Source organism: Gorilla gorilla, chromosome 9 (assembly GCF_029281585.2).
Source record: "Gorilla gorilla gorilla isolate KB3781 chromosome 9, NHGRI_mGorGor1-v2.1_pri, whole genome shotgun sequence".
NCBI classification, from domain to species: Eukaryota; Metazoa; Chordata; class Mammalia; order Primates; family Hominidae; genus Gorilla; species Gorilla gorilla.
This window is the reverse complement of record NC_073233.2, coordinates 97,979,212-99,069,102: the sequence shown is the minus strand read 5'-3', so window position 1 is coordinate 99,069,102 and position 1,089,891 is coordinate 97,979,212. Positions and strand designations below refer to the sequence as shown.

Sequence of the window (1,089,891 nt, the reverse complement as noted above, 5' to 3'; positions counted from 1 at the left end):
TGATAACTTCCATTATATGAAAATGTTTTCAGTTAGTTGTATTGGTGGTATTATAAGTGAATATATGGTTATAATACCATGAGCTACAGTCAGGACAGCTACCTAATGGATATGTGTGTTAATAAACAGACCTTGCTTTAGTAATATGTTTATGTATGTAGTGTGTTTGCGTATGTTTGTGTGTGTGTGTGTGTGTGTACATTAAAATGTTCTGGTTAATTAGATTTTATAAAATAAATGATAACCTGTAAGGCAGCCAGATACAGAATGACAAATAGTTTGCTTAGGAAACTGAGAACCTATAATTTACACATGATTTTTTTTTTTGACATTGGCCTTATATGCAGTTTTAGGCAAGACACCTACTTTCAAGAACTTGATTTCTTAATTTCCTAATATTTAAAATGTAAGTAATAATACAACCTTCCAGAACTCCTTAAGCCCTTTTCCAGTGTTCATTTGTCACAATTATCATTGCTCAATATGTTTTCACTTGAGTCTGTTTTTGTCCTCTACCTAAAAATATCTAAGTTCCATGAGAGCAGAGATAAGTGCTCTGTTCACTGCAGTTTTGCCAGCACCTAAAGAATGCCAGTCACAGAGTAGGCATTTAATAAATACATATTAAATTAGTTTCTTACTAGACATTTTATGAAGCAACTTTGCACATCCAAAATTATGTAGCACAGGTTAACATTGAGTCAGATTTCAGCCCATCTACCAAGGAATAAACAACTGAAAACTGCTCACCTTTTCAAGCTCTGCCATCAACATCTGAATTGTTTAATATGCCTGCATATCAAAAGTTTTGGCAAATCTGAATTGATGTACTTTATTGGTATAAAATAATGGAAGTCATTTCTTATATATAATCTCCAGATTTTACCACCTACAAATAAAAAATTCTTTATTTTGTTGAGTAAATCATTATCATCAGGTTTTACTGTATAATCAGACTCTAAGACTTACTGGAATTCTACTGTAGGTATATGTCTGTGTCCAATGAAGAGAAGTATGAATGGCCTTTAAAAAAATGGTCTTCTTTTACATAGTAAATATCTTGGAAAACGATTACAATTTTAAGTTGTTCATGTGCAGGGTTAAACTTTGCATTCAGTTTTCAGTTTTCTTAACTATGTCACTATAGGCTATAACAATGTGTTAGTACAATCATTGAAACTCCCTACACTTTAATTTTAATGTACTGTGCATTTAAGAATATGTGTATTATTCCTTCTAAGCTGTCTAGATACCACTAAAAATAGATACCACTCACCTCTCACCGACTACCACCACAGCGCTTATTTTTCTCATGCCCTTTAAGAATTATTTTCTTCTGAAGTTTTCACTTCACCGAGCACTGATTCCTGGTGTCCACGATTGATCATTTTACTCTTCTCCCGTTGCACACACAGGGATGACTTACTTAGAGCTAGCTCAACTTCCACAGCTTTCTTCCTAAGTAGACCAAATAACCAATCTCAGACTTGATCATTTTCCTGAAATTTGGTTCTTCTGGTACTGACACTGATGTCTTTTAGTCATTATTTCTGGTCTACTGAGTGAATTCTTGGCAGCTTAAAGAGTTTCTTTTTATAACTTAAACAGAAAGTAGTTGTATGAAATATTATCAGGTACCTCGTGGAATGAATTAGACGGTTGATGAATTGGTTTAGGCAGAGACTAAGGGGAGCCCAGTATTGTCATATGAATATTCACCTTAGAATACTAACATAGCACTATCTACAGCTTTCAACATAGCATTTGGTGCAATGGTGCTGAACCTGGGGTCAGATCACCATGTCACTAGATTTTCAATGTGCCCTAGATGTCATTAGAAATAATCCTCTGTAGAACCCTATGTCTTTGTGTCAAATTCTCAAATTTAAAATTTTAGAGGGAATACCTAATTGACCATATACTTTAACTGCCAGGGGTTTGGGAGAGGTGTTACTCTCCTTAGTAGCCTTTTGTAAACAGAGAGATAAAGCTTTGGTTTCCCCCTGTCTTTGGGAAGATTACTTTGCAAATAATGAGAAACCCTTGTGATAAAATCTAATACAATTGTTCTGGTAAATGCCAAAGCTGAGTTTCAAAGTGGTCAAAATATTTAATCACAGTAAACAGATAAGGTGTAACAGGAAAATACTAGCATCAAGATTTTCTGATTCTTAGAGCAATGGTAATTTTACAAAATTAAGCTATTTTTGAAGTTTGGCTGAATTAACCAAACTTTAGGAATGGCTAATAGACTTTCCCACAAAGCATGTACAAAAGGCTACTTCCTACAACTGTGATCATGCTTTAAAATGCAAATAGTCTTAACTCTCTGAGACTTAGTTTCTCTATCTCTAACATACAAATCGGAAGGCCTAGTTGCCAACTTAGCAAGTTGTTTAAAACATATGGCATATTACTCTGTATCAATACATACAATATTTTTAGCATTTGTGCAATAATGTTAATGGAAATGATTATGTGGAGACATTTAGTCAATATTCAGTTTGGCTGTGTTTATTTTTTTTAATATTGAAATGTCTTGATATTTAAACTGCCTTCAAGCTCCTTATGTGCTTCCCTGCTTCCTCCTCAACATTGCCCAGAATAATTCATCATTGTAAGGAGAAAGAGTTAGTGAGCAGGGGTCCTGTATAATCCTTCTTCTGTGCTATTATCAGTGTTTAATTGGTATATATCCAGTGAACTTGTGAAATATTTTAAATATTACCCCTATTTATTCTGCCATACACACACACACACACACACGTATGCACACACATACACCTATGTATGACCATATATCATATTACATTTATACTATATAATATACATATACATATAACATATAGTACTTTTAATGGCAAAAATCACAATTACTTTTGCACCAACTATATATATATATACATAATTCTATATTATTTATCATTGTAAACTCATAGATAATGGTACATGAAAATCTCATTGTATTTGAGGAGCAATTGGCTTAAAAATTCTGTTTATTTTTGGATGAATTATATGGTGTTGACTATTTGTATTGATCCAGACAGTTATATAATTGCTCCTGTTGTTTCCATTCTCCCAGGATAAAAACTAGCATTGAACTACAAGCTTTGAGGAGAAATATGAAGATTTTTAGCTTGCAAGAAGTAATCATCCATAAACAACATTATTTTAATTCACAGTTATATCTTCCTATTTTAAGATTAATTTTCTAAAGTTAATCATGGCAAATTAAAGAACACTTTCCATTAGTGGCCACAGATTTTTTTGTTATAAGTAGTAAACGGCATCACTGATTACACTCGTGACAACATACTAGCTTAATCTGAGAGGGCAGAAGCAGAAGGAGAACCCCTTGCTTATCCTGAGACTTTTGTTTGTATTTATGATGCAGACGAATCTCTACAGCTGGTTGTCTCCAGTTTCCTTGAACAAATTTACCAATAAGAGAAATAGGCAGCTACCCTTATTGCTTTGTTTTATGGAAAGGGGTAACACATACACCTTTCCATTTGGTAATAAAATCTAGATTTCCAGCTAGATTACCAAAACATTTGCTGTTAAAATATAGTTAGTTATCTTTCAAAAGAAAACAAGTATCTTTTCTGAACACTCCAGTCCTTGGAAATTTAAAGGAAGATGTCAGTAGCAATCATTTATCACCACTTGAGTTGTATTCTTAATAAAATCAAAACTCATGTTAGGTAAGTTTTCATTATGGACCTAGGCCGATATGACAATCTAATGGGAAGCAAATACTCAATAGATCAGTTACTCTAGTCCTGATACTAAATGTTTGTAACTTCCTTACATTTCATGTAACAATTACTTGGTATATGTTTCTTATGGTGCTAGACGTTGTGGATACAGGTATTAAAAAGATGGCCAACTAGAAACCTCTAAGCTCTTCTTTTCTTCAAAGAAACAAGAAACAATTACAGACTGGCTGATATAACTTTTTAGAAGTTCTGGAAATCAATCGGTGATTTCAGTGGCCAAGTGAAAATTCAATCAAGAAAGGGTCACACTCTGAATGGTGGGAAATCACGTGGCATTTTGCTCATTCATACCTCCCTCCCTCCTTATGTGTCATGGAGTGGATTAAAAGCATTGGGCTGGTCCTTAAATTCCTTTCATAAGCCTTACAGAGCAAAGTGAACCTAATTTACAGTGTTCTAACTTGTTTGTGTGCTTTTTGATTAGTTCTCTGTGTCTTAAAATTCTTAATTTACAAGGGATTTTTGTTGTTTGTTTTGTTTTATTTTGCTTAAGAACTTTAAATATATAATTCTACTCCCTTTTGACTTGCAGGTTTTCAGCTAGAAGTTACTGATAATCTTTTTGTGGGCTTTTCTATGTAATGAGTCATTTTTCTCTTGCTGCTTTTAACAGTTTTTCATTCAGACTGATGAGGTTTCAGATGGATATGAGGAATTTATTGGGAACACTGAATTTCACAGTGATGGTTGAGGGTATCTGGTGGAAGAAATTTCCATGCAGCAAATTGTTCAATTGTTGACCTGGCTGCTTCTAACAACATATGCTCATATGCATGAGCAAAGAAATGATCTGAAAATGGAACTTGTATTTAAAAGGGAAGCAGAACATAAAGTTTGGAAAATCTGCACCCTGACCATATGGTAGAGAAGAAAAACCCATTTTTTTGGGGAGAATTCAAGCCTGCTGCAGAAATTTGCATAAGTAAAGAGGAGCTGAAAGTTAATAGCTAATACAATGGGGGAAATTTCTCAAAGACATTTTAGAGAGCTTTGTGGCAGCCCATCCCATGACAGACCCAGAGGCCTATGGAGGGAAGAATGGTTTCATGGGCAGGGCCCAGGTCTCTGCTGCTGCCCTGTGAAACCCAGGGACACTGCTCCTTGCATCCTAGTGGCTCCAGCTCTTGCTGTGGCTAAAAGAGTTCCAGATATGTCTCAGGTCATTGCTCCAGAGGGTTCAGGCTGTAAGCCTTGGCATCCTCCCTGTGGTGTTAAGTCCGCAGGTGTGCAGAGGGCGAGAGTTGAGGCTTTGGATCCTCCACCTAGATTCAGAGCATGTATAGAAAAGCCTGAATGTCCAGGTCGAAGTCTGCTGCAGGAGTGGAGCCCTCATGGAAAACCTGTACTAGGGCAGAATAGAGGGGAAATATGGGGTTGGAGTCCCCACACACAGTCCCCTCTGGGGCACTGCCTACTGGAGGTATGAGAAGAAAGCCACTATCCTCCAGACCCCAGAATGGTATATCCACTGACAACTTGCACTGTGTGCCTGGAAAAGCCACAGGCACTCAACACTAGCCTGTGAAAGCAGCTACAAGGGCTGTACTCTGCAGAGCCACAGGAGTGAATCTGCCAAAGGCCTTGGGAGCCCACTCCTTGCATCAGTGTTGCCTGGATGTGTGCCACAGAGTCAAAGGAGTTACTTTTGGAAGTTTAATATTTATGACTACCCTGCTGTGTTTCAAAATTGCATAGGGACTACATCCCCTCTCTTTTGGGTGATTTCTTCTCTTTGGAACAGGCCTATTTACCTAACGCCTGTGATCCCATTGTATATTGGAAGTAAACTAATTTGTTTTTGATTTTACAGGCTCATAGGCAGAAACGAATTGCTTGTCTCAGATGAGACTTTAGACTGTGGGATTTTAAGTGAATGCTGAAATGATTTAAGACTTGGGGGACTGTTGAGAAGGGGTGAATGTATTTTGCAAAATGAGAAGGATGTGATATTAGGTAGGGGCTGGGGAGGGAGGAATGATATGGTTTGGATTTTTGTCCTTGCCCAAATCTCATACAGAATTATAATCCCCAATGTTGGATGAGGGGCCGGGTGGGAGGTAATTAGATCTTGGGTGCAGTTTTTCTCCTAGCTATTCTCATGATAGTGAGTGAGTTCTCACAAGATCTCATTGTTTAAAAGTGTATATCACCTCCCCCTTTACTCTATTCCTTCTGCTCTAGACATCTAAGATCTGCCTGCTTATTTTTCCATTATGACTGAAAGTTTCCTGTATAGTCATGCTTCCTGTACAGCCTGAAGAACTGTGAACTAATTAAACCTCTTTATAAATTACCCACTCTCAGGTATTTCTTCATAACAGTAAGAGAATGAACTAATACAATCCTCATGGCAAAGGCAAAGGAATATTTGTAGAATACATACAAGAAGAAAAGAGAAATGAATCCAAATATGTCCATACAATAAATCAACTAAATACAAAGAAAGTCAATAAAAGCAAAAATGAAAGACAAAAATGCTATAAGACAAACAAAACCCAATTAAAAATAGCAAAGTGAAATATTTCCCTGTCCGTAACTATTTAAATATAAATAGATTAAATTCCACATTTAAAAAAATATATAGGCAGAATACATTTTTGAAAAACAAGATCCAACTATTTCTGTAGAAACTCATTTTGTATCTAAAAACACACAGTGGAAAATGAAAATCTGGAAACTGACATCTCATACTAATTAATAATTAAAAGAAGACAAGGTTTGTGGACTGACGTTATCTGACTTCAAGAATTATTGTAAATATATGTGATCAAATTAGGGTAAAACTGGTGAAAGAATAGACAAACAGATAAATGAAACAGTGGAGAAAGTAGAAATGAGACACCTAACTATAGTCAACTATTTGACAAAGAAGCAAAGGAAATTCAACTAAGACATAGTCATTGCAATATGTGGTGCTGGACCAACTGGACAGTACATGCAAAGAAAAAAATAATCTAGACACAGACCTTATATACCTGATCAAAATTAATATAAAAGGAATCATAGACATCAATGTAAAACACACAAATATGAAATTACTAGAAAGTGATATAGAAGAAAATTTAGATGACCTTGAGTTTGGTGATGACTTTTTAAACATAACACTAAAGGCACAATGAATTAAAAAAGTTTGATAAACTGGACTTTATTAAACTTACATTTTTTGCAGAAGACATTATCAAGAGAATGAAATGACAAGCCACAGTCATATCTGATAATGACTGATATCCAGACTATACGTAGAGCACTTAAAACTTAATAAGAGAACAAATGACACAATTTAAACATGAGATATGGCCGGATGCCGTGGCTCACGCCTGTAGTCCCAGCACTTTGGGAGGCCGAGATGGGCAGATCATGACATCAGGAGTTCGAGACCAGCCTGACCAACATGATGAAACCCCATCTCTACTAAAAATACAAGAAAAAATTAGCCGGGTGTGGTGGTGGACACCTGTAATCCCAGCTATCCAGGAGGCTAAGGCAGGAGAATCACTAGAACCCAGGAGGTGGAGGTTGCAGTGAGCTGAGATTGAGCCACTGCACTCCAGCCCGGGCAACAGAGTGAGACTCCGTCTCAAAAAAATTAAAAAAATAAAAAAATAAATAAATACTTTAACAGACACCTCATCAAAGAAGATACAGAATAGCAAATGAAAAAAAGGCCCATATCCTATATCATTAGAGAAATGCAAATTAAGATAGCAATGACATACCACTGTACTCCTATTAGAATGACAGAAATCCAAAACACTGACAATATAAAATGCTGGCAAGAATGTGGAGCAACTCAAGCTCAGAATGCTACAGACACTTTGGAAAACAATTTTGCAGTTTCTTGTAAAACTAAACATGCTCTTACCATATGACCCAGCAATTGTACCTTTTAATATCAACCCAAAGTATTTAAAAACTAATGTGCACACATGCAAAAAACAAACAAAAAACTGCATATGGATGTTAATAGTAGCTTTATTCATAATTTCCAAAACTTAGAAGTAATCTAGATGTCTACCTATAGATGAATGGATAAATAAATGGTGATGCATCTAGACAATGAAATATTTTTCAGTGCTAAATAAATGAGCGATCAAGCCATGAAATGTCATGGAAGAAACTTAAGTGCATATTACTGAGTGAAAGAAGCCCATCTTAAGGGTTGCAAACTATATGTTTCCAGCTACATAACCACTGTAAAACCAACAGTGGTTGCCAGAAGCTAGGAAGGAAAGAGGAATTAACAGGCAGAGTGCAGAGTGTTTGTAGGGTGGAGAAATTATTCTATATGATGCTACAATAATGGATATACCATTAGGCACTCAAATATAGAATGCTTTTTGTAGAATCCTTTTTAAAATATAATTTGATATGAAGAAACTTCAGAGCAATAGGGTTAGCACATCATCTATCTAGATGTGGAATAGAAAATATTCAAAGTCCTTTAAAAAAGTCATAATCTTCTAGAAAGATTAGAAATATTTGAGCAAGAGTCAAAGCAGAGAGAAAGAATGAGAAATAAAACCCCCTACATTTGGTCAACTCATTTGCTTCTTTATGTTCTAATCGTGGAAGACATTCTGAGTGTCGAGTATCATAACTGCTGTAGGGCTGCTATATAAATGAATATTGTGCCATTATTGCAGATGCTGGAAGGTGAGCAACTTAGCCAAATGCTGAGTAAAGATGCATGGCTTAGGCCAGTGCTTGTTAAAATAAAGTCACATAATCAGTACTGAAACACAAGCAGTGAATGACAGAAATTGAAAATAAATGTTTAGAAACTAGTATTTTAAAATTGATGTGACATTTGAGTATTCTGTCATTTTTCTGTTCATTCATTTCCATTGCATTTCACAAAATTAATCAGGTACAAAATAGAATTTTAAAAAACCCACATGCTTCATCACAGATTGTTTGAAACCTTCTGGATTAGACTACAATCTGCACCCCTGGAGATATCCAGGTGACTTGTGATAGGTGGGGGAAAGAGGGAGACTCAGATGTGAATGGCAGATGCTAGCATAGGGTACATGGCCAAGTGTAGCAAAAAGTGGATCTGCAGAACCTGGGAAGGTCTTAGAAGGCAACTCAGGAACCAGATGCTAGGACTCCTCCTCCAATAATCATGAAGTGATATGAATAGTAGATTGTTGTGGTCTTCTCAGTATGTTTAGAAACACAAAAAAATAAAGGTTAGTGTGACCTTTAGTTATCTGGCTTCTGTGTGGATAGAACTTCCCTAGAGCAACATCTCTGCGATCTCTCAACCTCTTCACTTTCTCTACTCCAGTTAGGAAGGAGAGACATCTTTTTAGGTTTGAAAGAAGGAACTGGGCATGCCACTTCATTTCTGTTTGGAATTGCATACAGTTTCCTTTTGCTGTGACTTCAAAGGTACCATTTCTTAAAGGGGAAACTTGTGATTTATACTCCATCTAGTTGAATGAGTAAGTCTATCTTATGGATAAAGTGTTGTCAAGTCAACTTAGGCAAAACATCAAAGTCACATTTTCCAGTACTATCAGTGTTATCAATAATAAAGGTGATTATTTGTATCTCAATTTGTAAGACTCTTAAATTTATCTTTCAACTGATCCTAAAGAAAAGTCTATAAGTAGTTCATGGAACACAAAAGTTTGGAAACCACTACCTTAAAATGAATCATAAATGTCTATGGCTCCTTTCAATTCACTTAGGTTTCTACTGTTGAGAAAGATGTATCTAATTTTCATAACTTTGTTCTTTTGCAAATGGTTAATCTTATATACTGTATTTGCCCACCTAATTAACTGTCAAACAGAACTAATCAAATTCCAGTTTTACAAAATTTCAATTTTGTGGCTAAAAATAGGACTGTGTCAGCAAAAAGAAAAAAGTACTCTGAAGCAAGAAAGTTAGTCACACGTAATAAATTCCTGAATTTATATGTTCATTTTTTAGCAGGATGAGGATTGAAACCATGCATTCATAGCATAACTAAACGATTTGCTCAATTGCCAATGATAAATCGACATTTTTGTTGTTTGTAAACTCAGTGAGATGTTATATCTTTATGTGTTGTACACTTTCACAAATTTATTTTGTAAAATTTTATATTTTTTCCAATATTTCACAAAAATTGCAAATGTATTTTTCCCAAGATATATGTAGGTTTTAAAAACAAATTTTAATTTTTTATGCTCTGCCATTGACTTAGATGTTTTTAAAATCTTATATGTAATGTGTTTCTCTTAAATACCACGATGTAGCTATCTATAGAAATAGTTGCATTATTAGGAAAAACATCGAGTTGAACTCAAGAAGTTATTTCCTAAAAATCTTTTATAATTTTTTTCCACTACATTACAAATTGAGGAATGGTAAGTGTTGTTCTAGGAGGATAGAGGGGTTTTATGCTTTTATTTAATTACTGGTAAAGAGAATACGCTCACAAAGACCTACAGAAAATCAGGAGACAGCCTTATTACATCAGAATAGTAGGAAACCTATAATATAAGTTAAAAGGCAAGTACTATCTAAGGCTTCATTACATATTTGAGAGAAGTTTGGTATATTTAGTATTAGTTGGGCCATATTATTCATCCATTCAGCACTCACTGAGTACTTACTCTGTGACCAGCACTGGGAATACATCATGGTCTTTGACTTGGAAAAATATATGATAAATTAAAAAAAAGGTATATGTGGGTATATATACATATATACATGTATATATAAATATATGTTACATGTATATATAAATATATGTATGTATATACACGTATATATAAATATATGTATGTATATACGTGTGTATATACATATATGTATGTATATACGTGTGTATACACATATATGTATGTATATACGTGTGTATACACATATATGTATGTATATATGTGTATACACATATGTGTATGTATATATGTGTATACACATATGTGTATGTATATATGTGTATACACATATGTGTATGTATATATGTGTATACACATATGTGTATGTATATATGTGTATACACATATGTGTATGTATATATGTGTATACACATATGTGTATGTATATATGTGTGTATATACATATGTGTATGTATATATGTGTGTATATACATATGTGTATGTATATATGTGTGTATATACATATGTGTATGTATATGTGTGTATATACATATGTGTATGTATATGTGTGTGTATATACATATGTGTATGTATATATGTGTGTATATATGTATATAGATGTATACGTGTGTATATGTGTATATATGTGTGTATACATATATGTATATAGATGTATATATGCGTATATACACCTATATGTATATATAGGTGTATATATAGATGCGTATATACGCATATATACATCTATATACATCTATGTATATACGTATAGGTGTATATATACACACATACAACTGAGATATGCAAAAAATATTATAAATAGAGAAAGAGGACACTGTGGAAACACAGAGGAGGCAGGACTTAAGTTTCCTTGAGTTTATGAAGTAAGGTAATATTTGATTAGGGTCTGGAAGGATGAATATAAATTTCTTAGAAAATTACTTTCTGTAAGTGGTGTTTTTTAAATAAATAAATGTATGATTTCAAAAGTCATATTGTATTATGGAAGCCATAAACTCATCTTATGGTACTAGAGATAAGGGAAGGAATGATATTTCAAGGTGAACTTGGAGAAAATATTTGGTACCAGTTGGGATGACCTTATATTCCATCAGGACTTAGGGTCTGGGTGGAGCTTAATAATTTTAAATGCAGGCACATAAAATGGTCACACTTCTTTTAAAGACAAATTTGGCAAAATATCAAATAGAGGAAAATGAGTATGGGTATACTATTGGAAATTCTGAAATAAAGTCGTTATAAAAATCTAATTGAGAAATGAAGAAATTAAGAAATAAACCAGGTCAGTGACCATGACAGCAAGAAACTGGTCTTCAAAAATTCATTGAGGATTGTATAAATATGATGTATCCCAAAGTAAAATAAATTATTGAAAGGTCTGAAAATAATGTCATACAGAGTCTGTGAAGGTGTTTTTCTTTGAGAAGACCAAAGATTTATTTTTTAGATCACATGAAGGTATGTACATTTTGTGGTCCTCATAATATAAAAAAATAAAGTTACAAAGTTGCAACCAGGAAAGATTTGTAATAGTCTTATACAAGAAATCTGAATGTATATATGTCTTCACAATGCAGTACTTATTTAGCTTGAATCAATACGTGGCTCACAAAAAAGAAAGAATGTAAAACCTGAATCACAGGCAGAACACACAGGAGGCTGCTTAAGCACAACTGTGAAGAGCAGAGCTGGGATGTATTATAACTGATATGAGAAACTCTTTCTTAGAAGTAAATGAATAGAAGGAAATATCTTTCAGTGTATTTTAAAGGGAAGTAAACATTGCTCAGTAATATAGATGATATATATTGAACCTAAAATGAATTTTGAACAATTGCTAATAGATACACTTTTCAAGAAAGTCATAAAGCCCTGAAATAAAGACATAATATCTTACCCTAGATTACAGTTGGACTCAGGAAAGATAATAGTAAAAATGTGGGGAAAAAAATGAATGAGACATATTGAATTCTCTTAGCTGTTCCTGGCTGAGAATTACAACAATCCACATGAAAAAAGAGTCAGAAAATTGAAGGGCTGGAAATATGCAGTATTGGTCAAAATGTGAGAAAATTACCAACTGGACTCTTTTAATAAGTACATAAATTGGCTCTTGTTGACCATGCAGTTTGGAATTATATCACAATATTTTTTTTAAAAAAAGCACGTTATCAACTGAATTGCATTGGTCAAATTTCACACGTTAAAGCCCTAACCCCTGGTTCCTCAAAATGTGACTATATTTGGAGACAAGATCTTTAAAGAAGTAATTATACTGGAATGAGGCACTTAGGGTGGGCCCTATTGCAATATGATTGGTGTTGTTAAAAGAAAGGAGATTAGAATATACAGAGAGAAAGAGAGACCATACAGACAGAGACTATGTGAGGACTTTGTATGATGGTAGCTGTCTACGAACCAAGGAGAGCTCAGATGACACTAGACCTGCCAATACTTTGATTGCAGGCTTCTAATATCCAGAATTGTGAGACCATATGTTTTTGTTGTTCAGGCCACCCAGTTTGTGGTATGTTGTTATGGCAGTGATTATAGAAAAAACAAGTTCTGCCAAAATATATTTAAAGAGGTTTATTCTGAGCCAATATGAGTGACTGGCCCAGGGTGACAATCTCAAAAGGTCCTGAGAAAGTGTGACTGATGTGGTTGTGTTACAGTTTGGTATTATACATTTCAGGGATATAGGAATTTCAAGTAAAATCATATATCAATGATATAGTTTGGTTGTGTCCCCACCTAAATCTCTCTTTGAATTGCTTTAATCCCCATGTGTCCAGGGTGAGGCCAGGTGGAGATAATTGAATAATGGGGGCTGTTTCCCCATACTGTCCTCCTGGTAGTGAATAAGTCCCATGAGATCTGATGGTTTTATAAATGGGAGTTCCCCTTCACAAACTCTCTTTCCTGCCACCATGTAAGATGTGACTCTGTTCCTCCTTTCCTTCTGCCACAATTATGAGGCTTCCCCAGCCATGTGAAGTCAATTGAACATCTTCCTTTTATAAATTACTCAATTTTGCGTACATCTGTATTAGCAGCGTGAGAACAGACTAATGCAATCAATAAATCAATATGTGGAAGATATACATTGGTTATGGTGGAAAAGGCAGGATTTCTCCAAATGTGGGGGAACTGGTAGGGGTTCTTACAAATCATAGGTAGGTTTTAGGGATTCTTTAGTTGACAGTTGATTGAGAGAGTAAAGCTATTGTTTAGAGACTTAATGTAAGTAGAAAGGAATGCCTGAGTTAAGATAAAGGGGTCGTGAAGGCCAAGGTTCTTGTTATGTCTATGAAGTCTCATAAATAGCAGCCCTCAGAGAGTATAGATGGTAAATGTGTCTTTTCAGACTTTAAGGTGTCTGTTAATCTCTCCTTTATCAGGTGTCTTAGTTAATCTCTCCTATATCCAGGAAAGGCATAGAAAGAGAAGGCTTGGCTGCATTAATGGTGATTCTCTGCAGATGCAAATATCCCCTACAAAACAGGGCTTTGCCATGACATTTCAATCTGTTGGCCCTGTGGCAACAATTTCAAAATATGTAAAAGGTATATATTTTGGGTTAAAATATTTTCATTTCCTTCAGGACCTGTTCTCTGTCATGTGATGCTATACCAGAGTCAATTTAGAAAATAAACCACATTATACAAGGTTAATAAAAATCCATCTAATGAGATGTTATAGTTTGCAGGGTGTGACTCCACAGGCCCTTTAGTTAGGAATTTGGGCAAGAGAAAAATAAAGGTCAGACTTTAGTCTCCAGCCGCCATAGCTGATTTATATCGCACATGATTTACTATGGTGTGTCTACTTTTAGATATCTATCCTCTAGAAATAATTGCACATGGTCCCCGAAATCATAAATAGACATTGTTTATTATTAAAAATTGGAGACAACCTGAATGTCCTTTAATGAAGGAATAATTAAGCTATGTTACATTCATACTATGATACTCTGTAATAGTTTATAGGAGAATACCAGTCAGGGTCCAACCCAAAGACAAGACAAAAACTGCATAGTAACTTGAACAGGGAATATTTAATATAAAGATTGTGAAGTATAAAAGACATTGGAGTAATGAGGATTAACTAGTAAGAAGTAAAGTGAATGTTAAAGAATACAGAGATAGTCAAACATAGCAAGCAACCTCTAGTGCTATGGTAAAACCTGCAAGGAAAAGGTCATCCTCCCATTTGCAATGAGATCCATTCCTTGCAGAAAACAGCAGTGCTTTGGCTTCCTGGATGACAATAAAGCCCCTGACATGTTGTGCTGTTGGAATTTTCTGGAAATATGCCCTATAGAATGATGGGGAAGCTGTCTAAAAGCAATATCATTCAGAAAAAGGCCCTAATTCTCTTCAATTCTATGAAGACTGAGAAAGGTGAGGAAGCCCAGAAGGAAAGTTTGAAGCTAGCAGAGATTGATTCATGAAGTTTAAGGAAAGAAGCCATCTTCATAATATAAAAATGTAAGGTGAAGCAGCAAGTGCTAATCTAGAAGATGTAGCAAGTTATCCAGAAGATTTAGCTAAGATAATTGACAAAGATGGCTACACTAAACAAAAGATTTTAAATGTAGGTGAAACAGCATTATATTAGGAAAAGATACCATCTAGGACTTTCATAAATTCTATGCCTAGCTTCAGAGCTTGAAAGGACAGGCTGACTCTCTTGTAGGGGTAATGAAGCTGGTGGTGTTAATTTAAAACCAATGCTCATTTATTATCCCAACAGTCTTAAGGCCCTGAAGAGTTATTCAAAATTTACTCTGTTGGTGCTCTACAAATAGAACAACGAAGACTGGAAACAGCAAATCTGTTGATGGAAACATCAAATCTGTTTATAGCATGGTTTACTGAATATTTTAAATCCACTGTTGAGATCTATTCTACAAAAAGTTTTCTTTCAAAATATTATTGCTTATTGACAATGTGCCTGGTTACTCAAGAGCTCTGATGGAGATATATAAGAAAATTAATGTTGTTTTCATGCCTTTTAACACAATATCCATTCTGTAATCCATGGATCAAGCAGTAATTATGGTTTTCAAATCTTATTTCAGAAATACATCTCATAAGGCTATAGCTGCCACGGACAGTGATTCCCCTAATGGATCTAATCAAAGTAAACTGAAAACCATTTTGAAAGGATGTACTCTTTTAGATGCCATTAAGAATATTCATGATTCATGTGAGAATGTTAAAATATTGAACTAGCAGTAGTTTGGAAGAAACTGATCCAACCTTCCTGGGTGACTTTGAACAGTTCAAGATTTCAGTGGTGGAAGTAACTGAAGATATGGTAGAAATAGCAAGAGAACTACAAATGGAGTCTGAAAATGTTATGGAATTGCTTTAATCTCATACTAATGCAAATGAGGAGTTGATTCTTATAAATAGGCAAAGGCAGTGGTTTTATGAGATGAAACCTACTTCTGTGTAAGGTGCTATAAATATTGTTGGAATGAAATCTAAAAATTTAGAATATTAGATAAACTTAGTGATAAAGCAGCAGCATGATTTAAGAGAACTAACTCCAATTTTGAAAGAAGTTACATTGTGGGTAAAATGGCACCAATCAGCATTGCATGCTACAGATAAATCTTTCACGAAAGAAAAAGTCAACCAATGCAATAAACTTCATTGTCTTTAGAAATTGCAACAGCCACCCCAATCTTTAACAACCGCTACTCTGATCAGTCAGCAGCCATCAACATCAAGGCAAGATCTTCCACCAGTGAAAAGACTACATCTAGCTGAAGGCTCAGATGATAGTTAGCATTTTTTAATAATAAAGTAGTTTTAAATTAAGGTACATGCATTTTTAGACACAATGGTATTGCACAATAAATACACTGCAGTAAGATATAAACATAATTTTATAGGCACTGATAAATCAAAAAAATCGTGTGACCCACTATTGTGATATGTGTTTTGTTGCAGTGGTCTGAAACTGAGCTCGCAATATCTCTGAGGTATGCCTGTACATTAGTAATTTACAGAAAGATTAAAAAAATCTAATCATATGAACATAAGAGATTTTAATATATTCAATAGAGAGCCATCTATGTTAAATATTATGTATGTGAATACATAGAGAACAAGATATGAGAACAAATAGATGGTCTGATAACACTGGTAATAACTGCTGAAAGAAAATGACTAGAATAATAATACATTTATTACTCAATGTAAAATAAATTTTTAAAAAATTTAATTTATATTATCTATAATTATCTTAGAATAGATAACTATTTTAAATGCATATATTTTTCATTGTATGATGCAGATGTTAATTTTCATCTAAAATACAAAATTATTTCAATTACATAATGCATTATACACATATTAGAACTGAATGATATATTGCTTAACTTTAGTAGTCAAGATTCAAATATATTTAAGAGATAACAGTAACCTGACGTTGGGATCTGGTGGTGCTAGGCATAAATATATGCTTTCTTTCCTCTCTCATCTTATGCTTTGTTAGATTTCTTTCTTTCTTTCTTTCTTTCTTTTCCGTCCTTCCATCCTTCTGTCCGTCTTTCCTTCTTTCCTTCCTTCCTTCCTTCCTTCATTCCTTCCTTCTCTCTTTCCTTCTTTGTTTCTTTCCTTTTTTTCTTTGTTTGACACTTCCATTGTTTCTACCTTCTCTTCTATCGTAGCATCTTTCTGTTGAAATATCCTGGCTGCTTCTTCCACTTTTAAGGGTTCATGTGATTACATTGTTCCCATCTGGATAATCTACAGTAATTTTCATATTTTAAGGTCAATTGAAAAACGAACTTAATTCCATTTGCAAAATTAATTTCCTTTTGCCATGTAATGGAAAATATTTATAGGCATAACACCAGGGGGTAAAGAGAAAGGGTCAAAATTCTGCCTACCACAAGAACCAAGTTCATTTTTTAGCATATATGAGTCCCATTGTCTAGCACAATTTTTCAAAAAGACTATCTGTTTATCATTAAATTGCCTTTGAATCTTGTTGAAAATTAATGGACCATGTATGTCTGGGTCTACGTCTGGACTCTTCTCTTCTGTTGGTTTATATGTATGCATTCACCCATAACATAATGTACTGAATATTGTAGCTTTATAAAAAGTCTTGAAATTAAGTAGTGTGATTCTTCCGATTTTGTTCTTCTGCTTTCTGTTACTTTTCCTAAATTTAGAACCAGCTTGTCAATTTCTTAAAAAAAAAAAAAAGAATCCTGGTATGATATTGATTGGGATCACATTGTGTCTATAAATCAGTTCAGGAAGTTAGAGGTAGTCGCATCTTAACAAGTATGAATTTTCAAATGTATGAACATGGTGTATATCTTTATTTAAAAAAAATTATTTGTCAATGTTTTGTTGCTTTCTCGATACAGATTTTTGTAATAGTTCTATACGTATTGCATTTTTGCAATATGTTTTTATTTTTATTTTAAATTATTTTTTAATTTTAATTTTAAACTGTCTATTAATAATATATTGAGATATTATTGAATATTTATATAGATCTTTTATTGCCTTGCTTAATTCACTTATTGATTTCAACAGTGTTTTTTTTTAATATTCCCTGGCTTTATTTCTCCCTTTTCAATCTTGATATTTTTTCTTGCTTTATTATATTGGCTACAATACTTATTATGATGTTGAATATGAATAATAAGGCTAGATATATTTTCCTTGTCTTTAGTCGTTGGGGAAAAACATTTAACCTTTCACCACTAAGTACAATACTATCTCTAGGTCTTTTTTGTACACCTTTTATTAGGTTGAAGAAGTTCCTTTCTTTCCTAATCTATTTAGAGATTTATTTATCTGTAATCTATTTTTTATTATTTATTTATCTATAATCTAATTAGAGATTTATTAAGAATGGATGTTGAATTTAGCCAAATCATTTTACTGTATTTAGTTGATTATATTGTTTTTATTCTTCAGTCTCTCTATGAGTAACATTTCTTCAAGTGTAATTTATTTTAAATGCTGAACCAGTGTTGTATTGCCAGAATAAAATTTATTTGATCATGTTATTTTAAATATTTTATATATTGCTAAATTAGATTGTCTAGTAATAGTTGAAAACTCTAACAGGTATATTAGAGTATATTAGGTATACTGGCTTTTAGCTTTTTTTTTTTTTTACTTCTTGTATGTTAGCCTATTATTGGTAAAAGGGTAATGATGACTTCAATAAATTAGGTAGGACATTGTCTTCTTTTGAATTTTAGAAGATTTTGGATAGCATTGCTATTTTTTCTTTCTTATGTGTTTGGAAAAACAGTGAAGATATATGAACCTGTAGATTACTTTGATAAAAGGTTTGCATGAATGTATTTATATCACTTGATGTAAGATCCTTCTGGTTATCTATTTCTATTGCAGTGACTTTTGGTAGTTGTTCCGCTCAAGAACTGTCTTTATTTCATCAAAGTTGTCAAATATATGTATACATAATTGACATAATTCCTGTTCTTTTCTTTTCTTTTTTCTTTTTTTTCCTGAGACAGAGTCTCGCTCTGTAGCCCAGGCTTGAATGCAGTGGCACGATCTTGGCTCACTGCAACCTCTGCCTCCTGGGTTCAAGCGATTCTCCTGCCTTAGCCTCCCGAGTAGCTGGGACTACAGGTGCCTGCCACCACGCCCAGCTAATTTTTTGTATTTTTAATAGAGACAGGGTTTCACTGTGTTGGCCAGGATGGTCTTGATCTCCTGACCTCATGATCCGCCCACCTCGGCCTCCCAAAGTGCTGGGATTACAGGTGTGAGCCATGGCGCCTGGCCTAACATAATTTTTTAATATCTTTCTGTTGCCTTAGTAACTTTATGATTACCCCAAACCTTATTACCAGTATTGGAAAATATTTATTTTTACCTGCATGGCAAGAAATATATCAGTGTTTCAAAGAAAAACTTTTTTTGTTGTATTGATGTTTTCTATTGTGTTTTCTAAATTCTGTTTCATTGATTTCTACTACTTAATATTTTTAACTCTTGTATCCTTTTCATTTAATTTGCTATTATCTTTACTGTCTTGTAAAGTAGAAGTTTAGGTAATTGTTTCAATACTTTTCTTCAAATACAAGTACTGCTGTAAATTTCCTCCTAAGCAGTATTTCATCAGCAAGCAGTAAATATTGATATGTCTTAATTTTATTCCCATACAATACAAAATAGGTTCAATTTTCCCTCATGAGTTCCTCTTTGAATCACAGGCCATTTTAGGCATATTGTTTAATTTCCAGTATGTGGGGGATTTTAAAGATGTATGTTTTGTTAACTTCTGGTCTAATTCCATTATAGTTATACACTGTGTAATTTTAAATCTGTTTTACTTAAGGATTGTTTTATGGGCCAGAGTGTGGTCTCTTTTGGTGAATATTCCTGAAAATAATGTGTATTCTATCATCGTTGGTAGGTTTTTCTACAAATATTAATTAAATCAAGATGTTTATCAGTGTTGTCCAGGACTTATATATTCTTACTGATTTTATTTCCACAAATAAATTTTTAAAATAGGCAAAACTTCCTTTATGGTGATAACATTCAAAACATTAGATGACTAGCAAAGGGCCTAAGAAAGTTTCTTAGGTGACTTTTCTGTCTTTATCTGAGTCATTTGAGTGAATATATACGTAAAAATGTATCAAACTGTAAACAAGTTTTGTACACTATAATGTATATATGTTTTAACTCATAGAGTATGATAAATAACAAAACAACAAAATAACCAAATTTACCTATTCTCTGAAGAACTGCAATGCATCTAAGCCCCATATATATAAATTAAGATTAAAGTATATTATATGTTTTCTTCCTTGATATAATTCCAGAATATCCATTTACATAATTAAAATATATATGTTATATCTTCTGAATCTTTCCAAATATGAAAATTTCAATGCATGTTCTCCCACTTTTTTCGGACACATATCTTAATTTTCATATTCAACTGTCATTGTGATTTGGCAGTCTACAAGTTTCAATCATTATTCTTGCTCCCATAGTCTTGTGGCTACAAAGTATAAAAGTTCCTTCAGTCACAATTTTAAATGTTTGTTATTCTCTAGTTGTTACATAAGCCAAAAAATTACTTAGTATTTTCCTAAATTTCTTGTCTCCCTAAGCTTTTCAAAGTAATTAGAGCCATACAGCTTATTACATAATGCTAGAATTCCCCATTTCATTTACACTGTTCTATGGAAATTTATTGCCCTCACAGCCAATATTCAACTCCAATATTCATTCTGAATGACAACAGGTAATATATTTTTTTCTTAATCACTAACAATTTTTATTTCATACTTATTTAAAGAGCCCTTTTATGCTTATTTAGGTATAGTTTGTTTTAGAATGAACTATTTCTTTTAAATGGCTTCCTTTTTTCAAAAACATTGTGAAAATAATACAGAAAGTACCTATATAACCCACACTACATTTCCACTATTACTGATATTTTAGCTCCAACTTTGCCAGTCTCCATCTAAGATTTCCATTACCTTGGCAGCCTATTGTTTTTGATAATTTGCAGTTAACATTATATCAGCCAAGGACGTGCCTTGTGGCAAAATCAATCTAGCTAGTTTAAACAAATAAGTTCAGATTTGCTCAGGATATTATTAAAGTCATATAATTATTGATATTATGAAAGGATCATTCCCGAAGTCTTTGTGTCTAGTAATACTGGCCAAATCACCTTACAGGGCTTCCCAAAAGAAGACCCAGTACCATATGTGCCTGCAGAGATATGGCATTTCTCTCTTCCGAGTGCACACTGCTTTCCTGAATCTCCACCAGTGATCCTCCAAATATTCAGATATGTACACTCTCATCTCACAGTAAATATGGTCCTCACAGCACTTGAGTGTTTGCATGAATCATTTCCTGTTTTGGGGATGTGTATGATTGGCCAGCCTTTATCACATGCCTACTTGTAGTATGAAGGAAGTCCAGTAAGTTGTGACATTTGCTGTAAGGAGACACCAATAAAAAAAACAGGACATTCCCCAAACATATGAATAGTGCCTCAAAGATACCAGGCTGTCAGAAAATATGGCAAATATTTTAAGTGTGATGCCACTGGTTTAAGAAATAAATGGTTTAAGAAATAAATGGTAAAGACCTAACCTATGCAATCACCAGGTGATGGGAGAATAGATTACATAATCGAAGGATCGCGTTTCACGGTAAGAGTTGGCAGGAAATGTGATGAATTTTGTTATGTTTTGAGGGTTTGTGAAAAACAATTAGGGAAATGCTATCCCAAGCTATTTTTTGGGGGGACGGGGCTATGTGCAGGGATTGGGTCTTGCTCTGTCACCCAGGATAGAGTGCAGTTACACAGTCTCAGCTCACTCCAACCTCCTGGGCTCTAGTGATCCTCCCACCACGGCCTCCAGAGTAGTGGGGATTACAGGCATGCGCCACCACACCTGGCTAATTTTTGTATTTTAGTAGAGATGGGGTTTTACCATGTTGGCCAGACTGGTCTTGAACTCCTGAGCTCAAACGATCCACCCAGTTCAGCTTCCCAAAGTGCTGAGATTACAGGCATGAGCCGCTGTGCCTGAGGCCTATACCCAGCTTTAAACTGATTTTAGCACCATGAGCATGATGAGCATTGCATCTTTATATCCACAGTTTGCCTAATTTCAACTGTTACTCATCTCTTGTGCCCAAATAAATCTTAGGTGCTTCTTCCATTATGCTTCCACTACAATTTGTTCAAACTCCTATGTAGGTAGACATGTCTTTTATGTATTTTTCTTGCCTAAGCGTCATTTTCTCTCCTTCTCTAGAAACAGCACCACAATTTTTCATGAGTTACTACCCTTCTCCACTTTCAATAACAGAAAGGAAAACAAGACTGGCAAATCAGAACATTATCTCTCTCTTACATCAGTGATTGGTTTTTGCTGTGATGCACTAACCAAACAAATCAAATTAAACTTAATTATGGAGATTATTTTTTAAGCTATAGAGAAGAGAAAATTTATCTATGTGTTTTTCTGAGATAGTTTACAGACTTGAAACTGAGGGCAGCAGTCTTACCTAAGCGTGTATCTATCACAGAGGAAGAGAAAACTGAGAAGTGATGAGAGTTAAACTGCCTTTATGACATATATTTATCTAAATCCAGCCATTGATATGTCATTAGACTTATAAGTTTTTAGGAACAAGTAATTATCTCCATTGTTTAAGCTACTTTGTGTTGGACTTCTGTCTCTCCCTACTGAAGAAATCCTTAAAAAATACATTTTTTTTTTGCGATCACATAATTATGTTATTATAATTTTGTATTTGGGTAATTTTCTGATTAAAAACTTCCCAAATCTAGAGACCATGTCTTTTCCCATTTTTTTATATTCTCTAACACAGTCCCTAGCAAATATCTGTCCCTTATTTCAAGAATGAATGAATGACATATAAGATAGATAAGCAACTAAAGTCATGTAATTCATACCAAAAGTAGGGAGCCTAACCCAAGACACCTGCTTCTCCTACTTATATTCTTTCTATTATGTCTAATCATAGAGGTAAGAAATGAAGTTACATTTCCAGAAGCATTTTTTTTTACCATAGAACCATGAGGTAGACCATTTTCATCACATGTTCTTATCTGCCCTCCTAGCAAAGTTTCACTACATGAAAAAACAAAGTGAATTAAGATACCTTAAGCCTTTTCTGAAGGGGTGTGTGTGAATGTGTGTGTGTGTGTGTGTGTGTGTGTGTGTGTGTGTATCAGAAGTATCTTTTATCTTTTATATATATATACAGATTCACACTCTATTGACAAAGAAATATACTCTTAGGAAAACCTCAACATTTCTTCTCCTGGGAAACAACTGCCCTGTGATACAAGAGAACGACCTAAATGTCTCATTACAGAAAATCCCTAGATCAGTGTATTGATGATATTTTTTATCATTAGGATTCAAAACATAGCTTTCCTCAAGGGTCACTACTGGGCAGCTTAGTCTGTACTTTTACATAGATTTTTTTAAAAATTTGTCAAAGAGGTGACCCAAAAGGAGTAAAGTCTTTGTTGCTTCTATATGAGCATTAATTTGCTACCAATGACAGATGGTTCTCTAATCCACTTTCCTTTGTTTGGGAGTTGGGATAATTACACTGAAGAATTTGAGAGAAGACAAAGTTTTCTTGCTTACCTTTCTTCTCTTGTTGCAGTCCAGTAAGAGGCAAGTAAATTGACCCTTAATATGACAATTACACTAGTGCTTAAAAGTGGTTGATATATAATGTGTAAAATATATACTTGATTGTTATTTCATTTATGCTTGGCAGGTACATATTAGAATCTGTAGTTTTTGAAATCTATAATTAAAAAATGTAACATGTAGACTACTCAAAAAAATTTTGAATAGTGTTCCCTTTTCTGTGTTTGTATGGATGACTGATATCATAAATCACATATGCACATGAACAGTGTTTCTTTTTTGCGTATATTTAGTAGTTTCTCTTTCTCCTTCTTAAGCTAAAGAAAGTAAAAGTGACTGCAACTTGATAGGAAGATAATACATATTTCATATAATGAAAAATTACTTTCACAGACATTTTAAATGTTAGCATTTTTTAAATGGAGGTTTCTGATTCTTATTTAAACACAACTGGGGATATTTGAGGAGTACATATTTCTCCTCTGAAGTATCATATTGTACAAATACTTGATAACTTAAAGTGGCATTCTCTAGCTAAGCAAGTGGTTCCAAAACTGGGCCATATCATCAATAGAACATTAAAAATATATTTATGGGCTCTACTCCAAGTCAGTTGAGTCTAGATTCAGGAAAACTAGGATCCACAAATCAGAAACATAAACTACAGCCACAGGATTCAGGGTATCCAAATTTAGAAATCACTGTGGCAAGTAATTCATGTTTTAAAAATAAATTTCTCTTTTTGTCCTAAACTTAACTTACTGATTTCACAAAATCTTCACTTCTTTTTCAGAAGCAGCAGCACTGGCAGTTGAAACAAGAAGGAAATATATTTTAGTATGAGGATGTTAGTTGTAAATTAGGTGATTGCCCTCCCTTTGCTCAGATTAGGGTTAAGAAATGTTTAATAATAGAGGTTTGCTGATCCAACAAATATGTATGAAGTCTCTACTACATGCCAGGTTCTGTCCTAGTTATTGGAGATAGACCAGTAAAAATAAAACAGAAAAAAACTTTTTCCTTTAAAGGACCAGGAATTCTTGGAATCTGTCCTGGATAAGGTTTTCCCAGAAGCTTACCCTGAGACAAGGATTTGAGTAAAGTAGTTTATTTGGGAAATGATCTCAGAAAGCAACTGAAGGAGATTGAGGAATGAGGCAGAGAAAGTAAGTTAGTCATGGGTGCAGGTTATCATGTAGGAAGCTGAAACCTGATTCCATTGGGGAAATTTGGGAGATAGTATAGAATACAATTAAGTGTTATCCCACTCAAAAGTGCCAGGGTATTCACTCTCCAGCTCTACCAACTCCCAGTAGTGCTGGTCACGTGAGGTTGAAAATAAACCTTCAGACAAGGAACTGCGGGTGTTTTAATAGGATGGCGTAGGCATGGGCAAGAACAAGGAGTGCTGAGGAAGTATGGGCAATGTTCTAACGCCATCTACTACTGTATGATATAGGCAGAAATAAAAGTAGAATACTTGGAAGGTTGTGTTGTGATCAGTAGTATGGGCAATATAAAGCATGCAATAGCAATATGGAATGTATTCATATGTAGAATGGCCAATGTGGAAAACAAAAAGATGGTTAAAATGGCCTCATGGAGAAGGTGATTCTAGAGAAAGCCTGAAGCAGATAAGGGAGCAAGGTATGTGACTATCTGGGATAGAGAGAACCATAAGTTCAAAGGCTCTGAAGTTAGGTTGGACACTGCATGTTGGATTAACAACAACATATTTTAAATGCTCTGTAGATGATTCTGATATATAATCAAGTTTGAGAAGCAGTTGCTTAGTTAGAAGGTGTGACTGTTGATAATTATACATTTATGATGTGTGGCTGGAGCTGAGTGGATTAGGAGCTGAGAGCTGAAAGTGTAAAGGGGCTTTATCAGGCAGGTCTTTGGCAATTCAGGGCTTTTAAAGAAGTGAGGAGGGGAAACCCTCAAAGGACTCTGAACAGATGTGTTCTGATTTATGCTGAAACAGGATCATTCTGGCGGCTGTGCAGAGAAAAAGTAAAAGGAGAAATTGTGAGAAAAGAGAGATCAGTTTAGAGGGTTGTTATAATTCAGTACAGTGATAGTAACTAGGAACAAGGTAGAAGCAGGAAAGGTGATAAAACATAATCACATTGGATATATTTGGAAGGCAAAATTAATGGTATTTGTTGATTAACTGAATATAAAGTTAAGTGAAAAAGTTTAATGAGGGGGATGGAGGATAACTAAGAATTTTGACTTAAAAATTAGACAAATTGAATTGTTATTACCTAACGTAGGAAGCTTTGGTGGAAGGAAGGGCAGATTTAGCAGCTTGTGTTGGGGCATAAGGTCAGAAGTATAGTTTTGAACATGTTAATTCTCTCTATATATTACAATACAAATAGATTCCTCAATTGTCTTTACAAATCTCAACTTCGAGGCAAGAGCTGAGCTAGGAATTATCAGCATAGAGGTGATATTTAAAGGTAGAAGACCAGATAAGAACACCAAATCAGAATGTGCAAATAAAGATGCGAATACATTCATGGTTTGAGTCTTGACATGTAATGATTAGAGGTTGGAGAGATTAAAGTACGCTGGAAAAAAAGACTAAGAAGGAATGCAATGAGGTAGGAGAAAAACCAGGAGAATGTGGTGCTTTGGAAGCCAAGTAAAGAAAATATCTCGAGAAAGTGGCAGATGCCATTAAATCAAATGCGTTTTTTAGGTTAAATAAGATTGGACCACGTGGAATTTCTGTTATTGTAGGTCTAACATGGTCAAAATCAGCAGTTTCTCATGGTTCAATCTAAGTAAGATGAGGACAGAGAACTAGTCATTAGTTTTAAAAATAGGAAGCTTGAAAAGAGCAGTTTGGAGTGGATATTTGGAACTAAAGCTTTATTTGAATGGATTTAAGAAAGAATATGAGAAGGGGATTGGAAAGTGTGAACAACACCATTATTATTATTATTATACTTTAAGTTTTAGGGTACATGTACACAACATGCAGGTTTGTTACATATGTATACATGTGCCATGTTGGTGTGCTGCACCCTTGAGCTCTGTTCTAAGGAAATATGGTAAAATAGGTTGGGTCCTACTGGTACCAGTCCAGGACTGGGATGTGCCAGTCTCAGACTGTTATGCCTAGACCATTAGTTCCTCAAAGAAGACCACCAGAGTCCAGAGTCAAAGCCAAGCGGCAAGGATCTTTACTACAAGTTCAAACCTGGTCCTTCTATTCTACAGCATACAAGAGGGCCTTGAACAATGCGAGTGTTTGCTTTTTATAGCCTGAGAGTTACAGGGGAACAAAGGAATTCTTTTGGTTCCGGCTTTTTCAGTAAAACTTTGAACGGCTGTCCTTTTATCGGAGACTTTCTTGGTGGTGTTTGTACTGGGCTCAGGAAGTTTGAGAGATATATGGCAATATGTGGTGAGATGGGAAGATGGGATGTGTTTGTACTGGGCTCAGGAAGTTTGAGAGATATATGGCAATATGTGGTGAGATGGGAAGATGGGATGTGTTTGTACTGGGCTTGTTTGTTTTGAGCCCGGGGCTGAGGAATGTGCCTGGCTCCTTTCATTCCTCTTTTTTTCTTTTCAGGTATTTTTAGAGCCAATCTTGGGTCTTATAAGTCTGATTCTGCTTCAGCATTTACAGGTTGGTATTGGGCTCTGAGGACTATGAGTTGTACAGTGTCAAACCTTTCTTTAACGAACTGCAAAATTCTGTTAACAACACAAGGTCTTACGGTAAGCAGAAATAGTAGACTCAGTAGGGGTCCAAGGAAGGGGGCTAACAGAGAAAACATAGATGAGTTCTACCATTGGTCTGCAGCTGAAGCAAACTGCCGTGTTCTTACTTCTGTGCTTAACTTGCGTAACTGTTGGACCTGGTCTTCCACAAGCCTTGATTCATTTATGTAGAAACAACAGTCTTCTTTTAGAAACATACACGTTCCTTCTTTTTCAGCAGTGAGTAGGTCTAAGGCCTTCCAGTTCTGCAAGGTTACCTGTGCTAGGGACGAGAGCTGCCACTGGAGGGAGGCAAGGGACTCAGCTGACTCCTCCATAGCAACGGCAAATTGTTGGTACAGCTTGTTACTTTCTATAAGGGTGTGACCTAGGGCTCCTCCAGCCAGTCCGGCTGCCATGAAGGATGTGGTGAGGGAGATTCCTGCAATGAGGGGGAGAAATATGGCTTGTGCAGGTCTCGGTCTAGGGTCTGGGTGAATAACAGCACTAGTCCAGTTACCGGTATACCTTAGGAACTCGCCGGCAGTAAGCAGAGTTAACCGGGGAACTAATGTGACAGGAAGACACAGTAGGTTGGTAACAGAGGGCCTTGATAGGTTTTTAGATAATGTTCCATTACACCAGAAGAATATGCCTGACGGAGCCTTTAAGGTGATGTTAGGGGGCATTGCAGTGATGTTGCAGAGGCTGGAATTAGTTCCTGAGAAACAGTAGGGAAACTTTTCTTGACTGGGGTTTAGGTATAGTGGCACGTTAGGGATAGGGGCATATGAGAGGTTTCGGTGGTTGTTAGCTTGGGCTGAGGTGGAGGATCTCTATGGCAGGGGGACAGCGGTTAGCAGTGGATGCCTTAGAGTGGCACACAGAAAGCAGCCAGACAGGCTGTGAAGTCCTGTAAAGTTGGCAAGTTCTAATCCTTCTTGCAATAATTTTAACCAGGAAAAAGGACGTAAGTCTTGTGTCAGGCGGTTTTCTTGTCGCTGGATATTTCCATGGACCAGGGGCCGTACTTGCACTAGACCTTGCCACAGAGGTGACTGCTAGGCCATGTGGAGGCGGAGGAGTAGTATACAGCCCTGTGTTGAGGCGTGGTCCAGCGGGAGTTCTAGGGGTCTCTAACTATCTATGTATATGAAAGGTCTTTATCTTGTCTGCGATGGAAGGGCCATCTGGGATCTATCTGTCCTTTTCTACCTCACCATTGGTATTTATGGATGTTACAATAGTTATAAGGGCAGCCGGCACTTTGGTGCCACTAATAGTGTTTACAATTGTATTCAGTCTGATCATACTCGAAGCATATTATTGGTGCCACTGGCTTGGCTACTGGGAAATCGGTAAAATTTAGTAAAATTGGGCTATTGCACCCTGAGGAGGGGCAATCTGCACTGGCCATTAATTTCCTGGGCTTATGAGGTTGCCTAGGGTGGGTTTGGTTTTCATAAAGCCAGAATCTCCAGAAAAACGGATTAGGAGCTGGCTTTATGTTTTCTTCAGTGGCCACTAGGGCGACTAATGTTAGAGTTAGACTACCTAACTGCATGTTTGCAGTGAGCTATGCTGCCGGCGCAGGGTGAGTTTTAAGGGGTTGTTCTTAGCTCTGTCTACAGTCCACGTGTCCGGTGCTTCAGCCGCCGCCGTGATTGGCCTTAGAAGGTCGGAGGTTGGGTCCACTGGCTTGACGTGGGTGTAGTGGATCTACGACGCAATGCCTTCTACCTTCAGGGCGGTGGGTGTGGTCAGGAGTACTTGGAGTGGTCCTTTCTACCTGGGCTCTAGGGTCTTTTGTCGGTGTCGCTTAACTAGGACCTAGTCTCCTGGCTGGTACGGATGGGGTGTCGGTGGGGGACTGGTCTCATATAGCTTTTTCAGCTTGGGCCAGATTTCTTGGTGAATTTTCTGTAAGGCTTGTAAGGAAAATAAGAATTCAGAGACATTTTCTGTTTCAGACTTAAGCAGGTCATCTTTTAAGCTAGGAACCAGGGGTGGAGGTCTGCCATACATGATTTCGTAAGGGGTAAGGCCTAGTTTGTAAGGGGTATTACGGGCCTGGAACAGAGCATAGGGGAGAAGGACTACTTAATTAGCGCCAGTCTTTATAGTCAATTTAGTTAAGGTCTTTTTTAAGGTCCGATTCATCTTTTCTACCTGTCCTGAACTCTGGGGCCTGTAAGCGCAATGTAGTTTCTAATTTGCCTTAAGGATGGAAGCCAAGTCCTGACTTACTTTAGTGACGAAAGCGGGCCTATTATCTGACTTTATCTGGATGGAGAAGCCATACCTGGGAAGGATATCTTCCAGAATTTTCTTTGCTATGACTTGAGCAGTTTCTTTTTTGGTTGGGAATGCTTCAGTCCACCTTGAAAAAGTATCTACAAAGACAAGTAAGTACTGGTACCTGTACTTTCCTGGCTTTATTCGGTAAAATCTACTTCCTAGTAGATACTGGGCCTGGTTCCCCTGAGCCTTGTTCCTGCTGCAGCTTGAGATTGGGGGTATGCCTTGTTAAGCTGGCAGACTTTGCAACTTGTCACGATACTGCTGGCCGTCTCAGCTATATGTCTGATTTTGAGCTTGGAGCGTCTGATCAGGTCTATCATCCGCCGGGCCCCCAGGTGGGTGGTTCGGTGGATGTGTTCTAACACCTGTTGTCTTAGTTTTTCTGGTAGGATGGTTTGGTCATTAGTATCAGTCCACCACCTATTCTGGAGTTGTTTCAGGGGAAGTTTGTCAATCCACTGGAGATCTTGTTCTGAATATTCAGGGAAATATGGCAAGTCCCGGGGGCCCGGGTCAGGGAGCTGGAGTGCAAGGAGTTGGCTGGGAGCCTTCGCCACATTCCTTGCAGTTTGGTCTGCCAGAAAGTTGCCTTGAGCAGTTGGAGTAGTTAGTTTCTGATGCCTTGGGCAATGTACAATGGCTAACTTTTCTGGCCTCCATAGGGCTGTTAGCAGGGCTAGGATCTCTTGCTTGTTTTTTATCTCTTTTCCTTCAGCCATCAGTAACCTTCGCTCCTTGTAAATGGCCTTATGTATATGCACCGTTGCAAAAGCATATCGGCTGTCTGTATATACTGTCAGCTTTTTCCTCGCCTTTAAGGTAAGAGCTTGGGTGAGCGCTATCAGTTCGGCCTTCTGGGCCAATGTCCTCGGGGGCAGGGGTTCCGCCTAGATTACTTCAGTCTCTGAAGTTACTGCCGCTCCAGCGTACCTCTGGCCTTGATGCATGAAGCTGCTCCTATCAGTGAACCAGACGAGGTCGGCATCAGGAAGTGGGCGGTCCTGCAGGTCTTCTTGAACTCCGTGCACCTGAGCTAGTATCTTGGTGCAGTCATGGAGTGGGGCATCTAGGTCCGGGTTGGGCAGCAGCGAGGCAGGGTTTAAGGTCGTTGGGGGCAGGAAAATTATCTTGAGAGGATTTAGTAGTAGTCCTTGGTAATGGGTGAGCCGAGCGTTACTCATCCATCGATTAGGTGGCTGTTTGAGTACACCTTCGATGGCATGTGGAGTAATGACCCGCAATTCTTGCCTCATGACAAGTTTATCAGCATCTTGCACCATCAGAGCCGTGGCCGCAATCATTCAGAGACAAGGGGGCCACCTGGCAGCTACTGGGTCTAACTTCTTTGACAGGTAGGCAACTGACCTCCACCAGGGGCCTAAGTTCTGAGTTATTACCGCCTTGGTGACACCTTTATTCTTATCCACGTATAAGTGGAAGGGCTTGGTAACATCAGGTAGTCCTAGTGCAGGCGTGGAGAGTAGGGCGGTTTTAATCTGTTGGAAGGCCAACTCGGCTTCGTCTGTTTAATTAAATGGCTGTTGCCTCTGTGTTGCCTGATACAAGGGTTTAGCCAGTTCTGCGAACCTAGGTATCTATAGTCTGCAAAATCCTGCCGACCTCAGGAATTCTCTCACTTGTCGGGTGGATTGTGGCCTGGGGATCTGCAGAACAGTTTGTTTCTGGGCGTCTGTTAGCCAGCGCTGCCTTCTCTTAAGCAGGTACCTTAGATATGTTATCTCTGGCTTACAGATTTGAGCTTTCTTTGCTGAGGCTCGGTAGCCTAGATTCCCCAGAGCTTGTAAGAGACCCTTGGTCCTTTGGATGCAAGCTTCTTGGGTCTCAGCAGCAATTAGGAGGTCATCAACATACTGTAGTAAAATTATTTCAGGGTGTTTACGTCGGTACTCACCTAGGTCTTCATGGAGGGCCTCATCGAACAGGGTAGGAGAGTTTTTGAATCTCTGCGGCAGCCTGGTCTATGTCAGTTGGCCACTTATGCCTCTATCAGGGTCATTCCACTTGAAGGCGAAGAGCTTTTGGCTCTGAGGGGCTAAAGGCAAACTGAAGAAAGCATCTTTTAAGTCTAAAACAGTGTACTATTGATGTTTAGGGTTTAAGGTACTTAGGAGGGTATACTGGTTAGGTACAGTTGGATGTATGTCCACAACCTTCTTGTTGATTTAAGTCTTGTACAGGTCTGTATTCTTCACTATTAGGTTTTCGTACCGGCAACAATGGAGTATTCCAGGGTGAGTGACATGGGCGAAGGACCTCTTGGTCAAGGAGCCGGCGGATATGCGGGGCAATCCTTTTCTTGGCCTCTAGGGGCATTGGGTATTGGCGTACCTGCACGGGGTCTGTCCTAGGCTTTAGTTCAATAAATAAGGCAGGACGGTGTTTTGCTAGACATAAGCCCTCCATCTCTGCCCATGCTTCTGGATATTGCTGGAGCCAGGTTGCTATGTCCTGGTCAGGGGCTGCTTTCTCCTGGTGGAGCCAGTACTCATCTTCTAGGTTTATAGTCAGGACGGACACGGGTCAATTGTGGGAGTTGGTCACGACGGGCCCCTCAGGGAGGAAATGGATCTGTGCTCCTATTTTAGTTAGCAGGTCTCTCCTCAGTAGGGGACAGGGGCTCTCAGGGATGACCAGGAAAGAATGGGTTACATTCTTGGCTCCGAGGTTTACTGTTCTTTGTGTTATCTATGGGTATTTCTTAACTCCTGTGGCCTTTTGTACCTACGAGGATTTGGAGGATAATTTCCTATTAGTTTTAACTAAGACCGAGTGCTGTGCTCCTGTATCGACTAAGAACTGGACTGGGAACCCCTCCACTTGCAAAGTTACCTTAGGTTCGGGGAGGGGGTCCGAACCCCGTCTTCCTTAGTCTTCGTCTTGAGTGACTAGTACGGGTGTAGACCTAGGGGGTCCGGGTCTTTGTCCTCGTGGTTTCTTTTTGGGGCAGTTTCTTACCTAGTGGCCAGCCTCCTTACAATAGGCACATTGGTCTTTGCTCAGATTATCATGCCGGGGGGGCCGCCTAGGTTGGGTGTACTCTGGCTGTAGATGCTCTTTCTGTACCACTGCTGCCAGGACCTTGGTCATTTTTTCAGTGGCCTTAAATTGCTTTTCCTCTGGAGTATCTCTGTTATTGTAAACCTGCTGGGCTATCTGAAGGAGGTCCTGAATCCACTTCCTTTCCAAGTCTTCTAATTTCTGGAGTTTTCTCTTAATATCTGGGGCTGCCTGATTTACGAAAGACATTACAACAGCTGCCTGACTTCCTGGAGCCTCTGGATCTATGGGGGTGTACTGTCTAAAAGCTTCCATTAATCTTTCTAAGTAGGTAGCTGGGCTCTCTGTCTTCCTCTGCAGAATAGAATATACTTTAGCCAAATTAGTGGGCTTGCGAGCAGCTGCCTGGAGACCTGCCATTAGAGTCTGGCGATAAAGGCATAGCCGTCCTCTACCTTCTGCCGTATTGTAGTCCTACGCCGGCCTGGTCAGAGGAAAGGTTGCGTTTATGAGGTCGGGGTTGGCAGTCGGTTGACCGTCATCCTCCGGGACCAGCTTTCTAGCTTCTATCTGTATTCTTTCTCGCTCCTCCGTGGTGAACAAGATTCGGAGGAGCTGCTGACAATCATCCTAAGTGGGCTGGTGGGTGAACATGACACTATCCAGTAAAGCCAGTAAATCTTTGGGGTTGTCTGAAAACCGAGCACTCTGAGTCTTCCAGTTATACAGATCACTGGTGGAGAATGGCCAGTACTGGAGCCTGGGGATTCCTGTGTCATCTGGGGGTCCTATTTCCCGAAGGGATAAAGCCACCGTGGAGTCAGGCGGCTGAGGGGGGCTAGTCCGCGAAGTGCGCCTTCGTGTCCGCCCCGCCAGCCTTTCAAAGTTACTTTCCTTTTCAGTGGGCCCGTGTGTGCCAGCCGCCTCCTGTCCGCCTGCTCCTTCCCGCAGCTCTGCCAGGGGGGCTGGGGCCTGGGGCCCGGAGGGGTACGGAGGGGGTTCTGTGAACAGTGGGTCCCCGCTGTCAGGTAGAACAGGATGGGGGGGGGCAGTTGGCTGCTTGGATTTTAGTGGTCGAGCAACCAGTGCCTTACAGGGTTCAGAGGCTAATTGGAAAGGGGACAGCCAAGGAGGCGGGTTCTCAACAAGGTCCTGCCATATGAGGTTATATGGGATTTGATCTAAGTGGCCCGCATGCCTAGGTAGGAAAATCTTGGACTTTACTCTAGTGATGACAGCAAGTCGGAAGGTCCTTTCGGGTGGCCACCTCACATCAAAGGCAGGCCATTTGGAGCGACACAGAGTAATTAGCTTTCCTTTCCTGGTTTCTATACTAAGATCACGGCCTCTTGCTCTAACTTCTTTGAAATTACTCGTAAGGAGAGATATGAGAGTGCTCTGGGTATTACCTATCCTGTAATAATTTGTAGTCTCTTCCTATAAAGGAATGTGGGTTTGAATCCTTGTAAAGGAAATCTGATTTGACTTCCTAATGATATCTAATCGCAGGAGCACTTTGGCAGCCCGGGTCAGAGTTAGCTGCCTGGGTCGTAGTCGCGCCGAGGCAGCCCAGATCAGAGGCAGCTGCTGCCCGCCAAACCGGGGCAGTTCAGATCGCAAGCGCGCACCGGAAGCCCGGGTCAGAGTTAGCTGCCTGGGTCACGGTCGCGCTGAGGCAGCCTAGATCAGAGGCAGCTGCTGCCCACCAAACCGGGGCAGTTCAGATCGCAAGCGCGCACCGGAAGCCCGGGTCAGAGTTAGCTGCCTGGGTCGCGGTCGCGCTGAGGCAGCCTGGATCAGAGGCAGCTGCTGCCTGCCAAACCGGGACAGTTCAGATCGCAAGTGCGCACCAGAAGCCCGGGTCAGAGTTAGCTGCCTGGGTCGCGGTCACGCTGAGGCAGCCTAGATCAGAGGCAGCTGCTGCCCGCCAAACCGGGGCAGCTCAGATCAGAGACAGCTGCTGCCCACCAAACCGGGGCAGCTCAGATCAGAGACAGCTGCTGCCCACCAAACCGGGGCAGCTCAGATCAGAGACAGCTGCTGCCCGCCAAGCCGGGGCATCTCAGACCGCAATATAGATCAGATGAGAGCCAGGGGACGTCTCCCACCGGTCTCCGCTGGCCATCCTGTAGCACGTCCGCCAGGACTGTGCCAGCTCCAGTTTCAGACTTCGCGAGTCACAGATTCGGATTCAGAACAGACACAGACAGACAAACGGAGACGAGCCAGCTCACCTATCAGTAGATCGATCCTAGCAGATCCATTGACTAGGGGTCTGGTGGGCTTGGGGAATCCCGGACGAGCCCCCAGATGTTACGCCCAGACCATTAGTTCCTCAAAGAAGACCACCAGAGTCCAGAGTCAAAGCCAAGCGGCAAGGATCTTTACTACAAGTTCGAACCTGGTCCTTCTATTCCACAGCATACAAGAGGGCCTTGAACAATGTGAGTGTTTGCTTTTTATAGCCTGAGAGTTACAGGGGAACAAAGGAATTCTTTTGGTTCCTGCTTTTTCAGTAAAACTTTGAACGGCTGTCCTTTTATCGGAGACTTTCTTGGTGGTGTTTGTACTGGGCTCAGGAAGTTTGAGAGATATATGGCGATATGTGGTGAGATGAGAAGATAGGATGTGTTTGTACTGGGCTTGTTTGTTTTGAGCCCGGAGCTGAGGAATGTGCCCGGCTCCTTTCAAGACATCTGAAAACTCAGAGTTTGCTTGGATTTCTATTTGTTTTCTCCCCTGACACAAGTGGATTTATTGATGAGTGGATTTATTTATTTATTTTTCCAAACATGAGACCAATGTCTTTTATAGGCTACAAAGAGCAACATCAATCAGGTGAGTGGCACAAAGAATTAGAATCTTAGTCATACAAAGAGAGTCCCATTTCCCTGCAAAGATTCCTGTCAGCTGCAACATTTTGAAGCATATTAATATCAAGCCCTGAATATGTGTCTTGTTTTAAATACTGTAGTATAGGGCAATTCATCAGCCCTTTTGGAAATAATGATGCAGATTTGAAGTCAGGCATATTTTAAAGAAAAGGTGCTCTTCAGTTTTTTGTTTTTTGTTTTTTTTTTAGAATTTTTGCTTCCTAAGAACAAGGGAGTGATAGTCAATACAAATCACCCAGATTCAGAAGTGGGGCAATAAGCATAGTCTACAGGATGGTGTGTATTAGGTCTGATTATGCCTCTTAACTGTATTCTGATATTCTCATAACTTCTCTGCAACTGAGCAGTAGCATTCATGCTGCTGTTTTATTTCTCATAGTGTCCAAAAAAAAAAAAAAAAAGAAATCCACCAAAAAGAAAAGACCAAACAGATCTTTAAATAAAGAGAATAACGAGGAGAGTTTTATCCAGTCTTTGATTTTTTAAATTTCAAATAGCAAAAGATCTGTTACATTATAATATCATATCCCAAATAAAAATTTAGATAATTTTAGCCAGGTGAAAGAGATTTTGAATTTTTTATATTCCTTCTTATTTGTAGTATCAGCAGGTCAAAAGGTAAGTGTACTCTAAAGCCAAATTTAAAGATCTAAAATTATTTATTGTTTCTTTTTGCTGCTTATTATTCCTAATAAATAATAACTAACAAGGATATGGTAATTTTGATTTTGCTCAGAAAGACAAGCTGTCTTATGACAATGAAAATATGCTTGTAATAGTAACTAAAATAAAAATCCTAATATTCCTTAATCTACACTATTGAAAAATAAAATAATAAAATTAAAATAAAAGATCCTAAAACTATCAGGGACCTTAGAAATAGTTTTACTAAACCATCTCTCTTCAAAAATTAGAAAAATGAAATTTGAGAATAGTAACAAACATATCAAGGTAACACTGGGTATGACTTGCAAAAAGTGGCTAGAGAACTCTGCTTTCCTATTCAGTAGCCCTGTGTCTCTTTGCTTATGAAATGCAGGCTTTCCTCAGTATTATGAAGGTAACAGGCTAGTACACTGGCTTCTCTGGCTTCTTAAATAGTGCAATATATGAGGGATATAAAGAAATCTAACACATTCTTTACTGGAACTAGATAGAAACCTCTTGTGAACCCTTAAGTGGAATGAGTGAAATAAGCAATTATCCTAGCTGTTGCAGCAGAAGGAAGAAAGAATGAAATTGACCTTAGTTATCTATTTAAAAAGAGAAGAAAAACTGGAATGAGAAGAAACCTAGCATCATGGTTCAACCAAGAGTTAATATTTGTATCATTTCAGAAAAATGTAATCATTATTTGTTGTGGATGACTTTTTGCCTCATGTGATGGTTCTTACATTGCGGTCAATAAATAAAAGTTGTGCTGACAGAAAGCTCGTGTGGTAGATCATGTAATTTACAAGAGACTGAAATATATCATAATACTGCATCTAGTACTTAACCAAGAGCTTCAACAACACATAAATCTTACCTTACTTTGACACAATCATAGAGTCTTGTTTCATACTAGGCTTTTCAATTGTAGCTGAGCATTCAAGATTGCTCTTGTAATAAGTACCATTTTTCTCCCCCATTTCTCCCTTTGCCCGAAGAAATGGAATCTGGAAAGTGCTAAAACAATTGAAGCCTCCAGGAAATTGTCCTGAAACCAGAAACCAGCAGGAAATTGTTCTGAATACCCTATAGGCAACATCCAAAGTATTGTTTAAAACATATTCCTTTGTAATAACTGTCACTATTTTTTTAATAAGTGCAATAGTATTCATATTCGAGCTACTGAACTCTGTGCATAGATGTTGGACTGTAGCGTAATATCATCATAAAAGCTCCAGCACAGGGAAAATTGAACTTTTTATGGGATAAGGAATTTATCTTCACAGCATGTTTAGGATCATCGTTGAATATTGCAACTGTCATTAAAAGCCTGCTTAGTGTCTGTACCAGAAAAAAATTCTACTGAAATCCTGATTCCTTTAAAAATTATCTAAAGATATTTTTGAGGAAATGCTTTTTGCTCTATTTATTTCCCACTCCATTAAGTTTTTGCACTGATTATAATTTGCTTTTCTAACAAGCATCTTTAGCACTGCTCCTTACTACAATAGCCTCTTGTAGAGTTGCTGAAACTGCTCTTTAGGGTTTGAAATTTTTTTCTCACAGAAATAAAGAGATAAGCAGTATTCATCAAGCCCTTTTGAAAATATAACATGCTACCCTCATTTTATTTGATTCTGTAGTTAAATTGGTTAAGCTCATATGTAGCCTTCTCTTTTCAAGTCTTACATTTTACAGTAGGCTGAGCTCATGGGATTGCCCTTTCTATAGCATCTTCAGGTTGCCATTCTCCAGATGGAATTTTCTCTCCAGTCTTTTAAACAGCACACCATAATCACACGTTTTGCTCTTTTATGTAGCTTTGCTCTGCATCTGCAATCTGGTGCCTACTTTGCCTCTCTTTACAACACCTAAGGGTGAATGTGCCTTTGAGCAATAACTCCCAATGTACTTTATGCCAGGATACTACATAAATGAAAGGAAGTATAAATGCATGAAGAACAGGAAAGAAAATAATATATCTACCTCAAATATAAAAGACAGGCATGTTTTATATAACCATTTCCATATTGCTATTACCATTTCTACATTATGGAAATGTATATTTACATTATCCATGGGGCAAACTGAGAACATGAAAATCAGTGTTTTTCCCCGGTGCCTCCTGTTTTTAAATGAAATAATAAATGAAAACGTGTTTTCAGAGCCTGTTTTCTCGTTCTATTCAAAATATCACTCTTTTTCATAGGGCATATAATGTCAGTATTTTAAAAATTGTTCTTTATGTAATTGTAGTTTTTATATTTAATATTATTTTTCAGGTTTTTAAGAGAGATACATATGTACTATAAAACTTAGAAAATATAGGGAAGACAATAAAACTCATATGTAATCTTGGACCATTTTTACTTTTATATAATACTCAAGATGAATACATTTAATAAAATTCTGAGGCTATTAGGTACATTGTTTTGTAATCTATTATTTTCCCATAACATATCATAAGTTCTTTCCTACATTATTATTTTTTCTTTTTTTTAATATCTATCCATGGATCCATGGAGCTTTAGACAACTAACAGTAAATCTTGGTATCCATTAAGACAAGCATCCTCGCTTTTTTCTTTTTATTATTATTATTATTATTATACTTTAAGTTCTAGGGTACATGTGCACATGCAGGTTTGTTACATATGTGTGCATGTGCCATGTTGGTGTGCTGCACCCATTAACTCGTCATTTACATTAGGTATATCTCCTAATGCTGTTCCTCCCTCCTCCCCCCACCCCACGTCAGGCCCTGGTGTGTGACGTTCCCCACCCTCTGTCCAAATGTTCTCATTGTTCAATTCCCACCTACGAGTGAGAACATGTGGTGTTTGTTTTTCTGTAGTCTTCCATCATGTTCGGGTTTGTTTTCAATTTGTTACTAATACAAATAATTTTGTGTTAAAAGTCACGTGCTTAAAAAAATGCCAGTGCTCAAATTTTTGTGTAAATCTGTTTCTTTAAGTTTGTTGATAAATTGTAAACTTAAAAAACTTTATTATCAAGTCTATTTTTTTATTCTAATTTTGTCTTTGTTTTACTACATTGTGTCAAAATATAAAAATGTAGGAAAACAGGAAATGCTTGATATCTATAAAAAACTTTCCTCTTATGGAGAGTAATGTCTATCTAGTTCAACTCCTCATTGATTGCTTAGAACTAGGGGTATTGGGAATTCAACAGACTATGCCGAAGTAACATTAGATGGTCACCAATCACCTTGTAAGAGGGTTCGGTTACTGACAGAAATTTGAGGTTTCTTGAATGCCTAGAAAAGTAGGGAAGCTAATTTGGATTACAGAGTAATTGCTCTGGAGAATAGAGGAGTCAGTGAATCTTGTGGCCAAATAAGAAAGGGAAAAAAAAGAGAGAGAGAGACCTAGGGTGCTAGAAGGATGAATTGCTATAAATAAGATTACTGACACTGAGTGCAGGTATAGAGGCAGAGAGGAAACAGCAAAGAAAAGAATGTGGAAAGTTAAAATGTGCCTAAAACAGTAAAAGAAATACTCCTTAAAGTAAGGTATCTTGAACCTTAAGGTAAAGGCATCTTGAAAAACAGACATATATTTTGATGATGATGATCAGAAGAACTCTGGACTAGAGGCTGAAGTCCTCCTATGCTTGGCAAGTTTCTGAGAGGCAGACGAGCCCTGTCTACACAGAAGAAACATACGTTAAGTAATTATAATATCAAAGGATGAAATCCAGAGAAGATAAAATATGTGATAAAACACCAAAATCTTCCTCATACTTACAGATCTACATATCTATTTTCCCTTTGCTTTATAGTTATGTAAAATGTTGCTACATAGCAGAGGAAAATTTAAATAAATGTTAATAAGTGTAAGTCATCAATTGCAGCTCTGAATGGAGAACACAAAAGCAAACATAACAACTTGAGTGAAGAGACCATCCGACATTCTAATGTGAGAACCTGACAGGAAATGAAGGTGAATCAGAAACTGAGAAAACTTAAATAAGAAATAAAAGGGAAAAAAGCCCTCTTAGAAACAAAGATGAAATATAAGAATTTCAATGGAAAATAAGCACAACAGAAAACATGGTAGGGAGATAGAGACTGCATACGAAATGAACAAATGAAGGGAAATAGAATTACAAAAAAGCAAAATAAAAAAATGAGAAAACAGTAGCCATTGGAGATATGATATCTGTAATATTGGAGTAGTCCAGAAGAAAAAACTAGAAAAATAAATTATAGTCATTTTTAAAATTATAAAACTGAACTTAAATAACTGAAAGGAAATGGTATTTTCCAGGGAGAGTTGTTGTACACACAACCCACATAATTAATACAAGAATACAAAGTAGGCTGGTCTCAGATATATCCACAGAAATATTCAATTAAAATAAATCCAGAATATTTAGTAAAAACACGTTACAAATACATACATGGTAAGTCAGTGAAGACGGTATAGTAGGAAGTATCAGGAATCTGTATTTCCACCTGGCCAATAATTATATTGGCAGAACTTTTCTGAAGTGACTATTTTGGAACTCTGGAACTTATTTGAACACTTGCAGCTTCCAGGGGAAAGCATTGCTTATATGTTGCTGTTAATTTCAGTCCATTTCTACCATTAGCATGATTGCTGTCCATCCTTCATCCTTTATCCCCTTGGAAGGCAGCTGTGGGGATGGCAATCACATATTTGCCATGGATTGATGGAGCCAGGGTGAGAAATACAGATGTCTTCCAGATCTCAGGGTCCCAAGTTCTGCTTGTGAATTGATGCTTCTAATTGCTGATGTCAAGCAGATTGACTGCCATGTGACTCAAAATGGATCCAAGACCTAAACTTTAGAGCTGAAACTATATTTATGAATATGACACCAAAAAGCACAGGCAAAGCAACAAATTCAAAAATAGACAAATTAGACTTTATCAAAAATAAAAACTTTTGTGCATCAAAATACACTATCATAAAAATGAAGACTACCTACCTACAGACTAAATGTGAGAAAATATTTGCAATTATTTATTTGATAAGCGTTTAACACCCAGAATATATAACCATCTCCTACAACTCAACAACAAAAACAGAACAAATGACCCAGTCAAAATGGACAAAGATTGCTACCACAAACATACAAAATATCATAAGAGGCTAAAATGAACGATTATAGCAACAAACTGGATAACCTAGAGGAAAATGATATATTCCTAGAAACGTATAACGTACCAAGACTGAATCATGAGACTGGGCTGCGGTGGCTCACGCCTGTGATCCCAGCATTTTGGGAGGCCAAGGTGGGCAGATCATTTGAGGTCAGGAGTTTGAGACCAGCCTGGCCAACGTGGTGAAATCCAACTCTACCAAAGATACGAAAAATTAGCTAGGTGTGGCAGCACACGCCTGTAATCCCAGCTACTCGGGAGGCTGAGGTGAGAGAATCATTTGAACCTGGGAGGCAGAGATTGCAGTGAGCCGAGATTGGGCCACTGCAATCCAGCCTGGGCAACAGAGTGAGACCCTGTCTCAAAAAAAAAAAAAAAAAAAAAAAGACTGAATCATGAAGACGTATAAACAGTAATTAAAAAGTCTGTTATCAAAGCAAAGTTCAGGACCAGATGATAGCATGACTAAATTCTACCAAATATTTAAAATTCTACCAAATTCTAAATGCTACGAAATATTTAAAAAATACAAGTACCTATCAAACTCTTCTAATGATTCAAGAAAATAGAATACTTCCAAATTCATTTTACAAGGCCAGCATTACCCTGACATCAAAATGAGGCAAAGACACTGCAAGAAAAGAAAATTACAGGCCAATGTCCCTAATAAACATACATGCAAAAATCCTCAACAAAGTACTAGAAAAATTAATTCAATAGCACATAAAAAATTCACAATGATATAATAGGATTTATCCCTGGAATGCAAAGATGACTGAACAACTGTTAAATTAAGTTCAGCCTAAAGCTGCCTCCTTACATATACATTTGGCCAAAGGGCTTCTTCCTACATATTTAACTATAACCTAACTGGGTGTGTAAACAGACTGCAAACTATTCTTGTAACAAGGAGCAGAATCTCAGCTAATCACAGCAGCTGAGTTTCAGACAGTCACAGGTGGCCACTGTGCCTCATTTCCATTTTTGGTACATCACTTTCCCTTTGTGTTCATAAATGGTATTAAACCATGTGGCAGCCCCAGAATTGCTCTGGAACTATTCTAGTTCTGGTGGCTCCCTGATTTGCAAATCTCTCTTTGCTCAATTACTCTTAATTTAATTTGTCTATTTTTTTAAGTAATACATAAGTCTATAAATGTTATACAACACATTAATAGAACTAAAGACTAAAACTATGTGTTTGTTCTAATAGATGCAAATAAAACATTTGACAAAATTCAACACCCTTTCGTGGTATAACTCAAAACAAGTATATCAACACCATAAAGCCTACATATGACAGATCCACAGCTAACATTATATTCTACGGTGAAAATCTGAAAGCTTTTCATCCAAAGTCTGAGACAAGACAAGGATGCCCACATGTTCCACCCTAATTCAACATTGTCGTGGAAGTTATAGTCAGAGTGATTAGGCAAACAAAGAAAGAAAATCATCAAGAATAAAAAAGGAAGTTGTCTTCCTTTAGCTGATAGCATGATCTAATATATAGAAAACACCAATGACGCCACCAAAAAACTATTTAGAATTGATTAATTCAGTAAAGTTGCAGGATACAAAATCATACAAAATTCAGTAGCACTTCTATATACTAACAATAAACTATCTGAAAAAAATTAGGAAAGTGATTCCATTTATAATAGCATCAAAAATAATAAAGTGCTTAGAAAGAAATATAACCAATGAAGTGAAAGACCTATATATTTGAAAACTATACAATATTGATAAAAGAAATTAAAGAGAACACAAATAAGTGGAAAAATATACTGTGTTCATGGATTCAAAGTATTAATATCATCAAAATATTCATACTACCCAAAGTGATATACAGATTTAATGGAATATCTATCAAGTTTCTATGACACTTTTCACAGAAATGGAAAAACAATCTTAAAATTTACAACTACAAAAGACCCTATACACAATCTAGAGCAAAAAGAAGAAAGTTGGAGGCATCACAGTACCTGAGGTCAAAATATAAGACAAAGGTATAATAATCAAAACAGCATGATATCGATATAAAAACAAATAGACTGATGTAACAGATTCTAGAAATAAACCTATGCATTTGTAGATAATACATTTTTTGACATAACTATAAATAACACAAAGAAGAGATAGACGGTCTTTTCAATAATGTTAGAGAAATTGGATATCCACATGCAAAAAATGAAATTGGATCCTTATGTGACACCATATACTAAAATAAACTGAAAATTAATTAAATACTTAGTAAGACCTGACAACATACAACTAGTGGAAGAAAACATAGGGAAAATTCTCTATGATATTAATCTAGGCAATTTTTTTTATGTTACATTAAAATCATGGAAACAGAAGCAAACTCAACAAATGGGATTACATCAAACTAAAAATGCTTTAGCACAGCAATGGAAGCAATTAAGAGTGAAGAAAAAGACCTCTAAATTGGAAGAATATATTTGACAACCACATATCTGATGAGGGCCTAATATCCAAAAAAATAAACAATAAACTAGATTAAGAAACTCAATAGCAAGAAAAGAAATAAACTGATTAAAAAGTGAGAAAAGAACTTGAATAGACATATTTCAAAGGGAGACATACAAATGATTGACAGAAACATAAAAAATTCTTTACATCACAAAGTATCAGGAAATTACAAATTAAAAGAATAACGTAGTATCATCTCACATCTGTTAGAATGGCTATTACCAAAAAGACAACAGATAAGTGTTGAAGATGTGGAAAAAAGGAAACCTTGTACATTGTTGATGGCAATGTAAATTAGTACAGCCATTATGAAAAACAGTACAGAGATTTTTTCAAAAAACAGAAAATAATATTAACATTTGATCGAGCAATTCAAAAAAATTGAAATCTGCATGTTGAAGAGATATCTGCACTGCTATGTGTATTACAATGTAATTCATAAGGGCTGGGCGTGGTGGCTCACACCTGTAATCCCAGCACTTTGGGAGGCCGAGGCAGGTGGATTACGTGAAGTCAGGAGTTTGAGACTAGCCTGGCCAACATGGTGAAACCCTGTCTCTACTAAAAATACAAAATTAGCCAGGCGTGGTGGCACATGCCTCTAATCCCAGCTACTTGGGAGGCTGAGGCAGGAGAATCGCTTGAACCCAGGAGGCGAAGGTTGTGGTGAGCTGAGATCACGCCATTGCACTCCAGCCTGGGCAACAAGAGCAAAATTCCATCTCAAAAAAAAGTATAATTCATAATAGTCAAGATATAGAATCAATCTACATGTTCATCAACAAACGAGTGAATAAAATGTTGTATCTATACACAATGGAATAGTATTCACCTTAAAAAAGAAGGAAATTTTGTTATTTGGAACAATATGAATGAACCTGGAGGACATTATGCTAATTGAAATAAACTGAGCATGGAATGACAAATACTGCATGATCCCACTTACATGTGTAATCTAAAAAATTTTGAACTCATAGAGGTAAAGACCAGAATGATCATTACCAGAGGATGGAGGTGAAGAGTGGGGAATGGAGAGATATGGATGAAAGGATGAAAGGATGAAAGTATATTTTCAGTGATATAGAAGGAGTAGGTGTTTGAGATCTATTGAACAGCATGGTGGCTTTAGTTCATAATAATGTCATGTGTGTTTCAAAATTGATAAGAGAGTAGTCGATTTTAAATTGTCGCTCCACGCCATTAAAAAACAGTATGTGACTTGCTGGCTATGTTTGTAGCTTGACTTAATCATTCCATAATGTATGCATGTTCTAAAACATTACATTGCACTCCATAAATACATAGTTATTATTTATCAATTAAAGTAAAATTAAATAAGCAAAGGACTTTAACATTTCCCCAAAGATATACAAATGGCCAATAAATGAAAAAGAAATTAGCTCAGCACCATTAGTCATTAGGGAAATCCAAATTAAAGTCATAATGAGATAACACTTCACACCTATTATGAAGATTATAATTTTGAAAAATGAAAAATAGCAAGTGTTGGCAATGATGTGAAGAAATTAGAACACTCATGTTTTCCTGAGGAGAACTTGAAATGGTACCACCACAATAGAAAGCAGTTTGGTGGTTTCTCTGAAACCACTGTATTTAATCACTGAAAGATTAAATACAGAATTACACATATTCCTGCAATTCCAGTTCAACATATCTATCCAAAAGTATTGAAAGAAGGGGCTCAAACATATTTGTATTCCCAAGTTCATACTAGCATTCTTAACAATAGTCAAAAAATGGAAATCACTCAAGAGTCCAGCAATATATTAATGGATAAACAAAATGTATTTATATACATACAATGGAATATTTTTGAGCCACAAAAATGAATAAAATTTTGATATATGCAACAACATGGATATACATTGAAAACATTATGCTTAGTGGAATAATCCAGACAAAAATAACAAATATTGTATGAATCTTCTTGTATGACTTACCTAGAGTAGTCAAAATCATAGTGACAGAAAGTAGAATAGTCATTATGAAAGCAGAGAGAAAGTGATTGTTTAATGGTTACAAAGATTTTGTGGGGAATGATGAAAACCTTTTGGGTATAAATAGTGGAGATTACACAGCATTGTGAAGATATTTAATGAACAGAATTTTATACTTACAAATGGTTAAAGTGATGAATATTTTGGCACATATATTTTATCATATTAAAATATGCAAAAAATTATTAGGCCAGATATAAAAACAATATAATAGAATTTAAATCAAGCATATCTGTCATACAAAACATGTCAATAGAATTAATTTACTTTATATGAAATAATTTGCAAATTTTCTCCCAAAGTAAACTCAAGAAACATGACTAAAATTTCTTATTTGTCAAACATTACCTGCACATGTGCACACATACATACAGAGCAAAAGGAATCCAAGCAAATGAACATATTAAAAAAATCAGGGAGATAATATTAATATCATAAAAAGAGTTTTTTCAAAATTGTTAGGATAAACATTTTAAGAACTCTGGGAGTTAACCAAAGGCTTCCAGCAATTAAGGAAGTATTTAATTAAGAAAAATGCTGCAACTTGGTAAGAAAAGTGAGTTTTACGGCATTTAACTTGAAATACTCTCATTCTCCTATCTCCAGCTCCACTGTAGCCTTGAAAATCAACAGCCCACCATCATAGTGAAAATTGCAAACCAGTAGAATGGCAGCCTCCAGAGACTGTAAAAGGGGGCTGGAAATCTTTTAATGTCTCATTCTTAGATAATTGTCGTTCTCTGACATTTTTTATAGTTCTCCACAAAATTCCACTTAAAAGGCTGTCTTTATTTGATCTATGATCTCACATACCACAAAAATCCTTTTTACTCAGGAATATATTTCAAAAATAATGAGAATAAATTGTTTACATTTCTGGTTTCCTGGGACAATAGATAACAGTTGGGGACAACAACAGGCTATTCAAAACACTTGCTGGTGAAAGTTGGGAAATGACATGTTCATATTGTCTTTGAGCAAGCTCTGAGATATTCCTGGAAACAAGGCCATATGTATTTGTATGACTGCGTGCATGCCCAGGACTTTCTGCATATGAAGAAGTAACAGAGAAGGCACTAAGTTCTCACTTCTGGCTTACTTTGAGACTTGGTGCAAGCAGAAGGTGAAGAATAAAGGACACTTCTCAATTGCCTGGTTGGGTCTTGAAGTCATGCCCAACACAGAGTCCCTTAGCAAAAGATTGGGAAACTTATTGGTTCTAGGCATTCAAGAAAATGTCGTTTCAATCATTAGCTGACCACTAAGCTAACCCAGCAGAGACTTTCATGGCTACACCATCCAAAGAAACCCTCCTCTAACCCCAAACAAATGACTGTTAAGTATACTAAATAATTTGAAATGGTTGCTAATTATAAGCTCAGTATATAAAAAATTAATTGTGCATAGTGTATTTCTTTGCACTAGCAATGACTGATTTAAAAATAAAAACTATAAAACAATGTTACAGTAGAATCAAAGTAAATAAAATACTTAGAAATAAATTTAACGAAAGTGCAAGATATGTACAATGTAAACTACAAAACATATTGAAAGAAATTAAAGATGGCAATTATCCCCAAATTAATTATCTAATTAATCACAGTCCTGACCAAAAATTCACCTTATTTTTAAAATTAATGTGATTCCTTTATAATTGACAGATAATTGCACGTATTAGGGAAGGAGAGTGTGATGTTTCCATTCAGTTATACATTTTATAATGATTAAGTCAGCATAATTTTACTCATTACTTTGTAAATGTATCATTTCTCTGTGATGGTAACATTCAAAATCTTCTTTTCTAGCTATCTTGATACATATACAACACTGTTATTAGCTGTAGTTACCTTACTGTGCAATATAGAACACCAAAACGTATTCTTCCTATTCAACTGTAACTGTGCCTGTTGACCCCACTCTCCTGGTTCCCTCACCCTTCCACAGACTCTGATAACTACTATTCTACTCTCTACTTCTATGACACTAACTTTTTTAGTCTCCACGTATGAGTGAGATTGTTTGTCTTTCTGTGCCTGACTTTGACTTTTTTCACTTAACATAATGTCCTCTAGCTTTATCTACATTTTTGCAAATGACCTGGTTTTCTTCCCTTTTATGAATGAACAGTATTAAATTCAGTATTCACATTGTGTGTGTGTGTGTATGTATGTATGTATACATGTATTACATTTTCTTTATTCGTCTATAGATGGGCATTTAGATTGATTCCATATCTTGGCTATTGTGAATTGCATTGTAGTAAACTTGGGAGTTCAGATACATCTTCCACATACTGATTTCATTTCCTTTGGATATATATTGAGTAATGGATTGCTAGATCATATGGTAGTTCCATTTTCAATTTTTGGGGGGAAGCTCCATACTGTTTTTCTTAATGGCTGTATTTATTTACATTCCCATCAACTGTGCATAAGAAATCCTCTTAACCTTTTTAAAAAAGATTGACAAGCTTATTCCCAAATTCATATGAAAATACAAAGAAACCAAAGTGACTATAATAATCTTGAAAAATAACAAATTTGGAAGACTTCTTTCCAATTTCAAAACTTACTACAAAACTAGAGTAACCCAAATGCGGTATTGAAATTAGAATATACATGGATAGCAATGTTTCCATTTTTGAAACATTTTATAGAAATAAACCAATAGATTTATAGTCAGTTGATTTTTTATGTGTGCCAAGAAATTCAGTGAGCAACCAATATTACAACAAATCTACATTCATAGGAGACAGCTATTTTACCTAGTAGTAGGAATAAGTAGACTTCAAGAGATGTGTTGTTGGAGTAGCAAGAGGTTATAAATTGATGCAAAGAGGGAAAGCCAGATCAATAATAGAGCAATGGCAATAGGGTATAAAAGAGTCTCTCTCCTTATCATCATGAGCTCAGAAAAGGAGAGGTACAGAGTCATTTATGCTTAAGAAATACAACTAGAGCTTGTGTCTCTGTATTTTCAGAACAGATAAGGAGAGACATAGGTTTGCATAAGTAGATTAGAGCCTGATTTGGAAGGCTATTCATACTGTGTAGGTATTTCATGTCAATATTTAAAAAGAGAGGGGAAAAGAAAAAGAAAGACAAAACAAGTCACCTGTAATTCCAATTTCAACTGAAAGGCAAGTTATATTTGTATCTGAAAACTATTTATCACTAAATAACCTATAATTTTCTCACCCTACGCTTTTGTACCTGCTATTCTCTAAGACTAGAACATATATTATTTCCTGCTTTGCCATTCTCTTCAACTCTACCTCCCATTATCTTTCACTACGCCAGTTTATATAGGTCTGGGTTAAAATGCTTCCTTCTCTCTGAACCCTTTTCTGACTTCATGCAGTTAATTTCCCCTTTGCTGTGTGCCCACACAGAATTTATACAGTTTTTCATTTTCACACATATCACCTTGAATTGTAATCTATCTGATTTTTCCTCTAGAAATTCATCTTCTTGAAACAGAGATGACTAGGTCTTAATTACCTCTGTATCTTACTGCCTACACTGCCTCTGGCATATGAGAGATATTCAACAAGTTTTAGTTGAAAATGTACGAATAAGTATCCCCAGTTAATTGATTCATTGGTTAAGACTATCAGCTACTGCTCAATCTGTGCATAATATGAAGAGAAAAACTTTAATACTGTTACTTCCATGCAACACTAACATAAACAATTGATTATTTTACTTTCATTTAACTTCCTCTGCAACTGTTCCAGCCTTCTGTGATCCAGTCATGCCAGCTCTGCATATCATCTGTTTACATGTATCTGATCAAAATATTATTTTTCAGAAATCATTTCCTGGGCATGATTTCTAATATAAGCACTGTGTGGTCTGTGTCTTCTGAAATAAATGGTGGAGGACATTGGCAAGCTTTTGCTGTCAATCTCACAGCTGAAAAAAGATTGGTAAGCTCACCAAAATTTGCACTATAGCTGAGGTAGACTGATTCCATACAATAGGTGGAAGAAAAGTAGCATCAGGTCCAATTGGTTGAGTGTCAAATTTAAGTCCAGGACTTACTTGTTAGGTTTCTGCCTTGATGCTGTCTAACACTGTCAGTGGAGTCTTGAAGCCTGTTACTATTATTTTGTGTCTGTCTAGTTCTCCAGAACAATCAGGCAAGATAAATAAATAAAAGATATCCAAATATGAAAAGTCAAACTATCTCTTTTCACCAGTGATATGATTCTATACTATATCTAGAAAACCCTAAAAACTCTGCAGAAACGCTTCTAGAACTAAAAAACACATTCAGCAAAGTTTCAGGATACAAAACCAATGTACAAAATGAGTTGAATTGCTATATACCAATAATATTCTAGCTAAGAGCCAAATGAAGAACACAGCCCTATTTACAATAGAGAGAAAAAAAAATGAAGTACTTAGAAATACAGCTAACCAAGGAGGTTAAAGATCGCTACAAGGAGATCTACAAAATTCCACTGAAAGAAATAAAAAAAAGATACAAATGTAAGAAGAAACACCCAAGCTCCTGTGTATCAGGACTGAGGCAGATCCAGAAGAATCTATCCAGTGCTTTGGGGATAAGCCAGTTTGATGGAATTCATCGGCATCATAAAATTCATCTTCACTAGCAGAGTAAGAGAACTCTGGGACTGTATTTGGAGACACGTTCACATGGCTTGGAGAAGTTAGACTGCTATTTGGTGGTGAATGGCCACTGCCTGTACTATTTGGTGTAGGAGTCTTATGCTGTCCCAAGGTAGCCAACACAGGTCCAACTGGTAGGGAAGATGGATGCTGCTGTTTTGACTTACACATCTGAACAGGTTCTGGAAGTAACAATCTGGGAAGGCGTTGTGCTGATCACATGTTCCAAAGGACTAGGTTGATAGATTGCATCTACAGGATTAATAGTACTTATTCCATCTGCGTGCTTTTCTGCATTACCCTTTAGCAATCTGCAGCAACACAATGCAGTGTTTAGTTGATTCTACCATGCTATTTGTTGTTTCTTTGAGAGTTTCCATTTTCTTTCTCTGTTCATCTTTTTTGTAGTTTTGAAGGTTGTCATCAAAAAACTTTAACTGTTCAATCAAGATTTGTAGGTAATTACATCAGCAGCAGCTCAGGAAATAGTCTAAAACATCCAGATACCAGAGAATCACTTAATTCTTCCATGTCCAATGGAACAAGTGATGCTGACCTTTTTGATTCACATGACAGTAGAGATGATGATGAGTAGGCAGGGTCCGCAGGGAGCACAAGAGCATTATCATGCATCTCTTGTCACAGGTTAGGCTTGGGATGGATCTTACTAAGGTAGTTCTTCCAAGGTTTATTCTTGAAAGAAGATCTCTTTTAGAAATGTATGCAGACTTTTTGCACACTGGGACCTGTTTGTGTCCATTAGTGACTAGATGGATCACAAGGATAGAATGGTTCTGGTTGTGAAATGGTACCTCTCAGCCTTTCATGCAAGAAGAAAAGGGTCAGTTGCCAAAAAGCCATACAATCCCATTTTGGGCAAGATTTTTCAGTGTCACTGGACACTACCAAATGATACTGAAGAGAACACAAAACTAGTTTCAGAAAGACCAGTTCCCTGGGTTTCCAAAAATACTGTAACATTCATGGCTGAGCAGGTTTCCCATCATCCACCCATTTCAGCCTTTTATGTTGAGTATTTTAACAAGAAGATACAATTCACTGCTCATGTCTGGACCAAGTCAAAATTCCTTGGGATGTCAATTGGTGTTCACAACATAGGGCAGGGCTGTGTCTCATGTCTAGACTATGATGAACATTACATTCTCACATTCCCCAATGGCTATGGAAGGTCTATCCTCACATGGTCCTGGGTGAAATTAGGTGGAGAATGTTGTATTAATTGTTCCAAACAGGCTAGAGTGCAAATATCATCTTCCATACTAAACCCTTCTATGTGGGCAAGAAGCACAAAATTACTGCTGAGATTTTTTTCTCCAAATGACAAGAAGTCTTTTTGCTCAACTGAAGGGGAATGGAATGGTGTGTTGTATGCAAAATATGCAACATGGGAAAATACATCCTTTGCAGATACCAAGAAGTTGCCTGTAATCAAGAAGAAAGTGATGAAGCTAGAAGATCAGAACAAGTAAGAATCCCGCAGCCTTTGGAAGGATGTCACTTTCAACTTAAAAATCAGCAACTGAAGCAAAGCACAGGCTTGAATAAAAGAGCAGAACCCCAAGAAAGGAAAGAGAAGGAAATTCAGTGGGAGACAAGGTTATTTCATAAAGATGGAGAATATTGGGTTTATGATGAACCATTACTGAAATATCTTGGTGCTGCCAAGCATTAAGTTTGAAGATGCAAAGTATATACATGATGATCAGGGCAGTAGGCATAATTCAGCAACAAACAATCTTCCTTTGGGAGAAACCTGTTCACTACCTTCTTATTAGAGTGGTTCCTATCTCAGGGATACTGGACTTTTGGACTCAGATGAACAATTAAAGTGCAAAAAACTTCCCTTTTCCCTCTGTGGCAGTTACGATTTTGACTTCAGTCCTGAGAAAAACTTCAGGTTTTGAAAACGAGATAATGTCTGCTCCTTTTCCAAACCCCACACGTTGAAAATCATTTATAAATCCAAACCTGAAACTCTGTACTCTAGTACTGCTATTAAGATATACAACCTGTTTCTTAGTACATATAATCTTGAGATACGTACATGCACACACACACACACACACATATATATATACACACCACATACACACACATATGTGTATATATGTATATATATGTGCATATATATGTGCGTGTATATATATGTGTGTGTGTATGTGTATATATATGTGTATACATATATATGTGTATATATATTATATATATGTGTATATATACATATTATATATATACACACACACACACAAACCTGGTGCCAGATTTTTTCATAAATACTCTGCCTAATGTAAATATGGGTTCCTCTGAGTTGTTTTAGAAAATTACCATAATGTATTAAAATCAAGTGTTAGGAAATGTCATGGTCTTACCTATAATAACTTTTATTTTAGAATTGGACTATTATTAAACTGTATCTAATCCTGGAAAAAAAGGAACAGCCCATACTCATAGATCAGAAGAATAAAAGTTGTTAAAATGGCCATACAGTCCAAAAGCAATTTATAGATTCAATGCTATTTCTATCAAACTGCCAACATCATTCTTCATTGAATTAGAAAAAAAAATTCTAAAATTCCTGTGGAACAAAAAATAGCCCAAATAGCCAAAGCAATCCTAAACAAAAAGAACAAAGCCAGGGGTAGGCATCACATTACCTGACTTCAAATTATACTAGAAGTCTACAGTAACCAAAACAGCTTGGTACTGGTATAAAAACATTTGCATAGACCAATGGAACAAAATAGAGAACCTAGACATAAAGCCACATACCTTCAACCATCTTATCTTTGACAAAGTTGACAAAATTAACCAATGGGTAAGAATTCCATATTCAATCAATTGTGCTGGGATAACTGGCTAATGCAGAAGGATAAAACTAGACCCTTACCTTTCATGGTTTACAGAAATTAACTTGAGATGAATTAAAGATTTAAGTGTAAGATTTCAAACTATAAAATTCTGGAAGAAAACCAAGAAAATACCCTTCTTGACATCAGCCTTGGCTAATATCAAGAATTCCTAAGAAGTTATGGCTAAGTCCCCAAAAACAATTGCCACAAAAACAAAATTGACAAGTGGGACCTAAGTAAACTAAAGAGCTTCTGCAAAACAAAACAAAACAAAAATCAATAGAGTAAACAGACAACCTACAGGGTGGGAGATAATATTTGCAAACAATACATCTGACAAAGGTCTAATATTCAGAATCTATAAGGAACTTAAACAATTCTGCAAGTATAAAACAAATTACCTCTTTAAAAAATGGGCAAAGGTCATAAATAGATACTTCTCAAAAGAAGACATACAAGCATCCAACAAATATATGAAAAAATGCTCATAATCACTAATCATCAGAGAAATGCAAATAAAAACCACAATGGGATGTCATCTCACACCAGTCAGAATGGCTATTATTAAAAAGTCAAAAAACAACAGATGCTGGTGAGGCTGCAGAGAAAAGGAAATGCTTATTTACTGCTGATGGGAATGCAAATTAGTTCAGCCACTTTACAAAGCAACTTGAAGATTTCTCAAAATACTTAAAACGGAACCACCATTCAACCCAGCAATCCCATTAATAGGTATATATGCAAAGGAAAATAAGTTAGTCTACCAAAAAGACAACATGTACTCAGATGCACTATTCAGGATGGCAAAGACATAGAATCAATCTAGGTGTGTGTCAATGGTAGATTGAATTTAAAATGGTGTATATACACCATGGAATACCATGCAGCCATAAAAAAAGTGGAATCATGTCCTTTGCAGCAACGTGGATGCAGCTGGAGGCCATTATCTCAAGTGAAATAACGCAGTAACAGAAAACCAAATACTGCATGTTCTCACTTATAAGTGGGAGCTAAACACTGAGTACATTTGGATATTCAGATAAGAAAAATAGACACTGGGGGACTACCGGATGTGGGAAGAAAGAAAAGGTGTGTGGGCTGAAAAACTACCTGTTATGTATTATGGTCACTACTTGGGCTATGGGATCATCTGAATCCCAAACCTCAGCATCACACAATATATCCATGCAACAAACCTGCATATGTACCCTCTGAATCTAAAATAAAAGTTGAAATGTTTTTAACAATTAATTTTTTAAAACATGAAATAAGGAGTAGAATCAGCCAGTAGGGTTTATGCAGCACCACCCAGCATCAGCCAACATACTGACACCTGAAAAATGATGACCCTTGATGTGAATATCTATCCCAGGACCTAAGATTCTCTTTCTCTCCTGTTCATTATCACCTGTTGAGCTTTTGCTTTTCAACAGCTATTACTGATCCCAATCACTGTCTTCCTCTATAGGCTTTATTTAAGGGAAAAATATATTTGAGTTACAATAATTTTCATAGAATAGACAACTCACATTATATTGTTGCAACAGATATGGCAAGGAGATGAAAAATGTCCAAACAGTAGAGGGTTTCAAATGCAGTTTGAACAGTTTGCCTGCTAGGGGAGGGAAAGTGTTGGGATGTGATGGAAGAATTTTCAGCAGGGGATGGTGATGTGATTAGGTTTATGCATCAGAAAAGCTAATCTGAAATTATATGCAGGCCATATCACACATGATAAAAACTGGAGGCAGGAACACTAGCGAGGAAGCTAGTCCAGACAAATGAGTGCAGAAATTAGGAAAATGGAAGGGAGACTGACATTTCTGAGGGCTGACTGGAACATATGCTCTGTATATCTGTCAAGAATATAAATTTGGGATACTCTCCATCCCCAAACAACAAAGTTCAAAAAATTAAAAACTCCTTCATCTCCATCCCCAAGCTACTCATTATTCCCATCGCTGGCATCATCTCCTTCACTTTTCTCAACTCATCAGTCACTCACTCCTGTTGATTTTATTTCCCAAACACTTCTTAAATCCTTTAACCATTCTGTTTATATTGTCTATGGAGAAGAAGAAGGAAACATTATTTATTGAGCATAGTTAACCAGATAACATGATCCAGTCCTACCCACAGTGATTAAATTAATTTTAAATGATCTTTGGTGAGCCACTTAATCTTGCTGCATTTTCCCCCTTATCTGTCAAGAATATAATAATCATATAAACCCAATATAAACTATGAAAATCAATATTTTACATTTGGCAACTTTATATTTTTATACTTTCACAGAATCTGGAGACTATTTCAGTAGTTTCCAACTTTAGCTTATGTTGGAATCATTTGAAGGGCTTAAAATACATTTTCAGGTACCATCACCCCAAGAGTTTCTGGAGTGGGCTTTAGAATTTGCATTTCCAACATGTTTTCAGGTGACAGTCATGCTGCTCTTCTAGAGACCACACTTTAAGAGCATTGACTTATTTGAGTTCCCCTTGAAAACTAAAATGGACTTAAAGTGAGTTTGATTTTATTCTAGTTCCAACATTAACTAGGCAATAGTATCACCATAGGTATATTATTTGACTTTATAAGCTATAGTTTTCTCACCTGTAATGAAGTAATTGAGTCTCCAAAGCCTATATTTGTTGCTATGTCCCTATTATGCTTCTGAAGTATGCACATATCTTGCATCTTTATGAAGTATGCAAGTAAAATAAAAAGATCATTGTTTCTGAAGGAAAATGTAAGAATCTTTAGTTTGCGTATAAAGATCATTGTAACATTGGTGAAGAAATTATTGTATTTAAGTCTACCTCTCTTAAATTCTCTATTCAGGTGATTCCTGTACCCAGAAATTCTTTCACTTTATCCTGCTTAAGCAACGTTTTAGAGTTTTGGAATATTAATAAATGTTCATAACAAGAAATAATGGAGTGGAGCTGAAATTTAGAAAAATAGTGAAGTGGAGCTGAAATTTAAAATTTTGGTACAAAATTTTAAAAATTTTAAAAATTTTGTGCCAAAATCACAGTAATTCCTTGTGACTTGAGGTGTGTAAGGCTGGCTAATAGTAGTGTAGTAGCAGAGTAAGATGGATCAACAGATGCATTTCCTATCTTATTTCAGTGACTCTTGGCTTGAAAACTTCAAGTTTTCCTTTGACTCTGCTCGATTGCATCTCAAATGGGCTAAGGCATTATGCAATATAAAGGGAAATACCCAACATAGATCGGTGCATTTGAGAATCACTTAGCCTAAGCTATTTTTGACTGAGTGCAGTAGCTCTAGAATGAAATTTCATAGGTCAGTTTCTCTGCCACTATCCAGTGAAGTGTTATCTGCTTCTATTTTCTCAACTAACTAATGTAATAACACATGAATGATCTTTAGGAAATGGCTGTTGATGTCAGAAACTTGGAAATTGAAAGGATTAACTTATGATTTATAATATAATTGAAAAGTTAATTCTAGATGGCACATTTTCCCTTTCACTTACGTTTAATGTACACATGGGATGTAGTACAAAAAAGTATCTCATGATATGTTCTGAAGGATGCAAGTGACACTAAGCTTCTCCTGTCACTCCAATCGAAGAATGGTCATGTTCCAAATTTAACAAATGATAAATTTGAAATGTTTTAATTGATATGTTCCCAATAATACATTTTTGTTAAATATTTGGAACATGCTCCTGCCTACCTACATTAGAATCTGTCATACAAAGATATTCATTTAAACTCAAATATATTCTATCTCTTATTTTAGAGTCAAATAGGGTTAGGTCTAATATGTCTCATAATATTCCACTCACGGTACATTATTTCTCTAAGTGCTCTGTTGCTTGAACATGTCTGAAACCACTATATTTTAAAGATAAAGAAGGGTAAAAATTGACTGTTAAAATTTCACGAACAATTGAATTAATGAGCTTAGTTCAGAAAGTATGAAAATCATTATTTCCTTCTGTGTCTGGTATAGTTGTCTCTTGAGTTTTGTATCAGGGAAAAAAATCAAGCTGTTAATGAAATTGGAACTTCAAGAGCATTGTTTCTAACATACAGTAGGGTGAAAATAAAGGTTGATTTCCTTTCCAATGGCAATGGTGGTGACTGCGTATACTGGATTCAAGAGATATTTGAAAATAATAGATACAAATGAAGTAAGCAACAGATTTAACTTCAGAGTAAGGGAGAGGAATCAGTCTATAAGGACTCCCAGATGTCTAGCTTAAGCCAACAACCACAACAACAACAAAAAAGAAGTTTGGATGGTTAATTTTTTTGTGTCAACTTGATTGGGCCATGGAATGCCGAGATACTTAGTCGAACTTTATTCTAAGTGTTTCTGTGAGGGTGTTTTTGATGAGCTTGATATTTGAATGGATTAAGTAAAGTAGGTTGCCCTCCCTAATGAGTGTGGACCTCATCCAGTCTGTTGAACATCTGAATAAAACAAATGGGCTCAATAAGAAGGAATTACTTCTGCTTGACTACTTTGAACTAGGACAGTGGTCTTTCCTTGCCTTCTGATTCAAACTGAAAAAAATGGCTTATCTTGGGTCTCAAGCTTGCAGACATTCATACGGGAACTACCTTCTCTTGGATCTCCAGCTTATGGATCTTGGAAATTCTCAGCCTTCACAGCTGCATTAGCCAATGTCTTATAACAAATCTATTTCTCATTCTCTCTCTCTCTATATATATATATGTATATATATATATATATATATATATATACACACACACACACATACTTGTCTATATAATGAAAGTTTTATATATATATATACACACACACACATATAATGAAAGTTGTTTATGTACACACATATAGTGATGTGCTTCATAACAACTTTCAGTCAGTGATGAGCTGCATATATGATGGTGGTCCCACAAGATTATAGTACCATATTTTTACTTTACCTTTTCTATGTTTAGATATGTTCAAACGCACAAATACTTACCATTGTGTGACAGTGGACTACAGTATTCAGTACAGTGATATACTGTATGTGTTTGTAGCTTAGGAGTAATAGGCTATCCCACATAGTCTGGATGTATTGTAGGCTATACCATCTAGGTTTGTGTAAGTGCACTCTATGATGTCTATATAATAAAATTACTTAATTATGCATTTTAAGAATATATCCTCATTGTTAAACAATATATATATACACACACATCTGTACACACACATATGTATATATATACAGATATACACACATATACATGTATACAGAGTATATATATATGTGTGTGTGTGTGTGTGTATATATATGTGTGTGTGTATATATACACACACACACACACACATACACTTATTGGCTCTCTTGAGAACATACACTTATTGGCTCTCTTGAGAACCCTGACTAATACAGTTAGTTTCAGTATATTCCTATGGCAAAAGTAGAAGAAAGTGGCAATCATTCCCTCTCCCATAAATTCTGCCCTTTCCCTACTCTCTATATTTTTATTTTCAAAGAAAGAGATATTGTCAATGTGATTGCTTGAAGCTCAAGACATTAACTGGGTCAAACAGGTAATGGATGATGTTATTGTGACTTAAATGTTGACCAAGTGCAGGGCTCTAACATTTTCCAAGAGGTAAGCAGTTCAAGACAAGAGCTTTTCTTTTACTTATACCATCTTCTTTGTTGCAATTGGTTGGATGGACTTAAGACTTGATCTGCAATTTGTGAGGAGAGTGTGAGATGGTGAGCTGGAGGAACAGGAAGCCCTGCTGAGCTCCAAGTTACATTTTTAATTCCTCAATTATAAATCTCTACATAGGGGGTTATTGACTGCCAGTTTAACTATTAATAATGCAGTCACTTTTTTCTTACTTGGCCACACTTACTTGCCTTAGGGAGAAAGTTATATTAACTCCCTACTTGAGGAAACTCACACGGAGAAAATGTGAGTTTTAAGTCTGAATCTGTATATTTCTGAACCTTTAGGGCAATACCATAACAACCTCATGTCTACATTTAAACACAGCTGTTAAGTTACTCAGACACCTTTGAAATTGCTCAAAATAAAGATTTGAAGAGAAAGAAATATCAATATAATAATCAAACAGAACTAGAAGGTTAGAACTGGTTTGACTCTCACCCAATACTAGATATGCATCTTAAGATTCTCTGGGACTCTACCTCCTCATTTGTAAATTTAAAAAAATAGATAATATGCATCATATAAATAACTACAATGAGTCTTTTCAGTAGCCTCCTGCCTATTCAATTCCATTTCTATATTCAATTTAACTTAAGTTTGTTTTTTACTTCATATCTGGATTTAAGTTTGTAAAACATAAGTCTGATTACCTTACTTTCCCACTGAAAAAAAGGTTTACTGTATTCCCCTTACCCTTAGGAACATATAAACATGCCAAACTGATATTTTTGAGGCTCTCCCCAACTTTGATTCATCTGATTCATTTAGTTTTATCATCTCTCTCAGACTTTCATATCTACATAAAAACCAAATTATTTATTATTCTATGAATGCCCTACACTTAATTCTGCGTTTTTGAAAAAAAATCTACTGGGAATTTGAAAAAAAAATCATTCTACTATGAATGTTCTTCATCACTGCTGAAATCCTCTGAGACCCAGCTGATAGATCATCATCTTTGTCATGCCTTCCCCAGTAAACTCAGCTGGAGTTCACTGCTCTTTCCTGCAGAACTATTTTACTTTTTCCAAGTACATAAAATAATTTATAAGTGTTTTTGACTTCCCATTAGATTTTTAGCTTCAATGAAGGCAGCAGACCTCCACAGGGACAAATACATTGTCTTGTATGTAGGAAGTGCTCAATGAATGCTGAGGTGAGGTAAACAGTGAACCCATATATACATTATTTTAAATAAAGATCATTTAATTATTAATATTACTTATAACATTTATGTAGAAAATTATATACCGCTCACATATATCTGTTTTCTTTTTATCAATCCTCTGAACGGCATTGCTAATTTATGCTCCTAGTAGACTAATTAGTGTAGAGCAGACCTACTTTGAGTACCCTGAAATAAGTACAGAATGTTTTATATGAGAAGTATGCAAAATATAGAAATGCAAAAATATACACATCTATGAATAATGTGAGTATATATACATATACATATATATTACATTTTTGACTCTCTTTTCTGAGCTATGAATTGCTAAAAACAATAATCATGAAAGGGCACCATCTGCTATACAAAGGATGGAATGCTACAAAATTTGGAACAGAAATCATATGTAGACTTTAAATTAATTCCACTATTTACTAGCTATGTACATTCATGGAATAGGAAACATAGTTTACTAGCTCTGTACAGGTCACATAACAATATTTGGCCAACAATGGACCACATATATAACAGTGGTATTATGAAATTGTAATTTTTTTTTACTATACCTTTTCTATGTTTAGATATGCTTAGATACACAGATACTACTATGTTACAGTTACCTCCAGTATTCAGTACAGTAACATGCTGCACAGGTCTATAGCCTAGGAGCCATAGGCTATACCATATAGCCTAGGTGTGTAGTAGGCTATACTATCTAGGTTTGTGTAAGTGCATTCTGTGATGTTTGCACAATGACAAAATCACCTAATGGTACATTTCTCAGAACATTTCCCTGTCATTAAGTGGCACATGACACTACTTAAGAAAGTTACTTAAATTATTCTTAGCTCTAGTTCCATCAACTGTAAAATGAGAATGTTAACATTGATCTCATGAGATAGATACGACAGCTATCTCTCTCTCTCTCTCTCTTTCTCTCTCTCTCTCTCTCTCTCTCTCTCACACACACACACATACACACCACACCACACATATTTTCAGCCCTGTATCTGGTAAATCATATATGATAAATAATGATTACTTATTATATTAATAAGAACAATGATTAGTATTTTACACTTAGCATAGAATGAGGATTGGAATTTTTAATGATTTTTTGGAACTCATTCTTTAAACAAATAATTTTGCAGTACTTTAATTACTAATTTATCTATCTTATAAATTCTAGTTATGTATGGATTTTTTTAAACTTTTAAAACCATCTCCTGTAAATAACAGCAAACATATTTACAAAGATCTGAACTTATATCAAAACCAGTCCTGTAAAGTTCTAAGACTGTGTTATTTTTCCTGTAACACAAAATAGCAACAATTACTTTTCTTAAACTATTTCCTGCCTTCTCTAATTTAAATTGGAGGCCACAAATAAGTGGACACTTCATATCATCTTATTTCATTCTTTGTGGCCGGGAAACATCTCAGGTATTTACCTGGTGAGCCATAGCAGCTGTTATTGTACTTCAGATAAAATTCTTATAACACAATAATATTGAAATTAACTTAACATACATGGTATGCTGACGTAGTTTAAAAATATCTCTGATGATAGCATCATGATTTTTCTAAAGAAAGGGTAAATCCCCTTCCCTTTCCCAATAAATATTACCAATACGCACATGAGGATTCCAGATGAGTCTCACCAGAGTGTTTTATTAGACAAAGCCCCTGCATTCAAGGATTTAAAGTTAGAGAAGTTAAAGTTAAAATTGCTATAAATTGAAATTGCTTTAAGCCTCTTATTTGTTATTTTGTTATATGTATTATATATATGTTAAATATATATTTGTTATGCAGTAATAGAAAACTAATATAGATAAGTTTTAGGTTTCTTTACTCTGCAGTCACTATGCCTTCCTCAACTTTGATTAGTTTTTCTGTCTGTCCATCTGCATTAAAACAAACAGAAACACACTAATTTAAATATTTTCTCCTAGTGCAATTATTTTTAAATCACTGATCTTTGTCCTTGACTTTCTACAGATCTGTTCCTTCATAGTCATATAATCAGATCCAGTATCTCATAATTGTTTTATTTATGGAGAGAAAAAATGTGCTTACAGTTGTAAATGTATTTAATGTTGCAAGATTTTGTTCATAGCAGCACAATGAGTCACTATCTTCAGGCAACCGTCTGCCTTAGTAGATAAATTCCAAATGTAATGACCTTCTCTTGGGTCTCATCCTCATCAATATTATGAGGCATTTGGCTCTGCCAACATGCTCACTAGATTTTATGGAATATCAACTCTGCCTGTGCTTCAAGCCTTATATCTTTTCTTCCTCTGATTTTGTGGCTATTTCTTACCCATTAAAAATGTTTTTGAAAATCAGTGTTTCTCTATTTGCTTTCTTGCTTTGCTTTTGCTATATGTTTTGATTCACGGGTTTTATCTATTTATTTCAATTATCACCTCTTTGCAGCACCTAACACAGGGCCTGGCAGGCAGCAAGACCTTTATACACATGTGCGATTTAGTAACTAACAACACCTAACTTTATAGTTCTAATCCTTGTTCTTCTTAAAACCATTGGAGCTAATTTCCCAACTACCAATCAGACATATTCACTTTGAAATAGGGTTGCCAGAAAAAATACAGGACTTGTTAAATATAAACATTTGATAAATATCGCACAGGACGTACTTATACTAAAAAATACTCATTGTTTATCTGAAATTCAAATTAAATTGGATATCATGTATTTTTATTTGCAAAATTGGAAATTCTGGTTTGATGCACACTGAAATCTTAAAGTCAAGATGTGCAAAACAAATTTATAATATCCTACTCAAAGCAGCACCTGTGATGCCCTTCTTTGTTGGATTCATTTAGCCACTAGGCCTGGTTCCTTAGGGTCAAGAAGTAGTATATGCTGAATAATTTATTAAGCACAGTTTCTAGACCCCTAATTCATATTGTCCAGGGCTACCTCTGAGTTCTATCACTTATTAACTGCATAGTCTACAGCAAAATACTACATTTGTCAAGGGGTCTGTTTCTTGGTCCATTTTGTGTTGCTATAACAGAATACACAAGACTGGGTGACTTATAAAGAAAAGAAGCTTACTTGACTTATGATTCTGGGGACTGGAAAGTCCAAGAGCATGGTATTGGCAACTGCTCAACTTCTGATGAAGGCCCATACTGTGTCACAACATGACAGAGAAGCAGAAAGGTGAGCAAATGTATGCAAAGAAACACACACTATAAACTGGGTACACTTTATAGCAATCAACTCTCATGACAACTAATTCATTCTCATGAGAACAAGAACTCAAGAGACATGGCATAGATCTATTCTTGAGGGATCCAACCCCATAACTAGACACTTCCCACTAGGCCCCAGCTTCCAACATTTGTGCACTGTAAACCAAGCCTCAACTTGAGTCTTGGAGGTGATAAACCACATCCAAAACACAGGACTCTGTTTCCTTTTAAGTAACACGAAGAAGATAGCAGTAACCCCTATCAAAGGGGTTTCATAAAGATTAAAGTATCAAACAACGTAAAGCACTTAGCAAGGCACTTAGAAAACTCCTTAATAAATGTTTAAAAAGTATTATACGTTTTGACTCGTTTACTCTGCTATCCTTATGTGACAAGATACAGAGTCTGAGTTGAAATATCTCTGAAAGTTGATCTCTAATTTTCATTACTGACACTTCCAGTATAGATGCGAATTACTCTCTTGTGGGCTGCTGCAACATGTGATGTGGCATCCCTGCTCCTGTGTCCTGACATGAATATTTGTCTCGCAAATGTATTATTGGGTTCAAAACATATGCTCCTTCCCTAACTCCATCAAATTAAGTACAACGTACAACTCCTCACATTCAAAAGCCTCCACAAATTATGCTCTAAATTTACTTTCCAATTTATAGTTTTGTGCAAGTTCTTCTTTTCAGCAAGAATTGATCAGTGAAGTGTCTATTGATCTTTTAATTGGATGCAATTTCAATCTATCCTGTCTTTTATGATGTGAAGCTTTTAGATATATTTTAATTTATTTAATATACTATGTTTTGTGACTGTGTTCTTGTGTTTGCTACATCTTAATTTCTAAAAATTGTCTTTGCTCTATAAAAATGGTTTATAATTATTAATAAATTATAATAGAGTATAAAGAAAAAATAAATTCTATTTATAGCTCCATTTCTCAAACATAGTATTAGCTAACATATATTAGATCTTTATTGTATACATGCCTCTATGTCATTTACATAATGAACAATTTTGGTTCCCTCAAAACATATAAGGCTATTTATTCTCATTTGAAAAAGATCTATGGAGAGGTAAAGTAACAAATCCATGGTTTGACCACTAGTAAATAGACAACCTAGACACCAAGCTTTAAACCTAATATTGATCCCTGGCAAACATTCTACAGTGCATCTTTAAAAAGGTAATTAATTGATAAACATTGGCCAGGAACAGTGGCTCCTGCCCGTTTCACAGCACTTGAGGAGGCCAAAGTGGGAGAATTGCTTAAGTAAATGAGTTTGAAACCAGCCTGGACAAAACAGACCCCCATCTCTACAAAAATTAAAAAATTAGCTGGACATGGATATGCACACCTGTGCCCCAGCTACTTGGGAGGCTGAGGCAAGAGGATTGCCTTAGCCCAGGAGGTCAAGGCTGCAGTGAGCCATGATTGCACCACTGCACTGCAGTCTGGGTGATAGAGATCCTGTCTCAAAAAAAAAAAAAAAAAAAAGCAACAAACAACAAATTGTTAAACATTTGTGAGCTCCAGGTGACAGTGTAGGTTGATTAATAAGAAAGTGTTTCATACAAATCTCATGTGCTTTATTGTTTATATCTAATAATATAATGATTTACTCAATGGGTGACATGCACCTTGATTTCAGTGAGACATTTGCTAATAACCTTAGAATATATTTTGAGCAAATGTGGGAACATGTGGAATAATGAAGATGCTAAATGTAGAGGTACTTGTAACAGTTTAGAGCAGTGGTCCCCAACCATTTTGGCACCAGGGGCCAGTTTTGTGGAAGACGATTTTTCCATAGACGGAGCAAGGGGATGATTTCAGGATGACTCAAGCATATTACATTATTGTGCACTATATTTCTATTACATGGTAAAATATAATGAAAATATCATACAACTCACCATGATGTAGAATCAGTGGAAGCCCTGAGCTTGTTTTCCTGCAACTAGATGTAGATGGTCCCATCTGGGGCTGAAGGGAGAGAGTGACAGATTGTTAGGCATTAGATTCATATGGAGTGTGCAACCTAGATCCCTTGCATACACAGTTCACAATAGGGTTTGCACTCCTATGAGAATCTAATGCCACTGCTGATCTGACAGGAGGCAGAGCTCACATAATAACACAAGTGAAGGGGAATGGCTGTAAAAATAAATGAAGCTTTGCTCCTTTGCCCGCTGCTCACCTCCTGCTGTGTGGCCTGGTTCCTCATATTGGTCCATGGCCTGTGGGTTGGGGACCACTCGTTTAGAGAGTACACAAAAGGAGAAGTTCTAGGGGAAATGCTGGGAGTGGCACATTTGAGATGTCTATAACAGAAAATTGAATGTCCAACATTAGTGTCAATATATTTTATAAACATAAAGCAAGACAAAAAGATGAAACTCACTTTTTTATGTTGAAATAAAAAAATCAAAAATAACTTTAAGGGGCTGAGATGATGGTTTAAATGAAGTAAATACGTTAAATAAGTAGTAATACTGCATTTAAGTTAAAAAATCAGTTATATACGTTGAACAAGTAAGGCTTAAAATTTATAGAAATCTTGGGATTTCAATGTGATACTAGTGTTAAAATGTTAATGCAAATTAAGTATGAATTTATAGCATTTTGCAGTTCAGCAAAGGAACAAAGAGTCCCACTGTGATATGCTTTAGTCATACCATGTTTGGAGTACTATGTTCTGCTCTGGGCTTCACATTTTTACAATTTCATCATCACTCTGGAATGCATAGAGACTAATGTGGAATCTAGGAACCATGTTATATTGGTGATCATTGAAGAACCTGAGAAATTTAAAGATTAGAAGAAATATGGTAACATTGCATCCTTCTTCAAGTATTCAAAGAGCTTTTATATAGGATAGAATGAGAGTTAGTCAGAAATACTATTTCTGTGCCAGGCATTACACACATTTATATGCACAACTTCCTTTTTTTTTTTAAAAAAAAATTATTAACCAAACTATGAGGTGGGCTTTGTTTTGCCATCTTTTTTTTTTTTTTTTTTTTTTGAGATGGAGTCTTGCTCTGTCACCCAGACTGGAGTGCAGTGGTGCCATCTTGGCTCACTGCAACCTCCGCTTCCCAGGTTCAAACGATTCTCCTGCCTCAGCCTCCTGAGTAGCTGGGACTACAGGCACATGCCACTATGCCCAGCAAACTTTTGTATTTTTAGTAGATACGGGGTTTCATCATGTTGGCCAGGATGGTCTCGATCTCTTGACCTCATGATCTGCCTGCCTCAGCCTCCCAAAGTGCTGGGATTACAGGCGTGAGCCACCATACCCGGCCCTGTTTTGCCACTTTTATACATAAGAAAAAATTTTACTTAGATAAAGTAAAATTTATCTAAGTAACTACTTTTTCTAAGGTTATCCACTTACTTACTTTATCTTGTTACTTAGCTAAGAAGAGAAAAGCTTGAAATAAATATCAGGTGTTTCTATTTCCAGAGTTTATGCTCTTTTTTTATTATGATTTGTTAAAGATTGCAGACCTATGGCTAATGATGGTTGAAAGAATTATGGAGCCAGATCCCGTATCAAAAGAGAGAATGATTATAAAATTGTACTTCACTTTTAATTTTTTTCTCACTAAAAGAGTTCTGGAAAAGCATTAGTGATACTAATTAGTAATGCATCTGAATTAGATGAAAACTGAAGGACTCCTAAAATAATAAATTTAGTATTAAATTAATACTTATTGATAATCAGCAAAACTCTCATAGTTCCTAACTTTGAAACAACATTATTTCAGACAATCCATGCTTTTAAGAACACAAAATACAGAAAATGGGCTCCTATGAGCTTTGAAGCAATGTTAAGGTTCCTGTGTCATTAAGATGTAGGAAGAGAGTGGGCCCCACGAAAGTAGGTTCTGGCCCTATTGATAAAGACCTTTTTAATCATTTGATAACTGTGCTTCTAAGGCTTTTGATAGAATTTTGCCGTAGATCAGAAAACATATGATTTATATTCTTAAGAACAGATCCCTGTGCCTGATTTTATCCTCAACCCTTCAGTATAAAAGAAGTGTGCATAGCACCTCCATTGCAGTCATCATATTTTATTGGGCAGCTAATTTTTAGCAAGAATAACATAAGGGAATTTAAGTTCTAAATGCTTAGCAAAACATATTTTATAAGCTTCTCTTGGTAGAGAATCTTGCTAAAGACAACTGACATTAAGTTTTCAAACTGAATTAAAGCAGAAAAGGTTCAGTTAACAAGTTTCACACTTCTTAGTGTTACATTGTGCATGTATTAATTTCAGATATTACAGAGGTATTTAAAGTTGTGGAAAGGCAGATATGTAATCATGCAGCAATGTATAAAATTGCACTTACTTTTAGGTGGCTTAGAGGCATTAGAAGATTTTATACAATAACCATGTATGTTAGCAGACTATGTCATGAAAGGAAAATCAATATTTATTGAGCACCTATACCTCACGGACTGTCCTGAAATGGACAAGGGAGTATATTAGTGAATTGTAAGAGTATAAGCCAACCTTTCACTTCCTAATTTTAGGTTGAAAAAGTAGTTCAACATCTTGAAACCTCAGTTTCCTCTTTTATACATTGTACATAATAATAAATATCTTATTACTCATGGAAATTAAATTTGATAATGTGTGAAATGTTTAACGCAGTGCTCAGCACAATATCAGCATTCTATAAATTTCTCTTTGAACGTTTCAGCTGGTTTTCTACTTTGTTCACTTTTCTTGTATGCCTTCTTGCTTTCTTCGTCAAGTGGCTTGCTGTCAGTTCTATCCCTTCCCCACTTATTACTTATGGAAAATAGAGTAGGTGTAGTGTAGGGTGATACTAGATAGTGGTACTAACTCAGGGATGTTTGTGAAGTGTGAGGAGGTAGTGAATATCTTTATTTCATGACTTTAAAATATTAATATAAAATATATTTATTTGGTAGCATTCTAAATCACAACACTGTTTATAAAAATCACATATTTTTTCATACGTATGTGTCTGTAAATACTATCCTATGCTGTAATTCTCTCACAACATTTATTTTTCCAGTATAAGAGGGGCTTCCATGTTGGGAAGAGGAGCATGGGTGAAAATTTGGGCTGACTGCGGTTGTGTATTTCCTGACACTGGTCAAATATTTGACAGTGAGGGGATGAAAAAAATTACACTTTGGGAAGAAGTTCGGTAATACCCAATATTTCTTCTTAAAGAGAGAGTTTGACTAGAAATGGTTAAAATGGATCTGCAGTATCCCAAATTGCACTATTGGAATAATTCAATGTTGAAATATATCAGGTATTTGCCTACTTTTAAATACTTAATTTGTCATTAGTAATTGAACCTTAAGTCATTTGATTGTTTACTGTGTATGAATGTAAATGTTAGATAATGTGTGACACTCAGAATTGCTCATTAAGGGAGAACTACCATGGAATCTATACCTTAAAGTGAATAGACAGAAATAACAGCTAGGATAAACTGGAGATGAGATGTGAAATGCTAAAAGCTAGTGATAATTCAATGGTAATAAATCTAAGTCTGTTTATAATAGTGTCAATAAAGAGGAGAGTAATACAGGTTATAATCCAGATCATAATCTGAGATACAGCAGTGATGGCAGTTTAGTGAAGAGTCCTCCAGGCAGTAGTCCAGGATGTGCTAGAGTGGAACAGAAGTAGAAAATAAGGAATTCTTTCAAAAACCTTTTTATAAACACATTAGATACCTTTGTTATTTGAAGCATCTATGAAGTTAAATGTAATGATACACATCAGCCAGAGAAAAGAAGCTGAAATATTTGACATAATGCTAAATGAACTGCTTATATAAGGATTGGAAATATTAGCACTCCTAAGTAATTTCCAAGAGAGTTATTTGATAAAAACCTCTTGACCTGGAGTGTGATATGTCACTCAAATGATTCTAGCAATATGAATCTGCAAAGAATGAATCAGACCATGGGATATCATCAAGTCATAGGTCAATCTGTTCTTTGAAAGGGCCTATCAGTGATTAAAAAAAAATTAACAGATTGGACTCTGCAGTCAGTCAAAGCTTGAATCTGGCTGATACCACTCACCACTGCCTGGTGCTCTAATAACTAATGTCAGTCAGTGCATTCCTAGGGTTATCTTCAAATCTGAAATTGGGGCCTGGCATTTGAACACTAAAGAAAGTGTTCCTTTTTTCCCTCTTAGCGCACATGTCTATTTTTTGCATTTACAATGAAAATGTATTAAGTATTTCAAAAGCTATATAATAGGGTTGAGCTATTAAGAGGAATGAATGGAAAAATGCTTTTCGTCTATTTTTAGTTATATTGGCAAAGTTTGTTTTGTTTAGTTTTAAAATGTTTTCCTTGATTTAGAAGTCTTTAGAGAGAGATGTCAATTACATTTGTGGATCTAAAAGACTTACCCCAGTAAAAACAAAGCCCTGTGATACAGAAAAGCTGGTTGACCTCAAGGCACCCAAATGATCAGGGTACCAAACAGAATGCCAGAGGTCAAAGAGTTGAGTTCAGAGGTGACAAGGAAGCAAAGCATATGACAAAAGCAACTCTTTAATGATCAGCACAGTTGCAGAAATTCAGAAGATTGAAAATGTGCAGAAATCTCATCTCTATGTATAATTACCAGAATTACTCACTCTGATATTATTTTATATAAAAATATTCCTACACTACCATGATTACATTATTACTTGAAATTTCTGGCTTTGTAAGGGTCATGAGATACTCTAATGCCCTTTACCTTTGACCATGCTTGTGTTTCTGTACCCTAGTCTGTACCCCACACTCAAAAAGCAAGAAAGCAAGAAAAGCAAGAAAGCAAGAAAACAAGAAGGGGAGAGAGAGGGAGAGGGAGAGGAAGGGAGGGGAGGGGAGGAGAGAGGAGGAAAGAAAGAAGAAATAAAGAAGGGAAAGAAAGAGAGAACATAGGCATCGAATATCAGGATTGTTCTAAATCAATGACAGGTTGACAAAAAAATATGTGATTGCTTTGTTTTTATATTTCATTCTATCAGGAAAAGAGGTATTCTATACAACGTTTTAATTATCTGGCTTTTTTTTTATTTTACTTTAAGTTCTAGGGTACATGTGTACAACGTGCTGGTTTGTTACATATGTATACGTGTGCCATGTTGGTGTGCTGCACCCATTAACTCGTCATTTACATTAGGTATATCTCCTAATGCTATCCCTACCCTCTCCCCTCACCCCACGACAGGCCCCAGTGTGTGATGTTCCCCTTCCTGTGTCCAAGTGTTCTCATTGTTCAATTCCCACCTATGACTGAGAACATGCAGTGTTTGGTTTTCTGTCCTTGTGATAGTTTGCTGAGAATGATGGTTTCCAGTTTCATCCATGTCCCTACAAAGGGCATGAACTCATCATTTTTTATGGCTGCATAGTATTCCATGGTGTATATGTGCCACATTTTCTTAATCCAGTCTATCATTGATTGACATTTGGGTTGGTTCCAAGTCTTTGCTATTGTGAATAGTGCTGCAAGAAACATACATGTGCATGTGTCTTTATAGCAGCATGATTTATAAACCTTTGGGTATATACCTAGTAACGGGATGGCTGGGTCTAATGGTATTTCTAGTTCTAGATCCTTGAGGAATCACCACACTGCCTTCCACATTGGTTGAACTAGTTTACAGTCCCACCAACAGTGTAAAAGTGTTCCTATTTCTCCACATCCTATCCAGCACCTGTTGTTTCCTGACTTTTTAATGAATGCCATTCTAACTGGGGTGAGATGGTATCTCATTGTTGTTTTCATTTGCATTTCTCTGATGGCCAGTGATGGTGAGCATTTTTTCATGTGTCTGTTGGCTGCATAAATGTCTTCTTTTGAGAAGTGTCTGTTCATATACTTTGCCCACTTTTTGATGGGGTTGTTTGGTTTTTTCTTGTAAATTTGTTGGAGTTCATTGTAGATTCTGGATATTAGCCCTTTGTCAGATGAGTAGATTGCAAGAATTTTCTCTCATTCTGTAGGTTTCCTGTTCACTCTGATGGTGGTTTCTTTTCCTGTGCAGAAGCTCTTTCATTTAATTAGATCCCATTTGTCAATTTTGGTTTTTGTTGCCATTGCTTTTGGTGTTTTAGACATGAAGTCCTTGCCCATGCCTATGTCCTGAATGGTAATGCCTAGGTTTTCTTCTAGGGTTTTTATGGTTTTAGGTCTAACATTTAAGTCTTTAATCCATCTTGAATTAATTTTTGTATAAGGTGTAAAGAAGGGATCCAGTTTCAGCTTTCTCCATATGGCTAGCCAGTTTTCCCAGCACCATTTATTAAATAGGGAATCCTTTCCCCATTTCTTGTTTTTTGTCAGGTTTGTCAAAAATCAGATGGTTGTAGATTTATTTTGAAAAATTGAGATTGTCAAATTGCTTTCTCTTTAATTCTAGGTTGTGTTTGCAATTTATAAATATATAAATATAAAAAGGATTCATATATAAAGAACTTGAGAGAATTGACTTATTAAGCAGTTTTTTAGCACAATACATTTTAACTGTAGCGCAAGTTAACATTTATGCATTAAATTGACCTTGATGATTCTCAGCCTCCTTTGGAAAATATAAACTTTACTTCAACAGAAATTTAGTAAATTTTGTTAGAATAAGGCAAATAAATAACTTTATTAAAGTCATGGACAGAATTATTATACTTCAGTAATCTTCTAAATTTGAATTCCTTGAGTCTGAATGGAGCAAGGGCTTCTAGGTTCAAAATAAATAGTTTTTGATCCTAAGGTTAATATATATGTATACAGTATTTTGCCAACTACACTGCTGAAGTGCAAACCTACTATAGAGTTAATCATTATGAATGGGAAATCAGTCTTAAATAGACAAAGTAATAGTCAGTGATTCATATATATATATATATATATATATGTAATTTGTGTAGCACTTTGCACATTTAAGGAATATAAGTTCAAATATTAATTAAATCCTATAGATAAGCATTGAACAGGTTAAGGAGGCAGATCCAACTTGCTTTGGTAAGTTACTGGTATCTGAGGGAGAAGAGGGTAACTCAGTGATGATTCTGAAGTTTCAAGTAGAAGGCAATAGGAAGGCCATACCATGGAATCTGACAACATAGAAGGGTGTGTGTGTGTGTGTGTGTGTGTGTGTGTGTGTGTGTGTGTGTTTGGGTATACTTAGTAGTGGGATTGTTGCAATTTATGGTAATTGTGTGATCCTTGGTATCAAGCTCTTAGAAGTATTCAAGATCAACTGGAAAATATTTACAGCTTCTACATACAGTGCAGGAATATAAAAATATGCTGATTACCACAAAGTTTGACCTAGTATGACTATGAGAGCAAAAACTTTTTAATTAAAAATAAAAATTACATTTGAAGTCTCACTTTTTTCACCTGTCTTGGCATTTCTTCCATACTTGAAACTGATTTGAGGTCATAACATAGATGAAATGACTCTGAGCTGGGAATGAATGATGCAACAGGTAAGAAAGTATAGTTGAAAAAATGTAAATTGGGCTCGAGATACTCACTTGCTATAGTCAAGATGCCAGTGGGAATCTTGCTGCCAACAGTTACAATTTTCTATAGTCTGTACCAGTTTCTTGCTTGTAGACACTGGTCTGGCATTCAAGGAAGGGCATGGATTCTAAGTAAGGCTTTCCTAGTAGCAATGATAGCAAGCACTAATAACTTTGGTTGAGTAGAAAGCAAGAACTGATTGAGACCATAAAGCACTAAACTGAGGTATTTCAGATGTAACTCACCAATAAATGGTGAACGATTGGCCATTATGTGCTTTTAGAAAAGAAATGAAGTGGGTAAGGTAGTATTTAAGGAAGTGTTGTCTGGCATCATGGTTAAAGGCTAAATGAAATAAGAAAGACTACCAATAAAACTACCCTTCTTTTACAAGAAATGTGAATTGGAAACTTCTTACATTCATAGGTTGTATCTCCAAATGTCATAAGTGTACACTTCCCACCTTGATGATGACAAAATGCTGTGATTTAATAAATGAATCAATTGGTAAAATTCTGCTGACTTGGTTGAATCATCTGTCTTCTTCGATAAAGCAACACTTTCTTATGAGGTAAATGGTTCTCTATTTATTTATGCATGTTCTAAATATTTTACTTCCTATTTCTATAACCTTTTCATAGCCACCCATTTGGGTATAAGGGACCATATTAATTAAAAATGAAGGCAATCCTGACCATTTACTCAGGATTATTACAGACAGATCTCCACTGGATACAATTTAGTTTGAATTGACAAATTCTGACTTTAAAACAACCTTCTGGCCGGGCGTGGGTGGCTCACACCTGGGAGGCCGAGACGGGCGGATCACGAGGTCAGGAGATCAAGACCATTTTGGCTAACAGGGTGAAACCCCGTCTCTACTAAAAATACAAAAAATTAGCCGGGCGTGGTGGCGGGCGCCTGTAGTCCCAGCTACTCGGGAGGGTGAGGCAGGAGAATGGTGTGAACCCAGGAGGCGGAGCTTGCAGAGAGCCAGGATCGCGCCACTGCACTCCAGCCTGGGCGACAGAGCGAGACTCCATCTCAAAAAAAAAAAAAAATTCCTAATGATATGCAATCGGCAGAAACTTAGTTGCATCTTAATCTCCTGTTATTTCATTCTTATGTATCTATGAATGAGGCCTCAATGAGCTAATACAATATTTGCAAAAGAGGGTAATACGATAAAATAACTGAGGAGGTACACCTTGCAGCAAAAAAGACTTGAAGATATTATGCCTGAAAAGAAAGGCTGAAGGGGGATACAAAATAGTTTCATTTATCTGACATCCTCTTATGTGGAAGCAAAAATAGCATGATCTGATGAGTATATGTTAAAAGGAAATTTAGATACAAAGGGAAAAAGACATTTCTAACTGTTCTGCCTAAGGGTAAAGTGGGCTATTTCAGTTTAAAGACAAAACAAAACAAAACACAATAAAATGAATGACTACCTGTTAGAATGATGTGTTTATTGGTCCAGAGACTGGGGAAGATAATGCATAGAATTATTTTCAAATGCAGCCTTTTCTTAGCTGTACATTATTTTAGCCACCAAATCTACAAAGAAAGAAACTTTGTTTCTGTAATTGCTGAAGTTTAAGCTTTCTCAACAAATGAATAGGAAAACTGAAATTATCTTGAAATTGCTAAATCAGAGGTAGCTAATTTTATATTGATGTTACATTATACTCTAGGTTGAAATCTTGTATATTACCAAACTCTGTAAGCTTTCCTACTGTGAATATTTAAGAAACAGAATCAGAGTATCTAACAAAAGCAAGAATAACCAAACATGTACAAGATGATAAAGTATTAGTCATAGAGAATAGAAATTGATTTCTTCAAGCTAAGCATAATATCTAGTATCTCCTGCTGTATTACAAAATTGAGAACACAGTATCCACCACAAAACTGTACCCAATAGGACACTAAAGTTGAAGAAATAAGTTAAAAATATTATTTATATATGTACTCATTATTCAAATGCCATAGTTTAATTATGTAAACACAAGAGAAAATGATGAGCTGCATTTGTATGAAACTACAAAAATATGCTGATTTGACAGAAAAGAACATGATGCATTATGGATGAATTTTAGTCTATATTATAGTTTTCCTGAGTGTGTAATTTATTAAATGCAGCACATTAAAAATAGACATTACTATATATTACTGAATAGACTGTAAATTGATAGACTACTTAAAGGGATTTTGACAATATTTCAGAAATTTTAATTATTTGACAATTCATGGCTGGCCACTTTTTAAGATAAATCATGAGACAAAAAATCTGAATATGGGCTGAGCGCAGTGGCTCACACCTGTAATCCCAGCACTTTGGGAGGCCGAGGCTGGTGGATCACAGGGTCAGGAGATCAAGACCATCCTGGCTAACATGGTGAAACCCTGTCTCTACCAAAAAAAATACAAAAAATTAGCCAGGCTTGGTGGCGGGTGCCTGTAGTCCCAGCTACTCGGAAGGCTGAGGCAGCAGAATGGTGTGAACCTGGGAGGCAGAGCTTGCAGTGAGCCGAGATCCCACTGCTGTACTCCAGCCTGGGTGACAGAGCAAGATACCATCTCAAAAAAAAGTAAAAAAAAAAATTTGAATATGGTCCAGGATGTTGATACAAGGCTACTCATTGCAGCAAAATTTAAAGATTGAAAAATAAAATCTACATTATCTAACATTAGGGTATCATTTAAAAATTTACCCTTTCATATAATGCAGTAGACTATAATCAACATATTTATTACAGAGCAACATTTAATGACATGAAAAACTATTTACAATGATTATTACAAGTATAAGTATATTACAATTGTTACAAAACAGACTTTAAAGGTTGATCTAATTTTGACTAAAGAGTAATACAACATAATGTTTTCACTGGTATAGCTATATGCCAATGTTACCTAAATTTTCTATATTGTCTCCAATTGCTTATCTTTTTGTAAATTTCCAGTATTTAGGAGATCTAACTTAATTATGAAAACATATTTCTAAACTAATTTTTACCTGTTTGCTAACAATCGTTTGCTGTTAAACTTCTAATTTTATGATCACATAAATAAATAAATTTATGTAAATCTGATCACATAATAAATTCTGATGACTTATTATCTGGTAGTTGTAGTGTGTAGAAATGTGAATTTGGTAACAGATGGATTAAAAAAAAAAAAACAGATTAGACTTCTTGCCTCGAGGAAACTGCCCAAAAGGTTCTAAGTTAAAATGATAACTGATCGCTTCTTGAATTTGTTCTTACTTTCTAAATTGCAGTATGCATGTTATGTTTACTTATTCTTAAATACAATCAACATCCATATAGTAAAATATACACACAAACACACATATATACAATATGTTGATTGTCTCTGAGTCAGAAAACACATAAATGTTGTGGGCTAAATTTAAAACCTCAATGAGATTAAAAAATTAGCCAAATGTGTAGATTATAATAAAATATATTATCTTCCAAATCTTGAAAAAAAGATTTACTACTCATGAAGTAAAACAAATATTATTTCAACTTTTGATACTCCTGGCTCATTCCTATCATTATTCACATTTGTAAAACAGACTTAAGGTAAAACAGCAATAAAAATAATCCTAATGTTTAAATTCAATAAAAACTTTATATGTAACTTTCCAATACACTGGCTTACTCAAGAGGTCCATAATTTGCTTCCTGAACATATGGGTTGGAAAATTAAAATATTCACTGTGTATCATATGTGTTCACATATGACACAGTTTTTTTAAAGATCATTCATCCAGGTGAATTCTCTTCTTCTACATGGCTAGCTATTTATATTTTCTTTGTAAGGGTGTAATTGTACCATCATTGGGACATGGGATTTCTATTACAATTAATAAAATGCATCAAGATCAGAAGAATCAAACTCCATCTTCTGCATTCCCTAGTTTATAACTTTATGAGGCCTGTGTCTTGCAAATGAAATTATACATCGTTGTGGGCTTAGTGAGATTTAGCAAAATGTATTTCCAGAATGAAAGAAGTAGTGAAAACAACCCTGCAATTTGAGATTAGAAAATACAAAATTGTTCACTTGACAGAAAGGCATTTCCTTAGTATTTTCCCATGAGTATATAATCAGAAAGAAAAATACTTTAATAAGGGGAAAATAAACTTGACAAAATAAAGCACTTAGAATAATAAGTTATGTTAAAATGCATCAGTTCCATGAAACCATTTAACGTCAAGTGTGTTATTGAAGTGGAATCACTGAATGTGAAAATATTATGAAAAGCACTCAGCGAAAATAGGCAGAGTCATTTTAAAATATTTATAAACTGCTCTTCATAAAACTTTGCTCAACATATCAAATAAGAAAACTTTATGCCAAGAAGTGTTTATATTTTAGGAAACCTTCCTAGTCTAAAATCTAAAAGATCTACTTAGACTGTCATCAACAAGAAATTATTTGCATACCTAATATATGGGTAGGACCTAAAAATACGAATATTGCCATCCTAAAAGAAGTAAAGTATTCCACTTGGTACTTCTAATATACTATATTTATGTCAAATTTCCTGGTTGTTCTGTAGTAGAAGTGGCTTAGAAATAGGTTATTTTGTTTTCATAAGAGCTAAGCTTTGGGGTAAATAGTTTCCCCAATTCTTGTAGATTCTAGACAAACATCAGCACTAAACAGAAATCTCCTTAAAATTAATGTTATATGGAAAAAAGTACCACAATTTTACAAAGATACAATGAGTGATTCCCTTGGTTTTTTGTTCTTACCTTATAAGTATCTCCTTTCAGGTTTATTTTTATCATCTCTTTTCTTACAATCTATTTTGAATCGGTCTTTTAGTTAACATATCCCAAACAGAGCTCTTACACCCCTCATTCTCTTCACTTACTCCTCATTTCAGCAAGTCCCACAATCATTCACCCAGGTGCCCAACCCAAACTAGAATATGATCCTTGATTTATCTTCTCTCTCATCCCTTCCCTCCCTTAAGCAGCAGGCCTATCAATTCCACCTCCAAAATATGGTTTTCATATATCCACTTCTCTCTATCTGCACCACACTATTCTTGTTCATATCATTAATAATGTCAACCCCCTAACAGGTCTCCCTCTTCCCTGCACTCCATTCTGTACTTGAGTAGCTTAAGTGATCTTACTTAAAGTATCTGTTAACTCATTCCATAGGCCTGCCTAAAACACTTGAACGTTTTTGTCATGTATTAGAATCAAAACCTAAACATCTATATTAGTTTGCTAGGCCTACCATAACAAAATGCCACAAATAGGGGGCTTAAGCAATGGAATTTTAATTTCTAACTGTTCTGGATCCTGGATTTTCAAAATCAAGGAACCAGCAGGGTGTGTTTCTTCTAAGTCGTTTCCCTCTGGCTTGCAGATGACAGCTTTCCCACTGTGTCCTTGCAGGAACCTTCTGTGCTCATGTGCCCTGATGTCTCTTCCTCTTCTTGTGACACCAGTCATGTTGTATTATAAGGCCCCTCGCTTCTGACTTCATTTAACTTTTCATCTTTAAAGTCCCTATCTCCCAGTACAGTTAATTGGGGTAAGGCTTTCACTTATGAATTAGAGTGGGCATAGTTCAATCCATAACAACCCCTTACCAGAATTTCACTGGGCCTGGGAGATCTAGTCTCTCCTTACTTCTTTAATGTCACCTTAGACCACTTACTTACTCTCTGTACCTCATCAACATTGGTCCTTTGATCTTCCTCAAATATCACCTCCTCAGGGACCTCCTCTATTTCCCGAATAATACGTTTCAAATTCGCAGCCCCATTATTCTATTATAGCATTCCATTTTATTTTCTTTCAAATATTTTCCTTTATCAGATTAAAAAAATATTTAATTGCTCACTTGTTTCAGGCTCTGTTTCCCAGTCTAGAATTTTAGCTTTATTTTATTTACTGCTTTATCCTCTAGAATCATATGCAGACAAAATAAGTGCTATCTATCTATCATCTGTATAATGCTTTCTGTATATATGAAAATAAGTGCTCACTTTCTCTCTATATATATATGTATAAAAGTTATACATATAACTGTGTCTGACCCCATAGAGGCAAATATTTTAAGAAGAAATGTTTGATTTCTTTCTTTATAAAGCTTAACCCTTAATTTCTGAATTAACTTTAGACAGTAAAATTTTCAATATCACTTATATAGCCAACAGTGAACAAACTAAAAACAAAATCAGGAAGCAATTCCACTTACAGTAGCTACAAAAAATATCTAGGAATAGAATCACCAAATAATTGACATATCTGTAAAATGAAAACCATAAAACACTGATGAAAGAAATTGAAGAGGACACACATCAAAAATGGAAAGATATCCCATGCCCACAGATTGGAAAATTAGTATTGTTAAAATGTTCATATTACCCAAAGTGATCTACAGACTCAGTGGAATCCCTATCAAAATACCAATGACATTCTTCACAGAAATAGAAAAAAAATCCTAAAATTTGTATGGAACCATAAAATAGTGCTGAGAAAACTGAATATCCATATGCAGAAAAATTAAACAAGATTTCTATCTTTTGCTGTATCTTATAACATTTATTTTTTACAAATTTTGAAATTCATATCCATTCAAAATTTTGCTGTTTCTCTGTGACTTGAAATTCTCTGTAGATACAGCAACATATTTTCCTTTCCATTTGTCTTTCACATACTTTCAGTTTTTAAATTAGCCTTCTTATTGGCCTCTCTTTAATGCTGCATAATTTAAACTATTCTTGCCACCTATCCACACGTGTATCTATGCATATGCTTTGCAGTTATGAGCACTTGGTTTATGCAGTTACAAGCATTTGCTGGCATTAAGAGCATTTCTCTCTTAACCCCAGCATCAAAAGTCACAGACCTAACTTCTATCATGTAGGAGATGTTTTAAGTAAACACATATTTTACACTGCTTTCCTATTGCTAGTATGAAGTTAACTGGAGAATTGTGATAAGAGTAAAAACTATTATAAAACATCCATCAACAAATCTCAATTTGTGTCACTTGATTGTGTCGTGCATATGAGGCTGCATTGCCTTCCTAGAATATATTTTGATGCCAAGCCTAAGCACACTCTCTGATAGCACAGTGTCTGACCTATTGGATATTTCATGTTCAAAGTCTGAAAATCTCATGTTCCTAGCAGTATTCCACGTATCTACAATGTTAGCTATTATCATATGGCACATGTTAAATAAACTTCAAAGATTATGTAATGGTAACAGATTGATATGCACTCAATGCTTATCATAACTCTGAAAATCCCAGAAAAGTAAAGTATTGGGTTAGACATACAGTGAAACTCAGTTTACTCAGATTTGATGTTGTAAAAAGTATATAGATCCTCTTCCTATAAATCTCTCCTGTTTTTAGACTCATGAAACCAGATGCTGTCTTTATTTTTTCTTTTATTGCTGAGATCTCACAACCAGGTGTGATCTCAGCAGTGTCCTGGACAAGCTTACATACAGTGGGTTAAAATGACAGTGTTTCAGCCTTTCTTTCAACTTTCTAACCACTCTGCTTTTTATTTGGAACATTTTGGACAGTTTAATAATGAAACTCCTTCCTCTGTATTTCTAAACAAGTCTATAAGAGCCAAAAGGCTGACTAATCGAAGTTCCTTTCTCAAAGTGGGTGTGGACATAAAGATGCATCATTTATTCACCTCAACATAGGTTTGTTAAGTGCACACATTTTCTTTAAGCACGAGTTTAATTATGAGATTCTTACAGAGTGCTAGAAAGGTATGACATCTGATTTTTCAAAGCAGTGGTTGCTGGAGATGATAATCAGTTAATCTGATGAGTGTTATAAGAAATGAAGATAGTAATAAAAAGGGTCCTTGTGGTGGCTTTGTAATACACCACAAGGTGAATAATTTTCAGATCATGAAATTCTGGTGGCAATAAAATATAATGAGTTTTAAAATATTAGAATAATTTTATTGTAGTTTATATTTCTAAAATTATATATTCATATGTAATCTTTATAATAATATTGGAGTAGATATCATTATCTCCATTTTGATGATGAGAAAGTACACTGCTATAAAGAAATACCTAAGACTGAGTAATTTATAAAGAAAAGAGGTTTAATTGATTCACAGTTCCACAGGCTGTACAGGAAGCATAGCTGGGGAGGCCTTAGGAAACTTACAGCAGGCAAAGGGGATGCAGGCAAGTCTTACATGGCCAGAGAAGGAGGAAGAGAGAGAAGGGGGAGGTGCTACACACTTTTAAACAAGCATATCTCATGAGAATTCACTCACTATTATGAGAACAGCAAGGGGGAAATCTGCCCCCATGATCCAATCACCTTCCACCTGGCCCCTCTTCCAGAATTGGGAATTACAACTGGACATGAGATTTGGATAGGGATGCAAATCCAAACCATACCAGAAAGATTAAGCCAACAGTTGTTAAATGATTTACCATCACTCAGCTTATAAAACAGAACCAAGGAATCAAACCCTAGGCTTAGAGTCTTAGTCCCATGGTTCCACAGTTACTGAGTATATTTTTAGTACATGAAGCAAATTGATTGCATTTTCTTTTGTGCATTAGAATTCTATCCTATCTATCTATCTATCTATCTATCTATCTATCTATCTATCTATCTATCTATCTATCTATCAATCATCTATCTATCTGTTTTAGTCTGTTTTCACACTGCTGGTAAGACAAACCCAAGACTGGGAAGAAAAAGAGGTTTAATTGGACTTACAGTTCCACATGGCTGGGGAGGCCTCAGAATCATGGCGAGAAGTAAAAACACTTCTTACATGGTGGTGGCAAGAGAAAAATGAGGGCGATGCAAAGGCAGAACCCCTGATAAAACCACCAGATCTCGTGAGACTTACTACCATGAGAACAGTACCGGGGAAACCACCCCTATGATTCAAATTATCTCCCATAGGGTCCCTCCCACAACATGTGGGAATTATGTGAGTACAATTCAAGATGAGATTTGGGTGGTGACACAGAGCCAAACCATATCATTCTGCCCTTCGCCCCTCCAAATCTCATGTCCACATATTTCAAAACCAATCATGCCTTCCCAGCAATCCCCCAAAGTCTTAACTCATTTCAGCTTTAACCCAAAAGTTCACTGTTTAAAATCTGAGACAAGTCAAATCCCTTCTGCCTATGAGGCTGTAAAATCAAAAAAACAGAAAATTGCTTCTGAGATACAATGGGGGTGCAGGTTTTAAGTAAATACAGCTCTTCCAAATGGGAGAAATTGGCCAAAACGAATTACAGGACCCATGCAAGTCTGAAATCCAGTGGGGCAGTCAAATTTTAAAGCTCCAAAATGATGTCCTTTGACTCCAGGTCTCACATACAGGCTATGCTGATGCAAGAGATGGGTTCCCATGGTCTTGGGTCACTCCACCCCTATGGCTATACAGGATACTGCCTCACTCCCAGCTGCTTTCATGGGCTGGCATTGAGTGTCTGTGGCTTTTCCATGCACATGGTGCAAGCTGTAGGTGGCTCTACCATTCTGGGGTCTGGAGGACGGTAGCCCTCTTCTCATAGCTCCACTAGGTGGTGCCCCAGTAGGGACTCTGTGTTGGCGCTCCAGCCCCACATTTCCTTTCTGCACTGCCCTAGCAGAAGTTCTCCATGAGAGCCCCACCCCTGCAGCTAACTTCTGCCTGGGCATCCAGGCATTTTCATACATCTTCTGAAACCTTGGCAGACGTTCCCAAACCCCAATTCTTGACTTCTGTGTACCCGCACGGTCAACACCACAGGGAAGCTGAAGCTGCCAAGACTTGGGGCTTGCACCCTCTGAAGCCACAGCATAACGTCTACTTTGGCCCCTTTCAGCCATGGCTGGAGCTGGTAGGATGAAAAGACCAAGTCCCTAGACCGCACGCGGCATGGGGACCCTGGGCTAGGAAGGAAACCCTATTTTCCTTGTAGACCTCCAGATCTGTGCGCTGCAAAGTTCTCTGACATGTCCTGGAGACATTTTTTTCCATTGTCTTGAGGATTAAGATTCAGCTCCTCATTACTTATGCAAATATCTGCAGCCGGCTTGAATTTCTTCTCAGGAAATGGGATTTTCTTTTCTACTGCATTGTCAGGCTGCAAATTTTCCAATTTTATGTTCTGTTTCCCTTTTAAAACTGAATGCCTTTAATCGCACCAAGTCACCTCTTGAATGCTTTGCTGCTTATAAATTTCTTCTGCCAGATACCCTAAATTATCTCCCTCAAGTTCAAAGTTCCACAAATCTGTAGGGCAGGGGGGAAGTGCCGCCAGTCTCTTTGCCAAAACATAACCAGAGTCACCTTTGCTGCAGTTCCCAACAAGTTCCTCATTTCTGTCTGAGACAACCTCAGCCTGGACTTTATTGTCCATATTGCTATCAGAATTTTGGACAAAGCCATTCAACAAGTCTCTAGGAAGTTCCATACTTTCCCACATTTTACTGTCTTCTTCTGAGCCCTGCAAACTGTTCCAGCCTCTACCTGTTACCCAGTTCCAAAGTCATTTCCACATTTTCAGGGTTATTTTCAGCAGCATCGTGCTCTACTGGTACAAATTTACTGTATTAGTCTGTTTTCATGCTGCTGATAATTACATACCCAACGCTAGGAAGAAAAAGAGGTTTAATTGGACTTGCAGTCCCACATGGATGGGAGGCCTCAGAATCATGGCGGGAAGCAGAAGGCATTTCTTACATGGTGCTGGCAAGAGAAAAATGAGGAAGAAGGAAAAGCAGAAATCCCCAATAAAACCAGCAGATCTCTTGAGACTTATTTAGTAACACAAGAACAATATGGGGACAACTGCCCTCATGATTCTAATTATCTCCCACTGGGTCCCTCCCACAACACGTGGGGACTATGTGAGTACAGTTCAAGATGGGATTTGGGTGGGGACACGGAGCCAAACTATATTACTATCTATGCTTATCTCACTATAGTTTATAATCTATCATCTATGTATTTATGTACAGCCAATTTTCATGTACATTTTCTTTGACCATAGGACTACACACATTTTTCTCTCATGCATTGGTTGAAATGGTGAGCAGTATACAATTTTTGACTGAATTTTATTTTATAGGAGATATTTATTGTCTCATCCTAAATGATAGCCAGATAAAAGCTGAAAGTATATAAGAAAATGCTAGCTTTTTATGTTTAGATATGACTTATGGGACTAAACTTTATATATAGCATTTATGATGGGAAGACCCAGATGTTTATTCACTTTAGACATGGTCTAGATCATCATTAAAAGTAAAAAACATTTCTGTTTTCAGGAACACCAATTATGTTCTTGTTCCAGCAATGTCTAAAGTTTATTCCAATAAGTTTTTAAAACAAAGTTTTAAACACAAAGGGCAATCCCTATATCAATGACCTCATCCTTAATTTCAAATATGATGTTATTAGGACATTGTATCTAGAATATAGAAAAACCATGGTTTGAATTTAATTTTTTTTTAAACTGAAAGAAGCCTGGAAAAATTTAGCTTGCTTTTCCTCTAAATTAAGAGTCTTCACTCTTTTCTGCCCTAGAACTACCACGGTTATCACAATCATCCAAAGAAAAAAATTAAACAATATTGGTGCAACGCATCTTTTTTCCCTTAAAGGATAATAAATAATTCTTATGGCCAAAGTGTTATTTGTGAATCTTTTTTTTTCCAGGAAAGGGAGTTTTCAGCTCCTCTATTATGATTTCTGATTGTATGAATCAGAGTACCCTCAAAAGAAACCAGCAAATACCGATTTATGTGTTAATTATTATTTTTTAAGATATGGAAACAAGAAAACACAGCAAAACCTATAAGCTTCTTTTTCTCAGTCTAATGAATAGGAATTGCAACATACCATGATCCCATGCTGACTCACTAATTTGCAGTCTGGGGACTTGAGAGAAGATGACAGCTGCAGACAGTGTGGAGGGAAAGCCACCTTGCAACACATCTTGTCAAGTTGCAGCCTCTGGCTTTGACCTAGGGCCAGTATTCCTGGACACATGATGAAGTGTGAAAAGTACTGGCAGGCATTTCAGACCAAAAAAGAAAAAAAAGTTAGGCAGTAAGGGAAAATGAGGACCAGAAAAGATTAATATTTGTGAGGTTTACAGCAGAAAAGGCAAAGCAATAGGAAGTAAAGAAATCCCTAAAGAGAATTTCTTACAACAGCAGCAGATTAGAAACAGGATGGGCCTGAATGGGAAGCTTATTTTTCCAGCTGGAGCCTTCTCTACAAATCTGAGGTTGTTTTGGGAATGATAGACAAATGCCAAACAAATGTATAATCAAGAAATAATGATAGAATTTACAGTCAGTAGGAAAGGCCGAGAATGGAGGCGCAGAGAGAGAGAGGAATAAACTGTTATACAATTGAATGCACTGGTACACTTAACTTTAAACATTTTGCACAAAGATAAAAACATTCTTGCTAATAAGTGAAGATTTTAAAGTTATAAGGAAAGTTTGAAATGAACTAGTCTAGATATTTTCAAATTTTGTAGCCACAGGAAATGTATTTCAAACAAATTCGTATGCAGAATCCCCACATGAATATAGAAGAGCTGATCTGATTTAAGAAGTTGCAAAGGGTAGGGTGGGGGGCAGTGGGTCTCTTATGCCCTCCTGTCAACTCATGCCTGGAAATTGACTCCTGGGGCACTTAAGAAATCTTTAAAGCTTTTCAAAACGATTTGAAAGCAACCTAGCCTAATTTAACCCTTTATTTATTGCCTAAGGAAACAGAGTCCAGTGACTCAGGGCCTGCAGAGTTACATTTTGAAGGCTTACCAGCAATGAGGCTCTGTGTCTGTTCCCTGAGACACTGGGTTCTGGACACTGGTAGACTTTCAGGACCCCTGTGATGGAAATCTACTGCCTCCAACCTGTTTTATCACGTTGTGGGTAATTGTTATTCTTCCTTCTTAATGATGGATATAAGAATATATTTATAAACTCCAATTTCACTCCGATAAACAGAAAATAATCTTTTTCTCCTTCAGAAATGACGGGATGAAGGATAGTGCTGGGATGGTGAATGGGGCAGAGTTGGCAGTTTAAGAGTAATCTTCCTTTACATGAAACTCCATCTGCTTTCTGTGGTGTGTTCTGCCATAGGTAGCTTTTCCCAACAGTTTTCGTCAGTTTCTCCTGTTTGTGATTACTCCTTTTAAGATCATTTCCATCAATTATCCAATCAACGTCAGCTTTCAGCAATGGCGGCTTATGTTGACTTTAACTGCTGCAGATGTTCACTGAGTCTGCAGTTACTACTGGTTGCTATGATAGGTTAATGGTGTCCCAGCATCACTCTGCAGCTGCACAAGAATTCTTCCACCCTGATTAGCACCTCTACAGTGTCTTTCTTAGAAGCAATTCCGGGAAAGTTTTTAACCACAGCTACCTTGCAATACACCCTTTCAAGGTGTATATTCAAATAACCAACTACTTTCATTGGGAAAGCACATCTTTGTATGTACGTATTTTGATACATTTATGTTGTTTTTTTCCCATTAACCACTGCTTAAAACTGAATTCTGAACTGTGGACAGAAGCATGAGGTATGAATGTTGTCTCCTCTACTTTCTAAAAGTGTGATCTCAAGAAAACTATGAAATCTCAAAGAATTTAATGTCCTTTATCTGTTCAAATGGAGACACATCCTAATGACATTCACAGTAACCGGAAGACTTAAATAAAATCAAATGGATGTGAAAATATTTTCAAAACTACAAACTATTACGTGAATATAAGGATTTGTGTGACCATAATCACGACAGCATCAATCTGTTTCCTCTCCCTTGCCTGCCTTTCTCTCAAGGATCTCACTGTAACAAAAAAGTCACTGAGGAAGGAAATTCAAGCTGAGATATACAGTTTCCCAATATCTAAAATTTGACAATAGGGTAATTGGCAAAAATCTCTCAATTCCTCTTCAACTAACATGCAGAGAGGCAATTATGTTTTAATAATGAGTAACAAGAATAGTCCCCTAGGTATTTCATAGTTTCCTGTGCAAAATATAAACAAGCTCACACTTCTTAGAAACTACAGTCAGCCCAATGCTTTTTATTTGCCAATGAAATAATTCAGTGATCTGAATTTAATGCTTTCAGTGTTCAGTTTGTCATTTATTCTCTGTAAAGGAATCTGTTGATTATTACATGCAGTTTCACAAATAAGCTCTTCATTCATTTTCTGCTGTATTTTATTAGCAAATAAAAATACAAGCCACCCAGTTAAATTTGAATTTCAGATAAACAACAAATAATATTTTAGCATTAGTATGTTTTATATGATATTTGCAGCCCTACTTACCTGTCTCCTGTGCTCTGCCTCTCTGCAAGCGGTGTTCCTGTTCCTGTCTTTCATAGTTTAAGTCAGAATCCAACCGCTTATACCTGGACTCATGCCACTTACATTTTATGAATCACAGAAGGCTCCTGATTGTATCCTTTTTATGTGTCTCAGATTTATCTATTTCTTTTGACTCCCATTGGCATTTCTCTACTAGAGGTCACCATTAGCTCTGACTTTGATGACAACAACAGCATCCAAATTGGTATTCCTCTCTTAGTCTTGCCTCCAGTCACCCTCTAGTAATCTAAATGTTATTTAAAATGCAGTCATGTAAACCAGAAATGTCATCCAGCTAGTAAGCTTCATGAGGTCAGGATTGGGTCTTTCTTTCTCACTCTAGCATCTCTAGTGATTTACACATTAATTAATTCATTCAAAAAAACATGTATTAAGTGTCTACTGTATAACAAGTAATGTTCCAAGCAGTGGAAATTCAACATAGAACAAGACAGACAAGATCTCTGCCCTCAAGAAGCTATTATTATAGTGAAAGAAGACAAAGCACAACAAAAAAGTAAGAAAGTATAAGATAATGATAAGTGCTACAACACAAATGAAACATGTGGTATAACAAAGAGTGTCAGTGGATGGCTACAGGGAAGGGTGTCAAGGAAAACTTCTGCAATGAAGTGATGTAAATGAATGATTGTCACTTTCCTCATAATTTTTCTGAGGGTCATTTGTGGGCATTCATGTAATCGACAACGACATGATTTTTTTTTCTGGTCCTATCATTTTGCAAGGCTAATCTTTAGCTACTTTTGAGAATTCTATATATTCTTGCCAATTTGAATTCTAGTTCCTCTACACACACTTCTCATACTTCAGCTGGCATCAAAATCACCTGGAGGGCTTGTCAAAATACAGGTTTCTGGGCCCCTCCCCCAGGATTTCTACTTTGTTAGACCAGGAATGGGGCTAGAGGATTTGCAAATCTAGCATGTTTCCAGGTGCAGTAAAGTTTAGAGAGGAAATCTTTCTGACCATCTAATTACTCATCTTCTCAATTTCCTTTTCCACAAATGACAACGAATTTATTGTCATCGTCTAAGTTCATAAGAAACCACAGACTAAAATTCATCTTTGGCTAAAACTGAACTTGTCAGTAGGGAAGCGAAAGAGGAAGAAAGAAAGAGGAAGGGTTAGATTTTTAAAGAGGAAAATTGCTTCTCAGAGATACGCATTTAGTGGAGCATAAAATGAATTTGATCTGAGTTGGGAATTCAGAATGCAGAAGCTTTATGGGATTGCCAAAATCCCAGTCCCTACATTTAACAAATCTATTTTCCACCTTGGAGAGTTAGAAAATAAAAACTACACGTCAGTAGAGGACTGGGGATAGGGCCTTTTGGCTTCTGGAAAGTTTTAAATAAGTCACTTAGTGTCATATGAGAAATAGGTGTTATTCCTACAAAATTCATCATACTATAAAAGCAAAGCACTGTAAAAGACCTTTAACAGACAAACTATCCCACTGCCTGCACATATGCCAATTTAAAAATTATTCCCGACCAATTTTATAAGCTTTCAAAAACTATTTCCTTATTCTGTTTGTAATCTGGTATAGTACTTAACCATTTTAATACTTAAAATTCTTCCTTATATATTTATTAAATCTATTCTTTTTGAGTTTCAAGTCACTTTTTACTTCTCCTGTCTTTCTTCCTTTTTTAAAAAAATTCAAACCTAAGTGCTGATGAATAATAGCTGGTACTTGTAATTTTCATATGTCTTCACCTTTTATATCATTGGTAAATAATAATTTCTCTATAGTTAAATAATCTCAGTTGCTTTGACCTTTTTGCCAAGCCTAATTTTTTTTCTTATTCTGATCTTAGTTTCTACTCTCCCCTCCATTTATATTGTATCAAAGTTTCTGTTTATTTATGTGTTCAGTGAACGAGGTAAAGCAGAACACCATTTCATACAGGGTTGACTGAAATAATGTAGGCATCTTAACTATCTCTTACTTTCAGTGTGTAAGATAATCAGTGTTGAAAAATTAGAAAATCCAGAAAAGTAAAAGTGGGGCAATTTACTAACCCAAATAACCCTGCTCAGTGGCTGCAATTGTCAATATTTTGTCTTATTTTTTCTAGACTGTTTACTTGTAAATAATTTATGCTTTATATAATATATCATGATTATTTTATATCGATGAAATTATATCTTAGGAGTAGCTACTATGCGTTGCAGAGTAATTTCTCAAGTCAGTCGGAATGGAGTAAAATTGTAGACATATAAACACACAAACAAATATAGTACAGGGTATCAAGTATCATAATAAAGATATGGTAAAATTCAAGAGGAACAAAACTAGACCTCTTTCTTAAAAGTTTTCTGAGAGAAACAGTGAGGTCTGTATAGAAGATGACATTTTAGTGACTATTGGAGGATGAACAGCTGTTTCTCTAACAAATGGGAGAGAATACATACAGACAAAATGAATCATATAGCTACTAAAGTATAATAGAATTATAGTCTGAGTCTATACAGCTGTTATAGGAATACAGAAGCCTATTATTTAAGCTGTTTCCATAGGATGAATTATTCTTCCTCACCTATTCTTCTACTGGATCTGTAATGCAGTTCACATCTTCCGCAGTCAAGCTAGGCTAGGCTTAGACCTCAGAGGACAGCTTTAGTCTCTTCATTTGCTATGTGAAGTACTGTAGGATTCCTTGTGGACATGAAGAAGATAATGGGACTACCAGGGAGAATGCTGAGTGGTAAAATTAATATTACTTTTCTTTTTATAGTTAACCTTTTGTTATGGACTAAGTTCAAAGCAAAGTAAACCAAAAGGCATTACTTGAATTCCAGGCTTCTCTAATCATTATAGCTATGTTGCTTGATATAAAATTACTAAAATTCTTTGAGCCTCAAGCATCTCATTTATTAAATAGGGGTAATAATAACACCTACTTATATAGTGGCTATGAAAATTAAGATGTTCATAGTGATTATATGAGGAAGTAGTCAAACTCATTCCTTTCAATTCCATATTAGTTAAGGATCAAGATTGTCTTTTCTTTCTCCCACCCTCACACGTTGTGTCTAGGACTTTACTCCCTCATCCAAGAATTTACAAGCATCCATGGTTTTTAGTAAGGCAACATTGTACTCAGGTGTGTTATAAAGAGTTTTAGCAAGTTTTGCTTTTAACAAAATGTTTGGAAATCTCATTGATAACGTATTTTTAATTTGGATAATTTCATGAGGACTAATCCAACTGTAAATTCTTAATGCATGGGGAATAGATGTACAGCATCTTTAAGCAGGACAGTTTTATTTTCCCCAATTGTTTTGCTACTTGGGTCTTCAGATGCTGTAACCTAAGTTTTCTCCTCAAATGTTCTTACAGATTGTGCTCTTCTCAGAGCCTCCATCTGACTCGAGAGAATATGCTTGTCAGTTACCTGCTAAAACCCTACTGAAACAAAACTTCAGAACTGGAGACAAAGTGTTGTTTATATGTCTCCCAAATGCCTTCTCAAAGGATGTCTTATTGCCACCTACTTTCACATTGTCATATGTATCTAACAGAAAAGAATCGGCCCATTCATGGTACTGGATATATAACGGAATGAAATATATGCTTCTCTCTAGGAAAGCCACAATAGAAAGATTGCCCTATCTTCTGCAAATTTCAAAGCAAAAGGTGCAAATGGTTGGCATAGGCCAACATTCAATGAGTACCTATTCTGAACCTGCATTGTACCAGCTTTTAAATATAAAAATTCAGAGATGTGGAACATATTGTATCCCAAAAGTTGAGAAATGACCTAACATTAAACAAGATAAATCAGAACTGATATGGCAAAATTAATATTTCTGGTTTCTTTCCATAAGGTGACTCCTTAAGAAAAGGAAACATACATTACCACATGAAGTGTCACTGAGAGTTAAAGGGGAAGGGCATGATGCTTCTCCAAATAACTCTCTGCAACATTATAAAGCTCTCTACCAATCTCATTAAGTAAGACCTGCTTGCCCAGGCTAGAAGCTTCCATATACCTGACCTGCATCTTTGGAGCATTAACTCTCTTAGAAAACATAATAATCATTTTAAGGTCAATTTTCCATGTGTGTTTTCAGATATGTGAAGTTACTGGCAATTAGGCTCAGAGTCAAGCAGAAAGTGAATACCAGGATAAATGTGAAGTGTGTCTAAAGATAAACTACTATTTGGGTTACAGGGCTCTCTGGTGTCTGGTTCACTGCTATATTTGAAAAGTCACTTTGCTGGTCTCTCATCTAAGTTGCTACTTGCCACTTTAAGCTGGAAAATTGGCATGAACTTTCTATTCTCATGTTCGGAACAAAGAATTGTGGGCTTTTTAATATCATAATGTCTGGTAACTATCAATCTCACTGATACTGTAGCAGAGGAGGCCCATATCTCCCTGTGATTCAGACGTGTTTGCTTTAGTAAGTGAAAAAATTACTCTTCCAACACAGAATTGCCTGAGACTTGAACTCATGATGTGTAAACGTTCTTCATCATGTTTAAAGATGTCTAGTGGAACCTAATAAAATAGTGCACCCTATTCATCTTTTTTTTTAACAAGTGTGAACTACACCATAATATGACAAGGTTATTCATGCTTTAGTTACTTTTCAGAGGAATTTATTTTCAAATGAAAACTACATCACAGTGTCTATTAAGTTTTGAAATTTTATAATGTATGCCTTGCAGTTTGCTATTGGACTTATAACAGGCCCTAACCTAGCCATGTGGAAAAGACAATTATGAACACAACATTAAAAATGAGGTTTCAGGATATCTGATCTCTGGAAAAACTTAAAGTGCCCTACATGATGAAAACTAATACAGCTGCATTCTAACTTACCTTCTCACTCAGTGTCCTTGAAAATATTAATGCTACTATAATAATACAATAACAGTAGAAATAAATTTTTTTTAAAAATGCAACCTTTGTTCAATTCAAAAGGTATTTTGAATTGAATTATAAAACGGGTTCAAATTGAAAAAAAATTGAATTACGAAATGAGTAAAATCACAGAGGGAAGGTGATTGTCGAACAATCTTTCCTGCATTTCTCATATTATCCATCTAAATTCCTTTACCTTAGAGGGGTGCCTATATGTATACTATATCCATATGCATGTATGTACTCATATCCGTATGCATCTCTATAGTCATACCTATATAAATATTTCCTCCTAAACACTTTTGACTAGTTGAATTTCCATGAGTGTAAAATTCTAGATGTAAGAAAATTTTTGTTTGCTTGTTTGTTGGTGTTTCTTTTGGGGATTTCCCTAAAGCACCTACTCTAATAACTGGGCTTCTGTACTTACAAATTGTTATGATGTGAAATGTGTGTCTTTTATTTCTATATAGAAAAACTGTATGGAATTACTTATTCCATAATGTATGGAAGCCATATATCATGTTAATAGCAAAATTGGAACTCAATATATCTTCTGACCGCATGGTCTGAAATTTTATTTTGTTTCATTTTGTGGTGCTGAATGAACTGTGTGATACTGGTGTCATTGATATGGTATCTGAAGCAATTAATGAAAATAAACTTTTGCATGATATTTAAATAACCACCTGCCCAAAACAAACTCACCTCATGCACACTTCACAATAGCATGAAGAAGTTTCCCCAGCTAGCCCATTATCCCTGTCATAATAACTTGATCCCCATAATAATCAGTGGGTTCTATCACCATAAAAGGTAAAAATAATTCATTTTTATATTTATTCTAAAGGCATTATCCAGTGATCTTATTTTTATACAGTGGAGAATGAATGTTCTGTTTCCATTTTCTTTCCTGACAAAAAACCAAACCCAGTCATCTCTGGAAACATGTCTCCCTGTAACCGTCCAATGTCCAGTTCTTGAAGTTGTAAGAAACTTTTCTTCAAGTGTGTGGTTCTTATGGAGTTTATTTTTATTGTTCTTGATGTTACAGGGAAGGATAACTATTTAATAAATGGTGCTGGGAAAACTGGCTAGCCATATGTAGGAAGCTGAAACTGGATCCCTTCCTTACACTTTATACAAAAATTAATTCAAGATGGATTTTTATTTTTATTTTTTATTTTATTATTATTATACTTTAAGTTTTAGGGCACATGTGCACAATGTGCTGGTTTGTTACATATGTATACATGTGCCATGTTGGTGTGCTGCACCCATTAACTCGTCATTTAGCATTAGGTATATTTCCTAATGCTATCCCTCCCCCCCTCCCCCCACCCCACAACAGTCCCCGGAGTGTGATGTTCCCCTTCCTGTGTCCATGTGTTCTCGTTGTTCAATTCCCACCTATGAGTGAGAACATGCGGTGTTTGGTTTTTTCTCCTTGCGATAGTTTGCTGAGAATGATGGTTTCCAGTTTCATCCATGTCCCTGCAAAGGACATGAACTGTTCATTTTTTATGGCTGCATAGTATTCCATGGTGTATATGTGCCACATTTTCTTAATCCAGTCTATCATTGTTGGACATTTGGGTTGGTTCCAAGTCTTTGCTATTGTGAATAGTGCCGCAGTAAACATACGTGTGCATGTGTCTTTATAGCAGCATGATTTATAGTCCTTTGGGTATATACCCAGTAACGGGATGGCTGGGTCAAATGGTATTTCTAGTCCTAGATCCCTGAGGAATCGCCACACTGACTTCCACAAAGGTTGAACTACTTTACAGTCCCACCAACAGTGTAAAAGTGTTCCTATTTCTCCATATCCTCTCCAGCACCTGTTGTTTCCTGACTTTTTAATGATCGCCATTCTAACTGGTAGGATTAAATAGGGAATCCTTTCCCCATTGCTTGTTTTTGTCAGGTTTGTCAAAGATCAGATGGTTGTAGATATGCGGCATTGTTTCTGAGAGCTCTGTTCTGTTCCATTGATCTATATCTCTGTTTCGGTACCAGTACCATGCTGTTTTGGTTACTGTAGCCTTGTAGTATAGTTGGAAGTCAGGTAGCGTGATGCCTCCGGCTTTGTTCTTTTGGCTTAGGATTGACTTGGTGATGCGGGCTCTTTTTTGGTTCCATATGAACTTTAAAGTAGTTTTTTCCAATTCTGTGAAGAAAGTCATTGGTAGCTTGCTGGGGATGGCATTGAATCTGTAAATTACCTTGGGCAGTATGGCCATTTTCACGATATTGATTCTTGCTACCCATGAGCATGGAAAGTTCTTCCATTTGTAAAACATGGCAATTTCTAAAACACCCATTTTAGTGACTGTTTTGGCTTCCTTGATAGCCAGTCTTGATTAATCAGTCTTGAAATCTTGGGAATAAGGCCTTAGTAAATGCAGATAATTGATCAATCGTGCTCTCTGGGAAAATACTTGATAATTATTCTCTCTTCAGAAATATAGAAGATAGATAGATAGCTAGATAGATAGATAGTGTGTATCTCTGTGTGTGTGTATCTCATCCACTCTGCTCCTCCACATCCCCTACCGCTATCTCATACTTCTCATTTGATACTGGTTGAATTCTTACCATATGAGTAGGGCAGTTATTGTCCTTCACAGGTCTCAAATGAGTAGCCTAAAATTCAGAGAGTTTAGGTACTTAGGCAAAAATCCCTCAGTGAATGACAAATCCAGGCTTTAAAACCAAGTTTACCAGCTTTGTGTCCACTGTTCTTTTGGTTTATCAAACTTTGAAATGAATATACTTGCATAAAACAAGTATATTCATTTTAGACCATTTGTATAAATAGCTGTGAAAGAAGGGCATAGGAATACAATGTCATAGGGAGGAAATTAGTCAACGAAAGTATTTAATAATTCTGACAATTATAATTCAAATGAGAAAACAAAGCTTTTCCAAATAAAGTGCTCATGGGCTTTTGGGGAGGGAGTGCTGAAAAAGAAAATTAGGGAATAGAGTTTTACCACAGTTTCTGAGAAATTAAAGCTATGAGTGTGATGCTTTAAGAAATAAGAATGTAAACAAAGCAGAAGACAAAGCTAAATGAGACAAGCCAGGGCTGTGGATAGTTACAGTGATAGATAACACAGTGTTCCATGCATGAGTGGGCTCCTTAATTTACCAGAAAATTAAAATCAAGATATGACTATACATGCATATTTAAATTGCTTCTTTAGGTTTCATATACCCTTCCTCTGAATATATACATTTTTATTTAATTTTACATATGTACAGTTTTTTTGAAAACATTGTTATTTTTGAATACATATAGTGAGGAATCCAGTTGTCCTATCTGCCATTTTCGGGTATAGAATGAGCTTGTACAGAAATTAGTCTGAACTTATTTTAGAAAAGATTAGAAAATAGATTTTGTCTTTTCATTTCTTTGAAGCAGCATTTAATTTTAAAAAATAGTTTAAATCCACTGCTTAGAGGAAAATCAAATCATTTTGAATCACAGAGACTAAGATGGGATAGAAATTACTGGGTATCTCTTAGTTGTATCATTTATATCAAAGCAGTGCTGTGACAGAAATTTCGAAGAACTTTAGATTGAAAATTACAGTTGTGGAAAAATAGCTTAGACAAAAACGAAGGGTAAAAAAGGGGAAAAATAATGTGATATTTACATTTACAATATAATCCTGTTGGGTCACTTAAGTGTTTAGAAATCTGATTCCCAGTTTTCTCTTGTGGTTTTAAAATGAAGCCATTGAAAGCTGTGCTCAGCAAGCACTCCCTTGGTCTCACTACTCTTTTTGTTTCCTTTTTCTCTCGACAGACACATTCTGTTGCATTTTTCCAGTCACTTCCCTCCAATGCCAGGCCTTCCCCAAAGAATATTTTTTTATGATACTGAAAGTGAATTTTTCTTTTTTTTTACAAAGGACATGGGGATAATTTGACCTATCCAGGGACTATTTAAACAATTTTTGGGATTGAAAAGAAAACATTTGGGGATTTGTGGGTTCATCTGTAAGAATCTGAGAAAGAATGATCAGCAGGAGTCCATTAATATGTTTTCAAATAATAATCTCAAGTGTTTTATGACAAATGTCCAAGTTGATAGTACAAAATGGCAGCATTTTGGAAGGAACTTAATTGTACCTAGGTGCAAAGATTCTTATGCTAAGGAGGCCATCTATCTTGCTTACTCCAACTTATTAATTTAACTGGACTTGAAAATAAGGTGAAAGAGGTAGCAATATAATGATTTTGTTCTATTTTAACTGCAAAACAAATTGCCTGTATATTTTAACTTTGTGGCCTGAGTATATGGTGAATATTAATGATATTTTGATTTAAGCGAATTTCTGTTATAAGAAAGGTAGTGAGTGTGGTAGGGTGGGAAGTGTATGGATTATCTCTGTCTCTTGTGTTGAATTTAGCAAGTTGTTTAATTACCTCATAAAATGACACTTTAATATTGCTGTTTCAGTTACATGAACTTGAATCCAAATATTCCTCTTATTTCATCTTCTCACATCTAGAATATTCTGAATAACAGAGAAAGGTCTACGATTATGTGCAAAACGGTTGGTGATGATGAGATGGAAACACACTTTTCTGTGCATTCGGCGATCTTCAAATTGAATGCACTATTTTTTTTAATCCTGAGTAGATAATACATTACCAGAGGTCCAACAGTCTAGCAAAAGCAAGGAAAAGCAGGAAATTAATAATAAAAGTGATAGGTGAGGGGCCATTAAGGAAAGCAAAATAAAATAGAGAGGACTCAGGCTGAAGGGAGAGCAAAACATCAGTCATTGAAATAATGAGTAAATGAGTTCAGCAGTCAAAATACACTTATTCATGTGTTCAGGAATGTATTCAACATGTATTTTTGATAATTTCCTCTGTGACAGGCTCATTTCTAGGGGACACAAGAGGAAACAAAAAAGGCAAAAATTCCTACCTTTGTAGAGCATTCATTCTAGTTAGGGAGAGAGTAAAGAAGTGATAAAGGGTTAAAAATAAAGAAAAAAGGGACAGAGAGGAGAAGCATAAGAAAGCGACATTTAAATAAATTACTGAAAGAAAGGAGGGAGCCTTATGAGAAGAGCATGTCAGGAAAAGAAACAGAGGATGCAAAGAACCTGAAGCAAAGGTGCCTTGGTGAGAAAAGTTGCTTCCATGAGGAGGCTGATGTGGCTGCAGTGGACTGATGCAGTGAGAGGAGCAGGAAAGGAGATTTAAGAAGTCAGCAGGCCCGTGATTTTGAGGGCATTGTTTTACTTTGAAGTGAAAAGTCATTGAAGGATTTTGAGAAGTGAAATACATAAGATAAAGTTAGGGAAGTAAGACCAGTGAAAGTCCTTGACATGGGCAAAGTCAAGAAAAGGGGTAGAACATAAGGCAGGGGATAAAAAGAAATGTGGGAAACACATCTCTTAATGGCAGAACATGGGTTGTAATACCCAGGACATCAGCTCTTCCAACAGCACCTCCATTTTCGGTTTGTTGATTTCTTTTAATGCTGTGAAAGACAGTTCTGACTGTGCTTGGTGAGCAGCTGAGTTATGGAGTCAGGGAAAGAAGTAAAGCAGATTATTTACCAATGAACAAAATGAACGAATAAGAACTTTCCCATGGCTTTCCACTGTCTTCAAATCTTTAAAAGACAATAGGTACCATTTTTATCTTGTCATCCATCTTTACTTATTAATCGTCTTGTCATATGTCATCTTGTAATTCATTTCTACTGCTGATACATGGACTAGAGAATGCTGCAGGTAAGTTGGGGCTGGTGGTGGTGTGAAAAGCAGTACTTTTTCTCAGAGGGCATTAGGCTTATTCCAGGCTGAAGACCTAATTTATTTTACCTCAATTTATAAAATATAATGCTATAAGGTGTTGTTTGCTTATTTTTATGAAAAAATATAAATATTTTTGAAATTCATATAATACTATTTATGAGCACCAAGTGGAGGTATTGTTTTAAATAATAAATATGCATTATCCTGCTTCATTATAACATTATTAGATATATTTTATATGTATCTGTTTGGTAAAACATTGCCATTTTGTGGTCACAGTATATTTTAAATATCTTTCAATATTTTGTTAATTTTTCCCAACATGAATCATAATTTCCCAGCATAAAATCCAAAAGTTTCCTTTCCCAGCCTTTTTTAGAGTATATTACCTGCATTTCTGCAGTTAGATGCACTCTCAGAGCAATAGAAAGCAGAAGGAAGGGGTTGTATTGAACACATTTTTGTGGGAAAAGATGTACAGCAGCAGTCCCTAAATTTTTGGCATCAGGGACCAGTTTCATGGAAGATGACTCTTTAATTTTTCCTCTAATGTGGTGGGGTAGTGGTTTTGGGTTGAAACTGTTCCACTTTAGATCATCAGGCATTAGATCCTCATAAGGAGCATGCACCCTAGATCCCTAGCATGCTCAGTTCACAGTAGGATTTGCAATCCTATGAGAATCTGATGCCGCTGCTGATCTGATAAGAGACAGAGGTCAGTCAATAATGCTAACACTAATGCTAGTTCACCAGCAGCTCACCCACTCCTTGTGGCCCAGTTCCTAACAGGTTGGAGAATGACACCCGTCTATGGCCCAGGGGCTGGGGACCCCTGATGTAGAGTACAATAAAGAGATCACATGTTAGTGGATGGGGTTCTAATAGTAGTACTCAGTGTCCAAGATGCAAGCTGTGGTTTCTGTGGGTAGGGGTGGTGTGATCTTGCTAGTAAACCTGTGAGTGAGTGGTGATTGCTATTAAAACTGGCTTCATAGCTATGATCCTGCAACAGTAGCTCAGAAATCTTCAAGACTCTTTGAGGTACATAATATCATTTAATATGGAGGTTGATAATGCCTGATTTTGAAAATAAAGTTTTATTGAATGTCCATGCTAAGTATTTGCAACAGAGACCATCTGTCCCATAAAGTCTAAAATTTTAAGTCTCTGACCCAAATAAAAAAAGTTTTCTAGTTTCTACCTTAATAAATACTTTTCTGCTTTAGCTAGATGGGTTATAAATTGCAACTAAGATTTTAATTGATGAAAACTATTTTCAAGGTAAGGATAGGGCACAAAAAGGGTTTAAATAATGTTCTCATGTTCATATATATTTAATAAATATAGAAAACATAAAACTAGGATATAAACTCGAAGGACTCAGCTCTAGAGTTCAAATTTTTAAATACATGTTACATTTCTTCTGTTAAATTTTATGCTGGCTTTAGAGTTAATAAAGATTTGGACTCTTGACTAAGTATTTCAGCTTTCATTTAGATGTATGCATTAGTAGAATCTTGACAAATTTAGTAACTATGTAAGTTTAGCTTCATCGATTTAGGGGCCAGGCTCAGATAGAGGTTTTTTTGTCAATGTAGTTTTTACCAGTTTTAGGTTAGAACTTGATCTGCTAATCTTCTTGTAGAAATATTATGCTACTTATATTTAAGTATTTTTATAATCCTGCACATTTACATAGGCTATTTTCTTTCTGGTTACCCTTAGTGATGCTAGTATTCTTCCAAAAGCCTGTTCAATGTCAAATCTTAATGGATTAGTTCACCGCCAGGTTGAAGTAGGATCCTCTGCCTCCAGGAGCAAATTATGGCTGTAACAAAAGTAATTGGTTTAAGAAGCATAAACAAAATCAAATCACCAGGTGATAATGATGTCACATGTGGTCTTTCCGTGGATACAAAATGACTTTTATGAGATCGTAAAACACAAAAGTCCTGAGATCTGGTTCGTATGAGAGGACTTTGCCTTGCAAAGTAAGAATTTGAGAAATGGAATTTTAAAAGTAAAAACAAAAATGGCATGGACTCTAAGTTTTGGACCAGATTCCTCACCATCTGTAGCCAATCTGCATTGCCTGTAAATTTAATCAGACATCTTGCCCATCTGTAAATTTCAGTCTTTTCACACTGATTTTGCCCTAATGAATGGAATTTTCTGTCATAATTTTCTTTGTTCATTTGTTAGACTTGGTCTCACAAACCCAGTAGGGCAATTGGGGAAAGATATGGATTCTTTATAAATGAAATGTGTGTCTTTAACACTATGACTCTTGAGTAAATAAAAATAAAGAATGAAAATTGTTGTCCCTACCAAGTAGTAAAAGTAATAGAATATTTCATTTCTGTTTACTCCATTGTAACACTGTTTACACAGGAACAATGAAAGTTTTCATTATAAAATTTAGCAGACTGACAAAAACAGTATATCATGGACACATTCTCAGACTCTGAGGAAGGAAGAAAATAAAAGGATTTTGGCTATTGATGAGTACCAGCTCTGATTTAAAAAAAAAACAATAAAATTAAAGCAATGTTTAGTAGTTGAATTTTTATTTAATTACCTAAATTCTGATGATGGGCTTAAAGTCATTTATGGGCTAAAAGAAAATAACACTCTATATAGATACGTAACTATAAGTGGGACATTGTACCACAGATTTTGGAACACATAAACATTCAATAATCATGTATATATATATATATAATCTATCTATATAAATATATATATTTATATAAAGTTAAATAACATACTTACTTTGGCTCAGGTGTTTGAAATGTTCGTCTGACAAGGTGTTTCTTCACTATTTGATAGTCGGCTTTCCCCTGCCAATGGGACTTAATGTGCGCAAGATTAAACGCATCACTTGGTACCACAGAGTAGGTAAAATGGCTCTTTTACATAAGCAAAGCAGAGCAAAGAGTTCATACTTCAGTCACTTAGCATGATCGCTTTTTAAAAAAATTGATAATTTAAAAAAAAAAGGATTTTTTTTGTGTCTTGCCGGTACTGTGAGGCCATCGTTCATGTTATTAAAATGTGCATATAATGATGTAGGATGTGACTGAATGTCACTCATTTCGATCCCATTGATCACATACTGTCTGTTGGTCCCAACTTAATTTGTCATGGCAAGGCACTCTAGTTTAGAGGTGGAAGCAAATGAGTTCAGTCATCTCACAATTCCCAAGGACGGAATCTGCTTTTTAATTTTCTATACATGTTACTGCTTTTTGTAATTATTGAACTGAGACCTCAATTAGCAACCTGCTGGGCTTTTTGTGATATTTGAAGTGTCCGTGTGACATAGCCATGAAAGAACCCCAATTTGTACTACCATATAATAAAAATAAACTATTAGCTAGATTTAGTTGTTTTAATACATGTTTTGTTAGGCATTTTAAAAATATATAGATCTGTCTTCATTGCTAGTTACCGATATGACACAATATATGCACTTTTTCTTGGTAAAGTTTTATTTAGGAACAAATGGTTGGTTGAGGTGGGAAATAAGAGATACAGAGCATGATGACCAAGATCTTAAGAGGATAACAGCTTGAATCACAATTACAGGGCATTCTATCCAGCACAAACGTGTTGGTTTTCTTTTTAAGGTTTCTGCTAACTCTGAGTGTAAGGAGGATTTCTTTCCAATTTACTGTCAAAGCCAGAGAGGAAAGGATTCTGCTGGGAAGTGGCTATTTTAGAACAGTAAATTGGGATGTCTTAGGAATCTTCTTAGATGCATGCTTCAGGAACATGATGCAGGATTCTAGTGGGTTTGGAGTGAGAATCCTTTAATTGATAGTAAGCTCTTTAGGTGCTGACACTGAAAGTAGGGCCAATGACACTTTGCTCTTAAAAAAGCTCAAAGTGGAGTTATGATGTTTTCAAATACAGTAACTGATCCCAGTGAAATCTTTGGGCTACCAAGTGAGCTTCACACTCAACACTTAATAAACACTGGTGATCAAATGCATTAAAATTTAAGGAATTGGAAGTCTAAGTTACTGATGTTGAGCTCTCATCCATTTTGAAGGAGGCTAAGCAAAGGTGTACTTGATGAATATCTCAATGAGTATTTTAGCAAGTGTAAAAGGAAACAGGTTAGAAAAAAATTTTAAAAAAAAGTAAAACTCCAGAATTTTCTTTACATATTTTATTTTGGTATGGAATCTACTTTAATCATACTATTAAAGATAAACTTCTAGTTTATTTTTCAAGTAATATAGGCATATTAAATATAACTGCCTATATAAAAAAAATACTTTTTTTTTTGGCTCATTTCCCTTTTTTTAGGAGAAAACTCCACAGTAAAATTGTTGGATGAAACCAGCATTAACTTGAAAACTTTTGAAATGGCTTAATTGACCTTTGGAAAGATTGTAACACTCCCAGCAGACTTACTTTTAAGTTTTGAATTGTTCCTAAATTTTGACATATTTCAATTTTTAATTTCTCTTTAAGCTTCTTAAATGAACATTCATTTATTCATTAATTCATTAATTCTCCTAATCACTTTTTTATTCACTGATAGCTCCTAATGTTTGCCCCAAATCATTATAAGCATGGGAGGGAGATGATGATAAAGAAGAAAAGGTTATGCATATTTATAAAAATGAGATAGTTTGTAAGCAGCATGGCATGTAAACTCACAAGATCTTCATTTCAAAACTAACTTCTGTGTATTATTGTATGTCACTTGACATTTTTTAGGGTGTAGTTGATCATCTGAAAAAATCAAAAAGACAATAACACTGTCAAATAAGCATATATGTAAGTGTTTTCAAAACCAAAAGTCTACTAACAAATTGTGGTTGTGAGTTGCTTGACAAATGCAAGATGCAAATCTTTATACCCTCTATCATTTATTTTCTAATTTCTCCTTCCTTTTCTTATACTGCTTTCATCTTTTAGATTTTATATATGAGTTTAATAGACAAAATATTACTTAAAAGGTATATTATTCTGGTGTTTAAAAATTTGGAAAACATGAGGCAAAAAAAAAAAGAAAATATGAGACAATATACTGTGAAAATTCTCCTCCTTACTGTAGGGCCCAGCCATTCTGTGTTACTTTTTGAAGGCTCGGATTTTCTAGTTTCTTATGTATTCTTGCATAGTCTCTCATGTAGTCTCTCTTTCTCTCTCCATATATATATACATATGTATCCCACTTTACTCAAAAGGATTGAGTATTACATTCACCATTTCACACTTTTGTTTATTCACTTAAAGTCATTTAAAATACATGTTAAAGATTGTCCCATGTGGGCTTATAACTTTGTTTTTACAGCTGTACATTAGTCCATTGTGTATATACCATAAATTATTTAAGCAGCTTGCTATTGATGGATTACTGTTGCTTTTGAAATTTGTTTTTAAAATTTTAGAGCAATGCTCCATGTCATTTCACACATGTGATTAGAAGTATAGTACACATTTCTATAATTGGAATTGGCTGTTCAAAGAGTGGATGTATCTATAACTTATAAATCCTCTTGAATTTCACTTTATAGATGTTATACTAGTTTATATACTATGAGAAAACATGAGAGTACATGAATTTTCTCATAATCACTCTCATGATATTTTAACAGATCATTCCAAATTAGGTAAATAAAAATAAATGAATAAAAGGTATCTCACAGTGTTTTAAATTTGACTTTATTCTACTGTGAGAATCGTTGAACCACTTTCCAACTGGTTAAGGAAATAGTCTTTTTCTGTTTATCATCGTCTTCCTATATTATTACCTGTTTTTGCTGATTTCATTTTTACGTGGATAGTTTAATGGATATTTCCTCATACGTGAATTTACATGTATTCTTTTTCATGTAATAAATTGCAAATATTCCTCAACTTTGTGATTCAATGTTTCAACTTGTTTTTTCTCATACTTTTATCAGTATGAACACTGTACATTTTCTTACTTTTTAAAATTTTACTTTAAGTTCTGGCATACCTGTGCAGAACCTGCAGGTTTGTTACATTGACATACATGTGCCATGGTGGTTTGCTGTACCCATCAACCCATCCTCTAAATTCCCTCCCCTAGTTCCTCACCTCCCAGTCCCTGGTCTGTGTTGTTCTCCTCTCTGTGTCCATGTGTGTTCTCATTATTCAACTCCCACTTATGAGTGAGAACATGAGGTGTTTGGTTTTCTGCTCCTGCGTTAGTTTGCTGAGGATGATAGCTTCCAGCTTCATCCATGTCCCTGAAAAGGACATGATCTCATTCCTTTTTATGACTGCATAGTATTACATGGTATATGTGTACCACATTTTCTTTATCCAGTCTATCATTGATGCACATTTGGGTTGGTTCCATGTCTTTGCTAAATAGTGCTGCAATAAACATACGTGTACATGTGTCTTTATAGTAGAATCATTTATATTCCTTTGGGTGTATACCCAGTAATGGGATTACTGAGTCAAATGGTATTTCTGGTTCTAGATCCTCGAGGAATCGCCATACTGTCTTCCACAGTGGTTGAACTAATTGACATTCCCACCAACAGTGTAACAGCATTTCTATTTCTCCGGAGCCTCACCAGCATCTATTGTCTCCTGACTTTTTAATAGTCACCATTCTGACTGGAGTGAGATGGTATCTCATTGTGGTTTTGATTTGCCTTTCTCCAATGATCAGTGATGTTGAACTTTTTTGCATATGTTTGTTGGCCGCATAAATGTCTTCTTTTGAGAAATGTCTGTTCATATCCTTTGCCCACTTTGTGATGGGGTTGTTTTTTTCTTGTAAATTTGTTTAAGTTCCTTGTAACTTCTGGATATTAGACTTTTGTAGATGGGTAGAGTGCAAGAATTGTCTCCTATTTTGTAGGTTGCCTATTCACTCTGATGATAGTTTCTCTTGCTGTACAGAAGCTCTTTGGTTTAATTAGATTATACTTGTCAATATTGGCTTTTGTTGCAATTGCTTTTTGCGTTTTCATCATGATGTCTTTGCCAATGCCTATGTCCTAAACAGTATCGCCTAGGTTTTCTTCTAGGATTTCTATGGTTTGGGGTTTTATATTTAAGTCTTTAGTCCTTCTTGAGTTAATTTTAGTATAGGGAGTATGGAAAGGGTCGAGTTTCTGTTTTCTGCATATGGCTGGCCAGTTTCTCCAGCACGATTTATTGAATAGGAGATTTTTTCCTCATTGCTTGCTTGTTTTTGTCAGGTTTGTTGAAGATCAGATGTTTGTAGATGTATGGTGTTATTTCTGAGGTCTCTGTTCTGTTCCATTGATCTCTATGTCTGTTTTGGTACCAGTACTCTGCTGTTTTGGTTACTGCAACCTTGTAGTATAGTTTGAAGTCATGTAGCGTGATTCCTGTAGCTTTGTTCTTTTTGCTTAGGATTGTCTTGGCTATGCAGGGTATTCTTTGATTCCATATGAAATTTAAAGTAGTTTTTTTTCTAATTATGTGAAGAAAGTCAATGGTAGCTTGATGGGGGTATCATTGACTCTATAATTTACTTTGGGCAGTATGGCCATTTTCAAGATATTGATTCTTCCTATCCATGAGGATGAAATGCTTTTCCATTTGTTTGTGTCCTCTCTTATTTCCTTGAGAGGTGGTTTGTAGTTCTCCTTGAAGAGGTCCTTCACATCCCTTGTTAGCTGTATTCCTCGATATTTTATTCTCTTTGAAGCAATTGTGAATGGAAGTTCACTCATGATTTGGCTTTTTGTTTGTCTCTTATTTGTGTATAGGAATGCTTGTGATTCTTGCACATTAATTTTGTATACTGAGACTTTGCTGAAGTTGCTTATCAGCTTAAGATTTTGGGCTGAGACAATGGGATTTTCTAAATATGCAATCATGTCATCTGCAAACAAAGACAATTTGACTTCCTGTCTTCTTATGTGAATACCCTTTATTTCCTTCTCTTGCCTGATTGTCCTGGCCAGAACTTCCAGTACTATGTTGAATAGGAGTGGTGAGAGAGGGTGTCCTTGTCTTGCACCGGTTTTCAGAAGGAATATTTTCAGCTTTTTTCCATTCAATGTGATATTGGTTGTGGGTTTGTCATAAGTAGCTCTTATTATTTTGAGATATGGTTCATCAATACCTAGTTTATTGAGAGTTTTTAACATGAAGGGATGTTGAATTTTTTCCAAGGCGTTTTCTGCATTTTTTTGAGATAATCATGAGGTTTTTGTCTTTGGTTATTTTTATGTGATGGATTACGTTTATTGATTTGCATATGTTGACCCAGCCTCACATCCCAGAGAGGAAGCTGACTTGATCACAGTGATAAGTTTTTTGTTGTGCTGCTGGATTTGGTTTGCCAATATTTTATTGTGGATATTCACATCAATGTTCATTAGGGATATTGACCTGAAGCTTTTTGTTGTTGTTGTGTCTCTGCCAGGTTTTGGCATCCGGATGCTACTGGCTTCATAAAATTAGTTAGGGAGGAGTCCTTCCTGTTCACTTGTTTGGAATAATTTCAATAGGAATGGTACCAGCTCCTTTTTCTACCTCTGATAGAATTTAGCGGTGAATCCATCTGGTCCTGGACTTTTTTTGGTCGGTAGGCTGTTACTGCCTCAATTTCAGAACTTGTTATTAGTCTATTCAGGATTCAACTTCTTCCAGGTTTAGTCTTGGGAGGGTATATGTGTCCATTTCTTCTAGATTTTCTAGTTTATTTGCATATAGGTGTTTATAGTATTCTCTGATGGTAGTTTGTATTTCTGTTGTGTCAGTGGAGGATTCCCCCTTATCATTTCCAATTGTGCTTATTTGAATCTTCTCTCTTTTCTTCTTTATTCATCTAGATAGCAGTCTATCTATTTTGTTAACTTAAAAAAAACAGCTCCTGGATTCATTGATTTTTTGGAGGGTTTTTCATATTTCTATGTCCTTCAGTTCTGCTCTGCTCTTAGTTATTTTTTGTCTTCTGCTTGCTTTAGTATAGTTTGCTCTTGTTTCTCTATCTCTTTTAATTATGATGTTATGGTGTCACCTCCATACAAAGGGTGTGACCATTGCCAGGTCATCTACAATGGAAGCCCATCAGACTAACAGCAGACCTGTCAGCAGAAACCCTACAAGAAGAAGAGACTGGGGGCCAATATTCAACATGCTTAAAGAAAAGAATTTTCAACTCAGAATTTCACATCCAGCCAAACTAAGCTTCATAAGCGAAGGAGAAATAAAATCCTTTCCAGACAAGCAAATGCTGAGGGATTTCATCATCACCAGGCCTGCCTTGCAAGAGCTTGTGAAGAAAGAGCTAAACATGGAAAGGAAAAACTGGTATCAGCCACTGAAAAACACACCAAAATATAAAGACCATAACACTCTGAAGAAACTGCATCAACTAGTGTGCAAAATAACCAGATAGAATCATGAAGACTGGATCAAATTTGCACATAAAAATACTAATCTTAAATGTAAATGGGTTAAATGCCCCATTTAAAAGACACAGACTGGCAAATTGGAGAAAAATCAAGACCCATCAGTGTGCTGTATTCAGGAGACCCATCTCACTTCAAAGACACACGTAGGCTCAAAATAAAGGAATGGAGGAAAAGTTACCAAGCAAATGGAAAGCAAAAAAAGCAGGGATTGTAATCCTACTGTCCAAAAAAACAGACTTTATACCAACAAAGATCAAAAGAGACAAAGAAGGGTAAAGAAATCAATTCAACAAGAAAAGGTAACTATCCTAAATATGTATGCACCCAATACAGGGGCACCCAGATTCATAAAGCAAGTTCATAGAGACCTACAAAGAGACTTAGACTCCTATATAATAGTCGTGGGAGACTTTAACACCCCATTGTCAATATTAGACAGATGAATGAGACAGGAAATTAACAAGGATATTCAGGACTTGAACTCAGCTCTGGGCCAAGTGGACCTAATAAACATCTACAGAACTCTCCACCCCAAATCAACAGAATATACATTTTTCTCAGTGCCTCATGGCACTAATTCTGAAATAGACCACATAATTGGAAGTAAAACCCTCCTTAGCAAATGCAGAAAAACAAACAAACAAACAAACAAAACCTGAAATCATAACAATAGTCTCTCAGACCACAGTGCAATCAAATTAGAAATCAGGATCAAGAAATTCAATCAAAACCACACAGTTACATGGAAATTGAACAACTTGCTCTTGAATGACCCTGGGTAAATAATGAATTTAAGGCAGAAATCAAGAATTTATTTGAAACCAATGAAAATAAAAAGACCAAATACCAGAATTTCTGGGACACAGCTAAAGCAGTGTTAAGAGGGATATTTTAGCACTAAATGCCCACTCAGACAGCTAGAAAGATCTCAAATGGACACTTGAACTCTATACATTTTCTAACTATTTCTGGGTTTCATATCACATTAAATAGAACATCTTCAGCTGGAGATCTTTAAAGTATATTATTATTTTACTAGTACTATTAAGTTTAAGTATATATTCCATCATAAACTTATTTTTATGTATTTTTGATCTATTACTCTGTTTACTTATTTTTGACAGCTTTCTAATTATGCAAATATTCTATTAGTAATATGCATTTTACCAAATTACCTACTATATAATCTTTTTCATACAATAATTCTGTACTACATTTTAGCCTGTCTCTGGACTTTCCATTCTGTTGTATTGATTTGTCTATCCAACCTCATCCTTTTAACTAACTATTTTAACTTTAAAATAGTTAAAATAGTTTAAAATAGTTAAAATAGTGTAGCTATTTTAAAATACTCAAACTATTTTAAAATAGTTTTTAAATATTTAAATTTAAATATTTTAAAATAGCTAAATAATAGTTTTAAAATAGTTATAATAGTTTGACTATTTTAACTTTAAAATTATATTTATATAATTTATATAATTATATTTAAGTATATATTATACATAGTTCCCCCTTATTATTGTTCCTTTTCATAATTATTCTGACTTCTATTATATATTAATGATGCCATATGCCTGTAGAAGCAGCTAATACCATTCTCCCACAAAAGTCCCTATTGATATTTTTACTGGGCCATAGAGTGTTATAAGTTAATTCAGGTAGATTTTGAGTACTTATAAAATTGTGTCTTCCTTTACAAGAGTATGGTAACATTTTCCCTCTTTTAATGGTCCTATTGTGACTCTCATTAGCATTAAAGACATTTATTTTTATGGATATCTGGAACATTTTTATTCATAGGCATTATGGGATATTACATATTACATTTTTTGTTAGTTTATAAACTATAACTTGTTATGGTTTGTATTATAAAATCTATTAATTTCTGTGCCTTACTGAGTTGTCATTACTAACAGTTTTTCAGAGAATCCTCTTAATTTATGTGAAGCATATAATTACATACAGCACTTTTATGTGTATAATCATATACTTTGCCAATACACAAATAATTATATTTCTTTCTTTCTTGTTTACATTTTCTTTATTTTCTCTTGTCCAGTTGTATGTCAGTAATTTCATACATTGATAAAATAATTCTGTTAATGTCTGGTCTTTTTTTAACAATAACATAAATATTGCTGGTGAAGCTTACTTAAGCATATAGTTAACTTTGTTTTCCTAATTTTAATTTTTAGTTTTTATGAGTACATAATAGGTATATATATTTATGCGGTACATGAGATATTTTGATATGGGCATCCTGTGTGTAATAATCACATCAGAGTAAATGAGGTATCCATTACTGCAAGCATTAGTCATTTATTTGTGTTACAAACATTCCAATTATAGTCTCTTAGTTATTTAAAAATGTACATAAATTGTTGTTCACTGTAGTCACCCTCTTGTGCTATCAAATACTAGATTCCTTTCTGTTAACTATATTTTTGTCCCCATTCCTTAAGCATCTAGTCAACTTTGGATTAATGTCAATATAATTTTAATCAAAGGAAATATCCATTTACTTCTTGGTTCCCCCCAATAATTACTATTTCATTTTATAAATACCTTTGGAAAAGTTATTTATGAAGCTGATCATCTTGATTTCTTCTCTGATTTACTGAAGTGGAGAATAACATGAATAGACATGCTAAGATGTAATAATTGCACCATTCCTAATGTAAACATCATGTCATGTTTTTGTATTGTTAAAATTTGCTCTTGATTGTTTGCTAATATTCCTAGATAAAATCTGACTCCAGTTTTATTTTTGACATTCTTGATTGTATTTTGAATTTAATATTAGGTAGATGATACAAATAATTGAGAATGTTTATTTTGTATGATTTAGAATACTTTAAAATGCATTAAGATCTTTCTGTCCTTTAAATGGTCGGTAAAATTCTTATGTGAACTTACCTGGGCCTGGCATTTTCTTAGGAAAAAGTTAATTTATTTGATTATTTTGAGCAATTTGTACAGGTTTTCAGCTTTTCTGGAGGCAGTTTTGGTCTTTTGTGTTTTTCAACTTTTACTTGAAAATTTTACTTTTCTGTGTAAATTATTTTTTTAAATCTAGGTTTTAAATTTTATTTGTGTAACACTTAACAATAAGGCCTATAGTATTATCATTGACATCAGAATCTATTATTTTCCCTAGAAATTTGCAATGATAAAATGTATCATACATACGATACTATGTAAAATAATTTTAAGTAATATATCTGATATATAATATATAAGATATTTTAAATATTTTAAAAATGTCAAACAAAACCCATGTTAACCCGACTAAGACTGAAAACATTGGTATCATTTGTGCATCTCCTAGTAGACATGTGCAAGTGTGTGTACTATTGAGAATTAAAATGCTGATCATAGTGTATGAATATTCTCAAATGTACTAGGTATTTACAGACAAAGTATACATAGAAGTATATAATAACTAAATTTCTGACTTGTCATCTCTGATAGCTCTCATGACTTTTAATCCATACCAATAATTCAAATGTACCTAATTGTTAATTTTTGCCAATATTTGAGTTATTAAATGATATTTCAAGGTGGTTTCAAATGGTTTTTTCCTGATTAGTAGAAAAAGTTGAGTTCCTATTAATATTTTTTGCATATGGATTTATCATTCGATGAAGTATCTGATTAGAGGTTTTCTGCATTTTTCTTAAAAGTTTGAGGAAGTTCTTCATTTATGCTAGAGACTAGTTGTTTGTCAATATGTATTCCAAATCATACCTCTTACTATATGACGTTTTCACTGTGTTTATAGTGGTTTTTGATGAGTGGAAATTCTTAATCTAAGTGAAGTAGAATGTACTATTAAGAATGTGGTTAGTATTTTATGCATTTTATTTAGGAATATATTCCCTAACTGAGAATTCAAAGATATTTTACTAATATCCTTAAAGTCTTCATAAATTTGCCCTCAAAATTTCAGGCCAGAATCTCTCAGGAACTGATTTTGTATAAAATATGAGGTTAAACTTCATTTTTATCTCAAATGAATACCTAATTTATCAGCAGCGCTGATAATAATAATAAATCTTGTCCTTTTCTCATTGATTTAAAGAGGCATGTCATATGTCAAGCATCCATATATGTGTGCCTTAAGTTTTTGGTTCTGTATTCTGATATACTGGCATTTTTGTCCGCATTTGGAAAATCAATTATTTCTTTTAATCACTCTAGTAATAACTCTTGATATCAGGTACAGGGGCTTCCTACTTGTTCTTTTTCAACAGGTTCCTGACCCTTACACACACACACACACACACACACACACGCACACACACACATGAAAACCCTGCTGAGATTTTAATTAGAATTGCATTGAATGTACATAAAATATAGTGTGATTTACAATCTTTCCAATGTATCAGTTCATCTATAACACAGGATATTTGTTTCTAAAAATCTCTGTTTTGTGCAAAATCACTTAACCAAAGGACTGGGGGAATATGGTGTTTTAGGGAAAAGAAACACTTAAAAATTATTCATACATAAAGATATAGATATCTAATAAAATAGTGGCAAATTTTTACATGTTGTGTGTTTAAAATACATATAGACTACAATAAATATGGCACTTTATCTTGAAAGACACCTGATGTTTACTTGTGAAAGTAGACATTGGAATGGTTGCAACTTGTGAGGTATTATGAAGTGATGAGAGGAGGATTATTTGAAATCAGATAGTTGTAACACCAGGTGTAGATAAGTGTGTCTTATAACAAGCATGGTAAACTGAGATAGCCAGTACAGGTTTGAGATGTGTGTATGAGTTTTCTGTATTCCTATGTGGTTCTGTTCATCTGGGTGCAGTTTCGCAGTCACCTATTGTTTTTAACTTTTGAAATTGAACAAAAGCAAACAGAAAATATTCCTTAGTCTCTAATATATCAATTGCATTGAAGAATAAAATTTTAGCACAAATTTTGTAACATAATTGTATTAGTCCATTTTCACACTGCTGATAAAGACATCCAAGACAGGGCAATTTACAAAAGAAAGAAGTTTATTGGACTTACACATGGCTAGGGAGGCCCCACAATCATGGCAGAATGTTAAAGGTAAACTCACATGGTGGCAGACAAGAGAGAAGAGAGTTTGTAGAGGGAAACTCTCCTTTTTAAAACCATTAGATCTTGTGAGACTCAATCACTATCACAAGAACAGCACAGGAAAGACCCATCGCCATAATTCAATCACCTCCCACCGGGTTCCTCCCATGACATGTGGGAATCGTGGTAGTTAGAATTCAAGATGAGATTTGAGTGGGGACACAGCCAAACCATATCAATAACTGATTGTATTGAGTTTTAGAATCTATGACTATAGTATAATTGTCCATTAATTTAGGAATTGTTTATTGTCTTTGAATGAAGCTTATTTATTCTTTCTTTTCATTTGCTCCCTAAGAGATTATGCATATCAATTGTTAAACTTACATTTGTCTATTTGATTTTTATTCTTTGTAAAATATATAAATCTTATTAATATTTTTTAAATTTTTGACAAATTTTTATTGCCAGTCTATAGAGATACAATTAATTTATTGATATTGGCTTTTAAAATCTGCCAGTCTGCTAAACTCTCCTAATAATTCTAATAACTTAGAACTGATTATTTCTTATATGAAATATATACAATTACATTACTTGCAAATAATAACAGCACTCCATTTATGGTCCTTATAGTTTTTCTAATTGCTTTATTGCACAAATAAGGAATTCCAGAACAATATTTTAGAATATTGACTGTTGTAATTCTAAACAATTCAGTGTATTGTAAATTCAATCTATTGATTGTTGTATTCTAAAATATTGTAAAGCAATATTTTAGAATATTGTCATGTTGCTGGTCATACATGGAGAGCTTTTACTATATGTTTAATTAATGTTATATTTAGAGGGTGTTTGCAGTAGATACCCTTAATCAGATTAAATATATTATTTTAAGAGCTTGATAAGAACTTTTATAAAATATTTTTATAGTTTTTGCTCGCCTATTTAAATGTACAAATTATCTGTCCCTAATAAGTTGTAATTACAAGCCATCCCTTGTAATATTTAAAGGGATCATGACTGAGGATTTTCAAGTGATGAAAGATATCAATGTACAGATTTAAGAATACAAGCATGTTAAATAAAAATAACAAACAAAACAAATCCATGCCTAGAATGAGATTTCATATGAACAAGAGCAAACAAAAAGCAAAGAAAGATTTTAATATGAGACCCTTTTAGCATTTGATGTAAGGGAAAATGTCTTAGCTGTCTCAGTTTTAGCTTTAAGTGAGGGTGTGTAATGTTTTGGTGCTCCAGTTTATAAGGAAAGCTTTTCTTATTAGATTCCTCATTTTGAACAGGCCCACAAATTTTTTATCTGTATCTTTCAAGGCTATTAAGTCTAAAGCTCAGCTTTTCCAAGTTTGAGAACTGCCCTGAGACAAAGTAGCTCTGGTGCTTTGCTTTCCTCTATGAATTGCCGTTTTTAATTATAATTAGCCTGATGATGTAATCGCTTATTCTATAATAATTTTAAGAAGATTTTAAAAAATATTGTAAATAGAATGTCACTTAATGATGGATGGGGTCTTTATACTTATACCCAATCAGTTATTTCATCTCCTCTTTTCTTATTTTAGGTATTTGTTCCTTCCTCTTTTTTTAATGGACAGGAAAGAAAGCCTAATGGTTATTGATCATTTTATTTCATTTTATTTTTATTATTTTAATTGATAGATGATATTGTATATATTCTTGGTATATAACAGGATATTTTGATACATGTATACATTGCGAAATGACTATATCAATTTCATTAACATTTCCATCATATTACATACTTATTTTTTTGTGGTGTGAACATTTATAATCTATTCTCTTAGCAATTTGCAAGTACATAATATAGTATTACTAACTGTAGCCACCAAGCCGTACAATAGATGCCCAGAACTTATTCCTCGAGTTTAACTGAAACTCTGTACCCTTTAAATAACATGCCCCCCATTTCCTGACATCCTTGCCCCTGGCCCCAGCCTCTGGTAACCATCACTGTATTTTCTGTTTTCATAAGTTGGCTTTGTAAAATCCCAACTATAAGTGACATCATACAGTATTTATCTTTCTGTGCCTGTCTTATTTCACTTAATATAATGTCTTCCAGGTTCATTCAGGTTGTTGCAAATAACGGGATTTCATTATTTTATAAGACTGAATGGCATTCCATTTTGTATATATACTACATTTTGTTTATCCATTTTTCTATCCATGGACACTTAGGTTGATGCCATATCTTAGCTACTGTAAATAATGCTATAGCGAACATAGGAGTGCACATATCTCTTTGACATAATGTTTTTATTGCCTGTGCATATACACTGAAAAACAGAATTACTGGATTATATGGTAATTATATTTTTAATTTTTTGAGGAATCGCTACACTGTTTTTCATAATAGCTATACTAACTTACATTCCCACCAACAATAGTCAAGGGTTTTCTTTTCTACACATCCTCACCATAATCTGTATTTCTTCTTTTTAATAATTGCCTTCTAACAGGTATGAAGTGACATCTCATTGTGATTTTAATTTGCATTTCTCCAATGAGTAATGATGTTTAATACCTTTTCATATACCTGTTGACCATTTGCAAATCTTGTTTTGAAAAATGTCTCTTCAGATCTTTTGCCCATTGTTTAATTAGGTTATTTGTTTTCTTCCTATTTCTTCTTTATATATTTTGAGTATTAGCCATTTATCAAAAATATGGTATGCAAATATTTTCTCCTTTTTCTTACATTTTTTTTCACCATGTTTATTGTTTTCTTTGCTGTGCAGAAGCATTTTAGTTTGATACAATCCCATTTGTCTATTTTGTTGTTGTTGTCTGTTCTTTGAGGGTCATATCCAAAAAATCCTTTCCAAAACCAACATCATGAATTTTTTCCCTATGCATTCTTCCGGTAGCTTTTCAGTTTCAAGTAATACATTTAATTGTTTAATAAATTTTGATGTGACAAATTTTAGGATTGTTTTTTCTCTTTCTGTGAAAAATATAATTGTAATTATGATTGAGATTGCATTGAATTTATAGATTGTTTTGGGTAGTAGTGACATTTAACAATATTAATTCTTCCAATCCATGAACATGGGTATCTTTCCATTTATTTGTGTCTTCTTTGATTTCTTTAATCAATGTGTTACAATTTTCAGTGTAGAGATCTTTAATCTCCTTGATTAAATTTACTCCTCAGTATTATTTCTTTGTAATTACTGATAATGGGAGTCATTTCTTAATTTCTTTTTCAAATGGTTTATTGTTAGTATATACAAACACTACTATTTTCGATGTTGAAAATTCTTTAATATTGGATAACTCATCATGTTATCGGTGGAAGGTATCCAACTTACCAGCAGCAAATCTAGGGTCTGCAGCAACCTCAATTATTGCCTCCTCAGAAGAAAAAATTCGATTAAGGGGCATACGGCAAAAAAAAAGAAGCCCAGGCAAGTTTCAGAGTAGGAGTGGAAATTTATTTAAAAAGGCTTTAGAACAGGAGAGAAAGTACAGTACAGTTGAAAGAGACCCTAGCACATGACTTGAAGGACAATTGCAATTTTTAACCATGATCCTGGGACTTTATAGGCTGGCCTCTTTCCCATGATTTTTCCTTAGGGTGGGCCGCCCACATGTGCAGTGCCCTCCTTACTCTTGGGAGGTGAGCACGCGCACTGTGTTTAGGAAGATGTAGGCATGCCCATCTGAGGCTTTCTTCCTTTGCTGTGGCGTGCCTCCAGAAGGTCATATTCTGCCATTTTGTCTCTTAATGTGTAGGCCCAGGAATTTGCTTTTCCTTGGTGTCTGCATGCAATTAACACTTTAGTACCACAGGTGTGCACCATCAGGAATTGGCCCCTCCCTGGCTCAGGCTGCCAATCTATCACTTTTATAGATAATACGATAATTGCCAAACAGTCACCTGACATTCCCAGTGGGTCAAGGGAGAGCCCTCCCCTGTCCTGCTCATGCCTGTCTAAATACCTGTGACAATCATATGTCATTTCCATCCATATCATCATTCAGCTTAATTGACTTTGTCTTTGGGATATTCAAAATCATGTCATAACACCACTTAAAAGCAGCCAAGTTATGTTTGGGGGTGATATGGTTTGGATATTTGTTCCCTCCAAATCTCATGTTGAAATGTGACCACCAATGTTGGAAGCGGAACCTAGAAGGAGGTTTTGGATCATGGGGGTGGATCCATCATCACTGGCTTGGTGCTGTCTTCATGGTAACATGTGAGTTCTCACTCTATAAGTAATTTTGAGGACTGTTATTTAAAAGAGTCTGGCATCTCTCTGCACCATCTCTTGCCATGTGACATGATGGCTCCCCCTTGCTTTCAATCATGATTTTAAGCTACCTAAGGCCCTCACCAGAAGCAGCTGCCAAGATCACACTTCTTGTATAGCCTACAAATCTGTGAGCCAAAATAAGTTACCCATGCTCTGGTATTCCTTTATTACAATGAAAAATGCCTGACACTGGGAGTAAGATATTCTTTTGCTGAAAATCTAAATTTCATAACATATAGAAAACAATTATCTTTAAATTGATATTTTAAACTTGAAGGATTTCTTTTGTAAAAGAGAGCTAATCCCTATATTTGAGATTTTATTTCTTAATATAAGAAACATAAGGTCTTTGTACCTTTTAAAAAATACAGTTAGATGACAGAAGAAGAAAACAAAACAAAACAATGAGCTATACCTGAGGCTCTGACTCTAGCACTTGGAGTTTAAATCGAAGAGGCAGCCTGAAATGAGAAGCCCGGACAGCTCTGTACCTTGTCTTACAGCATCAGCCTGACCTCAATGTAAATTGTCTTTAGATAGTGGGGTCAAATGAGAAAATTTTTAGAGAAGTAAAGAAAACACAACTTTAACTAGAAGACGGCTGCCCCTGGGGATTCATTTGAATCTTTTGAAAGCTTTACTTGTCTACTGTTGAGAAAGCATGAAAAGAGATATGCCTCAACAATTCATGTCTCTGTTCTCAACAGATACTACTCTGCGAAAGAAAGAAAACATATTTTTGTATTCTGGCTTTAAGAAGGTCAAATTTGAGTTCATTGTAATGTCACTATTACATGCATTGCCCGGCAGAGGAGAAAGGAAAATGTTTAAATGAGGACAAAGTCCTAGGGTACTCCCCTTCTTATTGAATAACTCTGTTGCTCACAGGATTGAAAAATGTATTGGGACTCACTTACAAATAGAGTATAGTACAGGTTATATTTTAGTTGAATAATCACATGATATTGATCACATCACAATTAAAATAAATATCCAGATAGGGACAGGACAATAAAAAAAATAGTTGGCAAATATTGTTAAGGAATTACAAAAATATCCAAGACTGTCAACATTATGCACCAACAATATTTAGAGAATTTATATGTATTTTCATTACTGATTTGTCAACACTGATACAGGATTTGACCTGACATTACTAATGTCATCATTAAGATTCATAATCTTTCAACTTGCAAATAACAGCAATATGAAAAGGACTGCTAAAAAAAAGTGCTGGCACTTTCTAGAGGTAAAAAAAAAAAGTATAAAAATCTAAGAAAAGCATGAGATCCTGAAAAGGACCAAATAAGAAATTGGATTAATTAGGCTCCTAACCCTGATTTTGGTCTAACAAGTGGCCTTGGGCCATTAACCTCACCTCATGGAACTTCAATTTTATATAAAATTGAGGAGAGAAAAGTTTATATGTTCAATACTGTTTTACATGCATTACCTTCTTTCTAAGGAAAGTATGATTTTTTCTATTTTATAATTATTAGGAATAAGGTTCAGAAAGTTCACATGCCTAGGAAAGTATACCCAGTGAGTCACAGAGTTAGGTTTCTAACCCAGTTACATTAGACAACAGAGGACACATTACTTACATTATATTAAAGATACTTACCAAGGAAGTGAGTTTTTTCCTGATTATTTATGCAACATAGATAATACGTAACATATGCATGATTCTGGTAGCCAAGTAGTAAACATAACAGACGTATTTGACTGCAATTTCATATTATTGATGGGAAAACAAGCATCCATTAGAGGACTTCCGAGAGCCCGAGTAATTGCCCACATCCTAACATCTCCATAAAATCACTATAAATCAACGTGAAGAACAAATAAAATAATGAAAATCCACACTTTCAAGGAAATAATGCAAAATGAATTATCTGAGAACATAAAGAGTGAGAACAATCAGGCATATTCAAAAAAGAATTAACTTAGAAGAGGAACGAAGCAAAGGTTGTTCCCTCACTTTTTCTGGCTTTTATTCTAAGGGCAAACCATAGACACAACTTTTTGGACTTCTGAATTCCCAATGGAAAAACCATGGTATTTAAGCCTTAAGACTTCAAAATCAAAACGCGGAGTATCCACAATGGCTTGAAAGTGAAAGGAAAGTTCCAAAAGGGAACTTTTCATTCTCACTGTTATTCTGAGGTTTCAACAGATTTTACACATTTTATAATTTTTGCAAAGTATGCATGCCTGAGACAGACCAAAAACAGCCCAGCTAAGAATGAAAGAGATGAACTGAAGTCTGAACAGACATCCAAATGAGAGGTTAGATTTGAGTTTATGCAACTTAATTGCCTACTAAAACAAATTAGAGAAAAATAAAACTTTGGTAGATTTATAATAGAATCCACAGTGTACAGGATACAATCAAAATTATTCAACATATTAATATACTTAACTAAGGTGAACCAGATATTGAAGTTAGCAGCAAGTATTTTAAAGCAGCCACAATAATCATGCAGTACTATAAAAGAAAATGTGTTCTCCGTGTATTAAAAAATAGGAAACTGCAAATAGATAAATAAAAATTATTTAAAAAGAATAAAAAGATTCTACAAGTAAAAATATCTATAATGAAATTTAAATATCTGAAAAGAGTTACAACATAGAAAATATGGGAGAGGAAAAAACCAATGATCTTGAAGGCAGAGCAATAGAAGTTACTCAATTTGAGCCAGAAAGAGAAGAAAGAAAATGAAATGCAGAATCTGTGGAAAAATTTCAAGAGTTTAATATGTATGCAACTGACAATCCAGAAGAGAAGAGACACAATAGGATTAAAATTAATAAAAATAATTAAAGAAACATCATAGAACATTAGCCAAATTTTAGTGAAATACATAAATTTATTCATGAAGCTCATCATACACCAACAGTATATATAAAGAAAGGACAGCATACACTGAGAAACAAAGATAAAACAAATTGTTCAACAACAAGAGAATAATAACACCTTACAACAAATTGGCAAAAATTAAAAATCTTGATTTTGTTAGTAATGCTTTGGGGAATCAGGTACTCTAATACTGTCTTTGTGAGGCTGCCAAGTAGCTGAATTTTTATAGAGGCAAATTTGCCAATATTTGCAATGTACACGTGTATTTACCTTTGGTCTACTAGCAATTCTACTTCAAAGACTTTATCCTGAATACACACCTCCAGAAAATATACAAAGTTATTATCTGCAGAATTATTTGTGATAGTAAATTATTGAAACAAAAATTCATTTGCCCATCTAAAAAATAGTTGAATATGTTAGAGAAATGTACACCTGTAAAAAATAAGAATGATCCTTGTGAATTACTGTGAAGCTTTCAAAATGCAATTTTTAGTGAAAAGTTAAATTATGAAAAATAGAGACATGATAGATGAAGATACATATCTATACATCTATATGCATAGTATATCCATAAGATAGTAGCTACTAAGGGAAAAATGATAACTATACACTAAAGTAACCTATCAGAAAAGACATGAACCAAAGGATCCAATACACAACATCACCATTAATTGATCAATCAGCAAAAGTGTTATTATGCACCAACGACACATCACTAATGTGGTCTCTCTGCAAAAAGTGCATATCATGGATCTTATTATGAGGGAACATCAATCAAAGACTATCTGTGTTCAATTTTACAAAATTAGTAACTTACATTCATTATAAATACCAGAAAAAGGAAAGACTGAAGGTTGCTAGATTAAAATGCACTGAAGAAACAAGCAATGCATGATCTTGCCTTGTATTGACAACCAGAATAAAAGCATATATAAAAGTATAAATAACAATATTAGAAATGTGATGATAATTAAATATGGACTATAAATTAAATAATAATACTGTATTCATTTTAATTTATATGATTTTAACAATTTTACTATTATGTAAAAGAAAGCTCTTAAGATATATATAATATATTATATATAACATATATCTTAAGAGTTCTCTCTCTATATAACTATTATATGTTATAAATATATTATATATAATAATTAATATATAATTAATATAATATATAAATGCATATAATATATTATATTATAATATATATTATATATAATATAATATAATATATAATTATATATTATAATTAAATATATATAATTAAATATATAATTATATTTATATATATAATTATATATATAATTAAATATATAATTAAATATATAATTATATTTATATATATAATTATATATATAATTAAATATATAATTAAATATATAATTATATTTATATATATAATTATATATATAATTAAATATATAATTAAATATATATATTATATATAGAGAACTCTTAAGATATATATAATATATTATATAAAGATTTTTCTCATACATATAATTACCTTTTCTGATGTGTTGTATCCTTATTGGTGAAATTGTATGATAGTTCCTTATCATCTTGCAGATGTAATATCTGAATAACAAGATATATATATTATATACATATATTATATATATGTGGGAAAACTCTAAATTCCGCAGGAATGTGAATGTGGGTCATTTGAGAGTACAGAGAATATGCTTGTGCTTTCCAAGATAAAAAGTCACTGCAGAAAAAATCAAATGACAGAATATGAAAAAAGGACACCTGGAGCCAAAATCATTTGGGAATTACCAGGTCTTGATTACAAGAGGACATGCTTGGCCCAGTAATGTCATGAAGGGAATGGAAGTGTAAGCTCCTTGCTGACTAAAAGTGTAGGCTGTAAGTCCTAAAGAATATTTGAGATTTGGAAATTGAGTGTTTCATTCCATTTTCTTCCATGTAGAATATGCCTCCCTTTCATTTTAGTAACTCGTGTCAAGATGTAACAGTAGAGTGCAGGAGCAAGAGATTTGTAGTCAGGCAGTGCGGACTTGAACCCACCTCATAGTAATTTTGTGAATTTTCTCAAATTCCCTGACTTTTCTGAGCTCCTGATCTGTAAAATGGAGAAAATAGCAATTTCTTCCTGCTTGTGAGGCTAAGTTGTAATAATGTATATAAATTACGTGTATATAAATATTAATAATTTAAACTGTGTACCATGTCCACTCATGTGGACAGCCCCAGGATGCCTACCTGATATGGTTTGGCTGTGTCCCCACCCAAAACCTCATCTTGAATTGTAATCCCCGTAATCTTCATAATCCCCACGTGTCAAGGACAGGACCAGGTGAAGGTATTAATAATTGGATCATGGGAGCAATTTTCCCCATGCTGTTCTCATGATAGTGAATCTTACTAGATCTGACGGATTTATAAACTCCTGGCATTTCCCATGATGGCACTCCCTCCATCCTGTTGCCCTGTGAGAAAGGTGCCTGCTTCTCCTTTGCCTTCCGCCAATGATTTTAAGTTTCCTGAAGCCACCCCAGCAATGCAGAACTGTGAGTCCATTGAATGTCTTTCCTTTATAAATTACCCAGTGTTGAGTATTTCTTTATAGCAGAGTGAGAATGCACTAATACACTACCTCTTACCAAATGTTTGAGATGTTAAAGAGGCAAAGTTTTTCTCCTGTCTTTGAATATAAACTTCTAAATATCAATAAAGAAGGTAGGTCAAAAAAATGAAACAAAATCTTGATACTATACTTGTAATTTGTATTATTTTTCCTATACAGGGCTTTTCCACACACATATCCCAAATTGTATAAGATTCAGGCTATACAAACCCTGCATCAGCCTTCTTATGGGATCATAATTTCTATCCTGGGGAGCTGAAACGCCTCTTCGGTGTATGCAAAGTTAACTACTTTTCTGATCTGTTGTATCTTCATTGGTGAAATTGTATGATAGTTCCTTATCATCTTGCAGATGTAATATCTGAATATTTAAAAAACTGAATTAAAACTGTATATAATTGTGTACATGTTAACTGTAATTTTTGATGAGGCTTACCTCCAAATCTCTGGTTCAATTACTTCGGGACATTGGTAGAATGGCATGGAAGTGAAGAAAATGCTTTTTTGCTAGTTAATACAAGTAAGTGTTATTTTAAGATGTTATTAATAGCTCACTTGTTTTGAAACAAGCCATGATTTGGTTTTGTTGTACTGGATTTCTTTTAATTGTTCTACACTGTCTTGTAATCACTGACATGAACTTGAGAGACAGAGAAAGGAAATATACAGTTCAAGGTCTTCAAGTAGAGCAGAGAATAAGAAAGGGTATGGATTCAGTGTCCTATAACCTAGATCATCCACCTTGACTAATTGACAAAAAGATTTTATATATTCAGATAAGACACATTAACAAAAGGAAGCTTAGAAATGTACTTCCCATGCAGAATACGTGGCAATAAAATAACTCCTTAAGATGCAAGAGCAGAAATTTTACCAATACCAGATGTATGGCAGATTTAAGAGAGAAAACCAAGTGACAAATATACCCCATATTTGATACATTATTGACAAATACTATAACACCTGCTATGTCACAAAATGTTTAGATAACTGTTCATTAAATGTTTAAAAATCTCTTATCTGCTTGACCTCTCAGACATCCAATGTGACTATGTTAAGTGATAGAAAAATCATGCCACGTTGTTTTTACAGAATCCTAGATTTGGAAAGGAAATTTAAACCATTTGTTTACTGCACCTCAGAAATATAATCTATTCTCTATAACCATGCTCCATTGAACACCAGTATTTGGTAAAATACTGACAGGTGTTTCTACATTATAAAGCAGGCCATCTTGTGGTTGAATGATCAAATTCAGCTATAAAGTACAGTTTACTAATATTAATGCAAAATCCCTCTACCATCCAACTAATCATACTTTTTTGTAGTAACTTAAACACTTCTCCTTTATCTAATTTTTTTAAATGTATGCTGTAGTGGACATTGTGGTTATTCCCTCAATATCCATTCTGCTCCATCCCATTGTATAGCAACTATACTTACTGAATGAGGTTGACTTCAGCAGGACCCTGAGAGTTCTAAGCCATCACTACTGTCTCCAGTGCCTCATCTTAGTTCTTCTCACTCTCATCTCACTTCAAGTCTCCTAGAATCACTTGTCTCTTCCCTGATTCCAATCCATCCTTCATGGAACCCATTCTTCAGCAGCCCAGATGATCTTCAGTAGCACAAATCATACTGTTACTTCTCTGTTTTATTTGTGCACAAAATTCTACAACTGTTTTGCATTGCTCTTTGAATAAAATCTATTATGTTTTTCATGGCTTGCATACCCACAATGTGACCCACTTTCTTTCTACATTCCTAGACTCATCTCATAACATTCCACAACTAAACCAGTATTCCCTGGCCACATCAGCTTCCTTTTCCTTTCAGTGAAGAACTCAGCTTTTTCTCTACAGATAGAATGTGCAGCTGTCATTCTTTTACCTGGATTTATTTTCCCACAGCAGTTCATGAGTCTCATTCATTCTCATTTTTCAGATGTGAACCAAATGTAGTTCCTTAGAAGAGTTCCATGACACACTAGTATTACTAAAGTACTCCCTCCGGGGTACTGTATTTCTTGTTCACCAGTTTATTTTTTTTAATGGAACACTGCATAAGAAATAATAATATTGTATGATTCTTAACTTTTAAATTAAATATCTCACCCACTGGAATGTGAGCTGCATGAAAATAGGGGATATTTTTGTTCTCTTCACTGCTTTGAAATGAGCACTTGAACGATGACTTTTATATTGTGTTTTGTTACACACCAACACATAATTGTTAAATGCTGAATAAATGAATGGAACTAGCATATAATATTTTATTATACCTATCAGTCATATTACTAAATAACAAGTATAAATTTGTATAGTAGATAGAGGGCAGTAGTAATAGGAGACAGTGCTTCTAATAGCACATCACAAAATATTAAATTATTTTCACTAACACCATCAGGGTACAGTTTAGCATGAAACAGTAAATTAATCACCTGTCCCATTTAGTATTCCTGACTACACTAGCCTATAATAATTTCTACCTATGAGCATCCTTAGCCTTTGCTAAATATACAACTCATTTGATATTGGCACACACTGTCCTTTGATATCAAGTATATTAATGCAAATTGCTCTCACATTTATAATTGCTTCATGTTTATAAGAAAGTGCCACATATAAATTCTAGCCTATTATGATCTGTTATAACCTTCCAAAGCATTCTGAAATATAGGCAATGCTAATCACTAGTAAATACTAGTTTAAGTCATAGTAGAAGCCAGAGGAATGAAACAAGGGAATAAGGAGAAATGTATTAAACATTTCCTATTAGCCACCATGCTAAGCATGAATGAGTGGAGTAAACACTAGTTTACTAAATAGTAAATAAATATTTTACTTGGCCAGGTGCGGTGGCTCACGCCTATAATCCCAGCACTTTGTGAGGCCAAGGTGGGCGGATCACAAGGCCAGGAGGTCAAGACCATCCTGGCCAATATGGTGAAACCTTGTCTCTACTAAAAATACAAAAATTAGATGAGCGTGGTGGCGCATGCCTGTAATCCCAGCTACTTGGGAGGCTGAGGCAGGAGAATCGCTTGAACCAGGGAGTTGGAGGTTGCAGTGAGCTGAGATCACGCCATTGCATTACAGCCTGGTGACAGAGTGACTCTGTTTCAAAAAAAAAAAAGTATTTGATTTAATGAATATTTTAGTATTGCTTTGATAAATTAGATGTTTGTACTTTTCTTGGGGACCTTCCCTTACCTTTTTCAATCATAAAGCCTATCAAAAACAAAATTTTTATTTTTACATGTGTCCTTCTATCCTCATTTTCTCCTAAGTGTAGAAACCAAAATTAAACAAAGGAAGATAACTTAGAGGTTTTGATTTCACAAATCTCTTTTCACTCACACTAGGTATTGTGCTAAATTTGGAGATATAGCTGGGAACAAAACAAATGATTTTTTTAATTGAGATATACACTTTACTTAAGAAAGTAATAAAAAAATACATACATTAGACAGAGTTTTTATGTTTTACTTTTTATGAGATGGAGTCTCGCTCTGTTGCCCAGGCTGGAATGTGGTAGTTTGATCTCATCTCACTGCAACATCTGCCTCCTAGGTTCAAGCCATTCTCCTATCTCAGCCTCCCAAGTAGCTGGGATGACAGGCACACACTGGCATCCCTGGCTAATTTTAGTAGAGACAGGGTTTCACCGTGTTGCCCAGGATGGTCTCGAACTCCTGAGCTCAGAAAATCCACCCACCTCGGCCTCCCAAAGTGCTAGGATTACAGACACGAGCCACCACGCCTGGCCAGAGTTTTTATTTTTTTGCTTTTGAAGGCAAGTGTGAAATGATCCCTTTTGTTGAACTGATGGAGGAGTCTAGGCTTTAGTCGAATAATCCCACAGGGAAACCAAGTTGGCCTGTATAATAAGATTGCGCTAGAAGGAGGAGAAACAAAAGAAGCAGCCTATGAGGACTGTTTGTGAGCAAGCTTAAGAGATCTTGGATTTAGGGTGAATGTTTTGATTAGCAGCTGTGTTTGAAATCTACATTGAGAATAAAAGTTGAAGAATATATATTTCTGAAAAGTTTTGCAATGTAACTAATTTATCATTAAAATATTTATTTGACTTTTTTTCATAAGTGTCCTTGGTTGCAGCAGTGATGTTCTATTGAGCCTAGTAGCACAAAGCCTAAATGGGTTACATTGAGTTAGTTCATACTTAGCATAGTAGCTGATAGGTAATATTTAATAAATTGGTCTTCTACCCTTGTTTCATTCCTCTGGCTTCTCTGATGATTTAAACAATCATGATTCTTTATGGTTAAAAAGCTTACTAAGCATGTCATACAGACCTACCTCCATTTCTCCCTCCTGCCTCCTGGTCTCTCTTTACTGACATCCTCCCTGATATGGTTTGGTTCTGTGTCCCCACCCAAATCTCATCTGGTAGCTCCCATAGTTCCTACATGTTGTGGGAGGGGCCTGGTGTGAGATAACTGAATCATGGGGGCAGGTCTTTCCTGTGCTCTTCTTGTGATAGTGAATAAGTCTCATGAGATCTGACAGTTTTAAAAACACTGGTTTCCCTGTACGAGCCCTCTCTTTGCCTGCGGCCATCCACGTAAAACATGACTTGATCCTCCTTGCCTTCTGCCATGATTCTGAGGCCTCCCCAGCCGCTTGGAGCTGTAAATCCATTAAACAGCTTTTCCTGTATAAATTACCCAGTCTTGGGTATGTCTCTATCCGCAGCATGAAGATGGACTAATACACTGCCTCTTTGCTTCCTAATATTTGTTAAACTCTTATAGTGGATCAAGCAACACAAATTTCCCAAAACATCAAAATAATAATTGGAATTCCTTCATAGATATTTTGAATCTCCCAAGGTCTTCAGTGTTTCATTTAACCTGACAGTCCCCTAGTATTTTCTCAGAGTCCTTTTTATACTCATCATAAATTATGAAGTTTACGTTTGTTTCTCAAAGCTAAGTTGATAACACTTTAATTTCCAAAATTATAATTTTTTTCTTCTTTTAGAAAGATGAATATACTATTAACCTCATCTGTTTCTTGGTTTGACATTTTATGAAAGTGTCAATTTACCTTCTTTAGAAGATCTCAGGGGGCCTTGCCCTACTCACAACTGAATATTTAGAACTAAATATTAAGATACTGTACTCTCTATATAAATATCTGTACATGGGTGATGTGAGTATATAGGAGAAAGACACAATTTAATAAACTCTGAGAATATCATAGGCACGAGGCTGAAAACTAACTATAGTTTTTTGGGTTTAAATACATTATCTTTTTTTTATTTTTTGTTATTATAATTTAAGTTCTAGGGTACATGTGCACAACGTGCAGGCTTGTTACACATGTATACCTGTGCCATGTTGGTGTGCTGCACCCATTAACATGTCACTTACATTAGGTATATCTCCTAATGTTATCCCTCCCCCTTCCCTCAACCCCACAACAGGCCCCGGTGTGTGATGTTCCCTTCCTCTGTCCAACTGTTCTCATTGTTCAATTCCCACCTATGAGTGAGAACATGTGGTGTTTGGTTTTCCATCCTTGCGATAGTTTGCTGAGAATGATGGTTTCCAGCTTCATTCATGTCCCTACAAATGACGTAAACTCATCCTTTTTTATGGCTGCATAGTATTCCATGGTGTACATGTGCCACATTTTTTTAATCCAGTCTATCACTGATGGACATGTGGGTTGGTTCCAAGTCTTTGCTATTGTGAATAGTGCCGCAATAAACATACATGTGCATGTGTCTTTATAGCAGCATGGTTTATAATACTTTGGGTATACACCCAGTAATGGGATGGGTGGGTCAAATGGTATTTCTAGTTCTAGATCCTTGAGGAATTGCCACACTGTCTTCCACAATGGTTGAACTAGTTTACAGTCCCACCAACAATGTAAAAGTGTTCCCAATTGTCCACATCCTCTCCAGCACCTGTTGTTTCCTGACTTGTTAATGAATGCCATTCTTACTGGTGTGAGACGGTATCTCATTGAGGTTTTGATTTTCATTTCTCTGATGGCCAGTCATGATGAGCATTTTTTCATGTGTCTGTTGGCTGCATAAATGTCTTCTTTTGAGAAGTGTCTCTTCATATCCTTTGCCCACTTGTTGATGAGGTTGTTTGATTTTTTCTTGTAAATTTGTTCGAGTTCATTGTAGATTCTGGATATTAGCCCTTTGTCAGATAGGTAGATTGTAAAAATGTTCTCCCATTCTGTAGGTTGCCTGATTACTCTGATGGTAGTTTCTTTTGCTGTGCAGAAGCTGTTTAGTTTAATTAGATCCCATTTGTCAATTTTGGCTTTTGTTGCCATTGCTTTTGGTGTTTTAGTCATGAAGTCTTTGAACATACCTATGTCCTGAATGGTATAGCCTAGGTTTTTTCCTAGGGTTTTTAAGGTTTTAGGTATAACATTTAAGTCTTTAATCCGTCTTGAATTAATTTTATATAAGGTGTAAGGAAGGGATCCAGTTTCAGCTTTCTACATATGGCTAGCCAGTTTTCCCAGCACCATTTATTAAATAGGGAATCCTTTCCCCATTTCTTGTTTTTGTCAGGTTTGTCAAAAATTATATGGTGGTAGATGTATGGTGTTACTTCTGAGGGCTCTGTTCTGTTTCATTGGTCTATATCTCTGTTTTGGTACCAGTACCATGCTGTTTTAGTTACTGCAGCCTTGTAGAATAGTTTGAAGTCAGGTAGCATGATGCCTCCAGGTTTGTTCTTTTGGCTTATGATTGTCTTGGCAATGCAGGCTCTTTTTTTGGTGCCATATGAACTTTAAAGTAGTTTTTTCCAATTCTGTGAAGAAAGTCATTGGTAGCTTGATGGGGATGGCATTGAATCTATAAATTGCCTTGGGCATTATGACCATTTTCACGATATTGATTCTTCCTATCCAAGAGCATGGAATGTTCTTCCATTTGTTTGTGTCCTCTTTTATTTCATTGAGCAGTGTAGTTTCGTTGAGTTGTAGTTCTCCTTGAAGAGGTCCTTCACATTACTTGTAAGTTGTATTCTTAGGTATTTTATTCTCTTTGAAGCAATTGTATATGGGAGTTCACTAATGATTTGGCTCTCAATTTGTCCATTATTGGTGTGTAGGAATGCTTGTGATTTTTGCACACTGATTTTGTATCCTGAGACTTTGCTGAAGTTGCTTATCAGCTTAAGGAGACTTGGGGCTTAGATGTTGCAGTTTTCTAAATACACAATCATGTCATCTGCAAACAGGGACAATTTGACTTCCTCTTTTCTTAATTGAATTCCCTTTATTTCTTTCTCCTGCCTGATAGCCCTGGCCAGAACTTCCAACACTATGTTGAATTTGAGTGGTGAGAGAGAGCATACCTGTCTTGTGCCAGTTTTCAAAGGGAATGCTTCCAGTTTTTGCCCATTCAGTATGATATTGGCTGTGGGTTTGTCATAAATAGCTTTTATTATTTTGAGATATGTCCCATCAATACCTAGTTCATTGAGAGTTTTTAGCATGAAGGGCTGTTGAATTTTGTCGAAGGCCTTTTCTGCATCTATTGAGATAATCACGCTCCTGAAGGAAGCACTAAACATGGGAAGGAACAACCGGTACCAGCCACTGCAAAAACATGCCAAATTGTAAAGACCGTTGATGCTAGGAAGAAACTGCATCAACGAATGAGCAAAATAACCAGCTAACATCATAATGACAGGATCAAATTCACACATAACATTACTAACCTTAAATGTAAATGGGCTAAATGCTCCAATTAAAAGACAAGACTTGCAAATTGGATAAAGAGTCAAGACACATCAGTGTGCTGTATTCAGGAGACCCATCTCACGTGCAGAGACACACAAGGTCTCAAAATAAAGGGATGGAGGAAGATATACCAAGCAAATGGAAAACAAAAAAAAAGCAGGGGTTGCAATCCTGGTCTCTGATAAAAGAGACTTTAAACCAACGAAGATCAAAAGAGACAAGGCCATTACGTAATGGTAAAGGCATCAATTCAACAAGAAGAGCTAACTATCCTAAATGTATATGTACCCAATACGGAAGCACCCAGATTCATAAAGCAAGTCCTTAGAGACCTACAAAGAGACTTAGACTCCCACACAATAATAATGGGAGACTTTAACACCCCACTGTCAATATTAGACAGATCAACGAGACAGAAAGTTAACAAGGATATCTAGGAATTGAACTCAGCTCTGCACCAAGCAGAACTAATAGACATCTACAGAACTCTCCACCCCAAATTAACAGAATATACACTCTTCTCAGCACTACATTGCACTTATTCCAAAATTGACCACATAGTTGGAAGTAAAGCACTCCTCAGCAAATGTAAAAGAACAGAAATTATAACAAGCTGTCTCTCAGACCACAGTGCAATCAAACTGGAACTCAGGATTGGAAACTCACTCAAAACTGCTCACCTACATGGAAACTGAACAACCTGCTCCTGAATGACTACTGGGTATGTAATGAAATGAAGGCAGAAATAAAGATGTTCTTCGAAACCAATGAGAACAAAGACACAACACAGCAGAATCTCTGGGACACATTTAAAGCAGTGTGTAGAAGGAAATTTATAGCGCTAAATGCCCACAAGGGAAAGCAGGAAAGATCTAAAATTGACACCCTAACATCACAATTAAAAGAACTAGAGAAGCAAGAGCAAACACATTCAAAAGCTAGCAGAATGCAAGAAATAACTAAGATCAGAGCAGAACTGAAGGAGATAGAGACACAAAAAACCCTTCAAAAAATCAATGAATCCAGGAGCTGGTTTTTTGAAAGATCAACAAAATTGATAGACTGCTAGCAAGACTAATAAAGAAGAAAAGAGAGAAGAATCAAATAGATGCAATAAAAAAGATCCCACAGAAATATAAACTACCATCAGAGAATACTATAAACACCTCTATGCAAATAACCTGGAAAATCTAGAAGAAGTGGATAAACTCCTAGCCACATACACCCTCCCAAGACAACCAGGAAGAAGTTGAATCCCTGAATCCCTGAATAGACCGATAACAGGCTCTGAAGTTGAGGCAATAATTAACAGCCTACCAACCAAAAAGAGTCCAGGACCAGACGGATTCACAGCTGAATTCTACCAGAGGTACAAAGAGGAGCTGGTACCATTCCTTCTGAAACTATTCCAATCAATAGAAAAAGAGAGTATCCTCCCTAACTTATTTTATGAGACCAGCATCATCCTGATACCAAAGCCTGGCAGTGACACACACAAAAAAGAGAATTTTAGACCAATATTCCTGATGAACATCGATGCAAAAATCCTCAATAAAATACTGGCAAACCGAATCCAACAGCACATCAAAAAGCTTATCCACCACAATCAAGTTGGCTTCATCCATGGGATGCAAGGCTGGTTCAACATACACAAATCAATAAATGTAATCCATCATATAAACAGAGCCAAAGATAAATACATTATCTTTAAAGCAACCCTGTGGAATAGGATCCATTATACTGTTTCAAAGATGGGGAATAAGCCCAGAGAGGTAAAATACTATCCTTAAGTTGGCATAGTTTGCACTAATTGAGTAGCGGCTTGAATGCAGGTCTATAGCCTGGACCAATACACTGTGCATAGTAATGAAAGCAATTAGATATTACTAGTGCAAGCAAATGTCAAGCCCAGTAGGCCAGGGAGAATACTAAGTGCTTTGTGTATATTAAATATTTTAATTTAATTCTCAGAATTCTTTTATCAGATGGACAAAATTATTAATTCATTTTACAGTTGGTGAAGTTGAGGCATGGGAAGATTGGGCAATTTTCAATCATCAGTTAAGGATCTAGTAAATCATTCCCCAATCTCTATTGCAATTTTGTAGAAATAGGTGTTTTTCCATTAATTATGTTTAAATAAATATAACTCAACTTAGTAGTCTATGACTGTCATTTTTCCCAAAATCAGATATTTGGAGCTTAGTTTGTACTGTATATTTTGCTCTATCCCAAGGAAAATTGAAAAGGGAATAAAATATATATTCGGCTTCTGGAAGTGTTCTAATTCTTCTGTCTTTAAAGTGAATTGAGATAAAAAATGTTTCAGTGAGTGTCTGTTTCACTGTGGTGACTTTGAGAAATGTGGACTCTGTAAACTATTCCAGTGCTTCTTTTAAATGTTTAAAATTGTCTCAATTAATGCATAGACCAATGGCCAGAGTGCTAGATAGGGAGTTGATATAATAGTACTTAAACAATAGATTTATCCTTATGTATGTAGTATTGAGTAAGCCATTTAAATTCCTCAAGCCTTGTTTTCCTTATGTCTAAAATGAAAACATTTTGACTGGAAGATACTGAAGGTTTCTCTAAGATTCTATTAAATGTTCTCCTATGTCTAATTTCAATTCTAGGAGCTTCAATTTAAGTCAAGGCTTATTAGTTTCTCAGTGGAAAGATGGGACAGATATTTTTCTTTCAAAATGATAGCATTGAAGGGAAAGAAATCACATATAATTCTGAGGCCAGGATTCTGGATCTTAAGAGAAAATCTATTAGTGAACATAAGCTTTAATCAGTTTGGTCAAGACAATATTCCTATGCTTAGTGGAACACAGTTGTGTTAGTGAAAGCAGTGATTGAGAGTGTTTAAGAAGGCAGGGGTATGTTTTTCAACTGAATATCTAAAAAATCTTTCTCCTAAAACCTGAAATTATAGTAAAAGCAAGACATTCCTCTGAATTTTCTAGATATAAAAATAGCCTTGTTACACTTCTAATTCTTAAAAGTATGGAACTTAGAGCAAATACAAATTAAGAGCTGAAATTCCTTATACATACAATTCTCCTCAAAATGAGAAAAAGCTTAATCATTGTAACAAGTAAATAGGTAGGACACACCTCAATATAAATTGATCTTGAACTTGCTCTCAAGGTGTTTGCCGTTTTTTGAAACTTGGCACCTTTAGCTCACTATAGGAAACTTAACATTTGCTGTAAAAGTCTTAGGCTAGGCAGGGTATGATGGTTCATGCCTGTAATCCTAGAACTTTGGGAGGCAGAGCCGGGCAGATAGTTTGAGACCAGCCTCGGCAATATGGCAATACTCCATTTCTTAAAAAAAAAAAAAAAAAAAAAAAATAGCTGAGTGTGGTGGTGTGGGTCTGTAGTCCTAGCTACTCAAGAGGCTAAGGTGAGAGGATCACTTGAGCCTGGGAGATAGAGGTTGCTCTGAACCAAGATTGTGCCACTGCACTCCAGCCTGGGCAACAGAGAAAGACCCTGTCTCACAACAACCACCACGATAACAACAACACAAACACACATACACACTCATTAAAAAAATTAAGTCTTTGACTCTATAGGATAGCAACTTAATAAAAATTGCATTTGAAATTAAAATTGCTTGACGAGTATAAGGATCATTAAAAAGAAATCTGGGCACAAAACAAATATTAAAATCAACAAGGATAAAAAAAGGAAAACAGAATAAAAAAATAAAGAAATGAATCTAACTGTATTTAACATGAATAATGCAACTACACTGAAGGAAATTTAAAAAAAGGATTCTAGCATTTGAACACAGTATTTTTGTTACAAAACTTTCTGCTATATGCAAAGGAATTGTGAAGAAATGTAAGACTGTTTAGTAAGTTTATTTTTCTCAATGTTTTGAATTAGAATTTATGAAACACTATATATTTCAGGGCTGAGTAGATAAGCACATATAATGTAAATAAAGAAGTCAAGATTCTCACTGTTGGAGAAGAGAGTGCATGATATATATATAGGAAAACTAGAATAAACCCTGTGATACTGAAATGGAATTGGAGGAATCAATATAAATTTATGGTTTTCAGTATATATAGGCAGATGTTTAAAATATAAATATAGTAAATAATGTTCATCTATATCAATTGTATATTATACATATGTGTGTGTGTGTATGCTATACATATTTTGTCATCAAAATTTGCCCCCTAAGTTTAACTTCCACTGATGTTTCTTGCCTTAATCAAATAATTACTATAATTACTATGAAGGTTGACAAATGGCGATTTTCTAATTCTATAATTCCTTCCACAGGTATTGGTTGGCTAGTGACATTTGACTATAAAAAGAAAAGAGATGCTGTGTTAGTTATTTCAGGCTGATATAATAAAATATCATAAACTTGGTGTTTTTTAAATAACAGATATTGATTTATCAAAGTCCTGGAGCTTGTGATATCTAAGATTAAGGTGCCAACAAATTGGATGTCTTGTGAGGGTGTATTTCCCGTTTCATAGATGGGTCCTGCTTTCTGTGTCCTCACATGGTGGAAGGTGGAAGGCAGCTCTCTGGGGCCTCTTTCATAAGGGCACTAATGCCATTTACAAGGGCTCTGCCTTCATGACTTAATCAGATTCAAATGATCCCCATTTTCTAACACCATAACATGTGTTAGATTAGGTTTCAACAAATGAATTTGGGTACTGGGGAGGCAGACACAAACATAACAGATTTTATGTAGGTAGATCTTATGTCTACTTAAAGGGCTTAGAATTAATGACAGCCTAGTAGCAATGAGTATGCCTGGTCCCCAGATCTTGTTTTCTGTATATCATATTCCACTAAATAGAACCAGGTCTCATTGAAGAAATGGATGATTCCAGGGATGAGGCAAAGTAATACAAGATGAAGCTGGAACATCTTGCTGAACAACAAAGAAACAAAGGTGCTAAAAATTGTGCAGGGAATGTCAGACACATAAGCAGGGCTTTCATTAGCTAGGATAATTTTCACATGTATATGAATAATGATGCCAATGATTCTAACCCATGGAATAGAACAGAAAGCCATGAGTCTGTACTGACATATGTAAATATATTAATTAATAAATAACTTGTGAAAACATATGTCAAGTCATCAACAAATGTCGAAGGGATGATGGAATTACAAAATCAAAACTTGTCAACCTACATGGTAATAACAAATTGAGGCAAGGCTCAATACATATTTGAATTGAGAGTAAAAGTTTAATGAGAAATACGGTATATACATAACCACAGATTTCTTCCCCAGTAATGACTCTTATTGGAGAAATCTAGCACAAACTAACTAAATGAAATGATCACAGTTAACATGACCAGTGATGAACACAGTTCACTTTTTTGTGCCAAAAAAGCCCCAGGTTTATTTTGAGTATTCCCCCTCTCAGTACTTGAATCGGCCATTTCTTCAATGAGCTGGGTTTTTTACATTAGATAATAACAGACATTGACATTTTTGAAGAGTCCAGTAAACCTATTGTGTAGTGTCTCTTAATTTGAACTTGTGTGGTGCTTTCTTATAATTATGCTCAGATCATGCATTTTTGGCAAGAACACCAACCTTAGAGATGATGTTTTGTTCTCACTTCATTCTCTCGGAAAGCATATAATGTTGGCTGTTCTGGGATTTCTTTTGGTGCAAAAAAAGGTGAAATGTACTGAAAAAAAAACCACACACACACACACTCACACACACACACACACGATAATGAAGGTATATCAAAGGGACATAGAATTCAACCAAAAGGGCACATCAAACTTCAGTAAAGCCACAGAAAAGCATCAGAGAAAAATCAATTGAAGAATTTTACAAAAATACTTGGCCAATATTCTTCCAAACTATCAAGACCATAAAAAACATGGGAAAGGTGAGAAACTGTCATAGTTCAGAAGACTCTTAGCAAACATGATGATGAAGTATAATGTGGTATACTGGAAGATATCCTGGGATGGAAAAACGAACATTAATTACAAATTTAGAAACTCTATGGACTTTTAGATAAAAATAATATATCAATACTTGTTCACTAGGTGTGACAAATGTATCATCCTAATGTAAAATCTTAAGGAAAACTGGGTACAGGGTACCCAGAAATCTCTGTCCTATCTTTGCAACTTCTAGAAATCTAAAACTATATGAAAACGAAAAGTTCCTAAAGAAATACATATCAAGGTCATGAAAGGGAAGGAAAAGCTGAACAACATTTTAGATTGAGGGAGAGTTAAAGAGACATGCAAAGCATGATTCTTATTTCGATTCTGTACTTTTTTTTCTTTTGCAATGAAAGTCATTGGGACAAATGGAAATATAAACAATTTCCACAAAGTAGTTGATTCCCCTAAGACTATTTTAATATTTGAGGCTTTAAACATAGGAGGTAAATCCAGGAGCAGGTTCCACGTGGCAATCCCTCACCTCCACTGCAATCATTGTGAACAAAATAAAAGTAGGCTTAATTTGCTTTGTAAATGATTATTTCTAAGTCAGTAATTGAACATCTCGCTTACTAAATCCTTGCCAGTTCACTTATGTAGATCAGATTCCAGAGAACAAAAGTTTTTTAACTTCATTGAATTGCTGGAGACCTTCCCAAACTGAGAATAGTCTTCTCCCTATGAAATTATTTAGCATCCACAGGACTTTTGCTGAGAGGCAGTGGAGGAGTGAGAGGACCCTCTTCACAATGCGGAAGTCTCCCTAACTGATGATCCAGCCTTAAATCTGTGAAACTAGATGAGAAATAGAACTAGCATGGGTAATTTAATAATTTTTTTCATTTTTTCTGACGCCTATTCCCACAGATCATGATGTGCAGACATTAAAAAACAACTTTGATGAGGCAGTGGCAGGAAAAAAGTGGAGAAAAATTAAAAGATTACATGTTCCATACCCCATGCACATTGGCTAACTCAAAAATAGGCCCACTTTAAGAATATGCAATAGAAAATTAGGCTTCATTTGTATGTGATCAGTTTAATTCCTGCCTTTATTGTTCCCCATTGGTATAATTCTATGAACCTAATATGAAAAGGAAATTGTCTTAGAGGAAACTAAATTGAAAAGAATAGGTTTTGTAAGAGAAAGTAGATTAGACATATTAGTTTTTTGCATCTTGGGTATTCAGAAATGTTTGAAATGTTAGGCAGTATTATCCACTAAATATATTTCTCAAAATCGAAAAGTTCTTTAATTCCATTTCTAATCTTTGTAATTGCTGCTTACAGGGTTGCCTTCAGCAATACAGAAGTATTGCTCTGATGGAATGAATGCACATAATTATTCCAGAACCTCACTCAGAGAGAGGTATCATTATTTGCCCGAACAGAGAGTACTTAAAATTTTTGACCTTTAATGGAAACAAAAGGAAAGCCATCCTCCAGGCAAGCCCTAGAGTGGACTCACCTCTGAATCCAGCGCTTCTCTAGCTTGCATTGAGGAATGTACCTCTCAGCAGATTCTCTCAGAATTTCATAATTATAGATATTTTGATGTTTTTAGCTAGTAATACCCCATTTCATCAGAACTCCCTTGTCAACTCAGTGATGAAATTAGGAGTCATGCTTTAAAAGAAAAAATGAAATTTAAATTTATGCATTTTATATGTATAGGAGATTAAAACTGCATAGCAAGAATGTTGTGCTAAATTGGATCACAATTAAATAGGGAAATCTCTCCTTTGAGTGATTTTGGGGAGTTTTCAGGAGATTTCAAGACCAACCCTTTTTAGAAGGCCCATTCTTTGTTACCTCCATCCCCAGCCAACAAAACCAGAACATTTAACATTAGTATAGCAGTTAAAAGCATGAATGTTCAGAATAAAAATGTTACTTCTGCACCTAAGTACAAAAATAAACAGTAACATATATAATAGAGTGAAAGTAAATAAAGCCTACAACAATAAGCTATTAATAAATTTCAGAGTAAACTTTGTGCAAGGGTCTAAAGGCAATGAAGACTATAGATTGGCCAGTAACAATAGTCCTGAGCAAGCAGTCGGCAGATTATACTTAAATTGTGGTTGATAAAAAATGAACATGAGGATATAGAAGTACAACTTTTCATTTAGCAACACTTACAGGACATATATCAGAAGCCCTTTTGTAGCCTTGTTTCTTTCATGCACTGCTCCTCAACTTACCGGATCCAGGATACTAAATGGGGTAGACACCTTAGATTGGCTCTCACTGCTTGCATTCCTCTTCCTTTCTAATTGGACAGGTAAAACAAACACACAACATTGTTTCCAAGACTGTTGTGAGACAAAGTGGAAGCTGGTTTTCAATTCCTGTTGCTGTGATAGATACAGATTTCTAGAGACAATTAAAGCATCAAGACTCAGTGTTCCATGTTTTCATCCCTAGCTTCATGGGTATAAAACATAGCTGTAGAGGACACAGCAGAAGCAGCTGCAGCCTCCTAGTCTCTGAATGTAACTGTGGTAGTTATAGTTGAGTTCTCTTAACCATAATAGGGTAGGCATGGTCTCTTAACTTCTGCCCCACCAGGTAATTCAGTGATTTGGCAGGACCCTAATTCCTTATGTTATTTCCCTTCCCTCTAGCAATACTTTAATTATTCTTTCTAGAATGGGCATTACGTTCTGACTGATTACCAAATTGCAATATATATATATTTTTTTCCACGTAGATTTCTATGTAACATTCTCTTTGCATAATGAGGTTCATTAATTCTTACAAAAGTCCATCTATTATTTTCACAAAGCCCTAAGTTAAAGGAATTCTTCTAATTATTGAACTTTGTAAATTCCCTTTTTGGAGATTTTTAACTGATTATTACAGTGGTACGGAAAGTAGTAAAAAATAAATAAACTTCTCTTGGACAATCCTGTGTTAATTATACTTAATGTTATACGGATAAACTCTCTATTACAAAAACTCTCTTGGAAGATACACAGTGCTAAGTTCCCAGGCTTTGTAAACAGATTCAGAAAAGAGAATCATCTATTGAATGTCACAACAATATTTATATTGGAATCAATCATTAATTGGCTCATATCATATAGTGTCATTACTAGCACATTGGATGTATTTGTGTGAATAAGAAAAGGAGACACTTTCAGGAACCCCCCCCCCCAAAAAAAACCCAACTTTAAAATAGATCCACTCAGGGTATAGAAATAATAAAAGACAATGACTCTTCCTCCTAGTGCACAAAAGTTATGCCGAGGATTTCAGCTACAATTCACCATTGCGTTGGCTGACCTTGTACATGGCATGGAATGCACACTGTTTATGATGGCCCTTTCCAAATGCTTGTCACACTGCTTGGAATATGGTAGATGGCTAAAATAAGTATTGGATTAATTAAATTTGTCTTTTAGGAGTCCAGCCAGTGAAGTATGGCAAAAAGACGATAGTATTAATATGTGCCTTCACGTCTTTATCTTCTGCACATAATCTGAGGACTGATGCATATATGTGGATACCTTACCAAGTCTCTCTCATGATCATGGTAACTACAATTCAGATGAGATTTGGGTGGGGATACAGCCAAACAATTTCAGGCTTATTTGCTGTTCTTTGTTTATATTTGTTTTGTTGTTGCTGTATCTTCAAAGTCATTGCTATTCCCTTCTGTAGTACCTACTCTTCTCTCAAGCCCTTCCAGTAATTTTTTTAACTTGGGATATTTATTTTTCATCTCTTGAATCTTCTATTTACCTATATTTATAGCTGCAATTTACACATTAAGTTTTTGTTTTCGTTTAAATCTACTATCACATTTATAAAAGGTTTTAAGGATTCATTCTGTAATACCAATAGCTCTGATATATCTTTATGTTTTTCTTCATATTTACTTTTTCCTTTAGAGACAAGGTCTCTGTCACCCAGGTGGGAGTGCAGTGGCATGATCATAGTTCACTGCTGCATTGCACTCTTGGGATCGAGCAATCTTTCCACTTCAGCCTCCCAGATAGCTGGTACTACAGGTGCATACAACCATGCCTGGCTAGTTTTTTTTTTTTTCTGTAGATACAGGGTCTTGCTGTGTTGTCCAGGCTAGTCTCGAACTCCTGGGTTCAAGTGATTCTCTTGCTTCAGCTTCCCAAATAGCTGGGACTACAGGCACATACCACCATGCTGAGATACTTCTTTCAAAAAAATTTTTGTAGATACAGAGTCTCTCTATATTGCCCAGGCTGGTCTTCAATTCCTGGGCTCAAGTGACCCTTCCTCTTCAGACATCCAAAGTGCTGGGATTTCAAGCATGAGCCACTGTGGCCAGCTTGGATGTCCTACTTTTGATTTGAATTTCTTCCATTTATAATTCTCATATTTGTTTTGTTTTGTTTTGTTTTTTGTTTTTTGTTTGCTTTTTTCTCTGTCTAGTAAAATTTGTATTGAATACCAGACACTGTTAATGTCATATATTTAGACTTTGAACGTTGCTATCTTCATTTAAATTGAATATTGTTTGGGAAGTTTGTTACCTGCAGATCATCTTTAGATGCTTTTGCAGCTTGTTTTGTTTGTTTGTTTGTTTTTGTTTTTAATGGGAGGTTTAGAAAACCTTTGTTGTAGGTTAAATTTAGCCTTACTATTAAGATCTTAACACTATAGGATTTCTCCTGGACTTCTCAAATGTGTAACAAGAACAAGGTCTCTCCATTTTTATGGATTATAACTTGAACAATTCCCAACCCTTTGTGAGCTCTTTGAATTGTTCAGCTACATCTCTCTGGTATTTTTTTTTCCAGTATGTTGATGTTTTACCCTACACAGGTACAATTTAGTATTCAACAGACTCATGTTATTTCTTAAGCAGATTGCTCAAGTTCCTCCCTTTCAGTAATTTGCCCTCTACATTGCAGCAGTGACAACTTCCCTAGACTGTAGTCTTTGCCTTGCCAACTCAGCCAGATCACCGTGTCCTTCTTGTATTTCTTCTCTCTGTACTACTCAGGAAAGTGAATCATGGCATAAAACCGAAGAATTTTAGCTCTTTTTAGAGCTGTTTTAAAACTCACAGTTATCTCTGGGCATTATGTGCTTGTATCCTTCAATAGGAAAAAATAAATGGGTAAATGTAGCCTTAATTTATTGCTACTGGGTTTTTTGAATACTAATGGAAATCAAGAGTGGTTATAGAAGACCATATCCTACTTTGTATACAATTATAAAAAGACTGTTGGAATTTTGATTCATGCATTCATAACAATGGACACCAATGATTATACCTGGCCTTCTGTCACTAATAATCAACAACAGATTGCCCAAGATGTGCAGCTGCTAGGCTGCTGAGCTGGAATCTACCCAAGCACCACAGCTCTTTTAATCAGGCTCTCCAACTCAGTGGCCCATTTCCCAAGCAATTACTTCAATACTCTTCAGTTTTTCTTGGCAAATCTTATATTTTCCTTTTATTGCAGGCATGATTTTTCCCTTGAGATTGATGGAAATATATTAACCATTTATATTTAAGATACGAAACTTTTTTCAAAACCAATTCATTGTCTTGATCCACTTCCTTTACTGTCCTATTTTGAAATATGACAAGTAAAACATTTTAGGCACAGATGGAGGTGACCACCCGCCAACATATGTGGCAAAAAAGTTAAAATACATTTATAACACAATTTCAAATCTTAGATTGCAAGAGTTTATAAAAGTAATAATTGTTTTTTTCTGAGTAAAATAAATGTTTTCCAATTTGAAATGTTTTAAAAATTGATTTCACACTGCCAATAATTCTATCTCTAACATTATCACAACAAATATGAAATAGTCCAATTGTTTTATACAGTTATGGCATAAAATTTGGAACTCTTCCAAGTAGTTCTCAAAATTTTATTTTATTTGTAATATTCTGAAATCTGTTGAGTGTCTCTGAAATTCATGCGAGTGTACATGTAGCCATGTAATGACATGACCTTTCAGGAATATACATATATGATGTAACCATAAAATTATGTAATAACAAATGCAGTGTTATTCTAAATGGTATTATAGAAATATTTATCAAGAAAATATGTGAATGACATTACAGTGGCAAAAAAGACTACTGGGCGTCCTGTCTAGCATGTTCTTCCAGGTTATTACTACCTTTTATTATCTTTATACTACAACTCTGTAAATTATAGAAAACATAACACTGCAAGTGATTTTTGTTCCTAGCAATGCAAACTGCTTCCCATAAAATACTGTTGATTATTCTTCTGTGGTTGCATCTATTTTGCATCTATTATGTAAATTTTTCTCAGTATTCCTGATTGCCTAAGTATGTATCCATCGTTTGTATTTGCCTTTGATCCAGTTGTAGCAGTTTACTGGTTTTCTCATTCATTAATAAATCAAATTCTTGACATGTGTACATTTACATTTGTATGAGAATAGAGATTTTGCTTTTAATAATTATTCCTTAACAAAATTTATTATAATTTAAAAGTTTATTTTATTAAATATAGTTTATTAAACATTTAGCAAAATGTTTATTTTATTAAAGTTTGGTTATAGTGTTTTGTTTGAATAATTTCAGAATTTTTATATTAATTTTTCTATTGCTTTTGCCATTTTTCTTTTATCTGCAGATATGCTCTGTCATAATTATTTAATAAGGTTGAAAACTAGAACTACCAGAAGAATATTTTTCTTAGCATTTTAGTCAATTAATAAATAATAAATTGAATCAACCATAAATGTGAGAGCACACTTATATGAATACTTGTAGAACTGCAAAAGTTGGCATAACCAACCATGTAGGAAGAGGCGCTTGGGATTCATTCACTTCTTTTCTGACTCGGTTTTAGAAACCACTATTTAGAAATGCTATAATATCATAGAAAATCATATTTGAATTTAGTTTAAGATATAAAAATATTTAACTGAGTGTCTACTATCAGTAATAACCGTGCTAAATGCTGAAGATGCAAAATAAGATATGTTGCCTTCTTTCAGGAAAAAATGAAATTTAAATCTGAAAATGGATGAACAAAGATACTTTCCTTGGGTTTAGTACTGTATACAAACTAGCTTATCTAATGTTAATAGTTATCTACTAAACAGTTTACATTAAATAAGTGATAAGCATCACCTCTATTATGTAGAAGGCTACCCCGTTAATTGTGTATACTGGCAACTAATGACTCCAAATATCAAAACATTTTCCATAAATTTGACAATAGATTTAGTCTAAGTGCTCACAGCACATTTGTTCAGTTTAATTAGTGTAATATCTTATTCAGTGCCTCCATATGTTTCACTGTGCTATATCGTAGGATTAAATGATTAATATATGGCATATTATTTTTCCCCTTAGTTGAGCAAATATAAGTGTTATTGAAGGGGCAAAAGGAAGAAACATACATAATTAAATATATAAAAATGCTGCAGGAGTTACAACAGAATTATGAACAAAGAGTTAATGCAACAAAGATAGAGCAAATTAAGCCACAAAGGTGTATAAAGGTTCCACTCAGCAGGCAACTTTTGAACTATTGTTTAAGGAGGGGTCAGTTGTACTTAGAAAAGAAAAAAAGAGAGAGAGAGCATTTTGGAGGGAAGACTCAGTGTGTGCTGTCTCAAGGATCACAAAAAGTAAGTAGTATTCAGACATGCAGAGAAACATGGCAAGGGAGACAGTGATGAGTCTAGGTTGTAGAGAGATAGAAAACAAAGTGGAAGGGGCTGAAAGCAAGAAACACACCTAAGAAATTAAGTTAAGATCCATTTATAAAAAATCATGTATTGTGTTTTAAACAGTTTTCCTATAGATCTTCTATACAGAATTATGTATGAAGCAACAGTTTAATCAGGAATTTATAAAATTAAATATAGCGGAAATAAATAGAATCTAATGGAAGGGGAGATTAAAAGCAGGGAGTCCAACTAAGATGTCTGATGATTTTTAATATGTACATTTGTCTTGTCATTTGTTGAGATATCAATGTACAATTGTTATTTTATAAAAGGACCTCCTATGTACAATATTAAAATAGGTAGTGTGTCTTTAGAAACCTTTGAGACCCCAGTAGCTGAGACTTGCATACTTCATCATGACCAGCTTCCCTAGCAGCTCCCTCTAGACTTCTACTTTGTAGTCATTCTGTCTTAAAGCCTGTTCTCAGGGGTTAAAAAAAAGAAATCTATAGTAATTTACATCTATGTGTGAGTTCAAAAAAACATTATTTCTCCCATGGCATTTTGCATTTGAAATTTAATCTCCAAGTCTAGAGCTAATATTTCATTTATGTGACATCCAGGATATTCATAAATGAGTTGTTTTTTATTCTGTGATATTTGCTGTTGTATAACTATTGTTAATTAATTATGCTACTATTGCAATGAGCAGTGTCTCTATCAGAAGATAAGGTTGAGATGGGAAGCAGTTGTAGAGCTGTTGGTCAAAGAATACAAATTTCAGTTAGATAAGAGAAATAGTTTCAAGAGGTATACTTTACAACATGACTATATTTAATAACAATGTATTGTACTCTTGAAAATTGCTAAGGGAGTGGATATTAAGCCTTCTCACCACAAAGAATAAGTATGTGAGGTAACGTGTGTTAATTAACTCAATTTAGCCATTTTACAGTCTATACACATTTAAAATATGTACACAATAAATATATACAATTTTTATTTGTTAACAAATAAATGCAATTTGTAAAAAGGACTTCTTTCATATTTTGCTATATTAACAACTATGATGACTAAAATCTACAATATCAACTTTGAAGTTTTTTATTCTCATCACTCTCTATGTTTTTATGTAATTACATTTATCTCCTTAATAGTGAATCTACAGATTGCATTTTCATGACAGTAAAAGGCTCTCTCAAAATCCTTGAATTAAAAAAGCTAGCTCTTGCTTAACAGAAGCATGTATATTTTTCTTATTTAAGAAAATTTGTAGATCAGATATGGGCTCATGTGTTCAGTTTCCATGCAGTTGGGTGGTTTTGAGTGAGTTTCTTTTCTTTTCTTTTTTTATTTATTATAATTATACTTTGATAAGTCATAGGGTACATGTGCACAATGTGCAGGTTTGTTACATATGTATACATGTGACATGTTGGTGTGCTGCACCCATTAACTCATCATTTAGCATTAGGTATATCTCCTAATGCTATCCCTCCCCCCGCCACCACCCCACAACAGTCCCCGGAGTGTGATGTTCCCCTTCCTGTGTCCATGTGTTCTCATTGTTCAATTCCCACCTATGAGTGAGAACATGCAGTGTTTGGTTTTTTGTCCTTGTGAGAGTTTGCTGAGAATGATGGTTTCCAGTTTCATCCATGTCCCTACAAAGGACATGAACTCTTCATTTTTTATGGCTGCATAGTATTCCATGGTGTATATGTGCCACATTTTCTTAATCCAGTCGATCATTGTTGGACATTTGGGTTGGTTCCAAGTCTTTGCTGTTGTGAATAGTGCTGCAATAAACATACATGTGCATGTGTCTTTATAGCAGCATGATTTACAATCCTTTGGGTATATACCCAGTAATGGGATGGCTGGGTCAAATGGTATTTCTAGTTCTAGATCCCTGAGGAATCGCCACACTGACTTCCACAATGGTTGAACTAGTTTACAGTCCCACCAACAGTGTAAAAGTGTTCCTACTTCTCCACATCCTGTCCAGCACCTGTTGTTTCCTGACTTTTTAATGATTGCCATTCTAACTGGTGTGAGATGGTATCTCATTGTGGTTTTGATTTGCATTTCTCTGATGGCCAGTGATTGTGAGGATTTTTTCATGTGTTTTTTGGCTGCATAAATGTCTTCTTTTGAGAAGTGTCTGTTCATATCCTTTGCCCACTTTTTGATGGGGTTGTTTGTTTTTTTCTTGTAAATTTGTTTGAGTTCATTGTAGATTCTAGATATTAGCCCTTTGTCAGATGAGTAGGTTGCAAAAATTTTCTCCCATTTTGTAGGTTGCCTGTTCACTCTGATGAGTGAGTTTCTTAACCCATAGTTCTAATTTGATTGCACTGTCATCTGAGAGACTGTTTGCTATGATTTCTGTTCTTTTGCATTTGCTGAGAATGTTTTACTTCCAATTATGTGGAAAATCCAGGGCAAAAAGGCTGAGAATTCCAAAAACCAGAACACTTCTTCTCCTCCAAAGAATCACAACTCCTCGCCAGCAAGGGAACAAAACTGGCCAGAGAATGATTTTGTTGAACTGACAGAAGTAGGCTTCAGAAGGTGGGTAATAACAAACTCTTCCAAGCTAAAGGAGCATGTTCTAACCCAATGCAATGAAGCTAAGAACCTTGAAAAACAGTTAAAGGAATTGATAACTACAATAACCAGTTCAGAGAAGGACATAAATGACCAGTGGAACTGAAAAACACAGCACGAGAACTTTTTGAAGCATACACAAATATGAAAACCTGAATCGATCAAGCAAAAGAAAGGATATCAGAGATTCAGGCGAGTGGATCACCTGAGGTCAGGAGTTTGAGACCAGCTTGATCAATATGATGGACCCCACCTCTACTAAAAATACAAAAATTAGCTGGGTGTGGTGGCATGTGCCTGTAATCCCAGCTACTCAGGAGGCTGAGACAGGACAATCGCTTGAACCCGGGAGGTAGAGGTTGCAGTGAGCCGAGATCATGCCATTGCACTCCAGCCTGGGAAACAACAGTGAAACTCGATCTCAAAAAGAAAAAAAAATGATAAAGGGAATATCACCACTGATCTCACAGAAATATAAACTACCATCAGAGAATACTATAAACACCTCTATGCAAATAAACTAGAAAATATAGAAGAAATGGATAAATTCCTGGACACATACACCCTCCCAAGACTAAACCAGGAAGAAGTTGAATCCCTGAATAGACCAAGACTAAACCAGGAAGAAGTCAAAGCCGTGAATAGACCAATACCAAGTTCTGAAATTGAGGCAGTAATTAATAGCCTACCAACCAAAAAAACTCCAGGACCAGACAGATTCACAGCCAAATTCTACCAGAGGTACAAAGAGGAGATGGTAACATTCCTTCTGATAGCATTCCAAACAGTTGAAAAAAAGGGACTCCTCCCTAACTCATTTTATGAGGCCAGCATCATCCTGATACAGAAACCTGGCAGAGAAACAACAAAAAAAGAAAATTTCAGGCCAATATCCCTGATGAACATCGATGCAAAAGTCCTCAACAAAATAATGGCAAACCTAATCCAGCGCACATCAAAAAGCTTATACACCATGATCAAGTGGGCTTCATCCCTGGGATGCCAGGCTGGTTCAACATATGCAAATCAATAAACGTAATCCATCACATAAACAGGACCAATGACAAAAACCAGATGATTATTTCAATAGATGCAGAGGAGTATTTCGATAAATTCAACACCCCTTCATGCTAAAAACTTTCAATAAACTAGGTATTGATGGATCGTATCTCACAATAATAAGAGCTATTTATGACAAACCCACAACCAATATGATATGGAATAGGCAAAAACTGGAAGCATTCCCTTTGAAAACCAACACAAGACAAGGATGCCCTCTCTCACCACTCCTATTCAACATAATACTGGATGTTCTGGCCTGGGCAATCAGGCAAGAAAAGGATATAAAGTTTATTCAAATTGGAAGAGAGGAAGTTAAATTTTCTCTGTTTGCAGATGATATGATTGTATATGTAGAAAACCGCATCATCTCAGCCCCGAATCTCCTTAAGCTGATAAGCAACTTCACCAAAGTCTCAGGATACAAAATCAATGTGCAAAAATCACAGGCATTCCTATACACCAATAAGAGACAAATAAAGAGCCAAATCATGGGTTAAATCCCATTCACAATTGCTACAAAGAGAATAAAATAACTAGGAATACAACCTACAAGAGATGTGAAGGAACTCTTCAAGAAGAACTACAAACCACTGCTCAAGGAAATAAGAGAGGACAGAAACACATGGAAAAACATTCCATGCTCATGGGTAGTGAGAATCAATATCATGAAAATTGACATATTGCCCAAAGTAATTTATAGATTCCATGCTATCTCCATCAAGCTACCATTGACTTTCTTCACAGAATTAGAAAAAACTACTTTAAATTTCATATGAAATCAAAAAATACCCTGTGTTGCCAAGACAATTCTAAGCAAAAAGAACAAAGCTAGAGGCATCACACTACCTGACTTCAAACTATTCTACAGGCTACAGTAACCAAAACAGCATGGTACTGGTACGAAAACAGACATACAGACCAGTGGAACAGAACAGAGGCCTGAGAAATAACACCACACATTGACAACCATCTAATCTTTGGCAAATCTGACAAAAACAAGCAATGGGAAAATGATCCCCTATTTAATACATGGTGTTGGGAAAACTGGCTAGCCATATGCAGAAAACTGAAACTGGACTCCTTCCTTATACCTTATACAAAAATTAAACTCAAGATAGATTAAAGACTTAAACCTAAAACCTAAAACCATAAAAATCCTAGAAGAAAACCTAGGCAATACTATTCAAGACATAGGCATGAGCAAAGACTTCATGACTAAAACACCAAAATCAATGGCAACAAAAGCCAAAATTGACAAATGGGATCTAATTAAACTAAAGAGCTTCTGCACAGCAAAAGAAACTGTCATCACAGTGAACAGGCAACCTACAGAATGGTAGAAAATTTTTTGCAACCTATCCACCTGACAAAGGGCTAATATCCAGAATCTACAAGGAACTTAAACCAATTTACAAGAAAAAAACAAATTCATCAAAATTGAGCGAAGGATATGAACAGATACTTCTCAAAAGAAGACATTTATGCGGCCAACAAACATATGAAAAAATGCTCATTATCACTGGTCATTAAAGAAATGCAAATCAAAACTGCAATGATATACCATCTCATGCCAGTTGGAATGGTGATCATTAAAAAGAGAAAACAACAGATGCTGGAGAGTATGTGGAGAAATAGGAATGCTTTTAGACTGTTGGTGGGAGTGTAAATTAGTTCAATCATTGTGCAAGACAGTGTGGTGATTCCTCAGGGATCTAGAAACAGAAATACCATTTGACCCAGCAATCCCATTACTGGGTATGTATCTAAAGGATTATAAATCATTCTACTATAAAGACACATGCACACGTATGTCTATTGCACTGCAGCACTATTCACAATAGCAAAGACTTGGAACTAACCCAAATGCCCATCAATGATACACTGGATAAAGAAAATGTGGCACATATACACCATGGAATACTACTCAGCCATAAAAAAGGATGAGTTCATGTTCTTTGCAAAGACATGAATGAAGTTGGAAACCATCATTCTCAGCAAACTAACACAGGAACAGAAAACCAAACACCGCATCTTCTCACTCGTAAGTGGGAGTTGAACAATGAGAACACATGAACGCAGGGAGGGGAACATCACACATTGGGGCCTGTCGGGGTGGGGGGCTAGGGGAAGGATAGCATTAGGAGAAATACCTAATGTAGATGATGGGTTGATGGGTGCAGCAAACCCCCATAGCATGTGTATACCTATGTAACAAACCTGCACATTCTGCACATGTATTCCAGAACTTAAAGAAGAAAAAATAATTGTGAAAAGTAATTAATTTTATTTTGTAAATTGTCATTTCAATTCTTATTAAAATATCCAAATTACAAGCCTAATAATGATAACAAAAAGTAGACAATGCTGAGATCAACAGATGATTGTTTAATTTCTTTTAATACTTTGAGAATATGGAGTTCCTAAATTCAAAATTCTATACTAATATTTAACTTTTCACCATTCTTTTTCTTTTTTCTTTTCTTTCTTTTTTTTATGATAGGGAATCTCTCTCTGTCACCTAGGCTGGAGTGCAGTGGCGCGACCTCAGATCACCGCAAGCTCTGCCTCCTGGGTTCACGCCATTCTCCTGCCTCAGCCTCCCGAGTAGCTGGGACTAAAGGCACCCACCACCACACCCAGCTATTTTTTTTTTTTTTTTTTTTTTTTTTTAGTAGAGATGGGGTTTCACCGTGTTAGCCAGGATGGTCTCGATCTCCTGACCTGGTTATCCACCCGCCTCGGCCTCCCAAAGTGCTGGTATTACAGGCGTGAGCCACCATGCCTGGCCTCATCATTCTTTTTACAGTGTACTGGTGAAAAACTGCTAAAGACCTGCAGTGTTCTTCTCTACTAGAGGTAAATGACCCTGTGAATATAAGTATGCTAGTAAAAGTGAAAAGATTGGATATGACCATCATTCTCCTGTAATTAGGAATTGAGATAAATTCCATCAGATTTTGATCTTGTGATTTTTAACTTGATTTACAGTTGTATAGAATAAAAGGGTTCATTTAGAAAGTGCTAGTTTCAAAAATATAATTTTAGCTTCCTGTCACCAGAGTTATCTACTGTACCACAAATCATTTAGCCTGTATTTAAAAGTATACTGCTTTCCTGGCCTCAGTATAGCCAAAAATTTCCATTCTATACTATTTACTCAATATTTATTTTTTAAATATTGGTTACTTGAGCTATAATTTTCAGGCTACAAGTTTCATCTCTTTTTAGATGTTCACTTCTACATGCTCTAACAAACATACACAGTCATGTGAACACTACCAAAGTTAAGAGAAAGGACTTTCCATTGCCACCCCACTAACACACAAAATTCCCTCATGCCTCTTTACATTCAATCCTTTCTCTCCACCTACAGCCCCTGGCAACCGCTGATCTGTTCTTTGTAGCTACAGTTTTACCTTTTCCAGAATAGCCGATACATGGAATATTCAAACATGCATTCATTATAATATGGTTTCTTTCCTTTAACATATTGGCCATTCGTTCATTGTATTATTGTGCTTAGGAAAATTCTGCTATGTATCTGCACCACATTCTGTCCATTCACCTGGTGTGGACATTTTGGTTGCCTTGAGTTTTTGGAGATTATAAATAAAACCATTATAAACATTTGTGAACCTGGCTTTGTCTGGACATGTTTTCATTTATATTGAATAAATATATCTAGGAGTTATATTTCTGCGTCATATGGTAACTTTATAGGAGACTGACAACATATTATCCAAAGTAGCTGTACCATTCTGCATACTAGCAATTTATGAGACTTGCAACTGCCTTACACCCTCACCACCTCTTGATATTGCCAGGTGTCAATATAACCTGGCAATATCATTGCTTTGGAAAACGCCTCTTCAAATCTTTTGCTGTTTTCTTAATAGTTTGTTTTCTTGTTATTGAGTTTGAGAGGCCTTTACATTTTATGGATGAGTCTTTTTTAGATATATGTTTTGCAAATATCTTATCCCAGTAATATACTTGTTTTTCACTTTTTTTGAAAAGTATCTTTGCATGAGGAGACATTTTAATGTTGATGAAGTCTAATTTTTTTGTGATTTGTGCCTTTTTCCTGTCCTTTGACAAAATATTTGCATAAGTAAAGTACATTATCTCCTATGTTATCTTCTAGATGTTTATACTCATATTTTTGTTCATTTTGATTTTTTTGTATGTAGCACATAGTATAGGTTTGTTTGTTATTTTTTTGCATATAGATGCTGAATGTTACCAGTATCATTTGGTGAAAAGACTTTAATTTTTCAATAATTACCTTGGCAATTTTGCTGAAAATCATTTCACCATATTTGGGTCTTTCTCTTAGCTTTCTCCTTTGTTCTATTGATCTATGGGCCTATTTTTTCACCAATACCACAGTTTCTTGATTGTTATATCTTTGTAGTATGTCTTGAAATCTTGTAATATGAATCTCACAACTTTTGTCTTACTTGAAAATATTATGGCTATTCTTATTCCTTTGCATTTTCATCTAAATTTTAAAATTAGCTTTTCCATTTTCATAGAAAAAACATGCAATAATTTGGGCTGGAGTTGTGCTGAATATGTAGATCTGAGTCTACATTTATGTAGCTCTTTTTATCTCTCAACATGTGTTATATTTTGCAGTATACAAATGTGCATATATTTTTGAGAATGCATGTTAATTATTTCATGGTTTTGGTTTGGTTTTAAATGCTAATTTAAATATTTCTAGTTGTTCACTGACTGCATATAAAGCTATTATTGATTGTTACATATTGATCTTGTATCCTGCATTCTTGCAAAAATTGCTTTTAGGTCTATTACATTTTTTATAGACTGGGAAATTCTATGTAAAGAAGTCATCTTATGTATTCCTTTCTAATCTATATAAGTTTATTTTTTGTCATTTTCATTGGCTAAGACATCATGATTTTTAAAAAATGTTTATTTTATTTAATTAATTAAATAATTTATTTATTTATGAGACAGGATATCACTCTATTACCCAGGCTGGAGTGCAGTGGTGCCATCTCTGCTCACTGCAACCCCCGCCTTCTGGGTTCAAGCAATGCTCTGGCCGTAGCCTCCCAAGTAGCTGGGACTATAGTCACCCGCCACAATGCCCAGCTAATTTTTTGCATTTTTTATTAGAGGCAGGATTTCACCGTGTTACCCAGGGTGGTCTCGATCTCCTCACCTCGTGATCCGCAAATGTCCTCTCTAATGAGCTTCAGAATTTTGTGTTTTTTAAGGAATTTATCCATTTAATCCTAGGTGTTGAATTTGTGGACATGAAGTTGTTCATAATATTTCTGTATTATACTTTAATGCCAGGAGAATCTTTAGTAACATCTACTCTCTCTTTTCTCATATTGGTTATTTGTATATATTATCTCTTTCTTTCATTTTTCTTCTTCAGTGTGGCTAGAATTATCAATTTATTGATCTTAGAAAAACATGTTTCCTCGTCATTTTCTTTATTGTTTTTTGTTTCTAATTTTAATTCTATTGATTTCTGCTATCTTCTTTTTTTGTTTGATTTGCGTTTAAGTTTGTTTTCTTTTGTATTTTCTTAAATTGAAATCTTAGGTAATTTAATTGAGACTTTTGGTCTTTTCTAACATAAGTATTTAGTGTTATAGGTTTCACCATAAGCAATGCTTTTGTTGAATCCCACAAAAGTTGATATGCTGTCATTTCATTTTTATTTAATTCAAAATATTTTTGAATTTATGTTTCTCTTTGGGCGTGGGTTATTTACAGTGTGTTTATATGAAATTTTCAAATATTTGGAGATTTTCTTAATATCTCTTTGTTATTAATTTCTAGTTAATTTTATTACGGTCAGAAACATAGATTTTGTATAAATTTAGGGGGTACAAGTGATATTTTGTTACATGAATATATTGTGTAGTGGTAAAGTCTGGGATTTTAATGTAACCCTGTCCCCAATAACATACAATGTACCCATTAAGTAATTTCTCATCTTCATTCCCCTCCCAATACATTTCCAATATCTATTATCCCACACTCTGTGTCCACATGTATACATTATTTAGCTCCTACTTATAAGTGAGAACATGCAATATTTGACTTTCTTGTACTGAGTTATTTTTCTTAAAATATTGGCCTCTAGTTACATCCACGTTGTTGCATGATACATGATACATCATGCAAGATACATGATTTCATTCCTTTGTATGGCTGAGTAGTATTTCATTGTGTGTGTGTGTATATATACATATATAATATTACATATTTATTATATGATATATATTTATTCATTTATATTTATTATTTTATTTTTTCTTATATATACTATTATATTTATTAATTTATTATAAATATAATATATACAAATATATACATGCATTATACATACATGCATATAAATACATATACATACATCATATGTATATGTATGTATATAGACACACATATACATTCATTATATGTATATGTATGTATATATACACATATACTCATATATATGTATGCATGTACATACATTCTTTGTATGGCTGAGTAGTATTTCGTTGTTTGTGTGTGTATATATCCATATATACATTTACATATAATGAATGTATATGTATTTATATATGTGTATATATAATGTATGTATATGTGTGTGTATATATACACTCACACACATAGAATCACATATATAATTTTATATACCACACCCCACATTTTTAATTTAATCACCCATTGATGGACACTCAGGTTGATTCCACATCTTTGCTATTGTGAATAGTGCTTTGATAAACATATGACTGCAGGTATCTTTTTGATAAAATAATTTATTTTCTTTTGGGTAGATATCCAGTAGTTGGATTACTGAATCATATAGCAGTTCTATGTTTAGTTCTTTGAGACATCTCCAAAGAATATCTCCATATGTTTTCTACAAAGGTTGTACAAATTTACATCCCCACCAACAGTGTAAAAGTGTTCCCTTTTCTTTGCATCCTTGTTAACATTTGTGATTTTTTGTCTTTTTAGAAATAGCCACTCCAATTGATATAAAATAATATCTCGTTGTGGTTTTAATTTGCATCTCTCTGGGGATTATTCATGTTTAGCATTTTTAGTATGATTTTTGGCCACTGATATATTTTCCTTTGAAAATTATCTGTTCATGTCCTTTTCCCACTTTTTAATGGGGTTATTTGTTTTGTTGTTGTTGTTTGGTTGTTTGAGATCCATTAGATTCTGGATATTAGTCCCTTGTTGGATGCACAGTATACAAATATTTTCTCCCATTCTGCAGGTTGTCTGTTCACACTGATGACTATTTATTTTGCTGTGCAGAAGCTTTTTGTAGTCTTATTAAGTTCCATTTGCTAATTGCTGTTTTTGTTGCATTTGCTTTTGAGGTCTTAGTCATGAATTCTTTGCCTAGGTCAATGTCTAGAAGAGTTTTCCCTAGTTTTTCTTCAAGTATTTTTACAGTTTCAGTTCTTACATATAAGTTTTTAATCCATCTTGAGTTTATTTTCACATATAGTGAGAGATAAGGATCAATTTCCATTATTCTGTATATGGCAATTCATTTTTTCCAGCACCATATATTGAAAAGTATACGTTTTTGTTAACTTTCTCAAAGGTCAGTTGGCTGTAGGTATGTGGTTTTATTTCTGGCTTTATAAGTGTGTTCCATTGATCTATGTATCTATTTTTATACCAGTGTCATGCTGTTTTGTTTACTATAGCCTTGTAATATAATTTGAAGTCAGGTAATGTGATGCCTCCAGCTTTGTTCTTTTTGTTCAGGGTTGTTTGATCTGTTTGGGCTGTTTTTGGTTCTACGTGAATTTTAGGATGACTTTTTCTAATTCTCTGAAATCATAACATTGGCATTTTGAGAGGAAGTGCATTGAATGTGTAGATTGCTTTCAGAAGTATAGTCATTTAAATGCTATTGATTATTCCAATCCATGACATGAGATGTTTTCCCATTTGTCTGTCTGTCGTATTAGTCTGTTCTCATGCTGCTAATAGAGACGTACCTGAGACTGCATAATTTATAAAGGAAAGAGGTTTAATTGACTCACAGTTCAGCATGGCTGGGCAGTCCTCACAATCATAGTGGAAGGCAAAGGAGAAGCAAAGGCATGTCTTACATGGCAGTAGACAATAGAGGTTGTGCAGGGAAATTCCTATTTATAAAACCATCAGGCCAGGCATGGTGGCTCATGCCTGTAATCCCAGCACTTTGAGAGTCCACAGCAGGCAGATCACTTGAGGTTAGGAGTTCGAGACTAGCCTAGGCAACATGGTGAAACCCTGTCTCTACTAAAAATACAAAAAAATTAGCTGAGCATGGTGGTGTGCATTTGTAATCCCAGCTATTCAGGAGGCTGAGGCAGGAGAATCACTTGAAACCAGGAGGTGGAGGTTGCAGTGAACTGAGATCGTGCCACTGCACTCCATCTCACAAAAACAAAACAAAACAAAACAAAACAAAAAACCCTTCAGATCTTATGAGACTTATTCACTACCACAAGAACAGTATGAGGGAAAGTGCCCCCCATGATTCAGACATCTCTACCTTGCCCTGCCCTTGACACATGGAGATTATTACAATTCAAGGTGAGATTTGGGTGGGTACACAGCCAATCCATATTATCTGTGTTATCTACAATTTCTTTCATCACTGTTTCGTAGTTTTCCTTATAGAGATCTTTCACCTTCTTCATTAAATGTGTTCTTAGGTTTTTTATTTTATTTTATTTTATTTTTTGTAGTTGTTGTAAATGAGATTGCCTTCTCAATTTGGTTGTCAGCATGATTGTTATGGGTGTATATAAATGTTACTGATGTTTCAGTTATTCATTTCATATCCTGAAACTTTATTGAATTCATTTATCAATTCTAGGAATCTTTTGAAGAGTCTTTAGTTTTTTCTAGGTGTAATATTATATCATAAGCACACAGAGATAATTTGACTTTTCCTTTTTCAATTTGAATGCCTTTTACTTTTTTCTTCTGCCTGATTACTCTGGCAAGGACTTCTAGTACCATGTTGAATAGGAGTGGTGAAAGTGAGTATTCTTGTCTTGTTCTAGTTCTCAGGGAAAATGCTTTCAACATTTTCCTTGTTAGTATGATGTTCATGGTAGGTTTGTCATATATAGATCTCGTAAGGTATGTTCCTTTGATGCCTAGTCTGTTGAGGATTTTTATTATGAAAGGATGCTGACTTATATTGAATGATTTTTCTCCATCTACGATTTTATGATTTTAATTATATTCAATGTTTGAAGCTTTGTTTATATCCCATAAAATGGTCTACCTTAGTGAGTTTTCCATGTACCCTTGAAAAGAATGTATATTTTTCTTTTCTTGGCATCTATAAATGTCTGTTTGGTCAAGTTATTTCATAAGGATTTTCAGGTCTTTAATATACTTATTGACTTTCTATTTATTTGATAAATTACTAAGAAAGAAGGATAAAATGCCCAACTATTGTAAATTTGTCTATTTCTTCTTTGATTTATACGTTTTTGTTTTATATATTGTTAAGTAGATATTGTTAGTTGCATACACATTATATTCCTTTTTATTCTTTAACATGTTATAATAAGACTTCATTGTTTCAAATCATTTGTGTTGATATTTTATAAATTTTACATGGGGTTAGTTATGAATCACACTGAAAATCAATTTTCTTCTGATTAATCATATCTATTTATGTGTGTTTAATATATGTTTATGTATATATTTCATTATATGTATACCACACCATCCAATTTATTTGGTTTCTAAATGTCTACAGTGAGCATTCAATAGCAATGGATACAAAATTATTTTTAAATATTTTATTTCTGGCTTTTGAAAAATGAGATCTGGGATATAAGAAATTTGAATAACAGGAGATATCCATATATAATAAAGGAAGTATGATGTATAGATGAAGGGATGGAAGATTTTTGAATAGAACTTCAGGGTAAAGTAATAGGTAATAGGCAAATTTAAATACACTTTAAATATGTAGTATACCACACACCAAATGAATTATAGACAAATCATAATGGTCATAGATTACAGTCCCATCAGTTGAGTGGACCATGTGAAGCCTCCCAATACTTTGAGCCTTTAGATGATTACAGACCTAGCCACCACATAACCACAATCACATTTGAAACTTCAAGCTATAACCCTATGCGGACTCCAATCTTATTTTATCACACAAGCCAAATCTACTTATAGAACGTTGAGATTCTGGTATTTTGAATGGCTCAAGGTTGGAGCATTTTCTAATCAGCATTAGATAACCAGAATAGGCTGAAGAGAGCTACTCAGTTGGAATTATAGGATATAAACCTGAGATAACAACATAGGGCAAACCAAAAGCCCAGAAGAGCCAACAGGTGTGTGGAAAATTTTCCAGGATATAGAAATGGATGACAAATGCCCAGCTGAACTTGAGAATTGCTTTTACTTCATATCCTCTTCCTTTTGGAATAAGAGTATTTATTGAGGTTATCCTATCTACATCTGTAGTGGGATGGGTCTCCCACAAGGTGACTAAAGGGTGTACGCCTGCTGCCTGAACCCTGAAGGCCAGGCTGAGAGCCAGGCCATGGTGCCCAGCTGAGGAGCAGGTGTCTCTGAGAGCCTAAACATATCAGAGAGCATCAGATAATGTACCAAGGAAAACAGTCCCATCACACAAACACACACACACACACGCGCGCGCGCACACACACACACACATACAGTGGGCAAAGAGCCAGAAAGTTACTTTAAAAGCAGCTTATAAATGGGAGGCAGGGCAGATCTCTAAAGCTATCCTGCTGCCAACCTGGAGTGCCTCCTATGTAAGTTCTATAGACACATCTACTCACCAAGCTGGACTGGTTTGAGTCATTCTTTGTTCCCTTGGCTCCCTTCCAGTTTGGGGGAAGGGCTTTTAGAAATACGATTCTTGGTTTTCCTCTTTACAATATCTCTCCACTGTATGTTGTATGTATTAATATAAGCGTCAGGTAACTAGTCTGTATAGTTCAAAGAACTTGGGGTTGAGAGGTGCCAAACTCAAGAACCGCACCTAGGGGCCTCATTCAGACCAAGATATGATTTAGATAACAAGACCCTGAACTTTGGGTCTGAGCCTGATGCTATAATAAGATGAGACTTTGGGGAGTGTTTTAGAAGGGGGTGAGTGCATTTTGCATGTAAGAATATAAAAAATAACCTTTTGACCATAGGGCTAGATTAAATAAATTACAATTATTTGAAACTTCTCCCTTTGAGACTTTTAATTGCTCCCCTTTGAAACTACACTGCCCTTAGTGACTAGTTTGACCAATAAAATGCAGTAGATGGGATGTTTAAAGGCCTCAGAAGCTGAGTCATATGAAGCCTTAAAACTTCTGCCAGGGTCTCTAAGAATGTTAACTCTCGAAATATTACTCTTCAAATTTAGCTGCCTTACTGTGAAAACCCCAAGGCACTTGGAGAGGTCACATAAAGATGCTCTAGTTGACAGCCTCACCTAAGCATCGAGCCAGCAATCATCATTTAATGCCAACCATGTGAGTAAGCCGATTTGGTTTTAAAATATAGCCAAGGTTCAAATGGCTGCAGCCTCAATGAACATTTAACTGCAATCACACGAGAGACCTTCAGTGTGCACCGCCCATCTGAGGCCACGTAACCCACAGAATCAAGAAAGATAATAATAAATTGTTGTGTTAAGCCACTAAGTATTAGAGTTACTTGTTACACAGAAATAGATAACCCAGATAACTACTGATATAACATTTAAAAATAATATTAGTTGTAGTCTATACTTCATAGTCTATTCTCTATTTTGCTATCTGAAGCCTACAATGCTGCTTTCCCAATTTTCTCATTTTGAATATTATTTTATTATAGCATATTTTCTTTCCAAGTGAACATGAGATTTTTAATAATGTTCCCTGATAATTGATTATGATTTTAGTTTTTATTGAGCCTTTCAAAAATTTAGCTGCGATTACATTTTTTCAAATTCTAGCTCCAAACTCTTAGAACTGCTAAGTGATAAAAAATGGATTCATTTGAGAATGAAAATCTAGAGTAGAAATCATGTTTTTACATGTGCCTACCATTTTTATCAACTTTAGATAAACATTTTATTCACTTTTGGAATATTTAGAACATTTAATGGTGTAAACATGAGCATTGGCAACTAAATACCGTTTGATCTTTCTTGCATTTGTAAGTATTTTAGTTTCATTCAAATTATGTTAATTTTCAGGTGTGCTGAATCTCCTTTACAGATGGTCTATTTTTGCATAGTCTTCAATATTTAAATGGCAAAGATAACCTTGGAAAAAATGATGAACTTTGCTAAACAATTCCTCTGTCATGTATGTTCTAAGAGCCAGATCATTATTTCTAAAATTCTTTATTTACATTGACCTTGAATACATTACTTAGTGTTTTCTCCGAAAGTGATGTTTAAGAAAGAAAATAATACTTAACTCTCTATTCATCTCCAAAACAATTAATTAACATGGCCACTCATTTAAAAAAAAAGTAACAACCTTATAGTAGATCATTGCTATAACAATAATCACATTTACTAGAGTAGAAATCAGTATCAGAAATCCTTATTATACCACACAGAGCTTCCCAGTGGGGAATAGTTTTAACAAAGGACAAATGATCATAAAATCTTCAATAGTTTTAACACCAAATTACTAAAGCATGGAATCTTATAAGTCAGAAATCAAAAACATCTTTTCAGTATTATCTCTGTCATTCAGTTTTCAGTCTCCCATTACCTCTTACTTGGTTCTTCTGGTTAATTTGCCCTACTGTCAGTTCTTAGAAGGCACTCTGCTGAGTCTTACATTCATGTATATTATCGACAATTCTTCCACTGCCTAGAATATTCTTCACAAGCTACCACCAGGTCTATCCCCACCTACTCAGCTCTTCCTCTTCTTACAAATTATTTTGACGTTATCACACTTTTCCTGATGCTCTTCTTGCTATAAACAAAATTGGAACTGCCCTCATTTGTGTCTCCATACATCCGTATCTAATTGCCTATAACAGATTGTTTCATGTGACTTTATAAGTATGAATCACTCCAACATCATGTGATTCTTAAATATAAAGACTGTAACTTATTTGTCCTTGTGTTCACTTGACTGGCAAAAGTGATTATACACAGCAGGCCATATATTTATTTATTGAGTCAGTGAATGAATAAATGAATGAATGAATATATAAAATGATCTTAAACTCATGTCATCTTGAACCCAGGTACTGTAGTGGTATCTATTACATAAATTTGTATAGAATTGAAGACAAATAGTAATTTCAATGTTGTTACAGGAAGATAATTTTTCATCTTCCTTTACAAATCCAGCATGAAGTTTACATTCCATTCTCATACTCCATCATCACATCTATAATCTATTTTCTCTTGGCTTCAAAATTACTTCTGGGTATTAAGGCTTTGCCTTAAATGAAAAAAAAAAGTATATGTGTGTTTTCTCATTTTATAAAATGGTATTTAAAAACAGTAAATAAAACATTTTGACCTTTTTTCATATTGCTGTTTTACACTTTTGAAATAGAAGTCCTACTTATTCCAGTCATTTTTTATAACATAAACTTATATTTCTAGGAATACAATTACATGAATATATAGTCCTGTCTATCCCCCTAACATTCTCCTACTAAATAATGCCAAAATCAGGAGTATATATTTGTCAGAAGTATAACAAATAATTATACAAATGATTGTTACTGAATACATTATGTAGGAATAGAATTGAGAGTTGCAGAAGAGAAAGTGGCTCTTTATACTGATCTCCTATCTTTTCAATTAAAAAAAAAAGTAGTCTGTATTTTTAAATATTAGATTTTAGGAAAAGTCTGACAGCGGAGGAAGTTTATTCTTCATTGCTCCTTTTGCTTTTTTGGGTATTTATTTTTTCAGTATATTTCAAATAAAACTAGTGAGACCTACCTGGCCAATGGCTATTGAATATTTTTGTATTGTTTGTGTGCACAGCTTCAACCACTATTTTTGATTACCTGTTCTGGCATGATCACAATTTCCTGTAATAGTTCTTTTCTCTCCCAGGGGAAATTAATGTCTGTTTCTAGCATTTGTCCCTTATTTTCTTTGTGAAAACTGAGACAAGAAAGCAAGGGATTAATTTAATATTTTAGCAATATCTATTTCATTTGTCGATAATTTATTCTTATAATTTTTACTCTGCAAGCTTCTTAAGGGTGACCTCTTGTCCTTTATATGCCCAAAACACATTTTGTATAGTGTTTTGACCTCCTGTGATATTTTTCATTCATTCTTCACTTAGGCGTTCCCTTTCATTTTGCTCTCATGACTGTGCCCTTTGTCTCTTTCCTGCAATTCCAGATAACCAATATTTTATACCTCATATCTGAGCTGCTCACATACTTGATTACTTTTTACAAATCATTTTTCATTCATATTGGATTTTTTAAAAAATTCTGTGATATTTTCTTTTAGGTTACACATAAACACACTCCTTTGGGAACACTGAGTGTTAATTTACTGTGGAACATGCTCCATTTTCTCTTCTCTTTTTTATTTGAGTCCACAGGAAAAAAAAAAGGCTTTTTTTTTTTTTTTTTGGAGAAGGAGTCTTGCTCTATTGCCAGGCTAGAGTGCAGTGGCATGATCTCGGCTCACTGCAATCTCCGTCTCCCGGGTTCAAGCAATTCTCCTGCCTCAGCCTACCTAGTAGCTAGGACTACAGGCACGCACCAGCACGCCAAGCTAATTTTTGTATTTTTAGTAGAGACAGGGTTTCATCATGTTGGCCAGGATGGTCTCGATCTGTTGACCTTGTGATCCGCCTGCCTTGGCCTCCCAGAGTGCTGGGATTACAGGTGTGAGCCACTATGCCCAGACAAAAAAAGAACATTTTTTTTTCCACAAATAACAGTACTGCAGGTTACCAATTCCTTATTTTTCCTGTATTGAATCTTTTACTCCCTTATTAATCTCAGATGTTTCCTAACATTTCTTTATTTCCTGTTATTTTATACTTGTATGGAGGCATCTTAAAACATGGCTGTATTGTATGTGTTAATAAAAGTTAACACAGTAAATGTGTTCCTACATTTGAACTTCCCCTTTAACTATAACCATTCCTGGTCAAACATGCAAAGAACATGTCAGAATAGCAATAATCTGTTCCCAATTTAGTTTTCTTGTTTTAGATATTTTATAGTTCCTTTCTGTCTTCAGTGTTCCTGAAATAAATTCCTTAGACATAGTTATTTTTGATCTCTTTAAAAAATATGCTCTGTACTCTTTAACCTTTGTATCTGATGCTGTGTCTTTTTTCCCATCCAGTTGATTTATTTACTTATGCATTTATTTAATAGAGATGGTGGCTGGTCGTGCTGCCCAGAGTGATCTCAAACTTCTGGGTTTAAGCCATTCTACAGCCTCGGCCTCCCAGAGTGCAGGGATTACAGGTGTGAGCCACTGGTTCCCAGCCCATTCAATTTTGGATTCACATGCAGTTTTAAGAAATAATACAGAGAAAACCTGTGTACCCTTTACCCAGTTTCCTTTCGATGGTAACACCCTGAAAGACTACAATACAATATCGGAATAAGGATATCATAGTAAAGATACAGAACATTGGCATCATCACAAAGATCCCTCATGTTCCCATGTTTTGGCCATACCCAATTCTCATTTCTAGAATTTTGCATATATTGCATCATATATTTGTGACCTTTTCGGATTGGCTTTCTTTTCACTCAGCATCAATCTTTGGAGCCTCATCCAAGTTATTACAGGCTTCCATAGCTTACTGCTTTTCCTTTTATTACTGAGTAGCATTTCATGGTATGGATGTACTACAACATGTTTAACCATCCACCTGTTGCAGGAAATCTAGGTTGCTTCCAGTTTGGGGCCCCTATGAAGAAAGATGCTATAAATATCCATGTGCAGTGTTCTGTATGAACCGAACTTTTCATTTCTGTGGAATAGATATCAAGGAATCAAATCGCTGGGTTGCCGGGTAGTTGAATATTGAGTTTTTTAAATAAACTGCAAAAATATTTTCTAGAGAGGCTGTACAATTTTATATTTCCACCAGCAACAATTTGTGAGTCAGTCAGTTTCTCTTCATCCTTCCCAGCATGTGATACCCAAATTTTTACATTTAGCCATTCTAACAGGTGTTGTAGTGATACGTCATGCGGTTTTAATTTGCATTTTCTTAATGCCTAATAATGTTGAACATATTTTATATGTGTATTTTCCATCTGCATGGCTTCTTTGATTTACGTCTTTTCATTGTTTACTCATTGAATTGTTTTTTACTATTGTCTGTGAGAGTTTTTTATGTATCCTAGATACTGTTCTGTTGTCAGTTATGTAGTTTGCAAATAATTTCCTATAGTGTGTAGCTTGTGATTTCAATTTCTTAAAAGGATCTCTCACAGAGCAGAAGTTTTTAATTGCTGTCTTTTTGAATCTTGGCCAACCTTGATGACTGGCTTAACCAAAAAACTAGAGTGAAAGTGAAATTGCAGGACTTAACAGGTTAGATCATAAGAAGCCATAAAACTTCACGTTTCTCTTACACATGACAGTGATATTTGCCTTGGTTTCGGTAACTTTGATGATTTTGAGGAATATTGACCAGATGTTTGGTAGACCGTCACTCAGTTGGGATTTATCTGATGATTGTCATTTAATAATCACTTGATGATGATTGTGTGGCATGTAAAATAACTGGAATACTGATAATTAATGTCAAGTTGTGGAAAAATTGATGCAATAAGGAAATGGTACTTCCTGAACCTATGCAGTGCAACTTGTACAAATGTGGTGTTTCCTTAATTGCAAGATCAGGGACACAGGATTTTTGTGAAAAAAGGGAAATGAATTAGTGAATTAAAAAATTATGAGTGCAAAACAGTATACCCTTAAGTATACTTAGGATTGTGCTTCTTGCTGTCATTTCTTCCCATTTCTAGAAGAGAGATGAGCTAATGCACAGGTATATGTACATTACCAAATATATCAACAGGTAATAATATACCAAGCAGCTGCATCCCTATTAAACCTAGGGTTTGCTTTTCTGTGTAAGCACTGTAAGCAGGAACATACATGCCATCCATTTACCAGCCTGTTATAGACTCCTTTTTGTGTCTTCCTAACCACATAAAGTAAAATTGATGATGACAAGCGTCACTTCTTTTAAAAAATGGAAAAAAAGAACTTCATATTTAAAGGAAGTTGTGTAGAAAATATATAGTTGTAATTTTTGTCTATTCCAGCAATCTCTGCATTTTATTTGGTGTATTTAGACCTTTCACATTTATAGTGATTATTCATATACTGGAATTAATATTGATCATGCTTGCAAATGTTTTCTGTTTGTTAAATGTTTCTTCATTTTTGTTCCTACTCTACTACCTTCTCTAGTTTTCACTGAGCATTTAGATGATTCTGTTATATGTCCTCTCTAAGAATATCAATTATATTTATTTTTAATAGTTTTTGAAGGTTGTCAAAGAGTTTGCAATATATTGTTTTAACTAATCTAAAATCTAAGTCTACTTTTAAATAACACTATATTCCTTCAGTTATATTGCAGGAATCTGATAACAAGAGTATTCCAAATTCTGCTTCTCCAGTTCTTATGACACTGCTGCAATTCATTTCACTGATAAATATGCTACAGTCACTCAACATAGTGTTATTACTATTACTTTTTAAAATAGTTATCTTTTAGATCGATTAAAAAAATAGGCTGGACGTGGTATCTCATGCCTGTAGTCGCTGCACTTTGGGAGGCTGAGGAGGGAATATCACATAAGCCCAAGAGTTTGAGACCAGCCTGGGCAACATAGTAAGCCCTCATCTCTACTACAAATTTAAAAAAACATCAGGTGTTGTGGCACATACCTGTGATCTTAGCTACTTAGGAGGCTGAGCCAGGACCATCACTTCAGCTCAAGAGGTCGAAGCTGTAGTGAGCTGTTGATTGTTCTACTGCATCTCAGTCTGGGCAACAGAGCGAGACCCTGTCTCAAAAAATAGTAATAATGAATAAAAATTTAAAAATAAAATATTATGTTTTACCTACATACATTCCTTCTCTAATGATTTTTCTTTCTTTGTAGATCCACATTTTGGCTTATGTAATTTTCCTTCTGCCTGGATAAAATCTTTTAAGATTTATCATAGAGGCAATCTGCCAGTGATGAATTTCCTGTTTTTGTTTGTCTGAAAAAGTCTTTATTTCTTCATCACTCTTAAATATAGTTTCACTTCACAGAGATTTCTAGATTTTTTTCTTTCAAATTCTTAACTATTTATGTGACTGTTTCTTGCTTTCACAGTTTCTAATAAGACTTTTATAATTCTTATCCTTGTTTGTCTATGGATAAGGCTACCACATACTCTTGGTTTCTTTAAGATTTTTCTCTTTGTTTTTATCCATTTGTATAGGGCATGATTTTATATAGTTCTTATTTTATTTCATTAGTGTGTACTCTAGTTGATATTCCTGAGTTTTTGGATTCCGTGGCTTAGTGTCTGTCATTAATTTTGAAAATGTCTTGGCCATTATGACTTCAAGTACTTACCCTTTCCCCTTCTCTCTGTATTTTCATTTTGGTATTTCAATTATGTCTATATTCTACTGTTTCAAATTATCCCACAGTTTTTCAGCATTGTGTAATTTTTAAATATTTTTCTGTATGCATTTGAATTTGTAACGTTTCTATTGACCCATCTTTAAACTTACTGATCTTGCCTCAACCATGCCTAGATTACTGATGAATTCATTAATGGCTTCTTCACTTTTGTAACAGTGTTTTTGTTTTTTAACATTTTTCCCTTGGAATTGTCTTTTCTCATTGCCCATCTTTTGTCAAAATCTAATTTTTGTCATTAGAGTTTCTAATAGAGTGATAGATATTTTAACTTCCCTATCTGATAATTCTAAAAATCTGTGTGCCATCTCTGTCCTTCTGAGTCTTGTTTTGAAGCCTGCATTTTTCTCTTCCTTCTGTTTTCCCTTCTCATTTAGAATGCTTATAGATTTTTGTTTAAAACTGAATAAAAATGAATTCTTACATAGCCAGAGAAAGGTGAGGAGCATAGACACCTAACTTTCTTTAGAATTACTGTTTTTCTTCTGGTGCTCTTGCAGCAACTAAGAAATAATTATTAGTTTTAATTTAACTTCTAAACATATAAATACAAAATTTACATAATATCGAGTGTGTATTTAAAACGACTATTAACCAATACCTCTTTCCCTTAAATCCCAACAGATCTATATTCACAGGGAAAATCACCACATATACATTTGTGTTCACAGACAACATCCAGAAAATGGTGGAAAAAAAGGAAACTACAATTTATTGAAAACCTGTAGCCTGGCCTAGGCTAACTTGTATTTATAGTTATTTGTTTACTTAACTGTCAAGTAGCTCTATTAGGAGGTCATTATTACTATTTTACACATGAGAAATCAAAGGTTTATAACAAAAAACACTGCCAAATTCATGAACTAAACTTTGTTACAGTAAATATTTATAACTAGACAGCTTATTTAACCCAAACCTAGTGACAATATGAAACAGATGAGATTGCTTCTTTGCTTTAAAATGACAGCAAGCACTTAGCATATACCTGATCATTATTATAGTCAGTAGGGAGAAATACTTGTTCTGCCAATTTTTTTCCTATTCTGCACTCTGTAAGTTCTTTACCATATTGTAAAACCTATACATGCTATATTCTAATTACCCCTTAAAATATGTCCTACTTCAACATTAATTTATTTTCTTGTTTGAAATGCATTAAGACATCATATAGACACTCTTTTGCTAAAACTATAAATTCAGCTTCCTAGGAGCTCAACAAGTCAGCATCAAATATTCATGTAATTCTCCAAAGTTATATAGATCCACAAAAATACTGCATTTTGCACTTTGTGGAAACAGATGCATTTTGTATGAAGTGTTTCTTCTTGTGTTAGCTGCTAATCTCTTCGCCTAGCAAACCATAATCCTACCTTCTCTTAAATCCTATCCTGGAAAAGAAACCTTGTCAAGAAAAAAAAAAAAAAAAGAGGAAACTTAATACAACTTAAGGTGAATCAGTAAGCCTTAACTATGTCTACACAAAATCAGCTCCAGCTGTAACAGTTATGGTCAGAGCTTTAATTCAAAACACTTACATGTTTTGTCATGACAAATCCAACATCCTGAGAAAATTGTATTTTGAAAACTCTTTTCCTTAGATGGTAATTTAACAAAAATTCTTAAACAAAAATAAATATATACAGTTGAATTGTAATTAAGTAGGAATTAATAGAACAGTTTCTACGAAAATATCATGTTACTAAAGTTCTTTAGAAATAGTCACATTAAAATGTTCATTCTATAGGAGTTTTCACTCAGTAGGAAATGACCTCACCATCACAGTAGAAAGTAAACTACTCTTATCTCAGACAGACAACTTAATTAGTAATCTTACCTTTAGAACTGTGAGGCCTTTATGTTCATTCTTTTCTGGTGCATTGTAGAGAGTCAAGGATTTCTGAGTTGTGTGATTTACATGAAAGATCAGTGGCTTTTTCAAGATTTTCCTCCTGGGAGCATCGGACTTAATCTGCATAGTCAGTAAACTTAAGATTTCACAGCTTTAATATTAAGCGTCTGATTACAAGAATGGTTATCTTGTACTTCACCAAACGTTAAACAAAAATACAACAAACAAAATAACAAGATCAAACTAAATTTCGTTTCCCAGAAAAACTCACTTTTTTTCTGGGAAGCTAATTTTCTGAGATGCTATGCAATAGCACGGTGGAAACAAAATCAGATAAAAGATCCATTTTCAATATTTGAGATAGGGAGCAAAAGTCTGGAGTGCAGTTAATATTTCCATAAACATATTTTCTTTTTTGACTAAATATCAAAGTGTTTCAGATATTTATGAAGGAATTTGGCCAAGATAAAGGAAATTAAAGTGTGAGGAATAATACCAGGCCATTTTTTTTTTTTAGTATCTCAGTGTTTCAGTAATATGAAACACTATTGCTTAATAGGAAGTAACAAAATGCTATTGCTTAATAGGAAGATTGTTCTTGAGAGTGTTTGATAATACAACAGAAATAGAAAACACTATTTCCATTGTCTGTACTTTAGAGATATCCATATAAATACATATTAAAAATAAAAATATATGACGTTAAAAGAATACCTGACTTCAAATTATGCTACAAGGCTACAGTAACCAAAACAGCAGATACTGGTACCAAAACAGAGATATAGACCAATGGAACAGAACAGAGCCCTCAGAAATAGTGCTGCATATCTACAACTATCTGATCTTTGACAAACCTGATGGAAACAAGAAATGGGAAAGGATTCCCTATTTAATAAATGGTGCTGGGAAAACTGGCTAGCCATATCTAGAAAGCTGAAACTGGATCCCTTCCTTACACCTGATACAAAAATTAATTCAAGATGGATTAAAGACTTAAATGTTAGACCTAAAACCATAAAAACCCTAGAAGAAAACCTAGGCAATACCATTCAGGACATAGGCATGGACAAGGACTTCATGTCTAAAACACCAAAAGCATTGGCAACAAAAGCCAAAATTGACAAATGGGATCTAATTAAACTAAAGAGCTTCTGCACAGCAAAAGAAACTACCATCAGAGTGAACAGAAAACCTACAGAATGGGAGAAAATTTTTGCAATCTACTCATCTGACAAAGGGTTAATATCTAGAATCTACAATGAACTCAAACAAATTTACAAGAAAAAAACGACCCCATCAACAAGTGGGCGAAGGATATGAAGAGACACTTCTCAAAAGAAGACATTTATGCAGCCAACAGACACATGAAAAAATCCTCACAATCACTGGCCATCAGAGAAATGCAAATCAAAACCACAATGAGATACCATCTCACACCAGTTAGAATGGCGATCATTAGAAAGTCAGGAAACAACAGGTGCTGGAGACGATGTGGAGAAATAGGAACACTTTTACAGTGTTGGTGGGACTGTAAACTAGTTCAACCATTGTGGAAGTCAGCTTGGTGATTCCTCAAGGATCTAGAACTAGAAATACCATTTGACCCAGCCATCCCATCACTGGGTATATACCCAAAGGATTGTAAATCATGCTGCTATAAAGACACATGCACATGTATGTTTATTGCGGCACTATTCACAATAGCAAAGACTTGGAACCAACCATATGTCCAACAATGATAGACTGGATTAAGAAAATGTGGCACATATACACCATGGAATATTATGCAGCCACGAAAAAGGATGAGTTCGTGTCCTGTGTAGGGACATGGACGAAGCTGGAAACCATCATTCTCAGCAAACTATCACAAGGACAAAAAACCAAACACCACATGTTCTCACTCATAGGTGGGAATTGAACAAGGAGAACACATGGACACAGGAAGGGGAATATCACACACCAGGGCCTGTTGTGGGGTGGGGGGAGTGGCGAGGGATAGCATTAGGAGATATACCTAATGTAAATGACGAGTTAATGGGTGCAGCACGCCAACATGGCACATGTATACATATGTAACAAACCTGCACGTTGTGCACATGTACCCTAAAACTTAAAGCATAATAAAAAAAGAATATAATTCATAATACAATCAATATTTTAGAGTAAATTGAGGCTGAGTATGGTGGCTCATGCCTGTCATCCCAGCACTTTGGGAGGCCAAGGTGGGTGGATCATTTGAGGCCAAGAGACCAGCCTGGTCAACATGCTGAAACCATGCCTCTACTAAAAATAGAAAAATTACCCGGTGTGGTAGTGCATGCCAGTAATCCCAGCTACTCAGGAAGCTGAGGCAGGAGAATCGCTTGAACCCAGGAGGCAGAGTTGGCCGTGAGCCGAGATGGCACCACTGCACTTCAGTCTGGGTGACACAGCAAAACTCTGTTTCACAAAAACAAATAAACAAAAAATTTTAGAGTCAATTGGACAATTAAAGTTATTCATACATGGAGAGTACAAAATAAATAAAACTTTCTAATGCAGCTTTTGGTAGCACTAATATTATAGAGTGGTAACAAACACAGAAAAAGAATGCATATAAAGTATTTTATTTCTTGAGAGACAATAATTCATCTGGGATTTTGGCAAAAGCTAGTGTAGTATTTCATGTTGTTAATTTAATATTTACAAATATGTACATTTGACATATTGATATACATATATATTTAAATAGGTAAGTAGAGTATGCATTTAAATTTTAGATGGCAAATCACTAAAATGCAACACTATACTCATTATATAGATCATAACAAGATACATAAAGCAGTCATTATTCTACTTTGTGTCCATTATTCACTAGCGTATTTTATTATTCCTCAACTCCCAGATTCTCAATATAAGTGATATCATAACTTAATTAATATGAATTTAAATTAAAACATAGTAGAGATTTGGGTTGTAACTTTATGCTTGGGCATAATTTTTGTCACATTTATGTGACAAAATGCTCGGACATATTGTTATTCATTGCTATAATTATTAAACACACATGGCACATTATATGCATATATTTAATTCTGTAATAAAAGGATTCACAGATGTGGAAATGGAGATGAAAAGAAACTAAGAAGTGACAGAGGTTTATTTTGAACCAGGTCTGTGTGCTACCAAGATCGGCAGCAACCTCCATATCCTGCTCTATCTTATAAGACCCACATAGGTCGTTAAACTGATAATAATAAATCTTCAAGCAAATATCTGATTTCTGTAATGTAAGATGAGAAAAGTTGGCCTTCCGATTTTATAAGTTTGATTCGACTGCTTTGCAAAAAATAGTACTCATAAAAATGTGAACCCTTCCATTTTATAATTACAGAAAATAAAAAATTGGTTTTGAAGCTATTTTTCCCATGAAGAAGGAGTGTGTCTAGTAGTATTATAAGCACTCATGAGAAAGGGCACCATAATCCCAAAGGCTCCTGTCTTTCCGATTTATAAATATTAAAATAATAATGCAAATTTCCCTACAGAAATACATAACAAAGTGTCCACCTACATTTCTAGGATCCAATAGAGGATGTGTTTTATTTTACTTTCAGAAGAAGACATTTTTGATGGTGGTTTTAAAATTGATACTGTATTCCCAAGTAGTGGATGACTATTTAATCATAGAATTTAATTATGTCAAGCTTTTAAAGAATGTTAGACATCATGTTGATATACAGCTTTTCTGGTCCTTAAACTTTTTTCTTTATTATTTTCTTTCTTGTCTTGTTTTCCTTCTTTGTCTCTCTGTACTTCCTCCTATTTCCCCATAAACTGTTTATTATTGTGAAAAATGGTGACAAAAAAAATCTTACAACCATTACTTTAATGTGGCTTTCTCTTTGAGTGCAGGGCATCGTTACCATGTGGCTTAACTATAGATAGACAGCTGTTCTGAATTAGGTAGAATGTTACTTTTTTCAGTTCAGTTCAGTTAAGTCAAAGTTGTAGAAATCAATTACAGATGTTTGAGATCCTGGACATCATAACTCTTTAACACTTTTTGTTTATACCACTCATTTGGAATAAAGCATATGCTACTTTATATTTTAAATAATTTTATAAGTCTTTTTGTCTGCATTTTATTATAAACTTCAATGTGAACATAATTAAAATTTCCAAACAGAATGTTATATTTAGCCCCATACACAATATATTTTCTATACATATTTGTTGTTTCAACACAATTTAAAACAACCCAGATGTATTGAATGGCCTACTGCAGGTGACTCAAGTAAGAGAAAATAGTTGTTTTTACGTAAAATAAACGTAGAACCAATGTTCAGTGGGGTTTTAGATGTATTGGGAGGAAAAACTTGTACTATAAATGTGATGCAACATTGCCTAGAGAGAGTGTTTACTTTACCAAGATAGATAAATCATTAATAAAGTATTACCACTTTTGACTTTTCTCAGAAGAATGACATTTCATTGATAGTCATTGAAGTTAATACTTAGTAGATGATCAATAAATTTTGACTAGCAGTAATGTTTTTAAACAGGTGAACAAAATAAAAGGGCCATAATAAGACTCGAGGTTAAAGGTAAACTGGGCAAATTATCTGATTCAATTAGAACACAAATAGCATGATGTTGAAGGAAGAGAAATTTGCCTATAGTTTTAATTATTAATATTACATAATCACAGACTGTGTAGAAAGCAGTAAAATTGTCCCCAGAGATGTCCACACCTTAATTTCTTAGAGACTGTGAGTAGGGAAGAAAGGACTTTGCAGGTATGATTAAAAGTATAAACCTTGAGATAGGGAGATTAACTTGAATTATCTGGATGAGTACAATTAAATCACATGAGTTCTTAATAACAGAGAACCCTTCCTATCTATGGTTGATGAGTGATGTGATTATGGAAGAAGAGTCAGAGGGATGTGCTGTTCTTGACTTCGAAAATGAAGAAAGTAAGTCATGAGCCAAGTAACACAGGCAGCCTCTGGAAATAGAAAAGGCAAGGAAACAGATCCTCCTTTAGAGCTCCTAGGAAGGACACAGTCCTGTCCAACTCCTGTTGGACTTCTAATCCAAAAAATATATATAATAAATTTATGGTATTTTAAGCATGCTAACTTCATAGTAATTTGTTACAGCAGCAATGGGAAACTGTACAGTATTATGTGCCATTCTATGTGGTTAAAATTAATTTATCAGACTGTAGAGAGCTAATAAAACTTTTCAATCACGGCAGTGATTTTACTTAATTTCATATGTATTAGGAAAATGACATTACTTTGTCTTTAAAACGTAATACAAATAAAACTAGAGTTAGAAAAATCAGATTTCCAGAAGAAATAGGAAATAATTATATAAATAAAATATATTTCGCCTTTAAATATAAATTAGAAAATCCAGTATAACATTTGTAAGGCAAGAAAATATATTTGATATAAATTATAACTGCTTAAAATAAATTATTAGAGAAGGAAGCTATTTTTTCATCTGATATTTTGTTATATTTCTAAACAGGTTGCAGAGTTGAAAGAAGTATAGAGTGAAAACTTACATCATCACAATCTAGATTCTATTACTGATGTTATTATACATGCTTTATCACAATCTATTCATCCACCTTTTTATCAACTCTTTTTTATTTAATACATTTCAAAGAAAATGTCAGACATCAGTAGTACCCCCCTTAAATATTTTAGATTTTTGTATCATTAGCTACAGTTCTATATTTGTTTAAAGTTATTTTGTGGAAAATTTACAAAAAGTGAAATGCACAATTGTAACTGCATATTTGCTGAGATTTTTCAAATGCTAACTATTGTTAAATTTCTATCATGATACAGAATATTACCGTCTTCTAAAAAGCTCCCTCACACTCTACTGTGTGAGGAATCAGCTTAAATCAGCTCATAAGAGCTAATTATGCATACACTTTCCAAAATTCTGTTTGCTGACATCAAGTCGGTAGCTTGTAATTTATCATGGTGATGGTAGTATTATTCACACCAGGGAAATAGGGAAATACTTCAAATGTAAGTTTCCTCCTCATCCCCCACTTAATCCTCCTGAAAGCTGAAGACAATAACTCTTGCAATTTTTCCCCAACCCAAATTAACTTTGCCTGGGCCATTTTATTTTATTTGCCATTTTATTTCATTAAAATGGCATCATATAGTATGACTACTTTGAATAAATTAACGTTAACTCATCTCAATAATTTTTAGATCTGTGTTATTGAATGTATCAGTAGTTTGTTCCCTTTTATTGATGATTAGATCTCTAGTATACGAATAAACCAGTTTGTTAAGTCATTCTCCTGTTGATGCACACTTGGACTACTTCTAGTTATTGGTTATTATGAATAAAGCTTCCATGAATATTCTTGTACAAATGTTTGTAAATGTATTTTAATACTCAGATAAATATTTAGGATTGCTGGGTCATGTGGTAGGTGTATGTTTAATTCTATAGGAAAATGCCAGACCTTTGCCAAAGTGGTTGCACCATGTTACAATCTCATTGACCATGCATGGTAGTTACAGTTGCTCCATGTCGTCTCTAATATTTGATGCTATCAGTCTTTTAATTTTAGACATTTTAATTGGGTGTGTATTGTTGCCATTTTTTAGTGAAAAATTTGATTTTGTTCCTGACTAATGCTGTGAAACAGCATTTTATTTGTTCACTATTTGTATATCATCTTTTGTGAGGTTTCTGCTCAAAATATTTGTATATTTTTATTGGATTAGGTATCCTAATTATTATTGCTGAGTTGTAGGAGTTCATTTTACATGCCTGATAACAATCCTTTATATGCCTTTTGTTTTCTTCTATTGCCTTCTTCATTGTTAAAAAGCTCTAGTATAATATTGATCAGAGTGGACATCCTTACCTTGTTCTCAATCTTAGAAAAATATAATTACTATTTCCACATTAATTATGAGGTTAGCCAGAGGTTTTCCATACTAGCAATTTAACAGATTGAGAAAATGTCTGTTTCCAGTTTGATAAGAAGTTTAATCATTAGTTTTTTATTAAAAAATTTTTTTTGCAAATATTGATAAGATCTCATGATTTTTCTTCTTTTTTATGGTAAACTGAAAAATTATACTTCTCCATGTTTATGGGGTATAAACTGATACTATGTTTTAAGAATACAATGTAGATTACTTAAATAAAAATAATGAACGTAGGCATTAGCTCAAATATTTATATTTTTGTGGTGGGAACTTTTGAAATTTACTACCAGCAATTTTGAAATGTGCAGTACACTATTATTGACTGTATTCACTATGCTGTGTAATACATCTTAAAAAAAACCCCTACTAATTTAGTATTCTTGTATAAGACTTTGTATTCTTTGGCCATCATCTTCCAACTCTCTCCACCCGCAAGCCTCTGGTAACCACCATTGTATTCTCTGCTGCTATGATTTCAATTGTTTTAGAGTCCACATACAAATGATAACATTCAATATTTATCTTTCTGTGACTAGGTTATTTCACTTAGCATAATGTTCTAGAATGTTGTTGCAAACGACAAATTGCTTTCTTTTGTAAGACTGAATAGTTTTCCATTGTATATATACACCACATTTCTTTATGCATATGTCGATGAACTCTTAGTTTTACTCCTTAACTTGGCTACTGTGAATAGTGCTGCAATGAACATGGAAGTACAGGTATCTCTTTGACATACTGATTACAAAAAATTTTAGATAAACACCCGTAAGTGGAATTGCTGGATCATATGGTAATTCATTTTTAGTTTTTTGAGGAACCTCCATACAGTTTTCTGTGATAGCTGTAGTAATTTACATTCCCACCAACCATAAACAAAGCTTCTATTTTCTCCACCACCTTAAAAACTCTGGTTATCATTAGTCTTTTTGGTACTAGCCATTCTGACAAGTATAAGGTGGTATCTCACATTGGTTTTTATCTGAATTTCCCTAATGACTAGTGACATTCAACATTTTTTTGTTTAACTGTTCTCTGTTCACTGTCTACAATAGACATTGGGAAATGTCTATTCAGGTCCCTTGCCAATTTTTTATAGGATTATTTGTTTTCTTTCTATATTGTTGTTTGAGTTCCTTATATATTGTGGACATTAACCCCTTATCAGATTATGCCTTGCAAATATTTTCTCCCAACCCACAGATTGTCTCTTCACTCTGTTAATTGTTTTCTTTGTTGTGCAGAACCATTTTATTTTGATGTAATCTCATTTGTTTATTTTTGCTTTTGTTGCCTGCGCTTTTGGGGTAAAATCTAGAAAATCATTGTCCAAATCCAGCAAATCCAGGTCATATAGTTTTTTCCTTGTACTGTCTTCTAACAGTTTTGAAGTTTCAAGTCTTTTATTTAAGTCTTTAGTCCATTTTAAGATGATTAAGGTAAGGGTCCAATTTTGTTCTTTCATATATGAATATCCAGTTTTCCAAAGAAATATTTATTGAAGAGACCATCTTTTTTTCTATTTTGTATTCTTTCTCTTAGAAATATAGTAAGTTATACTGTTTAATTTTTTAAAATGTTAAGCCAACCTTACTTTTATGAAATTAACCCTATTGATCTCAATATATTATTCCTTTTACATATTCCTAGATTGCATTTGCTAACATGTTTTGAACTATTTTTACATATATATGTATGTATATATAATATATACATAAAGAATATTTTATTTCTGGTTATTTTGGACTTACGATTCAGCAGTATCCTTTCCCTGTATATTTTCTGAAATGATTTGAATAGGATTGGTATTATTTCTTTTTTAAGTGTTTGATGAAATTTACCAATAAAACTATCTATTCCTGGGCAATTTCTTTCTGGCAGTTTATTTTTTATATGTAACTAATAGATATAAGGCTATGCATACTTTCTATTTCTTCAGTCATTTTCAGTCATTTTACTAGGTTGTATCTTTATAGTTACTTATGCATTTCATCTTTATTGTCAAATTTTTGGCATAAAATTTTCCACAGTATTATTGTATTATACTTGTAAACATCTCCCAGATCTGAACTCATAACTTTCCTTTATCCCTAACTTTTTAGTCTTCTTGGAGTTAGTATTAACCTTGCAACCATAAATTCCCATATCTAATTTTTACTCGAGTTCTAGTATATCTACATATACTATAAATAATAAGACATGATATTTTACTTTTTGCCTTAAATGATCTATGATTTTTAAATAAATAGAAAAGATAAAAATGTTTACCCAAATATTTACCATTTTTTTATGTTCCTTATTTCTGGCTTGAATAATTTCTTTCAAAATCTCCAGTTCAGGTCCAATAGAAAGAACTCTCTCAGGTAGCTTTTATATGAAGATTAGTCTGTTACAATGTCAGTCTCAGTGGATATATTTGCTTGGTATGTAATTCCTGTTTGAAAGTTCATCCTTGCCATTATGTTACCGATGTTTTACCAATGTCTTTTGGACTTGATACTTTCTGTTGAAGCTGGCTTTCATTCAGAGGTTGTTTCCCTATGTGAAATGTCAGACTTCTATGGCCTTTTTCAAAATTTTCTGTTGCTGTTTGTTTTGCAGCAGCTTGATTATGATGTTTGCAGGCATTACATTATTTGGATTAACCTGCTTGTTCGATTTTATTTTATCTGAAAGTTGTTCACACATGACTGATTTAGGGGTCAGAGATTCAGAGAAAGTTACACCAATAATTTGGTGATATCTCCTTGAACATTTCCTTTCTGGGATTCTCCCCTCTTTTTTAGCCACATGATTTGCTCTGAACTTTTGCCACTGGAGTTTCATCTCCCCAGAGTAGCATCTATTACAGGCTGACCTCAGACTCAGAGATATAGGAATTGATAACTTACCCTTCCTATTCCCTTTATCTAAGTGTCATCTCATGGATGTATTTGCTCACATTTCTGAGTGTTTAGGTAACGTCCCTTCATCTGCTCCTAGATATTATAGTTGTCTGGTAGAGGAATGGGTATAATAGCAACCACTCAATCATACTGCAGCAGAAATTCAGTGCTAGGAATTTTTAATAAAGAAAAAAACCATCAAAATCTGTAACTTTGGTTGTGAATAAAATTCAAACTAACTAAATTTATTTTGTACTTGTGCTGGGCTCACTGATCTGGAAATACAACCAATTTCATACTCAGTATAAAAGGAATGATAATATAAAGAAACTAGTGATTTCCTTTGAGAGGTTTTACTTTCTATAAAGGCAGTTTGAAGACCATCCTAGATAATGATAATAGTTCCATCTCATTGTAATGAAGAAATTTGACCACTCTTTTTCTTCTAAACTTCCCCACAACTTACCACTTCTCTCATTTTACAAAGAGGAAAGTATAAAATGTAAAAATGATTGGATTATCATAATATGGTGATTATGGAATAGGCTGCAAACCATCCCAGTACAACTAGGTCAAATAGATTCAAGAAACATTTACTATGCATGTTTGCTAAGATCACTATCAAAAAAAGTATTTTTTTAAGAGAATTGCATTTTAGTAGATAAAGGATGAGAGACATATACAGGGATATTTTTAATTTATCAAGAAAGTGCTATGAGAATGATAAACACATAATTCTATAAAAACACATATATAGGGCATCAAACTCAACGTTGTCAGGAGGGAAACAGGTATCTCCTTTATGTCTTACATTGGCATGTGATAAAATAACTGAGTCCTAACAGATTTTTAAAGTTAGTCACATTTAGAATTGGGGCTTTCTGACTTCTACTATGTCATTGCTCCAATGTCGCAGACAATGTTTTCCCTGACCACATTAAAATTGCATTTCCCTTCCTGATACTCACTGTCTCTCCTCAGTTTTATTTCTTTCCCCTGAAATGCTTACTGTTCTCTAATATACTATATATTTCCTTCGTTTTCTCCTCACCCTGCCATCCAGAATACATGTTGCATCACCATAGGACATTTTTGCCTGTTTTATTCTCTGCTCTGTCTACAATCTTAAAAACAGTGTCTGAAACATAGCAGATTCTCAATAGATACTTGCTGTATGAATCAATTTGATAAATGCTGTGAGTAATAAATAATGGGCAATAACACTTGAAAAATTTTCAAGTGCTACTTAATATAGCACCAGAATGCTGTACTAAGATATTTGGAACTTGTGTTATATGTGATGGGAAATCATCAGAAAGAGGAAAACCACCTGTTTACATGAATTACTGTCATAAATGTAGAAATAATAGATCTAAAGGGGCAAAAATGAAGTTATTTCTATTGATTGAGAAAAACTTCAAATTCACAGCATAATTATAAAATTTATTTTCAATAGAGAATGTAGAGTTTTGCAAAAGAGTAGTACAAACTTAAAAATCTAATCCCGGAAGATTCACCTTTTGTGAGTAATGAAAATTCTGCCTTATGTAAATTCTGCCATAATAGTTAAGAAATTAGGAGTGTCCTGAATCTTTAAATTATATGAGAATCTTCTGGAATCTGAGGGAGCAAAAATAAAGAGAAAATGAGAGGAATGTGCAGTTGACAGGGCAGAGGACAATGTGTTTAGAAGGGTTAATATCTGCAGAAGCACAGAGGTACAGAAGTGCATGCACGCTTGGTGAACCAAACTTGTTTTTATTTATAAATAATAGATCCATATGGAAAAAAATGCAGATGTATTAGATTATTAAGCACATATCCACTTATGTACCTCTTTATTTGTATCCAGCAAATGTTTATTAAGCACAAATTTGTCACTATGCTTCATTTCAAGGATACAATAATGAGTAAATAGTTTGACACAGACTCTGACTTTAGGAGATTTACATTTTAGACATTTCCACAATTATCAATGCTAACATACATTTCCAAGCTATAATAAGTGTACTATAATCTATTATAAAATAAAATGGATACAAAACCTAACATTGATGGTTAGAAAATAAGTGCCTGAGGAAGTAAAATATCCACTAACCTAGAAAATATTAAGAGAAATTAAGAGGGTAAAGGAAATACAGGTAGGGTACTTGAATGCAGAAGAAAAACTATTTGTAGTTTCTATGTTTGGAATATTTAAATAACTTGAGAGTGGTAGGTGATTAATGCCTAGAGAGTGGCAGAAAAACAGACATATGAAATGAAGCAGTTTGAAAGGCCTGGACTATATAAATCCTTAGAGTCCATACAATGATATGAGCTATAGCCTAAACAGAATGAGAAATGTTAATACTTTAGATGCCAAGCTAAGGAGCTGAACGCCATCCTTATCATAATGATGACTACCGAAGTATTAAAAGCTGAGAGTCAGACAGTTCTCAAGCATAATCCTGGCCTTACCTCACTAATTTAGCTTATATTTATTAAGCATCTATGATATAAGACACTAAGCTTAGAGTAATGGACAAAGCAGATGAGGATCTTGCCCTCTTGAAACCCATATTCTCTTTGGAGAGATGCATTTGATGGGAAAAATTTGAACACTGCGTTTTAATCTTAAAACCTATATTATCATTGTTTCATGTTCCAAAGAAACATAACACACTCAGAAAAACTAATACAACAGAAATATAGTACTCAAAAAAGCAAAAAACAGTATGGCTCTTAACTAAGTATTGCTTCAGAAGTTAAAATTTAAGGGAAAGCGCGTAGGCAGTGGAAAATGTCACACAACACAAAAATTGCTTAAAATTCATCTTTAGAAATCTCCATGTATAATATACATTCAAACCTTACAAGTTGGAATTTAAGGGAAAAAATACATAGACATAAAATGAACATTTAACAATGTAAAATAAAAAAAGGAGTTATTTATCTCATGTAGCCAAAAGCAGATATGGTTAAAGATCAGACCAAAGACCAATAGAATGAGTGATTGTAAAGTTCCAGAGAAACAAAGACTCTTTTTTTTGAGAGGGAGACTTTCCTCTTCTGTCACCCAGACTGGAGTGCGGTGGTGTGATCTTGGCTCACTGCAACCATTGCCTTCCGGGCTCAGGCAATTCTTATGGTTCAGCCTCCTAAGGAGCTGCAGTTACAGGTGTGTGCCACCATGCCTGGCTAATTTTTTGGTAGAAACAGAGTTTCACCATGTTTTTCAGGCTGGTCTCAAACTCCTGAGCTCAAGTGATCTGCCGACCTCAGCCTCCCAAAGTGCTGGGATTACAGGTGTGAGCCACCGTGCCTAGTTAAGAAAGACATTTTAAATAAACATGTAAATGTGTGCTGCTTTATCCATTTGTCAGCTTACCTATAAGGCTGCCTGCTTTGTTGGAGCAAAAGACAATTCTGTATCACATTCAAGTTCTAATAAAATGCCACGTGTCATTTGGATCTTATAGCCCATCAGATACAATTGTGCTTTAAGTGCCTGTGGCAAATGTGAATTTTTCTTCTAATAAGGCTTGATAGAAGAATTGCAATGTTTGAAACAAGGCCATGCAATATTTTGCTAACAATATTCTTCATTTAAAAAGAAGCTCCTGGCTTGCTACTGCTAGTGGGTTGCTACTTCTAGTGCATAGAGACTGAATGCTCAAGAAAAAGGAACCAAGTATATATGCAACTTGAGCTATTCATCACAAATTAAGTGTTGTCTGATATACTGAATCATAAAGTTGGACATGAAAGAAAACTTTTGAATGTGAATAAGCATTTTATTTTTACACAGAAATGGTATAATAGACCTTGATATGGTATGACGAATCCTAGGAAGTTCAGGAAGACACAGTTGAATTAATAGGTATCTCATGTCTATGTATATCTATAGTTTCAAGGAGAATTTTCTATAATGAGTTGATGGGGAAAGAAGAATGCATGAGCCTGGTTTATGAAAGAAAATTAAAGGTAGAATTACTCGAACTGACAATGAACTCCTACAATAGAGTTCTACTCATTTATCTGCAATAATCAACAGCATAGAATTTTCCTCACCGAAGATTATTCAAGTCATGGAGTCTTACATAAAGTTTTACCTGGTCACTAAGCCCAGCCCATGACCCTGACCAATTGCTGAACATAGCATGTGCCCACACCTAAGCAAGAAGCCCAGCCAGTGGCCCTGACCAGTCATGGAGCATAGTCTGTGGTCCTACTAAACTAGGGAGCCAAGCTGGTGACCCTAACTCACAGCAGAAAATAGCGTGAAGCCACACCCAACTGTGGAGCACAAGCAACCTGAGACCTCATTTGATAGCAGAACCCAGCCTACAGTCCTACCTGAAAGTGGAGTCCAGCCAGACACACCAACCAGCTAAAAATGGCATCCCGCTTGACCAGGAGCGATTGCAGAACTTACCTGTGTCTCGACCCAATCATGGAGGTAAACCAATGACACTTCTAGAAAAGGGAATAGCCTGTAAACTTGCATGACCAGAGGTGATTGAAAAGCTCAGCTACTTGCCCCACTGAACCAGAAAGCTCAGGAAGTGGTCCTACCACAATACAGAGCTCAGTCAGAAGACACCTAACTACAAATCCCAGACAGCAACCCTACTAAACCGTAAAGCATGTGCAGCAGACCTGAACAACTACAAGCTCTGAGATCAGGCCCCTTCTCCTCACAGAATTTACCAGCTGGCCTATCTAGAACTCCAGGCTGGACAGAATGGTGCAGGTCTTTCCCCACTAAGCAAACCAGCCAAGGCTGAAAGAAGTGAGCACTTTCTCAAATACACAGTCATCACAACAAATATATAACTTTCATAAATAACCAAGGAAGCAAAAAACCTCCAGAGAAAACTAATAGATTTCCAGTAAGTGACACTAAAGAAATGAAGATCTGGGCCAAGTGCGATGGCTTACACCTATAATCCTAGCATTTTGGGAGGCTGAGGCAGGTGGATCACTTGAGGTTAGGCATTTGAGACCAGACTGGCCAACATGGTGAAACCCCATCTCTACTAAAAATACAAAAATTAGCCAGGTGTGATGGTGTGCACCTGTAATCCCAGCTACTCAGGAGGCTGAGGCACGAGAATTGCTTGAGCCCAGGAGGCAGAGGTTGCAGTGAGCTGAGACCATGCTATTGCACTCCAGCCCAGGTGACAAGAGTGAGACCCTGTCTCAAAAATAAATAAATAAAATGAAATAAAATAAATGAAGATCTGTGAACTGACTGACAGACAATTTAGAATAATCCTCTTAAGTTTAGTGTGCTACAAGAAAACAGAGATAGACAATTTAATAAAATTAAGGAAACAATTTGTGAACAAAATGAGAAATTCAGCAAAAATAGAAAACATTGAATTTTTTAAAAATCACACAAAAATACTGAAGTTGAAGTATACAATGCCTGAATTAAAAAAATTAATAGACAGATTTAGAAGAAGACTCAAGCAGAAGAAATAACTGTTAAAGTTGAAGAGAGGCTATTTAAAATTATCCTGTCAGAGGAGCTAAAAGAAGAAAAGAATGAAAAAGAGTGAATAAGGCATATGTATGGGACATTATTAAGCAAAATAATTTGTGCATTATGAAAATCTCAAATGAATAACAGAAAGGGACCAACAATCTATATAAATAGTAGCCAAAAACTTCTTAAATTTGGGGAGAGAAATGTACATCTAAATTTATGAGGTTTAAAGATTCTCAAATAACTGTTCCTGTTCACTGATGATATGATCCAATATCTAGAAAACCCTATCTCAACCCAAAAGCTTCTTAAGCTGATAAGCAACTTCAGCAAAGACTCAGGATACAATATCAATGTGCAACAATCACAAGCATTCCTATACATCAGTAACAAACAAGCAATGAGCAAAATCATGAATAAAGTCCAATTCACAGTGGCTACAAGGAGAAAAAAATACCTAGGAATAAAGCTAACAAGAAATGAAGGACCTCTTCAAGGAGAACTACAAACCACTGCTCAAGGAAATATGAGAGGACACAAACTAATGGAAAAACATTTCATGCTTATGGATATGAAGAATCAATATTGTGAAAATGGCCATACTGCCAAAAGTAATTTATAGATTCAGTGCAATTTCCATTAAACTCCCATTGATGTTCTTCACAGAATTAGAAAAACTACTTTAAAATTCATATGGAATCAAAGATGAACCCATATAGCCAAGACAATCCTAAGCAAAAATAACAAACCTGAAGGCATTACACTACCCGACTTCAAACTATATTACAAGGCCATGGTAACCCAAACAGCATGGTACTGGCATAAAAACAGAGGCATAGACAAATTGAACATAATAGAAATCTCAGAAATAAGACTGTATATCTACAACTCTCTGATCTTCGACAAACCTGACAAAAGCAAGCAAGGAGGAAAGGATTCTCTAATAAGTAGTGCTAGGAAAGCTGGCTAGCCATATGCAGAAAATTGAAACTGGACTGCTTCCTTATACCTCATATGAAAATTAACTCAAGATAGATTAAAGACTTAAATGTAAAACCCAAGACTATAAAAACCCTGGAAGAAAATCTAGGCAATACCATTCAGGACATAGGCGCAGGCAAAGATTTCATGATGAAAAGTGTTAAAAGCAATTGCAACAAAAGCCAAAATTAACAAATGGAATCTAATTAAACTAAAGAGCTTCTGCACAACGAAAGAAACTATCATCCGCTGGGCATGGTGGCTCACACCTGTAATCCCAGCACTTTGGAAGGCCAAGGTGGGTGGATCAGTTGAGTTCAGGAGTTTGACTCCAGTCTGGCCAAAATGGTGAAATACTGTCTCTACTAAAAATACAAAAATTAGCTTGGAGTTGATGACATGCACCTGTAATCCCAGCTACTCAGGAGTCTGAGGCAGGAGAATTGCTTGAACCTGGGAGGCAGAGGTTGCAGTGATCCAAGATCACACAACTCTGCACTCCAGTCTGGAAAACAGGGTGAGACTCCATCTCAAAATAAATAAACAACAACAACAACAACAACAAAACAAAAAAGAAAAAAAAAGAAAGAAAAATGAACTGTCATCAGAGTGAACAGGCAACCTACAGAATGGGAGAAAATTTTTGCAATCTATCCATCTGACAAAGGTCTAATATCTAGAATCTACAAGGAACTTAAATAAATCTACAAGAGAAAATCAAACATCCCCATTAAAAAGTGGGTAAAGGGGCCAGACACGGTGGCTCACACCTCTAATCCCAGCACTTTGGGAGGCCAAGGCAGGTGGATCACGAGGTCAGGAGATCAAGACCATCCTGGTTAATATGATGAAACCCCGTCTCTACTAAGAATAGAAAAAATTAGCCAGACACGGTGGCTGGTGCCTGTAGTACCAGCTACTCGAGAGGCTGAGGCAGGAGAATGGTGTGAACCCAGGAGGTGAAGCTTGCAGTGAGCCGAGATCGCACCACTGCACTCCAGCCTGAGCGACAGAGCAAGACTCCATCTCAAAAAAAAAAACAAAAAAAAAGTGGGCTAAGGAAATGAACAGACACTTCTCAAAAGAAGACATTTATGTGGCCAACAAACACGTTGAAATAAAGCTCATCATCACTGATTATTAAAGAAATGCAAATCAAAACCACAGTGGGATACCATCGCATGCCAGTCAGAGTAGTGATTATTCAAAAGTCAAGAAACAACAGATGCTGGTGAGGCTGTGGAGAAATAGAAACACTTTTAGACTGTTGGTAGAAATGTAAATTAGATCAACCATTGTGAAAGACATTGTGGCAATTACTCAAAGACCTAGAACCAGAAATACCATTTGACCCAGCAATCCCATTACTGGGCATATACCCAAAGGAATATAAATCATTCTGTTACAAAGATATATGACCACATATGTTCATTGCAGCATTATTCACAATAGCAAAGACATGAAATTAACCCTAATGTCTATCAATAATAGACTGGATAAAGAAAATGTGGTACATATACACCATGGAATGCTATACAGCCATTGAAAGGTACAAGATCATGTCTTTTGCAGGGACATGAATGGAGCTGGGAGCCATTATCCTCAGCAAACTAACATAGGAACAGAAAACCAAATACCACATGTTCTCATTTATAAGTGAGAGCTGAACAATGAGAACACGTGGACACAGAGAGGGGAATAACACACACTGGGGCCTGCTGGAGAAGCAGAGGGAGGGAGAACATCAGGCTAAATAGCTAATGCATGCAGGGCTTAATAACTAGGTGATGGGTTGATAGGTGCAGCAAACCACTGTGGCATATGTTTACCTATGTAAGAAACCTGCACATCCTGCACATGTATCTCGAGACTTAAAATAAGCAAATAAATAAAATAAAATAGAAGATTTCCAAGTAATTTGAACCTGAATATGTCTCAACCAGAACAATGTCAAAAGGCTTATTGTCGATATTTATTCTACAAATTTCATGGATCAGAACCTACATTAATTCTTTACTCCACTTGGAGTTAATTTTTGTGAATGGTTTAAGATAGGTTACAATTTCAGTTCTTTGGTTTGTTTGTTTGTTTGTTTCTGGATATCCAGTTTTCCCAACACCACTTATTGAAGAGACTCTATTTTTCTCATTGTGTATTCTTGGCACCTTCTTCAAATATTAGTTGAGTGTATATGCAAAGATTTTCATACCAGTACCATAGAGTTTGATTTTGATAGCTTTGTATGTATTTTGAAATCAGATAATGTGATGCTCCCACCTTTGTTCTTTCTCAAGATTGCTTTGACTATTTGAAGTCTTTTGTGTTTTCATACAAATGTTTAGGATTCTTTTTCTATTTCTGTAAAAAATGCCACTGTAACGTTTATAAGAATTGTGTTGCATCTGTTGAAGACTTTGGGTGATTCAGGCATTTTAGCAATATTAATTCTTCTAGTCTATAAAGAGATATCTTTCAATTTATTTGTTTCTTCTTCCATTTATTTTATTAATATTGTTTAGATTTCACTTACAACTCTTTTATCTTTCATTAAATTTATTCCTAAGTATTTTATTATTTTGATGCTATTATAAGTAGTAATATTTTCTTAATTGCTTTTTCAAATAGTTGTTATTGTATAAAAATGTAACATTTTATATCTTGCAACTTTACTAAATTTGTGAGTTTTAACAGATTATTTTATTTTATTTTATTTTATTTTATTATTATTATACTTTAAGTTTTAGGGTACATGTGCACAATGTGCAGGTTAGTTACATATGTATACATGTGCCATGCTGGTGTGCTGCACCCATTAACTCCTCATTTAGCATTAGGTATATCTCCTAATGCTATCCCTCCCCCCTCCCCCCACCCCACAACAGTCCCCGGAGTGTGATGTTCCCCTCCCTTCCTGTGTCCATGTGTTCTCATTGTTCAACTCCCCGCTATCAGTGAGAATATGCGGTGCTTGGTTTTTCGTTCTTGCGATAGTTTACCGAGAATGATGATTTGCAATTTCATCCATGTCCCTACAAAGGACATGAACTCATCATTTTTTATGGCTGCATAGTATTCCATGGTGTATATGTGCCACATTTTCTTAATCCAGTCGATCATTGTTGGACATTTGGGTTGGTTCCAAGTCTTTGCTATTGTGAATAGTGCCACAATAAACATACGTGTGCATGTGTCTTTATAGCAGCATGATTTATAGTCCTTTGGGTATATACCCAGTAATGGGATGGCTGGGTCAAATGGTATTTCTAGTTCTAGATCCCTGAGGAACTGCCACACTGACTTCCACAATGGTTGAACTAGTTTACAGTCCCACCAACAGTGTAAAAATGTTCCTATTTCTCCACTTCCTCTCCAGCACCTGTTGTTTCCTGACTTTTTAATGATTGCCATTCTAACTGGTGTGAGATGGTATCTCATTGTGGTTTTGATTTGCATTTCTCTGATGGCCAGTGATGATGAGCATTTTTTCATGTGTTTTTTGGCTGCATAAATGTCTTCTTTTGAGAAGTGTCTGTTCATATCCTTCACCCACTTTTTGATGGGGTTGTTTGTTTTTTTCTTGTAAATTTGTTTGAGTTCATTGTAGATTCTGGATATTAGCCCTTTGTCAGATGAGTAGGTTGCGAAAATTTTCTCCCATTTTATAGGTTGCCTGTTCACTCTGATGGTAGTTTCTTTTGCTGTGCAGAAGCTCTTCAGTTTAATTAGATCCCATTTGTCAATTTTGGCTTTTGTTGTCATTGCTTTTGGTGCTTTAGACATAAAGTCCTTGCCCATGCCTATGTCCTGAATGATAATGCCTAGGTTTTCTTCTAGGGTTTTTATGGTTTTAGGTCTAACGTTTAAGTCTTTAATCCATCTTGAATTAATTTTTGTATCAGGTGTAAGGAAGGGATCCAGTTTCAGCTTTCTACATATGGCTAGCCAGTTTTCCCAGCACCATTTATTAAATAGGGAATCCTTTCCCCATTGCGTATTTTTCTCAGGTTTGTCAAATATCAGATAGTTGTAGATATGTGGCATTATTTCTGAGGGCTCTGTTCTATTCCATTGATCTATATCTCTGTTTTGGTACCAGTACCATGCTGTTTTGGTTACTGTAGCCATGTAGTATAGTTTGAAGTCAGGTAGCGTGATGCCTCCAGCTTTGTTCTTTTGGCTTAGGATTGACTTGGCAATGCGGGCTCTTTTTTGGTTCCATATGAACTTTAAAGTAGTTTTTTCCAATTCTGTGAAGAAAGTCATTGGTAGCTTGATGGGGATGGCATTGAATCTATAAATTACCTTAGGCAGTATGGCCATTTTCATGATATTGATTCTTCCTACCCATGAGCATGGAATGTTCTTCCATTTGTTTGTATCCTCTTTTATTTCCTTGAGCAGTGGTTTGTAGTTCTCCTTGAAGAGGTCCTTCACATCCCTTGTAAGTTGGATTCCTAGGTATTTTATTTTCTTTGAAGCAATTGTGAATGGGAGTTCACTCATTATTTGGCTCTCTGTTTGTCTGTTATTGGTGTATAAGAATGCTTGTGATTTTTGTACATTGATTTTGTATCCTGAGACTTTGCTGAAGTTGCTTATCAGCTTAAGGAGATTTTGGGCTGAGACGATGGGGTTTTCTAGATATACAATCATGTCGTCTGCAAACAGGAACAATTTGACTTCCTCTTTTCCTAATTGAATACCCTTTATTTCCTTCTCCTGCCTAATTGCCCTGGCCAGAACTTCCAACACTATGTTGAATAGGAGTGGTGAGAGAGGGCATTCCTGTCTTGTGCCAGTTTTCAAAGGGCATGCTTCCAGTTTTTGCCCATTCAGTATGATATTGGCTGTGAGTTTGTCATGGATAGCTCTTATTATTTTGAGAGATGTCCCATCAATACCTAATTTATTGAGAGTTTTTAGCATGAAGTGTTGTTGAATTTTGTCAAAGGCCTTTTCTGCATCTATTGGGATAATCATGTGGTTTTTGTCTTTGGTTCTGTTTATATGCTTGATTACATTTATTGATTTGCGTATATTGAACCAGCCTTGCATCCCAGGGAGGAAGCCCACTTGATCATGGTGGATAAGCTTTTTGATGTGCTGCTGGATTCGGTTTGCCAGTATTTTATTGAGGATTTTTGCATCAATGTTTATCAATGATATTGGTCTAAAATTCTCTTTTTTTGTTGTGTCTCTGCCCGGCTTTGGTATCAGGATGATGCTGGCCTCATAAAATGAGTTAGGGAGGATTCCCTCTTTTTCTATTGATTGGAATAGTTTCAGAAGGAATGGTACCAACTCCTCCTTGTACCTCTGGTAGAATTCAGCTGTGAATCCATCTGGTCCTGGACTTTTTTTGGTTGGTAGGCTATTAATTATTGCCTCAATTTCAGCTCCTGTTATTGGTCTATTCAGGGATTCAACTTCTTCCTGGTTTAGTCTTGGGAGGGTGTATGTGTCAAGGAATTTATCCATTTCTTCTAGATTTTCTAGTTTATTTGCATAGAGGTGTTTAGAGTATTCTCTGCTGTTAGTTTGTATTTCTGTGGGATCAGTGGTGATAACCCCTTAATAATTTTTTATTGCATCTATTTGATTCTTCTCTCTTTTCTTCATTAGTCTTGCTAGCAGTCTATCAATTTTGTTGATCTTTTCAAAAAACCAGTTCCTGGATTCATTCATTTTTTGAAGGGTTTTTTGTGTCTCTATCTCTTTCAGTTCTGCTCTGATCTTAGTTATTTCTTGGCTTCTGCTAGCCTTTGAATGTGTTTGCTCTTGCTTCTCTAGTTCTTTTAATTGTGATGTTAGGGTGTCAATTTTAGATCTTTCCTGCTTTCTGTTGTGGGCATTTAGTGCTATAAATTTCCCTCTATACACTGCTTTGAATGTGTCCCGGAGATTCTGGTATGTTGTGTCTTTGTTCTCATTGGTTTGAAAGAACATCTTTATTTCTGCCTTCATTTTGTTATGTACCCAGTAGTCATTCAGGAGCAGGTTGTTCAGTTTCATTGTAGTTGAGTGGTTTTGAGTGAGTTTCTTAATCCTGAGTTCCAGTTTGATTGCACTGTGGTCTGAAAGACAGTTTGTTATAATTTCTGTTCTTTTACATTTGCTGAGGAGTGCTTTACTTCCGACTATGTGGTCAGTTTTGGAATAAGTGCAATGTGGTGCTGAGAAGAATATATATTCTGTTGATTTGGGGTGGAGACTTCTGTAGATGTCTATTAGGTCCACTTGGTGTAGAGCTGAGTTCGATTCGTGGATATCCTTGTTAACTTTCTGTCTCGTTGATCTGTCTAATGTTGACAGTGGGGTGTTAAAGTCTCCTATTATTATTGTGTGGGAGTCTAAGTCTCTTTGTAGGTCTCTAAGGACTTGCTTTATGAATCTGGGTGCTCCTGTACTGGGTGCATATATATTTAGGACAGTTAGCTCTTCTTGTTGAATTGATCATTTTACCATTATGTAATGGCCTTCTTTGTCTTTTTTGATCTTTGTTGGTTTAAAGTCTGTTTTGTCAGAGACTAGGATTGCAACCCCTGCCTTTTTTGTTTTCCATTTGCTTGGTAGATCTTCCTCCATCCATTTATTTTGAGCCCATTTGTGTCACTGCATGGGAGATGGGTCACCTGAATACAGCACACTGATGGGTATTGACTCTATCCAATTTGCCAGTCTGTGTCTTTTAATTGGAGCATTTAGTCCATTTACATTTAAGGTTAATATTGTTATGTGTGTATTTGATCCTGTCATTATGATGTTACCTGGTTATTTTGCTCATTAGTTGTTGCAGTTTCTTGCTAGCATTGATGGTCTTTACAATTTGGCATGATTTTGCAGCGGCTGGTACCGGTTGTTCCTTTCCATGTTTAGTGCTTCCTTCAGGAGCTCTTTTAGGGCAGGCCCGGTGGTGACAAAATCTCTCAGCATTTGCTTGTCTCTAAAGGATTTTATTTCTCCTTCACTTATGAAGCTTAGTTTGGCTGGACATGAAATTCTGGGTTGAAAATTCTTTTCTTTAAGAATGTTGAATATTGGCCCCCACTCTCTTTTGGCGTGTAGAGTTTCTGCTGAGAGATCCACTGTTAGTCTGATGGGCTTCCCTTTGTGGGTAACCTCACCTTTCTCTCTGGCTGCCCTTAACATTTTTTCCTTCATTTTAACTTTGGTGAATCTGACAGTTATGTGTCTTGGAGTTGTTCTTCTCGAGGACTATCTTTGTGGCATTCTCTGTATTTCCTGAATTTGAATGTTGGCCTGCCTTGCTAGATTGAGGAAGTTCTCCTGGATAATATCCTGCAGAGTGTTTTCCAACTTGGTTCCATTCTCCCCGTCACTTTCAGGTACACCAATAAGATGTAGATTTTGTCTTTTCACATAGTCCCATATTTCTTGGAGGCTTTGTTCATTTCTTTTTACTCTAGATTTCTCTAAACTTCTCTTCTCGCTTCATTTCATTCATTTGATCTTCCATCACTGATACCCTTTCTTCCAGTTGATCGAATCGGCTACTGAGGCTTGTGCATCCGTCACGTAGTTCTTGTGCCATGGTTTTCAGCTCCATCACATCATTTAAGGACTTTTCTATACTGGTTTTTCTAGTTAGCCATTCGTCTAATCTTTTTTCAAGATTTTTAGCTTCTTTGCTATGGGTTCGAAATTTGTCCTTTATCTCAGAGAAGTTTGATCATCTGAAGCCTTCTTCTCTTAACTCATCAGTCATTTGCCATCCTACTTTGTTGCGTTTCAGGTGAGGAGCTGCGTTCCTTTGGAGGTGGAGAAGTGCTTTGATTTTTAGAGTTTTCAGCTTTTCTGCTCTGTTTTTTCCTCATCTGTGTGGTTTTATCTACCTTTGGTCTTTGATGATGGTGATGTACCGATATTGCTTCCAAGAGAATAAAATACCTAAAAATCCACCTTACAAGGGATGTGAAGGACCTCTTCAAAGAGAACTACAAACCACTGCTCAACAAAATAAAAGAGGACACAAAGAAATGGAAGAACATTCCCTGCTCATGGATAGGAAGAATCAATATCGTGAAAATGGCCATACTGCCCAAGGTAATTTACAGATTCAATGCCATCCTCATCAAGCTACCACTGACTTTCTTCACAGAATTTGACAAAACTACTTTAAAGTTCACATGGAACCAAAAAATAGCCCACATTGCCAAGACAATCCTATAACTTTCACTTTTGGCTCCATTAGCAGCTCCAGAAGAGAGGACGGCAGTTGCTATGCTTTAGATGATGTAATTATTTCCTCTTTTTCCTTTGATAACTTCTCTGCTTTTTCTGATCTGTGTTGTTAAAGGTTCAACTGTATGTGCTATATGTATATACAGTATAAAGTATATGCATGCACATTTGTTTTGGAAATTCAGCTAGCAAACCTTTAAAAGGAAATGATTCTGCTTACCTCCAGAGCATGCACATTATATAGGTAACTAATCTTGGCTTTATTTTATTTCATTTAAAAAAAATTCCAAATGATATGCTCTCTATAGCATCTTGTTTTAAATTTCATCTTTTATATATTTTGTAAGTAACCTTAAATTGAGAAGGAGGGGGCAAAGATTTCAATATAACTTTAATACAATGGTCTATGGATATGACTTACTCTTAGTTTCATTCCTTTAAGGAAAGAAACTGTTGTTTCTTTTATAGCTACAGTTTGTTCTGTCCTTTCTGATATATTATCAGATGGCCCCTTTTAAGTCACAGATTTTAAATACTATAGTACTGTCAAAATTGGGCCTCAGACATAAAAATAAAAACATCATTTATGAAATTTTTCTAGCCAATCTAGAAATGTCATTCACATTTACACGTGTAGTAATTTCAGGTTTGGGAAATACCTCTGAGTATGGCTCATACCTTTATCTTTAATTGAATTTGAAAAATTGTTAAAAGAAACAATTCCTGATTTCAACTTTTTCTTAGTTTAATTGTCCCATTTTTGCCATGGCTTTGATGGATAATTTCTTCACCACCGCATTAACTTGGTTTGTGCTTATTGTTCTGACAATCCTGAACAACTACTTACATGAAAAAGAATTGTGAGAACAAAGAAGTCTTTTGATGCATTCATAGACATTACCACATTTTGTTAGCTTTGTATCTCTTCTTCAGAAGACATTTTAATCACCTTATACTAATAATTTTCTGAGTAAATGAATTCGTAACATATATAAGCCTTTCCCTAATCTGTTATTTTCTGCATCAGTATTTAAGTAGTATATTATTGATCAATTTGTAAATAGAGCCCTCATTTGATATCATATTACAGGGAAGCTACTAACATTTGAGATCCTTTATTTCTATACTGAATTATACTACTTAATGTCTCATTACGTTTATATTTTTAAAATTATTTTGTATTTTATTTGACTATTTTGATCCTGCCATTTTAAGGAATATTATTATTTAAATCATCAACTAAAGTCCATGCTTTCTTTAGATTTCTCTGATTTTAACCTACTATACTCATTCTGTTCCAAGATCCCATTTAAGTATACTGAATTATATTTAGTGCTCATGTCTTTTTAAGCTTCTCTTGGCTATGAGACTTTCTTATATGGGCCTTATTTTTGATACTTTGTAAGTTTAGTGGAGTACTAATCAGGTATTGTATCAAATGCCCATCAATTAAATTTTTTCTTAATTTTTTTTTATTTTTACAATGGGGTAGTGTATGTGGGGAAGGAAATACATGTAAGTTATGAAAATTGTGGGCCTAGACTCTTTATATTATTATCACCTTATGTCTGCAGGATCAGAAGTGATGACCACTCTCTTATTTTGGTTATTGGTAATTTGTTTCTTCTCTTTTTCTTGTATTGCCTAGCTATAGATTTAGTACCTTCACTGATATATTCAAAGAACCATTTTTGTTTCATTTATCTATTAATTTCTTGTTTTCGATTCCATTGATTTCTGATCATTTTTTATTGTAAATTGAAAATATATAGTTGAATATACTAATGGGTTAAAAAGCGATGTCATTATTAATGAATACAATGTAGAATTCTTAAGTCAAGCTAATTAACAAATCCATCACTTCAAATATTTATTATTTTTTGTGGTAAGTACATTTGAAATTAACTCAGTCATTTAGAAATATGCAAAACACTTGTTCCTTGGTATCTGAAGGGGATTGGCTCCAGGATCCCTGGCAGATACCAAAATCTATGGATGTCCAAATTCCTTGTATAAAAAGGTATAGTATTTGCATATAAGTTATGCATATCCTTCCATCTGCTTTAGATCATTTTAAGATTATTTACAATATCTAATACAATGTAAATGTTATGCAAATAGTTGTTACACTATATTTTAACGTTTGTATTATTCGTTATTATTGTACTCTTATTTTTTATTGCTTTTTTCACCAAAATACGTTTGATCCATGATTGGCTGATTCCATGGGTGGAGCTCACAGATACAGAGGATCAACAATATTCATCACCCTGTGCAATAGATCTCAAAAAAAAAAAAATCACCCTATTCTTCTGGTCTGAGGCTTTATCTCCTTTAACCATCATCTTCCCATTTCCCCCACCCGTCAGCCTCTTGTAAGCACTATTCTACTCTCTGCTGTTATGAATTAAATTATTGTAGATTTCATTAAGTGAGAACATGTAGGATTAGTCTTTCTGTGCCTGGATTACTCCACTTAGAATAACGGTTACCAATCCCATCCATGTTATCACAAGTGACAGAAATATATTCTTTTTTAAGGCCAAATAAAATTTCATCATTGTACATATACCACATTTTCTGTATTCATTCTTCTGTTGATGGACACTTAGGTTGACTCCATAACGTGTCTATTGCGAATAGTGCTGCAATGAACATGGGAGTGCAGACATATCTTTGACACAGTGATTTCAAATCTTTTGAGTAATTGCCCAGAAGTAGGAGTGCTGGATCATATGATAATTCATTTTCAGTTTTTTGACGAACTTCCATACAGCTTTTTATAATAGCTGCACTAATTTACATTTCCACCAATAATGTACAACAGTTTCCTTCTCATCACACCTTACCAACACTTGGTATTGTTCATCCTTTTCATAATAGCCATTCTGAAAGTTGTGAGATGGTATCTCATTGGGAATAGCATAATTAATTTGCATCTCTTTAATGATAATATTGAGCATTCTTGATATATCTGTTGACATTTGAATGTCTTCTTTTTAGAAATATCTATTCTGTCCCCTTTCCTTGACAATTTTTCATATGATTATTTGTTTCTTTTTATTGAGTAGTTTGATAATCTTATATGTTTTGGATATTGACCTCTTATCAGATCTATAGCTTAAAAATATTTTCTCCCAATCCATAGGTTGTTTCTTGAATTAGTTGTTTTATTTGTTGTGCAAAAGCTTTTCATTTTGTTTTAATCCCATTTGTCTATTTTTGCTTTTTTTTGCCTGTGCTTTTGGAGTCTAATCCAGAAAACCATTGCCTAGACCAATGTTGTGTAGTTTCCCCCTAAGTTTTTCTCTAGTAGTTTTGCCATTTCACATCTTTTTTAAAGTCTTTATAATCCACTTTGAATTGATTTTTGTGTATGGTTTGAGATAAGGGTTCAATTGTATTCTTCTGTGCATGGATATCCAGTTTTCTCGAAATCATTTATTGAAGATATTGCCCTTTTTATTGTGTATTCTTGGCACCTTTGTTTAAAATCAATTGACTCTTTATGTTCAGTTTATTTTAGGCTTTCTATTTTGTTCCATTAGTTAATATGTCTACTTTATGCCAGTGTATTGCTGTTTTAATTAATATTACTTTGTATTATAGTTTGAAATCAAATAGTATGATATTTCCAGCTTTATTCTTTTTACTTATGGTTGCCTTGACTATTTGAGTGTATTTTGCCATTCCACATGAATTGTAGGATTTTTTTTCTATTTTTATGAAAAATGACATTGGAATGTTGATAGTGACTGCACTGAATATGTAGATCACTTTAGGTAATATGGACATTTTAACATTAATTCTTCCAGTATATAGACACAAGATATCTTTTAATTTACTTGTGTTTTCTTCAATTTATTTCACTAACTTTCTATAGTTTTCAGCGTGCATGTTTTTCATTTACTTAGTTAAATTTATTTCTAAGTATTTTAGTTTTTGTAGCTATTATAAATGGGATTGCTCCTTTGATATCTTTTTCAGAAAGCCTGTTATCATATAGAAATTCTACTGATTTTTGCATGTTAATTTTATATCCTGTAACTTTAATGTATTTACTTCTAACAATCTTTTTGTATGCATGGAATCTTTTGGGGTTTTCTATATATAAGATCTCATCATTGGCAAACAGTAAGAATTTCACTTCTTTCTTCCATATTTACATGCCTTTATTTCTTTCTGTTGCCTAATTGCTGTAGTAAGGATTTCCAATACCATGTTGAATGGAAGTGATAAGAGTGGGCACACTTGCCTTTTTCTGGATGTTAGTGGAAAGGATTTCAACTTTTTACTGTTGAGTATAATGGTAGCTGTGAGTTTCTCAAATATGACCTTTATTGTGTTGCGGTACATTTTGTCTATATCTAATTTGGTGGGTTTTTATTATAAAATGATGTTGAATTTTGTCAAAATCATTTTTCTGCATCAAATTACATGATCATGTGGTTTTTGTCCTTCACTATGTTAATATATGTGTCACATCTATTAATTTGCCTATGTTGAACCATTCGTGCAGGAATGAATCACACTAGATCATGATGAATAACCCTTTTAATGTGTTGTTGAATTCAGTCTACTAGTATATTGTTGACAAGTTTTGCATCTATGTTCATCAAGGATATTGTTCTGCATTTTTTCTTTATTGTATTGTCCTTGTCTGGCTTTGGTATCAGGATAATGCTGACCTCATCAAAAGAGTTTGGAAGTATTTCCTCCTCTAGCCTGGCTAACATGGTGAAACCTTCTCTCTGCTAAAAATACAAAAATTAGTCGAGCATGGTGGTGGGCACCTGTAATCCCAGCTACTTGGGAGGCTGAGGCAGGAGAATCACTTGAACCCAGGAGGCAGAGGTTGCAGTGAGCAGATATCGCGCCGTTGCACTCCAGCCTGGGTGACAAGGCTCCATCTCAAAAAAAAAAAAAAAAAAAAAAAAAAAGAAAAGAAAGAAAGAAAGAAAAAGAACGTATTCCCTCCTTTATAATCTCTTGGCAGCATTTGCGAAGGACTGTTATTCTTTAAATGTTTGGCAGAATTCAACTGTGAGGCCATTAGATCTTAGGTTTGTTTGTTTTTTTTTTTTTCTTTTGAGGCAGTGTCTTGCTCTGTCTCCCAGGCTGGAATGCAGTGGTGTGATCTCGGCTCACTGCAAGCTCTGCCTCCCGGATTCACGCCATTCTCCTGCCTCAGCCTCCGGAGTAGCTGGGATCACAGGCGCCCACCACCATGCCTGGCTAATTTTCTTTTTTTGTATTTTTAGTAGAGACGGGGTTTCACCATGTTAGCCAGGATGGTCTCCATCTCCTCACCTCGTGATCTGTCTCTATTTCATTTCATTTCATTTCATTTCATTTCATTTCATTTCATTTCATTTAGTTATGCTCTGAACTCCATTATTTATTTCCTTCTCCTAATGCTGCGATTCGTTTGTTCTTTAAAAAAAAAATCTTAAAACATAGCTTTGTTAATTTAAGAGCTTCTTGTTTGATTTAGGCATTTATTGCTATAAACTTTACCCCTTAGAGCTGCTTTAGTGGCATGCAATAAGTTGGCATAATAAGTTTGGTATGTTATGTATCTATTTTTGTTTCTTTCAAGATATTATAAAACTTAATTTTTCAGTGAATCATTGGTTATTTGCAAATGTATTTAATGTACATGTATTTGTGAATTTTCTAAAGTTTCTCTTGTTATTGATTTTTAATGTTCTAATTTTTTCATTTTTTTCTTTTACTTTGGATTATTTTTCAATTTTATTTTAAGTTCAGGGGTACATTTGCAGGTTCATTATGTAAGTAAACTTGTATTGTGGGGGTTTGCTTTACATATCATTTTGTTATCCAGGTATTAAGCCTAGTACCTATTAGTTATTTTTCCTGACCTTCTCGCTCCTTCCACACTTCACTTAACTGATAAGTTTCAGTGTCTGTTGTTCCACTCTATGTGTCCATGTATTCTCATTATTTAGCTCACATCTATAAGTGAGAATATTTGGTATGTGGTTTTCTCGTCCTGCCTTAATTTGCTAAGGAAAATGGTCTCCAGCTCCATGCATGTTCTTGCAAAGAACATAATCTCATTCTTTTTTTTGGCTGCATAGAATTCCATGGTGTATATGTGCCATATATTCTTTATCCAGTCTTCCATTGATAGGCATTTAGTGTGATTTCATGTCTTCACTATTGTGAATAGTGCTGCAATGAACATATGTGTGCAGGTGTTTTTATGACTGAATGATTTATATTATTTTGGGTATATACCCAGTAATTGGATTGCTATGTCAAATATAATAGTTCTATTTTTAAGTCTTTCAGGAATTGCCACTCTATCTTTCACAATGGTTCAACTAATTTACTCTCCCACCCACAGTCTATAAACATTCCTTTCTCTCCGCAACCTTGCCAGCATCTGTTATTTTTTTACTTTTTAATAATAGCCATTCTGATGGGTGTGAGATAGTATTTCATTGTGGTTATGATTTACATTTCTGTAATTATCAGTGATCTTGAGATTTTTTTTTCATATGCATGTTGGCCACATGTGTGTTCTCTTTTGAAAAGTGTCTTCATGTCTTTTGCCCAATTTTTAATAGGGCTGCTTGTTTTTTCCTTGTAAATGTGTTCCTTTTAGTTTGCTTACAGTTCCTTATACATGCTGGATGTTAGACCTTTTTCAGATGCATCGTTTGCAAAAATTTTCCCCATTCTGTATTCTGTCTGTTTACTCTGTTGATAGTTTCTTTTGCTGTGCAGAAGCTTTTTTAGTTTAATTAGATCCCATTTGTCAATTTTTGCTATTGTTCCAATTGTTTCTGTTGTCTTCGTCATGAAATCTTTGTCCATTTCTGTGTCCAGAATGGTATTACCTAGGTTGTCTTGTAGGATTTTTATAGTTTTGGTTTAATTCATATTGAGTTGGTTTTTGGATATGGTGTAAGGAAGGAGTCCAGTTTCAATCTTCTGCATATGGCTAGCTAGTTATCCCAGCACCATTTATTAAACAGGAAGTCCTTTCTCCATTCCTTGTTTTCATCAGCTTTGTTGAAGATCAGATAGTTGTAGGTGTGCGGCCTTTGCTGGGCTCTCTATTCTGTTCCATTGGTCTGTGTGCCTGTTTTTGTACCAGTACCGTGCTGTTTTGTTTACTGTAGCCCTGTGGTAATGTTGGAAGTTGCATAATGTGATGTCTCCAGTTTTGTTCTTTTTGCTTAGGATTGCCTTGGCTTTGGCTCTTTTTTGGTTCCATATGAATTTTTAAAATAGTTTTTTTAATTTCTGTGAAGAATGTCATTTGTAGTTTGATACGAATAGCATTAAATCCATAAATTGCTTAGAAAAGTATGGCCATTTTAGCGCTATTAATTCTTCATATCTCTGAGCATCAGATATTTTTCATTTGTTTGTGTTATCTCTGATTTCTTTGAGCAGTGTTTTGTAATTTTCATAGTAGAGATCTTTCACCTCCCTGATTAGCTGTATTCCTAGGTATTTTATTGTTTTTATGGTAATTGTGAATGGGATTGTGTTCCTGATTTAGATATCGGTTTGACTGTTTTGGGGGTATAGAAATGGTAGTAATTTTTGCATGCTGATTCTGTATTCTGAGACTGCTGATGTTATTTATCAGTTAAAGAAACTTTTGGGCTGAGACTGTGGGGTTTCCCATCTATAGGATCATGTTGTCTGCAAACAAGGATAGTTTGACTCCCTCTCTTCCTATCTGGATGCTTTTATTTCTTTCTTTTGCTGATTGCTCTTGCCAGGACTTCCAATGCTATGTTGAATAAAAGTGGTGAGTGTGGGCATCCTTATCTTGCGTCAGTTTTCAAGAGGAGTGCTTCCAGTTTTTGCCCATTCAGTATGATGTTGGCTGTGGGTTTTTCATAGATGATCCTTATCATTTTGAGATATGCCGCTTCCATACTTAGTTTATAGAAAGTGTTCAACATGAAGTAGTGTTGAATTTTATTGAAAGCCTTTTCTGAATCTATTGAGATCGTCTTGTGGTTTTTGTCTTTAGTTCTGTTTATAGGATGAATCACATTTATTGATTTGCATATATTGAACCAGCCTTGCATCCCAGGGATGAAGCCTATTTGATCATCGTGGATCTTATTTCTCCTTTGCTTATGCACCTTAGTTTGACTAGAAAAAATTCTTGGATGGAATTTATTTTCTTTAAGAATGTTGAATATTGGCCCCCAATCTCTTCTGCCTTATAGCGTTTCTGCTGAGAGTTCTGCTGTTTGATGGGGTTCCCTTTTTAATTGACCTGACCTTTCTTTCTAGCTGCCTTTAACAATTTTTCTGTAATTTTCCCCTTGGAGAATCTGGTGATTATGTGTGTTGGGGCTGATCTTCTTATGGTGTACCTTATAGGGGTTCTCTGCAGTTCCAGAATTTGAACGTTGGCCTGTCTAGCTAGGTTGGAGAAGTTCTCATGGATGATATACTGAAATATGGTTTCCAAGTTGCTTATGCTCTCCCCATCTTCAGGGACACCCATGAGTCATAGATTTATTCTCTTTACATAATCCCATATATCTTGGAGGTTTTATTCTTTCCTTTTGTCTCTATTCTTGTCTGGCTGTCTTATTTCAGAAAGCCAGACTTCAGGCTCTGAGATTAATTGCTCTGCTTGGTCTACTCTGCTGTTAATACCTGTGTCTGAATTACAAAATTCTTGTAGTATGTTTTTCAGCTCTGCCAGGTCAGTTATGTTCTTTTCTATACTGGCTATTTTGTCTGTCAGCTACTGTATTGTTTGATAGTGTTTCTTGGCTTACTTGGATTGGGTTTCCACTACTCTTGCCTCTCAATGGTCTTTGTTTCTATCTAGCTTTTGAATTATATTTCTGTCATTTTAGACATCTCAGCCCAGTTTAGAACCCTGGTTTGAGAGGTAGCACACTCATTTGGAGGCAAGAAGGTGCCTTGGCTTTTTGACTTGTCAGAGTTTTTGCACTTGTTCTTTTATATCTTTGTAGGCTTTTGTCAGTTTCTTCAGACTTTGAAGTTGCTGACATTTGGATGGTTTTTTTTCTTCTTTTATCCTATTTGATGACCTTTAGGGTTTGATTGTGATATAATGTGGGCTCATTTGACTGGCTTTGTTTCTGGAAAGTTTTAGGGGGTTAGTGCTCGACTCTCAACTCCTGAACTGCATTAGCATTTCCTAATATAGAAGATTATTAATTCTGCATTTTTTTCTTTTCTAATATGTGCATTCAATACTATTAATTTTCCTCTAAGCACTAATTTTGCTGCATCCCACATATTTTGATAAGTTATATTTATTATAGTCATTTTCATTTAGTTTGAAATATTTTTAAATTTCTCTGAGATGTGTTTGACCAATATGTTATTTAGTAGAAGTGTGTTATTATCCAAATATTTGGGGATTGAAGCTATCTTTCTGTTACTGATTTTTAGTTTAATTACATCATGGCCTGAGAAAAGACATTGTATCATTTCTATTCCCTAAAATTTGGCAAGGTATGATTATGGCCTAGAATTTGGTCTATTGCGGCAAATTTTCCCTATGTCCCTGAAAAGAAAGTATACTCTACTGTTGTAGACTGAAGTGTTCTATAGAGCCAATTAGATCCAGGTGATTGACAGTGCTGTTCAGTTCATAGTATATCCTTACCGATTTTCTCCATTCCAGTATAAGAACCTATTTTGTCTGATTTCTATTAATGTAGACTAATTACAGTGGATTTATGGTCCATAATGCAGCCTGTCTTGGTTAGTAGTCTATGTGAGCTTAAGAATAGTGGATGTTCTGCTCTTTTTCAGTGAAATAGTCAATAAATGTTAATTATACCAAGTTAAATAATAGTGCTGTTCAGGTCAACTATAGTCTTACTGATTTTCTGCCTGATCGATTCATCGATTATCTACTAAACAGGGGTGTTGAAATCTCCAAATATTAGTAAACTGTCTATGTCTCCTTTGAGTTATATCAGTTTTTGTCTCATGCATTTTGATGTTCTATTTTTTGGTGCATGACCATTTAGGATAGTATATCTTCTTAGAGAATTGGCCACTTATCATTATATAATGGCACCCATTATCTTCAATTTATTGTTTTGTTCTGAAGTCCATTTACCCCTGAAATTAATATAGCTACTCCAGCATTCTTTTGATTAGCATTAGCATGAGATATCATTCTCCATCCTTTCACTTTTGACCTAATTCTTTATAGTTAATGTTGGCTTCTCATAGACAACATATAGGTGTGTCTTATTTTTTATCTACTTTGGCAATATTTGCATTTCAATTGTGATATTTAGACTATTTCCCTTCAAAATAATCATTAATCAGATTAGTATCAACCACATTTCTAACTCTTTTCCTTTCATTGCATTTGTTTTTGCCTGTCTCCACAACTTTTTGGTTTTATCTGAACATTTTGTATAATTTCATTTTGTTTCTTCTCTTAGTGTATTAGTTATCTTCTTTATAATTTGTTTTACTTTTTTCTCTAGATTTTATAATATATATTTGAACTAATATAAGACCACCTTCACCTAGCACTATTTTGCATTTAATATTCCTTCTTAGACAATGTGCTAGTCATAAAGTCTTTGAGTCAAAGGAGTGAGAGGAAAGTTAATCTATAATGAAGATTAACAATAAGAGGGAAGATGTCTTCCCTGGCATTCTTGAGTCTTTAACAACATTTTACAAAACAATGTATGCAAACAAGGCTAATCTATAATAAGATAAACAATGATTATAGCTACCTGTTTAGTTGACTCAGGTCCCATAATCTTATTAAGGCTCAAAATATTTTAAAGTTGTGACAATTTAGGTTTTAAATTATTTATTTTCATGTTATATAGTAAATTGTTTTTCCTGTCAATTTTCCCATTGTCTTTGATTTTCTACAGCCTGAGTATGTTTTCCTGTGTGTCCTTTTGTTTTTATTTTTAGGGGAGTGGTTTTTAATCTGTTTGTTGTTTTCTGGCCTTCCTGAATTTGTGGTTTGGTGATTGTCATTAATATTGAAAAATCTCCTGCCATTATCCATTATTACTTTTTTTTTTTTTTTGACTGAGCTGTTGCCCAGGCTGGAGTGCAGTGGCGTTTTCTCAGCTCACTGCAACATCCACCTCCTGGGTTCAAGTGATTCTCCTGCCTCAGCCTCCCTAGTAGCTGAGATTACAGGCACATACCACAAAGCCTGGTTATTTTTGTATTTTTAGTAGAGACGGGCTTTTGCCATGTTGGCCATGCTGGTCTTGAACTCTTAGCCTCAAGTAATCCACCCGCCTTGGCCTCCCAAAGTGCTGGGATTACAAGTGTGAGCCATCACACCTGGCCAACCATTATTACTTCTAATTATTCTTCTGCCTTGTTCTCTCTTTGCTTTTTGTAATATTAATTATGTATATATTATGACCCATTGAAATTGTCCCACTGTTCTTAAATCTACTTTGTTCTTTCTTTTTGCATTTCAGTTTGAGAAATTTCTATTGACCTAACTCTATACTCACTGATTCTTTTTTTTTGCTCCTGTTGTGTCTACTGAGGTGCTCATCAAAGGAACTCTTCACTTGTTGTACAGTGGTTTTATTTTCTGGCATTTCTTTTTGAATTTTTCTTAAAGTCTTCATCTCTTTGCTTATGTTATTAAAAAGAGGTCCCTATCCAGACCCCAAGAGAGAGTTCTTGGGTCTCATGCAAGAAATACTTCAGGGCGGATCCACAGAGTAAACTGAAATCAAATGTATTCAAGAAGTAAAGAGACAAAATAATGGGTACTACATGGACAGAGCAGGGCATTCCCAAAAGCAAGAAGAGGAATGCTCCCATTTTATTAGGTTTAGTGCTTGTTTATATATAAGATAATAAAGCGAAAAAAAAAAAAACATAGGGGAGGTGTGTTCTATTACAACGACTCCTGACAAAGTATTGTTCATCTTTGTGTAACTACTGACTTTGACAAGACTCTATATGGTTTTATTTAAAGTGAAACTTATTCTTAAACGAAGAATGCTTTTGCCCTTAAGATAACAGGACATCAGGACATTCCCTGAGTCTTTTAGGTGTGGGTCTGTTTAATAAACATATTAATCTGTTCCCTTATTCATAAACATCTTGTGACTAAGAATGCCGAACTCCTGGCAATGCACCAAAGCAGGTCTCAGCCTCATTTGACCCAGTACCTGTTCAAGATGGAGGCATTCTGGTTCAAATGCCCGTGATACTTACATGACTCCTCTTTTCTTGCATGTTGTCTATTATTTTCATGAGAGTTCTTAACATATGATTAATAGTTATTTAAAATTATTTCTCTGTTAATTCCAAAGTCAGTGTGATATCTGAGTTTGGCTCTACAAATTTTTTTTTTCCACACTAATTTTCTTGGCTTTTGGAATGTCTTGTAACTTTTTGTTGAAAACAGGTGGTATTTTATAGAAAAAGAAGAACTGAGGAAAGTTGGCTTTTATTTTGCAAATTTATGTTAATAGGGCTAGAAGTAGTGCTGTAAAATATTTGCAATATCCATAGGTACCTTAAAACATCAAAATTCTCTTTTGCCCCTGTTTTTGTCTCTCATCTTCAGTTTGGACTTTTCTAAGTACACTCATCACAGAGAATCTGTATCTTGCAACTCTTTAAGCTGTTATTCATAGTTATTTTAATGGAAGCCTCTTGGTGTGCAGGTGACATGACAAGGGAGGGCTTTCTACAATCTTATAATTAAATCTCAGTCTTTTAATGGGCCTATTTCTAAGGGCTGTGATCTTCATATGTGTTACTCCAGAGGTGTAACATTCTCCCTTCTGCCCCCAAATATTCTCATTACTTCCTCCCCAGCTACAGAACTCCAGTCTATCTATCTGATGGCCTAAACCTCAGTAACTATGTATTTTATTCCCTGCTGGTGAGATAAAAGACTAGAAGAGACTGGAGTGACAAAAATGCATTTCTCCCAATGGTATACGACAATGTCAGAATCTTTCCAAAAGGCAAAGCTCTGAGCGTATTTCACAATGATTACTTTTTACCTCCACTTCCTGAATCATGAGGGAACCTTTTCCAGAGTTTCAACATTTGAACAGGTTAGGAATCCTGGTCAGAAATGTGTGGGAGTTCTCTTAAGACTTCAGTCAATAGGAATTTCTCATTCTAATGCTAGTCCACACTTAGCCTCAGAAATTTGTCAGTTACCATTCAAGTGTCTGTACCAGCTTAGGGTGGCAGAGTTTTCTGCTCCAGGTAAAAGATATCTTAGTTGTGACTATCTGAATATGCTTATCTTCCCTCATTTCCAAGTAGGAGTATGTCCTGCAACATCAATTATTTGTTGGGTCCATGAAAAGTTATTAGTTTTTGGTTTTCCTAGATTTATCTTGAAGTAAGAATGGGAGTAAGACTTTAAGCACTTTACATAGTGAAGCTGAAACCAGAGTTTGTTATCATTACTTTTTATTTAAAAAATATTTTTCCTTTAAATTGTGCTTAAAATAGTCCCACTTTGAAATCCAAGTTCATTTATAAATTATTGCCTTTTTCTGTTTTTAAAATATTATATTTATATTTGAATGAATATGGATGTGTATACATGCTTTATTTATTGTTATATACCTGTTGTGTTATGTGGATATTAAGACTTATTACATGTTCATGAATTAAAAGAGTCTTTCATCTAGAGGAAAATGACACCAGACAAGTACTTTAAACATCATAGGAAAAACACTGAGCTTTTTTCTTGGGCTTTTACTTCCAGTTTACCACTCGCTCATTGAGTCATCTTGTAAACTGAAGCTTTCCATGTAGGATTGTAATGAAGGCTTACTGATAACAATGCAGTTAAAGAGCTTGTGAGAACTCAACTAAACTTACCTATTTCTATTAATATGAATTAAGATCATTGTAAATCAGGAGTACAATTGCTTTAATTGGGATATTGACAGAATAGCATGGGAACAGAAGAAATCATGCCTTGTCCTGGCTCATAAGGTCAAGAAAGGTACAATGCAGAATGTAGGATATTTCTTCTCATGCTGTATCTGAAAGATGAGGATGAGTTTTCTTAGTAGACATGTTTGGAAAAGGCTTCCCATGCAGAGACAACCTTGTGTACAAGGTATGGCTTACAATTTCAATAACACTGCAGCATTTCTCAAACATAAAATAAAAACTATAAAGTCAACAAAGATAAAGCTAAACAGGAAGCAGGAGCTAATAATGGTAAGCATCTTAAATCCAAATAAGTTTAGATTTTTGTCTTAATGTATGGAATATTTTTATAGTAGAAAAGTGACATAGTCTGATTTCAATATCAATGTTTATTATAGATCAGATTTAGATTTTTTCATTAATCAGGAACTTCAGAAGACATTCAAAAGACAACAGAAGACTCATATATAATGAGAATTAAGATGTATGTAGATGAATTCTACGTTAATAATCCCTTGAATTTTGAGCACTAGTTTCATGATTTCTCCAAAGTTTAGTTTCATTCTTATAAAAATGGGGAATGTAAAGTATATCTTAAAAAATTAAAATAGAATTATTAAAATGAGAACTCTAAATCTTACATTAAAGAAGTAAATGATTAATGTACATACAAATATCCTAAGCCAGTGCCTACCTAGCATAGTTAGATTTTTCCCTGTTGGTGTTACTCATCAAAGCTTAAACTTTATCGAAAGGAAAACGAAGTTACTTGATCTTTCTTGCTATATTTTCCAAAGATAATGGGCAACTTTCCCATATGGCTAGCTCTTTATAACATCCTTTATTTTAATTCTGAACTCATTTTTTTATATTTTTTGTTCCAAAGCCTGTTACAAAAATTTTCAGTGACTTGTTTTCCAGGTTATACTTAGAACAACTGGTCTCTAAAGTCACCAGAGCAAAGAAGATTTTGGAGCCAGTTGGCAAACATAAATGTAAGAAAACAGGTAAAATCTAAGAGTAAAAGCATTTATATGGCCTTTTAAATTAAAAAAGGAGAGAGCAAGAAGAGAAATCATTATGTTGGCAGCAAACTGAGAAGAGAAATACAATGAAGAAATTGTAATGTTTTCTACTACCTCCTGCTTCAATCAATGACTTTACATTTTGGTTTATTGATGACCATTTCAGCAGACTTTTTCAGCTTTTCCAAGAAACCGTTTACTTAACTGAAATACTTTGATCTTTCTCTCTCTCTCTTTTTCAATTTTTTTTTAAGACAGGCTCTCACTCTGTTGCCCAGACTGGAGTGCAGTGGTAGGACCATAGCTCACTCTAAGCTCCTGGGCTCAAGCAATCCTCCAGCCTCAGCCTCCGAAGTAGTTGGGACTACAAGTACACCCCACTACATCTGAGTAATTTTATTTTATTTTTTTAGAAGAGACTTGCTATGTTGCCAGGACTGTTCTTATACTCTCAGCCTCAAGTAACCCTGCCTTAGTCTCCTGAGTAGCTAGGACTAAGGCATGAGCCACCGTGCCCCGACTAGTCTCTTCTATAATGGCCATATTTTATAACTCTTCTCCTACCTTCCTTATATCAACTTTTTCTTCCTTACTCTTTCTATATAATTTATTGACTTTCAGCTCTGGTCTAACAGTTGAGCTAGGTCATAGGAAAATCATGTGAGGAAATTGCAGTTTCTACCTATATAAAGATCATAATCTAGTGGAGGAGAAAATCCATCCAAACAAAATAAAAATGAATAAATACCTTTGGCAGTAGATCTACTGTCTACCAATATAGCAAAGTTTATAGTAGATGGAATATAATGTGTCTAATATGGAATCCAAGCAGCATTTCTTGACTCCTCTGTGGGATAGGCTAAGTGCTATTTATATTACTTTATTTAATCTTTATAATAATTCTATGAGATTGTATTATTTTGCCTATTTACAATTGAGGAAAATAATGTCCCAGAGCAAGAAAGTTGTTGAGCTAATAGAATGAACTCCTTTAGAATAGATGTCCTTGACTTTCTTAACTTTGAATTTCCTCTGTATAACAATATGCGTAGGACATGCTGGCCCCTACATAAAATGCATATTTTCTGAATGAATGAATTGAAATAATATGTGTTCAAGGCCAAAAGCCTAGAAATCCTAGAGGTAAGGTGTTCGCTCTGATTTAGGGCGAGAAGGAATGTGGGCAAAAGAGAATTGAGGAAAGAGTTTTATTGTAATAGTTGATCTTTGGTCCTGGTATTCAGTAAACATATGCTTGCATATAAATAGGGTCTTATTGCACACATATAAAAAAGGATATTTATTTATTTATTTATACCATTCATTACACAAAAGTGCATAGTTATATAATGTCCTCAGGTATCTCAACAGCATTTTTGGCCCTCTACATTTAGGTAATCTTGAAAAAATGATTTTGTTTTGATTTTTTTCCTGGTGAAAAAATATAATTCTTACAGTTTTTTCTTTTGGGGAAAATCATTATTTAAGATTTTGTCATGTGACTATTTTCATATTCTGTGCTTCTTTTCCTTTTTTTCTTATACCTTGTAACACATGTCTTATAAATTTCTTCTAATGCATGTTTATGAACACAGGTAGACTCAAGTTTAACAGTTTAACTTTCTTTTAGAAATACAATTAACTCACCCTTATTTTATTGTGTATTTATTTAAACATTCTTTTAAATGCCAAAATATGCCTAAAATCTAAAACTCAAGTATGAGGTTTTCATAAATAGCTGAACTCTTGAGCTCTGATGTCTGTCCAAAAAATCCATTTACTTATCTTTAGGTTGGAACACTATATTCACTTGCTCCTAAAATAATCGGTAAAATATAAGCCTCTATCATTCTTATTTTCTCAATGAAGCACATCATAATTTGCCCACTTCGGTCTCTTTAAACTTACCCAAAGAAAGAAATCTGCTGAAAAATGCCTTTAGTCAAACTGAACCATGTCTTACTTTTCTCATCATTTTGATCCTACCAATTTTGGTACCTCATATTTGCATTTGCTCCTTGATTTTCACTATTTCTGCTCAAATTTCATCACCACCACCACAAAACAAATTATATCATTTAATCACTTTTAGGGAAACTATTGGCTTTTTAATTTTAATTTTTAAAATATATTATTATTATTATCCTTACCTGCAGGGCTCTTAAAAGCAGACAGAGTATTCTTATCTTTAGTAATTCATTTTATATTGTGAATGTATTACCATTATAATTGAAATTTATTATTTTCATAATCTATCAGCTTTTGCAGCTCTGCAAATGTTGATAGTGGCTATTATCAATGCATCCACAAAATAAGAGATAATTTGCACATCATATTCTATTCTTTCTTGCACTTAATGCAGTAAATTCTACCTACCTCCAAACGTTCATTTTGTTCAAACTAGCTCCCCTATGAGAACTTGTCCTTTTGTCTAACTTAAATGTCTCTTACTTAATTGACTCTCACTTACTGTTTTTTGAATTCCTGGAGTTATAAGCAGAGACCACTGATAATTGACGTCATTATTCTTTACATGTACTTTTGAAATGTTGCGTGCTCTTCTCTAAACAAGCACTTTTCAATGCATATTCCATGCGACAATAGTATCTTAAATACTGGGTTGGGATAAAAACCAAAATATTTTGTGGTCAAAGGAAGTCAGTAACTGCCAGAAAACGTATCCTTTTTTTGGATGCACATTAATCTATTAGTGATTCTGGGTCCATTTAACACAAAGAAGTATGTTTAACTTAAATTTCCTCAGCACTTCTTAATAGTTTTTCATTATGAGCTTCATTTTTCATGTAATATCTCTGAACACCCTGTGAAAAAGTGCTTTGGGAATTACTAAATTTGCTCCTTTTTAGATATTTTAACCATTTTGCCTATTTTCCATGGTTTGTCCATTTTATTACTTGCTTTAATTTTTAATAATATTCTTATATGTTTGAATAATTATGTTATAGACTATACACTACATTCTAGTAGGGGTCAGATGCATGTGAAATAGAATAGAAAAATGCTTTCAGACTCTTACAGAACTTCATAATTTTAAGACATTCTGATATCATGTTCACTTCTCTTTTTGTACTGAGGAAGAGTACCACCACAAGGATACCAAAATAAAATGGTAATCTGTGTTTCCCACAAAGTTCTTCTTCTCGTTCTTTAGCCATCCAGATAAGAATACTTTCTTTTCTTCTTTAAAAAAATCTCATGGTTACATAACAGAAAAACAGTATTAAGTCTAATTATGTTGGAATTTTCCTTTCTCTATCACTACCTTTTTTTTTCAAAGGATTGAATATTCCTGTAAGGTTATAAAGGTTAGTACTTCAGTTCTTATTTTTAACAACAGGAGAACAAGATAAAGTGTTAAGTAAGTTGAGCCAAAACAAATCTTTGGTACCCCTGGGTATCAGCTGGTGCTTTATCCGGTGAATTGTGCCACCTCTAGGCAAGGAACTAGCAGTTATTCCAGTGGAGATCAAGAAGGAGAAATGTAAACCAAAGGAAAGAATAAAAAATCAGTGAAGCATTTGACAGTTTGATATGACCTATACTCTAATGAGTATAAAATGTCAATAAAAATCACAGCAAAACAGTTGTCGGTTTCATTCTGATAATTTTATATTCCCTTATAAAGCAAAACAGATATATAAAGCAAAGTAATTCATATATGAAGAAGTATTTTAAGGGGTGAAAACCATTCCATTTACTGCCTTAATACTCTACTTAACTAGAAATGGAAAAAGAGGTTTATGCCACCAAGTATGTAAGTTCAAAAAGTATTGCTTGGGAGATTGAAAAATCTTGATGGCATATCTTTATGTTCTCCCATATAATTACTTATTTATATTGCATTTAATGTGTATATCAGAGGTAATTATTGCATGGACCTTTATTCGCAGGACCTTACAGTACATCCGTCATTCTGTACTGAATCACTCCTTTCATCTGTGATATCTTTCTGAACGTAGATTGGTTAATGACACTTACTTCTTTAAAAAATCATTTGTAAGATTCTAATGATTATGAAATAGATCCACATTATATGGAGTGGCATTCAATACTCTTCTCAGCCTGGGGCCAATTTGCCTGTTCACCAGCATCCTCAGTTCCCAACTAGAGGCTGCTTGTGCACTGTGGTCTTTGTAAGGTGTGCCATGTACAGACGTTCGCATAGGTTGCAAGGTGAATAAGCCCTGGAGTTGAGGAGTGATACTTTTTTTTTTCTCACCACTTCTTGCCTTATATTGCATTGAATTTTTGTCATTTTATGAAGCTGTTGTATTCCCTTACTCTACTGTCAGTTTCTCAATCCATTTAATTGTTTTTTGCCTGAAATATATTTTCTGTTGTTTGTAATCTGACAAACTCAGTATTCTTTAAGACCCAGTTCAAACATTTATTTTCTGAGGACTAATGTAACTCAGAATTTGTAACTGGCTGCTACATTTTCAGTTACTTGCCTGTAACCCCTATTATCATGTTTACTCCATGAAGGCAGAAATAGGTCTCTAACTCTATTGTTTTCCTATTATTGTTACAACAAATTACCACAAATATAGAGGCTTAAGAACAACATGAATTTATTATATTGCAGTTCCAGAGGTCAGATATCTAAAATTGGTGTTACTAGGCTAAAACAAAGTTGTCGTCAGGGAGGTATTCCTTCTGGAGTCTCTGCAAAAGAATCCATTTCTTTGTATTTTCCAACTTTGAGAGGTAGCTCACATTCCTTGACTCATGACCTGTTCTTCTGTATTCAAAGTCAGCAGCGTGGCATCTTTAAGTCTCTCTGTCTGATTCTGATATTCTCTTACTTTTAGGACCCTTATGTGATTATATTCAGCCCACCTGGAGAATGCAGTATAATTTGCCTAACTCCATATCTTTAATTTAAGCATCTGCAAAGTATTTTGCCATGCAATGTAACATATTCACAGGTTTTGAGGATTACAACACACAAATCATTGAAGGGACATTATTCTGCCTAACAAACATACTAATCACGTGTTTAATATTCAGTATTTATTAACCGAAGGAATTTGTGAGATTTTTAGTTATTAGCATTTATAGTAGACTTTTACTAGATTATGAAATTCTTGAGGCGAGGGAGCATGTTTTCTTTATCCCTCTATTCTCATGTCTTAAGTAAAAAATTATTAATAGATTCCTTAAGAGACACACAACTAAATTCTACCTTTAATAAATATAGCTAATGAAATATCTTTTTATATATATAAAATAACACTTTCCAGAAGTTATGCATTTTGGGTCTATTAAATCTCACTCCAGATATAGTATCAGATCAGAAGGGAAAGTAAAAATTACTACACAGAGCTGGCAGCTTTTCATTTGGAATTGCTGAGTTCTCTTTGATTCCCTTTTTGGGTCATTTCTAAGCTATATCCTTACTTCTATTATCAATATTGGTGATGCTGATTCCAGTTCATAACTATATGTAACTCAGTTCAGCGTAGATTTGATAAAGCAGTTCATATAAAAATAATCACATGAAAGTGATCAATAAAAATTAAAAGATCATAATAATATAGGGAAGAAACATATTCTATGACAATAATATCAATGATCTGAGTTTTCTAAGTGGTTGCTGTATTTTACACTTCAGTTTTCCTGTGCTGGTGCAACCCATGTGTCAGAAGCAATGAATTATTTGTTCAAGAGATGCATCTACAAGGTGTGCCAGAACAATATGATTAAATTACAGGGACTCTTTCCCACCTTGCAGCCCACAATCATGGTCATTATCACCTAAAAACAGTATTCATTTTTCCGATACTTTCAAGTTGAGGAGTACATAAATGTTACAATATAACAAAATCTCCTTCCTCTGCTGACATGTTATGCAGTGCCAGGATGAGAGTAGTTGCTTACTATATAAATAACTGTTGAATTAAATTGAATTTTTAAATAATAGACACTTATCCCTTCCTGTTTTCAACCTCTTTGCTTATTTGTCTCATCTTGTATAAGCACCAAGGTAAATTTCTTTATTCTAGCTAAGCAAACACTATTCATGATTTCCTTAATACATACCAAGTGCTACAGTCATCTAAAGTGATATTTTATTTACTCCTATAAACACATATGTTTCACACTATGTTACTTATTCTTCTACATTATCAAGCTTGTGTCAGTCAGTAACTCCAGTTTTTCTTCAGAAGTTCTGAACGTTTTCTATAAAGGCAGCATTTTATTTGCTTATTTCATTTGGTGTACTTAACTTTTATATTTAAATTTCTAGATAGGAGAGGTCATGTCTGTTTCTTATCATCACTCTTTAAATGTTTTTAAGACAAGAAACTGTAAAAAATAAAATACCGATCTTTGAACATACCATAATCATTCCTCAGTTCAAGACTCCTGAAATGCTTTTCCTCTTTTCTCTCCCTTTTTAGGTTTATTTTTCTTTTCTTTTTTTTTTTTTTTTTTGAGACGGAGTCTGGCTCTATCGCCCAGGCTGGAGTGCAGTGGCGCAATCTCAGCTCACTGCAAGCTCAGCCTCCCAGGTTCACGCCATTCTCCTGCCTCAGCCTCCCGAGTAGCTGGGACTACAGGCGCCCGCCACCACGCCCGGCTAATTTTTTGTATTTTTAGTAGAGACGGGGTTTCACCATGTTAGCCAGGATGGTCTCGATCTCCTGACCTCGTGATCCGCCCGCCTCGGCCTCCCAAAGTGCTGGGATTACAGTCGTGAGCCACCGCGCCCGGCCTAGGTTTATTTTTCTAAATACAGCTCTACGTCTCTCTATTAAAGCCTTTGCCAAATTGTGCTGTCCCCTTTGATCTGCTTCATTAATAAAATTGAGTATCAACCATTTTTGTGTCATTTGCTTCAGAGTCTCCCAATCTCCCCTTGAAGATTAGAATAACCTGGACATGTATTAAATATGTAGATTATCAGATATTTCTCTTATAAATTCTGATTAAGTAATACTCGGTAGGGCTTAGGAGTGTAAGACCCAGATAATTTCTTTCTTCAGAGAAGTTACGCAAATGCTACTGCCATTCACTGACAATTCATGGCATTAACAGCATTAATGGCAGGCTGGGTCCTTACTGTCTATGGTTCAAATGTCCTAAACACATTTCTACTGACTACTGGCCATTTTATGCTCCTGAAGAAATGTCCTCTACTTTTTATGGTCTGAACACAAATCCTATCTAATATGGAACTGAAATTCATTTCTTTATGGTTTCCACTTACTTCCTCACTTTGACTTTTGGGGACACAGTGACCAAGTTAGAGGTTTTTGATACAGGACAGTCCATCAATTATGAGAAACTGGCTGCCATACCCACCCAACTCCTTTATTTAAAAAAAATCAAAACGTCAGTTCTGTTGACATTCTCCAAAGTCAAGATTTTACCATCCTGATTAACAACCTACCTTTGACCTATACTGTCCAATATGGTAGCAACCACCCACATGTGACCATTGAGGAAATGAAATGTGACCAATGTGTCTAAGAAACTAATTTTATTTAATTTTAACATTTAAAATTTACATTTATAGTCCGGGGGCGGTGGCTCATGCCTGTAATCCCAGCACTTTGGGAGGCCAAGGCAGGCAGATCACAAGGTCAAGAGATTGAGACCATCTTGGCTAACTTGGTGAAACCCTGTCTCTACTAAAAGTATAAAAAATTAGCTGGGCATGGTGGCGGGCACCTGTAGTCCCAGCTACTCCAGAGGCTGAGGCAGGAGAACCAATTGAACCTAGGAGACCGAGGTTGTAATGAGCGGAGATCCTGCCATTGCACTCCAGCCTGGGCGACAGAGCAAGACTCCGCCTCAAAAAAAAAGATACATTTATATAGCCAGATATAGTTAGGTATAAATTTAGAGTACACAGAGACCACTTTAGGATATGGTTGCCTAGTTTCATAAAGGAATGAGTTAAGCTGAAGCTTTAAAGTAGTTACATGTGAAGAATAACAATTATAGTTGTAATAGGGAGAAAGGTTATTACATTTACAAAAGACTAAAGGTGTAAGTTTAGTAAACATATCAATTAGATAATCTGAACTTGATTCACTAGAAAGTAGTTTTAGGAAAGCTACAGAGTTGTTGATAATGTTTGGATAGTTTTGGTTGGATATTTATGCCATTGTGAGGAAATTCAACTTTATTGTAGAAGCAATAGAGAATTATTGAGAATTTTTAAACAAGAAAGATCAATGTCCAGAGGGATTTATCTAAATAACTTCTGTTTATAATAATTATTAATAAATTTGTTTCTGAAAATAATACTACTAAGGCATTAGACTTTTTATGAAAGATTGAGTGAATATTTTTGCCACAGAAAGACAAGTAGAAAAGGCATAATTTCTAAAATATGGAAACTGTTTTGAGGCTAAATGAAATGCCTTTAAGCAGTTCAATAAGATTAAAGACATGACACAATATGTTACACTACAAGTGACACCTTTAGGAGAATCTCAGTTGGAAATTGAAAATGAATTGCATTCTATGAAATACAACAACTAAATTTCTATATTGGCATTTTATATATGAACTTACATTTTATTCATTCCTAGGCTGTCTCTTTAACTCCTGCCTTTGTCTTTATGCCTCCATGGCTAAATGATTTGGAAGGTAAAGATAACATTATTTGGACATTACTTGGGGTTCTAATGCAGAACAAATAGATACTGAATGACTAAATAAATGCACAAGGTGGAAAAATGACTGTCACAGAAAATAATATAATTGAATATTTAAATTTTTCAATTAAATTTGAATATTGAAACAATTGCATATGCTTATGATTTTTATATACAATATTACTATCACTATTTTCTTTATTTTTAAAATTTGAATGATACAGCTGAATTGTCTACACACCTTGACTTTTTATTTTCTTCTTAACATGAAAGTAGAATGTTCTGGTCAATTTAAGAGCTTAACTATTTTTCTATCTCTATAATTTAAATGTTACAAATCTAAATTTCAGTTTAAATCTTTAAAATAAGATTTAGAACATTTTTCTGTTCCTAGTCTAAGGTGTGTTACTTTGAAGCCTGCGTGTGTAGAGTGTTTCACCAGTGGGCATTTTGAAGGCAATTACCATGACCATTTATGATAATTGTTAAATAAATGTATTTATTTATTCTCTTAACACACAGTTACTGAGCTAGCTACATGTTCCAAGCATGATTTAGATAGAGGGATACGTGGCTAAAAAAGAAAACCAGATAAATTTTCTCATCTTTCATGGAACTTACTTCTAGTGGAAAAAACAAAGAAACAGCACAGAAATAAACCATTAATATAATGTCATACAACATAAAGGAATATAATATAATGTAATATTAGTTAACAAATAGTAGAGTGAGTTTTCTTCAGGTCTGTACTCAAAAGTCGCCTACTTAGTGTTCCATGGTACTTTATATAAAATGGTATCCACTTTCTAATATTTTATATTATATATGCTTGATATGTATATATCAAGAAGACTATTGATACATATTTGTATTTACATATATTTTAACTTAGCCATCTCTAATATATTTAACATATTTCATTTTTTACTCATTTAAATTTAAATCTACTCCATTAGAATGTAGCCTCCATGAGGGGAAGGACTTTTGTTTATGTTTTTTACAACTATATACCTAACACTACAATTAGTGTTACCTATTAACAAAAGGCCAATAAATATTTTTGAATAAATAAATGTTGAATTTATGCATTAGTATATCAATACTTTAGGGAGTAATTCTATTATACATATTTATTCTGAAGTTTCTAAAGTTTCAGGGTTACAGTGAAGCAAAACTCTCCCTGTCTGGAAAATGGCACTAATAAATGCATCACTTAAATTAGCCTTTTCTACTTAATCCTAAAACATATTCTTCCACGTCAAATCACTGTTTTTACCACCTTATATCTTTCTGATTTTCTGTTTTGGCAAATTTCTGACAGAATGAGCCAAATACAAAGTAAATAGAGTATTACATGTAATAGCAAAGTTTATAAAGAATCAGAATTTTATGAAGCCAAAGCTGAGTATTACAATGTGGATAAACACCTTTAATTTGTAGATCAGCAACTTTACAATTGATAAAGAGATTTGAAAAAGAAAATAGTGATAGGCCCTTTAAGTAAAAAGTACCTGGAATGATCAAAATTAGTGACTCCTAAATTTATAAGCCCAGTCCCAAATCCTCCCCACATTTCTGTCTAATCAAGTGATTTTTTCTTCAGAAATTTTAGGTGAAGCCATTACCTCCAACACCTTGATTTCCTCCCAGTGAACCTGATTTTGGACTTCCAAGCTCCAGAATTATAAAATAATAAGATCAGTTGTTTTCTGTTACAGCAGCAATAGGAAACTAATACATCACCCTCTAATAGAATACAAACTAGAAGATGCAAATGAGAAGAAATCCAACAATTCTGTTTTCTGTACAACCACATGATCATCCTCCACACATCGTCTTTGTCCCTCCAGATGTAAGGCATTATGTTTAGCTCGCATGCCATGATTATGTGGTGATATAATGAGAAGATTTTTTAGTTTCCTTCAGTTGCTTTTTTACTGACTACTTGGTTTGTTGAGACACAGACAAATTGTCATCTTTATTATTTTTTTCCAATTGCTGCCAGAGGTTTTACTACAGCTGTAAGGCAGGAACATGAACTTTTTAAAGTGATCAAAACTAACAGTTTTTGCAATGGGAAAAAATAATCCAAGATAATATTATTGTAATTATTTATTCTATTCACAATGAGATAATTAGTGCAATGAAGACCCACTAGGGACCTATCAACATGTGAGAGAAAAGATCTCAAAAAAAAAATCAAGATATCTGAATAATTTCAGAGAAGTCAGATAATGGCTGGTCAAATGATCAGCCATGTACAAAACAAAGGGACAGCCATTCTTGAGAAAGTTGTGAAGCTGGTTAAGCTTCCTTTAGGAATCCTCCTTGAAACCTTTTTATGACCTTCCTTCCTTTCCTTCCTTTTTCCTTCCTTTCTTCCTTCCTTTCTTCCTTCCTTTCCTCCTTCCTTCCTTCCCTCCTTCCCTCCCTCCCTTCCTTCTTTTTCTTTCTTTCTTTCTTTCTTTCTTTCTTTCTTTCTTTCTTTCTTTCTTTCTTTCTTTCTTTCTTTTTTGCTTTCTTTCTTTCTTTCTTTCCTTCTTTCTTTCTCTTTCTTTCTTTGTTTTTCTCTTTCTTTCTTTCCTTCCTTGCTTCCTTCCTTCCTTCCCTCTGTTTCTTTCTTTCTCTTTCTCTCTTTCTTTCTTTCTCTCCTTCTTTCTTTCATTTTCTTCAGAGTCACACTGTTGTCACAACAGGCCAGAGTAAATGGCATGATCTTAGCTCACTGTAACCTCCACCTCCAGGGTTCCAGCAATTCCCCTGCCTCAGCTTCCTGAGTAGCTGAGATTACAGGCACCCACCACCACACCCAGCTAATTTTTGTATTTTTAGTAGAGAGGAGGTTTCACCATGTTGGCCAGGCTTGTCTCGAACTCCTGAGTGCAGGTGATCCACCCCCATCGGCCTCCCAAAATGCTGGGATTACAGGCATGAGGCACCGCACCTGGCTTTTACAGCTTTTCTTACCACTGTATAGCCATTCCATTTATTACATCTCTGGCTAACTAGGCTTTCAGTTAAAGAAGTAATAAAACCAGGCCTATATTTGTATCATCGGTTTCCTATTATTAGCTATATCTCCTATGAACTAAATAACTATTTTGTATAGTTATTTATTTTTCAAAATAAATACAGTGTTTACTCATTTCATAAAATTAATATATAACCACATGGAAATAATAATGACTATTCTTATTCAAGATAGATTATGCACTGGCAACAAATAGTGCTTGGTACCACCTCAACATACCTCATTTGATGTGTACCATCTTCTTATTAGATAGGAATTATTACTAATTCATTTTGAACATGAGAAAACAGCATCAGACAGGTTAACAATGAGCTTAGATCTTGGAACTCTAAGGAGTAACAAAAACTAATTTAAATCCAGATTTTTGAACTCTGCAATTTTTACCCTAATTATCATGCTTTACAGTAAATGTAGACAAGTAAAAGCTATATATAGACATTCATAATTCTACCGACCCAGAAATTACCACTGCTAACCTTTGTTTCATATACTCATTCAGGCTGAACTACAGTGGTGCAACCATGGCTCACTGAAGCCTTGACCTCCCAGGATTAAGTGGTCCTCCCTCCTCAGTCACCCGAGTAGCTGTAATACAGGCATGCTCCAACATGCCCACTTATAAAATTATTATTTGTAGAGAGAGAGTTATTACTGTGTTTCCAGGGGTGGTCTCAAACTCCTGCGCTCAAGTGATTCTCCAACCTCAGCCTCTCAGAGTGCTGGGATTACAGGTGTGAGACACTATGCCCAGGCATTGCTAACATTTGTGAGATTTCAGACACCACACACACATACACGTGCAGTGCTCAAGGTGAAAATTTTAAATAATGTTAAAGTATAGATGAAAAGTTAAAGTTCCTAGCTTGATTCCTTTTAGTTTTTCCTCATATAGTAACAAATATGATCAGATTCTATGTAGACCTCCATAAATTTGAAGAGATATATATTTGAAACTCATATTTTAAATTGACTACCTATAGTTGACTTAACAATTACTATACATTTAGCTTCACTACATAAAAATACAAAGATTCTATATGACATTAAACATAACATATTCACATCATATTTGTCAATTTAGCTTTTGAAGGGTATAATTAGTTGACAAAAATCTACATATGAATGTTCAAAATGATGATAATGACATTACAATAATCTATAGCAATATTAAAAGAAGCCACTATTCATTGGATACCAGCTATTTTAGATGTGTACATGTAATTTTTAATATTCATGATATCTACATTTTAATTAGTTTTATTTCTATTGTACATGTGAGAAGGCATAAACTTAGCCAAGATGAATAATTCAATCTATGCTACATAATCAGCAGTAAAAAGGGATTTAGTCTAGAATTTGTGGGACTATAAAGTCAGTTTTCTATTCACTGTAATATCTTCACTCTCCTGCTTTTTGAGGCTTGAGACTTTCCCTTCACAGCACAGAGTTTAACTTTGTATAGACATACCCACATTTGTCAAATCTGCTAAGTACTTACCAAATTCTACTTTTGTTTGTGCTATGTGAGAGTAAAAATCAGGTTTTGTAAGTGGTTGCAAAATTCAGTCAATGGAAGAGTCTGAAGAACCATATAGATTTTTTATTTCAGATAAACTTAGTGAGACAAAATTATCCAAAGGCCATTTGAAAGTTTTGCTTTTATTCTATGTATCTCCAATCAATTGATTAAGCCTTAGTCTCAAGTCAGTATATCTTTGCAGCTTCCTGTTATTTTGGTCATATCCATAAAGTATAACATTTGTTTAAAAGCTTTCAGTAAAAGCTTAGGCAAGTGAGGCAAAGGAAAGAAATAAAATACTTGTATTTGTTTTAAGCTTCTTTTTCTTACTGGACTACAGGGAGAGTTAATTGGAATAATATGCATTACAATTTGCTGCTTCTTTGGTTTAAAATGAACAAAGAATGAATTATAAATGTATAAGAAATTATATGATATTCCTAGCAATTGTGTCAAAATCATTAACCAGGATACATGTTATGATATTCATTGATTTAGAATATTTCTTATCCCTATCTTTTTCCTTCCTTCCTTCCTTCTATTCTTTCTTCTTTCCTTTCTTTCTTTCTTTCTTTTGTATCATGGCAAAATGTCTAGGGACTCAGGGTATAATTCAGGGAAGACTCTGAAGAAAAGAAGAAAATATCTGAAATAATGGTGGGAAAAGTCCTAATCTTTGTTTGAGTGTTCCAGTTCAGACTGTTAACATCACACATAGCATCCAACTGAATCAAATGAGGCACAAACTACCACACATATGAACATTACATGGTTCCAAAGGCGAATGCAAAGGAGAGTGTTACTAAATGACAGCTGAAGAGGGGAGCTGAAGGCCAGAGTTAATGAATTTATGTTAAGGAAAAACATATGACTAAAAATCAAATGCACAACCAGAAAAAGTTCAGGAACTAAAGAAATTCAGTAATAGCCTAGAAAATCAGATGTAAGAACCCAGAAAAAGATTCAGGAATTGGCAGTGAGTAGGGTGGGACCTGGGGATATTCTTCCTGAATGTGTTGGATTCAATATACTTTGGTAGGGGAACTCAATTTGTAGGGTCAAAGTTGAGGAACAAAGAAAGCATTGCTTGCAAGTTTTGCCCAGGTCTCTAGAAATCTGATCATCCTTTAGGTTCTGTTCTGATGTTCTTGAGCTTATATAACAAATATATCATAAAGTAGGTGGCTTATAAAACACAGAAATTTATTTCTCTAAGTCTAGGATCCTTAGAAGAACAAGATTAAGGTACAGTACCTTTGATGCCCCGTAAGTGCCCCGTCCTCACAGATGGTGCCTCCTCCCTGTGTCTTCACATGGTGGAAGTGGCAAAAAAGCTCCCTTGGGCCTCTTTTATAAAGACTCTAACTCCACTCATGAAGTTTCAACTCCTATGATCTAATCACTTCCCAAAAGCCTCGACTTCTCAGTATCAGCACCTTGGGATTATAACAGGGATTTTTAGGGGACAAACATTCAGACAATAGACATTTAAATATTCATTCTTAAGGAGCTTGCGTTTCTTATGGTACAGGCTTTAACTGACCAAATCTTTATTAGCTGTTTCCAAGGACACCATTTGTTGTAAAAAGTACCAACTGCCCAGTTTATTTGTCAGGGAACTACAGCTCCGTCTTTCTCATCTCCCTGACCTCTATACTCTCTTAAGTGCAAGGGTAGTTTAAGTGGAAAAAGCTGTCTCTAGCATGTGGTACAGGTATTAATCTTCCATTAATCAGAAGTACAGAAACTATAATTTCTTCTTGCAATTCCAGTAACCAGTGAGCCTATCTTGTGTATCCTATTACATACACTGACCAATGACTAATATTATAGCACTCGCATAATAACATTTTATATGTGAATCCCTCCCCTTTCCTTTTCATGCTTTCTTTGGAGCTCTGATCCCTCCTTAATTACCTTCCTTTCTTTCACTTTCTGAGATTCAGGTTACTGATTACTGTAAGAGTAAGGGACCTGTACAACAAACAGAAATATAAAATGATTCACCTGTTATATAGCACAAAGAAAACATACATTATAGCTATGTGGACTTCCTAAAGGCAGCCTAGAGTGGTGGTTGAGCATTCTGTCTGAGAACAGAATTAACAGACTTTGAATCTTATTGTGGCTGCTAATTGGCTATATTACCTTGTTCTTTAAACTCGTGGGCCTCAAAATGGGGAACCTACAGCATCTCACAGAGTAGGCATTATAACTCGAGTTTAATGAGAAAATATACATAGAGGTTTTTTTTTTAATGACTGATCCACAGTAAGTGATTCATAAAAGACAGCTACGTGAGGAAAAATGTTGCTTTCCCAGGGGAGATTCATCTGCTAATAAACAGGGCAAACTTTGATGGTCAATGAAAGCCTGGGCATATTATTTTAAGCACTCCATGGGAAAGCAGAGCTTTGGAAGACCTGCAGCCTCTAGCCATATCCATGCCTATTCTTTTACTGAGTAGAAAACCTAAATTTCACTGAATATCACTGATCACAAGACTCTATGGTTCAGAGACACTTGAGGATCTTCAGGGGCCAGCAGAAAATTGTGCTTTCTTCTCCCAGTTCTATATCCGCAACACCCTCACAAGTTAAAGTGCAAAGGGAATTGTCACTTACTTTACTCACATGTTCAGTAGATGAAAGGGGGAACACAGTTTTGCATGGATAACGTAATTGTTTTTAGCTTCTGTTAACTCTTGTATGGTCCTTCACAAGGATTAGCACAATAAAAACTACTTTCCTGGCCGGGCACAGTGGCTCATGCCTGTAAATCCCAGCACTTCGGGAGGCCCAGGCAGGCAGATCATGAGGTCAGGAGTTCGAGACCAGCCTGGCCAACATGGTGAAACCCTGTCTCTACTAAAAATACAAAAATTAGCTGGGTGTGGTGGCAGGTGCCTGTAATCCAAGCTACTGAGGAGGCTGAGGCAGGAGAATCATTTGAACCTGGGGGGTGGAGGTTGCAGTGAGTCTAGATAGTGCCATTGCACTCCAGCCTAGGTGACAGGGTGAGACTCTGCCTAAAAAAAAAAAAAAAACAACAAAAAAAACACTTTCCTTTGGCTTTTAATTTTCTGTGATTTATACTCTTATTAACTTTTTCTCCAAAAGTATTCACCAATGTTGGCACCTACAACACTCCCTGCCTTCACATCCTGTAATATCAATGAAGTGTATAGTCTTTTTCATGCATAACAGCCAAAAACTTTGAACACTTTCATGAATTCTTTTTACCACCATTTTCTGCCTTAGTTACTGGCTTTGAGTGCGCAGTGCATTATATGGTGTTTTTATTTCTGTGACTGGGATTTCTCAGATTCTGTAGATGTTCATTACGTTTTTTTCTCGCAACCTACTCCTTAAGCCTCCCCTCCACTCATTTGGCAGAAGTAGGCTGTATTTTTGAAATTTTTGTCTTTCTTCTTTTCTGGTCAGCTTCACAGCATCATTCTACTGAGGATGTGAGCTCATGTGTAAGAGTCTCATCTCTTCTTCTTGTGGGTAAACTGCCTTGAGGTGTACAGTGATATGTCTGCTTTTCCAAGGGTTTCAGAGTTCCACTTTATCTGTATATGACTTCATTTCAGTAGAAACATAAATTCAATATAAGTGTTGTTTTTTTCTAGGTAACTTCCCACTTGTATGGAGGGTATTGCATCATTTGTGTATGCATTGGTCCCCTCTGATAATTTTCAAACCCCTATAGGGAGTGGGATAGTATGTAATTCATATTTTTATACCCTATAATATCAAACACATTTCTTGCACAGAAGAATAAATAAATATTTTCTTTTGTTTTGTTTGAAGGAAATGCCTGTAGTCTATAAGACACCAAGTCTATTAAGTGGAGGCAATTCCTTGACCATAGGTTTACAGCAAAAATTAAATGAGTGATCTTGATTTAGATCTTTAAATTTTTATGCTTTTTTTTTTATTAGTGGAATAGCTTATATTTGCTTACTTACATTTTGTTATTGTTTTTGTTTTTTGTTTGTTTGTTTTAAGACAGAGTCTCAGTGTGTCACCCAGGCTGGGGTGAGGTGACGCGATCTTGGCTTACTGCAATCTCTGCCTCCTGGGTTTAAGCAATTCTCATGCCTCAGCTTCCTGAGTAGCTGGGATTACAGGCAAGCACCAGGCATGCCCAGTAATTTTTATTATTTTTAGTAGAGACGGGGTTTTGCCATTTTGGCTAGGTTGGTCTCGAACTCCTGGCCCCAAGTGGTCTCCTTGGCCTCCCAAATTGCTGGGATTACAGGCATTAGCCACTGTGGCTAGCCTTGTTGCAATGTTTTCAGAAGAGATATATTTAATTTCTCTGAAGTTTAGAGGGGACTGTGTTATTTTGTTTTATTATAATCCCATGTTTATTTGAAGATCGAAAGAAATGTGGACACTGGAGTTGAAGAAAAATAAATAGCCATCTTTCCTCTCTTAGTTATGCAACTCTCAAATTCTATTATATCAGAGTATTGGTAATTAACAATACTTTTCCTTATATAATAGGGTGTAAATTTGGATGAATTTTAAGTCCCCAAATGGGCCCCAGTGTGGCCATGTGCTGAGTGGCATTGAGCAATTTGCAATGCCTGAGTTTGTTTCAGCACATGTAAAGTGGTGGGTGATAATAATATCTCTCCATAGGATTGTCATGAGGATAGAATAAGATAATGCATATGAAAGTACCTTCTAAACATAAAACCTCTTTCAAGTGTAAGATATTATTATAATTTTTGGCTTACAAAATAATACAACACCCAAACTTTTCAAATTCAATTTAAATGCAATGGATAAGCTGTAATTATCTGCATAGTTGTTATTTAGTCTGTTGAAAGGGTTATAAAATCAGAAGTTTTACATCCTTTGAGGAAAAATTGCTAAATACAATTTCTATGTTCTAACAGGACCTTTGTGCTTGGGTTATTAGCTTAGAGGATGAATTTCTGGTAACTTTTGACCTATTTAAAAATCTGTAACTACTGGATTTTGAGAGTTAAATTAGCATTGCTAATTAAGTATTGACATTCAGTAGGATCTTAAAATTATGGTCATCTGAAAAAAAAATTAATGCTTTTGAAAAGGCAGAAAATTGAAGCTGTAAGTTTGAAGTCTTCCAGAATTTGTAATTCCTGGTTCTTAAATTAGCCAATCAGATAAATTTATAGAACAGAATCATATTCCTAGCAAAGAGTTTCTTCACTTATCCTAAGGAATAGGAGGAAAAAAAATTGATATCATGAAAAGAGGAATGCATTTTCTCCAGAGAACTCGAATTTGAGTTTTAGCTCAACCACACTTGAGTTATGGGATTCACATCTAGACAAATACTTTAGCCCTGTGAGCTTCAATTTACTATTGGATTGTTTACAGGAATCAGATGAAACAATATGTATTGACTGATTGACTGAGTCCACATTTGTATGTATGTGTATGCATAATTTAACATCGAAAGATAGAGGCAGAGTAATGTTTTCCATTGAGGAAAAGGACAAAGAGAAGCTACAGAATATAGGTGTATATATTTTAAAAAATTGTGTACACAAAAAAATCCCAAGCATATCCATGTTTGAAGAATGTTATAGGAGGGGCAGCGAATGGTTGAAGAGAAAAGAGAATAGGAAGACATAAGCCTGATAATGGAGGGTTTTGCAAACAATGCTAAGAGAACTGGACTCCATTCATTATGTGATCATGAGGATTTGAAAGGTTTTACACAGAAAATCAGAATGGTGTTATTTTCATTTTAGCTAGATCTGATATAAGCCACAAAGTTTTTTGTTGTTGCTGTTGTTGTTTTAGTAAAACACACTTATATTACTTCTCTGTTTTAAATCATACATTGTTGTCCACCTGAATAACAGCAACAAAATAGAAGACTTGAAAGAACAAAATGATCTATAAGTAAATTGACTGCTTGGCCAAAAAAAAAAAAATCACTATTTAAAGAAAGACAACAAAATCCAACATCCTACAATGTAAATTAATAATGTCTAATATCCACTGAAAAAAAAATCACTAACATGAGAAAGAAAGAGAAAAATGTGACTCATAACCAGTGGATAAATTAATAGAAACAGACTCAGAAAGTCTGAGATGATAAAAGTGTAAATTAAAGATTGAAACTGCTATGTCAAGGATTTAAAGAACATGGAAAAAGTATATGTTTAAACAAATTGTGGTTTATGAATACTGGAATCTTTATTTATTAAAAATAAATAAGAAAATGGTGCACATAACCTGGATATGCCTCAAAACCATTATGCCAAGAGAGAGAAACCAGGCCAAATATTGTATTCTATATGATTGTATTTTATTAAATAATAGAAGAGGAAAAACTAACTCGTAGCAGGGGTTCTCAAGTAGATGCAGTTTTGCTCCCCAGGGTATGTCTGGCAAAGTCTATAGTAATTTCTGGTTGTCACAACTGGAATTGTGGGATAAGAGTTCTGCCATCTCATAGGTACAGACCAGGGATGATGCTTAAAAATCCTACAATGCACAGGGCAGCATCCCTCTCCCCCAACAAGAAATTACCCAGCCCAAAGTATTAATATTGCTGAATATGAGAAACCCTAATATACAGTTATAAAAAAACCAGTGATTTTCTACAGGTAGTGGTGGAGAGAAGATGGCTGCAAAGGACAAAAGGGAACTGTTCTGGAGCCATGAAAATGTTTTAATTACAGTGGTGATTACAGGGGCATAGCTGGTTGTCAAAATTCAAAGTTTATTCTTAAAATGGATGCAATGTATTGTATATAAAAATTTATTATATATATATATACACACAGTATAGGTATATACCATATATATGTATATACTGTATATATTAATATATTGTGTGTATAGTATGTACATTATATATGTGTTTGTATAGAATACAAACACATGCAATATCTCTATAACTTAGAATAAAACTGAATCATGTAATATGAGGTATAAGGAGATATTACTAATCTGGCCTTTACCTAGCATTCCCATCTAAGCTATCTCACTCTGTGCCTTGCTCAGTATGGTCACTTTCATGGTCCATGAGCATGCCAAACCCTTTTAACTGCTAGCACATGCCACTGCTGTGCCCTGTGCCAGGAATCCTCTTTCCCATCTCATCATTCCAAGCTCAGGAAAATAAAATCAGATCCTCAAATAAATCTTCCCTGACACCTCTCTCATGTGTTTTTCTGACTTTTCTTTATGTTAGTACACTATTAATGCAGGATATTTCCATGACCCCTTCACAGGACTTGTGACAGGGGTGCCTCATTTACTTAGCTTGCCCCTCTCAACTCCTCATGGGAAGGAGTGCATGAGTAAACAAGGTGGGAAATGGAGTGCACAGGTGCTGGAACCAGCTGGCCATTTTGACACAAGCAGGAGCAAACTCCACTAATTCAGACCTGCTGTGTTCCACCCTTCATGGGAGGGAATTCACAGATGAGAGGGTGCAGGAGCTGGAGCAAGTGCTTTTGGGCACCAGCGGGGGCAAACTCCCTGCAGATTCCATGGCAGTGTGCAGGCAGGGTGCCTGGAACTCACAGAGCCTCAGAGAGTGTGTTACAGTGCTCTTTATCTCTGCCATCGATGGATGCCTTAAGTGTTAACAACTCAGTAGGCCTACAGCTGCCCTCCACCAGTGAGGGCAAAGGGCCACGTTGACAACCTTTTGTATCCAGACTCATGGCTTCTGAGCTCTGGTATGGCATCCAGGAGAAATGAGATCACATGAACAAATGAAAGGATAGTAAATGCAGGAGATTTTATTGCCAATGAAAGTGGCACTCAGTGGGAAGGGGAGCTGAAAAGGGGATGGGTTGTGTAGCTAATCTTTTTTGAAGTCTGGCCATGTCTGTCTGGATTATTCTCCTAACTTATGCCATCAAGCTGTCCCTCTGAAGTCATGCTGCTTCTCTCTGATGTCCAGCTACTTCTCCTTTCTGTCTGCTGAGTCTGGGGTCTTTATAGGCACAGGATGGGAAGGGCCATGGCCATGGGTGGTTTAGGAAAAGGCAACATTCAAGTGGGAAAACAGGGATATAAGTTGTCACGTTGGGCCGCAGTTTCAGGCTTTTCGGCTTGAGGGTCGGTTTTTCGCCAAGGACCTCCCTTTTTCTGTCTAGAATTTGTCTGTCTCCTGTCCCTATTATTTCCCCACTCTGAAGAGGCACATCTAACTGCTGTTAGAACATGGACAATGACTGATCTTAGCTAATTCCTGCAGAGAGTGGGTGTAGTTTTGAGGTGAACAAGTCAGATTCTTCCCAGAGATCTATTTTAGGGTTCCCAGGAAGATGGAGCCATTGTCCAAGGATCAGATTGCCTTCCCATTTGGGGTTTGATGACCTCTAGGTGAGAAGAAACAAGTTTCATAAAGTTAAGTATGCGTTGATCAAATATGTGTATTGTATGAAAAGGGGTTAAAATAAAAGAATCTAATGCCAAAGATTACAGAAATAAGAAGTGAAATACACTAATCATCCCTAAAACATTGTACCCTGTGGCACAGAACAGAAAAAAGGTAAGATCAGCAAGCATAGGCAAGACTATAAAGAGGATATCCATGGAAGGTGTATCATTAACACTTACCTTTTGTGATTTTTAGCTTGAGCCTGGTTTCTTCACGTTGGTACTTTGGGTGCTCTTCTGGGTTGAGGGAGGTAATTCCATCAGCTTCCCAGGCCTTTACTCAGGTATAATAAATCCAAGAATCTATTCCAGTGAGGTATTGTAAAAGACTGAGGTGGCCACTTTCAGGAGGTTCTCAAAGTACTGTCTGGTCCCAGGGTCTGTTTCTGCACCTTCCTGCTGAGTAATAAATTTATCCTTTAGGGTTAGTTGTCTATCAGCTGAAACAGGAGATCTAGAGGTGTGCTTTACCAAGGTCCCTCTTAGCCTCTCTGGGAAGGCAATGGGATTCTCATCAAATCCTTGGCCTATCATGGATAGCTTGCTGTAATTGAACTTGGTGTAATTGGTATAATAGTCCCTCCATTATGCACACCTGAAAGTGTCTCCTTTTCCATTCTCCCAAATCATTATTGGGATCCCATCTAAAGTCATCCAATTGGTACTGCTTCTCTTCCAGTTGGATAAAGTTTGACCCCATCCCTGACACTATATGTGATACAAAGCTCATCCCCAAATCTCTCTGCTGCTTGCAGAGTAGCCTGCTTCTCAGTGCTAGTCAGGGTTTGATTCAAAAGTAACTAATCATCTTTCCAGGAAAGTTCAAATACTTGTGTTAAATACTCGAAAGCCTATATATATCTTTCAGGGTCATCTGAAAAGTTGTCAAGATCCCCCTTAATTTGCCTTAAGTCCTGTAGAGGGAAGGAGAACTGGACCTGGGTGCAGAAGTGCCCCAGGTAGGAGGGGAGTGAGTGAGGAGGGGAGCTGTCCTGTGCTAAACACACCCGTGGCTGTTGAGGTGGGGGTTCGGGGTGGTCACCCCTCTAAGCACAAATGAAAATCACATTGTTCTGAATCGCGTATCTGGTGACTGGGTCAAATGCTCATTCTACCTAGTAGCATTTCTGCAGTTTGCAGTAACACCCGTTACATTATAAAAGAAGAGATAGCAGCCATTTCAAAACATAAAAGAAAGAAGGAAAGATACCATAGAAAAGTCTGTAGGTCTTGGTTGATGCCCTACCAGGTGGTTGGCGATGGGGTCCAGTCTAGGGGCCTTCTGGCAACACCAAGGAGTGCCCTCAGCCAGATGGTGTCAGTTGCCCCAGGACTTTATTCAAGCCCCATGCGACAGCTAGACTTCCATGAAGGGAAACAGAGCCAACATTCCTTTTGCCCAAAAGAACGAAACAGGTGGCAGGGTTGCATCCTGTCTTCTGCAAATGGCATAACTCAGAGGAAAGTCTGAGGACAAGAAGAGAGAGATCCAACAGATCTACATTTACTCATATTTCTGACATATGCCAGAGGAGACTCCATATGAAGTAGAATAGTTCCCTGACCCCTTCACAGGACTTGTGACAGTGTGTCTCATTTACTCAGCCCACCGCTGTCAACACGCATGGGAGGGAGCACATGAGTGAATAAGGTGGGAACTGGAGTACATAAGCACTGGAACCAGCGGGTCGTTTTGGTGCTGGTGGGATCAAACTTCACTCACTTGGACCCGCTATGTGCCATCCATTATGGGAGGCAGCGCACAGGTGAGTGTCTCACCTAATAGGAAAATGAGTCCAGTTCAACTCAATGAGCATTCATTGAGTGCATACTAACAACATATTTTTGGCATGATGATAAATGCTGCTTTAAACATTTGATATGGTTTGGCTCTATGTCCCAACCCAAATCTCATCTCAAATTGTAATCCTCACGTGTTGAGGAAGGGACCTGGTGGGAGCTTATTGGATCATGAGGGCACTTTCCCCCAGATTGTTCTTGTGATAGTGAGGGAGTTCTCACAAATCCGATAGTTTAAAAGTGGCAGTATCCTCTGCACTCCCTCTCTCTCCTGCCACCATTTAAGATGTACCTTGCTTCCCCTCCCACTTCCACCATGATTGTAGGTGTACCCAGGCCTCCCCAGCCATGCAGAACTGTGAGTCAGTTAAACCTTTTTTGTTTATAAATTACCTAGTCTCAGGTAGTATCTTTATAGCAGTGTGAAAACAGACTAATACAATATTGTTCTCTATCTATAACACAGTGTTAGCTAGCAGCTTTTCTATTTGGTCAGCTATTGGTACCTGGTGGCTTCCAAACTTTCAGAATAACTGTTGGCCTTAGTTAAAATTCGTGCATCTGTAGACAATGGAAAATGCATAGCTGTGTATCGTAAATAATATTGGTTAAACATAAAATGAATTAATATTAACTTATGGCCTTTTAAATCTGTTTGTAGGGATAGGCTGATGCTTAATATTTGTAGGACCTAGAATAATTATGTAAATAGAAGCAACATAATTGTTGTCTAAGTATATAAAAGTTATAAATCAAATTAATGACATTAAATAAAACATGTTGCATGCTGTACCTTGGAACACGTCTTGATAATTACTTTAAAATATGCAATGCTGTAATGTTTATATTATACACAGACAATGGGCAAACATGATTGAATTTGATGTTTTTAACATATGTCTCCTTCTGTTAGTGGACAGTGTCATTTAGATATGCAATAAAATAAATACATTATTTACAAAATATTATAGTCCCATGCCAAATGTCATTTTGGTCAGCAACAAACTGCATATATGAAGGTGGTCCTATAAGATTATATGATACCTTATTTTTACTGTACCTTATGTTCAGGAACGTTTAGCAAAACAAACATATACCATTGTGTTACATGTGTCTACAGTTTTCAGTAAAATAACATGCTATACAAATTTGTAGCCTAGGAGCAATAGGCTATATCTTATTGCTTGTGTGTGTGGTAGGTTTTACCATTTACGTTTGTGTAAGTATACTCTGTGATGTTCACACACTGATGAAATAACTCTGCTTTCTCAGAAAAAAATCTCTGTCATTAAGAGATGCATGATTGTATATATTTAGTTCAAACATTGTTTTCTGGCCCTTAATATCATTCCACGTAAATATCATACAACTATCATATAAATGTGTAAGAATATATTGTACTATTACTCTCTGAAAAATGTCAAATTAATTTTCTTCCTTTGTTCAAAAGCAGACTTCCATCTCATCAATGGTAGCATTATCTGCAAACCTTCAAACAATTTAGATATAGCTGCCTTTCCTTTCAGGAACATAGGACAAGAGTTGGGAATAATTGTTTCCCTAAGGTCTATATGGTGTTAAATATGAGAGTAGATAGTTTGGCTTATGTGGTGTATTGTGCCACAATTGACCACCATATGCTGAGTTCCTGAGACACCCGTTTCTAAATAACATTACTCTTTGGTGAGTATTTGTGACTTTTAGGGCTATCTAAATGTGTGCTCCAAAACCAAGAATGCTCTTACCTGAGTCTAACATACTACTGAGTAAAATACATATTTTATATATATATATATATATATGTATGTATATTTTACGCCACTTCACAAAGAATGTGACACAGAAAATATAGACCTGTATAATTAGAAACTGGTACTCAATGAGAAAGTGATTCTTTCAACGGAAAGAAAATAAGCAAATCACAATAGTATAGACAAAAGGGAATTGATCCTGGGTAAAAATAGAGCTAGAGGTGAGATTTCCACCTCACTGTATGTCAAAGTTACATGTGGATTTCTTTTTTTTTTTTTTTTTTTTTTTTTTTTGAGATGGAGTCTTGCTCTGTCGCCCAGACTGGAGTATGGTGGCACGATCTCCGCTCACTGCAAGCTCTGCCTCCCGGGTTCACACCATTCTCCTGCCTCAGCCTCCCAAGTAGCTGGGACTACAGGTGCCCACCACCATACCTGGCTAATTTTTTGTATTTTTTAGTAGAAACGGGGTTTCACCATGTTTGCCAGGATGGTCTCGATCTCCTGACCTCGTGATCCACCCGCCTCGGCCTCCTAAACGTGGATTTGTAAGAAATACAGACCTTAGTGGTCTGTTTCTGAAAATTCTATTTTGGTGCACATAGGTTGAGAATGATGAACTTACATGCTTAAGAAGTTCTGCATATAATGCTGAAAGAGCTTATTTGGAAACCACATTATGGACTATCATTAAAAAGGAAACTGAAGAGCTAAGCAAACAGATCAAATACATTCCAAGGCATTAAATTATAAAGAACTAGCATTTTACCAAATAAAAGTAAAATAATATTTGCAAAATAAAACTAGTCACTTGTTATTCAAATCAAAAAATAATTACAAATAAAGAAGAGTGGCAAAACTAAAAAAGCTGCTGAAATTAAAAAAGAAAATAAAGAGAAAGTGACTAGATCTAACAAAGAAAGCATAGACTTAAAACAAAATGAACAAACAATGCAGAGAAGAGTCTTATTCAAATATCTTAGACATAGGAAGCAGATTCCAGGCCAAAGCAAAGCAGTGACTGAAGATCAGAGAAGAAGGCAAAATTAATTCTGTTTAGAATTCATTTTATTTAAAATGAGGCAAGGAAATCTTTACAGAGAAGGTAATGTTTGTGCTGGACTTTGAAGAAAATACTCTGTTAATTGACAAGGAAAGAGGTTCTTTTTTTTAAAAAAAAAAAAAAAAGTACATATTCTAATTAAATGTGCATAGCACTTAAAAAGTCCATGCAATTTTGTCTTTCCTTAATAATTTAAAAGATAATTCCATATCTTAGCGTTGCCAAGTCATTACTTTCGACATATATTTTTATGGAATGCACTGAATTATTGACTTTTTTTAACTTAAAGGAAAATCTACAGGGTATGAAATGCTGCAAGAAGAAAATGAGATATGAAACAACAGTAGATTTTAAAAGATGATTTAAAAAATAATGATAGAGTTGTGCTCCTGAGAAATCAAGATGGAAAATTAAAATAGCAGCATTAAGAAGAAAGTGCATGAAGACATTACAGCACCCACAGAAGAATGTGTGATAGGTAGAGGGAGTGAAGTCAATCACAATATAAGACGTCTGTGATAATTTTTATATCCATCATACTACTATTATGACTTTTGATTATCTCCAGTAAAAATGATCAGAATAAAAATTGCCAAATAAATAAACAGCAAAGTTGTATATGCCTCTGGGACTACACTAAGAAATAAAGGAATAAAGACAATACAAATGGATAATATTTTTCCATCAGAAGTCTTACAGAAACTTTAGGAATGGGATTTTCAATAATTGTCCATGTATAGAATGCTTCAATCAATACAGCCTGATGAAGAATAAAGTTTGACTTTTTTTTCTTATATTTCATACAGGTATTCGATGTGATCCTAAGTGCAGGAAGTTGAGTCAGTCACTCTTCTCCTCCTTATAAGAACGCGAACCTGTCTCACGTTATTTTCTTGCCCCTTCATAGCTGATCTGCACTTCTATTCAACTCCCAATCATGGCCAGTGTATTCAATTGATATGTTATTACTTTGGTTACTATTATTTGGTCATTACTATTTTTTTCCCACTCAACATTAAGATCTACAGTGTTGCTGCCATTTATTGTTCCAATGGGTTGCATAGCATTTGCCGCCATGTATATGTCACATTTCATTTCTCCATTGCTTCCTGTTCCATCTCACCACAAACACCATTCTTGAATATCATCTCTTCTATAATCTATATAGTAAACACTCTTATGTGTACCTCTCTTGCAGATACACACACACACACATAAACACATACACTTATATATGCATATATAAATATCACACATATACACAAATAGTATTGCTATCATGAAATCATTATATATTTAATTATAAAAATATTGTCAGAATGCAAAAATTAACCAGGTGTGGTGGCATGTGCCTGTGGTCCAGGGTACTCAGGAGACTGAGGCAGGAGGATTACTTAAGTCCAGGAGGTGGAGATTGCAGTGAGCCAAGATTGTGCCACTACACTCCAGCCTGGGGACAGAGCCAAACTCTGCTTCAAAAATATATAAAAAAAAAAATACTGCCAAATGATTTTCATAACTACTACATCAGTTTAAATGGCCATTAATAGTGCTTGAGATTTATATTTTCCTGCATGCCTGTCAATATATGGTGCTCTCCTACTTTCTATTTTCTGCCTTTCTGTGGGTGTAATTTCAGCGTGATTATAATATTAGTTTATTTCAGCATAAATGAAGTTGAGACGCTCCCTTTATAGTTGTTTACGATTTAGATTTTGCCTTCGCTGAATAGCCTATTGAAATACATCATTCTGTTTTTATCGTAAATACATTTTCTTATTTATTTTGCATAATCCAGATACCAAAGTGTTTATTTTTAGGCTTTGCATTTATTTATTATAGGTATATATTTGATATCTATCTTTTCATTGTTGCAGGAAAGCAGTGCTGATTCAGACCCCAACTGAGCATTCTTGGATTTCATGCAAGAAATAATTCAGGGTGAGTCCATACAGTAAAATGAAAACAAGTTTATTAAGAAAGTAAAGAAACAAAAGAATGACTACTCCATAGACACAGCAGCCCTGAGGGCTGCTGGTTGCCCATTTTTATGGTTATTTCTTGATGATATGCTAAACAAGAAGTGGATTATTCATGCCTCCCCTTTTTAAATCATATAGGGTAATGTGCTGACGTTGCCATGACATCTGCAAACTATCATGGCACTGGTGGGGGTATAGCTGTGAGGTCTACCAGAGGTCACTCTCTTGACCATCTTGGTCTTGGTGAGTAATGGCCGGCTTCTTTACTGCATCCTGTTTTATTAGCAAGGTCTATATGACCTGTATCTTATACTGACCTCCTACCTCATCCTGTGACTTAGAATGCCTTAACCTCCTGGGAATGCAGCCCACTGGTTTTAGCCTCATTTTACCCAGCTCCTATTCAAGATGAAGTTGCTCTGGTTTACACACCTCTGACATTATAATTCTATAAATTTTGGTCTTCTTTGCCACTATATCACCAATACTAAGTATAGCATTTGGCACAAAAAAAGATTCAGTGTATTTGTGTATTTGTTGAATGGAAGATTATGTCTTCATTATAATGCTTCTGCATACAAAACCCCAAGTTTGTGATGTCTACTTCCTACTTTTGTGGCTACATGCATCATTTAACGCACTAGTAGAATTTTTGAAAGTTTGAAAAAATTGGTAAAAATTTGGTTCTAGGTTTCTATAGAATAAAAAAGCTTCTTTAGATTGGGTGTCTCCATATGTTTCCCACACCACATTCACACACACACACTCAAAACCCATATTGATAAGAAGGCAAATTATACCAACATTAGCCCATGCCTGCAATATACCTGGGAGACACGGAATGCTAAAACTCATGAAGTACATGTAAGTAGGGAAATAAATATACAAAATAACTAAGCCAAGTTTAGTACTTACAACTGAGTTAAGAGTTATACATATTCAATAAAGAAAGGAGCCAATGGGGAGCCTGTGGGTAATGAAACACAGGTAAATTTACTCTAAAACAGATGCAGATAATGCAGAGAACATATTTGAGTACTGGGATCTATAAGCATTGGCTACTCAGAAGTGAGAATGAAGATTTGAAAATATACAATACATGAAGTGGCTTTTTTTAGAAAGAAGAGGAAATTTGGAAAGGCAAGGAGTCCCTTGATGGCATAGTGGGAAGGGGAAAGAAGGAGTTGAGATACATGTTAAAAGATCCTTTCCAATCATCAGATCAGAAGGAATAACTGCAACACCCACTGTCTTCTTACCCCCCCACCCCAAAAATATTGTGCCATTGATTTAAATAAACTTATTTAATATATTAATATTATATATTAATGTTAATATATCATCAGAAAAGAACAATATTGAACTAGGAACCTAGTAAGTCACCCAAAACACTTAAACCACTGTACATAAAAATATATCTCATGAGCCAAAAATAAAATTCTGAGCCCCCCAAATGACTGAATGGACCATTCCTCTTGGCCCATGGGATTCCAAAGAAAACTGAAAACTAGTTCAGTCCTTGATGGGAAATGGGGGTCATACATGACTCATTATATCTTCCTCCCTTTGGAATTCAGGTACAACTGACCAGCATGAACATTAAAACAAGATCTTAAGACAGACAAACAGATTCTTTACAGCAGTAAGGTACCAAATACCAACCTGCTTCCAGTATGGCATCACATAACAGGTAGCATGCCCTGAATGAAATCAAAGTATTTTACCCCAAAATGTATTTATTTGACATATTTTGAAATGGCCCTGAAAAGCTGTCTCTTGTGAAGGAGATTTATATTCTGTAGAGAATCTCCTTCCCTTTCTAGTCCTGAAGAAATTAGCTGAGAGCCTAAAATCTTTTAGAGGTTGGAATAGGAAACATTTGCCATCTATTTAGTCTAAGGCTGGATACCTAAGAGACTTCATCTACATAATAAGAATCTTGGTCTTCATAACCCCTTGTCTCAACCCGACACTCTTCTCTATTGATTTCAGGTGTTTACATAGGCACTTAACTCCTTCAACCAGTTGCCAATCAGAAAATGAATCCACCTATGACCTGTATGTAAATATTTGTACACACTACACATATGCAATCATCCAGACACAAGGGGTAGATATCTTCACCTCTTGTTACTGATGTGCGTAAGATAATAGATCAATACAGTAGTTCAGAATAAAAGACCAGGAACAGAGTAAATATACCTTGTTTACAGAGAAGTGGTTAATTGTAGTAAAAGTTTGATATTCAGAAGCCAGATGTCATAGATAGATTAGCTCAGCAATATTCAGATAAGATTTTCAATGACTTATTCAGTCTATGTCAGTATGTATTTATTGCCTGTCTGTGTTTTATGCATTGAAGTAGAATCCATTGTCACATTTATGATTAAATACAAATGTTCCTCGATTTATGATGGGGTTAAGTCCCAATAAACCTATTGTAAATTGAAAATATTATAAGAGAAATGCATTTAATACTCCTAAGCTACAGAATATTGTAGCTTGGCCTAAACTTTTTTTTTTTTTTTTTTTTTTTTTTTTTTTTTTTGAGACGGAGTCTTGCTGTCTCCCAGGCTGGAGTGCAGTGGCGCGATCTCGGCTCAGGGCAAACTCCGCCTCCCGGGTTCATGCCATTCTCCTGCCTCAGCCTCCCAAGTAGTAGCTGGGACTACAGGCGCCTGCCACCACGCCCAGCTAATTTTTTGTATTTTTTAGTGGAGACGGGGTTTCACCATGTTAGCGAGGATGGTCTAGATCTCCTGACCTCGTGATCCGCCCGCCTCGGCCTCCCAAAGTGCTGGGATTACAGGCGCCAGCCACCACACCTTGCCGGCCTAACCTATTTTAAATGTGCTAATGTGCTCAGTATACTTGTATTAGCCTACAGTTGGGCAAAATCATCACAAAGTCTATTTTATAACACAATGTTGAATAACTCATGGCTGTTTGCCCTCCTGATTGCATGGCTGACTGGGAGCTGCCACATGCTGTCAGTACTCAGCATTGAGAGAGAATGTCTTGATGTATATTGCTAGCCTGGGAAAAGAAAAAAAAATCAAAATTCGAAGTAGTTTCTACTGACTGTGTACCCCTTTCTTACTATTGTAAAGTTAAAAAAAAAGGTTGAATCATTGTAAGTCAGGGACATCTGTAATTCTATCTGTGCCCTCAAACATTTCATGGATTACACAATCCATGAAATAATGATGATGCTGTGTGACCACTTTTATGGATAAGAAAAATTATTAAATTTTCATAAGAGTATGGAGGACTCTGCCTGGAATCATTAGCTGTAAGGGAAAGTTTTATTTTAAATATAGCATTTAATTTGGCCTTAAGAATAAATTGAAATATGAAAAAAATGGGAGTGAAAATGTCAGTCAAAACAAGGGCACTCTTTTATCCTATATTTATCTGTGAATTTCATGAAAATATGTGCTTTTTATGTAAATGTCTTGAGCAATCCAAATTCATGAAAGTGTTGAAAACATGAAGAATTGTTGCTGCTTCTGCAAAGGAAGCAAAGCAGGATTCACTCAAAAAAGAGAAAAAACAAGGCAAGAATAGTGTAGCTTCCCTACCTGCTCCTGTCCATCCAGTTGTCATCTGGGCCCATGAGTCACCTGAAAAGAACAACACTTACTGGACCCAATTTTATATTAGTTAGTATTTTTCTCCTTTGACAGATGAGCCAACTTTATTAAATATCACTACAAAACATTTAAAGGAATTATTGATGCCAATAATGGGAATAGTCTTACAGTGTCTGATCTTTAAAACATTTGCAAATCTATCACCAAAAACTCTCAAAAAATGTAATAAAAACAATGGCCCTGGCAGAATATCCATCAATATACAAACTGAGGATTAGAGGACAACCTGGTAACAAGGGTACATGCTGCACTAGCTGGCTGAAAACATTTACATGCATTTAAATTATGTCTACATTATCTTTGAGGGAAGGTACGTAGTAAGATCTATTTTTGCCTGTGAACCAAAGCAAATCTAGCAAAACCAACTTTCAAAGTAGCCACATGAGAATCTATATACAGGCTATAACAACTTTGAAATATATGCCCTGTAACTTTGGAAGTTAGATAAAGATTCAGTATTGGGGCTATTGTCTTGTGTGACTGACATTTATTTCATTGTCTTTAATCCTTTTGCTGTCTTCCTGTGGAAAGTGTATTTCCTGATGGTGTTGGCCAATTCGCTCCTTTCACTTTAAAACAATCATCACTTCCTGCTTTTAAGTAAGATTTGCTTTTGGTTTTCTGCACTCAGATGAACTATGATTTATTTTTGTTATGTCATCACATTTAAAATATTTCCTTTTGATGTTTTATTTTCAAGCTGTCCAAATTTTCTTTCAGTGTTGTTCTAATCTTCAAGATTGCCAGTTTTGCCATCAGATTAGGTTTTTTTTTTTCTGTTTGTGTTGATTATTCTCTAAATGATGCTCACCTAAATCTCAATTAATAAAATTCAGAGGCAAACCGTTTTTAGTCACAGGGGCTTTTAAATAGAATACAGCTGTGCCATGTGCTGCTTTCATTGTCAATGGCATATGATGTGCCACTACCCTTTACTGTTTCCAATTTGGCGAATCAGTCCCATTATATCGGGGTGATGATGATTCCTGCTGGAAATGTCTCTGAGGCAGATAAATGATAACTGTAATACAAAATGATTCTAGTTCCATTAAGAAATGTTAAGATTATTAAGGACATTATTCTTAATCCTCAAGGAAACATACGATGGGACATAAATGAATGCATGCTCCAGAGTACATTTATTTATAAGACAATGACTTCCATCAAATAATCAGTACATTTAAAAAAGAGTCACTTTCACTAGAGTTGGCTTCATGCTCCTGCATGGGTGTCTTTGTAGTCCAAGACAAGAGAGAAAAACTGTAGTGTCTATATTAATGACTTTCTAGAAAATTGAGGCAAAAAAATAAGCATACTAAAAAAGGCACATTAAACAATATGTATTTGAAATCCTAAAAATTATGTGTTAGAATTGTTCAATGAGATGAAAAGACTGATGAATTACTTTATTGTCTTTAAGGATATTAAGAAGCATTACTAAGAAAATGCCTACCAGCTGTTCTACATTTCCAAAATGAGTATGAGCTAAGCAGTAAATGGAATTCAAATTCACCTGTTGGAAGGCAGGGAACCAGATCAAAAGACCTTTTGAGATGACCTCCAGCTCTAAGATTATACAGAAAACAAAATGTCTTACTTTAAGATCATTGAACTATACGTGCTGTCAGATGAGTTGAGAGTCTATGTATGGAATAATGTTAACATATTTCCAATGATTTCCTTCATATAAATGAAGTTATTAACCTTCCATCACAAAAGCATATACTTTTGGTTGGTTGTCCACTAGTGGTGCTTTATTTATATTCTATTCAATGCAGGTTGTTTCCAACTTTAAGGGCAAGTAAACTTAACTGACTTACGTGGGGTTTGAACTCATAACCCTTGACTCATTAGCACTAAGCAAAATGAGCTAGCCACCAGAACCAAGCCACACCAGAATATTTTAGACCAAAAAAAGTTAATCTGTACATATTTTGTCAGAGGCAAAATAAATGAATTAGGCATTATAAATAAAGTAGGCATAATAAATTATTGAGCCCTTTGTATTTCTTGGGATTCTGAGCCTATATAGGGGTTTTATAGGAGAGAGATATGGATAGAGTCTTTCATGCCTGACAATTGATGAAACTTTTAGAATGAGGCAAAGGTTTTAGTCAGGACTCAAGATAAAATGACTGAAGCTTGCAGAAAGAAAAGGTGATTTTCTTTCTGACCCGATTTGCTGATTCCAAATGCAACCCACTGATTCTTTTTCATTAAACCACTAGCCACCATGGTAACCATTTTATATTATTATTCAACGTGGTCAGCAGTTGAACCAGTTTTCAAGGGGTGATAGTTTTAGAATAGCATTAACAAAAAGAATTTCTCCAGTCAAGATAAGCATTTTCTAGAATAAAAGACTTGGCTTGAAGCCTTTCTGTTTAGTGCAAAAAGCAAAAGATAAATCAGATATATTCCCACTGTGGAGTAAGCAGAAGATGGCAGTGTATTTTTGTAGGCATAGAAATGGGAATTAAATAACCCATATATCTTCTTCCTACAAAGCGAGGAAACCTTGGAGAGCAGACACATTTACCTTCTGCAGGGCTTCAAGTACCAAATTCAATTCAAAGAAGAAAGGCACAGAGCAAAAGTAATACTTTGGATTACAACAATAAAGAGTGATGGCAGATTCCCATTCCCATCCCAATGAAGTAAATGCTATCCTAGAGGGAGTTAAAATAGAAAATGGAGGCTGACAATTTTATTCACCAAGGGAATAAATAGATAATACAATAATTTATTTTCATGTGTTATTTCTAGCATTCCCTTAGATACAATAGTGGGCATTATTGCAATTTCATAAATGCTTCCCAGAGGAAAGAACATGATACAGTATAGATGTTTTTTACAAATGTCAAGTAGATATATTACTGGATTATAGAATTTATAGAAGTTAGGCAAGATTGCTAATAGAGTGTGAATACTGAATGTCCTTTAGAGAATAGCTATTTTCCCTTTAAATGGAGGATTTTTCATCCTCTTCAGAGCTCTAGAAAAGTTCACTGAGTCCCCAAGAATCCTGATTTTGGGCTCATATGATTCATCTGAAGGGCAGGAGGACTAGGAAAAGACAGAGAAGAAAGGCTGGCCAAGTTACCTACTGCCTTTCATCTCAATAGGAGCCAGTAAACCTGTTAAGGTATCTCTCATTTTTCTCTGAGCCCTGGTGAGTAGAGCCTGAATGGCAGACTGTGAAATTCCAGTCTATCACAGCCTCCTAATTCATACTTGACTGACCAGCTCTAGATTTCTGCTGAGTCCTGTCAATTAGCTTCCTTAACCTGGAATGGATTCAGAATTCCTAGAGTTTAATCATTTTCATACAAAAGAGACAGTAAAATGCTTTTCTTTTCTCCAACATCTCTAAAATGTGCAAAGACAATTCTGATAATTTAATTCAGTCTGCCTAGTTCTCAATTATTTTTTTTATTATTTTTTGAGACAGGTTATTACTCTGTAACCCAGTCTAGTGTGTGGTGGTGCAACCATGGATCACTAAAGCCTCAACTTCCTGGTCTCAGGGCTCCAGCAATTATGATCATCTCACCTCAACCTCCTGAGTAACTGGGACTATAGGCACGTGACACCACACCTGGCTAATTATTTAGTTTTTTGTGGAAATGAAATATCGTTATGTTGCCCAGGCTAATCATGAACTCCCAGGCTCAAGTGATCCTCCTACCTGAGCCTACAAATTGCTGGGATTACAGGTATGAGCCACCACACCAGGCCTCAACTTTGATATTATAGGACAATAAATACCCTTTCCTGTTGAATAGGTGCCAAAGGAAGAAAAAAATGCCTTCTAAACAACGACTGTTTTTTTGTTTTGTTTTGTTTTGTTTTTTTGAGACGGAGTCTCGCTTTGTCACCCAGGCTGGAGTGCAGTGGCGCAATCTCGGCTCACTGCAAGCTCCGCCTCCCAGGTTCACGCCATTCTCCTGCCTCAGCCTCCCGAGTAGCTGAGACTATAGGCGCCCGCCACCACGCCCGGCTAATTTTTTGTATTTTTAGTAGAGACGGGGTTTCACCGTGTTAGCCAGGATGGTCTCGATCTCTTGACCTCGTGATCCGCCCGCCTCGGCCTCCCAAAGTGCTGGGATTACAGGCGTGAGCCACCGCGCCCGGCCACAACAACTGTTTTTAAGGCCCATTTCTAATTGTGACTTCCTCAGATTTGATCATATGCATATTTATCAGTAAGGATTCTTACATAGAGAAGTTACAGTGGAAGATAATTCACATTGATTCATTGTCTGCTTTGGTTCACTATGATAGGGACCTTATATATTTGTTTATCCACATTTTATAGATATGTGGCTTCTATCCCTATGATTTCTAAGAGGTAGAGCTGAAGTTGGAATTCAGCTATGCTTGTTCTGATTCACTGCATAAACAGAAGGTGGAAGGAATAAAGGAGTGGTAAGTATGTAATGTGGATGGCTTATCACCACCTGTATTACACCACTTCTCTAAAATATAAATTTTAAGTGTTCTCCTCGACAGTGAGGATAATTTTAGTAGTGGAAATAATACTAGGGATGAAGCCAATTGAGCTCCTTCTTAGTAACTAATTATCTTCCACAAACTCAGCTTTCCTTTCTGTGAAACAGGAATAAAAAGTGCGTGGCATAGAGGAGAGTGGAAAGAGCATGAAGTGATTTTGAAGTCACTTTGTGAAACTGGTCAAGTTACTCAATTTAGCTTCAGGTTTTACATGCAGAAACTAAGTTTGGGTTTGAGAAATTACCTATATGCACAAAGCCACAGGCTTTAATTTATGAATTTTGTTTCAACTATTGTGTTTCTTAGTAGCATTTTATTGTTCTTTGAAGTCCTATGCTTTGTTCCAAATATTCCATAATATATCAGTGAAAATACGCTAGGTTACACTGAGGCAACCAACAATCCTAATATCTCAGCTGCTTGGAGCAGCAAAGAATGCTTCTCACCCATGCCCATTGTGAGTCAGCCAAGGCCCTGCTCCATACTGTCTTCACTCAGGATCCCAGGTTGGTAGAGTTTCTATCTTGAATATTGCCATTTATTATTGCAGCCATAAAAGAGATATGATGAACTCCATACTGGCTTTTCAAACTTCTGCCCCAAAGTGACACAATGTCACATACATGCAAGTGAAGCAAGTGAAGAAATCAATAGAAAGACATTGCTAACAAGTCACAGAAGTCTTAGAAAAACTATCCTTTCCACAAAGGCCAAATTATTAGTATTTTATTTTTTAAAAAAATGGATGTATATAGTGTACGCTAGGTATGGAGAACATAGAAAAAAGCCATGAGCCCTACCTTAAGACGCCCTTAGTCTAGTGAAGGAGACAGATATATTGTCTTTTTTATGTGAAATTTCAGGATTTGAAGTAGAAGTGAAAATGGAGAGGCTTTTTTTTTTTTTTTTTTTTTTTTTTACTTTCTCTTTGAAGACTTTGGTGATGCTTTGGATCATGCTGTAGTATTAAGGGCAGTGTCAGTCATATCCATCTGCTCCATGAGCATTGAAACACGGAGGCTATCAATCTTAGAAAGTCGTTACAAACACAGTTTGCAGGTCTTCAATCATGCATTTACTTTGTCCTAAGTGGGAAAACCACAGAAGGAAATTTAATATTCATCTGAATATTACTGGCAATAATCAAGCAGCATCACTTTGACTGTTAAATAATAAGTTTGGAAATAGCCAACCCTAATTTTGAAGTACCTGCTATGCTACTTTAAATTAAATTATTGTTTTAAATGCAAACGTTAATATATCATGCATTTAATAATAATTAACAGCCCCTTATACAGTGTTGACTTAGATAGCATCTTAGTATATGATATCTTATCTAAGAAAAATGTGTTAAGTATAACCTACTCAGTGTCTAATCTCTCTGACTATGCATACTTATTCTTGAAACCCAGGATGCACTAAAATTTCTCTACATTTAACCATGAATTAACAGAGAAAATGCCTCAAGTGCTGTATTCCATTCTCTGTTTTGAAGCTTTCTTCATTTGGCCTCCTATACTTTATTGAATTTTCACATAGCTTCGACCCTCTGACTACCTTCTCTTTCACAAATGTCTTGGAGTATGTGCTTCTCTGTTGGTGATTTAGCACTTCCCTAGGTGGTTGTCTCACTCACCAGGTCTCTGTACCATGATTAGAGCCAGTAAATGTGCGGTGTCATCCTTCCAATTCTGGAGAGGTATAGGCTTGTGATGGTTGCTTATGATGTTTGTCACATATTTCCTGCTAACTTTTTTAAAGCACGTGCAGGATTGCCCACCACTGTTTCCTTTAATGTTAGGTATGACCATATGATGTGTTTTGACCAATGAAATATGAGCTGAATAGATGTGTGTAATAAGCTGCTAGAAGTTTTAAGAGCCAGTGCAAACTTTGCAACGTTCCCAAGTTTGTGCTACCCATCAAGTTATGGCCCCAATCACTCTAGGTCTGTGGATGACTATGAAAGCAGAGCCTGCTTGCAAACCTCAGTTGAATGTTTACTGTGTATGAAAAATAAATGTCTGCTATTTTGAAACCACTGAAATATTATGTTGTTAGATTTTCTATAATCTCAGAATCATACAGCCTATTTCGACTGATACAATGCTGAAATGAGATAAATGGTTTAGTTGTTTTTGTTTGTTATAAAAAACACATAATATAATTATTTTAGTAATTGGTTATATATGTGTTAAAATGAGAGTTTAGAGCCCATTTGATTTTTTTTTTGCCTTTTAAAAAAATCTTTCTTACATCATTAAAAAAGAAAAATAAGCCTTCTGATGAAATTCTGTTCATGAGTAAAACAAAATCCCGAAAAAGGTAATTTTAAATACGTTCAGATAAATATCTTAAGTTTCTTCCAAGGAATTATATGTGGAACTTCTCTGCCAGAATGATTGTATCTCTAAGAAATACTTTGACATTTACAAGGCCAACATAAACTTAGTATTGGAATTTGCAGATCATTCTCAGAGCGTAAGATTAAAGGAAAGAGCTTTAAAAGTTTTCAGCTGGTATATGTCAGCATGTCCACCTAAATAAAGAGAAAAAGGCTGAAGGCTCACAACTTTGGTATTTTGCATAAAGGAATAACCTTATTTATCTCCAGATCACTGATTTTTATCTACCTTGTCAATTTACTAAGGTTTTTTATGGCTTTTATGAAAAAGTTGGTGGTCTGGACTAGACATAATATCAAATAGGCAGATGTATAAGTCATAAAAGCAAAGGCTTGAAAGACTGAATATGTTGTGGCTACATAAAAGGAACTAACAGGGAAGGGAAAGTGACCAGGTAAATCATGTCACTGGGCAGTTAATGAACACTAGGAAGAAAATGGCCTGAAGCACTTGCTTAGAGCACTCTTCTTTATCAGTTTCACTATATATATGTAAAAAATTTCAAAACTAGAATTTCCTTTGAAAACTAAGTTCTTTACTGACCATCAGCTCATTAACTGCTATTGTCTGTGTCCGTATGTTTGTTTTTATAAATTGGTGAAAGACTAGTGAGATTGAGTAAATGTTCAAATTTCCTGGCTCCATCTTTGGGACCTTATTCAAGGGATCTCTGTGGGCACCAGGAATCCTATTTTAAAGCTATTATGCTATGAAAGACTTTTACCTTGTTTGATTAGGAACAAGATCCAGGCTAATGGAACATCGTGCTTGTAGCAGGTACTCTGTTCATATTTGCGAAAAGTGCGCAGGTATGTGCTTGTGCATTTAGATGTATATCTATCTTCTGGGTGTACTCAAGACTTTTTCTATTAAGTTAATTAACTGAAAACACCTGAAAGCTGTGCATGACATGATGTAGAAGGCACTTTTCTTAAATGAAAAACCTGCACATTTTGACATTTTTGACATTTCTAGACTCCTTTTGATCTTGTGTTTTGCATATTAAAATATGGTTTAATAATACCTACATTAGACAATTTTGGTTCTTAGGGTAGAAAAGGACTGTTTTTCTTAGCCTATGGAGTTAACTGCCCTACCTCCTTCTTAAAATAGAAGTGCTTTCTACTGATGACATAACTTTCTTCAGAAACCATCTACTCCCTTGTTCTATTTTATAAGACTTTATTCCCTTTCTCTTAACTTTAAATTTATGTTATTTCAGTTTGATAAACAATAGCATCAAGTTTATAGTCAGGGCAACATGGATAAAAATATTTAAATGTAATCACTTCACCTCGTCATAAACAGTAGTAGTATTACAGGATTTAACTGGTAGAAGTACAAAATGCATATAAATATTATCTAGTGGAATGTTATAAATAAAACAGTAAGGCTTCTAAATGAAAAAAAAAAGTACTATAAATAAAATGATACCTACAGACACTTAGCTATGAAACTAAGTTTAAGCCAGGCTTAGATGTTTATAAATAATATTTATGTTGTAAACATAACTACTAATTTTTAAAATATGCCAGCTCCTCATAATTTGAGTCATCAGGATGGCAAACTATTTGAAGAAAGAATACTCCCATATGGCCGTGCACGGTGGCTCACGCCTGTAATCCCAGCACTTTGGGAGGCTGAGGCAGGTGGATCACGAGGTGAGGAGATGGAGACCATCCTGGCTAACATGGGGAAACTCCGTCTCTACTAAAAATACAAAAAATTAGCCGGGCGTGGTGGCGGATGCTTGTAGTCCCAGCTACTTGGGAGGCTGAGGCAGGAGAATGGTGTGAACCCCAGTGGCGGAGCTTGCAGGGAGCGGAGATGGCATCACTGCACTCCAGCCTGGGCGACAGAGCGAGACTCCACCTCAAAAAAAAAAAAAACTCCATCTCCTGACCTCGTGATCCGCCGGCCTCAGCCTCCCAAAGTGCTGGGATTACAGGTATGAGCCACCGCACGGGCCTAGTTACTCATTTTTTATTACTAAATAGCTTGTCATTGGATCGTTATACTACAGCACTGTTTCTGTGTAGCGCTTGATTGACACTTGGTTTATTTCCACGTGTGGACAATTATGAGTAAAGCTGATTTAAACTTTTGCATACAGGTCTTGCTAATTTCAAGCTTTTAAATTATTACCTTAACTCAATGCCAGATGAACATGTGATATAGTTTGTATGTTTGTCCCCTTCAAATCTCACATTGAAATGTGATCTGCAATGTTAGAAGTAGGGTCTAGTGGGAAGTGTTTGGAACATTGGGGAAGATTTCTTATGAATAAGTTAGTATCCCCTCCCCGCCCCATAGTAATCAGCAAGTTCTGGTGGTATTAGTTCACATGAGAGCTGTTTGTTTAATGGAGCCTGGCACCTCCTCCCCTCTCTTACTTTCTCTCTTGCCACTTGACACGCCTGCCTCCCCGTTCACATTCTGCCATGAGTAAAAGCTTTCTGAGGCCTCATGAGAAGCTGAGCAGATGCTAGTGCCATGCTTGCACAAGCTGCAAAACTATGAGCCAAATAAACCTATTTTCTTTGTAAATTATCCAGCCTCAGGTATTCCTTTATAGCAATGCAAAATGGACTAATATACCATGAAATGTATATAGTAGCTGCTTAATTTTTTATATGGAATGAATGATAATTACATCAATAATAATGTTTTACTTATTTTTTATTTTATGTATTTTATTGTATTCATTTATCAGTTTCTTTAAAACACATTGTCTCGCTATATTTTCTAGGATGGAGAGCAGTGGCTATTTACAGGCATCATCCTAGTGCACTATAGCCTTGAACTCCTCGGCTTAACTCGTCCTCCCGCTTCAGCCTATTGAGTGGCTGGGACTATAGGCATGCACTCTTGTGCCTTACTTAATGTTTTATTTCACATATACAGAATAGCATGTGTAATACATAGGCTGAACTCTATAATGTTATCACATATATATAAAGCATAATATAGTAGCATTTATTGTTAATAACACAACAGCTATCAAAAGTAGAGGCATGGAGAAATGCCACAAAATGACCATCATTGTTATTATTAACATTATTAGCATTATTTATATTTCAATGACAATGTGAAGACTCTCACCTAATTTATACTCTCTACTATTCTTGACTTGGGTGGTTTAGACCATAGAAGACTGTTTTGAGTAAGAAAAACATGTTTCCATAGCTCCAAGAAAATTAAAAAGCTTTACTGATATCATCAGCTCTGTAGTCATGTTCCAAAAATAAGAAGGCTTAAATTTTCCATTCCCCTGCAAAAGGTGATGGGATCCACATTTCTCCAGTTGACCACTTCCCCTTCTACTGTTTCTTGCCAGGGAAAGAAAAGGACTTTGATACCCAGGACAATTATTCTATCATTAAGTAAGTTTCTTTAAAAAAACACAGTTATGCAATTAAAAAAAAAAAGTATGTTCTGCTTCTCCAGGTCTCACTACCTAAAATTTTGGGAGCTAAACTGGTCTGAGCTGACTACATAGGTAGTTTTTTGTTTGTTTTGTTTTGTTTTGTTTTGTTTGAGATGGAGCTCGCTCTGTTGCCCAGGCTGGAGTGCAGTGGCGCAATTTTGGCTTGCTGCAGCCTCCACTTCCCCAGCTCCAGTGATTCCCCTGCCTCAGCCTCCCAGGTAGCTGGGATTACAGGCACATGCCACCACGCCCGGCTAATTTTTGTATTTTTAGTAGAGACAGGGTTTCACCATGTTGGCCAGGCTGGTCTCAAACTCCTGACCTCAGGTGATCCGCCTGCCTCAGCCTTCCATAGTGCTGGGATTACAGGGGTAAGCCACAGCACCCAGCCTCATAGGTAGTTATAAATTGGCCTATCATCACATGATATGAAGTTAGTGTTATGGAAAAACATTTTCTCATTTTACCAACTCACCCCATAATTCTTAGGAATATTCCCTTCAAGTCCACAGGAACTTCAGTGCTCATGATTATATCCAATGATTTGATTAAGAATAGGGTCCCTCTAAAGTGCAAATAGCCATTTCCAAGTCTGCTCTGTGTTTAATATTTCTTTAGCAGATTTTTCATTTAATATTAAGATTTATGACACTACCGTAAATTCTACTTAGCCATGGAAAAATGGCACCCTCTAGAGGGTACCTAAGTCTTTGATACAGTTTTTAAGGGTAGTCCCTGCAGCAAATTGTGGTTTGATCATTTATTAGTCTTTAACAAGTTGGAAAGAACATAAATGGCCTCTATGGAGCCAATGACAGTTCTCTTTAACTCTGACTCAAGGTTACTAACTGGATATCCAGTGCCTCTGAGGATGTCCACATTAGCTGGGATAGACTATTTCACATTGTCTTGGGCTAACCTTAGGTCTACTAATTTCTTTGCATCCCAAGATGAAGCTTTGATATGCATTCTATAAATAGCTTCCAGAGTAGGCATTGATCCACAATTTTCATGTTCAGCCAGCTACTGCAGCCACTTTCCTATTTTACAATAGTATTAACATAAAAATATTTTAGAAACCATTCTGTCTAGCAAACAAATTCATGATAAGGGTATTGTATTGTTTTCATGAAAAGCAAGTGTTAAACCTTGGTATTCTTTGAAAGTATTCTAGGTATCTCTAAGATCCACTAGTGTCAGAGATCATACCAATTTTGATTCACAGAGGACTTTTAAATACTCCATAAGTAAAATATAGGAAATAAAAGTTTTATAACATCTGTTTCCTTCTAACAGTCCTCTATCCCCTGTATATAAACTGTTCGTTGTATTGCTGTTACCAATATTTCATGTTTTATCTTCTTTAAACTTCAGACCCCATTGCCCATTTGAAGTTGTTATTTAAAGCTTTCTATAGATGTAAAATAATTATAATAGCAAGAGATTATTTATAAGTACAACATCTTCAACACCTTCAACAATAACAGTTTCAACAATAACAGTTATTACAAGCAAGAAAACAATCTATTTTATATTCATAAACTGTTTCCTAAATTTTGAAAACAAAGCATTCGGCAGTCTTTCCTGAGTCTGGCAGTTTAAAAATGAGCATACTTGACTCTTGCCTGCAAGCATCGTAGATTTAACTTTTTTTTTTTTTTTCTGATGAGCTCTTGGTTTTCAGGCATAGTTTGGCATGACCTTGGCATCTGTGAGAAATTCTATGTTAAAAGAGTAACTATTGTTCTTCTTACCAGTAGAGGCTTTCAATTCTCCACTTTTCAAGGGAAGAGAAACTGTTTTTATTTTTTTGTTGTTGTTCTGGCTAGAAATCAAAGATTTTGCAAAGACTTAGCAAAAAATAATTCTGTGTAGGAGGAAGAAGATCTGAACTCTAGATGTTTACCAATAAGAACAGCAATTTTTTTACATAACAATGAAAGATTTATCACAATCTGTTATAATTACTTGCTTGGTTTCTTTTTGCCAGAATAGTGTTCTTGCTTCCATTCTATATATGTGGTCCAAAACCTAGTAGTGTTTAGCATATTGTTTGTCTTAAACAAATGAATAAATCAAAGTATAAATGTTCATTTTCACTTATCAGCATAGTTTTTTGGTTTTTTATTTTTTATTTTTTGCTTCCTGGAATGAGGGTGAGAAAATGAGCTCTTTTCTGCAAGCCTGTTTTTATCCCTACATTTCCAGTCTATGTGAATAAAGTCACCATTTACTTAGTAGATTGTCAGAACCAGAACTTGAGTTACCATAAATATCTCTTTTTTTCCCCCATCTCTAACTAGCAATCATCACCAGGTCTTATCCACTTTCTCCCTTTATAGTACACTTTACGCAGCACTCCCATTCCCATTACCTCAGTTAATCTCTTATAACTTGAATTTTGGTTGTAGTCTCCAAATTTTTGTTCCCATCACAATTATTCTCCCTTCAATTCAGTCTCATTTGCAATCTGACAGAAAAGTTTTAGGGTTCTTTTTCTTATTTTAAAGTTTCAGTTCATTCATTAATATTTCCAGGAAATTTCTTTTACTCCTTGCCCTTGTTCAGCAGCTGATCTATATGTTATTCCCCTGCTGTTCCATGCCCTCCTTATGTGTATATCTACCATGACACATACCACACCCTTTTCCTCCACTATTTCTTCCATTAGAATGCAAACTCCTTATCATATAAATAACACCAGATTTGATTGTATAAAATCTCATATAGAAGTCACAGACAAATACTCGCCATTCAATATATATTTAATGAGTAAATAAGATAATTAAAAATGGAATTAATAAGTGCAGTAGGAGAACTGTTTTGGTAATAATTTAGGACAGCTTTAGAAAATAATCATGAAGTCCCAGGTTAGGATGAGTCCTTAACACGTTTTATCATAACATTTTATCAAATAATAAATAATAGAGCTGATCATTTCAAATCAGTCATCTGTGTAAGGAAGAAATACCCCGGACTCTAGGCTAGGGGTCAGCAATAATTTACTATAAAAGGTCATTTAGTAAATTTGTAGGCTTTGATGACAATCTAGTCTTTCTCACAATTGCTCAACACTGTCACTGTAGAAGAAAAAGAATAAGAAAAAAGCTAGAGACAACATGTATATTAACAGGCATGGCTATGTTCCAATAAATTTTGTTCACAAATATAGGAAGCTTGTTGAATTGAGACCAAAGGGGCAGTAGTTTGCAGACCACTGTTTCATACCTCAGAAAAAAATATGCATCAATAACAAGGTCATACAAGCGATTGTGTGAAAGTATGTTTTCATTTCTCTTGATTCCTAGCAGTGGAATTATTGGGTACAATTGTAAATCTATGCTTAAAACTTAGAGGAATTGCCAAACTGTTTTCCAAAGTGGGATTTTACACCCCTATCAGTAAGGTCTAAGGGATTCAATTTCTCCACATCTTTGCCGCAAATGCTATTGTCTTTCCTTCCGATTTTAGGCATTGTAGTAGACAGGATGTGGGATCTTGTGCTTTTCATTTGCATTTCCTCTTCCATTTCCCTAACGATTAATATTGTTGACCCTTTTTTTGTGCATACTGATCTTTGCACCTATTCTTTTAAGAAATGACTGTTCAAACGTTGTATCCATTTAAAACTTGGGTTATACTTTTTATTATTGAGCTGTAATAATTTATTTAATTCTGAATCCTAGGGAGGCCCTTATCAGATACATGATTCACAAGTATTTTCTCTTTTTCTATGGGTTGCTTTTTGCTTTCTTGATGGTACCCTTTGAAGCACAATTTTTTTTAATTTTAATGAAGTCTGGGGTTTTTCTGTGTGTGTGTGTGTGTGTGTGTTTTTTTTTTTTTTTGGTGTTGTTTTTTGTTTTTGAGATGGAGTCTTGCTCTGTCACCCAGGCTAGAGTGCAGTGGCGAGATCTCAGCTCACTGCAAACTTCACCTCCTGGGTTCAAGCAATTCTCCTGCCTCAGCCTTCTGAGTAGCTGGGATTACAGGCACCCACCATCACACCTTGCTAATTTTTGTATTTTTAGTAGAGACAGGGTTTCACCATCTTGGCCAGGTTGGCATCGAACTCCTGACTTCATGATCCACCAGACTCCACCTCCCAAAGTACTGAATGAAGTCTGTTTTTTTTTTTTTTTTTTATTACTTTGTTCTGTGTGTTTCAGTGTCATATCTAGGAACCCATTGCCCATAATTTCTTGTAACGGTTTTATAGTTTTAGCTCTGATATTTTGGTCTTTGACCTATTTTGAGTCAATTTTTGTGTATGGTAACTTAGTGGGTCCAAATTCATTGTTTTGCACAGGGATACACACTTCTCCCTATATCATTTATTGAAAAGACTATTCTTTACCCCATTGACTTTTCTAGGCACCATTGAAAAAAATGAATTAACTATAAATGTAATGGTTTATTTCTAAACCTTCTATTGTATTCCATTGACCTATCAGTCTATCCTTGTGCTGTGTTGATTACTGTAGTTTTGTGTTAAGTTTTAAAAATCAGAAAGTTTGAGTACTTCTCCTATTTTGTCTTCTTCAAGATTGGTTTACATATTTTGGATACCTTTTATTTCTATGTGAATTTTAGAATCAGCTTTTAAGTTTCTGTGGAAAAGTCCTAGTGAGATTTTGATTTATATTATGTTGAATCTGTAGATCAATTTGGGGAATATTGTCCACTTAATGATATTTAATATTCTGATCAATAAACATAAATATCTATCCACTACTTAGGTTTTTTTCATTTATTTCAACATTTTGTAGTTTTCAGTGTATATGACTTGTGCTTCTTTTTTAAAATTTTTCAAAAGTATTTCTTTTGTTTTCAATGCTATTATAGATAGGACTGTTTTTTAAATTTTATTTTTCGATTCTTCATAGAAATAAAATTAAATGTGTATTAATGTTGTATCATGCAACCTTGCTGCTATCTTTGTTAGTGTAATAGGGGTGTGTGTGTGTGTGCATGTGTGTGCACACACACATTATAATTTTCTATATAAAAGATCAACGTCTTGTGAGTATAGGTATAATTTTATTTCCTCTTTCCAAACTACATAACTTCTATTTCTCTTTTATTCCCATTTACCCTGGATAGAACTTTCAGTTTAAGTATATTCTTAAGAGGGAAAGCATTCAATCTTTTACTTAATTGAAGGCAACTGTCTGTCTTTTTGTAGAAGCCTCTTATTAGCTTAAGGAAGCCTGCAGATACTTCCAATTTGGTGAGAGTTTTTACAATAAAAGGATGTTGGATTTTGTCAAATGCTTTTTCTGTTAATTTAGAAGAACACAGGCTTCCTGTCTTTCATTCTATTAATATGATGCATTGAAATGATTACTTTTTGTTGTTATGAAATCAACCTTCTCTTCCAGGTATAATTCCTTCTTGGTCAAGGGATACAATCCCTTTTATATGTTACTGTATTTGGTTTGCTAGTATTTTGTTGGGGATTTCTGCTTATGAGAGATATTGATCTGTGGTTTTCTTTTCTTATAATATATTTGCATTTCATATCAAGATAATATTTGCCACCTGGAATTTTCTGGAAGCGGTTGTGAAGGATCAGTGTTAACTTTATTTCTGTAAAATCAGTAGTGATATCAGTCAGGACTTTAGTGATTTGAATCGTCTCTCTCTTGTATTTAGTCAGTAGAGCTAAAGTGTTATCAATTGTATTTATTTTTCCAGTGAACCAAGTTTTGGTTTTGTTGAATTTCTTTATTGTCTTCCATTCAGTATTGTAAACATTTCCACTCTAGTGTTTATTTTTCTGTTTCTTCCACTTGCTTTGGTTTAATTCACTCTTTTCTTTCCAGTTCTTCAAGTGGAGGTTGAAGATATTGATTCAAAATATTTTTAACATAGCCATCTATAGGTATTAATTTTACCCTAAAAATAGAATTTGTCTACTTTTAATTCATGAGTTTTTGTATATTGTGTTTTTGTTTTTATTCATCTCAAAGAGTTTTCGAATTCCCTTTTGATTTCTCCTTTCAGCCATTGTTTATTTACAAGTGTTTTTGTTGAATTTCTATATATCTGTTCATTTCAAACAAAATTACCTTTTTTTGATATCTAAATAATTTTATTGGGTTTAGGGAACATACTAAGTATAATTTTAAACATTTTAAATTTATTGAGTTTTTTTTTGGCTTAACATGGTCTATGTGGTTTATAACATTGTTCATGTCTTTTATTTCCTTGTTGATCTGCTGCTGTGCTCTTTCCATATTGAAAATGTGATATCCAAATTATCAGTGTTTAATTACCTATTTCTGACTTTAATTCTGCCAAGTTTTCTTATATTTTGGGGCTCAGTTGTTAGGTGCATGTATGTTTTTAATTGTTATATCTTTATGGGAGATTTACTCATTCATTTCTATTAAATGCCATTACTTGTCATTAGTTACTTATTTGTCTTAAAGTCTACTGTCTGGTATTTGTGGAGCAATTCCAGTTTTGTTTTGTTTTGGTAACTTTGGGTATAATACAGTTTCTACTTTTAATCTACTCATGTCTTTGAAATTAAAACCTCTTTTAGCATTATATAGTGACATCACATTTTTCATGTGTTTGTTATATTTTCTGGCAATCTCTTATTTTGGATTGAAGTGTGATATATAATTTGATACCGAGAGTCATTCTAGAGAAAAATAGTTAAAAAGATGAAGTTTCTACCGGGTGCAGTGGCTCATGCCTGTAATTCCAGCACTTTGGGAGACCAAGGCCAGCAGATCACCTGTGGTCAGGAGTTCGAGACTAGCCTGGCCAACATGGTGAAATCCAATCTCTACTAAAAATACAAAAATTAGTTGGTTGTGGTGGTGTATGCCTGTAATCCTAGGTACATGGGAGGCTGAGGCACAAGAATCGCTTGAAACTAGGAGGCCTTAGGTTGCAGTGAGCCAAGATTGCACCACTGCACTCCAGCCTGGGCAAGACTCCACCTCAAGAAAGAAGAAAAAAAACGATGAATTTTCTGAGTTGGTTCTGAGGTTCCTGAAATCAGTTCTCTAATCTGATTAGATTTAAAACACAAATAACTCTTTCCAATTATAAAGGAAACACTGATATGTCATGACAAGATATGGCAATAGAGATATAAAAATATCACTGTTGGATATATCTAATCAAATACTGATAAATGGCAATTTCCTTGTGAACTTGTATTTGATACATTAGAACACTTTTATCAAATTAATGTGTATAATGAGATTAGTTATTTTCTCCTAATGGCTTCCAAGAAAGTAAGGGTGGGGGAAAGGATGAACTCAGGTATTCAAATGGTCAGCTCAAGCTCCACATACACAACTTGAAAATTTCTCTGTCTTCCGTGAAAGAAACTCTAATTTCACTTAGACGTAGAGCTGAGACTTTTGAAAAACAAGCTCAGAATCTCATGCTATGAATGGTTGAATTACAAGGCAAATTGAATTCCCAACCTCACAGCATGTATACTCTAAACTGAGGACATTGTTTGGGAAGAAATTGGATATCAAATATTGCAATGGGAACATATGGGAAGATTCTGATGAAGCAGAAGACACTGAACCCTTAAACTCTGCTGAGTCTTTTTGCCAATAGTGACAGCGATCTACCCCATCTAAATTGACTCAAAATGTCACTGTGATCTACCAATCAGAATTGGGGCTTCTGAAGTTCACATGATTTATAGAATTGTAGCTCAGGCTCATTTTACAGTGGGTCCAGTGACTACTCAAACCTATTCCGTGGTTATTCCCCCAGATTCAGAGTGCATAATTGGAAAAGACATACTCAGCACTTGCAGAATTTTCACATTAACTTTGTAACCTATGGAGTGAGTACTATTATGGTAGGAAAGAAAAAGTGGAAGCCACTAGAATTGTCTCTATGTAGGAAATACTAAATCAAAATAGTGTCACATTTCTGGTGGGATTGCAGAGATTAGTGCTATCATCAAGGACCTAAAAGATCCAGGCCTGGTGAGTTTCACCACATCCTTATTCAACTCACCTATTTTGCCCATGTTGAAGTTAAATGGATATTGAAGAATGACAGTGAGTTACCATAAATTTAACCCAGTGGTGACTTCAATTTTACTTCCTGTTCCAGATGTAATTTTATTACTTGAGCAAGTTAATACATGCCCTGCTATTTTGTGTGCAGTAATTGATCTGGTAAATGCTCTCTCCTTGGAAACTTAATAAAGATCACCAGACAAAGTTTGCTTTCAGCTGGCAATGACATCAGTACTGTCCTAAATCTCAGGAGTATATCAACTCTCCAGCCCTATGTCATCATTTCGTTCACAGAGATCTTGACTGGTTTTCTTCCACATGCTATCACACCAGTCCATAATATTGATCACATTATGCTGATTAAAACTAGTTGGCAAGAAGCAGCACTTTTCAAAACTCTTTGGTAAGACATTTGCATGTCAAAGGAAGGAAATAAATCTCACAAAATTTCAAGGGTTTTCTATCTCAGTGAAGTTTCTGGGGGCCCAGGGATGTAAGGAATTTTGAGATATCCCTCAAGATGAATAATAAGTTATCGAATCTGCCCTTTTTATAATCTAAACAGAGGTTCAATGCTTAGCGGGCCAATTTGAATTTTAGAGGCAACATATTCCCCATTTGAGAGTATTAGTGAGGCCCATTCATTGAGTGGTCTGAAAGCTGCTAGTTTTGATTGAGGCCCAGAACTAAAGAAGGCTCTGAAAGAGATCTAGATTACCATTCAAGCTGCTCTGTCAGTTGGGCCATATAATCCAGTACAGTAAACAATGCTTAAATTTTGGGGGACATTATTTCTTCAAATATTTTTTCTGTCCTTTTTTTTGGAAACCCAATATTCATGAATTATTTGACTATGTTTCACGGATCTCTGAGACTCTGTTTATTTATCTTTTTTATTTTCCCTTTCTGTTCTCTGACTGGAGAATACTCGAATTCTCTAATTCTGTCTTATGCTAATTCAAATCTACTCTTTAGTCAGTCTAATAAACTTTTCATCATAGTTATTATACTTTTAAACTCCCAAATTTCAATTTGACTTTTTGTTTTTAGTTTAATAATTTTTTCATTAATATTCTCTATTCAGTAGGGCATAGCTCTGATACTTTCTTATAATTCTTTAGACATGGTTACTTTCAGTTCTCTGAACATATTTATAATATCTGATTTAATGCCTTTGTGTATTAAGTGCAACATCTAGGCTCCCTCAAGGACTGTTTCTTTTGTTTTGTTTTGCATATGAGTTATACTACTTTGTTTCTTTTTTAATAAGCATTTAAATAATACAGCATTTTATATGTCTTTTTAATGGACATTTAAAATGATATAATGTTATTATTCTGGAAATGAGATCCTCTCCCCACATTTAATGTTTTTACTGTGTGTCATTTTTTGTTGTTGTTGCTAGCATTTAATTGTTTACTTGCATTCTTAGATATTCTATACAATTTGTATTTGCTGTTGTGTACAGTCACTGAGGTCCCATCTCAGTTAGTTTAATGTTAAGGTAATAATTGGAAAGAAATGTGTTTAAATTCCTTGAACCAATACATCTTGTATCCTTGCTGAGTTGCTCAGTGGATGTATTGGGGCAGCTCTTCCATGTTCCAGCCATTTATAACTGTTCTTTAGCCTTTACTTTCTATTTGTGCAGGCAACAACGTCAGCCAAGATGAGAGGTTGGGACTTCTCAGGTCATTCTTGGGCATGAATATAGTCCTGTAGTTGTTTTTAGCCTTCTACATCCTAAAGAACATGCTGTTATTTTTCAGAGCCCCTGTGCATATCTTATTTTTCAGATATTAATTTTTAAGTTTTAAGGATCTTCTTTGCCTTAATTGGTATCTCTTTCTCATATAGCCACAATATTAACAAAATGACACTAATATTGTTTGAAAAATGCTCTATAGAATAGAGCTTTTCCCACCAAGTGAGCCCCAAATCAGTGTAAATAGGGTATTGTCCTGTGATTAAAACTTTTCCCAGGGGACTGCCAGACAGGTAAAATAATAACAATACTCTGAGGATGGAATTCTTTGAGGAGTTCTCACCCTGTTATTTCCTCTTTGATGGCTGCTGTTTTTGGTGGTTTTCATATTTACTGTGTGGCTATGCATTTTCAAAGTTACCAAGAAGCTGAGAATAGGGATAGTTAAAAACACTGTAAAGCTTGTTATTAACATTGAGTTTCAGCAGCTTTCCTTGAATACATAATAGGCAGATTATTGGAAGTCTTTGGTTGATTTCCAGAGTTCTGTAAAAGTTAACTTTGACAATTTTTGTCAGTGGTCTCATTGCTTTTATGGATGAATGGATTTTTTGAGATTCTTACTCTGCTGTTCCAAAGTCCTGCTGCCCCTTAATTTATCTGATTATTTTCCTTGAATAGCAGTTTAAATGATAAACACATGTTTTTTAAATGCCAAGTATTTCTTACTATGAATTATGTGTTATGTTTCTCTTCATAGAATTTCATAGAGATATATTCACAAATCAGTTTTCTGTTAGGGTTTGTCATTTTTGTTTCTAAACTACTCATGCTTCAAATTGGGAATAAACATATATTAATGATGAATTAAGTAATACCAACATTGTTGAAACTAAATGTGTTTTGGCTCAACAAATGTATTTTAGTTCACATACATACACATAAATAGCTGTATGAGGTTCTTTATCTTTGTCCATCGATGGTATATCCTTTATAGAATTCAGAAACTGTTAACTAAAAGATGTCTGTGAAGTAATTTCTCAAATCCACATTATTTTAAAAGGATAATTATGAAGCCTAGAGGAAATTAAATTGGGAAGAGGTAAAATCAAAATTTCATAATTCAGTATCTCCATTTCTACAGTAGGACTGGGGCATAAAACAAATTGGTAGAACTTTGGAAGAAACAGTAAACAAAAAATTAATTTATAAAGTGATATAATTGGATCAAGTGAATTCTCAGTTTTTCCTCTCTTTCTGGTTATTCCTCTTTTTGTATAAATATACTATTATATATCTCAACTTATTTTTTTTCTTCTCATTGTACTTCCATCTTCGTCTGCTATGCTGTTTCTCTACAACCCTTTATAGGGAAATTTGCAAAAGTGTTGTATGTATTCAATGCCTCTAATCATGTCCTGTCATTCTTTATTAAAGTACTACAGTCAGATTTTACCTTTATCATTCTCTGACTCTCTTGGGAACATCAACTGAAATCTTCATACTAAGAAACTCAATAGTAGATTTTCAACCTTTATTTTATTTGACCTACTAGTCACATTTAATATTGTTAATCTTTTATTTTTTTCTGTTTTCTCACAGGCCATCAGCATATCACAGCCTCCCAGTTCCCCTCCTACTACTTTGACTTTTCTTTTTCAGTCTACTTTTCTATTTCATCCTTATCTCCCAGACCTCCTTATAATGAACAGCCCTGATAGTCAGTTCTTAGACCACTTATCTCCTCTATCTAAACTCCTTCCTAGGTGATCTCATCCAGATTCATTACTTTATCACCATAAAACATACTATATTTCTTAATGACTCCAAAATTTTTATCTCCAACACCTCATCTACAATCTCCTTGCTCTAATATATTAAACTCTTGTCTTGGAAACTCCACTTGGATAGAAAGCATTTCAACCGAAACATGTCTATAACTGAATTTTTCAGCATCTCCCTGAGTCTGTTTCTCCTGCCATAATTTCATATCTGCAGTTACATCAGCCAAGACTGTTAAAATCATCATGGACTCACTCTCTTTGCCTCACATCTTATTTAATCTGTCAGCGAGACCTACTGAGTGTACTTCTAAATACAATTGGAATTTGACCAATTCATACCATGCCCACTGCTACCACTGTGGGCCAAAATGCCACCCTCTGTCACTGAAATCATTGCAATAGCTTCCCAACTGTTCTCCTTACTTTCTGTCCTTGTTTGCCTGTACAGACTATCTGAACCAAACTGTCACACTAGTTATTTTAAATCATAATTGAGAGATGACATTACTCTTTCATTCAAATCCTCCAAATAGTTCCCTATTTCTTGTAAAATCAAAGATAAAGTCTTTATCAAAGCCCAAAAAGTCATAGACAATTTGATCACTCTGTCATCTCTCTGACCTCATCTTATTTTACTTAACTGTGTCTGCATTTTGCTGTATCTTCTAGAAGCTGGGCCTGTGCCTGATTCAAGGCATTTTTATTATCTATTCCCTGTGCCAGGTATAGGCTTCCCTAGGACACCCTTGCTTCTTTCAAATCTTTATTTAGATACCTCTTTCCCAGTAATGCCTTCCATATCTACTATTTTTAAAATTGTTAATACATTCCATTCCAGCAACTCTTTATCCTACTTCCTCACTCTATTTTCTCAATAGTATTTATTACAGTACTTAATATATTGTAAATGTTATGAATTTATTGTTTGTCATCTGTGTCCTCCCACTGAAAATCCTAGTGTGTAAACTTCATGATGAAATGAAGTTGTGTATGTTCTTTCACTCCCTAATTCCTCAACTTATCAACACATAGTAAGCACTCAATACATATTTATTGAATAAGTGAATGTTTATTTACAACTGACTTTCTCCTTTTATTATATTTTTTCAAAAAGAAGATGGAGGTACCCTTATAGTTGCAAACTACAACAACCAGCCTAACTGTGGAACTCCAAAAATAAAAATGCTTAAAAGCTTTATCAAATTATAAGGCTATTTTAATTACAGAATGATCATCTGTCTTCCTTTTGTCCAAGGCCTTTTTTTTTCAGTTATACTATGTTTACTAAGTGGCAGAAAATCAGAATTATAGAAGCTTTAATAATAAGCAAAAGTGTTTATATCAATAAAACCTTGAGAGGTTATCAGTTCTTTGTTTGAGACAGAATATCATAGGCTCTCTTGCTTATCTTCTGTTTTCCAGAAGTGTCCAGCAGACTTCCCCTTCCAATTCCTTAGTCAGAACTACATCACATGCTGACTCTTGGTTAATTGATGGCATGAAGAAATAAAAATGCCATCATGGAGACAAATCATTATTTACCCCTTGGGTAGGAACAGGAGAATTCCTTTCCTGAGCAAAATGCTCCTTACCAATATCTGGAGAAATAGAGATTTGATAGCAAGCATGAAGGGTGAATTGGCACTTTGATTGGCAATTACCAGGGTATGCCATAGCTCTTTCTTTCCTCCAAGTATAGAGTAAGTTCTCCTTTCATTAAAAATGGTAAACAAACAACAGTAGTACAAAATCATGAGATTTATAAGACAAACCTGAATTAAAACCATGGCTCCTACACTAGACTGATGACCTTAAGCAATTGTCTAATTGTTAACTGCTTCCTCTCTAAACTGATTAGAATACATCCTGTATCATAGGGCTCTTATGAGTATTCCATGAAATAACACGTGCATGTGTTTATCAGAATACAACTTATAGGAAAAGCTTAGTAAATATTTTTAATGTTATTGTTAATATACATTCAAAAGAGCAAATGCAGTTACAATATAACAACATTCTTATATGTTTCACCTGTTTGAAAATCTCTGTAACAGGTAGGCAGAGCTGTTATTTGTGTCTTATACTGTTGAGGAAAGTAAGTCATAAATATTTGAACACTTGCTCAAAGTCAAACAGGTAACAACAACTGTTGACCTCTAACAAAGGTAGACACAAACCTCATGCTTGTGCGTTTCCTGTTCAAAATCATGATTATTATGACTTTGAAGATATAGATGAAACTAGCAATCTAAAACAATGAGATTATCCAAATAACTACAATGAAGAAAATAGTTTTTTGAAGAACTAGATTTTGTTCAGTTGAGAATGTATTTATTTTGCATCTACTATGTTCTTGTTGCACTAGAGGTAGTTACAATATTATTAATCCTTTTATAATTTTATCAAATCAAACATGGTTTTACTCTTTCATATAAAATGACTTGGTCCAATCAATATTTCAATTAGAAACAATTATATGGGGGCCTAAAATCATGAAAAAATATAGTTGTCCCAATAAAAAACTACTTTTGGGATTAAAACAAAATTCTGAGACTATGAAGGTGAAAGTAGGGCAAGCATAATCATACATAGAAACAAAAACACACTTAGCCCCATAAGTGGTTAATCTGTTCCTAACTATGACAAAAGTCTTACCCAATGCAGTTTCCTGTGACCTCATAATGTCCTCAGTATTCTTTCTCTCTTCCTTGATTTTTAAGGTATATTTCATACCATATAAAAATGTCCCAATAGATGAGTAAAGTAAGTAGCCTCTATGATAGTCTCCATTGATCCGCACCTACTGGTGTGCTTGTGTAATCTCCTCCCTCTAAGTGTGAGTTGGACTTGTTTTACTTGTTTCTAGTGAATGGGATATGTCAGAAGTAATGAGATGTCACTTGTAGAATTGGGTTATCTAAGAACTGTGACTTACGAACCAGGGGCTCTCTCTAACTCTGTCATTGATGACTTGCTCTGCCATCTTGGAAGCCAGGCCCTCTATTATAATGTAGCCATGTGGGAAGGCCTACATAAGTCAACTTGGAAGCCAATTTTCTCAGACCTTCCAACAGACACAAGAATGTACTCAGCAAACTAACACAGGAACAGAAAGCCAAACACTGCATGTTCTCACTCACAAGTGGGAGTTGAACAATGAGAACACATGGATACAGGGAGGGGAACAACACGCACCCGGGCCTGTCGGGGGGTGGGGGGCAAGGTGAGGGAGAGCATTAGGACAAACACCTAACTCATGTGAGGCTTAAAACCTAGGTGATGTGTTGATAGGTGCAGCAAACCACCATGGCATATGTATGTCTATGTAACAAACCTGCACATTCTGCACATGTATCTCGGAACTTAAGGTAAAATAAAATAAAATAAAATAAAATAAAATAAAAAAGAATGTACTCAGAAGCAGATCCTTCCTCAACCAGTTTGAGATATAGGAATCCCTAGTCAACACTTTAGAAAGATGCTGATTCAGCAAAACTGCCCCCAGATTTCTGCCACACAGAAACTGAAATAGGCCGGACGCGGTGGCTCATGCCTGTAATCCCAACACTTTGGGAGGCTGAGGCGGGCGAATCACAAGGTCAGGAGTTCGAGACCAACCTGGCCAACATGGTGAAACCCCGTCTCTACTAAAAATACAAAAAATTAGCTGGGCCTGGTGGCGGATGCCTGTAATCCCAGCTACTAGGGAGGCTGAGGCAAGAGAATCGCTTGAAACTGGGAGGCAGAGGTTGCAGTGAGCTGAGATTGTGCCACTGCACTCTCGCCCAGGCAACAGTACAAGACTCTGTCTCAAAAAAAAAAAAAAAAAAACTGAAATAATAACTGTTTTCAGCCAGTAAATTATGGCGTATTTGTTACACAGCAACAGAAAACTAACACAATGACAGAAAATAGTACTTTTTACATTCTGAATCTGTTTGAAACTATAGCATGAGTATATTAAACCAAATACCCTGGTGGTTTTGTAAATGTTTTAGCCATTCCAGGTGGATGACACACTCTCAAGAGTGGTGACCAGAGCAGTGATTCTCAAAGGATACAGAGGGATGCCTATTAGGGTGCAAGAATTTGAATATCCAAGGTTAATATTCCACATTCTCAGGTGGTTCAGAGATATTTCCTTCCCTACCCATCAGGAATCACCATGTAACATAAATTGGGAATTAAAATGTTGGCACAAATTAAAACAGTATTAACCAACCATAAATAACCTATGAATGGTTTAGTATCCCTGGAAGATTTTATCTTTACCTTTTGTTGTTAAGTCCTTCCAATGATGACTCTGTGTAGAGTGTGTGTGTGTGTCTGTGTATGTAGCATTTCTGTGGGAACACTATAATATCTGAACAGGATATTACCATTTTATTTCTTTTCATTTTCTCACTCTTGTTCACCCTTATTCCACGTGCTCCTGACTTGTATACTAAATACCATTAGGCAAGTGTTGCCCAGGCATAGAATATTCAATAAATGTAATCTCCAGTAGTTCAAGCAAATATATTTTAAGATTCTATAGGATTTAAAATGAGAAATTAAGTATGCCTGTCCTGAGAAATATCTTCCAGAAAATATGAGCATAGATCTCAGGGGCCTTAAATGGTCCAGGAATCCAAACAGGGCTGATTAAGAAAATCTTTGTAGAAAAATTTGTAAATATATTAATTTGACAGTTTGAGAAAATGATGGAAGAAGTGGAGTCTTTCTATCAAAGGAATGCTTTTAAAACAAAATAACATGATCCTCAGCTGGTTATTTGCTCCACCTTACCAGATCATAGACAAAAAAATATACACAGCCCTTTCACCTATTTAATTAAAACATTCACAGCTTGATGAAAAACACAGAGTAGATGTAACTATTCCAAGTTTGTAGCTGACAAAGCTGAGATTATAATAAAAAAAGTGAACAGTACTTTCAAATCAGTATGCTAGCACTGACTTGTGCATTACTGCAAAACCCTATGAAAGCCATATGATCTGCATAATTCTAGTGAGAAGTGACAGAGGAGAGATTAGGGTTCCACTGCTAAGAGGCTGAGGAAAAGAGATTGCCAGTGGTTTCAACAACTACATAAAACCCAAGAGAAATACACATGTAGACATAGAGACTGGGCAATAGGGCAGCTTCCCTTCATACTTCTCCACATCCCTACGATATCTTTGGCATACTGATACGGCATGTAAAGACAGCAGTTACCCAGGGTAAAACTTAAAACAAACAAGCAAACAAAACATGAGAAACAATTTTGTAAACTCTCTATTATAAGACAGACCAATCCCATTTGGACATTCCTGGCACAGGTGTACACAGTCCCTTTAAGCATGTAATACTACTTAGTGCAATTATGTGATTTATTCTATTATGTATACTTTAAATGCTTAATATGTTTCCAAGGAATTCACTATTTGAGAAATCACAATTAAAAGCTGAAATGAGAAGTTATAAGAGTATTTCAGAATTAAAATGAGAAATAATAGAAAAGGGAAAATGCTGGGCTTTTATTTTAAAAATCAGTAATACTTAAAGTGAATAGTGCAAAGCCATCTTATATATTAGTTGCAAATAATATAATCATATAGTTTATTAATTAAATATGTTAATTAGCTATACCATAGTTAATTATTATAATATGGAAGAGCTATAATTAATATAAACGAGTAAAAACACATTTGCACTCATGTTTTAAGAAGGCTAATGTAAATTATCACTAAAATACTTGCTCACTCAAGGTGCATAAATTATTTAGGTTTTCTGGGCATAACTGTTAATATGAAAAATCTCAAATAGAAAACTGTCTTCCTCGAAATCTTGTCATCTGACAACCTTCTTAAGCAAACACTTGACTGATGTTTGCTTTTTCCCATAGGGCCAGTACTCAAACCTGGAGGGACAGTTGACCTTTTTTTTTTTTTTCCAATAATACAGAGTTAGGACTGAATTTTAAGGGATAATAATTGACTTCCTTGGAGGAAGGAAGGTAGGTGCAAATTCTCAGGATCAGCATGGAAATTCGATTTGGTGTGAATTTTAGTATCTGCAGGTATGAGAAGCCAACAGAGAAAAAAGACATCACAGCAGGTAGCAACTGGCTTAATGTGAAAACTACTCAGGATACTAGTTGAAAAAGAAGGTAAATCCAATTGAGGTCTGTTTCTGGTGAGAATGCTATAGCCCAGTTGTTGCCTATATTCGATATGCCCTAAAATTGGTAAGTGTTCACTTTTCTTTTCTCCAGGAGCATGTGTTGGTGGGGTGAAGGTTATTCGGAAAAGCATAGCTTTAGTGACAAGAGACTTAGGCTTTGACTCAATGTGATAAATCACTTAATTAGCTACCATTTAACTCTGAAGTTGAATGCTCATTGAACAAAAACAACAACACCATTCAGAGAGGTTGGTATGGGAAATAAAGTTACCAACCACCATCTCTAAGTGATTTGTAGGAATTGGTAAACTTTTAGTACAGACTGAATGTACTACGTATGTTGATATATGTGGAGGAGAGCTCTGTTTAAAATCTTTGTTCAGAAGCTATCCTTTTTAATCTCAAATAGCATATATTTTTAAGCAAGAAGTTTTTAGTATTCCTCACTCTACTTTTCCTCTTCTAGATAATTCATTTAAAAAAAATTAAACACAGTGGAATAGACAAAAGTTGCTTTTAAAACTTTACCAAAATGAATAGTCTAATACATTGGAGAAGAAAGTGAATAGTTAAATCTATAGTATACTCTTTTAAAAACTAAAAGATGACACATAATGCATTTGATGAACCTATGATTACATTATTAATATAATCATTTAGAGCCAAATCTGAGCTTGCACTGAATGTTGAGACTCATAGCGAAAATCACTCTGCAATATTGGCACAGTATATCTATTTATGTTAGATTGGATAAATATAAAGATTTTTCCTAATGTGGATTTTATAGCCAAAGATAAAACCAAATGAATAAACAATATTGAAATCATCATTCTATGTTTAACTTCTCCAGAACAAAATTCACATTTTGGCTCTGTCCACATAATACTAATTGTGAGGAGAGGGAGTGAGAAATAGAGTATTTTTTTGGTAGTGTGCCAAATTATCCAGATGAACAATGATAAATAGTACTGAAACTTTATGCTTAAGAAGTTTATTATTACATTAAAGTATCTTTTTTACCTTGTTTTTTTAAATAGAGGTGCAAGAGTGGGCATTAGTGCATATATTTAATATGAAAGGCTAGCTTTTATCAAATCTCAGCAGATGAGGTTTATTCATTTTAATTCTAGAATTTGGGGGAAAAGTTGATACATTTATATATGTCATGTTTTAAATAACATGTTTTTATGTTTAATTTGACCAATATAAAAGTAAAAATAATTCATTGCCCTAAAAAAAAGAATATCAAAGTATTAGCTACAGGATAAAATATTCAAAAATTGATTTAAAAAGCAAACTTCTTAAGAACAATGAAAATTCAAATTTGCTGTGCACAGAAATATTTTTATTAATTTCCAAAACCTACACAGCATTAATTCTTTGGGTTCCTCTGAATATACACACACACGTACGCATTATGCCAGCCTAAAGTAATTAAATATATCTCTATTTAGTGGAATGCCATAGCAAACAAATTCAGATAAAACTTAAACTTCATGTTTCAAACTATTAAAGCACATTAAGAAATGTAGTGACTACACATGAAAGCTTCGTGTGCATTCAAAACTTATTTCCACTCTGGCTCTGTCACTATCTAACCCCAATGACACTAAACAAATTACTTAAAGTTTCAGAACGCCTATTCCCTTATCTGTAAAGGGGAGAAATATTATTTACTTCAGAGGTTGTTAAAAAGAGAAAAAGTTGTTTGCCTGTGTAATAAAGTGCTTGTCCTAATGACTAGAAATGCCTCTCTATACATTCGATTATAATTAATAAATATGACTAAGCAACTTATGTTATTGCTTTACTGGGAAAAACCTAGAAGACTCCTATATCTTTATTCAAATACCCCCCCTTCAAGCCATTCTTTTCCTGAAAAATTATCTTACTACAACTCTTTTTAGTAGGCATTGTCTAGTGACAATAATAATAATCATAATATGAAAAGTACTCAATAGTGATAGCCATACTTTAAGGTTATCCTTACTAAGCACTTTCCACAAGCTGGGCATAGTGTTAAACGCTTCAATGTGTCCCTCTTTGTGTAACCTCACAGAGTCACTCTAATTCCAGTACCTAATTTAGTTGGACAAATAGATATCCCATCTGGCATGATGGCAGCGAGTGAAGGGGAATGCACTGAGAATGCATGCATATATCATTTTTAAAGAAACAGTAGACATGGACAAATATAACCACTTACATTGTGAATCCTCCATCCAACATAATTGGTAGATTGACAACCAGTAATACATCAGTAGAACATATTCTAAAGATACAACTATAGCAATGGACTTGGAATAAGAAGACCTGAAGTTTTTTTGTTTTGTTTTGTTTTGTTTTTTTCCTGGCTTTGACATTTAGAAGACATGGAATTCTTAGAAAATTAATTATACTATTAATTCTTCAAGTTCTTCATCTGTGAAATTAAAATAATCCATTATTCTTTTTCCATTTTGGCTATTAAAGGACAGACTGATTAAAGGATTAAATGTTAGATAGATGATGCTATTATGCATCTGCATCATCACGTTGATTTTATTTGCATTTTTATAAACGATGATATTTAGTCATAGTTTCAATGACTATTGCTGTTAAACCACTCCAAAATGTAGTCACATAAAACAGATTAGATTTTGAGACTCAGGAATTCAGGAAGATCACAGAAGACATGGTATATGTCTACTCCATGACATCTGCACCCTCAGCTGGAATGACTCCATGACTGAGGGTAACTTTGTTACTGGGGGCATGGAATTATCTGGAAGCATCTTTTTTAACATGTCTGGTGACTGATGTTGACTGTCAGCTGGGATCTCCGATGAGACTTTCAACTGCAGTACTTGCATATGATTTCCACATGTGGCTTGAATTCTTGTAGTATGACAATTAAGTTCGTAGAGAACTCCCTAAAAGAACTTCCTAAAAGAGAGCCTCAATAACAAGCATTTTAAGATGACCAAGTTGATACTATATGGCCTTTTCTGACCTTAGAAGCCATATGGCATCACTATTCCATGGGTTAAAGCAGCCACAAATCACCTGAAATCCAAGTAAAAAGGCCATAGACCCCAACGTTTAATAAGATAACTGTCTTAAATTTGGGGACCCAGGTATAGAACCATCAAAATCACATATTAGTATTTATAGATTTATTTTACTTTTTCTAATTTCCTCCTCACTCTAAAATACAATATTTAAATGTTTCTAAATAGGAAATTTTTGCCTCAATATTTTAACTCCCTCTGATCCAAGTTTATGGAAAATACTCCATCAAACTAGATAAGCCCCATTTGTTTCAATAGCATGAAAATATTTTGAAATCCAACTTCTTTCAAAATATGAAATTATTGGCAAGTTTCCTATCCTTTATGTTTATGTTTATGTTATGTTCCTATATTTTATTCTTAAAGCTACATAGTAAACAAGTTCAGAACAATTATTGACATAATTCAAGTACATAAAATCCCTTTAAAATATCCATGTAATTAGGAATTTGTTAATCAATATACCCTTGAATTATTGAGATATTGGTTTCTGTTGACTTTTTTTATTTGGTTTATTCAGATAATACACAGGTGGGATTATTTTTACAAATGCTTGTAGATAATTTCTTTGAGTTTTATCCTATTGCTAAAGAGATAATAAGTGAGTATGGCTCTAAAAATATGTGTAAAGTTAAATGTTTAATAAGAAAAAATATTATTTTCTATTAAGAAGTTGATTATTTGAGGAAATTCTAAGTACAATTTCAAATTGGTAGAGTGAATTATTAAAACACGGGTTTTCAAAATTTAAGTGTTGGTATTTTTATTTTGCTTACTGAAAGGTAAATCAGTAGTTTTTAATATTAATGCCATAAATATATACTATTCATACTTTTAGATGTTTGTGTGCATTAGCATCTTATGTTTTAGGTATTAAGTGCCACAGGATAGGTGATTTTCTTTGTATAATATTGTGTGTAGGAGGATAATTATTGCTTTTTGATCATGATGGATAATTATTATAATTAGTGTAATGGGAATCATAATTTAATATTTTATGTAGCACTATAAAATTCACACTGAGTTGCACCAATTAAAGTTGTGACTCAACAAATAAAAATTAAAAATTTATAATCCATGACCGTGTATTAAATACATAAGCCTAAAATGAATATATTTTTAAAATTGTGTAGGAGTGTTAACTATTAAATGAGCATATTCAATAATAGGCAAAGGTTCAGAAGTTCTTTGAAAAGGTTTTTGCAGTTTGTAGATCAGTCTGGTATCTGAGACTGAATATAACAGGCTATGGGTTTTTTCTCCCTGAGGTGAAACAAAGGAGGCCTTTAGAATGGATGTTGAAGGTGAATAAGGTAAAATATAATTCATGGAGAAGGAAATGAGGACCAAGATTCCATTTGGAAAATATTTCAATATATTTAAAAGAGAGAGATTATATGTGAAAGAGGAAAGCTGGGAAATCAACTGAGGGCCTCTTCAAGACTCAGCTCAGTTGTCACTTGACAGTTTAGGGTCTTTCAAAGCCTTCTTCTAGGTGCTAATTTATCCCCCAGTACATATGTAGAGCTGACTCAATATATGTGGAAATTGGGTATTGTAGTTTGGATACTCCAGGAACAGATCCTCACAATAGGTGCAGGAGACATTGATATGAGAGTAATGAAGTAAGGTAAGCAAGAGAAAAAGCAAATATATAGTACATTTAAAAGGCAACTAGTGCTGTATGGCTGGAGATAAGCCTATGGGGTAAGTTATTAGAGAACCAACATAAAACTCACCCTTCAGAGTTGTGGCACAAGAAGGGCCATTGACCTGGGTACTTAGACCCTAACTCCTCTCAGTTACTGATTATGGGTTATTTGTGGGTGTAAGCATTTCTAACTTCTGGCCTGTTTTGGAGAAGACCCTCAGGCACAGAGATGCATATTCCAGCAGAAGGCAATAGGCTGGAACACACTGAAGTAAGAAGGTCTACGGAGTATAGTCTGGCACAGAAAACACCTGACTACCTGTGCAGGCTAAAGTTTTGCATTCATTTGAGTGGGTATTCATGTACGTATCTATTCTCTTTACTCATTAAATTCAAAACAACTTGTTGACAAAAGACTAATACATGCCATTACAGCTCTTTCTTCTGTCAACCAAGGTGTCAACAAAAGAAGAAGATAATTAAAACATTGGCCATTCTTAACTGGATGTAAACATGCTTAGTAAGTAACATATTTATGAAATGAATAAATGAATGAGTAAGCAAATAATAAACCCACATGCAAAAAATCCAACCCATTAACACAAAATTAGTAAGTTAAATTATTGTAATAAAAGCTGTGAAGGAGAACAGAAAAAAAAGTGACAAAATGGTGACTAAATGAGTAAGGCAACTTTCAATTCAGCAGTCAGAGAAGACCATGTTGATGTACGACATTTGAATTCAGACCTTGATAAAATCTGGCCCAAATTAACTTGGTTATAAACAATGATTTAGCTATTTCTGGCCACTACTGGTACTGCCAAAATACAGATATAGACTAGCTATTCACTCTCAAATTCCATACTCAGTTAAAAATAAAAGCAATATTGGGCCATATTCCATTACATATAGTTGACTATGTCCAACACAATGTTGATAGGAGAGAGCTTAATTTACTTATCACCTCAGTAAGCAAGAACACTAGTTCAACAGGGCTTTGGTAGTATCTCAGAGGGAGAAGGACAAGATTGGATTTCATTGAGAATTTGAAGTTGGGTTTAAGGTGAGTTTTTCAATGTGAGGACTGAATTAGAATTGTGTGTCCATCATGGTATATTTAGGATCAATGGAAACAGCAAGACAAAGATTTTAAGTTGAGATAGTCAGAGTGTCTTATGTATAAACTCTATTGATGCTTCCTACTGAAGTCAGTGGGTTGAGAAGTTCCTATAATGAACAATAAAGTTACTTGCCTGGAGAAGGGCTTCTAGAAGTAGTTAAATTTTGCCACTGAAGGCAATGGAATAGTAGATTTGCTTAATGTAGACACTAAGATGGGTGGAGGTCCTCATATAGTCATTTGTCACACCAAATATACTAACAAATTAGGAATAACAAATTCCTAGAGTAGTTCTATTTCATCTATGTTACCTCAATTATTGGTGCTCTGGTAAAATCTTGAATGAAATAATTTAAGGCTGACACACTATTCAATGTACAATGAGGGTTTATAAATTTATAGTTATCATCAAATACAAAATCTTTTGAAATTGTAGTCAAGCATGGACATTTCATAATCAAGTGTTGACTGTCTCTCCAAAAAGTGAAGGGTTAAGGCTTTTTTCGATTCACATGTTTATTTATTTAAAGGGGAGAGGGATCTCTAAAATAACTAACCCACGTATCTTGAACACCGTTAGGTTTACCAATTAAACTCATTTCTAGTTTCTATTATATTGTAAGCACAATAAACATTCGGTGATAAGAAGATAAAAAGATGGCTCAAGTGCTGTAGCAGTAGATTTAAGAGATTGTGAATACATAAATGGGGTAACCAACCAACCACCACTAGAGTGGTGAACAAAGCTATTTCTGCCAAAAGGTGTCAAAAATTCAGACTGAAGAATAGATGTGAAGGATGATTCCTCTAGGAAGAGGGTGCAACAAGTATAAAAATCCAGAGAGGAGATAGAGCATAGTGTATGAGAGAACAAGAAAATGCCTGTAGCTCAATGAGGGAAGATGATAAGATTTTGGAGGGAGGTCAACAACAAGGTTACATAGTGCTTTATGTCCGTGATAGGGATATATATATATATTATTATATATTAATATATTATTGTATCATTAATATATATTAATATATTATTGTATAAATTAATATATTATATATTAATATATTATTGTATAAATTAATTTATTGTAATTTACATTAATATTTTAATATAATCAATATAATTATAAAATATGATTGAGATATAAAATATTATAATTAATATATTATTATACATAACATTATGTATTATATCATATATATTATTCTAAGGGAATAATCCAGAATAGTAAGGCAGAGGGAGATTGGAGAGAAAAGAGAGAGAAAGGAATTAGAAAGAAAATGCAGATAAATGAAGGATACAGTTCTAAAGAAGGAAAGAGTAAGAAGATCCTGAGTACAAGGAGATACACATACTTTTGAGAGGAGCAGATACACTTCCCTATTGGACTGGGAGGAAAGCCTTAAAAAAATGAGATTCTGATCTAGGTAGGTTTGTGATATAGCAATAAAAATATAATAGAATCTCGCTCCATTTGCATCTATATTAATGAATTATGATGCAATTGTATTCGTTGATAACATACATAAATGGGGCTATGGTCATTTTGAAGAGACAGTATGACATGAAGTTAAGTCTTACATTAATATTTGTTTAATTTTATTTAGAGAAGAGGATCTTCACAGTATAGTAAAAAGACATAGTGGAACAATACTTGTACGGGCATTCCAACTCTACTCTATCATAGTGGAACAATACTTGTAAGGGCATTCCAACTCTACTGTATCATTCATAATTCAGCTTTGGACCCAAATATGTGTGCTCCACCAAGTAAAACAAAAATTCCACAATGAACCCAATTTAGAAGACATTCAGTCAAAATAATATTCCCTTTAGAAACGTTATATTTCCATTCTCAGTGACTTATCAAAGCGTTCCTTCCAATTATCTATAATAGTAATTCTGGCAGGCTATGCTGGTAAATGCAACGTTTCTGTTCTTCTTGGGGACATTTTTTTTTAAATTATACTTTAAGTTCTATGGTACAGGTGCACAACGTGCAGGTTTGTTACATATGTATACATGTGCCAAGTTGGTTTGCTGCACCCATTAACTCGTCATTTCACATTAGGTATATCTCCTAATGCTATCCCTCCCCCCTCCCCCCACCCCACAACAGGCCCCGGAGTGTGATGTTCCTCTTCCTGTGTCTGTGTTCTCATTATTCAATTCCCACCTATGAGTGAGAACATGTGGTGTTTGGTTTTTTGTCCTTGCAATTGTTTGCTGAGAATGATGGTTTCCAGCTTCATCCATGTCCCTACAAAGGACATGAACTCATCACTTTTTATGGCTGCGTAATAGTCCATGGTGTATATGTGCCACATTTTCTTAATCCAGTCTATCATTGTTGGACATTTGGGTTGGTTCCAATTCTTTGTTATTGTGAATAGTGCCACAATAAATATATGTGTGCATGTGTCTTTATAGCAGCATGTTTTATAATGCTTTGGGTATATACCTAGTAACGGGATGGCTGGGTCAAATGGTATTTCTAGTTCTAGATCCCTGAGGAATCGCCACACTGACTTCCACAATGGTTGAACTAGTTTACAGTCCCACCAACAGTGTAAAAGTGTTCCTATTTCTCCACATCCTCTCCAGCACCTGTTGTTTCCTGACTCTTTAATGGCCGCCATTCTAACTGGTGTGAGATGTATCTCATTGTGGTTTTGATTTGCATTTCTCTGATGGCCAGTGATGGTGAGCATTTTTTCATGTGTCTGTTGGCTGCATAAATGTCTTCTTTTGAGAAGTGTCTGTTCATATCCTTCACCCACTTGTTGATGGGGTTGTTTGTTTTTTTCTTGTAAATTTGTTTGAGTTCATTGTAGATTCTGGATATTAGCCCTTTGTCAGATGAGTAGATTGCAAAAAGTTTCTACCATTTTGTAGGTTGCCTGTTCACTCTGATGGTAGTTACTTTTGTTGTGCAGAAGCTCTTTAGTTTAATTAGATCCCATTTGTCAATTTTGGCTTTTGTTGCCATTGCTTATGGTGTTTTAGACATGAAGTCCTTGCCCATGCCTATGTCCTGAATGGTATTGCCTAGGTTTTCTTCTAGGTTTTTTATGGTTTGAGGTCTAACATTTAAGTCTTTAATCCATCTTGAATTAATTTTGTATAAGGTGTATGGAAGGGATCCAGTTTCAGCTTTCTACATATGGCTAGCCGGTTTTCCCAGCACCATTTATTAAATAGGGAATCCTTTCCCCATTGCTTGTTTTTGTCAGGTTTGTCAAAGATCAGATTGTTGTAGATGTGCTGCATTATTTCTGAGGGCTCTGTTCTGTTCCATTGGTCTATATCTCTGTTTTGGTACCAGTACCATGCTGTCTTGGTTACTGTAGCCTTGTAGTGTAGTTTGAAGTCAGCTAGCATGATGCCTCCAGCTTTGTTCTTTTGGCGTAGGATTGACTTGGCAATGCGGGCTCTTTTTTGGTTCCATATGAACTTTAAAGTAGTTTTTTCCAATTCTGTGAAGAAAGTCATTGGTAGCTTGCTGGGGATGGCATTGAATCTATAAATTACCTTGGGCAGTATGGCCATTTTCATAATACTGATTCTTCCTACCCATGAGCATGGAATGTTCTTCAGTTTGTCTGTATCCTCTTTTATTCCATTGAGCAGTGGTTTGTAGTTCTCCTTGAAGAGGTCCTTCACATCCCTTGTAAGTTGGATTCCTACATATGTTATTCTCTTTGAAGCAATTGTGAATGGGAGTTCACTTATGATTTGGCTCTCTGTCTGTTATTGGTGTAAAAGAATGCTTGTGATTTTTGTACACTGATTTTGTACCCTGAGACTTTGCTGAAGTTGCCTATCAGCTTAAGGAGCTTTGGGGCTGAGACGATGGGGTTTTCTATATATATAATCATGTCATCTCCAATCAGGGACAATTTGACTTCCTCTTTTCGTAACTGAATGCCCTTTATTTCCTTCTCCTGCCTGATTGCCCTGGCCAGAACTCCCAACACTATATTCAATAGGAGTGGTGAGAGAGGGCATCCCTGTGTTGTGCCAGTTTTCAAAGGGAATGCTTCCAGTTTTTGCTCATTCAGTATGATATTGGCTGTGGGTTTGTCATAGATAGCTCTTATTATTTTGAGATACGTCCCATCAGTACCTAATTTATTGAGTTTTTAGCATGAAGGGCTGTTGAATTTTGTCAAAGGCCTTTTCTGCATCTATTGAGATAATCATATGGTTTTTGTCCTTGGTTCTGTTTATATGCTGGATTACGTTTACTGGTTTTCGTATGCTGAACTAGCCTTGCATCCCAGGGATGAAGCCCACTTGATCATGGTGGATAAGCTTCTTGATGTGCTGCTGGATTCAGTTTGCATAGATGTTCATCACAGATATTGGTCTAAAATTCTCTTTTTTTGTGTGTTTCTCTGCCAGGCTTTGGTATCAGGATGATGCTGGCCTCATAAAATGAGTTAGGGAGGATTTCCTCTTTTTCTGTTGATTGGAATAGTTTCAGAAGGAATGGTACCAGCTCCTCCTTGTACCTCTGGTAGAATTCGGCTGTGAATCCATCTGGTCCTGGACTTTTTTTGGTTGGTAAGCCATTAATTATTGCCTCAATTTCAGAGCCTGTTATTGGTCTATTCAGAGATTCAACTTCTTCCTGGTTCAGTCTTGGGAGGGTGTGTGTGTCGAGGAATTTATCCATTTCTTCTAGATTTTCTAGTTTATTTGCATAGAGGTTTTTATAGTATTCTCTGATGGTAGTTTGTATTTCTGTGGGATCAGTGGTGATATCCCCTTTATCATTTTTATTGCATCTATTTGATTCTTCTCTCTTTCCTTCTTTATTAGTCTTGCTAGCAGTCTATCAATTTTGTTGATCTTTTAAAAAAAAAGCTCCTGGATTCATTGATTTTTTGAAGGGTTTTTTGTGTCTCTATCTCCTTCAGTTCTGCTCTGATCTTAGTTATTTCTTGCCTTCTGCTAGCTGTTGAATGTGTTTGCTCTCGCTTCTCTAGTTCTTTTAATTGTGATAGGGTGTCAATTTTAGATCTTTCCTGCTTTCTGTTGTGGGCATTGGGCATTTAGTGCTATAAATTTCTCTCTACACACTGCTTTAAATGTGTTCCAGAGATTCTGGTATCTTGTGTCTTTGTTCTCATTGGTTTCAAAGAACATCTTTATTTCTGCCTTCATTTCGTTATGTGCCCAGTAGTCATTCAGGAGCAGTTTGTTCAGTTTCCATGTAGTTGAGCGGTTTTGAGTGAGTTTCTTAATCCTGAGTTCTAGTTTGATTGCACTGTGGTCTGAGAGACAGTTTGTTATAATTTCTGTTCTTTTACATTTGCTGAGGAGTGCTTTACTTCCAACTACGTGGTCAGTTTTGGAATAAGTGCAATGTGGTACTGAGAAGAATGTGTATTCTGCTGATTTGGGGTGGAGAGTTCTGAAGATGTCTATTAGGTCCACTTGGTGCAGAGCTGAGTTCGATTCCTGGATATCCTTGTTAACTTTCTGTCTCGTTGATCTGTCTAATGTTGACAGTGGGGTGTTAAAGTCTCCCATTATTATTGTGTGGGAGTCTAAGTCTCTTTGTAGGTCTCTAAGGACTTGCTTTATGAACCTGGGTGCACCTGTATTGGGTGCATATATATTTAGGATAGTTAGCTCTTCTTGTTGAATTGATCCCTTTACCATTATGTAGTGGCCTTCTTTGTCTCTTTTGATCTTTGTTGGTTTCAAGTCTGTTTTATCAGAGACTAGGATTGGAACCCCTGCCTTTTTTTGTTTTCCATTTGCTTGGTAGATCTTCCTCCATAGCTTTATTTTGAGACTTTGTATATCTCTGCATGTGAGATGGGTCTCCTGAATATAGCCCACTGATGTGTCTTGACTTTTTATCCAATTTGCCAGTCTTGTCTTTTAATTGGAGCACTTAGCCCATTTACATTTAAGATTAGTATTGTTATGTGTGAATTTTATCCTGTCTTTATGATGTTAGCTGGGTGTTTTGCTCATTAGTTGATGCAGTTTCTTCCTAGCCTTGATGGTCTTTACAATTTGGCATGTTTTTGCAGTGACTGGTTCTGGTTGTTGCTTTCCATGTTTAGCGCTTCCTTCAGGAGCTCTTTTAGGGCAGGCCTGGTGGTGACAAAATCTCTCAGCATTTGCTTGTCTGTAAAGGATTTTATTTCTCCTTCCCTTATGAAGCTTAGTTTGGCTGGATATGAAATTCTGGGTTGAAAATTCTCTTCTTTAAGAATGTTGAATATTGGCCCCCACTCTCTTCTGGCTTGTAGAGTTTCTGCCCGAGAGATCAGCTATTAGTCTGATGGGCTTCCCTTTGTGGGTAACCCGACCTTTCTCTTTGGCTGCCCTTAACATTTTTTCCTTCATTTCAACTTTGGTGAATCTGAAAATTATGTGTCTTGGAGTTGCTCTTCTTGAGGAGTATCTTTGTGGCATTCTCTGTATTTCCTGAATTTGAATGTTGACCTGCCTTGCTAGATTGGGGAAATTCTCCTGGATAATATCCTGCAGTCTTTTCCAACTTGGTTCCATTCTCCCTGTCACTTTCAGGTACACCAATGAGACATAGATTTGGTCTTTTCACATAGTCCCATATTTCTTGGAGGCTTTGTTCGTTTCTTTTTATTTTTTTTTCACTCAACTTCTCTTCTCACTTCATTTCATTCATTTGATCTTCCATCACTGATACCCTTTCTTCCAGTTGATCGAATCGGCTACTGAGGCTTGTGCATTCGTCACGTAATTCTTGTGCCTTGGTTTTCAGCTCCATCAGGTCCTTTAAGGACTTCTCTGCATTGGTTATTCTAGTTAGCCATTCGTCTAATTTTTTTTCTTAGGGACGTTTTAACACTCCAGATACTTTATTGGCTAGTAGAGATTGACATCCTAGGCAATTCCTTCAGTCCTTTCATTCAGATTTGTCTCTTTTTCTGCAGTTATATTTTTGCTTGACCTATAGCCTTTAAACTAAGTGTTCTTCCGGAGTAGGGATTATTTCTTATTCATATTTGTCATTGTTACTAGAATCCAATAGGTGCTCAACAAAGGCTTCTTGAATGGAAACGCTAATTCAGGGCTAAACTACTAGAGAGAATAAATAGGCCAAAGTAATCATTTACATCAATTTAAGTTGGCCGATTCAACAACATTTTAAAAACCACATATTATAGTAACTTATTCGTGGTTTGAATTTTTGTATCAGAATTTCTGTTTATCTATGTTATTTCTCCCAGGCCTGATTCAGAAGAGTAGCCTGTATGAGCTGTAACCATAGTAGAAGTAGAGTCTGGTTTCAGCAGAGTGTTTGCACCCCTCTGACTTGACTTCGCTTCTCCGTGAGAGGCAGACTAAGATTAAGTGCTGACAACCAAGGCATTAGTCTAGGCAGTGGTAGGGATATTACTAAGAAAGAGAGCAGGCCGATGGGGGAAGTAGCACAACTGATTGTTGACTGATGTACTGAGATGAGAGCTATGGGCAGCATAATCCAAGGAAATGTGGGTGATTCAACACTTCTTTTAGGCCGGGGAAATCAAGTTAGCACCAGTTGGTATCTTGCCAGACTGCTCAGTAGGGCCTTTAGAGCTTTGGGTACTTTATTTTGGCAAACAGGAAAGCTATACATTTTCACTGAAACGACAAATGAAGCTGGCACAGAATTGGTGACTTTGTCACTTCTCTATGGACACAGCAACCACCAAAAGACTCCTGCATAGCATGCACAAGGCTTCATCTCTTGGCCACTTCCAAACCTAAATATCATTTATTCCAAAGGGTCTTAATAACTTTATTGGTTCTGTAACTCTCTCTTGTGCTATGTGAGACTTTACCAACTGAGATTATAGTGATTTATTAACTGGTTATGAATTTGTTATTGAGAAATACCCTTACCCAACCTGTATATAATTAATAATTGCTTTAAAATTGTATTTTCCAGCCAGCAAGATGCTTTTATATACAGTATTTAATTCTCACTGGTATAAGAATATTTTTAATTAATTTTTGTAAAAATATAAAATTTAAAGCTCTGATATGTTAAGCAGTGTACTTAATGCATAATCTACATAATACTTGGAGATAGTTTCCATGTTTATGATCTACAGAAGGACTTCTTTATCTTGTATATTTTAAAGTGACCTCCTACTTGCTCTATAATTATATATTTTATTTATTGAGTTCCAGTAATGCAATTGGTTCTTTACTTGTCATTCCTCAAAATATTTATAACAAATCAATGAGGTAGGTGACAGGAAGTGGAAATCAGTTCCTAGGCTAGCTTGTTGCTGGTAAATTATATCCACACAATACTATTTTGAAAAATAAGAAACACGATCTAAGCTCTCTGATTCCAGTGGGCTTGTTTACATACAATTTTAGGTATTTCATAATCTGGCTCCAAGTTATCTTTGTAAATTCATCTTTAATTGTATCATTCTGTATAACACAGTCTGCTATCTCACTAATCTATTACCTCTCTCGGACACAGCCAATGACTTTCCAACCTCCTACCTTTGTCTTACTCCTCTTTCAATGTGGAATACTATGCTCCGTTTTCTATTATTTGAAGTCATACTTGAATATTGAGATCTTGCCTGAATGGCCTAAAAACCTGAGGAGAATATTGATGTATTCTTACTGTAGGATAACAACATGTGTTACTTATTCCTATATTTTATTACTGTAAGTTTCTACTACTGATATTGTCACCCATTCTGCTTCTATACTAGTAATTTCATGTTTTGTCCTTTAGAGCTTAACAATTTAACAGTGTTTAATTTAGAGTTTTGTTTTTGTTGTTTTTTTTTTTTTTTTTTTGAGATGGAGACTTGGTTTGTCACCCAGCCTGGAGTACAGTGGCGCGATCTTGGCTCACTGCAGTCTCAGCCTCCCAGGTTCCATCGATTATCCTGCCTCAGCCTCCTGGGTAGCTGGGATTACAGGTACACACCACCATGCCTGGCAAATTTTTGTATTTTTGGCAAAGATGGGGGTTTCACCACGTTGCCCGGGCTGGTCTCGAACTCCTGACCTCAGGTGATCTGCCCGTCTCGGCTTCCCAAAACGCTGGGATTACAGGCATGAGCTACCACGCCAGGCCTCATTTTGATTTTTATAATACCCTTTGGAGAGAGAAAATATATTATTGTCCTAATTTTAGAAATATTAAAAACAAAGATTACAGAAGTTAAGTGGCTGGCTCAAATTCATTACTTATGTGTATGTACCCGGCCTTCTGTATCTGCAGGTTCTGCATCCAGAGAGTCAACCAAGCACAGATTAAAAACATTTTATAAAAACATACAACAAATAATGGTACAAAAATAGAAATTATACAAATAAAATGTTAGAACAACTGTTTGCATTTTATTTACATTGCATTAGGTATTATAAGTAATCTAGAGACAATTTAAACTATACAGGAGGATGTGTGCGAATTATATGTCGATGCTATATTATTTCATCATTTTATTTCAGGGACTTGAGCATACACAAAATTTGGTAACCATGGATTCTGGTGTCTGTGGAAATCCTGGAACTAAGCCCGTACAAATTCTGGGGGATGACTTTATATATGTATGCCCACACAGACAAACACACAAAAGAGATAGCCAAAAACAGAAGGGTCCTTTCTCTGTGCCACATATTTTGCTCAGCACTTTATCATGTATTGTCATGTTTGTACCATAACAGCATTTTGAATGATAGGCCACTAATATATCCACATATAGATGAGAAAAGTTAGGAACAGAGATGTTATCACACCAGAGTTTATTACAGTATAAGATAATAGAATCTGGATTTGAACCAAAGCAATCTGGCTCTGGATCTCTTATTCTTTTTCTTATATGATGATCATATTTTTACATCTCTCACTGTTTCTATGTTCTTAAATTCTGATAACGGAGCCTTCTTGTCACTTCCTCTTTGCCAATTATATACCATGAAAACTAGCCCAGAAATCTTGTTTCAAGTCTCTGGGTTTTTGTCTAGAAGTGTTATCCAAATCATCCTCCACTCTAGGACTGGAGCTTTTCCACTGAACTGTAAGCTCATATTGAGGTCATTATAGTTTGCTAAACTGCAGAGAGCTTTGGTTCAAATTAGAAAAAGAGAAAAAAAAAGTTTTCTTATATAGGTGAATGTAGTAAAAGCACTCACTTGGTGTAATCCTAAAAATATTTTCCACCTAATGTGTCTGCCTACTTTCAGATCACAAACACTCCTTAAAGCATCCTGCAGTGTATTAGAGTGTTCTCCAGATGCAGAGAGACATAGTGGGCAGATCCTAGATTTCAGTTGTCTAAGGCTTGAATCTTGTCATTATTATCTCTAGGATCTTGGGAGAAGTACTTCTGTTGGTCTGAACATATTTCATCACCTGATGTAGAGTCACTGGGGAGATTAGCAGTAATCCATTTAGAGTGACTAACATAGTGCCTGGTTTATAGTGGGTTCCAATAAAAGGGTTTTTATTATTTCACTTGTTTTACTGATAATCTGATAAGTTAGGTAGAACTTTAAAACTACTTTAAAATTCAAATCCAATCATACCAGTACTTAATTTAAAACATCTTAATAATTTTTAATCACTGAAATAGAATAAGGTTCATACTTTCTATTCTAGAATGTTTTAGAGTTCTTTAAAACTTGGTTCATAACTACTTATTCACCTTATTTCTTTTGATGCTCACTTAAACTTATTTTTTGCATTTTTTTCTCATTAACAATTTAAAGTTACCTTGTCATTATTTTCTTAAAGCACATATTAATATGTGAATTTGGTTTACTCGACCTAGAATTTTGTTTTGAAACCTTGTCTATCTAGTGAACTCCTACATATCTTTAAAAATCTGTCTTAAATGATATCCCTTAGATGACCTTTGTATTAGCCACTCCACTCTACCCCATGCCCACTAGATGAAGTGAATCATACTAGAGGTAATGGATCTGCTCCCACATGGAACATACTGTTAAAATTAATGTGTATGTGTATTGTGTGTGTGTATTACACACACGCACTCCCAGAGCTCTACTCTGAGCTTCTTTAGGGCATGAATAATGTATCACTCATTTTACCCTCAGGCCTGGCATATAGTATGAACTGAACTTAAAAGTCTTGAATTACCCAAGGTCTAATAGGCAAAAAGTATTGCATCATGTTCTTCATCCTTAATTATCTTAAGCTAGTTTCCTGAGATGCTCTGTTTGAAAGAGTCTAAGACTAGATCCAGATTCATAGGAAAGGGCATTATTTTTATTTTTGTTTGTTTAATGCTAGGGGTTTAAATTTTAACATGACTTTAGGAATTTTTTTCCCCGCTTTTTTATTTATTTTGATACTGTCTATACACGAGTTTACTTTTTCTACATCTTCTGAGGTCACTTCTAATAGATTTGACTTTTGACTTTAAATCCATTCTCTTTATGCTAGAAGGTGTTATTTACAGACTGCAAATATAGGCTGGCATGATTTCAAAGCCTGCATTTTATTTCAATAATTCAAATGGCTTATTACAACAAAATGCACTTCAAAGGGCAAGAACAGTGAAATCATTACCATAATCAATTTTACAACATTTTTATCATCCCCAAATGGAAACCCTGTACTCTTTATCTATCACTCCCCAACGTCCCCCTTTCCCCTAGCCCTAGGCAACCACTCATATACTTTCTGTCCCTATAGATTTTCCTGTCCTGGACATTTCATATCAATAGAATAATATAATATGCAATATTTTGTGACTGGCTTCTTTCATTTAGCATGATGTTTTGAAGGTTCATCTGCATTGCAGCATGTATCAGTACTTCATTCTTATTTATGTCTGAATAATAGGTCATTGTAGAGATGTGTTCATTTTTTAATTTTTGTAGGTACATAGTAGGTGTATATATTTATGAGGTACATAAGATATTTTGTCACAGGCATACAATCTATAATAATCACATCACTGTAAATGGGATATCCATCAACTCAAGTATTTATACATATTCTTTGTGTAAGAAACAATCCAGTTATAATTATTTAGTTATTTATTTTTAAATGTACAATTATTGTTGACTATAGTCACCCTGTTGTGCTACCAAATACTAGGTTTTATTCATTCTATTTATTTTTGTACCCATTAACCACATTACACCATTACACTTCCCATCCTCTTACAACCATCCCTCTAATCTCTATCTCCATGAGCTCAACTGTTTTAACTTTTAGCTCTCACAAATAAGTGAGAACATGTGATAGTTGTCTTTCTGTGCCTGGCTTATTTCACTTAACATAATGACTTCCAGTTCTATCCATGTCGTTGCAGATGAAAGGATCTCATTCTTTTATGGCTGAATAGCCATATTTCTCTATGCATTTATATGTTGATTGATACTTAGGTTACTGCTCAATCTTTGCTATTGTGAATAGTGTTTCAATAAACATGAGAGTGCAGATATATTTTTGATATACTGAATTTCTTTCCTTTCGGTATGTACATAGCAGTGGGACTGCTAAATCAGATGGTGATTCTACTTTTAGTTTTTGAAGAACATTCAAACTGTTCTATACAGTGGTTGTACTAATTTACATTCCCACCAATAGTGTATGAGGATTCCTTTTTCTCAACATCGTTGCCAGAATTTCTTATTGCCTTTTAGACAAGAGGCTTTTCCAAATATAACATCATACCATCTGCAAACAAAGATAATTTGACTTCTTCTCTTCCAAGTTGGATGCCCTTTATTTCTTTCGTCTGATTGCTCTAGCAAGGACTTCCAGTACTATGTTGAATAACAGTGTTGGAAGTGGACATCCTTGTCATGTTCCAGATTTCAGAAGAAAGGCTTTTGGGTTTTCCTCATTCCGTATGATACTAGCTGTGGCTCTGTCACACATGGCTTTTATTGCGTTATGTTCTTCCTATACCCAGTGTTTTGAGGGCTTTTATCATGCAAGGATGTTGAAATGTTTTCAAATGCTTTTTCAGCATCAAATGAAATGATATGATTTTTGTCCTTCATTCTGTTCATATGATGTGTCACATTGTTTGATTTGCATATATTGAACCATTCATGGATACCAGGAATAAATCCCACTTGGTCATACAAATGATCTTTGTAATGTGTTGCTTAATTTGGCTTGCTAGTATTTTGTTGAGGATTTTTGTGTCCATGTTAATCAGGGATATTAATCTGTAGTTTTCTTTGTCTGATGTGTCTTTGTCACATTTTAAAAATTCATTCATCAGCTGATGGAAAGTTGAGTTGTTTTTGCCTTTTGTCTTTTATGAATAAAAGTGCTATGAATATTTGTGTACATGTTTTTACATAAACAATTACATTCATTTTTTCTTCAGAATCTACTTAGGAGTAGAGTTGCTGGGTCAAATAATAACTTGATGTTTAACTTTTTGAGCAACTTTCAGGCTGTTTTCCAAGGTGGCTGCACCATTTTACATTCTCTCTAGCGATGAAAGAAGATTCTTATTTTACCACATCTTCATTAACACTTGTTATTATCTGATATTTTATTACAGTTATCCTAGTGGGTATGAGGTGGTATCTCGTTGAACTTTTGATTTGCATTTCTCTGATAATGATTTTGAGCATCTTTCTATGTGCTTATTGTCCATTTATATATTCTTTTTGAGGAAATGTCTAGCCAGGTCAATTTTTACTTAGGTTGTCTTTGTATTATTGAGTTGTAATCATTGTTTTTGTATTCTACACAGAAGTCATATAATAGATATATGATTTGTAAATATTTTCTCTTTATTTTTCACTTTCTTAATGGTATCATTTGAAGCACAAAAACTGTTAATTTTATTGTAGTTCATTTTAGCTATTCTTTCTTTGTTGCTTGTACCTTTGGTATCTCATCTAAGAAACCACCATCAAATGTGATTGTGAAAATTTTTCTCCATGAGAAATCTTCTGAGATTATTTTTTATTTTTTAGTTTTAACTCTTGCATTTAAGTCTTTGATTCATTCTGAGTCAATTATCATATATGGTGTGAGAAAGGACTTCAAGTATTAATATTTAATTTATATTAAAAAAGTAAGTTCTGGTATATCCTTTTCCAGAGTCACAGGATGCATTCCAGCTATTAGACAGGGATAAATATTGAAGAAGAAGTTTTAAAACATCAAAACTTTATTTATTCTTTTTACTTAGAAGTCAGTGTATTATGGAAAGGGACACATGTATTTGAAATCTATATAATCTGAATTAAAACTGTAATTTCTATATAGGCTTTGTGATTGTAAAAAATAGAATACTTCTCTGAGCTAAAAATTTTATCTTTACAACGGAAATTATAATGAATATATTATACTGTTTTATTGAGGATTTAATGAGATACTTTCTGTCAAACGGCTAGTACAGTTCCTGGAAGTAAATGGAAACATCTTAAATATTAGTTTTTATATTCTACCTTCTTGTCTGCTGGCAGTATTTCCTATGCCACTTGCCTTAGATCTCTATTGGATTTGTTCTTCCAACATCTGTCCTGCATGCATTAATTTCACTGACTCCCTCCTCATACCCCTAACACACATAATGTGCTCAGTCTTGACAGTGTGGTTAAAATATGTGTAGAAATAACAGCAAAGACAACAAAAATGAAGAAGCAACAAACTTCTTAGAAAGGGAAGATCAAAATAAACTGCTTTGAGAATAGAAGTAGAGGCCCAAAGATATGGCTTGGAAAAAGAACATAAGACAAAATAAAATACCAAGCTAAACTGTTCTGTTTTCATTTAATACACATGCAGGCATGCTTTGCAGATAGTGCAAGTTTATTCTAGATCACTGCGATAAAGCAAATGTCACAATAAAGTGAGTCACATTTTTTTTTATTTCTGGTTTTCTAGTGCATATAAAATAATTCCAATTGCAATACATCTAAAAAACAACGTACATACCTTTATTTTATTGCTAAAAATGCTAAAAACCAGCTAAGCCTTCAGAGAGTCATAGACTTTTTGCTGTAAGAGTCTTGCCTCGATATTGATGGCTGCTGACTGATCAGGGTGGTGGTTGCTGAAGGTTAGAATGGTTGTGGCAATTTCTGAAAATAGGAAAACAATTAAGTTTGTTGCATTGATTGACTCTTTCCTTCATGCAGATTTCTCCAAAGCATACAATGCTATCTGGTAGAATTTCACAGTAAAACTTCTTTTGAAATTGGAGTCAATCCCTTCAAACCCTGCTGCTGCTTTTTCAACCAAGTGTATGTGATATTCTAAATATGTTGTCATTTCAACAGTGTTCATAGCATCTTTACCAGAAGTAGTTTCCATTTCAAGCAACTATGTTCTGTGTTCACTCCTAAAAACAAACTCCACATCTGTTGAAGTTTTATCATGAAATTATAGATGTTCAGTTCCATCCTCAAGTTCCACATCTAATTGTGCTCTTGCAATTTCTATTACATCTGCAATTACTTTCCCCACTGAAGTCTTCAATCCCTCAAAGGCATCCCTGAGAGTTGGAATTCACTTCACTTGTACTTCCATTAATGTTGATATTTTGACCTTCTCCTTTGAATCATAAACATTCTTAATGCCATCTAGAATAATGAAGTATTTCCAGAGGGTGTTCAATTTACTCTGCCCAGGTCCATTGGAGGAATTATATCAAAAATTATTTCTTGGATAATGGATTTGAAAGCTTAAATTACTCCTTGATCCTTGTGTTGCAGATTTAATGTTTCATTAGCAGGGATGAAAACGTACCTTGTGTATATCCCTATCAGAGCTTTTGGATGAGCACATGATTATCAATAAGCAGTAATCTTTTGAAAGGAATTTTTTCTAGTTTCTGAGGAACAGGCCTCAGCAGTGGGTTTAAAATGTTCAGTAAATCATTTTGTAAGCATACGAGTTACCATCTAGGTTTTGCTGTTCCATTAAGAACAGGCAGAGATAGTTTATTATGACTCTTAACGGCCCTAGGATTTTCAGAATAGTAAGGATTGGGTTCAACTTAAAGTCACCAATTGCATTGTCCCCTAAAAATAGTCAACTTGTCCTTTGGAGCTTTGAAGCCAAGCACTGACTTGTCCTCTTTAGCTACAATCTTAGATGGTATCTTATTCAAATATAAGTCTGTTTTGTCTGCATTGAAAATCAGCTGGAAAGTGTAGCCACCTTCATCATTTATCTTAGCTCTAGATACCTTACTACAGCTTTTCTATCAGCACTTGCTACTTCACCTTACACTTTTGTATTACAGAAAAAGCTTCTTTCCTTCAACCAAATGAACCAATCTCTGTTAGCTTCAAACTTTTCTGCTGCAGCTTCCTCACTTATCTCAGCCTTCATAGAACTGGAGAACTAGAGACTTGCTATGGATAAGGCTTTGGCTTATGGGGATATTGTGGTTGATCTGTTCTAGCCAGATGACTGAAACTTTCTCCATAGCAGCAGTGAGGCCATTTTGCTTTCTTCTCATTTGCATGTTCACTGAAGTAACATTTTTAATTTTCTTCAAGAACTTTTTTTTTTTAACTTTCACAACTTGTCTATTAGGCCTCTCTTTCAGCTTACCTCAGCTTTCCACATGCCCTCTTCAGTAAGCTTTATCATTTCCAGCTTTTGATTTAAAGTGAGAGATGTGTGACTCTTCATTTCACTTGAACACTTAAAGGCCATTGAAGGGTTATTATTGGACTAATTTCAATATTGTTTTGTCTCAGGGAATAGAAAGACATGAGGAGAGGGAGAGAAATGCAGTAACAGCTGGTCTGTGGAGCAGTCAGAATACACACATTTGCCAATTAAGTTTCCCATCTCATATGGGCTAAGTTTGTAACCCTTCCAATAGTGACATTGATGATCATTGATTACAGATCACTGTAACAGACATAATAGTAATGAAAATGTTAGAAATAATCACCAAAATGTGGCACAGAGAAATGAAGTGAGCACATGCTGTTGGAAAAATGGTGTCAATATACTTACTTGATGCAGAATTGCCATGAACCTTCAATTTGTTAAACACACATACACACATTCACACACAACATCTGCAGAGGGCCAAAAAGTGAAGTGCAATAAAATAAGTTATTCCTTTATTTTTTATATTAACATCTGCTTATTTAGTATTATTGTTTATCTGATTGAGGCATTTTCTTGTCCATTTATGGCATGCTTTAACTTATCCAGACAAATTCTGAAAATCATAAACAACTGTTTGGTATCAGAGAGATACATATTTTACTTGGAATAATAAAATTACTTGCCGCATGTGTATAATTTGAAAATTATTCTCTTAACTGTGAAAGATATGTATAAAGAAGAGCAAATCCAAGGCTATCATTTTTTTAAGCTCTCAAAAAGTTAAAAAAAAAGCACCAGGCAGTAAGTGTTTTGAGAACAGTAACATACATTTGTCCTGCAAAAGAACAATTCATATGCTTTAATAGAAATCCATTAAAAAAAAAGAGATCATTAAGTTGGAAAGTTAATATCCAATATATTTTATGGCAATATACAAACTTATAATCATGATTTAGGTATCTAATTTTGACACTTGGACTTAAAAATTATAAATCGTATAAACTTCTAGTTGTTGTAGAAAACTTGCTTTGTTCTTATTTATAGAAATATAAAAATTGGCACACAGCAAAAATATAATATGAACATTTCAGTCAGAAAATAAAAAAGGTTTTAATTATCACGTCTTCTGTCAAAAACACCACAGATGTTCATCTAAAAATGCATATTTTTAAATTAGAATTTTCTACAAATAAAAGTGATTCATCTTTTACTCCAGGTCTTAGACAAATTGTGTCACTTCTTACATGATAATAAGCCACCATTTTAATTAGTAGTTGTCATTCACTCCAGCACACCAATCTCTGGAAGAGAGCAAGTAACATTTTGTACAGCTGCTCTCATGCTTTGCCTGTCATCTTTGTCCTGACTTTGAATTCCTCTCCCCAACCTTTTCCTCTCCTTTACATAATCCCCCTCCTCATTTCCCTTACTCCCACTGAGCTGTCAAGAGTCAAAATACTGTGATATGAAATCATTGCCTCTATGACTCTAAAAAAGGCGAGCTTGCACTAGATTTTGATCAAAGGGAATCATTTATAAGATAGATGCAGCAAAAAACCTTAGGGAGTGTTTCCCTCCCACCCAAAGCATCAGTATTACGTGAAATAGAAAAGACAAAGGAACATATTTCTAAACACTTTTTTGCTCTTAATGACATGATTGATGTTCACGCTATATAATGTTTATTATTTTCACCTTGTTATTCAGTACCACCTCAGAAAGATGTCTCCTATGAACATATAACTCCAGTAAAAATGGGGAGAATGAAGGCTGTAAGAATTACAGCTCTCAGTTTTGTAAGCAAGAATGAATGGAGAATGAAAAAAAATCTATAACTATTTTGCAGAGGGAAGAAGAGCTTTGGAGGAGACTCTTAAGGTGCCATCATCAGGTGATAACAAAAATTGGGAAGATTTCTTGACTGTTTGCAATTCTCCTTGCCATCATTCTTACAAGGATGTATTTATGTTGTGCCACATCACATTGCAATCTTTGTCTCTACAGTAAAACCGAATTTTGCTAGTGTTTCAGTGAGAGAAGCAGGCCACAGTGCTTTAAGGGAGGCTGTTTGGTTACTGAATCCCACATAATAGTCTTTGCTGGGATCTCTCAAGTGAGAACTTCCACAGTATGGTCATAGCCCAATCAAGAGGTGATCCTACCTGTCTTCATGTTGGGTATCAAACATTAGAATTCTTACATCTCCTTTTCTTGGCAAAGGTGTAACAACCAGAGAAAGTGACACCACAAATCCATTTCTGAGAAAGTATGATAATAAGAGTGAGTAATGGAAACAAGGGCCATTTTTACCTGTGGTTTTGGGGTAACAGTCCTGATGCCTTCTTTAGATACAGAAGGTGACATTTTAAAATTGTAAAGTGAAATAAAGAATGTAATTTACATAAATGTACTCTGCACCCAGATTTAAAAATGATTATTTATATTCTGGTTTTGAAAATGTAGCCATTTCCTCAGTCTCTGGGCTCGTGTACAGGAAATGATACATTCATTTATAATTTATTCATTTAATTTTTAGTTTTATAAAAGTGCGCCCATTGCCATGGTCTCTGAGTGAATATAAAATACTAAACATATAACAACAAAGACAAAGTTAAGCAATAAAAGTAAATTGCAGAAATGTTATGGCTTTCAGATTGTGAAGTCAAGGAGCCAAGATATTTTCAGATTAATAATATAAAGGCAATAAAATAAATTCCTACTTAGATGTTCACATACTCATATATATATATATATATATATATATATAGAGAGAGAGAGAGAGAGAGAGAGAATCTATGATGAAAGCAAAGAAAGGAGGTGGTGGAGGTAAGTGAAAGAAGACAAGATGATTAGTAGAATGAGGAGAAGAAAGTTAGAAGTTACGACATGTAGAATTGTCAGTTATCTAGGCTCTCTAGATAGGCCCTGTGGCTTTGTTAGTGTCAGTTTGTATGTGTTTATGCATAAGGAGGACCATTTTAAGAGGACTATTGGATATGTGCTGGGAAAAATAAAATCTGATTAAGGTGGGATGTTGACCATGGGGACAGAATTGGAGTGTAGGCTTTTTTCCAGAGACAACACAATACCAAAAGTCAGGGGTTGGGTGGGGGTTGGTGGGGACATCCGGGGTCAATTTGTAGGAAAATTCAAGTATTGGAGCATAGGACAAGGCAAGTAAATTGCAAAAAGTCCAATGACTCCAAATGAGAACAAAACAGAGTGGGGTACTATATTTTCTCACCAGTGTTTTCCCAAAAGCTAGCATATTCTCAATAATTATTTGTTAAATGAAAATGGAGGAACTGTGTAGGTTTGTAGCTTTTCATTATATACTGGAAAGTTCCTGATTTATAAAATATTCAAATAGTGTTAAAGTGCTAGGGGCAAAGTATGCAAAGGCAAAGGTTTGAAAAAGTCATAGTTGAAAAAGTTAATTGGATTTTTAAAAACTTATTTTTTATATTCTAAGTATGAGAGTGAAAGATGTATATGCATAAAGAAATGTCCCAAAAAATACAAAGTAGTAAATAGGATATATAGAGAGAATGTCCTCATAAGGAATATGGTGTGTGTGTGCACGCACGCATGTATGTGTGTTCACGCGTGTGTGTGTGTGTGTGTGTGTTTCTGTTTCCTTAAAGGAATGTGTTTCCTCAAAGTTTTACCCTTGACTAGTGTTGGTTCTGATGATATGTGTTATTTCCTTTCACATATTGCATTGTCTGCAAAGCCTTACATTTTGGTGATGAAAGTAGAGGGAGTTGGCAGTAGCACAGACACTGCAAAAAATGCCCTCAAAGCTCAGTAATTATTCTGAGGCAGATACAAGTGCCTGGCCTGAGAATAAGATCCAACTATAATAATGAGAATTAAGGCAAAGATGCCACAGGACAAAGACCAAATATGTTGCTGAGCTCACCCACTCTCTTCCCATGTACTGCCTTCCAGTAAGCCTTGGACCCTTTCCTCTTCCGAGGTCAAAAAAAAAAAAAATGAATATATGTATTGAAAGAAAGATATAAATTTTTTTTTTCAGAATATCAAGGGTCCCCATATACAAATAAATTAATTAAAAATATGTGTTCTATTGTCTGAAAGGACAGAAGAGAAAAATTCAGGCTAAAACTGTGGAATATGAATTTTATGTAAAATAGAAATGTAAATTTTCCAGTCATGAGGATTATTACATACTATGATGGTTTATCAAAGGAAGTTACAGAATAGCTTCCCTTGGAGGCCTTTAAAATGATTTTTTTTTCATTGAGCATTGACTCCACTCTTCAAAGACATTTTTGTGCATAAGGAGCTGGATTTAATGAAATAAACCAGCTTTGAAATAAACTGAAAAAAGTAAAATAAAAACTTACTTGTTCTACATTAAAAAAAAGGCCTGACATTGTTTTAATGATATATTCTGCAAGTAATTTTAGAACATGTTATGTTACCCAGGGATCTAAGTAGAACTCTGTTCCAAAAACTAATAATGATGTTCACCATTTGTTGTCTACTTTACTTAGGTTTGTGGATCTTATGACTCTTGACTTTGGATTAATATACTGAATAAGTAATTAGAGACATGTATTTCTTTAGTGTTATATTTCTATTAATGCTTACAAAATGGGATTTATTCATATTACTGACACATTGGTGATGTAAATTTTTCTAGGATTATGCTCTTTCATTTAAATGCATACATTTGAAATTTGAAATGGATATCTAAATTATTTTTATTTCCCCTTTAATATTAGAGCATTGCCTTTGTGCAGTTATGAGTATGGGTTAGAGAGGAGACTTTGTGACCAGAAAACTATGTTGACTTTCCGTTTTCAGTCCCTTCTTGGAGACTACAATACTTTTTTCCAAAACTTGTTCTGGCTGACTTATTGATGAATTCCCATAATGATGCAGTTATTTAAATATGTATGGATACTACACATATAGGCATAAAGATACTTGATTACCTGTGTACATATATAAACACATTTTATTTTATTTTAGGCGGAGTCTGGCACTGTTGCCCAGGCCGGAGTGCAGTGATGCAATCTAGGCTTACTGCAACTCTGCCTCGTGGGTTCACGCCATTCTCCTGCCTCATCCTCCCGACTCATCCTCCCGAGTAGCTGGGACTACAGGTGCCCGCCACCCCGCCCGGCTAATTTTTGTATTTTTAGTAGAGACAGGGTTTCACCATGTTAGCCAGGATGGTCTCGATCTCCTGACCTCGTGATCCACCCACCTCGGCCTCCCAAAGTGCTGGGATTACAGGTGTGAGCCACTGTGCCTGGCCACACATTTTTGAAATTATTTTTTCAATAAGTTAGATAAAACATATCTATGATTAAAAAATCAGAATATTAGGAAGAAAATGAAGCTTCTTCACTTTAATGCAAGGCATCTATAAAAAATCTATAGCTAATATCATATAAAAAATCTATAGCTAATGTCATATTAAATGGAGAAATACTGAATTTTTTCCCACGCAGATCAGAAACAAGTCTCATGATTCTGGAGACAAGAAAGTCCACAATCAAGGTGCTGGCAGATCTGGTGACAGGTGGGTATCCTCTGTGTACTTTGTAGATGGCCATCTTCTGTTTGTATTCGCACATGGTGGGGGGGTGGAGCAGAGAGAGAGAGAATGCAAACTCTATCCATCTTTTGTAATAAGGGCTTAGTCCCATTCATAAAGTCGCTACCATCATATCTTAATAACTTCCCAAAGGCCCCACCTGAAAATATCATCACATTGTAGATTAGGCATCAACATAGGAATTTGGGAAAACACAAATATTCTGTCCATGGCTCCCTCTCTTACCACTATTATACAGTATTGTATCAGGATCTGAGTAAGCACAATGTCCAGAAAGGAAATTTTAAAGGGCAAAGGAAAGATAAATTTCTTTTTATAACTTTTATTTTAAGTTCAGGCTTCATTGGAAGGTTTGTTACGTAGGTAAACTTGTGTCATGGGAGTTTGTTATGCAGATTATTTCATCACCCAGGTATTAAGCCTAGCACCCACTAGTTAATTTTGCTGATCCTCTCCCTCCCCCCAACTCTCCACCCTTCCATAGACCCCAGTGTGTGTTGTTCCTCTCTTTGTGTCCATGTGTTCTCATCATTTAGCTCCCACTTATAAGTGAGAACATGCAGTATTTGGTTTTCTGTTCCTTTGTTACTTTGATAAGGATAATGGCCTCCAGCTCCATCCAATTAGTACAACCATTGTTGAGGACAGTATGACAATTCCTCAGATCTAAACACAGAAATACTCTTTGACCCAGCAATCTCATTACTGAGTATACACCTAAAGAAATATAAATCATCTGTCATAAAGACACATGCACATGTATGTTCATAGCAACACTATTCACAATAGTAAAGACATGGAATCAACCTAAAAAATCTATTTTGATTTACCTGTAGTAATTTCTAATTATTACATGATTGCTTAAATATAACCCCAAATAACTTAACACATGAATTACTATAATTAATTATAACATTTACTAAGGTTACAAGATTCAGGGTGAATATATTGAATATATATAACTTAACTGTATTTCCATAATATGCTTGCAGGGAACAACAGAAAATTGAATTGATGAAATATTTGATAAATCTAACAAAATTGATAAGCATGCTGAAAATAACAGAACATTGCTAAGATAAATTAAAGAGCTAAGTAAATGGGGAGATATATTTTGTTTATGAAGCATATCTAATAAGATTTTTAAGATGGCAATTATTCTAAATTAATCTGTAGATTAAATTGCATTTTCATGCAGACCTTAGCTGGCTCTTTTATAAAAATTGACAAAAACTAATACTAAAATTTACCATAAAAAAATGTAGAAGACCTAGAAGAGGCAAAAATAAGTGCGACAATAAAGGAAAAATGAAATAGACACTATCTATCTTAGGTCTTACTGTAAGCAAATAATAGTTAAGACAATTTGGCTTTATTGTAAAGATTGACAGAAAGATCAATGAAACAGATTAGAACATGCTAAAATCGACACACACACACTAATTTTTTTTTGAAAAAAAAGGTATTTCAATGGAAAATAATATTATTTTTAACAAATAGTACCTGAACTTTTGGACATACATATTCAACAATGAACCTTGATAACTTTTACCCTATACCATACACAAATATTAACTAAAAATGGATCATAGACCGAAATGTTAAAAGCTAATACTGTATAACATCTAGAGGAATATATATGAAGATATCTGTAAGACTGGGTAGAATAATAATGAAAGCTATATAAGAAAATAAGTATATATACACATATGTATATATAATACATAGTTTTAGAAACTGATTTTACTCATGAAACTATGACCACAATAAAGATAATGAATATGTCAGTCACTCCTTAATGTTGCCTGATTCCCATTTATAATCTCTTTGGACATCTTCCCCTTATCCCCAAACAGTGATTTGCTTTCTGTCGTTGTAGATAAGTTTGCGTTTTCCATAATTTTATGTAAATGAAATAAGAAAATAGGTACCATTTTCTCGTCTGACTCCTTTCACTCATTAACATAGGTTAGAGACTCAGCAATGTTATTTTCACTATTTTAACAAAGTTTTTTAAAGATCATGTATTAATACTTCATAAAGATCATGTATTAATACTTCATTGTCTTTTATTGTTAAGTATTATTTCATATGAATATACCACAGTTAGTTTGTTTATTCCTTCACCAGTTGATGGACAGTTGGTTTGTTTCCATCTTTTAGGTATTTGTGCATAAAGTTGCTATGAACGTTTATGTATATGTTTTTGTGAGAATAAATATGCTTTTATTTATTTTTCTAGTTGAAATGCCTTGGAGCAGAATGACTACTCTATGCTATTTAAATTTTTTTTAAATGCCAAACTGTTTTTCAAAGTAGTGCCATTTTACTTTTTAACCAGAAGTATATGAGAGCTCTGATTACTTCACATCATTGCCAACACTTGGTATGGTTAATCCTTTTTCATTTTAGTTGTTCTATTGGTTCATAGTGATGGCACTTCATTGTGGTTTTAAATTGAATTTTCCTTTTTGTAAACTCATATTTTAGGTGCAGAGATACATGTGCAGTTTGGTTATATAGAGAGACTCGTGTCCCTGGGGTTCATTATACAGATAATTTTGGCACCAAGGTACTAGGCCTAGTACCCAATAGTTATTTTTTTTTCTGATTTTCTCCCTCCTCTTCACTCTCCAAGCTCAAGTGGACCTCAGTGTCTGTTGTTCCCCTCTTTGTGTCCATGTGTTCCCATCATTTAGCCATTTGGCTCATACTTATTAATGAGAACATGCAGTATTTGGTTTGGTGTTCCTGCATTCGTTTGCTAAAAATAATGGCCTCCAGTTTCATTCATGTTCCTGCAAAGGACATAATCTGGATTTTTTATGGCCGCATAGTATTCCTTCATGTATGTGTACCACCTTTTCTTTTTTTAAAATTATACTTTAAGTTCTAGGGTACATGTGCACAATGTGCATGTTTGTTACATATGTATACATGTGCCATGTTGGTGTGCTGCACCCATTAACTCGACATTTACATTAGGTGTATCTCCTAATGCTATCCCTCCCCCTACCCCACGACAGGCCCTGGTGTGTGATGTTCCCCTTCCTGTGTCCAAGTGTTCTCATTGTTCAATTCCCACCTATGAGTGAGAACATGCAGTGTTTGGTTTTTTGTCCTTGCAATAGTTTGCTGAGAATGATGGTTTCCAGCTTCATCCATGTTCCTACAAAGGACGTGAACACATCCTTTTTTATGGCTGCATAGTATTCCATGGTGTATATGTGCCACATTTTCTTAATCCAGTCTATCATTGTTGGACACTTGGGTTGGTTCCAAGTCTTTGCTATTGCGAATAGTGCCGCAATAAATTTATGTGTGCATGTGTCTTCATAGCAGCATGATTTATAATCCTCTGGGTATATACCCAGTAATGGGATGGCTGGATCAAATGGTATTTCAAGTTCTAGATCCTCCAGGAATTGCCACAGTGTCTTCCACAATGGTTGGACTAGTTTACAGTCCCACCAACAGTGTAAAAGTGTTCCTATTTCTCCACATCCTCTCCAGCACCTGTTGTTTCCTGACTTTTTAATGATTGCCATTCTAACTGGTGTGAGATAGTATCTCATTGTGGTTTTGATTTGCATTTCTCTGATGGCCAGTGATGATGAGCATTTTTTCATGTGTCTGTTGGCTGCATAAATGTCTTCTTTTGAGAAGTGTCCATATCCTTTGTCCGCTTTTTTATGGGGTTGTTTTTTTCTTGTAAATTTGTTTGTGTTCTTTGTAGATTCTGGATATTAGCCCTTTTTCAGATGAGTAGATTGCAAAAATTTTCTCCCATTCTGTAGGCTGCCTGTTCACTCTGATGGTAGTTTCTTTTGCTGTGCAGAAGCTGTTTAGTTTAATTAGTCAGTTTTGGCTTTTGTTGCCATTGCTTTTGGTGTTTTAGACATGAAGTCCTTGCCCATGCCTATGTCCTGAATGGTATTTTCTAGGTTTTCTTCTAGGATTTTTATGGTTTTAGTTATAACATTTAAGTCTTTAATCCATCTTGAATTGATTTTTGTATAAGGTGTAAGGAAGGGATCCAGTTTCAGCTTTCTACATATGGCTAGCCAGTTTTCCCAGCACCATTTGTTAAACAGGGAATCCTTTCCCCATTTCTTGTTTTTGTCAGGTTTGTCGAAGATCAGATGGTTGTAGATGTGTGGTATTATATCTGAGGGCTTTGTTCTGTTCCATTCGTCTATATCTCTGTTTTGGTACGAGTACCACGCTGTTTTGGTTACTATAGCCTGGTATTATAGTTTGAAGTCAGGTAGCGTGATGCCTCCAGCCTTGTTCTTTCGGCTTAGGATTGTCTTGGCAATGTGGGCCCTTTTTTGGTTCCATATGAACTTTAAAGTAGTTTTTTCCAATTCTGTTGAAGAAAGTCATTGTTAGCTTGATGGGGATGGCATTGAATCTACAAATTACCTTGGGCAGTATGGCCATTTTCATGATATTGATTCTTCCTATCCATGAGCATGGAATATTCTTCCATTTGTTTGTGTCCTCTTTTATTTCGTTGAGCAGTGGTTCGTAGTTCTACTTGAAGATCGTTCTCCTTGAAGAGGTCCTTTACATGCCTTGTAAGTTGGATTCCTAGGTATTTTATTCTCTTTGAAGCAATTGTGAATGGGAATTGACTCATGATTTGGCTCTCTGTCTGTTATTGGTGTATAAGAATGCTTTCGATTTTTGCACAATGGTTTTGTATCCTGAGACTTTGCTGAAGTTGCTTACCAGTTTAAGGAGATTTTGGGCTGAGACGATGGGGTTTTCTAGATATACAATCATGTCATCTGCAAACAGGGACAATTTGACTCCCTCTTTTCCTAATTGAATGCCCTTTATTTCTTTCTGCTGCCTGATTGCCCTGGCCAGAACTTCCAACACTATGTTGAATAGGAGTGGTGAGAGAGGGCATCCCTGTCTTGTGCCAGTTTTCAAAGGGAATGCTTCCAGTTTTCGCCCATTCAGTATGATATTGACTGTGGGTTTGTCATAGATAGCTCTTATTATTTTGAGATACGTCCCATCAATACCTAATTTATTGAGAGTTTTTAGCACGAAGGGCTGATGAATTTTGTCAAAGGCCTTTTCTGCATCTATTGAGATAATCATGTGGTTTTTGTCTTTGGTTCTGTTTATATGCTGGATTACGTTTATTGATTTTCATATGTTGAACCAGCCTTGCATCCCAGGGATGAAGCCCACTTGATCATGGTGGATAAGCTTTTTGATGTGCTGCTGGATTCGGTTTGCCAGTATTTTATTGAGGATCTTTGCATCGATGTTCATCAGGGATATTGGTCTAAAATTCTCTTTTTTGGTTGTGTCTCTGCCAGGCTTTGGTATCAGGATGATGCTGGCCTCATAAAATGAGTTAGTTAGGGAGGATTCCCTCTTTTTCTATTGATTGGAATAGTTTCAGAAGGAATGGTACCAGCTCCTCCTTGGTGTACCACATTTTCTTTATCCATTCTGCCATTTACGAGCTTTTAGGTTGATTCCATGTCTTTACTATTGTAAATAGTGCAGCAATGAACATATGCATACATGTGTCTTTATAGTGGAATAATTTATATTCCTTTGGGTGTATACCAAGTAATGAGATTGCTGGGTCAAATGGTAGTTCTGTTTTTAGCTCTTTGAGGAATCACCACACTGCTCTCCAAAATGACTGAACTAGTTTGCATTCCCACCAACAGTGTATACACATTTCCTTTTCTCAGACTCTATGCCAGCATGTTATTTTTTGACTTTGTACTAATAGCCATTTGGACTGGTATGAGATGTTTTCTCATTGTGGTTTTGACTTGCATTTCTCTAAGGATCAGTGTTATTGAACTATTTTTCATATGCTTGTACACTGCAAGTATATCTTCTTTTGAAAAGTTTCTATGTCCTTTGCAGTAACCCAAACAGCATGATACTGGTGCAAAAACAGACACATAGACCCATGGAAAAAAAGAGAGATCTCAGAAATAAGGCTGCACACCTATAACCATCTGACCTCAGACAAAGCTGATAAAAACAAGTAATGGGGAAAGGACTCCCTATTAAATAAATGATGCTGGGATAACTGGCTAGCATATGCAGAAGATTGAAACTGGACCCCTTCCTTACAGTATATACAAAAAAATCTATTCAAGATGAATTAAAGACTTAGATGTAAAACCAAAAACTATAAAAACTCTGAAAGACAATCTAGATAATACCATTGTTGACATAGAAACTGGCAAAGATTTCATGATAAAGATGCCAAAAGCAATACAACAAAAGCAAAAATTGACAAATGGAACACAATTTAACTTAGTTTCTTTTGCTGTGCGGAAACTCTTATCAACAGAGCAAACAGACAACCTATAGAATGGGAGAAAATATTTGCAAGATATGCATCTGACAAAGTTCTAACATCCAACATCTATAACGAACTTGAACAAATTCATAAGGAAAAAACAAACAACCCCATTGAATTTTCTGATGACTAATAATGCTGAACACCTTTTCATTCTTCATGTGCGTATTTTCCATCGATATATCTTCTTTAGTGAGGTGTTTGTTTATTTTTCCAATCATTTGCCATTTTAAAAATTAGATAGTTTGTTGTCTTGAGTTGTGAAAGTTTTTTATGTATTCTGGTATGTCTTTTTCAGGTACAAGGTTTGCAAATTTGAGATTCCTTTTAGTCTCTCCATATTGCATGTTTCCTACTAAAATAAAGTTGCAACTAAAGAGATTGAACTACTGAATACAAACTAATAAATGCATGATTTTAAGATTTTTAAAAGACAATTATATGAAAAGACAATTATATAATAAGTTAGAATAAATGGCTATTACTGAACTAGTTGCTTAAAGAAAATGAGTAAAAAAACTCTCAACATACAAAAAAAAAGGTAATATTGCAAAAAACTATAGAAAGAGATTTCTCTAACCTTAAGCAAGACATTATACTGTCAAATTGAAGCTTTAATTGGGGTCTAGACAACACTTATTTTAAAAGACTTTAGCATACCCTGTACAATTGTTGGAATCTCAAGACAAGGAAACAAAAAAATCTCTCTGACAGAAAGATAAAGTGTATGGCTTTTCTGCACTTCAGCTTAATGATGTAATCTATTACGGCAATACGTTTTCTGATATGGAAAAATTAACACATTCCTAGAATAATTCCTGTCCTTTTTATACTTTGCTAGGTACTATTTTCTAATGTTTTATTTAAAAATTACACATCTATTTCTTCAATGGGTTTTCTTTCTCTGTTTTCTTTCTCCATCTTATTCATGTTTTAGTATTTAGAATTAGGTAACTGCCTAAAACAAACAAACAAAAAAAAACTTCTTTTACCTTTTCTTTTTTTTAATCATTTTTCTTTTCTTTTTCTTTTTATTTATTTATTTATTTAGTTAGTTAGTTATTTTTGAGACAGACTGTCACTCTGTCACCCTGGCTGGAGTGAGTGCTGTGGTGTGATTTCAGCTCACTGCAACCTCCACCTCCTGGGTTCAAGTGATTCTTTCTCATGGCTCAGCCTCCTGAGTAGCTGGAGTTACAGATGTGCACCACCGCACCCAGCTAATTTTTGTATTTTTAGTAGACACGGGGAATCACCATGTTGGCAAGGCTGGTCTTGAACTCCTGACCTCATCTTGAACTCCTGACCTCAAGTCATCCACCCACCTTGGCCTCTTAAAGTGCTGGGATAATAGGCATGAGTCACTGCGCCTGGCTGTCAACTTTTACCTTTTTTGATTAGTTGGAATACTTAAGTTTCAGGATAATTTTTTTTTTTTTTTTTTTTTAGAGATTAGATAAACCTCTTTTGTGAAATTATGTTGTCCTGGAGCCTTTATACAAAACACACACACATGCACTCTTTAATCATCACCTTTCCAATCTCTTCTAAAATCATTTGTATATTTTAGTGTGCTTTTCTCTTTTCTTGGATCAATTTTGGGTATGTATACTTTACTAGGATATAATCTATTGTATTACAGCTTTTGCTAGAATGACCAAGCATGTTGAATCACAGTAAGTATTTTAAATTTGTAAACAGTCAGTTGTGACTCCAGAATATTTACCATTTGGAAACAGAAGCAGAGAAGATCACAGACAGTTTACATTCAATATGATGAAAAATAAAGAGCCACCATGCTTTGTTCCTTCTCCTAAGGTTTTCAATCCAGTTCAGTCATAACACCAGTGATGACTGTTTTTATTCCTAACAGATGCTTGTTGTATTCTCAGTTTGATTACAAATTCAGAGGAGGAAAAAACGTGACTTGTCAGCCCTCTTAAACCAAAAGAAAACATTAAAAAGTAATAATAAGGACTATGAAAGAGCAAGAGTACATACAACCTACCTAATATGTGTGTCTCTTCAGCACTGTACTGTGTTCAAGATCGATGATAAATAAAATTTTTATTTTTCAATTTAAAACTAAATTTAAAATTAATACAATTATCAATTCATCAGTTTATCAATTAAGGTATTTATTAATCAGGCATCTTCATTATTAAATAGTTTATTAGATAACTATGATTAATAGTTCATTAAGAGGGTTAAGTTATTTAATGATAATGAATATCTGGTGAGCAATTTCTATTAAGCATCTACCATATGCAGATTTTATGCTTGACTTTAGGGATTCAATATTGTGTTATTTCACATTACAGTCCTTGAACATCTTATGTTCTAGTGCTTGTTACTGTACTATAGGCTATATCAAAGATAAGCCATCAGAGATGATTTAATTTGAATTTCTTTTAAACAAATTAAAAATTAAATTATCTGTACTGTTGCAATACCCGTTTTCCTCAACTTTCTCTTTTCCTTTGCATTCTACATTTATGGGTAGAAATTTGAAAAGAAAAGAAAAATGCTGAGCTCTCATGTTTGAAAAAAAAAAGAGGAATGTTGATTCCTCAAAAACACTATTCGTCCGCATAGTCTGTTTGATACACCCAAGAATACTACCAAGAGGCCTCTAGGGGTTAAACTCACTTTTTTGATTAATGTATTAAGATTCAGATCTGGTCCCTTGTTTTCCTGGTGCAGCACACTGATTCATCAGCACATCAAGGGGCATTAATAAATATCTCAGAGGTATCTACACATGAAGCAAGCGCTGAAGACACTTATAAATTCAGAATGGCAAGTGATTAACTGACTATGAGAACTTAAATTGTCACAGGGACAACATTTGCACCCCTCATAATCAGTCTATTTTCTCTCTCTAGGTAGACATACATGAGCTGTCCAGTCATATTCTGAATGTCAACCTATCTTTCCATAAAACATAACTATCATAGGTATCATACAAACTTCAGGTTTATATGACGAGGAATTGTATTTGAGCCGAAATGCCTAAGTGGACACAGTTCTGCCAATAATGAGCCACATCCACCTTTGAGCAAACAGAAGGGCTGGATGGATCCCCATAATGTATAAAAGAAAAATAACTTTTTAATAAAAATAAAAAATAGCACCTGTATTAATCAAGATTCTTCAGTGAAATAGAGCAAATAAAAATTTGTGTTTTCTTCCCCACTGGAAAATACCTTTTGTTTTTCCTTTTCTGAACGTCTCCCTTCCCTTCCTTTCCTTTCACCTTACCTTTCTCCCTTCTTTTCTCCCTCCTTCCTTTCCTTCTTTCTTTTTTTAACTGTTGACTATAGAGATGCTTATTATTTCAATACAGAGCACTCCATCATTTTTCTCCCTAAATGATTCACAGATTCTCTCCTAATGAGATTTCTGTCATGATAGTTGTATTCTCATTGTTGTTTTGTTTTATTTATTTTGATTCATTTGGTTTACTTGAATTGCAGCACATTTGTTAGCTTGGATTTATAAACTATTATACGTTGTAAGGACCTGGAGAAAAGCATGGTTCACACAGTGAAATGTTAGAATTTTACATTAATTCCACTCTAGCCCTCTGATGATGAAGCTGCCCGGGGATTCAGAGAACCTTTCTTCTCATAGTATTTATATAATAAACAAACTGCACACATCCCCAAGAATTCATTTCTCACCCAATAAATGAGGGTAATGTTTTCCCAAGTTACCTCAGAGAGTTGATGTGAGCATCTAATATGGAAATAAAAAGAAAACTCTTCGAAAAGAATAAAGCACTTTTGCTATGAGTTTGGGGAATTATTAATTATTGATGTTTATAAGCCTAATAATTAGGAACTACCCTTTAATAATTTATCTAATTCTATCAACAGCTAATATCATTTGTTTTATGACTGAAACAAGAGTGTTTTCCAAAGTGTAATTAAAAATTCTTTCTATGAAGAACATTTTCTTTGAATATAAATCAACCTTTGAAATCAAGACCCAACATGAGTCATCTCTGTAACAGAACAGGTATTGTTATAAATATGCAGTTGAAAATCATATGTAACATTAAAAAACTAAAAATATTCAAAATTTCTCACATTTATACACTAACAATTTATAAATGAAAATTTATCCTATGTATTAATGCATGAAAATTAGATAGTGTACTTTCTTTTTATATTTTTATAAACATTTTTCTTTGGATGAAATTAATGTCTCAAAGTACCCAACATATCAAAAATGATGCAAAAATAATTAGAAAATCTACATATCTATTATAGCAATTGAATTTGTAATTTGAAACTTACCAGAAAAGATATCTTCAGGCCCAGGTAGCTTCTTCATCACAAAATTTTTCCAAATTTTTTAGGAGAAATGTATCAGTCTACCAGAAAATATTCTAGAGAATACAGAAAGAGAAAATACTTCAAACTTATTTTGTGAGGTTATCATTAATACAAAAACATAAAAGAAATTATAAGAAAGAAAAATTGTGTCATTCATAAAATAGATGTAAATTCTAACCATCTTAGCAAATCAAATTTAAGAACTATATTAAAAAGGATAATGTATCATATTCATGTTAGATTTATATTCCAAAACAGTGTTTAACTTCCAAAAATCAATCAATGCAATTCAACATAATAATGTTAAAAAATTGTATGATCATTTTGCTACATTCAGCAGGTGCAGTGCACAGAAATCAGTCCCATTCATTTTACTTTAGCCTGTTGCAGCCATTGGAGAATCTTCTACAGAAAGCCAGGATGATTTTGCAGCTTACCTCATGAGTTCTCCTTCTTTCAGTTGTCATATTCTTCTATTGGATATTGTACAATGCCTGGATGTATTTTTTTTTATATTTTACTCAGGTTATTAGACCAGAAAAAGATCAGTGCCCCACTTTGGTAGTTGGGCTGTTTTTAAAAATTATTATAATTATTAAAATAATAGAATTTTTTTAACATCTTAAATTTGTGATAGCTTCACTAACAATGTATCCTCCTCCAATTTCTCATATATATGAATGCCAACTAACTACATTCCAGTGCATTATAGAGCTTTCTAAAATATGATATATTGCAAAAATATATCATTCGAACATAAGAAAACTATGTTCTTTAAATAGTAGGTGAATATGACTTTCTAAAACGTGTTCATTAATGCCCACAATCTAGTGTGGCAGAATACTATATAATTAATTAATGAGAACCAACTTCAGAAAAAGTAAAATAGTTAAATAAGCTGTAATGCAAATTTTTACATACCTTTATTCAAGTAAGCACATTGACAATTACGTGCTTCTGTTCATGATTTGAAGACAGAACTATGTTTTCATGTTTCTAGGTGATAAGTGGCGAATGATTTGCATTCTGTTTTTATGAATGCAAATCAAATTGTCTATATATGTAAGAAAGTATTACTGCAACTTTTGACAGCATTGAATCCTAATTTACACTTCAGAAATACTGTAATGTTAGGCAATCATTTCAAGAGTTAGCAGCTGCAAAATCTATAGTTTGTAAAACTTCCAGCCATAAATATAACTGTATTTTGTAGAATAAGTGATAAAAAGAGAGCATTTCTATCCAGAACTATATTTCTTACACTCTCTTTCAAACAAGTAATCTTCCAAGTGCTAAGTCAGCAGAAAAATTATTTTAGTAAACTATATATAGTGCATTAAATTTCACTGCCTTTAAATCTAATTCAAATATTTATATATATTCTCTCTACAATATCCAGTTACATGGCAGTATAAATTTTCCATAATAATATTATGTCTCTGAGCTTGCTTTGGTGGATCTGTGTAAAAAAATCTTTGTTGTATTTTTTATCATCATACCTTATGTGAAGTATACTGTTCTCAAGAGACTGTAGGATTTTATAATGTCTAAACCATCAGGTTTTCTATTATCTCAAAATACACAAAATGGCATTTCCTGCAGTCATAAGTAGGCCCAAACTTCCTACTTTAGCCCCAGATGATGCAAGCCAGTTTGGATGAATTAACTGTGAGTTGGGAGAGCACCATGGTTAATGACCAGAAAATATATCACAAGCGAGGAAAATATACATTACCCAGATTGCAAACACCTTCATCTCATGGGCATTGACTTGCAAAGTCAACTTAAACCTCTGGGAATTTGAGATGAGGTCTCGTTTGTTTGCTTCTCTTGAGAAAAAATTTACAATAAAATGGGTACCAAAGGGATTACATAGAATAAGCCAAAGCACTTCAGGGATTCAAAATTGCTTTTCCACAGCAACATTTTGGAGAATTGAATGTAACTGCTAATCAAACTCCAGATACATACATATATATGTGTATACACACACACACACGTGCACATATACATATGGCAGGACCACTCGAGAGAGAGATATATATATGTGTGTGTGTGTGTATATATATATATTCTATATGGCAGGACCACTCATTAACTTAATAGTAGGGAAAAATCTCAGACTCTTCCCAGTTGTTGACACTGATGTAATTCTAATGCTTATGAGAGTGTATGTATGACCCATGGGGGTACTAAATAAATATTTGCTGTTAGTAATTAGAGAATGAATAAGAAATGAACTACAGCATATATATATATATATATATATATATACACACATATATATATACACATATATATATACACACATATATATATACACATATATATACACACATATATATATTGTTTTTCTATCATCTCTAATGATCACTAAATATCAGAAATGATGGTTCACAGAGGCTTTCTCTTCCACACTATTCTTACCATTCTCATGTGAAGACTTAAACCACAATAAACAAAATTAGAAATATGTTTCATTTTAAGTGAAACATATTTCTTTCTCCCAACGAAATTAATTAGGATAAAAGTGAGTGAAAAATGTAATATTCAGGGAAATTATTTTTAATTATTTGCATATATTACTTCTTTTCTTGGCCTACCGTAACCAACCCAAATTTAAACTACACTCTCAAATACTCCCAATCTCCTTTATCCACTGTTTTTTTTTTTTCCCTTAGCATTGATTACCTGTAATCTAATAAAAACCTTTTTAAAAAATGTGTTATATTTACTGGGTGTTTTTCCTTAAAATGTAAGCTTCACAAGAAATGTTTGTCCATCTGTCTATTGGGAAACAGTTCTCCATGGTCATTTTGATTTCTGTACATCTTATAAGTAGAGGCACTACAGCCTTTTCTTCTCTACTCCCTTTTCAAGGATATGTGCATAGCAAACATTCTTGGAAGAAATCATAGATTGTCCCTTCCTTCAAAACAGAGGACAAGTTTCTTTCCTTCCCAGTATAATAAATAAATATAATATATCCCTTCATGGCCAAAGTTGGGTGTATTTACTTGCATACCATTATGAAAGATTAGGGTTAATCTTTCATAATGGTATGCAGTCTTCTTAAAATTGCATAATGGTGTGCAATCTTCTTAAACTTGGGGTTCCTCAGCAGTGATGCAAACTTACTGTGTGCACGGCATCCTCCAAAGTCATTCTGTGTCACTCTGTATGACTTAAAAGGCAATTGAAACTGGAACCAACATGAAGGTCATATTGTCCGTTGTGCCATGAGTAATAACTTCCTTTGCCTCTGCCCCAGAAGTCTTGCTTTCTCTGTCAGCGCCTATGAAACCGCGGCAGGAAAACTTGCTAACTTAATAGTAGGGAAAAATCTCAGACTCTTCTCAGTTGTTGACACTGATGTAACTCTAATGCTTATGGAAGTGTATGTATGGCCCATTGAGGGTACTGAATAAATACTTGATGTTAGTAAATATGTGAATGAATATGAAATGGACTACAGCATTTATGAGAATAAGTGATAATATTTGTGAAATGATAGACCTTGACAACTGTAATTTTTTGAACTAAAATGAAATATAGATGTCAACATGACTGTGATATTATAATGGTTAAGAGTTTGGCTCTTACATCAAGTAAACGTAGCTCAGTCGCACCTATTACTCACTGTGTAACCTAGAACAAGACGTTTCAATCTTAATTTCTCATTTGTAAATTAGAAGAAATAATTGTATAATACATGTACTGTTGTTGAGTTAGATGGGATAATAAACTGAGTTTATTACTGAAGTTTTATTATTATTTTGTTCAGATTCCTTTCTGAATTATCCTTATTCAAACACAATAGTATGACTTGTAGAGCCCATAAATAACTCACACAATATGTAATCTGCCCCCCTTTTTTTGTCTCCCAGGTGCCAAAACACTCTATTACATGCTCCAGGTTTGTAAAACTTTGAATCTATAGCTTGATATCTTTCATCCTTCTAAAAACATTCTCACCCATTATCTCTTCAAATACTGATTCTGCTTTGTTCCCTTCTATTCTCTTTCTCTCTTCTCTTTTCCTCTCCCCTCTTCTTCCCTCCTTTCTTTTCCTTTCTCTTCCTCTCCTCCTCCTTGCCCTTTTTCTTCTTGTCTTTCACATTTGAGGTCATACTCTAGAACTCCAATCACATGTATGGTAGAATTCTAAAATATTATATACCCTAGGCATCTTATAATCTTTACTGTGTTTTGTTTTACCATTTTATCTCTTAATGCTTCATTCCTCATATTTTCTAATAACCTATCTTCCAATTCCTTCTTCACGTGCATCTAACAACTGTTAAACCTCTTGAGATCTTAAATTTTATTATTATTACATTTTTCAGTTCAGTAATCTTTATAGTTTCCCATTCTCTGGCAAGGCTATTAACATTTTCTTTTATTTCTATCAGCATATTAATCACATTAATTTTAAAGTATCTGTCTGATAATCCTTTAAGGATCCTGATGATTTGTGATTTGTGTGTTTTCTTGGATTTTGGTCACATACCTTATCCTCATATGCCTGATAATTTTTGTTTCAGTGATAGGCATTGCATATTTTAAATTTAGGGAAAAAATAACTAGAGACTAAGTATACTCTTATCTTCAGAAAAAAATTTATATTTACTTCTAGCAGATGGCTAGAGACACTAGCCACTTGGATCACATGAATCTAAATTTAGGAAATAAAATAATGCAAAGTTATGCTTCAGTCCTTGAGGGTAGTTCTACTTGTGTCTCTTTTTTAATTCTATAATGTATTTCTATGGGGACCCTGCCCAAAGTACTAGGGATTTTTTTGGTCACCTTCTCCCTAAATGGCCTTCAACTCTAATTTTTGTTCTGTTAGGCCTAAAAGAGTCAACATTCCTTTCCTTCTTGTTGACCTCACAGATATTCTTCTGCAATGCCTTAGGGGCAATGTGGTCCCAAATACTAAAAATGATAGGTATCTTTCTCTTACATCACAGTCCTTTAATTTTCCACTACTGTTAGCTTTCCAGGGCCTTCACTGGATATATAAAATCTCCTAGCTGTCAGAGCTATTTTCAGTAGATGAATTGCCACTACTGGAAGCCCAATGCACTCTACATTTTTTTAATTACATCTCACTCACTTCACTTACTCTTTTATATAAAACTACACAGGCCAGAAACACTTTAAAAGCCATTTATGCCTGAGGTTGCAATTTTTTGATTTTTTGCATGAGTGAAAAAATCAGATTTTGGCGATGACCTTGAGCAGTAGGCTATAAATAACTTCCACATGCTTAGTATTTCAATAATGGAACATTAGGCATAAGTGGGGTAAATTAGATGACATTACTTAAAGTACAAATTACTTACATGAGATTATACATTTCTTAGTTGCCTACTATACCATCTAGAACTGTATTTGTTAGGTATCTCATTATATGCAAAGGATAAAAGTATAAAAATAAAAACTTTGAAAAATATATGTTACAATTGTAAATTTTTTAGATTCAAACCTATAATCTTGAGAGAACAGAAACCCTTGGGAATAGAATAAATAGTGACCAAGTTAAAGAAGAGGGAAAGAAAGATCAATTTCTAGGTCTCCAATAGATGAATGAAATGTTCCACTGAAGTCAGCCTTAAAACTTTAGGTAACCCTGAGTAATTCAGATGAGATAAATATGTGATAGTCTTAAAACAATTTTTTTTTTTTTTGCAAATCATGGAGAGAGGCTAAAAAAAGAGAGAGAAAGAAGTAAGAGAGAGAGAGAGAGAATAAGAGTGCTATGAGTTGTACAAACAGAGATGATTATCAGTCCTGGGGAACAACACAGAAAGAAATATGGCAGGCAAAGTTGGACAACTTGTCTGTTCTGCCTAGAGCCAGCAGCTTTGCTCATACCTGAACTATTATGCTCAGAGGAGATAACGAACACCGTTTCCAGTAAATTTGCCTGTGGATACAAACTGACGGAGAAGTGTAATAGATAAACCTCCATCTCATATAAAGTCAGTGTCTCTCCAGAGGATTTTCTTATGGTTTCAGGAATATTATTTCATTTTCTTAGAGTTAAAAGTTAACTTAACAGCCTTTAAATCATAGTTTGCTTTTCAGGCCACTGACCAGGACTCTTTGCCCTAATTACAAGCAAAAATAAGCAATTCTATTCAGCTCACTGACTAAATTATTTAACAACCAAAGGAGAGAATTTCTCTTATTAGAAATGATATCCAAGTTGCTGTCCCAATTCTAGACTCATTTTTTTAATATTGGTGAAGAATAGTTTCTTTTTCAGTAAACTCTAGGAGAAATTATATTTTAATTTTCAATTATGTTTTAAAATGTATTCCTTAACTAAATTTTTTTTAATGAACTTGGCTAAATTTAGATAAACGATGTCTTTTAAATTGCAACACCTCATACTTGTGATAGGTTATTCTCTTTAGATGTTTGATATCTTTAGATATATTGATTTTTATTCTATCAATTTCTTTTCATGAGTTATTACATTAAACAAATTTTCCTAAGGAAACTTTCAAAAAATTGGAGAACTTTTTTTAATTAAGAAAAATATCTTGTATGCATATTGTACATACATACTGTTGAATTTTATCTCAAGTTCTGCATCTAGAGTATTCGATGATAATATCACCTTCTGTTTAATTCGTACAACATGACTGCACATTTGTTGATCTGCTTAAGACAAGCAGCTAATTACACCCAAGGCATAGATTTGATTTCCTTACAGGCTAATTCTCAAAAGGAGTGCCTTCTTTAAATGCTCCATGTGTCTGCCTCTTTTATTTTTCTCTCTTTGTATTTTCTTCTTTTTAATCTTATAGTAGTTTATTTGTTCTTTTCCGCCCTCCCTTACTTTCCTTCTTTCCTCTGCATAGATTTCATAAGATTCCTGTAATGTGTGAAACATATTAATGAATTTTAAAATATTGAGATACATGAGGCAATAATAATACAAGTTGAGGTACAATGATCTTTTCTTCCATTCTAACTACTTTTGTTTTATTACATTTCATCTTTCTAATTGCAGAATATATATATAATATATATATGTAAGTGATAGCCCTTCCTTACCCACAACGGATATGTTACAAGACCCCTAGCAAATGCTATGCTGTTTCCTATACATATATGCCTCTGATAAAGTTTATTAGTCACAATAAGACATTAATAGCAATAACTACAAATAGATAATATTTAGTTACATAAAAGACTACAAAAACAATTGTTATAAAAAATTATAACTATGCAGTGATAAATGTTATGTAAATGTCATCTCTCTCATCTACTAACAGGTGGATAGCATGTAGAGTATGAATATGCTGAAGAAAGGGATGATTCATATTCTAGACAGGACAAAGCTGAATAACGTGAGATTTCATCATACTACTCAGAACAACATGCAATTTAAAACTTATGAATTGCTTGTTTCTGGAATTTTCCACTTAATCTTTTAGGACTACATTTGCTTTTTAAACATACTTATTTTTCAACATTTGTTTTGGACTTAGGGTTACAAAATTTTATGGACTAAGGGGTACAAGCGTTGTTGTGTTACATGAGTCATTGTGTAGTGGTGAGTCTGGACTTTGTTTTTGTGTGTGCATTGTTATTTTTTTGAGACAAGGTCATTCTGTTACCCAGGCTGGAGTATAGCGGCGTGATTGTACCAAATTAATAATACTTCATCCGTCACCCCCCTCTCACCTGCCCACCTTTTGGAGTCTCCAATGTCTCTTATTCCAGTCTGTATATTGGACCACATTTGACTGCAGATAACTGAAACTGTGGGTAAGAAGAAAGTACTGTATTATGATAAATATAATATATATACATCTATGTTTTATAACATACTGAATATAGTATATAGAATCATGCTTTTTGCACATCCACTTTTACAGTTAAATAGTTACACATTTGCCTGACATTAGAGTGACTTATTTGACATATACAAATACAGTCCAATGTGTCTCAAATCATTTAGAATAGATTGATTCCTAGGAACAAGTATGAATATGCTTCCACATCTGTGTTACTGAGTCCTAAATCGGGAAACAATAAACTTTTTCCTAATATCTGACTCTATAAAGAAAAGTCTTGTTAAGTTATATATATTATTATGTCACCTTACATATCTACTAGTAAATGACCTTTGCAGACAAAAATACAAGGCAAATGAGGAAAACCTTGGAAATTTGAATTGATGACACTGTCAAGTCAGGTAAATATTTGAGATGTTTATTCAACCATAAACTCATGGGCTACATAAGTACATGCTGAGTATGACTGCTCAGTAAAATACAGCTTCTTACTGAACACATTTTTAACTTTCCTATCCATGAATATGCAGTAAAAAAAATTGACTCTCAAGATACTCCCCTTATGCTATATTTTCCATTGGCCAAATTCAGTGTGTTTCAAAAATAGGCATGTTTGGCATGCACTCTACTGTGAGCAGACTGGTGGACTGTAAAATAGAGCAAGTTTCATGGACTGCTGTATTTTCAGTCTTGGTAAAATAGAGACAGTTTTTCAAATATATGAATAATATACATAACTATCGTTTTTGTCCTTCTTGAGTATATGACCTAAATGTCATGTAGTTACTTGATTAAAATATCCCTGTCTGGACTATGCATCAAAATTTGTTAAAGAAGTAATGAAAAGAGAGAAAAATAGTAATCAGTTTTTGACATTCAAAATCAAATTTGCAATAACATTATAGTCAAGCTGTTGATTTGAGAAAGTGCATATCAGTAATCTATCCTAGTCTTCAAATTATAGCTTTTTTTAATGCTTATTTAAAGGTATCTATTTTTCTATTAAAGCTTAGCCAGAAAGTTAGCCAGAGCCAAGGAAAAGAAAATTTGAGTCAGGGGGAAAGAGAATTTGAAGCACAAGAAACTCTCCCTTTCTGACTCTGGAGAATTGTGAGAATGAAGAGAGAGGTATTGGCAGTGCTTCTTATTCCATTGAGCACAGAACTACCTTGTCCCAATCCAGGAAATATCCACATAAAAATGTAAGTTTCTTCCTTTTTCTCCCAGAAAAGTTGGTGTGGGGAGTGGGGCAGGGAGAAGAAAAATAGGTAATTATGGGAAAAACATGATTATTATTTTCTCAATTAACCATACCCGGCCGGGCGCGGTGGCTCACGCCTGTAATCCCAGCACTTTGGGAGGCCGAGGCGGGCGGATCACGAGGTCAGGAGATCGAGACCATCCTGGCTAACATGGTGAAACCCCGTCTCTACTAAAAATACAAAAAATTAACCGGGCGTAGTGGCGGGCGCCTGTAGTCCCAGCTACTCGGGAGGCTGAGGCAGGAGAATGGCGTGAACCCGGGAGGCGGAGCTTGCAGTGAGCTGAGATTGCGCCACTGCACTCCAGCCTGGGCGACAGAGCCAGACTCCGTCTCAAAAAAAAAAAAAAAAAAAAAAAAAAAAAAAACCATACCCAGAGGAATCACGGTATATTAGATTGGGAAGTTGCTACTTTATGGTAACATGTATCTACTCCTCTCACAGCCTTAAAAAAAAAAAGAAAAAAAGGTTTTTTTGTTAGTTTTTTTTTGTGTGTGTGGTTTTTTTTTTTAATTTTTTTGTTTATTTGTTTTCCAGATTGTGATAAGCTGACTGAGTGGGTCTCTGGATGATGTTTGAGGACTTCTGTGATGGAATGAGGAAAAGGGGAGGCTGACATCAACTCAAATATTTCAGAGAAATCACATCTGAGGTGGAACCCACAGCCAATGCAAAATAAAATAGGAAATTACAATTGGAATGGAAAAAAATTAAAATGTGAAGGCAAGTATCTAGATGGTAAGACTACAAGCTCACATATGTAGTCCAGCATTACTGGTTAGCATCAAGTTTATGATAGCAGAACTTATAAACAATCAATATCCCAAAGCCAACAGACCTGAATTAAGCCTTCATCAGCAACTCTCCCTTCTGTCTTCCAGTTTGATTAAAGCTCTAAGACTGTGTCTGAGCTTTAAAGTTAGAGATCATGTGACTTACATTTAAAATGCACTGCTTTAAATATAGTCCATGTCTTACTCCATTTGGGCTGCTAAACAAAATACCATAAACTGGGTGGCTTATAATAACAGAAATTTATGTATCACAGTTCTGGAGGCTGACAAGTCCAAGACTTAGGAATTGGCAGATTTTGTGTCCCATGAGGGTCTGTTTCCATAGTGGAAGCCTTCTCACTGTGTCCTCACATGGAGGAAAGGATAAGGTAACTCCCTAGGGCCTCTTACATGAGGGCACTGATTCCATCCATGAGGGCTTCACCCTTATGACTGAATCACCTCCCAAAAGGCCCAACTTCCTAATACTTTCACCTTTGTAATAAGGTTTCAACATATAAATGTGTGCATGTTGGGGGCAAGACAGGGGGAATAAATCTTCAAACCATAGCAGCAATGTGGCTTAACTTCCTAAACCAACAATAATTTTCAGAACTCAATTGCACTGAGTAATTATAGAATTATTACAACACCTTCCCTTCAAAAGAATCATTCAAAGACTATATAGCCCCACAAAATTAATACTGCAGTATTTTAAAAACATACCTTTAGGACATTCTAAGTCAGAACTTTGACAGGATTCTCAGGATCCTGAGGATTGTAACAAGGCTGCAGTGGTTGAAAACTATCCAACAAAAATTCTAAAAGTATGGTATCAGAACTAAGCATTAGCTATTCTGAATTCAAAATATATAAAAATAGATGTAACACAACCATATCATGTCTAGTTTCATGCATATGTTTCAGTGATGAAAACAACATAAATATGTTTCAGTCGGCCTATTGTAACTTCTACGGATTCAACCAAATGCAATGCAAATACCATGTTTGTATTATAATAACATATCCCTAATAATGGAAGTATGCAAAAGTGGCCAACATACTCCTTGTCCCTGTGGTCTCACAGCCTAGTGAGACATAATATAAAATTCATAAATGAGAGATAATGAAAAAATTTAACCTTTTACTCTATTTTCTTATCTATGATGGACCCTTACCTCCTCTTCAAACATGCTACCTATGTAAGACCAGCATTTACATTAGAAAGCTGAAAAACAGAATGTCTATCAATATGGAGTCACAGAGCTATCACCTAGTTGTTCCTAGCTCCTGTAGATCTTCAGTAAATGAAGCCCTGTTTTACACACATATTTCTTTAGCTCACAGAAAACCAGGGCCCTCACCAAGCCCTCTTATGAAGTCTTTGACTTCCTGTGCCATGTGTCAGCAATTGTGGGTGTTAACACCAAATGTAATATATATCTCCTTGTTTGAATTTCACACACACAAACTTATAGCATAATTTACAAAATCTACTAATAAACTATGAATTATTGAAAATTTTAGAGAAATATATATATAACAACAAAGTTTTATTATGCCACTTGGCTAATTCAACAACAGTCATTTTCAATGTCCTTCAGTTTATTTATTATCACCCTGTCTCAATTTTGATAGCTCCTCTATTTCTCTCTTCCCTTCTTTTAGTTCCTTATCAATTATTTTACTGAAGATACTAAGTATTTCCCAATACCATTTCAGTCTGTCTGTTTTGGGTGTGTGTGATTCTGTGTGTGCATATGTATGTTGTAGTGGTGATATTTGTTTGCGGGGTGTAGTAAACATTTATTTTTAGAATTATTTTGCAGTCACAAGACAACTCAGGTTAAAGTCAGTTTGGGAATTTGGGTAAGTTATATTTTTCTGAAAATTTATACATTTAGTCTTGTATTGTTAAAATTTATTGTCATAGATCTGTCCATGTTTTCTTATTGAAATACTTTGAGTTATATATTTATAATGTACATAAATCTTAAATATACAACATAATGAATTTTTGCTTATGCACATATTCACGTAATTACCACCCAGAACAAGACAAAAAACAAACCCAGTGCCCCACTGGTTTTCAGTATGCCACTTTTGGGCTGATACCCCTAATAGTAACCACAATTCAGCTTTCCATCTTCATCATCAACTTCGACTAATTTTGAGCTTGATATAAATGAAATCACATGATGTGTATTTTTTGTGCCTAGTTTAATTTGTTCAATATTAAGTCTGGGAGAAGTACCCATGATGTGTATAGCCATAATTTTAACTTGTAGATAATTTATTATAGAAATACCATAATTTATCTATCCATTTTACCCTTGATAGGCATTTGAGTTGTTTTCAGTTTTTGTATTTTAAGAATAAAACTTCTTTGAATATTCTTCTACACATATTTTACTGAAATATGAATTTATATTGTGAGTTTTATTATTGTTTTAATGTCCATGTCATCAAAGAATATCCCTCAATTCTGTTGTTGGTACATAATAGAATCATTTAATTCTATTATTGGTTATAATTAAATTTTTTTGATGGATTTCATCTAAAAGTTGCCAAATTTATTATTTCTTACAGAGAATTAACTTTTTGATATGTTGAGCTACTGTATGTTTGGGTGCATGTGTGTGTGATTCTGTGTGTATGTGTGTGTTTCTTCTCATTAATTTCTGCTCTTTACTATTTACTTCATAACAACATTGGGACAGTGTATTCATTTTACTGTTCATTATGTAAATTCATCATAGTTAAAATGTTAGTGATTAGCCCTTCTTATCTAATTTGGGCATTTCAAGCTAATGTATTACTACATTTTAACGCTTATGGAATGCAGCTAAACCTCAAAATACTGGTTTAGCTGCATTCCAGAAGCGTTAAAATGTAGTATAGTATTCCAATTGTTGCATTCAAATTATTTTATAATTTCCATTTGTATTGCATAGTTGAGCCTTGAATTATTTAGAAATATGTTTTGTAAATTCTAGGAGTATCAGACATTTCTAGTTATGCTTTTATTATGGATTTCTAGCTTAACAGCAGTGTTGTCAGAGAATACACTCTGATCATTCCAGTCATTTCAAATTTGTTGAAACTTGCTTTGTAACCCAGAATAGAGCCCATTTTAAACACTTACTGTCCATGCATTAAAAGAATGCATAATTTAAACTTTTATGGCTTGATATGCTATAAAACACTGTTCACTGAAGAGTGCTAAATGTACTGTTTCCTTATAGATTTCTGCCAGCTTTTTCTGTATTTCCTAAGTGTTTTAAAATATCCAAATATGTTAAGAATTTGTCTATATTTCCTTATGTTTTCTTAGTTGTGGCTTTATATATTTTTATACTAGTATATCAATCATTTTAATTATTATACCACATTTTAATGTTTCTTAAATTATGAAATAAACTTTCTATCTCTAATAATGCAATTTGCCTTAAAATTAATTTTGTATCTCCTAATTCTATAAATTTTCTCTTAACTATTCTTCACATTTTTTATCTTTTAACTGTTACTCTTTCTATATTCATTCTTTATGTTCTAAATTATCAAATAAAATAGGTTTACTTTTAAAAACTCCAGACTAAATCCCTTGTATTTTGTCTGAGCATTTATTCCATTTCCATTTAATATAATCAGTAATATAACTGAATTTGTATCTACCATTGTCCTTTGCATTTTAAAAGTGTCCAGTTCAATCTGTTTTCTTTATTTTCTATTTTCTTAACATTTTTCACTGATGATTTTTTCCTCATCTTTAATTTTTTCTCTCAGGTAGTCATGGAAGTACAATATTGTTTGTTTGGTTATTTATTTATGTATTGGTTTCCTTAGGAATAGTGACATACATAGTTAACATGAATGCCTAAAACTGACAAACATCTTTACTTTTCTCCTGAGAGCTAAGATAATCTTAAGTATGTTAATGCTCATGTTTCCCTGCTAACTAACTTACATGCATTCTCTTCTCATGTATTTTAATTCTGTCTCTGGAACCCCTTCTCAAATCATTCAGATTATTTTACGTAGTAGCTAATCATCTTTTATTTACCTACTAATTTTACAACTTACTTTGCTCCTCCTTTCTTCTTTCATGTAAAACTTCTTTTGTGTTAACTACAAAACAATCTTTTAAAATTTAATTCAGTGTGTACTCTTATGAACATTTCTGGTTTTGCTTTTCTGAAATGTCTTAATTTTTCTTCATTTTTGAAAGTATGTTTTGGTGAAAGTAAAATTCTAGATTGGGAACTTTAAACACTTTGGTGTTATCAAAGCTCTGTATTTGAATTTCATTTTTGCTGTTGAGAAATTAGCTGATGATCTAATATTCCAACCTCTGGAGATAATCTCCCTTTCACTTCTCTCCCTTCTCGTTGACTTTTTTTGTTTGATTTTGCTATTATTTTTAGTAGTTTAAAGTTCATAACGATGTTTCTAGATGCGCATAGCTTTTTATTTATGTTGCTTGATATTCTTACAGTTATTTGAATCAACAGAAGGTATTTGGAAAGATTCATCTCTCTTTTCTAGTTTGTATCTGTCATATTCTTTCTTTCCCATCCTCTTGGAACTACAATTAAATGTATCTTTAGAAAACTTACGATATTTATTTTAACCTCTTAACTTTTTTTATTCTTCGTTCTCTCTTTATTCTCTCTATGCTATATTAAGAATAATTAATTCTAATATATTTTCCAGTTTATTGATTTTTAGTTTGCACACATCTGTTGTTATATTATTTATATTTTCACAAGAATCTCATAAGGAAATGTTATTACTGTTTTTATTTTACATATTAAATAATCAAGCAAGTTGTAAGTTACAGAGTTGGTCTAGGAATCTATAACTATCTTTAAACCATGTTTTTAAACATCATAGTATATTTCTCTGGTTCTTTGAAGAGTTCAAAGAGTCTGAAAAATCACTTTTTTAAATGAAATATTATTTTGGGTAGTTTTATTATCTAAAAAGTTGTGACTATCATGTCAGGAAACTTGGGTTCCAATACTATTCCTATTTTAGGTTTTAAACCTTTGGCAGGCAAAACCTTCAAAAGACCTCATTTATATAAAATTAGATGATCATACAGATCATCCAGCCTAGATCTACAAAACTGTATTTAAATATTAGATTTCTTAATACAAATACATCTTAATGGTAATCTCATAAATAAAACAAAAAATTCTGACTAAAGTGATGTCAAGAGATAGAATTGTGTCTCTACCACCAAGCCAGTCACTATTGAACAAGTTTCTAAACAAATTTAGTGTCTATTACATGCCAAGAAACTGAAAAAAAGAGTGGTAAGTAAGAGTATGTGTAAAAGCTTTCTCTCATGAAGTTTAGCTGGTGGCTCAGATACGTTGTTGGAAACCCCTGATCTGACAGGAGGTGAAGCTCAGGCAGTGATGCTCCCTAGCCCCTGCTTACCCCCTGCTGCATGGACTGGTACCAGTCCGTGGGCCGGGAGTATGGGGACCCCTGCTATAGATGAAAGGAGTAAAGCAAGGTTTCAAAGAAGGGGAAATTGTTTACGTGTGTCAAACATCTAATTTGTGGCACAGTCGGTAGAAGAATCTGCATCTTCTAAGTGTTAAGTTACTGTGTTAATCTTCTACAGCATATGTGAATTGTTATGAAAATATTATAAATACTTGCCTTGTTTATCTTGGACTGTTATGAGAATTTAAAAAAAAGGTGAAAGGACTTTGGACATCCCTTTAAAATACAATCACTTCTACTCTTTTTATAATAAATCTCACCCCCATATTCATATTCATTGCTTTATTATTTTCTGAAATATGACTTTACCACTCTAGGAACCGGATGTATGGCTCTATCAAGCATGCATGTACAAGGCAATGTGTTTAAACAATTCAGTTAATCCAATAAAGTCAGTTAGTTTGCTAAGTATTGATTTATAAAATTATTAGTATGTTAATTGGAGTTTTTAACCATCAATTTTTTTGTTTTCTTATAGACATTATTCCTCCCACCCTCGAATATAACAAAGATTTTTACAAAATTCATTGTCTTCACTTTCATAATTATTTTTGATGTTATGTTTTCAGAACCTAAGAAACAAGTTTCCCATGAAATTATAAAGTGTAAACATAGAAGATATTATATGAAGTTAAGCAAAGTCCATTTAACGTTTACATATAGGCAGGAATTAATGTAAAACTATATAATCCACTGAGACTTCTATTTAAAAAAAATCATGACATTAGTTTTACACTTATAGTGTCAAGAAACAGAGTTAAGGGCCAATGATCAATTGCACCTACACTTCTGAAAAAGAATCTGCATCTTTTTATAGTTAACTAAAACTCTACACATAAATATAAATTGTTGGTATTTTTAGGACTCACATTTTCACATTCCATAATTTAAATGAGTTTTTAGCTTTTGAAATGGTAGCTATTTCTGAGCACACTGTAATTCCCAATTCTATGTTTTCTTAAAATGAAAGGTTACCCAGGGAACCCCAGGAAACTATAAATTCTTAATGACTAAAAAGGCAGTCCAAATGGTCTGATACATTAGGTAACTGAGAAATAGAGTGTGGCAAGATTTTTAAGAGGCATTGACTTCATTTATGATCATCGACAACATCTGTGGCCATGAGTGTTAGCAGAGAGTGACCAACTTTGAATGTGAATTGATTATCCACATGACAATAGAAGACTACATTGCCAATGAAAAACACAGTGTCATTTTGATACTGCAACGTATTTTTCTCCCAGTCATTTCAGTTTTCTTCAATTGTTGACAGAAACATGAGGCCAGGCTGGGTACTAATAACATAATCCAGGATGGCAACAACTTGTTGTAGTATTGAACTAGTAAGTGCACCTAACTCATCCAATGAATGTGCACCAGAAAAATTCTACTCATTCTGGTGTCCAAGACACAAAAGCTCTGGAGGTCTTCTGCTAATTAGCCTCTGTAAGGGCAGACTGCATTCTCAGAATAAGCCTTTTTATGTTCCCTTTGGCTCTTTTGCTAAGTCATAATCTTTATTTGCATAAGCATTTTGTTAATGCAGAGCTGTGAAATGTCTCCTTTCAGCATTGTCTACATAAACCCAACAATATAGCAAGTAAAACTATTTAGTGTCAGGACTAGAAGAAATAGGCTTTTAAATCTGAGGTAGTTCATAATGGCTTATAGAAGTTGTTAAAAAAGTCCACAATTGAAAGCCAGCTTTATATCCTCAGATATTTACTTTTATTAGCAAACACAGAATTCAAAGCTTGAGGAATGAGAGGTATGGAATTTGTAAAACTCAGAACATGCTTTTGTCTTCATGTGTTTTCCATCCATGTGGCACACATTGTCCTGCTCTCTGTGCTTCTAAATTATATTAATTCATTAAGTCACATTAGTGATATTGTGTAAGAAGCCTAACAGTCCAGTGATTTAACCCAGACATAAGGACTTAGCCAAGTCAATCTCCTATTCATGTACACCTTTGAAAACTAAATAAATTTAAATTTGATTTATAAATGCTTTGTGGTTTTTGAATTTTTATCTGGTTATTAATTCAATTACATAAAATTAGTATATATTATTCACCTATTTCTATCATTATTTTCCTTTCTCTCTATATACATAACATTATCTGACCTCTTAAAAACTTGGTTTTAAAACTGATCTTAATTTTATAAAAGTTTCCATAATGATTTTTACCAGAATTCAATGGGAATTTATATTCATTACTATATATATTTTATTCTCTCATTCATAATTTTTATGTAAGGGAATGGGAGTGCAAATAGATGCAGTCCTGAAAATGATCAAAAGGAAGAAAGGACACATATTTAATTAAAGGCAATGCTTTAGAAATGCTGATTTATGAAAACTATTAAACTGCACTATGTTATCAATAGTTTGAGTTTACAACGACATTAGCATGTATATCATGCATGTAAAATCAGCAACTGCAGCATTGAATCAGATAGTTGCTCAACTAGGATGTCTAAGCTGTCCGTTAACAGAACTTAGTTGTATGCACTGGTCCTTCTTGGGCTCTTTCACAGTTGTACCAAGCCCATTTTCCTACGGACTACTGCTTAGACGACCTGACTTTATGACTTGGAAATTACAACAAAGCAAAGCTAGTAATAGATAGTTCTGAATGCTTGGTCACTTTGTGCACCTTCGTCAAGTGATCTAACTCTACTGTGCCCTGAGAGCACAGACCTGTTTCTGGGAGCACCTTGCTGCAGAAGGCATGGCCTTACTTTAAACTTCCAAGATGTGTATTGTGACTCCCCTTCAGAAATTTTTTACAAACTCCATACTGCATCTCTATCTTTGGCCCCTCTAACAAACATTTTAGTTTCACAGATCACATGTCCCAAGAAGGAAGACTGACTGTACTGTCGTTCTGCCTATGACAGTGCCCTTTCACTCTCCAGGTCCCACTCAAAGCTGAAAACATTCTGTGTCAATAATATTTCTAGGAATATATTGCCTCCATGATTCAAAGAGACCTGCCAGGCACTATGCTTCTTCCTTTTTGTGGGGCATGCAAGATACAGCAATTTGTTTTTTTTACTTTGGAGAGGGTACCTTGACTTCTAGACCCTCTGTAATTTGAAGCAGCCAGTTCATGAATCTTCGAAGGGTTTTTCTTCTACCATCTCATCGATCTATCTAGCTTCTACAAGAGCCAGCCTGGAAAGTTAAATAGATATAGTATAGCCCCCACCATCCCTGCTCAGTTTAGGTCTTTGTTGATAGGACTACTATTCCTTCAAAAATAAAATATTTTTTGTTTGATTTATTTATTTATTTTGTTGACTTATGTGTATGTATGTGTGTGAGGTTAAGGCAATTAGAGGTTTTCATTTGGCTTTCCTCGCAGTGATAGTTCTTATTCCACAGAGCAGGTCCCTAAAGTAAGGGTTACTCTGGTAAGTCAGTGAATGTCAATGATGCACTCAGGGACTGAGGATATAACCACTGGATGGGCTCATGAACACTTACTGTGAACTGGACTGTATACAAGGGCCCATTTTAAAATTTATCCTCAGGCCACCATAGACCCTAATAGTAACATGAGGACATCATGGCCCTTTGGGTCTCCACATTAGGTGTCAATTTGGCTCCATCTTTGTCTGTTTTTTATGGCTGTAACTGAATATCTGAGACCGGGTGATTGATAAATTAAAAAAAAAAATACAGTTCTGGAGCCTGGGAAGTCCAAGGTCAAAGGGCTACACCTGATATGGGCCTTCTTCTGGTGAAGATGTTCTACACAGTCCTGAGGCTACACAGAACAAGACATGGTGAGGGAGCTCATGAGAGAGCCAACTAGGCTTTTTTTAACAAGACACACTCTCATGACTAATTTACTCCCATGATAATCCATTAGTCCATTAGCCTATTAATCCATTAATTCATTAATCTATGAACTCATTAATTCATTAATCTGTTAATCTACGAATGGTTCACATTTATGAAGGAAAGCCCTCATGACCCAATCACTCTTAAAACCTCTGCCTCCTAATACTGTTACATAGGAGATTAAGTTTCAACATGAGTTTAGGAGGGGCCAAACATTCAAACCATAGCTGGCTCCTGTGTTCTGCAGTCCTCCGAATGTCTTATTATTCCCCTTTTACCAGTATATGTAACTTAAGTAATTGGCTGTAGGTGCTCTTGGGTAAAACCTGGGGAACCACATACTATGTATTTGCCATGACAACACGGGATCCTTCCCTCTAGGGACCTGCTTCTACGATTCCACTATAGGTGATGAGAGACTCTATAAGCCACCACAGAAGCTCTCTGGCTCTTATTTAGCCATTATTAGCCTTTGCTTTCCCATTTTGCTTCTGCAGGAAGCAGGGCATCAATACAATTTAGCAAAAGCCAGGCAATTCCCTCCTTCTCCCTCTTTATAGACATTATTTTCTCTATATTATTCAAAATACCTGTACCTGTTACAGCGTTAGCCACCTCTGAGCAGAAGTCAGGCATTTCCTATCTACCCAACTGTCATCTGTTGAAGATATTTTACCCTAGTTCAGACACCCAGATAACATCCAACGTCAAGAGTAAATCGAAGTTGAGGGTGTTAGTCCAAGATGGTTTACAACAAATAAGTGCTTCTAATTTATTTGAAGGTTGTATATCAATTCATCAGCAGATATTTTTGTCCAACAAAAATATGGTAACTGAGGTGAAATAGACTGTATTGCAGGTATCTCAGACTCAACTGACTGTATTGTTGAAGATTATTACAAGTTGTATCTGAATGTCTCAAGTAAATCAGAATTCAGAGTGTTAATACAGGATAGTTTTCTGTAGTGATTGATAGGTAGATTTCAGTCTTCATAGAATTCCCTAGTCTGTCACATTGCTTCAACCCACATTTAGAAGACAGTGAGAAGTACCTGAGTGCAAGTTGAGGGTTCTGAAGCTTTTCCTAGGCAGAATTGTTAACATTCTTTGTGTATCTCAGAAACCTGGGGAGCTTTCTCAGGTACATAGAGTGGCAAAGAAAGAATTGGAATCCAGATGTGTGTGGCACCAACCTGGATATCGTTAATCAGTGCTATGCTACATTGATTTTCACTGTAAAAGAGTGATGAAGTTTTCTGTTTTGAAATTGCCTACAAATGGGTTTTGGGTAAGAATCCCAAAAGATACAATCCCGAATGCCATAATTCTGAATGTTGAAATCCCAAAATATCAAAATCTCTAAAATTTTAAATTCTCAAAATCATAATTCTGAAAGATCAAAATTTCAAAAATTGTGAACAGTATGGCAATAAACATACATGTGCATGTGTCTTTATAGTAGAATTATTTATAATCCTTTGGGTATATACCCAGTAATGGGATTGCTGGGTTAAATGGTATTTCTGGTTCTAGATCCTTGAGGAATCACCACACTCTCCTCCACAATGGGAAACCATCATTCTCAGCAAACTAACACAAGAACAGAAAACCAAACACCTAATATGGAGACCCAAAGGGCCATGATGTCCTCATGTTACTATTAGGGTCTATGGTGGCCTGAGGATAAATTTTAAAATGGACCCTTGTATACAGTCCAGTTCACAGTGAGTGTTCATGTGGGCTGAATATATGGTGTTGTGTCAGTATTATTAGATTCCTATAATTGCTTATAATCACTGGCTTCTAAACAATCTAAAACTGAGATGAAGTCAGGCGCAGTCACTCATGCCTCTTGGCATTTTGGGAGGCCAAGGCCTGTGATTTGCTTGAGCTCAGGAGTTTGAGACCAGCCTGAGCAAAATGGCAAAAACCTCATCTCTACCAAAAATTAGCCAGGTGTGGTCGCATGTGCCTATAGTTTTCGCTACTCGGGAGGCTAAGGAGAGAGGATTGCTTGAGCTCAGAAAGTTGCACTCAATCAAACTCAAAAAATAATTTAGGTTATAAGGTTATATTGATTAAAATTGTGTGATAACTAAGCTCATGCTAGATTTAAAAAGTAAATTCGGCTGGGCACAGTTGCTCATGCCTGTAATCCTAGCACTTTGGGAGGCCAAAGCAGGTGGATCACCTGAGGTCGGGAATTCAAGACCAGCATGGTCAACATGGAGAAACCCCATCTCTACTAAAAATAAAAAAATTAGCTGGGTGTGGTGGCGCATGCATATAATCCCAGCTACACGGGAGGCTAAGGCAGGAGAATCGCTTGAACCTGGGAGGTGGAGGTTGATATGAGGCGAGATCGTGCCACTGCACTCCAGCCTGGGCAACAACAGAGTGAGACTCTGCCTCAATAATAATAATAATAATAATAATAAAAGCAAATAATAAAAGCTCTTCAGTAGTGACTTCCCTAAAAGAAAAAGGGAGGTCACAGCTGGGGAGTTTTCTCAGCTGCATAGAGTGGCAAAGATTTGAGTGAAAGATCAAAATTTCAAAAATTCATTATTTTCTTTATATTATTCAAAATACCTGAACCTGTTACAGCATTAGCCACCTCTGAGCAGAAGTCAGGCATTTCCTATCTACCCAACTGTCATCTGTTGAAGATTTTTTTACCCTAGTTCAGACACCCAGATGACATCCAACGTCTAGAGTAAATCTAAGTTGAGGGTGTTAGTCCAGGATGGTTTACAATAAATAAGTGCTTCTAATTTATTTGAAGGTTATATATCAATCCATCAGCAGATATTTTTATCCAACAAAAATATGGTCACTAAGGTGAAAGGATAGAGTGTATTGCAGGTATCTCAGACTCAACTGACTGTATTGATAAAGATTATTACAAGTTTTATCTGAATGTCTCAAGTAGTATCTCTTTTATTTATATATATAAGAAGAAGATACAATTGCACGTGAATTAGGAACAACGTAGGAATAAGTGATTAATCCTTATGTCCTGGGGCTAAAGTGTACCTGGTCCATTTGCATCCTCAAAGAGCACTCTCACTCTACAGCAGGTGGAGTGATACCAGCTAACACAGAATTTTTTAGTTCCCTATATTCAAAGAACTCATTGCCAAGAGAAATGCTTCCTAGGATTGTTGGGAAATGATATGATGTATCAAAAGCTGACTGGCCTATCCTACATGTTAAAAAAAAATGGTAAGCTACTCTTCTAATATTAGTTATCAATATACTACATAAGAATAAATATAGTAAGTTATTAAGCTAATGAATATGTATAGTTATGTTAGTTTTCTACTGCCACTGTAACAAGCTACTACAAACTTGGTGGCTTAAAACAACAGATATTTATTTTGTCACAATTCTGGAGGTCAGAAGTCTGAAATCAAATGTGTCAGCAGGGCCACACTCCATCCAAATGCTCCATGGGAGCATCCATTCCTTGCCTCTTCCACCTTCTAGTGACTGCTAGCATTCCTTGGTACGTGCCTCTGTCACTCCAATTCTTGCCTCTTCTACCTTCTAGTGACTGCTAGCATTCCTTGGTACGTGCCTCTGTCACTCCAATTCTTGCCTTCATCTTCATATCACCTTGTCCTCTGTTTGTACATCAAATATCCCTCTGCCTTTTTCTTAAAAAAGGACTTGTAATGACATTAAAGGCCTACTAAAGTAACCCAGAATAATCTTCCTATCACAAAATCCCTAACTTAAACACATCTGCAAAGGTTATTTTTCCAAATAAGGTAATATTTATAGGTTCCATGGGTTAGGACCAGGTATCTTTGTTGATCAATTTGTAGTCTACCTACCACAATACTAAAATGTAAAATAAAAACAATGAAGTAGGTATCAGAGACTAGAATCTTCACACATGTACACATGTAATAAAACTGGTTGACATTCGATGAATGTTTACTCTCTTTCAGGCACTAAACAGTGATATATGTATATATATATATGTATATATATGTGTATATATATGTATATATATGTGTATATATGTATATATGTGTATATATATGTGTATATATGTGTATATATGTATATATGTGTATATATATGTATATATATGTGTATATATATGTATATATATGTGTATATATATGTATATATATGTGTATATATATGTGTATATATATGTGTATATATATGTGTGTGTATATATATGTGTATATATATGTGTGTGTATATATATGTGTATATATATGTGTGTATATATATATATATATGGCCTAATTTGTATTCAAAACAACCATGTAAAATAGATATGGTTATTGTCATTGTACTAATAAAGACAGTGAATTGTAATCAACTTACAATTAATCAGTAGTTATACAATAGTAACATTGTCAAAATTTAACCCCTGGTGTGCTTCACTCCAGAGTCCATGCTTGTAACCCCTACACTATAGTTACATTGCCTCTCCAGCATCTACTTGCTCTAATTAATGGTTTTGGTCCTTTCACTTACAAAACTTGTCATTTATTAATACTTGTCTAACACACTCCACAGGAAATTGTAAGATTAAAATTTAAAAAGCATACGTAAACTTTGTAAATTGTTGCATTCTTTAACAAATGTCAAGTATTAATTAGGATTTTTAAATACCAGTTTCCAGCCTTTTGTCAACCCAATTAACACAACGTAGCATTTGAAATGGACTGTCTCTTTGTTCTCTAAATAAAATGCTGTCTCTGTTATTGATTCATACAGGGGAATTTTGGTTTTAGGTCCTGAGTCTTCCAATTAAGCCTGGCCATGGTCACAAAATCTTAACCATTTTAGACTGGAGTGAGATTTTAAACAATGACAATAGCAACAACAACAAAAGTACCAAATATGTTCAAAAAGAACCTTTTCTTTCTTAATGTCCATGCTGCCTTTTGAAGACAAAATCAATAAAACACCACGTATGCCTCATTCCTACAAAAGACCGAATCAATGAATGATAATTCACTCAGTTTTGATTAGGGATGCGGTTTCTGCTGGGTGCTTTTGGTACTGGATTTTGGCAGCACTAAGTGATAGAAAGATCGTTCGTTAATATGAGAGGCATATTCAAGCAATGGGACTTGGAGAAAGAAATAAAGGAGGCCATTGTAGCTCTAGTGTCCATTAATTGAGGAAAGGGTTTCTCCTGTTAACTTTTCAGATTATCAGGCTTGACTTCCAATCAAGACTTGCTAATAGTTAATTAATAACAACCCAAGAAATGACATTTGGGTTTAACACTCATAAGTTGTACAAAGATTTTAATAAATTTTTATTAGAGATCAAACCATGAGTCAGCCATTGTTCTGAGTTACTTACATATTATCATATTTAAGAAACTAATCTTTAAGAACAATATTTTGGACTCAAATATATATTTGTACCCAATGTGAGAAAGATGTATCTTTATTAGAGGGTTTTAAAAAAGGTTTTCAATAATTAATCACCTATCATATACACATATCACTGCCTAACCCAGTGATACCCATTTCCTTTCTCAAGCTAGTTGCAGTGCATGTGGTCCAAATCCTCTGCATTTTTTTCTATCGTTGCATTTTTTAAACTAGATTATCATTGTTTCTTATAAGCTAGGGCAGGTAAAACTTCTTCAATCTGTACATTTTCAGTGGTCATTGCTGGGCCTAGCACATAGAACATTCTCAGTAAGAGAGCTTATTTTGTAAAATCCTTTTCTAAAATCACTTGATAACACACATTACTTCTAGGATATAGCTGTGGCTCCTTTAAATTTTTATAGAAGGATCCTCATTGTCCCTCCCACTTTCACCGCTCAACCTCACCTCCTGCCACTCCTTGTTTCATTCACACTAGCAACAAAAACCTTCTTCTTTTTCCCTTTTACAAATTGTGATGCATAGATTTTTGTTGGTATAGAACACAACTCTATTCTTTTTGAGGACCTATGGTCAAATAATTGTCCAACATAATGAAAAGAAACAAACTGAACATAGTATTTGGCATTTGTATAATGCAATTACTTGGGTCACTTTTTAATTTTTCGATATACTGTGATATGATACAAATGCAGTTTTAAAACTTGTAGTCTAGAAATTATTTGAGACTTTGGAATTTTTTTTAAAAAAAAGATAGAGTGTCATCTGCTCAGTGCAAGAACAGCAAATATGCTACATAGCTCACAGTACTGTCTACCTTATGCCAAAGGCTACATTACAGTGGGATTCTAGCTCTCTTTTTGCTTTGTTGCTGATTCTTTACAATTTGATAGGTTGCTGAATAAAATCACAGCTAAATTATTAAAGATGACTACATTATGAAACCTATATGCTTTATTATCAAGTAAGACTTAAATAATTAAAGTATAGAGCTGAAGAATTCCAGATTTGACCATATTACAACTAAGTAAATATATACCTAAAAAATAAATATATTCTAAAGTTTACAACATTCCAACAATCAACTAGGAAAATGCTAAAATAACAAAACTATTTGGATCACATCAATTAGTAATAATAGGAACAGTTAATTAACAGATTTTATATGTTATGTGTATTTTGTATGTTTACTGTATTCTTACAATAAAGCAAGCTAAATAAATGAAAATGTTATTAAGGAAACTATAAGGAATAGAAAATATATCTGTGATTCACGAAGTGGAAGTGAATAATCTTAAGGGCTTTCATCCTCATTGTCTTCACCTTGAGTAGGCTGAGGAGGAATACAAAGAGGATGGGTTGTCTTTGCTGTCTCACGAGTGCCAGAGGCAGAAGAAAAACTGTGTATAAGTCGGTTTTCTTGTATTTAAAAATATCATAATAAATATTGCCTTTATCATTAGCTATTATTCTACCACCACAGCTTAATGACTTTATACTATTTTCTAGTAAGAATATAATTCATGCTATTGTTATTTGACACTTTTTGACATTTTTGTCTCCACACTAGTAAAAACATAAACATTAGGATCCACTGTTTAATGCAAATATAAGTTGATATCCTTAAGATATATTCTTAAAATAAAAATAACTCTGGAGGTAAGCAAAATTCTAAAGCATTGCCAATTTACTCTCTATATTTTTTTTACTAATACAGATTTCCAATAGTAGAATAGAGCTTTCCCTATAGTCTGCAACAACATAAACATCATTCTTTTCATTTAATTCCAGTTAACTTGCTAACTGTAGAAGGATATTGTATTAAATTGCCATCATTTTATAGCCAATAAGATTAAACATATATTAATATAATTATTAGCAATTGGGACTATTTTTTGAATATCTTCCCTATGCTTCCTTTACATATTTTTTCATATTTTAGTTGTTGATTCATAAGAACACTCTCCATTTTAAGAAAAAGAATATTTTTTCAGGAAAATTATTTAAAACATTGTTCCAAGTTTGTTATTTGCCTTTTTGTTTTTATAATTTCTTTTTTGATGTTTGTAATTGTTGCTGTTGTTTTAGTTGTAGTAAAATCCATGAAATGATCACCTTTATACTTTCTATTCTTGTTTTCTGGTATAGAAAATTTTTTATACAAAAGACTGTGTAAATAAATATTTTCTTCTTGACATTTTATTTATTCTTTTTATATATGTAATCCACTTAAAATTTGGTGTAAGAATGAAACGGAATCTATATTTTTCTATATTTATCACAAGGTTATTTCAAATTTCCACACAAATTTTATAATGCAATTTGGTAATATTTAAAAATACGTAACTGTTAAACATTTATGGTAGTAATTTGTCTCAATGAAAAATACTCAAAGCAAGGAAAAGCTATAGAGCTATACCATGACAACCGCATAAACTACTAAAGAGTCCATTAAATGCCAACAACTGTGTTAAGGATATGATCTTACATAATTAGCATAAAGCTAATTAAGGCAGCAAATTACATTGCACACAATTTACAGATGTGAAAATTGAGGTTCCAGTAGTTAAGCAGCTTTTATGATAGCAGTCTATACTGTTTATACTATGATTGCAACTGTTAATCCCTGATATATCAGATTTTGCAAGAAAAAGAAAACAAGCCAGAAATTAAGAAAGAGAAACAGAAGAACAAAAGGAAGAAAGGCAGAAAAAAGGAACACAGGAAGGAAAGAAAGAAGGAAGAAAAATAGAATGAAGGAGAGAGGGATGAAAGGGAAGTAAGGAAATACCAATTCCATAAATCATGCAATCTGTATAATGCATAGGGACAGTAGATGGAAAAAATGATAGTAATCATTTTTAGAGTTGTTCTATACAGGGGCATTATCCCCTTTTCAATTTTCTGAAAAGTTTGTTGTCTTTCTATAATAACAATTAAATACCCTCCATATCTTCTTTATTCCAAATTAGCTATTATAACAGAGATAGCTATTCTTCTTACAGTTTTAATTCTTTCTTTTTAAAAAGTATCCCTTTAAGCTTTCTTTGTACTGTAGCCCAGCTCTTCTGTGATTCTCCCAGATAGTCTCAAGGGCAGCTGGAGCAAGAGTGGTTTCTAGACAGTACAATGAGCTCAATTGAGCCTTGCACATTCACTGTATTTTTTTCTTTTTCCTTAACACCTGGATGCCAATTTTGTACACACTTCCCTGATGTGCCTTACATAATAGCTAAGCTAAGGAAAAGAAAAACCACTGCTGCCACCCGTCTGTGTGTTCTAGCAATGTGCAGTGAGTGGCTCATGGTCCTCATAATCAGAAGGCATGCTGGGCTGCCACACAAGTGGGAGGCCAAAGAGGTTGGGAGGTCCAAGGCTTACAGTGGCGATTCATAGTTTAGCTTCTAAAAGAAGGATAATGATGCTTTACAATTTGGGCTATGTGTGCAATACACAATGGAGAATGAACCAATTATGGGGTTCTTCACTTCATTATAATTGACATAAGTATGGTTTAGAGCTTAAATTACTTGATAATTATACCTCCATTCTTTATCCCACTAGCTCCTCCATCTTTACTCCAATAAAATTCCATGCTAGTTGCACAATGACATAAATCTCAGTATATTCTAGTTATTGGTTCTTTACCAACCACCCCTTCCCTAAGACTTGCCTCTGGGAGTACCTTAAGGACACTTTTTTTTTTTTAATTTCATTTATTTAGTTCTCAGAATCTAATACAGTCTTGCGTGTAAGACATTCTCAACAAACATACATTAGCTAAAATTATTTAAATGTAAATTTTTAGCATGTTTTTTATTTTATTGAGATTGGTAGACTAAATAAAGTTTATAAACAGAGGAATCTGAATGCAAATAATCGCTGTATCTTACAGCTATCTTCCCCATAGACACAAGACAGAACAAAGTGGAAAATATTAGATCTAATACAGAAATCTTCAATTTCCTCAGGTTGTGAAGGCCCCTTTGAAATTACTTATTTTCCATTTTTTTAGTTTGTTAAAATAATTTTAAAATTTTAATCTTTATTCCCCATTGAACAATGGCCAGTCCAAGAAAATAGAAACTACTACTCAGAGGGGGAAAAAACCAATTTCTGCTGGTTCTCACAATTGCATTCTTTCTTCTTGCCAGAGACATTTACATATTGTAATGATAAACTCATGTTTTTTTTTTTTAGTTTTCAAATTTTCATATACCTTTCTCCTTTTTTCACACTGCTTCTTAACATATAGACCTTAGTGGTATTAATTTTAAGAATATGCCATATCATATAATATTGGGGCCAAACTACAAAAGGCATGTTTATTTTTTATTACTTATATATTTTATTATTATTATTTAGTGATTGCTGATGCTGTACTCAGGTATATTTTCCTCACTAGGTATGTTTGTCAAGTTAGGTAGTAGACAATGTTCTGCCAAAAAATCTTTTTTCATTACAGTGTTTTCCCTAAAGGCTATAGTAGTCATGGAAAGATTAATTCAACAAAGACTCCTCCCAAGTTATTAACCTGTAAACATCAATTCCAAGTAAGGAAATTAAGTAAAGATACTGAGTACCTTCACACTACATACACCTCCACCTTATAAGATATTTTCAATCATATTTTACTCAGTTCTGTATTAAAGAATATATTTGAGCACTATGTATTGAAAAATTGAAGATAAAAATAGATTAAAGACACATTTTCTTCTCTCAAGGAGTTCACAGTCTACTAAATGCCAGAACTCAAAATATCATATCCCACAGTATGGTGCCTTGACATGCTGAGTATTTTTTAGCTGAAATGGACAGGAGGGCCTCAGAAGCAAGATTTCTGTTACATTCTTCAGCCCTCCTGTCTCCTTCACCTTTTACTGCTCTGAACCATGTCATAAAACCTAGGAAGTTCAATCTCTGACCTACCTTCCCTTAACGTAGGTTATAAGACCCTCTTGTGACAGATGTACTACGCTATACCTGGAGGAAAGAATTGCTACATAGAGAGACCAAGAAGAATCTGGACAAACAGGCTTTGCTGGATTCCTCCATTAAATCATACTCTACTTTCCAATTATGCTTCTTTCTCCACTGTTATCCACTTATTTCATCAAACTTAGCATAAAATATACAGTTTTCCTTAGGTCTTTGGATCTTCATTTCTAAAGTCTTCCATGTCACATAAAACTTTGATTAATAAATTTGTTATACTTTTTTCTTGCTAATCTGTCTTTTGTGATTGGGATGTCAGCTGTAAACCTTGCAATGGGTAAAGAAGAGACATTACTTTGTCATACATAAGAAAGATAGACCAAGTAATAAAATATTATATGCTGTGCTGTAACGCAAGTCAAGTATTTAACACGTTGTTGGAAAACACATCTGGAAAGTCTTCCAAGATTAATGGACAAGCGAATTAAATCTTAAAGGCTTTATGGGATTTGACTAGCTATAAAAAATGAGGAAATAAATATTCGAAAGAAAGGAAGCCAAAATGGGTTGCTAGGAAGGCCTGAGAGAACAGAACAAATTTGAGGAACAGCTGGATTCTGCAAAGATGGGTTGTAGCTGGATCAAGAAGGATGTTGCATGAAAGCTTGGACTTTAACCTGTACTTAAAGAAGATTTACCAAAGGATTAAGTAGGAAAATGGCATGGTGGAATTTATTTTATAATGATTGCAACAGATAAAGCAAGAAATAATGAGATATAAGGACATTCTAGTTTCAGGCAGTAAAAAGCCTAATATTGTGCCAAGTCCACAGTTGTTCAGTATATAACTGCTATGTAAATGAATGGCTGAAAGGTTGGGATAGGGAAGGGACATGTGAAAAATATACACAGATTAGAAATATGGAATTGACAAAACTTTAGGAGTCTTTGGATATGGAGGCTGATCTCTAAGTTTCTTACTTGTATGACTATGTTAATTGAGGTGCACATCATTGAATAAAGCAAACTAGTAGAAGTAACAGACACACAGAGATAATTTTAGCATATTGCTTGTTGAATTTGAGGTATCTGCATGCAGGAAGTTGATTATATAGATCTCAAAAAGTAAGGACTGGATTCAAATTGCAGGTTTGGTAGACATATGCATTTAGGAGGCAAATGTTTGAAATTCTGGGTATCGATAACATTGCCCGGGGTGAGAGGCCAAAGAAAAGTGCTAAGTATAGAACTTTTAAATATAACTATAGTTAAATGGATGGAGAATGGTATAACTGTAAAGAGTCCCCGATTTTCCCTAGGAAAAGCAAGCAGATAACTTTGAGAAAAACAAACAAACAAACAAAACAAAACAAAAAAAACAAGAGAAAATAGTGTTGACATATAAGAAAAGAAGAGAATCTCAGGGATAGGAATTATTCAAAAATGCCACGTGCCTAAAAATACTCAACTGAGACTAATTCAACTAATCCCTACCATAGGATCTTGAAAAAGAGTAGAAATTACTTGTTCATGAGACTAGATGGAAGAAAGAAAGTTTGTTCATAAAGAAGCTCAGATGTGAGAGGGTTAGTAAAGGGCAGACAATTTAGTTATTCCACTTCTATTTAGGGTAAGAGATAAAATAATGTGTTGAGATGAAGATTTTCCCAAGGAAGAGCAAGCAGATAACTTTGAGGGGGAAAAAAAAAGGAAATAGTGTTGAGAAAATAAGAAAAGAAGAGAATCTGAGAAGGATGTCTTAGACAACTGGGAAATGTAAAGGAAGCTCTGTTTAGTTCTAAAGGACTAGATTCTTTTTTTTTTTTTTTTTTTTATTATACTTTAAGTTTTAGGGTACATGTGCACATTGTGCAGGTTAGTTACATATGTATACATGTGCCATTCTGGTGTGCTGCACCCATTAACTCGTCATCTAGCATTAGGTATATCTCCCAATGCTATCCCTCCCCCCTCCCCCCACCCCACAACAGTCCCCAGAGTGTGATATTCCCCTTCCTGTGTCCATGTGATCTCATTGTTCAATTCCCACCTATGAGTGAGAATATGCGGTGTTTGGTTTTTTGTTCTTGCGATAGTTTACTGAGAATGATGGTTTCCAGTTTCATCCATGTCCCTACAAAGGACATGAACTCATCATTTTTTATGGCTGCATAGTATTCCATGGTGTATATGTGCCACATTTTCTTAATCCAGTCTATCATTGTTGGACATTTGGGTTGGTTCCAAGTCTTTGCTATTGTGAATAATGCCTATTGGAGACCAAGTAGAATGATATACAGATGACTCAAAAGTTATAAAAATGATTATGCTACTTGAATGAGAAATGACTCTTTTCTATAGGTACTGAATTTTTAAAAAGGCATATGAATATTCAGGTCTACCCAGAATTATGGTACAAAATTGACTTCTGGGATAAAATCTACTGATTCAAAAGAGACAAAGACCTTTTCCATATACAGACATACATCTTTTTATTAGACTTTGCTTTATAGAGCTTCACAGATATTGCAACATTTACAAATTAAAGGTTTGTGGCAACCCTGTGTCAAAGAATTCTATCAGCACCATTTCCCAACACTGTGTGCTCACTTCTTGCCTATGTGTCACATTTTGCTAATTCTTGAAATATTTCAGAATTTTCCATTATCTTTATATGTGTTATGGTGATCTGTAATCCGTGATCTTTGAGTTACTAATGTAATTGTTTTGGGGGTGTCCATATAAGATAATGAACTTAATTGATACATGTTGCATATTTGTTGACTACTCCATCAAGTGGCCATTACCCATCTCTTTCTCCTTTTTCAGACCTCCTTGTTTCCTGAGGAGCAATATGAAATTAAGCCAGTTAATAATCCTACAACGGCCTCTACGTGTTCAAGTGAAAAGAAGAGTTCCAAATCTTTCACTTCAAATTAAAAGCTAGAAGTAATTAAGCTTAGTGAGAAGGGCGTGTCAAAAGCTGAGATAGATCTAAATATAGGCCCTTTGCACCAAACAGTTGGCATGACTGTGAATGCAAAGGAAAAATTCTGGAAGAAAATTAAAAGTATTAATCCAATAAACATACAAATGTTAAAAAAGCAAAACAGTATTTTTGCTGATATGAAGAAAGTTTTGGGGTCTGGATAGAAGATTAAACTAACCATAACATTTCCTTAAGCAAACTTCTCATCCAGACCATGGTCCTAAATCTCTTTAATACTATGAAGGCTGAAAGAGGTGGCAAAGCTGCAGTAGAAAAGTTTGAAGCTAGCAGAGATTGGTTCATGAGGTTTAAAGAAACATGTTTTCTCTCTAACAAAAAAATACAAAATGAAGCAGCAAGTGATGATGTAGAAGTACCTGTTATCCAGAAGATCTAGGTAAGATAATTGATGAAAATGACTACACTAATAACTCATTCATTTTCTACGTAAAATAGACGGGCTTGTATCGGAAGAAGTTGCCATCAAGAAATTACATAAAGGGGAGAAGTCAATGTTTGAATTTAAAGCTTTGAAGGACAGGCTGCCTCTCTCGTTAGGGGCTAATGAAGTTGGTGGCTTTAATTTAAAAGTAATTATCATTTATTACTTCAAAGATACTATGGTCCTTAAGAATTATGCTGGCCAGGCACGGTGGCTCATGACTGTAATCCCAGCACTGTGGGAGGCTGAGGCTGGTGGGTCATCTGAGGTCAGGAGTTCGAGACCCGACTGGCCAACATGGCGAAAACCCATCTCTACTAAAAATACAAAAATTAGCCGGCTGTGGTGGTGTGCGTCTGTACTCCCAGCTACTTGGAAGGCTGAGGCAAGAGAATCACTTGAACCCGGGTGGCGGAGGTTGCAGTGAGCTGAGATCGTGCCACTGCACTCCAGTCTGAGTGACAAAGCGAGACTCCGTTTAAAAAATATATATATGCTAAATTGACTCTGCCAGTGCTGTCTCAATGGAAAAATAAAACCCAATGACAGCACCTGTGTTCACAGTGTGGTTTGCTGAATATTTTAAACTCACTGTTGAGATCTGCTGCTCACAAGAAAAGAATTTTTTCAAAATATTACTGCTCATTGACAATGCACCTGGCCATAAAATAACTCTGATGGAGATATACAAAAAGACTAATATTTTTATGCCTGCTAACATACATCTATTCTACAGCTCATGAATCAAGGAATAATTTTGACTTTTATGCTTTATAGTTTAAGAAATAGATTTTGTACGGCTATAGCTGCCATACATAGTGATTCCTCTGATTGATCTGGGCAAAGTAAATTGGAAATATTTTGAAATGATTTAATCTTCTACATGCCACTAAGAACATTCATGATTCATTAGAAAAGGTAAAAATGTCAACATTAGGCTGTGCGTGGTGGCTCATGCCTGTAATCCCAGCACTTTGGGAGGCCGAGGTGGGTGGATCACGAGGTCAGGAGATCGAGACCATCCTGGCTAACATGGTGAAACCTCGTCTCTAATAAAAATACAAAGAACAATTAGCCAGGTGTGGTGGCAGTCACCTGAAGTCCCAGCTATTTGGGAGGCTGAGACAGGAGAATGGTGTGAACCCGGGAGGCGGGGCTTGCAGTGCAGATCACGCCACTGCACTCCAGCCTGGGGGACACGGCAAGACTCCTTCTCAAAAAAAAAAAAAAAAAAAAAATCAACATTAGTAAGAATTGGGAAGAACTTGATTTCAACCCTCCTGCATAACTTTGAGTAGTTTAAGACTTCAGTGGAGGAAGCGACTGCAGTTGTGGTGAAAATAGCAAGAAGAGTCAGGAGTTCAAGACCAGCCTGGCCAACATGGCTAAACCCGTGTCTACTAAAAATACACAAATTAGCTGGGTGTGGTGGTGGGCGCCTGTAATCCCAGCTACTCGGGAGGCTGAGGCAGGAGAATCGCTTCGACCTGGGAGGCAGAGTGAGCCGAGATCAAGCCATTGCTCTCCAGCCTGGGCAACGGAGCAAGACTCCATCTCAAAAACAAACAAACAAACAAAAACAAACAAAACCAAGAAAATAGCAAAAAAAAACTAGAATTAGAAATGGAACCTGAAGATCTGACAGAATTGCTCTGATTTCATAAATAAAACTTGAATGGATCAGGAGTTGCTTCTTATGAAAAACAGAGAAAGTGGTCTCTTAAGGTGTAATCTACACCTGGTGAAAATGCTATGAACATTGTAGAAACTACAACAAAGGATTTAGAATATTACACAAACTTGGTTGATAAAGCAGCAACAGAGTTTGAGAGGATTACCTTTAATTTTAAAGGAAAGTATACTGTAAGTAGAACAGTATCAAAGAGCATTGCATGCTACAGAGAAATCTTTCTTGAAAGAAAGGGTCAATCAGTGCAATAAATATTTCCTTTTTCATTTTAAGAAATTTCCACAGCCACTCTAACCTTCAGCAACCACCACCCTAATTAGTCAGTAGTCATCAACATTGGGGAAATACTCTCCACACCAAAAAGTTTATGACTCACTGAAGGCACAGATGATTGATAGCATTTTTTAGCAATAATATATTTTCAATTAAAGTATGATGCTATTACACACTTAATAGAATATGCTATAGTATAAACATAACTTTTATATCCACTGGGAAACAAAACAATTATGTGACTTGCTATATTGCGTTACTCACTTCATTCCGATGGTTTGGAATCAGACCTAAAATACCTCCAAGGTATGCCTATATAATGATATAAAGTATCACATGCATTTACTTAGAAAACAACAGGCCCTGAGATTATTAACATAATACAATGCAGTTCTTTCTCCATTATCCATGAGATCATGGTGCAATTCTTCTCATAGATGCCCCCTGGATTACCTACCACTTTGACAGCAATTTAATATATTCTAAATGGTTGACTGGATAGTCGCAACTAACATCTTGCTGTAAAATAAAATAATCAATATTGTGTAGGATCCAATAAAATAAAAACTTGGTTGACTAAAAATTCATATTGCCTTAGCTGCTTCCATCAGTTCACACTGCCTACCAAGGCCTGAGTGTAAATGAAAATTTAGAGACTGAAGACTGTAAACATGTGTGAAAACCGTTAATAAATATGCACATAAGTATCTATAATTTGGCAAAACCCTAGGAAAACTAAGTCTGATATTTATTCACAACTCTCTCCCAAATCCAGAAACTGAAAGGATCAATATTTGAGCTATCCAAGTTCAAAAAGTTTTATGGAACATTCTACTAGTACGTTATGTGCTCTGATGACTTGAATATGAGTGGTATTGAGTAAAAATAGAAAGATTTTAGAACCTCTCCTGTAAGTGGGTCAGGATAAATATGTCTTTTCATTTACATTGTAAAATGGGGTGGAAAAATCCAAATCATGAATAAATAAAATATCTGGCTCCAAGTAGTGGAATGAAGCTTGTAGACTTTAATATCTCCACTGGTTGTGAATTTTTCATACCTGTCTCTCTTGTCTAATCAACTGGAGCCTCCATAAACATAAAAAGGATTGAGATTTGTGATACCCAATTGTTAGAAGAGAATCAGGAAATGGCCTTAGGGCAAGTTATAAATTCAGTATTATTCAAAAATTGAAAATAGCACATGCAATTAAAAGAAGTTTAAAACCTATAGCTGAAATTGAAACTGTTTGATAGTTTATGAACTTTGCTTATAGAAGTATTTTCATGTAATCTCCTTTAACTATATATTGGAAATAAAAATGTTTAAAGAAAACAATGAAGAATTGAGAACTTATCTTTGTTTTTTCTTCTACTTTTGTATTTTCCCATGTATACCATAGAACTATATGGGAAATCAAATTGCAAAAGAAATTCAAGACTCCATGAAAACTTTTAAAAAGTGATTTCTATTATATAAAATGAAATCTAGACATGCCTTTTTGCATATATCTCTTATCTCTTTCTCTCTACACATGCACGGCAAACACATATATGTCTCAGTTTATAATATTTCATTCCACAAAATCTATAGTGTATCTTGCATAGAAATGAAACTAAACCCCTGCATCTTTCCTTTATAAAATATAAGTCATAAGCAGAAATAAGCACATTTAATTTAGTGTGGTAAGATTAACCCTGTCTTTGGTAAAATTTAAAAAGACCACTTGTTATTGGCTCTGATTCTAAGCACAGAATTTAGGTCATGTGAGAGGTAATAAACACTAGACAAGTCGTTGAAAAATTTACTTATTTATTCATAAATATACACATGATCATATTTCATCCTATAAAAGGGAAAGTCTGTGTCATGTAATGGGACCATAGTCTGACACAAGGCAAATTCATAGAATGGGTTTATAAGGTCTGAGTAGTGCTATGGGTTTGAGTGTTATCTCCAAAGCTCATTTTGAAATTTATTTGCTATTGTGACAGTATTAAGAGGTGGTGAAATCACAAGGGCTGATAAGGTTTGGATGTGTGTCCCCTCCAAATCTCATGTTGATAGGTGATTCCGTGGTGGAAGGTATTTGGGTCATGGGGGCAGATTTCTTTCTTTTTTTTTTTTTATTATACTTTAACCATTGTGGAAGTCAGTGTGGCAATTCCTCAGGGATCTAGAACTAGAAATACCATTTGACCCAGCAATCCCATTACTGGGTATATACCCAAAGGATTATAAATCATGCTGCTATAAAGATACATGCACATGTATGTTTATTGGGGCAGATTTCTTATGAATGGCTTGGTGTCTTCCATATAGTGATGATTTTTATGACGTCTGGTTGTTTAAAAGAGCCTGGCAACTCTGCCTTTCTCTCTCCCTTGCTCCCTCTCTTGCCATATGATATCCTGACTACCCCTTCACCTTCCACCATGATTGGAAACTTCCTGAGGCTGTGCTAGAAGCAGATGCTGCTGCCATTTTTTGAACAGTCTGCAGAATGGTGAGCCAAATAAACCTCTTTTCTTCATAAAGTGCCCGGCCTTAGGTATTGCTTAATAGCAATGCAAACAAACTAACACAAAAGGTCTGCCTTCATGAATGAATTAAAGCAGCTATCACAAAACTGGGTTACTTTTTGTATAGGAGTGGGTTTCTGATAAAAGGATACAATTTGGCCTCCATCCTCTGTCTCTGTTTTATATGCTGTTTTGCCCATTCACTTTCTGCCACAGAATTACACAGCACAAAGGTTCTCATGAGGTACCAATGTCATTCTTTTGGATTTCCCAGCCTCTAGAATTGTGAAATAAAAAACTTCTATTGCTTATAAATTTCCACCTGTGATAGTTTGTTATAGCAACATAAAAAAGACTAAGAAAATGTGGTGTCAGAAGTGAAGATTCTGCTGTACCTGCAATATCTGAAAAAATCTGAAAATGTGGAAGTAGCTTTGGAACAGGGTAATGGGTAAAGACTGGAATAATTTGGAGGAGCATACTAGAAAAAGTTCAGGTTTCTGTGAATGGGACAAGAACTGCAGTAAAAGTCTGGAACATTTTAGACATTACTTAAATGCTCATGATCAGAATGCTGATATAAATTAGATGATAAAGGCCATTCTTATGAGATCTCAGATAGAAAGGAGGAACAAGTTATTGGAAACTGAAGTAAAGGGCATTTTTATTACATACTTCCAAAAACTAGGTGAAATTTTGTCTTTGTGTTGGGTGTTTATGGAATACAGAACTTGAGATAAATGAACTAAGAGCACTGAGAGCAAGACTACCATCAAGCCTCCAGAACTATAGAGCTACTAGCATTCAATGCCAGCCTGGGATTATTGCTGGCACAATACTCCAACACACGGGAGCTGCTGAGTAGACTGAGCCAAACAGAGCTCTAGAGGTGGGATTGCCTGAAGCCTTGGGGATCCAGCCCTTGCCCCAGTGTGTCCAGGATGTGAGACATTGTGTCATAGAAGATTAGTCTCCAGCTTTCACATTTCATGTTGTTTGCCTTGTTGAGTTTGGACTTACTTGGACTTGAGACCACTGATCGCCTTTTTCTTGACTATTTCTCTCTTCTGAAATTACAATATCTATTCTACGCCTGTACCATCATCGTATTTTGGAAGCAAATAACTTGTTTTGATTTCATAGCATCACAGGAGGAAATTTTCTTCAAGATTAATTGTGCCTTGATTCTCATTTATATGTAATTTAGATGAGTCCATTAGGCCGTTCTTGCATTGCTATAAAGAAATACCTGATGTTAGGTAATTTAGAAAGAAAAGAGGTGTATTTGACTGATGGTTCTGTAGGCTGTACAAGAAGCATCTGCTCAGCTTTTTAGGAGGGCTTGGGGAGCTTTTACTTGTGAAAGGTGAGGTGGGAGTTTGCATGTCACATTGTGAAAGCAAGAGTAAGAGAATGTTGGGGGAGGTGCCACACACTTTTAGACAATCAGATCTCATGAGAACCCACTTACACATCACCAATGGGGTGGTGCTAAGTCATTCATGAGGGATCTGCCTCCATGATCCAAACACCTCCCACCAGGACCCACTTCCAACATTGGGGATTACAGTTTGACTTGAGATTTGATGTGGACATAGATACAAACCCCATCAATGAGACACTAGTCTTTGGACTTTGGAGTTGGTACTGAAATGAGTTGAGACTTTGGGATTGTTGGAATGGAATTAACATATTTTGTATGTGACATATACACGAGTTTGGAGGGCCAGGGGAAGATTACTATGGTTTGAATTTCCCCTCCAAAACTTATATTGAAATGCAATTACTTCATTCCTTCCCAGCCTGTAAAACCATGAGACAAATAAACTTCCACTGTTTATAAATTACCCAGTCTGTGATATTCTATCATAGCAACCTAAGATGAACTAAGAAAGGTAGGGTTAAGGGAAACCAAAAAGAAATGAGAAAATCTGCTTGGCCTAGTTAAAATGAGAGCTTTTTTCTTCTCCTATACTTTTAGTGGAAAGGGAGGATATAATTGCAGGATTTGTGGTTTTAACCATAAGTAAGCATCATGGACTTCAACAGAGGGATGTAGCCACTGTTAACTTGAAGCCCAACAGAGATGGAGCTGAAGAAAATATATTTCATGTTTACTCTCCTTCTACCCTCCAATCTTCTGCCTATACCTTCTGTAGGTTTAACCCAACTTGGGGTTAGATAGCAAACTGGCTGGTTGATACAATTCATTAGGATGAGTTTCTGGGCAATAGAGCATGATTAAATATGATAAGTAGATCTCAAGATGCAAGTGAGAATATCCAGCCCTGGAATGGACTGAGATTATGTTGGTCCCTTTATCTTTTCCCTGAGTATGGAAATGCACCGGCCTTTTGAAAACTCACAGATAAATTCCTCTTGAGTGAAACTTGCCATAATCCAGTGACCTAAAAAAGTTCAATTTGTCCCAATAGAATATGAATTTTAATCAGTAATTTCCTGAAAAAATTAGCAAAATATGTATTAAAATACTACAAAGTCGATAAGAAGATGAATTCATATTGACAGTGTACTTTAAAGACAGCACATTCCTTGTTAAATTTATTTTTGTCCTCATTGGTTAAACCAGGTAGAAATAAAATAGAAGACTTAGAAAGTATTAGAATGTTTTAGCATCAGATTCACAGCGAACCAAGGACCACACCTTATAGTTAAGAGTTTCCTATGTAATTTAATGTCTAATGAACTTTTAATTTGGTAGAAAGGGTAAATGGCAAAAATGAAAATATTTCCATCAACTATTTGACTATTTTTTTCTATATAAGAAGAAGCAATTATTTGAAAGACAAGTGTGTCATTTTTCCATATGTCATGAGATTTTCTCTGTAAATGGTCCATGAAACATGAAATTAACATGAAGAACATGGTATCTCCTGACAAAAATGCCTAAATTAAAAAGTATGATAGAGAAATGAACACAGGATTTAGAGGGAAAAGACTTCAATTCAGGTCCAGTCCCTGTTTATAAATTTGCAGGTGATCTTGGGCAAATCTTACTGTTTACAGGCTATAATCACTTCATTTGTAAAATAAGTATATTGGTCTAGGTTGAAGATGTTATCAATCATGGTTCCACCAGAGAAGTAGACTATATAAATTCAAGTAGTATATATACTTGAATATATACGTAACATTATAACAATATATACACAATGTTATATACAATATATGTATACAATATATACATAACATTATAATATAACAATGTTATATATATACATATATATATATATGGATTTATTGCAAGGAATTTACATGATTCTGGAGGCTGACTAGGCAGGTCTGAAATATGTAGGGCAGGCCATGAAGAAGGGCAAGATGGAATTCTCAAGCATAAGTCGAAGCTTCAATCCACAGGCAGAATTTCTTCTTCAGGGTGACCTCAGCTCTTAAAACCTTTCTCTTAAGCCTTTCTCTTAAAATCTTTCAACTGATAAAATCAGATCTACCAAGATTACTAGGAATATCTCCTTTATTTAAATTCAACTGATTACAGATGTTAATTATCTGTAATATCTTCAAAGCAACACCTAGACTAGTGTGTGCTTAAATAACTAGAAATTATAACCTAGCTATATTAGCATATAAAATTTACTATCAGAATCAAAATTTTTTGATTTTGCAGTTTAGTAAACCCTTTTTAAAAACAAAGGGTAATATAATTTGGGTGTTTGTCCCTGCCCAAATCTCCTATTGAAATATAATCCCCAATGCTGGAGGTGGGGCCTGGTAGGAGGTGTTTGGATCATGGGGGCAAATCCCTCATGGCTTGGTGCTGTCTTTGCAATAGTGAGTGAGTTCTCACGAGACTGGGTTATTTGAAAATGTGTGTCACCTCCATCCTCACAGTCTTTCTCTGTTGCCCCTGCTTTCGCCGTGTGACATGCCTGCTTCCCCTTCCCCTTCTGCCATGACTGTAAGCTTCCTGAAGCCTCCCTAGAAGCCAAGCAGATGCCAGCACCATGCTTCCTATAAAGCCTGTGGAACTATGAGCCAATTAAAACTCTTTTCTGCATAAATAACCCAGTCTTGGGTATTTCTTTATAGCAATGCAAGAATGGCCTAATAGAGAGGGAGACTGACTTTGGTAGATTGGTCTCCTTTTACTTTTGCAATATGAATCTATCTTATTTGGTAAAAGATTATTTATGCATTAATTTAATAGCTATGTGTTAACCAATTATTAATAGCAAATAATTGTTTAAATAGAAAATAATTAGTCTTGACAAAAAGAGAACTGTTCTTATTTGTCTCATTTTACTAAAATTGTCATGGAACAACTCTAGTTGTGGATTTTGGAAACCACTGAAGAATATCATTCCTACTGTCCCTTTCAACTCGAGATTTCTCTGAATCTATGAAATCAATCAAATGACAAATGCTTGCTATATATATGGAATTCTGAATGTTAACACAGACCAGTTTAAAAAAGGTGGTGTCTTGGTAACATTTCACCATGTGCTTATTAGCAGGCATTTTAGAGTCAATCACTAGAGTAATCTTGGGCAAATGAACTCATCTCTCTGGGTGCCTAAGATATTTATTACAAAATGAAAGCAATGGTGCTTACTTCTTTGGATTGTTCAGAGGTTAAAAATCTAAAGTATTTAGCACATGTAGTTCATTGGAGGTGTTTTATAAATATCGGTTATTTTTGTTACTACTATTGTTTCTTTTTGTTATACCTTTCAATTAATTTTAGATGATCATCTTCTGGCCTTTTAGGTAGCAAGTACAACTCCTCATACCCAAGGAAAACATAACATAAGTTCTGCCTAAGCAGACTGAGTTTCTACTATATTGTTTAAATTGTAGATATCATGCTAATATTTTTTAAACAGTTAATCCCGTCCACAACCCTTTCAGAAAGCATTGTTATCTATATTTTATAGATCAGAACAGTGAGGGGCAAGAATTCTAAATAATTTGTTCAATATTGTGAGCTCGATATGTAAAAAAAATCATTATTTCAACTCAGGTATTCTAATTCAAAATGCTTTGTTATTTCTCTACATATTTCTCATTCTTAACGGATTTGTCTACTTTAGCTATAATAACTAATTACTTGACAAAGCATCCTAGTTCTTTCTCCCCTCTTCTCCTCATAACTTTTAATGTGGTAATGAATGTCAGTGAGATTGCAGCACTTGTTGGGTACATTCAGCTGAAGAGGAGCACTGATACAAGAGGAAAGCTTTCCCAATGTCCAATAAAAACCAAAGTTGGCCGGGCGCGGGGGCTCAAGCCTGTAAACCCAGCACTTTGGGAGGCCGAGGAGGGTGGATCATGAGGTCAGGAGAGCGATACCATCCTGGCTAACACGGTGAAACAACTTCTCTACTAAAAAAAATACAAAAAATTAGCACGGCGTGGTGGCGGGGGCCTGTATTCCCAGCTACTCCAGAGGCTGAGACAGTAGAATGGCGTGAACCCGAGAGGCGGAGCTTGCAGTGAGCTGAGATGGCGCCACTGCACTCCAGCCTGGGCGACAGAGAAAGACTCCGTCTCAAAAAAAAAAGTTTAACTGCCGTTCAGTATTTCCTCCGAACATCTGTGTTTTTTGTTGTTGTTGTTGTTGTTGTTGTTGTTTTGTTTTGTTTTTTAACTTGCTTAATTTTTTCTTCTTTCATGTACTTCTTTGCACTGGGTTATCATACCTTCAGTGGTACATAGAGGTGTGCCAGATACGAAAGATGTTACATATCCTGACACTGAAAATTCAGAGAAATGGAAAACAAATGGCCTTTGATTTACTAGACATTCCCGTTAAAACAAACAAACAAACAAACAAAAACTAGAATATAATACAGCAACTATTCACTTGGGAAGGCTATTACTTCAAATACCATAACAATACGCATTACTATTAATACAATAAACTCAATTCCTTTGCAGTTTGAAAGTATATTTAAAAAAAAAAAAACTCTGTGGTCTTTTGCATTGTATTACATTATAAGAGGGCATTTTGATCTCTGTGAAATATTCACCTGATGCCTGTGACATATTCATGCAATACAATCTTTTGCTCAGCAACACAAATGAGTTTATTTTCAAAAGTTAACTGAGTACATTGAAGTTGGAAGGCAAGTTTGAGTCATGTTTTCCACTTTTGGGTTGATAAGTCAACTTAAGGCATTGATCTTGACAGACAATAGTAAAAACTTTTCAAAAAACATTATTCAAATGATAAAATATTTGTTTTAATTTGAAATTGTTCCTTCAAAATACAAAAGAATATAAAATCACTTTACTTGCAGAGATAATCTTATTCTGCTTCCTTAAGTTGCAAATCATGCACTGTTTCATCCAATAGTTTTCTATTTTACTAAATTTCAAAAGTGGGTCAAAAATTTTAAATGTTGCCTTCTTGATTTTGCACTGTGTTAAGCATGTTAGGACAGAAGAATGAGTGTACTTTGAGTGTTCATCCGGCCAAAGTGTTCCAAACAGCACTCTGAAGAATGGTAATATGAGGCTGCCTACATCAGAATTACCTAACTGAGCTTGTTAAAAATAGATTCCAGGGGCCGGGAGCGGTGGCTCACGCCTGTAATCCCAGAAGTTTGGGAGGCTGAGGCGGGCAGATCACCTGAGGTCAGGAGTTCAAGACCAGCCAGACCAACATGCAGAAAACCCGTCTCTACTAAAAATACAAAAAAAATTAGTCAGGCGTGGTGGCGCATGCCTATAGTCCCCTCTACTCAGGAGGCTGAGGCAGGAGAATCACTTGAACCAGGGAGGCAGAGGCTGCGGTGAGCCGAGGTTGTGCCATTGCTCTCCAGCCTGGGCAACAAGAGTGAAACTCTGTCTCAAAAAAAAAAAAAAAAAAAAAAAAAAGTTTCTAGGGACAAATTCCATTACAAATTCCTGTTCTACTAAGACAGAATCTCCCAGAGTAGTACCTGAGGATCCCTGTTTTAAATAAATCCTGAGGACAATTCTCATGCCCAGCCATGGTCAGTAATACATCAAGTCCATTTCTTTCCTAAATATAGGGTATAGAAATTATTCCACAAAGAGGAGACATAATTCTTGTTTTAGAAATAATATATTTCTCCCATTTTTCAATAGCCCTTCTAATATTTCACAACTTTTGGCTTTTACTTATGTTTTTTTTTTTAAACAGAATAATTTTTTATAGTTCTCTTCTGGTATACACATTATGTACAGGGAAAGAGAGGAGCTTATATGAATACAAATACAGTTATCTCATAATACTTTATAGTGCTGATAGAGAAAACAGTGATTACCTACACACGTCTTAATTATTTCTTCTTTTCCTAAAATCTCCTCTTACCTGGAATACTTTCTCTTCTTTCCACTCCCCTTTTCCTTCTGTCCCAATCCTCTTAGCCATAGCTCTTCACGTTGCAACATATACAATTTTAGAATAGTTTTATCACTTTCTCATGCTTGAGGGTTTTATTTGCTTATATATTATATGCAATTGCTACAGTCAACTTTATAATTTTCTCTACCTTGGAATGCATTTCTAGCTTATTGAGCTAAAATGTATAAACAATAAAATGCACTTATTTATATGTACAGTTAGATGAATTGTAATGACTACATATACCCAAGTAACAACTATCCAAAAACAACAAAAAAAGAAAATAGAAAATTTCTATCAATGCAGAAAATATACTTGTGCCCTTTTGTTGGCAATGCCTCCACCCAGAGGTAATGACTGTTTTTATTTATGTCAAAATAGTTTAGATTTACCAATTTTTTTATTTCATATTGAAGAAATATAAAAAGATTTTTATAACTCTAGATTTTTTCATTTAATATATTTAATATTTTATATTCCTTTATATTGCTTGTCATTTGAATACAAGTGTTTTGGTAGATGTATGTTTTCATTTATCTAAGGTAAATTTCTGGTTCAAAGGGTAAGTGCACATTTAATTTGATCGAAAAACTACCTATTGGGTACTATACTTATTACTTGGGTGATGAAATAATCTGTCTACCAAATGCCTATGACACGCAACTTACCTACATAACAAACCTGTATGTGTATAACTGAACCTAATTTTAAAAAACCTGCAGAAGAATTTTTCAAAGTGGTTGTAGTATTTTATACACCAAAAAATATGATAATCTGAATTACTCCATATTCTTGATAATATTTGCTATTGTCAGATTTTTGTCTGTTTGGCTTTCTTGTCTTTCTACTGGTAGTGTAGTCATACCTGAAAGTTAGTTAGCATGTATTTCATTGATGACTATTGACAAGGAACATTTTTTCCTGTGTTTATTAGCCATATATGTTAAAATATATATTATATATAATATGTAGTCTATATATTCTTTAATGTGCTTTTCAAATATTTTAATTATTAATTTGTACTTCTGTATAAATTCTGGGTAAGTCCTTTGTTAGAAAGTATTGTGAATATTATCTTCCAATATATGGCTTGTCTTTTCACCTTCTTACACTGACTTTTGAAAAACAGAAGATTTTGACCTTAATAAATTCCAATTACTTCCTTTTTTTAACTGATAGTTTTTATGACCTACATGAAAATTTTTTATCTTCCCCATGAAATGTCTATTACAAATTTAGTATCTTTAGTAAATACATAGCTATTTAGATTTTTTATTTCTTCTTGTGTTATATTTGCAGTTATGTTTTTAAAAATATTGTGCTATTTAATTACAAAGTTGATGGCATAAAGCCATTTATAATATTTCCTCATTATATTTTTGATGTCTTTAGGATCCATAGTGTTATCTTTGCAAATATTATTGATATCAGTAATGTGTTTCCTTTCTCTCATTCATTCTCTTTTCAGTTTTTCACGATTAGATTTTCTAGTCAATAAAATCAATTGTATTACCCTTCAAAGAGCAACCGTCTTTAAGAGTTGCGGTCTCCCCTCTATCACACAGGCTGGAATGTGGTGGTATGATCATAGCTCACTACTGCCTCCAACTTCTGGGCTCAAGCTATCCTCCTCTCTTAGCTTCCTGAGTAACTGGGTGATATGATTTAGATCTGAGTCCCTGCTCAAATCTCACGTTGAACTGTAATACGTAGTGTTGGTGGTAGAGGCTGGTAGGAGGTGATCAGCTCATGGGGACAGGTTTCTCACAAATGGTTTAGACCAACCCCTTGATGCTGTTGTCGTGATAGTGGGTTCTTGTGAGATCTGGTTGTTTAAAAGTGTGTAGCACCCCCCCACCCATCTCTGTTTCTTGCTCCTACTCTGGCCATGTGAAGTGCCTACTTCCCCTTAACCTACCTCCATTATTGTAAGTTTCCTGAGGCCTCCCCAGAAGCCTAGCAGATGCCAGCATCATGTATCCTGTACAACCTGTGGAACCATAAGCCAATTAAATGTCTTTTATTAATTATCCTGTCTTGGGTATTTCTTCATAGCAATGCAAGAACAGGGTAATACACTGGGGCTACAGGCATGTGCCACTATACTTGACTACTTTGTTACTTTTTTTGTGGAGATGGCATCTCGCTATGTTACCCAGGCTGTTCTTGAACTCCTGGGATCAAAAGAATCCTGCCTCAGCCTCCCAAAGTGCTGGGATTATAGGAGTAAGCCACTGCAACCAGCCAGCAAACTTTTGGCCTTATGATTTCTTCTATTATTTGTAATATATAGCCCATTGATTTCTCATTGTTCTATTTATTATTCTTTTTCTTCTACTTTCTCTCTGTTTTGCTAGTTTTTTTAGCTTGATATGAAAGTGTAGATAATTGATGTTGAATCTCTATTTTATTATAAGCATATAATCTTGTACATATCTACTCTAAACAAAGCTTTATCTGCACCCCACAAATGTGTTGTAATTTCATTAACGTTCAGGCCAAATTAGGTTTCAATTTCTCTTGTGTTTTGTTTTTTCTCCCATAGATGATTTGTAATTGCATGTTTTCCAAATGTTTTGACATTTTCTAGATTTATTTTGGTTATTTAGTTCTAATTTACAACTAAGATGCTCATAAAAGACACTTTGAGTGACTTCAAGACTTAACAATTAATTGTGTCCTATTCTATGAGAAGATACATTATCTATCTTGGTAAATACATCATGGTTACTGGAAAAAATGTATATTCTGGAATTTTTTTATATGTGTCAGTCTTTAAATGTAAATTAATTCAAATTGCTTAAAGGTTGTTCAAATTTTCTATACAATTACTGATTTTTTCTGTCAATGAGAGAGAATTAACAAAATCTACAATTTGTGGATCTCTTTATTTCTCTACGTAAACCTGACAATCTTTATTTCATGCACTTTGAAGCACCAATAAAGCACATATTCATTTAGAATTTTTATACTTGAATGAATTAACCCTTGTATTCATATACAACCAACTTCGTTATCTCTGGATAAAGAATCTACTTTCCAGTCTGTTTTTTCTGATATTAGTATAGTCATTTCAGCTATCCAATGATGACTTTTGCATATTTCTGTTTTCATCCTGTTATTAATAAAACAATTGTTTTTAGATGTTACTTGCCTTCCTTATATTTAGTCAGATATTTCTATTTCATCTAGTCAATCTCTGACTTTTAAATAGTCAATATAGTTGAATTTATGTCCATTATTTTGCTATTTTCTATTTGTCTCTACTGTCTTTATTTATCTTTTCTTCCTTTTCTTTTTTATCTTGGTAAAGCCAATAACTTTTACTATTTTAATCTAACTCACATTTTGACTTTAAATTTACATCTCTATATTTTTAAGTAGTTTCTCTAGAGATTTTCTATGGTATAGCTTACCGCATACTGTCTTATTTCATATTGTCATTTTACATAATATGTAACAAACTGGTTACTCTATAATTACATATCTAGCTCTACCCACACTTTGTACTACTGTTACGTACTTTATACCTACATACCTTACATACTTCACATTTATTTGTTATGACTCTTGCTTTAAGTAATTTAAAGTTTTTAAAGATAGAAAACTTATCTAATATATTTATCCATATATTTAACATTTCAAGTACTATTCCTTTTTTTCTGTGGAATTTACTTTCCATATGGTGTCATTTTCCTTCAGCCAAAAGAGTATTCTTCTGTTTTTGTTCTGGGGTGTGTGTGTGTGTGTGTGCATGTGTGTGTGTGTGTGTGTGTGTGTGCATGTGTGCATGTGTGTGTGTTTGATAGTACAGGTCTACTTGTGACAAATTCTTTCAGCTCTCAGTTTTCCCAAAAATGTCCTTATTTTGTATGTATTTTGGAGAAAAATTTTACAGGATATAGAATTCTACATGGAAATAATTCTTTCAACACTTTAAAGTTGTTATGCCATTTTCTTCTGGCTTTCATTACTGATGGAAATTCAGCTTTCAACAATATTAATGTTTTATTGTACATAATTTTTTTTTCTTCTCTTGCTTTTAATGGTTTTCTCTTCTGAAATTTGATTATGATATTCGTAGGTAAAATTTGCTTTGTAATTTCATGGTATTTGCTGAGCTTCTTGGATATGTAGTCTCCCCTTTTTGATCATACCTGGGAATTTTTTAGCCCATATTTCTTCAAAAATTTATTACCCTAATCTTATCTTCTCTTTTGATATTTCAAATATGTATTTATTAACTCATTTGATAGTGTCTCACCAACCAACAAGCTTTCTTGATTTTCCCCCTCTAGATTTATTTTTACCTGTTTTCTGGTTCACTGATACTCTCATCTACTGTTTCTAATCTGCTATTCTTTTTTAGATTTTGCATTTTCTTCATTTCTAATATTTCCTAAGTAATGTTTATAATTTTTAGTTTTGTAAATTTATACTTTTATAGTTTTTATAATTTCCAAATACTTTCTGAAAATCTTTACCTTCATTTATCTTTTTCTACAGTTTCTTTCATGTATTTATTACAGTTATTTTAAAGTACATGTCTGCTCCTTACAACATCTGGGTTGTTAGTACATCTACTTCTCTTTCATAAATTTTCTCTTGACAATGAATCAAACTTTTTCTGTTTTCTTTTATCCTAGTATTTTTATTGTATTCCAGAAATATGGATGACACATTGTATAGACCTCCCCTATTTTCTTATCTTCCCCTAAACAATGTTAAGTATTGTTGTATTAAGCAGTTTAATTACTGATAAGTCACTTTCAACCATTCATAATTTAGTTCTATGTTTTGTTAGGGTAAGTCTACTTTGCTTTTGCTGTTAATTTTAGGATGAATATATTAGTTTTGGCTTTATGCCTAACGCCTTCCTAGAATTTACTCAAAAGGTTGGCTTGTTTTTTTTTGCGGTGGGGGGAGGGCGCGGCGGGGCGCATTTTAGTGAGAAGTCTAATACACTTTGAAGTCTCGCTAATTTTACGGGACTTGAACTCCAAACTCTTTTATCCCTGTAGTGGACAGCAGCCGTAATCTATGCTAACTTATTTCAGCCTTTTAGTTATTGTCTCTTTCTAATATGCTTATAATCTCACCTGCACATGCGTAAGTGTCAGCCAATGATTTAAAGAGAATTTATTTTCATTTTGAGGTCTTTCCTTCTTGAAGATTCTTCCTACTTATATTCCCTGAAATTGCCAGCTTTTCTGGTTTTTGTATTTCTTTCCTTTGACTTTTAAGTCCACAAACACTGCAACCCTCTGCTTGAGTTCTAGCGGCCTCATTATATTTTCAGGTGCTGCCCTTGAGGGGAAGCTATATACAGATTGATTTCATCAATGTGGTTTTCTTTCAAAAGACACATTCCTTCTAGATTCTTTCTGCATTAGTCACTTACCTGTGCCTTCATACAGTTTGTTTTTAATACTTTTCCCAGGATTTATGTATTATCACGGGGCGGGGGGGGTGGGTGGTTAATTCAATTAAAACTATTCTGTCATCACCAAAACCGAATCAGAATCACCTTCTTCATGTTGTCTAGTTATGTCTTCATTTGTGTGTGCATATACCTGTGTGTATTAACTTCTGTTTCTTTCCTCTCCCTGACTCTCTTTCTCTCTCTCAATAATAGTTGCTAAATTTATGTATACAGAAGGACTTCTGTTGTTATTTTCAAAAAACTCTCTTAGAAACCAAAAGATATGGAGTGGCATAAGATCTATTTCCTGTTATTAGCTTTTTTAATTTATATAATCATACCACAAAAATATCTTGAGTGACTACTATATAGAATTATGCTAAGTAATAGAAATATTGAAGAGATACAGATATAAATGAATAAATCACAATTTCACACAGTAATATATTAAATATCTGAATTAATCTATATATGATTTCAAACATAATTTTAATGTATAATATGTTATTTAATGTACAATGACTTTTTGTATAACCAAGATGTCTCTATTTTTTAACTATGCCTTATACTTGTTACTCCTTTTACTCTCTGAGAAATATTTACAAAATCAGTTTCCAGGGCCCTACCCTGCAAGATTTTAGACTATGATACTGTTTATTAAGTTCTCTGAGAGATTCTGATATATAATTAAATTTGTGAATCACTTTTTCTTATTATATATACATATCGAGATACTTTTGCCCCAAAGCCTAAGAAAATTTTATTACCCAAGTATTGTAAGCAAAGAAATATATTCTATTTTCATTTTTCATGTGTGTGTTGAAAAATATCTCCACCTTTGAGCTAAGAGTCTGATATCCCTAGCTCTAATATTTTGCAAAGTTATGTACCACAGTAATGGCTTAAAATTGTTCTAAAAGACTCAATAGAGGAAAACCGGATTAAAAAATAATGTTCATAAATTAAAAGTGGTTTTTTTTTTGTTTCTTTGTTTGTTTGTTTTTTACTATTTTGGTCTATACCATGGTGGAAAAAAATCTCTTTCCTACCTATCTGTACATTTCATTGCTAGAATCAAAATGATGTTAAAATAACTATTATCAAAGGAAACCAAAATATTACTCTCTAAAATACTGGAGATTGTTTAGCTAAAAAGAAAGGCTAAAATGCAGGGACACACTCTGCCACTCTTCTTTGCCTTTCCCACCTAAATGTAATTCCATTTACAACACTTGCTGATGAGCTCAGAAACAGAGCTCAGAGACAATGGCACCAGAGGATCTAAGAACAGACTTTAGTCTTCCCCTAAATTTACCTTCACACATTTTCTTGCCATTGAAAAGCCTCAAGATGCTCTCTTCTTTGTCATTATATATGAGTTATGACTCTTTACTAAACTACTACTTAAACAAGGCCCCTAACTATCACCTTAAGAGAAAAATACTTTGAAGCTGAGGCTTCTCCCACATGATAGGTACAGCACACATTAATAAACTTCTGGGGTGTTGTTGCTATTGTTGTTGTTGTTAATCTGACTTTTGTTTTCAGGAAAGTGTTTCAATTAAAATCCTAAAAACAAAGAAAAAGTATTTTTTCTTCTCTACAATTTGGCGACCCATATGAGACTAGCAGATGCACTTTACTCACCCTAAGACCCACAGATGGAATTGAACTGGTAGAAGCCTGCAGAGAAAGGCAAAATTTCTCACCAAAGTAAGCTTCTCAAGACTTCTATCTGTGGTACCTGGTCAAGAAAGGAAGGTAAAAATTGTTTCTTGTCTCTTCCTTTCTGGTTTCTGATTGGCAAAAAAACATTTATAATAATTATCTGTTGGGGGTACCTACTTGGTTATTGATTTTTAGTTTTCCAAGGATCTTTGTTTTCCTTGTCTCTCTCTCTTTTTGTGGTTTGTCATGAGGAATAAAATCATAATAAGGTTCTATTTTCATTTTGTTTTGTTTCTTGAGAAACTTGGCTTTGTAACCAGTGAATTAATTCTTTGATATCTACCACCCTGGAGGACAAAAATTGTTGGGTTCATGTCAGTTAGCCAGCTGAGAGGCCAGCTGCGAGTCTGAAATGTCTGTTTGTCCAAATGCACCAAGCTCTCAGAAATATGCCTTAATTATCTCAACCTTCATTGCCTTGTTAATAATGAGGGTCTTTACTTAGGGCCCCTAAGCTACTGCTTTAAAAGGAAAATACTTTCAAACTGAGTCCTGTCCTGTATAATGGGTATAGCACACAATTATATCTTTTTTTTTCTTTTTAATAAACCTGACTTTTGTTTTCAGGAGGATGTCTTAAGTATAAACCAAAAAGGGAAAAAATATGTTTCCTTTCCTACAATATTTGAGGTGAATGTCTTATCTAGATTTTCAGCATTTTATAAATAAACTAGACTATGATCGTGGCAGGTATTGCTTTTCCTGAACTCATTCTGCCAAAATTGACATCTTCTCCTGGGACTTAGAGAAAGAGGTGTTATTTGATTGATTGCTGGCTAAAGAACTTTGAAGTGAGAGCCTGGTAGTGGGTAAAGAAATTATATTAGACAAACTGTGATAGGAGTCTCAAAAAGAGAATGCAGAAATGCATGCCTGAATGTAATAGGTACTCTACAAAAATAATTAAATAAGACCCTTTTCTTAACAGAAGTTAATCAAGAATTTAGCCATATTCTGGAATTTCATTTATTTCCTGCAAAAGTGTCACAGTCATATTGATGCCCCCTCTGTGGGATTCAATTATAAAGATGTACACATATAGGATTTCAAACGATGAATATAGGATGAAACTGTCAAATATTACTGTTTTTCAAATTATGTTGATTTGGTGTATCTTAAGAAATAGCATTATAGGTAATAATCAAGTTTTCTCTATCCATCTTTTTTTTTTCAGGGAAATTTCAAGAATGTTAGAATTCTAAAGATAGACTCAATGAAAAAATAGGCTAGTAGATCTCATTTATGGCCTTGATCATGAAGTTTCTAGTATTAAATTGGAAGTCTCAAGTTTCTCTCTGTAAAGAAATTAAACACTTTGAGATAGCTGGTACTTTATAGTGTTTCAGTGATGATGTGTGACCTTCTATACAACATTACATTTTAAAATATTAATGCCAATATTATTTAATGAAGGTGTGATATTTACATTTCCATCATAAACTAAAACAAAGATCTCAACAGTAATTTATATTATTTTTCATGAAAAAAACAATCAATTGCCATTAACAAGTTTTATTCTCTAAATGGAACTCAAAAGTATGGGCTGTTTATATCCTCTGGAAAAAAATTCATTATAAAAATAAAAAATATATAAATAAATGAAAAGATTCAAAGTATAAAATTAAGCAATAAACAAATATAAAATCTGTGACATTTGACTATAATGGGCCATGATATTGAACAAAACACAAAATTATTGCCACATAAGATAATATGGTGTCAAGAGAAAAATGACCACTTTGACTTTTATTACTATTATTGATCACTAATGTCAGGCACAAAGCAGTGATTTGGCATGTGTTGATTATTTTAAATATTGCCTAACGAATGAATATTTAATGGAAGTGAATTGGCAAAGAATACTAGGAAATGTCTCATTTAACCACTAAGGTTATTTTAATGAAGTGTTTTCTGCCCTAGAAAATCTGTGAAACAAAAAGTAAGCAAGGGATTATTAAAACCAATAGTTTAGATTCATTCAGGCAGTTCATCATTCTGATTAAAGGGATTTCTTACGTAAGAGAGGAATTTATTTGTGCTTTGAGTTTTTTTCCTTTATTTCTTTTCTTTTCTTTTGAGACAGGGTCTCACTCTGTCACCCAGGCTGAAGTGCAGTGGTGTGATCTCGGCTCACTGCAGCCTCTCCTGGACTCAAGAGATCCCCAAACTGAGTCTCCGAAGTAGCTGAGACCACAGGTGTGCTCCACCATGCCTGGCTATTTTTTTTATTTTTTATTTTTGTAGAGATGAGGTTTTGCTATGTTGCCCAGGTTGGTCTTGAACTCCTGGGGTCAAGAGATCCACCAACTGCCTTGGCCTCCCAAAGTAATGGGATTACAAGCGTCCAGCCAAATTTTCTATCACCTTTTAAATACTTTTTTAAATAAAAAGCTTAGTCTGTTTGAATGACAATGAAAATTCCAGTCCAGGTCAAATTATCTAGCGTTATTATAGAAGTCTGATTAGATATTTTAGAAGTTTATAGTTCTATCCATTCTAGCTGCCCGCACAGGATATCATTATGCTTCATGTAATCACCAAGTGTGTTTTGAATAAATAAATGCAAATTCCTGTGAATTCCTTCCCTACAATATATCTTAGATTAGTCTATTTCTCTTGATATCTACTACACTATCATGATCCAATGAAATAGCTTCCCAAATGGTCTCTTTACAAGCACCTTTAACCTATAAAGCAGTCAAGCTTCCTCTGAAAACACATCAGATCACATTACCCTTTCTTCAATTGTTTCCCTTTGCACTGATGAAATTGAAAATCTTTGCTGTTACTCAAAAAGTCACTTAGAATTCTTACTCTGTCACCACATGCCACATGGGTTAGCTTCAATCACATTGATCTTTTTATTTTTTAAATTTCCTCAAAGAAACAACTGTCTTTCCAAAGTTATGGTTTTGGTTTTTGTTGTATTCTCTTCCTAGAAAACACTTTCCCTGTGATAACATGACTGAACTTGCTTTCTGCTCTGTTTCTAAACTCCCCCAAAGGATCTTTCCTGATTAGCATATGCAAAAGGCATCTCTCTCTTCTCACGTTTTCCCTTTCTCCCTATCCCCCATCACACTATTATTTTCTGTCACTGTATGAGGAACATCTTGTTACCAACACAAGACATACTGATCCCCTTGAATTCTCTGTGAATGACCCCTTTGGATCAGAGTATGTATGTACAACAAAAAGGACATGTATCTTCCTTTCATATGCACAGCTCATGCTATACTGCTGAAAGAGTAAACGATGTGCCATCCCGAAATGCACCAAATTAGTATATTGATTATTTTGAGTTAAAAAAATGGAAAAAATGTAGTTTCAAAATGGATTAGCTGACCGTTTCATCCTGCATGCAGCAAGCTATAAAGATTCCTTTGGGAGGGATATCCTCTTCATACAAGGGTGAGAAAATAGCCCTTATCACCAGAGACTGGGAGTTAGTGGCTGCAATGAAGCTGAATAAATATACATAATGAAGGAACCTTTATCTTCCACTGGATCTGCACCCCCAACTCCCACCAATATATTTCCTAGTGACTCTTCTAGAAACTTACTGTCCCAGTCAGCTTTTCTTTGTCCCATCATTTCCTCTCAAATGTATCATTCTTTGTCTAAAATGTATAAACACATCTTGCCTTGGCCACTTCTTTGGGGAGTTCATTCTTTTGTGAAGATTCCTATGTACATGTGAAACTAATAAAATTTGTATGCCTTTCTCTCATTAATCTGCCTGGAGTCAATTTGGTTTCTAGATACAGCCAAAGAGCCCACATAAGAGCTACAGGGAGGTTGGAGATGATCTCTGTCTCCCCTACACCATGCCTATCCTGTTATCTCTGCCTATATAAAAATTGGTTACATTTTAAATCCATGTTATTTCTTCATTTATGAATTTATTCTGGTCCCTCTTTTTGCCTGGAAACTCCATAAGAACAAGAATCATGTCTGTTTACCTTTGCAAAAATAGGCCTTGGATGTAGAAATCCCTCAATAAGTATTTGTTAAATAGATAAATGAAAAAAATATAATTTGATTAAGATACAGAAAAGAGTAAAATGCAAAATTTCTTAATTATTTGTGAGAAATGACAGGTTTTTCTTTCTTTTTGCAAAAATAAATGTAAAGTTTCTTCAGAGCATATCAGAGACTTCACTAAACCACTGTTTAAGAACTTGGACTTTGGTCTTACCTCTTCAACACTATATTAAAAATCCTAAATGTTTTAAATTATGTAGATTAACATTCATTTGAGATACTTTAGGTAAAACTTTTAATGGGAAAGTCATCCAAAAAAGAAATGTTAAATTAAAATTAAATTCAGTGTAAGTATAGTTTTCAAGCTCTGATTTTAATTCTGGAAATGCTGCCTTCATCCTACCATGTGAAAAATTTTGATTAATGGTAAAATAATTAGATTTGGAGAACTATTTTTATTGAGAAACAATCTCTCTCTGCATATACTCGCAACTATTACCTGACTAAGCCAAAAGAATAATGGTATTGCTAATGGCTAGGTAAATATCTTTCCATTAATGTGTTTTCATTAGCACCATATTTTTGATGTTTTCATTCTTTTAATTGTGTGGAGCACTGATGCTTTTTGAATTAGCTCTCATTGTCTGAAAAAGGTTACTTTGGTCACACGATTTAACTACTGCAAAGCAGTTCAAGCAGTTAACAGTGGGGTAGGGGAGCAAGAAAAATAATAGGATATCTCCTTACAATAACAAATTTGGACTTTATTTCAGTTTTTAGTTTGATCATTTATATTCCTGTCTGCAGAATTTTGACAAGGCTTAACAAATTGTAAATGGATACTTTATAGAGTAAACATAATACTATATATCGCAGACTATCTTAAGTGAGTTTGACTGATTCATCTGGGTGGGCAAAGTAGAAGTTTTACAGTGGAAACATCTTAGGCATAGACTACGCAACAGGAAAAAAAATGATAAAACAAATTTAATTTCAAATTAATTTACTAAGCAATTAAGAACTGCCAATTTAATAGTCCAAAGTTACTAAACTATAGCCTATGGATCAAATCCAGCTCACCTACCATTTTTGTAAACAAATTTTTATAGGAAAAAGCCATATTCATGTGTTTATGCCTTGCGTAGGGCTGCTTTTGACTACAATGGCAATATTGGATAGTTGTAAGGAAGACTATCTGGACTACAAAGCCAAAAATGCTTACTATGGAGTCCTTTAGTGAAAAGTCTGCCAACCTGTAACAGTTAAATGATCTCACTTTATGGCAAATGGCTTAGATAACATCTTCTGCTAAGATATTTTTCTGGGATCCACATAATGATTACAGGGCTCAAAAGAGAAATGAATTTTTCCATTTGTTGTGCTAAGAAAGCCATCAGCTAAATGGTACCTAAACAAACTGAAAGAGTAAATCATCTTTCAAAAGTCCTACTGTAACCTCCCTGTATATGTGACAGCACTTGATCCAGGGCAGTGATAAAGAATAAATAATTGGGTAAGGGGTAGTTGACTATTTTAGGAGAAATTCTGTGCTAGGTGGGAGTTCAGCAAACACATACAAATTTAGGCCTTCCCAGATCCCATACTCAAAACTATAGTTTGGAGAGAGCAGTCCATCAGGCACATGTGGATACCAGAAGCTGAGATAAAAAGCACCTCAGGAATTGCAATCCAGGTGAGAATAGAAAGGCCTAAAGGGAAGGCAATGCAAGGGGCCAGCATTCACACAGTTGACCAAGAAACAAGAGGCCCACAGAAACGAAGCAGGAAAGAATGGAAGAAGACATAAATGGAAGCACCAGAGGAGGGCAATCTAATTGCTCAGGTTTCCATTATGAACAGGTCCTATAGCCTGGCTGGAGCTTAGCACACAAAGCTTCTGTGCTGAGCAGAAATCCAAACACCATTCTAGCCTTGCCCTCACCACTGATTGTACCCTCACCCACTCAGCTAGCAGCTCCTTTAGACCCTGACCGTTTTAATCGTTACTCACTTTCTTCTTTCCACATTCTTAGAACGAATGCCCTTTGAATTAACCAGCCGGCCACTTGAAACCGCTTCTGCCACCTGACTCCAGTTGAGTCAGAAAGCCATTTTTTCTCTTTTTCAGTTTTTGCCCTTTATTTTTCCATAATCACTTCATTTATAATAGAACTATGATGGTTAATCCTAGCAGGCCCTATGTCCTTCTTTAATAACTTTATGATATGAAGCCCTCTTTAGCATTCTAATGGAATTTACAAAGTATATTAAATACTTATTCATATTACTTAAAAATCAACATAATATCCTAACAGTAATCTAGTAATCTATAAAAGAAATCTAAAAATAATTTATTATAATTTGTATTCAATATGTAAGTGCTGTGGCATGGCTACTAGAAAACATAATGGAATTATCATATGCTTGCATCTGTATATAGGATTATTAATGAACCATACATGAATTCAAATTGAAAGTTATATTGATGACTGAAATATCCAAAAGTGACCTTTCTACTCATGTGATTTTCTCTACATGGTAAACCACTCCTGTTGAAATTTCGAACAACAGAAAATATAATATTCAATCTATTTACATGATATTTTTTCCTGGAAAATTTAATGACTATTAAAATGATGAAAACTACTATAATTTTAACTTATATGAAGACATGTTTTAAGATTATATTTCTACAGACATGACTTTCACACTAATTAATAGGCATAAATATATTTGGAAGTTCCATGGAATGATGTACAATATTTTTGATAGGTGGGGCATTCCAGAACATTGCAGGAATACTAGCATATTGCCTATTTCCTCCTACCTTGAGAGTAGTGCTCCCCTAACTGTGACAACAAAAAATACCCTGAGGACACTATGCTCCACTGAGATAGAGTAAGTAGTGAGGAACATGGATTCCTGGCTCCGCCCTCCTGTTGTCTACTCCTATCCTTTTGTTACGGTTTTGGAGCGCTAACTAAAAGATTTCACGCTGTGGGAAATGAAAGTACTGAGGAAATTTCAGAAACAAGCCAATTTTCCTGTTATAATATTCTATTTCTAAGGTTTAAGTTTCCTAGGAATTAAATTTAGAAACAGGGGAGGGGTTAATAATAACGGGAGGGAACATAGTGAGAAACAGGGTAAGTCCAGCATAAGGGGTGGCATGGCCACGTGGATATACAATTATTTCACTCACAAAAAACTGCATTGACAATAGGCTTAAAGTAGGACCTCATTAAATACTCATTGATAATTTACATCAGAAATTCTAGATAAAGGAAACAGACTGGTTGTTGATAACTTCATTGGTTTGTACTTAGTTTCTGTTCAACATACTGGTAATGACACTGAAAGACTAAGAACCACAAATACACTTTCCAGGAGATGATAAAAGTCACATTTGTGAATCTGCCTTCTGTTTAAGTTCCAATTAGAAAGCATATGTTAATAAGCTTATTTCTGCTTTATGCCTGAAGCACAGGTGTTATCAGTAAAAAAAAAGCATGGCTTCCTAAGGTGAATACAAAATGGTGAAATTCCAACATACTTGTAAAACCCAAGAGGATTTTATTAATTAATCTACTTCTGAAGCCTCAAATAAAATCATAACATATACAATATAGAAAAAAGCAAAGGGTATGTGAGTTAGAAACGGGAACACAGGATAATTCATGTATTTGTAATGTCCTTATCCATAGAGATATCTGCCAGAAAACTGATCAATCTTTAAAAATCACTTCCCATTTTACTCCTACTTTTAGCCTTACTCTTACGATACATGCTAAATTCTAAACATTCTCCTTTTGTGTGTGTGTTTTGGTGAGAAAAAAAAAAAGTTTAAAAATATCGCAAGGACAAAAAACCAAACACTGCATGTTCTCACTCATAGGTGGGAATTGAACGATGAGAACACATGGACACAGGAAGGGGAACATCACACACCGGGGACTGTTGTGGGGTGGGGGGAGGGGGGGAGCGATAGCATTAGGAAATATACCTAATGCTAAATGACGAGTTAATGGGTGCAAAAATTAATTAAAAAATAAAAAACAAACAAAGAAAAAAATACACTAGCCCTGCAATCAACTTTAGCATTTCTAATTTCTCTCACAGTATGAAATAATGTCAAAATATGTCATTTTTAAATTTCAAATATCAGTATATCATATTGATATCTTAGACTGAGCAGATTGTGAATTTTAGTTCTCAATGCTATATCTCCGCTCTTCTTAAAAGTCCAAAAAAGAACACTCAAGAGAACGTGACAGGTTAACATGTGAAACCGACATGCATCGTGGGAGCCCATGTGGTGGACATCTGCCCACACCTCGTCTATATATGCCATGGGGTGTCACCTGAGGGTTAGGCAAAAAATACACATAAGCAAAAATAGAAGCTAATTCTGAATCTTTCAGTCAGACCTGGGATAAATCACTTAACACACACATCCATTTCCTTGTTTTCAAATGACAAAATGCTTTTTCCCCCAGAAAAAAAAGTAACCAGAGGTCTTTAAATGAAAGACTCTGAGTCCTATTTTATTAATAAAGTATTATTTTTCTTCTAAGAATAATGATTCTGAGGCACTTATCCCCCAAGCCATCATCCATCAGGGAAGGATAAAGCATTCATACTGGTTGCCTGTATTTCAAATGATTTATTGTTAATGCTGAATATATATCTTAATGACTTCAAGCTTGAGCGGTGCTGTGAAACCACAAAACTTGATGTTTGAGATTTATTTTTCTGTTCAGATAAAATTTCAAGTGTGTTACAAGCAATTAAAGTATGGGGAAAACCTTTGTTTCCATTTAGACCTTTCACAAACTTTTAAAATTATATCACCATCTCTCCAACATGAAATAGTCTCCAGCTGGGAACCTATGTTGGAATAAAACAGTGGTGTCTATGTCAGGTTGAAAAGCTTGCCTGCAGAGATCACCTACCAACTTTATAAGGCAAAGCACAGGAAAAACGTCAACATCACAAAATTCTGGCCTTTGGATATTACTTATTATTAGGCAGGATGACATCAGCCTTGGATATGAGAAGGACAGAAGCTACAATGCTCATTAAAATTGTCTGCAAATAAAAATACTAATAAAAGATGCTAGAAAAAGTTTTACAACCAGAAGTGATATCTGCACATTTGTATGTCTAAACACATAATTGACAGGCTACTGGGCATTCTTTTCTTATAAAACAGTTTATTGTATTTCGTGGATATCAGGGACCAGGTAAGAATACCAGGCTGTGCATGCTGCTTTTATATCTTCTCTAGTTCAAGAGTTCAACTCTCCCTAGCTTGTTCAAAGCACATGAAGTGCCTTCTTACATTTTGTGAAGCAGTAAATTAAACTAACAAGTTTGCACAAAGATTTTTCAAGTAGTCCTTCTATTACATCATTCTATCATTTTATTGTTTTCCTCCCCTGTACACATACACACATACTGTTCTTTACATTTGGTCTCATTTGAATCAATGCTAAAGCCAAAAATATAAGATGCAAATGTGGGAGAAGTAGAAGGACAACATATCTTTAAGAAAATTTAGAGATAACAATTGGAATTTAATTTTTCATTGCTATTTTGACACAATGTGAAAAGGAGCAAAATATATTTCTACTTTCTTCTTAAAATGTGAATTTATGGAACTGTCAGATATAAAAACGTTTCAAAATCGTCATTATGAAGACCAACGTTACTGGCCTTTAGGACTGGTGATATGTATTAGTATTAATCTAGGTTTCATGTCCCCAACAGGAGACTAAACTGAAAGTTACAAAATATGTGTTAGTTAATATTCAACAGCAACCTTTTCTTCTATCAAAACTATGCATTAAAAAAGTGATGAACTAAAAATATATGTAGGCTCTATACCTTGTTCTATCAGAAAATAACAAAGCAACATAGAACTAGTCAGTTTCCCTGATTGGCTGATCCAACTATACACTGCTTCATCACTGATTATAACTTATTTTATGTATATAAACACATTTCTGTGTAATACACATGACCTCTTTTATATTGGAAGATCTAAGAACTAGAGTCATGTGTTCTCTGACAGTGGATAATTAATCACATTAAGAAATGCAGAAATTAGGTAATGTCAGGGAAAGTGGCATAGTAGGGAATTCTGGGGGTTCATTTCTCCTCATAAAAACGCTAAAAACTCTAACAGAAACTATCAAAATCAATCCTACTGGAAGTCATGGAGCCAGCCAAAGATTTAGAGCAACCAAGCAAAAGAATCCAGGAGAAAGGCTACTTAAGCATGGGGATATGATCTTTGTAGCATTTTAACTAAGCCTAGCCTTCTCTCCCTTCCAAACATAGCAGTCTTGGAGACTGTATTGGTCCATTTTCATGCTGCTGACGCAGACATACCTGAGACTGGGCAATTTCCAAAAGAAAGAGGTTTATTGAACTTACAGTTTAACGTGGCTAGGAGGTCTCACTATCATGGTGGAAGGTGAAAGCATTGGTGGCAGACGAGAAGAGAACTTGTGCAGGGAAACTCCCCTTTTTAATACCATCAGATCTCATGAGACTTACTCACTATCATCATAACAGCATGAGAAAGACCTGCCCCGTGATTCAATTACCTCTCACCAGTCCCTCCCACAACACGGGGGAATTCAAGATGAGATCTGCATGGGGACACAGCCAAACCATATCAGAGACTATAGCCTACATTCTCAGTGTGAATACTTGATTTCTGAATGAGCAGAACAGCCCTGTTTCCAAGAAATATTGGGGGTTTGTTTGTTTGTCTTACCTGACAGTTTCCCCAAAGTATTAACAAAACGAATTTTTTTTTGTTTTGCCTAACTAAGAATTTTATCAGGCAGGAAAGGCTATGAAAACATTGAAAGACAAATGAAAAGGTGCTGCCACCTGGAGCAAAAAGTAACAGATGGGGCAAATATTTGACACACTGAAAGACTTGGAGGAAAATCTGGGAAGTGAGAGTTTTGGGGAATAAGGACTGTGAAAAGTTCCTACATATACCAAGTTAACTAAAAGGCCATACACATAAACAGGGTAAGACACTCAGAAAAGACTTGAAGAGATCATAAGTTTGACCTCAGCTAAACTTTAAGCTCCACACTAGCAAGAGGTAAAGGCTAAGACAGAGTCAAAAATGGGCAGGCTAAGTCCCATTGAAAAAGCCACTTGAAAAAATGGACAACTGGTCGGGTGTGGTGGCTCATGCCTGTAATCCCAGCACTTTGGGAGGCCGAGGCGGGCGGATCATGAGGTCAGGAGATCGAGACCATCCTGGCTAACATGGTGAAACCCTGTCTCTACTAAAAACTACAAAAAAAATTAGCCTGGCATGGTGACGGGCAACTGTAGTCCCAGCTACTAGGGAGGCTGAGGCTGGAGAATGGCCTGAAGCTGGGAGGTGGAGCTTGCAGTGAGCAGAGATAGAGCTACTGCGCTCTAGCCTGGGTGACAGAGCAAGACTCTGTCTCAAAAAAAAAAAAAAAAAAAAAAAGGACGACTGCAATCTACTATAAGCAACAAGAACTAACCCTGAAGAGTAGGGAGAATCTGATTTGCACGGTTACCACATTTTAAAATTCAAAATAAAAGATGACTAGCTGAGCACTAACTAAAAGAACAGAGACCACAAATGCCAAAAGCAACAAAGAATGTAGTATCTGCCAAAATACTAAAAATGGAAAGTTTCATGAAATAAATATGAGGCTTTCAAAGAAATAAGAAAATATAGTGCAATCAAATGAAAAAAATAAACTAATATAAACTGACTGAGGAATCAAAGTCATAGAACATGCTGGACGAAAACTTTAAATCAACTGTCTTAAATATGTTTAAATAGACAAAAAAACTCATAGACCAATAACTAAAGGAAAAGAGGAAAATTTTAGCTCAATAAATAGAGAATATAAACAAAGATCAAAATTATAAAAGAAACCAAACAAAAATTTTGAAGCTGAAAAGTACAATAAGTGAAATGAAAATTTCACTGAAGAAGTTCCACAGAAGACTTCAGTAGGAAGAAGAAAAGTGAGCAAATTTAAAGAAAGGTCAAGTGAAATTATTCAGTGTGTGGAGCTGAAGGAAAGAATAATATTGTAAAATGAGCAGAGCCTGAGAGACATGTGGGAGACCATACACATAAGGGAAATTCAAGAAAGAGAAGAGAGGAAGTGGCAAAAAAAATATTTGAAGGTATTATGATCAACAACACTCAAATCTGATAAAAGATATGAATCTAAACATCTAAGAATCTCGACAAAAATTTATAGATAGACAGAACCAGAGTGACACACACTGTAATAAAACTGTTGAAATCCAAGAACAAAGAGAGAATCTTAAAATCAGCAAGAGAGAAGTGACTCATCTTATTTAAGTGATCCTCAATAAGATAAACTGTAGATTTCTTATCAGAAACTATGGAAGCCTGAAGGGAGTGGGATGACATTTTTGAAGTGCTGAAAGAAAAGCACAGTGAATAAAGAATTTTATATTCTACAAAACTATGTTTCAAAAGATATATTAAGATGATGTCATACAAATAAAAGCTCAAAGAGTTTTCTACTAATAGACCTGTTCTACAAGAAATGCTAAAGGAAGTCTTTCAGGCTCAAATGAAAAGACATTAGACAGAAATTTAAAGTCATATGAAAAAAGAGAACAATGGTTTAGATAAATGTAGATGTCAGTATTATTGTATTTATGTTTTGTAGTGCTATATTTTCTGTATTATATAAAAATAAATAAATTGAAAAATAATTATAAATCTATACTAATGGTCACACAATGTATAAAGATGTAATTTATGCCAAAATCATAGGAGTGAGATGTATAGAAGTAGAAATTTTGAATACTATTGAAGTTAAGTTGGTATTAATTCAAATGAGAGTTTTATATGGTTGAAATGTTCATTGTAATTTTTAAAATAGCCACAATAAAATAAGTAAACCCTATATACATAAAGCTAACAGAATGGAATCAAAATTATATACTATAATAAGTCAACTAAGCGTATAAGAATGCAGTTTTGGAGGAATTCAGTAACCAAAAACACATAACAGATATAGAAAGCAATAGAAAAGTGGCAGAAGTCCTTCCTTATTGGTAATTACTTTAAATGAAAATTAAACTCTCTAATTAAAATGTAGAGATTGGAAGAATGTAATTTTCTTAAAAGATACATCTCTGTGCTGGAGAGGAAAGATTCACTTTATATTCAAAGACACAAATAGGTTGAAAGTGAAAGGATGGAAAAAGATATTCTCTTTAAGTCATAAGCAAAGGAAAACTGGAATAGCCAAATACCATATAAAAGGAAAATTAAGTAAAAACTTACTAGAGATAAAGGGCATTACATATTAAGAAAAGTGTCAATTAATCAAGAGCATGTAACAATTATAAACACATATTCATTTAACAGCAGAGTCTGAAAATACATGAAGAAAAATTGAAATTAGACAATAGACAATAATAATAAGACAATTAGACAATAATATTGAACATTTCAATATCTTGTTTCCAATAATGGATAGAACAACTATATACAAGATCTATATCTTGTGCAATGTTGTATATACATAGCACTTTACTCCAAGGAATGAGAACATATATTCTTCCCAAATGCACATGGAATATTCTTCAGCATAAATCATATATTCATTCACCAAATGAGTCCTTTTTTGATTTGAGTTTAATTTATCTAGCTACTAACTAGCTATTAATCATCTATCTAACAAGCCAAACATATAATTTTATTTTTTCAGCTTTATTGATATGTATTGGATATATAAAGTTATAACTTTATATATATTGGATATATAAGTTTATATATTTAAAGTGTATAACATGATTTGATATATGTATATATTATAAATTTTCACATTAATTACATCTATTACCACACACAGTTATTATTTTTTGTTTGTGTATAGTGACAACACTTAAGATCTACTCTGTTAGCAAATTTCAAGTATTATTAACTATAATCACCATGCTGTACATTATTAGCTCTCCAGAAGATATTCTTCTAAGAACTTAAAAGTTTTCACTTTTTGACTAGCATCTCCTCACTTCCTCCACTTTCCAGCTCCTGGTGACCACTATTCCACTCTCTGTTTCTATGAGTTAAACTTTTTTAGATACTACATTTAAGTGAGATCATGCAACATTTGTCTTTATCTGTCTGGCTTATTTCCCTTAGGATAATGCACTTCCAGTCCATCAATGCTGCTGCAGATGGCAAGATTTTCATTTTTTAAGGCTGAATAATATTTCATTATATGAATAACCACCACATCTTCTTTATCTATTCACCTGTTGAGAGAAGTTAGGTCGTTCCTATATCTTGGCTACTGTGAATAATGCTCCAATAAAAATGGGAGTTCAGATATCTCTTTGACATACTGATTTGATTTCCTTTGGATATATAACAGAAATGGGAGTGCTGGCTCATATGGCAATTCTATTTTCTGTTTTTTGAGAAAACTCTATACTGGTTACCATACAGCTTTATTGATTTATATTTTCACCAACAATATATAAAGTTGTTCCCTTTTCTGTACCTCCTCCCCAAATCTTGTTGTCTTTTAACTTTTTGAAAATAGCCATCCCAACAGGTATGAGGCGATATCACTGTGGTTTAGAATTGTATTTCCTTGATGGTTGGTGTTGTTTGAGTACTTTTTCATATACCTGTTGGTCATTTGTATGTCTTCTTTGGAAAAATGTCTATTCAGGTCATTTGCCCATTTTGTACATTATTTGCTTTTATTTTTGGGTGTTGTTTATCTTCTTTATATATTTTTAATGTTAACTCCTTGTTATATACTTTACATATTTTTTTGTTCCATTCAGTAGGTTGCCTTTTCATTGTATTGGTTGTTTCCTTTGCCATGTTAAAATCTTTTAGTTTGATATCATCCTACTTGTTTATATTTTGCTTCTCTTGCCTGTGTTGTGGTATTATACAAAAAATCATTGCCAAGACTAAGGCCAAGGAAGATTTTCCCTGTTTCCGTTTGAAGTTTTACAGTTTCATAAAACTTATGTTTTAGTCTTTAATCTATTTATAACTGATTTTTGTGTATGGTGTAAGAGAAGAGCACAATTTTAATTTTGTATGTGGATATTCAGTTTCTCCAGCACCATTTATTGAAGGGACTATTCTTTCATTATTGCATATTATTGGCAGTTTTGTTTTAAGTTAGTTGACCATATTTGCATGTTTTTTTTCAGACTTTCTATTCTGTGCCATCAGTCTGTGTCTGTTGTCATGCCAATACCATACTGTTGTGATAACTATAGCTTTGTAATACAGTTTAAACACAGAATGTGTGATGCCTCTAGTTTTTTTAATCTTTCTCAAAATTGTTTTAGCTATTTAGGGTTTTTGCTGGTTCTATATACGTTCTGAATTTTTTTTCTATCTATTTAAAACATATATAGGGTATTTTATATATAAGATACATATATGATATAGCACACATACATGGTATATGTGACATATATGATATATAGCATATCTATCGATCTATATCAAAAATAGATTGATAGATATATCTTACATATATGCGACTCTAGGTAAAATAAAGGTTTAAGCAATTATTCACTTTTGGCAGTATTCATAGTTAGTGAGTTTTTCCATTGTAGATTTTCTAGAAATTTTATGTTGCAGAAATTGTATCTGGATAACACACGCTATATAAAGTAATATATTCTAGTGATCAATTAACCCTATGCTAGTATAAGGGGATTTTGTTGAAAGTCATTATATAGGAAGATGATTAGGTTGACTTAAAGACAATGTATGACAAAGACACATGAAAATGATCTGATAATGTGCCTGTCTCTTCTGCAGTCCTTAAATTCCTTAAGTGAAGGAAAAATGTTAACATTTTCATAGTAAACCTCCTTTAAAAAAAACAAACATAATTATTTTCCTTTCTGTTGTGCAGGTGGGTTGGTCTGAGTCTGCGCTACATTCCTCACCCACTATTAAATTAGTAATCTAATTAGAACATATTCTTTGCATGCTGATGGCAGAGACACAAGAAGGCAAACAGAAACATGTTATGTTTCTAAAGTTCTAGTTTTGAAACTACCATACTGTCTTGCCTATCCACATGCCAATGGCTAAATCAAGTCACTAGACCAAGTCCAAAGTCAAAGGCCAAGAGAGTATACTCACCATAATAAGTTTGTAGTTAAGGGTATGGTTGACATTTGGTTCAATATTCTATTTACAACAAGTAGTATCATGTCTTTTTTTTTTTTTTTCCAGAACATCACACAGTTTCTGGTATTCAGCAGATAAGTAATAAATGTCTGTCAAATTGAACTGAATAAAAGTATTACTTCTTTAACTCAAATCTGTATTTGGTATTTTTGGTTGCAATAGACACTATCTCAATGTTAGGAAATGGGAAATTTGTAGAAATTTTGGGAACATTTTGTTTAGCAGGAAATTTGGGAGGAAAGGGTAAGAAAGTAAAGGAACCGAGAAAACACTAGAATACATGAACAGAAAATTCACAGTCTGGGCACTATTGCTAAAATGATTCAGTGCATGTGAATATTTGTAAAGCATATATTCTATGGAGGTGAGAATTTTTATCTTTTTGGAACACTAACCTTGATCTCTAGATCAGTGTGTGACGTGGAATAGAGGATAAGCAAATTAATGAATATATATTTAATGAATAAGCATGTGTACATACTTATACTAATCCACTCAAGATTCAAAGTTCTGGGAGATAGAATCTGACTGCCTAGATCAGGTCACATGGCTATCAGATGTCTACTAGTTCACCCCGATTTACCAAACCATGGATGCTTCATACAAGGGGTAGATTCCTCAAAAGGAAGTTGGGATGCTGTTACCAGAAATTGTGTGATTATACTGACCTAAGTATGTGCTCTGAATTGATATTACTAGACTGCATAAAAATCTGATGACTCATGATTGTATCTATACGTAGTTCAAACCTCATTCATATGAGGGTCTTCAAAATATAGTCATGACATTTCTTTCAAGGTTTTGATCTAATCAGTGTCCTCATTCAACCTGAGTCTCCAGCTTTTCTAAACATAATACAAGCATGCCATCTTATCTCATCCTTTCATAATGTATTGGTTAGAGCATAAGCTAAGCTACTGTTACAAGAGGAACAGAAAATATAGCAGCTCTAATGAGATACAATTCTATTTTTTCTCATGTGATAGTTTAGACGTAGACAGGCAATTCAGAGTAGACAGATACCAGGTCTCTTCTAATTGCGTTGCTCAACCATTTCCCAGGACAGAGACCTCACATTCATGGTTAAAGTTTACTCACTATCACCTTGTCTGAATTTCAGTATAAAAAAGAGGAAAGGGAAGAAGCAAAAAATAAGCAACTTTCTTTTCAAATTTTATTTTTATTATTACTTTTTTTAGAGACAGGGTCTTGCTCTGTCATCCAGGCTGCAGTGCAGTGGCGTGATCATAGCTCACTGCCGCCTCAAACTCCTGGGCTCAAGTAATCCTCCCCCCTCAGGCTCCAGAGTAGCTGGGCTTGCAGGTATGGACCACTACACCTGGCTATCTTTTTAAAGGATATGATCTGGAAAATGAAAACATAACTTTCATTTACCTTCTAATGTCCTGAATATAGTCACATGGCCACACCTAGTCAGATAAAAACAACTCGTAACCTCTATCACACATGCTTTTGCACATGTACTCTATTTCTGAAATACTATATTTCCCCTTCTTTGTGCCTGTAGCAACTATAAGTGCCTTCTATTCTGAGAAATCTATCTGAACTTCTCCTTGGAGACTTATTTAATAGCTGCTACATTTTAGAAATTTAACATCTGCACTTTAGAATTTATCATTTACTATGCATCTCCTTGAGGACCAGAAACATACAGAGCTTACACATATTTTTATTTCCAGAGGGTAGGTCGGTGCATTTTTTATTTAAAAAATCAACATCTTAAGAGTGTATTTTCACTCCAATTTACTATCAGATCACAGAATATATATTATGCTCATTAGTAAGATGGAGGCATATTGAAAAGCATTTGTTAGGAAGGGAAGCTACTGCACAAAGAATTTTGCCTTCATCCCTAGTCTCTTAAATGGGTTTATTGAAGCTTAACAAAGAAAACTGCTTTTCCATAGACACCTCTGGATGGAAATTTTCTTTTATAAGACAGTTTTGGCATTCTGTATTAAAACCTATACTACACATGGGTGTATTGTTAGGAGACATTCAAATGCAGAAGTTTTCTAATGAGGGCTTTGCACATGTGTAAAGAATATTTAAGGGACAATGTCACAATAAGTCAGCATACAAAGCAATGTATTTCTTCTGTTACTGGTTACGTTCCAAAGCAGAGCTGAGAGCAAAGACAGCTGATAATTGAAAAAGCCATTCTGTGCATTTATACTTCAATATGGTTAACACAATTTCTATTAAACACAATATTTTTCCTTCACAACAAACAATAACAAATAAAATCTTAGTCACTACTTGGTCCTTCAAAATTCATAGTTGTTTTTTGTCTAATGCAGTTTGCTGCTGTTAAACTATTATTTAATGATTGAAACAGCTCCCTGGGTAAAAATAATAATAATAATAATAATAATAATAATAATAATATAATTAATACAATAATACAAACAGGCTCAAGTTGACATAAATAGTTCTCTCATACCAGCTTAACTAATTTTGCTCAATAAGGTAAAAGAGGCAGAAAAGCAATTTTTTTTAAATAGTAATTTTCATGCAACTTGGAGGCTAGTTTTGAGTTCCTTGCATAAGACCTGAGAATATCTGGATGGAAATTAAAAATTCAGTCAAACCACTAAGTTGGTTTCATATAGGCCACAAAAATATTGTTGGACTAAGTGGTCATGGGATCTACTTATATTTTCTAATTCTGAATTCACTTAAAAATTATAAGTAAAGGCTCATCTAGATGTTTTAGAGAAAATTGGCTCAGTTACTCATCTTTGTGTGTCTGTCTTCCTCAGTATAACTGAACTTGTGAAAAAAAACTGTGTTTTATTGATTTTTGAAACTATGATAATCTTTCTAGTATTTTTTTTTCTGATTTTCATGGTCATGGAGACCTCTTCTTTTTTATACAACTAAGTGGACAGTCCATGCCTTTTTAACAAAAGTTGAAAACTGTCACCAGGACCCTGGATTGAAAAGTAAAACAAAAATTTTTTAAAAAAGTACTGTGCTGCCCAATCTAGTTAGAAATGTTGCACTATAGCTAAAGAGAATGTCCTAGTGTTAATAACAAAAGATAGACTCAATGTTCTAGAAAATCCTAATAGTTATTCATAAATATTAAAACATTTTATATATCAATGCATACATTTTCTGGGCAACACATTTAATAACTCACTTGTTTCATATCTCAGTAAGAGTTCAACAAGAATATTTTTTAAAAGCAATATATAATTATCTAAGATTAAACATTGGTTTTAGAAGATATTTTAAAGACTTTCAGGTAAGTGTCCCTGTGACTTGCTACATGCTCAATTAAAAAGTTTTATTGGAAACTGTCTTCTTTAGGGTTGAGCCACTTATTGTATAAAATGAAGTAAAATGTAAGCCCCATCTCAAAATATTTTCCAAGCTCATTCTAGTGCTCAATTTTACCCATATTTTATGTCACATTCTTCAAATTTAATTGAAGTTAATTGAAGATTTCATTCAAAATGTCTTTTTGATTAAATCTACAGTGTTTTATCTTAAGTTCAATATTCTTTCTTTTTAATGTTTTTTGATGTTCCTAGTTTCATTTTCACAGAGTTTGGACTTCAAGTGCATTTGGTCTCACTATGTATCAGTCAGGACTCAATCAGTACTATTAATACTGTGAGTGCTACAGAATAAGGAATTTATCATGCAAATTTAACAATAGGTGAAGGAACTATAAAAATAAAGGCATCAAAAGGAATTGGGAGGATCAGAGAAAAATCCCTACCCAGCTTTGGCACAGTCAGTTTGGAAGGAAGTTTGGAAAAATAGGCACATCCAGCTGCTAGAGCGGAACCATGAAGGGAGGTTGATGGCAGGTTCTTGGCTCTATATGGTTTCCACATCTAAGTTTCTAGAAGTGTGTAATGGTTAGCCTCAGGTCAGTGTTGGTCATAGGGGTGGCACTCTCACAGGAAAGCTGGATATAGACCAGACAGGAGCAAGTAAACATTAGAGTCCTCTGGAAACTGGATTTGAATCTTACTGCTTCTAACCAACAACCTGCAAAACATAAAGGTCCTATTCTTTCACCTGCCAAATCTCACACAACTGCAATTTTTGTCAATTCTAACCTGAAACCACAGAGTTAAGGGGATTCTAGAAAATATTTTTCCCAACATAATGCAGCTGACAATCAAACAGTCCAGTTCAGCTCATCGTTTGTCAAACTGACTCCACACATAGCTTTTTACCATATTTAACTTCCAAATAAAGGCAACAGCAAAGTCATGCTTCTTCCTAATATGACCCAATAATCCTTGCTTTCACACAATTCCAAACACTGTAACACTCTCCCTAAACATGATGCCTCAAAGTCCCATTTATCTATCTCTTGATGATATTCATTTCTCTTCTAGCAGTCACACTATTTCTCCTAACATTCTACAACTTAATAATGAGATATAAGGTTAACCACTCTAATATTTTCTACGTTTGATGTGTGTGTGTGTATGTGTGTGTGTGCATGTGCACACATGTGATACGGTTTGGCTCTGTGGCCCCACCCAAATCTCTGCTCTAATTGTAATCCCCACATGTTAAGGGAGAGACTTGGTAGGAGGTGATTGGATTACAGAGGTGGTTTTTCCCTTATGCTGTTCTCATAATAGTGAGTGAGTTATCCGGAGATCTGATGGTTTAAAAGTGTTTGGCAGCTTCCGCTTTGCTCTGTCTCTTTCTCCTGCCACCGTATAAGATATGCCTTGCTTCCCCTTCACCTTATGCCATCATTATAATTTTCCTGCCATGCAGAACTATCAGTCCATTAAACCTCTTTTGTTTATGAATTACCCAGTCTCGGATAGTTCTTCACAGCAGTGTGAATATGGACTAATATTGTGCATGTGTGTGTGTGCGTGCATGTATTATGCGTCTCATAAGTATTATAGATCTTGTTTCTGGTCATATCTGCTATTTACTTCCTTTGTCCACTACCTTTTGCAAACTTAACTCATTTCAAGATAAACTTATTTTTTTAAGAAGATTGAATTCTGCTGCATGTTAAGGAAAGGATTTGCTAATTTAAAAAATCTACAAATATATTGTCATAACTGAAATTCAAACCTCCTGTATAAATTTTTAGAGAAGGTCTCTTAGGTTGAATGTGGTTCTTCAATCATTGGCATACCTGGGGCTATTTTGAACAAAGTCTTCCTGGTGTTCTAAGCCAGTATTTCTTAACCATGGCTGCATATTAGAATCACCGTGGGGAGTTTTGACACTATTAATGCATTGGCCCTGTTGCCTATAGATTCTATTTAATTAATCTAGGGTGGGGCCTGAGCATGAATATAATCTGAAAGTGCAAAGGTGACTGTAAAATACAGTCTAGGTGGAGAACCAGCCACAGCTCTATACCCATCCTGAAATATCAAAATATATTTTACTCTGTCAAAGAAGAGTAGTTGGGCAAATTGGTTCAATTATTAGAATTTTAATTAAAGTATTCTAGTACTTCAATGGTAGAATTGTCATTTTCTTCACTGATTTTTCACTTCACTTTATCCTTCACCAGTTATTTGGAAAAAAAAACTACTATTTAGTAATATCACTTTCTGCTATTTTCCCAATAAATCATCAAATTCATCACCTTGTTATATGTTCCATTTTCTTGTATTTGATTGGGTGCATTACTGAAAAACCATCAATAAACTCTGCATGGGCGAAACCCAAACTTCTTTCCAATATGGGATTCTTTATTTTTTATCTTTTGGTTATCTTTGAAACACAGTGTAATCCCTTTGATTCTGACACACTTGCTTTGGACTTATTGCAAGTTGTATTGAGGTAATAGATTTGGGTAGTCAAGATGATTTTTTCAATTATTAAATGTGTCTTTGAATTCTCTTAATTAGGAACCCCAGCTGGATTGCTCTCTTTTTTTAATCTGTACTGAGTCCTGACAAATAATTAAATAATTAATGGCAAGTGCCAGAGAATCCCAAGTGAGTTTTCCACTTTTCCACTTACTAGAAACCTTACTAGAGGGCTTTATTTATTTATTTATTTATTTATTTATTTATTTTCTGACAATGAAAAGACAGAGGATTCTGTTTTGTTTGGTTTGGTTGTTTTGCCAGATAGATAGATAGATAGCTAGATAGACAGACAGACAGACAGACAGACAGACAGACAGGCAGATAGATAGATATTAAGGATGTGATTTCTGAAGAAAAACAGAAAGGCTAGTTGGTAATTTATCCTTTCTAAGTTTAATAATTTCTCCAAAAGCTCCTCCCCAATGCTCTTTTATTTTGTAAGCAGAGATATTTTCAGTGAATTATGAGTATCGACTATAACTTAAAAACCCTTCCTTTGCAATAAATATCTTCAGATGAAGATATCCACCTCTAAATTGTGGCCAATAAGCCTGCAAAAGGCAGTGACCATAATATAATTACACTACTCCTTATTAAAATGCTCAACCATTTGCTACAGATGCACAGTTCACGGTTATGGAAAGGGGTAATTTGTTTAATAATATATTCACTCAGTTACACATAATGTAATTTAATCAGTACATTATATGCAGGCTTCAAATGTAAAGTATCTCAAATGATCAAAATGAATTATTAACAGTTTACAGTCATCAAGTCCTCATGGGGGGAGGGAGACATGGAGATTCGTCTTATCCCCTTATAAATCTTTTTACCTTTCAGTGCATCTAAAGACAAATATTCTGAAAATTACCTGCTACATAAAAAAACAGAATAACTGGTCTTATGATTTGATATCAGTTTGTTCCACTTTAAGTTCATTTCATTTAAGAATAATGTATCAGTTACTTATTTTTCAGGCCAAAAACTTCTCTTCCTTTATACCCCATATTGAATCTATTACACATTCCTTAGCCCTACCTGCAAAATGTAATCATAATCTGACCATTTTTCTATTGCTGCTATGCTGAACCAGGACACCATCTTCTCTTACTTGGGTCATTGCTCCAGACTCCTGTTTTATCTTTCTACTTTTGCCCTTGTCTCTTTTAAGTACATTTTCAATTCAAGATTCAGAATGATGCTATTAAAATGAAAGCCAATTCCTGACATTCCTTTACCAAAAATTCTCCAGCAGCTCCCCATTTAAGTAAGGATAAAAGTCAAAGCCTTAGAATGACCTGAAAACTCTTCTTGTTATCCGACCCCCATTATTTCTCTGACCTTATCTCCTATTACTCTCCCCATGGTTCATACGGTGCTGGTCTAACTGGCCTCCTCTAAGTTTCTTCAACACATCAGACATCTTTCTACCTTCAGTCTTGCACAGACTTTGCATCGGTATGGGATATCCTTCCCTCAGATATCCCAATGCTTTACTCCCTCACCTCCTGTAGGCATTTATGAAATGCGGCCTCCTTAAAGAGGCCTTCCCTAATGGCCCTATTCAAAACTGAAAGTCCTTGGCTTTCCCATTTCACCCTGCTTTATTTTTCTTCTCTGTACATACCACTTTCTGCTTTTACTTATATATCTAAGGTATATATTCTTATTTAAATATTTTGATGTTATATCTCTGGCATGTGGCACAGAATTAGTGACTGTACTGGATTAGAAACTATTGAATTAGTGACTATACTGGAAACAATGAACATCAGCAACAAACTACCTCTAGACCTATGGCTTGAATGTGTCCACAAATATGACTGTTTTCTTTTGACGTGATGGCAATAGTGAGAGAGTTGTTCCCAGATTTGAATCACCAGTTAAGAATTCCACTATGCTATATTAGTTATCAATTGCTGAATTAAAAATTATGCCTAAAACTCTATAGTTAAAAGAATAAGCAAGTATTTAGCTTTACCTTGCTGGGCTTGGGATTAGTTGAATAGTTCTATGGGTTTATGCCAGGTTCACCTGATCTTGACTAGTGTCACTCATGGGGGTCTATGGTCAGCTGGTTGGTTAATTGTGAGAACTGACTGATCTAAGACAGTGTGAACTGGGAGGATTTGGTATCACACCACATGATTTTTAATCCTGTAGCAGGCTAACCTGGGTATGTTCACATGGTGTTCTCATGGGTCCAAGTGAAAGAGTAAAGCTCACCCAGCCTCTTGAGGTCTACGCTCGGGATAGACACATCTTAATTTCGTATACATTCTATCACCAGTGCAAGTCACAAGGAAGCCCAGATTCAAGGGCATGAGAAAAGAGATTTTTCATTGATGGAGAAGCTGCAAAGCCACATTATAAAGAGCATCTACCACATAAACATTTCAAAATCATCACTCAGGGTCATGAATCATTAAATCCTTACAGTAATGTAGAAAGTTTGGGAGATGATCTCTTCACATACCACATAATGGTAAAGTCGTTTTTACCCATTCTTAATGGAATATGTATACATATCCCCATTGTGACCAAGAGCTGATTATACTGGTATATATACAAAATTTTCTTGTTTTATTTTCATATTCTTAATAAATCAGTGTAATATAATCTTTTCTTAAAGAAAGGTAATTAGCTTAAGTCTTTTATTACTAATATGGAAAGAGACATTGAATGAAAGTATTTATACGCAATTTTATCAGGGACTTTGCAAAAATATCTTGAATGAAGCACACATCAAAATCATACTAGAGAACTTGGTATTGTTTGCTAATTATACATCAGAATATTTTAATGGGGGGAGCAATGGTCTTGAAAAAAAGGTGTACTTGTTATGTAACTCTTGCCAGAGTAAGCAGTTAGATGTGAATTAAAAATATGCATTCTGTTTGTCTTCATATACATTTATGTATTTTGGTTATTGATATTTCCCGGTTTTTTTTTTTTTTTTTTTTTTTAACACGGAGTCTCACTCTGTCACCTAGGCTGAAATGCAGTGTCACCATCTCGGCTCACTGCAAGCTCCGCCTCCCAGGTTCACACCATTCTCCTGCCTCAGCCTCGTGAGTAGCTGGGACTACACGTGCCCGCCACTAAGCCCGGCTAATTTTTTGTATTTTTTTTAGTGGAGACGAGGTTTCACCGTGTTAGCCAGGATGGTCTCGACCTCCTGACCTCGTGGTTCGCCCACCTCGGCCTCCCAAAGTGCTGGGATCACGGGTGTGAGCCACCGTGCCCGGCCTATTTTTTTCTTTTTCACTGATTACCTACTCTTTTCTTGTTTGATTTTTCTGCCTTTTCTCTATGGTGAACCATAATTCTTTTTTCTTCTCACTTTTATGATCTTGGAATCGGGTTACTCTTCACTTTCTATCATATTCCCTTTTTAACTGGGTTGGAAACTTGAGTTTAAAGGAAAGGCTGATTCTTGCCTTATTCTGAAGACATTTCAAGTATCCTAGGGGGTGGGGCCAAGATGGCCCACAGAAGCAGCCGCCATCAGAGGCTCTCATGGAAAAAAACAAACATAATTAGCTTGTGAATTTACTAGAAGGCTGGCATAACCCACGGAGAGAAAGAAGAGCAGTGTGGTGCTACTGAGAGAGACCACTCCTCATATTGTCTTATACTTAATTTCTTGTTTGCTGAAAAAGTAGAAGTTAAAACAGTAGGCAGAAGTGAAAAACATAGTCAGACAACCAGGTGCCACATTTCGGGCCTGGTAGTTAAAATTCAACCCCTGACCTCATGGCTGTGCTATCTATAGATTCCAGACATTGTATGAAAAAGCATTATGAAAATCCCTGTTCTGTTGTTTCATTCTGATTACTGGTGCCCGCAGCCCCCAGTCACATACCCCTCACTTGCTCAATCAATCACGACCTCCCTCTCACACAGCCCCTTTAGAGTTGTGAGCCCTTAAAAGGGACAGGAATTACTTATTCACAGAGATCGATTTCTAGGATACAAGTCTGCCGATGCTCCCAGCGGAATAAAGCTCTTTCCTTCCACAATCCGCTGTCTGAGGGATTTTGTCTATGATTCCTCCTGCTACACTATGGCTTACATGAGAGCCACGAGGGGAAGGAGAATCCCTTCTCCCAGCCAAGGGAGGCAGTGCATGAGCTGGCTGCGCAGCCAGGGAAACTGTGCTTTTCTCATTGAATTGTGCAACCCACAGATCAGAAGATCCCACTCGTGATCTCACACCACCAAGGCCTAGCGTCCCAACCCTGGAACTCGCAAATTCTTGCAGCCTCTCAGCTGGAATCTGCTTAAACCTACTGAACTCCCGGCGGGAGGGGCGACCAACACAGGCTGCAGCTGCCCTCTGTCTAAGCTGTTTGAGCTCCTTGGGGGAGGGGCAGCAGCCAGCGCTGGGGCTAGCAACTGCCTAACACACTAAGCTCCCTGGGCAGGAGAAGGGGGGGCACCCATTTCTATAGCTCCAGGCTGTGCTTTTTCCCTACTGGAGCCGGGGTGGCTGGATGGCTTGGTCCTAAGACTTGTCCCCACAGTTCAACACACCAGCCGTGGCAATCTGAAACCAGAGTGCCTCTTCAGGTCTAACCCTGACACATCTTTCCTCAGTGGGTGGGGCTTCCTTGCAGTCTCTGCAATAACTCCAGCCAGAGGCTCAGGGATAGAATTTGAATATACCTGGGCATGAACCCCTAGGGGGAGAGGTGGCCGCAGTCTGCAAAGCAGCAGACTTAGCCTCTCCTCCTGGTAGTTCTGAGGAATCCAGGCATCCCAGACGAGTGGCTTTCCCCCCAGCAAAACATACCCTCTCCACCAAGGGACAAAATGCTTCATTAATCGGATCCAACTTCTCATGCCCCCCAACGGAGTGAGACCCTCCAACAGGGTTTGTCAGACACCCTACACAAGAGAGATCCTACTGGCAACAGGTTGGTGCTCCTTGAGGTCAGAGGTCCCAGAAGAAGGAGCCGGCACCCATCTTTGCTGCTCTCCAGCTTACTTGAGTTATATCTCCAGGCACGGGAGCGAATCAGATGCATAGGGCCTGAAATGAACCCCCAGCAAACTGCAGCAGCCCCACAGAAGAGGGACCTGACTATCGCAGGAAAAACAAACAAGCAGAAAGCGACAACAACAGCATCAACAACATCAAAAAGGCCTCCACAAAAACCCCATCCAAGGGTCAGCAGCCTCAAAGGCCAACACTAGACAAACTCATGAAGATGAGAAAGAATCAATGTAAAAGTACTGAAAACCCAAAAGGTCAGAGTGCCTCTTCTCCTCCAAATGATCTCAACGTCTCTCCATCAAGGGCAAAAAAACCGGGCAGAGGATCTTATGGACATATTGACAGAAGCAGGCTTCAGAAGATGGGTAACAAAAACTATGATAAGCTAAAGGAACATGTTCTAACCCAATGCAAAGAAGCTAAGAACCTTGATAAAAGGTTAGAGGAATCGTTAACTAGAATAACCTGTTTAGAGAGGAAGATAAACGACCTGATAGAGCTGGAAAACGCAGTATAAGAACTTGGTGAACAATAAACAAGTATCAACAGCAGAATCAACCAAGCAGAAGAAAGGATGTTGGAGTTTGAAGACCACCTTACTGAAATAAGACATGCAAACAAGAATAGAGAAAAATGTTTAAAAAGGAATGAACAAAGTCTCCAAGAACTATGGGACTTCATAAAAAGATCAAACCTGTGATTGACTGGAGTACCAGAAGGAAACAGGGAGAATGGAAATGAGCTGCAAAATACACTTCAGGGTATTATCCAGAACTTCTCCAACCTAGCAAGACAGGTCAACATGCAAATTCAGGAAATACAGAGAACACCACTAAGACACTGTATGAGAAGATCAACCCCAAGACACATAATCATCAGAATCTCCAAGGTTAAAATGAAGGAAAAACTGTAACAGGCAGCCAGAGAGAAAGGCCAGGTCACCTACAAAGGGAAGCCCATCAGACTAATAGCAGACCTCTCAGCAGAAACTCTATGAGCCAGAAGAGATTGGGAGACAATATTTAACATTATTAAAGAGAAGAATTTCCAACTCAGAATTTCATATCCAGCCCAACTAAGCTTCATAAGCGAAGGAGAAATAAAATTATTTCCACATTACTAGCAGGCCTGCCCTGCAAGAGATCCTAAAAAAAAAAAGCACTAAATATGGAAAGTAAAAACTGGTACCAGCCACTGCAAAAACACACCAAAGTATAAAGACCAATGACACTTTGAAGGAACTGCATCAACCAATGTGCAAAATAACCAAATAGCAGCATGACGACAGGATCAAATTCACATATAACAATACTAACCTTAAATGTAAATGGGCTAAATGTCCCAATTAAAAGACACAGACTGGCAAATTGAATAAGGAGTCAAAACCTATTGGTTACTATATTCAGGAGACTCATCTTACCTGTAAAGACACACACAGGCTCAAAATAAAGGGAGGAATGAAAATTTACCAGGCAAATGGAAAGAAAAAAACAATAGCAGTTGCCATCCTAGTCTCTGACAAAACAGCCTTTAAACCAACAAAGATCAAAAGAGACAAAGAAGGGCATTATATAATGGTAAAGGGATCAATTCAACAAGAAGAGCTAGCTATTCTCAATATATATGCATCTAATACAGGAGCATCCAAATTCATAAAATAAGTTCTTAGAGACCTACAAAGAGACTTAGACTCCCACACAATAATAGTGGGGTATTAGACAGATCAACAAGACAGAAGACTAACAAGGATAAATAGTATTTCATTGCGTGTATATACCACACTTTCTTTATCCATTCATCTCTTTATGAACACAGGTTGACTCTATCTTGGCTATTGTAAATAGTGCTGAAACATACGGGGTGCAGCTCTCTCTTTGATACCGTGATTTTCTTTCCTGTAATATTGTAAATACACAGTAGTGGGATTGCTGGATCATATGGTACTTCCATCTTTAGTTTTATGAGAAGCCTCCATGCTTTTTTTCTTAATGACTGTACTAATTTACATTTCCATCAACAACGTATAAGAATTTCCTTTTCTCTTCATCCAGGATAGTGAGATTATATCTCGTTGTCATTTTGATTTGCATTTATTTGAATAATAAGTGACATTGAACATTTTTTCTTATACCTGTTGGTCATTTCTTTTTTTAAGAAATGTCTATTCAGCTCCTTTGCTGAATTTTAAATCAAATTTTTTTTGCAGTTGAATTGTTAGTTCCTTGTGTATTATGGATATTAGTCCCTTGTGGAAAGACTAGTTTATAAATATTTTCTCCCATTCTACAGATTGTCTTTTTCTTCTGTTGATAGATTTTATTGCTGTGTGAAGACGTTTGTGTTGTAAATAACACCATTTGTCAAATTTTGTTTTTGATGCCTGTACTTTTGAGAGCTTACCCATAAAATCTTTACCTAGACCAGTGTCCTGAAGAACTTCTACTTTTTATAAATATAGTTTTATAGTTTGTAGTCTTACATTTAAGTCTTTAATCTCTTTTGAGTGATTTTTGCATATGAGGAGAGATCAGGGTCTAGGATCATTCTTCTGCAAATGGATATCCAGTGTTCCCAGAACCATTTATTGAAGAAATCCTCCTTTCCCCAATGTGTACTCTTAGTTCTTGACAGCCTTGTCAAAAATTAGTTGGCTGTGAGTATGTGGATTTATGTCTGGGTTATCTATCCCATTCCATTGGTCTATGTGTCTGCTTTTATCCTAATAGCATGCTGTTTGGTTACTATTGCTTTGCAGTGTATTTTGAAGTCAGTTAATGTAATTCCTCCAGCTTTGTTCTTTTTGTCCAGTGTTCCTTTGGCAATTAAGGGACTTTGTAGTTCCTTACTAATTTTAGAATTTCTCTTCTATTTATGTGAAGATGCCACTGGTATTTTGATAGGGATTGCATTGAATCTACGGATTGCTTTAGATAGTATGGTCATTTTACCAACATAAATTCTTCTGATAGATGATCATGGGATGTCTTCCCAATTTTATTATGTTCTTTTCTATTTTTTCATCAATGTTTTATAATTTCTATCATAGAGATTTTTCACCTCCTTGATTACTTTTATTCCTATGGAGTTTTTTGTTGCTATAATAAACAAAATCGCTTTCTCAGGTATTTCGTATTGGTATATAGAAATGCTACTGCTTTTGGTATATTGATTTTGTAACCAGCAACTTTACTGAATTTATTTATCAGTTCTAAGAGTTTTTTGGCAAAGTCTTTAGGTTTTCTATATATAAGACTGTGTCATGTGCAAAGAGGGAAAATTTGACTTTCTCTTTTCTAATTTGGATGCTCTTTATTTCTTTCTCATGCCTGTTTTCCTGTCTAGGACTTTTTGTACTGCATTGAATAAGTGGGGTAGAGGAACACATCTTTGTTTTGTCTGGTTGTTAGAGAAAAATCTTTTAGCATTTCTTTATTCAGTTGGATGTTATCCGTGGATCTGTCATATAACCCTTACTGTGTTGAGGTATGTTCCTTCTATATCTAATTTGTTGAGAGATTTTATCATAAAGGAATGTTGAATGGTATTTTTTTTCTGTATCTATAGAGAGAGTCATGATATCTCACAACAACAGAATAAAGGACAAAAAACCATATTTGTATGTTGAAGCATCCTTGCATTTCTGGGATAAAAGCTGTGTGATCATGGTGTGTCATGTTTTTGATGTGGTGTTGGATTTAAGTTTGCTAATATTTTGTTGAGAATTATTGCATCTATGTACATTAGGGATATTGGCCTGCAGTTTTTTGTTGTTGTGTCCTTGTCTGCTTTTGGAATCAGGGTAAGGCTGGCCTTGTAGAATGAGTTTAGAAGTATTCCCTTTGCGTCTATTTCTCAGAAAGGTTTGAGAAAAATTGCTACCAGTTCTTCTTTAAATGTTTGGTAGAATTCAGCAGTGAAGCCATCAGGTCCTGGACCAGGTGAACAGTCCTCCCACCCCTGCTCAGCAAGCCTGAGCTTCAGTGGTGGCTGTGACAGGTCCCATGTGAGCTGGTTCTCAGTCTCTAGGCAACAGGCAGATGCACAGCAGCCAGCTGCTGTAGCAGATAGAGTCTTTTGTAGCCCTAAGAAGGTGGCCCTTAGGGTTTTAGAAGCAGGTACTATGGCTCTTTTGTCTTGATGACAGCCTCCCCTATGTACTGGACAGCCTCTTCTTTGGGGTACCGAGTACAGTATGGGCTGGGATGGTGGGAAGGTAACTGCACTGCTGGGTCCATCTGGTGTTGGAACGCTTCCAGCCCTTTCGGTGTATGTGGGGAAATGTTGGTGGAGTTCCAGGGATGTGGAGATGCAGATGCTATTGCGCCCCAGGACAAGATGTAGTCTGATGTTTGCTCATCTCTCAAAATGGTGCTATGAAGCAGCAGCCTGGGTCTCAAGGATAAGGAAGGCCTAGCATGAATTTTTCTCTCTGGGACAATGCAGTCACAGGGACTCCAGGCAGTTGACGGCCTGTGAGGGCTGTAGGGCTCTCCCGTATCAGGACTGCAGGCATCCGTTGTGTGAATGTGGCAGGCCGCTTTGCTTCCCTCTCTACGCTGCCATATTAAGTTTCCATGCTTCACGAGATCGGGATCTTTGTTATTTCCTTGCTTTCCAGTGTTTTTTCTCAGAAGCTCTACTGGACATGTGGTTATCAATTTGTTGCTTTGATTCTTCTTTGTGGAGGACATGAGTGCTGAATGCCTCTACTCAACCATCTTGATGACACCTCCTAAAAAAAGATCTCTTTCAAAAATTCTGACAGCTTGCCACTTAGTGTTGCTACTAAAGAACAGAGAGGGTGAGCCTATTGTACTCATCTCAAATGAGGTACTGAAATTTGATTGGACATCACAAATGCAGTAATGGGTGCTCTTTGAGAGATGAGGAAATTGGTTAGAACACCTCTACATTTGAAGCGGCTTCCCTGTGTGTGTAAAATCCCCTGGGTATGTCTCTGAAAAATGTAAGGTGATTTGTATATGCTTAAATGCATAAAAAATAAATGAATCTTAAAAGAAAAAGACTGAAAAAATGTGTTATTATGCCTGAATGGTGTGCAATACTGTGCTGAGTAGTGAACTGAGGGGCTGATCTGTAAGTCTTTTACATTCCTCACATTTAACTAATTGTTTATGAGTATTATGTTAGGCAATAGATAGTGCTTACAATGACTCTGGGGCATATAATATTACAAAAATGTAGCAAATAGTTTCAATAATTTGCAAACATTTCCTATTAATCTATAATTGCAATTTAGGCTCCCACTAGATCAGTACATTTCCAGAATGGCTATCAATTCAACTTGATGACTCGGGGTCACAGTAACCAAAAGCCAGAGGTCACAGCCACTTTAAAATTTCACCCCAGACTCGGTCAAGCTCCATACTACTTGGAAAGTCTGGCTTTATCTGGAAATTATACAACAAAAGAACCATCCTGGAAGTCTTGACTTTACTGGAATGTAGCAACAGGGGAACTATTAGCTGTATCTTCCCATGCTAAATTAGCTTCTGGGTACCCCATTTCTATGTTTCTTCTCTGGTACTTTAATGCTCCAGACAGTCACTGGGCAGTAATTCCTAGTAGGTTATATTTGTATGCCTTGGAAGCAGGAACTCCATTTTCTGTTCTTGCTAATATTCTTCTCGTTGTACTTCATGCATCTGCTTCATGCAACCAATAGACTGTATGTGCCCTCTTTTGGACCTGGAGAGTCTATTATCCCTTCCTGATTTATGGTGCCTGGGTATATAAATTATTTCAGAATGTGCTTATTCAAATTTCCTATTCTAACCCACCTGTTCTTCAACTTTTTTTTTCATGCTACAAATTCCAAGATTCAGATTCAATAGTGATTAGTAGGCTCTACTGAAGCTTCCAGTTGTACCTGTGTGCTTCAACTCAACCTGCTTTACCTTGGCCTACTAACTCAGATATTAATAAAATACTGCTTAATTTATCTACATTCTGCTGTTTCATGTGTACTTAATATGGGTTAATACATGTGGGGAGACATTGTGAGTTATGTTTTATTCATCTCTGTGTCTACGTCCATACATTAAATACAATCAAATCCAGTTAGCAGAATTAAGGAGAGTAGTAAGGAAATGGCTTGATATTTGAATATGCAGGCAGAGGACACAGAAATAGTTCTTGTGTTTGTATTGAAGCTTTCTCTAACTCTTAAAGTTCTCTTTATAGGATAACACCATTCCCAAAGTCTAGGCAGAATTTTCCACATCTCACCAGTAGTATATTGAGACTATTGAGGGTAGAATTCATATCTAGGAAAGTCAAATGTTTTCTTCTCTAGCCAGGATACTCAAAGGTCTCGCAAAGTAAAATGAGGCATAAATGCATATTAAGCAGTAATAAATCTATAATGTACATTTAATTCAATCTAGACATAGCTCCCAGAAACACAGGGAACTGGCTGGCAATTTTGGATTGTTGTTTAAAAACCAATTCCTTAGTCTTTGTTTGTTTTTTGGTTTTATTTCCCTGTTCATATTTTTTTTTAATGTTGAAGAACAAAGCCATGGATCAAAATTCCAGAGTGACAATTCAGACATGTAGGCATGTAATTCTTCACCTTAGGATACTTAACCAATGTAACTCTTTCTGCCTCACTGGCCTTGCCTTCTTCCAACTCTTCCTTTCTCTTTGTTTTCCTTTTCCTTTCCTCTCCATTTCATTCTTTTATCCTTCTTTATCTTCTTCCTCCTCTCCCTCTTCCTATTCACCCTCCCTCTCTTCCCTATCTGAATTCTTCCCCTTTTTCCCTCTTCTTCATTCTCTCCTCTTTCCTCATTGTTTTCAATTTTCTTAGATTTCCTTTACATACTTCTTCCTCTTTTCATCATTTTCCCCTTTCTCTTTTTTCCTATGTGTGCTCCCTCTGCTCTCTCCATTTCTCCAGAAGAGTCAGTCTGCTCTTGCTGATCTAACACTTTAGTCTTGTTCAAAATGAATTAGAACGTGTGTCTTTAAAAAAAAATTCGAGATATGCATATAAATTATTTAATATTCTCTAGTAGCTTTGATCAGTGAAATTTACCTAAAGCACATGCTAATGGACTTTAAGTTTTTAATATGTGCTTTATTATACTTTCATATAACATTTTCCTATTATCTGTTAGAGATGAAAAATCTCTAGACATTTTACCAGCTTAATAAAGCAATAGAAATGAATAAGAATCACACCATTAGCTGACAAAATTAAGAAAATATGGAAGAACCATAAACCTTGTTCTGCATTATGTTTCTATAAACCTCTAGGTGTAATAAATCTTATTTAACTTTAAAATACATTCACCAAGAAAGTCTTCTTTTTGTTAAAATAATGAAGCCTAATAATAACCTAACATAATTGCACAACTCTAATAAAACATTCATATATTATTTTTATTAATCTTTCCTTTTGAGACATAGAATTTCAATGTAAAATATTGAGATAATTTCCCAAAGATCTCAGCCTATATGCACAAGAAGAATAAAAGATAGGTAAACAAGGTGCCAGAAAGTCAGTAAGATGATAACATGCTAAACAGCAACCTTGACTCTTTAAAGAATTTCTCATTTAATAATAAATACTCAGAATTGGTTTAAGTATTGCCAATAATGAATGAAATTTTAGATGATTTGTATAGAGTCCACCAATGAAACTGTTGCCTCCAAATTAAATTACACATTAACAATACAATTAAACAATTAAATTGAAGCTAAACAATAATTATGATATCTCAATAACTCAAATTTACCACATGAATTATCTACTCCAAATGCCTCAGATAATTATAGATTAAGCACATTGTTTCTTAATAAACAGTTCCTATACAACTAATAATAACCCAAATTCTACTGGAACATTTAACAATCTTCACTACTTTTCAGTGAGGCTTCTGGGCCCTTCTGTTTTGAGTATGTTATAAAACATTCTCATTTACCAAAATGTAATGAGAAAACGGTAAGGAGAAAATAAAGGAATGTTTTGCAGGCACACAGCTCCTAACTGCTTCTCTGTATCTGACCACACTTTGTGTGGCAGGAGGTGCTGCTGGCGTGAGAATGTATACATGAGTTTCAATGAAGAAAGACCTACTTGTGAATTCCAGACTTAGCTTTATTCACCAGTTGTGCCAAAATAAATTGCAACCTAATTTTATCTAGCAGCTGAGGCAAGTGACAGACATAGATGTTCCATATGTGAATATAGCTATGAAAGCACAACATAATCTTATGAATCACAAGCAGCAATATTTACATATTGCTACAGATGCCAGTGTAGATTAGTTGAAAACATCTTAGTGGCTGCTTTTCCGATATCTTCTATTCTCCATTTCTGTCTTTGTGAGTGTGTCTGCCTTTCTCATTAGTTTCATCTCTTATTTGTTGTTGTCCCATTCTTTATCATTTCTATTCTCCTTTATTTTCTTTAAAATCTCTACCTTTAAATTTAAAAGAATGAATATATTAACAAAACACATTATTGTTTTAACTTGAAAAATAGAAGAGTATAAATATCTAGGAGTCATTTGGTATTTCTGAAGTTTCTATTTATGCATATAAACAGCTAAAAGTACAGAATCTGCCAAATATTTAACAAATCAAATATGAATTTATTTCTCTAAGGGAATATTCCCTGTGAGACTTTATTTTCCTTCCCAGTGGATCTGTGGCCTTCAAATACATAAATACATAAGTAAATTAGTTTTTAAGAAAATTCAGGTGTATGAAGTATAATCACTTTTACACAGAGGTATAAAATGCAACTATGAGGCATTAAGTCCTGTTCTACCTCTTAGATTTAAAAAGTACAATTTGCAGCACACGCTTGTTGATTTTTTTTTAGAGGAGTTAACTTTATATGGCATACTTCTTATGTTATTGGTCTCAGTTTACGATATTATGTCAAATTTCTTCTCATGACTTCTTGAAACACATATTCTAAAAATGTAGGTCTTCAAAGAGCTACACCTTGTTATGTTTCTATTAGCATTAAATTTATTTGAATTTGTTAGGAATTCAATATTAATTATAAAAATCAAACATATTATTAGCATTTTAATAAAAATAAAATATATATCTACATGTGAGATCTCAATGAATGTAAATTTTATGGAGTATCAATATTTTCCCATCAAATTTTTCAAAGGTGTTTCCTAATACAATCCCCATGCTTTGGTATTCTTTCATCATCTCAAGCATTAATGTTTAACAGAAGAGTATTTACCATATTCCAGGTAATCTGTTAAGGAGTTCACATTCATTTTTCCTAGTTCCCAAAACAATTCTAGACATAGATGCTATTATGTCCACTTACAGCTGAAAAATCTGAGGCTCTGTGAAATTAAGTAGCTTAATGAAATTCACAGAATCATAACTGGAATCTAACTCTGTTTGGCTCAGAACTTCTTCCCTCTTTGCTTCCCTAATTTTACAACTTATAAAACTTGATTTTGCCTAGATGTGTTTCATTATTTCTAAATCAATCGCTGAGGAGTAAAATGCAATTGCTGTAATTGTCTCAGACAGTTGTTCTTACTCAGGGACAATTTTGCCTTCAAAAGTACATTTGACAAATTTGGTTAGGACAATTTGGTTGTGACAATTAGCTGGGGCTGGGATTCTGGGGCGGAGGCTCCTACGATCTAGCGAATGGAGGTCAGGGATGCTGCTAAACATACTACAATGCACAGAACATGCCCCTCCCCGCACCAGAATGGCTCATAATGTCAATAGCAACATTGTTGAACACTCGTGCTTAAGGGCTTCGATAAATGTGCCCTCATATTGCTTCCTAATCAAATACCAACTGAGTTCCTCAACATGCCGCAATATATCCACAAAACAGACTATAAAGAGATAAATTATTAAGAAACAGAAGTCAAAGTGACTGAAAGAGCAAGCTTCAACTACTGATTTTTTTAAGAGTGTATATTAATCAGCCAGGTATCTTATTTTCTGCCATGCCTTCTCAGAGATACCTGTAGTATGATAATACATGTGATCATTCATAAATTAGACTCCATCATATCAATTTCATGAAATGTTTACAGTTGGTATGCTATTTTATTTCATAGCATTACTTAGAATAACTGAAATACAAAATAAGTATTTTTCTCAAAAAGTTTTATAAGTACATCTAATTAATAGAAAATATAATACAGATATTATGCATTAAGTTTTTAGGCTATACATAGGCATTAAGTTTACAGGGTGCCTTCAGTATAAAAAGTCATTCAAGTGAACCTTAAACATTAAATAGTTTCTTAGGGAGGTGAAAAAAAATCAAGTTTTCAGGGTTCATTTTCTTCAACATCCAGCCTCCTAGAATTTCCTTCATACTTAATGAACATTTTATATCCTGAAAGCAGCAAGGAATTTTCTTTCAGCTCTGTATCAGTCAAACTGCCATTTTTCCTTCTACTGGTGTTATTTCTACTGTATTGTTGTATTTGATTTGTGATCCCTTTGTCTCCTGTCATCCAAAAGGCAAAATCCAGGCAGTAGCAAGTGACTTTCTACACTTAAACACTCCCGAGGCCTTTAAATTATACAAGCAGCAGAGGTGTTGCGACCTTCTCTGGGACCCAAGGGCAAGGAAGGGCAGAATCATAATCTTTCTGCTGGTAGTTGCCAACTTACTTTTTCTCTCTTCCTTACTTTTTCCATCTTAACCAGAGAGTTCTTTCCTAGTCTCAGTTTAATCTCTGATGAACTATTTAATTTTCCAATATTCCTATATATTATATCCCCATATTATTGTGTTCACATGCTGCAGTAACAAAGGCTCATATCATGGGTCTCATTAATAAAATATTTTGTCTAGGAATTAACACCAAAACCTAGAGAGAAAGCACAAAGCAAAACATTCAGATATATAATGTATTACTCACTAGTAATAAATTGGAAGATCTCAGAATATTATCTCTAGAACATAATCACAATTCGTATATTTAAAAAGCAGCTCCTTCAGCGAGGTGTAGTGGCTGAAAGCCACACTCCCAGCACTTTCGGGGACCAAGGTGGGAGGACCGCTTGAGGCCAGGAGTTTGAGACTAGCCTGGGCAACAAAGTGAGACCCTGTCTCTACAATAAATAAATAAACCCCAGCTCCACCTATAATGAGTGTAAACAGTATCAAAAATGAAGTGTGCTGATATTGCTGAATGAGTGCTAAGAATTATACAAATAAAGCTTCAGGCCCTGATTTTGTAGTATTTTACATCAACACAGATGCGAAATATAGAACTAACAGTATAAGTGATGGTGGTTATTCCAGTAGAAAATAGATGCAATGTTTAACCAACCACATCTATTAGCTGAGTCATTTAATGTATGAAGTAGAGTGGTAATTGTAAACTAACGTTATTTCCAAGACATATAATAAAAATGAATTTTAAGAAAAAAATCATTTGATTAAAAATATTTCAAACCCTATTTCACTAATATGATTTTATATGTTAAATAAGCTTCTGTGTACCATCGATCTCCAAAGAAATATGCATTAAATTATTATTATTTACAATGCTGTTTATTCTAACATTTTCAGAAATTTCTCTACAAGTAGTAATGACACTGCCCACATCAAATTTATTTTATCCACATTTCAAATTTTATATTTATGCCTGAAATTCTTAACTGCTCTGTTTTTCTCTTCTAGTCACTTAGCTTGAAAAGCGTATATAGATTAGTCTTGCTGAGCTAGTATCTTTTCCACACAAAAGGAATGAATTATCCAAAAGAATGAACAATGAAAATAGTACTTTATTAAAATCCTTCAGTATATTGAAGTTGGGAGATTTAGATTTGAGTTAATGAGATGTTATTTATACCTAAATAACATACATCACTTTATTTGAGAAAATCACTACACTCAATTCCCATGTGTCTTAGTTTTCTAATTGCTAACCTGCAAAGTATTTACAATATTGTCCCTTTTTCTTTGATTCATGTTAAGAAGGAAAAATATACCTGATCTAAAAAATGTCTTCATTGAATTCAAGCAAATATTTTCTTGTTGATTTGTATTTAGTTTACTAAGCCTATAATGACTAATTTAATGGCGCCTAAAATTGCAGTTTATTCTAACAACAGTAAATAGTCAAATAATTGGTTTTTTTTCCTGGTTAATTAAATTGTAAAATGCCTTTCTTATATAGCCTTCTTTTGCTTCGCCTTTACTAGTTGCAATCAACAGCATATGCAGATAACAATAACTAACCTGTACAATCCAGAGGCTGCTACTATGAACATTACGGACAAGTTTATCACTACTTATATGCAAGGGAATAGGCAATAATATAAAAACAACATTTCCTATTGGAAAAATCATATGAGAAAAACTCATATATTGAAACATGAATCAACTTTAATGAAAAGACTCAGTTGTAATTTATCTAAACCAACATTTACTGGTTGAATATTATATATCAAACATTAAACTAGTTACTAGAAATAAAGAGATATAGATAATACATATTCAATCTTCTAAGATTTTAAAAATCAGAGAAGTAAAAGATAATAATTGCTAATATTTATTGATTGTTTACTAAGTAGCTTGTGTCCTTGTAGGCAGAGAACTTTATTAATAAAAAGAATAGATAGAGCACATTGGTTAAGCGTAAGTAGTTTGCCACAGCTGAAGCAAATGGATTAACTTCATTTGAACAGTCATGAGTCAACAGCACTTAAAAAAATAGATGCTGATACAAGCACTAATGCATATGAGATATCACATACACCTAACAGACACATGCCACCATGGGATAGTCATGTTTTCAGTCACTATCTTTACTACCTGTTTACGTTGGTGACTTCTTTTAGGTCAAACCGAAGGAACTGAAAGTTGATATCCAGGATCATCAACCTGGCCTTCAGTGTTTTGTGGCACTGATTAGATTTAGAAATATAACATGTAAACAACCAAACTTTTAGATTAATCCATGTTCTAAATAATACTTTGTGTCTTAATGAGTGTTCAAATTCAAAATTGATCCTGAGTATTACACATAAGCAAAATGAAGGGCTAATCAGTCACTACCACCCACCAAGTAGTTCATTCTGAGCTTTCCTCTTGGGTATACAATTCTGCCTTAATGTGCTATGTTAATTCATGTAATCATGCCTTTGTTCAACCTTCCACCAAGTCTTCATTGCATACTTTCTCTGAACATGCTTCAGTATTCAGTTTGACAACTGAAAGATAAATTTTTGAAAGACATTTATTTTAACAAATTTCTTAACAAAACTCTGATTCAGGATACAAATGGAATCAGGTCAATGAGGGAAGGATATTATCTGAAAGGAGCAAAGACACAGCTTGTAGGAATAGTTAGAAATGGCAGTGACCAGAAAGAAAGAGCAACAAAGTGGTCTTTGGGGAAAAGGACAGAGATAAAATAAAAAAGAGAATGAAGGAATGAGAGCTCTGGACCAAAGAAAAACTCTCCCACTTCTGTTCTAAGCAGACACACCACATCTGGCCCTTATTACTGAGGAACTGCTGCTATAAAGTCAGTATATTTGCTTTAGAAAGGCCTAAGTTGCTTTAGATGTAAAATACGAATTACACCCACTTAAAGTTCAGCGATGATACTTTTGTATCATATCATATGTGTGAGAACTAAATTGTTTGAAAATTGTAACACGGTGTAAATGAAAGTTTTATTGACCAAAAACCTCAGGGGAAAAACATTATCTTCTTTTACTTCAATTTTTGCTGACAGAATTTTTATAAACTTTTTATTCTGAAACAGATGCACAGGAAGTTCCAACAATAATATAGAGTTGCCCATGTACACTCCCTCTGTTTTTCCCATTGGTTGCATCTTATATAACTAAAGTACAATAGCAAAACCAAAAAATCTAGTCTAATAATAGGGCTACATTATTTAATCACATGTGTTGATTCATGTAACCTCCACTGCAATCAAGGTAAAGAATTATTCTATCACCAGAAAGATTTATCTTACACTGACCTTTGCATAATTTTCTGTGAGTGCTATAACAAATTCACATACATTTGGTGGCTTAAACCAGCAGACATTTATCTTCTTTCAGTTCTGGAGGCTAAAATTCCAAAGGTGTCTGCGGGGCTGCATTTCTGTGGAAGCTATAGGGAAAAATCAATCCTCTCTTTCTTCTTTCTGTGTCTGTCAGATATCAGAATACCTTGTTTTGTGGTCCTATCTCTCTCTGCTTCATCTTCCCGTCTCCTTCTACTCTGCATGTCTTCCCTCTGTGTGTATATCTTATAAAGATACTTGTGGCTGCCTTTAGGATCAACCCAGACCATACAGAATAAGTTCTTCATCTCAAGATCCTTAACTAATTCTGTCTTTTGTCATAAAAGATAATACTCACAGGTTTTAGGAGAAGGATGTGGACATACATTTCTGCAGGTCACCATTCAACTCACCACTCCCTTTATAGCTATATATATATCCCTATATCTCCCCCTTCTTATCTCTAGTAGAGCTAAGCCCTGACAAAAACCAACTATTTGACATCTCTAAAATAGCATCATTTTATTAATGTTAAGTAATGGATTTGCACAGTATCTTATCTTTTGATATTCCGTGCTTTCATTTAGTATAATGTCCTTGAGCTCTTTTCAAGTTGTGTGTATCAATATTTGTTTCTTTTTACTGAGGAGTAACATTCAATGCTATGATGTGCCAGTTTGTGTAACTATCAACCTACTTTAGAGGGTTTCCAGGTTTGAGTTTCTATAAATAAAGCTGTCACGAGCAATTATGTAAAGATATTTGTGTGAACATATATTTTCATTTCTCTAGGATAAATGCCCAGGAGTGTGATTTCTGAGTCACATAGTAAGTGTATGTTTAGTATTTACAAAATCATCCAACTATTTTTCAGAGTGGCTGTAACATCTCATATTCCCTCCAAGAATATATGAGTGATCCAGTTTCTGTATGTCCTTGCCAGTATTTGGTACTGTCAAAACTTTACATTTTACCTGTTCTAAATAGAACATTTCCCTAATGGCTAATGATGATGAACATCTTTCATATGCTTATCTACTATTGCTATATCTTTTAGATGAGATGTCTCAATGTTTTTTGTTGATTTTTTAATTGAAGTGTTTTATTTGTTTTGTTTTTTTTATTTTTCCTACATTTTGAGAGTCCGTTAGATATGATGTTTGAAAATCTTGTCTCCTAGTTGCTAGCTTTCTTTTTCATTGTCTTATAGCATTTTTTTTTTTTTTACAAAGCAAAGGCTTTTAATTTTGGTAAAGTCCAGTATATTATTTTTTCCTTTTATGGATCATGCTTTTGGTATCATGTCAAAAAACTCTTCATAAAGCCTTAGGCTCTAAAGATTTCTTCCTGTACTTTCTTTTAAGTTCTTATAGTATAATTATCATATTTAAATTTATGACCCATTTTGAGTTATTTTTTGTATAAAGAATGAGGTTTAGGTTGAAATTCTTTTTTGCCTATTAATGTTCAATAATTGTTCCAGTACTATTTGTTGAAAAGTTATCCTTTCTCCATTGAATTACTTTTGCAATTTTATTTTAAAAAATTGACAGGCTGTACCCATATGCAGCTAGATATGTGTTCTCTATTCTGTTCTGTTGATCTATATATGTCCATCCTTCTGCCAACACTATGTAGTTCTAATGACTAGTTATATAATAAGTTTGAAATAGGGTAGAATGATTTCTTTCACTTTACCCTTCTTTTACAGAATTGATTTTCCTAATTCTAATACCATATAAGTTTTAGAATAATCTTTCCTATATCAATAAAAAGTATTGCTGGAATATATATTTGGCAAGAATTGACATCTTTACTGTATTCAATTTCCCTTTTCATTTCCCTTACTCCCAATTTTTATCCTTGAGCAATTTAAAAGTTCATACTCCACTCAACCCCAAGATGGACAGAATCACTGATCTGCTTTCTGTAACTAAAATTTTAATTATTTTTTCTAGAATTACTGATAAATGGAATCATACAATATGTGTTTTTGTGGTTCAATTGTTTTGGTAAGCATAATATTTATAAAATTAATCTATCATATTTCTGAGTAGGATCTCTTTGTGTGCATAAACCACAGTCTGTTTATCTACTCACCTGTCAATGTCCATTTGGGATGTTTCCAGTAATTTGGGCCATTATAAACAAAGGTGAGTAGACATGTGTTTTTATTTCACTTGAATAAATATGTAAGAATCGAGTTGCTGCATTGTATGGTAAATGTGTGCCTAATTTTATAAAGCATTGCCAAAATGTTTTCCGAAGTGGTTATATCAATTTACATCAACAGCAGCAATGTGTATGAGTTCCCAGATTTCCTGGGTGAAGTTAAATTCTTCTATCTCATGCTTTACTGTTGTGTGTATCTACTTGGAGCATCGTAGCAGCCTGTAACCTGGTCTCCCCAGTGCCTCTTGCTCTCCCTACAATATATTTCCATAGAGCACCCAGGGTGATAAAATCAGATTACATCACTCTTCTGTTTCAAAACTGTCAACGATTTTCTTAGCTAATGATTTAGAATAAAATTAAATTCCTTAACAGAGTCTACCATAATGTACATGATGTCTGTCTTTCTTATATTTTTGCAGTGCTTATTTAGTATACAACTCTCATTTGGTTCTTCAAATGCTCCAAGCTTATAAAGCTTATATTGTCTTTAATGAATAGTTCTTAAGAGCACAGCGAATGAATAAATTACTCTAAATAAAAATTACTGAATTGTATGGTGATTATTTGTGTATCTTTCTGTCTTGCAGATTCAAAGTGCCTAAAAATACTCCTTTTGTCTTTGTACCTATAACTTTAGCAGTATGTCTACTAGAGATATTATTGAAGAATGCTTGAAGAAATATACTATGATTAATGTTGATTCTGTCACTTGTTATCCTTAAAAGTCTTCAGCATCTTGAGAATTACCTTATTGCTAGAATGATATCATGAATGTCCAAATATGAACCAATGATCTGATTGTTATTTCTTGATATACTTACAATTCAGCTTCACAATTTCTTCAAACGTAGGTCTTTCCTTCTTAATTGATAATTGTATTGCCTAAGAGTCATCACAGGTTCCTCTTCAACATAATGCTGTATCTCTGAGATCTTCATTTTTATGGTGTTAGAGATACATTTTAAAAATATGTTTTAGAATTGTATATTTTATTTCTTCTGCATGTAGTAACATTTACATCTAGAAATATGGACCAGCATAAGTATTTCATTTTCCATTAATGTATCTCTAAAAGTGAAATAAAATTATTTAAAATGTTTGGCTAACAAAATACCCAATTCTTCCTCTCCACATTTCAGCAGCCTTTTCTGACTTCATTATGTTTTTCTTCACTTTCACTGTTGCCAGCAAGCGGTACGTGATTCTTAATGGCATTTTTAGTTTGCATTTGGGAGAATTATTTTTCTGTGATATGATAGGAATGTAATTCTATTATTGGAAAAGCTGTTATTTTTTTCTTTTCCAATGTGGTTCTCTTGCCATCAAAATCCAGGGGTGGAGAATGTAGCAAATTTCTAAACTGGACTCACATCAAGAGTGGTTCCTGTTATTTTGGGAGCTTAATACAATTTCCAACTCTTATCTCAGACCTGGATCAGCTTGATAACTATATTTTCCTCCTGGCTTTCCTCCTCTGATCTGTAATTATTTTCTGCCATTGGTGTCATGCTTATTGGTGTGCAACTGTAACTTCTCAAATGTCTTCTCTCTGAATTCTCTGCCTACTGAAGCTGACGTTTACCAGTCTACTTTCACTGATGAGTCACAATTCTACTTAATTTTATTTAACTCTTGCAAATTTAATATAAAATAACTAATCATACCAAAAATACAAAGAATAATTTAATTTATATAATTATCAGGAAGTTCTCAAGCTTAGTATTTCCCATATTTTGGTCTACTTTAAAAAAAAACGTTTTAAATTAACTTCAAACACAATGATAATTGCCTTTAAATATTTCACTATTTCTCAAAATATAAAACATTTAATTCATATGTCGCTATATAAACATAATTTTATTACCACACAACAGAAAATTAAGAATAGTTATTATCATAATCTAATAACAGTTCCTTACTTTAATTTCCCCCAATTTTTCCAATGAATCACTTATAAATGATTTGCCTTTGGTTACACTTTTTAAAAATAATTAATATAAAATAGACCCATATGTTTCATGGCATTGATTTGTTGAAAATCAGGTCAATTTTTCCTACAGAATTTTCCAACTTTATGATTTTTGATGACTGCTTTCTCGTAGCATCATTTCATTCGTTCCTGTATCCTATATTTTTCGTCAACTGAAATTTGATCTAAAGATGTGATTAGTTTCAGATTAGACAATTTGGGCAAGAATAGTTAATAGCAATTCTGTATAGTTTTGCATCATTGGAGTCAGGTAAAATGTGGCTGTTCTACATTGTTTATAGTGATGAGTGGGCTCAAATTATAGCTTTTACTTACTTTTATTTTTGCAACTTTACTTTTTATACATTTTCAAGTTTCAGACAAGTTTTGAGAATAAAACAAGTAACGCACATACATACTCTTTACCCAGAATCATCAACTGATTTCATTCTGCCTCTTTTTGTCTTATCCTTCTCTCTCTTTCTTTACACATGCATACATACACACACACATGTGCACAGACTTAGATATTTAAAACTTTGATCTGAGTCATTTGAGGGTAAGTTGGCTCTAAGTGCTTTATCCCTAAGGACATTACTGTGTACTTATTAACAAGGACATTCTCTTTCATATTCTACAGTAATTACAATCAGTCAATCTAACTTTAAAGTAATATTATTAGTATTTATTCCAGAGACTAATTTCAATTTTTGTCAATTATCTCTGTATCCTTTGCCTGTATATATTTTCTGGTCCAGAATCCAGTCAAGTATTATGCATTGTAATTGGTTGTGAAGCTTTTTATTCTTTTTAGTCTAGAATGGTTTTTCTGCTTTCCTTTATGCTTTATGATGTTGGTATCTTTAAAAATCCTAGCCAATTAATTTGCAGGATATCCATTAAGTTGGGTTTGTCTAATGTTTTCTAATGAATGTATAAATTCAGAAAGTCAGATTCACTCTTAAAAATGCAGATTGGTTTAACAATCAACTAAAACCCAGATTAGAAAATGCTTAGCACACTTCATTTCTTCTTTTCTACTCCATGAAAGATAATGCTAACAAGCAAAGGCTCTCTTTTCTACTCAACTAAATTTGAATTCAGAATACTTCCTAAAACAGCACCTCCTAAAGCCAAAATAACTCAAAAAGAAATACCTATTTGACACTTTTTTTCTCAGACTCTTTCTGCTACTCAACATGTATGGTTACTTTTCTCTGTTTTGCCTATTTCACCGTATTCTACAGCCACTGAATGCAAGATGTCTGTCCCATAAGAAAGTAGTAGTGCAATAAGCATTGCTTAATGGCATAATAGGGAGACAGTATGTTTTTGGGATATAAAGAAGCACTGGAGCCTAATTTTACTGGAGATTCTATCCCACTTAGGGCATTGTCATTGTAGGGAAATGAATTATTTGTTTTTAATCTCAATGTTTTCATCTGTGAAAGAAATGGTATTGCTTATCTTTTAAGGTTAATATGAAGAATAGAGATATTGAACATATACGTTAACTATTGCAGGGACTGGGCAATTTGTAATTACTATTGTTAGTTTTTTTATGAGCTAGACCAAGCTCTAGAAGTTATTTTGAATTTTATCTTAATATTTTCTACTAAGTGTGATTGAGAGGTAATGCTAATGAAGTCATATCAAAAAGCACATGGGAAACAACCATCCACAATTAGCTACAGAGATTGTGTAAACAATCAGAAAAATGTGGACAGTATCCTGGGAGCCCTTAAACTTTGATGCTATCTAGATCTTCATTGCAGTAGCTTAAAAGTTTGTATTAATAGAGAGAATACTGTTAAGCAATGCGGTGTGATTAAAATAATACATAAATTGAAGTTAAACTTGCATTTGAATCTTATTTTGGTTACTTATTTGCTTTTTAACTATATACAAATTGTCTTTTACCCTTAATTTTATCATTTATAAAATACAGTTATTTTTAAAATTAAGTGATATTTTATAATTTTGCAAAGGATCTTACATATAGTGGTACTTCACTAATACATAAGCATTATTTATGGTTACTGAAAAGATTAAATTTACAAAATTTGTTTGGGGCATATATTTAGCATTTTTATTACGATGTCTAGGATCACATGTCTTTTAATACTTCTACCATTTATATATCACATAATCCAAACCTTAATTTGTAAGCAAAGGAAGAAATAATGATACCAAAATTTTGATAGCTTTCGTATCTTTACAAATATATCTGACAAAGTGAACTTGAAAACTTAGTTTGTACCTTGGCATTTCTACCTCTCTGAATGAATCTTCAAATCCTAAATTAATATTTAAAATGTATCCTGTTGTTCTGCTTCCTGTAAGATCACATTTATTCTAGGATTTTTCAGTGTAATTTAATAGGCAAAACACAAAAAGAGGCAAAACAGCATACTACATATGAAAATGGAGATCGAATTTTACTAGCCATAGCTAATTTGATGACAACAGATTATCTAATTACCTGAAGGCAATTAGAAGATTCTTTCAGATTGTGTGTGCTAATCACATTGTATCTTCTGTTTTCCTGTGACCTATCTTCCCAAGCGGAAGCTTCTGCATGTCCTTAAAAGTGCTAGAGCCATATCAGTCTTTCCTCAAGACCAACATGCTTTGACTATTCATTGTCTTTCCAGCTGCTAACTGGCTATCCATCCTAAATTCATTCACTCTCCCCACAGTGTCTTTGCTAAGCAATCACACTGCAGTGTTCAATGTTGTTTCTAACTTTCCAAGAGCAACAGTCCTATTTTTCTTCTTATTTTCAGCATCTTACTCTTTTTTTAAACCTCTGCCAACTGAATTTTCTTGAATACACTAATATGTAGATTTCCTAACACTGAACTATACACAGAAAAAATATCCTCAATCAGTGATAAAACTGTTGCTAATATTAAGGGCTTAATTTTCCATTTTGTAGTACACTCTTGCTTTGTACAAGGATTAATAAACTTTACTGATCCCAAGATCGATGACAAAATGTTGCGTCTACTAAGGACCCTACACAGAACTCTTTCAAAGACTATTTCATTTTATCTTCAAAGAGAGTTCACTGTTGTGCTCAAGGCATAAATTATTGTATGCATCTTAATGATAAATAATCTCAACCTAGGAAATGTCAATGAATCCAAAGTATCAGAGCTAGTGAATTGATCAGGACACAAACTGGTTTCTCTAACTCCATACACTGCTATTTCCACTATATAATTTTAGTTGATCACTTCCTGGTTGTTTTGGGTTTCCTGAAGTCCCTAAAAAGAATTTGATGCCTATGAAGCATAAGAGAAAGTTAGACTCAGACACACCATTTGTGTGGATACAATGAAGAATTTGGGATCTTTCCTCCTAATTCTTCTGTCCTTAGCAGTAGTGGATACTTATCTGCATTGCAGCTTCTTTTACACGTCCATTTTTTCTATGCATGATTCTTTGAACTCAATTCCTTGGACCGCTTATCCTCAGCTTGAGATAATTTGGAAGGTAGAAAGGAACTAATGACAGAAAAGAAATCTCTTGGGTAAAACAGAAATAAACTCTAATTTTTTAAAGCAGGAAGAAAATAAATTATCTTACCTACTTTCACTAACCACCTAAATTACCACATCAGGTCCCATGACTTTAAATACCTTCTCTATGATGAAGTATATCTCTAGCCCCACCACGCAATAACTCCAGACTTGTATGTCCACCTGCCTCCATGACATCGCTAACTGTATGTTTAAATAACATCTTCACAATTAACATGCCTCAAAACCAAACTATCGAAATACATTCACCTCTGAAAATATCCTCCCCTCTCCACCACATTTTTCCACATCTCAGTAAACACTAACTCCATTTTTCCACCTACTCAGACCAAAGTCTTTGATTCATCCTTAACTCCAATCTCACACCTCATATACAATTTACCAACAGGCTCTGTATGTCCTGTCATAAAAAAAATTCTGTTACCGAATCTGTTTCTCCACCACACCAGAAGCACCCAGGTGCACGCCATCATCATTTCGCACTTTAAATGTTGAAATAATCTTCTATAATGTCTCTTGCTTCTATGCTTGTCCCCACCTCTAGTCCACTGGCAATGCAAAAATCAAATTGATCCTTTTATAATAAAAGATGTCACTTCTATCTTCAGTACCCCCCAGTAGCTTCTCCTTTCATTTAGAGGGAAAGCCAAAATTTTATATATGGCTGACAAATTTCTCATAATCTGCTCCCATTCTAACACTGTTACCTTACCTCCTAAAACTTTTATCCTGACTGATTCTGTTCTGTTTATCAAACATACCAAGCACATTCCCGTATCAGGACACTTGAACTTGCTGTTACTTTTGCCTGGACTACCTATTTCCCAGATATGGTTAAGACTCACGTCCTCACCTCCATCAAATCTGTGTTCAAATGCCACCTTATCTGTGAAGGCTTCCTTAATTGCCCTATTTAAAATGGCTAATCCCTCATCCCCAACTCTCCTTATTCTTATTATGTAGCTATTTATCTCACAACACTTTTCACTACCTGATAAACAATATATTTTACTTATTTGTTGGCCAATGGTCTGTTTACACCAGCAGAGCTGAAGCTCCATGAAGGAATATTTGTTATCCAATGTATTCCTAGAACCTAGAATAATATTTAGTCCATAGTAATCACTCAATACATTTTAACTTAAGTTAATACAATTTTTTGTTATGAATTTACCTTATGATAAAACAGACCAGAGATAATAGGTAATTCATTCAAGGGGATACAGTATAATGACCGACAGTGACAAGAGTGATAGGGAAGAATTCATTCTTGTGAACCCTAGTTCACAAGGACTGCTAGCTGACTAGGCTTGGGTGTCCCCAGCAAATATAAACTGCTCAGACTTGATTCAGTCGTGAAGGTCAGTGGTTAAATGTCTATTCTCATCACTTCTATTGAGTCTTTTATGAGCTGTGCTAAATTAACATTGAGTGGTACAATGGCAATAAAAATGTTATTTGAGTTTAGAATAAGATAGTTGCATATTAAAGTATATAATAGTTATTAAGTGTCAAATCAGACAATGCTTACTCAAAGCTGACCACTAATCAGAGAGTTTATTAGTTTAACATTATTTAACCTTGATGACATACTAGTAGAATAGAAGGATGTATTTGGTTTAATGACTTGGAAGAATATATGAAAAAAAAAACCTTAAAGCAGGAGAGTGACTACAAATGCTTTCTTCTGAAAAATAGAAAAATTTAAATTTCAAAAGTCATTTGGTTGCTACTAGGAAAAAAGTATTACAATGACCTGTATGGTAAAATACTTAAGACAATATAGTTATTTCAAGTCAGCAATAGTGTTCCCTTTCTGCCAGAACTTGGTAGGCAAAGCTGCAATGATAGCCACAGAACTCATGGCTAATCAGAAAAATATGCAAATCATTTGTAGATTATAGTTAACTTGTCAGTTACCCTTGGTGTAAAATATTAACTTAGGAGAATAGAAAAGGAAATAGCTATAAATAAATACAAAGTGTTTGAAAATAGTTTATCCAGTAAAAACTTATTAAATCCTGGGACTTCGCAGATATAAAGCTAAAAGATAATTCAAGCTATTGGGTTAAGACTGATGCATAAGCTTATACACTTTCCTCTTTTTTTAATCTTTAAATTGACAGTGATGATTTTTTAAGGCAGTAAATCTATAAAAGAAAATAAAAGAGGGTGGGGCCATCAGGAAATAAGACATTTTACCGCATGTTTTAAAATTGAGGCGAATGGTAGAATGTTGTCAGGTGAAACGAAAACTCCACCTAAATTTGCCCAATTTATAGTAATTGAAGAAAGAAGGATCTCAAAACTCTGGACTTGGAATCTACTTGTGTGATGAAAGGTAAAAGGGAGATGGGCTAAAACAGGATAATTCAGTATCAACATAGCAATAAATCAGAGGTTAAAGAATAGAACTTAATGAATACTATGTCATTTGGAAAGTTGAATAAAGAGTGTAATATAATCTTTATTAGGCTGTTTTAAGTAGAAAAGGCATTTGTAAGAAAAGCCCTATGTAGCTCACAGAATTTCTGGGAAGGCTGGAAAACCAGAAAATAGAAAAAACAAAACAAAACCAAAAAAAAAAAAACCAACAAAAAAACGGCACAATGAGATCCCAGGCAAGCAAACTACATTTCAAATGATCTTTTAGAATAAGCCTGTGTGTAGCAGCACCACTGAGTACTGAATTTGTAGCTGTACTGCTGCTGGAGAGAGTTGATAATGACTCTCCAAGAGTGAATTATCCACTTTTAAAACATTTCTTACATCACTAACCCTACAACGAAACTCCAAGACCATACATTGTGTACAGTGTACACTGCTCAGGTGATGGGTGCACCAAAATCTCAGAAATCACAACTAAAGAACTTACTCATGTTACCAAACACCACCTGTTCCCAAAAAATCTATTGAAATTTTTTTAAATGCAGTATTCAAAGGAAAAAAAAACTCCAGGAGTGTACAGCAATATAGCTGACCCTAGCTCATATGTGAATGCCCTGACTATGGGAATTATGAGAAAGTAGGATCTGAGGGTCTGTTTTCAATAGAGATGAGGCAGCTTCTGCCACCCGCACTTCTTTAGTGAGTTTCAACATTAGGTAAACAAAGGAATATAAAACTTAAACATTGAAAAACAACCAGTAATTGCTAGCACTGTTCACAATAGCAAAGACATAGAATCAACCTAAATGCCCATCAATGATAGATTGGATAAATAAAATGTGGTAGATATACATCATGGAATACTATGCAGCCATAAAAAGCAACAAGATGATGTCCTTTGCAGGGACATGGATGGAGCTGGAGGCCATTATGCTTAGCAAACTAATGCAAGTATAGAAAACCAAATACCACATGTTCTCACTTATACATGGGAGCTAAATGGTGAGAATACATGGATACTTAGAGGGAAACAACCCACATTGGGGCCTATGAGAGGGTGAATGTGGGAGTAAGGAGAGAGTCAGGAAAAATAATTAATGGATACTAAGCTTAATATGTGGGTGATGAAATAATCTGTATTAAAAACCCCCATGACACACACATACCTGTGTAACAAACCTGCACATACTGCACATGTACCCCTGAACTTAAATAAAAGTTAAAAAAATTGGGGAGAGGTAAATGAGAAGGATTGTGTGTGTGTGTGTATTAATATTTTACATATGGTAAGAAATAATTTTACATAACTATAATGTATATAAAGTTATATAATTTAATCTATGTTTATGTCTTTGTACAAAATTTAGACATAGATGAACTTGGTTTGGTTTGTTAGTTTAAGATAGAGAAGACAAGGAGGAAATGTCAGGCTGCTTCTCATTAAAAGTTTTGCTTTTCTACTTGATTTTGTTTTTATTGCATCCATATATGTGATAAATAAGTGAATTTAAATATAATGCATTTGATCAATAAATGGTGAGTTTACACAAAATTAAGAGAGATTGAACTAAAGATTGCCCACTTCCAAGACTCTGATTTGGTTTTCCATGATTCTGTGGAATTGTGATTTCAAATCTTAAGTCCAGAACCCCTTGCAGTTTCTGGTAGCCCTGCCTTCTTATCTGAGGCCTCTGCGACTGGGAATTTTAGAAATATCTGCCCTGCAAAACACAGAAGGAAAATTGATTCATTTTTAAAAGGAAAACAAGTTCTATTTCTGGCAAGAAAGCACGAGGAGCTCTCCAGATTCGCACCCAAGAAAAACTGGTGAAAATTGCTAAAAAATAAAACAAAATAAACTATTTAAACCTACACATATACCCCAGAACCTAAAATAAAAATCAAAAAATTTAAAAAATTTAAAAGCAAATGAAAAAAATAAATGATTTAAAGTTTCTGGAAATATGCCTAAGGTCATGCAGCAAATGAAGGAACATATATTCAAAAAAATTACCAAAATTCCATAAGCACAGCAAGAGCCACCTACCTTTCATCTTTCATCTCAGAGAGCTGGACACTATCCTCCAGATGGATATAGCCAAGGGCACAGGACTCCCTTTCCCTAACTTCTCAAAGGACTGTCATTCCAGGAGGGCCTTATATCAGTGTTTCTCATTCTGCTCCCAGATAACTGTTGCTCAGACTAAGTTCTGGGCAAATGCATCTGGGGGAAAAGAGGGCTCCCTTCTCCTGCCCAACCACTACTTATGCAACAGAGATTCCACTTTGAGGGCAATGCCATTAAGAATACTGGGGCCTGGATCACTCATATACAGGCAGAAGTGGTGAGGATTCCATAGTGAGAGGGGCAAGCTTAGGTGACCTAGAGCTACTGCTTTCCCCATCCACAAAGCACTCAGCTCCTAAGGCAGGAGTGTCACTCAGGGAAACTTGATGTCATTGTCCCTGCTCACAGCACCAGACCTATGGCTCAGAGATTTTATCTGAGGGAAAAGTAGATCATAAAACCATATTTAAAATTTCTCCCCAAAGCAACTGACCTTATTTACAACACAGTACAGAGAAATTTAAACCTATGAGCATTCTCAACAATGGAGGTTGTAGTAAAAGACAATATGAATGAGATTAATATATCCACTGGTGATATCAGCTAAACTATGAGCCAGCTAGTTTGCTTGAGAGAAAAGTGGGAGAGAGATGGAAATAGCCCTCCTTGGGTCAGAAAAAATTTCAAAGACTGACTGCAGAAATTATTTCTTCAAGCAAATCTAATTTTGGTTAATATGGGAAGCAACTTATCCTTCCAGGTATTGTCAAAACAATAAAAAAAGCTGAAAATTCATGGAGCTTGACAGTTGGGTGTGATCAGGGAATGAGAGAGACAAAGGGAACTCTGGCAAAACCATTGACAACAGAGTGACTATGTATTTACTGAATTCTTTGCCCCTGAGAAGCAATCTCAGAGACTTCACACTGCTGGTGAGGGTGGGGTGAGAGTCATAGCCTTCACTATTATAACCCAGTTAATAACTAAACAAGTAAAAAAGCAAATAAAAATAACAAGCCTGGCATGAGAGGGAGTACCAGTACCCAGAGTTGCTGCAACATATTATTTAAAGAGTTCAGTTAACAACAAAAAATTATGAGACATACAGAGAATGAGAAATATAACTCATTCACCAGAAGTTACGCAACAGAAAATGCCTGTGAAAGTAATCATATGTCTTATATAGCAGACTAAAACTTAAAAGTAGCTATTATAAATATATTCAAAGACCTAAAGGAAATGATGATTAAGAAAGTAAATAAAAGTATGACAATGGTATTACATCGAATAGAGAATATCAACAAAGAAATAGAATATATTTAAAAAGAAATTTCCAAATGGAAAACCTGGAGCTAAAAAGTACAACTTAAATAAAACAATTAATAGAGGGAAACAGCAGTAAATTTGTACTAGCAGAAGAAAGAATTGTTGCACTTGAAGACAGATTGATTTTATGAAAGCTAAAGAACAGACAGAAAGAGGAATAGAGAAAAAAATAACAGAGCCTAAGACAAATGTGAACACCATTAAACTCATCAACATAAACATAATGAAAGTATACAAGAGGAGAAAGAGACGAGATAAATATTTGAGGAACAATTGGCTAAAAACTTCCAAATTTATTGAAAAGCATTAATCTATACATATAGGAAGCTCAGAAAGATCCATGTATAATAAACATAAAGGGTTTCACAAACAGATACATCAGAATAAAAATGCTGAAAGCCAATGACAAGGAGAAAATCTTGAAAATGGCAGAGAAAAATGTTTATTTATTTAAAAGTGAAGCAAGATAAAATTAACAGCTGACCTGTAAGCAGAAACAATGAAGGCTAAAGGGCACTGGCATACCATATTTGAAGTGCTCAAAGAAAAAAAGTGTCAAGAATCCTATATCCAGCGAAGCTATCTTTGAAAAATAAAGGTAAAATAAAGAGATTCCCTTATGAACAAAAATTGTGAAAATTTTGTTACTAACAAACCCACTTTAAAAGAAATACTAAAGAATGCTTCAGGCAAAAGGCAAATGCAATAATTCAATATTTGAATTTATTAATCATCAGGCAAATGCAAATCAAATCTACAATGAGATACCATTTCACACCTACTAGGTATAATCAAAAAGTTGGATAATAGTACGTATTGATGAGGATGTAGAGAAACGAAACATATGCAAACTGCTGGTGAGAAGGTAAAATGATTGTATTAGTTCATTTTCACATTGCTATAAAAACTTCCCTGAGACTGGGTAATTTATGAAGTAAAAAGGTTTAAGTGACTCACAGTTCCACACAGGTGGGGAGGCCTCAGGAAACTTACAATCATGGCAGAAGGGGAAGCATTTACCTTCCTCACAAAGTGGCAGGAAAGAGCATGAACATGTGAAGGAGGAACTGTCAAACAGTTATAAAACCATCAGATATCATGAAAACTCACTTACTATCACAAGAACAGCATGGGGAAAACCACCTCTATGATCCAGTCACCTCCTACCAGGTCCCTTCCTTGACACATGAAGATAATGGGGATTACAATTCAAGATAAGATTTGGGTGGGGACACAGAGCCAAACCATATCATTCTGGCCCTGGACCCTTTCAAATCTCATGTCTTCATATTTCAAAACACAATCATGTCTTCCCACCGTCCCCAAAAGTCTTAACTCATTTCAGCTTTAACCCAAAAGTTCAAGACCAAAGTATCATCAGAAATAAGTCAATTTCCTTCTGCCTAGCAGTCTGTTAAATAAAAAACAAGTTAGTTACCTCCAAGATACAATGAGGATTCAGGCATTGGATAATTGATTCCATTCCAAGTGGGAGAAATTGGCCAAAACCAAGGGGCTACAGGCCCCATGCAAGTCTGAAATTGAGCAGAGTAGTCATTAAATCTTAAAGCTCTGAGATAATTTCCTTTGACTCCATGTATCACATCCAGGGCACAGTGATGCAAGGGGTGGGCTTGCATAGCCTTGGGCGGGTGGGCTTGCATAGCCTTGGGCAGCTGTGCTCCTGTGGCTTTGCAGGGTATGCCCCCCTGGCTGCTTTTACAGCTGGTATTGAGTGTCTGAGGCTTTTCCAGGAACATGGTGCAAGTTGTCAGTGAATATACCATTCTCAGGTCTGGAGGACAATGGCTTTCTTCTCACAGCTCCAGTAAGTAATGCCCCAGTGGGGACACTGTGTGGGGGCTCCAACCCCACATTTTTCTTCCACACTGCCCTAGCAGAGGTTCTCCATGAGGGCTCCACTCCTACAGCAGACTTCTGCCTAGACATCCAGGCATTTCCATATATTCTCAGAAATCTAGGCAGAGGTTCCCAAAGCTGAACTCTTCTGTGCACCCTAAGGCCCAGCATTACATGGAAGCCATCAAGGCTTGGACTTGTACCCTCTGAATCAATGGCCCAAGCCATACCTTGGCCCCTTTTAGTCATGGCTGGAGTGACTGGAATGCAGGGCACCAAGTCCCTAGGTTGTACACAGCAGGACGAGCTTGAACCTGGCCCATGAAACAATTTTTTCCCCCTAGGCCTCCATGCTTGTGATGGGAGGGACTGTTGTGAAGATTTCTGATATGCCCTAAAGACATTTTCCCCATTGTCTTGGTAATTAACATTCCCAGCTTCTCATTACTTATGCAAATTTCTATAGCCAGCTTTAATTTTTTCTCAGAACTTAGGTTTTTCTTTCCTAACACATGGCCAGGCTGCAAATTTTCCAAACCTTTATACTCTGTCACCTCTTAAACACTTTTCTGCTACGAAATTTCTTTTGCCAGGTGGCATTGAATAAATGCTCCCATTCCAAATGCCAGGTGGCAGAAGAAACCCACTTCTGTGAGGTGGCAGAATTTCTTAGCAGCAAAAGTGTTCAAGAGGTGACAGAGTATATTTTGGAACAAATCATCTCTTTTTATTTTATGTTGGAATAAATTTATATTTAAATATATATATTTAAATCATCTTTTTTTATTTTATTTTGGAATCAATATATATTTAAAAATAAAAGTATATTTTACTTTGGAATAAATCATCTCTTTCAAGTCCAAAGTTCCACAGATCTCTAGGGCAGGGGCAAAATGCTGCCAGTCTCTTTGCTAAAGCATAGAAAGAGTGACCTTTGCTGAAGTTCCCTCAACCTAAACCTCCTTGTCTATATCACTATTAGCATTTTGGTCAAAATTATTCAACATCTCTCTAGAAAGTTCTAAACATTCCCACATGTTCCTGTCTTCTTCCAAGCTCTCCAAACCATATCAGTGGTAAAGCCACTTTGGAAACAGTCAGACAATTCTTCAAATGTTTCCACAGAGTTATCATATGACCCAGAAATTCTATTTCTGGGTACATAACCAACAAAATAACAACACATGTCCACACAAAAACTTGTACAATAATGATACTCTGCATGATGGCCAACCAAATAGTGGGAATAACCCAAATGTCCATTGACTGAAAAACAGACAAATAAATTTGTGGTATGCTCATATAATTGAATATGTTTATACCATAAAGGGGCACAAAATCTTGATATATGCTACAACATGGATGAATCTTGAAAACATTATGCCAAGTTGAAGAAGCCAGATGCAAAAGACTACACATGATATGATTCATGGTATAAAAAACATCTAAAATAGTCAAATCTATAAACTGGAGGGTAGATTTGTAGTTTCTTAGAGGTTGCAGGGTTGGAGAGTAGGGAGTTTGATATCTAAAAGGTATGGGGCTTCTTTTTGCTATAATAAAATATTCTAAAATTGGCAGTGATGGCAGTTGTATACAATTATTTAAATACGTTAAAAATCATCAAATTTTATATTGGGATAAAGAGAATTATTTCTCAATAAAGATGTTATTAATAATAAAAAATTTAAAAGAAAGAAGAGCACACAACTGTCTTATGGTGAGTCATATAAAATAACTTGTAGAGAAGAAGGAAATCAACCTTCAGTCCTGGTACTTGAAAAAATAGTTCAATATATATTACAGACATGGAAAAAGCAATCTGGGGAAATAATTAAGCAGTGGTTTGACTCAAATGTACTTCTGGTTAAAGTTATAAATAGAATAGTCATTGAGCCCTTCTTAGAGTAAAGGAGTTTCAAAATACTGCCTGCCACTGCTCAGGGTTTCTGGTTAAAAGATACAAATGTAAAGAAACCTGCAGAGTTTTGTGGTCCAGATGGGTGCCAAATTTGGGGAATAATATAAATAGAAACAGATTCTTTTTCTTATAATTAAATGAACTGATTTTTAGGTTTATTTTTTAAAAATCAAGTATAGCCAAGGGAAAATGTAATGACGATAAATTATTCTTACAAGATGCTGAAATTCTTAGAAATTCATAACATATAAAACAATATAGTACTGGCTCATAAATAAATACGTTAATGGAACTAAAAAAACTCAAGACAAACTCAGTATATAGGGATATTTAGATTTTTTTAATATTTCAAATCAGTGGGGAAAATATGGACTAATCAACAAATGATATTCAAACAATTTGGTAGTTATCTAGAAAAGGAAATAAGGTTGAATCAATTGCTCAAAATTTCAATTCTATAAATTCCAGTTTTCATTAAAAAATTAAATGCAAAAATACAAATATATGAAAGTACAAGGTGACATAATAAAACACATTTAATTTCTTTAAATTTGAAGAGAACTTTTATACATGTGACACAACTCCAAAAGAAAAGACTGACAAATTAAATCTCAAATATGTCCTGAATAACAGAAATCTTCATCACTAGAGGAGTTACAACAAACTGGGAAAAATATTTCTAACATCTATCTATACTCCTATATTACACATTACATAATGCATGTGTGTGCACACACACACACTTTATATTAAGTGATCAATTAAAAAGTTATCTAATGCATAGTCTCCTAAAGAATAAGTATAGACTAAATCAACAAAGGAGTAAACACAGATACAGGCAACTCATGTGGAAGGAGAACACTGAAGACTTTTAATGGGTTGAAAGAGAACGACTTTGGTTTACAATTAGAGCATGAGCATTATATGGAAGAGGAATGAGGACTCATCAATTATTCTTATGAAAAGGCTTATTCTTTCTAAGGCGATGGCTCTGATCTTACTTTACCTCTTAGGAGATGCAATCAACATCAACCTGACTCAACCATTCTTAAGCAAAAAAGATTTTTGAGGATTTGGATTGTATTAGGAATATTACAATTTCAAGAATATTTTATTTATATATTTTCATTACCTGTAAATACAGGGAGATACACATACATCTTATTTTTGTATTTGTACTAATTTATGCTCATATGTTTGAGTGTACTTAATATTACACATAAATTTCATTTTCCCCAATAACACACGATAAAAATTTGCTAAGTAAATTATCCTAATTTAAAGCTTTTTTGACTAATATTCACTCTTTTCCCCTAAAAGCTTTGCTTTAATACGTGTCTGTGAAACATCTAAATGGTGAAAAACACTACATGAATTTAATTAAAATGAAAATATTGCTTATGAAAGGAGCAACGTATGATTTTAGAAAGTCATGTATTTTCAATATGTTAGCTATTATATATCTCCACATGCATTTCTGTATTCCTAATACTGGGGGTGCTGTCTGGTGGTACATTTAACAACTTCATGCCCTGTGTTTATGCTATTTTCCTGCCCACTTTTACAGATTTGACACCTATTTATGTTCAAGCAGATGGGGTCTGTGAAATGCTGCCATTGCAAACAAAAGGAGGCTGTGGGAGACACCAATTCACATCATTAGTGATAGCAGTATGGCAGGGGTCAGTAGACATGCTTCTCTGAAGACACAGGTAAACCTTCAGAAGCTGGTAAGCTGGACTCAGGCTAACAGCTGTTCCTTTGCTGATTTCTACTTTTAGAGATACTGATCAGTTGAACTCTTCTAGAGTGTAAGATCTACGTATGTGAAGATAGACTGACCAGCTTGAAAACTGCTTGTTATTTGACTTTGAGCATGTTGTTTAACCTCACTATACTTCAGTTGCATCATTTTCAAAATGGTGCTAGTAAGTTTCTTGTCATGATTAATTATCTTCATGAATCTGAAATACCTAGAATGGTGCCTGTAAATGACACAAAATCAATCATCACGAACCATTTATATAAGAGAAAATTATGAGGCACTTAGCACCAGAAGAGCAAGTCTGAATATACAGATTAGATTGAGTATATAGGAAAGTCTCCATTTGCATGGTCTGTAACATGAGTTTAAATTAAATAATTTCCATCTCGAGAGATAGCAGGCTATTTAAATACAAATGATCTTAGAAATGAGACTGTCCTGACATCAGTTATAATTCTGAAATTTTTCAGCTCTGTGGCTTTTGGCGAGTGTTTTTTATTCAATTAGCAATATTAACTTAGTGGTCATTATATTCCTAGTATAGTAACAGGTGCTGGGGATAGAAAAGTGAACACAAGTAACAAAAGTCCTTTCTCTCCTGGAGTCTGTGTTCTAGATTGGACCTCTGTGAGAAACCTAGGGTTATAATCAGCTTTTGGCTTGACATTTGTAATCTCAGACTCAAAACTCAGGCAGATTCATAAATCACTCACATGCTTCCTATATACATTAATCCGCACGAGGATGCTGGCTACCTCTTACCATTGCACAATTGTGGAAGAAACTTGCCTAACATAATAAGATCCAACAAAATATAAAGAATAGCAAAAGAAACACCAGAACCCAGGAGGAAATATACTCATATAATGATCATCGAGAAAAGAGAAAGAACCTACCCAAACAGAATAATCTTACCAAAATAATTCATGTCCTATTTAACACATTAGGGGAACCGATATATACAGAGATGGACAAGGCAAGATCTTTGCCTTCAGGGAACTCTGAGACTAGACAAAGTAGTCAAAATGTGAATAGATGAGTTAAGACTTAGCATGTTCATTGTGGCAGACATATGGACAAAACATTATAGGAGTACACAGAGGGAATTTCTCTTTTTAAGTAGGGAAGGCAGATGGACATAATATAGAAAGTTCCATGTAAGAAGACTGGAACGGAAGTCTAGGCACTCTCAGACAAAAATAAGCAAGGATCTTTCAGAGAGTAACATATGCAAGGCATTGAACAGCAAATGGCTGGTGAGTTTTAAAATGATGAGAAATTTTAGTGACCTTCACCTCCACATTCACTGACCACCTGACTCCACACAACTCTAGCTGTTTACAGCTTCATCAAAGGGGAATTAGATGGATTTGGTTGGAGCCTGAGAGTGTGCAATCGGAAATAAACAACTAAGTCTGGAGACTTCAGTTAGATCCACATTGTGAAGTAGTGTATATGCCATTATTGAGTGTAGACTTTATATGTTATATAATGAGACATCACAGAAGGCACATAAGCAGAGAAGTAAATATATTAGTACACACTATAATCCTAGTAGCAACTTGTATAATAGATATTAAGCTGAAGATTGAAGGCAGCATAACTATTGCAGATAGCAACGTGATCACTTGAAAGAGACGGATGAGTTCTTATTTAAGGCAGTGGTACTAGAAGAAACAAAGCATGAATTGAAGATAAACTAGCAAGAATAGGTAGTAGGTTTTATTTTACTTATTCAACCAATAATCATTGAACATATACTTTTGCTTTAATTGTTTTTGTCTTCTCATTATTCCTGTCTCCTAAGAGCTATGCTTTATTACCTGTCTCTGCAATGGTTATGTGGTAAAAATTGTCATTTAAATTTAATTAAAATGAAAATACTATCTATTTAAAAAGCAGTGAATGATTTTTAAAGGCGTGTGTTTTCAGTATGTTAGCTATTATGCCTCCACCACATGCTCTAGTTTCTGAGATTTAGCTAAACAAGATGTATATAATCCCTGCCCTCATGCAGCTTACGTTTTAGTGATCTGAAAGCTAGGGAAACATCTAGCACGTGATAGTTGCTCAATAGATACTTTTGGAAGAATGAATAGATGGTTTGAATTAATTCAAAGAGATAAAAAATGACTTCAAGTTAGGAGACTGGTTAAATATTAAGACCAATAAACTTGAGCAGATATATACTAAGTGTATTTATTATCACTGGAAGAGAAATAAAACTAAGTAAAGTTATGCGCCTCATATTCATGAGATTGCCCTTTAACTAAAAAACCAAGCTTGAGGAGTTGGGGGTGTGCATTCTAGAATGAGGAGAGTGAGAGATAGAGGTGGGGTGGGGGGAGGATGTACACTTTAGGAATCCCAATGAAATGTAAGTGCCAGATAAAGGATATGAGAGTTTATCTGGTGATTCAAGATGGAGAGCAAGGTCATTGTATAACAAGAGAAGTTTCACAGAGGAACTGAGACTTAGATTGTGATTGTGATTAAAGAGTTTGAAGAGGTACAGGTGGGAACAGTATGTATTATACCAGACATGGCAACAGTGTGATCAAAATACATGAATGTGAGGAACAGCCAAGTACATTCTTGAAGCAAAAAAGGGAGTTATTGGGGTGAAGAGAATGATACAAGCCAGGTGGGAAAGATGCAGTTGCAAGTAGGAAGCAAATTGTAAAGGTGGTGTTGATGAAGAAAGTTTTTTTTTTTTAATTATAAACCTTGCTTATATCTTTTTTTCTTTTGATTCTTAGGGAAACTAAAATCAGGCAGAATGTGTCCAAAATTATGTTCTGCCTCAGCTGTTGCCTTCCCCTGTTGTTTGGTAACCATCACGCCATTAATAACTAAAATGTGAGAGGCTCTCCCATTGTTGCATTTCCAGGCATAATATTGGACTAAAGAGTGTCCACTTATATTTGAACTTTAAATACACTATACATACATTTTTAGTATACATATGTTTCATGAAATATTTAGGACATACTTATACTAAAAAATCATAGTAGATCAAATTTAAGTTTGATCTACCATTTAATTTGACAAATTTAATCCATCTACTGTGGATTAAATTCAAATTTAACTGGATATCCTGTATTTTTTATTGCTAAGTCTGTTAACTCCTCCTATGAAAGCAGTGGACTTGAAGCAGTTCTCATCTGTTAGTGAAAAGATAACAAACAAGAATTGAGTATCTGTAACATTCTTCTTTAAATTAAACTAATCTAATGTTTGATATGGCACATGTATTGGAAGAATAAATTATTTTCTCCATAAGAGTTATCACTTTGTAATAATTTGTACAGGGTTTTGTTAAGTTGCAAAGTCAAGGGGCAAAAATAAAGCAAAAGAGGAAGAAAACATTTCAAAGTGAGGTGATTTAAATATGACAAGTACCATAAGCAATTGCCCATTTTTCTTCCCCATTGTGGGCTAAGTTCATGAAAGGGTTAAACCTCAAAGCTCCCTTCAGCTTTTTGCCCTTGGACTCCTGTTTACTTTAATGGAAATCACTTTTCCAAGGCACCACACAGAGATTTGAAATGCTTGGTTAAAGGTCATCGTGCAACTCAAAGAATAATAAATTTGCAATTTGTACTTTCCTGACCTCTAGAAATATTTTTAGGTGTTTGAGGCCAAAGAAAACAAAGTAGTGCTTTGAAGGGACTGGGGAGCTATCAATTGATCAATTTAAGTGGGATTATCTGATAATTGGGTAAATACATTGTTATTGATGTGCAGAAGGAGGAAGATGTGCCAAGAAAACATTAATGCCTAGGCCTAGATTTATCTGCTAATCCTTGAAGGAGGCAGTGTACTGAGGACATGAGTAATTGCTCTGCTAACAGATTTATTCTTCATTTAGGCCCCATTTGGGGCTTAAATCTTCCCCTCTCTTTCCAGCAGCTCAAAATGTGGCCCTAATCCCACTGCTCACGGTGTCAGACTTTGCAAACCCTGCTAGTCATGTTCAGATTCCAATTTCTTTGCTTTTACATGCACTGCTATAGCTATGTGTTGGTGCTCTAGCCAGATGTGCTTTACCTGAATGAACTTTCAGGAATTTTGCATTTGATTGGGCTACCTGGAGAGACTTGCCTCTTTTCTCTAGTCATATTTTAACCAGACTGTTTTTAAATAGACCCCTCAAGACAACAATGTTTAGTGGGAAGATCCCTGGATTGGAAACCAGGTAAACAAGGTTCTAGTCTTAATGCTGTCCCTAATTATTATTATGACCTTGATTAATCTTTTACATTATCTAACTGTTTGGCCTTTAATTTCTCATTTGTGAGTCAAGGGAGTAGAGCTGAGATTGCTTCCAGCTCAATCAATAAAAGAATGAAGTAATTGATCTACATTTTATGTTGAATATGTAGACCCAACTACCAGGACTTTTTATTATTCTCATTTGTATCCTTCCTGATTATAGCCACATGTTATTTCTACAACATGAATCACAATTGGGTGATCTTGCAGTTATCACTGGGAGAATTAGGAAAATTGCAAAGTAAGAAATTTTTTTATTTATCCAAAACTTTTATGTAGATTTTCCTGTGACTATTAAACGATTCTGAAATCCAACTATGTATGGTTCATTCTATTTTAGGAATAAGGTCCGTTTAGCAAAATTATTCCTCAAGCCAAATATCTAAATATGTGTGTACAATCTTCCCCTGTAATCCCTCAAGTTATGGTAACTTCTGTAAAATTATAAAAATACTTATCTAAGTGATGATTCTTTTTTTCATGGATTTCTTGATCTGCTTGGGCAGATTTCATGTTGGGCAGATTTCATGCCTCAACTCCGTAGCTGCCCGTTCTAGAAACATCTATGATTAAAGCTGGCCATACTCAATTAAGTTTCTTTCTTTTTTCTCTCTCTGTCTTTCTTTCTTTTTTTTCATCTATGTATGTATCTATCTACCTACTTATCTATAAGCTGAGCTGGATTTAATAAGTTTGAGCTATTTAAAGCTATCTTAATTCACAAGGTCAAATTTAGTACCATGATACTACTGAGAGATATTTTTTCAGCATATATCATTTTTTGTGAGCAAAAAGTCTTAACAACACTCACATTTCATTTGAGAAAAATCTACAACAACCAATCATACAATCTGTAAAAAAAATAAATAAAAAAGAGTCATCATCTAGCCTTATGTAAAATATACTATAGAGTGCATTAGTTATGGAATAGGCTAAGCTTCTTAAGAACCGGGAGATAAGAACTATTGTGGATGAAACAAGATAGAAGTTTTTCAAATACCTAGATTGACAGGAAGTATAAACAAAAGGCATGTATGTGTTGAAGTAGCTAGGCAATGTGCAGGGAGTAGGTGAAGGGAAACTTGTCAGAAGCCAAGGTAGAGACCAAGATTAAAAGGGAATCTCTATCGCATGAAGTCATCTAAGGGCTTACCTTCCTTCTGTCTTGTTCTATATTCACTAGAGTATTCCTCTTACCTGAATAATAAATGCTGGCTTTCATTTCAGCTCCATATTTCACCAGATGAAAAAAGCAGAGTAAACAACTTATTGATATACAAGTGACACAGAAGCATCATATATCATTTCTGTTCACATCCCTAAAGCAAAAGCTTAGTCATACGGTTTCCTAATAGCAAGGAAAATGAAAATGTAATCTCTGCCTGGATGTCTATGCACCCCATATTGATTCTCCACTTCTTTATTGTAATAGAGGTTTTGTCAAAATAGAATTTAAAGCTGAAAGTTCTATTGCAATAAAACAGTAGGGAATGAATATGGGGTGCATATAGCAGTCTCTAGTACACAGATATGTCACATTCTCATATTTCTAAACAATCTCTTCATCAGTCAGCAAAACATTTTACAATCATTCTATGAGAAATTTAGTGATCATAAAATCTTGATAATAATGGTAACGTTTCCAAGACTAATAATATCTCCAGTTATTAAAATGGCGAACTTATGACGAATAATTAACTTGTTGAGACCTTTCTCACCAACATAAAAACCTCCAAACTGTTAAGAGAGGTTTGCTTTGGGGATATTCTTCCAAGTCTTCTTGGTATTGCTAAATCTTTAATTCTTCTTGAATTCATTTTCAATTCAGACATATATACTTTATATTTGTGAATTGATATTGATACATTTTTTCCCTAACTAGACAGATGTTAGACATATCTTAAAGATTATAGTCTTATTAATCCTCAGAACAGGAAAGAACCTAGCTCTAGGAATAAATTACATTCACAGTCTTTCTTATAGCATCCATATTCCTCTCTATTCATTTGTTTCATTCATTTTCTACTCCGGAGCAAGCTGCCTATGTACCAAATTATAGAGAAAACAGTCAAATTTACATGGCTAGTATCTAGCATAGCTCTTTTCTGGTGCCTATCTCATAGTCACTGGACAAGTTATGGAGTGACTGGCCCTGGGCCAAGTGAAACTTCCAGAATGATCAGGGAAACTTTTGCATAAATATCATCCAACATTAGAATTCCTGAACAGGTGGCTATTAGTGGAGTAGTGTTATCTCAAAGGGAAAGTTAAATATTGTCAGGTATTAAGACAAAGAAACTTAGTAACATATTTTATGCAAGCTACCATTGATTTAAATAGATTATTATTTTATATATTACCAAAAAAGAAAATAAATGCTGCTGTTTAAGACACAACTCAATTTGACAGTGTATGCACTATGAAAAAATATTGTATCACATAATTGATAAAACACAGTTATAAAATTATTGATAATAGAAGAGTTGAATACTACCAGTTTTAAGCATTTTCTATGTCGCAGAGGCTGCTCTATGTGATTTATGTGTATTAAATCACTTGATTACCAGAACAATCTTATACAGAACAGAAGATATTTAATATAAAATGCAAAAATCACAAAAATTACATCTCTGATAAGTAATCATTCATGCTTTTAAAAATAAAAATAGGGAATCATACTATCTCACATAGTAGAAAATTCACGTTTGAAGTCTCCATTACTTTGACACCTTTTTTCTCTCTTGAGCTTAATAAAGATCCTCAAAAACACTCTCTCTAAAGTGATTTTTATTTATCTTTCTTACAAGCGAAGTCTCCCAGGTAAATTATTTAAAATATGCCACCATGCCACTCCTCGATCCTCTCTATGACAATCTCCCTAGGACCTACAAATGTTTTTCAAGCCATGTAGCAGCCAGACTGGTTGTGATTCTTTTTACCCTCCGTTAGTCAGAGGCCATTAAATCCTCCAGCTGGTATCTAAGGCTAGGTTTATAAGTTTCATTAATGATTTGGCTGGCTACCTAAAAGAGTAGTCATATCTTAGGGATTCTCCTAGGGCACCGCCATTTATGTATCACAAGGACACAAGCTGTGCCACTCATGCCAACTGGGAATTAATCTTTCAGTAACTCAAGTGACTTGAGTTGTAGAGGCTACAATAGAATCTGCACTACATCAACCATCTTGATAAGTATATAAATATATTTCTAACCCGCATGAATTAAAGGACATAAAAATTGAGAAGTGGTTGTTACTTTTGGTAACCTATCTGCTTTGCAATGGAAGACAAAGAACTACTAAGGGACTCAAAACTAGGAAGTTGTTAGATAAGATAACTGTTGTGTTAATTAGAATAAACAGATTCAAAGGTACAAAGATGTTTGGAATTATTGTTTCCTAAATAATTCGTACTTAATGTATTTCATGATAAAGGGGAAGATAATTCACCTATATTTCAGAGCATCTGAAGGTGAGAAAATAAAAAAATCTAGAATTAGAGTCTATGTATTCATTTCTCCTATGAAATGTCATATGAATTATTTTCTCAGCCTCAACTCTCTCTTCTATGGCCAAGAAAATAACTCTATCTGATCTGTGCCTCACAATTCCATCACTAGTTAATGACTCATTAAGATTTTATCCTTTTGATGACATGTTATTGAACCTATTCCCCTCAGGCTGGTCCAGTGATTACAGGAGCAACTGGCAAATGCTTAATCACCCACTTTATTATCTCCTTATTAATAATAAATACCAGAAGAAAGGTGTATATAATTACATTGCTAGTTTAGAAGTGACATAAAAATGGTGGCAATATTGAAATTCTAATTTAATTTGAACAGTATCACATTGGTACTTGGGGCAACAGATGTGTTGAAGCATGAGAGAATATAAATACTTGTATTTTCAATCAGGAAAACAATTGGTACATTAGTGATGCTTAATTGAATGAGAGATCCTTTCAACGGAACCTGGAATGCATCTAAATATTAGTGTTTCCTTAAGTAAACTGTTGCACAGTCTCTCAGATAATCCTGGCTTTCAGGATTTGGAAGATTACAGCATTAAAATTGCTCATATATGTTCAAAGATATAGGGGCTCCAGATAAGGATTGTCTTTCTGAAAATATTAATTTACCTGCTCAGTTATCCTAATCTTTTTATTATTAAATGTGGTTGGTAATAAGACAGAATTTTTAATAAATGTGTGTGGTTCTTCCCACAAAATAAGGCAATATCAATATACACTTTCCTATCAAAAGTTATTACAACTAATACTATGCTTTAGCATGAAGAATTTCTGTATTCAGAGCCCATCCTGCCTAATACGTGGACATTCTTTCATTCAGTCAGCGAGTATTTTTTGAGTCCCTACTATGTGTCAGGCATTAGTCTCCACCACAGAGCAGTCTAAGTTTTATACTGCTATTACATATGTAAGCAATGACATTCACCTATGACAGATGGAAAGTCTGGCATGAAGAAGCAATGGCTTGAGCTAAAGCCAACCCGACATTTGTCTATGTGACATACTTCCCAATATGAAATTCCATGAAATGCCAGCTATTGCTCCATTTTCCTCTGGAATTCAAGGAATAGAATTGACATGCAACTGAATATTGTTATTCTACAAATAATATTGAATACTGACCTTACCTTAATTTACATGACATGAATATTGAGTATTTAAAACCATCTAAGTAGCAAATTGCACATAACACACCAAGACTTACTAGCATGTCAAAACACTGCTGCCGAGAACCAAATCTTTATAAGCTCTATGCTGCATCGAACCAAATTTTTCCATGTTCTGTAAATTCACTTGAACTCCCCCTGATATTTCTACATGTACCAATTTCATTCTCACTTCTGTGACTTTGTTCAAAGTTATTTTGTACCCCAAAATTTCCTTTTTTTGTGTGTAAAGAATCTAGTATCTACCTATCCACCAAATCTCAACTCAAATCTTCTTAATCCTATCCTAATTATTAATGCCAGTAAAAATCTATCCATTTATTGAATTCCCATTTTAAGTGCTTATGGCATATCTACAATGTATATAGCATGATGCAACTGTCCATTTGATTTGCACCAATCACAACAATTTAAATTTTTTCAATAAAATTTCTTCCATTAAAAGTTAATCTATTTTTTTTTTGTCAGGGTCTTGTTTTGTCACCCAGGCTGGAGTGCTATAGTGCAATCATAGCTCACTGCAGCCTCAATTGACCAGGCTCATGTGATCTTCCCACCTCAGCTTCCAAAGTAGCTGGTACTACAGGTGTGTGCCACCATGTCTGGCTTATTTATTTATTTTAAGTAGAGACAAGGTCTCACTTTGTTGCCCAGGCTGATCTCTAACTCCTGGGCTCAAGCAATGCCCCTGCCTGGGCCTCCCAAAGAGCTGAGATTAGAGGCATGACTCACCGTGCCTGGCCAAAAAAAATTAATCTTGCTTTTTAATTACCATGATGGGAAGGATACTCATATGACTTATACTTCTTTTTTTCTTACAACATAATATAGTTAGGAAATACACCATGTTCAAATGTTCAAAGATTGATTAATACTGATAATATGTTATCTATCCATCTATATTACTATGACCAAAAGGTAAATTAAAGGTAGGAATCACAGCATCATCTGGGAGATGGTTGGAAATGTAGAATTTTGAAAACCACTCTTGATTAAATAAATTAGTTTTTGTATTTTTAAAATATCCTAAGATAATTAAAATGCATAGTAAGTTTCTGGGGCACTGATTAAACTAAGGCACAAAATTTTCTAACTTTCCAATATTCAATTTATCTGAATTTGGTAATGGTATTATTCAAAAATAACTATTTGCCAAAAAACTGAAGTCAAAGGGGGAAAAGATTATTTTCTATTTTTTAGCCAATATTTTTTAACATTAATAAGCACTTCATATCAACATTAATACATCCACTATATAACATATGCAGCCCAACATTCTATTACTGATTAGGATACTAATATATCTAAAAATGATATATGACTTGTCAAAATGCACAAAACCAGTGACTGACATGTTGAATTTTAGCTCGCTATTTTTAAAATTATTATTTAATATACCCAGGAAACCTATAAAGTTAATATTACTACTAAGTCCATTTCTATAATAAAGTAATTAAAGCTTAAAAGTGATAAGAAGCCAAGTGCAGTGGTGTAGTCTCAGCTACTCATGTGGCTGAGGTGGGAGGATCACTTGAGCCCCGGAGTTTGAGGCAGCCTAGATAACTTAGCAGGACCTCATCTCTAAAAAAAAAAAAAAAAAAAGAGAGAGAAAAGAACATAAGGCATTTCCTTTAAATTATAAAGCAAGTAAATATATCACAGATTCACACGTCTCTGTTATTCAACACCATGCTGTTAATCATGTCATTCTATGATCACAACCATCCATGCCATAGATTTCCAAAGATGTGAAATAGAGAGAAAGCATGGCAGATGAAAAAATGTTAGAGGAGGCTAATTTAAAAAACAAAGCCAAGTGGAATAATATATGTTGATGCTGAGAAGGAGGAAGTCTTTATTTTATGGCCAAGTTACATATTTATATCTTCCTCAAAACAGTAGTGAGTCACTTTAAACAGGAATATAATATAAGCAGTTTTGTGTTGTGAACAGATTACCCTGGCAGCATTATGGAGGACAACCAGGAAAGAAAAATAGAATTTATGAGAAAAACATGTTATTATTTTTTTGCCAGCTCTAGTCAAAGGTTAATGGCTACTTGGACTAGTGAGTTTGGCACTGAAAACACAGAGGTAAGCAACTGAATTTGAAGACTATTTGGAAGTAAAGTAATAGAAATTGAAGATAGATTTTGGTATGTTGAGTGAAGGTAAAAAGAAGTCTAAAATAACATTTTTAGGTCTTTGATTTGCTGTTTGAATAGAAGAGGGTATACTTCTCTGATGAAGATAAGAAGCCATGGAATAATAATAGATAAGAACATCTGAGTTCAACATATTGAGTTTGAAGTGCAGTTCAGCCACTAAATTTCAGCAGATACTTGAAAATATAGGTCAGTGAATCAGAGGAGATTTTGTGCTAAACACAGTAGATTGTGAGTTATTTGTGTATGGAATGAAAAGTATTGTGGCTCTAAGATTGAGGGTTGAGTAACGCCAACACTAATAATTCTGTGACAGAGTTTTAGAAGTAGCAGACAGAGTGGGAAGAAAGTTAAAAGGTCATGTTACCTAGGACGCCAGTGGAAAAGTAACTCAAAAAGGAAGACCTGAGTAAGGTAAGTACAGAAATATGTTCCTTGGATTGAAGCCTACAGCTGTCATTGGTAATTACTTTGACAACCATTTTAGTGAAACAAGAGAAAGAAATAAAGGTCACCCAAGTAGAAAGAGAGGAAGTCAAACTACCCCTGTTTGCAGATGGCATGATCCATATCTAGACAATGCCATAGTCTCAGCCCCAAAGCTCCTTAAGCTGACAAAAAACTTTAGCAAAATCCCAGGATACAAAATCAATGTACCAAAATTACTAGCATTCTTATACTCCAACAACAGTCAAACTGAGAGCCAAATCCCGAATGCAATCCCATTCACTATTGCCACAAAGAATAACATACCTAGGAATACAGCTAACCAAGGAGGTAAAAGATTTCTACAAGGAGGACTGCAAAACATTGCTCGAAGAAGTTAAAGATGACACAAATAGATGGGAGAACATTCCATGTTCATGGATAGGAAGAATCAATATTAAAATGTCCATACTGCCCAAAGCAATTTATGGATTCAATGCTATTTCTATCAAACTACCAATTACATCCTTCACAGAACTAGAAAACATTTTAAAAATCATATGGAACAAAAAAGGAGCCCAAATAGCCAAGGCAACCCTAAGCCAAAAGAATAAAGCTAACAGCATCACACCATCTCATGTCAAACTATACTACAGGGCTACAGAAACCAAAACAGCATAGTACTGGTACAAAAACAGGCACCAATACTACTGGAGCAGAATCAAGAGCCCAAAAATAAGGCCACACACCTACAGCTATCTGATATTAAACAAAGCTGACTGAAACAAGCAATAAAATGGGGCTGAGATAATTGGCTAGGCATATAGAGAAGACTGAAACTGTATCCCTTCTTCACACCATATAAAAAAAATAACGCAGGATGGATTAAAGACTTAAATGTAAATCTCAAACCTGTAAAAACCCTGAAAGACAACCTAGGCAATCTCTTGATATAGAAATAGGCAAATGGGCTGGGCGCGGTGGCTCATGCCTGTAATCCCAGCACTTTGGGAGGCCGAGGCGGGCGGATCATGAGGTCAGGGGATCGAGACCATCCTGACTAACACGGTGAAACCCCGTCTCTACTAAAAATACAAAAAATTAGCTGGGCGAGGTGGCAGGCGCCTGTAGTCCCAGCTACTCAGGAGGCTGAGGCAGGAGAATGGCGTGAACCCCGGGGGACGTGAGCCGAGATCGCGCCACTGCACTCCAGCCTGGGCTACAGCGAGACTCCGTCGCAAAAAAAAAAAAAAAAAAAAAAAAAAAAAGAAATGGGCAAATGTTTCATAACAAAGATGCCAAAAGCAATTGCAAATAAAAGCAAAAGTTGACATATGAGATCTAATTAAACAAAGAAGCTTCTGCACCACCACAAAACTTTCAATAGAGTAAACAGACCACCTACAGAATGGGAGAAAATTTCTGCAAACCATGTATCTTACAAACGTCTAGGAACCACCATGTAAAAAGAACTTCAACAAATTTACAAGAAAAAGAAAAAAACAAAAACCACAACAATCCCATTAAAAAGTAGCAAGGGATATAGACAGATACTTTTCAAAAGAAGACATACAGCAGCCAACAAGAATATGAAAAAAAAAAAAACTTAACATCACTGATCATTAGAGAAACACAAAACAAAACCACAATGAGATACCATCTCATACTAGTTAGAATGGCTATTATTAAAAAGTCAAAAAATAATAGGTGCTGGTGAGATTGCAGAGGAAAAGGAATGCTTATACACTATCAGGAGTGTAAATAGTTCAACCATTGTGGAAAACTGTGTGGCAATTCCACCACGACCTAAAAATATAACCACCATTTGACCCAGTAATCCCATTACTGGGTATATCCCCAAAGGAATAGAAATCATTTTGTTATAAAGACACATGCACACAAATGTTCACTGCAGCACTATTTACAATAGCCAAGACATGGAATAGACCTAAATGCCCATCAATGGTAGACTGGATAAATAAAATGTGGTACATATACACCATGAAATAATATGCAGCCATAAAAAGAAGAATATGGATCTAGCTTGGGGGCCATTATTCTTAGCAAACTAACACAGGAACAGAAAATCAAATAACACTTGTTCTCATTTATAAGTGGTAGCAAAATGAGAACATAGGGACACACCAAGCAGAATAAAAGACGCTAGGGCCTATCAGAGGGTGGAGGGTGGGAGAAGTCAGAGGATCAGGAAATACAATTAATGGGTATTAGGTTTAATATCTGCCTGGGTCACAAAATAATCTGTACAAACCCCCAACCCCGACACAAGTTTACCTATATAACAAACTTGTACGTGTACCCTGAACTTAAAATAAAAGTTTTAAAAAGTACATACTGACTCTAAAATGTGATTTGAAGGTATGATTTCATATGTCTGTGTTTTGTAGGAATATGTGTTTGTGGAGAGAAAGTATATTGTATAAACATATATTGGAATGGTATTTTAGAGGACTTTTAAATATAATGTCAACTTACTGACTCTCCTTATACTATGGAAGATAAACACTAGAATTGTGCCTATACATACTGGAAACTCAGCAAATATTCATTTAGTAGTTGAATACATAAATGCATAATTTTCAGGGATTTGGTATATTGGAATGGAGGGTGTCAAAGGTGATTAAAGGGCTCTTACCTTTTAATAGAATCAGGAAAGTTTGTCTAAAATACCTCTCTGGCAAGGGCACTAATAATACTTTCCTGGAGGAAATAGGGAACGAAGAACATTTATCTTTTAATATATGGTACAATATATTTTAATTGTTTGCATATGGGATTCTACTGCAGGTAACACAAACATAGTAAATTTCAAAAAGAAAAAGGGGAGAGTGTCTCCATAATGACTTCTGAAATTTGAACAGATAAACTGACGAATGGATTTCCCTTAATCCATTAAATAAAGCAATACAACGAAATTAACCTTGCGAGGTTTAAAAGAAAAAAAATCTATTCTTATTTATTTACATTTCTTATATCTCTGTAAGTATCTCAAAAATATATCATTCTTCTTATCCAATCAAAATTGACAAGGATTTCCTTATTATCTGAAGCATTGCCAATATCCTAAAAAGATAGTGATTACTACTATATTGAGAGCTTATTGCTCAGTTTATAACTTCTAAGGCCTTTGGAAAGCTAAATTTTCAATTTCCTCTTCTTTTTATATCATATGTGATCATTAGAATCCTTTTATAGTATTCTTTTATTTTCCTTCAAACTTTTTCATAATTGATGTGTACCAGATTATTTGTCTGTGGACCAAGAGCCCTTTGTTCCCCAATTATCTTTTCCTCCAGCCTGATTTAGCTAATGTTTGCAATATCACAGTTCATCACCATGGAGATAACTATAACGTGACAAATATTGAAACAAATTAAATGGAAAGAGAGTAGTTAGAAAGCAGAAGTAATCCTTTTGAGAGAATAGCCCTCACAGTAATCAAGTATGTGTGTGTGTGTGTGTGTGTGTGTGTATACACACCTCTTTTATCTCTTTCTCACTGAAAAAAAAAAACTTGACCTGACTACATTAACATGTATCCAAGTATACATTCTTTTTTAGAATCACTTTTTAATTTTACTTTTAAAATAGTAATAGGACTATATTATGTAGTAAAAATAGCCTTTCCTCAAGCATCTTTCTTAACAATTCTAATAAAAGCAGAAAGTTGACATTTGGTAGTAAATTTGGAATTACTTCTCAACCTACTAAGGCAAGGTGCTATATTGGAAAGAGAATGTTAGAGAAGAGAGACTTGGGTTTCAGTGTCAGCTCTATTCACTAGGTTTACTTACTAGTTTTATAACTTTCAGAAAGTGTTTTGTATGTGAACATGACATTAAACCACTTGAAATATATATATATATATATTTAAAATCACAGAGACATGGAGACTAAAATTTTTATAAATACTACATTTCATAAGTTCTACTTCTGGGATGAGACAGGAAAAAAATAAAATCTAATTATCATCTCCAGTCTTTTGTTTTCCTGACACAGAAATGACAAACTTCCATCAGCCTGAATGCTGGAGTGACCGTGTGGATCAGAGTACTTGCCAAATGTTCACCAGACATACAAAGTAGGCAAGAAATAAATATTTGTTACATTAAATCAGTGAGATTATGGATTAAACTTATTACACATTTGTAATTACTACCTATAACATTACATATCCTACACAATATGCTTGGTAAAAAATTAACCAAAATGTAAAAGATACATTAAATATATTATTAATTCTATAATTATGAATGTTTTTGGTTCATCTCAATTCCTATTACTCAGTATCCTTAGGCGCTCATTCTTTTTCTATATCAGCCAATGTTGTACATTCCTATCAGGGAAACTTCTGTTGACTGCAGGGAAACACGACAAGCATTATCAGTCTTTTTTCACTTGTTCTCTTGTAAGTTGTAAAATAAAGCTTTGTTTTATTTAGCTTATGACTAAACTATTTAGTCATAATTATTAGCACGTATTACTATATTGTCCTAATAATTCAAATACATAATCCAATTATTCTTTTTCAACGTATTTTTGTATATTTGCTCAAACTCTGGAAAATACTACCAACAAAACTGAAGTTTTGCTGTGATATAAGCATTAATTATCATATCTACAGATCTGACAAAATAAACACTTTCCATACTATTCTTTAAACAACATTAGTAAATTAATACATAGGCCAATGGGTTAGCAATACTAAATAATAAAATAAGGACAAAATTGTTACCAATAAAGTTTAGTATCACACTCTGGGGACTGTTGTGGGGTGGGGGGAGGGGGGAGGGATAGCATTGGGAGATATACCTAATGCTGGATGACGAGTTAGTGGGTGCAGCGCACCAGAATGGCACATGTATACATATGTAACTAACCTGCACAATGTGCACATGTACCCTAAAACTTAAAGTATAATAAAAAAAATAAAAAAAAATAAAAAAGAATTTTAATATATCGTTAATTGATAGTTTTCCTGTAATGAAGGGTCCAATATGACAAAAGCAAACATTAACTAAAAGAATTGCTGAAAGCGCTCTGCATTATAAATAGAGTACTATTATTATTAAAATAATTTAAACATTAAAGACATCATTTAAATGTGGAACTAAAGAGAGCTGCCATGGTTAACTTTCAACTCAACTACAGTAAAGAAATTCCTAGCCAGGTGCAGTGGCTCATGCCTGTAATCCCAGCATTTTGGGAGGCCGAGGCAGGCAGATTACCTGAGGTCAGGAGTTTGAGACCAGCTTGGCCAACATGGCAAAACCCCATCTCTATTAAAAATAAAAATAATAATAATAATCAGCCAGGCGTGGTGGTGGATGCCTGTAATCCCAACTATTCAGGAGGCTGAGGCAAGAGAATTGCTTGAACCTGGGAGTCGGAGGTTGCACTGGTCCGAGATGGAACCACTGCACTCCATCCTGGGTGACAGAGTGGGACTCCAACTCAAAAAAAAAAAAAAAAAAAAAAGAAAGAAAGAAGTTATCTTCATTTCTTGCAACAACGCTGTAGCAGTAAGACAATTACACTTACTAAGAATCATAGAGGTTTGCTCGTATACTTATGTTACAAACCTGCATGTTCTGCACAGGTGTCACAGAACTTAAATTTTTTTAAAAAAAAGAACCATAGAAAATCAGATCTTTGCTTTCCAGTAGTATCTAGTCAGATAAAAAATACAAAGTAGTTCAGAAAGCAGGACTGATCAAATGTCTAGTCTTAGGGAATGTTTAACAAACTTTATATTTAAGTTCTCTTTCTTGGAACAGAATACTTTCATTTACTTTATTTTAATAAATCTTTATAAATATTTAATTGTAACTACTCTCTGACACCAACTGTTTATTTCTTCAATTAATAATTCTGGAATGCTTTGCAAATAGACTTGGTTATGTAGACTCTGATGATAAGAATACTGTACTTGGAGAAGACAAGTGGTGCTTCTTCCTTTAGCTCTCATTGCAGTAAGCAGCATATGCTATTAGGTTACATGAGGAATGTGAGAATGTATGTTTCAGTTTGCCCAGGATAGTATTCATGTACACCTGCTGTTATAATGTTCCTTAAAATGTAATATTTGTCCCATAATTTTAATTTTTAATAAATTATTACTAATTTTTATGACAATAACCCAGGATTAGATAGACCTCCCCCCACCGACTTTGCATTTCCAGTGTCTTCCATGCTTTTGTCTAGCACCATGTTATGCATTTATGTACACTTTTATGCAAAGTTAAATCAAAAAGGCAGTCAGCAATATCATATTTCTGTTTTTTAGAATATTTTGAAACCTACACCCTCAAGGGCAGTATGCAAAGGTACTTGCTGATAAAACTAAGTCATTTGGAAATGAGTGGCTAGAGACAGCTAAATCCCTTCAGTCTTGAATGGTAGTGAGAGAAGGATCTGATATTCCTCTAACTCCCATTTACTTGGTTCTGAGCTAGGTTAGCTGTGGACTCTGATCTGACCTGAAAGATGCATAAAAAAATCAGGTGAATGGGCCAGGTGAGGTGGCTCACGCCTGTAATCTCAGCACTTTGGGAGGCTGAGGTGGGTGGATCACGAGGTCAGGAGATCGAGACCATCCTGGATAACATGGTGAAACATCATCTCCACTAAAAATACAAAAAATTAGCCAAGTGTGGTGGTGGGCACCTGTAGTCCCAGCTGAGGCAGGAGAATGGCTTGAACCCGGGAGGCGGAGCTGGCAGTGAGCAGAGATCACACCACTGCACTCCAGCCTGGGTGACAGAGAGAGACTCTGTGTCAAAAAACAAAAAACAACAACAACAACAAAAAAAAACACGTGAATTTCAGTCAGTAGGAATCAAGGACAAATGCAGAAAAAAAGAGGTTAATTGTATGCAAAATATATACAGAAAATAAAGGTTGAGCATTCCTGTCATAGTGTATATTAAGGTATTAAATAGCCTAAATATTTTTGCCACACTTTTTTTTCCATTTTGGTAGGGTGACTGTAGAAAATGAAATAAGTAGAGGTTCCTCTTCAAAGGGACTTTCCTCCCAGTCCAACTGACAATAGATAATAACCTCTCTTAGAAGCAAAATTTACTCAAAGACGTGCTAATATTCTTAAATATTTGCTAGCTGTAATAAACAAATCAATATACTCTGTGTTCCTAACTCCCATATTTTAGCCTAGATATTTGCCCTGGCATGACTGAAGTGGTCCAAGCAAGCATTAGGTCATAGCCTATTCCTCTTCCTTATTTGGAAGTGTTTTTTGCCTCTCTCAGCATTCCGCAAGTTACTTCCTCTCTTACTTTGTTATCTTCTGCCTTTGCCACTTTTGGGAAGTTCTAAGTTGCTAGCCAATCGGTTTGAGTACAGAATGTGAGGTCCTGTTCCAGCTAATGGAAACCGGACACAGCAGTAGAGTGGACACATCAGGTTATAAATGACCCTGTCTCCTTTGTTCATGTGTGCTCTCATGGCAAGACTGCTAGCAAGCGGCACCCTTTCTGCAGAAAGTAAACTAGTCTTGCTGAGAGATCCTTTGTCTCAGTGCTGATTTTGCGACATTGAGCACCCGTTCCCAATAGTGACTATATATCTAAAATCATTTATTTTTCTTGTTAGATTCTGCTAAATCCATTTCTGTAGGATTGAAGAATGAAAAAATGTAAGTACAAAATTAATTTAAAAATAAATACTGACTTTCCAATTTTTAAGCAAGTTGCAATTGATCATTTAATTGGCATAATATATAGTTTTCAACTTTTATCACACATGTGAATACTGCAATTTAGATAAAATAACTGCTTTGGGGGCTAATTTTGCTCTTTCTTATTCCAAGATTTTTGTGCACATACTAAAATGACATAATAACTGGTTATTCATTGGTTTCATTAAAGGAAATTTCCACACAATTACATGGTAATTGTTTTATATCAGTGCCATTAAGTACTTAGAATAAAATATCAGTTATTTCCAATAATTAATCATTTTCATATCACATTTGTGGACTCAGATAAATTTTTTGGAAGTCTTATCTGTTTAAGATAAAACAACCAATATTATTTTTCATGTAAATTCATTTAAAAAGTTTAATATTGGATTAAAAATTATGAATTATTTTGGTAAAGATATGGATATAAATTTTGATGTAGCACAGCATCATGGTAAAAATGACATTCTCATCAAATTAAGAAATTTGTGAAGTAGAAATTACAAAGTACTCAGATTCTGTTGCAACAATTATACAACTCAAAATTTCATCTAAAGAATTTTAAATATTTCAGAAATTAAAATAGAAGCCACAGTTATCAAAGTTAAAAAATTGTCATATATGCACACAGTTAATATAACTAAAATATAATTTTTGTGAGTATACTGATGTCTATTAAAAATGTACTGCAGCATGACCGTCCATGTTTTCTGTCTTCGTTGCTAGCCAATTAAATTTTAGAAATGTTTGAGACTTTGGAAACTACACTTAAAATAAATATTAGTATCTTAGAATCACTTTTGCTTTATAAATTAATAAACTTTAATTTTTAGAGCCCTTTTAGGTTCAGAATGGAGAGTACAGAGAGTTCCTGTAAACCCTCTGTCTCCACATATGCTCAAACTCCCCAACTATCAACATCCCACACCAAATTGTTATATGGGTTACTGTCAATAAATCTACATTGACACATCATTTTAACCCAAAGTCCACAGTTTACATTAGAGTTCACTCTTAGTGTTATACATTTTACAGGTTTTGACAGATGTTTAATGACAAGTATCTACTATTACATTATCATAGAAAATAGTTATTACATTATCATAGAAAATAGTTTCATTGTTGTAAAAACCATCTGTGCTCTGCCTGTTTTCTCTCCCTCCTCCCTAAACCCTGGCAGCCACTGATCTTTTTAATGTCTCTATTGTTTTTCCTTTGCTAGAATGTCATATAGTTGGAACGGTATAGTATGTAGCCTTTTCAGACTGGCATCCTTCATGGTAATGTGCATTTAAGTTTCCTCTGTGTCTTCTCATGGCTTGATAGCTCATTTGTTTTTAGTACTGAATAATATCACATCGCCTGCAGATATCACATTTATTTATTCATCCACCTACTAAAGGGCATTTTGGTTGCTTTCAAGTTTTAGCAATTGTGAATAAAGCTGCCATAAATGTTATGTGTAAAATTTTGTGTGGACATACATTTTTAATCCCTTTGGCTATATATTAAATAGCTTGATTGGGTTCTGTGGTAAGAGTATGTTTGGCTTTGTAAGAAACTACCAAATTTTCTTCAAAAGTATATGCATAATTTTTCATTTCCACCAGGAATAAACAATAGTTCCTACTGTTCCACATCCACTCCAGCATTTGACGTCAGTGTTCCGGGTTTTGGTCATTCTTATAACTGCATAGCGGTATCTCATTATTTTAATTTGCAATTCCCTAATGTTATATGTTGTTGAATATCTTTTTATAAGCTTACTTGACATCTGTATATCTTCTTTGGTAAAGTGTCTTTTTGGGTCTTTTGCTCACCTTTTAATCAGGCTGTTCATTGTTCATTGTTGAATTGTTAGAAGTTCTTTGTATACTTTGGATAACAGCTTTTTTTCAGAAGTGCCTTTTGCAAATATTTTCTCCCAATCTGTGGCTTACCTTCTAGTTTTCTTGTCATTGTTTTTCACAGAGAAAAGTTTTTAGTTTTAATGAAATTCAGCTTATCGACTGATTTTTCATGGACTGTGTTTTTCATATTGGATCTAAAAGGTCATCAAAATACTGAAGGCCATCTAGGGTTTCATTCATGTTATTTCCTAGGAGTGTTACAGTTTTGCATTTTACATTTAGGTCTATGATCCATTTTGAGTTACCTACATTTTTTCAGAAGGGTTTAAGGTCTATAGTTAGATTTATTTGTTGCATGTGAATTTCCAGGTGTTTTATCGCCATTTTTTATAAAGATCATCTTTGTGTCATTGCATTGCCTTTGTTTCTTTATCAAAGATCAGTTAACTCTTTTTATGTGGGTCTATTTCCAGGCTTTCTACTCTGTTCCATTAATGTATCGGTATATTGTTTCACTAATACCACACTGTCTTGATCACTGTACCCTTATAGTAGGTCATAAAGTTGGGTAGTCCATCTTCTAATTTTGCTTTCATTCAAGATTGAATTGCCTATTCTTGGTCTTTTGCTAGAATGTCTTTTAAAAATAGCCTCTAAATATAGTTGCCCCATATTCAGAATGAGTTAAATGTGTTAAATATAAGTATTCAACAAATGCTATCACAGAAAACATTAACTTGCAACACAAAAAACTTAAATAACTTGAGCTCAAATAGTGTAAAAAATTTAATTTTGAATCCAATAATTTTAGTTTGGAATATTTCAACTTGTGAAAAATATTTAATGAGATTCTTAATTTTATATCAATAAATTCATATTCTGTGCCAGAATAAGAGGAAAGTAAAAATAAATCCATAAACTCAAATGACATAAAGCTTCCAAAATCATTTTAAGTAGACAAGAGAGTGGTACTTTGGTGAAAATGAAAACCAGAGCCTGTGAAGATATTTGAAATAAAATATCAACTATCTATTCATTTCAATAGAAAATAAATTTAATTAAAGTACATTTGATTAGAAACATTTTCTGTGATCTACCATATAACTTGACATGTGTGGAGAAAGTATTTTCAGTTAAAAACAATGTAGTTTATAGCAAAGAGTCCAAAAGTTTTAAAAAAATTAAAGAAATTTAATTGTAGACAATTTAGAATTCACTAAACAACATGGATCTTTCTTTTTTAGTTTATCATTCCCAGTTTTCAAGAAATTATTTTAAAAAATCAGAAAAAATACTCTTAGCTCTTGTATTAGGGTTCTCTAGAGGGACAGCACTAATAGGATAGATGTATAAATGAAAGGGAGTTTATTAAGGTTTATTCACTATATGATCACAAAGTAAAGTCTCACAACAGGCCATCTGCAAGCTGAGGAACCAGGAAGCCATTCCAAGTCCTAAAACCTCAAAAGTAGGGAAGCCAACAGTGCAGGCTTCAGTCTGTGGCTGAAGGCCCAAGATCCCCTGGCAAACCACTGGTGCAAGTCCCAAAGTCCAAAAGCTGAAGAACTTGGTGTCCCATGTTCGAGGGGAGTAAGCATCCAGCATGGGAGACAGATGAAGACTCAGCCAATCTAGTCCTTCTACAGTCCTCTGCCTGCTTTTATTCTAGCTACACTGGCAGCTGATTAGATGGTACATACTCAGATTGAAGGTGGGTCTGCCTCTCCCAGTCCACCGACTCAAATGTTAATCTCCTTTGACAACACTTTCACAGACACACCCAGAATAATACTTTGCATCCTTCAATCCAATCAAGTTGACACTCAATATTAACTGTCACAGTTCTACATTTTTCTGTTCCCAATCTCAGTGGAATGAGTTAATTGCCTTGTTCTTTGGTTTTCAAACAATAGTCAGAGGTTTGCAATGTTCTCATCATTACCCATTTCTACTGAGAAGAAAAATGTATATAATGAGCAAAATGGTTACTGATTAGAGACGTGGCCTGTTAAAGGAAATATACTGCTGTAAGTTATTCTCTTTACCTTTAGTCTAAGGTAAATCACTAATGGGTAACTAACCACATCATTTTAAACATAAGGAAAAGGAGTCCCAGGCCACCAAAAGAGGCTCCCTTAGGCACATCTACTAAAGAGACACACCTATGTTTTGGATGCTCTTATCGTTGCTTAGACTGTCTACTCTATTGGGTTCACTGACTGCCCATATATAACAACCTTTGGATTGGATTTGACTCCTACGAATGTTTTTCCTCTTGGACCTTGTGCTTCATGGGAGTCAACACAATATATTTTTTCTTGGTCATGCCAAGCCACTAGTACAATAGTATCTGTGCTCTCCTATATCCATTTCCCAAAGTTTCTTCCTTTTTCTTGATACCCAGAAATGTTACACTGAATTGTAAAACCAAGAGCTTTCTGAACAAAATTTCATGATTTATTTTATTTTTATTTATTTATTTATTTTTTAGATAACCTCACGTATTGGGTTTCAAAATGATGGCATAGAAGGCTTCCCCATGTCTCATGATTTCTACACTGGAAAAAGTGAAATCAAGGTGGACAACCAGCTTTCCCACATTTTGGGTCTCTTGGCAGAGAACTTATCCCTACCTCAAACAACAGGAAGTATTGGGAGTAGTTGAAGGGAAAAATATCCCTGACAATAGCTAGAAACAAAGGTGCAGATGGGACTACCATCCTTGCCCTGGAAACTCTGCTATGTAATTCAGCCAAAGGAGAGTACCAAATTAGAATGGCTGTTGTGGGGCACCACACTGCAAGAGATTTGTTTCTAAGGTCCCCTAAACACAAACCCCTAGCCAACCTTCCCATATTGCTGGACTATCCCTCACCATTTAGGATAGGGCAATCTGATTGTTTGTTAGAACCAAAGCAAATCTGTGGTTAAGGGGCCATCAAGTGCAGAAAAAGAGTCAGTGACCTAGCATAAAAATAATAAGGAGAGGAAAGGAGAGGAGATGAGAGCAGAGCAGAGAAGAGGAGACGAGAGGATAGCAGAGGAGAGGAGAGGGAATCAACAGATAAACAAATCTCAAAGCAAACATAATAGAAACCAAAACACGCCATAAAGAAAAGACTAGAATAATTAACTAAACTTTCAATGCAACAACACAGGCATAGATCCACAAGAAACAACAGCAAGTTACCACCAGTAACTGACCAGAATGAGATGGCAATATGTAAACTACATGACCAAGAATTCAAAATAGCAGTTTTAAGGAACCTTAGTGGTGTCCAAAATAACACAGAAAAGGAAAAACAATTCAGAAATTTATTGGAGAAATTAACTAGAGATTGAAATAATTAAAAAGTCAATCAAAAACCTTGGAACTGATAAATATATTTGCATAAAGAAAAAAATCACTAGAAGCTCTCAACAGCAAAATGGGTCAAGCAGAGGAAAAGAATTAGTGAGCTCAAAGAGAGGATTTTTAAAAACACACAGTCAAAGGTGAAAAAGCAGAATGAGAAAGAAGAAGTATCACCTAAAAGATATAGAAAATATCTCAAAAAATAAAATAGATCTAAGAACAATTGTTCAGGTGAGCAAGAGCAATGGAGAGAAAGTTTATTCAAAAAATAACAGGAAGTTTTCCAAAACTTGAGAAAAAGATAAATATCCAGGCATAGGGAAGTGAGAGAATACCAAAGAGTTTGACCCAAATAAGACTACCATAATACATATAATAATGAAACTCCCAAAGTTCAAGGATAAAGAGAGGATTCTAAAAGCAGTTAGAGAAGAGAAACAAATAACATACAAAGGAGCTCCAATTTATCTGGAAACAGACTTCTCAACAGAAACCATACAGAGCAGGAGGAATTGGGATGACATTTTCAACATGCTGGGAATAATAAAAAACAAAACTGCCATAGAAGATTAATGTATCCAAAAAAGCTATACTTCAAATATGAAAGACAGATTAAGTTTTTTCTCAGATAAACAAAAAGATCAGAGAATTCCTCACCACCAGAACCATCTTACAAGAAATGCCAAAGTGAGTTCTTCAACCTGAAAGAAGAAGAAAAAAATAAAAAAACTAAATTGCAAAACCAAAACATTTTTCAAGGTAGAAAACCCAACTGCTGACATTAAGTACACAGACAAACCAGAATATTAAAATACTGTAATTGTGGTGTGCAATCCACCTGTAAGTCAAATATAAAACCCAAAGGAAAAATATACTAAAAATAATAATAGCTACAGCAACTTGATAAGAGATATGAAATATAAAAATATGTGAATTGAGACAACATAACGCAAAAATGTTGAGGATTTGGAGTTAGAGCATAGAATTTTATTTATTTCCTTTTTTGATTGTTTCTTTTCTTTTCTTTGTGATCTTGTATAAATTGTCATCACTTTAAAGTAACTTTGTATATCTTTAAGATTTTTTTTGTAATCCTCATGGTAACCAGAATTCAAAAACCTATAAGACATTCACTAAAAATAAAGGCAATGAATTAAAATATATTACTGGAGAAAATAACAAAATCACAAAGGAAGACAGGAAGAAATAAACAGAGAAGTTACAAAACAACCAGAAAACAAGCAACAAAATGGCAGTAATGAGTCTTTATGTATCAACAATAACACTGGCTGTAAATAAACTCAGTTCTCCCATTAAAGGGCACAGCATGGCTCAATGGATAAAGAAACAAGAGGAAATTTTATGCTACCTACAAGAAACTTAATTCACCTATAAAGGCACATATAAAGGAAAATGGAAGGGTGTAAGAAGATATGTCATGTAACTAGAAACCAAAAATGAGCAAGATTAGATATGCTTCCATCAAATAAAGCAGACTGCAAATCAAAGAGAGTGAAAAGAGACAAAGAAACTCTATATAATGATAAAGGAGTCAATTCAGCAAGAGGTTATAAAAACTATAAATATCTATGTACCCAACACTGGAGCACCCCAGTATATAAAACAAACCTTAATAGATATAAATGAATAGACGGACTGCAACACAATAGTAGTAGATTAAACAATCCACTCTCAGTAATAGGCAGATCATCCAGACAGAAAATCAACAAGAAATATAGAAGTTAAATTACACACTAGAAAAAAATAGGTCTGACATTATAGAATATTTTATCCACTGGATGCAGAATATACATTATTTTCCTCAGAAAATACACATACACATGGCAAGTAAATAATATGATCCTGAATAGCCAATGGGTCAATGAAAACTTAAGTAATAAATTAAGAATTTTCTTGAAACAAATTGTATTAGTCCATTCTCACACCACTATTAAGATAACCATCAAGACTTGGTAATTTATAAAGGAAAGAGGTTTAATTGACTCAGAGTTTCACAAGGCTAGGGAGGCCTCAGAAAACTTACAATCATGGCAGAAGGCAAAGCAGGCACACCTTACATAGCAAGAGGCAACAGTAAGAAAATGTGTGTGCAGGAAAAATTACCATTTATAAAACACTCTGATCTCATGAGAATTCACTCATTATCATGAAAACAGCATGGAGAAAACCACCCCCATTATCCAATCACTTTCCTCCCTCAACAAATGAGGATTATAATTCAAGATGAGATTTGGGTGGGGACACAGAGCCAAACCACATCACAAATGAGCACGGAAATATAACAAACCAAAATCTAAGGGATATAGCAAGAATAATACTAAGAGGATTATAACAATAATCACCTATATCAAAAAAGTAGAAAGTTGTTTTCAATAAACAACATAACTAGGAAATCAAGACCAAATACAATACAAAGTTATTGAAGAAAAATTATAATAAATATCAGAGCAGAAATAAATAAAATTGAGAATAAAAGCAAATACAGAAGGACAACAAAATTAATAATTGGTTATTTGAAAAGATAAGAAAAAAATCTACAAACCTTGAGCTAGATTAACAAATTATAAAAGAGAAGACCCAACTAAATAAAATCAGAAATGAAAAAGAAGATATAACTAAGATCACAGAAATACAAAGAATCATTGACAACTATTATGAACAACCATATGTCAACATATACTGGCAAATTGGAAAACCTTGAAGACATGGATAAATTCCTGAACACATAACCCACCAAGATTGAACCATGATAAAACAGAAAATCTCAATAAACTAATAAGAAATAGGATTGAAGAAACAATAAAATGGCTTCCATCAAGAAAAGCCCAGGATCTGATGTGTTCACTATTGAATTCTACCATACATTTAAAGAAGTACAAATACAAATTCTATTCAAACTCTTCAAAAAGATTGAAGGTGAGGGAATACTTACAAAATTATTCTATGATGCCAGAACTAGTGTTATACCAAAAGCAGACAAGGACACACACACAAAAAGAAAACTAGAAACCGATATTACTAATGATCATAAATGAAAAATAACAAAAGCATAGAAAACCAAATTCAACAACAAATTACAAAGATCATTCACCATAATCAAGTGGGATTCATCCCAGGAATGCAAGGATGGTTCAACTTATGCAAATCAATAACCATTATATATCACATTAACAAAAACAAGAACAAAAACTATATGATCATTTCAACAGATGCTGAAAAAGCATTCAGTATAATTTAACAACCCTTTATGATGAAAACCCTCATTAAGCTATATATGGCAAACCCACATCTAACATACTGAACAGTGAAAATGGAAAAAAAAAAGCTTTTTCTCTAAGATCTGGAAAAACAAAAGCATGCCCACTTTCACCAATTGTTTTTCAACATAATGCTGGAAGCCCTGGCAAGGGCAATTAGGAAAAAGAAAGGAATAATGGGCATCCAAAAGGGAAAGAAAGAAGTCAAATTAGCCTTGTTCATAGACATCTCCTTATATTTAGAAAAACCTAGAGACATCACCCCAAACCTGTCAGAACTGATTTTCAGTAAAGTGGCAGGATACAAAATTAACATAAAAAAATCACTAGCCCCTAATATTTCAGTAGCAAACAATCTGAAAAGGAAATTTAAAAAGCATCCCATTTATAATACTTAGCAAAAAAAAAAAAAATCACAACTTAGGAATCAATTTAACTGCAGAAGCGAAAGATGTATACAAGGAAAAACTATGCCACACTAGTGAAAGAATTAAACAGGACACAAAAAATGAAAAGACACTCTATGCTCATGGATTGAAAAATTAATATTGTTAAAATGGCAATACAAAGGAAAGCAAAGCAATTTACAGATTCAGTGAAATTACTATTACAATACTAATAACATTCTTCAAAGAAATAGGAAAAAAAAATCTAAAATGTATATGTTATGACAAAAGACCCTGAGTAGTTAAAGTTATCCTGAGCAAAAAGAACAAGGCTGGAGGCATCACATTATCTGGCTTAAAAATATACTACAAAGCTGTAGCATATTACTGGCATAGAAACAGACACATAGACCAAGAAACAGAATAGTGAATTCTGATATAAATCCATACATGTATAGCCAAACTCATCTTCAACAAAGGAGCCAAGAACATACAGTAGAGAAAGGAAAGTTTCTAAAATAAATGGTGCTGGGAACACTGGATAACTATATGCTGAAGAATGAAAGTAGACACCTATCTCTCTTCATATACCAAAATCAAATAAAAATGGATTAACCACTCAAATCTATGCCGTGGAACTATGAAACTACTAGAAGAAAATGTTGCGTATACACTCCAGGACACTGGTGTAGGCAAACAATTTTTGCATAAGACTTCAAAAGTCCAGACAATTAAACAAAATAGTTAAATGGGATTGTATCATGCTTAATAGCTTCTGCACAGTAAAGAAAATCATCAATGAAGAGACAAGCCACAGAATGAGAGAAAATATTAATATTTGCAAATGCTTAATCTGACAAAGCATTAATATCCTAAAATATAATGAACTAAAACAACTTAATAGCAAAATAATAATAATAATTATAATCTGATTTAAAATGTGCAAAATATCTCAAAAGACATTTCTCAAAAGAAAACATACAATAGCAAACAGGTATATGAAAAAGTGCTCAACATCACTAACCACCAGAAAAATACAAATCAAAACCACAATGAAATATCATCTCATCCCAGTTAAAATGAGTTTTATCAAAAAGCAAAAGCAGATGCTAATGAGGATGTGGACAAATGGAAACCCTGGTATGCTGTTGTTGGAAATGTAAATTAGTACAGTCACTATAGAAAACTTTATGAAGATTTCTCAAAAAACTAAAAATTGAACTACCATATGATCCAGCATTTCTACTACTAGATACATACCCAAGAGAAAGTAAATCAATATATTAAAGAGATTTCTGCACTCTGTTTCTTGCAGCATTATTCACAATGGCCAAAATATGAAATACACCTAAGTGCCTATTGATGAATGAACAAAGAAAATGTGCACAATATTCTATATATACAATAGAATATTATTTAGGCATAAAAGGAATAAAATCTTGTCATTTGTAGCAACATGGATGGAACTGCGGGTTAATATTGTAAGTGAAATTAGCCAAGCACAGAATGATGAATATCATATGTTGTCAGTCATACGTGGGGGTTAAAAAGTTGAATCTCATGAAAATAGAGAGTAGACTGGTGATTATCAGAGGCCATGAAGGATAGCGAAACAGGGAATGTGGAGAGGTTAATTAATGGGTACACATATAAAATTCGATAGAAGAAATAAGACCTAGTGTTTGATAGATGAGTAGGGTGACTATTCTTTACAATAGTCTAGTGCATATTTTAAAATAGCTAGAAGAGACTAATTCAAATTTTTCTAGCATAAAAATGACAAATATTTAAGCTAAGAGATATTTCAATCATACTGGCTTGATTCTTATATGAATGAATATATTAAATTATCACATACAGCCCATAAATATACACATCTATTATGTGTTAATCAAAAAAAAATTTTTAAAAGTTACTCTCCACCTGCACATGTACACCTGAACTTAAAATACAAGTTAAAAATTTAAAAAGTTACTCTTGTTTATCTTCTCATGAGAAAGGACATGATCATTTAATCTTACAGGAAGGTTTAACTGATAGTGCCCTATCATATTAGTTCAGCAAAGAAAATCTATCTTTTGAGAAAGTAGTGTTTCAATCCATATAAATAAATCTCACGTGGCTGAATTTCAGCATTATTTTAATAATAGGTATTATTTAAGACATTAATACATTCAAGACTTTGTGTAATGCAACAGGACACACAGATATATAGGGATGACTCTAATTTTAATAAGCTTATCCTCACAGGAAATAAATTTACATAAAGAATTCATATATATATATGAAATCTTTAGAACTTTATCTAGCTATCTATATATATCATCATACATAAATACATTATGTGAAAAATATTTTAAAATCTAGAATCTTCTATCCAGGATACTGGTAGAATTGGCTTATTAGGTGAAGTCTTTTAAAAAAATTTGAGAGTTCTGCATGCTAAATCGCGAAAAGAAGTAGAAAGGCAATAAACAGGAAATGAATTCAGAAATTCAACAATCTAGCAGACTATATATGAAAGATAATAAGCAGGATCATTGTTCTGCATAGCTTTGGAGCACCAGTATCCTAGATGGATCTAGATTTGTTATCAGATGTTCAGAAGGTAGGAAGGATGTGTTTGTTAGGGAGGGGGTGGAAGTGGGAGGTGGAGGGATTAAGTTAGGTAGGATAAGTAAGTAAGTACAAACATACATTTAGATGGAACAAACAAGTTCTAATGTTTCATAGCAGAGTTTATGACTATAGTTAATAGCGGTGTATTGTATATTTCAAAATAGCTAGAAGCGAAGATTTGCAATGTTTCCAACACATAGAAATGATAAATTCTTGAGGTGATGAATACCCTAAATACACTGACTTGAATATTACACATTCTATGCATGCAACAAAATATCACATGTATCCCATAAATAAATACAAATATTATGTACCAATAAAAAATGTAATAGCAGTCTTTGAATATACACAATTTTAGGAAAATATTTATATACCAGGAAAACATGAATGTATTAATAGGAAGATAAAAATAAAGATGATGATGATGAAAAAAAATCCAATCTGCCTTAAAGGATAAGTTTCAATGGGTACAAAAAGCAGTTGGGGAGGGGGAACAGGGCAGTAGAATTGCAGAGGTTTAAATCATGGTATCTAGAATCAATTAGACCTGTTTAGATAAGGAATAGTGGTTATCAGCAACATAAATTACGACAAGTTATTTAATTTCTCCTAGACTTAGTGTCCTCATATTAAAAAAGGTATAAATAATAATATTTATATTATGTTTTAATTAGATAAAATACTTACAAAGTTCTAGGCACCATGCCAGGCACATACCAACTATTTAATAAGTGCTATAGTATTATCATTTTAGAGGAGAGAATAACATGAGCTGGGGACAATATGTAAAAACAACCACCACTATAAAAAACTGGCTTATCTGTGACCTGAAAAGTCTCATGTAACTTACCTTTATGAGAGTAATAACTTTCAATTAAAAAATATTTGAAAAATGAGCACAGTGATTCTGGAAATTAATGGAATAAATTCAAGCAGAATTCAAAAGTAATTGTATTTGGTATTTAAATGTAGATCACCTTTCAATTACTTTGCCTTCTCCCTAATTGCTCTCTGGTATGTGTAAAGCATTGCAAATCTCAAGAGTTTCTGTGGCTTGTATTATGGACAGAAACTTGAGATTTGATTTGGATTTAAGTGATTTCTGAAATATGTATCTTGGCAGAGGCATAAATCAAATTCCTGTTTATCTAGACTGGTCAGGGAATACAAGGTTCTGGTTGACTGAATATTTAGGTTAATAGGTCATTAGAATGTATGCATACCATGAGTTAATTGCATATTTTCAACACATACTAAAACAAAAGTGAAAATAATTAATCTTGTTTTGAATGTTTATGGGTCATTTGAAGATCTTACTGTGTCTTACATTCTTCATATGAATGTCACTCATCTGTTACCCAAGATCTTTTCCAAACTGAGCTAACACAGACTCAACGATTTTTCACCTATTTCTCCATTGTCTTTGCTTGATCAGAAAGCCTCCCCTCCTCTATCAATGTAACATGGCATATCTGCTGCTCTAAATTGGGGTTCCTAAACATTCCTGGAGAAAATAAATATATCACGAAGAACAGCTTTCAGTATACATTTATGGCATCCAACCAAGTATGTACCCTCAATCTTGCCAATTATTTTAATTTTAATAATAATTATTATTATTTTTAGAAAGGACAGTTTTTCTCTCTTCTTTTCAACAGTTACTCCAAATGTTTACTATTTTTCTTAAGTCCTCTGCATCTTACTGCCATCATCTCTCTCTAATGGTCAAATGGCCTTCATTTTTGTATAGAGCAGAAAGAGATTATGTGACTTGCATACATATCACCTCCCAGATCCACCTACGCATTTACCTGCATCTGCCCTAATTCTTACGTTCTTAGCTGCCTCAGAGGGAGAACTAAGGCCCCTTCTATTTACTCACATAAATCATTTTGAGGAAGTACAATTCTCCATGCATGTTTATAAACTCAATGGGCAAGTCAGCCACTTAGAAATTTGGCAACAAAATATCTCAGGCATTGTGTTTAAAATTTTGTTCCAATGGACTCAAACTTCAATTTCATATATTGTTCTGGTTTCCAACTTCTATTTCCCTGTCCCTACAACATAATAAGAAAAAGATTTTTAAAAGATTATACTTTTAGTCATTCTCTCTGTGTACTTTCTTTTGTGGATGGATAAATTATTATTGCACTCACACAAGTAAATAATATCAACCTTTAGAACTATACATATTTGCATTAAAATATATCAACATATGTATGTGTTTATAAGAAGAGTTATTCTTTGTCCTTGAAAGAGGATTGACTATGTAAAGTGTTTGGTTGAAAAAAAGAAAAGGCCTGGTGCAGTGGCTCATGTCTGTAATCCTGGCACTTTGGGAGGCTGAGGCGGGCGGATTACCTGAGGTCAGGAGTTTGAGACCAGCCTGGCCAACATAGTGAAACCCTGTCTCTACTAAAAATACAAAAATTAGCCGGGCATGGTGGCAGGCACCTGAAATCCCAGCTACTCGGGAGGCTGAGGCAGGAGAATCTCTTGAACCCGGGAGGCGGAGGTTGCAGTGAGCCCAGATGGTGTCACTGCACTCCAGCCTGGGAGAGAGAGGGTAACTCTGTCTCAAAAAAAAAAAAAGCTCCCCACGAGTTTTTTTTCTTACTTACATTATTTGCAGTTACACTTCTATCTTTCTAGTCCTTTCCACTTTAACTAACTAGAAAATCTCTAATCAATAAATTTAACAATCTTTTGTTTAAAGTAAATTTTCTTAAGACTCCCACCTTTCTGCATAATTTCAGCATATTTTGATCATTTTCATAATTTTTACAAAACTAAATAGTACTTTCCTCACATAAATATTTCTCACTCACATACAAAATTACATAAGAAACGTATGATTTATATATTTTGTACACACATATCAAACACTAGAACTGTATTTCTGATTAAATACTCACCTATGCCTAACCATAAAAAAATAGCAAAATCAAAAATGTTACTTGATTTTGGCAGAAAAATGCATAGAATTTCCAAAGTATAATTCATTGCAGGAACATAAGTAAATCTAATTTTCATGTTTGGTAATCAAAAACTTCTAGCAAGCTTTTTTTAATGAAGCATGACTCAAAATTTGTGAAATGTTAATAAATAAGTAATTCAAATGAGTACTGTTGCAAGGATACAAAAAAGTTAAAATTGTAGCAAAAATACTAATTATGTTAACATTATGAAAAGACTAATTATATTAACATTATAACAGTTTCTATTCCCATGGCTAATCTGACTTATTTACATAGTGGAAGTATATTGGCCATTATAAACTTGGGATTCCATTTCTTTTTATAGTTAACACATAACCAAATACTTATTCTAAGTTATAAGGGTCTATTTGAATTTATATAATGCAGCTTCTGGCTTTTTCATTTTACTCAGCAGATCAGACAAACTGTAAGATCTCTATTACTTACACCCTGGAGCACCTCCTGAGAGGCTGATCTCTGTGACCCCTATTTTCTTTGTCTTTTCAAAACAGTAAGGTAAAGATCTTTGAGTTCTTAACACGAAATATTGTTTTAAAGCCTCATTAGTTTAAAGGTGCCAAACCCTTCTTATAAACAAATATGAGAGATATAGTATTATGAAAATTGATTCCTAAATTAATGACATTTTGATTACTTGTTGGTAGTGCATGTTGAAGAAAGCCACCCAAATACCACTTCAGGACTGAGTGACTCCATTTTTCACCTTTCAAGGGCGGTGCCTGCTGATGCATTAATTTTGAATCTTTTGCTGGGAAAGCCATCATCATGCAATAAGTGATTGATGGGGCAGTACAAAGGTACAGGTCCTTGCCTTGATAGAGAACAATTCTATAGGGCTGTTCCAGCTCTAGAGCTCCCCATAGGATTGATTGAGTTCACTGATATGAAAGCCTGTAGATCAACCTTTCCCTCTGCCCAGTCCTGCTTTCCTCACTCGCTCACATATTTATTCCAGAGATAACCCTCTAATCACTCTCTAATAAACCTGCTGCATGCAAATCTCAGAGTCTAAGAGTCTGTTTCCCTTGGAACCCAAAATGTGACATTTAGTGTCCAAAGTAGTAGCAGGAAGGCAGATCCTAGAACGACACTTTGGAGCTGAATGGCATTTAGGAAAAGGAATTTTTAAACCATTCATGGATGATGAGATTCAATGTGGCCATGATGAAAGGAATTGCACTAGCAGGTGTAATATCTCAGGCTATTGAGAAATACTGAAGAATAGTAATTGTAAGGATTAAACAGTCATAGAACTGTTGCTAGGGCAATTGATACATTATAGAAAGTCTATGAAAAACTGATGGTAATTAATCATTGATTTAAACTCAGTCTTTCACCACATGAGGGCTTCCTTGGCAATAAATATATTCTTAGCTTCCTTAGTCAAAGGACAAAACAGCTTTAGATCAGGCCAATGACTTATTTGTAGCAGTGGCAGATTTCCAGGAGAGGTCAAATTCTCAACTTCTGAAAATTTGATACACCAAGATCAGACATCTAATTTGGAAGTAAGTGGAATCTGAGACATTGGGTAGGGACATTTGAGTGGGCAAACTAAAATATCTTAAATCCCCAGGATCTCTTGAACCCTCTGAGACTGTTGAAGTTTCTCACTTTATTGTGGCTTAAGGGCGATTAATCCCAGTGGTTTGCTGATAAGTACTTAACAGTGTAGCATTTGCTGCTTTGCATGATGTAAATAAACACATCATAGTTGATTTCAAGCTACCAACAGTTTAGCAATTGGCTCACAAAATTTCTGAAATGCTTCACAATTTTCTTCCATGAGTTGGTACAAGCCAGCTCCAGTGTATCACTAGACCAAATAACATACGCCCTACTGAGGAATACTTTTCCTTGCAATCAGAAAAAAATGTAAACCACCATACCAATTTAAGTCATAATATAACCTGAGGAAATTCTTGGCCAAGAGAAGAAAAAGACTTTATTCAGGAGTTGCATAATCCTGACAATGTGTACAGTCAAGCATACAGGTTGACAATATGACACAAACTGACTACACACCAAGGAACTGGATTCTAGGGTGGTTGGGCCACAGAGAGATGTGACAGAACATAAATTTGCATAAAGGAGAATTTATTGATATGGGAGAACTATTCTGTGACATGCATTGCTGTGATTGTCTTAGAAGCTTGAAGAAAGCAAAGACCCACACAAAATGAAACAGAAATTCCAGAACTTCATGACAGAAGGGGAAAAATGATCAAAAGGCTCAGAGAAATGGGCGTACCAAACATACCTACTACATACATCAAATGATTACAATCCATAAAAGGATCCAGATGACACTCTATTTACCAAAAATTTTTAGGGGTGCACTGGTGAGAGAGGCATGGACACTCTTAAGAAACCAATTGGTGACTGTTCTTTGGAGGCTTAGGCTAATAATAGGAGATACAGTTTTAGAACTAGGCTCCCTGATAACAATGGGGATCACAGGATTATAAAATATTAGAAGCCAGGTGGTGATGCTTAACTGACAGAAGGAGGGCTAGTGCAATTATCAAAATAAATGGCAAGGTCAGAGTGGCAGTCAGGGTGTCAGACTCATAGAAAACTGTGAAATGCTTCACAGAAAGTGTGGCAAGTACAATGATGGCCTTGATAAGATATGTACTTCAGGAATGGGGGCTGGAAATGACATTGAACGAGATTCAGAGGCCTGTCATATCAGGTAATGTTTTAGGCATCCAGTGGTCTGAGACATTACAGAACATTCTTTTCAAATTTGAGTATAATGTCTAATGAATTTCCTCACTTTCTGTAGGTGCCATATTCCACATTTTGGAATCTGACCCAAATCCATTTACTGAGTGGTATAAAAGACTGCCTTGTTTGAGTTTGATCAAGCATAGAATAGGGCTCTTTAGCATCTACAGACTGTGATGTAGGAAACCGTCTTTCACGAGCCATACAATTTGGCCTCCAGTGAATTATCAAAGGTATTTGTTTTGGAGAAACTTGTCTTTCGCAGTTGATGGCAAGCTCCAGTAGAAAAATCACAATGGAATCCTGCAGGATTCTGGAGTGGGATGACGCAATCAGTAACAGACAATTAGACACTATTCAGAATATAGCCTGTGGCATCGACCGGGTCCTAGTAGAGATGGAGTGCCTGGCTACTGAACATCAACAGGCTATACAGCCAGACTGTCCATCATAGACTGGATTCTGTCAGAGTCAATAAGTCATATGTTTGAGCAAGTTCAACAGCATTCATCATAAGATGAAAGTGGCATGTCTGGGACCAAGGTGGAACACAGCCAAAAAGCACAAATAAGTATCATGACCGTGTGACTCAAACTCCCGTATAATCCACTATAATTGCGCCTGTGACTCTCCTGCAGTTTATACATATGGCAGCTTCTTAGGGGGTTCCTCTATGAGCAGCCGATGAAGAAGGAAAAAAGCTAGATGTGGATCAGAGAGGGTCAACTCAAAGCGTGAGTGAAAGCTGAAAAGAAGAGTGTGGCTGCACTTTAGCCTTACACAGGGATATCTTTGAAAGACACTGCTTAGGGAGTATATTCCCAATAGGCAAAGTATTTCTCAGTGAACCAGTTTGATCAATTGGTTCCCAATTTGACTGGAAAAAGAAGTATCTGGGGTAAAAATATATGTAGAATCAGAGACAGTGCTCAATGGCTTGTCTTGTAACTCAAGTGCTTAGAAAGAAAAAAATGAAAGGCTAAGGACAAAGAGTTTTAGGGAAGAACCATATAGATGGGTTAATGGTGTACAAAGTGTGAGAGTATCTACCATGGAAGAGGGATTTCACATCCAAATCAACTAAATGTCTCAATCAGTTGACACCTTCCAGCCTCTGAGATCTGCCACCTCAGTGCTAGTACACTAGGCTTATGAACAAAATAGCAATGGTGTCAAGAACAGAAGTTACACATGGCCCCACAGGGATGTGTTTTCATTCACCAAGGTTGCTGTAACTACTCTGCTGCTGAACATCCAGACTTCCAGCCAAAAGTAACAATGCTGAACCTTTGAAATGCCACCATATCTTCAGGAAACCAACCAGCTCTGTTGTGGCAAGTTGATTACATTAAACCATTTTGCTCTGAAGTGTCAGTAATTCATCTTGAATATCTTTAACACAGGATTGTTTCTGCTTTTCCTGCTTCCCAGATCTCAGTCAGCACCACTCTCAGATAACTTAAAACATGTTTGATCCATAAGTACATGATACTACATAACCTCATGTATTAGTCCATTATCAGATTGCTATAAAGAAATACCTAAGACTGGGTAATTTATAAAGAAAAGAGGTTTAGTTAGCTCATGGTTCCACAGGTTGTACAGCAAATATGATTCTGGCCAGAGGAGGCCTCAGAAAACTTAGAATCATGGCAGAAGGCAAAAGGGAAGAAGACATATCTTACATGGTTGGAGTAGGACTGTAAGAGAGAGGCATGAGTTGCCACACACTTTACAAACAACCAGATCTCACAATGACTAACTCAAAATACAGTACCAAGTGGGGATGGTGCTAAATCATTCATGAAGAACCACCATCATGATCCATCACCTCTCACCAGGCCTCATCTTCAACATTGGGGATTACAATTCAACATGATATTTGTGTGGGGACATGGATCCGTACCATATTACCTCATATCAGACCAAGATATCTACACTAGCAAAAAAGGTGCAATGGTGGGCAAATGACAAGATTATTTATTTGTTCTATCTACAAATTGGATGTTATAACATCCAATAAGCGAAGTTTTACAGGTACTTCAATTGTACATGGAAATGGTACCTGAATGATTACAGCCATCTCTCAGGATGCATCATATATCTTAAATCAACAATTACTGTTTGGTGCTGTGTCCCCATTATGTAGATTCTATGTTCAGACAATAATAGGAATAGTCTCATTACCATCACTCTGAGGCATCCACTTGGGAAATCTATGCTTACTCCTCCATAATTCTAGGCTCAGTGAATGGAATGGAATACTTCCATCTGGGACAGACGAAGAGTCCCATTAATCTGTAATCTGTGGAACCCATATAGTCACTCAAGACTCCTTGTAGCAAAGATACTTACAGGGATAGAAATGACAGGAGTTACCATGCTAGCACAGAAAATTGGCTCTAATTACATTAAGAAGCCAGCACTGGTATTATGAATGGATGTTGTGGTTTGTCACTGTATCAGAAGGGGTTCAACTTGAAGAGTAGAACAAGTAGGAGACACATCTGGAGAAATGTGTTGCAAGAAATTGGCTTATATGATTGTGGGGCTGCCTAGGAAAGCACAAATCTGTAAGGCAGGTTGTCAGGAAGAGTAGATGGGAATTCTTAAAAGCATGGCTTAAGGTGCTGTCTACAGATAAAGTTTCTTCTTTATGGAAGCCTCTGCTGTGCTTCTAATGCCTTTCAATTAGCTGAGTCAGGACTACTCACATTATTGAGGACGATCTCTTTTAACTTAAACATGTTAACGTTAATCATATCTAAAAAGTATCTGCAAAGGGCCACCCAGAATAGTGTTTGATTGAATGAGCAACTGAGGACTATAAATGAGCCAAGTTGATACACCAAAAAAAAAAAAAAAGTCACAGCCACCATTATTCCATTTAAGACTGATGATTATTGGCTACTGAGTGTACAAAGCTACGTCCAGAAATTTCCCTCAGCTAAAGAAAGCTGCTTCGCTCAGATTGTAGCTGTCATCTGATGACTGGTCCTTGTGAGGATACACAGTTTCAGAAGTCCCTGTGGGCAAAAAGTTTTGGGAGAATCCTCCTAGGAACAACAGCATTAAAAGACAGTGGAAGCAGGATTAGGAAGAGGGAAGGTTTAACTGCCCTGAAAGGACAATAGTGGCCTTAGCTGCAACTGCAGGGAGTCTGTTTCCAAGGGAACTCAACTTATGCTATGCATATAATTTATAGCACAATGTGTCTTTAAGAAAAAAAAAAAAAACATTTTGGTGTCTTTCCATATTCACCCACCAAATAATTTAGAGGTGGAATAATGGACTGCTAGTTTAACTGCAATCAGAAAGATAACAGGCACTACTCCAGTGAACAATTTGAGAAAAAAAGAAAAAATGAGAGTTCTACAATAACAACAAAATCCACAAATGTTGAGTTAGTCCTTATCTGTGTAATTGCTGGTATTTGAGATTTTCCCATCCCGGCCAATTTTGTTCCCAGCAGAGTGGCCATGATGGGATGGAGTAGTTCTTCACAAACACTCTTATCTCAGCTGTCAGTGCCTTTTGTTAATGTAGTCACACCCTGACTCTCTTTCCTATTTGGTTATATGTTAATGCTTCTGCATGTATTTAATATCTCTTCTCATATTTGTCATAAGCCCTGCCTTTTTGCTGTTGCAAAAAGAAATATCATGATATTTCTCTTAGGATTTTTTTGTTGCTGATAAAGCTACCTCCCAGCATAACGTGTATAATGCTTGTTTCAGGACAAGTTGATTCTGAAATCACCATCCAGAAATGAGTCACCTAACATCACTGCCGGGGTCTTGCCCTGCTCTGGGTTCCAGAAGTGAGTACTGTAACACAACTATTTTTATAAGGGTACTTTCTGTCCTTCCAAAAAGAGATATGGCTTGGGAAATCTTTCTTAGCTTAGGGAAACCTGCTTCTCAATGCTTCTTACTCACTGTTCACATGGAGGAAAAGTCCCATTAAATAAAAAATACCCACTCTCTCATTTATGAGGCTAAGTATTCCCGTAAGTCTCACTTTTCAATGTCAGAAGATATAAAAAGAGTCTTACATAGTGTGCACAGCTGGGGCCCTTCTGTTTGAATTATCTGTGGCAAGTATCTCAGGTGGCCCACTTAAATACAAAATAAACACATATTTAATCACAGGATGCATGCATTTCCTGATGATTCTTCAAATATTTTTCACTGTATGGAAATGAAAATAATAAATTAAGTAGTGGCTATGTTACTTATTCACTCTATAGTTTTTAATGAGTCAGTTTACTCAGTTTTATCTTTGAGATGAGGGTAACAATACTTTTGTGACCTTTACAGCAGATCATGCATATGATAAAATTTTGTAAAGTTCTATATGAATAGTTTGTATTATCATTACCATATTTGTTGAGTGACAAGTAATAGAAGCCTGCAATTTTCTAAGGTGCTGGATGTAGTACTGATTTAGGCTAAATTAAAGAATACATGGAGAATGATGTTTGTTGAGGCTTATGGAAAAGAAAAACAGGTCTTTTTTTGAGCAAAAGCTAAGCTCTGAATTGATGAGATTTAACAAACCTGTTAAGGAAGAAAGCCTCAAAGGTTTACAAGTTTTCTCACCTTTTTAAGAATCTGGGCCAGTAGATTCTTATAAATAAATAACTAGCTCAACGATGAATAAGTACTGCGATGTTGTAAATGAAATCAGATAATATATTCACTTTCTAAAAACTATTTTAAAACCCATAGCATAATTCCCAATTTGAACTTGAGAGCAAACCACACAGTGACTCTTTGTGGAGTACATACAGAATAAGGCAGACAGGCCATAAAGTAAAAAGCCCAGCTGAATGGTTTCCCTAGCAACAATCTATAAAAGCAATTTCTCCCTCTCCTCTTGTTTTTCTTTGAAAAATAAAAAAAACCTAAACTATAATATTTATATCTGAAAGTTAACAGACTCTAATCTGAGCTTGATTCATTATGACAGACAGTGGGTGGTATAAATACCAGGAAAGATGCTATATTCATGCAAACTGACAAATTCTTAGCTTTGCCTCCAAGCTCAGATGTCTCTCAAGCTGCCTGGCACATCTCTGTACTGGGGGTTTAAGCCATATGTGTCCCTCTCCAGTAAGTTCAGGAAAGAGCTGCCCTATCATTCATGAATAAAGATAAGTACTCAGGTATAATTTTCTTCCACCAATGCAATTTAATTGTCCACCCTAAATAAAGTAGCCATTTGTTTTCCTACAAAACTATTGACCCATTTCATGAATTATATATGTATTCTTCAGGCACAAGGCCATGTCGTTTAGTTTTCGTAACGCGATGTTATATTTCCTTAACACAAATAAATCATGGAAAGGAACAGAGGGCAAATCTTCATTTAAAAGCCATTATAAGGAAACATCCAATCCATTTGAATAGTTAATATGGCATAGGGTTTTTCTCTTGCTGAACTCGAGTCCTATGTGTCTTCAAAGTCACAATGTCTTCAGGCTAAATTTGTAATTTTTGAAGTTACCATTCCATAGCAGCACCATCAGGACAAGTAAGTAGGTGCTTTCCTGGAAATACATATGAAGAAGCAATGATTCTCTATCATTAAGAAGAGCTATAGAATTTCAGCAAGAAGGTGTTCTTTTATTTATTTCTGAACAGTTTAAGTAATATTTGGGAAACCAATATTAACTTCCATAAAATACCCATAAGACTTGTCAGAGAAACGACACTATTAAAATTGCTTTAACTAAGAATAGTTGTTAGGAAAGGAAAAGAAAATTATAGGCTAATAATTAATATTATATGTAGAAGCTGCAGGGAACTATAAAGTAGATTTTATAGAGCTTGGAGAAAATCTTCCACCATGACAATTGCCATGAAGAGTTTTATGACAATATGACACCAAGTTGTAAACTCCTCAAGAGCAGAGACCTTGAAAAGTGTCCTAAATGCTTCTCAAACTGTTTAAGCTGGGCTGGATACCCTATTGTTCTCAGAGCAGTAGTCATCATAAAGCCATGTCTGGCCATTCCTTGGTGACATATCTCCTTGACATTTTGGTTATTTCCAGTGTGAAGAAGATTTAACTAAAGACTGACATTCCTTCACCTTTAAACAAATGCCCTGAAAGAGTGATTATTCTCAGAAATCTTCAGCCATCTCCTTTTCTAGCCTCAGGTCAAGAGCATAACTCGGCTCTATCATTCATAAACTATAGCTCACAAAAATCTCCTTTTATATATAACTCAAAACTATTCCACAGACCTTCCCTCTCTAATCCACAAGACATGAGATAATTCTATTCAGCTCATCTCAGTATAACCTGTGATTCATGGGCAGCCCCTGTGTAATAATGTTTGTTGTCATTATGTTGACCCAGAGTTGAGGCCCTCTTAGTAGCTGGTCAGTACTCTTTCTGAGTAGTTGATTAAGACAACACCCCAATCACTTCCCTCTTACAATCCAGGCTACTATGTGCCAGACCTAATCTTCCTGGGGCTACCCACCAGACAACCAGAGAAAGCTGTTATGCCCAAAAGCCAGAGGAATTATTCAAATTAGTCAGTCCACAGGGTGCCTGAAAAACCTAGCTAACTCCTACCCCACTTGTCATACATAGCTACCTCCTACTGTTCCAGCATGCTATTATCCTGTCCTCAGGTAGAGCCTCCTGTGTGGCCTTGCCTGTTAGCTTTCTTTCCCTTGTTGCTGTAACTGACAAAAGAGTTCTGCCTTTCATCTATCTAAGTGTAATTGTGTTGTGTCTCACCATCAAAACAATCTTTAAACATTATGATACACCCTCTCATCAGCATTATAACCTCCAATTTAAAAGCAGCCCTTCCATTGTCCATAATCCAGCAGCACTATCACCCAGCATTCTACTTCCAACCAGAAACTCCATAACATTAAGTGTGTTCACATTATGTATACAATATTTTATTTTATGAAATGCTTACTTGCTTACTGCTGATTTTTATTGACTCCATTCATTCTTCTATTCATTACCATTCTTAAAATCTATAGCCTATTAATAAGTAAAAACAATCTTCTAGGTAAATACAAGGTTATTAACTGGGGTCATTTTTTGCAAGACTTAACACTATGTTCTACCTGTCTTTTTCTAAACTTATCACATGGTACTGCTGTATCTTAATTATTTTTTTTTTCCTAGAGTGTATTCCTTTATTATAGTTTTACTGGTGTTTCTTCTTACTTCTAATCTGATGGGTATCAAGTCATTTTCATAAATCATTTATTAAGTATCATTCCAATTCAACAAGTACTTACTAAATATTTACTATGTGCCAGACACTGCTAAATGAGAGATATAACTTTAAAAAACAGACCACTGTTCCTACTGCTAAACATTTTTGAGTCTGATGTGGAAGTCAAGGATTTACTACCAATATGGGTTGGATTACAGATAGCATCTCCCTCAACTCTTAACTTGTTTCCACAGAATTCCTAACCAATCTTATTCTATTCTCCCCTAAGGAATATTTTCATATTCTCATTCACTTATTCATTCATTTGTCTTTTCTCAAAGAGGTTCTGATAAGCATCAGTGTTTTTCATACTCATTAATACAACCATGCTTTTCTATAAAACCTCTGTGAATTTACTGTTCTGCTGATATTTCCTGTGAATTTTTGTTTTCTGACTTTATTAAGTTTTTTCTATCTGAAGTTACCTTTCTTCCATGTTCTATTTCCACATGTTCAAATTCTGCAAAACCTCAAATATGTATAAAAAACAAATCCTTTACTTATAATTCCTTACATTTGCCCAAACGCCATATACACATTGAAAAAATTTTTTCTTCTGAAAATCACTATTATAATTTTGGTGATACATAATACACAAGTTACCTAATTTTTAACTTAAATTTTGGTTTTCCATTTGTCTAGTGTAGGTATATGCATGTGTACATGTATATGCATGTGTACATGTATACATAGCGTATCTGACCTTAAGGGCGAGATTTGTCTAATTCTCTGTTACTTCCATGTGGAAGATATAGTCAGTGACAGATAGTTCAATATCTTATTTTAAATTTAGTTGGTACTCTATGTTTGTCACATAGACATGTTAGATGAGTATACTTTTTCACTTTATTCTGAATCAAATTGGATATAAATACAAGATTTGGCTGTTCTCGCCAATCCTTATGGCTATCTTTTTAACAACAACAACAAAAGATCACTTCTCTTTGACCAATGTTGGCCATTTACATATCTCTCTGCCAAAGAGAAATTTTTATTTCTCCCTGACCAATGTTGGTTATTTATATATGTCTTACATATGTTCATACCTCTTATATTTAAAAATTCAGATAAACTAATATTTAACCTATTTTATAAGTTCTATTCTCCTGTTCTCATTTTCCCACATAAACTTTTTCAAAGATGCAAATCTCCACTTGAAAATTAAAAGTTAAAAATTATGCTGAATTTATCCAGTGAACTATTATGTAGCTATTTAAACTTATGGCTAGTAAACCTATGCAGCAGTATAACATGTGCTTAGGATATCACAATCAATGAAATGTATACATGTATCATAATATACTCTGTTACAACTGTAGAGAAATTGTCTTAGAAAAAAATTGGCAGAAAACACTCAGATTTTACTAATACATATTTAAATGCTGGATGTATGGGTAGTTTTTTATGCCTTTTCCTTATTTTGGAATATTTGTGGTGGAATATTACTTTTATATTTAAAAAAACAAATGTTAAAGTAATAGTGATGCAGTCTTACTGTGAAATATGGACCAATTTACTTTTCAAAACTCTAAACCTTTTCATAAGAAAATATAATAGCTAAAGATTTCAGGAAGTAAAATAATGGTTTCACTAAATTGGCCTTAAGCGCAGGCCAATTTATAAATGATTTGAAGAGTTTAAATTCATAGGGGGTCTCCTTATTCCAATACTTGATTCTACATTAGCTTCTACTACTGAATAAATTCCTTAAATGCATTGCAGAGATTGCAACTAACACTTCTGTTTATATTGTAGAGAACCCCAGGTCATCAGAATATTGCTGTGATATGATATAATTATGCTCCAGTCTCAGCAGCAGAAAATTTTAGTCATTACAATATGATGCTTATTTTGGAAACCAGTAATAATTTATTCTTGACCTATGTAAATAAATTTTGGATTGCCTCTAACTGTGGCCTAATGACCGCATAGAGTTCCCAAGGGTTTCAAGAATGTATATTCAAAGAAAGACAAGGAAATCACTATTAATTGTGCTGGCAACATAAATAAAAGTAATGTGCCCCATTATTAAACTCAAATTAAATTACAATCTTGAGATATATCAGAGCACTCTACCTGACATTCAGCCACTACATACAAATTTACTTCACAAATGCACTACACTTAGGGAATGGCATCAGGGATACAGAAATAGGAAGTTACTGTGTGTGTGTGTGTGTGTGTGTGTGTGTGTGTGTATCCACATTAGACATACATGCAAACATATATAATAAAGTTAATATATTTTTATTATATATATGTGTGTATATATAATATGCACACACACATATAATAAATATATATATGTTAAATTTTACTATTTATTGTAGTTTTCTGTTTATAATCTACCTCAATCTTATTAATTACCTCTAATACTATGTTTTCTATTTCTGTTTCTAAAAAATAGAAATACATAAAAGCCTGAAGGCACAATACAAACAGCTCTCAGCCCATTCTGCTCCCCTTGTTCAATGTTTACTCTTGTTCATTATGCAGTATTAGTATATTTAGTCAATATTCTACAGAGAAATAGAACCAATAGATATGGATAAACACACACACACACTATATATATATATATATATATATATATATATATATATATATGGAGAGAGAGAGAGAAAGACACAGAGATTCTTCTTTTAAAGAATTGGCTCCCATGACTATGGAGGCTGGGACTCCAAGATCTGAAGCTGCCAAGCTGATGACCCAAGAGAACTGAGGGTATAATTTCTCATTAAGTCCAATTGTTTAAGAATCAGGAGAGGCATATTACTCCATTCTCACACTACTATGAAGAAATATCCAAGACTGGGGAATTTATAAAGGAAAGGGGTTTATTTGACTCACAGTTCCTTATGACTGGGAAGGCCTCAGAAAACTTACAATCATGGTAGAAGGTGAAGCAAACACATCCTTCTTCACATGGTGGCAGGAAGGAGAAGTGCCAAGCAAATGGGAGAAAAAGCCCCTTATAAAACCATCAGATCTGCTGAGAACTCAGGATCATGAGAACAGCATGGGGGTAACTGCCCCCATGATTCAGTTACCTCTCACCAAGTCCCTCCTACCACAAGTGGGGATTAAGGGAATTACAATTCAAGATGAGATTTGGGTGGGAACACAGCCAACCATATCGTTTCACGCCAGTCCCTCCAAAACCTTATGCCTTTACATTTTTAAACACAATACTGCCTTCCCAACAATCTCTCAAGGTCTTAATTCATTCCAGCATTAACCCAAAAGTCCAAGTACAAAGTCTCATTGGAGATGAGGCATGTCCCTTCTGCCTATGAGCCTGTAAAATCAAAAGCAAGTTAGTTATTTCCTAGATACTTTGGGGGTATAGGCATTGGGTAAATACACTCACTCCCAATGGGAGAAATTGGCTAAAACAAAGAGGCTACAGCCTCATGCACATCTGAAATCCACTGAGGCAGTAAATAAATTTTAAAGCTTTGAAATAGTGTCCTTTGACTTCATTTCTCATAACCAGGTTACTCTGATGCAAGAGGTGGGCTCCCATGGCCTTGGGCAGATCCACCCCTGTGACTTTGCAAGGTACAGTGCCCTCTTGGCTGCTTTCATAAGTGTCTTTGGCTTTTCCAGGTGCATGGTGCAAACTATCAGTGGATCTACCATTCGGGGGTCTGGAGGATGGTGGCCCTCTTCTCACAGCTCCATTAGGCAGTGCCCCAGTGGGGACTCTGTGTGGGTATGCCAACTGCACATTTCCCTTCTGGACTGCCCTAACAGAGGTTCTGCATGAGAGCTCTGCCTCTGCAGCAAACTTCTGCCTGGACATCCAGGCATTTCCATACATCCTCTGAAATCGAATCAGAGGTTCCCAAACCTCAATTCTTGAATTCTGTGTACCCACAGGCTCAACACCACGTGGAAGCTGCCAAGGCTCAAGGCTTGCACCCTCTAAAGCTAGGGCCTGAGCTTTACCTTGGCTGCTTTTAGCCACAGCTGGAGCAGCTGGGACACAGAGCACCAAGTCCCAAAGCTGCACATAGCAGAAGGGCCCTTGGCCTGGCTGATGAAGCCATTTTTCCTGATAGACCATCAGGCCTGTCATGGGAGGGGCTGCCGCAAAAGTCTCTGACATGCCCTGTAGATATTTTCCCCATTGCTTTGGTGATTAACATTGGGCTCGTTTTTACTTATGCAAATTTCTGCACTGGGCTTGACTTTCTCCCCAGAATATGGATTTTTCCTTTCTATTGCATCATCAGCCTGCAAATTTTCCAGGCTTTAAGCTCTGTTTCTCCTTGAACACTTTGCTGCTTAGAAATTTCTTCTGCCAGATACCCTAAATTATCTCTCTCAAGTTCAAAATTCCACAGATCTCTAGGGAAGGGGCAAAATGCTGCCAGTCTCTTGGCTAAAGCATAGCAAGAATTATCTTATTCCACTTCCCAAAAAGTTCCTCATCTTCATCTGAGACCACTTCAGCCTGGATTTCATTATTTATATAATTATCAGCATTTTGGTCAAAGCCATTTAACAAGACTCTAGGAAATTACAAACTTTCCCACATCTTTCTATCTTCTTCTGAGCCCTCCAAACTGTTCCAATCTCTGCCTGTTACCCAGCTCCAAAGTCACTTCCACATTTCTGGGTATCCTTAGGGCAACACTTCACTCTCTATAGTACCAATTTACTGTATTAGTCCATTTTATGTTTCTGTGAAGAAATACCTGAGACTGGGTAAGTTATAAAGGAAAGAGGTTTAATTGACTCACAGTTCTGCATGGTTGGGGAGGCCTCAGGAAACTTATAATAATGACAGAAATGAAAATAAACGCATCCTTTTTCACATGGTGGCAGGAAGAAGTGCCCAGTAAAAGGGGGAAAAAAACCCTTATAAAACCATCAGATCTTGTGAGAACTAACACACTATCACGAGAACAGCATGGAGGTAACCACCCCCAATGATTCAATTATCTCCCACTGGATGCCTCCCTTGACATGTGTGTATTATGGGAACTACAATTCAAGATGAGATTTGGGTGGTGTCACAGCCAAACCATATCAGTAGCTGATGGCATAAGTTCCACTCTAAGGACAGGTGCAAATCAAAAACCCAGCTCAACCATTAAATCCTTGCAATTCTCTCTTATTTAGCCTTTTTGTTTGATTTAGGCCTTCAAAAAGGAGGGTAATCCACTTTAGTCTACCAATTTAAATATTCACCTTATCCAAAACACCCTGTCAGACATACCCAGAATAAGATATGAGAAAATATTTGGGGACCCCATGGCCCAGTAAAGCTGACCCAAATAACTAACCATCACAATCAGAAACTAACTGGCTTTTAAACCTTTGATTATGACCATTATGTACCTATTATATTTGAGATCAATGGCTTTAACTATTATTTGACCACTGTTCATAAAATTATTGATTTGGACCAAAAGTTAGCAACTGTACTTAGGAACAGAATTTTGCTCCCTTGACTTGTGACTACAAGGCTACCAAGTTCACATCTAGCTTCTAACTGCATTCTGGCTCCTCCTGTTCCTGGCTACTGAGTGTAAGCACTCCAGGGCATACTGCTGGGCAGTGACTCCAGAAGGACTGACCCAGAGATTTTTTTGCACCAATAAAATTACCTTAGCAAGAATTTGACAGCTTCCATAGCAGTGTATGTTATGATCTTAACCCACATTTCACTGTTTTTATTTCCTTTTCTAAACCATAATTTTGCAGGATGGAGCCTGCAAGAGACCAGTTCAAGAATTGAGTCCAGTAACTGAGGAAGGTAAGGCTATATTTAATGTTAGAGGGAATAAGGGGAATTTATACTGTGCATGGACAGAAACTTTCATGAAGGTCATGTATGTGGTAGGCAGATTACTAAAGAAATTCAGATTGAGGGATCAACAAGATTATAATAGTCCAATTACCTCAAGATTACAAATAGGATCTAACCAACTCCACTAACACTGGACTGGTACTCCAGTCAAAAATTTGATAAATAATCTTAGTTTAAAAATCAGGATGGCCGAATAGGAACAGCTCCAGTCTACAGCTCCCAGTGTGAGCGACCCAGAAGACGGGTGATTTCTGCATTTCCATCTGAGGTACCGGGTTCATCTCACTAGGGAGTGCCAGACAGTGGGCGCAGGACAGTGGGTGCAGCACACCGTGTACGAGCCGAAGCAGGGCGAGGCATTGCCTCACTCGGGAAGTGCAAGGGGTCAGAGAGTTACCTTTCCTAGTCAAAGAAAGGGGTGACAGATGGCACCTGGAAAATCGGGTCACCCCCACCATAATACTCCGCTTTTCTGACGGGCTTAAAAAACGGCAAACTGGGAGATTATATCCCGCACCTGGCTCAGAGGGTCCTATGCCCACAGAGCCTTGCTGATTGCTAGCACAGCAGTCTGAGATCAAACTGCAAGGTGGCAGAGAGGCTGGGGGAGGGGCGCCCACCATTGCCCAGGCTTGCTTAGATAAACAAAGCAGCCAGAAGCTCGAGCTGGGTGGAGCCCACCACAGCTCAAGGAGGCCTGCCTGCCTCTGTAGGCTCCACCTCTGGGGGGCAGGGCACAGACAAACAAAAAGACAGCAGTAACCTCTGCAGACTTAAATGTCCCTGTCTGACAGCTTTGAAGAGAGCAGTGGTTCTCCCAGCACGCAGCTGGAGATCTGAGAACGGGAACACTGCCTCCTCAAGTGGGTCCCTGATCCCTGACCCCCGAGCAGCCTAACTGGGAGGCATCCCCCAGCAGGGGCAGACTGACACCTCACATGGCCGTGTACTCCACTGAGACAAAAATTCCAGAGGAACGATCAGACAGCAGCATTTGCGGTTCATGAAAATCCACTGTTCTGCAGCCACCGCTGCTGATACCCAGGCAAACAGGGTCTGGAGTGGACCTCTAGCAAATTCCAACAGACCTGCAGCTGAGGGTCCTGTCTGTTAGTAGGAAAACTAACAAACAGAAAAGACATCCACACCAAAAACCCATCTATACATCACCATCATCAAAGACCAAAAGTAGATAAAACCACAAAGATGGGGAAAAAACAGAGCAGAAAAACTGGAAACTCTAAAAAGCAGAGTGCCTCTCCTCCTCCAAAGGAACGCAGTTCTTCACCATCAATGGAACAAAGCTGGACGGAGAATGACATTGACGAGTTGAGAGAAGACTTCAGACAATCAAACTACTCTGAGCTACAGGAGGAAATTCAAACCAAAGGCAAAGAAGTTAAAAACTTTGAAAAAAATTTAGATGAATGTATAACTAGAATAACCAATACAGAGAAGTGCTTAAAAGAGCTGATGGAGCTGAAAGCCCAGGCTTGAGAACTAAGTGAAGAATGCAGAAGCCTCAGGAGCCGATGCGATCAACTGGAAGAAAGGGTATTAGTGATGGAAAATGAAATGAATGAAATGAAGTGAGAAGGGAAGTTTACATAAAAAAGAATAAAAATAAACGAACAAAGCCTCCAAGAAATATGGGACTATGTGAAAAGACCAAATCTATGTCTCATTGGTGTACCTGAATGTGACAGGGAGAATGGAACCAAGTTGGAAAACACTCCGCAGAATATTATCCAGGAGAACTTCCCCAATCTGGCAAGGCAGGCCAACATTCAGATTCAGGAAATACAGAGAACGCCACAAAGATACTCCTCGAGAAGAGCAACTCCAAGACACATAATTGTCAGATTCACCAAAGTTGAAATGAAGGAAAAAATGTTAAGGGCAGCCAGAGGAAAGGTCAGGTTACCCACAAAGGGAAGCCCATCAGACTAATAGCTGATCTCTCAGCAGAAACTCTACAAGCCAGAAGAGAGTGGGGGCCAATATTCAACATTCTTAAAGAAGAGAATTTTCAACCCAAAATTTCATATCCAGCCAAACTAAGCTTCATAAGTGAAGGAGAAATAAAATACTTTACAGACAAGCAAATGCTGAGAGATTTTGTCACCACTAGGCCTGCCCTAAAAGAGCTCCTGAAGGAAGCACTAAACATGGAAAGGAACAACCAGTACCAGCCACTGCAAAATCATGCCAAATTGTAAAGAACATCGAGGCTAGGAAGAAACTGCATCAACTAACGAGCAAAATAACCAGCTAACATCATAATGACAGGATCAAATTCACACACAACAGTATTAACTTTAACTGTAAATGGACTAAATGCTCCAATTAAAAGACACAGACTGGCAAATTGGATAAAGAGTCAAGACCCATCACCGTGCTGTATTCAGGAAACCCATCTCACGTGCAGAGACACACATAGGCTCAATATAAAAGGATGGAGGAAGATCTACCAAGCAAATGGAAAACAAAAAAAGGCAGGAGTTGCAATCCTAGTCTCTGATAAAACAGACTTTAAACCAACAAAGATCAAAAGAGACAAAGAAGGCCATTACATAATGGTAAAGGGATCAATTCAACAAGAAGAGCTAACTATCCTAAATGTATATGCATCCAATACAGGAGCACCCAAATTCATAAAGCAAGTCCTGAGTGACCTACAAAGAGACTTAGACTCCCACACAATAATAATGGGAGACTTTAACACCCCACTGTCAACATTAGACAGATCAATGAGACAGAAAGTTAACAAGGATACCCAGGAATTGAACTCAGCTCTGCACCAAGCGGACCTAATAGACATCTACAGAACTCTCCACCCCAAATCAACAGAATATACATTTTTATCCAGCACCACACCACACCTATTCCAAAATTGACCACATAGTTGGAAGTAAAGCACTCCTCAGCAAATATAAAAGAACAGAAATTATAACAAACTGTCCCTCAGACCACAGTGCAATCAAACTAGAACTCAGGATGAAGAAACTCACTCAAAACCTCTCAACTACATGGAAACTGAACAACCTGCTCCTGAATGACTACTGGGTACATAACGAAATGAAGGCAGAAATAAAGATGTTCTTTGAAACCAACGAGAACAAAGACACAACATACCAGAATCTCTGGGACACATTCAAAGAAGTGTGTAGAGGGAAATTTATAGCACTAAATGCCCACAAGAGAAAGCAGGAAAGATCCAAAATTGACACCCTAACATCACAATTAAAAGAACTAGAAAAGCAAGCAGAAGGCAAAAGCTAGCAGAAGGCAAGAAATAACCATAATCAGAGCAGAACTGAAGGAAATAGAGACACAAAATCCCTTCAAAAAATTAATGAGTCCAGGAGCTGGTTTTTTGAAAGGATCAACAAAATTGATAGACCATTAGCAAGACTAATAAAGAAGAAAAGAGAGAAGAATAAAATAGATGCAATAAAAAATGATAAAGGGGATATCACCACTGATCCCACAGAAATACAAACTACCATCAGAGAATACTACAAACACCTCTATGCAAATAAACTATAAAATCTAGAAGAAATGGATAAATTCCTGGACACATACACCCTCCCAAGACTAAACCAGGAAGAAGTTGAATCTCTGAATAGACCAATAACGGGCTCTGAAATTGTGGCAATAATCAATAGCTTACCAACCAAAAAGAGCCCAGGACCAGATGGATTCACAGCCGAATTCTACCAGAGGTACAAGGAGGAACTGGTACCATTCCTTCTGAAACTATTCCAATCAATAGAAAAAGAGGGAATCCTCCCTAACTCATTTTATGAGGCCAGCATCATCCTGATACCAAAGCCTGGCAGAGACACAACCAAAAAAGAGAATTTTAGACAAATATCCTTGATGATCATTGATGCAAAAATCCTCAATAAAATACTGGCAAACCGAATCCAGCAACACATCAAAAAGCTTATCCACCATGATCAAGTGGGCTTCATTCCTGGGATGCAAGGCTGGTTCAATATATGCAAATCAATAAAAGTAACCCAGCATATAAACAGAACCAAAGACAAAAACCACATGATTATCTCAATAGATGCAGAAAAGGCCTTTGACAAAATTCAACAGCCCTTCATGCTAAAAATGCTCAATTAATTAGGTATTGATGGGACGTATCTCAAAATAATAAGAGCTATCTATGACAAACCCATAGCCAATATCATACTGAATGGGCAAAAACTGGAAGCATTCCCTTTGAAAACTGGCACAAGACACGGATGCCCTCTCTCACCACTCCTATTCAACATAGTGTTAGAAGTTCTGGCCAGGGCAATTAGGCAGGAGAAGGAAATAAAGGGTATTCAGTTAGGAAAAGAGGAAGTCAAATTGTCCCTATTTGCAGATGACATGATTGTATATCTAGAAAACCCCATTGTCTCAGCCCCAAACCTCCTTAAGCTGATAAGCAACTTCAGCAAAGTCTCAGGATACAAAATCTATGTACAAAAATCACAAGCGTTCTTATATACCAATAACAGACAAACAGAGAGCCAAATCATGAGTGAACTCCCATTCACAATTGCTTCAAAGAGAATAAAATACCTAGGAATCCTTCTCACAAGGGACGTTAAGGACCTCTTCAAGGAGAACTACAAACCACTGCTCAAGGAAATAAAAGAGGATACAAACAAACGGAAGAACATTCCATGCTCATGGGTAGGAAGAATCAATATCGTGAAAATGGTCATACTGCCCAAGGTAATTTATAGATTCAATGCCATCCCCATTGAAGTATTTTAGGAAAGCTACCAATGACTTTCTTCACAGAATTGGAAAAAACTACTTTAAAGTTCATATGGAACCAACAAAGAGCCCACATCACCAAGTCAATCCTAAGCCAAAAGAACAAAGCTGGAGGCATCACGCTATCTGACTTCAAACTATACTACAAGGCAACAGTAACCAAAACAGCATGGTACTGGTACCAAAACAGAGATATAGATCAATGGAACAGAACAGAGCCCTCAGAAATAACGCCGCATATCTACAACTATCTGATCTTTGACAAACCTGAGAAAAACAAGCAGTGGGGAAAGGATTCCTTATTTAATAAATGGTGCTGGGAATACTGGCTAGCCATATGTAGAAAGCTGAAACTGGATCCCTTCCTTACACCTTACACAAAAATTAATTCAAGATGGATTAAAGACTTAAACGTTAGACCTAAAACCATAAAAACCCTAGAAAAAACCTAGGCAATACCATTCAGGACATAGGCATGGGCAAGGACTTCATGTCTAAAACACCAAAAGCAATGGCAACAAAAGCCAAAATTGACAAATGGGATCTAATTAAACTACAGAGCTTCTGCACAGCAAAAGAAACTACCATCACAGTGAACAGGCAACCTACAAAATGGGAGAAAATTTTCGTAACCTACTCATCTGACAAAGGGCTAATATCCAGAATCTACAATGAACTCAAACAAATTGACAAGAAAAAAACAAACAACCCCATCAAAAAGTGGGTGAAGGACATGAACAGACACTTCTCAAAAGAAGACATTTATGCAGTGAAAAAACACATGAAAAAATGCTCATCATCACTGGCCATCAGAGAAATGCAAATCAAAACCACAATGAGATACCATCTCACACCAGTTAGAATGGTAATCATTAAAAAGTCAGGAAACAACAGGTGCTGGAGAGGATGTGGAGAAATAGGAACACTTTTACACTGTTGGTGGAACTGTAAACTAGTTCAACCATTGTGGAAGACACTGTGGCAATTCCTCAGGGATCTAAAACTAGAAATACCATTTGACCCAGCCATCCCATTACTGGGTATATACCCAAAGGACTATAAATCATGCTGCTATAAAGACACATGTACACATATGTTTATTGTGGCACTATTCACAATAGCAAAGACTTGGACCCAACCCAAATGTCCAACAATGATCGACTGGATTAAGAAAATGTGGCACATATACACCATGGAATACTATGCAGCCATAAAAAATGATGAGTTCATGTCCTTTGTAGGGACATGGATGAAATTGGAAATCATCATTCTCAGTAAACTATTGCAAGGACAAAAAACCAAACACTGCATGTTCTCACTCATAGGTCAGAATTGAACAATGAGAACACATGGACACAGGAAGGGGAACATCACACTCTGGGGACTGTTGTGGGGTGGGGGGAGGGGGGAGGGATAGTATTAGTCGATATACCTAATGCTAAATGATGAGTTAATGGGTGCAGCACACCAGCATGGCACATGTATACATATGTAACTAACCTGCACATTGTGCACATGTACCCTAAAACTTCAAGTATAATAATAATAAAATAAAAAATGAAAAAAGTCAGTATTTAAGATAAAATAAATATTGAAATGTGCATGTGGTGACTCATGAAAATATTAATAATTTTATATTTCTATTTAGAGTTATAAAAAATATTAAGAGATTAGGAATTTTTGTAAGTGTAGATATAATTAATCATTGGCACTCAACTCTGTGTCTTGGCAATATGAGTAGTTATAATGCAAAAATAATGCCATTAGTTAAATAGAAATCTTGGGGGAATATTTACTTTTATATTAATTCCTGCCTAATTTTAATCCGGAAATAAGACTTGCTTTAATTGACATAATAACTTCTATGTTTGAACTTAATCACTTATTGAAAATATTTTTCTTTAGTTATTAAATATTTGTCAATAATTCTAAAATAATTTTGAAAAGTAAAAGAAGTACATAATGTAAAATCATTATTACATTTTGTAGTTGAAAGAACAATGTCTATATTATAAGGAAACAAACAGAAAATAAAAATGTAATCTTGGCCATTTACATCAAACCAATCGCCTGGTTTTCTGTATTAACTGAATTGTTTTACTGCTTTGTCCTTCTGTGGCTATGCTTGATAAAGCCATAGTACATCTGCTTTCCATTGTGGTAAACTCATGTTTCAGAATCCAATACAGTGGTGAGTTTAAGTGTTAGTATCTTGAAAATGAGTAGGGCTTCATAATTTTCAAGGTAAATAAGACAATTTGTGGAAGATTTTAGTATACAAATGAAGTAGCAGAGCATTCAGGAGAGACTTTTCATTTTAAGTTAGTAAAGGCATATGTCCTATAAAGTTATTTGACATTTTGACACCAAACTATTATTTTTATCTTTTCTGGACCCTCACTCTTTCTCATTCATAAAGTGTAGAGTAATGTTTTTCCAAGTGGACACTCGGAGATATCCAAACCTTTCAAAGGGCATGTGAGATCCAAAGTATTTTAGAATAGTACTAAAATATTATTTGCTTTTTTTATTGTGTTAACGTTTGTACTGATGATGCAAAAACAATGGTGAGTAAAAATATTGGTACCTTAGTACAAGTCAAGGAAACGGCACCCAACCATACTAATAGTTATTGTTTTCACTACCATGTTTTTGATGAAGTAATAAAAATTACTCAACTTTTAAATCTCTACTCTTACTTACATAATTTTCGTTTAATATTCTGTAAGATGAAATGGTAAGTACACATGAAATACTTCTGTTGTATACCAAAGTTTGAGGACTATCTTAAGGAGAAGCAATTGGCAAGTCTATTCTGCGCAAGCTAAACTAGCTGCTTTATTCAGGGAACAGAATTTTTACTTGAAAGAACAGACAGAAAAACTATAGTTATTTAAACTTAGGATTTTGATAGATATTGTCTTGAAAATGAACAAAGTAAGACCATTACCTCAAGAAAAGCAGTTAACAATATTTGTTACTAGAAAGTTTTGCATTTTGTACTATAAAGTTTTAATTTTATGAAACAATATTTGCTACATAAAATTAATGTTTTCAAGCAAAAGTCAGAATGTTGGAAAAGCTGTACTTGCTACCAGGAGCTTGACACCTTCTGAATATAAAGACTTTTCTTGGCAGATAAACAGTAACATTAATTATAAAATATTGTATAATAAACTGTGTTAATATTTGGAAGCTCTGCATCACTACACCAAACAGTATTATTTACATGATCTATGCATGTTACAGAATCATCTTCATGTGAGAAAAACAAATGTTTTTTAATAAAAAATATTAAATGTATATTGATATGGTCTCAGATTACACATTGCAATTATCCTTTGAAATCAACTGCTAGTTGCATTTTGGTATAGTATTAAAAAAGAACATAAATATCTCAAAAAGTTAGTAAAATAACCTCATATTTCAAACTGTATACTTGGATGCGGCCAGATATTCCTACACATTTCAATCAAATCAACATTGTCATAAATTTAATGCCAAACCAGATAAAAGAATTCAGCTTTCTTATAAAACCAGACATTAGAGATTAACAAAAATGAGAAATGGTGTCTCTTTTCTCACCGTACTCTATTGGAAACTAATTATTATCAACATATATTATTTACATTAACAGGTTAATAGGTTTATGTAAACAGTTTTATCTGGAGTTATCAAAGACCAAATCCAGCCTGAAGGCCTGATCTAGCCTCATGCCTATTTTTGTAAATAATGATTTTTTTAACACAGTTATACTCAATGTTTTATACATCATCCATGGTTATTTTTGTTCTACAGCAGCAGAACTGAATAATTACAAAAAAAATATGGCTCAGAAAACCTAAAGTACTTATTATCCAGCCATTCACAGAAAAAGTGTGTGGTTCCCAGAGTTATTTATTATGATTTTAAAATAAATCAATGAAAGTTTTAAAATTGTCTGTTATAAATTCCAAGATGGTAAATATCAAGAGATATAACTGGATATATTCTTTGGCATTCTCACTTTTTTTAAGACCACATAACAGCCCTAGAGATGCAAAGATCGAAAACCACTGACGTAAACAACTTACTTTTCTGGAACGTAATTCGGTATACTCAGTAGCCATCAGCTTTCTTTCCAAAACTATTTAAAAGTCTTTAGGCTGACTATCCTTTGAAAGAAACCCACTACTCCTCTCTAGGTGGCCTAACATAACTGTCTTTTCAGGTTCCAGAGACCCCTTCCTTTTCTTGTCCCTTTGGGGTTAGTGTGATAACAGCTCTGTTATTATTTGTTCAGAATCCTGTGCTCCCCCCTCCAGTATCTCTGAACCCTACCTCCACCTGTGTTGTTAACTTCCTTGATAATAATCTCATCTTCAATTATTCTAATTTGAGTGTGTTATATGTGCTTCCCTGGGACTCCAACTAAGAGTATTTATACAGTCACACCTCACTTAACAACTGAATATATTCTGAAAACTGTGTCGTTAAGCTGTTTTGTCACTGTGTGAACATCATAGGGTATTCTTATACAAACCTTAGTGGCATAGCCTGCTACTCCCCTAGGCTATACGGTGTAGACTATTGCTCTTATGCTACAAACCTGTACAGCACCTTACTGTACTAAATAGCACAGGCAATTGTAACAAGATGGTAAGCAATTGTGTATATCTAAACATAGAAAAAGTACAGTAAAAATATGGTGTCATAATCTTATGGGGCCACTGTGAAATATGTGTTTTGTCATTGATGGAAACATTGTTATGTGGCACACGGCTGTACATACACTTGCATATATGCTGCATATATGTCTGTGTATATGTACACAGATATGTATATACAACTATACAATACATACCTTTTAATTTGCACTTAACAGAGATAGAAAATGAAACACACAAAAGTTAAATAGTTACTACTAGGACACTAAGTTAGTGTATGCAAAATCTGAGGCCAATATTATATCACAAGGAGTCTCACTGCAGAGCCTAGATGATCAACCTCTTAAATAATTTCCATTGTATTAAACCAAAGTCTTACCTATATATCAATCATATTATTACCCTTAGAAATAAATTACTAATTACATTTGTTTATGATCATAGTATTAGCTTCACCAGCATACACCAGCAACTCATAATTGTATTTTTTATTATACAGCATATGTTTGTTGTTACAGCTTTTTTTCATGTATCACCCACCGTTAGTATAATATAGCAAAAAGAAGGAAAAGAAAAAAAAAAACAAGAAAAGAGCTACTAACATAAATTACTTCAACATGAACTATGATATGTGCAATAAAATATCTATTTTTATGGTTTGATAAGGCACTTAACAATTTATTATTAGCCCTTAATGTAAACTTTCCTACTCCATATATTATTTCAACTTATATAAGCATTCCTCATTTTATTGTGCTCTACAGATACTTCATTTTTTAAAATTTGAAGATCTTTGGTGACTGTGTCAAGCAAATGTGTTGGCACCATTTTCACAACGGCCAGTGCCTACTTCATGTCTCTATGTCGCATTTTGGTATTTCTCACAATATTTCAAATGTTATTATTATTACTACTTCTGTTATGATAATCTGTGATCTTTCATATTACTATTATAATTGGTTTTGGGTGCCATGAACTGCACCCATATAAAATGGTGAACTTAATTAATCAATGTTGTGTGTGTTATGTTTATTCCACTGACTGGATGTTCTATATATGGAACAATAAAGCTTGGATGGCAGCACATCTGTTTACAATATGGTTTACCGAATATTTTAAACCCACCATTTAGACATATTGCTAAAAAAAAAAATAGGATTTCTTTCATTGACAAGGCACTCGGTTACCCAAGAGCTAGGAGACGTACAAGGAGATTAATGTTATTTTTGTCCCTCTGACACAACATTCATTCTGCAGCCCATGGATCAAGGAGTGATCCTGACTTTCAAGTCTTATTATTTAAGAAATACATTTTGTATGGATATAGCTGCCATAGATTCTTGCAATGGATGTGAGCAAAGTGAATTGAAAACCTTCTGGAAAGGATTCACCATTCTAGATGCTATTAAGAACATTTGTAATTCATGGGAGCAGGTCAAAATATCAACATTAACATGAATTTGGAAAAAGTTGATTCCAACCCTCATAAATGATTTTGCGGGGTTTAAGACTTCCATGGAGGAAGTAACTGCAAATGTGGTGGAAATAGCAAAAGAACTAGAATTAGAAGTGGTGCCTAAAAACGTGACTGAACTGCTGCAATCTCATGATAAAACTTGAAAGGATGTGGAGCTGCTTCCACATTGTTGAAATGACAACAAAGGACGTAGAATACTGCATAAACCTGGTTGATAATGCAGCAGCAGGGTTTGAGAAAATTGACTCTAATTTTGAAAGAAGTTTTACTCTGGGTAAAATAGTATCAAACAGCATCACATGCTACAGAGAAACCTTTCATGAAAGGAAGTCAATGGATGCAGCAAACTTTCCTGTTCTCTTATTTTAGGAAATTGCCACAGCCACTCCAAACTTCAACAACCACCAGTCTAATTCATCAGCAGCCATCAACATGAAGGCAAGATTCAAAAAAGATCATTAGCACTTTTTAGCACCAAAGTATTTTTAAGGTAAGGCATATACAATTTTTAGACAAAATGCTATTGCACACTTGTAGGCTACAGTATAATGTAATTTTAACTTTTATGTGCACTGGGATGTGAAAAAATAATATGTAACTCTCTTTACTGCAATATTCACTTCATTGCATTGGTCTGGAACCAAACCCACAATATCTTCAAGGTATGCTATATCTGCATAAATGTATATTCTCTGTCATTAGTGTTTTGTTTTTATAAGTGAATCTAGTATTAGTCTATAAGGTTCAGGGGAAAAAATAAACAATTTATTGTTTTGCAAAATGCAGGGAATAGTGTTCATTACAACATGGGCAAACAAAATCTTTTAAGCTGCGGAAATGCTTCAACTATAAACCAAAAGAATCATTTGTCATTTCAACTGTCAGTTTTGCACTATACCAGAAATACCAGGAATAGGTGTGTTTTTGGCAGCTGAGGTATAAGCCGTGCGGGAAAATCTCTGTGCTTTCTCCTGGCAGCATCATGATTTCCCTCTTTTTCCATTACATTCTTAATCATAAGTCTAAAGTATTTTAAAATATAAATTCCAAGTGAACACTTGAATTCCTACAAAAATGTTATACTCACATAATCATTCTTCACATCCTCAGTTTAATTCAGGACATTTTTTTAAACATAAGGCTAGAAAGTTGCCTTTCCTTCCCCGTGATTTCAAGAGCCTTAAAAATACCTTCTTATGCATTCTTTCCACATTTCTCACCTGCCAGTTTTCTGAATATTTTATTCATAAAACTAACCAGAAGGTAAAAACTTTTCTCCCACATCCTAAACTAAAGCTAAAGATGCAAACTCCCCAGGAGAGAAAACACTATAAATTAAATTCATACTCAGGCATCAACGACTGACTTAAAAATATATTTTTTTTCCAGGGAGTAGGTTTTGATGTGACAAGAGACCTACAGGAATACGCCAAAAACGGTAGAGAAAAGGGGTCTACATATTAAATAAAAGGTCCACATAAAGAATATCTGGAGCCATCTCCAAATCGTGACATGGTGTAATATTTCCAAATCTTGCCTGGTGATAAAATGATCTAAAATAACTGTTGTTAAAATCTCAGCTTTCTGGCCTCACTCTAGAAATGTTGAACAAGAATTTCAAAGGAGAATCCTGAGAATTTTATTTTATATTGTACCAAAGAGGATTTGTTGTAGTATTTGTTGTAATCAGGCAATTTTTGGAAGCATTTGTGTAGCTAGTATGGGAAATGTGGCTCTGTTAGCAGCTAGATCGTGTTGCTTAACCTTCCTTTGCCTACATTTTATTATTTTAAATATTAATAAGAATTCTTAATTCACATAGTTGTTATGAAAATTAAATAATCTAATGCATATACAAGTGCCTGGAAATTAATAAGCATCTAATAACAATCAATCCCCTTCTTTCACCTCTGTCATGGTCTCATTACAAATTAGCATGATTACTGGTGCTGGGCTTCTCTAAATACTGTAGAATATTAGGCACTGACTGACAAGAGTCTCTCTAAGGCCTTAGTACCAAAAACAATCATTATTAACTTGCTATTTGAGATAGATTACAGTATCTAATTGTTATCATTTATATGACTGTAACATGCTTCAACTGACTTCAAGTGATCATTTTAATATTTTTCCCATCACATTTTAGAATTTGAGGTAGCACAAATTAACACCATGTATAATTCAAATTACTCTCAATTCCTTGTCTCTTTCAGGGCCAATGATTAACCTATCCTTTCCTTTTGTATTTTCTTTTGAAAAATTAGATGAAGGCTTCAGAGAAAAAAAACAAGAAAAGTCTAAATAGGTGAAAGGGCAGTCTTGTGCTACTTAAGAAAAATCCATTGCACCCATAAATAAGCAGTTTAGCTCTAGGTTGGGAAGCAGGCCTAGACATGGCACTGATGATAAAAAGTGTAATGTCCTTAAACTGTTATTTGCACAAGGAAGGCATTTGGTAAAATTTATTGATAAACTAAACATACATGAATACTAATCAGTAATGATTAGTAACAGACATGGATACTAATCAGTCTGTCATAGTAACACATTTTCCTAGAACTTCACTTTCTACCTTTAATATATATTGTATTCTACTTGACCATATAATACATTTAGCTATGTGCAATTCTTCTCTTAATTAGCAGAGATTAAGTTCTTTGAAGGTAAAAAACTGTTGAATTCATCTTTGTATCATTTGTAAAGCATCTTATTCATAGTATATGCTCCATTAACTTTGTCAAATTGATTTAAAGTAGTCTCCACAAACTTTTGCTTCTCTTACTAATTTATGTGAACTATGTTTTTCCATTTTTACTTAACAAATTCAATTAATTCAACAGATACTATTATCTTGCCATAACTTTTTTTGTTTCTTGACTACAAACAGTAGCTGTTCATGTTCTGTTTGTAACAAAACTGTACAAATGAAAAATACATCATGCCAGATATGTTATTTGCTGGATACTGGTGAACCTAATATAAGATACTCAGTTTTCTGATATTTATTCCAGTGTGATATTAATTTCATGATGATACAAATCATTGAGATAGGAAACAGTCTAGAGAGATGCTCTTTCCTTGCATGGGAAGAAGATATGTATGCCTACCACATTCCATATGTTGTAAGAAATATTTACATATATATGATGTTGTTACATCTTCACCTCAATTCTAAGAAGTATAAATGATTATCCTCATTTTGCATAAAAGAAAATGGAAGCCAGAAAGTTAACTTGGATCAAATTATGTAGTTAATACTACAATTGGGATTTGAAGCTAGTTCTGCCCTATTCCAAACACAAATCTCTGTCTTCTTCTCAACACAACCTTTACGTACAGATTAGAATCAAAATGGAGGGAATACATGATTTTCCTTGTCTCCTCCAAGGCTATCTATTGCCATTTCTCATTATTTTCTTAAGCAACTCATGTCTACTCATCTGATAGCGTAGTTTTTCTCCTTTTATAACCTTCCTCTTATCTGTTCATTGCCTTCTGAAAAGTGACACTGCCAAGCCTTTAAAATGTATCTTTTCCTTTGTTGCCTCATATCCCCTATTCTATTGGCCTTGTGATGCCCAGTTCTGTAATTCACTGAATGGACACCTGATTGTTATCTATTTTCAAATATTTTAAATTCAACGTGCTTAATTTGCTGTAGGCAACATAATATTATTGAGAAACATGTCCACAACAACTGTAAATGGAAAGGTATTATATAGAATTGCTTTGGGTTCATTTTTTCCCCAATTTTAATATAGCCTATTAACTTTTGAGGACAGCATTACTGCTTTGTTATTTTATCAGTTATTTGAAATTGATTCTACTTGTGATCCAAATGTGAATTTCTTGACTGATAGCACATCTGGCCAATGATATAGTCAGTTTTGCCATTTAAATTTCAAATATTAAAGATTTATTAAAAATATTAAATATCAAATATTAAAGATTTCAAATATCAAAAATATGTATTTTCACAGTTGAAATAATAAATAGCATTGCACATTTTCCTGCTAGTAATAAAGTTCAAGACATATTCATCCAGTACCACCTGTATATAAAGCAAGGAGAGAGTATTTATATTTGACAGGTAACACAGGGTAAATTAGAAGTATTTTCCAGTGGGAAAAAAAAATAATTTAAATGTAGAACACAGATAGAATTATATTAGCGAAATATATGTGGTGATGATGGGTAGGGAGTATATTAGTCTGTTTTCACACTGCTGATAAAGACATAGCCAAGACTGGGCAATTTACAAAAGAAGGAAGTTTACTGGACTCACAGTTCCATGTGGCTGGTGAGGCCTCACAATCATGATGGAACACGAAATGCATGTCTTACATGGCAGCAGCAAGAGAGAGGAGCTGGTGCAGGGAAACTCCCATTTTTAAAACCATCAGATCTTGTGAGACCCAATCACTATCATGTGAACAGCACAGGAAAGACCTGCCCCCAAAATTCAATTATCTCCCACTGGGTCCTTCACACACATGTGGGAATTATGGGAGCTACAAAATGAGATTTGTGTGGAGACACAGAGCCAAACCATATCATTTTGCTGCTGGCCCATCCCAAATCTCATATCTTCATATTTCAAAACCAGTCATGCCTTTCCAACAGTACCCCAAAGTCTTAACTCATTTCAGCATTAACTCAAAAGTCCACAGTCCAAAGTCTCACCCCAGACAAGGCAAGTCCTTTCACCTGTGAGCCTGTAAAATCAAAAGTAAGTTAGTTGCTTCCTAGATACAATGGGGATATAGTCATTGGGTAAATACAGCCATTCTGCATGGCAGAAATTGGACAAAACAAAGGGGCTACAGGGCTCATGCAAGTCCGAAATCCAGCGAGGCAGTCAAATCCTAAAGCTTCAAAATGATCTCTCCTGACTTCATGTCTCGCATCCAACTCACTCTGATGCAAGATGTGGGTTCCCATGGTCTAGAGCAGCTCTGCCCTGTGGCATTGCAAGGTACAGCCTCCCTCCTGGCTGATTTCACATGCTGGCATTGAGTGTCTGTGGCTTTTCCAGGCACATAGTGTAAGCTGTCAGTGGATCTATCATTCTAGGGACTGGAGGACAATGGCCCTCTTCTCACAGTTCCACTAGGTGGTGCCCCAGTAGAGAGTTTGTGTGGGGGTTCTGACCCCACATTTCCTTTCTGCACTGCCCTAGCATAGGTTCTCTATGAGAGCCCTGCCCCTGCAGCAAACATCTGCCTGAACATCCAGGTATTTCCATACATCCTCTGAAATCTAGGTGAAGGTTCCCAAACCCCTATTCTTAACTTCTGTGCACTGTCAGGCTCAACACCATGCGGAAGCTGCCAAGGCTTGAGGTTTGCACACAGTAAAGCCATGGCCCAAGCTCTACACTGGCCCCTTTCAGCCACGGCTGGAGTGGCCATGACCCAGGGCACCAAGTCTCTAGGCTTCAAACAGCACAGGTACCCTGGGCCCAGCCCATGAAACCACTTTTTCCTCCTAGGCCTCCAGGCCTGTGATGGGAGGGGCTGCTGTGAAAACCTCTGACATGCCCTGGAGACATTTTCCTCATTGTCCTGGTGATTAACATTCAGCTCCTCATTACTTATGCAAATCCCTGCAGCCAGCTTGAATTTCTTTTCAGAACACTGGATTTTCTCTTCTATCACATTGTCAGGCTGCAAATTTTCCAAACTTTTATGCTCTGCTTCCTTTATAAAACTGAATGCATTTAACAGCACCCAAACCACCCCTTGAATGCTTTGCTGCTTAGAAATTTATTCTGCCAGATACCCTAAATCACCTTTCTCAAGTTCAAAGTTCCACAAATCTCTAGGGCATGGGCAAAATGCCATCAGTCTCTTTGCTAAAACATAACAAGGGTCACCTTTGCTTCAGTACCCGACAAGTTCCTCATCTCCATCTGAGACCACCTCACCCTGGACTTTATTGTCCGTATCACTGTCAGCATTTTGGGCAAAGCCATTCAACAAATCTTTAGGAATTTCCAAACTTTCCCACATTTTCCGGTCTTCTTCTGAGCCCTGCAAACTATTCCAATCTCTGCCTGTTACTCAGTTTCAAAGTCACTTCCACATTTTCAGGCATCTTTTCCACAACACCGCACTCTAATGGTACCAATTTACTGTATTAGTCAGTTTTTAAGCTGCTGATAAAGACTTACCCAAGATTTGGCAATTTACAAAAGAAGGAAGTTTATTGGACTCAGAATTCCACCTGGCTGGGGAGGCCACATAATCATGGTGGAATGCAAAAGGTGCTTCTTTTGTGGTGGTGGCAAGAGAGAAAGGCTGGTTCAGGAAAACTCCCATTTTTAAAACCATCAGATCTCTTGAGACCCATTCACTAATACAAGAATAGCATGGCAAAGACCCACTCCCATGATTCAGTCATCTCCCACTGGGCACCTCTCACAACACATGGGAATTATGGGTGCTACAAAATGGGATTTGTATAGGGACACAGAGCCAAATCATATCAGGGAGGTGTTGGGATGAATGTAGGTGGCTTTCCAGACTTTGCTTACTGTAAAAAAATAAATAAATAAAAAAGAATCTTGATTCTAATAATTGGGTATGTTCAGCTCTTTACAAATGTTTTATATAACAATACCTACATAGCTTTTTAATTCAACACTTTATAAAGATAACACAGATAAGTTGCTGGAAATCATAAGAAAAACATTCTATATAACATAGTATTTTAATATATCATCTAACATAATCATTTTATGAAATAAAGTGTTTTTACTCAGCTTCAAAATTTTCAGTCCTTTTTTGGTAATGACATTTAAACCAGGGTGCTTAAAAGAACAAGCTCTATGAAGGCTAAAAAGGGATCCACTCTGAGGGGACCAATGTCACTTGGATCCCCTATAATCTTCCCTGCATCAGAATTATTTTGCTGAACAGCAATAAATAGGTTTTTTCTTTGTTATGAGCTGTAGTTTTCTGCCTCATTAATCAGAGGGTTCTATGAATATAATTCACCAACCAGCTACACTCACTTTTTGGAATCTGCATTTTGATGTGCTCAATGCTTGTTAGACTCAATTTTCTGCTGTTGGAATCATCATCTTTACAAATATAAAGAGGGTTTTGAGGTTTTTCTTCCATTTTCTTAATACCATAGTACTTCCCTTTTAGCATCTGTAAGCATCGCTTGGGAATACAATATGTTGGAAAATAGCCTATTTATCACTTCATATGAAATTGACTTAGTTGTTTATTTGTAAATATGGCACTGTTAGGAAAGAGTGCCTTCACCCAACTGAATACTTTGGATTGAGAAATATGTTTTTTTTTCTTTTTTTTAAATAATGGCATTGTACTCCACACAGCAAAAACATTTTAATAAATTTTTGAACTCTGTACTCGGAAAAAGGGACCACGAAGTATATGCCATTAAGCATCTTTCTGTCCAAATTTATTTAGAAACATGGTTCCTCCAAAATATGTTCTAATATTCCATGCTGTTAAACTCAGACTTTAAAAAAACTGATGACAAATAAAATGGAAAAATATTAACTAAGCATAAGGTCTTTAATTTTGATTTAAGCACATGAGCAGATGTGGCAGGGAGGAGTCTAGACTGGAATAAGTTCCAGATGGGGTGCCTATGTTAATTTAAAAAAAACCTTTTGAAGAGTTAGTGGCAAGTGAAATTCCAGCACTTGAAGACTGAACATTTTTAATCACTCTAATAATAAAACATAGCTGACAAGCACTAAGGTCTTGACCAGGTTGGGATATTTTCATTAGTTTAACACAATTTAAGCAATAAGAATAATGAAGAGATTCAAAATTGGTCAGAAAGCAAAAGAACACAAAATTGTTAAAGTTAAAAGCAATTTTAAAAATTATCTAGTCAAGTAAGCTTATTTTTTAAAAATAAAGAAATGTACAGGTTATGTGTCTTTACTATATGGGAGTATAAATTAGTGACATATCAGTTTAGAAATAATTTCCAGTCCAGTTGTGGGGGTGAGGTATTCTAGATTTATTTTAGTTTGCTGTATATTCAGTATATTTTTAATGTATAATTATTTTTAATTTATTAATCAACTTTGAGTCTTTTGTTTACTTATCACATTTATTTTGTAAATATTTTAGGATAAGGTAATATAACACATATAAGAATTATCATCATTAGTTTTCTTTACTTTATCTTTCTATATCATTGAGCCTTATTTAGACATTTTGATTACTTCATGCATCATTACCTCAACATGATTAATTGCCCAAAAATATACAACTTCAATACTATTAGTTATTTTGTCTTGAATAGAAAATTACGTAAGTAAAATATGCATTTTCCTTTTTATGACTTTGATAATTTTAGATTTTTACCTTACCATATTATTCATTCTCTCCTATCAAAACATCAAGTAGTTAAAGAATAATCTAGAGGGGATGCCTTCAAGTTTTGACTTCAAAAATATCACAAACTTTTAAAATATTTCTCATACACACAGATTCGGCTGCTACCTCTGAAGCTACACACACACGTGCGTGCACACACACACACACACACCTATTGCTTCCTAACCTTTCCTCTGATAGTTCTGACTTTCCTATTTATAAATAATTTATTCTGAGTGAAGGCATTGCCTTCATGTGATATCTGCTATAATGAGCATGTGTTTCCTGAGAAAAATGGACATTCTGAGTCATTAGAGTCTAAGTAAAGAAATGAAAATGATGCAAGAAATCCAAGTCTGGGGCCTATGGCATCAGAATAAGAATTCTCATTGTTTTCTATGTTGAGGACTGTGGTCAAAATGATTTATTAATAGAGGTATATGATCAGAAATATTTGAATAACACATCCAGAGCTAGAGTGACATTTCTAAAACATCATTATGATTATACTATTTATTTGCTTAAAACATTTACAAGCTTACCCAACTTTTTAGGATGAAATTCAAACTTGGCCCTAGCATTCAAACCATTTTATGGCATTTTCCCTGATTACTTCTCCACATGTAATATTTCACTTCTCACACTAAATACTGCCTATTTTCTTATGCCTGTACATCAACTCTTAATGCCCAGCACACCCATTTTCTGCCCTTTGGAGGTACCAAAAAACTATAGAAAATGCTGTCATTCTTTACAATCATGAAGTAGGTACTTTTAGAAATTAATCAGTCTGTGGAAGCAAATGTGGTTGGTATAGTAAAGAATAGTTTTCATGCCATGAATTTCAGCATACAATTAGCAAAATTTTAGCAATAATATTAAGGAATAGGAAGCTAAATGAAGAACATTAATTACCTTTTACATGCCACATTCTCTAGATTCAATGGTACTATCTCTTCAATGGTACTTTTTCAACACATTAATTCCTGTCCTATCTTTAGGCCTCAACCTGCATGTCAACTTTTTCTAGGAAGCCTTTTCTGATATGTCTGTTTTGTGTTCCTCTGGTGACCTCTGCTTATCCTCGCCAGGGCACTTGTCTTTTAATGAGGTTGTGAACTTCTTCCTGGCACTTTACATGTCTAATTCACAGTTGTACCTCTAGAACCTAGCACAGTACCTTGAACATAGTGGAAGATTAATTTATATTTATAGAATAAACGAATGAATACAAATTCAGCATATTTTCTCTTAAAAATAATGGTTTCAATTTCAAGGTTAAATAGAAGTAAATATGAGAATCTAAGAATATCAATCTTTCTCGCCCTTCCCTTTTCCTTCAAAAGTCTTTTCCACTTCTAAGTCATCCCTTTCTTGCCTTGTAATACCTCTTCCCCACCAAAACATTACTCAAATCTAACTTTGATTCAGAGGCTAACCTCTTATTTGGAACAAAAGGAGTACTTCTTCCAACTATTATTTGATACAAATAGTTTATACAGCATTTTGCTATTTTCATAGAACTTCATGTGCATTTAATGTCAAGAGAAATATATATCTATGATATATCTATGACAGTGGAATGACAGGATTTAGGACAGATGTTGCTGGACATGTGGCTCTTCTCTGTCTGAAGTAGGGCAATGACACTAAAATAAACTTCCACATTTGTAAGGTACTTACTCCAGCTTTTCTTAACAAATGTCTCAATGAACACTAATCATAATTCCTTCAAATACACTAGGAAAATTCATTATCTTCTTCCTCACCCATGCAGATACATATAGGGCCACACAGACACAATTTATAGTTGAGAAAAATTAGGGTTAGAATTTAAGCCACTTGACTGTGTTCACGGAAACAGTATGAGTTAACACCCTGGGCTTCCTGATAACTAGTTCAGGGTTCATTTCATTGCATTAGATGAGAAAGTTATAGCTGTTCTCTCTTCTGGTTTAAGTGGATTATGTAACTATTACATCTTCTCATCCCATCCACCACATCAGTGCAAGAAAATTAGGGCCATGCACCGAACAGCCCATGTGAATCACTGCTCTGTAACTGCAGAGAAAATATTGTGCTGATCAGTGGGAAGCAGCAATTTTTCCACAATCCTCTGTCCATGCTTAGATAGTATATCACATTAAAAGTGAAAGCCTTGATCTACAGAAAAATAGCTGCCCAATTTCTAATTTGTGGCAGTCAAACAAGAACAAGCTGTGACATGCTCATTCATTAAAAGCTCTCATTACATATTAATCATGCCAGGAAACTGCACGCAAGTTGTGAAGATATCAGTATAGTTATCCATTTGTAATTTCAGAGAGAATTAAAGGAAAACGGAGTGGCAAAACTACAGTTTAGTCTCTTCTATAGAAGGAAAGTATCTGAAGTTCTTTTTCATCAACTGAATCGTATTAGCTCTCTTGACAAAAACTCACCACTATATTACTTACATAAAAATACTGTTATATACAAACATGTCACCCCAGGCACTGCCTTATCGTTTTCACATATATCTGATTAATTTTTTCAAATAATTTTCGTGTCTCTATTTCACAAGCGATAAAATTGAAGTCTAGGCAGGTTCTCCATTGATTAGGTTGTCCATTGATAGGAAGTCGTGAAGATTCAAGCCCCAATTTTTCTGACATCCAAGTTCTTCCTCTTAATACATTCATATTATGTTTTACATGAAATAGGACCACAAACATAATTGCAATAGAGAAAGGTGTTTGACTCAATAGAGAACTCTAGTTAATAGATTTGTTCACCATCACATAAAGATAATTGTAAGGAGTATATCCCCTCAAGATGAACTATGCTTACTTGTGAGTGGACCACATGATATAAAGTGTGAACTATGAAAGGTTAACTGTTTTGTTTTGGTCCCACCAGTAGGATCTTCTCCCACAAGGACACCACCCTTGCCCAGCTGAGGTCATTCTCTTTGCCAATTGCCCTCAGGTATTTCAGCCCTTTGTGTCTCCTGAAAAAGTCATCTTTCAGTTTTCATTCAACCTTAGGCTGCAGCGAAGTAGAAGAGGCACTCACATTCAAAGGATCCTCTCCAACTTTCCAGGGCATAACACAAACACTCTTTTCCCAATTCTTTCTGGATCCATTGTCCTGAACACCTTAGCACCTTTGGATCTCCAGCCTAGTCTCTGGTGGTGCTTTCCTTACTCTAATTCAGAATTTCGTGTTAAGACTTCTATCTAACACCCGGCCCTTTGCAGTTTGATCATAACTAATATATATTATGCAAACCCTAGATCTCTTTTATCCCTTACCCCATACTTTCCTTATACTTTCTTTCTGAAGGAACAAATCAAGGGAAAAAGCATTAAGAAGAGAAAGATATTCTGAAGGCGTACTAGTACAAAGAAAATAATGCAGTGAAGTTTGTTCAATATCCGCAAGGGAATGATGTTTCTCTTTGTTATGTTTGCTTGGTTTTGTCTTGTAGCTATTTTGCCCTGAAGGTGCTAAAGGAACTAAAATGCCTTCTAAGATTTGCATCTGTTTACAGAATAGTTATAGGAGTGAGACACAGAACTATAAAGTCCTATGCTGCTTCTCCAGGCAAGAAGCAGGATTCAGGGAGTGGGTGGAGATAATAAAAGACAGAAAAAAATAGAAAAAAAAAATTGAAAATAAAGGGAGACAAGAAAAAAGAAACTGATAAAAAACAGAATTTCTTTCTGAAATTATTAAACAGGAAGAGCAAAAAAGTAATTGCTTTGTGCCATTTCCTAGACTCTATCTGTATCTGTAATTACAAAGTAGAATAATTATTATTGTTCAGATAGAGGCTTAATCACACTAAATATACTTGAGATATTGTAAACCTAAATAATTTTGTGTGTATATATGTATATACATACAAACACACACACACTCACACACTATATATATATATATATGACTCCTTAAAAAAGGCTTAGAGAGTTGAAAACAAAACCAAAGAATCTCATAGCCAGTAAAATGGAAGACCAAAACCTGACCATGTCAACACTTATCTCTGAATTATTATTTCTATGTGGCCACTCTAATTAGTCTCTAACATCTGTTTCTATACAGCATAGGGGCATCCTTTTGTTAACTATTATCTTCCTCTTTCACTTTCCCTCTGTTCCTTCAACTTAGAAATGATAAGTAAATATTATATTGGGTAGTGTGTGGGTATATATGTATGTGTGTGTGAGAGAGAGAAAGAGAGAAAGAGATGGGAGTATGGGGAAGAGAAACAGCATGTGTGTCTATATAAATTGGAAATCTTTGGCAGTGCTGAGAAAGTAGAAGTCATATCAAGGACACTGGGCCAAAGTTTTATGGAGTAAGAGAGCCATGGCTAATTAATCAGATGCCTTGGACAATCTGACTCTATTATAGGAACTGATGGATATTAGGAAGTTATGAGAGCATTTGCAGAGGCTTTTAGCTTCAGATATTATCACAGCCTCCTATAGAAAAGGAAGAGCTCAGAGTTAAAGCAAAATCTCTGTATCAGCCAAGGGACCTACTGATATATTTTCCTTGGTACACAGTGAACTTTGCTGTCTACCTCCCACAGGAAAAAAAAATAAAGCATTAGCAAGAAATCTTCGCCTACTCCTATTTGGCATTGTTCTTCTACTACAACCTAGAAGAAACCATCTTTCTGTTCAAACCTAAACACTATTGCTGATTTGGCTTCTTTTCTAAAAGGTGTGAAGTCCATAACCAATCCAGATAAAATTAAAGACATATTTTATTCTATATTTTTCCTCTCGTTTTTTACTGCAATAAATTTTTTTAAAGCAATGTCCCTGTGAAAGAGTGAAACAGTTGCATCTTTCTCTTAATCTCAGCCATTCTGATTTCACCTTTCAGGTTGATCATTCAAAAGTGTTTCTGTGCTGAACACAATTTTACTAAGGGCATAAGAAAGTAAATATCATAAACACAAGAGCAATTTGGGTCATTCAATCTATTTTGCAGAAAAGTTAGGCGTGACTGTCTTACCCACTGGGACTATCAATCTTTGGGTTCTGGTTAGCGTTTCTCTGACTCCCCTTCATGACATATTCTATTTTTTTCTAAAATACTAGATATTATTTCTAATATCTAATTACAATATTTTAACTTTATGTGATAAGATACATTTTATTTACAGTTTTCAAAATATCTCACCCCTCTAATTATTTCAAGTCCATTTATTTTATTTACTTAGTTATTTGGGAAACTAGACATTTGGTACTCAATACCAAAATAAAAGATATATTCAATATTCAAAAAAACCAGCTTTTATCAGAATTGTAGCTCCTTTATCTTATTAATCAATAAATATAGTATTATCTAATATACTATATATTTTGCTTAATCCTTTGTCTATTGTCTTACAAGAGACTTACTGAGAGTAGGAAATTTTTAAATGAGTTGTCAACTATATAGCTATCCCTAGAGCAAAAAATTGTGCCAGACACAAAAATAAGTAGCTACTCAATCGATATTGTTTTGATAGCAGAATTGATAATGACTGAGTCCTAACAAGTTATGTGAATTAATAAGGCACAGTCAATGCTATAGATAATTTATATTCTTAGAAATAATGGAAGTACATAGTAATGAATACTTATAATTAATATTTATTGAGCTTCTTGGCACCTACTTGTATTTGATAAATTGAAAATTAACTATAAAAACAATAAAATGTTATTTAAATTTAATACTGTCAAACAGCCTTTCAATGAAAAATTAATATAATAATTATTAATATTACTAAGTTTGGCATACTGAGCCATATAGTCATATTCACATGATAGAGAAACTAGGAAATGTAACTTTTTATTGTTGTTGTGGTTGTGGTGAGAACAGAGCTTATTGCTGCCTTCCACAAAAGTGGAATTTTGTTAGCGATGAAGAAGGGGATGATGGATACCAAGTGTTCAAACCCTGCCTCCTCTAGAAGTGTTCCCTCATTACTCCTTCTCATACTGATCATTCCATCTTTTAACATAAATTCTGACTCTGTGGTTTATACAGATTACTACTTGATTTCACACTGTCTTCTAAACACTATTAGTTTTGTGGCAGTTTATTTCCTGAAATAGATATTATGTGAAGCTTTTGCAGAAAGGATGATATTTGGGTTCTGATTTAACTACAAATGTCTCAGAAGCAAAGAATGGAATAGCATTCTTACCTTGTTATTTTAGAATTTCTACTGAAGACATATGTCTCTAAGAACTCTTACAAAGGGAATGAAACACATATCCTCACACAAATCACAGAGATGTAGCTAATGGTCCTTTGACACCCTCTTCCTGCTTACAAAACCAAAGACTAGATGTGCACAGTTATTGATTGAAGTAATGAATTATTAGCCTGGGGTAAAGTGTTTTGTACAGTTTCCTTCACTCCTTCATAAGTAGAGAAGGACTCCTCAAAGCAAGTGAGAGGACTCCAGGAGAATCCATGAGAGAGGTCATGATTACTTGAAAAAAGAAGAGTTAGGCAATACACTCCCTTCCTAGATGCCTATTTACTCTAGTTTTTACAATGTTCCTCATTATGTGTCTAGTGCAGAACTTAATGCTTTTCTAAGTGAGCTCAACATGTGTCTTCTGCAGTTTGGGGGGGCATACATTAACATAAAAGCTGGAATCTGCTTTCTTCCTAAAGGATTTTGAAGCAAGAAGCTGGTAGAAAATTCTAATATTTGTCCTGATAATGACACATGAATTTTTACCATGTGGATACTAGACACTTCTCAAAAGAAGACATTTACATGGCCAAAAAACATATGAAAAAAAAGCTGAACATCACTGATCATCAAAGAAATGCAAATCAAAACCACAATGTAATACCATTTTATACCAGTCAGAATAGCGATTATTAAAAAGTCAGAAAACAATAGATCCTAGCAAGGCTGTGGAGAAACAGGAATGATTTTACACTGTTGGTGGGAATGTAAATTAGTTCAACCATTGTGGAAGACAGTGTGGCAATTCCTCAAGGATCTAGAGAAATTGCATCTAGAGGAATCCTCAAGGATCTAGAACCAGAAATACCATTTGATCCAGCAAACCCATTCCTGGGGATGTACCCCAAGGAATATAAATAATTCTGTTTTAAAGACACATGCACACATATGTTTACTGCAGCACTATTTCCAATAGCAAAGACATGAAACCAACACAAATGCCCATCAATTATAGATTGGATAAAGAAAATGTGGTACATATACATTGTAGAATACTATGCAGCCATAAAAATGAATGAGATCATGTCCTTTGCAGGGACACGGATGAAGCTGGAAGCCATTATCCTCAGCAAACTGACACAGGAACAGAAAACCAAACACCACATATTCTCACTCATAAGCAGGAGTTGAACATTTAGAACACATAGACACAGAGAGGGGAACAACACATACCAGGGCCCATTGGGGGGTCAGAGTTAAGGGTAGAGAACTTAGAGGACAGGTCAACAGGTGCAGTGAACCACCATGGCATACATATACCTATGTAACAAATCTGCATGTTCTGCGCATGTATCTTGTTTTTTCTTTCTTTTTTTTTAGAAGAAATTAAAAAACAAAACAAAACAAAAAACAATGACTAGGTTTACACCATCTTTATACTACCTGCACAAGAGGGTGGACACTATTGACTTAAAATTGAAGTTTTGATTTGAGTTGAAGAGAAATTTTAATACTTATAAATGAGTTTTAATAAGGAAAATGAGACTGTTGTTATAATTAAAAGAGATAAGAAAGTAACAATAACTGCCGGAGATATAGTCAATGTAGGGAAGGATTATTCAACAGTAGGGAAGGGTTATTCAACAGAATGTATATGAAATTAATAGTAGGAAAAAATGAAAGCGTTTTCTTTTTCTACCCAATTGAGTTTCATCTTTAAAAAAATGGCTACCTCTATAAATGAATAAATTATAACTATTTGCTCAACATAAGAAGTTTTTCTTGTTTATTTGCATAGAGGTTTTTTCCAAACACCACGTTCTCACTCATAGGTGGGAGTTGAACAATGAGAACACATGAACATAGGGCGGGGAACATGACACATCGGGGCCAGTCGGGAGATGGGGGGCCTTGGGGTAGGGATAGCATTAGGAGAAATACCTAATGTAAATGATGAGTTGATGGGTGCAGCAAACCAACATGGCACCTGTATACCCATGTAACAAACCTACATGTTGTGCACATGTGCCCTAGATCTTAATGTTTAATTACAAAAAAAAAGAGTAAGCTTTTCATACATGTGCAAGAATATGGTTTCCCTTTTATGCTTTCTTCTCATTAGAGCAGCTGTCTTCAGTTTCATCTCCTCCTACTTGTTTATCTCCCAAAGTCCATCTCAAACGCTACTTTATCCCTGAAGCAGTGTTTGATTTCTACTCCTCTACACCTCTAAGCCTTTAGTTATGGTATCCATCACTTCCTTCACAAACACTTATTAAGCACTTACTTTTAGAACCTCCTTGGTATTTAAGGTAGAAATTAAAATAAGTAAATGTCATTAAGAAGCTTAATGTTTAATGGAGAGACAGTCACATAAAGAAATCATTTCAGTGTAGTATGTAGGTGAATGCATACAAAGTGGCGACCCAAAGCAGTTATTTTCTGTAGGCTGAAGGACAACCAGAAGTCAGCATTAAAGAAAGCCTCACAGAGAAAGAGGTACTGGAAATGGGTTCTGAAGGACATTTTTGGCTAATTATATATATTTTCTTGCTCTAACTTAGATAATTTCTTAAATAAAAAACAACTGCTGTCCCTCTAAAATTTGAAATAATATGGAAATAGAATATGGTCCATATGAAAAGTCTACAATAATCCAATGACATGAAATACAAATTTTCAGAGGTATAGGATCTGTGAGGAAAGAAGTTATTTAGTAGCATGACAGATGGAAATGAGACACGAGAGTTGAAGCTAAACTACATTAATTCCAGAACACGGGAGTTAAATTATGAAAACTATTTATGCTAAGATCTTAGAATGTTCTTGAATGCAGAAGCTCACTACAGCTTTGATCCTTACCCAGCCTAGCATTTTCCCTCTCCTCTTCTTGAGTATGTTTGAGAGGTTTCTTAAGTTCTTTAAAGTCAACCCCCTCTTCTTTAGCCATATTATGTGGGTTTCTGTTGCTTGTGAATAAAACATGATAACATATATGTAAACAGATAAATTAGATAAAAAGTTGCATATGACAAGTGTTATGAGTAGAGATAAAAGCACACCTTAGTGAAAGAAGAGAAAGCTAATATATTTTAAGTATCTTGAGGATCAGTAGCATCTTTTTTGTCTTTATTTTTATGAATTATATGTGTAGAAAAGTATCTTGCAAATTATCATTTCTCTACTAACGTTCATAATAGTTTCTTTAAAATTATTTATTAGTGCACACTTTTGTGACCAGGTACTGTAGAGGTGAGGATATATACCTAATAAGACATAATCATTGTTTTAAAGAAACGTACTATCTTTCAGGAAAGGAAAACACCAAATAGATAATATTAATGCAGGACAAATGCAGAGATAGTAGCAAAATCAAAATAATTTAACATCCTTAAAAAGAAATGTTTGCTACATAAAGGTAAAAGAAGGTATTAAAAGACTTTTTTGTGTATTTAATCTTGATTTCTCTAATTTGTGACTGTTTCTCCACAGTCTTCCTCACTCATACTTTTAAAAAAGTGTTTACCTTCTCAAAGATTAAGTCATGAAGTCCCAACTAGCAGCTGCAAAATTTTGTGAACAACATATTGGATGAGGGACAAAGATTTTGAATTTCTGTAATACACATATATTTCAATAACAAGTTGGTTATTAACTTTCTATCTGAGATCAACCAAACCTTATCAATGAAGAAGAAATGCAACAGACTTCTGTTCCTCCCTCCTATCTGCTCCTATGGTCCTACAGTATGAAAATTAAACCAAACATGCAGTTTCATAATGACTATGAAATCATTTACACAGGTGTACCAATATTCAGAGTAGACACAGATAGAATAAAAAACTCTGACCTCAATTGGGGTCTTCTTATGGGAATGCAATACAAGTACTTACATTCCCTTGGTTTTAATTTTAATAATTCAGAATAGCATAACTGCTTTACATGGGCTGTATTAGAATATCTTGAAACTAGAGGACTTGAATAAGTAATTTTTACAGTCCCATTTTAGCACTAAATAAACTTACGAATCTTAGTTATTATTTCTCAAACTAGTTTGTTGAGAAGCCCCAGAGGCAATTGGATATTTTTATACAAAATGCTTAGAAGGCATTTTCTTCCTTATAGACCCAGAACCAGTTGGTAATAACCTTTCTTGATTTGCAGCTTTTTATAGCAGTAGATATTTCTGTGTCAATTTATGAATTTAAAGTTTTCATATTAACTCCAAATATTTTACTCATTAAATCAGAACATGAAAGATCATTCAAGGATAAAATTTTCTCTAAAATTAGCTGAAAAACAAAGTTACCTTTGTTTTTAACTTTATTGAAAAACTTTTAATTTATCAAAAATAGTTTAACAGAGAAAGATAGCTGTCAGCAAGTTAAGAGGCTGTCATTTCATTAACAGATTTACCTTTGTATAATACTGAGAAGGAATAATCATAGTTTTGTGTTTGTTTTATTTTGCTTTTTTGTAAAATATAATTTTAAAATTATTTTTACTGCTAACCTAATTTGTTAGGTGGATAGATCCTTCAAAGTCCAAACATATAACAGCTCAGGAAGATAAAAAGCAAATGAAGTATATGGAACATTAATAAAAGTTTGAATATCTTGAAAGATCTTTTTAACCCTAAAGTTTTATTAAGCTTTCCTGTACTTTTATAAATTCTTGGGGAAATAGTTATTTCTTATGCAAGTCAATGAAGCTCATTATAAGGCTCATTACAGTAAAAATCAGATGATAAAAGACCATTGAGGCATTTATAATTATAATATTATATTATATATCAAGCCATTACCAATAATGTCAAGTGTTAGAGTTCTTTTTACTTATAAAAATTTTCAGACATAAAATGATTATCTTTCTCTTTTATACTTTCCTATATCCATGTCTATACATTTGAAGTAAAGTATTACAAATCAGGCATGTAATTGCTTTGATGTCTTCTTTGAATTTCTTTATAAAGTACAAAAGTTAAACTCTTTAAAACCTACGTGACCTATATAAACTAAAACATTTTGAAATTTGGAGGAATCAGAGAAAGAGTTCTTTGAAATAGAAAATTGTTCTATCTCCTTGGGTGAACCACAGAAACTCTGTTTCCTCATCAGAGAAAAGTTATACATTTATCAGGCAGAAGATATTTATAGATTTCCTTTTTCTGAATAGCTTTCAAGAAGTGATAGACTTCTGGCCAGGGTCAAATATTTAACTTTTCTTAGTAATCTTAGCTTTTCTAACTTCCATAATCTAATTATGTCAGCAGAATTTCAACTCACTGGAACCATTAAAACTATTTTTTGTTGATTGCTGAAATATCGTTCTCTGTTTCTTCTAAGTATAATTTGACATATACCTTCAAAATATGTATCAAATGGATATTCATTTAAGTGTGTTAACATTATGTAATAGTATTTGGGTTGGGGATTGCTGCGTTTCCGGTTGTACAAAGGATAATTGTATTGAGTTAGGTATAATTATGGCCTTATTATTGTTGTTTATGAAGATTATGTATGATTTCAGGAGATATGTATGGGTTCAAGTTGACAAGGGGTGGACTTGTGGTGGTTAATATTGAATGTCAACTTGATTAGACTGTGGGATGCAGAGTACTTTTCCTGGTTGTGTCTGTGAGGGTGTTGCCAAAGCAGATTAATATTTGAGTCAGCGGACTGGGAAAGGCAGACCCACCCTCAACCTGGGTGAGCACAATCCAATCAGCTGCCAGTGCTGCCAGAATAAAAGCAGGCAGAAGAACCTGAGAAGACTAGGCTGAGTTAACCTCCCAGCCTACATCTTCCTTCTGTGCTGGATCCTTCCTGCCCTCGAACATTGGACTCCAAATTCTTCAGCTTTGGGACCTGGACGGTCTTCCTTGCTTCTCAACTTGCAGACAGCCTATTATGGGACCTCACCTTGTGATCATGTGAGAAAGTACTTCTTAATAAGCTCCCCTCTATATATACATCTATCCTATTAATTCTTTCCCTCTGGAGAACCTTGACTAATACAGCTTAATATGTCTAGATATTAAAAAAATTACAAAAGCAATAAAAGATATAAATATCCAAGAAACTACCAAAATGAGCAGATTCAAAAACAATTTCCAAGGGAAGTAAAATAAATGAAAAAAATAAAATTTAAAATGATATGGACAGTTTAAAAACCAATTTGATTTCTCTGAAGGATGAAATATTTATTTAGAAAATATAGCATAATTAATTTCTTGGAATGTATCACAGAAAAATGAAATATTTAAAACTGTTTCAAAATAAAAGTGGAGGCCAGGGGCGGTGGCTCACGCCTGTAATCCCAGCACTTTGGGAGGCCAAGGCGGGCAGATCACAAGGTCAGGAGATGGAGACCATCTTGGCTAACACTGTGAAACCCCGTCTCTACTAAAAATACAAAAACAATTAGCCGGGTGTGGTGGTGGGCGCCTGTAGTCCCAGCTACTCGGGAGGCTGAGGCAGGAGAATGGCGTGAACCCGGGAGGCGGAGCCTGCAGTGAGCCAAGATCGCGCCACTGCACTCCAGCCTGGGTGACAGAGCGAGACTCCGTCTCCAAAAAATAAAAAACATAAAAGTGGTAGTAGGATACATGGGAAAAACAGTGCAGAGGCTCCATATATATCCAACTGGAGATCCAATTGGAATAAAAGAGAGAGGAAGATGCACAATATTTTAAAAAGTAAAGGTTGATAATTTGCTAGAAATCATAAAACATTAATAATGAAAATCAAATAATCTAACAAATGTTAAGTCTATAATTGATAGTGTATGTGTGTGTATGTGTGTGTGTGTCTGTATGTTTGTGAACTAAGCTGTAGCATAACAAAAACAAACAGTAAGGACTTAAATCAGTTAATAAAAACGATAATTTAACAAGCTGAATTCTCAAATGTAACAATGAAAACTAAAACGACAGTAATAATATTCTCATGGTACTAAAAGTAAATGTGTTAAAATTGTATAACAAGAAAAGCTAACTTTTAAGAAAGTGCATAAAATAAAGACTTTTCAACTAGTAAAATGTTGAGTGTTTATAATCAATCAATCTTCACTAAAGGAGTGTCTAATAAATGTATTCATCCAAAAGGATGAGGACCAAAGACAGATGTTCTGAGAAGCTAAATGATTGCTAAGAAACAAAAACAAAAATTATTAAATGTATGAGTAAATATAAATAAATACTGCCTGTATAAAAGGATAATAGTAATTATTTTTTGAGATTTCATGAGAAAGTTAAAATACTGGATAATTTTGGGTAATGTAGAGATCGGCATGAAAGTGCCTTCATTTCCATATAATAAATTGCATAAAAGTAAAGAAATTTAAATAACTTTAGAATTTTTAATCATACAAAATGAAGCATCTAGCATAACTAACAATTCAACAGGAAAAATAATGTAATAATGTAAATTTCAGGTTGTAAGTGGGGAAAGAATTTAAAAAGGCTGCCTGTCTGCCCAAGAAAAAGAAAAAATATTCATCATCCAAAAGATGGCAAAACAAGACAAAATAAAAATGGGTGAAATGAATAAATTGAAACTGAAAACTAAAGTGGTAACAATAAATCAAAGTCTTTCAGTATTAAAAAGTAAAAATCAGGCTAGGCACAGGGGCTCACAGCTGTAATCTCAGCACTTTGGGAGGCCAAGGCGGGCAGATCACGAGGTCAGGAGTTTGAGACCAGCCTGACCAACATGTGAAAACCCATCTCTACCAAAAATACAAATATTAGAAAGGTGTGGTGGTGCGTGCCTGTAATCCCAGCTACTCAGGAGGCTAAGGCAGGAGAATGGTTTGAACCCGGGAGGCGGAGGTTGCAGTCAGCCGAGATCACACCACTGCACTCCAGCCTGGGCAACAGAGCTAGACTCTGTCTCAAAAAAATAAATAAATAAAATAAAATAAAAAAGTAAAAATCAAGCTAACCACTCTAGTTAAAACAAAACAATTATCAAACTCTGTGAAAGGTAAGTTTCACGAAGAAGAAACACTGATATGGAGATTATCATGAAAGATTTTTATTATGGGTAGTCCTTGGGGATAAGAACACCAGAAGGGAAAGAAGAAGCAGGACTGGGCGCAGCAAAGAATTTCTTTCAATGCAGGGTCAATGACAGCTTTGGCTAACCCCATGGGGAGCTCTGGAACTAGAAAAGCCCTTCTGAGTTTTCGTAAGCTGAGTTGTGATATCCAGGTTTGTACCATCAGTCAGTGGATGGAGATCAATCTAGGAGGAGGCATAAACTTAGGTTCTTTGCAAGCTAAAGAGGCTGATAATATGGGTGTTTAATTTTAGAATATTATTAATTCCCTAATTATGATTTTTACCTAGAATCTAGAAAAAGAGAAGAGAAAAAACACAAAGCAGCAGAAAGAAGAAAATAATAAGCATAAAGACAGAGACCAATAAAATTAACAACAATAGAGAAAATTTTAATAGAAAAATCAATGAAACATAGAGCTTGTTCTTTGAAAAGATCAATAAAATTGACAAACTTCCAATAAGCCTGACAAAGAAGAGAAGACAGAAGAAACAAATTACTGATATCAAACATGAAATAGGGGCTATCACTACAAATGCTGAAGAACTTGAAAGAATAATAAATATTATGAACAACTATATCCATATGAATTTGACCAGTTAAGACTGTATGTTATTGGTGGAGGAATAGAAACATAAATCAATGGAACAAAATAAAGAACCTAGAAAAGGAACCACAAAAATTTACCCCAAACTTGTTTTGCATAAAGCTGCAGAAGCAATTCAATGGAGAAAGAATAGCCTTTTCAACCAGTAGTGCTGAAGCAATTATATACCCTTTGGAGGGGTTGTGGGAGAGAAAAACCTCAACCTAACTTTCACATCTTATATTAAAATTAACTCTAAATGAAACACAGATCTACATGTAAATTGTAAAGCTGTAATTTTAAAAATAAATTTTCAGAATCTAGAACTAAGCAAAGAGTACTAAATTTGACACCAAATGAATGATCCACCAAAGAAAAAAAAAATCCAATACACTGGACTGATCAAAATAAAAAAGAAAGACTTGGGCCCTGAAAAAGACCCTCTAAAGAGGATTCAAAAGACAAGCCACAGAGTGGGAGAAAATATTTGCAAACCACATCTGACAATGAAGTAATTTATAGAATTTATAAAGGACTCTCAAATCTCAACCGTAAATGATAATATTAATAATAATAATAAATCCAGTTAGAAAATGTTCAAAGATATGGACAGTCATTTCACCAAAGATGATATACACATAACAAGCACATAAACAGATGTTCAGCATCCTGAGTCATTAGGAGAGTGCAAATTAAAATGACAGTGAGATATCACCACATACACATCAAAACGGCTGAACTAAAAATAGTGACAAAACCAAATGTTGGCAACGATGCACATCATTCATTAGTTGCTGCTGGGATTACAACTCTGCATAAATGGTTTGACAGTCTCTTAAACTAAATAAAACATGCATCTAACATACAGCCCAGTATTTGTACTACTAGGCATTTATCCCAGAGAAATTAATATTTTTGTTCACATAAAAACCTATATATTCATGTTCACTGCTGCTTTATTTGAAATAGTCAAAAATGAGAAAAAAAAACTAAATTTCCTTTCTCAAGTGAATGGTTAAAAAAACTGTAGTGCGTTTGTGTCACAGAATACTACTTACAATACAAAGGAATGAATTATTGGTATACAAAACAACTTGAATGAATATCTTGAGAATTATGCTGAATATAAAAGCCAATCCCGAAGGTTACCTACTGTATCATTCCATTTATATTACAGTCTTGAAATGACAAAGTTACAGAAATGGATACAAGATTACTCTTTTCCAAAGGTTAGAAATGAGAACAAGTGAGTATGGAGGAAATAAGGAAGTGGGTGTGGCTATTGCAGGGCAATATGTGTGAAGGCAGAGTAATGCCCATGTCTCCCCCAACCCCCGCCAAAAAATATCCATGACCCCATCTTCTAAAATTGTGAATATATTATCTTACTTCATAAGAAATAATTAATATTACAAATAAAATTAAAGTTGTTAATCAACTGACCTTAAATGAAAGCGATAATCTTGTATTGTCTCACTGGGTCCAATGTAGTCATGAGGGGCTTTTAAAGAGTGTGGAAGATGAATGCAGAACAATCAGCATCACAGTGATAGAGTGTGAGAAAGACTCAACAGGGCACTGCTAGCTTTGAATGCTGAAGGTGCTCAAGAACTAGGGAATGCAGGCAGCCTGGAGAAGCTAGAAATGTTCAGAACATGGATCCTTCTCTAGAGACTCCAGAAAAAAACGTGACCTTACTAACACTTTTATTTTAGCCCAGTGAGACCCATCTCAGATATCTGACTGCTAGAACTATATGATAGTAGATTTGCATTTTAATCCATTAAGTTGTGGTAATATTTTTTTAAGCAGCTACAGGATAGAATTACAAAAAGATCCTGGTAGGGAAGGGAATGTTCCATATCTTGAATGTTTTGGAAGTGCTGGAAGATGTACTGTTGGGGAAAACTAGGTAAAGCGTTCATAAGATTTCTCTGTATTATTTCTTACAACTACATGTAAATGTATAATTGCTTTCAAATAAATGTTAAAAATATGTAATCATTATAAATAAAATATACAATTATTTATATAAAATATATACTATATAAAAACAGGTTTAAAAATATTTAATTAGGGAATATATAAATATATACAGATACATTTGTTTACATATATGTATAAATGCATGTATGTTTACACATATATTACATATAAATATATGTATACATAAAAGATACATATATGTCAATAAATATGTATGTATATTTGCGCAGGTTTGTTACATAGGTTAACTAACCTATGTATACTAGTATATACATATATTTAAATGTTAAAGTCACATTTAAATGTTAAACTAACCTATGTCTATGTGTGTATACATATATATATTTATATATGTGTATAAATATATGTACACACATATTTATTTATATATGTATATTTTACATTCCTTAATCATTTGAAATTAACTTTAGAATTTTATTTATATTGTGTCTAAGAGCTTAAACATTTTATTTTTTATTTGAAATCATTTTATGAAGCTTGTGACTTAAAATAGAAATCACAGCATTATGTCAATCATAGTCTTGATGTTAAAACATTTTTCCAACAATGATTCCAAATTAATAAATTGATATTTGCTTGTTTTAATGACAAAAATGATTACTACATGGATATTTTCATGACTGTATTTTATAGAGAGAAGTACTATAATTTATGAAAGAACTAAGTTCTGGGATTGTATGGCTTTTTTAAGTTTAGGGGTACATGGGCAGATTTATTATGTATGTAAACATGTCATAGAGGTTTGTCATACAGATTATTTAATCACCCAGGTATTAAGCCTAGTACCCATTAGTTATTTTTCCTGATCCTCTCCCTCTTCCCAACCTCCATTCTCCAAAAGGCTCCAGTGTGTGTCGTTCCCCCCATGTGTCCATTTGTCCATCATTTAGCTCCCACTTTTAAGTGAGACATGCATTATTTGGTTTTCTGTTCCTGTGTTAGTTTGCTAAGGATAATGGCCTCCAGTTCCATTCACGTCCATGCATAGGAAATGATCTCATTCCTTTTTATGGCTGTATAGTATCCCATGGTGTGTATGTACCAACTTTTCTTTATCCAGTCTATCATTGTTGGGCATTTAGGTTGATGCCATGTCTTTGCTATTGTGAATAGTGCTGCAGTGGACATATGGGTGCATGTGCCTTTATAATAGAACAATTTATATTTCTTTGGGTATATACCCAGTAATGGGATTGCTGGGTCAAATGGTATTTCTCTCTTTAGGTCTTTGAGGAATTACCACAGTGTCTTTAAAGCCAGTCTCAGCCTTTACTATCTAGTTTATTTAACTTTGTACAAATTACTTAAACTTTATGAACCTCAGTTTTCTCACCTAAAAATTGAAGACAAGGATAGGATGCCTTGAAGTGTTTGCTCATGGTACTGTCAGTAAATGACAGTGCTACTTTTTGTTTAAAATATGCCACATCTATGTTGATATCAGACGAAACTTAAGAATATAGTGTTCGAATTGCTATTGCATGAAAATGAATGAAAAGCTATATGTACCAATCCCTGCCTACTCAGTCCAAAATTTAAATTTTTGTGGGCTTCATCAGAAAAGGTTTTCAAAGTGACTCCAAAAGATTCTTTCCTAATTTACCTTTTTTATAGTGAGAAGGCCAAGTGATTTAGGGCATTTAGAAAGTGACTTTTGACTTCATGACGGGTGACATGGTTGGGATAGATCTCTACAAATATTCAGAAGTAATAGGATTCTCTGTGTTTATTCTCTGACATTTTTTAATGTTTCTGATTTACAGAGAAGGTTCTTTTTTTCTGGCAATGTTCAGCTTCTTCAGAGATTAAGTAAAACCTGTTTCCTACTAGAAAGAAGGTAAATTGTGGCCTATATTCAGGGAGACTACAGGCACCTGAGACTTACATACTTTTCTAAATATTCAATGTCATTTTAGAAAATAAAAGATATCCATATAACTTTAATTCTAATGTGCACAGCTATAAATTAGATTTTAAGCCTTTTCAAAGATACAGGTGGAAATCATTACAGTTCCCTTTGAGAAAGGAAAAACACAATGAACAGTAATTTGATTTCTAGCTTCTCTTCATGAATTTATTGGATGTTAAATGCTATTGCATTTTACTGGATGGTATAGTTCCATACGGCATTATTATCATGTATTCAAAACTTGAAACAGTACAGGAAAATCAGTTCCTTGACTTTTGAGATAAGGGTGCAGAAGTTTGCATAAGAGAGAATCCTACTGAAATTTAATTAAATCTCCTCTTTTTCCAATGATTATGCTGAGAAAACAAATTCAGTAAGATGGAGAAACCCAGATAAAATAAGATTATCTCACTCTGAGGGCACTGTTTACTGGAATCTGTGCCTGGTTACAAAAGGGTACATGGATGGTTTTGAGTCTCTGGTCCCCCTGGGATTCAGACATTTCAATATGTGCAGTTGACTCCGCCTTCATCAGTACTAATATTGTGCCCAAATTTGCAGGAGGTTCAAATTATTATTTAAAACTATCAGCCACTGTGAACAAGAAAATAGGTCACAGGAAAAGGGCTAGGAAGATACAGTGTAGTTATAGATGCCTTTGAGGCAGAGGGAGATTGTGGCAATGACAGCAGGTCAATGACTTAACATATTCAGAAAACTTATATAACTTTATAGTCTGCTGATAATATAGACAAATGAACTAAAATACCCCTTTGCCTGTATTGAGATAGAAAAACAAAGTGACTACTGTGGGTGAACACAGGAGTGATGGACTAGGGTGTGTCATAAAGCTACCTCAGGGAAGAATAAGTGGAACGCAGGAAGAATAGACATATGTCACCAATTATTTGCTGCTGTAGCCTGGACCTTGCTAGCTTTGACATTCCTTCACTTCCTTTAGTCCATAATGGATTCAGAAAAAAATTATAAGAAATGCATTGAACACTAGCAAGCTTATTTTTATGATGGGAATCCTTCTGTATTTCCAGGCTGGCCTGAAACTCAGGGAATCCCTATAGGTAGACAGCTCAAAGTTACTATAGCAAAAGTTACCTCTGCCCTGGAACTTTCAGGGTAACATTGACTCTTGGAGAAGATTATTTACAATCAACTATTCAAAATGCCACATTCCACATCAGAACCTTCTGTATGGTTTTATGAAAGTGTTTTGCTGCACTCATGATTTTTGTGTATTTGCTTCCAGTGTACTTTGCAGAAATTTTCCTGGTGAATAGCAAAAGTCATAAAAATATAATTTTTTGTGGTTCCTGTTATAGTCAAGCAGAAAACTTAATTTTATCAAGTATAACACTAGTTCTGGGACTAATCTATAAATGAAGCAAAGTTTATCCAATACAGTCACCTCCAATTTTTATCCAACAGATATTTATCCAATAGATATTAATCCAACATATTTTATCCAACAGAGTGCCCACTAAACACAAGATACTATTAGAGACACAGGGAGTTGTTCAATGAGCAAATCCAAATATTCCCATGGACTTATATTTCTAATGGGTGAAATATACAAACAAAAATATATATGTCAGTTTAAAGTAAATGCTATGAACAATAATAATGATTATAGTAATAAAAATAATAGTAACACTATATGCCAAATATAGTTATTGTGTTTAAACTACTATTATTTTTAATTCATCTAAAAGAAAAGTACTATTAGTATTTTCATTTTAGAGATGAGGAAAGTGAGGCACGGAAAGATTAAGTAACTTGATCAAGTTGGGAATTATTAAGTGGCAAATCTTTCAGTCCAAGGAAATTGGCTCCAAATTTTAATAATGAATAAAAAGAGGTTAAGGGGGATTAAGAGAGATGGAGGATGTGCTATTTTACATAAAGTGATTTGAAAATTTTTACCTAGTAACAAGGTATTTGATCAGAAATATGAGGGGAATACAAGAACGAGGCATGGAGATGTGGCTGGCACACAGATGTTAGGGAGAGAGTCGTAGGAGTTGAAGTCATAAAAGTAGTGAGTGGGTGAAAAAGACTTCAAGAGTCAGATCATGTGGGACTTAGAGGCCGTAGCAAAGTGTCTTGAATGATACGGGAGTCATTAGAGCTTTGAAGAGAAATTAAGTGACTAGGAGTGTTTCTAAATATTTAAGTTTTTAACTATGTTAAAGGAGGTACATGATATGCTGGTTAAAAATACTTGGTTGCTATTATCAAGGAAAAAATTTACCTATGTTACCTTGCTATGCCCTCAGTAAATCTATTCAGCATTTTTATATTATGCCTACACAATTTCATATATTATCTCAGAACATCTCATTATGTAGATCACCATATTAAATTATTGGAGTTTCCTGACCTGCTCATGGCACACATTTAGCAGCAGAGCAAGTACTAGAAAATCAGTTTTCTTGAATTTTAATATTCTTCATATTAGTTTCTTTTATTTTATATTTTTCCTCTTTTTTACATTTTATTCTATTTTTGTTAACCCCAATTTATGACTCCCAGATAACACCTTCATAGGTAACATTGCCTGAGGTTAAAAAAAAAGAAGAAGAAAGAAAGAAAATGCTGCTGAAAGATATTCAACTACTTAAAGATCTGTTAGACTGCAAAGATTTTATGTTAACATAGGGTTTCCCTTGGGTGTCTATAGGCAAATGAACCACTTAATAGAGAGCCATCACACTTAACTCCACATGATCAGAAACTTGCATTTTTTTTGCTTTCTTTGCAAGTATTAGAAATTAAAACATGAAGCAAAAACTTCTTTATAAATGCACATTGCAACAATACAAGCAGAAGGAAGTAGACATCTGCAGTGGGCCCCTTCACTGCTTGCCTTCATCCAGTAACTGTCAGCAACAAAACCTTTTACTGTCTTATGCTGTTATCCAGACACAGAAAATATGTAAAGTTATTTCACTACGGGGGGAAATGTTATTTAACAACAACAACAACAATTTTTTAAAAAAAGGAAGATCAAAGAGACCATTTAAAGTGGAAACAATAACAATTTGAGAAATCTTCTTTATTTAAATTTTCAACATTTATTTTATATTCTGGGGTACGCGTGCAGGAGGTGCAGTTTTGTTGCATAGGTAAATGTGTGCCATAGTGGTTTGCTGCACAGATCATCCCATCACCTAGGTATTAAGTCCAGCATGCACTAGCTCTTCTTCCTCTTCCCCTCTCTCTTCCCACCCTCTGCCCTCTGACAGGTCCCAGAGTGTGTTGTTCCCCTCTATGTGTCCATGTGTTCTCAAAATTTAGCTCCCACTTAAAAGATACAGCATGTGGTCTTTGGTTTTCTGTTCCTGCATTAGTTTGCTAAGGATGATGGCTTCCAGCTCCATCCATCCCTGCAAAGGACATTATCTCATTCCTTGTTATGGATGCATGGTATTCCATGGTATATATGCACCCATCACATTTTCTTTATCAAGTCTATCATTAATAGGCATTTAGATTGATTCCATGTCTTTGCTGCTGTGAGTAGTGCCACAATGAACATACGTGTGAATGTGTCTTTATAATAGAATAATTCATATTCCTTTGGGTATATACCCAGTAATGGAATTACTGTGTCAAATGCTATTTCTAGGTCTTTAAGGAGTCACCACACTGTCTTGCAGAATGGTTAAACTAATTTACACTCCCACCAACAGAATAAACACATTTTTTTTTCTCCACAACCTCACCAGTTTCTGTTGTTTTTTGACTTTTTAATAATTGCCATTCTGACTGGTGTGAGATGATATGTCTTGTGGTTTTGATTTGCATTTCTCTAATCATCAGTGATGTTGAGGATTTTTTCATGTTTGTTGGCTGCATGTATGTCTTCTTTTGAGAAGTATGTGTTCATGTTCTTTGCCCACTTTTTAATGGGGTTATGTTTTTTTTTCTTGTAAATTTGTTTAAGTTCGTTATAGATGCTGGATATTATATCTTTGCTAGATGTATAGATTGCAAAAAAATTTCTCCTATTCTGTAGGTTGTGTGTATATTCTGTTGATAGTTTCTTTTGCTGTGCAGAAGCTCTTTAGTTTAGTTAGATCCCATTTGTCAATCTTTGCTTTGTTGCAATTTTTTTTGGTGTCTTTGTCATGACATACTTGTCTGTGCCTATATCCTGAATGGTATTGCCTAGGTTTTCTTCTAAGGTTTTATAGTTTGGGGTCTTACTTTTAAGTCTTTAAACCATTTTTTAGTTGATTTTTGTATATGGTGTAAGGAAGGGGTACATTTTCAATTTTCTGCATATGGCTAGCCAGTTCTCCCAGCACCATTTATTAATAGGGAATACTTTCCCCATTGCTTTTTATTTATTTTTTGTCACATTTGTCAAAAATCAAATGGTTGTAGCTGTGTGGTCTTATTTTTCTGGGTTCTTTATTCTTTTTCATTGGTCTATGTGTATGGTTTTGTACCAGAAGCATGCTGTTTTAGTAACTGTAGCCCTGTAGTATAGTTTGAAGTTGGGTAGCATGATGCCTCCAGCTTTCTTTTTTTTTTTTTTTTTTTGGTTAGGATTGCCTTGACTATTCGTGCTCTTTTTTTGATTTGACATAAATTTTATAATAGTTTTTTTAATTCTGTGAAGAATTTCAATGGTAGTTTAATGGAAATTGTATTGAATCCATAAATTGCTTTGAGCCATATAGCCATTTTAATGAAGTTGATTCTGCCTACCCATGAGCTTGGAATGTTTTTCTATTTGTGTATGTCATCTATAATATAAGCAGTGGTTTGTAGTTCGCCTTGAAGAGGTCCTTCACATTTCTTGTTAGCTGTATTTCTAGGTATGTTTTGTGGCAATTGTGAATGGGATTGTGTTCCTGATTTGGTTCTTGGTTTGCCTGTTGTTGTTTATAGAAATGCTAGCAATTTTTGCACATTTATTTTGTATCCTGAGATGTTGCTGAAGTTGCTTATTGGCTTAAGAAACTTTCATGCTGAGACAATGGGGTTTTTTTAGATATAAGATCATGTTATCTGCAAACAAAGGTAGTTTGACTTCCTCTCTTCCTATCTGAATACACCTTTCTTTCTTTCTCTTGCCCAATTGTCATGGCCAGAACTTCCAATACTATGTTGAGTGGGATTGTTGAGTGAGGGCAACCTTGTCTAATGCTGGTTTTCGAGGGGAATGTTTCCAGCTTTTGCCCAGTCAGTATGATATTGGCTGTGGGTTTGCCATATATGGCTCTTACTATTTTGAGGTATGTTCCCCACTAGTGATATTAGACATATCATCAAGACAGAAAATTAACAGACGCTCAGGACTAGAGCTCAGCTGTGGATCAAGTGGAACTGATAGATATCTACAGAACTCTCCACCCATAAACAACAGTGTATACATTCTTCTCATTATCATATGGCACTTATTCTAAAATTGATAACATAATTGGAAGTAAAATACTCCACAGTAAATGCAAAAGAACTGAAATCATAAGAGTCTCTTGGTCCACTACACAATCAAATTAGAACTCAAGATTAAGAAATTTACTCAAAACCATTCAACTACATGGAAATTGAACAATCTACTCCTGAATGACTTTTGGGTAAATAATGAAATTAAGGCAAAAATCAAGAAGTTCTTTCAAACTAATGAGAACAAAGATAGAGTGTACCATAATCTCTGGGATGCAGCTAAAGCACTGTTAGCAAGAAATATTTTAAAAATTAAATGATCTCCTTATTTCTTCTATACTGTCTGTCTATAATGAGTTGGAAAAGCCATACACAAAATAAGCAGGGAGTGTGAACTACTATAAATGAGACTTCTGAATTGTATAAATCAAAATCTCTACCAAAATGTTGCTAACTAAAAACATTGTTACAGGTGTCACAGCCTGTAATTATTACTGACTAACTAATCATTTAGTTAAATAAAGTAATTTGCATCTTAATTTGGCATATGTTACCTTGTATCATGTTAAATGAAGGGCTCCCACATCACTCTTGAGAACTTTTATTATAGCTAAGCCTCTCTCAGATGCAGAGCCCTATCTCTAGACTGACACATCCACTAGGACAATGTTATTTACTTTGTATGTAGCCAATTAGAATTTTTCAATTAATAAAAGCATCAGTAATTCATAAAGTTTTAACAATAGGAGAGTCTCTTTACTGACAATAATCACTAAAAGCATTGCAGGGCCACTCTAAACTATTTAGAATAACCATTTTCAACTGCATTTTGTCTACATATTTTTTCATTTTAATAGTTTAATAAGCCAATCCAAAGAAAATATATAGTAAAAAGCAAATTCCATATATTACTGACCAAAATTTGCATTTTTCTACATTAGTATAATTCAAACGAAGACAAAATATGAATGAAATGTAAGAGAAAGCAATTCATCCTTAGGAAGCATGTGTTTATTTAAAAGCCTATAATCTTAACTTTCTAAAGTATATTTTATCACTTATTAAGAAATTAAAACTTAATTTTCATTTAGAATATTCATAAAATTTTAGAACTTAATTTCAAATTACATCAGCCTGCTTTTGTGCAGAATAAACCAAATAAAGCTGATTGTAGAGAAAAAAAAGAGATAGGAGAGAAAGAGAGAACAAAGGTAGAAAGAGAGAGGGTGAGAGAGAGAGAGAAAGATATTTTAGTCTGTCTCATGTTATTTGTAAAAGCAGAAGTGCATATGGAAACTATTAACCTACTTTATATCTAAGTGGCACCTGGGCAACTATTTGAAATTGGAACACGCAGAAAATATTTTGGATGAGGATAAATCTAGATTTCCATTCTCTGGGTGGACAGAATGAACACCGTAAAATTTTCAAACACTATATAAACAGAAACCTCATTATTATTATTATTATTATATTATTTATATTCATTAAAACTGGTGCTTCACCATTCTCTCAACTACAATACCTTTTCACCACCTTCTATCCCAGTCCATTTTATCTCATTTGGCACTAATATTCCCTTACCACTCTTCTTAATATTGTAACCACAAACGTGGAGAGGTCATGAAAGTTTTCCTTGTATAAGATAGGTTCTCTTCTCAAGACTAGATCATAATCTGAGAAAATGAGTCACTTGCTCACTTCAGTAGTCATGGAATCTCATTTGAAAGTGAAAATGTCTTCTCTTGGCAACAAAGGAACACAATATAATGATACACAAAAGTACTATAGGTTAATTAGGCTTCTACAGGCAAACTGGTCACCTAACTAAAATTTCTAAGATTGACTTCATGGCTAAAATATTTTTTAAACCCTTTATTTTCAAGTGAATTATTGTAATATTATACATTTTCCTGTTGGAATCTGCTGTACTGACATTGTACTGCCACTCCCTTTTACCATAAAGAGCTTGTTAAATTGTGGGTATCTTATAAAAGGGAGAAAATATATATGTAGAGACTAATTGTATTTAAAACACTAATTTGCTTATGAGATTACTCATTAGTCATCTGATAGGGAGCAAATATCTGATGGCGTGACTACAGGGAGAGCCGAGGTTTAAAGAATCAGGGAAAAGGGCTGTGGAAGAGAAAGCAATAAATTTCTGGAATCCAAGGGATTCTGACATGGGGTAGGGTTTAAAAGTGTGGTGTTACATGTGGCATAGTTGTAGAAGAAGTCACTGGGCCAATGGAAGGAAGAAGATAAAGAAGATAAAATTAAATAATCTTTGTGGAGAATACCTTCATCTGCTTAGAAATTTTGTCTGGGGTCACCCTTACTAATTTATATCTAGTCTATCAAGACTGTGAAGACTGGCATTAAACTAATATGAAAGCTGGAATTAAACAGCCAGTAATTCTTCCTATGATAAGAATTGTCTCTTCTCATTGTCAAAGCATTTTCTGTCTTAAGTGTTTTTTTTTAATTTCTAATGCTAAATCCCCAAATTAGTTCTATTTCACCTAGAGTGATAATTTCTGTGTTGACTCTTGGGATTACCAAAGTACTATATGCTTTTTAAAAGTAAATTTATAAACTAAATATACACCCATTCTTTGCACCAGATGATGAATCTGGTGATATTATTGGAACAATGAAGTTATCTCAGGCTATTTAATAGCTTCTTAGTAAAAGTGCTCTGCCTTTATCATTTCAGTCATTTTAAACTAGATTAGACAAGTCACTGGGGAATACACTGTGAAAAGCTTCCTCCTGGCTGTGAACTAAATAGCCAACTACAGCAGGACTTTACTGTCTTTAACTTTGTTACGAGTGACAGCTGTGTTCTGAGTGCAAAAATAAGAAATTAAAGCCACCCACAGAGTTCTCTTCCAAAATAACCTGTTTTCAAGATTTCTGAGTCTGAACTAGAAGGGGTTTTTTGTTTGTTTGTTTTTTACATTTTTTATTTTAAAAATAAGCACTGAAATGAGTGTACTTTGACATACCAGTGATTGGAGATATTATAGAATACACATTTCCATAGACTGAGGAATGGAGGAATTCAAATCTTTGGAATTTCCCATAGCATGAAGTACCCTGTTAGTGATTTTCTGGCAATTCTTAACTCAGGGTAGTCAAGGGAAGGTGTAACAGAATCTGTGCATGTATGTTGGGGAGATAGGAGGGAAGTAACGTCTCCTCTGCCTTTCTCTGCCAGACCCACTGCATTTTAATAATCGCTGCTTCAGATTATACAACTGCCGATCAAAACTTGCTTTGGTGATTTTTCTCTTAAAATATTTGTTTCCAATTCTTTCATTTGAAGTTAATAGAATATCTGATTGTTATATAATATATAACATATGAAGGACAGAGTTAGTAGAAAAAGAAAGAGAACTAATTTAATTGGCATTAAACCTTTAAACACACATTAGATTTTAAAAAGTTAAATATTAGATCATCTCAAGGCAACTTACAAATGAATGATTCAAATGACAGCTCTTCCACTACTTTTCTGAACAAACTGAGTAGCTGGTTTAAACAGTCAGTAATACTTCATATAAAGTCTTGGTAAGTCAAGACTGTCTTCCTTGTATAGAAGGAAGTTTTCGGGTTGTATAAATTGACAGAGTACCTCCTTGTGGATTGGCTGGTACCAGAAGAACTATCTTTTTCATTGGATGTCTTGTTAAATTGGAGTTGCTGGTACACTCTGAAATTATGACTTGCACCAATAGGGCATTCCTTTGCTACATCTACTACTCTGGTTTTTACTTCAAATCTCTCTGTGCTCATTTGCTGATAGATTTTTACACACATTCCATTCATTACTGTAGCTCCCTTAATCCCACCTCTATCCAGTCTGTTTTTTTGTCTATTCATTGAATAACGTAGGACAGCAGTCCCCAACCTTTTGGCACGGGCGCCAGGTGGGTGAGGGGGATGGCTTTGGGATGAAACTGTTCCACTTCAAGATGAAACTGTTCCACTTGACATTATCAGGTATTAGTTAGATTCTCATAAGGAGGGCTTAACCTCGATCTCTCCCATGCACAGTTCACAATAGTGTTTGCGCTCCTATAAGAATCTAATGCTACTGCTTATCTGACAGGAGGTGGAGCTCTGGTGGTAATGCACACTGGCCTCCTGTTCACCTACTGCTGTGTGGCCCAGTTCCTAATAGGACACTGACCGGCACTGGTCCACTGACCAGGGGTTGGAGACCCCTGGTATAGGACATTTAATCTCTACAGAATGGTAATTTTATTGGCACTTGTTTCATTTGTGTGTGTGTGTGTGTGAGAGAGAGAGAGAAAGAGAGAGACAGAGACAGAGACAAACTATAATTATGCATGTTAAGCACTTAGCACAGGGCCCTGCCACTGTAATTTCTGCAAATAAATATTTGCTACCACTAGTATTATTTTTGTATTGGTAGTAGTATTCCTGTCCCTCTCCATGCACTGCAATCCTGGTCTTTGCATCATTTATTTTGTCATTGTCTCCACCGATGCTTTCATGCAGTCTTAGCTGAGCACAGATCTCACCCCTGTCTTGCCTTTTCAGTCATCTAGATGCCTCCTCCTATGTAATTCTGACTTACGCTTGGCAGGAATTCTATTATAGTTCTACTTAAATCTCTTTTGTTTGAGAGGGAAAGAGTAGACAATATCTAGTTTGTACCTACATGAGAAATAGGCAAACAATATACAGGTCTTTAGATATGATTTAATGATTAAGGGTTACAATGACTGAAATACGTATCTATTTTTGAGTTTTCATCCTCGTCAGGAAAGCATATTCAATCAAAAAATATGTTTTTGAATTTCTTCTTGGAGTTTCAGACCTCATCAGTATAGAATCTCATATATAAACAATAAACTGTTTAATTAAACTTCTGCAAAGAGAGATTTAATGAGTCTAGCACTGTGTTGTCCAATATTGTAGCTGCATATAGCTATTTCTGTTTCAGTTTAAATTGAGACCCTCCAGCACTCACACTAGCCAAAATTCAAGTGTCTACTAAACACATGCGGGTAGTGGCTACTATATAAAATAGCACGGTTCTTCCCCCACAGATAGTTCTCTTGGATACTGCTGATCTACCAAAAAGTAACCAATATTTTATTCTAACCTAATGAAGGTAGAGACATCAAAAGTCAAAATACAAAACAGGTATGGTCCAAGTGCAAAAGAAGCTGGTAACCTAGAAGCCAGAAGAAACACCAAGTGCCTATTCTTCAAATGTTTCAGTAAGCTTTTTTTCTAGGACACTCATTCAGTTCAAACAATTGAACAATTCCCTGTTAGGCCAGTGCTTCTATATTATGAATATCTTCCGCTTATCTGGGTCAGCAAACTTCTTCTTAGAACAAATTAAAGACCTTGAAAAGAGATGGACTATATAGTTATTTCTCAATATCCAAGGGGGATTGGTTTCAGGATCTCCCACGGATACCAAAATCCATGAATGTTCACGTTCTTGATATAAAATGGTGTAGTATTTGCATATAAGCTATGCCCATCCTCTTTCAATCATATACTTAAAATCTGTGAATCATCTCTAGATCGCTTATAATACTTAATAAAATGACAATGCTACATCATTAGTTCTTCTGTATTGTTTAAGGAATAATGACCAGAAAAAGCCTGCACATGTTCAGTGGAGACAAAATTCTTAAAAATATTTTTAATTCACAGTGGGTTGAATTCACAGATGCAGTATCTATAGAGATGGAGGGCCAACTGTATCTGGAAACTTCTAATTTGCATCAAAAGGGTCTCTCTTTGTTGGCATTTTATTGCTCCAAAAATTGGCTGAGTTATTAGTGATAAGAAGAGGTGGTAACCAATCCAATAAATCCATTAGTAAACTGGAAAAATAAGTTCTCCTTGACCGATCTATTAAATATAAATTTGGATGGAGAAACATATCTAATGATCATCTCATTCAACCTGGGGAAATTTGGATTTGCACCCCAGGATCATTGTGGTTATTTGTATTTTAAGGAATTATGGCACACATCACTGCATGGTTGGTGTTTTAGCCATACTGGCCATTAAATACCAGAGTCGACTTCAAGAACTGCAAAAAAAAGTAGAACTCCTACTTTTACTAGATACCTGGATGTTAGAATGCTGATTGGTCGATTTTATTTCAAAAGTATCCTGACAGGTGAAAATCAAATTTGATACTTAAAAAAATGAAGAAATTTTATATGCCTTTAAGACTTCAAACTTCTGCAAAATGAGATACAAATGATTGTCTATTTTTAATAATATGTAAGCAACTAATACAATTAAAACTTAGTGGGACTGGAAAACAGCATCATACAGGGTTTAAAAAGTGCAAAGATCATGTAGTTCACTAGTCCTCCGCCTGGAAAAAAAATCCTTTTCATTACATTATTTGCTTAAACACATCTAGTTACAATAATTTGAAGGTAAGTATACTTCATAAAAATATTTTCCTAATTAAGAAAATAATGCATGTTTATTGTGGAAATTTCAGAAAACACAAAAACATATGTGGCAGGGTCATATATTAAGATGTTAATTTGCATGTTGTTTTAAAAATATTCTTCCAATTCTTATTTTTTCTTTTTCTTTTTGTGACAGTCTTGCTCTGTCACCCAGGCTGGAGTGCAGTGGCGTGATCTCGACTCACTGCAATCTCCACCTCCCAGGTTCAAGCAATTCTCTGCCTCAGCCTCTCAAGTAGCTGAGATTACAGGCACCCACCACCATGCCTGGCAAATTTTTTTAAGGACGAGGTTTCACCATGTTGGCCAGGCTGGTCTTGAACTCCTGACTTCGTGATCCACCTGCCTTGGCCTCCCAAAGTGCTGGGATTAGAGGCGTGAGCCACCGTGCCCGGCCCCAATCCTTATTTCAAGAGAGAAGCTAGAAGTCTTTGTTATTCCTCACTCAGGAAAGATTTCTGTTACAAAGCTGAAAGCTGAAGTTGTTTGCAGACAACTTTATTTCCTGGATTTCATTTTCAGAAAGCCTGAGCTCCTGGGGCAAGAAGTTTCTCTTGGGAAACAAGATGGATGAGTACTTTAAAGAAGAAATAGTGGCTGCAATGGGCCTAAGGCTGAAAGATGGTAAAATAAATGTAAGATTTTGGGTTTGAAAGGGATTGGGGCACGTGACTCAATTATCTGCAGTACCTTAGGAAAAGGTGGCAGGTCTAGGGGATTGAAAGATGTAATTGGGAGGTACCACAGCTTAAAAATATTCTTCAACCACAGAAAAATACAGAGCTCTCTTATTTCAACAGATCAGAGATGCATGCAATTGACATCTTATCAGAACAGTGTGGACCTGAGACCAGAGAGCTTCCCAAATGTTTTATGCCGAATGTTTTACTCCTACCTGGAGTAAATATGACTCCAGTGGACTTGTATACCAAACACCACAGAATCTTTCACACAGCTTGTGGTAGGGGAATGGTTGTAATAATAATTGTGTTAGAATTTCTTATCATCTAGAAATAGGCCTTGGAGTTAGGTTCAATTTAATTAAAATAAATAAAATAATATGACATTTCTTGCATGTTTGCATTTGTGGACTAAAACTTATATACTCTAAATGCATACAGAACAAAACTAAATCTTAACATTCAGGGTTCCACTTCTGTTCTAGAACTAAAATAAATGAAAATAATTGAAAGCAATTAATAACTATATTGTAAAGATGAGTATAAACTGAAAAAAATACTATAGAGTTTTTTTTTCATAAACATGCTTCCCTTGCAATTGTTTAGTTAGGGCAAAAAAAACATATAACAGTACTAATATGTTTTTTAAGAATGTCTGTCCTTTTCACTCATCCGTTATTTGCCATTAGTAAATTAAAACAAGTTTGGACTTCACAGTAGGCTCTCAAAACCCAGCTTACATTTCCATATATGTATATGCATAACGAAGAGCTAAATAAACTGTTAAACAATTAAACTCATTTTTGTGGAATTACTATTACTTAGATAATTCACAATGTGGTCTATCTCAACACCTTTAGAGAGAAAAGCATATACTTCACGTTTTCTTCTTTTCTGGATGAAATAACAGTTCTAGACTTCTGGCATATTTCCAACCTTTTCACTTGCTGTTCCAATTCTGGAAATATTAAAAAATTCAAGTACTTGGTATAGACATATTATTCATATATGTACATATGTATACATACACACACATAAATACATTGTACTTGGGATAATTGTATGTATCAGGAGGCTGAGAATGTTCCAAGCTGAGTAGACAAAAGGGCTCAATATACATCCATCTCAATCAGTGTTTTTAAAGCTTGAAGTCTGTACTTTGACTTACTCCACAAAATGAAAGTGAAAGCTTTCCTCATTTTCCCAATGGAAAAAAAATAATTTCCCTATGAATTAGTAACCTGCAATGAAAAATTTTTTGCTATTTAAGGTAAGTAGAGGCTGGGCATGATGGCTCACACCTGTAATCCCAACACTTTGAGAGGCTAAGGTGGGAGAAGCACTTGAGGCCAAGAGTTTGAGACCTGCCTGGGCAATGCAGCAAGATGCCCATCTCTATAATAAATAAATAAATAAATAAATAAATAAATAAATAAATAAATAAATAAATAAAAATAAAAATGAAATAAAGTTGACTTTAAACAATATGCAATGACTTAATTTAAAAATGAGAACAGGACTTTGCACAAAATCAGAACTCCCTCTAATGTTTCCAGTTGCTCTGCACAGCTATGGAAAGAAAGAAAACACAAAAGAAATGGCTTAGGAATGTTCCCTTTCCTTCTGACCAGACAACTAGCTTGTTTCCCTATTTGGCTCTGTATCACAAGCACGTTGGGAGGCCTTGGCAATTATTGATAGACCAGGAGGCTACCAAAATGGTTGTCTTATGATCTTGAGCCAAAATCACCAAAATGCCAATCTTGGCTTTTAGAAACAACTGCCCTTCTCTTTCCATGTGCCTTTTGATGCAAATGGAAAAGGGCATATTGGTGCTATTCAAAAGAGTAAGCACTAATGCTATGCAGCTGGCAGGAATTACCTTCCTTCTTGAGGCTCTGAGTTCCCTGGTAGCATATGTTATTCATCAAAACACAGCTGATTTCACATGTTAACAATTGTATAATGAGCATGTAAGCTTATAATGACCCCCACACATACCAATGACTCCCGAGTCAGAGGAACAACACCACCCCCACTCTCCTTTTTTCTCTTTACTGCTTTTCTCCTTTTTTCTCTTTACTACTTTATTAAACCTATTCTCAAGGTAGTGCCACTCTCCTTTCTCTTTTCTTTTTTTTAAGAAAACTCCAGTTTAGACTTTTCTGTCTGTCAAAGCCAAAGTGCTGTTGTGATTCATCAGTGCTCACTATGAGGGGAGACAAGGAAGACAAATTAATAAAAATCACCCACAAGGCAATCTATACAGATGTATTCACCTTGAGCCAAATGCTCCATCAGGAGTTCAGTGTGAATTGTTTGATGGGTGGACAAAGTGGGGGCTATTTGAAGGTAAATTATATTGATCAACTAGCCCCCATCAGGTTTTTGGCTGTGGTTCATTATCAGAGGCATCTCTCTGATTTTTCTCCCACAGTTGTTCCTTTGTTTCCCTGTAAGGAGATGTGAATTTTCACATGTCTGGGTTCTTAACACAAGCATGATATAATCGTACTACATACAGACATATCAGCTGGAGTTGCAGTGATGCTTACTTTCTGAACCACATGTTTTAAGCACTTGGATATTTGTGTACTAGTGAAAATGCTGTTTTGCCTGCTTTTTATATAAGCATTTAAAAAATCTTTAGTCTGATAACTCTGAAGCTTCTCTAGTGTATAAGAATATACATACATGTTATTACTTATTCAGGAACAATGTTGTAGTGGGCACTCAGAATATCAAGGCAAATAAAACTTATCCATCTTACAGAAAGCAGGTCAAGAGAGGTTTTGGAATAAGTGTGGCTTGAAAAATAATCACTTTGAATAATTAAAATTAGCAAATAACTTATATTTAGTCAGCATGAATCTCTTCACGTGGAAGTTGGTAGGATAATAAGTGTGAATTCGTATTCTTGGTGACCATCTGTGTTTTTAGTAAGCCTGAACTTTCCTCGGAGGTGTCCTGCGTAATCTAGTTCTTTAAGGCTTTTCTTGTCTAAGAAATATTCAGATTGGTGTGATCCTGAGGTGACTTTATTCTACCATCCTATGTGTCTCCAGGTGAATTAGGGTCACATTAATTAGTATCTTTGATACAGAAAAGGAACTATAAAAACCTAAGTTGAGGGCTGAAAGGAACTGTTAAAGAAGAAAGACGAAATTCTTTTCTCTTTGTCTCTAGGTTAAGTTTACAGTTGTGAAAATTTAATGAGATGTTTCAAATAAAGAAATCAGCACATTTGTTTGTGTCCTCTTTTATTTCGTTGAGCAGTGGTTTGTAGTTCTCCTTGAAGAGGTCCTTCACATCCCTTTTAAGTTGGATTCCTAGGTATTTTTTCTCTTTGAAGCAATTGAGAATGGGAGTTTACTCATTATTTGGCTCTCTGTTTGTCTGTTATTGGCGTATAAGAATGTTTGTGATTTTTGCACAATGATTTTGTATCCTGAGACTTTGCTGAAGTTGCCTATCAGCTTAAGGAGATTTTGGGCTGAGACAATGGGGTTTTCTAGATATACAGTCATGTCATCTGTGAACAGGGACAATTTGACTTCCTCTTTTCCTAACTGAATACCCTTTATTTCTTTCTCCTGCCTGATTGCCCTGGCCTACAAATGGAAGAACATTCCATGCTCATGGATAGGAAGAATCAATATCGTGAAAATGGCCATAATGCCCAAGGTAATTTATAGATTCAAGGCCATCCCCATCAAGCTACCAATGACTTTCTTCACAGAATTGGAAAAAATTACTTTAAAGTTCATATGGAACCAAAAAAGAAACCGCATTGCCAAGTCAATCCTAAGCCAAAAGAACAAGGCTGGAGGCATCACGCTACCTGACTTCAAACTATACTACAAGGCTACAATAACCAAAACAGCATGGTACTGGTACCAAAACAGAGATATAGACCAATGGAACAGAACAGAGCCCTCAGAAATAATACCACACATCTACAACCATCGGATCTTTGACAAACCTGACAAAAACAAGAAATAGGGAAAGGATTCCCTATTTAATAAGTGGTGCTGGGAAAACTGGCTAGCCATATGTAGAAAGCTGAAACTGGATCCCTTCCTTACACCTTATACAAAAATTAATTGAAGATGGATTAAAGAGTTACATGTTAGACCTAAAACCATAAAAACCTTAGAAGAAAACCTAGGCAATACCATTCAGGACATAGGCATGGGCAAGGACTTCATGTTTAAAACATCAAAAGCAATGGCAACAAAAACCAAAACTGACAAATGGGATCTAATTAAACTAAAGAGCTTCTGCACAGCAAAAGAAACTACCATCAGAGTGAACAAGCAACCTATAGAATGGGAGAAAATTTTTGCAATCTACTCATCTGACAAAGGGTTAATATCCAGAATCTACAATGAACTCAAACAAATTTACAAGAAAAAAAAAAAAACCCATCAAAAAGTGGGCGAAGGATATGAGCAGACACTTCTCAAAAGAAGACATTTATGCAGCCAACAGACACACGAAAAAATGCTCATCATCACTGGCCATCAGAGAAATGCAAATCAAAACCACAATGAGATACCATCTCACACCAGTTAGAATGGCAATCATTAAAAAGTCAGGAAAAAACAGGTGCTGGAGAGGATGTGGAAAAATAGGAACACTTTTACACTGTTGGTGGGACTGTAAACTAGTTCAACCATTGTAGAAGACAGTGTGGCGATTCCTCAAAGATCTAGCACTAGAAATACCATTTGACCCAGCCATCCCATTACTGGGTATATACCCAAAGGATTATAAATCATGCTGCTATAAAGACACATGCACATGTATGTTTATTGGGGCACTATTCACAATAACAAAGACTTGGAACCAACCCAAATGTCCATCAATGCTAGACTGCATTAAGAAAATGTGGCACATATACACCATGGAATACTATGCAGCCATAAAAAATGATGAGTTCATGTCCTTTGTAGGGACATGGATGAAGCTGGAAACCATCATTCTCAGCAAACTATCACAAGGACAAAAAAACAAACACCGCATGTTCTCACTCATAGGTGGGAACTGAACAATGAGAACACTTGGACACAGGAAGGGGAACATCACACACCGGGGCCTGTCATGGGTTTGGGGGAGTGGGGAGGGATAGCATTAGGAGATATACCTAATGTAAATGACGAGTTAATGGGTGCAGCATACCAACATGGCACATGTATACATATGCAACAAACCTGCACAATTGTGCACATGTACCCTAGAACTTAAAGTATAATAAAAAATAAAAGAAATCACCACAATGACTGACATGTAACAAAGGTGCAATAAATACTAACTGGAATAATAGAATGTCAATACTTATCCCTTCCTCCCTTGGCACCTCTGTACTTTGGAATCAGTGTAAACAACATGAGTAGGAAAAAAATGTTGGTTTTATTTTTGATAGGCTAAAAAAAGAAAGTGTATCTTTGACCTGCAGACAAAAAGGCTTACTAGATTATTCCCAAGCTCCTGCAAGTGTGTAACTTGAAAACACATTCATGGAAAGTCTCAGTCTACAGAGCCTATCCCCTTCCCTGGGAATGCAGTCTCATACTAATCTGGGGAAGATAGGAAAGGAATAAAGAGAATGAATTCTCAATGATTTCCACAGTTTAATAAAATAACTCAGAAATTTGTACCAATGAATTTCACTCAACAAATACCTTGGAGTCTATCTCAAGTCAAAATTCTTTCACATAGATGTATCAGACTAGGTAAAAATAAATTCCAGTCCCCAACTTTAACTGTTACAACTATTACTACTACTACTACTACTACTACTACTACTACTACTACTACTACTACTACTACTATAGGTTGGTAATTGCAATTACTTTTGCTCCAACCTACGACTACTATTACTACTAATGTACTGGATGTCCATTACTTGCTTGCTCAGCTAAATATTTAGAAATAAGGAAAGCAAAATACCTGAATTCAAGGAGTTTAGCAAAAGCTGTCCTTGAAAGCAAGGAGGACTTAACTCCTATTACATACATTATTGCATTAAGGTCATTTTTCACACCAGAATTGTTTGCAAACAAACTCTGGCCTGCCTCCTCCTTTCTAATTTATTCTCCAGCTGCTTACTGCCAAGATTCATGGTCCAGCAGGATTGGTCTCCACTAGTATGAGTGAGTTACCAGAGCAAAAGGAAGTAAAACAGAGTGGGGAGAACCAGAAGTCAATATGTAGAAAAATGGCCATGTGCTTTCATTTCAGGGATAAGAAATTCTTGCCAGTGACTACTTTTTATGTGAAAGTATTAAATTCTCCAACTACAACAGGAGAAGAATAGGGGAGAGTTGCCAGTAGCAGGAAGAAAAACAGCACTGCCCTTTTCAGCCATGAGCACACAGAATAGTTGAATAAAACTTGAGAGTAGAAATTTAAAAGAACAAAGATTTTAGAGTAATTTTTGTTAAATAAGAAAAACAAACATCTGCAGTAGAGAAGACTTCAAGGACAAAAGGTAAGAGCACTACAGCAAAAGGCAACACGCTGAGCAGCAGCAGGGATGGGGGTACTAAAATGAGTGGAGTAATAAAAATGGAAGGTATATATGTTTAAAATGAGGCCAGGTGCGTTGGCTCATGCCTATTATCCCAGCACTTTGGGAGGCCAAGGCGGGCTGATCACCTGAGGTCAGAAGTTCAAGACCAGCCTGGCCAACATGGTGAAACCCCATCTCTATTAAAATACAAAAATTAGCCAAGCATGGTAGCGGGCACTTGCAGTCCCAGCTACTCAGAAGGGTGAGGTAGGAGAATCGCTTGAACCCAGGAGGCGGAGTTTGCAGTGAGCCAAGATGACAGCACTGCACTCCAGCCTGGGTGACAGAGTGAGAATCTGTCTCAAAATAAAAATAAAATAATAAAAATGTGATCAAGGAGAACAGAATAACTTGAGCTAACATCTTTTTTAAAATTTTCCATTGTGGTAAATTATGCGTTATAAAATATTTATTATTTTAACCATTTTACTGTGTACAATTAAATGCCATTTAGTATATTCAAAGTGTTGCATAAGCATTACAAACTATCTCCAAAACTGTTTCATCATCTCAGAAGAAAACCCCATATCCATTAAACAGTTGGTCTCCATTCCCTCTAGCCCTGAGCCTTGGTCACCACTAATCTGTTTTCTGCTTCTATGCTGTATTTACCTATTCTGTATATTTCATATAAATGAATGCCTTGGCTTGAATTGTGTCCCCACGAAAAGATATATTGAAGTCCTAATCCCCAATAATGTACACTTCTTTGGAAATAGGCTTGTTGCAGATATAACTAGTTAAGATGAGGTCATAGTGGAATATGACTCTTGATCCAATATAAATTTTGTCCTTGTCAAGAAGAGAAGAGACAAAGAGACATATATATATTAGGACAGAATGCATGTGACAATAGGAGCAGATCAAAGTGTTACAGCTGCAAGCCAAGGGCTGCCAATAATTGCTGGCAAATTGCCAGAAACTAGTAAGACGCAAGGAAGGATTCTCCTCCAGGGTTTCAGAGGGAACACTGATCTCAGACTTCTAGGCTCCAGAACCATGAGATAATAAATTACTGTTTCAAGCCACTCGGTTTGTAAACTTACTTATGGTAACCCTAGGAAACTAATCATGTGATCATGAAATAGGTGATCTTTTACATTTGGCTTTTCTTACTTCATGTAACGTGTTAAGCTGCATCCACGGTGTTGCACGTTTCAGAACTTGATTCTTCAATATGAATGAATAGTATCCATCCCATTGAGTACCACATTTTTTATACAGTCTCAGATTGATGAACTAATCTGACTTAAAGTATTCTTTAACTGCAAATGTGTATGAACTTTAATTAACATAAAACATATGGTAATGTGTAAAAATCCGAAATTTAAAATCAGAGTACATAAAACTAAATCCTAGCCCTACTAACCAGTTAATTGATTGGGTATAAGTTATTTAATCATTTTATTACTTTGTATTGTTTTCATCAGAATGGAAAAAAATACCTGCTTTGCTTCTAGAATTTTTTAATGAATCATTTTCATAATTCTCCTTACATCTAGCCCTTCTGAAACACAGATCTATCCTACATCTCTGAGTTAGGAACCAGCCTTAGCTGTTCACTCTATATGGAGCTCTATCTCAGTTCTCACCATACCATATTGTAACTACTTATGCATTACTTTCTTTCTCCTTTAGGCTTAGAGAGGGAGGACTGTATCTTATTCATTTTTGTATCCCTTTGTATGCTTGGCACATAGAGTTCCCAATAACTGTTTACTGAATGAATGAATAAATAAATGAAAAAGCCCAGTCAGCTTGGAAGACTAACATTCCTGATTATACCATTTTTCCTGAGTATACCATCACTTGGCAGCAGTACCAAATCCTAGACTCATGCTACCCAAGAAGGATGAATGGCCAGCTTCAAGATTTAAGAAGCTGAGCAATGCTCGCTTGTTAGTGTTTATGGCTGCAGGGCAGAATATTTAATTAGCTTCATCTCTGAGTTTTCCTTTGCACATTCACTTCTCTGCTCCAGTGTATTTATTTTTATATCAAGGTCAATTGTGTTTAGCCATAAAATGCACATTTGCTTTTAGAATATTTTTTTGAAATCACCATACTTTAAACAAATAGTGAATTAATCATCAAGAGAACAGAAGTTCTTTTGGAAAGCCAATGACTGCCTAGAAATTAGGGGAAAAATATAAAGGGCTGTTAAATCCATGAGATTATGATAAATTAAATGCAATGTTTTCAGCAATCATTGAATACCTACTCTATGCAAGGCACAGGGATGAACCCTGTGTGGGGTAAAAAGATAGATATAATATGACCTTAAGGCTCAACATTCTGGACAAAATGGAGATCTACAAAATCAATGACAGCCTGAGACAGAATATAATGTACTTTTGGCTAACACAGAGGTATAAGCAATGTATTCTAAAGACTCAGAGGAAGGAAGCACAGTATTAATTCTCAGTAAATGAAAACTTCGGAATGTAAAACTTCAAAGAATAGTATCTGTTTGAGCTGGCTTGCTTTGAAACACAAATGACAAAAAGTAACTTTTATTGCATGCTTGCTATGCTCCTGATTCTCTGCGAAGAGTCTTACATTCTTCAATTCATTTATTTAATTCTTATAGTCATGCTTGAAGATAAGACTATCATCACCATTTAACAAATGAAAAAGCAGAGGTTCAGATAAGCTAAGTAAATTTGTCTAAAGCCATATTGTTTTATGAGGTAGGGCCAGAATTTAAATCTGAGATAAATGTATAATAAACTTCAAATTCTTGGTTTGTTGAAGTGTTATCTCATAGTTCCTTGGATTGACCCCACTAATAGAGTTACCACACCTCCTGTTTCTTTAGAACACTTAACAACTGTCTCAATGAAAAATGGGGAAATAAAGTATATGGTCACCCTACCTAATAAACCGCAATGAGTGAAGACAAAGGCTCCTCTGAAATCTCCCAAACATGGCTGTCTTCCCAGTGTTATTTAGCAAGTAGCTCGTTGGTTTAAACATGTGTCTTCTCAAACAATCTACCTCAGCCTTGCATCATCTTTCATCCTCAACTTGTGAATCTTTTTAGACAAAAATCAAGCAAATAAATGATGTATTTGTGTGTGTATTTGTGTTTACGTATTCTTTTCTGTTATTAAAGATGCAATAATTTAACATCAATTCCTCATTTGAAAAACAAATGTGATTTTAACTTAGGCTCCAAGGCCAGTCTTATATCCAGAGTCTGACCTGGTGTCAGAAGAAAATATAACCTTCCAACCCTGTTTGTTTATTTTTTTGTTTCCAGTCAAAACTCCATGAGAGACTCCTATCTGGGGAAAGGAAAAAATAATGAAGACTATGTTTTGTAAATATTGACTTCCAAACTAAAGGGTTTTTTGCCACTTACGACCAGCCCTCTTGAAAAGAAGGACAGAACAGAATCCTTTCTTCTCGTTGATATGCATTTTAAAATACTAAAATATATCTGTTTAAGATCAGGGGAAGGTATGAAGTCACAAAAATTCTGTAGCAATTACAACAACTTTTAGTAATTCTCAGTTAGAAGTTATGACATTTTTAGAACTTCTTCCCTGGGGAGAATTTTTAAAAATTCTATATTCTTTGACGCAGTCTTTTAACACTCCCTGTAACTACAGTATAATCTCTTACAAAACAGTGTGGCCTTTGAAAATATGGCCAAATCTTTTCCTGTGACCAATTCAAATATTACTAATCAACCTTGGCTCATTTTCTGTGGTTGGTTATCACTAAGAATCACCTTCATTAAACTAGTCCTGTGCATGTGTATATGTGTGTATGTTCCTATGTGTGTATGTTTCTATGTATGTATGTAATACTGAAACATTTTATCTTAATCTCCCTATTTCCTTCTCTTCTAAGGGACAAGGGTGAGGACATTACATTTTACTCCTTTTAATGTAGGCTTTTTTGTTTTCCAAAGTGATTTAAAAACATATTTTTACAGAATAAATTTTACTGCATTCAAATATATTCTCCTCATACCTAATATTTTAAAGGCATTCTAATATATAAAAATGATTATAAATATATATGCACACATATATACACACATACACAGACACACATGCACACACATACACACACACACACATTAGACCTCATATAAGTGACTGAAAAGATTTGAGAAAACTGAAAATGGTAAAATACACCTTTGAATAATAAAGAGAATACTCATTGAGAAAAAAATCTGCCCATATAAGTTCAGGCGGCACATATGAAGTCTAATTACATACCTTGGAATCATTTTCACATTTTAAGAGAATATTTACAAGTCAGCTAAACTTCTAAACCTTTCCCACTGATAAGAAACACTATGGTGTGGAAAAGAATGGTATCCAGTATTTCCTAGCATGCCTCTTTTCACTGATAAAATTAATCTCAGTGAAATATTTCTTAGACAAAACTTCTGAGTTATAATGCAGTTTCATAGTTAGTGGTGATCACTGTGAAATCTGTTTAGCTATTGGTGGATATCTGTGTTGTTTGCAAATAAAGCTGCTATCAACATTTTTATAAAAGGTTGAGAGTTAAATATTTCTAACTTTTTTTCAAGGTTACTACATTATTTTCCATTTCCACCAGAAGGAGAAGAAAATCCCAGTTCCTCCATATATTTACCAATACTAATGTAGACAGAGTTTTTTGTTTGTTGGCCAATTTTGTCATTCAAGTGGGGTTGTGTTAAGATATCCTTGCAGTTAAATTTGCATTTCTCTAATGACTAATAAGATTGAGCAAATTTCCTTGCATTTATTTCTCATTCTTATTGCTTCTTACATATTGTGCCCATTTTAAAAACTGGCATCTTTTTATTGTTATTAACAAATTATGAGAGTTTTTTATTTCAGATATGAGTCCTTTGTCAGATATATGATTTGAAAATATTCTTTTGAAGTCAGATGTTTTATTTTGAAGGGCTAAAAATTTTAATTTTGATGGTGTCCAATTTATGTCCTAATGTTTGTTTGTTTATTTATTTATTTATTTAGATGGAGTCTCACTCCATTGCCCAGGCTGGCGTGCACTGACACAACCTCAGCTCACTGTGACCTCCACCTCCCAGGTTCAAGCAATTCTCCTGCCTTAGCCTTCTGAGTAGCTGGGACTACAGGTGTGCACCTCAACACCTGGATAATTTTTGTATTTTTAGTAGAGACAGGGTTTCACCATATTGACCAGGTTGTTCTCAAATTCCTGACTTCAGGTGATCTGCCTGCCTCAGTCTCCCAAAGTGCTGGGATTACAGGAGTGAAACACTGTGCCCAGCCCACGTTCTAATGTTTAATTAAATAATCCCAACTTCTTCCATATCACTGGAAAATATTCAGATATTAACATATTCAGATATTTGCATAGTTTGTGTTTTTTAATTATATTTTATAATCATCAAATCCAAAATTATTTACATTTTCTTCTGAAAGTTTTATTATTTTAGCTCTTGCATTTAGGACTATCTCCAGTTTATCTGTATATATCATTTGAGGTAAGGAATGGGGTTCGGGACAGAGGATGGATAGATTATACTTTGCCTATTGGATTGCATGGGACATCAATGAACATCAATTTAACATGTCTGTGTGAGCCTCTTACTGGATTCTCTACTGTGTTTCATTGATCAAATTGTCTACCTTTATGCCAACACCACACTCTTTTGATTACTGTAGCTTCATTATTAGTTTTTAAATCAAGGAGTGTGAGTTTTCCCACTTTGTTCCTCTTCTTTGCAAATTGGATTAGACTAACCTAGGTCTCTGCATTTTGATATAAAATTTAGAGCTAGCTTGTCAATTTCTATAAAAACACCATCTGAGATTTTTATTAGGATTGCACTGAGTCTATAGATTAGCCTTGAGAGAATTTGCATGTTAAAATATTGACCTTTCCAATCCATGATTATCAAGTATCTCTCTGGTTATTTCTCTTTTCTTTAATCTTTTAATCAATGTCTTGCATTTGTCTCTATACAAATATTTTATATTTTTTGTTAAATTTCTGCCTACGTATATTATGCTTTTTAATAGAATTTAAAATTTTTAAATATCACATTGATTGCTCCTTTTTAAAATAAAAATATATTGTTAATTTATAATAATGACCTTGTACACTGCAACTATGCTACATTTACCTATTAATTCTAGAAGTTTTATTTTGTAGATTCCACAGAATGTTCTATATAGAAAATAATGTTATCTGAAAATAAAGACAATGTTACTTCTTTCTCTTCATATTCTTTGTCCTCTTTGAGAAAACTGTGGTGAATTTTTTATAATTTCATTTTATCTTTGTTATTGGCTTATTAGATATAACTCTTTATTTTGTTATTTATGTTATTAATTTGAAGGTTATGATTAAAAACTTTAGCTTATTATAGTCTACCTTCAAATGACATTATACCACTTTACACAGAGTATAGAAACTGGAAAACAGTGTACTTTCATCCATTCTGCCCAACCTTTGCCTTACAGTGTTCATAAATTTTATTTTTACATATGTATAAAATCCTCCATAAATTGTCCATTAAACTATAAAATATCTTTTAAAGATTAAAATTAGAATGTTATTTTACATTTTCCAACATACCATTTCTGGTGCTCTTCATTCCTCTGTATAGATTCAGATTTCTGCTATAATTTTCATTCTGCCTAAAAAATTTACTTTACTGTTACTTGTAGTGAATGTATGCAGGTGATAATGTTTTTCTGTTTTGTATTTTTGACCTTCATTTTTGAAAGACATATTACTAATACACAATTTCAGATTGATTGATTTTTTCTTCTTTCTAGTACTTTGAAGATATTGTTCCACTATCCTCTATATTGGATTGTTTCCAATAAGACATCAGCAGTCTTTCTCATCTGATATGGTTTGGCTGCATCCCCACCCAAATCTCATCTTGAATTGTAGTTCCTATAATCCCTGTGTGTTGTGGGAGAGGCCCAGTGGGAGGTAATTGAATCATGGGAGCAGTTTCCTGTATGCTATCTTCATGAAAACAGACTAATACAGTACATTGATACTGGGTAGTGGGAGTGGGGTGCTGCTGTAAAGATATCTGAAATGTGGAACTGACTTTGGAGCTGGGTAACAGGCAGAGGTTGGGACAGTTTAGAGGGCTCAGAAGAAGACATAAAGATGTGAGAAACTTTGGAACTTTCTAGAGACTTATTGAATGGCTTTGACCAAAATGCTGATAGTGATATGGACAATGAAGTCCAGGCTGAGCAGGTCTCAGATGGAGATGAGAAACTTGTTGGGAACTGAAATAAAGGTTATTCTTGCTATGTTTGAAGCAAAGAGACTGGTGGTATTTTGCCCCTACCCTAGAGATCTGTGGAACTTTGAACTTGAGAGAGATGATTTAGGGTATATGGCAGAAGAAATTTCTAAGCAGCAAAGCATTCAAGAGAAAGCACAGCATAAAAGTTTGGAAAATTTGCAGTCTGACAATGTGATAGAATAGAAAAACCCATTTTCTGGGAAGAAATTCAAGCCAGTTGCAGAAATTTGCATAAGTAACAAGGAATCAAATGTTAATCACCAAGACAATGGGGAAAATATCTTCAGGGCATGTCAGAGATTCTCATGGCAGTCCCTCCCATCACAGGCCCAAAGGCGTAGGAGGAAAAAATGGTTTCCTGAGTTGGGCCCAGAGCCGCCTGCTGTGTGCAGCCTTGGGACTTGGTGCCCTGCATCCCAGCCACTCCAGCCATGGCTAAAAGGGGCCAACGTACAGCCCAGGTCAGGCCTTCAGAGGGTGTAGGCTTAAGCTTTGGCAGCATCTATGTGGTGTTGGGCCTGCAGGTGCACAGAAGTCAAGAATTGAGGTTTGGGAACCACTGCCTAGATTTCTGAGGATGTATGGAAATGCAGAGGTGTGCTGTAGGGGTGGGTCCCTCATGCAGTATCTCTGCTAGGGCAATGCAGAAGGTAATTGTGGTGTAGGAGCCCTCACACAGAGTCCCCACTGGGGCACTGCCTAGTGGAGCTGTGAGTAGAGGGCCACTGTCCTCGGGACCTCAGAATGTTAGATCCACCAACAACTTGCCCCGTGTGCCTGTGCCTGGAAAAATGGCAGACACCAGCCCATAAAACAGCCAGGAAGGGGGCTGTACCCTGCAAAGCCACAGAGACAGAGCTGCATAAGGTCATGGGAGCCCACCTCTTGCATCAGTGTGACCTGGATATGAGACCTGGAGTCAAAGAAGATCATTTGGAACTTTAAGGTTTAACAACTGCCCTGTTGCATTTCAGACTTGCATGGGGTCTATAGCCTCTTCATTTTGTTCAATTTCTCCCATTTTAAATGGGGGTATTTACCCAATTTCTATAACCCCATTTTACCTACAAAGTAACTAATTTGCTTTTGATTTTACAGGCTCATAGGCAGAAGGGACTTGCCTTGTCTCAGATGAGACTTTGGACTGTGGACTTTTGAGTTAATGCTGGAATGAGTTAATTCCTTGGGGGACTGTTGGGAAGGCATGAATGTGTTTTGAAATGTGAGGACATGAGATTTGGGAGGGGCCAGGGACAGAATGAGATGGTTTGGCTGGGTATCCACACAAATATCATCTTGAATTGTAGTTCCCATAATCCCCACTTGAGGTGGGAGGGACTCATTGGGAGGTAACTGAATTATGTGGGCAGTTACCTCCATGCTGTTCTCATGATAGTGAGTTCTCACCGGATCTGATGGTGTTATCAGGGGATTTTCCCCCACTTTGCTATCACTTCTCTTCCTGCCACCATCTGAAGAAGGACCTCTTTGCTTCCCCTTCCACCATGATTGTAAGCTTCCTGAGGCCTTCCCAGCCATGCTGAACTGAGTCAATTAAAATCTTTCCTTTATAAATTACCCAATCTTGGGTATGTCTTTAATAGCAGCATGAAAATGGGGGTGGTGGGGGGGGGGGGGTAATATGCTAAGAAACACCTATGAAGATTATAACTCAGGGACACAGGTCCACTGAAAGACTGAGACTTAATCAAAATATTATAGAGTGTTTTCCTTCTCCTACATCTACCTACCATACCCACAGATCTTTATGCATCAAAAGACAGTAATAACAGAATAAAAAAGTAATCCACAAAATGAGAGAAATATTTGCAAATCATATATCTGATAAGAGACTGAAGTCTAGAAAATATATGAAATTCCTTAAACCCAACTACAAAAAAAATATGATTCAAAAAAAGGTCAAAAGACTTGAATAGGCATTTCTCCAAGGAAGATATATAAATGGCTAATAAGTACATGAAAAAATGCTCAACATCACTAATAGTTATGCAAATTCCAATCAAAACTACAAGAGATACCACCTCACACCCATTAGAATGGCTATTGTTAAAAACAGAAGAAGACAAATAGAGGATAACAAATGTTGGTCAGAATGCTTGGAAACTGGAACCCTTGTGCAATGTAGGTAGGAATGTAAAATGGTAAAACTACTGTGGAAAACAGTATGACAGCTCCTCAAAAACTATTATATGATGCAGGAATTCCACTTCTGGATATATCACAGAAGAAGGGAAAGCAAAGTCTCAAAGAGATGATTGTATACCCATTTCATAGCAGCACTATTCACAATAGCTAAAATGTGGAAGCAGCTCAAGTGCCTGTCAACAGATGAACAGATAAGTAAAATGTCAGATATACATACAATGAAACATTACTTAGATTTTAAAAGGAAGGAAATTCTGAAATATGCTACAACCTGGATGAACCCTAAGGACATTAAGTGAAATATGCCAGACACACACACATACACACACACACACACACACACACACACACAAACACACACAAATACTGTATTATTCTACTCATATGATGCAATTAATCAAAATCATAAAGATAGAAAGTGGAATGTTGGTTCTAAGAGCCAGGAGAATGGCAGGTTGGTGGGGGATTTATTGTTTAATGGGTACAAAGCTTCAGTTTTAGAAGAAGAAAGAATAGTGAAGACAGATGGTGATGATGGTTAGAGAACATTATGAATATTTTAATGCTAGTGAACTATACACATGAAATAGTTAAGATGGTAAGTTTTATGTTTTGGGTATTTTACTAAAATAAATACATAATAAAATATTTAAATGATAAAAAAAAACTGTTTGTGAAGATTATAACCCAGACACACAGGCCTACTAAAAGACTGAGATTTAATTACATTATTATAGCATACTTCCCCTTCCATATCTAATCACTACCTCAACAGGGCTCTAGTATAATAACACGGGAGTACAACTAAAAGAACCGTAAGATGCAAACTCAACTTAGGAATTCTCAAGATGACAAGACATATAAACACAAGAACAATTTGAAGAACTCTAATAATTTGAAACCTCTGTCACAGCTATAGCAATCATTAAACACAGACCATCTTCTAACCAAATTAATTGAAAGACTCACAGTAAAAGACTCCACCTCAGTTCCTTTAGCCTAATACTGCATGCCCAGATCTTAATCAAGAATGACAAGGCATGCTGAAAGGCAAGAAAAAGAGAGTCTGTGGAGACAAAGTCAACATAGGAACTTGACTGAGATATGACACAGATTTGGAGTTATCAGACAGGGCATGTAAAATAATAATGATGATTAACATGTTAAAGGTTTTAATGGAAAAAGTAGACAGTGTGTGACAACAGATGGGTGATACCGACAGGAAGATGGAAATTCTGAGAATAAATAAAAAACACTGTGACAGAACTGAAGAATTTACTCCTTAAGCTCAACAGTAGACTGAGCAGGCCAAAGGAAAGAATCAGTGCACCTGAAACAAAACAGAATAACTGAAACCTGTTGGTCAATTTCCAAAGGTGTAAAATATGCAAAATTGGACTAGTAGTAACAGAAACAAGAGCATAGCTGAAAAAATATTAAATTAGTAACAATTGATAATTTTCCATAAATAAATGACAGATATGAAACTCAGATCTAGAAAGGTCAGAGAACACCAACCAGCATAAATTACCAAAAATTTTACATTTACACATATTGTATTCAAACTGCAGTAAATCAAGGAAAAATAGAATATCTAGAAAGGAGCCAGTAATCCCAGCTACTTGGGAGGCTGAGACAGAAGAATTGCTTGAACCCGGGAGGCAGAGGTTGCAGTGAGCCAAGATCAAGCTACTGCACTCCAGCCTGGGTGACAGAACAAGACTCTGTCTCAAAAAAAAAAAAAAAAAAAAAAAAAAAAAGAGAGAAGCAGCAGCAAAAATAAATAAATAAATAAATAAAATTTTGAGTATAAATCAATAAAATTGAAAACAAAAACATAAAAAATAACAAAACAAAATCTGATTTGAAAAGATCAATAAAATTGATAAAATTCTAGTTAGACTAACTTTGATAAAAAAGACCAAAAACACAAATTGCCAATATCAGAAATTGTAAAAAAAGGCTTATTACTACCATATCCATGGACATCAAAATAATATGAACAACTGTATGCCCAAAACATTGACAACTTAAATGAAATAGAACAATTTATTGAAACACTAAAACTACCAACCAAGCAGGTCCAAACTCCACTACCTTTCTCCTGTACTCTTCAGGCTATCATGCTTTCTATGGACACAACTTCCCTGAACCAGTGACAAGAAATTGTCACTGGGAATAAAGCTAGGAAAATGGCGGGGCACATGCCATTTATTTCACTTTTTTTTGGAATTACAGGTTCATATATCGTGTTGTCTAATTTATGAAACTATTTTCTACATTATACTTAGTTTTATAGTTGTTTATGGCAGGAGGCTATTCTTATCCCTGTTACCACCTTGGTGGTAGACTTTTAATTTTATCTTTGACAAAATGCTGAATTTATATTACCTATTTAACAAACCAAAGGATTTTTTGTTCATCTACACAGGAGACTATTTATCAGTCTCCTAATGAAACTCAGAACATGTAGCTCTGTTTTTCTTTTTAACTCCAATTATATCATTATCTTAGTACTATATGATATGTTATTATTCATCATCTGAATCCTCCTTTCTTTTGATGGGAAAATAGATTCAGAAAGTAAATTGAGTTTTCCACATTCAAGTAAATAAGTATGTAATGGAGTTGAGATGCAAATCAGTTTCTTATATCTTCTTTCCCCTCATATTGCATGGCCAATTTAAAACAAAAAATAAGATGAGTAAGAGGTAAAAATGAACAAGGAGAAACAACATTGCTTTGAAAAGGATCATAAACATACTTCTAAATCAGAAACAATAGGAAATCTTAGTTAAAAATAATTTGTGTGATGGTCAATTCCTTTTCCATCTACTGGATCACGTAGTTTAGAATGCCCAGCATCTATGAGACATCTCAAATAGATTGCTACTTAGTCAGTTGGTTGAGAAACAAGTTTGCATGTGGAAAGGTCAGAGGAGATATTTTGTAATTTCTCAGATTCAGTTTTCAAAAAAAAAAAGTATTTGTCAAATTACAATCACCTATTAGTTTCTCTCTCTTTTTTTTTTTTTCTTGAGACAAGAGTCTTGCTCTGTCACCCTGGCTGGAGTGCAGTGGCACAATCTCAGCTCACTGCAACCTCCACCTCTCGGGTTCAAGCGATTCTCCTGCCTCGGCCTCCATAGTAGCTGGGATTACAGGCGTGCACCACCATGCCTGGCTAATTTTTGTATGTTTAGTAGAGACGGGGTTTCAGCCTGTTGTTGCCCAGGCTGGTCTCAAAGTTAGTGTGTCTCTTTAATCATCACTACAATAAACAAAAATTGTGTCTGTTTTGACCTAGGGGCCTCCATTTCCCGGCTGCTGATGTGTCTTTCAGCCTTATTATTCTCCAAAATCCCACTTACTGCTCTTCTTTTTCTTTTTAAAATTAATACATAACTATCTTTCTTAATACAACCATTTAATGATGTTCCCAAGATGTTTACAACTAAGTAAAGCTACAATATACTTGAACAAGTAAAAATTATCTATTTATTTTACCCAACTATCAAAAATTTCTCCAAAGGATTGTCTTTTCCTTGTGAAAGCATCCTCAAGCCTTTAAGAATTTCAGAAATACAGCTTACTCTCATTTTCAATAATAGCTTGCTTCTAAGTTTGCCTGTCCTCAAGGAATAGGAAGCTTTGGCAGCTGCCTTAGTGCTCTGTGATCACGAGGAACTGTGTCACACTAGATGCAGCTGTCTGAAATGCTCTCCCTTAATTATGAGTATTGATTGTACTTACCCAGCTCCATTGAGAATTCCATTTCCACATACAGGGCTAAACTTCCTTCTTTTTGTGAGGATTTAAAGAACAGACAGATGTCTGTTCTTGGGCTTGATATAACTTCCAAAAGAATATTCCCTTGGGCTTTTGCCTTCACCCTCCCAAATATACATAGCATGGGACATGGTTTGCATATATAGCATTTCTGCAGGCAGCACCACATTTGCACAATGATTGCTCACCAGTGTTTTCTTCCACTCACACATTCAAGCATAAGTCTGAGATTGAGTCAGGAGTTACTTTTCAAGAGTTGCTTTTGTTCTTAACTTCTTTCATTTCACTAATAATCCCAAGACCTAGCAACGAAAATGAACAATGCTTTACAATTATTTTGCCAATGATCATATTTTATTGAACAAATAGCAGTTATAATCTGTGGGGTTTGTTATTAATGTTTTCTTTTATGAGTAGTTTCATCAATACATGCTTTTAAAATATTGTGTCTATGCCAGAAAGTATTAGACACTGAATTCTATGTTGATAAATTACCCTAAGGTGCAGGCAGGACAGTCCTGTAGGTAGACACTACTCCTTATGCAGGTGTGATTTAAGAAATTGAGAAGTGTTCTCCCTCAAATAATCTAACATTTTCATAAACATTTAGAAATATATTTTGTTAAAGTACTATTTTGTGAGAAGAATGCTTGTCTGGTTTTTCCCACTCAGGGTAACAGAATCTTCACTCTTGTCAAGTAGGGAGGACATAATGTGAGAACATAAATGTTGAGGACATAAATGTGAAAATCATCTAATGAGAATGTTTTAAACTATTAGGAAAATAATAGTCAAGACAAAACTTCACTGTGGAATGAATGATATATTCAGTTTAATATGCATTAGTATATCAGCACGTATTAAAGTATGTTGGTGGATACTTATGATATTGGGCCTTCATCTGTAGGAAATTGATCCCTGACTCTCTCAATACACCTCTTCAGGGTCAGGGCTGGCATGTTCTTATTTATCTGAGCCATTAATCACTGTCAATTTAAAGATGGCCAACAGACCCAAGCTGGACCCATCAAAATCTTTCCTCAGAATTTTTGAAACTGAAATTGACAATAAAAATTGTGTCTCTGTCTGATGGCACAAACTTTAGTGAAGTAAGACTTGGCAATTCTTAGAAGCTGTTGCCTGCCATGTGAAGCAGCTGGCCTATAATGAAAGAACATGTAGCTGACAGAAAAGGAAACAAGAAATAAGAGCAAGATAGAGACATGGAGCAAAGTGGGTGGAGAATAGAGAAACAAAGGGAGAAAGAAACAAAAAGAGAGAGAAAAAAACAGAGAGAGCTTTTTCTAAGCACTTGAGTTCCTGGTTGTAGGCATCTGGAGGCCCATCCATACTGCTGTTTTCTCTTTAGTTGGGTGGTTTAATATTCTTCAAATTATTCCCTTTCCATAAATTTCCATTTTCTAATTCATATTCATTTCTTCTTAACCCCTTTCACTCTCTAATATTGTAGTAAACATTTTTTTTCACTAGTGTATACTTAGTGCCTAGAGCAGTGCCTGGCATAATGTACACTCAATAAATATTTGTTGAATAAATGAGGGAAGAAATGACTGATACACGATATCTCAGTATCATTTAAAAATCCCTCTGCAAACTAGTTCAAATTGATTTCACTTGCATGGAAAAGTTTAGATTAGTCCTCTAAAGAATTTTAAGTATATAGATCCATTTCCTTCTCTCTAAAAATCTATTAAGAAATCATTTACTAAGGTAAAACCAGGGATTCTCAACTGGTGGGCCACTGGAATTGGACGTACCATTCAGAAGACACTAGATTATGCTGCAAAAAAGAAGCAACCTCATAGTTCTAGTGGAATAACAAAATAGAATTATATTGCCCATACATAATATGTGCCCATAGTAGGACATCAGAAGACTCTGCTCATCACACATGCTTCTGAAGACCAATCTCAGAACATGCATCTAAACTTACTAAGGCGGTGTGAATAGGGCATGGCAAGTCATGCCCTGACTTCTACGGTTTCAACCCAGAAAGAACACATGACACTTTTGCTCACATTTTATGAACAAAAGCAAAACACCGTGGTCATGCCTTATTTCAAATGGAGTAAAGAAATAAAACCTACCATGGTGCCCAAAAGAAATGGAATAATTTGCAAAAGCAAAACACCACACTAACGTTCTGTGGAAGTATTTCCAGTAATCTACAACTCCATAGTTATATGAAACATCACTGCCTATAGTAGGGGTCAGCAAATTATGGCTCAAGGGCAATATCCAGCCTATTGCTTGTTTTTATAAATAGTGTATTATAACACAATCACCATCATTTGTGTATGCATTGCCTATGCTTGCCTTCACACTACAATGATGGTTGAATAGTTGTGAAAGAGACCAATATAGCCTGCAAACCCTAAAATATTTACTATGAGTAAATTAAGCCTGCCTCACATTGTATATTTTCTACTGTTTTAAAATTACATTTTGGTTAATACATTCTTAACATATTTGCTAATTTCTTATTAGTTTTTGTTATTTAGTGATTTCCATCAATATGTTAAAGCTTTTTAGGTAAAAGAGGACTTTGTTTATTAAAAAAGAAGAAAAAATTAGTATTCACTACATATTCTGGAATACTTCTTGCTCTATTCTGATGTGAATTCTGGATTCTGCTTATTCTAAATTTTCATGATTATCTCTAAGTGACCCACAGAGGTTCTCATCCAAAATATAATTAATACTGAGAATTAACATTTCCTAACAGATCACTTGTGAGGCATTGTTTTGAGTATGTCACTCTCGATATCTTTTTAAATCCTCTTTAAGAGGCTCTACCTCTACCACAATAGATGGGCAGGTTGATGACTCAAGAAAGGCCAATGTGGGTCCTTTTGCAGGGATGAACATTATTATTGGGAGACAGTCTCTCTCTTTTGGAGACAGTAAAATTTAGGAAGTAGGTAAGACTGGACTTGTGGTGAGAGATCTTTCCCATGAGAATCTGTGAAAGAAAGAAGCTAATACCAAAGAAAACAGAGACTAGAAATGGAAAGAGGCCGAGATAGTCCTGAATACCTTGTTTCTGTACCTCATTCAACACATCTTACACTGTACACTGAGAAATTAATATCTTTCGCTCCAAGGCTTTTCATGTCTTTTTGAAAATAAAATATTTCTGGGGAAAGTAAAATGTTAAGCCTTAAGGATAAAGGAATTTATTATAACTTTTTCTGATTGAAAGTTTGAACATTGAGCAAAATAACAGGGTTAAAAAAGCACCAGGCAAGAATCATTTCTAGAAGAAGGTGAACTATGAAAGATTAATCTCATAGGTTTTCCCCAGTCCTAGGAAATAACACTGAACCAATAACTGGTGCTTATAAGGGGGTAAGCTCTACACATAGGGGACAGAAAATCATCTATATGGTGAAAATAAAAAGCGATAGAAAGGACTCTTGCCTCAAATGCTTCTAATTCCAGCAGCTCTGTGTTGCATTGCAGTCTGAAGCCAAACTTCTTAGATTTTCACCCAACCTTTGGTATGCGCCCAAACTCTATTTTATTATCTCCTGGTGCACCTTTCCTAGTCATTACCTAGACTTATTATTTGAGGAAAAAGACCCCCCATTCTTTTATCTTCAGTACCTAGCACATTGTAAGCTGCCTATGAATTTCTTCAATTATATTATTAAATGCATTAATAATTGAACAGATTTTAATAAGAATAAATTTTGACAGAAAATGTTCAGTGCTTAGCCTAAAAGATAATTAGTTGCAACCATTCAAACTTTGTGTGACGCCAATAGGAGACATGTTTGGAGATACGGAACCACTCTTGCAAAGTGTATTGAGAAGACTATGTAGTTTAGAATGAGAGAGTTCTGTACTCATTCTACCGCCACTATCCACTAGATGGAAAAAGTGGAATAAGTTGAATTTATCTGAACCTCAGGGTTTTTTTTTGTTTTTAACTTTTATTTTAAGGTCAGGGGTAAAAGGGCAATTCTGTTATATAGGTAAACTCATGACATGGGGGTTTGTTGTATAGATGATTTAATCACTACTACCGATATTAAGCCTACTACCGATTAGTTATTTTTCCTGATCCTCTCCATCCTCCTACCCTCCACTCTCTGGTAGGCCCCAGTGTTTGTTGTTCCCCTCTACGTGTCCTTGTATTCTCGTCATGTAGTTACCATTTGTAATGAGAACACGCAGTCTTTGGTTTTCTTTTCCTGCATTAATTTGATAAGGATAATGGCCTCTAGTTCAATCCATGTTCCTGCAAGGACATGATCTCATTCTTTTTTACGGCTGCACAATACACAATATGTACCACATTTTCTTCATCCAGCCTACCAGTGGTGGGCAGTTAGGCTTATTCCATGTCTTAGCTATTGCGAATAGTGCTGCAATGAACATACACATACATGTGTCTTTATGATAGAATGATTTATGTTCCTTTGGGTACATACCCAGTAATGGGATTGCTGTGTTGAATGGTAGTTCTGGTTTTAGCTCTTTGAAGAACTGTCACACTGCTTTCCACAATGGTTGAACTAATTTACATTTCCACCAGCAGTGTGTAAGCATTCCCTTTTCTCCACTACCTCTCCAGTGTCTCTTATTTTTTAACTTTTTAATAATTGTAATTCTGACTGGCATGAGATGGTATCTTATTGTGGTTTTGATTTGCATTTCTCTAATGATCAGTGATAATGAGCTTTTTTTCATATGCTTGTTGACCACATGTATGTCTTCTTCTGAAAAGTGTCTGTTCAGTGTCCTTTGTCTATTTTTTTGTAAATTTTCTTTTCTTGTCTAAATTCATAATAGATTCTGGGTATTAGACCTTTGTCAGATTCATAATTTGCAAAAATTTTCTCCCATTCTGTCTGTTTACTCTGTTGGCAGTTTCTTTTGCTATCAAGAAGCTCTTTAGTTTCATTACATCCCATTTGTCCATTTTTGCTTTTGTTCCCATTGTTTTTGGCATCTCCATCATGAAATCTTTGCACGTTCCTATGTCCAAATTGGTATTGCCTAGGTTATCTTCCAAGGTTTTCATAGTGTCGGGTTTTACGGTGAAGTATTTAATCCACTGAGTTGATTTTGGTATATGGTGTAAGGAAGGGGTCCAGATTCAATCTTCCGCATGTGGCTAGCCAGTTATTCCAGCATCATTTATTGAATAGGCAGTCATTTCCCCATGGGTTATTTATGTCAACATTGTTGAAGGTCAGATGACTGCAGTTGTGCAGACTTATTTCTGGGTTCTTTATTCTTTATTCTGTTCCATTAGTTTATGTGTCTGATTTTGTACCAATACCATGCTGCTTTGGTCATTGTAGCCTTGTAGTACAGTTTGAAATCAGGTAGTGTGACACCTCCAGCTTTGTTCTTTTTTGCTTATTACTGCCTTGGCTATTCAGGCTTTTTTGATTCCATATAAATTTCAATATAGTTTTTTTTCTGGTTCTATGAAGAAGGTCATTTGTACTTTGATAGGAATAGCATTAAATCTGTAAATTGCTTTGGGCAGTTTGGTCATTTTAATGAAGTTGATTCTTTCTACCCATTAGTTTGGAATGTTTTTCCATTTGTGTGTGTCATTTCTTTGAGCAGTGGTTTGTAGCAGTAATTACAGAGATCTTTCACCTCTCTAGTGAGTGTTATTTCTAGGTATTTTATTCTTTTTGTTGCAATTGTGAATGGGATTGCATCCCTGATTTGGCTCTCAGCTTGACTGATGTTGGGGTATAGGAATGTAAGTGATTTTTGTATGTTAATTTTCTATCTTGAGACATTGCTAAAGTTCAGCCTAAGGAGCTTTGAAGCCGATACTGTGGGTTTCTCTAGATATAGAATCTTTTCATCTGCAAACAGAAATAGTTTGACTTCCTCTCTTTCTATCTGGATGTCCTTCATTTTTTTATCTTGCTTGACTCCTCTGGCAAGACTTCCAATACTATGTTGAATAGGAGTGGTGAGAAAGGGCATCTTTCTCGTGCCAGTTTTCAAAGAGAATGCTTCCAGCTTTTGCTCATTCCGCATGATGTTGGCTATAGGTTTGCCATAGATTACTCAATGTTTTGAGATATGTTTCTTCATACCTAGTTTATTGAGAGTTTTTAACATGAAGTGGTGTTGAATTTTATTGAAAGACTTTCTGCATCTATTGAGATAATCATGTGGTTTTTGTCTTTAGTTCTGTTTATCTGATAAATCACATTTATCGACTTGCCTATGTTGAACCAACATTGCATCCCAGGGATAAAGCCTACTTGATCATGGTGGATAAGCTTTTTGATGTGTTGCTGGATTCTGTTTGCAAGTATTTGTCGAGAATTTTTGTATTGATGTGTTCATCAAGGATATTGGCCTGAAGTTTTCCATTTTTTGTTGTACCTCTGCCAGGATTTAGTATCAGGATGATGCTGGCCTCATAGAACAAGTTGGGAAGGAGTCCCTACTCCTCAATTTTTTGGAATAGTTTCAGTAGGAATGGTACCAATTCTTCTTTGTATATCTGTTAGAAGTTGTCTGTGATTCCACCTTGTTCTGGGCTTTTTTTGTTTGATAGGCTTATTGTTGATTTAATTTCAGAACTCATTATTCTGTTCAGGGATCCAATTTATTTCTGGTTCTGTCTTGGGAGGGTGTATGTGCACAAGCATGCATTCATTTCTTCTAGATTTTCTGATTTCTGTACATAGAGGTGTTCATCATAGTATCTGATGGTTGTATTTCTGTGGGGTCAGTGGTAACATCCCTTTTTTTGTTTTAATTGTGTTTATTTGAATCTTCTCTCTTTTCTTCCTTCATAGTCTACCTAGCATTCATCTGTTTTATTAATCTTTTTCAGAAAAGCAACTCCTGGATTGATTGATCTTTGGAATGTTATTTTTGTCTCAAAGTCCTTCATTTCAGGTTTCATTCGGATTACTGAATGTTTAGTGCTATAAATTTCCCTCTTAACACTTCCTTAGGTGTGTCTCAAAGAATCTTCTGTGTTGTATCTTAGTTCTCATTAGTTTTAAAGAACTTCTTAATTTCTGTCTTAATTTTATTATTTACCCAAAAGTCATTCAGGAGCAGATTATTCTGTTTCCATGTAATTTTATAATTTTGAGCTATTCTCTTAGTCTTGAATTCTATTTTAATTGTCCTGTGATCTGAGAGAGTGCTTGCTATAATTTCAGTTATTTTGCGTTTGTTGAGGAGTGTTTTACTTTCAATTAGGTGATCAATTTTAGAATATGTGTCTTATGGCGATGAGAAGAATGTATATTCTGTTGTTTTGGGGTGGAGAGTTCTGTAGATGTCTGACAGGTATATTTGATCCCATGCTGAGTTTGGGTCCTAAATGTCTTTGTTAATTTTTTTGCCTCAGTGATCTGCCTAATACTGTCAGTGGGGTGTTGAAGTCTATCACTATCATTGTGCAAGAGTCTAAGTCTCTTTGGAGGTGTCTTAAAACTTGTTTTATGAATTTGTGTGCTCCTGTGTTGGGTGTATATATATTTAGGATAGTTAAGTCTTCTTATGGAATTGAACTCTTTACCATCATGTAATGACCTTCTTTGTCTTTTTTGATCTTTGTTGGTTTAATGTATATTTTGCTAAATTAGGATTGCAACTCCTGCTTTATTCTGTTTTCCATTTGCTTGGTAGGTTTTTCTCCATCCTTTTATTTTGAGCCTATGGGTGGCATTGCATTCAAGATGGGTCTCTTGAAGACAGTATACCAACTGGTCTTGTTTCTTTATCCAGCTTGCCAGTCTGTGCCTTTTAACTGGGGAATTTAGCCTGCTTACATTCAAGGTTAGTATTGAAATGTGTGGATTTGATTCTGTCATCATATTAGCTGGTTATTAAGCAGACTTGTTTGTGTGCTTGCTTTCCAATGTCACTAGTCTGTATAGTTATATGTGTTTTTGTAATGCCTGGCAATGGTGTTTCCTTTCCATATTTAGTGCTTTCAGGAGCTCTTATAAGGCAGGTAAGGTGGTGATGAATTCTCTCAGCATTTGCTCATCTGAAAAAGATCTTACTTCTCCTCTGCTTGTGAAGCTTAGCTTGGCCGAATGTGAAATTTTTGGTTGAAATTTCTTTTCTTTAAGAATGTTGAATATTGGCCCCTAATCTTTTCTGGCATGTATTGTTTCTGCTGAGAGGTCCACTATTAGGCTAATGAGCTCCCCTTTGTAGGTGACCGGATCTTTCTGTCTTTAACATTTTTTTTTTTCATTTTGACCTTGAATAATCTGATGATTACGTGTCTCGGGAATGACCTTTTCGTGGGGATCTCTGCATTTCATGAATTTGAATGTTGGCCTCTCTAGCTAGGTTGGGGAAGTTCTCATGTATGATATCCTAAGATATGTTTTCCAAGTTGCTTCCATTCTGGCCATCTCTTTCAGGGACACACCAGTGAGTCATAGATTTGGTTTCTTTCCATAATCCTGTATTTCTCAGAGGTTCTGTTCATTCCATTTCATTCATTTTTCTCTATTATTGTCTGAATGCCTTATTTCAGAAAGCCAGTGTTCAAGTTCTGATATTCTTTCTTCTTCTTGGTCTACTCTGCTATTAATAATTGCAGTTGTATTGTCAAATTATTGTAGTTTGTTTTTTAGCTCTATCATGTTGGTTATGTTCTTGTCTATATGGCTATTTTGTCTTTTACCTCCTGTATAATTTTAACGTAATTCTTAGCTTTCTTGGATTAGGCTTCAGTGTATTCCTGCATCTCAATGACCTTTGTTCCTTCCACATTCTGAATTATATTTCTGTCATTTCAGCCATCTCAGCCCAGTTCAGAACCCTTGCTGGAGAGGTAGAGTCATCATTTGGAAGAATGAAGGCACTCTGGCTTTTGTGTTGTCAGGGTTCTTGTGCTTGTTTTTTCTCATCTTTAGGAGCTGATGTTCCTTCAGTCTTTAAAGTGGCTGCCCTTTGGATTTTTTGGTATCTTTTATTCAATTTATGCTCTTGAGGGTTTGACTGTGGTATAAGGTGGGTTCAGTCAACTGGCTTCACATCTGTAAGATTTTAGAGAGTTAAGGCTGCCCTCCCAACTCTTGGACTGCATGTTCTAACTCTGGGGAACTTGTATCAGGCCTTGAATTTGTTTTCTGGCTCCTCAAGATTAGGAACCCACTGTGCTTGCGAGTTGAGGTGCTCCCAGACTGCAGGTCTGTACACTCCAATTGGTGGTGTCACCTAAAGCATTTCACAGGGTGGTGGCAGCAGGATCTATGTTGTGAACCTAAGTTCCTTATAAAACTCATGACCACATAATATATATGTGTTTTACTGCTCACAATGCTAAGCTTTCATTAAAAAGTATGTTTAATGTAGGTGTCATATAAGTATCAGTTTATTTTTAAGTTTAAATAAAATCTATGTAAGCCATCAACACGCTGTCTTGTATATGGTAGGTATTCAATAAATTTCTATTTTCTTTATCTCCTTTCCTCTTACATAGCATCACAAAATAGCTGCCTATTCCATTTTATTCAATTGTGTTCTAATTTGAAAAGCATCTAGACTTAATCAGAATTTTTCTTTAGTAGCTCTACCACCTCCCTCATAGTTTCCTCAAAGTAACTCACATTTTGTGGTGTTTAACAGTTTATAAAGTGGGTTTGCACGTTATTACCTTAGGTAGTAGATTATGTTATTATGTTATTTTCCACATTTTATACATAAAGAATATGATCTCTGAGAACTACCCTGTAATGTGAATACGATCTGTTGGTTATGTGGACTTTTGGGAAAATGATAGCAATCTTATTTCTGGTCAGTTTCATATCTTTCATTATCTTTGGTAATTTTTTTGTCAAGTCTGATATTGCTGATGCTTTTAAAAAATAATAATTTGTTTAATTAATTTGTAAATTAAATTTCCCCTTTTTTCACATTTAGCAATGTTTGCAGCATAATACCTTTCCCGCAGGCCTGAATATTTCTTTTGCTTTTCCTTGGTCTACATTTCTGAAACAATGCATATGTTTGCAGTACAGTGAAATGTCTGGCTCAGATAGCAAGACTTTTCTCTTATGCCTGTGGAAGCATTTGAATAAAGATACATCAAAAACTCCCTTTAGGTGAGAAACTCAAGATTCACACATTCATTCATAAATTCTAAACTATGGTTTTCGTCATTTGTTTTTGACTATTTATCTATAAAATCTAAAAGTGTGACAATGTTTGTGGGAAAACAGACAATTCTGTATGCTATTGATAAAATTGTGAGTTGGATCAAATATTAGAAAGGAAAATTTCGTAATGTATATCAAAAGTTAAAATATTTTTTAATCAGCTATTACATCAACAACTTTTGAAAATTTATCCTATAACTATACTTACACACATGAGAAATAAGATATGCATACAGATTTTTTGTATAATTGTTTATGATGGCAATATATGAAACCAACCCCACTCAAATGCCAATGACAGGTGACTGGGTGAGTAAAATATGATGGCTAATACAACACCAAAAGCATAATCCATGAAAAAAATTGATAAATTGGACTTCATTAAAATTAAAAACTTCTCTTCAGCAAAATATATGGTTAAGAGACTGAAAAGGAAACCTTACACTGACAAAATATTTGCAAAACAAATATATTTGGGCTAAAGGACTGGCATCCAAAATATATGAAAGACTCTTTAAAAAACAACAGGAAAATGATGATTTCTAAGGAAATCCTCAGAATTATACACACAGATTTATTTGAAGAATGTTTACCATAATATTAATTAAATTTTTAAAAACTAAAATTATAAACCTATAAAAACCAAGATAAATACTTTAGTCTTATTTCATATCAACAAAAGGGAATATTATGCAGACATCAAGGTTATCTTGTATGAAGTAAAGCTACAATAAGATGCCACTAAATATCTATTAGAATAGCAAAAATCCAAGACACACAATATTAATTACTGGCAAGGATGCAGAGTAATAAGAACACTTGTTCATTACTAGTGGGAATGCGGAATGGTACAATCACTTTGGAAGACATTTTTACAATTTCTTATAAATCTAGACATAATCGTACCATACAATCCAGCAATGAAGTCCTTAGATATTTATCCAACTTACTTGAAAATGTAAGTCGACCAAAAAGCTTTCCTATAAATATTTGTAGCAGCTTTATTCATAATTGCCCCCAATTGAAAACAATCAGAATCCTTCAATAGGTAACTGGGTGAACACATTGTGGTACATTCTTACAATGGATAATTATTCAGCAATGAAAAAGAGCGAGCTGTCAAGCCACTGCAAAATTATACATGAATCATAAATACTTATAAGTAAAGTGGTGTGAAAAAGCAAGATATTGTATTTCCTTTATAAGACAGTCTGGAAAAGGCAAAGTTATAGAATAATAAAAAGAACAGTAGTTGCCAGAAGTTGGGGTGTTTTCTAGACATTCAGTCTATGGGTGAAGTCAGGCAACTAAATAGATCCTAACGCATTATGAGTGCTCTTAGACAGAGTCAACAGAGACATTTGTAAACCAAAGCATGGATCTTGACCTTGAATCTCTCACGGATATATAGAAACTTCTTGACTACCATGCGAAACAAAACAAATTGTTTGAAAATCCTATAAAACATGATTCAGTGGACTTACTGAAAATTTGTTCATATGTCTCTCATGTTATACTTTTCATGCTTTCCTGTGTCATCAAGCTACCACCAAAACCAGTCTATTTTATGATACTTCATCTAAGATACTCATTCCCTAGAGAAATAAAATTAGATACTTTCAAATTTATTTTCTCTGTTTTGAACCCAAAACCGTTATCGAATGTGGAGAACACATAAATGTGTGTGCGTGTGTGTGTGTGTGTCCGTGTGTGTGTGTGTATCTATCTATAAAGTCTTGGTCTCAGAACATGAGGTTGAGAATAAAAGAAAAATATATCTGCCTGGATAGGAAGAAACAAGAAGAAAAACCCCTCCACAACCAAAGCTAATGTAAAATTACACCGAATAAACTAGAACTTTGACACAGCATTATAAAATAGAATTTAAATGTAGAGCTTAAATTTATGTTTTCATTTCCTTACACAAACACAGTCATTGTAATCTGTGATGTCTGTTTTATGTACTGAGTAGAAAATACCCATATAATATCAGTCTTCAAAGACAATTCGATTGATATTTCCAATTGTTAGGTATGTTACCATATTTAAAGATTTCTTGAGATATTCTTTCAGGATTTGAAATCTTCCAGAAATCATTTCATAGTTAACTAATTAATATTTTTTTATGCTTGCCTCTAAAGTATCTGAAAGCTTTGATCCAAATTTCTTGATACTTTTAGATACTATTGCCAGGCTTAAAAGCCAAAACAATATGGAGAGTTTATCAGTGATTGGTCACAGTTTTTTCTTGAAATTATTTGTGTCATGATTTTTTCTTATTGCGATTCAAATACTTGGACAAATAGAGAAATATATCCTGTGATTTTCAGTCTTTTCATCAACCTTCTCTTTGTTTCCTTGGAGAAAAATAAATTATAACATCACAATATACCTTATCCCTTAAAACAATGATAGAAACCCTGTATTTAACCTACAATATAGTAGTATGTAATTTTTGGCATGGTATTTAATTTATATAAGTCTCAATTTCTTTGCCCATAAAATGGTAAAAATAATGGATATTTTATAGGTTACTATATTACATAAGTAATACATCAAAATGCTGTGTCTGGCACATAGTAATAAACACTAAGTAAATACTGCCTCTTTAATTTATTATTATTATTCTTACCATAATTATTTTTGGTTGGTATGTCTATTATAAGTACTTTTTGGTAGTTTAGAGTAAAACATGTCATGCCATACTCAAATACCTAGGGTTTAAAATAAAGCGAAATGAATAAATTATTTATAAAGTATAGTAATGAAGAAGCAGCATGAACATGGAATTACACTTCACGATGTCTTTGTTTCTGCTGGAGAAGTAGCAATCATGTACCCTCTGCTAGGGTAGAATTACTGCCAACCAAATTATAGTTGGCAGAGAGTTGCAGCTGCATTCATCTACAACAGACGGAAGGTGCCAAGTGTCAATGAAGAAAATAGACTTACCGTGGCTAACAATCCCAAGACTTTCTTTCTACTTTTCTTTAAATCTCATTTTTATATCTCACTTTTTAAAATTTATTAATATTCTTTATCTCATATATTTGTGAGATATATTCTTTATCTCATATTTATTGGTAAGCTACATTTCTCTATCATTACCAGTTTTTCAGATTAAAGTTTTCCTTCTTTAGAAATGGTGCCATTATGACGAGAGAAAAATATTTATTTAATTATTAATGAAATGCAGTATTATTTGGTTAATAAAACAGCATCCTCCAAGTAACTTTAACACTTAAATCACTCCCACAAGCATTCATTTTATGGATCTAATTTAGGGGAGACATCACAAATAGGAGTATAAATATATGCATTGCTTGTCTTATAAATAATGCTTATTTATCTTGATGAGTCTTTAAGAGTTTTGAATTGTGGGAAAGTTTTATTTATTTATTTATTTATTTATTTATTTATTTATCTTAAATGTGTATTCTAAGAGTACCTTGCATAATGCCTGACACATAAAAGGTTCCCAATAAAAAGGTTTTACTTAAGTGATTTCACAGATTTCCTCCATTTGTCTATGAAATTTATTCCAGATAATTATGTTATCATTACAGGCTTTAGACTCATTGGTGTTAGAAAAAGCTCTGTTTCTTAAATAAAATAAAATCCAGAATAGCTAAATTAGTACAGGAAATCAGTTGAGAAAAATCTGTTAAAATTTGTCCTCGTGTTTCTTTAACTCTTTTTCAGGTTTTCTTGACCTTGGTATCATCATCAAAATCAGACTTAAAAGGCAAGGCTGCTCCCTCTTGCCCTCTCTGAACTTAACATGTAATAAAATAAATGCCTTTCAGATAATCTCCTTCAGGACAATTGAGACTGGCTGTATTTTTTTAAATTCAGTAAAATACTATGGATAACCAAATAAAAATAAATCCAAAACATATTAGTAATGAACACAATGTGCTTATAGATGGGAATTTTAAAAATTAACATTTCCTATCATTTTGTTTGAAATATTTCAAGTTCTAGTACATTCTTTTCATGAGCAAAAGTATTGTAACACCCTATTCTTAAAGTATCCTTTCAGAAATCATGTCTTTGTAAAACGCAGACCAATAAGTTCAAACACTCTCTATAAATAAGAACCACCCAACCACATCCAGAATCCTATCTTAGAGGCACACTTTTATCCACGAGATTGCCTCCTGGAAAAGCATTTTGCTTAGGTATTTCCATATGCACTTACGGTGAGAGTACAGATATTACTTAAGATAACAATGATACATTAATGCAAAAAGTATAGAATTTTCAAAAAGATACACACACACACACATATATATATACACATACATGCACATACATGCACACACACACAGTAATAAAAGAATCTCTTTTTTCTCCAGTAATTTGATAAAATACCTTTTTAAAGGGAATGGCCACCTGCTGGTGATGCACCTCCTCTCTTTGCTTCAGTTATCTGAATCCTACTTTCAGGCCTCTGTCACTCATTGTTTGCATTTATCTCTTTCTCCCTCCGTTTATAATCTTGTCATTTGTCTATGCAAAATCTGGGGCTCCTCTAACTCATATGTGCCTGTCTTGGTCACCAGTTCCCATGGTCACACCCTAAACCACTATTTTTCAAACTACATGTTTTGGCCTTTAATGAGTCATGAAAATGGGCATATAATAATAAGCATATTAAAAACAGAATAGAATAGAAAATATTTAATATTTTCTAATGTAGTATGGATTAAAATTGTTTTCAAAAATTTTTTATTCAAATATATGTATGTTTATGTAGTATGTCTCAATGTAAAAATGTAAAATATGAGTGTTCCAAAAGCCTAAAGGCAATTTCAAACTAAGACTTTTAGGATGTTCTCAATTTCTTTTATTTCTATTTTTAATTATTATGGGTACACAATAGTTGTATATATTTGTGAGACACATGTGATGTACGTGTACCAATGTCAAATCAAAATGGATTAAAGACTTAAATCTAAGACCTGACACTATGATAGTAGTAGAAGAAAACATTGGGGAAATGCTTGATAACATTGGTCTGGGCGAAGATTTTTTGAGTAAGACCTCAAAAGCACAGTCAAAGAAAGCAAACATGGACAAATGGGATTACATCAAGCTAAAAAGCTTCTGCATATCCAAGGAAACAATCAACACAGTAAAGAGACAACCCACAGAATGGGAGAAAATATTTGCAAACTACCCTCTGTTTCTAATATTGGATCACAAGCCAAAAAGTTTGTTAACTACTATCATAGACTTTGTTATTAATAACCACATCACCGTAAAATCATAACATAAGAAATCCTACTTTCTGACTACAAAATCCTATTGGTCCAAGTGATGCAATGTTAAATACCAGAATCTTCAGTCTTGCAAATTTTAACCATTTATTTCTCCATGTGTCTCCACATTCTTTCTTACTTAGCTTAATTTCAATTACTATCGTTACAGACATTTACTTGCACACAGCTTCACTATGTTGGCATGCTCTCTGTCTTGCTTCTACTTACCTCACAAAACTTAAATTTTGTATAATTCTAACTATCCACTTAGTCTTTGCCAGTCCTCAAATAGCTTAAAGTTTCTAAAGACAAATAACTATAATGAGTGATCAGTCTTGAGAGAAGAGAGACAGACCCTCTCATATTGTTTTATATTGTTTTATACACAGAAAAGGAAAGCGAAGCAAAACTAAAGGCAGGTAGCCTGGTGCCTAGGAACCAGACCTGAAACCAGGGAACCAGACCCGAAACCAGGCCTGGGCCTGCCTAACCTAAGCCTGGTAGTTAAAATTCGACCCCTGACCTAGCAACTGATATTATATATAGATTATAGAAAGACATTGTGAAACTTCCCAGTCTGTTCTGTTTCACTCTGACCACTGGTGCATGCAGCCCCTGTCATGTACCCCCTGCTTGCTCAATTGACCACGACCCTCTCACACAGACCCCCTTAGAGTTGTGAGCCCTTAAAAGGGACAGGAATTGCTCACTCGGGGAGCTCGGCTCTTGAGACAGGAGTCTTGCCGATGCTCCCAGCCAAATAAACTCCTTCCTTCTTTAACTCGGTGTCTGAGGAGTTTTGTCTGCGGCTCATCCTGCTACAGTCTCAATTCAAACATGGCTACAAACACCAAACATATATGTTTCTGTATATTCTTCTGGTCGGTCTACTCTTCCACTCATTTGGTTGTGTATTTTATACCTCCTTTTACCTTCTCTAACCTCTCATAATGCTTTCTTACACTCAAACTTCTTACTTCTCATAACAATATAATCTTCATATTTCACTAGAAAGTAGGTACAATAAGAATGTAATTTCAAACCACTTCAACCACAACACATGTAAACCTATTTGTATTTATACCTATGTAATCTTTCTTCCTTCCATGGATAAAAGTTTGTGCTCCTTTTTGAGGTCAATTCTCTCCAAAAAAATAAAAAATAAAAAAATAAAAAACTGGATCCCAGCACCTACAGGCTACATAGGAAATTTGCTTCTGTTATTTATCCACTCTCCAGTTTTGACAGGTGCCAAATGTAGGAAATATTAAAAAACAAAAACACACAAAAAAAATTATCAAATGCTGCAGAAAACTTGAAGTAGGTGAGGCCTGTTCGAGACTATTCAATTTGGCAACACAGAAATTATTGATGACAATTATTGGCGACCTTGGGGGGAAAAAAAAGATTCTGTAGTAAAAGATAATAGTAATAAAGTATTTTTAACTGTAGAATTTTTATAAAATGGAGGAAATTATCTAATTTTAATTAAATAAATTTATTTATAAAGAGAGGGGATAAATAACAAAAACAAATTTGTTAAGTAGCCTGGACAAACACTTGATCAGGTCATGAAGGCTCTCCCCTCATGAATGGAATTAGTGACTTTATAACAAGGCCTGAGGGATTTTTTTTTCCCCCTTATTGCCCTGCTTTCCCGTGAAGACACAGCAACAAAACAGCACCTGTGAAGCAAACAGCAAGCCTTCCCCAGCCACCAAGTGTGCCAGCACCTTCATCTTGCAATTCCCTCAATTCCCTGTCTCTAGGACTGTGATGAATAAATGTCTATTATTTATAAATCAAATGTATTTTGTTATAGCAGTCTGGAACAGACTAAGACAGACTATGTATACTTTACAATGTTATAAAAATTAAATAAATTATTGTAAAACAATTAATAAAAATAAAAAGAGAAATTGGCCAGGCATGGGAGCTCACACCTGTACTTCCACCACTTTGGGAGGATAAGGAGGGTGGATCACCTGAGGTCGGAAGTTCAAGACCAGCCTGGCCAGCATGGAGAAATCCCATCTCTACTAAAAATACAAAAATTAGCCTGATGTGGTAGCATGTGCCTGTAGTTCCAGCTACTCGGGACACTGAGGCAGGAAAATCACTTGAACCTAGGAGTCAGGGGCGGCAGTGAGCCAAGATTGAGCCACTGCACTCCAGCCTGGGCAACGGAGCAAGACTCCTTCTCAAAAAAATAAAATTAAAATAAAAAATATATTAAAAAAAGGGAAATTAAACAAATGAACATAATTTGTGTTCATTTGGTAGCATAATATATACACAGAGAAATAGTCCAAGTGATCATTAAAAACAATTATTTGGCTGGGCATGATGGCTCATGCCTGTAATCCCAGTACTTTGGGAGGCTGAGGTGGGCGGATCAGAAGGTCAGGAGTTCGAGACCAGCCTGGCCAACATAGTGAAATACCGTCTCCACTAAAAATACAAAAAATTAGCCAGGCATGTTGGTGGGTGCCTGTAATCCCAGCTACTCAGGAGGCTAAGACAGGAGAATCACTTGAACCCGCGAGGCGGAGGTTGCAGTGAGCTGAGATCATGCTGCTACACTCCAGCCTGGGCGACAGAGCAAGACTCCATCTCAAAAAAAAAAAAAAAAAAAAAAAAAAAATATATATATATATATATATATATATAATTTAACTATATCTTCCTTAAGCACAAAGAGAAAAGCTATAATATCTTAAACTGCTCTTGGCAATTATATCTATGGTGGGGTGATGTTTATACTTTTATTCTAAGACAATTATTTTGTTTGTGCATCCACATGAACACACATGCCCAGGTACACACACACTGCGGAAATATCAGTGAAGTAATGACATTTATATCTTTAAGAATTGAATGTTTTAGAGTGGTTAAAAAGAGATAAAGTAAAAAATTAATATATTGTGATAGTTAATGTTATGTTTCAATTAAACAGGATCAGAGAATGCCCAAGTTAAACATTATTTCTGGGTTTGTCTATGAGGATGTTTCTGGATGAGATTAGCATCTGAATAGGTGAACTCAGTAAAGTGGTTTGCTCTCCCCAGTGTAGTTGAGCATCATCCAATCAATGGCTCAAAAGCCAAATCAAATAAACTCTCACTGGTCAAAGTCAGGACAATTTAAATATCAAATAGATTTAAATCCATACAAACAAATATATGCCTCATTGGTCACTTTCAGAGGACATTTAATAAAAGGGAAGATTGCAATACTTATCTGTACTCTTGTGTAATCAAAATGTTGATGAGAGAAAGAATCTCTTTACAGTAATATTCCAGCCAAAACTGAAGAAGAAATTTGAATTTTCAAATTAGTGAATCATACAGTTATAATTAGTAACTAATAATTATAACTGTTACAAAAACAGAGAGAACAAGACATTGGTTATCACATGATGGTGATACATCACACAATCTCTATAGTAGCCTAGTCCCCTAAAAGCAAAAAAAAAAATCAATTAGTATTATCAATTTACAGGATATGTAGACATTAATTTCAAATAGAAAAAGAAAAGAAAAAAGAGAGAGAGAGAGAAAGAGAAAAGTATTCTCAAATCAAAAGAAACTTATCAGGCATATCAATAAATTACAATGTATAGATTTTCCTGGATTTTTATTCAAATACACATAAGTAAAAACACATTGTAAGTCATTCAGAGAAATACAAACACCAACTGAATTTTGATTTTGTTATTGTTAATTTAGTGAGATAATGATATTGCAATTAAAAAATTTAAGGAGTTCTTATACTTTAGAATATGTATTAAAGTATTTATAGATCAGTAAGGAGATATCTGGAATTTGCATCAAAGCAATTCAAAGGAAGAGACAAGGGGTATCTGGAACAAGCTTGGCTATGTTTTCAAGTTATGGAGGTGAATAGTGCATAAATCAGATTCATTGTATTGCGTTTTCAACAGTTGCATGTTTCATGCAAAAAATAAATACAAGGAAAGTTCAAAAGATAAACACGAGATTTCATGGTTAATTTTATCTCAAAACACACATTCAATCTGTCAGATAATTATTCTCCACTTTGCTTCCAAAATTATTCAGAATCTCATCATTTCTACCAAGGTTTATTACTGCCACCAGACCAAAGTTTCGTTATCTATTTCCTTGAAACTTCCAGGCCCCCACCTTGCCTCCCTGCTTTCACTCTCACCTTTCTATAGGCTGTTCTCAAACCAAGAATTTAAAAATGTAAGGCAGGTTTGGTAGCCCTCTGCTCAAAATTTCCCAAGGGCCTCTCTTCATCACATTTGGAATAAGTTCCTTAACTTGGCTCTCAAGGCTCCTCCCCACACTACCTCTTCCACAGCATTTCCTACCACTCTGCTCACTCTGTCCACATTCTGGTTTTCAATCATCTGCAGCACACTATGATCTCTAGGCTTTGCCTTGCTTTTTTCTCTGCTCTTACACTCCTTCTCTCACTATTTGCTTGGCTTGCTCCCTTGTGTCTTTTAGTTCGTGGTTCAAATGTCACATCTTCAGAGACATCTGCCTGACTACCCTATGTAAAATAATACCACTTTGCAATCTCTAAGCACTTAAGCTTCTTAATTTTTTGTATCACATGTTGTCATGTATTTATTTGTGAACAAGAACTTTCTTTACCACTGGACTACTGGCATCTAGAGTATCATCTGACACATAGGAATAATTAACAAACATTTAATTGATAGAGTGAATAAATAGATTTGTTTAACAGAATAATAGTTCATTAGTAAGAACTTGCTTAAGTCTTTATAAGGCATTCAGAAGAGTATTTGATATTTTGCATAATTATCTCATTTAATCTATATATCAACTCTATGAAGTAGGCACTATGATCATCTATTTTTATTAAGAAGAAAAAATAACTGACACTCGTGGAGTTTAAAAATACCTATAACCCCATAGTGGGGGAAAAAAGGTACAGCATACATTTAAATCTAAGTAAGTGTAATTTCAAAGCATTTGGTCTTTTTACTATATGATTCTACCACCTACAAAGCACATCAGCCAGGTTCAGGCTCTCTGAAAAAAAATACATCAAGCTTCTGTTACAACAAAGAACAAGTGATCAAATGGAACAAATAGGTATGATGTTACCCCATTAGATATTTATCTGTTTATTCACCACCACTGAAGTATTCTCTTTACAGCTGGTCTCTTTGGGAGCCTTAACTCTCTGTTTGATATGTTCTTTCTGTAAACCCACAAAAGAAACCAGCATTTACCTGATCCCAAATAATGAAAGTGCAGAAAAATCAATAATGGTAAAAGAATAGCTACCTTCCGATTATGTTTTCTAGCAACAACTGCAACAAAAAGGAAAAACACAAGGTTCACTAAGATGCCGCTATTTTGTACTAAACTGATATTATTAGGATGTTCTCTCTGTGAAAAATTGCCCTGTTTTTCCAGCATTAACTTGCAGTAAAGATAAAGCCAAAGTTCATATACGTTTGCCTTAGATCCTGTAAGATCTACTGGTGCAAGGAAAAGATTTGCAGTCCTGGGTTCCAGACCTGTATCTACCTTTTTGGATTTTCAAAGAAACGCCATTTCAAAGCCTACTTAGCTACAGTGTATTATGAGAATAAAGTTAAATAAGAGGCTCAGGTAAAGTTTCAAGAACTAATTGGTAGTTACTACGGGTCTTGACATATTTTATGTTGTTTAATTCTCACAAAAGTTCTCTTACAGGTATCTTAGAGGAAATCCAGATGACATACCCCCAGGCCTACCAAAGGTCTCAATAAATACTTAATATCCAAGTTCTAAAATTAATAATATCACACAATATAGAGTTTTTTTCTTAAGCTTATTGTTTTCAGATTCTACATAATTTCCTTCAAGAGTCGTAATTTCAAATATCACGAAGAGGTAGGCAAGACCACAGAGGTGGGTCTGGGTTAGACCTTTAGCAAGAATGACCAGTTAGTTAAGGTTTAAGCTTGTTTTCCTGTCATTTTACGATTTAAACAGTGTACAAGGAATGCAAATAATGTATCTAAGGCCAAGAATACAAGCAAATGTACCATCATTTTTACTGTTCCCTAGTTCTAAACAGTGTGCCAATGGAGTTCAGTGGTTTTAGCCACTTACTTGGTCAGAGGAAGCCAGAACTTTGACTTAAATTTAAGACCTGCAACTGTGAAACTACTCGAAGAAAACAATGGGGAAAATCTATAGGACATTTGTCTGGGCAAAAATTTCCTGAGTAAAATACCCTACAAGCACCTACAAGAACAGGCAATCAAAGCAAAAATGGATAAGTGGGATCACATCAAGTTAAAAAGTTTTTCTGCGCAGCAAAAGAAACAATCAACGAAGCAAACAGATAACCCACAGAATGGAAGAAAATCCTTGCAAACTACCCATCTGACAAGGGTTTAATAACCAGAATATATAAGGAGCTCAAACTACTCTATAGGGAAAAAACCTAATAATCTGATTAAAAATGGACAAAAGATCTGAAAAGATTTCTCAAAGAAGACATACAAATGAAAAACAGGTATATGAAAATGTGCTTAACATCACTGATCATCACATAAATGAAAATCAAAACTACAATAAGATGTCATCTCATCCCAGTTAAAATGGCTTATAACCAAAAGACAGGCAATAACTGGAGAGGATAGGGAGAAAAGAGAATCTTCATACACTGTTGGTGGGAATGTAAATTAGTACAACTACTATGGAGAAGAGTTTGGAGGCTCCTCAAAAAACTATAAATAGAGCTACCATATGACCCAGCAATCCAGCTGCTGGGTATATATCCAAAAAAGGAAATCAGTATGTTGAAGACATATCTCCATTCCTATGTGTGTTGCTGCATGCTTCACAACAGCCAAGATTTGGAAGCAGCCTATGTGTCTGTCAACTGATGAATGGATAAAGAAAATATGGTACATATATATAATGGAATACTATTCATCCGTAAAGGATAATGAGATCCTGTCATTTGCAACAACATGGATGGAACTGGAAGTCATTATGTTAAGTGAAATAAGCCAGACACAGAAAGAAAAACATCACATATTCTCACTTATTTGCAGGATCTAAAAATCAAAACAATTAAACTTATGGAGATAGAGAGTAGAAAGATGGCAACCACAGTCTGAGAAGGGTAGTGCTGGGGTTGGGGATTGGTGAGAATGGTTAATGGGTAAGAAAAGTTAGAAAGAATGAATAAGATCAAGTATTTGATAGCACAACAAGGTGATTATAGTAAAAATAAATTATTTGTACATTTAAAAATAACTAAAAGAGTATAACTGGATTGTTTGTAACACAAAGGATAAATGTTAGAAGAAATGGATATTCTATTTTCCATGATGTGATTATTGCACATTTCATTATTGTATCAAAATATCTCACATACTCCATAAATACATATACCTACTATACCTACTACGTACCCACAAAAATTAAACATTAAAAAAGGGCATTTGATTATCTTGTTTATATTCTATGCTCTGCAGGAAGAACTGCAATTTATTTTATCTCATTTTATTTTATTTCATTCTATTTGAGATGAAGGTCTTGATATGCTGCCCAGGCTAGCCTCAAACTGCTGGACTCAAGCAATCCTCCTGCCTCAACTCCTCACCTTCTCACCACAAGTAGCTGGAATTAAAGGCATGCAATACCTTGCCCAGATTGAGAACTTAATTTTACGTAATACTTAGGTATGTGACTATTCAATATTTAGAAAAATCTCTATTAATACAATATCTCTAATAAACCAATATTTTCTTAAATGGTGAATTTTACTAGCTTGCCCCTAGAGTTTGGTACTCAGATATGTATTGTTACATGGTATTAATATTACCCTTAATGAAGGCACTATTCATCACATATGTGGTAGATATGACACAACCAAGGTACAGAATCAAGACCCCAAAATATCCAAAAAATGTTGAATAATAAGCTAAAATATACAAGATGGTATTTGTGGGCACAAATATAATCTTGTTCCCTCAGGTACAGAAGCAAATTCTCACACAGAGAGGATGGCACTTATGTAGCATGATATAAATGTTATCATCATCACTTTCACTATCTTATTTCTTGAATAATTCTATCTACCTGGTACTGAATATGTGATTTATATTAGTTTGTGTACTATATGTGGTAGATCTGTTATGTTTATCTTACAGATTAGGAAATAGAAGCTAAGTGTATCTGCTGAAGTTTACACTTCTAGTAAGTTGGATCTAGGATTCTAATGCACATAGTTTTTTCCCCAGGGCCTGCAATCTTACAGGCTATGGTAAATTAATGAGTTTTATGTATGTTACAGCTGCTATAAAAATGAATGACACCATAGGCTACATAAAAAGAAGTAGATGAATTGAGGAGACAACAGGTTAGCAGTTTACTTTACAATAACCCAGGTAATTTGCCACAGAGCCAGGTTTGAACTAGGATTGCCACCATTCTAACCATGCTTTTAAACATTCTGTTATGCTGCCACAAATGTAATGCCACCTCCAACATGGCTAGAGTTAATTTAGTGTCTTTTCCTTATCACAAGATTCTTACATCAATCAGAGACTTTAGAGAAATAAGTTTAGGATTCATTTAGAATTAATATTCTCACACAAGTAACCTTAATCTACCCTAGAGTGTATACTTTCTAAAGTATACTTTGCGCTTATTGAAGGTCTTCCCACCACAGAAGTGCACCAAAGATTGAATACTATCCACTGAGAACCCCTGCCCAGTGTGAGAAATTTATTATCAGAGGATTTGTACTTATAAAAATGGCTTACTACTGTTATATCAAAAATGCATAATTCAGAGCATCTAGGCAAATTGTGCATTTTAAATTTTAGTTTGAAAGAATACTTCATAATAATAATATCGAAGAGTGTTAACAGCTCTATTTGAAAAAAGCAGCTATCTTCAATTAAAAAATACATATATGAATCATGCTATGTGCTTGTTGGTATTATTCTTAAAAATAAGATCTAATTGCAAAAGCTTTGCTTCTAAATGCAAAAAAAAAAATCATTCTAAAGTATTATTTCATTATCCCTAATAAAATACTGCATATTTAATACATGTAGTGTCAAATGGGATTAGGTGAAGAAATACTTCAGTGAAATCATTCCGAAGACAGTTTTTGTAAAAAGCCAAAGTACCAACATCTTGCATAACAGCACTGAGATCTAGATGTGCTTCATTATATACGAGAGAAGGAGCACAGTCAGTCAGGATGCTTAGAATTCCACAGCTTCTCCTTCAAAATCTGTCTGTTATTATTGAGAAATGAAATAAAAAGATGCTATCTATAAATACAATGACAAAGAGATTCATAAGTGAAATATTTCGTATTATAGGTAGTAAAGATAAATGAAAACACTTCATTGGTCAGAGATTGTTCAAGGCCAAGAAATCTTGGGAGGAAACTTGTGGATACACACAAAGAAACTCTAAAATGTGAGTAAAAATATGAAGTATTCCTCATTAGATTGAAAAAAACAAAAACAAAATTATCTGTTGTATTAGTTTGCTTTCATGGTGCTGACAAAGACATACCCAAAACTGGAAACAAAAAGAGGTTTAATTGGACTTACAGTTCCACGTGTTTGGGGATGCCTCAGAATCACGGCGGAGGCAAGAGGCACTTTTTACATGGTGGCAGCAAGAGAAATTTGAGGAAAAAGCAAAAGCGGAAATCCCTGATAAACCCATCAGATCTCATGAGACTTATTCACTATCAAGAAAATACAGCCCCCATGATTCAATTACCTCCCCCTGGGTCCCTCCCACAACATGTGAGAAAACTGGAAGATACAATTCAAGTTGACATTTGGGTGGGGACACAGCTAAACCATATCATTCTGCCCCTGGCCCCTCCATATCTCAATTCTTGACTTATGTCCACCCACAGGCTCAACATCACATGGAAGCTGCCACGGCTTGGGGCTTCCACCCTCTGTAGCCACAGCCTGAGCTCTATATTGGCCCCTTTCAGCCATGGTTGGAGTGGCTGGGACACAGGGCACCAAGTCCCTAGGCTGCACAGCTTGGGACCCTGGGCTCAGCCCACAAAACCACTTTTTCCTTCTGGGCTTCCAGGCCTGTGATGGGAGGGGCTGCTGTGAAGGTCTCTGACATGGCCTGGAGACATTTTCCTTATGGTCTTGAGCTTTAACATTAGGCTCATGATTACTTATGCAAATTTCTGCAGCTGGCATGAATTTCTCCTCAAATAAATGGGTTTTTCTTTTCTACTACTACATCAGGCTGCAAAGTTTCTGAACTTTTATGATCTGTTTCCCATTTAAAATGGAAGGCTTTTAACAGCACTCAAGTCACCTTTTGAATGCTTTGCTGCTTAGAAATTTCTTCCACCAGATACCCTAAATCATCTCTCTCAAGTTCAAAGTTCCACAAATCTCTAGGGCAGGGGCAAAATGCTGCCAGTCTCTTTGCTAAAACATAACAAGAGTCACCTTTGCTCCAGTTCCCAGCAAGTTCTTCATCTCCATCTGAGACCACCTCAGCCTGGACCTTATTGTTCATATCACTATCAGCATTTTTGACAAAGGCATTCAACAAGTCTCTAGGAGGTTCCAAACTTTCCCACATTTTCCTGTCTTCTTCTGAGCCCTCCAAACTATTCCAAACTCTGCCTATTGCCCAGTTCCAAAGTCATTTCCACATTTTTGGGTATCTTTTCAGCAATGCCCCATGCTACTGGTACCAATTTACCGTTATTAGTTTGTTTCCACACTTCTGATAAAGACATACCAAAAACTGGGAATAAAAATAAGTTGTATTGGACTTACAGTTCCACATGACTGGGGAGGCCTCAGAATCATGGCAGGAGGCAAAAGGCACTTCTTACATGGTGGCAGCAAAAGAAATGAGAAAGATGCAAAAGGAGAAACCCCTGATAAATCCATCAGATCTCGTGAGACTTATTGACTATCACGAGAATAGCACAGGAAAAACCAGCCCCATGATTCAATTACCTCCCTCTGGGTCCCTCCCACAACACATGGGAATTCTGGGAGATACACTTCAAGTTGAGATTTGGGTGGAGACACAGCCAAACCATATCATGTGTTAACAATGATTTGTTTATCAATTACAGCTTCTCCTGATAGTCATAATAATATGAGATTTTTAATAAAAAGATGAACACTTGAAAAAAATTTTAAACAATACCAAGTACAGAATCAAAAGTCAGAAGAATGAAGAAAATGCAAATGCTATGTTCACCATTATTCTCTTTCTGTGTGCTTTTTAGTTAAAAGAAAGGTAGATATATAGGCTTTGAGAATTAAAATTTAATATCTCAAAAAATAACTGAAAATAACACTAAAATTATAATTTACTGGCATGATTTATATTCTACCACCCCCAGTTAGTACTGTACAAATAACTATTTGTCCAGTTGTAAAATCAGAATTACATATTCCTTACAGTGTTGTGGGAGTTGAATTAGATAACGTATATAAGCATCTAGCATATAACAATCATATCACAATGAATGAAAGCTTTTGTGAAGCTATGGGATGCTTACAGGAAACTGCTAATATAATATTTCTAACAATAAAACCGAATTACAGGAATTGCATTAATAAACTGACTTTTTTTTAAGTTGCCTGTAGTAAAAGTCTCTGTTTGAGTATAGAATGCCATGAGTTTTAACACTCATAGATTCATGTAACCAATACCACTAACATAAGGCAGAATAATTCTAGCACCCCTAATGATTTCTTCATGATAGACTCAACCTCGAGCCCTAATCCCTGGAAACCACAAAAAGTTTCACTATCATTAAAGCTTTACCTTTATCAGTATATCATGTGAATGGAATCACACAGTATATCACATTTTGAGTCTGTCATCTTTCACTTAGCATAAAACATTTGATATTTATCTAAGTTGTTGCATGTGTAGGAAAAGTTTGTTCTTTCTTATTTCAGAGAATATTCCATTATATGTATATGTCAAAATTTATCAAGTTAGTCATTAAGGGACATTTACATTGTTTCTAGTTTTTAGTGGTTACAATTAATGCTGTTATAAGCTTGTATGTATAGCAGGGTTTCTCAATGTCAGCATTATTGATAATTTGGGCTGGATAGCTCTTTGCTATGGGGAACAGTTTTGTGCACTATAGGAGGTTTAGTAGGATCCCTGTCTTGTACACACCAGATGCCGGCAGCACCCTCCTCTCCAGATGGAAAAGCCAAAAATGTTTCCAGACAATCTCTCATTGGGTGAAAATTACCCCCAGATGTTCAGGTTTTCTGTGAACATATGTTTTGCATTCTCTAGAATAAATAGTTATAAATGTGATTATTGAGATATAAGAGGATTCTATTTTTAAGTTTGTAATTAACTTTCAAACTGTTTACTAGTGTCTGTAGCATTTGTATTTCTCTAGCAAAGCAATGCAGGAACTATTCAGTTATCCTTCATTCTTATAGTCCTTGTTGTCAGAACTCTTTTTTTTTGTTTGTTTTTTTCTCTGCTATCCATATGTAACAAATGCCAATATTTTTATAGTAACCACTTGAATAAGTTTTTAATGGTGTCAAATTATATTAATTTGAATTTTCCTAGTGACTAATGAATTTGAACTTTTTTATGTGCTTATTTTACAACCAGATATTTTCTTTAATTAAGTGACTATTCAAATATTTGACTAATTTCTATTGGGTTGTTTGTTTTCCTAATGCTGATTTTTTTTGTATTCTTTATTCTGGGCACAATTCTTTTTTCAAAATTATAATTTCTAAATATTTTCTACTACTTTTGCTTTGCTTTTTTTTTTTTTTTTTTTTTTTTTTTTTTTTTTTTTTTGAGACAGAACCTCACTCTATCACCCAGGCTGGGGTGTAGAGGTGCAATCTTGGCTCACTGCAACCTCCACCTCCCGGGTTCAAGGGATTCTCCAGCCTCAGCCTGCCGAGTAGCTGGTATTACAGGCATGTGCCACCATGCCCAGCTAATTTTGTGTTTTTTAGTAGAGACAGGGTTTCACTGTGTTGGCCAGACTGGTCTCAAACTCCTGACCTCAGGTGATCCGCCAGCCTCGGCTTCCCAAAGTGCTGGGATTACAGGCATGAGCCACCATGCCCAGCCTACTTTTGATTTACTTCTTTCTGTATAACGTCCTTTAGAGAACATATTTTTTTATTTTGATAAAGTCTAATTTATCTTCTTTTTTATTTTTGGGTAACGCTTTGATTTTGCATTTATGAACTATCTGCTTAACCAATGTCATAAAGAACTTTTTCTATATTTTCTTCAGTGTTTTACGTTTACAGTTAAATCCATGAACCGTTTAAAGTTAATTTTTGCATATGATATTACAGGTTCATTATTTTTGTATGTGAACATCCAACTGTTCCAGCACCATTTGTTGAAAACTTTGCTCTTCTCCATATAATTGTCTTTGCACATTTGTCAAAAACAGTTGGCCGTATTTGAAGGTCTGTATACTGTTCAATAGGTTTATATGTTTTATTTTGTCAATACTATACTGTCTTCATTACTGTAGCTTCATAATATGACTTAATATCACATAACTCCAACTTTATTGTAATTTAAACAATTGTTTTGACTATTCAAGTTTTTGAGATTTCCGTATAAATTTTGGAATAAAGTTTATGTATCTGTCAGGAATTCTGCGAAGATTTTGACTGGGATTCCATTAACTCCATACATCATTTTGGAGAGAAGTGATCTTACTGTATCTTTCAGTTTTTAACAAAGTAAAACTATTCTCCATTTATTTACATCCTCTCTGGTTTCTGTCATTAGTGTTTGTAGATTTCACCATATATATTTTGCAAATATTTTGCTAAATCAGTACCTAAATATTTTATTAGGATGGGAAGCATATTGTAAAATGTATTCTTTTTTTTTCTTTCTAAGTTTCGGTTTCTAATTCTTAATTTTGGTGTATGATTGATTTTTTTTTTTTGGCCTTTCTAAACTTACTTACGATCTCTTAAAGCTATTTAGTGTATTCACTGGTGTATTTTACTTATAAAATCATTGTATTTGTAAATTAGGGCAGTTTATTTCCCTTAACAATTAGAATACATTTATTTATTTTTTACTTTAGTGTACTTTCTAGAACTTGCAGCACAATAATAAATAGGAGAGATCAAGAGTAGTCATATGTACCTGGATTGCAGGGAAAGTGCTCAGTCTTTCACTGCATGATAGTATCTGAGAAAAAAAATTAGATATTTTTCTATTCATAGTGTTCTTCAATTTTTAAGATAAAAAATGGATTCTGAATTTTGTCAAACGCTTTTTCTGCAGCTATTGATATGATCATGTTTTTCTTTATTTAGTCTACTAATATAGTGGAAACCAATGATTAGTTTTCAAATGTTGAATTAGCATTGAATTCTGGTGTAAAACTGTTTGGCCATGGTGTATCATACTCTCTATATATTGCGGTATTCCATTTTATAAAACGTGTTGAAGTAGCTCACAGTCATTTAACATATGAGGGATACTGGCCTCGAGTTTTCTTTTCATTCATTGTCATTTTCTGGTCTTGGTATCAGAGTAACATTGGCCTCATAAAATAAGTAGGGAAGTATTTCTTCTGCTATCATAAAAGATGATATACAACTGATATTAATTATTCCTTAAATGTTTGATAAAATTCTCCAGCAAATGTTTTCTTCTGCAGTGTTCTTTTGTTTGAAAAAATTTTTAACTAAAACTTTATGTTAAAAAATATAGCATCATAGATTATTAACTTATTTTTTATTGAATTTTAGTGGTTTCTGTCTTTCAAGGAATTGGCCCATTTCATCTGGGTAGTGGAACCAATGTGCATAGAGTCATTCAAGCTATTTTGTTTTTATCCCTTTACCATCTATATTAATATTATTCCTCTTGTTGGCAATGTGTTGTCTTTCTTTTCTTATTGGAGAAACTGTCAAGAGGTTTATCAGTTTTATTGATGCTTTAAAAAATATTTTTGGCTTAATAAATTATTCTTTTGATTTTCTGTTCTTAATTTTAGTGATTCCTACTTTAATCTCTCTCATGTCCTTCTTTCTGCTTGGTTTAGCACTAGCTTTCTCTTCTTGTGCCTTAGGTGGTATCTAAAATTGCTGATTTAATATCCTGTTTTTCTAATGTAAGCATGTATTGCTATACATTTCCATCTCTGTAACATTTTAGCTGCATCTCATAAGTTTTGATACATTCTACTTCTACTTTCAAAATATTTTCTAGTTTCCTTTGAGACATATTCTTTGACATACGGATTATTTAGTTCTGTATTAATTTCCAAATAGATGTGGACTTTCCAGACATCCTGTTATTGATTTTTAGTTTAATTTCCATATGATCAGAGAGTACATTTGGAATAAATCCAATTATCTTATATTTATTAGTGTGTATTTTATGATCTAGAATGTGGTCTATCCTGCTGAATGTTTTATGTGCACTTTGTGTTAATGTGTATTCTGTTTTGCTGAGTGGAGTATTTCAGAAATGTCAATTAATTCATCCTTGCTATTTTTTTTATTTTCATTCTAAAGATTACAGATAGGTGAGTGTTGAAGTTTTCAAATATAATTGTAAATTTATCTACTGATCTTTCCAGTCTATCAGCTTTTGCTTTATGTATTTTGGATCTGGATTTAGGTGTATATAAATTTAGAATTGTTATGTTTTCTTAGTGAATTGACATCATCACTTTGTAATATTCCTCTTTGTCCCTAATAATTTCTTCATTCTAAAATTTAAAATTTGCTTTGCTTGATATTACTAAAGGCACTTGAGCTGTTTTTTAAAATGGCTAGTGACATGATATTTTCTCTACCATACTATTTTAAATCAATATACTTCAAGTGTATTGCTTATAAATAGTAGACAAAAAGGTATTTTAAAACATAAAATTAAAATGGCTTTTCTTTATATTTGGTATGCTTAGACTTACCTCCAATATTATTGATGGATTAAAGTCTGCCATTTTATTATTGGTCTTCTTGTGGGCCCTTCCTTTTTATTTCTGTTCCTCTGTGTTCCCTTTTTAAATTTTGCTTGTTTTTTAATGTTTTTTGGAATTCTATTTTGTCAATTGTAATTAAATATAGTTGCTGCTTTCGAGATTACAACACACATACAAAACCACTTCTTATTACTAAAAACAGTTCCTTACTCTCTTGCTTTTTTGATGTGACATCTACTTGCATTGAAACTCCCATCAGAAAGTGTTATAATTTTAGCTTTCAACAGCCATACATAACTTAATAAACTTAAGCAGCAAAAAATGACCTATTTTACTAACCAGGTTTGGTTCTGTTATTTTATCTGACAATACCTTTATTTTGGCTTTATTCCAGAAAGATATTTTTGCTAGTTGTAGGAATAAGATAACGTTTCTTTTCTATCAGTGATTTAAATATGTTGTTCAACTGTCTTCAATCTTCATGGTTTCTGGTGGATAATCTGAAGTAATTTGAATCTTTGTTTCTTTATATGATATGTACCACTTTTAAACTGGATGCTTCACAAAGATGTATTTTTTATCTTTGGTTTCCAATAGTCTGACTTAGTGTGTCTGAGTGTAAATTTTTTGAATTCATCCTGTTAAGTTCACTGAGTTTGTTGAATTTTCCAACTTGTTTTTCCTCAAATTTGCAGAGTTTGGGATCATTATTTCCTCACATATTTTTTGCACACCTATCTCTTTTTCTCTCTGACAGTCCAATGATACCAAGATAAGACTTTTTGATATCGTTTGATAGTTGCCTGAGGCTGTGTTTGTATCTTTCACAGTTTTTAGTTTCTTTGTTACTTAGGTTGGACAATTTATGTTGATCTGCCTAGAAGACAACCTCTGATGTTTGATCACTGCTACCACCTCTGCCTTGTATATGGTGTGGAAAGTAAAAAAGACTCTGCCCTGTGAGGCAGGATCCACTAAGCCAGTGACAAAGGGATGTTGCCTCATTTAAAAAAAAAAAAAAAAAAAAAAAAAGCTCTTTTTTCATAAGATAGTTTAAGAGTAGAACATGTAATTCTTACAAGTATAGCCATATTGCAGTTGAAAGCTAATCTATAGATTTGTGGTAGTCCTAAAGGAGACCTCACAGATAGAAGCACTGAAGGGGAAAACTTCTTAGTGAAAGAAAATGATTCCCTTGCCTGAAATATGAGAATAGAAATCTTGGATCAGGAAGAAGTGGATCAGGTGAAGAATAAATTTTCAATAGGCATTTAGTGTACAATTTATCAACATAAGGAGGAAGACAATTGGGGTAGAATTGAGGACTTTTTCAAACGTGTAAAAACAATAAACATTCCATTTGTAAGATCAGTAACGTATTTTAAAGCCCTTATTTTTTACTTAAATAAAACCAAGAAGTATGAGGCAGAGAAAAACAGATTTCCATTTTTTTTAAAAATGGTTTTATAGAAATTATAATGCAGGAAATAAAGCTACACTGTGAGGTGAAAGGTTTCCCATCCTGAATGTTTTAAGATAGTCCAGCAGAAATTGGGCAACCACCTTGCAAGAATTGCACAAAGGGGAGTGCCACCCAGAGTTGAGAAGTCAGCAGATGATCAAACATCCCTTTCAACTCAAAAAAGCTAGAGTGATTTTAGTTACCTAAAAACAAAATCATTTACAAAAGGATAAAACCCAGAACAAAAGTAATGACTCAGAAAAATTTAAAATACTTGGTAAAAATAAATATTTAAAATAACACATTGTTTTGCTTATTTTCAAACTTCAGATCTGAAAATTTTCACCACTGAATCCCATCAATTAAACACACGCAGTATCATCCCTTACCAGCCAATCTATGTTTCATTTGGTTTATGAGTAATAAATAACAGAATATCTAGGTTACATTTATTATAAGAAATAATACCCTCCATAATATGTAGAGATAAATGTATTGACGAATACATTTAAATTTTTTTAACATTGCTGATTAAGCTATATATGAGTCAACAGAAGAGTCTGCCATAATTTTTAATATATATCAAATGTTTTTTAGAAAGCATACTCATTAACCATTTTATTTTTACTTGACTTGCAAATAAACAAAAATGAGTAATTTGATTTCATTATGTATGCAAACTGTCCTCATTTTTTTAAAAGTCAAGGATCTTTAATAAATACCAATGCATACCCTTAGTATTCTATGGCCTCAGTCTCTAAGGAAAACACAACAAAAGATTATTTACACTCTTATAATATTTTAACCAAGACTTATTGGTCACCTAATATGTGCCAGATGCTCTGATAGGCACTAGGTTATAAAATAAGGATATAATCACTATTCTGAAGGAATCTGCAATCGAGGTAGATATACAAGCAAGAAGGTAAAGTTATAATAACAGTTATTTTAGAGTTTTTAATGTGTGGATTACACTTTGAAGTATTTTTATATATTTATTTATTTGAGATTATAACAGTACTGTGAGATAGGCCCTGCTGATATAAGATGATTAAAAATCACAGACATGCTGCAATAATATTATAATCCTTATCTTCTGCAGGGGGTGAGTGCTACACATAAATTCCTAGTGGGCACAATGAAGGGGCATATGTCAGATTCTGTGTTCAACACTTTTTGGCATGCCGTTATCGGTGGAAAAGACAGATTAGCGTGCTTTAAAAAGCTGAATTTTCTGCTCCACTGTATAACTGGCATCCCATATATGATTTAGGATCCACCAGTAATATTGCTTATATAAGCCTCTAAAAGTACTAAATTATTTGGGAAGAGAGGCAGAGTGCAGAAAATTTCTATTTTGACAATATATATCAACAAGCTGTGTAGTTCCAGAGCTGACCACTTCTCAATAAAGCACTTGACCCTGATTTGGCAGCCACCCAATTATGGCAGAGGTGGCTTGTTCTATAGCTAGTGGCCACAGCAGCAGTTTCTTGGGTCCGCAAATCCTGGTAGAGGTAGCAGCTCCCTTGGCTTTGTCGAGCTGCAATTTTGGAAGTTTTCCTGGAAGTTTAGCTAAGAGTTCTTTTCATCAGTCTTCCTGGAAAACAATGTGAGCTCTTCCTAAAAATATTGTAAGCTGTTGACAGCACTTAATAAATTATTTTCTCCTTAAACTATTGTTATAAATTTGTTTAATACAGTTGCTGCCTCAGCATCCATTTTTAGTCCTGACATAAATTGTTTAAAACAATCACATCCTGTCACGTTTGGCTTAGTAAAAACTTACCTACCGTGTGGATGTGTTTGTGGGATAGCATTATTATTCCTTGTCCCACTGGCCTGAAATCCAGCACACTCCACAGCTGCTGACGATGATAAAACCAGAGTCATGAAAATGTTTCCTCTTCCACATGTGTTTTTTAAACTACCCAGTCCCCACGTCTTGTGGGAAAGCCTAAAAAATAATGCTCATGGACTTTAATAAAGATATAGTCCCACAGGTCCTTTCTCTCTCTCTTGCTACCTGCCTGCTGGTTGAGCTCCGTGCTGCCCCCAGACTTTTCCTGCCTCACCTCCCCACTGACACCACTAACCTCTCTGAGATCTGTAAATAATAAATTGCTTTCTGGTTCGCGCATTTTGGTTTCACCTCCTCATTGTAGCTCACCTAACTGACACACCTGAACCTAACTTTCCCTCTGTCAGGGTTCTCCTAGAGAGGGGCTCTCTTGGCTTATGGTTCCTCGCAACAGAGAACCCTCAAGACAAAATGAAAAAGAAATCAAAACAATGAAAAATCACAACTCTCTAGAATGTTTCTAACGTATTTATAATTTCTGACTAATTTTGAGCACCCTGTCTAGCCTGAGGGCAAAGAAATGGGATAAAGTAAGGATCTTGGAAGAAATAACTTCAGTGATGATCTTAAGGAAAGACTTCAAGAAAAGAAGGCTAAGAAGTCATCTGTGAAGTAACAGTGTGTAGTATGTTCAGATGCATCAGAAAGTATCACATCCAGAGGATCATAAGTACTGGAATATTCACTATTGACATGGGATTACCTTGAAGTTTTATTTGAGACACGAAATTTCTCCTGAAAAGATTATGCAAAATATCTGTATCATTTAATTAAAGCTTTCTGAGTTATGCTGGCATTAAAGACTCAACAATAGAATCTGATTAATGTAATTATACCTTGTTACCTGTATGATTAAGGAAATATATGTTTGATACAGCACATCTCTCTAAAAGGAATGCACTTTGAGGTCAAATTTTTTTGTTGTTATTCTAGATTTTTTTTTTTTTTTTTTTTTTTTTTTGCCAAGAATTCCCATTATGCACTTTGTGGATTGTCAGTGAAATCAATGCTTTGGCAAAATAGTTTTTTATTTTTTTGGTCAACATGTACAGGACCACATTGAAGTTTATTCAATTCTGCTTCCTCTTTTTGAAAAATGATTCACTGCCAAATTTTGCTCTCACAGTTAACAGCCTACTTCCCTATCCACTCACCTTCTCTAGCCTCCGTGTCCTATAGATCCAACTAATACATTACCCTAATGTCCCACTCTACACGGAAAGTGTAGCCTAAAGGGTTAAACAATTTGCTCCAGTTCATACAGAGTCAAAACCAGAAAGATCTGCCATACTCCAGAGCCCTCACCTTAACTACCAAGTTTATTTAGTTGCCACATTAACACCCAGAAAGAAACCATCTGAAGACAGCTGAAGGTTCTTAAAAAGAAGCACTTTGAATAGATGTATTAGTAGCTAATCTAAATCAAAGTAATTCTTCCTCTAATGTCATTTGGCCAGAGATGTATTTTCTCCAACTAAGAGTATTCCTGATCACTAGACTTAACAATATAAACAAATAGAATCATGTAAATCTTTACGTGAATGTTCTTATAAAAAATAGTCTTTTTATTTGAAATAAGATGGGACGAAATGGGAAAGGAGAAAAAAGTAATTGTTAGAGAAACTGAGTTTACCAATTTTCTGTCTGATAATAATTTTTTTTTTTTTTGAGATGGAGTCTCACTCTATTGCCCAGGCTGGAGAGCAGTGGCGCAATCTCGGCTCACTGCAACCTCCGCTTCCCAGGTTCAAGTGATTCTCCGGCCTCAGCCTCCTGAGTAGCTGGGATTACAGGCATGTGCCACCATGCCTGGCTAATTTTTTGTATTTTTTAGTGGAGATGTGGTTTCACCATGCTGGTCAAGCTGGTCTTGAACTCCTGACCTCGTGATCCACCCACTTTGGCCTCCCAAAGTGTTGGGATTATAGGCATGAGCCACTGCACCCTGCCTTTTTTTTATTATACTTTAAGTTTTAGGGTACATGTGCACAACGTGCAGGTTTGTTACATATGTATACATGTGCCATGTTGGTGTGCTGCACCCATTAACTCATCATTTACATTAAGTATATCTCCTAATGCTATCCCTCCCCCCTCCCCCCACCCCACAACATACCACCATGTGTGACGTTCCCCACCCTGTGTCCAAGTGTTCTCATTGTTCAATCCCCACCTGTGAGTGAGAACATGCGGTGTTTGGTTTTCTGTCCTTGTGATAGTTTGCTCAGAATGATGGTTTCCAGCTTCATCCATGGCCCTACAAAGGACATGAACCCATCCTTTTTTATGGCTGCATAGTATTCCGTGGTGTATTTGTGCCACATTTTCTTAATCCTATCATTGATGGACATTTGGGTTGGTTCCAGGTCTTTGCTATTGCGAATAGTGCCTCAATAAACATACATGTGCATGTGTCTTTATAGCAGCATGATTTAAAATCCTTTGGGTATATACCCAGTAATGAGATGGCAGGGTCAAATGGTATTTCTAGTGCTAGATCTTTGAGGAATCTCCACACTGTCTTCCACAATGGTTGGACTAGTTTACAGTCCCACCAACAGTGTAAAAGTGTTCCTATTTCTCCACATCCTCTCCAGCACCTGTTGTTTCCTGACTTTTTAATAATTGCCATTCTAACTGGTGTGAGATGGTATCTCATTGTGGTTTTGATTTGCATTTCTCTGATGGCCAGTGATGATGAGCATTTTTTCATGTGTCTGTTGGCTGCATAAATGTCTTGAGAAGGGTCTGTTCATGTCCTTCACCCACTTTTTGATGGGGTTGATTTTTTTTTGTAAATTTGTTTAAGTTCTTTGTGGATTTTGGATGTTAGCCCTTTGTCAGATGGGTAGATTGCAAAAATTTTCTCCCGTTCTGTAGGTTGCCTGTTCACTCTGATGGTGGTTTCTTTTGCTGTGCAGAAGCTCTTTAGTTTAATTAGATCCCATTTGTCTATTTTGGCTTTTGTTGCCATGCTTTCGTGTTTTAGTCATGAAGTCCCTGCCCCTGCCTATGTCCTGAATCGTATTGCCCAGGTTTTCTTCTAGGGTTTTTATGGTTTTAGGTCTAACATGTAAGTCTTTAATCCATCTTCAATTAATTTTTGTATAAGGTGTAAGGAAGGGATCCAGTTTCAGCTTTCTATATATGGCTAGCCAGTTTTCCCAGCACCATTTATTAAATAGGCAATCATTTCCCCATTTCTTTTTTGTTAGGTTTGTCAAAGATCAGATGATTGTAGATGTGTGGTACTATTTCTTAGGGCACTGTTCTGTTCCATTGGTCTATATCTCTGTTTTGGTACCAGTACCATGCTGTTTTACTTACTGTAGCCTTGTAGTATAGCTTGAAATCAAGTAGCGTGATGCCTCCAGCTTTGATCTTTTGGCTTAGGATTGTCTTGGCAATGAGGGCTCATTTTTGGTTCCATATGCACTTTAAAGTAGTTTTTTAAAATGTTTGAAACTATGGAATGACTTGTGTGTTATTCATCACATTTGTTTTGTTCAATTTCAAAAGTAATTTTTGTTTTAAATAACTTGTTATAATATTAAACTCAATAAACACAGTTTAGTTTTTGATAGCTTAAAAGTAGAGGCAATAATGTATCTTAGTGTCATTCTGGAATAATTTTTTAAATAGCTACTTTTTAAATTATTTTTTACAGTGAATGTAACCAAGGCAAAATTCTTCTCAGGGGAAAACAATACATGAATATTGTAAGTCTGTTTTAGAATATGGTTAAAATCTATGTGTTTTAGAGTATATTGAGAAAAACAGTCTTTTTAAATAAAATATCTTTGAAAATCACTATCAAAGTAGAAGTTGTGAATGGGCTATGCTAACAGTGTGATTCCATACATTATGTCTCATGAGCTTGTTTTTATGTTAACATAAATGCACAGCTTTTCCAGCTTCTGGCAAATCAAGAGGTAGACATACTGACCTGTCACATTTCAGATCATTCATTGGACTGCATTTACAAGTGGATGGGGTCTTCCGAGGACCTGCATTGACATGCACATACTGCCTTTCTGTAGCATGTGAACCGGATGCAAATCTGAGGCCTTTTTCTCTAGTCAGCCCCCTCATTCCAGAGAGCAGGATTAAAAAGCATTTCTGTATCCTTTAGATAAGTGTTGTGAACACATCTTCCTAGGCCTTAGCAAATAAGGAAATTATTTGTTGTTTAATATTTCTAATGTATAACTATTAAAAATAATTAGTTATGAAGATAAGTTTGCTTCTTTGTGATCTGTATATTTGTATTGTTAAACATAATGGCTTAGAAAATCTGTTTTGAAGGTCAAACCTTCAATTAAAAATGAAAATACTGATGTAATTTTACCTATTTCATTCATTTGCTTTCAGAGAACTAATTCATGAAAAATGAAATAACACCTACAAGTTCACAACTGCTTAATTTAGTAAAACGATATAACCCTTCCTACTCACGGGTTGTGTTTCCTGTGAAGCTGTTCACACCCTGAAACTAGCCACACAGCAAGTCACATTATACTGAGCTGTCATTTTAGGTTATTACTGTGCCATATTACCTCATCTAATTGTGAAGATGCTATTTCTGCTTTATTTTACATGAATGAAACACTTAATAACATATTTCATGTGACAGGTTAAAAAAAATCCTGACAGGGTCCGTACTATAAATTAAAATAAATGAGAGCTCTCGATCTCATCAAGAAAATTATAAGTCATCATGACCATTTTGTCTTAAATTGCAATATTTTCTTGAACTATGATGCAATATTCCCTTTTGTCCACAAAGGAGGCCATCAATGGATATTCGTAAATATCTTTAAATAAAAGATATTTATGAAATGTTTTTGTAAATAAAAATGATGTGCTACATTTTAATAAGACAACGCTATGAACTCAGAATGAATCTTCTCATTCCTCTACAAATAAGTAGTATACTCTTTAACATGATAATGAAGTCCAGTGATTATGGGTAAAAATCACCGGGCAGTATTGCAACATGTGCAACTTTTATTTTGTAGAACCAGTTTTTCCTCATAAATATCGGCAACTGCACCAATATTTCTGTTTTTTTCCCCTAGAGTGCTAAACACATTATATTCAGTTGAGGAGTGGAAATATAGCTGATTTCCAATTGCAAGGAGCTGGTAAAGCCTTTAGTAACAACGTCAGAATAACAAATTTAATCACCTTATGAAAGTTCCACAGGGAATGGTACATAGTTTGGGAGAAAAATATACTTCATTTTATATACATAGCAAAGTAAATTAAATACATAAAATAAACAAACATATTGTGGTATTTTAAAAACCAAACAAGTATGTCTACTGGTAAAACATATTTGTTTTTACTGAGAGATTCTTACCTAGCCTTAAATATAGACAAAACTGTAGAGCTTTCCCCAACTATTACCACCACTACTTCCTGTCATTCTGATAATCGACACCACAAAACATGCCATTAGGAAATCTTCAGTGAAATTATATCTCTAATGTGTACTCTAAGCATGTATTATGATTTTTTCTTAATAGCAACAGTATTGAAGATTTTTCCATTTGTGAATCATATGCTGGACAACAAGGATGACCAACTCAATAACTCCCATCTTACAGTCCAAGAAACTATTCCGTGGTTGAGTAACATTGAAACTATAGTGACATCTAGCAGCAAACATATTCGACATGATGAATCTTATATGAGAGTCCTATAAATGCACCAAATGTAATTAATTCAAGGATCCCAGCCTTTTCTCAAGGTGACAAGTATAATTTTATTTCTCGAATAGTTCCTTAAATAACCATCTTTTGTAAAGTAAATGAAATAAATCATATTTGATTTCTGCCTCCCAAACTACAATTTGTTTTAAACATTCAAATAAGAGTGCAATGAATGACTTTGATGTTAAGCTGTACTTTTACAACAGCTGTTGTCGTATTATTGAATCTATGTGCAATGCAGATTAGCTTTAACATTGTGCATGTTAAAAAATAAAAGATGCTTTTCTGTTAGCGTAGTTAACTATCTGCTTCTAAAATGTAATTTATTTCACCTATATGGCCTGGAAATAAACAAGTTTGATATTTTACTTTAGAGAAATATGATAAAATCAGAATTGCAAACTTAAATTTAAAAGTTTATGTGAAAAAATCATTTCCTGACTATAAATGGACAGATATTTAAAAACATTCTAAGAATTTTATTCCACAACATAAATGTGGCAAAACTGTTTAATTTCTTTCCTCAAACAATATTAGAATTTGATTCATATAAATTGCCTCCAGACTGTGCCATTTTCTTGGTTTAGATTTTGCTTTACTACAGATGCTTTTTTTTTTTCTTTTTGAGACAGCATCTAGCTCTGTTGTTGACCAGGCTGGCAGGCTGAAGTGAGGTGGCGTGATATTAGCTCACTGCAACCTCCACCTCCCGGGTTCATGTGCTCCTGCCTCAGCCTCCCGAGTAACTGGTATTACAGGCATCTGCCACCACGCCCGGCTAATTTCTGTATTTTTTTTTTTTTTAAACTACAGACGAGATTTTACCATGTTGGCCAGGCTGGTCTGGAACTCCTGACCTCAAGTGATCTGCCTGCCTCAGCCTCCCAAAGTGCTGGGATTACAGGCATGAGCCACCACACCGGCCCAGATGCTTCCTCTAATTAGTGTAGGAATCTAATTCCAAGGGCTTTAGTGGAGCAAAAATAAGTTTGGAGAGGATCCCTGCATTTGTGCCAGTAGCCTCCATTAGGATCTCCACATTGAGAGTTTGTATTGTGTTATAGAAGATTAGACTTTGCTAACACTGAGGTTTATGTGTTACATTAAAATATTTTCCAATTATTCCTGTTATTATGAGAAAAAAAGAGAAAAAAATTTTCCTCTCTAGAAGCAAGTATTAAAATTTCTGTCAGTCTCACATGAAGGTGGTAAAATATATTTTATTTTGCAAAAATTTGCCAAACTATCATAGATGAAACTCCCAATACGAAGAAATGAAAAGGAAAGTAGAAGCATACCAAATGATGAAACATGTCTTGAGTTTTGTTTTTTTTTTTTTTAATGATGTTGAGAAGTCTCAGGGGTGATAAAAAGAAAGCCTCTTTCTGCCTCCATTAAAAAAATAAACAGTAGCAAGTTTATATGAAGTTTAGTTTATATAGTGTGGGGAGGTTCCTCTTTTTGAGAATTTGTCAAGTACAGATAATGTATTTTTTGGAGAGTAAAAAGCTGCTTTGAAATTAGCTGAAAAGAGAGAGAAGAAATGAAACAATACAGACTCCATCACTGTTGTTAAAGTTTTACGCTCCCTATAGACTGAGGCTGTCTGCACAGCAAGGCCAATTCTTTATCTTTGATCTGTTAGTGAAGATCTTCAAATCCGTCTGCATAGATGATAAACACAACAGATTACTGTGAGAAAACAAAGGAGCTTTTGAAAGGAAATAGACAGAGGAAAGAAAAGTGAAACAAATACATAAGCCATATTAAAAATATATAAAGCTCCATTACAAAAACTAAATGTTCAGCAGAAAGAAAGAGTAGGTTTAAAACATTTAGATTTAATAACAATGATCATTTACTAATAGCTAACCATTTGAGCCCTTTAAATGGGCCAGGAACTCTGTTATGAACTTTACATTTACAAACTCATTTTTTTCTCACCACAGACCAAGTAAGGTGCATACAGATTATCCAGCTAATACGTAGTAGAACCAGGATTCACATCCAAGTAGTGCTACACTTATAATCACTAGAATAGACCACATCTCAAATTGATGGGTCATTTTGTGTGGCAAGCACTGGATAAACAAGTACATGTATCTACTTTATACCAACTTTGAGAAGTATGCATTTGTCTCTATCTTATAGATGAGAAACTGGAGATTAGAAAAGAAAGCCCAAAATTCCAGTAGCTTAACAGAATTTCAGTGTCTGATATTCTTCCTATTGCATTCTTAAAGAAAATGAAGATTATTTTATGATGGTTGTTTTATGATATAGAATATAACTGAAGAACTAGTTGTCATCTATGTGTTTTCTGCTTCCCCCAAGTAAGAATTTATTATTAAAAAGACATCCTGTGACTAATGGAAAAAATTCAGACTTTAGAACCGTATCTCAGCTTTGCCATGCTCTGGCTGTGTTTTCCTGAGCATGCTTGCTAAATGTGCTGAGAATCCATTTCCTTAAGGAGAAAAACTGATTCATACATTTCTCAGATCATTGCTAGAAAAATTTGAGCTCAATTAAAAATGTGCTTATCCTACAGAAAGTGCTCAGCTACTTTGAAATTTTAATCATTATATTTATTTGTGCTTTTGTTCTAAGGATGGCTCCAATTTATGGGAGATCCTCAAAGAAATAAAGAAGCTTCCAGGAAGAGCATGAACACTTGAGACAGACTGGCTGGCTGGTTTTATAGTCATAAATTAGTCTAGTAGAAATGGATCCCATTAATATTTTAAAAAGCAAGGCCTATATATAGAAATAATTATAGAGTGTCAATCAGCAGCATTATGTAAATAACAATGTAGCTGGACCTACTGTCATAGCTGAAGAAAAGATTTTCAATACCTCCACGGCACATGTTTCAAAACATTGCTCCATGCATCAGGGCCTCATTTCCATTAACCTGATGGAGCCTGGTGGCTGGAATTGCCTGCTCTAAAAATTTCATGAGAACTGCTTTTGAATGTGCTATTTGGCAGTTTTTCTTTTGTCCTCTAACCACAACTAAATTATCATTTCCTAAAATCACCTCTAACTATTAGGCATCAGTGAGTGAGACCCAGATTCAGAATATAATGGGAGCCCACTTGCTAGCAGGAAACACATTAAAGAAAACCTTCTAATGGCAAGAATCTATTTAAGCTGTTTCTCCCAAGGGAAGTGGTTCAAGGCCCATTGCCTAACAAAATTAAAATAAGATTGAACAAAAGGCTGCAACTTATTCATTGGGGGATCATTCTACAAAAACAATGGCAAACGTAGGTATTGTCTCTCATGGAAGAGTCTTAAATTTCTAGAATTTTATTCTCTTCATTTAAGCCACTCTATTACATGCATAAGGTTATTTAAATTCTATAAATTTATAAGACCATATATATATAAATTGATTTATAAATTAGAAATTATCTGATCACATATCCTGATTTTAAGATTATAATATTGTCAAGGTATACAGAAAACTAGCTAGCACAATGATAAGACCTATTTATATTCAATTATTTGATTTTCTACTTAGTCAGAAAATAGAAAGAAAATAATGTCATGTCATTTCAGTTAAGTCCAGTGATAAAAAGATGTCAAAATGTGTGTGTGTTGTTTATGCTGCTTAGAAGCTTACATGCTCTTACCATTTTAATGTTATGTTTTTGCTTGAGAAAATTATTTACAATTTTTTATTGTTTCATGGTCATAGATTATTAAACTGACTTGGAGAATTAACTTATGTCTGAAGTGTAGACTGAAATCAGGCTACTGTATAGGAAGGTATCTCCATTTCTACTTTTATATGGAAATATCCTTAAAAGAGTTAAATTGCGAATCCTGAGTCTTATGTGCTATTGGAAACAGCTTAAACCCAGAGCTTTCTTTACAAATACAAGTTGAGAAAAATTGAATGGACAAGAATTTTTCTCCATTTCATCCTCCTAGTTTTCTCCTCTAACATGATTTGACATGTTTTTTTTTTACAATTCTGAATAAAGAAAATTCAATATCAAAGAGCATATGGAGTATTAAATTGCTTCTAAAGAATAAACAATTTCTATATTCCCACAAACAATGTGGGTAATGTCACATGGAATAAAACAATTTATAATTAATTAGTTTTTAATTGCATGTTGGTTAGTTTGGAGTCTGTAGAATATCTATTGCTTCTAAATCATGTAGTGAAAAGCATGTCTTGATTTTTTAAATAAATCTGAATCATAGAAAGGTTCAATTATCTAATCATTCTTACTAGTAATCATTCTGATTGATAAATGTGACAATAAAATTCACTTTAATGGGCAGGTAGCAGTTACAACAATAACTGATTACTTTTGTGGAATAATCTCAGAGATAAAGAAGAATTTCTCACTTTTCTCAACTAAAGAACATATCATTCAACAACCTGGAAAGCTAAAAAGTACACAAGCAGTGGTGTATCACCTTATCTGTGATATTTTTTAACATTTTCTTTTTCTTAAGGAAATAGAGATGAATATGTGGTAAATAGAAAGCTTGAGATGAATCTTTGACCCTTAAGATTATCTATTCTAGAACTACCACTCCTCGCTGGAACAAATGAAATGATCTCAGAAAGATGGGCATCTAGCAAAAGTCATATTGCCTTCATTTATTAAATTATTTTAAAGCTTTTCCTGCTTCTTCATAATCATATATTATTTATCAATTGTTAACCACATCAGTTTAAATGAATGTCTAGGAGACTTCTTATATCATCCTTTCCTGATTATTGCAGTTAGGTGAGTCCCAGGTAGGAAGAAAGAAGATACTGACTAAATAATTCAGAGGGTAAGGAGTGTTGAATTCCTGAGCCAAAAATTAGAAAATAGAATTAATATTACCAACTTAAGAAGTGAAAAAGGGAAAAATGAAGAGTGATCAAGTCAGAAGAAAATAGCTAATGAGGTCAGATGGATCTAGGTGTAAATGTCCATTCAGCCACCTATGATCTGAGTGATTCTCACAAATTTAACTCTTCTAGGTTCAGATTTCCTTTCTGGAAAAAAAAAATGGGTCTAATATTAACATACTAAGAATATATTTGATGACTGAACTTTTAACATCACACCACATATAAAGCACCTTACAAAGCACAAATGATACATCTGAAAAATCTACTTATCAGGTGGAGTCAAGATGGCTGAATAGGAACAGCTCCAGTCTACAGCTCCCAGCATGAGCAACACAGAAGACAAATGATTTCTGCATTTCCAAATGAGGTACCGGGTTAATCTCACTGGGGATTGTCAGACAGTGGGTGCAGGAAAGTGGGTGCAGCGCACCGAGCGTGAACCAAAGCAGGGCGAGGCATCATCTCACCCAGGAAGTCGAAGGGGTCAGGGAATTCCCTTTCCTAACCAAGAAAAGGGTTGACAGACAGCATGTGGAAAATCGGGTCACTCCCACCCTAATACTGCGTTTTTCCAACGGTCTTAGCAAACGGCACACCAGGAGATTGTATCCTGCAGCTGGCTTGGAGGGTCCTACACCCACGGAGCCTCAATCATTGCTAGCACAGCAGTCTGAGATCAAACTGCAAGGCAGCAGTGAGGCTGGGGGAGGGGTGCCCACCATTGCCGAGGCTAGAGTAGGTAAACAAAGTGGCCAGGAAGCTCGAACAGGGTGGAGCCCACCACAGCTCAAGGAGGCCTGCATGCCTCTGTAGACTCCACCTCTGGGGGCAGGGCATAGACAAACAAAAGGCAGCAGAAACCTCTGCAGACTTAAATGTCCCTGTCTGACAGCTTTGAAGAGAGTAGTCGTTCTCCCAGCATGCAGCTTGAGATCTGAGAACGGACAGACTGCCTCCTCAAGTGGGTCCCTGACCGCCGAGTAGCCTAACTGGGAGGTACCCCCGAGTAGGGGCAGACTGACACCTCACACAGCCAGGTACCCCTCTGAGAAAAAACTTCCAGAGGAACGATCAGGCAGCAACATTTGCTGTTCACCAATATCCACTGTTCTGCAACCTCCACTGCTGATACCCAGGCAAACAGGGTCTGGAGTGGACCTCCAGCATACTCCAACAGACCTGCAGCTGAGGGTCCTGACTGTTAGGAGGAAAACTAACATACAGAAAGGACATCCACACCAAAACCCCATCTGTACATCACCATCATCAAAGACCAAAGGTAGATAAAACCACAACGATGGGGAAAAAACAGAGCAGAAAAACTGAAAATGCTAAAAAGCAGAGCGCCTCTCCTCCTCCAAAGGAATGCAGCTCCTCACCAGCAACGGAATAAAGCCGGATGGAGAATGACTTTGACGAGTTGAGAGAAGAAGGCTTCAGATGATCAAACTACTCCGAGCTAAAGGAGGAAGTCTGAACCCATGGCAAAGAAGTTAAAAACCATTAAAAAAAATTAGATGAATGGCTAACTAGAATAACCAATGCAGAGAAGTCCTTTAAGGACCTGACGGAGCTGAAAACCACAGCACAAGAACTACATGATGAATGCACAAGCCTCAGTAGACAATTCGATCAACTGGAAGAAAGGGTATCAGTGATGGAAGATCAAATGAAAGAAATGAAGCAAGAAGAGAAGTTTAGAGAAAAAAGAATAAAAAGAAACGAACAAATCCTCCAAGAAATATGTGACTATGTGAAAAGACCAAATCTACATGTGATTGGTGTACCTGAAAGTGACGGGGAGAATGGAACCAAGTTGGAAAACACTCTGCAGGATATTATCCAGGAGAACTTCCCCAATCTAACAAGGGAGGCCAACATTCAGATTCAGGAAATACAGAGAATACCACAAAGATACTCCTCGAGAAGAGCAACTCCAAGACACACAATTGTCAGATTCACCAAAGCTGAAATGAAGGAAAAAATGTTAAAGGCAGCCAGAGCGAAAGGTCAGGTTACCCACAAAGGGAAGCCCATCAGACTAACAGCTGATCTCTCAGCAGAAACTCTACAAGACAGAAGAGACTGGGGGCCATATTCAACATTCTCAAAGAAAATAATTTTCAACCCAGAATTTCATATCCAGCCAAACTAAGCTTCATAAGTGAAGGAGAAATAAAATACTTTACAGACAAGCAAATGCTGAGAGATTTTGTCACCACCAGGCCTGCCCTAAAAGAGCTCCTGAAGGAAGCACTAAACATGGAAAGGAACAACCACTACCAGCCACTGCAAAAACATGCCAAATTGCAAAGACCATCCAGGCTAGGAAGAAACTGCATCAACTAACGAGCAAAATAACCACCTAAAATCATAAAGACAGGATCAAATTCACACATAACAATATTAACCTTAAATGTTAATGGGCTAAATGCTCCAATTAAAAGACACAGACTGGCAAACTGGATAAAGAGTCAAGACCCATCACTGTGCTATATTCAGGAAAGCCATCTCATGTGCAGAGAAACACATAGGCTCAAAATAAAGGGATGGAGGAAGATCTACAAGCAAATGGAAAACAAAAAAAAGCAGGGGTTGCAATCCAAGTCTCTGATAAAACAGACTTTAAACCAACAAAGATCAAAAGAGACAAAGAAGGCCATTACATAATGGTAAAGGGATCAATTCAACAAGAAGAGCTAACTATCCTAAATATATATGCACCCAATACAGGAGCACCCAGATTCATAAAGCAAGTCCTAGTGACCTACAAAGAGACTTAGACTCCCACACAGTAATAATCGGAGACTTTAACAACCCACTGCCAACATTAGACAGATCAACGAGACAGAAAGTTAACAAGGATATCCAGGAATTGAACTCAGCTCTGCACCAAGAGGACCTAATAGACATCTACAGAACTCTCCACCCCAAATCAACAGAAAATACATTCTTCTCAGCACCACATCACACTTATTCCAAAATCGACCACATAATTGGAAGTAAAATACTCCTCAGCAAATGTAAAAGAACAGAAATTATAACAAACTGTCTCACAGACCACAGTGCAATCAAACTAGAACTCAGGATGAAGAAACTCACTCAAAACCACTCAACTACATGGAAAGTGAACAACCTGCTCCTGAATGACTACTGGGTACATAACGAAATGAAGGCAGAAATAAAGATGTTCTTTGAAACCAATGAGAACAAAGACACAACATACCAGAATCTCTGGGACATATTCAAACCAGTGTGTAGAGGGAAATTTATAGCACTAAGTGCCCACAAGAGAGAGCAGGAAAGATCTAAAATTGACACCCTAACATCACAATTAAAAGAACTAGAGAAGGAAGAGCAAACACATTCAAAAGCTAGCAGAAGGCAAGAAATAACTAAGATCAGAGCAGAACTGAAGGAAAAAGAGACATAAAAAACCCTTCAAAAAATCAATGAATCCAGGAACTGGTTTTTCGAAAGGATCAACAAAATTGATAGACCATTAGCAAGACTAATAAAGAAGAAAAGAGAGAAGAATCAAATAGACGTAATAAACATTGATAAAGGGGATATCACCACCGATCCCACAGAAATACAAACTACCATCAGAGAATACTATAAACACCTCTATGCAAACAAACTAGGAAATCTAGAAGAAATGGATAAATTCCTTGACACATACACCCTCCCAAGACTAAACCAGGAAGACGTTGAATCTCTGAATAGACCAATAATGGGCTCTGAAATTGAGGCAATAATTAATAGCTTACCAACCAAAAAAAGTCCAGGACCAGATGGATTCACAGCCGAATTCTACCAGAGGTACAAGGAGGAGCTGGTACCATTCCTTCTCAAACTATTCCAATCAATAGAAAAAGAGGGAATCCTCCCTAACTCATTTTATGAGGCCAGCATCATCCTGATACCAAATTCTGGCAGAGACACAACAAAAAAAAGGAATTTTAGACCAATGTCCCTGATGAATATCAATGCAAAAATCCTCAATAAAACACCGGCAAACCGAATCCATCAACACATCTAAAAGCTTATCCACCATGATCAAGTGGGCTTCATCCCTGGGATACAAGGCTGGTTCAATATATGCAAATCAATAAACGTAATCCAGCATATAAACAGAACCAAAGACAAAAACCACATGATTATCTCAATAGATGCAAGAAAGGCCTTTGACAAAATTCAACAACCCTTCATGCTAAAAACTCTCAACAAATTAGGTATTGATGGGATGTATCTCAAAATAATAAGAGCTATCTATGACAAACCCACAGGCAATATCATACTGAATGGGCAAAAACTGGAAGCATTCCCTTTGAAAACTGGCACAAGACAGGGATGCCCTCTCTCACCACCCTATTCAACATAGTATTGGAAGTTCTGGCCAGAGCAATCAGGCAGGAGAACGAAATAAAGGGTATTCAATTAGGAAAAGAGGAAGTCAAATTGTCCCTATTTGCAGATGACATGATTGTATATCTAGAAAACCCCATTGTCTCAGCCCAAAATCTCCTTAAGCTGATAGGCAACTTCAGCAAAGTCTCAGAATACAAAATCAATGTGCAAAAATCACAAGCATTCTTATACACCAATAACAGACAAACAGAGAGCCAAATCATGAGTGAACTCCCATTCACAATTGCTTCAAAGAGAATAACATACCTAGGAATCCAAGTTACAAGCGATGTGAAGGACCTCTTCAAGGAGAACTACCTACCACTGCTCAATGAAATAAAAGAGGATACAAACAAATGGAAGAACATTCCATGCTCATGGGTAGGAAGAATCAATATCGTGAAAATGGCCATACTGCCCAAGATAATTTATAAATTCAATGCCATCCCCATCAAGCTACCAATGACTGTCTTCACAGAATTGGATAAAACTACTTTAAAGTTCATGTGGAACCAAAAAAGAGCCCACATTGCCAAGGCAATCCTAAGCCAAAAGAACAAAGCTGGAGGCATCACACTACCTGACTTCAAACTATACTACAAGGCTACAGTAACCAAAACAGCATGGTACTGGTACCAAAACAGAGATATAGATCAATGGAACAGAACAGAGCCCTCAGAAATAATGCCACATATCTACAACTATCTGATCTTTGACAACCTGAGAAAAACAAACAATGGGGAAAGGATTCCCTATTTAATAAATGGTGCTGGGAAAACTGTCCAGCCATATGTAGAAAGCTGAAACTGGATCCCTTCCTTACACCTTATACAAAAATTAATTCAACATGGATTAAAGACTTGAACATTAGACCTCAAACCATAAAAACCCTAGAAGAAAACCTAGGCCATGACTTCAGGACATAGGCATGGGCAAGGACTTCATATCCAAAACACCAAAAGCAATGGCAACAAAAGCCAAAATTGACAAATGAGATCTAATTAAACTAAAGAGCTTCTGCTCAGCAAAACAAACTACCATCACAGTGAACAGACAACCTACAGAATGGGAGAAAATTTTTGCAATCTACTCATCTGACAAAGGGCTAATATCCAGAATCTACAATGAACTCAAACAAATTTACAAGAAAAAAACAAACCCCATCAAAAAGTGGGCGAAGGATATGAACAGACACTTCTCAAAAGAAGACATTTATGCAGCCAAAAAACACATGAAAAAATGCTCATCATCACTGGCCATCAGAGAAATGAAAATCAAAACCACAATGAGATACCATCTCACACCAGTTAGAATGGCAATCATTAAAAAGAAACAACAGATGCTGGAGAGGATGTGGAGAAATAGGAACACTTTTACACTGTTGGTGGGACTGTAAACTAGTTCAACCATTGTGGAAGTCAGTGTGGCGATTCCTCAGGGATCTAGAACTAGAAATACCATTTGACCCAGCCATCCCGTTACTGGGTATATACCCAAAGGATTGTAAATCATGCTGCTATAAAGACACATGCACACGTATGTTCATTGAGGCACTATTCACAATAGCAAAGACTTGGAACCAACCCAAATGTCCAACAATGATAGACTGGATTAAGAAAATGTGGCACATATACACCATGAAATACCATGCAGCCATAAAAATGATGAGTTCATGTCCTTTGTAGGGCCATGGATGAAGCTGGAAACCATCATTCTCACCAAACTATCAAAGGACAAAAAAACAAACACCGCATGTTCTTACTCATAGGTGGTAATTGAACAATGGGAACACATGGACACAGGAAAGGGAACATCACACACCTGGGCCTGTTGTGGGGTGGGGGGAAAGGGGAGGGATAGCATTAGGAGATATACCTAATGTTAAATGGCGAGTTAATGGGTGCAGCACAGCAACATGGCACATGTATCCATATGTAACAAACCTGCATGTTGTGCACATGTATCCTAAAACTTAAAGTATAAAAAGAAAAGAAAAATCTACTTATCTTTGTCTTGTTAGTCTTTTTGCTTGTTTTAGAGATTGTAGTGGTTTTATAAGATTTTATAACTTTGCAGGACTATCCCTTTGTGTATGTTTCTAATTTCAAAAATCATTGCTTTTTATTTTTTATTTTTGGACCATAAGTGTATCTTCCTCCTTGGGGGAATAACTTTTTCTACCTTGATCTAAACCAGCAACTCATGCCAGCCTTCCCTTTTCCTGGCTAATTAGCTCATAGTTTTACTTTCTCAATGTAAACTTTAATTCCTCAGGGATCATTTCTCTGATCACCCACCTTGCCATCTAGATAAGTTTAATTTCTCTGTCACAGCTCTCACAATACCCTGTGTTTTATTATCTGTACTTTAATGTTTTCATTTATTCCTCCAAAGGTAATGGGCACTTATAATTGAATTATGTTTGTGACTTTAATTTAATGTCACCTCACCCATCATTGCACACTCCTGGAGAGGCTGTTGAGAATACTCCCCTTTACACCTACACATCTAGCATGAAGCACGCTAGAAAGGTGGGTTCAATAAATTGTTGGGCATTTATGGATGTTGAATATTTTATACATATAAAACAAAATTCTAGCATCATCAATGCTATTTTAAATTACTTAAAATCAATATTTTATCTAGCATTTGATAATAGTTATAGGATCTATGCTAAATAATCTAAGGCACAGTTACAATCATAATTGCAAGTCAAGTACTTGGCGATTAAACACACATTCTTGGGATTTTTTTAGTCACAGGAATTTTTTAGCCATAAAAATCAATCAATCAATCAATCTCTCTCTCTCTCTCTCCCCCTCTTCCTCTCCCTCTCTCCCCCTCTTCATCTCCTTCCCCCTCTCTCCCTCTATCCCCCGTCTCTGTCTCTGTGTGTGTCTCTCTCTTCCCTTCTCTCTAGTGCACATGTATACACACAATTATACACAAAAACACACACAGGAAAGGAATAAGAGTATAAATTTTCAGGTAGATAATCTTTTCAGCCTTCAGTAATGTGCAAATGTGCAATTACACACAAAAATGCATCACCTAGAGGATAAATAAGAGAGGAAAAATCATTATATTGTAATTTCCATGAGTTGCTTATTAGGTAAGTCTATTTAGTGAAGACCTACATTTTGTCCCATTGTAATGTGAATCACATTTTACATTCATGATTTATATCACATTTTCCTTTTCTATTCTATTATCTTCTTTTTCTAAAACAAACAACAAATTATAATATTTAATGTAGTGTTAGAAAGAAATGAGAGAACATTCAGTTTGGATTTCAAAATTTGGCTTAATGTATTGCAGCATCTGCACCTCTTCTAATTGGAGATGACTATAAAACATCTTGGCTCTATGCAAATAACACCAAATCGAATGGTGTCATAATGACTTGCTCTTCTACTCTTGAAGATAACCCTCAAACCTAAAATAGCTAAACCTGGTAAGAAATTGGCCAGCAAACTCGATAAGCACTTGCCTTGCAGGTAATCCATAGAATGCCTTTTTTCAATGTTAAATTACCTTTATAAAGAATCTAAACAGTCTAATTCTTAAATTAATAATAATTTCATTTCATAAATCTGCTATCAGTATAAAAGTCACTATAACAAATATCTAGACAATATACTATCTTAGAATGCAGCTCAGTCTATTCAAAAATTGATCTGCGGCAGTGATGTGGGTTTCTATCTTTTGGATATATGTTGAGCCTTAGATACCTATGCATCAGACCTTGTTGTTTCACCTCCAATACCTGCTAGCGTTTTGTCTCTGGAGCTTATTGACTACTGCAATATATTATAAGATCTCTACCTGTTTTCAGGGAGAGATGTCATAAGAAAAATATTAGAAATTCTTAAAAGTGAAATAAACCAACTGTTACTGATTACTCAAGAAATATAAGAGAACATTTTTAGTAGTGTGAAGTGTCCTTAAGGTTACTCATTAATAACAAAAGCTAATGTGTTCTAAAACTCAGCATTTTGGTTAGTGTTTAAATTATTTAGAAGTGAGAATTAAGAACACATGAACAGTGGGCCAGGGGCATGAGTTGCTAAAGCAATGCTAATTATTAAACATGCTTGAAGGTAGCAATTAATATCAGAAGATCAATTTTACTTTTAAATATTTTACTTTTACAAGCTATTGGGAAAGTATATCTGAAACTACTGTACAAGTGAAACCACTATTAAAAACCTCAGTTTGTATATTATGAATTGGTTAAGAAATGGCTTAGAGTGTATTTTCACAGATTATAATGGGAATGCTTCTCTCACATAACAGAGAAAGACTCCTCACCTTGTAAGATTCCATCCTTAGTACACCAGGCTTTTAAAAGGATCATTTGAGATCATGATGTATTTAGATCAATGAATCATTCAATACTTATGCCAGAATCAATCACTTCACATTCAGTTGAGTTTGTAAAAGAACCACTCAGCTGCCATGCACCCTAATCTGTATTTTCAGCTGAAAACCTATGTACAAACTACTGCCCAAGATAAGAATTATACACTATGAAATAGAGCGGGGGAGAGTAATTTTAGAGAGCAGAAACCTGGGAAACACTACCTCAGAGAGTTGATGAAGGTCAACATTAAATGTGGTAACTCATGTTAATAGTATATATCCTTGATATGATGTGATAAAAATTGCACTTTGCTTTTGTGATTTTCCTCCTCAGAACCCAGAACCCCGAAATAATTATGATAAAAAAATCAGATAAGTCTCAAGTGAGGGATGCTTTACAAAATATCTAAACAATGATTCTCAAAACTGTCAAGAACAACAAAAACAAGGAAAGTCTAAGAAACCACCACACCCAATAGTAGCATACAGACAGGATAACAAAATGTAATATGATATCCTAGTGGAATCCTGGATCAGAAAAAGGACATTAGACAAAAATTAAGAAAAACTGAATAATGAATGTACTTTAATTAATAATAATATGCAAACATTGCTTTATTAATTATGGTCAATGAACCCTACTAATATATTATGTTAATAATAAAATAACCTAGGTGCTGAATATATGGAAACTTTCTGTAGTATATATGCAATTTGGGAGTAAATCTAAAACTCTTCTAACAATAGTGTTAATGTTCAAAACACCATAAAAAGACCAAAGATGCTGAAGGTGAGTCTGATGACTCACAAGAAACAGCAGATCTAGAAAGTTTTCTCTTTTTAACAATGCTTAAGGGAGTTAATTTGGCTCAAGATTTCTTAATGACTACAGAAAATAAATTGAGAATATCCTTATACAGATTATATAATTAACTGTATCAGCTGAATCCATAGCCCTGGTATATACCCCTTTATATATGAGTTAAATTATGAAAACACAAACAAAACTAATCCACAGAACCATTGCATTGAATGATAAGAATGCTTGAGATTTAACATTGAAATGTACTTTCACTCTTACTTTTAATGTATTTATTAGGATAACAATTTATTTCATTGATTCTAGATAAAAATTTTGGTAGCCCTAAAGAGTAACAAATTGAAATTGTGACTTGAAATAATCATAGTATACCTTATTTCATAAAATGAACAACACAACAAAGCAAAAAAAAAAAAATTAAGGCAAAAATCAAGAAATTCTTTTAAACTAATGAAAACAAGGATACAACATACCAATATCTCTGGGACACAGCTAAAGCAGTGTTAAGAGGAAAGTTTATAGCACCAAACACTTTAATCAAAAAATCAGAAAGATCTTAAATTTATAACCCAACATTACATCTGGACAAACTAGAAAAACAAGAGCAAATTAATCCCAAAGTTAGCGGAAGAAAAGAAATAACCAAAGTCAGAGCTGAACTGAATGACATTGAGATGCGAAAATCCATACAAAAGATTAACAAAATTAAAAGTTTATTCCTTGAAAGAATAAATAAGATAAATAGAGTGATGGCTAGACTAATAAAGAAAAAAAAGAGAAAACCTAAATAAACACAATCAGAAACGACAAAGGTGACTGATATAGTTTGCATATTTGTCCCCACCAAACTCTTATTTTGAATTGTAATCCCCAATGCTGGGGGAGAGACATAGTGGAAGGTGCTTGGATCACGGGGTTGGCATACTCTTTTCTGATAGTGAGTTCTAGTAAAATCTGGTCATTTAAAAGTGTGTCACACCTCTCCCCACCTCTATCTCTTGCTTGCTCCTGCTTTTGCCCTGTGAAGTGCCTGCTCCCATTTCACCATCTGCCATGACTGAAAGCTCCCAGACTTTTCACCAGAAGACAAGGATATGCCAGCACCATGCATTGTATAAAGCCTGCAGCCAGGAGCCAATTACACCTCTTTTTTTTTTTTAATAAATGACCCAGTCTCAGGTTGTTCTTTATGGCAATGCAAGAATGGTCTAATACAGTGACATTACCACCAACCCCACAGAAATACAGAAAACCTTCAGAAACTATTATGAAAAGGTCCATGCACACAAATTAGAAAACCTAGAAGAATTGGATAAATTCCTGGATATATGCAGCTTCCCAAGATTGAACCAGGAATAAATTGAATACCTGAAGAAATCAATAGAGTTCCAAAATTGAATATGTAATTTAAAAAAACCTACCAATTAGTAAAAGCCCTGGACCAAATGGAGTCACATCTGAATTCTATTAGATTTATGAAGAAAAGCTAGTACCAATACTACTGAAACTACTCAAAAAATTCCAGGAGGAGAGATTCCTCCCTAACTCATTCTATGAGGCCAGCATCATTCTGATACCAAAGCCTTAACACAGCAACATCACATTACCTGATTTTAAATTATATTAGAAAGCGACAGTAACCAAAGTGCATGGTGCTGGTATAAAAACAGAGACAAAGACAAATGGAACAGGCTAGAGAATCCAGAAATAAAGTGACAAATCTACAACTATAAGATCTTCAATAAACCCTACAAAAATAAGCAATGAGGAAAGGATTTCCTATTCAATAAATGCTGCTGGGATAACTAGCTAGCCATATGCAGAATAAAACTGACCCTGTTCTTTTACCATATAACTTAACTCAAGATTTATTAAAGACTTAAATATAAAACCTAAAGCTATAAAAACCATTGAATATAGCCTAGGTAATACCATTCTGGACATAGACCTTGTGGAAGATTTTGTGACAAAGACTCCAAAAGCAATTTTAACGAACCAAAAATGGACAAATGAGACCTAATTAAACTAAAGAGCTTCTGGATAGTGAAAGAAACTATCAATAGAGCAAACAGGCAATCTACAGAATGAGAAAATATTTGCAAACTATACATGTGATAAAGATATAATATCCAGAATCTATAAGGAACTAAAACAAATCAACAAGCAAAAACCAAACAATCCCATTAAAATTCGGCAAAGGACATGAACACACACTTCTCAAAAGATGATATATACATGGCCACTAAGCATATGAAAAAAATGCTGAACATTGCTGATCAATAGAGAAATGCAAATCAAAACCACAATGAGATACTATCTCACACCGGTCAGAATGGTATTTTTAAAAATTCAGAAAATAACAGTTGTTGGAGAGGTTGTGGAAAAAAGGAAATTCTTATACACTGCTGATGGGGATGTAAATTAGTTCAGCCACTGTAGAAGGCAGTTTGGAGATTTCTCAAATAACTTAAAACAGAACTACCGTTCAACTCATCAATCCCTTTATTAGGCATATACTGAAAAGAACATAAATCATTCCAGGAGCCTGAGGCAGAAGAATCGCTTGGACCCAGGAGGTGGAGGTTGCAGTGAGCTGAGATTGTGCCACTGTACTCCAGCCTGGGTGACAGAGTGAGACTCTGTCTCAAAAAAAAAAAAAAAAAAAAAGAATATAAATCATTCTACCATAAAGACACCACATGCATACATATGTTCACCGTAGCACTGTTCACAATAACAAAAACATGGAATCAACCTAGATGCCCATCAACAGTGGAATAAAGAAAATGTGGTACATAGACACTATGGAGTACTATGCAACCATAAGAAAGAATGAAATCATGTCCTTTGCGACAACATGTATGGATCTGAAGGCCACTATCTTAGGAAAATTGACAGAAGAACAGAAAAATCAAATTGCATGTTCTTACTTATAAGTGGGTGCTAAACTTTGAGTATACATGGACACAAAGTGGGGAACAATAAACACTGGGGCCTACTGAGGGAGGAGGATAGGAGACAGATGAGGATTTAAAAACTACGTATCTGGTACTACGGTCACTAGCAGGGTGAGACCAAATCATTTGTTCACAAATCCCAAGCCATACAGTATTGATCCATGTGACATACCTGCACATATACTGCCTGAACCTAATATAAAAGCTGGAAAAAGAAATCAAACTTTAGTTCCTCTGTCATTTTAGTAGTAACATGTGTTTTTTAAGTGGATTTATTTGCTGCTGTATTGGAAAGTGGAGAATATAAAACATTTTCATCACTAAAGAAAGTTACACTGGGTAGCACTATTTCACTTAAAGAAGAAAGAAGTCAGGATTACTGAAATTCCCTTTCCAAAGAAACATTAAAAAGAAAGAAAAAAAAAACTTACTGAATCTTTGGCCAGAAAAAACATAAGCAACTTTTTTTTTTGTCAAATAAACTGACATAAAACAGCAGATTTGTAAAGGAGTAGAAGATTTAGAAGGCTCAATTCTCCCTACTCAACTACACAGAAGCATTATAAAAGAAAGAATACATGTATACACAATCCTCAAAATGTTCAATAAAATTCACTGAATTGAAAATATGTTTACCAAGATCATGAATAGGGAGCCCACAGAACACCCAAGCTTTGACTTTTTAGAGTCAAAGGAATCTTCACTTCCTCAGAGTCTCAGCAGGCACAGGACTTCTCTAGTACAGAGGAAAGTTAAGAGCAAAGGCTGCAATAATATCAATATTAAACCACTTCTCTTCCAAATACATAAGGGAGAAGTAAAAAAAAAAGAGAATTATTTCAGAGTTCCTCAACAAGAGTGCTATTAGTTTTTTGATTGGAACAGTTCTAGAATGTACAAAATTGTCTAGAACTTTATAAGATGTTTTACATACCTGAGGTTTGGTCACTAAATGCCAGTAATGTCCTATTGAGACAATCAGAAATGCCCCTTAAAATTTCCAAAAGTTTTCCTAAACAGTTAGTACTATTAAGCCAGTTGAGAAAATCAAGAATTCTCAGCATAAAAGGGCCCAGACAGGCGTTACTGTATCCCCATGGGTTAATAACATAGAACCAAGTTTGAGAAAAGAACAAGACACCATTAGGAGAAGCAGTTAACTGACCAGAGATATTGGTAACGTATTGAATATATTTATCTGCTTAATATTTAAACCAAGTTTGAGAAAAGAACAAAACACCATTATGAGAAGTAATCAATTGGCCAGAGAGATTGGTAACTTATTGAATATATTTATCTGCTTAATGTTTTGAAACAATTTTAAGGCTGTAGAGGCACTGAAACTTAATTGCTCAATTAATTGCCAAGTTAGAGCTACAGTTTTATTTATTGAACCAATTTTTTAACCTAAAAATTTTCAGACATCAGTCAGGATCTTCTCATAATTCAGATTAACCTAATCAGAGACAAGGTATAGTTTAAATTTCATAACACTTCCTATACTGCTATAACAAATAACCACAAATTTAGTGGCTTCGAATGATACAAATTTACCGTCTTACAGTTCTAGAAGTGAGAAATGGTTCTCCTTTGACTAAAATCAAGGTGTTGGCAGGCAGGGCTGTAACTTTCTGCAGGTGCTAGAGGGTACTTCCTTGCTTTTTTCCAGCTTCTGGAAATTGCTCGTATTCCTTCACTCATGGCCCTTTCTTCCATCTTTAAGTTAGCAATGCCAGGCCAATTCCTTTTCACATGATTGTCTTTCTTTCACTCTCTCTACAGTCTCCCTTTTCCACTTTATAAGGACCCTTGTGATCCATTGGCCCCACTGAAATAATTGAAGATAATATTTCCATTTCAATGCTAGCTGGTTAGGACCTTAATTCACCTTTGCCATGTAACCTAATATATCCACAGATTCTAAGCATTAGGAGACAGGTATGTTGGGGAGGTTGGGGGGTGGCAGGTGGCATATTATTCTGCTTTCATTTACTTAAAAAGTTTAGAGTGTTAGGATCTTCTTGCAATTTAATTCAGACAGTCCTAGTTAGAGACAAGATATAGTTTAAACTGTATGTTAAATGACATTCTTAACATTTTATGAAAACTCTTAGTTTTATTATATCTTTGCAATCATAAAGAAAATCACTTAAATGAATTTAAATATTTTTAAATTGCCTAGCAGAAAGAACATAGAATGCTTACATTGTAAGACAGTATTATTGTTAAAATATTATACTATTTCATGTGGGCCAAAACTAAAATTTAGATTTTGACTGTTTTCCAGAAAACTGAATCTCAACTTTTGTTTCCAGCTCTAAAAACACACACACGCATGCACCCAAACACAATGGAACAAGGAAAGGATCTAAATTTCAATATGAGTTGATTATACATTATGATATTAATTATATAACTAAATAACTATTAGAATATTCAGGATATTGTATCCTTTATTCCCAGCAGTCTAAAATCGCCATGTTTCAGAGAGGAAAAAACTTTGTTTATATGAAGACAGTCTGCTTGATCTAAGAACGCAAAGATTGGCACTATTGTATTTAGTGCCCTTTAAAACTACATTTGAGGATCTGTACTGGATTTAACTGAATCTCCAGTGAAATATATATTTTAAAACTTATATTATTGATTTTAATTATATTTTTCCTCAATCTTGTTTCAGATAATTTTATCATCTCTATAGGTGCTATTTTGTTATGCTTCTTATCATTTCATTACATCATACAGATCTCTAATATCACATGAAATTTTTTTACTAAATAAATATTTTGAACTTGAACAATCTCATTTATTGCAGTAAAAAAAAAAAAAAAAAAAAAAAACACCTCCCAGTATGTGGTTCTCTTTGAGCATCAAAGGGAAGATGACTAACAATATTATAAATATTATATTTTGGTTGCTTTTTGTTTTTGGATCAGCAATTTATTTTAATTCTTTAGTCTGTTTACCCACTCAAAATTAGGATTGTTGCTATTGACTGGATTTTTAAAAAGTAATTTAAAATGTCTAATTATATTCTCACTCACAGAAGTTAAATGGCTAATAGGTAAAAGTAATCTATAAATTGTAAATTACTATTTGAATGTTATATGTAATTGTAAAATGTGTGTTCATGTCTGAATTATGTAGGTGGCAACTAGGAATGATCAAAAATAAGATCTGGTGAACTTTATGCCTCATTTACACACTATTTCATCAGAAAACCCTATTTTATCTGTGTTACTGCCAATATTCCTCTTAGGGGAAATGTAAATAGTGTATTATTTTTAGATAATTAGAAAAAGTTGAGGTTTGCTGGAAAAAGATTTTTTTTAATAGGACTATAGTGGTTTATAGTATCTGAGGACCTGGCATCAAGTAGAAAAGTTAGCATTTCCTCTTTATCAAAGTTAACATGCAGTGTATGAAAAATAAGCCTATCTCACAAATGTGGTCTTCCACACTATCACAAAATTTTGCACACTTTCAATTTTTCTTGTAGGACTACATTTTGTCACTGTGTTTTGCTCCATTTATATTCATTTTGTTTTTTAAACTTTTAATTTCAGGGGTATATGTGCAGGTTTGTTACATGGGTAAATTGTGTCATGGGGGTCTGTTGTACAGTTTATTTCATCACCCCAGATATTAAGCCTAACTAATTTTCCCAATTTTGCTTGTTTTTTTAAGTTAAAAATAAATAAATAAATAAACAAACAAACAGTCTCTTTACAACTACATACTGGTTGAGAGAACTAAGGGAGGGGTAAAACTTCTGTTCTTGAGGTATAGTGTCAAAAATTATTGGATTTATTTTGGGAATAACCACTACTCAGAATAATAATACATCAAAAAACAAAAGAATAGGGAAGAACGAGAGTTCTTGTAACATGAGAATAAAGTTGAGAATTGGCCACATGAACTGGGAAGATTTACAGTGAGCAAAACTGAGGTAAAAAATCAGACTGAATGTGGTTGGCAAATTTCCTACTCATAGACAGGATCAGTTGTTCTATAACAGGAAAACAAGAAAAGAAAGTTGACAATAAATTACCACCACAAAGAACTACCTTTGCAATAAGGACTTAAGTAATAAGTTAACATTTTGATGGCCATCCTGAACAGCAAGTCAGGCCCTCAAGGAAAAACGTGGGAAATCTCACTCAAAATGTTCTAGTGTTTTATCACATTGTCACAGTAGTTGCTAGAAGTAAAGAAGAAAGCACTTGATCTTTCATTAAAAAAAAAAAGAAGAAAGAAAACAAAAAAAAATGCATGGAAGAAGGAGAGGAAAAAAAGTATTTTAAAGTTCTATGACATTTTCTATGTCATCAAAGTGTTTTAATTTTATAGACCCTGAGATGCTTTCAAAAAATTACCAAGCGTATATTTTATTATCTTCAGTCTATTCATGAAGAGTTGGAGGTTAGTTGGTCAGCCAGACACAACATAGCAAGTCACTAAAAGATCTTGTATCAAGTCTTTCAAATCTCTTAAGTATCCTTTTTGTTTTTGTTTTTTTTCCCCAAGATGGCGTCTTGCTCTGTTGGACAGGCTGGAGTGCAATGGCACATTGTCGGCTCACTGCAACCTCCACCTCCCAGGTTTAAGCAATTCTCCTGCCTCAGTCTCCTGAGTAACTGGGACTACAGTTGTGCACCACCATGCTCGGCTTAACTTTTTGTATTTTTAGTAGACAGGATTTCACCATGTTAGTCAGGCTGGTCTCGAACCCTTGACCTCATGATTCGCCTGCCTTGGCCTCCCAAAGTGCTGGGATTATAGGCGTGAGTCGCCACACCTGGCCTAAGTATGCTTTTTTTAATAAAAAGTAATAATGTTTTTAAAAACTTGAGCTCATTAAGGAGTCTGTTACCTAATGGTCCAACATTAGCATAAATTAGCTAATTATTTCTCTAATAAACAGAGTAAAAGCATTAGATCTGCCAGTCTCTTCTAAGTTCAATTTCAGCAGTGCCATTTTTTAGGACACTGGCAGTCATAGTCACACTACTATTTTTTAATACCAGTTTGGCAAAAGAATAAAATAAATGAGAAAACATAACAGATGCTTCACACACTGTGTTAGATACTACAGTTTAAAAGAGAAATAAATACTGAGCCTAACCTGGATGGGCATACAGCTAAGTAAAGGAGACAAGTGTAAATAAATCGTTAAATCATATCTTTCCTAGTGTTACTTGAGGTATAGCCATGAGTGACTATGCCTGCAGGTGAAAACATATGGCTTCTTAGAAGACACGAATTACAGTGAAATCATAAAAGATATTCCAGGAGAGAACTTTCACTTCTGATTAATTTTTTTAAGTTGCAAAAGTATGTCCCTCCCTCACAAATAAAGAGAACAAGTAGAATAAGAAATGAAATCATAGGAACTCAATGAGCCCAACACATCAAGCAAATCTGCACTCACTCAATTGTTTTCCACAGGCCTTTACTGAGAGCATATAAGTAGTAAAGTGAGGACCAGATAAAGCAAGAGCTGAGTAAGCTCCTTAGGAAGACAGGGACATTCTCAAGTACCAGGCTGAAGCCCATTGAAAACTGGGAGCAAGACAGAAAATCTCAGAGAATGACTTTCAAGTATTCTAGGTCTTGATGGGTATAAGGCAGTGTCTCTGGAAGCCTGAAAATTCAGAAAAATTCAGCCGATGCACATTGCTTTCAATTATACTTCAGAACAACCACTAGATAGACCATATACTGCATGATACAATATGTATCAAAAATTCCAAATGATAAAGATAATACAGAATGTGTTTTCTGACCACAATGGTGATAGATTGATAATTAGTAACCCTGGGATATTTAGAAAATCCCAAAATATATGGAAATTAAGCCTCAGAAGTCTATACAACTTGTAAACAAAAAATAAAATCACAGGGGAAATGCTAAGATATTTTCAATTAAAAGGTACAGAAAACACAGTATATATATTAAGCTCTAGAGTTAGCAGCTATAGAAGTTTTAGAATGAAATTTATAGCTTTAAATGTCCATGTTAGTAAAAGGAAAAAAAAAAGAAATGTGTAAAACCAATAATCTAAACTGCCAAATTAAGGTAGTGAAAAAATAGCAAGTTTAGCCTACAATGCGACACAACATTTTTCAAGCACTGTTAACCTCAATTTATATCCAGAAAAGTATTTTCAGTGGAAATCAACATATTCTCAGATGAAGAAAAATAAGATATATCATCACCAATGCATCTACCTTAAAATGATGGCTAAATGAAGTTCCCTAAATGAAGATGATATAAAAAGGGATCTTGGAACATCAGGAACATTGTTTTCATTTAAAACAATGAAAATAGTTTTAAAATGAGTAAATATAATAGAATTTGATTCTCATTAGTTTTCTAGGTTATACTTCATTATTAAACCAAAAATTATACCACTGCCTGATGTATGTCTCAATGTATGTAGAGGGAAAAAATAAGGTAGCTGTATCTTCTTAGTTTTTAGAAGCTATTTACACTGAGTAAAAAATTCTAGATTAACAGTTTGGGTTTTCTTCTGTTTCCTTTAGTGTTTTAAGGAACTACTCTACTGTCTCTCTGATTGCATTGTTTCTGGCAAGAAAACTGCTGTCATCTTATTTTTGTCTCTCCTTATGTAACATTTTTTTTCCTCTAGCTGCTAAGGCTTTTTCCTGATCTGTTGTTTTGAGCACTATGATTGTGGTAAGCCAGATGATAATTTTGTATTTTCATTAATTGGGGTTCATTGAAATTCTTAAACGTATTGGTTTATAATTTTCACTAAACTTGGAAAAATTGTGTCCATTATCTCTAGAAGTATTTTACTGTCCTCCCCTTCCACTGCATCCTTGTATCCTTTTTTTTTCTAGCATTCCAAATTACACATACACATGGCTATTTGAAATTGGCATACTTCTCACTGATGCTTTTTTCTTTTTCTTTTTTAAAATTCCATTATCTTTCTGCGTTTCATATTGGGTGATTTCCATTGTTATGTTTTTAAGCTTGCTAATATTTTATTTCTGAAATATCTATTCTTATAATTCTCATCAGTTTATTTTTCTCTTTCTCTTTTTATAATTTCAACTTTTATTTTAGATTAAGGGAGTACACGTGAAGATTTGTTACACAGGTATATTGTGTGACACTGAGGTTTGAAGTATGAATGATCCCATCACCCAGGTAATGAGCATAGTACCCCGTAGGTAGTTTTGCAGCACTTGTCCCCATTCCCCTCTTCCTTCTTTACTAATCCTCACTGTCTATTGTTACCATCTTTATGTCCGTAGGTACCTGGTGCTCGTTAATAACTTAAGTGAGAACATGTGGTATTTGGTTTTCTGTTCCTGCATTAATTTGCTTAGGATAACAGCCTCCAGCCATATCCAGGTTGCTGTGAAGGATCTGATTTCATTCCTTTCTATTGGTGCATATTACTCCATTGTGTCCATGTACCATATTTTCTTCATGCAATCCATGGCTAATGTGCACCTACATTGATTCCATGTCTTTTCTTTTGTGAATATTGCAGCGATGAACATATTAGTGTGTGTGTGTCTTTTTAGTACAACAATTTTTTTTTTCCTTTGAGTACATACCAAGTAATGGGATTGCTGGGTCAAATGGTAGTTCTGTTTTAAGTTCTCTGAGAAGTCACCAAACTGCTTTCCACGGTGGCTGAACTAATTTACATTCCCAACAACAGTGTTTAAGAGTTCTCTTTTCTCTGCAGCCTCACCAGGATCCATTATTTACTGACATTTTATTAATAGCCATTCTGACTGATGTGAGTTAGTATCTCATTGTGGTTTTGATTCACCTTTTTCAGATGATTGATAATGGCGAGCATCTTTTCATATGTTTTTTGGCCACTTATATGTCTTCTTTTGATATGTGTTTGTTCGTGTTGTTTGCCCACCTTTTAAGGGGGTTATATCTTTTTTGCTTGTTGAATATTTTAAGTTCCTTATAGATTGTGGATAATAGACCTTTTTCAGATGCATTGTTTGAAAATATTTTCTCTCATTCTATAGGTTGTCTGTTTAGTCTGTTGATACTTTCTTTTGATGTGCAGAAGCTCTATTTAGTTCTATTAGGTTCCACTTGTCAGTTTTTGTTTTAATTGCAATTACTTTTGAGGACTTAGTCATAAATTATTTTTCAAGGCCAATGTCCAAAATGTTATTTCCTTGGTTTTCTTCTAGAATTCTTGTGGTTTGAGGTCATATACTTAAATCTTGAATCCATCTTATGTTTTGTACGTGGTGCAAGGAAAAGGTCCAGTTTCATTCTTCTGCATATAGCTAGCCAACTACTAAGCACCACTTACTGAATACAAAGTCTTTCCCCCATTGCTTATTTTTATATGCTTTGTTAAAGATCAGATGGCTGTAGTTGTGTGGTTTTACTTCTGGATTCCCTAACCTGTTCCATTTGTCTATGTGCCTGTTTTTGTACCAGTACCATGCTTCTTTGGTTCTGTAACCTCAAGTATAGTTTGAAGTCAGGTAGTTTTATGCCTCCGGCCTTGTTTTTTTTGTGGTTGTTGTTGTTCTTTTTTTTTTTCCTTTTTTTTTCTTAGGATTGCTTTAGCTACTCAGGCTTCTTTCTGATTTCATGTGAATTTTAGAATAGTTTTTTTTTTTCTAATTCTGTGAATGATGATAGGAATAGTGTTGGATCTCCACATTGCTTTGGGAAGTTTGGCCATTTTAACAATATCACTTCTTCTAATCCCTAAGCATGGAATGTTTTTCCATTTGTTTGTGTCATCTATTATTTATTTGTCAGCAGTGTTTTGTAGCTCTCCCTGTAGGGACTTTTCAACTCCTTGTATATATATATTTCCAGGTTTTTATTCTGTGTGTGTGGCTGTTGTAAATGGGATTATGTTCTTGATGTGGCTTTCAGCTTGAACGTATCCTGAAACTTTACTTTAGTATTTTATCAGGTCTAAGAGCATTTTGACAAATACTTCAGAATTATATCACTGGTGAAGGGAGAAAATTTGAATTATTTTCCTATTTTAGTGCCTTTTCTTTCTCTTGCTTAATTGCTCTGGCTAGGACTTCCAATAATATGTTGAATAGGAGTGGTGAGAGTAAGCATGCTTGTCTTGTTTCTGATTTTAAGGGGAATGCCTCCAGCTTTTCCCCTTTCAGTATGATGTTTGTTGTGGGTTTGTCATAGATGGCTCTTATTATTTTAAGGTATATTTCTTGATGCCTAGATTGTTGAGGGGTTTTATCATGAAAGGAAGTTGGATTTTATCAAAAGCATTTTTCACATTTATTGAGATGATATGATTTTTGTTTCTAGTTGTTTATGTGGTAAATTACATTTATAGATTTTGGTTTGTTGAACCAATGTTGCATCCAAGGAATGAAGCCTACTTGATCCTGGTGAATCAACTTTTATGTGCTTCTGGATTTGGTTTGCTAGTATTTTATTGAGGATTTTTGTGTCTATTGCCATTAGGAATATTGGCTTGTAGTTTTCTTTTGTGTCATGTCTTTGCCAGGTTTTGATATCAGGGTGATGCTGGCTTTGTAGAATGAATTAGAAAGGAGCCTCTCCTTGATTTTTGGGAAAGTTTTAGTAGAATGACACCAATCTTCATTGTATATCTGTGAGAATTTGGCTATAAATCCATGTAGTTGGAGGCTTTTTTTCAGACAGTAGGGATTTTTAAATTGATAATTCAATTGCAGAACTTGATATTTGTCTGTTCAGGGTTTCAAATTCTCCTGATTCAAACTTGGGAGGTTGTATGTTTCCAGGAATTTATGTATTTCCTCTACATTTTCTGGTTTGTCTACAGAGAGTTGTTCATAATAGTCTCTCAAGATCTTCTGTATTTCTATGGTATTGGTTGTAATGTCACCTTTGTTGTTTCTGATGGTGCTTATTTGGATCTTATCCTGTTTTCTTTGTTATCTGGCTAGCAGTCTATTGATCTTGTTTATCCTTTCAAAAACCAACTTTTGATTGTGTTGATTTTTTTGTATGGATTTTGGAGTCTCAAATTCATTTAGTTCTGCTCTGATTTTAGTTATTAATATTTTTCTGCTAGCTTTGGTGTTAGTTTGTTTTTGTATTTCTAGTTCCTATAGGTGTGATAGTACATTGTTACTAAAAGATCTTTCTAACACTTTGATGTAGGCTTTAACACTGTAAACATTCCTGTTTTAGCTGTGTCCCAGAGATTTTGATATATTGTGTCTCTATTTTCATTAATTTCAAATTATGTTTTGATTTCTGCCCTAATTTCATTTTTTACCCAAAAGTCACTCAGAAGCAAGTTGCTTAATTTCCATATAATTCTGTGGTTTGGAAAGATCTTCTCAATTTTTATTTCTATTTTTATTCCACTGTAATAATATGAGAGTATGTTTGGTACGATTTCAGTTTTTTGGAACTTATTGAAACTTGTTTTACAACTGAGCATGTGCTTGATCTTAGGGTATGCTTTACGTGTAGATGAGAAGAATGTATATTATTTGACCGATGGGTGGAGTATTCTGTAGATATCTATTATGTCTAATTGGTCAAGGGTTGAATTTAAGTCAAGAGTTTCTTTGTTATTTTTCTGCCTTAATAATATGTCTAATGCTTTCAGTGGGGTGTTGACATCCCTCACTATTATTGTATGGCTGTCTGTCTTTTCACAGGTCAAGAAGTACTTGTTTTATGAATCTGTGTGCTCCAGTGTTGGGTTTCCATATATTTAAGATAATCAAGTCTTCCTGTTGAATTAAACCCTTTATCATTATGTAATGCTCTCCTTTGTCCCTTTTGACTGTTGTTGGTTTATAGTCTGTTTTATCCGATAAAAGAATAGGACCCTCTGCTCTTTTTTGTCTTTCATTTGTGTGACAGGTCTTTCTCCAACCCTTTACTTTGAGCCTACGGGTGTCATTACATGTCAGATGGTTCTCCTGAAGACAGCAGATGGATGGTTCTTATTTCTATCCAACTTTCCACTCTGTGCCTTTTAAGTGGGGCATTTAGAACATTTTCATTAATGGTGAATATTGTTATGTGAGGTTTTAATTCTGTCTTGAAGCTTTTAAGAGATTGCTTTATAGTTTCTATTGTGTGGTTGCTTTATGGGGTCTATGGGTTGTAAACTTAAGTGTGCTTTTGTGGTAGCAGATATTTTTCTTTTGTTTCCATGCTAAGAACTCCCTTAAGAAGCTCTTGTAAGGTTGGTCTAGTTTTAACAAATTCCCATAGTGCTTACTTATTTAAATTTTTTTTTTTCTCCACTTATGAAGCTTACTTTGGCAGGATATAAAGTTCAGTTGGATTTTTTTTTCTTTCAGAATGCTGAACAGGCCTCCAATCTCTCCTGGCTTGTAAGGTTTCTAACGAGAAGATCTGACTTTTATTTCTCTAATTGCCTTTAAGAATTTTTCTTTAGCATTGATCTTGAAAAGCTTGGTAACTATCTCTCTTGGTGATGTTAATTTTATAAAGTATCTTTCAAGTGTTCCCTGAATTTCTTTTAGCTCGATGTCTACCTTTCTAAGATTAGGGACATTTTCTGAATTATTCTCTCAAGTATGTTTTCCAGGTTGTTTACATTTTTCCTTCTTGCTCAGGAATGCCTGTTATATGTAGCTTTGGTCACTTTACATAATCCCATATTTCGTGAAGAATATTTATTTTAAAAAATCTTTTTTCTTTATTTTTGTCTCACTGGATTACTTCAAAAGACTGGTCTTCAAGCTCTGAAATTCATTCTTCTACTTGATCTAGTATATTGATAAAGCTTTTGACTGTATTTTAAAATTCTTTAAGTGAGTCTTTTAATTCCAGAAGCTCTGATTTCTTTTTAATATGTATATCTCTTCCTTCTTTTTCTGGATTGCGTTTGAATTTCTGTGTGTTGATTTTCAACCTTGCCTTAACTCATTGATATTCCTTGCAATCCATGCACTGAATTCCTTATTTGTCACTTCTAAGTTTCCATTTTTATTAGGGATCATTGTTGGACAGCTCATGAAATCCTTTAGTGGTGTCACTACATTTATGTTTTTCATGGTGCCAGAATTCTTGCACTGCTTCCTTTCATTGGGAGATGCTAACACTTCTAATTTTTGTAATTATTTTGGAGCAGATAAAAATTTTTTTTCTTTTTTTTTTTTTTTTTGAGATGGAGTTTCGTTCTTGTTGCCCAGGCTGGAGTGCAATGGCGTGATCTTGGCTCACTGCAACTTCCATCTCCCGGGTTCAAGCAATTATCCTGCCTCAGCCTTCCTGAGTAGCTGGGATTCTAGGCATGTGCCACCATGCTGGCTAATTTTGTATTTTCAGTAGAGACAAGTTTCCTCCATGTTGGTCAGGCTGGTCTCGAACTCCCAACCTCAGGTGATCTGCCCGCCTTGGCCTCCCAAAGTGCTGGGATTATAGGTGTGAGCCACTGCACCTGGCCGTTTCTTTCTTTTTCTGTATTATTATCATTTTCTCTTTTACTTTCCTCCCCTTTCCCTCCACACCCCACCACCAACAGAGGGTGTGATTATAGAGAATGCTGGACAGGGTCTTCGGATTTTGCTTCTATAGCCCTATGCATTTCTGTCAGCAGGCTTTTTATTGGACTTTGCTGTTCAACTAACAAGTTCATAGATGATGTTTATGAGTAAGAGCTAGCTGTGGCCAACATGGCTAAGTATATACTTAATCCTTGTTTACTAGGAGAAGCTCTCATTGCCTAAGGCAATGGGCTAATCCACAGGTTGCACAGTGGGCCGAGCTCTATGCTAAACCTCAGGAGAGGGAGCCAAGTTGGGTGGGGCTTCTCTGGGCAGGCCCACCTACAGGTCCCCCAATGGCAGGCACAAGCACCAGCACCGGGGAGAATCCAGTGCCAGCCACAAAGTGCCCAGACATATGCCTAGGTGTGGCACTAAGAAACCTCCTTGGCTCCAAGTTTTCTACATGAGTATGGGTGTCATCTAAACACCTAACCCAGGAGAGTGAGTTCTCCAGATGCCTGAAGATCTACCTAGGTGTGAAGTGTAGAAGGCTTTGCTTCACCATAATCTCTGTATGGGAAGGGTAGAGTGGCTCAGGCTGCTGTTTCAAGTGAGTGGGTGCTCTAAATGCCTGGAGATCTGCCTGGGATAGAGCAGGGAAAGCCCCACTGCACCATGATCTATGCGCAGGTAGGGTGGGGTGGGTGAGTCTGCTGATATACCAGATAAGCAGGTGCTCCAAATGCCCGGAGATTTGCCTGGGCATGGAATGGATAGGGCCTTAACATACCATGATCTCAAGAGTGAAGGCTGGGATACCCAGCAGTGACACAAGCCACCAAGCTGGCCCTGGCTTCATGTCACCAGCTAGAAGCAACTGCAGCAGTAGCAGCTCTTCTTTAGCCCCAGGCTTGTGATGGGGGAGGGCATAAATCCAGCACCTACTGCTGAGGAACTTCCCACAGTTCTATCTGTGGAGGCCCCCGTCCCACTTGAGAGCAAGCACTCCAATCTCTGGTTGGAGATTAAAATACCTGTGAGGCCACACTGATGGGTTACTAAAGAGTGACTGACATTTTATGCATCTGAATTAAAAATGGTATCCTGCTCTTGGTCCCGGGTCTTGGAAGATGCCTGCAACTTTTCCCAGTGTCTCTCTCTCTCTCAGTGTCTCCAACCTTTTCTCCAGGATAGCTCCAGGGCTTTGGAGAAACAAAGTGCTCTCCCATGTCCTGGGTTGCTCAGATTCCCAGTGCAAAAGCAAGTCACAGAGGTAAGCTTTCTGCCAATCTCACCAACTGAGGCTTAACTCATTTTTATCAGCCAGACACCATCACTGCGACAGTTTGCCCACCTTTTTCCCAGGATCTGGGATGTCTTTCACAATTGCAGTGGTTTCCTGTTTGCCTTCTTGAATTAAAGCTCAGAGAGTAGATTTTTATGCACTATTTTGCTATTTCCAAGTAGCTGAGGCACACTAAAAGCCTCTAATCTGCCATCTTCGAAAAAAAAAAAAAACCTGTATTTTTCACTACAAAAATTTTAGTCTTTATCTCTGGAATTTGATTTGTATATTTTTTGGTATCTTCCCTGTCATAGTTATAACTATGGTAATATCCTCATCCTTTAACATCTGTGTCAGTCGTGAATTGGTTTTGTCTAAATGTTCTCCTGAATATTGTTTTCATTTTCTTGCTTTTCAGCTTGCAAAATAATAATAAATACTAAACATTAAGGATTTTGTACTTTAGGGGACAGATTTTTAATATTCTTTTTAAAAAACAGTCAAAAGTTTCATTTTGGTACTCACTTAAGTCAATTAGATAGAGTGTGTTTCTTATATGTCTTGCTAATTTTTATAAATCAAGAACAGTGTAGCATTTAGCATAGTGTTAAATTATCCTTCTAAGGCAAGAACCTTCTGTGTTCTCTACCTAATGCCTCATGAATTTCTCGATTCTCTTTGGAACAGGCACTTGTCCCAGCACCTGTTTAAGCACCAGTCACTATTTCCTCTAATAATAGAGTCTGACGTGGTTCCTTCTCAGGCCTGATACAGTTACTGTGCATGCATGAGCTTGTCAACACTCAGCTGAATATTTGAGGAGAATCCTCTGTTGATCTCTAGAGTTCTCGCTCTTTGTAGCATTCCTTTCTCTGCCCTGGTAACTCTAGTCACCTTCTTATTCCTCAACTCTTAGTTTTGTCTCCACAACACGGGAATTCAAAGGTCTCCAACTGAATGCTATCTCCCTGTGCTGTTGCCTAGAAATTCACCGCACTGAGTTGGAATAATTTTTAGGATTTATTTGTTTCTCATCTTTCAGAGATTACTTTTTTTTGTTGTTTTCAAGCAACCAGTGCCTTGTTAGCCATTGTATCATGTTTTGGTTTTTTCAAGCGGTAACATACATTCATCCTTATTGCTCAATCTTGCCCAGAAGTAGAAGTTCCAATGTATTTTTTAAATGGATGAAATCATTTGGAATCATCCTAGTTACAAGGTTGAAGGAAACAGTCTCAATTACATTGCCTAGAATAACCGATTGTAACATTTTTGTTATAATAGTTAAATAGTTTGAACATCTAGGCTGTCAAGTGTAACAACAAATCTCTGTCTTGGTGCAACAAACTGTTCTGAAGTAACCACTTTGAAGAGTTGGGCCTTCTCAAAGGCTGAAGTGCTGAAAGTAATTTCTGATCCAACAACCAGCTAAGAATGACTAGAAATTACCTATTCAATATAATAAAATATTGTGAGTCTTTCGTAAAATTATCACAGAAGAGAAGAAGCTGGTGTGTAAAGCAGAAGAGTTTTAAAATAGGAAAATGAAAATTCCAACATTTTAAGTGAAATAGTAAAAGATATGTGACCTTGTTTTGTACCTTAGGCTGATTAAGTGTAATGATCATTACACAAATAATCATTCATGGATTTTTATTTATATAGTTTGGAATTTTTATTTATATATATAGTTTGAAATTTTTTATTTAAGTATGTAGTATAGTTTCTGCAATGCTCAAATCTCTGGCCAGAGACCAGAACTTAATGGTCTCTGGTAAGAGATTTGGGCATATTAGAAACTAAACTAATTACCCCAAAATGCCAGAGATAGACATTATTATGTTCTCACTGGAGTCTCTGGCTTTTTAAATACATTTTTAATTTTTTTTCTTTTTTTTTGTTATCAGATATACTGAAAATTCAGTTAAGCCACACTCAGTGGGGCATAAAGTATGAGTTCATGAGTATCTGCAGTAGGACAAATGAAATAAGCATCTCACTAATGTAATTATCATCTGTCTATTTAAAACCTATCACAATATTTGAAATATACTAAACACTAAATAAATGTTTGCCGATTGAGTGAATTAGCAGAAGACATGTTAGAACATGGGCTATTGATGGGGTTTTTAACAATAAGTGATATAAAAAGGTTACTTGGTGAGAGAAGCTCAAAATCACAAAAGACTTCACAAGTTAGAGATATGGTTAAAAGACTAAGTAATGGGAATAATTTATTTGGAAAGAGAGATGAGAGAGAGTTAGTATTGTTTGTGTCAATGTCCACTTGCTTTTCATAACAGTTCCATTTCATAGGATAATGTACAAAAATATTACAAATTATATATGAGAAGGTAAATTTACTTTTGCAAAGTGTTTTAGCAACATATATGTTACATTGAAATTATTTACAACAAAGAATATGTGTGCAGAGGGAACATTTTGGGTAAAAGCATAGGCCGATTTCTTCATGGACCTGTGCAACCTCTAAACCTTCCTTCCTTTATGAATGCACTGAAATCCTACACATAGGACTTTGACTTCATAATGGATTCTGAGAGCAGTAATTCAAGTTATGTTATAAATAACTGATCTCTCTGACCTCATCTTGAATATAGTTCTTAAAAGTTTTTACTGAATTAATGGATGTTTAGGAAAGAGGCCTTAACCAGAAGGGAGACAGGAAAGGGGAGAAGGAGAAGAAAAGAAGGAGGGAGGGAGGGAAAGAGAGAGATAGTAAGACATCAGGACATGCTGAAAGCCAGTGGATGAGATAAAAATCACGAAACCATATCATGGTAGAAAGATAAAACAAAAGGGAGACTCTGGAGCTGCACTGTCCATTACTGCAGCCAATAGGCAGGTGTGGCTAATGAGCATCTGACATTTGACTCCTCCCAATTGAGATTTGCTATGAGTGTAATATATACAGTAAATCTGAGAACTTATTTAAAAAAACCTTGTTAATGACTTCATATTGAATATACCATCATGAGCCACATTACAAAATGTTGGTCAACAACTGACTGCATGTATGACAGTAGCTTCATAAAATTATAATAAGGTAATTTTACTGTGCCTTTTCTATGTTTAGATGTTTAGATACTCAAGTATTTATCATTGTGCTACAACTGCCTATAGTATTCAGTACAGTAACATGCTGTATAGATTTGTAGCAATAGGCTATACCATATACCCTAGGTGTAGGGTAGGCTATCCCATCTAGGTTTGTGTAAGTACATTCTCTGATGTTTGCACAATGATGAAATTACTTAACAATGCATTTCTCAGAACATATCCCTGTCATTAAGTGATGGATGACATACATTGAAACTATGTTTTGGACATATTGGGGTAAATTAAATAACTATTGAAATGAATTTTACCAGTCTTTTCACTTTTATAGCATAGCAACTAGAAAATGTATAATTAAATATGTGGTTTACATTTGTAACTCACATTATATTCACATTGGATAGTACTTACATAAAGTGTTGTTTTTAATCTGCTTTAATTCAGAGACTTCTGTGTAATATATGAAATTTTTCTCAGTAAAAATACATAATTTCCCCCACAGACAAAATTATGTAAATAACTCTGTGGATTTCTTTGATATATCGAACCTGTCTGTGGGCCCAAGTTAAAAATTCCTATCATAGAAGAGTTACATCATCACACCAGCCATGCTATTTCAGAGTATAGAGAAGAGAAAACATCTGTCCTGGGGTTTTCACAAGGCTTCCATGCTGGGACACACAAGAACAGAGAAGTAAAAGATTTAAGTGTTCTGACATTTCCTACAATGATCTTGGCTTCTGCACCAGTTGTTTTTCTCCTACCAAGTACTTGCTCAGTGTAAAAAAAAAAAAAAATTATATTTATAGTGTCTTCCTAACTTCAAGTCAGACTCCTGAGGGTAGAGACTTCCTTTGTCTTCTTCATGTTTCAAAATCAGCCTACATACATAATTTTTTTCATACTAAATATTGTAGCTCTAGCCACAGAATTGAGTGATTTTTCATATCCTACTTAGTTTCAAGATCATGTAGTCTGGGCATTTGGGAATTACATTTCATAGCCATAAAATCACAACCATGAAATATGAATTGTTAAAGCATGAACAAACCTCAGAGAAACTTGATTGATAATGGTTGCCAAAGTGAGATTATCAGCAGTAAATGATCCAATGTTAATTTGATTGTGATTAGATGCAATGCCTTCCATGTCATAGTGTCACCTCTAAACAAGTCTTTCCATAATGAAGTAAAAATCAACCTAAGAACTAATCATGTGAAGAAATATGCTACTAGAATAATTTTGTGATTGGGTGCCACCTTCTTAAACTAAAATCCAAGAAGTGCTATGAGATTTGATAGCCACTGAGTCCTAGAATGAAGATATGTAGAAGTTCTTGTTTGTTTCCTTTTAGACATTTATTCATTTTCTTATATGACTTACAATTTTTCAGATTGCAGTTAGTCAAATTATTAATGCCAGTATGTAATGTCTTTACAGGAAGTTCCTTATTATCTGCAAAATGTGTAGTATGCCATCCTTTTTCAAGCTTAATTCTATCATTTAAAAAAACAGTAAATATTTACCCTGTGCCCAATACTATAATAAGTGCCATGACAAAGACAAAAAGAAGTAGAATAAATGTTCTTGGTTTCTCCATACTTGCATTTCCCTTGGAGAAATAAAATATTTTGATTGAGATATAGCAATGACATATATAATTCAGTGAGACAATGGAGAAACTTAACCAAAAAAAAAAAAAAAAAAAAAAAAGATTTAAATGGGATGGCAAATACTAGAAATGCTACAAAAAGTCAAAAGGAAAAAAAAACTGTTGTGGAAACTATACATTAAAGAATCTGTTCCTGAAAGCTATGCAGCTTTGGATACCCCAGTTGAGCAGAGAAAACAGAGGAAAGCACAAAGTCTGTGTTTGCTATTATTTTTCATGAAATAGCACATATAAATATGACAATACTTGTAAACTCATTAGGGTGAATGGAGAAACTGTCAGTGGGACAGAGACAACCAACCAAGAATTCTAATTTTCCCAGGGCCTGCCTTGGTGCACTCCAGCCTGGGGGTTTCAATATCTTGCACACTTATATAAGGTATTTATGACATATTTGTTGGAAATTGCTCATTTATAGAACAAGATCTTTCTGAGACATTACTCCTAAAAAGATTAATAGGTAATTTTTTGTGGAGGCAGGGTGTTTTGTCTTTTGTTTTTTCTTTAACTTTTTTAACTATAGGATTCCATTATCTGGCCCAGGGTAGCAATCTAGAGTCCGACTGGTAGCTATGAAGTGTCCTTATGTAAGAACTCTGACAAAAAAAAAAAAAAACTCTTAACCAAACTGCATCTGGCTAACTAAATCTTAAACCCTCTTAAGAAGGTTGAAGTGTGATTTCCAGAGAATATATAAAATAGAGTTAAAAATAAAAATGGAGAGTTTTAAAAATAAAAGCAGTACAAGTTACAAGGGATCAAAAAACACGGGTAAATATGAGTCATGAGAGAAAAAGGGAAAAAAACGGCAAAAGCTGAGCACAAAACACAAATGAGTAGAAAAGAATCACTAAATGGCAGGCTAAGTCAAACAGGTAACGTTTTCTTGAGAAGGGAATAAGCTGTGCTGTTGAATGACTAGAGCTGCTCTCAGACCACAAGAGCTACTGTTGACTCATGAAAGATCATGTATTCCCGTTCTCCATGGGGTCTGACTGCGGCTTATCAGAGTGCTCATTCTGTGCCTTGTAAGCCATTGCGCGTTGGTTAATGGGTGTTACTAAATGGGCTGAGGCTTGAAATACGCTTGTACATTGGGACATCTCTGCTGTTTGGAGCCATGAGGTTGTTGCGTAGGAAAAAAACAAGATATATCTATTAGAGGATGATACCACACGGAGCAGAGACCATCCTCCCTGACTGAAGTCTTTCTAGGAACAGCCGTTCTGTCTACTGCTAAGCACTATACAGGGTACTATCTTTGTCTATGCAGCCCTAGATGAGCTGACTCAGACCAAAGAAACATTCAACTAACCCAAAGAACTGAGAGAAATAACAAAGATGTGTTTACTTTTTTTTTAAATCTAGGCGTCTGGAAAGTGCCATATAACAATATTTTTGACTTTGTGAATCATATGATCTCTGTCTCAAGCATTCAGCTTTGTAACTGTAGCAAGAAAACAGTCATAAACAATAATGTATGGATATGACTGTATGCCGAAAAAACTTTATTTAAACATGATTTGTAGTTCCAGTAAAAATACTGTTGCCATAGTTTACTGACCTTTGTTTCAAACTAGTAAGTTATGACATGGTTTGTTACACAACAAAAGCTAAAAGATACACTATTTTTCTTGTAGTTTCCTCTCTCACCTTTGCAAATTAGTTAACTACTCCTACTTGCCCTTTAAAATTCAGTAGAAACATCATTTCTGAAAACCAAAAGTCACAGGTTTTGGAATCAGACCAATCTGAATTTGAAGCCCGGTTAGAATTCAATGTGGAGACTTGGCAAAGTTAACCTGTCTAAGCTTTGGTTTTTTCAGGTATAAAATATGCCTTGCATAAAATACTTTAATTTTTAAGATAATTATAACATTTTTATTTTCAGACAATTATAATACAGTTAAATATTATGTCATTATAATCTTACTACCTTCACTCTTGGTCTAGACTAGATGCTCTATAGTAACATGGTATCCCATGCATATTCCTACAATATCACTTGCCTTACTATATATAAATTGCTAAGCTTTTCTCGTCATTTTTTGAGACAAAGGAATTAATGCATCACTAAGAAGAATGTTTCTTTCCTCCTCTGATGATTTCTTCCAAGAGGATACTCAGTTCTGCCTCACTTTTAGTTTCCCTTTGCCCATTTACTCAACTCAAGATACTGAGCTCAGTTCCCACCTTGTTCCTTTTGGAGAAGTGAATACCCTTTGAGAGCACACACCCTCTTTCACTTCTCTAGGTAACAGCATCACCTGTGGAGTAACCCAGTCCAAAGCTCCATAATCATATTAGTACATTGGTCTTATTCTAGGGTTCAAAATTAGGTATTAGAAGGACCCATTTGCTTCTCATATCAACCTTGGTTCTGCAATTTAAAAAGGTTTAATTTAGACTGTCATCTTCCTGTTTCTTGGTCATAATTCTCAATTGGTTCATATCTCACACAAGGAACAGAGATAAATTATTATTGGATCTCTGCAAAATTCCAACATACATGTCATATGCTTAGAACAGTTACTAAAAAACAATGTGCAATCCTTGTAGGAGAAAAGTATAGTACTTCTTTCTAATGCCAGCTAAGTAGAGAGGCTCCAAGAAATCAGATCATAAATATGGAGATTGTTTGCAAGAAGGAAGATGGGCATTTTACCCCTGGCTGGCTACTTGCTGAGCTGCTATTTGTTTGCATCAATCTGAATAAGCATGAGTGAGTTCTTGAGGGAATCTCACATATATCCCCAAGATCTTTTGAATGTAAGTTAAGTTATAGAGCAGAGCTGGAGGCTTGCTGGAGGAGACCTCATTGGCACTCGATGGACAAGCTGCACCTCAGATGCGTGAGTTTCCCTGTGGGCTAAGTGGGACTGTAGGTTTGTCCTCTTGCCATGGGTTTCCCAATAGAAAGAGGCCATAGGACACTGCTTAGGGGAAAGGAATTAACAAGGAGCATGAAGGTATCTGGAGAGTTGTTCATGAAGCTTGTTAGAAAGCAAGGTCATGAAGCTTGTAAGGGAAAAGGTCCCTGAAGGAAGATTTCCAGATAAATCACCAAAGATAAATTTTGATGCTTGAACAGCTGAGGAAGCAGGCCTTCTTTTTTTGTTTTGTTTTGTTTTCTTTATCTCTTTTCCTCCCCTTCACAACTCCGTATTTTACTTAAGTTATAAAGCAAAGACCTAAGAAGAACAACAATAATAAAAGAACAAAACAAATGACTCTTCTTTCTCCTAAACTTCAACCAGGCATTAGGTAGAGAGAAGAAAAAAAAAAGTTTAAAATCTTGGCTTAAACTAAAATAGACTTTATAATACCCAATATAGATATTGTTATTTCAAATGAAAGAAACCAGCGTTGAACATAGAAAGAATTAACCTCTTTCCTGCTTTAATGCTACTGAATATAGCCCATTAAGAATCAATACATAGGTGCATACAAACATTAATTATTTGATTGTCTCTTTAAATAAGATTAGGTTGTTGAAATTATAGTAGAGCAATAAACACACTACCAACCCCCTTACTAGCAGAAAGAAAAATTGAAGCTGATTATGACAGGTCAGTAAAATGAGTTTATTCAATCTTATGTAAATCATAAAAAATAATTTTTAAATACTGTTCTACAAACACCAAGGTAATTTGATCTTGCAACAAAACTAAAACTGGAGCTAAATTAGCAAGCCAGCTGCAAATTCAAAAGTTTATGCGTTTAAAAAAATACAAAGAGTGTATACCCTCAGAATACAGATAAGAGATAAAAAACTTAGTATAGCCTCTTTTAGTCCATAGAAGTAATAGCTAGGTCCCTCACTTCAACATGCTATATTCTTTCAAAAGCATGATAAGGGTTCTCTAGTTAAATAGTTGTTTCTAATCTGCACTTTTATACTTAAAAGATTTTGTCATCGATTTTGTTTTCTTCTTCGTTTGTTGTATACTTTCTATAGCATTGCTGGGCTAAACTTTTTATCACACTATTTTATCACTGCATTCCCATTTAATACAAAACCACATGACTTCTGAAAAGGTCTACAATAATTTAAGCATCGCTCAGCACACCATTTCTCTGACTACATGCATTTTTTATACCCAAACTCTTATTGTAATGCTTATGATCAATAAAGATGCTCGCTCAGAAGTAGAATAAATTTCTGAATTATTAATATTTAACGTCTCAAGCTTCAAATCATTGACCAATCTTACCTAAATAAAATTCTTTTGTGCTCTCGGTGTTAGCTTATGAAAACCAGGAGTAAAAAATCAACAAAATCATTCCTATTTGTAGCAGTTTTAGAAAAATCACTTCTACATATTTATGGATAAAACCAAGTTCTATCCAATTTATTACTGCTGAAAGATGACGTGGAGAAAATTTATGTAAGGTTTAGATAATGTTCAAGGAATTTGGATGAGAATTTTCTGCCTACAGAATAGATTTTCGTTCTCAAGTGTGCAAGGATTTAGCTAATTTAAGCAAAATAATAATAATAATATTTGATAAATGGATATAAGGAAGTGGAAATGCCAGAAAGCAAAGCCCAGAAGTCAGAAGTGGCTTTTAAAAAATGGCTAGGTGAGGTGGCTCACGCCTGTAATCCCAGCACTTTGGGAGGCCAAGGGGGGCAGATCACATGAGGTTAGGAGTTTGAGAGCAGCCTGACCAACATGGTGAAACCCTGTCACTACTAAAAATACAAAATTTAGCTGGGCATGGTGACACATGCTTGTAATTACAGCTTCTCGGGAGGCTGAGGCAGGAGAATCATTTGAACCCGGGAGGTGGAGGTTGCAGTGAGAAGAGATCACGCCACTGCACTCCAGCCTGGGTGACAAGAGTGAAACTCCGGGAAGAAAGAAAGAGAGAGAAAGAAAGAAAGAGAGAGAGAGAGAAAGACAGAAAGAAAGAAAGAGAAAGAGAGAGAAAAAAGGAATGAGAAAGAAAGAAAGAAAGAAAGAAAGAAAGAAAGAAAGAAAGAAAGAAAGAAAGAAAGAAAGAAAGAAAAAGAAAGAAAAAAGAAAAGAAAAGAAAGTCACCATAAAAACAAAGAAAGAAGAAAAAGGAAAACAGGCAAGCTCAGTGTCGGAACCACAGTCAAGTCAAGCAAACAAATAGACCAGAGGCATGTTATTGCTGGACATTGGTTATTGCAAGCCAACGCTAATGCTTACCCTGGACACTGCCTGTCACTCCAGTTCCAGCACAGCTCCAGGATCCTGATGTCACTGCCAGCACCACTCAGTGTACCATGCAAACTGCAACTTTCCATGGTGATGAGACAAATGCAAACCTAAACTGTAGTTTAGTCTTTAAATCACCCACTGAAGTGCAAAAATATATGGGCGAAACCTCTGATTGGCTGAATGTCAGACATCTTTTTACAACCTAACTTCCAAAGTTCTGCAAAAGCAAGTATCTCACCCATAGAAGGCAAAATTTCAAACACATAAAGAAATTTCAGTACCCAGGAAGTAAAAATAAATAAGAGAGAAATACTTTTCAATTACTATTAAACTATCTGTGAGACCTGTATGACTGGGGAGACAGAGAGGAAGGGAAAGAGACAGATAGAAAACTACATAGCGGTTAAGTGTCTGAGCTTTAGGGCGATATTACCAGGTTTAATTACCAGTTCCTCGTGCCAATGGCTTTGTAGCTTTAGCAAGTTTTATAATTTTAGTCAAGATTTGTAATATTTCTGTGTTTCTGTGTTTCAGTTTTCTCCTCTTAAAAATGGGCTTCATAAACATTTCTTCTTTCTATGATTATTGTGGGGATTAAATGGCATGATCCATATAAAGTATTTATTACACTATAAGTCAGTCTTCAATGTTAGGTGTTATTAATATTGCAATTTCCTATTTTTTACTGAACAATTTTTTTCATCACTGAACATGCAAATAATAGATTTAACATTATGTTATATGTATAAAATAGAGTTTTCTACCTTGAGGAGTACGTCTTAAGCTCTTTCAAATATTTGCTGTTCTCTTTTTCTGTCTGGATCCACATCCACTCTTCTTGCTCTTTCCAACTTCTGTCTCTCCTTTAGGAGTCTATTCAATTCCAGGTCCCTACTTCATAAATGCCTGTGAAATTGCCACAAAACATAGATATTTTTGGTATTCTAGTATAATGAATGTAAATACTACAATATTTTAACAGTTAAAAACAATTATTGGTTTAATTATGTCTTTCCTCCTATTTATAAACTCTGAGGCAGCATTACTCAATTAGAGAAGGTATTGGATTTAGACAAACGGTGGTTCAAATCGTCTTATAATTACTTGTGGGAACTTCAAAAAGTTAATTAACCTCTTGAACCTCAATTTCCTATTCTATATATTGAGAACAATAACACCTGTTTTACAGAGTTGCTGTAAAGGTTAAATGAGATTGTGTGTGTGTGTGTGTCTATGCATGTTTGTATGCATGTGTGGGTAATTATCAAAGTATGGTAGTTATTGTTCAATTGATGCCTATGGTTATTTTTATTACACCATTATATTATTTATTTTGCAGAGTACCTGAAATAAAATAGACACCTAATAACTACTTATAAAAAGAAAATAATTCTTATACTTGAAATAAAAATAAAACAAAAATTAATTTTTTATTTTAAAAATTAAAATGAAAGAAAATTAGTGTATAATAGTCAATGTATAGAATATGCCTATAAAGTAGTTCTTTTTTTATAAACGTATATGCATATCTATCACGTTTCAGTTCCAGATAATGGAACATATTGAAGCTGATTTAAGAATTACGTTTAAAATGGATGCCCCACGCTGTATCTCTCATCTTGTTTTCTTCAGTTCCAAATTAAAGTCCTCCACAAGTGCATCTGACTGGTAGAATATAAATTTATTTAATCACTTCTTCACTAATTGATCTGTCAAATAACTTATTGTGTGCCAGTCATATGTTTGGTGCTGTGGATAAAGACTTCATGGAGTTTACACTCCTGGTCAAAGAAGACACACATTGAAAGTGCATAAATAGGTTATGTACCATATTAGAACTTTAATATGATAAATTCTTTGGGAAAAAAATAAGCAAGAAATGATGACAGTGAGTGCCAGATGATGAAGATTGTAATTTTGAAAGTATAGAGTAAAATTTATTGAAAGGGGGACATTTGAGCAAAGAATTAAGGTGAGAAGTAAGCCATGAAAAATTTGTAGGAAAAGCATTTTAGGCCCAAAAAACAGACAATGTAAAGTCCTGGAAGAAAAGAATGTGTTTAATATTGAAGGAAAAATGAGGAGCTTCACATGGCTGGAGTGAGTGAGTCAGGAGTTCTGGGTGGTAGGAGAGGAGAAGAGAGAGATAGTGGAGTCAGATGGTACAGAGCCTATAGGCTTTAATGGGGACTTTAATTTTTACTCTGAACAAGATGAATATACATGGAATAGTTAGGCCCTCAGACTGATACAATGGAACTTGTGTTTGAACAGGATCCCTTTGTCTAACGCATTCAGAATAGACTGAAGGGGAAGAGCAAGATCAGATGAAGGAGGGCAGTTAGGAGGCTATAGCAATAACCCTTCTCGATGATAATGGCACTGTGCTACCAGGGGAGGTGATGAGCAGTAAATGCAGTTCTCAATACATTTTGAACATAAAGTACAAAGGATTTTCTGATGAAAAACAAGTGAGGCATACAGGAAGATTCCAAACTTTTTGAATGAGCAAATAAAAGGATGGACTTGCTACTAATTGACAGGATAAAAAGTGAAGATAAATCTCAGGTCGTGAAGGGGAGGAAAGGTGTCTGTTATTGTTTGTTTTTTGGTGAGTCATACTAAATATGAGATGTCTACTAGAAATACAAGTGGAGATGTCAGTTGGCAAGCTGATCAATGTGAGACTTGTGATTACGGTGTTCCATGTGGCAAATTCACATTTGGGAGTTTTCAGGGAACACATCATTTTGGAAGTCATAGGACTGGTAAAGTCACAAAGGACATGAGTGTAGATTGCTAAAAACAGTCATGGCACAGGCCTAGAACACCATGTTCACAGATCAGGGGTAAGAAGAAGGACCAACCAAAGAGATTTAGGAAAGGCCAATGGGCTATGAACAAACACAAGAGGCTATGAAGTCCTAGATGCAAGCATGTTGGTTTCCTAGGGCTTCCCTAAGAAAGTACCACAAACTGGGTGCCCTAAAACAACAAAAGTTTATTTTCTCACAGTTCTGGAGGCAAGAAGTCTAAAATCAAGTTGTCCGCAGAGTTGTGCTTGCTCTAAATTCTCTGAGAGAGGATTCCTTCATGTCTTTTCCTAGTTCTGGTGATTGCCAGGAATTCTTGGGTTTCTTAGCCTTCATCACTCCTATTTCTGCCTATGTATTTACACGGCCATCTTGTCTCTGTGTGTGACCCTGTGTATGTTTTCTCTTCTTATGAGGACATCAGTTATTGTTTAGGGAGTGTACCAACTCAGGATGATCTAATTTTAGATAATGACACCTACAAATATCCTATTTGCAAACAAGGTCACATGCTGAAATTCCAGGTGGACATAAGTTTTCGGAGGGCACTATTCAACCCAATACATCAAGTAAAAAATATCTAAGGAAGTTTCCAGATGATGTTAGTAGTTCGAAATTGATAAATGGTGATATTTGATCACTATATATAGCCACATGGTGGTCACTGAACACTGCAACATAGACAGTTTCATGTGGTGGTAGGCAGCAGCATGTAAGCCTGACTAGATTCACTTAAATGAGAATAGAGACAAATAGAGACTGAGTATACGCAACTCTATTGAGCATTAAAATGAGAAAAAATGACAGTAGAAAAACGAAGTAGAGGCAGAGTAGGATAAAGATATGAGAAAAATAACTACATGCTTGCATGCTAATGGTACAAATACAGGAGAAAGAACAATATTGACACAATAGCATGTTTCCACTTAATATAATTAAGACATATTCACATAAATACAAAGCATGCTCACTCTATTTTGACGCTTTAATCTGCCTCTGCTTGAGCCTGACAGAATCTACTCCATTTATGGATCTGGAGGCAATGAGGGCTGATGGGAGTGAGGTTTGTGGAGGATGGATATCCCCTTTCAAGCTAGCCTTTTGAAGTCATCCTTATCTTCTTCAATGTAGGCAAACCAGATCCAAATGTTATAGTGACCCAGCGGTCTATCCCAGGAAATGGTCAGTTTTTATGAATGATAGAGTAAGTCTCTCATCTCTTGTAGCTGTAGACTAACAGAGTCAACAACCAGATTAAGAGTTTGATTCTGAAGGAGTCCTTGAATTACTAGTTTAAATTTCCCCACTCTCCCAGTGCTTAGATGAAAGAAAATGTATTAATTAAGAAAGAGTAAAATTCCCAAATTCCTTGGGCTGAAATCATGAGTATGTCCTCTGATAATAATATAATTATACTGCAAATCAACAACAAAAATACAAGTAGGAAATCCTCCGACATTCAGACATTAATAAGTACATTTCTAAATAATCACTGGACCAAAAAAGGAAGTATAATAAAATTGAGATAATATTTTGATTAAATAACAATGGAAATGTATATCAAAACTTGAGGGATGCAACTCTATCAGTACTTAAAGGAAAACTTAATAATGTAAAGGCTTGTGTTACGAAAGAAGAACGGAAATTAACTAATTTTTTTAAAGCACACACATAATAGATTAACAAAGAAAGAATCAACAAAGCTTGAATTTCTGAAACGCAAATCTCTACGACTCAGGTGACTTTTCTGTATACAGGATAGGGATCGCAGGCCAGAAGATTTTTTTATTAAAGAGAAATAGTGTGTGTTTGCCTCTGTGTGTGTGTGTGTATGTGTGTGTGTAATCTATGAGATTCTGAAGATGTTTGTTAATGGAGAATAGTCTAGTCAATCCTGATTAATCCAGGGAATTGGAAAAAAGAATACCTACCAACATTTTTATTTTTAAGAAATAGGGTCTCATTCTGTCACCCAAGCTAATGTGTAGTGCCACCACTATAGATCATTGTAGCCTCTAACTTCTGGGCTCAAGCAATCCTCTTGACTCAGCCTCCCAAGTAGCTGGGACTACAGATGTGTGCCACTATGCCCAGCTAATTTTTATTTTATTTTTTAAAATAGGAACAGGGTTTGACTATGTTGCTAAGGCTGGTCTTGAACTCCTGGACTCAAGAAATCCTCCCATCTTGTCCTCCCAAAGTGCCAGGATTACATGCATGAGCCACCATACCTGGCCACCAACTATTTTTGATGACTAGCATAGCCTTGGTCTTAAAATTCTACAAAGACACTGCAAGAATACACAGAAACAGAATACACAGCAATATCACTCCTGAATATTGGCAGGAGGGAATGTAAATAACCTTAACTCAGCACTACCATGATATAAATAGGATATATTATAGCTACCATTGAAGTAATAGATACAGCACTGCAAATCAGGCTTAAATGAAGCCTATCCAAGTATTTTCTTTTTTTGTAAGCCATATCACAGTCTTCCTGTGTTTAGCAATACTAGATGGCACTTCAATACACTTGGTGGCATATTAAATGTGAACTCACCCAACAAACAAACATAAAAATTTGGAAAATGTGGCACTAAATAGACTGCAAAAAAGGATACTCTTTACAGCATGAGAGTTGAAAACAAAAAGACAGAGAATCACCTTGTTCAACCTTAGCTGGGAAGATGGGTATTGGGTGACTTAAGTTTCTCATAACACTGAGTATGTCTCTGAATGACCATAAAAGTGCATAGAACATTGATTTGGGGGTTACAAATAATTTTTTGCTAGTAGAATAATTTGCAAAAATGAAATCCACAAATAATAAATATCTACTATATATGTAAGGATATACCTGCAGAAATTATACTTAATGAGGAAATACTGAAAGATTTCCCTCTGAGATGAGGAATAAGACAAGGTTTCCAGGTATCACCAAAAATCTTCAACATTGTCCAGTGCTAATGAGTACATTAAGTAAGAAAAACTCAAATAAAAATTGAAAAGGAATAAAACAGTCAATATCCATAGGTAATATGATTGTGCATTTTAAAACTTAAATATCAATCAAATACTTTAATTTAGCTAGATTGAATATACAAATACACAAATTCAGCTTATTTATTTATAAAAGAAAACAATTAAAATGTAATTTGAATCAATGTTATTTATAATGTCATAAATGATATTACATTCTGAGAACTAAATCTAATAAAAGGTATATAAGACATCTCTGGAACAATCTATAAAAATTTAATGAGAGAAAATTAAGTGATACATATGTTTAGGCATAGGAAGACTTAACATTATAAAATGCCAATTGTCTCTAAATTGATCTATAGATTCAATATGAACTCGATAAAAATCCCAGCAGGGATTTTACAGTGGAAATTAACAATTATTCAGAAGTGTATATACAAAGTCAAAGGGCCAAGAACAGTGAATACTTGATACTCAAAGATACACAAAGGGGGAGAAACTACCCTATTGAACAGAACAATTTATTAAAAAGCCACAATGAGACATGGTAGCACTGGAGAAAAGACAGACAAACACACCAAGGAAACTAAATAGCAACACCAGAAATACAACATACATTTATGGACGTTTAATTTATGACAAAATTGGCACGCCAAAATAGTCAGAGAGTGATAGTGTGTTTTTGTTTGTTTGTTTGTTTGTTGAGACCAAGTTGCGCTCTTGTTGCCCGGGCTGCAGTGCAATAGCATGATCTTGGCTCACCACAACTTCCGCTGCCTGGGTTCAAGCAATTCTCCTGCCTCAGCCTTCCTGAGTAGATGGGATTATAGGCATGTGCCACCACGCCCAGCTAATTTTGTATTTTTAGTAGATATAGGTTTTCTCCATGTTGGTCAGGCTGGTCTCAAACTCCCAACCTCAGATGATCCACCCTCCTTGGCCTCCCAAAGTGTTTGTTTTTAAATAAATAAGTTGGGACATTTGGAGATCCAAATAGATAAAAATACTTTTGGAGTCTTACCCTCTACATATACAAATAAATCCCAGATAGATAATAGCCTTAAATATGCAAAGAAAAATAATAAATTTTTTAGAACATAGCAGAGGAAAAATCTTTATAACTTTGGGTTAGAAAATAATTCATTAAACAAGACTCAAAAAGCACTAACTCTAAAGGAAATAAATTGGTAAAATAGGCTACATTGTAACTAAGACTTTTGTTCATAAAAGTACACCATATTCTTAGTAAAAAATGGAAGCCATAAAATGGGAATAATTATTTGTAATATAAATAGCCAATGAAAGTTTTATATGTAGAATATATAAATATCTTTTACAGATAAATAAGAAAAAGGCAATCAGTCCTTCACACAGGAGGAAGTTTAAACATGTGAAAAGTTTTTTAAGCTCATCTTTAATCAGAAAAATATAAATTAAAATCATAAAGAGATAATAAAACAAACATACTACACTGGAAAAATAAATACAAAAAAATTATCATTGTATAACTAAGAAGAATATTAATTCCAAATTTTGGTGATGATTCTGAGCAGCAACTCTGGTATAAGAAAAGTGCTAATAGTTGTAACACTGGAGTGGAGAGTATTCAATTATAGTTTCACAATCAGTAGTTATTTTATAAGCCTTTGTCTCTCTAAAATACTTGGATAACATATGCTTCCTCTAAGAGATAAATGGGATACTGACAATTAAACTAACATGTGCATAAGCTCTATTCACATTTAAGGAGAATAAAAGGATCATCCACTTTATAGATTGGCTCCCAATAACCATTTTTGGAATTAAAATAATACTTTATTAAAGCAAATATGAACTTTGTATTACATTTCCTCAGTCACAATCATGAACAAATGGCAAATATCGGCACTATTCACAATAGCAAAGACATGCAATCAATCTAGGAGCCCATAAACAGTGGATTGCATAAAGAAACTGTGGTGCGTATGCACTATGGAATACTACACAGCCATAAAACTGAATGCAATTATGTCCTTTGCAGCAATATGGATGCAGTTTCGGTCATTATACGAAGCAAACTAACACAGAAACAGAAAACAAAACATCACTTGTTGTCACTTATAAATGGTAGTTAAACATTGGGTAAACATGGATGCAAAAGTGGGAACAACAGACAAAGGACTCTAACAAACCTGCACATGTACTCCTTGGATCTAAAATGAAAGTTGAAATTAAAAAAAAAAAAAAGGAATTACCAAAAGTGAGTATAGAAAAAGAGACAAACATTTATGGTAGTGAGGTTTGCTACACATAAAGATAGCAAGAACACACAGGGCAGTAGAAAGTGCTACAGCAGACAAGAAGGTGCTAATCATAAAACTAGAATACCAATAAATATTAAAACATGGGCTCTGCTTTTACCATCATATACAGAGAGAGATCTGCCAGAGAGAGATTTATGGAAAGTTAACAGCGGTCAGTATAGCTCTGATCTTGGTGTCCATGGCTTCTCTGGCTTCCATTATATTAATCTTAGGTGAAATTAAAAAAAAAGTGTATGATTTAGTTCATAATTCTGCTACCTTTTGAAATGGCTTTCCTTTCTATCAAGAAACTGTTTCCAAAACCTTCTTTAAATATGTTTACAGAAAAGATAGCTAATTGACAAAAGATCGCTATATCTTAGGTTTGTGTTGAGCACAATGTCATTCTGGATTTTATCAACTGCAGAAAGCAAAATCAAGAAAATATCTTTTTGTAGTTATGGGTTTTATTCTAAAAATTATCTGTGAGATAGATTGCTGTGAGACAATTGTATCAATAGCCCTTTTATTAACTCAAATACTTCTATCTTGCTCCTAATGCAATCCAGTAGTTATTCTATTATTTAAATGAGATTCTTATGTTCAATAATTGAACCTGCTCTGAAACATCAAAGCCAGAGTCAATAGAATAAAAAGCAATAATGATGTGGATCCTTGCTCTAAACACCACACTAAAGTATGGGAATATATTGATCACCAACACTATGGGAAGGTAGAGTGGAGGAAGGAGCATGTAGGGAGTAATGAAGAGAATCATAATGAGGCGTGTGATGGGGAGGATACAGCACAGCAGGAGAAGCTCCTGGACCCCAGGCATCTGGGTTGTCTTCTGAATGGCACTGCTATCCAGTTTTATAAACTTGAACAAATCATCTGATCTCTCTTGGTTTCTGATCCTTATTTCTAAAATACAAAGGCTAGATTCAATAGTCATTACTAAATTTTTAGTATCTGTCAGAATTTTCCAGTATTCATAAGGAGATATAAATACTAAAAATAGAGAGAATATGTACTATATATGACAATTAGAAACAATACATGGGCATTATGACCCTGTGGTTCTGGAGTACACAATATTATTATCCCCTGTGTAGAGAAAATTTAGCTGAAACCATACAACTGTCAAAGTGTGGATCTGGAATTTACCTGTAAGTCTATTAGACTCTAAAATTCCTATTTTTTTTTTACCAAGTAAAATGAAAACAGGAAGTCTGAAATGACCACATAGGTAGTCCAGACATCTATTATTATTAATTATTATCTTTATTATTATTCTCAATAATGTAGAATCATTATTTCCTAAATCTCTGATCCAGATATTTTCTAAAATTCGAAGTTGAATTTTTTTCCACACTAGCTTTCTCAGACATGAAAACAAATGGGCAGATTATGGCAAGTGAAGGCAAAAGGAATGAAATTTGCTAATATGTCAATACCATTTGTAAGTAAAATACTTTTTAATTAGGAATCATCTACGTTGAGTGTTCATCATGCTCTTAACCCTTCCTAAGGCAACATAAAGATCAAGAATTAGAAGGCATAGAACTTGCAACAAATTTACAATGACTGGGAGGAGAATATTGGTGTACACAGAACAAGAGTTAACACTACATGACAGAATGTATATGGAAACTATATAAACACACAAACTAACCAAATATGTATGTTTATATAATATGACAAGTTTTAGATTCTGTAACTGTTTGAATGAAAGAGAAATCAGTGAGGCTAAACCAGTAAGGAAAGTCCTTAAGGAGGAAGTAGAACTTATGCTGTCCTTAGAATGAGTAAGAGTTAGGTAAGCAGAAAAAGAGATGAAATAATTCTAGGTGAAGCTAACAGCATGGTTAAAAACATGGGAAGTTTGAAGACAGTGAAGAGACCATTTGACAACTTCAAAAATCACATACTAAGTTATAGTGTGGAGAACAAAAATCCTACTCTGAATTGAAGTGATATTAAGATTTTGGAAATGAAAATGCATAGGGCTTTTCAACAAGGGAGTATAGCATGATGAAAGTCATGTTTTAGGGAAACTAAGCTGATATGAAGACGTATTAAGTAGTGAGATGAGAAACCAAGAGACCAACAAAGAGATTGTTGGAATAAACCGGATATGGGAATATGAGAACAAGCCAGGATTGGGAGAATTATTACATTTGGGCATGCCCACAGACTAACTTAAAATAGAATAATTATTGTTTAATGGAACATTTTTTCATCTTCAGGTAACATTAAGTCAGAGTTGATGTTTAAATTCATAGACTGTTCTTGATAAATTTTAAGAAAGGGAATTTACTGCCACCTAAAAATATTCTACTAGAACATATTTTTTTTCTGAATATTAACCCAGAGCTTAAAGCGATTTCCAAAGGTTAGTTTCCCTACCTCTTGCTAGAATTGCTTTCAAGCCATGCCAGACAGATCACCATATATATAACAATTTAAAGATGATCTGGAAATTTATTCAAAGATGTCACTAGAATGAGGATACTGAAATTACAGGAAAACTTATTTCTACCCAGATAGACTGAAACAAAGAGCTCTGACAATCTTCTAGAAAAAAAGAAACTAAAATATCTGTTCATCATACAGATAGAAAGGTGTAAATAGCATATGTCAGCCTTTAAAAAACACATGGTGTATAAAAATTCTCAGTGCATAAAAATTAAGAAAGGGTATGATCTCATTAATGTTATTACTAATTGGCAACTAAAAGAGAAAAAAAATAATGCTAATAAGGTAGCATTCTTTTCCAGCTAGCTCAAAAAGCTGAACAGAAAGTATCATAATAAAATCTACACTAAATCCATTCTGTTCTGTTTGCTTTATGACATGTCAGCTTAGAGCATGTTGTAGAACTGAGCATGAGGGCATGGATTTCTGTGTGTGTGTCCTGTTCAAATTCATCTGAAGTGTCTGGAAGTGGTAATGGTGAAGTCTTCCATACGAATTTTTTATATAACAGAGTACCCCCAATACATAAATGTAAATGGTCTTTTATATATCTCTTAAAAGATTAAAGATATTTTTCCTTCAAATATTTGGCGGTGATAGCAAAGGCATGCACTAACTCACCCATGGAATACTGACAAATCCTGCAGAACATGCCATAGGATAAAGAGCTCCAGAGCACTGAATTTGAACTCAAAAGTTAAGCTGTGGTTTGGGTTGTGTTCTGATATCTAGTTATAGACCTTAGATAAACCATAATGCTTGTCTGGATTTCAGAGTCCATATCTATAATACGGGACTAAAAATATGCATCAGGTTGAGAATCAGGTTTCTTACTGTTGGAGTTTATAGATAACCAAGCGAAAATGTGTAGAATGATCCATATGGTAATGAATTAGAGTTGGTGACATTAGTATACACTCATGTTTAGCTTAATGTAGATAAAGATGCTTATAGAAGTATTTATAGTTATGTGTATATACGTGTATTAGTATAAAAACATATTTTCTTGCTCTGTCCACTGAGATGACTAGAATCAATGACACTGCAGTAGCTATAAGCACACCTAGGACTCAGATTTTGATTTCTAGTATTTATTCTCCATAAAAGCAACCAGAGCTCCAGGGATCCTTGGAGAAATAATTGATTCTGGGACTGAGACAAGAAATGTCTAAGATGAATCTAGATCATCTTGCAGATGCTAGAAAGTGCCCAAAACACACACACACACACACACACACACACACACACACACTATATGTAAATGGGCATGGGAGCCAATTGAAGGACCTCCCAATGGCAAAAGCTGGAATAGTTTCACCAAAACAAATAGGTAAAATTTAATGTTACTCTGGTATTACCCTTTTATTATACTGGTTAAAAAAAACTGATTAACTAAACAAATAAATTGGGGAAAATAAGCATGGAAGATGAAAAATTCCAAATAAAGTATGTAGATACCTTGCCCACAAGGAGATAAAGTATAACCTCTTAATCATGACTAGTGAGTGGCACTAGTTCCCAAGTGAAGAATATGGAAAGGGGAGAGAAAAAAAGTAACTATAATGGAGAAATCTGACAAAAATTACCTCAGCTGGGTGGTGAAGATCAACATCAATGATGCTAAGGCTTATTATAGTAGGTAACCTTAATATGATGTATTAAAAATTGTCACGTTACTTCTGTGATCTTTCAAAAACATGTAACTCCAGTCAAATCATGAGTGATTCTAATTGAGGGACATTCTACAAAATATGTAAACAGTACTCCCCAAAACTCTCAAGATTATTAAAAACAGAGAAAGTATGAGAAAACATGACATCCAACAGGACCCAAAGGAGACATTACAACTAAATGTAATGGAATACCCCCGATGGGATTCTAGCAAGGGAAAAAAATAAATAAAAACTAAGGAAGTTTGAAAAAATATAAATCTTATTTCATAATTTATCAGTATTGGTTCATTTATTACAGTAAATGTACCATACTAATGTAAGATAGCAATCATAGGGGAAACTAGGTGAGGGGGAATTCTTTATACTATCTTTGTAAGTTTTCTGTAAATCTAAAACTTTTCTAAAATGAAATATTAATATATTTATTACAAATGAGGTATTGCTCTGTTGCCCAGGCTGGAATCAAGCTCCTAGGCTCAAGCCATCCTCCTGCCTCAGCTTCCCAATTAGCTGGGATTATAAGTTTATGCCATTATGCCCAGCTTTAAAATATAGGATTAATTTTAAAAAGTTATACAAGGTATAATCTAGAGTTGCTATATAAATCAAATAAGGTAAATATGGTAAATATGTAAGGTACAATTCAAATTGAAATTTCCTTTTTCTATCTTTCTCTCTTTCTCTCTCTCTCTCTCTCCTTCCTTCCTTCCTTTCCTTCCTTCCAAGTCATATACGTATATGGTATAGGTGGCACTTGAAGAAAATTGGAATTAAATTTCTAGGGCATTTCATCATGTCAAGAATGCTTCTTCCTCTTAGGCTGAGCTAGAAATGTGTTGTTGGTTCTATTAAATGCAGCATCAACCCTGGCTTCTGTTGAATTTGTATGTGACTATTGAAATAGATTATGTTATGTTATAGTAACAAATATCTTCCAGAACTCTGTGGCTTAAACCAGAAAAACCTTTCTTGTTCACAATACATTTTAATTACAGTTTGATAGTTCCAAATATTCTTCACTCAGGGACACAAACTCAACTCCACCAACCAGAACCTCACCATTTTCTCTTCCGTTGTGGTAATGGGGGAAAATATGGTATATCTTAAAGATGCCTATGTCACAATGACACATGCCACCTCAGCGCACATTTCATTGGCCAAAATAAACCATCTGGCTCATCTTTAAGGAGGTAGAGGAAGACAATCTTACCATATGTCTTTAGGTAGTAGAAGCACAAGTATCAGTGAACAGAAGAAGTGACTACAACATTTTTTGATAACTCTGTTATATATTATTCATTCATTCAGCCCATATTTAAGAACCAACTACATTTGTTCTGAATGCAATTGGAACATTTGTGTGTCAGAATTTTTTTTTTTTTTTGAGACGGAGTCTCACCCTGTCGCCCAGGTTGGAGTGCAGTGGCGCAATCTCAGCTCACTGCAACCTCCACCTCCCGGGTTCACGCCATTCTCCTGCCTCAGCCTCCCGAGTAGCTGGGACCATAGGTGCCTGGCACCACGCCCGGCTAATATTTTGTATTTTTAGTAGAGACAGGGTTTCACTGTGTCAGCCATGATGGTCTCGATCTGCTGACCTCGAGATCTGCCCGCCTCAGCCTCCCAAAGTGCTAGGATTATAGGCGTGAGCCACCGCGTGAAATTTCACTACTACAGATTCATTTCACTGGTGCTTGGAAACGTTGTATAGGAGAGGAATTTTTAAATGTCTACAATAACAGAGTGTAGACCTTAGGAAGAGGAGTACATTGGGCCCCTATTAGATAGATCTAACAAAATTATGACTTGACAGTGCACACAGACCAAGGCCTTGGAGTACTAAATAATAGTAAGAATCCTAGAAGACACAAAATGGAAGAGACAGGCACTGAAAAAGATTAGATGGGTATGAAAGGGAAATCTTACTGACTCCACTAGTTTGCCTAGGGCTAAACTTGCATAAAAGAAACAGTGATATAAACATGGGAATAAAAATTGCCTGCTCTTCAAGTTTTCAGTTAATTGACAGACCAATCTTTTCAGCTTGATATTTTAAAACAGTTTAAAAAATCCTAAACGTGTAGTATTAATAAATACATTAAGGAGGAAGAGAAGGTCCTAGGGAGAGCAAAATTCCTTTAAGTCATTTCCATGCCATTATTTTCAAGAAACACTGTAGGATTTAATATGAGATTAGCATCAAAATCAAGACAGACCATTATAACTTTTTAAACATTCTTCAATTATGCTTTTCTTGGTAGATTCCTTTGGCCTCCCACTGCCATTCTGTTTGGAGATAGCATTTGAAATCAGGGCTCTGCTCTGCAGGCCACCTGGCAAGGAGAAATTAGCAAGCACATAGCTGGAGACAGGATAGAAGAATCTATTCACAGCTCAACAAGGCAAGCATTGATTCCACAAACCAGATAAATGGGGAGGTGAGGAGATTGAAGCTACATGAAAATATTTATTATTAAAACACATTTTAGGAGTTTCCAGTCCTTCAAGGGATTCATGATGAGTAGTATTTATGATTAAAATATGAACCCTGCTCTTTTGCAAACAAAGCTCATTTGATGAAACTTGCAAGGATGTGTCTGCCTCCAAAATGTGAAAACCCTTTCATGTTTTTTTTTCTTTTTGTCCGTGAATGACCATATATTTTCCTTACTGGAAGCAACGCTGGTCACATAAGTCAGTGGTCATATTCATAGACTATTTGAAGGCTAGCCATGCAAGTGTGTCTGCTTAGGACAATCCCAGATAATCCTGTTGTCCTAGCATGGCTATTAATAGCACCAATTTCACTCTCAAAAGCATCCTTATTTAGATAATAAATCACATGGTCACCCTACTAATAAGCAGCCTCTGTGACTGATTTTGGCTCAGTATAAACTGATATCAGCTTCACACCAGTCATGATCAACGCACTTGTGTATTGATCATGTCATTTGATTCGAGTGCTGCATTGATGAGGTCAAAACCCTGAGTCATACCTATATTACTGGCAGAGGGGAGTATATCTATTCCAAAATCAAATAATTTTTAATTAGTCTAACTTTCAAATATATTCAGGGATATTTAACGAGAATATATGTTTGTGAATATACACGCCTCATTTGAAGGACCGCCAGCCATATAAATTTGGCTGGCAGTACTATACCTCTAAAAGGTATAGACATATAGAGTACTCTACCTCTAAAAGCCTCTGTTTTTTTCATCTATATAATTGAGATAATAAATAATTGTATTATAATTTAAATAAGAATTTAAGGCTTACTAAAAAGTATCAGGTAGACAAAGATCACTCACTGAATTTGGAATCAGAAGACATCAGAGCATGATGTTATCATTTACTTGTTGTGAAACCTTGAACGACTCATTTTAACCATCCCATGCCTTATTTCCCTTTTGTGTAGATAAGAGTAGTTTCCTGTATCAAGGTAGGAGCATGCATAGATGGTAATGGGGAGTGAAAAGTGTCAAGTGCTTTGGCTACCTAAAAGGGACCACATGCTAAGGTTATCTCAAAGCTGGAGATACTAATAATGGTTAGAAATGAGGATAGTTCTATTGAACTGGTGGTTGCAAAGAAGTATCTACCTTCTAAAAGAAATAATAAAATTTATTTTGAGACAGAGATTCTCTTGGTTCTTAAAAGAACTGCTGTGTCAGACTCTTAATTATGAATAAATGTGTAAGGTAAATACCTTCCTATGGTTGACAAAGAAAATATTAAGCTTGTGTGGCCACCCAGTACTGGTACTACATCTTCAGTTGTAAATATACAATTTGAAAAGATAACTTGAGTATATTAGCAGTATTATTTATCTGCGTAAGTATAAAAATTTTTGTCCTTTTTTCTTCTTTTCCAAAACATGTGCTTGGATTTTCTTATACCTGAAAATTTTTGTTTCTGGGCTATGCATGTGAATGTAGCACATGAGTGATCAAGAGCCAAAACTGGACTATAGCAGGTAAATGTAAACCCTACATTTCTCATCAATTGATGCAGGAGAAAACACCACTAAAAAAACTACTGCTAATAAATAATAATAGGAGCTAATACTTGCATACTATTTATTTATACAGCCACTATTTCAGACTATAGTTCCAAATGCAGTTTTAAGTAATTTTCATACATTAATTCTTTAAATTCTCCAGATATCTCTAAAAACAAGTACTGTCATTATCCCCAACTTATAGATGAGAAAACTGAGAAGTTAAGTAAAGTCTTCATGGTCACATATCTAGAAAGTCATAGACCTAGGATTCAAACATAGACATTTTGGTTACAGAGTCCTTTAATCTTACCCAGTGTTACCCTGTGAGACTAGCTTTGACGTTATGAAATGCACAGTCTAAGGTCAAATACTTGGTGATACCTATGATTAAATAAGTTCAAGATTGATAAATGTGCTATTAGGCTACTGTTTCTCTCTCGGGGCCTGTGAAGCCAGATTCCACGCTAGCGAGGAATGGTGTTGTTGTCTTCTTATGACTTCCACAATTATAATTCAGGAAAGTAGTGAATTCTGGGTCAGTAAAAAGATGGATCTCAGGATGAGGGGAAGAAAGATGTCCCTTTTTTGGGGTCTAGACGGGCCTGAAGTCTAGAAGGTAAAAGTGCCAGAGCATTCATGGTGGTGATTTGACCCCTACCGTTTGCAGATGTTTCAGAAGTTATAGAAGAAGCCAGCTTGGTACAGGATTCTGAGGTCAAGTTTGAGCTTGTGGGTTCTGAGAGTGGCAAATTTGAATAGCATTTAAAAATAAGTATTTGGACTATATTTCTATTATTTCTCCTCCGTAAGTACTTTCACAAGGCAAAATGTGGTTTCATTTGTTCTATGGGAAAACAAAGGGATCAGCATTCCCCAAGGCCACAGTGGGGCAGGGGCAGGGGTCACTAGTGAAGGACAGTACTGTTCAAATGAACAGCTGGCTCTTCAGGGTCATTGGTGGTTATTGCAGGGGCAGCCATGTAGGGGCAAGATGAGTTCTGGGCAGAGAAGGCTTTGAAATTTGATTAGGATTACTTTTAGGCAGTATCTGAGAAACTCAGAAACTGGGAAATATTTGGCAGGGGGCAGAATGGGAAAGCTGGTGACATTTGAGTTACATGATGTTAAGTAAAAAAGTTAAACAGCCTAAAATATATTTTTAGATACTTACAGACACTGGATTCAATTTTTCCAAAACATCAGAGTCTTGGAGACAGAAAATAAATTTATCTCTCAGGATATATGCTTTGTGTGCTTGTGACCCATTTCCCTGTATACTTTACACTCATAACCTGACCCTAATTCCTACAAAGAGATCTGTTTAAAGTTTATCAGTAAATGGAAGGGAATGCTTCTCACTCCACCCCCTAATGGCCAATTTAATCATATTTACTAATAACAGATAACCACTGGAGGACCATACACTTGAGCAATGTCCTTTCTCCTTTCCTCTTCTCCTCCATGTCACTTCAGTGACAAAAAAGAAAAAGTCAGAAGACATTAGGCTTGACCCTCACTGGTATTCTCTCTTCTGTTTTCTCTACCCTTTGTCTATTAAAAAGAAAAAAAAAGTATATGAGCCAAACACTCGGTGAGTTTTGAAGATGGCTCAAGCATTCTCTCTTTGCTCACTATAATTTGAGCTCCCTGACAGTAAGAAGCTTGCTCATCCTGTTCACAGTTCTAACCCAATGCTAAAGACTAATCATTCAATAAACACATGGAAGAGTAAATGAATGTATGAATTAATGGTCACCACTTTGCTTTCATCCTTCCATGCAGCTGGACTGGAGATCCAATCCTGGGTCTCTTCTCTGAGCAGGTCCTTTCATTTTAGTATCTTCCAACCCTCTTACTTATATACTAGGCTCTACTAGACATTTGTATCTTGGCAACAAAAGTAAATAGAGATGGAAAACTGCACTCTGTTGCCCTCTAAGCTAAGCTATTTTGCAGTGAACATCAGTTGTTTCTTCTCAGCTTTCCTTTCTCTTTCCCTTACTTCTGCAAAACCCTTTTAACCCTTTTTCTATGCAAATGCTCTCAAGCAACTTTATGTGGTTCTGATGCAATTGCCAATCTCAGGAATCTGTCTTTCTGAACACAGGGCTAGGTACATTGTATATACAGGCCCCCAGAGGTACAATAATTCTAACTATATAGACTGGTCATCTTGCTGTTCAAAATTTCCTACTATATTCCACACACTACCCACTCTCAGTGTGATCATTGCAACTACTAAGAACAGAGTTATTTATAAGGGAAAATGGCATGGATAGCCATTTTGGAAGGATTAGATTTCCAGGATAGGTGAGAATGTTGAACTAGAGATACTCTATATTTTTCTGAGGACAACATAAACGGTTAGGGAATAACATACCCTATCTTTTTAAAAACAAAACAAAGTAGCTTTTTTTGAGCGAAGACATCAACAGATGTCAAATGCACTGAACGCGCAGTGTGGTATTGCAATTGTCTATGACTCTCTTCTCTTTGGCTCTTCTGCCTACCAACACTGTCCATAAAGTTAATATTCTGACCAATGTTTTCTTTGATATTTTTATCATAACCAAAGTTTTCTCTGTAATTATGTAAAGTAATTGGTGCAAAGCCCCCAAACATATTTGTCCCCTGTTCAGCTTCCCACTAAAGTTGATTTAGGCAGTGCTTGGCTACCAAGTAGTTACAAAATGATAATATGGGAGTGTTGAGGGCTTTCATGTTACTACTAATTTTTTTATCCTATCTGCTATTCATATGAGTTTATTTTTCTTTTCTTTATTACCTTTTAAATCTGATTTTTAATACTAATAGCAGTATTTCGTTTTGTTTTTTTAGAAAGAATTTCGCTCTTTTTGCCCAGGCTGGAGTGCAATGGTGCAATCTCGGCTCACTGCAACCTCCACCTCCCGGGTTTAAGTGATTTTCCTGCCTCAGCCTCCCATGTAGCCGGGATTACAGGTGCCCACCAACATGCCCAGCTAATTTTGTATTTTTAGTAGAGATGGGGTTTCACCATGTTTGCCAGGCTGGTCTCAAACTCCTGACCTCAGGTGATCCACCCACCACAGCCTTAATAGCAGTATTTAAAAAAATTATTTGCAACTATATATACCTACATTTTATTTATCACACAAACATTCATATATAACAACATAGGTATATTCATCAATAAATAAAATCATGGCATAATATTGTCCCACAATTTAAAATATAAAAATATATGTTGTAAAACCTCATATTCATAAACTTAGATCTACATATTGTTTTTGTTTTGATTTTGGTGGAGTTTTTTGATGTGTAAGCAGGAAGGGATGCTGGTAATGTTTAATTTTTTATAATTGTGGTAAAACATACATAATATAAAATTTGGCTATTTTAACCATTTTTAAATGTTTAGTTCTATGACATTAAGAACATTTACAATGTTGTGCAACCATCATCACCATCTATCTCCAAAACTTTTTCATCTTCCCAACCTGAAACTATATACCCATTAAACATAAAGTCTTCATTCCATCCTGCGCCCATTCCCTGACGATCATCATTTTACTTTATGTCTTTATGAAATTGACCACTGTAGGTACCTCATATATGTACATTAATACTTTTTTTTTTTTTTCAGATGAAGTTTCACTCTTATTGCCCAGGCTGGAGTGCTATGGCGCGATCTCGGCTCATTGCAACCTCTGCTTCCCAGGCTCAAGCGATCCTCCTGCCTCAGCTTCCAGAGTAGCTGGGATTACAGGTGCCTGCCACCATGCTTGGCTAATTTTTGTACTTTTAGTAGAGATGGGGTTTCACCATGTTGGCCAGGCTGGTCTCATACTCCTGACCCCAGGTGATCTGCCTGCCTCAGCCTCCTAAAGTTCTGGGATTACAGGCATGAGCCACTGAGCCCAGCCTAGAATTTTTATCCTACTGTAATGTATGATATTTATCCTGTTATACCCTATTATGACTGGCTAATTTTGCTTAGCATAATACCTTCAAGGCTCATTCAAAATATAGCAATTGTCTGGGTTTCCTTCCTTTTTGAGGATGAATGATACTCCGTTGTATGTATATAACATGTTTTGTTTATCCATTTATCCATTGATGAATATTTGGGTTGCTTACACGTTTTGACTACTGTGAAAAATGCTGCTATGAACCTGGTTATAAAAATACATTTTAAAGCCCCTGCTTTCTTTCTTTTGAGCGTATACACTGAAATGGAATTACTGGATAATATGGTAATTTTGTGTTTTTTTTTTTTTTTGAGAAAATACTCTACCATTTTCTACACAACTCTATCATTTCACATTCCCACCAGCAATGCACAAAGATTCAAATTCCTCTGCATTCTTGACCACACTTACTTTCCTTTTTTTAAAAAATAATAGCTATCCTAATGAGTGTTTACCGGTATCTCTTACAGCCAGTTTGAAACATCCTGTAAACCACATTTGCCAGCCCATTTAAGAAAAATTGGATGCCTGCTAAGTTGTGACATTTCTCAGACAGATATCTATAATCTCTTGATTATGTGGCCTTCACAAAGTCACATCTAGCTCCTCCAGATACAATTTTTATTCAATTTTCTTAGGACCTTGCCATAGTGCTTGCCCTTATATTCTGACTTTGTCCTTCTTTCTGACTTTAGCAACTTCTATTGCCTCCATTGTGAATTCAATACTTATTTCTGGTTATCTCTAGCTTTCCCTTAAAATAAATATTTATGCTATAATACCACCAGTGGAAGATTCCCAAAAGGATTTTAGCCATCACCCTAGCCTTCTGTCTTCTAGGTTAACTCTGGCTCTAAAAACAAATAAAAATTATGTAAGTGCAATATAAAACATGACCAGTCAAAAGTAAGTTTTATCACAACAGGGTCCTATATAGGAGACTCATCTAGTTTTATCCACTTATGGTACCAGAATCTATATATGCAAATAGACATGCCGTCCATCTAGTATAGATATTTAACTCTAATAGTATCTCAGAAACATATGAAAATGAGCATAAAGAGTAGTTGAGAATATCTGATCTCCAGGCAGAAGACGAGATAATTATATCTAGTTTTCTACATAATCAACTTATACTAAATTATCCAGACCAGTTATAAATATTACATCAGGAAATTTTTTATACCAGTTTCTAATTCTTTTTCCCAGGAACACATGAGACTCAGAATAAAAGAATTTTTGCAGTTTTTATTTGGTTCTGTTTTACCTTCTGTTTACATTGCTTACATTGTGTTTGCCCATTCTCTGTGCTTCATGTGCTTTTTTTGCTATGTTTCTCATATACAATTCCATGCTTCCGTACCTTTCTGCATCATGGTACTCATGACTATTTGTTTAGAATGCACTAACCCTTGGCAATTGCTTATTTTTTACTTTTAATTTAGAACCATTTTCAGATATAATTTCTTTTCATTCTGCTCCACAGAATGTCATTAGTTACTTGCTGTGTGTTCCTAGAAGTGGCCTTTCTCCCCATTGAGCTTTGACCCACTACTTGTCTTTCCATGCTGAGTACATACTGGCCAACTGCTTCTCTCTTCTGCATATCTACTTTAAATTGTACAGAGTGATCTTATATCTGCTGCCTCTTTTTCAATTGTCTGAGCTGGAAATTAATTCCAATCCTAATATGTAAAAAAAAAATGCATGATACTTCCTTTGTGCAATCATTAAATATTCTATGAGAAAGCATCAATTCACAGATTTTATTATTTAACAATTAAATTACTAAGCAGCATCTGGCTCCATATGCATTTGGACTGTTGACCAAACATCCATATATATCAGACAACATCACAGATCTCAAAACTACCTTAGTTCAGCAAATCAATCAATTGTATTTACAAATAGAATGAGAATGCATTTGAAACTCCCTTCAATTATAGTAGTTATAAATAGCCTAATAACTGCCATCATGTAGAGAAGTAGGCACTGGTCTCTTCAGAACTTTCTTAAGTCAGGGAACTGCTGCTCTTATTTCTTTTAGATTATCAGGCACTTACCAACACCACTTCCTCCTTCCCTGTGCAGCAGTGCAAATGTATCTGCCTTCCAAACCTTGCCCCTTACACTTTTCCTTTTGCCAAAAAGGAAATAAATTGTTTTTGCATGTTGCTTTCCATTTTCTATAGACAAACCATTCCAGTTAATGATATAACTTTTCGTGTATATATTAAGCATCAATTAACCTTTATTTTTAATAATACTTTATAATTCAAAATCATTTACAACAAAAATTTTATCTTTCTTCAAAACAACATAAAATAGGAAATTTTAATTCCATTTTATATATAACAAATTGAGAATATGCCTATTTTCTTGTAGTTGACAAGTGTCTACTTACTTTTAATTATAGATGTTTCTTTGTAATAATGATGACAGGTCCTTTCTTATATGATTTATGTAAAAGTAATTGCTATTAATCTTAACATAAGGCACTAACTGTAATATTGAGCACAAGGAAAAGTGGATTTAGGACAGCATTCAGGTTGGATTGGGGAATAGATGGACATTTCTGTTTCCCTTGAATCAGTAACTTAATCGATTGCCATTTTTCACATATGAACAAAATCATTCATCTACTTGTTCTTGGGTGGGACATTTTAATTTTTAAAAGAAAAATGACAGAAAATAATACAAAGTACATGCTCAGAAAGTTGGTCGAAACATAGCATAATGATCACATGTGCTTACGTTTTTTCCCATATCTAATCAAAATCACAAGAGAAAAAAAGAAATTGTGAACTTTTAAGAACAAAGAGAATAGAAGGATGATGGCAGAGGATGAAACAGAACAACATGGTATCACGATGTGACAGCCAGCAAAGGAGAATAAAAGGGACTTCCCAGGATAGCAATTGTATTCTAGACATCAAAAGTAATCTTTCTAGACTTGCTGCTGTAAGATGGAAGCTATTGGAGGAAGAGAGAGGGTGAAATGTGATGGAAGAGTGGAATTTAAAATATTGACTGTGTCTGGGCATTGGAAATCATGTACTGCTAGCTGTTGAAAGATATTTTGAAGTATATTGGGTAGAATACCAGCCCCGGTGTCAAAACTAAGCAAATAAAAATAACACCAACTGTAGAATAAACATAATTTTAAAAGAAGCTATTTAGTAGTGATAAATATAAGGATAATTATAATACCTTAAGTCCTCATTATTGTTTCATTAAATACAACTTATAAGGAAGAATAATTAGGAGTATTGGAACTCTGTTAGTGGGGATAGGATATGTATCCAATAAAGAAAACCTGTCAACTACCATAAAAAGCTTATAATAGACAATAGAGTCTATTCAGAGTAAATAGTTCAAGAAGAAGCAGTGAACATACATTTTTGAGAGCAGAAACAATGAGCTGTTTTTCACAGAAACCTTTCAGAATTATTTGACTTCTTATATGTGTATGTTGTTTATTACTTCAATCAAAAATAAACTGAGGAACAACAGCAACAAAACAGATACTCAAGATCTTTAGTCAAATACTTTTCAAATCGATTTGAAGAAAAAGATGTTTCTTGTGTTGACACATGCCAGTACTATGGACTTTTTAATCAATCTTCTAATGGTTTTTTTACACTTCCAATAACTGAGGGTCTCTAATTAGGAAGCACAAGATTACGTGCAAATCAGACTTACTGATGTAGCTAAATTGGAACTAGAGAATACGCATACGATATCTGGGTTCCTCACTCATGATTAAGGTTTTTTAAAGCTCAATTTACATTTTTAATATAGAAAAACATGTAATCATTACAAAATGTCTTTTGTTTCCTTCAGTATAATTTATACTTAGCTAAAAATACATTATAATTGAAGAGTTTAATAAATTTGAAAATGCATACAATCATGTCAAGTTATAGAACATTCACGTCACAAGATAAACTTTCCTCATGCCTCTTCCCAGCCAATCATGACCCTTCCAGGGAAAAACCCTGTGAATGCATCTGTCACCATAGACTAATTTTACCTGTTCTAAAACTATAGAAGGGTAAAATCATAATATATGTACTCTTCTGTGTATGAATTATTTTGCTCATTGCTGTTTGAGATATTAATCTATGTTGTGCATATCAGCAGTTCATCCTTTTTGTTACTGAATTCTATTCTTTTGTATGTATACACCTAACAGTTTTTGATTCCTTTGTGGATTGACATTTGGGCTATTTTCAATTTCTTACTATTTTGAATAAGTTGGTGTGAACTTTTGTATCTAAGTCTTTTTTGAGGATATGTATTTATCAAAAGAAAAGTCTCATGAGAGGTATTCCTGGATTGTGAGATATGTATTACTTTATAATAAGCTACCAATACTTTTCCAAACTGATTTACCATTTAGCACTTCCACCCATTGTGTGAAAGAATCCATCACTTGTACTTTTATGACAAAATTATGAGCCAATATTTGATGATACCAGAGCTTAGATTTATTTTATTTCATTTTATTTTTAATTTGTTTTTGCCTCCCTGGCAGATGTATGGTATCTCAAAAGTTTTAATTTGTATTTCCCTGATGACTAATGAACACTTTTTCATGGCTTCGTTCCCATTCACATTTTAGATTTATTGAAATTAGAGTTTAAGGTGCCTTGTTGTTATCTTTTTACTTTTGATCTCTTTGTACTTTTATAATTAGAAAGAATCTAGTTTAAGAAGTAGTTGTCTTGCTTTTCTATTATTCAATCTGAAAATCTATGGTGTTTAATTTGTGTGATTATTTTATTTAATGCATTTAATAGAATTACTTTTTGACACTGGTGAGTGGACATCCATTTTATACTTTTTATTCACCGTCTGTTTCAACTCTTTTCAACTCTTTTATTTTCTGCCTTCTTTTGGATTTTAGTTTTACTTTCTTGTTTCTCAGTGTTGTTCTAAGATTCACTATAGGTGTCCTTAACTTTTCAAAGTATGTCTTGAATGCATATTGTATTATTTCAGGTACAATTTAAAATTTAAAACAGAGTGCTTTACACTCCTCATTCTTTATGCTAACATTGCTAGACAGTTTACTTCTCCATACACTATAAACTTCACACCAGCACATGTTATTTATCTTTTCAGACAATTGTCTTTTATAAAAATGAGACAAAAAAATCTTATATTTACCCACATACTTTCCATTTCTATCACAATGTTTATTCATATAGAATTGCATTTCTGTCTGATATTATTTTTTATCAGCCTGAAGAACTTCTGTCAATACTGCCTATAGAGCAGACTTACTGGTGACAAAATTTCCCAACTTTTGTTTATTTGAAGATATCTATATTTTACCATCACTTTTGCAAGGATATTTGCTAAGTATATAATTCAAGATAATTTCTTCCTGCTTTTTAATGTTATAAGTTCATTATTTTCTGCCATGTATTGATTCCAATGTAAAGTCAGCAGTACATTTTTTCCTATTGTTTTTCTGCATACAATGTCTTTTTTTTCTAACCAATTTAAAATGTTTTCTATTTATCTTTGGTTTTCAGTAATTTGATTAAGATGTGCTTTTCCATGTTTTCATCCTGATTGGGGCTCACTGAACTTCTTGAATCTCTGTTTTGACATTTTTTCTCTAATTTGGAAAAATATGACTATTAATATTTGAAATATGTTTCCACTTGAATTTATCTATCCTCCCTTTTTGAGCTTCTATTACACATAACTTAGACTGTATAAGATTATCTCACAGGTCACTGAGCTGCAATCATTTTTTTTTCTCTAGCTCAGCTTACTTTCCATTGTCTTGCCTTCATGTTCACCAATTCTTTCTTCTACAGAATCAAATGTTCTATTAATTCATTTCAGTAACATTTTTATTTCAGATGTTTCTCAGTTCCAGTATGTCCAGGTAACTGTTTTTACAAATAATTCTAAGCCCGGCCAAAGTGGCTCACATCTTTAATCCCAGCACTTTGAGAGGCCAAGGCAGAAGGATTGCTTAAGGCCAGGGATTCGAGACCAGCCTGGGCAACATAGTGAAAGCCTGTCTCCATTTATTATTATTATGAAAAATGTAAAAAATTATAATTTATAATAAAAAATTTTATATCCCTGCATCTGTGTTTTACTCATGGTATATTTTACTATAAATCTTCAAACATGTTTATAATACTTATTTTATAATTCCTTATCTGATAATCCTAACATTCCTATTATTTCTGGAACTAATTTTAGTAACTGTGGTATTTCCTCCTATTTATGGTCTGCATGTCTATTTGCATGCTGAATATTGTGAATGACATATTGCTGCGTGATTGCATTTATTTGTCTTCTTGTAAAGAAGTTGGTGATAGATGACTTGACATTTTAAGGATTGTTTTCAGGATTTTGATAAAGCATACATGGACTAGTCCTCTTGCTAAGGCATGGTGACTTTAAAGGATCAATAATATTCAGTGAGATTCTCTACTTTCCTGTTGAGAAATCCAGTGTCTCCAAGTACTGTGTGAATTCCAGAGTATCTATTTATCTCAAATTCCCCTAGCAGTTATTCTCTTATGCTTCAAAGTATATTCAGTTAGCATTTTTATAAAGTCTCAAGGGAACTCAATGAACATTTTAGAGCTTCTCCTTTACTTTATTCCTCTTCTCTAAAAGCCTGCCCCCATTAATTCCGACTACCTTAGGATGCCTGAGCTCCATTGTCTCTGCAACTAGATAGACTACCGATAACTACTTAGGTTAACTGCTTTGTACCATGTCTTGGAAAGTGTCCTTAAAAAGACAATCAGGTGGAATTTAAAGTTCAGCTCATGTGTTTTCCTTCTATCAAAAACCACATCTCTCTGCTGTCTGTTTTCTCATGAATAGAAACCATTGTTTTAGATATTTTATTTAATTTTGTAGTTATTTACATCTGGAGAGGAAATCTAACACCTCTTTTTCTGCCATTGCTAAAACTACCATCTTTTTAAATAACCTAAAGTTTTAAATAAATAACTGAAGAAATTCTCCTAATAGTAATACAATAAATATATTTTACCTTGAAGATATTCCTTCAGAAACAGCCACTATCAAAGCCAAAAGAGGCAAGGAGAATTGGTGTAGGTTATAAATATTATTTAGTTCATACTGCTGCCTTCGATAAAAAGTAGTACCAACCTGGCACCAATTATGTATAGCTCATGGTGATTCTAAGCCATTTTCCTGGTGTTTTTTTTTTTTAATCTTTACTTTTCACTGGCATCTACTAATCTTGGTGGTGACAATTTACTTGACTCTATTTCCACTTCCTATGTGTTCTTGTCTTAGGTATTTGTGTAATTCAGGACAAATACCCGCCTTGAGTAAGTTAAACATAAAATATTTCCATAAGAAGCAGCCTTCATATCTAAGATTGATATAACAAAAAATTAATACACATATTTGAATAATCTAGGTCTAATGGTCCTGCTAAACATCAAAAGCTTGTAAGACATGAAGAAAGACATCATATTTGAATTCAGCTAAAATTATAAATAGAAGTATGTAACAGGTTAGTAGTACAACAAGTGGTCCAAGACTTGAAGATCCAAAACCAAAAACTTGCTAGTACATTTACAAATGACTAATTGCTTATGGTGTGCTTATAACAATTGAATTCGCATGGAACTGATGTACCAAGCAGGATGCAGTTTGTTACCTTATCATGAAAGACGATAGGTGCAGGACTGCCTGTATCCCTCAGACCCAGCATTTCTCTGGACAACAATTTTACAATAAATACATACACACACACACACACACACACACACACACACATACAGAGAGAGAGAGAGAGAGAGAGAGAGAGAGAATCCCTCTAAAACATGTTTGGCTGGGCGGTGGCCCATGCCTGTAATCCCCAGCATTTTGGGAGGCCAAGGCTGGTGGACCACCTGAGGCCAGGAGTTCGAGACCAGCCTGGCCAACATGGTGAAACCCCATCTCTACTAAATATTCAAAAATTAGCTGGGCATGGTGGCACATGCCTGTAATCCCAGCTACTCGGGAGGCTGAGGCACGAGAATTGCTTGAGCCTGAGAGGTAGAGATTGTGGCGAGCCGAGATGGTGTCACTGCACTCCAGCCTGAGCGACAGAGCAGACTCTGACTCAAAAGCAAACAACAACAACAAAATGTTTTCCCAGGTTAGCTACACTCTTTCATTAATAAATTCATCCTTTAACTTGGTTAATATCGTTGATGAAACTATAACTCAAGAATATATTCCAGGGGCCAGGCATGGTGGCTCACACTTGTAATCCCAGCAGTTTGGGAGGTCGAGGCAGGTGGATGACCTGAGGTCAGGAGTTCGAGACCAAACTGGCCAACATCATGAAACCCCGCCTCTACTAAAAATACAAAAATTAGCTTGGCGTGGTGGTGCATGCCTATAATTCCAGCTACTCAGGAGGCAGAGACAGGAGACTTGCTTGAACCTGGAGGCGGAGGTTGCAGTGAGCTGAGATCGTACCACTGCACTCCAGCCTGGGCAACAGAGTGAGGCTCCGTCAAAAAAGAAAGGAAGAAAGAAAGCAAAAGAAAAGAAAGACAGAGAAAGAATATATTCCAGGAATTCTAGTGAAAATTTGTCTCCTATTAGGGATGTATTTTAATCATTCGACACCATGAGGAATTTTTAAAATCTTTTCTATGGGTTGTTGGAGGTAACCACATGCCCTACACCCCCAATATGCCAATAACTTCCCAGGTTAAAAAAAATCAATAAAAAACTTTAACATAATGAATAAAATCTTTGACAAAATGAATAAAATAAAATTTTTAAAACAAAAAAATGCTAGTGTTCAATAATGTGACATTACAAGAAGAGAACTTGAATGAAGACTAAAACTATGATATAAACCAACTACTCTAATTTTTTTTTTACAAACATTGCAAGGCTCAGAAAATCATAGCTACAAATGCCAAAGAACATTCTCAGTTGAACATAATGGAAATCATTGTAATTTGTGTACCAAATTTTCTTAGTCAAATTGTAAGAAAGCGTTAAGTATCACCTAAAGATAATTATATTTGGACATTAAGAAAATTGCCCAGCCACACTCACATACATGTATATGCTCTTTAAAATGAGATACTAAAAAGAAAAAAGAAGATTTTAAAACGTGGAAACAAGTAAAATTCCAGAGCTAAAGATATTAAGACAATTTAATGCACTAAGATACAGCCCTTGAAAGACATGAAATCAGAGCTCTGTGCATTTTTCTATATAAGGGAACCTCACAGAAATCCTAAGAGAATTGCAGTAAAATAATAGTATCTTATAGCAAGAAGAATGTTCTTGTACTTTCACTGATAAAAGCTCACAGATCCCCAAGTGATGAAATAGCCAAAAATATGGCAAATCTGCTGGTCTAATTTATACATTCAGAATAAATCTTGCCATTTTCTTACCTGGTTTGATGTATCTCCAAGACAAAGAACAAAAGTATTTATTTACCACCCTGAAAGGAGTATGCTATGTCATCTGATATTACTTATGGGTTTTTTTTTTTCTGAAGCATAAGAAAATAATGGCTCTGCCACTCCAGCTTTTAGCTTTAAAGCACTATTTGGCTTTTAGCGTTAAAGAATGAAGCAAAAATAAAAGCTTACCCAATTCCCTTAAAAAGCCATCTATATGAAAGCTATTGGATATTTGAAATCATCTGCTAATGAATCATCAAATCTTATTAGGATATATCAATATATTTATAAATAAATCAATTTCAAGGATAAAATATAATACTGTTCACCTCACAATAGTTATCAGAAAACTTCAGAAAGTTTTCTCAATTTTTTATGCAACATTTAATCTGCTAATTGCTAAATATATTGACTACCCTTCTTAAGTTCAATTTGTAATTTCATTTTCATAAGCTACTGAAAACTGTTCAGTATGTCCATTCATTCATTTTTTTATTCATTCACCAAGTGACTGCAGAACTCTTGCTGTGTGCCAAGCAAAGACCTTGTCCTCAGGGAGTTTTCGGTTGAGCCAGGGACACTGTTAGATTCTGGAAAGAGCAGTAAACAACACGGACAGTTTTCTTGCTCTCATAAAGCTGTTACTCTGCCTGGAGAGATTGATATGACACAAACAATTTTGTAAAACATATTAAATTTCAGTTTGATAATTTCTGATTAGGAAAAGTACACGGTTCTATGACGGTGCCTAACCGAATGCCTGAAATTGCTCCCTTCCATTTCAATAAATATAAAGTTATTTCAAATTCAGAGAATTCATTTGATATCTTTGTTTATTTTATGGGAAACTTTGGTTAATCGCATCGCTGCCTTTATTTATTTGTAAGTTCATGTTAAATAGCAGAAATGGACAGCATAGATAGATCAATCTAAAGTTCAGTAAGAGTACTTACTAACTTTTTTCTGTCTGCCCATTGTGCTCCAGGCATTATTGTATACCGTAAGGATGCAAAAATATATAAGATAGTAACAGAATGAGTGATAGCAAGAATGATGCAGGATCAAAGGGGAAAGGGGGTAGGGGGTAGGGGGTAGAAATGAGATGGAATGGGTGCTTGATATTGTTTTAACTGTTCTAGAACAAGAAAATCTTGATCACATTTACAGGTTAAGTGAAAAGAGACAATAAAGGGGAAAATGTTGAAAATGTATGAGAAAGGCTATATAGTTAATAGAGGATTTGTGATTTTTGTGTAACAAAATGCAGTCTAAAAGCAGAATTCTTCCTAATTTTTTATCCTCTGTGTATTCCTATGAGAAGCAAGCCTCCTAATATACTATAAAAACCAGCCTACAGAACCACCAGGAATTATAGGGGTACTAATCAAAAAACTTTTTTTACTTATTTTTAATTTATGTGGGTACATAGTAGGTATACCCACCTACTATGGGATACATGAGATGTTTTGATACAGGCATGCAATGTAAAATAAGCACATCATAAAAAATCGGTATCCATTCCCTCAAGAATTTATCCACTGAGTTGCAAATAATCCAATTATACTCTGAGTTATTTTTAAATGTACAGTTATTATTGACTATAGTCACTCTGTTCTGCTATCAAATAGTAGGTCTTACTCCTTCTTTCTATAACCATCTCCACCTGCCAGCCAGCCCCCCACTACCCTTACCCACTTCTGGTAACAATACTTCTACTCTGTATGTCCATGAGCTCCATTGTTTTGACTATTAGATCCCACAAATAAGTGAGAATATGCGATGTTTATCTTTCTCTGCCTGGCTTATTTCACTTAACATAATGATCTCCAGTTCCATCCATGTTATTGCAAATTACAGGATCTCATTCTTTTTATGGCTGTATAGTACTCCATTGTGTATACGTATCACATTTTCTTTATCCATTTATCTGTTGATGGACACTTAGATTGTTTCCAAATCTTAGCTATTGTAAACAGTGCTGCAACAAACATAGGAGTGCAGATATCTCTTCAACATGCTGATTGCTTTTTGGGGTATATACCCAGCAGTGAGATTGCTGGATTATATGGTATCTTTAAGTTTTTTGAGCAGCCTCCAAACTGTTCTCCATAGTGGTTGTACAAATTTACATTCCAACCAACAGTGTATGAGGGTTCTCTTGAGATAATCATGCGGTTTTTGTCTTTGGTTCTGTTATATGCTGCATTACGTTTATTGATTTGTGTATGTTGAACCAACCTTGCATCCCAGGGATGAAGCCCACTTGTATTCAAGATGACGAAACATCTTTAATGAAATTCAACAAATATGTATTAAGCATTATTATATGCCCACTTGTATTCAAGATGACATTATAAAAATTAAACATGTGTGTACGTATGTGTGTATATGTGCTTCACAATCTTTAAATGAAAGAGGCCAACAAAAAATATGATTTCATGAAATGGGTATTATAAGAAGTATACACTCTCTCATGGAAGCATAGTGAAGAAAATAAGTTCTAGGGCAAACCAGCTTCTTTATGGCCTAAGTAACTTTAGTACTAGATTTTGAACCATAATGACAATTTCACTGAATACAAATGAGAGAGAAAAGTATTCTGGTAATGGGAAAGTATATCTAATTCCTGAGAAGAATGAAAATTGTTTAGGGGATTGCAAGTAGTCAAAACCAACTCATGGCTAGAGTATAATGTCTTATGAAAAAGAACCTGGGGCAATAGCTGTGGTCCAATTTTGAAGTATCCTGAGTGCTATCAAAGTGTTTGGCTTTTTATAATCAAAGTAGATGTTTTTGATACTGGTTGTGATTAAGAATTATTTGCAGAGCTGCCTGTCCCCAAAAAGGATCAAGTGAGAAGGAATCTCTGTGGGAAAACACAGAAAATAATATATATTTAAAATCCCATAACTTGTTTTGATATATATTAATGTTTGAAAACCACTCTGTAAGAGTAAGGTTTACAAGCAGGAAATTCCACATTTAGCTCTTGATTTGGAAAAATAATTCTTGCTGCTAATTGGAATCAGGAGACACAAATCATGGGGTGATTGTATTATGCACGCAGTTGGCATTGAATTTTAGAGGCAAATAAGACAAAGAAGTTTTCTGCTGTCCTACAGCTTACATTCTAACGGAAGAGGCCAACAATCAACACTATTTTGTGCACTATGTGAAAATGGAGATTAATGTACATTATTTGAATAAATAAATTTACTTTGTATACCTTTATTACTTTATTAATATTTTGCCCTGCAAAATAAAAAGTAATTTGTAACTAGTGGTTGCCAAACTTGACAGTTTATCAGTAGCACCAGGGTATGTTATCGAAAATACAGGCATCAGAAGCTGCTTTGGAATTTGAGGTATTGCTGAAAAGCTTCTCCAGCAGCTTTTGAAGTGGTCTCAGCACTAATTTGTAGAGTAGCTTTGGGTATACAAGAATATAGAACTTTAACAACCAGATTTGCTAAATAATCTCAGTCCTATACTTCACATTCTGCTTAGACCTGAGAATTAGCTAGAAATTAACTTTCAATTCAGCTTAAAGGTAGCCAAGATTGTGCATCCACTGTATGTCAGACACTCAGTGCTTGCAGTCAAATAGGTGGAGTCGGATAAAAAGATGCTTTCAAGGAAGCTACACTTTAGCACAGAAAGCAGACTCACAACTGTCTATAATACAAGTCCCAGTTACATAGAACTAAGTGGAAGGGCTAGTTACATATTGCGAGAAGGAAAAAGAAGTTGTGATTAATTCTGTCTGCTGGAAGCAGACAGGAGGTGGGGGTGGCATGGAAATTGGAGAAGCTTCACACTGGTGGTTGTAGCATAGCTGGGTCTTGCAATATAGATTTAGAAGGGAGGTTAGGAATGGCATTTCAGGATTAAAAAATATCATAGACTTAGATTCAGAAAATGTTTTGTTTTACTATTAATAATTTCACTTAGAGCTCTCAAGGGGTAACGTTTTCCTAAATTCTTGTCACATTGAAAGACAAGCATCTAATTCTTTTGTAATGATGCAGTTTGCAAAATTAGAAATGAACATCTCAAAAATCAAAGAACCAATCTAACAAGAATAACCCTGTGCTTTTGCCTGTGATTATTTTTCAGTCATAATTTGCCTAGTTCATGAAATTCTCACAGTTTCTTAATGCCTCCTCTACATTCTCACTTTTGGTTTTCATTTTCTCCTTCTGAAGCTCATAGAGATCTGCATAATAGGTTACCTGTCTTAAGAGAGAGCGATAACAAAGCAGACTGTCTCAACTCCCACTGAAACTAAGAGTCTTAATAAATGAGAAATGAAAAATAAAAAAATCAAGTCTGAGGAGCAGAGAACACTATCAGATAAATCTCACTTGAGGCAAATTTCACTACCAGGATAACATTTGAATGTTTTTATGTGTGAATTCAAGCTCAATGTCCCTTTTGATTACATAGTCCCAGGGTTGAATTTTTTCTCTTCTTTTGTTCTTTCTGTACATCCCTTCTCTCTTAGTGTTAGGGACAAGACTAGTACATAATACAAGGTGTTGGGAATAGGCCCCCAAAATCTGGCCATAAACTGGCCCCAAAACTGGCCATAAACAAAATCTCTGCAGCACTGTGACATGTTCATGATGGCCATGACGCCCACACTGGAAGGTTGTGGGTTTACAGGAATGAGGGCAAGGAACACCTGGCCCACACAGGGCAGAAAACCGCTTAAAGGCGTTCTTAAACAACAAACAATAAATAGCATGAGCGATCTGTGCCTTAAGGACATGCTCCTGCTGCAGATAACTAGCTAGACCCATCCCTTTACTTGGCCCATCCCTTTATTTCCCATAAGGAATACTTCCAATCTATAATCTATAGAAACAATGCTTACCACTGGCTTGCTGTCAATAAATACGTGGGTAAATCTCCATTTGAGGCTCTCAGCTCTGAAGGCTGTGAGACCCCTGATTTCCCACTCCACACCTCTACATTTCTGTGTGTGTGTGTCTTTAATTCCTCTAGTGCCTCTGGGTTAGGGTTTCCTCGACCGAGTATGTTAGAATATACCAAGGTCCATATTATAGAACATAAATTGTACCTGTGTAATACTAGTTAGTTCAACATTGTGAGTTAACATATAAAACTCACTAATTTTCCCCTAAAGTTTTACTTTCTTAAATATTAGAAACAAAGTTAGCTCTAAGTTTGAGCCCTATAAGGCTCAAACTAGGAGAATTGGACTTCCTAGCGTTCATTATATGTATTGTTTAAATAAGAACAGATAATTTAAGTATAAAGTATGGCGACTGTTTGCTCAGAAATGTATTGTTTAAATAAGAACAAATTATTTAATTATAAAGTATGGCAACTGTTCACTCAGAAATGCAAAGCATTTTTGGAAAGCGTACTCAGGCAGAATACCCGATGATAGAAATGCACAAGGGAAATCTTAATAGAAAATCAAGCAACAAGCCCAGTTAATAAAGAGCCTCCTTCACTTTCTTGCCATGAAATAATATGGCATAATAAAAGGAAGGCAGGTTTTAGCATCTGACGCATTTCAGTTAGGATCCCACCTGTACTACTTTAATAACTCTATGACCTTGGACAAATTGTTTAATCACTCTGAGTCCCAATTAACTTATCTATAAAATGGAGAAAATATATATAAACCTCAGGACTATTCTAAAGAATCACAATAATATTAAATAACTTATAGAAATAACAAAGTAGGCTAGGCATTTACATTTTTAGAATTAACAGTAAAAGGAACACAAACTTCTATTACTTTACCCTTTCTAGTGACAAATATCCAAAGAGTAATTCTGTCACTTGAGAGAGTTCAGTTTTTCTTTTGATTCACAATCTAGAACGTTAGGCTTTCCTGTTTCAAGTTATTCCCCTTGTACCACAGGTTCCTCAGCTAACACAGGCAATATCTGAGATTCTGTTGGTGCCTCTTTTGCCTACATGATAGAATCGAGCCATACGCACAGCATTCCCTGCAATAGGAATACATACAGAGTAGCTGCGAACTCTCGCTCTTAAATAACACAGAAAAGGGGATTCTTTTTCAAAGAAGGATGGTGCTGCCTAAATACACAGTGTGCACACAGTTTGATGTCCCGTTTCTCACATCATGAATTCCATAATAGAAGAAGGGCTCTTCCCTCTGGGCTTTCTCCACAACAATACTTACTCCCGCTCACTTCTCCTCATCCCTGCCAAATATTCTATTTGTGAACTAGTCACAGGGAGATAGCAAATTACTGCTATTCTGAGTTGAGCTATTTGTCTGCAAAGGCAGACACTGTCAGAGATGCTAAGATCTGGTTAGCATTATAATTTAGTAGCTTTGTTGGAGGTTGAAAGATTCTGCATGCAAACACATGCAGTGTGAAAGGACCAGGGCCAAAAGAAAAGATTAAATTGTTAACAGTGCTGGAGCAACAGATAGTCATTTCGTAAATATATTAGTGCTGTATATCTACACGCATAGATGTAACAAACACATTCATTGATTCCATTTATAAAAAGAGCATTCTTAGGGAATATATATATATATATATATATATATATACACACACATACATACACACACACATATATATACATATATATATACACTATGTATAACTAAAAAGAGAATTGTACCTACTAACTCTAGATACACCAATATTAACCCTATACAGCAACACAAACTGTACCATTTGCAGGCATAATATACAAAAACATATTAAATATATAAACATATAGAATTTTTATACAACCCTACAAAAAACCCATATCAGAATATATGTGTTGATTCTCTCATATATATATATATATATATATATAAAACTGATATTTCATAAAAGAAAATAGGTCAATATATTTTCATAGAATATTGTTTTTGTTACCATTTTGAAAGCCCGTACTTTGTCAAACAGTTGTCTGATATTTCTCTTCACATATTTCTTATTCTCTCCATATGAGATCTCTGATTTTACTCTCTATAATCCTCACTCAAAGAGAACAGCTTTGCCTCCTGTTTTTGATGCATAGCCATTCTGCCTGTTCTCAGATTGCTCTTCAAAATCCATCACTTTCTTGGAACATCTTAGGTCTTCCTTCTATAGTGGTGACTCAATATGGCTTTGGGTTTTACTGAGATAGCAAAATCCCCAGAGCAGAGAACTCACCTATAACAAACTATAAAAATACGACATCTTTCAGAGAGACATGTAAAATAACCTATCCAAAATGTACTAGAAATTATATTATGCAATGATTCAGACTACAGGAACTAGAAGGAAAAGGTCACAAGTTCAAACCCTGGCTCTGCCAGTTATTAGCTGCCTAAGCTTACTAAAAAATTACTGACAAATTACTGACTAGTTGACATCTGTTCCTTCATCAGGAAAGGGAAATGTAATTCCTGCCCCAAAGGGTGGATTTGAGGACTAAATGAAAGGATGCATTTAAAATACTTTAAACAATGATTTACATAAAGTAAGCTGTCAGAAAACATCAGCTAGTATTATTGTTGTTTTTAAAAGTTATCTGCAAAACTAGATAACTCTAGAGGAATTCTGTCTAAGAAAGTACCTCATGCATATGCAGATTTAGTGACTTCTGAGAAAACATATGTCAAAATGTGGGGTGCTGATTTTATCATAGTCTATCCACAGATAAAACTTTACTAGGTGTTATTCTCCTGAGTGATTGATAGTGGTATGTATGATCAAATATGATAGATAACCACAGATGTTCTATTTCAAGCAATTAAAGGCATTAATCTCATACTAAGTGGATCGCTCCAAGACATGCTGACACAAAATAAGAAAAATAATACATATCCCCTTTTTGTCCAGAGCAAAATGTCAATTTCTTTTTAGATTTCTTAGACATCAGTAGAACACTTGATTTAAGAGTTAGTTACCACTGCTTGTCAGTGGAAGCAGAAAGATATAGTGCTTGCTTTGCTTTTTATATAGTCCTTAAGTATGCATGAAAAGGGTGATTTGAAAATACACGTGCACACAAAGTAACATTCCTTATAGAGTTATTCATTTAGAAATTATTTTTCCTGGCTTCCTTGTGGGGTTCCTTGAGTATGGTATACAAAGGACCTAGTTGACTTGAACAAAGATTTCTCTGTCAGAGATAATCTTATTCTTGTGGGAGGGAAGAGAGAAAGGGGCAAAAGGGTAAGAAAGGATCATACATTCTTTACTATTGTTTGGTAGGATGTGTGTGTGTGTGTGTCTGCATGTGTGTGTGTCTGTAAAGTGATGTACCTTCAACTATACCTTGATAAACTGTCAAATGCCTCTTTGAACTCTCCTCTGTTCCTTCATCTTATTCTCTTCTTTACTTCACACTGCTCATTGAAGTTTGTTTCTATCAAATGAACCAGTGTATGAGAACTTTAACTTCTTTGAACAGAACAAACACCACTATAATTTGAAGGCACCTAATTTGACTTGAGTAGTGAACAAACAGTCTCATAAACAGCACTGTTTTATTTTGGATTCTACACATACAGGTTATAGTGTATTTAAAACCCAATTTTGTGAACAGACCATATGAAAATCTTTGTCCAATTAATGTGTTTACTCACTTGATAATTTTGGTTCCTAAACTCTTGCCTTAATACCTTGAAATATCTCCTATAACTAGCAGCATCTGGAGTTCTTCCCCCATTTGGATGATGTACGAATATTTGTGTTTTGTTTAATTATCTTCATAAATCTCACTTAAACTACTTGGCCATAACCATGGAATAGAATACAAGAAAATTCGACTATCTGGCACAATTGGATATGTTTTTGTTGACATCATCCTGAGCACTCTTATGCACCAAACTTCTATTTAGTCTTCGTTTCTGAAGGTCAATGCTTGTGGTAGGGCTGGGGGAAGGCAGAAGCTCCAGTGACTGAGTCTCTATGTTGGCAAGGCTGTTTGAAAAAGCTTTCACAGCTGACTGAGTCTATATTATGCTTGGCCAGCACCAGTAATCCTTTGCATCAAGGAATAGCCAATTAAATTGTCTTCAAAAAAGTATTAATTAATCTCATTTGAATTTTTCAGAGGAACAACGTTTTTGTTTTTAAGTGGCAATATGTACGTGCTAGGAAGAAGGGTGCTTGAAAGAACATATGTCCTGGATATTTCATAGATTTTCTTTGTAATATGTCAAGCTACCTTCTATAGAATTATTCACTACAGCAAAATTAATGTGATAAGATATATATATATATGCATGCCATCTTTGTCTTTGATTCTTAAGATCTTTGTATTTGATTCTGTAATGCATGCCATCTTTGTATTTGATTATTAAGGTGAGAACAAACCTCAGGAGAAATAGAATCATTTGAACACATTTTTACAATGATTCAGTATAGCAAGGAGAATAGAACCACGATACTATTGCCTCACTATTAAGATTTGTAAATCAACAATGAAATTATGAGCTCCCCAGCTAAGAATGTACCCTCCACCTCTTGGCCAAGAGGATCCCAAAGAAAGCCTGAAATGAGTTCAGTTCATGATGCAAAGGGAGGTCAGGCATACCTCATTACAACTCCTCCCTTTGGAGTTTAGGCACAACTGACCACCACTAACATTAAACTAGAAATCATAAGACTGACAAAGCAGACTTTTTGTAGCAATAAGATATCCAACTCTAATCTGACTCCAGTATTGTACCACATGACAGATAACAGGCCCTGAAAAATATCAGTGTTTTACCCCAAAATATATTTATTTGGCATATCTTGAAAGGGTCATCTCTTGTGGATGAATTTGCATTATCCAGACAATCTCCTTCCCTTTCCAGGTCTTTTCTTGATCCAGGAGAGATTTACCTAAGAATCTGATATCTTTTAACATCTAATAAGAGAAATTTACTGTGTATTCCCTCTGAAGCCTACTACTGGAGGCTTCATTTACATCACAAGAACCTTGGGTTCCACAACCCTCCCCACTCTCCTTATATTAACTCAAGCATTTCTTTCTACTGACTTTTACTTTTTAGGCAAGGCTTTACTTTTTCAGCCAATGGCCAATCAGGAAACCTCTGAGTCCACCTATGACCTGTGAGACCCATCATCCTACTTCAAGAAGTCCTGCCTTTCCATGCCAAACCAACGTATTCCTCACATGTATTGGTTTATGTATCTGCCTGTAACTTCTGTCCCTCTAAAGTGTATAAAAACAAGCCGTAACCCAGACACCTTGGGCATGTGTTCTTGAGACTGTATCCTGGGCCATGATCACTCATGTTTGGCTCAGAATAAAACTCTTCAAATATTTTACAGAGTTTGGCTTTTTTTCATCAACAGTTTCAACTATTATAACTTATATTTGCTAACCATGCAGGTAAAACAGAAATGCAAGATTTATTTTGCTAACACTAGGCTCTCTCTCTATCCTCTGTATTTTCATGATCATCAATTGTTAGCTCAATTATGTATTTATATTGGTGCCAAACATTAATTTTATCTTACATAGAAATCATGGCTTCTCTCCTGTGGGGTTGAAATCTAGGATTTTATAAATCTTTTTTCTAGTATCATTCTTTATAAACTTTTCACAGTAAAGGTACTTTTTCTAGAAGATGAGATAGATTACAAATAACAACTTTATCATTTACACATATTTCCCATTATATTCAAAGGCATTTTTATTAAGTTAGATATTATTTTCATAATTATAAATTGTATCATGTCATCATAATTTCTCACACCTTTTCCCAAAGAGTGCAGAAAGAAGTCTTAAAATTAAGTACTTTTATGATTAAAAAATCACAAGGAGTAAATAAATACATTTTGTTGTAGGGACATAATAATATAAACTGCAAAAAAAATCTAATAAAATAAAATTGTTATTTTTCTTCTTGGGAAGCAATTTGTTTTGTCTCATGTTACATCTTTGCAGCAGTTCTGGTGAAAGATGGCACATCAAATGTATGTTTTTATTTTACCTTCCTCTTCTCAACTATGAAATGATAGTAAGGATGTATAAATATGAATAATCATAAACACCCTGAAAATGAAAATTGCTGTTATATGCATATCAAAGAAGTTCTCTAGAGAAACCCATGATCTCATAGGATTATATTGACTTAGAAACCTAAAAATAGATGTTAAAGCCTAGAATTTAACCAGCAAAACATAAGAGCTCTTCTCCCTAGTGGACTTGAAAGAGGCTCATGCTCAAACATTGGCAATAAACAGAGTAATTAGTGACTATCTATACAATAACTTGATCAGGTGGCACTTCTCCTCTACAGGCATTCCCAAACAGAGGAAAAGTATATGGTGTTTTTCCCCAGAATAAATCTATAAAACTGCTTTTTATAGAAAGTTCATTTCCCACCGCACCCCCCCGGGAAAAAGCTGCTGTGATTCTTTATGCCTAAGAGAGAAGCAAAAGAGATCAAAGTAACTTCAAACTTCCTTTAAAAGTATATGGTGGTGGCAACCGGAGATAAAAGGGAAGGCAGTTCTGCCTAAGATAAACATATGTTGAACAACTTTTACATTTGAAAAAGTACCTCAGCTTATCTGACTACTCTTGATATTCTATGCCTCATAATTATATGTCAGCACTATTCTGAATTATTTACATAAACCAATTCATTTTGGTCTTACAAAGCGCCTATGTGATAAATACCATTATTACCACCATTTAAAAGAGACGGAAACTGGGGCACATAAATATTAAGTAATCTGCTTAAGTTTATACAACTGCTAAGTACTATTGTTGGATCTTGTATACAGTCTAGTTCAAGAGCCTCGTGCTCTTAGCCACTACTCCAGGTCACCATAAAGCAATGCATACAATCTGATATGCCACAAACCTGTAGTCAGCTTCCCAATATAGAGGAAAGGACTTCAGTGAAATAGACCTATAAACCTACAAAGGAAACCCCTTTAAGCTCTCTTATGTTTATCAGGGTCCTTTGTCCATAAATACAAACATACAAGCAAGATTCATCAGACATTTGAGGAAACCCACAGGCTGAAAGAGAAAAAATAAAAAGAACAAATGAATCAGCTGACGCTAAAAAAGCCAGAGAGAATTTAAAGAATAAAAGAGAACTTTATAATGTATAATTATTACCATTAGAAAGATAACATAGAATATTTCTTCATTAAAAAACACTACAATGAGAAATAAAAGCAATCATACAAAAGAAAGTTTCTCAGAAATTTCAAATAGCTTTTTTAACTTTTTTTAAAGATACATGAAATGACTAAGTAATTGAATGGATATGGTTTAAATCAAATTATTCATTGTGGATGGAATAATTATGAACTTTCTCAGAATATGAAGAAAAGATAGAAAATGAGAGAAATTAAGGAACACAATGGAATGGGACAGGCATTGTAGCACCCATCTAATAGAAGTTCCAAAATGAGAGAATACATAAAATTTTGAAAACAAAATGAAAAAATATAGTAGAATATAATTTCAATGATTTTAAGTAATCTTTTCTTATATTTAAATAATTCACTGAGCATCAAATTGGGTAGAATAAAAGCTTTAAGCCTATAAATGTCTTGGTAAAATTTCTGAATTGGAAGGGAAATTATATACGATTTCAGAAAGGAAAATATAAACAGATTGCTTCCAAATAAATGAGAACTCAGAGACTGGCATCACATTGCCCACCACCAGCACCAAATGCCTGATGAAAATGAAACAAGGTTCTGAGGAAAATGATCTTAAGCTTGTAATTCCAAACTCAATTCAACTATCAATTTTTTAAAAAACAATTTTAGACAGATTGAGATATTTTATTTCTTATACATGCTTCCTTCAGAAAGGTTTCCTGAGGATAAACTCAAGCAAAAGAATAAGTACATTTAGGATATAACATTATATGGAATCCAAGACTGGTGGAACTAAGCTAGGAGAAGAAATGGTGACAATCAAAGATGACACTCTGCAGCCTGTCTAGAAAACAATAGATCAAAGCTAGAAGAAAAGCTAATTCATAAAGTTTGTGATAAAGAAGGTGATTTTTATCCACAGATTTTGTGATTATGAAAGTGAAGGCCTTCAACCTGTCTCCTTTATAAACAACAGCTACAAAAATCTCTGGAAAACTTTAAAATAGTTTAAACTTTAAAAGTGCAAGAAAATCATATTTTTAATATAAAATAAACTTAAAGGAGACATAATTTTGAGCAAATACTTGAATATAGGAGCAGATAATTTATTTGACCTAGGCATATAGAAAATTCTTATTCGAGTGATACAGATTTGATAAAAAAAAGAAGTTCTTTTCTTTGGTCAAATTATAGTATTATTTATTTAAAAACATTCTTATTTAATCATGCTGTGGTTATTAATTTTCTAATAGAATGAATAGTAAGATAAACATTCAAGGAAGTTTATTTTAGTTATGGAACATCCATGTCAGAAATCATGGAACTTCAAAAATGTCCACCTTACGTTGTAACTGACAAAAGTTAGTAGGAGGCAGAAAGAAGCTGTGGATGAGTCTTAATTTTCTCTTATTATGTAGGAAGGAATTAGTATATACTGTTTAACAATTATGGACTAAAAGTACAGACATGTATGATTTTATTGTTAACAAATATAACTACTAGAAAGACAAAAAAGTAGACGAAAACAAAAATGAAGCAGGGAAAAGACAGAAAAATAGAGGTGGTGGGCAGTGTACCTGTCCTAAATTCCAGCTGCGGTGACAAGATGCCAGGACATGTTTTCCAACTGATAAAATGATATTAATAAATAAATAAAGATGTGAAAGCATGTAGGTTTAATGAAAATGTGAATAACAGATGGTGGGGTAGTAAGCCTCTGTAGGATATGGGGTATCACAGAGGCGGAGGAGCAGAAAGCTTTTAATTTTACATACACCCTTCTATACTGTGGATAATTTAAACCAGGAACATGTATTATTACTATAAAATCATAATAAGAGTATCAAAAATTATATAAATTGTATATATACATACACATACACATTTATGTGTGTCTAGCTTTTTGTCAATCTATGTATATACATATGCATCTACATACATACGCATGTACATACATATGTGTTTATGGAAACATGCATATACATGAATATCATGCATACACATTTAGATATATATTTTCTGAGTCTGTAGAACTCAAACCTACTTTCAGACAGCTAATACTATCTTTTAATCAAGATCTATAAACCTTCTAGGTGTCCAATCCTGTGTTATCACTGCCAGTATGTTTCCGAAAGGTGAAACAGATTTTTAAGGATTATACACACTTACGGTTCAAAAAATTGTAATCTATATTGCATACAAAATTAATCTCTTGACTCTAAGGATGAGACGGTATGTTCAACTTCATATAGCTTCGTTAATTTCTCTTAGATCATTAAGGCTTAAAATGAAGAGTTACTCATGAAAAAAGCTAAACTACCCTTCCATAGGCTTTCTTGAGCAATGGTTGCTGTTCTAAATAGTATTTTATTCCCTCAGTAGAACACATATTGAGAGTAATAATTTTAACATGCTAAAATCCCATAGCACAGAAATTCGGCCAGATTATGATCCAAACATAATCCAGAAAAATTGTGGTGTTGGGGGTCAAAACTATCTGATTAGTGTATTTCATTGTCTCACGCAAAGTATTCCAGGAGGAAACTTAGATAAAGGTTTTACTATAAATTAATAATCATTGCCCTATTTTCCCTAATAAGTATTCCTGTAAATATTTCACATTGACAATATTTCACATTCCAAGTCTAGTATCACCTTTTTTTTTAATAAAACCTTTCCTAATTATCACAATCTACATTTATTTACTCATTCATTTGCACCATTTACTGAGCACTAATTACATATCAGGTAGTAAAATACATATATAAATAAAAATTATAGACCTTGTCCTCAAGCAACCCACATTCTACTGAAAAAAAAATATACGTAGGCAAGTCAACACACAATACAACAAAGAAAATAAAGTGCTTTTGATAGAGGAAAGCATAGAACACTTTAGAAACAGAGAGGGACACTCAGTCCAGTCTGAGGAGAAGGAAGAAAATGTCAGTGTTCATGAAACTCTAGAAGGAATATCTGAATTCAATGTGAGAGGCAAGTAAGAGTTAATCAGGCAAATAAGAATACAAAGGGTCTTCTAGATACAGGACAACATTAATGTACGTATTCCTGATTTGCATAGTTTTCTGATTTGGGTTCCTAAGGAATCTCCTTGTCTGCTTGTGGAAACTAAATTGGGATGATCAAGGATGGAAGCAGAGAGAACCACAAGCAGACTGGTACACTGATTTGTGTAAACAATAGTTGTGGTTTAGACTATAGACTATAGTAGTAGAAAAGATGAAAAAATATGAGTAACATGTGATATATTCTGGAAGAAAAATTCACACACCTAGATGATGGGTAGTAGGTTGGCAAGTGAAACAAAAGTAGAACTGAAAAATCATTAACCAGCATCCAGATGGATAATGGTAGTTTTACTGAGATAGGGAGGTCTGGAGTAACAACATGTTTGGAGTCAGAGAGGAAATTAATAACTTTATATTTACATATATTATATCCCTAATAAAATAAAATGTCTTAAGAATCCTATGTGTGACATGTGGCTAAAAGAATAATTCATTTAAGAATCAGGATATAGGACTAAGACAATTAAGTTTATTTAAGTTATATAAAGTGATTTTAATGTAAGTTATGTAGTTCAATATAGAGAAAATCTGTGACCATACATAATTCAGAAGTCCAATGAGAATGAGTGAGTGGAGCCCGGAGAACCTCAACCCACTACTACAAGTTGCTTTCTGAATCATAGCCTTTATCACAATGGGTGTAGGCACAGGTTGAGAAAAGGAAAGAAGCTAGCCATGCTTTTGCTTTCAAAAAGTACCACAAACCTGATTAAAAATATTGAATGGCTTTTATTTGCACTTAGAAGAAACCATAACTACTCACAAACCGTACACTGCACTCCAGCTATATTCCCTGAACACATACCTGTTGGTATCTTTGCAATCACTATGTTCTCTGCCTGAGTGTTCCTCATTCAGTTCTATGATGGTTTGGTTTAGTTTCATTTTTCAGGTCTTACTTCAAACATCCACTCCTCAGAGCATGTTTCCTTTATTTATCATCCTAGCAAAAAATTACCTTGGCCTGTTTTTTCTACTTCATTTCCCGCATAGAATAGCACTATTGTAGTGTGAGTGTTTATTTTTATTGTCCCCTGGAATGCAATCTCCATGAAGGCAAACTTTGGTTTTCTCCTTCACTACAGTTCGAGGCCAGACATAAAAGGTGGTAAATAAGCATTTGCTATTTGATTAAAACATCAAGATTAATTATTACAAAGCAAATATGGATTACAGTTAATATATGCTTTAATAGTATCTTCTACTTAGACTATTCTTTGTACGCTTCTTTGCCTGATTAGTTCTTACTTGTCTCTCACAATTGATGACTGCCTGTAGACTATATCCATACTTATGCTACTTCTGCCCACCTTCATCAGTGCTGTCCTAGACAAGGCCCTTTCATCTGTATCCTGGAGAATTGTATTGTAATAACCTCCTAAATTACAGTGTTAGCTTCTTTGCCTCTTTGGAGTCTATTGTCCACCCAGAAACCATAATGAAATGATCCCCATAAAAAGAAGTCAGATCTATTACTTTTCAGATCAAAAGACTGTGACACATTTGATATTACTCATGGCAAATTCAATGCTTAAAAGAATAGATACTGGAGTTAACTTAAGAGTCTACATCCTGGTTGTACCCTTTCTTGACCCTATGACCTTGGCTAAGTTACTTGTCTTCTACATCTCAATTTTCACATGTGTAAAATGAAAGTAATTAAAGCACCAAATTCATAATGCTACTGTGAGGATTAATTGGGTCAAAATACGTGAAATCCTTAGGTGCTTTGTCTGTTAGTTATTGTTTTCTTGTGCTATAGGTGCTACCATGATCTAGTACCCCAGCCACCATCTGATCTTATCTTCTGTCTTCCTTGTTCATTTGCTCTACCCTCAATGGTCTTTTGCTGTTTCTCATGCATACCAGCAAACTCCATTTCCAAAGCTGTCTACCTAGAAAACTTTTGACTTACATATCTGCATAGCAAATAACCTCAAATAATATTTTGTAAGGAAATATTTGTTAATCCCTTCATATAAAGAGTATATCTTGTCACATTCCATCTTCATATACTTAACTATTTTTATATTGTACATCTTGAGACAGCATATGTCTCTCCATTTATTTGGGTATTATCTGTCTTCTGTGTTAGAGTTAACTTCTGTAAGAACAAAAACCTTTGGACAGCAAGAGACTAAAATAATGTCTGGCACATCATAAGGGCTTGATAAATATTTGTCTAACTTGTCCCTTAGTAATCATAAGCATTTATAATACATCACAAGGAAGTGATTTCTCTACCAGGTACAATTAACATTTAAAAATAACATGAATATTATTAGTAGGATATATTAACAAAGCTTGAACTTGATTAACATTTATTAAATTTTTAGATTTTATCAAATAACTAATTTTCCACAAAATAATAAAATAGGCACTTTTTTCAAGAATTCAATTTCCAGGTTTCTTGTTGCAATTAATATTTATTCAGGTCCAAGTCTCATAATAACTATGATTAGAATAATGAAGCACATCACAATTCTAATGGCCATCTGTTCATAAATAAGTTGTTCTAAAAATGTAAATTATGTTTAGTCAACTCCATTTAAAAAGTGAGAGATACAGGCAGACCATATTTTAAAAATTTTCATTAAGATAAAATGCTATTTGTAAAGCATTTCTTTTCTGTCAAATAGAAATAGTCAGTAACCAGAATATAACTATTATCAGAGCTCATCATTCTAATTTTTAGCTTGTAGCTCTTTGTAGAGAGGACATAGTATAGGTTTAGATTGTATCTCTTTTAAAAAAGAACAAAGAACATTTGACACTAAGAATGTTAGGAGATTTTTTTAAATCACAAACACTTCTACCACCTCACTGGATTCAAATCTAATGTCTCATAGCAGTGTCTCAATCTAAGCCTCATACAAAACAAAAAATAAGGGAGAAATTTTCATCAAAGAAATCTAATTTAAAAATAATACAGGATCACCTCCATAGTTGCCTGCAATTCTACACTTTATAGCACCATGCCCTTACACCATTAGTGGAGGAAGAAGTGGACAAAATTCTGACGCCATCTTGTCTAGAAATTTTATATCTCAGGATACACGGCACAACCAGTAAGACTGACATTGTTCTTTGAAGATCCTAAGTTGCATAAATTTTACCTTTCAGCATGCTTCATTCCTATCAGAACAGATATGAGAAGATAACAAGAGGACCCTAAAGCAAATAAACAAGAAGAACAAAGTGAAAATTAAGGAAGCAGTATTAGTATAGGCTTAGTGCCAGAAATAGGCAACATTTTAAGCAGCATGAGTTTTAATACAAAAAAAGTGTTTACAAAATGTTTGAAACAGCAAGCAGTGTAATCTCAAAGCTAAGGAATCCTAGAAGTTCACCAAGAACACCATGAAGTTTATTCTCTAGCATAATTGATGATTGTACTTCTAACAGAGATATTCAGGACCTAAACTCAACATTAAACCAAATGGATCTGACAGACCTTTACAAAACTCTCCACCCTAAAACAATAGAGTATACATTCTTCTCATGGCCACGTGGCACATACTCTAAAATCAACCACATTACTGGACATAAAACTATTCTCAATAAATGCAAAAGAATAAAAATCATACTGAATACATTCTCAGACCACAGCTCAATAAAAATAGAAGCCAAGACTATGATCATCACTCAAAATAACGCAATTGCATGGAAATTAAACAACGTGCTCCTGAATGACTTTTGGTTAAATAATGAAGTTAAGGCAGAAATCAAGAAATTCTTTGAAAATAATGAGAAAAAAGATACACCACACCAGAATCCATGGGACACAGTCAAGGCAGTGTTAAGAGGTAAATTCATAGCACTAATTGCCCACTTCAGAAAGTTATAACAATCTCAAATTAACAACCTAACATCACAACTAAAAGAATTAGAGAAGCAAATCTATTTTCATAAACACAGATTATTAAGTCAGACAATGAAAATGTTTTTATTAGCAGGTATAGCAAAGAAAAACAGATGCCTTATACTAAATAGAACCTGGTGTTCTAAAAAAAAAAAAAAAAAAAAAAGAATTAGAGAAGCAAGAACAAATCAACCCCAGGGCTAGCAGAAGAAAAGAAATAACCAGCATCAGAGCTGAACTGAAGGAAATTGGGACATGAAAAAAGATTCAAAAGATCAACAATTCCAGGAGTTGGTTTTTTGAAAGCATTAGTAAGATAGCTAGGCCACTAGCTAGACTAATAAAGAAGAAAACAGAGAAGATCCCAATAAACACAATTAGATATGATGAAAGGAATGTTGCTATTGACCCCACCAAAATAAAAACAAACATCAGAAACTACTCTGAATACCTCTATGGACAAGAACTAGAAAATCCAGAAGAGATGGACAAATTCCTGAATACATACATACTCCCAATCAATAAATGTGATTTATCACATAAACAGAACTAAAGCAAAAACCACATGATTATCTTCTTACTGAGTCAGTGAGAAATTGATTCCCTGAACAAACCAATAATGAGCTATAAAATTTAATCAGTCAGGAAACAGCCTACAACTCCTCCCATCCAAAAACTGAGGATTTGATGGATTCACAGCCAAATTCTACCAGATGTGCAAAGAGGAACAAGTACCATTCCTACAGAAACCATTACAAAAAAAAAAAAAATTTGAGGAGAAGGGACTCCTCCCCAACTCATTCTGTGAGGCCAGCATCATCTTGATGCCAAAACCTTGCAGAAACACAACAACAAAAAAAACTTCAGGTCATCCTTGATGAACATCAACACAAAAATCCTCAAAAAAAATACTGAAAAACTGAATCCAGTATCACACCAAAAAGCTAATCCACCATGGTCAATTAGGCTTCATCTCTGGGATACAAGGTTGGTTCAACATGCACAAATCAATAAATGTGATTTATCACATAAACAGAACTAAAGCAAAAACCACATGATTATCTCATAGACACAGAAAAGGCTTTCAATGCAATTCAACACCCTTACTTCATGTTAAAAACTCAATAAACTAGGTATTGAAAGAACATACCTCAAAATAACAAGAGCCATCTCTGACAAACCCACAGCCCACATTATGCTGAGTGGGCAAATACTGAAGCATTCCCCTTGAGAACTGGCACAAGACAAAGATGCCGTCTCTCACCACTTCTATTCAACATAGTATTGGAAGCCCTAGCCAGAGCAATCAGGCAAGAGAAAGAAATAAAGGGAATTCAAATAAGAAGAGAGGAAGTGAAACTATCCCTGTCTGCAGGCAACCCAATTCTATATCTAGAAAACTCCACGGTCTCAGCCCAAAAGCTCCTTCAGCTGGTAAACAACTTTAGCAAACTTTCAGGATACAAAATCAATTTACAAATATCACTAGCATTCCTATACACCAACAACAACCAAATTGAGAGCCAAACCAGAAAGGTAATTCCATTCACAATTGCCACAAAATGAACAAAATACCTAGGAATACAGCTAACCAGGGAGGTTAAAGAGTGAGAATTACAAAACACTGCTCAGCGTAATGAGAAAAGACACAAACAAATGTTAAAACATCTCATGTTCATGGATAGAAATAACCAATATCATTAAAATGGCTATAGTTCCAAAGCAATTTACAGATTCAATGATATTCCTACCAAACTACCAATAACATTCTGCCCAGAATGAGAAAAATTATTTTAAAATTCACGTGGAACCAAAAAAGGTCCCTAATAGCCAAGGCAATATTAAAGCAAACCGAACAAAGCTGAAGGTATCACGTCATCCAGCTTCAAACTATACTACAGGGCTACCGTAACCAGAACAGCATAGTACTTGTACAAAAACAGGCACATAAACCAATGAAAAGAATAGAGAGCCAAGAAATAAGGCTGCCCACTTATGACCATCTGATCTTCAAAAAAAAAAATGACAAAAACAAGCAGTGGAAATAAGATTTCCTATTCAATAAATGGTGCTGGGATAATTGTCTAGCCATATGCAGAAGATTCAAGCTGGACCTTTGCATTACACCATATACAAAGATCAACTCAAGATGGATTAAATAATTAAGTGTGAAACCCAAAACTATAAAAACCCTAAAAGACAACCTATGCAATACCATATCAAACATAGTAACAGACAAAGATTTCATGACAAAGACACCAAAAGCAAAAAGCAAAAATTGACAAGTAGGATCCAATTACACTTAAGAACATTCTGCACAGCAAAAGAAACTATCAACATAGTCAACAGACAGCTTACAGAGTGGATAAAATATTTGCAAACTATGCATCTGACAAAGGTCTAATATTCAGCATCTATAAGGAACTTAGACATATTTAAAAGAGAGAAGCAAACAACTTGATTAAAAAAGTGGCAAAGGACAAGAAGAGGCACTTTTCAAAAGAATACATACATGCAGCCAACAAATGTAAAAAAGTTCAATAAAACTGACCATTAGAGAAATGCAATCAAAACCACAGTGAGATATCATTTCATATCAGGCAGAATGACTATTGTTAAAAAAGCAAAAAAAAACAAATGACAAGGCGTGGTGGCTCATGCCTGCAATCCCAGCACTTTGGGAGACCAGGGCAGGTGGATCATAAGTTTAAGAGTTCCAGACCAGCCTGACCAACACGGTGAAACCCTGTCTGTACTAAAAATACAAAAATTAGCCAGGCGTGGTCTCGTGCATCTGTATTCCCAGTTACTCAGGAGGCTGAGGCAGGAGAATCACTTGAACCAGGGAGGCAGAGGTTGCAGTGAGCCAAGGTCGCACCACTGCACCCCAGCCTGGGAGACAGAGCGAGACTCCATCTCAAAAAAAAAAAAAAAAAGTAAAAAAATAACAGATGCTGGTAAGATTACAGAGAAAAATGGAACACTTATACACTGTGGGTAGAAGTGTACATTAGTTCAACCAGTGTGGAAAGCAGTATGGCGATTCCTCAAAGAGCTAACAGCAGAACTATCATTCGACCCAGCAATCCCATTACTGGGATATACACAGAAGAATATAAATCATTCTGCCATAAATACAAATGCATGTGAATATTCACTGCAGCACTATCCACAATAGCAAAGACATGGAATCAAACTAAATGCCCATCAATGACAGATTGGATGAATAAAATGTGCTACATATACACCATGGAATACTATGCAGCCATTAAAAAAAGAATGAGATCATGTGTTCTGCGGAAACACAGATGCAGCTGAAGGCTATTATCTGCTCCTGCAAACTAATGCAGGAACAGAAAATCAAATACCCCATGTTCTCACTTACAAGTGAGAGTTAAATTATAAGAACTGATGAACACAGAGAAGGAAACAACAGATACTGGGGTCTATTTGAGAATGGAGGATGCGAGGAGGGAGAGGAGCAGAAGAGATGACTATTGGATACTGGACTTAATACTTGGGTGATAAAATAATCTGTACCATGAATCCCTGTGTCTTGAGTTTACCTACATAACAAACCTTCAAATGCACACTCAAATCTAAACTAGAAGTTTAAAAAATCAGTTTGAAAAATTCTTAAAAACTTAAGAGTTGGCTCATGAAATGGTAAAAGTTGGCTTGAGATCACCGCTATATACAAGGATCAGCTTGGGATAATGAGGCTGCCACTACCACTCTGGCATAACTGAATACATTTAATAAGAACACTTCCAAATGTCTACTCCAGTTTGCCAAGTAACATTAAATGAAAACTTCTACCTGACACCACTTTCAGGAGATCTGCTTTTACCCCCAAAACTAACAAAGGGAGCATTATCTTCAGACGTTTTAATTTTTAAAGGCAATAATATTTATGAACTTACTACCTCCCCATTTCTAAAATGCTCATTGTTAATACCAGTTGGGGGAGAACAGAAAATCATGACAGTGAAGTAAACGTATGTGAAGGAACTGACAAGTTTATAGTCAGAATCAGCATCGTGAAAAATGCTTAAGAATGTAAGTAATTGAATAAATGAATTTTAAGACTGTTGGCTTTTAAAAAACTCTGCTGAACAGAAGTCATGTTCTCTTATATCACAGCTCATTCTCCCACAAAACTGATGGCCTATAGATTAGGCACTCTAATTGATGTTGTTAGCAGAAAAATAACTGACACGACTCCTATCTTCCAAAGCTGATATGGAGGTCAGCAAGATGATGGATTAGGGGATATCAGCCTTCATCCCCCTTGATCAACAATGAGACAGCTGTCCATTTGCAAGAATAGCCTTGGGGAGAAGGAGCTCAAAGATTTCAATTAAAAACCTGCAGCAACAGAGTGGAGGAAAAATGAATAACTACACAGAAAGGATCACTAGAGAGATCAGCATATGTGAGATATCCAGAGACAGCTAGGAACAAAGAAGAAGAGTGGGGGCTATCATTATCAGCCATGACATGAGTGCCACTGCAGTCCCTGGTGGCCTACTCCACATAGGACAGGAGCAGCTTGTGACCCCAAAGTAACCCACAGCCATTGCCACCACAAACTCTCCAGGGAGAAAGATGTTATTGCACCTAATTCACAAGAATGGCCACTGTTTTACAGTCCTAGTACCAGGGATGCCACCCTCCCTACCCCACTTGCACTCATTTTTTTTCTGTCATGGAAAGGCAAATTCCCTGAGCAAAACTGAATCTGAAGTGTATTGTAGAAATATTTGAGTGTAATTTTAGTGACTTATTGATAAAAGGCATGGCAATGGGGCAGATGTCACTTTTGAATGCCATAGCCTCCCAGACATAACTTAGATCATCAACCAAGCATATGTGTAGAGTAATTATATCAGAGAGTCCAAAGATAAGTCAGCAGTAAGTAATAATAATCACAAAATGTTTTATTATGCTGAAACCTTTCCAAGAAAGTGAAAGTGGTAAGATGGTTATATAGTTGAAAAGGAGATACTTCAAATACAAAAAACAAAGAAAGTAACTAAATTTATTCATTCTGCATCAAGTAGAAGGAAAGGATTTTAATGACCACTAAGAAATTAAGAAATATTTTTAAACATGATTTCATGCCAAGAAAATGTTCCTTAACATTTTGTGCTATTGGCTTGCCGCACAAAGGCAATCCTAAATAATAAAATCTTAATAATATTCAAAACATTCTTATTCACTGAACCAGTCCAGTGGCTCTACTATTGTCTAAGTTTAGTATCAATATGCAGTCTACTAACAACACATAAAGGCCCTTGCAAGTTAGTGAAATAGTATGCAATTACAATTAATATTATCATCTTGTGGAAGAAAACTTTCAGGAAACAATCCTAGTCAACTTTACAAATCTCAAAGTAAATAAAGTAATTCATTCACTTATTCTTTTACTGAAGTCAAATGATGGGGACTATTTTAACAGTTCATTGCAACAGCATAAAGTTATTTTCCTCAAGTCATCATGGAAGTTCAGGTAAGTGAGACAGAGGGTGTTGTCCAAACTAGAATTTAAGCTGGAAAATAATTAGTAATCCTACTACACATAAAATTGCCAATGTTGAAAACCAATTAATAGTTAAAAACTTGGTTTTAATGTAAAATGAATAAAAGTCATGATCTTTGATACTATGTTGACAGTTCTTTAAGTTTCCTTAGTGAGGGGAGAGGAATTGGTACAATGATATTTGAAACTACTTAGAGGGTTCTTATTAAGTAATCAAAGAGTCATTAGCTGAAATCTACAACAATTAAAAATGCTAGAACAGCATCACCAAATGGCACCTCTTTGACTCTATTTGAAGAACAAAACTTACAGGAAGAAGTATATTTGACTGCTGCATTAGAAAGCTTGCATCTATTTTACAACCCATTTCAGTAGCCTTGCAACTTTTAATCCAGTATTTCTCATCACCAAAGGAACACTTCATTATCTAATAAAAATGACATCAAGAAGTAGAAAAAAATTATGGTAAAAAACAGGTGACTTGGGATTAAGTCTTCTTCTTTGTATCTACAATTATGTGACCAAGTTTCACTCTTTCAGGCTTCAATTGCTTTATATAGGAACTGGAAATAATAATACCTTCTGTTCCTAAGTGTAGATTGGGCTAGGTGATCTCTTGGGGTTCTTTCACTGATAGAATTTATGACTCTGAGATTCAATATACTCATGCACCCATAGAAATAAAAGAAAACTAATATATTAGACCATTTTCAACCTGCTCATAAAGACATACCCAAGACTGGACAATTTACAAAAGAAAGAGGTTTAATGGACTCACATTTCAATGTGGCTGAGGAGGCCCCACAATCATGGTGGAAGGTGAAAAGCACATCTCACGTGGTGACAGACAAGAGAAGAGCTTGTGCAAGAAAAATTCCCCTTATGAAACCATCAGATTTCCTGAGACTTATTCACTATCATGAGAACAGCACGGGAAAGACCTGCCCCCATGACTCAATTACTTCCCATCGTGTCCTTCCCATAGGAATTCAAGATAAGATTTTGGTGGGAACACAGCCAAATCATATCAACTACATTATTTTTCATTCCCCTTACCTGAAACACCAATGAATAAAATCCCATCATTTGAATTCTAATGCCAGTACCATTTTGAGCATTCACAATATGCCAAGCATTGGATTAAGCATCAATTAATTTAATCTTAAATATAATGCTAAGAGATATCTATTAATGTCCCCTTTTACTAAATGAGGAACTGAATATTAAAGAGATTTAAAAATTTGTTGAAGGTTATATATGTTCTGAGAAACAAACTAATTTAAACCCAGGTCTCTTAGGTGTGGAACAAATGACCCTTCCTCTTTGTAATAGTTTCTTATGCTTATGTTTATTATATAACATAAGTAGTTGCATCACTGCAACAAGATAATACCCAAATTTGCATCAACTGATTACAAGGATTCCAATTTCAACCATTATTCTATAACAAAAATGCTGTTTAGAACAATCATAACAGTTATATTACATTTTTAACTTTTCTAAAACAATGCCATATATCTTATTTATCCCCAAAATTTTATTACCAAATATAATAACTATGTCTATCTGTTCCCATTTGGCATACAAAAACAAGTGCAGTGGGGCTTGTTTTAGAGCCGGGGAATGATTATGATACGGTAGAAAGAGAACTGCAAAAAAAGTTAATAAGAGCTGAATCTATAGCCTGTGTGTTCCCAGTTCCTCCTCTTAATCTTTTCCTACCACTTTATACATTTTTTGCTTATGGTTTCCTGGAGGCCATGCCCTTTGCTGACTACTGCCCCAGTACTCAGTATTGCTTGAGCAATAACAGCAGCAGCAGCCCTTGAAGTTGTAGTACATAACACATTGACTCACAAAAATAAATTTACAGAGAGACAAAATAACCAGGAAATATTAAATCAAACACATGATAAACATCTTAAAGAAAAGTAAGTGGAGTTGAATATCAAATAGAAGAAGCTAGAAATGTCAAAGTATCATGGTCTTGGGCAGCTCTACCACTGTGGCTTTGCAGGGTACAGCCTCCCTCCTGGCTGCTTTCATGGGTTGGCATTGAGTGCCGGTGGCTTTTCCAGGTGCAAGGGCAAGCTGTCAGTGGATCTACCTTTCTGGGGTCTGGAGGACAGTAGTCCTCTTCTCATAGCTCCACTAGGTGGTACCCCAGTAGGGACTCTGTGTGGGGGCTCTGTCCTCACATTTTCCTTCTGCACTGCCCTAGCAGAGGGTCTCCATGAGGGCCTCACTCCTGCAGCAAGCTTCTGCCTGGGCATCCAGGGGTTCCCATACATCTTCTGAAGACTAGGCAGAGGTGCCCAAACCTCAATTCTTGACTTCTGTGCACCTGCAGGGTCAACACCACATGGAAGCTGCCAAGGCTTGGGGACTTCCACCCTCTGAAGCAACAGCCCAAGCTGTACCTTGGCTCCTTTTAATCACAGATGGAGTGGCTGGGACACAGGGTACCAAGTCCCTAGAGTACATACAGCACAGGGATTCTGGGCCAGAAACATGAAAACATTTTCTCCTAAGCCTCCAGGCCTGTGATGGGAGGGGCTTCCATGAGGACCTCTGACATGCCCCAGACCCATTTTTCCCATTGTCTTAGGGATTAACATTTTGCTCCTCGTTACTTAGGCAAATTTTTGCAGCTGGCTTCAATTTCTCCTCAGAAAACATATTTTTCTTTTTTATCACATTGTCATGCTGCAAATTTTCTGAACATTTATGCTCTGCTTCCCTTATAAAATGGAATGCCTTTGACAGCACCCAAGTCACCTCTTGAATGCTTTGCTGCTTAGAAATTCCTCCCACCAGAATTCCGCAAGTCTCTAGGGCAGGGGCAAAATGCCACCATCTCTTTGCTAAAACATAACAAGAGTCACCTTTGCTTCAGCTCCCAAAAAGTTCATCTCCATCTGAGACCACTTCGGCCTGGATTTTATTGTCCATATCATTGTCAGGCTTTTGGTCAAAGCCGTTCAGCAAGTCTCTAGGAAGTTTCAAACTTTCTCACATTTCCTGTCTTCTAGGCCCTCCAAACTGTTTCAATCTCTGCCTGTTACCCAGTTCCAAAGTTGCTTCCACATTTTCAGGTAACTTTTCAGCAGCACCCCACTCTACTGTTACCAATTTACTGTATTCATCCATTTTCACGCTGCTGATAAAGACATACCTGAGACTAGGCAATTTACCAAAAAGAGATTTAATTGGACTTACAGTTCCACGTGGCTGGGAAAGTCTCACAATAATGGTGGAAGGCAAGGAGAAGCAAGTGAAGTCTTACATGGATAACAGCAGACAAAGAGGGTTTGTGCAGGAAAACTCCTGCTTACAATGACCATCAGATCTCACGAGAATTATTCACTATCACGAGAATAGCATGGGAAAGACCTGCCTCCATGATTCAATTACCTCCTACCGGGTCCCTCCCACTATACTTGGGAATTTAAGATGAGATTTTGGTGGGGACACAGCAAAACCATATCACTATCTATAGAGATGTTTTGGTCAGAATGAAATTTGGTTTCCTTGAAGATTATGGGTGCTGAGAGAACAGGTAACACACATGCTTCATTATGCTAACTGCGCATTTGGGAGCATAGCTTTCAGAGAGGAAATCCATAGCACTCACTCACTCTTCTTCCAGCCCCTTGCTTTCAATGATTTGTCAGTTACTTTTAGATTCCTAGGATGGGTGAAAATATGGCAGGATGTCCAAAAGGATCACTGACTTTCATGTATATGAACACTAAGCTTTCATAGAGTCTAATAAATTCTGATCACTGTAAGAATCTAAGTTAATAATAATGGTGAATAACATCTAATAAGAGCAACTATTTGCCAGGGACAATGCTTAACGTATTTTGTAATTACCCCATGAGAACGGCCTAGTCTAATATTTTATAGAAAAAAAGTGAGTTTCGTAGACATTATTATTATTATTATTTGCTTAAAGTCATACAGACGGTAATTAGAAAGAGCCAGGATATGAACCTGGCAGTTGGGCTCTCTAGAGTCTCCACTCTTAACTACTGCACAAAATAGCATTGTTTCCTTAGCATTTTCTATGTGTCAAAAACTATGGTAAGCACATTATTGAATTTTATTCTTATATTATTATTCCCACTTTCCAGATAAGGAAGCCAAGGATTAGTGAAATAAAATAAGTTAACATAGCTGGTTAGTGGTGAGGCCCAGATCAAACCTATTTTTGTTTTGCTTCTGTTTGTCTGTTGATTCTAGCATCCAAGATAGTGTGCACTCTGCCATAACCTCTAGTTAGAGAGTAGGACAGTAAAACAATAAAAAGGAAACACTTAATATTGACCCTTTTTTTTCAAATGAGAAAACTGAAACACAGAATAAATAGAAACGTACTCAAGATCACCAATCTATTTACTGAAAAGCTGTGACAAAATCTTTTAAGCAGTCTATCCAGAGATCATTCAAGTAGGCTATCTTTCCTATTTAAAGTATGCTTTCTGGTCTTTTTCTCATTAAGTTATGCCTACAGTGAAGGATATTCAAATTAAAATTGTATGATATAATTTACAGTTATTGTTATCATTTTGTGTTTAAAGAGAAAATGTCTCTCTAAAAAACAGTTTTTACCTGTATAACTTCTTATATGGAAAAAAATAAAAACACATGATAGAGAAGGTACACAGTTGATTTTCCTTTTATATCTGGGTTCAACTTCTACAACTAATTGCAAAGAATGGACTTTGTCAATTTACTTAATTCATCATCTAACCGAGCCAACAGATTCCCAGAAAATGTTTGGAAGATTTATGAACACTTAAATTTATGCCAAAGATTTAATGCCACATCAAAGTTTGTTCCATATGAGAATTACTAATGGGAACTTTCACTAGGCGTGTTTGTGAGCATCTTTGACTGAAAGCTCTAGTATGTAAAAATATATCCGTCAAATACACTCTTATTTTCCTAGCATAGTTTAGCTTGCAAAGACGTAGGATAGGTATTTGACAAAGTCAAATTATGTATGTTTTAATTTTTTTTCCTTTAACTAACATAAAATTAAACCTCCATGAGATTGTATGGCAGTCAGGAGTCTGTGATTCAAAGACAGCTGTGGAGATGATTAAAAGAACTTTGTTCTTAGATTGGTATAGAATGGTAGCCAAAAAATATATTGCTTTTATATTTATAAAAGCAATTTTCATATTTGTACTTATGATCATTTATGATTATTTTATACAATAAAAAGAAATTGTGGATGTGTAAGAAGCTATGTATATAAAAGCTGGGGACAACCATTCCAATAATGATATTTTGTCCAGCTTCCTAGACTTGAAATCCACTGGCTGAAAAGGAGCGTGTCCTGGAGGAAGCACCTAGAAATTATATCCAGTAATAATTCCTCCACGCCTTCCCAAAAGAAGTATATGTCCATTTAATCAGATAATGATAATGTGGGAAAGATGAATACCCAAACAGTTCCAGAACTGTTAGACACAGGGAACCAGGAACAAAAAGCACCATCAAAACCTATGTTGGAGTAAGAACATATGCAGTGTAGGTAATAAATAGGGTCCTGGCTCAGATCCAATTCACAGTGAATCTACAGGGTTCACAAATTCACCTACTAGTCATTTTTCTAGCCACTTAATAAGTAATTTGAATGGATAAACTTGTAGTTGGCTAAAGCCTCATGTTGATTCCTTTACCTATAGCATAAGAGCTATCTCAGTGATTAAGACTAAGGAGAAGCTCTGAAAATGTCCCTTCTCCCCAAGGTAATAAATCACCAACAATACTGAATCCTTATGGGAATAACGATGACTGCTCTCACTCTAAAATAATTTAAAAATGAGGAAGGGGGGTCCCCAGCATATTACAATTTTTTTCACCAGTCTGGCCCCTACCAAAACTGAATGAATCATGGTAGATGACAGTGGATTGCTGCAAACTTTTCCAAGTAGTAGTCCCATTGAAGTTGCTATGCTAGATGTGGTGTATTTGTTACAAAAAATTAACACAGCCCCCAGTAAATGGTACAAAGCAACTGATCTGTTGAATGCAATCTTTTCTATCAAGCTGGGCTCTTGGAGGTAAAGCATATAAACTATGTCCACAGGTTCTGGTAACCAATGATTTCTTTTGAGGTTTGGCCATTGAGAATCAGAAGGAAGGATTGGCTGCCTACCTACAAAGCCATCTTGAGCTGGCTTGATTGAAAGTTACTGATCTTCTAATCAACTGTATGTCTCCAGTTTCCAGTATCCTCTCCCTCACTTTATTGCTTTGAGCCTAAGGATGTTAATAACTTGGTTACCACAAAGTTTCAGGTTATGGTACTAAATCTACACTTTTGTAAATAGTTCCTTAATAAATAAACCTGTTGGAATTATCTAATACTGCATGTGCTCTCTATTTCTTTGGGACTTTGACTCCTTGCTACAAGAGGTCATCAAATCTGCCTGAGATATTGAGAGGAAAGAGACAGAAAAATTGAGAATCAGGAATGTAAAAATCATAGTAAATGGCTGTTGACTTAAGTTTCATCTCATTGATTCCTGGACAAAGAGTTTCACCAACACTTAAGTGATTTTGCATGTTGTGCACTAAGATAGTGGTTCTTAATGTGTGGGCTTTGCACCGGTAGCATCAGCAATACCTGGAAACTTGTCAGAGATGTAAATTTGGGGGCTTCATTCCAGACCTGCTAAATCAGAGACTCCAGTAGTGGGGCTCAGCATTCTGTATTTTACCAAATCCTTCAGGTGATTCTGATGCATGCTCTGGTTTAAGAATCACTACATTAAGGCATAACATGACCCTGTTTTCCTAATATACTACAGAAATGAACACCAATTTTGTTATAATCAAATACATTGGAGAATCTTATTAGGTAAACCCAAATATTCTGAATCAAGACACAAATAGAAAATGAAATATTTAAATGATTGTATCCATTGCCAAACTTCAGCAGTTTTTTAATTTGAAAGTTCATAGAATGTTTAGCTCTCCTGTGCCAAGTTTATCATAATTTTCAGTTCTAGAAACAATATAAGCCAAAAAGAGGTGTCTAGGGAACAAATATAATTGCTTATAGATCAGGGTTTTCTAAATGTCTTCTGCAGAATGATACTGCCATGAGCTATTAATAAAAAGTATTGAGAATTTGTTGTTATGGACCCTAGATCAAATAATTTAGGAAAAGTGTTATTGAACAGGATTACTTACTGCATTTACATAAAATTATCCTGGGTTAATATGCAATCGTGCATTAAAAATCTCTAAAAGGCATAAAGCATGTTGTGTCTTCCAGAGTATTATAGATATAAAATATATGGAGAAAACTCAGGCCAGTGAATGACATGAGTTGTAAAACAGGGCTACACACCAGAAAATCAGAGGCACATCTGAACAAAAATGAAAAAATTAAAGTTATAAGGGCCATGCTGGTGAGGGGCTCTGATTCTCAGAATGGACTGTTAGAATTACTTTCTGAGATAGCAAAAAATTTCCTATAAGGTTTAGAAAGGAAGAAGAAATGGCAGGATCAACACAAGGAAAGAAAAGATGGCTTTGTCATGTAATTACAAATTGGTCAAGTGGCTGAAGTAGGAAGTAAGCATAGAAAAGGTGCAATCCACAGGATTAAAATTAAAAATTTATTTACTAGAGGCATTATTCTACTTTAAGTGCAAGAGTAAGAATAAATTATTGACTAATCTATTATTTTAACAGTCTGAATTGAGGAGTCCATCAGAGCTAACCTTTATCACTGGAATGTCAATAAAAACCCAAGTATACACTGAGTATAATTTGAAGCACATAGATAGGTTTCCCTCTTCCCTTATTTTTACTTCCACTGACAGTGGTCAAGAGGAAATGCAGTGTTCCCAACACGTTCCAAATAAAGATCTCTCCTTTCCTGGCTTTCACACTATCATCGGCAGCAATGAAGAGGTGGCCCCAGAACTTTGTGTTCTTCTATCAAGACTTCTACCATTCCCATTTTCACAACATTTACTGCCTCAACACCATTAATTTAGCTTGAGAAAATCTCATTACAATGTCAATCCGTGTTAACAGTGGTAACCAAAAGAAACCTAGAGCATTCCTCTTCCCCAGAGTATAATCATAAAGTGTCATGGACAGTGAAGCAGCTCACCTTAGGGTGAGCACTCCCTTTCATCCTTCTCTGATTTATGTTTCTTTTCAGCACTTAACCTTATCTGATATACTTTATATTTTACTTATTTAGTGATCTGTTGATCCTCTAAAATAAGAGCTTAAAGGCAAGGATTTTTTTAAATTTGTCCTCTATCCTTTTATCTAAACAATTTCTGACATATAGGAATTCTACCCATTTTATAAATAAATTTTATATAATGAATAAATGAATGAATTCATCACTACCTCTCATATTATCAACATGACGAACGAATATGGAGAACTCACTGATTCTATACGTATTCTTCTATCTTTACTCTGCATTCTAAGAATAAAGTATCAAACTTCTATTGTGCCTTAATCTTATTGTTTACAAATAATCTCTTTTCAAAGAAGCTGTATTTCTTTAAAATATTTTATCTCTATATTTTCATCATCTACAGAGCAGTCTGCTATATATTCCTTAAAGTCATAAATATATGATGAAAATTATGTCTGAGTTAATAGAAAACATACTTTCCTTCAATTTTTAATAGTAATATAAAGTAATATACAATATAAAACACAATGACCTGATAAATATAAAATACAATCATCTGGGGGATAAAAGTTCAGTTGACTCATCAGTAATCTGATATCTTTGAATCCCCCAAATATTTTCCAATTTTCCCAAATCTTTATTAAAACCATGTATTCTCAGATATCCAAAAAGGCCTAGGCTACTTTTACTTTTTGGGATTCTTAGTATTTTTTTTAGAAAAAGAAAATATGCCAGAAAAGACTTAGATATTTACACCTGATAAATTAATATATTTAAAACAAAATACAATAAAGTATGATGTAGGATGTATACAACAATATTAGTATGAATATATAAAATTAATATGCACAAACAAGAACAAGATGATTTGCAAAATAATTTTGAGGATGTATTTCTTGAGAAATTTTTTTCTTGGAAAATTATACAGTAAGTTTAACAAATATAATTTACACTGTGATAATATTTACACTTAATGAATGAATAATTTAAATTTAGGTGTTCAATATAAATCAAGTACACTTTGTAGAAGGAAATTAGAGTTTGTGAAAAATATTAATTTGCAGTATACTATAGACAGTATTGTTCCAAACTGGGCATACATGTAAGTATATATGATAAAGGAATTATTTTATTAAGTAAGCATATATCTGTGGTTCAATATATAACTCACTTGGGAAAGTATGCATAATCCACATTTCAGGCTTGTTATCATTGTCATGGTTTGTTGCCCTGACCAAAATGCAAGACTAACCCATAAGACACAGTATCCAGTCAGAAGTAATATTAAGATAGCCCTAAGATTTACTGCCTTGCCATATGAGAATTTTATGGGAATAATTCATAATGAAAGCTACGATGGTTTGAGACTCCAGTTTTACTTGTGAAGTATCTATTAGCTAGCATGCAATCCAGGTGATCTAGTCTAAAAGGCCATACTATTTGGAAAGTATAAACTTGGAGTTGATACACAGCATTTATAAGTGAGGTCTCTGTGTATATCTTATCATTCTGAGAAAAGCCATGCAGACTCCAGGTTTCTTCCTGATTGATAAGCAGTTTCTGTGATTGTGCATGTAATCTCAAATTGCTTTGGGAAATACCCTAAATTGCTTTAAATAATATTAATGTTTCTTTGTTGGGCAAATATATTTTAAATTTTAAAAATTTCTAATAGATCATTAAAAGTTAGAAGTAATGGAGCCTATAGCTTTAATGCTTTAGTGTCAAGCTTAAGAACAATGTATGTATACATATATATACATATATATTGAATATATGCAATAAATATACATAATTGTAATTATTGTTTAATGGAAAGGTATGTGCTAGAGTATGTAATAAGTTAATTTCATGATTATAATTAAAGTATTTAAGTATAATTAAAATATTTAAGTGAAGTATTTAAGTAAATTACACATTTGATTTTAATGTTGTTACCAAAACACCTGGGGTTTGGTCTAGGTTTTGCTGCTTGGCACACAGAAAGCCAATCAATAAGACAACAAGTATTGCCAAGGAAGAAGGCTTTAATTGGGTGCTGCAGCTGAGGAGATGGGAGATCAGTCTCAAATCCATCTTCCTGACTGACTAAAAGCAGGGGTTTATATAGCAGGGAAGTAATGTAACAATGTGTAAGAAAACAGGAACTAGGAGGGGCAAGGAAGCAATCATGATGAATGAGGGATCTGGCATCTGGTATGGTGATCTGGTAAGTTTCAGTTTTTTGATAGTTTTTTTGAGAAGCTTGAAGGTCATTTCCTGAGAAAGGAACTCAGATAAAACAAATATAAGTTTCAAGCTTCAAAATGAGAAAGGTCAATTTTGATGCTTATCCAAAAAAACAGTCTGTGGAACTACTGGGTCAGTTTACATGTGAAAAGCAAAATAAATGTGATTACAATTTTGGAATATATGAATTATCACATTTTTTAACATTTAATCTATTTATTATATTTAGAAAGCTCATCTAGATACTTCAAATAGTTTTGTTAGGCAGTTGAAATACTTCAGAAAAAAATGGATTATGTTGAATTTATAAAGGTAGTTTAACATTTTAAGAAAACAATTGTTATAAAGGCTGACTTTAAGGTTATTGTAAAAACTTGATAGATTTATTAAAAGAATGATAACATTTATAAATTAAAGTAAAAGTTTATGGATTGATAGATTTTTTGATTTGGAATATAAAGCAAAGGTTAGTTTCAAATGTGAAAGTTGTTACAAATTTTATCAGGTCAGTGCAAAAATAATTGTTTTCGAAAATCACTGAAAGCAATTATTTTTGCACAATGGCAAAAACCACAATTATTTTTGAACCAACCATAATATTTTCTGTGCACAAAAACAACTATCAAGAACACCAAAAAAACTCTCAATAACAATAATAAATGTGAGATTTTGTAAACCTTGTTATATGTTCTACTTATAGTCCTAAGGTGCTTATAATTTTTTTTCATTCTGATTACCAGAATCTCCACCCAGTCCAACTATCTTACAACTTTTTACTTGAATAAGAAAAGTTGAATCTATAATCCATAATGTTTAATGAGAACTACATATACTTTCCTATAGATAATTTTAATATACAAAAGTTAAAAAACTATTAAAAATATAATTTTTACTGAGCTGCATTCTAGGGGAGAAGTGATATTACCAAGATTAAATAGAGAAAGCACCTAAATAGATTGCCACATACTTGTGAAAGGTGATTATAATGATCTTGTCCCAATCTGCCAGGTATGGAGGAGGGTAACCACATGACAAACAAATAAACTGCTGAGAATGACGAATATCAGAGATTCGGAGAATTAGGAAGTTAAGGATACAGAAAGAGAGAGAGGATCAAACAAACATGGCATCAGGCAGGTCCACAAGAAAGAAAGCTGTGAGAAAAGTTACTTGTGACAGTGATGACCAGGGGTCTGTTGCCGGTATTGCCAAGGGTCTGTAGCAGGTATGGCCAAGGGGCTGAAGAACTCAGTTGCTTGATAATTCAATTTTAAGTTACGACTTGCTCTATGCTGTGCTAAAATCCACTTTATTCTTTTGATTCTTTTTTTTTTCAGCTTTATTGAGGTATAACTGAAAACAATTCGGTGTATTTAAGGTATAAAACTTGTTGCTTTGATGTACATGTTCTTTGTATAATAATAGCACAATTATGCTAATTAACATATTCCAGCACCTCGCGTAATTACCTTTTATGTGTGTTCAGTAAGAACATTTAAGATCTATCCCCCTTAGCAAATTTTAAGTACAAAAAACAGTATTGTTAACTATGGTCACCATTCTATATATTATATCTCCAGAACTTCTTCATCTTAACATAACTAAAACTTTGCATCTGTTGACCACATCTCCCCATTTCTCCCTCCCCCTAGTCCCTGGCAGCCAGCATTTACTCTCTGCTCCTATGAGTTTGATTATGTAGATTCAATATATAAGTGAGATCATCTAGTATTATTTATTATTTAGTAAAACCATTTTGTCTTAGTATCTAATCAGTGACTCTGGGGTCTGAAGGAAAGGGGAAATTTTCCATGTTTCTCATATAAAGAGCAGAGCGAAGAGAATAATCACAGAATGTAAAGTTTAGAATTCAGCAGAAGCAGAAGACTTAATTGAGATATGTTTTTCTAGATCCATGGAAGATTTTAGGAAAACGGTTGAACTTTCCAGAAGAGGTGGCATGGGAGCTGAAGATAATTTGCTTCTATGAAAGTCCAGACAGACACCAAATAATTGGAAGACTTAGTGACATTCAGGTGGCAAACAAATGGATTCTTTTGTGTGTGTGTTTACTTTTTTGCTTTATTATATTTTTAAAATTGACATACAGTCAATTGGCTTTACTGTGTACAATTCTTTTAATTTTAGCACAGGTATAGATTTCTGTAACCATCAGGACTGTAGAAACAGAACAGCTCTATCACTTCAAAAGCCTCCCCAGTGTCATCCTTTTAGAGTCACACACTCCCCAGTCTCAGCCGCTCAGAGTCACTGTCTGCTCTCAGTCACAATAATTTTGTTTTTTTGAAAATGTCATATAAACAGAATTGTACAGTGTTTAACATTTTGAAACTGATTTCTTTCATTCAGCATGTTGCCTTTGAGATTATCCAGTGGTTGCCTGTATTAACAGTTCATTCCTTTTTAAAAATTAATTCATGTTTTTAATTGACAAATAAAAATCATATATATTATAGTGTACACTGATGTTTGATAATATGTATATTGCAAAATGGCTAAATCAAGCTAATTAACATTTTCATTACCTCACATATTTAGTATTCTTATGAAGAGTATATTTAAAATCTCCCATCTTAGCAATTTTCAGGTATGCAACACATTGTTATTAATTCTAGTCATTCCATTTATTGCTGCATAACGATGACCGCACTTTGTTTATTCATTCACTTGTAGGAGATTTGAATGTTTTCTATTTCTAGTAATTATGAATAGAGCTGCTATAAATTTTTATATTCAGGTTTTTGGGTGAACATATTTTCATTTATCTTGGGCAACTACTCAAAATTGGGATTATTAGGTAGTGTGGTAAGTGTAACATCATGGGAAAATGTCCAACTCTTTTCCAAAGTGGCTGTCTCATTTTTCATTCCCAACAGTAATGAATGAAAGTTCCTATCCTAGGAGTTTGATTTTCATGCCTGTCAAAAGTAAAATGTGTGTTTCTGGCATGATACTCTCTTGTCATGTGCTAGTTCTGGTAAATTTCATAAGTCATTTATTTTTTATTTTTGAAAAAAATAGTCCTTACATGTTCCGTCATCAGTTAACTCTGTTTTTATAAATTGACATCTAATAATTATACATATTTATGGGTGAAATGTGATGTTTCTATACATGCATACCTTGTGTAATGATCTAATCCCAAGAATTAACATATCCACCACCTTAAACCTGCATCATTTCTTTGTTGTGGGAACATTCCATCTTCTCTGCTAGCTATTTGATAAGTACAATGCATTATTGTTAGCGATAATCAACCTACTGGGCAACAGAATACCAGAACTTCCTCTTCCTATCTAACTGTAACTTTGTACCCATTGATGAACTTCTCCTCATCTCCTTCTCTCCTCTATTTTCCTGTCTTTGGTAACCACTATTCTTTCAACTTCTATAAAATCAAGTTTTTCTTACTTTTATATGTAATGAAATGCACAAGGTATACAGTGGATATTTCTTTGTAGCCTAGAAACTGATGAGAACACTTACCTAGTGCATCAGACAGAATAACCTGGGCTGACTCACACTGTAATTTTTCTCTTAATCTAGTCTGGGCCCTTTATAAACTTTCTATTGATAGTTGATTTGAATGAATGCCTGGGAAACATTTCTGCTCACTTTCACAAGCTACGTTGCCTGTTTTTATACCCATGGCTCTTTCCTTGGTTTGACTATTGCTTGTATGCTGTTCTCTAGGTAACTGTTAGCTCGGCCTGTTTCCTTAAGTTCCATGTTATCTGTGACTTTAGATACAAATACTCCTCTAACAGTAAAACCTTCTAAGTCCTTCTCCTTTCCTTCTTTCTCGCCACTGACGGATAGGAATAAAGTCTTCATTTTATTAGTTCAAAAGCATATTTTCTTTTTGTTCCTATGACTCTTTTATCTTCTATTCAGATATCTGCCCACTAAAATGTGTAATCATGCTCTATAAATTTTTTGCTTACAACATATTTATAACAATAATCTGAAACTTAGTGCAAACATAGTCAAACCCAGAGATCGAAACTTGAAAAATACATAAACGTATTTGTCATGAATCGGCCGGGTGCAGTGGCTCACGCCTGTAATCTCAGTACTTTGGGAGGCCGAGGCGGGCGGATCACAAGGTCAGGAAATCGAGACCATCCTGGCTAATACAGTGAAACCCCGTCTCTATTAAAAATACAAAATTTAAAAAAAAAAATTAGCCGGGCGTGGTGGCGGGCGCCTGTAGTCTCAGCTACTCGGGAGGTTGAGGCAGGAGAATGGCGTGAACCCAGGAGGCAGAGCTTGCAGTGAGCCGAGATCGCGCCACTGCACTCCAGCCTGGGAGACAGAGTGAGACTCCGTCTCAAAAAAAAAAAAAAAAAAAAAAAAAAAAGGACTTGTCATGAATCATGAAGGTTTATAAAAAGCGTCTTAAAAGGCCTTCCGGTCAAAGGTTTCTAACTAGAAAATAGCAAGTTGAAGGAGTCAGTCTTAGGCCATAGACAAGCTTTCCAACCTTACCAGTTTCCTTCTAGCTCACCCCAGATAACTGTAATTGGTATTCATCTTCTAGCTGAGTTACTCTGAAGAAAAATGAGAGGCAGATCAGCAGGGTTTCTTATTAAAAGATAAACCAGAAATAGAAAATGTCATTAAATGACAACTCCTACAGAATTGCATGGGCTACCAACTAATGCTTTAATTTAAAAAAAATTGAGCATGAAAGACAGTAATCGTTAGTTGGTATCATTGCCCCTTAAATGCATAACGAGTTTCACTAACAGTGGAAAGAGGTGGAGATGACCTTGTAGGTTGAGTTATTATTGAGAAGTGATCATGGATGGAGAGAGAGCCCCTCCTCATACTTCCTTCATTCTCACTGAACAAAAAAAAAAAAAAAAAAAAAAAAAAAGAAAAGAAAAAACCATCAGTATTTGTTTGGTGGAATGAATCTTCTTATTTAATTAGAGTAACAGCCCTCTTACAAGTATAAACTCTACTCCCTTTTATGGAAGCACTTGCTTGGACTATTTCAAATAATTTAACAAATCATTTGCTGGTTCAAATCAGTTTAAAAGGGTATATTTTTCTGAAGAATGAGGTAACATCAGCCACATGAAAAATCTTGCCATGCAAAAGGAGTCTAAAGAATGGAAATACATTTCTCCCTCAATTATTGACTCAAATCAAAATAATTCCTATAACCAAACCTCACAGTTATATAATTAAAACACTTGTGAATGTTATCTTAATTATTTATCATTACTGTTGGGTCCTTTTAAGTGCCAGAGAGAGAAAGATTTCTCAAATTCTCTTCTCTACCACATATGGTTAATATGGATCAGAATTAGGATTTAGAGCCCGATCTTTCCTTGGATAGCTTGACAAGTTATTGGGTTGAAATTTTCTTGAGGAGAGAAAGGACATATTGTTTTTCAACAAAGAAGTATATAGAAAGCAATCAGTAAATGGTTGTGCAATAAATCCCAAGTCATTACTTATTTTAGTCAAATTAGTCACTTCCTCTTGTTCCTAATTTGACTTCTGCCACCTGGTGGCAATTTTGCACAGGTCGATTTACCATTCAGCATGAAGTCTTGGCAAAGTACTAACTTACATACTTCAGAAAATGCTAATTTAAACTTGGGCCAGTGAAATCCCTGAGTACTTAATGCATCTCATAAAATCATGGGAATTAGCAAATGACAATAGAAAGCAAAACAGAAATGGGGCAGATACAGTGGTAATATATTTTTTTCATAACAATTGTCCAGCCTGGTGTGATTTTTACCTACTGTCCTCATTTACATTGACTACTTATAAATTTCTGACAAATACCAGTGTAGCTAAATATCTGGATATAGCTCTTATTAGGACTCAGTACTACCAAAACCAAGGACATTGTATCAAATACTTGAAAAATGCATTACTATAACTGAGGTAAGGTGGCATTGCTACATAGTATCTTTTCCTTTCTTTTCCTCTTGTTATCAGATGGATTAACAAAATTATCTTGTGGAATAAAACAGAGAATCAAATTGCAGCTAAGCAGGCAATGAGCAAAACTGTAGATATTCTTTCACCTTCAGTTTCTCTATATAGATATTTGTGGTTTCTCATAGTTAATTGAAAACACATAGCAAGCCCACTTGGTGCCAAACTGGAGAGTAGTATAATCCTCTTTGCATAACAGTTATTGGCAGCAGTTTCTAAGAATCTATATTAGAAGTTAATAATTTATTCTAGCTTTTTATAATTGTTACATAGTTTTTCTGTCATAGTATTGTTTTGGGTTTGACAATGAGGGATAGGATTGGAGAGGATACAGAATATACAGTTTGGTGGGGATATTTTTCATCTAAGTTGCATTTTAGGTGAAGGAAGAGTTTAAAAACTTAGTCTAGTTATGCTTATTCAGTAGATATTACTGGCAAAGGAAAGAGTTTTTCTTTGAAAAGAGACAATTGAGCTTTTTGAAATACTTTCATTTTCTTAACAATAACTACAAAGAATGCATTTCACAAAGGCCTCGGGCCATTCTGATTACACCTAGACAATAAAATTTCTCCACATCTCAGGTGACACCACTAGTGTTTCTGCTAAGTACAAAAGATAAGACTGACTGAATCTTCTGCAAAACAGTTGGCAATAGGGCTGTAGCTACCTTTTATTTCTTTCCATTTTTAAATAGCCAGACCCAAAGGAACAGTCTGACCAGTTAACATGCCTGCCCAATTACAGGTCAATGATGATTGCATGTCTTTGGAGCTGGCTCTTCCTTCCCCAGCTTCATTCAATAAAGGTACCATCTTTTAAGTAAAATGACACTAAGACAACTGTGGCCATTATAAGACAAATGTACTTCCCATGAATTGGAAACAGTTTGCTCTCAGCTTCCTGGCTCATTATGTTCCCAGACTTATGATAATCTCGCAGCTGCAAACCTTGGAGCATGCTGCACTTCAGTTGATTCTCAGCTAGTGTCTTCTCTTGGGTACCAATGACTGGATGCTAGGTGAACTTCTCCTTTACTGTCACATCAGTCTGTCTAAATGAATAAAGGGGAAAAATGAAAGTACCTCTGTCCTAGACTATTCTCTACTCTCAGGTTTTTGAAAGACTCTTTCTAGCCACTCAGTAGCCTTGTTATCACACCTAAAAGAATTTTGGGACAGAGTTCAGCCTTTCATGTGGACATTTGTGAAAAAATCAGGGTTTCTATCCTCTCATTTTTGTTTTGATTCCAAAGAACACTACTCTAGGGCTCAGGAGACTTGGATTGTGTATCCACCTTCATCAAAAATCACTTAACATACCCAGATTTTTCTTTATGTTTACAATGAAGTGTTTAGGATATATGGCCTCTAAGGTTAGCTTCAAGTTTCTATTATTTGTAGAGACTTGTTAATTCCCTTTAAACTGATGACTTCTTGAGGTGCATACAGTCATTACATTAATTGACATTATTTGTAAGCTATTCACACACATACACACATGTATTTAATTCAAGAACAATAAGAACTGGCACTATTGAACATCTACTACAATGTCAAGCACTCTTATATATTATCTCATTTAATTATCATGTAAATTTTAGAAATTGTATTATTATATCAATCTTTCAAGTATAGAAATTGCTAATTTGACCTGTTTTAAAACTTGAGTAATTCACTCTGCTAGCAAATGGCATAACTTGGGAACTGTCAACTGCCATGTTTATTCTGCAATTTTTGTGGTGGCTTCTACTGTATCCCTATACACCTTACTCACTGGAAAAAAAACAAAAAACTTATTTTTAAAAATAAATTACTTAACAGTTACTCAATAATAATTCATTGAATGACTTCTGTGTGCTAGGTTTTGTTCTAGGTACTAAAGGTGTAGATCCTGCTATTATGAAGCTTATATTCTAGTGTAGTGGGAAGAACTATAGAATAGAAATCATAAGTAAATATCTATCCATTACATTTTAGATGGTGATAAATGTCAAGGTACAGAATAAGTCACAGTAGAGACATTAAGAGTATTGAAGTATTAATGAAGGGGATTGTGGGGGTTGCTTGTTTGGTTAGAGTAGCAAGAAAAATCTTCATTGAGAAGGTGTTATCTCCCTAAAGCCTAATGGAGGTGAACACATTAGCCATGCAGATAACTTCAGTAGCAGCATTACTTCTGGAAGAAATGGTAAATGCAAAGATCCTAAGGAAGAAGTGCTCCAACAGTGTTTTAAGAAAAACCCAGTGAGGACTGTATGAGTTGAATGTGGAAAACAAAGAGAAAATATAGAAGATAACATCAAAGAGGTAATGGTGATTATAGGAGACAGATATATTTTTATTTTTAATTCCAAGTTAGGAATTAAGTTTTAATTCCAAGTTAGGAATTATTAAACATTAATAAATTATTTTTAATTCCAAGTTAGGCATGAAGTCATTAGAGGGTTCTGAGCAGAGGATTCACCTATTTAACTTACATTGCAACAATATTATTCTGGTGACAGTGTTGATAGAATGTAAAAGGGGGATGGATGAAGCTGGGAGAACAATTAGAGGGCTAATAGTGATAATGACCAAGGTAAGAGCTTATATTTGTTTAGACTAGGTCTCCAAAGTGGCACTAGGGATGATGAGAAGTGACAACATTCCAGGTATTTGAAGCTGGAGGCCACAGGATGTCTTAATGGATTGGATGAGGGTATGAATAAAGAGAAGAATGAAGAGCAGCTCTATGGTTGTCTATCTGAGAAAATGCAAGTCTGTAGTTACCATTTATTGAGATAGAAAAGACTTTTGGAGAAGCAAATGTGGCAAAAAAATATCAGGAGCTCAGCTTTAGACATTGAATATTTGGATGTTTAAAATTAGATGCTAAATTTGGTTTGCATAGTAGATATCCAAATGGAAATGTTAATTGTATTAGTTCATTTTCATACTGCTATAAAGAACTGCCCAAGACTGGGAAATTTATAAGGGAAAGAGGTTTAATCGACTCACAGTTCAACATGGGTGGGGAGGCCTCAGGAAACTTACAATCATGGTGGAAGGCAAAGTGGAAGCAAGGCATCTTCTTCACAAGGTGGCAGGGTGGAGAAGTGAAGGCAGGAGGAACTACCAAAGACTTATAAAATCATCAGATCTCCTGAGAACTCACTCACTATCAGGAGAATAGCATGGGGGAAACTGCCACCATGATTCAGTGTCCTCCACCTGGTCTCTCCCTTCACACATGGAGATTATTGGGATTATGGGGATTACAATTCAAGATGAGATTTTGGGTGGGGACACAGCCAAACCATATCATTAAGTAAGTGATTAGATATATGAGTCCAGAATATAGGGTAGAGGTCTGAGATTGAGATATAAAATTTTAAATAATCAGCATAAATGTGGTACTTTAGGTTTTTGAAAATGTATGAGATTACTATGGATATAAGTGAAAATTTATTTCAAAAAATAAATGTTCCAAGAAGTAACTCTGAAGCTTTTGAATATCCTGGAAATAGAGGATAGGGATAGAACTAGCAAGAGATAATGTGGAGTATCAGTTAAAACGTAGATGGAAAACTAGAATCTGCTGTTTCCTATATGCCAAGCAGGAAGGAAATCTTGCAAGAATGAAGAAATAATTAACTCTGTCAAACACCACTGATAAGTCAAGTATTATGTCACCTGGAAATTTCCTGTTCAATTTAGCAATGTGAAGATCATTGGTTACCAGGATATTTGTAGAGACCAAAAATGAAAACAATAAATATAAAGAAGATCAGAACATGCAAGGAGAGATTTTTGAGACTGTAAGCACAGACAATGCAAAGAATTTTGCTCTAAAAGGAAGGAAAAAAATAGAGTGGTAGCTGACATGGATATTATAAGACTGATAGTAATAGATGGTAACAGACTAAAGAGTCTTTACTTTCTCAATACAGAAAGGAAACAGTAGGATAAAAATAGGCTTGTCATCAATTCACTCAATTAATAAATAGTTGCTGAATGCCTGCTTTGTGTCAGGAAATGTTTTAACGTGCTCGGGAAATAGCAATAAACCTTCATAGAATGTTTTTGTTTAGAAACAGTAAAAAGTTTCATGCAGATAATTAATGCAGAGTTTGTGCATGAGGAATAGTTACTGTTGACTCTTGAAGGTTACGTGTTCAAAACTTAGTTAGGGAGAGCCCCCAGAGCACCTCAAATTTCAATAATTCTCTAGAAGGATTCACAGAATTCAGAAAAGTCGCTATACTCATAGTTACAGTTTATTACAGCAAAAGGATACAGACTAGAATCACCAAAGGGAAGATTTGCACAGGGCAAAGTCTAGGAGATACTAGGTGCAAGTTTCCAGTGATCCTCTCTCAGTGGAGTCAAGCAGACAACATTTTCTTCTACCAGCAACAATGTGTGGCAATATGCATGAAGCGTTGCCAATCAGAGTTTTAGTTGAGGCTGGTCATGTAAGCACGGCTGACTGCATATGTGGTTGACCTTAGTTACTAGTCTCCTCTAGAAGCCAAACTTACACCACCTGGCCCAAGGACCTCATGATAATTCATATTGATAAAATAAGCCAACCTGTATGGCCACGTCCCCAGTGACCCTCTTATCAGGCAGAATATTCTAACGTCTTAGAGACAACCTCCCAGGAGTAGGTCAAGAGACAAATATTTGGAAGATGTTCTCTCATATTGTAATGTAGAATTTTAATATTTTCATACAAATATTCATACTTAAAATACCTATTTTAATCTTTAAAATAATTTGGCAATGTCTTATTAAGCAACTCTTTTAGCGTCCAGAAACTCAAATAGAATTTCCGAATATTTTAGCAGTTTAATCAGATTTTCCTTTCTATTCCTTTAGCTAAAAACCTGTTTGGTGGTTTACATTATTTGATTTCAAGGAGGCTCTGGGCTGAATCAACTGTGTCCAAATTAGTAAACAAATTATTTTTAATTACTGAGCAGCTTGAAAGAATTTAGCAATTTTCATTCAGAAGATGAAAAAGATGGAATACATTTTGTGACAGCTGAAAGCTTGTCTCATATCAGAAAATCTGAGAACAAAAATAATCTTTAATAGACATAGAAATATTGAATTTCAAATTCATCATTTTTCATCATAGAAACAATTATTTCAAGTTATAAAATCAAAAGGTTTAAAAAATAAGCATTTATTTATGGCCCAAAAGGGAATGACAAAAAGGTACAACACAAACAACCTGTAAAATTGAATCTATAACTATGGTCGCAATGTTTTAATAACTCCTAAAAATACCAAACCATAGCAACCCACATATATTCTCCTATGAACATTCTGAAGTTTTTAGATTTACATTACTTTTGTCAATAACCAAGAAACAAAATGTGGTGACTCCATACTTCACATGTGTGCCATTCTAGCCCTAAAATACAACACCCACATTAAGCTTTGATTAGAAGCACACGCTCACAACTCAAAACATGAAGGTGTAAATATTCTGATTACTTTAAAACATTATGGTGTTCAAGGGGGAAATACCAGTTTATTATGATTTTTATATCTATCTGTTAATTTGGGGAAAGGAAAGAGTTGGAGGACAGGAATTGGTTTTGGGGTGTCTGGTATGATACCTGGAACTGTGCATTTTTTAAGAGTCTTTCATTAATGCAACTTCCTCTTTATTTATAAGGACTGTCTTTGATCAGGCTTATAACTAGATAAAAGAAGGATTAATTTTCTATTAGCAATAATAATGTAGTATTTACTACATGTTATATAATGCTAAATATGTATATATTAGCATCTTCTTTTAAAAAAACTATAATGCTTGTACTATTATGATACCTATTTTACAGAGAAAATAATTATGATTAGAAAGGCTTGGCAACTTGTTCAAAGACATAGGCTTAGTAGGAAGCATAGATAAAACCTGAACCTAGATCCATCCCAGAATACAACTTAAAATTGTGAACATGTTTCTGTCAAGAATAGAGACCTAAAAGCCATGAGCAAAGGTCATCTATTAGTCCAAGGGATAAACAGTTAAAATAATTGTGGGTTAATAAACAATTATTGAGCCAAAAAAGCTTATCAAGCATTTAGAACTCCTTGATACTGGGGTACTGATAAGAAATATCCTTAAGGGATACACATTCTAATGTGGAAGAAAGATTCTTAAATCAGTGATTATAATCCACTTTGGTGGTGTAAACAATGATTTCTGTAACATTGAACACTTCTTTCTACTCGGGGGCTAAACAGGATAATATGAATGTTATGTCTTAACACATGAATTCTTTAGAGAGGCGAGCTATAGAAGGATATTTGAAGCAAAATTGGCCAGTATGAAGAAAGACACCCAGGCATGAAAGAGTGTGGTCTGCTTAAGGAAAGAAAAGTTTACTGCTTTGACTATAGCATGTAGTATACGAGGGAATTGAAAAGACAAGATTGAGAACAGCTCACTTACAATAGTAATATCTACTCTTCCCCAGACAGTGCAGTTCCCAGCCCCTAAGGGTTAGCAGTTGTCTCAATAATACTTCGGTTGATATTACCTGGAAAACAAATAAGCTCCTTGATTTGAGTTTTGTTTCTTTTTTAAATACAATTTTTATATTAGAAGAGTTTTAAATTTCCAGAAAACTTGCAAAGATAGTACAGAATTTTCTCATAAGTAGCATATATTTTCTCTTTTATTAATATCTTAATTAATGTTAGTATGATACATTTGTTAATTAACAAGTATTGATACATTATTAACTATCTAGGCTGTATTTATATGCCTTCTTTTTTTACCCAATATCAATTTTCTGTCCCAGGAACACCTATGATACCACATTTTTATTGTCATGTCTCTTTAGTCTCCTCTTGAATTTTACAATATTTTAATTTTTTTGTTGTTTTTTATATCCTTGATAGTTTGAGGAGCACTGGTCAGGTATTTGGTGGCCCCTCCCTCAATTGAGATTTTTCTGATGCTTTCCTCATGATTAGACTGGAGGTATGCATTTTGGGGATGACCACAAAGGTAAAGAGTGCTAGTTTCATTACGTCACATCAAGAGAACATTCTATCAGTGTGATTCACTACTGGTGATATTAAGCTTGATCGCATGGCTGAGGTAGTGTTTGCCAAGAATCTCCACAGTAATGTTACTCTTTTTATCCCTTTGCACACTGTGCTCTTTGGAATGAAATCAGTACACACAGCCCACACTTGAGGAGTGGGGATTACAGCCTCACTTCCTTAAAGTGAAAGTGGATTCTTTGCAAGAAAAAGGGGCCCCCTCTGTTCACTTACTTATCCAATCACTTATTTATATCAATATAGATTTACGAGTATTTACTTTATACCTTGAGTTATAATTCATTACAAAATCTTTTCTTTTTCCACTCATGTTGTTCCATGTTGTTCAGTAATTGGAAATTCTTTCAGTAGGCTCTAGTGTCTCTTTGACATACCTATCATGTGGTGTTTATTTAAGCGTTTACTTTCTGTCACTGCAAAATGACCTAGGATAATATTGTAAATTTCCTCGCTAATCTATAATCAACCATTTCTACCAAAAGCCCTGGTTCCTTTTACTGGACAATAGTATAAGAAACCAAGATCTGGTGGTATGCTCATTGCTACCTTCTGAGAACCTTCCAGATGATGGAACAAGAAAATGAATGTGTCTATACTAATACATGTATATATACATACATATTTATATGTATATTTTTATCTTTAGCAGGCTAAATATAAGCACCAGTTGAAGTCTCCAATGCTTATACATTAATATATGGATTACTCAAGCATACTTTTCTAGTCTCTCTCTAACCTTTCATTCCACCAGTGAGAAACCTGACTTCAATCGCTGGCCATCCATTTATTTAATTGCTCAATTCCAGAAAACATGTATAAAGGTTTCAGAATTTTTAACATGAATTCCTGCGGGAAAAATACTTTATCAACTTGAGCAAAGTTTCGTGGCAGCTCCTTTTTCTTTAGTCTTGCAGACTCCACTCATTTCCAAAGTTACCTAGGCTGACAACTTCTCCCTCCAACCCATTCAATGAGGTTGTCACATCTTTGTAAAACATTTAGATCCTTTTGTCACATTCTGATTTTCATCCTGGAACACTCTGACATCCTTAATGATTTTTTATTTGCATACATATAGAGTTTATTCTTTTTCTGTGGGTTTTGACAAAAGTTTGATGTCTTATACTCGCCATTACAGTATTATACAGAATACTTTCAAACCCTAAAAAAATCTTCTGTGCTTCACCTACTCAACCCTCAACCTTACCTATTGTCAAGATCCTGTCAAACACTGATCTGTTAGCCTTTCCAGAAAGTCATATAACTAAAATCATACAGTATGCGGAACTTCAGACTTGGCTTCTTTCATTTAACAATGTGCATTTAAGATTCATTCATACCTTTCTGTGGCTTGAAGTTTCTTTTCTTTTATCACTGAATAATATTCCATTGCACAATAGTATCATAAATTCTTTATCCAATAGAAGGATATTTTGGTTGCTCATAGTTTTATTATGAGTCAAATACTATAAACATTTCCATACAGATTTTTTGTGGACATATTTTTCATATCAGTTGGGTAAATAGTAGTACCATAATTGTTGGATCATACCATAATTGTTGGATCATACCATAATTGTTGGATCTTACAGTGAGACAATGTTTAGTTTCCTATGGGAACTGCCTATCTTCCAAACTGGCTGTACAATTTGGTAACTCCCAAGAGAGTTCTTGTTGCTCTGCATCCTGTACAGCAATTATTAATAGTGTTGTCAGGTTTGGGATTTTAGGCATTCTAATGGAAATATAGTATCTTGTTATTGTTGTTGTTTAATTTCCTAATGACAACTGATGTTAAGCATCTTTTCACACGTTTACTTGCCATCTGTATATCTTCTTTTGTGAGCTACCTGATCAGATCTTTTGCCTATTTTTAATTGGTTATTTTCTTATTGTTGTTTTAAGCATTTTAAAATATATTTTAAATTCAAGGTCAGGCATAGTGGCTCACGCCTGGTAATCCCAGCACTCTAGGAGGCCAAAGTGGGTGGATCACTTGAGCCCAGAAGTTCAAGACCAGCCTGTGCGGTATGGTGAAACCCCAATCTCTACAAAAAATTTCAAAACAACCCCACGTGACGCACGCCTGTAGGCCTAGCTACTCAGGAGGCTAAGGCGGGAGGATCACTTGAGCTTAGGAGGTCGAGGTTGCAGTGAGCTGTGATTGCTCCACTGCACTCCAGCCTGGACATCAAAGTGGGACCCTGTCTCAAAAGAAATAAATAAAAAATCAAATACTTTATCAGGTATATGTTTTGCAAATATTTTCTCCCAGCCTTGTGGCTGAACTCTTCATTCTGTTACCATTGTCTTTTGCAGAGAAGTTTTAAATGTTAATAATTCCAAGTTATCAATTTTCTATTAACTACCATGTTATTGGGATGTTACACTTATATTTTAAAACTCATCACTAATCCAAGAACATGTCCATTTTCTCTTGTTTTCTTCAAGAAGTTTTACAGTTTGACTTTTTTTTTTTTCTTGAGATGGAGTCTAGCTCTGTCACCCAGGCTGGAGTGCAGTGGCACAATCTTGGCTCACTGCAACCTCGGTCTCCTGGGTTCAAGCAATTCTCTGCTTCAGCCTCCCGAGTAGCTGGGATTACAGGCGCACGGCACCATGCCCAGCTAATTTTTTTTTTTTCAGCAAAGACAGGGTTTCACCATCTTGACCAGGTTGGTCTTGAACTCCAGACCTTGTGATCCACCCACCTCAGCGTCCCCAAGTGCTGGGATTACAGGCGTGAGCCACTGCACCCAGCCAGTTTGACGTTTTAGAGTTAGCTTGATGACGATTTTGAGTTATTCCCATGTAAAGCCTGTGTCTAGGTTCATTTTTTTTTTTTTTGCATATGGACATTCAGTCGTTTCAATATCATTTGTTGAGAGCACTGTTCTTGAGTTAACCATGCTTCTGTATGAAAGATCAGTTAGTTATATTTGCGTGGAGCTATTTCTGGGTTCCTTGTTCCTTTCCGTTAATGTATGTGTCTATATTTTCACCAATATCATGCTGTCTTCATCACTGTAAACTTATAGCTAATCTTGAGGTTGGGTGGTATTGTAAAACTTCCAACTTTGTTCTTCAGCATTTATTTAACTATTCTAGGTCTATGGCTTTCCATAAAAAACTTTAGAAGCAGTTGTTCAATATTTAAAATATAACTTGACAGGATATTGTGATTACATGAGTGCAGGATATCTACTGATTATAGTTTTGAAAAAATGTTTTCATCAGTGTTTTGAAGTTTCCTACATATAGGTGTCATACTTTTTTTAGATTTTTTTTTTTTTGAGAGGGGGTCTCGCTTCATCACCCAGGCTGGAATGCAGTGGTGCAATCTTGGCTCACAGCAACCTCCACCTCCCAGGTTCCAGCAATTCTCCTGCCTCAGCCTCCTGAGTAGCTGGAATTAGAGGCATGTGCCACCACTCCCAGAAAATTTCTGTATTTTAGTAGAGATGTGGTTTCACCATGTTGGCCAGGCTGGTCTTGATTCCTGACTTCAATTGATCCACCCGCCTCAGACTCCAAAAATGCTGGGATTACAGGCATAAGCCACTGCGTCCAGCTGCTTTTTTAAAATTTATATTTTAGTATTTTTGGGTGTGCTATTATAAATGATATTGCTTATTTTATATATCAGTTGTGCATTTTACATATGTAGTAAACCTCTTGACTCTTGTATATTAAACTTGTTTCTCGTGTTTTTTAATACACATATTAGTTCTAGTTTTCTTGTAGATTCTTTGAGTTTTTTTACCTAGACAATAATGTCATCTGTGAATTGAGAGTTTTTATTCATTTATTATTTCCAATGTGTTTACTTTTTATTTTTCTCTGATCTTGCTGCACTAGCTAAAAGTTCTAGTATAATGTTGAATAGAAGTAATGAGGTACCTTAGATCTTAGAAGAAAAGCATCTCATTTCTCACCATTAAGTATGATGTTATCATGTTGTTTGGCAGATATTATTCAAGTAAAGATAGTTCCTTCTATTCCTATTTATTTATTAATAGGATATATTCAAATTTATTTATTTATTTATGTATTCCTAGTTATTTATTTAAATTGTTTATTTTGTGTGCCCTTAGTAGGTGTGTCTGTGTGTGTGTGTATACATATATATATATATATATATATATATGAGGTACATGAGATGTTTTGACACAGGCATGTAATATATAATAATCATAACATGGAAGATGGGGCATCCATCCCCTCAAGCATTTATCCTTTGTGTTATAAACAACTCAATCATACTATTTTAGTTTAAAATGTACAATTTAATTATTATAGACTACAGTCACCCTGTTCTGCTATCAAAATCTAGGCCTTACTCATGTATTCTATTTTTTTTGTATTCATTAACCATCCCCACCTCCCCATCACACCACCACTACCCTTCTCAGCCTCTCGTGACCATCCTATCTCTATATCCATGAGATCAGTTGTTTTGAGTTTAGATGCTACAAATAAGTGAGAACATGTGATGTTTGGATTATTTCACTTAACATAACTTCCAGTTCCATCTATGTTGTTGCAAATAACTGAGTCTAGTTCATTTTTATGGCTAAATGGTATGCCATTATGTATAAGTAACACCTTTTCTTTATTCATCTGTTGATGGACACTTAGGTTGCTTCCAAATCTTGGCTATTGTGAACACAGCTACAACAAACATGGGAGTGCAGATATCTCTTCAATGTAATGATTTCCTTTCTTTTGGGCATATACCCAGCAGTGGGGATGGCTAGATTGTATGGTAACGCTATTTTCACTTGTGTGAGGAACCTCCACACTGTTCTCCATAGTGGTTGTACTAATTTACATTCCCACCAACAGTGAAGGAGGGTTGCCTTTTCTCCACATCCTTGTCAGCATTTGCTGTTGCCTGTCTTTTGAATAAAAGCCATTTTAACTGGGTTGAGATGATAATGCATTGTAGTTTTGATTTCCATTTATCTGATGATCAATGATGTTGAGCACCTTTTCATGTGCCTGTTTGCCATTTGTATGATTTATTTTTGAGAAATATCTATTCAAATCTTTTGCCCATCTTTGGATTGGATTATTAGATTTTTTTCCTATTGACTTGTTTGAGCTTCTTACATATTCTGGTGATTAATCCCTTGTCCCTTCCAAGCTCTTTGTATATCTGATGTAAAACTAAAATCCAGTTCCTTTGTGTTTAATTCATCAACACATGCCTGTTCTATTTTGAATTTCATCCAGGTCTTTTCGGATGAATAACATGAACTTTAAGACTTCAGTGACTGGGCAATAATGTTGCTAAGTGTTACCATTATGTGAAGTTATTTAAATGTTAACATGTTATAGAGGCATCTGTGGTATGAAATACAACAACCCATTTGGTATCAGAAGATCTAAGTTAGCATCTTATGTCTAGTATTTAAAGGCAAAATTTATGTTAAATTCATCTCCGCTGTAACAGCATTAAGAGATGCATCTTTAGGCCATTGATGAGGCTATGAACGCTCTGCCCTCATAAATAGGATGAATTCCTTACAGAAGGGGCAGAGATAACCATGTAGGTGCCCTTCTGTTCTTCAACCCCTTTTGTCTGTGAAGACACAGGTTCCCCCCTCTAGAAGATATAACAAAAAGGTGTCATCTTGCAAGCAGCCCTCACCTGACACTGAACCTGCCAGCACCTTGATCTTGGACTTCTAGGCCTCCAGAAATGTGAGAAATAAGTTTATGTTGTTTATAAATTACATAGTCTATGCTATTTTGTTATAACAGCACCAAGACATATGAGATATCAAAAATATTCAAATTTATGGAATCACAGAATAGAATAGAACACAATATGTGGTTAACTGCAGTAACCATATTGTGGAATAGATCCTCTTGAACTTTTTCCTTCTAACTGAAATTTGGTATCATTTGACCAACATCTCCCCAATTCCACACCTCCCACCCACTCCAGCCTCTGACATCCACCATTCTACCCTCTACTTTTTTGAGATCTACTTTTTTGCAACCATGAATAATGGTAAGAGACTGGATGCAAAGTGTTCTCACCCTAAAAATAATAATGCGAGATAATGAATATGTTAATTAGCTAAAGCCAGTCATTTCACAATGTATATATCCTTTAAAATAGTATGTTGTACATAGTACATACATATAGTTTTATTTGTCAAAAAAAAAAAAAGAGTGGAATGGTGGTTGCTAGGAGCTGGGGGAAGAGGCAAATGGGAGTTACTACTAAGCAGTGGGCAAAAAGTTTCAGTAAAGAAAAATATATAAGCTCCAGAGATTTGCTGTGCATCATTGTGTTGCCGGAGGGCTAAGGTTGGTCTCCAGATGACGTGAGATCCCAGCCCCAACCAGTCTAGCTGTTCTTGTCATCAGCATGAGAAAGAATTCGAGGATAGATCACAATAAAGTAAAAGCCAAGAAGCTTTTACTGTAAAGCAAAAGTAGCCACCTAGAGAAGTGTGGGCATCCTCATGAGAATGAGTTACGCACAGCGGAGTTTGGGTTTCTAATTTGATGGGTGTGTCTTTAATTAGGGGGTTGGAATAATCATTAAGTATTCTGGAAAACAGTGGATTTCGGGCCTCCTGGTTACTGCCCCTTTCACCCTTATTTGGGTTTTCCTGGAAGAGTTATGGACATGTCTCCATGACAAGAGTATTGGTCATTTTCTCTTTGTTCTCCCTTATTTTGGGTTTTCTGTTTTCTTTTTTTTTTTTTTTTTTTTTTTTGCCTAATTCCTATTTTAGCTATTGTTTGTTTTTTTCCATCCTCCTACGACTACCCAGTGCTATTCCTATCTCAATTGTGCCTTTATTTTCACATGGTATTAGTCTGTCATTTACTTTCCTTGAGATGTCATTGTCTGCTTTTGGAATCATGATTACAATGGTAACTAGATGGGAAGTGTTGTCTTCTCATTTGTTTTGTGCACGATTTTGTAAATAATTGGCATTAATTGGCCTGGCTCGGCGGCTCACGCCTGTAATCCCAGCACTTTCGGAGGCCAAGGCGGGCAGATCATGAGGTCAGGAGATTGAGACCATCCTGGCTAACACGGTGAAACCCCGTCTCTACTAAAAATACAAAAAATTAGCCGGGCGTGGTGGTGGGCACCTGTAGTACCAGCTACTTGGGAGGCTGAGGCAGGAGAATGGCGTGAACCCAGGAGGCGGAGCTTGTAGTGAGCCGAGATGGCGCCACTGCACTCCAGCCTGGGAGACAGAGCGAGACTCCGTCTCAAAAAAAAAAAAAAAAAAAATGGCATTAATTATCTTTAAATATTTGGTAAAATTCACCAGTAAAACCATTTGAGCCTGAGCTTTTTCTTATGTAAGTAGATTTAAATTACTGATTTATTATCTTTGTTATAGTTCTATTCTTTCTATTATTTTTAATTCAGTTTTGATACTTTGTGTTTTTTAGGAATTTGTCCATTTAATCTTAGTTATCTAATTAGTGCCATATATTGGTTCACAATATTTCCTTATTGGCTCTCTTTTTTGTGGAGGCAGAGGTAAACTCAATAGTGATGTTCCATATTTCACTTCTGATTTTGGTAAAGTGAGTCTTCTCTCTTTTTTTCTTGGCTAGTCTGGCTAAAATTTTGTCAATTGTATTGATATTTTCAAAGAAAAAAACTTGTAGTTTCATTGATTTTTCTCTTATATTTTATTAATATTCTCTCTAATCTACTTTTCAAAAATGCTACTACTTATTTTAGATTTAGGTTGCTATTCTTTCTCTAGGTTCTTATGGTGAAATATTAGGTTATTATTAGAATCTCTTTCTTCATTTTTATCATGGGTATTTACAACTATAATTTTTTCTCTGGGCATTGCTTTATCTGTATCCCACAAGCTTTATTTTAAAAAAATAAAAAATAAAAAAAGAGGTATAGGCCGGGCACGGTGGCTCACGCCTGTAATCCCAGCACTTTGGGAAGCCGAGGAGGGCAGATCATGAAGTCAGGAGATTGAGACCATACTGACTAACACGGTGAAACTCCGTCTCTATTAAAAATACAAAAAATTAGCCGGGCATGGTGGCGGGGGCCTGTAGTCCCAGCTACTTGGGAGGCTGAGGCAGGAGAATGGCGTGAACCCGGGAGGCGGAGCTTTCAGTGAGCCGAGATCATGCCACTGCACTCTAGCCTGGGCCACAGAGCCAGACTCCATCTCAAAAAAAAAAAAAAAAAAGAGAGGTATAGAGAAGCTGCAAAAATTAACCACCAGCAGAGCTGACTACAACAAATTTTAAAAGAAAAATAAAAACAATGTATTGTTAGGTCATGATAAATGTAAAGTAGAATGTATGATGATAGCACAAATGTAGAAAGAGGAGAAATTGGAAGTGTGCTTTTTTAAGGTCCTTACATAATACGTAAAATTTAATAACACTTAAAGGCACACTGTGATAAACTGAAGTGAATAATTTAAAACATGAATCATAAGTAAATCAGTTTTTAAAGGTATATACCTAATAAGCCAGTAAAACCCTCAAAAAGGGAGAAAAAAGAATGATCAAATAAAAAACACAAATAATAAAAAGAAAATGGTAGCTTATACCCAATGATATCCACAATAACTTTAAAATAGGCTGAGTACTCAACTAAGAAGCAGAGTGTCAGGTTGGGTGTTTTGAAAATAGTACCATTGTACATATTTCCTTCAAGAAATCCAGTTGAAAGATAAAGAACTATGTCAAAATTAAAAGAATAGATAAAAGATACACCATGCAAACACTAAACAAAATAAAGCTGGATTTGAGACCAAAGACTATTACTAAGGTTAAAGAGGATCAGTTCACAATGATAAAGGGATCAATTCATTAAGAGGACATACCAACCGTAAACAATTTATGCACCAAATCAGAGAACTTTAAAACACATGAATCAAAAAAGGATAGGACTGCCAGAAGAAACAGACAATTCTAAAATATATAACAGAAGTTCAAAACACATGAAGTAAATAATAACAAAAATGAAAAGATGAATAGAAATATCCACAAGTCCAATTGGAAATTGCAACTCCCCAATACAGTAATTGATAGAACAAGCAGAAAATCACCAAGGACATAGAATACTTGAGCAACAATATCAAACAAATTGACCTATTTAATATTTTCAGAATTCTTGCCTCAACACATGCAGAAGGACTCTTTATTTTTTTAATTCAGGTACCTTTGGAACATTTACCAATATAAATTGTATTCTGAGACATAAATAAATGTCAATAAACTTTAAAGAAATAGAATCATACAAAATTTGTTCTCTCATCAAAAAGGCAATTTTCTCCTTGGCCTAAGCTAGAGAAAACAGAATTTCTGTCACTTGCAACCAAAAGATTTTATGATAGTACAGTTGCATGAAAAATGTCTTCATTAGAGCTGAGGTTAGAAAATAGGCTTCTCATTTACCAGCAACTTTCACCTCACTGTGATTAAAATTTTTTCATAGCATTAATTTAGCTTTCTTCTTCTTTTCATCTAAATCTGACTTTCTCTTCCAGCCATTTCACTGGATATTTTTTCACCTTTACCATGGTCTCTCCAAAGTTCAATATGAAGAGAATTGGGAGAATGACCTTCACAATGTTGTGCTGCCAGCAAACATTATTTAGTCATTTTTGGCTAATCTTACGGGTTTCCCCTCGAATCCACATTCTGAAGAAAGAAAGCACATATTGTATAGCTTAGCTGTTCCAAATTTGTAGGACAGTGGACTTCATTCTTTATTAGATCATGATGTTTCAAATATTCAGTTTAAAGCTATATGGATTCTCCACGAACAATGGTTAAATACACACACACAAACACACACATACACACACCCCATTTGGAAGAATTTCATGGCTCCTAAGTAAAAAATTTTTCTATAAACAGAAATATAACATTTTATTTCAAAATTATTTTAAAATCTATTATTATTATTGTTATTATTATTATTATTAATACGAGACAGAGTCTCACTCTGTCGCCCAGGCTGGAGTGCAGTGGTGCGATCTCGGCTCACTGAAACCTCTGCCTCTCGGGTTCGAGCGATTCTCCTGCCTCAGCCTCCTGAGTAGCTGGGACTACAGGTGCTTAGCACCATGCCTGGCTAATTTTTTGTATTTTTAGTAGAGACGGGGTTTCACTGTGTTAGCCAGGATGGTCTCAATCTCCTGACCTCGTGATCTGCCCGCCTCAGCCTCCCAAAGTGCTGGGATTACAGGCGAGAGCCACTGCACTTGGCCTATATTTAAAAATTTTTAGTTATTTTAAGAAAATATGCAAATACTTATTAGAAGCTTTTAATATAATTGTACTATATTATGGAATAATGTTACATTAATTTTATTACTCATACAGCAACTACATAATTTTTTTAAATATTAAAAGTGCAAGTCTAAAATATTTTACTAATTAACCTCTAGATCCTACATAAATAAACCCTGATATAACTCAATGACTCCACCAGAGGTCATAGTACTATAAATGGAACCATGAAATCGCTGGTAAATATCTTTTAAATTCCCCTTGAATTTCTAAAATATTGAGACACAAACTACAAGGGCCCTGAGAACTATCACACTTACTGATATAAGATGAAACCAAACACCTCCCTTGGGGATTATGTGAAAGGAAAGCCAGAGAGAGCCATCTGAACATTGTAGAAAAATTAGATATGCAAATAATGTCCACCACTATGTACATCGTGTTTCAATACAAAAGAAAACAATTACAATAGCAGTATTTCCCATTTCTGCACATTTTTATTAATATTTGCTCATTTGACTTTACAACAGTCCTAGGAAGAAAAGAGAGTTATTATTATTCTCATTTTTTAAAAAAGTAACAATGTCCCAGGAGATCCAGTCAATTTCCACCCTAGTTCGATGGCTATGGTTTACTTTTATAAGCCCTAGTCATAAATGGTAAAATATGAAACAAAAAGCATTTATAAATCTGATTTTTATTTGCTGCTGCATTGATGACATAAATAATGGTTTTTAAAGAACTCAAACAGAATTTAGAACATAGAGACCTGTAGGTTGTCTTTAAAACAATAAATAGAATGCTCTTGGGAGAAAAGCATATAGACACAAATTTTTTAATCAAATAAACTGTCTCCTCAAAGTTATCTATCTTGTTACTATCACTTGCAGCAAGGGAGTCTTGGCACATCTGAGAAATCATAAACTCACAAATATAAAATTTAATGAGAAATCAAATAACAAACCAATCTCATAAAAAGAAATGAGGAAATGAAATAAAAAGCAGCCAGGAAAAAAAAATCTGACTTTAGCATTTTTGATTGTTTGCCAGGTCACAGACTGCTATAAAAAAAACTTCTATTAATGGATGCAAAATTGAAATATTTGGAGAATGGAAGGAGAGATGGCCAGGGTTAGTATTTTTGTTGGATTGATTATAAAACTTATGACAGTATGTGGCAACACCAACACCATAATGTAAGGATAGACCAGATTTTCAATTATTTTTTATAATATTATTACTAAAATTAAAGTGCAGCATATACCAGAAAGACTTCTAGCATGACAGATAATTTGCATTCATATCTCATCTTTTCAGCTGATTGATGTGCTCTCAGTAAAGTTGCTTCACCCATCTAGCTCTATTTTTCCTCATATAATGCGAGATGCTCATACTAACAAATTAAACATTCCCATAGTAAAAGATTAGTAAGCAAATACTGAAGTACCTTAAAGACATACTTTAAATAAACACAATTCAGTACAACTTTCAGTTGTGTATGAGAGTGCTTCAAATAATAATAATGTTTATAAATATTCAATGAATATTTATTGAGAACTTACCATGCTACATGTGTTGGGTACTGGATAATATTATTAGATAGTCTATAGACAGAAAGATATCAAAATAATATGTACATGAAATTTCTAGCACATTCATACACAGAAATAAGTAGTGTTATCTCATTTAAAAGGGTGGCTTTGCTCAATATGGGCAGGAGAAATTTTAAAACTTTGCTTCTGATCATAAAATCAATAATTATCCATTTTGTAGAACTTGAAAATATATAAAAAGTTCTAAAATGACCAGAAAAATAATCTGAAATACTGATAGATTCCCCATTAATATATTTCAAAAAGTTATTAATGTGTTATTTACACATACATTATATTTTTGCTTTTTGTTTCATTTGTTTTTCTTTTATAATTTCAATTTTATTTTAGATTCAGGGGGTATATGTGTAGGTTCATAATACGGATATATTGAGTGACACTGAAGTTTGGGGTACAAATGATCCCATCACTAAAGTAGTGAGCATAGTACCTAATGGGGATTTTTTCAGACCTTGCCCACTTCCCTCTCTCCCCAGTCTCTCTGCAGTGCCCATTGTTCCCAACTTATGTGCATGTGTACACAATGCTTAATACGTTGTATTCAGTTTTCTGTTTCTGTTAATTCACTTAGGATCATGGCTTCCAACTGTATCTATGTTGCTGTAAAGGAAATGATTTTGTTCTTCGTTATGGCTATGTAGTATTCCATGGTGTCTATGTTCCACATTTTCTTTATCCAATCCACCACTGATGGAGCATCTAGGTTGATTCCATGTCTTTCCTATTGTGAGTAGTGCTGTGATGAACATATGAGTACACGTGCCTCTTTGGTAAAATGATTTCTTTTCCCTTAGGTATATACCCAGTGATGACATTACTGGGTCAAATGGAAGTTCCGTTTTAAGTTTTTTTTGTTTGTTTGTTTTTGTTTTGAGACGGGGTCTTGCTCTGTCGCCCAGGCAGGAGTGCAGTGGTGCGATCTCAGCTCACTGCAACCTCTACCTCCCGGGTTCCAGCAATTCTCTGCCTCAGCCTCCCAAGTAGCTAGGATTACAGGCAGGTGCCCCCACGCCTGGCTAATTTTTGTATTTGTAGTAGAGACAGGGTTTCACCATCTTGGCCAGGCTGGTCTAGAACTCCTGACCTCATGATCCACCAGCCTCAGCCTCCCAAAGTGTTGGGATTACAGGCGTGAGCCACTGCGCCTGACCTGTTTTAAGTTCTTTGAGATACCTCCAAATTGCTTTCCACAGTGGCTGAATTAATTTACATTTCTACCAAGAGTGTATAAGCATTCCCTTTTCTCCACAGCCTTGCCAGAGTCTGTTGTCTTTTGAATTTTTAATAATGGCCATTCTGACTTGTGTGAGATGGAATCTCATTGTGGTTTTGGTGTGTACTTCTTTGACAGTTAAAGATGTTGAGCATTTTTTCATATGTTTGTTGTCCACTTGTATGTCTTCTTTTGAGAAGTGTATGTTCACGTCTCTTTTTAATGCTGTTATCTGTTTTTTGCTTGTTAAATTGTTTAAGTTTCTTGGCTGGGCATGGTGGCTCACATCTGTAATCCCAGCACTTTGGGAGGTCAAGGCGGGTGGATCACTTGAGGTCAGGAGTTCGAGACCAGCCTGACCAACATGGTGAAACCCCATCTCTACCAAAAAAAAAAAAAAAAAAAAAAAAAAAAAAAAAGCCAGGCGTGGTGGCGGGCGCCTGTAATCCCAGCTACTTGGGTTGAGATGCTGAGGCAGGAGAATGGATTGAACCCAGGAGGCAGAGGATGTGGTGAGCCGAGATCATGCCACTGCGCTCCAGCCTGGGTGACAGAGTGAGACTGAGTCTCAAAAAAAGAAATTGTTTACATTTCTTATATATTCTGGATATTAAACCTTTGATGCACAGTTTGCAAATGTATTTTTTCATTCTGTAGATTTTCTGCTTACTCTGTTGATAGTTTATTCTGCTGTGCAGAAGGTCTTTAATTAGGTCCCACTTGTCTATTTTTGGTTTTGTTGCAATTGCTTTTGAGAACTTAGTCATAAATTCTTTCCCAAAGCCAAAGTCCAGAATGGTATTTCCTAGGTTTTTCTAGGACTCTCATAATTTGAGGTCTTACATTTGAGTCCTTCATGCATCTTGAGTTAATTTTTGTAGATGGTGAAAATTAAGGGACCAGTTTCATTCTTCTATACATGGTGAGCCAGTTAGCACAGCATCATTTATTGAATAGGGAATCTTTTCCCCATTGCTTATTTTTGTCAATTTTGTCAAAGATCAGATGGCTGTAGGTGTATGGGTTTATTTCTGGATTCTCTATTTTGTTTCATTTGTCTATGTTGGGGTGATCAGACACAACACCAGGTCGTGGGGGTGACAAAGTCCGGAAGAGTCAAAGGATTCATAAAAAGGCAGTTTGAGAGATAAAGGTGGGACCCAGGGGGCCATCACTATTGCAGAGGCTGCAAAGGCCCTGAGCTCTGGGAGCCCACCCTATTTATTGGTAATCCAACAAAGAAACAGGTGGTGAGAATGTGGAGGTCAAAAGGTCGCATTGCATTAAGCACATGATTTACACTGTGATGGTTTAGTATTTGCTGTACTACTTGAGATAATGGAGAGCAGGTTCTTTTAACTCAAGATACAATCGATCCTGGAGAGCAAGGAGCAAGGAGCCAGCAAGTCTAGACACATTCCAGAGCCACAAGCCCTGGATTCTATCCAAGCTACAAGGGATTTTATGCCGTGGGCTTAGATTATGATGTGTCAGGGTAGCTTTCCACCCTTTAGCACAGAGCTTGGTGTTCCAAAGGCCACGAGGGGTTTTAGACCCTGGACCCTGGACATGTTCCAAGACTCTTTTACATTATGTCAGACATGCAAGCCCTGCCTCAGCTTCTCCCAACACTCAGCTTTTCCCAACAGTCTATGAGTCTGTTTTTGTACCAGTACCATACTGTTTTGTAGCCTTAAAGTATAGTTTGAAGTCAGGTAATGTGATGTCTCCAGCTTTGTTCTTTTTGCTTATAATTGCTTTGGCTATTTGAGAAATTTTTCAGTTCTATGTGAATTTTAGAATAGTTTTTTTCCAATTCTGTGAAAAATGATATTGGTTGTTTGATAGGAACAGCACTGATTTGGGCTTATGGTCATTTTAATAATATTGATTCTTCCAATCCATGAGCATGGATTGTTTTTCCATTTGTTTGTGTCATCTGTGAGTTCTTTCAGCAGTGTTTTGTATTTATCTTTGTAGAGATCTTCTCCTCCTTGGTTAACTGTATTCCTAGATGTTTTATTTTTTTGTGGCTATTGTAAATGGAATTAATTTCTTGATTTGGCTCTCAGCTTTGAATATTATTGGTGTGTAGAAATGCTACCAATTTTTGTACATTGATTTTGTATCCTAAATCTTTTCTGAAGTCATTTTTCAGTTCTAGGCGCCTTTTGGCAGACCCTTTAAGGTTTTCTAGGTATAGAATCATATCATCAGTGAAGAGAGATAATTTGACTTCTTATTTTCCTGTATGGATACCTTTTATTTCCTTCTCTCACCTGATTGTTGTGGCTAGGACTTTCAGGACTATGTTGAATAGCAGTTGGTGAGAGGGCTTTCTTGTCTCGTTCCTGTTCATAAGGGGAATGTCTCCAGCTTTTACTTATTCAGTATAATGTTGGCTGTGGATTTCTTATGGATGATTCATTATTTTGAGGTTTGTTTCTTTGATGCCTGGTTTGTTCAGGGTTTTTAGCATGAAGAGATTTGGATTTTATCAAAAGCATATTCCATATCTATTGAGATGATCATATGGGTTTTTTTTTTGTTTTTAATTGTTTATCTGGTGAATCACATTTATTGATTTGCATATATACATACATTTAAAAGGCAAATAATGCTAAAAGCAGTCCTCAGCTTTAAACCTTTATACCACCCTCATTTCTGATCTCTGGGGTAAATCCCTTTGAACTCTTTTAGCTACTTTATTTTTCTGATATTTATTTCAACATATTTAGATAATAGTGTTTGTGGCACTTATTGATTTTGCGATACACCATATATCAATTTCATTTTATTTTACACCATGGTATGTTTTCTGTATCTAGCACCTTCATCTTTTTCTCCATAGATTGTTTTGGTTTTTTATTGCTGCCTGCCATGACAAGTTATCACAAAGTTTGCTTCAAAAACACAAAATACCATCTCACAGTTCAGGTAGGTCAACTAGTTTATTCCCTGGGTCTCACCAGCCCCAAATAATGTTTTCTAGCCTGGGCTAGTATCTGGAGATTCTTGGGTAGAATCTGCTTCCAGTCTCTCTTTGGTGGTTTATAAAATTCAATTACCTGTGACAGCATTCCAAGATTCTCATTTTCTTCTTGGATATCAGCTGATGACAGTTTTTTACTTTTAGTTGCTTCTCCCTGTTCCTTGCACATGGTTTCCTATATCTCAGAACCAGAGCAATAAGGTGTGAACATAAACAGGAAGGAATCACTATAGGTAAACTTAGAGACTGCCACAGTCTGCCATCCAGCCCCCAGTGCTTCACAGTCCTTTCACATGCTAAATGCACTCATCACCTACCAAGTTTCCTAACAGTGTCATCCCCTTACAGCATTTGCTCAAAGTCCATAATCTCATCATCTAGATCAAGTCCAGGTAGAGATGAGACTCCTGGTTACAAACTAGTAACTACAGCTTTTTGGGTACAATTATTTACCATCTGTGGACCTGTAAAACTAAAAAGAAAAATGGTCATTCCCAAACACAGCTAATCAATAATGGGACATGTATAGAACAATAGCTATAGTTATTCTGGATCAGAAATGGAAAAGTGAAGGGAAAAAGGAGTCACTGGTCCATTACAGTTTTGACATTCATGTGGACAAATTCCAGCCATAGTTACTGGTTTATAGGTTTCAAAGCCTAGGAATAATCTTCCCTGACTCCTACTTCTACTGTTTGGGCTCTTGGTTTTGCCTTCTGAGTCAAACTTCCCTTTTACATAAAAAGCAGCATGTATTTATAAATAAATTATATCAGCCTAATTTCTGCCAGTAGAATTCTGGAGTTCCAACAGTCTCTTTTTATTTTGCACTCTTTTTGTCTTGTTCAGTACAAGCAGGTAGTTTCTTGCTGAAATAAATTTCTTAAAAATTATGTAGATCCAGCCGGGTGCGGTGGCTCACGCCTGTAATCCCAGCACTTTGGGCTGCCGAGGCGGGCAGATCACAAGGTCAGGAGATCAAGACCATCCTGGCTAACACAGTGAAACCTCGTCTCTACTAAAAAATACAAAAAAATTAGCCGGGTGTGGTGGCGGGCGCCTGTAGTCCCAGCTACTCAGGAGGCTTAGGCAGGAGAATGGCGTGAACCCAGGAGGCGGAGCTTGCAGTGAGCAGAGATCGCGCCACCGCTCTCCAGCCTGGGCGACAGAGCAAGACTCCGTCTCAAAAAAAAAAAAAAAAAAAAATTATGTAGATCCCCATGTATTTCATTGGTTTTCACTCCTTTATGATATTGTATGAAATAATGACAGGATGGAGAAGAATGGAAATCAGGATAAAGGCCACAGTGTAAGAGACTAAAGTCATATTTTTGTCTTTTCTATATGAATTCAACTTATCTATGATTTCTCTTTATGATGGAAATACAAAAACAATAATAAAGGTATATTCTAAGTCAATATCTACATACTATGTGTGAAAGGCTGTATTAGGTTTCTCCAATAAAGTTACCACATCCAGAACCAAAGCAATAATTTATATCAACGTCTGAACAATTAGTTAATTTTTATAACTCTTTTTGTTTTTGCATTGGCCAAACAGATAAGTTAAGTGTGGATGTGATAAGAATCACCATATTTCTCCATTTACTGCCTATTATCTCGGCAATTTTTCCAAGGTAGGTAGTATCATTTTTAGTTTGCCATCTTGTGAGGGCATTTATATAGAACAATTTTGTATTCTTCTCACCAAAATAATACTTTAACACCCTTCCCACCTCTGTAAGTTTTTGTAAGAAGTGCAAAGATTCTGACAGAAACTAAGTATATTTATTTCCCAATATATTTTCTAGGGCTGAGTAAATAACCCCAGTAAGCCTCCATGGTTCCACTGGATCCCTGTGAGACTGACTTAGGTCAATTCTTCAATTGTCACTCAACTACATTAATTCATGTCTTGTAACATTTAGGGTCTTTTGGGATAAGCAGAAAAAGTCTATATCAATTAACTCTAGGAATATCTGCAGGGGAAAGGGGGTATTTTCTCAGTGTATAATCAACTTTGTGATTCTTCATGTTCCTTTGAGAAAGTCTCGAGTGAAATTTAATCGCTAGATGGTAACTTTAGTGGCTAAATCCATGGCTAGATGGTAGGATCTTTGACCTAGGATCTCAGCCTTTCTTTATGTAGCACTCAGTTTGTTAGTGGGCTTAAGCCCCTACATAAAGTAAGAGTACATAAATCTCTACAATATTAGCTAGATTCAGATTTCTGACCAAAATATTTGAAATTTCCACCTATAAATGTCAAGCAGAACCACATCCAGCTGCAAATTTCATTTAAGGATCCCATGATTAGTTTGAACTGTCATAAATACTTGTATGTTGAAACAGTCTGGTTTCTATATAATCTTTGTAGTTTATTAATTGCTTCTACCTTGCCTATGATATTTAAGCAATAGCACCAAGCTCTGTCACACTGGGATCCCATTTTCTGCACTGAAATCATGGAATTTAGCCCTATTACAGCACCATTTTCACCTTCTTTCTCACTTAATTTCTCATGTACAGAGGAAAATCAGTGGTTTCTCTAGAGATACTGGTATGCTGTAACCAATATATTTCTTAATTCTTTAATGAAGGGCATGACCTCTCTTACTGACAGGGGGTGTGACTTACAGGTAGCTGAGAATATTTCTTATAATAAATTCATTCCAAGATACTAATTTCTGGGAACTTTCAGATTCCTTTCTCTGCAGTGTGACAAGGAACTTCTGGCATAAAGTCTCATTAAGTAAAGGCCACATTGCATCCAGGCTTCAACTACCCAATCAAATCAACTATTTAATCTAGTCTCAAGTGTTGAGGCCACTAATTAAAAACAAAATCCCTGGTAAGTGCACCCCTGTCAAGGACAGGCCTTCAGGTAATGTGAGGGACTGGATTGGATACCAAGGAAAAATGCTTGCTTCTATCAGTAGTGCACCCATCAAAATGCTTCTAAATGTATAAGACCATTTCTTTACAAGAGAAGCATGTTACCTGAAAGAGTAAAAGGTATTTAGGGAAACATGAGGTTCAAAGTTCTTAGCTTCATCCATGAGTGTACATATGTAACAATCCTATGTCTCAAGTTCCTGCTGCTTCTTCAACAGTGTTCACATTAGTGTAAGAGAGCTGGTGAAACTGAGCATTTATTTGGTACTTCAAGGTCTTTAATCATTCCAATCAGTAGCCACATTTGGTCCTCATAGGACAGATAACATCTTCCTTTAAAGCTGCTATGGAGGACTTCCAATTTTAATCAGATAACTTTAATTACATGATAATAGTTTTGACTTTTTTCTGTCTATGTGATTCCTAGAGCTAGCCTAAGAAGATATGTGATTCCACAATTTTTATAGTCACCTATATTGCCCTAATAATTTGTTGCTACAGCTATGTGATTTTCCAAAGCCTGGCCTTCTACCTGCATTTCATGTCATGCTGTCAGTTGAGGTAAGGATTAGACATGTCTCATTTTCTCCAGACAAGAAAATTATTCCTCTGTTCCTTCAAAGTATGGACCAGCCTAATCTCAGAAATGTATTCGATTGCTACTTTTCTGATCACTTGCAGGACCAATTAGCCAACAATTAGTTTTTTCATTAAGAAACAGATAGCATACTTGAAACAAGATAATTTGAGGAGTGCTTCCTTATAAATAAAGAGGTAATTCACAACTGTAGCAATGGAAAGAAGCTACAAGGGATATACATTAATGAGAGATATAACTGTTACCACTTCTGGACCCAAAGACAGAATAGAAGTAATAAATTGCCTGAATTCTGATGGAGAAAGTAGTTGTATTAAGGTTTTAGGTCACACACACACACTGGGTGGCTTAAAAAAACCAAAATATACTGTAACCATTCTGGAAGCTAGAAGTCTGAAATCAAAGAGTCAGCAGAGCCGAGCTCTCTCTGGAGATTCTAGAGGAGAATCTACCCTTGCCTCTTCCTGGCTTCATGAGGTTGTACAGGAACATGTTTGATGTTCTTTGGCTTATAGCTGCATAAGTACAATATCTACCTCCATCTTCACATGGCTATCTTCCCTGTATTTATTTATGTCTCTGTGTTTATTTTTTTTCTCTTCTTATAAAGACAAGTCATATTGAATTTAGGGCCCGCCATATGCCAGTATGACCTCATTTTAACTAATTACATTTACAGAGATGCTACTTCCAAATTAGGTCACATCTGGAACTCTGAGAAGCACATAAATTTTGTTTGGGTGGAAAGGGGAGTGACTACTATGCAACCCAATACAATTATATAGAGTATGTGCTTGAAAGGAGCTTTATCCTTCATACAAGTGATACAACTAACTTGAATTGACCTAGGAATGATGAAGCTTGGAAAATAAATATGCTGATTCTACTCTTTCACTCCATCTAGATCTCTTGCCAGACTTCACATTGACTAGAATCTAGAAGACATAGAGCCCATTTGTCAGACACTTGGGCAGAAAGCCAGGTGGAGGAAGGTATTAAGTGAATCTTAAAGAGCAAAAAATATTCATCACATGCCTAAAGGCACCCATAGAAGTCTAAACAAACTTACTAGGTTTCTAAACATTATGAAAAGTGTACAAAAATTAAGTACCCATTGTAATAGAATGATAAAAGTAGGAGGATATTGTCTAAACTTCAAAAGCATAGAATTTTAAAATTGCTATTGATAGAATTTGTCCATCTTTACTCTGGAATTTTATTTACTCTTTATAGTCTCAAGAAGTAGAAAGTGATAGATACTAGAGAGAAAAGATGTTTAAGAAAAGACTATTAAATTAACATATTTGGAAAGTCTAATCATATGGAAGGCCACTAATGTTATAGGCTAACTGAAAAACACAATTCATTTTCTGGGGATGCTTAGAAGTAATAAAGTGACTATCATCCCTCTTTGGGAATGACAGAGACAAGACATTTGAAAATTGATTATGAAAACATCTTCATGAGTTCTTATCTTCCAGTCAAATATAACTATATTTTGGGGAGCCTTTTCAAAATGATGACTGATATGGCTTAGAACAAACTAATCTCCTATTATCCAAAGTGAATAAACATTTTCAACAGAAAAAAAAATCATTAAACTATTTATTCATTAAAAGGAAAACAATAACATTTAAGTTAAGATGATGTCAGTGCAGGAATCTCTATTGTATCATCTCTCTATACATGAAAATATTATTAGAAAACTACTCAACAATGAAGTACTCATATCAGCACTGAAAATTTAGACTAGCAGTCTTACATTCACCAGTGTCAAGGAAGAATGTCTACTAGGAGCAAGATTTAGTAGCCTCTCTTTGTATACTTCAGCCTCTGAATTAAAACACCAATTAACAAAACTAGCCTTAGGCTCTGCTTATCCCCATTTCTTACCTTAACTGAAAGTCAAGGCTGTGTTTCAATCAGAAACCCGGTAAAGGAATACTGCTTTCCTAAGTATCCATTGCCCCACCGCATTCCCCTGCCAGGACTCCCTCCCTCTCTGCATACATTTAGACACTACACATCTCATGACTGGGATAAAAGAGAACAGATATTGACATTTGGCATTCTCAAGTCAGAACGCTTTCATCTAAAGCACTGTAGCTGACAGAGAGGAATAAAAGTCATTTATAATGTGTGTGATGTCTGTGTGCACACTTTCCTGCTCTGCAAAGATCAAAGGGAAGCTATATTATCAGGGACATAAATTATCCTCCTTATTGTCAGAAATTATGTAAATAGCCTTAATTTAAGCATAAAAGTTTATAATGACATACACCAAAACAACTACAAAGGTCACTGGAATGTATATAGTTTAGTTTTAAATTTTTATCACAAATGTTTGTATTTTCAAGTCATTTTACACTATTTCTATATATCCTTTGTCAAGAAAAAGAAAACACATTTGAAATGAAAGAAATGGAAAAAAGAAAAGCAGAAAAGAAGAAAGCAAAAATAAAAGATTTAAAAACTCCTGTCTAAATATATTATTATGAATTTTTGTAGCAGTGGTTGAACAGACCAGTGAATTCATAATAACCCTCATAAGATAGAACATAATTTTTGAACTTGTACCTTAAAACAAGAAAGTTGTGCCAGCGTTTATATCTTAATTCTCTGATATTTTGCTCACAACCTAGTAACTGCATGCCTTCTGCTACACAGACTGTAGTTTCCCAGCACTACACTACAATGTATTTTAGCTTCAAGTGTGATGCCATTTTTGTTTTGTTTTATTTTGTTTTTTTCAGCCAACCTAACATATTTGAACCTTACTTATTTGAAAACCAGATGTTTCTCTAATGCTTTAAGACTTAGTTCAACCAGCGTGGTAGCTCAAGCCTGTAATCCCAACACTTTGGGAGGCCGAGGTGGGTGGATCACTTGAGGTCAGGAGTTTGAGACCTTGGCCTCCCAAAGTGCTGGGATTACAGGCATGAGCCACCGCGCCTGGCCTGTAATTAATACTATTTTGAATTTATGTGCAATGACCAGATGTACATACACAGGTGAGGGAGTGTTTAACCCTGCCTCTAAAGGAGGAGAAAAGATTTAACCAAAGAAATAATATTAGAATTAACTCTTGAAGGATTCATGCACCCATTTATTTGTTTATGCACTCTTTTTATAAGAACTCCTATGTTCTCTTTTTTGAGAACCCCTATGTTCCAGGCATTGGGATAAGTAACAAAGATATAATTTCCCTGATCTATTACAATCTAATATAGGAGACAGAAATGACTTAAGTAATCTTCTTAATGAATATATAATTACAGTGTAAAGCATATTCTATGAAGACAAAGAATGTGCATCCATAAAAACATGTAAAATGATACACAAAAGTACCCCAAGAAAATGTTGCTTAAGCATGCTAGAGTTAATTAGGCAGAGGGAAGGATGAAATTTTAAAAAGAAAATTTTATATACAAAGACTGTTTGATATAAGGAAGTAGGACACACTCAAAAACTGATTTTTAAAAACCACCAAAACCACAACAAAAAACCTTATAGTGGAGCGGAGTACTGAAGCAGGATAATACAAGGTGGGCTGAAACCCTAGTCAACACCAGTTAGACAAGACTTGTAGGCCATGTTAAAAACTATATAATAACAACAATGAACACCATTGAGAGGTTTTAAATGGAATTCTACTGCTCTAAGAAAATAATTTGGCACAATCCTGACATGAAAGTAAGAATGCAAGTGGCATATTCAGAGAAGGGGAACTAGGTGAGTATAACTAGAGGAAGTTGGAGATTTGGAGATGACCAAGACATCCTTAACATTCCTCTCCCAGCAAGTTGAGAAAACTTTTAGACAAGCTACTTACTGATTTTAGGCCCCTGACCAATTTTTTTAGAGCACTTATTTAAAAAACCTGTCATTGTAAGTTCTTTCTCTGCCCCTTGGACATGTGAATATTTTTAAAAGCTCCTTGTCATTTTTTTTCAATGCAGCAATGTCATTCCTTGATATGTGATTATCAAGGAATCACATTCCTTGATATGTGATTATCAAGAAAGAAAACACCCCTATCTCAGTTTCTGTGGGAGGGTAGGAGCCTAAATTTAGCAGTTTCCTTGCTCCAAGTTGTAAAACTATTCCTGTCATGAAGCTATGAGAAAGTTAAATTTAACTTTGGGTAAAGCCATTAGTAAATATAGATGGCCTATGACCCCTCATCCCCAGCCCAGCTCTTAAAAGCTCTCCAGGCCCGTGTTTTAGTAGAGTTGAGCTTGAAGTGAGTTCAGGCCTTTCTCCACTATTGTGATTGTCTTAGTCTTTCCTGCCTTTGATTTTGTCTCATACGGGTTTTGCTTTGATAGAAATGAGACCAGAAAACATCAAACAACAAATTAAAGAGCTTGATTCTATTATTATGCAATGTGAAAGCAGCCAATAGTTTTAAGCAAAAATAAGGACCATATAATTTAGAAAGATACTTTTTGGGACAATGTAGAAGAAAGAAAAGTAGGTAAAGGATATATTGAGAGCACAAAAGGATCTGAAATTGGCTGGATTTGAAAGACAAGTTAGAAAAAAATTCAAATCTGAAAATATAAGGTTTATAACTTAACTAAATGGATGGATACTGATGCCATAAGTTATTTTTCTTTGTACATGTTTTCCTTGCCTGAAATGCTCTATTCCCAAACTTCTCCATATGGCAAATTTCTTCAAGATCTTCCTTATATGTTGTTTCATCTTTATGGGTTTCCCTAATGCTTCCAAGTGTAATTAGTTATTCCTTCCTATGGATTCCAGAGTGCATTAGACATACTTGCACACAGTGATGTCTATCACCCTGATTATCTATTTGTTCACTTGCTAGTGTGCCGTATTTTATGTAGAAGGAAATGACTGTGTCTTATTCATATTTGACCTTTCAATGTCTAGCATTGTACCTATTACATAAAAGTTAAAGTCACAGGAATAGGCAAGTAAGACTAATGATAAAGTCACAAATCTATAAGTGAAAGTAAAAGGAGGCCAGTTGCCATGGTATATTGCAAGGGAAGGAACATGGATGATCATGGAAGAAAGACATGTGGTTTTTGTTTTAATGTACCAAGTAATGTAATATTTGAAGCTACCAAAGCTGTAGGATTTGAGCAAAATAAAACAGAAGCAGTGAAAGACATTTTTAACAAAACTTACTGAAAGTTGAACTGTAACTATTAATAAATACAGTCACAGGGAATACCTCCAGAAGACTTGGAAGATGAGTGAATGCACAGATCTCTAGAAGTACATGGAAACAACCTAGCCCTTAGAGATGTGATGTTATGGTGTGACTGCAGAGTTGCATTAAGAAGCAAATATTACATTTCATTAAGAAGCAGAGTTGCATGGAGAAGCATTAAGATGCAAAGATATTTAAGAGAGGTTTGTCTTACGATAGAGACATCTACCTTTACGTTTTAGAGCGAGGAGAGAATTAACCACTGAAGGCAAGAAGAAGGGCCACATCATTGGAGAGGCCAAAGATGAAGTTGAGATCATTGCTGAGCTTTGCTAAGGAGGTTATTTCAGCTGCATTAATAGAGGAAGATAATTGACACATGCTGGGAATGTAAGGTTCTTGCATAAAGTTTTGTGTGAAAGAACGTTCCTTATAATAATTTGGAATCTCAAATTATTGCTATATGGGACTCAACATATTAGAAGGTACTCAATAAGTGTTTGTTAATTTGAATTGAATTGCCACATAATCTATAGTCTAGTGATTTATTTTAGATACATAACTTCAATCTTGGTAATATTGCCTTATTTAATTTAATCAGATATCTAAGTAAAATGTTTCCTATAGAAAATACTAATTAAACAATTTAATGATCTGACTGTCTACATCCATAAGGGATAAATTAGCCCAATATCTAGCATATAATAGCTATTCAAAGAAAAAACTAGTTGTCTCCCCTTGTCTTTTCTTCCCCGTAACAAAAGCACCTAAGGAAATAACCAACATGTTATTATACTTCAATAAATATTGGAATGAAATATAGACTATTTGCTAATATTTAAACTATGTCAATTATAAACAAAACCTAATTCAAGCACAAATATCCTTTAAGAAATTTGAAGTTTTCTAAACTTAATTATATATAACTATATACATAATATATATCATTGCACCATATATATGGTATAAAAAATTGAATGATCCCAAAGTAATATGTTTAATAAAAGTTGGTAAATATATTGTTAAAGAATAAAGTGTTGCAACATTTTCTATCTTTAAAATTAAAAATTATGAATTCTGGGTAGCTGGCATCATAATTGACCCACCTGAAGAATCCATACCTACCTTTCAGTGAGTTTTCGTTCTTGTGAAACATAAAATATTTTGTCTTTATTAAATTTTAATCATGTCTTTATTGCTTTGGTGAGTTTGCTTAAGTAAAAATAATTTTATTAAATTTGTTAAGCCATTTAAGGTTATGTTAAGCCATTTAAGGCTAGGTTAAGCCATTTAAGGTTGCCTGTTTGACTCCACTTAAAAAAAAAGTCATGGTATAAAATTGACATCCCACAAATAGCTTAGCTAAGAAAGATACTATAAAACAAAAATGTTATTGTTATCTAATAGGTGTAGTATAATAGACAATGAAGATTAATGGCATATTTAATGATATTGTACTTATGATAAACATGCCCATCATTATAAGTTCAACCATGGCAGAGAGGAATATCTCAGTATATGAAAATGTTAAAGTTAAAATGACACCTGAAAGTCACCCAATTAAATTCTTCTTGTCACAGATGAGTGCACTGCATCCTTCAGATATTAGGTTTTATGTGCAAGTTTTCAAAGCAAGTTAACGACATAGCCAACCTATACCCCAGGATACTACACTGTCAATCCAGTTTCTTACTCTCACTCAGTCCCAGTTTTTCTCAGCTGTAAAAATAGGGTAAAAATACCTAAAGATCTTATTTTAAAGGAAGAAATGAGATTTCATAAGTCCATAATAAATGATTGTTGCTGGTCTTATTATGCCACCTGCCCCAAATTAACATCATTATTGTTTCCCAGCCTCAAATGAGGAATATTAACAATAAGAGAAAACAATAATCTGAATTCAGGAGCAATCTATTTTCTAAATATCTGTGGTTAATTTATTCAATGAAATCAAAGCATTTATCATAAATTTATTTTCTCCAAAAGCAGAAATCATTAGTATAATTACCTTTTGAAATATGATAAATTTGATAGACGGTTTGCATTTCCTTATCTATAAAGCAAACTGGTATGCAAGATAAACAAAAACTTCATACCTGATTTTCTGACTTTCCAAAACATCAAGATAGTTCTATTTATCTCAAGATTAGGAGTAGGTGAAAAATCTTAAAATAACATATTCAGTTTAGTATTAAAATAAAATTTCCTTTTGTTATATTGATTTATTTATATAATAAATAATACTTTACAGGAAATAAGGAAACAAGGAGAAAATAAAATCAAATATATTAGGCCATAATAATTGATTAAAACTTTAAAACTCTAAAAATTCCACAAAGAATGAGAATCATTGCTGAAAACAATCATTTCATTCAGTCAATACTGTACCCAACATTTAAGTTAGTCATTTTCTCTCTATCATATGAAAATTATAAAATTCAATAGTATATTATAAAATTCAATAGCCTTAATCTTGGGTGAAGAACATTATTTAAGTGAAATACCAATTAACTTCTGTTTCTCCTTTTGGGTAAGACTGACAAACGATCTTCTCATCCCAAACCAGGGATTAGGTCCCAAAAAAGTTCAAAATGCTAAAACAGGACCAAAAAATAACTGGGTCTAAGTAGGTGTTACGAGCAGATCTAGGCAGGATTAGTGGAGATGGATAGCAACAATAAAAGGATTAGAAAATAATGAGAAGCAGAAGAACTGGGATAGAGAAAAAGAAGAGGTGAGGATGAGCAACCAAGCACATTGAGAATGAACTCAGTTATACCCAGAAGTTCTCTTTCCTTTGCCTCTTATGAGTGATGCAATCCCTTCTTCCAAATCCATGAAAAAACTCATGTGAATACAAGTCTCTCTGTAAAAAAAAATACCATAACTAAAGTCTTATTACTTGATATTTAATTTATGGCCATTTTACTGTCAAAATTTAATTTTAGCTAAAATATTTGTAAAGGTATTCTATTTGTATAAACAAAATCATTTAAAAGAACTTACAGCCTTCCTTAATTGCTTGCTCACTTTATTTTATAAATATTGATAAATGAAACAGTTAGGGACCTGGCAGGAAGGACCTGGCATGCTCAAACAGAATAATTGAGGCTTGCAATACGGAAACTATTGATACATGTGTAGGTAGGGATAGAAACTCAACAGAGTGTGAAGTACCCTGGAAATGGCAACAGCAGGGATACACTATTACCCATAGTCCTTAGTATGCCTTAATTAATTGTTGTTACCCAAGAAGTACTAGAAGCTTCAGGCAAGAGCTGAGAGGAGCTATGGATTTTTAAAAGGTATGTAGTCAATTTCTAGTTACCCTGCAAAGAACACCAAGGGTACCATGACCTCGAGGTCTTTTACAACCCAATTATTTGGCTGGTAGCTCCCAATAGCCAAACCCAGCTGGAAGCTACAGGAGTAGAGAGCTTGTTAATGCAGTCCATACAGGCCAGGCTTCTGGAGCAGAAAGCAGAAAGAAGACTGGAGAGTGGATCCACAGGGGCACACATTATATCCAAAAAGGTGCTACTATAATAGTGTGGGTTTATGTCAATCTGAACACACTCCTACCTAAAACCTAAAATCTTAGCCATGACAAATGGCCATTGAATATGGTAGCAGAGAATACAATGGGGAAAGGAAAATATTAAGTAACAAAGCAGTACTGCTGCAATCCCTGCATCATAAGGTCTAATTTGGTAATCAGAATTTCCCTCTACTGCAAAGTACATGGTTTCTGTTATTTCTGGCATCACCTCTGCAGGAAGTGTTTATACACCTACTGGGTTAAACCAAAACTTCATTCATGTAATGCCTGAGTCCTTGGTGATCCTGTCTTTATTGACCTGCTTAAATTTTCTATTGATCAGGACTGTTGGGCAAGAAAGTACTAGGAAGCGCCTCAATGAATCCTGTAGATCCTAGGCATGGTTCTAATTGTCCCATTGATGGCAGTGGCAGGCCCTCTGGAGTGGCTGCTGCTATCACGCCAGCTACAGCACAGAGGCATAGCCAGAACTGCATGCTCCATTGAGCCAGTGGCAGCTGGGGACAAACAGGAACCCAGGACCGAGCCTGAATGCTGTTCTATTTAATCCAACTACTTCTGTGTCAACTGTAAAAATAGTGACTTTTGTAGTTGTGAATTCCTTGCTTATCTTTCCATAAGTCCCTTGGTAAAAGAGAATGCTGTGTGGGATATGATGACAACGTATCCATTTTGTAAGTCCACAAATGGTGGTGCTGGCAGAGCTTCAATGGATAGAAAGGAAATTCTGAATAGAAAATACATATCTGTTCCTATAAAGATTAATTTCTGTTTCTCCCCCCATAGTCCACCTGTAAAAGTGGGGTCAAACATCAACAATCTTCTCTATTGACCCCTATTTCCTCCAGAAATGAGCTTATTGAGGGCTTCAGCATAAGCCTCTGCTTTTGGCAGGTTGGATACTCAGCAATGTTAGAAATCAGATCAGTCTTAATAAAAAGAAATCCATGTTGTTAAACCCATGCATACCTTCTATACTTGTCATAGTATTTTGTACTTTATTGACTAAACACTGGAGTGGCTAGAAAAAGAGGCTGTTTGACATACACAAGACAGCCTATCGTGTCCATATGATTACTGAGATTCATCTCTGCTTTAGATGGACATTTACATTGGCTAGGAATATCTTGACATTCTGTTCCAATTCCAAGATGTTCACCAACATTTCTCCCATCAATATTCCAATTCTGAAATCTTTGTCATCAATATAAAATATTTGTCATCAATATTCCAATTCTATTCTTACTATCCCTGGACAATATATCATAAACTTTGGATGAATTAGTATAGATCAGTACTTTGTGTCAGTCTTGTTCTCACAAAGTAGATACAGACATAAGACTTAAGGACTTGCCTTTCACCATTACTTTCAGGGCTACCCCTGAGTAGGTAGTACATATAGTGGCCATTCACATTCAGTTGGTGCTGGCATACCAGAAGTTGCAGGGAAATATTCATGAGGCAGTAGGTATCAATTGAGATAGAAGCTATAAACCTACATATAGCCTAAGAATCTAAGCCACCTGCTCAGGCAGTTTACTTGTGTTTTCTAGACCTGTGTTTTCTAGACTTGGGTTTTCTAAGACCCAAATTTATATATGCCATTTTCTAACTTACAGCAGAATATTGCTGCACACATCCAATTTTATAACACAGTAGATCAGATAATGCCCAGTATATGATGGATGGTTCAGATCACATAGTCTATTGGGACTTTTGATCAGGCATTCAGTATCCATTAGGGTTTAGTATCATGCCACAAATTGATTTTCAAATGAAATAAAATTATTGGCAAAAGAAGGGATAACCTCAGATGAAAATCCTTGGGATATGCATTCTGATATTCCTATTCTGGCTTGCTTAATGTTCCATATAGCAGCATTTCTCTCTGCCACAGGCACTCCTTGTTTCCTTAGTTTAGCCAACTTGTAAGGCCCAAGTACTATGCAGCTTGTACCACAGTGTGGCCTGATTTAAGCCTCTTTTCACTCTACCCCACTCAACATTGGCAAATTACTGGTTACCAAGAAATTGGAACACAGAAAAAAAGAAAAAAAAAATACAATATGATGCATCTTGCTTCCAAAACCCAAAAAAGTCTCTCAGTTGTAATGTTTTGAGATAGCAGATAGCAGGTTCACTTTAGGATGGATATGCAAATGTATACCAGGCTGCCAGACCATTACAAGTTATCCCAATGTGACAGGTGCCTGAATTTTTATAGATTTCATCTTATATCCTCAATCATACCTGTATCTTACTAATGCAACTCAGTGGTTACTGCTTCCTGCTCATCAGGTTGAATTACTACATCTTCAATATAATAGATTAGCATGATGTCCCATGGAATATCAAGATGATTAAGATAACTCTAAAATTTGCTGTGATACAGAAAATGAGAATTGACATAGTCTTGAGGTAATGTGAAATATTGTTTTGTTCTGTAAAGTGAAACTGATTCTGGTTATCTTTGTTGTTAGGTTTGGGAAGAGAAAGCATTTTCTAGGTAAATAACTGTATTCCAGGTGCTAGATGTGCTTTTTGTTTTTTGTTTTTTGCTGTTTGTTGTTATTGTTAATTTCAATAACAAAAGCTCATCTAAGACCACAGTTACAATTAGCATCACTACCTGATGAACTTTGTGAAATCTGGTCATTCTTTAGGTGAGCTGAATATGAATGTTGGGTAATTCTTTAACCATGCTTCTTTCAAATCTTTTAAGATGACATAAAATAAAACAACTTCCCAGGATTGTGCTTAACTTCCTTGCAAAGAAGGGAACAATTCCAGGTGCTTCCAGTTGGCCTTTCCTTTCGGCTAACACTACATGGGCCAGGAAACCAATATAGGGGTTCTGCCAGTTATCCTATATGTCTATCTATTCCCTCTATGCATTCTGGGAATGGGAAAACAACCACAGAATGCATTCACAGTGCCACTAGACCAATTGTTAGAACTGGTCAACTCATTTCATCACCTTCATAAGACTTTATTATGACTGGATGATCATAGTGGCATTGAGGATTAGCATCAATTCAAAACTATTATCTATTAAGCTCTGAAAATTCTAGATGTTTCACTTTCACAAATGCATAGTCACTCTGGTAAATGGCTACAGATTCTTCTGGGGAAATGTTGGATGAAGATGTATGGTCGATAGTGATTTTCTTCAAATGGGCCTATCCTCTCCCTCAAAAATGGAACTTGATATGTAAACTGCCTTAATTCAAAGACATAGGCAAAAGGTTGTGGATCCCAACTGTGGCAATGCATGTTAGAATTCTTCCCATCAAACCTAAAATAATGTGTGTGTGTGTGTGTGTCTCTATGTGCTGTGTGTGTGTGTAGTCAATCAGTATTATCTATAGAGTTCATATTCGTGAATCCATCTTCCTCCTAAAATTTATTTAAAACTCCCAAATCACTAGTCATGGGGCTTTTGCAGTCAGTTGCTAACATGTGAAAGTGTAAAAAAAATTGGGTCACCTGAAGCCCACATACCCAGCTCAGTTTAAACTAGTTGATTTTCTGCCTTCTTGTGTCACCTTTGATATGTAAACCAGTGCTCTTTTCTCAGTATATTTGTGTAACATTTTTGTGCTTCTTGTTGATGATTTTGCTGCTTACAATGATCCCTGAGCACAGAGCTGAAGTCCTGTATAGTGCTCCTAAGTTCAGTAAGGCTATGATATGCTTTACGAAGAAAATAGTGTGTTAGATAAACTTCATACATATGTAAATTATAGTGTTGTTGGCCATGAGTTCAATGTTAATGAATCAACTATATATAGTAAATAAAGTGCCTTTAAACAAAAACACATTAAATAGGGTTGTCTGATAATTAGTTGATGAAATATTGTGAACAGAAGCTAACAAGAACATATCCCTGTATTTACTTTTGGAGCAATAGTACAATATTCACTTAATTAAGTGTTCATGGCAACTTTATAGACTATAACTACTGCAAATAGTGAGTATAATGAGAATTTACTGTGTGAGTGTAGTGTTATCTCATATGTAGTTTTATTTATGTAATAGCATATAGAATCAATATAAATCTTGATATATATTATACATATCATATATAAATCAAGAAGCACATTGGTAGTCTGCTTATCGTTTTCATTCCTAGGACACTTTGATCAATTAGCTATTTGGTAGATCTCTTTGAGTGAGATATTCTAATTATCTTTCCATCCCAGTGTAGATTATTCTAATAACTCTGCCCACCTTATCCCTTAGAGTTAAGCTGTATATCTGGCCTCTCCATTCTGTAATCCTGCTGTTCCCATTGAAGCTAGAAAGCCCAATTCCACCGCATCAACCCTTATCAACACCTTTGAACTACAAAGGGCAATCTCCATGAGCTTTTAGGAAGGCTAGTGTCCCTTCATTAGTGTATTTTTTAAATACCTTGGTGAAGGGTGTGTCACCTGAGCCCTACTAGATGCTTTGGCTACGTAGGAAGCACATGTTACACATAATAGGTCCACTTAAACATATTGAGTTCCATATGAAACTCTATCATATGAAATGAAATTTTCATCATTTCAATCCCATTGATTATAGATCACTATCATTTCAATCCCATTGATTATAGATCACTGTTGAGGCTGAAATTTTGAGGGCCAACATAGTAAATGCTAATGCCTCCTCCAGGTCCTTGAATCAACAGATTATATTCCAATTTCTGAATGAGTCCCCCAGTATTAATTAATTCCAGCTGATCAAGCCTTATATTTTATTTTCCTTAGTTTAATACCCTCAAAATCTATTTGCATATATGCTCACTAGACTCCTGATGATGTAAGTTGTTAAGGTGCTACAAGTCTTTCGATGTATAGTGTTAACTCCTTACAGATCAGACCTTGTGTGTCATTATCTGTACTATGTTAGTTCTAACTCTTTTTATGCCTGGAGAAGCAATGTGGGGTGCTGGGAAATGTCCTGAGGAGTGTGAGTGTGCCATTGTGAATGAACTCTCCCAGAGGCAATTACTGAAAGGCTAATATGCAATTGGAAAAGCTGGTTCACTCAAATGCAGAGAGAGAGAAGAGTTGCTTCCCTCAGAAGTTTAAACGCATTTGTGATTTAAAATACATCAGTTTCATCTGTGGCTGCCAAAATATGTATTTACAATATCTCAGGGTCTCATTGCTTTCATATCAGCCCTCTAACCTTAACATGAGAGGCATGGCTGTACCAATGACTGTCTCAGTCAAAGTCTGAAGAAGAAAGTGAGGACAATTTGGAAAAACTGGGTAATTAGGGGAAAATTGGGTAATTTGGGGAAGTATGATAAAGAAACTAGTTACAAATGTGTGAGCAGTAGGGGAAGGTGCAGTGTCCTGGGCTAACAACAGCAGGGTGGATTTATCACCACTAAGCTTGATGAAGCAAGCAGAGTGAGTAGGTAGGAGAGACCAAAAAAAGCACCTGTAGGCAGCAGGATATACAACATAAGCCATCACCTTCACTAGCAGTATGCAGCTAATCTACGGTGATACAAGCAGGGAAGGAAAACCCATTCTTAAATCTCCCTTCACTGTTTATTCATTAGTTAACAAGCAAGGTAGACCTTAGAAAGCCACAGAGCCTATTGATGCAGTCAAAAGATTCCAGACTCCTGGAGCACAGAGAAGAGTGAAAAGTACTAACATAAAAACGTTCATGTACACAACTTTAACTGAATAACTAAGTGTGTGTGTGTGTGTCGGGGGGGGGGGGGATTGGGGGGGGGTTAATATCCAGAACATACTTTGTGTTATCATGGAGACCAAAATAAATAGCATATGGCTCTTGCCCTATACTACAATGAGAGAAACCCAGAATAAATATGTGGATAAAAGAGGAACATATAAAAGGTGCTATGAATGCATAAAAGAAAACATGAATTCATTTTGGTAGAAAAGTGGCACTTCACCACATGAAGGAGAAAAAAAAGGCATTCTACACAGAGGAAATAACATGGATAAAGGCAGAATTTTAAAATACGAAAGTGGGGATGTGAAGGAAACAGGTCAATATCTTCTTGAGAAGGATCTTGTAAAATATATTAAGAAGTATAATATTGATCTTATAGACAAAGAAAAGACAATGAAGGTCTCTAATCTATGTTATAGAATTTTATTGACTTTCTCTGAACTGTTGTTTTTATTATAGTGCCTTCCGTTGAAATTTCTAAGCTAAACAACTAAGAGCTACAATAAAAATTATGTGAGTTACACCCAGAAAAATAACTTTTTGGCACTGAATTTGTAGATAATAATTTAGACGTTTTTCATGTTTTCTGATAACTTACCACCTGAGAGACTGATCCTAGAGAAATCAAGAATTAGAAAAGTCGACCTGTATGTAAATACAGTATGAAAACATTTTATTAATGCCAGAGTAAATTCCCAATCTGTCTTTCATTTTGATGCATTGAAAGAGAGCCAACTTACATACTACCGCACTGTTATTGCTCCCTGAGTAATAACAGAGGTATTATGTCAATATATTGGCAATGTAAATCTCCATGTTATATAAGTGCCTGCAAACTGAACTCACGTGCTTTTATTTCTTTTATAAAAAGAATGTGAAGTAGGCAGACATGAATGACAAATATGAAAATCAAGAGACTGTATACAGATTATCTCTCTAATAATTTGATGCCAAATATACCTCATAACATTATTTTATGAGAAAATTTCTTTTCTTTGCAGGAATCAATAGTCACTGTTTCAGGTTTACAATTTAAAAATTACATAATGGCTTTGACATTTTACATAAAATTTTAAAAACAATATGTAAAAACTGTAAACCTCAAAATCCCCTAAAGAGAGGTGTATAAAAAATAAAAAATGGCAGTAGCTACAAGTTCAAAACAGAGAAAGAAACTTTTAAAACAGAAAACAAGGCCAGGCACCGTGGCTCACACCTGTAATCCCAGCACTTTGGGAGGCCGAGGCAGGCGGATCACTTGAGGTCAGGAGTTTGAGACCAGCCTGATCAACATGGTGAAAACCCATCTCTACTAAAAATACAAGAATTAGCCATGCATGGTGGTGGGTGCCTGTAGTCCCAGCTACTCAGTAGGCTAAGGCACAGAATTGCTTGAACCCAGGAGACAGAGGTTGCAATGAGCCAAGATCATGCCACTGCACTCCAGCCTGGGTAACAGAGTGAGACTCAGTCTCAAAAAACAAAAACAAACAAAAAAACAGAAATCAAATTGAAATGATAGAAATTAAGCAAAGCATATTTATTATTCAGATAAGTGTAAATTATAGAAATTCACATAATAGGAAAACATTATATTTCACATTGAAAAATAAAGCAACTACATGTTATATGTGAGGCATCTGAAAAACAGTGACTTAGAAATACTAAATACAAAAGGATGAATAAAGACATACAAAGAAAATATTACAATAAAATAAACAACAGTAATAAAAACTAAGATTTTAATACTAATAAAAAATAATATGAATTTATGGAACAGACTTATGATACAAATGGAGATAATTTATAATAAAAAGAGCTACTGTGAAACATTCTTTTGGAGAAGTCTGATTCTGTCAAGTGCAGTACCCAGTTGAAGTCCTTCTTATCCCTATTATGATATGTTCTGATTTCAGAGTTAACGTGTGAGGTTTTCATGATAATTTTATCAGGAGACATAGTTACATAACATTGTGGAAAAAATTGTGCTTACAGAACTTCTTCACTTCATATTACATTCCATGCCATCCCTGCCCCCATAATTCTATAATTTAGTATCCATTTAAAATTTAAGCAACTTATACAAACCAGGTATGTTAATTTTTTATCCCTACTGTAACAAATTACCACAAACTTAGAATTTCAAACAACACAAATTTATTATCTCACAATTTATATAGGTCAGAAGCAAAGTTCTTAAAAGGCAGACCACACACCTATAACCATCTGATCTTCAACAAACTTGACAAAAACAAGCAATGGGGAGAGGACTCCCTGTTTAATAAGTGGTGCTAGGAGAACTGGCTAACCATATGCAGAAAATTGAAGCTGGACACCTTTCTTACACCTTATATACAAAGATTAACTCAAGATGGATCAAAGGCTTAACTATCAAACCCAAAACTATAAAAACTCTAAAAGAAAACCTAGCCAGTACCATTCAGGACATAGGCATGGGCAAATATTTCATGACAAAAATGCAAGAAGCAATTGCAACAAAGCAAAAGTTGATAAATGGGTTATAATTTAACAAAAGAGCTTCTGGACAGCAAAAGAAACTATCATCAAAGTGAACAGACAACCCACAGAATTAGAGAAAATTTTTGCAATCTGTCTATCTGACAAAGGTCTAATACTCAGAGTCTACAAGGAACTTAAACAAATTTACAAGAAAACACCACCCCATTAAAAAGTGGGCAAAGGACATGAACAGGCACTTCTCAAAAGAATACATTCATGTGGCCAATAATCATATGAAAAAAAGCTCAACATCATGGATCATTAGGGAAATACAAATCAAAACCACAATGAGATACCATCTCATTCCAGTCAGAGTGGCAATTATTAAAAAGTCAAGAAATAACATGCTGGTGAGGTTTCAGAGAAAAAGGAATATTTTTACACTGTTGGTGGGAATGCAAATTAGTTCAACCATTGTGGAAGACAGTGTGGAGATTCCTCAAAGATCTAGAACCAGAAATACCATTTAACCCGGCAATCCCATCACTGGATATATTCCACAAATATAAATCATTCTATTATAAAGATACATGCATGTGCATGTTCATTGCAGCACTATTCACAATAGCAAAGACATGGAATCTGCCCAAATGCCCATTCATGATAGACTGGATAAAGAATACGTTGTACATATACATGATGGAATACTCTGCAGCCATAAAAAGGAACGAGATCATGTCCTTTGCAGGAACATGGATGGAGCTAAAAGCAAACTAACGCAGAAAAAGAAAACCAAACACTGCATGTTCTCACTTATAAGTCCTTGAGCTGAACAATGAGAACACATGGGATACACTTGGGGAATAACACACACTGGGGCCTGTCAGGTTGAGGAGTGGTTAGTCGGGGGAAGAGCACCAGGAAGAATAGCTAATGGATGCCAACCTTAATACCTAGATGATAGGTTGATCTGTGCAGGAAACCACAATGGTACATATTTACCTGTGTAACAAAGTTGCACATGCGGCACATGTACACTGGAAATTAAAAATTGAAGGGAAAGAAAAAAAGTCTTAGAAGGCTAAAATCAAAGTTGTAGGCATGGATACATTCCTTACTAGATGTTGTGGGAAATAATTCCTTCCAAGTACATTCAGGTTGTTGATCAAGTTGAAATCCTTGCGGTTGTAGAACCAAGTTCCCTATTTGCTGACTGTTAGCCAGAGGTATCCCTTAGCACCTAGAGGCCACTTTCTAGACCTCACATGCAACCTCTATATTTCAAACCTAGTATTGATGCACCAAATCCTTCTCACCCTGGAATCTCTCTGACTTTCCCTTCTGTTGCATCATTTATGTCTCCTTATGCCCCATCTCTTTAACTCCATCTAGAGAAAGTTCTCTGCGTTAAAGCCTTCTGTGACTAATTAGATTGGATCCACACAGACGTTCCAGAATAATCACCCTATCTTAAGGTCTGTAACCTTATTTACATATCCAAAGTCCCTTTTGTCACATAGTATAATTTATTCACATATTCCACGTAGCAAAACATGGACATCTTTGGAGACTCATTATTTGGCTTACCTTAAGATGTATACATCCTGTTAAAATCTTTTTACTAAAAAAGCATTGTTTTGTGTGTCAGATCTGTTTATCCACATGCTTACAGCATCCTGGAAGAAGGGGGAATGGGTTATTGGTCTGCTGTTTTCTCCTTCTGAAATGAACATATTCCTAAAGGCACCAAACAACATAAATTCAAAATATATAAAGCAAAATCTACCAGAAATTCATAGAGCTATCTTAAGTAATATGATTCAAAATAAAAGGATTATCTCGGCCTGGGAGAGCTCAGGTAAGAAAAATCAAGTAAAGGTATATCATATCTAAAAATATAATTAATAAAACTTAGCTAATTAATACTTTTCTAACATAATCATTAAAAAATACACTTTTCCTTGAATAGTCCACCAAACATTTACCAACAATATCAAATGTTACACTGTAAAGAAAAAACTCAAGAAGTCTTCAAATTATACCATAAGGCCATAGTCACCAAAACAGCATGGTACTGGTATCAAAATAGGAACATAGACCAATGGAAGAGAATAGAGAACCCGGAAATAAAGCTAAATTCTTACAGCCGACTGATCTTTAACAAAGCAGATGAAAACATAAAGTGGGGAAAGGACATCCTATTCAACAAATGGTGCTGGAATAATTGGCAAGTCACATAGAGAAGAATGAAACTAGATCCTCATCTCTCACCTTATGCAAAAATCAATGCAAGATGGACAAAGAACTTAAATCTAAGTCCTGAAACCATAAAGATTCTAGAAGATAACATTGGAAAAACCCATCCAGACATTGGCTTAGGCAAAGACTTCATGACCAAGAACCCCAAAGCAAATTCAACAAAAACAAAGATAGATACATGGGACCTAACTAAAAAAAGCTTCTGCAGAGCAAAAAGAACAATCACCAGAGTAACATACAACCCACAGAGTGGGAGAAAATCTTCACAATCTGACAAAGGACTAATATCCAGAATCAACAAATAAACAAATTAGCAAAAAAAAAAAAAAAAAATCCCATCAAAAAGTGGGCTAAGGACATGAATAGACAATTCTTAAAAGGAAGATATACAAATGGCCAAGAAACATATGGAAAAATGTTCAACATCACTAATTATCAGGGAAATAAAAATAAAAACCACAATACGATACCACCTCACTCCTGCAAAAATGGCCATAATCAAAAAATAATCTATGTTGGTGTGGATGTGGTAAAAAGGGCACACTTTTACATAGCTGATGGGAATGTAAACTAGCATAACAGTATGAAAAACAGTGTGGAGATTCCTTAAAGAACCAAAAGTAGATTGGATCTACCATTTGATCCAGCAATCTCACTGCTAAGTATCTACTTAGAGAAAAAGAAGTCATTATATGAAAAAGATGCTTGCACATGCATGTTTACAGCAGCACAATTTGCAATCACAAAAATATGAAACCAGTCCAAATGCCCATCAATTAGTGAGTGGATAAAGAAAATGTGGTTAGTACCTAGACCATGGAATGCTACTCAGCTGTAAAAAGGAAAAAAATAATGGCATTCACAGCAACCTCGATGGAATTGGAGATTATTATTCTAAGTGAAGTAACTCAGGAATGGAAAACCAAATACCGTATGTTCTCACTCATATGTGGGAGCTAAGCTGTGGGAACGCAAAAGCCTAAGAATTATACACTAGACTTCAGGGACTTGGGGAAAAATGTGGCAGGTGGTAGGGGACAAAAGACCACACAGTGGGTACAGTATACACTGCTCAGGTGATGGGTGCACCAAAATCTCAGAAATCACCACTAAAGAATGTATTCATGTAACCAAACACCACCTGTCTCCTAAAAACCTATTGAAATAAAAAATTTTAAAAAAGGAGAAGGAAAACAAATACAGAAAAGTAATATTTATTAAGAATTTTTTATGTGCAAGGAATAACTTCTTTCTTTCTGTCTCTTTCTTTCAATTTTATTTTTCTATGAGTTATTGGGGTACAGGTGGTATTTGGTTACATGAGTAAGTACCTTTGTGGAGATTTGTGAGAACCTGGTGCCCCATCACCCAAGCAGTATGCACTACACCATATTTGTTTTCTTTTATCCCTCACCCCGCTCCCACTCTTCCCCCCAAGTCCCCAAAGTCCATTGTATCATTCTTATGCTTTTGTGTCCTCATAGTTTAGCTCCCATGTATCAGTGGGAACATATAATGTTGGTTTTTCCATTCCTGAGTTACTTCACTTAGAATAATTGTCTCTAAACTCATCCACTTCCTTTTAATCCTCTAGAACCCAATTAGGTAGGTATGGTTAATATCAACATTTTATAGATAAGAAAACTAGAGCACAGATATTAAGTGAAATGCTCAAGAACATTCAACTAGTTAGTGGTGTCTGCTTAACCACTATGCTATATTTAATCTATAAAAAATAGTAAATCTATAAAATCACAGAAATAAAAATCTCACATTATGGACTGAATCTTGTATCCTGCTAAATTTTACATGTTGAAGCTCTATCCCTAAATGTGATTACATTTGGAGATGGGCCTCTAAATAAGTAATTAAGGTTAAATGAGGTCATAAGTGTAGAACCCTGATCTGTTAGGATTAGTGTCCTCATAAGAAGAGATGCCAGAGAGTACTCAGTTCCCCTGCACCCCCCCACCACCCCCCCCACTGCACACACACCAAATAAAGGCCATGTGAGCACATAGAGAGAAGGTGGCCATCTACAAACAAAGGAGAGAAACTTAACCAATCACCAACCTTGCTGGTACCTGGATCTTTGACTTACAGTCTCCAGAACTGCGAGAAAATTAATTTTTGGTGTTTAAAATGCTCAATCTATGGTATTTTTTATTATAGCAGCCTCAGCAGACAAATATAACCCACCATTTGGATATTTTAAAATTCTTTGTACGTAGACTTTGTGTTATAGAGAAACCAAAACTAAAAATGTGGAACATGTTGATAGTAATATAGTTAAAATATAGCTTATAAAAATGTATAAGATACAGCTTTCAAGAATATATTTACTTTTTTCAACCAAGCATGCATTCATACTTCTGATGATGATTAACAATTCTCCCGTATTTTCAGTCTATGTACTTTCAAATAAATTGACCTCAACCATAACTCCAGAATTCTGTTTTTGTTGACGTAAACCCATCCATGTTTCATGTTCTTCTAGCCACAGCAGTTGTTTCAAGGATGTACATACGACTCAATCAAAAGCCCTATGACTAAGTAGACTTTTGATGAAACTTGTGAAATAAAAGGAGACAATCTTTCTATAGGACTTCAATCAAGTAGTCATGGGCTAAAGTTGGTGTGACCATCTGTCACCAGTGGTTAAAAAAAAAGTACACACATAGAGGTGAGTGGAGAAGTGACCAAAAAAAACTAGGCTCCCTTGAGTGCAACACCACCCTTGAGACTTAACACATAAGTGAAAAATCTGACATTTTGCTTTAAAGCATTTTGAGTTGGATTTTCTGTCACATTCAAACTAAAAAGTCCCAAATAACATAAAACTGAAGTTATGCTCAAGGAAAATTCTATTATTTTTTGATAAAATATTATTTCACCAAATCTTTGGTTCAGGCTTGATTTAAAGTAAAATAAAAAGCAGAGGATGGGTTTTTGTTTTGTTTTTGTTTTTGTTTTTCTTTAACTGAGAGTAGGAGAAGCTCTCTAAAGTGTAGTGGAGAATGCAATTCTCAGAACAAATACTACTCTTTGATAAAATGGGTAAAAACCTGATTGATGTTGAAAGTCTATTTGGTCTTGGAAAATGTGTATTTTTATTCAGAAGTCTAAACATTATGCTAATTATTACTGCTGAGCAATCATGGCCAAAATATGTTCGTAAGGACACAACTGAGTATCCTTTATGTAGTTCTTAACCCACAGATAAGAGATAAAGGAGACCTCAAAGCAGTCACTATAATTGGATCAAATATGTAACCCAAAGTCAAATAAATGGTCTCTGATTTAGGGGAAAAATTTTTTAAACCTGAATGAGATTCCAAAAGCCTTAGTTTGATTATATAAGGAAATGTTTCATAGCAAGACATTTTAAGAGCTTTAAGAATATTAACGAGAAATATAAAGCTCTGAGGTACGAAACACTATTTTAGAGCAAGATTTTGAGTGAATGTTTTAAATATAGACTTTGCAGAAATAACAATAGGGAATAAGAAAACACATTTCCACTCCTCATTTCCTCTTCTATCTTTTGATAGGCTACCTACAGAACAGGCCTTCATTTAGAGTTGTTAAGATTTCTTGGAGTATTTTTAATGGCGATTGCTCTGTTTATCAATTATTTCCTACATTAGGCATTTGCTAACTGGAGGGTTAAAGACACATGCTTAAAATGATAAGATGGATGAATATTCAAAGCTATGTTCCAATCCATAATTATTCTTAATTTTTAAATTTGAAGACCATTTCACAATTTCAATCTTCATGTTTTTCTTTTACTTTTTCTTTTTTTTTTTTTTTTTTTGGTGGGGGCAGGTAATCTCCATGTTAAGCAGCTCTAAATTTAACAGAGAAAAGTTTCTTACGTTCCCCAAAATTGCTGAATATTGAAACTGCAGATTTTGATATACATTTGCAAAGATATTCAATTTTTTAAATTATGAACTGAAAAAGCTTGTCTTCCAAATGCTTCAGGCCACTCAGTCAACCACTTGCATAATTTAAATACTTGGAAACCTGTAAAAGATCTTAGTTCAAACTCCAACTGTAGAAAATCACACAGGAAAATCCTTTCTTGCATATTTCCAATATTATATGTTAAATTGCATTTTCTGTTGATAGAGATAATTCTAATAAATCTGCAATTATACCCAACTATTTAGCATCACTTTTTACAATGTTGTTCTTTCTTTTAAGAGAGGAAAAAATTACATGTCTTCTCACAAAGTAATGATTATTACTCTTACATTATGTATAATTGTTTTAGAGAGAGAGAAATGTAAGCAGATACTTAATCAATATTCATGAAATAGGAATCAAAAAGGGAGGTGCCAAATCTGCTTTAGCATGTCTTAGAATTAGAATTCACAAACTGGCAAAATATTTTCTGATTGACACTTTGGTCATGTGTGGACTGCTTCAAAGTATATCCAACTCTAACAGGTGAAATGTGTGGACAAATCTGGATAAGACACTTTTTCCTTTTATTTCTGCTCTAGTCTACAAATCAGGCTACAAGTTTTAAGATACCCTTTGAGGTAGGTGGCAAGATGGGGGAATAGGAACAGCTCCCGTCTGCAGCTCCCAGTGAGATCAATGTAGAAGGCAGGAGATTTCTGCATTTCCAACTGAGGTACCCAGCTTATCTCACTGGGACTGGTTAGACAGTGGGTGCAGCCCATGGACGGCAAGCTGAAGCAGGTTGGGGTGTCACCTCATCCAGGAAGTGCAAGGGGTCAGGGAACTCCCTCCCCTAGCCAGGGAAAGTCATGAGGGACATGGTGCACACCAGCCCAGATACTATGCTTTTCCCACAGTCTTCACAACCCACAGACCAGGAGATTTCCTCAGGTGCCTAGACCACCAGACCCTGGGTTTTAAGCACAAAACTGGGTGGGCATTTGGGCAGACAACAAGCTAGCTGCAGGCGTGTGTGTGTGTGCGTGCGTGTGTGTGTGTATATATATATATATATATCCTAGTGGCTCCTGGAACACAAGGGATACAGAAGCATTCACTCCCCTGTAAAGGGGGCTGAAGCCAGGGAGCCAAGTGGTCTAGCTCAGTGGATCCCACCCACACGGAGCCCAGCAAGCTAAGATCCATTGGCTTGAAATTCTCACTACCAGCACAGCAGTCTGAAGTCGACCTGGGATGCTGGAGCTTGGTGGGGGAAGGGGCATCCGCCTTTACTGAGGCTTGAGTAGGCAGTTTTCCCCTCACAGCGTAAACAAAGCCACCTGGAATTTCCAACTGGGCTGAGCCCACTGCAGCTCGGCAAAGCCGCTGTAGTCAGACTACCTCTCTAGATTCCTCCTCTCTGGGCAGGGCATCTCTATAAAAAAGGCAGCAGCCCCAGTAAGGGACTTATAGATAAAACTTCCATCTCCCTAGGACAGAGCACCTGGGGAAAGGGGCTACTGTGGGCACTGCTTCAGCAGATTTAAATGTTTCTGCCTGCTGGCTCTGAAGAGAGCAGTGAATCTCCCGGCACAGCACTTGAGCTCTGCCAAGGAACAGACTGCCTCCTCAAGTGGGTCCCTGACCCCCATGCCTTCTGACTGGGTGGACACCTCCCAGCAGAGGTCGACAGACACCTCATACAGGAGAGCTCCATCTGGCATCTGGTGGGTGCCCCTCTGGAACAAAGCTTCAAAGGAAGGAACAGGCAGCAATCCTTGCTGTTCTGCAGACTCTGCTGGTGATACCCAGGCAAAAAGGGTCTGGAGTAGACCTCCAGCAAACTCTAGCAGATGGGCATCAGAGGGGCCTGTTAGAAGGAAAACTAACAAACAGAAAGGAATAACATCAATATCAACAAAAAAGATGTCCACTCAAAAACCCCATCCAAAGGTCAACACCAAAGACCAAAGGTAGATAAATCCCTGAATAGACTAATAACAAGGTCTGAAATTGAGGTAGTAATCAATAGCCTACCAACCAAAAAAAGCCCAGGACCAGATGGATTCACAGCCAAATTCTACGAGAGGTACAAAGAGGAGCTGATACCATTCCTTCTGAAACTATTCCAAACAATAGAAAAAGAGGGACTCCTCCCTAACTCATTTTATGAGGCCCATATCATCCTGATACCAAAACCTGGCAGAGATACAACAAAACAAGAAAATTTCAGGCCAATATCCATGATGAACATCAACGCAAAAATCCTTCATAAAATACTTGAAACTGAATCCAGCAGCACATCAAAAAGCTTATCCACCGCGATCCAGTTGGCTTCATCCCTGGGATGCAAGGGTGGTTCAACATACACAAATCAATAAACATAATCCATCACATAAACAGAACCAACGACAAAAACACATGATTATCTCAGTAGATGCAGAAAAGGCCTTTGATAAAATTCAACACCACTTCATGCTAAAAATTCTCAATAAACTAGGTATTGATGGAATCCATATCAAAATAATAAGAGCTATTTATGACAAACCCACAGCCAATATCATACTGAATGGTCAAAACCTGGAAGCATTCCCTTTGAAAACCGGCACAAGACAAGGATGCCCTCTCTCACCACTCCTATTCAACATAGTGTTGGAAGTTGTGGCCAGGGCAATCAGGCAAGAGAAAGAAATAAAAGGTATTAAACTAGGAAGAAAGGAAGTCTAATTGCCTCTGTTTGCATATGACACGATTGTATATTGAGAAAGCCCCATCATCTCAGCCAAAAATATGTTTAAGCTGATAAGCAACTTCAGCAAAGTCTCATGATAGAAAATCAATGGCAAAAATCAAAAGCATTCCTATATACCAGTAATAGACAAACAGTGAGCGAAATCATGAGTGAACTCCCATTCACAATTGCTACTAAGAGAAATATGTACCTAGGAATTCAGCTTACAAGGGATGTGAAGGACCTCTTCAAAGAGAACTACAAACCACTGCTCAAGGAAATAAGAGAGGACACAAACAAATGGAAAAACATTCCATGCTCATAGATAGGAAGAATCGATATCGTGAAAATGGCCATACTGCCCAAAGTAATTTATAGATTCAGTGCTATCCCCATCAAGCTACCATCGACTCTTTCTTCACAGAATTAGAAAAAAACTACTTTAAATTTCATATGGAGCCCAGAAAGAGCCCATATAGCCAAGACAATCCGTAGCAAAAAGAACAAAGCTGGAGGCATTATGCTACCTGACTTCAAACTATACTACAAGGCTACAGTTAAAAAAAAAATCAAAAAACAGCATGGTACTGGTACCAAAACAGATATATAGATCAATGGAACAGAACAGAGGCCTCAGTAATAACACCACACATCTACAACCATCTGATATTTGACAAACCTGACAAAAACAAGCAATGGGGAAAGGATTTCCTATTTAATAAACGGTGTTGAAAAACCGGCTAGCCATATGCAGAAAACTGAGACTGAACCCCTTCCTTACACAAAAATTAACTCAAGACAGATGAAAGACTTAAACATAAAACCCAAAACCGTAAAAACCCTACAAGAAAACCGAGGCAATACCATTCAGGACATAGGCATGGGCAAAGACTTCATGACTAAAACACCAAAAAGCAATGACAACAAAAGCCAAATTGACAAATGGGATCTAATTAAACTAAAGAGCTTCTGCACAGCAAAACAAACTATCATCAGAGTGAACAGGCAACCTACAGAATGGGAGAAAATGTTTGCAATCTATCCGTCTGACAAATGGCTAATATCTAGAATCTACAAAGAACTTAAAAAAATTTACAAGAAAAAAACAAACAAACCCATCAAAAAGTGGGTGAAGGAAATGAACAGACACTTCTCAAAAGAAGACATTCATGCGGCCAACAAACATGAAGAAAACCTCATCATCACTGGACATTAGAGAAATGCAAATCAAAACCACAATGAGATACCATCTCATGCCAGTTAGAATGGTAATAATTAAAAATTCAGGAAACAACATGCTGGAGAGGATGTGGAGAAATAGGAACACTTTTACACTGTTGGTGGGAGTGTAAATTAGTTCAACCATTGTGGAAGACAGTGCGGTGATTCCTCAGGGATCTAGAACCAGAAATACCATTTGATCCAGTAATCCCATTACTAGGTATACACCAAAAGGATCATGAGTCATTCTACTATAAAGATACATGCACATGTGTATTTATTGCAGCAATATTCACAATTCCAAAGACTTGGAACTAACCCAAATGCCCATTGATGATAGACTGGATAAAGAAAATGTGGCACATATTCACAATGGAATAATATGCAGCCATAAAAAAGGATGAGTTCATGTCCTTTGCAGGGACATGAATGAAGCTGAAAACCATCATTCTCAGCAAACTAACACAACAACAGAAAACCAAACACTCCATGTTCTCACTCATAAGCGGGAGTTGAACAACGAGAACACATGGACACAGGGAGGGGAACGCTGGGGCCTGTCAGGGGGTGGGGGGCTTGGGGAAGGATAGCATTAGAAGAAATACCTAATGCAGGTGATGGGTTGATGGGTGCAGCAAACCACCACGGCACGTGTTATAGCTATGTAAAAAACCTGCAACTCCTCGACATGTATCTCAGAAGTTAAAATATAATTTTTAAAAAAGATATCTTTTGAAAATTAGTTGTCAATTTTTTTTTTTTTTTTTTGAGACGGAGCCTTGCTCTTTCGCCCAGGCCGGAGTGCAGTGGCACTGTCTCGGCTCACTGCAAGCTCCGCCTCCCGGGTTCACGCCATTCTCCTGCCTCAGCCTCCCAAGTAGCTGGGACTATAGGCGCCCGCCACGGTGCCCGGCTACTTTTTGTATTTTTAGTACAGACGGGGTTTCACCGTGTTAGCCAGGATGGTCTCGATCTCTTGACCTCATGCTCCGCCCACCTCAGCCTCCCAAAGTGCTGGGATTACAGGCGTGAGCCACCACGCCTGGCCTAGTTGTCAATATTTTTGTTGGATGCCTTTTTGTTCTCTCAGCAAAGCTAGACAGGGCACACCTAGGTAGTTATTGGTTTGGTTTGCTGAAACAGCAGCTAAATTAATTCCAGTCCATTAGACATACATGTCTGAACGACACTCAAATCTCAGTCATATATCATTTTGCCACTGCCTTTGCAGTTGTGAAATAGTCCCATTTCCCTTTCAAGGGAGAGGAAAGTATAAAACCGCAAATAGCCACTACATAAATTTCATGGATTTCAGAGGCCAGTTTTGCCCTTGTGTATTGAGTAAATCGGGTTATTACCTAGCTCTAAAATCTTTTATATTTCCCTACTGTCCTGCCATAGCTTTCAGGTTTGGATGAGGAAAACAGAACTCAAAAAATTTAAATGGCTTTCCCAAAGTCATACAGCTGATAAATGTAGCAGTAGAAATGCCTGACCAACTTCAAAGGCTGTGCTCTAACTTCTACCACCAAGTAGACTTGTGTACCTTTAGGAAAGCCGACATATCTTCCCAGGTTGAAATATTGAAATTGCCTGACTCTACTAGCTTCTTAATGTTTTATTTGTTGTCTCACAAATGAATTAATCTGACTTTTAAAAATCTGGACAGTTACTTATAAAACAAACCTAAACTCCAATGATGAAATCTGCACAATTGTTCATGTATCTATCTCTTGCCATCTGTAGAGTACATTGCTGTTCTTTTGACAGCTTTTAACAATACCTGATAGAGATTTAACAACTATATCCATAGCAAGAGATCCACCCAAAGTTTTATTTAAAAAAAATTGAAATTGAATGTTTGTTGACATCTGAAAGCAAGATGGGTGAAAATAAAGCTTGCTCCTAGAAGTGATACGAAATACAGTAAGATGTGACAAAGTGTAGGTTGATAATACCTGTTCAACCAAGTTAGGTCCCTTTATGAATAAGATAAACATAATGACTTTGAAGAGGCCTGACATTTAGTTTTATTATGAAAAATTTTAAACATACACAAAAGGAGACAAGACAACGTAAAGAAGCCCTTATGGCCAGCAGCCCGAGGTGTGGGGGGTGCTCATGCCTGTAATCCCAGCACTTTGGGAGGCCGAGGCAGGTGGATCACGAGGTCAGGACTTCAAGACCATCCTTGCCAACATGGTAAAACCCTGTCTCTACTAAAAACACAAAAATTAGCCAGGCATGGTGGCATGTGCCTGTAATCCCAGCTACTCGGGAGGCTGAGGCAGGAGAATCGTTTGAAACCGGAATGCAGAGGTTGCAGTGAGCCGAGATCACGGCACTGCACTCCAGCTTGGGCAAAAGAGTGAAACTCCGTGTCAAAAAAAAAAAAAAAGAAAAAAGAAAAAAGAAAAAAGAAAAAAAAGAAACCCTTACAACCAGCACTACTCAGCTTCAACACATCAGCTCATCTCAGACCCATTACCCCTATCTCCAGTTTTGAAGCAAATTCAGAATATTGTAGGATTTTTTGCAAGTAACCCCACATGTATTTCTAAATGATTAAAACGTTTTAAAAATTATGACATTATCACTTTTTAAAAAATAACCATAATGAATTGTCGTCATCAAGTATTTAGTCAATGACCAAATTTCACCTTATCCTTTAAATGTGATAACAATTTGTCTGAATTAGGATTCAATAAAGTTCAGACAACAAAATTAGTTAATGTGTCTTTTAAGTCTCTTTTAATCCATACTGTTTTTTCTTTTCTTACTATTTATTTTTAAAGAAATATGAAGTTTCCCACAGTCTGGTTTTTCGTGACAGTGTATACAAGGCATCGTTTAACCTGTTCTGCTCTTCTCTGTATTTTTCATTAACTGGTATTGGGATATAAAGACTTGAGGTGTACCTAATGTAAATGACGAGTTAATGGGTGCAGCACACCCATTAATGGGTGCAACACGGCGCATGTATACATATGCAACAAACCTGCACGTTGTGCACATGTACCCTAGAACTTCAGGTATTAAAAAAAAATTCTTAAACACCTAATAGATTAATTTTGCTGAAAAAACAGATTTGATTACATTTTAGTACATTTTTTTGGCAAGATAATTTCATCAGGAATGTGCATTCTTCCCTCGGGAGGCAATTATATTTGTCTAACATGGTTTCTAACATCACAGAGAGAAAGACAACTCCTTCTGTGATGTTACAAACCATTGATGACCAATGACTAGATCTAATAAAGCTTCAAAATAGTATTATTCTAACTTCTTTTTACTTATACGCTGGAATAAAAGTATAAAGTGGAACTTTCCTATGAACAATTGTTCGAATACCAAGTGATAGTTCACCAATTGTCAAAATAGTAAGTTTATTTTAGTTTATCATTTACTACCATAAAACATACACAAATCTGTTATAAAAAGTTAAAATTTATCAAAACCTACAAATACAACTCTTAGAAACCATACATTGTGCTCTTTAAAGTTAAGAAAAATTTAAAGATGTCGTATTAAATCATAACTGCATAAAATTAACTTTTGTACATACTATACTACTGTAATAGTTTTGTATCATCTTCTGTTGCTATTATAGTGAGCTTAAGTATTGCGAGTGTCCACTTAAAATGCTTGTGGCATGAGGAGTTCCTCTCTAGTAAATTGCATATTACAATAAAAAGTGTTCTTTTGCAGTTCTTGAGTATTTTTCATCATGTTTAATGCAATTCCATAGCCTTGAAGACCCATATGAAGTACCACTGGTGATGCAGGAAGTGCTCCCAAGAGTCAGTGAAAAGCTATGACATTAACAAAAAAAAACTGAACTGCTTGATATATACCATAGACTGAGATCTGCAGCTGTGATTTATGTCCATTACAGACAGAGGATTCATCTTATAAACAGAGGTAAACTCACAGAATCAATAAATACAGTGCAGTACTGTAAATGTATTTTCTCTTCCTTATTTTTTAAGAACATTTTATTTTCTCTAGCTTACTTTATAATAAGAATAAAGTATATAATACACATGCAAAATATGTGTTAATCTACTGTTATACTATTGGTAAGATTTCTTGTTAACAGTAGGCTATTAGTAGTTAAGATTTGGGGGAGTCAAAAATTATATGTCTATTTTCAACTGTGCGGGGTCAACACCCCTTACCCTAGCATTGTTCAAAGGTCAACTGCAGTTATACAAACACCTCTACAATGAAGATATAGAACAGTATATCATCCAAAAAATTGTTCTTGCCTTTTCCAGAATGTCATAAAAGTGGAATCACATACTATGTAGTTTTATGAGTCTGGCTTCTTTCACTTACCATAATTTATTTGAGATTCATCAATGTTATTAAGTATCACTAATTTATTCACATTAATTACTGAGTAGTATTCCATTGTTTGGATATATCAGTATATCCATTCACCAGTGGAAGGAATTTGGATTGTTTCTAATTTGTTTATTATAAATAAGACTGTCATAAATATTATTTTGCAGATTTTTAGATGATCATAATTGCTAATTTCTCTTGTATAAATACTTAAAAGAGGGGTGTCTGGGGTTTATGCTTCACTTTATAAGAAACTGACAAACTGTTTTCTAAAGTGGCTGTGCAATTTTACATTCACACCAAGAGTGTATGAGAGCTCCACCTGCTTTGTACCTTCATGAGCACCTTGTAGTCTCAGATACGTTTATTCTTTCTAATTCGTATGTAGTGATATCCCATTGCGTTTTTAATTTGCTTTTCTTAATGACTAATGGTGTTGAACATCTTTTCGTTTGCTATTGTGTATCTTTTTTGGTGAAATGTCTGTTCAAAGCGTTTGCCCATTTTTTATTATTTTTTGTTTTGTTTTCTTGTTAGACAGTTGGAGAATTATGTATATATTCTGCATAGAAACCCATTATTAGATTGAAGTCATGCAAATATTATCTCCTGATCTGGGACTTATACTTTCCATTTCCATTTCTTTTGATGAGTAGACTTTTTAAATTTTGATAAAGTCTAATTACTTTTTTCTTTTATAAATGATGCTTTTGGTGTAGCATCTAATAAATCATTGTCTATAATAAAATATTGTTTTCTATAATGCTTACAATTTTAAAGTATTACATGTAAGACTATGGTCTATTTTGTGTTAATTTTTTTAATGTGATAAGTTGTATGGGTCAAGGTTCTTTTTCTGTATATGGATGTTCAATTTTTCCAGCATAATTTGTAGAAAGTCTAACCTTATATTGGATTTTATTCTCTTACATCTCCATTGTAATCTTATTTAATAAATTAACTTAAATTTTTTACATTGAATACTTTATTATTATTACTCAATGGCTTATGATCATTATAACAAAATTCCTTGAAAGAGTTATCTATATTCCTTGTCTCCATTCCCTCTTTTGCCATTTCCCACAGCAATAGTTAGCTAATATAAATGGTTATTGAAAACTGCTGGCTTTCCAATGGTGCTGAGTTCCTTAAAGCCATATTATATATAGTATATATTTCATATTTGTATAACTCCATATAATATTTTATACAAAATTCAGAAAAATGTTGGTGAATAAATAATGGAGAAAGAATAAATGGAGAATTGCAGCTTAACATCATTATTATCACAAAAATGTAATAATATATGTGTTGAGTTTTGATCTATGGAACCCAAAAGCATTTTTTTTATTTTATGATGCAAATTTCCTTTTAAATAAAAACTTTATAAAGGGGAAAGATCACTTTATGTGTGAGTATTTGCAAAGTAAAAATGTAGGAGCAATAATCAGTAATGATGTAGTTAAACACAGTATTTCACTTCTGTCATTAGCAAGTGCACTGGTTGATAATATTCTCATTTTCAAAAAAAGCTATTGAGATATATTCTTATAACTTTCTCAAAGGCACTAGTTGCCAAACTTTATTTCTTTTATTTTCTACAATAAATTCACTAGTCCAGCATTACCAGCTCAATGACTAATCAATCCTTGTTGCTTTTGAGTTTAAATGTAAAATTCTGATAGTAGCTATTCTGAAAACCTCCAATGTAACAAGGTAAAATTGGATATCTTACACTGATGTGTTTTTACTTATTACAGACAAATCTGTATCTGTGTTAATATCACTTTCAAAGACTTCTTGCTCTTGAATATAATCACCATCTACTATCTGCCATGAAACTTAGAAAGCTTTTGTCATGGTTTTGTGGCAAAACAATGCACAAGCAGAAAAGATCATAGCATGATAATAATGTTTTAGTAATAGTCACTGAATATGTTTGGACACGGTTTATTCACAACTATAAATTTTACAAATTTATCTGCTATTTGTTTAAACTTGTTAATCACAACATTTCCCCATTTTAAATATCCACATATACTTCATGCCATAAATCCTTACATACATTGCTAATAATTTTAGGGAAACCACATCATTTAAATGCTATAAGGGCTATTTAAGAGACCATATGATATGAAACAACAACAAAAAAGGAAAATCTTATTCTAAAAAAAGTATATATTTTAGTCTTTTTTTTTAATTTTTGAAAAGTACTGGCCAAAACCACCTTTTGATAATAAATGGTTATTTTTAAAATAGGTCTTACTGTATATAATTTATTTCACAATGAAACACATATAACTTGTATCAATGAAGCTCTCAACTATACCACTTGAAAATATTTAAACTAAGACCCTTATAATTATTACTACCATTTTGTTATCACCAATCAAAATCAAAATATTGTAGAAACCAATATATCAGAAACAAAAATGACATTAGAATTGCTTACAGTCTAATTAAGTGGAAAAATACACTTTAAACATGGAAAAATATGCAGGAACAAAAGCCAAGAATACTTGGTAGACCTTAAGACAGAAATCACTTCTGAAGACAGAACTTGAAGGAGATAATTCTCTAGTTAAGAGATGTTTTCCACTTTTAAGTTGAATTTTCCTAAGCATTGAATCTATATTATAGAAAATCCCTGGAGAATTTAGTTGCAGCTTAGCTACCCAGCTAAGTAAGACATTATTTGTCTAGAATTCAACTAGCCAAAGGGGTGGAGTGGGAGAAGAAAAAAAAAATTCAAAAGCAGTGCTCTCACAGAGAAAATTCTCTAGAGGCTATAAATTCCTCAATAAATACATGATAAATAAATTTATTTGGAGTGACAAGGCAGCTGCCAAATAAACCTTATCCCTAGTGTGCCTTATAATATCTAAACACTCCTCCAATGGAAATAACAGAAATCTATTTGTATATCAATGTACAGCTCAAAGAATATTTTTCATTTGCTTTGCTCAATTTAATCTTCATATTGTCTTTGAAATATAGGTATTATTATTTATGTCCCTGCTTTGGAGATGAGGAAACCAACTAATGGAATTTAAGTATGAAGAGTTGAGCTGGAGAAAGAGAAGAAAATGAACTCAGGTAAAATTAATTTAAAGCTATGTTTTAGAAAATGATAATGTGAAGAGAATACCAATAACATTTTTTTTCTCCTTTGGCTATACTATGATATACTAGGCATAGCTTTCAAAAATATAAATATAAATTTAGTTTATAAATGTGTAATAATAGGCTCAACTATGTGCCCAGGCCATTAATTTTATGCTGTTCATTGTACTACTCCTACTACCAATTCTAATTTTATGATTAGAACTATTCTTTATAGTGAGGATAGGGTTGGTAGAAGAGAAGAAAAGAAACATTGCAGTGGTTTGACAATTCTGTGGGAAAATAATATGCACTCGAGCTTAAAAAAATCATTTTATTTTTATATGCAGTGAATAAATATAATTTTAGTGTAATATAGATAGTCATGCAGGTATGTTTAGCAATTTATGACTTTGACAAGATGATGAGAAGAGACTGAAGAAAAATAGTCACTGAATGAACAGAGTGACTAAGCAGATGAAAATATGGAGGGGAAAATGTTGAGATTCAGTGCAGGCACTATGTAGGTTCTGGGTAGAAAGTAACTATTTACATTTATTCAGTAGACCATAATAGTCTGCAGACCCCACAAATAATAGTAAGAGTATATACTTTGTTATGTGCAAACTGTCAGGGAATAAGTAAGGAGACACAGTTTAAATCTCTTCACAGTTCAGTGGGCTGCCGCATACATAAATAATATAACATGACATTCTATGAGTGAATCACTAAAGTAAGTTCTACAAAATAGTGATTCCATATTAAATACTGAAAAGACTAAGGATGTTGGGTTATCCTAGGTATTATGATTGGAATTTTTTTCATCAAGTTGGAGAAGACATGCTGAAAATGCATGTGAATTCATGTCTTGCAAGGTGTTCAGGTCAATCCACCTCCTGTGGATCTCTCAGAAAAACATTACTTTGTGATATACTGAGCTATTATTTTTGTGGTCTCAAGATGATTACAGGCTATGTATCGACATTTGGCTAATGAAACTTGAAAATAATATTTTGTTTAGAAATCGTTCTGTGTTGAGTAGATTTTACTTATAATTTTTTAAAGGGCTAGTTGATTACTCTTGCTTTTGCAATTTAGCCCCTAAATAGTTAATTCTTGGGATTCTTGAGTAACTCAGAGCCTTAAATGCTTGGCTAATATGAAAAATGGTCAGCCCTGCAACCAGCAGGAGGCATAAGAGGATTTGATAACTGTTGGAAAAGGCAGCCTAAGGCAACAGGACTCTAATCAGTCAGTGCCACTACTATTGGAAACTCTGAGAGCAGATGACAGAAGTGAGAATCCTCCTTGAGGACCACTAGGGATTTTGAACAACTATACCTGCTCTTCTTTAACATTAACATATGTCAAATCTCAACTTGTATAAGACATTTCAACTCTTAATTATTCTTTCAGCTAAGATTCCTCCTGTTTTCTCTCTACTGACCCAAGGAGTAAATAAGGCATGTTTGCTTTATGTCTACTGTGTGAATCTATATCTTTGTGTAAAGATATATTTGTGTGGTGAAAACTTTTTGAAGCTTTACTTCCAGCCTAGAATAAGTTTCCAACCAGGTTACTCCAGCTAGTGTCAGGAAACCAGGCATACTAATTAAAGGAAATTTGCCAGGAAACACAAGCAATCAAGAAATTATTGCCTGTTTGTAAATGGAGGGAGACAGGAAATACTAATTTTGGATTGTGGAGTTATGTGAGTGTTGCGATTGTGTTATTATATTGCAATATACTCATGGGAATTTTAGTATAAATTCTGTACACTGTGAGAGAGAGGAGGATCACACCTGAATACTGAGATCATACCCTGTATTAGCATCCTGAAAATGTAGCAGCTATCTCAGGAAGGAGCCCAGAACTGGAAGGGAAGTCTCAAAGAGGTAGCAGAGAATAGCCATTTATTTTCTCTTAGCTTTGATGGTAAAGTGGCCAAGATATTGTGAAAGGAGTTCCCGGGAACTAAATATGATGTTGCCCTTCAAATATTGGAATTAGTAAATTCAATCTCTTTGATCAAAATAGTCTCCTAGTCATGACTAAAGACATCCTTTTCCAACAGAAACTCAGCAATATTCTTAAGCAGTTACCAAGAGAATTAGCATAGCTATCAGTGATGAAACCACTTGAGAACATGGATGATGAAAAAGTACAGATGTGGAACGGGTAAAGACAAAAGCTAGTTACACTTTTCTTCTATTATCTAAAGTATTTTCAACTTATCTCTATTCTAGTGTTTCACACAGCATAATAATTCATGTACATGTCTGCTTTCCTCATTGGAACTTGAGCTTCTTGAGAGCAGATTTCTCATCTTTATAGGCATAGTTCCTGACCCTGGGCCAGGCACTTGGAAGACTCTAGACAATGAATAATGTTAATGAAGGAATAAATAGCACCTGAAAACTAAAGCAACTTCATCTCTATTTAGGGATGAGATGGCATATTTGCAAACTAGTGGTTATTTTCATAATTGCCATTGTATTGAGGTAGAAAATAAATGTTATTGAGGTATAAGATTAATAAGTATACATAGATCTGATACTATAAACAAAATGAACTAAGAACTTACCTGTTTGACAAAACTTCCTAAAGTTAGAAGAACTTGGATAGTTTCTTATATAGAACTGAAAAATATTCCTTCATGCCAATATATGTCTGCCTATAACTGTTATGAACCCCTTTAGAACCATATACACCCCTGGCCACCACCCCCAAACACCAACCATCTTCAAAAACAAGATACAGATCTTATCTATAGAAATGCAAACATGACCAAAGATGCTGGAATTCTCAGTCCTGTCATACAGATAGCTGTGTAGTATTACTGGCAGACACAAAAACTGAGAAGAAACTTGGAAAGTTAATAAATTTTATAACTCATAAAATCTTTGTGAAAACTTCTAAAACTCTCTGTATGAGGGAAGAAAGGAACTCCAAGTTAGCAGTTAAGCTCCCAGACATGTCTTAGTCAAACTAAGGCTTAAGGAAGCTAAATGAAGCTCGGTGAGTTGCTCAAGTGGTAGAACCAGGACCAGAAAACAGTTTTTCAGACTCTTGGGTCTATGCAACTATTACAAAATAGGCTTTGTCTTTATGGAAAATTTTATCAAGCAATAGAGGCTAATTAGAATTCTGTGTTAACAAGGATCTGAAGCCAAGTTCTAACTCATTGGAAAAGATTGCTGTGGTTGATTATATATGATCAAAACCACAATGAGATACCATCTCACACCAGTCAGAATGGATATTATTAAAAAGTCAAAAAGTAACAGATGCTGGCAAGGTTGCAGAGAAAATGAAACACTTATACACTGTTGGTGGGCATGTAAATTATTTCAACCATTGTGGAAAGCAGTATGATGATTCCTCGAAGAAATAAAAGCCCAACTACCATTTGACCTAGCAAACCCATTAGAGTGTATATACCTAGGCAAATATAAATCATTCTACCATAAAGACACATGCACACAAATGTACACTGCAGCAGTATTCACAATAGCAAAGACATGGCATCAACTTAAATGCCCATCAATGACAGATTGGATAAAGATAACGTGACACATATATACCATGGAATAATAGGCACCCATAAAAAAGAATGAAATCATGTCTTTTGTGGGAACATGGGTGGAGCTGGAGGCTTTATCCGTAGAAAACTAATGCAGGATCAGAAACCAAATACCACATCTTCTTACTTATAAGTGGGAGGTAAATGATGAAAGCTCATGAACACAAAGAAGAAAACAACAGCCAGTGGGGCCTATTGGAGGGTGGAGGGTGGGAGGAGAGAGAAGGGCAGGAAAGATAACTATTGGGCACTGAGCTTAATACCTGGGTGATGAAATAATCTGTACAACAAACCCCCAAGACAAACTCGTTTGTTACGAATTTACCTACGTAACAAACCTTCACATGTACCCCAAATATAATTTTTTTTTTTTGAAAAAAAGAGTGGCCAATTATCAGCTCTTCCTATACTACTTTCCCCTGTTGAGGTCTCCAGATATGTATGTCTATCCCAACAGTAACACTGATTTGACTGATGATAAGATCGCTAAAAAATGGAAAGAATCGCTTCCAGCTACAGAGAATTAGCGGTGATGGTAGGTGCCCCCTCTTATACCAGCATACTGGATAGAACTTCATTGACTGGCTTATCCTCAAAGGCAGATTCAGAGATAATCAGAGAAAGAGAAGGAAAAGAGGATATGTTCAGAAAGTGGGTTATGCCCTGGAATTCTCTGCTGCTGAAGAAAAAAAATAAGAGAAGGAATTTTTCATACAATTTATAGAATTTAAAATATTTGCATAATTTCTGTGATTTTAATAGCAAAAATTAAAGTGTTGCAGCTTTTCATACCAACCCTTTCCACCTAACTGTTTGAATCTTAACAGTGAAGAGGCTTGCCTTTTGAAGGATGGAAGTTCTTCACAAACATAAGACAAGTAATCATTTTCAGGCAATTAAGAATTCTCTCTTTCAGGTGGCCAATTCCATGGACTTGCTCAACACAGCACAAAGACTATAATTTATACATTGCTATACTTAAAGTACTTTTTGGCATATTCTTCTAAGAAAGAAAAAAAAGCATTGTAGCAGCGCAATAAGGTAATTGTTATCTAAATATGTAATATGATCATTCTTATCTAAATATGTAGAGAAAAAAACATGCTTTAAAATGTTATATTGGCTATTAACAATCTCTTGGACACTCATTCATACTAGAGTCTTTTTCATGTGTTTCTGTCCCTTTCTCTGAATGGTCTTGCTGCCCATTACCTTTTTTTCTAGCTGAAAAGGCCTAGTCACAAAGAACTTTCAGAGCCCACTACATTTCAGATCTATTCTCATTTTTAATGCCTAATTCTGTGTGGAGCGGTGTAATTTAAATTCAATTTTAGAGTAATTTTAATAGAACATTTGCGTAATACAGTTCTTGCTTCTTGTAATTCAAATCTGCTTACTCCAAATAGGTTTCTCCATGGACACCCCTCAGCCACGCACCAAATTCTAATACATTTGGCTTACCTGTAATGAGAGTAGGGAAGCAAAAAGAAGCAAAGCCTATGGGAAGAGGACTGAGGTGGGATTTCATAAAGCTATTAATTAACAATACTAGAAGGACCTTGAATTTTCACAGAATTACACATTGTTAAAACAAGCACACCTGTTATCTAATCCTTCCATTCTAATCTCTACTGGGCAACTTCAGGCTCAGACAAGCTCCCGCAGGCAATATATTCACATTCGAAAGGGTGATATCATCGGTAATTTTCATCCTGAAATTTGGTGAAAAGTAAACGGAATTTAAAAGGGCCTTTTCTCTATCCTTGACTATCAGATGGCAATAATTACTGCTACCTGCTCTTGTCTGGTTCTATTCCTCATTTGCATTTGTTAGATATCCGGTTGGATTTTTTTCATAAATTGTTTTGGCTATTTTTTCTCTCTCCTCTTCCATAAGCCCTTTTTGGAAATTATTCTGAGAGTAAGGCAGAAGAAATTCTAACATCCTTAAATGTGTTTATTTCCATTCATTACAGAAAAAAAAAGTTTAAGAAATACAACTGCATACAGTGGCTGTTATATCAAGAAATCTACCTGCATATATTGATTTTTATATCATTATTATTGATATTTAATATAAGGTTTTTCTCTTTTTCTCACTTCATGGGTATGTAAAATATGTATCATGTTTACCACTCTTGGACTTCTATTAAGAATTATTTAGGTAACTAATTTACATCTTAAATTCATATTTCTTTTCTATTTCAAGATATGCTGCCGACGCAAATTTAAGTGGATAATTAAAAAAAAAAAAACTTATACCTTCAAGGTGGCTGCTAATACAAAAGGAGGATTTTGTTACAATTACTCTTTTTTCTAAAATATCCTCCTAACTTGATCTTTTAAACTCAGGTTTCTCACCTGCCCAAAACCATTTTCATGCTACTGCCCAACTTAATTACCTAAAATAACTGTCCGATCTTCTACTACCCACATCAAGCCTGTGATGTATCACTACTGCCTTCAAGGCTTTTCATTGTGAAAGTTCTTCAAGATGAACTCATTTAGACCTATATCACAAACCAAAACTTAACCTTCATTCCTTTACTCATGGTCATTGAAAGGAATACCTCCAGGCCACCATTTATTGTTGCCTTACCGGAATATATTGTTTCCTTAAATTCTCAACTCATCCATAACTTCTTCTTTGAAAGACTTCCATAGTGAAACAATCACCAAAATTTCATTCTTTATGTTTCCAGAACATGGTTTTAAAAATTTACCTAGCATATATATTATTCTGCCTTACATTAAAGGTAATTGCTTCTTGTTTTTAACTTACCTCATTAACCTGTATGTTCCTTAAGGAACTGCATTAGGACTTATTGTAATCTCCTCCCCAAAATAGCCATGACTGACATCCAGCGTAAATAAATGATTTATAAATTAACATCAATTTAGATTAAATGTCTAAAACTCAATAACATAAACAAGCAATTTCAGTACCATTCAGCCTTCACTACCTGAAGCAGCTTTTATGATTATCTTTCCCCAGGTCTGTGACACCTCCTGCAATTTCTCCCTAAACATTTGACCTATGGTCCAGGAATGTAGTCTCTTGTGTGTTACATTTTCACCTGATCAATTTTAGGCCTATAATGATTTAATTAAATTATTGATTATTCAGTGGTCTCTTCATTCATTCAATAGCTTGTTCTATTTATATGTGCTGGAGTACTACTTCTGCAGTGAGCATTCTAAGATAATTGAGAAAGAAGAAAAGATGCAATCTAAAGCAGAAAGACTTTTTGTCTTTCTGACATGTATTTAAATTCACTGGTAATTTTCTTTCAGAATGAGTGATCAATGTGTATAGCTCTTAGTATCCTTTAAACTTGGCCACTCAATATGCACCCCCCAATTTTGTATTTATAGCCAATGCCCAAGTAGTCAGTCACTGCCAAAAACGATAAAATATAAAAAGTAAAAAAAAAACACACAAAATAGATTGATTTAAAGAGGCTTATATACACAATGGAGAATCCAGAACAAAAGAGAAGATTCAACAAGGAGATGGTAGTTGTAACATTAGGCAGCTTGCCCAGGAGTACCACTCTTAATTAGCATTATTACCCCCAATGAAACTGGCTTAATACCTTGTGTGTAGGCACTCTGCCATCTAACAGATGGATCTGCACACAAGATGCCAAGAAACCTCATATGAACATCAAACATGGCTCTTATCCATGTTATTTTCAGCTTATAGTATTTAAATGACTGTTGTCCTGCAATGCCATGGCTGCAGTTATAGGGAAGAACAAATACATCAATTCCAATCACAGCAACTGTTAGGGACCAAACAAGACAGGTTCCCATTTCAGTGTGTTTTTTGTTTTTTTTTTTTAAGTGTTACACTGAATTTTAGTCACTGGAAAGACCTAAAGTTTTGATGTTCTGGTAGTACAGAGACTCCAGAAAACACACACACACACATATTCATAGATCTATATATTTTTATATAGATACATATATATGTAATATGAGTCATGTTTGAAACATAAACACTGTTTACTGAAAGAAGTTATATATGTATCTATATCATTAGCAAATGGCCTAATGTCATCATTCCAAAAACTGATTACAGTTTTCCAGAGGCTGACGAGAATTTTGTTGCCAAAAACAGTTTCCATTAAAATCATAGCTATATCAAAATATACCTTTATTAGCAGTATATATCACCAGAATTTGAAAAGGTTGATTTCTAGTGACACTTAGAAGTTTAAATTTTGACTATCAGAATACATTTCAATTTTTCAAAGAAAAAGCATTTTGTTAGCCAGATAGCCAACTATGTTTCTCATAGCATTAAATATATACATATATCAAACAAAATAATAAAGTCAATTAATAATAATGAAGCACCCATTACATTCACAGAACTATGCTGAGCTGTGAGGGGGATACAGAAACAAATAAGGCACAGGCCTACTCTCTTTGGACTTTCCATGTAACTGTGAAGGGCATATGTAATAAGAGTCATGTTTGAAATGTAAACACTGCTTACTGAAAGAAGTTATATCCAGTTCAAGGCATCATAAAAGACCCCTGGAAAAGGTAAAGTCTAAAATAGGCTAAAGCGAATGGGTAGAATTTGCAGTAAGTTCACTATGGTGTTACATTCGCATTAAACCCTAATACAGGCTCAATGAAACAAGCGAGTCAATGGCTCTAATACTCAACATGTAATTTAAATGATTTCTCCACTGCTTTCCATATTTTATCATTTTAAAATAATACTTCAATTATTACCTAAGTAATTAATAATCTTCCCTGGTGGTTTCCCTGACATAGATACCATTGGGCATCCCTAGTGAGGCAAGTGCTGCTTCTAGCTGTAGGGATAATCATGACAACCTGTCTGCTCTTGGGGACCTAGCCAAAGAGAAGGCCAACCCATGAAAGCCCACTGTGCCAGCTTCTGGATGTGAGATATCTGAGAGATTTCCAGGGACACTTCCTACAGAACCGCCTTGTTCATCTTGCCCTCCGACTTTTCCAGAATTTTTAACATCTTTCATTCCTATGGAAAACTGACTTCTGTTTTCCTGCTCAACTCAACAGAATCCAGTTTAGGAAGTTAAATTTGTTTAAAGTATGAATTGCTCCAAATTACCTATTTTCCTCCTTCTGGTTCTTTCACTACTTTGGTTCCATTCAGGACAGGAGCTTTTCTTTCCCACAGGCCCCATAACCAACAATCTGTCCTCTGGTTGTTTTCAGCCTTGACTTTTCTTGACTCTTTGATTTAATAAACTTCTGCTCTAGAGAAGAAACTGTCTGGCCCTTATCAGTGGGCATATAAACTTTAATGACCCTCTCAACTAACAGTAAAACTATCAAATTTACTTTAATAATCAGTGTCTTCAAGTGTGAATGTCTCCCAGGAGGCATCCGTCCTCTGTGTAGGAGGGAAACAATGGCATGGAATAAAATGTAATCTCTTCCCTGGCTGCCAGGGTGTTATTAAGCTACCAGGCCCTGGTGAAAATTTAAAGAAAATAACTACTCAGCAGAGATTCACATGTTATTTGTTTTAATAATATCAAATATTAAACAAAATACCTGGCTTATGGTAGGCACTCAATAAATATTTAAAGAATTAGCAAATAAATATCTCTTTTCATATTCTTACTGTGGACCTATATAAACCCTGTTATCTAGTAGCTGCTTGATGAAACTGCCCTTCATCCAAAGGCAGAATTATTTTTATAATTATATGCATAATTTATAAATTAAGTTTTATGAGTAAAAATTTTTTTGCAAAATTTCAGTATGCAATTTTGAATTTCCTATAGCAAATAAGTCATTTGCAAATAACATAGTTATATTAGTCTATTCTCATATTGCTATAAAGAACTACCTAAGACTGGGTAATTTATGAAGAAAAGAGTTTCAATTGAATCACAGTTACACAGGCTGTACAGGAAGCATGGCTGGGAGACCTCAGGAGACTTACAAGCGTGGAAGAACGCGAAGGGGAAGCAAGCAGGTTTTACCATGGCAGAGCAAGAGAAAGAGAGCAAAGGGGAAGTGCTACCCACTTTTAAACAACAAGATCTTATGAGAACTCCTATCACGAGAACAGCAAGGGGGAAATCTGCCTTCCCACCATGTCCCTCCTCCAACATTGGGAATTACAATTCGACGTGAGACTTGGGTGTGGACACAGCCAAACCATATCAATGGTCAGTATCAGAAACTAAAAACAAGTCCATTCTTTATTAATGTATTCAATTAATATTAGACACTCTATCCATCGAGGTTGGTGAGCTTATGCTTCAATAATAAACAGCCTGAAAACTCAATGGCTTAATTGAGTTAATTTTATTATTATTACTATTATTTTTTCTTTGAGACGGAATCTCGCTCTGTGGCCCAGGCTGGAGTGCAGTGGCGCGATCTCAGCTCACTGCAAGCTCCGCCTCCCGGGCTCACGCCATTCTCCTGCCCCAGCGTCCGGAGTATCTGGGACTACAGGCACCCGCCACCAGGCCCGGCTAATTTTTTGTATTTTAAGTAGAGATGGGGTTTCACCATGTTAGCCAGCATGGTCTCATCTCTTGACCTCGTGATCCGCCCGCCTCGGCATTCCAGAGTGCTGGGATTACAGGCGTGAGCCACCCCGACCGGCCAATTTTATTCTTATAAAATACACATTTTACTCACACTGTGTGTCCATTGCAAGTTCATAAGAAGGTTCTGCTCACTTTGGTTATCCACTGATTCAGTTTGACAGAGATTTCATCTCTATTTTTCCTTGATCACAGATGCAGGGAAAAAAGAGACAATATTGAACTAAACACTAGTTCTTAAAGCTATTTCATGAAATGACATCACATCTGCCAAAATTTCACTGACTGAAGAAAGTCACATAGCTACACCTGGGTTAAATAGGAAAAGATATATAATCCCCCCATATTTTGTGGCGTCACAGAAGGTAAATCAGATAAATGGTGAATAGTAACACAATATTCCACAAACACCTACTAATTAGCAGGTGTAAGGCACTAAGACACAAGGTGAACAAAATAGGTATAGCTCTGGTTGATTATTATCACCCCGTTGGTTGAGGACTATTTATTTCTCTCTGTGTCCTCCTTATATTAAAAAAAACACATGCCCAAATCTGCAATTGTGGATGATGATGGCGACTATGTTTCTCTACAGAAGTAATTAGAAAATAATCAATAACATTTACAATGAAGTTGAATAAATACTTTGAGCTGCGGAGGCGTAAATGCAGAATGCAGATTTTTTTCCTGCTCAGTTTATCTCATCAAGAACCACTACAAGCAGTATCTGTAAGAGACAAGCTGCCCTCTTAATGTACATGCCGTGATTCTAAGTGCCTCTGTCTGTCTTCATCTAGGAAATTCTACTAATTTCCTCAAACTCTTATCATTTCTACAGACCTAAAAGACAAAAATCCTCAATTACCTGCCCATCTTGCCTCTGGGGACTCCCATTAGAACGAGAGGAACTAAAAAATAAATGTGAATATGTCTCATAAAGTAAAAAGTGCTACATAAATTTAGGAAGACTATTTTTATAAACCCAAAATAATGAGCCTCTAGTGAGGACTGTGGGAATGGAGGAGGAGGTCAAGGAGAGAAAAACCGGGGAAGGTCTGGTATGATAGTTGCAGAGATAAATAACTAGTCTGCTTCTTAATTATTAGTTTTTTTTTTCTTTTCTTTTTTGAAATGGAGTCTTGTTCTGTTGCCAGGCTGGAGTGCACTGGTGTGGCCTCTGCTCACTGCAACCTCTGCCTCCTGGGTTCAAGCGATTCTCCTGCCTCAGCCTCCCGAGTAGCTGGGATTACAGGCATGTGCCACCACACCCAGCTAATTTTTGTATTTTTAGTAGAGATGGGGTTTCACCATGTTGGTCAGGCTGGTCTCGATCTCCTGACCTTGTGATCCACCGCCTCTGCCTCCCAAAGTGTGGGATTACAGGCATGAGCCACCGCGCCCAGCCAGGTTTAATTATTGTTTTCTACTCTTTTTTTTTTTTTTTTTTTAAGCTTAAGATCCTATTTTCTTTTACTTGTGGCCTTTAAATAAGAGTTGTTGATTTCTTCTGGATCACCAAAAGTGTCTGTAAGTTTATGCTGGGGACCATAACTTGGATGGAACAGAAAAGTTGGACTTTTTGTCCATTAGGTTGTCAATCTTGGCTGAAGGCATTATGATATAACGGGAATACCATGAATTTTGAAGACAAACTGAACTCATTTTGAATACAGGCTCTATTGCTCATTACTAAATTTCTCTCTGAACCTCATAATTTTTCTTCAAAATGATGATAATGCCATCCATGACATAATATTAATATAGGTTATTTTTTAAAGTAATGCAATACCAGAGGATAAATGCCCAGCACAGAGGTTCTCCCTCAGTCCTTTGGTAATCCATATATATATATTTATTTCTGCTGGGTGTTCCCCTCAAAGCATGTGGTATGTTCCATCTTTACAGTTTCTAATTTTATATGAAATATAAGTTATGACTATCTACTTCTGGGAGTATTTTAGTAACTCTATAATCAGTAATACTGTAAGTGATAACTAGACTTAAGATGTTATCTCTCTTTAAGGTAACTTGAATTTTGAAATGAGATAAAGTCTTAGAAAATCAATCAATTGTATATAAGCACTACACTCTGGATTTTTGTACTCTCAACTTGTGTAATTGTAAACTAATCATTATTCATGCTTGAAGAAGTTACTTCTGATTCTAAGCCCTAAGTTTTGTCTTTTTGTGTGTTACATTGTTTTTAGCTTTAACACAAAGAACCATGTTTTATTTTAATAAATAAGTCCCTACTAGCCCTAACATTCTACAGTTTTTGTTGTGGAATTGCAAGTACAAATGAACTAAAGAATGAAAATAATATTTACTGAATGCAAAAATACTGAGCAATGTGTGGAGCTACTCTAAGCACCTTTAATTCTCAAAGAATTTCTAAAGGTTGTTATTATTCCCCCTTTTTCTTTTTTTTTTACAAATAAGGACTTTTAGTCTTAGTAACAGTTAAGAGGCTTGCCTCAGGTTGGATGGCTAACAAGAAAATGAGCCAGATGAACTGACTTAAAAGCCTTTGTTATTTTCACCAGGGAACAGCACTGCAACAGGAAGGCCTTTTTTTGCCACCCGCAAAATTAGACCATTAAAAAGTCCATATTTTTAAGGCTGTTTTGCTGCACTTGTTTTTACAGTACCACTTGTAAGCTCCTAGAAAAGAGAAGCATGCATAGTTTGCTGAAGTTCCAGCACCTTAAAAAACTCAAAGATCAAGTATTTTCTTTTAAATATGGTTTGCAATAAAACAAAAGATGTGGAAAAGAGGAGGAAGAGAGAGGAAGAAAGAAGTGAGGAAACAAAGAAGAAAGCCAGTATTTTATTTCTTAGTCATGATTAACTTTAGATTTACACTAAGTACTAGTGAGAGAAGAGAGAGACCCTCTCATATTGTTTTATATTGTTTTATACTCAGTACCTGTTTTAAGAAAACAACAAGGAAATAAAACCAAAGACAGGCAGCCCGGTGCCAGGCCCGAAACCAGGCCTGGGCCTGCCTGGCCTAAACCCAGTAGTTAAAAATCAACTCATAACTTAGAAACCAATGTTATTCATAGATTCCAGACATTGTATAGAAGAACATTGTGAAACTCCCTACCCTGTTCTGTTTCACTCTGACCACCAGTGCATGCAGCCCCTGTCACATACCCCCTCTGCTTGCTCAAATCAATCACGACCCTTTCATGTGAAAGCTTTAGTGTTGTCAGCCCTTAAAAGGGACAGAAATTGTGCACTCAGGGAGCTCGGATTTTAAGGCAGTAGCTTGCTGATGCTCTGAGCTAAAGAAAGCCCTTCCTTCTACAAGTTGGTGTCTGAGAGGTTTGGCCTGCGGTTCGTCCTGCTACAATAGTGTAACTTTACATCTTACACTAAGTAATAGCTATCTAAGCACATCTTTATGGATAGCCATTCTTCACCATAAATAAGGTACTATAAAATTAAACTTTATTTCAAAAGCCCTTTAAATTTTTTAAACTTTAATGTCATTCTTCATTCAATTCTGTTGCATCACAAACAAGAATTGATTTGACATTGAAGGGGATGAAAATTTTTCTCTACCCTCATAAGTTATGTTCCTGAAGCCTGCAGACTATACTGGCAAAAGATTGATTATCAGAGGGAAAGAAATTCAACTTTTATTTTTAATTTTATGTACATGGGGCATCCACAGAAAAGTGAAAATCTAAAGAAGCAGACTTGGGGCATATATGCCATTTTAACAAAGGGCAATAAATTGAGAGAAGGTGAGTAGAAAAACATGTGGATGATAGGCTTGTTTAGTAAGGTTTGTTATGGAGACTCAGTTCAAGTGCTGTCTATAGTCTTTCTAATATGGGAAGGCGACACCTTTACAAAAGAAAATGTATATCATCTTTACAAAGGAAATCTGTGCCCTTCATTTATGTAGAGAGGGAGAGGACACAGAGATTTTCCTCTGTCTGTTGTTTTTCAATTGCCTTCAGCTCAAAATAACCCTATTCGAAAATGACATATTTTGAGATGCCATACTCTGAACCCCATCAATGCCAATGGGATTTTAGATATCTAAAAGAGCACTAAAGTCTATTTAAAAACCTAGTGAAGATGGGTATGAGGAAGATTCTTCAGACACTGTTGGTTGCCATGTTGGAAACACTCTTCCTATGTCAAAATTTACTTAAACTTGCATATCTTTCGACCTAGCACTATTTCTCTTTTAAAATATATCCTAAGGCAATAATAAGACACATGTACAAAAAATGTGTTTAGATGTTTGTTAAAGAAACACATAATAGTAATAAAATAACTGGTCGGGGTGGGTGGGGAATCTAAATGTCCATCTACAGGTGAATGCATATATAAATTATTGCAACCAACCTATAAACCAGACATCTATAATCTAGATCTGTATTAATTGACAGATGTCCTTGACATATTATTGAGTGAAAATACTGGTTACAGAATAAATATAGCATGAGTATAAATTTTATATAAATAATACTTTCTATGTAATTATTCATTTGGATTTGTCTATAATCACCAAAACACTAAGTAATCTTTATTTGTACTTTATGTGTTATTTTAATCTTATTATTAAGAGATGTCACTTTATTATTGGAAAAAATAAGGTTATTTTGAATTAGGAAAAATGTTTTGGTTTTAAAATATTAGGAAATATGAAAAATGTTGCTATAAATTTTTAATGAAATGAACCTTGAGAGATTTGAAAATGTTTAGGGACAAAATATTTAGTTATATTCTCAATATCCATAAGGAGTTTAAATATTGCTACAACTTGATAAGCACAATTTGAAATATAGATCAATTTCATAATATAGATCTATAGAGAGTGAGCAGAATGTCAGAACATGGGAGAATATATTACTTGTCTAACATGTAGAGTACCTCCATTTTTCCTTCATATCTTACCTATATTTTAAACCTGTTGGGGTATTACTCATTTCAACTCTGAGACTGTATATTGATTTAAAATGTAATGAGTTAGTTTACATCCTCGCCTATTTTTGGGTGAGATTTTATATAGTTTAACTGATATTTAATCCCCACAAAAACTTTATTTGTAAGAGGGTACAAATTGATTCAAAGTATTTTATGTTTTAATAATTAAACAGCCTTTCCTCAAAATGAATTTAAAATCTTGTCCTAGTCTCTGAAGAAAAAACCATCGAGGGAACTTGATTAAAAGTGGCCTATTTCCTATACATCACATATCATCCAATCTCAGAATCAGTCTTTGTTTTTGGCTCAAAGGGGATAGGCCAAAAAGAAATCTTAAAAAGTGTTTGTAGTCACCTGTTGTCTTATCAAATAGTAGGTCTTATACATTCTTTCTTGTCAATAATAACTTAATTGTAAATTTTTTGTAACTCCAAGGGTAAATTCTTGAGGGTATGAATATCCCATTCTCCATGTGCTTATTTTACTTTACCTGCCTGTATCAAAGTATCTCATATATTCCACAAATATATACAACTATTATGTACCCATAAAAATTAAAAATAAAAACATTTTTTTCAAAAATAGTTATTGTAAGGTCAGCTGCGGTGGCTCACACCTGGAATCCCAGCACATTGGGAGGTTGAGGCAGGTAGATCACCTGAAGTCAGGATTTTGAGACCAGCCTAGCCACTGTGGTGAAACCCCATCTCTACTAAAAATACAAAAATTAGCCGGGCATGGTGGCATGCACTGTAGTCCCAGCTACTTGGGAGGCTGAGGCAGGAAAATCATTTGAACCCGAGAAGTGGAGGTTGCAGTGAGCCAAGACTGTGCCACTGCACTCCAGCCTGGGCAAGAGTGAGACTCTGTCTCTAAATAAATACAATTTAAGAACATTAAAAAGTTATTGTAAAATGTTAGTGTGATATACTTATCATGAAACAACATTTCTGACCTGAAACTGGGATTCTGGTAAACAATCCTGAGAGATGGAAGGTGCAACTGTGCATTCATGTCTTATTCAGTACATCAGCTAATTTTAGACTCTACTCAGTAATGATGGTATCTCATTGTTCTCATTTTTTATTCTATATTATCCATGATTCCTGCTATGACAGTTAAATTGTTCTAAAATTTACTATAGTCAAAAAGTTTAAAATTACACTTGTGTATAATTTTGTTTCTAGAACTTTTGAAAACTGATGATGGTGATGAAAGAAAGCTTTCTTGTGACTCTTGATGAGTTTAGATTGGACCACAGCCAAAAAAAAAAGGGTTTCAGAGTACATAATGCAACTATTTTTCAAATATTAAGGAAGTAATTATCACATTTCAAAATGTCCTTAATAAGCTGTAAATAAATTAGATATTGCCGTATATTATGAATGTTACAATTCTTTTATTATAATTTAACACTGTTTTAATTAATATAACAGAATAGTAACCTAAAAGACTCAAATTTCTCATCATGTTCCATGTGGAGAGCTTAGCAGATAGTAGTACTAGTTTCCTCAACTTTGTAAATATTTGTCAGTTTTGCCCATGAGGCTACACACTACAAGAGAGTTATTAATACATGTGTTATTAAGTCTTGCCTCCTCAGTACCTCAGCTCAGTGTCCATTATATACTAGGCACTCAAAAATCATCTGTTGAGTGAGTGAATGCTTATGCTCCTGTATTTTTGTTCTATAAACATCCATGATTAAATACATCTTTTAAATCTCTAGGAAATGGCAGATGTGTCTATATAATAATAACTTTACATCAAGAAAATGTTATTTTTAAGAAAGTTCCTATTATGTGGTTTAACTGCAGTTAAAGTATCTGTTCCTCCATACCAGAGATTAGACACATGACGGCGTGAATTATTGTCTGTTTTATTCCTCTTTCCTCAGTACATAGGAGTGTTTATCATAGAGGCTTAATAAATATTTTCAAAATATATTAATGGATGAATATCAAGAGGATCATTACCTGGCTTTCTTAGGCATGGCATCATAAGCAGGTATTACCTTAAACATTCATTATTTCAATAGTTATTAAGTACATGCTAGGCACTTCACTAAATGTTGGTTATACATTTGTTTCCATCCAAAATTGTATTCAGATATTTAAAGATCAAGAATTTCAGTTGTATTATCGGAGTCCATCAAAATCAGCTGTAGAATGTTATAACCCAAAAGAAGAGATTGGTAAAACAGAGTGTCAATCTTAAATTACAGTAAGGATATATACAGAAGGAGCAGGAGAGAAAAAATATAAAAGTAAAATTTAAAAAATAGGTTATAAATATTAAGAAGAATGAAGCACTCATAACAACTTCCCAGCAGATATTCTCTTTCAGGAAGTCTCCAACTTGAACTCTCATTACCGTAACAAAATAATTTTCAAGTCAGTGGGGTTAGAATAATCTTATTAGCTGTTATCAAACTATGATAGACTGATGTACCCATCTCCTCTTTAGAGGAAAAGGAATGAAAGACGTGAGTTAGAACTTAAGTAGTGTTAGGTATGATTCCTCTTATTTTTTTAATTCTTATAACAACCCTCCAAAATGAGAAGCACTGTCCATAATTTTATAATCAGGATATTGAGATTTGGATCTTATACCAAAGCTACTTGTCTCCAAAGATCATGCTTTTCCCATGATGCTTTACTGCTCCTATGCTATAGTTAACTGGACTACTTACGTTGGTTCATTGAAGCAACTTTATTCCTAAACAATGTTTGAGGCCCACTTTAGTATGCTTACTCTCCAGTCATTTTTGTTAAAGCTGTTCCCACTTCTACATGAAATTTTCTAAATCAGAGTTAGATGATTTTTAAGGAAAGGTACAACAAAATGAAGAACATAGGGAAATTCTGATAGTCTGCTTGCTTCTTCATTTAGTTTTTAAAATCCTTAAAGTCATGTACTAGTTTTTAATGTCTAAATCTTTACTAAAATTTAGAATAATCTCTGGCACAGATGTGTACAAAGCATTTATCTACTGGATGCTATGTGCCAGGCATACCACTAGGACCTTTCTTGCACATTTTCCAACTCTTTAAATTCTAGAATAGTTGCATTTTACAGATGAATAAATTTAATGTCAAAAAATAAGTAACTGGTCTCAAATCACAGAACAATTAGGAAATAAAGACAAGATTTTAAATGAGATTCAATATTTCATAATTGTTCCTCTGTCCCATGGCACCTCTGTGTACCTAAATTATTTGTGTTGATTCAATTGGTAAGAAACCAGAAGTAATTAATAATATATGGAGATTAGATTTATTGTGATTAAAGATATTTAAAGTATATCTTACTTAATTCTTCCAATAATCCTTACAATTAGGAGGTTTTGTTGTTGTTGTTTGTTTGTGTTTGTTTTTATTTTTGTTTTACATAAAGAAAAGACTTTTAAAGAAACTGGGCTATTTGACAAACAGGTAGAGGGCCAGGCTTCAATGTTCTGTCTGACTTAAAATCCATTCCCTTTACACAATATTATTCTAGTTTTGACAACAGGAGGTTAAACAGGATGCTAGTGCAACACTATAGATATGAAAGGAAAAGTGCCTGGACTATAGCCGTGGAGTTGGAAAGAAAGAGAATAAGGGAAGAATGATGGCTTATTGTGTGGATTTTCTAAGAATGTTTTAACGTGACTCAAAGTAGGGTAAAGCTCAATATACTACAATGACCTCTCAGAAGTCTATAATAAAATTTTATTTAAAAAATCTAATTGCTAATTATTGTTCTAATGCTGGTTTCCTATTCTAATTATAGCTCAACATAAACTCCAAAATTTGTTGGATACAATGTATTTGATTATAAATTCCCTAATGGATATTACTGCCTTTTTCACTTTTCAGGTATAATGTTTTTTAAAAGCCTATAAAAATAGCATACAGATTCTATTACAGTCATATAAAAAGAAAAAAATCAACTGTTTTATAATTTATGTCAGGGTTGCTTCAGGCATATTTTCTGAAGTGGAAATTCTTGCCCTGTATTTCTGTCTCTTATTCTGAACTTATTCTCAACTTCACCAGAATCATACCTGAATAGTCTATTCGGTCAATAACAATTTATCTTGTAGTAATACAAATCATGTACCAGGTAGTGTTAGCCTCTGGAGAAACAAAATGAGTAAGACATGGTCAATGCCCAAAGGAAACTCACAGTCTCTTGGAGTCCTAGGTAAACAAATAGATTCAATACAAGCATGTGAGGTCCTTGCAGAAGTACAGTACTTAGAGGACACAATAGGGGAGAAAAGGAGGAAGGGCCAGTTATTTCTTATTCTTGCATTCTTTGTTCTTAAAGCTAGAATTGGCTTTTGACTCATTGTATATTACATGTTCTAAGCTACATCAATTTTCCACATAAATCTCATCATATCTTCTCCAGTTTAAATTATATTAATGGTTTCCCACCATATAAACTTGAAAAGGACAAAAAAGTTCTTTAAAAATTCTGGCCCCTGAATACCTCTCATTTCTTATTACACTAAAATATATACCATCACCTTAGCCATATTACAAACATATGCAGTTCAACAAGTAATGCCACAATTCCTGCCTCTGTGATTTCACAAAGAACATTCATTCTATCCAAAATATTGAAGAGAAATATTATAAACTCTCTTTCTTCTAGCCAGCTCCAAACTAAATTTTCTTGTAGCTGTTTCTTCTACCTAATATCCATCTAATTTCAGCTCAAGAGTCACATTCTCCAGAAATCCTTCCAACCCTAGATTTTAATTTCAGTGCACATATCCTGACTCCCACAACAGTATGTTTATGAGGCTAATGCTGAACTGTTAAATTTTTTATGCAACATAGAAAATTGGCAAAAACTTAGCGGCTTCAAACCACACACATTTACCTAACATTTTCTGTGGATCATAATTCTGGGAACAGATAAGCTGGGTGCTTAGTCAAGGATATAATCAAGGTGTCTAAAAAGGCGAGGTTCTCATCTGCAGGCTGAATGGGAAAGGATCTGCTTCAAGCTCACTTAATTGGGTTGGCATAATTCTTTTTATTGTACCTGTACAACTCATGGCTGCTTCCTCCTTTAATGACAGTAACAAGAACACATCTTGGAGCAAGAAGAATTCTTATATAACATGAAGGATTCATAACCTGTCATCTTTGCCATATTTTATTGGTTAAAAACAAACCACAGATTCTGCCCACACTTAAGCAGCGAGGATTATACGAAGCTATGAACATCAAAATGTGAATATCATAAGGGCCACCTTAAAGTTTGTTCAAAACAGTTGTCATCACTGATTTATAACCCTGTTTTCTCAATTAGGCTGTGAGAAAGTTAAGGGCAAGGAACATGGCTTACCTGACTTTGTGTCCCCAGTAAACAGCACTCTGTGTTCGGTATATGAGATACTTAAACTTTGATTCACTGACTAAAGTGTTACTTCTGATACAAATTATTTTATATTTTGTTAAAGAAATAGGATAAATTCATTATATAATCACTTCCTAAAGTAACGACATGTTCATTGTAATTCTCATAGCCATATTCAAAATAGATGTGAACAAATTTGTATATTTAATAGAAAATTAAACAAGCTTAAGTATTTTGAACCAATGAATGAACAGAGTATCTGTGCCTTATAAAGATACAGTTAATTTACTTACACACATTTGGAAAAATGCGTTTTGAGAGAAGGGGGTCATCTTAATTTTAAATATTTCTTGCTGCCACAATGAAACATATTGAAGCTATACAAAGTGAAAAGCAATTAACTTTTCATAAAAATACTCAAAAATGGTAGGATCTAAAAATAAATGAATATAAATTTGTGATAATGAAGTATCATAGATAATACCCTTTTCTCTTCTTCTTTGATTATCACTATGATGTATTGTTTGGGATTTTTAGAAATGCAATAATTAGTGTGATGCATGAATCAAGAGAACAAAAACACTGCATTTTTATTGACTATTTAAAGTAAAACAGAAATTATGGATTTATTAGAAGAGATTAGTGACCTACAGAATATCAGTTGCCATAGCAAATTAACTAACAGACTTGGTTTGTATTACAAAACTGCTAAAGTAAATTCATATACTTGGGAATGCAGAAATATAAATTGTGCTCTGAGGCTGTCCTGTATACTCCAGAGAAAGAAACCTTGTTTTGCAGAATCCCGTTCTAATAAATTGGCTAATTAAAAGTAGTGTTGATGGATTTCAAATGCTTATATCTACACTTCAGGCAAAAATGACACATTTTAAAAGAACAGAGCCTACATTATTAATTTGCATTTATAGTATAATAAAGAAGTTCAAGATTGGAATGTAAGTACAATGAAATGATGTCAGTAGTGTAGACTTAGTCAACACAAGTAATTAATTTCCTTAATTTGTCATTAAAATTTGCACAATGGTAGCTATGAGGTCAGCTGACATAGCTCTACTGCCAGGCAGCAGAACTAAATGTACCTTGGCCCCAGGGATTTCATTTACAGCTTTTAGACTACCTAAAAAAAGTTCACAGAGCTCTTGTTCCACTTATTTCTGTGTTAGCTAAAAGAATATATGTCATGAGGAACCATTTGTTCAAAGTCCCCCCAGTCCATTCACAAGAGACCTGCTAAATTGAGCACTCAATACTGGGCTCTCCAAAGATGAAAAAAATAATAGTTCATTTGTGTATTGTAGACAAAACAAATAAAGCATAGCCTTATTGCACTCTTACTTAGAATATGCCCTTGGGCTTAGCACATGTTGCTTCCAGAAATGGGCATTCTTCAGAATAAATGTAGATGGTAAGAATGCAGTATTAGTGACTGCTTCTGAACAATCTGTAGCTTGAGTGCTGCTGGGGCCACACTTAAAATGGCCTTCTTTTAAGGTCTTGTTTCTTTTTTAAAAAGTACAGGGTGAGGGGAGGGGTGAGGGATAGCATTAGGAGATATACCTAATGTAAATGAGGAGTTAATGGGTGCAGCACACCAACATGGCACATGTATACGTATGTAACAAACCTGCACGTTGTGCACATGTACCCTAAAACTTAAAGTATAATAAAAAAAGTATAGATTATAAAACACATACAAAATATTTTACCAAGCAAAAATATATAGAACATGTAATTATCACAAATTGAATGTCCACATACCTACCAATCTTGGACAAGAAATAGAGATTTACCATCACTCCAGATAACTCCCTCATTTTCCATCCCAATCACTACTTGTTATATCCCCCCGAGGTCAAGACTGTCCCATCTTTTATGGTAAATCACTCTCTTGATTGTTCTGATAGCAGTATATTGATGTAAAGATTTTTTCCCCATATAATCACAGGAGTTTTGTTTTGTCTTTCACATTTATATATAACATTTCCCTAAAATTAGTTCATTTATACATATGATTTTTAATATATGCTATGAGGCGGGAGTCAATTGGCAAACAATATTCTTTTCTTACTGTTTTGCAGTGCCACCTGTGTCATAAATTACATGAATGTGCCTGTTCTTGGTCTCTTTATTTTAATTCTACCACTTTGTCTCTTTTGCCAATACCACACTCTCATATGTCTTGATATGTAGTACAATGAGTTTAACTACTTCAAACTTCGATAGTATCTTGTTGTATTTTAATTAAGATAGCATGTAATTTATGAATAGTTTTAACAAAATAGACATCTTTACAATATTGAGTCTTCTAGTTGATGAATTAATATTCTCATCCACTTATATAGGTATTCCTTTTATATTTTTAGGAACATTGTATAGTTTTCTGCCTAGAGATCTTTTCCATTTTTGATTGATTTTTCCAGTAACTCTTAGCTTGAGTTCCTACAGAAGCAGAACTTGAGACAAAGATTTTAAGTCTAAGAAATTTATTTGGGAGGAGATCTCTAGAAACATTAGTAGGGAACTAAAAGTGAGATGGGTAAAAAAAAAAAAAAAAGTCAATAAAAGGTATAATCAAGTAGGTTACAATTGTGGAAAACTGGCGCTTAATCTTTCTGAAACACAATATGAAATATTTCTCAGTTATTCCACTTGATGAGACAGAAAGCTACAGTCTACAGTGTTTGTCCTCCAGTTATCTGCTGTGTCACTGATGGAGGGCCCTTTCCCAGATTATATATTCTCCTTAAGTTATTGCTTTCCTTGTACATCAGTCAATCTTGCTCTTGAAAACCATCCCCTCCCCGCCAAAAAAAAATCCTTCAGGAAAGAGTTTCAGGTGATCATAGTATAACACCATCAGAGTGTAGAAGTGAGTACTCAGAAAATATGGAAAGGCCACAGACATTGCAAAAATCAATCTCTCACTCCTCACAGTCTCACTCCTCCTATTAGGGCTTGATGACCCCTAGCATCATGCGATTGGTCAAGTCAAATGACGCAAGTGTTAAGGCCACTTGTATTATAATTCACACCAATTGTAAAGCTCACTAAGGCACACTCAAAATTGGCATCTTTCTGGGTAACCTGATAAGTGCGATACAGAGATATTACATGCTGTCTCCAAAATCCAGAGAGATCAAGACTCTTTGGTGGGAGGTTCAGTGTTCAATATGTGTCATTTACCTTGAAGGAGATGTCTTGGCATGCCGTTGACTAATAGACACCCAATAGCTTTAGCAATGAGCAAGCCCTCTGAGTTTCTATAGGGTTTATTTCCCACTCTGGCACACAGTTGTTTACCAGAGAAACTAGAGTAGTTGCAATTTCCTGCTCACTAAATCCTTTTAACTTGATGTTATCACCATAGTATATAGTGGGCCAGATGGTCAAGTCCTACAGAGCATGTTGCCACGCAGAGATGGAGAGTTAACATAGCCCTGGAGCAAGATGATGACTAGTGTCATACAATTCTTGCCAGTTGAATATGAGCTGTTTCCAATCCTCTTTCTTTTTCCTTTTTAATTGAAAGATAAAATCATATGTATTTATCATGTACAACACGATGTTTTGAAGTATATTTACATTGTAAAATGGTTAAGTCTGATTAACAAATCCATTACCTCACATTTTTGTGGTGAGAAGACTTAACATCTATTCTCTTTGAATTTGACCCTCTTTCTTGATAGAAATTGTAAATAGAGCATTTGGCAGATAAATACCCACATACCAAATGCTACAGTCTATTCTAATCTATTCTTGATGAGATACCATATTCAGCCCTGTGATTAAAGCCATCACTTGGTTAAGTTTACAGCAACACATTACTATTCACCATCATCTATCTTATTTTTGCAAGACCTAGCCTGGTGAATTAAGCAAAAGTATGATGTAGACCACAACTGAATCTTTTTTGTTTTTGAGGATGGAAGTGACATCTGCCATTTTACCAAAGTTGCAATGTGTCTTCTGATTTACAGCCTTGACTTGGGAGTGAGGGAGGGTGCAGTTTCAGAGCTTCTACTTGTTTTCCTACCACTATGATTCTTCCTACACAGTTCAAGGAGTCCATATGAGTGCTCCATCAAGTGACAAATAACTACAATCACAAATTTGCAATGGGGGACCAAGAAAATGATCATAAGGGTAGAGATACAGAACCATTAACCCTACTCAAACTGGATGACCATGATGTTGTGTTGGAATTTCAGTTACCCACGTCACCTTAGCCTTTGTATCCAATAGCTTTCTAAGGATCTGAGTATTCTCTTTTCCTCAGGATAGAGACACTCTGGTAAATAGTTATAGTCACTTTAGGGAATAATTAGAGGTACTGCTTTTTTCAAGGGTGTCCACCTTCCCTTTCAACTCATGCATCCTGCATCTTAGAAATAGCTTAAATTTGGAAACAAGGCAAAGGATCATAATTTTTTATTATAGTGGCTGGCATCATTCTTCTACTCATCTCTAATTATTTTTGGATGTATACTCCAACTAATACCCTTATTGAACTCCTATTTATCTCGCCCTTGGAAATACCGTCATCTTCTAACCATTAGCACAGAACCCTGTGAGTCAAGACCCCATGCATGCCATTCTGGCCTTGCTGCAAATGTTTACCTTGCTTCTCACAATTTAGTGCCACAATTCTAAGATCTTTTCACTGTTGACTTTTGCTATGGTCTGAATGTTGGTGTCTCCCCAGTATTCATGTGTTAAAACTTGATCCCCAATGCAATATGATTAAAAGGTGGGGCCTTTGGGAAGTGACTGTTTTGTGAGAGCTTCAGTCTCATGAATTGAATTAATTGCCATATAAAAGAGGTTGATTGAAGTATCCCAGCCTCTTACTCCTTTTCCCCTATATAAGGACACATTTTCTCCTTCCACCATGTGAAAACACAGACAAGTTTCCATCTATAAAGAACAGGCTCTCATCAGACACTGAATCTGCTGCTACCTTGATCTGGGACTTCCCAGCCTCCAGAACTGAGAGAAATAAATTTCTGTTGTTTATAAATTACCCAGTGTAAGGTATTTTTTGTTATAGCAACTTAAATGGACTAAGACAACTGCATAGCAGCAAGCCTACTGATAATACTGGTCTACAGGATATAGCTACCATAAAGCTTCCCAACGATACCTCTACTACCACACTAGGGGATTTCTTATCGCTGTAGTGAAAGAATATCTTATGAGAATATAGTCACCTGGTGTGTTCTCTGGCCATACATAATAAGTCAGGTAAGGACTTTGTATATTCTCTAATCAAGAAACATCTGCTTTTCTTTAGCAATGGGCTGCTATCCTGTCATAAAGGGAAGCAGGTAATGTATAATCCCAGATCATTCAATGGAATGTAGGGATTCAAAGTTATTAAGAATATTCACAGAAATATTCCCAGTCTATCTCAGAGTGTGTCTTCTTTCCTAATTAGCACAACAGTCCTGCTAAGAGTTAATTTAAACTTGTATGTATCTTCATTACTCTCAAAATCAGATTTTGAGCATTCACTATTGTCTGCCTTCCACTTGCAGGACACAAGGCTCTTCTAAATGATGCCCTAAAGGCCTCAAGAATGTATCCTAAATTAATAAATTCATTGTCCTAATTTCATAATTTTATTTCCTCAGTGTTCAATGTCAGTTAACAACAACCAATCAACTCCACAATCTTTATAATTATTATTGTTCTGGCCAGGTGCAGTGGCTCCCGCCTGTAATCCCAGCACTTTGGGAGGCCGAGGCAGGTGGATCACTCGAGGTCAGGAATTCAAGACCATCCTGGTCAATATGGGGAGACCCCGTCGCTACTAAAAATACAAAAGTTAGCTGGGCGTGGTGGCTGTAATCCCAGCTACTTGGGAGGCTGAGGCATGAGAATTACTTGAACCCAGAAGACGGAGGTTGCAGTGAGCTGATAACGTGCCACTGCACTCCAGCCTGGGCAATAGACTGAGACTGTGCCTGAAAATAATAATAATAATAACTATTATTATTCCATATCTGTCAAATGCTAGTAATAGCGCATAAACCAGTATATTCCCTCTCACCTATATACCATCCCAATTTGATCCTATAGTATGCCAAAAATTATTTTTTACCCCATTCACCATCAACAACGAGTACTTGTACTTACCACACTAACACATTACCAAAATTCTATAATCTATATAGATGATCTGCATATGCTACCCTTGTTACTAATTGTCTTACTTTGGTTCCCTCAGAAGAAGACCCCAGAGCAAAGAATCAAGTGCAAGAATTTATTTTGGGAAGATATCCCAGAAATCTGCCAAGAGTCTAGGGAATTAAGACAAGGAAGGAAGCAAATAAAGGATACATTATCAAACAAGTTACCACTATGGGCAACTAGGACTTAATTCCACTAGTGAACTATGGAAGGTAATGAAAAAAGATACCTCACACTTATCTTAACCAAGGGTCAAACAATCTAGAGTATTTGTCTACCACATATACAAATCCGTCATTAATGAGGGCATTTTCCAGAACTATTACCTTGCAGGCACTTTTGACTTTCCTTCCAGATGGCCCATAGTGCCCCTGAAGTCAGACAGAGGTCCTCAGTGAAGGAACTACAGGTGTTCCCAGTAAGTAGCCATCAGAGCATAGAAGGGGATGCCCTGGTTTAGGCTGGAATGCTAACAGAGTGTGATATATTAGGTAAAAATGTTTTTTTTTACTTTTTATTTTGAAACAACCTTGTATCTAAAGATTTTTTAAAAATAATAAGTTTTATAATACTTCACTCACTTTCTCCACATGTAGTGACAATGTTAAACATTCTATTACATTTGCTTTGGAGGAAGGGCATTCTCTTATATAACCAATGAAAAATTAAGTCAATACAGTATTATTGATACAAAACAATTATATAGTCTATAGATCATATTCAAATTTTGGCAATTATCACTCTCATTTTCTTTATAGCAGAAGTAAAAATCCAATTAAAGTAGCTTTTATTTATTATAGCTCCTTTAAACTGAAAATGTCCTTTAGTCTTTGTCTTTCATGAACACGATATTTTTGAAGCATATATACACTTAATTCACATAATGACACCCAATTTTGGTGTGTCTGTTGTTTCACATGATCAGATTTACCTAATGCAGTTTCAGCAGGAATGTCAACCATAGAAGTGATGCTGGATCCTCACTGCAACATATCATGAGGCACACAGTATCTATTCGTCTCATGGCTGGTAGTGCTAACTTTGATCACTTTGTCCTGGTGGTATCTGCCAAGCTTCCCCATTGGAAGAGTATTATTTTTCTATTTTAATTAATATGCATCTTGTTGGAGGTGCTTTGGAAACTAGATAAATATACAGTTTCTTATCAAATTTTCACTTTCTAGTTTTAGCAGCCACTTGTCAGTGATTAAAATTATGGTTGCCAAATGGTGCCTTTTTAAATCCCATTACTTCTGCAAATTAATAATTGGCATCCCACCATAAAAGATTTCCTTTCTCTACATATAATTTATTCATTTATTTTTATCAGTGTGTACTCATAAATTTTAATGTCAATCTATAAGTTATAATTCACTGATATAATTATTTATTTTGATGCTCAAATTGACCCAGATTTGCTCCATAGTAGTCCTTCCAAACTGGCTTCTCTGCTTGCCCCCATATTTTTTTTTAACACTTCCTTACATTTTTGGTAGAGCAAGATGTTCTAGGTTTATTACGCACTCTCCCAGGTCCAGCTGTGGAATCAGCCATATTTTAAATGGGCCTGGATACCTGACAGTGGAGGATATGACTCAGAATTCAAAATCTGGTGTTTTCTATCTTTATCTATCTATCTATCTATCTATCTATCTATCTATCTATCTATCTATCATCTATATATCTATCATTCTATTTGTTTAAGCATGAGTTTATACTAATACCTCAAATTTCAATCACATATTGCAAGGTTCACTCAAGTATTCCCCCTTTCCATCTTTGCAATTCCCTACTTGACATTGAAAAACCTGGCTCCCACTATCCAAAAATATTTTCTCATTTGCTCAATCTTGGAATACTCATTGAACTTCAGAATTGCTAACCCATACCTTATGAAAAAAGAAACCTACTCATAAGTTTAAATGGTTTATAGTTTGACTAATCTTTAGCTTAATGGTATATCATTAACATAATAGTTCCAGTTACTTGAGGAAGTTCTTGCCTTCATCCTTTACAGGGGTGACTAATTTATACCCTTGAAATACATTCTGATTCATTTGTTTCTCTTTGTAATGTTGATTTCATATTTTTAAAGCCATAAATTGGCTTAGTCAAAACTGTACAGAAATTTCACTCAGAGAAGTGAGTGATCCTCCCTTTCCTGTTCCTCCAGCCTTTCACCTCATTTCCACATACCTCCATTAGTTTTAGATTTATCGTTCCTGTGTTTCTTTTTGCACAAATGAATAAATATGTGTATATTTCCTCATTCTTCCTGTTTTCTTATATTTTCTTTTTTCACTTAATAATTTATCCTGAAAATCACTCTGTTTCAATCATTATTTTTTCTTATTGTTTCGTTTTCATTGCGGTTTTTTTAACCTTGGGTTTTAGCAGTTTATTACAATTTCAAAATACTGGGGATTTGGAATTATGTTTTAGTTTTCTTTTTAATAATTGATTTCTGGCTTAATTACATGCTCTCAGATTCTTTATTCTAAATTTTTATAACCACTTAAAATATAAAAATTATTTGCGGGCTGTACAAAAACAAGCCATGGGCTGAATTTAGTTTCCTCATCCCTGCTTTACACGTATCTTTTATTTGTCAGAGTTGCATATTAATTTACCTTCCCCTTCAACAATTACATTTATCCCACTCTAACTTAGAAACTATCCTTGCTCTCTGTTTTGATTCTTCATATATTTTAAACTTGCCCTAAATACTTACTCAGTGAACAATCACTTAGACTTAATGACATATTTAACCTTCTCATTGTTTATTCCTTCCTGCATTCTGATCTTCATCTGGGATCATTTTCCTTCTTTTTAAAGAAACCACTACTGCAGTGCCACCAGTGATAAATTCTCTCAATTTCTGTTTGATACTTCATTCTTGAGAACAATTTTACTGGATATAGAATTCTACATTTGCAATTATTTTTCTTTGGCTATCTAAAAAAGATAATTCTATTGTCTTCTGGCCTCCTTGCTTTATTGAGAAGCTATTAATGTAATTGTTGCTCTTTTGAAAGTAACCTTTCCTTTTTTTGTAACTTCCTTTAAGATTTTCTTTTATATTGGTTAAATCAGTTATATTATACTGTGCCCATGTTTTTTTTAAATGCTATATTTATACTTGTTGTAAATTTTATTATTATTATACTTCAAGTTTTAGGGTACATATGCACAACGTGCAGGTTTGTTACATATGTATACATGTGCCATGTTGGTGTGCTGCACCCATTAACTCGTCATTTAGCATTAGGTATATCTCCTAATGCTATCCCTCCCCCCTCCCCCCACCCCACAACAGGCCCCGGTGTGTGATGTTCCCCTTCCTGTGTCCATGTGTTCTCATTGTTCAATATTGTTCAATTGCCTATACGGTTTTATTTTGTATTTTGAACTTTTTATATTTAGATAATTGAAATTTAAATGCATTTATTAGAAATAAAACCTAGAGATCCACACATCCTTCACCCAGTATCCCCCACTGTAACACCTTGTATTATGGAACAATAAGATGACCAGGTAATTGACATAGATACAATATATCCTCCTTATTAAGAGCTCACCAGTTTTATATGCCCTTACGTGTGTATGTGGGTATATTTATTTCTACCCAATTTTATCATGTGTAACCACTGCCACAGTCAAACTACAGGACAGATCCATGACCACAAGGGTCCCTCTTGCTGCCCTTAGAATGACTGGACTCACTTTCTCTCACCCCCACCCCTCCACTTCCAGTGGCAATCACTAATCTATTTTAATAGTTTATCATTTTAAAATTGTTACATAAGTAGAATCATACAGTATGTAGTTTTTAAATACATATTTTTAATTAAAAATTGAAAATTACATACTATGATTTTCTCATTCATGGTAATTCCATGGATATTCATCTAAGTTGTAAAAGTCTATTTTTATTCAACTTTATTGCTAAGTAGTTTTCTATAGTAAATATGTACCCACCCACCTCCTAAAGGACATAGGGAGAGTTTCCATTTTGGGGCTATTACAAATAAAGCTGCTATGAACATTCTTGTATAGGATTTTGTGTAACTATATGTTTTCATTTCTCTGGTATAAATGACCAAGAGTATAACTGCTGAGTCATATGGTAACTTTGACAAAATTCAACAGCCCTTCATGCTAAAAACTCTCAATAAATTAGGTATTGGTGGGATGTATCTCAAAATAATAAGAGCTATTTATGACAAACCCACAGTCAATATCATACTGAATGGGCAAAAACTGGAAGCATTCCCTTTGAAAACTGGCACAAGACAGGGATGACCTCTCTCACCATAGTGTTGGAAGTTCTGGCCAGGGCAATCAGGCAGGAGAAAGAAAGAAAGAGTATTCAATTAGGAAAAGAAGAAGTCAAATTTTCCCTGTTTGCAGATGACATGATTGTATATTTAGAAAACCCCATCGTCTCAACCCAAAATCTCCTTAAGCTGATAAGCAACTTCAGCAAAGTCTTAGGATACAAAATGAATGTGCAAAAATCACAAGCATTCTTATACACCAATAACACACAAACAGAGTAGCCAAATCATGAGTGCACTCCCATTCACAATTGCTTCAAAGAGAATAAAATACCTAGGAATCCAACTTACAAGGGATGTGAAGGACCTCTTCAAGGAGAACTACAAACCACTGCTCAATGAAATAAAAGAGGATACAAACAAATGGAAGAACATTCCATTCTCACGGATAGGAAGAATCAATATCATGAAAATGGCCATACTGCCCAAGGTAATTTATAGATTCAATGCCATCCCCATCAAGCTACCAATGACTTTCTGCACAGAATTGGAAAAAACTACTTTAAAGTTCATATGGAACCAACAAAGAGCCTGCATGGCCAAGTCCATCCTAAGCCAAAAGAACAAAGCTGGAGGCATCACGCTACCTGACTTCAAACTATACTACAAGGCTACAGTAACCAAAACAGCATGGTACTGGTACTAAAACAGAGATATAGACCAATGGAACAGAACAGAGCCCTCAGAAATAATACCACACATCTACAACCATCTGATCTTTGACAAACGTGGCAAAAACAAGAAATGGGGAAAGGATTCCCTATTTAATAAGTGGTGCTGGGAAAACTGGCTAGCCGTATGTAGAAAGCTGAAACTGGATCCCATACAACTTACACAAAAATTAATTCAAGATGGATTAAAGACTTAATTGTTCTAAAATTTAAGTTTTAAGACACTGACAAATTATTTTTTAGGGTGACTGTGCTATTTTACATTCCCACCAGCCATGTAATACAGTTTCTTTACATCATTGTTAGCACTTGGTATTGTCATTCTTTTTAATTTTAGCCATACTGCTAAGTACATACTGATATCTCCTTGCATATTTAAATTGCATTTCCTTAATGGTTACTGGTGTTAAACATGTTTATTGGCCACTTCATTCTTCTTCAATAAAATGACGGTTCATGTTTTTGGCCCATTTTCTAATTGGTTATTTGGTGTTTTTGCTGTTGAGTTTTGAGAGTTATTTATACATTCTAGATACCAATATGTTGTCAAATATATTCTCCCAGTTTATAACTTGTCTTCTAATCCTCTTAACAGGGTCTTTTGCAAAGTAAAATTTTTAAATTTAATGAGGTCTAATTTAACAATTTTTATTTATGGGTCATATTTTTGGTACCAAGACTAACAACTCTTTGCCTATTCCTAAAAGACCATTCAAATTCTACCTTTTTAGTTGTGACGTTCACCTTCAGAGCCTAATGATGCTATGTAAGAAGTTCAGCTATCCTGAGGCCCAGATGCTTCACGGAAGTCCTGACAACATTTAGATATTCTAAATGACAGTTCTACAGTGAAGTCTAAGCTGACAGCCAGCATCAACCACCAAACTTGTGAATGAACAAGGCTTCAGATGATTTCAGACTCCACACACCAAGTTACCCCTATCCCAACTGAAGTCTAAGACATCGTGGAAAAGAGATAAGCCATCCTCCTCCATTGCCCATTCCAAATTTCGGACTCACAAAATCCATGAACATAATAAATGCTACAACGTTTTGGTTTGTTGTACGGCAATAATAACGGAAACAGTGATCATCTGCAAGATGGGCTCCACTGTAGTATTTTTCTTCCAATTCTGTTATTAGAAACACAGCAAGAGCTGCTCTTCTCAGTTCTGTCCCCACTGAGTTTGTAATTTCAGAAGGAATGGGAATAATCTATCTAATTGATGTAGTTGACATCTAAGATTAATTCATAAGAGACTATCTTAATACTATTAGCTCAACAACAATAACAACAATAGAAACTAAACTTTTTTCAATAATCAGAAATTGCTGATGACTAGAAAGTAGTTATTTTGCCTTTTTATTTCATTGATACATAATATTTTACATATTTATGAGGTACATGCAATATTTTGTTCCATGCATAGACTGTGTGATAATTAAGTGAGGGTATTTGAAAGCTAACAATGTTATTTTTGCTTTCTCATCACCCACTTGTGGTAGTCATCTTCCAATGTCAGCAATTAACAATAGAACTTTAACAAATCTCTTTCTTATTCAGTTTTATTCCTTATCTGTTTACCCTGTGGGTTTAAGCAATTTATGCAGTTTTAATATCAATTTTCACATATATAAAAAAGAATAATAATGTTTACCTCTAAATATGTTGGGGGATTTAATTAAGGACATGTAAATGAAAGAGCCTATTATATTATCTAAGCATATTAAAAGTGCTAAAAAGTATGCTAATCGAATCTAAATTTAAAATAAATAAGGCAGTATCTGTATGATTAAAAAATTCCTAATTTGATTAATGTTATCAGCCACATCAATTATTTTTCTTTCTAATAAATCTATTATTTATTTTGATATTTTAAGTAGTTGCATAAGATTTTTAGATCACATAGCACCAATAGCAAGAAAGTAGTCACTATCTGAGGAATATTATAAAGGAAGGTAATGAAAGTTGTTGTCAACAAACTTGCAGGTGCTAAATTGCTGTGCTTACTATTTACAGGCAAGAAACATTAATTGTGCTTTGTAATTGTGATATAACACTCACCTGCTGCTAAATCTATGTTAGACAATTAATTAAACAATTAATTAAACAATTTAATTTATTTAATTGATACATATTTTACATATTTATGGTGTACATGTGATATTTTGTTACATGCATAGAATGTGTGATAATCAAGTCAGGGTATTTGAAAGCTAAAAATGTTATTTTTGCTTTCTCATCACCCACTTGCAGTATTCCTCTTCCAATGTCAGCAATTAACAATAGATCTTTAACAAATCCCTTCCTTATTCAGTTTTATTCCTTAACTGTTTACCCTTGAGGGTTTAAACCTTAAAATAGCAAGAAATACTTTATGTAGTACAACTCTAATTAAAATATTTTAGTAAAAACCATTATTTAAATTGTCATATTCTACGGGAGATAGGACTAAGAACCTCAAAAATTACATTTAATGATGCAATTGGCATTGCTTGAGAATTAAACATATCTAGATTAGCAGGTAGGAAGAAAAGGCCTAAAGGGAGTGAAATGGAGTGCAAAGGGATAAACAACAAAGTTGGGCCTTGCTTAGAATGAATGGCAAATTTAAAGCTATCCTGAAAGCCTATAAAGATTTATTATAGAGAAAATGGTGCCCAGCTGTTCTCTATCCCTAAAGAGATAACACCACAGGAAACTGGTTTAAATTGCATTAGGAGGATTGTGGTTCCATATAGGAAAAGTTAGACTGAGAGTGGAGAGAGATGCATGGTTGCTAAGGGGAATGTGGTCACCTCCACTCTGAGGAAGGGTCTGTATCTAAAAAACCAATGATCTCTCTGAATTTACAAAAACCCTCTCTTGGGTCTTCTCAGAGTATACACATGAAGGGTGGTCTACTAAATAAATACTTTCTTGATAAAAGATATGCCAAAACCACCTCCAGTGGAAGAAAGAATTTCCTGAGAGGATGATTAAGCACTAGATTGGGGAATTTTAAAGTTTTGGCATCCCTTTCACGGTGCATTTTTAGGAAAGAAAGATTTTTTTCTGCCTGAAATGATTTACTCAACCCTCCTTAGAGAAACACCAATCATTGTGTCAAGGACAGTCTTCTTGATAAATTTTATGCAGAAATTTTTGTCATTTTACATAGGGAAAAACTAAGGCTCAATGACTTGGCAATATTCCAACAGCATATATGTAGTGGTGCCATTACTCAAATTCCAGAAATTGAGCCATCCAGGGTTAAAACATGTTCAGCAAAGCCACACTGTGAATGAAATTCTGGGCTTAGTTTTGGTTACTGACAGAAGCTTGCTATCAATCAACACAGAACAATCAATTGAGCTATATCAAAGAACCTGACTTCACTAATAATCCAGTCTATTCTCTCAGAAGTCAGTGTACTGACTCTGGTATATTAAACTTGGTATATTAATCGTGATCTCTGGTATATTAAGCATCATCCATTTTTTAATGTATTCAACAAATATTTATGGAGCCCCTATTATGTGCCAGGACCTCTTCTAGTGCTGTGAAGAAAGCAGAAAACAAGGCAGATATGGTTCTTGCCCTCAAAGACCTTACATTCTAGAGAGTTTAAATAGATAATAAAAAGTAATAATAATGACTTTCAACATTTACTGGGCACATTATATGTCCCAAACATTGTATAAATAATATAATCTTCATAGTAACTCAATAAGTTAGTTAAGATCATTATATACATAACAGAGAAGGAAAATGGAACACAGAGAGGTTAAATAACTTGTTCTAGACAAGACAAGTAAAAATTGGCAAAACCAGTCTGCTTGGGTGCCGAGTTCATGCTTTTAACTATTATCTCATAGCAAAAATTCTGATTAATTTTGAGTGGTAAGTTTGCAAAAACTTCAACTGTCACTTTTATCTCCATATAAATGGAAAGAAATAAAAAGACAGGACAAAAAAGGAAAGAAAGAAAATCGGTACATTGGAAGGGTAGAAGGTGAGAGTCATATTAATTTTCGATTGTTTTGTTAAAAATGCCTCTGATAAGTTGATACGCAAGCGGAGGAATGAAAGACAAGGAAAGCTAGCCATGGGGAAACCTTTTTGAAAAGCATTCAAGACAGGAGCAGAAAACGCCAAGGATATGAGGTAAGAGCAACCTGGTTACCTCCAGATTGAACTAAAAAAGCCAGTTGCTGAAGTAGTGATGAGAGAGAATTATATGAAATGACATCAAAGAAAATGCCAATGACCAAATCACGTTTATTCACTTCTAAAATGCCTTTCTCATCTCTCCTGTTTCAATAGTGCCAAACAAATGCCAAGCAAAATTCTTACCTATTCCAAAATATGTTCCCAACCAATACTGTTCTGGTAATACTCTCCATTCTAAACAACTGTAGCATTTACTATAATGAATTAACAGCTGACATTTATTACCGATTTACTATATTCTGCTGTTCTAAGCATTTGCTTAACCCATTTACTCCACAACAACTGAAGCAGATTCTATTATTATCCTAACAGCTGGAAACATTGAAACAAAGTAGTTTAGTAATTTGTCACAAAATTTTCTGGTTAATAAGTAGAGGAGCTGAAATGCAAACCCAGGTGATTTAGTTCAAGATCTCAGACTCAATCTCTACATTATGGCATCTTGGATTATCTTGAATGGATCACTTATTGGACATGAAGTTATGAAACTGTATATACTATTTAGCTATCTTTTGTGTAGAGACTGTCTCCAAATACATTGTCTGTTTCTCAAAGGCAGACATGTAGTCATATACTTTATCATCATGACTCTCATAGTGACATAAAAATAATGGAATATTTAGAATATATATTATATATACATGACTATCTTGCAGTGTGTTTATGTATTTATATTTTTAACAAATAATTTGTTTATAATGGTAATTCATAAAACATTTATCTAACTTGGTAGATACTTCTCCACACAACAAAATATTTCTCATTCTTCAATGATTGCTTCAGATATTTACTGCTCTAATAAAAATCATTATCGGATTTTGTCTGATTGCTCTGGCTAGGACTTCCAGTTCTTTGTTGAATAGAAGTGGTGAGAGTGGGCATCCTTGTCTTGTTTGAGTTCTCAGGTCTAATGCTTTCAAATTTCCCTGTTCAGTATTATGTTGGCTGTTGGTTTTGTCATAGATGGCTTTTATTACATTAAGGTATGCCCCTTGTATGCTGATTTTGCTGAGGGTTTTAATTATAAAGGGAAGCTGAATTTTTGTCAAAAGCTTTTTCTGCATCTATTGAGATGATCATGTAATTTTTGTTTTTAATTCTGTTTATGTCGTGTATCACATTTATTGACTTGTGTATGTTAAACCATCCTTGCATCCCTGGCATAAAACCCACTGGATCATGGTGGATTCTCTTTTTGATATGGTATTGAATTTGGTTAGCTAGTATTTTCTTAAGGATTTTTGCATCTATATTCATCAGGGATATTGGTCTGTAGTTTTCTATTTTGTCATGTCCTTTACGGTTTTGGTATTAGGGTAATATTGTCTTCATAGAACAATTTAGGGAGGATTCTCTCTTTCTCCACCTTGTGGAATAGTGTCAGTATGATTGGTACCAATTCTTCTTTGCATGTCTGATAAAATTTAGCTGTGAATTCATTTGATCCTGGACTTTTTTTGTTGGCATTTTTTTTTATTACCATTTCAATCTCACTGCTTATTTTTGGTCTACTCAGAGTTTCTATTTCATCCTCATTTAAACTAAGAGGGTTGTATATTTCCAGGAATTTACCCATCTCTGCTAGATTTTCTAGTTTATGCATGTAAAGGTGTTCATAGTAACCCTGAATGCTCTTTTGTATTTCTGAGGTATCCCAGTTGCAATATCTTCCATTTCATTTCTAATTGAGCTTATTTGGATCTGCTCTCTTCTTTCCTTGGTTAATCGTGCTAATTGTCTATCAATTTTATTTATCTTTCCAAAGAATCAAGCTTTTTGTTTCATTTATCTTTTGTACTTTTTGTTTCAATTTCATTTAGTTCTGCTCTGATCTTTGTTACTGCTTTTCTTCTGCTGGGTTTGGGTTTGGTTTGTTCTTGTTTCTCTAGTTACTTGAGGACTGACCTTAGATTGTCTATTTGTGCTGTTTCTGACTCTTCGATGTAGGCATTTAATGCTATAAACTTTCGTCTTGGAACCACTTTTTTTCTGTATTCAGGAGGTTTTGATAGGTTGTGTCACTATTATCATTCAGTTCAATTCTCAGTTTCACAATATAGCCACTGTGGGGGATGAAGGTGTGGCTCTCAGGCCAATGCAGTTAATGTTCAGGGAGGATTATGGCTGCCTCTGCTGCATCATACAGGTCGCCAGGGAAGTGGGGAAAAGTCAGCAGTGACTAGCCTCACCCAGCTCCTACCTAGCCAGAAAGGCCAGTCTTACTCCCACTGTGCCCCACCAGCAGCACCGAGTTCATATCCAGGTAGCGAGTGAGCAGGGCTGAGATCTTGCCCCAGGATACAGGCCTCCCTGCTGAGAAAGCAAGCCAGGCTTTCAGGATTTGCCCCACTCTGCCTGTCATGGATTCTGTGCTTCCTATTCACCAGCAACCCCCCGCCCCCACCCTCCCTGACCCTCGCATTCTGCCCAGGAAAATTTGTTTTAGGTCAAAATTAATTACAGAAGTTCAGCTTGAAGTTTCGTTTTCCCTGTGTTCATTCCCTAATTCCACTGGCAGCCCTGCTCAAAGACCCCTGAGAGATAAAGTCAGAAATGGCGTTTCTGGGCTTCCCTAGGGGTCGGGAGTGCCTACAGGGCTCTTCCCACTGCTTCTTCTACTTTTACATTTCGCTCAGCTCTTGAAATTCATTTCAGCCTAGGTAAGGTTAAATCCTTTTCCTATGATCTGAAATTTGGGCTCCCCAGTGAGAATGTGTGTTCAGAGTTGGACTTTCCCACTCTCACACTTTGAGCACTCATTTTTTCAGCTGTGTCATGGAGTTTGCAGTGGCATACCACTTCTTTCAAAAAGTCTGTGAATTATTTTGGTTTTGCTGGTATGTTCCTGCAGTAGTTCTTGGAGGAAAAGTTCACGATGTGAGTTTCCACACATTGTTCTGTTAGTCCAAGTGGGAGCTGAAAGTTAGTCTTGCCTCCTATCTGCCATTTTCCCAGCAAATACCAGATGATACATTTAATCAGAACTTATTAGAAAAAAAGAACATAAGTTTTTTATATTCATGGGATAATCAATACTAAATAAAAATAAATGTTTTCAATAAAAGTAAATATATGTTTGGATGCTCCAGTGGTGCAATCAGTTAGTGCATGGTATGTATTTGGTAATATGTGTGTGAGAAAATATATGTTTCAGCATATATGTGTTAACTTTAGAAACTAAAGCTCAATCAGAAATAATATCATGGGCAAGCACAGTCATTTGTTTCCTTGTGTGCTTTTGTTTTCTACTGGTTAAAATTTAAGTGAGATAAGTGATCATTTATTTAATATCTTCTGTTTTATTTCATTTTATAGTACATAGAGTATCTGTCAGTATTTTAGAAAGTATTTGTAATTATTTGGTTAGCCTGTTTTTCTCACTAGCCCAGGAAATTCTAGAAGGCAGGGGCTATATTTACTCTGTTAGTTACTGTCCCCACACCAGGAATGGATACACAGTATACTTCATAAATTTTTGGTGACCAGGTAAATTAGATACCATGCAGTAAAGAAAGAGAAACAAAAAGATGCTTGTATCACATTAATTCACACTAAATTTTGATTACCTATTTATCTCGTTCACTGTACTAAAGTTTCCCCAAAGGCATGAATAATTTGTGTTCATATTTGTCACAGAATGTATCACTATGAATAATATGTAGGTACTCAATAAATATATATTAAAGTAAATTGAACTGCATGGAAAACAGTGTGATTGAATAGGAAATGACTGATGCAGAAAGGGCAATACAACCCAGCTTGCTGGGTAGATAATGGAAGTGAAGGAAACAAAAGCCAAAGATAATACAGATTTCTAAGGACATGTTATCCTATCTCAAGAAGTTAACACTTTTGAGACACTGTACATCCAAGCATAAGATATTTTTTGTGAACACAAGGCACCAAAATAGTTATGACAGGAAAATAGATATTATGTGATGTCATGACAGAAAGACCTTCATGAAGAGGAAAAGCTTTAGGAATTTATTAAGTTAGCTATAGTAAGTAATGAGGATGCCTATAGTTACAGTAATTATCTCTCCAGACTTTCCTACATACTACCAATTTCATATAGTTGGCCCACTGAACTACTGCTATTCAACATGGATGGAACTGAAGGCCGTTACGTTAAGTGAAATAAGCTAAGCACAGAAAGACAAATGTAGCATATTCTCACTCATATGTAGGAGCTAAAAAAAATGGATCTCTTAAAGACAGAGAGTAGAATGGTGATTACCTGAGGCCTGAAAATGTAGGGGTAGGGGGAGATAAAGGGAGAAAAAGGAATATAAATCTATTTTTCCCACTGAACTGTCTACTTAAAAATGGTAAATATGGTAAATTTTATATGTCTATTTTAGCTAAACTTTAAAAATATAAATTAACTACTGCTATTATAATATTCCAGAAATTCTAAAAGTGAAGCACCCAAAATACATTGACCACCTACTCTCAGTACAAGGAAAAAGTAAAAAGAAGAAATATTGAGAGCACGCCTCCAATTGAAAGAGTTCTGAAATATGGTTAACACAACTGTCAGAATACGGGCTCCCCAAATTAAAGTTGATCAGATTAGTCAGTGGCAAAATCTGCAGTCATTTTTCTCATATAAAAGTCTATGTTAGTCCTATTAACTATGTTAGTAACAGCCTAAAATGTTTAAGATGTGAATGGAATAAACAGTCCTGTCACTCTAGCTTTAATAAAAGAAAATTCTGACAATCCCAAATCAAGGTAAATCTTACAACAAAAAACAAAAATTAATATATGGCAGGCATTTTCTCAATATCGCTATATTTAATTCTCAGAAAAACCTAGGGAGATAGGTGTTATTTCCATTTTACAGATAAAGAGAGTGAGATTCAGCACCATAACACAGGAAATAAAACGTGGTGCTAGAATTTGTGCCAAGTCTGTTCAAACCTAAGGTTGGTCCTCTTAACACTATCACAAAAAAAGTTCTCATATAAGATTCACTAATCTGCTATGAAATGATCCCTAACTCCATTGTTGGAGGGCTCTTCTAAAATAGAAGTTGAAAAAAAAGGAAAGGATTGAATATCTGTAAGACAGCTGAGCTTCATTTATGGCATCTTAGGTAATGAGCTCATGCCTTGAAATATGATTGACTTTATTTATCTCGAAATGTGTAAGAACCATATTTGACTTGCATTCCTAAACTTTTTAAGCCCTAACCACAACTGAAATTCAGCATTCAGGAAGTTTGCAGATAAGCACTTACTTAGAGGTTGTTATCAGAGTTAGTTAACAAGCCAACATAACTCAAATGAGGAATCTCGACTGCCTTTATTCCTTGTATTGCATTGCATGTTACCCATATAGAAATACTGGGGCTGGGAAACCCCAGGTGCTGAAGGTGGGGTGAGGTTTTCGCAATGATATTGGATTTTCAAGACATCACAAACTAATACAAAGAGAGATAATTTATTTTTAGCAGTTGAGCTTTCCCTTTAATTTTAGCTTCTACTTCCCAAATCCAGTTTTATTAAAAACAGCTTGAATCATGAGCCATAAAATTAAAGGAAATCTCTGTGATATTGAACCTAGAACTCACTGGTTCCCCACCTGAGTTGTTAGAAACACTTCCAAAATTGAATAAAGTGACTAATTATAGTCATTGTTTATTTAAACGTTTCGTTTTAATAAAAAGATCCCCAAGAAATATAAAATTCTGCCAAGAGGAAGCCTAAGATGGCTCCTCCAGAGGTCTATAAAAAGCAGTACATGTAGTGGGCAAAGCATGGGTTCTAGGGCAGGATTGTTTACAGGTTCCATTACAGCTTTATCATGCTCTTGCTATGTGACAGAAGGCAAGTTATTCAAACTTTCTGTGCCTCAATTTTCTTATCTGCAAAGTTGGGGTAATAATAGTTCTTACTTCACTGGATTCTTGTGAGAAATGATTGAATTTATATAAGCAGAACACAAAACAACACCTGCACACAAGTACTTTAAAATTACTAGCTATTATTAAAGAGATTTCTCACCTTTTGTATTCCTTTCCATATCCTTTCCCAGTTGAAATTCTATAAAAAGCCAAAGATGTTAATATCTGTGTTGTTCTGTTAATTCATAATTTCATGAAGGATTATATTCAAAAGATACATTTAAAAGGTTAAATGGGAGCCAACAGGAGATATTGGATCTAGCCCTGACTTTCTAAAAATTTGTCTGAATTTGCAAAATCAAAGCATATCTATTGGAGTATTTTTTCTCATTAGCTAATCAATAGGGTGAACCAGGTCAGCATACTCTAAAGCTTGTGCTATGATAAATTTACTTTAATGACAATATTATTTTGAAATATTTATATATACTTTCATAACCTATAAAGTTCCTCTTGCTGCGTACCATCCAACCCATTGAGTCAATATCATTGGTGTCCTACGGTGGAGTCTACCTAGAACCAAGTGGTCCTTCTTTAGGTTTGAACTATAAAGTTTACTATATTATTCTTTCAGAATAAATCTCAAGATAACAGTATAGAGAATAAAGATTGTTTATGAGAATCTTTGATAGAAAACGGATTTCTAAAGGTTTTAAGTTTATGTTACATATGCAAGCACCAGTAAGCAAGTATCTTATAGCTGACATATCAGTTATCTAGGCCGGGTGTGGTGGCTCACGCCTGTAATCCCAACACTTTGGGAGGCCGAGGTGGGTGGATCACGAGGTCAGGAGATCGAGATCATCCTGGCTAACATGGTGAAACCACGTCTCTACTAAAAATACAAAAAATTAGCCAGGCGTGGTGGCGGGCCTGTGGTCCCAGCTACTTGGGAGGCTGAGACAGGAGAATGGCGTGAACCCGGGAGGCGGAGCTTGCAGTGAGCCGAGATGGCGCCGCTGCACTCCAGCCTGGGCAACAGAGCGAGACTCCGTCTCAAAAAACAAACAAAACAAAACAAAACAAAAAACAAAAAGATGTCAGATATTTATATCTTGTAGAGTGAAAGAAGGAAGAGGGATTCAAACAGGGAAAGTATAATAAATAAGAGATACATGCACATGGATGCATCCTCTTAGTCGGGGTGGGGTTTGTGGTGAGGGTAGTCTACTGGCTGTGTTTCTTTGTTACACAGTTTGAGGAGAAAGTCAAAAGCTTCCCTGATGTGGGAACCCTGATGAAACCCCAATGCATAGGTTTTCTCATTTATATGAATCCTCCAGTGTATATCCTAGAGCTGGAACCTAACAGATCCTCATTAAATATTTGCTGAATTTGTTTGCTTTCCATTTGTGATTTTATAGAATTACCTAAATGTTCTGGAATCTATAATCATGGTGAAGATAATGTCAACACTACACTAAAATTAACATTTTGAATTTGAAAAATGAAACTGTCTTGAGAAGGCATTATATGTACCATCATTATGTCTAGATCTACATGTGAAGGTTGAGGAAAGAATGCCTGGTTTGCACTAGGCAGTATCGCATATAACAAAATTGAATATGCATGACAGTCTTATGTAAAACGTCTTGTACCCATTTTACAGATGAGTTAATGACGAAGTTCCTAATTGTTTTTTTTTTTTTTTTTTGAGACGGAGTCTCGCTCCATCGCCCAGGCTGGACTGCAGTGGCACGATCTCGGCTCACTGCAACCTCCGCCTCCAGGGTTCACGCCATTCTCCTGCCTCTGCCTCCCAAGTAGCTGGGACTACAGGCGCCCACTACCATGCCCAGCTAATTTTTTGTATTTTTAGTTGAGACGGGGTTTCACCGTGTTAGCAAGGATAGCCTCGATCTCCTGACCTCGTGATCCGCTCACCTCGGCCTCCCAAGTGTTAGGATTACAAGGCATGAGCCACCGCGCCCGGCCGGAAGTTCCTAATTTCTTTAAGGTTGCTGTCTTAGTCCATTTGTGCTGCTACAACAGAATTATCACAGATTCAAAACAAATGCTGCATCTTTACATGGTGGAAGGCTTGGAAGGGGCAAACTCAACCACTTAAGCCCTTTTATAAGGCTCTAAGCTACTCCTAAGGGCAAAGGCCTCATAGCTTAATCATCTCCTAAAGGCTTCATTCTTAATGTTGCATTGGGGATTACATTTTCACATAAATTTTGGAGGGGACAAATATTCAAACCACAGCAGTTATATAACCCTTCAATAGGTAAGACTAACATTTAAATTCAATCTTGTCAGACTCCCTAGTTTAGCCCTTTCCACTAAATAAACTATGCCTGTAAGAATGGAATTTAAATCTCTGTTGTTCATATTTCACATTTCTAATGGCTTACAACAGGTTACTATTGAAAAAAATCTATGGTCATATTAAACACTTGAAAATATTCTAAAAATTATGCTAAGCCACATTTTAAAGTCAATTATATAACTATACCTATATCTATCTATATCTATATATCTCCAGAAATTTTGTCTTTAGTTTTCTTGTAAACACGTTTTAAATTGAGAATAAAAGACAAAGAAAAACATAATTTGAGTATTATTAAGTTCTTAATGCCTGAATATACCTTGATATTCCTTGAAATTCTGAAACTCAGGAGGGTAATGTATCTAGGCATAATTCTTTTTTAAAAGTCACTCACACCTGGTTCTATTTTCAATGTATTGGGTTTTATGAATTAGTTTTTCACTAAAAGCACTTATGCCTAAATTTATTCTGCTCTAAATGCAGACATCCCTAAGGTTCATAGTGAATATGGCATTATAGCAATGGTTTGTGTTATGATTAAAGCAAATTATTCTTATATGCCATCCATTTAAACAGTATAATATCCACTTCATGTTCTGGAAGTAATTTTTAGTAAGTATTTTTGCCATATCCATTAATGGTGAAGTAATAGAAAACACCAATGGAGACTTAAACATGTCTGGATTTGAATTTCCCATTAATATGGCATTTTAATGACAGATAGCATCATGCCTGTCTCTAGTGAGGGGTATTTCTTACTTTGTCAACGAGATCATATTTCTGTGCTTGTAACACATAAGCACAAGCTTGTGCTTCTATAGTAAAAAATTTTTAAAATCTAGACAGCATATAATTTAAACCAGTATTTCCAAAAGTGTATTCCTTTACTTGTTAATAGGTTTCTTCCCCCTACCCTCAGCAAGAAAACCTTAAGTGGCCTACTGTTGGTTGGACCCTTTGTTTGCGAGTACAAAAACTCCAACCAGGAAGGAGAGAGATCAACCAGAGACTCACAACTCTCAGCTGATTTGCTATTTCTGTCTTTGATTCTCTCTGTTAGGTTGTCTACATTCTTTCTGGACAGTTCACAGCAATGGTGATAGTGAGCTCCAAATTTATATCTTAGCATTTGCAACCAGCACAGACAAAGGGCCTCACCAAATCAATGTAGAAAACATGGTGAAGGACTTTGATCTAGCTTGGCTCATAGGTTCATTACTAAGCCAATCCTTGTGCCATGGAATATAGAGACTTAGTCCCACCCCTGTGGCCAGTGGGGAGACAGCTATAATCAGAAGTAAGTTTGGGGAAATGGTGTTAGCAAAGGTATAACAAGAGTCAAAACATTTGAACAGGTCTCTGTACTTTTTGCCATCTCAGAGTCCTCAATACGCTAATATGAATCATAAATCTGTACACAAGGAGGACATTATATGCAATGTTTCTAAACATTGGAATATAGAAATTTCTTAATGGGCCATCCTGTGAGATTAATGTGTTATATGGATACAAATGTACCACATAATCTTCTTTAGTTTCTGTTATTGATTGAATAGTCTTCATGAACTACCACTGCTGAGTGGAAGGCCTGATTGAGGTGTACATTTATAGAATGAGTATGTGAATATGGTAACTTTAACTGCCAATCAAAAATACCTCATATTTTTCAAGTTTAGTTTCTACTTATAAATTTGTCTCTCTTGGTGTAATGTACAATTAGTTAAATTACCTCTCACTCCTCCTCAAGTGGGCCTCTGGCTACATGGTTAAGGATGGAGTTGTTTATGTGTTATGATGTCTGTGCTTTTTCCTCTGGATGCTTGCCGTCCTGTGCTATGAAATGTATGTTTGGGCCCCTTGGCTCCCTTCACTGAGGTTTGCTGAGGTATAGCTTGTAACCTTAGAATTTATTTGGCCCAGGTAGGGCTTTTTGCCCTTCTTTTGCTAAATGGTTTTACCTCAGCTCTTGCTAGTAGTACACTCCCACCTAATACCAAAATGTCTTGCATTCAGTCCTTGGCCAAGGCTTTCTTTTCCAAATTAAGGGCTATCTCTCCATTTGCCATGGTCCCTCATGGTCCCAATTTTGACTGTTAACTAATGTGATTCCTTTTCCTATGTGATATCATCCCCCACATCATCCCCCAAGGAGTGTTAATATTGTCTCCCCTAAATATCTGCTAGAAATATAAACAAAGCCACAAATCTGAGACACATATGCAATTTTAAATTAAAAGCAACTTTTTTTTTTTTGCTGTTGTTTTTTGTTTTTTGAGATGTAGTCTTGCTCTGCTGCCCAGGCTGGAGTGCAGTGGTATGATCTTGGCTCAATGCAACCTCCACCTCCCGGGTTCAAGCAATTCTCCTGTCTCAGCCTCCTGGTTAGCTGAGATTACAGGCGCCTGCACCACATCCAGCTAATTTTTGTATTTTTCTTAGAGACGGGGTTTCATCATGTTGGCCAGGCTGGTCTCAAACTCCTGACCTCAAGTGATCCACCCGCATCGGCCTCCCAAAGTGCTGGGATTACAGGCATGAACCACCATACCCAGCCAAAAGCCACACTTTTAAAAGGAAAGTGAAAAAGTAAAAGTAATGTTAACATGATTTTATAATTAAATAACATGTTAAAATATTAATCCAATACATTCAAAATATTGTCTTTTTATATGCAATCCACAAAAATATTGAGATATTTTATATTTTTTTTGGACTGAGCCTTCAAAATCTGGTGCATACTTTGCACTCACCACCTAGTTCAACTCTAGTGCTCAACAGCCACAAACCTTTAGCACCTACCGTCTTGGACAGCACAGCTTAGGGCATGTGTCACCCAATCACGTAAAGCAGATGCTCCCACACAGGATTTGAGTCTCAAGACAGTGGTATAAAGTCTCAGTCAGCCAGAGTTTGTTCGCACTGATTGCTGTGGTGGAGTTTAGTTAGCAGCATGGAGTAAGGTATCCTGTGGTAACAAGTGTCCACTGGCAACTGAGCCAGTCATGTGTCCTAGGTCAGCCATCCTACAGCAGGGTAGCCAGCAATTCTTGTTTCCTGCATGAACCTGATTCTCTAACATTCATATGATCTTCATAACACTCTTTCAATACATTTATCTGCTGGCAATATGCAGCATAATTGGTAGTTTTGTTCGTGATTGGGAACCCTAACTGACAAAGAGATTTTAAAATAGTGAAGTAAATTTAGAGAACTGAAAAGAAAGATATAAAGCCCTGTGGAGGTTTGGGGTGAGCACTCAAGTAAAAACTCGGTATAAATGTTAAGGATAGGTAGGACTTCAGTAAATGGATATGGGTTGAAATAGAAAATTTCAATCCTTTGCCTTCATTATTACCTTCATTTAATAGATGTATCCAACCAACAAAGTTATGCGTAATGATAGCAACCAAAATCTAGAAAAAGGAATAAGCAAAAGACAAAAAGTCTGATATTTCAGCCCTGATATTACCTGGAAAGAACGTTTAATATCTCTGGACATCATCTCATTTCCATCCATAGGGTGATAGAGTTTGATTAGATTACAAGATCTCAAAGACTATGATAATGATAACAAGTTGGCCATAGGGCAAATGATTTTTGGATGAATGAAGAGGTAAATAAATACATAGATAACAAAGGAACAAATACAAAATAAGAAAAAAATCTTCATTTAGCAACTTATAACAAGTTGAGATTTCTTAAAGGGAAAACTCATTTTACTGAGGAAATTTGTGTAAAATCTGTTCGAATAGGGAAAGAAGATGAATTCTGTAATTCGTACTGAAATTTAAAACATGTTTATTGGATAGGAACAGTGGCTCATGCCTGTAATCACAACACTTTGAGAGGCCAAGGAGGGAGGATCTCTTGAGCTCAGAAGTTCAAGACCAGCCTGGCAAAATAGAAAAACCTCATCTCTACAGAAAAAAAAAAAAAAATAGCTGGATATGATGGCACATCCCTATGGCCCCAGCTACTCAGGAGGCTGAGGCAGGAGAATCACTTGAGCCCAGAAGGTCAAGGCTGCAGTGAGCCATGATCACACAGCTGCACTCCAGCCTGGGGGAGAGTGAGACCCTGTCTCAAAAAAAAAAATTATGCAAAATTTTTCTGTAAAATAAAAGGACAAGAATTTTGAAATTCACAATGAACTGCATGTTCAACTGAAATTCACAGATGAACTGCAGTCTTTAAGGGTAGAATCAGGAAGGGTAGTATAGTGTGGCAGGATGGGTGGTGGTGAAGAAATCCTCCAGTAGGCAGAGGAAGAAGAAGATGCAACAGTGCTTTGTCTAATAGTTCCATCTCAAAATAAATGCTACATGCTGTGAAATGTGAGCCTTCTTAAGAGCTTTCAGTTTTAGTCTAAACTTCCGCAAACGTAAGTATCAACGGGATGAATTTCTTATAGAAAATCCCAGTTAATGGAGCTGTGTTCTGCTCTCTAGTTGAGTATGGAAAAGTGTCAGGCCACATAGACTAAAGAACAATTGAAACCAGAGTTATAGAGTAAACATCCAATAAACCTTTGTCAAATTAAATGAGAATAAATGCATAATATCTTTAAAATGTTAACACTTATCTCCAGTGTTTTAACCCCCAAAATTGACTCATCAAGAAATATCAGGCAATGAGACTGCCTGATACAATTTAATAAGGGCTTAACTAGGGAAAATTCACAAAGATCAAACATATCTCTTATTTTAGAATTTTAGAGTACCTACAGATCAAATTCTGATGGCCCAAAGGTTTTGGCAACTTCAAGGCGAAAGATGTAAAATATGTTTGACTCTATGTTTTAGCAAAAATATATTTATCATTATCATAGAATCATAGAAATCCATTAGTACAACCTTCATTTCATAGGCTTCAAGTATTTTTTATGTTTAACTGCTGATTTTCTGAGGTTCCATTTAATATTCTTATTCTGTCTGTTGAAGTCTGCACCCAATCTAGCTGAAAAAAATATGCCAGCAATACCAGTAATAAGAATACAAGGGGAGAATAAGTAGAAGTGGAAATAATAAATTAAGAAGCCTGGATGAAACGGCCCCCTTAGGAAGCGCGAGACTCAATGTAAATATTAATGATCTGTGGGCAGGACAGAATGGGGCCAGAGAAGGGGAAAAGAATGGAATCTACATACCTTATGATTGCCTGTGAAAATAATGGAGACCACATATCTTATGATTACCCTGAGAGATAGTATAGTGTTACAATTAAAACTTCAAGCATAAACACATGAGCATAATTGGCATTTTTTTGTTAGAACAGAAACTGGAGCTTTATATGGCCTGTTACAATAAAGTTAATTTATAATGCAGTATAAATATGTACTCTAGAAAAAGACTACTGGGGGAGGGGCCAAGATGGCCAGTTAGAAGCAGCTGCAGTCTGTGGCATTCACAGAAAGGAATGAAAAGGAGTAAGTGCATATAGCACCTTCAACTGAAATATCGAGGTTCTTGCATAGAGACTGATTAGGGAAACAACTCAACCCACAGAAAACGAAGAAAAGCAAGGTGGGGCGAAGGCCCACACAGGAGCAAGGTGGAGCCAAGGGAACCTCCACCTCCAGCCAAGGGAAGTGGTAAGTAATTGTGGGACCATGGGAGGAATCCACGCTTCTTCCACGGATCTTTGCAACCCATGGATAAGGAGATCCCCTTGTGATCTCATGCCACCCGGACTTTGGGGCAGACACATAGAGCAGTGTGAAGTCTTGGCAGAACAGATGCTCAGGCAGGTACAAAGACCCAGGAACTTTACATACTTCAGCCCTGGGATCCCCAACAAACATGTCTGCAACTCAGGCAATGGGAGGTCTGCACATACTCCTAGGAAGGTGGACAGAATCCAGGGAGCTGGGCAGCATCATTCTGCAGGCCCCACTTCCACTGCAATTCACCAGATAAAACCCCCTGGCTTGGAATTCCAACCAGCCACCAGCAACAGGGTGTAGCCTGCCTGAAATTGGATGGAGCCTCCATGGGGAGGGGCAGGCACCATCTCTGCTGTTTGGTGAATTCAGCCATTCTAGCTTGTGGGCTTTGGAGAGCCCAAACAGTCTGGATGAGGAAGGGTCCCCCCGGCAGCATAGCACAGCTGCTTTGCCAGATCATGGCCAAACTGCTTCTTTAAGCTGGGCCTGATCACTGGGTGAGACCTCCTAGCTAGGCTAGGAGGTCAGCCATGCCTGCCTGCCCACACATGTTAAGGACAGAGCTCTGACCTCTCCATGGGATGAAGTGCCTAAAGGAAGGAGGGCTACCACCTGGGTTGGTTGGATGACTCAGCCCTTCCAGCCTGCAAGCTTTGGAGAGTCCAAGCTGATAGGGGCAAATGCTGTTCCCCAACATGATACAGCTCTTTTGTTGAGGCGTGGCCAGATTGCTTCTTTAAGCAGCACCTCAATCCACTCCTCCTGGTAAAGTGGATCCTCCCAGCCAGGTCCTCGAAGACAGGCCTCCAGCCAACCCCACCTATGTTCTATGGGCCAACAGAGCTCTAATTTCTCCCTGGGATGAAGTGCCTGAGGGGTGGGGCAGGCCACGACCTTGGCCTTTTGGGCTTCTCAGCCAGTCCAGCTTGTGGGCATTGGAGAGCCCAAACCAACTGGGGCCTGAAGGGATACCCAACACAACACAGCCGCTCTGCCAAAAAGCAGCCAGACTCTTTCTTTAAGTGGGTCCCTGATCCCGTTCCTCCTGACTGGGAGAAGGATCTCCCAACCGGATTCTCCAGCCACCTCCTACAGGCACATTAGGGCCAGCAATATGTCAGTAACCCCTTGGGACAGAGCCTCCAGAGGAAGGGTCAGGCTGCCATCTTTGCTGTTTTGCAGCTTTCACTGGTGATACCTCCCAGGATGGGGAAAACATAAGCCAACTAGGGTCTGGAGTGGCTCCCCCAGCATACCACAGCAGCCCCATGGAAGAATGACCTGTTAAAAAACCCAAAACAAACAGAAAACAACAACAACAACAACAACAAAACCCACACACACAAAAAAAACATGTAAAGGTCAGCAGCCTTGAAGACTGAAGGTAGATAAGCCCACAAACATGAGAAAGAATCAATGCAAAAATGCCAAAAACTCAAAAAGCCAGAGTGCCCCTTTTCTTCAAAATGACCCCAACACCTCTGCAGCAAAAGCTCAGAACAGGACTGAGGCTGAGATGGATGAAATGACAGAAGTAGGCTTTAGAAGGTTGGTAATAATGAACTTTCCTGAGCTAAGGAGCATGCTGTAACCCAATGCAAAGAAGCTAAGAATCATGAAAAAATAATATGGGAGCTGACAGCTGAAATAGCCAGTTTAGAGAAGAGCATAACCAACCTGTTAGAGCTGAAAATACACTACAGTAACTTCACAATGCAATCACAAGTATTAACCCATTTATGGCAGAGGTTGCAAATTTTTTGTGTGAAAAATCAGACCTTGTGATGACCTTGAGTGGTAGAATGGACATAAATACCTCCTACAAGCTTAGCGTTCCAATAATGGAAGACTAGGCAAATAGACCAAGCACAGGAAAGAATCTCAAAGCTTGAAGACTATCTTTCTGAAAAAACACAAGCAGTCGAGAACAGAGAAAAAAAAAAAAAAAGGAATGAATAAAACCTCCAAGAACTATGGGATTATGTAAAGAGACCAAATCTACAACTGATTGGGGTACCTGAAAGAGACAGAGAGAATGGAACCAAGTTGGAAAACACTACAAGATATCATTCAGGTGAACTTCCCCAACCTAACAAGATAGGCCAATATTCAAATTTAGGAAATGCAGAGAACTCCAGTAAGATACTCCATGAGAAGATCATCTGCAAGACACATAATCAGATTCTCCAAGGTTGAAATGAAGGGGAGAATGTTAAGGGCAACTAGAGAGAAAGGCCAGGTAACCTACAAAGGGAAGCCCATCAGACTAGCAGCAGACCTCTCAGCAGAAACCCTATAAGCCAGAAGAGATTAGGGACCAATATTCAACATTCTTAAAGAAAAGAATTTCAAACTAAGAATTTCATATCCAGCCAAACTGAGCTTCATAAGTGAAGGAGAAATAAGATCCATTTCAGACAAGCAAATGCTGATGGAATTCATTATCACCAGACTTGCCTTGCAAGAGCTCTCAAAGGAAGCACTAAATATGGAAAGGAAAAACTGTTACCAGCCACTTCAAAAACACACTGAAGTACACAGTGACACTATGAAGCAACCATATAAACAAGTCTGCAAAATAACCAGCTAGCATTATGATGGCAGGATCAAATCCACACATAGCAATACTAACCTTAAATGTAAATAGGCTAAATGCTCCAATTAAAAGACACAGAGTGGCAAGCTGCATAAAGAACCAGGAACCATTGGTATGCCATCTTCAAGAGACCAATCTCACATGCAAAGAAACACATACACTCAAAATAAAGGGATGAGAAAAACTTACCAAGCAAATGGGGAACAAAGAAAAGCAGAAGTTACAATCCTAGTTTCTGACAAAACAGGCTTTAAACCAATAAAGATTTAAAAAGACAAAGAAGGGCATTACATAATAGTATGAAGGAGATAGAGACATGAAAAGCCCTTCAAAATACCGATGAATCCAGGAGCTGTTTTTTGATAAGTAAAATAAAATAGATACAACACTAGCTAGACCAACAAAGAATAAAAAAGATTCAAATGCACACAATAAGAAATGCTAAGGGCGATATCACCACTGACCCCACAGAGATAGAAACCACCATAAAAGAATACCGTAAACACCTCTATGCACATAAACTAGAACGTCTAGAAGAAATGGATGATTCCCGGACACAAACACCCACCCTAGACTGAACCAGGAAGAAATTGAATCCCTGAATAGACTGATAATGAGTTCTGAATTTTAGGCAGTAATAAATAGCCTACTAACCAAAAAAAGCCCAGGACCAGAAGGATTCACAGCTGAATTCTACCAGAGGAACAAAGAAGAGCTGCTACTATTCCTTCTGAAACTATCCCCAAAAAATTGAAAAGGAGGAACTTCTCCCTAACTCAATCTATGAGGCGAGCATCATGCAGATACCAAAACCTGGTGAAGATACACAAACAGAAAACTACAGGCCAATATCCTTGGTGAATATTGATGCAAAAATCTCAATAAAATACTGGCAAACCAATGCTAGAAGCACATCAAAAACTTATCCACTGTGACCAAATAGGCTTCATCCCTGGGATGTGAGGTTGGTTCAACATATGCAAAACAATAAATATGATTTATCACATAATCAAAACTAAAAACAAAAACCACATGACTCTTTCAATAAATGCAGAAAAGGCCTTCAATAAAATTCAACATCCCTTCAGGTTAAAACTCTCACTAAACTAGGTATTGAAAGAACATACCTCATAATAATAAGAGCCATATATGACAAACCCACAGCCAATATCATACTGAATGGGCAAAAGCTGGAAGAATTCCCCTTGAAAATCAGCACAAGACAAAGATGCCCTCTCTCACCACTCTTACTCAACACAGTATTGGAAGTTTCACCATGGCAATCAGGCAAGAGAAAGAAATAAAGGGTAATGGAATTGGAATAGAGAAAGTCAAACTATCTTTGTTTGCAGAAGACATGATCCTGTATCTAGAAAATCCCATTGCCTCAGCCCAAAAGCTTCTTAAGTTGATAGGCGACTTCAGCAATGTATCAGGATACAAAATAAATGTGCAAAAATCACTAGCATTCCTATACCCAACAACAGGAAAGCCAGGAGCCAAATTATGAATGAACTCTCATTCACAATTACCACAAAAAGAATAAAATACTTAGGAATACAGCTAACAAGGGAAGTGAAGGACATCTTCAAGGAGAACTACAAACCACTGCTGAAAGAAATCAGAGATGATATAAACAAATGGAAAAACATTCCATGCTCATGAATAGGAAGAATCAATATTGTGAAAATGGCCATACTGCCCCCAAAGCAATTTATAGATTCAATGCCACTCCTATTAAACTACTACTGGCATTCTACACAGAATTAGAAAAAAAAAAAACATTTAAATTCATATGAAACCAAAAAAGAGCACAAAGAGCCAAGGCAATCCTAACCAAAAAGAACAAAGCTGGAGGCATCAAGCTACCCAGCTTCAAACTATACTACAAGGCTACGGTAACCAAAGCATCATGGTACTGGTACAAGAACAGACATGTAGATCAATGGAACAGAGTAAGAACCCAGAAATAAGACTGCACACCTACAACCATTTGATCTTTGACAAACCTGACAAGAATAAGCAATGCAGAAATGATTGCCTATTTAATAAATGGAGCTGGGAGAACTGGATAGCCATATACAGAAAATTGAAATGGACCCCTTCCTTACATCATATACAAAGATCAACTCAAAATGGATCAAAGACTTAAACATAAATCCTAAAACTGTAAAAACCCTAGAAGAAAATCAAGGCAACGCCCTATAGGATGTAGACACAAGCAAGTATTTCAGGACAAAGATGCCCAAAACAATTGCAAAAAAAAAAAAAAATGAGAAACAGGATCAGGATCTAATTAAACTAAAGAGCTTCTGCACAACAAAAGAAACTATCAACAGAATATACAGACAACCTACAGAATTGGAGAAAATTTTTGCAAACTACGCATCTGACAAGGTCTAATCCAGCATCTAAAAGGAACTTAAATTTACACACAAAAGAAATCCATTTAAAAGTGGGCAAAGGACATGAACAGACACTTCTCAAAAGAAGACATACATGCAGCCAACAAACACATATAAAAAAATTCAACATCATTGATCAGAAACGCAAATAAAATCCACAGTAAGATACCATCTCACACCAGTCAGAACAGCTATTATTTAAAAAGTCAAAAAAATAAAAAACAATAGATTCTGGCAAGGTTGTGAAGAAAAAGTGCTTTTACACTGTTGGTGGGAGTGGTGAAATAAGAAAGCTTTTACAGTGTTGGTGGGAATGTAAATTAGTTCAACCATTGTAGAAGACTGTGGTGATTCCTCAAAGACCTAGAGGCGGAAATACCACTTGACACAGCAATCCCATTACTGGGTATATACCCAAAGGAATAGAAATGGTTCTATTATACATATACATGCATGTGTGCATTCACTGCAGCACTATTCACAGTAGCAAAGACATGGAATGAATCTAAATGCCCATCAATGATAGACTGGATAAAGAAAATGTGGTAAATATATGTGATGGAATTCTACGTAGCCATAAAAATGAACAAGATCATTTCCTTTGCAGGGACATGCATGGAGCTGGAAGCCATTATCCTCAGCAAACCAATGCAGGAACAGAAAACCAAATACTGCATATTCTCACTTATAGGTGGGAGCTAAATGATGAGAACACATGGACACATGAGGGAACAACACATACTGGGGCCTGTCAGAGGGTCGGGGGTGGGAGGAAAAAGAGCATCAGAAAGAATAGCTAATGTATACTAGGCTTAACATCTGCATGATGGGATGATCTGTGTAGCGAACCACCATGATACATGTTTACCTGTGTAACAAACCTGTATATCCTGCCCATGTACCCTGGAACTTAAAAGTTAAAAATTTTTTTAAAATATATTCTGTTAAGACTGTTTTAGTAAGAGTGTGTGAACACTATGTTATGGTCAAACAGAAATTAGAAATGAAGTATAATTATTATTGCTATAAAAGTTTCCTAATCAAAATTATAATTAAGTTAATACTACTGTTTCTATACATAAATATTATAACATATAAATAATATATATTGTTTCAAAATATACAAACACTGTAAAAATGAGAAGTTCAAGAAAGGTTATAAGAGGAGGAACACTATTGGCCTACAGGAGGCCTCAGGATAATGTTTAACTGATTTAAATATTATACACTTGAAAAAATCTGTCATAGAGAATTAAGAAGAAAAATACATTAAGACTATTTGGTTCATAACGTGTATAGTCATTTTGTTTTTAAAATTAAATAATACAGTATCTTCAGTATGATCAGCATTTTACACAAATGAAAACGTAATGAAATGGGATTTTATGCACTTTTAGCAAAGCTAATGGAATATAAAAATAAAGAAGGGAATTGGTGAGGCAAGAAAAAGGAGAGAGGAAGATAATAAAGGAGGAAATTCTATTTTCAAGGAGAACATGTGATCACAATGTCATTACATTTCTTTGACACTAACCCAGAGTGAAAATAAGTAATGAGGCATCAATATACTACTAATCTTAACAAGATTTGTTTCTTTTCTTTTCTTTCTTTCTTTCTTTTTTTTTTTTTGAATGATTTTCAGCAGTTCAGGAGAGTATATAGACACTAATTTCTACCTGGGGAGATACTGTGGAACTAAATAGTGAGTAGTGGGACCAACCAGATAATTTTCAGGGCCCAGTGCAAAATAAAACTTCAGAGCCCCAGATGGGCGCAGTGGCTCACGCCTGTAATCCCAGCATTTTGGGAGGCAGAGGCGGGCAGATCACGAGGTCAGGAGATCAAGACCATCCTATCCAACATGATGAAACCCTGTCTCTACTAAAAATGCAAAAATTAGCTGGGTGTGGTGGCAGGCTCCTGTAATCCCAGCTACTTGGGAGGCTAAGGTAGGAGAATTGCTTGAACCCAGGAGACGGAGGTTGCAGTGAGCAGAGATCGTGCCACTGCACTCCAGCCTGGGTGACAGAGGAAGACTCTGTCTCAAAATAAATAAATAAATAAATTAATTAATTAATTAAATAAAAATTTTAAAAAACTGCAGAGCCCCTTGTTCAATAAGTATTAAGAATTTTAGGATGCAAATGGCTGAATATTAAACCAAGTGCAGGACCATTCTAAACAAGGAGCCCTGAGCTAGTTCACAGTCATATGTCCAAGAGGCCAGTTCTGATGGTGAGTTTAAGAGCATTATTTATTAAGGATCAAGTATTGGCTAATCTAGTTTGGATCATTATGTGTATTTTAGAGGTTATCTTGAAATATTTTTTACCAGGTGACAAGGATAACAGTAAAAACTCAAGCCTTGAGTTTTCAAGGAGCAAACTCAGAATCTTGTTACTGTACTATTTGTGAGCTGGGCTGTCTGCAGAAATATATTTTGTCAAGGTCTTTTCTCTAGCAATAGAGAGAGTTAACTAATGAATTTATGGCTAAATTCATCCCGCTTCCCTGGTTCTTGAAGTACAGTAACATAATCACATAGAGTACCTTGGTAAATGACATTTCCTCCTACATTAAAGAACTTTCTTGCTTCCAACATTCAGTATTTTAGTGAATTTTATGGGATTTAAGTGCCAACCACTTAATTAAAGATATAATTTTATTCTCTGTGTTGTGCTCCCTAACCCCCCTAACTCCTGCAAATCACTCCACAATTTTTTTTTCTGAGAAAAGGACATGAAGAAAGACTTATCTAAGCAGTCAATTTGTACTTAAAAGGTTGTCTAATATCACATGGGATATTACATGAAAATGATATTTCACTGCAAAATAAAGATCAGATAGAAAAAAAAAGAAATCTGACTCACAAAGTCACATTTTTTATTCTTCCTACATTATAGAGATGTCCTTGAAGTGAGAGGCCCTGAGGTTTTACCACTTGGTTTATAGATATATGTATGTGTAGGAATAAATTTATCTAAATTAGTCCCAGGTACATTATAGTGATTACCTAAGAAAACAAAGCTAAAAGTATGCTTTGGTCTTGTCTCTTATTACACAGCACTGCTATTCCTTGTGTCTATCTCAGTCATCAAATGCAGCACCAAAGTACAAACGAGGTAGTGCCAAATGGACTGCTAAGTACAGTATACAAAGGGAATTATTATAATTCCTGATTCATTTTCTTATTCTAAAAGTATCATTGTTATGACATTATTTATGATATTATACACTAGAATTTCAGTCTTTAAAAATCTATCTCCTGTAAAAAAAAAAGTCATCATGTTTGACCCTTCAAGGTACCACAGTTTAGTCTACCCACTGGCTCTGAATGCATTTTTTTTAGTTTAAATTTATTTGAAATAAGTTCTGTCTATTGATTCTATTATCTAATATTATGACCTAGAATAAAATGGGGGGATTTAAGTCAAGAAAGAGAACTAAGACTCCTATCTATATAACCATAGATTTGCTGGCTCTTGTCCCTGCTACTTGCTAATCAAGAACTTCTAGCTTCCAAACAAACCTCCCAAAACTAGGTAGAGACAATTTATTATATAATCTTCAGGAAGCCAAGGTTTATGCTTGTTTTGTTCATTGTTATATTCACAGACTCTGTCATCATGCCTAGTATGTAACTGATGATCATTAAATATTTACTAAAATTGTTTATAACATTTACTAACATTTTATAAAAATGTGATTTTCATGAAGCTGACAAAAAGTAGAAATATATTTGTCTCTTTAAAAAAACACTAACAATCTAAAGAACGTGAAAAAAATGAAAGTCAAGTTCTATCTACCTCTGATTTCATTTTAGACATCACACATTTGCTATCCATATGTATCATCTATTAACTTTGTGGCATTATTTAGTGAACAAAAATTTCTTATTTTGATGTGATCAAATTCAATTTTTTTTAAATTTTATCATTATTATACTTTAAGTTTTAGGGTACATGTGCACAATGTGCAGGCTAGTTACAAATGTATACATGCGCCATGCTGGTGTACTGCACCCATTAACTCGTCATTTAGCATTAGGTATATCTCCCAATGCTATCCCTCCCCACTCCACCCACCCCACAACAATCCCCAGAGTGTGATGTTCCCCTTCCTGTGTCCATGTGTTCTCATTGTTCAATTCCCACCTATGAGTGAGAACATGCAGTGTTTGGTTTTTTGTCCTTGTGATAGTTTACTGAGAATGATGATTTCCAATTTCATCCATGTCCCTACAAAGGACATGAACTCATCATTTTTTATGGCTGCATAGTATTCCATGGTGTATATATGCCACATTTTCTTAATCCAGTCTGTCATTGTTGGACACTGGGTTGGTTCCAAGTCTTTGCTATTGTGAATAGTGCCGCAATAAACATACATGTTCATGTGTCTTTATAGCAGCATGATTTATAGTCCTTTGGGTATATACCCAGTAATGGGATGGCTGGGTCAAATGGTATTTCTAGTTCTAGATCCCTGAGGAGTTGCCACAGTGACTTCCACAATGGTTGAACTAGTTTACAGTCCCACCAACAGTGTAAGTGTTCCTATTCCTCCATATCCTCTCCAGCACCTGTTGTTTCAAACTATCCTACAAGGCTACAGTAACAGCATGTACCAAAACAGCATGGTACTGGTACCAAAACAGAGATATAGATCAATGGAACAGAACAGAGCCCTCAGAAATAACGCCGCATATCTACAACTATCTAATCTTTGACAAACCTGAGAAAAACAAGCGATGGGGAAAGGATTCCCTATTTAATAAATGGTGCTGGGAAAACTGGCTAGCCATATGTAGAAAGCTGAAACTGGATCCCTTCCTTACACCTTATACAAAAATTAATTCAAGATGGATTAAAGACTTAAACGTTAGACCTAAAACCATAAAAACCCTAGAAGAAAACCTAGGCATTACCATTCAGGACATAGGCATGGGCAAGGACTTCATGTGTAAAACACCAAAAGCAATGGCAACAAAAGACAAAATTGACAAATGGGATCTAATTAAACTAAAGAGCTCTGCACAGCCAAAGAAACTACCATCAGAGTGAACAGGCAACCTACAAAATGGGAGAAAGTTTTCACAACCTACTCATCTGACGAAGGGCTAATATCCAGAATCTACAATGAACTCAAACAAATTTACAAGAAAAAAACAAACAACCCCATCAAAAAGTGGGTGAAGGACATGAACAGACACTCTCAAAAGAAGACATTTATGCAGCCAAAAAACACATGAAAAAATGCTCATCATCACTGGCCATCAGAGAAATGCAAATCAAAACCACAATGAGATACCATCTCACACCAGTTAGAATGGCAATCATTAAAAAGTCAAATTCAACTTTTAAATCTAAGTGTTTATGCTTTTTAAATTTTGTTTAAGTTGTTTCCACAGATTGCAAAGGTATTTTCCTATATTTTCATTTATTAGCTTTATATTTTTACCTTTCATATTTTGGTTTTTTATTCACCTAGATTCTACTTTGGCCTACAGTGTTAACATCAATCCAGTTTTACTTTTATCTGTGGATAGATCTAACTTTCCAAACATCATCCTAAATAAGCTCACTTTATTATTTGCTGCTGAGTTCATTATTTCATGTTACAATGAAGAAATCCACAGAAAAGGATCCTAAGTGCATCCAGACAGTTGGAGGACAGGTTATATACAAATAAATGAGACTAAGAATAATAGACTTCTAAATAGCTACATGTATGCTAAAAGACATAGGATAAATGCTGTCAAATTTTTTAGGAAAAATAATTTTCCATTTAGGATATCAATATATCAAATGAGTTGAATATATAATAAAGGTAATTTCAATTTTTTTTTTTTTTTTGAGATGGAGTCTCACTCTGTAGCCTAGGCTGGAGTACAGTGGCACAATCTCGGCTCACTGCAACCTCTGCCTCCCAGGCTCAAGCCAATTCTCCTGCCTCAGCCTCCCGAGTAGCTGGGATTATAGGTGCGTGCCACCACACTAGGCTGATTTTCATATTTTTAATAGAGACAGGGTTTCACCATGTTGGCCAGGCTGGTCTCAAGCTCCTGACCTCAGGTGATCCACCCGCCTTGGCCTCCCACAGTGCTGGGATTACAGGCGTGAGCCACCACAGCCCAGCTGATAATTTCAATTTTTAAGCACTCAGAATATACACTTCACATCCACACTTTCTTGGATTGAATTGTGGAATATGTCCTGCAAAACAAGAGAGTTAACCAAAATTAAAAAGTCATTGTAGATAATGGCAGCATATTCAACCCAGAAGAGCAGCAAGTAGAAGCCTCAGGATGAAATGCATGTCTAGAAAACAACAATTTCACTTAGAGCATGAGCAAGAGTGCTCAAAACAAAAAATAAAAAGGATCGGGAGAGAGGCAGGAGATTGGTAGAATAGATAATACAATACAACCATATTTGGAAAGTGAAAAAAGGCAACGTATTTTACTCTAAAACATAGCTAAAAACATTTTTTTTTTAATGAGTTCACAGGTTGGCTAATTCTGTTAATACCAACTGGATTTACTCAAGTGTATTCAGTCAGCTGTCAGCTTAGCTAAGGAATAAAAGGTCCAGAAAGGTTGCAGCTGGGACCACTCAGTTGTTATCCCCGAAGTCTCTGATCCTTCAGTAGGTTGGACTGGACTTGCTCTCATGGCATGCACAAAGATCCGGCCAGGCGCAGTAGCTCACGCCTGTAATCCTTGCACTTTGGGAGGCCGAGGAGGCCCGGATCACCTGAGGTCAGGAGCTCGAGACCAGCCTGGCCAACATGGTAAAACCCCATCTCTACTAAAAATACAAAAATTAGCCGGGCAGGGTGGCAATGTGCCTATAATCCCAGCTACTCGGGAGGCTGAGGCAGGAGAATCCCTTGAGCTAGGGAGGCGGAGGTTGCAGTGAGCCGAGATCACCCTACTACACTCCAGGCTGTGCAACAAGAGCAAGACTCCGCCAAAAAAAAAAAAAAAAAAAAAATCCAAGGGAGAAAATAAAAATGTCCTAATGCTTTTTGAAGCCTCTCCTTGCATCAGTTCTGCCAAAGTGTCAGTGTAAAAGCAAACCCATATGGCAAACCTCAGACTAAGTTTGGGAAGATACTTTTAAAGGGTGTGAACATAGCAAGGTGTAAAAATTGAGTCCAGTAATACAATAAATCTATCACAAAATGTACAGATGCAAGAATTTAATCTTCAACTATTGTAGGTAGAAAACAGAAAATGATCATAAAATTGATAAATCAAGAAATAAGACAAGCATTTTACTTAGAGAAAGTTACTAGAAGAAACTAATAGGAGTTAATAGAACTCGCTTCAGAAGAAGGAATTGAGGGATGAAAATTTGGGGAAGAGGACAAATATTCTTCATTTTAAGACTTTAAGCACTGTGATTTAAAAGAAAAATGTGCTTGGATTACTTTAAAATATAAATTATGAGTAAATAATAAAATTTTATAGTTGTAAGTTATGAATGCAGAAAGACACCACTCTCAAGAAAATGCTCACTTGTATCAAAAAAGCTAGCAAGAAAGTATTTCAAGAGAAGAACTATGGCTTTTTTTTTTTTTTTGTGACAGAGTCTCACTCTGTTGCCCAGGCTGGAATGCAGTGGCATGATCTCGGCTCACTGAAACTTCCACCTCCCGGGTTCAAGCAATTCTCCTGACTCAGCCTCCCAAGTATCTGATATTACGGGTGCCTGCCACCACGCCCGGCTAATTTTTGTATTTTTAGTAGAGATGGCGTTGACCATGTTTGCCAGGCTGAACTACTGACCTCAGGTGATCCGTCCGCCTCAGCCCCCCAAAGTGCTGGGATTACAGGTGTGAGCCACTGCGCCTGGCCCTATGGCATGTTTTTTTAAGCACAAGTCAGAAAAGCAACACCTTGAAAGGAGTATAAATAGTGTATCTGAATTATTTTAAAAGAACATCTATAAAAATGCCTGTGGAAAAAAGTAGAATTTGTGTAGGAAGAAGATAAATCAAAACTTAATTTTCTATTCTGCTAAAGCCAAAAGGGCCGAGACATTGTATTCCTTATAACATATAGTAGCAAACAACTTGGAGCTTAGTAAAAGAAACAACAGTAGAAAAAAATATTTAAACCCCAAGAGAGTCATCTACAACATGGAATGTTCAGCTAAGAACACAGATTTCTGTGGATTTCTTGTATTCACCATTGTTTATGCTGCTAATAGAAATCACAAACAGTACTATTCTTTTTTTCATAAGCATACTTAAGCAATTTGGGATATTTCATATACAATATTAACAGAATGTAATATAACTGGGTTAAGTAAATGTCCCATCTCTAAAACTATCTGATACTTTGGAAAACAGAGTTCCATTTTGATTTTTGTATTTCTAACATTATTTCCTCCATGTATCCTCACTGAAATTATGTTAGAGCCTAACTATCTAGAGTGTATTATAATTATTTATGCAGTGAGATGCTCCCCCAACTAGGTTATTATTTCTGTAAAGATGAGAACTCTGTTTTGTCATATTCATTTAGTCTCTAACATGTAGCACAGCACCTGTCACACAGTAGGTGTTTAATGTAACTTGACTGAATAAATAATAAAGAAATGAATTATTCTGCCTCAACAACTACAATACATTTAATAGTGAATAAACTACAATTGTTAGAAAAATGATATTATCTACTCTATATAAGGCACTATGTTTGAGAAGCAGAGAGCAAAACCATGATCCTTCTCAAGCAATTTATACTCTAAAGGAAAGCAACATACATCTATTGAGTAGCTACTATATGGCAACAACATGTGGATGTTTGTATTTATTATCTCATCAGATCAACAAACAACCCTTGAAGTTTTATTATCCTTGAGATGACAGATACTACTGAAATCAAAATGCTATCACAATATTTACCTATGTACCCCACTATATGTGTTTCTAATTTTTCAAACAAATTCTTCCTCTTTGTTGTGGCTGGTTGCTAAAGATTTTCTTCATCTACAACTTCCAGTATATCACATAGTGGGCTGTCTTTCCAAAATATTTCACCAATTTTCTGGCTCCTTTTTGCATACAAGTTTGAAGTCCTAAAACTTAAACCAGATAATCTAATTCTTAATTTCTAAAACTTAAGATTAACATATTATAAACTTATGTAATATGTTACTGTTTATAAATTTGTTAATATGTTATGAATATGATTATTAACTGCTACTTATTTAATTATTATCTTATGGCCAGGAACTTTGCTAAGCATTCCATAAATATCATATTTAATCTCCTCCATGATAATGTGGGAAGATTTCTGTCAACTGCATTATCTTAGATATGGTGACTGTGGCTCACATGGATTTAACAGTTTGCCAAGGTCACATATCTAGAAAGTTATCTGTCTAATTGAAAGACTCTACTTGACCACTATATTATACTATCTATTATATCTGTGAGGTGAACAGCATTATTTGGCCCCATTTTAAAAGTATGATACATTGAGAAACTGATACATTGAGAGACCAAATGTTCCACAGGTAATAAGCTTTGTCTTTCTAATCTCAATTTTAGTGTGGGGGAATTAAATAGTACACCCGTAAGTAGAAAAGGTAATGAACAATTGCTTTCTATATTTTACTTTTCAAAGTAGTAGAAAAAGAGAGAAAAGCCAAGACAGTTACCATTATTAGTGATAACTTTTATGAACACCTTTCTGAGGCTGCCCAAATTTATTTTAAAACTCTAAGCATGAAAGTATACTTCACAAAGAGTAGACAGTAATTTAATATAAATTTCAAAGAAATTTATACAATTATCTATATGTTATATTTACATATATATTTATATGTGCCTCCAAAGAGATTACCAAAACTATGCAAGCCATCTATAATCAATCCCCTGTGTTCTTTATCTTATGAAGGGCTTTATAGGACCATAAAGTATGAGAAGACTTTGAGATCTAAATTGGCCTTGGAAGGCACTTGAAAGCTAATATTTACATGTCCCTGTTATATTTGTGCCTTTATTTTTATTAGTTATCACAAGTATTTATAATATTTCAGATTACTAAAAACCAAAATAGATATACAAAAAAATTCTCTTTGATATCATTGGAGAATAAAGGGTCTGATACTTGCAAGGTCATTTAGATCTTAAAGTACTTCATCTCATTACATCATATTCCATAACACCAATCTCCCTCTCATTACTGGTGTTAGCCACCACATAATTAAAACCCAAACTATTTATGATTTTTAATACATTAAATAGCATCATGGAGCTACTTGTAACCCACAGACCTGGTCTGGCAGAAGGAGAAAGTTGGCCAAGCTGGTTGAGAATTTTACGCAAGCCAAATTTATCAGTGGCAAAATCCCAAGTAGAAATAACTACACTGTCAAAATAGATCCTGCCAGGCATTCCTTGTATTGGAGAAAGATCAACCCAACATGGGGATGGCTAGTCAATCATCCTTCTGTTTCAGAGATGCCCCTAAGATGGGGCAGACTCTCAGAGGAATTCAACTTAAGACATAAAGAGCTGCTTATGGGAAAGAGCCAAAATCACTACCTAGAACAAAAGTGGGAGACACTAGTTATTAAGACGCTCTGGACTCAGGCAACAAACAAGGGTTTCAGTTCCATCACTTAGCAGCTAGAGGATCGTGGGCAGCACACTCATTGTTTTTAAATAAAAACTGGAACAAAAATAATTACTTTGCAGAGATGTTGTGAGGATTAAAGATAATGTACACAAAGTGCCTAGCACAATATCTGGCACAAACTAGCCTCACAAATTACAGACATTTTTCACTATGTGATAGGATTCTAGGAGTTCCTGGAATAGCAGATGAAAGGTTATAAATCAGGGTGATTAAAGCACACTGATGATTAGTGGTGAACAAGATTCTGAAACAATCATTTGTTAGAGCTAACAAATATAAAATAACCCGTTTTCTTCTGTCTATACTGTACTCCTACAGTCCTAGAAAAAAAAGAGAAAGAATTCACAAAAGCTCAGTGATAAAAGCAATAATGATTTGAAAACAAGTAACCTCAATAATTTCTTTAAAGTGGATAAATTAGGCAATGAGTATGTAACACACATAGGGAAGAAAATCTGAAATTAGATCATACTTAACTGTTGACTGAGACATTAAATGAATTTATTAATTCAAAATACAAGGTATTACATATTCAGGATATATGCTTTTAATAATTATTGTTCTTTTTATCAATATAGGTAACTGAGCTCTTGAAAATTATTATGTGATGTACAATTTAGCTCTATTTTTATTCACAAATATTTTAAAGACCATCCTATATGTCCAATACGTGGTTAAGCATTGGGAAACCAATGGTAAGAAGAATAGGCAAGTCCCTATCCATATTAAGTCAGAATTTCAACCAATATCTTTAAAAGATTTTTTGGCACTTGGTCTTATAAAGATTTTACTAGCTTGCTAATTTTTGTGTCACCAAAACAAGTGTTGTACTCCTGACACTTGAAATGTAGAATAACTATGAGGAACTCTAATCTTTGTCCAGAAATTAAATATAAATAGTAATACATCATTACATGTGCCAACTATTGCTGGCAAAATGATTGATTTTTAAAGGGTCAAACATCTTAATATCACTACAGTTAGCAGAGTTTTTGATGAGCATTTCATTTTAATAGTCATGGAGGATGTTTTCTTTGTAATAAATTTGTTGAAAACCTCCTTTATGAATGCCTTCTGTAATGGAAATCTTACCTATAAACATGCACAATATACTACCAACTCATAATATGATCATTGCTTTGAATTGATATTGGTATGCTCTACAGCCATAAGAAAAGCATATAATGTTTCTGAATTCCTTCTCATTGAATTGAATATGCATTGAAATTCAGTGCAATAAGTAGGGTTAGCTGCCTTGCATTATACATAATGAAAATTCCCACTCTTCAGTCTGTGGGCTGAAGGGCTGATGAAACACTTTGTGACAGCTTTGCTTCGTAACTTTTCCTCATGACTAAAGAAAAATGACCTTCCATCTGGTTCACAGAAGCGACTGAAATTTCAACTCCTGTGTACAGTATCTGTAATATTGATATGGGACTTAAAATTAAATATTCCTGAGGTTATCACATCTGTCAAATAAAGTACTTCTGTTTTAACTGTATTTTAATATTATTTAATGTAAATTATTGGCATGATATAAATTATCCCATGCAGTTTAATTAAAATCAATTCAAAGTAGGATATGTAGCAAAAACTAAAATACATTCAAATCAAACAAAGAAAATGTATAATCACAAACCTGAAAACAATATTCCAGAGCTTTAACAAACTCCTAACATTTGTTATTGATCAGGCAGACCAATACTTTCGTATTTGCATTTATATTTAAAATACATTCTTCTAAAATATATTTTTTAAATTTTAAACAAATTAAAAATTAACAGAATGATGTATTGATCTCTCAAATATCAAATGACACCAAGTAAGTTTTATAAAGTAAATTTTCGCTTTTCTCTGTGACTTTCCTACAAACATAATATATGGAATGGCAGAGGCATCTGAAGAAACGTATAGAAATCAGGAAATATATTTGTTTTCAACTGAAATATAGACTATTTTAAAAACTGTTTTGTACTTCACTATTTTCCTCTTTTCTCATTTCTCTTCCTGTATCATTCATCTAGCAGATTCACAAATCTTGATGAATTCATCCATCTGCCTCTCAATAACTGCATCTGGACAGCTAAGTACAATTCAACCAGGGAAAGTATGACTATGAATTATTTAACCAGGGCTCCAGCAATTTTGCTATAATTTTCAAGTTAATTGATTTTCACATACTCTGTAACTACTGTTGGACACTCTCTCCATATTTCTCAATCCACCCACTCTGTGGTTTAGATTAATCAGTTTATTTTCCCTTATGGAGGTCCAGGTAGAGCAGCTGTCCTGAGTAATTTTTGTTCAAGTAGTGACTCAGAGATCAGGCTCGTTCCATTTTGTAAATTCATCTTAGAGTCAGTGTCCAATAGGAGTAAAGTATATTAGAAATTCAGAGAGAATATTTAGTATAAGGAGTAAGTTAAATTGGTGCTAGAAGATTGAAAAAGTGAATAATGGAACACTGAGGAAATACTATCTCTGGTGAGACAGTATCACCAGAAAGCACATACTGCCCCTAGGTTGGAGACCAAAGGTAACAGGTAGGAGTTAGAGAATCAAGACATTTGAGCAAGATGCCATGGACCTGGGACTCAAGAGTTGAAGAGGGCCATTATCTGGCTGTTACCTCTGAGATATAATATAATACCTATTATGGAACAAGGAGATTTGTTCTATAATTGCTGGAATAAAAGCTGGAGACTGGTACCAACTGCTGCTGCTAAGGTAAAGGCCACAGTTAGTGTAACACCGACAGGGATGAAAAGCAGACATAAAGGAGGAAGTCCCTTCTTCCATTTTCCTCTCTTTTGAGCTCTTTTTATTGTTCCCTATTGGCAGAGCCTAAGAGTCATCTGGCAAAGAAGAAATGCAATTTGCTAAGACTCCACTGCAGAATGGCAAAGCAGTAAGTAAAAAGGCAGGTTTGGAACTGACAGGCAATAGTTTAGCAATCATCACAACTTTATCTAAATGCTCAGAAACCTCTTAATTCAGTTGTAGTTTAGAAAAAGAGAGAATTCAGAGATGTCCCCATGGGTTAAATGGGCCAGTGTACATTGCCTCCACCAGTATTTACTTTGGCCAAAAATCAGATACCTGGATGCACCTAATGACAAGGGAAGCTGCGACCTGTATGTCCAGGAAGGATGAGAGAACATGAGTATTATGAAGCACTAGCAGTTTCTACCACTTCTCCACATCAGTCTCCTCACCCATGTACCTTAATTTTTTTATTTCACAGATAAAGTATAAGCCATCACACAGAAACTCCCTCAGTTCTGCAACTGAAACCATTCTTATCTTCTTTTTATCAGGTAGAATGGAGGAAGACTGTGTCCTGTTATCAGAGAGCGGTCTGATCATACATGCTAGAGCAATAACAAACCAAACAAGTGCAGAACAAAGATATTAAGAAGTAGGGAATGTGTGGAAAGCCAGGACTCATAATACTGAAAGCCTCTAAAAGAGAAGGGACAATATCTCATGTGTCCTTCAGTCGATTGTCTAGGACAGGGCACGTAGCATACACACTATTCCAAAACATTCATTTATTTAATTCAATAAATACTCATTGAGCACTTATTATTTGCTATACGTTGAAGAAAAAGTGGTAAACAAAATACAAAAGGGTTCTGCCTCATCCAACTTACCTTTATTGGATAATGACAGCTAACATATACCAAGCACCCTCGATGTGCATTCCTGAGTGTTTTACATATATTAATTCACTTAATCCTTACAAGAATCCTATAAGTATTGTCTCTATCCTATTATTCAGATGAGAAAACTGAAGCACATAAGCATTAAGTAACTTGCATAAGTAACAGAGCTGAAATTCAAACACCGATAAACTGGCTCAAGAACCCATGGCTGGGGGAGGAGCCAAGGTGGCCGAATAGGAACAGCTCCGGTCTACAGCTCCCAGCCTGAGCGACGCAGAAGACCGCTGATTTCTGCATTTCCATCTGAGGTACCGGGTTCATCTCACTAGGGAGTGCCAGACAGTGGGCGCAGGTCAGTAGGTGCACGCACCATGCGCGAGCCAAAGCAGGGCGAGGCATTGCCTCACTTGGGAAGCGCAAGGGGTCAGGGAGTTCCCTTTCCGAGTCAAAGAAAGGGGTGACAGACGCACCTGGAAAATCGGGTCACTCCCACCCAAATATTGTGCTTTTCGGACCGGCTTAAAAAACGGCGCACCATGAGATTATATCCCGCACCAGGCTCGGAGGGTCCTACGTCCACCGAGTCTCACTGATTGCTAGCACAGCAGTCTGAGATCAAACTGCAAGGCGGCAGCAAGGCTGGGGGAGGGGCGCCCGCCATTGCCCAGGCTTGATTAGGTAAACAAAGCAGCCTGGAAGCTCCAACTGGGTGGAGCCCACCACAGCTCAAGGAGGCTTGCCTGCCTCTGTAGGCTCCACCTCTGGGGGCAGGGCACAGACAAACAAAAAGACAGCAGTAACCTCTGCAGACTTAAATGTCCCTATCTGACAGCTTTGAAGAGAGCAATGGTTCTCCCAGCACGCAGCTGGAGATCTGAGAATGGGCAGACTGCCTCCTCAAGTGGGTCCCTGACCCCTGACCCCTGAGCAGCCTAACTGGGAGGCACCCCCAGCAGGGGCACACTGACACCTCACACGGCAGGGTATTCCAACAGACCTGCAGCTGAGGGTCCTGTCTGTTGGAAAACTAACAAACAGAAAGGACATCCACACCAAAAACCCATCTGTACATCACCATCATCAAAGACCAAAAGTAGATAAAACCACTAAGACGGGGAAAAAACAGAACAGAAAAACTGGAAACTCTAAAAAGCAGAGCTCCTCTCCTCCTCCAAAGGAACGCAGTTCCTCACCAGCAACGGAACAAAGCTGGATGGAGAATGACTTTGACGAGCTGAGAAAAGAAGGCTTCAGACGATCAAATTACTCTGAGCTACGGGAGGACATTCAAACCAAAGGCAAAGAAGTTGAAAACTTTGAAAAAAATTTAGAAGAATATATAACTAGAATAACCAATACAGAGAAGTGCTTAAAGGAGCTGATGGAGCTGAAAACCAAGGCTCGAGAACTACGTGAAGAATGCAGAAGCCTCAGGAGCCGATGCGATCAACTGGAAGAAAGGGTATCAGCAATGGAAGATTAAATGAATGAAATGAAGCGAGAAGGGAAGTTTAGAGAAAAAAGAATAAAAAGAAATGAGCAAAGCCTGCAAGAAAGATGGGACTATGTGAAACGACCAAATCTACGTCTGATTGGTGTACCTGAAAGTGATGCGGAGAATGGAACCAAGTTGGAAAACACTCTGCAGGATATTATCCAGGAGAACTTCCCCAACCTAGCAAGGCAGGCCAACGTTCAGAATCGGGAAATACAGAGAACGCCACAAAGATACTCCTCGAGAAGAGCAACTCCCAAACACATAATTGTCAGATTCACCAAAGTTGAAATGAAGGAAAAAATGTTAAGGGCAGCCAGAGAGAAAGGTCGGGTTACCCACAAGGGGAAGCCCATCAGACTAACAGCGGATTTCCCGGCAGAAACCCTGCAAGCCAGAAGAGAGTGGGGGCCAATATTCAACATTCTTAAAGAAAAGAATTTTCAACCCAGAACTTCATATCCAGCCAAACTAAGCTTCATAAGTGAAGGAGAAATAAAATCCTTTACAGACAAGCAAATGCTGAGAGATTTTGTCACCACCAGGCCTGCCCTAAAAGAGCTCCTGAAGGAAGCACTAAACATGGAAAGGAACAACCACTACCAGCCACTGCAAAATCAAGCCAAAATATAAAGACCATCGAGACTAGGAAGAAACTGCATCAACTAACGAGCAAAATAACCAGCTAACCTCATAATGACAGGATCAAATTCACACATAACAATATTAACTTTAAATGTAAATGGACTAAATGCCGCAATTAAAAGACACAGACTGGCAAGTTGGATAAAGAGTCAAGACCCATCAGTGTGCTGTATTCAGGAAACCCATCTCATGTGCAGAGACACACATAGGCTCAAAATAAAAGGATGGAGGAAGATCTACCAAGCAAATGGAAAACAAAAAAAGGCAGGAGTTGCAATCCTAGTCTCTGATAAAACAGACTTTAAACCAACAAAGATCAAAAGAGACAAAGAAGGCCATTACATAATGGTAAAGGGATCAATTCAACAAGAAGAGCTAACTATCCTAAATATATATGCACCCAATACAGGAGCAACCAGATTCATAAAGCAAGTCCTGAGTGACCTACAAAGAGACTTAGACTCCCACACATTAATAATGGGAGACTTTAACACCCCACTGTCAACATTAGACAGATCAACGAGACAGAAAGTCAACAAGGATACCTAGGAATTGAACTCAGCTCTGCACCAAGCAGACCTAATAGACATCCACAGAACTCTCCGCCCCAAATCAACAGAATATACATTTTTTTCAGCACTACACCACACCTATTCCAAAATTGACCACATGCTTGGAAGTAAAGCTCTCCTCAGCAAATGTAAAAGAACAGAGATTATAACAAACTATCTCTCAGACCACAGTGCAATCAAACTAGAACTCAGGATTAAGAATCTCACTCAAAACCGCTCAACTACATGGAAACTGAACAACCTGCTCCTGAATGACTACTGGGTACATAACGAAATGAAGGCAGAAATAAAGATGTTCTTTGAAACCAACGAGAACAAAGACACAACATACCAGAATCTCTGGGACGCATTCAAAGCAGTGTGTAGAGGGAAATTTACAGCACTAAATGCCCACAAGAGAAAGCAGGAAAGATCCAAAACTGACACCCTAACATCACAATTAAAAGAACTAGAGAAGCAAGAGCAAACACATTCAAAAGCTAGCAGAAGGCAAGAAATAACTAAAATCAGAGCAGAACTGAAGGAAATAGAGACACAAAATCCCTTCAAAAAATTAATGAATCCAGGAGCTGGTTTTTTGAAAGGATCAACAAAATTGATAGACCACTAGCAAGACTAATAAAGAAAAAAAGAGAGAAGAATCAAATAGACGCAATAAAAAATGATAAAGGGGATATCACCACCGATCCCACAGAAATACAAACTACCATCAGAGAATACTACAAACACCTCTACGCAAATAAACTAGAAAATCTAGAAGAAATGAATAAATTCCTCGACACATACACTCTCCCAAGACTAAGCCAGGAAGAAGTTGAATCTCTGAATAGACCAATAACAGGAGCTGAAATTGGGGCAATAATCAATAGTTTACCAACCAAAAGGAGTCCAGGACCAGATGGATTCACAGCCGAATTCTACCAGAGGTACAAGGAGGAACTGGTACCATTCCTTCTGAAACTATTTCAATCAATAGAAAAAGAGGGAATCCTCCCTAACTCATTTTATGAGGCCAGCATCATTCTGATACCAAAGCCGGGCAGAGACACAACCAAAAAAGAGAATTTTAGACCAATATCCTTGATGAACATTGATGCAAAAATCCTCAATAAAATACTGGCAAAATGAATCCAGCAGAACATCAAAAAGCTTATCCACCATGATCAAGTGGGCTTCATCCCTGGAATGCAAGGCTGGTTCAATATACGCAAATCAGTAAATGTAATCCAGCATATAAACAGAGCCAAAGACAAAAACCACATGATTATCTCAATAGATGCAGAAAAAGCCTTTGACAAAATTCAACAACCCTTCATGCTAAAAACTCTCAATAAATTAGGTATTGATAGGATATATTTCAAAATAATAAGAGCTATCTATGACAAACCCACAGCCAATATCATACTGAATGGGCAAAAACTGGAAGCATTCCCTTTGAAAACTGGCACAAGACAGGGATGTCCTCTCTCACCACTCCTATTCAACATAGTGTTGGAAGTTCTGGCAAGGGCAATTAGGCAGGAAAAGGAAATAAAGGGTATTCAATTAGGAAAAGAGGAAGTCAAATTGTCCCTGTTTGCAGACGACATGATTGTCGTCTCAAACCCAATGAGGCTGAGACCCCATCGTCTCAGCCCAAAATCTCCTTAAGCTGCTAAGCAACTTCAGCAAAGTCTCAGGATACAAAATCAATGTACAAAAATCACAAGCATTCTTATACACCAACAACAGACAAACAGAGAGCCAAATCATGAGTGAACTCCCATTCACAATTGCTTCAAAGAGAATAAAATACCTAGGAATCCAACTTACAAGGGATGTGAAGGACCTCTTCAAGGAGAACTACAAACCACTGCTCAAGGAAACAAAAGAGGATACAAACAAATGGAAGAACATTCCATGCTCATGGGTAGGAAGAACCAATATCGTGAAAATGGCCATACTGCCCAAGGTAATTTACAGATTCAATGCCATCCCCATAAAGCTACCAATGACTTTCTTCACAGAATTGGCAAAAACTACTTTAAAGTTCATATGGAACCAAAAAAGAGCCCGCATCGCCAAGGCAATCCTAAACCAAAAGAACAAAGCTGGAGGCTTCACACTACCTGACTTCAAACTATACTACAAGGCTACAGTAACCAAAACAGCATGGTACTGGTACCAAAACAGAGATATAGATCAATGGAACAGAACAGAGCCCTCAGAAATAACGCCGCATATCTACAGCTATCTGATCTTTGACAAACCTGAGAAAAACAAGCAATGGGGAAAGGATTCCCTATTTAATAAATGGTGCTGGGAAAACTGGCTAGCCATATGTAGAAAGCTGAAACTGGATCCCTTCCTTACACCTTATATAAAAATCAATTCAAGATGGATTAAAGACTTAAACGTTAGACCTAAAACCATAAAAACCCTAGAAGAAAACCTAGGCATTACCATTCAGGACATAGGCATGGGCAAGGACTTCATGTCCAAAACACCAAAAGCAATGGCAACAAAAGACAAAATTGACAAATGGGATCTAATTAAACTAAAGAGCTTCTGCACAGCAAAAGAAACTACCATCAGAATGAACAGGCAACCTACAAAATGGGCGAAAATTTTTGCAACCTACTCATCTGACAAAGGGCTAATATCCAGAATCTACAATGAACTCAAACAAATTTACAAGAAAAAAACAAACAACCCCATCAAAAAGTGGGCGAAGGACATGAACAGACACTTCTCAAAAGAAGACATTTATGCAGCCAAAAAACACATGATAAAATGCTCACCATCACTGGCCATCAGAGAAATGCAAATCAAAACCACAATGAGATACCATCTCACACCAGTTAGAATGGCCATCATTAAAAAGTCAGGAAACAACAGGTGCTGGAGAGGATGTGGAGAAATAGGAACACTTTTACACTGTTGGTGGGACTGTAAACTAGTTCAACCATTGTGGAAGTCAGTGTGGCGATTCCTCAGGGATCTAGAACTAGAAATTCCATTTGACCCAGCCATCCCATTACTGGGTATATACCCAAAGGACTATAAATCATGCTGCTATAAAGACACATGCACATGTATGTTTATTGCGGCATTATTCACAATAGCAAAGACTTGGAACCAACCCAAATGTCCAACAATGACAGACTGGATTAAGAAAATGTGGCACATATACAGCATGGAATACTACGCAGCCATTAAAAATGATGAGTTCATGTCCTTTGTAGGGACATGGATGAAATTGGAAATCATCATTCTCAGTAAACTATCGCAAGAACAAAAAACCAAACACCGCATATTCTCACTCATAGGTGGGAATTGAACAATGAGATCACATGGACACAGGAAGGGGAATATCACATTCTGGGGACTGTGGTGGGGTGGGGGGAGGGGGGAGGGATAGCATTGGGAGATATACCTAATGCTAGATGACGATTTAGTGGGTGCAGCACACCAGCATGGCACATGTATACATATGTAACTAACCTGCACAATGTGCACATGTACCCTAAAACCTAAAATATAATAAAAAAAAAAAAGTAAAAAAAAAAAAAAAAAAAAGAACCCATGGCTGTATCACCACCCTGGATAATTATGGGTTAAATGACACATAGTATACAGATTTGTTAAAATTATTTATCTGTTACTATGTGTTTAATGATGAATACAAGAGAAATAGAGATGAAGGCAGGGCTATTCAAACCTAAAGTCTGGGCTCATTACCTTATTTCCTGTTGTCTTCATTACCTTATTTCCTATTGTCTTTCTAAAGAAAAAAAAATAGAGTAGCTATAATCACATCTAGAATAGAATTACATTCCTCTATGAGGAAAGAAAATGTCCCCCACATTTCTTAAGCCTTGCCCCTTCCCAGCTAAACTAAAGTGGACATTTATTTTCTCACCTTCCCTACTCATTCATGTACTCAACAAATGTTTCTTCAGTGATAATTCAATTATAGGCTATGTACAAGGTGCTAAGGACACTAGGGATGAACAAAACAGTCTCTCCCTCCCGAAACCTACACACTAATAAAAGGACACAGAGATGTAAGCAGACAATTACAAAGAAAGCAAAAAGTGTGATAACAAAATTATGGGCACTCATGAGATGAGGGACATCTATCCCACCCTTGATAAGAAGTAGAAGGCTTCCCTGGGGAAACAAATACTAAGCTGACATTCAAAGGATGAGTAGATATGGTTGAGGAGAAGAAGCAAAACAGGATGAAGAATCATTCCAGGAAAAGGAGCAAGATGTCCAAAATCCCAGCTTAGGATGTATACACTTCACTGAAAATAGATCACTTTGGCATGAGGTTGGTCATTGGAGGAATGGCTAGATAGAAAAGAGCAAGGGAAGAATGATGAAGGCTTTGTAAGGCAAATGAAGGATGTTTAGCGGGAAGAAATAACATCTGCAGCACAGAAGAACAAGGGAATGAGGCAAACTGGGGGCAGTCCCAGTTAGGAAGGCCATGAAAGCAGCAGGTAGAAGTGAGAGATAACAAGAGGTTAAATGTTTTCTGACTATCACTTGAAATAGGTCCCTGTCTATGATAAATGAGTCAGCCTATGTAGGTTAAATGAAGAGGAAGATACCCTAAATTATTTCCTTTTACAGGTAGTAATTATTAATTGATTTCCAGCAGTATCAAGCCATTTGGCCTGTTTACTGGTGCTGTCACTTCCTTTCTGTGTGACCCTAGGCAAGTTATTTAACCTTTATAAGTCTTCGTTTCTTTCTTTTTAAAGTGTGACTATTATTTCTGGAACCCACCTGTAGTGGGTTGAATGGTGGTCCCTAACAGCACATGTCTCTGTCCTAACCTCTGGAACCTTTAATATGACCTCACTTGGAAAAAAGAGTCTTTACATATGTAATTAAGTAAGGATCTCAAAATGAGATAGTTCAGTATTATATAAATGACTCTAAATCCAATAACACTGTCCCTGAAAGAGATAGGAAAGAAAAGACACAGACACAAAAGAGGAGAAGGTTATGTGAAGATGGGGCAGAGACTGGAGTTATGCAGCCGCAAGGCACAGAATGCCTGGAGCCACTAGACACTTGAAAAGTTAGTGAAGGACTCTTACCTCCAGCCTTCAGAGAGAGGATGACCCTGCCAACATTTTGATTTCAGACTTCTGTCTTCTAGAACTGCAAGAGAGTGAGTTCTTATTGTTTGAAACCACTAAGTTAGTGGTAATTTGTTACAGCAGCCTCAGGAAACGATACAGCACCTTGTAGAATTATAGTGAGGGGAGCATGAGAAAAACATGAAGGACAGGGCCTGGAATATTATGAGACATCAATAAATATCATTAACTAAAGGCTTAGACAAAATATAAGCATTTCCATCATGTGCTTCACAATGTGCTGTCATTGTTTCTCTGGCCAGTATCTGCTTTTTTTTTTTTAATCTCTCTCTATCAGTATTGCTTGTTCATAAGAGCTGGAGTCATCATGTTACCCATCTTCAAACTATACTACAGGGGTACAGTAACCAAAACTATGTGGTACTGGTACAAAAATAGGCACCTAGATCAATGGAACAGAACAGAGAGCCCAGAAATAAGGCCACATACCTACAACTACCTGATCTTTGACAAAGCTGACAAAAACAATGAGGAAAAGACTCCCTATTCAAATAAATAGTGCTGAGAAAATTGGCTAGCCATATGCAAAAGACTAAAACTGGACCCCTTCCTTACAACATATACAAAAATCAACTCAAGATGGATTAAAACTTAAATGTAAAACCAAAAACTATAAAAACTCTGGAAGACAACCTAGGCAATGCCTAGGAATTGGCAAAGATTTCATAACAAAGATACCAAAAGCAATCACAAAAAAAAGTAAAAATTGTCAAGTGAGATCTAGTTAAACTAAAGAGCTTCTGCACAGCAAAAGAAACTATCAACAGAGTGAACAGACAATGTACGGAATGTGAGACAACTTTTGCAAGCTGTGCATCTGACAAAGGTCTAATATCTAGAGTCTATAAGGAACTTAAACAAATTTACAAGAGAAAAGCAAATAGCCCCTTTAAAAGTGGGCAAAGGACACTTTTCAAAAGAAGACATGCATGTGACCAAAAAACATATTAAAAAAGCTAAATATCACAGATCACTACAGAAATGCAAATCAAAACCACAATGAGATATCATCTCACACTAGTCATAAGGGCTATTATTATAACAATAACTCAAAACATAACAGATCCGGCAAGCCACTGTGGAAAGCGGTATAGCGGTTCTTCAAAGAGCTAAAAGCAGAACTAACATTTGACCCAGCAATCTCATTACTGGGTATATACTCAGAGGAATATAAATCATTCTGCCATAAAGACACATGCACACAAATGTTCATTGCAGCGCTATTCACAATAGCAAATACATGAAATCAACCTAAATGCCGATCAATGACAGATTGGATAAAGATAATGTGGTGCATATACACCATGGAATACTATGCAGCCATAAAAAAGAACCAGATCATGTCTTTTGCAGGAACATGGATGGAGCTGGAGCAAGCTATGCAGCAAGCTAATGCAGGGACAGAAAACCAAATACTGCATGTTGCTACCTGTAAGTGGGAGCTAAACGATGAGAATTTATGAACACAAAGAAGGAAACAACAGACACTGGGGTCTTCTGGAGGGTGGAGGATGGGAGTAGAGAGAGAAGCAGAAAAGATTACTATTGAATACTAAGCTTAATTCCTGGGTGATAAAATAATCTGTACAACAAACCCCCATGACATGAGTTTACCTATGTAACAAACCTTCACATGTACCCCCGAACTTAAAATAAAGGATTTAAAATATATATATATATTTAGCTTGTCCTCACAGCCATCAGCATACCTGGATGAAATAAATATAAAAAATTCAGAAAAACAAGATGGATTATTTCCCTTTATATTTTCCACAACAAAACAATCATCCTCTTTTATTTGTACAAAATTGGTCAAATTACACAATTACATTGCATTGTACGCTCCTGATAATAAGCAAAGAAGGATCTTTGTTTGATTAACTAAGCATCCACAGATCCTAGAATGGTGGGTTATAATCCAATAGTAATGTTTATTCCATTGCTCAAATTGTTACAGCTTTGGCCTTTGGATCTCAGTCTTTTCTATTGTGTGTGTGTGTGTGTGTGTGTGTGTTTAGCACTACAAAATGCTCCAGATCATTTTGTATATTCTGTGCGTTAAACCTAGAATCAGCTATTTCCCCAAAAAGACCTGGCTTCTTATTTTGGAGAATAATATTATAAACCAACATCTGAGTGTTGGGTGTGCTCATTGTTACTGGTGTATCTTAGCTTCTAGGAACTCTCAACTGACCGAACAAAGAAAAATATGGGTATGTACTAACCTGTGTATATACACAAATGCATAAAGATTTCTATGTGTGACAATCTGTATCTATATTACATATTTATGTCTCAAATTCTAATCCATTACTACGTGGTTCATTCCAGCCTTCTTGACTTGTCTATAATTCTCACTCCAAAAGTAAGAAAAGTGGCTCCTACCATTCTTTATCTATTTACATAATTGTTCAATTCTAGTATGCATATATAGTGATTTCAGAATTATTAACTGTACCTCCATGAGAAGCTATTTTATCAATCAGAATACAGTGTTTATGTTCATTTATTTTGTCTTTACTCTTAGAGTCTACACTCATTTCCAAGTTACTTGGATCAGCATATTTTTTTACCAGTGAGGTTTTTTTATACATTTTCAGTGAGGTTATTTTATACATTTGTAAATAGTTGGATTATTTTGTTATACTCTGTGTGATCATTAAATTTTATTTACCAACTTGACCAGGACATCAGATGCCCAGACATTTGGTCAAACAATATCCTGGGTATGTTTATTAGTGTGTTTCTGGAGGATATTAATATTTGAATTGGTAGATTGAGCAAAGCAGACTTCCCTTTCTAAGGGACATAGACCTCACTGAAGACCTCATTAGAAGAAAAAGTATGAGCAGGAGGGAATTCCTCCTGCTTGATTATTTCAGCTAGGACATTGGTCTTTTTTGTGGGGGGGGGGCCTGAAATATTGGCTCTTGTTAGGTCTTGAGACTGCCAGCATTTTTACTGGAACTTAGGCCATTGGCTCTCTTGTTTCTTGGGCCTTCAAATTCGGACAGAAATTATACCACTGGCCTTCTTGGGTTTCCAGTTTTCTGACTGCAGATCTTGGGACTTCTCAGCCTCCATAATCATGTGAGCAAATAATTCCTTAAATAAATCTCTCTCTTTTTGTCTTTACCTATATGTATATCTCCTAGTGGTCTATTTCTCTGAATAACTCTGAGCAACACAGTCTAAGTTTCATTCTGGAATTTCCAACTTCCTAAATGATTCCTTTATTTGCATACATTAAGATTTGCTCTTTGTGCTGTAAGGATCTACAAGTTTTGACAAATACATAGTGTCATGTCACTGTTACAGTATCATACAGAACAGTTAAAACATGCCTAAAAACATCCCCTGTCGCTTCATCTATTTGAATCTCTTCCCTCCCTAAACCCCTGGCAATCACTATCTATTTACTATCTCTATAGTTTTGCCTTTCAAGATTGTCATAGAAATGGAATCATGTGGCATGTAGCCTTTTCAGATTGGCTTCTTTCACTTAACATTATGCCTTAAACATTCATCCATGTGTTCGCATGGCTTGATAATGCATTCCTTTTTGTTGTTAAATAGAATAACATTTTTTGAATATATCATAGTTTATCTACTCATATATTGAATGATATCTTAGTGCTGCCAGTTTTTAGTGATTATGAATAAAGATGTTACAAACATTTGTGTACAGATTTCTGTGTGGAAATAATTTTCAAATCATTTAATAAATACGTACTAGCATGATTATTGAATTGTATGATATGACTATACCAAGCTCTCTTCCAAAGTGGCTATACCATTTTTGCATTACCACTAACAATGATTCAGAGTTTTCATGGTATTTTGAGAAGAAAATTCCTGTAAATTAAATCACTGAAGTCATTTTCATGAATAAAAAATAAATATAAGTGCTATTACAGATTCTCAAACTTGCAAACATGACAATATCATGAACAAATAAATAAATAAACAACAAATACATCTATTACTAAGATTAAAATTGGATATCATTCAAAGCAATATCCAGAGTTAAATCAGCTTATTGAATTATGTATAGGCCTTAGTAATGACTTTTTTGGGTACTGAGTCACTTCAAGAAGTAGGACTGGTTCTGTAAATAATGTCTTCTAAACCCAAAATATAATTTTCTCTTGGTATAGATTTATTTTCCTTTAAACATCAAAATCTATGTCTGTTTAGTCAGCACTTCATTTGAGACACTGAATCCCATTAATTCTTTCAATGTACTTTGGTTTCAGACGCTATAATGCATCCTTTTTATAACAGATTTAGGAGGAAGAAATGCATGGTCATAATGCATTTTCAAGTCATTTTTCTATTTGTGGGGAGGATAAACCAATCATAATTTAATTTGGGTGCAGTATCTTACATATCTTTTTAAGGTCAAGGTTTATGCATAACCAACTATTGATATTAATGTGACAGAGATTGCTAAAATACATTATATATATATTTTTAACATTTAACATATTATTGACACATATAGTCAATATGCCATCCATATTTCTCGCATGTTTCTGAACTCAACACTGGTTTGAACTCCTGAAAGTAAACAGTAGCATCAATTCATTATTTTGTTTCTATGACTACTATGTATTATGATTCAAAATAACTCATTCTCCTCTACCTACTTATTGATCAATAAATATTGGAAACATCCAAACTGCATAACTCCAGTCTACTTAGTGTTAGATGCTACAGAAAAAGTATTACATAGCATATAGAAAAAAAAGTTCACTTGTTTAATGACAAAAAAAGTTTGTTTAATGACATTTACTCAAATGGATATGGACTATTTGTATTTTAACATATATTAAAAACTTATAATGTCCTAAACATGGTGCCTGAAAGGTACATTATTTCATATAAATGTATTCCTCATAAAAATCCTTTGCAATAAATGCTATTTTGCACTGCCCAGATCCCTGCTATCGATACTAGATATGTAGCAGGTAAAGTCTGCTTAATTGAGGCTCAGCTTTTGTAGGAGAAAAAGAAATAGTAATGAAATTATTATTTATAAAGTTTAGATATTTTTCAAGTTTGAAGCATGCACTTAAAGGGCTTTACTAAACTCCATTTATGTGACAACTATTTATTGAGTACCTGCTCTGTGCTGGCACTATTTTATGTGCTAACAAATTAAAACCTTTGTTTTCATGCAGCTTTACATTTTAGTGAATTTTGGGTCTAGTGCCTAAGGGCTTTGGGAAGTGAAAAAGTGACAGACATCAAATTTCTTTTTGATTAACACATAAGCCTTTCTTCCCTCTTCCTTGCTCCTGTTAAAAGCCTCAAATCATTAACACTATCTTCTCTCAAGGCTAGACTATGTAAGTTTTTAAAAATAGATATATATTTGAGCTTATAATTTATATTAAAAGGAATAAATTACTTGTAAAATTCTAAGTTATTACCAGTGATTAGAGCTGGAATAGTCTAGAAATACCCATAGGAAAAATTATGAAATTAGGGGCTAATATTTCACTTGAAAATAAGCTCATAGAATGTAAACGTTACAAAGAAGAAAAGCTTAATAAAGGAAAACCTGCCTTTTAAAATTATGTTTATAAGATTTTACCTGATAAAATTATATCAAATTGTAAGCAGAAATTACAAAACCCTAATTTATTTTGTATTATTAAACAGTGAAATATCAATTAGCAATTTTATTACCTGAGCCAAATTTGGGGGCAGAGTCATCATTAGCATATAAAACACCCTGTGTAAATTAGCAAAAGGTGCCATGTCTGAGTGGCTGAATCACAGAAGGTCACCTCTTTCCTTAGAGTGACACAGTAACAAGACAAGTTTCATGGAGGATTTCAGCCCCCAAGTGCTCCTTCTTCAAGGGCCCTTGTTCAGGGAACTACCTGAAAAAAAAACCTATACAGCAGCCCTGATTGCTGTTACTGGCAGAGGAAAGAGCAAAAAGTTCAACAGAGAATCATTAGAAATAAGCCAAATTAAAGTTATCAGTACTGAAGCAGCCAAATACTGGAAAAATATCCAGTCATTCTACAAAAAGGAAAAAAATGTCATAGATCAGTAAAGGAGGTTATGACAGGGTGACTCTAACTGAAGAAACAAATACAAGTTGTCCACTATGCTTGCAGCTCAAATGTTCATAAAGTGACAGATGTCAGAGTCCCTTATGATTAGCAGTTATAAGCCCTTATGGTTCCCATCAAAAGCCTCTAACTGTTTATTTATCCTTTGGCTCCCATCCCACAGGAAGCATCTTGTGCCAGCATAACTTTTTTCCTTAATACTATAAAGAAATGCATTCAAATAATAATGTAATATACATGTAAGTCAGTCTGACAAAAAATGTTGAAAGAAAGCTGGATGCACTCGATATCCTATAAATTACTTATGATTCATTTTTTTCTAACAGCTTAGTATTGATATGCCATGCATCCTGCATTGCATGCATAACAATGCCCAGAAACTCTGAAATGGGTGTGAATAACTAGCTTTTAACAGAAAGCCTGGATGTGTGTTTACATGTGTCAATATGAGAGGAGTATCTACATACACCCTATATATACATACATACATATACATACACATATAAATTAGAAGCCATACTTACTTTAAAAAAAAAAAAACTCTAGACTACACTTGTCTTAGCTTTCCCTGTGAAATGAGAATACAAACTGCCAAATTCTACAATCTCTCTCTGCTTTCTGCTGCAAGTTTGGCTTCTCTAGAAGCAGATGCTGAGATTAAATTTAAAGCCATTTTGCTCTGTTCTAGCAAAAATATCGTATCTGCCATAGCAGCTGGACTTTTGACTATTACTTAGTTGAACTCGTGGTAGTCTACAGTTGTTTCCAGGATCCACCTGTTCCTGAAGGGGATATTCTAGTGAATTAAGCAGAGATATGATGAGGAAAATCACCATTGTATGCTTAGATCCTTAAAATCACTAATTTCCAACCCCCAGATCTATCCCCCAAGATACAATATTGATTTTTATTTACTTCACAGCCTGGGTAAGGGAAGAATTTCAAAGGTTTCCACTTGGTCTCTCCCACAATGATAGCTACTACCTCACAGGTTAAAGACCTAATGTGGGAGTTACACTATCCACTGTAAAGCATATCGATCCCAATTATATATTTGAGGACTGATGGGATTGCAACTGGATAGCCTAGTCGAAAACTGGATCCATTTTAAGCCAGAACTTTTCTTCATTCATTACCCCATCGCCATTTGCCCTCACTCTTAACAGGAGGGTGATGATATTGCTTTAGCTCTCTGGATATCATTATTAACATAGACTCCAATGTACAACAGTCCTTAAAATGTCTAGGTATTCCCTTTTTCCATGTGAGTAATTGCCCGAATAGCAGACTATTGTTTCCTTTGAGGAAAACCGGAAAAAATTATTACTATTTATAGTTGCTGTGGTATTTGCAGGGTCTTTTCCCTTGGGGGCACGGCATCTTCTTTAGTCTATGGGTTTCAGGCACAGAAACTAGCCAATGTTTGTAAACTTGGCAAGAAATTTTGGCTTTTCATTTAAGAGAATGCCTTCAGCCTCTCAATAATCTATCCTTGATTTTATCTGTTGTTACAAGCTAAGTAAGAAACTGGCAGCTGCCCATCTATTCTGCTCTAGGGAAGCTATGTTCTTAACCATCTCTACAACTCTTTGCAGATCAGCCCCCTCAGCTGCTATTTTGACTCTGAGGTTTATTATAATAATTATGGATCCCTGGCTTCTTATAGTAAAGTGCCAATACTTGGCCTCTATTGTTTCAGAGTCCTATCTTCTCCCTCCTCTCAAGTGATCCAAAACCTGTAATAGCCTAGTCTGCCATCAGCCCCCATCTATGGAATGTGACCACTGAATAACTAGTGTGTTTGTGACTTTCTCACCAAAATATTCCTTATGGCCTTGTTAAATGCTATGTTCCCTTGATCTATTCCAAAAATATAATCATCTGGCAGGTCTTCTGACCATACATAGTTTGTCTCTCCCAACATGCTCACTTCCCAAGACCCTTACTCTCTTCCTCCACTTTCTTCCATGACGATTCTGACACTCACCTCCCTGAGGGCTATTGTTTATTGCGTGCCCTAGGACCAATACCAGTAGCAAGTTTGTATCGTCTACAGTTCTTGCCAGAGTGTTATATATGTCAAGAGAGTGCTTCCGAGTGTACATAATGATTCCCTATTCAAATGTGTCTTGTAGCCACCCTGATCTACCAACTTTGAATTCATTCCCACATTTATTACTCCAGCTCCTGCTAATATATGATAGCTAATTCTCACAGATCCTTTGGAATATACATTCGCTCTCCCCTCTCATCAGGCTCATCACCTCCCCACGCAAATGATGCTGTAATTTAATCCTATTTATAGAACAAAGAGATGTGTCTTGAGAGGACATATGTTGCCTTTCAAGAAAAAGGGCTCCCCTTTGTCCCCCTGCAAGGGGGTGGGGGGTGAGTTATGCAATGAGATATAGAGGTGGTCAGTTAGGACAATGAGCCAAACTGAAAGTACTAGTCTGGCTTTTATTCACCTACTACAATAATGTAAGCAAGAAGCCTGAGAGAGTATAGGCTACCCCATCATGAACTGAACATTGAAGGGCTGTGATCATAGCCAGTTAATCTAAGGCAATAGCAAACCAGGTCCATATCAAAGTTACCACAAGCAGGATGATTAGCCCTTCCTGGCTGAGTCATAGTCACGGTCCTTAACAATTACTAATCCAAGGAAAGATGTCCTGTATCCCATTAGGATCTACTCTAGAAATCCGGGAGACCTCCTGTCTAATTCTCATGATGCACTGTTCTGCTTTGCCAGTTTCACTGACAGAGGAGCAACACAGTTGTTGGCAATTTCACACCCCTCCTTGGATGGCCAAAAAAACAGAGTTATGCAGGGAGACCTGAACAAAAGACATCCACAACTGTAGGAACTCATGGGCCAGAGGGAAGGAGAGGGGGAAAGGCTAGAAGTGGAAAGGTACTTAGCCAAAGTGGAGAAAAATGCCTCAGCCAAGGATCCCTCCCCACCCCTCCTCCATAAATAAGTCTTAGTAGAGGCACTTTGGTTCAAATGCAGATATGATTATGAGTATGGCCTTCCCAGGGTACCTGGATTCTTGACTGTACTTCTCTCCAGAAAACTACCATACACTGGCTGCACACCAAGTCTGTGGTGGGGATGGCAGCTGCCCCCAAGGAAATGTGCCAGGCAAAGCTTTGAAACTCACACACAGAATTTTTTCCTGGAGCCAGACTCCTCAGTGTATGAGAAGGTTCAGAGTAGCAGTCCCCAAGCTTTTTAGCACCAGGGGACCGGTTTCATGGAAGATAAGTTTTCCATGGACTGATGGGGATGAGGGGACATGGTTTTGGGGTGAAACTGTTCCATCTCAGATAATTGGGTATTAGATTCTCAAAAGGAGGGCACAACCTAGATCCCTCACATGTACGGTTCACAAATAGTGTTCGCAATCTATGAGAATCTAATGCTGCTGATGATCTGACAGGAGGCAGAGCTCAGGCGTTAATGCTAGCTTGTTCACTACCCACATTTTGCTGTGTGGCCCGGTTCCTAACAGGCCACTGATCAGTACCGGTCTAGGGCCTGGGGGCTGAGGACCCCTGATTCAGTGGATTCTAAGGTATCAAAATATTGAAGAGCATTCTCACATAAATTCTATCCCATATATTAGGATTCTAGATTTTTCCCAACCAGGTCCTTCATCTTAACATGAGAAGCCTGCCTTGGTTAGGCATTTAACTGTCTTTTAGGACCATCTATTCTGTTAAGTCCTAGGATTAGCCCTTGGCTTTCTTCACTTTCTTGATGATGGAGATAAGAAACTTATTTATGCAGCCAAAAAGATCTTCTGGCTGTCAACAGCAGGTTACTCAGTTCTTATCATTTCTCTGTAATGCATCAATAACACAACAGCCACCAATATCATTATCCTTTTAGCTACTATTTCCTCCATACCTCTCAAATACCTAATACATCACATCCACAAGTATATTTCCTTCTACTGGCACATCATCACAGCATACCACTGGTGAGAGTGAAAGTGTCATCTTATGCTAGGGGCTGTCTGTGCTCTTCCTATTATCAGTGATAGGTCTTCATTGCCAAAGAAACTAACTGATCCAACTCCAAATTTACTACTACTGTTTGCCTGCTAGGACCACTCCTAGTATCAAATGTAACAAGATGAGTTCTCCAGAAGCAGATGCTGAGACAGTTTGAGGTGCAAGATATTAGGAATCAACACCTGTGAAAGAAAGGTGACAGAAGCAACTTTTTTTCTTTTTTTTTTTCTTTTTTTTTTTTTTTGACAAAGTCTCTCTGCTGCCCAAGCTGGAGTGATCTTAGCTCACTGCAACCTCTGCCTCCCAGGTTGAAGCAATACTGCTGCCTCAGCTTCCCGAGTAGCTGGGATTACAGGCATGGGCCACCACGGCCAGCTAATTTTTGTATTTTTAGTAGAGACAGGGTTTCACCATGTTGGGCAGGCTGGTTTCAAACTCCTGACCTCAGGTAATCCACCTGCCTCGACCTCCCAAAGCGCTGGGATTACAAGCGTAAGCCACCATGCCCAGCCCAGGAGCAACATTTCACAGAGGAATAATTTGAGCTGTGATGCAGCTGCCTTGAATTCCTGAGGCAGGGGAAACAGACCATTATGTTGCTGACAGCTGAAGGCTATCTGCTGATGGCACACCCCACAGCTGGGCGGCAAGGGTATATGGCTAGCACACCAGTAAGTCTACCACACTCTTCTTCCTATAGCTTAATTCCTTGAAAACAGGTCTAACAGATACATTCATTGGCAAAAGGACCTTGTACTTCAATCATTTACAGAAGGCAACATGGCATCAGACATGGAATCAGATGAACATGGGTTCAAATTTTGGCAGTGCCTTTTGAAAAGCTATGTGACTTAGAGCAAGTCACTCAACCTCCTTAAAACTAAATTTCCTCATTTAAAAAATGCAGATTTAGTAGCCACCAAACAGTTCAGTAAAGATGTAATAAAATTAAAGATGAAACATATGCTAATTCCTTTCCCACTTTTTTCATTTATTCAACTTTCCCATATATTTTTGTTTGAATTTGGTATACATTGTTTCAATTATATTTTTATTACAACCTTAATATTGCCCCGGGAAAACTCTAACATCCATAAAAATATAAGGCTATTTTTGTTAATTTTTGTGCAGAGGCAACATGATAGAACAGAGTGCAAAATTTCTAGTTTCACATCCTACTTGTGAAACATACCAAGTGTGTGGTCAAAGCATGTTGTGTAATTGCTTAAAGCCAGTGTCCACATTTCCAAATGTAAGGTAGAACTCTTATATGCATGGATCCCAGTACAGTTTTGAGAAATAAATGGGTTAATAAAAGTGAGAGTGCTCAAAACATTTTAAAGCACTAAACAAATATAAAATAACATTGTTATCACAATTCTGATAGCCTCTAAAATGGGTTCCTGATAGCCTCTGAAATGGGTTACCATTCGACACACAGCAGCTAAATAAGTTTTCTAAAAGCAGAACTCAAATTATATTATTTCTTTCCTCAAAATTCATCAGCAGCACCTCTTGGCTTCTCAAATAAAGGTCATGTTCTTAGCTTAGCATTTAGAGTTCTCTTACTTTTAAAGGTTTGTCATCATTATTCATGAACAAAAATAATAAATGCTACCGGCAAACTATACAATTGTTTAAATAATAATCAAGTTAAAGAAGTGATATATGCTTTTTGAAATAGGTAAACTAACATGATACAAAAATTTATGACAACAAAGTTATCATTTCCCCTACTGCCTTACTATCCCAACTGTATAAAATACTGAGTGTTAACAACCTTGTGAGCATAAAATCACACTATTCTTCCTAGAGAAAGATATGCAAGCATATATATAGATTTTTTTCTCTGCATTTTTTGTCCTTTTTATTCCAAGATAAATTCTTTCTATAAAATTAATTGAAACTTGCATTTTTCAGTTTTCAAAATATCAATGAGAACTCTGTCATGTAAAGAGTCTGTAAGTCATTAATTCAGTCTTTACAACAAGAAAACAGTGAAGCAAAGTAAAAATTAATGATGTGTTTGAACCTATCAGAGAACTGCCACTCTGGAATCTGAAAAGACAGGCACATCCAGAAAGATACAACAACTGTGATCTGCTTACCTGGAACAAAAGCTGCTGGAGCCATTAGATGGTGGAAACATTCAAATAGTAATTTTGATGAAATAATGGAGACTGAGCTTAAGAGTGAGAAACTAACTCCTGGGGCCTCAGTCATCGTAATTTCAATGGATTTCTCTTTAGAAACTTACCAGGTTCTCAGGGTGAGAATCTGAGAAACTTGAATCTACATTAAAAATAAAGGTTCCTCAGAGAAGAAATAAATGAAAATAAAATAATCTGACTTTTCTTATTCATAATTGATCTAAAAGATAACTATTTGTTTAAGTCAATAAACGTTAAAATATATCGAGTGATTACAGCATATGGATACAGGAAATGACTGATGACAATATCACAAAGATGGGTGGGAGGGATCTGGAATACTCTAAGTTACCTGTAATACATGTAAAGCAGATTAGTGTTATTTAGAGTGAGATTTGATTAGTTATAAGTGTATTGTAAACTGTGGGGGGAATTACTTAAATTTTTTACAAAAAAAGATAAATGATATGCTCAGGAAGGAGATAAAATGGAGTCGTAAAATGCCCAAATCAAACCAGAGAAGGCTGAAGAGGGAAAGATAAGGAAACAAAGAGAAAATTCAATAAATAGAAAATAGAAAAGTTACAAAATAGACACATATTAACCCAACCATGAAATAGTTATGTGTTAATGGTCTAAACACGTCAACTAAAAGACAAAGATCATTAGAATGGAAAAAAATAAAAATATGTTGTCATAAGAAGACATTTTTAAACATAAAGATGGATAGGATGTAAAAAAGTAAAAGGATGGAAAAAGATATACCATGCTTTCACTAACCAAGAAAAAACTAGATTAGCTGTACTAATTTCAGACAAAGAAGACTTCAGAACAAGGAATACTATAATGGATAAAGTCTTCACTCTCCAAGAAGACATAATCTCAAACATGCATTCACTGACAACAGAGATTTAGGATACATAAGGCAAAACAGAACTGAAATGAGAAAGAGACAAATCTAGTATGATAGGTGGAAGCTTCAATACACATCCCTCTTTCAATAATTGACAGATCCAGCAGGTAAAAATAGCAATAAGGCATGAATTTTATAAAGAGCACTATCATTATCAACTTAATCTCACTGGCATTTATAGAATACTCCATGTTTTAATTATTTTATTATTATTATTTTTAGATAGGGTTTTGCTTTCTTGCGAGACTGGAGGGCAGTGACATGATCTTGGCTCAGATACATGAGGCAAAACAGAACTGAAATGAGAAAGAGACAAATTTAGTATAATAGATGAAGGCTTCAATACACATCCCTCTTTCAATAATTGACAGATCCAGCAGGTAAAAATAGCAATAAAGACATGAATTTTATAAAGAGCACTATCATTATCAACTTAATCTCACTGGCATTTATAGAATACTCCATGTTTTAATTATATTATTATTATTATTATTATTATTATTATTAGATAGGGTTTTGTTCTCTTGCCAGACTGGAGTGAAGTGGCGTAATCTTGGCTCACTGTAGCCTCAACCTCCTGGGCTCAAGCAATCTTTCCACCTCAGCTTCCTGAGTAGCTAGGACTAGAGGTGTGCCAAGACACTTGGCTAATTTTGTTTAATTTTTTATAGAGACAAGGTGTTGCTGAGGCTGGTCTCAAACTTCTCGGCTCAAGTGATGCACCCACCTTAGCTTCCCAAAGTGCTGGGATTACAGGCATGAGCCACCATACTTCATTTAACAACAGCAACATATACATTCTTTCCAAGCTGTCAGGTAACATTCAACCAAAATAGGTAACAGTCACTTTCATACCTTAATATGCCTTAACAACAACAATGTAAAAATAGCTATGCTTGCTGGAATGGGAAGCAAAATTTAAAAATAGAAGTCATTTAAATTATCTTCCTAGAACAGGATGAAATTATGTTCTAAAATAAAAATACCTGAAAAATCTCCAAATATTTAGAAATTACAGTAAACAGTAAACTTCTAAATGTTTCTAGTTTTTTTGTCCCCAAGAGCAAGAATTCTATAAAGTCTCCAAACCGTAATTTTATATGCTGTATTTTTATTTTTACGGGGTTGATTCCTAGGAATGGGGTAGTTTTATAGAAAAATATAAATTTCTTAAACAAATGGTACTCAATTGTTTTCCAAGGAAATAATAAAATTAGAAAAGTCTACCAATGATAAATAAAATTGCTCCACCATATTTGCTAACATAGGTTTCACAGTATATTTCAATTTTGGCAGCTTGGTAAAATAAGTAATTTTTCATATTTTCTTCAACATTCACTTTTTTGACTATTGAGCTTAATCACCTTCTCTGATTTTTGTTAGCCATGTAGAATTATTCATCTGTTAGTTGCCTGCTTCTATCCTCTGTCCATTTTATAATTTAAATTACATACCATTTTCTTTAAAGTCCATTTCAGAATTCTCTAGATTCCCTTTTTGTCTGATCTACTTTTTGTTTTTATGCCAGTATCATATTCATTTATTACTGTGGCCTTATAATTTTCCTGATATATGTTCATCACTTTCATAATTTTCTATTACATTTAATGTTATACATAAACCTCAAAATAAGCAATTCAATTTTTTAAAAAATTGCATTGGAATTCAAATTGTCATTGCATTAAATACCTAACAGCTTTGGGAGAGTGGTCATTTTTATGATGTTACACTTTCCCATTCAGAAACATTGTGTGATTTTTCATGAAATTTATTTGCTTCAATGAGATTTTGTAGTTTTCCTTAGCACGCTCCTGATTGCCTTTGTTAATCTGATTCCTAAGTACTGTATACATATCTGTTTCTGCTAAATGACGAGTTAATGGGTGCAGCACACCAGCATGGCACATGTATACATATGTAACTAACCTGCGCATTGTGCACACGTACCCTAAAACTTAAAGTATAATAATAATATAAATAAATAAATAAATAAATAAAAGAAATATGCAAAAAAAAAAAAGAATGGAATTTTTCCTAGTTCCGCTTCTACTTACTTGTTGGTAAAATAGAAGTTAATGATAAATGAGGTGGTACTAAAAGTTCTGATATTAAAGTTATAATCAATTCATAAAATGAATTTAGACAGCATTGGAATCATCTTTTATTTATATGTCAGATAGGTTCCATTTTTAATGATGTTTCCTTAATGACCATTTCAATCTCTTTTTTTTGACAATTAGTCTATCAATATTTCCACTTCCCTCAGATGGGAACTAGGAAAAAAGTTCATTTCCTATAAATTCTCAAATGTTTGCCATAGTTTTGTATAACATTTCATATGGTTTTTTGCATAACTTTTATCTGTATTGTGATTTGTAATATGAGAATATATTAGAACATTAACATTGATCAAGAGCATCATAAACTTCTGATTTGCTTGCAAACCAGAAAAGACAGAAAAATGTGTTCAAGTGTTACCATTCATGTTTTGTAAACAGAAGTTTTTAGAGAACTTGGAGAGGAATATTTAGCCCTCTCTTCTTTCTGGGAAAATAATAATTCTATTTGGGATCCTTTAATTAGAGAATTTACAAGCACAAGAAGCCATTAAAACATTAATCATTCAACAGAATTTTTACACATTTACAAAAGTATATGTATGCAACTATATGAAGCAAAAAGTAAATCTGCTATCATGCTAAGGCATAAACATATTTGTTTTCTAAATTTAGCAGGAAAATATTTTTCTATGGCTTATGTGAAAATAATGCATCACAGCATTTGGGAGGGACCTGATTTTTAAACCAAATGATATATAAGATGTAAGAGCCAGTAAATGGGGCTGAAAATATCACCTTTATTACTAATAAAGATGATACTGTAAAATATGACAAATACAACCTGTCAAGCAGGTATTCCAGTAACAAACCCCCAAATCAGATAAATGTGGGTACCCAGACATGGAAGCATTGGAACAGGGAAAATCTCTCCTAACGTTGTCCTGCCCATTCCCTCCCACTAACAAAAAGCCTGTCCAGGGAATATGAGAGAAGATGATTTGCTCCTTTGTGGCAACTGAATCCAATAGCTATAAAGAGAATTTATTGGGCAATGCATGTCTTGTCATTCCTCCAAAACTCACCAATAAGTCACTTGCCCTTTCTAATAAGGAGCAGAATAGATTAGAAAAAGATGCTGGGAGTGGTTAGGTCAGTAAGGTTTCCCCATAGATAAGGAAATATCAAAAAAAGAGAAGAAGTCCAGGTGTAGTGACTCATGTTTGTCATCTCAGCAATTTGGGAGGCCGAGACTAACGGATTGCATAAGTCCAGGAGTAGGAAAGATGGTGAAACTTCATATCTACAAAAAATACAAAAATTAGCCAGGTGTGGTGGCACATGCCTGTGGCCCCAGTCACTTGGGAGGTTGAGGTGGGAGGATCACTTGAACCTGGGAGGTGGAGGTGCAGTGAGCTGAGATCATCGTGTCACTGCACTCCATCCTGGGCAACAGAGCAAGACCCTGTCTCAATTAAAAAAAAAAAGGAAAAAAATAATTCCACCTTATACCACCTTATACTTGAGGGTTAGGATTATTGAGGGTTATCATTCATTTATTTATTCATCAACTTATCCACCCATTAAACATTCATTACACACTACTAACATTGAGGCCCTTAAAAAGATCAGTCTTCAAATTTTATTCTAGATAGCTCTTATAGTTCACTCCCCAAAACGGTATTAATACCATATTCAAAATGGCTGAAATACAAAGATAATTTATTGTCTACTTTCCAGATGCCAGCTATCTTTCTTTCTGGAATGATTAATAGAATGGGAAGAGAGACCTAGCAGTTGTATACTGTAACGTGTTTGGTATTAAAGTAGATATTGGTGCTTTTAGCACACCCTGGAAAAAATTGAATAAGTATCAGAATAGTAACCAGTCCTAACTTATAACACTATTTTTGGTACACATATCACAAGTAGCAGATGTCTGTACAATGCTGATATCTAGGCTTTTCTGTAGTATTTTTTCTAGAATTTCTAACACCACTAAAACACAGTAGTGCCATCTTCAGAAACACACAAACAATACCAGTATAAATGACTTAGACTTTACTGTAAAGCATTATGTTATCTGGATCCTGTCCACTTCGCTAGAATTTTCTCCCACCACTTCCCTCCTACTACTCACTGCTACAGTTTTACTAAACTATTTTCAGTTCCTTAAATATACCAACTGCTTTCTCACCAACGGACCTTTGTGTACATTGATTTCTTTGTGTAGAACATTATTTCATCTTCCCTAACACTTCTCTCCTTCACTCCTAATATTTTTTATATCCCAGTTCTCCAAGAGGGAGTCTATGAACCAGGGGTGATATTCAAAACATTTAATAATTGTGGCACAGTTACCCAGGACTAATCAGAACGGTCATAAACTACAGTGCTAGAACTGAATTTTGGAAGGCTTTCATGTCCAGGGATAATCCCTTTGTTGCAGTGTAACTGCCAGGTGTGGTAAGGAGCTCTCTGGAGAGAAACCTGGGTAGCCAAGGTATCTGCAGAAGCACTTGGGAGCACAAGCAGAGTCCACTTATCAACCAGGACAAAAGGTTTCACTGTTTTAATAAGTGGTTTGGCCATTCTGCTGTAAACTAGCTGTCTCCCTTTATAAACTCTATGAGAAGGTCAGGTATCCCTTTTGTGTCCTCCTATGGTATTTATCACTATGGTACCACTTTTCTCACTGTATCATAATTTCCAATTCACTTCTTTGTCTCTCTCACTAAATTAAAAAGCTCCTTAAAGTCAAGGTCCTTGTCTTATTTGTCATTGTGTTGTCAGCATTCAATATCATTACCAGAACCTGGTATAAAAACTTCACAAATATTTGTAAAAAGAGAAGGAAGAATGGTAAGAAAACAGGAAAGAAGAAAGAGAGAGAACAGAGGCAAGGGAGGAATTGTCGTAGACAAGACGTTCAAAGCACTGTTTGTATTCTACACAGCATTGTTCAAAAATATGTGTTAAGAATAGAAAAACGCAAAGATCATTTAGTCCAACCTCCTCTTTTTGTAAGCGAAGACAGAAAAACTCAGAGAAGTTAGTATCTTACCCAGTATTATGTAGCTTGGGAAAGTACTCTCAAGCGTCCTCATCCAAGTTTACTTCACTGAGCTTTTTAAACTCAAGACTGAATTCTACTGGAAAAATATTCCTCATTCATTCATAAGGTTTTCTTACTTTGGAATTGAAACTTCGTAAAGATATGCTATAAGTGTTGCAGATACTTTCAGTATGTTTCAGGAAGGCTGTTGTCTTCTTTTGATACTCATATAAAATAAAAATGCCCATGTACATAAATGTTAATATTTATCAGGACTAGATTGAAATGCTGACTCCAGTTTTGAAGATGGAAATTCATGCTGTTATTTCCTTGCAGCATGTTCCATGATCACATCATATGTCTCTGTGTGGGCACCTCAGGTGAAGCATCTGTGCTCTTCCAACTGAAATTCTCCATGAGATTCAGTTTTAAAAGAGAACATACAAACTCTATGTAGCTTCGGGCTGCACACTCCTACATTCCAGAAAAAGTAAGTAAACCTTCCTTTAAAGCGCCTAACATATGTGAGTGATAAATTAGGTGTTTCGGCCTCTGAGATGTATTAGCAAAGTATAAAGTGAGACACATGGTACACTGTCAAAGGGTTGTGGTAGACAGTAGAGTAGCATGTATTTTGAATGTTTTAATCCTTTTGCTGACTTCAATAAAGCAGAGCCAAGGCTTTTACCTATTCAATAATATAGGCCATAGTTGTTTTAGAACAGCATCTTCCAGAATGAGTCAGTTGCAATACCAGTAAATACCAGCAGAAACAGAATTCTCAGGGGCGGAACAGAGGAATTTTAGGGCAATGAACCTATTCTGTGTGAGACTATGATGGTGGCTACGTGTTATTTTATATTTGTTAAAACTGATAGAAGAAATAAACCTAAGCAAATTTACAAAGAAACCCACAGAATGTACAAAACCACGAGTCTATCAAATATACCACTCTGGCGCGGATGTTAATTGCTGGCAGGCTGTGCTGTGCCTGTGTGTGTTGGGAGTGCAGGGAAGGGGATACATGAGAATTCTGTACTGTATGCTCAATTTTGCTGTGAACCTGAAGATGCTCTAAGAAATAAAGTCTATCTAGGAAGGGAAAATTTTCTCTCCCTCTCTTCCTCCCTTACACACACACACACACACACACACACACACACACACACACACACACACACGAATAGAGAAGGACGTGCTCAAATATACTTGGGAATTACTGTATATTCTATCTACTTTTCAAAGACAAAGTTATCCTGAGTTTGGCACTCCTGCCGAGCTCAATAAAAGGAATTGAACTTTTCCATCTTTTTTTTTTTTTTTTTTTTTGGAGACGGAGTCTCACTGTCGCCCAGGCTGGAGTGCAGTGGCACAACCTCGGCTCACTGCAAGCTCCACCTCCCGGGTTCACCTCATTCTCCTGCCTCAGCCTCCCGAGTAGCTGGGACTACAGGAACCTGCCACCACGCCTGGCTAATTTTTTTGTATTTTTAGTAGAGACGACCATGTTAGCCAGGATGGTCTTGATCTCCTGACCTCGTGATCCACCTGCCTAGGGTTCCCAAAGTGCTGGGAATACAGGCGTGAGCCACCGCACCCGGCCAAATTCTTCCATCTTAAGTTCCATTTTCATTTACTAGTCCAAGAACCAACACAGATCAATTAATTTGTAAACATTATGTCCTTCTACCTCTCAAATCCCTCAAGGGAAGGGGAAGAGGAAGCTTAGGAATTCAGCCATTTGTGTTATCAGGCTCCTATGGGTTCAGAACTGGTTTGCCTAAGTTAAGACCCCGCCCCTCCCACTGCCCCGATGCCAACCAAGGGAGTGAGCAAGTAACAAGGAAAGACTATGTGAGAGCCCTCTAAGCATCCGGAGAATTTTCTACACTCTTGCAGGCTGTCATATGACTTTAAGAATAGAAGTCTTATACTACATAAAATCAAGATAATTGAGACCACTGAAATATTTTATTATCTCCTGGATTCCTATCTCCTTGGCCCCAAGTAAGATTAATTTTTATTTGAATTTTTTTAATGTACTTATAATGACATACCCTAAATTGTTTAAAATGTTCTTGGCAAACAATTTTGCAGAGAACAGTGAAAAAAAGGCTACAGAGAACAAGTGTATCTATTCTAGTAAAATAACTTTGTTGTACAAATTGAGAAGTAGGGGTTGAAGACAGTGATGTTCCATCAGGAGAAAAGGAGAATGCACCTGTACCATGCTTCCCTATCTTCCATGGTATGCACTGGTTTACCAAGAGGCTCAAAGAAGTCCCACCTTAGTAATTTCTCCAATTTCCTGAATTGTTATAACCTCAGAATGCTTTTTAGGCAATATCTGCTGGTATCTCACAATACACCAGTGTTCCTAGGAATCATTTGGAAAGCAGGGCTCTGGCAGGTGTTCCTGGTCTAATTGCCTATAAATAAGATGATTCGTGACAGCAAATGACTTATGGGTATATGACCTATTCTCATATTTTGGGGAATTTCCCCAAATATAAAATTTTATTTAGGAAAACTTTACAGATTTTCAGTTCAACTCTTTCATTTTATGTGTAGGATTAAAATGGTTTTACGGTGCACCAAAGGCCACGCAGAAAAGGAATGGCCCGGATAGAGCTAGATCCCAGGTCACTAATTCTCTCTCTGAAACCTCATCAACTTGACATGCATATTAGTTATGTGCTGAATTGTGTCCTCCCAAAATGCATATGTTTAAGTCCTAATACGCCCAAAACTCAAAATGTTACTGTACTTGGAGAGATAGTCTTTAAAGAAGAAATTAAATAAAAATTATGCCATTCGGGTGGGCCCTAATCCAGTCTGAATGGTGTACTTATAAAAAGAGGAAATTTGGACTTGCAAAGGAGACACCAGGAATGTGCATGCACAGAGGAAAGACCATGTGAGGACCCAAAAAAGTGGTCATCTGCAAGCTAAGGAAAGCAGCCTCAGAAGAAACGAAACCTGCTGACACCTTGATCTTGGACTTCTAGACTTCAGATCGCTGAGAAACTAGATCTATGCCCTTTTAGCCATCCAATCTGTGGTATTTTGCTATGGCAGCCCTAGGAAACTAATACAACATCCATCTACTATCTGATTCTCTTATTTTTTCAGCCTTATTTTCCTCTTCAACCCCAAAGCAAAATGTATATTTCAACTAGAGTATATGCCTTGAATATTATCCCTCTGTCTTTCTCCATAGAGTGGCCTCTTTGCCCAGAATGTTGCTTATTTCTTCCCCTGGGTGTTATGTGAATTCTATGCAGTGAAGCCCCACTTCTGTTATACCATTCTTAATCAGACTAGCTCATGGTGTTCATTGCTTTTGCTAAACTCCTCAAAACCACAACACATGTCACATCATTCTTTTCATACAATTATTCATGACTAGTCATCTTTTTCTGATTGTGTGTCTTGTGTCACAAACCAGATCCTCAAACATCATTTTTGTGGCATTTCCACTGTTACTAGTCTTTAAATATAATCTTGATTGTTCTCAATTTCTAGTAAGTTGGCCAGAATATACTCTTCCTAAGATTATGTATGGCCACATCAGTTTAAGCATAATGAAATTCAATATAACTCTAATGCTCACAGGGATTTCTATGGTGTTACCACAAAAATAATATCATAAAAACAGGCATAATTGGACTGTTCTCCTGTTATAATGACAAAGTGCTGTCATTATTAATATTGGGGTATACATGAAATCACTAAACATTATATACACAAGGCCTAATTGTAAGAACAAACTGTCAGTTTGAAAAAGTTATTTGCTGGTCACTTCTGATTGTTTTTCTTCATTTTTGTCTTCAGATTCCTTCAGTAAACTCATAGTTCTTGTCTGTAATGATGTTTGGTATTAAAATATCAATCTAAACTGGGGAGTATGTCTGAAGGGTTTAAATGAGCCCTAAGCTGCTTGGCAGTGTTTGTGTCAAGATCACTGAACTCACTGGATAGTTCCAAGATTTGGACTCTTGATAATGATCAGCTTTGGGGATGAAGGAAGAGGACAAAGAATGACTTCACAGTTAACTCCTTTGAGTTACTGCTATCCAATTATGATGATTCAAGATCCATTTTGGTCAATATCATATCAAATCAAATACCAGCATAGTTAAGGATAAGGTTTCCAGCCAGATATGTTTAAAAATCACATCTAAATATGTCCAGACTTTGTCAATATGTAACTATACATCTGCTACTTTTTATTTTGCTTCTTAAAAGCAAAATTTGTTTATTTTTAAAAGACAAAAATACCATAACATAAATTTTCTGATATCTTTAGACAAAATAGGTCTGTAGTAAAGGAATCATATACTTTTTCAAGCAATCTCCATAGAAATCATTAGAACAAAAAGGCAATCTTATTAGAATTCAAAACAAGCACGCATCTTTTTTCTCATTACCTTGATTCTCTGATTCCCCTGGCTATTTTAGCAAAATGCCAGTGATCCTTAGTTATTTCAATTCTATCAACCCTGCCTCTCAAAAATAAATTGTACTATGACAACATCCCCCTCAGAATCACCTGGGAGTTTTCCATTTGAGATGTGATCCTAGAACAAAATGCTCCTTAGATGAATGCAGGGTTTTCCAATTTGTTCTTAAGGATTATTAGATAAACTTTGATTCACTCAATATCAACCCATCCCCTCAAACTTTAATTGACTAGATGTAAACCACCAAATCATGTTGGCATAAGAACTTTCAGGCTGAAAGAGCCTTGAGTAATTGAGTTATAAATGTGCTGTGGGTCTATGCTAATGTTCTAGCCAGAAAATAAAGGCTAGGAAAAGATACGCCCTGAAGGTTATGAGTGTTGATCTTATGGGAGGGAGGAAGTCCTGATACTTTTTGTCATACTGCCTTTTATTTTAGAACACTTATTTCCTTGGATAGTGGCCATTATAATAAAGATCATATACCTTCAAGGTTCCAAAGTGGTGACACTTCCAATAGATGTTAGGGGACAAATAAAATATAGGAATCTAAAGGTGACTTGACAAAAAGTACTCTTAATTAGATATTCTGCACATTATGCTAAATGTCAGCAATAAAGGTGTAAGCAAGGAAAGGTAGGTGGCTATGAGCGACTAAAAACTGACCTTTCACAAATTCACTTTAGGTTCCCAAAGTCCTTCAATTAGAAAATGTTGCGCTAGAATGCAAATTCCCGGCACACTCCTTATGACACAATTTAGGAGTAATCTTATGACATTAGAAGCAAGAGCTGTTTTACCTCCCACAATTCTTATTTTTTTCTCTCTATCCACACTTCTTATATTTTTCCCTCTATTCTAAAACTACTTGCCATTAGTTATGCACCTGTCATTATCGTAGGCAGCACAGAGTTAAGTACACAATACCAATGCAATATCAAAGCACAGGCAGTAACATCAAAACCTACAGTAGCCAGGAGCAGGGCTTAGGCCTGTAATCCCAGCACTTTGTGAGGTCGAGGTGGGTGGATCACCTGAGGTCACCAGTTCGAGACCAGCCTGACCAATATGATGAAACCCCGTCTATATTAAAATTCAAAAATTAGCCAGGTATGGTGGCATGCACCTGTAATCCCAGCTACTCAGGAGGCTGAGACAGGAGAATCGCTTGAATCTGGGAGGCAGAGGTTGCAGTGAGCCAAGATCACACCATTGCATTCCAGCCTGGGCAACAAGAGCGAAACTCTGACTCAAAAAAAAACAAAAACAAAAAAGAAAACAAAAAAAACAGCAACAAAAAACCACCAACCACCTACAGTATTAGTTGGGGAGACAAATTATGCACCTTATAAAATAGTTAAAAGACTATTTTTAGAAAATTAGATATTCATTAAAATATCATAATATACACTTTATTTCTGAACGCTTAAATTGAAGTAGCAAAAATATTAGAGGACCAATCAAAGGTTTTCAGCAATAAAGTGGCATTATTAAGCTTAGGAAGATCAATCTGCTGAGAACTTTTTGAAGAATTTGGAGGCGAGACTAGGAAACAGCAGGTAGATGAATTATGAAGTATGATGTTATATACGGAAAATGCTCATCTTTCCTTCCTGAGAGACGACAAGGAATGAAAAAGAGAACAGAAAACAATATGCAGGTAAAATACACAAGATTTGGCCCCTGATTCACTGGGGAAAGCTAAGGAAAAGTTAAAAATGATATTGAGTTGTAAAACTTATACAGATAAACTAAGGAAAAATGTCTTCTAACATTATACTCATTTGCAGTATTGTTCACTAAATATTAAAAAATATTAGTACTATTAATAGCAATTTCCTCCAATAGTTAAAATTTTTATTTATATAAGCTTACCCATTTTTCTGTGAATTCAATATATAAAAATACAATACTACCCACTTTTCTGCCAAGCTCTGTAATCCTCAACTCTCCTAAACATCATTAAACTTAAATATTAGTGAAAAGTACCTCTAAACCTCTACAAACATCCTGACATAGAAAAGCAATAAATGTTCCCCCTGGAAAAAATTTTATAACTTCAAAATTATATTTAAAATTCAAGTTGCTCACTTAATAAGGTTAGACACCTTGTTTCTTTTGGTATCTTTTATTGTTACTAAGCTACCACAGGCAGTTAAATAAATTATAGCTAAAAGCTCCATGCTTTATGTGCATTTTTAATTTGGTTCTCACCACAGTCCCTGAAGGAGGTACTACCATTAGCCTCCCAAAATGAGAGTTAAAGAGGTCAAGTAACAGCTACTAAATATTGAAATCCAGGACTTTGTCACTGTAAAGTTATAGAGTTACAGAGCATCAGTGAGAAAGTGAGGGGTGGAGGAGTGTTGGGGGAAGGCTGCTAAAAGCAGCAGCTCTGAGCTGGGACAACTGCTTTTAAGGAGTGAGACAAGAGAATTAAAGCACAGTACAGCAATCTAGGATAATTTAATCTAGGGGCAAGAAACTCAATAGCACTGATGACAATTCTGCCTTGTAGAATTTTATACCATCAGATGTTCAAAATGATGTCATGATGTCATGGAGGAAGTTTATATTCTATGCAGTATGCTCTCTTTAATAGAGCAAAGGAATGCACAATACATTGTAGACGTATCTCTGTGAAACATAAAGTACAGTCCACTGTTTAAAGGAATAAGTTTTAATTACTGAGAATGGAACTGATCCTAGGTAAAATGATTAAATGGACAACTTAAAGATTGTTTTGCAAAGTCTTAATTAGTCATTTTATTTATTTTTTCACTCTCTTCCCCATGGGCACCAATTTGAGTAACACTTACACATTAGGAAGCTCTCCCTAAAAAGCCCTCAGGTTTTCTACAAGTCTGGCAAGGGTCACACTCACAAAGCTGAAACTCTAACATCATTGATTTTATGGCATTGTTTCTTAATGAGCCCTTTTAGAATGTAAGCAACTAAAAAGTACATAAGGTACCTGTACTTCAGCTTTGAAATAGAAAAGATAAAAGAGAAGCTCTTCCAAATCTTTCTTGGCTCCAGTAAACCATAGCTTAGTAAATGATCACAGTTCAGCTCCTAATACAGAAGACCCTTATGATTAAATAGAAAAGTACTATTAACAATCACACAGTTTTATCTGGATGAAACATCCTATTAAGCAGAAAATGTTCTTAACCTTTTTTGAAAGAATATTTCCTAGTTGTAGATAAAAGAGACTTGTTTTCATTGTTGTAGTACATAGGTTAATGAAAATTCTTTTTTATGGGACCATGTTTAAAGCTTAAAAAAAGTCTGAAGTTTAGAAATAAGCAATGAAATATTTAATCTTCCAGCACATTGTTAAAATAAGGGTAAAGCCGATTATAGTCAAAAGCTATTACTACCTTATAGGTACATGGTGATATATATGAAATTTGTTGATTACTTCAGCTCAGTACTAGCAAATGGCATAATTGCTATTATCATGTGAGTGACAGTAGTCCCATATAAAGTATTAAAAATAGTAAAAATGAAAAAAGCATCAGAAAATACAGTGCTTAATCAATAAACATCTTTTAACAATATTTGACCATCATGTATCATGAAACTAATATGTTACTAACACTGTGGTATAAAGTGCAGGAAGATTCATAGATAGAAAGACATTTGTACTTAACCTCCAAGAGCTCAAGATCCAGTGGAGGAGTTAGGCTAAAATTGAGAATTACAATTCTTTGTAAGACCTATAACAGAGATATCTATAGTGCTCTGAATATGAGAAATATATAGCAACTACCAGTGTAGTAAAGAAAGTCTTCACATAACATCGGAACTCATTCTGGAAGGGAGCTGAAGTCCTTCCAGAGACTTCTGTGAGAGTTTGAGAAAGGTATTCTGACCAAAGGAACAATATGTGCAAAAATGGAGAGCTGAGAAAACATAGTGTATACAGAGAAAACTAGTCTCTAGCAAAACAACTAGCACATAGTAGATATCAAATAAATATCTCTGGAATGAACAAGCAAAAGATAAAAGTGAGAAGCTATGTTTCACTAGAATGTAAACAGTACATGTAAAACAAAAAGGAAATGAACTTGAAGTGATAAATCTAGGCAAGTACAAGTGGTCAATTTTCAAGAAACACTGTTATCTCACTATACAGAACTATAAAAAATATTTTTATAAACCAAAGTTTAGATATGGAGACACTTTGTTGCAGCTATATTTTTTTTGCACATACACAAGATCTCGGTGGCTTCAAATTCTAAAAGCATTTATTTTGCTCACAAATGCGCACTTTGGGCAGGGCTACTGAAGGGATAGCTGGTCTCTGGCTCACTAAGCATCAACTGAGGTGGCTTGAAGGCTGAGGCCTATAATCATCTGAAGCTTGCTTACTCATATATCTCAGAGTGGACACTAGCTATCAGCCGAGTCTTTTGATGAGGCTGGCAACTGAAACATATACATATGACCTTCTGTTTGTCCTGGTCTTCCTGACAACATGGTGGCTAGGTTCCAATGGCAAACATCCCAAGAGACAGCCATTTGGAAGCTGTATAATTTTTAGATCTAGCCATGGAAGTTCCATACTATCATTTCTAGTACCATTTCTGCTATACTCTTTTGGTCAGAGAAGATATAACCCCTTTCAAGTTCATAGGGAGAGAAAACAGACTCCTCTTTTTGACAGTGGTGTAGCAAGGATTCAGAGAATAAGATACCAGAAATACCACAGTGAATTTTTTTTGAAAATGCCATATACCACAAATGCTATTTCCCTATCAACATAATAATAAAAATTATATCCACAAAAGTCTAAACAATTTTTAATAAACTCAACAGTAGAGACCACAAAACTCATATAGTTTTAGTTAGCTCAGGACTTATCAATTATCTTACTATATTATAATTGTTTATAATATAAATGTAAAAGTTTGCCTATCTGATATTTTAAACTTCATTAGAGCAGAAAATGACTCTTTTTTAATCATTGTTTCCCCATATATAGTAAAATCCTGGCATATTAGAGGTTTTATTAATATTTATTAATAAATGATTACACAGTATATATGAACTTAATATTAAAAATCACTGTCTTATATAACTGAGTTCAATGGTAAAGTCTTTTAACAAATATATTTTGGAAGCATGACATGAATTTTGATATCAATGTAGTTTCTAGTGGATGACCCACTCAAAGACGGACATAATTGATCTTGGAGGATTATGATTTTGCCACGGTTGGAGGTGCGGGTCAGTCAACAGCAAATAGCCAATGTTTTTTATTTCTTAATAAGAGAAATTGACCATCAGAAATCAAAACAAGTTTTTAAAAATAAGATAAATTGACCAGGCGCGGTGGCTCACGCCTGTATTCCCAGCACTTTGGGAGGCCAAGGTGGGCGGATCATGAGGTCAGGAGATCGAGACCATCCTGGCTAACACAGTGAAACCCTGTCTCTATTAAAAATGCAAAAAATTAGCCAGGCATGGTGGCAGGTGCCTGTAGTCCCAGCTACTCGGGAGGCTGAGGCAGGATAATGGCATGAACCCAGGAGGCAGAGGTTGCGGTGCGCTGAGATCACACCACTGCACTCCAGCATGGGCAACAGAGCGAGACTCCATCTCAAAAAATAAATAATAATAAGATAAATTATAAAAATTTGGACTTCTCTTCAAAAAAAATTTTACCCATTGTCTTCCAAGAACTAATGTATACCATGAAGTTAACTTAAGCATTGCAATTGGAATATTCAAACTGCTTTAAAGAGTTACCAATTAAAGAGTTTGCTGCCTGATGCACATAGAGGTCAATACTATGGCATTGGCTTTTAAGAAAAGAAAAGCTTTATTGTGAGTCAGCTGGCAAGGAGGCAAGAGGAAACACCCAAGTCTCTCTTTCCAAGCTGGAGGCTGGGTCAAGTTTTAGAAGGATAGAGCAATGAGGTGTTGTCTAGAGGCATGATCTGCCTGGGAATTGTTATAGGGTGACATCAGGGTTCAATCTGATTGGATCCTGGATCTTACCAGGATTCACTTCTTAATTCTGTCCCCATTATTTGATCAGATCACTTAGGTTCCCTCTACCGTTGCATGCTTGGCTTATCTGGGTATTCTCAGGTTCCATGACCTTCAATTTGAGAGACCTTGGCAACTAAAAAACAACCTATAACTTTGTTACATGAAAATTGAACCAGACTGGTGTGATGCTGTTACAAAACAATTACATTTTAGTTGTAATTCACTTTAAGTATATTTAAGATAAAAGTCTCCAAAAAATCTATTATTCACCTGTTTTATAGCTGCTGGACAAGTGTCCAATCTGTATTAAGTAGGCCTCCATTCTCCTCTCTCCCCTCAGCCCAGTGAAAACATGGAAATTGACAAAAACTTGATTTCTAACATAAAAAATTTCAGTTTTGTTATTTGTAAGATGAAGATGCAACATGCTTTGATCTTATATGTTTAAGTGTAGAATACATAAACTAGGGGATTCATATGTCTGGGCTACATTTAACAGTTGTAAGACTGTAGAATGATTTACTTAGAAATGATGTATGCAGTTTGCTTTGCCAATCAATAAATGCTTAATCAAGTTTCATAAACTATTGTCAAGGAGGCTTGTCAGTTTCAAGTCCCTTTAATAATATTTATAGCTAAAAGGGATAAAATCACATTGTAAGCTAATGTGGAAGAAGCATGTGACAAGGTTTAGAATGCTTTCCTTTCTCAATATAAAAACACTGTTTGTTATCAGTAAATTTCCCAGTCCCTTAGCTCATCCAAAGCCTAGTGTCTCTTGAGTGACACAAATGTTGACCATATGTACATATGAGTTAGTCCTAAAATGATAGTGATTAAATATGATTTTTAATCTACTAACTCGTCAAATTTCTGGTAAATTCTCATGAACACAGCACTTAGCACAAGGGTAATAGGAAGAATGGGAGCAACCAGAACCTGCTCTGATTTTGTCATTTAGGGTTTTGCACTGGACAAGCTATTTGACTCAGTTTTATTATTTTTGCTAAGTTGAAGTCAATCAGATCTTTCTTGCCTTTTCTTCTAGCTTTTAAATTTGTATGCCTCTACTGCACAAAATAGAAACTCAATAAGTACATATTTGGTGATCAAAGACTAAATGAATAAGCAAACATACTTAGTCCAACATCTTTTTAAATTTCCCCAAACAACCAGTTGTTTTACCAAATATAATTTTACATTTTTAATTGATATGCAAATATGCACATGTGCAAATATCAATTTAGGGCCTCCAAGCAAACATTTCAGAAAGGATTTCTTTTTTAATTATAGAACAGTGTTCCCTAATGGAGTAGAGAGTACCTAACATTTATAAACATAAATACCCAGAAAAAAAAGAGAAGTACTTACTATTTATGCTAGAAAAATAATTAAACCAAATATACATTCTAATGCAAGAAAGAAGATTGTAGTTGGACCATACCATTGCCTATATAGTAAGAACTAATAAAACTCCATTTTTGATGCTTTATTGTGGCATAATTTATACATCATAAAATTCATCCATTGAAAGTATACAACTCTAAGTATATTGAGTTATGTAGCCATGACAACAATGTAGTTTCAGAACATCTTCATTACCCCCCAAAATTCCCAGTAAGACTGACTAAGACTAACTCTCTTACTCAATTCCTGTTTGCAGTTAATGTTGTCATTCACTCCCATACCCAGGTGACTACTGGTCTGATTTCTATGTCTAAAGATTTTACTTCTTCTGGACATTTCATACAAATGATTTTATGAAATCAATATGTAGTCTTTCGCATTTGGCTTCTTTTACTTAGCATAATGTTTCTGAGATTCATCCATGCTGTGGCATACATCAGTACTTCCATTTTTTTTCTTAAATAATATTACATCGTAGAGATATACCACATTTTTTAATCCATTCACCAGTTGGTCAAGTTTTTACCTAATTTGAGTAATGTTGCTAAAACATTCATATATAAAATTAATGTGAATATAAATTTTCATTTCTCTCAGGTACATACCTAGGGGTAGAATTTCTGAGTTGTATAGTAAGTTTATGTGTAACTTTTCTAAGTTATGTCAAATTGTTTTTCAAGGTGACTGTATCATTTTACATTATCACCACCAACATATAATGATTCTAGCTTATCCATCTCCTTATCAACACTTGGTATTATCTGTCTCTTTGATAAGAGTCATTAAAGTGAGTGTAAAGTGGTATCTTAATGGGTTTTGATCTACATTTCACTAACGACCAATAATGTCGAGCATGTTTTCATGTGCTTGTTGATCACATGTATATGAATAAATAATAAGGCAGGGTAATTGGGAAAGAGGGGTTTGGGGTGGGGGCAGTGTTATTATATTATAAAAGTTATCAGTGATAATCTCCCCAGTAAGAAGGAGGTATCTGGGACAAACACTTAAAGGGTTTGGACTGAGCCGTCCAGTCCTAACACAAAAGGGGATCTTCTTTCTCACTGCAAATGCTGAGCTAAATGTAATGTAGGGCGAAGAAGAAGAAGAAGAAGAAGGAGAAGGAGGGGAGGGAGGGGAGGGGGAGGAGGGGGAGGAGGGGGAGGAGGGGGAGGAGGGGGAGGAGGGGAGGAAGGGGAGGAAGGGAGGATGGGAGGAGGGGAGGAAGGGGAGGAAGGGAGGATGGGAGGAGGGGGAGGAGGGGGAGGAGGGGTGGAGGAGGAGGAAGAGGTCGTCCCTGGGAAGAAATCTGAAGAAGATGGGGAGAAGTATTTCGCATAGAAAGAACAACAAACAACAAGCACAAATGTCAAGGAGTAAGAGTAGGATTAGCAAGATCCAGGAAAACAAGGAAGGCACTGCAGATTGAGCAAAGTGAAGAAAAAGTGATGTGATAGAAGATAAAATCAGAGAGTAACAAGACTGGTTTGCAGAAGTACAGATTTTGTAGGGTTTTAAAAGCCATTGTAAGGATTGGGCTTCAATAAACTGTTTATACTAATTCAACTCAAGGAAATATGTAAGAAAACAAATTGCATAAGATAATTTGTTAATTTATAGTAAAAGTTAACTGGCAAGATTATTCATATCTGCAGATTACTATACTCATTCTCTGTAGGAACTAAGAATACTGTATATAGATAAATAAGCAGTAAAGACATTTGAACTCAGCTACCCAATCATCCCTAGATACTCTGCATGGGAAAGTTGCTGGCAATTTCCAGGGCATACAATATTCCAAAAGCAACCTTAGTACATATGAGAGCAAAACGGTTCCTCTGGCATGGCTAGTGAATGGGGAAGTGCTTCGGCCTCCTGTGAGGACATACCTCACTGGAGTCTAGTCCCACAGTGGTTTTTGCCAATATGATTTGTGAAAAGGGATATTTCATTATTATTTTCATTTGCATTTTCTCATGAGTCTGAGAATGTTTTAGCATTATTATTTGTCATTCCAATTTATTCTTCTGTGGTTTCTGTATTTTAACCTCTTGCTTATTTTTATGGCTGCTTATTCTATCAACATGTAAGGGCTAATTATATACTATAAATATTAATACTTTATCTTATATGAGCCCTAAGTTTTCTTCCCAACTACCATATACTTGACTTCACTCACGGTATTTTACTGAAATGTTCACTTTTTCTCTAGTCAAACATATTCAAATATATACTTTTTTAGACTTCTAATTCATAAGTTATACAAATATTCTACTAAATTTTTTTCTTGAGATTGTTATCATATTCCTATAGTAGTGATGCTAACTGTCTTAGACTGTTAAGGCTACTATACAAAATATCATAAACTCGGTGGCTTCTAAACAACAGACATTTCTCACCATTTCAGAGGCAGAAGTCCAAGATCAAGTCATAAATAGATTTAGTGACTGGTGAGGGCCTGTTCTTCAAGATGGCCGCTTTCTCACTGTAACCTCACTTGACAGAAGAGTGAGGGAGCTCTCAGGGGACTCTTTCATAAAGGCACTAATCATATTTATGAGGGCTCTGCCCTCATTACATAAACACCTCCCAAAGACCCCACCTGCTACTACCATCACCTATGGGGTTAGAGTTTCAACATGTGAATTTTGGGGAGACATAAACGTTCAGTCCATTACACTAATGAATTTGTGTATTATGTATTTATTTATTTATTTGCCTTCATATGTGAGTGTATATGTATACTTAGATATGAGGATAGTGGGAAGTTTCAACTATTTTATTCCAGAAGGATAGCCACTTTTAACAGCACTATTGGTAAAGTAAACCATTTTTTCATGGTGAACAGAAACAGTACCTTTGCCTAATAAACACATATACACACATGTGCATGCACACATTCACATATACGTGCACTTTGCAGCCTATCACTAGGTTTTTTAATTTATTCACATATTCTTTTTTGATCCACACATTCTTAAGTCAATATTATATTCTTGAATATTTTTCTTTTAATAAATTGTAGATTGCTTTAATCAAATTCCAAACACAATACCTTAGGGCTTCTAACTAAATTATTTTGGGGGTGAAACAGTCTCAGTTTGTCACCCAAAGTGCAGTGGCGTGATCATAGCTCACTGCCACCTCAAAGTCCTACACTTAAACAATTCTCCTTCAGCCTGTTGAGTAGCTATGACTACAGGTGTGATCCACTGCATCTGGCTGTCTTTTATCCTTTTATTTTTTGTAGATACATGGTCTCACTATGTTGCCCAGGCTGGTCTCAAATTCCTGGACTCAAGTGATCCTCCCACCTCAGCCTCCCAAAGTGCTGGGATTACAGGCTTGAGCCACCATCCCCAGCCAAAATTTCCCATAATTCACATATTAACTGGAGAAGACTTGTCACTTTTATCATATTACGTGTTCCCATTAAGAATGTAAGTCTTTCCTTTAGTTCAAATCCTAATTAGTTCCCTTCAGAAATAGTTTATGAATTTCTTCATATAGGTCTTATTCTTAAGATTATTCCTGATTATTTTGTAGTTTTCATTGATATTTTGAATAGGGTAATTCTATTTTTATTTATAGCTGGTTATAGCACATATTAAAAAGTACTGATGTTTATACAGTCACAAATTTGAAAATTCCCCTTTAAAGGACTAAAAGACTTACAGATTTCTTTGGTTTAAGTTTTTAGCAAATATATGAATAATCTTATTCTTCTTTACCAATGTTAGTGCTATTTAAGGTTTTTTCTTATTGAATTTGCTAGAATGTATTTTTTAAGTTGAATAATAATAGTCAAAATGGGCCTTTCATTACTTACAAGTGAAAACTATCATATTGAAGTAATACCTTTTATTTTCTGTTTTAATGAGGGTTTATTTAAAACATCGCTAAATTTTATTAAATAACTTTCGATATTCAATTGGTTTTCTCTATTAATATCCTGACGCCGGTCAGGTGTGGTGACTCATGCCTGTACTCCCAGAACTTTGGGAGGCCGAGGCAGGTGGATCACTTGAGGCCAGGAATTTGAGACCAGCCTGGCCAACACTGAAACAGTGGAAAGTCACTGGTCTCAGAAGGTGTTATGCAAGCTTGTCGTCTCATGACCAAGAGAATTAAGGAGCTTGGACACAAAGGGTGAGGTTAGAGCAAAAGTTTAGTAAGTGAAACAAGAAAACTCTCCACAGCGGAGAAGGGTCCCAGACAGATTGCCATTTTACAGTTGAATGCAAAAGCTTTTATAAGAAACTCCTCTCATCTCTGTAGCTGTTTAAGTAACTTCTCTTATCTATAAAGCTGTCTGCATAACTCCCCCTATCTATCCAGCTGAGGGGTGTCTCTAGGTAAGCAGAAAGTGCAGCTTTTCTTGTTTGTATAATTAAGAACAAAAGGCTTCTATGCAGGGCCTTGTCTGTCTTGCCTGCTTATCTGTGCAGGTGCAGTCTGAGTTTTCCCATATTGCTCTATTTTGCCTGTAGCTGTGATTTTTCAGGCAGGCTATTTCTCTGAGGACTAGCCTTAGTTGTCTACCCAACTGATTTTTCCCTTTTCTTCTCCCTCACATGGCAAAAACCCATCTCTACTAAAAATACAAAAATTATGTGGGCATTGTGGCAGACGCCAGTAGTCCCAGCTACTTGGGAGGCTGAGGCAGGAGGCTTACTTGAACCTGGGAGGTGAAGGTTGCAGTGAGCTAAGATCATGCCACTGTGCTCCAGCCTGGGTGACAGAGTGAGACTCAGTCTCTCTCTTTCTCTCTCTCCACATATATATATATACACACATATATATACACACACACATATATACATATATATATATCTTGATGTCATAAATTATGTCAACAAATTTCCTAGTTTTGTAGTCCCCTTCATATTGAATGGCTCACTGATAAATTCCAACCAATATTTTATTTGCATTTATAATTCAAAGTATCATTAAACTATAGTCTCCATTTTTGTGTACTCTGCCATGCTTTGATATTAATATTATATGAGTTTTATATAATAAATTTAAGAGCTTTTCTTCATTTTTATGGTTGATAATTTAAATGAATTAAAAATATCTCTTCTCTAAAGATTAGATAATCTTTGATCAGCCTTTGATCATGTGTTCATGTTTAATGATACATTTTAAATCTCCTTTTCAATCTTTATACAGTAATTGGTTTCCTCAAATTTTCAGCTTATTCATGAATCAATGTTAGTAATTTACCTTTTTGCTAAGAAAACATCTATTTAATCCAGGTTTTCAAATTGGTTACCTTAGAGTAGCCACCTATAATTCTTTTCATCTCTTCTGTACCTAGGTTATATCTCCATTTATATTCTAATATGTGTTTTAGCTTTCTTTTTTTTCTTAATTGAGCTCACAATGAGATGGTGTATATTGTTGGTCTTTTAAAGAATCAATTTTCAGATGTATTTATGCTTTTGATTTTTATTTTCCATTTCATTTTCAGATTCTATTTTCATGTATTCTATCTACTATTTTAATTTAGCATGTTGTTTTTCACTTACTTTTCCAAAATAAATAAGCTTTTATATTTTTTGTCTTATTTCTCTAACAGTAATGTCATTTAAAGATGTAAAATTTTCTATAAGAATTTTTATAGCTTTCTAGATAGTTCATAGTTTCACTTGTGAATTATTTTTTCATCTAAAGATTACTTAAGAAAATGTTTCTTAAATTTCAAGTAGCTAATTTTTCAGCACTTCTAGATTATTAATGAGAGAACGTGATCTGTAAAATCTCTAAAATGTCTTAATTTATTTTTGTTGGCAAGCAAAAAATTTTAAACTAATCCACAGACATTAAAAAAAATAAGTTTCCACTAAGATCTGGAACACAACAAGGATGCCCACTTTCCCCATTCTTATTCAATATAGTACTGGAAATTCTAGCTACAGCAATCAGACAAGAGAAAGAAGGGCATCCAAATTGGAAAGAAAGAAGTTAAATTATCATTGTTAGCAGATGATATGATTTTGTATTTGTAAAAACCTAAATACTCTATTAAAAATTATTAGAACTAATAAAACAAATTCAGTAAAGCTGTAGAATATAAAAATCAACATACAAAAATCAGTGGCATTTCTGTATGTCAACACTGAACAAACTGAAAAAGAAATAAAAAGGTAGTTCCATTTACAATAGCTATTAGGTTGGTGCAACAACACTTGCGATTTTGCTAATGCTTTTAATGGCAAAATCTGCAATTACTTTTGCACCAACATAATACAAATATTCTTAAATATCTAGGAATTAATTTAACCAAAGAAGCAAAAATCTCCATAATGAAAATTACAAAACACTGATAAGAAATCAAAGAGAATACCAAAAAATGAGAAAATATTCTATGTTCATCAATTGGAAGAATTAGTATTTTTAAAATATCCATACTACCCAAAACAATCTACAGATTCAATGCAATCCCTATCTAAGTACCAATGACATTCTTCACAGAAATAGAAAAAAGTATTCTAAAATTTATGTGGAACCACAAAATACAGAGAATAGCCAAAGCTATCCTAAGCAAAAAGAACAAAACTGGAGGAATAACATTACCTGACTTCAAATTATACTACAGAGCAATGGAAACCAAAACAGCATGGCACTGGCACAAAAACAGACACATAGACCAATGGAACAGAATAGAGAACCCAGAAACAAATCCACACACCTACAGTGAACTCATTTTCAACAAAAGTGCCAAGAATATACACTGGGGAAAAAAACAGTCTCTTCAAAAAATGGTGCTGGGAAAATGGATATCCGTATGCAGAAGAATGAAACTAGACCCCTACCTCTCACCATATACAAAGATGAAATCAAAATGGATTAAAGACTTAAAATCTAAGACCTCAAACTATGAAACTGCTATAAGAAAACATTGGGTAAAATCTCCAGAACATTGATCTGGGCAAAAATTTCTTGAGCAATACCCCACAATCACAACCAAAGCAAAAATGGACAAATGGGATCACATCAAGTTAAAAAGCTTCTACACAGCAAAGGATACAACAAACAAAGTGTAGAGACAATTCACAGAATGAAAGATAATATTTGCAAACTACTCATCTGACAAGGGATTAATAACTAGAATATATAAAGAACTCAACTCCATAGGAAAAAAAATCCAATAATCCAATTTAAAAATGGATGTAAGATGTGAATAGGCACTTCTCAAAAGAAGACATACAAATGACAAACAGGCATATGAAAAGGCTCGCAACATAAATGATCATCAGAGAAATGCTAATCAAAACTGCAATATCATCTCACCCCAGTTAAAATGGCTTATATCCAAAAGACAGGCAATAACAAACGCTGGTGAGGATATGGAGAAAAGGGAACCCTTGTACACTGTTGGTGGGAATGTAAATTAGTGCAACCACCATGGAGAACAGTTTGGAAGTTCCTCAAAAAAACTAAAAATTGAGCTACCACATAACTCAGCAATCCAACTGCTGGGCATATACCCAAAAGAAGAGAAATCAGCGTATTGAAGAGATAGCTGCATCCTATGTTTGTTGCATCACTGTTTACAATAGCTAAGATTTGGAAGCAACCTAAGTGTCCATCAACAGATTAGAAAATGTGGATTTTAAAAATCCACATTTAAAAATGTGGTACATATACACAGTGGAGTATATTCGGCCATTAAAAAAAAATAAGATCCAGTCATTTGCAACAACTTGTATGGAACTAGAAACCATTATGTTAAGGGAAATAAGCGAGACACAGAAAGACAAATATTGCATGCCTCACTTACTTGAGGGATCCAAAAATTAAAACAATTGAATTCATGGACATAAACAGCAGAAGGATGGTTACTAGATGCTGGGAAGGGTCGTAGGTGCAGGAGGTGGAGACTGTTAATGATAGGGACAGGTGACAGGGAAATATTGGGTAGAAGAGGGCAGTTACCAGGCAAAGGCCCCACCCTCAAGCCTGAAGACACAGGGCCCTAAATGAGGACCGGCATTCCTATTTTCCCGCCCAAATGTTGCCTTTGGGCCTGCCACACCCCCTATCCTGCATCCATATAAACCCCAAACCTCAGGCTCCAGAAGGAGACCAACAGATCAGCAGACTAGCCAACCAGCAAGTCAGCAGAACAGCAGTCAGACAGCAGAATGAGAAAGAGAGAAGAGGAGGAACATCTGAATGCTGAGGAGTTCAGCTGGAGGCAGTTGAAGAGGAGTCTGGCTGCTGGGAGGCTGGACTCCAGGGGAAGATCACCTTCCCACTCTATCCTCCACTTCCAACTCCCCACCCCTCCCACTGAAAGCCACCTCCACCACTCAGTAAAACCTTGCATTCATTCTTCAAGCCCATCCGTGACCAATTTTTCCAGGATGCTGGGCAGGAGCTCAGGATACAGAAAAGCTATCACATTGGCCCTCTGCCCTTGTGAAAAGGGCTTGCCCCAGACTCTGCACCTGCCTATCTGCATGCTCCCCGTCCCACAAGGGGTTTGAGCAGTAGGGCGAACTGGTGAGCAGAGACCAAACAGGCAAGCCACACCCCTGTTGCATGTCCTGTGACGGAGATCAGGCTACTCTCCTGTTTCAGTGATACAAAAAAAAAAAATACTTAGAAAACTTCAATAACACCTACTATTTGATGGCACAACAGGATTACTATAGTCAATAATAATTTAATGGTGTGCTTTTTTTACATTGAATGCCTGTATTAAAACATTTCATGTACCCCATAAACATATAAACCTGTGATGTACCCACAAAAATTAAAAACTAAAGACTAAAAATAACTAAATGAAATGTCTGTTTCCCAATGCCACAGTTAAAGATGTTTAAACACGGAGTTACATGCTGTTGATATTGACTCCCATCCATTTCATTACTTTATATTTGGGTTGAGTTGTTGTCCTAGGTGTACTTCCATCCACCAGATTATAGTTGGAAAGGACTGTCATCTATTCACGTTTATGTGTCCTAATAATTCCTGAAATATACGAGTGTAAAATAAATACTGTTAAAAGAAAAAGTTTAGACAAACCATACTTAACAGAGTTTAACCAAGCAAACAATAATTTGTGAATCCAGTAGTCCCCCATCCCCCACAACCTGAATATGTTCAGAGGACCTCAGCACTGCTGCAAGATCATAGAGGATTTATGGACAGAAAAAGGGAAGTGAGGAACAGAAACAGCCAGATTGATTACAGCTCAATGTTTGCCTTATTTGAAGGGGGTTTGAGCAGCTGGCTGCCTGTGAGTGGTTGAAGCATGGCTTCTGTGATTGGCTGAGACTCAAGTTACTTTTTACAAGAGTAGATTCTAGTCTGTTTACACATCCAGTTAGGTTACAGTACTAAGGCGAAACCTTTAGGCTGAACTTAAAATATGTTATGAGGCAGATTTAGGCTAAACTTAATTTACAATACTATTGTACTGTACTTGTATTTACTTGCTTTTAAGATTTTTCTGTGCATGACAGAGCACACTGTGGAGGGTTCATAATGAGAGAGAGAAACAGGGAGAAGAGAGATCGGGGAAAAGAGAGACAGAGAGGAGGCAAACAAGGTGTGGGAGGAAGGAGAGACAGAGAATTAGGTTAAATGTTCTATATTTTGTTCTTGTAAAGACTTAGTGCTCAAATTCAGTTTCCCGTCTTTTTATACTCCTAGAATGGAATGTATAAGTTTGTTACAATTAAATTCAACACACATTTGTTATACTAAGCCCAGTGCTAGGTTCTGGGGGTATGTAAGGGAGCTAGATAAAATTCTATCTCACTCATTTTACAAGTATGTATTCAGCTCCTATTATGTTCCAGTAATTGTGTTGGTCTCTGTAAACAAAATGCAGGGGGGAGGCTAAATAAATAAGTAGAAAAAAAACCTCTGTTTTTACTACTGTACTCTCACAACATGCTTCTGACACTGTTTGTGTGGGGATTTCTCCCCATCAGCAAGCGAGCAATCAGTTCTGCAGTAGAAGGCACCTGAGTGTACTCTAATTCAATTCCATTCTGACACTAGTTGCCCGGAGATGGCATCAGATCACACAGGTTGATCCCACAAGACTGAGCCCCATTTCTGACGCCAGTTGAGAGCCACAGTTTATTTTGCCAGTGCTTCTGACCAACTGGCTATAAATCAAGAGTTTCCACAGCCCCCTCCTTTGGTTCAATTAATGTTCTTCAGAAGCTCACAGAACTCAGAGAAACACTTACTAGTTTATTGCAAGAAATATTTCAAAGGATACAAATTAACAGTCAGATGAAGAGATACACAGGGCAAGGTCTGGAAGGATCTAGAGCACAGGAGCTTCTCTTCTGATGGAGTTGAGGTGCACCACCCTCCTGACATGTGTCTGTGTTCTTGTTCACTTTCCTGGAATCCCACATGTGTGCAGCTATCTGCAAGCTCCCTGAACCTACTTCTTTGGGAGTTTTATGGAAGCTTCATTTTGTAGGTATGACTGATTAAATCATTGGCCATTAGTAATCAACTTGACCTTCAACCTCTCTGCTTCCCAGAGGTTGTGGGGTAGGGCTGAAAATCCCAACGTTTTACTCCTTCTCTGGTCTTTCCAGTGAACAGCCCCCATCCTGAAGCTAACTAGGGGCTGCCAGCCATCCATCAACTAATTAGCACACAAAAAGATCCATTGTTTTGAAGATTCTGAGGATTTTAGGAGTTATACGCCAGGAAACGATGAAGAACTAATATATATTTCACAATATCACACAAATACAAACATGATTCCCTCCATCAAGTAGCATAGAGTCTAGTTGAGAATACAGACAAGTAAATAAGTGGAACACAGAATGGTATTATGATGAGGCAAGGGCACAAGTGCAATGTATTCACCAGAGGCACACCTAACCTAGACATGGTCATCTAGAAAGACTTTCTGGAAAATGTACAGACTTCTGAGACCTAAAGTACAAGTAGGAATTATCCAGGCAATGGGATTGTAACTGCTTGATGGGTTCTTCCTGCCAATTGCAGTAAAGAAAGAGTTTAACTGATGTGAGCCAGCCACACCACGTGGGAAACAGAGTTAGTACCCAAATCAATCACCTCAAAGGCTTGTAGGTTAGGGGTTTTTCAAAGGCAGTTTGGGGGAAGGAGTGGGGGTGGCTAGGCAATGAGTGCTTGCTGCTGATTGGTTGTGTCAGAGATGAAATCATAGCCAATTAAAGCTACTCTCTTCCACTGAGTTGCTTCTGGGTGGGGCCACAGGAACAATTGGCAGGTCCAGGTGCAGCCAGGTGTCAGACATGCCAAAAAAAAAAAAAAAAAAAATACTGAAAAGATTCTCAAAAGGCCAATTTTAGATTAATAATAGTGATATTATCTGCAGGAGTAATTGGGGAAATTGCATGTCTTGTGTTCTCACAGATAATAGCTGGTGATCATTTATGTCTACACCTTAGCAGAATTCAGGCTCCTCTTCTCCCCTTAGCCTGATGGTCTCCTTAACTTTACAAAGACAGTTGAGTTTTAGGGAAGGGCTATTATCATTTAAACTATAAACTAAATGTCTCCCAAAGATAGCCCAGTCTAAGCCCAGAAATAATTTAGGCAGTTTGAAGGCTAAAGGCAAAAGGGAGATTGCTAGATCAGATCTCCCACACTGCCATAATTTTCTCAGTATTATAATTTTTGCAAAGGCATTTTCAGGATTAAGGTGGGAAGAGATGTTCTAGGAAGAGAGGACAGCATATTCAAAGGCAATGAGGCAAGAGAGAGCATGGCTAATCTAAAAAATTAAATGTAGTATAGTATAGATAGAAGCAAGAGAAAGAGAGCAGAGATTAGGCAGAGATTGTTACTGGCAAACCCATATAGATCTGCAGCAACCTCAAATCTTGCCTACTCAGAAGAAAGAATTTGAGGGGCAGAAGGCAGAAGGAGGGGCTGTGGCAAGTTTTAGACAGGGGTGAAAGTTTATTAAAAAGTTTTAGAGTAGGAATGAAAGGAAGTAAAGTACACTTGGAAGAGGGCCCACCAGGTAACTTGAGAGATTCAAGTGCCTGGTTTGACTTTTGACTTGGGGTTTTATATGTTGGCATACTTCCAGGGTCTTGCATCCCTCCTCCCTGATTCTTCCCTTGAGGTGGGCTGTCTGCATGCTCAGTGGTCTGCTAGTGCTTGGGAATGGCCACATGCACAGTGTGTTTACTGGAGTTGTATACATGCTCACTTGAGGTGTTTTTCCCTCACCAGTTGAATGTTCCTAGAAGGTCATATACCAGTTAAACTCTGCCATTTTGCCTTTGAGTGCACATGCTTGAGCACACCTGCCAAACTCCTGAGTTCTTATTTGGAAGCAGCTGATCACCAGTTTCAGGTGTTTCTATTTATTGGAAGATTGCCTTTCCCTGGCACTGGCTGTGACCAATTATTATTAATATTTTAGAGAGACAGTTAACAACTGCCTGAACATCACCTGATTGTCATCTGACATTCCTGGTGTGTGTATTGGGTAGGTGGGGACGCTCTCCTGCCCTGCTCACGTCTGACTACCTACCTACTGTAAGAGGATGAGTCCAAATGCAAAGTCAAGTCTGGATCTCACGAAAAGTTTATTTTATGCCATTTTAGAAATTTAGACTTTACCATGAGGGCAACAAAGAGACACCAGAGGGTTTTAAACACCTTCAAAGAGCTGTCACATTATTGGAGGAAAAACAGACACGCAAACAAGCAACACAGAATAACTAATGACACTCTAGACACATGTTGGTGGTACAGAAGTGGCATGCAAGAAGAGGTAATTATGCTCCCCTTGGGTGAAGTGACCAAAGAAGGTATAAAATGTGATATACAAAATGGCATTGTCAGAGGTGTTCAAACCAGAGTGACTCCATTTTGAATAGGGTCTGGGTAAAATGAGGCCGAGACCTGCTGGGCTGCATTTCCAGGAGGTTAGGCATCCTTAGTCATAGGATGAGATATGAGATTGGCACAAGGTACAGGTCACAAAGATCCTACTGATAAAATAAGATGTGGTAAAGAAGCCACCTGAAACCCACCAGAACCAATATGGTGACAAAAATTGCCTCTAATCATTCTCATTGCTCATTATACACTAATTAGAATGCATTAGCATGCTAAAAGACACTCCCACCGGCGCCATGACAGTTTACAAATGCCATGGCAATATCCAGAAGTTACCTTATATTATCTAAAAGGGGGACGAACCCTCACTTCTGGGAACTGCCCATCCGTTTCCTGGAAGATTCATGAATAATCCGCCCCTTGTTTAGCATACGATCAAGCAATAAACATAAAAATAGCCAATTAGGAGTCCTTGGGGCTGCTCTGCCTATGGAGTAGCCATTCTTTTGTTTTTTACATCTCTAATAAACTTGCTGTCACTTTACTCGGTGAGTCAAGACCCCGTTCCTATAGCAGCCTCGCTATGGCTCAGAGCTCTAACATGGAGTTGGCAAGCGTTTCTAAGGACTACCTGCACAACCTGCAACCTTGCAAAACAGGAAATTGGCTTGAACCTTTTAACTGGGCCAAATCACCATGACCACAACATCTTGAAAAACAGCTACAATTCATCAGCACTACAACTTATGAACAATGATAACCAATGAACTATGGAATCATGTACTATGCCAGCTACCTCCATTAATGATTATTCCTTCAAAATAACTTGTGTAATCGCCTTCAGCTTGCTTTTAAAAATTCCCACTACCTTTCCTTTATTCAGAACACAATTTGGCTTTTAGCTGAGTCTCTGTCTCCTGAATTGCAATTCCTAAGACCCGAGTAAATGCCTTGTCTTACTGCTTTGCAGTCACTCTTTGACTTTTCATTGACAAAGGTGAGCAACAGTAAATAGGGAGGGATAGTGAAAAAACCTCCCTGTAATGCTGATTAATCCAGTAAGTTTTAAAGCATAAAAAATAATTTTACCATGTAATATAGGAAGAATATAAGCAAAAGCAATGAGACTTGCAATAAAATGAATTTTTTGACCATTTCCTATTGCTAAACAGAAAAATATGAACAAGGTTGTGACAGAAACTAAGACTAGAAAGTAGACATAGGTTAAGCCATGGAAGGCTTTGAATGCCAGGTTAAACTGTATCTTGTCCTGAAGGTACTCAGTAAAGGCTTCCAAAAATTTCAAAACCACCAAGAGATGTTCTATATGAAAAAACATATCACTTATTTTTCTTTCTTATGTTTCTCTTTATTTTCCTATTCTATCAAATCTGCTTAACACTGGCCTACTGTGATTTTAAAAAAAAAAAGCTGGAAAAGTAAAATCAAAACACAATTTCAGTACAAGTCCCCACCTGCCAATTTTACCCACATGTGCCTTTTAATAAGACATATGATCTCTTAGATTGTCTTTGATTCCACATTGAAAAAGGTTGAATAACATAGAGTTAATGGAACCAGACTCATGGAATGTGGAACGAAATGAACATCTCAAAAGTATATTGTTACAATATCTCTTACTGAACTACTGAACTTATCTGCTTGATTCCAGTCATCTCTATTCAATCTCCTCTTTCTACAACACAGTCTAATCTTTAAAACATAAATCAGATTATGTGACTTCCCTATTCAAAATCCTTCAAAAATGTTAATCAACCTTAAGCTAAAATGCAAACTCCTTACCATCACCTCCAAAGTCCTCCGTGAGCTGGCCTCAGTCTAGCTTTGCAGCTTCCCACCACTGTCCTCTTCATTTCATGTTAGCCTTCTTCCTGCTTCTCAAAAATTGTAATCTTGTTTTCACCTCAGGGTCTTTGCTTACTGTTCTTGCTGTTTTGAAATATTCTGTCACTAGATCCCCCTTGGCTTGTTCCTCACTTTATTCAGGTCTCTACTCAAATGTCACCGCCTCACAGAGGCCTTCTCTACCCATCATATCTTTGAAATGGCATGCAGTAACACTGCTCCCTTGTATTTTTCTGGGCTATGTTTTTTCCAGTTTTTTAGTGTTGTTGTTCATGGCATTCATCATCACCTGATATTAGATTATAGATTGATTTTGTTTTCTTACGTATTTTATCTATCTTCTATCCTCTACTAAGCTCAATGATAGGAAATTTACTCACCAATGGTAGGCACACAATAAATGTTTGGTTAAATAAATTAATAGGTGACTACATCAGAGTAATGTAGAGAAAACATTATACTAAACCTTCCTAAAGTCATACAGGATTCTTGAGGCTGAAACTGCTTTTCCATAAGGGATTTTTAGGATTAGACTTAATGAAGAACTGTGTAATTTCAAAATTTATTCCCACTGTAGAATCCTTTGTTATCAGTGTAAGTCAGAGAAAAATAAAATTTCTTTTCTATGCCAGGTGAAAAAAAATTGACCAAGTAAATTAGTAGAACAAAGAAAATTTCTAAAGGGAGATATTGTGAGAGATATCATTTTGAAGGAATGATTTGCATTTACATATATATCAGGATACCTGACATGTTAGACACAAATCATTTTTTTGTTAAGGTATGACCTCTAGATATATCTGACATATACTTTGTGAGCCTAGTTTTTTTATTGCATTTATTAGAAAATAATAAAGTTTTATTTCCTTTGATATTCTATTAGTCTATGTAGTTGTACAGAGCAGCCATTATCCAGACAGACCCAACTTCTCCCACTCTTAGTTTCACTGAGCGATTATTACATGATTTATTATCCTCTTTAAATATTGGGGTTAAATGTACCCAAGTTTTTAGCCCTGGTTCTAACAATTAATAGAATAACCATTACAAGAGCATAGGAAATTGTGTATGTGTGTGTTTACATAAGGCTAAAATTTGAATTTCATCAGTCCCTAAATAACTAAATGATAACACTCTCAAGAGGTGACATATGCTTCCACTAAACAGTGAAGATATCCATACGGTCAGCCACTAGAACCAAGCAGTATGTCACTAGAACAATAATTCACATGCCTCTGTGCTCCTTTCTATTCCTATTGCTACCACTTTTGGTTCATCAGCTGATTTTTCTCAATGGACTATTTTTTAAAGTCTTATATATTATATGCTCTCCTTCAGAATTTTCCACTCCAAGATATCACACACGTAGTTGCTAGATTCATCTTGTATCCATTCAAATTACTGCTCTACTTAAATCCTCCAATAACTTGTTTTTCTTTCCAAAACTCTTCAGCTTCTCAGTCAAGGCTTTCCACAAACTCCACTACTTGCAAGTGAATCTTCCACTACTTACTCATTCAAAACCCAAATTTCAGCTGCTGTCCAAACTCTATGTTTTAACACCTTGGTATATTTACTCCCAATCTCTGTTTATCGCATCCCAATCCATTTCTTTAAGAAACATTTCAAATGTCACATTTATTTATTTATTTATTTATTTAAAGACAGGTTTTTGCTCCGTTGGTCAGACTGGAGGGCAGTGGCGCTATCTCAGCTCACTGCAACCTCTGACTCCTGGGTTCAAATGATTTGTCCACCTCAGCCTCCTGAGTAGCTGGGACCACAGGTGCACACTACCATGCCCAGCTAATTTTTGTAGAGATGGGGTTTCCACACATTGCCCAGGCTGGTCTCGAACTCCTGCGCTCAAGTGAGCCACCCACCTCAGCCTCCCAAAGTGCTAGGACTACAGGTATGAGCCACCGTGCCCTGCCTAAATGTCACTTTCTTTATTTCATCTGGTCCTCACCAGTTCTCTCAACCAGAGGAGATCCATTCTACTTTGAATTCCATCACACCTTTGACCTTTGTTCTAATAAAGTCATTTCTGACCATCTTTATCCCAATATTCTAACTACCAACATAAAGAACACGGATTTCAGGAATTATAGAAACAATGTTTGAAACAATATCTTCACAACATTTTCTTTATGTGACATTGAGGAAATAGCATCAGTGGGCAAATACCTTAACTTTGATATCTTCCTCTGCAACATAAAGATAATACCTAACTTCAAGATCGTTAGAAAGATTTAACTAAAATTATATCTGGTATGAAAATTATCTGGCTGCTTATAATTCTTTTTATTATCTTTCATTTCTTTTAGATTTTAATAAACTTCACAAGGAATAAATTCACAAATTAAATAAATTAGCTACTGACTGGCCAAAGAAATAGGGCCACAGACATTATCATCAAATTTCATCAAGGTACAGGCACACTGATGGAGCCTGCTAGTTGACCCTGTCCCTTAGTAACTCATTCATAAATCCTATGTGAGTACCTACAACTTGACGATTATCTTTACTACTTGTGGCCAATGCAGTAAACATGCTACAAAATGCTACCACTGCTTAGGGAATATTTCTATATAAGAAAGAGCAGAACTAGTGTTAAAAATGTACTTTGTAAACCTTACTAAAGAGCATGTAATATATATTCTAGAAAAATTATCTGCAGTTTAATGTTAATAATAATTTCTGTCACCAGCCAGATTTAAAACCATCTTATCATTGACCATAGTACTTTATAGCATTGCACTCCACACACTTCCATGGCTTCTGATACTGTTACTGGTGATTCAATTCCCATCTTTAGATTCTCATGTGGATAAAACAAATCCCAAGGGAACACACTTCTCTGCCTACCAGTAGCTGTATTCCTGTTGATACACAGGGAATGCCTGAAAATATCTATCTCAATTTCTACCAGAAGAAATTAAAACTGTCAATAAATTTCCCCTGGTAATCAATGCAGAGGCAGATACCAAAAGAATTAAAAACAGGTGTTCAAATGAAAACTCGTACACAAATATTCACAGCAGCCCTATTCACAATACCCAAAAGTTGAAAACAACCCAAATATCCATTGATAAATGAATGGATAAACAAAATGTAAAATATCTATAAAATGGAATATTATTCAGCTATAAAAATAATGGGTTCAGTGTCTCACACCTGTAATTCCAACATTTTGGGAGGCCAAAGCAGGAGGATCTCTTGAGCTCTTGAGTTCAAGACCAGCGTGGGCAACATGGTGAAGTCCTGTCTCTACAAAAAATTAGCCAGGTATGGTGGCACGTGCCTGTAGTCTCAGCTACTCAGGAGGCTGAGGTATGAGGATTGCTTGAGCCTGGGAGGTGGAGGTTGCAGTGATTACATCACTGCACTCCAGACAATGTGACAGAGAAAGTTCCTGTCACAAAACAAACAAAGTAATGAGGTGCTGATACATACTACAAAATGGCATATCTATATAACGATGGAATATTATTCTTAATCTAGATTAGTGGATTGTTGCACAACATGGTGAATGTACTAGATGTCATTGATTTATACGCTTTAAAATGGTTACGATGGTAAACTCCATGTTGTGTGTATTTTACCACAATAAAAAAGTTCTCATTCATACACACAAAAGATAAATACCAACCGTATTAAAATTTGATGTATTCAGTGCAGTTTCTTAAAGAAGCTATTTGTTGAACAAAAAGGATGCAAAGGGGAAATGTATTTTTGTTGAAAAGTATGACACTACTTTCTAATAACTACTAAGTTGGGAGAGTGAAGATACCACCACAATATAGCCAGTTGCAGTGATTTAAGAAAAAATTGATGATGAAATACTGTAGCCTTAGGAAGAAGCATTTATGTTTTTCAAAATAAATTGGACTATTTGTTGATGATGAAAGGGTACAAACCTGCAATTATAAGAGGAATAAGTTCTGGAGATCTATTGTGCAGCATGGTGACTATAGTTAACAGTAATGTATTGCATACTTGAAATTTGCTAGAAGAGTAGATCTTAAATATTCTTACCACAAAAGAAAAAGAAAGGTAACTATGTGAGGTAACAGGTATGTTAATTAGTTTTATTGTGCTAATCATTTCATAATGCATGAATATATCATCACATTATATACCTTAAATATATACAATTTTACATGTAAATTATACCTCAAAAATAAATAAGTAAATAGAACCAGATAATATGCTTCACATATGTTTAAAATGAATAAATTGCTTCCTTTGCAAAATAAATTATAAAGCACATAAGTATCTCCCACTGAGAGAATTCTAGTGACCTTATAGTCAGCACAGATCTTCAAATTGTCAGTGGACTTTCAGATCCTGAAGATCTGTAGAAAGGGAGATTGTATATTTTCCTATCATCTTGCCATTGTCTGACTTGAATAGGATCAATTTAGAATTAAAAAATAGAACTAATGCCATCTGCAGAGCAAAGTTCAAATATAACCAATTACTGAGACTTAAGCTAATACAAAGACACTTTGGGACTAGCCACATATGTTAGGGAACATATGTCTGGTTCTACTAAACCAAAAATTGAAGAAGTATTATGAGGAAAGAAAGCAAACAAACGAAACAAGAAAAGCACATAAGAGAGAGAGCGACTGGAAAGTAGAGTAGGCAACAGAGATAGGTTACAACAGTGAAAGCAATTTCAAGTTTGACATCTGTATTCTGTATTTTATGTTTCCTGGATTAAGACACGTGTCTTGAGATCCAACCAATTACAGCAGACCACCTGATTATAGACACAATAATGAATTGACATAGAAAAGCTACATTCCTAGACAGAAAATTCAAGAAGGAAAATCTGTTATCTTACAGTCTGTTAGTGCCAACTTCAGATAATTATTACATTGAGTTGCTTATATTTCCACTTATTATTTCTCTTGTGTAACGCTGCTAGTGAAAAATAAAGTCTGTCTTGTCCATGTAGACAAATTTCCTTGTTAGTTTAAGGAAGAAATATGCAGATCATATCTCATTTCTTAGTCTGTAAATGTAAGTAGAAAATTGTAAGGAAAGGTCTAAGAAGCATGAAAAGAGTTTAATTAAAATTGATGATTTCAAAAATCAATAAAGAAAACTCAAGGAGTAATGTGTTGCTTTTAGTGTTTAACGGTCCATATGGTTGCTTTTTCTTAAGAATTTTAAACATACCTGAGAAGATTAAAAAGCATTTAGGTTTTTCTGTCTAATTTTCCACTGAGGCCACATTTTCAGACATCCACCTCTCTGGCCCTTGCCATCTCCTGACTCTCCTAACTGTAGGGATATATCTACAACTCTCAAACTCTGCTTTACCCATTTATTGAACAAACTCTACAACCATGGGGTCCAGAACTGGTCTCTTGGCTTGTGATTCCACTATCTTTTAAGTCCACACTGAGCCCTACGTACCTATGTGTTCATCGGGTTGCATGCTTCCCCTGTCTCCTGCTGGGTTGGACCAATCCATTCAATTGGACCTCTCCCTAGCATTTTAATTCTATACTGGAGCTACAACTATGCTGAATCCCCATGTGCTTGATAAGAGGCAAAATCATTAAATCTCCCTAATGCCTTCATCCTAGGGGCTGTATTTTGCTGCTGGGGGTCATTCTATAAACAGGCTGATTATCTAGTTACATTATTAGAAATGGTCACTCAGAAAATACATTGGATGTCTCCTCAATTTTATGTAGCAGAAAAACAAATCAAAGTAGATATTTTAAGAATTATCTGGTAGGCTAGAAATCTATACTAGCTTCATTGTCCATAGCAGGATTTAATAATTGGTTCCAAATGCAGAGAAATCTTCAGCTGTCCATGATTTTCTTAGGTTCATCTGAAAATCAAACTGCTTAAAGCTCCTGATTTATTTTTATAGCACTTTTTATTGCCTTTTATATGGATAAAGTAAGATAAAATTTCTTATTCTATATTGAATGGAATTTACCCATGAACAACGTAATATATTGGATAAGAACTTTTATCATCTGTATGATTAGTATAGAAATGAATGATTTGAGATTAACATCATCTTGATGTAAACAACATAAAGTGAAATGGCTATATTCCCAAAACAGATACATTTTACTTTATATAAACTATCTTGGTGCTTTGAATGATGAATCACTCAACCAAGATCCAAAATATCTTTTCATATCTATAGGCTGTATCTAAAAGTACCATAGCAGGGTAGAATATAATGATTCTTTTCTCTATTAGAGTTGCAAAAATGGATCATAACTCTCTGTGCTTGCTACATATATGAATCCTTGCTTCCTCTCCTAAAAATGAGGTATTTTACATTTTAGATTTGAGTTAAATTTGTTTTGTATATTATCTAAATTATGTAACACCTTCTGTGATCATCTGAAACACCAAATGAGGATTCAGACACTGTATGTAGGATCTTAATACATTGGCTATAAACAAGAAAGAGTAAAATAATTTCAAGATAGATTAATTACATCCCAGACTTGAGTGTATAAACAGAACTGCCTTTCTTGTCACTTTGCAGAATTCTTTCATTCATCCATTTATTTATTTATTTACTTAAGAACATGTATTGAATGTGTACTATGGCCCAGATACTGGGAATCTGCATATAAGATACGATAGTCTTCTAGGTGGATGATAGTGGGGAAAAAGTGTAGAGACTGTAGAAGATGTAGGGAATGGTATATTTAGAGGGTCAAAAGAAAAAAAGTAAGGCATGTTCAGGAGCAAGAACCTCAGTAAGATTAGAACATGGGAGGAGAAGGGTAATTGAAGAACAGTGAAATATAAGGCTGGAGAATTAAGCCTCATATAGTAAAGGTACAAAGTGTGGCACATGTATCCCATGTTGCAAATAGTTCTTAGAAACTATAATTCATGAAATTTAAACTTCTCTTCAAGGGTCCATAATTTTAACTCACTTGTAAGGGTGTATTTTTAAATAATAAAACTGTCATTATTGAAAAGCTGTATTTGACTGAACTACATAAAATGTTCAAATAAACCATAGTTATTTATAAGGGGGGTGAAAATGTATGAGTTATGTGTTTGCATACTAGACACCAAATAATTGAGTTTATCCTACAAACTTATAGTAGACTAAGTCCTACGAGAACCCAATATTTTCTTCAAATATTCATCACAGTGTCTAATTTTCTAGTTTGTATGTTTACTAGCTGTTTTCTTTTTCTATTTCCACAACCAGACTTTGAACTCTGAGGACAGACACGTCATCTCTTGTTTACTAGTGACACTTTCAGGATATAGCTCAATACTGCCACATTGCAAGTGTTTAGCAAAATTGTTCAGTGAAATGTGAATTGTGAGTGAAATACGTCACGAAGTTGACAAAAACTGGGAAAATATTCTCAGATAATGTGATCTAACATATTAGAAAATTTATAAAAGTATTTTGTGCTAAGTATATAGTTAATGTAGCTCAAATATAAATTAAATAGGAGCCATGAATAAGAGAGAACTTTGACTCAAAAATGTAGCTGTGTAATTTTTTTTTTTAGGAAAGAAAGTCTGATTATGAGGAAGCTAATTCACATTCGTATTTTTTTCAATAATATAATCTATAACTGATTTTATGAGCACTTATTGTATGTCCTCAAAAGAATCAGAAAGTGTACAAAGGACAAAGAAAAGAAGACCAATTTAATATATGAAGAAGCAAAATAAACAGCATAAGGAAATATCAACATTCTTTTAACAATCAATCACTAATATTACATCAGCAAGCATGAGGTCATCTTCAACGGGCAGCTGAAGGGAAATAGATAACTTAAGTTCGGAAAGTAGTGTTACTAAATTCAACACACCTATCAATATTTGCCTGACTGTTTCATGAAACTGAAAGATAGCTACATAAAATAAATACATAAGAAAAACCTACCACAGGCAAATTAAAATACTAGTCTTTCAAAATGGCTTTGGTCTGAATCTTCAATAAGATTTAACAAACTGAATTTTTGATAAGCTATCATATTTTACTTTTCAAAGTAAAAATTTGTCTTCAAATGGAAGAAACATTCTTAGCTTAGTCTCCTTAGAAGTGGCTCTTTTTAAAGGGAGAGGAGTTATTTTCATTCTGCACACTATAAAAGGCATATGAACAGAAATTGTTTCAGGTATAAATTATATATAAATGTAATCTCTTTTTGCCTCAGATGTGCATACATTCACTTTGTCCCTACATGTCTATGAGAAAAAGAGATGTGCTATAATTTTCCAACCATTGAAATACTAGCTGTAATAATATTTGCAGTAACAGAACTTGTTCTTTGACCATTATGTAATCATAGGTTTCTAAAAATAGAGAATTTTAGAACAACTATGTAAATAAGTAATTATATCAAGAATCTGATAAAGAAGGATTTGGATTTCAAGCGACAGATGAGACTTCAGCAAGTTTAAACAGAAATCATGGAGTACAGATGATTTGAAAATCTTAAATGTTTTATTGAAGAACGGTGCCTTCCATTGAATGATTTATCATATCTGAAAATGTGGGAAGGGTGGATGAAAAAATGCATTGGAATAAAGAGTGCTCCTGCAAATCTCCAGCTCGACATATATGTAATTAATTGTGAATTTAACTTTTCCTGATGCTTTAGATTTGCATCCAAGTATCACCACAGGCATTCTAAAGAGAGCATTCAGGAGGGTTTTTTAGTTTGTTTGTTTATTTAGTTAGCTTTTTTAACTTTTTTTTCCCTTTTTTATGTATACTTTTTTCATTATAAGTTCTAGGGTACATGTGCACAACGTGCAGGTTTATTACTTATGAATACATGTGCCATGTTGGTGTGCTCCACCCATTAACTAGTCATTTACATTAGGTATATCTCCTAATGCTATCCCGCCCCCCTCCCCCACCCCACAACAGGCCGTGGTTTGTGATGTTCCCCTTCCTGTGTCCAAGTGTTCTCATTGTTCAATTCCCACCTATGAGTGAGAACATGCAGTGTTTGGTTTTTTGTCCTTGCAATAGTTTGCTGAGAATGATGGTTTCCAGCTTCATCCATGTCCCTACAAAAGACATGAACTCATCATTTTTTATGGCTGCATAGTATTCCATGGTGTATATGTGCCACATTTTCTTAATCCAGTCTATCATTGTTGCACATTTGGGTTGGTTCCAAGTCTTTGCTATTGTGAGTAGTGCTGCAATAAACCTATGTGTGCATGTGTCTTTATAGCAGCATGATTTATATTCCTTTGGGTATATACCCAGTAATGGGATGGCTGGGTCAAATGGTATTTATAGTTCTAGATCCCTGAGGAATCGCCACACTGACTTCCACAATGGTTGAACTAGTTTACAGTCCCACCAACAGTGTAAAAGTGTTCCTATTTCTCCACATCCTCTCCAGCACCTGTTGTTTCCTGACCTTTTAATGATCGCCATTCTAACTGGTGTGAGATGATATCTCACTGTGGTTTTGATTTGCTTTTCTCTGATGGCCAGTGATGATGAGCATTTTTTCATGTGTCTGTTGGCTGCATGAATGTCTTCTTTTGAGAAGTGTCTGTTCATATCCTTTGACCACTTTTTGATAGGGCTGTTTTTTTCTTGTAAATTTGTTTGAGTTCTTAAAAAAGTCCAGGACCACATGGATTCACAGCCGAATTCTACCAGAGGTACAAGGAGGAGCTGGTACCATTCCTTCTCAAACTATTCCAATCAATAGAAAAAGAGGGAATCCTCCCTAACTCATTTTATGAGGCCAGCATCATCCTGATACCAAAGCCTGGCAGAGACACAACAAAAAAAGAGAATTTTAGACCAATATCCCTGATGAACATCGATGCAAAAATTCTCAATAAAATACTGGCAAACCGAATCCAGCAACACATCAAAAAGCTCATCCACCATGATCAAGTGGGCTTCATCCCTGCAATGCAAGGCTGGTTCAACATGCGCAAATCAATAAACGTAATCCAGCATATAAACAGAACCAAAGACAAAAACCATATGATTATCTCAATAGATGCAGAAAAGGCCTTTGACAAAATTCAAGAACGCTTCATGCTAAAAACTCTCAATAAATTAGGTATTGATGGGACATATCTAAAAACGCTAAGAGTATTTATGACAAACCCACAGCCAATATCATACTGAATGGACAAAAACTGGAAGCATTCCCTTTGAAAACTGGCACAAGACAGGGATGCCCTCTCTCACCACTCCTATTCAACATAGTGTTGGAAGTTCTGGCCAGAACAATCAGGCAGGAGAAGAAAATAAAGGGTATTCAATTAGGAAAAGAAGAAGTCAAATTGTCCCTGTTTGCAGATGACATGATTGTATATCTAGAAAATCCCATCGTCTCAGCCCAAAATCTCCTTAAGCTGATAAGCAACTTCAGGAAAGTCTCAGGATACAAAATCAATGTGCAAAAATCACAAGCACTTTTATACACCAATAACAGACAAACAGCCAAATCATGAGTGAACTCCCATTCACAATTGCTTCAAAGAGAATAAAATACCTAGGAATCCAACTTACAAGGGATGTGAAGGACCTCTTCAAGGAGAACTACAAATCACTGCTCAATGAAATAAAAGAGGATACAAACAAATGGAAGAACATTCCATTCTCACGGATAGGAAGAATCAATATCATGAAAATAGCCATACTGCCCAAGGTAATTTATAGATTCAATGCCATCCCCATCAAGCTACCAATGACTTTCTTCACAGAATTGGAAAAAACTACTTTAAAGTTCATATGGAACCAAAAAAGAGCCTGCATAGCCAAGTAAATCCTAAGCCAAAAGAACAAAGCTGGAGGCATCACGCTATCTGACTTCAAACTATACTACAAGGCTACAGTAACCAAAACATCATGGTACTGGTACCAAAACAGAGATATAGACCAATGGAACAGAACAGAGCCCTCAGAAATAATACCACACATCTACAACCATCTGATCTTTGACAAACCTGACAAAAACAAGAAATGGGGAAAGGATTCCCTATTTAATAAATGATGCTGGGAAAACTGGCTAGCCATATGTAGAAAGCTGAAACTGGATCCCTTCCTTACACCTTATACAAAAATTAATTCAAGATGGATTAAAGACTTAAATGTTGGACCTAAAACCTTAAAAACCCTAGAAGAAAACCTAGGCAATACCATTCAGGACATAGGCATGGGTAAGGATTTCATGGCTAAAACACCAAAAGCAATGGCATCAAAAGCCAAAATTGGCAAATGGGATCTAATTAAACTAAAGAGCTTCTGCACAGCAAAAGAAACTACCATCAGAGTGAACAAGCAACCTACAGAATGGGAGGAAATCTTTGCAATCTACTCATCTGACAAAGGGTTAGTTAGTTCTTTTGAGACAGAGTCTCGCACTGTCAGGGCTGGAGCGCAGTGGCCCGATCTCGGCTTACTGCAACCTCTGCCTCCCGGATTCAAGCAATTCTCCTGCCTCAGCCTCCCAAGTAGCTGGAATTACAGGTACCTGCCACCATGCCCAGCTATTTTTTTGTATTTTTAGTAGAGATGGGGTTTCACTATGTTGGTCAGGCTGGTCTCAAACTCCTGACCTCATGATCCACCTGCCTCACCTCCCAAAGTGCTGAGATTACAAGCGTGAGCCACTGAGCTCGGCCTCAGGAGGGTTTTTTAAAAGAAGTAAATACCGTCAGTCTCACCAGCACCCCCCGAGACTGCATGAAAGAAGAAAGGAAACACAGGGGTCCATGAAAAGAGTTGTAGAAAATGCAGACCTTCTGTTAAAATGTTACACATTACCTTTTCAAAGGGAGAATAAGAGTTGCTCCTCCCATCCCAATAATGAGGCTCCAAGAAAACTACTTATAAAAAATGGAGCCTGAAAGAAGATAACACCACATTGTCTAGGTGGACATTTACTTGTGGCCCCCATGAACATTTGTGCAGGAGGAAAAGAGAAGTGGAGAGGCAATGCAAAGTGAAGAGACAATGTAGGACACAGAACATTCAAACTGCTTGGAATTATAAGGATGTAGGAGTGTCATATGAGCCAGATAAGCCCAGATAAGAAGGTAACTGGCTTGAGCTGCCACTTCAGAAGCAGATTCTAGCAGAAGGGAAATGATTGATACACTGCTTGGGGAGAAAGCTGAAGGAAGGTGTGAAGAGAATGGCTTCCACAGTATAAAACCATTTAGTCGGAAAACCTCTCAAAATTCCCAACGGCTTCACACATGTTCGACATGAGAGAGTTGCCATTCAGATGCCTTTCTTGCCCGTGTCATTGACAGCCAAGAGGATTACAATTAAATGAAAAGATTTCTGCCCCTTTTCCCCATCTCTGATCCTAGATCCAATTCACTAAAGGAGAAAGAAGAAGCAGAAGAGGAAAAAGGCAGAAGAGTAAAAGATTTGATTATGCCTTTTTCACACTAAGACCCTCAGGCTGAGTTTAAACGATCATTATGCAGAGAGAAAGATCTGAACTTAAAATGGTCAACTTATTTAAATTGTACTGGACTGAACTCTGGACTTTTTTATACTCAAAAGCGGCCAGAAAGTTCGGGGATGCCTGAGATGTAATTAAAACAGGAAAAGAGTTTCTGAAGAGCATGTTTGAGCATGTATGTATTTTTATTTAAGTTAGAAGTGAGATTTTTTTAAACGGATGTTAGTATCATTTGAGAATATTTAATAAATTACCTACATATCCAAATTTCCAGTACTAGCCATAATAATTTAATGCAATTAACACTTCTTTGATGGTAGCATCTAAATATGTTTTGGTAAAGAAGGAGGGGAATTTACACTATTAAAATCTCAAAAAGTTAGTGATATTTCCTTACATTCATCTTGGCTTCATCCTTCATTAATTTGACTAAAATCTTCTTGAACTAATTCATGTTTAAGCCTTTATCTTCTCTTAGTATTTATGTAAATACTCTCATTGTCTCATGTTTATTCCTCCAAATTTGAAAGAGTTATTCCAGACAAATAAGTCAATGTTGGCCAGGCACGGTGGCTCATGTTTGTAATCCCAGCACTTTGGGAGGCTGAGGCAGGTGGATGAGGCCAGGAGTTCAAGACCAGCATGGCCAACATAGAGAAACCCTATCTCTACTGGAAATACAAAAAATTAGCCGGGTGTGGTGGTGGACACCTGTAATCCCAGGTATTTGGGAGGCTGAGGCAGGAAAATCACTTGAACCCGGGAGGCAGAGGCTGCAGTGAGTCAAGATTACACCACTGCACTCCAGCCTGAACAACAGAGCAAGACCATGTCTCAAAAAATAATAAAGTCAATGCTAACATTATCCATAGTCTTCATAATTTCTTACTTCTAGGTGATTAAAATTCCCAGATTTGATCTTTTCTAACTGAAAATCCTGTATTTTAAGCTGTTGTCACACATGTAAAAGATACCAGATTTCATATTGTATTTGAATTAAATCTGTCAAAGGCAACACAGAGTTAGTTAAATTTTTTTAATCTGAGAACCCACACATGGTGTTGAATTGATTGCATGATGGTAGAATCCATTTATAGAGCAGTGGGTTAGTTTTCCCAAGGCTGTTAATTTATTTACAGATTAAGTAGATAAATTCAATTTTCTACCAAAAAAAAAAAGCATTTTATCACGTAAGTGAACAAATGCAATATCCTGTAACAAACATTTTATAAGTTTTGTGGTCATCACAATCCTCATATGTAAATGTTGCATTCCTCAAGATTAACCAAAAAATGTTTAGTGAGATAATTGAATATCTTGGGCTGCCCTTTATGTTTTACTACGAACAAAGAGAGAAGCTCATGTGATTATGAAAAGAAATGGAAAAGTTTTAGATTTTTACTATGTAACCCCATTTCTATTTGGCTGTCTTTCCAACATGACTCTTAATTGTAAGACAGTTATAATCACAGAAATGTAAATATTTTCTTATTGTCTTTCCCGTACGTTGCTTCAAAAGGCAATTTCACATATCACTAAAGTATTTATGTCATGAGAAGAAAATAGGTCAAAACTGTTTTCTTCTCAAGCCCTCTTACCCAATTTTAATGTAACATTTTTATAACCAATGTCAATCAAATTAAAGCCTGCAGTTTCAGATGTCTACTAATTAAAGCTGTATGTGCTTTCTCTAAATTGTCTCCTGCCATGTTACGATAGTCTTCAGGTTGAGAACAAAAATTCCAAATGTAGCTATTTCAACAGTTGAAAGTAATGTAGCATAGGGCTTTTCTGTTTTGTTTCCAATATCTTTCTTAGAGCAAATATTTTTTGATCCTAATTGGTGTCAATCTGACAATATATCATCAGTGGTTACGTTTTTAGGATTTTAGACTCTTTCCTGTGTTACAACTAAAGTCCCAGAGTGGCAAGTCCAATATTTTTACAAATATGTGCTCTTTATTATGTGCAAAGAAGAATGCTTGGAATTCAAAGATGAACAAACTAAGTCCTTGACATTGAGAAATTCAGAGCTGAATGTATACATAATGTTTTATTAATGTTTTATAAATGTTCTGGATAATTTATAAATAAAGTAGCTTTTAAAGATACATTAATAGGAGGTGCTGGCAAGATGGTCGAATAGGAACAGCTCTGGTGTGCATCTCCCAGTGAGATGGATGCAGAAGGCGGATAATTTCTGCATTTCCAGCTGAGGTACCCAGTTCATTGCATTGGGACTGGTTGAACAGTGGGACCTAAGGAGGGCGAGTCGAAGCAGGGTGTGGCTTCGCCTCACCTGGGAAGCGCAAGGGGTTGGAGAACTGCCTTGTCTAGCCAAGGGAAACCATTAGGGACCATACCGTGCACTCCGGCCCAGATACTGCACTTTTCCCATGGTCTTCACAACCTGCAGACCAGGAGATTCCCTCAGGTGCCTACACCACCAGGGCCCTAGGTTTCCAACACAAAACTGGACAACTGTTTGGGCAGACAATGAGCTAGCCGCAGAAGTTTTTTTTCATACCCTAGTGGCACCTGTAATGCCACCGAGACAGAACTGTTCACTCCCCCGGAAAGGGGGATGAAGCCTGGGAGTCAAGTAGTCAGGCTCGGCGGGTCCCACCCCCACAGAGACAAACAAGCTAAGATCCACTGGCTTGAAATTCTCACTGCCAGCACAGCAGTCTGAGCTTAACCTGGGATGTTCCAGTTTGGTGGGGAGAGGGGCGTACACCATTGCTGAGGCTTGAGTAGGCTGTCCCCTCAGTGTAAATAAAGCCACCAGGAAGTTCGAACTGGGCAGAGCCCACTTCAGCTCTGCAAGGCCTCTGCAGCCAGACTGCCCCTCCAGATTCCCTCCTATGTGGGCAGGACACCTCTGAAAAAAAGGCAGCAGCCCCAGTCAGGGACTTGTAGATAAAACCCCCATCTCCCTGGGACAGAGCACCTGGAGGAAGGGGTGGTTGTGGGCGCAGCTTCAGCAGACTTAAACGTCCCTGCCTGACGACTCTGAAGAGAGCAGCAGATCTCCCAGCACAGCGTTCGAGCTCTAATAAGGGTCAGACTGCCTCCTCAAGTAGGTCCCTGACCCCCATGTATTCTGATTGAGAGACACCTCCCAGAAGGCACCAACGAACACCTCATGCAGAAGAGCTGCGGCTGGCATCTGGTGGGTGCCTCACTGGGACAAAGCTTCCAGAAGAAGGAACAGGCAGCAATCTTTGCTGTTCTGCAGCCTCTGCCAGTGATATCCAGGCAAACAGGGTTTGGAGTAGACCTCAGGCAAACTCCAGCAGACCTGCAGCAGAAGGTCCTGACTATTAGAAGAAAAACTAAAAAACAGGAACAGTATCAACATCAACAAAAAGGACATCCACTCAGAGACCCCACTGGAAGGTCACCAACTTCAAAGACCAAAGGTAGATAAATTCATGAAAATTGGGAGAAACCAGCGCAAAAAGGCTGAAAATTTCAAAAACCAGAACACCTCTTCTCCTCCAAAGGATCACAAATCCTCACCAGCAACAGAACAAAACTGGATGGAGAATTGAGTTTGACAAATTGACAGAAGTAGGATTCAGAAGGTGGGTAATAAACTCCTCAGAGCTAAAGGAGCATGTTCTAACCCAATGCTAGGAAGCTAAGAACCTTGAAAAAAGGTTAGACGAATCAGTAACTACAATAACCAGTTTAGAGAAGGACATAAATGACCTGATGGAGCCGAAATACACAGCATGGGAACTTCGTGAAGCATACACAAATACAGATAGCTGAATCAATCAAGTGGGAAAAAGGATATCAGAGATTGGAGATCACTCAGTGAAATAAAGAGAGAAGACAAGATTAGAGAAAAAAGAGTGAAAAGAACAAACAAAGCCTCCAAGAAATATAGGACTATGTGAAAAGACCAAATCTATGTTTGATTTGTTTGAAAGTGACAGGGAGAATGGAACCATACTGGAAAACACTTTTTAGGATATTATCCAGGAGAACTTCCCCAACCTAGCAAGACAGGCAAACATTCAAATTCAGGAAATACAGAGAACACTGCAAAGATACTCCTCGAGAAGAGCATCCCCAAGACACATAATCATCAGATTCAACAAGGTTGAAATGAAGGAAAAAAATGTTAAGGGCAGCCAGAGAGAAAGGTCAGGTTACCCAAAAAGGGAAGGCCATAAAACTAACAGTGGCTCTCTCAGCAGAAACGCTACAAGCCAGAAGAGAGTGGAGTCCAATATTCAACATTCTTAAAGAATTTTCAACCCAGAATTTCGTATCCAGCCAAACTATGCTTCATAAGCAAAGGAGAAATAAAATCTTTTACAGACAAGAAAATTGCTGAGAGATTTTGTTACCACCAGGTAACAAGAGATCCTGAAGGAAGCACTAAAAATGGAAAGGAACAACCGGTACCAGCCACAGCAAAAATATAACAAATTGTAAAGACCATTGATGCTATGAGGAAAAGGCATCAACTAATGGGCAAAATAACCAGCTAGCATCATAATGGCAGGATCAAACCTTTCACACATAACAATATTAACCTTAAATGTAAATGGGCTAAATGCCCCAATTAAAAGACACAGACTGACAAATTGGATAAAGAGTCAAGACCCGTTGGTGTGCTATATTCAGGAGACCCATCTCACATGCAAAGACACACATTGGCTCAAAATAAAGGGATGGAGGAACATTTAGCAAGCAAATGGAAAGGAAAAAAAAAGCAGGGGTTGCAATCCCAGTCTATGATAAAACAGACTTTAAACCAACAAATATCAAAAGAGGCAAAGAAAGGCATTACATAATGGTAAAGGGATCAATGCAACATGAAGAACTAACTATCCTAAATATATATGAACCCAACATAGGAGCACCGAGATTCATAAAGCAAGTTCTTAGAGACCTACAAAGAGACTTAGACTCCCAATCAATAATAGTGGGAGATTTTAACACCCCACTGTCAATATCAGATAGATCAATGAGACAAAAAATTACCAAGGATATCCAGCTCTGGACCAAGCAGACCTAATAGACATCTACAGAACTCTCCACCCCAAATCAACAGAATATACATTCTTCTCAGCACCACATCGCACTTATTCTAAAACTGACCACATATATGGAAGTAAAATACTCCTCAGCAAATGCTAAACAACAGAAATCATAACAAACAGTCTCTCAGACAACAGTGCAATCAAACTAGAGCTCAGGATTAAGAAACTCACTCAAAACAACACAACTACATGGAAAGTGAACAACTTACTCCTGAACGACTACTGAGTAAATAAAAAAATGAAGGCAGAAATAAAATGTTCTTTGAAACCAATGAGAACAAAGATACAACATACCAGAATCTCTGGGACACATTTAAAGCAGTGCGTAGAGGGAAATTTATAGCACTAAATGCCCACAAGAGAAAGCAGGAAAAATCTAAACTCGACACCCTAACATCACAATTAAAAAACTAGAGAAGCAAGAGCAAACAAATTCGAAAGCTAGCAGAAGACAAGAAATAACTAATTTCAGAGCAGAACTAAAGGAGATGGAGAAATGAAAACCCCTTCAAAAAATTAATGAATCCAGGAGCTGGTTTTTTGAAAAGATCAACAAAATAGATACACCGCTAGCCAGACTAATAAAGAAGAAAACAGAGAAGAATTCAATAGATGCAAATAAAATGATAAAAAGGATATCACCACGGATACTACAGAAACACGAACTACCATCAGAGAATACTAAAAAAACTTCTAGGGAAATAAACTAGAAAATCTAGAAGAAATGGATAAATCCCTGGACACGTACATCCTCCCAAGATTAAACCAGGAAGAAGTTGAATCCCTGAATAGACCAATGACAAGTTTGAAATTGAGGCAGCAATTAATAGTCTACCAACAAAAAAGAGTCCAGGACTAGATGGATTCACAGCTGAATTTTACCAGAGGTACAAAGAGGAGCTAGTACAATTCCTTCTGAAAATATTCCAATCAATAGAAAAAGAGGGAATCCTCCCTAATTTTATGAGGCCAGACTTACCCTGATACCTAAATCAGGCAGAGACACACAAAAAAAGAAAATTTCAGGCCAATATCCATGATGAACATCAATGCGAAAATCCTCAATAAAATACTGTCAAACCGAATCCAGCAACACATCAAAAAGCCTATCTACTATAATCAAATTTGATTATCCCTGGGATGCAAGGCTGGTTCAACATACACAAATCAATAAACATAATCCATCACAAACAGAACCAATGACAAAAACCACATGATTATCTCGATAGATGGCAGAAAAGACCTTCAAAAAAATTCAACAGCGCTTCATGCTAAAAAACTCTCAATAAGCTAGGTATTGATGGAACAGATCTAAAAATAGTAAGAGCTATTTATGACAAACCCACAGCCAATATCATATTGAATGGGCAAAAACTGGAAGCATTCCCATGAAAACTGGCACAAGACAAGGATGCCATCTCTCACCATTCATTTTCAACATAGTATTGGATGTTCTGTCCGGGGCAATCAGGCAAGAGAAAGAAATAAAGAATATTCAAATAGGAAGAAAGGAAGTCAAATCGTCTCTGTTTGCAGATGACATGATTGTATATTTAGAAAATCCCATCATCTCAGCCCAAAATTTTCTTAAGCTGATAAGCAACTTCAGCAAAGTCTCAGGATACAAAAATCAATGTGCAAAAATCACAAGCATTCCTATATACCAATAACAGACAAACAGAGAGCCAAATCATGAGTGAACTCCCATTCACAATTACCAAAAAGAGAAAAAAAATACCTAGGAATACAACTTACAAAGGATGTGAAGGAACTCTTCAAGGAGGACTACAAACCTCTGCTCAATTTGTTTTTCTACAAATAGAAAAACTTTCCATGCTCATGGATAGGAAGAATCAATATCGTGAAAATGGCCATATTTCCCAAAGTAATTTATAGATTCAATGTTATCCCCATCAAGCTACCATTAACTTTCTCCACAGAATTGGAAAAAAACTACTTAGAATTTCATATGAAACCAAGAAAGAGCCTGCATAGTCAAGACAATCCTAAGCAAAAAGAATAAACCTGGAGGCATCACACTACCTGAGTGCAAACTATACTACAAGGCTACTGAAACCAAAAGAGCATGATACTGGTACAAAAACAGATATATAGACCAATAGAACAGAACAGAGGCCCCAGAAATAACACCAGACATCTACAACCATTTGATCTTTGACAAACCTGACAAAAACAAGCAATGGGGAAAGATTCCCTATTTAATAAATGGTGTTAGGAAAACTGGCTAGCCATATGCAGAAAGATAAAATTGGATCCCTTCCTCACACCTTAAACAAAAATTAACTTAAGATGGATTAAAGACTTAAATATAAGACCTAAAACCATAAAAACCCTAGAAGAAAACCTACACAATACCATTCAGGACATAAGCATGGGCAAAGATTTCATGACTAAAACACCAAAAGCAATGACAACAGAAGCCAAAATTGCCAAATGGGATCTAATTAAACCAAGGAGCTTCTGCACAGCAAAATAAGCTATCATCAGAGTGAAAGGGCAACCTACAGATATGGGAGAAAATTTTTGCTATCTATCCACCTGACAAAGGGCTAATATCCAGAATCTACAAAGAACTTAAACAAATTTACAAGAAAAAAAAACCTCATCAAAAAGTGGGCAAAGGATATGAACAGACACTTCTCAAAGGAAGACATTTATGCAGTCAAGAAACATGAAGAAAAGCTCATCATCACTGGTCATTACAGAAATGCAAATCAAAACCACAATGAGATACCATCTCACTCCAGTTAGAATGGCAATCATGAAAAAGTCAGGAAACAACAGATGCTGGAGAGGATGTGGAGAAATAGGAACACTTTTACACTGTTGGTGGGAGTATAAATTATTTCAACCATTGTGTAAGACAGTGTGATGATTCCTCAAGGATCTAGAACTAGAAATACCATTTGACCCAGCCATCCCATTACTGGGTACATACCCAAAGGATTATAAATCATTCTACTATAAAGACACATGTACACATATGTTTATTGTGGCACTGTTCACAATAGCAAAGACTTGGAATCAACCCAAATGCCCATCAATGATAGACTGGATAAAGAAAATTTGGCACATATTCACCATGGAATACTATGCAGCCATAAAAAGGATGAGTTCATATCCTTTGCAGGATATGGATGAAGCTGGAAACCATTATTGTCAGCAAACTACCACGAGAACAGAAAACCAAACAACAAACACCACATGTTCTCACTCATAAGTGGGAGTTGAACAATGAGAACACATGGACACAGGCAGGGGAACGTCACACACTGGGGTCTGTTGTGGGGTGAGGTGCTAGGGGAGGGGTAGCATTAGAAGAAATACCTAAGGTAGATGACGGGTTGATGGGTGCAGCTAACCACCATGGCACGTGTATACCTATGTAACAAACCTGCACATTATGCACATGTACTCCAGAACTTAAAGTATAATAATAAAAATCTACATTAATAATTATGTTATTAAATTTGGTACACTTTTAAAGAATGATCACAAAACATAGGTCAAAATATTCTGATTATATATTTTCAATGATTAAGAAGGCTTGATATGGAATTGGTAATTATTATGGAAGTTATTTAATAAATTTTAATTCTTTCAATTTCAAAGTAATAGCATCCAGTGAAAGCAAAGATTCCCACCCACCCACCCCCCTGCCACCCAGTTTAAAAAAGAGACTCTTATTTGTTTAAATTATTGATATGGAAATAAATTAATATATTTCTTAAATCTAAATGTATATTTGCAGGCTGCATTTTTCTGGCTTTCTTTTTAAAAGAAAAGATCAAATATGATTTTTTTCATCTCACAAAACAAAGAAAAGATCAACACAGACATAATGGGTACTCATTTCTTTATGTGTAAGAGTGCTAGTAGTAGACTTTCCAGATGACTAGGTGAGATAAAAACAAAGCATTTATTATGGAAAAAACTCTGAAAAGAGTTCTAGAAATTCTAGATACACATGGACAGAATGGTCAGCTATTCTACAGTAGTTTCACCTCTAAACTGATGAAATGAAATCAGTGGCTTTCAAATTGTATTCCAGAGAAGCTGCCAGGATTTCATAAATGTTTATACAAATTTAAATATTTTTTATTTTTAGTTACGATAAAATACACAGAACATAAAATTTACCAACAACCATTTTAAGTGTACAGTTCAGTAGTGTTAAACATATTCATGTTGCTGTGCACCAATCTCCAAAACTTTTTCATCTTGCAAAAGTGAAACTATAACCATTAAACAACAACACCCTATTTCCCTTCATCCTCAGCCTCTGGCAAATATTCTAATTTGTTTCAATTTGTATTGACTACTCTAGTACCTCACATAAGTGGAATCATAAAATATTTGTCTTTTTATGATTAGTTTATTTCATTTAGCATAATGTCCTAAGATTAATCCATGTTGTAGCATGGGTCAGAATTTCCTTCCCTTTTAAGGCTGAATAATAGTCCATTGTATGTATATACCACATTTTGTTTATTCATCCACTGTTAGAAATTGGAGTTGGTCCCACTTTTTGGCTATTGTGAATAATACTGCCATAAACATGGGTATACAAATATATCTTTAAATGTTTAAATGTATTTTAAAATACTTAAATAAGAAATGAATAAGCAAACATGAAAATGTTACAAGCCAAAGTTTCACTTGTTGCTGATCTCCAGTGTATTAATGTGTTTTTGTATAAACTTTGAAAATGAAGATTAACCTGCTCTCATATTTAATATATCTGAACTTAGTGTAAATATATCATTAGCTATATATAATGCTTGTACTGTGACACTGGCCTTTTATTTAAATTCAGGCCTGTATGTCTGTTCACATGTAGGTTATTCTACTAAAGCACTCAGCAACATACTCAAACCATCGGGCTTGAGTTTTCCTGCTTTGTTTTCTTTATGGTGTAGTACGAGGCGTCTTCAAAATGTTCATGGAAAACACACTATGAAGAAACTATGCATGAGTCTGAGCAGGGTGGCTCACACTTGTAATCCCCGCACTTTAGGAGGCTGAGGTTGGCGGATTACTTGAAGTCAGGAGTTTGAGACCAGCCTGGCCAACATGGTGAAACCCCATCTCTACTAAAAATATGAAAATTAGCTGGGTGTGATAGCAGGCACCTGCAATCCCAGTTACTCAAGAGGCTGAGGCAGGAGAATCACTTGAGCCGGGGAGGCAGAGGTTGCAGTGAGCTGAGATCAGCCACTGCACTCCAGCCTAGATATCAGAACAAGACAAGGATGGAAGAAAGGAAGGAAGGAAGGAAGGAAGGAAGGAAGGAAGGAAGGAAGGAAGGAAGGAAGGAAGGAGGGAGGGAGGGAGGGAGGGAGGGAGGGAGGGAGGGAGGGGGGGGGAGGGAGGGAGGGAGGAAGAAAGAATTTCAAAACTTTTTGCACCGAAATCAGCTTATACTAACTTGTTATAACATGGCTGAACAAGATCTTGTTTACGGCACTAAGAAAGTTAAGACATCAATTTGAAAGAGCCCCTATGAATTCTGCTAAAACAAACAACAAATTTATGGTAACGCTTGCATGGAAAAATGGTGAAATCATTAATGCTTTTTTCACAAAAAGCTTATAGGGAAAATGCACCCAAAGAAATCAGCAGTTTACAAGTGGATAACTTGTAAGAAGGGACAAAATGATGTTGAAGATAAAGCCCAAAGTTGCAGACCATCCACATTTCAAGAAAAAAAAAAGTTTGTCTTGTCTGTGCCCTGTTTCAAGAGGACCAACCACTAACCGCAGAAACAATAGCCAACACTACAGACATCTCAACTAGTTCCACTCACACAATTCTGACTGTAGGATTAAAGTTGAGCTAAGTTTCCACTTGATAAGTGCCAAAACCTTTGTACCCAGATCATTTGCAGATAAGAGCAGAGCTTTCAATGGAAATTTTATACAAGTGAGATCAAGATCCAGAAGCATTCTGTATAGTCTCTTCTCATGCTACTAATAAAGACATACCTTAGGCTGGGTAATTTATAAAGGAAAGAGGTTTAATTGATTCACTGAAGGCGAATGAGGAACAAAGTCACATCTTACATGGCAGCAGGCAAGAAAGTATGTGCAGGGTTTATAAAACCACCAGATCTCATGAAACTCATTCACTATCACAAGAACAGCATGGGAAAGGCCCCCACCATGATTTTGTTATCTCCCACTGAGTACCTCCCATGACATGTGGGGATTATTACAATTCAAGGTGAGATTTGGGTGGGGACACAGAGTCAAACCATATCACATTTCTTTGAAGAATCGTAACAGGAGATGAAACACGGCTTTACCAGTATGATCCCCAAGACAAAGCACAATCAAAGCAATGGGTACCAAGAGGTGGAATTAGTCCAGTCAAAGCACAAGCAGGCTGGTCAAGAGCAAAAGTCACAGCAACAGTGTTTTTGGATGCTCAGGACATTTTGCTTGCTGCTTTCCAGAGGTTCAAAGAATGATAAGATCTGCTTATTGTAATAGTGTTTTGAGAAACTTAGATAAAGCTTAGATAGCAGAAAAATATTTGGGAAAACTTCATCAGAGTGTCCTTTTCCACCACGACAATGCTCCTGCTCATTCTTTTCATGAAATAAGAGCAATTTTGTGAGATTTTTAATGAGAAATCATTAGAGATCTACTTTACAGTACTGATTTGGCTCATTCTGACTTCTTTTTGTTTCCTAATCTTAAAAAATCTAAAAAGAGCATCCATTGTTCTTTATTTAATAATGTAAAGAAGACTGCATTGACATAGTTATGTTCCAAGACTCTCGGTTTTCTAAGGATGGACTAAATAGCTGCCATCATTATTTACAAAAGTGTCTTGAGCCTGATGAAGCTTATGCTGAGAACATTTAAGATTTTTTTAATTTTTATCTTTTAATTTCATTTTCCAGAAGCTTTTGAGATCCCTCTATAATCTGTACAAGTAAATGCATAATACATCATATTGAATAATATCATACTATGGTTTTATGATTACTGTATAAGAATTGGTTGTTTGTTGATTCACTTTTGTATACCTGACAAGAATACCAGCAATTGTTACATAATGGAAGACTTCTGCAATCACTTACACAACATATCTTTTATTACCTACTAATATTCTAATATTCTAACTTTCTCAACCTAGTAAACACCTATACACTCTTCACAACAGTGCAAGTGTCACCTCTGTGAAGCTGCATATAATTCTCTTCTGCAGTCTCACAGATAGATCTGCTTTCTTTTTTGTTTCTCCACTGTAGTCATTACATTATTGCATGCTTCTGTCATTCCACCTTTTATTTTTTATTGCTTCTATGTTTAATTTTTTCATATTTATTGTAAATTTCTGTGTCTTAAAGACACAGACTGAGTCTTTATTCATATTTGTATATGTATTCTATTGTAGAATAATCATTCAATAAAAAATTTTTGGAAGGGTGAGTATTTATTAAGTTAAATCTAAACCTCAAACTGCAATACATTTAGCAGGTGCTTCTTGGTTTTTTTGTTTCTTTGTTTTGTTTTATTTTGAGATGGAGTCTCACTCTGTCGCCCAGGCTGGAGTGCAGTGGCGCGATCTCAGCTCACTACAACCTCTGCCTCCTGGGTTCACCCCACTCTCCTGCGTCAACCTCCTGAGTAGCTGGGACCATAGGCGCCTGCCACCACGCCCGGCTAATTTTTTATATTTTTAGTAGAGACAGGGTTTCACCGTGTTGGCCAGGATGGTCTCGATCTCCTGACCTCATGATCCACCCGCCTCGGCCTCCCAAACTGCTGGGATTACAGGCGTGAGCCACCACGCCTGGCCTAGCAGGTGCTTCTTAATAGTCGTAATTATAACCCTGGATGAATAGACAAGCATTAAGAGTCCCTATCATTCTTGATAGCTTATTTGATGAGTGTCCTAAGATTTCATAATAATCTGTTTTTAAAAGTAGTTACTATTTTAAAAAATTAACTTGTATGATTCAGGATTTTCTCTGAACAGTACCAACAAAGCAAAATACAGAAATAAATTGGATACTAAGGCTAACGTAATTGCAACTGTCATCTCTAGCAACCAAATTTAGAATTTTAGACACTTGTGTTCATCAAAACAGACTCATTGTTTTGTTATGTTCAAAATATTTAACAGTTATAAAAATAAATATATAGCATAAATTTATATTAATTGTCTTACCCTTTTGTCAGTATCATACATTCGGATTACACATACTAATGTGTTTGGTAAAAGGAGATTCCATTAAGAAAACAAAAATAAGGTTTTGAATAACTTGTAGCCAGATAATCTCTGAAAACTCCCAGTTCTCACAATTTATGAGTTAATAGTTCCTCTTCACTGTCAGCTAGTCTTCACATCCTCAGTCCTGCTTTAGATGGCCCATGGAATTATCCTGCTCGCAACCTGTAGCACCAAACTAAGACAAGGAAAAACCCCATCTATCTGGTGAGCTTGAGGAGAATTCTTAAAGGTAGAGCTATAAATTCCACTTTCCTTCCCCTTAGATGACCGTAAGGTTTAACCTTTCACCAAACTACACACTAGCTGTTTTACCTGATTATACAGGTTTGCATCCTAAAACTCATATCAGTATAGAAGACGAATATTTCTGGGTGTTACATGGATCACACTTTGTAGTGTGAGGTAGTGATGACATTGTAGTGATGACAAAGTGTACTTGATAAATTCAATTCCACAAGTGTACATTAACACCCACTCAGTGCTAGGGCTTGTGCTACATGCTGGTGATAGTTCTTTCTTCTTCCCTTCATACAGAAACTCTTTGAAAGAAAAATCTACATACTTATCTTCTCTTCCTTCTCTTTCCATTCCTTTTCAACCTTCTATCACCTGACTTCTAACCTAACACTCCATATAAACCACTCTGGAAAAGATCGTTATTACTTACTAATTGCCAAATTTAATGGACTCCAGTCAATGTTTAACCTACTGTGCCTGTTTGCTGCATTTGACATTTTGACTGCTTGTTCCTACTTTGGTTTCTCTATGTCCATTCTATCCTTCTTCTCTTTCTGCTATTTTTATATTTTTAATCTCAGAGCTCCTTTGTATCTTATTTATACCTCAAATGCTATATTTTTCAATGTCTTGTCCTTTCTTCTTTTATTTTTTCTTCTTTTTTTCTTTTCTCTTCTTATCCTCACTAGGTGATCTCATACATATCCAGGGCTTCAGTTACCACTCACATGCTGATAGATCCCAAGGCCACAGTTCTAATTTAGAGCTTTCCCTTGATAACAAATGCTGTCATATATCTCTTCTATAGAAGCCCAATGGGCACCTCAATCTAAACCTATATAAAACTCAGCTTGTTGTTGTTTCTTCTGGATTCATCTTATTCTACTGAAGTCAGGCCCCTCATTATCTCTTGCCTAAAATACTGCAAAGTCTCCAAGCTGATCTTGTTGTGAAATTCCTACTCCTCAGTCTATCCATTACACCTCTAACAGAGTGAAATTTCAAAAAGGTAAATGCGATCTTGTCAGAGCCCTACAGAAAACATATATCTGACTGACTCCAAGTACCCAGACAATAAAGTTCAAATTCCTTGGTACGATATACAAAGATTCCTTGACAACATCCCTACATTTACAGTACTACTGTAATGTACTACTCCACAGCAACTAATTTCAGTTTTCAAATAAAACATGCTATGTATAACCTTCTGTAATTCTCATATTAGTCCTTCTGTGTAGAAAATTCTACCTCACAGTTGACCTAATGAACTCTTGTACACGTTCCAAAGGAGTTCAAGTCTCTCTCTAATAAAGCTTTCCATCACTCCTCCTTACATCCCCATAGATAGAAAGACACTCATTATATTTTGCTCCTTCACTACAGCCAATTAGTATTTTCATCATGGAGTCTGATTTACTAACCTTTTTTTATGTGTCTGCTTTACCTTTACATACTTTAAGTTTCATAAAGACAGAGTCTTTGTCTTATTCATTATTTTATCCCCAGTTTGTCATATGTTAAGCATACAATAAATGATTAGTAAAAGCATGATTGCATAAATAAACTAATGTGAAAGCTTTTCTGCCCTCATCTGTCTCAAAGCCTAATGGGGAAACACATACACAAACATTAAAAATTATTAAGTATGTAGCTTCAGTGGTTGAATTGTGTGCATTCTGACTGTTATTTCCAGTTACGTCAAAGGAAGACATATATAATCACAGTAAACATAAAGTGTCTTGCTGTGTCTTTTGCAATTTGTGTGTGTGTGTGCAATTGTATGTAGTTGGTTTTATACATCCCCCAAATACTAAAGCAAAATAAAAATACAGAGCCTGAGTATAATATAAAGTTAGTCAAACTATCCATATAGCAATTTATTTTTAGAGAATAAATTTCATGAGAAATATGTGAGAAGCTACCCCTATACAAGGAACCTGTGTTTTTATCATGTCCTAAATTCTGTGGTTAACAATGGCTGTAGATTAGAACACATTTAAGGTTGTGGTCCTTTCAGCTGTTGGCAAATTCTAGAACACAAAAGTAAGAGAATACAAAAAAGAAATCCACTGGAAACTAAACCCAGTATTTGAAATTCTGAGTTGTTCCCTGGGCTTTAGTCATGTTTTTTCTCATTGGAGTAGGGTCAGTGTGACAGGGCTGAAGTAGATGGAAAAATGATGAATGTAATCAGGGGAAGAGGTTGAGGAAATTATTCTGGAACCCATGATTTAGGTTTCAAATAAAGATACTTTCCAAAGGAAATGAAACTGGTGATCTCAGTTTGCTCCCTAGCAACTACTGTAGTGGAGATGCAATATGAATGCATCGGCATGTTTCACATATTGGGAATCTCTGTGGAAATGTATAATGAGCTCCTGTTGGGTCGGTTTTCCATCCTATGCTTCAGTGCGAGGGCATGCAATTGTCCAGATATCTGCAGCATTCTGAGCTCCTCAACAAATTTTAAACGTTTTGGTGAGAAAAATAGTTTGAGGGTTTCCCTAAATACTCTCCAAGGTACCAGGCTGATAACAAAGTGGAGCCCCCAAACTTAAACTGAAGTCTGCATCATTTGAGTGTCCAGCATGGCAAGAAACTGGCTGACATTTACGTTGAAAATCACACAGGCCATGTGGCTATTGATAAGCTTATTTTCAGAAAGAAATACACAGTGACATTTAATCAAAATGTAATTCATTGGTATGAAATTTGATGAGCTAGCACAAAGTCAATTGCGTTTGATGGTTTATTTCCAATTAACTTAAGACGCATTTTAACTTTCCCTGCTTCTTAACAGTTAATTTTTTAAAATCCATTCATAAAAATTAAATAAACACAATGTGCTGAATTTAAAAATCTATCTTTATCTGTTTCCATTTTCATCTCTTTCTTTTTCAATCTCTTTCATCCTTTTTTTCTTTAAAAGAAAGATAGGACGTGAAGAAGGACTGCCATCTACTGGTATAGAAGAAACATTTCTGAAATAGATGAACAGCACCAGGTACCCTGGTGGCTTTGTGGAAAACATTCTCTGACACAAAAGAAAAGGTTATTATGCTTTACACCCTTTAAATGAAACAATGGTTAATATATTCATTTACTCACTCACTTCAACAAAATTGAATTTAGCACCTACCAGTATTGCCAAGCACTGAGCTAAATCCATAGAGAACACAGAAGTGACTAAATCATGGTACTTGATAGAAAAATCATTTCATTTTCTTTCTTTCCTCTTTTCATGTACTGTCAATAGTATACAAATATGTTTTTGTAGCATGCACTTGAGTTAATAGATTGAGGCTCTGAGGATAATATCTGGAAAATATTAAATATTTACAGGCTATGCAGCTGGCAAAAAAAAATCCCAGGAGGATGCCAGAAGCATACAAATCTCATAAATACCTCTTTTCTCACTCATTCAATATTCAGTCTACTTATTTTAATATCTGTAATAATCCCTTTAAATATTACTATTCACAAAGGAATAAAGACAGAAAAGTAGTTCTCTTGTTTTTCTTAATAGGAGATATAGAAAAGGAATATTGAAAGTGGCACAGAATACACACAGATATTGATTTCACAACATTAATACTGACAAATACATTGAGAATATTCAGCACATACCTGAGGATGTTAGCAAGCCTGCCCTAATACCTACAGTACCTACTCTATCAAGCCAGAAACACTCCGGCATTGAAAAAAGCTTACAACACATATGACCATCAAATACGAGTTTTAAAAAATGTACAAACATTACTGATTTAAAGCATTTCCATTATAAACCTTACTTTTTCATGAAAACTTGGTTTTCCCAGGACACATCAACTTTGAAGATGATACAAAGATATTTGTAGCAGAGACTCCAGCCCGATTTTATTATCACAAATCCAAACCTTCTCAGCCTCCCTCTACCTGTGGATATAACACTCATAAACCCCCTTGCCAACTGAAAGAGCATATATCTTTCATTTACTTCTATAACCTAGTCATAGTATAATGCTTGGCCCGCTATAGGTCCCCAGTACTTTTATATTAAGAGACCAAATGAATATCATTGACCTTTTTGTCCTGTGGGAAATTACAGTGGCTCCCACCAGTGAAATATCAATGCCTTGCTCTATTGCTTCTAAAGTCTCAATATTGCTTTATTAAAGAAAAAAATCATGGTGAGGTAATTTTAGACTTAAAGAAAAGTTACAAAGATAGTAAATTCTCATATGCTCTTTATCCAACGTCCCCTTAATGTTAATATCTCACATAACCAAAGTATAATTATTAAAAGTAAGAATATAAAAACCATACACTACCATTAACTAAAGCAGGGGTCTCCAACCCCTGGGTCATGGACTGGTACCCATCCATGGCCTGTTAGGAACCGGGACGCACAGCAGGAGGTGAGCAGCAGTTGAGAAGGCAAAGCTTCATCTGTATTTACAGCTATCCCTCATCTCTGGCATTACCTCCTGAGCTCCACCTCCTATCAGATCAATGGTGGCATTAGATTCACATAGGAGTTTGAACCCTATTGTGAAATGCACATGCAATGGATCTAGGTTGCACATTCCTGGGATTCTAATGCTTGATGATCTGTCACTGTCTCCCATCACCCCCAGATAAAACCATCTATTTGCAGGAAAACAAGCTTAGGGCTCCTACTGATTCCACATTATGGTGACATATGTAATTATTTCATTATATATTATGATGTAATAATAATATAAATAAAGTATGCAATAAATGTAATGCACTTGAATCATTCCAAAATAATTCCACCCTGGCCTGAGTCTGGAAAAATTGTCTTCCACGAAACCAGTCCCTGGTGCCAAAAAGGTTGGGGACCACTGAACTAAACTACAAAATTGTTTTAGTTTCTCCACCTTTTCCACTAAAGCAAATATTTATGTTCTAGGACACAGCTACACCTCGTTTTGTTGCGCTTCACTTTATTGTGCTGCACAGATACCGTGTATTTTACAAATTGAGGGCTTGCGGCAATCCTGTATTGAGCAACTCTATCAGTTTCATTTTTCCAACAGCATGTGCTCAATTCATGTGTCTGTATCACATTTTGGTAATTTTTGAAATATTTCCAACTTTATCATTATTAGTATATCTGTTATGGTGACCTGTGATCAGTAATATTTGATATTACTATCATAATTGTTTTGTGGCACCACGAACTATGCCCATAAAAGATAGTGAACTTAACAGGTAAATGTTATGTACATTCTGACTGGCTCCATCAACCAGCCGTTCCTTCATCTCTCTCTCCCTCTCTTCAGGCCTCCCTATTCCCTACGATACAATATTAAAATTAGGCCAATGAATAACCCTACTATGGCCTCTAAGTGTTCAAGTTAGAGTCACATAACTATCATTTTAAATCAAAAGCTAGAAATGATTAAGCTTATGAGGAAGGCATGTTTGAGATAGGCCAAAAGATTGTCCTCTTGTGCCAAAGAGTTAGCCAAGTTGTGAAAGGAGAAGTTATTGAAAGAAATTAGTGAACACATGAGTGATAAGAAAGCAATACAGCCTTATTGCTAATATGGAGAAACTTTCAGTGGTCTAAATAGGAGATCAAACCAGCCACAACATTCCTTTAATTCAAAACCTAATCCAGAGCAAGACACAAACTCTCTTTAATTCCAAGAAGGCAAAGAGATGTGAGGAAGCTGCAGGAGAAAGGTTGGAAGCTAGCCGTTATGTGGTACATATACACCATGGAATACTATGCAGCCATAAAAAATGATGAGTTCATGTCCTTTGTAGAGACATGGATGAAGCTGGAAACCATCATTCTCAGCAAACTATCACAAGGGCAAAAAACCAAACACCGCATGTTCTCATTCATAGGTGGGAATTGAACAATGAGAACACATGGACACAGGAAGGGGAGCATCACACACCGGGGCCTGTTGTGGGGTGGGGGGAAGGGGGAGAGACAGCATTTGGAGATATACCTAATGTTAAATGACGAGTTACTGGGTTCAGCACACCAACATGGCACATGTATACATATGTAACTAACTGGCACATTGTGCACATGTACCCTAAAACTTAAAGTATAGAAAAAAAAAAAGGTTGGAGGCTAGCAAAGGTTGACTAATGAGACGTAAGGAAAGAAGCCATCACCATAACATAAAAATGCAAGGTGAAACAGCAAGTGCTGATGGAGAAGCTTCAGCAAGTTATCCAGAAGATCTACCTAAAATTATTGATGAAGGTGGCTACAATAAACAAAAAATAATCAGTGTAGACCAAACAGCCTTATAACGGAAGAGGATCCCATCTAGGACTTTCATAGCTAGAGAGAAGTTAATGCCTAACTTCAAAGCTTCAAAAGACAGGCTCACTGTTTTGTTAGGGGCTAAAGCAGTTGGTGACTTTAAGTTGCCACTAATCCTCATTACCATTTCATTTTGAAAATCCTAGAGCCCTTAAATTTACTCTACCTGTGCTCTATAAATGAAACAACAAAGCCTAGATGATAGCACATCTGCTTATAGCATGATTTACTAAATGTTTTCAGTCCATTGTTGAGACTTACTGCTTATAAAAAAGATTGCTTTCAAAATATTACTGCTCATTGATAGTGCACCTAGTCAAACAAGAACTCTCATGGAGAGATGCAAGAAGATTAATGTTATTTTTATACCTGCAAACTCAGTATCCACTCTGTAGCCCATAGATCAAAGAGAAATTTCAATTTTCAAGTCTCATTTGTTCAGCAGTACATTTCATAAGGCTGTAGCTTCCATATAAATTGTGAATCTTCTGATGGATCTTGACAAAACAAGTTGAAAAACTTTGGGAAATAATTAACCATTCTAAGATGTCATTAAGAGCATTAGTGATTTATGAGAGAAGGTCAAAATGTCAACCGTAACAGGAGTTTGAAGAAGTTGATGACTTTGAGTATTCAAGACATTATTAGAGGAAGTAACTGCAGATGTGGAAATAGCAAGTGAACTACAATTAGAAGTGGAGCCTGAAGATGTGACTGAATCACTGCAATCTCATAATGAAACTTGAATGGATGAGAAGCTTATTCCTCTGGATGGCAAAAAAAAAAAAAGTGGTTTCTTGAGACAAAATCGACTCTTAGTGAAGATGCTGTGAACATTGTTGAAATGCCAAAAAACGATCTAAAATATTCCATGAACTTTTTTTTATGTTAATGACTTTACTTTGAGACATGATGGAAAAACATTACAGGTACACATGGAAAAGACATGATCACCAAGTGAAAATCTAACCAGAAAGCTTTAATGTCTGTCAGCTAAGCTGAAGCTGAAATTCTGGGAGCACGACATGCTGCAGGGCCAAAAGGAATGGATTAGTATTCCTCTCTTTCTTCCTCACCCTCTCCTTCAACAGAATCCACACCAACCTCCTCATAATCCTTCTCAAGGGCAGCCATGTCTTCATGGGCCTCTGAAAACTCGCCTTCCTCCATCCCCTCACCCACGTACCAGTGAACAAAGGCACGCTTGGCATACATCAGGTCAAACTTGTGGTCCAGGCGAGCCCAGGCCTCAGCAATGGCTGTGGTGTTGCTCAGCATGCACTCTGTACCATGGCCAGGTCTCCACCAGGCACCACAGTGGGAGACTGGTAGTTGATGCCAACCTTGAAGCCAGTGGGGCACCAATCTACAAACTGGATGCTACGCTTGGTCTTGATGGTGGCAATGGCAGCACTGACATCTTTGGGAACCACATCACCATGGTACAATAGGCAGCAAGCCATGTATTTACCATGGCGAGGGTCACATTTCACCATCTGGTTGGCTGGCTCAAAGCAAGCATTGGTGATCTCTACTACAGAAAGCTGTTCATGGTAGGCTTTCTCAGCAGAGATGACAGGGGCATATGTGGCCAGAGGGAAGTGGCTGTGGGGGTAGGGCACCAGGTTGGTCTGGAATTCTGTCAGGTCAACATTCAGGGCTCCATCAAATCTCAGGGAAGCAGTGATAGAGGACACAATCTAGCTAATAAGGCGGTTAAGGTTAGTGTAGGTTGGGCGCTCGATATTGAGGTTTCTACGACAGATGTCATAGATGGCCTCATTGTCTACCATGAAGGCACAATCAGAGTGCTCCAGGGTGATGTGGGTGGTGAGGATGGAGTTGTAGGGCTCAACTACAGCTGTGGAAACCTGGGGCGCTGGGTAATTGGAGAACTGCAGCTTGGACTTCTTGCCATAATAAACTGAGAGACGTTCCATGAGCAGGGAGGTGAACCCAGAACCAGTTCCCCCACTAAAGCTGTGGAAAACCAAGAAGCCCTGAAAACCAGTGCACTGGTTAGCCAGCTTGCGAATTCGGTCCAACACAAGGTCAATGATCTCCTTGCCAATGGTGTAGTGCCCTCGGGCATAGTTATTGGCAGCATCTTCCTTGCCTGTGATGAGCCGGTCAGGGTGGAAGAGCTGGCGGTAGGTGACAGTGCGAACTTCATCAATGACCATGGGTTCCAAGTCTACAAACACAGCCCAGGGCACATTCTTGCCAGCACCCGTCTCACTGAAGGTGTTGAAGGAGTCATCTCCTCCCCCAGTGGTCTTGTCACTTGGCATCTGGCCATCGGGCTGGATGCCGTGTTCCAGGCAGTAGAGCTCCCAGCAGACATTGCCAATCTGGACACCAGCCTGGCCAACGTGGATGGAGATGCACTCACGCATAGTGGCTAGGGATTAGGAGGCGAAGGCAACAGAAGCAGACACTGGGTCCCGGTTACCGTCCCCAACAAGCTAAGAGTCGAGGTAAGTAACGCACTGGGAATGTTCCATAAACTTAGTTGATAAAGCAGCAGCAGAGTTTGAGAGGATTGACTCCAATTTTGAAAAAAAAAAAAAAAAAAAAAAAGCCCTACTTAGGTAAAATGCTATCGAACAGCATTACACGCAACAGAGAAATTTTTCATGAAAGGAAGAATCAGTCAATGAGGCAAACTTCACTGTTGTCTTGTTAAAAATTGCCACAGCCACCCCAACCTTCAGCAATCACCACCCTGATCAATCAGTAGCCATCAACATTGAGGCAAGCCTCTCCATCAGTAAAGGCTCAAATAATCATTAACATTTTTAGCAATACAGTATGTGTAATTATGATATATATGATTTTTTAAATATCATGCTATTGCACACTTAATAGGTTATGACTTTTACATGCACGGGGAAACTAAAATATTATATGACTCAGTTTATTGTGAAATTTGCTTTATTGCGGTGGTCTAGAACCAAACCCACAATATCTTCAAAGTATGCCTGTACCACAGTGAATTTAGTTGTTATATCTCTTTAATCCCCCCCACCTGTGACAGCTCCTCAGTTTTTCCTTGTCTTTCATGACTTTGACACTTCTGAAGAACACAGATCATGAATTGAATTTTGTAAAATGGCCCCCACTGTAAGTTTGTCTGATGGCTTATTATGATTACACTGTGTTATAGAATTCTGGGAATAATACCACAAAGAATAAGTGGACTTCTCATCATATCATATCAGGAGGTACATGATATCAACATATCCTAGTACTGATGATGTTAACTTCAATCACTTGATTAAGATGCTATCTGCCAGGTTTATCCACTGTAAGCTCTACCTCCTGGAGAGAGAAATATCAAAGAATTTGTGCCTGTTTCTCCAGGCTCAGGTAGTTTTCTCACATATAAGCATAACGTGTATTCAGCTAAAGACTCAAGAAGAAAACCTTTCCTTATTTCTAGAGCTCTTTCTCATCACCTCACTTCTCTTTAGTGTGCTGCTCAGTGAATTTCTTTCTGCATTCTCAACTTAGCTTCCATGACTCAGGGAAACTGCCAGGCTCTGTTTGTATTTCTCCTCCCTCCACTGTATCCTAAATATTATCTTAAGATAGTAAGCTGTATCAATTCTAGAATTCACCATGTTCGTTTTCCCTCTCTCAGGAGTCAGTCATCCAATTTCTGTAAACCATTGTTTCATATGTATTTTTATTTGTTTACAATGGAGGGGTAAATACAGAAATAGGTGCCTGGTCCAATATTTTAAACACCATCTATGCGCTGATACCACCAAAAATTAAACGTGTAGCTCAGAACTTCTCCATGAACTACAAACACTTATCCAATTTCCTATTTTGTATTTCCCCTTAAATTTTCATTGGCATTCTAAACTCAACTTATCCAAAGCAGAACTCTTGATTCATTACACCCCCATTCATTTCTCTCTTGCTCCTCTTAATCCCAATACTTATTACTACAACTCACTCAGATACTCAATTAAAAATCTGGGCGTTATCTTTGACTCTTCTCTTCCCCTGACTGCCATATCCAATACATTAGCAATTCCTATTTTTCTATTTCCAATATTCATATCAAATCCAACCTCTTGTCTATAACCATTCTCAGTATCTCTCATCTGAGCCATTGCAGAAACTTGTAATCTACTTACTTGCATTCTTGCTTCTCCCTTTTCATTCATTATCCAGCAGCCATAATAATATTTTAAAAATATACATAAAGAGTAATATCAGCAAGATGACAAAGTAGAAAGCTCTAGACTATCTTTTCCCCTATGAACACAACAATTCAGCAACAATTCACAGACAGATACCCTTTGTGAGAAACTAATTGAAAGGCTCTTGTACCCTGGGCAAACACAAAACCAGACTCATGGAAGCTAGTAGGAAGATTCAGAACACCCTCCCACCAAAATTCTCACACCTGACATAGGGCCATAAGATTGATTGGAAAGAGACCACTGGCACCCTCCCCCAGATCCTAACTTCTCTCAGGTAAGGAAAAGAATTGGTTCACACATAAGTGCCCCAACTTTTCCATAGAAGCATCCCAGAGGACTGGGTTCTGTCTTGCTAATCTTGGAGCCCTGATGGGACGAGCATAATCTAGCCAACTGGGGGAGAACAAAAACAGCAGTGTGGGGCATAGTTGCCATAGCTTTGCCCCTCAGCTCAGAATGGCATGACCAGAGGGAAAATTCCAGCTCCCAGCTACTCCCTGAGGAGGAAAAGAGTTGGTCCATGCATCCAGCATCCCAACTTTCCTTCAAAGACTTCAAAGTGGACTGGTTTCTGTTTTGCCAGTCTCAGCGCACTGACCTGGCAAAATGTAGCTGTAGAGGGAAGAGTGAAAACAGAGATGGAGGTTTGGGTTGGCAGTCACTATTGCCTGTCTTCCAAAAACTTGAAGAGGGGGAAACACTTCTGAACTCATTTTATGAGGCCAGCATTACCTTGATATCAAAGCCAGACAAAAACACCTCAAAAAAAGAAAACTACAGGCAAATATCTCTAATCAATATAGAGAAGAAAATTGTTTAAAAATACTAACAAATTGAATTCAACAGCATATTAAAAGGGTCATATACCATGACCATGAAGGATTTGTCCCCGAGATACATGGATGGTTCAACATATGAAAATCAAGTAATGTGATATTCTAAATTAACAGAAGAAAAAATGAAAATCATATGATAATTTCAACAGATGCAGAAAAAGCACTTTGCAAAATTTAGTACCTTTCCATGGTAAAAGCTCTCAACAAACTAGACATACAATAAAATTATTTCAATGTAATAATGGCCATATATAAAGAGTCCACAGCTATCATCACAGTTAACAGCAAAAAATCTGAAAGTTGTTTTAAGCTCTACAATCAGGAACAAAGCAAGAATGCCCTCTCTTGTTACTTCTATTTAACATAGTACTAGATGTCTTAGGTAGACTTTCCTGCAATTGGGCAAGAAAAAGAGACAAAAGGCATCCAAATCAGAAAAGAAGAAGTAAAATGGTCCCCATTTGCTAATGACATAATCTTACATCTAGAAAACCCTAAAGACTCGACCAAAAAACTGGGAGAACTAATAAACAAATTTAGTAAAGCTGAAGGATACAAAATCAACATATATTGTAGTCCCAGCTACTCAGGAGGCTGAGTGTGAAGGATGGCTTGATCCCAGGAGTTTAAGTCTAGCCTGGGAAATATATAGCGACCCCATCTCTATTAATTTTTTAAAAAAATAAATATATAAAAATTAATTATATATCTATAGAGTAAAAATAAATTATCTGAAAAGAAAATTCAGAAAGCAATTCCATTTACAATAGCATCAAAAAGAATAAAATAGGAATAAACTTAACTAAGGTGATGAAAGACTTATACACTGAAAGCTACAAAACACTGATGAACAACATTAAAGAAGACACAAACAAATGAAAAGATATTTTGTGTTCACAGATTGGAAGAATTAATTTTGTTAAAATGTTCATATAATCCAAAGTAATCTACAGATTCAATATAATTTCCATCAAAAATCCCAATAGTATTTTTACAGAAATGGAAAAAAACACTCTAAATTTCATAAGGAAACACAGAAGACCCCAAAATAGTCATATCAATCTTGAGAAAGAAGAGCGAGGCTGGAGCATCACACTTCATGATCTCAAAATGTATTACAATACTACAGCAAGTAAAACAGTATGGTGCTGGCATAAAGACCGTTATCTAAGGCAAATGGAAGAGAGTACAGAACTCAAAAATAAATCCATAAATACACAGTCTTCAACAATAGTGCCAAGCATACACAATGGGGAAAAGGTAGTTTCTTCAACAAATAGTATTGGGAAAACAGGATATTCACATATAAAAGAATGAAATTTGAACAATATCTTATGCTATACAGAAAAGCAACTCACAATGGTTTAAAAAGCCACACATAAGATCTGAAACCGTAAATTCTTAGATGATAATATAGGGGAAAACCTACATGAAATTAATCTTGGCAATGATTTCATGGACATGGCACCAAAATCACAGGCAAAAATAGACAAGTGGGACTACATTGAACAAACATCTTCTGCACATCAAAAGAAATATTTAACAGAATGAAAAGGCAATCTATGAAATAGAAAATATTTGCAAACTATGTATCTGATGAATGGTTAATATCTGAAATGTGTAAGTAATTTCTACAACTCAATAGCAGAAAGACTAATAACTTGATTTTAAAACGGGCTTAAGACTTGAATAGAAATTTCTTCCAAAAAGACATACAAATGGCCAACAGCTATATGAAAAGATGCTCAATGTCATTAATCATCAGAGAAATGCAAATATAAACCACAATGAGGTATCATCTGATACCTGTCAGAATGTCTATTATCAAAATAAAATAAAATAAAAGTGTTGGTGAGGATGTAGAGAAATAACAACCCTTGTAAACTGTTGATGGAAACACAAACTTATGCAGCCATTATGGAAAACATTATGGAGTTTTCTCAAAAATTAAAAATAGAATCACCATATGATCTGCAATCCCACTTCAGGGTATTTATCCTAAAGAATTGAAATCAAGATCTCATAGATATATTTATACTCCAATGTTCACTGCAGCACTATTCACAATAGGCAAGATGTGGAAACAACCTAAGTGCCCCTTAACAGACGAAAAAACAAAGAAAATGTAGTATATACATGTAATGGATATTATTCAGCCTTTAAAAAGAAGGAAATTCTGCAATATGCAATAACATGGATAAACATCAAGGACATTATGCTAAGTTAAATAAATCAGTCTCAGAAGAACAAATGCTGGATCATTTCATTTATGTGAGTACCTAAAATCATCAAATTTGTCCAGTAAAAGAGTGGAATGGTGGTTTCCAGAGGCTGGGAGAAGGGGAAATGGGGAGTTACATCAACAAGCATAGAGTTTCATTTAGGAAATATTAATGAGTTTCAGAAATCTGCTGTACAACATCATGCCTATAGTTAACAATACTGTATTATGCACTTAAAATTTGGTTAAGAGAATAATGTATCAGTTAGGGTTCTCGGAGAAACAGAACACTTTCCTAAAGTGTTCTTCTCCTGGTTCGTGATATGACTCGCTTATTTTTCATCATTCAGGTTTCGGCTTAAAGTAACCATTCCTTGACCACCCTATTAATAGTTGTGCTCCTGCCTCTGTGACCCCCTTTTACATCATGGTATTTAATTCCTTTATACACTTTAAATGATTTTTCATTATCTTATTTACTCACTTCATTATTTATTTATCATCTGTGTCATAGACAAAAACTCCTAGAGGAAAAGTCATCTTTTTTTGTCACTGTATCTGCAAGACATGATTGATGTCTGGTATTCATTAGATATTACATAAAAATTCTTGAATATATTAATGAAGATACAAATATATTTTTCATAGATAGGAAGTTAATGTTATGGTCCAGGCAAGATCTGACTTGGTAAGATCTTGTTATGAATCTAGACAATAGGGCAGCAAACAAGAGCCTACAGGTCAAATCAAACCTGCTTTTGAAAGTAAAGTCTTCTTTTGAGAAGTGTCTGTTCATATCCTTCGCCCACTTTTTGATGGGGTTGTTTGTTTTTTCTTGTAAATTTGTTTGAGTTCATTGTAGATTCTGGATATTAGCCCTTTGTCAGATGAGTAGGTTGCAAAAATTTTCTCCCATTCTATAGACTGCCTGTTCACTCTGACGGTAGTTTCTTTTACTGTGCAGAAGCTCTTTAGTTTAATTAGATCCCATTTGTCAATTTTGGCTTTTGTTGCCATTGCTTTTGGTGTTTTACACATGAAGTCCTTGCTCATGCCTATGTCCTGAATGGTATTGCCTAGGTTTTCTTCTAGGGTTTTTATGGTTTTAGGTCTAACATTTAAGTCTTTAATCCATCTTGAATTAATTTTTGTATAAGATGTAAGGAAGGGATCCAGTTTCAGCTTTCTACATATGGCTAGCCAGTTTTCCCAGCACCATTTATTAAATAGGGAATCCTTTCCCCATTGCTTGTTTTTGTCAGGTTTGTCAAAAGATCAGATAGTTGTAGATATGCTGCATTTATGCAGCCAAAAAACACATGAAAAAATGCTCATCATCACTGGCCATCAGAGAAATGCAAATCAAAACCACAATGAGATACCATCTCACACCAGTTAGAATGGCAATCATTAAAAAGTCAGGAAACAACAGGTGCTGGAGAGGATGTGGACAAACAGGAAAACTTTTACACTGTTGGTGGGACTGTAAACTAGTTCAACCATTGTGGAAGTCAGTGTGGCAATTCCTCAGGGATCTAGAACTAGAAATACCATTTGACCCAGCCATCCCTTTACTGGGTATATACCCAAAGGATTATAAATCATGCTGCTATAAAGACACATGCACACGTATGTTTATAGCGGCACTATTCACAATAGCAAAGACTTGGAACCAACCTAAATGTCCAACAACGAGAGACTGGATTAAGAAAATGTGGCACATATACAGCATGGAATACTATGCAGCCATAAAAAATGATGAGTTCATGTCCTTTGTAGGGACATGGATGAAGCTGGAAACCATCATTCTCACCAAACTATCACAAGGACAAAAAACCAAACACCACATGTTCTCACTCATAGATGGGAATTGAACAATGAGAACACATGGACACAGGAAGGGGAACATCACACACCGGGGACTGTTGTGGGGTGGGGGGAGGGGGAGGGATAGCATTAGGAGATATACCTAATGCTAAATGACGAGTTAATGGGTGCAGCACACCAACATGACACATGTATACATATGTAACAAACCTGCACGTTGTGCACATGTACCCTAAAACTTAAAGTATAATAATAAAATTTAAAAAGAAGTAAAAAAATAAATAAAATAAAATAAAAGCTGTATAGTAAAAAAAAAAAAAAAAGTAAAGTCATGTTGAAAGACAGCCATATGCATTTGATTACATATTGTCTATGGCTACAGTGGCAGAGTTAAATAATTAAAACAGAGACTATTTGACCCAGAAAGCCTAAAATGTTTACTAACTGTTCCTTCCTAAAAACTGCTTGCCAACTCCTAATCTAGACATACGTAGAGATAAGTGGGATAACACAGAGGGAATAGAATATATTAAGCATTGCTCTCAGACCAAAAGTCTGTGTTCCATGATAATACATACACAATTCATCTCTCTCCTACTTCATGGTCTGTTTCCTACCTTCTTCCCTACCACTATCACCCCAAGAATAGAATAATCTTTTTTATAGTGTAGATCCTATGTTTCCAAGACTCTTAACTATAAATCGTTAAACCACCTCCATTATTACTATAATAGTAAAGACAGTAACCACTTGTACATTCTGTACCTTGTCACAATATTCCAGAACTTCCATGTTACATATGCTGAGTTAAATACTATCACCATTCTCGCTATTTCTTTTGCATGTTGAAAATGTTGCCATTTTGTGAAACTTATTAAAATGTATATTGTTTTGTTGAAATTCTATTAAAATGTAATTTCAGCCAGAAACAGTGATCCATCTTTCTAGGACCATTAGCTCCTTTTAAATGGGCATTCAATGCATTCAACCTTTCAGACCATACTACTATCAGCTAGACCACTAAAAAATGTAATGTACATCTCCAGTGCTTTCCAGAGTTCCTAAAATCAACTCGAAGAAAATATGTTACTCAGCTAGCAATGAGAGTTTGTGTCAAAAGGTGAAATTATGCCCTTTTCCTACCTTCCAGCATCCTTACTTACACTTAGAGGCAGGTGACAACAGAAGACTTAATTTGTCTGCCACGGAAGTCTTAGATTGTCCCAACGACCTATTACTTTGTCACCATTCCAGTGGCTTGGATGTGATGATTTGATTTCATAAATCTTCAGTCAAAGATACAATGATAGTGCCATATAGACATAAATGATGTTATAACAATACTATTTTGTGCTCCAATATGAAAAATTAGGAAGGTCACCAGGTCACTAAGGAAAACATGCTGACTTTGGGAAAAAGACTGTTAAGGGCGCATGTACCTTGCTCCTCTGCTTTGTCCTCTTCAGTTTTAACCTTGATTATGACCACAGTATGAGAAATTAAAGAGGATACTGATAAAAATAACTAAATTATAGTTTCATTGGTAACCACAGATAAAAGTGGAGAGATATTAAGAAGATGTGAATGCTTTTATTGGTAACTATCTTAGCTACTTTATGCCTGTGGAAAAGAAGCCAGCATAAATATTTGAATGCCTTGGAACCCCCCAAGCTCACACTTAAAAAACAAAATAAAATAACCTCCTTGCCTACCTTCTATAATTCACTCATTCATTACTTAATAGGTTCTGCAACAAAAGTCTAATGAATGATTTTAAGTAAGTGGAGTCAAAATCAAGGCAAATCAAAATAAAAACAAAAAACTGAGAAAGCAATTACAAAACACAACCAAGTTATTTAGTGTGTAGCTTAATACTCAAGCATCTCTCATTAACGTGATAACATGTAAAGGATATGTAATAAATTATGTTATGGGAGGCAAGAAATGGAGAGTATCAAATTTCCTCTAAAAGTAGAGTAAGATATTAGTTTATTATTAAGAAACCAGTTTGTATTGTTTTGTGTGCTAGACTTCTGTTAAACAGAAAATAATCTTTCACAATTATTTACTCTATAGACTCTCTTTTCATTCCCAAATTTAAGAATTTGTTATTATAAGTATTGAATTTCATAAATTTTCACTTCTTTAAATCTTCTCTAGTTCAATGTGGATCAGAAACCAACATCCCAGGAAAGAAAAAAAATTTCAAATTATAGGGGTATTTTTTTGAGTTAGATGCATAAAGTGACAATATTTATAATACAAATGTATCAAGAAATAGTTTATCAATCTATTCAGGCAAAAGATGTGAACAGTTGGTTCCTGTTGTTCTTCAGTTTGTGTAGTTTTATTTACCTGCTTTGCTAAATACTGTCAAATACTCTAATTCTATTCTTCTGTAGATCAATTTTTTAAATTATACTTTAAGTTTTAGGGTACGTGTGCACAACATGCAGGTTAGTTACATATGTATACATGTGCCATGTTGGTGTGCTGCACCCATTAACTCATCATTTAACATCAGGTATATCTCCTAATGCTATCCTTCCCTCCTCCCCCCACCCCACAACAGGCCCCAGTGTGTGACGTTCCCCTTCCTGTGTCCATGTGTTCTCATTGTTCAATTCCCACCTATGAGTGAGAACATACGGTGTTTGGTTTTTTGTCCTTGTGATAGTTTGGTGAGAATGATGGTTTCCAGCTTCATCCATGTCCCTAGAAAGGACATGAACTCATCATTTTTTATGGCTGCATAGTATTCCATGGTGTAGTCAAAGAAAGGGGTGACAGACGGCACCTGGAAAATCGGGTCACTCTCACCCTAATACTGCGCTTTTCCAACGGTCTTAGCAAATGGCACACCAGGAGATTATATCCCGTGCATGACTCAGAGGGTCCTACACCCATGGAGCCTAAAAGAGCTGTTGATCAATTTTTTAAACCTCCTCAAAAAGGAAGGTTGGTAGTGAAAGAAAAATTCTTTTTTTTTTTTTTTTTTTTTGCGATGGAGTCTCGCTGTTGCCCAGGCTAGGGTGCAGTGGTGCAATCTCGGCTCACTGCAACCTCCGCCTCCCAGGTTCAAGTGATTCTCCTGCCTCAGCCTCCTGAGTAGATGAAATTACAAGTGTGCGCCACCATGCCTGGCTAATTTTTGCATTTTTAGTAGAGACAAGGTTTCACCATGTTGCTCTGGCTGGCCTTGAACTCCTGACCTCAGGTGATCCACCTGACTTAACCTCCCAAAGTGCTGGGATTACAGGCGTGAGCCACCGTGCTCGGCTAGAAAAAATCTTTTAAAACAGCTCCTACAAAACATTTTTTTTTCACATAAGCACAGTTTTACTTTTTCCCTACTAAAGAAATAGTCATCTAATGTTCCCCACACGGTGTGAGCAATTTCCTCTATTATAAAATTAGTAAATCTTCTGTACACATATATTTCCACCCTCTGAACCTTTGGTCATGCCATTCTATCCATTGAAATGTTCTTCCCTCATCTTCATGTGCATCAGGGAACAATTCAGCTAAAGCTGATATACTGCTAGGTATCCTCATCAACCATTAGGAATCTCAAGTGAATTCAGTTATCCTCATCCTTAAAGATATGCTACATGCTTAGCTTTCCTCAAAATTTTCTGTTTATTTTGCCCAACTTCTGTCCTCAAAATATTATCCATCATCATTAACAATAAATTTTTTTGAGTTATATTTATTATTACATACTATTCAAATGCTGGGCCTATAGTCAGTTACAAAAAATTACAATTAACTTACTAGATACTCTCCTAGATGCTGGAACTACAATAAAGTTTTCAAATTATTAGCAATTAAGTTTGGGGTTCAACTTATACACATTAAAGTAAATGATAGAAATAATATATAGTATCAAGTGATTAGCCCAGAAAGTAGAGAAAAAAATTCAGAGAAAGGAGAGATTTTTATCAGTAGAAGCAGTCAGAAAATACATATGAAAGTAAAAAACACAAAGAGCAATAAAAGAAGATATTCCAAGAAGAAAGGGATTAGTGAAAGTGTGGAGGTAGATATATATGAATTGGTTTCACTGACACAGAGAATTCATAGGAGGTAAAGGAACAGCCAATCACCTATCACCTGAGAGCACAGCAGGAGGAACAATGATCGGGATATAAACCCAGGGATTCGAGCCAGCAACAGCTACCCTCTTTGGGTCCCCTCCCTTTGTATGGGAGCTCTGATTTCACTCTATTAAATCTTGCAACTGCAAAAAAAAAAAAAAAAAGAAAGAAGAAACAGAAGAGATTGGACTGGCAAGATGGATGAATAGGAACAGTTCCTGTCTGCAGCAACCAGTGAGATGGATGCAGAAGGCAGCTGATTTCTGCATTTCCAACTGAGGTACTTGATTCATCTCATTGGAACTGTTGGAGAGTAGGTACAGCCCACGGAGGGCAAGCCGAAGCAGGGTGGGGAGTCACCTCACACAGGAAGCGCAAGGGGTCAGGGGATCTCCCTTCCCCAGCCAAGGGAAACTGTGAGACTGTACCAGGAGGAACGGTGTACTGTGGCCCAGATACTATGCTTTTCCCATGGTCTTCATAACCCGCAGACCAGGAGATTCCCTCCATTGCCTATGCCACCAGGGCCCTGGGTTTCAAGCACAAAGCTGGGTGGCAGTTTGGGCAGACACTGAGCTAGTTGCAGGATTTTTTTTTCTCTTTCTTTCTTTCTTTCTTTCTTTCTTTCTTTCTTTCTTTCTTTCTTTCTTTCCTTCTTTCTTTTTCTTTCTTTTTCTTTCTTTCATATCCCAGTGGCACCTGGAACACCAGTGAGACAGAACCGTTCACTCCCCTGGAAGGGGGGCTGAAGCCAGGGAGCCAAGTGGTCTGGCTCGGTGGGTCCCACCCCCATGGAGGCCAGCAAGCTAAGTTCCACTGGCTTGAAATTCCTGCTGTTAGCACAGCAGTCTGAGGTCGACCTGGGATGCTCAAGCTCGGTGGGGGAAGGAGAGTCCACCATTGCTGAGGCTTGAGTAGGAGGTTTTACCCTCACAGTATAAACAAACACACCTGGAAGTATGAACTGGGTGGAGCCCATGCAGCTGAGCAAGGGCTCTGTGGCCAGACTGCCTCTCTCGATTCCTCCTTTCTGGGCAGGGCATCTCTGAAAAAAAGGCAGCAGCCCCAGTCAGGGACTCATAGACAAAACCCCCATCTCCCTGGGACAAAGCACCTGGGGAAAGGGGCGGTTGGGGGCACAGCTTCAGCAGACTTAAACGTCCCTGGCTGATGGCTCTGAAGAGAGCAGCAGATGTCCCAGCACAGTGTTAGAGCTCTGCTAAGGGACAGAATGCCTCCTCAAGTGGGTCCCTGAACACCATGTAAACTGACTGGGAGACAACTCCCAGTAGAGACTGACAGACACATCATACAGGAGAGCTCTGACTGGCATCTGGTGGGTGGCCCTCTGGGACAAAGCTTCCAGAGGAAGAAACAGGCAGCAATCTTTGCTGTTCTGCAGCCTCCGCTGGTGATACTCAGGCAAACAGGGTCTGGAGTGGACCTCCAGCAAACTCCAGCAGACCTGCAGCAGAAGGGCCTGACTATTAGAAGGAAAACTAACAAGCAGAAAGGAATCATGTCAACATCAACAAAAAGGACATCCACACCAAAACCCCATCCGAACATCACCAATATCAAAGACCAAAGGTAGATAAATCCATGAGGATGGGGAGAAACGAGCACAAAAAGCTGAAAATTCCAAAAACCAGAACACCTCTTCTCCAAAGGATCATAACTCCTCGCCAGCAAGGGAACAAAATTGAACAGAGAAGGATTTTGACAAATTGACATAAGTGGACTTCAGAAGGTGGGTAATAACAAAGTCCACCAAGCTAAAGGAGCATGTTCTAACCCAACGCAAGGAAGCTAAGAACTTTGAAAAAAAGCTAGATGAATTGCTAACTAGAATAACCAATTTAGAGAAGAACACAACTGACCTGATGGAGCCGAAAAACACAGCACGAGAACTTCATGAAGCATACACAAGTATCAATAGCTGAATCAATCAAGCAGAAGACAGAATATCACAGATTGAAGATCAACTCAATGAAGTGAAGCGAGAAGACAAGATTAGAGAAAAAATAGTGAAAACAAATGAACAAAGTCTCCAAGAAATATGGGACTATGTGAAAAGACCAAATCTATGTTTGTTTGGTGTACCAGAAAGTGACAGGGAGAATGGAACCAAGTTGGAAAACACTCTTCAGCACATTATCCAGGAGAAACACCCCAACCCTAGCAAGGCAGGCCAACATTCAAATTCAGGAAATACAGATAACGCCACAAAGATACACCTTGAGAAAAGCAACCCCAAGACACATAATCATCAGATTCACCAAGGTTGAAATGAAGGAAAAAATGTTAAGGGCAGCCAGAGAGAAAACCTGGGTCACCCACAAAGGGAAGCCCCTCAGGCTAACAGCAGATCTCTTAGCAGAAACTCTACAAGACAGAAGAGAATGGAAGCCGATATTCAATATTCTTAAAGAAAAGAATCTTCAACCCAGAATTCCTTATCCAGCCAAACTAAGCTTCATAAGCAAAATAAAGTATTTTACAGAGAAGAAAATGCTGAGACATTTTCTTACCACCAGGCCTGCTTTAGAAGAGCTCCTGAAGGAAGCACGAAACATGGAAAGGAACAACCAGTACCAGCCACAGCAAAAACATACCAAATTGTAAAGACCATAGACGCTATGAGGAAACTGCATCAACTAACAGGCAAAGTAACCAGCCAGCATCATAATGACAGGATCAAATTCACATATAACAATATTAACCTTAAATGTAAAAGGGCTAAATGCCCTGATTAAAAGACAGAGACTGGTAAATTGGATAAAGAGTCAAGACCCGTCAGTGTGCTATATTCAGGAAATCCATCTCACGTGCAAAGACACACATAGGCTCAAAATAAATGGATGGAGGAAGATTTATCAAGCAAATTGAAAGCGAACAAAAAAAAGCAGGGGTTGCAATCCTAGTCTCTGATAAAACAGACTTTAAACCAACAAAGAACGAAAGAGACAAAGAAAGGCATTACATAATGGTAAAGGTATCAATGTATCAAGAAGAGCTATCTATCCTAAATATATATGCACCCAATACAGGAGCACCCGGATTCATAAAGAAACTTCTTAGAGACCTACAAACAGACTTAGACTACCACAAAATAATAGTGGGTGACTTTAACACCCCACTGTCAATGTTAGACAGATCAACAAAACCGAAAATTAACAAGGATATCCAGGACTTGAACTCAGCTCTGGACCAAGCGGACCTAATATACATCTACAGAAGTCTCCACCCCAAATCAACAGAACATACCTTCTTCTGAGCACCTCATTGCACTTATTCTAAAATTGGCAGCATAATTGGAAGTAAAACACTCCTAAGCAAATATGAAAGAATGGAAATCATAACAGTCTCTCAGACCACAGTACAATCAAATTAGAACTCAGGATTAAGAAACTCACTCAAAACTATACAACTACATGGAAACTGAACAACCTGTTCCAGAATGACTACTGGGTAACAAAATTAAGGCAGAAATAAAGATGTTCTTTGAAACCAATGAGAACAAAGACACAACATACCAGAATCTCTGGGACAAATTTAAAGCAGTGTGTAGAGAGAAATTTATAGCACAAAATGCCCACAAGAGAAAGCAGGGAAGATCTAAAATTGACACCCTAACTTACAATTAAAAGAACTAGAGAAGCAAGAGCAAACAAATTCAAAAGCTAGCAGAAGACAAGAAATAATTAGGATCAGAGCAGAACTGAAGGAGATACAGACATGAAAACCCCTTCAAAAAATTAATGAATCCAAGAGCTGGTTTTCTAAAAAGATCAACAAAATAGATAGACTGCTAACCAGACTAATAAAGAAGAAAGAGACAAGAATCAAATAGACACAATAAAAGGTAAAGGGGCTATCACCACTGATCCTACAGAAATAGAAACTACCATCAGAGAATACTATAAACACCTCTACGCAAATAAACTAGAAAATCTAAAAGAAATGGATAAATTCCTGGGCACATACAACCTCCCAAGACTAAACCAGGAAGAAGTCAAATCCCTGAATAGACAAATAAAAAGTTTCAAAATTGAGGCAGTAATTAATAGCCTACTAACCAAAAAACAAATCCAGGACCAGACAGATTCACAGCTGAATTCTACCAGAGGTAGAAAGAGGAGCTGGTACCATTGCTTCTGAAACTATTCCAAACAATAGAAAAAGAGGGAATCTTCCCTAACTAATTGTAAGAGGCCAGACTTATCCTGATACCAAAACCTGGCAGAGACACAACAAAAAAAAATTTCAGGCCAATATCCATGATGAATATCGATGCAAAAATCCTCAATAAAATACTGGGAAACCGAATCCAGAAGCACATCAAAAAGCTTATCCACCACGATCAAGTCGGCTTCATTCCTAGAATGCAAGGCTGATTCAACATACGCAAATCAATAAATGTGATCCATCACATAAACAGGACCAATGAAAAAAAGTACAATTATTTCAACAGATGCAGAAAAAGCCGTTGACAAAAATTCAACGTCCCTTCATGCTGAAAACTCTCAATAAACTAGTTATTAATGGAATGTATCTCAAAATAATAAGAGCTATTTATAACAAACCCAAAGTCAATATCATACTGGATGGGCAAAAACTGGAAGCATTCCCTCTGAAAACCAGCACAAGAAAAATGTGCCCTCTCTCACCACTCCTATTCAACATAGTATTGGGAGTTCTGACCAGGGCAATCAGTCAAGAGAAAGAAATAAAGGGTATTCAATTAGGAAGCGAGGAAGTCAAATTGTCTCTGTTTGCAGATGACATGATTGTATATTCTGAAAACCCCATTGTCTCAGCACAAAATCTCCTTAAGCTGATAAGCAACTTCAGCAAAGTCTCAAGATACAAAATCAATATGCAAAATTCACAAGCATTCCTTTACACCAACAACAGACAAAAGCTAAATCATGAGTGAACTCCCATTCACAATTGCTAAAAAGAGGATAAAATATCTAGGAATACAACTTACAAGGGATGTGAAGGACCTCTTCAAGAACTACAAACAACTGCTCAAGGAAATAAGAGAGAAGACAAACAAATGAAAAAGCATTCCATGCTCATGGATAAGAAGAATCAGTATTGTGAAAATGGCCATATTGCCCAAGGCAATTTATGGATGCAATGCTATCCCCATCAAGCTCCCATTGACTTTCTTCACAGAATTGGAAAAAACTACGTTAAATTTCATATGGAACCAAAGAAGACCCAGCATAACAAAGACAATCCTCAGCAAAAAGAACAAAGCTGGAGGCACCATGCTACCTGACTTCAAACTACACTACAACGCTACAGTAACCAAAACAGCATGGTACTGGTACCAAAACAGAGATATAGACCAATGGAACAAAACAGAGGCCTCAGAAATAACACCACGCAGCTAAAATCATCTGATCTTTGACAAACCTGACAAAAACAAGCAATGGGGAAAGGATTCCCTATTTAATAAATGGTGTTGGTAAAACTGGCTAGCCATATGCAGAAAGATGAAAGTGGATCCCTTCTTTACACCTTATACAAAAATTATCCCAAGATGGATTAAAGACTTTAACATAAGACCTAAAACCATAAAAACCCTAGAAGAAAACCTAGGCAATACCATTCAGGACATAGGCATGGTCAAAGACTTCATGACTAAAACACCAAAAGCAATGGCAAAAAAAGCCAAAATTGACAAATAGGATCTAATTAAACTAAAGAGCTTTTGCACAGCTAAAGAAACTATCATCAGAGTGAACAGGCCACCTACAGAATGGGAGAAAATTTTTGCAATCTATCCGTCTGACAAAGGGCTAATATCCAGAATCTACAAAGAACTTAAACAAATTTACAAGAAAAAAAACAAACAACCCCATCAAAAAGTGGGCAAAGGGTATGAATAGACACTTCTCAAAAGAAGACATTTATGCAGTCAACAAACATATGAAAAAAATCTCATCATCATTGGTCATTAGAGAAATGGAAATCAAAGCCACAATGAGATACCATCTCACACCAGTTAGAATGGCGATCATTAAAAAGTCAGGAAACAACAGATGCTGGAGAGGATGTGCAGAAATAGGAACGCTTTTACATTGTTGGTGAGAGTGTAAATTAGTTCAATCATTGTGGAAGACAGTGTGGCAATTCCTCAAGGATTTGGAACTAGAAATACCATTTAACCCAGCAATCCCGTTACTGGGTATATACCCAAAGGATCATAAATCATTCTACTATAAAGACACATGCACGTATGTTTATTGCAGCATTGTTCACAATAGCAAAGACTTGGAACCAACCCAAATGGCCATCAATAATAGACTGGATAAAGAAAATGTGGCACATATACACCATGGAATACTATGCAGCCATAAAAAGGATGCATTCATGTCCTTTGCAGGGACATGGATCAAGCTGGAAACGATTATTGTCAGCAAACTACCACGAGAACAGTAAACCAAACACCAAACACCGCATGTTCCGACTCATAAGTGGGAGGTGAACAATGAGAACACATGGACATGAGGGTGGGGGGGCATCACACACTGGGGTCTGTGGGGGATGGGGGCTAGGGGACAAATAGCATCAGGAGAAATACCTAATGCAGTTGACGGGTTGATGGGTGCAGCAAACCACCATGGCACGTGTAACAAACCTGCACATTCTAGACATGTATTCCAGAACTTAAAGCATAATAATAAAAAAGAAACAGAAGAGAATAAAGGCCATGAATGCTATAGTAAAATACCTAGATTTCTTTTATAGAATGACAAAGAGTAAATGAAAACTTTTGAACTATTAGTGACATAAATAGAGAATTGCTTTAGGAAGATTAATCTGGCATTAAGAGTGCTATATTAATTGGAGGTAGAAAGATGTATCATGAAACTTTTGCAGCAGACTGAGGATAATTGTGCTGTGCAATACAGCAGTGCCAGTGGGATTAAAAGGAAAATTATGTAATGATATCACAATGAAATAAAATGATCAAAATTTATGACTGACATGACATGAAGAAAAATTTGGAAAGAGACTAAGACTAGAGAAGAATAATATTGGTTCAAGAAACTGATGCAGGCAAAATCAAAGTCAGTACCTGGAAGATGTAAGAGAAAAAAGTGTTATTTATGGGTCATGTTTTAAAAATTTAAGTGAACAACGCTTTTGCTTTGGCTTCATATTCTCCCTTCCAAGGTGGCTACATCTTTTCTCCCTCTGTTTATCAGTTACCTTTGACAAATGGAATAATTCAGTAAATCTTATTCTTCTGTAATGCGTTTTATTATTCATTTATTTAATATACATTTATTGAGTTTATAGTAAATGTTAGGCATTATGTTAGGTAGTAACAATGATGAACAAAATAAATGCAGTGCCTACCCTCATTGTAGATATACAGTAATAGAGAAGACAGATACTTAACAAATAATTGCTCAAATAACTATTTAATGATTGTTATGCATATTATTAAGCAAAAGTAGAGATGGCTATGAAAGTTTACAAAAGCAGGAAATAACCTAATCTGGCAAGAGGTTCTGGGAATGGTGCCCTGACAAATTAAACTAATATTTAATTTAATAGTTGGAGGATGAGTAGGAGTTAGCTAAATTAGAAAGGAGAGCAAGTGAGCCTGGGCAACATGAAGAAAACCTCTCTACAAAAGTTAAGAAAAAAAATATTAGCCCGGCATGGTTGCATGAGCCTATAGTCCCAGCTACATGGGAGGCTGAGGTGGGCAGATCACTTGAATCCCAGGAGGTGAAGTTTTGATTGCACCACTGTACTCCAGCCTGGGCAACAGAGTGAGATCCTATCTCAAAAAAAAAAAACAAAAAAACAAAAAAAAATCACCAGGCGTGGTGGCTCACGCCTGGAATCCCAGCACTTTGGGAGGCCGAGATGGGCAGATCACAAGATCAGGTTATCGAGACCATCCCAGCTAACACGGTGAAACCCCGTCTCTACTAAAAATACAAAAAATTAGCTGGGCGTAGTGGCGGGCGCCTGTATTCCCAGCTACTCAGGAGGCTGAGGCAGGAGAATGGCGTGAACCTGGGAGGCGGAGCCTGCAGTGAGACGAGATCGCGCCACTGCACTCCAGCCTGGGCGACTGAGCGAGACTCCGTCTCAAAAAAAAAAAAAAAAAAAAAAAAGAGAGAGAGAGAGGAGAAAGGGAGAAAGTATGTGTGTTTATATTACAGGTGAAAAGAATATCTCACATACAGGAAGCAGTATAAGCAAGGGTTATGAGGGCAACAGATCTTAGTACATTTTAGGGATAGAAAAGGTTGGTGTGGATGGAGCAAAGTGAGCAAGAGAGGGAGATGATTAGTGCAAGATGAATGTCTTAACTCGTTTGTGTTGCTATGAAGGAACACCTAAGACTGAGTAACTAATTTTTTGTTTTAGTTTTATTTGGCTTATGCGTGGCACTGGCATTGCATCTGGTAAGGGCCACAGGCTGCTTCCATTCATGATGTCAAAAAGGAGCCAGTCTATAGAGAGATTATGTGGCAAGAAATGAAGTGAGAGAGACAGAGGGGAGGTGCCAGGCCCTTGTTAACAACCAACTCTCATTGGAACTAGTAGAGTGAGGACTCACTCATTACATGAGGACCACACCAAGCCATTCATGAGGGATCTGCCCTCATGACCCAAACACCTCCCATTAGGCCCCACCTTCAACAGGAGATTAAGTTTCAACATGAAGTTTGGGGAAGTCAAATATCTAAACCATAGCCATGAGGATGTAAAAACAGGCAGGAACCGTATTATCTGAATCCTGTAGATTTTTACATTTATCCACAGAGCAATGGAAAGATATTAAGGGCCTATAACAAGGTTTTTTTGTTTCTGTTTTTACAGTCTGGTGAAAGTGTGACTACTGGAATGGAGAAAGTCAAGATTAGAAACAGGAAAACCAGTTTAGAGGCTATTTGTCTAAGTCTAGGCAATTTATCATGGTAGCTTCAAGTAGTAGCAATACAGTTTGAGAGACATGAACACATTCAAGACATATTTTGCACATTTGGGAAGTAGAATTGGCAAGATTTGATAATAAAGTGGATGTGAGGAGTAAGGTAGAAGGATTAAGGATGGCTCCCAGGTTTCTGAAAAGGGCAACTCAGTGATTAAAAAATCATTTGCTGGTATAGTGTGGATGTTGTCCCCACCTAAATGTCATGTTGAAATGTAAGTCCCAGTGTTGGAGATGGGGTCTGGTGGGAGGTGATTGGATCACGAGGGTGAATTTTTCATGAATGGTTTAGCACTATCCACTTGGTACTGTCCCTTCACAGTAGTGAGTGAGTTCTCACTAGATCTGGTCATTTTTAAGTGTGTGACACCTCCCCTCTATCTTGTTTCTGCTTTCACCATGTGACATGCCTGCTCCCCCTTTGCCTTCTGTCAAGATTGTAAGCTTCCTGAAGCCTCCCCAGGAGCCCAGCAAGCATCCGCAGCATGCTTCCTGTAAAGCCTGCAGAATGTGAGCCAATTAAGCCTCTTTTCTTTATAAATCACCCAGTTTCAGGTATTGTTTTATAGAAATGCAAGAATGATTTAACGCACTTGCCAAGAGAGTTAACATTAGAGGAGAAACTGGTTTTATAGGAGCAGATTATGGGTTCAGTTTTTTACTATGAGGCGCCTATGTAGATTATTCAAATAAACCATAGTATATGAGTTTGGAGATCAATGTGGATCTAATGCTTCAGTGAAACATTATTGGGGAAAGGATTTCTGATAACAAGGATAAGGTGATGTAAAAATACTTTTCATTATCTATAGCTTAATATATTATGTGAAATAAAACATTTAAACTGAATCTGTGAGCATAAAAACTATATACATTTTATTCATTTAATTAACATTCTGATGAGAAGAAGTTATCTTTTCAAAGAAAGCTCAATTCATTTATCTAATAATAGGGTTGTTACTCTTATTCATTTAAATAAAAGTAAGAATTGTCCAAGGTTTAACTTCTTCCTATACAGAAGCATAACATTTGGCAGGTTAATGTGCCATTACAACCACTTTGTACTTTTGTTTTTACTTTCTAGACAAATAACATTTTTCCATGGAATAACTGTAGATGACAAAAGATATGTAGTTAATAAGAAGCCACTTAAAAGACACCATCCACCTCAAAAGATCAAATATTCAAGAAATAAATAAATTGTTAAAATATAAGTTGTCTTGGAATTTATTGCATCCAGCACTTCTCTAATACATGAGTCCTTTCCATAGCTGAACATTTTCTGCTAAGTTTTGTTTGAAATCTTCTAACAAAAAAGAAACTGTATTTAAAGAGCAATAATTTTATACCATCATTTTATCCATTTATTTCTTCATTCATTTGTAAGTTCATTTATTCATATATTCTAATTTAACAAAGCATTGTGCTGGATGCCACATAGGGGAAAGTTGAATAAAATGATAAATCAGATATGAGTACTTGCTTCTCAAGACACTTAAAACCTGGCAAATATGAAAGAAAATTGCTATAATACAAGAAAAAATAAGTGATAAAACAAAGCATATAAATAAAATATCATAGTATTCAGGAGATGAAGAGTCCTCTTTTAGCTAGTAAACAACTTAAGGCTTATAGCAGACATTGTGGTTTGCCTCCTTAGCAATTATTTTTTTTTTTGTCAATTACAAACAGCCATGAAATTGATGACCTGCAAACTCCAGGGGAGGACCCTGACCAACTTAGATCAGAGGTAAGCTCTGATGATCTAATCTAATCAGCACTTATCAGCCTATATCAGTGAGAATATCACCTAAGCTATTTTAGTATGAAGCCGAGAACTTTTATTGAATTGGAGGTGAGTGGGTGGAGAGATTGGGGAGATGCTTTCTTTTTCTTGCTCTGTGTGATGTGGAATGTTAATGTAACGCTTAAAATTGCTCCAACGTTGTCTAACCCTAAAGGAAATCAACCTAAGGACAGAGATCACATGAAGGAATAAAGACACAAGGGAACTGTGTATAAATTAATCTGGCACCTCATGAAATTGTACATGAACCTTTTTCTTTATCTTAACTTTTTTGTGTCATAAACCTATAAATTTCCTTTATTATAGCAATTTGAGTGGCTCTCTGCTACTTATAATCAAAACTATTCTAACTACAAAAATATTCATAAAGAAAATAGCATCTGACCTAGAGTTTGAAAAATAGTTAAGAATTTAGCATAAAAGGATGAAGGGAAGCATTCCAGACAGAGGGAATAAACACTTAGGAAATTAGGAAATTTCTGCAGCACCTCAGTTTGACTCTAATGGAGACTGAATATAGATGTAGCTTGAAAGTGATGGTTGGGTGAAATGTTCCAGAGTAAATGAATGCCTGGCTATGACAATTTCATTCTATAGACCAGTGATTCCAAGTATTCATAATCACACCTTTACTAGAAAAGGATCTCACTCAACACCTTTCTTTTTATTCACTCGTTTATAAAATATATACTCTTAATTATTATGACAATGCAAATAAAGTTTTAATATGTTTTTCCCATATCTTAGTGTATCATTTTGTATCTTCACTTAAATATGTCCACTCCTACTTAGAATCTACTGTAACAGACAATGACAAACCACTGCAAAGTAAACAAGAGCATAAAGGGATAAGAACCACAGCTTAGAAGCATCTATCTGAGAGCAACATCTAAAATGGATTAAAATAGATATTACTGGAAATAGGGGGATTTGTTAGAGTATTTTTTGCAAGAAGCCAGTAATTAAAGAATAATTGGAAACTTTAATCTTTAAGGCTTTGGACCATTTTAATAAGATTAACTTTTTCTATTTTCCAATCAGTTAACTGTTTGATAGTTTTTTTTAAAAAAAAATCCTTATTTAGTGAGTTGCATAATTTCTTCAATATCTAACATTTTTTGAACACCTGATAAAAATATAAAATTAAAAGTTTTCATACAGGTAAAAGATGTACAGCATGTTTTTATAAAAATCAGTTAACTGGAACATTTTAAAAAATTAATCTTATTAAGATGGTCCAAAGCCTTACTTTTCCATGGAACTTCCGGTTAGAGAAGCAAAGAAATCTATAGCATGATTAAAAGATGTGTATATCAAGATATTTAAGGCAGTGGGCCAAGTCTACTAAACCCTCTCATGCAGAAACTTCCTCTTCACCTTAGAAGATGTGCAAAGACAGAAAATCTATCAGAGAGCAACTATGAGTGACCACTCTTCAAATGTTACTAGCATCTATAAAAGATTTTTCTTGAAAAAAAAATTCAAATTTTATTTTATGTTTGGGGAGTATATGTGAAAGTTTGTCACATAGGTAAACTCATGTCACAGGGGTTTGTTGTACAGATAATTTCATCACCCAGATATTAAGCCCAGTACCCAATAGTTATCTTTTCTCCTCCTCTCCCTCCTTCCTCCCTTCATCCTCAAATACATGCCAGTGTCAGTTGTTGCTTTGTGTTCATAAGTTCTCATCATTTGGCTCCCAGTTATATGTGAGAACATGTGGTATTTGGTTTATGTTCCTAAATAATTCTACCATAAACACACATGCATATGAATGTTTATTGCAGCACTATGCAAAATAGCAAAGACATGGAATCAACCTAAATGCCCATCAATGACAGATTGCATAAAGAAAATGTGATACATATACATCATGGAATACTAGGCAGCCATAGAAAAGAACAAGATTATGTCATTTGCAGGAAGATGGATGGAGCTGGAGGCTGTTATCCTCTTGAAAAAATTGTTTACTTACATCTTAATGTTTATTGTTGTATAGCTATTGTTTGGCATGTCAACACAAAGAAACTCTCCTACTTTTTATCACAAAGTCCTGAGAAGAACAGTCAGCTGTTCCCTGAGAGGGAAACTCAGGTTTCCCCTGCAAGCTCTGTCACTAAGGGTTGTAAGGTTTAGAGCATTTTAACCTACCTAAGATGCAGTGTCTTATCTGTCCTTAAAATCTCTCCAAGCTTAGATTTAACACTATTTCATAGCTTAGTGCTGTTTGAAATACATATATATAGTCAAAAAAATAATTTTTTTTTGAGACAGAGTCTCGCTCTGTCTCCAGGCGGGAGTGCGGTGGTGTGATCTCAAATCACTGCAACCTCTGACTCTCTGATTCAAGCAATTCTCCTGCCTCAGCCTCCCAAGTAGATGGGATTACAGGCATATGCCACCACACCCAGCTAATTTTTGTATTTTTAGTAGAGACAGTGTTTCACCACGTTGGCCAGGATGGTCTCAATCTCCTCACCTTGTGATCCAGCCGCCTCGGCCTCCCAAAGTGCTAGGATTACAGGCATGAGCCACTGCACCCAGCCCAGTCAAATTTTTTTTTTAATACTTTCAGTTCTGGGATACATGTGCAGAACGTGCACATTTGTTACATAGGTATACACATGCCATGGTGGTTTGCTGCACCCATCAACCCATCATCTACATTAGGTATTTCTCCTAGTGCTATCCCTCCCCTAGGTCCCCACCACCCGATAGGCCTCAGTGTCTGATGCTCCCCTCCCAGTGTCCATGTATTCTCATTGTTCAACTCCCAATTATGAGTGAGAACATGAAGTGTTTGGTTTTCTGTTCCTGTGTGAGTTTGCTCAGAAGGAGGGTTTACAGCTTCATCCATGTCCCTGCAAAAGACATGAACTCATTCTTTTTTATGGCTACATAGTATTTCATGGTATATATGTGCCACATTTTCTTCATCCAGTCTTGATGGGCATTTGGGTTGGTTTCAAGTCTTTGCTACTGTGAACAGTGCTGCAATAAACATATGTGTGCATGCATCTTTATAGTAGAAATTATAACTGGCATGAGATGGTATCTCATGGTTTTGATTTGCATTTCTCTAATGACCAGTGATGATGAGCTTTTTTTTCATATGTTTATTGGTCACATAAATGTCTTCTTTTGAGAAGTGTCTGTTCATATCCTTTGCCCACTTTTTGATGTGGTTTTTTTTTCTTGTAAATTTGTTTAAGTTCTTTGTAGATTCTGGATACTAGCCCTTTGTCAGATGGATAGATTGCAAAAATTTTCTCCCATTCTGTATGTTGCCTGTTCACTCTGATGATAGTTCTCTTGCTGAACAGAAGCTCTTTAGTAAAATTAGATCCCATTTGTCAACTGTGGTTTTCATCACCATTGCTTTTGTGTTTTAGTCATGAAGTCTTTGACCATGCCTATGTCCTGAATGCTATTGCCTAGGTTTTCTTCTGGGATTTTTATAGTTTTAGGTTTTATGTTTAAGTCTTTAATCCATCTTGAGTTAATTTTTGTATAAGGTGTAAGGAAGGGGTCCAGTTTCAGTTTTCTGCATATGGCTAGCCAGTTTTCCCAATACCATTTATTAAATAGGGAATCCTTTCCCCATTGCTTGTTTTCGCCAGGTTTGTCAAAGATCAGATGTTTGCAGATGTGTGGCATTATTTCTGAGGCCTCTGTTCTGTTCCATTGGACTATTTATCTGTTTTTGGTACCAGTACCATGCTGCACTCCTATTCAACATAGTATTGGAAGTTCTGGCCAGGGCAATCAGGCAAGCAAAAGAAATAAAGGTATTCAAATAGGAAGAGAGAAAGTCAAATTGTCTGTTTGCAGATGACATGATTGTATATTTAGAAAACCCTATCGTCTCAGCCCAAAGTCTTCTTAAGCTGATAAGCAACTTCAGCAAAGCCTCAGGATACAAAATCAATGCGCAAAATTCACAAGGATTCCTATACACCAATAATAGACAGAGAGCCAAATCATGAGTGAACTCCCATTCACAATTGCTTTAAATAGAATAAAATACCTAGGAATACAACTTATAAGGGATGTGAAGGACCTTTTCAAAGAGAACTACGAACTACTGCTCAAGAAAATAAGAGAGAACACAAACAAACGGAAAAACATTCCATGCTCATGGATAGGAAGAATCAATATCATGAAAATGGCCATACTGCCCAAGGTAATTTATAGATTCAATGCTATCCCCATCAAGCTACCATTGACTTTCTTCCCAGAATTAGAAAAAGCTACTTTAAATTTCATATGGAACCAAAATGAGCCCATATAGCCAAGACAATCCTAAGCAAAAAGAACAAAGCTGGAGGCAATCATGCTACCTGAGGTCAAATATTTTTTACTTAAAATGTTAAATTACTTTGGATCTCTTGGGGAAAAAAACAATAACTGCCTACTGCTTTGTTAATTGCTAGCCAGAAATTTACCTCCCTTTAATATTAGCCTCTGAAATATGTGCCTTCTACTCTTCTAAGAGCATGCTTGAAGTTCCTGAGAAATATGATGCCAAAGATACCACATGTATGCACATTTTTAATTCCTAGCTAGGCCCCTGATCAAAAACTCTACTTTCTTCTCCTACAAAGCAACAGTCTTTTAAACTCTTCATTGTAAATTCTGGAGCAGGGCCAACTCTACAAATTGGTTTCCTATTTCCTTTACTCTTAGGTAAGAAAAACTTACCACCATAAGGGAGAAGATAATCTTGACCTCCTTACTTACAATAAAAGTCCATCTCTTGCATGGTACCTAAGTTGTTTGCCTTTTAGATGTCATGCCAAAGCTTTGTATGTACACATATACAAATATATCATTTACATATAATCACCTCAAAAGGCAGGCTGTCATAATAAATAGCTTATAGCTGAGCTATGAAAGCATAGACAGGCTGGACAAGTAGGCCAACATCACCCATTTGAGAACTGTGGAGCCCTTTGAATTTGGAGTGAAAAGAGTGAGGGTATATGACACCACAACAGCCCATGTAGAGATGTGGCCATGTTTGTTTACCTATAACATCTTAGTAAAGTCATTTATGATAAAATCATAACTAGAAATCTGTTGGGAGCTTCATATTTAGGTAGCTTTTGGCACAGAAACTTGTCAAAAGTTTTGTTGAATTCAAATCAACCAAACAGTTCACATTTACCGTATTTATATTTTATCATCTCACACACCCAGAGAAGAGTAAATATGCATGTTCCTTACATGAAGTACATATACTTTGACCATTTATGTTAAATACACTTTGGGAGATGTTTTACATGGATTATCTCAAAATATAATTCTATGTTTTACATAGATAATTCTCTAAGTATAAAATAAATATAACTATTTTATAAATAAAACTGTTTTCATTTTTTAATTGAAAAAATAAACCAGTTAATTTAAACAACTTGTCAAAAGTCACCCAGTTTTTATGTAGTAATATAGGGATTCAAACAGTTTCACTCTGTAGCCCATGCTCTTTTTTGTACCGTATTATTTTTCCTTTCTGCCATAAATTACGTTTCCTTAAGTGTTCCTTAAATCCACACCATTTCTTGGAAAAAAAAAGTGACATTATTTTTATTACACAAAAATAATGATATATTCTTATTAAGATAGACATTGTATCAATGCTGTATTTATATAATCCTATTTAATCCTCATATCAACAATGTAGGCCAGGCATGGTGGCTCACACCTGTAATCACAGCACTTTGGGAGGCTGAGGCAGGAGGATCATTTGAGCTCAGGAATTCGAGACCAGCCTGGGCAACATGGCGAAAGCTCATCTCTCCAAAAAATACAAAAATTAGACAGGCATGGTGGCATGCACCTATAGTCCCAGCTACTTGGGGAAGCTGAGTTGGGAGGATCACTTGAGCCCAGGACCTCAAGTCAGCAGTGAGTCATGATTGTACCACTGCACTCCAGCCTGGGCAACAAAGCAAGACCCTGTCTCAACAACAAACAAACAAACAAAAAGAAATACCAAAAAACAATGTGAGGTAGATATTATTATTCCTACATCACAGACAAAGGAATTGAGACTCAAAAATAACAAACTTGCTCAAGGCTCCATGGCAAGCAAGCAATGAACCAGAATTGTTCACAAATGCAAACATTTGACACAAAAGATTATACTTTTAACCATTACACTAGTGTGTGCAGATCTAAAATTGCCTAGAATAAATTTTATTTATGGAGGTTATACCAGAATTCTGCCAGTTCCCTAGTACAAAAATTAAGGAAGCATTAAAAATAATAAAGATAATAATGGGGGAAACTGTGCAGTATAGGGAAAGAGGGAAAGAGAAGGAGTATATGAGAGTTCTCTATACATTCTACTAAAGTTTTCAATATACCTAACACTGCTTTTTTCAAAAGTCCGTTGATGTTTTAAAAAATAAAAATTATATGATTTTACCTTAAAAATTCCTTAAAATCATTAAGTGAAGGCTTTGTGGAATTAAGTTATTGATAAGATCTAAAACATTGTAATCACAATTCTGTGGACTGTAAGGAGCCAAGTAGAATGATCACAAATAGGTGATTTTCCCCATAACAAACATACAACTAGTTTTGGAAGGTGTGGAGAGGTGGTTTAAACAAAAAGTGTCTGGGAAAAAATCTACCACATAAAAGTCACTTTTAATATTAACAAAACTGAATACTTTTTTTCTCTTGCAAGATCTATTTCCTTGATCCCTGCACCTGACTTTCTTCAGTTCTTGGTACCTTGTTGACAATACTGGTCATTAGTATTTCCACAGTATCATGCCACTAGACTTTATTTTCACTGTTGCATAGGTCCTTCAAACAATTTTGTTTCCAACTGAGGAATATAGATCATACAAATAATAATAATGTTAAAATTTACATTATAGTAACAGTTTTCATATTAAATTTTAAGTCAAAAAATTATAAACTTAAACATAATCCACTTCTAAAAAGTAATGTATATATTATGGCTTCTTTTTAAACTTTTTAATGCCAATTTATTTAATCCTCATTCAAATACATCATTTAATTTTTACTAATAATCATATTGTTACTACATAAAAATTACAGTTTTTATAATAAAAAAAGATAATGTTTTTGGCCTCAGTAAGAGACTGAGCATAGTCTTAAATAACTATAATCTTGCTATTCAGTTCAGTAAATATATCACTAGCCACTTTTTCTGACATATTTATGTATAAATATTGTTTGTGAATTGAACACTGCTACTTTACATGCTTCTTAGTTGATTTTATTTCAAAGCACAAATGGAAACACATATTTAGTTCCTTCTACAATTGTTACTTTAAAATATGTACCGTCACTTATCTTACATTTTCATGAGTTACAGTCTAGCCTCTAAACACGACCAAATCAGATCTTGCGAAGTGTTAAAAATGTAAATAAACTTTAAAAAATAAAGCTTACATGATACAGTAACAGAAGGATATATTGATTTTAAAATAGACAAAATTAGATCTATATTTTTGCAGGCAGGGAAAGCTAGGGATAAACAAGAATAACACTTTTTTAAAGATTTTATTTTTTATTAATAATAGTGTGCATATTTTGGGGATATATGTAGTATTTTGATACAATATATAATGAACAAGCCAGGGAAATTGGGGCATCCATCACCCCAACCATTCACTTCTTATGTTGGAAATATTTCAATTGCTCTCTTCCAGCAATTTTGAACTACACAAAAAAATTATTGTTAACTATAGTTGCCTTATTCTACTATCAAACACTAGATCTTATTCCTTCTAACTAAATGTGTTTTTGTACTCATTAACTAATGAGTTTTCTCTCCTCCTCAACTCTTCCCAGCTTCTGGTAGCCATGAATCAGCTCTATCTCCATAAGCTCCACTATTTTAGCTTCCACATATGAGTAAGAGCATGTGGTATTTGTCTTTCCATGCCTGGCTTATTTAACTTAATGACTTCCAGTTCCATCCATGTTGCTGTAAATGAAAGGATTATATTATTTTTTATGGCTAATAGGCCACTGTGTATATGCATCACATTTTCCTTATTCATTCATCTGTTGATGAACACAGGCTAATTCCAAAATTTGACTATAGGGAATAATGCTGCAATGAACACGGGAGTGCAGGTATCTCTTTGACATACTGACGTCCTTTCTTTTGGATATATACTCAGCAGTGAGGTTGCTGAATCATACGGTAGTTCTGTTTTTATTTTTTTGAGGAACCTTCATACTCTTTTCTATAGTGGCTGTACTAATTTACATTACCACCAACAGTGTATGAGTATTCCTCTTTCTCTGTGTCTTGCCAGGTATCCACTTTTATTTTTTGGTAAAAGCCATTTTAACTGGAGTGAGAAAATATCTCCTATGGTTTTGATTTGCATTTCCCTGATGATTAATGATGTTGAGCATTTTTTCATATAACTGTTGGCCATTTGTGTGTCTTCTTTTGGAGAAATAGGAACACTTTTACACTGTTGGTGGGACTGTAAACTAGTTCAACCATTGTGGAAGTCAGTGTGGCGATTCCTCAGGGATCTAGAACTAGAAATACCATTTGACCCAGCCATCCCATTACTGGGTATATACCCAAAGGACTATAAATCATGCTGCTATAAAGACACATGCACACGTATGTTTATTGCGGCATTATTCACAATAGCAAAGACTTGGAACCAACCCAAATGTCCAACAATGATACACTGGATTAAGAAAATGTGGCACATATACACCATGGAATACTATGCAGCCATAAAAAATGATGAGTTCATGTCCTTTGTAGGGACATGGATGAAATTGGAAACCATCATTCTCAGTAAACTATCGCAAGAACAAAAAACCAAACACCGCATATTCTCACTCATAGGTGGGAATTGAACAATGAGATCACATGGACACAGGAAGGGGAATATCACACTCTGGGGACTGTTGTGGGGTGGGGGGAGGGGGAAGGGATAGCATTGGGAGATATACCTAATGCTAGATGATGAGTTAGTGGGTGCAGCGCACCAGCATGGCACATGTATACATATGTAACTAACCTGCACAATGTGCACATGTACCCTAAAACTTAAAGTATAATAAAAAAAAAAAAATCAAAAAAAAAAAAAAAGAGAAATATCTTTTAAATCTTTTGTTTTTTTAATCCAATTACTTGGAAGTATCTTGCTATTGAGTTGCTTGAGTTCTTTATACATTCTGGTAATAAATCCCTCATTGGATGGAGAGTTTGCAAACATTTTCTCCCATTATGTAAGTTGCCTCTTCACTTCGTTAATTATTTCCTTTGTTGTGCAGAAGCATTTTAGCTTGACATGATCCCATTTGTTTATTCTTGCTTTTGTTTCCTGTGCATTTGAGGACTTATCTAAAAAAATCTTTGCACAGAACAATGTCCTGAAACATTTCCCCAATGTTTTCTTCTAGTAGTTGTATGGTTTCAGTTCTTACATTTAAGTTTTTAATTCATTTTGATTTGATTTTTGCATAAGGTTAAGAGATAGGAATCTAGCTTTTTCCTTGTGCATAAGTTATCCAATTTTCCCAGCACCATTTATTGAAGAGACTTTCGTTTCCCCCATGTATGTTCTTGGCATCTTTGTCAAAAATGAATTGGTTTTAAATGTGTGGATTTATTTCTGGGTTATTTAAGGAATAATGTGCATTTTTAAAGAAACATATTTTTTAAAGACAGGAAAAGAATTATTTGATTGACTAAGGAACTTTCTTTATGCTAATATAGAATAAGTATTATAGAGCACTAATAGTAAAAGTAATTAGATATTACAGTAGCCCAAGTATTATTGCAGTTATCCAAGAATTCTTTCAAATATAAGTGGAGGAGTAGGTATACAGAGAAAGCCTCTCTAGGGAAGTGACATTTGAGCTGAGACATGAAGGAACAGGATAGCATAAATAGGCAAAAGTGTTCTCCAAGGAGTGAGGACAGCAAGTATAAATGCCCTAAGGATTTTGCTTTCATTTAAGAGTATATAGTGGGTGAGAGAGAAATTGGCATGAGATGAGGCTGAATGTAGGAAAGATACAGATTACTCACAGCCTTGTAACTATTAAAAGATGTTTGAAATGTAGTATAAATGCGTAAGAATCATTAGGAGGGTTTTACAAAGTAGTAGCATGATATAACTTGAGTTTTGAAATAATTATACTGTGTGATGTGTAAAGAATTTGTCATAGAAGGGTATCTTACTCCAGTTGAGCTGCTATGACAAAATAGCATAGACTGGGTGGCTTAAAAAATAAGCATTTAAAAGTTACCTCTCAAAGGCCCCATCTTCAAATACAATCACACTGAGGGGTTAGGGATTCAATATATTAATTTGGGGGTATGCAACTCAGTCTATAGCAGAGGACAAAATGAAAGTGATAGATATCCATTATTTTTGCCTTCTCAATATCCATCTCCTCTTCTCTTGGAAAAAAAATATCTTGAAAATCCCTTAGGGATTGATCTTTTCCTTTTCTTTTTTGTTTTTTATTTTTATTTTTGTCCTTGTGGTTTCGGTGGGGATGACTCCACTTAAGCCAAAATCCCATGTAGTTACTTTTGACAAACAAGAGTAATGTTTCCCTCTGGTCCCATAGATGGCTCTGGGATCCCCATATGAGCCAAGTCAGCTTAGATTCTCACTGGAGCAAATAATTGGGAAATAGAAATGGCCTTTCTCTAAGAAGGAAAACTTAACTAAAACTGAAATCAATGCCCTTGGGAGACACTTGTAGTAATCTATATGGGGATGATGGTGACTTTATTTTGAAAGGTGAAAGGAGATAAAGAAAAGTTATTAGTGGTAAACACATCTTTAAAGTAGATTTGACTGGCCTTTCTAATGGAATAGATGGAAATAATGAAGAAAAACACTTCAACTTTTGCTTTATGAGATAGAGTGAATGAATAGTGGTGCCAAATAGTATGAGGAAAAAAAATACTTGTTTGGTGAATAAGACAATCAATAAGTGTTTTCTTGAACTTGTTAAATCTAAGACATTGTTGGCACTTTTTTTTCCCCCTCACTCTGTCGCCCAGGCTGGAGTGCAGTGGCACAATCTCAGCTCACTGCAACCTCTGCCTCCCGGGTTCTAGCAATTCTCCTGCCTCAGCCTCCCGAGTCGCTGGGATTACAGGCACACACCGCCACGCCCGGCTAATTTTTTGTATTTTAGTAGAGATGGGGTTTCACCATATTGCCCAGGCTAGTCTCAAACTCCTGAGCTCAGACAATCCACCCACCTTGGCCTCCCAAAGTGCTAGGATTACAGGCGTGAGCAACAGAGCCCGGCCTATTGGCACTTTTGAGTGGATATGTCAATAAATCAATTGTAAACATGAATCTGAATCTTAGGAGAGAGGTATAAACTATATACGTGTGGGTCAAAATTAGATCAGGTATGGAGTTAATATAAACAGAGATTTTAAGACTTTCCAGATCAAATCTTAAGGCACTTCAACAAAGTAGACTGAAAAGGAGCAGAGTTGAAGACAAAAATAAGGATTGTCATTATTTGTTACTGTAAATCATAAAGAATAATCTTAGAATATGCTTAATAAAAATACTAAATATGGTCTTTTTATCAAAAAACATCTGCTATCCCTTGGGGCTATCAAAGCACATGTCCATATGAAGCTACCACAATGTATTCAGAAAATTGTGTATTCTGAAAATGTCTATTCACTGGCACTGAAAAAAAGTTTTCAGAGTTGACTGATAATACTTCCAGAAAAAATAAATGCTACAGATTCTGAATACTTCATGAAGCTATGGGGTTTTTCCAACCTTGAAACTAATTTCAATTCATTTTGAGAGCTATGAGAGAAAGTTACAAGAGCTGTTACTGAGCAAAGGCCAATTTAGTGAGGAAAGCATCAATAACTTGTCATATTTCCTCTGCCTTTTTTAAGTACAGAGTCAAATATTCTGCCTTGCTGAGGGCTTAATAAAAAACAAACACAATATATAAAGTTTTACATAAATAGTTCTAAATTTAGGCAAAATATAATTATTTATACTATTGTACAACAAAATTATTAGTTTGTACTTAGTGACAAACCATTATTTCATTTTTATAAGATAAAAAGACAAATTCAAAATGATGAATTATACCAAATAGTAGGTACTTAACAGCAATAGAGAGAGAGAGAGACAGCAGGGGTGAGGGTCTCACTTTGTCACCCAGAATGGAGTGCAGCAGCCCAATCATGGCTCACTCAATCTTCAACCTCTCAGGCTCAAGCATTTCTCCCACCACAGCCTCTTGAGTAGCTGGGACTATAGGTGGGTGCCACCATGTCTGCCTAATTTTTTTTTTTTTTTTTAAGAAACTGAATCTCACTATGTTGCCTAGGCTGGTCTCAAATTCCTGGGAGCAAGCAGTCCTCCTACCTTGGCCTCCCAATGTACTGGGATTGCAGGCATGAGCCACTTTATCCAGCCACAATATGTTTTTATCAGGCAAAGTAACTCCATATATTAGACCAAGGTGCATCATCCTGAAAATAATATAAATGTCCTGAATTGAAAGGAACAGAGGATATTCATTTAACAAATAACATGGTTGTCTAGGCACTGGAGACACTATCCTAAACAACAGAGATAGAATCATAGTTCTTATTGATTTCACTTTCATTAGTAAGCGGAAAATAAGTGAACAAGTAAATGGTAGTTTAAGATAATGATAATGACCTTGATGAAAATAGAGAAACAATAGTGATTGGCGTGAAGGATAGCTCTACCAACAGGGTGTGTATGGAAACTGTGGCCAATGTGCATCCCCTCCTACTTTCAATGGAGAACTTGTGACTTGTGCTCATTCACTTATAGTTGCCAGTCACAACTCCTTGTATTGTAGCTGTTGACAATAGAAGGAAAAAAAGTAACCTACCCCATCCCACACCTGCATGATCTCCCTTTCAGACCATATATGTATGAATTCTGTAAGGCCAAAGCATTTCCCTTCCTCAAATGACTATTGGGACTAAATTTGTATATGCCTCACACCCTTCATTTCTACCTCAGCTTCTATGTGTAGTCTTTGTGAATCACATGCCATTGTGGAAATTGCGTTATGCATATATAAGCATTTTAAGCTATCCCTAGCTCTATTCTCATCCCCATTATTCTCAATATGTCTGTTCCCTGACCTGTCATCACACTCCCTTCTCCTTTCCCTCTATAACAATTCCACTGGACTTTCTGAAGCTCTTCCTATAAAACTAGTAAATCCCCACAACCCTACCAGCTTCCCCAAACGTTCGTTTTGCTAAAAAAGAAAAAAAAAAAATGGACGACGACTGAGAAAACTTCTACAGCTCTCTCAAGTACAGCCTATTTATTCTTTATCATTCTAGAAAATAATACAAATAATAGCTAACATTTACTGTACAATTTCTATGTTCAAGCACTATACCACTGATATATACAAACTTATTTCATAAATAAATTTTATGAACTTAATTCATTAAATTATCACTACAATGCGATGGATTAGGTCATTTCATCCACATTTTACAACTGTGACACTGAGACAAAGAGACATTAGGTAACTTTCTCAAGTCACAGAAGTAAAGAGAGATGAAATTAACAATGGAATCCAGGCAGTCTGAATCCAGAACTGATATTCTTAGGCAATATCTTCATCTTAGGTAGCTCATGGGTTAGAAATAGGACTAGAGTTCTCATTGCTGCCCAACTCTACAAAAGCTCTTCCAGCTTCTTAAACTATTCATTTCCCTTTTTATTGTCATCTATAAAACTAGCCAATTTATCTCATTTACTGCAAATTTTGGTACCCCAACTCAGGGTATTTCTCTCCTTTTCTATTCTTGCTATCATTTTAGGAACTTCAATGTCCTCATAGACAATGTATCCAATATCATATTTTAATGGTTCTATGACTTCCTCATCATTAATGTTATATTTACATCATCTTTGCTGATCTCTTATAACTTATCACTGAAAAAAAAATTCCACTTCCAAAGTTACAAACATTCCCCTCTTATGAAAACTTCCATTTACTGCTCAAGAGCCCATTTGTTCTTCAATCTCTTTAGGCTGTAGCTCCGTTGACGTCTGTGCTTTCTTTCAAAATATCAGACTCCTTGTACTTTTAATTAATCCACAGTATTTAATTTCAATCATTTTGTTAATAATACACTAACCTTCCTTGTCAATTTGTTCTTTCTAAGCCTCCACCTAGAATCCAACAATCTCTGTGGTCGGTGCCCACCTATGCTTAGACAGCTGAACACTCCTAAATGGATTGACATTTCTATAAATTTAATGAACAACCTCACCTATACCCATCTTAATATAATTCTCTAATCATTGTTATCAACTTCTATGTAGAGTGTTTCAAAATTCTTCCATTCTTACATGTCATGATATCCTCTCTATGCCCTTTACTCTCAACAGATGATTGTATTATACTTAACTAAAATGATTAGAGCCATCAGACAGGAATTCTTTAAACATTATGCTGCCAAATTTGATAGTCACATCTGTACCAATCTTTTCCTCCTGCCCTGCTGACACAAATATACATATATTTCCATATATATGTGTCTTTTTTTTTTTTTTGAGATGGAGTCTTGCTCTGTCGCCCAGGCTGCAGTGCACTGAACTGAACTCAGCTCACTGCAACCTCCACCTCCCAGGTACAAATTATTCTCCTGCCTCAGCCTCCCGAGTAGCTGGTATTGCAGGCACCTGCCACCATGCCCAGCTAATTTTTGTATTTTTTAGTAGATACGGGGTTTCACCATATTGGCCAACTAGTCTCGAACTCCTGATCTCAGGTAATCCACCTGCCTCTGCCTCCCAAAGTGCTGGGATTACAGGCATGAGCCACGTCACCCAGCCATCTCTCTTCCTCTTGAAGGCTAATTCTTCTATGTGTAATCTGAGTCCAAGCCCCTCCCACATTCTCCAGAATCTTTGCCAACATTTAATTCTTTTGCTGTCAAAGAGTATTTCTTCTTTTGTTTTACTGTGACCCACAACAAAAAAAATATATTATTGCTGCAACCTAATATATACATATTACACATGTATATTACACATGTATCATATATAAGTATCATGTATATAACATATAAAATGCACTTCTGTTTGCAGTCAAAAATTTATATAAATAACCAAAACAAAGATCCATAATATAACATTACCTTACTGTGCATGATACCATGATACACTGATGTTTTCTGGTTTTTTTTTTTTTTGAATGGACACCACTCGTTCAATTAATGTTACAACAAACAAATGAGTTAGGACCTGTAGTTGGAACCACAGTGGGCTAGTATATTCCTCCCTAACTTTATCTTTGAATTTTTTCATCTAAAAAGTTAAAAATAAAAGACAACTCATACTTCCAAGTGCTCCTTCAGCTCATAACCTCTGCACATTTAGACATATCAGAATAGTTATTTAAATTAAGTCTCCACTTTTTTTGTCCCATTAACTATTTAGAACAATCTAATCTGTCTTTGGCCAAACTACTCCATGAAAACCACTTTCCTCAAGTTTCAGTTAGTTACTTATATGTAAATTCAGTGGACTTGTTTCAGCCTTCATTGTATTTAATATTTCAGCAGCAGCATTTGACAGAATTGATCACTGCCTCCTTCTTGAAACATTATTTTTGCTTCACTTCCATGACACTACATTTCATCAATTTCCCTCCCTTTTCTCTGCCTACCCCTTTTCAGCCTCTTTTTGCTGGTTCCTATGCCATCAGACTTTAAATCATTGAAGACCACATACTTATCTCACCCTTCTCTCTCAGCATCTTCTCACGCTCCCTTTATGCATTGCTGTAGCTCTCTCTCTCTCATTGTTGGAATTACCAGCTGGTTTCAGGAGAAAAGTAAGATGTCTGTTTATAGGCTAGAGGCCTTTTGGATATTAGATATGTAATGAAGTTACCTTCCCCTGGAGAATATAGAAATGTTTTCAATAACCCATAATTCAAATCTTCTTTTTAATCATTTCCAGGTATACACAGTTACTTAACAGAGAAATACTGCTTTTTATAGCCCATGTTCATGACCCTGACCACTTTAGCACATTAGAATTGACTGTATAGTTTTTGGCATATCAAATAATATCAAGATTTCATTTACATTTTCTATTTATTTAAATTGAAACTTTCTTTTTCTCCTTATAAGACTTATGCATCCCTGGTAGTTAACAGTTTCTATTAGAAGTTAGCTGGAAGCCTTTGAAACTTACATGCTCAGCATCTGAGGGATAGATTTTCATGATATAGGAATCACCACATAAAATTTTTCTAGTTTTGAAAATTCTGTGATCTGTTCCAAGAAATTTGGCAGTTTCTTCTCTTTAATTGCATTGCCTGGAGTGTGACCAGAAATTCTTTTGTAAATGTCTCAATAACAAAATAAAACTCAGCTTTATCTTTTCGTGTATTTTTCTCTAAGTACAAAAATTACTTGGTTCATGGTATAAAAATATGGATATAATGTTCCATTAATAAATATTTGCTCTACTCATAATAAATTTTCATTTTGCAAATCTATATTATGCTCTTCTGCACTCAATACTTTTCATTTTAATGTTGCATTCCAATGTAATAGTTTTTATGAATTTGATGCTGCAATTATGATTCCAAATTAAATTAAAATTCAATCTTCTCTTTGGTTACCAATTTGCAAATAATCTAGCTAAGTTGACAATTAGATAAATATGCACGTACCCATCGTTAAGACTGCAGGCAATGGGGACCACAAGGCTACTCATTGCTTTACCAAAGTTTTGGCAATGAGACTGCAATGTTAATGTAGATTAAACAATGTACTTTAATTTCACAGTGTTAAAATTGGAGGACAAGGCATTTTTGAATCAAATAAAAGTGGTAGTAGGCACTCATTAAAACTGGCCAACTAAGTTTAAAAAATTGCGAAGAATCAATAAACATTTTAGAACAATTGCTTGCTTAAGCTATGTAACATAAAATACATTTATTACATATATTTTCAGTTTATACACATATCTAATTAAAATTTTGATATATAACTTAAGGCAGAAAACACATATTAATAAATGTTCATGTTTTATTAAAACACATTCCATTTTTCCTCTCATTTTATCATTCTGATCATTTCTACTGCCTCCAGAAATGACTTTATTTTTAGTTTTAAAACTACTGAAAGAAGCCACTCATTTAAGGAGTCAACTCTATGTCATTTTGTCCATGAGAATTATAACCAAACACATCATATACTTTCAGTATTATAGTAACAGTGAAAGAGACACAAAAATCAATAAGACCATATAATTTTATTAGGGTTATTAAGATATTAATTTATAAGCACTTAGATTCTATAGCATTAGTTGTTGTGGAGACAAACAATTGCTGAATTATGATATGCTGTGAATTAAGTGACTTCGACTTAGAGAAACAAAAAGCCTGCCTTACAAAAGCTCCTGAAGTAAGCATGAAATATGGAAAGGAAAAACCAGTAACAGCCACTGCAAAAACTAACCAAATTGTAAAGACCATTGACACTATGAAGAAACTGCATCAACTAATGGGCAAAATAACCAGCTAGCATCATAATGGCATAATAATATTAACATTAAATATAAATGGGCTAAATGCCCCAATTAAAAGACACAGACTGGCAAATTGGATAAAGAGTCAAGACCCATTAGTGTGCTATACTCAGGAGACACATCTCACGTGCAAAGACACACATAGGCTCAAAATAAAGGGATGGAGGAAGATCTACCAAGCAAATGGAAGACTAAAAAAGGCAGGGGTTGCAATCCTAGTGCATGATAAAACAGACTTTAAACCAACAAAGATCAAAAGAGACAAAGAAAGGCATTACATAATGGTAGAGGGATCAATGCAACAAGAAGAGCTAACTATCCTAAATATATATGCAACTAACACAGGAGCACCAAGATTCATAAAGCAAGTTCTTAGAGACCTACAAAGAGACTTAGACACCCACACAATAATAGTGGGAGACTTTAACACCCCTCTGTCAGTATCAGACAGATCAACAAGACAGAAAATTAACACGGATATTCAGGACTTGAACTCAGCTCTGGTCCAAGTAGACCTAAATAGACATCTACAGAACCCTCCACCCCAAATCAACAGAATATACACTCTTCTCAGCACCTCATAGCACTAATTCTAAAAGTGACCACATAATTGGAAGCAAAACACTCCTCAGCAAATGCAAAAGAACAGAAATCATAACAAGCAGTCTCTCAGACAACAGTGCAATCAAACTAGAACTCAGGATTAAGAAACTCACTCAAAACTCCACACCTACATGGATACTGACAACCTGCTCCTGAATGACTACTAGGTAAATAATGAAATTAAGGCACAAATCATTAAGTTATTTAAAACCAATGAGAACAAAGACACAACATACCAGAATCTCTGGGACACAGCTAAAGCAGTATTTAGAGGGCAATTTATAGCAGTAAATGCCCACAGGAGAAAGCAGGAAAGATCTAAAATCAACACCCTAACATCACAATTAAAAGAACTAGAGAAACAATAGCAAACAAATTCAAAAGCTAGCAGAAGACAAGAAATAACTAAGATCAGAGCAGAACTGAAGGAGATAGAGATATAAAAAACCCTTCAAAAAATCAATGAATCCAGGAGCTGGTTTTTTGAAAAGATTAACAAAATAGATAGACCAATAGCCACATTAATGAAGAAAAGAAAGAAGAATCAACTAGACACAATAAAAAATGGTAAAGGGGATATCACCACTGATCCCAAAGAAATACAAACTACCATCAGAAAATACTATAAACAATTCTATGCAAATAAACCAGAAAACCTGCAAGAAATAGATAAATTCCTGGAAAAATACACCCTCCCAAGACTGAAACAGGAAGAAGTCAAATCCTTGAATAGACCAATAACAAGTTCTGAAATCAAGGCAGTAATTAATAACCTACCCACCAGAAAAAGGCCAAGACCAGACAGATTCATAGCCAAATTATAACAGAGGTACAAGCTGGTACCATTCCTTCTGAAACTCTTCCAAACAATAGAAAAAGAGGGACTCCTCGCTAACTCATTTTATGAGGCCAGAATCACCCTTATACCAAAACCTGGCAGCAACACAACAAAAACAGAAAATTTCAGGCCAATATCCCTGATGAACATTGATGCAAAAATTATCAATAAAATACTGGCAAACTGAGTCCAGCGGCACATTAAAAAGCTTATCCATCACGATCAAGTCAGCTTCATCCTTGGGATGCAAGGCTGCTTCAACATACACAAATCAATAAGCATAATCCATCACATAAACAGAACCAATGAAAAAAACCACCTGATTCTTTCAATAGATGCAGAAAAGGCCTTCGAAAAAGTCAACACTCCTTCATGCTAAAAACACTCAATAAACCAGGTATTGATGGAACATATCTCAAAATAATAAGAGTTATTTATGACAAACCCACAGCCAATATCATACTGAATGGGCAAAAGCTGGAAGCATTCCCTTTGAAAACCGGCACCAGACAAGGACATCCTCTCTCAGTACTCCTATTCAACATAGTATTGGAAGTTCTGGCCAGGAAATCAGGCAACAGAAAGAAATAAAGCGTATTCAAATAGGAAGAGAAGAGGTCAAATTGACTCTGTCTGCAGATGACATGATTTTATATTTTGAAAACCTCATCGTCTCAGCCCAAAATCTCGTTAAGCTGATAAGCAAGTTCAGCAAAGTCTCAGGATACAAAATCAATGTGCAAAAATCACAAGCATTACTATGCACTGATAATAGACAAACAGAGCCAAATCATGAGCAAATTCCCATTCACAATTGCTACAAAGAGAATAAAATACCTAGGAGTAAAACTTATAAGGGATGTGACAGACCTCTTCAAGGAGAAGTACAAACCACTGCTCAAGGAAAAAAGAGAGAAGACAAACAAATGAGAAAACATTCCATGCTCATGGATAGGAAGAGTCAATATCGTGAAAATGGCCATGCTGCCCAAAGTAATTTGTAGATTCAATGCTATTCCCATCAAGCTACCGTTGACTTTCTTCACAGAATTAGAAAAAAAAAAAACTTTAAATTTCACACGGAATCAAAAAAGAGCCCATAGAGCCAAGACAATCCTCAGCAAAAAGAACATAGATGGAGGCATCATGCTACCTGACTTCAAACTATACCACAAGGCTACAGTAACCAAAACAGCATGGTACTAGTACCAAAACAGAGATATAGACCAATGGAACAGAACAGAGGCCTCAGAAATAACACCACACATCTGCAACCATCTGATCTTTGACAAACCTGACACAAACAAGCACTGGGTAAAGGACTTCCTATTTAATAAATGCTGTTGGGAAACATTGCTAGCCATATGCGGAAAACTGAAACTAGACCCCTTCCTTACACCTTTTAAAAAAATTATCTCAAGATGGATTAAAGAATTAAACATAAGACCTCAAACCATAAAAACCCTAGAAGAAAACCTAGGCAATACCATTCAGGACATAGGCATGGTCAAAGACTTCATGATTACAACACCAAAAGCCATGGCAACTAAAGTCAAAATTGACAAATGGGATCTAATTAAACTAAAGAACTTCTGCACAGCAAAAGAAACTACCATCAGAGTGAGCAGGAAACCTACAGAATGGGAGAAAATTTTTGCAACCTATCAATCTGACAAAGTCTAATATCCAGAATCAAGAAGGAACTTAAACAAGCAACAACAAACAACCTCAACAAAAAGTGGGCAAAGGATATGAACAGACACTTTTCAAAAGAAGACATTTATGTGGCCAAGAAACATATGAAAAAAAGCGCATCATCACTGGTCATTAGAGAAATGCAAATCAAAACCACAAGGAGATACCATCTCAAGCCAGTTAGAATGGCAATCATTAAAAAGTCAGGCAACAACAGATGCTGGAGAGGATGTGGAGAAGTAGGAATGCTTTTACACTATTGGTGGGAGTATAAATTAGCTCAACCATTGTGGGAGACGGTGTGGTGATTCCTCAAGGATCTAGAACTAGAAATACCATTTGACCCAGCATTCCCATTACTGGGTATATGCCCAAAGGATTATAAATCATTCTACTATGAAGACACACACACATATATGTTTACTGCAGCACTATTCACAATAGCAAAGACATGGAACCAACCCAAATGCCCATCAATGTTAGACTGGATAAAAAAATGTGTATACATCATGGAATACTATGCAACCATTAAAAAGAATGAGTTCATGTCCTTTGCAGGGACATGGATGAAGCTGTAAACCATCATTCTCAGCAAACTAACACAGGAAAAGAAAACCAAACACTGCATGTTCTCACTCATAAGTGGCAGTTTAACAATGAGAACATATGGGCACAGGGAAGGGAACATCACACACTTGGGCCTGTTCAGGGGTGGGGGACAATCAGAGGGATATGTGTAGAGAAATACCTAATGTAGATGACAGGCTGATGGATGCAGCAAACCACCATGGCACATGTATACCTATATAACAAACCTGCACGATCTGCACATGTATCCCAGAACTTAAAGTATAATAAAAATAAATTAATTAATTAAATTTGTTAAAGCCTAAATTATTGAGCCATGAATGACAAAGGGGTTACTTGGACTTATTTAGAAAATTTATATTCAATAAGTAACATACATTTACTGAAAACCTTTTTCACATCAAATTTATGTCCCATTAATTATTATTGAAGTTACTGGGAGAAAAAAAATCACTCATTCCTGACTGGATTAATTCAGGAATGTTGGAAGTATCAACAACTAAAATTGCCTTACATATAGAAACATCCTTTAGAATACATCATTATAATCCAAATAATTTCCAACTCTTGTAGGCTTATTTGATCGTAATACATTATTTTCTTGACTCTTTTTGTGTGTCTACATGACCAGTCAGGAAATAAAATCTCCACATTAAATGCAACTCTTTTTCCAGTCCAATCTAGGGCAGTTATTCAGAAAGTCTCCCAAAATAAAGTTGAAGATGTTTAAGTAGAAGAGGCTTTTCCTAAATATGTCATCAAATGTGAGCATTATAATGGCAAATAATTTCTTCAATTATATAATGACCAAAAATGGTTGTGTTAATGTACTAATTGTTTGGCAAATGGGTTTAATAGAATGGTAAAAATGGAACTTGTAAAATAATATGACTTAAAGCTTGACCCTGAACAACGAACCTGATATTATCTCTTTCTAGAAGAAACAATACTAAGTAAGTTTTAAAGGCATGGGCTACTGAATCACATTGACTAGTTTAAATGGTACCACTTGTTATTTGTGCAATCTTGGGCAAGTTATCTAAATTCTCTGTGATTTTGTAACTTCTTCTATAAAAAAGGAAAAATAACAGTACCTGTCTTACAAAGTTTTGTATATGATTACATGATTTAACATATGTAAAGAACCTAGAATAAAAACTGAACAATGGTAAGAATCTGATAAGTGTTAACTACTGATATTACCAATTTAGTGTGAATATCTTGTTTCCTAAGCTAGATAATAAACTATTCCAGGGCAAGGACTAATTATTACATTTATTTTTACTTCAGATATTATCATGTAGTAGGTATCCAATGAAAACTTGTTAAATAATATAAAAATGCACTAAGTTATATCTTATAACAACATCGTAGCATTAACTAAAATTCAGATCTGATAAAGATTCCATGTGAACCTTTCAGAATAAAATAATAATACCAAAGCAAATATCTGTAGGTAAATTACAGATTCTCATTTTATCAAAAGCCCAGACATATACTTTTACATGCATTATTTTCACAAAATACTGTGCTGTCAGCTTTTGAAGGGAAAGATTCAAAATCTCCATCTCCTGTATGGTGTTTCATGATTATATTTACAGGGGTTATTATTAAGATATATTTTAAATTTTATACCTTAATTTATAAGGTAAAATATTTAAGTATATACTGGGCCATCTGAAAATCATCCTAAACCTGTGAGCTACTTCATAAATTCAGCACCCAGTTTCTGTTCATGATAATCATATTAAAATTAAGAGGTTGTCAGAGGCTAATAAGAAAATAACCATTTATATATAACTAATGAATTTCTTCCAAGTGAAGATTAAATTTCATTATCAATGTTAAATGAACAAGGTATTAAAGTATTTCAAAAAGAAAAAAGTTATCACACAGTCATGTGAAATTATAAGTAGTCTTTGCTTTAAAGGAACGAGTATCACATACTAAATCTATTTGATAACACAACAGGATAATTACAGCCAACAATTTATTGTACACTTTAAAATAAATAAAAGAGTATAATTGGAATGTCTGTAACACAACGAAATAATAAATGCTTGAGGTGATGGATACCCCATTTACCCTGATGTGGTTATTAAAAATTGAATGACTATATCAAAATATCTAATGTACCCCATAAATATATACACTTACTCTGTACCCATAAAGATTTTTTAAAAATTAAAAATAAAAAGGCTGGGCATGGTGGCTCACACCTGTAATCCCAGCACTTTGGGTGGCCGAGAGGGGTGGATCACCTGAGATCAGGAGTTCTAACCAGCCTGGCCAACATGGCAAAACCCCATCTCTACTAAAAATACAAAAATTAGCTGGGCGTGGTGGTGGGCACCAGTAATCTCAGCTACTTGGGAGGCTGAGGCAGGAGAATCACCTGAACTCAGGAGGAGGAGTTTGCAGTGAGCCAAGATCACACCACTGCACTCCAGCCTGGGCAACAGAGCAAGACTCCATCTCAAAATAAAATCAGTTAACAAATAAATCTATCATTTCATCTTGAGGAAAGTAATGTATTTTTAACAAGATATTCATTAAATCAAATTAACACTATTATTAATTTTATTTGTATTGTATTTTGGTTATATAAATATATATGAGCTGTAAACTAAAGAAACATACCTATTTCTACGTTTCTACATAGTAAACATAATTTAAATAACTATTGTGGATATAAAAGAGTGTTTCCCTTTGGTTCCATACATTAGGTGAGAAATAGTGACTAAGATGATGGCAATGCCTTTAGCATATTAAACATTGTATACAATATTTAGAAAATACTGAATATTCAATCATCTCAAAAATGAGATTTTATATCAATTATGACTTGTTTCTTTAAACAAGTGGTTGGCATACTGCAGCCTAAATGAAATACAAACTATGATATGTTTTTGTAACTAAAATATAAATGGAATACAGCCACACTCTTCATGAATTGTCTATGACAGCTTTTTCATGATAACAACAGAATTGAACAGTTGTGACAGTGACCACAAAGCCAAAAATATGTACTATCTGAACCTCTGTTTTGGGTATGTAGTCGGTCAGACATAAGCAGCACATGAGAGGGTCCCCCACCCCACTAGGAATGTCAGGCAACTATCAGGTGATGATCAGGTGGTGTTAGCTGTCTCTCTAAAATAATAATTGGTTGCAGTCAACACCAGGGAAAGGCAGTCTCCCAATAGATAGAACAAAACCTGAAACTGGTGATCAGCAGCCTCCTGATAAGATCTGAGGAGTTGGGCAAATGGGTTCAAGCATGTGCACTACAAGGCAAAGTGGCATAGTTTAACTGGTTTATGACCTTCCTCCAGGAACCCTTGACTGGTAAGAGGAAAAGGCCTCAAGTGAGCAAGGGTACAGCTTCAGTAAACACACTGCACATATGGCCCCTCCCAAGTGCTGGCAAGCCACTATGTGTGTGGACAGCCCAGTAAAAGGGAAGTAGTGGGGGAGAAGACCTGCAACCCTCTGTAACCCTGCCACTGTATAAAACCCCAAGTCAAAGGTCAAACACACACTTGAACCTCTCAAGTGACCTACTTGGCCCTCTTCCAAGTGTACTTTATTTCCTTTCATTTCTCCTCTAAAAACTTTTAATAAACTTCCACTCCTGTTTTAAAACTTGCCTTGGTCTCTCACTCTGCTTTATGCCTCGCTTGAATTCTTTCTTCTGAGGAGGCAAGAACTGAGGTTGCTACAGACCCATACAGATTTGCCACTGTTGACATACTTTGGTGCCGTGTAACTCAGATATGTTCCCTAGTGGTAAGACATCTCTATGCCTCGCCTGCTTCTGCTGGAGGCGTTTAACCCCCAAATGCAGTTTCCTTCTCGCATTTTACTGTCCTTCTTACTAACCAACCCCAAAAAAGATTCCTCTCAGCCAAAGTGGCTCTGTTCTCCCTGGCTGATCTCTCAGCTCACCCTGATGGATGGCTCATGGAGCTGGGAAGGACCTTAGAGTCCACACCAAGTAGACCTGAGACATTAATTGAGGAGGCTTACAAGAGTGGTAAGGCTAATGCCTAACACTGTGCAATGTCTGAGGTTTCCTCTGCTTTTTCAACTAAAGTCAGCTCTTTCCCAAAACCCGCACTCATTTAGTGACAACCTTCATAGAACTAGGAGACTTGGAAGATGTTTTGAAAACATTGTTACAAAGGCACTATTAAAATGATTCAGAGGATGAGTAACCAGTTGGAAGAAAGGATCCTAGGGACGTGACATTGTTTTGTTGTTGTTGTTGTTGTGTGTTTGTTTTTCGAGACAGAGTCTCACTCTTGTCACCCAGGCTGCAGTGTGGTAGCATGATCTCAGCTCACCACAACCTCTGCCTCCCAGATTCAAGTGATTCTCCTGCCTCAGCCTCCCAGGTAGCTGGGACTGCAAGTGCATGCCACCACACCTGGCTAATTTTTGTATTTTTAGTAGAGACAGGGTTTCACTTTCACCATACTGGCCAGGGTGGTCTCAATCTCCTGACCTCAAATGATCTGCCTGCCTCGGCCTCTCAAAGTGCTGGGATTACAGGCATGAGCCACCACGCCTGGCCATGATGCTGGTTTTCAACAATATGCTTAGAGAACTCCTGACATGGAGATCAAGTGTCAACTCAATGAATACAATGTTTTCATTGAATTTATTTTTTGAAATTTATGTGGTGATAGTGTGGCTTTCTGAAATGGGCAAATATTCAAAAGATCTTTTGCATTTTCTGCTGCCAGGTATTGGGGAGAGGAAGCAGGGGAACAATCTAAGGAAGGACACGTGTGCTATGCTAGGCATCACTGTCAAGTTTCTGGGAAGGGATGGGAAAGGATAAATGGGTTTGCTTGGCACTGTCCTGTGCTGCTTGAGAGGACATGGGAGATGTGAGGGAACTATGGGTGGTGGGGTGCCCAAGCCACGGCCCCTCATTTCTATGCTGGGTTCCCACATCCTGTCATGTTTCCCTTGGCAATGTAAATGAAGATGGAGGGGCTAATTCATTATTTCCTGCTGCTGAGAATAAATGTCTTGTTAAAAAAAATAAAAAGGAATTCTGTCTGTTAACATATTAGCTAAAATTAAAAGGGTATTACTCAGTTTATTTACAAATTGAACATTGGAATAAAAGCATAGCAGAATTTTATTAAAGCACTAATCTGCTCTTTAACCAAAAATAAATTGTCAAAAAAAAATATGAAAGGTTTATGATAACCTTACCTTACGGTCAAACTGATTAAGATTGGATAGATTTGTCTGTAAGATTTTATTAAGAATTGGGTTTACCATCAATAGTACACTAATGCAAAGGTAAAATCTGGCTTCCTTTGGACTATATTTGTATAAATATGTTGTTGGTATGTGTTCCAAAATTGTGCAAAACTCCTGTAATTCTGATATGATTTAGTATACATTATCAGTAATAATTATAATTCTTATGTAAAATTATTATGTGCCACAAAGGTAACCAAACTTCCTTATCTATTGTGTTTTTTACTGTGGCTACCCTAAGACTTTTTGTCATCTATTGTCTTGTTTTCATCCTCTTTAAAACGTGGTTTTATAATCAGCTATAGTACTCTAACAGGTGCTTTTGAATGCAGGTTTCATATAACTTTGGAGACTGTGACATTAAAATGGAGAGAAAATTCCAAGACTCTCTTGGAAAACTAATGTGTTCATAAATATCAAGCAAAACAGGAATTAATTGTATAGACTAACCTAATCAAAGACCAAAGTAATCTTTTTTGACTTTTTGCTTAAAATTTTGCTGATCCTTTGATTTTCAGAGTCAAGAAAACTTTTATTTTGAGATATGTACAGCTTTCAAAAGTTGTGTAAGGTACATTCCTTTAGGCAAAATTTGGAGCATATTTCTCTCTACCAGATTTCTCCAAAGTTTGGAAACTGTGAGTATTCTTAACTCATGGCAATATAGTTATTGGCATATGTGCAATAAGAAACTGTTTTCTTTTAAAACAGGACATAATTGCAGAAACTAGTTATTTTACCAAGGCTTTAACTGGGATGGTGTGCTTTCTTTTAAGGCAGGGGTGCCCAATCCCTGGTCCATGGACCAGTACCAGTCCATGGCCTGTTAGGAACTCGGCTACATAGCAGGATATGAGTGGTGGGCAAGCAAGCAAAACTTCATCTGTATTTACAGCCACCCCCATCAGTCACATTCTCATCTGAGCTCTGCCTCCTGTCAGATCAGTGGCAGCATTAGATTCTCACAGGAGCGCAAACCGTATTGTGAGCTCTGCATGCAAGGGATCTAGGTTGCGCATCCTTTATGAGAATCTAATGCCTGGTGATCTCTCACTGTCTCCCATAACCCCCAGATGGGGGAGTTATGGAAAAACAAGCTCAAGTATCCCACTGATTCTACATTATGGTGAGCTATATAATTATTTCATTATATATTATAATCTAATAATAATACAAAGTATACAATAAACGTAATGCACTTGAACTATCCCAAAACCATCCCCCTCAACCTGGTCCGTGGAAAAACTGTCTTCCATGAAACTGGTCCTTGGTGCCAAAAAGGTTGAGGACCACTGCTTTAAGGAATCAAAATTGACCTATAGAGTCAGTAAAATCTCCTCTGGAAAATTGCCCTCATACCTTGTCTACACAGCCCCTGTGCAGGGTTCCTGACTTTTAGTAACTAAAAAAGTCACTTTCTGACAGGCTCAGGGGCCCCAAGTTATCCTGGGAACTCAAAAGGAGACGAATTTGCCTATTTGCCTAACTCCCACAGGTATTCAATAATACACACCTATGGGTGCACTTAAGGCTATAAGAAGTCTTATCTGAGATGTCTTATGAAACAAAGTTTCATCAAAGCCAATTTTCAAAGGAGCCTATGTAGCAAATAATTGTTCTTGTTGTGCTTTATGCAAATAATCAGGCCAAGTATAATAAGACTAAAGCTTATTTTGCAAATCAGTCCTATCATATTGTTTTTAATAAAAATGAGGACTAGAGAATAAATAATTAGGTTTCAAGAACTATGGTACACCTGTTATTAAATTCTAGTCTCATCAGTTGTTTTTAAGTTTTTGTCTGCAATTTAGAATAACTGTGCTTATTCCTCTTATATAGGTGATCTCTGGCTACAGCTCAAAATAAACAAGAGGATTTGGCCACTAAGCTCCAGATGATTCTCAGTGAGGGATATCATCCTCTCAATATTTAAGAGTTAACCCTCTATAGAAGGCCACTAGACTTCCCATCAGAGAGACAAAATAGATCCACAAAACAACCATCACTCCAACTCTGTCAGCAGGAAGTTACAGAAGAATAACTCTCACTCATTTTCCCCACAGAATTGGGGTCCTGGACTCTTGAGGGGAAATATTAGAGGTAGTTAGTCAGACATGAGCAGGGCAAGAAAGGGTCCTCCACGCCACCAGGAATTTCAGGCAATCATCAGATGATAGGTGGTAGTTAAACTATCTCTCTGAAATAATAATTGGTTGCAGTTAGCACAGGGAAAGGCATTCTCCTGATAGATTTAAAAAAAAAAAAACAAAACCTGAAACTGGTGATCAGCAGCTTCCTGATAAGAACTCAGGATTTGAGCAAGTGGGCTCAAGCGTGTGCACCAAGAAGCAAAATGGCAGAGTTTAACTGGTTTATGACCTTCCTGTAGGGACACTGGTAAGAGGAAAAGGCCTCAAATGAGCATGCATGCAATTTCAGTAAACACACTGCACATGTGGCCCCTCCCAAGTGCTGGCAGGCCACTAGGCATATGGACAGCCCACTAAAAGGGAAGTATTGGGGGAGAAGACCTGCAACCCTCTGGAAGCCTGCCAATGTATAAAACCCCAAGTCAAATCGTTCACTTAAATATCTCAGGTCGCCCCCTTGGCCCTCTTCCAATTATACTTTACTTCCTTTCATTTCTGCTCTAAAACTTTTTAATATACTTTCACTCCTATTAAGAACACTGGCAAGGATGCAGAGACACTGGATCCTTTATATATTGCTATAGAAATGCAAAACAGAATAGTCATTGTGGATTTGTTTGGCAGGATTTTTTTTCCTCTCTTCCCCCCACCCCCCCGCCCCCCGCCCCTTAGAGACAGGATCTCACTCTGTTTCTCAGGCTGGAGTGCAGTGATTCCATCATAGTTCACTGCAGCCTCAGCTTCCTGGGCTCAAGCAATCCTCCTGAGTAGTTAGGACTACAGATGCACGCCACCATGCCCAGCTAACATTTTTATTTTTATTTTTGTAGAGACAGGTCCTCGATATGTTGCCCAGGCTGGTTTCAGACTCCTGGCCTCATGTAATACTCCTGCCTCAGCCTCTCAAAGTGCCAGTATTAGAGGCATGAGGCACCATGCCCAGCCTCAGTTTGGCAATTTCTTATAAAACAAAATATACAATTACCATATGGCCTAGCAGTTGCAATCTTGGACATTTATCCCAAAGAAATAATATTTATGTTCATGCAAAATCTACAGATGTTCATATCAGCTTTATTTGTAATGGCTAAAAACTCAGATGTCCTTCAGTGAGTGAAAGGCTAAACACACAGTGGCACATTCATACCATGGAATACTATTCAGCAATACAAAGGAATGAAGTATTAATATATGCAACAAATTTGATATGCTTCCAGGAAATTATACTCAGTTTTTTTTAAAGCCCATCCTAAAAGGTGATATACTATATGATTCTATTCATATAACATTCCAAATGGTAAAATTATAAAGATGGAGAACTGATTAGCGTTGTTAGAGGTTAAAGAAGTAAGGGTGCAGTGGAGAAAGATGGGTCTGGTTCTAAAATTGCAATAGGAATCCTGGTACTGATGAAACTATTTTATCTTGACTGTGAAGGTAGTTACATGAACCTACACATGTATTGAATAAAACTAAATACACATACACAGATGGATACATCTAAAACTGGGAAATCTGAATATGATGAGTGGATTGCATCAATGTCAATTTCTTTATTTTTCTGTATAGTTTATAAGATGGTATCACATTGGGAGAAACCAGGTAAAGAGTATATGTTAGTGTGATTATCATCATTACTACTATAGCTATTATTTTCCCAGCTGCATGTCAATCTTCAAATATCCCAAAATTAAAAGTTTAATCAATTTTTTAAAACTATCCTCCACAAAATAAAATTCACTCTCAAATATTGCTCCCCCTTCTTTTCTTTGAGCAAATTTTACTGAGAAATTTCAATGCATAATTTATTCAACATCTATGTGTTAGGTATTCACAGTATTAGATAACAACATTGTATAATTAATAATTTATTCAACATACATGTATTAGGTATTCAACATACATGTATTAGGTATTCACAGTATTAAATAATGACATTGTACTAGGCACTTGGGAATGAAAGTAAGACTAAACTATGGCTACAATAGAACACTTACTTAGAAGATAATATTAACCAATTACACCTAAAAGTGCCCTCAAATTAATTATACAAATTACCACAAAATATATTACTATTCTGTTGTGTTAATTCTATATATCCCAGACACAATAGAATTGCCATATTTAAAAGGCTTTGGCCATTCATAATTAAGAAAATGATCTCTGGATTCAGAATGCCTAGGTTTCAGTTAAGTCTTTGTAACTTACTATGATAAGTTTGGCAAGTTAATTGACTGTTTTATGTCTCATCTTGTGCTATAGTTTGGATGTTTGCTCCTTCAGATTTCATATTAATATATTATTCTATTAATAGTGGAGTTGGAAGCCTAATGGGAGTTGTTTGAGACATGGGGGAGGATCCTTCATGAGTACATCAATGCCCTCTCTTGTGGTAGGTGGGGGGATTTGAGTGAGTTCTCACTCTATTCGTTCCCTTGCGAGCTGGTTGTTTAAAAGAGCCTGGCACATCCCTTCTCACTCTTTCTTATTTCCTCTCTTGCCATGTGATCTCTGCACACACTGGCTCCCCTTCATCTTCCATGAGTGGGAGCAGCAGGAGGCCAGAAGCAGATGCTGGCACCATGTTTTTTGTACAGCCTGCAGAACCTGAGCCAAATAAACCTCTTTTCTTTATAAATTACTCAGCCTCAGGTATTCCTCTACAGCAACACAAATAAACTAAGACACCTTCCTAACTTGAATAAAATTGGGATAATAAAGTACCCATCTCAGTTTTTGTGAGAATTTAATAAAAAGAGCCTGGAACAGAATAATAACTAAATTACCTTTGTTGTCTTACACAGTAATGAATGTAAAAGAACAGAATGATTTCATGTTCTTGGCTATTTTTAGCAATTAAAAAATATTTAGATGACTCAAGAGAATCACAAAAATGTACAAATGTGGACATTTTATGGGGTTTTGTTTTTAAAGTACCTTGTACTTCCATTTTTTAAGAAATATGATATAACAAATATCATAGAAATATATGTTGATTAAACTACTAGTAACTTTTGAAGTTGCGGTTTATATCATTATCTTTCAGGTATGTTTACTTATTTTCAATAACAAACTGAAATATTATGAAGCAGATATCAAAAGTTCAACCAGTGAAGTATTTATTACATGAGATATTCAAAATTACAATGCTACCAATATTCATTTTAAAAAGATAGTAATTTTTTACTTCTTTAACACATTCAAAAACATCTGGATTTTTTTATTTTAATGTTAGTAAATATTGAACTGGTCCTGTTAAAGTCTGATGCCATTTAAAGTGCTTAGCAGATGTTTTCTGCTTTCCCTCTTATTTTTTTTTCATTTTCATTATGTTAGCCCTTTTTCCCACTTTTTATTTTACAAAATTATTTTCCCAGACAAGTAATACGTGTGAATAAAAATATGTAATAGAGACTGACAACACTTAAAACATTTTTTATTTTCAAAATTCTTTGAAAGTCCTCATTACACTTACTACTTAATAGACTAGTAAAATGTGACTGTATTTTATGAAAAGAATCATGTTACCTGCACTATTCACATTGTTTTTAAATTTTACTTTCCAAAGGCAAATACTATATAAAAGTTGCCATTTTATTTAAGTCACACAAAGTAGACATGGTAAAGGCCTATCAGGCTCCTAGTCAACTCAACCACTGTATAAAATGACTCCCAGGGGTATATTTTTAATGCTGTTTCCAGGCTGGTTTTGAATAACTGAAGTTTTCACACTTCCCATGGGAGGGTATTTCTTAGCACGATTTTAGTATTAGAATATTTTCCCTGAAACTCTATTTATTTAAAATTTCCTTTTTTATATTATAATATAATATCTATTCAGTTCTCTAAACACACTCCACATTTGTTTTTATGAATTCCTCATTTGGTTATCTCATGACCGAGTACTTTATCATTAATATTTCATATAATATAATTTATATTAACAGCTAGTCAAAGAAATGGAGAGAGGCTAAGCATATATTATTCGGAATCACAGATTACTTACCAAATATATGATTTCTAAATGTCTATTAAAATGATATTTATTAAGCTGACAAATTTTGCAGGGTTTCAAAAAAGAAAAGCCACATTATAAATACATAATGAAATAAAACTGAATTGGAAAGATTGCCAGGACACAGAGGGATTAAAAGAATGAGGAGTAGGCCAGGCGTGGGTGGCTCACTCCTGTAATCCCAGCACTTTGGGAGGCCGAGGCAGGTGGATCACCTGAGGCCAAGAGTTAGAGACCAGTCTGGCCAACATGGCAAAACCCCTCTACTAAAAATACAAAAATTAGCCAGGCGTGCTGGCGGGCACCAGCAATCCCAACTACTCAGGAGGCCGAGGCAGGAGAATAGCTTGAACCCGGGAGGCGGAGGTTGCACTACACTGAGCCGAGATCGCACCACTGCACTCCAGCCTGGGCGACAGAGCGAGACTCCGTCTCAAAAAAAAAAAAAAAAAAAAAAAAAACAAAAAAAACATTTACTAATATTTTTACAACCATTTGTAGTTGACAACACATTTTCACAACAAAAACTTCTTAATTGATACTCCTCAAAAACTTTTTACAGGTTAGAAGCATGTGGGCCTGAAAAATAAAGTATATACCCAAGATTATACACTCGTACTCAATGCCAGGTCTTGTTACTCCAGGTCCTGGCTCTTCTCATTACATGGGTTTTTTTTTCTTACAATTTTAGTGCACAGCTACTTTTACTGTTTTTCCCAATTTGACTCTTTTATATTGCTAAAAAGTCACACAACAAAAATTTAACAAGATTTTAGGAGTACCATTGGGAAACTTAAGCAGAAACAAAAATTAAATAAACATTTTCTTAATGGTAAATTAATATATATTTTGCTTTTAATAATAAGAATAAAGACATCAGCAGGATGGAGGAAAAGCTCTCAGACCTTGTATACCCATAAGAGCAACAATTAGACAGCTATCCACAAACGGAAATACCTCCTGAAGAGCTCAGGAGTTCAGTTAAGAAGGTGCAGCAACGTGGTGGGGAAGAAAAATGAGAATAATCTCACAGAAAGGGTAGAAAGAACAGTTTTATTTTTGCCTGCATCATCCCATCCCCCAGGTCCACACAGCTCAGTACTGAAAAGGAGCCCCGAGTCCATAAGTTTCCTTCATGAGGGAAAAGGAGAGCCTTTTCAGAGCACTGCCTGAAGGACCACTTTGGTTTTCTCCCACCCAGGTTACTAAGGAGATAGGAATAGTCAAGACATCTGGAGACAGCTAGGAACAAAGAAGGTTGTGCACTATAAGTGTCAGCCATACTGCAGGTGCCACTGTGGTCCCCAGTGGTGTGCTCTACAGAGGATCCCAGGAGAATTCACAGCTGAGGACATCAACAACCATCACAGCCACTGAGACTCACTATGTTCACCACCAAAGACCTCACAAGGTGAGCTGTCAAGGACCCCAGAAGTGTGCTCCACACAGAAGCCAATAGTTCTCACCACTGAGAAATCCAACAGCCAGCACAGCTGCCACAGACCCCTACATCTTTTGCCACAAAGGATCCTGCAGTTTTTCACCTCTGCAGAGCCCCGCTACCTGAGCTGCTGTCCCCACTCGTCTACCAGGGCCACCCCAGTCAGCACACTACAAGTGCCCTAGCCTTGGACAGAGTACAGCCACCCCATATGCTCCACAACCAACCCCAGTCCCATCAGTAGTCTCATCTATACCACCATGTACATATCTACTGTCAACCCGAACCACCAGTCCTCATTGCCTTGTGCACACACACACACTGTGAGTCCAGGACCCACAGCCAAGCATACATATGACCAGCTCTGACCAATATTGCCAACCCTCACTTTTATATGTGCATACACCACAGCCACAGTCCTCGCAAGAGCATGTGCACATGCAGACAGCCCTGACGCCAGCTGCTGGTCCCACCATAGCATATACATCTGCAGCAGACCCCTGCAACCACAATCACAGGGCATCAGCTCCAACCTCTGTAGCCTTGTGCACTCACCACTGATTTTGCCACTGTAACCATGCCAACAATCAGCCCTAACCCCTCTGACTGATCCCAGCCCTTGACACTGGGTGCATACCTACAGCTAGTTCCCATTACTGTGCACACACTGCACATACCAGTGCCTACTGCCACATACTTGCCCACCGCTGCCCCTGGTTTTCATCAACATGCATGTTCATCACTGACCCTCACTTGCTGCGACCTGCCTCAAGCCTGGTCTAAGTATACCCACAACTAGAATTGGAGGCACTGCTGAGGACTCCAACAGCTCTCAAAGCCACTACAGACCTAGTACGGTGGGTCTCTCGCCACTGAGGACCACGAAGTTGCTAATGCCACTGACACTAACGGCCTGAGCCCCCTAGCCACCATGCCTTCCTAAACCTAGAATCACTGCACATTCCCACACTTGACACTCCATGCCATTAGACTTGCTACCATAGTATGCTCCATCATACACCCCATAGTCACCACCCCACATCTCCTTCCTACCCCTACCTTCCTATAAGTGAAGGTCTTTCCTTACCAAAGCTAGTCCATAAAATCTGGAAGAAGTAATTACTTATTCAAATGTACAAACACCTACGCAGAGCTACAAGAATCATGAAGAATCAGGGAAACATGATAACATGAAAGGAACACCATGAATTTCCAGTAGGTACACGAAAAATAACATAAAATGAATCAAACCAAACTACCAAAAACGTCATCAAATACCAAAACAACAAAATAGGAAAAATAAAAATAAAAAGAACTGCAAGACAAAAAGGAAACAATGAACAAAATGGCAACAGCAAGTCCTTACATATCAATGATCATTTTAAATGTAAATGAATAAACTCCCAATCAAAATGAATAAAAATACAATATCCAGCAATATACAATCTACATGAAACTAATGTTAGATATAAGGACATACAGAGACTAAAAGTAAATGGCTGGGAAAAGGTAGTCCACGCAAATTGTAAGAAAAAGAGATGTGAGTGGCTATACATATATCAAACAACGTAGTCTTTTAGTCAAAAAATGTCACAAGACAAAGAAGGTTGTTATGTAATGATAAAAAACTTAATTCAACAGGAAGACACAACAATTATAAATATATGGGCATTCAGCATTAGAGCACATAAATATATTAAACAAACATGGACGGAGCCAAAGGGAGAAATTGACAATAATACAATAATAATAGGAAACTTCAATACTCTCACTTTCAATAATGGATAAAACATCTAGGCAGAATTCCAATAAGGAAACAGCTAATTTAAACAAAACTATACACCAAAGAGACCTAACAGATATACACAGACCTTCTTCCCCAACAGCAGCAGAATACAAATTATTCTCAAGCACACATAGGACATTAACCTAAATAGGTCATATGTTAGATCACAAAACAAGTCAACAAGTTTTAAAAGATTTAAACCATATCAGGTGTCTTCTCAGATCACAGTGGAACGAAATTAGAAATAACAAAAACACAACTAGAAAATTCTCAAACACATGTAAATTAAACCACAGCTTTTGAACAACCACTGTGCAAAATAGAAAATCAAATGGGGAATTTTTTAAATATCTTGAGACAAACAAAAATGAAAATACAATTTACTTAAACTTATGAAATTCAGCAAAAGCCATATACTAAGAGGGAAGCTCATTGTGTTAAATGCCTACATCAAAAATGAAATATCTTAACTAAACAAGCTAACTTTATAACTCAAGGAACAAACTAAACACAAAGGCAACAGGAGGAAGAAAATAATAATGATCAGAGCAGAAAGAAATAAAATATAAGAGAGAGAAACAATGGAAAAAATAATATTACAGAGTTGGTTTTTTTAAAGATAAAATTAACAAACTTTTAGCTAAACTAAGAAAAAAGGAAAGAAGACTCAAATTATAAAACACAGAAATGAAAAAGGAGGCTTTACAATTAATGCCACAGAAATAAAAATGATATTAAACAACTATGATGAATAATTATACACCAACAAATTTGACAATCTAAAAGAAATAAGTAATAGAAATATAAAACCTACTAATGCTGAACTAAGAACTAATAGAAAGGCTGAGTAGACCAATAACAAACAAGGAGATTGAATCAGTAATAAAAAACCTTCCAACAAGGAAAAGCTGAGGACAAGAAGGCTTCATGAGTGAATTCTATCAAATATTCAAAGAACTAATACAAACCCTTCTTAAACTCTTGCAAAAAAATAGAAGAGATAATACTCTCAAGCTCATTTTATGAGACTAACATTACAATTCTAAAGCCAGAAAAAATCAACACCAAAAAAGAAAACTGCAGGCCAACATTCTCAACAGCCATAAATGTGAAAATCTTCAATGAAATATTAGCAAAAGAATTAAAATAATCATATATCATGACTAAGCAGATTTTATCCCTGACATACAAGGACAGTTCAACACGTAAGAACCGATCAATGTGATATACTAAATTAACAGAAGAATAAACTACATAATCTCAGTAGATGCAAGAAAAAATATTGGACCAAATTCAACATTAAGATAAAAACTATCAACAAAACAGATATGAAAGAAACTTTCCTCAGCACAATAAATGACAGATATGAAAGAGGCACAGCTAACATAATAATCAACAGGGAAAATCTGAAAGTTTTTTCTCTAAGATCTGTAAGAAGGCAAGAATGCCAACTCTCACCACAGCTATTCAGCATAGTACTGGAAGTCCTAGCCAGAGGATTCAGGCAAGAAAAAGAAGAAAAAATAAGTATACAAATCGAAAGGGAAAAAGAAAAATCATCTTTTTCTGCAGATGATATGATCATATACCTGGAAATCCCTAGACTCTACACAAAACACTATTATAACTAACTTAAAAAGTCAATAAAATTACAGGATACAAAGTTAACATACAAAAATCAGTGGTGTTTCTATACACTAACAACAAACTTTCCAAAAGGAAAACGAAGAAACAAGCTCATTTAAATTAGCAACAATAACAACAAGGAAATACTCAGAAATTAAGAAATAAAAGACCTGTACCCTGAAAATTGTAAAACATTACCAAAAGAAAGTTTTCAAAAGACACAAATAGAAAGACGTTCCGTGTTCATGGATTGGAAAAATTAAAATTGTTAAAATGTTCACACTACCCAAAGCAATCTACAGATTCAATGTCATCCTTATCAAAATCCCAATGGCAATTTATACAGAAATAGAAAAAACAATTCTAAAATTCGCATGGAACTACAAAAGACCCTGAATAGCCAAAGCAATTTTAAGAAGAAAGAATAAAGCTAGAAGCATCACACTGCTTGACTTCAAATCATATTACAAAGCTATAGTAATCAAAACAGTACAGTATTGTCATAAAAACAAACATCTAAATCAGTGGAAAAGACTAGAGAGCCCAGAAATAAGCCCATACATTTATGGTCAGTGTATCTTCTACTAGGGTGCCAAGAATAGTTTAGTTTATTAAGTATAGTTTATTAAGAAAGAAATGGGTATAGTTTATTAAGAAAGAAAAAATTGGTGTTTGGAAAACTGGTTATCCACATGCAAAAAAAAAAAATTAAATTGAACCCCTATCACGCATGTACAAAAACCAATCTATAATGAATTAGAGACTTAAACACAACATGAAACTGTAAAACTCCTAGAACAAAACATAGGGAAAAAGCTTTTTGACAGTGGTCTTGGCAATATGTTTTTGGATATGGCAACAAAAGCAAAAATAGATATCCAGTATTACATGAAATTAAAAAGTTCTGCACAGCAAAGGAAGCAATCACCTAAATCAAAAGGCAACTGATGGAATTGGAAAAAGCATTTGCAAACCATTCACCTAATAAGAAGTTAATACCCAAAATATATAAAGAACTTATACAACTCAGTACCAAAAGTATAAATAACTGAATTAAAAATTGGGCAAAGTACTTAAATAAACACGTATCAAAAGAAGAAATTCAGACGATGAACAGGCATATAAAAAAGTACTCAACATCTCTATCATCAGGGAAATGCAAATCAAACCACAATAAAATATCACCTTACACCTTTAGGATGACTATTATTAAAAAGACAAAAGATAACAAACGTTGATGAGGCTGTGGAGAAAAGAGAATGTTTTTCCCCTGTCTTTTCAAAGGGAAACTGTTTCTCATAGAAACAGTTCATGATTACTAACACCCCCTCTTTGCGTCTCAACACAGCAATCAGGTTCCCACCCTGCCATGCCACTGAAGCTGTTCTGGCAGAGGTCACATCCAGTCTAATTGCCAAATCCAGTCAATAGTTCTTAGTTCTTGTTTCGGTTCTTAATTGTGCAGCATTTGACAATAAATTATCCATTCCGAAAAGTCTTTCAATTCTTGTCTTACATGACCTCACTCTCTAGATTCTTATTTAACTTCCTGGCCATACTTTTTCAGTCTTACTTGCTGTGTCCTCCACCTCCCTCTTCCTGAGTTACTGTTAAGTGAATTGCAGTTCAAAAACAGGATGCACATTATGGCACTATTTATGATGTATTATGTATACATAAATAAGTTACTGGATAGAGTTGTCCAGGTTCTTGCCCTGTTGAACAAAGAATCGAAAATGCAGAAACAAACTGACAAAAGAACAGAGCAAGGAAAGACAAAGCAACCGGAGAATGCAGCAAGGAAAGCACAGATTTATTGACGACAATTCACAGAGTGGGAGCCGGCTGTAGCAAGCAGATCAAGAGCCTCTCCAATTAGGGTTTTTATAAAGTCAAAATAACTTGGCAACACCCCTAGGTGCCCTTTAGTGGCCTCCAGTTGGTTATACCCTATGAAAGATGGGCCTGCAACCCAACAGAGGCTGAAGTGGAAACTTCTGTCTTGTTATCACAGGAGTGAAGATGTGGCCTGTATGCTGCCTAATCTTGCCGAGAACTGGCTGCACCTGCTATTCCTTTGCTTATAACTGGCTGCACCTGCTATTCCTTTGCCTAGAACTGGCTGCACCTGCTATTCCTTTGCCTAGAACTGGCTGCACCTGCTATTCCTTTGCCTAGAACTGGCTGCACCTGCTATTCTTTGCTCACTTATGCCTCAACCCTTGTCTATCCTAATTCCCTATTTTTCTGCCTCAGATATATTATACATAGATATTTAGAGTGTACACATAAAAGTTGTGTTTATGTGTAAGTGTGAGAGATCAATATGTATATTATATATGTGTATGTGTATATATGATACATATGTGTGTGTCAAAATGTTAGGCAATGGAAATAATCTGTGTGAACTTCACTTTAATCATTTCTGTAGCTCTTGAATATGTTTGTAATTATTACTTATAACTCTAAGAATCAATGTTATTACTCCGTTTTCAGACTGCTATAAAGAAATACCCGAGACTGGGTAATTTATGAAGAAAAGAGATGTAATTAACTCACAGTTCTGCAGGCAAAACAGGAAGCATGACTGGGAGGCCTCAGGAAAAATATTCGTGGTGAAAAGCGAAGGGGAAATAAGCACTTCTTTACCATGGCAGGACAGGAAAGAGACCGGGAGATGGAGGAAGTGCTACACGCTTTCAAACAACCAGATCTCGTGAGAACTCACTAACTCTCACAAGTACAGCAAGAGAGAAGTCCGCCACATGATTGAATCACCTCCCATCAGGCCCCTCCCGCAACACGTGGTAATTATAATTCCAGATGAGATTTGGATGGGGGCATAGAGCCAAACCATATAAGTCAATAATAAATTACCCACTAATGCTTATAGCTCTTTAATTGTACTTACATGCTGATGATTTCTAAACTGCCCTCTCAAGCCCAGGTATTTTCCCTGAGTTCCAGACCTGGATGATCCGTAGTAGAATTTACCCTTAAGCCTTATCGTTTTGTGTCTTCACAGTCCCCAAACCATTCTCTAGGTAATTGCTTTCTTGCAGCCGTATCTTTACAACTTTATAATATTCAAAATGGAAAGCTTCGTGAATTATTTGTGTTTCTATTGCTAGTACCCATGATACATACATAGTGCCTCGTAAAGAGAACATGGTTACTGATATCGGTTGAGTGAATAAACTAAGTGGATTATTCTTTTTTTTTTTTTTTTTTTTTTTTTTTTGAGACGGAGTCTTGCTCTGTTGCCCAGGCTGGAGTGCAGTGGTGCGAGATCAGCTCACTGCAAGCTCTGCCTCCCGGGTTCACGCCATTCTCCTGCCTCAGCCTCCCGAGTAGCTGTGACTACAGGCGCCCGCCACCAGGCCCGGCTAATTTTTTGTTTTTGTATTTTTAGTAGAGGCGGGGTTTCACCGTGTTAGCCAGGATGGTCTGGATCTCTGCCCGCCTCCGCCTCCCAAAGTGCTGGGATTACAGGCGTGAGCCACCGCGCCCGGCCAGATTCTTCTTTATTCCTTGTGGTTTAAGGAATTATCAAAGTATTTTTAGTTAGGGAGTAACTTGTTCAGATTTCTAATTTAAGATTAATCGGGATGTATATTAAAAAATGAAATAAGGCCGGGCGCGGTGGCCTGTAATCCCAGCACTTTGAGACGCCGAGGCAGGTGGACCACTTGAGGTCAGGAACTCGAGACCAGCTTGGCCAACATGGTGAAACCCCGTCTGTACTAAAAATACAAAAATTAGCCAGGAGTAGTGGCGCAGGCCCCAACTACTCAGGAGGCTGAGGCAGGAAAATCGCTTGAACCCGGGAGGCAGAGGTTGCAATGAGCCGAGATCGCGCCACTGCACTCCAGCCTGGGCGGGAGAGAGACAGCTGCATCACAGGAAAAAAAAAAAAAAAAAAAAAAAAGAGTGGAGAGTTTAGAAGGGAGAAGGGAGAAGGCAAGTATAAAAAGTCGCAGAAACTCTATGCACCAATGATAGAACCTTTCTGATGAAGTTTTACCTCTAAGGAACAACCACAAAAAAATTTGCATTTCTTACACATTAGCTTTTTAAGGTACACATTATTTGGTTTAATGACAGGTTGTTTACTGATTCTAAAATAAATCTTTGCTGCCACCTTGTGGACAGAAACAATATTTATTTATCTTTTTATACCAATGTTTAAACTTGGTAGTATTTACTGAGCCTATAATTATCCATAATGTTATTTATTATTTTAAAAGAAGCTTCAACTTAACCCTTAAAAATCAAAAAGCATTTCTTCTTCTGCTTTCATGCTAACTTACTTTTAACTCTACATGGACTTTTTATGTGTATATATTTAGTCATACTGTTTTGTTAATTGTAAGATAAATATTTCTAAACTTATTGAAATTTGCTTTTGTTCAATTTCGCTCCAAATTCTATAGGCTAAAGAAAAACCTCAGTGATGATTTCATTGTGAATATACCTATTGAGATCCTTTCCTATTATTGAGTTCTTATATATTAATTTATTCGATTTAACAAGTATCTACTGAGTACCTACCTTATGTCAGTCATTGCTCCAAACACGGAGGATATCATCGTTTTAAAAAGAGACAAAAATTTCTTCCTTCCAGGAGTTCACATTTTAGTTAGATATATGGAGTGGATTTATATGTCCTGATGTTCCTTAAAAACTTATTTCCCGCTATAACAAACTGATTTGGAAGGAAGAAAGATATAGGAGAAATTATCTCTAAAATAGACTTTTTTGAGAAATATGGTCTGGAATATTCCAAAGTTAGGGTCACGCATATAAAATTTTGTAGAAACTGCAAGTCTTAGTAACTTTCTGTATTGATAGGATTATAGAAAAGTATACTACAAATATACAAAAATTCAGTCAAAGAGTTCAAAACTGTAGGTAGTTTATTTAAATCTGAACAAAGCAATTCATTTAGCACTTGTATGTGCCATTTAAAAAACTAGTTTAATAAAAATTGAAATGGTTTAGAAAAGCTGGGATGTTAGATAATAATGGAAATGTAATTTTTTTGGAAATGCCAGCCATCGTTGCACAAAAAAAATTATTCTTCCTAATCAACAGCGGTTCCGAACACTCTGCCTGTAAACTTGTTTTTGTTATTAGTACAGCATTTAGTCCATCAAATTCTGAAATATGATTAATTTCATTTTCTGAACCTTTAATCTGAAAAAAAAGATTCTCAGTAAAAATGCTTATGCTTCAAAATATTTCAGTTTGTCTCATGCCTAGGTCCTCTCCAAAAGCAGAGCTGAATACAAAGGCTTGTAAGCAGATAGTTTTTTGTTTATTGTTTGTTGTTAAATTATCTCAAAGAAGAGAAGTGGGAAACTGGGAAGAGACAGAAAGGAAGGAAGAAAACGAAACCTTAGAGTACACTGTTGCACTAATTATTGCAGTATTACTTGGGGCTCAATCTTTCTAAGAAGCCTTGTAGAAATCATCTCAGGTGTATTTTCCACTTGAGACAGAATCAGGGAGAATTTACACACCAGTTCCCATTCCTAAATTGGACAAGTTTTGCAGTATTTTGTGTTTACTCCTCTCACTTCCAGGTTTTTTTTGTTTTTGGTTTTGGTTTTTTTTTGTGTGAGATGGAGTATCGCTCTGTCGTCCAGGCTGGAGTGCAGTGGCGCCATCTCGGCTCACTGCAAGCTCCGCCTCCCGGGTTCACGCCATTCTCCTGCCTCAGCCTCCCGAGTAGCTGGGACTACAGGCCCCCGCCAACACGCATGGGTAATTTTTTGTATTTTTTGGTAGAGACGGGGTTTCACTGTGTTAGCCAGGATGCTCTCCATCTCCTGACCCCGTGATCCGCCCGCCTCTGCCTCCCAAAGTGCTGGGATACTTTTCAGCTCTTTTATGAAGCTATTAAAACCAATTAAGGAAATTTTAAAAGTAAAAAAAAATAAGATTTTATCATAAGAAAGTGTATTTCACAATTTGGATATAAAAATTTAATAAATTACTTCCATCAAGATTACTGTTTATAGAGGAAACTCAAATATGGATAACATTAGAAAAGTTGTATTCCTCAAATAACTGTGTGTATGGTTGCATGAGTGCACACAGGCATGTGCTAAAGAGTAAAAATATATATTTATGTTTTTTAATAACAACTTTGTCATCTCTAGTTCCTCCTACTCTTTGTATCCATTTAAGTTTTTTCCTTGCTTTGTAGGGATAAAGTTCAATGTATTTTTATTTGTAATCTTTATTTTTAAAAATCACAACTCTCTAAGAATTTCCAAAGCTGAAGGTTTTCTGGCAATGTAAATTTATTAACTGTTTTGTTTAAAGATGTTCAGCTCCTTCTGAAAAGAAAATGCAACTGAATTTTGGAAGAATCATTTATAAAATATGCAATACCATTCTGTTGATTTACAAAATAGTGAAATAGAGTAGTAGTGTTTATGTTGATTTACAAAGTAGTGAAATAAATTTAGTACATTCCTAAAAATTTGATTGATGCTAGGAAGAAAGAGAAGAAAACGTCCAGCCATACTGAGGTTTTGTTTGTTTGTTTTTCAGGAAGGGAAGGAATTCAACATAGGCTTCATCACAAAAAAAGTTCAGTTTAGTCATTCTATGGTATACAAAAATATTTGTAAATTCTGACAGAGTTTTATTTTAAATAGTACACTATCATAGTTTAACTAAACAAAATTATAATGCACCAACACTAATCTCAAGTATATTTCTGCTTCATAAATTTCTTAATTTCATAACATTGTACTATCCTGCTGTGCTCCAACAAAATTAGTATTCATATTATATTCATATTCATAAAACACTTTTATTTTCAATGTAAAATTACTTAAGTGAATTTGTAATAGCATTCACCATATCTCAGATGTACAACCTTTACAGAAAGCAATACAAAAAACAAAATAATAGTGAAGCAACATTTTAAAAAATGTCTAGAAGTATATAAAGGATTTTATATCAAGCTCTCCTTCATGTTTCAGGCCTTTAGAAAAAGCTATTTTAAACATGTAAGAACTCAAGGAATATTATTTTCATAGGCTATTCCTGAGGACTCCACTAGAGTACAAGCTTTATATGACCAAAAGAATGACTGAGGAAACTGCAGCCAAAAGATGGATGGCAACCAGTGAACATACTTATTAAATATATTTGTTATAAATGAATAAATAAATTTAGATCAATTTAATATGTATACTTATAAATGTAGGTCAATTTAATATATACATATATTAATAAATAATTTATATAATAAATATATTTAAACTATAAATGCATAATAAAGCTGGGCTTAAGGGTGGAAGACTATTATACAAATGCTACATTTACTGACTAATATGGCTTCACTCTGTCCCTACCCAAATCTCACCCTGAATTGTAATAATCCCCACATGTCAAAGGTGGGGCAAGTGGAGATAATTAAATCATGGGGGCAGTTTTCCCCATACTGTTCTTGTGGTAGTTAATAAGTCTCACGAGATCTGATGGTTTTATAAATGGGAGTTCCCCTGCACAAGTTCTCTTGCCTGCCATCATGTAAGCGGTGACTTTGCTCCTCATTCACTTTCAGCCATGATGGTGAGGCCTCCCCAGCCATGTGGAAGTGCGAGTCAATTAAACCTCTTTCCTTCATAAATTACCCAGTCTCAGGTATGTCTTTATTAGCAGCATGAGAACAGACTAATACAATGACAAAGTAAAAAAAAAAATTAGAGAAGATGGAAGAAAGAAAAACAATGTAATAATCTCATTGATTGTCCTGTAGAAAGCAGTTAAAGGTCACTCAGTTAAAGCTGACAAACTGAACAGTAGAAGCCCAAGTAAGAAAAGAAAGAGGTAATTATATAAAGATATTAATACACAGAAAACCACTGAAACAAAATGCAAAAGTTCCTATATACCAAAATAAAGACAATTAAAATAAACAAAATAAAACAAAACTTGGTTGACATCATTTGTTGCAGTCTTCTATTTAAATCTCTTTTCTCTTTATCTTTGTGGATTTATATAGTTTTTTTTTTATTCCTACACTACAATTTTGGTGAAATCTGAAGAGAAAATGGCAATAAATGTATGTGTTCAATATGACATGGCTTACCAAAATGAAGTCATTTTTTAAGCCCTGAGGTTGGAACTTCCTGCTGTATGTAGGTCATCGGGTTAGGTCTGTAACTAATCCTACATGGTATTCCAGATTCACAACTTATCATGAAGGAAGGTGAAAGGTGACTGCTCATCGCTGGATATGCTATGTCTTTGGCTTGGGAGGCTGGATGGATGATGGTACATGAATTGGTTGTTTACCTATTTCTATCCAGCTTCCAATGGTCCTTCTCTGCAAATAAGAGTTGCAAGTTCTTTGTCTAGTTAACACAGTCCACCACAATCTGTATCTAATTTGATTATTTAATCTAATTTTATGCATAAAATTTTTCTGCTATAATGTTTTCTTTTTTTTTTTTTTTTTTTTTTTGAGACGGAGTCTCACTGTGGTGCCCAGGCTGGAGTGCAATGGCACTCCGCCTCCTGGGTTCAAGCCATTCTCCTGCCTCAGCCTCCCGAGTAGCTGGGATTACAGGCACCCACCACCCATCCCTCCCCAGCTAATTTTTGTATTTTTAGTAGAGATGGGGTTTCACCATGTTGGTCAGGCTGGTCTTGAACTCCTGACCTCAGGGGATCCACCTGCTTCGGCATTCCAAAATGCTGGGATTACAGATGTGAGCCACTGCCCCCAGCCTTTCTGCTATAATATTTAAGAGCTGTGTTGCCACTGGAAATTTCAAAATACTTAAATAATCTAGGCCTCAGATTCCCGTGATATGGAAATAATAATATGGAAATGTACATAAAATATAAACATACTGCTTTATGAATCATAAAGTGAACATCCATGATCTAAAGAAATGGAATATGCCATTGCCTCAGAATCATTCCTCTTTCCTACCACAATCTCTCACCTCCCCATAAGTAACCATAGCCTGTTTTTTTGTAGTAATAATTTCTTAATTTTTCTATATGGGTTTACCATGATAGTATGTATTCTTAAATTTAATGGTTGCCTTTTTTCTGAACTTTATGTAAATGTAATTATGCTGAATGCATTTTTTTCTTTAGCTTTTTGTACTCAACATTATGCTTGTGAAATTCATCAATTTTTGTTGCATGTATCTGTAATTCATTTGTTCTTAATTTTGTATAGTATTACATTGTATGGTTATACCACAATTTATGCATGCCCTTTATAGTTAATTAATGCTTAGGTTATTTCCAGTGTTTGATTTTATAAATAATGCTGTTTTGAACATCTTTGTACGTATTTCCTGGGTGTCTTTGTGTGTGCATTAATATACATGTAAAGGTGTAGCATTGCTGGGTCTGGAAGAGGCTCATCTTCATCATTATGAGAAAGTGCCAAAATTTGACAAAGTATTTTTACCAATTAACCTGAACCAGTAGTTGTACTTTCTTGGAAACACTTAAAGTACAATATTTTCAACTTTAGCCAAACATAAATGTATGGTGGTATCTTAAAGGACATTTTTTTCCAACTTATTAATAATGAGACAAGCATCTGATCATATGTTTGATGGTGATTAAAATTTTATTTCCCCTACTGATTTCTATTACTGTTATGTAAATGTTCTTTGTACAATGTTGATACAAATGTCTATCAGTTACGAATAATTTAGCTCACTCCGTAGTTTGTTTTTTTAGAGTCTCATCCATTGATGAAAAAGTTCTTAATTGCAATATCATACTTTATATATTACTTAGTGATTTTTGTTTTCTTTATTCTGTTTCAAAAATCATTCTCCAGTGAAATGTTCTTGTATGTCATCTTTCAGAAGTTTGTTTTTCGTTTTATTTTGTTTTGCTTTTACTTTCATATTTGTAATCCAATAAGAATCCTTTTTAGGTATGTGGCAAGAGGTATGGGTAATAGTTTACTCTTTTTTACATATGATTAATTAACCCAGCAAAACTTTTTGAACAGTTCATCTCTTTTACTACTGCTCTGCTGTGCCGCCTTTACCATGAATAGCATTTCCATGTAACCAATGTGGTGGAAATAGAGATGTGTCATTAAGATTTTCCCTTCAAGAACTGTTGCTACAGAGCACTATACAATCTCTGTCAGTTGTTTCAGGTTACAATTAGCTTCAGCTGCAGATAGCCACCTTACATAATAGGATACATTACCAGGCTGTTTCACAAGCAATGAGTGATTGTCATGTCAATATAAAGACCTGACCATTTCATTTCACCACAGGACAATATTTATATTTTTCAGAGCTCCCCGCGGGATTGGCAAGATAATGTTGGGCCTGCATCATAGTTTGAAATCTCCATCTACCCCATCCTGTTTCCACCTCCTTCCTTCTACAGATATTGACTCCTGTAAATATCCTGTATGCCAAGCATGTCTCAATGTCTGCTTCCACAAAGCCCAACCTGAGACAATTCGTACCATTAGTGGTTTGAAAAAGCATTCAAAATCTCCTGTGACATTGATTCTAACTAAGACAGAAGAAGAGAAGCGAGATTTACTTTATTTCTCAGAACAAAAACAAACAGACAAAATGCATGGAACAACAGTTCACAAGACAATGGACATTAGGCAATAAATGACAGTGATCTCTGAGAGATAAGCCACAAATGAGATAAGTAATACAATAACCCTAGCTTACAGCCTAGAGAAAGTTTCAAGTTTACAACACAGAGGAACTTAGGCATGGTAGTGGAATGGTCTTCCTGAGTCAAAGAGATAGAGCTGGAGTTCCAAGGAGGCCAAGGTGGATAGAATTTGCAAGGCAGAGTACTGAAAGGTAGAGGGCTGCACAGAGTAAGAATTCCAGGGATCTACAGAGTCCCACTTGAGGAGCTGCTGCGTACTGAGCAGCACATGAGTCTGAGAAAACTAATCAAAGATGGGAAAAGCATCATCCGAAAAGATTAGAGAAAACCCAAGAGAACATACAATGTGACAATATTTTGGTTCCCATCTGTCAGAGTTAACCTTACAATCCATGAGGCGTGAGCTAGAGTACTCTGAAGGTTTTTGTCTCATTAGAAGGCAAAAATACCCACAGATTAACTGTTGCTCTTGTTCTCCTTTTCCCTAAGAAAGCTTAAAAGGTATATCCAAATAATAAAATGTTTAAGTAATTTAACTGCAAGGCAGAACAGATATTCAGCACCCACCAGGTAAAATTCACAATGTTAGGAAGTAAAATTTTAAATAGGTATGTAGAGAAGAAGGAAAATGTGTTCAATAATGAGAAAAAAAATGAAACAACTTAAATTAAACCAGAGATAGCACAGATAATATAATAGGCTAAGACATTAAAAGAGTTACTATAGCTCTTTTATAGCACTATACCACATGTTCAAAAAACTAAATCTAAGATAAACATGTTAATTAGACACATATACTTTTTAAAAACTTCTACAGTCGAAGACTACGATGTAAAATATTGCATGAGATTAATGATGAATTAGACATGGTAGAATAAAAGACTAATAATTAGTATCAACAGAAATCATTGAAAATAAAACAGAGGGAAAAACAAACAAAAAAAAGTAGTGGACAGAACATCAGTAGCAGTGGGAGAACTTCAAAATCCTGATATATACAATACTGGAGACCTCAAAGGAAATGGAAAACCAGAAAAGATGCTTGAAAAAACAATGGCCAACTTTTTTCCAAATGTGATTAAAACTATAAACATGAAGATCCAAGTATCTCAATCAACCTTGAGCACAAGAAATATGAAGAAAACTACAGCAAGTTTTGTACATCATAATCAAGTTTCTCAAAGCCAGTAATAAAAATAAAATCTTAAAAGCAGCAAAAAAAAAAAATAAGACACAATACAAAAAAAAAAAAAAGACACAGAGATAAGGAAAACTACCTATTTCTTGTCTAAATGCAAACCAGAAGACAGTGAGGCAACATTTTTAAAATAATAAAGGAAAAAGGTGATAGCCTAGAATTATATACCCTGTGGCAATTCAAAAAGACTGGCAAAATAAAGAACTTTTAAGATATAAAAAAGCTGGGGCCGGGCATGGTGGCTCATACCTGTAATTCCAGCAATTTGTGAGGCTGAGGTGGGAGAATTGCTTGGCCCAGATGTTTGAGTCCAGCCTGGGCAACATGGCAAAAACCCATGTCAAAAAAAAAAAAAAAAAAAAGCCAGGTGTGGTGGTGCATGCCTGTAGTCCTAGTACTTGGGAGGCTGGGGGGGGTGGGTCATTTGAGCCTGGAGACAGAGGTGGCAGTTAGCCAGGATTGCATCACTGTACTCCAGCCTGAGAAATAGACAGAGTGAGACCCTGTCTCAAAAAAGAAAAAAGATATAAAAAAGCTGAAAGATTCTTTCACCATATAAGGTTACTATGAGAAATGTTGAATTAGGTACAGAAAGCAGAAGGAAAATGATATCACATGAAATCCACCACTGATACCCTTTCTTCCAGTTGATCGAATCAGCTACTGAGGCTTGTGCATTCGTCACGTAGTTCTTGTGCCGTGGTTTTCAGCTCCATCAGGTCCTTTAAGGACTTCTCAGCATTGGTTATTCTAGTTAGCCATTCGTCTAATTTTTTTTCAAGGTTTTTAACTTCTTTGCCATGGGTTCGAACTTCCTCCTTTAGCTCGGAGTAGTTTGATCGTCTGAAGCCTTCTTCTCTCAACTCATCAAAGTCATTCTCTGTCCAGCTTTGTTCCCTTGCTGGTGAGGAGCTGCGTTCGTTTGGAGGAGGAGAGGCGCTCTGATTTTTAGAGTTTCCAGTTTTTCTGCTCTGTTTTTCCCCCATCTTTGTGGTTTTATCTACCTTTGGTCTTCGATGATGGTGATGTACAGATGGCGTTTTGGTGTGGATGTCCTTTCTGTTTGTTAGTTTTCCTTGTAACAGTCAGGACCCTCAGCTGCAGGTCTGTTGGAGTTTGCTGGAGGTCCACTCCAGACTCTGTTTTCCTGGGTATCAGCAACGGAGGCTGCAGAACAGCAAATATTGGTGAACAACAAATGTTGCTGCCTGATCGCTCCTCTGGAAGTTTTGTCTCAGAGGAGTACCCGGCCGTGTGAGGTGTCAGTCTGCCACTACTGGGGGGTGCCTCCGAGTTAGGCTACTTAGGGGTCAGAGACCCCCTTGAGGAGGCAGTCTGTCCGTTCTCAGATCTCCAGCTGCGTGCTAGGAGAACCACTACTCTCTTCAAAGCTGTCAGACAGGGACATTTAAGTCTGCAGTTTTCTGCTGCCTTTTGTTTGGCTATGCCCTGCCCCCAGAGGTGGAGTCTACAGAGGCAGGCAGGCCTCCTTGAGCTGCGGTGGGCTCCACCCAGTTCGAGCTTCCCAGCCACTTTGTTTACCTACTCAAGCCTCGGCAATGGCGGGTGCCCCTCCCCCAGCCTCGCTGCCGCCTTGCAGTTTGATCTGAGTGCTGTGCTAGCAATGAGCCGGGCTCCGTGGGCGTAGGAGCATCTGAGCAAGGCACGGGATATGATCTCCTGGTGTGCTGTTTGCTAAGACCATTGGAAAAGCTCAGTATTAGAGTGGGAGTGACCGGATTTTCCAGGTGCGTCTGTCACCCCTTTCTCTGACTAGGAAAGGGAATTCCCTGACCCCCTGTGCTTCCCAGGTGAGGTGATGCCTCGCCCTGCTTCGGCTCACGCTTGGTGCACTGCATCCACTGTCCTGCACCCTCTGTCCCACACTCCCCAGTGAACCCGGTACCTCAGTTGGAAATGCAGAAATCACCCGTCTTCTGCTTCGCTCACGCTGGGAGCTGTAGACTGGAGCTGTTCCTATTCCGCCAACAACAACATGGCACATGTATACATATTTAACAAACTTGCACGTTGTGCACATGTACCGTAAAACTTACAGTATAATTAAAAAAAAAATCCATACAGGAAAATAAATGAAACACAAAAAGACAAATACTGCATTAACTCACATGTGGAATCATAAATAGTTGAACTCAGAAGCAGTAAGTAGAATGGACTGGGGTGAGAGAAATGGCAAAATGTTGATCAAGCAGTGTAAAGTTTCATATATGTAAGATTTATAAATTCTTGGGATGTAATGTACAGGATGGTGGCTATAGTTAATAATATTGTGTACTTGAAATTTGCTAAGAAAAGTATAAATTGTTATCACAAAAAATGGTAACTATGTAAGGTTATAGATATATTAAGTCGATGGTGGTAAATATTTACATTTTAAATGTATATTAAAACATTATGTTGTACATTTTAAATATATACAATTTTTATTTGTCAATTATACCTCAATAAAGGTGGGGAAAAAATGCCCTCAAAGAAAAATTCAGGCCCAGAGGGCTTCACTGTGGAATGAAAACAAAACTTTTCAGAAAAATATATATTTTTTTCACAACGTCTTTTAAAATTAAAGATGAGGGAATACTTTCCAACTCATTCTATATGTCCACTATTACCCTGTTAGGAAAACAAAAAAAAAGACACTAACAAGAAAAAAAAATTACAGATCAATATCCCTCATGACCATAAATTCTATAATTCTTCAGAACATGTTACAAATCTAATTCAACTATAAGTGGAAAAGGCAATATATCATGATCATGGGGAGTTTATCCTAGGAATGTAAGGTAGGCACAACATTCAAAATTCAATCAATGTAATTCACCATACTAACAACTTAGAAAAGCAAATTCATATGATCATTTCAATATATGCAGAAAAAAGCATTTAACAAAATTCAATCCTGTTTCATGATAAAGTCTCCCAGCAAACTAGAACTAGAGAAAAATTCTTCAACTTACTAAGGAGTAACTCCTGAAAAACCTACAATAAACATGATATTTAATGGTAAAAGACTGAGTGCTTTTCCTAAGATCAGTAACAAAGCAAGCATAGCAGCCTTCACCACTTCTATTCAACATATAGGTGGAGATTCTAGTCAATGAAATATAGCAAGAAAAGAAATAAAAGACTATATTGGAAAGAAAGAAGTTAAACTGTCTCTATTCTCAGATGACATGATTATCTATTCAAAAAATCCAATGGAGTCTATAAAAAGTAACTGCCCTAATAAGTGAGTTTAGGTTTCAGGATAAAAATACAAAAATCAATTGTATTTCTATATACAAGCAACAAACAACTGGAAACAGAAATTTCCTGAAGTCCCAGCTGTTCAGGAGGCTATTTAAGTACAGCCTGGGCAACACAGCAAGACCTTGTCTCTAAATTATTTTTTAATTTAAAAAAATTATATCTTTATAATCACATTCAAAGTTTTGGAATATTCAAGAATAAAGCTTACAAAAGATACACAAAACTTATAAACTGAAAACTTTAAAATGCTAAGAGTAATTGAAGACCACTGAAGTAAGTTTAGAGATACACCATGTTATAGGTGGGAAGTCTTAATGTTGTTATGTCAGTTCTCCCCAAACTGATTCAAGATTCAACACAACGGCAGTCAAATCTCAGCAGGCTTTTCGTGAACAATCAACACATAAGATTTCGGTGACCAAATATGGGGATTTCTCCCAACCACCAAGCAAGCAATCAGTTCTATGAGGAGATTCTAAAATCCACATGAAAAGGCAAGTGAACTTAGAATAGGCAAAACAACTTGATAAAGAAGAATGATTTTTAAGGGCTAACACCTGATTCAAAATTTATTATTACTTCATGTCTATCAGAAAGGCTAAAATTTTTAAGGATATAAAATGCTGGCAAGGATTTGGAGAAAATAAAGTTCTAACATATTGCTGATGGGAATATAAATGGTCCAGTATTATGGAAAACAGTATAGTACTTTCTTAAACATGTAATTCGCCATACCAACTTACTATATAACTAACTTATGATATGACCCAGCAATTATACAATTTCATCTATCTTTATTCAAGAGAAATGAAAATTTATGTTCCACAAAAAAAGCTGTATATCAGTTAAGTCTTTTTAAAATGTCGTTTCTGATTTTTTTTTTTTTTTTTTTTTTTGACGGAGTCTGGCTCTGTCGCCCAGGCTGGAGTGCAGTGGCACGATCTTAGCTCACTTGCAAGCTCCACCTCCAGGGTTCACGTCATTCTCCTGCGTCAGCTGCCCGAGTGGCTGGGACTACAGGTGCCCATCACCACGCCTGGCTAATTTTTTTTGCATTTTTAGTAGAGACGGGGTTTCACCATGTTGGCCAGGATGGTCTCGATCTCCTGGCCTCGTGATCCGCCCACCTTGGCCTCCCAAAGTGCTGGGATTACAGGCGTGAGCCACCACGCCCAGCCTCTGATTCTTAAGTTCTGTTATGTAATTTCTGTTACTCTAATTCTGATTTGTGCTGTTCTTTTGTGTCTTGAATCATTTTCTTAAAGTTTTTCAGCCCATTTTAAAACATTCTATTAAAGTTGTGTTTATTTCTTGAATATGCCTTTCCAGTTATTCTGTAGGATTATTATTCTACTTCTTATTCACACTTTTTTCTCATAGTAGATTCATATGAGATTTGATCTTAATATCTTGTGTCTCTCATTTTCATGTGAAATTATTATTTCTGGGCTATGTGAAGAGATTCTGATTTAGATAGCTTTTTTTTTAATAACTTAATAGTTTCCCTTCATCCATTTTTTTGTGTGTGTTGTTAAAAAAATTGAGTTTGTTTTCTGAGATTCTCCAGTTCTCTCTCTAGCGCTTTTATCCGGCCCATCTTCTTTTTGCTCTGTCATCCTTATTGTGATTCCACTCCAAGCAGTTCCTCGTTAGATTTGAGCCCTGCCCTGGGAGGAATGCCTGTTGGTTCAGTTTGAAAGTTAATAGGAAATAACCAGTTTCAGCTCCCTGAGGCCTTACTATGGGTCCCTTGCACTCAGCCACTTTTACAGTGAACTAAACCCATCAGTTGTGTTACATTAGCGCTTTTGTTTTGCTTTTGTAAATATCTTCCATAGGCTTTGGTTTTGGTAACTACCCTGTTCCCATGCAGTGATTTGGAAAGATCCAAAATCTATACTTCCACTGATGTTACCATATTTCCCAAATCCAAACCCAAACTTTCATTTTTGATGTTTTTTTTTTTCATTTGATCACTTTAAAGATGTCATTCTATTGTTTTCTGGCTTCCATTGTTCTACTGAAAGCTATGTGAGTTTAGACGTAGCTTAAAACTTTAAAAACAAAAACTGTTTTTCGTCTACTCTCATATTGCAACAATCAACACATAAGATTTCAGTGACCAAATATGGGGGTTTCTCGCAACCACCAAGCAAGCCATCAGCTTTATAGCAGACACCACCTGAGTGCCCTCCAATTCAATTCTAACATTGTCTTCCTGTCAGCAGCATCAGATCCCACAGAGACCTGCTTCAAATTGAGCTTCCTACAGCACCCTTTTTGGGTTTGATTAATTTTCTAGCATGGCCCACAGAACTCAGAGAAACACTTGTTACCTTTACCAGTTTATTGGACAAAGAAAACAGATGAAGAGATGCACAGGGTGAGGTATGGGAGAAGGGGAGGAGCTTCGACGAGTGTGTCACTCTCTAGGATCCTCCACGTATTCAGTTATCTGGAAGCTCTCCAAACCCAGTTCTTTTGGGTTTTATGGAACCTTCATACATAGGCATGATTGATGAAGCTATTGGCTTTTCATGATTGACTTAACCTTCAACCCCTCTATCCTATCTGGAAGTTGGAGATGGGGCTGAAAGTCCCAATCCTCTTAATCATGTCTTGTTTTCTTCTATGACCAGCCTTCATCCTGAAGCTACCTAGGGGCTACTAGCCATCAGTAAACTTGTTAGTATACAAAACAACATCACTTTGGAGATTCCAAAGATTTTAAGAATTATATGCCAGGAAACAGAGACAAAAGCCAAGTATATAATTTACACAATAAAATATATAGTGTGCTATGTTAAACATTAAATAGCAAAGTGCTGACTACCTTAATCACATCATGAATTTAGTATGGTTCAGGGATATGGATAGACTCACCCCTCCTTTATTGTCAAATGTTTCAAGGATAAGTTTTGTCTTGTGTGAGCGCGCGTGTGTGTGTTTTCTTGATCCTTCTTCTAGCAGGACTTTGAATTGCAAGCACTGTGAGACTGAGGGAGATCTTCACTCTACCTTTCTGGTGTAGCTCCCATATTCTTGTGCCACCCTTTCACTTAAAAAATGTCCCTTAGAGAAAATTGAATGTGTGTTGTGAGACAAAGTTGCAAATGTAAGAAGCCATGTTTGTTCATTTCTGCTTGCCAGCAAAATTTCACAAAGCCCTGACTTTGTAATGATATGCAGCTCTCCAGAAGGATGATTTGAAGATAAAACAAGGATACAGCACATGGACACCACATCTCTTGCCTGAGTCACTACATTCCTTAAAAGATAAATGACCCTAGTCCTTGCCTTTTCCTTCACATAAGACAACTTCTGACATGGTTAGTGATTATGCCTCTGTAATCCACAACCAGATATACTCTTGCACCTAAACGGTGATATGATTTTGCTTTAATGTAACTTCTGAGCATATACTTGTAGCTGGCTGAAGTGCGGCTGCTTGCTGCTCAGAGGCCGAAAACTCAAGAAGTGAGGTGTGGTGAAAGGAAGGCAGTTTTATACATCAAATGCTACCAACTGGGAAATGGCCAGACTCATATCTTTAAAAGACCATTTTAGGTCTTCGGCTGAGGGGAGGGATTTAAAAGTAGAGGCTTGGCATGAAAAATACACAGAAGTAGCACAGGATGCAGGTCTGCATGTCTTGCTGCAAATGCTATCTTGAATTATTGTCCACCTGGAGTTCCAGCTGGTACTATGTCAGTTGTAGCCAGGTTGCAGATAACCCATCTTGAGGTAATTTCCAAGTGGAAGAGAATCCCACAACTGGGCTTCCATGCTTGGCTTGTTGTAAAATAGGTCCCTGGAATTTTTAAACAAGCATACAGTTAGATAAGTGTGCGTATTTTAAGGGAGTGTCTGGTGGGAAAGAGAGGAGAGTTTCAAAGTACATTTCAAGGCTATATTTTAAGACTAAGAAAAAAATGTTTCTACAGTCTATTTCAGGGTTACATCTTAACAGTAGAGAGAAAGGAGAAAAAAGTTTTAAAATGCATTTCATACATACTGAACTTTCACAACCTGTATATAAGTAATGAACTGAAACACTGTTTTGGAGCAGGCTGATAGAATCTCCCCAAAAGACTCCTTTCAGGCTATAATCATCTACAGTCCTCAGTAAGGCTTGTGAATAAAACTAACTTTAATTCTTTAAAAGCTTTATTTTTCTTTCTTTAGTCAACAATGTCTTTGGTTTCTCTGGATTTCAGTTTGTCATGCCAGCCCGTGCAGCAGTTTTTAGAAAGCTCACTTTGTTTGTTTATTCATTTAGCTAAACTTAGTAGAGCTTTTCTATCTATGGCAAGCTCAGTCTTAATCCAGTAACCTCAAAGAGGAAAGACTGATTAACAATTCAACTAAGAAGAATTCTTCTGTCTTTAAAATTTTTGTTGATATATAAGCTTCTTTGCTTCTACACCTATGCAATGTCTTTAAAAATATAATCTTATGATGTATTTCTTTTTATAGTTGTTGAAATAGAAGAAAAAATAGCTTGCCACTACCTACTATATTTTAATACAAAATAAAATTCTCTATGATCCTATCTTGCTTCTTTTTTTTGGAGTGGATCATTCTACTTAATCTGTCAAACGCTAAGGGGTGTTCTAATATAACCCATTATTATTGTATTTCTATCTGTGTTATATATTTATACACATTTTTGGCTCATTTTGAATATTATATTATTGAGTATATAACGTTTAATGAGACGGTAAAACATTTTTATCTTGGCTACTGATAGTATAATGCTGCTCTTTTCAGGCTTCCATTGTCAATTGCTACATACTCTGTCTTTTCTCTACAGCTTCTCCAAGGTCTCTTTTGCTTTTGCTACTTTACAATTTTAAAAATATTGTAATTTTTTTCTTTCTGCTTGAGATTCATTGAGATTCCTGACTCTGTACTTACTCATCTATCATTTCTGGAAAATTCTTACCAATTATCTTCTTACATACTATCTCTATTTTACTCTGCCCTGTTCCTTCTCTGATTAGACAAATATTTGACTTTCTTAATCTCCTCTTGTATTTACCTTTTTTCTGTATTTTCAATTTCTTTTTCTCTTTTGCATTCTATGTATTTTTTTCAGTTCTGTATTCCAGTTCAAAAATCCTTCTTTTGGGTGGGTCTATCAGCTATTAAGCTCATTCATAAACTTTTAACTATATATATTTTTATTTCTGGCTGTTTCTGATTCTTTTTCTTTTTCATTTTTGAAGTTTGTTGTTCTTACTTGTCAGTCCTTTTTATTTCTTTAAATCTATTGTATTTGATAAATTTCAACCCTTTAGCGGTTTAATTCCACTATTGTTTTGTTAGCTTTCATTCATGGTATTTTATACTTTTTTTTTTTTTTTTCACTGAGAGCTCACATTTCCTGCAACTTTATCTATTGGTATCTTTTGAGGCCTAGGTTGAAGTAGATGCATGTAGAGAGAATGTATATTGCTTTTATCAGGCAATTTAAAAAGAGCACTTCACACTAAATTTTTACTTTAGACTTTTAAAAATATTCTTAACAATCTCTAGAGTGTGAATCTTGACTACCAACCTGAGTAAAGGTTGGCTTTTTTCCTTCTTTACTTATACCTGAGATGTGAAGCAAGTAATGCTCCTGGTAGTCTTCTGTAGAGGATGAAGGAAAAGAAAGAGAAAGAGCAATGTTGGTTTATTTCTATTTCATTTTTATAGCAGGGATATAGCCCTTTGCTTTCCCAGCTTAATAAAGGAAGGGAGGGCAAATTTTCTCAACTGTTCCACCTCAGACAGATCCAGGAATGTTTCTCTTTTCTCTTGCTCTTGGTGACAACTTGAGCACAAGATCATTTCAAGATGACAGCCATCCTCAATGTTTCAGCTTTGGAGCTAAAGATTGCTCTTTCTCATAGTTTTTGTCCCCTGAGTATTTCTGATGTTCTTGCATTGGTGAATGTATAAAAAGTTTTAAAGAATTGTATCCCATGTTTTAAATTGTTTTCCATGGGACAGTTGATCAGGGTACCTAGTCTGAAAAAGTACTGAATACAGAAGCTAGCAACATATATGACATGATAGTTTTGAAAAAGTCTACAAGTATCCAAAGAGGAAACACTGATAACCTATAAACAAAATTTACTCTGGCTTCCAGCTTCTCTTTTGCAATACCAAACATCCAAAAATAGCAGTTATACCTAAAGAAGAATTTTGACAGAAAGTGATTTTGACCCAAAATTTGATGTCCAGGTAAGTTGTCATTCAAAAGAGACACCTTAGAACTAAAAGAATTCAGAAACAACATCACTCTAAAGTTAAGAAACTGATATGAGTAAATTATGGTATGTTGACAGCGGTTATTAAAGCAAATTAAACATATGACTAAGTAGAAATATTACAGATATGGTCACAAAACTGAATATAAATTACAAAAATTATTTCCAAAGGGGATATATAACATGAAAGCTATTAGTTTAATATTAATAATGTGATTTCAATTCTCCTCATTAATGAAATCTAAAAAGAGGAAAGAGCTATCAGAAGAAATGTAACACGAATTTCTATTAATTAACCTGCAACTGGGAAGCCAGTATTATATGCATTAATTAAATTTAATCCTCATGGAAACTCAAACAGGTATATTAATTTTTTCTTGCTCCTGTACTAAATTACCTAAATTATAGTGGCTTGAAAACAGACAAATGTATTATTTTACAACTCTGTATGTCAGAAGTCCAACACAGGTCTCACTAGGCTAAAACAAATGTGTCGAAAGGACTATGTTCCTTTTCGGAAGTTAGAGAGGAAAGTGTGTTTCCTTCCCTTTCTAGCTTCTAGAGGCTACCCACCATTATTGGCTTGTAAACTGCTTTCTCCATATTCAAAGTGAGCAACAGTGAGTCGAGTCCTTCTCACATCACATCACTCTAACCTCTTCTTGTATAGCCTCTCCTACTTTTCAGGAAGCTTGAGATTACATTGAGCCCATTTGGATGTCCAGGAAAATCTCTATTTTAATGTCTACTAATTAGCAATCTTAATTCTATCTGCAACCTTACATCCCCTTTGCCATGTAACATAATATTCAGAGTTCTAGGAATTAAGGTATACAAATTCTTGGGTAAACCTTATTCTACACATCACAGTCTGGCCCTCTGGCTGCCAGATTTATGTTACTCCAAATGTTTGCTCCATCTCAAGGTCCTCAAAATTTCTGAACCCATTATAGCATCAATTCAAATCCTCAGATCTCATCCAAATCTCATCATCTAAATAATCTAAATTAGGTGTGGGTGAGATTCTGGATATGATCTACCTGGTAGCACAATTTTCTTTATCTGTGGACCAATAAAACTAAAGAAGTAGACAATATTGAATTCATTTTACAAATAAGACATCGAAAGTAAAATACCTTTCCTAAAACCACATCCTTATTAAGTGTTGGAGAGTCTAATCTGTTTTCAACTCAGAAGTTCATAATATTTTTAATCATTTCACTATCTAGAGAACACAAACCTCCTAAATTCTTCATTTTACAATTGGGGAGTTTAGAGGGTATTAATTCACCAGGAAATAAATAAATCAGATATTGGAAAAGGCTTTAAATATTTATATCACTCAGAAGTAATTTAAGTCAAGGACAGATATGGATAAGACCAAACTGATGGAAACCATTTTCAGTTGCTTTGGAGAACCGTATGATATTGGTATTGTGGTAGGCTAAATAATGCCTCACCCTCACAAGACGCCCACATACTAATACTTGAAATCTATAAATATTATACTTAGTTTTTGAAGTATAATTTTGCAAAATAGACTACTTAGTTGACGATCTTATTCTTTTATGACTTTGACTGTGTCATCCTATTTCTGTTTGGACTACAGAGTTTTGGAAATGAAATCATGTGTTAATCTTACAGAGAATCCCTTATATGTGGAGACCCATTTTTCTCTTACTGCTTTCAAAATTCTCTCAGTATTTTTGGCTTTTGACAATTTTATTATTTTGTATATGTTCATCTCTGAGTTTGTCTTACTGGGGGTTCCTAAATTTTTCAGATGTGTACATTAATGTTTTAACTACATTTGAGAAGTTTTTAGTTATTATACCTTCAAGTACTGTTTCTTCCCCTTTTCCCATATTCTCTTCTTCTGTGACTCTAATATGTGTATGCTGGTAAGCATGATACTGTTCAATTAGTCTCTGAGACTTTATGTATCTTTATTTATTCAGTTTTTTTCCTGTTCCTTAGACTAGATGAGACTAGATGATGTAAACTGACCTATATTCAAATTCTCTTTTTCTACCAGGACTAATCTTCTATTGAATCCTTATAGTAAATTTTTAGTTATCATACTTTTCAATTTGAGAATTTTTACTTTTTATTTCTTCATTAGTAATATTTGCTGAGACATCAGTCTCTTGTTTTTTAGAATTAGTTTCTTCTATTTCTTTGAACATATTTATAATAATTGATTTAAAGTCTTTACCTATTACGTCCAATATCTACCTCAGGGACAGTTTATATTGCATGCTTTTTTTTCTTCCTGTATATGAGCCATTCTTCTTATTTACAAGACTTATAATTTTTGATTGAAAACTGGATATTTTATATAATATAATGTGACAACTCTAGAAATCAGATTATCTCCTCCCAGCCTTTCTTTTGGTTGCCATTTATTGTTGTTGTTGTTGTTGTTATTATTTATCTCCTGGACTAATTCTGTAAACTCTTTATTCCCTGTTATTTGTGGCCACTGAGTCCTCTGTACAGTTAGCTTTGTAGTTAGCTCGTGATTGGACAGAGATTTCCTTATATACCCTGAGTGAATAAGCTGTATATTATTTGTTGAGAGGCTCTTTGTATGTATTGACATGCTCTCAATGTTTTGATAGTTTACAATTCTGCATTAGTCTTCCCTTCCTGCTTCACAGGACCTAAAGTTCAAGTAGAGATGAGAGGATCGAACTTTCTCAGATCATTCTTTTACATGCACACAGCCCTACTCATGGATGTGGCTTTCTTCACATTCCTTAGGAATATGTCAGTGTTGTTCAAAGATTCTTGTGTTATCTCACTCATAAACTCTTCCATTTACATTTTTATTGGCCAGCTTCTTATTGGCCTCAACTCGTATAGTCTCCTCAGGCAGCTGCCATGTTAAACAATCACTTTTGATTGTTTTCAGCAAATGTCCTAGAAACAAGATTTTTTCCCAATCAACAAGCTTTCAGTAAGTCAAAACGATCATAAGCCTTAAAAATTGAGCTTTTCCAAGGAGCTGTCAGATGGGTCAATGCTTAGACAATGCCATTCTGCCTCCTCTTGTAGCTTCTAGAATTCCACTTTACATACCTATTGTTGAGAGGCTGCTGGATTTCATACCTACCATTTAGGTATAAAGAAGAGAATGGAAATAGGGAAATTAAAATGTCACACAACTTGTTGTTCTTACCAATATTTAGTACTTTTGTTGAATAAGGGCTCTTTGGATTATTTGCATGCCTTCAGTTAATTTTGAGATTTCTGGAAAAATCACATTCATAGAAAACTCCTTTCAATTATTCCTCTTTGCCCTAAGGATAAAAGCCTTTTAATCATCCTTACAGCTGCCTCTCAGGCTGCCTGTGTTGTTGGGCCTCTGTCTACCTTTCCAGCCTCAGATGGTGTTATAGTTTAGATATTCGCCCCCATCCAAATCTCATGTTGAAATATAATCCCCAGTCTTGAAGGTGAGGCCTGGTGGGAGGTGTTTGGATTATGGGAGTCCATCCTTCATGAATGGCTTGGGCCATTCCCTTGGTGATAGGTGAGCTCTTGCTCTGAGATCTGGTGGTCATTTAAAAGTCTGTGGAATCTCCCCTCCCCAACTCTCTCTCTCTTTCCCTGCTTTCGCCATGTGAAGTGCAAGTTCCTGCTTTGCCTTCTAACATGAGTAAAACTTCCTGAAGCCTCACCAGAAATTATGCTTCCTGTAAAGCTTGCAGAACCATAAGCAAATTAAATCTCTTTTCTTATAAATTACCTAGTCTCAGTCATTTCTTTATAGTAATGCAAAAATGACCTAATACAGAAAATTAGTACTCAGAGTGGAGTATTACTATAAAGATACCTGAAAATGTAGCAACAGCTTGGAAATTGGATAATGGCCAGAGGTTAGGATCATGTGGAGTATGTCTTTCTAGAGAAGACAGGAAGATGAGAGTAAGTTTGCAACTTCTTAGAGACTGCTTAAATGATTGTGACCAAAATGCTGATAGTGATATGGAAAATGAAATCCAGGCTGACTAGATCTGAGATGAAAATGAGGAACTTATTGGGAACTGGAGCAAAGGTCACACATGTTATGCCATAGGAAAGAGCTTGGCTGCATTCTGTTCACGCCCTGGGTATCTGAGGAAATCTGAACTTGAGAGTGATAACCTAGGGTACTTAACAGAAGAAATTTCTAAGCAGCAAAGTGCTCAAGATGTGGCCTGGCTGTTTCTAACAACCTATGCTTAGATACAGAAGCAAAGAAATGGCTTAAAGTAGAAATTTACATTTAAACAGGAAACAGAGCACAAAAGTTTGGAAATTTTGCAGCCTAGCCATATGGCAGAGAAAGAAAAAGCTTTTTTGTAGAGAGGAATTCAAGTAGGCTGTGGAGCAACCACCTGCTAGATACATTGGCATAACTAAAAGGGAGCCAAGTGCTACTATTGAAGACAATGGGGAAAACAACTTGAAGGCATTTCAGCGAACTTCATGGCAGCCCCTCCCATCAGAGGCCTTAGGAGGGAAGAATGGTTTCATGGGCCGAGCCCTTGGCAAACTACTCTGCCCACATCCCAGCCACTCCAGTTCCAGCTATGGCTCAACAGGGTCCAGGTACAGCTCGGGCTGCCACTTTGAAGGATGCAAGCCATAAGCTTACATGGCTTACATGAGATGTTAAGCCTGTGGGTGTACAGAGTGCCAGAGCTGAGGTTTGGAAGCTTCTGTGAGGGTTTCACAGGATGCATGAAAAAGCCTGGATGTATAGGCAGAAGCCTGCTGCAGGGGCAGAACCCTCACAGACAACTTCTACTAGGGCAATGTGGAGGGGAAAATATGGGGCTGGAGCCTCCACACAAAGTCTCTAATGAGCACTGGCTAGTAGAACTGTGAGAAGAGGGCCACCATCCTTCAGACCTGAGAATGGTAGATCTATTAGCAGCTTGTACTCTGTACCTGGAACATCCACAGGCACTCAATCCCAGCCCATGAGAGCAGTTGGGGGAGTTGTACTCTGCAAAGGTATAGGGGTAGGGCTGCCCAAGGCCTTGGGAGCCCTCTCCTTGCACCAGTGTGCCCTGGATGTGGAACATAGAGTCAAAGGGGATTACATTGGAGCTTTAAGATTTAATGACGGCCTGCTTGGGTTTTGCCTTGCATGGAGCCTATGGCCCCTTTCTTTTAGCCAATTTCTCCCTTTTGGAATGGGAATGTTTACCCAATGCCTATACACCTATTGTATCTTGGAAGTAACTAACTTGCTTATTTTACAGGCTCATAGGTGGAAGGGATTTGTCTTGTCTCAGATGAAACTTTGGACTTTTGAGTTAAAGCTGGCAAAGGTCAAGATTTTGGGGGATTGCTGAGAAAGTATGATTCTATTTTGCAATGTGAGGACATGAGATTTGGGAGGGGCCAGGAGAAGAATTATATAGTTTGGATATTTTTCCCTGCCCAAATCTCATGTTGAAATGTAATCCCCAATCTTGGAGATGGGGCCTGGTGGGAGGTATTTGGGTCATGGGGGCACATCTCTCATGAATGGCTTGGGCCATCCCCTGGGTGATGAGTGAGCTCTCCAGTTGAGTTCACATGAGATCTGATCATTTAAAAGTGTGTGGCACCTCCCCCACCACTTGCTCCTGCATTTACCATGTGAAGTACAAGCTCTCATTTTGCCTTCTGCCATGAGTTAAAGCTTCCTGAGCCCTTCTGTACAGCCTGCAGAAATGTGAGCCAATTAAACCCTCTTTTATTATAAATTAACCAGTCTTGGGTATTTCTTTATAGCAATGCAAGAATGTCCTAATACATCTGGTATCCCTTATTTCTGAGCATTGGTTTATCTCGATGACTCTGTGCTTTCTTTAATGTTATACTAACTTCCATTGCAGGACTTCTGTTTAGACTAACACCTATGCCTGCACTCCAACTCAAGATCAGGCAAATTCCCATCTCCACTAACTTAGCATAACGTACTTCCCATTCATAGCATTTATGGCAATTATCAGTGATTGAATTCATAATTGGGAATATTTGATTCACATCCGTCTTTCTTATAAAATTCAAATACAACGAAGACAGGTAAAATGTCACTTCAGTTCACCACTGTATCCTGCATCTAATGTACCAACACACATTAACTACTTAATACATGCTGAAATAAATTAAAACCTATATATATATATATTTTAAATCGTGGACAAAATAAAAAAGCAAGCACATACTTTATTTAGAAAATAGAATAAAATAAAAGCAAGGAAGCAGACACAACTGCATATAAAAGGGAAAACAAAAGTGAAATAACCAAATAGGACTAAACATATAAGTTGACCATTTTCATTGCTAAACTTTTGTGAAATTATCATTCAGTGCTTACACTAGACTATATGCTTTACATGCATTGTTTAACTTAATCTTCACAGCACTCTGTTATCAATGTTTTACAGATAAGAAAACTCAGGCTTATTGACGTTAATTGACTTATAAAACCATTAATAAGTTCTGGGCCACTTTGGCAGCTGAACTTTCAAGCATTAATCAGAAATAAAAAGGTTAAGCTTCTCTACAAAATAAAAAGATTCTCGGATTTGAGTTAAAAAAAGAAAAACAAGATGCAATCTATCTGCTGCTTACAGCAGATATGCCCAAAACAAGATGACACAGATTAAATATAAATGGACAGGGTGAGGTTTATTAGGCAAAAACAAAGAGAAACATAGCAAAAGTTGAAGCATTAATATCAAGGTAGGTTTCAAGACAAAAATACAAAATGATACAAAGAAGGTCATTTTATATTAAAAACATAAACTATGTAAATACGAAAGACATGCACCTTTATAGGATGAATAATGTATGTTCAAAATACATAAACCACAAACTGCTCAACACACAATCATAATGGATGAAATTTTCATCTTTCGAATAAAGTAGATCAAATAAAAATAGTCATTGTTAAGTTGGTTTTTTGTCCTCTTCATGTTAACTATATCAAAAATGAGTATGTATTTACATTTTCAAAACATATCTAAGAGTATAAAGTAAAATATTAACTTTGCTCCTTTAAACTCATCCTTGTCTTTATACATATCCGTTATTATAAGAGATTAACGGTCTTTTCAAATATTATTTTATACACGTACATGGATACATACATATCTATAATCGTTTTTAAGATAATGGAACTTAACTATTATTTATTTATATTATTAATTAATTTTTTTTTTGAGATAGAGTTTCGCTCTTGTTACCCAGGCTGGAATGCAATGGCGTGATCTCGGCTCATTGCAACCTCTGCCTCCCCGGTTCAAGTGATTCTCCTGCCTCAGCCTCCCGAGTAGCTGGGGTAACGGGCATGCGCCAAGATACGCGGCTAATTTTTTTGTATTTTTAGTAGAGACAGGGTTTCGTCATGTTGGTCAAGCTGGTCTCAAACTTCTGACCTCAGGTGATCCACCTACTTTGGCCTCCTAAAGTACTGGGATTACAGCCGTAAGCCACAGCACCCAGCCCAAGATAATGGAGCTTAATTAAACTTAACTGAATTGTTTTAAGAAATATTTTTAAATGCAGAAAAAGAGAGTACTATGATAAACATCCATTTTGCACCAAGAATAATTGACAATTGTTTTAAGTTAACATATTTATTTAAGTCTTTTGTTAATAACAAGATAGTCAAAGTTAAAGCATATTTTGATATGTATGGGGGTAAAGAAGGAAGGGAAGATATATTCAAAGTGTATATAAAATATACATGTAAATTCCAGAAAGTTTTTCAAACAGTGGGTGGTAGTCAGCACTGAAGTGTTGGAATGGAAATGTAAGTGGAGGTGGGACTGAAACAGGCTGTTGCTGTAACACTGTTTTTCTTAATCATAAGAATGATTTAATTTTATAGTTTCTCAAAATACCCAAGGGAGGAACATAAACTCCTATATATAACACGACTCTTTTTAAACATATATATCTATAAATGCTTGGGGTGACAGGAAACACTGAAAATAAATTTACCAAAGAGTTATTTTAGCCATTCAGTACTTATTGCTGGGTGGTGGAATTATTGTTGACTTTGTTCTTAGTATACTTCTGCGTTTTCCAAATTATCTACCATAAGCAATTATATTCTGATTGTAAAATGCTACAGATGAAAAACTAGAAATAAACATTAAAATTATTTAAAAGGTTTAGTTCACTGACAATCCTGGTAATGTTGCATTGATACTAGGATACTCAAGACAACAGATCTGGTCACAACTAAAACTTTTTAGAGCTCTCCACTTACTCATTTTCAATTGTGTATGATCAATTTCTACGGTCTATTACATTCACAGCCGGTGCAATTGTAAATTGGTACCACCTTTCGGAAAGCAATTGGCTCTATATATCTTTAAAATCTTAAAGTTATTTAAAAAGCCTTATGCCCTTTACCCCAGAACTGTCGCTTTCCAAAAATTTTCCTAAAGGGGGAAATTCGAAATAAGAAAAACAATACACAGGTTGAGCATTGTAACTTATATATAATAAAGTTGGGGAAATTAGAGAAAGGTTAAATTACAGTGCATTTATTCAACAGAATACTCCGTCATTTGTAACAATGACTATGAAACAAAATAGAAAAATACTCACGTTAGGTTAAATGAAGAAAACATACCTATCTATGGTGGATCACAATATGAAAATTTAATACTTCTAGGTAGAAGAAGAGAAACAGAATATGAAAAACTAAAAAGTCTTTAGGGGTAGGAGGACGTGAGCAGATCTCTAAATAACCTTGAGATCAATGGAAACAGTGTATAGATTTTTAGGTTTACTTATAAGCTGCTGATCTTATTTTAAGATCCTTCAGTATATGTTATCAAAAAGTGTTTGCTTTTCTTGCAAACGCCCCAAGTTTGGGAAATATGCAAGTTGAAGCCAATGCATTACTGTACTTTTTATAATGCACTTGAAGTTTTACTAGCTGTTCCAAGAGTGGTGTACTGAGTATTGATAAATCGTTTAAGTGGAGGCTCACATGAAATATTAACAATTACCCCAGGGCTTTAGAGCAATTGTGATCAATTCTGGCACAGCATCAGATCCATAATTTTCTTTGCTACTCTGATTTCTACGTTTTTTGTATTTTCAAAGTAATGTGACCGCAACTGTTATGAAAATTGCTCCTGAGATGAGGGCACTCGAGACACAAACACACGGAGAGGTTCGTCCGCTATTCCTCTCCTCATTTACTAAGCTCACACGTCTACCCTGAGGATTTGGAAACACTGTACGATTCTGCACTTACTGTGCACTTATCCCTTAGTGCTAAGGGGTAAACAGATACCCACCGGGCTGTCTAAGGCGCAGCCTCAAGGCAAGGAAGAAGGGTGCTGGGTCGCAGGGGATGAGAGGGCGGGGCGGCCACTTTGCTGCAGGAGATACCCAAAGCCAGTCAGCACTGAGGAGGTCAGAAGAGAATTGTCAGTCTCTCGGACACCTTCATTTTCTGCCCCGGAAATTTCTCCTCCGCTGTTGTCTGGGCTCCACTTCCGACCCCCAGTTGCTACCAGCTGTAGTCCGACCTATCGTGGCCCTGGCTAGTGCCAGCCTCCCGCCGCTACCTCCGCCTCGTCCCTTCTCCTCTGCGCCTGCGCGACCGGAAAATTCGCGAAGGTTCCTGAAACGCGACAGATCGTTTCCGGAAGCCGGTAGCCGCCTCAGTCGTCAGACCGGTGCTAGCGACACGGGAGTGGCTAACGCATCCTCTTGCCGTTCCCGGTGTTTGGGCCTTGCCTGTGACGGTGGGAAAAGAAAATGGCCTTGCTGTGCTACAACCGGGGCTGCGGTCAGCGCTTCGATCCTGAGACCAATTCCGACGGTAAGAGGAACGCGCCGCCAGCCCTCCCTCCCCTCTCCACCTCATCAGCGGGGGAGGCCCTTTGGGCCGGAGGGTGTCCGCGGATCTCCTGCAGCCGTCCTCGCGCGGCCCCAGGTCCATGCCCCTCCTGGGCCTCCCTTGGCTGCCCGCGCAGCCCGCCGGCCGCCCCTCTGTTGCGCCGCGTTCCCTTGGCGAGCGCCCGGCCCCGGCGCCTGACTGTCCTCTGCCACTGCGGAGAGAGAAGCTCCCATGGATCCACGTGTTTCCCCCGTCGTCCCCGCACTCCTTTTAAGTCGCCTGGAATTTAGAACGAACACCTTTCTCCTCGGGCCCTCCAGTCTCTGGGGAAGCAAAAATTAACGAGGTACTGGTGAGCTTGCTTTGTAGTTCCCGAAGTAGTGATGGCTGTGATTGCCTGAGCGAGAGGGAGAGGTGGCCGGGATGAGCAGCGGGTTGTCCTAGCATGTAAGCTCTGCCTTGTAGAAGTTTGTGTTCAGTCGATCCGCTGTTACAAACCTCTTACAAGTGTTCTTGGTAAGGGACATTACTCTGTATCTTCACACTGTTTTGATAGGTTCATCCTGGTGGTACGTTATCTTTTCATTACTAGCTGCATTTGTTGCTTGTTCTTCTTGTGGCCTCCACGTTTTACTACCATGCCTACTCCAGTATAAAATGAGTGAATGTCATCTACAGCACCTAGATGTCGAGTTAAGGATCCAAAGCGAAAATGACTATTAGGTGAAGGACGGGAAATGATCAGTGAATTGAAATTTTGATTGACAAAGAAGTGAGATGATTCCTTGCGTATCGTGAGAAGTGACAACACGTTTTCAGATTGAACTAGCATTTAGTTTATATCTTCTGCATGCCAGCCATTATTGCTTTATCTTATTTAATCTTCATAACCACCCTGGGACGCATGTAATGTTAATTAGACCCATTTGATAGAGAAGCTCACTTCAATGAGGTTGTATTAATAACATCCTTCATTATTGTGGAGGAGATGAAAACTGATGCCTTTTAAACTCTTCACCTCTGAGATGTTTGAAATACTTATTTTTGGCACACAGGTAAATTGATAGCGTTATTTAAAATAAGACCATTGATACAGAGTTTTAAGGAAAAGGAAAATCCAACCTATGCAATACTCAAGTTACCGCCACTGACATTTTTATGATGCAAATATGATGCTACTCAAGAGGAAGATTGTGAGATTTAAGTCGATGACAAAATCGAGAAACGATTTTAAAGCCCTTTGGTGTTGGCAGCCTATGTAAAACATTAATTGCACTTATGTCTGCAGATATTCTACTTTAATATGGAATACAGGGGAAAGACTGACGCTTTGCTTATGAGACAATAAAGTTCAGGGGCGATAGTCATTTGTTGGAAGTCTGTATCCATGTGTGAATTGGTGCAGTGCCTAGGAAACAGAAAGCGACCAGGAAAACCGTCCCAAAACTTGGGTGGTCAGCAGTACTAGTTACAGCAGAGAAATTCCAATAAGTATATTTACGTTAGCGAAATGACGGTTTTTTTAGAGACTTAGAATAAATTTTCCAAGTAAACTGATTGAGTGAATGGAAGGAGAAGAAAATGGAGATATGGAGTAGGAGACAAGAACTAAATAGAAAGGTTGGTTAGGAGGTTTTTTAGGAAGAGGTTTGACCTTGTACAGTTGACAGAAATAAGTTAAAAGAGGTATACACAAGCAAGTTCCATTTTGCGTAAGCCAGATGTTGGATCTGTCATCTTTAAATATTTCTTAATCTACACTAAATGCTTTTTTTCTCGGTGCTGTGGCATAATTACCGTGCTCGTTGACTTATAGTCTCATGATTTTTTTTTCCCCCCTAGAGACAGAAATTAGACTCCCTTTTAAGCTGATAGAACGTTTTAACTTGTAACTGAAGTTAAAAGGTGTTTAAGGGAGACACAGTTGGTAACTTGCATATGTTAAACACTTACTCTAGAATAAACACAGCTTCACAAACGGTATTTTTTTTAATCGACGTATACGAGGAAAACTGAGGGAACTACTAGCGAGTAGCTCAGTGAGAAATTTAGCCAGGGTCAGACCCAGCGTTAGAAGCCCTGGACACTTAACCACTGCTACTGTCTTGTAGCTTCTCACCCATAAAATATTAATTTTGCCAAAACTCTTAAAACTGATAAAGGAAGGATGGATATTAAAGAAAGAATGAAGAATGTCCATTTGCTTGTTACTTCTTGTTTTTGAAAGCAGTGGCTTTCAAATTGTGTTCATGTTAGTTGTATAGTTCAGATCTGACTCATTCCTGCTGCCATACTGCCAAAATTGACTTATTGTGACATTTTATGCCTCTGACTCTGTTATATATTGCGTTTATGTCTCTGACTACTTTAAATTTGGTGTTTGAAAATACTGGATCTGTTCTCTACTTCCATTCCCCTCTCAACTTCATGTCCTTCTGCATACCCATTTCTACTTCCAACCTCCTTTTTCAGCCCTTAATTCCACAACTACCCTTAATTAATAATATCTTTCTGATCCCACGGATTTACTTACTGTATCAGGAAGATACCTAACACTTTCTACATTAGCTAGTATCTATGCAGCACATGGTTACTAAGGAAGCAATACTGGCTAGTAACGGGGTAGGGAGATTTCTGTGAGCACCAGTAGTAAATTTTGAGGCAACACCAGGAATCAGGTGATAGAGCAAGGGTGTCCAATCTTTTGGCTTCCCTGTGCGACATTGGAAGAAGAGGAATTATCTGGGTCACATTGGAAGAAGAATAATTGGGTCACATATGAAATACACTAACACTAATGATAGCTGATGAGCTTAAAACAAAAAATTCATAATGTTTTAAGACAGTACGAAATTTGTGTTGGGCTACATTCAGAGTTGTCTGGGGTGGCATGTTGGACAAGGTTGTTGTAGAGCATTGAAAGCTAAATAGACTTGAAAGGTTGAAAGATAGTCTTTTAAGCAGATTGCAGAGGGATGAAGCTGACTGTTACCTGATTTTTAAAAATATAGTACTCCATCTTGCAAATTGCTGAGAGCAGCTCGGTCGTGGAGACCCTAACCCGGTGGTGCTAGAGGAATTAAAGACACACACACAGAAATATATAGTAAGGAGTGGGAAATCAGGGGTCTCACAGCCTTAGGGCTGAGAGCCTCCAATGGAGATTTACTAAAAGTATTCCTTACAGGAAATAAAGGGATGGGCTCTGGCTAGTTATCTGCAGCATGAACATGTCCTTAAGGCACATGTGGCTCATGGTATTGTTTGTGGTTTAAGAATGCCTTAAGTGTTTTTCCGCCCTGGGTGGGACAGTTGTTCCTTGCCCTCATTCAGGTAGACTCACAACCTTCTAGCCTGGGCGTCAAAGCCGTCACGAGCATGTCACAGTGCTGCAGAGATTTTGTTGATGGCCAGTTTTGGGGCCAGTTTATGGCCATATTTGGGGGCCTGTTCCCAACACAAATTGTAATAAACCCATTTACATAAGAGAAGTAAAGATTGATGGTGTAGTGGGGAGGGAAGTATAGAATAACACCCAGTGAGAATCTAGAAAATAGGCTGTAGAACTTGAGAGTTTTTTTTGTTTTTTTTAAGACGGAGTCTTGCTCTGTCGCCTAGGCTGTAGTGCAGTGGCATGATCTTGACTCACTGCAAACTCTGCTTCCCAAGTTCAAGCGATTCTCCTGTCTCAGACTCCCGAGTAGCTGGGACTACAGGCATGCACTACCACGCCCGGCTAATTTTTGTATTTTTAGTAGACACGGGGTTTCACTATGTTGGCTAGGCTGGTCTCGTACTCCTGACCTCAGGTGATCTGCCTACCTCAGCCTCCCAAAGTGCTGGGATTACAGGCATGAGCCACCAGGCCCACCTAGACTTCTATTTTTTTTTTTTTTAATTAAAAAGTAAACTTTAATGTTGAAAATGCACACTTGGGGAAGGCAGAAAGATCATACACAAGGCTGTCACTTCACACTTGGAAGGTTGCACAGTGGCCAGGCAGAGGCGCTCCTCACTTTCCAGACAGGGCTGCCGCCAGGCAGAGGCACTCCTCAGTTCCCAGACTGGGCGGGGGCGGGGCAGAGGAGCTCCTCACTTCCCAAACAGGGCAGGGGCTAGGCAGAGGCGCCCTAGTCTTCTTTTTAGTGAGGTTTGTACCTAGGAATGACTGTGTCTAGGAAAGTTAAATTACCAATTAGATACTGCAAAAAATCTTTACAGTATTTAAAATGTTGAGCCTGTTAGTACAAAATGTCTTTAAGGGAATCTCTTGTGAAACCTTTATGGATGAATGCACATAAGAATACTTCAAGTTTGATAGTATATTTGTAAAAGCAGGTTTGAAAAATGATGGTCAAAATTTGGGGGTTTGAAGTTTTGGTACTAAACAAATTTTACTACCAAGATTAGGGGAATATAAAATATAATTGTTATACATAAACAATTCTGTATTTTTGTCCTTAGTCATCATATGCTTGAATTAGAATTTTTAATACTATTTTAATATAGTACACTTTGTGCTGCACGTCAAACTCAATCATTTGTACCTTTTTGAGGTACTTGCGTTTGGAAAAAGGATTAAAGGTTAACACCTTAAGGAGATGATCATGTATATATTTTTCTTCATTATAAAGAGTGGTACTTTTTTTTTTTCTCTGTTTTCTCCAGATGCTTGCACATACCACCCAGGTGTTCCGGTCTTTCATGATGCATTAAAGGTAGGAACTATATTTTCATTTTTTTCATATCTGTGTAGTAAATTGAGAGATGTAATACTAAATCTTTATTTTCTCATCTTTTTTTCTCAGCTAGTGACTTTCTTCTTAATGACCTTTGCGGGGGAGGTGCTTTAAGCGTATACTCCACTAAAGACAAAGAAAAGACAGTAGATGATGATCTTAAGGTCTTTTCCAGTTATAAAATTGTAATTCTGGGTTTTTTTGTTTTTGTTTTTGTTTTTGTTTTTTTTTGAGATGGAGTTTCACTGTGTTGCCCAGGTGGAGTGCAGTGGTGCAACCTCCGCCTCCTGGGTTCAAGCGATTCTGCCTCAGCCTCCTGAGGAGCTGGGATTACAGGTGCCTGCCACCATGCCCAGCTAATTTTTGTATTTTTAGTGGAGACAGGGTTTCATCATGTTGGTCAGGCTGGTCTCGAACTCCTGACCTCAGATGATCCACCTGCCTCAGCCTCCCAAAGTGCTGGGATTACCATGCCTGGTCTTAATTTTCATTTTCTACACCCATTTCTTCACTTTTCTAATTCTGAGGGAAAATAGAGTGGTTGTATTGAATCTCAGTCTGTCACTACTGGCTAATAACAGCTCTGAATTTTAGAAAAGATTCTTATAAACATTTAGTGCCAGTCTCGGGACAGACATGTGAGTTTTCCAGCTATACTTCTTGGATGTTCTGGAGAATTGGTGGAATGTTGTTTGACTAGATTTTTGCTGGTCATCTTTTTAAAATTCATGATAATATGATACATTTAAAGAGTTTCCTTTGTATATCTCAAAAGATGATGCTGTGGTAGGGCTGCCATGGTTTTAGGTTCTACTTCTTTGGTTCTCAGGAACATAAGCAGTCTTAACATGTTTAAATATTGTTGGTGCCCTTTAAATGTCTAATTATACCTTCCAAAGAGTAGTTAGACTGTTTTGGCACTTCACTGTTAACACCACCAAATCTAACAAAAGATGTATTAGTCTGGTTAGCTCTGAGTGAGGAAAACAGAGAAGACATTCAGTAGGGCAAGTTGAGACCTTATTCCTCCATACATTTTTTTAGTTTTTACAAATCTTTGTTGTGGTGGAAACTGTGGTGCTGTGGAAATGTTTATTTTTCTTTTTGTGGAATTTTATTTTTCCTAGACTGCCATTTCTTCTGATATTTTTGTTTTACTGTGTCTTTTTCTTTTTTTCCCTATGCTGTTTTCCTCTTAGCTCTTAAAGATAACCTTTGGCTGTTTTCTCTCATTCAGTTCATTCATTGGTTTTCTCAAATGTCACCTCTACGCCGATGGCTCTTACAACATATTTCTATTTATGTGTCTCATTGGCAACATCAAACCAGTTTCTAGTGTGTACCGTTTATTCCAAAAGTAGTCTGCCTCTCAACTTTACTGCTCCTAGTAATGATACTACTGACTTTCTGATCATTTGGTCCATTGCCCGTTTTTTCTCTTACCGCATTGTTAATCACTCCAAGTCTTAATGAATTCACTTTGAAGTATTTTTGCTTCTCTCTCTTTTGCAGTTGTAGTGTTTATTGTGGTCTCTATTTTATAACCATTTCTTAAAGTCCTAGACTTTCCAAGATTATTGGATTTCACAGTCCAGAAGATTTCAGACAAAATGCGTATACATCAATACAGGGATACTAGTTGACCAAGTAAGAAGTTAAACATTGCGTTGACAAAAGAAATACTGTTTTAATATTAGAAGGGGCATATTCAGAGAAAAGGACAATCTTGCTGAAAAAAGACAACTAGCAACCTTATGTTCACATAACTTAAATTTATCTTTCCTTTTCTCATTGTACTGAAGACTAGCATAGAATCCAGATTGGCATTTGGGAACAGCTGGCCTGTATTGTATTTTACACGTGTGTATCACAGTATCTGACATAATTTAGTACATGATTAAGACAGTAAAACTTTTTCTCTTATAGAATAACTTTTCTGTTGACTATATTATTGATGCTATTTAAACCCTATATTTAAGGTTGTAGTAATTGATCTACATCTCAGTTCGGAGTAAAAGATAATTAAATTTCAAAATAAAGGAAAATTTGAATTATAGGATATTTGAAATTACCTTTAAAGAAAAAGAACCTACAGGTGCATATTATGAGAAAAATCACTACCAAATTTTTATGCAGTCTTTTGAAAATCAGCGAGGTCCAGGCGGATGTGTGCAAAGTTGCGTCTTAATCTGAATTTAGTCCCAAATCTTAATCTGAAGTTCCAAGTTTTGAGATTTTGCATTTTTGTTTCCCTATTCTCTATAAACATTGGAATTTAGAGATAATTATTAAAGCCATTTTTTGGTAAACTACTTGATAGTTTGTTCAAAAATCACAAATACTAATAGTTTCTCTGTCTTTATGCTTCTCACTGAAAAGATCACCTTCAAAGGCTTAATAGTGCTTTGGCTGCTGTGTTAATTAATCTTTGTTGTTCTGAAAATAGAATGCTTATTGTGAAATTAAAAGTAACTAACTAAAGATAGTTACTATCTTTAACTTAATGGATTTTAAAAGTAAAATACCTATACTTATTTTGAATATTCTTTAAATATGATAGTTTTAGGAATTATAACATGTTTTTCTTCTAAAAAGCAGACACGATTGTTGAAAAGAGAAACAGTTTTTGTTTTATAAAGGTGCTTCCCTTGATGATAGGGCATAGCACAAATCACTTTAACATTGGTTAATTGGTTTTTTAAAAATCAAAGATTAATATTCATTTTACTTGATTAGGTGAATTATATGCAACACTGAAATTTTGCACTCTATACGCAAGTTACTGCAGGATTCAAGTAGATAAGTGCAAGTAGAGTGTTTTAGTGGGTCGTGTTTCTCATGCAAATAGAGTTTTTAGTTTCCGTCTCTTGTTTTTCATAGGGTTGGTCTTGCTGTAAGAGAAGAACAACTGATTTTTCTGATTTCTTAAGCATTGTAGTAAGTACTAATTACTTTTTCTAGATTATCTTCCTAAAAATACGTGTTATAGAAAGCTTCAGATTTGAGGAGTCTGATTTCTGATACAGATTGATCGGTCTTCATCAACTTGCAGATAACACCTTTCAAAAAGCAGCTCATCTTCCTTCCACAGCTTGTAAAATAAAGAATCTGTTTTGGAAATTAACGTTTTAAGGTATCAGTTACCTGCTTATCATTTTAGGTGTGTTCTTTCTGTTATGTTGAAAGAACATCAAGGAGAAAGTGGTAAGCAACAATTTAAAGCCTTTTCAGTTAGGAACGATAAAGTTTTATCTAAGATGCTGTTGAAATATTTTATATACCACTTTTATATAAAACCACTTTATATACCACTAAGAAAACTAAAGCAACTAACAAACTGATAATGCTATTGATTGTATCATTTCAGAGGTGTTAAAGAGTATGTATAATTCAGTAGAATGTAGTAGAAAAGTAGCTAACGTTTGTTGAATGTTATCACCTGCCAAATGTGCCAGGCATTTTATTATTTAACTCTCTCAGAAAATATCTTACCTGACATTACCTCCATTTTACAAATGAGGAGATGGAGGTTTAAAAAGATTATCTTGCTTAAGGTCATATAACTAATAAGTATGTTGAGAACTAGGTCTCAAATTGAGGCCTTTTGAGTAACAGATTTTTCTTTTTCTGTATAATTATTTTTTACAGTTCTTTGTGAGATTCTCCAGAATTATTCTGTAAACAAGAGGTTTATGCCATATTTTTAATAGAATAAGTAGATGTTTATGAAGTGTAATTCAAAGACTTTTTAAAAAAGCCTTCATTCAGAGATTCAGCAAATATGGCAAATTTGGAGTTCTGTTTTTCATTTCTTAAAATCAGTGTATTGAAACTGGAGAAAACATGAAATAGAATCAGTATCAATAAAGAAGTGAAAAGATAATATTTCTATCATGAAATGTAAAATAGATAACTCTTAATGAATTATCTTTCACTAACAGGGCTGTACAAAAGGTAGACATAATAGTGAGAAGCCACCTGAGCCAGTCAAACCTGAAGTCAAGAATACTGAGAAGAAGGAACTATCTGAATTAAAACCCAAATTTCAGGAACACATCATTCAAGCCCCTAAGCCAGTAGAAGCAATAAAAAGACCAAGGTATACTTTATACAGTTACATATTTTTGTCACACCTGAATAGTAGCACTTGTGCATGGTACTTTCCTTTATGATTTAGCATGATACCATTTGTAGCTACTTTGTAGGCCACCAAGCTTTGAACCATTTGGTTTCTCCCTTAAATCTGCCTTAAATTTTTATTTCTCTTCAACTTGAGAGCATGTACACAATATAACTACATAACAGATTTGCATATTGTACTGTCATAATTACAGGGACATGTATCATCAGGGTAGGGAAGTCACATTTTTCTTGTGCCTTAGAGTGCATCTTTTTCACTGTGGCATGGTAAAATTCTTTGAAGCAGTTTTCCTTTTCATGGCATGAGTTTGAAGTAGAAAATAATGCAGAGGCCTAATCATCCATCTTTACTTTCAGATGCCTGAAAACTACCGTTAATCTCATTACTACTGGTCAATTTTTAATGCATTTGATTTAGATGACATATTTGTGATAGTCTTAAAAAAGCGTTTGCTCATTGTGCAATACAGTTGTACAGATTCTTCATACTTGCCTTCTGATAACCAGACTCTGTATTCCCACACATGTATATTGAGTACCTTTGTTGAACCAGGTCTTCTTCGTGCTACACTTGAGTACTAAATTGTTTTAGAAGCAAACTACAGGACTTAAAAAAAGGTGATTTTTTTTTTTTTTTTTTTTTTTGGCTGCAAGTAGGCACTTATTGCAATTTTTATTCATGCTATGAACTCATGATTTTCCCTTTATTCTCCTTTGATCCTACTTAAATAAATTTATAGAGTATTGAATAATATAGAACCAAGATAAGAACCCTAAGAGACTTTAGATGTTTATTTGTTCGTTAGCACTCTGAGTACAGATAATTGCTAAGGAAACTACTCAGGATGATTTTATTCTCTCTCCATCTTCATAGTTAGAGGAGACCATTGAATGCTTTGGCCAGTTTAGCAGTTAGAAAAATAATTGGGAAAAGACAAAACTTCAGTCATGGCTCATTCTTAATCTCTTTAGTAATATAATACAGTCTGTACTATAATAGTATGAGTTAATTTTTTCTTTAAATGATGGGCTGTTATTTTACTTAAAGGGCAGTCAGAGGCCAGGCACTGTGGCTCAAGCCCATAATCCAGCACTTTGAGAAGCCTAGGAGGGAGGATCCTTTGAGCCTAGGAGTTTGAGAACCAATCTGAAAGAGATCCTGTCTCTCCAAGAAAAAATAAATTAGCTGGGTTTGGTGGTGTGCTCATGTAGTTGCAGCTACTCAGGCTGAGGCAGGAGGATCTTGAGATTGACTTTTTGAAAAAAAAGGACAAAGGCAGTGAGATGAGAAAAACTAAATATTTTATCCTAAATTCATTTGGTGGTATTATAACAATTATGAGGATATAAGTTTTTACATACTTTTTTTTTTAAGAAGAAAAGTCCCTCTCTTACCCAGGCTGTAATGCAGTGGCATTATAGCTCACTGCAGCCTTGAACTCCTGGGCTCAAGCCATCTTCCTCCCTGACCCTCCCCGGAACTATAGGTGTATGCTACTATGACTGTATTAGTCCATTTTCACAGTTACGAAGAAACACCCGAGACTAAGTGATTTATAAAGAAAAAGAGGTTTAATGAACTCACAGTTCCATATGGCTGGGGAGGCCTCACAATCATGGCAGAAGGTAGAGCGAGTAATAAAGGAATGTTTTACATGGTGGCAGGCAAGAAAAAAACCGTCAGAACTTCTGAGACTTATTCACTATCATGAGAACAGCGTGGGAAAAAGGCATCCCCATGATCCAGTTACCTCCCACCAGGTCCGTCACACACCATGTGGAGATTATGGGAGCTAGAATTCAAGATGAGATTTGGTTGGTGACACAGGGAAACCATATCAGTGACTGACTAATATTTTTTATTTTTTTGCGGAGACAGGGTTCCACTTTGTTGCCCAGGCTTCAAGCAGTCCTCTTGCCTCAGCCTCCCAAAGTGTTGGGATTATGGGCATAAGCAACCATGCCTTGCCTATGTACTTTTAAAATGCCTCTTTTGTCAGTTTTTTCATTGCGGATATAGAATGAGTAGCCTACGATTTTTATTTTTATTGCTGTGTTTATTAATATGTTTAATACTTATTTATTGGATGGACTTAAATAAATTATGTATACAACACTTAGCCATTATGAAATGTTAGAAGATGTTGTTTTTTAAACCCTACTGAAATTGCCTTGCAATACGATTATATCTGAATTTACAGATCCATATGCCAGTGTCCACATAAATTATCTCCACTGGTAGAAGTGAGTATGGATTCACTTAGAACTTACTTATATTTCATGTTTATTATGTGCTCAGCATTGAGCTTGGGCATGGGATGTAAAAGTACATTATGGTCCCTTCCTCAGCATTACTCATCTTGAAAACCTTGGATTCCTAGTCTTTATTCCCTTCTCGTTAGTGCAACTGATTAATACTTAAATATGCTGACAGTAGCATGATTATTTGAGACTTACTATTCTAATATAAGGAGCTTTTCTGTTAAGACAGAATGTAGATACATTGTAACAATTATTTATAAAATACCTTCTTTTAACCTTTTAATGGCAATCATTTGATACACAAAGCATTTGGCTTCTCAGAAAGCTTTTAAGGTTATTAATTTGGAGTACAAAGAAATATTTTGGTATATTAATAATGGTAATAAGGTTTCAAAATTCTCCAGCCCAGATGAACCAATGACAAATTTGGAATTAAAAATATCTGCCTCCCTAAAACAAGCACTTGATAAACTTAAACTGTCATCAGGGAATGAAGAAAATAAGAAAGGTAAGATTTTATTTTGTTTTATTGTTAATTATTTTCTGGTACAGTTAAGCAGTTATCCAAAAGAGAGAATAGTAGTTTACTGCATATAAATAGGGAAAAGTCGCACATTGTAGTTAAGAAACTTTTTCTTCTAAATGTCAGATATGATAAACTACAAATACTTCAGAACCTAATAGGTTAATTCCATATGTCTTTATTCAAAACGAGAACCTATATTAAATTTTTTTTCTTTTATGGTTCATTATTTTTTTAAGAATCAGCTAAATTTCTTTGATATTTTAAAATGTTTTCTTGTACATTATACAAAATATATTCACTATTCTCTGACTTTATACCTGGTACCATGGGAGGAAAACACCCTTTCATGATTTATTTTACAAAGTTAAGATACTGGATATAACATTTTGTTATGGAAAAAATTGTGTCCTGCATTGTTGAAGACACCAGGTCCTCAAAAGAAGAAGAAATATGTCATATATCAATTTGGGGATATAAGCAAATCCTAGTCACAGTCGTTTTCTAAAAAGTATTGTTTTCTGGAAAAACCTACTTTTTAAGAATGATGCCACAGTGAAGTTCTATTTTAACTTTTTAATTTGATTTTTTTTCTTTGTTACAGAAGAAGACAATGATGAAATTAAGATTGGGACCTCATGTAAGAATGGAGGGTGTTCAAAGGTATATATCACAAGATTTGTGATGTGTTATGAAGTAAAATTTTAATTTTGAGGAAAGTGCTGTTTGCTGACTCAATTCAACAAACATTTGCATGCATATTATATATTGAACATTATGCTGGGGACTAGGGCTACAATCATGGATAAGAGACTCTGTCTGAGTAGCATCATGTCCAGTAGAATAATGAAAATAAGTAATTCCAATTCACTTAACATTTACTGAGCACTTATTATGTGCCAGACATTTTATGGGCTGGAGACATAGTATCAAATAAAGCAAACATTTCTGTTCTTATGGAGCTGATATTCTAGAATGGGGAGAAGAGCAACAAATAGGTAGTTAGATATTACAAAATCAGGATGATAGGAAGAAAATAAAACATACTAAGGAGTGCTTATCAGCAAAGCCCTTCTTGACATAGTAACACTAAATCAGAAATCTTCATGTTGCACTGGATGGATTATGTAAACCTGGGTGAAGAGTGTTTTGGATGTAGTAACATGAGCAGAGGCTTTAGAACTTGGCTATTCAAGGAATAACAAGGTCTGTGGAGCTTGGGCAAGGGTAGCAGGTAAGAGAGGTAGACAGAATTATGGTGGTTCTTTTAAGCCATGATGAGGTATTTGGGCTTTATTCTGAGTATTAGGAGAAGCTATTACTTGCTTTAGGGAAGGGTTTTAGAAAGATTCTGTGACTGGTGAATGGTAAATACATGGTGATGCAGCAGGAGTGGAATTGGAAGAAGAGAAACCAGCTAGGATGCTATTGTGGAAGACCAGACAGTGGGATTGGAGAGTAGTTTGTTGAGAAGTGATTAAATGTGGGATGCGGTCAAACATACCAGTAAGCCATTTTCCTGCCTCTTGCTACTTGATATAAAACTTGCATATCCTCCAACATTTCTTCTCCCTCTCCTTTTTTCTCCATCGCTCTTATCACTTTTTATTACTTATTTTGTATACTTATTTTACTTCTGAGCTATACCACCTAACCCCCATGCTGAGTAAAAGTTGTGAGGATAGGGATTTTTTTTCTTCGTTGTATCTTGAATGCTTAGAACAGTGCGTGTAGAATGAATGATAGAATTTGAAAGTACAGAAAGTACAGATGGTTCCGAACTTACCATGGTGTAACTTAAGATTTTTTTTGACTTAACAATGGTACTATCAGGCTATAACCACATTGTAAGCAAAGGAGCATCTGCCTGTATTAGCAGGATTTGCTAATGGATTCGATGTGAAGGGAATTCAAGCATCTGGGTGATTGGTGACACCATTAACCAACAAGGTGAAAATGGGGTGGGGGCAGGTTTATACTTTTTCCTCATGTTAAATTTTAGATCACTTAAGGAATGGAGATACAATTGTATTTACATGTATATGAGGTAGAAGTAGTAGATAAAAGGGAATTAGTAATTACTGGATTGGGGAAGGCAGTTCAAATGGTAGGGTAATAGAGGAAGATCAAGGAGAAGGTATCAGATGCGTTTTGAAAAGTGAATGACAGGGAAAACAGAGAAAGGGTATTTCAAGCATAAGTAATAGCAGAAGTATAGAGAAAATTATGTAATGGTACAAATTTGCTGCTGTGGAATTGAGATTAATAGAGATAAGTAGACCTGGCCAGATCCTAAAAGGGTTTAGTGGTGCAGGGAAGTTAGATTGTAAGTTAGAGTGTGGAGGCCATTGAAATTGAAGAATTTTTTAGTCTTTTTCATTGAAATATAACATTGAAGTTTGTTAAAGGATATACAAATATAAATTTATAGCTCAAGGGATTTTCACAAAGTTAAACACACCAGCAATGCAGAGCACTCCTTATGTGTTTTCTCATTCATTATCTTCCTCAAATGTTTTTCTGTCAGTCAACATAGGTTTTTTCTGTTTCTGAGTTTAATGTAAAAATAACCATAGAATATGTACTTGTTTTTGTCGTCTTCTGCATAATAATGCTTGTTTTATTTATCTTTGTTGCATGTAGCTTTAGTTTTGTTTTTTTATTTCTTTAAGGTATGTCATTATTTGAATGTGCCACAACTAATTTCTACTTTATATTGTCCTTTAATTTTAAAAAGTTGCTTTTAATAATGCTATTATGAACATTCTTTTTGAGATGGAGTTTCACTCTTGTAACCCACCCTGGAGTACAATGGTAGGCTCTCGGCTCACTGCAACCTCCGCCTCCCGGGTTCAAGCGATTCTTCTGTTTCAGCCTCCTGAGTAGCTGGGTTTACAGGCGCCCACCACCATGCCTGACTAATTTTTGTATTTTTACTAGAGACAAGGTTTCACCATGTTGGCCAGGCTGGTCTCAAACTCCTGAACCTCAGGTGATGCACCCGCCTCGGCCTCCCAAAGTGCTGGAATTACAGGCGTGAAGCCACCGCAGCCGGCCTATTATGAACATTCTTGTGCATGACTTTTGTGACACATATACACATTTCCATTTCTAGTATTTTGGATTTTTTTTTAATTTTGGCATATGTGCATTATACTTATCAGTTAGTTCAGCATCCCTAATCTGAAATGCTCCAATGAGCATTTTCTTTAACTGTCATGTTGGCTCTCAAAAAGTTAACAGATTTTTGGAGCATTTGAGAGTTTGGATTAGGCATGCCCACCTGTATATCTTTAGCATTAACAGATACTTCCACATAATTTTCCAAGGTGGTTGTATTTGTTTACATTTCTACCAGCAGTATGTGAGGCTAGTTCAACTTGTCGTACGGTTTGTTAACATTTTGTTATATGAGTTTTTTTTGTTTATTTTTTTTTTGTATTTTAACCATTCTAGTGTATGTATAGTGTTTTCATCATGGTTTTGATTTGTACTTCCCTAATGATGACTGCTTTTATGTATGTTTATTAGCCATTTGTATATCCTCTTGTGAAGTGTGCAGAATCTTTTACCTGTCTCTAATGTCTCTTGCTTACCAATTTGTAAGAATTCTTTATATATTTTAGCTGTGACTCTTATCAGAAATTCTATGCTTTTTCACTGTCTTAATGATGACTTTGATAAACACAGGCTTTTTAATTTTAACAAAATCCAATTTGTCCCTCATTTTGTTTATGACTAGTGCTTCCATGTTCTATTTAAGAAATCGTTGCTTACTTCAGGGCTGTGAGTGTTTTCTCATATGGAGGCACATTTAAATATGTAAATGACCTGGAACTGATTATTGTATAAGGTGTGACATGGATGTAATTAAAGAACTTTAAACAAAAGGGTGATAGTAATTTGATAATTAGATAGTAGAAAATAGAAGTCGAGGGCTGAGAAATAGTAGAAACCTGTTAGTATAGTCTGATTGCTTAAAATCTGCTAGCTTATGAGGAAGATTAACAAATTAATATATTCAAGTCAAATTGATGAGATTTCATTATAGACTGCGTATGGGTGGAGGGAGAGGAGATGCTGAAGAGGAACGAATGGATTTTGCTTTGAGAAACTGAGTCTGTACGGTGCCATCAAATAATATGGGGAAAAGAATAGACTGTGGGGGCAATAGCATTAAGTTTAGTAGATGCTAACATACTGAGTTTTATGTTCTTGTGAAATATCTTAAGGAGAAATACACATCTAATACTGTACTTTGGATTTATAAAAGATAAACACAATTTTATTTTCTGTTTGTAGGTAGTGCTATAAATACAAAAATAGAAAATATACTACTGGCTACATCCATGTTTTATTAACATAATTTTTTGTGAATTCATCTGTAGAGCCTCCATCTACAGCAGCAATGGGGCCCGGATCTTCCAGACAAACCCTGGATATATATATAGGTCTGCAGCTCATTTTACCCTTTATAGGGATAAGAAATCACCATCACTCTAGAACTTCCAGAATTGCTTATCAGATTTCTCATATTATTTGACAATACTTACATGGAGTTTACTGTACACATAAGTCATGCAGTAACTGTATTTTTATTGAGAGTATTAATCCTTTGGTTTCAACATTGTTTTCTAAATTAGTAACTAAGTAAGTACTTGAATATGATTGGATGGGATCTCATACTCGAAAGGCTGAAAGCATCTTAATATGACTTTCTCAAAGGAACCTAAAACTTAACCAAATCCAAAAGGGAATCATTTTTCATTTTTTAACAGAATGGCGTGGGATGGATTTATGAATTTTCTAGGTAATTGTCATTTAAGTATTTTGCAAAGTTCGTAGAGGTCACCAGTACTGCAAATATGTATGAGATGTACTGTGAGATACGCAGCTAATTTTTTTTCTCTTTGTTTCTTTTTTAGACATACCGGGGTCCAGAGAGTCTAGAAGAAGTCTGTGTGTATCATTCTGGAGTACCTATTTTCCATGAGGGGTAACTTATGCATGACTTATTAAAATAGTTTATGGTAGAATTTAGAAAGTTAAACCTTTCTGTCTTTAAACATTGTTTGCCATGCAGTGTTGTTAGGCATTTTACTTACATTGTCATTAACATCTTCACAATAGCCTACACAAACACAGGGGTTTGTATGTTGTGTGTTTTTACTTGAGAAAACAGAAACAAGGTTACAGTTCTTAAGTGGTCATTGTGATAGAAACCGCCTGTTTTTCTTCATATCCTGTATTTAAAAGTGATGCTCTCTATTTGGGCTAAATGTTTTGTTTGAAGGACTGTCCTACACATTGCAGGGCATTTAGAATTTTGGGCCCTGGGGCACTAAGACACCATTATCCCAAGAAGACCCATACTTTTCCGCATCCTGCAGTTGAGAGCCTCTCTTCTGTATTATGCTCTAGTTTATAGAAATGCAGCACTGTGTAAAAATCTTCCACTCTGTTTCCACATTCTTCGTGATATACTGTCCATTCATTTTTAGCTGTTTAGTAAGTTAGACACTTGTAAAATGCTAGAGTTGTACACTTACTGGCTTATTAAAAATCAGATTTATCCCTAAAATACTTGTGGATTTAATTGGTTGTGAGATTTTATTTCTGAAGTTTTTCTGTGATAATTTAAAGGATGAAATACTGGAGCTGTTGTAGAAGAAAAACTTCTGATTTTAATACATTCTTAGCCCAAGAGGGCTGTACAAAAGGGAAACACATGTGGACTAAAAAAGATGCTGTAAGTAACTTCCAAAAATAGCACACTGGGTTTATATTCATCTGAGTCATTTTTTAAAGATTTGAAATTATTCTGTCTTTAGATTTAAAAAAAAAGTTTTCTTTTTTGCACCATAGAGCTTTGATGTGACTACGAAATAAAATGAATCTGAGTCAAGCTGCCAGTGTACTGTCTTTTGAGCAAAATAGCCATTGTCTGTTTTGATGCAAGCATGTGAGGTTTTGTGAAATACTTAAGCCTGACAAAATTGAAGAATTTTTGTCTTCTTTAATTAATAAAATTAGCTCCATGGCCTCTTCCTACTTTCTGTTTTTTAAAAATTACTTTTCTATGAATTTGATGACGTTAAACGTTTAGACCTCTGTTATTCTTTTGGCCACTTAAAACTTCAATCATTTACAGATGCACAAACACTCCATCTAGTGGCCAGAGAGGAGGATTGCAGTCTTGTTTCAGTGGAATTCTTTTGAATGCCTCTGCTTGCTAATGGGATATTTATCAAAAGGGGGGGAAAAAGCATCATTTCCTACTTCCCTGGACAGCTTTTTAAAAAGACTTGGGGGCTATGCAAATAATTTCCCAAAACCCCATTAAATTGTCAGAGGATGAGCAACTTATTGCTCAATAAGTTTTTGTCTGTTAGCTATTGTTAATGTATTTTATAATGTATTAAATTTTCAAATTAATTTAGAGATTTCAATATTTTAGTCTTCTGTAGTTGCTGCCCCTCCCCCACTTTTTTTTTCTTGAGACAGAGTCTCACTCTGTCGCCCAGACATGCAGTGCAGGCTCACTGCAACCTCTGCCTCCCGGGTTCAAGCAGTTCTCCTGCCTCAGCCTCCCTAGTAGCTGGGACTACAGGTGCGCACCACCACGCCCAGCTAATTTTTTGTATTTTTAATAGAGACGGGTTTTCACCATCTTGGCTAGGCTGGTCTTGGACTCCTGACCTCGTGATCCACCCGCCTCGACCTCCAAAAGTGCAGGGATTATAGGCGTGAGCCACCGCGCCTGGCCCTGGTTGCTGCTTTTTAATAACACATGGTTGGATATTATAAAAATACCCTGAAGTTATAAAAATTCATCTACCACAAAACTATCAGAAATGTTTTTAAATAAAGAGTGTATTTTTTATATTCCAAAAGTTTGAAAATTTTAGTTTGAAAAAATAAAATGTTGTTTTCCATTATGTTAAGTTTGGGAGTATAATCCTAGATAAAATGATGTAATTTCTCTTGTTTTTTAATGTATGCAGTTATCAAGTGTTAAGTATCTAAGCTAGTAGCTAAGGGGAAAAATGTGAGTGATATATATAATTTAAATTTAGTTAATGTAATTTTATCAAAACGAAAATAGTACCTTTTGCAACAGTAGTGTCTCAGTTTCCTGAATTATGTAACTAAATTGTTCTCATTTATATAACAAATCATCATTTGCCTCTATAAAAAAAAATACTGGTAGGGCAGTATAGTATACTACTGGTATGTAAGGATTATTTTCATAATCAGAAAATCCAAAAATCATTTGTTCTTTATTAAAATGGGAAGAAAGTAATAACTGGTCAGATTTTTTTTCTTAGATTCTGATTTGTAGAAAATAAATAAGGTTTCTAGTGCATGAGGTTAAGGTGTTGTCTGATTTATCCCAGTAAACAAATGTCTTTCATTTCAGTCTTCAAAGAATGTTTTGATGACAGTACTTAGTAGGTTACAGAATGTTAAAATTGGATTAAATTTAGTAGGAGTTCTTAAATTGTCTTTTTAAATGTGTATCAATATTATGGCCCTGAAAGAAAAAAACAAAGGGAAGGAATAAGTGTGTTCTGAAATCATAAAATTTATGAAGAATCTTTGTACCATGATATATTTTCTTGTTTAAGCCTCTCGGGAAATATACAAGTTTTTTGCCCTTAAACATTAAGTGCTTAGTTGTTGTGCATGGTAGTTTTTTCTCAGATGGGTCAAATTCCTCTTTTTAAGAAATTAATTATGTGGCACTTTTTTAACTTACAGAGTTTCTCTTACATTACAGGGGAAAAAAGTTGTTCCATGTAGACATGACTGGCATCAGACTGGAGGTGAAGTAACCATTTCAGTATATGCTAAAAACTCACTTCCAGAACTTAGCCGAGTAGAAGCAAATAGCACATTGGTAAGTACATCTTATAATTTTGGGTAAAAGTTCTTTTCTATACATCATTCTTTATGTTACTGTATTTTAAAGTATTGTTTATATCTCAGCTGATTTGGGGGTAAGATTTTATAATGACTCCCATTAAAAAAAATTAAATTACTTCTATGGAACTATTTTAAATGAAAATTTCTGTATAGTAGACTTACTGCTGAACCATTCTGGAGATACTGTAGTAGATTTATCAAGTAATATAGTACTTAGTTCTCAATATGAAACTTGAAGCCAGTTATTCTTTTTTGTCAGTGGCTTTTCTCACATGAAACAATACAGCACTGGCAGTTTCTTAAAATAGCTTAATTCATTTTTGTCAGTCTTATTTTTATAATCAGTGTTTGATAGCGTAAATCTTCAGTTTGAATTTGATCAATTAACTGTGTATATCTTTTTCAGTTAAATGTGCATATTGTATTTGAAGGAGAGAAGGAATTTGATCAAAATGTGAAATTATGGGGTGTAAGTATTACAAATTTCTAAGAATTTTTTTTCTGATAACTTAGATCATTTGTAGAATAAAAGACAATTTTTTAGTAAACATTGATGCAAAGTATAGATATGTAACTTAACAGTGTATCCTACCAAAAAGTTTAAGACTAGATATAAAAGAGGCCTTTAGAAGCTTGGATTTGGGATTATTGGCATAAGCAAGTCTGATGTTTTCCTCTGAGACTAATAAAACTACTGAGGTTTCCTGTAACTCTCTTTGATATGTTACAGGTGATTGATGTAAAGCGAAGTTATGTAACTATGACTGCAACAAAGATTGAAATCACTATGAGAAAAGCTGAACCGATGCAGTGGGCAAGCCTTGAACTGCCTGCAGCTAAAAAGCAGGAAAAACAAAAAGATGACACAACAGATTGAGTGGGAGACGGAAGGAAGGCTATTACATTATTTCAGAATTTTTAATACTGTGTGAAGTGGTGGCTTGCTGCTGTAATCTTTTGTTTTGTTGTTGTGTTACTGAATGTGGCATTTCAGGGTTAACATTAGGTTCTTAAAAGCCAAAGTCAGTTTGTCTTTTTGTGCCTCTCATCTTTCTTTTGTGTTATGTAAGACTGATTATTCATTTCTCCCTACTGGTAGGAACCATAGTTGTGTCCTATACTTGAAAGAGGCTGGAAAGTAGCCCATAACCATAATTGCAGTATTTCTTTGTATTTCTCTGTTAAGCAAAGAAATATTAAGGAACTTTTTTTTTATGTTTTTGTATTATTCCATAATTAGTAAAGCAAGATGAAATGTTAAATTTTAATCAGTTTTTTCATGGATTTGTGTTCTTACAGTACTTGAAAATATTTAAGGAAGAGATGAAGCTCTGCAGTTTTTTCTATGTGGGATGATACTTTTTTAAGGAGGATTAATTCTGAGGTAGTATAGTAACTAAAGGGGAATATATGAATTGTTTAACAAATTAGAATTTGTTTACAACTACTTGAATTTTTAAATTATGTCAAAACTTACATTACTTGCCAAGCAGTATGATGTAAGAGTATAGGAAACATAAATAAGATTACAGAGGTATCAATTTGGTTAAAATTCACCATTTTATAAGACTAAGCAATAATCTTAACAACCTCTTTCCTGAATATTTAAATGTGTTTGTATGGTGTTATGACTAATTGTTACTGATTTAGAGACTAAGCCCTCTTAAAACCTTTAGTTAAATATAAAAAGAAATTATATATATCTTGCCTCCCTGATGGAAAACTATATAAAATTGTAGACTTAAAAGGTATGTGGAAATACATTAGGATATCAGAAAACTAAATATATGGAGTTGCTTTATGACTATTACATGTTAAATAAAATAGCTTAATTGTTTTGGAGTTTTTTTTTTAAGTCATGAAGAGCTTCACAATTCTAGTGATACAATGTTGATTATATATTGTACTTTATATTAAATATAGGTAACACAGAATTAGATCATTTGGATAGGTTTTGAGTTAGTGCAGAACTCAAGAAGAAAAATTAGGAAATATTCTGAAGGCCAGAACTCTGGAAGAACTTAGAAAGTTTGGGAATAAATTAAACTTATGTAGATTTAAAATTAAAAGGGGTTTATTTCCCAAACCCCTTGAGTCTTTTATTTTCCTTGGTATTTGTGGAATTCTTACAAAGAAAAATTTGCAGAAGTACTATTTTCGTTAATAAAGCATATGTATCATTCTACTACCATTAGCAAATAACTTAGTTGTAGTTAATATAATTGTTAAAAGTTTTAGCTCTGTTACAAATAAAAACATAAAGATCTGGCAACCAGACTTTCATGATGTTACATTACCATGACAAGAAACTCTGGGCAGTAAAAGTTGGACCCACATGGAGTACATAAGCATCTGATACCTGGAGATGTATTTAAAATTTTTCAAGATATCTTCCATGATTTAGGAACCATTTAGAGACATGAAGTCTTTATGGGTTGGGGGAAAGGTTGATAATTAGTTTGATTAAAGGTAATGATTAATATGCCTTTTTGTTCATACTTCCTTCTGAGGCTGTTTTCCCCTAAACAGTATCTTAATCTGTTACATGTAATTGAAATATTATTTGAAGCAGTGAGTTATTGTAACCTCAGATTAGTTACATTGATCAAAACATTGATTTATACACACACACACACACACACATATATGTAGCTTTTATATTTAGTCTGGTTACATTAGTGACCATGGTATTTACTTTCTTCTTAAGGAGGCTTTGAATTTCTTGTCCAGATAAAAATCCGAATATTTCTCTTAGACGCATACATAAAGGGACACAGTTAATCGTTAGGTAGCATATGTTTTACTATCGGTTTGTCAAAAAAGTTAATAAAAAGTGCTTATTGATTTGTTTCTCTAGAAATTTGCTTTGTCTTTTTTAGCATTAAAAATAATTACTATAGCAAAGCAGTCAAAGTTAGGTATATTATATATATACTTGGTAACTAAAGATGGGAAACCTAAAATGCTATTTTTCTTTCATAGCACATTTACTAGTATAAAGGAAGTAAGATCCTAATAAACTGAGCCTTTATTTAACGTCTTTGACCTAGTTTTAGGTTTACAGAAAAGTTGTAAAAATATAATACAACAGTTCTTTATGTCTTATATTAATCTTAATGTTAAAATCTTACATTATCATAGAACATTTATAAAACTTAAGAAATTAACCTTTGTATAATACTATTAACTAAAGTAGAACATTTTATTTTTACCATCTGTTTTTAGTGGAATTCTTCAAGGTCTTAAGACTTGTCCTACTTTTTTGGTAATTTAAGCCAGTAATTTATAAACAATTAAGATATGATTAGGAATCAACAAATGTTTATAGGTTGAAGATGTAACTTCTTGGTGTAACTATACTGGCAAAGGACTGTAATGATTTTACTTTATTGTAATTTATATTTTATGCAAGGATTTAATTAAGAATTTTCTTCAGAAAATTATTCAACCATCAAAGTGTAGAGAAACTTAAAGAGTTCTTGCAAATATTTTAAAGGGACTTTGAGTTATTTCCCCTCTCCAAACTCCCTTTTTTTTTTTTTTATCAGTTATTCCTCAGCCTGAAAATTTATGTCATGCGTATACTCACAGTAAGTAAACTCTTAAAAGCTCATTTATGAGGGCTGGTGTCCCTTTTAGGATATATGGGTATGTACTCTGTAAATTTTTTTTTTAGCAGTCAGGTACTTTTAAATTATCTATTTGAACATTAATAGGGTTTTTTGTTGTTGTTCATCTTTTATGGCAAATTATTTTGACTTAGCATTCATATTTGTTATTTACTTTGTTTTCACCAGTATCATAATTCCATGGCCTCAGTTTTGAAATGCAAGCTATTAAGCCCAGCTTGTTTTTAGGTTTTGTTAATAGGGTTTTCTCTTTCATTTGTTTTGATTGTTTGATAGGTTTTTTGTTGTTGTTGTTAATTATCCCTGACTGCTTCCCTACTGCCCAGGTATCTTACAACTTAATCTGGTGTTGTTGGATGGCTTGCCTTCTTCAGTTACGTATATGCCTATGGCTTTATACATATGGCACTATCTCTAAAATACCAGGCTTGCAGAGGTTTTCTTCTGCATATTCTTTAACTTTTTAACAGAATTCTTCATTGTGAAGATTATCTTTAAGAACAGTTTTTCTGAAGACCATGTTTTCACTAAAAACTCAATGACTTTTCTTAGTTTTTCCGTTTAGTGGGTCACCTTTAATTTCCATTTAAAAGAAACACAACTTCCAGCCTTAAACATTTTTATGTTTCTTAAAGATTATGTGTCAAAATAATTCAATTTGCCATTCTTTTTCATTAGGCAGAGATGCTGTTTAAATGTTTAAATTATTTTTCAAAAACTTTGCTAATAAAAGTAAAATCAGTGATTGAGTCTGGAAAAGGGAAACCTCCCTGAACTTGAGACACTTTCCCCTCGTTCAGTAAAGAGGTTAGATGGGTGTATTAATATTTTTAAACACCCTGATCCTTTTCTTCATTTTGCTTATTTCATTTTGCAGTTTCATATTTATTCAGATTTTATTTTTATGATTAACTTGTTAATCTTTACCGTGCTATGAGGTGGGTTTTTTTATTCTTATATTACAGATGAGGAAACTGACTTTATGACATTGGTTAAGTAGCTTACCCGGAGTTCAGACTAATGAGTTGTGGTATAAAGATTTCAAACTCATGCAGCCTGCCTCTGTGTTGTTCCATGCTCTTAACCACTATTCTGTGCTGCTTCTGTCAGTTGAGTAAATAGGCTTTATATAACATGGGCATATAGCATGGAAAACTCTTAATGTGATTGGTAACCAGGAACAATTTTTTTGTTGTGTTAGTAAAGTTATAAAATTATGTAGTAATTTTGCCTGGATGGTTTTGGATATAATAGCCAATTCATCACTTGTGATTTGATGACTCTTAGGGTCTCTAGTTTTTCTTAACAGCCTCCAAAGAAGTTTCAGAATCCTTACTGCAAAAAGCACAAAAGTTTTCATTGCCATTTTGATACTGATATGCAGCTCGTAAATAATAATTCTTACCTCTGTGTTAGATAAAACATCCAGTAAAACAGCATCAAGTTTAGCTTTGATAGAAGGGAACAATTAGAGTTGGTGTAGAGACAGACCAGTTAGGATGAGGGCATGAAATACAGCAGAAGCAGTAGGAAGAGAAGAGAGACTGAGGATCTTGAATTAGGGTCTAGATGAAAATTTAGGATAATTCCTAGGTTTGGGAATGGAGGGAGAGCTTAAACAAGATAGAGAATATAGACACAGATTTTCGAGGAAATGATTTTCTCAAGGGACTGCTGAGTCCAAGGAATGTTTACAAATCCTCAAGAAGTACTCCAGGCTATTTGTAAGATCTGAGGCTCATAGGCCTTGTCTGGCTCTCAGGATTTAGAGTCATAATAGGCAGTAATGTAAATTCACTAGCTAACTTTGAGGTTGCAACATTCATAGCACTCAACTTTGAGGGCATCTTGTTTTAATTCAAAAAACTGGTAATCCCTGCTTTTGATTGTGATGTAAGTAGGAGTACACAAGCATAGGAATATGTAAATCCAATAAAGCAGTATTTAGGCTCACCTGCTAAATATTCAGTGTGCCACCCAAACCATCTGTAATGGGTCCCCTTATGAAAACATTCTTTTTCCTGAATGGGCAAGGAAGGCTGGATGGGCAAAAGCAAAATAAATGTACCACAGACCGTTGATTCTGTTAGTATCAGTGATAAAACATGATTGATAAAACTAGGCATGATACATTCTTAAGGTACAGAAAAATGTGGAAATTGTGTCAAGAAAATCCACAAATTTTAAATGGTTCTTTAGGCTGATAGTAATAAATGGGATCATTATAATTTTATGTAAAACCTTCAAAGGCTTCCTACTAAAGCTGAATTCCAGTAACAGATTGAGCCCAGACTACTCAGTTCATATTTGAGGCCAACTTAGACTATTTTTGATGCCTTAAAGATTCCTTCAAGTCCCCTTTCTCTTTCTACCATACCCCCAGTAAAGCTACTTAAAATCCTCTGTAGGAAAGAGCTGAGTAATTGGGGTCAGAGATGGAGGACAAATTTAAGGGAACAGAAAGCCATTGGGAAGACAAATGAAAGCCAGAATCTGAAGATAATTTTAAAACCTTCAGGGAAAGTAGGTGTCTAATCACAGGACTTAATTCACTTGAGTAGAAATTTGTAATTTAGCCACAGGAATTTAGGAAGTGTTAGTTACAAGAGGTAACTTGAAGCTGTGGACATAATGATAGCTTTTGTTGCATAATTAGAATGTGCCAAACACTTTGCTAAGTGCTTATGATAGCTTTTCTCTTCAGAACATCACCATGATTATTTACAGTATAACCTGTATTTTACAGATGGAGAAATGTAGGCAAAGGAAAGGTGCATAACTTGCCCCCAGGGTCACATCGATAGCAAATGGTGAAATTTAATTTTAAAATTAGAAACTGATTCCAAAGTCCTTACACTCTTACCCATGAAACTGAAGACATCTAAGTCACCATGCAAAACCCAGAGTCTAAATGGCTATTTGCTTATTAGTGCTTATTCCTTTATTTCCTAATATTAATTGACTTAATTACCATGAGAAGATAATGTGCTTTCAGTTTTCACAGTAGTTAGTTGAGCCATTGATTTTCTTACTAAGAACCTCTAAAAGGCCAATGGGCAGTTGACAAAAATTAGGGATGGATTCTGCAGCTGTAAGACCAAGTCAAAGTAAAAGGCCCATGGCGGTAAATTTGTCCCTTGCAGGCAGTTTGTTCTAAATGCTTGTGCCTAGAAATAAACTTAGCCTTATTATGATCTGGACTCTGAGCAATTTTTGCATCTCGGTATTCTTAGATGTGGATGATTAAAAGGCCATGTATGAAGGCAGCTAACATAAGACACTTTGTGGGAGTGAGATAATTCATTAAAATCAAATATTAGTGTATTAGGCAAACAAATTCAATCATTTCAATTATGTAAAGCTAGCTGGGTTCTCAGTTTTAGCAAGTTAGGGAAGATACCACATTACAGGAGAAAGACAATCTAAAAGTTTTTGAAGTTTTAATGGATTTAACCACTTGTAAAATGTTATAAATTGTAGGACATTTCTCCCAGAGAGATCCTCTAGCATACACGGATGATCTACTTTTCATATTTATGATTTGGCAGGAAAGTTTGAGTTCATTTGAAGTTAGGCTTTTTAATAGTTTTTCTCCTCCCAGTGAATTGTTCTGAGTTGATAGGTGTAAAATTTATAGATTTTATTGATAATAAAAGTTTGTAAGCATCTTTAATGTAGCGATTCCATTGCTTATTTTTTATTCAGCACTCAGGTCACTTCCTATGTGCTGGAGATAGTTAAACAGACTCCACTTCCAAGAAAGGATATAACAAGGAAAATAAGAGGTTGTTAAATAAAAATTATGCCAAAGATAAGCCTGTAGAAAGCTTCTGTGGTGCATATTTGGTAGATTTTGTGGATGGATTTCATGAAGGATAAATAGCAGAGTCCTGAGGGGGAAAAAAAAAGGATAGAAGTGGCCAAATACAAGATAGGGGAAGGGAGAAAGAATAGGATATGAAGAAGCCTGGCATTGAGAGGTGGTATTGGCCTGTTCAGAAAACTTGTTTGCCTAGCCCCTAAGTTCTAGTCTCACTCAGTATTGGGTTTAGGGCTCCTCTAGATTCTAGTACATCATGATAGATCATGCAGTCAGTAAAAGTCCTGCTGATTTTCCCCAGTAAAGTGCTTTAGTCCACACAAAGCCTGATCTTTAATCCATGCCTAGAATTGGCAAATGATGCCAGGAAAGAAAACTGTTGGTAGTCTCAGCTATCTAGAAAAGACTCAAAGACTTTTAGTACGTCTAGTCTTAAGCGCTTCCACAGCTCTTTCATATCTGTAATGCATTTTGCATTTGATCAATTTTTTCCTAGTTACTGCACCTGGGAGCGATTGCCAGTACTACCACATCATTTCGGTAGTGGAGGTCCCCATTGAAGGGTTTTTTCATAGCACATAGCATAATCACGTTTAGGAAGATCGTTCTGGCTGTAGATAGTATAATTATCTACTAATACAAAGGGGGAAAGGACGTGAGATGATGTGAAAGGAAGTTTTGCATCATTTACTTGAAAGATACTGTTCTTCTGAATTTAATCACATTGGGGATTGGAAAAAGTAGATGAATAAAAATTAAAAAATCACATGAGTTCATGAAGTTAAGCAATTGAAGAAAAAGACAAATCTAATACAGTACTGTAATTATTTCGAAGGTTACTATTTTACCCTAAACTCATTTCTATACTTGAAAGTTCAAGGATCGATTGATATTTTTGAAATTCTGAACTAAATGGAAATATTAGGATGGCTCGTGTGCATATATAAATGTTATTTGTATCCCCAGAATAAACTAATAAATTTCAAGGGTACAAAATAGGATTACTATTTGTGAACTGTATTGTATCCCAGAACTCTGTACTTTTGTCTGTTCAAAATGAAAACAGTAGTTATTATTTTAACCCTTATAAAAGGGAATATACTCTGATGTAAAAAATTTTAGCAATTCAGTACAGAGTACAAGTCACATAAAAGTCTACCACTGAAATGCAAGCACTGTTGGTATTTTGTTTGATATTCATATATTTAGTTTTATCACTTTTTTTAACCAGTAAGTCATGGACAACTTACTATATAAGTGAAAAATGTATATATAATCATTCTATGATCATTTTTATATTATACTATAATCAATTCTCCATTGATATTTAGCTTGTGATTTTTTTTTTTTTTACTATTTTTTACTATGATAAAAAATGCTATGGTAAACACCTTTGTGTCACATACATTGTCATTCTGTCCAGTTTTCTCTATAGAAACCAATTTTTAGAATTTCTTGGTTAAAGTATATACATTTCACATGCTTTTTTCTTACTAGTTTTTATATTAGACATCTTCTGATTAAACATATTTAGTTTAAATGATTAAAAGTATGGCATTACAATAAAAATTTATGATTTGATTTTAAAAGTAGGTCTTAAAACAGGCAATATACTGTGACAAGCAAAATATTTCCATATCATTATTTCCTAAGTATCCTTAAGAGGAATAGTATCTCTCTCAGGACTTGGACCAAGAAATGAGATCAAAGGGGAATAATGATTAGCAGCTTAATTCAGCTGATCTCAAATGCTTAGGGGAAAAGTTTTTTTAAAAAGTTCAAACATATGCCCTATTTAACATGTGATAACACATATTCTATATTCAATATCCTGAATTGATTATAGTGCATGCCACACAATCACTTGTTCTGTTGCTATCAGATATTGATTAAAAATGATAAAAAAAAATTAAAGGAAAAATTAAATTGCAATAATTACTATTTTACTCCAAACTCATATTTCAGACCACGTACGCTGTTCTGGCAGCTCGCATTTGTCTTCAGGAAAACTACCAGTAGGAAGAACACCCAAGAGATTTCTAAACCTTTGTGCTTTGTCTCCTTTAGAAATGATAGAGTTGGAGGGAACTGATGCCCAGAGATACGTAGTGATCTACTCAGTTGGGTAGTAGATAGTATGATTCATGGGTCTTAATGCAGTATATTTTCTACAACACAATGCTTCAAGGCAAAAGTTAAAGTGTTATACTTTGATAGTGTAGCGTGGTAGTGAAGTTAACTCCCTTTTACAAAAGTCTTAATTGTGTATATTTATACTTCATAAATAGCACACCTTATTGCCTCTTTAAGCAGAAGGAATGGAACATATTTAAAAGTTACCTTGATGACAAGAGTCATTGCTATACTTGCAACTTATTTTATTGTGGGGGATCAGTGAAATACCCTCTAGTAATACTGAGATGTATAGAAAATGCCCCTAAACTAAATGCCCCCACTGTTTTAAGTTAAACTGTATTGTTGGCCTGGGAGCAAGGGTAATGGGTAGTTTTTCCTTGTAGTTAAGCTTTGAGCTGTCATTTCTTATTTTAGTTATTGTACTTGCCTATGAAGGCTCTTCTAATTTTTAATTCTTAACTCGTTTTGGTTAAGTAGATGACCAAGTTTACTGAAGCTTTAATCATAGCTGAACATGTAATTGAGTCACTGGGATCTGCATAAAAGTTTGCAGATTCTGATATACAGTCTTTATAGGAGTTAGAATATGAAGATTGTAGTAGCTATTTTCATCACCCATCAGACTTAATATGTTTATTCAGTAGAGCTGAAATTATTAAATGTATGAATATTACTGGCTTTTTCCTGACCATTCACACTTCATGGTGATTTCACAAGAGAAGGTATATGATTCTGGTTTCCTTGCCAGACTTGTTTTTTATAATCACATTTATTGAGGCTTAATTTTCATACAATAAATTATATGTATATTTTAAGTTTACAATTTACCACTCAGATCAAGATACGGAAAATTCTCATCTATTGGAGAAAGTTTCCTCATACTTCTTTGCAGCCATCCTCCCCAACCTGCCACTTGGCCCAGGCAATCACTAATCTAATTTTTAACACTACAGATTAGTTTGCCACTTCATCTAAATAGAAGCATATTCTATGTAGTTGTTTGTCTGGCTTTTTTCCTTCAACAATGTCTGCCAATAATATTGCATTTATTGAAAGTTACTTCATTTTTTATTGCTGAGTAGTAAGTAGTCTATTGTGGATATACCACAGTTTATCCATTCGTCTGTGGATGGACATTTGGGGTTTTTACGCTTTTAAGTTGCAATGAACATGCATACAAGTATTGCTGTGATCATTGTTTTTCCTTCTCTTGAATAAATAACTAGAAGTGGAATTCTGGAGTCCTAAAGTAAAAGTGTATGTTTATAGGAAACTGCCAAACTGTTTTCAAAAGTGATTTTACCATTTTACATTCCCACACTCACAATATCTGAGAATTCATGTTCCTTGCTATAATTTAGGGAATTTTCTTTTACTTTCTGCCACACAGGAGTTTTTTACTTCATTAGATTAACACTTTGCTAATATAATTATTAACTTTTAAAGAGCAAAAAAAAAGGCTTTGCAGATGAAAAGACCAAAGCCTATAATCAAAACATGACATGAAAAGAGTTTAGAACACCCTGGCTTCATAAGTTATCAGAAAGGTGAATTTTATCCTCAGACTTTTAGCAACACCTTTAATGGCTAGCCACTTGAGACCTTCTATAATACTTCTTTCAGAGTTCCTGCTGCTGCTTGAATTGTAAAAGCTGCAATAGAAATATGTTTCTTTACTTCTTTCCAGGCCAAACGAGAGTTGGCTTTATTTTCAATATCAAAGATAGCATCATAGATTCCAGGAAATGATTCTCCAGCATATTTGTTGTGGCTACTTGGAGCAAATATGATGTGCCTAAAAGGAAGAAAACAAGGCAAATTGAACTAAAGTGTATACATGCATTTTGCATGCTTTTTGTTTAGACCACATGATGTTTCCTTGTGATATTCACTTTTGTTCCTATAATAAGAAGACAATTGATCTGAGATACTTATGCAAATCATAATTTCAAGCCAGGAAAGAAGCTAACAATATGCATTCGCTAAGACATATCTCAGGAATCATATACCATGTTGCGAACCCAAAACAGATGGAAGAAAGCAGGTTCTTGTAACTTGTGCAGAATAATTGCTCAGCGTCCCGTAAGCATCCACAAATATGGTGATAACATGTAAGTTTATGGATGTTTTTAGTAAGAGGAGATTGAGAAAGATAATTTATTTTTGTGTTGCCTTTTAAAAATAGATTAAACAAGAATGACAGTTGTTCCCAATACTTTTTAGACATTAAAAAACAAGTAATTAAAGAAGCCTGTATTTCAAAGTGTCACAAACGGCAAGGATAATGAAGTCCATTCCACAAAGGTAAGACAGTTATATGTGGGTTGCCCGCAAAGACACTCAACTTTTGATCTAAAAAGAAAGTTTTATAGTTGCTTTTCTACTTCAACATAAGTAGCTCAAGGGATCAAGCTACTTCTTTCCGCAATAATTATGTAGAATTTTGCTTTCCAGAAAGGGATGTATTTTATTAATACATCAGGAATTAGGTCCAACAGTCAAACCCCAAAGCTTATTCTAGAGTAAATCTGTATGAAGCAATATAGAGCTCCATATAAGTCAGTATTAATGATTAATGATTAATGACAAATCTATAACACTCATCATTCAGATTTACCAAAGTACATCAGGATTTATTATCTTGGCTTTTAAATCTTAATATGGCCTCAGATGGAACTTTTTTTTTTTTAATTAAAATCAGTTTATGTGCTAAGTTGTTTATAAGCATTGGTATCCTGACCTGTATATGAGTCAAGAAATTAGAGATGCAAGTCATAGATATTCCTTAGTATACTTACCCTCTTCTGGAGAATTGTAAAGGAAGAATATAGCAAAAAAAAAAATTGATATAGGAAGCAAATAACCTTTGAATCATTGATATGGCATTTAATATCTCAGTGACCTTTGGCACATTGCCTAAGTTGTCTAAATTTGTCCCAGATTTGTAAAATAATTGAAATAATGTAGACTCTACTTAGAGTAGTGACTGAGCAGGTTGTAGACTGAGACTGCCTGTTTTTTAAAAATCAGAATACTAGCATATTTACTATCAACAGAATACTATCAATTATCAGCCTTGTGGCCTTGCACTGGTTATTTAACCTCCCTGTGCCTGTTATCTTAAAAATGATGGTGATAAAAGTACTATCCTAAAAGAATTGTTGTGAGAATCAAATGTTGGATGAAAAGCATAACTTGACATTTAATAGGTGTTCAGTAAATATTAGCTATTCTGAAACTAAATCCTTTCCATAATTTTCTCAGATAAGAAGCAGGCAGCAAGCTAAAAGAAATGATCAGACAATTGGTAATGCTTAAGCAACTCAAATACCCTTTTATGAAATGGTGGACTCAAATAGCTATTCTAGTCCCATAAGAATTCAAACTCTGGTCTAGTTCTCAAGGTTTCAAGTATATGATGATTTAATTACCCTCCACAATGGACATTTCTGAATTTTTAAGAGGCATCAAGAACTACTGTAGCAGACTAGAGAATATGGTCAACACTTCATAGTCTTTTTTCCTCAACCTTCCCCTCAGTACATAGTAAGTATTCACTGATGAGTTGTGATAATGCAAAATTTTTTTTTTTTTTTTGAGATAGAGTCTTGTTCTGTCGGCCCAGGCTGGAGTGCAGTGGCATGATCTAAGCTCACTGCAACCTCCACCTCCTGGGCTCAAGCAGTTCTCCTGCCTCAGCCTCCCGAGTAGCTGGAATTACAGGTGCCTACCACTATGCCTGGCTAATTTTTGTATTTTTAGTAGAGATGGGGTTTCACCATGTTGGTCAGGCTGGTCTTGAACTCCTGACCTCAGGTAATCCACCCACCTCAACCTCCCAAACTGCTGGGATTACAGGCGTGAGCCACCATGCCCGGCCACAGATGTTTCTAGAATTTCATAATTAAATGCTTTGCAGCTTTTAAAGACTTTTACAGTATTTCACTTGATGTTTGCAAAAAAGGAAGCTTTATTTAATCCTTTTTAGATTCCATTACAGAGTATGTTCATCTTATATTGCTGCTGTGCAAATTACCACAAACTTAGTGGCTTAAAAAAATTTATTATCTTACAGTTGGTCTGACATAAGTCTCACCAAGCTAAAATCAAGGTATGATCAGGGTCACTAGTCCTTCCTGGAGGCACTAGAGGAGAATCCTTTTCCTTGCTTTTCTAGCTTCTAGAGGCCTACCACATTCCTCCACCATCAAAATCCGCAACTGCATTTTAGAATGAGTCTTTTCGCAATGGCATCACCCTAACTTTCTCTCCTGCCTGCCTCTTACAGGAAGACTTTTAAGGACCCTTGTGACTGCATCATTGGGAACACCAGTATAATTCAGAATACTGTCCCTATTTTAACTCAGCTGATTAGTGTGACTAATCCATCTGCCACCTTAATTCCTCTTTGTCATGTAACCTAACATATTCAAAGGTTCTGGGGTTAGAAAATAGAGATCTTTGGGAGGCCATTATTATGCTTACCACACAGAGCAATTAATTTTTGTGGAACTTTCATTAGGGAAAAAATGAGGAGTAATAGAATATAGAAAATGAGCTCAGTGGTAGATAAGGATTTATTACTTATTTGCCTTTGTTGTGATAGTTACAATATATTACCCACAACTCAAAAATAATTAAGTTTGCAAAATTTATCAAGCATGCTGCTATGGTCTGAATGTGTTCATTCCCCAAATTCGTATGTTGAAACTTAATTTCTAGTGTGACAGTATTAAGGGATTAGAGCCCTTATAAAAGAGAATGAAGAAAGCTAGCTAGCCCTTCTATCTGTTCTGCCAACTGAGGATGCCCTGAGAAAAATACCATATATGGGACAGGTGCTCATAAAACACTGAATTGGTTGACACTGATCTTGTACTTCCCAGCCCCTAGAACTGTGAGGAATAAATTTCTGTTTTTTATAAATTACCCAGTCTCAGGTATTTTGATATAGCAGCAGGAATGGACTAAGACACATGTTTTTTATTCACAATAAACATTTAGTTATACTTCTGAATTTTAAGAAGAATGTTTTATATGTTCCACATTAACATTTTATTTTAAAATATGTACAATGTTTTCTGATTTATTCACTACTGAATCTCAACTGTTAAATCAAGTTTAACTTAAAGCTGCCTCCTTAAATATTTTAAGTTCAGCCTAAAGGTTTCTCTGTAAATAGTGAACTATAACCTAAATGGAGTTGTCAACAGACTGAGTCTACTCTTGTGCCAATCATCAAGTTTTGGCCAATTAAAGGGGGTCAGTTCAAACTGTTCAAATAAGGTAAATTCTGTGCTGTAACCAATCTGGCTGTTTCTGTTACTCATTTCCGTTTTCTGTATGTCACTTTCCTTTTTCTGTCTGTAACTCTTCATCCATCACGTGGCTGCACTGGAGTCTCTCTGAGTCTATCATTCTTTGCTCAATTAAAGTCTGTTAAATATAATTTGGCTAACGTTTTTGTTTTAACAATACATACATATGTAATGTACATATATATATAATGGCCATACATACATCAGATTAGTCTAATTTTCTTAGTCTATCAATTCTACATGGTAGAACAATTTTATTACACTACAGATTTGGTAATCTCTCCATTCTTGAGGTTCATTAAATAGCAGATCTTAAAAATGTCATTGATCCATTATACGTACTGAAAATTTTTACTCTTAGAGGTTTTATAAGATTTACAAGATCATTTTTAACCTGATATACATTGCTGGATGAGGAAAAAATAATTTTGAAATAAATTCTTTAAGACAAATGAGAAATTCTGAGTAGCTGGAATTGCTATTATAGCTACATTTATCTTAGCAGTTATTGGGAAAAGTGTGCATATGCAATGTCATATCAATCCATAAAGTAATCCTTATGATCATGAAGGAAGAACTTATTTCCATACTACTGCAGTAGACTAAAACATAATAATATGAATTAGCATTAGAATATAATCTTAACATTCAGCTAATAGTTCAAAGTGTATTTTTAAAAATATGGTAGTCTTTGGAGGACAGTTTGGTAGTAACCTAATCAAATTTAAAAATGTGTTTACCCTTTCACCCTGAAATCCCAGGTCCTGATTATAGAGATATTAACATGTTCAAATAGGACTCAAGGACATCCATACAATGCCAATACTTTTCATAACAGTAAATAATTGTGGAAAAAACCTAATCTGAAACTCAGTAAGAGGTAGATATTTTCACAAGAGTCAAATCTTTTATCTAAAAAAATGAAAAAAAATCTTAGAGATTGTCGAAGCTGGAGTGCAATGGCATGATCATAGCTCCACTGTAACATCAAGCTCCTGTGTTCAAGCAATCCCCCTGCCTTACCCTCCCAAGTAGCTAGGATTGCAGGCACCACTACACCAGCTACTTTTAAAAATTTTTTGTAGAAACAGGGTCTCGCTGTGTTACCCAGGCTGGTCTTGAGCTCCTGGCCTCAAGCGATCCTCCTGTCTCAGCCTCCCAAAGTGCTGGGATTACAAGTGTGAGCCACCTTACCCAGCCTAAGATACATTCTTAAGGAAAAAAATAAAATTGTAACGTATGGTCCCATACATTATTTATGTAAATATAAATGGGCTTACATATTTATACATGTAAATATAAATGATTACATATGTAAATTTATAATAGGTAAATATAGATGTTTATGTAAATAAAAATGTGTTTATATAATGTGTGTGTACATTTTTATGGAAATATTTGCATATATATTGTATATAAATGTAATATTATATGTATATATAAATGTATATGTAAGTATATACAGTAATTCCTCAGTATCCATGGGGGATTGGTTCCAGGATCCCCTTTGGATACCAGAATTTAAGGATGCTCAACTCCCTTATATAAAATGGCTTACTATTTGCATATGACATATACAAGTCCTCCCAGATACTTTAAATCAGCTCTAGATGGCTTACAGCACCTAATACAATGTAAATGCTATGCAAATAGTTGTTTACTGTATTTAGGGAATAATGACCCAAAAAAGGTCTGTAAATCAGTACAGACGCAACCATTCATTTTTTTTTCAAATATATTCTATCTGCAGTTGATGAATCAACAGATGTGGAACTCACAGATACAGAGGGCTGACTATATACATATATAAACATGTATATAAGTGCATTAAAACTTACACCAAACTCAACATTGAGTTTCTCTGAAGAGAGTAAAGAACTGGGTGTAGGGGGTAAGGGGGGAATGCTGAAGAAGCACTGTTCCTTTTTATTTTATATGCTTCTACAGAGCCTGAGTTTTTAAAATAATGACAAAATATAGATTTCTTATAAATAAATAGGAAATATATAAAGATAGACTAATAACAACACCTGAGAGGACTAACAAACACTGTAGATATTGCTTTCGGCTTTTGTTTGATCATATAAATAATTGATCATTGCTATTTCATTTGTATCAATGAAGAAACAAACATTTGTGTTCTTATTTATTATTTATAAAAATAGCTGCCATTTATTGAGTGCATCCCTCTTGAGCTAAATCTTCTACAGGCCTTAAATCTACAGGCCTATTGGGTAAAAGCAATTATAATCTCCACTTAGTAGCTGAGGGATCTGAAGCTTAGAAAAATAATTTTTCCAGGCCACATGAAGTATGTGGCAGAGCTGGGTTCTAAAAGCCTATGCTTGTAATTATCTAAATGTTAATATTAATCATTAACATTTATAAGAAAGGTAACATATAAACCTTTTTTGCATATTATTTGATGATAAATAGCCTTTAAAGTAGCAATTATCATCATCTTAATTCGGATGGGAAAACCCTAGAAGTTACTTGCTCTAAATCACACATCTGCAAGTGAACTAGAATATAGATTTTCTGGCTTTGAATGCTAGGACCTTTCTAATTTCCACCAGAGAACCACTGTTTTAGAAGGACCTTGAGAAAATAGAGAACATCCAAAGGGATGCAGCCAAGATACTGAAAGAGAACATGATGTAGAGATACAGATAGGAAAATAGGATACAGAGGCTTCGTGACTTAACGATGAGTTGTTTTCTGATAAAACCATCATAAACTGAAAATATCACAAGTCAAAAATGCATTTAATATACCTAACCTACCAACAATCATAGCTTGGCCTAGCCTACCTTAAATGTGCTCAGAACACTTACATTAGCCTACAGTTGGGTAAAATTATCTAATGCAAAGCCTATTCTATAATGAAGTGTTGAATATCTCATGTAATTTATTGAGTACTACACTGAATATGAAAACCAGAGTGGTTGCATGGGTACTTGAAGTATGGTTTCTACCTAATGTGTATTGCCTTTGCACCATCATAACGCCGAAAAATGAAATCTAACCATCGTTGAGAACCATCTCAAAAACCTAAAATACTATATGGAAATAGAGCTAAACTTATTTTATTTGACTTTAAATAGAACAAACTCAAAGAGAAAAATATTACAGGAAAATAGATGTTAAATCTTTATGAAGAAAACTTTCTAATAATTAGACCTTTCATAAAGTGAAATGAGCTTCCTCATGAAGTAGTAAGCTTCTCATCACTAAAAGATTCTGAGACTGGATAACTATTTATCTGAGATTCTATAAAAAGGATTATGTAGAAGGTTGAACTAGATGAGCTCTAAAATTCCCTTTAAGATTCTACAGTTTGAAGATTTTGTTAGAGTTCTTTTTTAACTAGCCTTTACCATTTTCCCTCACAGCAAAGCAATAAACAATATGAAATTTATTTTTCTAATATGTATTATACTATTATTAAATGTACAATCTTACTCAAATTCCCTAGAGTGTACATATTTGCCTTTCACCCATCTAATGGCATTAGTTTAAAGCCAACTTTAGGTATGCTGGTTTTGGTCACAGTGATGTATTTGGTGCCTGTTGTTTCCTTACCTATAGAACAGCTTTCCTGGTAAACCAAGAGGATCGATGAATGCTCTTTCCAGGAGCATCAGTTGGTCATTCATCATTCTCACTGCAATAGGACTTCGAGAAGAACATATACATAATTATAACCCAAACCGCAGAATCATGCTTCAAAATAACACTAAATAAAAACAAGGCTTGGGAAAATATATTTCTAAAATTGATCAGTTTTTAACAAAATGAATATTAACAGTAATGCTTTACATGGTGAGCTACAAACAGCAGAGTCATCTTTCTAATATTTACAGTCAGCAGAGAGACCTAATGGAAAATCGTTTGTTATATTTTTTTACATCACACACCAATCAAAAAGGACTCAAAGACATTCTATACTTCTTTCTAGGAGGACAGCCAGGCCTCCTGGAAAGACAGACAAAGTGAGCTATCAAGTTATTCCTGATAAGTCATTCAGTTCTACTGCTGAAAAAAGGAGCAGATAACAGGCTGGATAACAAACAGTGAATGAAGGTTTCAGAAGTCTGTAAGGAGGGTAAGAGATAGCTGCACATAATGGATAGGGAATCCCTTGTCACACTCAGACTATTCCTTTGGGGAGTTGAGTAAGTTCCCTGGGCTCCCCTACAATCCAAAGGAGAATGAGGTCCCTTAAAACTACTGATAATAGCTTTCTTCCAATATGGGAAGTAGCAAAGTTTATTCTGATTACGTCTGAAAAAATAAATGTGACATGGACACATCTGTGGATAAATTTATGCTTGTTACATGGTATTTACTTTGAATATACTTTGAAACTATTTTCAATGTGAAAGTGGCAAGAAATTAAATAAAATGCAAAAAAGAATTATCCATGAAAAAAGAATTTCTAAACTGGTACACAGGAGTACTGAACAAAGAACTAGTAAAATATATTACAAACGCACTTAAACTCATAAAGCTATGAATTTACAGCTGTAGTCAGAATTTTCATCATGCAAACTCCTAATGACAGGTACCTTTGGCCCTTGTCTCTTTGGGATGAGTTTTTAGTCTACCATTCAGAGCAGTGCTCCCCAAACTTTATTGTTAGTATAAATCATTGAAGGGCAGGGTGGGGGTGGTAGTTAAAATGCAAAATTCTAATTCAGCATGTCTTGGTTGGGGTCTGATATTTTGCCTTTCTAACAAGTTCTCAGGTACTACTGCTATTGCTGATTTGCAGACTATAATTTGAATAGTAGTGATTTAGAGGTTAATGCTAATATGAGTGAAACAGTTCATTCTAGTAACCACATTGCTTTTTTTTTTTTTTTAAAGTAGGGATTTGAAACTTACTTGTTAAGATCAACTTGTATAAGTCGTTTATGAAAATCTGAAGCAGCCTCTGAGAAGTTTTTCACAGCAGAAAATAAGGAGTCTTTTTTAAAAACAGAAAAGAAGAAGAGAAATTAGCTCATATTTCAGAGGTTCACTTTCCCACCCTCCCCATTCCAGATTGATATGACCACATAGATGTCGAAGCCATTTTTCTACTGAGTCTTCTTGCAGATCCATGAAAATTAGTAGAAAATATAACAAAGTAATATTGTATAAAAACAAAAAATGGTAACATTGTTTCTTAAAGGAAATGACTTTCAAAAATCTAGGACACAAATAATTCCTTAACCCGTAGTTTACCAGAAACCCAGAATTCTTTTTTTTATTAATTAATTCATTCATTGGGACAACAACTGTATGCTAGACACTGGATACAGCTATGCATAGGATATGATTCTGTAATTATTACAGGGCAAAAAAAGTACCAATTCTTGTTTTCAAATAGTGCATTTAAGATCTTGTTCAACAGGCAACCTGTGACAAACTGATATAACCAGATACTGAGAAAGAGGATCAGATTTGATCTGGTCAAACTCTTCTTTAATTCACAATGCTTCTGAGGAAAGTGATTAGGTTCTCAGTACAGTCATACCTCAGTATCAGTGAGGCCTGGGTACCAGGATCCCCTGCAGATAACCATATTCCATGGAAGCAACTCCCTTATATAAAATGGCATAGTATTTGCCTGTTACCTACACACATCCTCCCCTATACTTTAAGTCATCTCTAGATTACTTACAATGCCTAATACAATGCCTATATACAACTTCATGTGGATTCAATGTAGTGCTCAGAGCACAACAAATTCAAATTCAAGTTTTGCTTTTTTGAAACTTAATGGTTTTTTTTTCTGAATATTTTTGGCTTGCAGTTGGTTGAATACATGGATGCAAAACTCACCAATATAGAGGGGTGACTGTATATTATATTTTTATTACAACAATGTATTTATTATTTTCCATATTTTCTACACAGGACTTTAAACGTACATTATTGATTTGTTGCTTGCATCAGTCCTGTGGTGCAAGCAAATCAGGAAATACAATATTCATTTTATAGATAAAGCACTTACAGCTCAGGATTTCTATTAGGTCACACCTAATGGAAAGAATTTCTATTTCTATTAGGTCTGACCTAATAGAAATCCTGAGCTCTAAATGCTTTAGCTAGTAAGTGGTACATTCAGTATAAGTATATTCAGTATTTTTAAAAACCTTCTTAGTCCCAGATTTTAGTCCTAAATTTTAGTCCTAGTCTTTTAGTCCTAGATTTTCCTTAAGTTTTAATTGTTGTTTTAAGCCAAGTTCAAACCAAATAATATAATAATAGATAGAATAGAAACTATGAGAAAAGAATGCTGAAAACAGAATTTTAAATTTCAAATGCAGGACAGAAGTCAAGATAGATAACTGAAACATGTCCTGGGATTTAGTGACACATGTCAATGACGACTTTCGCAAGAGCAGTTTTACTAGAGTAGAAAGGACATAAGACAGCACAGTGGATTGGCTAGTGAGAGGTAAAAAACTATAGACAGGGAGTGTAGATTATGTATTCATTCATTCATTCATTCATTCATCAATTATACCTTTATTCCTACACTAACACATTTTCTCAGGAACTGTTTCTGCCTGGCACTAAATGAAGAATTTTGATTGTGAAGAAAGTGGGACACATCAGGCAGAAGAAATGTTGTTTTTGAAATAGAAAAGCTATAAGAATAATTAATCTAATGGATAGTCACCAATAGTAATGGTGATTTTTGAAAATATGACAGGGAAAGGCATTAACAGATCAAACCAGGCCTCTAAGAAGGTAAGTAGGTAGAAGAATTAACCTTGTCTAAAGAGAGCCCTTCCACTGTAACTGTGTGGTTTCTGTCTCTTAATTGGACCCTGACTTATAAAAACTGATAAGAGATCATTCACCAAAAGGAAATCAGGGAATTTAGGAAGACAACTGGATGCTGAATAGCCACAGAACTACCAATGTCCATTTTGCTGTAGGCTCTGCTTATTTCTCTGGTTTTATCTCTCCTTATTTCCCCCATCACTGCAGAGATACTCCAATTGTATTGATATAAACACATTTTATTTGCTTCATTTTTTTCTAGACCATAGTATTTGCTATTACTAATCCTGTATATAATATTATATAAAGATTACTAATCCTTTATATAATAATATTCAGAAGTCGTTACTATTCCATACCCATTTTCTGTGTTTTTATAGTACTCTCTACATAGCCCCATAGTAATCTATTATCTGTATATTGCTTTATTCCCCACATGAGACTTTAAGCTTTCTTAGGACTATGACCATGCCTTGTACACATTTATATCTCCCAGGTAATAACATAGTACTTGGTACACAGTAGAAACTCAGTGCATATTTGATAATTTGGGTATATACTAAAAATAGGTGCCCCCAGAATAATAAAAGACAATGTTTGCAATAAAACAGTAATAATAGGTAATATTTAATGAGCACTAAGTGCCACCCACCACAGCTTCTATATATTACCAAACTGAATCTCCACAATGATCTTTGAAACATGATATGTTCTTTTTCATCTTTTAATTGTATGAAAGCTAACACATAGAGAAGTTAAGTAACTTTCCCAAGGTCACATAATGAAGAACTGGTAAAGCTAATATCTGAACCAGGCAAACCACTTCCAAACTCAATCCTCAATGCTACTACATACACTGCATTATGAGTCATCCTTGCTGTATAGGAGATGCACAGTGCAGAAGAGCAACCACTAAACAGTCATTAATAAAAGAATACTTATAACCACAGAAAAAATGTTTCATATAGACAAACTCTAAAAGATATATGCAGTAATAATCATTTTGTTGACAATAATTAAAAATACGTATGTAATAGTATTTGTGGCTTTCTCAATCTTTTGCAAATAATGTTACATTTTTCTAATATTGTTTCTATAACAGTATTTTTTTTTTTTTTTTTTTTTTTTTTTTTTTGAGAAGGAGCCTTGCTCTGTCACCCAGGCTGGAGTGCAGTGGCACGATCTCAGCTCACTGCAAGCTCTGCCTACCAGGTTCACGCCATTCTCCCACCTCAGCCTCCCGAGTAGCTGAGACTACAGGCACCCACCACCATGCCCAGCTAGTTTTTTGTATTTTCAGTAGAGACGCGGTTTCACCATGTTAGCCAGAATGGTCTCGATCTCCTGACCTCGTGATCTGCCCGCCTCAGCCTCCCAAAGTGCTGGGATTACAGGCGTGAGCCACCGCACCCAGCCAGTAAAAATGTTTTTAAAGGCCATAATACAGGAAAAATGTTTACCATCCCAATGTTTGTGGTAATAACTCAGCCATAATGGATTCATTCTATACATGCCAGATTAAATCAGATTCTTTAATAGGTGTTTGTTTAAAGTTTTTGTGTAGAAGTCAAAATAAGTAAGGCAAATATGTATTCTAGGATGAAACAATATGCATTGATCATCATAGGAGATAATATCTTAAAGCTCTAACTTAAAGATTGTAAAATATCTGCCCAACTATTTCTTACCAAATGATACTCCATGGTCTGTCAATTGTTGGTCATGTTTCTTAGATAGATTATAGATACTTGCTGCATAGTTTTTCAAAGCTTCTGCATAGTCTTGAATATTAAAAGGAATGATTTTAGAATCCACAAGCTCATATACCAGTGCTCCTCGTAATTGAGCCACAGAAAGTTGTTTTTTAAATGTGGGGTCATAAAATTTCTCTACCAATTCAAATGTCTCATAAATTGTGTGGTACACTGGGTAGCTGCTGTACTTATCTGTTTTCTGAAAAAAAATGGAGAGGCAAGTATAAATAAACATTAAATATTCAAGTTATAATATTTTTATGTAAGCATAAAAATAACTATAGAAAAAATACAACCAGCCAGGCATGGTGGCTCACATCTGTAATCCTAGCACTTTGGGAAGCCAAGGCAGGTGGATTGCCTGAGCTCAGGAGTTCAAGACCAGCCTGGGCAACATGGAGGAAACCCTGTCTCTACTAAAAATACAAAAAAAAAAAAAAAAACAAGAAAAAGAAAAAATACAACCATATAACACCCTGAGTTTTACCACAATGAGGCAAAACGCTAATAACGAAAACACTATAGCCAAATATTCACTGGTTTTAAAAATTTTCTCATTATTTGTTTTATAATTTATGTAATCTTCATTCAAGATGCTACACCTTGAACATTTTCTCCTTGTATCTTCGATAACTAAAATTAGGGAATACATATTCAAATTGCACCTCAACATAGTTCAAAGTTATCTATCAATTGATTGGTAAAAAAAAAAAGGTTCTGGGCAGCTAAGTACACAGCTTAAGGATGATTTATTTAAGTAACTTCCCTTCCTTCTCAAACAGTATATATCTAAATGTCATTTAAGCTTTATTACATAATTAAGGTACCATTATGAATATGAATTATTACATAGTAGTATCCCGTATAAATATTCTTTTTAGTTCTTCGGTCTGCCTATTCTAATTTTAGTTTTTATTATTTGCCACCTTGTATGGCTATCGTTCTTACTGCTGTTAGTATCACTAAAAAGCAATCTCCTTATCAGTCCTTCTCCTTCTATCTAATTATCTGCTTCTAATCTAAAGTGGTCTTAGAAACTAGATAACTTTGAGCAAATTACAGAAGACAGAGTATAAAAGTGAACAGGCCTTGACAAAGAGTTAAAACACATCACTTATGTATTGTAATGAATGTAAGCATTCTGAGTTTATCTATTTTGGGTTACTCTGGAGTTGCTTTTATTTCTTTGTTCTTTGTTGTATTCTGAACAGTCAAATTTGCAAGTGATATACATATAATGGGCAAGCAAGATTTAGGTGTACTGTAATTATGATTTGAAGATTGATTAAAATCTATGACAAATCTGTGTCTGCTACTGTAATCTTCAATTTGGTTTATGAAATAATTTATAACATTGATGAGCAAACATGGTATATATTGGTTATATCCAAGTACCTGCATATCATCAGGATGTCTGTGTGACAGTAGTGCAAACCAGTCAGTGCAGAACAGAAAAGGGGATCAAGTTAAAAGAGAAACTTGCTTTATTTCCCAACCAAGAACCCTTTACTCAGGTGACAGGCAGAAGTGGCAATATGAAGAGGAGCTACCGACAATAATGAATCTTACCCTAATGCTCCTCTTGACCAAAATATGTTCTCCAACTGCATTTATCCTCATGAAAAGTACATCAGAGCCTGCAAGACTAGTCTAGAGAATGAGAGTTTTCTGACAAATCAGGAAAAGGATGTGAACTACTTAGTACTGATTAACCAGGTAAGTGTCTGGCATTACTCTATGAATCACCACTTATTTGATTAACCCTAACAATGAAATTTTCACAAAATTACTCAAATTGCTTCCTTGTCCATCTGGAAAGGGACATGCAGTCTATCTCTATCCCTGGGAACTCTTCCCAGGCCACATCCACCAGGTGTCTGATGCCAAACAACTCAGTGACATTCTTCACCAAAGGACTGTAGATGAAATGTTATATATTCAAAATGATAAAATGGCTTACCTTATTCTTAGTGTAACGGGCTCTGCCTGAAGCAATTCCAAGTCTCTGAAAATAAGCTTCAAAGTCACTTCCAGATCCCAGCTTATTGATTCTAGATGTAGAATGCAATCCACACACACACACACACACACACAAACAAGTAAATGATACAAAGTTAAATAGATGGGACAAGGAATCCTGCCCCAAGAATAGCAAGGAATTATATATTACATTTATAAGAATTTAAAAAAGGTCAACCACCCTCAAGACATTTTCCCATAATCTGCAGGAAAATTGCTATAAAATTAAAAGTAATGCTGAAAATTAAAAATAATGGCAAAAACTGCAAATACTTTTGCACCAACCTATAACAAGAATTGGGCCGTGCCACCAAAGACTGCATCTTGTGATGATGCTCTCCATCATATTTTCAGCATTTACATTTTTGTTTAGAGGGGAAAACAATGAAGACGTGGGCCCTGCCCTCAGAGAACTATCATCTAGTAAGAAAACTGCCATAAAAAAAATCTACTTTTAAAATCATGAAGAATATAAGTGTGCCTTATTTCATTTTAGAAATAAATCTAATTATAATTCATTTCTTTGCATATGATTAGGAAACCTCTGTTGATCTATCACATATATATGCATATACATAAATAAGATGTAAGACATGAAAATTTTTAGTAAAATAATGGTAAGTCATGAAAGCAGAATATAAAATTGCATGTTCATTAATAACTGTTTATTTCCAAACTATTAGGTTAGTAGATATGTTTTTGAGACTGACCTCTTCAATGTTTTAGAAATCATTTTTGTATTTTACTATTTTTGTTGAATTGGCATGTGAAAGTTTTATAATGGACCCACATTCAAACTTTCACAAGACTGATTTGAAATGAGGAATAAAGCTATAAACTGTTACTATTATTTGCTTGTACACGTTGAGTATCCCATATGAAATGCTTGGGACCAGAAATATTTTGGACTTCAGATTTTTTTCCGACTATGAATATTTACATATATGCAATGAGATATCTTGGGGATGGGGCCCAAGTCTAAACGTAAAATTCATTTATGTTTCATATGTATCTTATATACATAGCCTGAACTTAATTTTATGTAATATTTTAAATGATTTTGTGCATGAAACAAAGTTTGTGTTAAGTGCTATAAGGTGTGGAATTTTCCACTTGTGACATCATGTTGGTGCTCAAAAAGTTTTGGATATTGGAGCACTTCAGATTTCAGATTTTTGAGTTAGGAATGCTCAGTCTGTATTAGAAATGGCACTACAGTAGAAAACAAATATATACTTTTTATTACATAATGTTTAGAAAAAAGAAAATAAAAACAAATAAATATAAAATAAATTTAAGAAAGCTGCTGTAGCATGAATGAGATGACATAAAAAATAAAATAATATTTACATAAATTCTAAATCATAGGTAAAGACACAATTTGGTGGTTACTGATAACGTTCCTTAATAAATTTACAAGCAAATAATCTAGCATTTGTCTTTTCATCATTATCATCTGAAGTTATATATTAATACACCTAATACATATCTAAATGAAATTTTAAGCAAGAATGCCAACTAATGGCTAATAATGTAGCGAAACTATTTTGGCTAAAAATTTGCAAAACTAGATCTATTTGTGCTCTAATATAGACTGAAAGACTTCACATGCTGGCTAATCAGCAAAACAAAACTGGATAGAAGAATGCTTTTTTTTTTTTTTTTTTTTTGAGATGGAGTTTCACTCTTGTTGCCCAGGTTGGAATGCAATGGCACGATCTCGGCTCACTGCAACCTCTGCCTCGCGGGTTCAAGCAATTCTCCTGCCTCAGCCTCCTGAGTGACTGGGATTACAAGTGCCCGCTACCATGACCGGCTAATTTTGTATTTTTAGTAGACACAGGGTTTCGCCATGTTGGCCAGGCTGGTCTCCAATGCCTGACCTCAGGTGATCCACCCGCCTCGGCCTCCCAAAGTGCTGGGATTATAAGCATGAGCTACTGTGCTCGGCCAGGAATTCTTCATTATCTTTTCTTGGCTCAAATTATTGATGAGACACTTGAGAATTTCATGCTTGGAGAAACAAGAGGCAGAGGGGAATTCATAATTTATCCTACAGTAGAAAAGGTGTATATCAGTAACTTACCTAGGCAAATTTTTATTTTCAGGTGAAGGGTCTTTTTCCAACCAGCTTTCATACAGTGATTTACTCTCAAACCCATCATCAGGGCTGGGGATCTGGAAAGAGAAATCAAATACTGGAAATTAGGGGTAGAAGCAACTACATTTATGCCAAAATAAAACTATATATTATTTGTCATCAACTTCTACTTTTAATAACATATGTACATATATATATTTATACATGTTTTATAGAAAAATTATATTTTTGCAAATGGCAAGAAATAAATCTAGCCCAAATTATTTTTTATTCATGATGTCTACCTGTGTTGGTAATTTTGCCATGTACCTAAGATGTGATTTCCTGCTTATTTTGGTAAACTTTTAAATAGAACTTAAAATCTTTACAAATGCCATTTTAATTAATGTTTGGCAGCTTAGATTTCTTTTAGTGGGAAGACACTGGAGAAAACTTCAGATATAACATTTGCTTTTGTAAATTATTTTTGCCTAATAAGACCTATAAACAGGTCTCAGAACAATAGAGGTGACATAATTTCAAGCTCAGCTTCTTAACCTATAAGTCTTGGTTTTGCAGGGCAGGCCGGGGTTAGTGCTGGGACTATTCTTTTAGACAGTCTTATTATGTTTAAACAAAGTTAAAATTTTATGGATTTTTAAAAAACCTCTACAAAACCTCAGATTTCTACTTGGGAATTTTTAAGAGCTCGTGTGTGTGTGTGTGTGTGTGTGTGTGTGTGTGTGTGTGTGTGTGTGTATACATTTTTACTCCTTTCATTAAAAGTACATTTACAAACTTATACTTGCCTTGTCTTTTGACACTCTAAGAAGAGCAGAGCCATGTGAAAACATTGTGGACTGTGGAGTCAAATTGGTCTATTTTAAATCTAGACTACTACACATATTGACTATATTTTGTTTTCTTGTTTGTTTATAACCCTGATTTGCTCAAAAAAGACCCAAGGCAGACCCTACTTAAGTAACTGTGAAAGCATTATAACTTGGTGTATTTGTTCCCCTCTTTGAACCTTAGTCTTCTCACCTGTAAAATTGGGGATAATGGTACCTTTCTGAATATAAACATCTGGTATTTTCTCTGGCCTTTAGACAGAGTTGGTTATTCTAACTTCTGTGCCACTATTCTTAATTTTTCTATAGATATTTACTAAGCACTGAACTCAGAAAAGAGATGCAGAAACAGAGACATAGTCTCTACCCTCTTGGACCTCACAATGAAATCTAATTGGGGATACACATACCAAACACATTTTGTAATACAAAATTATAATAAGCAGTTTAAAAGAAAATATCAAAGTTCTATAAAGAGATGTGGGGATGAAAGATAGATATGTCTCCAGGTAAGGGCTTTCTGAGAAAATGGCAATTAAATTTAAGAGCATCTAATAAAGATGTTGGGTATTGGCACATGTTTTTGAACAATTTCCCTGTTTCAATCTCACCCCACTTATTTAGAGGCACAAATGTGTTGTGTTTACTGATAACACAAGCCCTCATCAGCCTTCAAGTAGAAGGTAACAGTGGTGAATCCACTGCCATCCACAGAGTAATGGTAGGGCTGGGAAGTGGTCACTTGCCCTTAGCTTTGTATGAATGAGATGATATTTTATGACTGCATAGAGGGTCCACAGCTTAGAAAGTCTTGGCACTCTACACCCTTCCTCACCAACATGAGGCAGCTGCAGAGATGTTCTGCTCATTTGTAGCCAGCTGACTGGGTTCTACTCTCTACTCTGCTCCTGCCAATTTACAATGGTTGAGAGAGATTCTGTTCCAGTTCCTACATCCTGCTTGGATTGAACTCCCAGTAAAACCCTCTTCATTTTCTGAATCATACTGTCTCCATAGTAGTGCTAATCAGAAATCATGTCCCGTTGGCCTAGAAAATCCAGATCAGCTTTATTTCTTTCTTTTTTCTTTTTTTTGTTAGGATTTCTATGGCTTACAACTCCTGGGCTCAGGTGATCCTACTGCCTCAGCTGGAACTATAGGCATGTGCCACCACACTTGGCTAGATGAGTCTTACCTCAGCTATATGCATTGTCAGAATTGATAGCCCTCCTCTTATTTAGCAACACTTTGCCCCATTTCTTGCTGCATCTGGCAGCTGCCCTTCTCGCCAAGCTCAGCCTTGTCTCTCACCCCTACACTATCCTCAAGTCACCAATATGGCTTGACTATTTGTGCTAACACACACTAGGGATTAATAAAATTGTAATAATCAGTTTACAGAAGAGTAAAAACAAGTCTCCTTTGTCTACTGGGTCTTAGCATGCCCACAGATAAGAATTTATCTTTGTACAAAGAGGCACAGACATCAACTTCTCCCTTATCAACCACCAAATTCTTATCATTCCTGACATCAAGGCCGGGGATCATCTCTCTAGGACAGCACAAGTCATAAATTCCTGTTCCAAAAAGGGTTCTCTCAGTAAAGATTTTCTTTTCAGCTTACTTTTAGATAAGATGCTTTTATGGAACATTCCAATGAAAGAATCAAAGACAGCAGCTACCCAAGATGGTGAGAGCATTGTGATGAGGAAAATGAGAGGAGTTTCATTTGGAAAACTAGTTTTTAAAGACATGAACAGTAAAAAGAGAGGGGTAAGATTAAGGGAGGAAATATTAATAGTACCCAGAGAGAAGTGATATCTACTTCATATTGTTATCTAAGGCTGACCTTGAAGCAAACATTTCCACAGGTAAATTCTTTGGCAAGGAACTATTTAAATGATGTTCACAGATATTAAATGAGTGGATTATATAAGTTTTAGAGATTCAGAGTCCTTTAGATTTTAGAGTTCTTAAAATATCTATAACTCATTTAATATTTATAAATTACTGGGAGATTAGCAAGCCTGCAGAATTATTTCCATTTTGCCTTTAGACTTGCAACTACTTAATGTATTCACTACACTGACATAAAACAATGAACAACCTTGTTAGAAATTCTTTAATGATTTCTCCATAACAGATTTCTGAACTCCTTGGCCCATTGGTTATGCCTCATTTCTTACCATCTTTCCCACCAACGCCTTTGGCTTGGCCATGCTGAGCTACCCTCAGATCAGGAAATACGTTCTTTTAAACCTCCACATCTTTTTTAGATACTGTGTCCTCTGCTTAGAATGCCCTCTCCCTTACTTCTACATCCCTTCATTTGACAGTCCAAACATCAGTGACTGTGCAAACCTCCTCTTATGCTCAACTTCCCCCAGCCGCCCCAGGATTTAATATTCTCTATTCCATAACTGTTCTCCATCATACATAGTATCAAATATTCTAGTGAATTCTAATTCCTCATTTACCAATCTGTGTCCTCTCTAGATTACAAAGTCTTCGAATTCAGTGACCTTGTCCCCTTATAACTATTGCTGCTATAATTCATTTTGTAGAACCTGACATATAGTGACCACTCAGTGAATATTTGTTGAATGAATGAATGAGTAGTTAAGACAGTTTTTGAACTGTATGCCTTTCTATTCCAACTCAGTGTTCTTTCTGCTATATCAAATACCTCTGCCAGATAAATACATGTTACAACTATTTACACAATTATTAATAAGAACTATTACTAGAACAAAGAAGCTGGTGATAATATCTTCTTAGTTATGTCATATAGGTAAATGGCATATTAAAGATTTTGTTTTGACTTGTTTATATGATTCTATTATGTTCTCTCACCAGCTTAAAAATAAGTACCATTAATTTAGGGGGGAACACATGTTATTCATTTATCCATTCAAAAGAAAACATACGAAGACACATTTCCTTATATACCTCTTTTGTCAGTTTATACACTAATTGGTAAAGAAGGGGAGTACAGTCAACTCTGAGAGTATAATTGCCTGAAAAATAAATGAGACACAGAGTATTATTTCATACTTCTAAATGAAATTCCGTTTAATTCTAACTTTATTTTCTAATTTTAAACAAGATATAATGATCTTCAAATCAAAGATTTTATTCCCAAAGAATAAAACAGGGTGGAAATAGTTCTTCAGGAGCAAGAAAGCCTACACCAAATATTTTGAATAGTAGAAGGTCTTGGTGGACTTTGGTTGCTAAGGCAGCAGCTGTCACAGTGATTATAAGGGTCATTCTCATGGCAGCAATTCTTAGGGGCACTTTGGCAAAGGAAGTGGTAAGTCTGTAGCAATAATTTTTTACTTGTTTCATTCAATGCAATAGTATATATCAAGATATTAGACAAAGCCATGTCAGTAATTATTATGTTCTAACATTTATTTAGAAATAATCACAATGCAATGAAAGCCTAGAGACACGAATCTCTTCATTTTCTGAATCATACTGTCTCCATAGTAGTGCTAATCAGAAATCAAGTCCTGTTGGCGTAGACAATCCAGATCAGTTTTTTTTCTTGTTTTTTCTTTTTTTTTTTATTTTGAGAGTCAGGGTCTCTCTATGGCTTACACTCCTGGGCTCAGGTGATCCTGAGCTAGATTCAATAGGAGTTTGTAGTTCAAAAGGAGTAAGTGAGTACACTTACTTCAAATTTGTTACAACAAATACAGGAAATATTTCTACACAGAATAGTCTGCAAAACCTTTCTTCTGAACTGTTTTAGCCAAATTCCATTAATATCTTTATCGAGAAAATATGTGGTTAACACTAGAGTTTTAAGTAGTAATATAAGCAAATAGTAAATATATCAAAGAAATTAAAAGCAATAGCTTAGTTATGAATCATATCAATTCATATGAATCCTAATTATTTTCTCTGTGGCAAAATGAAAAATAAAGGTATTACTGAAGCATCTCATAGGAAGGGGATATCTGAGGCGCTTAATAAGCTAGAATTTATAGTCTTAATAGATGGTATTCTACTCAATAATAAAAGTTACTTAAAGTAAAATTTCCTTTCTGAAAATTTCACTTCAAATTGAAATAAAATTTACCTTCTATAGATGAATCCGAGTTGATATAAGCAATGCTTCTCTCCTGGAGTATTTTGACATTCTCCTGTAGTTGAAGCAAAGTTGTTACTTAATTCACATTACTTACAGTTGTGAAAATGTAAACAAAATAAGCAAATTAATTTCGTGGAAAAGCGGTTTACAAGTATCTTTCACAAATTAAATAGCTAGGTCCATCTGTGACCCTAATTTCTGAGAAAATGCAGAAAACCAGTTGGTTAACAACAACAATTACGCAATTAATATAAGAATTAAGGATACTATGAAGCAATAGCTACTGTTTATAGCAATAGCAGAGAGCCCTAAAAAAAAAAAATATTTTCAAAGTGTGGTTCCTTGATTCCCTGCAACAGACTATGCAGGGATGTGGCTCCCATATTCTAGGGCCCTGCCCTAGATCTACTGAATCAGAACTCACAGTGAGGCTAAAAGTGAGGCGTGGAAATCTGTATTTTATTATTTTATTTTATTTTAGAGACAGAGACTCACTCTGTTGCCCAGGCTGGAGTGCAGCGGCACGATCTCAGCTCACTGCAACCACTACCTCCCAGGTTCAAACAATTCTCTTGCCTCAGCCTCCGGAGTACCCGGGATTACAGGTGTGTGCCACTGTGTCCAGAATTGGTGGGTTCCTGGTCTCACTGACTTCAAGAATGAAGCCGCGGACCCTCGCGGTGAGTGTCACTGTTCTTAAAGGCGGCGTGTGTCCGGAGTTTATTCCTTCTGATGTTCGGATGTGTTCAGAGTTTCTTCCTTCTGGTGGGTTTGTGGTTTCGCTGGCTCAGAAGTGAAGCTGCAGACCTTCACCGTGAGTGTTACAACTCTTAAGGCGGCGCATCTGGAGTTGTTCCTTCCTCCCGGTGGGTTCGTGGTCTCACTGGCTTCACCAGTAAAGCTGCAGACCTTCGAGGTGAGTGTTACAGCTCATAAAGGCAGTGTGGACCCAAGGAGTGAGCAGCAGCAGCAACATTGCAAAGAGCAAAAGAACAAATTTTCCACAACGTGGAAAGAAACCCCAGAGGGTTGCCACTGCTGCTCCGGCAGCCTGCTTTTATTCTCTTATCTGACCCCACCCACATCCTGCTGATTGGTCCATTTTACAGAGAGCCGATTGGTCTGTTTTACAGAGAGCCGATTGCTCCGTTTTGACAGGGTGCTGATTGGTGCGTTTACAATCCCTGAGCTACACACAAAAGTTCTCCACGTCCCCACTAGATTAGCTAGATATAGAGTGTGGATTGGCGCATTCACAAACCCTGAGCTAGACACAGGGTGCTGATTGGTGTGTTTACAAACCTTGAGCTAGATACAGAGTGCTGATTGGTGTATTTACAATCCCTTAGCTAGACATAAAGATTCTCCAAGTCCCCACCAGACTCAGGAGCCCAGCTGGCTTCACTCAGTGGATCCCACACTGGGGCCACAGGTGGAGCTGCCTGCCAGTCCCACGACGTGCGCCGGTACTGCTCAGCCCTTGGTCAGTTGATGGGACTAGGCGCCGTGGAGCAGGGAGCGGTGCTCGTCGGGAGGCTCCTGCTGTGCAGCAGCGGCGGCGGCGGGGGTGCAGGCTCAGGCATGGTGGGCTGCAGGTTGGAAGCCCTGCCCGCGGGGAGGCAGCTAAGGCCCAGCGAGAAATCGAGCACAACAGCTGCTGGCCCAGGCGCTAAGCCCCTTACTGCCCCGGGCTTGCAGGCTGGCCGGCGCCTCCGAGGGCGGGGCCCGCCGAGCCCACGCCCACCCGGAACTCGCTCTGGCCCGCAACCGCCCGCGCAGCCCTGGTTCCCTCCCACTCCTTCCCTCCACACCTCCCAGCAAGCTGAGGGAGCCGGCTCCAGCCTTGGCCAGCCCAGAAAGGGGCTCCCACAGTGCAGCGGCGGGCTGAAGGGCTCCTTAAGCGTGGCCACAGTGGGCGCCAAGGCTGAGGAGGTGCCGAGAACGAGCGAGGGCTGCCAGCATGCTGTCACCTCTCCCCACGACCCCTGGCTAATTTTTGTATTTTTAATAGACACGGGGTTTCACCATGTTGGCCAGGCTGTTCTCGAACTCCTGACCTCAGGTGATGCACCTGTTTCAGCCTCCCAAAGTGCTGAGATTACAGGCATGAGCCACCGTGCCGGGCGGAAATCTGTATTTTCTTTTTTTTTTCTGGAAACAGAATCTTGCTCTTTTGCCCAGGCCAGAGTGCAGTGGCGCTGTCTCTGCTCACTGCAAGCTCCGCCTCCCCGGTTCACGCCATTCTCCTGCCTCAGCCTCCCGAGTAGCTGGGACTACAGGCACCCGCCACCGTGCCCGGCTAATTTTTTGTATTTTTAGTAGAGGTGGGGTTTCACCATGTTAGCCAGAATGGTCTCGATCTCCTGACCTTGTGATCCGCCCGCCTCGGCCTCCCAAAGTGCTGGGATGACAGGCGTGAGCCACCGCACCCAGCCAATCTGTATTTTCTAATAGATATAACTGGCAATTGACACTTACATACATTGAAGTTTGAGATCCATTTATGGAGGGGATACCCAAGTAAATTTATCATTTCAAAAGTGAGAAATATAAAATTTCCATTTGTTTATATTTACTATGTATATGAAGTGAAAGAATAAAAAAGGAAGACAAAAAATTAGAGGAGGCACACATTAAGACAAAAATAAGACTCTCTTTCGCTCTCTCTCACACACATACACAGACAAACACACACACACAGACACAGATTAAAGAAAAAGTAAAGCAAGACGAACACACACACAGAGAGGAACATGCTGAGAGAGCCCTTCACCGCTCTCTCTAGCTTGTTAGCTTTCTAAAATATGTTATAGTAAAAACATCTAAAGCTGTGTGTGGTTATGGCACAAATAAAAACTGTCACCTCTTTGCACTTGCCTGCATAGGCCAGGTGATAGTTGACTCCATTACAGAGAAATATAAAATCAGAGTTTCCATTATAACAGATTTATAGTGAAAATAAAGAAGATTCCTTATGTGTATTTAAAGAAGGTAAACACGCTACTGAATATAATCAAGAACCTGGCACAAAACTGGAAAGTGTATTGAAATTGCCTTTTAATGCACATGTTTATAAATTAATGCAAAGCGTTTTTATTATTTTATATATTAGATTTCTTTATGTTCAGCTGCTGAAATTTAAAAAACAGATGCATGTGTTTATATGTGTTTATATATGTATCACAAGAAATCACATGTTTCTAAATCGCATGTTTCTAAAAGCAAATGACCTCACCCACCACAGTGGCAGGGGGAAAAAAGATAATGACCTGAACTAATAAAATTTGATTCATCAAATTAATGTTATAGTTTCAAAATGCATATTAATAATACCAATGTGAAAATCACAATTTGCAGTGTAAATGTAATCAACAAAGGGTAAGTGATACCAGACAGGTAATTGTGAGTGGGATTTTTACCCCCTCTGTATTTGTTTAATTCATATTATTCCTATTATAGTATTTTAAACTAATGTAAGAGAAAATGAGTTAGGAGGAAAGCATTTTCAAAACTAAACACAATGGCAAGACAGGTTTGCCATATTTTAAAAGAGCTCTATAAAATCTGGACTTATAAATGATAAATAGCAGATGGAGGAGGGAAGGTAAGTACTTATGTAGTGCACCTACCTGGAAATACTACTGGACCCAGCAATCCCATTACTGGGTATATAACCAAAGAAATATATCATTCTATTATAAAGACACATATACACATATGTTCATTGCAGCATTATTCATAATAGCAAAGACATGAATTCAACCCAGATATCCATCAATGACAGACTTGATAAAGAAAATGTGGTACATGTACACCTTGGAATACTACACAGTCATAGAAAAGGATGAGACTATGTTGTTTGCAGGGACATGGATGGAGATGAAGACCATTATCCTTGGCAAGCTAATGTTGAAACAGAAAAATAAATATCACATGTTCTCACTTATAAGTGGGAGCTAAATGATGAGAACCCATGGACACATAGAGGGGAACAACACACACTGGGGACTTTCAAAGGGTGGAAGGTGGGAGAAGGGAAAGGTTCAGGAAAAATAACTAGTGGGTACTGGGCTTAATACCTGGGTGATGAAATAATCTTTCACTAGTAATACCACAATATTAGTTTCATAGAGTCTCAAAAATTACTACATTTGAGTTATAGGTTTAACATTTCAAACCAGGTTTTTCAAAATTCTCTCCTCACCTAGTTTTTAAAATAGTTTTTCAAACAACTTTCAAAATGATATACATGTGAAAAACTAGGTGAAGTTAAGGGAGGGATAAAGATGAAGAGAGAAGGGAGCCAACATTTATTGATCACTTACTGTGTGGATTAAATTAGTTAAAATGGGTAAATCACATAGCTACTGTAAAGCTCCATAGAAATATTATTACAATTATTATTATTAATACATGATAACACTCTTCTAGAAAAGATGTGATCACAAATTGTGTGTTTATTGAGCTTAGTCTTACAGAAAGAGTAAAAGTTTACCACTGCGTCAAGGCAGGCAGGAAATGCCAACTAGAGAAATCAGCTTGTACAGAGTAGTTGAACAGCGTGGCAAATCCCCATGACACAGTTTACCTATGTAACATACCTGCACTTGTACCCTGAACTTAAAAAAATGAATGTGCTTACCTTCTACATTTAAGAACTTAGAGATTACTTGACAGAGAGACTAAAGGAAGAAGTTGGAAGAAAAGGGCCCTAGGAGAGACACTTAAATATAAATAATTAAGAGTCAGTGACAAATGACAATCATATGTGAAGAAAAAAAACCCCACCTATGAAATTGTAAAGCAGGTCAATTTATTAAAGTAATTCAATTCACAGAATTATCACTTTATACTTAACAATGAAGCACATATCTGTTGTAAATGCTAAAGTATACTTATGGTTGCCATTTTAAATGGAATCTGTCAATGTGAAAATATAGTCAATATATGGCCATCTTAATAGAACACCTTATATTTTCTCAGATGGAAGAACTCTTAAGAAACTTCAAAAACTTGAAAATTAGCTCTAAGCATCTGTATCAGTTTTTAGATAAGTAAATTATCATCTAAAATATCTCATTAATTTTGATTATTTTCTGAGCTTATTGATTTTTCTTATTTTTTATAAAACAAATGCAAATGGCAATGAAAATATTTTGACAAGAGGCAATAACTCTGTCTGCAGTCTAGTACTAAAAGGTTATTGCCAAACTGATGTGAAAGTAAAAATAAACTATTTCTTAAATTGTCTTGAGTCATTCTCCAAAACAAAACCATACTAGGTAATGGAATATATTTTTGATCATCCTGAGGTACATACATATTTGTTCCCTGTTGACCAAAAAAATAATAAGAACCTTCTTTGTCTTATTTACCTCAGCCCATTCTGTGGAACCCAGAAGTCCAAATTCTTCTGCATCCCAGCTGGCAAAAATGATAGTTCTTCTAGGTCTCCAGCCTGTAAGAATTGTTAACACATGTGGTTAGGTACAACTGCCTAAAAAATAAAAGAAAATTCAGTAAGTCACTTTTTGTCATCACCTAGGAAAGAAAGGTTGTTTACCTTTACTCATCAGTTTTCCAAAACTCCGGGCAATTTCTTGCAAAACAGCAACCCCACTGGTTGGGTCAATAGCTCCAAATACCCAGGAGTCCCGGTGACCTCCCAGAATAACATACCTGTCTGGAAAATAATACGTTCAAAAAACCTACAACTTTGAATACATTATAAATATTTGTAATTTATGTTTTTAAAATAAACATCCTCTTTCTTGAGTTTCCTCTATAGAAGACAAGAAACACTATAAAGTAAAATCTTCTTTTGGATTTGTACAGTTTTCCTCAAAATTTAGTAGTTTCAAATCAGCCAAAAAACCCCACTTCAATTGTTGACTACAATTTATCTTTACTTACCCTTTAATTTTTGTAAAAACAAAATGTTTTAAAAAATTATGTGACTCACCAGGTTCCACAGATCCTCTGATAGTTCCAACTACATTGTAAATCCTTGTAATTTTATTGATGTTATAAACATGCATTCTAACCTTCCTAAAATTTTAAAAGGAATAAATTACTTAGTACAGCAAATTATGTTTTTTACAGTGTTTTATTATAAAAAACTATCTTCATAATAGTGTTTTATTATGAAAAGCTGTGCAATAGCATAATGGATTCTCATATCTCTACCACCTAAATTCAATAATTGTTAACACTGTTGAAGCATTCGCAAGTAAGGTACAGACATTATGCCAATTTACTTCTAAGCACCTAAGCATGCACCTTGAAGTCAAATTTTAAAAGCTGTCTATTTCATATTATTTTCTCATAGCTAAATTGTTATTTATTTAAAATTCAAAATATTCTATTATTCAAAATGTCATATTTATTCTAAAATGTAAAAATATACCCCAGTTAATTATGAAAACGAAGAAGACAGCCCATTATGTAATAAAGAAAAAAGTATAGGCATATTATTTAAATGTATCTATTTATATTTATATTAAATCCGAGGTTAAAAAATTTTCTTTACGATTATGGAAATGATATGTAAGTTTAAGAGCTGGTTGAGTGCCACCTATAAAAACATAAAAAATTCTGTTGTTAAATGAGAATTTGGGAAGCTCCTGCTACAATGCACAACTACATAATGAAATGTTTCTAGGCCATGATCATTGATTCTGATTTGGGTCAGGCTTTTAAATATTCATTCATGAGTTACAATCAACCGAATTAGAAAACAAAGGAAAATACAATCAAGCTCAGCCAGACAGAAAAAAGAAAGTATCACTCACATTTGATGAATCCAAGATGACATGGGAAAATGCTACTTTTCCCCAAGGGAACAAAATGAATCATCATTTATTCTAAAGGTAGGGAGACCTCCGTTGTTTCTAGTTTGTGATCGTTTTTTAATGGAAGAATGAATAAGCCCCCGAAACTTGTATATTGTTAAGAACAAATTCTGGCTTCCCTCACCCCCACCAAAAGTATACTGTGCTTCTGATATTTAATCCATTTGCAATATTCAACTAAAAGTACCTCAGAGGAAAACTAATCGATGGTTTTTTTTTTTCATTTTAAGGCATTAAGTAAATGATTTCTTTTTGCTACTGACAGATGAAAATTAATAGCAGAAAAGCAGAAATATTGTTTAGCATGTGTTTCTAAAAATATGAGCCTTAGATATATGATTAGTAAGAAACCCAAATTCATCGGTATTGTGTCATTAAAAGAAGAAAATTAAGTAAAGAAAAATGCAACATATGAGGAATGAAAAAAATTGATATTAGTCTAAACAAAAACATAGGCTATCTGCTAAGATTCTCAAAGAAGCACATCTACGTCTTTAAACCTACGTCTTTCTCGTTTTTAGTATTTTTGAGCTCCAGAAGAATATTTATTTGTCCTATTATTACTTCAAACTTATCACATTTCAAATAAACTGAACTCTAGAATGCAGGCTCCACAGGGGGAGATTTTTGCCTACTTTATTCACTGCTGAATCCCCAGAACCCAGAATGGTTCCCGGGGCATAGGAAATGCTCAAGAAATATTCATGAAATAAATGAATATAATCCTGTAAGGAAAAATTGGGAAAAACTTTGGTTCATCCATTATGGTCAACTTTACCTGTCAGTGTCCTTAACTAGACTGTTTTACAGCTCTGTAAAGAGAAGGTAACTTATAGAAACACGACAGTAATGCAAATAATTCAAATCCACTAAAATGCACAATCTGTCTCGTGAAGGTTTGTGTTCCTTTCCTCACTGTGGAAGATTTTTGGAGGTTCCACTCTGAGGTACAATGGATTCATTTTGCAGAACCAGGTATGGGCAGCTTAAACCAATTCTTCATATCTTCTTTTGGCTCTCACATGTAAATTCTAAACAACAGTAGAAATTTAACTTTGCTGATACTCTGTATCTCTAGCTTTATTTTTTCTCTACTGATGTTGTGTTTTATGTTCCTGCTTTGCTTAGGGCAAATTAAGTTAGTCCTCACTGGTGGCAGCAATGATTTGGAGTTGGCCTTTATGTCTTGTCATTTGATAATATCTGTAAATGGATTAATGGATTTTCAAGATCTCTGTGAGGTGAGACACGAGAGAAATCTAGTTTTTAGTTTTGTTGTTGTTTATTTGTCCACTTTGAGTTCTAACCAATAGAGAATTCTATGCTCACAGTGAAGGAGCATGGCTATTTTATATCTAGACCTAGGAATGTTTATGTTTTTGAGTTTACTCTTTGTGACTAAAATTGTAGAACTGAAGTTATATGTTTTCTCTGTATGTTTCTGTTTGTAAATCAGAAAGGGCTTTACGTTTCTTTGAGTAAGTTACATTTTCCTTTCTCTGGAGGGTATACACAAATTAGATAATAAAGTCTCTTAAATTAAAAGAGCACTGTTCTGATTTAATGATAGAGATAAACATATAAATCAAACATTTATAAACTTATTATAAAACAAGGAAATTGGACTTCTAATACTTTAAAATTTCTGGAATACAAGAAATCCTACAGAAACTAAAAAATATTCTGAGAATCCAAATTCACATAGTTAAGGGTAATTGTTAGCAAAGAAGACTGATTTAATAATTTTGGTTTAATAAAAACAGCTATATGCACTCTGATTTATCAGTGTTACATTTCTCTCTCCCATCACATTTCAGGCAAATCGAACTTCTTGAAGTTCTGATCATGCCACGCTGTTCAACTATTCTGTACAAGCTGATTTCTCTAGTTGGCATTTCTTGCCTCCCTTGACCCAGTGGTAAACTTTTACTCTTTCTGTAAGACTAAGCTCAATAAACACACAATTTGTGATCACATCTCTTCTAGAAGAGTGTTATCATGTATTAATAACAATAATAATTGTAATATTAATTCTATTGAGCCTTATAGTCTTATAGTAGCTATGTGATTTATCCATTTAAACTCATTTAACCCACACAGTAAGTGATCTATAAATGTTGGCCCCCTTCTGTCTTCATCTTTACTTCTCCCTTAACTTCACCTAGTTTTTTTTTTTTTTTTTAGATGGAGTTTCAGTCTTGTTGCTCAGGCTCAAGTGCAATGGCGCGATCTCAGCTCACTGCAACCTCCGCTTCCTGGGTTCAAGTGATTCTCCTGCCTCAGCCTCCCAAGTAGCTGGGATTACAGGCATGCACCACCACCACACCTGGCTAATTTTCGTATTTTTAGTAGAAACGGGGTTTCTCCATGTTGGCCAGGCTGGTCTTGAACTCTCAACCTCAGGTGATCCGCCCACCTTAGCCTCCCAAATGCTGGGATTCCAGGTGTGAGCCACCGTGCCCAGCACCTTCACCTAGTTTTTCACATGTATATCATTTTGAAAGTTATTTGAAAAACTATTTTAAAAAATAGTTGAAGAGAGAATTTTGAAAAATCTTTGAAATGTTAAACCTATATTCAAATATATTAATTTTTGAGATTCTATGAAACTAATATTGTGATGCTGCTAGCGAAATAACTCAATGTTTCATGTGTAAGTACTTCTTAAGTAATGTAAAATGGTTGTTTAGAAAGAGAAAAAGAGATAAGCAAAATACCCCTGGCAGAACAATTATCTTGACATGTTTCCATTAAAAATATAAAACTTTTTCAGACTATTAAAGTAATGCAAAATTACCTGAAAGAATCACTCCCTGTAAAGCCAGGTCCGATACTATAACTCACATTAAGGGCTCCCTTCCAACTGTTATCTGGTGGAGCAATTCCTCCCAAGTAGCTGACAAAATAAAATGAAAGTGACAGAAAAAGGCTACCACAATTTCTAAGGAGAAATTTTAAAGTTTGATGACAATATTTCATTCATATATATAACCAATATTTGTCATTTACTAAGTGCCAGGTACTGTCAAAAAGCCCGCCCTTTGTGGAGCTCATTTTCTAGCGAGAGAGCCATACTGAAATCAGTAAGTAAAATACGTAATATGTTAGTGATGAGAGCAAAGAGAAAAAATAAAGTAGTGATGGCAAATGGGAAGGCTATCTCCTTATTTTTGACCTTAATTATTTATGTGGGGACTCACTGAATCCAAGATATCCTAAATATAGGAAATTAATGACTGCATTAAGGAGAAGAAATGCATTTGTAAAAAAGCTGCTCATTACACAGTAGGCACCCAAACAATTATTAAGTTGTAATACACATACAGGCACTTAAAAATGGGAGTTGGGGGATATGTAAAGAAATATCAGTTATAGAATACAATAATTGTTTACTATATTCTAAATACGGTGCTAAGTATTTTACTCGTACGATCTCATAATAACCCTATCAAGGAGAAACAGTTACTAGCCTCATTTTACAAATAAAGAAACTGAGCTGGAGAAAGTTTAAGCAACTGATCCAAGGTCATACCTCTAGTAAGTGGGGGGCATTGTCATATTCTTATACTAGACGTTGAATATAAATATCTAATGAATACCTGTGAAAATTCAATTGCTTGAAAAATCTCAAATCAGAATTATCTTAGGACATAGCTTTGTATTTGAGAATTTCATTTGTAGCAAACAGAGCAATATTTTATTTTGATTTCTTAGTCACTAAAATGACTACTGTTATGAAATAAAAAGATAGTATACTCTGTTATTCCTATTTCAGGAGTTATTTAGTTATAAAACTTTGTGTTTAACATAAGAATGCCATATTGGTTTTCAATGAGAAAATAGACACCTAGTGCAAAATATCTTAATCTCATATCCAACAAGAAAACTATACCGTAATAATATTTCTGCATCATTATATCCAATGGGATGTACAGGTATTCGGGGGATTCCCACTCCTTCTTCAACATCAAGTCTGAAAGTGTATTCTAAAAAAATCAAATGCATAAAATGAAAAAAAATTTAAAAATCTGAGCAAGAGATATACAGGGATTTTTTGCATAACCGTTGCAGATTTGCTATACATTTGCAATTATGCCAAAATTAAAAGTTCCTGGCCGGGCGTGGTGGCTCACACCTGTCATCCCAGCACTTTCGGAGGCCGAGGTGGGTGGATCATGAGGCCAAGAGATGGAGACCATCCTGGCCAACATGGCGAAACCCCGTCTCTACTGAAAATACAAAAATTAGCTGGACGTGGTGGCGCATGCCTCTAGGCCCAGCTACTTGGGAGGCTGAGGTGGGAGAATCGCTTGAACCCAGGAGGCAGAGGTTGCAGTGACCCGAGATCACGCCACTGCACTCTAGCCTGGCGACAGAGCAAGACTCTGTCTGAAAAAAAAAAAAGTTCCCCAAAAGTCAGACAATTGTTTTACCTAATACATCTTTATTTAATAAATCATGTATATTTTAAGGTAATGTTAATTATAGAGATGGCAGTTTTCCAAATTTGTTTTGACATTTCACATAATTTTCTTGACCTTTACAAAAATATTTTATTTCCTCAAGGATCTCTTGAATCTTTCTTAGAGAAATGTTATTAACCAGATGTTTAGAAAATGTGTCCCAGATTCTGAAACTATAAATAATCGGAAAAAAACCAAGAGAACATATGCAATCTTGTGAATAAATGAGAAACATCTTATTCAAATAGTGATATATTATCATTCAAGGAAGATTGAAAAGTATTGCCAGCCTTAAAACCTCATTGGAACTGTGACTTTCAGCCAAGATAGAGTTAAAGGGACCAAATTTACCTTCATGCCTGAAACACCTTATTTTTTATTTACCTTATTTTATGTAAATGAAACACTTTAAAAATAACAAAATATGTAAAATAATAGTTCTATCATGAGATTTTTATTATGTAAGTAGCTTCATGAGGTAATTGACTGCTGAAACAAAATTTTAACAATATAATTAGATAGTAAATCAGTAAGTATATAAGACTCTCATAACACTATTAACTAATTTGAGCTAATTGACATTTATAGAATACTCCAACCAAAAACAGAATATACATTCTTTTCAAGTCCATATAGAATATGTATTAGAGAGACCATATTCTGGGCCATAAGACACGTCTCAGCAAATTCTCAGTATGTTCTCCGACCTCAGTGGAATTAAATTAGAAATCAATATTAGAAAGATACCTAGAACATCCTCAAATATTTTAAAATTAAATAACACATTTATAAATAAACCATGGGTCAAAGTAGAAATGAAAAGGGAAATCAGAAAGTATTTGGAACCAAATAAAAATAAAAACACTCAGCCTAGGCAACACAACAAGACCCATCTCTAAAAGTAAACATTAAAAAATTAGCTGGGCATGGTGGCATATGCCTATAGTTCCAGTTACTTGGGAGGCTGGGGCAGGAGAATCACTTGAGCCTGGGAGTTTGCGGTTACAGTGAGCTATGGTTGGACCACTGCACTCCAGCCTGGGTGACAGACAGGGTGACAGAGTGGAATCTTGTCTCTAAAATAAAATAAAACCACAATATATTAAAAACTGTAGGATGCAGCTAAAGTAGTGCTTATAGGGAGAGGTATAGCACTAAATAATCCATCGTAGAAAAAAAGTTAAGTTTCTGACAAATGACATCAGATTCCACTTTCAGAAACTAGAAAAAGAACAAATAAAGGCCAAAATAAGCAGGAGAAAGTGCATGATAAATATCACAGCAGACATCTAAGAAATAGAAACTGGCTGGGTTCCTGATGGCTCCTGTGTGTAATCCCAGCACTTTGGGAGGCCAAGGCAGGAAGATTGCTTGAGTCAAGGAGTTTGAGACTGGCCTGGGTAGCATAGCAAGAGCTGTCTCTATTTAAATTTAAAAAAAGAAATAGGAAACAAAAATAATAGTAAAGATAATCAATGAAACCCAAAGCTAGTTATCTGAGATCAATAAAACTAATAAACTTCCAACAAGACAGATCAGGACTAAAGGAGAAATTACTAAATTGCTAACATCAGGAATAAAGGAGAGAATATCACTCTAGTACCTGCAGACGGAAGAATAGTACGAAAATATTATAAACCACTCTATGCTCATAAATTCAGCAAGTTAGATGAAACGGACAAAAATCTTTGAAAAAATGCAAACTACCAAGCCTCACCTGAGAATAAATAGATCATATATATATTACATATATATTACATAAATATTACATATTATATATAATATATAATATTACATATTATATATAATATATAATACTACATATTATATATAATATATAATACTACATATTATACATGTATATATTATATACGATATATACATGTATAATATGTAATATTACATATTACATATGTAACATATGTGTAATATTACATATTACATATGTAACATATGTGTAATATTACATATTACATATGTAACATATGTGTAATATTACATATTACATATGTAACATATGTGTAATATTACATATTACATATGTAACATATGTGTAATATTACATATTACATATGTAACATATGTGTAATATTACATATTACATATGTAACATATGTGTAATATTACATATTACATATGTAACATATGTGTAATATTACATATTACATATGTAGCATATGTGTAATATTACATATTACATATGTAGCATATGTGTAATATTACATATTACATATGTAGCATATGTGTAATATTACATATTACATATGTAGCATATGTGTAATATTACGTATTACATATGTAACATATGTGTAATATTACGTATTACATATTACATATGTAATATATATGTAATATTACGTATTACATATTACATATGTAATATATATGTAATATTACGTATTACATATGTAATATATATGTAATATTACGTGTTACATATTACATATGAAATATATATGTAATATTACGTGTTACATATTACATATGAAATATATATGTAATATTACGTGTTACATATTACATATGTAATATATATGTAATATTACGTGTTACATATCACATATGTAATATATATGTAATATAACGTGTTACATATCACATATGTAATATATATGTAATATAACGTGTTACATATCACATATGTAATATATGTAATATAACGTGTTACATATCACATATGTAATATATGTAATATAACGTGTTACATATCACATATGTAATATATGTAATATAACGTGTTACATATCACATATGTAATATATATGTAATATAACGTGTTACATATCACATATGTAATATATATGTAATATAACGTGTTACATATCACATATGTAATATATATGTAATATAACGTGTTACATATCACATATGTAATATATATGTAATATAACGTGTTACATATCACATATGTAATATATATGTAATATAACGTGTTACATATCACATATGTAATATATATGTAATATAACGTGTTACATATCACATATGTAATATATATGTAATATAACGTGTTACATATCACATATGTAATATATATGTAATATAACGTGTTACATATCACATATGTAATATATATGTAATATAACGTGTTACATATCACATATGTAATATATATGTAATATTATATATTACATATACATTATATATTATATATTATATATACATATATACATATATGTATATATAATATATATACATTATATATACATATATGTATATATTACAACGTATAATGTACATTATCATCAATTACAATACATTACAATACATTATAGAATTACAATACATTATATATACATGTATATATGTATATATGTATATATATACGTATATGTATATATAATATATATGTATATATAATATATATACATATATAAGTATATAAAATATATATACATTATATATAATATATATGTATATATAATATATATACATTATATGTATACAGACACATATATATAATGTATACACACATATATACAGATTATGTATACGTACACAGTATATACATATTATGTATACGTACACAATATATACATATTATGCATACATACACAATATATACATATTATGTATACGTATACAATATATACATATATAATATATACATATTATGTATACATATATACTATGTAATATTACATATTACATATATATATATATATGAAATTCAATTCGTAGTGAAAAACAGTTCTACATAAAACACTTCAGGCCCAGATAGATCCCTGGAGAATTCTACCAAATATTTATAGACAACATTGAACCCATTCTTTATAAACTCTTGCAAAAAAGTGAAGATGAAATGGTTCCCAAGTCATGCTAAGAGGCCAACATTTCTTTGATACCAAATGACACAAAGATATTACAAGAAACTAAATCTACAGGTTAACATCCCTTATGACCATAGAGAGAAACATTCTTAAGAAAAATATATCAAAAATTCAACAGTATATAAAAGGATAATACATTGTCACCAAATGGGATTTATTTTAGGATAACAGGGTTGGATTAACATTAAAAACATCATATAATTTAACAAAAGTAAATGATGACATATGATCATCTCTGTGCACAGAAAAAACATTTGGCAACATCCAACATATATTTCTAATGAAAACGCCCAGTATATTAGGATAGAAATAAACTTCCTCATTGTGACAACAGGATTGTATAAAAAACCTAGAGCTAACATAATATTTAAAAGAGAAAGACTGGATACTTTCCCTGTTGGAACAGAAATAAAAAGCAAGTATGTCTGTTGTAACAACTTCTATTCAATATTGTACTGGAGTACCTCCATAAAATGTATATAAAAAAAAGAAGGAAAAAAATGTCCTGGAGGGTCTAGCCAGTACAATAATGCAAACAGAAGAAAGAGAGAAAGAAAGAAAGAGAGAGACAGAGAGAGAGAGAGAGAGGAAGGAAGGGCATGTAGATTGAAAGCCAATAAATAAAATTATCTTCATTTGCAGATGACATAATCATGTATGTAAAAATGCTGATAGAAGCTACAAAAACCTAGCAGAATCGATGGGTTTAACAAGTTTGCAGGATACAAGACCAATGTATTTCTTCTAGAAATAGAAAAATGCTTTCATTTCCTAGTAAAGAAAAATTGGTATTGAAACTTTACAATAGCATAAAACTATGAAATGTTTGTGGATAAATCTGACAAAAGGTATGTGTGATTCATACAGTGAAACTATAAAACTCTGCTGAAAGAAATTAAAGACTACAAAGTTGTATTTTATTTATGGATCAGAAAATTCAATATTGTTAATTCAATTCTCCCAAATATTGCCAATTCTCCCCAAATTGATTTATAGATTTCATTCAATCTCAATCAAACTCCCGGGAGGCTTTTTGGTGGAAATTGTAAATTAGTGCTAAAACTCATATGGAAAGGACCAAAATTAGACACAACGTTTTGAAAAATAGAAGAGTTGTAACCTGGAAGTTGTATGCATCTGTTAGAATGTAGAATTGAAAAGACTGACATACTAAATGTTGGTGAGGACATAGCAAATAGAGCACTCATACATTGCTGTTGAAATATAAAGTGAAACAACTTCAGAAAACAATTTTAAAATTTGTGTAAAAGTCAAATATCCAACTAACCATAATATTCAGGTATTTCACTTCCAAGTATTTCCCAAAGAGAAATAAAAGAACATGTACATACAAGGTCTTGTACAACAACTGTTCATTACACCTTTATCTGTAATAGCCCCCACACTGAAAGCAATCCAAATGTCCATCTACAAGTAAAGGAATAAACTGTGCTATAGCCATTCAAGGGAATACTACTCAGCAAAAGAAAGAAAAACTATTGACAAAGATGCCAACATGGACAGATCTCAAAATAATCATGCTGACAGCAGAAACCAAGATGAATGGTTGCCTAGGGATTGGATGAAGTGGGAAGGAAGAGATGGGAGGGTGGGAATATAAAGAGACGAGAGGAAGCTTTTTTGAGATAATGGGTGTGTTCATTATTCTGATTGTAGAGATCATTTCACATATGTAAAACTTCCAATTTTATGTTTTAAATAACATAAAAACTCATTTTTTAAAAAAATACAATCTATCCGTAATTCAAAAATACAATCTATCGGTAATTCAATCTATCTATTGTATTTTTAAAAATACAATCTATCGGTAATTCAGCAAACCTAAATTGTCATTTGTTAAAAGGAGCATTACTTTAGGTATGAGGATCAGTATTTCTGAACTCTAATAAACGAAGAAGGAGAGTATGAACTGAGTGTTTACTCCCCATGCCGACATCTCATGAAAATTTAAAACTAAAATAATACAAGAGCAAATGTTTTAAAATTCCTAGCAGCAGTAATCCAAAATGATATAAGTGTACTCAATTTTAGATTAATATTATTCTGAACATGCTTGCTTGTATTCCTTCTAAAAGGGCAAGGAGTATTTTTGCAAAATTGGTGGACTGATAGGCTCATCCCTTACCTTTTGCTGGATAGCCTGGAGTGAGTGGGTCACCAGCACCATTCAAATTTAACACATTTCCTCTCTGGGCTGCAGTTCCAGGAAGATTCCATCCTTTGGGATATGGCTGTACCTCAGGAGCAAAGTAGTCAGCTGGATCTGAGTACAAGATGATTCCTATGGCTCCTGCTAACATGGCATTTTTAACCTGCAGGAGCAATGTGCAATTCATAATGCAGATATGGCAAATGGTTGGCTTATTCATATAAGAAAGACATTAATTTAATAATGGAAGGATATTTAGACACTGCCTTTTACCATACAATTACACATTCAGTTCTCTTGGCTTTGAACACAACTTCCCACCTATTAGACCTAACAGACTTCCATTATTCCACGGAAATCTAAACGAGTTATCATTTCTTCTGTGAAACATTCCTATTACAACCTGCAACTGTAGAATTAATGTCCCTTCTTTGTAGTTCTATATTTTCTATATTATAGGATAGCTCTTAATGTATTAAAACATCTTTTAAATGTCTATCTCTCCTATTAGGCTGAGGGTGTTTTTGAACACTTGAACCATGTCTTCTTAATTTTAAACTACTGCCCTGTAAAATCTCTCACATCATAGAGTAAGCATTCTACAGATATTTATGGAACTAAACTGATTTGAAATTGTATGCAGAGCAGTCATATTTGTGAAAAACAGCCCAGGGTTTTTGTAAACATCTTTCTAACAATCCAAACTGGCCAAAAATAGGAAAATGTACCCTGTGAGATACTAAATTCTTCTTCACCAAAAGTATTGTAGCAGAAGATGGATAACAGTCTTGATTCATAAAAATGCATTCCAATATTTAGAGAACACCCTGTTATATCACTAAGAGTATAATCTGTCACAACTTTTTGAAGGAAAATTGATGATGTCTATCAAAATTTTGAAAGAATATACACTATTATTTAGCCATTTAATTTCTATGAATCTATACTACAATAATCTTCACACAAATTTCTGGAGCATATATGGACAAAGATGTTCACGATTAAATTATTTGTAATAGTAACAAATTCAAGATGAGACATCGTCAGTAGTGGAATGGTTAAATAAATGGCTTATCAATTCTGTGAAATATGATGCCATCATTTAAAATACTGAGGTAATTAATAAGCAGTTATATAGAAATTACTAAGTACCAGCCACTTTCCTAAGTGCTTTCAAACAAAGTCATTCAATAAGGACTCTATGAGACTGGTGCCCTCATCATTCTCATTTTATATGTGAGGAAACTTTGCAACAGAGAAGTTAAGTAACATGCTCACAGTAAAAGATCTAGAAAGAATAGGAGCCAGACTAGACCAGAACCCAAGTGATATGGATCTAGGGTTCTATACTCTTAACCAATGTATTACATAACTCTCAACGTGTGGACATGAAGAATATGAGTCATGGCTGAATGAAAAAAAATAAAGTCTTATACAATGTAAAAGTAAATAAATAAATATATATAAAATGGACATATAGGGACAGATGTATTTATATTTCACAGAATTAGGTTTGAAAAAAGCTATTAAGATTGATTATATCTGAATAATGAAGTGGGTAATGCAGAGAAGCTTTTCATTTTTCACTTTATATAAATTTCCTTCAATTAAATTTCTAAAAGCAAATATTACTTTTATAATAAAAATGATTCAAAATCATCTCCTTTTCCAGGTATGTGAGAAAACATAAAAACACGAGTTTCCGTGTAACCATGGCAAATAGGAAAAAAAAAAAAGAAAAGAAATGTTTGAAAGCAATTTGGAAACAGAGAAGCAAGTTGGTCATTTACATTTACAGAATATATATATCCTCTCATTCTCTGTAGAAAAACAAATAATACTGTACTTTATTTCCTCTGAAGATTTTTCCATATCTTGCAATAACAATCTTCCCAGTACAGTTGATGCCCATCTCTCTTTCTAGTTTGAAAAAGTCTTCAGTGCGAGCATAGTTCACATATACAAGATCTCCCTATAGGGAAAAGAAAATATATATAATACTGCTAAAATTAAAGAAAAAAAACAAAAAATAAGTTTGCTTCACAATACTACATCATCAAAAGTGTTCCCTTTCTTTATTTGGGGAATAATAAACAGACCCACGGTAATTATGCAGAATTCATTAGAGAATCTTTTAAAATCCTGAAAAGTTTAAAAAACAACAATGTATAAGAGTTATTTATTTATTTATTATTTTTGAGATGGAATTTCACTCTGTCACCCAGGCTGGAGTGCAGTAGCACTCCCTCGGCTCACTGCAACCTCCTCCACCTTCTGAGTTCAAGTGATTCTGCCTCAGCTGCCAGAGTAGCTGTGATTACAGACATGCGCCACCATGCCCAGATAATTTTTGTATTTTTTAACAGTAGAGATGGGTTTCACCATGTTGGCCAGTCTGGTCTTGAACTCCTGACCTCCAAAGATCTGCCCGCCTCAACCTCCCAAAGTGCTGGGATTACAGGTGTGAGCCACCGCACCCAGCCAGACATATCTCAACAGCATGTCCTGTGTTGAAGAAATCGTCAGTGTATACAAAGCCACAGGGAATCGAGTAAATAAATGTCATTTTAAAGATCCTAACTATATTTATTTAATTTCCAACCATTGCATTAATTTAAGAACCTCTATGGTATGATCTATAAAATCCTATCTATGAATCCATAAAATATTCAAATTATCAAAAATGGAAAGAAGCTTGTGAAAACACCTACTGCTGGGTGGGAGCGGTAGCTCACGCCTGTAATCCCAGCACTTTGGGAGGCCGAGGCAAGCAGATCATCTGAGGTCGGGAGTTCGAGACTAGCCTGACCAACATAGAGAAACCCCGTCTCCACTAAAAAAAATACAAAATTAGCAGGATGTGGCGGCATGCACCTGTGGTCCCAGCTACGCGGGAGGCTGAGGCAAGAGAATTGCTTGAACCTCGGAGGCGGAGGTTGCAGTGAGCTGAGATTGTGCCACTGCACTCCAGCCTGGGTGACAAGAGCGAAACTCTGTCTCAAAAAAACAAAACAAAACAAAAACAAAAACAAACAAACAAAAAAATACCTACTGCCTCACTGAAAGGCATGTTCAGCAGTTTGTTATTTCAGAGAGTGGCAACTGCTTCAGCAGGGTCAGTTTTTAATGTATTTGTTTTGTTTCTTTTTTCTCTGGTGTTCTTTTCTATTTTATTTTATTGTAATTTTTTTAATTTGAGGGATGAGGTTTTCATAGTACTGAATATCAAACAAGGAACCCGCATGAATGATTCACCTAATTTCCTTGGTTTTAGTCCTCCATACAGGTTTTACACAGCAAAAGAACCATTTAAAGACTTGGATTACAAAAGTATTTTATTTTACCTCTGGCATGCCTTGGGCTGAGAAAGCATTATATGGTGGCACAATATTTGTAACATTCTCATAGCCATCTGGTGGTGGTTCGAGGTATGATGTTTTGAAAATCTAGCAAGAATTAAAATATGTCAAGTTAGAGAGAAAAATTCCAGATTATTATTAAGATATAACTCATTTTGCCTCCAAGTATATACTTCAGATTAAGCATCCTGGAACAAGGTTCTGTAATAGACAAATTACAGTGACAACAGTGAGAAAGAGCCTTATCATTATTATTGTCTTCCTAACAGTAGAAACTTTTATAAATGCATGCAATCCCAGGTAACCAAAAGTTTCCTTATAAAGTGTAACAGCAGAGCTTCAAAGGTGGCACTTTGGTGATCCTCTTTTTTTGACTATGCCTTTTCAGCTTCCTTTGTGGGCTCCTTTTCTTTCATCTGTATTTAAATAATATTTCCCCATGTTTTATCCCCAGCCCATTGCTTGCCTCTGTACTCCCTCCCTGTGACACTTCATTAAGTATCAGAATTTTACCAATAGCTAATATGCTTATGATGCTTACCTTTTCAGATTCATATATTTAAATGTTTGGTGGTTATTTCATCCTGGATGTCCAAACTCAACATGTTAAAATTCAAATTTATCATCTCTCACCCTGGGCCTGCTTTTGATCTGCATTTCCTACCTCTATTAATAGCTTCAGTCATTAGCCACCCACACCAGACAGTCTCGGAGTCATCCTGAACTCTATCTTCCCCTCCTTCCCCAAGTCAATCACTAATCAAGTCCTGCTGATACATTTCCTTACTATTTCTGAAATCCATCCCTCATCCTCATTCCTACTAACATCCCAATTTAAAACTTTATTATCTTTTACCTGGACTATTGTCTTAAGACAACAACTTTAACCCGTTGCTTAGCCTAGGTGTGATCCATAGAGGACCTTGTCTATCTAAAATGCCCCTCTAGCCACATCCTTCCCCTGCTCAGGACTTGTCACTGGCTCCCATGAACTGAAGTTGAAGTTTAAGCTCCCTAGGACAGCATACACGCCCTTCTATGATCTGTTCCCAGAACATATTTACTGGTTTATCTCATATCGTGGCCTACTTCGTATTTTACACTTTTGAAATACAGAAAAATCATTACATTCTCCCAATAAAACTAGGCTAGTATATGCCTCCAAACCTTTGCCAATATTTTGTCTTTTGTTGAGAATTTTCTTAGCTTATTTTGTCACATGGTTAACTCCTATGTCCTTTCATGACTCACGTGTCAAGACTTCAGGAAACATTGTCTAACTCCCAGGCTGGGCTGAGTGACCCTTTTCTGGGTAAATAATGAATTCTAATCATAATCTTCACAGCACTTACCATACTAATTTGAGGTCTGAAGTATTCCATTGTCTGCCTCAACTTACTTAGGCAAAGGAACCATGTCCTAGTCTCATTCTGGCCTCAGGACTTAACACCATGTCGAACACATAGTGGATACTGAATAATTCACTATTAACAAATTTCTACTTTTACTTGACCCTACATTACAATCCACATAAAACGGTCGGATTGCAAAATATAAAAAGTACCAACAATTTCACATACCTCAGTTTCATGTTCATCCACAATCGATATATAGTTGGCATTTGTCTCATTGGGGTAAGATAAGAGGACATCATAATGAACCAACTTGGCTGAATCTAGTCCAAATTTCTTCCACTGGGTTTGGATTTTCTTGGCAAGCAAGAAATTTTGTTCTGTTCCCGCAAGATGAGGAAGCTTTGTAAAAGAACTAAAATGAAAATAAAACATAAGAGGGCGTTAAAGACTATGCTCAGACGATGTGCCTAAAAACTATTCTAAATGCACTACTTATGCTTTGAGCATTAAGTTGTCATTCCTATATGACAGATAAAAGAAACACAGCTAATGCTACCAGTTTCTAGATAGGCCAATTTTTAAGTTATTTGTGTACAACTGCAGTTTTCATATTATGCTTCCTCAGAAAAGAACACATTTCATGGTAGATACAATCAGCAAAGGCTCAGATATGAGATGACACCCTGGAAGAATGTCATACTTCTATACCAATAATGTTCCTTTTTGCTGCTTGTCAGAGAACAGAGACATTTTGGAAAAAAAAAATAGATCTTAACATCTCGCAGGGACCACTTCGGCACTTCCATGTTTAACTTATATATTTCTACTGTTGATTGTATCATGTATGTAGTTGCTTATTTATCTCATTGATCTCAAAGTCCATGCATTTTTATTTTTCATATCCCCTAGTGCTTAGTTCTTGCCTTTTACCCAAAATGTACAGGCTTGCTGAATTTAATTTGGGCAGTGTTCTCTTGGTTTTGGATGTAAATGAGTTGTAACATTTAAGTGACCTCACAAACATAGTTCTTAGTGAGATTTATTTTACTTGGGGTGAACAATATTTTTAAAGTCCCTGGCCAGGCATGGTGGCTCACACCTGTAATCCCAGCACTTTGGGAGGCCGAGGAGGGTGGATCAACTGAGGTCAGGAGCTCGAGACCAGCCTGGCCAACATGGTGAAACCCCGTGTCTACCAAAAATACAAAAAATTAGCCAGGCGTCGTGGCGGGTGCTTGTAATCCCAGTTACTTGGGGAGACTGAGGCAGGAGAATTGCTTGAATCTGGGAGGCGGAGGTTGCAGTGAGCCGAGATCATGCCAATGCACTCCAGCCTGGGTGAAAGAGTGAGACTACATCACCAAAAAAAAAAAAAAAAAAAAAAAAAATTAAACTCCCTCACCATCAGTAGAACAAAAATAAACCCTTTGTTAATTTTTTTTTTTTTTAGTTAACCGGACGACAGCCACAAAATATACAGCAGTAGAAGGAAATTAACATGTATTGAAAACCTGTTGTATGACAAGCACTCTACATTCACTTTCACATGTGTTTTCTCATTTAATCATCACAATCCTTCTTCTGTCATCCCCATTTTGCAAATGAGGAGACTGACAGAGTGACTGAATAATCTACTCATAATTTTATAGCTAATAAATACTGGAACTGGAATCCAAAATTGTAGTTACCCGATCCTGAGAAATAGTGATATTTCTAAATAATTCATCTGCTGTTATTACCCATGTGCTTAAAATGCTTCTACAACTCCCTGTACCCTGCATTAGAAAGTTCACACTCCAACATGGCATCTAAAGCACTTTTAGGTTAGGTCCTCCCTTCTGTCTTTTCAGGTTAATTCCACATCACTCTCTTATAAACTCCTATACTCTCTGTCACTGAGTATACTTATTTTTCTCATAAAATGATTATGATCTTTAATACCTTTTAGCCTTTGCACAATGTCTTATCTCAACCAAAAATATTGTCCCATCTACCTGAATCTCCCTCTATCACCACTTCTAATCACTCTCCTTTCTCATCTGCAAACTATTAATCTTCCATAAGGACTCTTCAAGCATCATCTTCTCTGAGAAGATGTCTTTCTCTATATCAGAAAATGAAAACTGCAGGTATCAGATGTTTAATTTCTTACCATATTTATTTTTTAAAAGTACAAATGTGTTCAGACAGAAGTTATTTTATATGTATAGGAATAAAAAAGCAAAACAGCTAGAGATATTTAATTTCTACTTTATACAATTCATTATTTTTGTTTCTACATAGAGCCGATATGATTCTTGCAATTAGAAAAAATATATATATTTCCTTAAGTTAGGAGGGAGGATTAGCCATGAACTTTTTTGCCTCCCATCTTTTCAAGAACCCCCTGAAATGAAATAGAGAAGTACAGAAAAAGAGTAGGAAGGTAGAACATCCTTTATTTTATATCAGGGTTTCTCCGTATGGTCCCAAGATGGGCATTACAGCTCCAGGCATACATATTCACCCAGTAACTTCAGGAGAAACAAGTACAAACTAGAACAACTATTCCTTCTTTTGTGTTTAACAAAGGAACATTTTTCTAGAAGATCTTAGCTAAGTTTTTCTCCCATTTCATTAGGCAAAATAGGGTCATTTACCCCTTCTCAAATCAATCATTGCTAGAGGGAGGGTAATGATTGGCTTATGGACTAATCAAGAGATTCCTGGGCTGGGAGGAAGGTAACCTTTACTGAACACATACCCTCCTGAAAGAGGGAGAACACTCACAGTTGAGGCTCTGTTAATAAGAAAGTGGCTGGGAGAAATACAGTTGTTCCCACATTTAAGCCCTTTAACCCAATCTTCAAGCCCTCCTTTGCCTTCTAAACTCTTCTGCTGTGTTCATTAACCCTTTAGCTCTGCAATCAACAATTCGCTTATATCTTCAGCACCTTCTCTGAATGTTTCCTTGACCTCCTTGTCTTTCTTTTCTGGTTGTTTTTTTTTTTTTTTTTTTTTTTTTTTGATGGAGTTTTGCTCTTGTTGCCCAGGCTGGAGTGCAGTGGTACAATCTCGACTTACTGCAACCTCCGCCTCCCAGGTTCAAGTGATTCTCCTGCCTCAGCCTCTTGAGTAGCTGGGATTACAGGTGCATGCCACAATGCCCAGCTAATTTTTTGTATTTTTAATAGAGGTGGGGTTTTATTATGTTGGACAGGCTGGTTTTGAATTCCTGACCTCAGGTGATCCACTCTCCTTGGCCTCCCAAAGTGCAGGGATTACAGGCGTGAGCCAATGTGCCCAGCCAACCTCCTTGTCTTAACTGGTTTCCTCTGAGGACCCTGCTCACCTGCCGGCTGTTTTATTTTCCATGATCCCATATAGCTCATGGCTAAAATTCAGCTAGGAGGCCTTCTTACTCTGCACTGGCTCTTTCAAATATATCTCTTTTATCTTCTTTACAAACTAACAGCTTTTTTGAAGCTTACAACAAAAGTCACCACCCACTACACCTTCTAGGTATGTACTGTCATCTACAAAACTTTGAGTCATGCCTCTTCATTCATTAAAGTTGGGGGCTCCTAATATGGTGTATTTCCCTCTATCCCTGTTCTTGTCATCATTCTTGGTGTGTAATTTTTGTATGTGTATCTCTCTTCAAGTGATGTTCATTCCTACTCATTCTTTTCCTGTATCATCAAAAAAGCACCTCACAACAGACATTTTGAACTAACCTCTTGATATCTGATGTGCCTTGATAATACATAAGCTAAAATTTAATGAGAACATTATAGCTGATTTATTCCTCATTATAATAGCTCACTCGAGTTCATCCATAGACACTAACATGGAACCTTGTGATCTCATCAACAGCACAGATGGGTAGAAAATAGAGATACTACTCAACTTATGGTGAGGTTATGTCCCTATAAACGCATTGAAAGTCAAAAATATTACTAAATTGAAAATGTATTTAATACCCTGATAAATCCATCATAAAGTTGAAAAATTCTAAATCAAACCATCATAAGTCAGGGATTGTCTGTTAACCGTAGTGTATGTACTTCACTCAGTGTATCTGTCTGTAGGGTTTAACTGGAGTATAAGAAGAAAAGAAGAGAAAGAATGGTACAGAAAGATATTTTAAGAAATAGTAAACAAGACCTTTCTAAATTAATGGAAGACATAAATTTACATTGTCAAGAAGCTCAGAGAGCCTAAACAGGCTAAATTTAAAGAAAACTATGCCTAGACAGATAGTAAAACGGCTGAAAATCAGACAAAAATAATACGTTACATGAATTAACGACTGTAAACTTCTCATCAGATGACATAGCAGCTAGAAGACAGTGAAACATTTAAAGTTCTAAAAACTTCATGTGTATTAGCGGAGTCAACCCAGAATTCTATGTCCAGGAAAAATATGTTTGGAGAATAAAGTTGAAGTAAAGAATTTTATGGGTGAAGAAAAACTAAGAATTTGTCACCATCAGACTCCACATTACAGGAAATACTTAAGGAAGTTATTCAGACTCAACAGAAATAGCACAAGGCAACCTAAATCTTCAGAAACAAATGAAAAGCATCAAAAATGATAAATATCTAAGAAACATGAAATACTAATTTTAACTTTAACTGATTTACAATACATATACATGTTCAAAGAAAAAATATAACATTAATATAGCTTTTTTTGAGGTTTATATTTCATGTATGTATGATACATATGACAGCTACTTTATAAAGGATGGTGGGGGAGAGAGTAAATGGACATACAGAAATGTGAGTTTCTCCATTTTATATTAAGTGACACAGTAGTAAATTTAAGAATACAGTGAAACATTATAGATGTATAATATAACTTTTAGAGTATCCACTAAAAAGTATAGCCAAAGAGGTATAGCCAAAAGATAAATTGAAATAAAATAAAATTTCATATATTTTCCCCACTATCAAAAAGTCAGAAAATGAGTAAAGGTACAGAAAGAAAACAGAAAACAAACCAAAAAGTGGCAGACTTAAGTTTAATTATATCAATCAATAACTATATTATATGTTAATGGACTAAATACTCACAAGGCAGAGGTTACCAGAGTGGATAAAAAAGCAAATATCTATTATATGCGGCCCACAGAGGGCATACTTAAATTAAGATTACAAAAATGGATAAAACAGCAAATGACAACTGTGTTCTCTCTATAGAGGGTACATTTTAATTCTAATGAAAGTGATAGTTAAAAGTAAGTAAATGGAAGAAGACATCATAGATAAACATAAGTATTAGAAGGCTGACGTGGCTCCATTCATATGAAATAAAATAGACTTAAAAAGATTATTACTAAAGATAACTAAGCACATTTCATAAAAATAAAAGGTCATTCTGTTTTGAAAACATAACAACATCCATGTGTATATGCCTAATGAATGAGCCTCAGAATACATAGAGTAAAAACTGACCAAGTTAATGGGACAAATAGACAATTTCGCATTCGTGGAGAAAACTATAACATACCTCTGTATTAAATTTGACCCCCTCCCAAATTAGTGAAGAAATAAAGGAATTACCCTACTGACCAGCTAAAAAAGAAAAATCATATGATCATATTAATTGATACAGAAAAAGCGCTTGACAAAATTCAACACCCATTCATGATAAAAACCCTCAGCAGTCTTGGAATAGAGGGGAGCTTTCTTAACTTGACAAAGAGCATCAACAAAATACCGACAGCTACATCATACTTAATGGTGAAACTAAATCTTTCTCCTTAAGATTAGAAAAAAGAAAAGAATGTCCTTTCTTACTACTCTTATTTAACTGAGTAATGGAGGTTCCAGTCAGCACAAAGAGGCAATTTTTCTTAAAAAAGCAAAAGGCATACAGATTAGAAAGAAAAAAGAAATAAAATGTTCCCTTTTTGAAGATGACATTATTGTCTACATAGAAAATTTCAATGAATCTACAAGAAACAAACCAAAATAAACAAACAAACCAAACTCTTTCCCACCTTCCAGCCAAGTCCAGTGGCTCACATTTGTAATCCCAGAACTCTGGGAGGCCTAGGTGGGAGGATCGCTTAACTCCAGGAGTTTGAAACCAGCCTGGGAAATATGGCAAGACTCTGTCTCAGAAAACCCCCCCCAAACCAAAACAAACAAACAAACAAACAAAACCTTCTTAGAGTTCAGCAAGGCCACAGGATGCAACATCAATACACAAACACAACAGTATTTCTATATGCTAACAACAGAGTATGTGGAAATTGAAATTAAAACACAATATAATTTGCATTTGCTCCAAAGAAAATGAAAGATGCAAATCTAATAAAGCATATAAAGCATCTGCTTAATGCAAATTACAAAATGCGGATAAAAGAAAGATGATCTACAATTGGAAACATACCACGTTCATGTAATAGAAGACTGGACATAGCAAAAATGTCAAGAATTCCCAAATAGCTCTATAGGATTAATGTAATTCCTATCAAAGCTCCACCAATAGTTTTTTAGACAAATATGTGTTTATTATATATTTGAAACGAAAAGGTAAGGGATATAGTATAGCTACAATAATAGTTTAAAAGAATAAGGTAAGAGAAATCATTCAATGTTTTGTTAAAATCTACTATATCACTTTAATAATCAGGACAGTATGGTACTGGATAAATAGGGCAGAATATAAAACCCAGAAACAGAATAAGACTCTGTCTCTACAAAAGAGAGAATCTAGAAATAGACTCACACAAATAAGCCCAACCAATTTTTAACAAAGGTGCAAAAGCAATTAAATGAAAGAAGGATAACATTTTAACAAACGGTGATAGAGCAGTTGGACATTCTCAAGCAAAAGAATAAACTCAACCTAAACCTTACACCTTTATGCACAAAATAACTCAAAATAGGTCAGAAACTTTAATGTAAAAGGTAAATTATAAATCTTTGGGGGAAAAAAGAAGACAAAATTGGTCAAAGTCCAGATCAAAGAGTTCTTAGATATGAACCCAAAAGCATGATCCAAAAAGAGAAAAACTGATAAATTAAACCTCATCAAAATAAGGTTTTAACTTCTGATCTGCAAATGAGGGTGGGCAAATAGACAAATTACAGACTGGGAAAAAATATTCGTTCACTGCATTTCCAACAAAAGACTTATATCTAGAATAGAGTTGACCCTTGAAACATAGGTTTGAACAGCATGGGTCCACTTATATATGAATTTTTTTCAATAAATATATTGGAAATTTTTTTTGAGATTTGCAGCAATTTAAAAAAACTCATAAATGAACCACATAGCCTAGAAATATTAAAAAAAAGAAGAGGTTTGTCACGAATGCATGAAGTACATGTAAAAGTTTTTTATCATTTACTGTTTTAAAATAACATGAATCTATTATAAAAAGTTAAAATGTATCAAAACGTATGCATACAGTTACAGACTACATGGTGCCATTTGCAGTCTAGAGAAATGTAAACAAACATAAAGATACAATATAAAATCATAATTATGTAAAATTAACTGTAATACATTGTGTACTACAGTAATACTTTCGTAGCAACAGCTTATTGCTCTTGCCGTGAGCTTGTGAGGTGACTATCTGCTTAAACCACTGTGTGATATTAATCATCTCCCTAATCATCACTACGTGAACAGTTTGTTTCTCCAGTAAATTGCTTATGGCAGTTTAAAAAATGACCTCCTATGGTTCTCATGTAGTTCTTACCATGTTTAGTACAATACTGTAAACCTTGAATAACACCATGGGATCCATACAAAGTGCCACTAATGATACATTATAAGAAAAGGTTGAATTGCTTGGTATACCATAGACTGAGGTGTGCAGCTGTGATTGCCCTCCATTTTCAAAATAAATCCAGCATAAGGACTATTGCTAAAAAAAAAAAAAAGGAAAAATTTGTGAAGTTGTCATGGCAGCTATGCCTGCAAATGTGAAAACTTTGTTCTTTTGCAAATTACCTTTTTTTCTTGTATTGAAAATGTAGCTTTTATGTGGGTGTAGGATTGCTATAAGAAAGGCATATCTATAGACTCTAATTAATGTGATTTGAGAAAAAGCAAAGTCATTCTATGATAACTTAAAGCAAAAGGAAGGTAAAGGTGGAGAATAGTATGCCTGCAAAAGATGGTTTGACACATTTAGAAAGAAGTTTAACTTTTAAAGTGTCAAGATAACAGGAGGAGCAGCTTCTGCTCACCAAGAGGCAGTAGACAAGTCTTCAGATGACATTAAGAAAATTACTGAGGAGAAAGGATATCTGCCTGAAAAGGTTTTTTAATGCAAATGAAAATGCCCTATCCTGGGGGCAGAGGGGGATGCTACAAAGGGTATTTATGAGTAAGGAAGAGATGTAAGCACTGAGATTTAAGGCAGGAAGGGATAGGTGAATTCTACTGTTTTGTGCAAATGCACTTGGGTTTATGATAAGGACTGCCCTTATCTATGAAGCTGCTAACCCCCAAGCCTTGAATGGAAAAGATAAACACCAGCTTTCAGTCTTTTGTTTGTACAACAAGAAGGCCTGGACAACAGAAACCTATGTTCTAGACTGATTCCACCCATACTTTGTTCCTGCAGTCATGAAATACCTTGCCAGGAGGGGATTGCCTTTTAAAATTCTTTTGGTATTGGAAGACACCTCTGGCTACCCAGAAACACTGAGATCAAGTAGTCTACTTACCCCCAAACACATCTCTCTAATTTGCACCCTAGATCAAGGGGTCATAATAAGAATTTTAAAGCTCACTGCACTCTATGGAAAGGACTGTCAATACTACAGAAGAGAACCCTGACAGAACTTCATGAAATTCTGAAAAAAATTACATCATTGAAGATGCCATCATTGTTATAGAGAATGCTGTGAAAGCCATCAAGCCCAACACAACAAATTCCTGCTAAAGAAAACTGTGTGCAGATGTTGACATGACTTCACAGGCTTGATGACAGAGCCAAACAAGGTAATCATGAAAGAGATTGTGAATATGGCAAAAAAAAAAAAAAAAAAAAAAAGTTGATGGATGAAGGGTTTCATGATAGTAATCTTGGAAAAATTCAAAAGTTAGTAGACACCAGAAAAATTAACAGAAGACGATTTGATGGAGATGAATACTTCTAAACCAGTACCAGGTGATGAGGAAGAAGACACAGAAGAAGCAATGCCAGAAAACAAGATGATATTAGACAATCTGGCAGAAGGGTTTCCATTATTCAAGACTGCTTTTGACTTCTTTTACAACACGGTCCTTTCTATGATATAGGCACTAAAACTAAAGCAAATGATGGAAGAAGAACTGGTAGTATATAAAAATATTTTTAGAGAAAAGAAAAAGCAAAAAACAGACATGATGTCTAAGAATTAAATGGAATGTGACTGCCTTTCCTGACTCCTTTCTCTACATTCTCTGCCTCTGCCATCCTTGAGACAGCAAGACCAACCCCTCCTCTTCCTCCTCCTCCTCAGCCTACTCAATGTGAAGACTGGATGAAGACCTTCATGAAAATGTACATCCACTTAATGAATAGTAAATGTTTTTTCTCTTTCTTATGATTTTCTTAAAATCATTTTCTTTTCTCCAGCTTACTTTATTGTAAGAATACGGCATATAATACATATACAAAATACATGTTAATTGTCTATGTTATTGCTAAGGTCACTATTAGGGTATTATAGTTAAGTTTTGGGGGAGTTAAAAGTTATGTGTGGATTTTTGACTGCATGGGGGGTCAGCACCCTATGCCCACATTACTCAAGAGTCAACTCTATATAAAGAACTCTAAAAACTCCATAGGAGGGTTGGGGATGGTGGCCTATGCTTGTAATCCTAGCACTGTGGGAGGGTGAGGTGGGTACGTCACTTGAGCTCATGAGTTCGAGACCAGCCTGGGCAAAATAATGAGACCCTGTCTCTACCACCACCACCACCAACAACAACAAAATAAACAAATAAACAAAAATAAAAAAATTAGCTGGGTGTGGTGATGCGTGTCTGTAGTCCCAGCTACTCAGGAGGCTGAGGTGGGAGAATCCCTTGAGCCTAGGACATGGAGGTTGCAGTGAGCTGAGACTGCACCACTGTACTCCAGCCTGGGTGATGGAGTGAGACTCTGTCTCAAAACAACAACATCAACAACAAACAAAAAACTCCACAGGAGGAAAACAACTTATATCTAAATACAAAATAAGCCAAAGCCGTGAATAGACTTCTAAAATTATTTATTTTTAAATTTTATGGCTACCTACTACTTGTACACATTTATAGGGTATATGTGATATCTTGATACAAGCATACAATAAGTAATGAGCAAATCAGAGTAGTTAGGATATCTATCACCTCAAACATTTATCATTTCTTTGAGTTTGGAACATTTCAAATCCACTCTAGTTATTTTGAAATACACAATAAATTATTGTTAACTATAGTTGCCCTATTGTGCTATGTAATACTAGATCTTATTCCTTCTATCTAACTGTATTTTTGTACCCATTGAACCAACCCCTCAGTATTGTCTACCCTCCTCACTACCCTTCTAGTTTCTGGTAACCATCATTCTATTCTCTGTCTCCATGAGATCAATTTTTTTTTAGCTTCCACATGTGAGTTAGATCATGCAAAATGTGTCTTTCTGTGCCTGGCTTATTTCACTTAATATAATGACACTTAGTTCCATTCATTTTGCTACAAATGATAGGATTTCTTTCTTTTTTATGCTGAGTAATAATCCATCCTGTATACACACCATAATATTTGTTGATGGAAGTTGATCATCAGGTTGATTCGGTATCTTGGCTATTGTGAATACTGCTGTGGTAAATATCGGAGTGCACATATCTCTTTGGAATACTGATTTCCTTATTTTGAGGTAGAAATGCAAAATGATGCAACCACTTTTCACTTATCTTAGGCATTTTCTTAAAAAGTTAAACTTATGCTTATCATCAAACTCAACTATTTCAAGAGAAATAAACCACATATCCACAGAAAGACTTGTAAACATCTGTTCATAGCAGCTTTATTCACAATAGTCAAAAACTATAATCAACCCAAATTTCCATCAGTTATACATTGCAATATATCCATACAATGGAATTCTAGTCTGCAATAAAAATAATGAACTACTAATGCATGCAACAATCTAGGTGAATCTCAAAATCATTATTCTGAGTAAAAGAAGCTAGATACAAAAGAACATATACTATATGATTCCATTTAAATAAGATTCTAGAAAATGCAAATGAATCTCCAGTGATATAAAATTGGTTAGCGATTGCCCAGTGCCAGAGATGGAGGGGGATGGGGAATAAACTGCAAAGGGCATAATGGAATATTTTTGTAGCGTGATGGAGGAGGTGGTTTGTTCAGCATAACATACGTCTGTCATAACTCTCAAATTGTAGGCTTTATAGGGATGCAGTTTATTTTATGTAAATTATACTTCACTAAAGCTGATTTTAAAAAATAACACCCATTTGGAAGAGTCTGAATACAGAAATAAATACCATGGCCATTGTTCTTAAGGAGTTTATGATCACTCCCCCAATTTCCACTGTTTTTCATGGTTAGAAGCTGGAGGAATGGCAATGATTCTTTTTGGTTTCATTTTGTCTTATTTGTAAACAACAAATTTATACCTGCAAGATGGGATAAAGGTTTAACTTTTGGCAGACAGAATCAGACACTTTGATCACTTTTCCACTAAATCACTTAGTCAACCAGCATCTAACTTTCCCTGACAGAATATGGTATCTAAAAAAATTGCTGATTAAAACCCAGGCACTGATGAACAAAGAATAACATTCAGTTAGATCCAAAGTTACATGAAGTTGAAACATCTCTCAATAAGCCAACCAGATACTTTTTGTTAGATAAAGTTAGGGAAGAAAGACCTACTTTTTCACCCCAAGACTGGTGTAAAGAGACATTAAAAAAAAAAAAAGTTGATGACTAATATGTAATTTCACACAGAGAAGACTGTCCTCATGTATATAACCAGGTATAATATGCTTCTCACTGTGATATTTTAAACATGATTTTTAAGATCAAATACGTAAAATAAACTTACCGAAGAAATGATTTGATGTTTTCAGCTTTCATTTCGGATACCAGTTTCCACCGTATACTTTGATGATAGCGCACAGAAGTGGCTGTTTCTTTGAGAGGCTTAATAAACCAGCCTAAGGAAAAAAAATACACAAACATGCACACATATACACAAAATCACTTTGACTTTATTAAAACTAGAAGCCACCCCTCTGTCCCTCCCCCCAAAAAGCCTTTATCTGACAAATAGATCATGTTGAGCTTTAAAAAATAATGTTCATATTAAATGCAGAAAACCTGTAAATTCTGATATGTAATATAATTTTTAGATGCTTAAAAGGAGTTTTATTTAAGAGAAGCTCTTTCATTTTCTCACGTTATGCATGAAGGCATGGCTTTTCTTGTTCTTCCCTGGATCTCTAGTCCCTGACACGTAGGGAACATTCCACAAATATTTATTTACATATAGAGCAGGGTTTTGTTTTGTTTTGTTTCGTTTTGCTTTGTTTTTAGTGCTGCCCGTATTAGTTGAAAGTTTTGACTCACTAATGTTGCTTGGAAATAAAACGATTTTTTTTTCATCCCTGCAGATAGTGACAGCTGTAGGTTGTCTTTAGTGAACTCAGTGAACATTTAATAAATTTGAATTTCAAGCACACTTTATCTATTAGCAAGCCCAAAATACATTCCATCTGGTTTCTAGTTTTGCTGAAATTTGCAGAGTTTATCATATCTAGCCCAGCCGGCCAGGGCTAGCGCACAGCCCAATCCCTTCCAGCTCCAGGATTTCTCCCTTTATCTCTGCAGAGAATCACGAGCCCCGGAGTCGGGGAAGAGTGTTTCGTTCACTTACCCACCATAAATCCCATCAGGAAAGATGCCAGCGCAGCAGCCAAGCACATCCAAAGGTACAGACGGCCCCTGGACTCCGCCATGGCTTCTTGAGGACCGAGCTTGGGGCGCCTGCTACGTTGGCGAGCTTCGGGGCTGCAGAGAAACAGAGAGCGCGCTGGCAGGAGGCTGTGAGCGCTGGGTGGCCTCCGCTGACCTTCGCAAGGCCACGCCTCCGCCCTACCCGCTGGGGACCTGTGGTCCCCAGGGGCCCTCGATGGGGGAAAGGAAGCCCTGCAGAGGGAGGAGGCATTCTTCCTGTTGGCGGGCAACTTCCATTCTGTGAATCCCGCAGTAACCCGGACATAGTAGGTGGCGGGAGCAGCTGAAAATGTCCCTAATTTTTTCCTAAAGAACTCGACTGCTGTTTGCCATGCCCATCCCCCAAAATGCCCAGTTTCGGCTCAGAAGTGAATTTAAGTATTGCTTTTCCTGATCTATTGGTTATTCTTCTTCCAGATTCTCTGCTGTAATTTCCCACTCGTCAAACTCGGAAATGATTTCTGGTCCTGGGTGCTCCGCTGTTAAAGCTGTTAACACCACTAATATCGCAATCACTGTCAGCATCAAAATCGATGGGATTGCGTTTTTTTTGTTCCCCTTTACTTAAACAAAACTCCACATTTCTGTAATTCTGTTTCCACTCATTTAACTGAGGTTTTTACCTACCTCACTGGAATGTTTTAGGTTCACATTAGTAAAAGTAATCATTGAAAGGACCTTGCACTGCCAGTAGTTACTGAGAGTATGTTCTTAATGCTAAAGCTCAGACACCAATTTCCCAAAATATGGTGCTTTGACATGCTAAACCGAAGAAGCCAGAGGGTCTCTCTGACCATACCCCTCTCTTCCAGCTCCTCTCTCTCAATCCTTTGTCTCTCCCATAGCACAGAATAAAGCTGTTCTCTAAAGTTCCCTTATCTGCCTAAAGTCCAGAACTACTAAAGGCAAAAACAAACAAACAAACAAAAAAAGAGTTTCTTTCCTGAGTTTTCATTAACCGAACTAATATCTCAGGAAGAAGGACTGCAGTCTGTCAACACAACTGGCAGACTTCTGTTACAAACTCTTGTCTGCCCTGTAGGGCCAACAGACTTTGTCCCAGGCCATTGCATATTCTTCAAGCCCATTGAATTCCCCTAAAATTCATTTACTACCCTCTTAAAATTATACACACATTCCCATCTTCCTTTCCTCTAAAAAGATGGGTATATTATCATCTGTACCTCATTGGTTATTGGGTAATCATTCTACTACGATTCCCTTATGCTATGCTGTTCAATAAATTTTTAAGCCTTTTTTTTTCTAATAGTCTGCCTTTTGTGAGTTGATTTTCCAGCAAAACTTCAGAGGGTGAAGGGGAAGCTTTCCATTGACCCCTACATTAACAATGGCCCCTGTCATTCCCCTGTACTCACCATGCTACATTCATGAAGCATTTCTCTTTAAAGATGGGTTTGCAAAATAGTGGCCATCGTAAATAGCCTTCATCCAACCATCTCATCTCAGAGAAAAATTTTAGGAATTTATGACTGGCTTCACGTATCTAACCAAAAGTAGTTTTTTCAGCCAAAGCAAAACTGCTATGTTGATTTCAAAGACGGTAGTATATCTAGGATAAACTTCACAGCATTGTCTGCAGCCCTGATAGCTTTAGGTAATGCACCTTTGCTCCTAACAAGTGACTGGAAGAGTGAAATTTATTTTTCTGGGACATAACTTTTTTTTTGTCCTTGTATTTCAATGGCTATGAATTGAACATAATTGTTGATAGGTATGCCTAATGACTTATTTCTTGAAACTTTTGTAGCATACCTGGTACTTAACTTTGAAGCAAACCTCCTTAATGAACTGTTGATTTCTAAATGTTTGCATGCAATTTAAGTCCCAACTAGCTTCAGCTTTTTCAGCTACTAGCCTGTTAGTCATTCCTTGACTGACTCCTCCAGTGTTTTCTATTTTAGAGAGAAACATCTTTCAAAAAACATTTTCATAACAAAGTGAGTTTGTTCCCCCTTATATGCATACACACAACACCAAATATAGGGAATTAGAATAGAATTATTCAAAAGGTTCAATATCCAGTGAAGTAACTAAACCCCTCAAATATGGCTTAAGAAACATTTTCCAAGAGCACTCAGAATTATTTTTATGTGTGACATTATGAGATAATACTGGGATTTTAATAACTCTCCAGTGTTTAACAGGTGACACACAAAGGTCTCAAACAATATCAAATGTTATTTTTGTACACATAAACATTTTGGGTATTGATTGTATAATTTGTCAATTTTTAGACTCTTGGCTTTTTCTATTTGCTACCTATTGGACCGTTCACTGTTGACTACATAGCCCTCAAGAGGCAGATCAAAATTATCTCCAGGAAAAGATTTATTGAAGAAAGAGAAGGTAGAAACTAATGAATAAAGTTGCTAAGCTATTTATTAAATTTATTTTTTCTTGCTCATTTTGTGTTTTTTATTGCTAATTGAAGTTTGAGTAATAGAATAAATCAATGCATTATTTAACACAGTTTGCCAGTTTGAATAATCTTCCTAAATTAAAATTAGATTAAAGAGTTCCAAGAATGAGCAATGTTACCTCAAATATGACTGTCGTCTCTGTAGGCGGCATCTGCAATCTTGAAAAGCCATTGTAAAAAGCCCAGTTAGCTGGCTCAACAAGTCTTTGGACTTTTGTCAATATAGACACTGCAAGCATTCAAAATTCTATGTTAATTAAGTTTGTAACAGAAGGCTGCTATCAAAAAGTAATTCCTAATTATTACCATCTTGGCAAATACTTGTACTTTGCAAAACACACTTAACAAAGCAACACTGTTGACGTAGGACAATCCTTTTCAATTTCTCCATCAAAGCTAATAGTATATAAAAACTTTGAGTATTGAAAACCAGTCTCTCAATGAAGCTATTTGACACATTTGACCTGCTCATGATTCAGTGAGCCTCTAACATAACAAAACTCACCACTCCCTCCATTTAAGTTAAATTGCTCTTATCTAAGCATTTTTTCCTCCTCTTCTCCATCATAGCAGAGGCAATTTTTGTAACTCTGAAGCTCAAGTTCCTTCAAACAGGTTATGGCAATGTTTGAAAACAAAGTGTCATATATGTACTAATAAAGCAGTATATATAAATTTCACTTGCAGAATTAAGCTTTAATTATTAAGCTTTAATAAAAAAGAATAATGTTTAACTTGATGATAAAGTGGTGAGATATTTGTCAAACCCACAGTCTCACCAGGTGCTGTGCCACAAAATTTCAGGTTTTGCTTGAAAATGTTGCCTTATTCTGCATATGAGAGAGGCTCACTGTATAGATACAGACATTATGCCATTAGTGATGTCACAAGGTGGCATTACTAGGGAAATGAATAGGCCCACATGATGTTGTGGTCATCCAGAAAGCAATGTTCACTTTCAAAAATGTGAATCGTTGATGTTATGATAGCTGTGATTCATCACAAGAATTATATTCCAGTTGGGTATTTGTTTCTTTTCTCTTTTATAGGACAGGGTCTCACTATGTTGCTTTGGCTGGTCTCGAACTCCTGGGCTCAAGCAATTCTCCCAACTTGGCCTCTCAAAGTGCTGAGATTACAGACATGAACCACTGTGGTTAAGTATTTTTAAGATCCTGGGCCACAAAATTGTCAAAAACTAGTTTCAAACATAAAATAAGATGTTAGAAAATTAGTACATTAAACAATATACCAGAACCTATATCACAGAGGAGAGGTGAGACAAAAGAAGTCTAGATAGTGAGAAGAGGTGAAAGACTGATAAAAGTGAGAAGAAATTTTAAAAGAAAAGCAGAAACCATGATTGGATGATTTCCTTCTGATGTCATAATTACTCTACTCAACAATAAATGTAGAAATTAGAAAAGACCTACCAGGTAAATGTGTAAAATAGACCATCCATACCTTCTTATCAGTGTAGGATATGCCTCCTATCATGCTAACATTCTAGTTGGAACCTTGACACTGGTAAGTTTTACAACTTGGCCTCTAAACCAGATTTTCCGACTTAACATTGCTCATACCTTACCATTAAAATGCACCTTCAAGCTATTTTCCATAATAGCTTTAACTAATAGTGCCATGATTAGGGTACCTCCAGTGCTATTCCTTCACAGACTCTCATCCTATAGCCTCATTTACAGCTGCGGTCCCTGTATCCCTTTAGTATCATTTTATTGTGTATAAATCTCTTTATATTTTGAATCCTCTCTCTAACATATCTTTTTCTACCCCCTCTTGTCTGACACCTATTTTCACTTGATATCACTTTTTTCTGAAAACCAGTTAAATGGACATTTCCTTTTCTTGCCTCTCCATTGACTCATGGGGTCAGAGAGGAAGGACAGATCTTTGCTTTGTCACCATTATTCCCTGCACATTCTCTTCTGAAGTCACTTCCATCTGATTATATAATTTGCTTCCTTTTTTCATCATTGTCCCCACCAAGATATTATCCTACTTTCTCCAGTGGTTTTAATGGCTACATTGTAGAATTTGAGTGTGCCCCATTCTTTGGCACTTCACTCCTCATTTTCTTTCACACCTCACATAGAATTCTTTAGTATGTTCTATTGGCTCTGCAATCAAAACATATCTTGAATCTAGCTGCTTACCGTCTTCACCAGCATTATTCTAATCTTAGCCAAAATAATCTCTCATGTAAAGCATTTTTTTGGGTTCTCTTTCTCCACCTTTGCAGACCATCTTTGACTCAATAGAATGTCCTTCCTAAGGCAACAATCAGATCAAGTTATAACTTAAAATTTTCCAAAGCCCTGTCTTTAAACTTAAAAACAAAATTTATCAGAACAAGGATCTCTGAG

At 35.4% G+C, this 1,089,891-nt stretch overlaps 2 protein-coding genes, 2 long non-coding RNA genes and 2 pseudogenes across 9 annotated transcripts; 3 read left to right on the top strand and 3 right to left on the bottom strand.

Moving 5' to 3' along the window:
- Positions 1-30,827: 30,827 nt before the first annotated feature.
- On the top strand, positions 30,828-52,243 carry LOC129525338 (oxysterol-binding protein-related protein 9-like; annotated as a pseudogene).
- Positions 52,244-244,562: 192,319 nt separating this feature from the next.
- Positions 244,563-969,410, bottom strand: LOC109028810 (uncharacterized). The gene is made up of 7 exons (XR_008669849.1): positions 969,325-969,410; positions 620,140-620,281; positions 564,067-564,170; positions 357,669-357,765; positions 313,514-313,583; positions 305,763-305,854; positions 244,563-244,741 (listed from the first exon to the last, which is right to left on the bottom strand). It is a non-coding gene; the product is annotated as an uncharacterized lncRNA (long non-coding RNA).
- On the top strand, positions 458,091-478,764 carry LOC129525502 (uncharacterized). The gene is made up of 3 exons (XR_008669851.2): positions 458,091-458,174; positions 467,325-467,376; positions 478,705-478,764. It is a non-coding gene; the product is annotated as an uncharacterized lncRNA (long non-coding RNA).
- Positions 906,051-907,649, bottom strand: LOC101125264 (tubulin alpha-1B chain-like; annotated as a pseudogene).
- A 26,109-nt stretch (positions 969,411-995,519) lies between the features above and the next one.
- Positions 995,520-1,020,446, top strand: CHORDC1 (cysteine and histidine rich domain containing 1). Its single transcript, XM_004051961.5, has 11 exons — positions 995,520-997,978; positions 1,002,665-1,002,714; positions 1,005,616-1,005,672; positions 1,006,677-1,006,834; positions 1,009,542-1,009,645; positions 1,010,265-1,010,323; positions 1,014,586-1,014,656; positions 1,015,304-1,015,409; positions 1,017,441-1,017,560; positions 1,017,993-1,018,055; positions 1,018,317-1,020,446. Exons 1-11 carry the CDS (start codon positions 997,915-997,917, stop codon positions 1,018,461-1,018,463), a joined length of 999 nt encoding a protein of 332 aa, XP_004052009.2. The 5' UTR covers positions 995,520-997,914; the 3' UTR covers positions 1,018,464-1,020,446.
- Positions 1,020,447-1,027,921: 7,475 nt separating this feature from the next.
- NAALAD2 (N-acetylated alpha-linked acidic dipeptidase 2) lies at positions 1,027,922-1,085,326 on the bottom strand. Of its 6 annotated transcripts, none has more exons than XM_031016357.2 (19): positions 1,084,988-1,085,326; positions 1,084,157-1,084,268; positions 1,072,326-1,072,512; positions 1,070,731-1,070,832; positions 1,069,233-1,069,358; positions 1,067,363-1,067,549; positions 1,060,816-1,060,909; positions 1,059,721-1,059,819; positions 1,056,035-1,056,120; positions 1,055,636-1,055,755; positions 1,055,448-1,055,530; positions 1,050,061-1,050,124; positions 1,048,923-1,048,990; positions 1,045,129-1,045,220; positions 1,042,984-1,043,074; positions 1,040,958-1,041,222; positions 1,037,377-1,037,458; positions 1,036,072-1,036,164; positions 1,027,922-1,028,966 (listed from the first exon to the last, which is right to left on the bottom strand). In XM_031016357.2, the coding sequence occupies exons 1-19, from the start codon at positions 1,085,067-1,085,069 to the stop codon at positions 1,028,777-1,028,779; spliced, it is 2,223 nt and encodes a 740-aa protein (XP_030872217.1). In that variant the 5' UTR covers positions 1,085,070-1,085,326; the 3' UTR covers positions 1,027,922-1,028,776. The 6 variants fall into 6 exon arrangements, with proteins under 6 accessions (XP_030872217.1, XP_055212231.1, XP_055212229.1 ...); XM_055356256.2 differs by having other exon boundaries at positions 1,084,992-1,085,269; XM_055356254.2 differs by lacking the exon at positions 1,056,035-1,056,120 and having other exon boundaries at positions 1,055,636-1,055,751; positions 1,084,988-1,085,270.
- Between the last annotated feature and the right edge of the window lie 4,565 nt (positions 1,085,327-1,089,891).

Bases quoted from the DNA above. Each gene is read 5' to 3' on its own strand.
- NAALAD2 (XM_031016357.2), bottom strand. From the start codon at position 1,085,069: ATGGCGGAGTCCAGGGGCCGTCTGTACCTTTGGATGTGCTTGGCTGCT. The intron at 1,084,269-1,084,987 runs GTAAGTGAACGA...TTTTTTCCTTAG, and splicing joins CCTGATGGGATTTATGGTGG to GCTGGTTTATTAAGCCTCTC. The intron at 1,059,820-1,060,815 runs GTATAGTTTTCT...TTATTTTGTCAG, and splicing joins GATGCAGAAATATTATTACG to CTACTTGGGAGGAATTGCTC.
- CHORDC1 (XM_004051961.5), top strand. From the start codon at position 997,915: ATGGCCTTGCTGTGCTACAACCGGGGCTGCGGTCAGCGCTTCGATCCT. The intron at 1,006,835-1,009,541 runs GTATACTTTATA...AAAATTCTCCAG, and splicing joins GAAGCAATAAAAAGACCAAG to CCCAGATGAACCAATGACAA. The intron at 1,009,646-1,010,264 runs GTAAGATTTTAT...TCTTTGTTACAG, and splicing joins GAATGAAGAAAATAAGAAAG to AAGAAGACAATGATGAAATT.